Source organism: Scyliorhinus canicula, chromosome 6 (assembly GCF_902713615.1).
Source record: "Scyliorhinus canicula chromosome 6, sScyCan1.1, whole genome shotgun sequence".
NCBI lineage: Eukaryota > Metazoa > Chordata > Chondrichthyes > Carcharhiniformes > Scyliorhinidae > Scyliorhinus > Scyliorhinus canicula.
Window position 1 is genome coordinate 50,426,646 of NC_052151.1, and position 1,153,433 is coordinate 51,580,078.

The window sequence follows — 1,153,433 nt, forward strand, 5'->3', positions numbered from 1 at the left end:
CATTAGATAAATCTCCATGCACTGTTAGGCTGTTAACTGAATCTGCATCATTATCCTATTAAATCTAATTTGTTGATTTTAGGGCATATCATTTCAGAAAACTATCGTGGATATACTCAATAAATTCACTGCCACTCTTACATGTGTTAGCCTGCTTATCCCAATCTATATGAAAACTTAAAAGCTCTACTAAAACCGCTTTTTCTTTGCAACATGCTTGTCTTATCTCTGCATTGATACAATCTACCGCTGACCACCTACTACTGGTGGATGAATACATCACTCTCACTACAGTTTAACATCTTTTTATCCTTTTTAATTCTTCCCATAAAATCTCCAGTGCCAACATATCTTTCATTATATCTACTCTTATCCTTGAATTAATTTCATCTTTAGCCAACACAGTTTCTCCTCCTTCCCCCACCCCACCCCGCCATTTTCTCTATCTTCCCTGTGAACCATACTTCCTATTCCTTACCATCTTGCATCCATACCTCAACAATGGCTACCATATCGTACCCTCCAAGCAGATTTTGCATCTATAATTCACTCAATTTGATCCACGTGCTCTGTCCATTTGTATAAAAATCATTTATTTGAACCACACTAATACTACTCTAATATTTTACTCATATTTTTTACATCCTCTTTTCTGGTTTGTATCTCTTTCTAGTTTCCCCTTTAAGCTGTAGTACCTCACGCACAATTTCTGACACTTACCCTACTCTCTCCATTTTTGTTTGCCTTCAAACAATTAATTATCGACACCAATGGTATTGAAGTTTAACCATCATCAACTCTTATGTCACAAATTCAGACGGCAGTAGGCAAAAGTGCAGACATCAGCTACCTTGTTTTCAAATATTTTATCTACCCACTTGAATATACTTCAGCATTCAGCAGTAACAATGGAGGTGGCTACAATTTACTCAACTGATCGCCTCCTAATGTGGATACAATTATTATTTTATGTTCTGTCCAGCTGACAACAATTCTGTGCAAGCCTAAATCAGAAGTCCTGTTATTCTATTTATGTGCCTTCCCCCATGAAACAATAATACTTTCTGTGGAGTCTGCATTCTTCTTCCATTTTATGGCAATCAAATGTCACATAGTTCAGACAAGGGAAGGGTCAATTAATGTTCCATGGACATAAGACCATAAGACCGGAAGAATTAGGCCATTCAGTCCATTGAGCCTGCCCGCCATGAAATGAAAAAAAAAATTCAATCATGGCTGAAATGTTTCTCATCCCCATTCTCCTGCCTTCTCCTATGACCCCTGATCCCCTTTTCAATCAAGAATCTATCTATCTCTGTCTGGAAGACACTCAGTGATTTGACGTCCACAGCCTTATACAGCAAACAGTTCCACAGATTCACCACCCTCTGGCTGAAGAAATTCCTCCTCATCTCTGTTTTAAAGGATTGTCCCTTCAGTCTGAGATTGTGCCCTTGGGTTCTAGTTTTTCCTATTAGTGGAAACATCCTCTCCATGTCCACTCTATCGAGGCCTCTCAGTAGCCTGTATGTTTTAATAAGGTCTCCCTTATCCTTCTAAACTCCATCAAGTACAGGCCCAGAGTCTGATGTACCATCAATTGGACTCGAGACACGATGAAGATCCAAACTGTGGCTTTAATCAGCTAGTTGTTAGCCCAGTGGGCGACTACAGAGAAAGGCCGACCGCCGGGGAAACTGGATACTTATACCACACCTCGGAGGCAGGGTCTACTTGCCTCTCGACCAATTGGTGAGCAGCCACATGACTAGTCCCAGCCAATCGGACGAGAGGCACATGACCAGCCAGAGCCGATGGGGAACCAATGCTATGCACCAATGGCAGTGCTCACATTCATACCACCACAGAGTCCTCAACTGTTCCTCACATGACAAGCTCTTCATTCCAGGGATCATTCTTGTGAATGTCCTCTGAACCTCCCAGCACATCCTTCCTTAGATATGGGACCGCAAACTGATTGCAGTACTCCAAATGGGGTCTGATTAGAGCCTTCTACAGCCTCAGGAGTACATCCCTGCTCTTGTATTCTAGCCCTCTTGACATGAATAAGAGATAAGTGGTATCCAGTGTTTCCATAGCCAATGATACCTTGGAACGATTCCCTTATCGAGTACAGAATAGATACAATAGAGTACATGCCCAAACTATAGTTTATATTCAATAGACATTTGGGTATTAATGTATTTCTGATTCTTGAATCAATAAGTGAGGGATACCTTACAACGTGGCTCAGAGAAAATCAGCAAAATTATAACTGTGTACTGAATTTGCATCATGTTGCATTTGTTGCATGGCATTAGTTGTGGCTTTGGGGCAACATTCTTGCCTTTGAGTCATGGGCTTAAGTTCCACTCCAAAAGATTTGAATGTAAAACATGGACTAATGTTCCAGTGCAGAACTGAGGGAATGTTGCACTGTCAAAAGTGTCTGTCTTTCAGGTAAGACATTAAATCAAGAGCCATCTGCCCTCTCAAGTGAGCGCAAAACTCCCCATGGCACAATTCAAGAAGAGCAGGAGAGTTTCCGCTGATATATTGGCTAATAATCATCCCTCAACCAACATTATTAAAACAGATTCTCTTGTCATTATCTCATTGCTACTTGTGCAACTTTACTGTGTGCACATTGGCTGATATTTTTGTTACATTGATGTATAGCAGGGTGTTCTCTTTACCCCACAACAGGCTGGAATTGGGTGTCACAGAAAGCTGTGGGTGTCTCTCCCCTGCAGGCTTTGAAATCAAAGAGCTGGTAGCGTCACACTGGGAGCGCTTTGCAAGGGAGAGTGAGCAAGGCTCACTGTTTATACCTGACCGGTGACCCTGTCCTTATGCCACACCAGCTACCCTGACCGCCTCCTACACCTGTGTGACTCTTTCTCTTGTCGTTGGCAAAAACTACCACCCTGTAAGTGCCTCACTAGGGCTGCTTCACAAGAGAGAGAGAAGGAGGAATCCCTGTTTATCCCTAACCAGTTGGTTCCTCCTGGGTAAGCGTTTCGAGGCACACAGACCCCCTCAAAGATTCTCGACTGCGGAATTATGTCCTGGCACTTGAGTGTGACTTGGCCAGGGCGAGCGATAAGAGAACAGGCGAGACCACAACCAAGGTGAATTAAAATTAAGTAATTTATTCAAGAAAAAGGAAGTCTAGTTTATGAAATCCACAACCCAAATTGAAATCTACACACACACACTTGCAATTATGTCTATGAGAACTATGACAAACGGTACACAAAATATCCTTACTTTAAACAGTTTTACAGGAGGTTATATTTACCGTCTCTTACCACCCCTCCTCAACAAGCCTAGCCTAATTAGGGGATTCTGTAAGCTGACAAAATATACTCCCCACTTCCTCGCTGATGGGTCTGATTAAAAACACAGAAAATCTTCAGGCTCCCTTCTGGCTTCTTGGGTCCGAGGTCATTACGTCTGGTTCATGGAGACTTGCTTCTCCTGTTGAGCCCCTAGTTCTACCTTGTGGTGGTCCCTTTGTAGGTTTTTAGAGTTTCGTCTTCTTGGTCTTCAAATCTCCTCCAGCCCAAATTTCTGTGCAAAAGTTCTCAATCGGAAATTCTGAGTAACAAACCCAAGATCGCTTCCTCACTTGTCTGTGTCCTGTATCTTTAAGTGTTGTTGATTGTTCTGGGTGAGTGTGCTTTACACTCAATTTGGCTCTGTTTTATTCCTTAGCTCTAGAGTCACCAGGTATCCTTATGATACCGCCACAAGATTCAAGTTCAAGTTCAGACCAATAACTCAATACACCAGTTAGTAAGTTCAAACAAGACACGTTTATTATAATACAATTATCTACTACTTATGCATATAAAACTAAATTCCTACCACTAACAGGCCAATACTTATCTGGAATAAGGGAACTGCCGGATCAGGGAACAATGGCCTCTTGCTTTGTCCTGGATCCGCAGGCTTCCAGTTGGAGTGGACTAAAGGGGTCAGGAGTGTCTACTCTCGTAGCGTGCGTTGTATGACACTTACTTGATGGCGGCTGCTGACCAGGCCTCTCCTTCTCAAGGTCTTCTGCTGCAAAGGTGTTCTGCTGGGAGGGCCGGCTGGTCATGAAGAAAGAATCAGTCCTGGGGCCTGACTTTTATAGGTCCCAGGGTCTTCGCGTCCTTCTGGGCGGACCCTCTCTAAACCTGCAATTGATTGGGTCTCTTCCTAATCGATTGTTTTGAATTTCCCCAATAACGGGGCTGTTCCTCGATCACCAGGCGGTTCCTTCCACCTTATTGGTGTCCTTTGTCTCAGACTCCACTGGCGCCGGGATGTCTGACCTTCCATAGAATGTAGCGATTGCAGTTAACTGTTGTGTCCATTGTGCCTGGGAATCACCGTGAATCGCTCACTTAATATGCGCAGCTCGTTAGTTACAATTCTGTCTTGTTTCTGTAGCAGCTAGAATACAGGGGATTCTGCAAACTGCTTGTTTCTTTGCCAATGTCCATTAAAACATTTTTTTTGTAAAATTTAGATTACCCAATTATTTTTTCCAATTAAGGGGCAATTTAGCGTGGCCAATCCACCTACTCTGCACATTTTTGGGTTGTGGGGGCGAAACCCACACAAACACGGGGAGAATGTGCAAACTCCACACGGACAGTGACCCAGAGCCGGGATCGAACCTGGGACCTCAGCGCCGTGAGGCAGTTGTGCTAACCACTAGGCCACCGTGCTGCCCTCCAATGTCCATTTTTCCCTGTAACCTTTGCGTTATCATTTTGTGTGAGGAAGTGGCCAACCCAGGTGGCTACAGTACACGTTTCAATGGAGCTGGCTGGCTCCTCCTCTGAACGAATTCAAAGACAAAAGGCACGCTAATCACTCTCAGGAAGAAGTTAACCTGATCAGTTTCTTCACAATAATTGATGACGTCACCGGAGTTTGCCTGATTGCTCACATATGGCTCTTAGGAGATACTGGGACAGTTTGAATTAGTTTGTCATTAGTGGAATAGGTTTCTGTCTGGTTTGGGCAGAAACTCATTTCCATAGTCATTCACTTCCTCAGCTCACTCTGAGCCATCCACATTCCTGGCATAATTTTGCAATTGCCCTGACCTGGCCCATTGTCCCCTTTGTTCTTCTCTGGGATGATTTTGCGATGTGTATATCTCTGTCTGGCTGCTTCCAGCCATTTTGTTGCAGGCTTTTTGCGGGAAAGCTTTCATATTTTAAAATGTCTGTAAACTTGCTATTTCTGTAGCAATGTTGCCCTAACTGGCACGGATGGAGAGTTGCCATAACTTACAATGTGATAACGCTCACAAGGACCACGGGGATCACTAATCGATCTCCCCATGGGGTGCATAGAGCTCAAGTTCCCATGGTGGGAGGGGGGCAGAGGCCCACACAGCTAGGATTTATTAGTGAGCCCTTTAACTGCCTCTCCCACATCCAGACCGGGACTCCCGGATTGAGATATCAGTGTTGTCTGTTGTGATAGAGGCTTTGAAATGAAATGAAAATGAAAATCGCTTATTGTCACAAGTAGGCTTCAAATGAAGTTTCTGTGAAAAGCCCCTAGTCGCCACATTCTGGCACCTGTTCGGGGAGGCTGGTGCGGGAATTGAACCGTGCTGCTGCCTGCCTTTGTCTGCTTTAAAAGCCAGCTATTTAGCCCAGTGTGCTAAACCAACCCCTTTTGAGTTTGCGTTTACCTTTTGAGTTAAAATAAACCTGTTTAGCCGCCCTCTTCATGTCATCACCACAAATGAGCTGTAATCAAGAGGAGATTTTTAAAAGTTCAAGGCGCACTATATTGGCTGAGAAAGACTTTGAGACATCCTGAGGGGAAATAAGGCCCAGTACCCATGTCGTTTTTATTTTATTTTCATTAAGTAGATCAGAATTATACCAATCTGGATGAAGGATGCCAGGATAGTAAAGAGCCAAATTAGTTCCAAGTGAAGATCCTGAAACAGGGACGAACTAAGCCACAGTTAGTTTGGAAAACACCAAGAGAATGGTCTACTGGTATTGAAGGCAACAAAGATACAGCCAAAAGAGTGAAAGGTGGTGAGCACATCGCATCAACTGGACTGATATCTTTGGGAACAACCATGAATTCAGCTGGAATCAGAAGATTTAAGGCACAAGAAGACAGTTGGAACTATCTTACTGAGACATCAAGACGTGAGAGACTGGAGATGATCAGGGCGGAATGTGAACTGTCATGGGAAACCAGGCCAGCCAGATCAAAGTGGCTGTTGACAGAACATTTCAAAGGTAAACGATGGATAACTGAAGCCAATGGAGCTATTGATAATAAACCTTTCTTAACAAGGAACCATTGAAACAATAATCAATATTGCCAAAGGTTTCTTCAAAATAAAGAGTGTTTACATTTTTAAAAATGTATCTGTAAAGACTTAATTTCCTGCAAATGCTTGCATTCAAAGCATTGCCTTGCATCATTGACGTTGTCTAAATATATATTTCTGGAACATTCCTCTTCATTCACCTGAGGAAGGAGCAGTGCTCTGAAAGCTAGTGTTTGAAACAAACCTGTTGGACTTTAACCTGGTGTTGTAAGACGTCTTACTATGAAATATAAAGACACACTCCAAGGCATTCCTGACTATTCTTCCCATTGTCTTCAGATATATCGATGTTCAATGTCCCTCCTATATTTGTTCATTATATATTTCAGTGATTTAAGTAGATAATATGATTCTCTTTTCCCCCAGTTGCTTCAGAAAAAAAATTGAGAGTTCATGCTATATCTTGGATCGGTGTTTTACTCAAAAATAATCCTCATTACTGCTCCTAACGTTTGGTTTAACAAGGGTTTCATATGTTGGAGAGCTTCATCAATAGGCAGGAGTGCAGCAGTGGAATGGGCTTACACACATGGCAGGTTCCGCCATGCTTTGTGAATGGGCAATTTCATGTGCAAATGTGGCACAGCAATTTGCGATTGTGATGTGTTACCTTACCTCGGTGCTTTTGTCCATTGCAAAAACATTCCAGATTCCCTTTAGCTCCTCTTTATTGTGAAGAGTTAATTCCCTTGCTTTGTGCAGTACTGCTGAGCTTTCCTTGTTCGGAAAGTTCTTGTGGTCTACCCTACTTGATCCTTCTATTTTTGCATGATCTAATCCACAAGAACCAACCACGGTGCAGTGAAACAGACTTTTCATACCTGATGTCAAACACTTACCAATCTGCACACGGTTAAAGCTAGCTAAATGACTCACTAACTACTTCAGCAGCGCAAGGGGATCATTATTAACACAGTTATTGTGGACAGAATCATCTGAGACAAGTAGATTATGAAGGACAAGGTCAAGTAGGTTATGCCCACAATATGCTGGCGTGGGATTGGAGTCGCATATCGGTCGGACTTGAACTATATGGAGGTTTCTTTCTCTGAAGGGCATTGATGAACGCATTCAGTTAATAATTATTTATCCAAGTCTGTGGACTGTGCCCAGCTCATAACCACTACACTCCTGTGCTCTAGTTACTTCCATTAGTCAAACATTGCCCAATCTGTGGGGAATCAGGTTAGAGCTATTAATCAGCCAATGCAACAGCTTTAAATTCTAATACAGCTGCAAGTTATAGAAGATTAAGAATCTACTAGAAGTGGCAGGAAGAAAAAGTGTTGAATTTCATAGCTCACTTGCTTAACTGCCAGGGGTAAAATTCACCCTTTTTCAGACTAAATGTGGTGGCGGGCAGCCCAGACAGCACCTCTCCCACCGAAAAAAAATATAGCGGCATTCCCTGCCAAACTCTGCAACTGGAACTTCATTAATTATGCACAAGCCAGTTCCCTCTGACTTTCCTGACGGACTGGCAGCTGGTATGCCCGCTCTCAGAGGATGGATTTGAAAGACCCGGCATCATATTTAAATACCAGTCCAGCACACTCGTATCACTCTCTCCAGCCCGCCTGTCTTCACCAGACAGGTGAAGATATCTTCTGCATGATATCAACAACCAAGTTCGAAAAGGCTAGCGGCCTTAAGAAAATGTCTGTTCCTCGCTTCAACTACCTCCCCCCCCCCCCCCCCCCCCCGGTCACCCGCCCCCCACAGGCCCATGAACTGTGAGGTGTCTGTGCCTCACTTGGACTTCTACCCACCATATCTGGAGTCTTCATCCATCTCCTTCCAGTGAACAATGTGCTATCTCTTTAACCCCCTTTTTTGTGAACTTGTTAGAGTTCAGCTTCTGTCCCCTCGATCTTCCTCCTGTCTTCCAATGTCCATCCTCTTCATCCACTTCCTTGCCTCTCTGCATGCCATGATGAGCCTTCACCCTTTCCCTAGCCCCTCTTGCACAACCGTCCTTTCACATTGCCCCCCCCCCCCCCCCTCCCCCCCCCCCACCCCTCGGTTGAGGCCGCACTCATGTGTGCGGAACTTGGCTATAATTGTGCGGCCTCAACCAGGACCTGGGATTCATGTCACATTACATTCACCCCCCACCAAAAGGCCTGGGCTTGCAAAATCCTACCAACTGTCCTGGCTTGAGACAATTCACACCTCTTTAACCTGGGGTTACCCCTATCTCTGGATCTGTAAAGACTTAATCACCTGCAAATGCTCGCATTCTAAGCATTGGCTGGCATCTTTGAATTTGTCTATATATATGTTTCTGGAACATACCTCTTCATTCACCTGAGGAAGGAGCAGTGCTCCGGAAGCTAGTGTTTGAAACAAACATGTTGGACTTTAACCTGGTGTTGTAAGACTTCTTACTGTGCTGATTCAGTGACTCAGGAGAGTCCATAGATCCAGCAGCACAGTTCTGTCCATGAAGACCAGCGTGGCATGGATCTGGAGGGCAAGAACCCGCCTGCCCCAGCAGAGTGGTGACCAGCACATCAGGAACAGCACAACACTGTGGTAGGAAGTTGTTGCATTCACCTCAAAGTCTCTGGTGAATTAAGGACCCCCTTGTGCATGTCACTGATTAGTAATTGGGTTTGACACCGACTCAATTTTCCGCTGCCTTGACACAAGTTTGAAAGGCCTGATGGGATGCCTATGGACAGCCATTTTAATGAGCATCCATGAGATGCAAATTAATGTAAATGGTGTTTGCACCACCCGCCATTGGGAGAATTGCAATGGGATTTTACACCGGCGGGTTTCGGACATCAAACCTGCCACCAAACCAGCTGCAGACAGATTGGGAGAATTCCATCCCTTAAGTACTCTTTAGTTAATATTCCTCCAGCAATTACTGGCTGATGTTTCAGCTAATTTAGTTTGGTCCAGTCCCATATCGATATTATTGGAATAACATACTTTTAAATAATGTACTTGTAATTCGAAGAGAGTGTAACCCATGCATTGATTTTATGCCTCTTGCAAGGGCCTGATGAAATGTACTTCATTAAACTAAATTAGGAGTTCTGCTACTTACAGCTGATGTTAAATATATTTGGATTGTACAATCATCCAATAAAAGGATTTTAATCAATCATTGCCAAATAATTGTTGATCTAATCTATTTTTAAGCTTCAAAACAGAAAGGGTGAAAATTGGGAAGTAATTCCGTATCCCTTGCCATGCACATTTTTGCATGGTGAGGAATACGAGAGGTTCCCTAGTGAATCCCACTATCGGGCCGCCATTTCGAATGGGATAATGAAGTCCCACGGCCAACCACCAACCCTCCGCACTGCAAATCAGCCTCACCTCCTCCCAAGCACCGCAAAGCAGCACCCTGCCCTTGAATTACCTGAATGTGCCCCCCTTCCATCAAGTAGAGGATGACCTGACCCAACACCTGACCCAAGGAAATGAAAATGAAATGAAATGAAAATCGCTTATTGTCACAAGTAGGCTTCAAATGAAATTACTGTGAAAAGCCCCGAGTCGCCTGTTCGGGGAGGCTGGTACAAGAATGGACCCCTTTAATAGGGAGAACCTTCCAGGGACCTCTTTAATAGGGAGAACCTTCCAGGGACCTCCTTAATAGGGAGACCCCACTGGGACCTCCCTTAGAAGGGAGAACCCTAAACTGAGGGACCCCCACAGACATCCCCTAACTAGAGGAACCCCCGTAGAAACCCCCAACTAAAGGAAACCTCCCCACAGGAACCCAGCGATTAAAGTGACGCCCCCACCAGGTGTCCCCCCTCCACGTGCCCCATCCCCCACACTGACCCCCAGATAAATGATCTGAGGGGTTCAAACACAGGTCACAGCTGTTCTCTTCCCAGGAATGGACACGTGATTCATCCAGGTGAGTGTTCCAGCTGTACTTTTTTCTGCCCCTGTCAGGACTGCTCTCTAGCTTCCAAACAGGGTTCTCTTTCCAGTGGCGGTCTATGGGGAGTCCCTTTAGTTAGGGTGTTCTCCCTAATTAGGTGGTCCCTGTAGGGGTTCAGACTATGTATGGATTCCCTGTGGGGGTCTCCCTGTTTAGGGGGTTTCAGTGGGGGGCTCCTTCAGTTAGGAGATCCGAGGGGGGGTCTCCTGTTTTAGGGGGTCTCCGGGGAAGTCGATAATGGGGGGGTGCTCTGGTACAGGAGGAGTGGGCAGGTGGTGCATTGTAGAGGGGGATGGGCATCAGATGGACTTTGGGGGAAACTGCCTTAAGGAGTTACCCTCTTGGCCCACCGTGAAGTCCACCACATCAGGTTCACGTTTGGTGATACCGGTAGTGGATCCCGACCATGAGGGCCCGAAGACCCTGGTGCCAGGCCCACTAAATGAATGAAAATAGGTCCAATATGGGGTCAGAGCATAGCGGCCAGTTCAGCGCCCGGCTCGCACCTCAATTTCAGCTGACCGCCTGATTCTCTGCCCGATTGCGGTCCACATTGCCGGCATTACAGAGCAGAAAATCGAGGCCTATTTCACCTGTTTAGGGAATCAGTGTTAAGAGGTAATCTATTTACTTTTTCTCATTCTTTTATGAGATTTGGGCATCACTGGCCAGGCCAGCATTTTGCGCTGATCCCTCATTGCCCTTGAGAAGGTGGTGGTGAGCTGCTTTCTTGAACCACTGGAGTCCCTGTGGTGTAGGTACCCCCACAGTGCTGTTAGAAAGAGGGTTCCAGGATTTTGACCCATTGCCAGTGAAGGAACGGTGATATTTTTCCAAATCAGGAAGGTGCGTAACTCAACGGATGCTGGTGTTCCCAAGCATCTGCTGACTTTATCCTTTTAGGTGGTAGAGGTCACAGGTTTGGAAGGTTCTGTCGAAGGAGCCTTGGTGAATTGCAGCAGTGCATCTTGATGGAGCACACTGCCAGGGTCAGGGACAGAGATCATGGCCCCGGTGCTTCTCCTGATTTTGGGCCCCATATTCCTCCCTTCCCTTTAACCTTCCCACTCAATCATGCATGACATTTTTCTCCTTTCAAAATTCACCAATCAATTCACCAAACAATCACTGAAAGGTCCTGGTAAAATTCTTGGCATCTAGTTATGAACATTGAGTGGCCTTGACGGACTGCAAACTGAACTTACATAAGTGCCACTTGATACTACCACTGTTGACGATACTTTCCAGCACTTTGCTGATGGTCAAGAGTAGAGGTGGTAATTGGCTGTTACGAATTTGTAAACGTGACATACCTGGGCAACTTTCCACATTGCCGGGTAGCTGCCAGCGTTGTAGCACTGTTGTCAGAAAGAGAGTGAGGAGACATTTTCAGAGAACAAGAGAATGTTTGGAGCACAGAATGTTTTCCACAGGGAATAGATGAGGCAAAGAGAATTAGAATTTTTGAGGAGATGAAGATTTGAATTAGTAAAGGATACATGGCTGTGGGAAGAAGGCAGGGCAGTAGAAGTACTGTTGGGTTGCTGGTAAAAAGGAGCCAGTACAGATCCAATGGGAGGGCTAGCCATTTTCTTTACAATAAACATTAACGGGTCAGAGAACAAAAGAAAGAGTTAAAAAAATCCTTTGTGAACAATCGGTTATTTTGTTTTATTAAAAGTGACTATTTAAGCAGATGCTCTGGTGTCATCTGCAAAGAAATTTAAGACGTGTGTAAGAGTAAAGAGTACAGGTTGTGCTGGGAAAATGAACGGAAATGGGTTTGGGGGAGATGGTTGGGATTTTTCACTTCCTTAGTTGACTCCCCATGATTTTCCCGCCTATTTAAATGATTTAGAGGAAACTTTAAAGATGCTGGCAAGTGAAGAAGTAAAAAGCCCTAACTGACAGTGCAAGTACTGGCGTGACTGACCAAACAGTCCCCTTCTGTGCTATGATTTCTATGTTTTGTAAGCTGATATGTGAAGTTCTATTGGCAAATCCTGCAGTGTCAGACTACATATATAATATAATATTAAGACTGCAAGATTAGAGCAGTTTGTTGAAGCTTAATGAGCATGAGAAAATGTGCAATTTCTTGTCATGCACAATTTGTCAAGCATTAAAATCAATTACATTCTACTCATACAAGTTAAAAAACAGTTAGTACAATGATTATTGTTATGTAAGTTCCATCATTTCTTTTATGAATATACTAATCGAGGTAAAGCTTATTCTCGAGGGTAACCTGCAGTTGAATAGTTGGAAATGGTAATAGTCATTTTTTTTTGCACCCAAGTATAATTGTTGAGATTTTGGCCATGAATACAAGGCTATGGTAATATTATTCAGGAGCTTTGCACTTCAAGCCCCATGTGCATTTCAAATCAAACATCTGGACATATTTCCAATCTGTTAATCCTGCAAAGTTCATTAACATCAGATTTTGAACTGAACAATTACAGAATTCCTCCCAAGTCCAAGCCGATAATGTTCTGTGGATTTAATATTGCATAATCCAGTAGACAGCAAAGAAAGGGAAGCATTATCATCATGCATGCTTCACGGATCCTCTCTGTTGTGGTGTTTGAAATTCCTCACTTGTAGTATTCCTAGCTGCGTGAAATAGCATGAACGGGATTCTGCATTGGCTGACGCCGGAATCGGGAAACGCGATTGGGCGGAGAATCGGTTCCGTCGCCAAAATCGTGGCGGGCGCCGCTTTCACGCCAAATCGCAATCCTCCGGTGCCACGAAAGTGGCGTCAATGTGTTCCACTCCGCAAGTACAAAAAACGCTGTCATGATACACCAGTGTATCATGGTGCAGACACGCGCTGATGGACACACGCAGGGACCAATCAACATGCACAAACACCGCAGCCAATCACCAGTTAGAATACACACACTATAAAGGCAGAGGGCACCACGGTTCCCGCTCATTCTGGGTGCTGCCTCTGAGTGTAACAGGAACTCATCCAGTCCAGCACAGACTCACACCACGTGCTGAGAGAATCAACTGGTTCGGACAAGGCCTAGGTCTCTAGTTTTAGTCAGCATCATTAAGACTCACAGTCATCGTGTGTTAGTTAGTTAGAAGTAGTTAATAAAATTGAGTTGAACCTTCATCCATGTTGGAAGTGTCTGTTCATTTCTCAAGTCTACACGACAAACGCCATTGGCATACCATCAGAACTCCAGGAGAATCAGAGGGCCGAGGTAAGTGTAGTGACCATCACTAAGGAGAAGGTACTGGGGAAACTTAAAGATCTAAAGGTGGAAAAATAACCTGGACCAAATGGACAACGCCCCAGGGTTCAAAAGGAGATAGCTAAGGTCATTATGGAAGTATTGGCGGTGATCTTTCATGAATCATTGAGACAGGGAGGGTCCCAAAAGGACTGGAAAATGGCTAATGTAACAACCCTTTTAAGAAGGGAGGGAGGCAGAAGACAGGAGATTATAGGCCAGTTAGCCTGACTTTGATCATTTGTAAGATTTTAGAGTCCATTATTAAAGATGAGATTGCGGAGCAAAAGGGATTATTATTTAAATGATAAAATATTAAATCATGCTGCTGTGCAGAGGAACCTGGGTGTCCTAGTGCATGAGTCACAAAAAGATGGTTTACAGGTGCAACAGGTGATTAAGAAGTCAAATGGAGTTTTGTCCTTCATTGCTAGAGGGATGAAGTTTAAGACTAGGGAGGTTATGCTGCAACTGTTTCAGGTTCAATACCACATATAGAGTATTGTGTTCAGATTTGGTCTCCTTACCTGAGAAAGGACGTACTGGCGCTGAAGGGGGTGCAGAGGAGATTCACTAGGTTAATCCCAGAGTTGAGGGTGTTGGATTACAAGGAGAGGTTGAGTAGACTGGGACTGTACACGTTGGAATTTAGAAGGATGTGGGGGGCGGGGGGGGGGGGAGAGATCTTATCGAAACATATCAAATTATGAAGAGAATAGATAGGAGAGATGCGGGGAGCTTCTTTCCACTGGCGGGTGAAAGCAGAACTAGGGGGCATAGCCTCAAAATAAGGGGAAGTAGATTTAGGACTGAGTTTAGGAGGAACTTCTTCACCCAAAGGGTTGTAAATCTATGGAATTCCCATCCCAGTGAAGCAGTTGAGGCTCCTTCATTAAATGTTTTCAAAATAATGATAGATAGTTTTTTGAAGAATAAAGGGATTAAGGGTTATGGTGTTCGGGCCGGAAAGTGGAGCTGAGTCCACAAAAGATCAGCCATGATCTCATTGAATGGTGGAGCAGGCTCGAAATGTCAGATGGCCTACTCCTGCTCCTAGTTCTTATGTTCTTATGTACTTAGAAATGTATGATAAAATAGGAATGAGTCAGAATGACTTTGTCAAGGGGATGTCATGTCTGACTAATCTGGTAGAGTTCTTTGAGGAGATAACCAGGAAGTTGAACAAAGGAGAACCAGTGGACTAGTTAGATTTCCAGACAGCAAAGCTGGCGTGAAAGCGGCGCCCGCCACAATTTTGGCAACAGAACCGATTCTCCGCCCAATCGCGTTTCCCGATTCTCGCATCAGCCAATGGAGAATCCCGTTCATGTTATTTCATGCAGCTGGGAATAGAACATAGAACATAGAACAGTACAGCACAGAACAGGCCCTTCGGCCCTCGATGTTGTGCCGAGCAATGATCACCCTACTCAAACGCACGTATCCACCCTATACCCGTAACCCAACAACTCCCCCTTAACCTTACTTTTTAGGACACTACGGGCAATTTAGCATGGCCAATCCACCTAACCCGCACATCTTTGGACTGTGGGAGGAAACCGGAGCACCCGGAGGAAACCCACGCACACACGGGGAGGACGTGCAGACTCCGCACAGACAGTGACCCAGCCGGGAACCGAACCTGGGACCCTGGAGCTGTGAAGCATTGATGCTAACCACTATGCTACCGTGCTGCCCCAAAATACTACAAGTGAGGAATTTCAAACACCACAACAGAGAGGATCCGTGAAGCATGCGTGATGATAATGCTTCCCTTTCTTTGCGGTCTGGAAGGTGCCGCATAGGAGGCTGTTAAATAGGTTAAGAGCCCATGGTGTTAAGGGTGAGATCCTGGCATGGATAGAGGATTGGCTGACTGGCAGAAGGCAGAGAGTGTGGATAAAGGGGTCTTTTTCAGGATGGCAGCAAGTGACTAGTGGTGTACCTCAGGTGTCAGTGCTGGGATCACAACTTTACACAATATTTATTAACGATCTGGAGGAAGGAACTGAGGACACTGTTGCTAAGTTTGCAGATATGCAGAGGGACAGATAGTGTTGAGAAAGCAGGGGGACTGCAGTAGAGCGCACCGCAGAGAAACAGGAGGCAATTGCTGAGGATGGGGGTGATCGAGGGGATGCATGTTGCCCTACGAGTATCTGCAGATGGCAGACCACTCTACGCAAACCGAAAGAGGTTCCACTCGATGAGCCAACAGCCCAAAAGGCTGAGGAGGGGGAGGAGGAGGTGCAAAGGAGGCACTGCATGAAACCTTGTGTGTACTGGCACCGCCTGTCATTCAAGGACCTAATGGACCAGGCGTGCTTTCGAAGACTCTGGCTGAGCTGGGGGGCCATATGGCATATCTGCCAGATCATGAATGCCCAGGCAGCAGGATTTGCCGCCATCGCCGAGATCCCCCGGCTCCAGGGGAGTGATCGAGGGAATGCTTATCGCCCTACGAGCACTGGCAGATAACAGGCCACTCTAGACAAACCGAAAGAGGTTCCACCCGATGAACATGCAGCTAGAGTTGGAGCCAAATTTTACCACACAGTTGTTGAGTATAGGGAATAGAGTCAGGGGCTACGTACACAGCCATGCAGGGCCCCAGTATTCAGGACAATCGTGGAGGTGGTGTTGTTGTTTATTCTTACTGATGTGGTCTACGGATCAGGAAGTCAAGGATCCAGTTGCAGAGCTTGCTGGGCCAGGCAACAAAATGGAGGGGTGAATAAGGATCATCTGTTCACTGTAATTATGGTCTGGACTGTCAATATAGTAGAGGCAACCTGTTCCAGTAACTGCATTTAGCCTTGTATAAAGATCGAGCAGTGATCATTCACCTAATCTAGTCACCAAATCTAGCTGTTTCCTCAATATCAACAGAATTTTTCCCTAAACTGATTTTGCCATCCCATTCTTGGCAACAGTTCAGTGCTACCTTCCCAAGGGCCCGCCAATCAGAAGCTGGAGCGTCTGACTCATGTTGCGTTATGTAATTTGGAATAACACAAGCTGCCACTTGATGCAGTTTTGAGTAAAAGATGCTCCAGACTTTGAAGTGAGTTCAATGTGTTTTATTGAACTATTAGCACAGTTCTCAATGAGTTCAACTCTCTGCTAATCTAAATGTAGTAACTCAGTCTAACTGAACCAGCCTTGCTCTAAGCCACATGCTGGTGTGTAATGCTGAGGATACACCCTGTCTGACTCTGTAGGTGTTGGAAAGAGGCAGGGTGTGAGTGCCTCATTCCTTTTATAGAGAGATTCCACCCCTGAGTGTCCTGACTGCTCATTGGTTATGTCCTATTCTATGTGTTCATTAGCTGCATGTTTGCATATCATGACAACTCGAGTGCTAGCTTTGACATGCAAACCTGGCTTCTAAGAGATGCATTGAGTGGAATCTAGTGAAGCTCCCAGGAACGGGAAATGAGGTGGGTGAAGGCAATTACTTGAGCAGGAGTAAAAGATGGGAGTCTCTATTTGAGATGCGAGGGGCTGGATTCTCCGATTCTTCTGGAGGAAGTGTCCAGTTCTACACTGAAAAAATCGGCGAGACACGAGCGCCGACCCTCCCAGTGAGGGTCTAGCAGCCGTGCTGTGTAAAACACACAGCCTTCACAAAATAAACGGCCGGAGAATTGGCGGGTCCGTGGATACGCATGCACATGGCGACGACCTGCAGCGGTCACACCGTACAACATGGCGTGACCGCACGCGGTCCAGACCTGCCAGATAGGGCTCCCCTGGACTGCCCTCGCTACCCCCACCAGGCCCCCCAGCCATCGCCAAAACCCCTCCACCGACTAGTGGCACGGCTTTCCCCAACAGCGTGCGCCGTACTCCCCAATGACGCCATTTTGGAGTGGGTGGAGCCTCCGAAAACAGGTCCCGCCCCTGGTTGAATTGTAAAAAGGGATGACAAAATCGGATTTGGGGAACGGAAAATCCCACCCTAGATGCTCACATGAGGACTGAATGGGGAGTGTTCACAGACCCTTTCGGGGCACCAGTCCCTGAGCCATTCAAGACATGCTAATGATCCAGCACTCACACCACGTGCAGCTGATGCAATACCAACTGACACCGGCATCGGATTCACTGGGGTCAGGATTGGCATGGGAGAGCCTGACAAGCTGAAGCTGCTTATATCAATCCACTCCCCACACACTCCCATTCCAGCCAAAAAGATGGCTCCACGAAGAGTGGCCCCAAGATAAGCCAATTCAGAGCTAGAGATACTGCTGGATGCTTTGGAGGAAGGGCGGGACACCCAGTTCCATTGGGTAGGAAGGAGGCTGCCGCCAGCTGAGACAAGGGGGCTGGACACAGGTGGCAGAGGCCATGCACGCCGTGGGCCCTACCTTGAGGACAAGACAGCAGCACAGAAAGAAGCTGCACAACCTCCTCAGGACTCTGGGTGAGTCACCATCTCCGTTCCCCTGGCACCACCCCCGTCCCACACACCCAACCCCACACTGCTCACCCACCCCCCTCCCCAATGTGGCCCCCACCAAGCAGACCAGTAGGCAGGGCTGGGTGAGGTTTGGCAACCACCCCAGGGCAGCCAGGGTGAGTCAACACCACCGCGCCCCGGCACCAGCCATGTTCCACACACCGATGACCCATCCCTCACCCCCAGAGGATGACTGAATGCCACCCACTGGCAGCTCCCCGCACCCGACCCTGCACCACATGCCAACACCCATACCGTCCGTCATGGCCAGGTATACTCACGCACACACACATGCAAACATGGGCCACTGGCTGCGGGAACTCCCTGTGCTGCCCGCATCCAAGCTCCCTAGGCTACGCCCCCTTCCTAGGAGTAGACAGGGGGCCATCGAGCACTCTGAGGGAACAGGGGGTTACGAGGCTGATACCAGTGACATCCGCTGGGGAAGTTCCGAAACGCCATCGTCATCTGAATCCCCCCACCTGTCCCTGGCGCATCTGATGGCAGCGGGCAGAACAGATTGGCACCACACCACCTGTGCCACTTGGAAAACCGCCCATCGCTTCAGAGGACGGCTGCCGAAGGGGACCCAGGTCATAGGGCGGAAAACATAGCAGGCCGCCTCCACGGCTGATGGACCATCTGGGGGACCACCTCGAAGGAGCGTTAAGACACGTAAGGGTAGGAAGTTACACACCAGTTATTATGGGCTAGAGTTTAGAGAACCCCAAAGTGTACCATGGAGTTCACCTGACCCACAACTTATAATAGATTGTGGTATGGGGAGCACACGGCCCACTCTGCAGGTGTGGTGCAGCAGAAATCGAAAAATATTTGTTAAAGCAAAACAATGTTTATTCTATGAACTCAAGTTAACCTTTTTAAAACATACAGTGAACATCTTAGCAACCATCAATTCAAATACAACCCCCCAAAGAATACAACACTAAGTAATCTTAATAAATTCCCAAACAACATCCAGAAGACAAAAGACCCTTTTAACACACCCATTTCTTAAAGGTACTCACACATGACACCTCCCCCCAGAAAAAAAATAAACCATTAACTTCAAGATGGTTTCATTTTTCACCTTTTCACTATCCTTTAAGAAATGCACACAATAATTATACTTTTTAGTTTAAAAAAAAAACACATGCAAACAGGTATAAAGATATAGTCCATTTTTGTTCTTCTTCCTCCAACTGAACCTGCTTCTGTTCATCACATTCATGACAAAGCATCGGCTATCACGTTTTTTCATCCTGCCACATGTACTATTTGTAAATGAAATGGCTGTAACAATAAACTCCAACGAAACAGCCTTGCATTGTTATTCCAGAATCGCTCCAAAAACATCAACGGATTATGATCAATATATATAATGGTGTCAGACTGATTGCTGGTCACATAAATGTGAAAATGTTGCAAAGCCAGCATCAAACTCAAAGTCTCCTTCTCAATCGTTGAATACTTTTTCTGGTGAGAATTCAATTTCTTTGAAAAATAATCAATAGGGCGATCTAGCCCTTCGTCGTCATCTTGTAGAAGCACCGCACCTACGCCCACATCACTCGCATCAACAGGCACTTTGAATGGTTTGGTATAATTTGCAATGGCTAACACAGGAGCAGTGGTTAACACAGCCTTCAGGCCGTCAAATGTCTGTTGACACTCTGCTGTCCACTGGAATTTGTTACGTTTCTTGAGCAAGTCCGTCAGTGGAGCAACCACACTACTAAAATTCGGTACAAATTTCCGGTAAAATCCACTCATACCAGGAAATCGCATTATTTCCTGTCGTGTCGAGGGTATTGGAAATTCCTCAATAACTTTTGTTTTCACATCCCGTGGGACCATTCGACCCTGTCCAATTGTATGGCCAAGGAAAGTGACGGGCTTTTCCAAATTCACTTTTGGCTAGGTTTATCACCAAACCCGCCTCCTGAAGTCGATCAAATAACTCCATCAGATGTTTTAAATGTTCTTTCCATGTCTGGCTGAAAATGATCAGATTGTCGATGTTTACAGCACAATTGGGTAATCCTGAAATGACTTTGTTAGTTAACCGTTGAAATGTAGCTGGGGCGTTTTTCATGCCAAATGGCATAATTTTGAATTGGTATATACCATCTGGAGTCACAAAAGATAAAATCTTCTTCACCCTTTCGGATAAAGGTACCTGCCAGTAACCTTTAAGTAAATCCAGTTTGGGAATGAAAGCTGATTGTCCCAATTTCTTAATGCAATCCTCCAAACGTGGGATAGGATAAGAGTCCGTTCTTGTAACTGCATTAACCTTTCTATAGTCCACACATAACCGTTAGGTACCATCTGGTTTAGGTACCATCACTATGGGTGAGCTCCATTGGCTGCAACCCACTTCAATTATCCCATTTTTAAGCATACTCTCAATCTCTTTGTTAACACGGGTGAGGTTCCGGAGGACTGGAGAATTGCTAATGTTGTCCCGTTGTTTAAGAAGGGTAGCAGGGATAATCCAGGGAATTATAGACCTGTGAGCTTGACGTCAGTGGTAGGAAAACTGTTGGAGAAGATACTGAGGGATAGGATCTACTCACATTTGGAAGAAAATAGACTTATCAGTGATAGGCAGCATGGTTCTGTGCAGGGAAGGTCATGTCTGCCAAACCTAATAGAATTATTTGAGGAAGAGACAAAGTTAATTGATGAGGGAAGGGTTGCAGATGTCATATACATGGACTTTAGTAAGGCATTTGATAAAGTTTCCCATGGCAAGTTGATGGAAAAAGTGAAGTCGCATGGGGTTCAGGGTATACTAGCTAGATGGATAAAGAACTGGCTGGGCAACAGGAGACAGAGAGTAGTGGTGGAAGGTAGTGCTCCAAAATGGAGAAAGGTGGCTACTGGTGTTCCACAGGGATCCGTGCTCGGACCACTGCTGTTTGTGATATACATAAATGATCTGGACGAAGGTATAGGTGATCTGATTAGGAAGTTTGCAGATGATACTAAGATTGGTGGAGTTGCAGGTAGCGAGGAGGACTGTCAGAGAATACAGCAAAATATAGATAGATTGGAGAGTTGGGCAGAGAAATGGCAGATGGAGTTCAATCCAGGCAAATGCGAGGTGATGCATTTTGGAAGATCTAATTCAAGAGCGGACTATATGGTCAATGGAAGAGTCCTGGGGGAAATTGATGTACAGAGAGATCTGGGTGTTCAGGTCCATTGTACCCTGAAGGAGGCAATGCAGGTTGATAGACTGGTCAAGAAGGCATACAGCATGCTTGCCTTCATCGGACAGGGTATTGATTACAAGAATCGGCAGGTCATGTTACAGTTGTATAGGACTTTGGTTAGGCCACATTTGGAATACTGCGTGCAGTTCTGGTCGCCACATTACCAGAAGGATGTGGATGCTTTAGAGAGGATGCAGTGGAGGTTCACCAGGATGTTGCCTGGTATGGAGGGTGCTAGCTATGAAGAAAGGTTGAGTAGATTAGGATTGTTTTCGTTGGAAAGACGGAGGTTGAGGGGGGACCTGATTGAGGTTTACAAAATTATGAGAGGTATGGACAGGGTGAATAGCAACAAGCTTTTTCCAAGAGTGGGGGTGTCAATTACAAGGGGTCACGATTTCAAGGTGAGAGGGGAAAGTTTAAGGGAGATGTGCGTGGAAAGTTTTTTACGCAGAGGGTGGTGGGTGCCTGGAATGCTTTGCCAGCGGAGGTGGGCACGATAGCATCATTTAAGATGCATCTAGACAGATATATGAATGGGTGGGGAACAGAGGGAAATAGATCCTTGGAAAATAGGCGACAGGTTTAGATAAAGGATCTGGATCAGCGCAGGCTGGGAGGATTGAAGGCCCTTTTCCTGTGCTGTCATTTTCTTTGTTCTTTGTTCTGATTCTCCACCCTCACCACAGGCTTACTTAGCCTGTGGCCTCCAATAGGTTGCTTGTTTAACCGGAGGTACAGCCTGTCAGGCAGGCAGACTTCCAGACAGGGATATCATTGGTGACATGGTATGCACAGCGTGCGGAGTAGCCCCAATTCTCAGGCTCCACTCTCAACAGGTCAAGTAAGTTAAAATCCTGTCACAATGAAACATGGCAAGAGCAATGAACCAGAGAGCCAACAGAGGGCAGACTTGAGCTTTTAGTGGGTAGAGGGAATTTCTTTGAATTCTGTGGGCGGCATCTTGTGAAGGTGGTAGGGATCTCTGCCACCGGCTAAGAGCCAATGAGAGCCCCATGTGGTCTCTTTCGAGGAAGGTTCACTGCATCGTCTTCCACTTAGGCACTTCATAAGTCGGCAGCGAGTCGTCCTTGGGATCGGGGTTCCACCTAGCTGAGGCCTCGATCATTGCTGGATCCCAGGCCAGAGGTGAGTGATGGTGGGAGGGAAGCCACAGTATGGGGCTATGGGAGAGGTAGCAAGGGCGGAATGAGACTCTCAACAGGTTGCCCTTCCCAATACTGGGTCCATCAATCAGGCAATGATGTTGAAGTGTCCTCACCTGCTACTCTCACCATTCACCCCCACCCCACCACTAAACTTGCCATGGGGGGAGGCCACAATTTTCTACCCCTTAAGTGGCCAGTTAATGTCAACTTAAGGGCCTTATTGTCACTGGTATTAACCCCGCAATAGGCAAATGGCGCAATGTGAGGAGCACAGCAAGCAAACTCTTTCCAGGCTTGCATGCAGTCTTTCGATGGCACTTGTTGCCTGATCGAGGACCGGTATCAGAGGGGCAGGGAACCCTCCTTCCCTTACTGCAGACCACCCTCCCACACCATCTCCCCACCCAAACGATCCCCCCCCCCCCCCGAAACCCCCAAAGAGGGAGCACGGGAGAGCCATATAAATAGATCAGGACAGGAAGTGAGGACAGACTCTTCACAGCAGGCGGGCTGGTAAGCAGGACACAGCAAGCAAAGCTGGTAGTTAGCACTGGAAGGTAGTTCTAGGTCGAGCTCTGGAAACTGAACGAACCCACAATAAAGCATCTTCTCCACATTTGAGACTGCGAGCTTTATTAAGACACGAGGAACAACACATGGTACCAGCAGTGATTTCAGGACGCTTACGACAGGACAACTCAGCTGCAGATACAGAAAGCACAAAATGGCATGGAAATCTCCTACTGGACATTTGACTGGGGAAGACATCGCTAATTCGAGGATGTGGCATGGATACCCACCTCAGCTGGACACGACTGGTAATGTAAGAAATGTCTGGAAAAGGTTTAAACAAATGTTCGATTTTTATCTCATAGCTAATGATGTAGCAGAAGCCTCAGACAAAATTAAAATAGCAATTCTCATCGAAGGGCCTGTCAATAGGAAAGTGTATAATGGATTTAAACACTCAAAAGGTGAAGACAGGAACAGCTTACAAACGTTACTAAACAAATTTGAAGAGTACTGTGAGAAATTTGAACAGCAAGGCATGCTCACAGTCCAACCTGCACAGAGACTGAGTGATGCAAGACTTAAAAAATCACAAAAAGATCAGGAAATCGCGAATGCACAGTACAGATCAAAAAGAAGAAATAACATGAATTTTTCACAAAGCCAAAATGCTGAAATCCAGTCCAGATCGGAAAGAAAAGGTAACTTACAACTTTTAGAAAGAGAAAACGCTGAAATCCGCGATAAAATGGCGTCGGAGCACATTTTGCAGTCTCTGGTAAGCAAAGAACTACAAATCGCGTCTGCGCATGCGCCGGAACCGGAAGTCGCGCATGCGCCGGAACCGGAAGTCGCGCATGCGCAGTGTACAAAAGATCGCGGCGCCGATCATTATGCGCATGCACAAGCCGCGCATGCGCAATCAAAAAAAGTCTTCGTCGCGGACCGTCATGCGCATGCGCAAGCCGCGCATGCGCGATGGACACCGAACCGCACAAGGCAAGAAAGCCGATTTGCGCATGCGCAAGTCATGCCAACGCGTGACGTCATGACGTCTGAGAATCCTGACCACGCCCACTTAAAAGGGAAATGCCCGAAAATTGAAACCAAGACACTTAAAGTGGTAAAACCAAATTTTCTTGCCTCAGAACACAGAAAAACGCCTGAACTTAAACCAACAGTGAAAAACAACTTGCACAAACATTGGAAAAAGCTGCCTTCACCACACACAGTGAAGCGAACAAAAAGAATTCCGAAACAACAAAAGATGATTTGTTTTTCGACGATTACCTCTCAGACCTGACTGAGTCAGTCGGATATGCTTATCACAGCATCAGCGACACGGTCGCAAAGCATAACACGAACCAACTCGTGGTAGATGAATCCAACCAAGATGATTTGGTTTTCAAAGAATACTACTCAGACATGGCTGAGTCAGTCGGATATGCTTATCACAGCATCAGCGACACGGTCGCAAAGTTCAACACGAATCAACTCGTGGTAGAAGAATCCAACCAGGATGATTTGGTTTTCGGAGAATACTACTCAGACACAGCTGAGTCAGTCGGATATGCTTATCACAGCATCAGCGACACGGTCGCAAAGTTCAACACGAATCAACTCGTGGTAGAAGAAGCCAACGAAGATGAAATGGGTTTCAAAGAATACTACTCAGACATGGAGGAGTTATTTGGACATGCTGATCACAGCATCAGCGACACCGTTGCAAAGCTCAACACGACTCTACTCATGGTGGATGAATCCAACACCATGGTGCCATGGCAGCTCGTTGATACATTGGATGACAGCAATACCCAAGACGAAGACGACGCCACACAGAGAGCACAGGAAGACTCCACGGAGCGAGCGATGACAGGCTCCACAGTGCGAGTGATGAAAGACGCCAACAGGGATGCAAGCAAACACTCCCGGGCGGACACCAAGCATGAACAAGACCATGAAGGTAAACCCGCTGTACCTGAGCAACCGCAAGCAGACTATGAAAGTCTACCAAGCTCACAGGAACAAGAAGAAAGAGCGGACTATGAAAGTCCAACACGCTCACAGGAACAAGAAAAAAAAGCAGACTATGAAAGTCCAACACGCTCACAGGAACAAGAAGAAAGAGCGGACTATGAAAGTCCAACACGCTCACAGGAACAAGAAGAAGACAATGCACCTCTGCCCACTGTATGCGAAGACAGTGACAAGGTGCTCGCACTCGACGTACAGGATCACAGTGAGACTGACAGTTCTCAGCTTGTCTGTACAGAAGCACAGAGTCGGGCCACCCAACAGTCCAGAGAGACGACGCCAAAAGAAAACATGCAGATTTTGACTCCAGAAGAGGAGCACCTGGAGTCCACAGAGACAATGCCGAAAGAAACCATGCAGATTCTGACTCCAGAAGAGGAGCACCTGGAGTCCAGAGACATCAAACAAAAAGAAACCATGCAGATTTTGACTCCAGAAGAGGAGCACCTGGAGTCCAGTGAGATAACATCAACAGAAATCATGAAGATTTTAACTCCAGAAGCGGAGCACCAAGAGTCTAGAGAAACCACGTCAGCTGAAATCATGCAGATTTGGACTCCAGAAGAGGAGCGCCGAGAGTCCACAGACACTGCGTCAAATGTAATCAAGAAGACTTTGACTCCGGAAGACGAGCACCAAGAAAGCAAAGATGCGGAATCCAATTCTCCACAACTGATTGATGTCACCTGCACCGATGCAACATCAGATCATTCGCACCACTCGCGAGAAGACGAGCACCAAGAAAGCAAAGATGCGGAATCCAATTCTCCACAACTGATTGATGTCACCTGCACCGATGCAACATCAGATCATTCGCACCACTCGCGAGACGGAATGCTCAATGACTCAAATTATCCACTCGGGACACTCATAGAGTATAACAAGAAAAACAAAAGTCAAAAGAAACACAGCAAGAACAAAAACAACATGAAGCGCGACAAGACCAACAACAATAGCAAGAAGCACAGCAGAAACGAGAACGACAACAGCAAGAAGAAAAGCAACATGAAGCGCAACAAGACAAACAACAATAGCAAGAAGCACAGCAGAAACGAGAACGACGACAGCAAGAATAAAAGCAACATGAAGCGCAACAAGACAAACAACAACGTCAGGCACAAAGATAGCGACAACGACAGAGGCAGAAACAACAAGAATGGCAACAAACACAACAAAGTCAGGAGCAAAGATAGCGACAACAACAAAGACGGAAACGACAAAAACAGCGACAAGTACGGCAACGGAAACAACAAAAACAGGAACGACAGAAACAACAGCAATGAAACAACGACTTGTACACAATGGCACTATTTGGCACATGATGGACGATGCCACAGCACACTGCAAAACGATAACAAGACTACAAACATGTCATGGGATGACAACGAATCGCACAAACTCACGTCTGCTCCAGAACAAGCAAGCACACCAGCATCCAAGGCGGATGAGACAATAAATCAACACCACAAGCACAAAAAAAAGTCCATGCCAGTCAACATCAGTGATGTGACCATGCAAACACCTCGGGATGACGCATTGGGTACTTAAGATAACAAGGAACACCAACAACATTCACAGCGGACTTGCAATATCAATATCACCACGTCATCAACAACAAAAAGAAAAAAAAAAAGCTCTGAACAAATTCATCAAATTTGGACTCATAAATGTGTTTATTAAGTTTGGACATATAAATACATTGGCTTTGTTAACTAAAGTAATAGCATCATCACTTGTATAGATACGCATATCATAAGTTACTGTTTTGTATAATTTTCCTTAATGATGTACAGAAACTATGTAATGAGAAAGAGGGGGATGTGGTGATCGTAGATTGACCAGATACAAAAACAACAGAGCAAACACGAGCGGGAGAGCTATAAATACACTGGGACAGGATGTACAATTTTCTTTAACGATGTTCAGAAAATATGTTAAGAGAAAAAGGGGGATGTGGTGATCACAAGTTAACCAGATGCAACACAACTGAGCGACCACTAGAGGGAGCACGGGAGAGCCATATAAATAGATCAGGACAGGAAGTGAGGACAGACTCTTCACAGCAGGCGGGCTGGTAAGCAGGACACAGCAAGCAAAGCTGGTAGTTAGCACTGGAAGGTAGTTCTAGGTCGAGCTCTGGAAACTGAACGAACCCACAATAAAGCATCTTCTCCACATTTGAGACTGCGAGCTTTATTAAGACACGAGGAACAACACACTGCAGACCACCCTCCCACACCATCTCCTCACCCAAACGACCCCCCCCCTCCCCCCCCCCCCCCCCCCCCCCCCGAAACCCCCACTCCAGGCCCTCCATCACTCACCTGTGGTCTGGGATTCAGTGATGAACCTCAGCTTTGGGTGGGTGTCGTACCAGGAGCAGAGTTCGCCTCCACAGTGGTATTGTCATTAATTGGTGCTACCAGCCTCTGAGTGGCCAGCAGCTCTTGGCAGGAATGACTTCTGCCATGGGTGTCATGATATGCAAACATGCAGCCAATGAACACTCAGAATAGGACACAACCAATGGGCAGTTAAGACACTCAGAGGTGGCATCACCACAAGGGGGCATGACATAAACACTATAAAAGGGATGAGGCACTCACACCATGCCTCTTTCCACAGACAGACATCTAGTGAGTTAGACAGGGTTGATCAGCATCATCACACTCCAGCACGTGGCTTAGAGCAAGCTGGTACAGTTAGACTGAGTTAGACTACAGTTAGATTGGCAGAGTCAAATTCATTTGAGAACTGTGTTAATCGTTCAATAAGCACGTTGAACTCATTTCAGAGTCTGGAGCATACTTTAGTTAAGAATGCATCAAGTAGCAGCCTGTGTTATCCGAAGCAGCTTAACACAACAGTGGGGTTCGTGATTCTGGGAAGAGGCTGACTGCTGTCCTGTCAAGTGCCTGAGTGGAACAAAATACAGGGGTCTTTCCAAAAAAAAGAGGCAGCACGAGTTGTGGCCGGTTCTCCAGTCAGGGGGCGAGACCCCGGTCACCTCCACAAGATTCCAGCATGCACCTGTGATTAAAATGGGATTTGTAAGTGTAAGAATATACAATTCTTAGAAAGTGTCACATTTTAGCTATTGACGGTACAAAATGATTATTTACAAACAGCTAAAACAAATGTTACTTGTATGGACTGGTTGGGCCAGATTACTTGTTTCTATGTTCCATTTTAAAAGATTTATTTAAAAGGATGAGTCAAACAGAAGAGTAACTCAATGACAAAATGTGACTTATGCTGTGCTTGCTCCGAAATTAATTTCAATGGACAGAAGAAATGGCTTTACCTGCAACTTGCAAAGAATCTGTGGCCAGGCTTCACCATGATCGCCCTAAATCACGCGCACGATTCTCCATTTGGTTCCCAATCCCATTGCGGGTGCTCTTCGGGAAGTGAGTCAGGACATGCCAATGGGCCAGCACTCTTGCCACGTGAATCGTGGGGCAGGAATTGGTGTTGGAGAGAGCCTGAGAATCTGGAATTGTTCATAAGCACTACACTGCCCACACACTCAACATTCTGAACAATTTGACAGGGTTAAGAAGGATATTGTGTTTCCACTGGTTGGTATGTCAGTGACGAGGGGGGTCACAGTTTCAAAATGGTCAGCAAGAGAGCTCGGAGTGAGATGAGGAGAAACCTCTTTACTCAGAGAGTTGTTGGGGTTTGGCATGCGCTGCCTGGGAGAGTGGTGGAGGTGGATTCCATCGGAGGTTTCAAAAGAGAGCTGGGTATATATTTGAAGGTGATTCATTTAGACGGCTATGAAGATAGGGCTGGGGAATGGGACTAGCTAGTTTGCTTTTTTGGGAGCTGGTGCAGACACGATGGGCCGAATGGCCTCCTTCTGTGCTGTAAATAAGAAGAAAATCAACTCTCATGCCAACCGAAGATGGCTCCAAGAAAACCAACACTGGGGCCCGGAAGACCGAGCTGGACAGAATGCTGGACGCTGCGCTGTTCCCTGTCTCAGAGTTGCCTCCCCATGGTGGGTTTCGGCCTCACGATCAAACCCTTCCCTGGCTAAGATTGCTCCCTCTGCTTCAACATCCCTCCCTGTGAACAACTCCCAACCCACCCCCACTCCCCCAATCCCCTGTCCTCAGGGATCAACCTGACTTCCAGCGGGACACCCACTTCCCCAGGGTGGGCAGGAGACTGAAGCCGGTCACGGTAAGCCAGGGCCTGGGAAGAGGGGGCGGAGGCGGTCAGTGCTGCCAGCTACACCAGGAACCCTAGAACTCAGTCCAAGAAGAAGATGCACAACCTCCTTTGGGCAGCTTGGGTGAATCAACACCTCTGTGCCCCGGCATCTCTCCTGTTCCTCACTCTTCACATCATCCTCCCACATCCCTAAAGGCCATCCACACTTCACCCTCCACCAAACCCCAATACCTGTTCCGTTCTCTTTGGCCAGATGCCTTGCACACACATCCCACCACCTGGACCCCCTGTAGAAACCATCTCCATGCATCTCACCCTGTTCTTTATGTGTCCCCTAGGACAAAGCAGCCATAATTTGTGGTGGAAAGCACCAGGAAACTGGAGGGGGGAATCCCAGTCCTGCGAGTGCAGACCTCTGGGAGGGGGGTGGAGTTAGCTGGTGAAGCCTAAGAAAGGGCAGTCTGGGAAGCGGAGGTTGGCATGCGACAATCAAGTGAGATCCCAATGCAAGTGAGTCACCCCTCTCCCACAGACCACTCCATCTTCAGATCTCACCATGTCTCTTGTCGTCTGTCTTGCAGGATCATCCTCTGACCAGGCCAGGCCGTCCAGGGTCGCTGTCCTCCAATCACATCCCCAACACACCCGGAGCACCAGTTCAAGGAAGACACCAACTTAATAATAATAATAATAATAATCTTTATTAGTTTCACAAGGAGGCTTACATTAAAACTGCAATGAAGTTACTGTGAAAATCCGCTAGTGGCCACATTCCGGCACCTGTTCGGGAACACTGAGTGAGAATTCAGAATGTCCAATTCACCTAACAAGCACGTCTTTCGGGACTTGTGGGAGGAAACCGGAGCACCCGGAGGAAACCCACGCAGACACAGGGAGAACATGCAGACTCTGCACAGACAGTGACCCAAGCCGGGAATCGTACCCGGCACTGTGAAGCAACAGTGCTAACCACTGTGCGACCTTGTCGCCCCCCCCTGCTCCCCATCCCTGCTTTCATCTGCACCTTCCACCATCACAGACTCTATTATCTCCCTGGGTCATCGTCTTTTGCGCACGCCACATAGGCTGCAGCACATAAGGTGCAGGTAGGGACTTCCGAGGGAACAGGCGGTTAGCGGGCTCGCTGATGCCACGAAGCAGCTGTAATCCAGACAGGTGTCGCGCTTCTGGAATGTATGATCCCATCACTGGTAGAGATGCAGAAGCAGAGCTAGGATTTACAGGAGGTGCTGTCAGTGACTTTCCAGCGCCTGCAGGTACAGCTGGAGGAGTCCAACTGCCTTCAGGCACTGGAGATTTTGCCAACAATGCGTGGTACCCAGACCAACTGAATGGATTAAAACATTTGAAGAATGTAGTGAAAGAGGAATTGTTAAGAGCACAGCTGTCTGATATGTGAATTAGCTTAGGAGCAAGGTAAATACTTAAATGGCTTAACTACTTACGTACACAGTCCGACGTGACTGCTTGGATACAGTGGATGGTCCACATTCAAGAACTCAGCGATAAACCTATATGAGTATGTCACCACCATCGCAGACATCATCAGCTAGCGTGTAAAAGATTGTATGCCAAAGAAGGTAGTACGTACGTTTCCCAACAGAAACCATAGTTTATTTGGGAGATTCACTCCTGCTCAAGGCCAAGTCTGAGGCGTTCAATACAGGCGACCCTGACCTATACAAGAAAACCAGGTACGAGCCCCGTAAAGCCATCAGGGAAGCCAAGAGCTAATACCAGATTAAACTAGAGTCACAGACTAACGTCATAGACTCTCGTCAGTTGTTTCATAGATTTCATAGAAGTTACAGTGCAGGAGGCCATTCGGCCCATTGAGTCTGCACCGGCTCTTGGAAAGAGTACCCTACCCAAGGTCAAGACCTCCACCCTATCCCCATAACCCAGTAACCCCACCCAACAGTAAAGGCAATTTTGGACACTAAGGACAATTTATCATGTCCAATCCACCTAACCTGCACATCTTTGGACTGTTGTGGCAAGGCTTAACCAACATAGCGGGCTACAAAGCAAAGCTGAATAGAATCTCAGACAGCAGCCCAGCAGCCCCCCCCCCCCCCCCTCCCCAATGAACTCAAAGCATTCTATGCTTGTTTCAAGCAGAAAACTATCAAACCGTTGTCAACTGCCGCAGCAGCCTCGGACGCACCCTTACCTACCGTCACAGCTTCCATAGTCAGATCGGACTCATTGAAAGCAAACCCATGGAAAGCAATGAGTCCTGACGGAGTCCCTGGTCGTGCACTCAGATCCTGCGTGGACCAACTGGCAGATGTGTTCACAGATATCATCAACCTCTCTCTGCTCGATTCCTAGGTTCACACTTCTTCAAGAAGGCCACCAACACACTGGCGCCAAAGAAGAACCAGACAACGTGATTCAACAACTACCATCTGGTGGCCTTGACATTGACCATTATGAAGTGCTTCGAGAGGTTGGTCATGAGACACATCAACTCCATACTCCCACAATGCCTTAATCCACTGCAATTCGCATAACGCTACAACCGGTCCACAGCAGATGCCATTTCCCTAGCCCTACACACATCCCTGGAGAATCTTGACAACAAAGACTGCTATGTGAGACTCCTATTCATTGACCACAGCTCCGCCTTCAACACCATATTCACAGCCAAGTTCATGTCAAAACTCCAAAGCTTAGGACTTGGCTCCTCCCTCGGCAACTGGATCCTCAACATCCGAGATCACAATTGTAAGGATAAACAACAACACTTCCTCCACTATAGTCCTCAATTCTGGGGCCCCACAAGGCTGCATACTTAACCCCCTACTATACTCCCTATACTCACACGATTGGGTGGCAAAATCTGGCTCCAACTCCATGTACAAGTTTGTTGATGACACACTGTAGTAGTTCGGATCTCGAACAACGATGAGTCAGAATACAGGAGGGAGATAGAGAACCTAGTGGAGTGGTGCAGTGACAACAATCTCTCCCTCAATGCCAGCAAAACTAAAGAGCTGGTCATTGACTTAAGGAAGCAAAGTATCGTATACACCCCTGTCTGCATCAACGGCACCGAGGTGGAGATGGTTGACAGCTTCAAATTCCTAAGTGTCCACATTACCAACAATCTATCGTGGTCCACTCATGTCGATGCTACAATCATGAAAGCACAACAGCGCCTATACTTTCTCAGGAAACTAAAGAAATTTGGCATGTCCACATTGACTCTTACCAATTTTGTCAGATGCCCCATAGAAAGCATCCTATCTGGCTGCATCACAGCCTGGTATGGCAACTGCTCAGTCCAAGACTAAGAAACTACAGAGAGTCCTGAACACCGCCCAATCAATCACGCAAAACTGCCTGCCATCCATTGGCTCTGTCCATACCTCCTGCTGCCTTGGGAAAGCGGGCAGCATAATCAAAGACCCCTCCCACCTGGTTTATTTACTCTTCCAACTTCTTCCATTGGGTAGGGGATACAAAAGTCTCAGAACACACACGAACAGATTCAAAAACAGCTTCTTCCCCGCTGTTACCAGACTCCTGAACGACCCTCCCATGGACTTAACTGATCTTTTCACACATCTTCTCTACTGAGTGGTACTACACTCCGGTATGCTTCACCCAATGCCTGTATCTATGTATTTACATTGTGTAATTATGTATGTCCTATGTTTCTTTTCATGTATGGAATGATATGTCTGGACTGTAGCAGAACAATACTTTTCACTGTACCTCGGTACACATGACAACAAATACAAATAAGTGAAGTGGAGAACAATAGAAGTTTTGTAAGGGCAATGAAGAGTCCACATCGAGTAGGTCAAAAGAACTTACTGTATTTTACAATACCTATTATATACAGCTCCAGTAGCTCCCTATTGGGTCTTCCCTAGTCAGTGCCTTACTGGCCGACTCTATTTATATATCCAGAGACTGTTAATGGCCCCCCCACCCCTTATTGGGGGAGCTTGTATTATGCAAGATCCATAGGGTAGTTAATTCAGCAGGGGCATGGAAACCTGGATTGTAGTTTTGGGGTATGGGAGATTGAGAGTATAGAGGTCAGGAGCACAGATTTGACTTCGCAGGAGGCTGCCAGTGTTCAGGTAGGTGGTTTGAAGTGTGTCTACTTCAATGCCAGGAGTATACGAAATAAGATAGGGGAACTGGCAGCATGGGTTGGTACCTGGGACTTCGATGTTGTGGCCATTTCAGAGACATGGATAGAGCAGGGACAGGAATGGTTGTTGCAGGTTCCGGGGTTCAGGTGTTTTAGTAAGGTCAGAGAAGGGGGCAAAAGAGGGGGAGGTGTGACGCTGCTAGTCAAGGACAGTATTACGGTGGCAGAAAGGATGCAAGATGGGGACTCTTCTTCCGAGGTAGTATGGGCTGAGGTTAGAAACACGAAAGGAGAGGTCACCCTGCTGGGAGTTTTCTATAGGCCACCTAATAGTTCTAGAGATGTAGAGGAAAGGATGGCGAAGATGATTCTGGAAAAGAGCGAAAGTAACAGGGTAGTTGTTATGGGAGACTTTAACTTTCCAAATATTGACTGGAAAAGATATAGTTCGAGTACATTAGATGGGTCGTTCTTTGTACAATGTGTGCAGGAGGGTTTCCTGACACAATATGTTGACAGGCCAACAAGAGGTGAGGCCACATTGGATTTGGTTTTGGGTAATGAACCAGACAAGGTGTTAGATCTGGAGGTAGGTGAACACTTTGGAGACAGTGACCACAATTCGGTGACCTTTACATTAGTGGTGGAAAGGGATAAGTATACCCCGCAGGGCAAGATTTATAGCTGGGGGAAGGGCAATTATGATGCCATTAGACATGACTTAGGATGTGTAGGTTGGAGAAGTAGGCTGCAAGGGTTGGGCACACTGGATATGTGGAGCTTGTTCAAGGAACAGCTATTGCGTGTTCTTGATCAGTACGTACCAGTCAGGCAGGGAGGAAGGGGTCAAGTGAGGGAACCGTGGTTTACCAAAGAAGTGGAATCTCTTGTTAAGAGGAAAAAGGAGGCCTATGTGAAGATGAAGCATGAGGTTTCAGTTGGGGCGCATGATAGTTACAGGGAAGCGAGGAAGGATCTAAAGAGAGAGCTAAGACGAGCAAGGAGGGGACATGAGAAGTCTTTGGCAGGTAGGATCAAGGAAAACCCAAAAGCTTTCTATAGGTATGCCAGGAATAAAAGAATGACTAGGGTAAGAGTAGGGCCAGTCAAGGACAGTGGTGGGAAGTTGTGTGTGGAGGCTGAGGAGATAAGTGAGATACTAAATGAATACTTTTCGTCAGTATTCACTCAGGAAAAAGATAATGTTGTGGAGGAGAATGCTGAGACCCAGGCTATTAGAAAAGATGGCATTGAGGTACGTAGGGAAGAAGTGTTGGCAATTCTGGACAAGGTGAAAATAGATAAGTTCCCGGGGCCTGATGGGATTTATCCTAGGATTCTCTGGGAAGCCAGGGAAGAGATTGCAGAGCCTTTGGCTTTGGTTTTTAGGTCATCATTGGCTACAGGATTAGTGCCAGAGGACTGGAGGATAGCAAATGTGGTCCCTTTGTTCAAGAAGGGGAGTAGAGATAACCCCGGTAACTATAGGCCGGTGAGCCTAACGTCTGTTGTGGGTAAAGTCTTGGAGAGGATTATAAAAGATATGATTTATAATCATCTAGATAGGAATAATACGATTAGGGATAGTCAGCATAGTTTTGTGAAGGGTAGGTCATGCCTCACAAACCTTATCGAGTTCTTTGAGAAGGTGACTGAACAGGTAGACGAGGGTAGAGCAGTTGATGTGGTGTATATGGATTTCAGTAAAGCATTTGATAAGGTTCCCCACGGTCGGCTATTGCAGAAAATACGGAGGCTGGGGATTGAGGGTGATTTAGAGATGTGGATCAGAAATTGGCTAGTTGAAAGAAGACAGAGAGTGGTAGTTGATGGGAAATGTTCAGAATGGAGTTCAGTTACGAGTGGCGTACCACAAGGATCTGTTCTGGGGCCGTTGCTGTTTGTCATTTTTATAAATGACCTAGAGGAGGGCGCAGAAGGATGGGTGAGTAAATTTGCAGACGACACTAAAGTCGGTGGAGTTGTAGACAGTGCGGAAGGATGTTGCAGGTTACAGAGGGACATAGATAAGCTGCAGAGCTGGGCTGAGAGGTGGCAAATGGAGTTTAATGTGGAGAAGTGTGAGGTGATTCACTTTGGAAAGAATAACAGGAATGCGGAATATTTGGCTAATGGTAAAATTCTTGGTAGTGTGGATGAGCAGAGGGATCTCGGTGTCCATGTACATAGATCCCTGAAAGTTGCCACCCAGGTTGATAGGGTTGTGAAGAAGGCCTATGGTGTGTTGGCCTTTATTGGTAGAGGGATTGAGTTCCTGAGCCATGAGGTCATGTTGCAGTTGTACATAACTCTTGTACGGCCGCATTTGGAGTATTGCGTACAGTTCTGGTCGCCTCATTATAGGAAGGACGTGGAAGCTTTGGAGCGGGTGCAGAGGAGATTTACCAGGATGTTGCCTGGTATGGAGGGAAAATCTTATGAGGAAAGGCTGATGGACGTGAGGTTGTTTTCGTTAGAGAGAAGAAGGTTAAGAGGTGACTTAATAGAGGCATACAAAATGATCAGAGGGTTAGATAGGGTGGACAGTGAGAACCTTCTCCCGCGGATGGAGGTGGCTAGCACGAGGGGACATAGCCTTAAATTGAGGGGTAATAGATATAGGACAGAGGTCAGAAGTGGGTTTTTTACGCAAAGAGTGGTGAGGCCATGGAATGCCCTACCTGCAACAGTAGTGAACTCGCCAACATTGAGGGCATTTAAAAGTTTATTGGATAAGCATATGGATGATAATGGGATAGTGTAGGTTAGATGGCCTTTAGTTTTTGGACTTCCCATGTCGGTGCAACATCGAGGGCCGAAGGGCCTGTACTGCGCTGTAACGTTCTATGTTCTATGTTCTATCCCTCCCCCATAAGACCTGCGCGGGTTCTAACAAGTATATAATTTTACGTGTTAAAACCGCAGAAGAGATGAGTTCAAAGTGGAGTTATCAGAATACAGTTCACGTAGATATGTTGAAAACCTAGCTTGTAAAGCAAGTCATTTCAATAGGAGGAGGTCAAAAGGGAAATGTGGTGTATCAGTAGCCAATGGCTCTGCACTGATCAGAGAGGTGAAAGTAGAAAGAAGAGAAACAGCTGGGAAGCTGTTACGATCACAGCCACGCCCAGCTAGTGAATGGAACTCTCCTAGAAAGCAGAATTCTGGGCTGGAAGCTGCTGAATAGAAAAGCTCAGAGACAAACTATGCTGAACCGAAGAATTCTTCTTAAACTTAAAGATAACCCATGGGTGGTAACTATCTATTGGATTTACCTCATAGAGTTATACTGTATTCAATGAGAATTTTGGGAAAAAGGACATTTCTCAGAGTTCTGTGGTGTAGATAAATGGCAACGGGGTTCATTTCTGAATATAGTGTGTGTGTAACTATTACTGTACTGAAGTGTACATTTGTTTTGTATTGTGGCCTTGTGTGTTTTATATGTTAATTTGTTTTCAAGTGGTTACAACAACAAGACTGCATCTTTCCCTCTCTGGTGTGCATGCCCATCCTCACATTATACCAAATTGAAAAAACAACTCTTAAGAACCAATGTTCCAAGTTATGTTACCGGGTTTTGGGATACACCATGGGCGTGTTTTCCATTGGCAAATGGCGAAATCAGGGCATGCGATCAGACAGAGAATAGATCCTGACGCCAAAATTGCAGCATACACCGGTTTGCGCACCAAATTGCGATGCTCCCCCTCCCTGTCAATGCGATGCACGATGCGTGCAGTTGAAACGCCACCCCCCTCTCATTAGTGGGCCCACCTGCGATGCTCCACATCCGATGGTCTGAGTTTCCAAACAGAGTGCGCGGTCCACATGTGCTCTCACAAATCGTGAACCTGGTGTGGTGGCTGCTGAGAGAGAGACGGCGTACGGACAGTGTCCAACACCACCATACTTTGCCGACAGTCGAGCCGCTGGCCAGGGGCTTTTGGGGGGAGTAGTGAGGGGTGACCAGGAGGTAGGCTGTGAGGTCGGGGTGGACGGGAACGCAACACCATTACCGCAACTGGCTAGGCAGTCATGTGGCTGCGCATGCTGCTGACAGCCCGTTATAAACCTGGTGCCCTGGGTCGTATAGGTGACCCTCCCGGGGCAACCCCCTGGGTATGGGTGCTACAGGACAACCTGTCCCATCTTTTTGGCCACGATCAGTGTGTGTGTATGTGTGTGCGGTGTGTATAATTTAAGCGCGGCTGCAGCTTGTGAGCCCCACGAGTATCCATCACGGACCCGGCGATTCCTGCACCATATTTTGTAGGTTTGGCTTCTGTCCCACGCGGCGCCGGTGCTAGCCCCTCACCCGTAGCAGGATTGGTGCAGGTGTGGTGCCAATTTTTCAGACATGAAACTGCACAAATTCTCCATTGGCGTCATCACTCAGACTCAGAAATGGAGAATCCAGCCCCATGTCTAACATCAGCAGCGTTCTTAACAACATTCTAAACACATTTTACTTTCAAATTGTTACAACGAGTTTTGAAGAACAACATCCACACAGAGCACAAGTAATTGATGTGCCCTCACCCCACTTCCTTCCCACCATGGGCATATGCGTGGAATTTCTTCATCCCATAACTAACAAGCATATGCTTTAGGTCTCTCTGTGCCATTGTCCCATTGATGGGAAGGCACTGTCCCTATTCCATATGGCGAGGCATCACATGTTCTCTCTTGGGGTCGTAATGAACCAGGATGTTTGATGACAGTAACTGCTGCTTCACCTTTGCAAAGGCTTTATCTTGCAACGCTTGTCATGACCACTTTGGTGTTCTTTTAATTTTGGTTGCTTGGTGGGGCGAAATGGTTTTGCGATGGCTAGCATTGCTGCCTCATAGCGCCAAGGTCTCTGGTTCAATCCTGGCTCCGGATCACTGAGTGGTGATTGCACATTATCCCCCTGTCTGCATGGGTTTCACCCCCACAACCCACAGATGTGCAGGGTAGGTGGATCCCCCCCCACTCCCCCTGAGCCTGTGGATACTACCATCCATCACCCCTTTGAGTTCTTGGACCCCTTTCTTGGCATTCTCCAAGGCAGGTGGTACAGTCGCACAGTAGTTAGCACAGTTGCTTCAGCGTCCCAGGTTCAATTCCCGGCTTGAGGCACTGTCTGTGCGGAGTCTGCACGTTCTCCTCGTGCCTGCATGGGTTTCCTCCGGGTACTCCAGTTTCTTTCCACAATCCTTAGTGTCAAAAAACATTAGGTTGGGTTACGGGGATACTTAGGTGGGGTGCACTTTCCAGCGGCCGGTGCAGACTCGGTGGACCGAGTGGCCTCCTTCTGCATTGTAAATTCGATGATTCTATGATAATGCTAAATCTATCGCCTTTTTGAGGTCCAGGGTGGGTTCTACCAACAATTCTTTTGGTATTGCGACATTGTTCTTCGCACACACTAGCCGGTCACCTAGCATCTCAGTTCGGAATTAACCAAACCTACAGTATTCTGTCAGCTTCCTTAATCTAAATATGAATTCCGCCCCAGTGGTCCTCCCAGCTGTGTTGAGTCGGTAACGCTGAAGGATTATGGTCGGCTTTGGGTTGAAATGCTTCTTTACCAGAACAAAAAGTTCGGCAAACGTATCAGGGCTGCAGAATTAGTTAAATTCTTTGTAATGTTGAACGTTGGGACCCCGCATTCAGTCAAAAGGATACTTTATGTCTGTCTTCCACTTCTATGCTATTAGCGTGGAAGAAGTAGCGCATCAGTTCGGCATAGTGGGGCCAGTCCTCCACCTCCACATCATAAGGCTTGAGCATCCAAATCAATGACATTTCTGGGCTTTGCGTTTTGCTTTGCTTCTTATCAGAGTTGCAGAGCTTCGAAAAGGCTGCTCAGAACCCCGTGCCTGATCCTCAGTGCCAATGTAATAATTCCAAGAGGCATGGAGTGGTTTATTTTAAACTGTACATAAAGCCGCTAACCCGACATACAAAACAAACGTCCCAGCCCAGGACTATCGGGAATGACAGTCCGGGTCTGAGAGCTAAATTTAAAGGTCCCGCTCATGAGCCCAAACTGGGCGGGCCTCCGTCTGCTCAACACAGGAACTCGTATTCTAAAAAGCCCACAGGGCGATCAATCAGCAATTCCCCATGGCCCTTGAGAGTCATCACACTTTCAAAAACTGCCTTTGCACTCTGGCCCACATGCCACTGCCCCGCGGTTTATGGCAGGGAGATATGTTGAGACGCTTAAATGCATCGGGCAGCGAAGGGCCTCAACACGGAAGGCTGGTCAGCCTACTGGGTGACTTACTCAATCTCCTCCAGTATTATGAGGAACAGGTTAGAGGTGGACAAAAGCAGGTGGACTAGGCACCCAATATATTTTACATGCAACTCTGCTGAAAACTTGCACAGCTGGTTGGGGTGGGTGGCGGAAATGCATGAAATCCAGCCCATTGAGTCGAACCGAAAAGCACCTTACTCAAAACAAGAATACTACACAATCAGACAAAACTCTTCAACTGCCACCAAAGTAAGGTACCATCATTCTATAAAAGAATATTTGGCTTAGCAGCGATGAGGTGATCATCCTAAATCATCATTATCCCTAAAGAGTTGAGTAAAAGGATGCTTAGGCATATCCAATCGAGCCATCAGGCAATATAGTCCAGAAGGCAAGAGAAGCGCTCTACTGGCCAAACATTAACTAGGGGCATGATCTATCAGCTTCGCCATCACCACCTTGGGCCACAACGAGGCTTTACCAGACTTGTCACACCTCAGGAGATCTCGCGAGGCGTTGCCACCTGAATCCCACCCATGGACAGCGGGATCCAGATTTGCATATTCAAGTGCACATTTAGTTTTACTTGAATATGTCTGCGACGGATCAACCCAGCATCCGGGATGGAACAGCTGGAGACCCTGAGCGGGCACCATTTAGCACTGGTTTCCACAAACATGGAACTACTGGTTAAGTGATTCAGTGAACAATTGGTGCAGGCCCCTGACCCGGATGAATTGTTCTGACTGTTCCACCCCGAAGCGAAAGCACTGAACCAGATTAGAAATAAAGTGGGACAGGGCAGCACGGTGGCACAGTGGTTAGCACTGCTGCCTCACGGCGCCGAGGTCCCAGGTTCGATCCGGGCTCTGGGTCAGTGTCTGTGTGGAGTTTGCACATTTTCCTAGTGTTTACGTGGGTTTCGACCCCACAACCAAAAAGATGTGCAGGGTGGGTGCCTTGGCCACACTAAATTACCTTTAATTAGGAAAAATTAATTGGGGACTCTAAATTTAAAAAAAATAAAAATAAAAAATAAATAAATAAAATAAATAAATAAAGTGGGACAGAAATTGGTGTACGTTGTGACAGTTCATCACAAATAGAAAAGCTGTAATTGATGTCGATCAACTTCCGGGCACGTGTTTCTGGACATCAAAGGCCTTACTCTTGCTTATAAATTCCCTTCACTCTCCATAACGATAGCACAAAAGCCATCGTAATTTCCCACATGATCGCCATGTCTTATCTTTGGGCTGATAAACATTACACTATCATTTTTGAAACACAGTGCTGGTTCCAAGGCTTTGTCTGTCAACTGGAGATTAAAGTTCAAAATTAATTCTGAAATATACATAAAATTCAAGCAATTCATAAAATAACTCTTTCAATTATTGGGAAACTGATTGAAAAATGACTCAAACTTTTCAAGTTACTTAATGCACTTTATCCATTATTCTCAACTCACGAGAAAGAATTCTCAGTAATTTGTATTAAATTGCTTCTTTTCTGCATATATTTAGACATTAGAATATCTGAATTAAACTGGCACTAATTCATTTTATATTATTCCTTTCTGGCATGATAGGCACTCCTATTTTTATTAAATTCAAAATTTTAACCATATTTGTGTGCATTTATAAATATCCTTTAAATGTGTTTTAGTGCTGCTTTTTAAAATAATAGACTTGTTTCATGATGGATGAAATTGGAATGCTCGAATACAATTATGCTTGCTGATACAGTGTAACAAAACTTTAGGATTTCTCTCTATTATAATGTGATTAAAATTCCAGGTATAACAGACACATTTGATTGAAAATATTTTTCATGTATGATACTTCTATCAACGATGAAGAAAGTCAAGTTATCTGCAATGTCCACTATAGCAATTAATTGAGATGCAAATTTTCAGTTTCTGGAAGCTAATATCTGTGTTACTATAAAGATAAGCCAATTCTATCTGCTTCCCAATGCTGTGAGTCTCCTGCATGGAACAGAAAGTATGATAGGCATTTCAGGATTTTCAACCATTGCAAAGTAATGGTTGGGAGACTGTGTAGCACAAGCTTGGAATCCTCAAGGAGCACAAAGTCAGATAATTACCCCTTGGATGTTCAGCATTACAGTCAAAATTGTGTTCTGTGTGTCTAATAATGTGATCAAATTCAGTGTACCGTTTGCCATGATTATTTGTCGATTGGTTCAAATCATTTATAAACATTTTAATAACTGCTGTCTCTGGCAGATAGCTCCAATTTCTCCAGCAAGCAGTCTTGCTGTCACTGTCTTACCAGCATATCATCTCACTGTCTCCTGTCTCACCAGCAGACACCCTCACAGTCCCCAATCTTACTGTTCGCAGTCTCACTAGCTGGCAGCCTTGCTACCTGAAGCCTCACTTTCCCCAGTCTCATATCTGTAGTCTCATTGTTTCTGGTCCCAGTGTCCCCAGTTTCGCCAGCAGCCCGACTATCACCTGCTTTACCAGCAGACACACTCACTGTCCCCAGTCTCAGTGGCAGAGAGCTTGCTGTCCTCATTCTCCCCAGCATTTAGCTGTTCTGTTTTCCTTTTCCCTGATGTTCAGTCATTGTGCTCCTGCTCTCCACAATGTTCAACCTGACTGACCCTGTCCTCCTGAACATTCATCCTGCCTCACTCTCCATGATCTTTGATGATGATATCTTCGGAGACAATAGATGCATCTTTTTGAATTGCACAGCCTTGCTGCTGGGAAGACCACATCCTTAATAATGGGCCAAATTTTCCTCACAGTGGGGAAGCTCTCCGACACGGTGACAATCCCAGAAGTGGCCTTTCCGGCGCCAAGCCCTACACTTCCCACCTTGGCAAGATGAGAGTGAAATCAGTCCGGGGTTCATATATGCACAGTTTAAGGAGCAGGCTGGCCATTTAAACCATCAGCTGCCTCCACTGAAGTGGGTAGGCCAGGAATGTGATACCCAGATTGTACAGATTAGACCAGGTAAGAGCTGGTCTGGACTTGGTGGATTTGTTTGGGTAACCAGGGCAACCTCTATAGAGATCTAAAGTATCAGCATGAAAAAGATCCCGGAACCCTTTTGGGAGAGGTGAGGGATAGTGAAAAGTGAGCATGGTTATGCACTTTTTAGACACAAAGCCATTAGAACTGCCCAGCTGTCCAATCGGCCAAAGCTGTTAAGGGAGTGTCCAAGGACACTTGGCGGGTTGACATGGAGGGTCAAAAGGGCATGTGGTGGGTAGGGTAGTTTGGGTTGGCATGACCTGCGATGGGCCATATGAGAGGCCATGGGTTAGCATAGCTTGGCATGGAAGGCATATAGTGAGTGTGCGCTGGTGTTGGGAGGGCTGGGAGAGGTAAGGGGTGAGGGCTGTTACTTGTTCATTTCTTTTTCTAAGTATATTTGTACAGTGCTGGAGCACAGAGCCAGGCCTGCTGCCCAGCCCTCTGGGGCCGGCAACCTCCCCATTTGGTCTGGTATTGCCTGCCCAGGTTCCATTATCAGCACGCCAACCCCAACCAGAAATCCGACCTTTCAAAGGCTAGGACTGGGAAATCTCCTGACTCTGCAAACTTGACCCAGGGATGAAATTCTGGGATTATGTTTCCTAATTGGTGAATTTGAGATTGTTTCTGATACGAGCCCTGTGGGGCGGGCGGGCGGGGGGGGGGGGGGGGGGGGGGGGGGGTCACGAACTGTGATCCCCCCTTGCACAACTGAGTATGAACTCCCCTGGTAATTGGGGGTGGAGCTTTCCCTTTGTGGTGAATTATAAACCTCAGTAATTCACACTGTATTGTACCACATGTATTGAGCCTGTACTCCGTACCGGATTGTGTGTAATCGCGCGGCCCTGCCCATAGGGGGAGATGAGGAGTTTGTACGGGGCTCCACCCTTGGCTCCGCCCTTGGCTCCTCCCCCAACCGGAAGTATAAAGATCAGTGCTGTGAGCCTGCTGCCAGTTCATCTCGAGTTCATCTCGTCACAGGCAGGCTCTGTTGAAAGGCGATTAAAACCACTGTTCACTTCTAACCACGTGTCGCGTGAATTGATGGTCTCATCAATTTAATCGTCTGAAGAAACAGTAAGAAACGACTATGGAATCAGCCCTCAAACCTGATCGACTGGAACTCGACCCACAGGATGCAGAGGCGAAAGAAATCTTTTCACACTGGCTCAGATGTTTCAAGGCCTACCTGGCTGAAGCAAGCACTACAGAAACTACGGAGGAGCAGAAACTCAGCCTACTGCACGCAAGGGTGAGCCATCGTATATCTACTCAACTTAATTGTATCAACTCATATACGGAGGCCCTGGCCCTGCTCGACAGAATGTACGTGAGGCCCGTCAATGAGGTCTACGCGTGCCACGTTTTTACGACTCGCCGCCAGCGCCCCACAGAATCGCTAGAAGAATTCCTGCACGATTTAAAAGCCTTATCCCGGGACTGTAATTACCAAGCTGTAACTGCTGCCGAACACAGGGAACTCGCTGTCCGAGATGTATTCGTTGCAGGCCTCAGGTCCAACTACATGCGCCAGCGGTTGCTTGAGAAGGGGGCCCAAAACTTAGAAGACACTAGAACTCGCCACTACTATGGAGGTCTTGTTCCGCAGCCTCACCTCGTTCTCTGTGGACCCCGCGACTCCGTCATGGGCCCCCGACCAGCAACTGCCCCAGGCCTGTGCCGCGCGGCCACCCAGCCACTATACTGCACCAGCGTGCCACTTTTGTGGACAGCACCAGCACCCGCGGCAGCACTGCCTGGCCCGCAACGCGACCTGCAGCAGCTGCCGTCGCAAAAGACACTATGCCCGGGTATGCCTGGCGAAGAAACTTCCTGCCCCAAACTCTCTGGCAGCCCAGAGCACTCGCTCCCCAAACTCGCAGGCCCGCAGGCCCCGTAACGCTGTGGCCTGTACTCCGACTCCGCCCCCAACCACCACGTGCGACCCATGGGGGCCGCCAACTTGGCAACCCCCCACCACGCGGCCGGCCACGTGCGACTCATGAGGGCCGCCATCTTGGATGCCATCTTCCTCGCCGACCGCCACGTGCGATCCACGGGGGCAGCTATCTTGGTCTCCATCCTCTCCAAACTCAGAAACTCAAATCGAAGACTGCGACCTCAGCGGGCATTCATCATGGGGCCACTCCAGCACAGCTGATCGAGCCGCCGACTACCCGCAACTCAGTACGGTCACGTTGGACCTGTCGCGTCCGAAACACCTCCGCAGCTCAATGATGACCGTTCAAGTCAACAGGTACAGTACATCGTGCCTCTTCGACTCCAGGAGCACCGAGAGCTTCGTACCCCAGATCTGGTAAGATGCTGTTCGCTCCCTGTTTTTCCTGCACGGCAAACTATCTCCCTCGCTTCGGGCTCCCACTCTGTTCACCTTGAAGGGCGCACCGTCGCGACTCTAACGATCCAAGGCGCTAGCTACTCGAATTTTCAGCTATACATCCTGCCCGAACACTGCGCCCCACTCTTACTAGGACTCAATTTCCAGTGTAATCTCAAAAGTCTCACACTCAGCTTCGGCGGACCCCTACCCCCACTCACTATCTGCAGTCTAGCGACGCTAAGAATTTCCCCCCCTCCACTCTTTGCCAATCTCACTCCGGACTTAAACCCGTAGCCACTCGCAGCAGGCGATACAGCCTGCAGGACAGGAAAAATTCCGAATGGTAGTGGACTATAGTCAGACCATTAATCGGTTCACGCTCCTCAATGCGTGCCCACTCCCCAGGATTGCAGACATGGTGATAAGATCGCCCAGTATCGTATTTTCTCCACGGTGGATCTGAAGTCTGCATACCACCAGCTCCCAATCCGCCCGGAGGACCGCCACTACACGGCATTCGAGGCCGATGGCCGTCTCTTCCATTTCCTCCGGCTTCCCTTTGGCGTCGCGAATGGGGTCTTGGTGTTCCAACGAGCAATGGACCGAATGGTGGACCAGTACGGGCTGCGGATAACGTCACCATCTGCGGCTATGACCAGCAGGACCACGATGCCAACCTCCATCGATTTCTCCAGATGGCCCAGAAACTCAACCTCACTTACAACACGGAGAAATGCGTTTTCCGCACGACCAGACTAGCCATCCTCGGCTATGTCATGGAAAAACGGAGTCCTGGGCCCCGACCCAGACCGTATGCGCCTCCTCCTAGAACTCCCTCTCCCTCATTGTCCCAGGGCCCTCACAAGGTGCCTGGGATTCTTCTCGTATTATGCCCAGTGGGTCCCTCAATATGCGGACAAAGCCCACCCACTATTTAAGGCCACACTCTTCCCTCTATCGGATGAGGCTCGTCAGGCCTTCACTCGGATCAAGGAGGACATCGCCAAAGCGGCCATGCAGGCGGTGGATGAATCCGTACCTTTTCAGGTAGAGAGCGATGCCTCAGAGGTCGCTCTCGCAGCCACACTGAATCAGGCAGGGAGACCAGTCGCCTTTTTCTCCCGAACCCTCTCCGCTTCGGAACTTCGACACTCCTCGGTCGAAAAGGAAGCACAAGCCATTGTGGAGGCTATACGACACTGGTGGCACTACCTTGCAGGTAGAAGGTTCACCCTCATCACCGACCAAAGATCGGTTGCCTTCATGTTTGACAACTCTCAAAGGGGCAAAATTAAAAATGATAAAATCCTGAGGTGGAGGATTGAACTCTCCACCTACAAAATACGATATTATGTATCGACCGGGGAAGCTCAACGAGCCCCCAGATGCCCTGTCCCGTGGTACGTGCGCCAGCGCGCAAAACGACCGCCTGAAAGCCATCCACAATGACCTCTGCCACCCGGGGGTCACCCGGCTCGCCCACTACGTCAAAGCTCAAAATCTGCCTTTCTCCACTGAGGAGGTAAAAGCCATCACCAGGGATTGCCCGATCTGTGCGGAGTGCAAACCGCACTTCTATAGACCAGACAGGGCCCACCTGGTCAAGGCTTCTCGGCCCTTTGAACGCCTCGCTATCGATTTCAAAGTGCCACTCCCCTCGACTAATCGGAAAGTGTACTTCCTGAATGTCATCGACGAGTTCTCCCACTTCCCCTTTGCTATCCCGTGCCCTGATATGACCTCCCACACAGTCATTAGGGCCCTGCATAGCATCTTCACCCTGTTTGGTTTCCCCAGCTACGTACACAGCGACCGGGGTTCGTCCTTCATGAGTGACGAGCTGCGTCAGTACCTGCTCGACAAGGGCATCGCCTCGGGCAGGACGACCAGCTATAACCCCAGGGGGAACGGGCAGGTGGAGAGGGAGAATGCGACAGTCTGGAAGACCATCCTACTGACCCTCCGGTCCAGGAAGCTCCTGACCTCCCATTGGCAGGAGGTCTTCCCCAACGCGCTCCATGCTATTAGGTCCCTCCTATGTATGGCCACCAACCAGACCCCTCGCGAGTGGCTCTTTGTTTTTTCCAGGGGCACTATCACGGGGGCTTCGCTCCCAGCATGGTTGAAGACACCGGGCCCAGTACTCCTCCGGAAGCACGTCAGGGCGCACAAAACTGACCCACTCGTAGAAAGAGTGCTCCTACTCCATTCAAACACCCAATACGCCTTCATAGAGTAACCTGACGGCCGTCAGGACACTGTATCCCTCCGGGACCTGGCGCCTGCAGGATCTAATCCCACCACTACCACCGCCGAGGTACCCCTCACACTACACCCCATCCAACTCGCCGCGCCCCACACCCCTGCACCTACCGGTTCGCCACCCATGCCCACAAGCGTCCAGCGCTCCCCGTCACTGTCGAACCAGTCGGGTATGAAGCTCGGACAGAATCACCCCCAGAGTCCGCCATCGTACCCCAACCAACCATTATCGTCCAGCCACCAGAAGAGGCTGCAACTCGGGTGCTCCGCCGATCACAAAGGACACCTCGGCCACCGGACAGACTTAATTTGTAGACCCATCACCCCCGACGGACTTGATTTTTCTCACAGGAGGTGAATGTGGTGAATTATAAACCTCAGTAATTCACACTGTATTGTACCACATGTATTGAGCCTGTACTCTGTACCAGATTGTGTATAATCGCGCAGCCCTGCCCATAGGGGGAGATGAGGAGTTTGTACGGGGCTCCACCCTTGACTCCGCCCATGGCTCTGCCCATGGCTCCTCCCCCAACCGGAAGTATAAAGATCAGTGCTGTGAGCCTGCTGCCAGTTCATCTCGAGTTCATCTCATCACAGGCAGGCTCTGTTGTAAGACGATTAAAACCACTGTTCACTTCTAACCACGTGTCGCGTGAATTGATGGTCTCATCACCCTTAACAAGGGGAAACTACTCAGTATAAAACCCTGGGTGCAGGTCAGGGAGGGTGGCCCTTCAGGGAGAGGAGTTGTAGTTTTGTTATTTGTGTGTACCGTAATAAACCTTTTGTTCATTTCTAATCTACCGTGCGTTCCTGTTGTCTCTCCTGTTGGGTTCTACAGTTCCCACCATCAAGGGGGCTGCACTGAATATTAACCTTTGCAAATCACTGAGCCTGCGAAATTCAAATATCTATGTCAAATAGCATGCAACCAAGGAAGCCAAAGGGAACTGTTTGGTTCCAGTGAGTCGGGCTTATGCCCTACTGGTCTTAGTTCAGCTACCACAGATCTATCCAATCTAGATGGCAGTGGATTTTCCTTCTGTACCAATCAAGGACAACATCATAGATTTTCCACTGTGTGAAGGAATGCTTTTCACTATTTAAGCAGACTAAGAACATACGAACAAGGAGCAGTGGGCAATTCATCCCCGCGAGCCTGCTCCGCCATTCAATACGATCAATATGATCACGGCTGATCGCCTCAGGGCCTCAACTCCACTTTCCTGCCCGTCCTCCATAACCCTTCAATCCATCACTTAATAAAAATCTGTCTGTTTCCTCCTTAAATTTACTCATGTAAATGCGGCATGTACTGCACTTGGAGCTAGTGAATTCCACAGATTCACGCCCCTTTGAAAGAAGTATGGCGGAATTCACCAGCTGTTCATGCCGGCAGGAAGTTCCAGTCCCATGCCGACGCACGAGTTTCCCGGCGGCAAGGAGTGTTGTCACCAGGAAATCTCATTGACAACTGCGGGGTCTGTAGATCCTGCTTACGGACCATTTCCACCATCAAAAAATACGCGGCGGGGTGGTCGACAAATCACGGCCATAATTTCTCCTCATCTCTGTTTTAAATCTGCTACTCATTACCCTGAAACCATGACCTCTCGTTCTAGATTGCCCCACAAGAGGAAGCACCCATTCTACGTCTACTTTGTCGATACCTTTTAGCATCTTAAATACCTCAATTCGATCTCCTCTCATTCTTCTAAACTTAATAGAGTATAGGCCTAAACTGCTTAATCTCTCTATATGACAAACCCCTCCTCTCTGGAATCAGAGAATCAGACTAACATCATCTGTCAGCATGCTACTACCCTTTTCAAAATCTGCGTGATAGTCATCATCCCCTGATGACAATGGATTGAACGGTGCCCTTCTGTACAGTAACCATTCTATGATTCTATGACTAAACCATGGCCTATTTGAGTTTAACATGTGTGAGTATTTTGCATCGAATGTTTTGATTTGATTTATTTGTCGTCACGCGTACTGACAAAGAGATCTAATTGAGGTATTTAAGATGCAAAAAGGTATTGACAAATTAGACGTCGGAATGTTGGAAGAGGAAGTCCACAATAATTGTTACTGGAGCTTCAGATAGGTTGGTTACTGGTAATGTATGACCTTGCAACATTTCAGCGAACCAGAGATTGTTTATTGGCATACCGCACCACCCAATTAGCCACCTTGCCTATATGACCACCCTATATGATTCCACAAACATAAGCCTCTCAATCTCAACCAGATCTAATACAGATTTCTCTAGAGAAACTTTTGGAGGGGTGTGTGGGATGCAATAGTTGGACAGCGGTGAGGTGGTGGTTAGCTCACATCAATCTGTCCCTTCCTACAGGCTGTTCAATAATGCAATAATAAGAATATCTGTTTACAGGAAAAGCCATCACAACCGGGAAGTGTTGCTGATGAGTGGGAGGGAGAACTCCCATGTGTTGAATTTGAAGGAACTTGAATTTTAAATAGCATCTTTCATAACCTCAGAACACCCTGAAGGACGTCACCGTCAATCAAATAATTTTTAGAAGAATTGTCACTGCTGGAATGTGGGAAATGAGATGGGCAATTCGTGCACAGCAAGGTCCCACAAAGAGCAAACTCAGAGATATAAGTACCATCATTGGGCTAAGGCTAATTGATGAAGGTATGATAAATGAATAACTAATGTAGTGTACGTGGGCAGGAAGCATTTTCCTGCAATCCACTGCCTCGCTACAAGATACTAGAAGCTATTAAGTTAAAAAAAAACTTTCTTAAACACCAGTAACTAATTGTTTCAGGAAATAAATTTTCACCTATGCACAACTATGTTATTTGATTAATTAACTTGCTTTAACATAGTTGTCTATCAAGCAAGTTTGCAGATGTCACTTCTGCATCATTTCAATTTTACTGTAGACTTTCCGGTTTTCATTTGGCCTCCAGTACTCCACTCTAACTGATATGCTTCGTATTCAGTTAGATCCAGGTGGCAGTAACATTGATATCATCATCCGCGTATCCTCCTGTGCGTCTGTCAGCCCTACTTAGAGTGTTGTGATGAAGCCCACACACTTGGCAGATCACTTGCACAAGAACAGTCGTCTCACTACATGTTCACAGTGGAAGCTTCTTCAGCATCATTCCCAATAAATTTTGCCAGATTGTTTTAGTCTCGCTCTAACAGACTTTCCCCTGATTTAAGAAGCTTTTTCAATCACTTAAGTGCTTTCGCTCCAGGCATGTTTCTATTAGTTATCTTTCAGTCTTTTGACTCCAGGGTCAATAGAGAGAATGTATTGAGAGCAGACCAGTCAGGGGATAGACCAGGGGGTGCGGGCAAGGGCGGGGGGGGGGGGTGGGGGGGGTGTTGTTAATGATTGCAGATGGGTATGTTCAGCTCAAATGATTATCAAAGAGATTAATTTCCCAAGTATCAAGTCTTCTGTTTAATATTCCACCATCTACCTCTTCTACCTTGGTGCTGGTTTAGCTCAGTGGGCTTGACAGCTGGTTTGTCAATGCAGAACAAGGCCAGCAGGGCGGGTTCAATTCCTGTCCCAGCTTACCCGAACAGGCGCCAGAATGTGGGCCCTAGGGGCTTTTCACAGTAACTTCATACTTGTGACAATAAAAGATTATTACTATTATTCCCTGAAAATGACAACTCATATTAGGCGTGGTTAAAATGGTGGCAATGACAACTTACTGCCTTGCTCATCGAGTGAAGGGGGCTGTTCAGCTATAGGAAACGTCACAACCTCGACAGTCTTTGCAATGTTAAAATACACAAATGTGCATTTCCAACAGAGCTGACTGGGCTGCAATTAATTGCAGTCCAAAGACTGAGGTTTTTCCGATCGGTATCCACGTCAAGATAAGTCAACTCAGCACAAACCAGGGCCCATGCCCCACCTGTGATAGCACCAAAGATACAAAAACATAAGGATTGGTGTTACAAATCCAACTGGTTCTCTAATTTTCTTTGGGAGAGGTTTTTGGCACCAATACCAGGGCTGGCCCACATGCAATCCTAGTCCCATGTCGTATGGTTGATACTTCATGCCCAAGTCAGTCACTGAGTTGTTAAAAAATATCACAGGCAGAATTTTGCAATCCCGTCTGGTAGGTATGTCGGCAGGGCTAGCCAGAAAATGTTTGGGATGGCCTTCCCACTCACCCTGACCTCCATGCAATTTTACGCTGGCATGGGTAAGGCTGGCCTGCCTGCCCTTGCCCAAATTGAGGCCCTAAAGTGACCAAATATTGACCTTTTGAGGGCCTTGATTTTAAGGCTGGTAGGAGTGGTTCAGGGGTAGGGGGTAGTGGGTGGGGTGGGGGGGGGGGTGGTGGTGGTGGTGATGGAAACCTGGAAAGTGGTCCTGCTCATGCCTCAGGCAGAAAGTGGCGGGGGAGGGGACGGTGGCAGCACCCGCAACCTTCTTTTAACATTGGGTACCTCCCGAAAAGACCTTGTCCGTGGAGGTGCTCCATCTCCCCTCCCCTGCACCTTTCCACTCGTACCCCATCCCCCGCTTCCCACCCCCTGGACTCCGACTCGAGGCACTGTTTGCAATCCCAGTCCTGTCCACTGAGGCTTCTGGCGCTGTAGAGACTTGGTAGTTTCTGGCCAATCAGTTTGGCCGGCAGCTCTCTGAGGTGGGACTTCCTTTCAAATGAGAGACGGAAGTGCTGCCTCCAGCTAATTGATAATAATCATTTTAGAATAATCTTTTATTGTCACAAGTATGAAGTTACTGTGAAAAGCCCCTAGTTGCCACATTCCGGCACCTGTTTGGGTAAGCTGGTGTGGGAATTGAACACACGCTGCTGGCCTCATTCTGCATCACAAATCAGCTGTCAAGCCCACTGAGGGCAGCACGGTAGCATTGTGGATAGCACAATTGCTTCACAGCTCCAGGGTCCCAGGTTCGATTCCAGCTTGGGTCACTGTCTGTGCGGAGTCTGCACATCCTCCCCATGTGTGCATGGGTTTCCTCCAGGTGCTCCGGTTTCCTCCCACAGTCCAAAGATGTGCAGGTTAGGTGGATTGGCCATGATAAATTGCCCTTAGTGTCCAAAATTGCACTTAGTGTTGGGTGGGGTTACTGGGTTATGGGGATAGGGTGGAGGTGTTGACCTTGGGTAGGGTGCTCTTTCCAAGAGCCGGTGCAGACTCGATGGGCCGAATGGCCTCCTTCTGCACTGTAAATTCTATGATATGAGGTAAACCAGCCCTTAACACTTGTTGGAGCATTAAATGGGTGAGGGGCAGCCAATATTGGTGGTGATGTCACTCACATTTGCTATTAAAACAGGTAACAGACTCGGCCAACCTAGCAAAACCAAACACCCAAAGATAAAAGCTCTGGGTATGGATTGTATGTCAACAAAGGCAATATTGAAATGAAATTAAAAATGAAATGAATATCGCTTATTGTCATGAGTAGGCTTCAATGAAGTTACTGTGAAAAGCCCCTAGTCGCCACATTTTGGAGCCTGTTCGGGGAGGCTGGTATGGGTATTGAACCGTGCTGCTGGCCTGCCTTGGTGAGCTTAAAAGCTAGCGATTTAGCCCAGTATGCTAAACCAATCGTCCAGCTGCCCATGCTGAGACTAGTCCTTATTGGGCAGTTTTGTGTTCTTGTGTTATGTGAAAATATGATGGTAAATTTGAAGCAAAGTTCCAGCAACCTGTAACATAATCAGTGGATCAAGTTTAATGACCATCGTGGTGACCATGTTCACTGGTCCAAGATCAGTAGCAGCACATTCCTGGCTATTTCCAGGACGCCTGATGGAATTAAATATTTAACAGGTATTCCTGCAACTTCAACAACTGCTGTTCAACCAGAGGTCCGCAATTCCTTGGTCCCAGCAGCACCACCAGGAATCATGGTCACTGCTGGAACTGCAGGTGCCTTGAGCAGCAGCAACAGCAGAGGCCCAGGAAGAGAGGAGAAGACGTGCCGAGGCCAGTCAGACAGGTCGCAGTGAGGGGGTGGAGGGGGGAGGCAACAGGCTTTCCATCCCATTTATTCCCATCCAATTATAAATTGCACCGAACACCTAACCCACCAGCCCCTAACCCCGCCCGCCCGCCTCTTAGCCTATTCCTAAAGTCATTAAATTCTGCATCTCTGAAGTTAGCAGGCTGAATGTTTCAGGTTACTTCTGGAGATGCTTCCTGATTCTCAGAATGTAACTGGATAAAAACATCTGAAAAATAATACTGTCTTGTATAAAGGTGTTAGAGTTGTTCAGAAAAATAAAATGTCTTTAAAATGGCTGGGTGACAAACAAGAGTTTCTCCATTGGAGTTTCATTCATAATTGGTGAGTTATTCAATCCATTTACATTATCCTAGGTAGATGAAAGGGGAATTTAAACAAGTTGGTCCACCGCCAGTCTAACGCAAAGTCTCCTGCTGTCATTTGGAGATTATGCATTGTTGCTAAGTTAATGATATAATTAACACTCATTATGAATCTGCTGGGGTGTTGAATCAACAGAACGTTATGTTTATGCTGCTGGATGGCTTGAGGAAGCAACGCCATTAAAATGCAGCTCTGAGAGGACTGACGATTTATTCCTTCTGCTGGTAAATTCACTGGAGGCTTTAATAGACAGTCAAGAAAAGACCATGCCAAGCAACCACATTGGGGATATGTAATGACTTAGACCAGGGACTGGATTCTCCACACCCCGACGCCGAAATCGCGTTTGGCAATGGGGTGGAGAATCTAGTTTCCTGCATGAAATCAGGCTCGGCGCCGGTTCCGCGATTCTCCACCCCCCAAAAAGCGGCGTACTCGGAGTACACTATGTCAATTATCCACCACCTGAGGCCATTGCCTGCGGCTCGCTCCGCTATTCTCCGCCGCGACTGGCTAAATTCATGACGGCGTGGGCCAGTCATAGTCCCACCGTCCGTGATACCCGCGTGGCGGCTGCGGACTCAGACTGGGTTTTTTTTGTGCGGGCATTCCGGGTCGGGCGAGCGGCCAATCAGGGACACTATTTCCGAGGTCGAGGTCCGCAGTCTGAGTCCGCCATGGAGCATGGTGCAGCCACTGGAGGCCGCCACCATGCGCATTCGCGGCCTCTGACCCAGAAGTGCAGGGGGCCATATCGGCAGCTGGAGCTGCGAGCTCCATGACAGCTGCCTGCTAGCCCCCTGCAAGACAGTGATTCTGTGGCCTTCTGACACCAGTTTTCCTGGCACAAAAGATCACAGTTTACACGACGGCGTGGGGACTTCGTCTCCAAAACGGAGAATCAAGCCCCAGGTCTTTGAGATTGGCCAATTGGAATACGAGTTCCCTGATTAGTGGCCCAATCAGGGAACCTCTTCTCTGTATCTAACAGCGAGTGTCAGATCCTCTGTACTTCCAGTGGAGACAGCAAGCTGAATGCACCTGGTCGGACTGCTGCTGGTTTTGTTGATAAAATGAATTCTGGTGAAGGGACTTCTGCCTCCATGGACTTATTATAATAATAATCACTTATTGTCACAAGTAGGCTTCAATGAAGTTACTGTGAAAAGCCCTTAGTCGCTACATTTCGGCGCCTTTTCGGGGAGGCTGGTACGGTAATCAACCCGCGCTGCTGGCCTTGTTCTGCATTACAAGCCAGCTGTTTAGCCCACTGTGCTCAACCAGCCCGAATACAGGATACTTCTAATTTTTGACAATCGCGTAAAACGTGTGACAGCGCCTCCACAAATTAAACATTTCTCCCCTTTCTTCATTCAAAATGAAAACCAGAAAATGTGTGCAACAGGAGACCGAGCGATTTTGCATCCTTTTCACCACCATCAGAATTCAATATTACCCCCAACGAGTGTTACAGCTGCATAGCTCTTTGAGTGAATTCAACAGAACTCCCTCCCACACAGCAATGTGGGTGTGGGTGCACCTACACCACATGGCCGACAGCGGTTCAAGAAGGCAACTCACCACCACCTCTTCAAGAGCAATTAGGAATGGGCAATAAACGCTGGCCTTACCAAAGACGCCCACATCCTGTGAATGACTAAATTAACAGAATCTAGCTCACGCGTGACCCTTTTCAATCTAATTCAAAGAAGAGAAAGGGGAAATAGGACTTGACACCACAGGCTTCAGACTTCCCCTCTCCGCAGCATTTACCTTTCCCATTTCTCTTCTGCTCCCCATTTTGACAAGAATCATTTGTAAAGCATCCTGTTGGTCTGCTTGAAGGGCAACTGGGGGAGGAAAAGAAAAGCTAGAGACTGTTGAGTAACCCCTGTGGATTCACATGTTGGGCTGTTGACAAGTGAGAACACTGCCTTTGCAAAATTCATAATTTATGAAACAATAATAAATGAGAGGTGATATAAGACATTTTAGATGGTCTATATTTATGGCAGCAAATCAGACTCAACCTGTCAGATCTTTCTGATGGATCAGCTCTTATTTGTACATAGAAACTAATGTGAGTCAATGATAAAACTTTATTTTTCATTAATGATAGAAAAATAAAACGGTGTCGGCTGTTAAAGTAAAATAAATTCTTGGAGTGCTTAACAAGTCGATCACCATCTGAAGGAGAAAGGTAATGCAGTCATTAATCATTTTGATTAGTACTACATTCAAATATCTCCAGCTTCTCAGCCAAACTTGGTATTCAGTAAGTTCAGTTGTGATATAAAATACATGGTGTTAACATGCCTTTGAAGGATTTATTCTAACTTAATATTGGCTCCCAAAATCTTAGAAGAGGGAGCACGGTAGCACAAGTGATTAGCACTGTGGCTTCACTGCGCCAGGGTCCCAGGTTCGATTCCTCGCTGGGTCACTGCCTCTGCGGAGTCTGCACGTTCTCCCCATGTGTGCGTGGGTTTCCTCCGGGTGTTCCGGTTTCCTCCCACAGTCCAAAGACGTGCAGGTTAGGTGGATTGGCCATGATAAATTGCCCTTCGAGTCCAAAAAAGGTTAGGAGGGGTTATTGGTTTACGGGGATAGGGTGGAAGTGAGGGCTTAAGTGGGTCGGTGCAGACTCGATGGGCCGAATGGCCTCCTTCTGCACTGTATGTTCTATGTTCTATGAAGACCTGCTTTGTCTCATTCATTTTAGAATCACAGAATCCCTCCAGTGCAGAAGGAGGCCATTTGGTCCATTGAGTCTGCACCGATCCCCTCCACCCTATACCCGTAATCCTGTAATTTAACATCTACATCCCTGGACACTAAGGGGCAATTTAACATGGCCAATCCACTTAACCTGCACATCTTTGGAATGTAGGAGGAAACCGGAGAACCAGAAGGAAACCCATGCAGACGCAGGTAGAACGTGCAAACTGCACACAGTCATCCAAGGTCGGAATCGAACCTTGATCCCTGCCGCTGTGAAGCAGCAGTGCTAACCACTGTGCCAACCTAATAGATGAAGATTCTTTTTGATTCTAGTAAATTATAGTCTCCCATTGTATCCTTTTAATTGTTGTCTAGCTCTTTAAATATAACTTGCAAATAATTTTCCACTCCCAAGATGAATGTGTTCCCTAACTCTAAACAAGTCCAAATTTTATTTTGTTACCCATTTCACACAACAATTAGTTTCTTGGCCTCAGCATCATCATTCACTGTCATAACTGGAGCCCATGTCCTTGTAAATTCACCTTTGCGACCCACAATCTAGTTAAATAAGAGGATGACGCAAAAAGGTCTAACCTAGCCTTTTTGCTGTGTCAGCTGTCATTCACTTGGCCGATCCTTTGCCGAATCCTCAGATTCATGAGGTTGTAGATTCAAGTCCCACTCCAGAACGGAAAAACAAAATCAAGGCTGACCCTCCAGTGTGACGCTGAGTGAGTGCTTCACTGTCAGAGATGCCATCTTTTGAATCAGATGGTAAACTGAGGCCTAGTCTGCCCTCTCAGCGGGACATAAAAAACAAAGCGCTGTTTTGAAGAACAGCAGTGTCCTGGCCAATCTTTATCCCTCAACTTCAGTAAAACACATGATCAAGTTATTATTGCATTGTTGTTTGTAGGAGCTTGCAAATTAACCGCAGTGCTTCCTACATTACAACGTGGCTACAATTCAAAAACAGCTGTAAAGCACTTTGAAACATCGAGTCGTCATGAAAGGTGCTATATAAATGCAAGTACTTTCTTCTTTTTTGTTACGATACTGAAGAGTGTAACATCATGAGTCCTTGTGCATTATTCAACCTTTATAGATTAGAGGGTGAAACGAAAAGCCCTCTCATGAGATTAGACACAATTATCAAGCATGAAAAAGGGTTTATATGAAACATATGAATTAACAAAAGTCAGTTTTTCAGATGGAAGCATTTTTCCCAATGTTCCTTTCAGCATGAAAAAGTAAGTATATGACTTTGCCATTATTGAACGTGGACTTCAATCACAACCTAATCCAATCTGTACTTACACTACAAGGAGCTGACTGACGCTTGAAATTCAGGGCTGGATTTTGTGCCACTCCCATGTTTTTAGGAAAGCTTTCAATACCGAAAAGAAAAGAAAATGTAAAACTTCAGGTAAACCATCTAAAAACTTTAAAAAGGTACAGATCCTAAATTGATGCGATCTGTGAAGTTGGACACATGGAAGAACCAAATCAGACTCAAAACTGGGCACTTTGGAGAAAAGGATACTTGAGGTTCAAAATTGCTTCACAATTTGATAGTAAGGCCAGGATTCTTCGGTTTCAAAGCGAAGAGCTGCGACCAGTAAGGAATGAGGACTGTGTCCGGCTGGTGCGCGGAGCATGGCCGAAGTGATATTCACATTGCTTTATTATGCCAAATTATGCAAAGCGGCAAGCACACCTGTCTCCCTGCACTTACTGGTCTTGGTAAAAAATGTTACAACACCAGATTAAAGTCCAACAGGTTTGTTTCAAACACAAGCTTTCGGAGCACTGTTCCTTCCTCACCTGAGGAAGGAGCTGCGCTCCGAAAGCTCTTCTTTGAAACAAACCTGTTGGACTTTAACCTGGTGTTGTAAGACTTCTTACTGTGCTCACCCCAGTCCAACGCCGGCATCTCCACATCATTACTGGTCTTGGGCTGCCATTTTAATGGGCGCACCGATCCCACCCATTCAGGCTCCTGGCATTGCCAATGGTGCGCTGCCCTGGCACATGGCACTCACACCCTGGCATCAACACGCTAGCCTGGTACATTGGACCCCAAGGGGGGGTCCAGGAAGTTTGCCCATTGCTTATGTGCTCCATTTCCACTGTCAGCCTGCAGAGGGAAGATCCCCCAAGCGTCCTGTGTGGGCACAGGCTGTGGGTAAGAGGTTGCCCCCAGGACCTTCCCCTGGGATCTGCACCTATCCATCTGAGGCTGGCAGGGTTGGTGTTGGGTAGGACATAAATTGGACGCGAAGGATTGGGGTGGAGAGCCTATTGCCTCACAGTCAAGGGAGTCAAAAACTAGACAGGGAAACAAACCACACAATGTGCACCTTTTCTGTGTGAGAAGAAAGTGAATTTAGTGATAATCCTTGTCTGCTGGAATTTGAGGGAAACCAAGGCATTGGCCAGGTGGATTCCTCACAGCTTCCGAACCTCCCTAAATAATTAATTCCAGGGCTGAATGTCTTGGACTATCCAAGAGCTGAAGAATGAGAGACTAAAAGTAATCAGTGCTACAGAAGTAAGGAAGGACATGAAAAAAACAGGTAAAGAACAGAGGGCAAACTCAACAAGCAAGAATAGGAAGTATGCAAAATACAAAGATGGATAAACATAAAAATAGAAGGACATTAAAAAGAGGAATAAACGGATCAAGACCAGACCCAGACATTGGACACCGAAAGCAGAAGTAATAATCCTGAGAGATGACAATCAACACAGATCTTATTTAGTACGTAATTTAGAAGATACTGGGCTGGATTCTCTGATTTGAAGACTATGTCCCCTCCCCACACCAGCGTGAAAACAGTAGCCAGAAAAATTGGCGTAAAATGGCCACCGATTCCCCGTTTTGCTGGGCCTAGCAGGACGGCAGCGTAGAGCACCCGGCTCTAGTTGCCGATACGCCCAAGAGAATTGCTGGATCCGTGACTATGCATGCGCATGGTGGCGGCCTGCAGCATCCGCACCATGCTTCATGCCGGACGTAGCCCGCGGACCCAGCCCGTGAAATAGTCCTCCCTTTCAGCCGGCTCGCGCACCACGAACTGCCCCACCACAGTGGCCCCAGCCCCGAATAATGTCCCCCCTACCCACGGATTGGCCCTCCCCTGACTGTGACGGCGCTGGGCTGAGTCCGCAGCCATCACGCTGATACCGCGGAGGCGCTTTTCAGGGGGCGGAGCATTGCAAAAGCGGTGCCACCCCCCCCCCCCCCCGATTTCATCGGGGATTCTCCGCCCCGTCGCCGGATGTGATTTTACCTTTGGGGATTGGAGAATCCAGTCAACTGTATGTAGAAACAGGAGAAACTTTGGGCGCAATTCACCCAAAAAATGTCCAAGTGTGGTCTCCAACAGGAAACACGGTGAAATTCGAGCTGGATAGGCCGGCACGATCCAGATCGCAATCTGCTTAGAAATTTTTTTGGACGGGGCGGGATTTTCACTGGCATTGAAATTATTTAAATGTGCTAATCTTGTTCACACCCAACAAGGGCGTGAACCAGATTACATAATCTGCAAAGGCCAGGGGCATCGCACACTGTTTGCCTCCCGGAGCACATCCCGTTTCGGGGCTCTCCCGCTTGTCTCCTGACATAGCGGGATTGACACCAGACTCAATGCAGGCGGTGAATCACCACCTCTATTTCTATTGATCGAACACAACACTCAGTCATACATTTAGAAGAACCAGACTTTGAATCAGAAATTAATAAAGAACAAAATACCACAAGTCTCAATGAAGGCCATCCGAGTCAAGAAAAAAAAGAGTTCAAAGAGAGTGTCCACTACTGAGCTCTGGTATTACCAATATTGCTGGTGCTGCCGGGCAAGCAGCTGTTTAAGGTGAGATTTCCTCTCACTGAAAGGCAAAAGTCCCACTCACAGCTCGTGTCGCCCACCCAGGTGTGGGTGGGCTTCTTTCCAGCATGTCAGCTGCCGGCTGACATCATTTCCAGCAGGCGGTGGGGGTGGGGGGGGGGGGGGGGGGTGAGTGGACCACCCCCATAATATGCAGCCGTCTGGGTAGGGCCTCACGGTAGCATGGTGGTTAGCATCAATGCTTCACAGCTCCAGGGTCCCAGGTTCGATTCCCGGCTGGGTCACTGTCTGTGTGGAGTCTGCACGTCCTCCCCGTGTGTGCGTGGGTTTCCTCCGGGTGCTCCGGTTTCCTCCCACAGTCCAAAGATGTGCGGGTTAGGTGGATTGGCCATGCTAAATTGCCCGTAGTGTAAGGTTAATGGGGGGATTGTTGGGTTACGGGGTTACGTGGGTTTAAGTTGGGTGATCATGGCTCGGCACAACATTGAGGGCCGAAGGGCCTGTTCTGTGCTGTACTGTTCTATGTTCTATGTCTCTCAACAATTCAGACTGCCTCTCTAGAGAAAGAGCAAAACAAATATTATCTGTGGACTTCCCTCAACTCTGGGTGTCAAGCTGCCAATCAAAGTTACTGCATTGAAAGCCTTTTTTTGGAAGCTTTCAAAAGTTGTATGTTCAATTAACCCCCCCCCCCCCCCCCCCCCCCTCCCCCCCACACACACACACACACACAAACCCCTGCTAAATGCAATCAATTAAAACAATTCTGTTGTAATGTCAAAAAATACTTTAGGATTCTTCTCAATAAGCTCCATTGTCACGAGACTAATGTAACATGCATATTTTACTCATCAATGAAAGCTGCCTATCTGATATTCCAGCTGGGAATCATTCTAATCAATATTCTAAGAGTCTTCAATGTTTCTAGACGTTAGCAATTAGTAAATTGAATCTAATGGCAGTTGTAGGTAGCGGTGTGTAACAACAGTTCATTCAGGGAGTTCCAGTTTCTGTGGCAACGCAATCGAGAGCTCCGGCCAATGATGGTAGAGGCTCCAATGTTCTTCTCTGCCACTCTTACCACGGATGTATTTGCAGGCCGATAATCAACCTTTCGGGCCACATCATGAACAAATTTTCCTTGACCATCATGAAGACATGCAAATAGAACAGAGGCTGAAGAAAGGGGAAGCTCTGCACAGAGTACCACAGAAGGCCCAACCCGTTGAATGTTTTCAGCGCGCTCATCTCCGCCCTCCACTTCAGCCAGGAGCAATGCCTGAGATACAGCAAGAAGGTGGTCACATAACTGTGCCACCTCCTTCAACAGGATCTGTCACCTCACAGCTGGGTCAGTGCAGATCCTTCAGAAATTGTCACGGTTTTGCCATTCGTTTCTATCTTCCAGACAGGAGCAGGGGACATTATAAACATTGTTCCATCTGACATTCCATCACTTACATCCAAAAGGTAATGGAGGCTCGGTATTTGAGGAGAGAGGAGTTCATGGTGTGGAGAGTAGCGTAATGAGTGGGTACATGTCTTTGACAGGGTAACAGGTATTCCAGTGGCTGCATGCATCAAAGTTCCATGAGGAAATGTGGAAATGTCCTGATTGGACCAAACTGTGTTACTCTATTGCTATGCAGTTGGTTTGTGCTTATGCTGAAACCACCTTGTTGCTGAATGCCCCTGAACCTGGCAGCAGTCATGGCACCTTCATGCCGAGGCAGTCTGCCATTCCCACTGTCTTCAGGCCAGCACAAAGAACCAAAAACTAAAAGAGGTGTCTGGGACTTTGGACAGTGAGGAGGTAACGGGGCAGGTGTTGTGTGTCCTGCAATTGCATGGGAAGATGCCATGGGAAGGGAATGAAGGGTTGGGGATGATGGAGGAGTGGACAGTGGACTGATCCCTACAGAATGCTGACAGGAGGCGTGGGGGGAAGATGTGTTTCTTGGCAGCATCATGCTGGAGTTGTCAGAAATGGCAGCATTTCTCTTGCAGCTCCTTCAGTTTGGTCGATTGTATTCGCTGTCCCCAATGTGGTCTCCTCTACGTTGGTGAGACTAAATGCAGACTGGACCACCACTGCACAGAACACCTTTGCTTCATCTGAAAGCAGGACCCCCAATGTTCTTGTTGCTTGCCATTTCGGCACACCATCCTACTCTCATGCCCACATAACCACCCTTGGCCTGTTGCAATCCTCCGGTGAAGCCCAACACAAACTGGAGGAATAACACCTCATATTCCGATTAGGCACGTTACAGCCTTCTGCATTCAACATTGAGTTCAATAACTTTAGTCTGTGAATTTTCTCTTCCACCTTGACCCAATTTTTTTATTTGGCCCAACTGAAAATCAGAAGCGGAGAGTCAGGGTGCGGGAAGCGGGCAGGGAAGTAGAGCCCGGTGGTGGGTGGGGGTGGGAGTGGTTTGTTGAGTGGGATGAGATGGAAAGAAAGAGGTCCATGGACACAGCACCTGCAGCTTACACCCAATGAAAGAATGTAGATAGAAGGTGAGATGTGATTTAAGAAGGAGCATAGCATCAGCCTGAACCGTTTTGGCAGCATTGGATGCAACAGCCTCTTCCCTACCTGGTGCCATGAAAGCAACACCATGTCCTCCAGCAGGCTTGAGAGATTCAGGCCTTCTCCCTGCGGTTATGAGTGACCTTGTTCTGCAAGCCAGAGGGAAGAATGTTCATAATCATGTTGCACTGTATTTAGATGATCTATCTGCCACAATTGAAGAGCTGGAAGTTTGTGAAAACAGCTAGGGTAGGACTGACATCACTGCAAATAGTGAGGATGAGGTGGAATTGGTCCAAGTTTGGCTTGAGTCTTGCTGTGGACTGTTGAGTGAGTAAGTAAAGTTGCCATAGTTTCTGGGTCCTCTGATGAGCGTTCAGACAGCCAGCATCGTGGGACACACAGCTGAGCAGTACAATTATGGAAATGAGAAGACAGCTTGGGAGCTACGTGTCTCAATGGGCCTGGGGGTGGGCAAATTGTGAACTGCAATCATTGTGGCTGAAAATGGTAGCAAATTATTTTCTAGCCCCTTGTGCCTACCTTTCCTAATTTTAAAGACCTCTATCAGCCTTTAACCTTCTCTTTTCAAGAGGAAAGAGATGCATGCTGCTCACCCTCGCCTCATAGATAACCTTGCAATGTCAGAATGTTATTTTTGTTCCAAAATTGAAAAGTGCTGGACAACAGCGCACAGGTTTTATGGCACTGCAAGCAAAGCACTGTCAATACAGAATCTGGCAGTATATCATGATGAATATTCACATGAGCAAGTTTGCTATCATTGTAATCTGACTCCTCTTATTGAAATTAATGTTGTCACTTCTGCATTTTTTTTGTTCCTAATCGTTGGATTTAAAAGTGGACATGATTGAACTTTTTTTTCTCTCCTTGTTTCTATTTTTTTCCTTCACCCGTGCAATTCAATTTGTCTTCCTCGTGGGAAAGCGCATAACTCTGAAGGCACAGCCATGACCAGTCGCTCACTTATGCGGTCAATGTGAATAACGAGCTGGAGTTCCAAACAAGGGCAACATCGTAACTTTTCCATTTGTCAGCTTAGTGGATCGTTCTCACAGTCCCATCGTACAGCTAATAGAAGACAACTAAATATATTAGGAGCGCACACATAGCTAAGGAAGCGAAGCAATTCTACAATATGTCAAGAACTGAATTCTGGATCCACGATGATAGAATGTGTCGCACTATCTAGTACTAGGAACTGAGGTGAGGGAAGTAAGCAATTTAAAGAAAGGGGCATATCAAGGAAACAGTGACATAATTAGGTTCCATATGAAAAATTAATGGGATAACGGTACATGACTGAAAATGAGCCAGTTTCAAAGAGAGTTACAAAAGCTAACTAACCCAGATAAATTGGAAAGAAAACCTGGGAGATAAAAGAGTGGAAATACAAATGTAAACTTTCAAACAGGTGATGTTGAGAGCGCAGAGTGGGTGTATCCCCACGAGACATAAATGAGCCGCAGGAAAAGCTGGAATAAATTGGATGAGTAAAGATATTGATGTTAAAATGGAATGTAAAAAGAAGCATGATGCAAGCAAAATCGCTAATAATGCTAGACCAAAATTAGAAAGGGGAAGGAATCAGAGTTGGAAGACTATGGGGAAATTAGGGATGACGGGAATGGAATATAAAGAGAAATGGTAAAGGGTTGCATAGACATGAAAATTGTAGAAGAATAGTTGAAGGAAGGGCAATAATGAGAAAAATTACAGATGAGAAAGGGAATCTCTTAAAGCAAAGGCGGATAGTGTAAAAGAATCATAGAAACAGAAAGCGCTGGAAATATGTTAGCATCCAGAGGAGTTGCCAGACCTGCTGAGTATTACCAGTTCTGTTTATTAAAAACAGAAAACGTTGGATGAATTCACAAAGTCTGACAGCACCTATGGCGAATAACATAGTTAACGTTTCGGGACAAAATGACCCTTCTACAAAACTGACGGAAGGTAGAAATATCAAGAACTAGATAGCTGAAAAGTGGGTGGAGGAGGTGGGGCGAAATAGAAAGACAGGGATAGGTCGGAGCAAAAGAGAGATTGGCAAATTTATCATGGGCACAAGACAAAGGATAGTGTTAATTGTGCCATTAAGGGATGAAGAGTGCTAATGGTGGCAAAAGGTAAGATAGCAAAATGTAATGGGAGAAAAACTGAACAGCATTAACGCTCCCCTTATGTCCATGACAATCCCTGTTTGTCTGTTCTACCTCATCACCTCCACCCCTTTTTCAACTGTGTAATTCTTGACATTTCTACCTTTCTGTGCAAGGGACATTTCAACCTGAAATGTCAACTCTGTCTCTCTCCGCAGATGTTGCCAGACCTGCTGAGTTTATCCAGCCTTTTCTGTCTTTATTTCAGATTTCCAACATCCGTAGTACTTTATCCCTGCGTTAAACGCTTATCAAAATAATACAACCATGCAAATGAAAAGGTGCAAGGGGAAAAGGTGAATTTGGAAAATTAAATAACTTTCTTTTGAGGAAATAATGGAATGTACAGATAAAAGAAACAAAGTGAATATTGCATATATGAATTTTCAAAAGTCATTTGATTAGGTGCTACACTGGATGTTCATTGATAAAATTAAGGTACAATACATTCAAAGGAATAAGTCAGCATGAAAAGAAATGTGGACGAAGGTCAGAGAAGAGAAATTGATGGTTAATTGGTGTTCTTCATATCGATGGTATTCACATGAGTCAGTGTTGGGATCATGGCTCTTTGCAATATTTCTAAGGGACCTGGGCCTGGATATAGGAACCACAATGTGAAGGTTTACAGGTGCTATGTATTTAAATGCGGAAAGGACTGTTGGCGTCTTTAGGAAGACATAAAGAGTTATATAATAGAACCTCTGCAGTGCAGAAGGAGGCCATTCTGCCCATTGAGCCTGTACTGATCCTCCGAAAGAGCACCCTATCCAAATTCACTCCTCCGCCCACCCCGCCCTACTCCATCACCTAATCTGCACACCCCTGGACACTAAGGGGCAATTCAGCATGGCCAATCCACCTACCCTTAATATCTTTGGACTGTGGGAGGAAACGAGCACCAGGAGGAAACCTACGCAGACATGGAGAGAAAGTACCAACTGCACACAGGCAGATACCCAAGGCCAGAATTGTAACCGGGTCTCTGGTGCTGTGAGGTAGCAATGCTAGCCACTGTGCAACCCATTAACTGAGTAGTTTGATGTTGAATAATCCTAACAGAGAATCTCTGAGGGGAAGACTCATTTGCTACACTGACTATGGCAGGGCAAGTAGTGCTGCAATCTGGCCCACATGGTGTTATCCTTTAATACCATGGTTCACTAGTGATCTTAGGGAAGGAAATCTGCTATGCATACCTGGTCAGGCCTACATGTGACTCCAGAACTACAGCAATGTGGTCAACTGCTGTCTGAAATGGCTGAGCAAGTCATTCAGTTCAAGGGCAATTAGGGATGGGCAACAATTAATAATAATAATCACTTATTGTCACAAGTAGGCTTCAATGAAGTTACTGTGAAAAGCACCTAGTCGCCACATTCCGGCGCCTGTACAGGGAGGCTGGTACGGGAATTGAACCCACGCTGCTGGCTGTGTTCTGCATTATAAACCAGCGATTTAGCCCACTGTGCTAAACCAGCCCCTGTCTGCCTTTGCCACATCCCATGAAGGAGGTAAATAAAATAAATCTCTAAAAGTGCCTTTTCATGTGCCACGAGATGTGGTAGCATGGCTCCTTTAAGGGGATGGGCTCGGGGCCAATCGCAAGGGAGTGCGCAAACTCCAGCCAATAGCGAGTTAGCATGGGCCCCCAAGAGGGGGAGCCCACCCAATGTGGACCCAGGAGACCATAAGATCATAAGATATAGGAGCAGAATGAAGCCATTTGGTCCAGTGAGTCTGCTCTGCCATTCAATCATCGCTGATATGTTCCTCATCCCCATTCTCCTGCCTTCTCCCCATAACCCCTGATCCCCTTATTCATCAAGAAATCCCCTTTTTAATCAATAACACCAGATTTGTGATACTTCTAATAATTTGTGGGTTCCAATCATATAATTTAATAACGCACCTCAGTTCCCCGGAGGCACCCGACTCAAAGACCTTTGATCAGATAGTCAAGCTAGTCAAAGAACATTTTAACCCAAGGCCCTCAATTATCCTCCAACATTATAAATTCAATTCCACAGTCAGGGACGCTGAAGAGACCGTCTCAGCCTTCATAGCCAGGATTCGACAGATCGCTGAGCATTGCAAGTTTGGGACTGTGCTTAATGACATGCAACACAACTGTTTGGGTTGTGGAATCCATAATCTTAATATCTAAAATAAACTCCTGGCTGAAACTTCCATAACATTGGAAAAGTCGATCGAGATAACTCAGGTGATACAGTGCGCCACAAAAGGCACTACAGAGCTCCAAAGCATGTCTGAAGGGGAAGTCAATCAAGTGTGGGGAGGTATGGCCATGACGTGAAGGGCAGGATCAACATATGCAGCAGAGAATTAGACACGGACTTTGGGACCGGACCAGAGTCAAAGGACTGAGAAAAGTACAAGCGTCAACCTAAGACAGAGGTGGACTGCTAACTTTGGGAGGGGGGATGGGGCGGAGGGAGGGGCGGGAGGCATCCCCAAGAGACCTCCCATTGTTGAGAGTTTGTGTGTTTCCATTGTAATCTTAGGGGCAATATTCAAGCACATTGCCATGCAAGGCAGAGTGCGCCAATGGGAAAGAAACAACAGCATCAGCATGGCCACTGAAGCAAATGGAGAGGAGCTCAGAAAAGGAGCATGCAATGTACCATTTAAACACAGTTAGTTAAACAAGATGGCCCCAATTGAAATTACCTGAAGTGTGACTGGTAAACCTTGAAAATGGAAGTCGACACCGGGGGCTCAGTGACAGTTATGGGGGAGCAGACTTTCAAGTATATTTGTGGTGGAGCTCAAACCTTAAATTTGGGCAGCACCACAATCAGGCTTTCAGCTTACCTGAGAGAAACCTTGAAAATCCTTGGGACCACCAACGCACCAGTGATGTACAAAGAGCAAGAGCCCCATCTATCTCTAGATGTCATGGAAGGCAGCGGCCCCAACCTCATAGAGAAAAACCGATTACAGCAAATCAAACTCAATTGGCTGAAAATATTTCAAATTTCCACCAGGGTCCTTCAAGATGTCATAAGAAGTTACAAGGACATTTTCCATAGCGAACTAGGCCAGATTAAAGACTCCAAAGCCAAAATTTATGTCAATCTGGATTCGACAGCCAAGTTTATTTCGAGCCTAAAAACCTCCTTCAGGGGATGCCTTGGTCTACCTTGACGACGTTTTAATTACCGCCACCACCGCTGAGGAACAGGTGTAGCCTGGACGAGGTGTTAAAAAAGGCATTGGCACGCAGATGTCACCTCAAATGCAAAAAACGGACGTTCCAAGCCTCAGAAGTGAAGTATTTAGGTTTCCGTGTAGGTGCAACAGGGCTACATCACCTCGAGGAGAAAGCCAAAGCTATCCATGAAGTTGGAGCACCAAGAATGTAACTGAGTTCAAATCCTTTCTCGGCATGATAAATTATTACAGAAGGTTCATTCCGAATTTAGCCACAACATTGGCACTATTACACCAGCTGCTAAAGATACATCAACTGTGGCAATGGAGAGAACCAATGGTTATGAGCATCCCATCGCTTTTGCCTCGAGGACACTTTAAGAAGTGAGCAGACCTATGCTGAAATTGAGAAAGAAAGTTTAGCAGTCATATGGTGTGAAGAAATTCAACCAATAGGTGCACGGACGGCGATTCATTATAATCATTGACCATAAGCCGCTATCGTACCTCTTGAGAGAAGACAAAACAATAGCACCAAGAGCTTCAGCTGGTGGGTAGCTTGGGTCTTGCTGCTGGCAGCCTACAACCAGGCCTTCCAACATAGACCGGGCATGCAGATTGCCAATGCATTGAGCCGACTTCCCCCTACCGAAAAACATACCACCTCCACCAGTATCCAGATCATATTGACCTTAAATTTCTTAGTGTTGGCTGGTCACATTCATTACTGGACCCCGAGGGATCCCATATTGTCAAAAGTAAAATGGATGATACAGACCAGGTGGCACTATGAGAAATCCGAGCACTTGAGGGCAGCACGGTAGCATGGTGGTTAGCGTAAATGCTTCACAGCTCCAGGGTCCCAGGTTCGGTTCCCGGCTGGGTCACTGTCTGTGCAGAGTCTGCACGTCCTCCCCGTGTGTGCGTGGGTTTCCTCCGGGTGCTCCGGTTTCCTCCCACAGTCCAAAGATGTGCGGGTTAGGTGGATTGGCCATGCTAAATTGCCCATAGTGTCCTAAAAAGTAAGTTGTGGGGGGGGGGGGGGTTGTTGGGTTACGGGTATAGGGTGGATACGTGGGTTTGAGTAGGGTGATCATTTGCTTGGCACAACATCGAGGGCCGAAGGGCCTGTTCTGTGCTGTACTGTTCTATGTTCTATGTTCTATGAGATCCTACTGAAGATGAAGCTGTGAAGATGAACTAACCTGCGAGGATGGTGTGATATTGTCGGGCTCATGCGCTGTTGTTCCGCTACCAGCCAGGGGACCTCTCTTACAGGAGCTGCATAGTGCCCCACCCAGGGCAAACAATGATGAAGGTGCTGGCACACAGATATATATGGTGGCCAGGCATTGATAAAGCCATCGAAGAAATGGTGCAGAATTGTCACCCCTGCCAGATTCGAAATCCCTGCCTCCACCAGCCAACCTCCACCCCTGGAAATGGCCGGGCCATCCTTGGATCCGGGTCCACGTTGACTGGGTGGGCCCTTTCTTGGGTAGGATATTTTTAGTTTGGGTAGATGCCCACTCCAAGTGGCTGTCGACAAAGGAGATGGGGTCCACGACCATGGCAACCTCGGTGGACATCTTCTAGCGAGTGTTCGCAATACATGGGCTACCGGAGTCCTTTGTATCTGACACCAACATCCCTTTTACTCTTGATTAATAAGGGGATCAGGGGTTATGGGGTGAAGGCAGGAGAATGTGGATGATAAAAATATCAGCCATGATTGAATGGTGGAGCAGAATCGATGGGCCGAGTGGCCTAATTCTGTTTCTATGTCTTATTGTCTTATGGTCTTTACGGTGGATGACTTCCAGAATTTTGTTTGTGTTAACAACATACACCACACCAGGACAGTCCCCTACCAACATGCATCCAATAGCGTGGCCGAGAAGGCCATTCAAATCTCCAAAAATATACCATGAGGAGAAAGTCTGACAAACCCCTGAGCCAACGGTTTGCAAATTTTCTATTGTTGTAGAACTCCACCCCCAACACCACTCTGAACTTCACACCCGCCAAGTTGCTGATGGGCTGTCGTCTCAGAACACATTTAGATTTGGTGCTTCTTAGCCATCCCAGAGAGGTCAACTGGTAATACAGAGGAGTGACTGGTTATTCCAAATGGAGGACCCGGTTTTGGGTCTACTTTGTCTTGGGGCCACTATGGTCAGCCAGATGGGTTGTGTCCCAGTCGGGGTCTGTGTCATACATGGTGAATGTAAATGGATGGACCATCAAAAAGCACATTGTCTATTTGAGAAGCCAGGGGAAGGAGGCAGTGACCCCCATTCCAGAGCAGACAAGTCCCACTGGTGTTAGACCACAAGACCATAAGACATAGGAGCAGAATTAGGCCACTCGGCCCATCGAGTCTGCTCTGCCATCCAATCATGGCTGATAATTTCTCATCGCCATTCTCCTGCCTTCTCCTCATAACCCCTGATCCCCGTGTTGTCGACACTCCTGTGAATGTTCCTGAGCAGAGGAAGCTGAGGATTCCGGAATCTGCCTTGCCAGCCATTCCACTGGAACCTGGCGAGGCAGTTCTCCTACTGAGGAGGCAATGCCTCCTGAACTATCTCCAGCTACTGACAACATGACTACCCCAAAGAATGTCAAGCCTATGGGAGGACTATGGAGGTCCGGGAGAACTTGAAGGTCCCTCGACCAACTGACACCTTGATGAACTCTTTCTCCCTTGATGTTTTTTGCCAAATATATAGAAACTGTTGTTGTGTAAAATGTAATCAGAAACTTAAGAGGGGAGGGACGTGGTAGCACAGCTCTTTTAAGGTGGCAGGCCTGATGGGCCACATGATCAGTTTGGGGCCAACCATGTGGAAGTGTGCAAACTCCAGCCAATCGTGAGTTAGTGCGGGGCCCTGGAAGCAGGCGCCCAGGCTGTATGGACCTGGAGCCTAAGAGACATGGCCAAGAGGATTGTGTTCTGTGCCTGAATATATACCAACCGTTGCTTTTCGTTAATAAACCCTTTGTCACCACTCGAAGCCTCCAGAGTGTATGTCAAGCTGCCACAGAAGGAGAATGTCGTATTTTATTATCAATGCGCTTTATTGATTTCTTCACAGCACATTTATTCATTGATTCAGCAAACTAAACAAAATTAATCTGAAAACGCTGGAAAAGAATGTCTTTTGCACAGATATTTAGGATGCAGTCCATTTTCCTCAGTATGTTAACTTAAATGATATTACTAAAGAGGTAGGCAAGGGTGGTTAAGAAGTGCAGTTAGATTTTTTTTGTCATTATGGCTGTTCTTCCAAATATTACTTCCATTATATATCTTTATCCACATACATAACTTACATAGAACATAGAGTGCCGAAGCAGGCCATTTGGCCTATCAAGTCTGCACTGAATCACTTTAAGCCTCACTTCCACCCTATCCTGTTAACCCAATAACCCCTCCTAACCTTTTTTGGTCACGAAGGGCAATTTATCATGGCCAATCCACCTAACCTGCACGTCTTTGGATTGTGGGAGGAAACCGGAGCACCCGAGGGAAACCCACGCAGACACGGGGAGAACGTGCAGACTCCACACAGACAGTGACACAGCAGGGACTCGAACTTAGGACCCTGGCGCTGTGAAGCCACAGTGCTAATCACTTGTGCTACCATGCTGCCAAATTTGTTGTATCAAGAAACAAAACCTAGAGTCCATTTGATTCTTCATCAGAACTAAAAGAGAGGGAAAACATTTGGCGATTATGCTGTAGCTGTGAGAGATTGCAACAAGATGTAGAAAACTTAAGAACAAGAGACATTTGGCCCGGTGTTGGGAGATGAGGGGTGGGTGGGTTTTTGCATTGAGACAATAAGCGTATGGGTTATAAAAGAAATGGGTTTAAGGTGGAGGAGAAAGGCCTCAAGTTGTTGAACTCAATGTTGCGTCTATCATTCTCTGTTTTTGTTTCAGATTCCAGCATCTGCAGTACTTTGATTATTGTATCACAATGTTGTCTTGCATATTCTTAGAATGCATAAAAATATATTGGAGAAAGAGAATTTAAATTCTCCAAGGCTGAATCAATCTTTGTCATTCTGTGAGTATTTATATTACCAGTGTCTTGGATATTTCTGTTTTTGTGCAATTTATATTGTGAACAGCAAGAAAGCCTTGCATTTATATAGATCCTTTAAAATAACAAAACATCCCAATGCACTGCACAGGGAGAATAATCAGACAAAATTTGACAAATTATAAGAAAATAATAAGTCAGGTGACAAGAAGCTTGGTTAAGGAGTTAGCTTTCAAGCAATAATTTAAAAAGGGAGAGAGGAGAGAGGCAGAGAAATTTAAGGAATAAATTGCAGAGCTTAGAGCCTTGGCAGCTGAGGGAACAGTCGCCACTGGTGGAGCAGAGCAAAAGGCCAGAATTGGAAGAGCACAGAGATCTCAGTGATTGGGTGAGGTCGTGGAAGGAGTTCAACACATAGATGTCATAGATGTGATTTTTAAATCAATGTGGTGCCCAGCTGGGACCAATATAAATCAGTGAGCACAGGGGCAATCGAGTGAAAGCACGGTCGACAGTTCACTTAATCATGTCAGCTACTCTGGGCATCCCCTTATTCTGAATATCATAGATGAGCAACAGGAGGCACAGTTTGTGAGGCATTCTGTATGGCGGCTGAAAAGTGCTACTAGCTTCTACACAGCCTAAAGACTGACAAAGGACTGATTGGTCACACCAGGAGCTAGCAGAAGAGCTCCACCAAAGGATCTATAGGCCACCTCCATCAATTTTCTCTTATTCGTTTACAGGCTCTGGGCATTGCTGGATAGCCCAGAATGTATTGCCCATCCCTAGTTTCCCTTCAGATGGCGATAGTGAACTGCCTCCTTAAGCTGCTGCTGTCCCTGCACTGTAGGTCCACCCATAGTTCTGGTAGGTAGCGAATTTCAGGTGTTTGACCCAGCGACAGTGAAGGTGATGTATTTCCAAGTCAGGACGGTGAGTGACTTGAAGGGGAACCTCCAGGTGGTGGCGTTCCTGGTATCTGCTGCCCTTGTCCTTCTGCCTATTGCTGCCTCACAGCTCCAGGGGTCAATTCCGGCCTCGGGTGACTGCGTGGAATTTTCACTTTCTCCCCGTGTCTGCGTGGGTTTCCTCCGGGTGCTCCAGTTTCCTCCCACAGTCCGAGGATGTGCAGGTTAGGTGGATTCACCATGCTTAATTTCCCCTTAGTGTCAAAAAGGTTAGGTAGAGTTACTGGGTTACGGGGATAGGGTAGGGACATGGGCTTAATTAGGGTGCTCTTTCCAAGATCCGGTGCAGACCCTATGTGCCGACTGGCCTCCTTCTGCACTGCAAGTTCTATGATTTTAGATAGTCATGGGTTTGGAAGATGCTGCCTAAGGAACCTTGGTGAGTTCCTGCAATGCATTTTGTATATGGTACACACGGCTACCAATGTCCGTGATGGTGGAGGGATTGAATGTCGATGGAAGGGGTAGCAATTAAGGGAGCTGCTTTGTCCTGGATGGTGTTTAGCTTCTTGAGTGTTGTTAGAATTGCACTTATCCAGGCAAGTGGAGAGTATTCTATTACACCCCTGACTTGTGGTCGACAGGCTTTGGAGGGTCAGGAGGTGAGTTATTCACCACAGGATTCCTAACTTTTCACCTGCTCTGGTAGCCACAGTAGTTATATGACGAGTCCAGTTCAGTTTCTGGTCAATGGTGATCCCAGGATTTTGATAGTGGAGAATTCAGCTTTGGTAATGCCATCGAATGTCAAGGATTGATGATTAGATCCTCTCTTGTTGGAAATGACCATTGCCTGGCCCATGTGTTGCGTGAATGTGATTTGCCACTTATAAGAACGAGCTTGGATATTGTCCAGGCCTTGCTACATTTGGACATGAACTGCATCAGTACCTGAGGAGTTGCTCTATTTAACTTTAATTCAACAAGCAACAGCAGGAATACTTGTATGCTCCAAATTTTCATTGGGGCATGTTAAGATTTTCCATTGGCTGCACAACTTCTCAAGCCCATGAGTTGTCACCACGTTCCTTGTGAAGAATTCGTCTGGGAAATCTCGGAGTAAATTCACAACTGGAAACGGTGCCAGTGAAGCTGTATGTCGCAGGTTGTGGCGTTCCTGGAGGTTCTGCACCATTAATTGGTATTCACTTCACTGTTTCTGGTCAGATCTTGCTGTGTGTAAATTAGTCACTTCATTTGCTGCATAACAGCAGTTACTACATTTCAAAAGCAATCTGTGTGAAATGCTTTAAGACATTTCTTTGAGATGTAATAAAACATTATGGCATTGAATTTTCACAGTACTTTTCCAATCTACTGTCAGAGAAAGATTTGCTATGTGCCTGATGTATTATAAAAGTTCAACTACAGACTGGAGAAAATGTGTAAACTAATCAATTGTACTAATACGTCACATTTATATTAAAATATTGCAATATTGTTGAGCAATAAATCAATTGCTCCAAACGGTGATAGACATTTGATCCATTTTAAAAGCGTTTCTTTCTTTTGCACAATGTAAATATATGAGTAGTAGATTAAATGGCTGGTTAATATCGGGACACAGTAATAGGAGGAGGCCATTCAGCCCTTCATGTCTGTTCCACCATTTACTTACTGGTAAATCATGGCTGATATGTATCTTAATCCCATCTGTCCATCTGCATTCCAAAGCCCTTAATACCCTTGTCTAACGAAAAATCTGTCAATCTCAGTTCTCAATGTTAACCTAGCCTCAACAGCTTTTTGGGAAAGTTTCAGATTTTCACCACTCTTCATGTGAAGAACTGGGACTGGATTCTCCACACCCAAACGCCAAAATCACGGCCGGCGGTGGGGGTGGGGGGGGGGGGGGGGGGGGGGGGGGGGGGGAATCCACTTTCCTGTATGGAATCAGGACCGATTCTCCTTGCCCCGAAAAGCGGCGTACTCGGAGAGTACATCCATAGATTTTGTGACGGCGTGGGGACATCGTCCCAAATACAGAGAATCCAGCCCTTGATTCCTGACATCACCCCTGAACTGAGTCTCAATTTTATGCCCTTTTGTTCTGGAGATTCCCATCAAAGGAAATAGTTTCTTCCCGTCTGACCGATCAAATCATTGAATCATCTTAAGCACTTCAAATCGATCACCCCTTAATCTCCTCTATTCAAGAGAATGTAATCCTAGTCAATGGAACCTGTTTTCGTAATTTAACATTTATAACCCCAGTCTCATTCTGGCGAATCTGTGCTACGCCCTCGTCAAGGCCAATATAGTTCAGCTGAGGTGCCAAAACTGATTGCAGTAATTCTGAGGGGTATAACCAGAGCTTTGCACAGATATAAGATAAAATTGAGGGTTTGGTTACAATCATTAAGATTGTGCACAGATTTAGAAAAACAGACATCTGAATGACAATGCTGCTAACAGTTCTTTGGACTGGCTAATTTAAACCTAACTCTTGGCAGAATTACCCCCCCCCCAACCCACCCCACCCTTTCCCCTGCCGTGATGTGGTTCCAGCAGTGGAGACGATGATGATTATGAGGTTTTTCAAGGTCTACACCCTCAACTGCCAGGGAACCCGCTACGTGGGTTCCGGTTCCATCGATGGTACCGAAGGATGCTCCCCCCCCCCACCCCCAGCGCGAAGGGCCCCAAGTATAAAACAACCAGCAGAACTTAATAAACTTCACTCTTCCATCTTTATCCTTGCTTATTTGAACATGTTTAATGTAGTTCAGATAGATTGAAGGTTACTTTTATGATATTGGAAATACATCAGAACATGAAGAAATGTATGTGCGTACACTGTTAGAGTCCTTCCTTTCGATTTGCTTCATTCCAATTTCTTTCTTTTAAGTTGAGCGGAGGAAGAACAGAATTCAAAATTTTAAATAGCTTGACAACTGGAACAGTGTCCTCAAGGTTTGTATTTGGGTAAGGAAATCCCAGACTTTCTGCACCCAACAGATTGGGGGGATTTGGTTCGACTGATTGGCTGGAGGCCAATGGGTTGGACGGGGACAGTGGTCTGCCTGGCAACAGACAGCGAATGACTCTTGCCAGGTGGGGTTTTTAAGAGAGAGCCCAGCAAAAGACATGAGCCCCTCAAAATAAGTAGGTGTGTTTACTCCCTCCATCTCTCAATTGTTGGCTGCCTGCTGTCTCTGCGAGTCTACAATGAAGACCATTACAAGCTGAAGGATAAGATAACATCTAACTGAAGGCCTAAAATGGAGAAAGGAACTAACTGGAACATATCCACCTGAAGTCAAAGATCCTTGGGCGGAATTCTCCGGTCGGCGACGCCGAAATTGCATTAATGATTGGCTGGAGAATCAAAGTTTACAGCCAAATCGGGGGCGGTGCCGCATTCGCAATGTTCCACCCCCTCCAAAACGGCGTACTCTGTGAGTACACCATGCCTCGTATCGAAATCCTCAGGACGTGCCGGAGGCCTGCCCCCCAATGCTCCACCCTGACCGGCCAAATTCCCGACGGCGTGGGTCTCTCATGGTCTCATCAATCGGAAACTCAGCGTGGTGGCTGCGGACTCAGTCCAGCGCCGCTACAGTTGGAGGAAGGGCCGATCCGCGGGTATGCGGGGACTTTGCCAGGGGCTGGGTCACTGTGGGGGGGGGGGGTTGGAGGCTGAGGCAAGCGAGCCGGCCAAAGGGGGCGGCACTATTTGGCAGGCTGGGTCTGCGAACGGACGGCGTCATGTTGCACGGCGCGGCCGCTGTAGTGCGCATGTACCACCACGGACCTGGCAACTAACTGGGCCATATTGGCAGCTAGAGCTGGGTGCTCTATGCTGCCTTGATCCTAGCCCCGAGCTAAACGGACGATTGGTGGCCGTTTTAAGCCATTTTTTCTATCGTAAAACACCAGCGGCGTTGGGACACAGCCTCAAAATCGGAGAATCCAGCCCTTTATCTTTTTATTAATCATTATTTTCTTCCCTCTCCACCACTCTTCCTCTCTATGTTGCCTGCCTGTCTGTGTGTGTGTGTGTGTGTGTGTGTGTGTGTGTGTGTGTGTGTGTGTATATAGAGTAGAGTGAATTATAAAGAAGGGGTTTGGAATTAGATAGTTAACCAGTTGTATACTTGCCTATTTAATACTAATTACTGTTAAATACTAAAAGATTATTTGTATTAAAATTTACAAACCTGGTGACTGTACTTACTCAGGATCAAACCAAAGACAATGGATATTTAAGGAACTTAAATTTCACCTGTGTTGTGACCCCATGTCAAGCTGGGCTGGAATTGACTGCATACTAGCCCAAGGTATCATGACAACACATTGCATAAATTGCTCTGTGAGGAATATTTGCTGTGCAAAATGTAATGGACACACCTGTAACAATGGCAACAATCATGGCTACCCTTTTAGCACATCCTAGTCATCTAAAAGTTTGTGAAGGTTTTCACTTGGATGACTTTTCAATTTGGCATGTGTAAGTCAACAAAGTGTCCACAATTATCCAAGCTTTTAATTGATTTAAGGATTACAAGCTAAATACAAACATGTGCAGCTAGCAACTTAAGACAGATGAACTTGGGCTGTTTATGAACTTTCAGAAGTGAAGGCTTCCAGAAATACTTCTATTGACTCAATGGCATGCATTGAGTCTGAACTTGTACTTAATTAGCAAAATGGATTCAGACTAAAGCTATTAATTCAACTTGTCAAATGATCTGGTTTCGGGGGCTGTCAAAAGCTTCATTAGCATTTTGCTGAGCTTATAAATTTCCATATTCTCTGCAAAAATGTTAAGTCTGTCACTATGATTAAAATGTGCCCAAATAACAAATTACAACATAATCATTTGATTTTGTTCAAAGTTCTGAAGTCAGAATTGGAGTCAAGAAAGAGAAAAAGTCAGGTGTGCATATGGTTCCATAAATAAATATCTTGAATAAATATTTGAAGACCTTCGGCTAGAAAGAACTTTGGAATTCTCAGTATGTGTAGAGCCATTACCCGATAAGTAAAATGTAATTTCTACAATTTAAGGTGCTTGACAGCTGGTTGAGAATGTGCTAAGAGTGTTATTTACCGATAAATCCTGAATGGAAGAGTTTTGTTGTTCATAATTTAAATTTTATGAAATAGTTACCGTTAAAATCAATGCTGCAATAAAGTATGCCCTTTATTTAAAATATGCCCAAAGAAACAGGAGGCCAAGTTCCCTAAAAGCAGATAAAATATGAATTTTTATTATATAGAAAATTAGTAGAGGGTTTACCACCTTTTGAACGATAGAACTGTTATGATCTCAATCGAGGCCAGTAACTTTCTTTGGGAATCCAAAAGCCTGGGTATTTATTAAATGAACAAAGCCACAAGGTCCTCAATATAAAACAAAAAGAATTTTACAATACCAAAATCAAAGAACATAAATCCTAATAATTACACTCATAGAATCAACAGTGCAGAAGGGGGCCATTCGGCACATTGAGTTTGCACCGGCCCTCGGAAAGAGCACCCTACTTAAGCCCATGCCTCCACCCTATCCCCAGAACCCAGTAATCCCACCTAACCTTTTTTTTGGACACTAAGGGCAATTTAGCATGGCCAATACACCTAACCTGCACATCTTTGGACTGTGGGAGCACCCGGATGAAACCAACATAGACACGGGAAGAATGTGCAGACTTTGGTATTTCTAAAACAAAACTTTATTATGAATGCAATGGTAGACTTTTAAGTAGACACCCAAAAAGAACAGCTGACAATTACCCCTCAACACAACTATACAACCTCACATTAAAAAGCAAAAAAAGAACATACAGCTTTTCATCCAGTTTAACATTAGCAGGGCATAATGCATGCTTATAAAACAGATTTAACTCTGATTGGAACCTCTTAAGAATCTGACTGAATGTCTTCAAATAGCTGCTTCAACTAGGTTGTTTCAGCCTCTTCCTTGCCTTCAGACACGGCTGCTCTGCTTTGAAATATTATTACTCTTTGTTTTAACTATCCAAAGAATTGTGGACTTAGTCAGGCCGACCAGAACTCAGCTCCTCGCTCTCTCAAAACGTCTCCAAACTCACTGCCTCTCTGAGCTCCACCCTGTAATGGCCTCATTACCCCAAGCTGAGAAACAAATGATCTCCCCAGGGGCCTCCCAATTAGTTTCGACTGAAAAACACATTCCTTCATCAATTTCATCAGTGCAAAACAAAATCCTTTTTAAAACCATGACCACTGCAGCCACGCACTGTACCCCCAGGCTTTTAATTCTTAACGTGTCTCAATATTTAGATGCCAATATTCCCAAAATCCTGCAATCGTCACACCACCATCTTCTGTCTCTCCCAGTCTTTCCCTCACTTTTAGCAGTTAGCGCACTGTTAGAAAGCCTTCAGTTAACAAGAATACTAAACTATTTTATCAAGCACATACACAGAATTTCAATTGAATCCTGCTGGTTAGTGATGTCTCCTGCAGAAAGCTTGATTTAAAACTAACTGAATTTGAACTACTTACAAATCAGAACCTACTGACTGCTATAATTAACTTCTGATTGACCCTGTTTCTATTGTTTATATCCCAGACAACTTGGTCACATGACCAGTTATTGGAAGCAAGTTGCTTTCACAGAAATTCCATTCAGGCAGACTTTCAGGGGCTGGGTTTAGCACAGTGGGCTAAACAGCTGGCTTGTAAAGCAGAACAAGGCCAGCACGCCGGTTCAATTCCCCTACCAGCCTCCCGAACAGGCGCGGGTTAGGGCCGGCAGGGGGGGACCCTTCGGGGAGTGGAGTTGTAGATATTAAGATTGTGTAATTCAGTGTTCTTCAAACTTTTTTTCCGGGGACCCATTTTTATCAACCGGCCAACCTTCGGGACCCAACCCGGCCGACCTTTGCAACCTACACCGGCCGACCTTTGCGACCCACGCCGGCCAACCTGGACAACCCACCATTTTCTCTTACCTTGTTTGCTGCTGACAAAAATGGAGGAAATGGTTTTGGGTCCTTTTGGCCCTCGTATACGCTCCTCCAATGGAACCTGTTGGATGAAGATGAAGCCTTCCGGTGTCGGAAAGTATGGAGTCTCCATCTGTCCAAAGTTCTGACTTTTTTTTCCTGTAAAATTTTATCAAATAAACACCCCCTTCCGAACTTGAAAAAAAAATAAAAATAAAATGAGTAAAATAAATGAAAAAAAATGAATAGAACTTGTAAAAAAAAAAAAAACAATTAATAAATTAATAAAAACCACTACAAAACTTGTAAAACAAAAAACTGCAACCATTAAAAAAAATAGCGGCTGCACTGCGCATGTGTGCCCAATCATCGTGCACGCATGCGCAATGCGGGGAAATTTTTTTACCATGTTCGCGGAATGCGCATGCCCGCCGATTATCATGCGCGCATGTGGGAGGCGGCCAAATTTTTTTTTAACATGTTCGCGGCCGCTAGCAGCCGGCGTTATGAAAAGCCGGCTGCTGCGTGGGGATTTGCACGATCGGGAGCGCCGCGGACAACGGCTCTGCGACCCTCCCGACGCCCGCCTGCGACCCACCCGCGGGTCACACCCCCGACTTTGAAGAACACTGGTGTAATTAAACCCTTTTATTTTGCCTCCATCATCGCTTCCTTGTGGCCTCTCTGTCAGGATCTAACAATCTGTTTTTGTGATGCTTTGAGATGTGGGGCGGGATTCTCCGACCCCCCGCCGGGTTCGTGAATCGCTGGGGGGCGGCGTGAATCCCGCCCCCGCAGGCTGCCGAATTCTCCAGCGCCGGAGATTTGTCGGGGCTGGGAATCGCACCGCGCTGGTTGGCGGCCACTAGCAGCGGCTCCCCCAGCGATTCTCCGTCCCGCGATGGGCCGAGTGGCCGCCCGTTTACAGCCAGTCCCGCCATCCTATGTTACACCAGGTATTTGCCGGCAGGATATGGCTGCGCAAACGGCTTCCGGGCACTTCGGGGCGGCGCGGGTGGATCTGGCCCCGGGGGGGTACCCCCACAGTGGCCTGGCCCGCAATCGGGGCCCACCGATCCACAGGCGGTCCTGCGCTGTGGGTGCACTCTATTGTTCCACGTCAGCCGCTGTGGTCTTCCGCGATGGCTGACGCGGAGATGAACCCCCCTGCGCATGCGCTGGGACGACGCCAGCACACGCTGGCGCTCCCGCACATGTGCCAACTCGCGCCGGCCGGCGGAGGCCCTCGGCGCCGGTTGGCGTGGTGCCAAGCCCCTTTCCCGTCGTCCGGCGCAGCGCAAACCACTCCGGGGCTGGCCTAGCCCCTGAAGGTGCAGAGAATTCCGCACCTTTGGGGGGGCCCGACGCTGGAGTGGTTAACGCCACTCCTCGGCGCCGGGACCCCCCACCCCGCCGGGTAGGGGAGAATCCCGCCCCAGATGTAGGATAAATATTGGTCAGGACACAGGTAATGACTGCTGTCCTCATTGTTGAAATGGTGCCACAGGATATTTTATATACACCCAAGCAGGCATAATGGGGCCTTGGTTTAACATCTCATCAAAAAGACCTCTCCACACCCTCAGTGTGCATTGTGGTATTGGTCTTGATTTTTGTTCTCAAGTCTGAAGTGGATCTTGAACCCAGTACCTTCTGATAGAGCGGCAAGAGAGCTCCCAACTGAACCACATTATATTGATGGCTTTCATCAAGTGGGAAACATTTTCTCCATGTCCACTCCATAAATTTTTTAATATAATTTTAAAGAACCCTATTATGGTCAGCCCTCAGGCTTCTCTTTACAAGAGCAAAATAAAAGCCAACCTGTTCGTCCTTTCCTGACGGTGATAACTTCACACTTCTGGGTTCATCTTCATAAATCTTTCTCGCACCTTTTCTAATGTCCGTATTCTTTTTATATTATCGTGAACAGTACATTACACAGTACTCCTAAAGTGGTCTAACGATGGTTTGATACAAATTTTAGAAACGTCTCCACTGTTCAGACCAGGGGAAGGACAGCAGAGATTGTTGTCCTCATGGACTTTGAGGAGGAATTTGAGTCATTTATTTCTTGCAGGCACCAGCAGATCAAGGTCATCCACAAACCTGGACAGCACACCGAGCCACCGGAGCACGTCTGGAGATGAGGGGGCCCACGAAGATCCGTCACAGCACGTACCCGCACCCTCTACCAGTGCAGAGACCTCGGTGGGGGCGTTACTCTAGATTTGACTCAGGGTCACTCTCTGGAGGATCCCTCACAGATACATCCCTGCAGCAGTGGGAAGCAGGGAGAACCCAGGTCTCTGTCACATGGCTGCTGGAGACTAGCCACCTTCTCAGTCCCAGTCAGATGATGACTCCCCTGAAAGTAGCTGCCAGCTCGCTGGTGGAGATGCAAAGCCAGGCAGCGGAGCATCAGCGAGAGCTTCGAGGGTCTCTCAGCAGAGGAGAGCAAATGGTGAAGGGGTCTGTCCACGTTCTGATGGATGTTGTGCCTCCAACATGCGAGCACCTCGAGCAACCGGGGGAGATTGGCAACCACCTTGGTCCAGTGGTTCCTACCAGATTTGCGCTCGACCCCGCATACCATGGTCACGCATCCTGGTGGCAGGATCAGGGTGGAAGCCACATACGGATGAAACACCTTGTCCTCCATCCAGGTGCCCCTCTTCTAAGGAGTCAGGCTGGGGCCTTCTGGAACCCACAGCTGGATACCTAGGGGGCCTCCATTCAGGACATTGGTGAGCAGGAGAACCCTGTTGGAGTTACAAATCTCAACTCCTTCCTTTCCGTTGGTTCCTTTCCAGAGTTGGGAGTCGTTTCTAACCCTGGCATGAACTCCCTATGAAGGATGATCTTATCTTCCTTCAGAATGTTTGAGAATATTGTCCAGGGTGGAATAAAAACCTTCTTTAGACTCATCATTGGCATCAAGGGCTGAGCCATAGGTACCCACAACTGCTGCCTGAAGGTTCTTGGCAAGTTGTAGATGGAGGATCATGAGGCGCTCGCCGATGCTGATAGGGAGCTCCAGGAGTCGGTTGCCGAGTTTGTTTTTGATGGCAAATCCAACTCCATGCATCTTGAGCTGATCTATGGGCTTTCTTCTCCAGAAGGAAGAACTGTCATCTTCCATCAGCTGCCCTTTGCCTGTTCTTTGGGTGTCTTGCAAGGCAGCGACGTCAATGTTGAAATGCCTGAGTTCACAGGCAACAAGGGCCGTTCCACTTTCTGTCCTTCAAACCCCACCAGAAGCAGCGGAAGATGAAGAAACAGCTCAGAAAAAAGAGCAAATTTGATCGGCTTCAAGAGCCAAGAATGCTCGTGAACTTCCAACAATGTCTTCTCCAAAATCTCCAAAGTGTTTTTCTAATGAAGTGGTGGAGAGCTGGAAAGAGCTGAAGACAGCCATCAGTTCAATCTGCGAAGAAACCATTTGCTACAAGGCGAGGAAACATCAAGGCTGGTTCAACGAGAACGACCACACCATCCAAGACCTCATCATCAAGAAAAGGAAAGCTCTCCGCACCTGACAAAATGACATAACCAACAAGGCAAAGCGGAGAACTCATCAATCAGTCATGGCAGAGGTACAAAGAAGAACTAGGGAAATAAAGAACCAATGGTGGATTGAGAAACCTAACGAGCTACAACTCCTCGTCAACAAACACAACACTCCCGCGGCTTCATCCATGCCACCAAGGCAATATATGGACACAACATCCTCAGCCTCAAACTGGTGCAGAGTAAGTACGGAACTCTCTTGAGACACAGAGAAAATATCAGCTTCCAATAGAGAGAAAACTTCAAAGAACTGTTAAACTGTGACATAACCATTGTTAAGGAGGTGTTTGAGAAAATCCCCCGAATGATCTTGGACTCCCACCAGTGTGGATGAAGTTAATGCTGCCAATAAACATGTGAAGAATGAAAAAACCATCGAATGGACAAGATTCCAGCAGACAGTTTCAAACTTGGAGGAGAAGGGATCGTCCAGAATCCCCATCTGCTGTTCCTGGAAATGTGGGACAGCGAAGAAATTGCTGCATACCTCTGGGATACCATCATCACCACCACCTTCAAGAAAGGAGACAAAGCGGACTGTGAGAACTATCCAGGAATCCCCCAACTCTCCTTCGCCAAGAAGACCATTGCCTGAATCCTTGCTCATCACCTTCTCCCAGTCTCTGAAGAAATCCTTCCGGAATGCCAGTGTGTTTCTGACCAAACCATAGAACAGGAGACATGATTTTCACTGCTAGGCAACTTCAAGAAAAGTGCCAGAAGCAAAATCAACCACTCTACATGGCCTTCATCGATCTGAGCAACGCTTTTGACGCAATTAGTCAGGAAGCGCTATGGAAGACCCTGTCAAAGGCTGGCTGTCCAGAGAAATTGATCAACATCCTCTGACTCATCTACGACAAGATTTTGGCGACAATCCTCACCGACAGAAATAAGACATAACCTTTGAGGTCAAGACTGGAATCCAGCAGGATGTGTCTTCTCCCCATTTGCTAGCCCATTTGCATGACCTGATCCACTTATCGAATAGCGCCCCCAACAGAAACATGAATTGCACGCTATTCAGTCCGTGGAGGACAAATTAGGGCTGGATTCTCCGCTTTGCGACATAGGGGCAGGGCAATTTGCGATCGTACGGAGAATCCAGCGTCGGGCAAAAATGATGCTCTGAGCCCCCGCTGGGAAGGTTTGCACCAGTGGGAGGATGCAAATGGGCTATTAAGATCTATTTGCATCCTATTAAAGGGTTGGGCACCATTTCCCCCGGCCCTCGTAATTGTCCAGTCCTTCTTCTGATTTGCATCCTGGAATCTTCCTACATTCGGCGGGATTCTCCCCTACCCGGCGAGGCGGGCGGTCCTAACGCCGAGGAGTGGCGTGAACCTCCGCACCTTCAGGGGCTAGGTTGGCACCATGCCAACCAGTGCCGGAAGGGGCTTGGCGCCGTGCTCAGCCCATCACGGGCCGGAGAATCGTGGGGGGGGGGGGGGGGGCGCTGCTAGCGGCCGCCGACTGGCGCAACACGAAACCCGCCCCCGCCGCCACAGAATTCAGCGGCTGGCAGGGGCGGGATTCACGCCGCCACCCCCCCCCCCCCGGGGGGGGGGGGGGGGGGGGGGGGGGGAGAATCCCATCCATTAATGGGTTCCATTGACAACTAAATCTGAAAGAACAATTGAGTCAGGTCAGTTTCACTGAAATCTGTTGTTAGGAGCTTCTGTGGGTTACTGTCATTGAATCCGAGAATGTTCTCAAGGGCAATTAGGGATGGGCAATAAATGCTAGCCTTGTCAGTGACATCCACATACCAAGAACAAATAAAAAATTCTAGCATAAATCTCTTGATACTTTATTACTGAAACCTTAATGTAATATACTGCTAAAACTGTAAAGAAAGAGCATTCTGACAAAAGGACCATAAACAAAATAGACATTAATAAAGCTAGAGGAACTAACCCAGTCTCACAATTACAGATTCTCCCAATGATTTACTGTATTGAATGATATGGCACAGAACAATAGGCTGCAATTACTGGTCCCATCTAAGGGGCTGATTGTAAAGCTGACAATGGTGGTCAAGGTGACAGGCTACAAAGCCAGGTGCTAATCTGCTTCAGCTGTTTCCAGACACCCTGATGTGATTCTGTGCCCATCAGACAAATAACTGCTTGGCATTGGGGCTCACGTCCCTTTCTGGGTAGAGATTCTGCCCCCAAAAGCTGCTGGCTAATCAGAGGGACGGCAGCTCTTCAGTTCCAGCGGCACCACCTGCGACCAGGCAATGTCAGTCAGATAGAACAGGCCTCAAAATGCAGGTAAGTGGGGTTGGGATCAGTGGAGCCACTAAGGCAACACCCATTGAAGGGAGGGCGCGGTTGTTGCTGAGGACGTTTGGGTGTTAGGGAAGGGTGGAAGGGGGTGCGGTGTTCAGTGAGGGTGATCTTTGCCTTCAGGAGAGAGCAGCCATGGTCCAACGAATCCCCATTCCCTTTGTTTTTAGAAATTTAGAGTACCCAATTCATTTTTTCCAATTAAGGAGCAATTTAGCGTGGCTAATCCTACCCTACGCATCTTTGGGTTGTGGGGGTGAAACCCACGCAAACACGGGGAGAATGTGCAAACTCCACACGGACAGTGATCCAGAGCCAGAATCGAACCTGGGACCTCGGCGCTGTGAGGCAGCAATGCTAACCACTGTGCTACTTGCTGCCCTAAGAATCCCCATTCCCGAGGGCACGTCCCCTTATCACAAGCTAACAAGGAGGCTAACTTTTACCAGGCAGCCTTTCCATGAGGTGGAGGGCCCCTTCCACTGAAAAAATGGGAAGAAGCCCTAAAGGGCTCAATTGGCCTCATAAGGGGAAAGCCCTCCTGTACCTTTTCCAACCCATCCCTGACTGAATTGCTTGGAGTCTGGAAGGCAACAGGCACTTGATTCCCCATCTTCCCTGCTGTTTCCATAGCTTCCCCCAACTCTGCTTCTTGTGATCCAGGTTAAAATCCACCTGACAAGTGCAATGTGTTTCCACATACCTGAGTTATAGTTCTGATTTTCACAATAAGATTAGCCACAAAGAAACTCTGCCCAAGCAGTTATGTTTTTCCAAAGAGATTGCAACAAAGAAACAGATTATTCTGCCTAACTGGACATGTTATCCTTCCCTTGAGCAGTCGTCCGAACTATTTGTGTCCATTCCATTTCCAAATCCTTGTGTTACTTGTATATAATGTCAGATCTTCCCTTCAAAAAAAAGTGGTCCTTTACCTCAAAAAATGATGCACATCACCTCATAGTTCCTAAAATAAGATTTAGTTCCGCACAGCTCAAATTTGGAATGCACAAATACTTGACAACCTCTGCCCGTGAATATATTTTTAATTAGCTGAGTAAATATGCTCATCAAAAAAGTGTAATAGGAAGTAACCTAAATATCAGTGTCAGTATTGTCAAATTTAAGCATGAACAATTTTTACACAAGGACATTAGAAGATGTTCAATGATATATATGCTCCTTTGGTGTTTTTACAGTCTGGCCATTTCTTGAATTCAGGTGATAAATCTTGAATAAGCAACTAAAAAAATATTTATTTCAGAGGACAGGCTTCTCTCATAACCATAGCTGGAAACTTTTAAACCATTTCTGAGATTTCACATTTTTTTTTCACTTATTTTGAGCATCACTAAAATGCTGGAAATATTCAGCAGGTCTGGCAGCATCTATGGAGAGTGGAAGAGAGTGCATGTTTCAGGACTGTGACCTCTCATCAGAACATCCTGACAAAAGGCGACAGACCTCAAACGTTAACTTTGTCTCTCACCCTGCCCGTTAGAGCTCAGTAATGAACTTATGACAGTTACAATCTACCCGAGCTGAAGCTGAAACAAGGGTGGACTCGCTCTGCTGCTGGGAGTGGGAAACAAGGCGAGTGGAGGAACTTAATTGTGTAGGAGGCCAAAATTTAGCATCCCAACAGTTGGATGAACTTTTGCAATGAAGTTCTCGGAACATTAAATAGGGTCAAGCTTCCCGACAGCCAGCATTGGGAAGCCCTTTTGCATGTATTTGTAATATGGTGTCACTGTGGTTCCTCGGTGGTGCAGAGCTTCAGACTTGTATGTTTAAACATGAACTATTTATTATTAATCGTTAAATATTTACAGATCCCAGGTATTGTAATGCATGGTGCTGCTCCATGCAGGCTGCTTCCAGAGTGTTCTCTCTGAGTCAGTTACCATCTGACTCTATATATCATATCGTCGGTGGGTGCTATTCGCCTGCCTCCATATTAACCCTTGCTCTGCCGAGCATATTTACATTGCCATGGTATACAGGCACATAATACAACATCCCCCTTTCTTTTCGATAGAAAGCTTTCCTCCCTTCCAAAGAAGTACAAGCATTTGCAACACAATCTTGCTATTCCTTCTTCCCCACTTCAAGACTCTGGCTTTATATATTCAAACAATCTTGAGGCTTGTCAGTTCTTTCACATCTTGGTCTGTCACGTTTAGGGCAATATTGTTGTACTCACTATTTCTGGTACTTGGTTATCTGCATTTGATTTTCTTCTTGCGCTCCTTTAAGTTGTGTTTCTCTTTATTTACAACTTGTCTGGGGTTTTTTTGGACACTGTGGGTTCATCCTGTTCCTTCTGAAGGGAATGTGTACTCAGTTCATTTCTCGAGTTGAATATCTTTTCTCTGTGCTCTTGGCTTGTTCTTGCTGGATTGTTTTGCAAATTGAACCTTCATTTCCTCCTGTTTCATAAATTCAGCCAAACATTTGTTTTCTGTTTTATGTTCAACTCATTTTGCAAAATTCTGAATCGTATAATTCGGTTCAATGGTTATCAGTACATCTGAGACATCCAGTGCTTTTTTTCTTATAGTTCCTTGCATTTCAGTGTAAGATTAAGATTTTCTGATCTTCTTTCTGTCTCTGTCTGCAGCAGACCGTTGTCCTTTTTTCATGTTGCTGAATTTATTAAAAATTTGTTTTGCATTTGTTCTTTAAGGGCAACCAGCTGTTCTTTCACCTTTTGGCAACCCACTCTGGATTTCAGTACACCATCTCATTGTTACTGATCGTTCCAACAGAGCTTTTGCTGACGTAATATTTAATATCGCTTTTAGCTCCTCATGTTTTTCCACAGCAACATATTGATTCTTCAAGGGGTTTTCACAGTGGCAACTTGCAAAGGAGATTTACCAGGATGCTGCCTGGATTGGAGGGTAGGTCTTATGAGGAAAGGTTGAGTGAGTTAGGGCTTTTCTCATTGGAGTGAAGGAGGATGAGAGGCGAATTAATAGAGGTTTATAAAATGATGAGGGGGACAGAAAGAGTGCCGTTCAGAGACTATTTCCTCCAGTGGATGTAGCTGTTACAAGGGGGCATAACTATAAGGTTCAGGGTGGGAGATATAGAAGGGATGTCCGAGGTAGGTTCTTTACTCAGAGAGTGGTTAGAGTGTGGAATGGACTGCCTGCTGTGAAAGTGGAGTCGGACACTTTAGGAACTTTCAAACGGTTATTGGATAGGCACATGGAGCACACCAGAATGAATGGGAGTGGGATAGCTTGATCTTGGTTTCGGACAAAGCTCGGCACAACATCGAGGGCCAAAGGGCCTTTTCTGTGCTGTACTGTTCTATGTTGCTGCTGAGCCCTGCATGTAATCCTCCTTTCTGAATCTGCAGCACTCGTAGTTACACTGTCTGATGCCCTTATGAGTGCCATTTTGCTGTGAGTAGACGGCATCATTAACCTTTGCAGAGCACAGGAGAGTGTTCATCATTTGTTTGTGGGCAACAGTGGCACTGATCTGGGCTGCTATCTTTGTCTGGACCATCTTGGTCTGACAGGAGGGCCTCCTGCTACCATCCCTGGGAAACAGGATCTGGGAAGTCTGGAAAAGCACATTTAGTGAGGCATCATTCAACCCTGGGACCACTCATCATCTGCTTTGAGACATATCTGGGGAGTAAAGATCAAAAGGTCTGGCTGCAGTCTCAGGGTGCGCTCAGAGACCCAGACTGATACTGCTGATGGCTTGCAGTGAGTGAATGACTGCCCAGATGCACTTTAAATATGATGTCTGAACCTTCAGGTCAAGGGGAAGGGTGGGGATGGCAACTTCGTGCCCTTGCCACCTTTCAGCATACTCCTCGTGCATGAATATCTAATGGGTTGACCGACATGAGATTGCACGTGGCCAGCAATCCTACCCCCGTGTGTAAACCCCTCGCACTTCCACTCCCGCCTCCCAAATTTTACTCCGGACCAGAAGATTCAGTTCATAGATCTAACCATTGCAGCTATCCAGGATATTAAAATTTTTCTCAGAATAACTGTGAAAGAAGACAACTAAGTGAATTGTTGAATAAAATCTGTTGGAAATAGGAAATGCTTCAATCTAACTACTTCTTAGAAACATTTTCGTGGTCTGATTTTGAATTTTACTCCGTGCCTTAGTCAGACAGTATCCATGGCACAAATAATTCAGCTTATTAATTCATAGGTATTTGTTTCTTTAATTTATTTCATAAATCTTATTTTTAATTTTCAGCCTTTTATTTCCCATACATCGGATAGGTAGCCAGCACTAACCAGCAGATGTGACCGTACATATTGTGGTGAGCCACGTATGGCTATTGTATATATTCACTGTTGATCTATTGCTGTTATTATCATTGTCACTACTATTGCATATACTCACTGTTACTGTTGTTACATTGCTAGTTATTGCTGTTGTTGTATTGATGCTGCTGTTGGCTCTGCCTGTGGCTCCGCCCCTCTGAGGAAGTATATAACCGGTTGATCTGAGACAGGCTCTCAATGCGGGAGGAGCTATTGGTTGGCACATTTCTTTTTGATTAAAACGACTGTTCTTTGATAACAACCGACTCGACTGTATTGATGGTTATCAATTTGATCAAATAGTTTTCTTACAATGGATGCCGGCCTAAAACCAGAATGACCCGAACTTGACCCGCAGGCGCCTGAAGCTACAGCCATCTTGAGCATTGGCTCAGTTGCTTTGATTCCTACCTCAGCTCCTTCGCGCGCGAGGTTCAAACTGCGTCTCCTCAGCGTCCGGATGAGCCATAGGATTTTTCAGCTGATCAGGGATGCGGCCTCATACACGGAGGCAGTGGAGCTGCTCAAAAGACAGTTTGTGAGGCCAGTAAACGAGGTACTCGCTCGACACCTCCTGACCACGCGGCGTCAGTGCCAGGGTGAGTCGCTGGCAGAATATCTGCGCGAGCTGAGGGTACTCGTCCGCAGTTGTAACTGTAGGTCGGTCACGGCCGTGCAGCATGCAGAGCTGATGGTCCGGGACACCTATGTGGCAGCACCCCCGGCAACGCTGCCTGGCTCGCAACGCTACATGCAACGAGTGTGGCAAGAAGGGTCACTACGCTATGGTATGCCTAGCCAGGCCTAAAGTCCAAGTCTAAAAATCAAAAGCCTACCAAACCTGGTCTGAGACTCACAAACCCCGCGGCGTGGCATCATGCCTGCCGGGACCGCCGCCTGCTGACGTGTCACTCGCCTCATACGACCCGTGGGGGCCGCCATCTTGTCTGACGTCATCACTGTCGACCGCCGCGTGCGATCCATGGGGGCCGACAGCATGGCCTACTTTGTCGACGCCGCCATTTCGTAACCAGCACGACAATGCCGAGGCTCATAGTCATCAACTCAGCTCGATCCAACTCGACCAGTCCCGGCCGTTGCGTCTTCAAAACTCAATGATGGCCGTCAGACTCAACGGGCAGGAGACGTCCTGCTCTTCGACTCCGGGAGCACGGATAGCTTCATCCACCCGGACATTGTAAGGCGCTGTTCCCTCCTGATCATCCCTGTCTCACAAACCGTATCCCTTGCTTCCGGATCACACTCCGTACAAATCCGGGGGTATTGCAGCGTCAAACTAGTGATACAGGGCATCAAGTACGCCAATTTCAACCTCTACATTCTCCCCCATCTCTGCGCCCCTCTCCTAGCCTAACCTTAAAGTTCAGGGGACCCCTGCCCCTCTCACCGTCTGCAGCCTCACGACCCTGAAGGTCGCCCCTCCCTCGCTCTTCACGAACCTCACCCGGAGCAGACGGTACAGTGCTCAAGACAAGGCCTTCATCAGGTCAGAGGTCCAGCGGCTCCTGAAGGAAGGGGTCATTGACCCCAGTAACAGCCCCTGGAAAGCACAAGTGGTGGTTGTCAGGACCGGGGACAAGAATTGGATGGTAGTCGACTACAGTCAGACGATCAACCGGTACATGCTGCTCGATGCGTACCCCCTACCGCATATCTGACATGGTCAATCAGATTGCGCAGTATCGAGTCTTCTCTACGGTAGACTTTAAGTCCGCGTACCACCAGCTCCCTATCCGGCGGGAGGACCGCCAATACACTGCCTTTGAGGTAGATGGCCGTCTCTTTCATTTCTTCAGGGTCCCCTTCGGCGTCACCAATGGGGTTTCGGTCTTTGAACAAACGATGGACCGAATGGTCGACCAGTACGGGCTGCGGGCCACGTTCCCGTACTTGGATAATGTTACCATCTGCGGCCATGACCTGCAGGACCACGACGCCAATCTTCAAAAATTCCTCTGCGCCGCCCGACTCCTTAATTTGACATACAATAAGGGGAAATGTGTTTTCCGCACAACCTGACTAGCCATCCTCGACTTTGTCGTGGAAAACGGCGTCCTAGGACCTGACCCCGACCGCATGCACCCTCTCCTGCAACTTCTCCTTCCCCACTGCCCCAAGGCCCTGAAAAGGTGCTTGGGGTTTGTGGTAGTCAGTATTAGGGGTATTACGGTACCCAGGTTGAGGCTGTAAGACCATTGGTGTGGGAGGTACCTGAGAAAGCAAGATCATTGGTGAAACCTGCCTGTTGGTTCTGCCCAGTAAGGAGGAGTATAAGAGTTTGTGTCTCCCCGGCTTTTGCATTCTGTACCTGCGCTGCTGGGGGAAACATCGAGTCCAATAAAGCCTTCAATTGTATTCCAATCTCGCTTCGAGAGTTATTGATCGTGCATCCGGGTTCTTCTCATATTATGCCCAGTGGTTCCCCAACTATGCGGACAAAGCCCGCCCACTCATTAAGTCCACCACTTTTCCCCTGACGGCTGAGGCCCGCCTGGCCTTCATCCACATCAGAACCAAGATTGACAAGGCCACGATGCACACTGTGGACGAATCCATCCCATTCCAGGTAGAAAGCGATGCGTCTGACTTTGCCCTGGCAGCCACTCTTAACCAGGCAGGGAGGCCTGTCGCATTTTTTTCCCATACCCTCCATGCCTCCGAGATTCGACACTTCTCTGTTGAAAAGGAGGCACAAGCCATTGTGAAAGCTGTGTGGCACTGGCCGGTAGGAGATTCACTCTCCTCACAGACCAACGGTCGGTTGCCTTCATGTTTAATAACACGCAGCGGGGCAAAATTAAGAACGACAAGATTTTGCGGTGGAGGATCGAGCTCTCCACCTATAACTACGACATCTTGTATCATCCTGGGAAGCTCAATGAGCCCCTAGATGCCCTATCCCGTGGCACCTGTGGAAACACGCAGGTAGACCGGTTATGGGCCATCCATAATTACCTCTGTCACCCGGGGTCACACTGCTACTTCATTTTGTCAAGGCCCATAACCTGCCCTACTCCACAGAGGAGGTTAGGGCCATGACTAGGGACTGCCAAACTGTGTGGAGTGCAAGCCGCACTTCTATTGGCCAGACAATGTTTAGCACACGGCTAAATCGCTGGCTTTGAAAGCAGACCAAGGCAGGCCAGCAGCATGGTTCAATTCCTGTACCAGCCTTCCCGGACAGGCGCCGGAATGTGGCTTTACACAGTAACTTCATTTGAAGTCTACTTGTGACAATAAGTGATTTTCATTTCATTTTTCACAAGGTCCACCTGGTGAAGGCTTCCCGCCCTTTTGAGCACCTCAGCATGGATTTCAAAGGGCCCCTCCCCTTCACTGATCGTAACATTGTTGATGAGTACTCACATTTTCCCTTTGCAATCCCATGCCCCGACATGTCTTTTGCCACTGTCATCAAGGCCCTGCGCAGAATCTTCACCCAGTTCAGTTTCCCCACTTACATACATAGCGATCGTGGCTCCTCTTTTATGAGTGACGAGCTGCGTCAGTACCTGCTCAGTAAGGGCATCGCCTCGAGCAGGACTACCAGCTACAATCCCCGGGGAAACAGGCAGATGGAGAGGGAGAATGCTACGGTCTGGAAGGCCGTCCTTCTGGCCCTGCGGTCTAGAAGTCTCCCAGTCCATGGCTGGCTGGAGGTCCTCCCTGACGCGCTCCACTCTATCCGGTCGCTCTTATGCACTGCCTCCAACGAGACACCACACGACCGTCTATTTGTCTTTCCCAGGACATCGATCTCCGGGGTCTCGCTTCCATCCTGGCTCACGATACCTGGGCCAGTACTCCTTCGGAAACACGTGAGGAGCCATAAGGCCGACCCCTTGGGCAAGAGGGTTCAGCTTCTCCACGCGAACCTTCAGTAGGTCTACGTGGCACACCGCGACGGACGGCAAGACACAGTGTCCCTCAGGGACCTAGCCCCCACGGGTATCCCCGCACCCGCCATCACCTCATCCCTTCCTTCTACCTCCTCATCTACCGCATCATCCTTTCCCGGGTGCATTAGCACCGCCCCTGCGCCGTCACCCTGTCCGGGACCCTGTTGTGAGGACGATGTTCTCCCGGAGTCGAAGGTCTTGACGCCAACACCTACACTGCAGCCGGGGCTGAGGCGTTCACAGCGGACGATACACCCTCCTGTGAGACTGAACCTAGGAATCTGCTTCACCCCCGCAGGACTTTTTTTAAACAGGGGGTGAATGTGGTGAGCCATGTATTGCTATTGTATATATTAACTGTTGATCTATTGCTGTTATTATCATTGTCACTACTATTGCATATACTCACTGTTACTGTTGTTCCATTGGTAGTTATTGCTGTTGTTGTATTGATGCTGCTGTTGGCTCTGCCTGTGGCTCTGCCCCTCTGAGGAGGTATACAACCGGTCAATCTGGGACAGGCTGTCAGTGTGGGAGGAGCTACTGGTTGGCACATTTCTATTTGATTAAAACCACTGTTCTTCAATAACAACCGACTCGATTGAATTGATGGTAATCACATATATTGTATGTTATACCCTTTGGAGTAAAAAGGTGACAGTTTAACGCACTGTTAAAGTAACAAACATTCCACTATTAATTTCTTTCTCGATCTCATGTGATTATAAAGCTCCATTGGGCAATTTGTAATGAAATTTTGTACATATATATGTTACTTGAACAAGCTGCAAGTGAAGAACTTCATTTTGTATTAGGCACATGTAAGTCATTTCCCAAGATGGAAGTGGAAAATTCACCAAGATCTGATAATTTACGGATGAGAAACTTGAACGAGCTGGGAAAGGTACAGCAGAGAAGTGAAGAGTAACAATTGTGACCTTGAACATTAAAGACATGGATACATCAAAAAAATTATTGGGCAGTTAATCTTACTTGTTCGAACAGGCTATATAAATACTTTCAAAAGGATATTAGCTAGTTGTCGAACAGGGAAATATGTAAGAAAATGCAGAAACATTAAAAGGGTAATCAAAGGAGCCCAGAGCTTGGAAAGAAAAAAAGATAAAAATGTATTTTGTACCAGTGCAAGGCCAGTCAGAGATGAGGCGAGATGCTTAAAAAACGTACACAAAATAGTTGATATTCTGAATGATAAACTCCTCCAGGTAATCACAAGGGAAGATATGAAAAACATGCTGTTTCCAGGCAAAACCATGCAGAGGATAATTAAAGAATAAAAGTCTGAGAAAGGCCTGCATAAGATCATAAGAAATATGTGCAGGAGTAGGTCATCTTGACTATCAGCATTACTGAATGAATGACGTCGATCCACAGGGCTTTTTTGGCACATTTGTCATAAGATAATAGTCCAGGCAGACGTAGGGCCACTCACGGACTGAGGAAACAGTACAGAAGTGGACAGTAATGGAAGAGCAGAGGTATTAAACAAGTGATTCATCTTAAATTTTACAGAAGAGGTTGATATTGTGACTGCAGCACTACTAAAAGAAAGCACAGAGGGCTGAGGGGCACAGAGGTAGAGATTGTGAAATATTAACAATGCATATGATAGAGCTAATGGATGCTGAAGAAGTACCACTAGATTGGTAACAGGTTGGTTCTTCAAATATAACGACAAACAAACACAAGCTTATTCATTTAACTTCCATCCTATATAAAATGATGATATGGAGATGCCGGTGTTGGACTGGGGCGAGCACAGTAAGAAGTCTTACAACACCAGGTTAAAGTCCAACAGGTTTGTTTCAAACACGAGCTTTCGGAGCACTGCTCCTTCCTCAGGTCATTCACCTGAGGAAGGAGCAGTGCTCCGAAAGCTAGTGTTTGAAACAAACCTGTTGGACTTTAACCTGGTGTTGTAAGATATAAAATGATGGAATAGGTTATCAAAGTAAATAATCTGTACTACACTGACATAGTTAATGACACATTGATTCAGTCAGCAGTAATCCTACTTGACCAATCTCCATGACTTTCTTTTTGCAGAAGTGACAACTCTAGTGGATGAACTAAACCCCAATAAATATTATTGTTTTTTAAAAATGGATTCACCAGGTGTGGCATCGCTAGCTAGGCTGGCATTTATTGGCCATCCCTAATTGCCCTTGAAATGGTGTTGGTGAGCTGCCTTCTTGAATCACTGCAGGCCATCTCGTGTAGGTTGCTAGGTAGCACAGTGCTGTTAGGAAGGGAGTTCCAGGACTTTGAACCAGAGACAGTGAGGAATGGTGATATAGCTCCAAGCCAGGATATCTGACTTGGAGGGTAACCTGCAGATGGTTGTTCTCCCCTTTTCTTTCTAGGTGGTGGAGATTGTGGGTTTGGAAAGTACTGTCAAAGGACCCTTGGTGAGTTGCTGCAGTGCGTCTTGTAGCTGGTACACTCTGCTGTCATTGTGTTGGTAAATGAACATACAAAGAACATACAGTGCAGAAGGAGGCCATTCGGCCCTTCGAGTCTGCACCGACCCACTTACGCCCTCACTTCCACCCTATCCCCGTAACCCAATAACCTCTCCTAACCTTTTTGGTCACTAAGGGTAATTTAGCATGGCCAATCCACCTAACCTGCACATCTATGGACTGTGGGAGGAAACTGGAGCACCCGGAGAAAACCCACGTAGACATGGGGAGAACGTGCAGACTCAGCACAGACAGTGACCCAACGGGGAAATCGAACCTGGGACCCTGGCGCTGTGAAGCCACAGTGCAATACACTTGTGCTACCGTGGTGCCCTAATTGGTTAAAGTAATGGATGGGGTGCCAATCAAGTGAGTGCTTTGTCCTGGATGGTGTCATGTTTCTTGAGTGTTTCTAGAGCCATATTCATCCAGGCAAGCAGAGAGTGTTCCACATTTCCGACCTGTGCCTTTTACATGATGGACAGGATTTGGAGTCAAGAGGTGAGTTACTCACCACAGAATTTTAGCCTCTATCCTGCTCTTGTAGTCACAGTATTTGTATGGCTAGTCATCGGTTCATATGATATAAGAGCAGAATTAGGTCATTTGGCCCATCAACTACATAATTTAGTCATGGCTGATCTCATCTTGGCCTTAACTTTATCATCCTTCCCGTTCTCCATAACCCTTTAACCCATTACCAATTAAAAATCTGTCTAACACCTCCTTAGATTTACTCACTGTCCCAGCATCCACCACACTATGGGGTAGTGAATTCCATAGATTCACAATCCTTTAGGAGAAGTAGTTTTTCCTCAACTCTGTTTTAAAGTTTCTACCTGTTATCCTAAGACTATGACCTCTCATTCTAAAATGCCCCACGAGAGGAAGCATCCGCTCCACGTCTATTTTATCCATCCATTTTATCATCTTGTATACCTCAATTTGATCTCCCCTCATTCTTCTAAACTCTGGAGAGCACAGTCAGAAGTTTTACAACAACAGTTTAAAGTTTGACAGGTTTGTTTCGAATTACTAGCTTTCGAACCACTGCTCCTTCCTCAGGTGAATGAAGAGGTGGGTTCCAGAAACATATATACAGACAAAGTCAAAGATGCAATAGGATACTTTGAATGCGAGCATTTGCAGGTAATTAAGTCTTTACAGATCCAAAGAGAGGGGTAATTAGGGATTGGCAACAAATGCTGGGCAGCCAGTGACACCCACTTCCCAAGAACTAATTTTAAAAAAGGTAACAATCAAGATATATAGAGGTTTGGTCTCAAATGTAGACAGACCAAGCAAGATCTACACATTATAATGTTATAAGGGTGCGATTCAGTGATCTCGTTGCACCCGACTTCATGACACACCGAGGCTATTGAATCTCGCAAGAGGCTTCTTGCGAGATTCGCGACGCTTGAAACGTCTCATGAAATTCAACCAAACCGCGTGAGACGTCGTGATCTGGATCTCACCCTCACTGGGCACTTTGGGGGGGGTTGGTCACCCAAGCCATTGGAAACCCCTGGGTGACTGGAGACAGGACAGGATGTCACCCTGGCACTTCCCTCAGCCACCTGCGCAACTTAGTACTGCCAGCCTGGTATCTTGGCAGTGCCACCTTGGAACTTCCAGGGTGTGTGGTTGGCACTGTCAGGGTGCCAAGGTGTCAGGGTGTCACTGCCAAGGGTCGGAGGAGGGCCGTATCCATGAGAGGGGGGATGAAGGTGTATGAAGGGTGGGTATAAAGGGTCTAATAAAGGTTGGGGGATGTGAAGGGGTGTCCTGAAACGGGGGTCCAAAAGGGGGGTGGCGAGTCCTGAAAAAAGGGAATGTCCTCAGTGACCCCAAAGCTGTGGGGGGGGGGGGGGGGGGGTGGTACTGCCTATGATGACATCGCCCGTGGCTGTGCGGGGCACTCAAGCTCACTTAGAAATCGGGGCCCCGTTTCAAATTGACAGTCCGATATCGGAGGAGCTGGTGTCGCCAGTGGTGAAAGAATTTCTAGGCGAGGGCTACACCTGGGGGAAACTCCTCAAGGCCCCAAAAACTGACTAAGTTTGGGTGAATACTGGTGTGGATCTCACCCAAAAAGCTGGCAGGAAACATCCCGCCAAACCCGCCCTAAATTACATGTGGAATATTTTTGGTTGAATCGCGCCCTATATCTGCAATAGACACTTTTAAGTGCAACTATTCTGCCACAATCAGAGCTCATCTTTGGCTGGTATCTTGGTGTACACCAATTTACCCACTCGTAACAATTTTACTCTCTCAGAAACTAGAGAGACCAGCTGAGGTGACAAGGTTTTGTACACAAAGGCACAATGGTGAGGCATAGTCGAGGAAAAAAATCAGATCCATTCCAACTTGGTAACCAGTCTTATTGCATCTCACCCCAGATTTCAAATGTAGCCAGCAATAACATCTAAGAGTGGCAATCCCACTGATCAGTGTGAGCAATTATGGAAACTCTCAGACAAGGTCACCATCACAAGATCTGGGCATATCAGCAGATTACATTTACAATTTAGAAACTCATAGATTCATCGGTTCTATGCATTTATGTAATGGTAACTAAATATGAACTGTACTGTAAATAGCTATACTTATTTGGAAGTATTTTAACAAGAAAAGGGAATGTTGTAACATACTTTTAAGGGCTATCAGGATTATGTGATATGAAGGGAAATATGTCAGGTGATCCTGTCTTAGTTTAACTTTTCTTTTGAGCAGAGCACACACCCACACACAACCCTGATGCCTCCAAATTTCTACCCTTGTATAACGGTTCTCATGTGGCTAATCTTAATAAATGAACCCACAACATGCTTACCAAATCCCTTGCGAGTGATTGTTCCCCCATGCCTTGTATTGGAAATAAGTCCAAGGATTATATTGTTATAATAACACTACACATGGGATTTATACATTTGAGTTAAAAGTCCAAACCTATTAAAGTTCTTTGGAGAGGTAAAGTATCCTGTTGGAGAAGTAAGCATTCTCCCCACTACCAATGTTCGGCTTACTGGTCTATAAATTCCTGCTTTCTCTCTATCTCCCTTTTTGAATATTGGAGTGACGTGAGTGACTCTCCAATCTGCAGGGACAATTCCAGAGTCTATAGAATTCTGAAAGATGACCACCAATGCATCCACTATTTCCAGAACCACCTCCCTTTTGAGAGAAATCAGATACATTTGAGAGAGGTCAGATACCTTTTGAGATTCTAAAGAGTAGACATGAAAGTGTGAAAAAAAAAAGAAAAAGTCTGTTGAACTGTCAAACTGTTAAGTCATTTAAATCTCTTGCCCAATAAATTGTGAAAGAAAAACAGCCATCCTGCAGTTGGAAAAAAAAGTGCTTACAATTTGCTTAGATGTTTGTTCATATTAGCCTGAATGCTATCATTATCACATTATTTTTGTTTGACTACTTCCACAACCTAACATTGTGCAGAGCCTGTCCCTTCACAGTTTGACTGACAGCTAGCTCTAAGTGGTGATAAGGAGGTCAGCTGTCTTTGATGTGGGGACTATGAATACAAATGTCTGTTTTTATAATAGATTAAATACTTAAAGGAAATGTTTGTTTTTACATATGATTAATACTTGAAGAGATGTAAATGTATTGTATGTATGTTATTCCAATTAGAAAGTTTTATTTAAATATATTGAATCTATCATAGATATTTAGATACTTAGAACATATTTTATTTCATCTCAACATGACCACTGAGGTCTGCCCATGGTGGAGTGTGGCATGGAGGGTGTAAGTGAAAAGGGTGATTAGTGGGGGGTCATGATTTGGCATGAATTCACACTCAGTTATCATACGGGCCACAAAGGGCCATGAATTTGAGTGGAGAGCATGGGTTGGCATGTTTTTGTTTAATTCATTCATGGGATATGGGCATTGCTGGCTAGGCAAGCATTAATTGACCATTGCTAATTGTCCTGAGAATGAGGTGGTGAGCTGTCTTCTTGAACCACTGAGGTCCATGTGGTCTAGTTACATCCAGAGTGCTGTTAGGGAGAGAGTACCAGGATTTTGACCCAACAACAGCGAATCAATGGTTTGGGAGGGCTGAGGGGTCTATGAGGGGTGGGCAGATGGGCATAGGTTGTCATGGAAGGCATGAAGGACCATGGGAGCACAGTGGGGGATATGAGGTGGCATGATTTGCCATGGTATGGTGCGTGTATGGGATGGTGGGGAGGAGGTGTGAGGGATAATGGCGAGAGGACTGTTTCTGGTTTTACTGCTTTTTTTACAACTAGGAAAGTCCCAGGGCATCAAAGTGTGCCTTGAAACAGCCGAACCTGGCAACTCGTAGCACCTGTGGCTGCCTCAGACCTCTTTCTGGGGTCGGCATACCTGACTCCATTTCGCATCCTCACCTGCCCCCCAGCACCAGAACACAATTGTGACCATTCAGGGCACTTTCCTCTGAGTCAGGTCCGTGGAGTTGGGATTAAAAACAGAAGTTTCTGGATAAAATCATCAAGTCTGACAACATCTGTGGAGAGAGAAACAGAGGGCGCGATCCACCTGAATGAGGCTATAGTCTCTTAGCGCATGAGATGAGCCAGGTGTTTCCCGGGCGCTTGAAGCGCCAAGAACCACCCACTAGCTAACACCCACCCGGGTAGATTGGGGGCCTTAGCGGGGAACTCCCCAACGAGGCCGCACTTAGGCCGTTTTCTACACTGAGGAGCTCCACTCGCTAGATCTCTTCGGTGCAACGAGAGGTCTGGGTGACATTTTTAAATGCCGTCCCAATCTCTCAACCCCGGATGTGACCCCAACCTGCCCCCCGCCACCAGCCCCAACTCACGATAAGGGTGTCTCCGAGCTCCTCCAGCAATATCAACAATGGGAAAAACTTAAAGTTTTGGTGCCAGCTTGTTGAATTTATCTGTACATGCCTTCTTGTTTTGTCAAAATAACCTGGAGGATATCTGCCTCAGCTCGCTCCAGGCATTTGCACTGCTAAACAACAACAACTTGAATTTATATAGTTCCTTCAATATAATGAAGCATTCCAAAAGCCTTCACAGGAGCATTTTAAGACAAAGCATGACACTGAGTTGTGTAGGGAAATATTAGATGATATCAGGTAAGTTTCATGAAGTGTCTTAAAGGAGGATAATGGGATAGTGAGGTGGAGTGGTGAAGACTGGGAATTCCAGGATTTGGCGTCTCACAACTGAAGGTATGGATACCAATGGTGGAGCAATTGTGATTCGGAATGCACAAGAGACCAGAATTAGAGAAGTGCAGATATCTTAAAATTTCTCCAGCGCAGAAGAAGGCCATTCGGCCTATCGGGTCTGCACTGACTATCTGAAAGAGTACCCTCCTCAGGCCCATTCCTCCAGCCCTATCCCCAGAATTCCACCCAACTACACATCTTTGGAATCTAAGGGGCAATTTAGCTTGGCTAACCTACCTAACCTGCACATCTTTGGACTGTGGGAGGAAACCAGAGCACCCGGAGGAAACCCATGCAGACACGGAGAGAATGTGCAAACTCCACACAGACAGCTACCCAAGGCCAGAATTGAGTCCGGGTCCCTGGTGCTGTGTGACAGCAGTGTTAACCACTGTGCGACCTTGTCATTGTGGGGCCGTGGGGCCTGAGGAGATTACGGAGATGGGGAGGGTACAAGGCCATGGAGGAATTTGAAAACAAGCAAGAGAACTTTAAAATCAAAATGTTGCTTGACTGGGAACCAATGGAGGTCAGTGAGCACAGCCTGATAGTGGATTATGGCAGATCAAGGATAAATGAGGACACAAATCAGATCCCAGAAATTTTGGAGAATGAAAGGTTTAGTGAGAGGGAAGAACTGAGGGAGATCAACATTAGTAGAGAAATGGTGCTGGGAAATCTGATGGGATTGAAGGCGGATAAATCCCCAGGGCCTGAGAATCTGCATCCCACAGTGCTTTATGAGGTGGTTCTGGAAATAGTGGATGCATTGATGGTCATCTTTCAGGATTCTATAGACTCTGGAACTGTCCCGGCAGATTGGAGGGTAGCTCATGTCACTCCAATATTCAAAAAGGGAGTTAGAGAGAAAGCAGGAATTTATAGACCAGTAAGCCAAACATCGGTAGTGGGGAAAATGCTTGAATCCATTATCAAGGACTTTATAGCGGAACATTTAGAAAGCAGTGGCAGGATCAGTCAGAGTCAGCATGGATTTATGAAGGGAAAAACATGCTTGAAAAATCTGTTGGAATTCTTTGAAGATGTAACCAGTACAGTTGACAAGGAGGAGCTAGTCGATGTGGTATATTTAGACTTTCAGAAGGCGTTTGACAAAGTCCCGCATAAGAGATTATTGTGCAAAATTAAAGCGCTTGGGATTGGGGGAATGTATTGAGGTGGATAGAAAACTGGTTGGGTTGGCAGAGAGGAAACAAAGAGTAGGGATCAATGGGTCCTTTTCAAATTGCCAGACAGTAACTAGTGGGGTACCACAGGGATCGGTGCTGGAACCCCAGCTATTCACAATATATATAAATGATTTGGATGAGGGCACAAAATGTAACATCTCAAAGTTTGCAGATGATACCAGATTAGGTGGGAGGGTGAATTGTGACGATGATGCAGGGATCCTACAGCAAGATCTGGACAGGTTGGGCAAGGGGGCAAATCAATGGCAGATGCAGTATAATTTGGATAAGTGTGAGGTTATTCATTTTGGAAGCAAAAACAGGAAGGCAGATTACTACCTGAATGGTTGTAAATTGGGAGAGGAGAGTGTGCAGTGGGACCAGGGTGTCCTTGTGCACCATTCGCTGAAGGTAAGCATGCAGGTGCAGCAGGCGGTAAAGAAGGCTAATAGTATGTTGGCCTTCATTGCAAGAGGTTTCGATTAAACAAGCAGGGATGTGTTGCTGCAATTGTACAGGGCCTTGGTGAGGCTACACTTGGAATATTGTGTTCAGTTTTGGTCTCTTTCTCTGAGGGAGAAGTTCTTGCTCTCGAGGGAGTGCAGCAAAGGTTTACCAGACTGATTCCAGGGATGACGGGACTGTCATATGAGGAGAGATTGACTAGGTTGGGATTGTTCTCGCTGGAGCTGAGAAGAATGAGGTGGGATCTCATAGAGACTTATAAAATTCTAACAGGACTAGACAGGGTAGATGCAGGGAAGATGTTACCAATAATGTGTGTGTCCAGAAACAGGGGCGGGATTCTCTGACCCCCCCGCCGGGTCAGAGAATCACCGGGGGCCGGCATCAAACACGCCCCCGCCATGTCCCGAATTCTCCGCCACCCGGGAATCAGCGGGGGCGCGAATCGCTCCGTGCCGATCGGCGTGTTACCCCCCCCCGGCGATTCTCTGGCCCGCGATGGGCCTAAGTCTCGCCGCTGTCATGATTCTCCTGCCGGCGTGGATCAAACCATCTACCTTACCGGCGGGAGCAGGCGGCGCGGGCGGGCTCCGGGGTCCTGGGGGGGGTGGGGAGCGATCTGGCCCCGGGGGGGCCCCCCACGGTGGCCTGGCCCGCGATCGTGGCCTACCGATCAGTGGGCGGGCCTGTGCCGTGGGGGCACTCTTTTCCTTCCGCCTTCACCATGATCTTCACCATGGCGGAGGCGGAAGTGACCCCCTCTCCTGCGCATGCACGGGGATGACGTCAGCAGCCGCTGACGCTCCGGCGCATGTGCGGACTTCCGCAAGCCGGTGAAGTCCCTTCAGCCCCAGCTGGCGTGGCGCCAAAGGCCTTCCACAGCAGCCAGCGGAACGCCAACCACTCTGGTGTGGGCCTAGCCCCTCAATGCTAGGGCTTGGCCCCACTTCCGCACCTTTGGGGCGGCCAGACACCGAAGTGGTTCATGCCACTCCATCACGCCTGGACCCCCCACCCCGCCAGGTAGGGGAGAATCTTGGCCCAGGTGTCACAGCTTGAGGATTCAGAGTAAACCATTTCAGACAGAGATAAGGAGACATTTCTTCACACAAAGAGTTGTGAGCCTGTGGAATTCATTACCACAGGAACTAGTTGATGCTAAAACATTGAATATATTCAAGAGGCGGCTGGATATAGCACTTGAGAAAAATAGGATAAAAGGCTGTGGGGAGAAAGCAGGATTAGGCTATTGAGTTGGATGATCAGCCATGATCGTGATGAATGGCGGAGCAGGCTCGAAAGGCCAAAAGTCCTCCTTCTGCTCCTATCGTCTATGTATCTCTGTATCTATGAGACTTGCTTGAGTTAGGAAAGCAGAGTTTTGGATGATCTCAAGTTTATGGGCAGTAGGATGTGGGACACCAGCCAGGAGTGTGTTGGAATAGTCAAGTCTAGAAGTAACAACGGCTTAGACAAAGAATTCAGCAGCAAATGAGCTGAGACAGGGAAAAAGGCTTACAATGTTACGGAGGTGCAAAAGGTGGTCGCCTTATAAGTAACATGGATATGAGGTCAGAAATGTGACAGCAAGGTTAGAACAGACTGGTTTAATCTCAGACTGTTGTCAGGAAGAGGCATGGAGTCAATCATGAGGGAACAGAGTTTTGAGCAAGATCTGCAAACAGTGGCGTCAGTCTTCCCAGTATTTAATTGGAAAAAATTTCTGTTCTTCCAGTACTAGATGTCAGATTAGCAGTTGGATAATATAACAACGGTGGAGAAGTCAAGAGAGGTGGTGCTGAGGTAGGGCCTTGTGTCATCAGCATACATGTGGACACTAATTGCCATGCCTTTGCATTAAGTCACCAAGGCACTGCATGCAGATGAGAAATAGGAGTGGGGCCAAGGATAGATCCTTGGGCACAGCAGAAGTAATGGTGCCAGAGCAGGAAGAGAAGTCACTGCAAGTGTTTCTATAGCTACAATTAGATACTTAAGAATGGAACCAGGTGGCAGCAGACCCAACCAACTGGATGGCATTAGAGGATGAGGTGGGGTGATCAACTATGGCAAAGGTTACAAACAAGTTGAGGAAGATGAGGAGGGATAGTTTACCCTTGTCACAGTCAGGGTGGAGTATTGGTGGGAGCGGAGGGTGGCAAGGATAGGTTTGAAGGCAGGACTGTAAGACATTTAGCAGAAACTGGCATCAGGTCAGCAGGCTAATATGTTCCGGGAAATCTTCCCGGCGGCGGACCATCATCTGCAGAGGCTACCCACCTGGCAGCAGTTGGGAGCCAATCAAGATAATGAACAGTCAATTTGAGGGCTCACTGGAGAAGTCAACGGGATCTTCCCAGAAGTGGATGGATCCCCAACTGAGAACCACGTCCAGCAGGTACATATCTGTGGTATGGTGGCAGCTAGCTTGGAGTCCCTGCAAAGCCTCCTATATACACCCACCCTCACCAGAGCTGTAGTCATTAGTTAGCCACAGCTCTGGACGCCACCCAGTCCAAAGAGGCCTTACCCCTCCACGAGAGAGGTCTCTCAGTCGTGATCAAAGTTTTTTTATAAATTAGATCCAAATCTTTCAGCGGGCTGCTCAGGGTGGATGCTAATGGAACTATATTCTGGCAATCACACAAACAGATAGGGGAGGAAGGAAGAAAGAAACCTGTAACAAAAATGAAACAAAATATGGTGGGAAATGGCCAGTGAGTGATCATGGGAGATTACAGCCAATGATTGCAACGATGGGACTGAAAAGAAGAAATGAAGGTGCCCTTGCATTTCCCCTCTGGTAGGAGTTGTAGGCCCTCTGATTGGGACCTGCAGCCACAGAAACCCTCCTGTTATCTTTAATTGACTGGCAGACTGGTAGGTGTTCTCTTAATTGGGCGCTTCAAGGCAGGCTCTAGAGTGGGAACCCTGATAATTAGAGTATGGCAGGGGCAGGACTCACAAATGGTTCAGACTCACACACATGCCTAAGAACAGACGATTGTGGCCATCCAAAATGGCCACCCGCAAAGGAAAATGGGAATTGTGGTCAGGTTGGAACACAGACAAGACACAGCTTGTGTGTATTGGCAAAAAGCAAACCAGACCTATACAGAAACTTGCACCTGCAAGAGGTCAATCACAGATCTCCCCAGGACAAATGGGACTCAGATTGAAACATGACAGTAGTAATAGACTCGGGGGCACCTATTCACCTTATTTGGGAGTGCATACGTGCCTTAGAGAATAGCAAAGAGGACCCGCCCAGATATCACGGTACCCATCTCTAATTGGCCAGAATCGATTTGGATGATCAAAATCCTATCGATCCATTGGATCCCGAGTTGGGACCACCCAAAAGAGCGCGAAAGATCGGAGGATAAGAGGAACTGCGCTCTGTCTCTTTTGGGACCGGCCTCTGCCCCACCAACTGCAGCATATCGAGCAGCCAAGTTCAAGGACCTGTGATCGCCCCAGAAGGACGAACCTCAGCCCAGAAGTACCTGACAACTTCCAGCCGCCACACATGGGGAACCAGATAAAGGCCTTATCTAACCTGCAAAGAGCCGGTCACTTGAAGGTTAAGTAAAGGTCATTTAAGCTGTGAGATATAATCTAATTATGTAGTAGCGTTTAAGTATAGAACCAATCCTATGTTTAATAATAAACTATAATTGAACTAATATACTGGTTGTCATTTGTCCATACACGGAATGTACTCGCATCTAGTGGTATTAATAAAGATAGAAGTCAACAAGATCCTATCCCATAGCCAGGGTTTGCCCACCATGGTGAATGCAGCGAGCCACCAAAAGGCACACTGACTTCAGCGGCATCAGTAAATCCCATTGATGGACATGGCTGAACCCTCTGAGTTTGCAATCAGAGTGCCATTGCCCCATTCCTAACAATGGGGGGGGGGGGGCAGTTTAAATTGGCGCCAATATTTTTGGGGGAGAGAAAGTAGTGGAAAATTGATCGAATTACAATAAAGTTACCTCTGACACCTGAGTAGTTAGTGTAAAATTAGAGTAGTGTGACCAACATTCCCTTTAGGCAATGTATCTGAGCATCGCTGCACATCAATCCACAAGGCATTACACAGGAGGCCCACCAGCTATTCACTTTAAGACACCGCACATGCTGAGTCGCACAAAAAAGTTAAAGGCACCATGGACTGAAATGAACAGGCCATGTACAATGGAAAAAAATAGATGGAACACTGAATGGGACTGATTTTCAGTAATAACAGACAATGCTGGATACATTGCCCAGGTCAGGCAGCATCTTCAGACATACAAACATGTGATAAATTCAAGCGTGAAGACAGGGCAAAAAAGCAAGGTGGCAATAAAGGAAATGATCATCAGAGCATGGCAGGAAGGGACAGGGTGTACATACCCTGTGGCCAGCAAATAAAGCTAGAGGTTGTGAAAATAGAAAAAGGACAGAACTAAATGCTCTGTATCTAATTGCATGTATCATTTATAACGACGGATGAATTGACAGCTCAAATTGAAATGAATATGTATGGTCTGATAGTCATCACAGAGACATGGCTGCAAGATGACAGAGGCTAGGACCTGAATATTCAAGGATACTTGTCATTTCAGAAGGACAGTAAGCTACGAAAAGGTGGCAAGATAGTTCTGTTCATTAAGGATGACAATAGTACAGTAGAGAGACGGGATCTTTGATAACAATAGTACAATAGAGAGACGGGATCTTTATTCGAAAGATCAAGACGTTAAAATCATTTTGGATACAGATAAGAAATATTAAATACAGGAAGTCACTTATGGGAATAATTTATAAGCCCCCTAATAATAACCATACTTTAGGACACTTACCAGACTGGGGAATGCAAGACCATAGACCACCTACCCCCAACACCAGAACAGCAGCGATGGTACCAACCCCAGCCCCAATGGATATAGTCCCTCCATCAGAGGACAGTAGCCAGGGAAGTGGTGAGTTTGCTCCAGACTCTAGACGTATGTTCAATCAAGTCAATAACAACAATGTTGGAGGAGCACCAGAAAACTTTGGAATGGGATCAATGCCAGTCAGCCAGTTTGATTATCAGGTAAATTTGTTTAATGTAGTTTCATTTCTGGTGTCTATTTTCTAAACACTTCTGTTGCAGCTGCAATAATGCTGCATTATTTTGGAGGGGCATTAAAAATCACAGGAAGTTTATTCTTTTAATGAGGATAATTAGCGTCACAGTTCGGCACATTGCTCCAAAACAATGAAGAGTCTCATCCATAGAACATTTAGAACATACAGTGCAGAAGGAGGCCATTCGGCCCATCGAGTCTGCACCGACCCACTTAAGCCCTCACTTCCAACCTATCCCCGTAACCCAATAACCCCTCCTATCCTTTTTGGTCACTAAGGGCAATTTATCATGGCGAATCCACCTAACCTGCACGTCTTTGGACTATGGGGGGAAACTGGAGCACCCGGAGGAAACCCACGCACACACGGTGCGAACGTGCAGACTCCGCACAGACAGTGACCCACTGCATGGTTTATTTCATTTCCATCTCACTACATACTTTGGACTATTCCTTTCCATTGTTCCTGTAAAAGAGGAAGGTGACTGGGTAGTATATTATGCTAATATTAACATTTACAGTAAATGTGTCCAAGAACAAGAATTAAGGTGGGAACCTTGGTGTCTGCAAATTTAAGTTGAGTTATTTGATTTGAATATTAATTAGGATACAGGAACTTGGTTCTATGTGATAATTACATATTGGTCCTTTAAAGACAAATAAATATTCTGTTTTTCTGTAGATTTCAAACCATACCAATCACATGGAAGTCAATTTTGATGATTTCAATTGATGGCAAATATCAAAGTCTGTGGAATTAATTACAAAGTAAATGGTCAAAGCATGAAGAGGCTTTTGCTAAGAGTTCAGAACATACATGTGAAACAGCTGACTTGCTCATCGGAAGGAACGCAAACATCTATTTGCAACCCAAGGGCACAGATTTAAGTTTGTCGATTAAAGAGCCAGAGGGAAAATAACATGATTTTTGTTACCCATGTTATCTGGAATGCACTGTCTGAAAGGGACTGTTTACACCAGATGGAAACAGATATAATAATGATGTCAAGGGGGAATAGTTGAAAGGGGGAATAGGACTAATTCAACAGTCCATCAAAGAGCTGACACAGGGGCAGCACAGTGGCGCAGTGGTTAGCACTGCTGCTTCAGAGCTCCAGGGTCCCAGGTTCGATTCCCAGCTGGGTCACTGTCTGTAGGGACTCTGCGTGGATTTCCTTCCTCCCACAGTCTAAAGATGTGTGGGTTAGGCGGATCGGCCATGCTAAATTGCCCTAAGTGTCCAAAAAGGTTAAGTGGGGGTTACTTGGTTACGGGGACAGAGTAAATATGTGGGCTCGACTAGGGGGCTCTTTTTAAATGGCCGGTGCAGACGCGAAGGGCAGAAGGCCTCCTTCTGCACTGTAAATTCTATGATTCTATGACAGCATGTACAGGAATACATAATGAAAGTTTGTAACAAGGTATTGTGATAATCATGTTTAATTCCAATCTCCATATAAACACGGCAAATGAGATTGGCAAAGGTAGCCTGGAAAATGGGTTCATAGAGCTGTTTCAGAATAGCAAAATGTTGTACAGCCAACTAGAGAACGGGCTATTCTAGATGGATCTGGTAATGTGCAAGGAAACAGGAATAGTTAAGGATCTCTTAGCGAGGGCACCCCTATGTAGTAGGGATCATAACATGATTGAATTTCGTATTCAGTTTGAGGGAGAGAAACTTGGGTCTAAGACTAGTGTTTAAACTTTAATAAAGATGATTATGCAGGTATGAGGATAGAGCTGGCTGAAATGAACAGGCTAATTATGTTAAGGGATAGGTCAGCAGAGATGCAGTGTCAGACATTTCAGGAGAAACACAGCAAAGATACATTCCAGTGAGAAAGAATGAATCTGGGGAAAGGATGCCATCCTTCGCTAACTAAGGAAGTTAAAGATAGTATCACATTGAAAGAATAAGCATGCCATTCCATGAAGATGAGTGGCAGGTCAGAAGATTCCAATTCTCATTCTCATTCTGCAATTCTCTCAATGCTTTTCATAGAATCATAGAATCCCTACAGTGCTGAAGATGGTCGTTCAGCCCATCGAGTCTGCACCGACCCCCTGAAAGAGCACCCTAACTAGGCCCAAACCCACAACCTGTCCCCCAAATCCACCTCAGGGCAACTTAGCATGGCCAATGCACCTAACCTGCACATTGTTGGACTGTGGGAGGAAATCGGAGCACCCGGAGGAAACCCACACAGACACGGGAAGAATGCACAAACTCCGCACAGAGTCACCCGAGGTTGGAATCGAATCCGAGTCTGTGGCGCAATGGGGTCCACCGTTGCCCTCCTTCTGGGATCTTTCAATGCGCTCCTTCTGAGTGAGGTCTTTCAGTGCTTTCATTCTGAAGTCTTCCAGTGCCTTCTTTTTGGTGGTCACCTTCCAGGATTCTACAGACTCCGATCTTTTGACCACTGGACTCCCCCACATCACCCAACTTACCTCTCCCAGGATCCCTGAGCTCCCCTTCACCCCACCTCTTCTGGGAAAGCCCCCAGAGGCCCAACCCCTGGCATGGGCAACCTTGGCACTGCCAGGGTTCCTTGATGGCAGCGCCAGGCTGGCAGTGCCAAGATGCATAAGTGCCAGGAGGAGTGCCAGGGTGCCACCCTGCTCTTTCCCAGACAATCTGGGGTCTCCAATAAGAACAAAGACAAAGAACAAAGAAAATTACAGCACAGGAACAGGCCCTTCGGCCCTCCCAGCCTGCGCCGATCCAGATCCTTTATCTAAACCTGTCTCCTATTTTCCAAGGTCTACTTCCCTCTGTTCCCATCCGTTCATATACCTGTCTAGATGCTTCTTAAATGATGCTATCGTGCCCGCCTCTACCACCTCCGCTGGTAAAGCGTTCCAGGCACCCACCACCCTCTGCGTAAAAAACTTTTCACGCACATCTCCCTTAAACTTTCCCCCTCTCACTTTGAAATCGTGACCTCCACCAGGTGCCGTTACAACTGGTCCACATTTGTGTGGACCAGTATCAAACGCAGCCCGGTTGAGGCCTCGCTGGCGAGGCCAGTGAATCCCGGACCTCGGGTGATATGCAGATCTGGTTGTCGCCCAGCGAATCTTGCGAGAGGGCTTATCATAGATCATAGAATTTACAGTGCAGAAGGAGGCCACTCGGCCCACCGAGTCTGCACCGGCTCTTGGAAAGAGCACCCTACCCAAGGTCAACACCTCCACCCTATCCCCACAACCCAGTAACCCCACCCAACACTAAGGCCAATTTTGGACACTAAGGGCAATTTAGCGTGGCCAATCCACCTAACCTGCACATCTTTGGACTGTAGGAGGAAACTGGAGCACCCGGAGGAAACCCACGCAGACACGGGGAGAACGTGCAGACTCCACACAGACAGTGACCCAAACTGGAATCGAATCTGGGACCCTGGAGCTGTGAAGCAATTGTGCTATCCACAATGCTACCGTGCTGCCCTCTTGTGAGATTCAACGGCCTTGTCCGGACGCAAAGTCAGGCACAAAGAGGCTGCTGAATTGTGCCCTAGAACTGGGGGGCACAGTTGAAAAGTAAGAGGTCACCCATTTAAGACGGAGATGAGAAGAACTTTTTTCTCTAAGTGGGTGAGTCTGTGGAATGCTCTTCCCCGGACAACGGGAAATGGCTGAACATTGAATACTTTAAAAGCAGATATAAAGTCTTGGCGAACAAGGGACTCAAAGGGTAATAGGTCTAGGCAGAATAGTTACATTGCTGCTACAAACAGATTAGCCATAATCTGATGAATGGCAGGGCAGGTTTGAGCGGTCAAATTATCTTCTCCTACTCCTAATTCACATGCTCGTATGTAACAGAGTTATCAATTCAGGTCAATATCAGCAATAGTGCAAAGACATGGCAGTACACTACTTACCATCTGAGGCACCTGCCTGTTTCAGGCAGGTACTGCATTACAGTATGCAACACCAGCTCATAGAAACATACATAGCATCAGTTTTCAACAACTAAAGGGCAAAAAGGAACTAACACATTTCAATGACTTAGGTTGAGTCAGCAGAAGCATGAATACTGCAGGTCACACTGTCCACCCGCCTTACACACCATCCCAACTCCCAGTATTGTCTTCACTGCTGTTTAAATCTCCATTTGCAAATCCAAGTTACCGGTCTTCGCGCCAACCCCATCCCCCTCTCCCTCTCCACTCCTGGATTGCAATTGGTGTGCATGGGTTCACATTTGCAACCCACCAAGCATGTGAGGTGAGAGTGATTGCCCTTGATGTCAAGCATCATTTGATTGTATATGGCATCAAGGAACCCGAGCTAAACTGGAGTCAATGAGAATCGGGGAGAAATTTCTCGACTGGTTGGAGTAATACCTAGGACAAAGGAAGGTCGTGGTGGTTGGAGGTCAATCATCTCAGCTCCAGGACATCACTGCAGGAATTCCTCAGGGTAATGTCTGAGACACAACCATCTTCAACTGCTTCAAAAGCTAACGCTTTTCCAGGAGACACATCCGGAGTGAGACTCATCCAGAGTAGGGATTGCAACTTGGTAATTTGGTGCAGTGAGGTAAATCAGCAAAGGTAAGTGGAAAATCTAATTCCGCTGTTTTTCAGTTAAAAGTGCAGTGTGTAGCTTAGTGTCTGATTGGTTGAAGCTGCCCCCACCCTAATTGCTGATAGGCAGTTATCTGTCAATCACCTGAGGCCTGCTTAGGGGCACATTGTATTCTTCTCTTTGAAGTTAAGGTATTTTTTGAGTCATCGGTTAGCTGAGGTCTGTATAAAAGACAGACAGACAGTGCACACAGTAAGCTAGCGCTTTTCCAGGAGACACATCCAGAGTGAGACTCATCCAGAGTGGGGATTGCAACTTGGTAATTTGGTGCAGTGAGGTAAATCAGCAAAGGTAAGTGGAAAATCTAATTCTGCTGTTTTTCAGTTAAAAGTGCAGTGTGGAGCTTAGTGTCTGATTGGTTGAAGCTGCCCCCACCCTAATTGCTGAGAGGCAGTTATCTGTCAATCACCTGAGGCCTGTTTAGGGGCACATTGTATTCTTCTCTTTGAAGTTAAGGTATTTTTTGAGTCATCGGTTAGCTGAGGTCTGTATAAAAGACAGACAGACAGCGCACACAGTAAGCTAGCGCTTTTCCAGGACACACATCCGGAGTGAGACTCATCCAGAGTGGGGATTGCAACTTGGTAATTTGGTGCAGTGAGGTAAATCAGCAAAGGTAAGTGGAAAATCTAATTCTGCTGTTTTTCAGTTAAAAGCGCAGTGTGGAGCTTAGTGTCTGATTGGTTGAAGCTGCCCCCACCCTAATTGCTGAGAGGCAGTTATCTGTCAATCACCTGAGGCCTGTTTAGGGGCACATTGTATTCTTCTCTTTGAAGTTAAGGTATTTTTTGAGTCATCGGTTAGCTGAGGTCTGTATAAAAGACAGACAGACAGCGCACACAGTAAGCTAGCGCTTTTCCAGGAGACACATCCGGAGTGAGACTCATCCAGAGTAGGGATTGCAACTTGGTAATTTGGTGCAGTGAGGTAAATCAGCAAAGGTAAGTGGAAAATCTAATTCTGCTGTTTTTCAGTTAAAAGTGCAGTGTGGAGCTTAGTGTCTGATTGGTTGAAGCTGCCCCCACCCTAATTGCTGAGAGGCAGTTATCTGTCAATCACCTGAGGCCTGTTTAGGGGCACATTGTATTCTTCTCTTTGAAGTTAAGGTATTTTTTGAGTCATCGGTTAGCTGAGGTCTGTATAAAAGACAGACAGCGCACACAGTAAGCTAGCGCTTTTCCAGGAGACACATCCGGAGTGAGACTCATCCAGAGTGGGGATTGCAACTTGGTAATTTGGTGCAGTGAGGTAATTCGGTGCAGAGTGTGAGGAGGTGCTTTTTAACCCTGGTAAGTGACTGGTAAGTAGTTTCTCTTTTTCTTTTCATTGTCTAATTTATTTATTTTTACTTTGAAATTCTAGTTGTTTAAGTTTACCTAGGGTTTAAGACATGGCAGGAGATCTCAGACCCGTGTCATGCTCCTCGTGTGCGATGTGGGAGCTCAGGGACACGTCCACTGTCCCTGGCTCCTTCACGTGCAAGAAGTGTGTTCAGTTGCAGCTCTTGTTAGACCGCTTGACGGCTCTGGAGCTGCGGATGGACTCACTTTGGAGCATCCGCGATGCTGAGGAGGTCGTGGATAGGACGTTTAGCGAGTTGGTCACACCGCAGGTTCATGGCACCGTGGCTGGCTCTGCTGCACAGCAGTGCAGGAAGAAAAATGGTAGGGTTATAGTGATAGGGGACTCGATCGTAAGGGGAATAGACAGGCGGTTCTGTGGACGCAATCGAGACTCCAGGATGGTATGTTGCCTCCCTGGTGCAAGGGTCAAGGATGTCTCGGAGCGGCTGCAGGACATTCTGGGGGGGGGGAGGGTGAACAGCCAGCTGTCGTGGTGCACATAGGCACCAACGATATAGGTAAAAAACGGGATGAGGTCCTACAAGCGGAATTCAGGGAGTTAGGAATTAAACTAAAAAGTAGGACCTCAAAGTTAGTAATCTCAGGATTGCTACCAGTGCCACGAGCTAGTCAGAGTAGGAATGTCAGGATAGATAGGATGAATGCGTGGCTCGAGAGATGGTGCAAATTCCTGGGGCATTGGGACCGGTTCTGGGGGGGGTGGGACCAGTACAAACCGGACGGTCTGCACCTGGGCAGGACTGGAACCGATGTCCTAGGGGGGGTGTTTTCTAGAGCTCTTGGGGAGGGTTTAAACTAATGTGGCAGGGGGATGGGAACCGATGCAGGAAGTTGGAAGGCAGTAAAACAGGGACAGAAGCAAAAGGAAGTAAGGGGAAAAGTGCAAGGCAGAGAAGACATAGTCAAAAATCTAAAAGGGCGACAGTACAAGGTACAGTGACTGAGGGGAGCTCAGTGAATAGGCCCAGTAATAACAAAAGGAATAAAACTGGAGATGTTAAGATTCAAAACAGAGGTAAAAAAACCAACATAAGTGTACTTTACCTGAATGCTCGTAGTATTCGGAATAAAGTAAATGAGTTGATGGCACAAATCATCGTAAATGACTATGATTTAGTGGCCATTACTGAAACATGGTTAAAGGATGGTCACGACTGGGAGTTAAATATCCGAGGGTATCAAACTATTCGGAAGGACAGAGTGGATGGTAAGGGAGGTGGTGTTGCTCTGTTATTTAAGGATGACATCCGGGCAATAGTAAGGGATGACATCGGTGCTATGGAGGATAAGGTTGAAGCTATTTGGGTGGAAATCAGGAATAGTAAGGCGAAAAAGTCACTGATAGGAGTAGTCTATCGGCCACCAAATAGTAACGTTATAGTGGGGCAGGCAATAAACAAAGAAATAACTGATGCATGTAGAAATGGTACAGCAGTTATCATGGGGGATTTTAATCTACATGTCGATTGGTTTAACCAGGTCGGTCAAGGCAACCTTGAGGAGGAGTTTATAGAATGTATCCGCGATAGATTCCTAGAACAGTATGTAATGCAACCTACGAGGGAACAAGCGGTCCTAGATCTTGTCCTGTGTAATGAGACAGGATTGATTCATGATCTCATAGTTAGGGATCCTCTCGGAAGGAGCGATCACAATATGGTGGAATTTAAAATACAGATGGAGGGTGAGAAAGTAAAATCAAATACTAGTGTTTTGTGTTTAAACAAAGGAGAGTAAAAGGGGATGAGAGAAGAACTAGCTAAGGTAGACTGGGAGCTAAGACTTTATGGTGGAACAGTTGAGGAACAGTGGAGAACCTTCCAAGCGATTTTTCACAGTGCTCAGCAAAGGTTTATACCAACAAAAAGGAAGGACGGTAGAAAGAGGGAAAATCGACCGTAGATACCTAAGGAAATAAGGGAGAGTATCAAATTGAAGGAAAAAGCATATAAAGTGGCAAAGATTGCTGGGAGATTAGAGGACTGGGAAATCTTTAGGGGGCAACAGAAAGCTACTAAAAAAGCTATAAAGAAGAGTAAGGTAGAGTATGAGAGTAAACTTGCTCAGAATATAAAAACAGACAGTAAAAGTTTTTACAAATATATAAAACAAAAAAGAGTGGCTAAGGTAAATATTGGTCCTTTAGAGGATGAGAAGGGAGTTTTAATAATGGGAAATGAAGAAATGGCTGAGGAACTGAACAGGTTTTTTGGGTCGGTCTTCACAGTGGAAGACACAAATAACATGCCAGCGACTGATAGAAATGAGGCTGTGACAGGTGAGGACCTTGAGAGAATTGTTATCACTAAGGAGGTAGTGATGGGCAAGCTAATGGGGCTAAAGGTAGACAAGTCTCCTGGCCCTGATGGAATGCATCCCAGAGTGCTAAAAGAGATGGCTAGGGAAATTGTAGATGCACAAGTGATAATTTACCGAAATTCACTAGACTCTGGGGTGGTCCCGGTGGATTGGAAATTAGCAAACGTGACGCCACTGTTTAAAAAAGGAGGTAGACGGAAAGCAGGAAATTATAGGCCAGTGAGCTTAACTTCGGTAGTAGGGAAGATGCTGGAATCTATCATCAAGGAAGTAATTGCGAGGCATCTGGATAGAAATTGTCCCATTGGGCAGACGCAGCATGGGTTCGTAAAAGGCAGGTCATGCCTAACTAATTTAGTGGAATTTTTTGAGGACATTACCAGTGCAGTAGATAACGGGGAGCCGATGGATGTGGTATATCTGGATTTCCAGAAAGCCTTTGACAAGGTGCCACACAAAAGGTTGCTGCATAAGATAAAGATGCATGGCATTAAGGGTAAAGTAGTAGCATGGATAGAGGATTGGTTAATTAATAGAAAGCAAAGAGTTGGGATTAATGGGTGTTTCTCTGGTTGGCAATCAGTAGCTAGTGGTGTCCCTCAGGGATCCGTGTTGGGCCCACAATAGTTCACAATTTACATAGATGATTTGGAGTTGGGGACCAAGGGCAATGTGTCCAAGTTTGCAGATGACACTAAGATGAGTGGTAAAGCGAAAAGTGCAGAGGATACTGGAAGTCTGCAAAGGGATTTGGATAGGCTAATTGAATGGGCTAGGGTCTGGCAGATTGAATACAATGTTGACAAATGTGAGGTTATCCATTTTGGTAGGAATAACAGCAAATGGGATTATTATTTAAACGATAAAATATTAAAGCATGCCGCTGTTCAGAGAGACTTGGGTGTGCTAGTGCATGAGTCACAGAAGGTTGGTTTACAAGTGCAACAGGTGATTAAGAAGGCAAATGGAATTTTGTCCTTCATTGCTAGAGGGATGGAGTTTAAGACTAGGGAGGTTATGTTGCAATTGTTTAAGGTGTTAGTGAGGCCACACCTGGAGTATTGTGTTCAGTTTTGGTCTCCTTACTTGAGAAAGGACGTACTGGCGCTGGAGGGTGTGCAGAGGAGATTCACTAGGTTAATCCCAGAGCTGAAGGGGTTGGATTATGAGGAGAGGTTGAGTAGACTGGGACTGTACTCATTGGAATTTAGAAGGATGAGGGGGGATCTTATAGAAACATTTAAAATTATGAAGGGAATAGATAGGATAGATGCGGGCAGGTTGTTTCCACTGGCGGGTGACAGCAGAACTAGGGGACATAGCCTCAAAATAAGGGGAAGTAGATTTAGGACTGAGTTTAGGAGGAACTTCTTCACCCAAAGGGTTGTGAATCTATGGAATTCCTTGCCCAGTGAAGCAGTTGAGGCTCCTTCATTACATGTTTTTAAGGTAAAGATAGATAGTTTTTTGAAGAATAAAGGGATTAAGGGTTATGGTGTTCGGGCCGGAAAGTGGAGCTGAGTCCACAAAAGATCAGCCATGATCTCATTGAATGGCGGAGCAGGCTCGAGGGGCCAGATGGCCTACTCATGCTCCTAGTTCTTATGTTCTTATCAAAGACCTTCTTTCCATCGTAAGGTCAGAAGAGGGGATGTTCGCAGATGGTTGCACAATGTTCAGCACCATTCGCGACTCCTCAGATATTGAAGCAATCTGGTCCAAATGCAACAAGACCTGGATAATATCCAGGCCTGGGCTGACGAGTGGCAAGTTACATTCGTGTCACACAAGTGCCAGCAATGATCACATCCAACCAGAGAAAATCTTGACATTCAATGGCATCACCATTGCTAATTCCCCCCCCCCCCCCCCCACCCCTCCCTCCCCCCATCCCCCGCCCCGTTCACTATCAACATCCTGGTGGTTACCATTGACCAGAAAATGAAGTTGACTAGCCGTATCAATACTGTGGCTATCAGAGCAGGTCAGAGGCGAGGAATCCTAAGGTGAGTAACTCACCTCTTGACTCCCTAAAACCTGTTCACTATATATAAGGCTCAAGTCAGGCGTGTAATGGAATACCTTCCATTTGCCTGGATGAGTGCATGTCCAACAACACTCAAGAAGCTCAATACCATCCAGGTGATTGGCACCTCTTCTACAAACATTAAATCCTTCGATGATCGACAAACAGTGGCAGCCATGTACACCATCTACAAGATGCACTACAGTAACTCACCAAGGTTCCTCAGGCAGCTCCTTCCAAATCCACGGCCACTAGAAGGGCAAGAGCAGCAGATACCTGGGAACCCCACCACCTGGAGGGTCCCCTCCAAATCACTCACCACCCTGCCTTGGAAATATATCACCGCTCCTTCACTGAGTCAAAATCCTGGAACTCCTCCCTAACAGCACCGTGGGTGTACCTACACCTCAGGGACTGCAACGGTTCAAGAAGACAGCTCATCACCACTTTCTCGAGGGTAACTAGGTATAGGCAATAAATGTTGGCTTAGCCAGCGACACTCGCGTCCTGTTACTGAATTTGTTTTAAATTCAAATGAGGCCTAGCCATGAAAATGGCATGCGCCTCACATCAATTCAATCAGTAATGTCTGGCTCCGGCCCGATGGAATCAAACAAATGAAAATTTACTGCAGCAAGTGAGCTGACAAATTAACCCAGAAAGACGAGGATTCACCAGAATTGCTGACAGCTTAAGAATTAAATCCAAGATATCAAATTAGGGAGGTTAAATGTCAATTTAAATTATGAATTTGACCCAATTATAATATGAAATGCATTGCATGGAAATTATGGTGCATAATATTAGCATTCAAATGTTTCAGACATTCAATGATAAATTAATGTTTCAATTTATATTTTTAAAAAACAGAAAATTATGTTAATCAGAAATACTGTCTCCTGATCAATGTCAACAAGACTGAGATGATGGGGATGGGTGGAAGGATCTCCAAGATTCTGATTGACAGAGTTCAGCTTGGACAGATCGATACCTTCCACTATCTTGGCTCTCTCATCACTGAGGATGCAGAGTCTTCAAAGAAATTTGGGTTAGACTTAACAAAGGGTCCTGGGGATATGAACTCACTTAAAAGAATATGCCATAGTCACATCATCTCAATGACAGTGAAAATCTGTCTTCTGGAAGCCGTTGTGTGGCCAGTGACAATATTTGGCTGAGAAGCAGAGTGACAAGTCTCGAATATGGTCATTTAAAATAAAAGGGCTCAGATGGATATTGTGCGCACTGGCCGGCCAAGAAGACAAATGAATTGGCGTTCAAGAAAGCATGAATTGGCAGAGAAGTGCGATATATAAGCATGGGTTAGCATGAGGGCAGTAAAGCACCTTGAGGGTTGAAGGGGTGTATGAGTTAGCATGCATTGGCATGGAGATGGCATATGGTGTGTTTGGGAGATGTGGGAGTGATGGGAGTAAAAGCTATATGGCATAAAATGCCACAACACAACAGGAATAAGTCCTCGGGAAATGAGACGGGCCTTTTAACTAGACCACCTTGGCAATCGGTCACCGCCATGGTTGCTGATCCTTTGCTTCTGGCAGCAACAGGCCGGACTCAATGCCACTGTCATCCCCCTGGATAAAGGAGAAGAGTCCCAATTCTCCAATTTATCATCATAACTAAATTTCTTATCCCTGAGATTATTCTTATAAACCTCTTCCAAACACTCGTTCCAAAGCATTCACATCTTTCCTAATCCCACAGCAAATTCCAGACAGGATGAATTCAAAGGTGGTGAGTTACTTGGTGAAAAACTTCCAGGTGGTGGTGTTCCCAGGTTATCTGCTGCTCTTGTCCTTCTAGATGGTAGTGGTCGTGGGTTTGGAAGGTGCTGCATAAGGAATTCCTGCAGTGCATCCTGTAGATGGTGCACACGGCTGCCGCAGTTTGTCGGTGGTGGAGGGATTGAATGTTTGCAGAAGGCAGAGCAAACACGTGGGCTGCTTTGTTCTGGGTGGTGCTGAGCTTCTTGAGTGTTGTTGGAGCCTCACTCTCCAGGCAAGTAGAGAATATTCCATTAAATTCCTGACTTGTGCCTTGTAGATGGTGGACAGCCTTTGGGGGTTAGGTGTTGAGTTACTCACCGTAGGATTCCTAGCCTTTGTTCTGGTAGCCACAGTATTAATATGGATAGTCCAGTTCAGTTTCTGATCAATGGTACCTCCGAGGATGTTAATTGTGGTGGATTTCGGGATGGTAATGGCTTTGAATGACAAGGGGCAATGGTTAGATCCTCTATGGTAGGAGATAACCATTGCCTGGCACTTGTGTGGCGTGTATGTAACTTGCCCTTTGTCAGCCTGGATATTGTCCAGGTCGTGCTGCATTTGGACATGGACTGCTTCATAGTCTGAGGAGTCATGAATGGTGCTGAAAATTGTGTAGTCATCTGTGAACATTCCCACTTCTGACCTTATGATGGAAGGGAGGTCATTGATGAAGCATCTGAAGATGGTTGGGCCTAGCACACCACCCTGAAGAACTCTTGCAGTGATATCCTGGAGCTGAGATGATTGACCTCCAAACTCCACAACCATCTTCCTTTATGCCAGGTTTGACTCCAATCAGACAAAAGTTTCCCCCTGATTCCCATTGTCTCCAGTTTAGCTCGGGTTTCTTGATGCCATACTCAGTCAAATGCTGCCTCAATGTCAAAGGCAGTTACTCTCACCTCACCTCTGGCAATCAGCTCTTTTGCCCATGTTTGAACCAAGGCTGCAATAAGGTCAAGAGCTGAAATCCTGCCAAAACCCAAACTGAGTGTCTGTGAGCAGGTCACTGCTGAGGAAGTGTCACTTAATCGCACTGTTGTTGACTCCTTCCATCACTTTGCTGATGATGGAGAACAGACTGATAGGGCAGTAATTGGCTGGGTTGGACTTGTCCTGTTTTTTTGTACAGGACACACTGGGCAATTTTCCACCTTGCCAGGTAAATGCCAGTGTTGTCGCTGTACTAGAACAGTTTGGCTCGGGGTGTGACAAGTTCTGGGGCACCTGTCTTCAGTACTACTGGCAGGAGAGGCTGGAGGACCTAGAAAACAGGTCCAGGAGATAGAACTTGAGAATTGTGGGCCTCCCCGAAGGTGTGGAGGGGTCAGATGCGGGAGCATTTGAGTCCAAGATGCTGGAGACGCTGATAGGGACGGGGGTATTCCCTTGACCCCTGGAGGTGGACGGGGCGCACAGAGCCCTCACAAGGAAGCCCAAGGCGAGTGAACCGCCGAGGGCCATGGTGGTGAGATTTCATCGCTTCTCGGACAAGGAACTTGTCTTGCGGTGGGAAAAAAAAGAACGGAGCAGCAGGTGGGAGAACAGCATGATACGCATCTACCAGGACCTGGGTGCGGAGCTGGCCAAGAGGATTGCTGGATTCAACCGTGTGAAGGGCTTGAAATTTGGGATGCTATACCCAGCGAGGCTATGGGTCACGTAGAACAAACGGCATCACTATTTTGAGACGCCGGACGAGGATTGGTCATTCGTCAAACAAGAAAAGCTGAACTCGAATTAAAGGACAGTTAAGCTTTGGTGGAATGCAGCGGTGGGGCTGGGTAACAGAGTACCGTTTCTAATATAAGATTGTATGCAATGTTGGGTGCGTGTAAGGGCTGTGGTGGTGGCTGGAGGGTGCAGTGTTTTCGGCAAAGTTGAGATACGGAGGGGGGAGGGGGCCCTGTACTTAGTGCGTATTTTCGGGAAGTTGGAGCCTTGGTTCAACAAGTGTCTCCTCATGGGGCAATGTTAGTGTCTTCTGTTTATTTTTTGTTTCGTATTACTAATTACTCACTGGGGCTGGAGAGGTAGTTTAATTGATTTATTCACGTGGGAAGAAGGGTCTTGACAATGAGGCGATAGTCTGATCGGCACCAGGGCGTGAGCTGCCAGGGTCAGCATGGGTCAGCTGACCCTCGGGAGCATAGTGGGGGGTGGGCAAGTGCCCAGCTGGTGCTTGGCGAGGGGTTTTGGGTCGTGGGGCTGTTGGGGGGGGGAGGGGGGGAGGGGAGGGGGGGATGCTGCTTTGCCGACAGAGGAGATATCAATTTCAGGGTACCAATTGAGGGTCGGAGCGGCGGCTCCCTGTGGGGGCGCTCGAGGAAGCGAAGGGCGTGGGCTCGAGGTTGGCCGAGAAAGGGCGATGGCTAGTCGGCTGGGGGGGGGGGGGGGGGGGGGGGTGGGGGGGGGGGGGGGGGGGGGGGGGGGGGGGGGGGGGGGGGGGCGGTTAGCTCTCCCATTCAGGCTGATCACATGGAATGTGAGGGGTTTGAATGCGCCAATCAAAAGAGCGCGCATGTTCGCGCATTTAAAGGGGTTAAAGGCAGACGTAGCAATGCTTCAGGAGACAAATTTAAAGCTCGCAGATCACACGAGATTGAGAAAGGGATGGGTAGGCCAGGTGTTCCATTCAGGGCTCGATTCAAAGACCAGGGGTGTAGCAATTCTGATCCGTAAGGGTGTGGCATTCAAGGCTGGGAGAATTGTGGCATATAGGGGGGGCAGGTATATAATGGTGAGTGGAAAGTGTGAGGGGGTCCGGGTGGTGTTTGTGAATGTCTGTGCTCTGAATTGGGATGATGTGGAATTTATGAGACTCATGCTAGGCAAATCCCGGACTCTGAGTCACACCACCTGATCATGGGGGGGAGACTTTAACACAGTCATTGACCCCGAGCTGGACCGGTCGAAGTCCAGGACAGGGAAGCGACCAGCAATGGCTAAGGAACTGAAGGTTTTTATGGAGCAGATGGAATGGGGGGGGGGGGGGTGGATCCCTGGAGGTTCGCGGGCCGAGAGCAAAGGAGTTCTCTTTTTTCTCCCACGTTCATAAGGTTTATTCCCACATAGACATCTTTGTCTTGAGCAGGGCATTAATCCCAAAGGTGGCGGGGACAGAATACTCAGTAATCACAGTCTCGGACCATGCCCCGTACTGGGTGACCTGCGGCTTAGTGAGGAGAGAGGGCAGTGCCCACTCTGGAGACTGGATTTAGGGCTGCTGGCGGACGAAGAGGTTTGCGGGCGGATTAGCAGGAACATCCAGGACTACCTGGAAACAAACAATACGGGTGAGGTAGCAGCGGCAATGGTCTGGGAGGCTCTGAAGGCAGTTGTCAGAGGGGAACTCATCTCAATTGGTCCCATAGGGAAAAGAGAGAAAGAGCCGAGAGGGAGAGACTGGTGGAGGAGATACTCCAAGTGGACAGGGGATATGCGGAGGCCCCCGAGGCGGGGCTACTGAGGGAGCGACGGAGTCTGCAGGCGGAGTTTGAACTGCTGACCACGTGGAAAGGGGTAGCACAGCTGAGGAAGGCAAGGGGGGCAGTCTATGAGTATGGGGAGAAAGCGAGTAGAATGCTGGCACACCAACTCGAAAGAGGGAGGCAGCCAGGGAAATCGGGGGAGTAAAGAATAAGGAGGGTAACACGGTCTTGGATCCAGGGGGGGTGAACAAAGTCTTTAAGGAATTCTATAGTAAAATATACAAGTCGGAGCCCCCGACGGGAGCAGAAGGGATGAGGCAATTTTTGGACCAGTTGAGGTTTCCAAAGGTGGAAGAGGACTTGGTGGAGGGGCTGGGGGCCCCGATTGAATTGGAGGAGATTGTCAAGGGTATAGAGGGCATGCAATCGGGTAAAGACCCAGGGCTGGATTACCAGGTAGAATTCAAAAAGAAATTTTCGGTAATATTGAGCCCACTCCTGATGAGGACCTTCAATGAGGTTAGAGAGAAAGGAACCCTCCCCCCAACAATGTCACAGGCTTTGATCTCACTCATTCTTAAACGAGGGAAGGACCCGGAACATTGCGGGTCATACAGACCGATTTCACTTTTAAACGTGGATGCCAAATTGCTGGCTAAGGTTCTGGCCACAAGAATTGAGGATTGCGTCCCAGGGGTGATAGAGGAAGACCAGACTGGGTTTGTTAAAGGCAGACAACTCAATACCAATGTCCGGAGACTTTGAATATTATTATGATGCCCTCAGAGGGAGGGGAGGCGGAGGTGGTAACAGTGATGGACGCAGAGAAAGCCTTTGACCGGGTGGAGTGGGAGTACCTCTGGGAAACGTTGGGGAGGTTCGGGTTTGGTGAGGGCTTTATTGGCTGGGTGAAATTGCTGTACCAGGCACCTGTAACAAGTGTATGTACAAATCGGCTGAGGTCGGGGTACTTTGTGATTCACCGGGAACAAGGCAGGGGTGTCCCCTCTCCCCGTTACTATTTGCCCTAGCTATAGAACCGCTAGCTATGACGCTGAGAGCCTTGAGGAACTGGCGGGGACTGGTTCGGGTGGGTGGTGGATCATCGGGTCTTGCTATATGCAGATGATTTGCTCCTGTACATTTCGGACCCTGTGGAGGGGATGGGGGAGGTTCTGCGGATCCGGAGGGATTTTGGTAGCTTTTCAGGGTACAAACTGAACATGGGAAAGAGCGAGTTGTTTGTGATCCAGGCCAAGGGGCAGGAGGAGGGACTGAAAGTGCTGCAGCTCAGGATGGTAGAGAAAAGTTTTCGTTACCTCGGTATACGGGTGGCCAGGAAATGGGAGGCCCTGTACAGGCTCAACCTGACCCAGTTGGTGGAGCAAATGGAAGGGGACTTTAAAAGGTGGGACATGCTCCCTCTGTCACTGGCAGGGAGGGTGTAGACCGTGAAAATGACTGTCCTCCCCAGATTTTTGTTTGTCTTTCAATGCCTCCCCATCTTTATCACTAAGGCCTTTTTTAAGCGGGTGAGTAGGATCATTACGGGCTTTGTGTGGGCGAATAAGACCCCGCGAGTAAGGAGATCGCTGTTGGAGTGCAGTCGGGGGGGTGGGTGGGTTGGCGCTGCAGAGCTTTCGCATCTACTACTCGGCGGCCAGTATAGCTATGATAAGGAAGTGGGCGATGGGGGGGCGCTGCGTGGGAGCAGCTGGAGGCCGCGCCATGTAAAGGTAGTAGTCTGGGAGCTTTGATAACAGCTCCTTTGCCGTTTTCGCCAACCCGTTACTCCACAAGTCCGGTGGTGGTGGCGACACTGCGGATCTGGGGACAGTGGAGGAGTTACAAGAGGGTGGAGGGTGCGTCAATCTGGACTCCGATATTCAACAATCACAGGTTTGCCCGGGTAGGATGGATGGTGGGTTCCAGAGCTGGCAGAGGGCAGGCATCAGTAGGGTGGGAGATCTGTTCATAGACGGAAGCTTTCCCAGTTTGAAGGCGCTAGAGGACAAATTTAATCTGCCGCCAGGAAACACCTTTAAATAACTGCAAGTACGAGCCTTACTGAAAAAACAGGTAGTGGCCTTTCTGACGCTGCTGCCACTGAGGATACAGGACAGGGTGGTCTCCGGAACCTGGCTGGGGGAGGGGAAGGTGTCGGATATCTACCAGGAACTACAGGAGGCAGAGGAAACCGCAGTGGGGGAGCTCAAGGGCAAGTGGGAGGAGGAGCTAGGTGAGGAGTTGGAAGCGGGTCTGTGGGCAGAGGTCCTGGGCAGGGTTAATTTCTCCTCATCATGTGCCAGGCTCAGTCTAATTCAATTTAAGGTGGTCCACTGGGCACACATGACGGTAGCGAGAATGAGCAAGTTTTTGGGGTAGAAGACAATGAAGTGCAAGGGCAGCCCTGCAAACCATGTCCACATGTTTTGGGCATGCCCGGAGCTTAGAGTGTTCTGACAAGGGTTCGCGAGGGCAATGTCCAAGCTGCTTAACACACGGGTGGTGCCGGGTCCAGAGAAAGCGATCTTTGGAGTGTCAGAAGAGCTGGGAGTTCAGGGGGCAAAAGAAGCTGCTGTCTTGGCCTTTGCCTCCCTAGTAGCCGGGAGACAGATTTTAGTAATGTGGAGGGACTCGAAGCCCCCAAGTGTAAGAGACTTGGATTACCGACATGGCTGGGTTTCTCAGCCTTGAGAAAATAAAGTTTGCCTTAAGAGGGTCTATGCTAGGGTTCTCCCGGAGGTGGCAGCCGTTCGTCGACGTTCTCAGGGAAATTTTTAATGTCAGCAGCAGCAATCTGTTGGTGGGAGGGGTGGGGGTGGGGGGGTGTGAGTGCTTCATTGGGATGCTTTGGGAAGACTGGGTCGCGTGGGGTAATGTCTATTTAATTGTTATTGTAGATTCTCTTTTTGCACTATGTTAATGTTCACTCTAGTTTGTTTTGTTATTGTGGTTACTACTGTTTTATTATGAAAAATTCTGCAAAACCTAAATAAAAATACTTTAAAAAAAAAAGAAAGCAATTAGGAGAGCATAGAGGAGATATGAGAAATCTCTAGCTGGTAAAATTAGAGAAAATTTCAAGATATTCTGTAATTATACCAATGGTTAAGAGGATAACTGGGGAATAAATAGGCCCATTAGGGACCAAGGGGGAAATCTATGGGTGGGCCCAGAGGACATTGGTCGGGTGGATTCAAAGCTGGCTGAGCTGTAGGGTGAGCTGGACGCACAGAGGCCGATGACAGAAAGCTGCATTTGTGACTGGAAGCCAGTGTCCAGTGGCGTACCACAGGGATCAGTGCTGAGAGCCCTATTATTCATCATTTATATAAATGACTTTGATGATTATGTGGAGGGTAGGATTAGTAAGTTTACAGATGATACAGAGATAGGCCGGCTGGTTAACAGTGAGGTTGTGTCTCTTGGTTTACTTGAAGATATAGACGGGATGGTCAAATGGGCAGAAAAGTGGCAGATGGAATTTAATCCTGAAAATGGTGTTGGAAGTTTGTTTCCCGAATGGTTTATGTGTTGTCACCTTTGGAGTTAAATACATTTTTTTTTTAAATAAAATAGTGAGGTGTTACACTTTGGAAGGAACAATTTGACAAAGAAATATTCAATGAATGTCACCACACTGGGAAGTCCTGAGGAACAAAGAGACCTTGGCGTGTTTGTAAATAGATCTCTGAAGGCAGAAGGGCCGGTTAATAGGGTGGTGAAAAAGGCAAATGGTACACTTGCCTTTATCAATCGTGGCAGAGATTACAAAAACAAGGAAGTCATGTTGGAGTTATATAGAACATTGGTGAGGCCACAGCTGGAGTATTGTGTGCAGTTCTGTGTTGTGTTATGTACTCTGGGATAACACAGGCTGCAACTCGATGCAGCTTTGACCAAAAGATACTCCAGACTTTGAAGTAAGTTCAATGTGATTTATTGAACCATTATCACAGTTCTCTATGAGTTTGACTCTCCTGCTAATCTTGCCACAGTAACTCAGTCTAACTAACCAGTCTGCTCTAAGCCACGTGATGGGTGTGATGCTTCTGATCTGCCCCTCTCCTACTCTCTAAGTGTCGTCTGTGGAAAGAGACAGAGCATTTGTGTTCTGTCCTTACATATGGGTTGTGTAATGCTCCCTTGTGGTAGTGTCACCTCTGGGTGTCTTGACTGCCCATTGGTCGTGTCCTATTCTATGTGTTCATTAGCTGGATGTCTGCATGTCATGACATCTCTGGTGCTCCCTCTAGTGTTTACTTAGTCGTAGTGTATTTACATTAATCCCTTGTGTATTTACAGTGATGCATATCACCACATGCCCCCTTTTTTGTGTTACATATTTTCTGTACAGTGTTAAAGAAAAATTGAACAAAAACAGGTAATTAAATGATGACTTGTACAGGTTATGATGACTATGATGACTATACAAGATCAAACAATAGTTATGATGACATTGAGGATTATACAATACCAAACAATAGTTATGATGACGTTGAGGATTATACAATACCAAAAAATAGTTATGAGTCCAAAGTTCATGAATTTACACGGTTGAATGGCTTTCTTGTGCTGTTATGGAAGTGTCAATGTTGATGTTGTCATTCCCTTGTGAACGCCGTCAGTGTCCTGGTGTTTACGTAACCAAGAAATCATCAGGAAGTGTTCAAATGGTCAAATCACTTCATTGTCTGAGGTGGACTCTTTTTTTTATGCTTGTGGTAGCAATTCCTGATGACATCTTTCCTGAAAGCTGCTTTGCTTGTCCGTAGTGTAGCAAACGTGAATTGGTAAGATGCGTTGACATGCTATGATATGTTTGCACTCTCGCCATTGTTCTGAGCTGAGCAGTAACATTGTCCTTCATGGGAAGAGTTGTACCATGTCGTACCAGTTGTTGTTCTATTATTGTTGTCATTGTTGTTATTGACGTGCTTGTTGTTGTGTTTGTTGCCTCTGGTACGCTTCTTGTTGTTGTCTTTGTTGTTGTTTTTTAGATTTTGTCATTGTGTTTGTTGCATTCAATGACCACACCGAGTGGAGATTTTGAGTCCTTCACAAAGTTACTTGTGTCAGTGTCCTTTGTGGCATCTGCTGTTTCATTGAGCGTGCCGTCTCTGATTCCTCGGCACTCCCCGTCTGGAGTCATGTCCAGATCGCTTGAATCATTTTTGGCTTGTCGATGCTCCCCGTCTGGAGCCCTTTCTGATTCACCTGAATCACCTTTGGTTTCTTGATGCTCCCTGTCTGGAGTCGTTTCAGGTTCTTGTGGAGAGGCTCGAGTAGATGAGGTTTGAATTAATGTGGTGTCACTGGGGTCACTAGTACCTCACTTTGATTGTCGAGTGTCTCTGTACATACTAGCTGAGATCTGTCAGTCTCGCTGAGATGTCGCACATCTTGTATGGGAATTGTGAAGCCTTTGTCACTTGTCGCACATACAGTGGGTAGACCTTCAGTGACTTCTTGTCGGTTAGATGAGCTGGGTAGACTGTCAGAGTCTTCTTCTGGTGGCTCAATTATCTTGGTAGACTGTCAGTCTTTTTGTTGTTCACGTGAGCGTGGTAGACTATCATAGTCGTCTTGCTGTGCACTTGAGTGTGGCAGACTTGCATCGTCTGCTGCTGGTTGCTCAGATCTGGGGCGAAATTCTCCGACCCCCCATAGGGTCGGAGAATCGCCCGGGCCGGCGTAAGTCCCGCCCCAGCCGTGGCCGGAGTTCTCCGCCACCCGGAAATTAGCGGGGGCGGGAATCACGTCGCGCCGATCGGCGTGCCCCCTGCGGCGATTCTCCGGCCCGCGATGGGCCGAAGTCCCGCCGCTGAGAGGCCAATCCCGCCGCGGCCTGGGGGGTGCGGGGCGATCGGACCCCGGGGGATGCCCCCACGGTGGCCTGGCCCGCGAATGGGGCCAACCGATCGGCGGGCGGGCGGTGGTGACGTCAGCGGCCGCTGACGCACCGCTGCATGCGCGAACCGGCAAAGGTCTTTCAGCCAGCCCCGACGCCGGGCGGCGGGTGTCAAAGGCCGTTGGCGCCGGTTTTGGCGCCAGTCAGTGTGGCGGCAACCACTCCGGCGCGGGCCTAGCCCCCAAAGGTGCGGAGAATTCCGCACCTTTGGTGAGGCCCAACGCCAGAGTGGTTGGCGCCACTCCGCTACGCCAGGACCCTCCGCCCCTCCGAGTAGGGGAGAATCCCGGCCAAGGCTGTTAGACCTTCATGGTCTTGTTCATGTAATGTCTGCGCTCTGGAGTCTTACGTTGGTTCCATCGTGGAGTCTGTCAACGAGCTCGGTGTGGAGGCTTGTATCGCTCTCTCTCTGGAGTTTGGCATTGTTCGCTGTGTGGAGTCATGCAGTGGTCTCACTGTGGAGTCTTTCTGTGTTCTCTGTGTGAAGACGTGCAGTGGTCTCGCTGTGGAGTCTGTCATCGCTTTCTGTGTGGAGTCGGGGACTCTTTGTGGTGCGTGGACCACTCTCTTGCCGTCAGGCCACTCTCTGTGGGCTTGTACTGCTCTCTGTCTCTTGGTGTCAGGCCGTAGCAGAATCCTGTTCTCGTGGGTCAGGATGTTGTCTATGCTGGGCTGAGGATCCTCAAATCCAAATAACTCGTCCATGTCTGTGTCGGATGCTTCAATGTACAACACATCTCGTTGTAGTTCGGATTTGGTACTGAGATCGCCATGTTCAATGATGAAATCATCGTCTGAGTCATAGTCTTCAAGGACAAAATCATCTTTCGGGCGGTGCTAACTGGTTGTTGCAGGGCTCTGCGGAGGTTACTTTCAGCTACTGGTCGAAGTTAAGGCATTGTGCTATCGTGCTATATGTGCTTTTCGTGCATGTGCCAAACACTGTTTCGCAGGTTCGCGTCTTCTCGGGAACTGCGCCTATGCGGCTCCTTGCGCAAGATGGCTGCCAATCAAAATTGCCGTTTGCTTCTGTTGCAAGACTACCTTTGCCTCGTGGTGAGTATAGGTGCCAGTTTTACTGATTTCTGTTGTGTTCACCTTGCAGTAGTTTTCAAACTTCTCCAGGACTGTCTGAAAGTCTCTCTTGTCCTGCCCTTTGGAGTACTTGAAGGAATTGAAGATTTCTGTTGCACTTTCACCCACAATGGTGAGTAGAAGATCTATCTTCTGAGCATTGGCCACGTCATCTAGGGCAGATGCTACCATGGAAATCTCAAATCTCTGTTTGAATGCAAGCCAGTTGGCAATGAGATTACCGTGGTACCTGAGCTGCTGAGGAACTGGAATCTCAATCATCTTCCTGCGTGCTGTTGCTGGTAGCCACGGATCTTGCGGAGTTGAACTATATAGATTCAACAGGCACTAATGGTACCATGTTGTTTTATGTACTCTGGGATAACACAGGCTGCAACTCGATGCAGCTTTGACCAAAAGATACTCCAGACTTTGAAATAAATTCAATGTGATTTATTGAACCATTAGCACAGTTCTCTATGAGTTCGACTCTCCTGCTAATCTTGCTATATGAAATGAATCAAAATTGCTTATTGTCACGAGTAGGCTTCAATGAAGTTACTGTGAAAAGCCCCTAGTCGCCACATTCCGGCGCCTGTCCAGGGAGGTTGGTACGGGAATCGAACCGTGTTGCTGGCCTGCTTGGTCTGCTTTAAAAGCCAGAGATTTAGCTCGGTGAGCTAAACCAGTCTGCTCTAAGCCACGTCGTGGGTGTGATGCTTCTGATCTGCCCCTGTCCTACTGTTTAAGTGTTGCCTGAGGAAAGAGTCAGAGCATGTGTGTTCTGTCCTTATATATGGGTTGTGTAATGCTCCCTTGTGGTAGTTTCACCTTTGGGTGTCTTGACTGTCCATTGGTCGTTTCCTATTCTATGTGTTCATTAGCTGTATGTCTGCATGTCATGACATCTCTGGTGCTCCCTCTAGTGTTTACTTAGTCATAGTGTATTTACATTAACCCCTTGTGTATTCACAGTTTTGGTCGCCACATTATAGGGAGGAAATGATTCCACTGGAGTGGGTGCAGAGGCATTTCACCTGGATGCTGCCTGGGGTGGAACATTTTAGTTATGAAGAGAGGTTCGGTAGGCTTGGGTTGTTTACGCTGGAGCAGAGAAGACAGGGGTGACCTGATCAAGGTGTACAAGACTGTGAGGGGCATGGACAGGGAAAGCGGGAACAGTTATTCCCCTTAGTTGATGGGTCTGTTACGAAGGGACACAAATTCAAGGTGAGGGACAGATTTGAGGAAAACATTTTTAACCAGAGGTGGTGCATGGTCTGTAATGTACTGACTGGGAGGATGGTAGAGGCAGATTGCTTCACATTCTTTAAAAAATACCTGGATGAGCACAGCACTTGGCATGGCTTAACATTCGAGGCTATGGGCCAAGTGCCGGAAAATGGGATTAGGATTGGCAGATCAGGTGCCTTTCATGCGGTGATGCAGACTCGATGGGCCAAAGGGTCTTTTCTGCACTGTATTTTCCTGTGATTCTATGATTCAATGATTCTGAGATGAATCAATCTTGTCGGCAATAGTACAGAACTTCTAAAAGAAGCAGTTTAGATGGGGCTAGATGTCCAAACAGTTCAGTTCAGCAAGACAACATTACTAGTTCCTCAAGCCAGAGACACAAGTCACATGATACCCACCTCTCCGCAGTCTTTGACAAGAGATGTTTATCATTCGTCTGGGTCCCTGAGCTTGCGAAATGAAACTACCATTAAGAATTGAAAGAAAAGTTGCGGGATCCTCTGTCATAGCAGATGAGCAGACTCATGCTGGTCAGCCTGGGGTATGAAATGCAGATGGTCTTTGCGTAGTTCTCTTTGAATTTGTCCTGTGCAGCCAACAGTGAGCCATTCGTGTCTCTTGAGAAAATGATGTGCGAGTTTCCCCAATACTGTCAAGTCTCTTCTTTTGTTCAGGGATCACCGATAGATTCGGCCAATTTGAAAGGTCTTTGTCCAGTTTTTAAAATTTTAAAAATAGCCATGAGGATATCAATATCTATATTTTATAAAAATATCCAAGGCTGCTTTAGGAAATGTGAAACGAATTGCCCAGACCTGTAAGTATTGCTGGGCTTTTAAAATTTAGGGATAAGATCTGTCCGGTTAATATGTTTAGTTGAAATTCTGCTCCTCATTCCCAAATATTTTAGGCCTCATCCTTTTACCTGAGAACTGCCAACCTTCTTTCACTCATGGGGAAGGGAGGGGTGGGGGGAGGGGGTGTGGAATCGTTAATCTGCTTCTCAGCTTGAGTTAAAATGCAATTCACAGAGTCATAGAGTTGTGAGAACATAGAAGGAGGTCATTCACCAATTCTGGTCCAAACTTGCATAACTCCATCAGGCTCACCTCATTCCACTAAAGTACACTGCAGGTTAAAATTGAAGGTAGAGGAAAAGGGGTGGGCAACTTTGCAAAAGATGCAAATATGATGTGAGAAAAAAACTTTTCCATACAGCAAGTGGTTTGGGTCTGGAGTGTACTGCCTGGAAGTGTGATGGAGGCAGGGTCAGTCAAGGTATTCAAGAGGGCTTTAGATGATTATTTGAATTGAAACGACGTTCAAGCATACAGGGAAAAGGCAGGAGAATGGCACTAAGTCATAAAGCTCAATTGGCGAGCTGGTGCAGATACGATAGGCTGAATGGCCTCCTGTGCCACAACAATTCTGTGATTCTGGAATGTCATCTGTTTGGGTTAACTGCCCACTTGTCTGGTTCCTGCTGGCTAGGGAGTGATGGTAGATTTAAATCAGGGAGGTGGGTGGAGTTAAAATTCCCAGATCAACTGTTGAATGGTGGAACAGGCTTGAGGGGCTGAATGGCCTACGCCAATGTTCCTAAGTCAGCCCCATGGCCTGTGTTACAGTCACTAACTCTGGCAGTTTTGAATGAAGGATAAAAAAGCCTGAACTAAGGAAATGAGTCAAAGCAACTGCAAGAAAAATAACACAATTGAGAAAAAAACTTAGAGAGCGCGATCTAACGGAAAGGTTTCCAAAGGTCACTTCAGGCAGGTCTTGCTGAGAGTTTCCCGTCGGCTGTTGGCGAGTTCCCGACTGCTATCAAACCACACTTAGTTCCTTTTCTGCGTCCTGGGGAGTGTCTGTCCAGGCTAGCCCACACAGAATTGTTTTCATCACTGGGAAGCTGAACTCACTGTCCAGGCCGGCTCCTCTGAGATTGGGGCACCATTTTGAAATGAGCTTTTGTGTCCCCGACAACCCACACCCATGGGCAATGTCACCCCCACACATATGGCATTACCCCATACTCCCCTCACCCCCTCCCCAAGGGATGACTATGCAATTGCTGAGGGGCCCATTTTTCAGGCTTTCCCACACCCCTTATAAGGCCCGCCCAACCTACCGAAGGTCCCCGAAGGCCCTGACCCTTGACAGTGACATCCTGGAACCTGGGCACCCTGACACTGCCATCCTGGTACTCTGGCAGTGCTCCTGATTGCTTTACAGTGCCACCCTGACACCTTGGCAGTGCACAGGTGGCAGTGCTAAGTTGCCAGCCTGGCAGTGCCAAGGTGCCTGTGTTCAAGGGGAAGGGCCAGGGGGCCGGCCACCTTGCACTATTCCTGACCACCCAAGGACCTCCGATGGCCTGAGCAACCCCTCAAGTGCCATTCGGCCTAGTCCATGTTTGTATGGATTAGCACTGAACGGCGCCCAGCTGGGGACTCCCTGCGGAGGCCGGTAGATGCCGGGAGCCCGATAGATCCTGGGTGAGTACGTCTAAATAGGTTTTAAACTACTTAGGCATGCGAGGCTTGGTCACACCCATTGTGGGCGGGATCCTGATTGTGACGCCTCACAAGACATGGGTAGATCTCGCGAGGCGTACTGGCTGTTGGAAATCCCATGGGAGACCTCTCCCTGCATCTATCAGCCACGTCGCACTCCCATTTAAGCACAGTGCAGCTAGTAGACTGCACCCGTTACCTTCTTCAAATATGTTTGTAGTTTATCTTATATCTTATACCAGACAATATCTTTCCTTCCACCCATATCACTGGAAATAAAAATCAAGCAGTTTCTATAGTAGGTGGTGATCAGCATTTCTAGTTCTCTGGCTGGGTGGAAAATTGACAATCAATCACCTTACACTTGAACAGAGAAGTAGCTTCAGTTGGATTTACTGGAAACACAACTATTTCTTGTACCAACAACTATTATCAGCTATCCCTCGCAAGTGGGGACGATGGTTTTCCATTAGTCTAAAGGTAGCTAATGGGGTCAATTTGGGATCTCCAGACTTTATGGCATGTTGGGTATTTGTTGTCAAGCAGGATGTCAGGTCCTTTGGGTCATGATGTGTTCTTTTCACCGCTCTCATTTTTCCTCTTCATTTTGCTCTCGGTGGGTTTCAATATGTTGGGATCTTTCCCACAGACTCTGCTGCCATCAGGTTCTAACGAGGGTGATGGGCTCCCAGGAATTCATGTCAATGTTGCAACTCTTCATAAATAAAAACAGAATATGGTGGATTGTGCTGGATTTTGCTTTTATTGCAATTCTTGTTGGCTTTCAGCACATCCTTGAAGCGCTTCTTCTGTCTTCCTCTGATGTTCCTGACCTGAATGAGCTGGGGAAAAGCTTTGGGAGCCTGTTATCTGACATCCAAATTATATGGCCAACCCAACAAAGCTGCTGGTAGATGATCATAGATTCAGTGCTTGTGGCATTGACTCGTGAGAAGGCACTAATGTTGATGCATCTGTCCTCCCATATAATGTGTAAGATCTTCTGCCAGCAGCGTTGATGGCATGACTCTAGTTTCTTGAGGCGCCTCCTGTACATTGTCTATATTTTAGCCCCATACGAGGCCGGCACGGTAGGACAGTGGTTAGCACAGTTGCTTCACAGTTCCAGGGTCCCAGGTTTGATTCCCGCCTTGGGTCACTGTCTGTGCGGAGTCTGCACATTCTTCCCGTCTCTACATGGGCTTCCTCCGGGTGCTCCAGTTTCCTCCTCCAAAGATGTGCAGGCTAGGTGGATTGGCCAGGCTAAAATTGTCCTTCGTGTCTAAAAAAAAAAGCGTTCGGTTACAGGGACAGTGCGGCGATGTCGGCTTAGGTAGGGTTGTCTTTCCAGGGGCCGGTGCAGATTCGATGGGCCGAATGGCCTCCTTCTGCACTGTAGATTCTATGTTCTATATAGGGATCACAACCGCATGGCATACCAAAATTTCAATTTTGACGTTGTGGTCTTCACTCGTTTTGTCAGGTGACCAAAGTCTGTGCCAGCAGATTTCAGGCAATGCTTGATTTCTTTTGTCAATGTCAGTTTTCTGTGAAAGATAAATTCCAAGGACTACATGGACCATTACATGTAAATCCAGGCAATCTGACACATCTCCACTATCCAGTTGATCCATGTTTAAGCTTCATGTCTTTTCTTGTCTGCCTGCAATAATTCAAGGTCATACCAAGCTTGTGAGAACTGCCCAAATCAGACAATTTCACAGGATTGTTATCGGGAATCTAGACTCATGCACATTATTGCTGTTGAGACTCCTTTGTAGGGAAGCTGCACTTCAATGATAATTGTTCTTGGTATCTATAAAGAATTTAAAATGTGATTTAATTAATTAAAGACGTAGGTTGTGCCTTTTGGAACCATATCAGTTCGGTTCATTGTTTTAAATTGCTAATGGCTGCACCAATGCAAATAGGTTCTCTGCAATCTGCATAAGATATGTTCTTATCTGTTATGAATATCTTATTAAAAATGCATATAAGTGGTAACCTGTAAAAGGAGTAGGTTATGTCGACACAATGTATTCAAGGTAATCTGATCTTGTACGGTTTTTAATTGAATTTTTGTCAGTTCAGGGAGCTATTTACGAGCCACACAATTGCTAATCAAAAACGTGAGTGGTTCTTTGATTTGGTCAGAGATAAGAAGTGACTGAGATTTCCTATTTGATGGGGTAAGGGATGATAATGTACACTGAAAGTAATACAAGATTCCAATGACGAGTGAAACTTGTCATTCAGAAACAAACCTTTATATGTAAAAACATTCTTTTGATGGGGATTGACATTTGGCTCATGTACTTATTTCATTTTGTTTACAATGTACTTTTATCATTTGATCCAGTATTATAATTGCATTTGATCATAAATGTGTTGCTGCTTTAACCTGATCTGTGTTTAATTCCCAAGTCTCTGAAATAAGATTGCTCGAGCGGAATTGGGACTTGGCGCTGGATTTTATGAACCTTGCTGGCGTGTTTGAAGATGGGGTTGGGCTCATAAATGCAACACAGGGCCTGCCTAGCACCCTCCCACCAACTCCTCACCCATTTCCCATTTCATTGGGGAGTGGTGTAGACATCAGATGGCCAACCCTCCTTTGGGCCCTATTGAGATCCTTAAGTGGCCATTGAATGGTCTCATCTAATGGTCTCATCCCACCCCACTGCTATTTTATCCACAGCAGTGGGGGGCCCATGCCATGCGAGTAACCCTGCAGTTTGTACTGGATAGGTTGGTGTTAGGCAAGTGGAGTGAACCTCCTTTGGCAGGGGGAGGGGTGTCTGTACCCAGTGGAGGCACCACTTCCTCAAGGCCGTATCTCCCTTTTAACTTTCCGATTGGTCTCTCAAACATTACCCCACCCCCACCCCCCTTCCATACACTCTCACCCACTCACTGAGGTCTGCCAGCTAGGCCCTGCCAATAACCCAAACTTACCTGACACTAAGCCTCCTCTTCTTCGTGGCTACCAGTTGAACTAAATGGGGCAGATGTCTTGCCGTGAGCCAATGAATGTCCCGCCAAGTGTAAAATGGCTGTGGGGCAATTTGCGTTTTGGTAAGCCGACTCCTGATTGACTTTTTAGTTGAGGTCACAGGGATTATGACACCCCGTAAAATCCAGTTCAATTCAAGAAAATTACTGCAACTAAGGTAATTGTTAGTCCTCAGGTCACACAACACTGCAAAGGCCAATACAGAAACAATGCAGCCTCTGGATTGCAAGGTGCAGAAATGATGATCAAACTTATCCTATCGTCATCTCAGAAACCCTGTAATAGTCATTTCTGCAGGTTCGCTGAGGCTGCCATTTGTCGGGTGTTTGAGGAACCTCTTTCAGAATTGCTGGGAAAGATTCCTTCGTACCATTCTAGCTACACCAAACATGATGGACGGCATTCTCCGGTCTCCCAGCCACATGTTTCTTGTTGGTGCATCGTTCGCCGGCAGTGGGATTCTCTCTTCCTGCCACTTGTCAATGGGATTTCCCATTGAAGGCACTCCACGCCGGGAAACGCAGGGGCACTGCCAATGGGAAAAGAGAATCCAACAGCCAGAGAATTCCATCCTATATTGTAGATAGAAAATGGATGCTCAGTAGGTCTGGCACATCTGTTAAGAGAAAGAGTTAGCATTTCAGGTTGATGACCTTTCATTCAGACAGCCATACTTTTTCACCTCTTATTAATATGAAACATGAACACTTGCTGCATTATCAGACTCAAAACTTTACAATGACTCTTTAACTTTAGGAGTCAATGTCAAAGGATTCTTTCATGCAGAAGTGTTTTGAAAAACTGTTCAAACGTTGCAGCTGCCCCAGTGCATTTGCATTTGCCAGCTGATACAACAGACCACAGAGAATGCATCAAGACCCCTTCCATTGGTGGCATAATCCCAATGATACATTGCCTTGCAATGAATTGCATAGAGGTGTAGCCACCTGGGATGGCCACGTCCCAATTACAAAATGGACACTTTGCAAAGAATGCAGGGAAAATGGACAATGCTGAGAAAGCACGCAGGTGCAAGGTTTGTCTGTTGATTGGAGCTGTAGCTCCCAGACAAGACCGATACTGCAAATCCATTACCATACTAATGAGCCATCTCCGGGGACAAAAGATAGGTAAACGATACTAAAGCAGACACCCCGGCGCCAGAGGAGACTAGAACAAAGCAGGCAAATGGCCACCTAGGACACGCCCAGCAATCAGGGCACCCACCCCTTTATTGGAGGAAATCGATACCGATGATCAAGATACGGTCTAATTAATTGAGACCAAGTTCAAGGCCCGCCCAAAAGCGTGCAAAGCCCTCTTTGGGTATATGAAGAAGCCCCCAAGAGAGAATTGTTCTTCTTGGCCTTGGCTCTCAGCGACGAGACACCTGCCTAGCAGCTGCACCAGAACAAGTAAGTCCAAAGTCAATGCACGCTACGAGATAGACGCTCCTAGCTACCATTCTGTACCAGCTCGACCCCAGCAGCCTCAGAACTAGGACAACGGCCATTGTTCCTCTGACTGAGTGGGCGCCCGAAGCTAAGTATAGGCTTTAGTAGTAGTGATAGTTTAGTTGGTAGAGTTTTGTGCATGAGTATATTTGACTGTGTGTGTAAATAAATGAGCATTGATTTCGAACTTACTAACTGGTGTATCGAGTCTTTGATATGTATTCGGTTTTGAACCTTGTAGCGATATCGAATGATACCTGGCAACTCTTGAGCAAATGTAATTAGAATTAGGGAAGGCGACCATATTAACCACCATAAACAGAGCCAATTAGAGAGAGAACACAATGAGCAACAGAGGTTTAAGGATTATATATTTTTAAAATTTATTATGGGTACTGGGCGTCGCTGGCTGGGCCAGCAGTTATTGCCCATCCCTGAGGGCATTTAAGAGTCAACCACGCCTCGCAATGTCAGGAATTTGGGTTCGCTTCGGGCCTTAGGTGACTGCGTGGAGTTTGTGTATTATTCCCATGTCTGCGTGTGTTTCTTCTGAGTGCTCTGGTTTCCTCCTAGAAGGTTAGGTGGATTGACCATGCTAAAATTTAACCCTTGGTGTCCAAAAATCTACAGGTTGGGGGGTTGCAGGGTGACTCCGACAGCACCTTTCCCACTGGCCAGAATGGCAGGATGCCGTACCAGATTCTGCATTTGGAATCTCATTAATTATGCACAGGTGAGTTCCCCTCCAAGTCACCTGGCGAGCGGGCAGCTGATTTGTCTTCCCGCCTTCAGCTAATGGGTTCGAAGGTCCTGGCACAATATTTAAATACCAGTCCAACCCACACATCACACACTCTCCAGCCCACCTGTCTTCATCATATCGTGCAAGGCAGCACGGTAGCATGGTGGTTAGCATAAATGCTTCACAGCTCCAGGGTCCCAGGTTCGATTCCTGGCTGGGTCACTGTCTGTGCGGAGTCTGCACGTCCTCCCCGTGTGTGCGTGGGTTTCCTCCGGGTGCTCCGGTTTCCTCCCACAGTCCAAAGATGTGCGGGTTAGGTGGATTGGCCATGCTAAATTGCCCGTAGTGTCCTAAAAGGTAAGGTTAGGGGGGGGGGGGGGGTGTTGGGTTACGGGTATAGGGTAGATATGTGGGTTTGAGTAGGGTGATCATTGCTCGGCACAACATCGAAGGTTGAAGGGCCTGTTCTGTGCTGTACTGTTCTACAACCCAGGGGCAAAAGGCTAGTAGCCTCAAAAAGACCGTACCTCGATTCAACCACCCTCCCCCACAAGCCCATCCCACATGCCTCACATGGACCTCTACGCATTACATCTGGAGTCTTCCTGCATCCCCTTCCAGTAAATGATATCCCTTTGACAAAGGGTCATCTGGGCTTGAAACGTTAGCTCTTTTCTCTCCCGACAGAAGCTGCCAGACTGCTGAGATTTTCCAGCATTTTCTTTTTGGTCTCTTTGACCCACCCTTTGATTATGAACTTTTCATGCAGCGTTGTCGGGGTCCAACTTCCCTCCCATGGTCTTCCTTCTGCCTTCCTTTGTTCATCTTCTTCATCCACTTCCTTGCCCCTCTGCCTAAATTGTACACCCTCGCCCTTCCCCCTAATCCTTGCACAACCCTCCTTCCACATTTCCCCCCTTGTCTTCATCCCCTTCTGGCCACTGGTTTCCCCCCCCCCCCCCCCCCCCCCACACACCTACCTGCCCACACCCCCTCTGCTCTTCCCATCCCCGTGCTGTTTGAGTCCCACAGTACAGTCCTGTCCAGATAGACAATGATGTATGGTACTCGGGGGAAAGAGACCCCTGTACGCCCAAAGCCCATGTACAGCATGATGTGACCATCAATTCACAAGACACGTGGTTGGAAGTGAACAGTGGTGTTAATAGTCTTACAACTGAGCTTGCCTGCGACGAGATGAACTGGCAGCAGGCTCACAACTGCAGATCTTTATACTTCCAGTTAGTGGGAGGAGCCATGGGTGGAACCATGGGCGGAGCCAAGGGTGGAGCCCAGTACAAACTCCTCATCTCCCCCAATGGGCAGAGCCGCGCAACTGCTCATATACCGAGCTTACAGAGACACAGCACATACAATATAACACAGTGTGAATTACTAGGATTGTGATTCACCACACAGTACTGATCCAAGACGAGAACACAGGAGAGGCCATGGGTCCAGCAGCATGATGCAGTCCATGAAGACCAGCTCAGCTTGGAGATGGAGGGCAGGAATTCGTCGACCCCAACCACAGTGGTGAACAGCGCATCAGGAGCAGCGCAGCACTATGGCAGAAAGGCTTTGATGAACCCACCTCAAAGTCTCTTGTGAGCTGAGGACGGCCTTGTACACACCATTGCTTAGCAATCAGGTTTCAGACCAACGTGATTTCCCGCTGGCGTGACTCAAGATTGAAAGGCCTGGCAGGACACTTTCAGGAGGCTGTCTTAATGAGTATTCATGAGATACAAATGAATGCGAATGGCGTTTACGCCACAAGCTAACGGGAAGACCAACCCACCATTAACCCGCCAGTGGCTGAAATGCAATGTGACTTTACCTACGCAGGTTTCTGAATTTTTGGCTCATGCCAGATTCAACAAACCACAAAACCCGCCAAAGCCAGGATGGGATAATTCTGCCCGTTAGCTTATACTGACTGATATAATTTGTGAGCGTTTGTATGTTTAATAAAAATATTTCTCATTCTACTGCTTTCTTTATTAACCATGAACAACCACTATCCAACATGGACAAAAGAGCTGAATGCCAGAGGTGAGGTGAGAGTGACTGCACTTGACATCAAGGCAGCATTTAATCGAGTATGGCATCAAGGAGACCTAGCTAAACTGGAGTCAATGGGAATCAGGGGGGAAAGTCTCTGCTGGTCATACCTGGCACAAAGGAAGATGGTTGTGGTGGTTGGATCAATCATCTTAACTCCAGGACATCACTACAGGAATTCTTCAACGTAGTGTCCTAGGCCCAACCATCTTCAGCTGCTTCATCAGCACCTCCCTTCCATCATAAGGTCAGAAGTGGAGATGTTTGCGGATGACTGCACAATGTTCAGCACCATTAGCGACTCCTCAGATAATGAAGCAGTCCATGTTCAAATGCAGCAAGACTAGGACAATGTCCAGGGTTGGGCTGACAAGTGACAAGTTACATTTGTGCCACACAAGAGCCAGGCAATGACCATCTCCTACAAGAGAGGATCTAACCACCTCCCCATGAAATTCAATGGCATTACGAACGCTAAATTCTCCACAATAAATATCCTGGGGGTTACCATTGATCAGAAACTGAACTGGACTAGCCATATTAATACTATGGCTGCCAGGGCAGGTCAAAGGCTAGGAATCCTACAGCAAGTAAGTCACCTCCTGAACACCCCTCCCCCCCCCCCCCCCCCCCCAAAAGCCTGTACACCATCTACAAAGCACAATTCAGGAATGTATTGGGATACTCTCCATCTGCCTGGATGAGTGCAGCTCCAACAACACTCAAGAAGCTCGATACCATCCAGGACAAGACAGCCCGCTTGATTGCTCCCCCTTCCACAAACATTCAAATCTTCCACCACCGACGAACAGTGGCAGCCGTGTGTACCATCTACAAGATGCACCACAGTAACTCACTAAGTTTCCTCAGACAGCACCATCCAAATCCACGACCACTACCATCTAGAAGTACAAGAGCAGCAGATACCTGAAAACCTCAGGAAGTTCCCCTCCAGGTTACTCACCACCTTGACTTCGAAATATGTCACGGTTTCTTCACTGTCACTGGGAAAACATTCTGGAACTCCCTCCCTAACAGCACAGTGGAAGTACCTATACTTCAAGGACTGCAGCGGTTCAAGAAGGCTACTCACCACCACCTTCTGAAGGACAACTAGGGATGGGCAATAAATGCTGGCCAAGCCAGCGACGCCCACATCCTGTAAATTACTTTTTTTTAAAGTCAGGAGAAAAGACAGAAAGCAGAACTCTGCTTGAATACAGTAGAAAAATAAAAGGGTTTGTAAAATCAACCCTCGCTCTGATTTTTGCCTCTCTTATTATGATACAGCATTTGGATTCAACAGGGTGCCTGGCTAAAGCAACAGTATTGAAAGCAAGGAGCCTGCAGCTTTGTTGTTTGTAATCAAATTCCTGAACCTATATTCTGCCAGACCATGGACAAAATTCTCCGGTGGCGGGATGCTACATTTTGCCGGCATCCCGGGGGTTTCCTGATGATGTGGGGCTGCCGCACAATGGGGAACCCCATTGATCAGCCAGTGTAACGGAGCATCCCGCCAGCGGGGTGAAACAGAAATGTGGCATGGCGCGGCGGAGAATGTTCCCAATCAATATAAGTGCCCAGGTTTTCCAGTGTTAATGACTGTGAAATTGTCAATGTTCATTATCATTACTCCTCTGAAGCTGACAGCAACGTTTGGAGTACAAATATGCACCAGTTGAAAGCAGAAATCCAGGCATTGAGGGGCTGGTTTAGCACAGTGGGCTAAGACAGTTGGCTTGTAATGCCGAGCAAGACCAGCAGCACGGTTCAATTCCCATACCAGCCTCCCCGAACAGGTGCCAGAATGTGGCGATTAGGGGCTTTTCACAGTAACTTCATTTGAAGCCTACTTGTGACAATAAGCGATTTTCATTTTCATTTCAGACGTTGGTGTCAGTGATTTTACACTTCCTCATGAAGTTCACTGTCAAAGTATTGTCCCCTCCCTCAATTAGAAATCACTGAACAGCCAAGAACTTGCCCATTTCCTGCTGACTACAGGGGCTTTTCACAGTAACTTTATATTTGTGGAATGTTAAATTTATTTATTACAACTAAAAACAAAATCACATTTTTAATTTCTATTTATGGTATTCCTGCAGTACCTTAATCCCATGTGTATGTCCCACTCACATATTTCATTCTCTGTAAAACTTGCTTAAAAGTCAAGGATAGTGCATTTTACATCTTGACTTCCTGTCTGTGAGAATGCTTCAGTGTGATTGCTTGCTTACCCTGCTAGGTGCTGTTAGAGTGAATTAATAAGTTTTTAAAAATAAATTTAAGAGTACCCAATTCATTTTTTCCAATTAAGGGGCAATTTAGCATGGCAATCCACCTAGTCTGCACATCTTTGGGTTGTGGGGGCAAAACCCACGCAAACACGGGGAGAATGTACAAACTCCACACGGACAATGACCCAGAGCTAGGATTGAACCAGGGACTTCGGCGCCATGCGGCAACAGGGCCAACTTACTGCGCCACCGTGCTGCCCTAGTGAATTAATAGGTTTAGTAAAAGAAGGAATAGATCTAACACCCCTACATTAGAGTAAAAGCACATGCTAGTCAAATGCTATGTCTCAAGTTCTGATTATCAGAAGAACTCGCCAGCAAGGTTGTTTACTTGATGGAAGAACAGAGTTTCGAGATTACAGACAAGCTTTTAAACAAGAACAAAGAAAATTACAGCACAGGAACAGGCCCTTCGGCCCTCCCAGCCTGCGCTGATCCAGATCCTTTATCTAAACCTGTCGCCTATTTTCCAAGGATCTACTTCCCTCTGTTCCCTGCCCGTTCATATATCTGTCTAGATGCATCTTAAATGATGCTATCGTGCCCGCCTCTACCACCTCCGCTGGCAAAGCATTCCAGGCACCCACCACCCTCTGCGTAAAAAACTTTCCACGCACATCTCCCTTAAACTTTCCCCCTCTCACCTTGAAATCGTGACCCCTTGTAATTGACACCCCCACTCTTGGAAAAGAAGAAGGGGGCACTACTTTAGCGGTCCTGGTCCGCAAGCTGAATCCGCAATTGAGCACAGCGTGGCGCAGCCGTGTGCATGCGTGGCCTCTGAACCGGAAGTGCTGGGGGCTGTATCGGCAGCTAGAGTTGCGAGCTCCTCGCAGCCTCCCTGCTAGCCCCAGCAAAACAGGGAATCTGTGGCCTTTTGACGCCAGTTTTCCTGGAGACTTATTCTCCAAAATGGCGAATCCAGCCCGAAACAATGGTGTGTGTACTAACTAACTGTATAGCAGTCTATATTGGTGACTTGGGAGATAAAACGGTTGTAGACTGCTCTCCCTGTGATTGATGTGTTAGAGAGGTTCGTTAGAGCTGTGAGAGCTTTATCAGAGAAGGGTGCTCCATGCTAGACTCATGAATAAACTATTGTTACATGTTTCTGTGTCTCTGTAGTCAGCAGGATATGTGTACTGGATCATCAGAATGTATTGCACACAGGGTGAGTATATTTTATTCACCATCGTATTCGTGCAGCAAGCCTGCCAGAGAGCGGATCAGTTAAGTAACAAAAGAATCTGAAAGGAGAATTGAAATTAAAAAATGAAAATCGCTTATTGTCACGAGTATGCTTCAATCAAGTTACTGTGAAAAGCCCCTAGTCGTCACATTCCGGCACCTGTTTGGGGAGGCTGGTACGGGAATCGAACTGTGCTGCTGGCCTGCTTTAAAAGCCAGCGATTTAGCCCAGTGACCTAAACCAGCCCCTTATTGGGGACAGGAGGAGAAGTTGAGGAGGCAACGCCGTGCAGGGAGGCCAGACCCCTAGATAGGTTGAGGAGGGAGAACCATGCTGGTGGGCAGTGGCGGACTGGGTCTAAAAATATTGGTTGCCAGGAGACAAAGGGGGCCCACCCACAACTACAATGCTATCATTTAATTTTCATAACGAATAAATAAAATTTTCAAAAAGTACATATGGAAAAAAGGGTACAATTAAATTTTTTGTGGAAAAAATGTGTATTTCTTAGTCATTACAGTGTACATGTACTGTACATATTACTGGCAGTAGATACCAAATGTAAATACAGAATGTTATAATTGAATTTTTAATCTTTTAAAAAAAATTTAAGTAATTGGTTGATATTTTTAAATAGTTTACTGCACAATTTACACATTAACAGATAGTTCAAAAGCACAATAGAGCATTGCATGCAGTCCACTATATTAAGAGCAATCGTTTGTGTTCGCTAGATGATTGTGCGAATCTGCCAATAATTGCTTCTGCATCTAATTCATCTAACAATTCCTTTTCAATGGATAGCAACATGTATGATTCCAAATTCTCCTCAGACAGCGAATTTCTTAACCTTGTCTTTATGATCTTTAGCTTTGAAAATGTCCTCTCACATTGGACTTGAGTAACTGATAGTGTGCAGATGACTTTATAAAGTTCATAAAGGTTATCATATGCCTTGTCATGAAGTCTGTTGGATGACAGAATTTTTAGTACACACGATGGGCAAGTGCTGCAAATTTTACAATTGTTGCAATTGGAATCCATATTCTCACCACCATTAAGCAATAGCTTTAATACATCAAAGTTTGAAGCAAAAGAAAACAATTCCAATATTACTTGATCTTTGCTGATTTGTGGAAACAGCTTAATAATACCTTCCAATGCTTCATCTTCAAGGCCCTTCTCTGCAATAGTTTTAACCTTTGCTGGGTCCAAGCAGGACAAATCTTTATACAACTGTTTGTGTTGTACAAAGCGTGATTCTAGTGACTGGACAATGCGATCCATTATTAGGTTAAACACGTTTACTCGAAAATCAGCTAGAGAATCTGAGGAATTTCTTTCATCATCAAAAAGCTCATCTGCCATTCTTTTCTTCTTCCTCTGCCTCTTAAATGGCAATGCTGTTTCCAACGCATCAATTTCCAATGTTTGATTTTCATCCATATTCATCTGTGAAATCCTGTCATTACATTTATTTACAAATTCCAAAGCCTTGCTGTGAACGTTATCAAATGTTCTTGTCTGTTCCTTCAACTTTGTTGTAGCTGAATCTACCAAACTCCATGCAGTAAACATATCTAAACCACTTGTCTGTAGATAACTTGATAACGGGGTTGTCGTTTCAAATATATACAAGTAAGTAAATGCTGTCAATATGGTTTCAAACTTTAGAAGACTTTGAAGTAAAACATTTGCTTCATGTTTTGATTTTGCATCAAACTTTTCTGAATCTTGTATCATTGATAAGCATGTCAATAGATTTACGAAAGTACTAGCAGCGGCATCATCAAAACGTCCAAATATAGTTGTTGCTGCATTGGATTTTCCTGACCATCTGGTCTCACCAATTAACTTTAATCGTTTCATTTTTTCTTCTCCTAGACGTTTTCCAACAACTTCTATCCATACAGCCATTCTCTTGTATGATGCTTTCACAAAAGTTTCTATATTCTGGAGCAAATTGAAAAAAGAAACTGCAGGCACACAACATTTTGTTGTTTCAGTTATCACCAAATTCAAGACATGGGCATAGCACCATATATGAACATGTTGATCAGCCACATCAGCAATTTTACTTTGTAAACCATTATACTGGCCATGGTAGTTTGCAGCGCCATCTGTGCTATCAGATAAACATTTTTGGGGGTCAATTTTAAGATGCTGTAATGTTTCAATCAATAGATCAAAAAGTCCCTGTCCTGTACCATCATTACTTGGCACAACTGAAAGTAGTCGCTCACAGATAATACCTTTAAGCACATACCGAATAATAATGCTAAACTGATCGATGGATGAATTATCTTGTGTTGAATCAACCTGAATAGAATAATATTTTGCTTGAGAAACTTCATGACTAATTCTTTCTTGTATCATATTCTTCATAATTTTGATTAACATGTTTATAGTTGTTTTACTCAGGTATGTAACAAGTCCACAACGGCATTTTCTTTGAGCGTTTCCTTGTTGCTCTAATCGTTTGATTCTTTGTTTAGACTTGTTTTGCACGGCAGAAACGTGAGCTGCCATAATGGGGTCATATTTTGCCATCAACTGCACTGTAGCTAAAAAATTGCCATGATTCAGAACCTCATTATCTAGAGTGTAGGCCGATTCATTTCTGTGACCTCGAAAAGGAAGTGCTTGCTTGCCTAACATCTTTATGATATCTATAATCCTCATGACAATACTTCTCTGTTTCAATACTTCTTCTTTCCTTTTAATTAGTGATGCTGCAAAAAAATTATCTAAGGTGCCATCATTAACCACACTGATATATTGCTGAGCATTTCTGACATGTGCTGTTGTCGATTCATGTAAAGTCAAGCTCTGGCTAATACGCCTGTAGTCACTAAAGCCACGTACAAAGGGTGATGGATTACAAGTGTTGGGAAACTCAAAGGCTAAGCAGTATGAACAATATAAGCATCTATTTTCTTTGTTATATGTTAGCCATTTTCTTGGGACTGAGTCATTCATAATTTTCCTCATACAAACGAGCATCAAATGGCAGATCATCAAGTGGCTGAAGTGGATGTTCAGCAAAAAACTGTTTTAGCTTTGCTCGTGATGGATATTGGAAGATTCCAGTAATTGATCTTTCATTTTCTTGCATAGGTTCATTTACAGGATGTGCTTCAGAAACCAAGTAATATATGCTTGAAGGAATATCTGATTCCCTGTCACTAGTTGAAGCTATGTGTTCAGATGTTGCAACTACAGGCAGTACAGATACCGGAACAAGGAAGCCAGAAGAAATATTGGGCCTGGGTTGATTAGTAATGGATGCACTTGTATTTGTCTCTAAATTCAAAGTAGCTCTTCTCTGTTCTTGTAACTCGTATGTCATTGCATCATCACCATGAGCATTGTTTCTTGCTTCTTGATTATTTGTTGCAGAACTGGATATTGATGTGGATTGTGCTTGTGGTATTATAAACTCTGTAATAGGCCTGCATCGCTTGGCTGATTCCTTCCTTTCTGCTTCTTTTTGTTCTTTGCGTTTTAGTGATCCAGATTTATGCTTTTTCTTTTCCATGCTGGTAGGGGTAATATTCCTGAAATAAAAACTTAATTAAAAATAGCCCACATTGGGAAAAATGAATATTGATGATTGCAAGAATAACTTGAAGGAACGCAAGATAAACCCCTACTTGATAAAAAAATATAATATAACTTACTTACACTTCAATAGGCTATGTTCATTAGTCAATACTACTGTGGCCTATGCAGCTTCAGAAGAGGAGACAATCCACTGTCCAGTGTTCACACCAGCAAGCAACTGAGACAACTGTAGAAACTTAGAAGTTTGGTCCGACTATAGTAAGACATTAAGAATGGTCCCACGACCAAAGTTAACATGTCCAGTTTGATACCAGTGTAGTGTTACAAGTCGCAACCCTTTGACTTTACCGATCATGGCTTATCACTTCAATATCTTTGACCTCATGATTCACGGTCAAAGGTACCGCTTCTCCTTTTCGGTGACCTCACGACCCTATGTACTGCTTGATATCCTTTCAAGTTGCCGACCATCTCAAATCACGAACTGTAACTTTATCTTTAAATTCACACACTCTTTCTGAAAACGTGGATTTCCAACTATGTCCGACCCGGGTGAACCAGCACCCCCCCCCCCCCCTCTCCTTTTCACATCCGTTTAACACTGATTCGTTCCTTCATACACTGAGTGATTATTTGTTTGTTTCCTTATTGCAGTTTTATTTGGTATTGCTCTTTTTAAAAACAATTATATTTTATTAAGTTAGAATACAAATCTCAGGAAAGGAGTTGGAGATTTATTTATCTAATTAATTACAATTTTTAAGGGCCCTTCAGAGATTCACGGGCCCCTTCTTGGCTCTCCGGGCCCCAGACCGATGTACCGGCTGAACCAAGACTACTGCTTGATATCCTTTGAAGTTGCCGACCATCTCAAATCACGAATTGTAACTTTATCTTTAAATTCACACACTCTTGCTGAAAACATGGAATTTCATTAATTATGCCCGACCCGGGCCCCCCTATTCTACATCCTTCCACTACCTCCCCTTTTTCGTTCCTTTTCATGCACTGCTTATTTGCGTCCTGTTCTCTCTTTTTTCTTATTCCTTTTTATTACTAAAACAGTTGTCTGTGTTTGTTTCTTTATTGCATTTTTATTTGACATAGGGGGCCCACTTCATCAGGGGCCCACTTGCCATCGGGCAAGCTGACACCCTGGCCAGTCCACCACTGCTGGAGGGCTACGTTTGGGAAAGACAGTAGCTGAAACCATGTAGAGAAGCCAGAACCCTGAAAGAAACTGCATACAAACAAGCTAATAAGAACCATTGACTGCTGAAGTGTTCCCCGACTGGAAGGGAACATTCCTGCCTGGTGAATGTCGCGCGATGTCCGCTCATTCATTGTCGCAGTGTCTGCACGGTCTCGCCAATGTACCATGCTTCGGGACATCCTTTCCTGCAGCGCATGAGGTAGAAAACGTTGGCCGAGTCGCACGAGTATGTACCGCGTACCTGGTGGGTGGTGTTCTCACGTGTAATGGTGGTATCCATGTCGATGATCTGGCATATCAAGGCCATTCAGCCTCTGATCTCCGGGTAAGCATTCTCCAAGGCAGCCTTCAGGACGCGTGACAACGCAGAATCACTGAGCAGAAACTTATAGCCATGTTCCGCACACATGAGTATGGCCTCAACCGGGGCCTGGGATTCATGTCGCATTACATTCACCCCCCCCCCCCCCCCCCCCCCCCCCCCCCACCATCTGGTCTGGGCTTGCGAAATCCTATCAACTGTCCTGGCTTGAGACAACTCACACCTCTTTAACCTGGGGTTACCCCTATCTCTGGATCTGTAAAGACTCAATTACCTGCAAATACTCGCATTCTAAGCATTGTCTTGCATCTTTGAATTTGTCTATATATATGTTTCTGGAACATACCTCTTCATTCACCTGAGGAAGGAGCAGTGCTCCGAAAGCTAGTGTTTGAAACAAACCTGTTGGACTTTAACCTGGTGTTGTAAGACTTCTTACTGAGCTGACCCCAGTCCAGCGCCGGCATCTCCACATCATACATATCTGTCCTTCTATCTCTCCCTGTTTGGGCCTTTAGTAGACTCCCAACTATATGATTATTCCCTTTTTGTTTCTACGTTCTACCGGTATGGCCTCATTTGAGGAACCTTCAAGTTAAGATCCCTTCTTCCTGCAGTAATTTACTCCTTTATTAAGATTGTGACACAATCTTCTCTTTGAGATCTTTGAGCTCCTCACTGAGCTAAATCGCTGGCTTTTAAAGCAGACCAAGCAGGCCAGCAGCACGGTTCGATTCCCATACCAGCCTCCCCGGACAGGTGCCGGAATGTGGTGACTAGGGGCTTTTCACAGTAACTTCATTGAAGCCTACTCGTGACAATAAGCGATTTTCATTTTAATTTCATTTTCATTTTACACCCACCCCCTCCCCTTGTTGAAGGGGATGTCCAGAGATGAGACCTCTTAAAGCTGAATAGCTAGGATAATACTGGAATAGTTCTACATAAATTATTTTATTAAGGATTGAGATTAATAATGGAAAGTATACCCAGTAATCATTATTAACTATTAAACCTGTATTTTAGGACATAGCAGTGATAATTATGTAAACAATTATTGGCCACAATGTATGATGGGATTTTAGCTAGCTAACTTGCCCATATTTGTGAGACCAATGGGATTGCGTGGTCAATAGATTAAGTAGTCAAGTGAGTAAAATGTGTTTTTTATCAGTGGCCCCAATATCCTGTGTCAAACAACCCATGGAGTAAAGAGGAAACCAGCTTTGGTATCCTTCCCCTTGAGGAACAATGAGGTGGACAGGAACTCACTGCGATATTAGGTTGGCAATATCCGAAAAACAACTGTAGAATGGACTCGAGATCCTAGTAAAAACAGCTGACAGGATGGGGTTAAATTATGAGCTGATCACAAGTCATCATTTTGTTTAAAGTACATTTTATTGGATAATACAGAAGTAACAGCTCCAAGGATTGGGTCAAGTCCAACTGGGGTGGGCTATGATTTTTGGAAAATGCTATAGTGCCTTTTTATCAGTGTTTCACAGAATGATCTTGACATTTATCCATATCTCTCTCACTGTACACGAAATCAAGCTTGGAATAATAAAGCCGTCTTAACCAGTTTGATGTGTCTGCCGCTCTGTATATTAAGCTAAGCCATAACTATGAGGGAGGAACCCCACGTAAAAGCTGGTTCAATAATCAGGCCTCGGAAACTCTCACCTGTCTCGCCTGAAGATTCTATACCCCGGAATATTGAGCTGCAAGTCCTGTCCCTCCCTTAACCATGTCTTTGTGATAGCAAGAATAGCATATTCCCATGTGTTAATTGACACCCTCAACTCATCTGCCTTATCTATAAGACTCCTTCCATTGAAGTAAATGCTATCCAGTCTTGCTATATTACTCCGTTCCGCCTTAGCTTGTCTATAATCACTTTGCCTTCCAGACAGATTTGGTTTCTCAACTGTATTTGGCTGTGAAGCACCCCCGACTCTAACTCCACTCCATATCTCATCTCCGTGTCAAATTTGTTGAATCCACCCCCCCCCCCCCCCCCCCCCCCTCCACCACCCGCCAACAGCACTTGCAAAACTCCCTGCAAAACGGTCCCATTCCAATTTTGCTGCAACCGATCCAATCCGTGCAGGCCCCATCATTCAAAGAGACAGTCCTAGTGATCCAGGAATCTAAAGCCCTCTCTTCTACACCATCTCTTCAGCCATGCATTGATCTGCTCTATCCTCATATTCCTATACTTACTGGCAAGTGGCAGTGGGAGTAATCCAGAGATTACAATCTTTGAGGTCCTGCTTTTCAATCTGCTACCTGGTTCCATAAATTCTTGTTGCAGGACCTCATCCTGCTTTCCATCCATGTTGTTGGTGCCAATTGTGAACCACAACCTCAGTCTCTTCACCCTCCCTCGTCAGAATGCCCTGCAGCCTCTCAGCGACATCCCTGACTCTGGCACCAGGGAGGCAACACTCCATCCTGGAGTCATGTCTGCAGCCACAGAAACACCTGTCTGCACCCCTCACGATAGTCACCTACCACTATTGCACTTCCACTCTTTATCCCCCTCGCCCTTGTGCAGCTGAGCCAGGCACAGTGCCATGAACCTGGCTCTGGCTGCGTTCCCCAGAGGAACCGTCACTCCCATCGTTTTCCAACTGAGACAAATGGTTCTGGAGAGTGATGCATTCTGGGGCTTTTCAGACTACGGCTTGTCTCCCTTCACCTTCTTGGTGGTCACCCATTCCCTCTCTGACTGCACTTCCTTAAACTGCGGGGTGACCATGTCTAAAAACGTGCTATTCACGTAACTCTCAGCACCTACAGCCGACGCTCACGCTCTGAAACCCAGAGCTCAATTTGGTCAAACCGGTGGCACTTCCCACACATGTAGTCATCCAGACTGCAAGGAACATCTACAAATTTGCATATTCTGCAGGCAATATAACACAAGGACTGAGCACCTGTGACATATCTTTAGTTAAAAGACATTATTATTATTAAAAGACTCTTACCTTAAATTTATGCCCAGTAAAATTCTATCTAAATTTTCTTTTAAAAAGCTAGAACTCTTATCTTAATGTGGCATTAAAATGGAGGAAACAACTTATCCACCACTACCAGTCAGTTCTCTCCCGTGAGCTGGCATCACTTTTCAGAAATTGACGTCACTCCCAGTGCCGCCAAGTGTTGGGAGTGCTCTGCTGCCCCCCACAGGTCACTTCCTGTAACTGTAACTTAACTCTGATTATCTATATTACTCAGTTGGTTATTCATATAGATTGTATTAGGTCTTTCCTCGTCTTCACCAAATTCCCACTGTTTCCAAATTTCCAATTAAGCTACTCTGTTCAGATGCCACTCCATTTTTGAATCCCTCTCGGGAACTGTTTCTCCAAACATGTTGTGGACCAGGGTGTTTTCCCACTGGAGTAACAGAAAATTAGGAGCGGGAATAGATTCCGATTCTGCCTTCATTTGCATCCAAATAGCAGGATGCAAGTCAGTTTCGTACTGGCCTCCAGCCCCCCCCCCCCCCCGCCACCATTGTACCCCTTGGCGGAGGTCATTGGAGAATTCCACCCTATAAAACCATCAATTGTCATAAAAACCAACATGATTCACTAATGTCCTCCAGAGAAGGAAATCTGTCATCCTTACCGGGTCTGCCCTACATGTGATTCCAGACCCACAGCAGTGTGGTTGACTCTTAACAACCCTCTGAAATGGCCTAGCAAGCTGTTCAGTTCAAAGGCAATTGGGAATGAGCAACAAATGCTGATGCACATTCCATTTTTGGCGCAGTGGTTAGCACTGCTGCCTACGGCGCTGAGGTTCCGGGTTCGATGCTGGCCCCAGCTCACTATCTGTGTGGAGTTTGTACATTCTCCCCGTGTCTGGCGGGTCTTGCCCCCTCAACCCAAAGATGTGCAGGTTAGGTGTTTTGGCCACGCTAGATTGCCCCTTAATTGGAAAAAATAATTGGGTACTCTAAATTTATTTTTAAAAAAGGATAATGTAGCATGGTCAATCCACGAATGTGCAGACTCCATATGGACAGTCACCTGGGGCCGAGATTGAACCTGCGTCCTCGGCATTGTGAGGCAGCAGTGCCAACCACTGCGCCACCGTGCTCTTGGTGCACATTCCATGAAAACAATCTGATTGCATTGTATGTGACCAAGTTTTCTTTGAACTGGCAGATATTACCACATGACTGAAAGAATGAAATCACTAAATAACGTGAGGTGGGGAAAATAGGCATTTTCAAAAAGAGAATATACTCGTAAGTATGAGGCGAAATATTACAACGGTACGAAGAAGGATTGGCTTCTTTTTATTGAAACGGCTAAATGTTTTGTGATTCAGTGTTTCTTTCAATTAGGTTAATGCAATCCTCAATCATAGATGGCTGCCTCCACTTGACTTTGCTCCATGTCAAAGCCTAGAACTACAGAATTTCATAATTTGTTCCGGCCGATACTATTTGAAAGAATTTCTGATGCCTTTAAGTTCCTCCATATCAAATCCAACAGACTGGGGCAATTTTAGGCATTTTCCATCAAGTCAAATATATTGTGGAACTTACTGAACATGCCAGAATTGGACAACACATCAAATAATACGGGAATATAATGAATAACAACAGATACGTGTCAATGTCCGAACAGTTTATTTGATTCATCTACAGATAGTAGTGTTGGGGATAGGAGGGAACAATGAAAATTCAAACCAAACTTAAGGATTGGAAGCCCAATCCAAACTGTAAGATTGGAGTCGGTTCTTTAGATAAGATGAAACATAGACTCTCGGTGATCTAAAACCAATGCAAATGTGAGCTAAGGAACAATTGAAAGCCGTCAAGGACCGTAGTGATGATGCATCACTTTATATAGACTTCCGTACATACAGGAGCATTTTCGAGCTGGTTAGCCCTGGATAGAGAGGGATTGGTGCAATGTAGCTTTGAGGTTTTGCAAGCCTCGATATCGGCGTTGCTGGTAAGGTGAGGTTTTGGTATGTAATGTGCTGGTGAGCAAAGATGTTCTTGAAATAGAATAAGTGGTCTTGGCATTGGGCTCGAAGATCTCCTTAGGTTAACATCAAGGATGCACATCTGTGGGTTTAGTCCAAAAGGGAGTGATGGAAAGGGAATCAGCACCTGAGGCAAGTATGCATGAATTCCCATATTTATTCCACAGCCAACCTAGGATGGGTTACATGTAATCAAAAAGGCCATGCAAAATGAATCCATCTAAAAGAGCATTGTTAAATTAGTGAAAACCCACATTGTTTTTTTTTACAAATGAATTTTGCGTTTTGTTAAACCGAGTGCACAGAAGGAATCTCCCACCAGAGCAACCTAGGAATCCACACATTGCTCCAAGAGCAAGAGACTCAGTTTAACTAGCATTGATGTAGTTTGCCTGTCACCGGTGGGAAAAAAAAATGTGAAGAATAACTCAGACTTCAATTTCCTGAGATTTCTTTTCTGCTTTACAGTGCATGTGATCTTCTTTTAAAGAAAGTGTGGTTCCAGGATTAGTGAATGCACATGTGTCAGAATAGATTGGATTGATATTTCCAATGGTATTGAAGTCTGAAACCTTCATTCAGTTGCATAGAAATGATCTGTGCTTCAGTGAAACGCTTAAAATTTATTTTTTCACTGAAGTGTAATAACTCCCATGCAGTAGTGAATACATATCACATTATGTCATTGACTGATTGGAAGTATAATCAAACCACTTTGGATTTAATGTTGCTTTGGCAGAGATAACTTGTGACTCAATCAATAATAAGCAATTGTAACCCTATTGTCTGCATTTCTTTCCACACTTCATTGCTGACAACTGTCTCTATAACTAATGAACATATACCTCCTGTAACTGCCATAGTTACATGGACCATTATCTTTTGAATTGTGTAGAAGAAGGTTATACCATTCCTGAATTACGGGGTGAATTCTGGCACTTAAGATTTTAACTCTTTGATTGTAATTCACAAAAGGCGACACAATGTGGATTCAAGAGCTTGTGAACTTCAAAGACAAGAAACAAAATTACTTATTCATTGAAAAAAATCGATTCTATTTTTTTTTCATCTAAATTGGATCCAATACCAAACACCAAATTCAGCTTTATTTGAGGTAACTTTATTGAAGAAAGGAATGCTGCAGCTTGGAAAGGAATACATTGTGATCTCAAGAGTCAGTATCAAACATTCTCAGGACAAGCAGGCAGGAAGAAATACTTGGCACCCTGCTTTCATAGAACATACAGTACGGAAGGAGGCCATTCAGCCCATTGAGTGCGCACTGACCCACTTAAGCCCTCACCTCCATCCTATCCCGGTAACCCAATAACCCCTCCCATCCTTTATGGACACCAAGGGCAATTTATCATGCCAATCCACCTAACCTGCACATCTTTGGACTGTGGGAGAAAACCGGAGCACCCGGAGGAAACCAACGCAGACTCGGGGAGAACATGCAGACTCCGCACAGACAGTGACCCAGCGGGGAATCGAACCTGGGACTCTGGGGCTGTGAAGCCACAGTGCTATCCACTTGTGCTATTGTGCTGCCGTGCTTCAAATACTAATCCCACTTTTTAACCTTGAACTCACTCTACTCTCTTAATTTTTAATAATTCCAACTAACAATATTTTGTCCATTGCTCGCTAATAATTGCTAATTTCACCGGAAACAGGGAGCGATTCTGAGAGCGCATTAGCTGTCCACGGGATCGGCAGCTGGGGCGGAAAATCCCTTGCCCGAGAGATCGTGTTTCACAATTTACCTCGCCATCACAAGGTTCCACCCGCCAAGGGCGTGAATCTAATTTGAAAGCATTTCCATCAATTTACGTCTGATTAGCGCCCCCCCCCCCACCCCCTCCCCCCCCCCACCCCCTCCCCCCCCCACCCCCTCTCCCCCCCCCCCCCCCCCCCCCCCCACCACCACCACCACCACATGATCCCTCCTCACTAAATATTCATACCTTGCACTGCCCTGGCGCAGGTTGGCACTGTCAGGTTGGCATCGCGCCAGCTGTACTTCTCGGTGTTGCTGAGGGGATAGAATGCTGGCGATGAATGTCAGGGAGGGTAATGTCAGTCAGAATTGTTGGGGGAGGGGGAAGGGAAGCCCTGAAGGCTCCATAATGAGGTCTGGGGGCCGTTAGCCTGAAATTCTGATCAGGGCGCCTTTTAAAGATGGCAACCCAATTACTGTGGAGCTGCTTGTTGGCTATATGAGCTCCCCCCCCCCCCCGCCCCGCCCAGAGTGATGCTGTAAACTACGTCCACTCATTTTCCCTTTAAGAAGCTCAATATTTGGAGAGAAAACTGGTCTGTGCAATTGGAGAGCTACATGCCAGGTTTCAGTCAGGGCCTGGCATTTGGCCAAAATCAGGTCAGTTTCTGCCCTTAAAGAACCTTACTTCTTTACTACTACCATTACCATACTGCACCAGAGCTTTTTTTTAAACTATAAGCAGTGCCACTCACTTTGTCTTTTGATCCAGAATATCTTTGATGTTTAATCTCCCTTGCTGCTATGCTATCCCAGGTCTTCCCATTTTTTTCCTTCCCTCTCCCTCTTTCAACAATATAAAACACATCACATTTTGACCACTTTTCAGTTCTGAAGAGTAATTTTTTACTTGCAATGTTAATTCTCTTTCTCTCTCCACAAATGCTGCCAGACCTACGTTCTGTTTTTTGCTTTAACAAGGTGCCGCATAGCAGACTGTTAAATAATTAAGAGCCCATGGTGTTAAGGGTAAGATCTTGGCATGGATAGAGAATTGGCTGACTGGCAGAAGGCAGAGAGTGGGGATAAAGGGGTCTTTTTCAGGATGGCAGCCTATGACTAGTGATGTGCCTCAGGGGTCTGTGCTGGGGCCACAACTTTTCACAATATACATTAATGATCTGGAAGAAGGTACTGAAGGTACTGTTGCCAAGTTTGCAGGTGATACAAAGATCTGTAGAGAGACAGGTGGTATTGAGAAAACAGGGGGGCTGCAGAAAGACTTGGACAGGCTAGGAGAGTGGGCAAAGATGTGGCAGATGGAATACAATGTGAAAAAATGTGAGGTTATGCCTCTTTGGAAGGAGGAATGGAGGCAAAAAAAAGGACAGTATTACGGTGGTGGAAAGGATGCTGGATGGGGACTCTTCTTCTGAGGTAGTATGGGCTGAGGTTAGAAACAGGAAAGGAGAGGTCACCCTGTTGGGAGTTTTCTATAGGCCACCTAATAGTTCTAGGGATGTAGAGGAAAGGATGGCGAAGATGATTCTGGAAAAGAGCGAAAGTAACAGGGTAGTTGTTATGGGAGACTTTAACTTTCCAAATATTGACTGGAAAAGATATAGTTCGAGTACATTAGATGGGTCATTCTTTGTACAATGTGTGCAGGAGGGTTTCCTGACACAATATGTTGACAGGCCAACAAGAGGCGAGGCCACATTGGATTTGGTTTTGGGTAATGAACCAGGCCAGGTGTTAGATCTGGAGGTAGGTGAGCACTTTGGAAACAGTGACCACAATTCGGTGACCTTTACGTTAGTGATGGAAAGGGATAAGTATACCCCGCAGGGCAAGAGTTATAGCTGGGGGAAGGGCAATTATGATGCCATTAGACATGACTTAGGATGTGTTGGTTGGAGAAGTAGGCTGCAAGGGTTGGGCACACTGAATATGTGGAGCTTGTTCAAGGAACAGCTATTGCATGTTCTTGATAAGTACGTACCAGTCAGGCAGGGAGGAAGGGGTTGAGCGAGGGAACCGTGGTTTACCAAAGAAGTGGAATCTCTTGTTAAGAGGAAGAAGGAGGCCTATGTGAAGATGAGGCGTGAAGTTTCAGTTGGGGCGCTTGATATTTACAAGGAAGCGAGGAAGGATCTAAAGAGAGAGCTGAGACGAGCAAGGAGGGGACATGAGAAGTCTTTGGCAGGTAGGATCAAGGAAAACCCAAAAGCTTTCTATAGGTATGTCAGGAATAAAAGAATGACTAGGGTAAGAGTAGGGCCAGTCAAGGACAGTGGTGGGAAGTTGTGTGTGGAGGCTGAGGAGATAAGCGAGATACTAAATGAATACTTTTCGTCAGTATTCACTCAAGAAAAAGATAATATTGTGGAGGAGAATGCTGAGACCCAGGCTATTAGAATAGATGGCATTGAGGTGCGTAGGGAAGAAGTGTTGGCAATTCTGGACAAGGTGAAAATAGATAAGTCCCCGGGGCCGGATGGGATTTATCCTAGGATTCTCTGGGAAGCCAGGGAAGAGATTGCTGAGCCTTTGGCTTTGATTTTTAGGTCATCATTGGCTACAGGAATAGTGCCAGAGGACTGGAGGATAGCAAATGTGGTCCCTTTGTTCAAGAAGGGGAGCAGAGATAACCCCGGTAACTATAGGCCGGTGAGCCTAACGTCTGTGGTGGGTAAAGTCTTGGAGAGGATTATAAAAGATACGATTTATAATCATCTAGATAGGAATAATATGATTAGGGACAGTCAGCATGGTTTTGTGAAGGGTAGGTCATGCCTCACAAACCTTATCGAGTTCTTTGAGAAGGTGACTGAACAGGTAGACGAGGGTAGAGCAGTTGATGTGGTGTATATGGATTTCAGTAAAGCGTTTGATAAGGTTCCCCACGGTCGTCTATTGCAGAAAATACGGAGGCTGGGGATTGAGGGTGATTTAGAGATGTGGATCAGAAATTGGCTAGTTGAAAGAAGACAGAGAGTGGTAGTTAATGGGAAATGTTCAGAATGGAGTTCAGTTACGAGTGGCGTACCACAAGGATCTGTTCTGGGGCCGTTGCTGTTTGTCATTTTTATAAATGACCTAGAGGAGGGCGCAGAAGGATGGGTGAGTAAATTTGCAGACGACACTAAAGTCGGTGGAGTTGTAGACAGTGCGGAAGGATGTTGCAGGTTACAGAGGGACATAGATAAGCTGCAGAGCTGGGCTGAGAGGTGGCAAATGGAGTTTAATGTGGAGAAGTGTGAGGTGATTCACTTTGGAAAGAATAATAGAAATGCGGAATATTTGGCTAATGGTAAAATTCTTGGTAGTGTGGATGAGCAGAGGGATCTCGGTGTCCATGTACATAGATCCCTGAAAGTTGCCACCCAGGTTGATAGGGTTGTGAAGAAGGCCTATGGTGTGTTGGCCTTTATTGGTAGAGGGATTGAGTTCCGGAGCCATGAGGTCATGTTGCAGTTGTACAAAACTCTAGTACGGCCGCATTTGGAGTATTGCGTACAGTTCTGGTCGCCTCATTATAGGAAGGACGTGGAAGCTTTGGAACGGGTGCAGAGGAGATTTACCAGGATGTTGCCTGGTATGGAGGGAAAATCTTATGAGGAAAGGCTGATGGACTTGAGGTTGTTTTCGTTAGAGAGAAGAAGGTTAAGAGGTGACTTAATAGAGGCATACAAAATGATCAGAGGGTTAGATAGGGTGGACAGCGAGAGCCTTCTCCCGCGGATGGAGGTGGCTAGCACGAGGGGACATAGCCTTAAATTGAGGGGTAATAGATATAGGACAGAGGTCAGAGGTGGGTTTTTTACGCAAAGAGTGGTGAGGCCGTGGAATGCCCTACCTGCAACAGTAGTGAACATGCCAACATTGAGGGCATTAAAAAATTTATTGGATAAGCATATGGATGATAAGGGCATAGTGTAGGTTAGATGGCCTTTAGATTTTTTCCATGTCGGTGCAACATCGAGGGCCGAAGGGCCTGTACTGCGCTGTATCGTTCTATGTTCTATGTTCTAAAATATTTTCTAAATGGGGAAATGATTAGGAAATCAGAAGCACAAAGGGGCTTGGGAGTCCTCTTAAGAGTTCTCTTAAGGTTAAGGTGCAGGTGCAATCGGCAGTTAAGAAGGCAAATGCAATGTTAGCATTCATGTCGAGAGGGCAAGAATACTGACCAGAGATGTACTTCTGAGGCTATATAAGGCTCTGGTCAGACCCCATTTGGAGTTTCGTGAGCAGTTTTGGGCCCCGTATCTAAGGGAGGATGTGCTGCCTTGGAAAGGGTCCAGAGGAGGTTCACAAGAATGATCCCTGGAATGAAGGAATGGTTGAGGACTCTGGGTCTGTACTCATATTAACATAGAATTTACAGTGCAGAAGGGGGCCATTCGGCCCATCGAGTCTGCACCGGCTCCTGGAAAGGGCACCCTACCCAAGGTTAACACCTCCACCCTACCCCCATAACCCAATAACCCCACCCAACACTAAGGGCAATTTTGGACACTGAGGGCAATTTATCATGGCCAATCCACCTAACCTGCACATCTTTGGACTGTGGGAGGAAACCGGAGCACCCGGAGGAAACCCACGCACACACGGGGAGGATGTGCAGACTCCGCACAGACAGTGACCCAAGCCGGAATCGAACCTGGGACCCTGGAGCTGTGACGCCATTGTGCTATCCACAATGCTACCGTGCTGCCCCACTCATTGGAGTTTAGAAGGATGAGGCGGTATCTTATTGAAACTTACAGGATACTGCGAGGCCTGGATAGAGTGGACGTGGAGAGGATATTTCCATTTGTAGGAAAAACTAGAACCAGAGGCCACAATCTTTAAAGGGATGATTCTTTAAAACAGAGATGAGGAGGAGTTTCTTCAGCCAGAGAGTGATGAATCTGTGGAACTCTTTGCCGCAAAAGGCTGTGGAGACCAAATCACTGAGTGTCTTTAAGACAGAGATAGGTTCTTGATCAATAAAGGGGTTATGGGGAGAAGGCAGGAGAATGGAGATGAGAAAGATATCAGCCATGATTGAATGGCGGAGCAGACTCAATGGGCCGAGTGGCCTAATTCTGCTCCTATGCCTTATGGTCTTATGTTTTTATTTCAAAGCTTTGCCTCCCCTGTATCTTAATGTTATTGGTATATGCATGCTTGCTTAAAACCAGGATGTTTTTCCATAACTGGCTGCCTGTATACTTGTGAGATCAGCCTTGAATGAGTAATTAAAATAGAATTTATTAAGAAGGAATGTTTACTCCACTTCCTCATTATTGACGCAACTCCAAAGCCTTAAACTCCACTCTCCTATTCTCCAGTACTCCAAACCAGTAATACATTGGCCAAAGTTTTCTAATATTTGCTAATTTTATAGTGTGAGGATAGACTGATTATAGAATGACTTCCTAAGTAATAATTTATAAACACATAAAAATGGCCAGGAGAAATTATATTTCATTAATTTGCACCACTGATTAAATATTGGCCTCATATTTAATTATGTTCGATTATATTGCAGGCTACTCTCTGCAAACAAGGTTTCGCCTGGATGCTTTTGCTACAATCAGGAAGAAAATAGATTGCAATATTTGATACATAAAAATGGAGAAACCTCTATTTCTTCTGAAACAATGGAAATTTTACAGGGAGTAAGGAGCAAATGAGGGCTATGGTATGCAGAGGTACACCATGTTGTAGAGGAATGGTTTCTGGATTATCTCGTCTTCACCTGTTCTTTAACAAGAGCAAAGTTATATTTCCCTGTTCTGGTGGATGTTAAAGATCCCATGGTTCTGTTTGGAGCTAACAGGAGATCCATTGGCATCATTCTAGCCAACATTTTTCCACAATCAGACTTTCAGCCCACGTTTGCAGTCAAAGAGAAGGCAACGCGGGCGGGAACTCCCGAGAGATCACATTTCTCGAATTTAACCGTCCCTCGCTGGTGACATCACAAGGTTCATGCCCACAAAGGGTGAAAACCACATTTTAATAGATTTAAATAAATTTGAATATTAGCCAGCTGCCTCACCACTCTCCCTCACTGAATATTCAAACTTCGCTGGCATGACATCACGTCGACGAGTTTAACAACAGCTTTTCTTTTTTTTAAAGTATTTTTATTAAGGTTTTGCAGAATTTTTCACAATAAAACAGTAGTAACCATAATAAAAAAACAAACTAGAGTGAACATTAACATAGTGCAAAAAGAGAATATACAATAACAATTAAATAGACATTACCCCACGCGACCCAGTCTTCCCACAGGATCCCAATGAAGCACTCACCCACCCCCCCCCCTCCCCCCCACCCCCACACCACGGATTGCTGCTGCTGCTGACATTTTAACTTTCCCCGAGAAAGTCGACGAACGGCTGCCACCTCCGAGAGAACCCTAGCGAGACTCTTAAGGCAAACTTTATTTTCTCGAGGCTGAGAAACCCACCATGTCGGTAACCCAAGTCTCTACACTCGGGGGCTTCGAGTCCCTCCACACTATTAAAATCCATCTCCAGGCTACTAGGGAGGCAAAGGCCAAGACGCCGGCCTCTTTCGCCCCCTGAACAGCCGGGTCTTCTGACACTCCAAAGATCGCTATCTCTGGACTCAGCACCACCCGTGTGTTCAGCACCTTGGACATTGCCCTCGCGAACCCTTGTCAGAACACTCTTAGCTCCGGACATGCCCAAAATATGTGGATGTGGTTTGCAGGGCTGTCCTTGCACCTCATACAACTGTCTTCTACCCCAAAAACTTGCTCATTCTCGCTGCCATCATGTGTGCCCGGTGGACCACCTTAAATTGTATTAGACTGAGCCTGGCACATGATGAGGAGGAATTAACCCTGCCCAGGACCTCTGCCCACAGACCCGCTTCCAACTCCTCACCTAGCTCCTCCTCCCAATTGCCCTTGAGCTCCACCACTGGGGCTTCCTCCACCTCCTGTAGTTCCTGGTGGATATCCGACACCCTCCCCTCCCCCAGCCAGGTTCCGGAGACCACCCTGTCCTGTATCCTCAGTGGCGGCAGCGTCGGAAAGGCCACTACCTATTTTTTCAGGAAGGCTCGTACTTGCAGTTATTTAAAGTCATTTCCTGGCGGCAGATTACATTTGTCCTCTAGCGCCTTCAAACTGGGAAAACTTACGTCTATGAACAGATCTCCCATCCTTCTGATACCTGCCCTCTGCCAGCTCTGGAACCCACCATCCATCCTACCCGGGACAAACCTGTGGTTGTTGCATATCGGGGTCCAGACCAACGCTCCCTCCACCCTCTTGTACCTCCTCCACTGTCCCCAGATCCGCAGTGTCGCCACCACCACCGGACTTGTGGCGTAACGGATCGGCGAGAACGGCAAAGGATCCATTATCAAAGCTCCCAGACTAGTACATTTATATTACGCCACCTCCAGCTGCTCCCAAGCCGCCGCCGCCCCCCCCCCCCCCCCAAATCGGCCACTTCCTAACCATAGCTATATTGGCTGCCCAGTAGTAGTTGCGAAAGTTCGGCAGCGCCAAGCCACCCCCCACCGACTGTGCTCCAACTTCGATCTCCTTACTCGCGGGGTCTTATGTCTTATTCGTCCACACAAAGCCCGTAATGATCCTACTCACTCGTTTAAAAAAGGCCTTAAGGATGAAGATGGGGCGGCATTGAAAGACAAACAAAAATCTGGGGAGGACAGTCATTTTCACGGTCTGCACCCTCCCTGCCAGTGACAGCGGGAGCATGTCCCACCTTTGAAAGACCCCTTCCATTTGCTCCACCAACTGGGTCAGGTTGAGCCTGTACAGGGCCTCCCATTTCCTGGCCACCTGCATACTCAGGTAACGAAAACTTTTCTCTACCATCCTGAGCGGCAGCTCTTTCAGTCTCTCCTCCTGCCCCTTGGCCTGGATCACAAACAACTCGCTCTTTCCCATGTTCAGTTTGTACCCTGAAAAACTACCAAAATCCCTCAGGATCCGCAGAACCTCCCCCATCCCCTCCACAGGGTCCAAAATGTACAGGAGCAAATCATCCGCTTATAGCGAGACCTGCTGTTCCACCCCGCCCCCCCCCCCGAACCAGTCCCCGCCAGTTCCTCGAGGTTCTCAGCACCATAGCTAGCGGTTCTATAGCTAGGGCAAATAGTAACGGGGAGAGGGATCACCCCTACCTCGTTCCCTGGTGAAGCTCGAAGTACCCCGACCTCAGCCGGTTTGTACATACACTTGCTACAGATGCCTGGTACAGCAATTTCACCCAGCCAATAAAGCCCTCACCAAACCTGAACCTCCCCAGCGTTTCCCAGAGGTACTCCCACTCCACCCGATCAAAGGCTTTCTCTGCGTCCATCGCTGTTACCACCTCTGCCTCTCCTCCCTCTGAGGGCATCATAATAATATTCAAAAGTCTCCGGACATTGGTATTGAGGTGTCTGCCTTCAACAAACCCAGTCTGGTCTTCCTCTACCACCCCTGGGACGCTCAATTCTTGTGGCCAGAATCTTAGCAAGCAATTTGGCATCCACGTTTAAAAGCTAAATCGGCCTGTCTGACCCGCAATGTTCCGGGTCCTTCCCTCGTTTAAGAATGAGTGAGATCAAAGCCTGTGACATTGTTGGGGGGAGGGTTCCTTTCTCTCTAGCCTCATTGAAGGTCCTCATCAGGAATGGGCTCAATATTTGCGAACGTTTTTCTACAATTCTACCTAGTAACGGTCCAGCCCCGGGGCTTTACCCGATTGCATGCCCTCTATACCCTTGACAATCTCCTCCAATTTAATCGGGGCCCCCAGCCCCTCCACCAGGTCCTCTTCCACCTTTGGAAACCTCAACTGGTCCAAAAATTGCCTCATCCCTTCCGCTCACGTCAGGGGCTCCGACTTGTATATTTTACTATAGAATTCCTTAAAGACTTTGTTCACCCCCCCCCCCCCCCGGATCCAAGACCGTGTACCCTCTTTATTCTTTACTCCCCCGATTTCCCTGGCCGCCTCCCTCTTTGGCAGTTGGTGTGCCAGCATTCTACTCGCTTTCTCCCCATACTCATAGACTGCCCCCCTTGCCTTCCTCAGCTGTGCTACCGCTTTCCCTGTGGTCAGCAGTTCGAACTCCACCTGCAGACTCCGCCGCTCCCTCAGCCTCGAGGGCCTCCGCGTATCTCCTCTCCACTCGGAGTACCTCCTCCACCAGTCTCTCCCTCTCGGCTCTTTCTCTCTTTTCCCTATGGGACCAATTGAGATGAGTTCCCCTCTGACAACTGCCTTCAGAGCCTCCCAGACCATTGCCGCTGCTACCTCACTCGTATCGTTTGTTTCCAGGTAGTCCTGGATGTTCCTGCTAATCCGCCCGCAAACCTCTTTGTCCGCCAGCAGCCCCACATCCAGTCTCCAGAGTGGGTGCTGCCCTCTCTCCTCACTAAGCCGCAGGTCCACCCAGTGTGGGGCATGGTCCGAGACTGTGATTACTGAGTATTCTGTCCCCGCCACCTTTGGGATTAACGCCAAGACAAAGAAGTGTATGCGGGAATAAACCTTATGAACGTGGGAGAAAAAAGAGAACTCCTTCGCTCTCGGCCCGCGAACCTCCAGGGATCCACCCCCCCCCATCCCATCTGCTCCAAGAAACCCTTCAGTGTCTTAGCCACTGCTGGTCGCTTCCCTGTCCTGGACTTCAACCGGTCCAGCACTGGGTCAATGACTGAGTTAAAGTCTCCCCCCCATGATCAGGTGGTGTGACTCTGAGTCCGGGATTTTGCCGATCATGAGTCTCATAAATTCCATATCATCCCAATTCGAAGCATCGACGTTCACAAACACCACCTGGACCCCCTCCCACTTTCCACTCACCATTATATACCTGCCCCCCTTATGTGCCACAATTCTCCCAGCCTCGAATGCCACACCCTTACGGATCAGAATTTCTACCCCTCTGCTCTTCGAATCCAGCCCTGAATGGAACACCTGGCCTACCCATCCCTTTCTCAATCTCGTGTGATCTGCGAGCTTTAAATTTGTCTCCTGAAGCATTGCTACATCTGCATTTAACCCCTTTAGATGCGCGAACATGCACGCTCTTTTGATTGGCGCATTCAAACCCCTCACATTCCATGTGATCAGCCTGGACGGGGGCTAACCCCCGCCCCCCCACTGCCGGCTAGCCATCGCCCTTTCTTGGCCAACCTCAAGCCCGCGCCCTTCGCTTCCTCGAGCGCCCCCACAGGGAGCCGCCGCCCCCAACCCTCAATTGGTACCCTGAAATTGATACCTCCTCTGTCAGCAAAACAGCATCCCCTCCCCTCCAACAGCCCCACAACCCAAAACCTCCCGCCAAGTACCAGCTGGGCACTTGCCTACCCCCCACTACGCTCCCAAGAGTCAGCTGACCCATGCTGACCCTGGCAGCTCCCGCCCCTGCCGCCGATCAGACTGTCGCCTCATTTTCCGGACCCTTCTCCCCACGTGAATGAACCAATTAAACTACCTCTCCAGCCCCAGTGAGTAAATACTTTTCAAGATGGCGCCGGAGCGAGGCGACTCTCTGCAAGCTCTCCCCAACAGATCCACTTTTTACTTAACTGATACTCGTTATTTTCTTGAATTTTGTTTAATTCCCTTTTCTTCCCATGTCCTGAATGATCTGTTGAGCTGCTTGCAGAAAAATACTTTTCACTGTACTTCGGTACACGTGACAATAAACAAATCCAGTCCAATCCAAAAAATAAACAGAAGACACTAACATTGCCCCGTGAGGAGACACTTGTTGAACCAAGGCTCCAACTTCCCGAAAATTCGCACTAAGCACAGGGCCCCCTCCCCCCTCCGTATCTCAACTTTGCCGAAAACACTGCACCCTCCAGCCACCACCTTACATGCACCCAACATTGCATTCAATCTTATATTAGAAACGGTACCGTGTTACCCAGCCCCACCGCCGCATTCCACCAAAGCTTAACTGTCCTTTAATTCGAGTCCAGCTTTTCTTGTTTGACAAATGACCACGTCTCGTCCGGTGTCTCAAAATAGTGATACCGTTCCTTGTATGTGACCCATAGTCTCGCTGGGTGTAGCATCCCAAATTTTACGCCGTTGCTGAAGAGGGTCGCCTTCACCCGGTTGAATCCAGCAATCCTCTTGGCCAGCTCCGCACCCAGGTCCTGGTAGATGCGTATCACGCTGTTCTCCCACCTGCTGCTCCGTGCTTTTTTTGCCCACCGCAAGACAAGTTCCTTGTCTGAGAAGCGATGAAATCTCACCACCATGGCCCTTGGCGGTTCATTCGCCTTGGGCTTCCTTGCGAGGGCTCTGTGCACTGCCGAAGTGATGCGTAAACCACTCCCACTCATTTTTTCTTTCCTCAGAGAGGCCTAAGATGTGGAGAGCTACACCCCTGTTTTCAGTCTGAGCCCAACACAAAATATATGGTAAGATTCCACCAAAGAAACAAATTAACTGTCATTCATCTCAATGTTTTTTGTGAGCCATTATAACCACACAATTTTCCCATATTCCCGCATTTCGCACATTTCCCACAGTCCAGATCCCCCCTTTAGTATGCTTTTGTGGGCAGCACGGTAGCACAAGTGGCTAGCACTGTGGCTTCACAGCGCCAGGGTCCCAGGTTCGATTCCTTGCTGGGTCACTGTCTGTGCAGAGTCTGCACGTGTCTACGTGGGTTTCCTCCGGGTGCTCTGGTTTCTTCCCACAGTCCAAAGACGTGCAGGTTAGGTGGATTGGCCATGATAAATTGCCCTTAGTGACCAAACAAAAGTTAAGGAGGATTTATTGGGTTATGGGGATAGGGTGGAAGTGAGGGCTTAGGTGGGTCGGTGCAGACTCGATGGGCCGAATAGCCTCCTTCGGCACTGTATGTTCTATGTTCATATAGCAAATAGTTACTAGAAGCCAAAATTAATTAATTTTAGTTGAAACACTTGGAGATGCTTTGACATGATAAAATAGAATTCAGACTGAGGTTCCAAGCCCCCTTAGGTAGGTTCACCAATATTAAGGAGCCAAGAGGATCCAAGCCCTGTTATGTACCACTCAATGGAGATGGTGCAAAGTATTGAAAAGCTCACTGCTGTTGGACAGCAGCTTTAAGATGTCTTTAATTCAATATTGTCTGATGTAGACATTGGCATCAGTTTATAACAACAGAGATCCCTTCTACTTTCAGTTAAATCAAGCAGATAATTGAAAAGTGAGAATCCACATGAACTCTATTTTTTTTTTAACTTTAAAACTATTATTACAGTGTAAAGCAATATCATGAAAAATATATTTAACACCAAGAAACTATTAGTATGTGAAAACTGTCAACAAAATGAAGGTATTCACTTTGAGAGTACAGAAATGGAGAATCCTTGGTGGGGGCAATGGACTGCAGTTCCGGTGCATCCTGTGGCTTTCAAAATGACACAGAACAGGGGATTGAATAGCTATTCCTCAACCTGATCTGGATGGGTCATAAGGTGGATGTTTTGAGTGTACAGTGACATATACTGCAAGAAGAAAGGTTTAATGATTCGGAACGATTATCAGAATCCAGGGGCGGAATTCTCCGACACCCCGCAGGGTCGTGAAATCGCCCGGGGCCGGCATAAATCCCGCACCCGCCGTGGCCGGAATTCCCTGCCACCCGGGAATCGGCGGGAGTGAGAATCACGCCCCGCCGATCGACGTGCCCCCCGCGCCGATCGGCGTGACCCCCGCTGCGATTCTCCGGCCCGCGATGGGCTTAAGTCCCGCCGCTGACAGGCCAATCCCGCCGACCTGGTTTAAACCACCTCTGTGCCGGCGGGATTGGCGGTGCGAGCGGTCCCCCGGGGTCCTGGGAGGGGGGTGCGGGGCGATCGGAGCCCGGGGGGGTGCCCCCATGGTGGCCTGGCCCACGATTGGGGCCCACTGCCGTGGGGGCACTCTTTTTCTTCCACCGCCGCCATGGCCTCCACCTTGGCGGAGGCGGAAGAGACCACCTCCACCGCGCATGTGCCGTTGGTGACGTCAGCGGCCGCTGATGCCCCGGCGCATGCACGGACTCACGTCGTCCGGTGAAGGCCTTTCGGCCAGCCCCAATGCCGGCCGGCAGGCGCCAAAGGCCGTTGGCGCCGGCTTTGGAGCCAGTCGGCGTAGCGGGAGCCACGCCGCACCTTTGGGGAGGCCCGACGCTGTAGTGGTCGACGCCACTCCGCTATGCCGGGACCCCCGGCCCCACCGGGTAGGGGAGAATTTTGCCCCAGAAATCAGATGACAAGCTGTAAATGATCTATAGGCAAGTGTATAAAATTCTCGAAAGATTTTCAGAGTATTCATTGCAGTTCATGTGCAGAACACCATCAAATATTCTAACAATTAGAAATGTACCGACGGGCACCACAGCACAGTGGTTAGCACAGTTGCTTCACAGTCTCAGATTCGATTCCCGGCTTGGGTCACTGCCTGTGCGGACTCTGCACGTTCTCCCCATGTCTACATGGGTTTCCTCTGGGTGCTCCGGTTTCCTCCAACAGTCCAAAGATGTGAAGGTTAGGTGGATTGGCAATGCTAAATTGCCCTTAGTGTCCAAAAAGGTTAGGTGGGGTTGCTGGGATGGGGTGGAGGTGTGGGCTTGGGTAGTGTGCTCTTTCCGGGGCCCAGTGTGGATTTGATGGGCTGAGTGGCCTCCTTCTGCACTGTAAATTCTATGATTCTTTGATATGCATTTTGACTAGGCATTATTTTTGACAAACACACACCCAGACCTTTTCACTCACATTTGAAACCTTGTGCCAAAATTGGGAGAACTGTCCAACACAGTAGTGAAACAAGAGCCTGGCATAATGATGCACACTGAATCATATCTTTCAGTGTCCCAAACTCCTCCATAACCATCTCGAAACATGTCCTGTACTGATGGTAGAACAAACCTACTGGAGATGGAGGCTCAGTGGTATGCAGTAAATAAGGAATGATCCTGAGAGTTAGGTATGCTTAGGAATGTCTTATCCAGAAAAAGTAGGACAAATCCAATCTGCCAATCAGACCAGCCCATCAGTCTGCTCTTAAACATCAGCCAAGCAATAGAAAGTAATGTTGACATTGCTATCAAGTGCCACCTAAGTGCCATTAACCTGCTCACTGATACTCAGTCTTGTCAGGACCACTCGGCTCCAAACTTCATTTCAAACTTGCATCAAGCAAGGACAAAAGAGCTGAATTCTGGAGGTGAGGTGAAATTGACATTTGTATTTCATGAGAGGTAGGTTTCCCGGCAAAGCCAGCATTTGTTGCCCATCCCTAAATGCCATTGAGAAGGTGGCAGTGAGTCTCCCTCTTGAACTGCTGCAGTCCATCCGGTTCCAATACTCCCACAGTGCTGTTAGGGAGGGAGTTCCAAGGTGTGGACCAGCAACAGTGAAGGAACAGTGACATGGTTCCAAGTCAGAATGGTGTGTGTTTGGAGGGGAACTTGTTGATGGTAACTGTAATGAACTCCAATTGGCTTTATTCGTTGGCCAATTGGAGTATGAGCTCCCTCAATGATAGCTCATTGAGGGGGCCCATATAATCACCTGTGTAGGCTTTGTGAGCCGGTCTTGAGTTGACTGGACTGCTAGCAGCACTGTTTGTAGCTGCTCCTGTAATATCGTTATTGTAAATAAAGATTGGTGTGGTGACGGAACTCCTGCCTCCCGTGGATTACTACAGTAACGCTCCCATTCGTCTGCTGCCCTTATCCTCCTCGGTCTAGATTGCTGGATTTGGAAGGTGCTGTTAATGGAACCTTGCTGAGTTGCTGCTATGCATTCTGTATTTAGTACACATTGCTGCCGCTGTGAATCAGTGGTGGAGGGAGAGAAGGTTGAAGGTGGTGGAAGAGGTGCTGCTCAGACTTATTGCTTTGACCTGGATGGATGGGGTGGAGCTCCTTGAGTGTTGTTCGGGCTGCAATCATACAGGCAAGTGGAGAGTATTCCATCACACTCCTGATTTGTGCCTTGTAGATGGTGGACAGGCTTTGGGGAGACAATAACTGAGTTACTCACCTCAGAATTCCCAGTCTCTGATCTGCTTTTGTCGTCACTGTGTTTATATGGCTGGTTTAGTTCAGTTTCTAGCCAATGGTAACCCGCAGGATGTTGATGGTGATGGTTTCAGTGAATGTCAAGGAAGATGGTTACATTTCCCTTGAAGGAGAGAGTCATTGCCTGGCACATGTGTGGCATAAATGTCACACTTCACTTGTCAGCCCAAGCTCGAATGTTGTCCAGGTCTTGCTGTGTATGGACATGGACTGTTTCAGTATCTGAGGAGCTGTAAACAGTGATGAACATTGTGCAATCATCAGAAAACATTCTCACTTCTGACCTTATGGTGGAGGGAAGATCATTGATGAAGCAGCTGAAGATGGTTAGGCCGAGGACACTACCCTGAGGAACTCTTGCAGTGATATCCTGGAACTGAGATGATTGACCTCCAACAACCACAACCATCTTCCTTTGTGCCAGGTATGACCCCAAACAGTGGAGAGTCAGCCCCCTGATTCCCAGTGATTTCACTTTTGCCAGGGCTCTCTGATGCCATACTCGGTCAAATGCTGCCTTAATGTCGAGGGTAGTCACTCTCACAGCCCTTCAACTCCTTTTGTCCATATTTGGTCCAAGGCTGCAATGAGACCAGGACTGAGTGGCATTGGCAGAACTCAGACTGGGCACCAGTGAGCAGATCATTCTAAGTAAGAATAGTTTGATAGCACTGTTGATAAATCCTTCCATCTCTTTGCTGATGATTGAGAGGAGGCTGATGGGGCAGCAATTGGTGGATTGGATTTATTCTGCTTTTTGTGGCTAAGACACATCTGAGCAATTTTCAACCTTGTAGGTTTGTTGACATTGTTGCAGCTGTACTGCAACAGCTTAACCAGGGGCATGGATATTTCTGGGGCACAAATCTTCAGTACTATTGCCAGGTTATTTTAAGGGCCCTTAGAATTTTCAGTATCCAGTACCTTCAGCTGTTTGTTAATATTATATGGAATGAAACAAATTATCTCATGTCTGGCATGTTTGATGCTGGGAGCCTCAGGCTGAGATGGATCATCAACTTGGCTGGTTTAGCTCACTGGGCTAAATTGCTGGCTTTTAAAGCAGACCAAGCAGGCCAGCAGCACGGTTCGATTCCCGTACCAGCCTCCCCGGACAGGCGCCGGAATGTGGCAACTGGGGGCTTTTCACAGTAACTTCATTGAATCGTGACAATAAGTGATTTTCATTTCATTTCTGGATGAAGATGGTTCAGCCTTGCGTTTTGCACTAATGTGCTGGGCCCCCCAACCATCAAGGACTATTTGTGGAGCTGCCTCCTTCTGTTAGTTATTTAATTGTCCACCTCAATTCATGACTAGATGTAGCTGGAGTGCAGAGCTTAGATCCGATCTGCTGGTTAACTTAAAATGTGGCTTCGTCATTGACCCTGTTACTGTGTCTGAGATTTTACTGTCCCACCCGCCACAGGAAGAGTAAGAAACTGTAGGCACCTAGTGGGCACGGGTGGGCAGAGACACTAGTTATCATGTGCTCACAGAGCAGCGCCAATCAATCGCTGTCTTTTCTGTTCACGAATGCTCAAAGAGTCGTGACTCACTCTGGGGTTGTATTACTTCTCAGGAGCATGACTCGCAGCTGTATATTGTTCAAATTAGTTCATCGCCGGACGCCTGACCTCCGAGTCAGTTGTCCTTTATTACTTTTGTACTTTCTTTCACTCTTCCTCTCCATTTGCTCGATTAGGATAACTTTATTATCAGGGATAAAAGTTGTTTTCCATCCTGCTCTGTTAATTCATCATGGTCAGTCTTTCCCTTGAAGACTTTTAATCCCCAGTATCTTGCTGATTCTTTATAGCCAGTTGTAAAATCAAGGACATTTGTTGTGGATCACATTCTCACAGCCTAAAATCATTCGTTCTCTGACCATATTCCTGGAGATAAAATCTCTTAGCCACATTTTCCATCAGGCTATAGTAGTGTTTTTTATCAGGCTATAAATGGCCGGCTTCCCCATGGATTGCCTCTCACTGCCCTCCTTGACCTCCTCATCTGAGGAGATTTCATAGAATTTCATAGAATTTACAGTGCTATTCGGCCCATCAAGTCTGCACCGGCCCTTGGAAACAGCACCCTACCTAAACCCATACCTCCACCCTATCCCCACACCTCCACCATATCCCTGTAACCCCATCGAACCTTTTTTGGACACGAAGGGCAATTTAGCATAGCCAATCCACTTAATCTGCACACCTTTGGACTGTGAGAGGAAACCGGAGCATCCGGAGGAAACCCACGCAGGCACGGGGAGGACGTGCAGACTCTGCACAGACAGTGACCCAAGCCGGGAATCAAACCTGGAGCCCTGGAGCTGTGAAGCAACAGTGTTAACCAATGTGCTACCATACTGCCCCTCCATCTCCGTCTGGTCGAGGTAGTCTGTGCTCTGCAGTTCCAAGTCGTGGAGAGCACAGCAGACCACAATAATGTGGGATATTGTCTGGGAGCTGTATTGGAGGGCACTGGCGAGCTGGCTAAAAAGGATTTCCCCTTCCTCAATTATGGGGGAGCCCAGCAGTCGATAAGACTGAAGCATTTTCAACAATCTTCAGCCAGAAGTGCCAAGTGCATGACCCATCTCGGCCTTCTCCGCAGGTTCCCAGCATCACACAGTCTTCAGACAATTTGATTCACTCCAGATGATATCAAGAAATGACTGAAGGCACTGGATACTGCAAAGGCCATGGGCCTTAACAAAATCCCAGCAATAGTACTGAAGCCATGTTTTATAATGGACTCCAGCAATTCCCCACTCCTGACGTCAGGCTGACTGATTTATAATTCCCTGCTTTTTTTCTACCTCCCTTTTTAAGTAGTGGCCAGGGCGGCCAGAGCGGCCGCGAGTCCGAGCTCCCGCCGGGTGGAACCAGGTTGGAACCACGCCAGCAGAACGCGGCCGGCCGATCACAGAGAATCAACGCGGTGGCCCCTTTCAAAGGCCCTCGGTCGGTGCCGCGTCAACCACACGCGCGCAGCTGGCGGCGCTTCTCCGGTCCACAGAGAATCGTGCCCCGGAGCCGCGGGTCTCAGACCCCATTCTCCGCACCTTCGCCGAGCGCGATTTCTCTGCGGAGGCTCGGAGAATCCCGGCCCTCATCCCGACTATCGGGAATAAAAAGCACACCCTCCCCAACCTCCACTGCCCAATGTACGGCAGGGGTGCGGGGAGACGCCCCAAAGCGAGCACCTCCATTCCCTGTAGTTCCTGCACTCCCCGTTCTGTGTTCTCTCAGGACAATACTATCTGAATGGCCTGGTGAAAAGTCAATGTTGGCTCGGTAAACTTCTTTCTCTGGGTGGCCGTGTTGTTAATACCGCAAACCAAATGGTCGCGTAACATTTCTGACAAAGTCTCACCATAGTCACAGTACTCCGCAATTCTGTGTTGCCTGGATGGAATCTCTGCAAGGGATTCTCCTGGGGTCCTCTTATCGGTATTAAACAGGAAACGCTGGACTATCGTGGACGTGGTTGGATTAAAATGTTCTCCCACTAAGGTCACAAGTTCATCAAATGTCTTGGTGTCCGGCGCGCTGGGTACATAAGGCTCCTAATCACCCCAAAAGTATGCGGGCCACAGGCAGTGAGCAAAATGACCACCTGGCACTCGTTTTCGGTGATGTTGTTTGCCCGGAAATAGTAACGCATCCGCTGTGCGTACTGGTTCCAACTTTCCAGCACAGCATCAAAGACATCCAAACATCCATAAAGAGGCAGGATGTAACAGAAAAAAAACTTCCAACCTGTATCCAACAAAAATCCAGGGAGGTGGTTTCAGCAGCGTAGACAGATATCCACTTTTGTGAGGGCCACAAAGAATCCAGCACGAATCTGTAGAATGGAAAAAGATAACTTTATTTACAATGACATATATGTACAACAGCAGTAGCAGTACTCCCTTTCTGCTCACTCCTCTCCAATGTGGCCAGCTCTATTTATAGAACATAGAACAGTACAGCACATTACAGGCCCTTCAGCCCCCGATGTTGTGCCGACCATTTATCCTAATCTAAGATCACCCGAACCTACACCCCTTCAATTTACTGCTGTCCATGTGCCTAAGAGTCGCTTAAATGTCCCTAATGACTGACTCCACCACCTCTGCTGGCAGTGCATTCCACACACCCATCACTCTCTGTGTGAAGAACCTACCTCTGACATCTCCCATATACCTTCCTCCAATCATCTTAAAATTATGTGCCCTCGTGACAGCCATTTCCGCCCTGGAAAAAGTCTCTGGCTATCTACTCTATCCATGTCTCTCATCACCTTGTACACCTCTATCAAGTTACCTCTCTTCCTTCTTCGCTCCAGTGAGAAAAGCCCTAGCTCCCTCAACCTTTCTTCATAAGATATGCCCTCCAGTCCAGGCAGCATCCTGGTAAATCTCCTCTGTACCCTCTCCAAAACATCCACATCCTTCCTATAATGAGGGGATCAGAACTGGACACAATATTCCAAGTGTGGTCTAATTAGGGTTTTATAAAGCTGCAGCATTAATGAAAGCCACCACACCATATGCCTTCATAACAACCCTATCAACCTGGGTGGCAACTTTGAGGGATCTATGTACGTGGACCCCAAGATCCCTCTGTTCCTGCACACTTCCAAGAATCCTGCCTTTAACCCTGTATTCAGAATTCAAATTCGACCTTCCAAAATGAATCACTTCACATTTATCAGGTTGAACTCTTTCTGCCGCTTCTCAGCCCAGCACTGCATCCTGTCAATGTCCTGTTGTAACCTGCAACAACCCTCAACACTATCTACAACTCCACCAACCTTCATGTCATCAGCAAACTTACTAACCCACCCTTCCACTTCCTCATCCAAGTCATTTATGAAAACCACAAAGAGCAGAGGTCCCAGAACAGATCTTTACGGGACACCACTGGTCACAGACCTCCAGGCGGAATACTTTCCATCCACTACCACTCGCTGTCTTCTTTTGGCCAGCCAATTCTGTATCCAGACAACCAAATTTCCCTGTATCCCATGCCCCCTGACTTTCTGAATGAGCCTGCCATGGGGAACTTTATCAAATGCCTTCCTGAAATCTATATACACCACATCCACTGCCCGGCCTTTATCACTGTGTCTCGTCACATCCTCAAAGAATTCAATGTGGCTTGTGAGGCATGACCTGCCCCACACAAAGCCATGCTGATTATCTTTAATCAAACTATGTTTTTCTCAATAATCATAAATCCTATCTCTCAGAATCCTTTCCAATATTTTGCTCACCACAGCCGTAAGACTGATGGGTCTGTAATTCCCAGGGATTTCCCTATTCCTTTTCTTGAACAACATTCGCTCCCTCCAATCATCTGGTACTACTCCAGTGGAGAGTGAGGACGCAAAGATCATCGCCAACGGCGCAGCAATCTCCTCCCTCGCTTCCCGTAGTAAACTTGGGTATATCCCGTCAGGCCCAGGGGACTTATCTATCCTAATGCTTTTCAAAATTTCCAGCACATCCCCCTTCTTAGTATCAACCTGTTCAAGTCTATTAACCTGATTCACACTGTTCACATAAGGAACAAGGTCCCTCACTCTAGTGAATACTGAAGCAAAATATACATTTAGGGCCTCCCCATCTCCTCAGACTCCAGGCACAAGTTCTCTTCACTATCCCTGATTGGCCCTACTCTCACTCTGATCATCCTCTTATTTCTCACATAGTGTAGAACGCCTTGGGATTTTCCCTAATCCTTCCTGCGAGGGCTTTTTCATGCCCCTTTCTAGCTCTGCTCAGTCCATTTTGAGTTCCTTCCTGGCTACCTTGTAACGCTCTAGAGCCGAGTTAGATCCTTGCTTCCTCAACCTTACATAAGCTTCCTTCTTCCTCTTGACTAGAAGCTCCACTTCTCTTGTCATCCAAGGCTCCTTTACCTTACCATTCCTTCCTTGTCTCAGTGGGACAAAACTATCCAGCACTCACAGCAAGTGCTCCTTAAACCCCCACATTACTATTGTGCATTTCCCTAAGAACACTTTATGCTCCTCAGCTCCTGTCCACAGCAGTATAATTTCCCCTCCCCAATTAAATACCTTCCCATACTGTCTGTTCCTATCCCTCTCCATGACTCTGGTAAAGGTTAAGGAGTTGTGGTCACTGTCACCGAAATGCTCTCCCACCGAGACATCTGACACCTGGTCTAGTTCATTGCCGAGCACCAAGTCCAATATGGCCTCCCCCCCAGTGGGCCTATCTACAAATTGAGTCAGGAATCCTTCCCGTACACACCTGACAAAGTCTGTTCCATCCAAACCATTTGCAGTAATGATGTTCCAGTCAATATTAGGGAAGTTGAAGCCACCCATGACAAGAACTCTGTTACTTCTGCACTTTTCCAAGATCTGCCACCCAATCTGTTCCCCTATCTCGCTGCTGCTATTGGCAGTCTATAGAAAACACCCAGTAAAGTGACTGCTTGTTTCTGACTTCCACCCATACTGACTCAATAGACAAACCCTCCTCAACTACCTCCTTTTCTGCAGCTATGGTGCACTCCCTAATTAACAGTGCCACTCCCCATCCTCTTTTACCTCCCTCCCTATTATTCTGAAAACATCTAAACCCCAGAACATCTAACAACCATTCCTGCCCCTGTGAAATCTATGTCTCCGTAATGGCCGCAACATTGTAGTTTCAAGTACTGATCCATGCTCTAAGTTCATTTCCCTTATTCCTGACACCCCTTGCATTGAAACAGACACACTTTAACCCATTCCACTGAATGCAACTTTGCCCTATCAACTGTCTATCCTCCCTCACAGACTTGCTGCATACTATTTCTGCCTCTTCAACAGTTACCCTATCCTCTGATCAGTAGCTCTGGTTCCCATCCCCCTGCCAAACTAGTTTAAACCCTACTGAAGAGCTCGAGCAAACCTCCCACCAAGGATATTGGTGCCCCTCCAGTTTAGGTGCAATCCGTCCTTCATGTACAGGTCCCACCTTCTGCAGAAGATATCCCAATGATCCACATATCTGAAGCCTTCGCTAATGCACCAGCCCTGTACCCACGTGTTCAGCTGCAATCACTCTCTGTTCCTTGCCTCACTTGCACGTGGCACCGGTAGCAATCCTGAGATCACTACTCTACATCTGGTTGCTCCCCCTCCTCCTGAAAAATCCTGTAGACATGATCCGAGACATCCCTGGCCCTGGTACCCAGGAGGCAACATACCTTCCGGGAGTCTCGTTCGCGACCACAGATTCTCCAATCCATTCTTATGAACATTGAGTCTCCTATCACTATTGCTTTTCTATTCTCCCCCTTTACCTTCTGAGTCACAGAGCCAGGCTCAGTGCCAGAGAACTTCCCCCGGCAGGTCACCCCCCAACAGCAAACGGTATACTTGTTTTGAAGGGGAACGGCCACGAGGGATCCCTGCACTGTCTGTACATTAATTTTCCTTCCCCTGACTTAAACCCAGCTACTCGTGTTCTGTATCTTAAGTGTGGCTACCTCTCTGTAACTCTTCTCTATCACCCCCTCTGCCTCCCGGATGATCCAAAGTTTATCCAGCTCCAGTTCCCTAACGCGGTCTCTGAGGAGCTGGAGTTGGGTGCACTTCCCACAGGTGCAGTCAGCGGGTACCCGGTGGTATCCTTCACCTCCCACATCCTACAGGAGGAGCACACAACTGCCCTAGCCTCCATCCCCTCTAATCTGAATTCACAAAGAGATTTAAAGGGGAAAAAAAAGAAAAGATGAAACACCCGTTAGGCCCTTTAATAAAAAATATATATATACTGTTGCTAGTCTTCCAAGTGAACCCGCTAACATTGGTGATTCTACGAAATGATACAATGATAGCTTGCTGCCGCCAAAAAACAAAACAAACACAAAAAATAAAATTAAATGAAATTAAAAATTAAAAACCCACAAAACAAACAACTCTTACCTTACAGAATGCAGCTGCCCTGTGAACCAACGAAAACTCCGCCCTCCGACTCTGCTCCCAGTCAGCTGCACTCTCTGTCAACCCCCGGCTCCCTTCACGCTCTTTGAGCACAGTAACAAGTCTTACAACACCAGGTTAAAGTCCAACAGGTTTGTTTCAAACACTAGCTTTTGGAGCACTGCTCCATCCTCAGGTGAAGGAGCAGTGCTCCGAAAGCTCGTGTTTGAAACAAACCTGTCAGACTTTAACCTGGTGTTGTAAGACTTCTTACTGTGCTCACCCGAGTCCAAAGCTGAATCCCAGCCTTGTCTTTGAACTATTTTGGGGGGCTGAAGGTACTGAGGGTTAACTCCTGAGGGACAATTAGCCTCACCTGCATTAAACTCAGGATTCTAATTGGGCACAATTGGTTTCTCCTTAAAGGAGAAGCAGTACTAATAGTACTAAGCAGTACTGCTTAGTCAGGCTGGAGATTTCAGAGCACTCAAAGGTTTCATCCTTCCATACTTAGGCCTATTAGATTGTTAATCCACAGGTGAACTCCATTCCAGTATCTCAGGGGTTTTTTTCAGTGTAATGGAGATAAATGTATCATCTTTCAGATAAAATTAAAATAAGACCTGGTCTGCCGACATAGGGGGATGTAATGCATCCCAAAGCACTAATAAAAGAAAACCTGGGATAACCTCCTAGTGTCCTCACCTACGCCACCAAAAAGGTGACAGATATTTATCTGTTTGCTTCTATGTTGTGTGCAAAACTTTGTACAAGCTTTGACAAGGGGTCATCTGGACTTGAAACGTTAACTCTTTTCTCTCCCTACAGATGCTGCCAGACCTGCTGAGATTTTCCAGCATTTTCTCTTTCGGTTTCAGATTCCATCATCTGCAGTAATGTGCTTTTATTTTGTACAAAACTGGTCACCCAATATTAAAAAAAACCCTGTATTGCTAAAAATACCTGTTGTATTGCGAGGCAAGTGGCGAGACAGTGTTAAATCAAAAAGTGTCATGTGAGAGTACCTTTAGGAAATGGGTGTTTATAAATGGGTATGTATATAAATATCTGTAGTGAGAGTACCTTTAAGAAATGGGTGTTTATTACTGCAGTGATGTCAGAGAGTGGGTGGAACTAGGCTGTCTGTCAGCTTTTTACTTTCATTTTAGGCTGTTTGCTGCAGGGTGTGTTTTAGTATCATTTTTCAGTGTTGGAGCTGAAGCCAGACAGAGCAGGTGTACATTTGATCTCTCTGCCATGAAAAGACTGTCTCTTGAACATTTGGTGAATTCAGAATTATAAGTGTTTTCAGTAGTGAATGTAAACCTGATGTGCTTCTGGTAAAAGCTGTTTTATGAATTCTAAAAGGAAAGCTTTAAGAATTACTTAGTGTTGTATTCTTTGGGGGGTTGTATTTGAATTAATGGTTGCTAAGATGTTCACTGTATGTTTTAAAAAGGTTAACTTGAGTTCATAGAATAAACATTGTTTTGCTTTAAAAAATACTTTTCCATTTCTGCTGTACCACACCTGTAGAGTGGGCCATGTGCTCCCCATACCACAATCTATTAAAAGTTGTAGGTCAGGTGAACTCCATGATACACTTTGGGGTTCTCTAAACCCTGGAAAATAACAAAAGGTAATTTATTTCATCAAGAAGCATTATGTACAGAACAGTTCAATGACTACACCAGTCTTGTTTCCCTCAACTCCCAAGCTCCCAAGTTCCACATGTATACTAAATCGCCAGTTTGGAACATCCTGTTACTCTTGGCTGTATCTTGGTGGCTTTTCTGTGAGGCTTGCTTAGCCTGCACCCTCCCAGGCAAATGAGGTCAAGCCGGGCAGTGAGGTGTCTGCCCATTAACAATTTAGCGGGGTAATGCGGGGTTAAATTGTACGAAAGTAAGAAGTCTGATAAACAAAGCAATAGTGGCCAATTAGCTTGTTTCGTCATTGAATGTTTGGACCGCTCTTTCAGTCAGCCCGTTTCATGTGGGAGTGGTAGGGGGCTGGCCTTATGTGCTGGGTCCCATTGGAACTAACAAAGCGTTGAAACCCTTTGGCTGTGAAGGCAGTACCGTTGTCTGAGACAATCACCTCAGGTCGGCCCTAAATGGCAACGATTTGGAGCAGCTCGTCCACAGTAGTCGAACGCATGAGCTGAACATGCAGCCACTTTGAGTGGCCATCTACCACCATCAAAAACATTAAACCCAAAAAGGAATCCGCAAAGTTGTTGTGGAGCTTCAGCCCCGGCCACTCCCAAGGGTGAAAACTTGCTGCAGGCTGAATCTGAGAATGTTTGCGATGGTTGAGCACACTTTTGATCTCCTTCTTGATCCCTGGCCACTGCAACTCCTGGTCAGCAGCTTCATCTGGGGCTGACCAGGATCACTGCTGTTTGATTCTTGGAGAAGAGGCTGCTGCTCGGGGGGGTGGGGGGGGGGGGGGGGGGGGGTGCACTATTACTCTTCAACCCCACAGAAGAATCATGTCCCCACATTGCATATGGGCCTAATCTGTTCTGGGGCGGAAATCTCCGACCCCCGCGATTCTCCGGCCCGCGATGGGCCGAAGTCCCGCCGCTGACAGGCCTCTCCCGCTGGTGGGAATTGGAGCACCTCTGGTACTGGCGGGATTAGCGGCACGAGCGGGCCCCCGGGGTCCTGGGGGGGGGGGGCACGGGGGCGATCGGACCACAGGGGATGCCCCCACGGTGGCCTGGCCCGCGATCGGGGCCCACCGATCGGCGGGCAGGCCAGTGCCGTGGGGGCACACTTTTTCTTCCCCCGCCGCCACAGCCTCCACCATGACGGAGGCGCAAGAGACCCCCCCCTACCGTGCATGCTCCGGTGGTGACGTCAGCGGCCGCTGACGCACCGGCGCACGTACGAACTGGCGAAGGCCTTTCGGATAGCCCCGATGCCGGGCGGCGGGCGTCAAAGGCCGTTTGTGCAGGTTTTGGCGCCAGTCGGCATGGCAGAAACCACTCCGATGCGGGCCTAGCCCCTAAAGGTGCGGAATTGGCACCACTCCGCTACGCTGGGACCCCCCGTCCCACCGGGTAGGAGAGAATCCCGGCCCTGACTTCTCAAAATTCTAGCCCATGAGAGTCATCCTTTTAACTCTTGACAACATAGGGTCTCTGTTGGTCCACATCTTAATGTGGCCGGATTAAATGGTAGAGTGTCGAGAAAATTTAAAGCCTGTGGAGTGGGAGGCTTGGATATTGTTTGTGGCAGTGGAAGCCTGCTCAAAGCATCTGCATTTGATATCTGGGTTCCATTCCAAGCTGAAAGGTATACGAATAGGCAGCCAGGCCTGTGCTATTGGTGGGATGGGTTTAACTTTGTGAAAAATGGCAAGTAATGGTTTATGGTCCAAGACAATGTGAAGTGCTGTCTATAATCATATTGATGAAATTTCTCTATGGCATAAATGTCCGCCAGACTTTCTTTGTCGATCTGGAAATATTTCTCCTCAGCACCTGACAGTGTTCTATATGCGAAAGCTGTGGTGATATGCCGATGCATAGTAATGTAGATATACGATCTCTGGCCAGCTGGTGGGGACGGAGATCCACCATGTGACTCCAGAGGTAGGGCAGTTGTTAGTAAGTCATCCTAGAGGACTAGAAATCGTACTAGAAGGAGTCCAGGAGAATTCACTTATTCGTTAACATTTGTATTTTCTTTCCACATGTTCATTTTGTTTAAAAAACAATCTTACCAGTCAAAGGCAAGATGTTCTGTGTGCATCTTTACCACGGTCACAACACAGAACATGACAAAAGCAACAGGCCTTCCCACACCATCTTGTTTTGTGCAAGAGTATTTCCCCGATGCCCTATGGTGATGCATCACAAGTGACTACGATGGGTTTATCCAGGTTGAAATGGACCAACAAGGCCGACGACTGCAGGACCTGACTGATCTGATTGAAAGACTTCCCCTGTGAATCTTCCCATGACCAACATTGGGGCTTTCTTGGCAGTTGATGCAGGGGCGCCAAAATGGGAGACAGGTTGGTAGATAGGTTGGGTAAAACGTTGCCGTAATAGTAAACCATCCCTGAAAAAGGACTTATATTCAGACGTAGTTCTTGGTTTAGGTGCTGCTTTTATTGCCTTAATCTTATCTTCAAGGAGGTGTAATCCCTTCACATCAATTCTGAAACCTAAATATGTGACCTCATCAGACTGAAACATGCACTTCTCTCACTTTAGACAAATAGCGGCTTCTTTAAAACTTTTGAGGACATCTTCCAAATTTGTTCTGTGTTGCCCCCATTACTAGGACATCATCCGGATACATGACAACCTGATTTGATTTTGATTTGATTTATTATTGTAACATGTATTAGTGTACAGTGAAAAGTGTTGTTTCTTGCATGCTATGCAGACAACGCATACCGTACATAGGGAAGGAAGGAGAGACTACAGAATGTAATGTTATAGTCATAACTAGAGGTAGACTGTAATGGAAATAGAACATTGTTAAAGTTTAAAAGAGTTAGAATCAAGTTTTAGAAGCATAGAACGAGAGTAAAACCTTCAGAATTCCCTACAAAAGGCTCTCAATTGTGCGCTGAAATATAGGGCAGGCCGATGAAATACCGAAGGGCAGTCTCATATATTGGAACAAGCTTCTGTGGGTATTTATCATAACAAACTTTCTTCAATCATCTTCCAGCTCAAGCTGCTGGTACGCACGGCCTAAATCCATTTTTTTGTATTTGAGACCCCTTGCCAACTTGGCAGATAAGTCTTCTATTCTAGGGATCGGATATTTATCTACTTTAGCTGCCCAGTTCACCGTCATCTTGTAATCACGGCAGATTCATATTGTGTGGTTTGCTTCAATACTGGGATGATTGTTGCTGCCCATTCTGAAAAGCATGCTGGAGTGATTACCCCCAGGTCTACCAGATGCTTCAACTCCACCTCCACGTTTTGCTGCAGAGCATAAGGCACAAAACTATTTTGGTGCTGTTTTGCCTCTACATAGATCTTTGCACTCCTTTGATACATTCTAACTCTCTGTGGAACCCTCACGATATTTCTGTAGAAGTTCCTAGAAAACCTTGTTGGTGATGCTGAATATTTCTAACCAATTCAATTTTATTTTCTTCAGCAACTCCGGCCCCATGAGGCTTTGCCTTTGTACCTTCGCTGTAATTAAAGGCAGCTGTGCTGACTGCTGTTGGTACGATACTGGTATCGTCAGTGCCTTCCCAGTATAGGTGGCTAAGGTGGCCAATGTACTGCTGAGATTCACAGGCTGCAGCCCTCCCTGCAGATACCTTAAAGGTTTGTTCACCCACTACTGCCACCCTGCATTGATCTCCATTTTAAGCAATGGCCGTTGATGACAAGGACAATTTCAATTGGGGATGTTTTATTTCATCACACCATGTTACGTTTCATTTTTCTTTAGGCCCTTCCTCAAGCTTGTTCACTGGAGTCACTGATGTTTTTGGGGGGAACTTGGAATAAACTGTCTGCCTCTGCATCTGGCTTGTATATGACCTTTCTTATTGCATTTGAAACTGATGAATTCCTTACATTTGCATCTGTCTTGGGAATTCTTTCCCCCACAATGCTAACATGCCTCTAACCCTTGTCACTGCTGGTCACTTTTCTTCTTCTCTGGCTCTGCTGCTCCCTTGCTTTAGGAACTTTGAGAAGTATTGCTTCTCACAATAATTGGTTCACCTCACTTTGCAATTCAGAAGCAATTCAACACTATCAATCCCTTGAGCCAACTCAACCGCTTTGTCGAAGGATACCTTGGTTTCTGCCACCAATTTCTTCTCAATATTTAAGTTGTTGATCCCACAGACCAACCAGTCATGCAGCATATCACTGAGAGAAGTAGATACCATTTCTCCAGGACTGCTAATGGTTGTATATAAATGATCTGGAGGAAAATGTAGATGGTCTGATTAGTAAGTTTGTAGATGACTCTAAGGCAAGTGGAGTTGCAGATAGTGAAGGGCACTGTCAGAGAATACAGCAGCATATAGATAGATTGGAGAGTTGGATTTTGAAATTGCAGATGAAGCTCAATCCCGACAAATGCAAGAGTTGGAAGATCAAATTCAGGTGTGAATTATACAGTAAATGGCAGACCCTTAGCAGCATTGACATAAAATCATAGAACATACAGAGGGATCTGGGCGTTCATGTCCATCATCCCATGAAAGTGGCATTACAGGTGGATAAGGTGGTCAAGAAGGTATACAGCATGCTTGCCTTCATCGGCCGGGGCATCGAGTACAAGAGTTGGCAGGTCATGTTACAGTTGTATAAAACTTTAGTTTGACCACATTTGGAATATTGCATGGAGTTCTGGTCACCACACTACCAGAAGGATGTGGATGCTTTGGACAGAGTGCAAAGAATGTTGACCAGGATGTTTTCTGTCTGGAAGATAGAACATAGAACATAGAACATGGAAGATGTTAGCTATGAGGAGAGGTGGAATAAACTCGGATTGTTTTTGTTGGAAAGACGGAGGCTGACGGGAGACCTGATTGAGGTCTACAAAATTATGAGAGGTATAGACAGGGTGAGTAGTCAGAACATAGAACATAGAACAGTACAGCACAGAACAGGCCCTTCGGCCCTCGATGTTGTGCTGAGCCAAGATCACCCTACTCAAACCCATGTATCCACCCTATACCCGTAACCCAACAACTCCCCACCCCTTAACCTTACTTTTTAGGACACTAGGGGCAATTTAGCATGGCCAATCCACCTAACCCGCACATCTTTGGACTGTGGGAGGAAACCGGAGCACCCGGAGGAAACCCACGCACACACGGGGAGGACGTGCAGACTCCACACAGACAGTGACCCAGCCAGGAATCGAACCTGGGACCCTGGAGCTGTGAAGCATTTATGCTAACCACCATGGTACCGTGCTGCCCAGCTTTTTTCCAGGTTGAAAGACTCATTTACAAGGGTTCAAGGTGAGAGAGGGAAAGTTTAGGAGCGATTTACAGGGAATTTTTTTAATGCAGAGGATTGTGGGTGCCTGGAACACATTGCCAGTGGAGGTCATTTGGGCAATAAGTAGTCAGTCTAAATAAGGAATCTGGATCGGCATAGACTTGGTGGGCCGAAGGGCCTGTTCATGTGCTGTAATGTTTTTTGTTTGAAAGTTATAGCGCTGCATAATAATGGAGAGACGCCGATTGTAATGGTTCCTCACTAGTTACACCAATTGATCAAAGAACTTAGAGACTGGAGACGTCAGAGATGTTAAGCTTCACATGAGGTTATATGTTTGTGGGCCTTAAATTGTAAGTAATATTACTTTGTGTTTGTCTTCTGCAGTGAAAAAGTATCGAAGCCTTTCGACATATTGGCTCCAAATTACAACCTCCTGATCAAACAGATCAATTTTCTTGAATTGTGGCATCGCTATTTGACTATTGATGATCTTTTAACTTTTCAGGACTAGAGGTCCCACCGTCCAATTTTCAGCGAGTTTCCTTCGACTGGTTCGATTTATTCTCGTCGCCAAAGTTGCAGTGTGAGGCAAGGTGACAAGGCAGCATTAAATCACAATGGTTATTTATTCAACTAAGAAGAAGAAATATATACACAACTACCACACAGGTCTTGTTCCCTCAAGTCCCAAGCTAACTCTGACCAAACTCCAACAGCCAGGTCTGCCCAAACACCTGGTAGGCTAACATTCACATGTCTCGACCCCATAGACTCCGGGCCTGTCACGTGGACCATGAAGGATCGTTCCTTAAAGGGACTACTACAATTTGTAAAATGCTTTTCACAACCACTGTATGTCTCAAAGTAATTTACAACTAATGGTTTGCTTTTGAACTCTAGTCACGGTTGCAATGGAGGAAACACGGCAGCTAATTTGTGCACAGTAAGCAACCCCCACTAACAGTACTGTGATAATGATCAGATAATCTGTTTTAGTGATGTTGCTCGAGGGATAAATTATTTGCCAGTGCCATTCATCGAAATCGCGATGTGGGTGGGATCTTATATGTCCACCTGAGTGGGCAGAAAGGGTCTCCGTTTGCTGTCACATCTGAAAGATGTTTGATGATATTATGAAAATAACAAAGCAGCAGAAATATTGTACAAATATTGTACTTTTATTCTCCTAGGTGTGATATACGCAAATTATTTATATTGCAATTCCTCCAAGGAAGCACTGAAACGATTCTTCTGCAAAATATTTGCAGAAAGTATAATAAGAAAAGTGTTTCAAAATGCTTACCCTCAGTGCATATCTATCAGACTTGAAAGTTTGAAGCAAATACATGGAGAAAGTTGATTTGTCCTTCTGGCCTGATGTTGAACATATAAAAATTACATTTATTGGCCTAAAGGTAACAAGGCAAATTAACAAAGCTCTGGCTTAGTAGAATTGTCATGTGGTGTTGAAAGACAGTGTACCTTCTGACTGGGGAATGCACAGGAGGCCTACTAACATATAAAATTCTGACTGAATTCTGACAGCAGTAATAACCTGGGGAGTTGTGTGAACTCACACTTCTAAGGAATAGATTGAAATTGTCCAAATCTATTTTAGTTATTTGTAAATTGAAGACTTTTCAAGAAGAGCAGATGCAAAGTACAGAGGACATATCTCATGAATGTAGTCATATTGGATGATTAGCATTACAAATGTATAATTTCCAAATGCCAAACATCTCAAGTTTCAGAATAATATGTAAAACATGCATGTATTGCAGATTCTAATTAAATGGTCCAAAACATTTATGTCCCATTTATTGATTTTAATTGTTAATTAAATTTAATATATGGGGTTATTGTACAAATGATCTTTCATGTTGTTTACATAGTCTTTTGCTACTGCCTGTCTTCAAGACAGTAGCATTTGGATTGAAAGCTATTAGTATTGACTAATTAAATTCAACTTTTTTAGTATTGAATGAACAGTTTCGGCTCTGTAAATGTGAGCAATCAGCATTTCATTTTTAAAGTAAAATTTCCCTCTTTAATGTTTTTTTCATAAAGGTTTAAAACTGTTTGTATTGTAGTTTATATTATAGATACATTTGTAATAATAATTAGCCAATATGATCACATTCATGAGGTACGTGCTCTGTACTTTGCACCTGCACTTTGAGAAAAAATATAGACATAATTAAAGGATCCATGAGTTGTACTTTCAAAGCTTTTGTTATGTGTTGTAACCAATGCCTTCGTCGGGACTGACCCTTTGAAAAAATATGGGAAAATTCTGCCTGTAATCTGATCAAACAGAGTCAGTATGGGTTCATGAAGGGAAAATCATGACTGACAAATTTATTCTCGCTCTTTGAGTACGTATCAGTCAGAGAAAATAGAGGAGAACCAGCCGATGTTGTATATTTGGATTTTCAAAAGGCATTTGATAAAGTGCCACACAAAAGGCTACAATGCAAATGTTATGTATTGCAACCAATGCCTCTCTGTGTAGTATGTCACATGATTATGTGGTGGTACCATCAGAGGCACTTGGGATATTTCCCTCTCTTCCATCTTAGACTCTGAACAAGCAACACCTCTGCAATAAACTCTGACAACTGGTTAAATAACTAGTGTGGCAACCTCGTTTTCCTTTCTTTACTGTGAGTAAAAGCAAAACCCCCAAAACATGACAGTATTAAAGACAAAGCTTGTGACGAGGAAGTTTTTCCAGTAATAGTGAGAAAAAAACCCGAAGACCTGAGACGAAGATTAATTTTTGGGAGACCACTGCGCCATCCATAATTATGCAGTAAAACTGGCCATCGGGAACAGGGTAGCCTTGCTAAGAGTGCATTTTAATTTTAGAAGTGATAGAAAGTCCTGTTCCAAAAGTCCATGGTCCAAATCCTTAGTGGCACCAACGGTGTTCAAAGTTATTTGGACAACATTTTAATCACTTGCAGGACTGAGATGAAGAATTTAGAAGACACATGGGAGCATCTTGAAAGACACAATCTTCATGTCAAGAGAGAAATTAAAATTTTACAATCTCCAATAAGTTAACTTGGCCATGTAATTGATAAGCATGACTCCACAAGGAATCTAAGACGATGACTAGACTTTAGATGCGCCCAAACTACAGAATATATCACAATGGAGATCATTTTAAGGACTCATCAATTACAATGGAAAATTTATTCTCAATCTCGCTACAAAATTAAAACCAATTCGCACATTATTATGTGCGAACCAACAATGGACTTGGATAAAAGACTGCAAAGAGTCATATACTGAAGTCAAAAATGCACTGAAGAAATCAGAAGTCATTCATTTTGAACCGAAGTTGAAAATACAACTCGCATGTGATGCATCACCCTATGGGATGGATGCAGTAGTCTCTCATATAATGCCAAATGCAGATGAAAGACCAATAGCTTTCATTATGTGAACGTTGACAAGTGCTGAACAGAATTTTGCTCATTTGGAAAAGGAATTCTTGAGTATAATATTTGGAGTCAGACAATTCATCATTAGTTGTAGAGTAGACATTTTACCTTGTGAATAGACGACAGATCTTTGAGGAAACCCATGGAGACACGGGAAGAAGTGCAAAGTCCACACAGTCACTCGAGGCTGGAATTGAACTTGGGTCCCTGGAGCTCTGAGGCAGCAGTGCTAACCACTGTGCCACCGTGCACTTGAATTAATGGCACAGAATGGATTACTGATATGGGTAATCAGGAGTCGCCCAATGTTTGTGGAGTCAAATATGTTCGGGTGGAGGCCCCTACTTACCTGCCCTGCACCTCTCACCCTTCATGCCCCCCCCCACCCTACTCTCCATGGGCATGGCCGCCCCTCAGGCCATGGCCCTTGGCAGTGCCACCCTGCACTGGTACCGGCTTTGCGGTGCCATCCAGGCACATTGGCAGTGCCAAGGTGGAAGTGCCAAGGTGCTAGCTGGGCAGTGCCATGATACCCACTTTCCAAGGGGAGGGCCAGGGGGCAAAACTGCCCTATCCCTGACTACCCAGGGGCCTCCGATGCTAAGTACGCTTAAGTAGGTTTAAAACCAACTTAAGCGCACGTGGCCTGGTCTCCCGCATTGTGGCCGGGATTCTGGTTGTGCCGCCTTGTGGGACTTGGGTAGATCCCGCGAGGTATTGTGGCTGCCGGGAGGCCTCACCCAGCATCTACCGGCCACACTGCAGTCCCGGTAGGGCGGGACGTGACCCGTAGATCACGCCCAATGACTCCTAATGATGAATTCTGCCTCAGGGGAACTGACATCCACCTGAAAGACTCTCATACTGATGTGTTTATTAACACCTCTGCAATAAACTCTAACAACTGGTTAAGTAACCTATACGTGGCAACCTGGATATCATTTGTCGTTACTGTGAATAAAAGCGAACCCCCTAAAAACATAACAATTTTTAAACAGTCTATTTAATGATGCTAAATTAAATGTTGCCATCACCTAAAAAGGGGAATTTAAGTACCTGATAAAAAGGTACAATTGTGCATTCTACAGCTTAATATTAGTGCTATCAAAATAGCATGTCTGTGGTGCTGAGATATTTCAAATCATCAAAGTTGGTGATAAAATGAAAAAAGCTGTCAGGGGAAGAGGAGCTAAGATTATTAAAGATCGACAAAGATCTCACAGGTCCTCCAGTGCTTGAATGTCAATGAGTTAACTTACATTCAATTTTCATATAAATGTTGCCAAGAATATCCAAGTAGCTAACACATGATCAATATAGGAAAATTGAGCTAAGAGGGACAGATAAATGAAGTGCATTGTCTATGAAACATTTGGTGAGACTTAATGTAACAATTTTAAAAAATTCTTTCATGGGATACAGACTTCGCTGGCTTGGACTGCAGTTATTGCCAATCATTAATTGCCCTTGAGAAGGTGGTGGTGAGCTGCATCTGAGAATCACTGCAGGTCATACGGTCCAGGTACAACAGTCCTAACAGTGCTGTTAGGAAGGAAGTGCCAGGATTTTGACCCAGCGACAGTGAGGAATGGCAATATAGTTCCAAGTCAGGATGGTGTGTGCTTGGAGGGGAATTAGCAGCTGGTGGTGGTCCCATGCATCTGCTGCCCTTGTCATTCTTATTGGAAGAGGCCACGGGTTTGGAAGATGCTGTCAATGAAGCCTTTCTGAGTTGCTGCAATGGATCCTGAGATCAGTGATCGGCAACCGAAGCTAGTGAGTGAGCCGCATTAGTGTCCCTCCTCATTGGGCTGCAAGATTGATATTGGGCTGGTTCACTAATCGTGACCCCCCCCCCCCCCATTTAATACACACTGAGTATTTCATAACGAGTTATAGAAAATGCTTAATAATTCATATATTAATAGGCCTGTCATCAACTTCAAATGGTAAAGACAAAATAAACGTTGACATTTTGTTTGAATGGAGAGAGAGCGCACAGATCTCACGGGCGAAATTCTCTGCAGACCGTCGTAACGCCGATTTCCGGCGAAAAAAATCGGTGTAGATGACTCCGGCGTCGGGGCCTTCTTTTAGGCCGCTATTCTCCGTTCCCGGAGGGGCCAGCAGCTGACTGACGCGATACGCGTCAGTTTCACCAGTTGCGGAAGTGGTGAGACCCGGCGTTTTGGGGGGGGGAGGAGGAGGAGAGAGACAGCCCGGCATTTTGGGGGGGGGGGAGAGGAGGAGAGAGACAGCCCGGCGTTTGGGGGGGGGGAGGAGGAGGAGAGAGACAGCCCGGCATTTTGGGGGGGGGGAGAGGAGGAGAGAGACAGCCCGGCGTTTGGGGGGGGGGGGGGGAGGAGGAGGAGAGAGACAGCCCGGCGTTTGGGGGGGGGGGGAGGAGGAGGAGAGAGACAGACCGGCATTTTGGGGGGGGGGGGGGGAGGAGGAGGAGAGAGACAGCCCGGCGTTTGGGGGGGGGGGGAGGAGGAGGAGAGAGACAGACCGGCGTTTGGGGGGGGGGGAGGAGGAGAGAGACAGACCCGGCGTTGGGGGGTTTGCGGCTTTGAGTTGAGAGGAGAGGGGGGGGGGTTTGCGGCGTTGAGTTGAGGGGGGGTTTGTGGCGTTGAGTTGAGGGGGGGGGTTGCGGTGTTGAGTTGAGAGAGGGGGGGCGGCGTTGGAGGGGGGGCGGCATTGGAGGGGGGTAGGGGTGGTGAAGGGGGTGGGGTAGTGAGGGGGGGTTGGGGTAGGGGCAGCGGCATGCAGAGGAGGGGGGCGACAGATGCCCGGGGCCAACGCACCGTCGCCCCCCCCCTCTGCACGCCGCTGCCCCTACCCCAACCCCCTCCCCTCACCACCCCTACCCCCTTCACCACCCCTACCCCACTCCAACTCCGCACCCCCCCCCCACTAACGCCGCACCCCCCCCCCCTAACGGAGGAAGGAAGGGGGGGGAGGAGGAGAGAGGGGGGGTGTGTGGGTACCGGCCTTCAGAGGGAGGGGGACCGGGTGTGGGTACCGGCGTTGAGGGGGGGGGGGGACCCGGCGTTGAGGGGGGGGGACCCGGCGTTGAGAGGGGGGTACCCGGCATTGAGAGGGGGGGGTTGCGGCGTTGACGGTGGGGGGTTGCGGCATTGCGAGAGATGGGGGGGCGGCGTTGGAGGGGGGTAGGGGTGGTGGGGAGGGGGGTAGGGGTGGTGGGGAGGGGGGTAGGGGCTTTGGAGGGAGGTAGGGGTGGTGAGGGGGGGGTGGTTGGGGTAGGGGGCAGCGGCGTACAGAGGGGGGGGCGACGGTGCGTTGGCCCCGAGCATCCGTCGCCCCCCCCTCTCTGCACGCCACTGCCCCCAAACCCCCCCCCGATGCCGCAACCCCCCCCGATGCCGCAACCCCCCCCGATGCCCCCCCCGATGCCGCAACCCCCCCCCCGTGCCGCAACCCCCTCCCCCCCCGGACACTGAACGGCGTCAACCATCATCAATGGTTGACGCCGTTTTAAAGCAACTGTGATTTTCGCCGACGTGACCCGTGGCCACGTCGGCGGGACTTCGGCCCATCCGGGCCGGAGATTTGTGGAAACTAAAAAAAAAATGAAAACCCGCCGGCGCCAGCTGTTTTCAGAGGCTGCCGGCGGGATTTGCACAGCGCCCGTTTTTGGCCGGTCAGAGATTTAAAAACCCTGCGGGAGCGGGAATAACGCCGCTGCCGGCCGATTCTCCGGCCCTGCGTGGGGTCGGAGAATTTCGCCCCACAGTCATCGTGCCCACTCACTTGCATAAAGATATTTTTTTTATTTCACTTCACTTGCTCTTGCTTTATGTGGAAATCAGTTTATTCATACCGGTAGGGAAAGAAAACTATACGATGTAACCAGTGGAAAATGGCAACACAGCGATGGTCAGTGATGAAGCAACTGAGAATGGTTGGGCCTAGGACACTACTCAGGTGACTCCTGCAACTATATGCTGGGAATAAGATGATAGACTTCCAACAACTACAGCTACCTTCCTTTATGTAAGTTGTGACTCTAAGTAGTGGAGAGTTTCCCTTCGATTCCCATTAACTGCAGTTTTGTGAATGTTCTTGATGCCACACCTGGTCAAATGCTGCCTTGATGTCAAGGGCAGTCACTCTTGCCTCACCTCTTGAGTTCTGCTTGTGTCCATGTTTGGGGCAAGGCTGTAATGAGGTCAGGGGCAGAGTGGCCCTGGCAGAATCTAAACTGAGCATCAGTGAACAGGTTATTACTGAGGAAATGTTGCATGATAGCACTGTCAATGACAACTTACATCACTGTGTTGATGATTGAGACTATATCAATGGGGTGGTAATTGGCCAGGTAGAATTTTTCCACATTGGCGAGTAGATACCTGTGATATAGCCACGCTAGACACAGCCAGTTCTGGAGCATAAATCTTCCGTAATATTGTTGAAATACTGTCAGGGGTCCATAGCCTCTGCAGTATCCGGTTCCTTGAACCATTTCTTGATTTCATGTGGAATGAATTGAATAATGGCTCTCCTGATCCTTTTTATGAAAATGTTTCACTTCATGCTTTTGTATGAAAAATTTCACTCGTCATTTGTCTGCCCACTTCACTCTGGTGGGACCAGTGAGTCATTGAAATCGCAGTTCACATCAGCGGACTGGAAGACCCCACTGGCATGAAGGGCTGGAAACCTCCAACTCATATTCCAGGAAGGATATCAAGGTCTTGGAGAGGGTGTAAAAAAAGGTGACTGTTTATTCACTAACGTTATACTCCAGCATAGTAGGATGTGGGTGGATGATACAGTGGTTTCATCATTTTAGATTGTTCATTGCTGGTCCCAGTAACCAAAGGAAACAGGCTGCATCTGAATCAAGGAGCAGACATGAGAAGCTAAGACCATTTTTCTGTCCTGAATCAGGATGGAATGGAGGCGGAAAACCTCTTCAAGTTCATACACACATCAACTGCATCAGCCTCATCAACCCTGCCATTACTTCAAAGAACTGCAGGGGATTTGGACCACCTGAGATGCCTTTGTGAACAGTCACAATGGACACAATAGGCCAATTGGCATCATTCTGTGTCATAATTATTGTATGATTCAAATGCTGCCAAGTTAGTGAATCAAAATTTGCTTTCAACAAATTTGTTCTGACTTTCATTAATTATGAATTATATTATAATTAAATATGATTCTAAAAGCAGCAATTATATTTTTCCAGGTTATTGTCTCTCAAAGTATCTCAAACCTGACATTCGGCTGACTGGACTGTAACTGCTGGTTTTATCTCTCTTCCCTTTTGTGAACGGAGATGTAGCATTAGCAATCCTCCTGTTCTTTTATAAACTATCCTTTCGGTATTTGTATCTTAAATAAATATATTCACAGAAAATGTGTGTTTCGTCACAAGTCGCCGTAGTTTTAGTTTACCATAGGCTGCTTTTCCCTTTAAAGGGGAGAGCTGACTGGTGGTGATTTAACCTGAGGATCACCACACCTCAGGTGAGGGACAAGTTTGAGAAGGAGGGGGGCATTCCTGAATAATCTCAACCGGTAAGGGGATTGAACGTGCGCTGCTGGCCTTGTTCTGTATCGCAAACCAGCTGCCCAGCCTTCTAAGCACACCTTTCAACTCATAATGGCTGAGACATTATCAGTCCCAAAAACAAAGCCAATTCTGGACATTGGATGAATGTCCCTTTTTGAAGCCATTATGCAGGAGGAAGGTCATATGACCAACGACTCTGGCTCTTGGAAGAGTTTAACATTACATTTCTGGGCTGCATGTGGCAGTTTCTTATTTTTTTTAAAAAATATCTTTATGGAAGACATTTTCGTATGTACAAAAAGAATCAGAAGAACAACCAAATAATTCAGTAAACAACCAACAACCACGCCCGCCTTGCTCCCCTGACGGCAACTCTTCCTCACCTCCCGCCTTCCCGGAAATCAGCCCATTAACCTTCCTGAAAAAATTACATTTTATGACTCTGCTGGGAATCAGCCGGCCCTAGAGCCTTTCCTGCATGCATTGTCCCCATTATATCCATCACCTCCCTCAGCCCAATTGGGACCCCCAGTCATTAATACAGCCCCTACTCCACCACCAATGAGGCCAACTGCTCTTCGTGCTCCCCCACAGCCTCCTCCACTTGCTGGATCACCAGACCCTGGGACTCCAGCCTCTGCTCCACTCGCCCGATCCCAGATCTCAGCAGTTCCACCATCTTGGCTAGGTCTTCCAGAGCCTCTTTCCTCTGTCGCTGAAACTTATTATTCAGGAACCCTACCAGCTGCTTCGTCGATCACTGGGCAGGCAGCATGTCCCCCGAGTCCTCCACCATCTTTTCTTGTGGCGCACCACAAAGACGTTCCTGCTCCCGCTGCTCTTTCTTTCTTGCACCACTCCTTGTCCGTGAATCCATCCACCAGCCACACCAGAGGAATATTACCTTCCCCAGGCCCTACTGTACCTTTTGCCCACATCCGGCAGGGAATATATCGAAAAAATCCACCTTGAACAGAAGCTATCAAATATGCGACCAGTCACTCCATGACCGCCACTGGAAGTCTGTGGCAGTTTGTTATTTTACTGTCTAACTGACAAAGAAGCCAGCTCTGTCCAGAGAGGACAACTGATCCATCTAACTGACTCAGCTGGAAGATTTTGTACCATTGCCGACAGAACTGATTCAATCTCTGCGTCCCTCCTTCATCTTGTGACATCAACACCAGCTGAAAATTGTGTCTTACAGCCAGCGAACTCAATGCCAATGTGAAAGAATTCCTCAATGGATTCTGACTTTGGGACTCTGGAACTTGTGAAATAATATTCAGTTTTCTGTATCTTTATATTGTAAACATCCTTTCTATCCCACTTTTACTGTGTGTATGTGGAATGGTAAGTACGGATAGTCCTTTCATAGATTTTAAATGTGTGAAATAAATTAACCTTCTGAGTCAATCCTAACTTGAGTTTGCTGTGGATTATTAGTAACATTTGGTCACACAAAAATGGAGGAGTTGGAAAAAATATGCCATCACTTATTCTTTAAAACCAATTCAAAATAACTTCTGTTTACTGACATGTGGTAAGAGATAAACAGAGCTGTTTCTATTAACCCCACCCCCTCCTTCCTCCTGCCCAAATACATCATCCACAGAGTTTTCTCCAGGGTTGGGGTTGCAAGGCGTTGGTGGTTTGGGTCTGGGGTGGGGGGGGGGGGCAGATGTGTGGAGGAAAGAGTCCAAATATCTGGTATGCACAAAACATTTCAATGCCAGGTCTCCAAAATTGTTTGCAGATTTCACCTCCCTCCAAAAAGGCTGACAGAAACCGCAACATGATTTCTTCCATATGGGTGGGATTTTCTGGCCACCCCGCAGCATATTTTTCAGCGACAGAGTCAGCCCACTATTGGCTGGTGGTGAGATCTTCGGATCCTACCAATGTCTACGGAGATTTGCATGCCTTGCAGCCTCCACCGCTGGGGGTCACGCCGCGGAGGGTCGCCATCAACAGGAGCAGAAGATCCCTCCAGCAGGAAGGCCTGGAAGATTTCAGCCTATAAGTTGACTTTGCTCATTCTGATATCTCTGCCTCCTGCACGATTTCAATAGGGCTCAGTGTTAGCTCAAGGACTGGCAATTCATCTTTCAATTAGTCACTTTACATCCTTCTGAATTCAACACTTTCAAATCATAACCTGTGCTTCATTTTGTTTGGACAGCAGCTGTGGTTAATCATTCCATCTACACCTCCTCGAGATCAGGGTGTTCTTCAAACTCCGGGTCATGACCAGTGGGTGGGTCGCAGGCGGGTGTCGGAAGAGGCGCGGAGCGATGGGTCGCGGCATTCCCAATAGCTGGAGAAGCACCCAACGGCTATGATCAGCTTTGAAGAATGCCAACAGCGACCTACTTTTAAGTTGAGAATGCCAGCTGCAAGTGGGTTTTAAATGTGAACGATGCAGTCTTCCCGCCAGAAGCGGCAGCAGAGAGCAGGCCACCTTCCTGGCATGTACACTAATGTCACACGCCCTGCACGTCTGTGCTTTTGTCGCAAAATGGAGGTTCCTCCATTTTTTTTTAGCTGCAAGCAAACAAGCAACAGGACTGTGAATAACTGAGGAAGGATTTGTTTTAAGGAAGAAAGGGCCAAAGACACAAACAGGCCAGGATCTCACAACTGAATCTGCTGGAGAGACCGACTCAGGAGAATCAACGGCAGGCAAGGCAGTGCTAATGTGAACTGCCCAGGAGAATCTGCGCGGCAGGACAAAGCAGTGCTAGTGTGAGCTGCTCAGAGGAGTCCATGTGGCAGGAAAAAGCAGTGCTAATGTGAGCTATATACAGAGGTCCAGAGCCTCTGGTGAACAGCTTACTAAGAAGAAACTTAAATTGGGAACAAAGCAATCTAAAGATGATTTCTCGAGGTATGGCTTTGTTAATTGTCCCAGTGCAGTCCCAGTGTGGTATATGCAGGGAAGTAATGGCAAATGAAAGTTTTAAACCCTCAAAACTTCAAAGGCATTTGAAGACTAAGCGTGGCGAGTTCCAGGACAAACTTCTTGATTTGTTTCAAAGGATGCAGCGAGAACTTAAATCATCAGCTCAGGTCCTGGGCAGAAATGTAAAATGGAATGACACAGTAACTGAGATCGTGAGGACCAAGCAGGCTCACCTGTCACATTAAAAGTAAGCAAAAATGGTGTGTCGCAAAGGTCCGGTTGGTAAAAGTGGGTTCCAGGAAAAAAGTTTGAAAAACACTGTTCTGGCCAACTTTTAATTTCCTTATCCCATTACCATCTCATGTTGCCTTGCAACATTATTCCTGCCAATTAGTCAATCTATCCAAACCACCCTCTCCATCACAGACCTTGCCTTTTGTTTTTCCCTATCCTCCCTTTCCCTGTTTCTGTACTTGCTTGAGCACAGAGAAGTGGAATAGGCCATTTGGCCCTTCGAGTCTGCTCTGCTATTCAATAAACTAATGGCTGATCTGGTTGCAGTCTCAACATCCCTTTCCTGTCTGCCGCCACCACCCTTTCTCCCACCGAGCCCCCTATAACAGGAGCCTCGGCTCCTCCCTCTGCGACTGGATCCTGAGCTTTCTCACCCACAGGCCACAATCAGTAAAGATAGGCAACAACACCTCTTCCACGATCATCCTCAACACCGGTGCCCCATAAGGCTGTGTCCGCAGCTTCCTACTATGGTCCTTAAACACCTATGACTGTGTGGCCAAATTCCCCTCCAACTTGGGTTTCAAATTTGCTGATGACACCACCGTAGTGGGTCGGATTTCAAACAATGACGAGACAGAGATAAAGAATCTGGTGAACTGGTGCGATGATAGTAATCTCTCCCTCAATGTCAACAAAATGAAGGAGATTGTCATCAACTTCAGGAAGCATAGTGGAGAACATGCCCCTGTCTACATCAATGGGAACGCAGTAGAAAGGGTCGAGAGCTTCAGGTTTTTAGGTGTACAGATCACCAACAACCTGCCTGCTCCCCCTATGCCGTGAGGTGGTTGTGCTAACCACTAGGCTGCCGTGATGCCCGCCGACACTATAGTTAAGAAAGCTCACCAATGACTCTACTTTCTCAGAAGACTAAGGAAATGTGGCATGTCAGCTACGACTCTCACCAACTTCTACCGATGCACCATAGAAAGCATTCTTTCTGGTGGTATCACAGCTTGGTATGGAGCCTGCTCTGCCCAAGACCGCAGGAAGCTACAAAAGGTTGTGAATGTAGCCCAGTCCTTCACGCAAACCAGCCTTCCATCCATTGATTCCATCTATAATTCCCGCTGCCTCAGAAAGGCAGCCAGCATAATTAAGGGCCCCATGCACCCCGGATATACTCTCTTTCACCTTCTTCCATCAGGAAACATTTACCAAAGTTTGAGGTCACGTACCAACCGACTCATGAACAGCTTCTTCCCTGCTGCCATCAGACTTTTGAATGGACCTTCCTCGTATTAAGTTGATCTTTTCTCTACACCTTGGTATAACTGTAACATTATATTCTGCAGTCACTCCTGTGATGTGCAGACTCCACACAGACAGTGACCCAAGTCGAAATCGAACTTGGGACCCTGGAGCTGTGAAGCAATTGTGCTATCCACAATGCTACCATGCTGCCCTTAAGAAGAAATTAATCTACACTCTATTATTCTACCCTAATCTATGTACCTATCCAATAGCCGTTTGAAGGTCCCTAACGTTTCCAACTCAACTACTTCCACAGGCAGTGCATTCCATGCCCCCACTACTCCCTGGGTAAAGAACCTACCTCTGACATCCCCCCTATATCTTCCACCATTTACCTTAAATTTATGTCCCCTTGCAATGGTTTGTTCCACCCGGGGCAAAAGTCTCTGACTGTCTACTCCATAATAGTTAATTGTGTCTGATGCAAGAACTGGGAAGACAACTTATATAATGAGGATGAATGAATGGATATGTGTTTGTGATTTATGCCTTGCATACCTCATAATGAAACATCCATGCCTTGATGTGTCATTTCGTTTAGGGAGGGAGGTCTGTGAGAACCCTTTCTGTTGATCCCCTTATTTTCCATTTATTTTACTTTGTGGTTTTGAGTTTTGACCCATGGATGTTTAATGGGCATACACCTTTAAGTCGAGCAGAAGCGAGAAACTTAAAAGTTGTAAAATAGCACACTGCGCTATTGGAGAGCAGCAGAACTCAGACTTTTTGGCACCCAAGAGGTTGGAAGGATTTGGTTTGATTGGTTGGCTGGTGGTCAATAAATTTGCAAAAGGCCGTACTTTGCCCTGCGACAGGTGGTGACTGGGTCCTACTCGAGTTTTCAGAGGATGCTGGAAGTATGAGTCGGATCCTGGATGCTGAGAGGAGCAGTTGTGAGTGTCTATCTCTCTCTTTCCTCAGAAATGCTGCCTCCTGCTGATTTCTGAATCGGCAGAGAAGTTCTTGAGACCTGGATGAATCCATAGTGAAACCATTACAGATTGAAAGCAAAAACCTTGAACTCAAAGCCGAGACTATTATCCTTCTTAGTGGACTCACCAACATTAAGGACATTTAAATGGTCATTGGATAAACATATGGATGATAAGGGAATAGTGTAGATGGGCTTTAGTGGTTTCAAAGGTCGGCGCAACATCGAGGGCCGAAGGGCCTGTACTGTGCTGTAATGTTCTATGTTCTACTTCCATCATTATGTTGACACTCTCCTTTTCCCCTCTGTGTTTATTTTTCTGTCTTGTGTAGAGGGTGGGGGGTGATTTAAGGGTGGGGTTTAGGAATTAGATCATAGTTAACCAGTGAGAATTGCTGCATATTTAATTATAGTTATTGTTATTAATAAAAATTAATTGTGTTTATATTTACAAATCTGGTGACTGTAGTTGTTGAGCAGCCAAGGGTCAAAGACTTTGGATATTTTCTAAGAATTATTTGTTAATTTCAATTGTGTTGCGACTCAGGGTCAAGTGGGGCTGGATTTGACTGTGCACTAGCCCAGGGTGTTATAACACTTCCCAATACATCATCTTGCCTGAATAGTTTATACTTATGTCCTCCAGTTCTTGGTTCTCGTAACCAACATTAGCTAACCAAATTTCAGCTCAATTACCTACAGCTCTTAGCATAATAAAGATCTGGATCATGCACCTTTTCAATATTTTCTCTAATGAAAACAAATGCAATTCAGAGTTTGTCCTCATAAATCACAGACTTATGTTCCTCAGTCATTTTTGTTGCTCTTCTCTGAACTCTCTCCAACACATCAATGTCACTTTGTAGGTAGGATGGCCAATACTACACACAATATTGCAAATTACATCATCAGATGTCCTTCACCGACATTCCAGTCCTTGCTGGTAATAAACTTCACATTGACTGGATTTTTAAAAAATGGACAATAATTACACTATGAATTATTTTCCCATCTGGCTTTGGGTTGTTATTGCTAATAGGTACAAATTTCTCAACACAGCATTTAATTTATCAACATTACGGTCCAAAAGCCATTCCCGTCATCTGGGCATTCAGTCGGGTCAAAAAACTTTGCACCTCTTATACGCATACCAGGCTGGGCATGACCGATTGTCAAGAAGCTTTTGCCAACCTCTGTGTTCATGAATTATTGAACAGCAGGGGAGCCCCTCAAACTGCACAAGTCAATGCCTCTGGCCACATGCTTTTAGTTTATCTGTTGCCAAGATCATTTTTGAATGAGTTAACTTATTTGGCATTAGATGTAACACTCTCTCCGAAACATTGCATTCAGAGGTTTCACCCAGTGTCAAACTAACATTGGGCTGATTGTTACTGGTACTCAGGCAGTGTTTGGTAATGCTATCTTGGCTCAGTTGGTAATCCGTTCACGTTTGGGTCCTTTGACAGCATCACACTTCCAAGTCAGGAGATTGTGTATTCAAACCACACTCCTGGACTTAAGCAAATAACTCAAAAATGACTAAGAGACTGCTGTATTGTTAGAAATGCCATCTTTTCAATGAGATTTAATATGCCCATATGCCCAATTCATAGGGCCAGCTGGACATTAAAGACCCAGTTGCACTATTTGAGCTGAAACTTTTCTTAATGTCCTGGGCATCACCTTTAACCAACATCAAGTACATCAACTGGCCATTCATCTCTTTGTTGTTTGCATAATCATGTGGAAGAACACATGTCTATATAGTGAAGGTGGTGATGCTCTACTACAGTGTTTTTCAAATGTTTTTTCTCAGCGCCCGCTTTTGCCAACCGGCCAACCTTTGTGACCCACGCTGGCTGACTTTTGCGGCACATGCCATGTTCACTTATCTTTAATGCAAAAGGAGAGCCTGCTTGGTCCACATGATCTCAATCCAATCCACTTCAAAGGACCAGAGGCCAATGTGCTTATCAGGTTCAGACTTCAGCCAGTTTCTTTGTGCTGCCTTCATCTTTGTGAGAACAGAAAATCTAACCTCGCACATGTAGATTGTCGTGAATAGTAATAATCTTTATTGTCCCAAGTAGGCTTACACTAACACGGCAATTAAGTTACTGTGAAAAGCCCCTCGTCGCCACATTCTGACGCTTGTTCGGGCAAACTGAGGGAGAATTCAGAATGTCCAAATTATTAATAGCACGTGGTTCGGGACTTGTGGGAGGAAACTGGAGCACCTGGAGAAACCCACACAGGCACAGGGAGAACATGCAGACTCCACACAGACAGTGACCCAAGCCGCGAATCGAACCTGGGACACTGGTGCTGTGAAGCAACAGTGCTACCCGCCGTGCTACCGTGCCGCCCATGGGAAATAGCAACAAAATGCATGTTTTATTCAGCACTGAATACTCTTGGGAGATGTGAATCCAGAATGCTGACACCCTCATGGGGTTTTGGTGTGTTTTTAATGTGGCATCACAGGTCAGGTGCGGCAGCATAGTCTTTTCATTTGGAGGCAGCTATAAATCAATAACTTACTTCTAGGGTCTCAACCTCAAAAGGACTTTTTCATCCTCCACTTCTTTTTCAAAATCTGAAATTTAACCCCTCAGTTGCCAGTAAATCCCTCATATATGGGATTTGCATCCATATTTGCATTGGCACAATTGAGAAAACCATACCTCAAGAAATCATCTTTAGACTGCTTTGTTCTGAGTTAAGTTTCTTCTTTGTAGGCTGTTAACCAGAGGCCCTGGAGCTCTGCACAGAGCTAACACTAACACTTCTCTGTACTGCCCTGGACTCCCCTGTGATACTCTCTCTAACAGATTCAGTTGTGAGATCCTGGCCTGTAGGTACACTGCCGATTTGTGTCTCTGGCTTTCTTTTATTTATATGATTCTTCTTCACAGTCCTCTTGCCTTGCTTACCAGCAGCTAGTTAGTGGAAGAAGCTGTTCTCCATGATTTGGTGCTAAAAGCATGCACATATTTGCACTTGTTTTCAAGTGTACATGCAGGTTGTGTGACCTGCTCACGACTGCAGCTTCTGGCCGGAAAACTGCTCACAGCCTTATTTCCTTCTTATTTAAAAGGTGACAGCAGCTGCCATTCTCAATTTAAATGCCGGAAACGGCCGTGGGCGTTTCTCCTGCAATCGGGACCGCCACGACCGATTGCTCCAGGACCCTCACGACACCCGCCCGTGACCATGACCCGCACTTTGAAAACTCCTGCTCTGCTAAGTTCATGTTTCAGGTCAAGATAGCCTTTCATTAGAACAGTTCTTATTAGTTTAGTATTTAGTAACAGGGGCAGGTTAGCTCAGATGGCTGGACAGCGTTTGTGAAGCATAGGGACGCCAACCGCATGGGTTCAATTCCTGTACTGGCTGAGGTTATTCATGAAGGACCAACTGGCCCCTCACCTGAGGTGTGGGGGTTAAATCACCGCCAGCCAGCTCTCAAAGGGGAGAAAGCAGCCTCTGGTATTGCGACGACATTTACATTACATTTAATTAGTAACATTATTCTGAACACAGTAACACAACATGTTACAATAATTAGAGATGAATGCCATGACAAGTACCAACAAGAATCAAGCTGTGTTTCATCTCATTCCACCGTGAGAATTTTATGTTTTTTAAAAATTGGAATGAAAGAAAAACTTGCATTTATATCGCACTTTTTCATGACCACCAGATGTCTCAAAGTGCTTTCCAGCCAAAGATGTACTCTTTGACGTGTATTCGTTGTTGTACTGAAGGAGAATTTGCGGCCAATTTGTGCACAGTAATCTCTCACAAACAGCACTGTGATAATGACTGGAGCCCCATATATATGCAATTGCTGATGCCATGCTGCAACACAAGAAAAACCAGCGTATAGTTAGCCAGGTAGTCTTGTTTTTTTGTGCTGTTGATTGAGGGATAAATATTAGCCAAGTCACCGGGGATGACTTCTCTGCTCAACTTTAAAGTAGTTACACGGGAACATCCACCCAAGCAGGCAGATGGGGTCTCAGTTTAACATCTCATCCAAAACAAATGGCCCATCCAACAGTGCAGTCAACTACGGGAGTTTCAAACTTGATTTCTAATTTTCTATTTCAAAAAGGCTGTGAAATGCCAGAGGGCCCTGAGACATGGAGAGCATAATGTAAGCACTGTATTTTCTTTCAACTTAAACTTGGACATTGCAGTTATTCATCACGAAACAGGTCATCTTCCAAATAGATGCTCCAACCACATAATTACAAACTTGGAATTTTGCTGTGTCCCTCCCAAATTTGCATGATTGATTCAAAGTATGTGTCTCTCCCCAGTTGATGCATGTATCAAGTTTGTTAGCACAGTAGATGATGTGACTTGATCAGTTGACACTCCATCTCTTACTTTCGGCTCTCATTGCTGGCTAGCAGTTTAACCGTTGTGAAGAGAACCAGGTGCATACGTCTCTCCTGACAATACATACCCTCCTCATCAACAAACACTATATAGTGTCTCACAGTGGCAACATAAGTAAACCGGGCACCTCACTGTCCCAGGCAAAACCAAAGGGAATTCAGAGGAGTGCTAGACCCAGGTAAATGGCATACAGGCCCACGAGTGTGTGGTTATACCCTAGTACCTCAAACCAGACCCACGAGTATGGGTCCACTGCCTTGTGGGTGCCTCAAGAGGGAATAAGGCGAAGGGAGCAAACACTGACAGAAGATCCAGAGTGGTGTCCAGCCGAGGCAATATGCTATCCATCAGACAGCTTTCTGGTAACTGCTACAGCAGGGTTGGTGCCAAACAGTACTGGTTGTATTCTTTCCTGGCTATTTGTCCAGGCTTGTGCCCTTGAGAGGACACTCCAACTTTGTGGTTTAATCTTGACACATAAAGGGAAGAAACAGTTACTGGTTATAAGATCTCACTTGATTGGGGTGTAGCATAAGAGCCAGGCATTACTTCCGATGGTCAGAGAGATCACCGCATCTCACTGGATAGCTATCATTCACCTCCAGCTGGGCAGCCCAGTCAGATCAGTGTTGTCCTACCATGGTCTGTTTGCTTCAATGGGTACGCATTGAACTGGGGTTTAGAGCGTCATCCCCTGATAGACAAGACAACTGAAGCAAACAGTAAAGGGGAGTTTGAGGCGTTTACAAGAAAGACTTTATTCAACATAATAGCAGAAGGAAACAATCATCCCCAGCTGGATGAATCCCATGCGGATTATGACTACCCTCCCCCAAAATCCGAAAGCTCGCTCAAAAATGACCATGGAGGAGATGACGGAGAAAAGAAACTAAGGAGAACAAAGGACAAAAACCGGAACAACATATCACAATAGGCAGATGACAACGATAAAGAAAGAAAATTTGGACCAAACAAGGCACATCAAAAACGGACTGGTGCACACTCTGCCAAACATTATGCCCAGCCTAACACCCCACCAACCGCACAAAGGGTGAAGCTGCTAACAGCTGGGCCTGGGGACGGTGTGTACCATGGCATCTGACCCATCAACCCAAGGCCTTGACAGACACATCACAAAAAAAACACAGGGTCCACATACCCCATCAGAGTCGGCAAGCACAAACCTTGCAGCCACGCAGCAAGCAGGAGTACCCATGTAAAATGCCACTGTAGTCCATCTCGCAGTCCCAACCATCGCAGAGAAGTCTTTCGAAATCAACGCAACACTCACAAACCCAAACAACATTCCAAAAGGGTTGCAGCAAACTCCAATAAGAACTCCCCAGTAAACCATTCTGCCACAGCAAGCCGGCATCACGAAAGGGCCACAAATGGAAATGGATGAAAACGTTGAGCGACCATCACCAGTAGCTGCACTGACGGTGTCGTTTTAGGTACTGCCGGATACATCAGACTACAGACCTCTCCCAGCACACATGCTCCACAAACCGCCATCAGTCCAGCCCGGCGCTCACCTGCCGTTTCTATACAGTCTCCGAGAAAGAGTCTCGCAGCATCGATAGGACTGTTCCATGGTCCACATTCTTAAAAAAGAATTTGGGGGGAGGCAGCCGAGTTCTCCAATTCATCCTCGTCACCAATGAAGCAAACAGCAAACTCCTTTCTGTCAACTGCTACAGAACAAAGAAAAGTACAGCACAGGAACAGGCCCTTCGGCCCTCCAAGCCTGCGCCGACCATGCTGCCCGTCGAAACTAAAATCTTCTACACTTCCGGGGTCCGTATCCCTCTATTCTCATCCTATTCATGTAAATGCCCCATAAACGTCACTATTGTCCCTGCTTCCACCACCTCCTCCGGCAGCGAGTTCCAGGGCTGGTTTAGCACTGGGCTAAAGAGCTGGCTTTTAAAGCAGACCAAAGCAGGTCAGCAGCGCGGTTCAATTCCTGTACCAGCCTCCCCGAACATGAACCGGAATGTGGCGACCAGGGGCTTTTCACAGGAACTTCATTGGATTGGATTGGATTGGATTTGTTTATTATCACATGTACCGAGGTACAGTGAAAAGTATTTTTCTCCGTGCAGCTCAACAGATCATTAAGTACATGGGAAGAAAAGGGAATAAAAGAAAATACATAATAGGGCAACGCAAGGTATACTATGTAACTACAGAAACACCGGCATCGGATGAAGCATACAGGGTGTAGTGTTAATGAGGTCAGTCAATAAGAGGGTCATTTAGGAGTCTGGTAACAGTGGGGAAGAAGCTGTTTTTCAGTCTGTTCTTGCGTGTTCTCAGACTTCTGTATCTCCTGCTCGATGGATAAAGTTGGAAGAGTGAGTTAGCCGGGTGGGAGGGGTCTTTGATTATGTTGCCCGCTTTCCCCAGGCAGCGGAAGGTGTAAATGGAGTCAATGGATGGGAGGCAGGTTCATGTGATGGACTGGGCGGTGTTCACAACTCTCTGAAGTTTCTTGCGGTACTGGGCCGAACAGTTGCCATACCAGGCTGTGATGCAGCCAGATAGGATGCTTTCTCTGGTGCATCTGTAAAAGTTGATAAGGGTTAATGTGGACATGCCGAATTTCCTTAGTTTCCTGAGGAAGTATAGGCGCTGTTGTGCTTTCTTGGCGATAGCGTCGACGTGAGTGGACCAGGGCAGATTTTTGGAGATGTGCTCCCCTAGGAAATTGAAACTGCTAACCATCTCCACCTCTGCCCCGTTGATGTAGACAGGGGTGTGTACAGTACTTTGCTTCCTGAAGTCAAAGACCAGCTCTTTAGTTTTGCTGGCATTGAGGGAGAGATTGTTGTCGTTACACCACTCCACTAGGTTCTCTATCTCCCTCCTGTATTCTGACTCGTCGTTATTCGAGATCCGGCCCACTATGGTCGTATCGTCAGCAAACTTGGAGATGGAGTTGGAACCAAATTTCGCAACGCAGTCGTGTGTGTACAGAGAGTAGAGGAGGGGGCTATGTACGCAGCATTGCAGGGCCCCGGTATTGAGGACTATTGTGAAGGAAGTGTTATTGTTCATTCTACTGATTGTGGTCTGTTGGTCAGAAAATCGACGATCCAGTTGCAGAGTGGAGAGCCATGTCCTAGGTTTTGGAGCTTTGATATGAGCTTGGCTGGGATTATGGTATTGAAGGCGGAGCTGTAGTCAATAAATAGGCGTCTGATGTAGGAGTCCTTGTTGTCAAGATGCTCTCGAGATGAGTGTAGGGCCAGGGAAATGGCTTCTGCTGTGGACCGGTAGCAACGGTATGCGAATTGTGGTGGGTCAAGGTGTTCTGGGAGTATGGAGGTGATGCGCTTCATTGAAGCCTACTTGTGACACGAAGCAATTCTCATTTTCATTTCAGGCACCCACTACCCTCTGTGTAAAAAACTTGCCTCGTACATCTCTGAACCTTGCCCCTCACACCTTAAACCTATGCCCTCTCGTAATTGACCCTGTCATAATATACACCAGTATATCATGGTGCAGGCACACACTGATGGCCGCACACGGGGACCAATCAACATGTACAAACACCGCAGCCAATCACCAGTTAGAATACACACACTATAAAGGCAGATGGCGCCACAGTTCCCGCTCATTCTGGGTGCTGCCTCTCAGTGTAACAAGAACTCATCCAGCCCAGCACAGACTCACAACACATGCTGAGAGAATCAACTGGTTCGTACACGGCTTAGGTCTCTAGTTTAAGTTAACATCATTTAGACCCACAGTCATCGTGTGTTAGTTAGTTAGAAGTAGTTAATAAAATTGAGTTGAACCTTCATCAGTGTTGGAAGTGTCTGTTCATCTCTCAAGGCTACACTAGCCAACACTTCATACCAGGAGTTGAGGGATGCTCGCACTTCTGAGACCTACCTTTCAGTGATCTGCCTTCCACCAGTCTCGCGCCATCCTACAGAATGGACTCCGTTCGCCCACCACCGCCGTCTTTCCGCATTGCCAGGAATCTGGGCTCGAACTGAAAACTTTTCAAACAGTGCTTCCAGCTGTACCTCGAAGCCAGGGACCTGGAAGCTGCCTTGGACGCACGGAAGATTGCTCACTTCCTCTTCACAGCCGGTGACCACGCTCTGCACATTTACAACTCGCTCACCTTCGATGAGGGGGAAGACAAATCAAAGTTCAAGACCATAATTCTGAAGTTCGACAGCCACTGCGCAGTCGAGGTCAACGAGAGCTTCGAGAGATTCATGTTTCAGCAGCAAATTCAGGGTAAGGACGAGCCTTTCCAGTCCTTCATTACCAACCTCCGCGTCCTTGCGCAGTCCTGCAACTGCGGGTCCACCTCTGACTCCATGCTCCGTGACCAGATTGTTTTTGGTGTTCAATCTGAGCCCCTGCGCCAGCAGCTACTAAAAGTAAAGCAGCTCACTCTCTCCACGGCCATTGAGACCTGTGTACTTCATGAACATGCCTCCTTGCGCTACTCCTGCATCCAGACTGCTGAAACAGCGCGGCAAGCCCCTTACGAGGCAGAACGGGTCCAAATGATTAAATCTTTTCAGGCTCTGGATCTGAACGATGGCGGCCATTTCGCACGCTTTTCGCGGAGACCCGCACTTACACGCAGCGAGCATGCTGATGTCACCGACCGCTTCGTGCAGGGGCGCGCTACGCTGGAGCTCCCCGCGCATGTGCGGTGGTGCGACGAACGTCCTGATGCTCCGGCATACGGCAACTGCGGCTCCGCCTGTGAATGTGAATCTAATTCACTTGTTTCTCAGTCCGGAAGAAACGATCTCGAACACGTCCGTACTTCAGATATTCTTTATTACGATCGGGGCCGCTCTCTAGGTATTCCAAAGAACCACCTCTCTGAGAGTGCCAAAGTCTTGCTCAAAGCACCTTTCCTTTATATGTTTTTTAAGGGGTTGTCTCTTACATTCACTTGAGCTTGCCCCAATACAGATTACAGCTTGTTTTTATCAAATGTTTAGTACATGACATGATTAATTTGTTATTGTCATATTTTCAATACATAATCTTACAGACATTGAGGTAGACATTTTGCGGTTGTCTATTGGCACAAAAGCGTATAGCAATTTAGCAAAACACCAGGTGTCCGCCATGATTTATAAATGGCTCTTACATTGGTTATTACAATAATTCCAATACATGATTTTACAAACCTTGAAGTTATCTATTGGCATATGATAATGTAGCAGCTTTAGCCTAATTAGTAGCTTAATTGGTAAATGGTAGTTATAATTGCAAGCGGCCTCCATATTTCATATCTCATCATCCGGCCATTCGCCTTGTTTCTCAAGGCTGTGTGGCTTATAGTCACACTCCCTTACTTTGAACATCCTGCAATGGCTTCAATAACATATTCTTACATATTCGTTTAATTTGTGATGTCCCACCTGGCTCTTTCTGTTTCTGGCTATTAACCCTTGCTTCACATCCTCACTTCCCTGCTTCACATTCTCACGCCCACTTAAAGCGGCAACGTCCCGCAAAGTCCCGATGCTGCCTGCAGTGTGGCAAACAAGGCCACTACACTGCAATGTGCAGATATTCCCTGCCTGCTGTTTTTCGAAGGTCCACCCAGCTCCACAGAGATGTCAGGGCTATCCAGCCTGCCATCAGTGAACCTACTCTAGACCTTGATTCCGACTGTGCCTGCAATGACCCACATGCTGAGAGAATCAACTGATTCGGACAAGGCTTAGGTCTCTAGTTTAAGTTAACATCATTTAGACCCACAGTCATCGTGTGTTAGTTAGTTAGAAATAGTTAATAAAATTGAGTTGAACCTTCATCAGTGTTGGAAGTGTCTGTCCATCTCTCAAGTCTACATTAGCCAACACTTCAGACCCCTCTACCCTGGTGAAAGCTGATCTGACATACTAGTACTGGTTAACTCACAGCCCAGTCAGCACTAGGGAATGACCATCCCCAGCTGAATGAGTCCCATGTGGGTTATAACAACTTCAACAAGGAAGACACCAGTCTTTGCATCACAGGCTGGAATGTAAGGATCACATGTCTTAATTTTACCGAAGGCACTGCATTCTAATGATGATGCATGTAAGGCAGATGTAATCAACAAAGAACTTAGAAGGCTTATTGTGGATGTTGCCGCACAGCAAGAAACTAAACTTTCTCAAAGCTGTTTCATTAAAGAATTACACCGCAAGTTTGTATGGCAGGGAAAAAATCAAGAGGCAACACATGAGCATGGAGTGAGTTTTGCAGTAAAAAAACTCATGATGACTGAACCCCCCCCCCCCCCCCCCCCCCCCCCCCCCACACACACACACACACACACACACGCAGGAGGCTCAGAGAGGCTTCTTACTCTTCATGTGTTCATAAGTGTGGGCCCAGATGGATTTTGGATTTATTGTCATGTGTACTGAGGTACAGTGAAAAGTCTTGTTCTGCGTAGAGTCGAAACAGATTGTTGCATACATGCTAAACATAGGACTACGACAGATACACAATGTAAATGCATAGACATCGGGTGAAGTAAATGGAGTGTGGAACTACTCGTGGAACTACTCATTAGAGAACATGCATGGAGAGATCAGTTCAGTCCAGATGAAGGTCATACAGGAGTAATAGTGGGGAAGAAGCTGATTTTGAATCTGTTGGTGCGTGTTCGGATTATACTCTATTTGCCATTTCTCTGCCCAAGTCTCCAACCTATCTATGTCCTGCTGTATCTTCTGGCAATCCTCAGCACTATCTGCCACTCCACCAACCTTGGTGTCAGCTGCGAACTTCCTAATCAGACTGGCTACATTTTCCTCCAAATCGTTTATGTATACTACAAATAACAGAGGCACAAGCACCGATCCCTGTGGAGCACCATTAGTCACAACCTTCCATTCAGAAAATACCCTTCTACTGCAACCTCTGCCTTCTGTAACCGAGCCAGTTCTGTATCCATCTTACCACCTCACCTCTGATCCCGTGTGACGTCACCTTTTGTACCAGTCTGCCATGAGGCACCTTGTCAAAGGCTCTACTGAAGTCCATGTAAACAACATCCACCGCCATCCCCTCATTAATCATCTTTGTCACCTCAAAAAACTCGATCAAGTTAGTGAGGCGTGACCTCCCCTTCACAAAACCATGCTGTCTATCGCTTATGAGTCCATTTGTTTCCAAATGGGTATAAATCCTGTCCCTGGGAATTATCTCCAATAATTTACCTACTACCGACGTGAGGCTCACTGACCCATAGTTTCCAGGATTATCCCTGCTACCTTTCTTTTTTTTAATAAATATTTTTATTCTCCATTTTCACATTTTCTTCAGAATTTATACCCGACCAATAGCTTCACCAACATCGTGGCAAAATATTCCGTCGGCCTCGGGCCTTCCACCCCTTCGGGTAGACTGACAATCCTCAGATTCTGTCGTCTGGATTTGTTTTCCAGTTCTTTCATTTTGGCTCGCAGGCCCTTGTTGGTCTCTATCACCCTCCGCAACTCCTTCCCCATCGAGGTGAGTTGATCACTGTGCTGCAATAATGCCTCTTCCACTTCCTTCAGCGTCTCACCTCGCTCCTGCACCTCCGCCGCTGCGCTTGATACCACCGCCTTCACCGGGGCAATCGCCTCCTCCACCAGCACTTTTAATACCGCCCCCATCTCCTTTTTCATCGCTTCCATGTGTTTTGTGAACTGGTTTTCAAGTTCCACAGCCATCACCTTGGTCATTTCTTCTGCTGTGAACGATGTGGCCTTCCCTGGTGCTCCAGCCTCCGCTTTCCTTACAGTTCCTGTACTGACCTTTTCACTCCCCAGCGGACTTCCGTTAACCCCCTTTTTCACGGCCGTTTCTTCTCCCAAACTTGGACATTTCTCCTCCCTGTGCCTTCTTACAGCCTTTTCAGTCTCCGTTGCCCCCCGGGACCGGGCGTTAAAACACCAAAATTCCTATTCCTGAGCAGGAGCCCTCATGTGTGCGGCTGCCTCCTGCCCGCCGTCACCAGAAGTCCCTGCTATCTTTCTTAAACAGCGGTTCCATATTAGCTATTCTCCAGTCCTCTGGGATCTCACCTGTAGCCAATGAGGATACAAAGATGATAGTCAAGGCCCCAGCAATATCCTCCCTTGCTTCCCTCAGTGTTCTGGCTTAAATCCCATCTTGCCCAGGAGACGTATCTACCTTCATATCTTTTAAAAGCCCCAATGCCATCCTTTTCAATGTTAACATGATCCAGCCTGTCCACATACCCTCCCCAAGAATCAACTTCCACAAAGTCCCTTTCTTCAGTGAATACTGATGCAAAGTATTCATTTAGTACCTCACCCATTTACTATGGCTCAACAAATAGATTCTCCCCACTGTCCTTAAGTGGTCCAAACCTTTCCCTGGCCACCCTCTTGCTTTTTACACATGAATATAAAGCTTTGGGATTCACATTCATTCTACTTGCCAAGGACTTTTTATGACCCCCTCCTAGCCCTCCTAATTTCCCGCTTCAGTACCTTCCTACTTTCTTTATACTCCTCAAGGGTTTCGACTGTTCCCACCCTTCTAGACCGTACAAAAGTCTCCTTTTTCTTTTTGACGAGGTTCACGATATCCCTCATTATCCAAGGCTCCCGAAACTTCCCAGACTTATCCTTCATTGTCTCAGCAACGTGACTTTCCTGAATCCTAATCAACTGTCGCTTGAAAGACTCCCACATGTCCGATGTTGATTTATTATCCAACAGCCGCACCCAATCCAAATTCTTCAATTTCTGTCTAATGTTATCGTAATTTGCCTTTCCCCAGTTTAGCACCTTAACGCAAAGGTTACCCTCATCCCTGTCCAAAAGTACCCTATAACTTGCAGAATTGTGGTCACGACTCCCAAAATGTTCCCCCACTGAAACCTCAACCACCTGTCCAGGCTCATTCCCCAATATCAGGTGCAGTACTGTCCCTTCCCTAGTTGGACTATCTATATATTGTATCAAGAAGGCTTCCTGGATACACCTTACAAACTCTGCCCCATCTAAGCCCCGAGCACTAAGTAAGTCCCAGTCAATATAGGGGAAATTAAAATCCCCTACCACAACAACCCTATTGCATCTGCACTTATCCAAAATCTCTCTACCTATCTGCTTCTCTATCTCTTGCTGGCAGTTGGGGGGCCTGGAATAAATGCCCAACATTGTGATTTCCCATTTCCTGTTCCTAAGCTCTACCCTGATTGCCTCATTGTGTGAGCCCTCCAAGGTGACCTCGCGCAGTACGGCTATAATACTCTCCTTAGCCAGTAATGCTACTCAGCCCCCCTTTATCTCACCTGAAGCATCTATATCATCCAATGTTCAGATGCCAATTCAGCCCTTCCTTTAACCATGTTTCTGTGATAGCCACAACATCGTAATTCCAAGATGATTGATGAGGGTAGGGCTGTGGATGTTGTCTATATGGACTTCAGTCAGGCCTTTGACAAGGTCCCTCATGGTAGACTGGTACAAAAGGTGAAGTCACACGGGATCAGGGTGAACTGGCTAGGTCATAGAAGGCAGAGGGTAGCAATGGAAGGGTGCTTTTCTAGTTGGAGGGCTGTGACTAGTGGTGTTCCGCAGGGATCAGTGCTGGGACCTTTGCTGTTCGTAGTATATATAAATCATTTGGAGGAAAATGTAACTGGTCTGATCAGTACGTACGACACAGAGGCTGGTGGAATTGCGGATAGCGATGAGTACTGTCAGAGGACACTGTCATAATATACACCAGTATATCATGGTGCAGACACATACTGATGGACAAACACTAGGACAAATCAACATGCACAAACACCGCAGCCAATCACCAGTTAGAACACTATAAAGGCAGAGGGCATCACTTTTCCCGCTCATTCTGGATGCTGCCTCTGAGAAGCACAAGAGCTCATCAAGTATTGTACAGACTCACACCACGTGCTGAGAGATTCACCTGGTTCGGACAGGCACAGGTCTCTAGTTAAACTAGCATTGTGTAAACCCACAGTTATTGTATGTCTATTATTTTACAAGTACTTAATAAAATAGTGTTGAACCTTATTCAGTGTTGGTGGCATATGTCTGCTTCACAAGTCCACACTGCCCAACACTTCATGGTACCAGTAGTTGAGGGATGTTAGTACTTCTGAGCCCTATCTACCAGTGATCAGCCTTCCACCAGTCCTCAGCCATCCTGCAGTATGGTCACCGTTCGCCTGCCGCCGCCCCTCCGCATTACCGGGAACCTGGGCTCCAATTGGAAGATTTTTAAACAGCGCTTCCAGCTATACCTCGAGGCCATGGACCTGGAAGCTGCCTCGGACGCACGGAAGATTGCTCTCTTCCTCTCCACAGCCAGGGACCATGCCCTCCACATCTTTAACTCGCTCACCTTCGCTGACGGGAAAGATAAATCGAAGTTCAAGACGGTCCTCCTAAAGTCCAACAGCCACTGCGAGGTCGAGGTAAACAAGAGCTTCGAACGATATGTATTTCAGCAGCGCCTACAGGGTATGGACGAACCTTTCCAGTCCTTTATCACCCACTTCCATGTCCTTGCGCAGTCCTGCAACTACGGGTCCGCCTCTGACTTCATGATCCGTGACCAGATAGTTTTTGGTGTGCAGTCGGAGCCCCTGCGCCAGCAGCTGCTAAAGGTAAAACAGCTCACCCTGTCTACTGCCATAGAGATCTGCGTGTTCCATGAGCACGCCTCCACGCGATATTCCCGCATCCAGGCCATTGAAACGGCGCGGCAAGCTCCCCATGAGGCAGAACGGGTCCAGATTATTAAGTCTCTCCAGGGCCTAAGTCTGGACGAAGGCGGCCATTTCGCGGGCTCCCGCGCTGACACGCAACGAACGTGGTGATGTCGAGGACCGTACTGCGCAGGCACGCACCTCGCTGGATCGCCGCGCATGCGCGGTGGCACAACAAACGTGCTGACACAACGGCGTACGGCAACTGTGGCTCCGCCCACTTAAAGCGAAGACCCGACACTGCCTGCAGTGTGGCAAACTTGGCCACTATGCTGCTTTATGCAGGTCGACTCAGCCTGCTACTTTCAGGAGATCCAGCCAGCCTCACAGGGATGTCCGGGGCATTCAGCCTACAATCAACGAGCCTGTTCCAGACCTTTCCTCCAACTTTGACAGCGATGACCTGCAAGCCCCCTTCCAAGTTGGCATCATAACCAAGCACAGGATGTCTCCTAAGCGCAGCACCAAACCCATCCCAATACACAGCATCGATCCGGATGATGAGTGGTGTGTCACCCTTACGGTCAACCGGTCCCCAGTGAGGTTCCGCCTGGACACTGCGCCTCCGCCAATCTCATTGCGTCATCTGACCTTCGCAGCCTCCGTGTCCAGCCTGCCATCTGCATGCCAACTGCTTGATTATAATAGGAATGCCATCATTGCCAGTGGATCCTGCCAACTCGAGGTGACACACCGTGCTCACACAGCTGTCCTATCTTTTGAGATCGTTGCCGCCTCGAAAGCCTCCTTGCTTGGTGCGTAGGCATGCAAGCTGCTGAACTTGGTGCAGAGGGTTCACTCTCTCTCTCCCAGCGACGTGTCTGCCTCTCCTGACACCAACTTCAGAGCGCAACTCGACTCCATCATCCAAAACTACCACAACGTCTTCGAGGGCATGGGCACGCTCCCGTATACATACAAGATTCTACTGAAGCCCAACGCCACGCCTGCGATACACGACCTCGCAGTCGCAGCGCCCTTAAGGACCGCCTAAAGCAACAGCTCCAGGACCTCCAGGACCAAGGGGTCATATCCAGAGTCACGGAACCGACCGACTGGGTGAGTTCCATGGTCTGTGTGAAGAAACCGTCCGGTGAGCTAAGGATGTGCATAGATCCTAAAGATCTTAATAGGAATATCATACGGGAGTCACAGCTGCATACATTCAACATGTCCTTTGGCAGATACTGCGACAACCGAATGCCATTTGGCATTATCTCAGCGTCCGAAGTATTCCACAGAATAATGGAACAGATGATGGGGGGAATAAAAGGGAGTCCGTGTCTATGTCGACGACATAATAATCTGGCCCACCACCCTGCAGGAACACATCAGCCGCCTCAAGCGCGTCTTCAAGCGCATTCACGAGCATGGCCTCCACCTCAATAGGGCCAAATGCTCTTTTGGCCAGTCGGACATTAAATTCCTGGTTGATCATATCTCCCATTTGGTTTTGCGACTGGATGAGGACAAGATTGCTGCCAGCACATCCATGAAAACGCCCGAGGACAAGAAAGCGGTCCTCCGGTTCCTGGGCATGGTAAACTTCCTGGGAAAGTTTATTCCCAATCACGCCTCACATACCGCGGCCCTCAGGAACCTGGTTCGTAAGACAACGGACTTCCAGTGGCTCCCTGCCCATGAGCTCGAGTGGAGGGAACTGAAGGCCAAGCTATCCACGGTCCCAGTGCTGGCCTTTTTTGATCCGAACAAGGAGACTAAAATCTCTACGGACGCCAGTCAGTCTGGAATTGGAGCCGTGCTTCTGCAGCGTGATGAGGCCTCGTCATGGGCCCCCGTTGTGTATGAGTCATGGGCAATGACCCCCACGGACAGCGCTACACGCAAATAGAGGAGTGCCTCGGCCTTTCTCTGACGACACTCTGGGGCCCAAGTTCGGAAAATAGGCAACAGGTTTAGATAAAGGATCTGGATCAGTGCAGGCTGGGAGGGCCGAAGGACCTGTAATTTTCTTTGTTCTTTGTTCTTTGTTCTTCTGACCGGTGTCGTGAAGTTCCACGACTATGTATATGGACTTCCCCGGTTTACTGTTGAGACCGACCATCGCCCGCTCGTCAACATAATACGAAAGGACTTGAATGATATGACGCCTCGCCTCCAATGCATCCTGCTCAAACTACGAAGGTATGATTTCCAACTCGTTTATACCCCTGTCAAAGACCTTGTCATTGCCGATGCCCTCTCGAGGTCGGTCACCACTCCATGCCATCACGAGGGTTCGTTTGCCAGGTCGACGCTCAAGTTCAGTTTGCAGCCTCCCACTTGCCAGCATCGGATACACGCCTGGTACAAATTCGCCACGAGACAGCGGCTGACCCCCTTCTGCAGCATGTCATGCGCTTAATGACGGACGGGTGGCTCAAGGGCCAAGGCCCACAGTTTTATAATGTTTGTGACGATCTGGCGGTCATTGACAGGGTTCTCCTGAAGCTAGACCGCATTGTGATCCCACACAGCATGCGCCAGCTGGTCCTAGAGCAGCTGCACGAAGGCCAACTAGGTGTTGAGAAATGTCGCCGCAGGGCCAGGGAAGCTGTCTATTGGCCGGGAATCAACGACGACATTGCCAATGCGGTACTCAACTGCCCCACCTGCCAGCGTTTTCAACCCACCCAACCACGGGAGACCCTGATGCCCCATGAGTTGGTCACATTGCCCTGGACCAAGGTGGGCATTGACCTGTTCCACACATTGGGCAGGGACTATGTGTTGATCATTGGTTACTTCTCTAACTACTCGGAGGTCATCAGGTTGCACGACCTCACTTCTTCTGCTGTCATTCGGGCGTGCAAAGAGATGTTTGCCCGGCATGGCATCCCGCTCACAGTGATGTCGGACAATGGCCCCTGTTTCACAAGCCAGGAATGGGCTAGCTTCACCCGGCAGTGCAACTTCGCACACATCACATCCAGTCCCCTGTACCCTCAGTCCAATGGCAAGGCGGAAAAGGGAGTTCATATAGTCAAGAGGCTACTCTGCAAGGCTGCTGATGCCGGATCTGACTTCCATCTCGCTTTGTTGGCCTATCGCTCCGCCCTGCTCTCCATTGGGCTGTCGCAAGAACAGTTTCTGATGAACCGCACCGTCAGGACGGCGGTGCCATCGATTCACACCCCCAATCTCGATCATGTCCCCGTAAGATGCAGACGTCTCAGGTCCAGCAAAACGTGACACACGACTCACGTGCTGCTGATCTCCCAGACATCCAGCCAAACGGCATGGTTCGCACTCATCTACTGGATGGTGGCTGGTCTGCACCTGCTGTTGTCCTCAGGCAGGTGGCCCCCCGTTCCTTCCTGGTTCAGTTACCGGACGGATCCATTCGGCGCCACAATCGGCGTGCCCTTCGCCTTGTTCCACAGTCATCACGGGATCCTCCGAACAGCACATTTGCTGACCCTGCAATGGACTGTGCAGAGCTTCCGGTCACTCTACCTCCCCCGACTGTGTTGCAGCCCACCCAGCCCCTCTGCTGACCCTGCCATGGACTGTGCAGAGCTTCCGGTCACTCTGCCTCCCGCTGCCTGTGTTGCAGCCCACCCAGCTCCTGACTTGACGGCTATTGACTCACCCTTGAGGCGGTCAACCAGAGTTCGTCGCCCACCTCAGAGACTGAGTTTATGAACTTTGCAAATTTATGGACTCTCTGAGATGTTTCCTTCCTTTTAAAATCGTTTTCTATTGGTTTGTATGTAGCTTCGTTTTCCTGCATATATATTTGTACATATGTCTTCGCACCTCACACTTAGTTAGGCACATTCTTCCCACACCCACACTATATATTGTCACACATTCACATCAAATTTTTTTTAAGGGGGGAATGTCATAATATACACCAATATATCATGGTGCAGACACACACTGATGGACATACACTAGGACCAATCAACATGCTCAAACACTGCAGCCAATCACCAGTTAGAACACACGCACTATAAAGGCAGAGGGCATCACTTTTCCCACTCATTCTGGATACTGCCTCTCAGAAGCACAAGAGTTCATCAAGTGTAGTACAGACTCACACCACGTTCTGAGAGATTCACCTGGTTCGGACAGGCACAGGTCTCTAGTTAAACTAGCATCGTGTAAACCCACAGTTATTGTATGTCTATTATTTTATAAGTAGTTAATAAAATAGTGTTGAACCTTCTTCAGTGTTGGTGACATATGTCTGCTTCACAAGTCCACAGTGCCCAACACTTCAGATACAGCAGGATTTAGATCGTTTGGAGACTTGGGCGGGGAGATGGCAGATGGAGTTTAATCCGGACAAATGTGAGCTAGTGCATTTTGGAAGGTCTAATGCAGGTAGGGAATATACAGTGAATGGTAGAACCCTCAAGAGTATTGAAAGTGAGAGAGATCTAGGTGTACAGGTCCACGGGTCACTGAACGGGGCAACACAGGTGGAAAAGGTAGTCAAGAAGGCATACGGCATGCTTGCCTTCATTGGCCGGGACATTGAGTATAAGAATTGGCAAGTCACGTTGCAGCTGTATAGAACCTTAGTTAGGCCGCACTTGGAGTATAGCGTTCAATTCTGGTCACCACACTACCAGAAAGATGTGGAGGATTTAGGGAGGGTGCAGAAGAGATTTACTAGGATGTTGCCTGGTATGGAGGGCAATAGCTATGAGGAGCGGTTGAATAAATGTGGTTTGTTCTCACTGGAATGACGGAGGTTGAGGGGCGACCTGATAGAGGTCTACAAAATTATGAGGTGCATAGACAGAGTGGATAGTCAGAGGCTTTTTCCCAGGGTAGAGGGGTCAATTACTGGGGGGCATAGGTTTAAGGTGCAAGGGGCAAGGTTTAGAGGCGATGTACGAGGCAAGTTTTTTACACAGAGGGTAGTGGGTGCCTGGAACTCGCTGCCGGAGGAGGTGGTGGAAGCAGGGACGGTAGTGACATTTAAGGGACAACTTGACAAATACATGAATAGGATGGGAATAGAGGGATACGGACCCAGGAAGGGTAGAAGATTTTTGTTTGGACGGACAGCAGGGTCGGCACAGGCTTGGAGGGCCGAAGGGCCTGTTCCTGTGCTGTACTTTTCTTTGTTCTTTGTACGAATAGTGCTCTAAGTTCATCTGCCTTACGCTATACATCTGGCGTAGAAACAAATACACTTCAAACCACTGTGTTTGCGCAGACAGGGTGATGTTGTTCTATTATTTTTGTTCTCTATTTCCCCTTCAGTTTTTACACCTTCTAAGCTAGCGCACTGGTTCCCATTCCCTGCCATACTAGTTTAAATCCTCTAGAGTGACTCTGGCAAACTTCCCAGCCAGGATATTGATGCCCCTCCAGTTTAGATGCAACCGTCCTTCTTGTACAGGTCACACCTGCCCCAGAAGAGATCCCAGTGGTCCCGAAATCTGAAACCGTCCCTCCTAGACCACCAGCTCAGCCACGTGTTTAGCTGCACTATCCTCCCATTTTTAGCCTCACTGGCACGTGGCACAGGGAGTAATTCTGAGATTACAATCCTTGAGGTCCTGCTTTTTAGCTTATTGCCCAATTCCCTGAACTCCTTCTGCAGGACCTCATCACTCTTCGTGCCATTGTCATTAGTACCTATATGTACTATGACCTCTGGTTGTTCACCCTCCCCCTTCAGGATGTCCTGTGTTCATTCAGAGACATCCTTGACCCTGACACCAGGTAGGCAATGTACTATCCCATCCACAGAAGCGCCTATCTGTGCCCCTTACTATAGAGTCCCCTATAACTATTCCTCTCCTGCACTTTGCCCTCCCCTGCTGAGCAACAGAGTCAGTTGTGGTGCCACTGTTCAGGCTGATGTTGTTTTCCCCTAATAGGCTATCCCCTCAACAGTATCCAAAACAAAATCAGATCGAAATGGACAGCCATAGGGGATTCCTGCACTGAAGTCAATAACCAGCACCTTAGAACATAGAACATAGAACAGTACAGCACAGAACAGACCCCTCAGCCCTCGATGTGCCGAGCAATGATCACCCTACTCAAACCCACGTATCCACCCTATACCCGTAACCCAACAACCCCCCCCAACCTTACTTTTTTAGGACACTACGGCCAATTTAGCATGGCCAATCCACCTAACCCGCACATCTTTGGACTGTGGGAGGAAACCGGAGCACCCGGAGGAAACCCACGCACACACGGGGAGGACGTGCAGACTCCGCACAGACAGTGACCCAGCCGGGAACCGAACCTGGGACCCTGGAGCTGTGAAGTATTTATGCTAACCACCATGCTACAGTGCTGCCCCGATACTAAAACCTTAGTTTTACTGACGTTGAGGGAGAGATTGTCGTTGCACCATGCCACTCAATTCTCTATCTCCCTCCTGTGCTCTGACTCATCGTTGCTCGAGATCTGACCCACTATGGTTGTGTCATCAGCAACTTGCAGATGGAGTTGGTGCCAAATGTTGCCACACAGTCGTGTGTGTATAGGGAATATATTAGGGGGCTAAGCCTTGCAGGGACCTGGTATTGAGAACTATCGTGGAGGAGGTATTGTTGTTTAGCCTCACTGATTGTGGTCTATGTGTTGTTACTCGTGTCTTAATAAAGCTCGTAGTCTCGAGTGTGGAGAAGATGCTTTATTGTGAGTTTGTTCAGTTTCCAGAGCTCGACCTAGAACTACCTTCCAGTGCTAACTACCAGCTTTGCTTGCTGTGTGTGTGTCCTGCTTACCAGCCCGCCTGCTGTGAAGAGTGTCTTGTGTATCTGTGTTGCTCCAAGTTCTGCCCTCAGTGAAGTGTGTCCTCACTTCCTGTCCTGATCTATTTATGTGGCTCTCCCGTGCTCCCTCTAGTGGTTGCTCAGTTGTGTTGCATCTGGTTAACTTGTGATCACCACATCCCCCTTTTTCTCTTAACATATTTTCTGTACATCGTTAAAGAAAATTGTACATCCTGTCCCGGTGTATTTGTAGCTCTCCCTCTGGTGTTTGCTCAGTTGTTTTGTATCTAGTAAATCTACGATCACCACATCCCCCTTTTCCTCTGTACATATTTGCTGTACATCGTTAAAGAAAATTATAGAAAACAGTTACTTATGATATGCGTATCTATACAGGTGATGGTGCTATTGCATACTGTACAAAGCCAATGTAGTTATATGTCCAATCTCAATAAAACATTTATGAGTCCAAACTTGATGAATTTGTTCAGAGCTTTTTTTTCTTTTGTTGTTGTTGATGACGTGGTGATATTGATATTGCAAGTCCGCTGTGAATGTTGTTGGTGTTCCTTGTTATTTTAAGTACCCAATGCATCATCCCGAGGTGTTTGCATGGTCACATCACTGATGTTGACTGGCATGGCCTTTTTTCTGTGCTTGTGGTGTTGATTTATTGTCTCATCCGCCTTGGATGCTGGTGTGCTTGCTTGTTCTGGAGCAGACGTGAGTTTGTGCGATTCGTTGTCATCCCATGACATGTTTGTAGTCTTGTCATCGTTTTGCAGTGTGCTGTGGCATTGTCCTTCATGTGCCGAGTAGTACCATTGCGTACAAGTCGTTGTTTCATTGCTGTTGTTTCTGTCGTTCCTGTTTTTGTTGTTTTCATTGCCGTACTTGTTGCTGTTTTTGTCGTTTCTGTCTTTGGTGTTGTCGCTATCTTTGTTCCTGACTTTGTTGTTTTCGTTGCCATTCTTGTTGTTGTTTTTGTTTCTGTCGTTGTCGCTGTCTTGGTGCCTGACTTTGGTGTTTGTCTTGTCGCGCTTCATGTTGCTTTTGTTCTTGCTGTTGTCGTTCTCGTTTCTGCTGTGCTTCTTGCTATTGTTGTTGGTCTTGTCGCGCTTCATGTTGTTTCTGTTCTTGCCGTGTTTCTTTTGACTTTTGTTTTTTTTGTTATACTCTATGAGTGTCCCGAGTGGATAATTTGAGTCATTGAGCATTTCGTCTCGAGAGTGGTGCGAATGATCTGATGTTGCATCGGTGCAGGTGACATCAATCAGTTGTGGAGAATTGGATTCCGCATCTTTGCTTTCTTGGTGCTCCTCTTCCGGAGTCAAAGTCTTCTCGATTACATTTGACGCGGTGTCTGTGGACTCTTGCCGCTCCTCTTCTGGAGTCAATACCTCCATGATTACAATTGACGTGGTGTCTGTGGACTCTCGGCGCTCCTCTTCTGGAGTTAAAATCTTCATGATTTCTGTTGATGTTATCTCACTGGACTCCAGGTGCTCCTCTTCTAGAGTCAAAATCTGCATGGTTTCTTTTTGTTTGGTGTCTCTGGACTCCAGGTGCTCCTCTTCTGGAGTCAAAATCTGCATGTTTTCTTCTGGCTTGGTCTCTCTGGACTCCAGGTGCTCCTCGTCTGGAGTCAGAATCTGCATGGTTTCTTTTGGCTTGGTCTCTCTGGACTGTTGGGTGGCCCGACTCTGTGCTTCTGTACAGACAAGCTGAGAACTGTCAGTCTCGCTGTGATCCTGTACGTCGAGTGCGATCACCTTGTTACTGTTCTCGCTCTGTGCGTCGGTACAGACAAGCTGAGAACTGTCAGTCTCGCTGTGATCCTGTACGTCGAGTGTGATCATCTTGTCACTGTCTTCGCATGCAGTGGGTAGAGGTACATTGTCTTCTTCTTGTTCATGTGAGCCTGTTAGACTTTCATAGTCTGCTTGTGGTTGCTCAGATACTGCGGGTTGACCTTCATGGTCTTGTGCATGCATGGTGTCAGTGGTTAGATGTACGTTGTCTTCTTCTTGTTCCTGTGAGCTTGGTAGACTGTCATAGTCTGCTTGCGGTTGCTCAGATACTGCGGGTTTACCTGCATGGTCTTGTTCATGCATGGTGTTCGCCAGGGAGTGTTTGCTTGCATCCCTTTTGGAGTCTTTCATTACTCGCACTGTGGAGCCTGTCATCGCTCGCTCTGTGGAGTCTTCCTGTGCTCTCTGTGTGGCGTCGTCTTCGTCTTGGGTATTGCTGTCATCCAATGTATCGACGAGCTGCCATGGCCTCATGGTGTTGGATTCATCTACCATGAGTAGAGTCGTGTTGAGCTTTGCAACGGTGTCGCTGATGCTGTGATCAGCATGTCCAAATAACTCCTCCATGTCTAAGTAGTATTCTTTGATACCCATTTCATCTTCGTTGGCTTCTTCTACCACGAGTTGATTCGTGGTGAAGTTTGCGACCGTGTCGCTGATGCTGTGAGAAGCATATCCGACTGACTCAGCTGTGTCTGAGTAGTATTCTTCGAAAAACAAATCATCCTGGTTGGATTCTTCTACCACGAGTTGATTCGTGTTGAACTTTGCGACCGTGTCGCTGATGCTGTGAGAAGCATATCCGACTGACTCAGCTGTGTCTGCGTAGTATTCTTTGAAAAACAAATCATCTTTTGTTGTTTCGGAATTCTTTTTGTTCTCTTCACTTTGGGTGGTGCAGACTGCTTTTTTCAGGGTGTTGTGCAAGTTGTTTTTAACTGTTGGTGTAAGTTCAGGCGTTTTTCTGTGTTCTGAGGCAAGAAAATTTGTGTTTACCACTTTAAGTGTCTTGTTTTCAATTTTCGGGCATTTCCCTTTTAAGTGGGCGTGGTCGGGATGCTCAGACGTCATGACGTCACGCGTTGGCATGACTTGCGCATGCGCAAATCGGCTTTCCTCCTGCACTGTGCGGTTTCGTTCCCATTGCGCATGCGCGGCTTGCGCATGCGCATGACGATCCGCGACGACGACTTTTTTTGACTGCGCATGCGCGGCTTGCGCATGCGCATAACGATCGGCGCTGCGATCTTTTTCAAACTGCGCATGCGCGACTTCCGGTTCCGGCGCATGCGCAGACGCGATTTGTAGTTCTTTGCTTACCAGAGACTGCACAATGTGCTCCGACGCCATTTTTTTGCCGTTTTTTCGCGGATTTCAGCGATTTTACTGTCCCACCAGGACTGCAAAATTCGTAAGTGATCTTCTCTTCCCGATTTGGACAGGGTTTCAGCGTTTTGGCTTTGTGAGAAATTCTTTTTATTTCTTCTTTTTGATCTGTACTTTCCATTCGCGATTTCTTGCTCTCTTCGTGATTTTTTAAGTTTTGCATCACTCAGTCTCTGTGCAGGTTGGACTGTGAGCATGCCTTGCTGTTCAAATTTCTCACAGGACTCTTCAAATTTGTTTAGTACCGTTTGTAAGCTGTTTCTGTCTTCACCTTTTGAGTATTTAAATCCATTATAAACTTTCGAAGCTTCATTTCCTTCGATGAGAATTGCTATTTTAATTTCGTCTGAGGCGGCTGCTGCATCATATGCTATGATAGCGAAATCGAACATTTGTTTAAACCTTTCCCAGACACTTCTTACTTTTCCAGGCGTGTCCAGGTGAAGTGGGTATCCAAGGCACATCCTCTCATCAGCAATGTCTTCCCAAGTCGAATGTCCAGTAGGAGATTTCCATGCCATTCTTGGTTGAGATTTCCATGCCATTTTTTTTGTTTTCTGTATCTGCAGCTGAGTTGTCCTGTCATAAGCGTCTGAAATCACTCCTAGGTACCATGTGTTGTTACTCGTGTCTTAATAAAGCTCGTAGTCTCGAGTGTGGAGAAGATGCTTTATTGTGAGTTCGTTCAGTTTCCAGAGCTCGACCTAGAACTACCTTCCAGTGCTAACTACCAGCTTTGCTTGCTGTGTGTGTGTCCTGCTTACCAGCCCGCCTGCTGTGAAGAGTGTCTTGTGTATCTGTGTTGCTCCAAGTTCTGCCCTCAGTGAAGTGTGTCCTCACTTCCTGTCCTGATCTATTTATGTGGCTCTCCCGTGCTCCCTCTAGTGGTTGCTCAGTTGTGTTGCATCTGGTTAACTTGTGATCACCACAGTCTATGGGTCAGAAAGTCAAGGATTCAGTTGCAGAGGGAGGAGTCAAGTCCTAGGTTTTGGAGTTTTGATATGATTTTAGATGGTGTTTTGGGCCAGGGTTTAGAGAACCCCAAAGTGTATCATGGAGTTCACCTGACCCACAACTTTTAATAGATTGTGGTATGGGGAGCACACAGCCCATTCTACAGGTGTGGTACAGCAGAAATGGAAAAGTAATTTTGAAAGCAAAACAATGTTTATTCTATGAACTCAAGTTAACCTTTTTGAAACATACAGTGAACATCTTAGCAACCATCAATTCAAATACAATCCCCAAAGAAAACAACACTAAGTAATCCTTAATAACTTCTCAAACAACATCCAGAAGACAGAAGAAACACCTTTCTACAGAAGCACATTAGGTTTGCATTCACTACTGAGAACATTTATAATTCTGAATTTACCAAATGATCAAGAGATAGTCTTTTCATGGCAGAGAGAACAGCAGTACACCTGCTTGGTCTGGCTTCAGCTCCAACACTGAAAACAAAACAAAAACACACCCTGCAGCAAACAGCCTAAAACGAAAGTAAAAAGCTGACAGACAGCCCAGCTCCACCCACACTCTGGCGTTACTGATAAACGCTCATTTCTTAAAGGTACATTTCATAAACACCCATTTCTTAAAGGTACTCTCACATAACAATGGGATTGTGATGTTGAAGGCGGAGTTGAAGTCAATGAATAGGAGTCTGACATAGGAGTCCTTGTTGTCGAGATGCTCCAGCGATGAGTGTAGGGCCAGGGAGATAGCATCTGCTGTGGACTGGTTGTGGCGGTTCACAAATTGCAGTGGATCACAGCATTCTGGGAGTATGGAGTTGATTGATTGATTGACATTTATTGTCACATGTACCGAAGTACAGTGAAAAGTATTTTTCTGCGGCCAAGGGAACGTACACATTACATACATAGTAGACAAAAGAATAATCGACAGAGTACATTGACAATGATACATCAACAAATAGTGATTGGACAGCAGCATAGGGCACCCTGAATAGTGTCTCATGACCAACCTCTTGAAGCACTTCATAATGATAGATCTCAAGGCCACTGGATCATGGTCTTTGAGGCACGTTGCCTGGTTCTTCTTTGGCACTGGTAGTATGGTGGTCTTCTTGAAGCAGGTGGGAACATTGGAACAGAGTATGGAGAGATTTAAGATGTCTGCAAACACACCTGCCAGTTGGTCCGCGCAGGATCTGAGTACCTGACCAGGGGTTTACTTTCAAGAAGGCTGATCTGACTTCTGCTGTGATGGCAGTTATTGGTGTCTCCAAGGCTGCTGGGACAGTTGACAACCGTTTGTTGGTTTCCTGCTGGAAACGAGCATAGAATGCATTGAGTTCATCGGGGAGGGGTGCGCTTTTGCCGGAGATTCTACTTGGCTTTGGTTTGTAGCCCATTATGTTGTTTAAGCCTTGCCACAACAAATGAGAGGCTGTGTCGTTCGTCTGTGACTCTAACTTAGTCTGGTATTGTCTCTTGGCGACTCTGCTAGCTTTGCAGAGGTTGTACCTGGATCTTTTGTTGCCTGTTTTGAATGACCTTGCCTTTAGTGGGGGGGAGGGGGGGGGGTTCACCCGGTTAAACCATGATTTCCGGTTGGCACGCAATCTTTGGCACGCAATCTTTTACACACTTGCCGATGAAGTCTGTGACGGTGGTGGCATACTCATTTAGGTTGGCCGCTGAGTTATTAAATACGGACCAGTCCACTGACTCCAAGCAGTCGAGTAGGTGCTCTTCTGTTGCCTCAGCCCATCATTGCACGACCTTCTTAACCGGATTCTTCCGCTTAAGTTTCTGCTTAGATGGCAGGAGAAGGAGCACCGTCTTGTGGTCTGATTTTCTGAAGTGCAGCTGGGGGATGGATCAGTAGGTGCCCTTGATGTTTGTGTAGCAGTGGTCAAGGATGTTGGAGCCCCTGGTGAGACAGATGTGTTGGTGGAATTTTAGCAGGACACTCTTCAGGTTGGCCTGGTTGAAGTCCCCGGCCATGATGAACAAGGCCTCCGGGTATTCTGTTTGATAGTGGTTAACCTCATGTGCGTCCAAAGACGTGCAGGTTTGGTGGATTGGCCATGCTAAATTGCCCTTAGTGTCCAAAAGGTTAGGAGGGGTTGTTGGGTTATCATATAATTTACAGTGCAGAAGGAGGCTATTCGGCCCATCGAGTCTGCACCGGCTCTTGGAAAGAGCACACTACCCAAGGTCAACACCTCCACCCTATCCCCATAATCCAGTAACCCCACCCAACACTAAGGGCAATTTACCATGGCCAATCCACCTAACCTGCACATCTTTGGACTGTGGGAGGAAACCGGAGCACCCGGAGGAAACCCACGCATACATGGGGAGAACATGCAGACTCCGCATGGACAGTGAACCAAGCCGGGAATCGAACCTGGGACCCTGGAGCTGCGAACCAATTGTGCTAACCACCATGCTACCTGTGGTGAATGTAACGTAGTAATTCACACTGTATTTACCAATACCATTGTAAGCGCAGTAGCGTTATCCGACCACTAGGGGGAGTAGCTCTGGGAATGCTCAGGAGTTTGTACAGGGCTCCACCCTTGGCTCCGCCCACAACTCCTCCCCCTTGACTGCTGTATAAATAATCGTGTCCAGAGCCAGCCTGCAGTTCATCGAGAGTTCAACGGGTAACAGGCTGGCTCTGTAGTAAGTAGATTAAAACCACTGCTCATATCTTAATGCACGTGTCTAGTGAATTGATGGTTCCATCAATTTAATCTACTTAAGAACAGTTAGGATCGATCATGGAATCAGCCCTCAAGCCTGGACACCTGGAACTCGACCCACAGAATGCAGAGGCAAAATAAATCTTCTCCCACTGGCTCCGGTGTTTTAAGGCCTACCTGGCAGAAGCGAGCACAGCCGAAACAACAGAGGAACAGAAGGTAAGTCTACTGCACGCGAGGGTGAGCCACAGAATCTCTACGCAACTAAACTCGGCCGGTTCATACACTGCAGCGCTAGTGATACTCGATAAGATGTATGTAAGGCCCATTAACGAAGTTTACGCAGGCCATGTGTTCACGACTCGCCGCCAGCGGCCTACAGAATCACTCGCCGAATTTTTAAGAGAGCTAAATAATCTATCTAATGACTGTAACTATCAAGCGGTTACCGCGGCTGAACACAGAGAACTTGCTGTACGCGATGTTTTTGTAGCGGGCCTCAGGTCTAATTATGTGCGCCAACGTCTGCTGGAAAAGGGGGCCCAAGACCTAGAAACAACTGCGGAAGCTGCTACCACGATGGAGGTGTCCTTCCGCAGCCTCACCTTGTTCCCCGCGGACCCCGCGACCCAATCATGGGCCCCCGACCAATGACTCCCCCAGGCCTGTGCCACGCGGCCGCCCAGCCACCATGCTGCCCAGCCAGCCACTATGCTGTTCCAGCCAGCCACTATGCTGCTCCAGCCTGCCATTTCTGTGGCCAGAATCAGCACCCGCGGCAGCACTGCCCGGCCCGCAACGTGGCCTGCAGCAGCTGCGGGCGGAAAGGCCACTACGCGAGGGTGTGCCTCGCAAAAAGGGCCCCAGCTTCCAACTCTCCAGCAGCATGAAGTAATCGCTCCCCACACCCGCAGACCTGCGGGGCCCGAAATGCTGCAGCCTATGCCCCGACCCCGCCCCCTCCCGCCACGTGCGATCCATGGGGGACGCCATCTTGGACGCCATCTTCCTCACCGCCCGCCACGTGCGATCCACGGGCCCGACCTGCATCTCCACACTCGGACAACTCATCGGAGGAGTACGACCTCCCCGGACGCTCATCACGCGGCCCGCAACTTGGCGCAGTCACCCTGGATTAATCACGCCCGAAGCATCTGCGAAATTCGATGGCAGAGGTCCAAATCAATGGGTACAACACGCCATGCCTTTTTGACTCCGGGAGCACTGAGAGCTTCATACACCCAGACCTGGTAAGACGCTGTTCTCTCCCCGTTTTCCCCATGCGGCAAACTATCTCGCTCGCTTCAGGCTCCCATTCTGTACAGATCCAGGGGCGCATCGCCGCGACACTCACAATCCGAGGCGCTATCTACTCAAAGTTTCAACTCTACGTTTTGCCCGACCTCTGCGCGAGGGGATTATAGAGGCCAGCAATAGTCCCTGGAGAGCTCAGGTGGTGGTCGGTAAGACCGGGGAAAATTCCGCATGGTTGTCGACTATAGTCAGACCATAAATAGATTTACGCTCCTCGACGCGTATCCCCTCCCCAGTATTGCAGACATGATAAATCAGATCGCCCAGTATCGGCTCTTTTCCACGGTGGATCTGAAGTCTGCATACCACCAGCTCCTAATCCGCCCGGAGGACCGCCACTACACGGCATTCGAGGCTGATGGCCGCCTCTTCAATTTCCTCCGGGTCCCCTTCGGCGTCACTAATGTGGTCTCGGTGTTCCAACGAGCAATGGACCAAATGGTGGACCAGTACGGGCTGCGGGCCACGTTTCCATACTTGGGCAATGTCACCATCTGTGGCTATGACCAGCAGGACCACGACGCCAACCTCCACCGTTTTTTCCAGACGGCACAGAAATTAAACATCACCTACAATAAAGAGAAATGCGTTTTCCGCACAAACAGACTGGCCATCCTCGGCTACGTCATGGAAAACGGAGTCCTGGGCCCAGACCCGGACCGTATGCGCCCCCTCTTAGAACTCCCTCTCCCCCATTGCCCCAAGGCCCTCAAGCGCTGCTTGGGCTTCTTCTCCTACTACGCCCAGTGCGTCCCCCAATATGCAGACAAAGCCCATCCACTCTTTATGGCCACACGATTTCCCCTGTCAGCTGAGGCACGCCAGACCTTCAACTGCATCAAGGAGGACATCGCCAAAGCAGCCATGCGGGCGGTGGATGGATCCACTCCATTCCAGGTTGAGAGCTAGCTCAGAGGTAGCTCTAGCAGCCACACTAAATCAGGCAGGGAGACCAGTCGCATTTTTCTCCCGTACCCTCTCCGCTTCAGAACTCCGACACTCCTCAGTCGAGAAAGAAGCACAATCCATTATGGAGGGTATTCGTTACTGGAGGCACTACCTCGCAGGTAGGATGTTCACCCTCATCACCGACCAAAGATCGGTCGCCTTTATGTTTGATAACTCGCAAAGGGGCAAAATAAAAATGATAAAATCCTTCGGTGGAGGATCGAACTCTCCACCTACAGCTATGATAGTAGATATCGTCATACGAGGAAAGATTGAGGGTGTTAGGCCTTTTCTCATTAGAACGGAGAAGGATGAGGGGCGACTTGATAGAGGTTTATAAGATGATCAGGGGAATAGATAGAGTAGACAGTCAGAGACTTTTTCCCCGGGTGGAACACACCATTACAAGGGGACATAAATTTAAGATAAATGGTGGAAGATATAGAGGGGATGTCAGAGGTAGGTTCTTTACCCAGAGAGTAGTGGGGGCATGGAATGCACTGCCTGTGGTAGTAGTTGAGTCGGAAAATTTATGGACCTTCAAGCGGCTATTGGATAGGTACTTGGATTAGGGTAGAATAAGGGAGTGTAGGTTAACTTCTTAAGGGCAGCACGGTAGCATTGTGGATAGCACAATTGCTTCACAGCTCCAGGGTCCCAAGTTCGATTTCGACTTGGGTCACTGTCTGTGTGGAGTCTGCACATCCTCCCCGTGACTGCGTGGGTTTCCTCCGGGTGCTCCGGTTTCCTCCCACAGTCCAAAGATGTGCAGGTTGGGTGGATTGGCCATGACAAATTGTCCAAAATTCTATGATTAACCTAGGACAAAAGTTCGGCGCAACATCGTGGGCCGAAGGGCCTGTTCTGTGCTGTATTTCTCTATCTATCTATCGACTCGGGAAGCTCAACGAGCCTCCGGATGCCCTATCCCGCAGGACATGCGCCAGCGCGCAGATTGACAGACTGAAAGTCATCCACAACGACCTCTGCCACCCGGGGGTCACCCGGCTCGCCCACTACATCAGAGCCTGAAACCTGCCTTTCTCCACTGAGGAGGTAAAAGCGGTCACCAGGGACTGCCCGATCTGTGCGGAGTGCACACCGCACTTCTACAGACCAGACAGGGCCCACCTGGTCAAGGCTTCTAGGCCCTTTGAATGCCTCACGATTGATTTCAAAGGGCCACTCCCCCCAACTAACAAGAACGTTTACTTTCTAAACATTGTAGATGAGTTCTCCCGTTTCCCATTTGCTATCCCGTGCCCCGACATGACCTCCCACACAGTCATTAGGGCCCTGCATAGCATCTTCACCCTGTTTGGTTTCCCCAGCTAAGTGCACAGCGACCGGGGTTCGTCCTTCATGAGCGACGAGCTGCGTCAGTACCTGCTCGACAAGGGCATTGCCTCGAGCAGGACTACCAGCTCCAACCCCAGGGGGAACGGGCAGGTGGAGATGGAGAACGCGACGGTCTGGAAGAGCGTCCTACTGACCCTCCGGTCTAGAAAGCTCCAAGTCTCCCAGTGGCAGGAAGTCCTCCCAGACGCGCTCCACGCTATTAGGTCCCTCTTGTGCACAGCGACCAATCAGACCCCTCACGAGAGGCTCTTCATTTTTTCCAGGGGCACTACCACGGTGGTCTCACTTCTGGCATGGCTGAGGACACCGGGCCCGGTACTCCTGAGGAAACACGTCAGGGCACACAAAACCAACCCCCTTGTTGAGAAGGTGCGCTTGCTCCACTCCAACCCCCAGTATGCCTTCGTCGAGTTCCCTGACGGCCGCCAGGACACAGTATCCCTCCAGGATCTGGCACCCGCCGGATCCAGCGCCCCCTCTACCCCCCACAGGAGGACCCCTCACCCTACACCCCATGCTGCCGCCCCCCTCGCGCTCCAGAGCCCACAAGCTCGCTCCACCAGTTCCGTGCACCCGCGCCGGCCAGCCCCCAGCGCCCCCAGTCCCCAGTCGAACCAGAAGAGTATGAAGCTCGGACACAACCCTCCCTGGAGTCCGCCATTGTACCCCAGCACACAACACCCATCCAGCCACCGCAAGAGGCTGCAATCCCGGTGCTCCGCAGATCACAGCGGACAGTTCGACCACCGGACAGACTTACTTTGTAGACCACCACCCCCGCCGGACTTGATTTTTTTGCAGGGGGTGAATGTGGTGAATGTAACGTGGTAATTCACACTGTATTTACCAATACCATTGTAAGCGCAGTAGCGTTATCCGACCACTAGGGGGAGTAGCTCTGGGAATGCTCAGGAGTTTGTACAGGACCCCACCCTTGGTTCCGCCCATGACTCCTCCCCCTTGACTGCTGTATAAATAACCGTGTCCAGAGCCAGCCTGCAGTTCATCAAGAGTTCAACGGGTAACAGGCTGGCTCTGTAGTAAGTAGATTAAAACCACTGTTCATATCTTAAAGCACGTGTCTCGTGAATTGATGGTTCCATCACTACCGTGCTTCCCTTGGGTTGAAGCTGCAGCGGAAGACAGCATGGCGGATGACCGAAGCTCTGGCTTGTCGACCCAGCGGTCAACGGAGCAGCTGATGCAAGTTATCCAGAAAGGCTTTGCTAAGCAGAAGCAGGACTGCTTGGATCCAATTAAAGAGGCAATTGTGGTGCTGGAGCTGAGATTGGATGCCCAAGATCGGGCGATCCAGAAAGTAGAGAAGGTGCTAGCTGACCAGGAGGAACATCAAACTGTAGTGGTGTTGGAGGTGGAGATGCTGAGAGACCAGCAGAAAAGGCTCCTGGAGAAGGTGGAGGGCCTAGAGAATAGGTTCCACCGGCAGAGCCTGAGGATCGTTGGGCTCCTGGAGGGATCCGAAGGAGCGGACGCTGGGGCATACATAGCGGTCATGTTCGAGAAGCTGCTGGGGGATGGGGCATTCTCCTGACCCTCTGAGGTGACAGGGCTCACAGAGCGCTCGCGAGGTAGCCACGAATGGGAGACACACCGAGGGCAATGGTGGTGAGATGCCACAGGTATTTGGATAAGGAGCGTATTTGACAGTGGGCCAAGTAGACACGGAGCTGTAAATGGACAACAGTATCCTACAGATCTATCAGGACCTGAGTGCGGAGGTGGCCATGAGAAGAACTGGGTTTAACCATATATGGTCGTCCCTTTTTAAGAAAAAGGTGAAGTTCGGACTGTTGCATCCGGCCCGTCTCTGGGTCACATACGAGGAGCAAGATTTTTATTTTGAGTCGTCTGAGGAAGCGCTGGACTTCGTGAAAAGGAAAGGACTGGCGGCGGACTGAGAACTTTGAACTTTGCTCCAACGTCCATGTTTAAAAAAGTTTCTCGTTTTTCGGACGTTATTTGTAATGGCGTCTATGTTGATTTGGGGCCAGTTGCAGAGCTGAGTGAAAGTTTATATTTGCACTGTTGGGAGATGGAGGTGTGTTTGGCTGGATGCTGGATCTTTTGCTTGATCTTTTCTTTGTTTAGCTGCGGGTTTTTTTCCTCTGTTGGGCAGTTGTGTTGGGATTGTTTTTCATTTCTATGTATGAGCGGAGGGGAAGGTGTGGAGGGAACAATAGGTGGGAGAATGTCTGGAGCCGGGGCGAGGGCCACCAAGCTAGCTGGGCGGGATCACTCACGGAAGCGTAGTGGGGGGTGAGCAGATGTTAGGCTTATCAAAGGGGTTGATTTTACATTGTGCTGTTACTAGGGGGCGGGGAGGGTGGGGGGGAAATGTTCTGCTGACGAGGGAGGGACTTTTACTGAGGGGCTGAGAGAAGTTTGGGGGTGGAAGCTGCCTGGGGGGCAGGCTGGTGGATGCGTGGGGCGTGGGCTGGAGACTGGCCCAAGAGAGGGGATGGCTGATCGGCGAAGGCGATGAGCCCCCCAACTAGACTTCTCACCTGGAATGTACGAGGGCTAAATGGGCCGGTCAAGAGGGCACGTGTGTTTGCGCATTTGAGAGGACTGAAGGCAGACGTGGTAATGCTGAAGGAGAAGTACCTTAGAGTAGCTGACCAAATTAGATTAAGGAAAGGTTGGGTAGGACAGGTTTTTCACTTGGGACTGGACTCGAAGACTAGAGGGGTCGCGATTCTTATCAACAAGCGAGTGGTGCTTGAGGCGGGAAGAATAGCTTCGGATGTGGGAGGCCAGTACATTATGGTCAGTAGGAAATTGGAGGGGGTGCAGGTGGTACTAGTAAATATGTATGCGCCAAATTGGGACGATGTGGAGTTTATAAAGAGGATGCTGGGGAAGGTACCGGACCTGAATTTGCATAAGCTGGTCAAGGGAGGGGACTTCAACACAGTTATTGACCCTGGTTTAGACCGGTCATGCTCGAAAACGGGCAGGGTGCCAGCAATGGCAAAGGAACTAAAAGGGTTCATGGAGCAGATGGGGGGCTGAACCCATGGAGATGTGGGCAGCCGAAAGTGACGGTGTTCTCCTTCTATCACACATGCATAAAGTGTATTCCCGGATTGATTTCTTTATTCTGGTCAGGGCTCCACTCGCTTGTAGATCAGCCCCTTTGATAAGCCTAACATCTGCTCACCCCCCCCACTACACTTCCGTGAGCTAGCCCGCCCAGCTAGCTTGGTGGCCCTCGCCCCTGGCACCAGACATTCTCACCGGCTCTACTGACGGGGGTGGTGGACGCGGGGTACTTGGCGATCACACTCTCAGACCATGCCCCGCACTGGGTTGATCTACAGGTTAGTAAAGACGGTAACCTGTAGCGCCCGCACTGGAGGTTAGATGTGGGACTTTTAGCTGACGAAGAGGTGTGCGGGCGGTTGAGGAAATGTATTCAGAGCTATCTGGAGGTCAATGACACGGGGGAAATTTTGGCAGCGATGGTCTGGGAGGCATTGAAGGCGGTGGTTCGAGGGGAGCTGATCTCGATACGGGCCCACAGGGAGAAGGTAGGCAGGGCAGAGGCAGACTGACTGGTAAAGGAGATACTACAGGTCGACAGGAGGTATACGGAGACCCCAGAGGCAGGGCTTTTCAGGGAATGGTGGAGACTACAGGAGGGGTTTGGCTTGTAAACCACAGGGAGGGCGGTAGAGCAGCTGAGAAAGGGAACGGGGGTGATTTATGAGCATGGAGAGAATGCTTGCACAACAGCTGAGAAAGAGGGAGGCAGCCAGGGAGATAGGGAAAGTAAAAGATGGAGACGGGAACCTGGTGGGAGACTCAGCAGGGGTGACTAAGGCGTACAAGGAGTTTTATAGTAGGCTGTAGGGGTCGGAACACCCACCTGTGCCGGAGGGGATGAGGCACTTCCTAGGGGGGCTGGATTTCCCGAAGGTGAACGGGGAGCTTGTAGAAAGGCTGGGGATCCCGATCGGGATGGAAGAGATAGCGGAGTGGCTGAAGGCCATGCAGTCGGGTAAAGCCCCAGGGCCGGATGGGTACCCAGGGGAGTTCTATAAAAAGATCTCTGGGATATTGGGGCCGCTGTTGATGAGGACATTCAATGAGGCAAGGGAGATAGGGGTGCTTCCCCCAATGATGTCACAGGCCACAATTTCGCTGATCCTGAATTGGGACAAGGGCCCGGAGCTGTGTGGGTCCTACAGGCCGATATCCCTGTTGAATGTGGATGCCAAATTGTTGGCCAAAATTTTGTCCTCTAGGATTGAGGATTGTGTTCCGGACGTTATTGTGGAGCATCAGACGGGGTTTGTTAAGGGAAGGCAGTTGGTGGCCAATGTAAGAAGGTTGTTAAATGTGATCATGATGCCCCCGGAAGGTAAGGAGGTGGAGGTAGTGGTCGCAATGGACGCAGAGAAGGCCTTTGATCAAGTAGAATGGGAATATTTGTGGGAGGTCCTGGGACGGTTCAGATTTGGGCGGAGCTTTATTGACTGGGTCAGGTTGCTGTATCAGGCTCCTGTGGCGAGGGTACGGACAAATAGGACAACATCAGACAATTTTAGGCTGCATCGGGGGACGAGACAGGGATGCCCCCTCTCCCCACTGTTGTACGCGTTAGCCACAGAACTGGAAGGGGCTGATCCGATGGGGAATGGAGTAGAGTTTCGCTTTACGCAAACGACCTGCTCCTGTCTGTATCGGACCCAGCAGAGGGGATGGATTAAATCATAAGGATTCTGGGGGAATTTGGCCGGTTTTCGGGGTATAAATTAAATATGGGGAAAAGTGAGATGTTTGCCGTCCAGGCGAGGGTACAGGAGAGGCGACTGGGGGGGGGGAACTGCCATTTAGAGTTGTAGGGGGAAGCTTTTGGTATCCAGGCATCCGAGTGGCATGGGAATGGGAATGGCTGCAAAAACTAAATCTGGCCCGACTAAGCGACCAAATGAAGGGCGATTTCCGAAGGTGGGACGTGCTCCCGTTGTCACTAGCTGGGAGGGTGCAGACGGTGAAGCTGACAGTCCTCCCGAGATTCCTGTTTGTGTTTCAGTGTCTACCCATCTTTATTCCTCGGTCATTTTTTATAAACGGGTCAACAAAGTGATCACTGGCTTTGAATGGGCGGGCAAGACCCCGCGAGTAAAAAAGGGTATGCTTGGGCGGAGCTGGGGAGCGGGCTGGCACTGTCAAACTTCAGAAACTACTATTGGGCGGCGAATAGAGCCATGATCAGGAAGTGGGTGGTGGGGGAGGGTCGGCATGGGAGCGCATGGAGGCAGCTTCACGTAAGGGCACCAGCTTGGGGGCTTTGATAATGGCGCCTCTGCCGTTCCCGTCGGCACGATACTCCACCAGCCCCATGGCGGTGGCAGCCCTGAGAGTCTGGGGGAATTGGAGGAAACTTGTGGGAGCGGAGGGAGCATCGGTCCGGTCTCCAATTTGTAATAATCACCAGTTTGCCCCAGGAAGGATGGATGGGGGGTTTCGGAGAGACCAGGGATTGAGAGGATGGGGAATATGTTTATGGAGGGGAGCTTTCCTAGCTTGAGGGAGCTGGAGGAGAAATTTGGATTGGCAAGGGGAAACAAATTTAGGTGCCTGCAGGTGCGGGACTTCCTGCGTGGGCAGGTCTCAACCTTCCCGCTCTTACTACCAAGGGGGATACCGGATAGGATAACTTCCAGAGTGTGGGCGGGAGAAGGGAAGGTCTCTGACATCCATAAGGAACTCATGGGGTCAGAGGATACGCAGACTGAGGAGCTGAAGCACGTGCTGAGGAGGAGCTGGGAGGAGAGACAGAGGATGGTCTATGGGCGGACATGTTGAGTAGAGTCAATGCGTCCACAACATGTGTGCCAGGCTCAGCCTGATACAATTCAAGGTTGTTCACTGGGCTCACATGACAGTGGCCCGGATGAGCAGGTTCTTTGGGGTAGAAGATAGGTGTGCAATGTGTGTGGGAGGACCAGTGAACCATGTCCACATGTTCTGGACATGTCCAAAGCTTCGGGGATTCTGGCAGGGGTTTGCAGATGTCATGTCCATGGTGTTAAAAACAAGGGTGGCACTGAGTCCAGAGGTGGCGATTTTCAGGGTATCGGAAGATCCGGGTATCCAGGAGGAGAAAGAGGCAGACGTTCTGGCCTTTGCTTCCCTGGTAGCCCGGAGACAGATATTATTAGCTTGGAGGGACTCAAAGCCCCCGAAGTCGGAGACCTGGCTATCTGACATGGCTAGCTTTCTCAGTTTGGAGAAAATCAAGTTCGCCTTGAGGGGGTCAATGTTAGGGTTCGCCTGGAGGTGGCAACCATTCGTCGACTTCTTTGCGGGAAATTATTCGTCAGCAGAAGGCGAGGGGCGGGGGTTGTTTAGCTTAGAATAGGGGGTTAATAAAGGTGGGGTCTGTAAGGGAGGAGGCAGGCTTTTGCACTGTGTTTATAGATTCATTTGCATTGTTTATTTTGTTGTAGTTGTAATACCAAAAATAACTTAATAAAATGTTTATTAAAAAAAAAATAAACTGTGATTATACTAAATACTTGTGTGGTCATTTGTCCAATACACAGAACACATTGTGGTTATTATTAATAAAGATAGAAATCAGCAACAAAACAATCTGCTGCTGAATACGGGGATGCAAGAGGGATGTATGAAGGAATCAAGAAAAGAACAGGCCCAGCAGCAACCAAATCAGCCCTCCCTGTAAACAAGGACAGGGTTGATCATCACGGAACCTAGTAAGCAGATGAAAAGGTGGATGGAGCACTATCCTGAACTCCCTACAATGGGGAACATTGTCACTGACAAACTCTCAGCGCCTTTCCAGATTTTCCTGTCATGCCACCACAGTGGAGCTCAACAAGACCATTGGCTGTCTTCCCAGTGGTAAAGCCGAGGAAATTTGGATTTGGATTTGATTTACGAGTACAGTGAAAAGTATTGTTCTGTGTACAATCCAGTCAGATCGTTCCATACATGAAAAAACATAGGACATACATAGATACACAGTGTAAATACATAGAAACAGGCATCGGGTGAAGTATACGGAGTGTAGTACTACTCAGTAGAGAAGATCTGTGAAAAGATCAGTTCAGTCCAGAAGAGGGTCATTCAGAAATCTAGGTGGGCCGGTTTAGCTCAGTGGGCTAGACAGCTGATTTGTAATGCAGAACAAGGCCAGTAGCGCGGGTTCAATTCCCATACCGGCTTACCCGAACTGGCGCCGGATTGTGGCGACTAGGGGCTTTTCACAGTATCTTCATACTTGTGACAATAAAAGATTATTATTATTATTAGTAGTAGTAGTAACAGCGGGGAAGAACCTGTTTTTGAACCTTAATGTGTGTTCTCAGACTTTTGTCTCTCCTGCCAAACGGAAGAGGTTAGAAGAGAGACTAACCCGGGTGGGATGGGTCTTTGATTATGCTGACCGCTTTCCCAAGATAGCGGGAGATGTAGACAGAGTCAATGGATGGGACTGTGATGAACTGGGCTGTGTTAACAACTCTGTAGTTTCTTACGGTCTTGGGCTGAGCAGTTGCCATACCAGGCTGTGATGCAGCCAGATAGGATGCTTTCTATGGTGCACCTATAAAAATTGCTAAGAGTCAATGTGGGCATGCCAAATTTCTTTAGTTTCCTGAGGAAGTTTAGGTGCTGTTGTGCTTTCTTGGTGGTAGCATGATGGCATTCGACCTGAAATTATAAAAAGTGGAAAGCCAGCACTGCTGTAGCATCTCCATGAACTTCTGTGTCTCCGCTGAAAGCAAAGACTTGTGCTAAAATATGTGCATGATGCAAAAATGGTCACCTTACACAAAAACAGAGGCGATTGCCGTAATTGCTGGAATTACTGAAGCATCTCGGAACAGTTTTTTAAAAAATATTTTTATTCTCCTTTTTCACATTTTCTCCCGAATTTACACCCACCAACAATAAACAATAATCAGCAACAAATATGTCAAACCTCATAACAATAACAACAATCTCATCCTCCCACCAACCCGCAAACATCAGCCCGCATGTTTACACAAGCAAATGACAAAAAGGAATCAGGGATTACCCAAATTCATCCTTAATATACACAGCCCCCCTCCACCCCACCCATCCCCCCCCCAACTAATGTTCAATGTTATCCAGTTCTTGAAAGTGCATAATTAATAGTGCCCATGACTTGTAGAACCCGTCCGAGCTTCCCCTCAGTTCAAACTTAATCTTCTCAAGGGTCAAGTATTCCAACAGGTCCCCCTGCCACGCCAGGGCACAGGGTGGAGAGGCATCTCGGAACAGTTGTGGGGATGGTCTTTGTTCGTGTTGCTCTGAGCAGATTGCAGACCCTGGCATCACACATGTACCTGAGTCTCAGAGCAGCTTCAGTGCTGGCAGACTGACTGTTGATATGATTTTTTTAATGGGCACTATTAAAATGGTTCATCCAAAACTGACAATTCTGAAATAGCAAGTTTCTTTTTGTTAGTAATTACTATATACTAATTGTAACAAACCATTAGTAAAAATAGCTGCTTCAAAATAAACTCAATTGTGTCAAAAAACCTACCACAAACGAAAATATTTTGAAAACAAGTAATTTTGTTGACTTAGTACGGCTAAACAGTCTATTAATATAAATATGTTTGTAAAATGTAATAGGAATTGAAGTATTACTATTTGCCAATGACATATTCGTCCCATAAATCACATTTTTCTTGTTTTATTTCATACACATATCTGTGAAAATGAATTTCAATTATAATGCAGACAAGCGTATAGGGTATCACATCAGTTTTATAATAATCTTTTTAATAATAGGTTTACATTAACACTGCAATGAAGTTACTGTGAAAACCCCCTAGTCGCCACATTCCGTCGCCTGTTCGGTTACATGGAGGGAGAATTCAGAATGTCCAAATTATCTAACAGCACGTCTTTCGAGACTTGTGGGAGGAAACCGGAGCACCCGGAGGAAACCCAGGCAGACACGGGAGAACGTCCAGACTCCGCACAGACAGTGACCCAAGCCGGGAATCGAACCTGGGGTCCTGGCGCTGTGAAGCAACAGTGCTAACCAAGGTGCTACCATGCAGTATTGTGAGACTGTCATAGTTAAATTGTTGCCTCGCCACGTGGTTATATAGGTTTTGCTCAAGTTTTTAAACTTACATTTAAACTAATTATATGATCTACAGAAAAACTTTAAAGTAGCTTGCATTTACACAGCACCTGTCATAGGCATCAAAATGTACTTCACAGTAAATTAAGTAGTCACTGTTATAACGCAATCAATTTGTGCACAGCACCGTCCCAAAATGAAATAAATGTTCAGAGCAAAGGGAAAACTCTCCTGCTCTTGCACACATAGTGTTGTGAAATGTTTTTACATCTACTCAAGGTGGTAGGCAGGGCCTCAGTTTAATATCAGAAAAGACAGCACCTTTAACATTGCAGCATTGTCTCAGTCGTGCAACAATACGCAAACCCAGATTATTGCTCATGTCCCTGGAGTGGACTTGAATCCATGCGCTTGTGACTCAGAGGTGGGAGTGCAACCAAAATGCCAAGGCTAACACCTGAGAAGTGCTGTTCGGAAAATGTAATTTATGACACTCATAGCAGACAATTAAACATAGTGCAATACACAGGCTGAATCGTGTTTGTGACAAGGAATTAATGCTTTGAGTGGTTCAAATGACATCATAAACAATAAGACTAAAGCTCAGGCATTTATCAATGTCATCTCAGTCTTCACATGCTCAATTAATATAATCAATTGGAATAAATCAAGAAAACTTTAGTCAGGATATTTCTGGAAGTTACCAGGCACATATTCCTAAACTGGAATTACAAGTGGTGGTGCAGTTCCAGCTTTGTAAAATGTTTACATTTTAATTAGATCAGATCAGGTACAACAATTGAACCGTGCATGGCAGAGAAATAGCATGCCCTGTGTATTTAATGTCTGAAATGTGATTCTTCTTCCTGAAAAAATACATTTTTAAAAAGACTTAGCCAAATATTATTGTTAAAAAGCATACAGTGACATCACAATTAGAATATTTATTACTTCAGATTGGCAATTGCAAATTAATCAAGCTATTTGGCATGTTCTGAAAAGATTTCCAAGTCACCTCTTCTGCATAATGCTCTCACAAACTGAACAATATATTGACCGGAATTCTCCAGCCATTGCGATTCACTTCTCCCGCCGGCTGTGGGTTTCCCAGCTGCGTGGCATGGCTTCAATGGGAAATCCCATTGACAAGCGGCGGGAAAATAGAATCCTGCCGCCAGCGAACGGCACATCACCGAGAATCACATGGCTGGGGAACTGGAGAAGCCAGCACTCTGTCTCTCAGTTTTCACTAAAAATAACAACGGTTAGATTATGCCACTTTCCCTCAGGAAGCAGACGCAAGCTGTTGAGTGTCTGGAAAACAACTGCAAAATACGTTTGCAACGAAGAGGAAAATGAAATGAAAAGGGTTGAAAATGTATTTTTTCCCCTTTGTTCCATGTCAACTAGAGAGTTTTCCATCCGCGTGGCATGGCAGCACAGTGGTTAGCAAAGTTGCTTCACAGCGCCAGGGTCCCAGGTTCGATTCCCGGCTTGGGTCACTGTCTGTGCGGAGTTTGCATGTTCTACATGTGTCTGCATGGGTTTCCTCTGGGTGCTCCGCTCCGGTTTCCTCCCACAAGTCCTGAAAGACATAGTGTTCAGTGACTTGGACATTCTGAATTCTCCCTCAGTGTACACGAACAGCTGCCAGAATTTGGCAACTGGGGGCTTTTCACAGTAACTTCATTGCAGTGTTTTTTTAAAAATTTAGAGTACCCAATTCACGGTCTGGAATGCACTGCCTTGGAGTGGTGTTAGAGATGATCTATTTGAAATGGTTAAAATTCTCATGCGGCCCTCTGATGAAAGATCAGTGACCTGAAACATTGGGCTGGATTTTACAGATCGTGGATGGCTCGCCCTCACCAATTTAATCAGGTGGATTCGACTTCTGGGCGGCGAGCGAGGAGGTCGCAGGGAGAGGGGCTCCCGCAAGCGTCAGGAAGGAACCCCCCCGACAGGCCGGACGGACGGCGGAGGAGGAGAAGCGGCAGCGGAGGGGAAGCGGCAGCGGAGGAGGAGCGGGCAGCGGAGGAGGAGCGGGCGGCGGAGAGGTTGCGGCGGAGAGGTGGAAGGCGGCGGAAGGCGGCGACGGAGAGGCGGAAGGCGGAGGCGGCGGAGAGGCGGAAGGCGGCGGTGGAGAGGCGGAAGGCGGAGGTGGCGGAGAAGGCGGAGGCGGCGGAGAGGCGGAAGGCGGAGGCGAGGAGCAGCGGCGACAGGGAGGCCCAGCAGCGGCTGGTCCAACCCCTCTCCCTCCCCCCCCCCACGCGGGCCGGGAACGGTGCGGCAGCGGCGGGCCCTCTTCTCTCTCTCTCCCCCCCCCCCCCCCCCCCCCCCCCCCCCCCCCCCGACGCGGGCCGGGAACGGTGCGGCAGCGGCGGGCCCTCTTCTCTCTCTCTCCCCCCCCCCCCCCAGACGCGGGCCGGGAACGGTGCGGCAGCGGCGGGCCCTCTTCTCTCTCCCGCCCCCCCCCCCCCCCAGACGCGGGCCGGGAGCTGTGCGGCAGCGGCGGGCCCTCTTCTCTCTCCCCCCCCCCCCCCCCCCCAGACGCGGGCCGGGAACGGTGCGGCAGCGGCGGGCCCTCTTCTCTCTCCCGCCCCCCCTCCCCCAGACGCGGGCCGGGAGCTGTGCGGCAGCGGCGGGCCCTCTTTTCTTCCCCCCCCCCCAACCAGCAGCGGGGACCCCCTCCCCAACCAGCAGCGGGGACCCCCCCCCAACCAGCAGCGGGGACCCCCCCCCCAACCAGCAGCGGGGACCCCCCCCCAACCAGCAGCGGGGACACCCCCCCCCCCAACCAGCAGCGGGGACACCCCCCCACCCCCCAACCGGCAGCGGGGACACCCTCCCCCCCCCAACCGGCAGCGGGGACACCCCCCCCCCAACCGGCAGCGGGGACACCCCCCCCCCCCCGGCAGCGGGGACACCCCCCCCCCCCAACCGGCAGCGGGGACACCCCCCCCCCCACCCTACCGGCAGCGACCACCGGCCCACTCGCCCCTCCCCCCCCCCCAACTGCAGTGACCACCACGTGGCAAGGACAAAGGGACTCTCTCTCTCTCTCTCCTGGGTGAGTGGGGAGAGAAAACAAAAGAAAAAAGAGACTTATATTTCTGTTCTTTTTAAAAAAAAACCCAAAAGAAAACTGGTAAAGAGAAAAGGGGTAAAGGAAAGAAGGGGGGAAATAAATTTTTATTTAAAAAAAATATATATATATATTTTTATATATATATAATAATAAATAAAATTAAAATAGGGTGCGGAAAAGGGGGAAAAGAAGAACAAGGAGAGAAGAAACGATGAAGGGGAAGGGGGAGAAAGAAATGCCAGAAGGGAGCCAAGAGAAAGGGGGCAGCGGCGGGCCCTCTTCTCTCTCCCGCCCCCCCCCCCCCAGACGCGGGCCGGGAGCTGTGCGGCAGCGGCGGGCCCTCTTCTCTCTCCCCCCCCCCCCCCCCCCCCCCCAGACGCGGGCCGGGAACGGTGCGGCAGCGGCGGGCCCCCTTCTCTCTCCCCCCCCCCCCCCCCAGACGCGGGCCGGGAGCTGTGCGGCAGCGGCGGGCCCTCTTCTCTCTCCCCCCCCCCCCCCAGACGCGGGCCGGGAACGGTGCGGCAGCGGCGGGCCCTCTTCTCTCTCCCGCCCCCCCCCCCAGACGCGGGCCGGGAGCTGTGCGGCAGCGGCGGGCCCTCTTTTCTTCCCCCCCCCCAACCAGCAGCGGGGACCCCCTCCCCAACCAGCAGCGGGGACCCCCCCCCCAACCAGCAGCGGGGAACCCCCCCAACCAGCAGCGGGGACACCCCCCCCCCCAACCAGCAGCGGGGACACCCCCCCACCCCCCAACCGGCAGCGGGGACACCCTCCCCCCCCCACCCGGCAGCGGGGCCACCCCCCCCCCCACCCGGCAGCGGGGCCCCCCCCCCCCCCCGGCAGCGGGGACACCCCCCCCCCCCCCAACCGGCAGCGGGGACACCCCCCCCCCCTACCCTACCGGCAGCGACCACCGGCCCACTCGCCCCTCCCCCCCCCCCAACTGCAGTGACCACCACGTGGCAAGGACAAAGGGACTCTCTCTCTCTCTCTCCTGGGTGAGTGGGGAGAGAAAACAAAAGAAAAAAGAGACTTATATTTCTGTTCTTTTTAAAAAAAAACCCAAAAGAAAACTGGTAAAGAGAAAAGGGGTAAAGGAAAGAAGGGGGGAAATAAATTTTTATTTAAAAAAAATATATATATATTTTTATATATATATAATAATAAATAAAATTAAAATAGGGTGCGGAAAAGGGGGAAAAGAAGAACAAGGAGAGAAGAAACGATGAAGGGGAAGGGGGAGAAAGAAATGCCAGAAGGGAGCCAAGAGAAAGGGGGCAGCGGCGGGCCCTCTTCTCTCTCCCCCCCCCCCCCCCCAGACGCGGGCCGGGAGCTGTGCGGCAGCGGCGGGCCCTCTTCTCTCTCCCCCCCCCCCCCCCCCCCCAGACGCGGGCCGGGAACGGTGCGGCAGCGGCGGGCCCTCTTCTCTCTCCCGCCCCCCCCCCCAGACGCGGGCCGGGAGCTGTGCGGCAGCGGCGGGCCCTCTTCTCTCTCCCACCCCCCCCCCCCCAGACGCGGGCCGGGAACGGTGCGGCAGCGGCGGGCCCTCTTCTCTCTCCCGCCCCCCCCCCCAGACGCGGGCCGGGAGCTGTGCGGCAGCGGCGGGCCCTCTTTTCTTCCCCCCCCCCAACCAGCAGCGGGGACCCCCTCCCCAACCAGCAGCGGGGACCCCCCCCCAACCAGCAGCGGGGAACCCCCCCAACCAGCAGCGGGGACCCCCCCCCAACCAGCCGCGGGGACACCCCCCCCCCCAACCAGCAGCGGGGACACCCCCCCCCCCCCCAACCGGCAGCGGGGACACCCTCCCCCCCCCCCAACCGGCAGCGGGGACACCCCCCCCCAACCGGCAGCGGGAACACCCCCCCCCCCCCGGCAGCGGGGACACCCCCCCCCCAACCGGCAGCGGGGACACCCCCCCCCCCCCTACCCTACCGGCAGCGACCACCGGCCCACTCGCCCCTCCCCCCCCCCCAACTGCAGTGACCACCACGTGGCAAGGACAAAGGGACTCTCTCTCTCTCTCTCCTGGGTGAGTGGGGAGAGAAAACAAAAGAAAAAAGAGACTTATATTTCTGTTCTTTTTTAAAAAAAACCCAAAAGAAAACTGGTAAAGAGAAAAGGGGTAAAGGAAAGAAGGGGGGAAATAAATTTTTATTTAAAAAAAATATATATATATATATTTTTATATATATATAATAATAAATAAAATTAAAATAGGGTGCGGAAAAGGGGGAAAAGAAGAACAAGGAGAGAAGAAACGATGAAGGGGAAGGGGGAGAAAGAAATGCCAGAAGGGAGCCAAGAGAAAGGGGGCACCGGAAGTAGACGGGGCAAAGGGCAAACCAGCTTGGGCGAACGAGTCAACACGCGAAGCAGCGGGAAGGAGGTATCGCCGCATCCAAAAGAGCTGGACGGGCGGGCAACCTCTCCCCTGGGGTTAGAGGGGGGCGTGAATTGGAAGGAAGCCTTTGCCGAGGTGGTGAGGGAGCAGCTGCAGGCAATCAAGGCAGAGTTAAAAGCTGACGCAGAGGCCGCAGCACAGGCAGCAGTGACCAGGGCCATGTCAGGGGTGCAGCAGGCTCTGACCAGAATGGAGGAGAAAGTGGATGCCCAAGGGAAGATACTGGAAGCCCAGGGGGCAACCATTAAAGAGCTGGAGAAGGCAGCGACTGACGTGAGCGACCGGGTCATGTCCCTGGAGAGGGAAATGGCGAAACTGAGTGCAACACAGGGGAGCCTGAAGGGCAGGGTAGACGACCAGGAGAACAGCTCGAGAAGGCAAAATATTAGGATAGTGGGCCTGCCAGAGGGGATCGAGGGTAGAAATCCCACAACATTCGTGGCTGCGATGCTGGGCTCCTTAGTGGGGCGGGAAACTTTTCCCACCCCACCGGAAATGGACAGAGCTCATCGGTCACTGCGCCCGAAGCCCAAGGAAGGGGAAAAACCGAGAGCAGTTATAACCAAACTGCACCGGTACCGGGATAGGGAGACAATCCTGCGCTGGGCCAAGGAGAATAGAGCCTGCAAATGGGACGGGCACGCCATCCGAATCTACGAGGATCTTGGAGCGGACATAGCTAAGAGACGGGCGGAGTTCAACAGAGCGAAAGCAGCTCTCTACAAGAACAAAGTACGTTTTGGTATGCTGTACCCAGCAAAACTCTGGGTCACATACCAAAACAAGGAATATTTCTTCACAGCCCCTGCCGAGGCGAATAGATTCGTCGAGGAGCACGGGCTGGAAAAACGCCATGGGAAGTAGGGACGAGGGGCCCATGGCAAGGAGAAACGTCATGCCGACGGGGGGGTGGGGAGGGGCGAGGCAAAGCCCGCCCTCTTCCCCCTGGCAGGAACACCCAGAACGAAAAACAACCCAATGCCCAAGGGCCCGCTCCAGGTGGGAGGCCAGGCCCCGGCACGAGGGAACGGGAGTACTGGAGAGGGGAGAGGAGAAGCGGGACAGCAACCTCCGAGAGGGGAGCCACCATGCTAGCAGGAAAGCTAGCGACGGGGGCGCGCAACAGATCAGGGCCGCAGCGCACCCCCAACAGGGGGGAAGGCGCCAGGCAGGGGAGGGGGGGGATCACCCATCAAAGGTGGGAGAGCAAATGGGGACAGGAATGGGGGAGAGAGGGGCAATGGAGGGGTATACAGGGGAGGGGGGAAAAGGGATAGAGCGGGGGGGGGGGGGCACTCGGGGGGCGAGAGACCAGGGAGGGGAAATGCAGGGACGAAGGGACAAAAGAGGCCAGAAAGGGAATAGGGCCACAAAGTGCCACGGACAAGGGCTCGAAACAGGGAACCGCTGCAAGCACCCACCCAGTACGGTCTGTGGGTGAAGGGGCCCCCCGGAGTGCAGGGGACTACCCGCGTGGCGGACACACAGTGGACGGCCATGGCGGGTGTCCCCGGGACAAGGGGGAACCCCGGAGCGGAGGGACCCGACCGCATGGGGAGAGCAGTGATAGTGGACATCCTGGACGGCCCCCTAACAAAGGGAAACCCCAGAGGGCAGGGGCCACCGGACAAATATGGTTAACCCCACAGGAGCAAGGGGGCAGAAGCCCCCCACCAGAATAGTCACCTGGAACGTAAGGGGACTTAACGGCCCAGTGAAGAGATCTAGAGTCCTCACCCACCTTAGAAACATGAGGGCCGACATAGCCTTCCTCCAAGAGACGCACCTGAGGGAGCAGGACCAACTGCGGGTAAGAAAGGGCTGGGTGGGACAAACCTATCATTCCTGTTATGGGGCAAGGGCCAGGGGGGTGGCGATCCTGATTGGCAAGAGGACAATGTTTAGGGCGACAAAGACGGTTACGGACCCAGGGGGACGGTATGTCATGGTCAGCGGGGCCCTGGATGGGGCGCCGGTAGTTCTAGTTAACGTGTACGCGCCCAACTGGGACGACACGAGCTTCATCCAAAAGACCATGGCAGAAATCCCGGACATAGCGACGCACCGACTAATCATGGGGGGGGACTTCAACTGTGTACAGGACCCAAAGACGGACAGATCAAACTCCAGAACGGGGAAAACCTCAAACATGGCAAGGGAACTCAGTCACTATATGGAGCAGATGGGAGCAGTGGACCCCTGGAGATTCGCCCACCCGGGGGAGAAAGAATTCTCTTTCTTCTCCCCAGTACACAATGTGTACACCAGAATTGACTTCTTTGTGGTGGGGAAAACGGTGCTTCCAGGGATAGACAAGGTGGAATATTCCGCAATTGTGATATCAGACCACGCCCCACACTACATGGACGTGCGGCTGGAGACGGGAAGGGCCCAGCGCCCCACATGGAGGCTGGACGGTGCCTTACTAGCTGACAAGGCCTTCAGCGAAAGGATAGCGTGGGCCATAGCGGAATACACGGAGAACAACCAAAACGGGGAGGTCTCATCCTCCACGTTCTGGGAAGCGCTTAAGGCCGTACTAAGAGGGGAAATCATTGCCTACAAAGCGCAAAGAGATAGGGAGGAAAGGGTGGCTAGGCAGAAGCTGGTCGACTCCATACTGGAGGTAGACCGTAAATACTCCGAGGCCCCGACCGTAGAGCTCCTGGCGGAGAGAAAAGAATTACAAAGGAACTTTGACCTGCTCTCCACCAGGAAAGCAGTACACCAACTCCGCCAGGCACGCGGGGCCCTGTACGAACACGGAGACAAAGCCAGCCGCCTGTTGGCACACCAGCTGAGAAAGCAGGCAGCCAGCAGGGAAATTGCGCAAATCAGAGGTACCAGAGGCACGTTGGAAAACAGAACCAGAGAGGATTAACGAAACCTTCAAGGCCTTCTACCAAGAGCTATACACCTCGGAGCCCCCAACGGGGAAGGCTGGGATGAACCGGTTTCTTGATGGACTGGACATACCAGTCGTGGGAGAGGGCAGAAAACGGGATCTGGAAGCACCACTAGCACTGGGAGAGATCATGGAGAGCATTAGCTCCATGCAGACGGGGAAGGCGCCGGGACCGGACGGATTCCCGGCGGACTTCTACAAAAAATTCGCGACAGCGCTGGCCCCGCACCTGCGGGAGATGTTCACAGACTCGCTAGCTAGGGGCACACTGCCACCCACGTTAGCACAGGCCTCAATCTCGCTGATACCTAAGAAAGACAAAGACCCAACGGAATGTGGGTCATACAGACCCATATCCCTGCTGAACGCAGACGCCAAAATACTGGCCAAAATCCTAGCCAAAAGGCTAGAAGACTGTGTACCTGAGGTGGTCACAGAGGACCAGACGGGCTTCGTCAAAGGTAGACAGCTTACCGCGAACATCAGGCGCCTGCTGAACGTGATAATGACCCCCTCCGGGGAGAGAACACAAGAGGTGATCGTCTCCCTGGACGCAGAAAAGGCCTTCGACAGAGTCGAATGGAAATACCTCATAGAGGTACTGGAGCGGTTCGGGCTTGGAACAGGGTTCACCGCTTGGGTAAAGCTCCTATACAACGCTCCCATGGCGAGTGTACGGACCAACAATACCAACTCCCAATACTTCCAGCTGCACAGGGGCACCAGACAAGGATGCCCACTGTCCCCGCTGCTGTTCGCACTAGCAATCGAACCGCTAGCAATCGCGCTCAGGGCAGCAAAAAATTGGAGGGGGATCCGAAGGGGAGGTAGAGAGCACAGAGTCTCACTCTATGCGGATGATCTGCTCCTCTATATCTCGGACCCACAAAGCAGCATGGACGGAATCATAGCGCTCCTGAAAGAGTTTGGAGCCTTCTCGGGCTACAAACTCAACATGAGCAAAAGTGAGATCTTCCCATTACACCCGCAAGGGGGGGGGGGGGGCAGCACTAAAGGGGCTGCCGTTCAAACAAGCCCGAAATAAATTCCGCTACCTGGGGATCCAAATAGCCCATGACTGGAAAGGGGTCCACAAATGGAACCTCACCAGCCTGACGGAGGAAGTTAAAAAGGACCTGCAAAGATGGAACACACTCCCGCTCTCCCTCGCGGGGAGAGTCCAGACGATCAAAATGAACGTACTGCCCAGGTTCCTTTTCCTGTTTAGATCCATTCCGATCTACATCCCCAAGGCCTTTTTCAAAGCGCTGGACAAACATATCATGGCGTTAGTATGGGGGGGTAAAAATGCTAGGATCCCAAAGAAGGTCATACAAAAAACAAAATCCAGGGGGGGGGGGCTAGCCCTCCCGAATCTACAATTCTACCACTGGGCGGCAACAGCCGAGCGAGTAAGGGGATGGATCCAGGAGCCAGAAGCCGAGTGGGTGCGTGCGGAGGAGGCCTCCTGCATGGGAACCTCCCTCCGGGCCCTCGCCACGGCAGCACGCCCATCCCCACCCAAAAAACACTCCACCAGCCCAGTGGTGACAGCCACCCTCCAATCCTGGAACCAACTGCGGCAGCAATTTGGCCTGTACAAAATGTCGGACAAGGCTCCCATCTGCAACAACCATAGGTTCAAACCAGCACTGACCGACGCCACCTTCAAAAGGTGGAGGCAGGACGGGGGGACACTGACAGTCAGGGACCTATACACGGACGACAGGATCGCAACACTGGACGAACTGACAGAGAAATTTCAGCTAGCTGGGGGGAACGAGCTACGGTACCTGCAGCTCAAAAACTTCCTACGAAAGGAGACAAGGACGTACCCACAACCGCCACGACAGACACTATTGGAAGACCTACTGGACGCAAGTATCCTAGAGAAAGGGAACTGTAGTGACATGTATGACCGACTGGTAGACAGGGACGACACCGTACTGGACGCAACAAGAAGGAAATGGGAGGACGACCTGGGGATGGAGATAGGGTGGGGACTCTGGAGCGAAGCACTGCATAGGGTCAACTCCACCTCCACGTGCGCAAGGCTCAGCCTGACGCAACTAAAAGTGGTACATAGAGCCCAATTAACGAGAAACCGTATGAGTAGGTTCTTCCCGGAGGTGGAGGACAAATGTGAGCGGTGCCAGAGAGGCCCGGCCAACCACGCCCACATGTTCTGGTCTTGCCCCAGACTTGTCGAGTACTGGACAGCCTTCTTCGAGGCTATGTCCAAAGTGGTGGGGGTGAGGGTGGAGCCATGCCCGATAGTGGCGGTCTTCGGGGTTTCAGACCAGCCAGATCTATTGCTGGGGAGGAGGGCGGACGCCCTTGCCTTTGCCTCCCTGATTGCCCGCCGCAGAATCCTGTTTGGCTGGCGGTCAGCAGCACCACCCAGAGCTGCAGACTGGCTGTCCGACCTCTCGGAATCTCTCCAAATGGAGAAAATCAAATTCGCCATCCGAGGGTCGGACGACGGCTTCCACAGAACGTGGGAGCCATTCATGCAACTGTTCCGGGACCTGTTTGTGGCCAACGTACATGAGGAAGAATAGTCGGGTGGCCAAGAACCAGGGGAAAATGGGCGGGAATCGGGGGAAGGTAGCCGGGGGGGGGGCTACGGGCTCGGTATGGGGGTTTGATGGCAAGCCAAGGCCCAAAACCAAACTATAAATAAATGCCTATAAACATGTGCCTCGGCCATATTGGGGAATGATATTGGGGAATGTAAAATATGTATGCTGGCTAAAGGGGGCGGCCACAATTATTGTTATGAAGATGCTTACCTGTAAATATTCATGTAAAAAATTTTTGTGTTTTCCTTTTTTTTTTTCTCTCTCTCTAATAACTTGTAATTTGTCATATATAAAATATGAAAACTCAATAAAAAAAACATTTAGAAAATTTAATCAGGTGCAGGGTGTTTGGGGGGGGGGGGGGTGCGTGCCGTAATGGGGGTTAACGGGAATCAATTTGCTGCCTGACCTGGTGGGTATTTTCAGTATTTCCCATCTGCGTTTGGGTTGGGTGGAGGTCAGGGATTACTTTGGGGGCCTCGGAGATAGGGACACCATTTAAAAATGGCATTCTGATCTCCCTCTACACTGGCGAGTTCCGGTGAGCAACTTCAAAATGGGCTATGTGCGGCCTCTGCCGTGCATTTTCCGTTGAGGCCCCATATACAATGCGAGTTGCATTGAAGAGCCATGTGTTTCCTTCCACTGTGAGCACCAGGAAACATGCGACTAAACACACTTGCTATGGGACTTAGTTCCCATTTGGTTGAATCAAGCCCCAAGTGTCAGATCAAACCCAAGAAGAGGTGCAATGCCTTTTCTTATCAGCTTGAATCTTGTCTCTCTTGTGGAGCCCATGATTTGGATTCAATTTGAATTTTAATTGTTTTTTGGAACAAGCAATGAGATGGATTAAGAGTTTGCCCAGTCCACTCTGCACATTGGCTTTGCAACTTTAATTATGGTGTCATGGGCCAGGGTTTAGAAAACTCCAAAGTATATTATGGAATTCACCTGACCTATAACTGTTTATTGATTTTGGCTACGATGAGCACAAAAGCCTGCCTTTCAGGTATTATTCTACAGACTTCTTAGGTGCTTTTAATCAAAAAAATAAGCTTTATTCTAAGAATTTAGTTAACATTTGTAGAAACACATACAGCAAGAACTTTGATCAATTACAAACACAAAGACCCCACACAGCTACATTAATCTATGTAGAACCCTGAATGAACTCCCCCTTAACTGTTCCAATTCAATAACAAAATCCAAGTAAAACCAGAAACCCCTTTTCAAAAGGGTGGCCCTGCACACAGCATTCTCACTGGTATAAGACTTGTTATTGATACCCTGTTCCCTTTTCAGCAGATTTGAATTCCTTCCAGAAAACAATTATCTCTTTTAAGTTATCATGCAGTCTGGAACAGCTTTTAAAATGAAGATGGAGAAAAACACTGCTTTCAATCTGTGCAGTTCAAACAGTCCAAACTCAAAGTGAAAGTAAAAACTCACAGCGCCACAGCCCACCTCCACCCACACAAATGACATCACTGAAGCCATGTGATAAGACAAAAACATTTCTTAAAGGGACACTCCCATGACAATGGGGTAAAAAAATGAAACACAAACTGAACGTGGTTGTCAGGTGAGGCGTGCATGCTTGTATTGTGCAAACCCTGCAGCTAGATGCTTATAAAAATACGCAAAGATTTGCTCCATCTATATCCTTCAACAGCTGGCATTTTGGAATATAAAACCTATGCCATGTGTAAGCTAAGTTTGGCATTCATTTTGATCTACTTTTACAGAATTAACTGAAGAATCTTGCTTTGGACACCGAGGGTGGAATTTTCTGAAAAAAGTGTCAATTTCTGGGTGAGAAAACGGTTTGATTCTTGCCGGCCCCAGCGGGGTGATCCTGACCGCAGTTGTCAGGCACTTTGAAAAAAGTATTTTCCCCCTGAGGCGTTTGATTCGCACGCCCGGGGAACATCTGAGCAATTCAATTAAGTGGGCGCTGCATTTAAATGACTCCACGGCACTCACTCTCATTCAAACCAGGAACATGGCAGCAAGGAAACAAGCGCCTAGATTTATGGAGGGGTCCCTCAGCCGTTTACTAGATGCTGCAGAGGAGAGGTGGGCCACAATGTATCCTCAGGCTGGCAGGAGGCCGTCGAGCAAAGTGACAAATCCCAGCTGGGAGATGGTGGCAGCACTGGGCAGCTGTGCAATGCAGAAAAAAGATGACCTATTCTAAACAGCTAGGGTAAATGCTCCCTTTCTTCTCTCTGCACTCCAAACTTCTGTCACCCCTGGATTGTCACCTCGATCACACAATGCTGCCACCTTACAATGCCGCTGGTAGGAGGCACCTGACTTCCCACCAGCATCCTCTGTCAGCTTAGGCACAGTGCCCATATGTGCCAGGTGTCATTGACCTCTGACCTGCCAGGCATCCAGCTAACATTATCCTCATTTGTGTTCCTGCAGGAGAAGCTCGCCTGCAACCACCACAAGCGAGTGAAAATGGGCGGTGGGATGACTGAACTGAGGATCTTGACTCCGTACGAGGAGTCATGGAGCTCACAGGGCAGGAGCAGGAGTGCGCCTGTGCTGAGAGTGAGGTGGGCCTGCAAGGAGAATGTGAGGGGCCACTGTACATTCATCCACATGACCAGTCTCAGGTAAATTCTGTGAAGTCCAAACCCCTCACCAGGCCATTACTAAAAGCATGCCCCTTGTCTTTTAGGAACATCAACCGAAGAGCATAGCCCACCAACCAGCAGTGTCCCACTACCCACCCTCGGCATCACCTTGGAGGAGATTTTGGAGGAGGACACGGATGAAGCAACACAGCTATCAGCTGCACCATTCACCATTGCAAAGGCACATATCTCGCTGAATGAACTTAGCAGCCAGGCTTTGAGTCACTATCTGATGAGCAGCACACAGCTTCTGATGCAGATCAGATGGAGGCAGGGGCATCCTAGGGATCTGACAGTTGGAAGCCTGCTGGATCCCAGGACTCAGCTGTGCCTCAGCAAGGTACCATGTCTCTGACTATGTTTGATCCTCAGCTGCTGGAGATGCAAAGGCAGAACCGGGAATACCAGGAGGGGTTGTCAGCAACATTCCTGTGTCTCCAATCTGATTGAAAAAGTCCCAAAAGCCTTGTGTCGCAAGAGATATTGCTGACTATGTATAGCACTCAGGCCAATACTGCAATGGTGGTGTCCGCAGGGGAAAGCTTGGGGGAAGAGACCAGGTCCATAATGGGAGAACTCCACATCATGGCTCAGTCCCTGAGGACCACAGCTGAGGGTTCAACTGTGCGACCCGGAAGTAGGCCAGGCTCTTCAGCTCCTGACCCTTCATGAGGACATCCTCAGGCGTCTCATGCAACAGGGTGTGGAAAATAACAGGCCACCTCCATTCTGATGTGTATCCTGGGAACATACCCAGGCGTAGTGGGAGGGTTTGTAAAGGTAAGGAATTGTAGGGGCATAAGCGTAGGCATGTGTGAGGTTAGGCACGTAGTTGGGGGTCATTATCACTTGTAACATCCGTACGTTACTGAATTGATTATTATTGTTCTTCTTGTTCTTCTCCACCTCACATTCTTCAAGTCCTTGCAGTGGCATAGCGATTCTCCCCATGTGGACACAGCTGTTCTCACTAGCCCTTAATGTCAGGTAGATGGTTGGGCCCACTCATTGCAAATGTTTCATTAGCAGTGGTTGGACTTGGGCATGATTCAGTGAACCCGAGACCCAATCCCCTCACCCCCCTCTAGAACTAAGGGGCAAAGAAATGAAGGCTGAACCTCACTCAGATATGAGCTCTGGGTCAGCGTGCCGGCAGCAGACAGACAGGAGTCAGACATAAGCAATAGCTGAGGAGCATCACAGACCATCCCTCAATGCAGGTCATCATCAATGCAATGACCGGGCAGCAGGCAGTCAAGGACTCCCTAGTCTCAGCACCCTGATGAGAATGCAACCTTCAGCTGCTATTACGGAAGAGAATACAGCTATTAGGCTATAGTGTACTGCACTCTCACCCGTCAGAAACCAGATGAAATTCTTGTAGTTTCAAACAAGGCCTTTTATTCTGAGCTATAGAACGGGCTACAGAGCTCCAACTAGTGGCACACCAGAGAGCCCTGATCCGCGGATTACACACACAGTTATACTTTTGGGTTTGGTTACAAGAAATTAGAATGTACCAATCAAAGTTGTACATTTGTTTCAAAATTATCGATATCCAGTTGTATCTTCGGATTGTGAAGTTTTATTCAATTTACCGGTTGTTCTTGAGACAATGTTGAAACTCAATAGAAATTCAAGTTAAAAACTTGTCAGGTGCAAATAAGAATTGTTTTATTTGAAGTTCATTGGTTACAACTTGAATTTCATTTAAAAGGTAGTTTGTAGACAATTTGATTTTCTTCAAAGAATCACAGGAATTATCTTCTGAGACAATAGCCTGAACACAACTTTAAAAGTCAAAGGCTGAAGTCAAAGTATGAAAATGAAATAGGAATACAGAACTCTTTTCTAATTCTCTTCCTTTACTTTCTCTCTCTCTCTCTTTCTGTCTTTCTTCTCTTTGTCTCTTTCCTGTCTCTTTCTCACTGTCTCTTTCTTCCTTTCTTTCTCTGTCTCTTTCTGTCTCTTTCTGTCTGTCTCTTTCTGTCTAAAATGGTGGCCAAATCATCCATGGATATACTATTTCATATCTGTCTTAAGCGATCCGATCACACCCCAATATAATCCTAATTGGTTTAAGCTATATTCAAAACAAATTTGATTTGATAACAAGCCGTCCATCCTCACGATGCAACGCCACTTCCAATTGTTGCTTATCTGCAACAATTGAGACGTTATGTCATCTCATCATACTATAATTCCGAAAATATAATTGAAACTGTTTTTTGACACAGTCTAAAATGTTTCGGCTTGCATACGTTATGGAATGTGGTTCAGGCTGTTATCACAAGTGGCCTGAAATCAGAACAATGGAGCCTTTAATGCTTCCATCTTATTGCCACATGGGATTCAGCCCATGCCCTTGGAAAAATGTGATGTTTTTATCAGTGGTTCTGTGTTTCCCAAACTCATGTCTGAGTTTGGAAATTGTATGTTTCTTTCATTTTAAAACTGGGATTTAATATTTATGCTTTAAACAGCTTTTTTACCTATATTAAGTGTATTTAAAATACCTGACTTCTACACCAGTGTTACCAATCGGAATGCTATCCCACCAGCGTCACCAATAATGTTGCTCTTTAGAGTCACCAATATGAAACTGAGGCTCTTTTTATGATATGCTGTTAAGTCCCAACAGCGTCGCCAATACTGTGTTTCTATTTCTCTTACTGAACTACAAGGCTTTCCCATATATCGGTCAAATGACCACACAACCAGTTAGTCAGTTCAAGTTCAAAGATGGTTTATTTACACACAAGGGTTACTTCGACATGCAAGCACAATATACTACAAGTTAAACTGCACCTATCAGCGACAATAACCTATCCTTAACTTCAGGACGACCGTTGCTGTGCGGATTGATAAGGCCTTTATCTTGATCTCACGTGGCTGGTTTGAAGAAGTGGCTCTGTCTCTGCTGGGCTCATCCGTCAGGTAGCGATCTTTGGTCTTGAACTTGGCTGTCTGGTTATTATGCACTGGCTGGGTCCAAAAGAGACGGAACACATGGCTGTGTCCCCTTTTATCCCTCTGGGATTTCACGCTCTTTGGGGCGGTCCTTAATCTTAGACCCAATAATTCGACAAGCTTCAATCACTGCCTTCGATTTTGGCCAATAAAGGGACGGGTGCCTTGATGGCTGGGCAGGTCCTTAGCGGTCATTAACCTTGGCAGTTGGGCTCTCTGAGTAAAGGGAGTGGCGCCGGTCAGCCTGTGGCTGTATCGGTTTCTTGAGTGCAGTCCTACTGTTCTGGGGAAATGGGCTATTATAATGCAAATGAGCGGGGGTTTCGATCAGGTCTAGCTACCTGTGTTTCAAATATACAGAAGCTCTGTATCTGTCTGAGTCCTGGGTTGGCCATAAATCCCATGGTCCTTTGCAGGTGGCCATCTCAGATGGCTATCTCCCATCCTCTTGATCCTGAACGCGAAGCGTGGTGGATCCCACTGTTGCTGCCTTATCATCCTTGGTGTGCCAGTCACCCTTGGTTAAGGACAGGTTCTACACTACTCTAGCCTATGTTGTGGGGCATTTACCTCAGATGGCTACACCAGTCACAACTAATAATTAGGATTATATAATACATAACATGAGTATTATTAACCAATCATATTCTGGGCACATTTACTTAATCATAATATAACAGAGCACATATTTGTCTCTGCTTATCTGATAGTTGCCTGACATAAATAAGATAAAAATATGCCTGACCATTGATATACCATACCTCCTTCCCATTGTCCCTTGTGCACAGCAGACATACATGACCTGCTGCTGCATAATGATCAATTGAATTTTTGTGTGCCAGCTGTGTGACTACAGCCTCCCAATAATTAATATGGCAATGGTCCTTGAATGGTATCTGTAGACAGTCGGAGCTCGAACAACTGGTTTCTCATCACCGGTTGTCTGTCTTTGAGAATTTAGCAGCTAGAAGCCCAATTTTGTCTTTCAGAATTTAGCATTTTGTGTGATTCTTAGCTTGTATAGCTTTTAACTTACCTTTAACCCTGTCACCCTGATGAAACAGGTCGTAATGCCCTGGCGATGGGGTTGGGGTTGCGCTGTAGTGCATGCTAGTTCTACTCCATAAAGAGAGAGGCAATGAGGGCATCTATGTAGCCCTCCTACCCATGCATGTCCTCGCCCCGCCTAGCCTACATCCTCCAGATCCTTAGCGGCCTCTTCCTCAACTCCCTCCTGAGCGTCCTCCTCATCCGAGGACACATGCCGCTCCTCCAGGTCTTCCACATGAATGTTGTCGCCTCGCTGCAGAGCCAGGTTATATAAGGCACAGCAGATCACCAGAGGAGACTGTCAAAAAGAACTTGATTGTCATTTGATGTTAAAAATGTAAATGACTCAATATTGTGCAATTAAACAGTGATCTTTTTTAAACCATTCATTTTACACATACAGTAATGTTGTGCCTTTGGTAATCCCAATACCTTGAAGCTTTAAGCCAGTCATATCTGCGGAACAAGAATTGACGGTTGGGTGGAAATCGGTGCTGGACTAGATCAGGAGCTGCTTGTCCAGCACGATATAACGATCAAAGTAACTTGGACAGAAAGGCAATATCAGCCACCGTTAAGATAGTATCACGTTGTAAACAGTGGAGGGCCCCACCTGACCTGCCGAGATGGTGGAAATGCATCTTCAGGTGGCTGATGCACTGCTCTATCACAGATCGGGTGGCATTGTGAGCTTTGTTGTACCGGGCCTCTACTGCAGTCCCTGACCTCTACACTGGAGTCATCAGCCAAGATCTCAGGGGTTATCCCTTGACCCCTATCACAGCAGCCTGGGGGCACCCTCGGAAAAGCCAAGGATCTGCAACTGCCGAGGATATAACTATTTTGCATGCTCCCTGGAAAACATGCACATCTGCATGAATTGCATCTGGTGGTCACACACCAGCTGCACATTGAGGGAGTGGAATCCCTTCATGCTTGTGATTGCCTATTGCCTTCAGGCGCAAAGAGTGACGGGGTGTAGTCGATCACCCCGTGCACCCAGATTGGTGTGGCCAGGTCGAAATGATTAAAGTCCAAAACCCTTGAATCGAGTGCATCCAAGACCACACAGATGCACTTATGGGCGGTTGGCCATGAGATGCCACATAGGTCACCCTTTGAGCCCTGGAACAACCCCATTGCATAGAGGTTGGGCTGCCGTGACCTTCAAGGCCATAGGAGCAGGTGTCCAACACTGCATGTACTAGACCCTACAACTACAGTAACTAACAACATTACTGTCCGCACCCCTAAAAGATTGAAGGCAGAACTGATTAGTAATAACACATATGGAGGATGAAAACTTTTGAACTTTGACACAGTCTATACAGAATGAGTTATTTAAAAAAAATTCTTTATTCAACATTCTCCACATACAATTGGGGACTGACTCAGTAATCCTTATGCAAGAAAGACAGACTTGTCATAGAATCGATCATAGAATTTACAGTACAGAAGGAGGCTATTTCGCCCATCCAGTCTGCACCGGCCCTTGGAAAGAGCACCCTACATTACCGTAACCCAGTAACGCCACCTAACCTTTTTGGACACTCAGGGCAATTTAGCATGGCCAATCCACCTAACCTGCACATCTTTGGACTGTGGGAGGAAACCCACGCAGACACGGGGGGAACATGCAGACTCTGCAGAGACAGTGACCCAAGCCAGGAATCAAACCCGAGCCCTGTAGCTGTGAAGCAACTGTGCTAACCACTCTGCTCCCATGCCACCCTCATGTAATTATATGAGATCTTTCATGACCTCAGGATGTTCCAGTGCTTTACAGCCAATTAAGTACTTTTGAAGTATGGTTACTGTTCTAATGTAGGAAACATTCAATATTTAGGTAGGTGCCTGTAATGGGGTAAGTTTGGAAAAGATTCATGCTACAAGAAAAAAATCCATCAAAAAATATCATCCACAGCTACTAACTAGTTGTTAAACAAATGAATGGCGTTAATCTTTGTGGCAGCTTCATTTATATTATCAATCAATCACTGTTTTAAGGATGTCCAACTGTGAAATAGGTGAAATTCATATTTCAGTGCATTATTGAGTCATCTGCCAGGGAGGTGGTAGCACTGGAAATACTCCCCCTTCATTTTCGCATGGCTTTGCAAACTTGTTTTCCTCGGGTCTGTACAAATAGTTACTGTAGCTGCTATTTTTCTTCAGGAATCACTTGGTAGAAACAATGTATAAATTTGCAAGGAGCGGGATACCATAAAGTGTTTGTGATTTCTTGTCCCAAACAAAAACAGGAAACGATTTTCTGCATGGCACTGGTTGTTTCGCAATAAGGTTTCTGCAAAGTGTAAACTTGAATGGACCAATATCTATGCTTCAGCCAGACTGACCCAGTAAACTGAAACCAAAATTCCCTTTGTTTTTTTTTTAAATGTTAGATTGACTCATCTGCACCTCCTATGATACTGAGGGAAGCAACAGAGGAAATTGCTGGAGCCTTGACTGACATCTATGTATCCTCATCGGCTACAGATGAGATCCCAGAGGACTGGAGAAGTGCTAATGTGGTACCGCTGTTTAAGAAAGGTAGCTGGGATAATCCTAGAAATTATAGACTCACGTCGGTAGTAGGTAAATTATTGGAGATAATTCTCAGGGACAGACTTATACCCATTTGGAAACAAATGGACTGATAAGTAATAGACAGCATGGTTTTGTTAAGGGGAGGTTGTACCTCACTAACTTAATTGAGTTTTTTGAGGAGAAAGCAAAGATGATTGATGAAGGGAGGGCGGTGGATGTTGTTTACATGGACTTCAGTAAAGCCTTTGACAAGGTGACTCATGCCAGACTGGTGCAAAAGGTGAAGTCACATGGGATCAGAGGTGAGGTGGTAAGATGGATACAGAACTGGCTTGGACACAGAAGGCAAAGGGTAGCAGTAGAAGTGTGTATTTTCTGAATGGTAGGTTGTGATTAGTGGTGTTCCACAGGGATCTATGTTTGGGCCTCTGTTGTTTGTCGTGTACATAAACGATTGAGGAAAATGCAGCTGGTCTGATTCGTAAGTTTGCGGATGACACCAAGGTTGGTGGAGTGGCAGATCGTGTTGAGGATTGTCAGAAGATACAGCAGGACATAGATAGGTTGGAGACTTGGGCAGCAAAATGGTAAATGCAGTTTAATCTTGACAAATGTGAGGTAATGCATTTTGGTAGGTCTAATATAGAGGGGAAATATACCGTAGATGGTAAAACTTAGGAATATAAAGGCAGAGAGATCTGGGCAAGCAGGTCCACAGATCTTTGAAGGTGGCAACAAAAGTGGACACGGTAGTCAAGAAAGCATACAGAATGCTTGCCTTCATTGGACGGGGCATCGAGTATGAAAACTGACAAGTCATGCTACAATTGTATAGAACCTTGATGAAGCCACACTTGGAATATTGTGCACAATTCTGGTTGCCACACTACCAGAAGGATGTGGAGGCTTTGGAGTGGGTGCAGAGGAGGTTTACCAGGATGTTGCCTGGTCTGGAGGGTCTAAGCTGTGCTGAATAGACTCAGACTGTTTTCATTAGAAAGATAGAGGTTGAGGGGTGACCTGATAGAGATCTACAAGATTATGAGGGGCATGGATAGAGTGGAGGGGCAGGCACTCTTTCCCAGGGTGGAGGGGTCAGTCACCAGTGGGCATAGGTTTAAGGTCCATGGAGCAAGGTTTAGAGGAGATGTGCGAGGCAAGTTTTGTTTTTACACAGAGGGTGGTGAGTGCCTGGAACCCGTTGCCATGGGAGGTTATGGAAGCAGATACATTAATAGCGTTCAAAAGGCATCTTGACAAACACATGGATAAGATGGGTATAGAGGGATACGGCACAAGGAAGTGCTGAAGGTTTTGGCAAAGGTTGGTTTCATGCTTGGAGGTTCCTGTGCTGTATTGTTCTTTGTACTAGTCCTCTGAATGAATGCCCTGCCAACCAGGCCAGATGTTATTTTAAAAATTAACTTCTAGGATGTGGGCATTGCTGACAAGACTGGCATTTATTGATCACCTATATAAGCCCTGGAAAGGTGATGGTGTGCTGCATTTTTGAAGCACTCAAATCCATATAATGAATGTGCTTCCACAATGTTGTAAGATGGAGAGTTTTAGGCTTCTGACTAGCAACAATGAAGCAACAGCTAAAATTGCCAGTCAGGATGCTGTGTGACCTGGAAGTAACAATATCCTAATACACTTGTTGCCTTTCGAGTTGATGCCCTTCATTCGTTTGGGAGCATCTGCTGAAGAAACTTCAGCGATTTACTGCAATGCACTCTGAGGAGTACACGCCACTGTTTGCAGTGTGTGCTGACTCACTCGACATGCCCTGGAGGCGAGGGAGTCTGAGGAATCAAGAACTGAACGACTTACTATAGAATACTCAGATTCTGATCTGATTTATTAACCACTGCACTTATTTGACTGATCCAACTGAGTTTCTGGTCAATGGCAACCAACAGGTGTTGAGGTGGTTCGGCTCTCTCGTTGAACATGGTCATTGTCTTGTACTCATATGATGTGAACTTGTCACTTACTAGCCAAAGTTGATCTTCTCCGGGCCAAACCTACATGTAAGTATAAAGTGCTGCTGAGAAGTTTGTGAATGGAGCTGAATATTCAACAATCACCAGTAAATGGCCTCATTTCTGGAGGAAAGGCCATTCAGGAAGCAGGTAAACATGAAAATAAAAGCAAAATGTTGTGAATGCGAACTGGAGCGAGAAACGAGAGTTTTGAAGAAGGATCAGAGGGAGCTCCCAGGCATTTCCTTTCAGCTTCAGCCGGGGAGCTCGGAGGGCGCATGCGCGGAACGCGTCCGCGCTCACGTCACGCGGACAACCCCGGGCCGCAGAGTCCCGCTGACGTCACATAGAGAAGGCGTCACAGGTGTGGCGGGGGTGGGAAAAGATGCGGTGTCGGCCCCTCCCCCCTCCTGCACGCACGCTGCACGCAGTGACGGCAGTGGCTGCTGGAGCGGTCGGCCTCTCAGCCGGTGTGTGCGCGCACACGCTGCGAGGAGTTTCTAGCGGTAGGTGTGTGCCCTACTCTGAATGGGTAAGAGTGGACAGGGAGATTGGCGCTTAAAAAAAGAGGAGAAACGCCGACGTGTCTGTTGGCGTGCTTCCAGTCGGGGGCGATTGTCTGGGGTGGGGAGGGATGGGTGCAGATCGGTCAGGGCAAAAGTGTTTATTATGTGTGTGGCCTAAATCGAAACTGAGTTTGCCGGTGGGGTAGGGGGAACTACAAGGCCCGGCGGGCTTTGCGGTCGCCGCAGCAACCGCGCATGCTCCCGGCCGTACATCCTGTCCTGCCCCGGCTGCTGGGCTGAATGTTGGCAGGCGAGACGGGTGCTCGGACGTGGCTGTTTGGAGATGGAACCGAAAACGCCGACATATTTATCTGTGTAATGTCAGCTCTCCTGCTTCTAAAACTGTGCTATTAGCCGGAGGGGGAGACGTTCTGTTTTGTTGAACAGACGACCGTTACCGTCCATAATTTGGAGCACTGGTGTCTGAGAAGTAAACGCAGAGTGAAATGCACCAGATATCTGTTGACCTGTTTTGAATGTATTTTTGTTTTTTAAAAAAGAAAACAATAAAGGTAATTGTCTACGTTTTAGTGGTTGTAAATTTCGTCCGCGGCTTTCCCATGATTTGAGAACTTAGATAGTCGCATTGGGATTTCTGTGGTCTTGAAATATTTTACTTGAACAGTAAACAACTGTAGGAGCATAAGGTTGATTGATCACAGGAAGCGGCCTGTTTCTGACTGGAGGTTTAGAGAAACATTGCAGGATTAGAGGCAGCATTAAAATACCTAGAGTCCTTACTGGGGAATTCTGCCATTACTTAAAAAGTGGGGAGCGCCTCCAACTTGCTCTGCTTTACAATAAGATCATGGCTGATCTGATAGCTGCCGTAACTCCAATTTCCTGCCACATAACCCTTGCCCCAACGGTGAGCAATTGTCCTACAGCTTCTGGAACTGTCATGTTTTTGCCTGTTGTCAGGCAGAGTTCCAGTTGCACATGCTTTGGCCATTGCTTTGTTTGCCAGCTTTTTTGTGCATGCATCAGACCTGGAGATCTCTTGATTTGCTCTCCAGGCAAGCAGCACCTGTCTTAGTCCACAAACTTACTCTTAAAGAGCAGCACCTCTGCTCCCATGGGCTTGCGTTGATGCAGAAATGTCCTTTCAATCTTGCGCCAGGTGTTGATCACCCCTCTGGACTCGCATAGATCCAAAATCTGTTTAACTCAACCGTGAATATATTCATTGTCCCAGTCTCCACTGCTTTCTGGTGTAATTCATGTATAGAATCCCTACAGTGCAGAAGGAAGCCATTTGGCACATCAAGTCTGCACAGACCCTCACCCAGGCCCCTGACCTGCCCTATCCCTGTAACCCAACATAACCTTTTTAGGCACTATGGGGCAATTTTGCATGGCCAGTCCACTTAACATCTTTTGGACTGTGGAAGGAAACTGGAGCAAACCCACACAGACATGGAGACAACGTGTAAACTCCACAGAGACAGTCACCCAAGGTCAGAAATGAATATGGGTACCTGGTGCTGTGAGGCAGCAGTGTTAACTAGCCACTGTGCTGCCCCTGTTATTGAAGTTGAACCATCCAAAGCCATTATAGAAGGAATTTTTAATAAATATCTTTGCTAATCTGGCTTGAACCACCAACAACAACTAGTGTTTAAAGAAACATAGATGTAGTGTGCAGAAGTGTTCCATTTGGCTTATCATGTCTGCCATCTGAAAAAAATCTGTCTGTTCTCATCCCACCGTTAGTTCTTGGTAGTTAGCTCTGTAGGCTATGGCACCTCAATAATGGATCCATGTGTTTTCTTTTAAAACTATGAAGGCTTCTGCCTCTGCCACCCTTTCAGGCTTCAAAACCCCAACTCGCTGGTGAAAAATCACTCATTAGCTCACCTTTAACCCTTCTACCAAATACCTGGTTATTGACCTCTGCTGTTGGTGAGCTCAATTGGCTGGCCGACTGGTTTGTGATGTGGAGCGATACCAACAGCATAGGTTCAATTCCTGTGCCAACTGTTCCACCTTACTTGCCCCTCATCTGAGGTGTGGTGACCCTCTGGGAATATGGCAACATTTAATGGAAATAGGTTCTTTCTTGTTCCTTTGTTTAAGAAGGGTAGCAAGGATAATCCAGGGAACTACAGCCTTACGTCAGTGGTAGGGAAATTACTGGAGAGAATTCTTCGAGACAGCATCTACTCCCATTTGGAAACAAATGGACGTATTAGTGAGAGGCAGCATGGTTTTGTGAAGGGGAGGTCGTGTCTCACTAACTTGATAGATTTTTCGAAGAGGTCACAAAGACGATTGATGCAGGTAGGGCAGTGGATGTTGTCTATTTGGACTTCAGTAAGGCCTTTGACAAGGTCCCTCATGGTAGACTGGTACAAAAGGTGGTCACATGGGATCAGGGGAGCTGGCAAGGTGGATACAGAACTGGCTAGGTCATAGAAGGCAGAGAGTAGCAATGGAAGGGTGCTTTTCTAATTGGAGGGCTGTGACTAGTGGTGTTCTGCAGGGATCAGTGCTGTTCATAGTATATATAAATGATTTGGAGGAAAATGTAACTGGCCTGATTAGTAAGTTTGCAGACGACACAAAGGTTGGTGGAATTGCAGATAGCGATGATGACTGTCAGAGGATGCAGCAGGATTTAGATCGTTTGGAGACTTGGGTGGAGAGATGGCAGATGGAGTTTAATCCGGACAAATGTGAGGTAATGCATTTTGGAAGGTCTAATGCAGGTAGGGAATATACAGTGAATGGCAGAACTCTAAAGACTATTGAAAGTCAGAGAGATCTAGGTGTACAGGTCCACAGGTCGCTGAAAGGGGCAACACAGGTGGAGAAGGTAGTCAAAAAGGCATACGGCATGCTTGCCTTCATTGGCCGGGGCATTGAGTATAAGAATTGGCAAGTCATGTTGCAGCTGTATAGAACCTTAGTTAGGCCACACCTGGAGTATAGTGTTCAATTCTGGTCGCCACACTACCAGAAGGATGTGGAATACTTAGAGAGGGTGCAGAAGAGATTTACTAGGATGTTGCCTGGTATGGAGGGCATTAGCTATGAGGAGCGGTTGAATAAACTTGGTTTGTTTCACTGGAACAACGGAGGTTGAGGGGCGACCTGATAGAGGTCTACAAAATTATGAGGGGCATAGACAGAGTGGATCGTCAGAGGCTTTTCCCAAGGGTAAAGGGGTCAATTACTAGGGGGCATAGGCATAAAGTGCGAGGGGCAAGGTTCAGAGTAGATGCACGAGGCAAGTTATTTACACAGAGGGTACACCTGCCGGAGGAGGTGGTGGGAGCAGTGACAATAGTGACATTTAAGGGGCATCTTGATAAATACATGAATAGGATGGGAATAGAGGGATACGGACCCAGGAAGTGCAGAAGATTGTAGTTTAGTCGGGCAGCATGGTCGGCACAGGCTTGGAGGGCCGTAGGGCCTGTTCCTGTGCTGTACTTTTCTTTGTTCTTTGTTCTTTTTTCCTATCCATTCTATCCAAACACTTCATAATTTTATTACCCTCACACCGAGCATCTTCTGTCTATCTGATATTTCCTGATAAAATTCTCCACTGCTGGCATAATCCTTGTAACCCTTGAGTGTGATCACACTCTGTAATGTGACCTGGACCGTATACCATAAGCTAACTAAGGTCCAACTGGTGTTTCATAAAGTTCAAACATAACCTTCCTGTTCAAGGTATCCTATGTGCTTTGAGCACCTTATCTATCTGTTCTATTTTCACAGATCTATAGACTCTAAACTTGTGTTCTTCTATGCTTTTCAGAATCCAATCATCAATAGTAAATCCTCTTGTCTCATTTCTCCTTCCCAAAAGCATTGCCTCACACATCTCTGTATAGAATTCAGTTCGTCACTTTTCTGCCCATCTGACAAATCCATTGATTTTTTTTCCCCTGCAGTCTACAGCTTCTTTCCTCAGTATCAATACATGGCCAATTCATAGCAAAGGACTGAATAGCGAACCCTACAGAACCCCACTTGAAACAGCGTTCCAGTCACACAAATACCTGTTGATTATAACCCTTTGTCCCAAACCATTGTGTAAATTGGGTGTAAATGCCACTTTATCTTGTGGGTCCCATGAACTTTGAATTTACTGATCGGCCTGTTCTCTGGATTGTTGTCAAAAACCTTGCTAAAACTCATGTAGACTACATCAGATTTCTGCCCTCATCAGCCATCCTCGTTACTTTCTCAAAAAATGCAATCAAGCTAGTCGGGCAGTACTTTCCTTTCGCACTTCCATTCTGACTGTCCTCAATGGCGGAGTGGGCTCGAAGTGCTGAATTGCCTACTTCTCCTAATTCCTATGTTCCTATGTATCCATACCTCTTTAAATTTCTATCCTCTTTCAGAATTTTTTCTGGTAATTTGCCCACCGACAAAGTTAGGTTGATTGGCCTGAAATTGCTCAAGCTAATCCTTCCCCCTTTTTAAAATGACTGTAACAGTATAAGCAGTTTTCTGCTGTCATGCCTGTAAGCCAGAGAGGAATGGAACATGTTCAGAGCCTCTGCTATGCCTTTTGTTTCCCTTGGCCGACTGGAATACATTTTGTCTGGCCGTAATGATTTATTCACTTTCAAGAATACCAAACGCCTTAATATTTCCTCCCCAACATCATAACGCCTTGAATAAAATGTCCCAAGGTGCTTCGCAGGAACTTTATCAAACAAAATTTGACTGAGCCACATGAGGTATTAGAACAGGTGACCAAAAATGGAGTTGCAAGGTGTGTTACCCTGAGAAGTGCTGTGCAGGGGAATACTGGTAATGTCAGAATATGGGACTTGGCATCTGAAAATGTTATGCCACTCACCTTCCCCGCCCTCCTGACACTCTAGATGCTCTTTGTGCAATGTCTCCAGGTTGGAGGCACCACCTTTCCGCTGCCTCGACCACTACCATTCATACCTGAAACAAAAATAGAAATTGCTGGAAATGCTGAACAGGCCTGACAGCATCTGGAGAGAACGTCTGTGACTTCTCAGCAGAACTGAGAAAATTTACAACTTCAATAGGTTTTGAGCATCTTTCCTGCCCTCTCTGACTAATCAGGGAACTTGGAGGTGGGAAGCTAATGCTGTGGCAGAGGGAAATAGACATGGAAACGATCACTAATAAATTGAGTTCCTTTTCCAGCAGGAACTAAGTGCACAAAATCCATCATCAGTGTTGCATGGTATTTGATCGTGGAGGGCATCAACTGATGTCCGCACAAGCACATTTTTCAGCATGCAGGTTTTAAAATTGAATACAGTGGCTTTTGTATATCTGTAAGTCAGTTGCTACTGGTCCCGTCAGGATTAATAGCGAACATCAACTCTAAATCTAGAGGTTGAAGGTGCATGCAATTCAACTTATTTACATTGAAAATCAAGTCCTCTGAATACATGCAGCTGGTGGCCTTTTTTTGTTTGGGTCTTCAGTCTCTACGATCGGGCACAGATAGTGCACTATTTTAAGAAAAAAAATGAGAGTTTAATCACCGGCAACATATTAGCCCTAGTACAGTGAATATTTGATCCCATGTTAGTAAGTTAACTTTATTCTTTATTTGTTCATGGGATGTGAGCCAGCATTTATTGCCCACCCCTGAAGGCATTTAAGAGCCAACCACATTGCTGTGGATCTGGAGTCACATGTAGGTCAGACCAGGTAAGGACGACAGATATCCTTCCCGAAAGGACATTAGTGAACCAGATGGGGTTTCCCCGACAATTGACAATGGTTTCATGGTCATCAAATCCCAGATTTTTTTTTTAACTGATTTCAAATTTCCCCATCTGCCAGGGTGGGATTCGAACCCAGTTCCCAGTGTATGACTGGATCTCTGGATTACTAGTCCAGTTACAATACCACTATGCCACTGTAAAAATCTGGTTGTATCATTCACACACCTACTCAGCATTCATGCACTATTTTAAAAAAGAAATCGAGTTAGTCATTCTGGATTTTATGTATCTCTGTGTGCCTTACTTTAGGTTTTCATTACATAATGATATGGTTGAGCCGATTCAACTAATCTGGCTATAACTGCTCGAGTTTTTTATGTTTTTCTTCTTGAGAAACTCAGAATCTCAGTTGAATAGTTTAATGTACTTTCCTTTTTTGTTCTGCCTGCAGATTTTGCAAGTTGCAGTAGCAATTTGATTTCTCTTCCTATGGATCAGTGAGTCAGGATTAAATGGAACTACCTCGTCTAACAGGAGCTTTGCGCTCCTTCTCAAATGTCACCAGGCAAGATGAATATATTGCAGATTCTTCAGAGATGATGGTGGGTTTTTGCAATTATATTTTCCATTTCAATCTGATCTAGTTTAAAATCAAGTAAAGACAAATGCTTCCAGGAGGGCGTTTGTACAATCTATTGTTCTATTCATGCTGGTCAAAGATGTTTGTATTTGTAGGGGTTGGTCAGAGGTTCCAACTATGTTTCTACTTTGCTTAGAGGGGGTTACGGCGTGAAGAGTAAGTAAAGACAAATCGGTGCTCGAGGCACGATATAAATGAAAGTTGTTTTACTTTTGCTAACCTGTAGTTTCTGCTTCAATAGCACGAGTGGCTAGTTGAAAAATGCTGAGTACATCTTAGAAGGCATTACTTGTGCATTCTTGCCCGAAATGTTCTTCTATTATTAAGTATTTTGAAAGTAGTTCGTTGTTCTTAGTCAAAAGTGCACAACAATTGGATTGCGCAGTCTATACTATCTTGGTTGCGTTTTTTTGATTTGATTTATTATTGTCACGTGTTTTAGTATACAATGAAAAGTATTGTTTCTTGCATGCTGTACAAACAATGCATACCGTATATAGGGAAGGAAGGAGAGACTGCAGAATTGCTTTTGACAGTGAAGAAAAACAATCAAAGGCTACTCAAACATGTTGGTGAAAGACTGACGAGGAATGTGAGCAGCCTGTTTAACACAGTGATTTATGGAACTTTAGTAAATTGAGCAATATGAATATCAGTGCTAGTATAATGTCAGGTATGTACATCCCAATAATTGGCTGATCGAACAAAACAACATGCTCCTCTAGCTGTTCATAATAGGCAGAGTACATTCCATGCTCAACCAGCCTGTGTTTGCAAAACCCATAGCAGTTTAATCATAGAATCATAGAATTTACAGTGCAGAAGGAGGCCATTCGGCCCATCGAGTCTGCACCGGCTCTTGGAAAGAGCATCCTACATAAGCCTACATCTCCACCCAATCCCTGTAACCCAGTAACCCCACCTAACCTAACCTTGTTTTTGGATACTAAGTGCAATTTATCATGGCCAATCCACCTAACCTGCACATCTCTGGACTGTGGGAGGAAACCGGAGCACCCGGAGGAAACCCATGCAGACACGGGGGGAACATGTAGACTCCACACAGACAGCGTCCCAAGCCAGGAATTGAACCTGGGACACTGGAGCTGTGAAGCAACTGTACTAACCTCTGTGCTACCGTGCTGCCCACGTTAGATGTGATTCCCTGATTGGGCAACACTTGCAGAACAATCCTAAGTATGCTGGTAGCTACACTAACAACCAATTCAAGATAATCAGTGAAGCTCATAACGTGGCTCATTTCTGCTTGCAAAAAGTAACATTCATTCATATGCAGGGACCCATTTTCTGAAAACAAAAAGAATATGTTCAAGCCTAGCATCTTATTTAAATTACCCAGAAGCATGGGAAACCATTTTTCTCCATGGCTGCACTTTGACCAATTCGAGTCGACTTGCCAAGCAATCTGCACCCATTTCCTCCTGTAGTTTAGAGTGCAATGTAGTTTAACTTTGGAATTCTTGCTTTTGTCATGATGAGTGCAAGACAAAAAACTTTGGCAATGTGTCTCTCTTTCAAGTTCTGTACAGCCAAGTGACTGTAAATTATGATTCATAACAAGAGTATGAATAGTCCATGAATTCGCTCACGACCCATGAAATGAAATCTGAAACCTGACTAACCCAAATGTATCCTTGTTTTCTTGGTAAACGTATATAATTAGTAGCATTGCTAAGTCTCGGATCCATGATGTTTGCTGTAGAAACAGAATGTCTTGCTAAATTGGAGCAAGTATTTGCTGTTTGATAGGAAGCTGGTGTTTTTCTATCCACAAGTTTTTTTTTCTATTTGGATTTTAGATTTTGTCCAATTATGAAATTTGGGGAAAAGCACTGGATCCATTTTTATAATAAAGTATCAACATTTTATGAGCTTTTTAGCTCTTTTCCTGAACTATGTTTATTTGAAACCGTAAAGCACTTTTTTTTTAGAAGTCTGCAGTTTTTATTAATCCTGTTACAACCGAATAAAGGCACTTTAAGCTATTTCTCTAAAATAGTAGAGACAAAATAGCTGTCCATTAACAGCTACACCAATGTATTAACGATACAATTAAAATTCTGTTCTGTGCATTATTGCAGAAATGATAGTTCACAAGTCTATTACCGTTTAACTATATTTTCCTCATGAATAGGAAATCCCAGCATTTTAGGTTTTGCAATGATTATTGTAATCCTAGTTAGATAGTTAACTGCCAGTCACCATCAGCTGGTGCTTTCTCCATGGTAACACTTCTATCAATCAACGTCCACTTTCCAACCAATCAGCACACTCCTCAAACAGTGTAAGTTGTTGTTTTCCCCTTAAATTGGTGTTATAACCCGAATGGGACTATATAGGTTCCCGTGACCTCTTGAATATGAATTTACCCTTTATGACAGGCAGGCCTTCCCCTTTAAGGGGGCAGGGTTTCCCCTTTATAAGGAGAGCCCCAGTTGTATTAAAAACCCCGGCCTATCTGTAAGTCGGGGAAGGAGACCCTTGGGGGTCCCTTAACGGAGTGGAGGAGTATTGTAATTGTATCAAAATAAACCTTGTTCTGTAATTTCTATTTCTGTCTGTGTTCTGCCTACAATTCAACCATTGATATTCTTGCAAAATGCTATGTTTTCTTTCTCTTACAATGGGATATTACTTTTTAAAGATTTTTGTTGTTTACTGGATGGAGGTCATTTAGTTATCTGTAATCTAAGTTTTGTCTGTTTTTCAACATATCATTCACAGGCCAAAAGATCAAAGCGGAAAGACCATTCCTGCAAGACAAGATTGACTTGGAAAGATATAACCCATTTAGTTGAGAAAGTGGCACAGACTGAGCATCAAAATGTCGGTGAAAATGTGAAAAATCTCTTAAAGGCTGCCAGACAGCTTGGTAAGTCAATATAGAGATTTGTTTTGTTGATTAGCCTTTGCATGCCTCTTAACTTAAGAAAGGATAGTCCACACTGGGTCGCCATTTCTTTCAGTGAGCTTTTAAAAACTAAAATCCTGCTCAGTTGAAACGTCACCATAGTTCAGTCACCAATATTGGATACTAAAACAACATATGAAACAATATGTCGTGGATGAGGTAAACATATTACACAGAATGCAGGCACCACAGGTGCATTTGTGATGCTACTACAGAATAAGCTAAAAATAAGTTTATTGCTTCCTCTAAAATTTCTTATTTCTGCTGATATTTTTAGTTTGGCCTAATGTCCTTCTTGCTAAAATAGGTTCCTCTAAATCAGAATTTTTTTTTTTGACAATGACATCTTGACATTTCAGCAAGAAGTACCAGTGCACTGAGTAAGAAGAGAAGAAATGACATATATTCATAACCAACCAGGTTGATTCTAAATTTGGATTTTCTGCATAGAGACTTAAATAATCTGTTTCTTAGGTAGCAACAGTTGCTCCAATGAGAGGCCTGAGCACCTATGTTGTGAGTTGATTCACGCTATCCTATCTTTGTAACATAGTATAGCATGATAAGACCACGATAAAGGAGCAGTATGAGGCTATTTGGCTCATCGAGACTGCTCCGCTATTCAATCATGGCTGATATGTTTCTCATCCCCATTCTCCTGCCTTCCCCGCCATAACCACAGATCCCCCTATTAAACAAGAACCTATCTATCTCTGTCTTAAATACACTCTGATTTGGCCTCCACTGCCTTCTGTGGCAAAGTGTTCCACAGATTAACCACCTCTAGCTGAAGAAATTCCTCCTCATCTCCGTTAAGGATCATCCCTTCAGTCTGAGGCTGTGTACTCGGGTTCTAGTTTTTCCTACTAGTGGAAACATCTTCTCCACGTCGACTCTATCTAGGCCTCTCAGTATCCTGTAAGTTTCAATTAGATCCCCCCTCATCCTTCTAAACTCCTATGAGTGCAGACCCAGAGGCTTCAACCGCTCCTCATATGGCAAACTCTTCATTCTAGGGATCATTCTTCTGAACTTCTTTCGGACCCTTTCTGAGGACAACACATCCTTCCTTGGATACGGGGCCCAAAACTGCTCACAGTACTCCAAATGGGGTCTGACCAGAGCCTTATACAACCTCAGAAGTGTATCCCTGGTCTTGTATTCTATCCCTCTCGACATGAATGCTAATATTGCTTTTGCCGACTGAACCTGCACGTTAACTTTAAGAGAATCTTGAACTAGGACTCCTTAATCCCTTTGTGCTTCTGATTTCCTAAGCTTTTTCCTTTTTGGAAAATGGTCTATGCCTCCATTCTTCCTACCAAAGTGCATGACTTCAACTCTTCCACGTTGTATTCCATCTGCCACTTCTTTTCCCATTCTCCTAGCCTGCCCAAGTCCTTCTTCAGCCCCCCTGCTTCCTCAATGCTACCCTGTCCCTCTGCGTATCTTTGTACCATCTGCAAACGTAGCCACTCTGCCCTCAGTTCCTTCTTCCAGATCTGGAATTAAAACCGGATAACCATGAAACCGTTAGTTCATTAATGTCCATTAGCGAAGGAAATCTGCATGTGATACCTGATCTGCAGCAATGTGGTTGACTCTTAAATGTCCTCTGAAATGGCACTGAACTCAAGGGCATTGGGAATGGACCCAGCCAGCGATCTTTGTAATTCAATACCCCAAGAGGGTTGTAAGTACCCAGTTGTTGAGCATATTTGAGACAGCAATCTATAGATTTTTGAATTCTAAAGGAATTAGATCTGGGGATAGTGCAGGAAGTTGGAACAAAGAAACGTACAACACAGGAACAGGCCCTTCGGCCCTCCACGCCGACCATGCTGCCCGTCTAAACTAAATTCTTCTACACTTCCTGGGTCCGTATCCCTCTATTCCCATCCTATTCATGTATTTGTCAAGATGCCCCTTAAATGCCACTATCGTCCCTGCTTCCACCACCTCCTCCGGCAGTGAGTTCCAGGCACCCACTACCCTCTGTGTAAAAAAACTTGCCTTGTACACCTCCTCTAAACCTTGCCCCTCGTACCTTAAACCTATGCCCCCTAGTAATTGACCCCTCTACCCTGGGGAAAAGCCTCTGACGATCCACTCTGTCTATGCCCCTCATAATTTTGTAGACCTCTATCAGGTTGCCCCTCAACCTCTGTCATTCCAATGAGAACAAACCGAGTTTATTCAACCGCTCCTCATAGCTAATTCCCTCCATACCAGGCAACATCCTGGTAAATCTCTTCTGCACCCTCTCTAAATCTTCCACATCCTTCTGGTAGTGTGGCGACCAGAATTGAACACTATACTCCAGGTGTGGCCTAACTAAGGTTCTATACAGCTGCAACATGACTTGCCAATTCTTATACTCAATGCCCCGGCCAATGAAGGCAAGCATGACGTATGCCTTTTTGACTACCTTCTCCACCTGTGTTGCCCCTTTCAGTGACCTGTGGACCTGTACACCTAGATCTCTCTGACTTTCAATACTCTTTTTTTTATAAATAATTTTTATTGAAATTTTTACAAAATACAAAGTATAAACATCTTAACTCTATTAACATACAACCGCGGTAACACCCCATGAACAGTACCCCCCCAGCTTCGAAAGCAACTTCAAACAAAAAGAAAGAACAAAAACAAAGAAAAAGAAAGAAGAGAAAAACACAAGAGAAAAAAAAAGAGAGAGAGATAGCACCCTCCGCCAACCCATGTGCACAGTTCTCCCTCCCCCCAATCCTTACCCCCCTCCCCCCGGGTTGCTGCTGCTATCGGCCTATTTCCCTACCGTTCCGCCAGGAAGTCCACAAAAGGCTGCCACCGCCTGAAAAACCCTTGTACTGATCCCCTCAGGGCAAATTTCACCCTCTCCAATTTAATGAACCCCGCCATATCAGAGATCCAGGCCTCCACGCTTGGGGGCCTCGCATCCTTCCATTGGAGCAAGATCCTCCGCCGAGCTACTAGGGACGCAAAGGCCAGAACACCGGCCTCTATTGCCTCCTGCACTCCCGGCTCCACTGCAACCCCAAAATTTGCGAGTCCCCAGCCTGGCTCGACCCTGGATCCCACCACTCTCGACACCGTCTTTGCTACCCCCTTCCAAAACTCCCCCAATGCTGGGCACGCCCAAAACATATGGGCGTGGTTCGCTGGGCTCCCCGAGCACCTAGCACACCTGTCCTCTCCCCCGAAAAACCTGCTCATCCTCGACCCAGTCATGTGGGCCCTATGCAGCACCTTGAACTGTATGAGGCTAAGCCTCGCACAGGAAGAGGAGGAATTCACTCTCTCCAGGGCATCCGCCCACGTCCCCTCCTCGATCTCCTTCCCCAGCTCCTCTTCCCATTTCCCCTTCAGTTCCTCCACCGAGGCCTCATCTACCTCCTGCATTACCCGGTAATAGTCCGAGATCCTCCCTCCTCCAACCCACACCCCCGAGAGCACCCTATCCCACACCCCTCGTGGGGGCAGCAAGGGGAACCCCTCCACCTGCTGCCTGGCAAACGCCCTCACCTGGATGTATCTAAACATGTTCCCCGGGGGGAGCCCAAACTTCCCCTCTAACTCCACCAAGCTCGCGAACCTCCCCTCCACAAACAGGTCCCTCAACCTCCTAACCCCTGCCCTGTGCCAGCCCAGAAATCCGCCATCAATGCTCCCTGGAGGGCAGCACGGTGGCCTAGTGGTTAGCACAACCACCTCATGGCGCTGAGGTCCCAGGTTCGATCCCGGCTCTGGGTCACTGTCTGTGTGGAGTTTGCACATTCTCCCCGTGTCTGCGTGGGTTTCACCCCCACAACCCAAAAGCGTGCAGAGTAGGTGGATTGGCCACGCTAAATTGCCCCTTAATTGGAAAAAATAATTGGGTAATCTAAATTTATTTTTAAAAAAATCAATGCTCCCTGGGACGAACCGATGGTTCCCCCGTATCGGAGCCTCCATCGAGCCCCCCATTTCTCCCCTGTGCCGTCTCCATTGCCCCCAAAGTTTGAGGGTAGCCGCCACCACCGGGCTCGTGGTATACCTCGTTGGAGGGAGCGGCAGCGGCGCCGTTACTAGCGCTTCCAGGCTCGTGCCCACACAAGACGCCGCCTCCATCCTCCTCCACGCTGCCCCCTCCTCGTCCATTACCCACTTGCGCACCATCGCTGCGTTGGCCGCCCAGTAGTACCCACAGAGGTTGGGCAACGCCAGCCCCCCCCTATCCCTGCCTCGTTCCAGGAACACTCTTCGAACCCTCGGAGTCCCATGCGCCCACACAAATCCCGTGATACTGCTGTTGACCCTCCTGAAAAAGGCCTTCGGGATAAGGATGCGGAGGCACTGGAACAGGAACAAAAACCTCGGGAGCACCATCATCTTGACGGACTGCACCCTTCCCGCCAGTGACAGCGGTAACATATCCCATCTCTTAAACCCCTCCTCCATCTGCTCCACCAATCTTGTGAGGTTGAGCCTGTGCAGGGCCCCCCAGCTCCCCGCCACCTGGACCCCTAGGTACCTGAAACTCTTCCCTGCCTGCTCCAATGGGAGCCTACCAATCCCCTCCTCTTGATCCCCCGGATGCACCACAAACACCTCACTCTTGCCCAGGTTCAGCTTGTACCCCGAGAAGCCCCCGAATTCCCTAAGAATCCTCATCACCTCCGGCATCCCTCCCACCGGGTCCGCCACATACAGCAACAGGTCGTCCGCGTACAGCGACACTCGATGCTCCTTCCCCCCCCCCCCCCCCCCCCCCCGCACCAGGCCCCTCCAGTTCCCTGACTCCCTCAGTGCCATGGCCAGGGGCTCAATTGCCAATGCGAAGAGCAAGGGGGACAGGGGGCACCCCTGTCTCGTCCCCCAATGCAGCCGAAAGTACTCCGACCGCCTTCTATTCGTGGCTACACTTGCCATCGGGCCCTAGTAGAGCAGCCTCACCCACCGGATAAACCCCTCCCCAAACCCAAACCTCTCCAACACCTCCCACAAGTACTCCCACTCAACCCTATCGAAGGCCTTCTCCGCGTCTAACGCCACCACTATCTCCGCCTCCCCTTCCACAGCCGGCATCATAATGACATTGAGAAGCCTTCGCACGTTTGTTCAGCTGCCTTCCCTTCACAAACCCCGTCTGGTCCTCATGTATGACCCCAGGCACACAATCCTCTATTCTAGTGGCCAGGATCTTTGCCAGCAGCTTAGCATCGGCGTTCAGCAGCGAAATCGGCCTATATGATCCACACTGCAGAGGGTCCTTGTCCCGCTTCAGGATCAAGGAAATCAGCGCCCGTGACATAGTTGGGGGCAGAGCCCCCCCCTCCCTCGCCTCGTTAAAGGTCCGGACCAACAGAGGGCCCAGCAGGTCCAAATACTTTTTATAGAATTCAGCCGGGAACCCGTCCGGCATCGGCGCCTTCCCCGACTGCATGCTCCCTATCCCTTTGACCACCTCCTCCAACTTGATCGGCGCCCCTAGTCCCTCCACCTGCTCCTCTTCCACCCTCGGGAATCGCAACTTGTCCAAGAAGCTCCCCATTCCACCCCCCTCCACCGGGGGTTCAGACCGGTACAGTTCCCCATAGAAGTCCCTGAAGATCCCATTGACATCTACCCCCCTCCGCACCACCTTCCCAGCTCTTCCATCACTCCCCCAATCTCCCTGGCCGCGTCTCGCTTCTGGAGCTGGTGCGCCAGCATCCTGCTCGCCTTCTCCCCGTGTTCATACACCGCCCCCTGTGCTTTCCTTCACTGGGCATCCGCCTTTCTAGTCGTCAGTAGGTCAAATCTGGCCTGAAGGCTACACCTCTCCCCCAGCAATCCCTCCTCTGGGGCCTCCGCATATCTCCTATCCACCTGCACCATCTCCCCTATCAGTCTTTCCCTTTCCCTCTGCTCCCCCCTCTCCCTATGGGTTCGGATGGAGATCAATTCCCCCCTCATCACCGCCTTCAATGCCTCCCAGACCGTCCCCACCCGGACCTCCCCGTTATCATTGGCCTCGAGGTATCTCTCAATACACCCCCGGACCCTCCCGGCCACCTCCTCCTCTGCCAGCAGCCCCACCTCCATGCGCCAGAGCGGACGTTGGTCCCTCTCTTCCCCCAGCCCGAGGTCCATCCAGTGCGGGGCATGATCCGAAATGGCAATGGCGGAGTATTCCACTTCCTCCACCCTCGACACCAGCCCCCTGCTCAGGACAAAAAAATCAATCCTCTAGTAGGCCTTATGTACATGGGAGAAAAACGAGTATTCCCTGCCCCTTGGCCTCGCAAACCTCCAAGGGTCCACCCCCCCATCTGGTCCATAAATCCCCTCAACACCTTAGCCGCCGCTGACCTCCTACCCATCCGGGACTTGGATCGATCCAATGGGGGATCCAGTAATGTGTTAAAGTCTCCCCCCATGATCAGGCCCCCCGTCTCCAGGTCCGGAATGTGGCCCAACATACGCCGCATGAACCCCGCATCGTCCCAATTTGGGGCATAGACATTCACCAACACTACCCGCTCCCCCTGCAGCTTGCCACTCACCATCACGTACCGCCCGCCACTGTCAGCCACCACCTTCAACGCCTCAAACGACACCTTCTTCCCCACCAGGATCGCCACCCCCTCGCTCTCCTCATCCAGCCCTGAGTGGAATACTTGGCCCACCCACCCCTTTCTCAGCCGGACCTGGTCCACCACTCTCGGGTGTGTCTCCTGGAGCATGGCCACCTCCGCCTTCAGTCCCTTCAGGTGCGCAACTACTCGGGCCCTTTTGACCGGCCCATTCAGCCCCCTCACATTCCAGGTTATCAGCCGGATCCGAGGGCTCCCTGCCCCCTTCCCCTGCCGATTAGCCATACCCCATCCCTTGCCCACCCCCAGCCAGCGTCCCACGCTCTGCCAGTTTCCCACGGCGGCAACCCCCCCCCCCCAGCACCCCCTGCGTCTTCCAGCTCCTTCCTGACCGTTTCAGCAGCAACCCGGTACCCCCCCCCAGGCTAGTACCCCTCCTAGCCGCGCCCCCCCCTCTACAGCACTCCCGTGAGCCAGCTATCTTCTGCTGACCCCGGCGGCTCCCGTCCTACTTTCGGCTCCTCCCAACGTGGGACTGCCCCTCCTCCATTGTGGACTTTCAATACTCTGAGGGTTCTACCATTCACTGTATATTCCCTACCTGCATTAGACCTTCCAAAATGCATTACCTCACATTTGTCCGGATTAAACTCCATCTGCCATCTCCGCCCAAGTCTCCAAACGATCTAACTCCTGCTGTATCCTCTGACAGTCCTCATCGCTATCCGCAATTCCATCTACCTTTGTGTCGTCTGCAAACTTACTAATCAGACCAGTTACATTTTCCTCCAAATCATTGATATATACTACGAACAGTAAAGGTCACAGCACTAATCCCTGCGGAACATCACTAATCACAGCCCTCCAATTAGAAAAGCACCCTTCCATTGCTACTCTCTGCCTTCTATGACCTAGCCAGTTCTGTATCCACCTTGCCAGCTTACCCCGGATCCCGTGTGACTTCACCTTTTGTATCAGTCTACCATGAGGGACCTTATCAAAGGCCTTACTGAAGTCCATACAGATAACATCCACTGCCCTACCTGCATCAATCATCTTTGTGACCTCTTCGAAAAACTCTATCAAGTTAGTGAGACACGACCTCCCCTTCACAAAACCATGCTGCCTCTCACTAATACATCCATTTGCTTCCAAATGGGAGTAGATCCTGTCTTGAAGAATTCTCTCCAGTAATTTCCCTACCACTGACGTAAGGCTCACCGGCCTGTAGTTCCCTGGATTATCCTTGCTACCCTTAAAGGAACAACGTTGGCTATTCTCCAGTCCTCCGGGACATCACCTGAAGACAGTGAGGATCCAAAAATTTCTGTCAAGGCCGCAGCAATTTCCTTTCTAGCCTCCTTCAGTATTCTGGTAGATCCCATCAGGCCCTGGGAACCTATCTACCTTAATATTTTTCAAGACGCCCAGCACCTCGTCTTTTTGGATCTCAATGTGATCCAGGCTATCTACACACCCTTCTCCAGACTCAACATCCATCAATTCCTTCTCTTTGGTGAATACTGATGCAAAATATTTATTTAGTGCCTTGCCCATTTCCTCTGGCTCCACACATGGATTCCCTTGCCTGTCCTTCAGTGGGCCAACCCTTTCCCTGTCTACCCTCTTGCTTTTTATGTACGTGTAAAAAGCTGTGGGATTTTCCTTAACCCTATTTGCCAATGACTTTTCGTGACCTCTTCTAGCCCTCCTGACTCCTTGCTTAAGTTCCTTCATACTTTCCTTATATTCCACACAGGCCTTGTCTGTTGCCAGCCTTCTAGCCCTGACAAATGCCTCCTTTGTATTTTTGACGAGGCCTACAATATCTCTCGTTATCCAAGGTTCCCGAAATTTGACGTATTTATCCTTCTTCCGCACAGGAACATGCTGGCCCTGAATTCCTTTCAACTGACAAAGCCTCCCACATGTCAGATGTTGAATTACCCTTAAACATCCTCCCCCAATCTAAGTTCTTCAGTTCCCGCCTAATATTGTCATAATTAGCCTTCCCCCAATTTAGCACATTCACCCTCGGACCACTCTTATCCTTGTCCACCAGCACTTTAAAACTTACTGAATTGTGGTCAGTGTTCTCGAAATGCTCCCCTACTGAAACTTCTTCCACCTGGCCGGGTTCATTCCCCAATACCAGGTCCAGTACAGCCCCTTCCCTAGTTGGACTGTGCATATTCTTTTAAGAAGCCCTCCTGGATGCTCCTTACAAACTCTGCCCCGTCCAGGCCCCTAGCACTAAGTGAGTCCCGGTCAATATTGGGGAAGTTGAAGTCTCCTATCACAACAACCCTGTTGTTTTCACTTGTTTCCAAAATCTGTCTACCTATCTGCTCCTCTATCTCCCGCTGGCTGTTGGGAGGCCTGTAGTAAACCCCCAACATTGTGACTGCACCCTTCTTATTGCTGATTTCTACCCATATAGCCTCACTGCCCTCTGAGGTGTCCTCCCGTCGTACAGCTGTGATATTCTTCCTAACCAGTAGTGCAACTCCGCCACCCCTTTTACATCCCCCTCTATCCCGCCTGAAACATCTAAATCCTGGAATGTTTAGCTGCCAATCTTGTCCTTCCCTCAACCCAGGTCTCTGTAATGGCAACAACATCATAGTTCCAAGTTCTAATCCAAGCTCTAAGTTCATCTGCCTTACCCGTAATACTTCTTGCATTAAAACATATGCACTTCAGGCCACCACCCCCGCTGCTTTCAGCAACATCTCCCTGTCTGCTCTTCCTCAGAGCCATACTGGCCCTATTCCCTAGTTCTCCCTCAATGCTTTCACCTTCTGACCTATTGCTCTGGTAAGCACCCCCCTGCCATTCTAGTTGGCTTTAAGACTGATCAGCTATGAATGTAATGATGGCAGAGCAGGCTTGAATGGCTTGCTGGCCTACGTCTGCTCGGGAGTCTTATTTTTTTGTGTAGGAATGGGTCATAATTTGCATATTCCCTTTCCTCAAGCTGAACTTTGCTGGTCTTTCTACTAGTTCTACGGAAGCAGGGTAAACATTGCCATTTCCATGATGCAACTGTGTGTTTCTGCTCTTCATCAGCGGCTATTGAATATTCCAAATTAAATTTTTGACTTAAACTCCAGGCAGGTTTTTCTATAATTTTTATTGATAAATTTTGGATTTTATTTTAGCAGCATTTTGCATATTTGTAATTCCCAGCTCCACAAAAGAATAAGGCAGATGAAAGTTGAGAAATTACTTTTGCAACTTGGTTAATTTTGTGTTTCTTACTGCTCAGTTAATATATGTTGAAGAAAAATTAACTTGGTTTCTAATTTTTCATCTGTCCATTCAGTTCCCATTGGCAGATAACAAACAAGTCAAACTGTTCTTCATTTTTTCCTTTAATCAAGTGAATAATTTGCAAAGAAGTTCTTATTTCAAAAGTCTGTCACTAACTTGTTTCCTGCATATTTATGAGGCTTTAAAAGGTATGATGCAACAGATATACAATGGATCCAGGACTTTTAATTGTATAGATATGAAATACAGTATTACTGTGGCACAGTTAGGTAATCAGCAAAGGCAGCAAGGTAAAACTTTGAATGTTAAAGTTTATGGTTCTTTGAATGATTAACGTAACAATTTTCTCTGGCCAATATAGTGCTACAATAGCACACAAGACCTTTTAAGCTGTTAAACAGATGAATGATATGCAGTAATGGGTCAGATATGGTTCTGAACCCTCTAGCAAAGCACAATCAATACATTTTGTTTGATGCACCATGTTTTAAAAAAAATCAAGGTTATTTGCCATTTATGAAAGATAATTTTTGTACATTTTATTTAGTAGATTCACTTACTCTGATTTGTGTTCCTACAGCAAGTGTACAGCTTATTAGGTGGCTATTTTTATGCTTTTATAAAATAATTACTTTGACACATTTCGTTCGAGATCATGATGCGCTCAAGGTGACATGCATTTTACATTAGTGTAACTATCCGGGCTACTTCATCGATAACTATTCTAAAGTCAAATGGTAAACTGCTGCTTCCAGATGTACAGAACTTCAGTTAGCGTCTAAGATGCCACGAATTACATCTTGAGAGCTTTTATATAGTTTGTACTTTGAAATTATAGAATTCTCCGGTCACGTACTGACAGTAATGTGTTTTGAAAGTTTTAAACTGTCCAATGGGGTATTTAACCGTTGTAACTTAATTTAATTCTAAAATCTGTCTGAAAGTAAAGAAATGTAAACTTCATTTGCATTTAAATAGCACCCATTAATGAGGCTGGATGGTTAAAATGGGTGTTTGGTGAATTGGACATTCTGAATTCTCCCTCTGTGTACCCGAACAGGCGCTGGAATGTGACAACAAGGGGATTTTCACAGTAACTTCATTGCAATGTTAATGTAAGCCTTCTTGTGACAATAAAGATTATTATTATGATTATATTATAATTTTCTTTCTGGAAGGTGAAACTGTAATATATGTGAAATACATAATTTAAAACAGTATTAAGCAACATTTACAGAACAAATAAAAATTCATAATAAAGAATGTTCCTCTAACTAAAAAAGGAACATATTTTAAAAAGAAAAACACAAAAATATGTAATTGCACATGTCTCACAGTATGCAAGATACAGCCCTTTGTGCATTTGCCTTCAAATGGAGGAAGAACTGAAGAAGATGAACATTAAAAAGTCAAATGAACATCATACAACCAGGACAATTGGTAAAAAAAAAGGAAGTTAAAAGAAGTTCACATGTAGAATAGACCCCTGAACCAAGAACAACTAGGATAAACAAGACTGAACAACAAATTTGTTCACTAATGATCTTTAGGGAAGGAAATCTGCAGTCATCACCTGGTCTGGCCTACACATGATACCAGACCTACAGCAATGTGGTTGACTCTTAAATGCCCTCTAAAATGGCCTAGCAAGCCACGAGTTCTATCAAGCCGCTACGAAGTCAATAAAAAGGAAAGAACCTGGATGAACTACCCGGCATTGACCTAGGCATTGGAAATTCCAACTGCAAACCGAGCCCTGTCACTCCTGCAAAGTCCTCCTTACTAACATCTGGGGGCTTGTGCTAAAATCGGGAGTGCTGTCTCACAGACTAATCAAGCAATAGCCTGACATAGTCATCCTGACTGAATCATACCTTACAGATAATGTCCCAGACACCACTGTCACCATCCCTGGGTATGTCCTGTCCCACTCTATCATTACCACCAAGTCAGGGGATCAACCTTGGTTCAATGAAGAGTGCAGGAGAGCATGCCAGAAGCAGCGCCAGGCATACTGAAAAATGTGGTGTCAACCTGGTGAAGCTATAACACAGGACTACGTGCATGCCAAACAATATAAGCAGCAAGTGAGCTAAGCAATCCCACAATGGATCAGATCTAAGCTCTATAGTCCTGCCACATCCAGTCGTGAATGGTGGTGGATAATTAAACAACACGCTGGAGTAGGAGGCTCCACAAATATCCCCATCCTCTGTGATGGAGGAGCCCAGCACATCTGTGCAAAAGACAAGGCTGAAGTATTCTCAACAACCTTCAGCCAGAAGTGCCGAGTGGATGATCCATCTCAGTCTCTTCCAGAGGTCCCCAGCATCATAGATGCCAGTCTTCAGCTAATTCGTTTCACCCCACATCATATCAAGAAATCATTGGATAGTGCAAAGGCCATGGGCCCTGACAGTATTCCGGCAATAGTACTGACGACTTGTGCTCCAGGACTTGCCATGCCCCTAGCCAAGCTGGTCCAGTCCAGCCAGCTACAATGCTGGCATCTATCCGGCAATGTGCAAAATTACCCAGGTATGTCCTGCACACAAAAAGCAAGAAAAATCCAACCTGGCGAATTAACGCCCTATCAGTCTACTCTCAATCATTAGTAAAGTGATTGAAGGAGTCATCAACAGTGCAATCAAGTGGCCCTTACTCAGCAATAACCTGCTCACCGACACTCAGTTTGGGTTCTGCCAGGGTCAGTCAGCTCCTGACCTCATTACAGCCTTGGTCAAACATGGTCAAAAGAGCTGAACTCCTGAGGCAAGGCAGAATTTGACATTTGATCATGTATGGCATCAAGGAGCCCGAGGGATCAGGGAGAAACCTCTCCACTGGTTGGAGTCATACCTAGCACAAAGGAAGATAGTTGTGGTAGTTCGAGGTCAGTCATGCAGTCCCGGGACATCACTGTAGTAGCTCCTCAGAGTAGTGCCCGAGGCCCATACATGCTCAGCTGCTTCATCAATGACCTTCCAACATAATGTCAGATGTGGGGATGTACGCTGATGATTGCAGCACCATTCACAACTCCTCAGACTCTGAAGCAGTCCATGTGTAAATGCAGCAAGATTCGGTGGCAATAAATCAAACAATTACCATCACTGAATTTCCCCATTATCAACATCCTGAGGGTTACCATTGACCACAAGCTGAACTGGACTATTCATATAAATACTGTGGCTACAAGAGCAGGTCAGAGGTTAGGAATCCTGCAGCAAGGAATTTCCCTCTTGACTCCCCAAAGTCTACAATGCACAAGTCAGGAGTGTGATGGGATACTCCCCACTTCCCTGGATGCGTGCAGTTCCAACAACACTCGAAGCTCAATGCCACCCAGTACAAAGCAGCCTGCTTAATCGGCATCCCTTCCACAAACATTCACCCTCTCAAATACTGATGCACAGTAGTAGCAGGGTGTACCATCTGCAAGATGTACTGCAGGAACCAAGGCTTCTTAGGCAGCATCTTCCAAACCCACAGCCACTACATCTAGAAGGACAAAGGCAGTTGATACATGGAAACACCACCACCTGGAAATTTCCCTCCAAGTCACTCACCATTCTGACTGGGAAATACATTGCCGATCCTTCGCTGTCACTGGGTCAAAATCCTGGACCTCCCTCCCTAATAGCACAGTATGTATACCTACACCACATGGACTGCAGCGGTTCAAGAAGGCAGTTTGATATATCGTTGTCTGTGATGGTCTCCTTGTGCATAGTGTCAAGCTTGTTTAGCTTGTGCTGCTGTGTGATGCTTGATGAGTGTTATCATTACTGAATGGTGCAGAGACCTTAAGACGGGGTGGCACAGTGCATCACAGCACCAGGGACCTGTGTTGAAGCCCAGCCTTGAGTGTGTCTCTTGTGCACGTTCACCCCGTGGCTGCGTGGGTTTGCTCCCAGTGCTCCAGTTTCCTCCCACAGTCCAGAGATGTGCAGGTTAGATGGATTGACCATGCTAGAATTGACCTTTTGTATCCAAAGATGTGCAGACAAGGTGGGTTTATGGGGATAAGCCAGGGGAATGGACTTGGGTAGGGTGCTCTTTCAAAGGGTTGGTGCTGACTCAATGGGCTGGATGGCCACATTCTGCACTGTTGGGATTCTATGGATTCTATAGATGCCCTATTGAATTAGCATACTTCTGTTTTCAATTCAAGCAGTGGGCTCACTGTGCAACTGCAGTGTAACTCACTGTATTCAGAAATCCATTCCTTACCAGCCTGTGTTGCATTTTATTCACAGATTTCTTTAGTCGCAATTCATAGTTTTGCACAGTTAAAAAGAATGGGTGTGCACTTAACAAAATAAATCAAAATTAGACAGACTATTTCAACATTTTCCCTTGACAAAGGGGTGTATTGCATTAGTATCAGTGCAAATATTTCCATAAATATGTGCCATCTGCTTAGTTACCTTGCTTAATTTCGAACATTTTGACTTCCCTGCCCAAATAGGTCAGAAAACATTTGCTGCTCCGTTTTTAAAAAGGTAAATTCAGCCAAAGAAATAACTTTCTTGAAAATGAGTCTGCTCTAATTTGTTTATTTGTCAATTCATGCTGACACGCTGCTGTATTGTCTGAAAACTAATTCCTGAATTGAAGAATTGAATAGAGGGAACATGAGGTTAAAAAGTTCAGATTGGGTCATTTTGCTGTTCGTTATGATCTGGGGTTAGAGAATCTAAAGGCTCACCATTAATTTGCTATTCCACATTAAATTAAGTCCCTGAAAGATTGAACTAAACATAATTTGGTATAATGCAGAAGGAAAAGTGATCAAAATTTCACAAGTGGCCTTTGCAGTGCAGCGATGCAGCTAAAATCTGGCTTCCATAAAGATTAGGATCTTGCCAAGCTCTTAAATATAAGCCAATTATCATGTCATTCCTTTTCAAAGAGTGGCTATAATTAATGTCACCATTGAGATTTGTGTTTACACCTGTCTCATAACTTGATAAATGTCTTTATTTGGGTGATAGCTGAACAAAATAGAGAAATTAACTCTTGAATCTGTTATTGCATAATTTGCATCACATTTTTACCTGTGTTATAAACCCCACTGATGTGAAATGCGAGGTATCCCAAAAGAAGGGTAACTTGGAACACCGGTTCTTAGCGGTGTATATTGTCTGCGAGAAAAGATATGCAAACCAAGGAGGAACAGTCCAGTCACTTTGTGATCAATTATTAAAGAATATTTATAACTTAAAAGAAAAACACCCCCACAACAAGAAGGTACACTTAATTACACTGATGGCTATACACATACAGTATCATGTGAGGTTACCCTTTTGTACCCAACGGCCTGCCTTTCCTGAACTGAGGCACCCTTTTTCTCCAAACAGCATTCAATATTCTCTAACTGTATTGAGCTTAATCCAGCACAGGTTATTTGTCCAAATTTGTGAAAACTGTCTTCGGTTTCAGTGAAGGCGTAATCTCTGTTTGAGTTTTGGATTTAATCAGCCGCCTTTCAGCAGTAACCTGTTTTTGGGGAGACTGCTTTATACAGCTGGGAGTGGCTATGATGGTAGTTACTTCTACTGTGTCCCTTTCTCGATTTATCGTGCTATGGATGTATCACTCTTTCCCCTTTGATTTACCCACCTTGTGAACCTGACTTTTAGCATATAAATGCCAATTCCCTTATCTCTCCACTTTGAAGTCACCTATTCTACACCCCATTGCTTTCACCTAGTCACATAGGTAAACACTCTCGTTTCTCAATAGTATACTAATTTGCATATCAAAACACCCTTTCAGAAAGCTGCACTTATCAATCCCCTTTTATCCCATTTATTTTGTTTTGCCCCAATTTCATTTTTAAAATCTTAATTGTTCTCAATTCTTAACATGTGTGCCCCAACCTGAAAAACAGAGACCGGGATATTCCGGTCCTCTGTGGCAGGTTTTTCTATGGTGAACGCAGCGATCCGTTGGCTGTCGATGGGATCTTCCAGTCCCACCAAAATCTCCGGTTTTTGCACCGCTTTTCTGCCCTGCTGCCGGGGAATCTACTGTGGTGCTCCCTCAGCCGGAAGGGCCAGAAAATTTCACCCAGAGTTCCATGCCCCAGATCTGGTGCATTGACAATTACCCCTACTTAATTAACTCAGCAAGTATTCCCCTACCTCCGCTTTTTCACTGCCGAAACACACAGTCAGGTGAGACTTTTTCCACTGGCCTTCCATGATCAAGTTCATAAAGAACTCAACATCCCATTTCCTAAACTGCCTAAAATCCCGTGTACCAATCAGATCTGTCTTCAATGACCCTTGTTAACTCCCTGACTCCAACTTTAAAATCTCATCTTTAAATCCCTCCATGGTTCTGAATCACTCCTCTTCTCGATTGTGGTGCACTGAGCATCTGCCATTTCCCTCCTTACCAGACAGGCTGCCACTTGACCTCCTGAGATTGAGAGAGTAAATGGTAGTCTATTAGGCCGAGATAAAGCATGTTAAGTGCCCAGTTCCTCCTGAAAAAAAGAACTGAAGCAAATTGACTTTAGGGATGAGGAGCATTCACAAACGACATTCTGATGCATGGTGTGTGCCAAGCAGACTTTACACACATCTTTCGCTGATTTGCATAAATTGGTTAGGCCTTTATTAAGAAATGGGTCAAGGTTAACTTTACCACTGTCAATGCTTGCCCATAAATTTCATCCTTGGATATCATAGTTTTGCTTAAGTACGATCTTGGGCTCTTGCCAGATTTCGACTTATGCCCTTGACCTTCTTGGATGTTGGGGAGTTCATCAGACATTGCTAGTTTTGAACAAAGAGGTGCAACTGTGCTTTACTTGAGTAATTGGAAGAGTTGCACTTGCCCAGGAAAAATTAGGTTTAAACTTGTTATTTTGTGACTCTCTGGTTTCATCAGCTAATCTTGGATTTAACAATCTGGGGCAATTTGGGGCAGCAGGGTAGCAAGGGGCAGCAGGGTAGCATGGTGGTTAGCATCAATGCTTCACAGCTCCAGGGTCCCAGGTTCGATTCCCGGCTGGGTCACTGTCTGTGTGGAGTCTGCACATCCTCCCCCTGTGTGCGTGGGTTTCCTCCGGGTGCTCCGGTTTCCTCCCACAGTCCAAAGATGTGCGGGTTAGGTGGATTGGCCATGCTAAATTGCCCGTAGTGTCCTAAAAAGTAAGGTTAAGGGGGGGTTGTTGGGTTACGGGTATAGTAGGTTGAGTAGGGTGATCATGGCTCGGCACAACATCGAGGGCCGAAGGGCCTGTTCTGTGCTGTACTGTTCTAAATAAATAAAAATCTGCAGTGCCTTGACTGAAAGGTACCAGGCAAACTCTCCTGCTGATCATCCAGGTAGCATGGCTGAGAAATCAACTAGCCTTGGCGTGTTTGATGGACAGGAATTCCCCAAATTGAGATGAGAAAATTACGTTCTGTATTGACTGAGTTCAGACCAGCACACATTGATCTTGTTTGGCTTGACATTGGTCCACAGTATATTTACTGATTTGATTTGATTTATTATTGTCACATGTATTAGTATACAGTGAAAAGTATTGTTTCTTGCACGCTGTACAAACAATGCATACCGTACACAGGGAAGGAAGGAGAGACTGCAGAATATAATGTTACAGTTATAGCAAGGTGTAGAGAAAAGATCAACTTAATACGAGGTAGGTCCATTCAAAAGTCTGATGGCAGCAGGGAAGAAGCTGTTCTTGAGTCGGTTGGTACGTGATCTCAAACTTTTGTATCTTTTTCCTGACCGAAGAAGGTGGAAGAGAGTATGTCCGGGGAACGTGGGGTCCTTAATTATGTTAGGGAATTGTGAGTCGATGGATGGGAGGCTGATTTGTGTGATGGATTGGGCTACATTCATGACCTTTGTAGTTTCCTGCGGTCTTGGACAGAGCAGGATCCAGACCAAGCTGTGATACAACCAGAAAGAATGCTTTCTATGATGCATCTGTAAAAGTTAGCGAGAGTCGTAGCTGACATGCCAAATTTCCTTAGTCTTCTGAAAAAGTAGTCATTGGTGGGCTTTCTTTTTTTAATTCTTTTTTTCTTTTTTTTATAAATTTAGAGTACCCAATTAATTTTTCCAATTAAGGGGCAATCCACCTACCCTGCACATCTTTGGGCTGTGGGGGCGAAACCCATGCAAACACAGGGATAATGTGCAAACTCGACACAGACAGTGACCCAGAGCCGGGATCGAACCTGGGACCTCGGCGCCGTGAGGCTGCAGGGCTAACCCACTGCGCCACCGTGCTGCCCTGTTGGTGGGCTTTCTTAACTATATTGTCGGCATGGAGGACAGGTTGTTGGTGATCTGGACACCTAAAAACTTGAAGCTCTCAACCCTTTCTACTTTGTTCCCATTGATGTAGACAGGGGCATGTTCTCCACTATGCTTCTTGAAGTCGAAGACAATTTCCTTAATTTTGTTGACGTTGAGGGAGAGATTATTGTCGTTGCACCAATTCACCAGATTCTCTATCTCATTCCTTTGCTGTTGCCTTACATTGGACTATCTTTACTTTAACCTGAATGACTGATGAATCAGGGTGAGCTTGCCAATGGCATTGCAACAGACGTTTGGAGAGAAGGGTGCTGCTCTCATGAATCCAATTAAAGTCGGCTTCTACTTGCTATTCTGAAGTGCCAGGTTTCAGACAGGGAAAGGAATGATTTCTCTCCTGTGAGCCAAGTACACCATAGAGAATGGAAAATATGCTATGCAGCCATAATACTTGCTGCTGCTTTATGTTGCTAAATACAAAGCTGTTCATGTATATCTTTAGCACTTCTTGCATGTCTTTCCTGGTCCAGTTAGATCTGAGCTTGCACTTCAAGGTCACAAAATATAAATCATCAGAAATTTCACCTCCAACCTATGGGATGGGAATGGGAGGGGGATGGGAAAACGAGCTGTAGTCCAGAAGCCAGTGTTGAGAGTAGTGAGGTACTGAGGGGTATCAAGGTCGCAGAAGTGTACCGGCAGACAGGAAGGTGGGTTGAAGTGTGTCTACTTCAATGCAAGGAGCATCCGGAATAAGGTAGGTGAACTTGGAGCGTGGATTGGTACCTGGGACTACGATGTTGTGGGCATTACGGAAACATGGTTAGAACAGGGACAGGAGTGGTTGTTGGAAGTTCCGGGGTATAGATGTTTCAGTAAGAGCGGGGAAGGTGGTAAAAGAGGTGGAGGAGTAGCATTGTTAATCAAGGATAGTTTAACGGCTGCAGAAAGGCAGTTCGAGGGGGATCTGCCTACTGAGGTAATATGGGCTGAAGTTAGAAATAGGAAAGGAGCGGTCACGTTGTTAGGAGTTTTCTATCGGCCCCCAAATAGTAATAGAGATGTGGAGGAAGAAGTTGCAAAACAGATTATGGATAGGTGTGGAGGTCTCAGGGTAGTTGTCATGGGTGACTTTAACTTTCCAAATATTGATTGGAACCTCCATAGGTCCAACAGTTCGGATGGGGCAGTTTTTGTACAGTGTGTGCAGGAGGGTTTCCTGACACAATATGTGGATAGACCGACAAGAGGTGGGGCCACGTTGGATTTGGTACTGGTTAATGAACCGGGCCAAGTGTTAGATTTTTTTGTGGGAGAGCACTTTGGAGATAGTGACCACAATTCGGTGTCTTTCACTATTGCAATGAAGAGGGATAGGGCCATACGGCAGGGCAAGGTTTATAATGGGGGAGGGGTAATTACGATGCGATTAGGCAAGAATTAGGGAGCATGAGATGGGAACAGAAACTGTCAGGGAAAGGCACAAATGAAAAGTGGAGCTTGTTCAAGGAACAAATACTGCGTGTCCTTGATAGGTATGTCCCTGTCAAGCAGGGAGGAAATTGCCGTGTGAGGGAACCATGGTTCACAAAAGAAGTTGAATGTCTGTCAAGAGGAAAAAGGAAGCGTACGTAAGGATGAGAAAACAAGGTTCAGTTGGGTCGCTTGAGAGTTACAAGGTAGCAAGGAATGAGCTGAAAAAAGGGCTTAGGAGAGCTAGGAGGGGGCATGAGAAGTCCTTGGTGGGTCGGATCAAGGAAAACCCCAAGGCTTTTTACTCTTATGTGAGAAATAAAAGAATGACCAGGGTGAGGTTAGGGCTGGTCAAGGACAGTAGTGGGAAATTGTGCATGGATTCAGAAGAGATGGGCGAGGGGTTGAGTGAATACTTTTCTTCAGTGTTCACCATGGAGAGGGGCCATGTTTTTGAGGATGAGAGTGTGATACAGGCGGGTAGGCTGGAGGAGGCAGATGTTCTGAGGGAGGATGTATTAGCAATTTTGAAAAACCTTAGGGTTGACAAGTCCCCTGGGCCAGATGGGATATATCCAAGGATTCTTTGGGAGGCAAGGGATGAAATTGCAGAGCCTTTGGCTTTGATCTTTGGGTCCTCACTGTCCACAGGGATAGTGCCAGAGGACTGGAGAGAGGCGGATGTTGTTCCTCTGTTCAAGAAAGGGAATAGGAATGACCCTGGTAATTATAGGATGGTTAGTCTTACTTCGGTGGTCGGTAAGTTAATGGAAAAGGTCCTGAAGGATAGGATTTATGACCATTTGTAAAGATGCAGCTGAATCCGGGATAGTCAACACGGATTTGTGAAGGGTAAGTCTTGCCTTACGAATTTGATTGAATTCTTTGAGGAGGTAATTAAGTGTGTGGATGAAGGTAGAGCAGTTGATGTCGTATACATGGATTTCAGTAAGGCGTTTGATAAGGTTCCCCATGGTCGGCTCATGAAGAAAGTAAGGAGGTATTGATAGAGGGAAATTTGGCCAATTGGATAAGTAACTGGCTATCACGTAGAAGACAGAGGGTGCTGGTGGTGGGGGGTAAATTTTGAGACTGGAGACCAGTTACCAGCGGTGTACCACAGGGATCAGTGCTGGGTCCTCTGCTATTTGTGATTTTTATCAATGACTTGGAGGAGGGGGCTGAAGGATAGGTCAGTAAATTTGCTGATGATACCAAGATTGGTGGAGTAGTGGATGAGGTGGAGGGCTGTTGTAAGCTGCAAAGAGACATTGATAGGGTGCAGAGCTGGGCTGCAAAATGGCAGATAGAGTTTAACCCTGATAAGTGCGAGCTGATTCATTTTGGTCGGAAAAATTGAATGCGGATTACAGGGTCAACGGCAGGGTTCTGAGGAATGTGGAGAAACAGAGAGATCTTGGGGTTCATATCCACAGATCTCTGAAGGTTACCACCCAAGTGCATAGAGCCGTGAAGAAGGCCCATAGTGTGTTAGCGTTTATTAACAGGGGGCTTGAGTTTAAGAGCCATGAGGTTATGCTGCAACTGTACGTGACCCTGGTGAGACCACATTTGGAGTATTCTGTGCAGTTCTGGTCACCTCACTATAGAAAGGATGTGGAAGCATTGGAAAGGGTGCAAAGGAGATTTACCAGAATGCTGCCTGGTTTGGAGGATAGGTCTTATGAGGAAAGGTTGAGGGAGCTAGGGCTTTTCTCTTTGGAGCGGAGGAGGATGAGAGGCGACAATAGAGGTTTATAAGATGATAAGGGGGAATAGATAGAGTGGATGTTCAGAGACTATTTCCTCGGGTGGATGAAGCTGTTACAAGGGGGCATAGCTATAAGGTTCAGGGTGGGAGATATAGGAGGGATGTCCGAGGTAGGTTCTTTACTCAGAGAGTGGTTATGGTGTGGAATGGACTGCTTGCTGTTTTTATAGTGGAGTTGGACACTTTAGGAACTTTCAAGCGGTTATTGTTTAGGCACATGGAGCACACCCGAATGACAGGGAGTGGGATAGCTTGATCTTGGTTTCGGACAAGGCTCGGCACAACATCGAGGGCTGAAGGGCCTGTTCTGTGCTGTACTGTTCTATGTTCTATGTAAATCTTATATGACAATGATAAACCATTGCATATGACGGTTGTATAAATGATAGACTTGTATCGCTCATCTTAGATATGTTTTCATCAAATTTGTGTTCCAATCTAGAGATTATGGAGATTCAATATTGAGAAATATAAGGGGATGAATTTTATGTTAAAAATAGCAAATGTGATTTAAAGGTTACATTGTTTGGCAGTCAGCAGGAGGTTGGGGGGAAATAAATATTGATGTACATAGTCGATTGAATACTGGACGTTTTGCGTTTAGACATAAGTTGCAAATGAAATGGATTTAGAAGTAGATTGATAGAATATGATTCAGTGATGCCATGCACTAAGAATCAGTGGCACCATATGTGACATCTTGTGTCAGCTGAATTAATTATGTCTATAGAGTGTTACAAATACAGTAAGAACAACAAAGTTGATTTTAGTAATACAGGAATTGATTAGATTTAGCAAGCCAGAATAAGGGACAGGGTACAAGCTGAAGATGCCATGCACAGAATTTAATTTGAGGAACAGCTTCATCATTGAAACTCACCAGATAACTGTTTTAGTGATAATTGATGATGACTACTGGCCAAGATAATGAGAGAGCTGTGTGCTCTTTTTCAAGTAGTACCATGTTCACCTGAGAAGGCACATGGCATCTCCAATTAATATTTCATTCCAAGTGCAACATTCTATTAGCAATGCACTGAAATTGCACCCTAGATTATATGCTCAAATTGTCACTGTGCCAAGTCTGACATTTTAATACTTAGTCATTTGTAGTGTTCAAAATGTAATTAGGTTCCTAACTGAGTAGAAGTTGAAAAGGTTTGGGGCAGGGAAAAATTGTCTTTAATTCTGAGCAAACAGGAAATACTTTTTTCCTTTAAAATGGCAGATTATTAATACGATAAAGTTAAAGCCAGTAAAAACTACTTGTATCTTATCACTTATTTAAAGTAAATAGTTGAAAGTTTGTACAAATATACACAAGATAATTGGTTTATAATTTTTTTGCAATTTAGGATTGTGTTCTGGAGATTTAAATAAAAATATAGTTATTAATTATATGACCAAGTTGGCAGTAATAGATTGTGCACAGTTATTAATTTGAGCATTCACCATGCACCTTCAGAAGTAAGCCCCGATTAACATTGGTTTCTTTCAGTGACTTGCTCACACATAATCATTTGAATAACAATGTCTCTTGCCCAATATTAATGTTGGGCTCAATAATGACATAGAATTAGCAAAATAACAATTTTTTTGCCACATTCTGAGAGCAGTATCATGGAATGTAATGTATATTTTCCTTGCATTTTTGCATACCTTTATGAATTGTTTAGTAGAGGATTGAAACACACAAATGCAAATTATGTTTTGTCACTGTCCGTGAATCTGTTCAATTGTCATTTAGTAAAGATGGACGGTATCGTTTAAATTACAATTTTAAAAATTATTTTGACTCAATTTTTGTATGTTGGCATGATGCTTTCAGTTTCCTTTTGATTTGATAATTTTAAGTATAGTTGAGTGTTCTAACATTGTGTAGCACCCTTGTGGTTAATTGGTAGTTTTGTGCCCTTCCCTATTATCTCTGCTCATGAGGCACATTGGTGAGGGAAAATATTGCTGACTTCAACATTTACATGTAACAAATTTGAACAGGAAAAATGATATGGTGTTGCTTTGAATTACATCAGCCTTCATTAAATTTCAGATAAAAACTTTTGTTTGAGGCTGCTACAGTCAGGTTTTTATTTGAAAGTGGTTATTGTGTTTAAACTGGAAATGCACTAAAACATCAAACTTGCTCTCTTGTTCTACATTATCAAAAAGACAAACATGACTTGTGTTATTTCTGGAACAGTGATGATGAAAATGGTTTGTTGTAGAAAGAATATTCAATGTGCCCTCTGTGCTGAACTGTGCATGATGAAAAGTTATTCTGATCTTGCAAAGTAGGCCTCAACACATTTTGGGTTATTAACAATTTTGAGAGCTTTGATGTTGATTTGCTACAGCTTATGTTATAATGCAAACTAGTTTTATGGCAAAAGCAAGTACAGATTGGAGCTTTAGCTATTGGGAAGCGGATTAAACCTGATGTACTTTCTTTTGTTTGGAATGTTTATAGAAATGAGTAAGAGAAAGAAATTTTAGCTCCTCTGAAGGATGAAGTAGTGCAGTCTGTTACTTAAGATTGTCTTTACTTTTGCCTCTCTTTGATCATGACATAATTATCAGATCTTCCATGTACCGCAAGGCTCTTCATCTGAACTAGTTTTTCTCATTACCTATTATAACTCTTCCTTGTAACGGCCCATTGAGTCTGCACCGACCCATTTAAGCCCTCACTTCCACCCTATCCCCGTAACCCAATAACCCCATCTAACCTTTTTTGGACACTATTGGATATTTGACACATATTAAATAAATACTATATAAAATTATATTTTCACTGTGAAGTTTAGTTGCTCTGCAACAGCAAGCAATCATTTCTTAAATGTACACTAAAATGACCAGGACTTATAATAGTAAGATACAGTTGACATTGATTCTCATTTGGACTTTGCCTACAACTAGTCATGATCTTTTATACATTTCAAATTGAGTACTTTTTGCCTGGATCAGAAATGTGATGTTGAATCGCATTTGCAATTTTATGCATGCTTAAAGCTACTGTTTATAGGTTTAGTTAATGCCTAATTTTCTTGTGCAGATCCTTTCACCCCAAATTGCTTTTTTATGTTGATGGCAATATTATAAATTCAAAAAACATTTTTTAAAACTTGTGTCTGTAAATAGTTGTGAAATGTCTGGATTTGCGATTTACCCAAAGCATGAAGTATCCAGGTGCATTTTTTGTCAACTGATGTGCAACTACAAGAACTGAAAATAAAATTGGAAGATCTTGGAACTCTTGCTTGTATGGGCATAGCTGGAAAATCTATTCTTGATGATATCATATAATTTTTCAATGCCAATTTTTAAAAATTATGCACTGTTTAGGGATTTACAGTATGTGAGGACTAATGAGTTATTAATAATCTAATAATCGTTATTATTGTTGCAAGTAGGCTTACATTAACACTGCAATGAAGTTACTGTGAAAATCCCCTCGTCGCCACACTCGGCACCTGTTAGGGTACACAGAGGGAGAATTCAGAATGTCCAATTCACCTGACAAGCACGTCTTTAGGGACTTGTGGGAGGAAACCGGAGCACCTGGAGAAAACCCACGCAGACACTGGTAGAACGTGCAGATTCCGCACAGCCGGGAATCAAACCTGGGTCCCTGGTGCTGTGAAGCAACAGTGCTAACCACTGTGCCACCGTGCTGCCCGATAGACAGACTTTTAATCAGAACAGAAATCAAGGGCTATGGGGGTAAGGCAAGAAAGTAGAGTTGATTATCATTTCAGGTCAGTATGGGCAGTATGATCTGATTGAATGGTAGGGCAGACTTGATGGGCCGAACGGTCTACTTCTGTTCCCATGTCAAGTTTGTCTTGTAGTCAAATCTCTAATCGGATTTTCAGATAATCACATCAAATGTTTAACATACATAGAACATACAGTGCAGAAGGAGGCCATTCGGCCCATCGAGTCTGCACCGACCCACTTAAGCCCTCACTTCCACCCTATCCCCGTAATCCAATAACCCCTCCTAACCTTTTTGGCCACTACGGGCAATTTATCATGGCCAATCCACCTAACCTGCACGTCTTTGGACTGTGGGAGGAAACCGGAGTACCCGGAGAAAACCCACGCAGACACTGGGAGAACGTGCAGACTGCATAGACAGTGACCCAGCGTGGAATCGAACCTGGGACCCTGGCGCTGTGAAGCCACAGTGCTATCCACTTGTGCTACTGTTTTCTAAATATGTACTGTTTTCTAAATATCTTTTCTAATTTGGAGAAAGTTTGTCAAATTTTAGTTAATTTGTAGTAAAATTGTATATTAGTGGCTATCTTGTCACTTTAGTAGTTGAAATTTCAATGGTTTATATAATAATCTGATTTTTCTTCACAGTTGGGATCGAACAAGAACAGGAGACTGTTGAAAGTGCTGCTGTTTTTCTCTTCAAATTTTTTCACGATAAGGACCATGTTGGACATGAAGAAACAAAAGCCGTCAAACAAATGTTTGGACCATTCCCCCCTTCAGCTGCTACTGCTGCCTGTAATGCAGCGTATAGGATTGCCTCGAATTTTAGTGAAGAAGAACTACAGAAACTAGTTTGTGCAGATGAGTCCGCAAGCCAAATTTCTCGAGTACACTTTGGTAAAAACATTAATTTTTCATTTGATTCATTTGCTTTGGAACCTTCAGGGGAATTGCCCTTGAATTGTGAGTCATACAACCAAAAAGATTTCAGCCTAGATTACGATAAGTATTTCAGTAATCATCAAGGAGATTTAAAAAATGGATCAATTGACAATCCAGATCTGAAATGTTCAAACAAAGTGGATGGTTCATTTTTAAGGCAAGAAGTTGATCGCTATATTATTGGAATCTTACAAGAGTCATCAGATAGACCAACGACAGATGACCTGTGTGAAACATTGTTGGAGATGCTGGCATCTAATAAAAGTGATGATGAACTTCAAAATGAGGTAAGTCAGCCGAGAGGCTGCAAGCTATATAACTGTTTTTCCCGCGTGTAGAGTTGTAATAATATTGATGAGGGCTTTCAAAGGTGTTTGATAAACTGCCACACAACAGGCTTGTTAGCAAAGTCAAAGCCCACGGAATAAAAGAGAGAGTGGCATTTTGGGAAAAGTTGGTCAAGTGATAGAAAGCAGCGAGTGAGCAATTGTCTTTGACTGGAGGAAGGTAAATAATGGGGTTTCCTGGGGTCAGTATTAGGACCATTGCTTTTCATGATCTAGCAGCTCCAGGGTTCCGGGGTTGATTTCCGCTTGGGTCACAGTCTGTGCAGAGCCTGCACGTTCTCCCCGTGTCTGCGTGGGTTTCCTCCGGGTGCTCCGGTCAGCTGAATTTGACATTCTGAATTCCCCCTCAGTGTACCCGAACAGGCGTCGGAGTGTGGTGGTGAGGGAATTTTCACAGTAACTTCATTGCAGTGTTAATGTAAGCCTACAATAATAAAGATTATTATTAAGTTTTAAAAACATTTTAAGTACCTTTAAGTTCTTTTTAATTAAGGGACAATTTAGCGTGGCCAATTCACCTACCCTGCACATCCTTTTCGGTTGTGGGGTGGGACCCACGCAGATATGGGGAGATGTGCAAACTCCACACGGACAGTGACCCAGGGCCGAAATTGAACCCGGTCCTCGGTGCCGTGAGGCAGCAGTGCTAACCACTGTGCCACCATGCTGCCCCATGATCTAGATGAATGATGTACAAATGGGGCTTTACAAATGGAAGGATAAAGTACAAACACAAGCAAGTTCTGGTGAACCTATATAAAACATTGGTTTGGTCTCATCTGGAGTATTGTATCCAATTTTGGCCCCCACAATTAGAAAGGATTTGAAGGCTTTCGAACGAGTGCAGAAAAGATTTGCGGGAATGATTCCATGAATGAGAGACTTTGGTTCCATGGATAGATTGGAGGCGCTTGTATTGTTCTCCTCGGGGAAGGTTGAGAGCAGATTTGACACAGGTGTTCAAAATCAGGTGTGGCCCGAACAGAGAAGATAGGGTGAAACTTTTTCCACTGACAAAAGGGTCAAAACCATAGAACAGATATAAAGTGATTGACAAAAGAACCAAAGAAAAAATTTGGTTAAACAACAAATGGTTGTGATCTGGAATTATTGCCTGAGGGTGTGGTGGAGGAAGATTCACTTGTGGCCGTCACAGGAGAATCGGATACTAATGGGAAGACAAAAAAATAGCAGAGGTATGGGGAAAGAGCAGGTGAGTGGGACTGCTTGAGTTGGTCTTGCAGAGAGCCAGCATGGATGTAAATGGTCAAATGAGGCGTGTGTGCCTCCTTTGGGGTTCTCTGAGCCCAGCAGAGGTACACTCCGCAAAGGTCATACCCCCAACCCTAATCTTTGATTCGTCTTTAAACTGTTCTCTGGTGGCCTAGAGAGGCTTTCATTTGTATCACATCACAAAGAATAAGAATGTGCAGATTTCAAAAAGGATACACGCTACCACCTTTTCAGCACAACTCTGGGTATATAATAAACGCTGGTATTTGCTAATGACACTCAAATGCAGATAATGCATTAAAAAAGACGACGGTTATACAACTGTTACTTACTTGCAAATCTGCAGTTGGTAAGATTTTCCTCTCAGGGGTGTCTGTGGGGAAACCCCTATCACAGGGTTGTCTGTGGGGAGACCTCTATCAGAAGGGTGTCTGTGGGGTGTCCCCCTGTCACAGGGGTGTCTGTGGGGTGTCCCCCTGTTACAGGGGTGTCTGTGGGGTGTCCCCCTGTCACAGGGGTGTCCCCCTATTACAGGGGTGTCTGTGGGGTGTCCCCCTATTACAGGGGTGTCTGTGGGGTGTCCCCCTATTACAGGGGTGTCTGTGGGGTGTCCCCCTATTACAGGGGTGTCTGTGGGGTGTCCCCCTATTACAGGGGTGTCTGTGGGGTGTCCCCCTATTACAGGGGTGTCTGTGGGGTGTCCCCCTATTACAGGGGTGTCTGTGGGGTGTCCCCCAATCACAGGGGCGTCTGTGGGGAGTCACTCTCTCACAGGGGTCCCTGTGGGTGGTGAGCCTCCCTATCGCAGGGTCGCTTTGGAGGACTCCCTATTGAAGGGGTGCCTGTGGGGGGGGTCTCGCAATTGCAGGGGTGCCTGTGGGGGTCATCTTGCTATTGCAGGAGTCCTGGGGTGGGTGGGTATGTATCACCCCCATACCTGTGGGTGCAGGGTGTGACGCCCAGGCAATCTGGAGGCTGTGGGCTGCAGATCGGAGCTTGGGGTTTGGGGCTGATTTGTGGGCCGGTGAGTTGGGCCTCAGATGGGCTCTGATCTATCATTGTGGCCCTGGGGTGCTGAATGTCGTAGTGGGCCCCCTTGGCCCGCGCAAGATCCACCAAGTCAGGGCTCGATTGTCGAGACCAAGAGCGAGATTCTATGTTTATGCTAGCGCAGAATTAGTGGACTTTCATGACTGCAAAAATGCAGGAGAGGAGGATGAGGCTGTACCCCAGCACGGGAAGGAGGCTGCCAACTGTGCAGTTCGTCGTGAATGGGCAGAGGCGGCAGAGGCGGTCAGCGCCACGGAAAACGTCATCCGGCCAGCAGTGCTGTAGAAAACTGCACAACCTCCTCAGAGCGGCCAGGGTGAGTAGGCAACACTGTGCCCCTGGCACTGACACCCCCTCCCCACTCGGCGGGTGGCCGGACCCCCACCCTGCACCACATGCCGGCACCCATGCCGGCCACCATGAGGCCCCCTGGGCTGCTTGCGTCGGAATGCCTAATGCTGTCGTTTTCTGTTTCACCGCTACACCACTCTCATCCCACCCTCACCCCCACTGACACACGAACCCTCACGGGCCCCAACTGAACAGCGATGGGAGCAACTCGGAAACCAGTACTACGCCCTTAGACACAGGACACCTCGGAGCCTGGTTCGGAGGATGATACTGACTTTCCGTCACAGCCGTCTCTAACACCCTCCATCACAGCCGTCTCCAACACCCTCCTGAGACACTCACCTCGGTTGGGCACTTTAGCGAAGAGGCTCCCGGGATACTATCTGGTGCACACCACACAGCTGCTTCGGTACAGCAGGTGGAGGTAGGAACACCAGCGGGGGCGGACGGTCGAAGGGCAGGCTTATCCCAGGAACTAGCTGCCTTCCAATTTTCAGGCTGCCAGATCAGACAGTCCCATGAATCGTGGAGATGCAGTCGCAGAGCCAGGGACTACATGAGGGGTTGTCGGCGAGCATCCAGCACCTGCAGGTACAGTTGGAGGAGTCCAACTGTGTGCAGCAGCAAGAGGTGGTGCCGTCAATGTGTGCCACCCAGGCCAACACCGCATGGAGGTGACGTCTGTGGTGGAGGGATTGGGGGTGACGGTTTTGGTTGTGGATCAGCATGTTCAAGGCTGCATGACTGCATCAAGGGCATTCTGTGCAGGCGCTGGACGAGGCCCAGCGCAGGGTTGACTATGTGCCAGAGCCACCTGAACATTGCAGCAGCGCTCCTGAACAAGGTCAGTCACAGCAGGCCATGGCTCGGAACGTCAGTGGCATTACACAGACGCTGGCCAACGTGGCGCCGACACAGAGGAAGATGGTGCAGTCACTGGTTAATGTGACACAAACCCAGATGTGGCACAATCCCAGATGGAGATGGTCTACTCCCTGTGCTCCATGGCCACAAGTGTGCGGACCTTGGCTGGGACCAGAGCGGGCTCCACACCAGGTGGCAGGGGAGCTTCGGGGGTTCCCTCTGCTCGCACCCCAGTCCCATGGAGTAGTGCAGGAGTCATCGGGCACGCCGAGGGAGGAGGAGGTGATGGGGCCCGATCCGGTGACTCCTGCACCGCCCCCCCTTCTCCTGTCTCTGGTGCATCTGGTGAGCAGCGGGCAGAACAGGGTGGCTCACGCCACCTGGGACACCCGAGCAACAGCTGGGCCCATCTAGGCCCGCTCGCCCCAGGAGACTAGTGCCAATGGAGACCCTTGCCGCAAGGCAGGAATCGCAGTAGATCTCCTCCACACCTGCAGCACCGTCTGGGGATTCGCCAGAGAGTTAGACACCAGTGAAGTTAACATGGGTGCAGAGTACAGTTTAGTCATAGGGGCAAGGACACAAATCTGTAAATATTTGTTCCCATTAAAAACCTGTTACAGCCGTTCTGGGTGTTCTGTCAGGTGGGTGTGAAGGGTGGGCTGGTCTGTCTGGGCTGGCTATAGGGAGGTGGGGGGGCGGGGGAGGAGGAGGAATGGGCAGGTATCATGGAGGGGTTTCTGTTGCGGGAGGTGGAGGAGGAGAGAAAAGTGGTGTGAGGGTAGGATGCGGTGTCTGTGTTCCTGGATAGTCTCTCTTTCTTTTCCCCCCCACAAGTTAGTGAACCTGGAGGTGATCAGAGCGTCTCATGCTCTTGGACCCTCATGCACACGTTGTCCTGCCTGCCTTGCCTGCCTGGGCTTCATGTCTTGCCCATCCTCCCCCTCCCCCTCCCTCTCGTCCTCCTCGTCGGATGAGCCTTGGTGTTTATCCTCCTCCTCCAGCACGCCACCCCTCTGCTGTACAATGTTGTGAAGGACTCAGCAGGCCACCACAATGCGGGCGATCCTCTCACCATCATACTGGAGGCCCCTCCAGAGAGGTCCAGGTGCCTGAACGCGATCTTGAGGCCGAAGCACGGCTCGATCATGCTCCTGGTGGCTGTAGGGCATCATTGTAGCGGGTTTTGCCATTGGTCTGTCGTCTCTGGATAGCTGTCATCAGCCACGAACGCAGCCACGGGCTTCTCAACATGTCAGGAATCGTCGATTGTGCCAGGATGTGTGCACACTGCCCGGGTATCGAGTGGATCACGTATCAGCTGTACATTCACCAAGTGGGAACCCGTTTTGATTTATGTAGAAGGGCCTATCATCTGCAGGTGCTCGTAGGGGCATGTTCATCCTGTCCATCACCCCTTAACCCAGGGCATGTCGGCAAAACCCGCTGCCCAGGCCTGGGGGAGCGTGGTCCACATACAGGTGGATGTATTGAGCCGCCTGGGCATGTAGGTCCTTTGTGACAGCGCGTTGCGCCTGTGCACCGAGGTCTGTGAGATCCCAAACAGGTCCCCACTTGGCGCCTGGAGGGACCCTATCGCGTAAAGGCTCAGGGCGACCGTCACCTTGATGACCACCCTTCCATGGGAGGCAGGACGGGAGCGGGTGTCCTCACTCAGCAACCTCGGTGCCAGGTGTACCATCATCTGGCAGATACGTTGCACTGTCTCTACTCAGCCAGAGTCTCCGATGGCACACCAGGTCCGGCAGTGGTGGTACACACAAGGCCTCATGCAGGCCCTCCTTGGCAGCTCCTCCTCCTCGGTCTGTTGGACAGTTGGCTCTCCATCCTGGGCAGTTGCCACCTGTCACTTTATGGCATGCTCTGCTGCTGCAGCTTCCTACTCCTCCTCGAGCAGCTCCAGCTCGAACAAGCGCAAGGCTCCCACAGGGTGCGTCGACTAGCAGGAAGGCCACCAATGTCTGCAGGGGATGAAAGACCGACATGTTAGCATAGTGCGTTCCCAAGTCCACCGGGTTACATGGTGGCCTGCACCGCAGGCTGTACCCCCGCATGTCTCTCCCCGTCCCTGCACCCCTGTCCCAGTCAGTGGCCGGCACCATGGGGGTCTCTGGCCCTGGTGCCCGTCCCTGATGCAAGGGGTCCGTCAGCTGGCACTGCCCTCGCCAGGGATATGCACCGCAGCCCCCAATGGAGCCTTTTTGGGCTGCCGGCGGGTGGCTGCCGGGTGGGGGATGGGGATTGTGGGGCAGGATGGTGGCACCCATACGGCCGGTGAACCAGGGGCCATGGTGGGTGGTCAGTGGGGTGCGCAGCAGGGTGGCTGCCTTACAGGCTGTGGCAATGGCAGTCTGTACCTGGGCACTGCCCCAGTCCCATGGGGAGTCACACCGGCCACTGGGCCTGTTCTGTTCCCCTCCCCTTCCCGTCACCACCCTCCCCAACCAGCCTGGCCAGTGTCCAGCCTGGCAGCCCACAGTTGCTCATCACTGTGTCCTACCTCCTCTCTCTCCCTCATCAGCCGTGATGCCAGTTTCACGATTTGTAAAAGCACAAGTGAACCTCACCGTCGGGAACCTGGCCCATCAGAGGCGGAGAATTGTGGAGGGCCCGGAGAATACCGGGTTGGGTCTGCTAATGATATACAAACAGTGTTTGATGTACGTGTGTTCCGGTACGCATTGATGCCGCTGTCGAGGTGACGGCGAATTGTGATTTGGCATCATATCGGCGCCCGCTGCGCTTTTGGCATTGGAACCTATTCTCTGCCCAATGAAGTTTTGCGATTTCGGTGTCGGTCAACGGAGAATCCCACCCCACAAGTGAATCGTGTGATTCCCTGCCTTGGGGACCAAAGAATCACAGGAGGATGGAACATAGGATGCCGGGCTCGCTAAATAGAAGTAAATGGGCCATGATTCTCCTTCTCACCGGGGAACGCATTCTGGGTGTCCTGGGGACGGAGAATCCTGCCTGAAAATCCCACTTCACAAATGCACACTGATTTTAAGAATGACATAGGTCACAAAGTATATCCTGTTCTTGTATATAATGTTCCTAATAACCACACTGTCCCTGTCACCCAACAAGTGTTTCGACAACACCGCACTCTGAAGCCAAGTGGTGGATTTCACCCAACTGAGCTTTTGTGTATTTTTCCTCAAATTCCTGCCAGGTGATTATCACACTGAGAGCCAGCTGCCTCACTGGACTCCGGCTTCCACCGAGTGTTTCCAAACTCCACTGTCGAGTAGACGTGCCTCAGAATCTTCTTTCAAACAATGCCCTCCCTCAGTTGTTCCCAGCAAATATTCCACTTACAGGATTTCAAATTCTCCTTTCAGTAATTCTTTTGTCTTGACTAGTCATGAGTATTCATGTTTCTCTCAGGTACTGAGTCCTCAACTGGATATTATTACTCCAAAGATTGGAATAAGGGCACCAACCTTATGATGGCTTCAGATATCTGGCTTTTCTCTAGCTGACGTCACCCAGTGTGCCCTTTCCAGCTCTGCCTTTAATTACAATGAACAACCAATTCTGCTTGTGCAGGAGGCCCCATGCAGGGAATGTTTCTGGACACTCAAACCCAAGCCCTGCTCAAATTCCAGTTCCTGGTTTCCTTTTTTTTTCAATCTTCCTGTATACTTCGCTTCATTCTCTAGTTTCTAGAAATAACTGTCCTTTTGCTTCTCTGGGACTTGCTTTATTGACAATTACTGCATTGTATGGTGTTTCTTCTAGCAGAGCTGAAAAGCTGTTCCCTCTCTCACTGCTGAGCTCCTACTTTGAGTTCCGTTACACGCAATAAAAGGTATTTCCCCCCCTAAAGTGACCCCTGGTGGCTAGGCAGCTCATTTTTTCTCCAAGCTCTTGTTTACGTTTCACGCAGTAAACTCCTTAAGCACAATAGAGACAGTTTAAAATGAAATCAAAAAAGCCTCCATACATACAACCTCCTTTGTTCAACATGAATCTAACTACAATTTTACCATTTAGTGCACAGAAATATAAAACTTAAATCTATATCTTATTTCTAACATCTAACAACACAAACATAGATCACCTCTCTGGAGAGATGATGGTGTAGTTGCAATGCCACTGGAGTTGCAATCTAGAGACCCAGCCTAAAGGTTCAGAACCCACCACGGCAGCTGGTGGAATTTAAATTTGACTAAAACAAATAAATCTGGAATATAAAGCTAACCTCAGATGGTGACCATGAAACCACCATTGGTTGTTCTAAGAACCATCTGGTTCACTAATGTCCTTTAGGGAAATAAATCTGCAACCTGGTCTGGCCTCCATGTGACCCCCAGAATCACAGCACTGTGATTGACTCTTAGCTACCCTCTGAAACGTTGGTTTGGGGGCAATTGGGGGTGGACAACAAATGCTGGCATAGCCCATATTCTGTGAAACAATGAAAAAAAGAATGTGAGAAGGTAACTTTAAATTCTGCCATATCAAACTGTTCAGGCTTCAATCTCTTAGTTTATCACTGTTGTCTGAGGCCAGGGGTGATGCTGAGTGATTCTTGTACAATACTGCAGCTCGTGTTACAGTTTTTAATATTCTTGGTGAGCTTGTTGTACTGAGGGGGGATATAGTTTTGTTTCCTGTTCTTTTTTTTTTCCAATAAACAGTCTGTGATAGATATTCAATTTGATTTGAATGAAGTGCTTTGTGGTTGATGATTAAATGCACAAGTATAGAGTGATGATGAAATATTCCTATGAGATGTGATGATTTCTGTATTCGCCAGTTGTGATCATATCTTCATTTTGGCTTTCCTCTTTTTAGGTATTTTTCTTTTGAGTTACCAGCCAATGCATGGTATAAATAAGTACCTTAGAGGTCCTTGGAGAATATGAATAAGTACATTCTGTGGTCAGAAAGAATAGATAGCTCAAAGTGTTCACTATATTAAACAATAAACTTTAGCCAGACTGTTCCAGTACAGTTGCAACGCTGGCATTTCCCCAGCAATGTGGAAATTGGTTCATGTGTGTCCTGTACACACCAAGCAGGACAAATCCGGCCAATACCTTCCCCATCAGTCTACTCTCGATCATCAGTAAAGTGATGGAAGGCGTGATCAACGGTGCTATCGTCACTTGCAATAACCTGCTCATTCACACTCAATTTGGGTTCTGCCAGTGTCACTCAGACACCGACCTAATTACAGCCTTGGTTCAAATGGAGATAAATGAGATGAACTCCAGAGGTTAGGTGAGAGTGACTGCCCTTGACATTAAAGCAGCATTTGACCGAGCATGGCATCAAGGAGATCTAGAAAAACTGGAGTCAAAGGTAATCAGGGGACAATCCTCCGCTATAGTCGTACCTAAATTGAAGGAAGATGGTTGTGGTAGTTGGAGATATTTGCAGGACATCACTGCCGGAGTTCCTCAGACCCAACCATCTTCAACTGCTTCATTAATGACACTCCTTCCACATTAAGGTCAGAAGTAGGGATGTTCACTGGTTGCATGATATTCAGCACCATTCCTGATCCTCAGATACTATAGCACTCCATGTCCAAAAGTAGCAAGATCGGGACAATATCAGTCTAGGGCTGACAAGTGGCAAGTAACGTTTCCACTACACAAGTGCCAGACAATGACCATCTCCAACAAGAGAGAATCTAACCCTTGATATTCAAGAACATTACAATCACTCAATCTCCAACGGTCAGAATCTTATGTGTTACCGTTGAGCAGAAACTGAACTGGATCAGCCAATAAACACTGGTTATAAGAGCATGTCAGAGGCTGTGGTGAACAACACATCTCCTGATTCATAAAGCTGCCTGCCATCTCCAAGGTGCAAGCCAGGAGTGTGATGGAATGCTCTTCACTCCAGCTTAAGACCATTCAGGACAAAGCAGTACACAAAAATTCACTCCCTCCACTACCTGACAGCAGTGTGTACCATCTATAAAATACACTACAGGAACTCCGCAAGACTCCTTTCTCAGCATCTTCCAAACCCACGATCTTTACCATCTCGAAGGACAGGGCAGCAAGCACATTGGAACACCTCCAGCTGCAAGTTCCCCTCCAAGCCACTCATCATCCTGACTTGGAAATATATCACAGTTCCTTCATTGTTGCTGGGTCAAAATCCTGGAACTCCTTTACCAACAGCACTGTACCTACACCACAGGGATTGCAGCAGTTCAAGAGGATAATTTCGAGAAAATTCAGGATGGGCAATAAAACCTGACTTAGCCAGCGAAGCCTACATCCCATAAAATGATTCAATAAAACAATTCTATGACATGGATGTGTGTACATAGTTCATTTATTAAACCTCATTCTTCCAAATTTCTCTATTTTGTTTAGTTGTTTGAGCTTCTTGGAGCTGAAGGATTGGAGCTAATTGAGAAACTTCTGCAGCAGAGGCGTACAATTGTAGAAAAAACCCTCACCCACACAACAGACCTCAAGCTCAGTTATCTTCAGGGTAAGGAATTTTTTTTTGGAGAAAAACTGGTCTTAGAGCTGAGCCTGAATTTTTAATTGAAAGCTAATGTTCTTGAAGGTGGTATTTGGGCAATCTTCATAGGAAATTTGCTTTTATTTAATTCCTTTATTGTTTTAAAAAGAGTCTGAAAATGCTTCATCGAGGCAAAATCAAAATGTGAATGCTGAAGATATTTAATTTTGTGGCAGAGTCTGGAGACAAATGGTTTTAGACTTCTTTGTTCTTAGCTCGAATAAGTGGTGACTCATCCAAGACTAATGGTCTATTAGGATGACAACAGAAAAAGCTTAAAGGGGTCAGGAGATATGGTGGCGAGGAGGAGCTTGATGTCATTAGTGCAAACATGCAAATTGACTTAATGGCAGATGATGTTGCAAAGGGGTAGCATGTAGATGAGAAAGGGTACTGGTTCAGGGAGATTCCAGAGATAACTGCACCCAGGTGGAAATAAATATTCCATTGCTGGATATGCTCTGACTACACGAGATTAGTGAGCAAAATTAAAGCTCATGGTATTGGGGGTAATGTATTGACGTGGATAGAGAACTGGTTGGCAGACAGGAAGCAGAGAGTGGGAATGAAGGGATCCTTTTCAGAGTGGCAGGCAGTGACTCGTGAGGTAATGCAAGGTTCAGTGCTGGGACCCCAGCTGTTGACAAATATATATTAATTATTTGGACAAAGGAATTGCATGCAATATCTCCAAATTTGCAGACAGCAGTAAGCTGGGTTGGCAGTGTGTGCTGTGAGGAGAATGCAAAGAGGCTGCAGGGTGACTTGGATGGGCTGATGGGCTAATACTTGCGAAATGCAATATAATGTGGGTAAATGTGAGGTTATTCACTTTGGTGGCAAAAACAGGAAGGCAGATTATCTGAATGGTGGTAGTTTAGGAAAAGGGGAAGTGCAACAAGACCTGGGTGTCATGTTGGAACAGTCGCTGAAGGTTGGCATGCAGGTACAGCAGGTGGTGAGTAAAGTAATGGCATGCTGGCCTTCATATGGAGCGGATTTGAGTATAGGAGTAGGGATGTCTTGCTGAAGTTATATAGGGCCTTGGTGAGGCATACCTTGATTTTGTGTGCAGTTTTAGTCTTCTAGTTTGAGGAAGGACATTCTTGCTATTGAGGGTGTCTAGCAAATGTTGACCAGACTAATTCCCGGGATGGCAGAACAGATATATGAAGAAAGAATGGATCGACTGGGCTTGTAGTCTTTGGAGTTTAGAAGAATGAGAGGGGATCTCATAAAAACATATAAAATCCTGATGGGACTGGACAGGCTAGATGTGGGAAGAATGTTCCTGATGTTGGGGACGTGCAGAACTATGGGTCACAACTGAAGAATAAAGGATAAGCCATTTAGGACTGAGATGAGGAAGAACATCTCTCAGAGAGTTGTGAAGAACTTGTGGAATTCTCTACCACAGAAAGCTGTCGGAGTCGGTTCATTGGATATATTCAAGAGGGAGCTGGACGTGGCCCTTGCGGCTAAAAGGATCAAGGGATATGGAGAGAAAGAGGAAATGTGATACTGAATTTGCATGATCAGCCATTATCCAATTGGATGGTGGTGCAGGCTGGAAGGGCCGAATGGCCTACTCCTGCACCTATTTTCTATGTTTCTATGACCTAAAGGTAAAAGAGAACCCAAGCAAGAGATATTGGAAGAGGATGGTGTGGTTGATTATGTCCAGGGCTGAAGAAAAGTAAAGGAGGGATAATTTGCAAGAGATGTGGCCATCCAGAATTTATTCACGCTTTTAGTTAGGGCTGAGCAAGGATAGTAACCCAATTTTGAGAGATCCATGCATGAAATTGCAGGAATGATATACTTGGGTGACAATAATGCATTAAAAATATGCACTTGGGCAGCACGGTGGCGCATTCAAACCTTTGAATGTGTGGAGTTTGCATGTTCCCTCTGCGTCTGCATGGGTTTCCTCCAGGTGCTTCAGCTTCCTCCCACAGTCCAGGGATGTGCAGTTTAGGTGGACTGGCCATGTTAAATTGCCCCTTACAGTCAAAAGATGTGCAGGTTATGTGGATTGGCCATGAACAATGTACGGGGATTTTGGGATGGGGCTGGGGTGTGGTCCTAGGTAGGATGCTTTTTTGGAGGGTCCGTGCAGACTCGATGGATGAAATGGCCTCTTTCTGCACTGTAAGGCAGTGTTTTTCAAACTTTTTTCCCGTGGCCCCATTTTTACCAACCGGCTGACCTTCGCGACCCACGCCGCCCGACGTTCTCGACCCACATTGCCCGACCTTTGCGGCCCACGCTGGATGACCCGCGCAACCCACTATTTTCTCTTACCTTGTTTGTTGCTGACGAAAATGGAGGAAATGGTTTTGGCTCCCTTTGGCCCCAATGGTCCCTTTGTCCCTTTGGCCCCCCGAACTTGGAAAAAAAAAGGCTGCGACCATGTCAAAAAAAATGCAGCCAAATTTTAAAAATCTGTTCCTGGCCATTTTGAAGGCCGCTTGCAGCCGGCATTATTAAAAGCCGGCTGCTGCGGCTGTTGCGCGCGGATTTGCGTGATCGGGAGCGCTGCGACGGATAGCTCCGTGACCCACTGAGTTTGACAATGCCTGTTGTAAGGACTCTATGAAAGTCTTTGGAGAGGGAAGTTTCCAAGGGCGGTATTGTAGGATGTTTTCTCAAAAAGAAGCTTTTCACTGATGAGACTTATTGTGTGTAAGATAATTCCAATAGATCTATTAAATGACTCTTACTACTTTATTCCTGAATGCATTTCTTATTTTGTCACCTTCTTTCAGAATTTAAGATTTTTCTGTTCTATCGCATCATAATCTATATGGCTCTGGAAAAAAAGACTCAGTTTTTCAAATCTTCTTTCATATTTGCATTTCCATGTATCCAACCGCATTCTAGTGAATTTCCATTGCACCGTGTTTAAAACCTCTTTATCCTTCCTATAATGTGGATCCCAATACTACGCACCGTACTCTAATAAAGATCTAAATAAGGTGTTATATCAGCTTATGATTATCTCTTAGCTTTTATACTTAAATCCTTTTAGGTAAAAACTAGAATTATTTTTTTCTGAACAGCCTTATTACATAGATAGAATTTACAGTGCAGAAGGAGGCCATTCGGCCCATCGAGTCTGCACCGGCTCTTGGAAAGAGCACCCTACCCCCTACCCAAGGTCAACACCTCCACCCTATCCCCATAATTCAGTAACCCCACCCAACACTAAGAACAATTTTGGACACTAAGGGCAATTTATAATGGCCAATCCACCTAACCCGCACATCTTTGGACTGTGGGAGGAAACCGGAGCACCTGGAGGAAACCCACGCACACACGGGGAGGATGTGCAGATTCCGCACAGACAGTGACCCAAGCCGGAATCGAACCTGGGACCCTGGAGCTGTGAAGCGATTGTGCTATCCGCAATGCTACCGTGCTGCCCTATCAACCTGAGGTATTAGCCTTAGTGTTCTGTGAGCATGGTTGCATGTTCTCAACTAGTACTTCCCATCCACTGTTGCCCTTGGAGGGGCAAGCCTTGGTTGACTGTCACAAGTTTAATGTACAATAATGAAATGTTTATAAAAGCCACTCGCTTTGAACATAGGCACAGGAGTAGATCATGGCTGCTCATCTACCTCCCCATCAGTTTCCTGTGCTCTCCCAATATCCATCGATGTCATTAGTGTAAGAGAATAAGTGCCCAGAAATCTATCAGATTCTGTCTTGGACATGCTCAATTGAATGAGCTTCCACAGCCGTCTGGGGAAAGGAATTTCAAAGATTCAACACCCTCTGAGTGACACAATCCCTCCTCATCCCAGACTTAAGTGGCCTGCCCCTCATTCTGAGACCGTGTACCCTGGTTATTGACTCACCAACCAGGGGGAACATCCTATCTACATTACCGTGACATGCCCTGTAAACATTTTGTGCGTTTCAAAGCAATCACCTCGCATTCTTCGAAACTGAGGCAAAAACAGGCCCAGTTTCCTCATTCTCTTCCCGTAAAACAATCCTGCCACCCCAGGGATTAGTACTCCCTTAATGGTTTATCCTTCTTTAAATCAGGAAACCAAAACTGTGCTCCAGGTGTGGTCTCATCAAGGCTCTGCACAATTACAATTGGATTAAATTACAGAAATATTTTTTTTTATTCACTTGTGATTTAAGCCTTGTAGTCAAGGTTAGCGTTTATTGGCCATCCTGAATTTCCCTTGAGAAAGTGGAGGTGAGCCATCTCTTGACCTGCTGCAGTCCATTTTATATAGATACACCCATTGTGCTGTCAGGGAGGGAGGTCTTTGATTTTGACCCAGTGACAGTGAAGGAACTGTGATATGGTTCTAAGGCAGGATGATTTATTTGGCTTGGAGAGGAACATGCAGTTGGTGGTGGTGTTCCTATACGTGTGCTGCCCTTTCCTTCTCGACAATAGAGGTCTTGAATTTGGAACCTGCTATTGAAGGAGGTTTGGCAAGTTGTTGGATGTAGCACCTTTGGTAGCACTGCTTCACAGTTCCAGGGTCCCAGGTTCGATTCCCAGCTTGGATCACTGTCTCCGTGGAGTCTGCACGTTCCCCGTGTCTGTGTGGGTTTCCTCCGAGTGCTCCGGTTTCCTCCCACAAGTCCCAAATGACGTACTGTTAGGCGAATTGGATGTTCTGAATTCTCCCTCTGTACCCGAACAGGCGCTGGAATGTGGTGACTCGGGGGTTTTCACAGTAACTTTGTTGCAGTGTAAATAGCCTACTTGTGACAATGTAGATTATTATTGTTATGGTACATACTGCTGCCACTGTGTACTATTGGTTGAAGGAGTGAATGTTTGTGGTGGTGGATGGGGTGCTGAACATTGGACTGCTTTGACCTGGGTGATGTCAAGCTTCTCGACTGTTATTGGAGCTGCATTCAACCAGATAAGTGGACAGTATTCCTTTGTATTCATGAGTTGTGTCTTTTAGATGGACAGACTTTGTGGAATCAGGAGCTGAATTACTCACTGTAGGATTCACAGCCTCTGACATGCTCTCGTAGCCACAATGTTTATTAGTCTGGTTACTGATCGATGTTGGGGAATTCAGTGATGGCAATGCTGTTGAATGTCAAGGAAAGACGGTTAGATTCTCTCTTGGAGATAATGGAGATGGCCATTGTTTGGAACCTGTGTGCGTGAATGTTAATCATCAGTTAAGCGTGGTGATGAAGCAGTGCTAACCACTGCGCCACCGTGCTGCCCAATCTCCCTGCTCTTTTATAATCTATGCCGTGACTAATAAAGGCAAGTGGGATAGGTAGACGTCATGGCTGCTTTTGATTAAGCTTGATAAGGAACACAGTCAACATCCATACAGCAAGGATATGTTGTGGATGGAGTTTAAATGGAGAGCCAAGAAGGGAGCAACACAGGAAGAGAGTTCACAGGAGACTCTACCCATGTAACATGGACAGAGGCCTAGCTTGGTTGACCTCTCAAGGGCAATGATCCTCAAGGCTGAGATTTACATGTCAAGTGGTTGCAGATATCTACACCATTCCAGAGGAAGATTTGGTGGTCAGATGCACCACCCCATTGCCCTCCTTTTAATTCTTTGAACCATTGGTTTCTTCGAGAGTGCCGCGGAGATATTCTGTAAGCCACACAGAGTGTTGTTTCTTTGACCAGGTTGTCCCAATATCTCTGTTGTGTTGTGGTGTCAAATTGTGTTCAGTAATATCCCTATGCAAAGTCTTGGGATGTTTTATAAAGCCGAAGATGCCATAGTTATGCTTGTTGATGCCACAACTGTAAAAGATAATGTACTGATCTCTTTAAGAGATTGTAGGGAATGGTTTGGTGCAGTTGTTTGCACAGTCCACTTACCAAGAAATTATTCTGAATTTCAAAATTATATTAGTGTGTATGCCAAATGTAGCACTTAATTTTGTGCATTGATAGCTGCTGCAAAGGAGACACTTTAAAATTGCTGTTCCATTATTTTGAAATGACTTTAAACCACTGACAAGATCAAAGATTGGTTATGAGCAAATTTCCTGTAATGGACTACCCTTATCAAAAAGCAAAATATTGCTATTGGCATTGTGCGCCATAGTATTTTTAAGGCACAGATTTGAGAGAGGTAATTGAAAACCTAAATACAACTATGACTTCATATTTGATTGCTTTGGTTGCCAACTAATAGATGAAGCTTGTTGTATTGCATGATTACTACGTGACCGTAGCATATTGCGGTTAATGGTTGAATGTAGGCTAATCTCCATATTCTAATTTAATTTTCATTGGATTTATAATATTTTATATGGCTCATAAGCAACATAGGAACAGGATTAGGCCATTCAGCCCCTCGAGCGTGTTCCAGCATTCAATGAGATCATGCTGATCCGTGAGGGAAGCATGGTAGCACAGTGTCTAGCATCGTGGCTTCACAGCGCCAGGGTCCCAGGTTCAATACCCCCGGCTTGGATCACTGTCTGTACGGCGTCTGCACGTTCTCTAAAATTAACATTTGTGGGAGAGAGTTCCAAACCTCTACCATCCTTTCTGTGAAGAAGTGCTTTCTAATATCTCTCCTGAACGGCCCGGCTCTAATTTTTAGACTATGCTCCCTAGTTTATTAATCTCCAGCCAGTGGTAGTAGTTTATCTTTATCTACCCTGTCTTTCCTTGTTAATATCGTGAAGCCTTTGATCAAATCACCCCGTAACTTCTTAAATTCTAGCTAAAACAAGCCTATTTGTGTAATCTGTCCTCATATCTTGACCCCTGTAGTCCAGGTATCATTTCTGTCAACCTACGTTGCACTACCTCCGAGTCTATCTTCCTCAGGTGTTGTGCCCAGAACTGCTCAAGTGGGGTCGAACTAAGGTTTTGTGTAACTGCAGCGCAACTTCTGTGTCCATTGACGCTGTGGTTAGCTGTGCTTAAATTGGCTGTTTGAAACTTGCTGAGGTGATGTAATTAGGGTGATAAGGGGACCAGTATACTCCCAAAAAGAGGATACAAATGAACACGTGAACTACAGACAGAATCTACACAATGATTTTACTTGTTTGGTCCGGGGCAGGAAGTGTAAGCTGATTTCTGAAACAGGTATGAGCATTGTTAGTGTACTGAAAAATAGATTGGGAGTTCTGCATACAATTTTCTAGCATCTGGCACGCCAAGTCTGCCCTATGTCTGAGAAGCTTGGTGTTTATAGTTGTGGGGAGTGGAAATAGGAGGAAGGCTATTTAGGACATGTCTTCACCATCTTTTTAATGTTATTTTCTTCCATGGGAGTGCTTATGCATCCATTAGTCTTTAGCTCTGGAATGCTTCCATCAAAGACACCCGAGGTTTGTCATGAGAATTCAGTGGCAGGACAAAATCACAAACAATGAGTTCATCATGCTGGACCCAACGGCATGAAGACTTAGATGGACAGGCCACGTATCCTGCACATTTAACTGCAGAATCCTGAAGCAGGATTAAAAAAACACAGATTAAAGGGACATGTGGATCAGGTAGGGAGGTGGATTTGAGACGAGGAAGAGATCAGCCATGATCTCATTGAATGGCGGAGCAGGCTTGAAGGGCTGAATTGCCTACTTCACCTAGTTCTGATTGTCTCAGGGCAAATGACATACAACTCATCAGGATAAATGATACAAGGGCACCTTAAAATGGGGCCGTACAAACGTCTGCATTGCAGATCACCTCTCTTGAGAAAATGCAGCAGCCGGCCAGCCCATATGGAGGTACGGTAAACATTGACATTTGGTACAGCCTGCTTCAAAAACCATCTGTGTCAAATGTGCAAAATCTACCGTACCCAGAGGGAGGCCTGGGGTGATTATTCCAAACTAATCTTAGATCTTTGTTGTTTGTTGATTTATCTTCAGCATTTAATACCATGTAGCCATTCAGGCTTGCACAAAAACCTTGATGTTCATCCTACTCTCTTACTTTGGATCAGTCATTTCCTTCACAATAGGAAATGAGTGTTAGTCTCTGAGATTTACTCAGAGCCCATGTTAACGAATACTGGATCTCCTCTTGTGTTGTGTACTGCCACCTTTACTTTTCACCCTCTATACAAATGATAGTAGATCAGAGTAAGACGATATCAAGATCCTGAATTATGCTGATGACACAGTGCAGGAAGGCCTTACAAGTAGTAGTAAACTATAGGAACTCGGTGAAGAGGTTTGTAAAATGGTGCATTAACAATTGTCCTAAACAAAGCAAAAAATAAGATACAAACTTTAGGAAAAAAGGCCATTGTTCCTGTGAAAATTCATGATGTAGACATTGAAATAGTTAGTAACTGCAAGCTTCCAGGTGTCAGAATAGATAATATGTGATTTGGAGGAAACAGTATTGGTATGAAAGCTACATTTATCTCCTTGGGGAGTAGGAGGTAGAGAACTTCCATAGTGTGGCGGAATCTGAGTCATTAATGGAGTTTCTGCACAAGTACAGACTTGAGCACATGAGCTCTTATTTTTTAGGGTGTTCAGGCCCAGCATGTTTGCTCTTAAAGGGAGCACAGTGTATAAATCTATGTCTGGGAGTGGAACAGCATCAAAGAGAAGTGTTCCAGACAGGGACAGAGTGAGGTTGCAAAGGAAGAGGTCCCCAAAGAAGAATCCCAGGTACAGGACAGGACAAGGTCTCAGTTAAAGTTGTGATGTGCGATGCCGGCGTTGGACTGGGATGAGCACAGTAAGAAGTCTTACAACACCAGGTTAAAGTCCAACAGGTTTGTTTCAAATCACTAGCTTTCAGAGCACTGCTCCTTCCTCAGGTGAATGAAGAGGTAGGTTCCAGAAACATATATATAGACAAAAGTCAAAGATGCAAGATGATACTTTGAATGCGAGCACTTGCAGGTAATTAAGAACAAAGAACAAAGAAAAGTACAGCACAGGAACAGGCCCTTCGGCCCTCCAAGCCTGCGCCGACCATGCTGCCCGTCTAAACTACAATCTTCTACACTTCCGGGGTCCGTATCCCTCTATTCCCACCCTATTCATTTATTTGTCAAGATGCCCCTTAAACGTCACTATCGTCCCTGCTTCCACCATCTCCTCCGGCAGCGAGTTCCAGGCGCCTACTACCCTCTGTGTAAAAAACTTACCTCGTACATCTCCTCTAAACCTTGCCCCTCGCACCTTAAACCTATGCCTCTAGTAATTCACCCCTCTACCCTGGGAAAAAGTCTCTGACTCTCCACTCTGTCTATGCCCCTCATAAATTTGTAGACCTCTATCAGGTCGCCCCTCGACCTCCTTAAGTCTTTACAGATCCAGAGAGAGGGGTTACCCCAGGTTAAAGAGGTGTGAATTGTCTGAATCCATGACAGTTGGTAGGATTTCGAAAGCCCAGGCCAGATGGTGAGGGGTGAATGTAATGCGACATGAATCCAAGGTCCCGGTTGAGGCCATACTCGTGTGTGGAACTCCAAGGCTGCCTTCAGGACGCGCGACAATGCAGAATCGGTGAGCAGAAACTTATAGCCAAGTTCCGCACACATCTGATCTTGTATAGTAAAGTTTACTTTTGTTTGATTGGAACCTGTGGAATCTTGTGGTGTTATTCATTGAGCAAGTTTGTCTACTTTGAACAAAACATTATTGGTCCCTCATTGGAATTTACCAAAACCGTAGGGATCTGGCATAGTAACAGTGTATTTATGTGGTGGCCTCGGGACATACGTTATTACACTACCTAAGAAAATTAAAATCCTTTTGAATCGACCTGACAATCATGAAACTCTTATTTTCTGCTGTATTTGAGAGTGCAGATCTTTTTGGATGTCTTACCTGGTTCTTTTATTTTAGGAAAGCAGACTCTTTAAGGGTGCAGAGATTATTGAACCAGGCAGGAATGGTATTTGATGAACAGATCTTCCCTGACGAAATCTGGTGTTGGAACATTTTGATGAAAGTAAAAAGTGTCATGAACAATGAGAATCACCCCATTCTCTCAGAAATATTGTTGGATGCATTCAGGAAAAGGTTCCAATCCCTCAGATGCAGAACAAATTGGTCCTTGAACTCATTTGTGCCCTTCTCTATAAGAACTTCAAACAGATTTTGATGTGTAGCCAAAGATATACACTTAGGGTGGGCCTCCCTGACTGATTATTTTAATGCATTGGCAACATACTTGATAGATATTTTATTTATAGTTAGATCTCTGTGATTCTCTTTATTTTTTGTCATTGATTTATATGGAATTTTTTAACATATGAGCAATATAATTGAAGTGAACTTCATCTGTGCCATAAAGTAAAATTGAATTGAAAAGATGAGGGAGTTTAAAAAAAGGGATTGACGCAGATTAGGCTGCTCTAAAAGTGCCCTATGTTCTCTTGCCTAAGTTTCTGCAGACAGATGAAATTATCTTGCTTTGACAGACTGTGTTGGTTGAGGCTCCACTTTGCGAAGGAAATTGTGTTATGATGGCACATGAATGTTAGACATTTCTCCTGGTTGTTTCTTTGGAGTCAGACAAGCAATGTCACGTATTCAGTGATGTTGCATGACAGAAGGCCGATTAGAATATTCAGGTACTAGCCCTCCCTATGTTTCCATCCATTTCTGCAGGCCCAGGCGATGCTGCCCTCAGTGACCATGTGTAAAATGTTCTTGGAGGCTGGGTCAGTTGAAAAACATTTGCAGATTACATCTGCTGCAGAGATGCTTGAAATGCTGACCGATGGAGTGGGTACCATGGAACACCTTCCCTACTTTATCCAGCATTTTCTCAACTTAAGCAGCTGGCAAACAAGGGATTGGGTGCCAGGCTGCTCCACTGTCTCCGCTCATGCCATCAGTTTTGCCCCCTGCCTCTTAATATTGTCCATTATTTGACTGTCTTTGTATCCTTAGAAAAGAATGGTAATTGTTTGTATGACTATTAAAGCTCTCAAATTTGCCAGAATTTTGTTTGTTGTGACACTTATATTTAATTGTCCCCATCCCTTCAATTTTAGCTTGTATGGAAAGTGCAGCATGGAAACGTTTAGCCCGTCCAGTCGGTATCGCTGTTCCATTCCACAAGAGCAAATAATTCTAATCTTTACCTGTTCGTGTCAAACTTTATCCCCCTTTCACTCATCCATCGATCTAATTTTGAATTTTATTACACTTTCTGTTTTGAGCACTAAGTGAATACTTGAATTCTGCGACATCACAAATCTGCGTTTCATAATTACCAATCTTTTAATGAAAGAAAAGCCCCAATTTTTCACAGCTGCCGTTGTTTAAACCATCTCATGCCAGGCATTATCTTAGTGAACGGTGTTGGATTTCTTACATAGCCTCAATGTTCTTTAATAAAAGCAAAATATTGCAGTTGCTGGAATTCTGAAATAAAAACATAAAGTGCTGGAAATACTGAGTAGGTGCAGCAGCATCTGTGGCGATAGAAACAGTTAGCATTTCCAGTCAACTGTGACTATTCGATAGAACAAAGGAAGTAATTTTTGGCATGCAATGCTAACTCTTTTTCCATCTCCTACGATGCTGCTCGACTTGGTGAGTTTGTCCAGCCCTGTCTCTTACCTCAAAATGCTTCTTTAGCTCACTGGGCTAAATCGCTGGCTTTTAAACCAGACCAAGCAGGCCGGCAGCACGGTTTGATTCCCATACCAGCCTCCCCGGACAGGCGCCGGAATGTGGCGACTAGGGGCTTTTCACAGTAACTTCATTGAAGCCTACTCGTGACAATAAGCGATTTTCATTTTTCATTTTCTTTTTGTTTCGACCATGTAGTAGTCCCCTCTCATCATTTAACTGAGCCTGTACCTGATGATGAAAATAATTATGCAAATGAGCATACGTCAGTATTTTAGGTAGGAATTAAGCTTGTTCTGAATCTTAGAACTAACTTTTATCCGCAAGTAAAACTGGCTTCATTGGATACATAGCCTCCCTCAGTGCTGCTTGCTTGATAAAAACATTTATTTTGCTGTCACAATAGTTTCCCATTGTCATTAAGTCTCTTGGAAAAATTATTCATGAAAATTAATTGTTTATTTTTGTCATTTCTGCATCCAAATAATTGCTCCAATTAATACAGAGAAATTGCTGACTCTGCAATTCCCTCTTGTCTTACTCTCCTCCCTTACAGAGCTCCTTAAATTGGTCCTACCTTTTCAACCACATCTTTGGCGACGTGTCCTAATGTCTCCTTGTGTGTATCAGGGTTAAGCCTTGTTTGGTAATTCTCCTGTGAATGTTTTACAATGTTAAAAGCGCTATATAAATGCAGGTATGTTTTCTTGCCAGTTCATTCAAGCTGATTTAATTTTACAGAGGCTTCAAAAAAAGGTATTGGGGGAAATGCACAACCCATTTATGGCTGTCAAGTCACTGTTCAATCCGAACAAGAAAAGCAGTTATTAAAGCAGTATCGTAGAGAAGAAAAACGTTTAGCCAAGCGAGAGAAAAAAGATGAAGGGGAATTTTCAGAAGGACTTCAATACTTTGATCCAAAAGAATTACGATCACATAGGTAAGACAACCGATTCAAAATTGCATCTGGTTGACTATTGTAGTCCTGCTCAACTAATTTGATTATTATTAAAATTGTAAATGAAAATGAATGTTACTTGACATAAAATTTCAGTTGACAAATGGAAATTAAAAAACATATTTCTTTTTGTGTTCAACAATACCCGAAGATGTAAAAGAATCTGGTTACAGATTGGAGAATCTGATGGGAGGACGATGTGGGGCTGGATTCTCCGTCTCGGGATGCTCCGTTTTGCTGGCAGCCCTGGGGTTTCCCGAGGGCGTAGGGCTGCCCCACAATGGGAAACACCATTGACCAACCGGTGAAACGGAGCATCCCGCCGGCGTGCTAAACCATAAATCTGGCGTGGCAGTACAGAGAATCCAGCCCATGTGGTCTGTACAGTTTGGGTTCAATTCTGCTGTATTTTCCTCCCAAGTACTGCTAGATCTCAACATCCACACCAGGCAGGTCAGACTAAAACACTGCCCTCCCGACATAGGACTCTCCTTCCTACAGTAAGATTCCAGTATATTTTCTCAATGCTCTCGATCCTCTAGATCGTGTCCCCCAATGTTCCCTTGGCCAAAGGCCCCTTCTCCCAGTAATCCCAGGAACTGTTTGTTGTATCAGAATGTTTCTCTATGTTTATAGATTCATAGAATCCCTACAGTGCAGAAGGAGGTTGATGTGTTACCTGTGTTGGTCTAACATCGACTGCAACAGGATGCAGTAAAACAAAAAACAGGCTTCTGACACAGGAGATGATCCAACACTGTTTTATTGAACCTGCTGATTGCTGTACATAATCTGCTGTGGGTTGACACTCTATTAACCTAACTGATAACCTCCTACTGGCTTGATCAGACTAGCTCTCTATCACATGGTGATGATGTTCACTGGTTTGTGCACTGCGACTATCTCCCTAGCCGTGTCCTGTGAGAGAGGGAGAGCCTTAATGCCCTGTGGGCTTTGTAGTGGTGGTGTCCTGTCTGGTGATTGGTTGTTCTGTGTCGTGTGTGTTCATTGGTTATCCTGTGTGTCAATCACTGTCTGTCTGCATCTCATGGTATACATGAGTGGATATTATGACAGAGGTCATTTGGCCCACCCAGTCTAAACTGATTCTCTAAAAGAGCATCCTACCTCGGACCAGTCCCCCGCCCTATCCCCGTAACCTATAAACCCAACTAATCTTTGGATACTAAGGGACAATTTAAAATGAGTAATCGACCTAACCTGCACATCTTTTGACTGTATGAGGAAACTGGAGCATCCAGAGGAAAACCACACAGACACTCTGGGAGAATGTGCAAACTCTTTTAAAAAAAATATAAATTTAGAGTACCCAATTCATTTTTTCCAATTAAGGGGTAATTTAGCATGACCAATCCACCTAACCTGCACATCTTTGGGTTGTGGTGGCGAAATCCACGCAAACACGGAGAGAATGTGCAAACTCCACACAGACAGTGGCCCAGAGAATGTGCAAACTCTACACAATTTCGGAATTGAACCCCGGTCCCAGGAGGCAGCAGTAGTAACTTCTGTGCCACCAAGCCGCCATTGTTTGTAAGACCCCTTCAAAATGCTTGCAGGTCCCTTTACAGCACTGTGATATCCTAGGTTTACTTCCTGATGTTCCCAGATCCTGGCCTGCCCTCTTCTTCTCTTCTCCCCCCCCCCTCCCCGCCACACACACACACACACACACACACACACACACACCGTCCACCTTGCTGATAAATCAGACTTGAATTATAACAATTTTTACTGACTGTGAACAATGCCGCAGAATAAATGTCGAATTTATTATTAAAGTATAATGGTTCCTCTTCCCACTATCATTTTCATGCAATGTTTCACCTAAAAATTAAATTAAATCACAGAGGCTCCCTCTAGCAGTGACAAGTTGTGGATCAAAACTGGCCGTATGAATTATCTCACCCGCAAACAGCTTATTAGGCCAGTGCCATTACTATATCAAGTATGTCTGTTTCCTGGCCATTTACCTTGAGATTTTTCCAAGATTCAGTTTCCTGTTTGTTTTTTTGCATAGCATTCCCTCCCTCTCATCACAATTATTTCTAAGGCTCCTCTCCCCAGAGACTTGGGATTTAAAAAAAAACCTTCAAGAACTAGCAAGCAATATTTCCCATTATATTGATGTGTTGAATAGAATTATTTTTTGCCAATTGCCAGAAATTAATGCGTTGGAGAAGTCCTGTAAAACCACAATTTTTAACAATCTAAATTGGAAAGAAAATCTTAATTAGATATTAAATTCCTATCTGAACAATGATATTTCATTATGAAATCTCTGAGATGCTCAACTCAACATTTTTAAGTTGGTCTTTCATGAGTAGATTTTCTTTTTGTGTATCAAAAAACATTAACTAGTTTTCAGTTCATTGAAGCAAATTGATGCCAGTTACAGACAGCGCGGCAGCACCGTGGTTAGCACTGTTGCTTCATAGCGCAAGGGTCCCATGTTCGATTCCCGGCTTGGGTCACTGTCTGTGCGGAGTTTGCACGTTCTCCCCGTGTCTGCATGGGTTTCCTTTGGGTGCTCCAGTTGTTAGGTGAATTGGACATTCTGAATTCTCCCTCGGTGTACCCTAAAGGCGCCTGAATGTATGTGCCAACGAGGGGCTTTTCACAGTAACTTCTTTGCAGTGTTACTGTAAGTCTACTTGTGACACGAATAAAGATTATTATTATTATTAATTGAGTGAACAAAGAAAAGTACAGCACAGGAACAGGCCCTTCGGCTCTCCAAGCCTGTGCTGACCATGCTGCCCGTTTAAACTAAAATCTTCTACATTTCCGGGTCTGTATCCCTCTATTCCCATCCTATTGATGTATTTATCAAGTTGTCACTTAAACATCACTATCGCCCCTGCTTCCACCACCTCCTCCGGCAGCGTGTTCCAGGCACCCACTACCTTCTGTGTAAAAAAACTTGCCGAATACATCGCCTCTGAACCTTGCCCCTTGCACCTTAAACCTGTGCTCCCTAGTAATTGACACCTCTACCCTGGGAATAAAACTCTGACTATCCATTCTGTCTATGCCCCTCATAATTTTGTAGACCTCTTATCAGGTCGCCCCTCAACCTCTGTCATTCCAGTGAGAACAAATCGAGTTTATTCAACCTCTCCTCATAGCTAATGCCCTCAATACCAGGCAACATCCTGGTAAATCTCTTCTGCTCCCTCTCCAAAGCCTCCAGATCCTTCTGGTAGTGTGGCGACCAGAATTGAACACTATGCTCCAAGTGTGGCCTAACTAAGGTTCTATACAGCTGCAACATTACTTGCCAATTTTTATACTCAATGTCCCATCCAATGAAGGCAAGCATCTCCACCTTTCACTGACCTGTGGACCTGTACACCTAGATCTCTCTGACTTTCAATACTCTTGAGGGTTCTACCGTTCACTGTATATTCCCTACCTGTATTAGATCTTCCAAAATGCATTACCTCACATTTGTCTGGATTAAACTCCATCTGAGTGTAGAATTTGATTGGGAGCTCTTTCTACCTTCAGTCGCAACTTTGGAAACTGGTAAAATGAGATAAATTTCACTGGGCAGTTTCTTCAGTGTTTTTGCTAGTCTTTTGTGGAATTTATGGTTGAAGTTGGCACGGCGTCAGAGGTACCATCCTATGCATTGTACTGACTGCCATTTTTTAGAATGTTGTTTATCCCACTGTATTGATTTCATTTCTGTTGTTGCAATCGGGAAGCATTTGCAGAAATGAAATACAAATGCCATGCTATTTTCAGTAATGCTGACAATTTATAAGCCTGCTTTTTCTTGTTTTGCCTTTAAATGAGAAAGTAATTGATTTTGCAATGGGCACTGAGGAGTGCATGTCTAATTATCAGCTAAAGAGAAAAATATGAATCATGACCAGTTAATCTAGACTCAGTGCTTTGTCATTTATGGGCAGAAATATTTCTGAGCACTGGCATGCTCAAGTTCACTCCACAATACGTAAAGGACAAAGAGCAATTGCTTTTATAAAATGCTGTACATTATTGCCAGGAGAATTTTTTGACTTTGCAGGTACAGACATCATGGTCTGTCATTGCAAATCTTGGAAGAGGAAAAGAAGAAAGATTAAAGGAAGACTTATTTTTAATAAGTCTGTGAAGTGATACTGAAACTTTATTTGTCGTCTCCATTTACAGTTATGATTTTTAAATGGATGGCAATAGCACAGTAGCACATGGGCAGCACTGTTGCTTCACAGCTCCAGGGTCCCAGTTTCGATTCCCGACTTGGGTCATTGTCTGTGCGGAGTCTGCATGTTCTCCCTGTGTCTGCGTGGGTTTTCTCCGAGTGCTCCAGTTTCCTCCTACAAAAAAGTCCCGAAAGATGTGCTTGTTAGGTCAATTGGACATTCTGAATTCTCCCTCAGTGAACCCGAACAGGTGTCAGAGAATGGCAACTGGTGCATTTTCACAGTAACTTCATTGTAGTGTTAATGTAAGCCTACTTGTGACACTAATAAAGATTATTATTATTATTAAAACAGCAAACTACAGGCCAGTTAGTCTGACATCCGTCATCGGGAAACTGTTGGAATCTATGATTAAGGAAGTCTTAACAATGCACTTAGAAAGCCTAGTATGATTAGAATGTCAATATGGATTTGTGAAAGGGAAATCTTGTTTGACAAAGTTATTAGAGTTTTTTGAGGATATAAGTATTAGGATAGACTAAGTGGAGCAAGGATATGTATTATACTTGGATTCCCAAAACGCATTCAATACGGTGTCACACAAAAGGTCAATGCACAAGGTAAGAGCTCATGGAGTTGGGGTGACTGATATATTACCATGGACGGATGGTTAATTTACAGGAAGCCAAGAGTGGGGATAGATGAAGCATTTTCAAGTTGGCAGGGTGTGTCTTATGCACCATTGCAAAGATCATTGCTGGGGTCTTAATTTATATCAATGACTCATGAAGAGACCGAGAGTAATCAGGTTTATTCATGACATAAAAGTAAGTGGGAATGTGAACTGTAGGAAGGATATAAAGAGGCTACAGAGAGACAAAGGCTAAATAAGTGAGCAATAAGGTGGCAGATGAAACATCATTTGGAGAAGTGTGTGGTCCTAAGAATAGGAAGGCAGAATATTTTTTCAAAGGCATGGAACTTTTAAATGTTGATGTTCAGAGAGTCTTGAGTATACTCGTACAAAGAACACAACAAATTAATGCGCAGGTACAACATGCAATTAGGAAAGCAAATGGTATGGTGGACTTTATTGCAAGGCGACTGGAGTTGTGTGATAAAAAAGTCTTTCTCCCCTTGGAATACTGTGTGCAATTTTAGTCTCCATATTTAAGGAGGGATATAGTTGCATTAGAGGCAATGCAGCAAAAGGTCACTAGCTTGGTCCCCGAGATGAGAGGGTTGTCCTGCGATAGGCTGAATAAATAGGATCTACGTTAGAAAAGTGAGAGGTGATTCCATTGAAACATTCAAGATTATGAAGGAACTTGACAGGGTAGATACTGAGATGAGGAGAAATTTCTTCACTCAAAATGTTGTGAATCTTTGGACTTCTCTATTCCAGAGGGTTGTGGATGTGTCATTACTGAATATATTTGAGGCTGGGATCGCAGACTTTTTGTTTCTCATGGAATCGAGGTATATGGGCGTGAGTAGGAAAGTGGAAGTGAGGCCAAAGGTCAACCATGATCGTATAGAATGGCAGAGGAGGCTTGATGGCCTCAATGTCGTCTGCTCCTATTTCTTCTATTCTTAAAAGGGATATAGTGTAGTGCATACTATTTCTACTTGATATCCAGAGCAGAGTACAAATCCGAATGGATTATTTTATAACATGTCAGGTGTCCCATTCATTAAAATGCCAATTGTAAAATGAGCTACACATTACTTTTAGGAAGTATTTCCTCATGGGGAATAAATTAGGTATTGGAAGAAAGTCTGGTTATAGCATTATTGTTCTGTTTTTTTTTCATTATTTATGCTAGTGATGGCCAAAGTCCAGACTACACAGTTTCAAATGGCCCATATGTGGGTGTGATTTTAAATTATATTTTCTTCTATGTAATTTATAGGGAGCATGCACTTCAGAGTGCACGAATAGCACCAATTCTTACGAGGCAGCATGATTATGAACGAATCCATTACCCAAATGTTTATGATTCAAAAGGTGAAGCAATGCAATCGGCAGCTTTTATTGCTGGTGCAAAGGTATGCTTTTTTGTGTTTTTTTCTGTTCTAGATGCATTTAGTAAATTAAATAAAAATATAAAATGATCAAAATACTTAGCTGGTGAGGGGACATCTGCGGAAGGAGAAACAGAGTTAATGGCCAGGATTTACATGGAACCAAGGAGACTGCGAAGGGGTGAAAATGGTGGCTGCGACCTGATTCCAGGATTCCTGACCCTATTCCTGGAGGTGCCTATGTGCACCAGGCCTTTTAAAGATGCAGGATGAAGATAGGCATATGCTACTCCTCCACTATTTTCATTGAGTTGGGCCAGCTTTTCACAGAGCCATGGCTTATTTCTTTATTCATTCTTGGGGTCTGGGCGTCGTTGGCTATGCCAGCATTTATTGCCTAACCCAAATAGCCCTTGAGAAGGTGGTGGTGAGCTGCTGCCTTGAGCTGCTGCAGTCCCTATGGTGTAGGTACACCCTGAGTGCTGTTAGGGAGGGAATTCCAGAATTTTGATCCAATAATGAAGGAACGTCGATATATTTCCAAGTCAGGATGCTGAGTGTCTGGGATAGGCGCATTGAGGTGGTGTTTCAACATGTTTTCTGGTTGTTTCCTTCCAGATGGTTGTGATCATGGGTTTGGGAGGTCTTAGTAGAGGTTTTGAGAAGCATAAGGGGAGCCTTTTGAGAGGCAAATTCAAAAGATCCCTTTCATCTACCCTATGCACCTAATGTCCCTCTTCTCACTCCAATGGCCCCTCACATCTCCACATCAAGTCATGGCACTTGCATACCCATTCACCCACTGTACACTATATAAAACCAATGAACCTAATACTGACAATAGCATGTTTAAAAAAAATGTTTTGTTCAAAATATATTAATTGATAGCTTTCCACGTTGTGCAATTGACAGAAGAGATTAAAAAAACAGAGCACCAATCAGCATTTTCCCTGGGGCACAGTTGTTTTAATAGTTCAATGGGTGACTGGGGCCTCGGCCAAGAATGCATAATGGAGCTTGACTGAGAGCCAAGACGTCCATTAAACTGCTGAAACATCTGAACCGCAGAGGAAATATTGCTTGAATGACAGCGCTGGCTCTCTGATCTCCTTTGTCAGTTGCACTATGTTCATTTACACAAGAGGTTTCAAGTGCTTTCATTTTCTGCTATTGGTACTTTAAAGGGTTTGGATGAAGAACGCTTTAATGACTGGTAGCAAAACAATTTTTTTTTTAAAGAGAGTGACACATTATCAATGGCTTTTTTTTGTTACAGCAGGTTTTACACTTCCTTTTGTCACCATAGGGTTCATTGGTTCTGTACAGTTTTTAGTGAGTGAATGGGAATGGAAATGCCGTAGCTTGGCATGTGCTGTGTGTGGCCCCTTGGGGTGGGGGCGAGTATGGGCAGTGTAGGGCGGCATGAGGGGCGGTGCGGGATGGTGGGGTTAATAGCTTTGCATGGAGGGCATGAAGTGACTCGAATGAGGTATAGGGAGTGTGTGTCAGATGGTGAGTACTACAGGGCTCTACTTTTCTCATTATAACTGGGATGAAGTCTACATCACTGAGGCGGATATTTTAAACAGACCGCCCAGCACCCAGCTACCCTTGGGACAACTTTTAAACTCTTTCTTGGGTTGCCTTGCCTGACTGCAGCCTGCAATGAATACCCCGTCTTTGCCTATGCTTTCCCCTGAGGCAGACAGCCTGAGCTGGGAATTTTTCAGACTCCCATTACCTGCCTCGAGGATGGAAATCCAGGCCAATGTTTCAGATTAATGGCCTTTCATCCAAACTGGGAAGTTAAAAATGTATTAGGTTTTAAGCAAGTGAAAGGGGGAGGGTTAAAAAAAACCATAAAGGTCATGCATTGGTGGGCATGAATATTAAGTTGACAGCTTTATGCTAAGGCATTGCGAGAATGGCTGATATGGAAAGTGGGAGTGATTTCATCTACAACTTGAAGTATTCACAGTGTGGACTTGCCATATTGATGAGGCATCTGTTCTTTGCATTAGATTTTTTGTGTGTGATCTTCCATGCACAATGTAAGTGCAGTCTTGTTAATTTTGAATCAGTAAGAAGCCAAAGCAGATAAAGTAGATCTGATGAATGAGTGATCCGTTTTTGCTGAATCTGTGTACTCTTAGCATCTGTTCCATTTATGAATCCTTAACCTGTTCATATGCTAAACTATATCATTTAATATTGTACAGATGTTGCTTCCAGAAGACGTTGAGCGAGAGAATAACAAAGTCTATGAACAAGTAGCCATCCCTGCAACACAGCCTATGCCAACTGGCATTCAGGAGAAACCTATTGATATCAAAAACTTGGATGAGGTAAAAGAGTAAATTGATACTTCCAATATTATTGGTCATGTAGTTTACTGTTGAATTATTGAAAGTGATTTTGGTGTGTTGTCAGTCAGTCACAATGTAGTTATATGATTTTCAGATTGCAGTAAGCATTTCTTGGTGGTTTTTGCAACCACTGTAGCACATTTTCTTTTCTACATTTTTCCTACGTGTTAATTTTGCTGTATGTTCTTACGGCTTTCAGACTGGTAGTAGTTCTCTTCTCAATACTTTTAGTCTGTTGTAATAGTGACAAAATAACTTTAGCTCCTTCCATGGCTGTAACCATTTTCATTCCAGTCGATAAGCTGATTGTTTCTATATAAGGCTGTGGAGGCCAAATTACTGAGTGTCTTTAAGATTGAGATAGATAGGTTCTTGATTAATAAGAGGATCAGGTGTTATGGGGAAAAGACAGGAGAATGGGGATGAAAAAAGTATCAGCAATGATTGAATGGCGGAGCAGACTCGATGGGCCGCGTGACCTAATTCTGCTCCTATGTCTTGTGATCTTCTCTGGAGAAAGAGGAATGAACTAACCCATTTCGATCCCAGTTGATGTTATAACTAGATGGGAGATTCTCACTAAGCAACCACTGCTGGTTTATTTTTCACCTCGCAGTCCTCTCGAAGCACAATAAAATCACAGTTTGGAAGTTAATCAACCCCTACAGGTACAAACACTTTTGCCCAGCATGAATCTATCTGTAGTTTTTTCCAGACATAGTAACATTAAATTAAACACAATTAAAACTATACCTTATTTCTAATATGCATCAATACAAATATGAATCCCTTAAAACTACTAACACACAATAATCAGACAAGCTGTCGCGGTGAAACAGGATCAACTTACGCCTCTTGCTTTCAGCAGAACTGCTCTTCCTCTATTCCCAAACACACATTGCTGATTTGCTAGATCTTGGATTCCTAAGATAGTTTTGATTGCAAAGGGACGGTTGGGAATGAAAAAGTGCACATCAGTCTCTCAGACGAGCCAGGAGCACTGTCTCTTGCTTTTAACAAAATCCACTGGTGAATCAGTTGTCATATTTTTCTTTAATCATGAGGTTACTGTGAAGTGGGCTGGAGTTTGGACACTACTACTATAAATAATGGAAAAGATACATGAAAAAAGTAATCATATTAGATTACAAAAATCCAATACTTAATGCTGTTTTGATTTGAATATTTTTAAAGTGGTGTTGGATTGATGGTTTATTTTGTAATTCATACTTTGGCGGCCTGAATGCTCCTGAAATGATGCCAACAGCATCAACATAGATATATAAGCTAGACTGACATCTGTGTATTCATACAAGCTTGTGTACACAATGTTACACTAAAACTGCTGTCACTTTGCATCATTAATGCCAGTACTGAGCTACAAAGGTTGATAAGCTTCAAAGACTGCAAAATATGCTGTTGGCTGAGTTTCCCCCTTTCTAGTTTAGAAGTGATTTTAACAGAACACTGGGGAGCCATGTAGTTTCGACCGAACTAATAGCCCAATTAATGCGATAAGCAAACCATGCTTCTTTAGCTGTTGCCATTTTAATAGTCACTGTTTAACACCTCTTAAGTGGTTATCTTCAACAGATAGGGCCGAAGGGCCCGTACTGCGCTGTAGTGTTCTATGTTCTATGTTGGTGTAAGTAAAAGTATTGAACTTTACTTCATTCAGAACTTTAAAAAAATAAACAGAAGACTACAGACAATTTAAAACTGTCTGCACTATATGTGCCATTTGACATTTTGCTATCACCTTTAAATTCTTGTATATTTCTTCAGGAAAAAAAAGAATCAATTTTCAGGCAAATTTCTACCCTTCGTTATTTCTCTCTCTGAACTATATTTTACTCCCAGTGTGGGCCATTCCAGACATTTAGTTACCTTGCTACTTCTGTTCCATACTTTTCAAAGCCTCCTTCAGATCTACCGCTTCGATGGTGCTAATAGCTCACACTGGTAATTTTGCAAAATACTTACGAAAGGTTATGAGCTGAGATGCTAATTCTGCTTCTCTCTTATTGATTTTGTGGAACGTGCTAAATCACAGAGGTCGATAGCACAGAAAAGGGCCATTCGTCCCATCGTGTCTGCGTCGGTAAAAAAAACTACCACTGTCTGTATTTTTGTTTTGCTGATTGTGCTGCTGGTCAGACTGTCGTGCTTTCAGAAATCTGTTTTAAGGTTACTTATAATGGGATTTATTCTTTGGTTTGCATATGTTCTATCTTTTAGTGGAGATGGATTATTTGCATCGACTGATTTCATTACAGTTTACTGACTTCCCATACCAGCCTCCCCGGACAGGCGCCGGAATGTGGCAACTAGGGACTTTTCACAGTAACTTTATTGATGCCTACTCGTGACAATAAGCGGATTTTCATTCATTTTCATTTCACTTATAAAGGGGATGAAAACCTTTGTGTTCTCAACAGTTTTCTTCTGATGTCCTATTTGTGCTCAAACTATTGCTTTGTTTACAATTTCCTTTAAAATCAATGGATAGAGCTTTGTAAGTAACTTGGCTTATTTTTACAATAGTTGATCTTCTCGTTAATGAGTTTGATTGTCCACCTAAAAAACTCTGTGTCATGGGCCACTGGTCATGGGTTCTGTGGGTCCTTGTGTGGCTGATGAGCCCAAACCTGGTGCCGCAGCTTAGACCACCTGCACTTGGCAGGTGTTTCCTTGGACTTGAGATCACTGGTAATCCTTTCTTAGGCTCCTTTCTGTACTTCCTCTTGCCGTTGTGAAAGACTGTGTCCCTTCATTCAGGAGTTTTCTCCAAGTAGGTCCCTTCTGAACAAAGGTCTTCCAGGCGTTGACGTCTATGTTGCATTTCTTTAGGCAAGCCTCAGGGTATCTTTGAAGCACTTTCTTTGTCCTTCTATTACTCAAGAGCCTCCCTTGAGCTGGGCAAATAAGATTTGCTTTGGCAGTCGGGACTCTAGCAGGCCCAGCGGAGTCAGTTTCAGATGATCATTGCCTCGATGCGAGTGGTCTTGGCTCTTTCAAAGGTACTGATGTTCGTATGCCTGTCCTCCCAACTGATGCAGCGAATCCATCTCCATGTCTCTGTATGTCTCCAGACCTTTTTAATGGCGTCTATGTATTCCAAGTTTCTGAGCGGCTTAATAATAATATTATAATCTTTATTAGAGACACAAGGAGGCTTACATTAACATTGCAATGAAGTTACTGTGAAAATCCCCAAGTCACCACACTCTGGCGCCTGTTCGGGTACACTGAGGGAGAATTCAGAATGACCAATTCACCTAACAGCGCGTCTTTCGGGACTTGTGGGAACAAACTGGTGTGCCCGGAGAGACTCCGCATAGGCAGTGAGGGAATCAAACCAGGTGTCGTGAAGCAACAGTGCTAACCACTGTGCTACTGTGCCGCCCTTAGAAGAGTTGGGAGGACTACACTTGGTATCAGCACAACCTACTTGTGACACTAATAAAGATTATTATTATTATGTTTATTATGTCACGGTCATCAAAGACTTTCCTCCTTAGACATCCGAAGGCAGTACTTACTGAATGGATGTTGGGCCGCTGTGTGAGATAAGAGGTGGCTCGCCAGGTAGGGAAAGTGTTGCACATTTGGGAGGGTTTCTGCATTCATCAATATCAACGCAGAAATGTTGATGGAGGGAGAGACCGGATTTTGCCCTGGGGTGGGTTGGTGAAGGACTTGTCCTGAGTTTGAGGCTGAGAGCGATTCTTTGGTATGCTTCTGTCAAAGTTTCAAACATGACTTGGAGATTATCTTCTGAGAGAGTGGAGATGGTGATGTAATTCGCATACTGAAGCTCTACAAGTGATGTCAGTGTTGTTTTCTTCTTGGATTTCTACTAGTTGAGGTTGAAATGTTTTGAGTCCATCCTGTCGATGTTGTCCACTCCACTGGGAAGCTTGTTCTTGTCAAGGTAAAGACCAGTGGCGATGATGGAGAAAAGGGTAGGGCAACGACACATCCCTGTTTGTCTCCAGTCTTGACCTCAAAGGTTTCAGTCTTATGTCCATCAGTGAAAACATAAGAACGAGCCTGCTCTGGCATTCAACAAGATTATGGCTGATCTTTTTGTGGACTCTGCGCACTTACCCACCTGCTCACTATAACCTTTTATTCCTTTACTGTTCAGAAATCTTGGGCGTGATTCTCCGCTGCCCAAGCCGGGTGGGAGAATCGCGGGAGGGCCGCTCTGGCACCCCCCACGATTCTCCCACCCCCCTCCCAAAATGGCGTGTCGCGTTTTGCGACATGGCGCTTGGAGAATCGCGGGTCGCCGTTTCTCACGGCGACCCACGATTCTCCGGCCCGGATGTGCTGAGCGGCCTGCCGTTCCCGACCTGTTCACGCCGGCGGCAACTACACCTGGTCGCTGCCGGCGTGAACATATCGCAAAATGTGAGTTTAGGGCCTGTGGGGGGCGGAGAGGGGATCGAGCAACACGGCCGTGCTCGGGAGGGGACTGGCTCGCGATCGGTGCCCACCGATCGTCGGGCCGCCGACTCCAAGAGACACACTCTTTCCCCTTCGCCGCCCCGCAAGATCAAGCCGCCACGTCTCGCGGGGCAGCGGACGGGGAGACAGCAACCACGCATGCACGGGTTGGCGCCGGCCGCGTCATTCTCGGCGCACCGGGTCTTGACGCCAGCGTCAAGGCCCGGCGGCCGAGTTCCCCACAACGCCGCTCCTAGCCCCCGAGAGGGGAGGGGGAGAGAGAGAATAAGGGGCGAGGAGCAGCCTCCGATGCCGTCGTTGAATACTCCGGGTTTCACGACGACGTCGGCCGTTGTGGAGAATTCTGCCCCTTATCTATTTTTGCCTTAAAAACATTCAAAGAAAGTAGCCTCAATTGCTTCAATGGGCAGGGAATTCCACAGATTCATGACCCTTTGGGTGAAGAAGTTCCTCCACAACTCAGTCCTAAATCTGCTCGCCCTTGTTTTGATGCTGTGCCCCCAGTTCTAGGTTTGCCCGCCAATGGAAACAATCTCCCTGCTTCTATCCTATCTATTTCCTTCATAATTTTATATGTTTCTGTAAAATCCCCTCCCATTCTTCTAAATTCCAATGAGTATAGTCCCAGTCTACTTAGTCTCTCCTCATTAGCTAATCCTCTCAACTCCATTCTCATGTTCTTATGAAATTTGTGTACAATCCCCAGTTCATAAAAAAAAGTGCTTTTCAGTTACTCATTCCAGCATAAAAGATGCACATGTTGGCCAATTGTTATACTTCCGTAACAGGCGTATCTTGGCCTATGTCAACCTCTATTATCTGGGTACTTTCAAATTTGATAGTTATAAACCTGGTGGTATCAGGTCATCCATCCCTATTGCATTCAACCTGATTATCCTTTCCATAGATGTTAAGTGAAAGGAAAACTGGATGAGGAGTGTAACGGGTGACCGATCCAATTCTACCCATTTAGTATCCTCATTAAAGTTGTTAGTCTATATGATGGTTAATAGAGCTGCACAAATTTTGATCAGCACATCTTGATGCAAGGTATTTTCTTAGTTCTGACAAGTTTGCACTATTGAAGTTCAGTAGAGTGCTTTAGGAGAAACCTTTGTATCTACAGACAATACACAAATTGACTTTACTTATTTTAAAAACAGGACTTTGTGATGTTAAATCTTAGTCTTGATTATTTGAAAGGAATTTCATATGTTTAGCAATAGTAACACCTCTACTGTCTCTGAAGTGTCTGACTACTTGTCCAACATCTAGTACTGGATGAGTACTAGATTTGAAATTTCATCCAACAATGCAACAGTGCAATGCAACAGTGCAGACATGATGGGCCAGATGGTCTATTTTTGCGTGGTAATAATGATGTGATCCTGTGATTCTGTAAATACTGGAAAGACACAAGTCATTATCTTTAGTCCCTGCCACAAGTTCCATTCCCTAGCCATTTAATCCACCTGTCACCCTGGCAACTGTTTGAGATTCAGACCATCCATCCGTGCATCACTAGGACTGTTTGCACCTCGATGACATCAGCCAACTCTCGTCAGTCTCACTTCATCTGCTGCTGAAACCTTCATTGATGCCCTTTGTTACCCCAGACTTGATTATTCTCCCGCACTTTTCGGTGGCCTCCATCCTCTGTCCTCTATAAACTTGAGGACAGAAACTCTGCCGTCCATATCCTAACTTGAAAAAATTCTTGTTCACACACGATAATTGTACTCGCTCGCTACATTGGTTTCAGATTAGGCATTGACTCAATTTTAAAATTCTCGCCCTTATTTTCAAATGCTTTCATGGCCTTGGCTTTCCCTATTTCTCTAACATTTTCCATCCCTTGAACGCTCTGTGCTCCTCCAAATCTGACCTTGTACTCCACCATTGTTGCCATACATTTAGCTCCCAAAACCTTAAACTCTGGAATTACTTCTCTTAAACATTCCTCTTCTCTACCTCTTTCCTCCTTTAAGATGCTCCTTAAAACCTGACTCTTTGACCAAGCCTTTCATTACTGAGCGTAATGTCTCCTAGTGTGGTTTGGTATCAAATTTGTTTGATGACTCACTTGTGTAACACTGTGGGACAACTAGTGTGATTTGTAACATGATGGCTCTGAATTATGTTTTTTTAAAAATTCATTCACAGGCTGTGGGTGTCATTGGCAAAGTCAGCATTTGTTACCCATTCAGAATTAACCATGAAACTATGCTGGTGAATGCTTTCTCGCACCACTTTATTCCTTGTTATGAAGGCACATCATGGTGCTATTAGGGAGGAAGTTTCAGGATTTTGACCCAGTTGTAATTAAGAAACGGTGATATATTTCTATGTCAGAATGGTGTGTGACTTGATGTCCTTGTTCTTCTAGCATGTGGAGCCCATGGGTTTGGGTGTATTGCTGAAGAGGCCTAGATGAGGCTTAGATCAGTAATGGACAACCTAAGCTAGTGAGTTTCCTGTTAGTCCTAAATGGTTTCCCCCGTATCCTCAGACTGAGACCCTGGTTCTGGACTCCCCGCCATGGGGAACATTCTTCCTGCATTTAACCTGTCTGGTCCTCTTAGAATCGTATAGGTTTTTATAAGATTCCCCCTCATTCTTCTAAACTCCAGCAAATCTAATCCTCACTGACTCAATCTTTCCTCACATGTCAGTCTCACTATCCCAGGAATCAGTCTGGATGTGAACCTGATTGCATTGTTGGAGGGAAGGTGATGTAGAAGACCCTCAACCATCCCGGCATCCTCATTCCCCTCCCAGGCAATACCTCTTTTTCGGAACATACTTGCTGCCCCAGTGTTGCTGCTTCTCTTCCACATTTGCTGCTGATGCGACTGGAAGCGAAGTTTCTTTCCAAATATTCCACTCCACTTATCGGCATTTAGAAAACAGCCTCTGAGAGCCGCAAGGGTTGGAGGGCTTTGCAGGCAGCATTCCCCCCCTGCAGGCTGCGTGCTGGACAAGCCTGCAGTCAATTCCATCAATGAGTTTCCATAGTCGTTCAACAATACCACCTTGAATAACCCCTGTTAAGTTGCGGTTTAAGAGTGTAAGAATTTGAGTGATCTGTAATAAATTGTCACAAATATATTTTCCCCTTCATATTGTCCAACAATCTAATCTTATTGAGGGATTTCCCTCCTCCTTCAAAATATTCTTTACATTGCAGCCAGCAAGAAATGTGCTCAAGGGATGAAATAGATTAATTGTATATGCCATCAGCTTTTGTTTCAAATAGCTTAGAGGGCAACACTGTTAAAATTGTACAATATTAGATGAACAAGCTGCTAGCCTACACTGCAGGATCCCTCTCTTCCAGAGACAGTAAAGTTGCGATTATTATATTACCATGAGCTGTACAAAGCCTGCAAGACTTTCGTCTGCGTTTATCAGCTTGAAAAATGGATTACTTACCCTGGATCTGTTTTTTAGTGCTTTCTGATTTTCTTGGATTTGCAGAAAATAAGTGAAATACATTGGCCCAGTTTCCCATCTCCAGAAAATGTGCTGGGGGCCCACCCTGGAAGTTTCTACATAAAGATTGCATTGCAATTACCCAGGAAATCCAAACTTTCGATGGGCAGTTACCAAGCAACTAAGAACCATCCAGTATTCAGACATAAATCGGAGCCTTCAGAAGTTTCTGACTGTACTCTCAGAATAGTTGTGCAGGCAAAGTTAGAAGAACTAAAACCACTTCTATCTCCTGGATATCAAAAGTAAAGTATCCTGATGTCTCATGGGGTGCAATCAGCTGATATCCTGATTACCTCTCTGGGGTGGGCAAAGTTTGAGCGGGACGATAATTTGACGACGATTGCTGCTTTGTGGAAGACTCTGGCCGTTATGTTCAAGGTTATTTAACAGATTTGCGGCCAGGGGCTTGGATTATTTTTAATGTATTTTTTACATTCATAAGAAAGTTAAAAATCATGTTATCTGACATGCAGGGTATTCTCTTTTGGCAATCTTGTATTTTGTCCTTTGAATTAAATCTTCCAATTTAAATGCCCAATTATTATGTTGGAAATTTGAAAGGGAGAGAAACGCAGACCTGTAAAACTAGCAGTTGAGTGAATTGTCATGCTGTGTATTCTGTTGCCCAAAGAAATTATTGTACAGCAGCCACATTATTTATGTAGTGCAATAAAGCAAAATGAAGAGGAAAGCAGTGTGGTACCAGGATCTCCTATAATCCATTCCTTCACTGTTAATTTAAGTTCAAGTTGACGTGCTTAATATTGTTAACAATATTAAACAAGAGTGTATCTTATTTGATTCATTATCCTTTGTGTACGAGGCTTGAAATTAATTTCTCCTCATACTAATTGGTTCTATATTGATGCCATTTTAATGAAATTTCCAACCTATGCCACAGTATTTTGAAAGAATTCATTCAAGGGATGTGGGCTTTAGCATTTATTGCCTATCCATAATTAGCCTTGAGAAGGTGGTGGTGAGTAGCCTTTTTAAACCACTGCAGTCCATGTGGTGCAGGTACAACCAGAGGAAGTTCCAGGATTTTACACCAGCAACAGTGAAGAAATAGTGATTATATTTCCAGTTTAGGATGGTAAATGGCTTGGACGGGAAGTTGCAAGTGGTGGTGTTTCCATGTGTCTGCAGCCCTTGTCCTTCTAGATGGTGGTGGTTGTGGGTTTGGAAGGTGCTGTCTGAGGAACCTTGGTGAATTCCTGCATTGCATCTTGGAAATGGTACACGCTGCTACTACTGTGCATCGGTGGTGGAGCTGTTTGCATTTTTACATTTAATCCAAGATAATTACATGGATTTTATGCATCAGTATTGCCAATAAAATAATTGATGAGGGAGATCCTTAGACAAACCACAGTTTTAAAGTAGAAATCTAGACATCCTCTTGCAATGAAAAGTGGAGAATAATACCCATTGCTTTACAATACATATTGCACACAGTGGTTCATATGTATAATTTATTCTCTTGCACTTTCAAAGGAAATACCTGTATTTGATTTCAATTTTCTATTTGTAAAAATAATTGTTTACAACATATTTATTGAGAGACGAGCATCTGCTGGGAATTATGGAAATAAAAACAAGTAGGCTTACATTAACACTGCAATGAAGTTACTGAGATATTTGAGATCTCTTTGTCTCTTTAGTTATGGTTGCTTTATTGGAATTTTCATTTTAACCTTTCAGATTGGACAGTTGGTTTTTAAAGGGTTGAAGCGACTGAACCGCATCCAGTCAATAGTATTTGAGACAGCTTACAACACAAATGAGAATATGCTGATCTGTGCACCTACTGGAGCTGGGAAAACTAACATTGCCATGCTTACTGTTCTGCATGAAATCCGCCAGCATATTCAACAAGGAGTTATCAGAAAGGATGAGTTCAAGGTATGGATTTAATGAAATATTTTTTTTAAATTGTCACTTTGTGTTCCTGAAACAGATATGATTTCCAAACCTTACCAGATATATTGCAATGCTGACACTTGACACTATATATTAAAGTAAAATATTTATTATGACCTGATTTTCATGTGACGAATGTTCAGTTCTGAACCCAAGCAAACTTTTCAAGTAATAGCCAAATAAATAAAGTAATTTTAACAAGTTACGTTTTGAGCACCTTTCGTACACCACAGTTAGCAGTTTTCAGCTTAATCGAACAGAACCATATTTCACACGAAAGTATCATTTATAATTTTTGAGAGAAATAAACACTGAGATTTGTTACATATTAACAAAATGTTTTTTTGTCACAGATTATCTATGTAGCTCCTATGAAGGCTTTAGCTGCTGAGATGACAAATTACTTTAGCAAGCGTCTGGAACCATTGGGTATTCTGGTGAAGGAGCTCACTGGCGACATGCAGTTGACCAAAGGAGAAATATTACGGACACAGGTATGTCTAAATAGCCATGACATCCAAATATTAACTTGATGTAAGATGTTGCCTCAACTGATTTTACTGACATATTCATCGCTTGATTCGTCCAAAGCTGTTCTTTATTCTGAGTGATTGAATGCCTCTGTGAATTTAATTATTTTTAGCGACTAACTTCTTGCAACACTTTTCAAGAGAAATTATAAAAGCCAAAAATGTATAGACATTTGAATTTGATGTTCTGTTACTTGTCAATGTTTTTACTGTGCAAGTAAGGATAGTAATAACTTGGGAGGACCTGATATTTCTTCAATCAGAAAATCAAAATGTGATTGTACGATATCCAGCTAAACTACCTGCGCCCTTACCTAACCAAAGTATTTGGACATTCATTGCAATTTAGTTTAATGAATTAAAAATAACTATGAAGAGAGCTGTGTGCTACTGAACATTGCATTTCCCAGGTTCACTCTAATAACATTTTCTTTTTAATCCACCCTAATAGTCCTCCATCCTAACACCTAGAGAGTCCATTGATTTTGTTCCAGTAACATTGAAATCTTGCTTGGCAATTATGCTGATTTATAACTATTTTACGTTCGACCATATGCTAATATAATTGGTGGGAAATTTGACTGTAACCTGACATGGCAGAAAGGATGAAGATGTGGACATTATTTCAGGTCAAAAATCTGAATTGCGTCCAGGTGGGGAATTCCAGAGCACAATAAGTGTTGAGATTGTCAATTATAGTCTCGTACTATAATTATCATTTTTCTGCCTACGAATTCAGAACCCTTGAACTAATCCTGCTTGGGTTAACTTTTGCTACACGCCTTAATGTGGCTTGTCATTTTTGTGAAGAATTGGCCACAGATTCTTGTCATATCTCTTGTTAGCTGCAAAAAGAAAAGGTATGAAGGTGCCCATACTCTGGATTTTTTCAAACTCGATGAGAGGTTTTATTAAGATATGTTGCTCATACAATCTAAGATGAAGAACTGAAAGCCTGCGTAAGCATTCTGCTGACGTCATTGCACACTATGTGACATTGCACCAGCAGTTATGTATTCCCTGATACGTAACACCCATCCCCTTTTACTTCTTTAGTACAACAAATTAACATTTATACAGCAGACCGATTTATGTATATTCTTTATACATACCATATATAACTCAATAAGACAGTCTCTCAGGTTGGCATCTATTTCTTTCAGTTGAACTCAATGTTCAGGAACCTGTTTATTCAAGATCTTGGAGGAGTCCTCTTTTCTTTAAGTAGTTAGTACTTCCTGGGAAGTCACTGCAGTGTCCGTCACTATAGGTCTGGAAAGTTCTCAGAAGCAGAACCTGAATTTGTCTCTGTGTTGGGTCTCTGTTCTGAAGTATCACTATTTAATTTTCCAAAGGAAGTACTTGAGAAGTCTCTGAAATTTCATTTCATGAAGATATAGCTGATCAGCATGATATTGCCAAACTCTTTCATCTTCCGTCTCCATCGTATATGATTTTGGACCTGCCTTTGCTAGGATCAGAATGGTTTCCTGTTTCTTGCTGGTGGTGTAGCTTCTGGCTAGCATGTGCAGTCCTTGATTGAATAGTCGCTTTTTAGAGTTTTGTTCCCTCCTAGCAATCTGTGCTCATTGTTGTCATTGGACAATTTGTGATATGTCAGGCGGAATCACCAAATTGAAAGTGTTTGCAGTTTCCTTTTCAACAGCAGCATTGCTGGTGAACTCTGTGTTGTTGCTTGTGCGGTTTTCCAGTTACACATTAAGAATTTTTTCACTCCTCTTGGCAGTGTTCTTTGGTCTTTCAATGCCTTGATGGAATGCTTCAATGATTGAACAAAATGTTTGGCCAATCCATTTGTTGCAGGATGGTACAGAGTTGACTTGATGTGTATATCGTTTCCCTTCAGGTAGTCCTCATATTCCTTCAAAGTGAACTCATTGTCACTTGGGCGGCATGGTAGCACAGTGTTTGGCACTGTAGCTTCACAGTGCCAGGGTCCCAGGTTCGATTCCCAGCTTGGGTCACTGTCTGTGCAGAGTCTGCATGTTCTCCCTGTGTCTGCGTGGGTTTCCTCCGGGTGCTCCGGTTTCCTCCCACAAGTCCCGAAAGATGTGTTGTTAGGTAATTTGGACATTCTGAATTCTCCCTCAGTGTACCCAAACAGGTGCCGGAATGTGGCGACTATGGGATTTTCACAGTAATTTCATTACAGCGTAAATGTAAGCCTACTTGTGACAATAAAGATTATTATTAGAGTCTGCACTGTCATGGGAATGTCACTTCAAGAAACGTTTGTCTTCTCAAGTGGCTGCAATGATGTCAGTGTGTGGGTGGAGATGGGCTCTGGCTCTGCTTTTCATAGAATGTTCATAGAATTTACAGTGCAGAAGGAGGCCATTCGGCCCATCGAGTCTGCACTGGCTCTTGGAAAGAGCACCCTACCCAAGCCCACACCTCCATCCTATCCCCATAACCCAATACCCCACCCAACACTAAGGGAAATTTTGGACACTAAGGGAAATTTAGCTTGGCCAATCCACCTAACCTGCACATCTTTGGACCGTGGGAGGAAACCGGAGCACCCGGAAGAAACTCACACGCACACACTGGGAGGATGTGCAGACTCCGCACAGACAGTGACCCAAGCCGGGAATCAAACCTGGGATCCTGGAGCTGTGAAGCAATTGTGCTAACCACAATGCTACCGTGCTGCCCCATTACTTTCATTTTGAGCTTTCAGTTTGAGCTGGAAATTGTTTTTGGCTCTGAGTTTTAGTTTTGTTTTCAGCTGGAGAGCTGCATTCAAAACGAGGAGGTGTATTTAGGTCTCTCTCTCTGCCTGCCAATAATTGTCTCCAGATCACTTGATGTTTTTAAAGTAATACCTGTTTCTGTAAGGAATGCAAACCTACTGTCTTTGTTAAAAAGGGTCGTTGACTTATGGATGTTATTAGGAAAGTTACTAAAGTGTTACCTGTAGAGTACTGTATCTTTGGGGGGGAGGGGGGTTCAGTGTTGATACGATGGTTAGTGTGTGTTTATAAAATGTTAACTGGATTCATAGAATAAACATTTTTTTTTGTTTAAAAATACTTTAGATCTCTGTTGCACCTGTAAAGTGAGCCCTTGTGCTCCCCATAACCAAAATCTATTAAAAGTTGTGGATCAGGTGAACTCCATGATGTACTTCGGTGTTCTCTAAATCCTGGCCCATAATATCTGATATTCCAAATCGTTTGAAGATTTTGTCTAGTTTCTCAATGATCTGTTCTGTCATCATGATCACCGGCCATGCAGAATGCGCATCCACAATCATTTGGGACATGTGACCCTCCACTGCACAAATATAGTCAAGCATAGGGCGGCTCCTGAAGTTACTCTGGTACTTCGTCTTATGACTGGTCTTGAGCTTCGTCTGCCAATTGATTGATACAGCTAGTCTATTTGGCTGCCTTTATTTATCTTGCACATTCCTGGTATTGGAGAATTTTCTGAGCCCAACATGCCTTGGCAATAAGGCCTTTTTGCCATAGTCCTTGCACTTATTTTCTTTAATTTAGCATTCTCCCACTGAGTGTCTAACCTGTGTACATCAGTGACATGTTTGTACCCTTGGGGGCATAGACAGAGTGGTTAGTCAGAGACTTTTTCCCAGGGTAGAGGGGTCAATTACTAGGGGGCATAGGTTTAAGGTGCGAGGGGCAAGGTTCAGAGGAGATGTACGAGGCAAGTGTTTTTGCACAGAGGGTAGTGGGTGCCTGGAACTCGCTGCCGGAGGAGGTGGTGGAAGCAGCGGCGATAGTGACGTTTAAGGGACATCTTGTCAAATACATGAATAGGATGGGAATAGAGGGATATGGACCCCGGAAGTGTAGAAGATTGTAGTTTAGATGGGCAGCATGGTCGGCGCAGGCTTGGAGGGCCTTCCTTACTACAACAGTGGAACCAAAACCTTTCTGCAATCAACAATGATCTAGGAGAGAAATGCCCATCTAAAATTTTCATTACTTTGATATAGGTCTTTTCTCACTATTTTGCTGGATGAACTAAGTTTTGCAGTACGTTTAATGCCCTACCGACCTCCTCCAGTGTTTGATTTGCTTTGAGATAAAATTGGAGTCTTTCCTCCTGTGAATTCCATATCTCACAGTCTTCATCAACTGCACCCATGGCGTCCGTTTTTCCTGCCACTCCGCATCCTGACTCCTGGGGTCAAGCTTTTAACAAACCTTCTCCCTTCCAATTCTTTTGGACATATGGCACAAACAATCCCTTTATCCACAAGCAGTTTAGAATGTTTTCTCTTTTCACCTGACTGGTTTGACTTTTCCCCGGGTAGTGACCTGTTCGAGTGAGTGTGATGATTTTCTTCTTCCAGCAGTTGATTTTCTTGCCTCAATCCTCGTTGCCAGGTTTCTCTTTTGTTATATCTCGTGTTAGCCAAAAAGAGAAACAATATGGAGGTGCCTACACTCTGGATTCTTGATGAGAGGTTTATTAAGATGTTGCTCATACAATCTAAGATGAACGACTAAAAGCCTGTGCAAACACTCTGCTGACGTCACCACACACAACATGACGCTTCACCAGCAGGGATCTATTCCCTGATGCATAATAATTCCGAGCAATTATAATGAGCCTCGTGAGTTGTTCAGTATGTTAGTAATACTTATGAGGTTTTCTTTCTGAAGTGACTGAAACTATCATTTTAACCTTTCCGACCTGTCATCTGGCTTATTCAATGTTACAAAAAAGTTGAATTTGAATAATTTTATTTCAATAGGAATGTAAAAATGACATTAAACACTACGGCATCGTAATAGCACCATAGACTGGAATCTGAAGTCGCTAGAAGATGTTTTTAAAACTGTTAAATTTGTCTCTTGAGGATCGTAGTTTCAACAGCTGCACTTTTTCTTATGGCATCTAAATAATATGGTTTATTACAAGTTACAATAAAATGCTTTTCAGACATTTCAGCAAGTTTGTGTGTCATCAGTTTGAGCCTCATACTTTTTTCATTGTTACTTCAGCTAACAAATGTGCTCAATAAGAAACAAATTACTGTGATAATGTAGTAAACTGTCCCTGAATTAATACGGGATTTGTTGAGGATTAGCTATTGGCTTGGAAGTCTATGCAATGCAGTTACAAAATGTGAAAATGAGGTTAATTCAGGTTGCATTTTCTGAAATTGATGCTGCTGGGGGAGGCTTTCATACACAGCTTGGAAAATTGTGGATGCACTAACTGTCATTTTCTGTCTGAGTTTCAATGAATAACCGTGCATCTGCAATTTCCGAATAATATTACAAGGCATTGCCAGTGTCTCGGGTCTTGGAAAATTAGATTCTAATTTCAAAGAATGGAGCTGTTAGCACTGTTGCTTCACATCATCAGGGACCCGAGTTCGATGCCCGGCTTGGGTCACTGTCTGTGTGGAGTCTGCACATTCTCCCCGTGTCCGTGTGTTTTCTCCCACAAGTCCCGAAAGACATGCTTGTTAGGTGAATTTGACATTCTGAATTCTCCCTCAGTGTACCTGAACAGGCACTGGAGTGTGGCGACTAGAGGATTTTTGCAGTAACTTCATTGCAGTGTTAATGTAATAATAATAATTGCTTATTGTCATAAGTAGGCTTCAATGAAGTTACATTCCGAAGCCTGTTCAGGGAGGCCGGTACGGGAATTGAACCCGCACTGCTGGTCTTGTTCTGCATTACAAGCCAGCTGTTTAGCCCACTTTGCTAAACCAGCCCCTGGTTTTAAGCCTACTTCTGACACTAATAAATATTATTATTCTTAAGTCCATATAGACTACATCTACCACCCTGCTCTCATTGATTTCCTGGTCACTTCATCAAAGACCTCTAACAAATTTGTACGGCATGATCTCCCATGCACAAAGCCGTGCTGACTGCTCCTAAAATCCTAATCTAACCCTGTCTTTCCAAATGCCCATATATCTTATCCCTCAGAATGCTCTCTAGTAACTTACCCACCACAGATGTTAGGCCTACCAGTCTATAATTCCCAGGTTTTTCTTTGCAGCCCTTCTTAAATAAGGGTACAATATTTGCTATCCTCCAGCCTTCTGGTACCTCACCCTGGCTAACGATAATGCAAATATTTCAGCGCAATTTTTTCACTAGCCTCACGCGGTGTTATTAGATATACTTGGTTAGGGCCAGGAGATTTATCCACTTTCATACATTTTAATACGTTCATCATCTCCTCTACTGTCATACGAACTGTCCCCGGTATATCGGCACTAACCTTCCAGCTTCTCAAGTCTTCAAGTCTTTCTCCACGGTAAACACATTGAGAACCTCACCCATTTCCTGCGGTTCCACACGTATGTGTCCACTTTCGTCCTTGAGGGGTCCAATTTTCTCTCGTTATTCTTTTTCCTTTAATATACTTAAATAATCCTTTTGGAATCACCTTAATCTTCTCAGACAAAGCTACCTCAAGCACCCTTTTTGCCCTCTTAGTTTCCTTCTTGAGTATACTTCTATATTCTCTGTACACCTCCAGGGAATCCCATGATTCCAGCTGCTTGTACCTGAGCCATGCCTCCTTCTATTTCCTGGCCAAAACCCCAATATGTTTTGTCATCCAGGATTCCCCCTAACAGGAACATATAGACCATGAAACCAAAGAGAAAATGCTGGAAAATCTCACCAGGTCTGGCAGCATCTGAAGGGAGAAAAAATAGCTAACATTTAGAGTCCAGATGACCCTTTGTCAAAGTCATGTACCGGGAACGCTAGCTAGTACACTTTTAAATAGCCTCCCACTTGCCGGAGGTTCCTTTGCCCTCAAACAAGCTACTCTAATCAACCCTTGCAAGCTCCGGTCTAATTCCATCAAAATTTACCTTGCCCCAATTTAGAACTTGCACCTGTGGACTAGTGTTGTCCCTTTCCATAACTATTTAAAAATTGATAGGACGTGCTTGGGTTTTTTGATCAGCTAATGGAGAGGGTTGATGAGGATATTGCTGTTGGTATGGTGTACATGGTGTGATGAATATAAAAAGCTGTCATAGTTTCTAGTTTGTATTTTTGCAGTAATATTATTAAAACCAAGGTTAGAATGCAAGCAGTACGTCTGCGAGAGCTGTGATTTAAAGTGATGTAATGAGTGATCTTTTGCAGGGGAGGTGTTTTGCTACAGGAATAGATGGAACGTGGAGTGAGGAGGAAGCAATATGATCACAGAACCAAATACATTTATTGTACAATATAAGGATATTTGATCTGTCATTCCTGGCCTAATCTTTGCTGGAACAAGCTAAAACAAATCTTAATTGTCCTGCCTTCAATCAATGATCCTGTATCACCCGCGCTTAAAATATTTGTCTGCATAAAAGACGCAAGCCGTCCCTGTGATAAACATTTATTGTTTTAATAAATAAACAAAATCCATTTCTCTTTCTCTCACACACACACCGTAACACTGTTAGATGAAACTTAGTGTCACATGGTGAGTTACGATTACTGGAGCACAAGCTATGTGCTTTTGGGAAGAGTGCAGACACGAAAGTGTGCTGATTCGAATTGTAAAATGGATGAGATATGAGGAAGTCTTAAAGATTTATTGTCTCAAAGCAGGATGGTATTTCAAAGTATATAATGGCACAGCAGGCGTAAAATGGGGAAATAATTTCAAACTAAACAAAGAAAATAGGACCGGAGTGCATTAATGAAAATTTAAAATGGGAAAAACTTCTTTACTCTGATAAATCTTGGAATGGCAGTGTGTGATCTATATGTAGCACAATTAAAAATCTTATAGTATATTCAAATTAAAATTCAATGATAATTTGGAAGAATTGAGGTATCAGCTGTATACAATGGCACCAAAGAGAAGCCACTTGTATGGAAAGACTTTGCAGATTTAGCAGAGCAGCGAGTGATACCATCTGGGCTGTAGCTGCCAGTGATGCCAAACCAGTGATGGAAGAGCTGGAGCCTCAAAATAAGATTGTACTGTACAATGGATGGTTTAGCTACCCTTATTATAAGATAATGGACTAAAAAAAAACCTGTTATTTAAATGTACTAAAGCAAATTTCAAAGTTGCCAGTTATATCATCTTCAGCACTCTGCTTATTTTGCAGAGAAACATGCTTAACTTGTTAAAGTTACTGTAATGAATGACAGTAAGGAGCAAACATGAGTTCGTAAATATCACCGTGTTAATGTTTAATTACTTCCCTGAGAATGTAAATCTTTCACTCCTTTCGAAGTGGTGTGGGTTTCAATTTATAAATCCACTGTTGCTTTAATAAAGCTGCAGAACGGTGAAGTGTTTTTCTTGTCTTTGTCTAAACCTTGTTTAGGTGCCTGTTTATTTGTAACAGCAGTACAGCCTGGGCATTGGACAGGTCCCCTGCCAATAGTATACTCAGCTCTTTGTTGTTATTGAAGGATGGTTGCAGCTGGTTGGAGTTGATATTGGCCAAGTTGTGTTCTGTGGCGCTACCCTCAGTGGTTAGGAAATTAATGAACAGAACCCAGGGAGTTGGAAGCTCTGGCCCTGACACATTTTGTACGGCACCCATGCAACAGTAGTTGGTGAATACAGCCAGCCAGCGCTGAATGAATGAGTTTTCGTTTAGCATGCCCTTTCTTTCCCATTTGATTATTACACACATCTTATAATTATAGCATTCAATAACTGTGCTTACGGTGTTCACAAACGATATCCAGCAAGGGCGGTACGGTAGCACAGTGGTTAGCACACCTGTCTCACAGCACCAGGTGACTGTTTCTGTGGAGTGTGTACATTTTCCCGTGTCTGCATGGGTTTTATCCGGGTGCTCTGGTTTACTCCTACTCCCAAAGATGTGCAGGGTCGGTGGGTTGGCCATTCTATATTGCCCCATAATGTGTCCAGAGGTTAGGTAGAGTTACAGGGAAAGGGTAGGGCTTAGGTCGGGTGCTCTTTAAAGTTAGGTGCAGACTTGATGAGCCGAATGGACCTCCTGCACTGTAGTGATTCTATGATAGGCACTTGGCCCCAGGCCGAGGTGGTGTGTATGTTTTTAGTTGTCAGATAAATCTTTTCTTTCGTGGCTAGAACAGGATACACTGTGGACGTTCCAGCAACTCTTATAGAGGTTTGAGGTGCCGGGTGCCAACTCTATGCAGGCCAATGTGGGGCTGTACAGAAGGAATATTCTCTTCTTTGTTTCAGATCCCTTGAAGGCCTTATCCAACTCGGTCTCTTTAACCTCCTTCAGCCCTGCAACTCATTACAACAATAACTATACTTCAAAAGTACTTTGTTGTGTTTTGGGACATCTGGTCGTTGTGAAAGACACTATATAAATGCAAAAGTTCCTTTTCTTTTTCATGGAGGTCTATGAACCCCATACAATTGTTGCCTGTTGCAAATCCCTGATTTTAATCACTCCACCATACCTTCAGCTGCCCAAAATTCCCTTCCTAAATCTTTCTGTCTTTGTACCTTTCTTTCCTCCATTTCAACATTTATAATCTATGTCATGGCTAGCCTTTTGGCTATTTGTCCTGAAAGTCCTTTGAAGCATCTTGGGATGTTTTGCGATATTAAAGGAACTATTAAAATGTAACTGTTGTCGATTACTGAAACAGTGCTACGACAGTATCCCATTAGGAGTATGCCCTGACATATGCAGTAGAGACCGTATATGGTTTTGGTGATACGAAGGTAATATGTAACTGTTTTTCAGTACATTCTAGGATTGCTGCAAGTTTCAGATACCTTCGTTGATGTAACTGAATTTATACTGTACTGTGGCTGTGAGGTTAATTTGAAAGAAGGGACAATACTGATTTGTGTTTCTATCATAGTTTATGGCTCAGTGCTTCACATGCAATTAATTATTTTGAAGTCTAGCTATCATGATGGAGGGACCTGTGGTCATTTTACGTAAAACAATCAAGTAAATGATAATTTGGTCTATTTTTCTTTGCGCTGATTGAGTTTGGAATGTTGGGAAGGTTATGGAAGAGCTCTTGTTCTTCCAGTAGTAGAGTGAACTCTTGGAGCAGGTAGACTGTGATATTTTTACATCTCACCTGAAGAGACAAACGCTTATAGCCAATCCTTTCTCATACTACATTAGAGTGTCAATCTTACATAAGTGGGGGAGTGATTTGGCTGCCACTGAAGAATTTGCGAGCCATGCAGTAAATTTGTTTGTTTTGGTTTATGGTTTCCCCATGGGGATTGCAACAATACATGGCCTATCAGCAAGAAATCATCATTGTTATTATTTCTGGGGAGGCTAAAATGCTGTTTAATGTAACTTAGCACAACTTCATAACTTAGCCAATTATGACAGCGATATGAAATAGATTTGTTCTTTAGGACAGTGCTTTCAATTTCTAAATTAATTGGGGCTCATTCAATGTTAAGCAATTCAAACCTGATTCAGGAAAACATTTAAAATGGATTAATTTAAAACTGCAATTACTTGACTGGGCTTTAGCTCTGCATACATTTTGTTTACTTACTGAGCTTACTTTCCCATGCCTTCTCTTCTCCCCACCCCCACAGATCAATTAATTAAGTTGCTCATTCATGACATGTGCATGTAATTCCTCAATTTTGAAATTATACTAAAAGCTTAACATTGTTCTTTACGTAAAGGTTAGTGACCTTTGGAATTCAGAAATGCTATTCACAGATCGTTACCAGGCTCAAAAAGCTGATGATATAACGCAGCCCCCAAAAGAAAAACAGTGTTCAACTGAAAAATCACCTGTGACGAAGGCAATTGTCTCAAGACAATTGATTAAGTTAAATTACATTCATTGCTTGAATTTTGTTAGTGTTTTTGATTGTGACTCACAATTCAGAAATTGCTCTGTAATGTAGGAAAAATGATTACAATAAGAGCGTTGTGTGATGTGAACTCCCAAGAGTGAAGGAAATATAACTGGTGAAATATTGGGTATAACATCTTCAACTGGGCTGTGTATGGTATCCTGCTTTTACACCTAATATAATTTGCTTATGAATGTGCTTACTTATTGCACCAACCCTGGTTAGAGTTGTCTTATTTTATGGTTTTGGATTTAATGATGATTAGTCGTTGCGGCAATTAAAATATTCAGCATTTAGAATGAAACAATCACAGTTTACAGTCTAATAAATCTCCCGGATTCCTTGCTATTGCAGTCAGCTTGTGACTAAGTGAATATTTGTTGCTGCTGCTATAGTGCTCTCTCCTGGAGAGATAGTGAAACTAAGGACAAGTGTCAGTTATCAGATTCTCAAACAGTTTTAGTGTGTATGTTCAGAATCTAAATGAAAAGAATAATGTTATTTTCCTGGGTGAAAATCAGTGAAGGAATTAAATTTTCTAAAAGTCGTGAAAATGTGTAAATATTTAAGCTTAGTTTACTTGTCCTGAAGTCTCCGTTCTTCCTCTAATTTTAAAAACTTTTTTTCCATTCTGTTTATAATAGTTTGTATAGTATAATAACGTGTTTATTATCTTGTGAAAAAATATTTTTTGGGGGGAACAAAGAGCTTGGAAAAAATTGAAATCCTTGAATCGGCAAACTTCAACTGAACAGTTACATTGAATAATTTAATTATGTAACATTGCAAACTTGTAAAAAATCTGCTTTTGTACAATGTTTTCTTTGTAATTTGACCATAGTTTTAGCATGATTAGCCAAGACATAGCAATTCCGCTCCCAGCTTACCTGAACAGGCACAGGAATGTAGCGACGAGGGGCTTTTCACAGTAACTTCATATTTGTGACAATAAAATGTTATTATTATCATGGACGTAAAATATTCCCATGTGGCGGCATGGTAGCACAGAGGTTAGCACTGTTTCTTCACAGCACCAGGGTCCCAGGTCTGCACGTTCTCCCCGTGTCTGCGTGGGTTTTCTCCGTGTGCTCCAGTTTCCTCCCACAAGTACCGAAAGATGTGCTTGTTAGGTGAATTGGACAGTCTGAATTCTTCCTCGGTGTACCCGAACAGGTGCCGTAGTGTTGCGACTAGGGATTTTCACAGTAACTTCATTGCAGTGCTAACGTAAGCCTACTTGTTACAGTAATAAAGATTATTATTATTTGATTTTTATACAAAGTGTATTTCCCCTGAACCTCTCATAATGTCTTTATATTGAAATAATTTGGCTGTTGTGCCAGATTTTGAATTTGTCTTGTGCAAAGCTTGGATTCTGTAAATGAGATTTACAGCACTGTTTTCGAGTGGATGTTAAATTACTTTTGTAAATGACAGGTTATGAGCTGCATTTTTAAAAAATTAGGAATTTGCATAAATCATTTTTCCCCAGTCCACTAGTAATTGAAAGCCTTCATCCCTAACCCAACTGTAATTTGCTGAATCATGCATTAAATTGTCTAATGATGAACAATAAAAGCTTATTTGTGGCTTAAGTATTGTGCTTATTACAACTGAGGTGAAGTGCGGTGAGACGTTTCAGTATTTAAATGTGGGATAAATTATTATGACACAGGGAACTTTACAGCCAACATGTTGCTTGCACTACCCTAGAGACAGCTACGACAGGTTTGCTGTCAGAACTGATTAACATACCACAGGTAGTGATTGAAACTGACAGAAAATACTGGATAATCTCAGCAGGTCTGACAGCATCTGTGGAGAGAGAAGGGAGCTAACGTTTTGTCAAAGAGCCATCCAGACTCTATGTTAGATCCCTTCTCTCTGCAGAGATGTTGTTAGACCTGCTGAAATTATCCAGTGTTTTCTATTTTTGTTTCAGATTCCTGCATTTGCTTTTATGATTGAAACTGACACTGTTGTATCAAGGTAAGAGTTGGCGATCAATGTCAACATGCTCTTTTTACTTTTCGATAGAACTGCGATTGCAAATCGACAAGTCTAAAGATCAAGCAGGCTTTTTAAAGATGACAGACTTTTATACTGGCAATGTTTGAATGCGCGAGCAATCAGGATTATGCGAGGAATTTAGTTATTAGTCCTGACTAAAATAGCAAACTACAGAAAATGTGCCTTGAGGAGGTACCATCGGACCCAAAGAATACAATGAGCACAGGGACATTAATCAATGAAGATAATCTCTGGCTGAACTTTTGCAATGTTCCCAGACGGGGATGGGGGTGCAGTGGGCACAGGATCTTCTGTAAAATAATTTGGCATGGTGGAGGCACCATGCCCATTCTCCAACAATGACTGACTGACATCATTGTATCCTCACTGACTACAGGTGAGATCCCAGAGGACTGGAGAATAGCTAATGTGGTGCTGCTGTTTAAGAAATGTAGCAGGGATAATCCTGGAAACGATAGGCCGGTGAGCCTCACATCGATAGGTAAATTATTGGAGATAATTCTCAGGGACAGGATTTATACCCATTTGGAAACAATGGACTCTTGAGTGATAGATAGCATAATTTTGTGAAGGGGAGGTTGTGCCTCACTAACTTGATCAAGTTTTTTGAGGTGACAAAGGTGATTGATGAGGGGAGGGTGGTGGATATGGTTTACATGGACTTCAGTAGAGCCTCTGACAAGGTGCCTCATGGCAGACTAGTACAAAAGGTGAAGTCACACAGGATCAGAGGTGAGGTGGTAAGATGGATACAGAACTGGCTCGGTAACAGAAGGCAAAGGGCAGCAGTGGAAGGGTGTTTTTCTGAATGGAAGGTTATGACTAATGGTATTCCACTAGCCTCTGTTGTTTGTAGTATACATAAACGATTTGGAGGAAAATGTAGCTGAACCTGATTAGTAAGTTCACGGATGACACCAAGGTTGGTGGAGTGGCAGATAGTGTTGAGGGTTGTCAGAAGATACAGCAGGACATAGCTAGCTTGGAGACTTGGGCAGAGGAATGGCAAATGGAGTTTAATCTGGACAAATATGAGGTAATGCATTTTGGTAGGTCAAATATAGAGGGGAAATATACCGCAAATGGCAAAACTCTTCGGAATATAGAAAGTCAGAGAGATCTGGGCGTGCAGGTTCACCGATCCTTGAAGGTGGCAATACAAGTGGGGAAGGTGGAAACACAAGTGGACAGGGTAGTCAAGAAAGCATACGGAATGCTTGCCTTCATTGGACGGGACATCGAGTATAAAAACTGGCAAGTGATACAACAGTTGTATAGAACCTTGGCACTTGGAATACTGCGCACAGTTCTGGTCACCACACTACCAGAAGGATGTGGAGGCTTTGGAGAGGGTGCAGAGGAGGTTTACCAGGATGTTGTCTGGTCTGGAGGGTGTTAACTATGTGGAGAGGCTGTATAGACTCGGATTGTTTTCATTCGACTGACAAGAGGTTGAGGGGTGACCTGATTGAGGTCGACAAGATTATGAGTGACGTGGATAGAGTGGATGGGTAGGCACTCTAATGTTGCCATTTAAGGGCCTTCTTCTGCTGCTGCTGCTATTTTACAAGTGGCACAGTGGCAGGTGGTTGCCCACACTCCCTGCCACTGCCGCCAATATTGGTGGAGGGTGATAGTTGTGTTTGAGACATTGTAAGGAATAATTCAGTGACTATGACATATGTCAAGCTGTTGCTTGGCTAGCTCTTCCAATTTTGGCATGAAACCACCCCGGTAGTAGCTGTGAAGTGATCGATTGCATAAATACAGAGATGAGTCAAGCATGCAGCAAATGGGGAATTTTAACTTTCATGTAAATCAGAACAAACAGACGAGTACAGGCCAGAACAGTAGTGAATTTCTTGAATGTGTCAAGTGTAGTTTTCTGCAACAGTATGATTTGATGTGTCCTTAGATGTCACTTGAGACTGTGTGCCATTAATCAACAGGATGTACTTGCTGATGCGCAAGTTGAAAATAATCCTTATCTGTGGCGGCAGTATAGGTAGAACACAGATGAGGCATTCATATGATAGAATATCTCTCCACAATGTGTGATGCTAAAATTGGAGGTTTCTGTAAAACCTTGTAAGGTAATTGGAACGAAGATGTATCCAAAACATGCATGCGGCTCTGAGAATCCAAGTTCGTTGTTTTATGGTCACTTGGGTGCAGAGCACCGAACCTTACTGGTCATATCTTAAGTTTAAATGAATATTCTCATTAGTTATGCTCTTATCTTTAGTTGTTGATACAACCAGAAATTATAAAATCATAAGACTTAGGAGCAGAATTAGGCCATTTGGCCCATCAAATCTACTCTGCAATTCAATCATGGCTGATATGTTTCTTCTCCCCAGTCTCCTTCCTTCTCTCCAGGACTTCTGATCCCCTTATTATTCAAGAACCTATCATTTGCATCAGAGAGATCATGCTGGAACTTTTTAAAGCACTGGTTAGACCTGGAGTGTGGATGATTCCGAAGTGTGAGGCAATGCGTAAAGACCACTGATATAAAACTATTGACAAAAGTATAGAGGGGTGATGAGAAGAAACTTTTTCAGTCAGACTTCTCAGATTGAAATGCTTTAGCTGAAAAGGTGGTCAAAGCTGATTCCATAAATATATTTAATTAGCAATGCACAGGTACTTGAGGATGAAGAAGTACAGGGTTACAGACAAAACGTGCAGATATGGGTGATGCGTGACTGCTCATTTAGAGAGTCAGCAAAGGTTGAGTCCCTCCTTCTGTGCTGTCATTATCTGTGATTGTATGAAATTGTAAAAAATGGTAAGTTGTAAGGTTAAAAGGGTTTTGGGGTATCAAACCCTTATAGTTAAAATCTTTAGGTTCCAAATTTTTAATTCCTAACAATGGAGTCCTCCGTTGTGCTTAACTTAACAAGGTACGAATAAACTAATATTTATGAATCAAGTAGAATTTATTTTGCAAGACCATAAGACTCGGCCCATCGAGTCTGCTCCGCCATTCAATCGTGGCTAATATTTTCTCATCCCCATTCTCCTGCCTTCGACCCATAACCTCTGATCCTCTTATTAATCAAGAACCTATCTATCTCTGTCTTAAAGACACTCAAATGATTTGGCTTCCACAGCCTTCTGCGGTAAAGAGTTCTACAGATTCACCACCGAAGAAATGGTGGAGAAGAATTCACCACCGAAGATTCACCGGCTGAAGAAATTCCTCCTCATAGTTTTAAAGGATCGTCCTGTTAGTCTGAGATGGTGTCCTCTGGCTCTAGTTTTTTCTGTGTTGAAACATCCTCTCCACGTCCACTTTATCCATGCCTCCCAGTATCTTGTATGTTTCAATAAGATCCCCTCTCATCCTTCTAAACTCCAACGAGTACAGACCCAATGTCCTCAAACGTTCCTCATACGACAAATTCTTCATTCCAGGGATCATTCTTGTGAACTTCCTCTGGACCCTTTCTAAGACCAGCACATCCTTCTTTAGATACGGGGCCCATAACTGCTCATGATACTCCAAATGGGGTCTGACCAGAGCCTTATACAGCCTCAGAAGTACATCCCTGGTCTTCTATTCTAGCACTCTTAACATGAATGCTAACATTGCATTTGCCTTCTTAACTGCCGACTGAACATGCATATTAACCTTCAGAGAATCGTGAACAAGGACTCCCAAGTCCCTTTGTGCTTCTGATTTCCTTAGCATTTTCCAGATTGTATTTAATTTGCCACTTCATTGCCCACTCCCAGCTTGTCCAAATTCTTCTGCAGCCCTCTTGCTTGCTCAATACTACCTGTCCCTCTACAGATCTTTGTATCATCTGCAAACTTAGCAACAGTGCCTTCAGTTCCTTCTTCCAGATCATTTATGTATATTGTGAAAAGTTGTGGTCCTAGCACAGACCCCTGAGGCACACCACTAGACACTGGCTGCCATTGGAAAAAGACCCCTTTTTTTTCCACTCTCTGCCTTCTGCCAGTCAGCCAATCCTCTATCCATGCCAGGATCTTACCCTTAACATCATGGGCATTTAAGTTATTTAACAGTCTCCTCTGTGGCAACTTGTCAAAGGCCTTCTGTAAATCTAAATAAATCATGTCCACTGGTTCTCCTTTGTCTAACTTCCTTGTTACCTCCTCAAAGAACTCTCACAGATTTGTCAGACACGACCCCCTTTGACAAAGCCATGCTGACTCGGTCCTATTTTACCATGCACTTCCAAGTACTTTGCGATCTCATCTTTAATAACAGTCTCTAAAATCTTACCAATGACCTAAGTCAGGCTAACCGGCCTATAATTTCCCGTCTTCTGCCTCCCTCCCTTCTTAAACAGTGGTATTACATTAGCCACTTTCCAGTCCTCTGGGACCCTTCCTGCCTCCAGTGATTCCTGAAAGATTATCACCAATGCCTCCACAATTTCCTCCGCTATCTCTGTTGGGACCCTGGGGTGTAGTCCATCCGGTCCAGATGATGTATCCACCTTCAGGCATTTCAGTTTCCACAGAACCTTTTAAAAAAAAAAAAAATAATTTTTATTCAAATTTTTACATTTTCTGCCTCGTCCCTCGGTATAGTAGAAAATACTCCGACCTCCTCTTATTCGTGGCCACACTCGCCATCGGGGCCTCATACAACAGCCTCACCCAACTGACAAACCCCTCCCCAAACCCGAACCTTTCCAGCACCTCCCACAAGTACCCCCACTCGACCCTATCAAAGGCCTTCTCCGCATCTAGCGCCACCACTATCACCGCCTCCCCTTCCACCGCCGGCATCGTAATAACGTTCAAGAGCCTCCGTATATTAGTGTTCAGCTGCCTCCCCTTCACAAACCCTGTTTGATCCTCGTGGATAACCTGCGGCACACAATCTTCTATCCTCGTGGCCAAGATCTTTGCCAACAACTTGGCATCCACATTCAGGAGTGAGATCGGCCTGTATGACCCACACTGCAGCGGATCCTTGTCTCGCTTAAGGATCAAGGAGATCAGCGCCCGAGACATCGTCAGGGGCAAAGCCCCCCCCTCCCTCGCCTCGTTGAAGGTCTTAACCAACAGGGGGCCCAGCAGATCTGCATACACCTTGTAAAATTCAACCGGGAACCCCTCCGGCCCTGTCGCCTTCCCCGACTGCATGTTCCCTATCCCTTTAACCAGCCCCTCAAGCTCAACTGGCGCCCCCAGACCCTCCACCCGTCCCTCCTCCACCCTCTGGAATCTCAGCCGGTCCAAAAAGCGCCCCATCCCCCCCTTCTCCGCCGGAGGTTCGGACCGATATAGTCTCTCATAAAAGTCCCTGAAGACCCCATTAATGTCTACCCCCCTCCGCACCATAATTCCTCCCCGGTCCTTAACTCCACCAATCTTCCTAGCCGCATCCCGCTTATGGAGCTGGTGTGCCAGCATCCTACTCGCCTTCTCCCCATACTCGTACGCCGCACCCTGAGCCTTCCTCCATTGAGCCTCCGCCTTTCTGGTGGTCAACAAGTCGAACTCAGCACGAAGGCTGCGCCGCTCCCTCAGCAATCCCTCCTCCCCGTACCTCCTGTCCACCCTCACCGTCTCCCCCACCAATCTCTCCCTTTCTCTCTGTTCCCCTCTCTCCATGTGGGCCCGAATGGAGATCAACTCCCCCCGAACCACTGCCTTCAGCGCCTCCCAGACCCTCAGACTCGGACCTCCCCATTATTGTTGGCCTCCAGGTACCTCTCGATGCATCCTCGCACCCGCCCCCTCGCATCCTCGTCCGCCAGCAGCCCCACCTCTAAGCGCCACAACGGGCGCTGGTCCCTCTCCTCCCCCAGCTTGAGGTCCTTTTGCTGCAGCGCCCGAATCTCCGCAGCCTGAGCCGTCTGAGTCACCCCGAGCCTGTCCAGCGATGCCCTCAACGGCTCCAGGATCTCAGCTTTTAGTTCCTGGAAGGAGCGCAGCAGCAGCTCCTGCTGCTCCCTCGCCCACTGCTGCCACCCTGCCGGTTCCCCGCCCGCCACCATCTTGTCCCTTTTGCCTCTCACCTTCTGCTGCAAAGTTGAGTTTCTGGTCACTCCACTTCTAGTCCAGCCCATCCACCAGCCGGCAAGCGCCGAGGCTGCGTTCCCACCTGGGGAAAAATCAAATCAGCGCCGTTGCGGGCCCTTAAAAGAGCCCTTGGTGAGATATTTTCCAGTTGTTCCCTTTGCTGCTAGAATCCAGCTTTCATAAGGGCCCTCAGGTCAGCTTGAGGCCTCTAACACAGCCCTTCCCCCGTCTGCATGCTGAATAGGCTTTTGTCTCTCTGCTGCAGCCCCAGCCAAATCCTACACTGTTTCTGTGGGACTGGAAACCAAGAAACATATCATTCCTGGGGGAAAATACTCCTCCAACATTCACCTATAGTTTTTCATAAAAATTCCACTCCATATTGCTTAAAAAAGAGCTCTTTTCTGTGATCTTAGCAGGAGCTGCCGTGTGTGTGACCACTCACTCCATGGTGCACACCTGAAGTCCTCGACAGAACCTTCTTAATAATGGTCACTGCACTCACCTCTGCCCCCTGGTTCTCCTGGAGCTCTGGCATCCCACTGGTGTCTTCCACCGGGAAGACATGCAAAGATTTTACATACACTTAAAAATAATGAAGACACCATGGAGGTTTTCATTCCTCAAGTGCAAGGATTCATTGAGTGCTGCCAGCACAAGCGATTTCTTTCTTCCTCTGTCTCCGAAGTGATTTTACTGTGTCTCAGAAGAATCATCCCACAGTAGCCATTGTAAAACTTCGAGAACAAAGAGTCGGACTGTCCAACTGTCATTCACTGTTTGGAAATAATCCAAATTTACACTCCTAATAGCTTTTGGTACGGGTCATCTGATGTCACCCCAGCTCTGTAACTAAGAGTCATAGACTAAAGGCAATATTCATCTGTTATTCTCTGGGCTCCCCGAGATTACACTAAATAAAAGCAAAATATTCCAGACGTTGGAACTCTGAAAAAAACCTGGCAACATCTGTGCAGAGAGAGAAAAACAGAGTTAACGTTTCAAATACACTCTGAAGAAAAGTCATACAGACTTGAACCATCTCTCCACAAATGCTGCCGGACCTGCTGAGTATGTCTAGCATTTTCTGTTTTACACCGGTGCCTTTGCATTCCATTTTGAACAAGTGACTCATCCTTGGAGATATCGAGCCTGTTTTCCATAATGCAAACAAACATAAACATTCACATCAACATACTTCAACCCAAGTCCCATAGATACTAAAGCTATCAAAAACATGTTAATAATACTTCCTGCCAGGATGCCAAAAAGCGAGAGGTTTTCTTCTAATAAAGATGTTCTGCCCGACAGATATGGTAAATCAAATAAACCAACACCTAGTTTTGTTCAAAAAGAGAGTGTCATCCAAGTTCAAGCTCCCTTTTAGCCATTTCTTCAAAGTTGATGACAACACAATTAACATACAACTGCTAAACTCAGACCCTCAAAGCTGGTTTAGCTCACCAGGCTAAATCGCTGGCTTTTAAAGCAGACCAAGCAGGCCAGCAGCACGGTTCGATTCCCGTACCAGCCTCCCCGGACAGGCGCTGGAATGTGGCGACTAGGGGCTTTTCACAGTAACTTCATTGAAGCCTACTCGTGACAATAAGCGATTTTCATTTCATTTCATTTCATTCACCTTCAAAGTCACAAACTTAATTGTGTACTTATGAGTAACTGCCTTCCTATTCTCTTGCCTTGGCTGTCCAATGTTTCATTAACAAAAAAACAAACTGAACTGTTTAAAAATTGATTAAATTACAATCCATGGATGTTATTTCAGACCCACATAGAACCCTAAAAATTAGTAGTAGCATTGTCAAAATGTTACCAAGTTTTCCTTCAACTTTTAATTTTTTTTTTGTCCCATCACCAAAGTTGTTTATCCCTTGTTGGCATAGTCTCTAATTGTCCATCTCACCAAAGATTGCAAATAAGTCTAGATGGTGGGTATTTGTGCGCTGTTTGTCCAGAGTGGGCACCACAGCTGAACTGTACCTTGTGTTCACCTAATTCCCACAAACATTCATTTCCAACACCATTCAGTTCAATTAGAAGAAAAGTGATTGGGAGCAGGACCCCTAGCCTCCACCACCCCGAACACATTTGATGTTAATACCCACATTTTTCCAGCAGGATCTTTGGAATCCCGAGTTGATTATTTATTTATTCATGTATTTATTCATTGTGTAATGTGAGAGTACCTTTAAGAAATGAGTGTTTGTAAATGGTGTGTATATGAATATCTGTAGTGAGAGTACCTTTAAGAAATGGGTGTTTATTACTGCAGTGATGTCAGAGAGTGGGTGGGAGCTGGGCTGTTTCAGCTTTTTACTTTCATTTTAGGCTGTTTGCTGCAGGGTGTGTTTTAGTTTTGTTTTCAGAGCTGGATAGCTGCAGTCACAGCCAGAAGGTGTATTAGAGTCTCTCTTTAATCTAAAAACTGTAAATCGATCCTTTGGTGATTTAAACTAAAAACTACTCTCAGTAGTGATTTTAACCTGATGTGCTTCTGTTAAAAGTTCTTTGTTAAGTCTTATGGGTGTTAAAAGGGAAGTAAGAATTACTTAGTGTTGTATTCTTTGGGGGTCGTATTTGAATTAATGGTTGCTGAGATGTTCACTGTATGTTTTAAAAAGGTTAACTTGAGTTCATAAAATAAACATTGCTTTGCTTTAAAAAATACTTTTCCATTTCTGCTGCACCACACCTGTAGAGTGGGCCGTGTGCTCCCCATACCACAATCTATTAAAGTTGTGGGTCAGGTGAACTCCATGATACACTTTGGGGTTCTCTAAACCCTGGCCCATAACAATTGGCAATTATAGTAGTTCTGCTGAAATAAGTTGGCTTCGCAAAGACCAAGAATTGGACAAAGTATCATCCTGTTCTTCACGGTTTGCGACCACACTGTTTGCTTCATTTAATCGCTAAGTCACTTGCAGAACCTGCTGCTGGTTTGAGTACTGCTGGGTACATTTGGGACCTTGTATTTTGAGGTGTCTTGGAGATAATTATGACTGTTGACAATTGAGTACAACAGCTGGTATCTGATTGGCTGCCTACTGATTCCAGTGGAATGGAAAAGTGAGAGGTGTATAACAGATGGCCGATCTGATGCTGTCTGATAGATGCTTCCGACAAGTTAAAATCATCCTTTAGAGATGGACTATATTATGCACCTCTGCAAACATCAGTTAATTCTAGACATCAGTATATTATGATATCTACTTGATAGTTTAAATTGGACATAGGATAATTCCTGGTCATTATTAGCTAGTTCTATGAAGAGGTTTCTATTGCACTGTATAATTACAATCTTAACCTTGACAGTAGATTACATTCATCAGTGATCTATATAGTAAAGAAGTTGCGTTGAATTAAAATAATGCTGGAATTTCCCAGCACATCCTGTTGGTGGGATTTGCCTTCAATGCACATTTGAATACCTCATTGCACCCACCGCGAGGGAACCAGAAAATCTTGGCCAATGCCTTTGTAGTGACACTTATCTCAGTGCTGAACACCACCTAGTGTTGGCATTGTGGAAAGTTATTTTTAAGAAAATCCTGAATTTAGCACTCTTTTATTCAGTTCACGAGGCAGACAAATTCAGCTTTTTCTTCTCATTCTTGGGATATGAGTATCAATATCAACAACAAGGCTGGCATTTTTTGACTATCCTTGAGAAGATGGTTGTGGGCTGTAAACTCCTTGAGCTAATCTTTAATTTTAAAGTTTCCTGCTTTGTCAGTATTGCCCTTGGTTGTCTTACTTGGTGTGACTGTTTTTTTCTAATCTCTACAAGAATGCTAAATCTGAAGCTTCGTTTATAATAGTTCACGTGTCACTGCCAAAGGAGGCCATTTACATGATTTTGGAAAATTTAAGCTGACAGTAAAAATATTGACAGTTAACCCATGTCTACTCATCCATTGCCTCATATTACATACAGATTGAAATGTCTTGCATGAGTTCCAAGTCATTAAACAAATATGACACTTCATTTTCAAACTGATGCAGTGTTGAGAGGAATAAAGTGGTGAAATTGTGGAGTAGATGAAAATGCGTCTTTCAGCTCTGATGACCAAACTTTCATTCATGAAATGCAAATGCAATTGCTTGCCGTTCGACTTTATGATTTAAACAGACAATACTGTACTCTAATGTGTCCTAGAATTTACAGGCAAATTAATAAAAAAATAAAGAAGACAAACTTGGTTAATTAGCAAAGTGATATCGGCTCAGAAATTGGCACTAATTGTGAGGTAGAGGAGCTTTGCGACTATGATCTAGAGTGATACCTACTGAGCAGTTATGGTACTGAGTGCATGGTAAACAGATTGCAAAACTTGTAAGTATGGTGCATATTGGAATTCAGTATGAGGGGCAACTCTAACATTTGTAGTTATTCAAGTAAACTAGATGTAGTAAGCATTTTAAAAAATGTATCCAAAGTATCAGTGAAAATTAGTGTACAGAAACCACTTGCTTACCACAAACTAAAAAGTAGATATAAATAATCTAGATTAAGATTTGACAGAGCAGGTTGTGTTCATTGTATAGTATGCGAACCATTAAGCTATCCAGAATGAATACATCTGAAGTAGGTATCACGGTTAAATTTCGCTGGCTGTAAGTCATTGAGCTGGAGTGCCAGTTGGAGATATTCCGACTCATAAGTGGGGTTGGTGGATTTATGGCATCCGGTCAGGGCCAGAATGGAACTGGTGTGACCAATAGTGTACAGGAACACAGATAAAACAGAGCAGAAAAAACCCCACAAAAACTACCAACAAGTATAATGTATATGCTGTCTTTGAGGATGAAGATAAGGACTTTTGGAAGGATGTCCAGAATGCAGACTGTGGAGCAGAAGGTTATCCAAAGCGGGGAGGAGGGAAAGCATAATGTGATAGTTGGTGGGTATTCAATAATTAAGGGGATACGTAGCATTCTTTGCAACAGGATCAAAAGTTCCGCATGATGTGTTGCCATCCAGGTCGCAGATAAATGGGCAGTTGCATGGGCTTTAAATTAGTAAATTGTAATGGAGGAGATGGAAAAGGTGGTACAAATTAAAGTTCAAAAACAAATGCGAAGACAAGAGAGTAACAGAAATGGCTTTACACATTGCAAGTAAAAGGAAAAATAAAAGATGCAAAGTGATTAAACCAAGAGAATGAAATAAGAAATATGTGAGTAAAATATGAGCTGGCAACCAGGTTAGGGTGACTAGCCCGAATGAGTGTTATTTATACAAATGGGTGGAATAAGGAGTAGATAAAATTGCACATGCAAATTCAATTTGATGGGTGTGACATAGTTACTTTCACTGCAAGATCATCAGGACTAGGGACTGGATGTAAGGTCTATAGCAGTGTTTTTCAGATACCTTTTCCCGGATCCACTTTTGCTAACCGCCAACCTTCAGGACCCACGCCGGCCCTCGACCATCAGCCTGACCTTGGCTGTGTTCCGTCCAGAGTGGGGTTCCCATTTTACCGAGAGCAGGACGCCGAGGAGGGGTGCATCCCACACTATTGACTTCCATTCCATGCAACTGCACTCTCCATCAACAGAGATTTCCACAACCTTCTTCTAAGTCCAGTCAGAAGTCTTACAACATCAGGTTAAAGTCCAGCAGGTTTGTTTCAAATCACTAGCTTTCGGAGCCCTGCTCCTTCCGCAGGTGAATGAAGAGGTATGTTCCAGAAACATATATATAGACAAAGTCAAAGCTGAAAGACCATACTTTGAATGCAAGCATTTGCAGGTAATTAAGTCTTTACAGGTCCAGACGGAGCAACTGGAGAGAGGGATAATCACAGGTTAAAGAGGTGTGAATTGTCTCCAGCCAGGACAGTTGGTAGGATTTCGCAAGCACAGGCCAGATCGTGGGGGATGAATGTAATGCGACATGAAACCAAGGTCCCGGTTGAGGCCGTACTCATGTGTGCAGACAATCGCCAGGCAGGAATGTTCCCTTCCAGTTTGAAAACACTTCAGCAGTCAAGGGCTTTCAGCCTCTGATATTCGGAGAAGTGTTCTCCAAGGCAGCCTTCAGGACACGCCGAATCGCCAAGCAGAAACTTACAACCGAGTTCTGCACATATGAGTACGGCCTCAACCGGGACCTTAGATTCGTGTCGCATTACATTAACCTGCAAATGCACGCATTCAAAGTATCGTTTTGCATCTTTGACTTTATATATGTTTCTGGAACCTACCTCTTCATTCACCTGAGGAAGGAGCAGTGCTCCGAAAGCTAGTGATTTGAAACATATCTGTTGGACTTTAACCTGGTGTTGTAAGACTTCTTACTGTGCTCAACCCAGTCCAATGCCGGCATCTCCACATCATGACTATCAAGTCCAGCAGTGGTTCGGCGAGCAACTTCCATCGTCACCATATTATTCACCCTACAGACAAAACTGTCTCGTAGCATTTTGGACAGACAAGGGCCATACTTGCAAAACACAACTCGTTTCCTTAGACCCGTCAAAAACTTGGTTACAGACACCCATGGGGTTCTTTCAATTGTGTTAAAGCGGTATACTTGCACGATAACTGATGGCTTGGGGCCTCAATAGTCTGCCACTAATGTTACCAATTCCTCAAACCTCTACAAGTCTTGAGACGGGGGTTGTTAGATTTTAGATTATGCTGAAGGTGGGTGCTCCGCAGGTAGTCAATGGTAGCACAATGGTTAGCACCGTTGCTTCACAGCGCCACAAACCCGTATTCGATTCCCGGCTTGGGTCACTGTCTGTGCGGAATCTGCTCGTTCTCCCCGTGTCCGGGTGCTCCGGTTTCCTCCCACAAGTCCTGAAAGATGTGCTTGTTAGGTGAATTGGACATTCTGAATTCTTTCTCAGTGTACCCGAACAGGTGCCATGGTGTGGCGACTTTTCACAGTAACTTCATTGCTGTCTTAATGCAAGCTTACTTGTGACAATAATAAAGATTATTATTAATTCCCCCCCCCCCCCCCCCCCCCCCCGATCGGCGAATCCCTGACAGGTGATGCGAATCCCGCCCCGACGCCGGCTGCCATATTCTCCGGCGCCGGTTTTCGAGTGGGGGCGGGGTTCACGCCACGCCAGTCGGGGGCCGTTGGCAGTGGCCCCCCTTGCAGTTCTCCAGGCCCCGATGGGCAAGCGGCTGTCCATTTTTGGCTAGTCCCGCCGGCGTGGGTTAGGCATGGTTCCACACAGAGGCACCTGGCAGATAAGTCGGCTGGGGCAGTCCTCGGGGAGGGGCCCCACGGTGACCTGACACTTTCGGGGGCTGTTGGCGCCAGTTCTCCTACCGGCATGGGGACTTAGTCTCCGGAAAGGAGAATCCTAATCTCCCGAAGAGTGGCATTTTGAAAGTGGTGTAAACCTGTCCCCAGTGGCACGAGTAGAGATGGCCTGGTTTGCAATGATTAGCGGCACCGTCTGCAGCTCCACCTTATTCGACAATATTCTGTCCACAGAGGAGTCCACACGAGAGGCTAAAAGAAACTCTTTGCTTATTGAACAATAAACTGGTTACATGTTATGCACACATCCCAGTAGGGACTCCTCTGCTCAACTCCCATTCAGGCTGAGCTTTTATACATCGTGTCCATGGCTCCGCTGATGGGGCACACCCCCCGCCCAGCAGAAAAGCTCGTATTCAGAGACTCACAGGGAGACTAATTGTTCTGACCTTGTAGGTCTCATGCGGTTTTATAACACATGTTAATCCAGAGTGCTGACAGCCTAAAGGGCTTTTAGTGTGTCACGAGTCAGTTACAGCAGAGTAGTCGTTTCATTTGGAGTCCGCTTTAAATTAATTACTGACTGTGGGATCTCAACCTCAAAAATTATTTTTCACCCACCACTTCTCTTTCAAAGTCTGACACCTCTCATTTGCCAGTACTTCCCTGCGTATAACACACATGGATTTTGCATTCTTATTTGTATCAGCACGATTGATAAAATCATGCCTCAAGAAATCATCTTTATACTGCTTTGTTCCTGACTTTCTTTCTACAAAGTTAACCAGAGGTTTTGGAGCTCTGTGCAGAGCTAACACTAGCACTGCTCTGTCCTGCCTGGACTCTTCTGTGCAGCTCTCTCCAGCAAATTAAGTTGTGAGATCCTGACCAGCAGGGACACTGCATATTTGTGTTTCTGGCCATCGCTTGTAAGAAAATGATTCATCTTCACAGTCCTCTTGCCTTGCTTGCCAGTAGCTAGGAAATGGAAGACGTTCTCCCCTGTAATTTGGTGCTAAAAACACGTACATACAGGGAGCTTGACATCAAGTGTATACGCATGGAGTGTGACCTTCTCACTGCTGCCGTTTATGGCTAAAAGACTGCACGTAGCCTCATTTCCTTCTTAAATTAATCCTGGCAGCGACTGCCATTCTCAATAAAAATGCCGGTAATGACCATTGGGTGCCTCTCCCGCGATCGGGACCACCATAGGAGCGCCGCGACCTACTTGATGCACGTCCATGATCCGCCAGCACTTTGAAAAATCTCAGTCTACAAGTCAGATAATTAAGATGGCAGATTGGGAAGAGTAGCCTTAGTGATAAGGAAGAAATCATTTGAGTGATGCGAGGATTCAGCAAGAGACGGTGGAGATTTAATAAGTAGAATTAAAAAATAGAAAATTATTTAAGACTGTTGTGTGAGTTATGCAGCGTGATTTTAATGTGGAATTTGAACTTTCATATAGATCAAAACAAACAGCACGTCTGTAAGGCAGTGAATTTCTTGACTGTGTCCAGTGTAGTTTTCTGCCGAGTATGTACTAGAGCGGGGCAAGCCCTATTGGATTTTGTAATGAGTAATGAGCCAGATTTGGTTAACAGTATAACAATGTGTGAACAGTTATCTAATTGTGATCCTCCCAGTGTGATTGAATTCTTCCGGGTGTTTGAAAGGGAAAATGTGAACTGGTTACTGTGATTAGATTTCGGCAAGGCTGACCTAAGTGAGATGAGTCAGAGGCTGTCCACAGTAAACTGAACAATTTTGTAATGGGAAAAACAACAGAGGAGAGCTTTTCAAAAGATAACAAAACAGTGGGAAAGATATAAAGAATGTCAAAGGAAGTCTGAAAAGAAACTTGCAAGAGATATCAAAATCAACACACGGTTGAAGGTGGTGGGGTAGGTGGTAGAGTCACTGGACTAGGAATCCAGGGGTCCAGGCTAATGCTCTGGGTTCAAATCGCATTGTGGAATTTAAATTCTCAGTAAGGGAACCATTACATCATTTTTGGTTGTTGTGAAAACCCATTTGGTTTACTAAGTCCCTTTTGGGAAGGAAATCTGCCTTCTTTACCAATCTGGCCAACATGTAACTCCAGATCTGCAGCAATTCAGTTCACTCATAAATGCCCTCAGAAATGGCCCAGCGAGCCACTTGGTTGTTTTGACTCACTTCAAAGGAATGAGACCGGATGGACCGAGGCACTGAGAAACAACAACGGCAAGCCCAGCCCTGTCAACACTGCAAAGTCTTCCTTATTAACATCTGGAGGCTTGTTCCAAAATTGGGAGGCGGTACCACAGACTAGTCTAACATAGTCATACTCATTGAACCAGTCATTGTAGAGAATGCCCCGACAACTACCGTCACCACCAGAGGTGGCACCATAGTCTGGAGGGTTGCCCTGATAGTCCTCAATGTGGACTGCAGACAACATGAAGTCTCATTGCATCAGATCAAATGCAAAGCAACCTCCTTCTGATTACCACCACCTGCCCAGCCCCCACCTTAGCTGATGAATCAGTTCCACTCCATGTTGAGCACTGTTTGGAAGAAGCTCTGATGATGACAATGGCACAGAATGTACTCTGGGTGGGAGACTTTAATATCCATTACCAAGAGTGACTCAGTAGCATCATTGCTGAACCAGCGCATTGACTTATAAAGCACATAGCTTTTAGACTGGGCCTGCGGCAAGTAGCGAGGAAATCAACAAGAGGGAAAAATGTACTTGACCATGTCCTCACAAATCTACTTGTCACCAATGCATCTGTCAATGACCACAGGAGTAGGAGTGACCACCGCATAGTCCTTGTGGAGGCAAAATCCCACCTTCAGATTGAGGATACCCTCCATTGTGCGGCACTACCTCCAGGCTAAATGGGATAGATTCAGAACAGATCTGCAGCAGAATTGTACTCAACCACAACCTGTAGCCTTATAGTTCGGTATATCCCCCATTCTGCCATTACCATCGAACCCTGGTTCAATGAAGGAGGACATGCCAGGTGCAGCATCAGGCATACCTATACACAACTGGGTGAAGCTGCAACACTGGACTACTTGCATGCCAAACAGTGGAAGCAGAGTTCCATAGGCAGAGCTAAGAGGACTCATCACTAATGGATCAGATTTAAGCTATGCAGTTGTATCATATCTAGTTGCAAATTGTTGTGGGTAAGTAATCAACTAAGGAAGAGGCTTCATAAACACCTCCATCCCCAATGATGGGAGAGCCCAGCACATCAGTGCAAAAGAGAAGCATTTACAGCAATCTTCAGTCAGAAGTGCCAAGTGATGATCCATCAGAGATGCGAGTCTTCAACTAATTTGATTTTCACCAGACGATATGAAGAGACGGTTGAAGGCACTGTGGATAATGCAAAGGTCATGTACTCTGACAACATTCTGGCAATACTGCTGAAGACTTACACTCCAGAACTAACTGCTCCTCTATCTAAGCTGTTCCAGTGTGGCTACAGCACTGACATTTACCTGGCAATGTGTGTCCTATACACAAAAGCAGGACGAATCCAACCTGGCAAATTAACGACTCATCTGTCTACTTTGAATTACCAGCCAAGTGGTGGAAGGTATAATGGACACCTACAAAGCGGTACTTACTCAGTTGATGCTCAGTTTGGTTTCGGTCAGGACCTCTCAGCTCCTGACCACATTGCAGCTTTGATCCAATCCTGGACAAAAGAGTTGAACTCAAGGTGTGAGCAGTGATTATTCTTTATTTTGACCAAGGAGCCCGGCCAAAACCGGTGTCAATGGGAGTCAGGGGAAAACTCTTAACTAGTTGGAGTCACACCGAGCACAAAGGAAGCTGGTTGCAATTTTTAGCAGTCAATCATTTCAGTCCCAGGACATTTCTGCATGAGTTCCTCAGGGCAGTGACCTAGGTTCAACCATCTTCAGCTGCTTCATCAATGATGTTACCTCAAACATAAAGTATGACATGGAGATGCCGGCGTTGGACTGGGGTGAGCACAGTAAGAAGTCTTACAACATCAGGTTAAAGTCCACCAACAGGTTTGTTTCAAACACGAGCTTTCGGAGCACTGCTCCTTCCTCAGGTAACTTCCTCACCTGAGGAAGGAGCAGTGCTCCGAAAGCTCGTGTTTGAAACAAACCTGTTGGACATTAACCTGGTGTTGTAAGACTTCTTACTGTGCAAACATAAAATAAGAAGTGGGAATGTTCAGTACCATTCACAGCTCAGGTACTGAAGCAGTCAAGCCCAAAGGCAGCAAGACCTGGACAATATTCAGGTTGAGCTGATAAAGTGGCAAGGAACATTCGGGATAACCCATCTCCTGACTCCTCTCAAAGCTAGTCCACTATCTAAAAAGCACAAGTCAGGAATTCTTTGGAATGCTCTTCACTTGCCTGGATGAGTGCAGTTCCAACAACTCTCAAGAAGCTCAACATCATACAAGCGATATGATCTTTGACCTCAGGTTGTGGAGGGAGACCTGGTAAGAAGCCAGTCACATTTTGTTTAAAGTACACAAATAGTTTGAGCTTCAAGACGTTTACTGTGAATAAGAAATAAGAAAGAAAGAATGAGTTTAGAACAAACTTCTCAATACAAGTTCAGAAAGATAAAACAATTTACATCTATCTTGTACTTAACATTCAGGGTAATTATGAGGTACATGTGAATTAACAGGCGAAATGTAGTTGAACACATCACACTGCACAATAAAAAGACAAATAAACCTGATTCCATGGATTTCTCAACAACCACTAAATGTCACATTGTGAGCCAACCTATCTCACTGAAACTTTGTCTTTCTCACCAGGATTTTGAAGATCTCACCTTGGCATTATCTCCCAAAGATCACACCCACTCGAACGGCTTCAACAGTGGTCCACCTCACAGGGTTTCAATCTCACCTTTTAAGATTCCTTTCCCCTACTTTTCTGAGTACGTTTAAGTGTCACCTTACAAGTTCAATTTCAGATCTTCGGCCATGCCATGCAAAACACCATGGCTCCAAAGGGATACCTTTGCTCCAGCGCCCACAGCACGGAGTTACCAAACTTTGACTGCCTTCATGGATCTTTCAGGTTTCTCTTAAACCCGCTTCACTTAAAGTCTGCTCCCCACAACTCTTTCTTTAATTTGGAGCCTGTTTCACCTTTCTTAAATAGCAGAGAAACATCATACCAAAGCTGGGCTTTGACAAAGAGTCATCGGACCCAAAACGTTAGCTCTTTTCTCTCCCTACAGATGCTGCCAGACTTACTGAGATTTTCCAGCATTTTCCCTTTCGTTTCAGATTCCAGCATCTGCTGTAATTTGCTTTTATCCTGCTTGATTTACACTCTATTCACCACCATAAATATTAATTTCCTCCACCAGTGGTGCACAGTGGCAGCAGTACATGTAAAATATGCACTGCAGGAACTCACCCAAGCTTCTGTAACCGATCCACCTTGTAGGGTGAAGGCGGCAGATACATATTTACACCACCTGCAAGTTCTCCTCCAAGCCATATCTGACTTGGAAATATATCGCCATTCCTTCACTGTTGCTGGTAAAAATCCTGGAACTACTTTCGTATCAACACTATGGGTGTATCTACACCACATGGACTGCAAGGGTCCAAGAAGGTGGCTCACCAGCACCGTCTCGAGGGCAGTTAGCATTGCGTAATAAATTTTGGCCTAGCCAGCGACGTCCACATTCCGTGAACGAGCAAGTTTTAAAAAAAACCCCACAAATTTTACAATTAATAATAAAAATAATATTATTAATTATTAGAAAGAGAGTAGCAATGTGGACCCTTTGACCACTTATAATGGGAATATTAAAAGTAAAAATGTTAAATAATTACTTTGCTGCAGCATCTGCACCAGAGTAAAAAGTCAGCATGGCAAAAATCCCAAAGAAATTTATTTTGAATCGATAACAGGGACTCGCCAAAATCAGCATTGGCAAAATAATAGTTATGAGGAAAATAATGGCACTCAAGTGCGATAAATCCCCAGGTTTCCACCCAAGGATTTTAAAAGAAGTAGATACGAAAAAGCAGATGCTTTGACTATAAAGTTCCAATGTTCTCTTGATTTAGGAACCATTCCTTTTGGTATGATGTTTCTCTGCTATTTAGGAAAGGTGAAAGAGTAAAACCAGGGAATGAAGGATCAATTAGCCAATTATTTGTTCTTGGGTCATTACGAGTGTCGGTAATTAAGGATGGTGTAATTGGACAGCCTGAAAATGTCCCCATTGATCAGTGAGAGCCACTGTGGATTTGCAAAGGGGAGGTCATGCCTGATGCACTTAATTGAATAAAAGTGATTAAAGTAATGAACATTTTTCTTTCTGTGGTTCTGGTTGCTATCATGATTGCCAACATTGCAAATCTTAAATTGAACTGGTCTTTTCTTCACAGATTCTTGCCTCCATGTTTATCCTTGTTCTCATCAAGATTGTGAATGATATAGAGTAGAATTCCAGTAGCAATATCAAGTAGTCCTATTCCAGATATAGAACAACCAGACAGAGTAAATCTCCCTCCTCTGTCTCGCCTCCATTCTTAAAAAATTGCTTCTACTGCACTAATTTGCTTTATTTGCCATTCCTTTCACCTGCAACATCTTGAATGCCAGAGACTTGTCAGTCTCATTTTACCTAGGACCCTTACAGCTAGCACACCGTTTTCAGAGAATTTCATCTAATTAAAGCTGGATTTAAACTCATCAGTATTTAAGCCATTGGCTCATCCAGTTCCCATGGCTTTTAAAGCTTTGGTGCATCAAAATAAAAAAGAAGCATCCATATTACAGTAAATTCTTTGGTTTCAGTTAAATAATCACAGAACTATTTTGTTCGAAAGAAATCTGTTAAGTCAGTAAGGTAGAGTTGTCTGTGTGGAGTTTGTACATTCTCCCCGTGTCTGCGTGGGTTTCGCCCCCACAACCCAAAAATGTGCAGAGTAGGTGGATTGGCCACGCTAAATTGCCCCTTAATTGGAAAAAATAATTGGGTAATCTAAATTTATTAAAAAAAAGTCAGTAAGGTAGTATTCATCTTGAAGTATGACAAGAATCTGAATTGAAATAGCCATGTAAATGCAGTCAAAAAATGATGTGGGAGAATCTTCACCATGTTGATGCAACCACTTGAGAAGAAAGCCCACCTTGGCGTTCTCAATGGCAGCAGGGGATACGCTATAAATGGTGGCCTTGATGGACATGCCCTTATCCCAGATTTGAAGAAATTGCCTCCTAAATGCGTCTAACTATGCTTTTATATATTTATTAAGCAGGCATGCTGGTGCCGTACTTCAATATGCTTGCAGATACACTATATAGCAAGTTGTATCTATCTAACGCCTTTAACATAATTAAACATCATGGGGCATTTCGCAGGAGCATTGCGTCACAAGCAGGCTTACATTAACACTGCAATGAAGGTACTGTGAAAATCTCCTAGTCGCCACACTAAGGCGCCTGTTTGGGTACACTGAGGGAGAATTCAGAATGTCCAATTCACCTAACAAGCACGGACTTATGAAACTATTCTAAAACAAATTACGACTCCAGGCCATACAAGGAGATATTAGGTCACATAACCAAAAGCTTGGTTGAAGAGGGAAGATTTGCGAAGTGCCTCAAGGGTAGATAAAGAGGTTTGGGAGGGGATTACAGAGCTTCTGGCCTCGGCAACTGTAGGCACAGTTATCAAAGGTAGAGTGATTGTTGGGGTGCTCAAGAGGCCAGAATTAAATGAGTGCAGTTGTCTTGGAAGGTTTTGGATTTGGAATTTTTGACTACCTCAACTTTGCAGAGGATGGAATATGGGGGAGCAGTCAGTGCATTGGAAGAGTCTAGAGGTAAGAATGGGATGAATGAGACAATTGAAGTGTAAGAGCTGAGACAGGAGCGGAGACTGGTGATGTTACACAGGTGGAAATAGTCGGTCTTAGTGATGTGTTCGGAAGCTCATCTTTGGGTCAAATATGATACAAGACTGTGAACAGCCTGATTTAGTCTCAAGCTGTTGCCAGAGAGAGGCATTGAGTAGTTCGGGAATGGGGTTTGGCGTGGTAGCCGAAAACAATGGGGCTAATCTTCCCAATATTTAATTGGAGGGAATTCTAGTTCCTCCAATACTGGATGTCGAATAAGAAGTCTGATAATTTGATAATAGTGGAAGAGCTGAGAGTGATGGTGTTGAGGTAGAGCTGAGTGTGGTCAGTGTGTATTAAAAAACTAATGCTGTTCCTTCCAAATGATGTCACTGAGGGGACACCTTTAGTAATGACCTGGGAGTGAGTGGAGAATCCATTGCAAGTGATACCCGGGTTCGAGTTTGATGGATCAGAGTGGATCTGAGTGAAAGAAGTCCAACAGGACGACAGTGGTGAGGCATTGGAGGAGGAGAGTGTGGCCAATTGTGTCAAAGGTTGCAGACAGTTCAAAAGGAAGAGGAGGGAAAGTTTAACTTTGCCACGGCCACATAAAATGTCACTTGTGACTTTGAAAAGAGCTCTTTCGCTACTGTGGCAGGCATGGAAATCTGATTTGAGGGATTCAAGCATGGGCTTCTGGGAAAGATGGGAATGGATTTGGGAGGTGACAACACATCAAGGACTTTGGAGCGGAACGTTTGGAGATGAAGCATTAATTCGCAATGAAGTTGGGATCAAGGGTCTTATTTTGAGGAGAGGGGTAATGACAGATGTAAAGAAGATGGGATAACATCTGAGGAAAGAGAACCGTCCATAGGGATCACGAGGGATAGGGTTGTGGGAGCAGCAGGTGGATATCATGGACATGAAAATAAAATGGAACAAGCTCCACTGGAAACATATTTGCCAGCAATGACTTGTAATGAAATGTAATCGAAGCACAAAGGCTTACTGTACAGAGGAAAAGTGATTTGCCCATCGTATTTGCCAATCTGAAACTAATCCTATTATCTCACTATCTCACTGTTCCTTTGTTTTAAATATTTATCTAATTTTCCACTTGAAACACTCCATTATCCCGATGTCAATCATTTGCTGCATGATCTAACATTTCTCCTGAGTCAAAATTTTGTATTTTCAAAGCACTATGTTTTCATCGAGCAAATTGTAAGTAGAGGAAATAAATGGAGCAGTTATATTCTGTAAACAAATATCAGTAAATATTCAAAACATTGCTGTTCACATGGAATTGGAGAGGTGCTGTCAAGTTTCACATTGTCACTAAGTGATGAGAAAGTTAGTCAAATTCATGTCATTTTGAATACTTTTCTGTCCTGATTTTTCTTTGACTTATGCCACATGTGAAGGTAGTGCGTCTCATTTGGTTTCATTTGGAATCTTCTGGTAACTCACCAACCTTGCCATTTCTCAAATATGACCGTTGGAAATCAGTAGCAATAGGTTGTTTCATGGTGGTGTGCACTACAGCCAAGCCTGACCCTGTCCTTATCTTCAAAGGCACTCTTTCAGTAGGACTCACTGGTCAACCATTGAAATTGAATCCTGGCTGGCTATATGATTCTTATAGAACAGTACAGCACAGAACAGGCCCCTCGGCCCTCAATGTTGTGCCGAGCAATGATCACCCTACTTAAACCCACGTAACCCGTATACCCGTAACCCAACAATTCCCCCCATTAACCTTACACTACAGGCAATTTAGCATGGCCAATCCACCTAACCCGCACATCTTTGGACTGTGGGAGGAAACCGGAGCACCCGGAGGAAACCCACGCACACACGGGGAGGACGTGCAGACTCCACATAGACAGTGACCCAGCCGGGAATCGAACCTGGGACCCTGGAGCTGTGAAGCATTGATGCTAACCACCATGCTACCGTGAGGCCCCTATTCATTGAAAAGAAAAACAGTTTGGTGTGAATTTCAAATATATGTCACCTTTGTTGCATGGAGGAATGTCCCAAAAGATCTAATGACGTGTCAATGCTAATTTTCATTGATGCAAATTAAAAACACTGCACCGAGCAGTGTGTCGAAAGTCCCTGTGTCAGGCCAAACATTGCAGTGAGGCAGCTGTCTGACAGGATGCACTTGTTTTTTTTCCCATTAAGGGGCAATTTAGCGTGGCCAGACAGGATGCACTTACAGCAGTTTTGAAGGTATTGGTTCAAAATCTAGTATTTTAAATTCCACTGGTAATTTTGAGTTATCGTACATTTTATTGCTGCTAATATTAGTAATACACAAGGATAGAATTATGGTACCTCTCCCCACTCTGATACTGCTTAATTCATGTGCTGGTATTATTAGTACAATAAGTAAGACCTTGCGATACAGGACATATCCATATAGGCAAGTGGATTGAGGTGATGCAAAGAAATATCTTGTGAAGTCTAGAATAATTGATATATGGGAGATTTCCATTCTGAAAAGCCCTTGTTAATATATTAGTGCTCTGAGTAAGAAGCATAGACTGTGTATATTATTCAGAGCTAAATGATGTACTCTGTCAGGCCTAATGAATGCGAATGATTAGCTTCTGAAATGTAATTTCCTAGTTTGTTGCATTAATGAATCTTGTACACAAAATGCAAATTAAAGATTTAAAATGTATTTAATCAGTCTCTAAGACAGATTTCAAGCAATAAGAGAAACAATAATGGATGGATTGCATAAAAAATTACATTTTCACTGCTTAAACACTAATTTGCTTGTAGAATTGTATGGCCACAATGGAAACAAGTTAGAAAGAATGATACCTTTAACACTTAAGAGAGACCATTAATGATGTTTCAGCAGGAAGCAGCAAGGCACTTATCTGTTTAATGCATTTGACCAAACTACAAAAGGAGACTATAAATATAATGTGATATGTTTTTAATTGACATTTAATTAAATGGGGTTATCTTTGTAATTAAACATAAGGAGAATCCTTTATGTGTTAATTACTTCATTTATAGATGGATATAGTTGGATTAATATAATGAGAGGAACATTTTTGTGGAGATGCAAGAGCAGAGGGACCTAGGGGTGATTGCTTGCAGATCTTAGAAGGCAGCAGGACATGTTGATAAGGTGGTTAAAATAGGCGATGGGTAATTAATGTTTTAAATAAAGGCTTTAATACATAAATACGGAAATCATTTATAAACCTCTGGTTAGGCGCAACTCTGTACGCCACTCTTCAGGAAGGATGTTAAGGATTGAAGAGGGTACAGAGAAGATTTAGGATTGTTCATTCTCCTTCAGGCAGAGGTTGAGGGAAAACCTAAATATAGGCATCAAAAATTATGAGGATTGTTTTCATAGTAGGGAGAAACTATTTTATGGTAACCAGAGGTCAGAAATTCAAACAATTGGCAAAAGACTGGAGGAGAATTCTTTACATGAACCTGGTTGGAAGATCTCGAATGCATCACCTGCAAGAGTCATGAAATCAGATTCAATTGGAACTTTTAAAAGGCAAATGTGTATGTGGCAAAAGAGGACTAATTTTCATGGTTACAGGCAAAAAGCTAGGGTATGTGGCTAAATTGCATTGCTGTTTCCAAGAGCTAACACAGGCATGACAGACTGAATCGCCTCTTCCTGTACCTTAAGTGCCTATGAGCATATGACTTAACTATTACTGCTAAGTACAGCTGTGAACTATATCCTAATGCAATGGTGAATATTGATTGATGGCGAGAGAAACCATAATTGCATTCCCATGCATTACTAATTTTAGCATTAATAAAGTCCAGAGTACTTCTACTTGGTTGAATTTCTGACAATGGCACGAAACAATCATACTAAAGTGCAACATTTTTTTGAAAGTTCAATGATGTCTTTGAAATTACTGTACTCTTAAATCTATAACCTTAATCTATACAAATACCAATGTGGTATGAATCCGATACATTGGTCAATGTTGTTTAAAAATGTCGGGTGAAAAATTTAAAATCTACCCAAATCTTAAATGATTTGTAGCCTTATTGAACTTCAAAATTTAGGCTATTGGATATGTAGCTGTCTGTATCAGTAGAGTTTATTTCTTAACCTTCCACTGAGCTAGTGCGTTATTGTTAGTGACAAACTATATTTGTTTATTGGCTATATAAAAGTTACATTTGATAGAAATGCATAAATTTGGAATAAGTTTCTCAATTTAGTTCCACTTAATTTCTTCTTAAAACACATTATAGAATCATGTGAATAATTTCTTATTCATTAATAGCTAGGGGCATTGCAAGTTAAAGTTATGCATTTTCATCAGAGTAAAGACAAGGTTTAGTGAGTTACCATTACCGTATGTCAGCCTTGTTCCTTTGGCTGAATTACAGATTGTTTCATCATAACACACCTTGAATACAAGCTCTCAAGTCAAGGGTTATTAGGTACACAAAATGAAAACTTACATGTGACAGGTAGGATGGGAATGTGATGCTCAATTGCTGCATTATTCAAATAAGGTTCATGCAAAATTAATTATAAGTGTAACTACTTATGTAAGACTATTTTGTTTATACCTTAGTTGTCTTTGTACATGACAAGTCAACCATCTTGACTTCTCATCATATTCTCTGCAGAATTTAGGGGTGTGCATGGTTTCCACGTTTTATGTTTCTCTTTTAAAAAAACTTGCCACTTATATTTGAATCAATTTCCACTTCGCAGCCACTGGAGTTAATCAGTTGACCTATTCAAAATCCTTGCCATTGTAGTAAAATTATCCTTTCTAAAATCTAGAATGAATTGTTGATTTCCAGTATCTTTGGCTTTATTCAGTGAATGAAATTGTATAACATGACAGTCACTATTGTCAAGGTTTTCTCCCACATGGTGGAATGATACAAAGTTAGGCTCATGATTAAACGCTAGATCAAATGATTACCCAGTTTGATTTGTTACGGACAATGTTGTGCGATAAATGCTGGCCCAGCCAGAGAAGCCCATATCCCTTGAATGAATAGAAAAATACACATTGGAATTGTACAAACACCACAGTATGATACTGCCAACATCCAGCAATCTATGATTTTCCATTTTTACAGGGTCAGGAAATTTCAGATGGTGGGGGTTGCTTTCTCACCATCCGAAGCATTGGCATGGAACACCTTTGCAACCCTGCTGACTCTGCCTGTCCTGGGGTCATTTCGGGTTCAAATGAATGTGAGTTGGCTGCAGGTGGGACTTCTGTCCCTCACTTGGAGAACGCCCTCGCCTTGGAGAACTGCTGTCCTATATGATTCATCAGCAGCTCTCTTCCTCTTGCTATGAAGGCCAGCAGAAGTGCATGAAGATGACAGAGCCTAAGTCGAGAGGTGTAGAGAATGGTGTCTTCACGGAGTCTGAAGGGAGGGTTGAGGGAACGCCTTGGGAGGTGGTTTGAGGCAGAGGCCAGGTTGGGAGGGATTACCAGCAGCCACCATATCCTAAACTCCCTCTCTCCCCCCCCCCATCCATCACCGTTGGATTAGAAGGGGGCTTCTGATGGAGGTGAAATGCTCCCTCTTCCCAGAACCTCAAACTAGGGGCGGGATTCTCTCAGACCGGGGCCGGGCCAGAGAATTCGCGTGACTGGCGCGAATCGCGTCCCGACGCCGGCACGCAATTCTCCGCAGAGTGGAGAATTGGCGCCGGCGTGGTTGCTGCGTCGCCAGTCGCTCTAAGCGGCCGGCCTGCCGATACTTTGGCCGGGACGGGCTGAGCGGCCGTCGTGGAAACGCCAAGTCCTGCTGCCGCCGTCCACACCTGCTCTCAGCCGGCAGGAACTCAGAGTTGAAGGGTAGGGTGGCGGCCTGGCCCGCGATCGGGACCCATCGATCGGCAGCCGGCCTCTCTGTCTTCCGGCTTCCTTTCTTCCGCGGCGGCGCCTGTACTCCTGAGCTGGTGGGACTCGCGCCGGATCCACTGCGCATGCGCGCATCCCCCGTTGAGAAGGTGCTATCCAGTCTATGGTAAAAGAGATGGCAATTCAGACACTAGAAGGGTTTAAAATTGAAAAAGGAAGAGGTATTGGATATCCATGTTTCAAGTTGATAACTTTGAGCACTGGGACCGGCTGAGATGCATCCAAGGATACTGCAAGAAGTGAGAGTGGAAAGTACAGAGTTACTGGCCAGGAACAGTTTCATCCTATCTATTCTGCCCAGTCTCTTCATGATTTTGAATACTATATTAAATGTCCCCATTATCTTCTCTCCTCCAAGGAGAAAAATCCCATCTTCTCCTATCTAGCTACATATTCCTGATCCCTGAAAACATTCTCATGAATCTTTTCTGCAGGGCAGCATGGTGGCGCAGTGGTTAGCCTGTTGCCTCATGGCGCCGAGGTCTCAGGTTCGATCCCAGCTCTGGGTCACTGGCTGTGTGGAGTTTGCACATTCTCCCCGTGTTTGCGTGGGTTTCGCCCCCATAACCCAAAGATGTGCAGGGTAGTTGGATTGGCCATGCTAAATTGCTCCTTAATTGGAAAAACAAATGAATTGGGCACTCTAAATTTCTAAAAAAAAATTAACCTTTTCTGCAGTCTCTCTAATTCCATCACATCCTTTCTAAACTGTGATGCCTAGAACTGAATACAATATTCTACTTGAGGCCAAATCAGTGTTCAATGCAGGTTTCTTGTAACATTCTTGCTTTGAATGTCCATCTGATTCTCTTTAATTGTGAATTGTATGAAATTATGTGCTGAAATACAGGAGCGCAAGGCATGAACCAACAGCCTTCTGACTCATAGGTGAGAGTGCTACCACTGAACCAAAGCTAACAACTAGTCCATACCTGCCAGTAAGGGGCTGGTTTAGCACAGCGGGCTGAACAGCTAGCTTGTAAAGCAGAACAAGGCCAGTAGCGCGGGTTCAATTCCCGTACCAGTCCCCGAACAGGCGTCGGAATGTGGCGACAAGGGGCTTTTCACAGTAACTTCATTTGAAGCCTACTTGTGACAATAGCGATTTTCATAATTTAGTATTTTAAAAATAATTTCTCTGATGCATCTTAGAAAATTAACATTTGATTTTTAAACTCATCGCTTGAGAAAGCTTTTATTTTTATTCAGGTTTTCAAAAACAATTCAGCTTTAAATATTAAGTATTTTTGTAGTATTTTCAGTCAGGTTTCCAGAATGCTATTTACAGTTCTTTATTTTAATCTGAATGTACCGACTTGCATTTGTTTTTAAAACACAAATTGTATAAGTCACATAGCCGTTCTGCAATTAGAATATCATTGGAAATAAATCAGCATTGAAATTGGAATCAGTCAGGTGAGACATCATTAACCTGTTTTTTCTTTAAGTCTGCTTATTTATTTCATTAACAAGTTTATTTTCATAGATTTGGGCCTTCACTTTGTGCTACTAATTAGTGGATTCATTGATTATTGTTGTGCAGTATTAGCGTCTTGTATTGAGCACTAAACATCAGACTGGCAAAAAAGACTTTTAGAATGAGCAGACAATTCTTTTTGTGAGAATCCAATGTGAGTTCTAGGATTCTTGGACTTGACAAACAATTTGGGAAAATTTGTTTAGTATAAAAAATATAAAACTTAACAAACCTGGTGACTGTTTACATGGCGAAACAAGCTTGGACCTTGCTGCATCTTTATCTCTGGGGTTTTGCTATGAAGTCTTTACATTATCATGAGGTGGCCCATTGCGGTGGTGTTCTTCCTGCAACGTGAAGGTAGATTCTTGGCTGCTCTCTGTTATCCTGTTTTGAATGTTATCCTGTTTTGAATGTGAGGGTTGCCACATGCACGATCTGTTTCTTCCCAGTGATTGGTTCTGGAGATGCATAAGAGATCCGTAATTGCTCCAAATCAGATTAGCTCTGTCCATCTGATTAAGAGAAACCTTGCCTTTTCAAATGACTACTTTGGATTTCTACTTCTGCACAGTTATAATTTGTATGCCTTTGTGATTACATTTCTTTCCTTAACAGACCCTTTCCCTTATATATTCTTTTGAACAAATAGTCTGATCAGGCTTAAGCTGACTTCTTGTATGAGTATTTTGGCAGTCCAGAGATTAAGTAGGTTAGTGCATGTACGCTCAGTAACACAATTAAGATTAGGGTCTGGATTTTCGCAATGATGGAGGGCCTCTCTGACTTTGTGAAAATGGCAGAAGACACCCAAATCCAGAAGTCCTGGCCCTGAACAAAGCACTTAGCATTTTTGCGGATGTGGAAATGGGCCTGAATCATATTAGACCTGGTAGGAACAGATCTGACTTAGTGGATTTGTTTGGCTATCCAAGGCATCCTTTTATAGAGGGAAGGTACCTCTTTGGATGTAGTCCTGGAGATATCAGGTGCCCTTTGGGACAGGTCAGGTGTCCTTTAGGCCCGGACCTTTAACTCTTTGAAAGAGCTGTCCAGAGTGTTAAAGAAAAAAGTTGCTCACTATTTCATTCTGTTTGTTGATCCGAGCCTTAGGGTTACCATTACTGGATTAGTGTTGGGGGCAGGTTTAGCTCTGTTGGTTAGACACCTGGTACGTGATTAAAAACAAGGCCAGCAGCGCGGGTTCAATTCCCCTACTAGCTAAGGTTATTCATGAAGGCCCATCTTCTCAATCTTGCCCCTCGCCTGAGCTGTGGTGATCCTCAGATTAAACCACCACTAGTCAGCTCTCTCCCTCAAAGTGGGAAACAGTCTATGGTCATCTGGGACCTTTAACTTACCCAGTGCAGTATGATTGATTTCACAACAGTCCCTTGTCACAGTAGTCAGTAGGGTGTCTGCCATTTCACAGTTTCATTGATAGCTTTAAGTGGTTCCGGACTCTTAAAAGTGGAACAGTGAATTTAAGTGCTTGTTTTTTTAAGGAATTATGCAGTTTAATGAATGATTTTTACTATATGGGATAATGTAGTTGAAGGGATATAAATGGAGAAAATAGGTTTTTATGGATGTCTTTTTTTAAAAAATGGTTTGCAATAAACATTTGAAACTTTATCTTGTTTAATCTCAGCATAGGTTCTGCCCATGGTGGACCCTGGGTGAGTTGGCATGGGCGGTTGTAAGGGTGGTAGGTGGGGGCATGGATTGACATGAGAGGGAATAAATTGGTGTGGGACTTTAATGGGTAATTGGGGTGGACCGGGGATATAAGGGGCCATAGGTGCTCGGCAATTGGTGTGGGCCGGGGGTATAAGGGGCTAAGGTGCTGGGCAGAGGGGAATAGGCTGGCATGGTTGGTGTTAGGGACATTGAGGTGGGTGTGGGCATAAGGTTACATGGGTTGGCATAGATGGGAGCACGCATCAGTCAAAGGAAATGTGTGGGGGTGTGAGGTGTGAGGGCTATTTTTCTGTGTTTTATAAACCATCGAACCAATGCTTGTGCACCGAGGCAGGCCTTCCGCCTAGCCCGTCTCTGCACCTAGAATCCTCTGCACGCATTCCAGGATCATGAGACTTGTCTCCCAGACAACCCTGCCACTACACCAGAACAAAAATCAAATCATCCAGGTCGCTTCTTCCCAGGTCAGGTTTGGAGGGCTGGAAAATGTTTTGGCTCTGCAAACCTGGGCCCAAGAGTTTGACAAAGCTTCTAAAGAGATTCCTGCAAAAATACATCAATAACTGTAAACCAGGTCAAGCTAATGCTTTCCCCTTATTATTACCTGAATTAATTGCACAGACAAGGATAATTTAAAATGCTCGTTTCCGTGGGGTCTTTGTGGACATGACAGCATTTATCGCCCATCCCTAGTTGTCCTTCAGTGGGGGGGACTGCCTCCTTGAACCGCTGCAGTCCTTGAGGTGTAAGTACACCACGTGCTGTTAGGGAGGGAAGTCCAGGATTTAGACCCAGTGACAGTGAAAGAACGACAATATATTTCAAAGAAGAGGAAACCCCAGGTGATGGCGTTTCCAGGTATTTGCTGTTCTTGTTCTTCCAGATGGTAATAGTTGTGGGTTTGGAAGGTACTTTGGAAGGAATCTTGGTGAGATCCTGCAGTGCATCTTGTAGATGGTACACATAGCTGCCACTGTTTGTCAGTGACTGAGGGATTAAACGTTTGTGGCAGGGGTAGGAACATAGGAAGTAGGAGCAGAAGTAAGCAACTTAGCCCTTCAAGCCTGTTCCGACATTCAATCAGACCATGGCTGATCTCTTCCTGGTCTCAAATCCACCTCACCATCTGTTGCCCATATCCCTTTAACCTGCTTTTTAGTGGAAATATATCTATCTCCTTCTTGAAACCATTTAATGACTCCAATTCCACCGCACTATGGGACAGCGAGTTCCACAAATTCATCACCTTAGGGGGCAGGATTCTCCAATCCCGCGGCAGTGTCCACACCGCGTAAACGCTGTCGCATTTTACAACGACGTGAACGGGTCACTCCCACGACTAATTCTGGCCCCTCCAGGGGGCCAGCACGGCGCTGGGGTGGTTTGCGCCACTCCAGCTGCAGATCCCAGTGCGAACTTGCGCTGCGGGATCCGCACAACGCCAACGAGGATATGTACAGTGGCACTGGCGCCAACGCGCACATGTGCAGTGGCCTTCTTCAATGCGCTGGCCCCGACGCAACATAGAACATAGAACACTACAGCGCAGTACGGGCCCTTCGGCCCTCGATGTTGCGCCGACCTGTGAAACCATCTGAAGCCTATCTGACCTACACTATTCCATTTTCATCCATATGTCTATCCAGTGACCACTTAAATGCCCTTAAAGTTGGCGAGTCTACTACTGTTGCAGGCAGGGCGTTCCACACCCCTACTACTCTCTGAGTAAAGAAACTGCCTCTGATATCTGTCCTATATCTATCACCCCTCAATTTAAAGCTATGTCCCCTCGTGTTGGTCATCACCATCCGAGGAAAAAGACTCTCACTGTCCACCCTATCTAACCCTCAGACTATCTTATATGTCTCTATTAAGTCACCTCTCAGCCTTCTCCTCTCTAACGAAAACAACCTCAAGTCCCTGAGCCTTTCCTCGTAAGACCTTCCCTCCATACCAGGCAACATCCTAGTAAATCTCCTCTGAACCCTTTCCAAAGCTTCCACATCCTTCCTATAATGTGGTGACCAGAACTGCACGCAGTACTCCAGGTGCGGCCGCACCAGAGTTATGTACAGCTGCAGCATGACCTTGTGGCTCCGAAACTCAATCCCCCTGCTGATAAAGGTTACCACACCATATGCCTTCTTAACAGCCCTATTAACCTGGGTGGCAACTTTCAGGGATTTATGTACCTGGATGCCGAGATCTCTCTGTTCATCTACACTACCAAGAATCTTGCCATGAGCCCAGTACTCTGCATTCCTGTTACTCCTTCCAAAGTGAACCACCTCACACTTTTCCGCATTAAACTCCATCTGCCACCTCTCAGCCCAGCTCTGCAGCTTATCTATGTCCCTCTGTAACATGGCGCAGGACTACAGGGGCCGGCGCGTAGGAAATGAGGCCCCAGCCACAGAGGCCGGCCCACCAATCACGGGCCAGGCCACATCGGAGGACCCCCAGGGTCAGACACCCCCCCCCCCCCCTTCCCCCAAAGGCCGCCACCCGGCCCTTACACGCGAGGTCCCGCTGGCCCAGAGCAGGTTAGAATGGTGCCGGCGGGACTCTGCTCTTTCCTTACGGTCGCTCGGCCCATCCGGATCGGAGAATCGGTGGGCTGGCCGCGTGGAGCGGCCCGCGACCGGCGCCGCGCCAACCACGCCTGTGCCAATGGCGCCGATTCTCCGCTCTGTGGAGAATTGTGATCAGGCGTCATGGCGCGATTGGCGCGGCACGCCGCCGATTCTCTGACCTGGCGCGGGGTCGGAGAATCCCGCCCACCACCTCTCAACCTATATCCGTGATCTCTCTTTCTAGATTGCCCCATAAGGGGGAACATTTGGTTCATGGTTACTTTATCAATCCCATTTAGTATTTTATACACCTCGATTACATGCCCTCTCATCCATTTAACTCAGCAGTATAAACCTAAACTGTTTAATCTCTCCTCATACATTAACTGCTTCATCCCTGGAGTCAATCTGGTGAACCTCCTCTGAACTGCCTCCAATGTCATCACATCCTTCCTCAAATACGGAGACCAAAATAATACTCCAGATATGGTCTCACTCACACCCTACACAACTGTAACAACACTGCTCTACTTTTAGATTCCAATCTTTTTGCAGTAAATGCAAATTCCATTTGACTTTTTAATTACATGCTGTACCTGTATACCAACTTTCTGCGATTCATGAACAAAGACACCCAGATCCCTCTGCCCTGATGCTTCTTGAATCTGCTTTCCATTTAGATAATAATTTGTCCACTTTTTTGGCCAAAACGGATAAACTCACACTTATATACCGTACGTTAAACTTCATCTGCCAAACTTTGGCTCAGTCTCCTCGCGTGTAACATTTTGTATCTACACTTCACTGCCTGCTTTCCTACCTTTTTCTGTATCATCCACAAATTTTGCTATGTTACACTCTGTTCCTGCTTGCAGATAATTTCTATCAATTGCAAACAGGTGAGGTCCAAGGACTGACCCCTGCGGCACCCTGCTGGTTACAATTCGCCAGCCAGAGGAGGACTCATTCAGCAATCCAGCGGAAGCTGCTTTGTCCTGGAAGGTGTCGAGCTCCTCAAGTGTTGCAGGAGCTGACAAGTGGAGAGTATTTCATCACATTCTTGACTTGTGCCTTGTGCATGGTGGATAGTGTTCTGAGGAGTCAAGAGGTGAAGTATTAGCCACAGGTTTTCTGGCCTCTGACCTGTTTTTGCAGCCATGGTATTTATATTGCTAATCCAGTTCATTTTCTCGTCAATGGTAACGCCCAGGATATTGATGGCGATTCAGCAATAATAATGCAATTGAATGTTAAGGGCAGGTGGTTTGATCATTTCGTTAGAGATAATCATGGCTGGCATTAGTGTGTCATGACTGTAGCTTGCCGCTTTTCAGTCCAAGCCTGGAGATTGTCCAGGTTTTTCTGCATTTGGACATAGACTGCTTCATTATCTGAGGAGTTGTGAATGGTTGTGAACATTTCGCAGTCATTAGCTAACATCTCCACTTCTGACCTGATGATAGAAAAATAAATAAATAATCTTTGTTGTCACAAGTAGGCTTACATTATCAGTGCAATAAGGTTACTGTGAAAGGCCCCTAGTCGCCACATTCCGGTGCCTTTTGGGTACACAGAGGGAGAATTCAGAATTCTCAGCTGGTACAGGAATTGAACCGCACTGCTGGCCTTGTTATATAGAACATAGAACAGTACAGCACAGAACAGGCCCTTCGGCCCTCGATGTTGTGCCGAGCCATGATCACCCTACTCAAACCCACGTATCCACCCTATGCCCCCAACAACCCCCCTCCCTTAACCTTACTTTTTAGGACACTACGGGCAATTTACCATGGCCAATCCACCTTACCCGCACATCTTTGGACTGTGGGAGGAAACCGGAGCACCCGGAGGAAACCCACGCACATACGGGGAGGACGTGCAGACTCCGCACAGACAGTGACCCAGCCGGGAATCGAACCTGGGACCCTGGAGCTGTGAAGCATTTATGCTAACCACCATGCTACCGCGCTCTGCATCATAAACCAGCTGTCAAGACCACTTAGCTAAATCCGCGCTAACGAAGGTCATTGATGAAGCAGCTGAAGATGGTAGGGCCGAGGACACTACCCTGAGGAATTCCTGCAGTGATGTTTTAAAACTATGATGATTGTCCTTCAATAACCATAAACGTCTTCCTTTGTGCCATGCACAACCATCAGAGTGTTTTTCCCCTGATTGGCATTGATTGCAGTTTTGCTAGGGCTCTTGTGATGTCTCGCTTGGTAAACTGCTGCCTCATCTCTAGAGTTCAGCTGTTTTGTCCACGTTTGACCAGGTTGTAATGAGGTCAGGTGCTTAGTGACCATGGCGGAACCCAAACTGAGCGTCAGTGAACGGGTTATTGCTAAGCTTGTGCCACATGATGTCACTTTAGATGACCTTTCCATCATTCTAATGCTGATCGAAAGTAGACTGATGTGGTGGTAATTGGCTGGGTTAGATTTGTCCTGCTTTTGTGTGCAGGCCATATCTGGACAATTTTCCATATTGCTGAGCAGATGCCAGTGTTGTAGCTGTATTGGAATAGTTTGACTCGGGACATGGCAAGTTTTGGAGCACAGGTTTTCCATACTATTGCCAGAATGTTGGTCCATAGTGGTTTCAAGTATCCAGTGCCTTCAGCAGTTTATTGATATCAGGTGGAAGGAATCACATTGGCTGAAGATTGGCAATGATGCTAGGGACCTTTGGAGGAGGCTGAGATGGGCCATGTACTTGGTACTTATGGCTGAATAGTGTTACAAATGCTTCAGCCTTATTTTTTGCCCTGATGTGTTGGGATCCACCATCATTAAGGATGGGGATATTTGTAGAGCCTCAACCTCCAGTGAGTTGTTTAATTGTCCACCATTTACAACTGGATGTGGCAGGACTGCAGAGCTTAGACATGATCCATTGGTTGTGGAATCTGTTAGGAAACAGAGGCAGTTTTAAGTAATCTATTTGTGGAAATTAGATACAAGATATAACTGTTAAATTTTGTATTTTCTGTATATAATAAAAGGGTTAAAACTTTAGTTAGTTTCCTATTAATCAAAGGTGCTTGTATGACTGTGGGTTTTGGTCACTTCAAAACTGTACCTGTATTGTAATTAAATAGTTTGAAGGAAGACTAGATTGTTGCTTAGCAACCAAGGGCCACCCTAGGTTAGAAAGAACTTTCGAGTTTAGTTTTAAGCTGGACCCAGAAGAAGGTGGACAGGAGCAGACTTCCCGAATGAACAAAAAGTCCTGAAACCAGGATGTTGGAACAAAACTAGTGACCTTTGGTTGCTAAGCAACAATCTAGGTCGCGATTCTCCGCAGCAACGATGGGTGGGAGAATAGCGGGAGGTCCGCTCCCGCACCTCCCGCTATTCCCCCCCCCCCCCCCAAATGGCATGTCCGGTTTTCCGACACGCCGCTCGGAGAAACGCGGGCCGCCGTTTCTCCGACCCGGATGGGCCGAGCGGCCTGCCATTCCCGACCTGTTCACGATGGCGGCAACCACACCTGGTCGCTGCCGTTGTGAACATGGTGCGCCAGGTAAGTGTGGGGCCTAGTGGGGGCGGATCGGGGATCGAGCACCACGACCGTGCTCGGGAGGGTTTCGCCCGCGATCGGTGCCCACCGATCGTCGGGCCAGCATCTCAAGGGGACGCACTCTTTCCCCTCCGCCACCCCGCAAGATCAAGCCGCCACGTCTTACGGAGCGGCTGAGGGGAAAGACGGCAACTGCGTATCGGCGGGTTTGAGCTGTCCAACTCGCGCATGCGCGGCTGACATCATTAGGCTCCGCCGCGGCGTCATTCTTGGCGTGCCGGGCCTTGAAGCCAGGGACAAGGCCCGGCCACCGAGTTTCCTGGTACGGCCCGCCTATCCTCCCGGGTAGGGGAGAATAGGGGGCCGGGAGAGGCTTCCGACGCCGTCGTGAACCTCTCCAGGTTTCACGACGGCGTCTGGCCTTGCGGAGAATTCCGCCCAAGTCTTCCTAGATGGGGTGAAGTATCATTGCAATCTGTTCATGTTTAATAAATGTTTCATTCATTTGTTAAAGTTAATTGGCAATCCTGTAACTCTGCTCATCCCTGTCTCCAAACAAAAATAAAAGTTGTCATCACTTACTGGCTATGGTGTTAGGCATGCAATTAGTCCTGTGTTGCAGCTTCACAAGGATGGCACCTCAATTTTAAGTTTGTCTGTTGCTGCTCCTCTTGCACTCTCCATTAAACCAGGGTTAATTGCCTGGCTTTGTGGTAATGGTAGAGTAAGGAATATGTCAGGTTATGCAAAATGTACTGCAGTAACTTGCCAAGGTTTCTTAAACAGCACCTTCCAAACTCACAACTGCTACAATGTAGAAGGATGAGCAGCAGATATCAGAACTCCACCTCCTGGAGGTTCCCCTACAAGGCACTCACCACCCTGACTTGGAAATTTTTTGCCGTTCTTTCACTGTCGCTGGGTCAAAATCATGGAACTCCCACCCTGATAGCACTGTGGGTATACCTGCACGAAGTTCAAGAAGGCAGCTCGCCACCGCCTTCTGAAGGGTGGGCAACTCTGTTTGGGCAATAATTGCTGGTCTAAAAAAAGAGGTTGCAGATTGTGGTAGAGTACAATTCTGCTGATGGCCCATGGTGCCTGATGGTTGCCCAGTCTTGAGTTGTTAGATCTGTTTGAAATATGTCCCCATTTTATAACAATATATTATGTTTTGGGAGAAAGTGTATATTTTATCATCAGCAGTGAGTGCAGTGATATTCTTTCATCAGTATGAAAATGTACTGTTCGGCTACCTTCACGGTAATTATTGAAGCAATTTGCATATGCAATTATGGTGCAAAAGTGGATTTAACAGCATGCAGGACCACTCGACATATTGATACGTACTCAGCAATAGCTGATAAATCTTGAGAATGGTCTTCTGTGAATAAGCTATAAACGCTACAGGATACCATTTGGTCATTGTAGTTTGTACTTTAAATACATGTTCGTTTTCCGTTCCAACCAAATAATTGTCTGCTTTTTGTTATCTATTTGGATTTTAAATTATGGTAAGAACCCGTTATCCACTAATAAAGAGTACAATATTGATTTCAGATGTTTCGCTAGTATAGTGCATAGATCCTTGAAATATTTTCCCACCTTAGTTGAGCATGTTGAAAATATTATCTTGTCTTATTCGCGACCCACTTACAATCCCATTCAATTGTTGCATTGGTGGAAGTGTATTCCCATGCTGCACTCAGCCGACCAATCATGCGCAATGATTAATGAGATTAGTTTTACTCTGCTGTCGGATTCATAAATATAGGTTTCCCTTGCGAGAGTAGCAGGAATGGGTCTGTTTTATTTTTCTTTTAATTGTCTGGGCTCTATCTAGGCTCATCTAGTTATGGAAAAAAATGTATTTATAGGTTTTGGGTGCCTGATAGATCATTAAGGCATTTTTGACAAACTTTTTATATGTTCGTAGAAAGGCAAGCATTTATTGAGTAAAATTAATTTCTGGTTAACTTCTATAATTTTGCATGGCTATTAAAATAAAAGTATTATTTTAGTTGACACGCAGTAAATGGATTTTTTTTCACATTAATGGATTTCACTTAAAGAAGATACAGCTTTTTACAACAGTTGGGTAAACTTCCAAAAGCAATGCCTGGTACAACCATACCTGCCTAAGCATGATAACACAACAATGTTTCTTACCTCCTTACTCTTTTTAGTCCAGGTACTCCCTGCTGACTGTAATATATCATAATGTCAATGAAAACTTGCTTGTTACCTCCTTGTTTTCTAAAGTCACATTGTATCCAATTGTCAAACTGAAGAGAAAACTAGCAGGAAAATACAGGGTAGATAAAGAAAGATAAACTATTTCCACTGGTTGGAGATTCTAAGATTCTATAGTGGATGGATTCCACCATTCTATAGTGGGTATAGTCTCAAATTCGGGGCCAGTCTGTTCAGGAGAGATGTTTGGAAGCACTTCTTCATGCAAAGGGTGGTAGAGGTTTGGAACTCTCTCCCAGTAACAGCAGTTGAAGCTAGAACAGTTGTTAATTTTAAATCTGAGATAGATAGTTATTTTTGTTAAGCAAAAATATGAAGGGATATGGCCAAAGGCAGGCATATGGAGTTAAGCCACAGATCAGCTGTGATCTGATTGAATGATAGGACAGGCTCGAGGGGCTGAATGGCCTACTCTAGTTCCCTTTGTGCCCCCAGTTTTCAATCGCTCTCCATTTAAATATTATGCTGCTCTTCTATTCTTCCTGCCAAAGGGGACAAGTTCACATTTTCCAACGTTATATTCCCCTCTGCTAAGTTTTTGCTCACTCACTTAACATGTCTGTATCCTTTTGCAGACTCTCTACCCCCTAACTTACTTTCCCACTATCTTGGTGTCAGTGGCAAATTTAGTTACATAAATTTAGTCTCTTCGTCCAAGCTATTAATGTAGATTGTGAATTGATGAGGCCCCAACACCGATCTCCATGGCACTCCACTCATCACAGCTTGTGAACCTGAAAAAGACCCGTGTATCCCTACTCTCTGGTTCCTGTTACCTAAGTATCCTTTTTCCATACTTAATATGTTACCCCCTACACCATGTAATATTATCTCAATGTAGTAATATTATCTCAATGTAGTAATTTTTGATGTACCTTATCAAATGCCTTTTGGAAATCCAAATATACCACATTTCCAGGTTCTCCTTTATCCACCCGGCTTGCTACTTTCTTTATAAAGCCTAATAAATTAGTTAAACGCAGTTTCTCTTTCACCAAGCCATATTTCTTCTGCCTGGTCAAATTATGATTTTCCAAGTATTCTGCTATAAGCTTCTGAACAATAGATTCCAGCAACTTCCCAATGACAGATGTTAGGCTTACTATCCTGTAGTTTCCAGTGGGGTTTGTGGAAAATGTTATGCTTCTGTGCACCTGAATTAGGAATGAGAAGTCAGGCCCTTATGCTATCCTTTGTTATCAGGGCTGCCCCTCCTCTTTTTCCATACTGCTTGTCTTTTCAAATGTTGCCTACCCTGGAATGTTTATTCCCCAACTTTGGTCATCTTGTGACCACGTCCCTGTAATGACGATTGGATCTAAACCATTTATGTCTGTTGGTGTTGCTCAATGCATTCAGATAAAGTGACTTCAGTTTTATTTCTTTACTACTATTCCCTGTGTGGATCTTACTCTGAGTTGCACTATTACCATTAAACTCTCTGCCCCTTCATGTCCTATTCAACTTGTCTTTACCCAGATCAATATACCTTTCTATTGTCTCAACCTTTTGTCTTTGGATTTCTAAATCTTCCTTCTCTTGAACCCTCCTCCTTTCCTGTTAGTTTAAAATTATTTTTCCATACTCTGACAATATTTGCTGGGCACCATTATGTTTACATGCTTTGTCCCTTCCTATCACACTCTGGTTAGCATTACCTATATTGCTACCCTACACTTATGTAGCCTTGTCCTTTTAACTTTTCAAATCTTCCTTCAAGATGATCCTCACCCCACCCCCATTTAGATTAAAGCCCTCTTGAGAGCCCTAGTTCTATGACTCACTGGAAGACTGACTTCAATCTGGTTTGAGTAAAGATCCTCCCAAAGGTACAGCTCCCTCTTTCCCCAGTACTGGTATCATTGCCCAATCAATCAAAACTTATTTCTTCCACTCCAATCTTTGAGTTTGGCATTTAACTCTCTGACTCTTTTGTTAACCTATGCCTATTTGCTCATGGCTCAAGTAGTAATCCAGAGATAGTGTCCAAAAAGGCTAGCTGGGGTTTCTGGGTTACGGGGCTAGGGTGGCGGTGTGGGCTTAGGTAGGGTGTTCTTTCCAAGGGCCAGTGCAGACTTGATGGACCGAATGGCCTGCTTCTGTACTGTAAATTCTACAAATTCTATGAATTCTGCCTTTGTGAATCTGATTTTTAACAGTGTATTTTTAACCTGACACTCCAGGGTGACATGGTAGCACAGTGGGTAACACTGTTGCTTCACAGCTCCAGGGTCACAGGTTCGATTCCCGTCTGTGTGGAGTCTGCATGTTCTGCCTGGGTTTCCTCCGGGGGCTCGGTTTCCTCCCACAACTCCCAAAAGACGCAATGTTAGGTAATTTGGACACTCTGAATTCCCCCACTGTGTACCCGAACAGGTGCCGGAATGTGGCGACCAGTGGCTTTTCACAGTAACTTCATTGCAGTGTTAATGTAAGCCTACTTGTGACAATAAAGATTATTATTATTATAAGACTATCATGCAGCTCCACCTGAATATAACATTTTCCATGGCCACCAGTACAGTGTTCTAGTCGAAGGTCTGGAAATTCCAAAGCCAAGACACCCTCATGCCTGGGACAAGGAATTTCCGGAGGCTACAGTCGACAGATCCTAGCTGCTTATACTCCCTCAGGAGAATCTCTTGTGTCATTGGTATCCATGTGCAGTTGTTGTTGGCATTCATGTGCACCATGCCAGTGGATCTTCCCCTCCCACCCCAAGTTCCTTTCCCGCCATGAGGCAGGTACGCCTTCAGAACTAATGCTCTTGGCTGCAGACACTGGCCTATTGTCTAACTACACAGTCCCCTCATGCAACCGCATTCCTTTTTACTGTTATGATATGGCAGGTGGTAAGTGTCAGGTTGTCCATAGTCCAAAGAGAAACTAGAACAGGTTATTGCAACGATTTGCAATTTGTACTGTATGAGAAAGTATCTGAAGTCAGGAGAAAGAATTTCAAATCACTTGTGAATATTTAAAAAATTTAAGTTTAAACATTTCTTAAAAAGGGGGAAAAGCTATAACTTAATGACAGAAGATTGCATTTACACAGTTAACAGAACTTCTTCAAACATTTCTCGAAAGATTTCTGCTTTATTAACTGCTTTATAAACATCACTTTGGGTAACAGTCCTCATAGATTTTAATCTATAAAAATCACAGTAATATTACCACAAATCCACTGTTGCTATAGGGAAAGTTTTGCACAGGCTTTTCTCTCTCTCTCTCATTTGATACTGGGAAGTCGCAGCTTGTCTCAAAGCCTTGCAGACACAAACACTTTTCTCTGAGGGTGGCGGCGTAGCTTTTTCACATGTCTGTTTCCAGCACACACTGCTTTAGGATCTCAACCTACTGATACGCCTTCAATCTCTCATTGAATATGCTTTTTTGCATTTTACTTTAACTCTAGTGCATTACATTCCTTTTTGGATAAAAGTAAACTTCCTACTTTGCTTCATCCATTTACGATTTACATGTTCCTTTTGAAATGCAATTGTTAACTTCAAGTCACTACCTTTATCTTCTGAAGATACATTTCTGTTCATGCTGTCCACTGGTGCACCATCTCAGCCCTGCTCATCTCCACTTCAAACTGCTTGTTTTCACACCTGACCTCTTTTTGATGTTCTGAACCTTGCAGTCTATTGTCTTCAGTTTAATTAAATTAGTCACGTTGTAACAAATTCAGGATTTTGGATATATTGGATTATAAACATTTGGCAATTTAAGGATTAAAATCCTGGGTTCATAGAATTTCATTGAATTTACAGTACAGAAGGAGGCCATTCGGCCCATCGAGTCTGCACCAGCTCTTGGAAAGAGCACCCTACCCAAGGTCAACACCTTCACCTTATCCCCGTAACCCCACCCAACGCTAAGGGCAATTTTGGTCACTAAGGGCAATTTATCATGGCCAATCCACCTAACCTGCACATCTTTGGACTGTGGGAGGAAACCGGAGCACCGGAGGAAACCCACGCATACACGGGGAGGATGTGCAGACTCCGCACACAGTGACCCAAGCCGGAATTGAACCTGGGACCCTGGAGCTGTGAAGCGATTGTGCTATCCACAATCCTACCGTGCTGCCCCGGTTGGAGTATGTTTGACTGCAGTAGTCATGTTATTAAAATATTAATGTTTTGCAAGACCAGAAAGCTTTTGGGAGCCAGAGGTGAAATTGACCAGAGTAAAAAGCCTGGGCTAATGCACTGTTGTTTGTCCAGGGGGAATCCCTGGGGAGTTGATGTGTTTTCAGCCTGGAGAGATTATGCCATTACTGGGTGGGGATACAGCATTCAGATAGTTTAATAAAGCTTTTGAGTTGAATTCTGATCTGGCTACCCTTCAGAATATAAGTGAAGTATTTTATTTAGCTAACTAGGTTACAAGTTTAGAAATATCATTCAACTATTACCTGTAGTTACGTCAAATAATTTAACTGGTTAAACTAGAAGTTCAAAGCAATACTTGGATCTCCCCAGTATTGGTTTCAACTACCAGGATAAAATCTTGAAATTCACCAATCACCTACTTGCTAACCATTTAATGCCTTTGAACATTCACAAGTTACTGGAGTAAAAAAAAGCAGCACGTCCTTTCCACTCTGCACACAGGTCCCAAGTTAGCACCTTGTTCCTTGATACAGTCAATCCTTGCTCCCACTCAAGTAGGAATCTAGTAAGTTCCTTACAATTGATTTTAAACTATTAAGTATGTAGTCTCTGAACTTTGATGTGTCCTTCCTCCTACTTTAATGGACTGACGTTTGCAGTTTTGCAAACGCAAGGCACAATTCCTAAAATAAAGAACTTTGGGAAATTAATTATGACAGACGCATCCACTTTTCCTTCACCTAGTGGTGCTGGGGTGTGATGTTGAAACTGGATCCTAACACAAATGTTTGGAGAGTGAGAAGAGGATTGATGTGGGGTCTGAGAACAGTAGCAGTGTTGTGATGAGTCTGTGAACAATGGGAAATGGGTATATAAAATTATGTAGTTTGGGACCACTGGTGTTGGTAGGGTGGGTTGAATTGAGGATTTTGGATGCTTTAAAGCGAGTGACCTTGTGTTCACGAAGATGGTGAAGTTGTTGGCGTTTTTTGTAAGAATGATGAAAGGGTTGACAAAAGAAGGCTGTGAGCTTTTAATTTCCTCAAGCTATTTTCCTCTCGAACTTTGTAATTCTAGTTTCCCATGAAAAGAGGGTTTTAAATTTATTTTTACGGGATGTGGGCTTCGCTGGCTATGTCAACATGTGTTGGCCATCCCTAAATTCAGTACACAAGGTGTACTGAAGAGCATTAATACTGTGGCTACCAGGGCAGGTTAAAGAATAGGAATCCTATAGCGAGTAACTCACCTCCTGATCCCCCCCCCCCCCCCCCAACCCCCCAAAAAGCCCGCCCGCCATCAATAAGGCATAAGTCAGGAGTGTAATGGAATACTCTTCATTTGCCTGGATGAGTGCAGCTCCAACAACACTCCAGAAGCGCGACACCATCCAAGAGCAAGCAGCCTGCTTGATTGCTTCCCCTTCAGCAAACATTCAAACCACCACCCCACACTGACGAACAGTGGCAGCCATGTGTACCAGTTACTCCTATAGCGAGTAACTCACCAAAGTTCCTCAGACACCACCTTCCAAACCCATGACCACTACCATCTAAAAGGACGAGCAGCAGATACCTGTGAACCCCACCACCTGGAGATTCCACTCCAAGTCACTCACCACCCTGACTTGGAAATATATCACCATTCCTTCACTGTTGGTGGGGCAACATCCTGGAACTTCCTCCCTAACAGCACAGTGAGTGTACCTACATCTCAAGGACTGCAGCAGTTCAAGAAAGCAACTCACCACTACCTTCTGAAGAGCAACTAGGGATGGGCAATAAATGCTGGCCTAACCAGCATTGCCCACATCCCACAGATGAATTAAAAAAAAGGAATTTGTTTCTGTATAACAGCTCCATTAAGCTAAAGAGTCTAGCTGTTCCAGAAACATAACTTGGTTTTTGGTGTTCAAGATGCTTTGCTTTTTGTGATTAAAAAGCAAATATAATTTAAATCACAAATTCATTTGCATGTGGTGGTGCTGGTAGTTGCCTTACAAATGCTTAGTGGAATGGTGCAGGGATGTATGCAGGTTCAACTCTGCTTGCAACATGAGCCCTGTCAAACAAGGGGAAAGGGAGATTCCTATTGAGATGGCCTTTGGTAATGGCAGGCTATGCGGACAAGGGTATTCACAGTCAGAAAAAGGCTGTGTGTGCACTTAGTTTTCTTGAGGTGTTAATCTCTAGACAGGCATAGTAAAACGGCTGAAAACTATGAAACAGAAACTGATCAAATAAAATTATGTAAATCCAAAAAAGTGTTTCTGGCATTATCTTTCCTTTTAAATGCACTTTCAAAATTGTTATTTAAACACAGTCTTCAGGAAGCTGTTAAAACCATACTTTTATCTCCTGGTAATCTTTGTAATTTATTGTCAGAATTTAAAATTTTGGTGAACACTGATCTTAGGAAGGAGGGGTATTAAGCTGTCGATGGGAATATGCATTCAATCTCCTGCAGGGTAATGTAAAGGAATCTGTACGACTCATTATTTTCAGTGAAAACCAACACACTTCATTATGATCCCAGACGGATACGAGTGGCATAGAGTAATCATGCAGATTTATTAAACCTGTATTAGCAAATTTTCTGGCTGACTGGATACTATTGTCATGGAAACAGATTGCAGTCCTTTTTGTTGCTTTCCATGGTTGGCATGATTAAAGTTGTACAAAACATTCAGGGTGCAGTATTTCACTGAAATTACAAGAATTAATTGTTTCTTTGTTCCCAGGACTTTGTTTTGTGGTGGCGTTGGGAGCTGGGGTACTGGTGATGGGAAGAGGGAGGGTTGGGTGGGTGGCGGTTTGTGGTGGTGTTAATGTAGAAGATATTCTCAAAGGCCGCAGGGTCAATTTTGCTTTCTAGATTTCTGTTACTAGCTGGGAGCAAGGATAGCAGTAGCCGATGTTTCTTATTTGACTTGGTGTGTTTCTGGGAGAAGGAAAGTTAATGGGTGGATGATGATGATTTTTCTTTTCAAATGTGAAATTCAGAAAGCTGTTGAGTGAGTGGTCATTATTTGTAACCTTTCACGTTAAAATTCTCAATGTTTTGTGCAGAAGGATCGTGAGTTGCAAACATTGTGCACTGCAACCAGTTTCCTCACCATAACATTTTTCCATTTATTAGTTAGCTAGCTAGAAATTAATACTTTGACACTTTACAATTGTTTTTCGCTTGTTTACACTGAGAATACACATAAAAATGATTGGTCACTCACACCAGGTAGTGGTGCACAACACACATTGCATACAAAGAGTACAGACATCATGGGCAGCACAGTGGGTAGCACGGTTGCTTCACAGCGCCAGGGTCCCAGGTTCGATTCCCGGCTTGGGTCACTGCGTGGAGTCTGTAAGTTCTCCCTGTGTCTGCGTGGGTTTTCTCCGGGTGCACTGGTTTCCTCCCACAAGTCACGAAAGACGCGCTGTTCGGTAATTTGAACATTCTGAATTCTCCCTCTGCGAACCCAAACAGGCGCCCCGAATATGGCGACTAGAGGCTTTTTAGAGTAACTTTATTGCAGTGTTAATGTAAGCCTACTTGTGACAATAAAGATTATTATTATTATCTACTTCAAAGCAATGCCACTTGTGAGGATCAGCATTTAAATAACAGTGGAAGATTCAGAAATATCCTACATAAACAGTGCAGAGCGGTTACCTGAAATACAAACCAGGGTTAAATTGTGCGGCACCATTGCCGTGGTTTCTTTCCAACATTCATGGAAATGCTGTATATCCTCAGAGTTTACAGTTCTTATTTCTAAGGAGAACTATGTTCTATCGGACATTATGGATATTGCCACCAAATCATTTGAAAAAGAACTCTGCAGGCACCGACCCACTTAAGCCCTCACTTCCAATCTATCCCTGTAACCCAATAACCCCTCCTAACCTTTTTGGACAGTAAGGGCAATTTATCATGGCCAATCCACCTAACCTGCACATCTTTGGACTGTGGGAGTAAACCGGAGCACCCGGGGGAAACCTACGCAGACACTGGGAGAATGTGCAGACTCTGCACAGACAGCGACCTAGTGGGGAATTGAACCTGGGACCCTGGCGTTGTGCTACCGTGCCGTCCTAGCCACTGTTCTAAAGCAAAGTTTAGAAGAAACATCTAGCTTCTTGAATGTGGAAGGCCAGTGTTAGAAATTCACACACCATTACAAAATGATAACAGCATGAACAGAGGCCATTCAGTCATTGTATTGATACTGGCGCTTTGAAAAAGCTATTCAATTAATTCCATTCCCCTGCAATTTTCTACTCCTTTGTTATGGGCCAGGGTTCAGTAAACTCCAAAGTATATCATGGAGTTCACTTGACCTACAACTGTTTATTCATTTTGGTTACGAGGAGCACAAGAGCCTACCTTCCAGGTGTTATTCAACAGAGACCTTGAGCACTTTTAATCAAAAACAAAGTTTATTATACAAATTTAGTTAACATTTTTATAAACAGACACAAAAAGCATTTTTATCAACTACCAACATAAATACCCCACACAGCTACAGTACTCTATGTATAACCCCTAATAATTTTCCCTTAACTGTTTCAATTTAATGACAACATCCCATAAACCAGGAAACCCTTTTACTAAAACAATAGGTTTGATCTCCTTCCAGAAAACAGTTATCGCTTAAGTTATCAAGTAATCTGGAGACAGCTTTAAAAATTCCCGTACCAGCCTCCCCGAATGGGCGCCGGAATGTGGCGACTAGGGGCTTTTCACAGTAACTTCATTTGAAGCCTACTTTTGACAATAAGTGATTTTCATTTAATTTCATTTCAACAATTGAATGTGCCAGGGCTTGTTGCTTTCGAAAATAAATTTCCTAGCTGCAACCTGCTAGAGATCTTTAAACTTATGAAGGATTTGTTAGGTTAGCTGTTTCCACTTGTTGTGGAGTCCAAGACCAGAGGACGTAAATATATGATTGTCCCTAATAAATCTAGTAAGGAATTTGGGAGAAACCTTTTGACCTAGAGAGTGATGGAACTCGCTATCACAAGGAATAGTTAAAGGGAATAAAATAGATGCTTTTAAAGGAATGCTGGACAAATTCATGAGGGAGAAATGAACAGAGAATTATGCTGATAAGGTCAAATGAAGCACGGCAGGAGGAGGCTCATTCGGAATATAAACAACAGCATTGACCAGTTGGACCGAACGGCCTGTTTCTGAGTCATACATTCTACATTTTGTCTGCTGCATGCACTTCTAATATACATCTAGATTATTACATTAACTGGAGCCTTTTTCAGTAGCTCGGACTTCAAATCCTACTTTGATGCAGGATATTTCTAGTATTAGTTATATTATGTCAATGTTCAAAGCTTCAGATAAATTTATTAGTCAAAATATTAAACTTCACAGCATTGCAATTTATTTCATTTGCTTTTATACTTTATAGAAATATATTTTGGATTGTTTAGATAAATCTAATTGAGAAGTCATGCGGGGACTCAAAATATTAAATGTTGATTGATTGATTGATTGATTTCTGATTCATATACCATATAATGTTGAATGTGTTTCTTTTCCTGTTTTTCAGATGCTTGTGACAACACCTGAGAAATGGGATGTGGTAACACGTAAAAGTGTTGGTGATGTTGCCTTGTCTCAGATTGTCAGACTATTGATTTTAGATGAAGTTCACCTATTACATGAAGATAGAGGACCAGTTCTTGAAAGCTTGGTGGCACGAACACTACGGCAGGTAAACCGGTCTGATTCAAAATGATTACTCTACAATATTTAGCATACAAAATGGTGAGAAGAAAGAAAGATATTTTTCTTTGGACATACAGGTGTTTCTGTGCAGGAATCGTTTTGTTTCAGTAGTGTTCCTTGCATTGTTTGCCTGAAAGTTTGGATGTAAATATATCATTTGTAGAAGATGTAAACAATATATCTTGTTGTGATTTGTATATTGCTGTTTTCATGTGGCACTATTTCGAGCTGTACCTGCTACTAGTTAGATGTTTAATGCAGTAGCGTAACTTATGAAATCTATTGATCATAAGAATTAGGAGGAGGAGTAGTCCATTCTAACACTCTAACCCTGCTTCACCATTCAATAAGATCATGGCTGATCTGATTGTGACCCCAACTCCACTTTCCTTCCTGCTCCTTAATACCCTTGGACTCCCTTATCAATCAAGAATCTACATTACTCGGCCTTAAAAATATTCAATAATTGTGCCTATCCCACTCTCTGGGAAGAGGTCTATTGTCTCACAAGAAGAATTTCTCCTCATCTCCATCTTAAATGTGAGACACCTTATTTTCGATCTCTGTCCCCTAGTTATACCCTCTCCCACAAGTGGAAACATCAAACCAGCCAAGTACCCCCAGGATCTTCTATGTTTCAATAAGATTGCCCACCATTCTTTTGAACTCTAATGGATACATGCCCAACCTCCAGGAATCAGTCGAGTGAACCTTCTCGAACTGCTTCCAAAGCAATAATGTTTGTTCTTAAATAAGGTGACAAAACTGTACACATTACTGGTGTGGTATTGATGTAGTCTCGTGAATACCGTATACAATTGTAGCAAAGCATATCCTACTTTTATATTCTATTTTTCTTGAAATAAACAGTTAATTTCCCAACTATCAGTATCCTGGGGGGGTTACTATTGATCAGAAACTGAACTGGACCAGCGAGATAATTACTACTGCGGCTGCAACTGCAGGTCAGCGGCTAAGAATTCTACAGAGAGTAACTCGCCTCCTGACCCCCGAAAGATTGTCCACCATGCATAAGGTACAAGTTAGGAGTGCAATGGAATACTCTCCATTTGTATGGATGTGTGCAGCTCCAACAGCACTCAAGAAGCTTGACACCATCCAGGACAAACAATCCTGCTTGATTAGCACCCCATCCATCACCTTCAACATTCACTTCTTCCACCACTAGCACACGTTTGCAGCAGTGTGTACCATCTACAAAATTCACTGCAGCATCTCACCAAGGCTCCATCAATGGCCCCTTCCAAACCAGTGTCCTCTGCTACCTAGAAGGGCAAGGCAGTATGCGAACACCAGCACCATGACTTGAACTACATTGCCGTTTCCGTTACTGTCACTGGGTTGAAATCCTGGTACTTTCTTCCTAATAGTAATGTCTGTGTTCCTACTCCATATGGACTGCAGTTGTTCAAGGAGGCTGCACTCCACCACGTCCTCAAGGACAATTAGTGATGACTAATGTATGTAGGCTTAGCCATCAAAGCCCACATCCAATGAACAAATACAAAAAAAGCTTTCTGCATCACTTGCTGTATCTGCTTGTTAATTTTTTGTGATTCATATACCAGGACCCCCAGATCTCTGTTATTCAGTGTTCTGCAATCTCTTCCCATTTAAATAATATGCTGCTTATTTATTCTTCCTGCTAAAGTAGACAAGTTGCCATTCTCCCACATCGCCGCAGGCACTGGAATGTGGCAACTCGGGGCTTTTCACAGTAATTTCATTGAAACCTACTTGTGATTATTATTATTATTGTTCCCACTCACTTAACCCATGTATATTGCTTTGCAGGCTCCTTATTGTCCTCTTCACAGCTTGCTTTCCTACCTACCTTTAAGCCATCAGCAAATTTTATAACCGTACATTTAGTCCCACCATCCAAGTAAATAATATAGTTAATAGTTGAGGCCCCAGCATTGATTCCTGTGGCACTCTGCTCATTACATCTTGTCAACTTGAAAATGACCCGTTTATGTCTACTCTCTGTTTCCTCTTAGCTAACCAATCCTCTATCCATGCCAGTATGTTAACCCCCCCTACACCCTGAGCTCTTATTTTATGCAATAACCTTTGATGCGGCACCTTATCAAATGCCTTCTGGAAACCTGAGAACACCACATGCATATGTTCTCCTTTATCCATGTTGCTTGTTATTTCCTCAAATAACCCAAATTAATTTGTCAAACATGATTTTTCTTTCAGAAAGCCATATTGCTTCTGCCTGATCAAATTATGATTTTCTAAATATCCTGCTATAATCTTCCTCAATCTCAATAGCCCCTTCCTCTATGGGGCTGGTTCAGCACAGTAGGCTAAATTGCTGACTTGCAATGCAGAATAGTGGCAGCAGCGCCATTTCAATTCCCGTACCGGCCTTCCCGAACAAGCGCCGGAATGTGGCGACTAGGGGCTTTTCACAGTAACTTCATTGAAGCCTACTTGTGACAATCAGCAATTTAATAATAATGGATTCCAGTATTTCTCTGTGACCAGTGTGAAACTAACTTGTCGGTAGTTGCTTGCTTTCTGTCTCCTCCCATCTTGAACAGTGAAGTTACAATGTCCAATTTGAAGTGACCTTTCTAAAATCTAGGGAATTTTAGAAAATTTAAAACCACTGCATCTAGTATCTTAGTAGCTACTTCTGAAGTCCCTCAGGATCTAGGGACTTTTTTTATTTGGTCATGGTTTGTGGGTGTCGCTGGCTGGGCCAGCATTTAATGCCCATCCCTGAGAGCTTTTAAGAGTCAACCACATTGCTGTGGATCTGGAGTCACATGTCGACTGGACCAGGGAAGGACAACGGATTTCTTTCCCTAAAGGACATTAGTGAACCAGATGGGTTTTTACGACAATCGGCAATGATTTCATGGTCACCTTATTTCCAGATTTTTACTGAATTCAAATTTCACCATCTTCCATGGTGAGATTCGCACAAGGGTCCCCAGAGCATGACTCTGGGTCTCTGGATTACTCTTCCAGTGGCAATGCCACTATGTTACTGCCGCAACTCGGCTTGTTAGCTTTTAGTTCTATTACTTCTCATAGATTCCTCAACGACTCTTCCTCGGACAGATCTGTTCCCTGTAAGAACACTATTCACGACGCCCTATGCTGCTCTTGCTCAGGTATTTGCTTTGTTTGGCCCTTATTTCTCACTAACCAGTCACTACATATCAATGTACTATTTGTCAATGTACTCTGTTGATTATTCTTTTTGTCTACTGTGTACGTTCCCTTGGCCTCAGAAAAATACTTTTCACTGTACTTCGGTACATATGACAATTAATCAATCAATCAAACCTTTGAAATTCTGTTTTCTAATTTAGACCCACAACTGCTCATGTTCCGAAAATGGAAGTTTATCCCTAGCCCCACATGTACAATTAAAGAACAAAGCAGTGTTTTAAACTTGTGCCCAAACAGACATACAGGGCGAAATTCTCCCCTACGCGGCAGGGTGGGGGGACCCGGCGTAGCGGAGTGGCGCCAACCACTCTGGCGTCGGGCCTCCCCAAAGGTGCGGAATTCTCCGCACCTTTAGGGGCCAAGCCCTCACATTGAGGGGCTAGGCCGGCGCCGGAGCGGTTGTGTTGCTCGTTCTGGGTGAGTGTGCTTAACACTCAATTTGGCTCTGTTTCGTTACTTAGCTCTGGAGTCGCTAGGTATCGTTAAGATACCGCCACAAGCTTCAAGGTCAAGTTCAAAGCAATAAAACCATACACCAATTAGTAAGTTCAAACAACTGAGTTTATTATAATACAATTATAATACTACCCATGCACACGCTAAGAGGATTAAACTATTCCTACCGCTAAATAAACCAATACTTATCTCGAAGGGAACTGCCGGATCAGGGGTCAAGGCCTCTTGCTCTGCTCTGGTCTGCAGACTTCAGGTTGGTACGGGTTAGAAGGGGTCAGGAGTGTCTATCTCTGGTAGCGATCGTTGTGAGACTTGCTTGCTGGCGGCTGCTGTCCCAAACCTCTCCTCTCTCTCGTTCAAGCTCTTCTTGGCAAAAGCTGGTCAAAATGCTGGTCCAGAGAGGAGGGCTGGTTAAGAAGAACGAACTAAGTGTGGGACCTGTCTTTTATAGGTCCCAGGGCTTCGCGCCCTTTTGGGCAGACCCTTTTCCTGCTGGGAATCGATTGGGTCTCTTCCCAATCGATATGTTTGAATCCCCCCCAATACTGAGGCTGTTCCTTGGCTACTGGGCGGGTTTTCAGGTGCTTTGTTTTCGGACCCCGCTGGTGCCGGGGTGTTTGGTTTCTCATACACTGTTGCATCACTTCCCTATTTGTGTCCATTGTCCCTGGGATCGTTCCATTACTATGTTAACTATCCCGGAGATTGCCTCATTAGTATGTGGAATGTTCGTTTCGGTGCTGTCTGCTCTCTTAGCAGGCAGAATACACATTGGCTTGGTGCAGCCTGCTTGTGCTGTGTGAACATTGTCCATTTTAACCTGTAAGCTTTGCATTCCTCCATTTTGTATTTAGGGAATGGCCAACTTCGGTGGCTACAGTTGGCACCACATTGACTGGCACCAAAACCGGCAACAACGGCCTTTCACGCCCGGCGCCGGAGCTGGCCGAAAGGCCTTCGCCGGTTCGCGCATGCGCCGTTGCGTCAGCTGCCGCTGTCGTCACCACCGGCGCATGCGCGCTGGGGGATTCTCTTCCGCCTCCGCCATGGTGGAGGCTGTGGCGGCAGCGGAAGAAAAAGTGTGCTCCCACGGCACTGGCCTGCCCGCCGATCGGTGGGCCCCGATCGCGGGCCTGGCCACCGTGGGGGCATCCCCCGGGGTCCGATAGCCCCGCGCCGCCAATCCCGCCGGCACACAGGTGGTTCAAACTATGGAGGCGGAAGAGGCCTCTCAGCGGCGGGACTTCGGCCCATCCGGGCCAGAGAATAACGGCAGCACAGAAACCCGTAGCTTCACACGCCGGCCCCCGCCATTCTCCGTGGCGGGCGGCGGGATTGCCTTAAAGCTTGCTGGGGGTTGGAGAATTTCGCCCGCAGTTCGTAGAGTGGCTATACCTGAGTCCCAAAGCAATATTTTGTTTTAATGATCTTTTTATAATCTTTATTGTCACAAGTAGGCTTACATTAACACTGCGATGAAGTTACTGTGAAGCCCCTAGTCACCACTTAAGAGGCCCATACTATTTTGGGGTTCTGGCTCATGGGGCTGGTTTAGCACAGGGCTAAATAGCTGGCTTTGAAAGCAGACCAAGGCAGGCCAGCAGCACCTCTGATGTTAGACCCACAACTGCTCATGCTCTGAAAATGGAAGTTTCCCTGCTGTTTGACCTTTCACATCTTTTGTCCTTTCTGGGGACTGCCATTAACACTCTTTCCCCTTGGTTTCTGTGGCCAATAACGCCAAGTTTCCCTGGGTTTCTGTGGCTATGGCTAATCTTTCATTCTCACTCCACAGTATAAATATTTCCCACTCTCTCTGTCTGTTAGCTTTGACAAAGAGTCATCGGACTCGAAACGTTGGCTCTTTTCTCTCCCTACAGATGCTGCCAGACTTGCTGAGATTTTCCAGCATTTTCCCTTTCATTTCAGATTCCAGCATCCGCAGTAATTTGCTTTTATTTAGGCCAGCAGCACGGTTCAATTCCCGTACCAGCCTCCCCGAAGAGGTGCCGGAATGTGGCGACTAGGGGCTTTTCACAGTAACTTCATTTGAAGCTTACTTGTGACAATAAACGATTTTCATTTCATTTTCATTTCATTTCATTTGAAAGGAGCTGCTATAAAAGAATTTGAAAAGACAACCAATATGTTAGCCATTTCAATAATTAATTGTAATTAATTACACGTCATAGATACAAAAGATGGATATTACCCCAATCCTTTGGAGAGCAGGTATGCTATGATTTCAGGCTCTTGAATTCTATGTTCTGCTTCAAGCATTATCTATAGGACCATGGCATCATCCATCCTCAGACAGTTAGGGGCATTGTTGACAATTTTAGCCAAATATAGTTGTGCTTTCATTGTGTTACTCCATGCTTCTTGAACAGTTTCAAGCAATGTGGTGCCTTAAAGCCTGCAGTAAAACAATTATGATGAAACAGGCATGGACCTGAAGCCAGGTTTGAGAGGCATGAAATTTTTGCGTTCTAATTTCATCTGAGTGTAGTGGATGAGCTGTATATACTAAACATATAGCTGACCAATTGGGGGAGAGTGGGAGATCACCTAGTATCGATGCTGAGCAGAGCTTGGTTGCGAGGTTGACAGAAGAGGGAGCAGGATAATCCCAGGGGGAGCGAATGACAGGAGGAATATCCCTGCTCCTCATGAATTCTGAAAAATAAATAAAAATCAGGCTTGAGGTTCCTTTGAAGAGCAGATGCAAGGACTGATAGAGTGGCCACTCAATGCAAATTTAAAAATTCTTTCACGGGGTCTGGCTAGGATGATATTTATTGTCCTCCCCTGATTATCCTTGAGAAGGTTCTTCTGAGTTGGTTTGGTGGCGTTACAGGATTACAGATGGGCAGGGGAGTGGGCCTAGGTAGGGTGCACTTTAGGAGAGTCGGTGCAGACTCGATAGCGTCCTTCTGCATTGTAAAGATTCTATGATTCTTGAACTGTTGCAGGCCAGATCCTCTTCACTCAAAGGGTGGTAGAGGTTTGGAATGCTCCCCCACAGACAGCAGTTGAAGCTAGATCAGTTGCTGATTTTAAATCCGAGATAGAAAGATTTTTGTTAAGCAAATATACAAAGGGATATGGGCCAAGTGCAGGTATTTGGAATTAGGTCACAGATCAGCCATGATCTCATTGAAGGCGGGGCAGCGTCGAGGGGCTGAATGTCCTACTCCTGCTTCTATGTTCATGTGGTGTAGGTACACCCACAGTCCTGTTACGAAGCGAGTTCCAGGATTTTGGATTTTGACCCAGTAACAGTGAAATGAAGGCGATGTAGAGTCTGCTGCCCTGTCCTTTTGAGTTGGCAGAGGTTTGGAAGGTGTTGTCAAAGGGGCCTTAGTTCCTGTAGAGCATCTTGTAGATGGTACACACTGCTGCCACTGTGCATCGCTGGTGGAGGGAGTAAATGTTTAAGGTGGTGGATGGGATGCCAATCAAGTGGACTGCTTTTTCTTTGATGGTTTCAAAGCTTCTTGAGTGTCGTTGGAGCTTTCCTCGTTCAGACAAGTGGAGAGTTCAGTTCCTGGTTAATGGTAACCCCTAGAAAGTTGATAGTGGGGGGATTTAATATTGATAATGTCATTGATTGTTAAGGGGTGATGGTTAAGTTCTCTCTTGTTTGAGAAGGTCATTGCCTGGTACACTTATTAGCCCAAGCCTAATGTTGTCCAGGTGCTGCTGTACGTGGATACAGACTCCTTCAGTTTCTGAGGAGTCATGAATGGTGCTGAACATTGAACAATTATCTGCAAACTTCCCCCACTTCTGACCTCATGATGTCGGGAAGATCATTGATGATGCAGTTGAAGATAGTTAGACCGAGGACACTATCATTAAGAGCTCCTGCAGCATTGTCCTAGGACTGAGGTGATTGACCTTCAACAGCCATCACTGTCTCCCTCTGTGCTATTTATGACTCCAACCAGTGGACAGTTTACCCCTGATTCCCATTAATTTCAGTTTTCCCAGGGTTCCTTGATACCACATTGCGTCAAATCCTGCCATGATGGGAAGAATAATCACTCTCGCCTCTGAATACAAATAGGTGGAGCATTTGTGATGCATACTCCTTTCATTTTTACTTCATGATTGCTGTTGTCAACCCTTCTGCATTGATTCCTGTTAGTGGGAAAGAATCCAGAAGAATCACCTGACACTGGTATGCTTCAACGTGGAACGGTTTATTCCGTTAGTGGGGAGCAGTTGGCTGCAAATCATAAGCGTCTGTCGCTGGACACATGAGATCATGAGCATTATGCCGGCTGGACCCAAATTCCATAAATATTGGTTGCTAGGCAGTGCAGGGCTGCGCAGTCTGCTCAGGAACAGATGGAATCCTTCCTTCTTAGCTTTTCTTGGGTTCCCTGGATACCTATGCACTAGGACTATCTTATCTGCACCTCTGTGTTACAAGCAGCATTCTGGAAGGGCAGTTGATGATAAAAGATTGTCTTGCAAAGATAGGCCTTTTCAATGTGAACCCGTGGGAACAAAGGGTTTACATATATGGCCAAGCTAGTTGGCTAAAAAACCCATGATGCCTCACAACTTGTTCCGTTAGGAAGCAGTGTTTAGGATTTTGTATTGCATATATTGGTTGTGTATATTTATGGCTTGTGTGTGCATATGATTATAGATATATTAGTATGCATCTATCACTATAATATTTGCACTGGTATACATTCAGTACATGCACATATATTGCAGTTGTCTCTGCACCGGCCCCCTCCTACATTCACAGTTTACATATTCAAACAGTTTCCCACCCAAAACAGTTGGGCAAAGGCCAAGCTGAAGGGGACTTCTGGTTGCAGTGATGTGGAGCTAAGCCGCACGTTCGGCGGCTCCCGCTATTTTCGGACTTTTGGGCTCTTTTGAGGGCCCGTAACGGCGCTGGACGGACTTTTCCCGGTGTGGGAAGACATCAGCTACGCTTCTCTGCCGGTGGATGAACTGGATCAGGAGCGGGGCGGTCAAAATATCGGCTCTGGAGCAGAGAAAGGTGCGAGGGAGGAAGACCAAAATGGCGGCGGGCGGGGAATTGGCAGCGTGGAAGCAGTGAGCGCATCGCTGCTTCAGGGAGCTGAAAGCTGAGCTGTTGGAACCGCTAAAGGCCTCACTTGACAAGCTCACTGCGACTCAGACGGCCCAGGGGGGAAGAGATCCGCGAGGTCTGGCAAAAGGCCTCAGAGAATGAGGACGAAATCCTACGCCTGGCGCTGAAGGTGGAGTCGCACGAGACGCTCCACAAGAAATGGTAGGCGAGGCTGGAGGAAATGAAAAACCGCTCGCGGCGGAAGAATTTGCGGATCCTGGGCCTCCCGGAGGGGCTGGAGGGATCGGACTTGAGGGTCTACGTGGTCACGATGCTGAACTCGCTAATGGGAGCGGGGTCCTTCCAAGGGCCCTTGGAGCTGGAGGGGGCCCATCGAGTATTGGTGAGAAGGCCCAAGCCGAACGAGCCGCCATGGGCGGTACTGGTGCGGTTTCACCGGTTCGTCGACCGAGAATGTGTGCTGAGGTGGGCCAAGAAGGAGAGGAGCAGCAGGTGGGAGAATGCAGAGGTCCGTATTTACCAGGACTGGAGTGCGGAGGTGGCGACAAAAAGGGCCGGTTATAACCGGTCGAAAGCAGTGCTGCACAAGAGAGGGGTGAAGTTTGGCCTGTTACAGCCGGAGTGCCTCTGGGACACTTATAAAGACTGCCAGTATTACTTTGACTCCCCGGAAGAGGCCTGGGCCTTTGTCCAGGCAGAGAAGCTGGACTCGGACTGAGGATTGAGGGGGGGTGGGGGACTGATGTACAGTGTTCGGAGGCTCTGTTCTCCCTTGCTCTTTTGTGTTGGTTTTTGATTTTGTTTTTCTTGTGAGAACCCGTGGGGAATGTTCTGCAGGCCCGTTGTGGCGCGGGCCTTTTTTTCCCGCGCTGGAGTCGGAATGGGAGGGGACTGTGCCGGTCGGGGGGAAGGGTGGTAGTGTTACACCGGGGGGGGGGGGGGGGGGGGGGGGGGGGGGGGGGGGGGGGGGGGGGGTCGTTGGGGTGGCGGGAGCAGCCGGGGTCAGCAGGAGTCAGCTGACTTACGGAAGTACAACGAGAGGGGCAACGCAGCTAGGGTGGGGGGGGGGGGGGTGGGGGTGTACAGGATTGCTGCTGGAAGGGCCGAAGGGGAACTAATGGTATTAGGAGGGGTCAGGGTGAGGATCTGCCACTGTGGGGAACGGGCCGTGCGGGGACTGCGGGCACGTGGTTGGCCGAGGAAGAGTTATGGCTGACCGGTGGAGAGGGAGTGCGAATAGCCCCCCCGATTCGGTTGGTCACATGGAATGTAAGGGGGCTGAATGGGCCGGTTAAGTGGGCCCGGGTGGTCGCACATTTGAAGGGGCTGGGGGCGGATGTGGCTATGCTCCAGGAGACGCTCCTTAGGGAGGCGGATCAGGTGAGGTTGAGAAAGGGGTAGGTTGGGCAAGTGTTCCATTCGGGGTTGGATGGGAGGAACCAGGGGGATGGCAATTTTGGTGGGGAAGGGTATGTCATTTGTGGCGTCGAGTGTGGTGGCGGATAGTTGTGGCAGAAACGTAATGGTGAGCGGTAGGCTCCAGGGGGAGCGGGTGGTGCTGGTTAATGTGTACGCCCCAAATTGGGACGTTGCATGCTTTATGCGGCGTGTGCTGGGCTGGATTCCAGACCTTGAGACTGGGGGTTTGATAATGGGAGGAGATTTCAATATAGTGCTGGACCCAGCACTGGATCGCTCCAGGTCCAGGACGGGTAAGAGGCCGGCGGCGGCCACAGTGCTGAGGGGGTTCATGGACCAGATGGGAGGGGTGGATCCTTGGAGGTTTATGAGGCCGGGGGTTAGGGTATTCTCGTTATTCTCTCATGTCCACAAGGCTTACTCCCGGTTTGACTTTTTTGTCTTTAGCAGGGCGTTGATTCCGAGGGTGGTAGGGGCGGAATATTTGGCAATAGCCATCTCAGATCACGCCCCGCATTGGGTGGATCTAGAGCTGGGGGAGGGGAGGGACCAACGCCCGATGTGGAGGTTAGAGGTGGGGCTGCTGTCAGACGAGGAGGTATGCGGGTGGGTCCAGAGGTGCATAGAGCGGTATTTCGAAACGAATGATAATGGGGAGGTGCAGGTGGGGGTGGTCTGGGAGGCGCTGAAGACGGTGGTTAGATGGGAGCTGATTTCCATCAGGGCACATAGGGAGAGGGGGAGAAAAGGGAGAGGTTGGTGGAAGAGTTGGTGAGGGTGGACAGGAGGTACGCGGAGCTCCCGGAAGAAGGGCTATTGAGGAAGCATCGTAGTCTCCAAGCGGAGTTTGATATATTGACCACCAGGAAAGCGGAGGCGCAGTGGAGGAGGGCGCAAGGGGCGGTATACGAATACGGGGAGAAGGCGAGTCGGATGCTGGCGCACCAGCTCCGGAAGCGGGAGGCAGCGAGGGAGATAGGGGAAATTAGGGATGGAGGAGGGAGTCTGGTGCGGAGTGCGAGGGGCATTAACGGAGTGTTTAGGACCTTCTATGAGGAGTTGTACCGGTCAGTGCCCCCAGTGGAGGAGGGAGGAATGGACCGCTTTTTGGGCGAGCTGGAGTTCCCGAGAGTGGAGGAGGAGCAGGTGGAGGGTCTGGGGGCGTCAGTTGAGCTGGAGGAGCTGGTTAATGCGATGGCGAGCATGCAGTCAGGGAAGGCACCGGGACCCGATGGGTTCCCGGTTGAATTTTATAAGAAGTTTTCAGACCTGCTGGGCCCGCTGCTAGTGAGGACATTGAATGAGGCAAGGGAGGGGGGGCTTTGACCCCGTCGATGTCCAGGGCGTTAATCTCATTGATTCTGAAGCGGGATAAGGACCCCCTTCAATGTGGATCATATAGGCTGATTTCGCTCCTCAATGTGGATGCTGGCCAAGATATTGTGAAGGGTTTTGTGAAGGGGAGGCAGTTGAACGTTAATGTGCGGAGGCTTCTCAATGTCATAATGATACCGGCGGTAGACGGGGAGGCGGCGATAGTGGCGTTGATGGATGCGGAGAAGGCCTTTGACAGGGTGGAGTGGAGATACCTTTGGGAGGTTTTGAAGAGGTTGGGGTTTGGTGAGGGATTTATTAGGTGGGTGAAACTGTTGTATGATGCCCCGGTGGCGAGTGTGTTGACGAATGGGAGGAGATCGGAGAACTTTCGGTTGTACCGGGGGACAAGGCAGAGGTGCCCCCTGTCTCCCATGCTGTTTGCATTGGCGATTGAACCCCTGGCCATGGTGCTGAGGGAGTCGAGGAACTGGAGGGGGGGGGGGGGTTAGCATCGGCTGTCGTACGCTGGGGGACCAGGAGAGAGAGATAGGGGAACTTCCGCTGAAAAGGGCAGAGATGAGTTTCAGATAGCCAGAAGCTGGAGGGCCCTGCATAGGCTCAACTTTACGAAGCTGGTGGAGCAGATGGAGGAGGAGTTTAGGAGGTGGGATGTGTTGCCACTCTCCCTAATGAGCAGGGTCCAGTCGGTCAAAATGACGGTGCTCCCGAGGTTTCTGTTCCTATTCCAGTGTCTACCCATCGTGATCCCCAAGGCTTTTTTCAGGAGGGTCAGTAGGAGTATTACAGGGTTTGTGTGAGCGCAGAAGTCCCCAAGGGTGAGGACGGTATTCCTGGAGCAGGATAGGGAAGTGGGTGGGTTGGCGCTGCCCAACCTGTGTGGGTACTACTGGGCTGCGAACGTGGCAATGATACGTGGGTGGGTGATGGAGGGGGAGGGGCGGCATTGAAGAGGTTGGAGGTGGCGTCCTGTGTGGGCACGAGCCTAGAGGCGCTGGTGACGGCGCCGTTGCCGCTCCCCCCAGCAAGGTCTTCTACGAGTCCGGTAGTGGTGGCTACCCTCAAAATCTGGGGGCAGTGGAGGCGGCATGGGGGGAGGTGAAGGCTTCAGTTTGGTCCCCGATACGGGGGAACTACCGGTTTGTACCAGGGAGGATGGACGGAGGGTTTTTGAGCTGGCACAGGGCAGGTATCAGGCGGATGGGGGACCTCTTTCTCGATGGGAAGTTTGTGGCCTTGGAGGAATTGGAGGGGAGGTGGGGGTCTCCCTCCAGGGAAGACCTTCAGGTATATGCAGATTAGGGCGTTTGTTAGGTGGCAGGTGGCGGAGTTTCCACTGCTGCCGCCAAGGGGGGTTCAGGACAGGGTGCTCTCGGGGGTGTGGGTTGGCGAGGGGAGGATCTCGGCAATCTACCAAGTAATGCAGGAGGGGGAGGAGGCCCTCGGTGGAAGAGCTGAAAGAGAAGTGGGAGGAGGAACTGGGAGAGGAGATCAATGAGGGGACGTGGGCGGATGCTCTGGGGAGGGTGAATTCCTCCTCCTCTTGCGCATGGCTTAGTTTAATCCAACTAAAGGTGCTGCACATGGTGCATATGACTGGGACAAGGCTGAGCCGGTTCTTTGGGGGAGAGGACAGGTGTTCGGGGAGCCCAGCAAACCACACCCACATGTTCTGGGCGTGTCCTGCGTTGGAGTGCTTTTGGAGGGGTGTTGCGGGGACCTTATCAAAGGTGGCTGGCTCCAGGGTGGAGCCGAGCAGGGGGCTCGCAATCTTTGAGGTAGCATCGGAGCCGGAAGTGCAGGACGTGAAAGAGGCCGGTACTCTGCGTCCCTGGTAGCCCGGCGCAGGATTCTTTAACAGTGGAAGGATGCGAAGCCCCCAAGCGCGGAATCATGGATCAACGACATGGCTGGGTTCATCAAACTGGAGAGGGTCAAGTTTGCCATAAAAGGGTCGGTGCAAAGGTTATTTCGGCAGTGGCAGCCGTTTCTAGACTTCCTGGTGGAGTATTAGGGGGTGGTCAACTTCAGCAACACGGGGGGGGGGGATGATGGGGGGGGGAATGGTGGGGGGGGGAATGGGGGAGATGATGGGGGGGGGGGATGGTGGGGGGGAATGGGTGGGTGGGGGGGGATGGGATGGATGGGGGGGGATGGATGGGTGGGGGGGTTACATGTTCGCTATGGGGGATGGGTGTGTGATTTCATGGTTTCATGCTCATTATTTTTGTTAATTTATTGCTTTTGTATAGGGGGGGGGGTTATTGTTTTGCTTTGTTTTGTTGGTTAAAATTTGAATAAATTAAAAAAAAAAGGCCAAGCTGAAGATTGCATCAGCTGGACCTGGAGACGCCCAAGGAGCAGAGATTCCCTACCTCCGCTTTCCTTAGTCTGTCACCTGTTTTCAGATGATCAATGATCGGACAGTAATTGTAAATCAACCGCTTGGATGAATATTTGCTCAATTAAATACCACATCACTTCTCTTTCAACAAACAATTTTTAAATTTGACTTTCCCTAGATTGTTTGTCTCCCATTCTTCTAATACTTTGCAAGCTGTTTACAATATAAAACAGTTGCCCAAATTTTTGCAACAGTTGAAACAATTTTAATAATCTTTATTAGTTTATAAGTAGGCGTACATTAACACTGCAATAAAGTTACTATGAAAATCTCCTAGTCGCCACACTCCGGCGCCTGTTTGGGTATACTGAGGGAGAATTCAGAATGTCCAATTCACCTAAGAAGCACGTCTTTCTGGACTTGTGGGAGATAAATGGAGCACCCGGAGGAAACTCTCGCCATGCACGGGGGGGGGGGGGGGGGGGGGTGCGTTCGGCACAGTATGAAATTAGGAAATCAAGTCCTGCACATATGGGCCGGGATTCTCCTCTACCCTGCGGGGCGGGTGGGGGGGGTCCCGGAGTAGCGCCAACCATTCCGGGGTCGGGCCTCCCCAAAGGTGCGGAATTCTCTGCACCTTTAGGGGCTAGGCCCGCGCCGGAATGGTTTCCACTCCGCCGATGGCGCCAAAACTGGTGCCAACGGTCTCTGGCGCTACGCCGCCCAGCGTCGGGGCTGACCAAAAGGCCTTCGCCGGTCCGTGCATGCGCCGGTGCGTCAGCGGCTGCTGACGTTACCACCGGCGCATGCGCGGTAGGGGGGCCGCCATGGTGGAGGCCGTGGCGGCGGAACAAAAAGAGTGCCCCCACGGCATTGGCCCGCCCGCCGATCAGTGGGCCCCGATCGCGGGCCAGGCCACCTTGGGGGCACCCCCTGGGGTCCGATCGCCCCTCCCACGGGGGCCCGCTCGCGCCGCCAATCCCGCCGGCACCAGAGGTGGTTTAAACCACGTCGACGGGAGAGGCCTGTCAGCGGCGGGACTTCGGCCCATCGCGGGCCGGAGAATCGCCGCGCGGGGTACGCCGATTGGCGGGGCGTGATTCCTACTCCCGCCGATTCCCGGGTGGCGGAGAATTCCGGCCACGGTGGGGGCGGGATTTATGCCGGCCCCGGGTGATTTCCCAATCCTGCGGGAGTCGGAGAATTCCACCCGTGGTGTTAGTTATAGGTCGCGTTGGAAGGTTTTTTTTGGACAGTCCTTCATACCATTGTGTTTATTTATCAAAAAGCCATGTGACAAGACACAAATTAATTTTGTGTCTAGCAAATTCCAATGTATACATTCCAGACCAATTTATCAAGACGAAGACCAAAGGTTTAGAAAAACTCAATTCTAGGTACCCATACACATTTTCATGCCTACTGTTTTGTTCAGAATAGAGAAACTGACTCTTGTGTAGAGTGAGATTAATTTGTTTTGGTTTGAAATATCACTTGTGTCATGGGGAGAGGGTGACATTGTGGTAATGTCACTGGATTAGTAATCCAGAGGCCCAAGCTAATGCTCTGGGGACATGGGTTAAAGTCCCACTATAGCAGCTTGTTTCCATGCCAATGCCTCTTCCAATCAGTCCTCTGTCCTCATGAAGTATGCACTTTATGTTGGGTATTTTTGCTAATGTCCTGATGGTGGGCAGTATGATAGCACAGTGGTTATAACTATTGCTCCACAGCTCCAGGGTCCCAGATTTGATTCCCGGCTTGGGTCACTGTCTATGTGGAGCCTGCACGTTCTCCCTGTCTCTGCGGGTGCTCCAGTTTCCTCCCACAGTCCAAACATGTGCAGGTTCGGTGGATTGGCCTGCATAATTGCCCTTCGTGTCCAAAATAGATTAGATGGGGTTACTAGGTTACAGGGATCGTGGAGCCCTGGGCTTAAGTAGGGTGCTCTTTCTAAGTGCCGGTGTAAATCCAGTGGGCTGAATGGCCTCCTTCTACACTGTAAATTCTAGGATCTATGAAGAACGTCGACATGTTGTACCAAACTGCCAGCAGCATTGTGGGCGTACCTTCAGCACATGGTCTGCAATAGTGCAAGAAAGTTACTCAAACTCTTTTTCCTAAAGATAATTAAGGATGGACAATAAATGCTGGATTGACCAGTGATGCCCAATTCCTGTGTATGGATAGACAATAGAGTGCCTTTGATGTAATTTAGTATCCCAAGAAGCTTCACAGGAGCATTATACAACAAAGTATGACACCAAGCTATGTCCAAAGATATTAGGTCAAGTGACCAGAAGCTTGGTCAAAGAGGTAGAGTTTAAGGAATGTCCCGAAGGAGGAAAACGAGGCAGGGAAGTGTCAAGAGGGAATTCCAAGATTTGGGGCTTTGATGACTGAGGCATTGTCACCAATGGTGGAGCAATCATAGTGGACATTAGGTACAGTTCAAAGAAATACTAGACTAATATCAGGATTGGGCAGGTTATTTTATGAGAAAAGACAGGTTAGGTTTGTATCCACTGGAATTTAAAAGTGTAAGGGGCAATTTGATTGAAAGATAATATCCTGAGGCATCTTGACAGGATGGATGTGGGGAGGCTGTTTCCACTTGTGCAGTAATCACAAATTGGAACTCACTGTTTAAAATAAGGGATCACACAGTTATGAGGAGAATCTTTTTTTTCTCAAAAGGGTAGTGCGTCTTTGGAACTCATTCTCAAAGCTTGGTGGAAGCCGAGTCTTTGAATATTTTTCAGGCAAGGATGGATAAATTCTTGATTTACATGGGGGTGGAAGGTTATCGGGGGAGGTGGGAATGTAGAATTGAGGTTACAAGCAGATCAGCGATGATCTAATTGAATCATGGAGTGGGTTTCAGGGTCCAAGTGGCCTTATTCTGCTCCTAATTCGTATGTAATTACAATTGAGAATTCACAAGAAGCCAGTGATAGAGGAGCACAGATAGCTCGGAGGGGTGTGCCACTGGAGGGGATTACAGTGGTGGAGACAGGTGTGGAGGGATTTGAAAACACGGATGAGAATTTTAAAGTCAAGAAAAAAACGCAGGGCAATAAGACTACTCAGCCCCTGGTGACGTATTTAGCATTTTGTGACTGTCAGTTCAGCAAGTTGAAATGGGCCCCATTGATCTTAAATCTCATTGCTAACAGTTTGCTGATGTTGCCAACTTTGAGATTGGGGGAACTGATGATGTATTGTGCGATACTATGTGCCAAGTATTTATTTACCAAAAAGCTATTGCCACATTAAGAATAATATTGCTGAATTGTCTTTTTTAAAAGAGCGCTCTAAAAATCTAATGTCTGACAAGCCAGGAAGAAAGGCGTCTAAAGGTTTGGAGTAAATTCAACATTATTAAACTCCGTCAAAAGGATTTCTTATGGTCACATTAAATTGGATGTCTTGTGACCCAGTGATTTTTGTCCGTTTTGTAAGTGTTCCAGTACTATAATTCTTTCCTTTCAGAAGATAAAGAGCTAATGCAGCAGTGCAGATTACTTACTGGACTTACACAAATGAACTGGGGCACAGTGATGATGTGCAGTCTGAAATGAGGTTTACTAGATTAATACCTCTTATAAGGAGAGGTTGGACATGCTGGGCTTGTTTCCACTGCTGTCTAGGAGAATTAGGGGTAACTTGATTGAAGTATGTAAATAGACGTGGTAAGGATGTTTCCTCTTCTGGGTGAGTCCAGAACTGGGGGCACTGTTTTAAAGGGTCGCTGTTTTAGGACAGAGATGAAGAGATTTTCTTTTCATTGAGGGTTGTGCGAATTTGGAACTGTCTAGCTCAGAAGGGTCACTGAATTTTTTTAAGGCAGAGTTAGATAGATTCTCGTTAGGCAAGGGAATCAAAGGTCATCAGGGGTAGTTGGGAATGTAGAACCCGTAACGCAAACAGATAAGCCAGGATCTTATTGAATGGCTGAAGAGGCTGAATGGCTGATGCATTTTCTTTTCGAGAAATATGTTCTGTTCGATTGGAAATTTCTAAAAATTGTGTCTCTCATAACTTCTGGGCGATAGACCGAAGTCAGATAGTATGAACCGTAGGTTTTTAATTGTGAATGAAACTCTATTTAATTTGTGGAATTGGTATTTTCACAGTAATTTTCTTCTGCTATGTTTTAGGACATTTGCCTGTTTTATCCAAAAGACATAGGAGCAGAATTAGGCCACTTGGCCCATCGAGTTTGCTCCGTCATTCAATCATGGCTGATATTTTCTCATCCCCATTTTCCTGCCTTTTCCCCATTACTGAATTCCTACTAATTCTTACAACCTAACTTATTGCTTGCGTTGTTTGTTTGAAATATAGAATCCAAAACAGACGGCAAAAGTCCATCTGGTCTGCTAAACCTGCGCTATCCTACATGGCAAAGTCTATGTATGCTATTTACTCATTCTTCCTTGTTAGGCAATTCTCCCGAAAGAGCATAGACAACTGCAGCAATTTGGAAATGCTGGGCAATTTCTTATGACCCCTAAAGGCAATCAAGTAAAGTTTCGGGAAACTCTATTAGCTGTCATCTTAAAATGTTAGCGTCGCGGCACAGAATGCTGATTGTACAATGGTAGGATTGTGGATGTATAAGAGCAGTGCAGATACTGTGGAGTGTGTTGTGGATGGAGGATATTGCAGAGATAGGGAGCGATGAGGCCAAAGAGTAATTTGTAAATGCAGATTAGAGTTTTAAAATCAATTTGTTACTTGACAGCGAGCCAATGTAAGTCAGTGAGCATACAGATGGTAGGGAATAGCGCTTGCTATGAATTAACACAAGGGCAGCAGAGTTTTGCATTGACTTCAAGGTTATGGAGGGTAGTATGTGCGAGAGCACCTAAGAATGTGTCGAAATAATTAAATCTGGAGTTAACAAAGGCAGGAATGAAGGTTTCAGCAGCACATGTGTTGAGACACTAGTGGGTGATATGAAGTCAGAAATAGACTGTCTTAGTGACGCCATGTATATGAGGTCAGAGGCTCATTTTCAGGTCAAATGTGATAGCAAGTTTGCAAACTTAATCTCAGACTGTTTCTAGTAATAGAAATGGAGTTGGTAGCTAGGGAATGGAGGTTGGAGCACGGACCAAAAACAATGGCTTCAATTTTCCCAATATTTTATTTATTATTTGATTTTTGCTCATCCAGTACTGCATCTACAAATATATAAAACACAAAAGAGTGGCTAAAGTAAATATTGGTTCTTTAGAGGATGAGAAGGGAGATTTAATAATGGGAGATGAGGAAATGGCTGAGGAACTGAACAGGTTTTTTGGGTCGGTCTTCACAGCGGAAGACACAAATAACATGCCAGTGACTGATGGAAATGAGGTTATGGCAAGTGAGGACCTTGAGATGATTGTTATCACTAAGGAGGTAGTGATGGGCAAGCTAATGGGGCTAGAGGTAGACAGGTCTCCTGGCCCTGATGGAATGCATCCCAGAGGGCTGAAAGATGGCCAGGGAAATTGCAAATGCACAAGTGATAATTTACCAAAATTCGCTAGACTCTGGGTGGTCCGGGTGGATTGGAAATTAGCAAACGTGACACCACTGTTTAAAAAAGGAGGTCGGCAGAAAGTGGGTAATTATAGGCCAGTTAGCTTAACTTTGGTAGTAGGGAAGATGCTGGAATCTTATCATCAAGGAAGAAATAGCGAGGCATCTGGATGGAAATTGTCCCATTGGGCAGACGCAACCGTTCTGGCAGCACGGATTCATAAAGGGCAGGTCGTGTCCAACTTATTCAGTGGAATTGTTTGAGGACATTACCAGTGCGGTAGATAACGGGGAGCCAATGAATGTGGTATATCTGAATTTCCAGAAAGCTTTTGACAAGGTGCCACACAAAAGATTGCTGCATAAGATAAAGATGCATGGCATAAAGGGTAAAGTAGTAGCATGGATAGAGGGTTGGTTAATTAAAGCAAAGAGTGGAGATTAATGGGTGTTTCTCTGGTTGGCAATCAGTAGCTAGTGGTGTCCCTCAGGGTTCAGTGTTGGGCCCACAATTGTTCACAATTTACAAAGATGATTTTGAATTGGGGAGCAAGTGCATTGTATCCAAGTTTGCAGATGACACGAAGATGAATGGTAAAGCAAAAAGTGCAGAGGATACCGGAAGTCTGCAGAGGGATTTGGATAGGGTAAGTGAATAAGCTAGGGTCTGGCAGATGGAATGCAATGTTGACAAATGTGAGGTTATCCATTTTGGTAGGAATAACAGCACAGGGATTATTATTTAAATGATAAACATGCCGCTGTGCAGAGAGACCTGGGTGTGCTACTGCATTAGTTGCAAAAAGTTGGTTTACAGGTGCAACAGGTGATTAAGAAGGCAAATGAAGTTTTGTCCTTCATTGCTAGAGGGATGGAGTTTAAGACTAGGGAGGTTATGTTGCAATTGTATAAGGTGTTAGTGAGGCCACACCAGGAGAATTGTGTTCAGTTTTGGTCTCCTTACCTGAGAAAGGACATACTGGCGCTGGAGGGTGTGCAGAGGAGATTCACTAGGTTAATCCCAGAGCTGAAGGGGTGGGATTACGAGGAGAGGTTGAGTAGACTGGGACTATACTCATTGGAATTTAGAAGGATGTGGTGGTGGTGGTGGTGGTGGTGGGGGGGGGGGGGGGGGGGGGGGATCTTACAGAAACGTATAAAATTATGAAGGGAATAGATAGGATAGATGTGGGAAGGTTTTTTCCACTGGCGGGTGTGAAAGCAGAACTAGGGGGCATAGCCTCCAAATAAGGGGAAGTAGATTTAGGACTGAGTTTAGGAGGAACTTCTTCACCCAAAGGGTTGTGAATCTATGGAATTCCTTGCCCAGTGAAGCAGTTGAGGCTCCTTCATTGAATGTTTTCTAAGATAAAGATAGTTAGTTTTTTGAAGAATAGAGGGATTAAGGGTTATGGTGTTCGGGCTGGAAAGTGGAGCTGAGTCCAAAAAAGATCAGCCATGATCTTATTGAATGGCAGAGCAGGCTCGAGGGGCCAGATGGCCTACTCCTGCTCCTAGTTCTTATGTTCTTAAAGGGAGGAAAGAGGTGAGAGAAACCTATTTAACATTGGATGTTGGTTGGAAATTATTTTGCAAGAAATGGTGTTTTAAGAAGGACTGGGAAGATAAGCAGGAGGCGATGGGGTGACATAATTTGTTCGTGAGGGATGAGATAATGGGCAGCAGAATAGCATCGTGGTTAGCACAGTTGCTACACAGCTCCAGGGTCCTAGGTTCGATTCCCGGCTTGGGTCACTGTCTGCGGAGTCTGCACGTTCTCCCCGTGTGTGCGTGGGTTTCCTCCGGGTGCTCCGGTTTCCTCCCACAGTCCAAAGATGTGCGGATTACGTGGATTGGCCATGCTAAATTCCCCTTAGTCCAAAAAGGTTAAGTGGGGGTTACTGGGTTACGGGGATAGGGTAAAGATGTGGGTTTGAGTAGGGTGCTCTTTGTAAAGGCCGGTGCAGACTCGATGGGCCGAATGGCCTCCTTCTGCACTGTAAATTCTATGATTCTATGATGCTAAAAATGACACAAATATCACTTTGGAAAGAAATAAAAGGGTGAAGGTTAGTTTTCGGGATAGAACCTATTATTAAGGATGTGGTAACAGTGTGCTTGGAACATAATTTATAAAGATTATTATTTATGAAAAGGAAAACATTTAACCGATCTTTTAGAGAGTTTTTGAATGTGCAACTAGCATCATAGATGTAATCATAGGTGTAATACATTAGAATTTTCAGAAGGTCTTCTATAAGGTTCCAAGTTCAGTATGTGGACAATGTCTGACTTGGGTGTCCGCAATCACAGTTTGAGCTGTTCCTCATGTTCTACCTGTGGCTTTCCCTCAAGCAACTGAGGGTTGTTTAGACACATTCCTAGTGACACCACAACCATTCACATCATGACAAATGAAACCGTTGAATTAATTGTTAGTCTTGATATTGGACTATAACTGCTTCCCCATCCAAATGAAGAAGAGGTTGCTTGCAGTCTTGGCTTTCACTCCTCTCAGGAAGGATGTTCTCCATCTTGAGGGCTTCCAGCCAATCAGACGGCTGACAGCTCTTCAGTATTGCGATCAGTCCCGATTAGCCACAATGGAGGAGGCATCAAGTGAAGATAAGTGGGTTCGAGGCTCGTTAATTAGTCAAGCCTCACCGAGGAGAGACGGAGGCTGATTGCAAGGGCCGGTCTTCTAGTGGCGCCAACCCTTTCTTATGGAAGGACACTTTGTGGATCAGGAGTGCCTGATCAGGAGTGACCTACATCTGCAATGCCCCAACCCTGCCGGGAGGCTGTAAGCTTTTACTGGGCAGTCACCCCAGGTGACAAAGTAACCATTCACCATTTGGAAAATGTCATTGGCAGTGGGATGAGGCCTTTAAATCATAGAATTTACAGTGCAGAAGGAGGCCATTCAGCCCATCGAGTCTGCACCAGCCCGTGGAAAGAGCATTCTACTTAAACCCACACCTCCATCCTATCCCAGTAACCCCACCTAACCTTTTTGGACACTAAGGGCAATTTTAGCGTGGCCAATCCACCTAACCTGCACATCTTTGGACGATGGGAGGAAACCGGGGTACCCGGAGGAAACCCACGCAGACACGGGGAGAACGTGCCGACTCCGTTCATTAGTTGGATGAGATGATAAACAGACCTCAAATATCCTCTCAGATGGATGTAAAAGATGGATGTAAAAGAACTTGATTGGCTGTAAAACACTTTGGAACATCCAGTGAATATGAAAGTTGTTAAATAAATGCATGTCTTTTATCTTTCTAACTATTTGGAGCTCTACTTAAACAAAGATCACATATTCTTTATATTTATGACTGTAACATCATCCTTTGTTATCTTAATTTTTTTGTGTATCGTTCCTGAATACTTATGAACTAGAATATTAAAAATCTATTTCTGATCTTGTTTGAGCCACGTTAATGAACATAAGTACATAAGAACGAGGAGCAGGAATAGGCAATTCAGCCCATCGAGCCCGCTCCGCCATTCATTACAATCATGGTTGATCTAATCTCAGCCTCAACTGCACTTCGTTCTCCACAACCCTTCAACCCATTACTAATTAAAAATCTGTCTAATCCCCTCAAATTTACTCGATGTCCCAGCATCCACCCGACCGCACTCTGGGGAAGTGAATTGCACAGATTCACGACCCTTTGAGAGAAGTACTTTCTCCACTCTAATAAAACATCTCTGTTTTAAATCTGCTACCCATTATCCTAAAGCTATAGCCTCTCGTTCTAGATTGCCTCAAGAGGAAGCATCCGCTCTACTTTGGCAATACCTTTTATCATCTTATATACCTCAATTAGATCCCCTCTCATTCTTCTGAACTTGAAAGAGTATCGGCCTAACCTACTCAATCTCTCTTTATAAGACAAAACCCTCATCTCTGGAAGCAATCTAGTGAACCTCCTCTGAATTGCCTAGAATGCAACTACATCCCTTCTCAATAAGAGGACCAAAATTACACAGTACTCCAGGTGCGGTCTCACCAATCCCTTGTACAGTTGCAGCAACACGTCCCTACTTTTATACTCCTTTAGCTATAAATGGCACAATTCCATTTGCCTTTCTTATTACCACAACTGCAACCACATCTTAACCTGGTAACATTGTATGTCTGCAGCTCACTGAATTTATTAGTCATACTATAGACATTGGTGTACTTCCAATTTAATGCTTCCTTTGTCACCTTTGCCAATCTTTCATTGAGAGAATATTTCATATTTTACTGTTGTTTATTTCTCTATTTTCTGCTCTCATTTCTACGTCTTTTTGCTATTTTCTCACTCGCAGCCAGACTAGTTCAAATCCTCATAACAGTACACTTTGCGCTCTCAGCGAGAACATTCCCTCTAATTTTTTCAGGTGCTTCTTCCTCCATTGGTCTCAATGGCCTGAGAATCCGAAAACCCTTCTCCTGTACTATTTGTGTGGAAAACTCTAACGAAACTCACGTCCATAAAACTCTGCAGAACTGACCTCTAAAAGACTATGATACTAAAAAGGTGAGATAGCAAATTGGTGAAAAATTGATTAAAGGCAGAGGAAAAATATATCTCTGAAGTGAAATGCAATAGATAGCCCATAACTTGGGTGGAGTGGCAATCAGAGTTGGATTGCCATCCCACTACAATTAATCTACTTTCCTGGAAATGAAGCGGCTCCTATCGCGCCTGACCTTCCAACTCTCTGGTTGCTGGAAAATAGTTAATCTGACTGCTTTGAGAAACCAGGGAGAAGGTAAATGTATAAAGTAAGTGGATAGAATTTATGGAAGTGTGGAGGGTGGTGTGGTGATGGTTGGGTTGTCAGTGGTGGGGGTAGCAGGAGATAGAGTAGTTGGGTGTGTGGGGCGGGGGTAATGGACAGGCTGGAGAGATAGCTGAAGGATCCTGTGGGAGAGAGGATGGGTGAATGGAGATGGTAAGACAGCAGGAACCATCCGAAGTTTGCGATTTATATTGTATTTTCCGATGGTCCCCATTGCAGGGCAATTACCCAACAGATGTCTGAGCTTCCCGGAATTCCCATTGACGAGCAGTGGGAAGAGAGAATTCCGCTGCCAGTGAATAGCACGCCGTCACAAAATACGTGGCTGGGGGACCGGAGAAGCCAGTCCAGAATATTTGTGTATATATATGACTTCTAGTCCTCACTAACAAGATTAATCATTAATTTTCCTCTGCATTGCCTAGCAGGCCACTTAGTTGGACCAAGCTCCCTAGTTGCCCAGGAAGACCCACCATCACATGGTGGATCTCATTGGATCCAGGGATTGGCAATAAACTCCTCCCTTGCTAACCATACCTGTCCCGCTTGAATGTCTGAAGATTCTTTTTTAATTCTCTGCATGGAACAGTGCCAGAATCTTTTAGAAGTCCAGATATTTTGCAAAGTAAAGCTTTCCATTGTGCCCTGAGGTTGTGACTTTGTCATAGAAGCCCAGGAAATTGTTCAGAATTGTTTGGAATCTTCCTCTTTTAAACACAGATCTACTGATCAGTGAAATACTTTTATTTATTCAACAAAGTATTGCATCAGTGTAAATATATTTCTATTTATAACAATAAAGAATGTATACTTTATTGTTATTTTGCCTAATTGTATGCTTGACATAAAATGTAGTTCGAGACCAGTGTAACTAGCACAGACATCTCATGAATTTGACTGCAATTGTTGCTGGGAAACCTGCCAAAGAGCAACTGGAATATTTTCCATGCCTGATGAATTATCCTTGTAATTACTAAATATAGTAATTAATCTACATTATATCATTGATGGAATTAATTCATGCTTAAATTAATACAGATGACCGAGGTTTGTTCTCTGATTTACAGAGGTATTGATTAAACTGTGATCATATTCTACAAGCTGGCAGATAGCTGTATTTAGCAGGGCTCAATTCTGAAAAGTTACATCTGGTTTGTTTTTATGAGCAAAAGCTAATGAGGCTTTCTTTTAGTCCAGACACTGGGTTCCACACAGAAATAGCTGACTTAAGGGGAAGCAATATTCAAAGTATCCCCTATCGGAAAAATAGGTGATGAAAATATTTTCCCCAGCCTACATTGGTTGTCTCAAATGCTCTTATTGCATCTAATGCAGCACGGTAGCACAAGTGGATAGCACTGTGACTTCACAGCGCCACGGTCCCAGGTTTGATTCCTTGCTGGGTCACTGTCTGTGCGGAGGCTGCACGTTCTCCTCGTGTCTGCATCAGTTTCCTCCGGGTGCTCCGGTTTCCTCCCACACTCCAAAGATGTGCAAGTTAGGTGGATTGGCCATGATAAATTGCCCTTAGTGTCCAAAAAGGTTAGGAGGGGTTATTGGGATAGGGTGGAAGTGAGGGCTTAAGTGGGTTGGGTGCAGACACGATGGGCCGAATGGCCGCCTTCTGCACTGTATGTTCTAATGTAGCTCAAACATAAATTAGCTTTAAAAAGCCTCTGTTTGTTATCCACTCTGCTTTTCTATCTTTGTTCTTCTGTTACTGTTCTGGTACCTATGTTCTCTCATAGAACATACAGTGCAGAGGAGGCCATTCGGCCCATCAAGTCTGCACTAACCCACTTTAGCCCTCACTTCCACCCTGTCCCAATAACCCCTGCTCACTTTTTTTTTAATAAACAATTTTATTGAGGTAGTTTTTGGCTTTGTAAACAGTTACAGACATCAACAGAAAGAAAGCAAAAAAGGCAGAAATGGGCAAACATCCATGTACTTTCAATACTTCAATCGTAACATACTGCACAAGCCCGCTCCTCTCCCATCGGTACTACCCACCATTTTATCCCTCCTACTCTACTCTACTCTACACCCCCCCCTCCCCCAACCCCCTGCTGACGCTCACTCTCCCGCAAAGAAGTCAACAAATGGTTGCCACCTCCGGGCGAACCCCTGTACAGATCCCCTCAAGGCGAACTTAATTTTTTCCATACCCAGGAAATTCGACATGTCCGCAAGCCACAACTCAGTCTTCGGGGGCTTTGAGTCCCTCCATGCCAATAGTATTCATCGCCGGGCTATCAGGGAAGCAAAGGCCAAAACATCGGCCTCTTTCTCCCCCTGGACTCCCGGGTCTTCCGAAACCCCAAAAATTGCCACCCCTGGACCCATCGCCACCCTTGTTTTTAGCACCCGGGACATGACGCCCGCAAATCCCTCCCAGTACCCCCTAAGCTTAGGGCATGCCCAAAACATGTGAACGTGGTTCGCTGGTCCTCCCGCGCACTTAGCGCATTTGTCCTCTATCCCAAAGAATTTGCTCATCCGAGCCACCGTCATATGGGCCCGGTGAACGACCTTAAATTGAATCAGCCCGAGCCTGGCACATGTCGCGGTCGAATTTACCCTACTCAGGGCCTCTGCCAACAGCCCGTCCTCCATTTCCCCGCCTAGCTCCTCCTCTCATTTAAGTTTCACTTCCTCCGTCTGGGACCCTTCCTCCCTCATGAGCACCTTATAAATACCCAAGACTCTACCCTCCCCTTCTTCCCCCCTAGAGACTATTCTGTCTAGGATCTCCATTGGCGGGAGGCGTGGGAAAGATGGGACCTGTCTACGAACAAAGTCCCGCAACTGTAGGTACCTAAAATCATTTCTCCTTACCAACCCAAATTTCTCCTCCAAACTCCTCAAACTCGCAAAGCTCCCTTCCAGGAACATATCGCCCACCCTTCCCACCCCTCCTCACTTTTTTGGTCACTAAGGGCAATTTATCATGGCCAATCCACCTAACCTGCACGTCTTTGGACTGTGGGAGGAAACAGGAGCACCCGGAGGAAACCCACGCAGACGCAGACATGAATGATGGTAGACAATTAAACAACTCACTGAAGGAGGAGACTCCACAAATATCCCCATCCTCAAAGAATTATGGAGCCCAGAACATTGTACAAAATATAAGGCTGAAGCATTTACAATGATTTCCAGTCTGAAGTGCCGAGAGGATGAACCACCTCGGCCTCCTCTGGAGTCCCCAGCATTACAGATGCCAGTCTTCAGCCAACTTGCTTTATTCCACCGGATTTGAAGAAATGGCCAAAGGCACTGGATGCAGCAACGGCAATGGTCCTGACAATCCTACAATAGTACTGAAGATTTGAGCTGCAGAACTTGTTAACCCTCCAGTACAGCTACAACACCGGCATCTACCCGGCAATGAGGAAAATTGCCAGGTACATCCTGTATACAAAAAGCAGGGCAAATCAAAGCCTGCCAATTACTGCTCCATTAAGTCTACTCTTGATCATCAGTATAGTGATTGAAAGGATCAACAAGAGTGCTATCAGGTAACATTTGTTCAGCAATATGCTGCTAACTGATGCTCAATTTGGGTTCCGCCAGGGTCACTCCGCTCCTGACCTCATTACAACCATGTTTCAAACCTGGACAAAAGAGCTAAATTCCAGCAGTGAGATAAGAATAACTGCCCTTGACGTCAGGGCAGAATTTGATCGAGTGTTGCATCATGGAACCTGTGCAAAACCGGAGTCGATGGGAATCAGGAAACCCCCTCCGCTGGAAGACGGTTGTGGTGGTTGGAAGTCAATCGGTGGCATACTGTTTAACAATGCTGCCTCACAGTGCTATGGACCCAGGTGCAATTCAAGCCTTGGGTCATTGTCTGCGTGGAGTTTGCGCACTCTCCCCATGTCTGCGTAGGTTTCCTCTGGGGTCTCTGGTTTTATCCACATCCAAAGATGTGCTATGCTAAATTATCCCTTTGTGCAGGTTCGGTTCTGGGATAGACTGGGGTGGGTGGGGCAGTGGATCTGGGTAGTAGAACGCTCATTTGAAGGGCTGGGTGGCCGCCTTCTGCACTGTCGGGATATAATGATAATCTCAGTCCAGGACATAACTGCAACAGTTCCTCAGGGTAGTGTCTTTGGCTGAATCATTTCAGCTGCTTCATCAGGTACCTTCCTTTAATCATGGTTAGAAGGGGGGATGTTTGCTCATGATTGCATAATGTTCAACGCCATTCATGACTCCCCAGATGCAATATCCAGGTTTGTGCTGGAAAGGAGAAAGTAACATTCATGCCAAGAGAGAATATAACTATTGCCCTTTGTCATTCTATGGCATTATCATCGCTGAATCCCCCACTATCAATATCTTGGGGTTCATCATTGACCAGAAATTGAACTGGATTAGCCCTATAAATACTGAGGATACAAGAGCAGATCAGAGGTGTGTAACTCCCCTCCTGACTCCTCAAAGCCTGTCCACCATGTACAAGGCACCAAGTCAGGAGTGTGATGGAATACTTTCAACATGCCTTTGTGAGTGCAGCTCTAACAACACTCAAAGCAGCTCAACAGGACAAAGCAGCCCATTTGATTGGCACCTCTTCCACAAACAATTATTCCCTCCACCACTGATGCACAGTAGCAGCAGCATGTGCCATCTACAAGATGCACTGCAGGAACTCACCAAGGCTCCTTCGGCAACACCTTCCAAACCCACAAGCTCTACTTTCTAGAAGAACGAGGGCAGCAGACAAATGGGAACACTGCCACTTGGAAATTTCCCTTCTAGCCACTCAGCATCCTCACTTGGAAATATATTGCCCGCTCCTTCACTGTCGCTGGTTCAACATCCTGGAACTTCCTCCTCAACAACACTGTGAGTGTACCTGCACCACATGGACTGCAGCGGATCAAGAACTCAGCTCATCACCACATTCTCGAGGGCAATTGGGGATGGACAATAAATACTGGCCTAGCCAGTGATGCCCACATCCCATAAATACATTTTTAAAAACCCACCCACTGCAGTTATTAATCGAGTAAACTTTCTCCAAACTGCTTCTAATTATAAGAAAAAGTTTTCAGTCTCTGTTATGTGTTGAGAAATTTGATTGCCCGTGTGTCCTACTTCCACAGGATAGTCAAACTGTAATATATTTTTATGGTCTTCAAAATAAGTGCAGTTAACATTTTTGAACTTGATTTATATCTGTAATTGAAGCACAAATTGATTAGTTGTGGTTGATGTTGTTAATGCATTACTGGCTTTGTGGATGATGTTAAAAGACACTTCTCTCTGATAAGTAAATCAACTTTTCTGACCACTCAGGCAATGATGTACGTGAGCTCTTCAACCCTGAAAGTTTTCAACAATTTTAATTCTCTTCAGTGGGATTTGACAGGACTCTTTGGCCAGGTTACTCTTTACACAAGTAGATACATACTAATTAGGAACAGGAGTAGGCCACATGGCCCTTCGAGCCTTCTCCGCCATTTGATAAGTTCATGGCTGACCTGATTGTAACCTCAACCCCACATTTTTGCCTACCCCAAACAACCGTTCAACTGTCAATTGTATTTTTTTTCCACTTGTGGGCATTGCCTTCTAGACCAGCATTTATTCCCCATCCCAAGTTGCCCTTGAGAAGGTGATGGTGGTGAGTTGCCTTTTTGTCCCTGAAATGTAGATACACCCAAAGTGCTGTTAGGAAGGGAATTCCAAGATTTTGACCTAGCAACAGTGAAGGAATGGTGATATAGTTCCAAGTCAGGATGGTGAGTGACTTGTAGGGTAACCTCTTTACGTCCCAGGTTTCTGCTGTTCTTGATCTTCTAGATGGTAGTTAAAAGGTGCTGTCTAAGGAACCTTGATGAGTTCCTGTAACGTATCTTGTATATGGTACACACAGCTGCCACTGTTCGTCGGTGGTGAAAGGATTGAATGTTTGTGGAAGGGGGAGCAATCAAGCGGGCAGCTTTGTCCTGGATGGTGTTGAACTTCTTAAGTGTTGTTGGAGTTGCACTTATCCAGGCAAGTGGAGAGTATTCCATTACACTCCTGACTTGTGCCTTGTAGATGGTGTGCAAGCTTGGAGTTGGGGGGGAGGGAGTTACTCGCTGCAGGATTCCTAGCTTCTGATCTGCTCTGGTAGCCACAACATTTATATAGCTAGCCCAGTTGGTGGTATTGAAAAAGAGCTTTTGTGAAAAGGTATTTAGAAAACTGTTTTGGTTGCAGATCCATTATCAAATGACATTTATTGGATCAACATACAAGCCATGTGACTTCTCATTTTTGGTTTACATATTGATGCAATAACAATATATATTAATTTGTAGGAGATTGTATAGACTGCGTAGTTGTATACATGAATGCAGTAGTACTTATTTTTGGCAAAGTCACTGTATAAATGATATGAAGTTTAACTAAAAGATATCCTAAATAAAGCTGTTTACTACAACTGGTTACAAAAAACATTTTTCTTTCTTGCAGGTTGAGTCCACCCAAAGTATGATCAGAATTCTAGGTTTATCAGCCACCCTGCCAAACTTCCTTGATGTAGCCACGTTCCTCCATGTAAATCCATATATTGGACTGTTTTTCTTTGATGGACGTTTTCGACCTGTGCCTCTGAAACAGACTTTCATAGGAGTTAAAGCATCAAACAAGGTAAATGGCAGTTTTCTTTGCAAATGCAGTAAGTTCAAAGGATGTTTATGACTGTTTCTTTCATGAATTTGGAAGCAGTGCGCGAACCTTTTAAGACTGGGATTATTTAGAATGAGTGGGCCTGGGAATTGAGGGACATCAGAACTGCACTAGCATTTATGTAGCATCTCTAATATAAAAGGAAAGCACTTAAAAGCATTTCAGAAATGTAAGGAACAAATAAATGCCAATCCAAAAAAGGATAGATTGGGTCATACTTAAATGCTTTGTAAAGGCGTGAGGTTTAAGGAGGCTCTCAAAGGAAATGTTCTCACTGTTGCCAGGAGGGCAGGAAAAGTTTGTAAATCAGTGGCCGACATTTTTTTTTTTTTTTTTTTTTTTTTTTGCCTCCCCCCCCCCCCCCCCCCCCCCCCCCCCGCCGACGAACTGGCCGCCAGACCATCTTGTTGTTTCTGGCAGTGTCCTCGGGCAGGCCTTGCCCGTGACACCACCGATACCGTGTTTCCTTCGTTGTTATCCCCCCCCTCCCCTCCCCCCCACCCTCTCCCCTCCCGCCCTCCCCTCCCCTCCCGGGTTGCTGCTGTCACGACCCCAGTTTCTATCTCTGATCTAAGAGGTCCAGGAAGGGTTGCCATCGCCTGAAAAACCCCTGCACCGACCCTCTCAGGGCGAATTTGATTCTTTCCAATTGGATGAAGTTTGCCATGTTGTTTAACCAGGTGTTAACACTTGGAGGCCTTGCGTCCCTCCACTGAATCAAGATCCTCCTCCGAGCCACCAAGGACGCAAAGGCTAATATTCCAGCCTCCCTCGCCTCCTGTACCCCCGGCTCCACCCCAACCCCGAAGATCGCAAGTCCCCATCCTGGCTTGACCCTGGACCCCACCACTCTCGACACCGTCCCTGCCACCCCCTTCCAGAACTCCTCCAGTGCCGGACATGCCCAAAACATGTGTGCATGATTCGCAGGGCTTCCCGAACATCTGACACACCTGTCTTCACCCCCGAAAAACCGACTCATCCTTGTCCCCGTCATGTGGGCTCTATGCAGTACCTTAAATTGAATAAGACTCAGTCTCGCACATGACGACGACGAGTTGACCCTCTCTAGGGCGTCTGCCCATGTCCCATCCTCTATCTGTTCCCCCAGCTCTACCTCCCACTTGTCTTTCAACTCCACTACTGGTACCTCCTCCACCTCCTGCATAATCTTATAAATGTCCGAGATCTTCCCCTCCCCGACCCAGACCCCTGATAGCACCCTATCACTCGCCCCCCTGTCGGGAAGCACGGGAAACCCCTCTACCTGTCGTCTGGCAAATGCCTTCACTTGGAGGTACCTGAACGTGTTCCCCGGGGGGAGCCCGAATTTCTCCTCCAGCTCTCCCAAGCTCGCAAACCTCCCCTCTATAAACAAGTCCTTCAGTTGCCTAATGCCCACCCTCTGCCAGCTCAGAAATCCCCCTCCTGTATTTCCCGGTGCAAATCTGTGGTTCCCTCTTAGTGGTGCCCTTATCAAACCCCCCACTTCCCCCCTGTGTCGCCTCCACTGCCCCCAGATCTTGAGGGTGGCCGCCACCACCGGGCTCGTGGTATACCTCGCGGGAGGGAGCGGCCATGGTGCCGTTACCAGTGCCCCTAAGCTTATGTTGCCACAGGACGCCATCTCCATACGCTTCCAAGCTGCCCCCTCCCCTTCCATCATCCACTTTCGTACCATCGATGCATTTGCCGCCCAGTAATATCCTGAAAGATTGGGTAACGCCAGCCCTCCACTATCCCTACTCCGCTTCAAAAAGACCCTTCTAACTCTAGGGGTGCCATGTGCCCACACGTACCCCATGATACTACTCGTTACCTTCTTGAAAAAGGCCCTAGGGAGGAAGATGGGCAGACACTGGAACAAAAACAAGAACCTCGGGAGGACCGTCATTTTAACTGACTGCACCCTCCCTGCCAGCGACAGCGGCACCATGTCCCACCTCTTAAACTCCTCCTCCATCTGTTCCACCAGCCTAGAAAAGTTCAGCTTGTGGAGGGTCCCCCAGTTCTTTGCCACCTGCACCCCCAAGTACCTGAAACTTTTTACTGCTCTTTTGAAGGGGAGCCTCCCAATTCCCTCCCCCTGGTCTCCCGAGTGTATTACAAAGACCTCACTTTTCCCCAGATTTAATTTATATCCCGAAAAGTCCCCGAACTCCGCTAGTATTTCCATAACCTCCGGCATTCCCCCCTCCGGGTCTGCCACATACAGCAACAGGTCATCCGCATAGAGCGAGACCCGATGCTCCTCCCCTCCCCTTGTCAGTCCCCTCCACCCCCCTGAACCCCTCAGTGCCATTGCTAACGGTTCAATCGCTAATGCAAAGAGTAAGGGGGATAGGGGACATCCCTGCCTAGTACCTCGATGGAGCCCAAAATATTCTGACCTCCTCCCGTTTGTTACCACACTCGCCATCGGGGCCGAATAGAGCAGCTTTACCCACTTGATAAATCCCTCCCCAAACCCAAACCTTTCCAACGTCTCACAAGTATTCCCACTCCACCCTATCGAATGCCTTCTCCGCGTCTAGCGCTACCACTATCTCCGCCTCCCCCTCCACTGCCGGCATCATGATCACGTTTAACAATCTCCGGACATTTGTGTTAAGTTGGCGTCCCTTCACGAACCCCGTCTGGTCTTCATGGATTACCCCTGGCACACAATCCTCTATCCTGGTTGCCAGGACCTTTGCTAACAGCTTGGCATCTACATTTAAGAGGGAGATAGGCCTGTAGGACCCGCACTGGACCGGGTCCTTGTCCCGCTTCAAAATCAAGGAGATCAGGGCCTGCGACATTGTTGGGGGCAAAACCCCCCCCTCGCGCGCCTCATTAAAGGCTCTCACCAGCACTGGGCCCACCAAGTCCACAAATTTCCTGTAAAACTCCACCGGGAACCCATCCGGCCCCGGCGCCTTCCCCGCCTGCATCTGGCCTATCCCTTTAATTAGCTCCTGCAGCTCTATCGGCGCCCCCAACCCTTCTACCAGCTCCTCCTGTACCTTTGGGAACCTCAATTTGTCGAGAAAGTTCTCCATTCCCCCTCTCCTCTTCGGCGGTTCAGACCTATACAATTCCCTGTAGAAGTCCCTGAAGACCCTATTCACCTCTTGCCCCTTCTGCACTACGTCCCCACCCCTCTCTCTCACTCCCCCAATCTCTCTGGCTGCATCTCGCTTACGAAGCTGGTGTGCCAGCATCCTGCTCGCCTTTTCCCCGTACTCATACGCCGCATCCTGCGCCCTTCTCCACTGCGTCTCCGCCTTCCTAGTGGTCAGTAGGTCGAACCTGGCCTGTAAACTGCGCCGCTCCCTCAATAGCCCCTCCTCTGGTGCCGCCGCATATTTCCTATCTACTTCTAGGAGCTCCCCCACCAGCCTCTCCCTTTCCTGCCTCTCCTTCCTCTCTCTGTGTGCCCTTATGGAGATCAGCTCTCCTCTAATCACTGCTTTCAGGGCCTCCCAGACCGTCCCCACCTGCACCTCACCCGTGTCGTTCGTACCCAGATAGTTCTCAATGCCCGTTCTAACCCTTCTGCACACATCTTCGTCCGCCAACAGCCCCACATCCAGGCGCCACAACGGGCGCTGATCCCGCGCCTCCCCCAATTTCACGTCCACCCAATGTGGTGCATGGTCCGATATCGCAATGGCCGAGTACTCCGTGTCCTGCACTCTCGGTATCAGCCCCCTGTTCAATACGAAAAAGTCTATCCTGGAGTACACTCTGTGGACGTGGGAGAAAAAAGAATACTCCCTCGCCCTAGGCCTACCAAATCTCCATGGGTCTACCCCTCCCATCTGCTCCATAAACCCCCTTAACACCTCTGCCGCTGCCGGCCTCCTATTCGTCCTGGAACTCGATCTATCCAGCCCAGGGTCCAACACCGTATTAAAGTCCCCTCCCATGATCAGGCCCCCTGCCTCCAGTCCCGGGATGAGGCCCAGCAGGCGCCTCATAAAGCCCGCGTCGTCCCAATTCGGGGCATACACATTCACCAGCACCACATTCTCTCCCTGCAACCTACCCCTCACCATCACATACCTGCCCTCCTTGTCTGCCACCACTTCTGCCGCCACGAACGACACCCTCTTTCCCACCAGAATCGCCACCCCCCGGTTCTTGACATCCAAGCCTGAGTGGAACACCTGTCCCACCCACCCCCTTCTCAGGCGGACCTGATCTGCTACCCTCAAGTGAGTCTCCTGCAACATCGCTACATCAGCCTTCAGTCCTTTCAGGTGCGAGAAGACCCTTGATCTTTTAACCGGCCCATTCAGCCCCCTTACATTCCACGTAATCAATCGGATCGCTGGGCGACCCGTCCCTGCTCCCTGTCGATTAGCCATGTTCTGTCCCTTGCTCGCCCCGGGTCATCCCTCCCTTTCTGACCCGTTTCCCATAGCGATGGGACCAAACACCCGAAGAAAAAGGGGTAAAAAGGGTAAATGACTAAGGGAAGTTGGAAACGGGAAGAAACACACCATAAGAAGAAAACGACCCGCAATAGAAATTTCAACAGTTCAAATATACAGAAACACCAAACAACTCGAAACCTTCAAGATATTCAAAAAGTCAAACGTTCAAGAAAAGCCAAACAATCCAAGAAACTGTTACCCAGCTCCGACCTGGCCTGAAAAGATAAGGGCCACTTGCTCAATCAAGAGTACCCAGGCGGCTACGACCGCCGGTGCTCCCAGGTTTTAGTTCATGTCCAGCTTTTCTTCTTGTACAAAGGCCCAGGCCTCCTCTGGGGACTCAAAATAATGATGTTGGTCCTTGTAGGTGACCCACAAGCGCGCCGGCTGCAGCATTCCAAATTTGATCCTCTTCGCGTGTAGCACCGCCTTCATCCGGTTGAACCGGGCCCGCCGCTTTGCCACCTCCGCACTCCAGTCCTGGTACACCCTTACCGTCGAGTTCTGCCACTTACTGCTTTTCTCCCTTTTTGCCCACCTCAGGACTTTCTCCCGATCACATAGCCGCTGGAACCGCACCAGCACCGCCCTCGGGGGCTCGTTTGCCCTAGGCCTCCTGGCCATGACCCGGTATGCCTCTTCCAGCTCCAGGGGCGCAGGACCGGCCCCTTCCCCCATCAGGGAGCTCAGCATCTCCGCAACATATCTCGGGAGATCCGACCCCTCCAGGCCTTCTTCTAGGCCCAGGATCCTCAAATTTTTCCTCCTCATCCGAGTGTCCAGCTCCTCGAAACGGCTCTGCCACTTCAGGTGGAGTGCCTCGTGCACCTCCACCTTTGCCCCGAGGACCGTGGCCTCCTCCTCCCTCGCGGTCATCTCCTGCTGCAGCTCTCTGATCGACGCCTCTTGGGCCGCCTGGGCTCCCACCAACCTGGTGGTCGTCGCGTTCATGGACTCTAAGAGCTCCACTTTCAGCTCCGTGAAAAAACGGAGGAGAGCGGCCTGCTGCTCCTCCGCCCATTTCCTCCATTCCTCCGGTGCGCCGCCGGCCGCCATTTTGATTTTCTTCCCCCGCTTTTTTTGGGGAGCTGCTGCCACTTTTCTTGCCGCTCCACTCCGAGTACCGACCATAAAATCGGTCTAGTTCTCCTCAGGGGACCTTCCCCCACCGGGATTCGTCTTTTCAGCACCGTTGGGGCCCACCAAATGGCCCGAAAACACCTTTGTCGCAGGAGCTTCCAAATGTGCGGCTTAGCTAGTCATAGCCGCAACCGGAAGTCCAGTGGCCGACATTTTAAGGGTTGGATGTTGCCTTGACAACCAGCTTAAAAAGTCGGGGCAACACCACTGTGATCAGTCATGGAAATCACAGTTACATTTCCCCTGCAGTCTGAGTTTCCATCCTTTATTGGATGAGATCCCTCCCCCAAGAGGTGCAAGCCATTTAGAGGACCAGCCCCTCATCCCAGCTATCCCGCCAAGAGGGATGGCGAATGCTGGTACTACATCAGGTCCAAATCAGCCACCATGGAGGAGACACCAGAATTAGTTTAAATACGGCGTACTCATGAGGCCAGTCAGGCAGGCCGCGATGCGAGTTGTGGGATGGTGGGCAATGGTCTTTCATCAGTGTCACAGGGTGCACAATAAGGAGGCCCTCCACCAAGCCTTTCTCCAAGCGGGCACCAGCCTTGATAAAATGCCAGCAGTGCTGGTAAGAGGCCCTTAAATTGCCCTCAGTTGGTCACTGAAGGGCCTCAATTGACCTAAAAGCAGGAACAGCTTTCGTACTGCGAGTAAAAAGCGAGCAGTGTTGGGAAGGCAGCATCCATGCCTCCTGAGTTTACATTTCCCGCGCCACCTCGTTAGCTCCATGAGGCCTCCAAAAACCAATGTGTGAGATAATCTATACATGTTTATTTCATTCTTTTTTGTTCTCTTTTGCGAACGTGGTTAATGTTCTGTGAAGGTGTTTTAGGCACATTTCTCACTTTGCAACTTTGTCATTATTAGCTTCTAGTCCCAGAATACGTTGCCATGTTTTCACAGTCTAAGATAAATGGCCCTGCCCAGTAATTGCTCAATTCAACTTGAACTGGTGCTGCACCTCGTTTCAAGATCCATGCCTTTTGTTAGAGATTCTTCCCAGGAGTTGATGCCAGTGGAGCACATTGGTATTATTGGCCAACAACTTACTAATTCTCCAATTCTGCAGCTGTGTAAAAAGACCACCCCTGAAATACATTGGTTACTCCCTGCAACTCAGCATGAAAAAATGAAGGCTCCTGCTTGGCGAAGAGCTTATCCCAGCTTTTGAAATAGCAATTGAGTGGATTTCAGAGTAGCTACACGCAATGGTTCACAATAGCATTTCCAGTGCAGCTGCCTTTTACTCTGAAGGCTAAGAGCAGCCACAATGGCTGCTATATCATTGCCTATTAACATTAGTTGAACATCCTGACCAACAATGAACTAAGATTAGTCCCAGAGGCTTTTGGCAATGACATGGTGTACTGATTAATCTGCTGGTGCTAGTTGAACTGTGCTGGAAAAATGCATGCATCCCTACAGAGCCCCATGCTATTCCCGCCCCCCCCCCCCCCCCCCCCCCCCCCCCCCCCCTGCATTAATTGATAGCTTGTACCAATATTAATTCTCCAAAGTGCAGGGTCAAGTTGGCTGACAAATTCCCTCTTCACTATTGAGAGATTTAGTGCCTTAGATGAGAGAAAGCTCATTCAGCCTGAAGAATGAACAGGTGTATCTATGCAGACAAATGCAGACGGCAATAAAAGTAATGCACCAATAGAAATAATGAACGCGTTGTGATTTTCTTAAATATGATTTCATAGATTTAGTATGACCTCAAGACAAGTGATTAACACAATATCCTAATGCTATTATCTACTCTCAAGTTGCACTTCAGTTCATTGCTGATTGGGACTGTAAGTCCTTATGAATTTAACTCCAGCATTTCTTCTTTCTGAAAATTGTATTTATATTGTAGAAGTAAGTAAGTGTGGTAGATATATCTTGAACAATATCCCAGTGTCTTTTTTCCCTTATGGATGATAGGCTGTTGTATCTGGCGGTGGAAATCCAATTAATCTTCCCATTAGTGTTTATTTTTCATCTGCTATGTGGCTACAGGTGTGGTCCCACATGTTACTTCTGACTCATGAAATAAATTACTTCAAATAGGATTTCTGTAGAATTCCTATTTGTGTAATTTAGTTTGTGTTTGGATGAACAACAGTTTTCTCCAGTTAAACATTAGCAAGACTGAAACCATCATCTTGGCCTCCAGCACCAACTCTGTAACCTGGCTGCTGGTTCCATAAACATTTCAATTAATGACGTGGGCTGAAGTGGACTACTTGAACCCTCTGCATTCCATTCAGAAGTTGAACTTTTAACCCCAGTTCCTCTCCTTCGACAAAGAATATTCTGGCTACTTCTATAAATGCCTCTCTATTCCCTGGCTCAGGCCATCTGCCTCTGAAACCCTCAATAATCTCTTTGTGATCGTTTCAATGCTCTCTGGCAGCCACACTTCCTTCAGCCTTAATAAAGTTCAGCTCATCCAAGGCACTTTAACCCATACCCAATCCTGCACCACTTACCCATCTGAGCCTCTTCTTACTGATGCCACCTCCAATTTGCAATTCTCATCTTTGTGTTTGAATTCTTTCATGGCTTCAACTTTCCTTGTCTTCGTAACCATTTCCCCGAACTATTCCTTCCCCTCTACTTCTCCTTCTCCCATAAGACTCTCTTTTAAAACCCATTGCTTTGACCAAGCTTTTGATGCCTTTACTTAATATTGTCTTCATTGGCTGTACCTTTATGTTTATCTGTTTGCGTCTCTGTAAATTACCATGAGTTGATTTTCTACATTTTATTATTTTCATCACTTTGTTTTTAAATATGGTTTTATCCAGTTAGTCATTCATTTTGATTTTCAGTCCCTATTCATTTTATAATATGTGTAAAGGTAGGGTCGTGCAGAATTGATGGGCTGAATTGCCTCCTGCACTTTTAGTGATTCTATGATTTAGGAATCCTTTTGAAAGTTGAAATCAAAAGAATAGTTTTAAGGGACATGTTCCAAGGAGTAAGGTTGATGGAGCTGAAAATTTGCCACCTGGGATTTGAGGGCAGGATGTAAGGAAGGCTTTAAATCAGAGGACTGAAAAGTACATGAGGAAGTGCAAATTTGTTAGAGATTATGAAGTATATTGAAGCAACCCTAGACTGTTATGAAGATGAAAATGAGCATTTTCACTATCAGGGAACCAGAATATATAATTGAGAATGGGGGTGACTGTTTAATAGGACATAGTGAGGAATAGACTTAAAAAAAAAAAATTGGATTCCTGGAGGTAACGAAAATAGGAGGCTACGAAGGACAATTTTGGAATCTCGGCAAGACAAAACACTTTGGTGAAATAAAGCTAGAGGGGGGTAATGTTGTAGGGGCAATAACTAGGGTTTTTTTCAGTGTCGCTTGTAATGTCAGCATTGTTTGCCCAATCCTAATTGCCCTTGCGTACAGATAAGAGTCGACCAGTAGAGTAATCTTGGGTGGGATTCTCCACTACCTGGCGGGCGGAGGGTCCCGGCGTATTGGAGTGGCGTCAACCACTCCGGCGTCGGGCCTCCCCAAAGGTGCGGAAGCCCTCACATTGAGGGGCTAGGCCCGCGCTGGAGTGGTTTCCATTCCACCGGCTGGCGTGAACGGCCTTTGACGCCACGCCAGCCGGGGCCGAAAGGACTTCGCCGGCCGGCGTAAGTCCGCGCATGCGCCGGAGCGTCAGCGGCTGCTGACGGTATCCCGGCGCATGCGCAGGGGAGTGGGTCACTTCCATGTCTGCCATGGTGAAGACCATGGCGAAGGCGGAAGAAAAAGGGTGCCCCGACTGCACAGGCCCGCCCGCTGATCGGTGGGCCCCGATCGCGGGCCAGGCCACCGTGGGGGCACCCCCCGGGGTCAGATCGCCCCTCCCCCAGGACCCCAGCGCCCGCCCGCGCCGCCAATCCCACCGGTACCAGAGATGGTTCAATCCACGCCGGTGAGGGAGGAATGTCAGCGGCGGGACTTCGGTCCATCGCGGGCCAGAGAATTGCCACGGGGGGCACGCCACGCTGGCTTTTTGAAAGACCCTTTCAATTACTCTCTCACTCTGTTCTTTCTACATTGCACTTCAGCTTTTTCCACCTAAAATATTGATCTAATTTCTCTCTTGAAATGTATTATTGAATTTGCCTTCCCACCCTTTCAGGCAGTGAATTCTAGATCATACAAACTCGCTGTGTTTGCCAGTTACATTAAATCTGCATCCTCTGGTTGCTGAGTCTTCTACTGGTAGTACTTTCTCCTTATTTACTCTATCAAATCTTCCATGACTTTCACAAGCAAATCACCATTTAACTTTCTCTACTCTTAAGAAATATTCCAGCTTTTCTAGTCTCTCCACATAACTGAAGTATTTTATCCCCGGTACCATTTTGATAAAGCTAATTGCGAGGATCTTGTCATTGTGGCGGCACAGTGGTTAGCAATGCTGCCTCACAGCGCCAGGGACCCGGGTTAAATTCTGCCCTTGGGTGACTGTGTGAAGTTTGTACGTTCAGTGTCTGCGTAGATTTCCTCCAGGTGCTCCAGTTCATCCCGTAGTCCAAAGATGTGTAGGTTAGGTGGATTGGCCATGTAAATTGCCCCTTAGTGTCCAGAGGGGTTAAAGGTTACAGGGGACAGGGTGGGAGCCTGGGTAGAGTCTCTTCCAGAGGGTCAGTGAAGACTCGATGGGCCAAATAGCCTCCTGCACTGTAGGGATTCTATGATTTCTATGATCATTCCTAAAATGTGAAACCCAGAGTTACGCACCATTCTCCAGTTGTGGCTTAAGCTGTTTTTTAAAATTTACCATAACATTCTTTGTTTATCTACTTCCCTTTATAATGCCTGTATTATTTTTAACAGCCGTCTCAACTTTTCCTGCCGACTTCAAATACCTCTCTTCCTGCAGCACTCTAAAATTCTATCAGTGAATTTATATTTAAGCATGATCCAATGGCTAACCCTAACCCACCCGCTCCCGAGTTTCACAATGCCTGGTCTAGAAAGCAACAGCACCTACCATTATTCAGTATTGGTTGTGACTCTAGTCATGGGAACAGAAGAATCAATTGATCAGGTCCTGAGCTGGTTCAGCAATTACCAGGCTAGAGAACAGAGCAGAAAAATGTTGAGGTTTCTTTGCATGGTTGAAAAGAATCATTGCTTGATGGTCGTATTTGGCAATTCATCGCAGTTTCCACCGAAATTGGTTTTCTATTTTTCACCTCAACATAAAAGCATTTTACAATTTATTTGGATGAATTATGAGGCTTCACTTTTCCATAGATGTTAAACTTCTAAAAATTATTATAGCTTCTCTCTGAGGCAGAAGCCTAGAGCTGGGGAGCCGCTGCGGGCGGTGATCGTGAGGCTCCATAAATTTGTGGAGAAAGAGAAAATTCTACGGTGGGCCAGGGAGAAGCGTAGCTGCGAGTGGGAGGGAAATAACAATCGGATTTATTAGGACATCAGAGTCGAGTTGGCAAAACAGTGGCCAAGGCGGTGCTGTACCGGCAGCAGATCAGGTTTGGGATGCTCTACCCGGCGAAATTATAGTGACGCTCGGAGGCCGAGAGTATTATTTCAAGACCCCGGAAGTGGCCAAAGACTTCATTAAGGAGCATAAACTGGGGGAGAACTGAGTGGACAATGCTTGGGAACTGGAGTGCTTACATTATGTAATGGTCAGGAGCATATTTGAAGTAGGTGTAGGGATTGGGGGATTTTTGCCTTGTTTTGTGGGGGGGGTTTCTGTTCAATGTTGAGATTGTAAGGAGTAGTAGGGGTGAAAGGTTTATGTGGGGATGGATGTTCCCATCCCCCCTCCTGTTTTATAGGACTGTTTGTGTTTAACATCTCTTTGTTTGCTTTTGGAGAAGGCTGCCTGGAGTTCAGGAGTTATTCTGGTGAACGGAAGTGAGGTGGGGTTGGGGGGGGGGGGGGGGGGGGGGGGGGGCAGGGGGCCCACGGGGGTGGCCAGGGGGCCCACGGGGGTGGCCAGGGGGCCCACGGGGGTGGCCAGGGGAGGGGGGAAGTGGGGGGGGGGGGGGAAAGAAAGGGGCCATCTGGGATGCTGCTAGGTACAGAGTGGAATTAAAGGGGCAGGTGTTAAGTGGGGAAGGTGATGGACGGTAGAGGGGATTGGAGGTGCAAGCCTCTGGTAAAAGTGGTAATGTGGAACGTCCGGGGACTGAATGGGCCGATTAAAAGACCGCGGGTGTTCACGTGCCTCGGGAGCTTGAAAGCAGGGGTGGTCTTTTTGCAGGAGACACACCTCCGTGTGAAGGACCAGGTTAGGTTAAGGAAGGGATGGGTTGGGAGGGTTTTTCACTCTGGATTCGAAATAGAGGGGTGTGGCGATTTTAATGAGCAAAAAAATGGGATTTGTGAGTGCGAAGGAGGTGAGGGATCCAGGTGGGAGATATGTGATTGTGAGTGGGGTATTGGAAGGGGCACCTATAGTGTTGGTAAATGTGTATACCCCAAATTGTGATGATGTGGGTTTTATGAGGGGGTTGCTGGCAGCAATCCCGGATTTGGCCACGCAAGTGTTGATCATGGGAGGAGATTTTAACTGTGTCTTGGAGGCCGAGGGTGGATAGATCGAGCCCCAGGTCGATGGGTAGGGTACGAATGGCAAGGGAGCTGGGGGGGTTTATGGAGAGGATGGATATGGTAGATCCATCGTGCTTTCAGAACCCAGTGGAAGGGAGTATTCCTTCTTTCCACACGTCTATAAGGTGTATTCGAGGATTGATTACTTTGTATTAAGTCGGAAAATTTTGGTTGGGGTGGAGGGGGCTGAGTATGCGGGGATAGTTATCTCGGACCATGCACCCCACTGGCTGGAGATTTGGTTCAGTACAGGACGAGAGCAGAGGCCGGGGTGGAGGTTTGACTCGGGGTTGTTGGCGGATAGAGGTTTTTGTGATAAGGTGCGGTTGGCAATTAGGGATTATGTGGAGTTCAATCACAATGGGGAGGTGTCAGCGGGCATTTTTTGGGAAGCCCTGAAGGCAGTGGTCCGGGGAGAATTGATCTCATTTACGGTTCGTGCGATTAAGTAAAGGAGGGCGGTGCATGACCGCACCGTCTAGTGAGCGAGATAGTGGAGGTGGACAGGGTATATTCGAGGGTGCCCACCATGGACGGATTGGCGAGGAGGAAAAGGTTGCAGGGGCAATTTGACAGGCTGACAATGGGGAGGGTGGTAGGGCAACTGCGTTGGACAAGAGGGGTGCAATACGAGTATGGGGAGAAGGCGAGCCACATGCTGGCGTACCAGCTGCGGAGGCAGGCCGAGTCCTGGTGCTGGAGATGTGGTTTCAGAGCCAGGGAAGATAAATGAGGCATTTAGAAAGTATTACCAGGGACTTTATGAGGCAGACCCAGGAGGAGAGGCGAGGGACATAGGGTGGTTTCTGCATGAGCTGGAATGTCCCCAGGTGGAGAAAGCAAAGAGGCAGGCGTTGGAGCCAGCCCCTGGGACTGAGGGAGGTGCTGGATAGTATCATGGGTATGAAGTCCTCACCCTCGCTCTTGGCCGGATGGGTACCCGGCAGAATATTATAAGAAATTTGCAGCGGACCTGGCACCACATCTTTTGGGGCCGTTTAATGAAGCACTGGAGAAGGGGGAGTTGCCGGAGACGATGAAGCAGGCAGTAATCACACTAGTCCCAAAAAAAGGGACGGATCCGGCGGAATGTGGGTGGTATAGACCCATATCACTATTGAACATGAATGTGAAAGTATTGGCTAAGTTGTTGGCGAGGAGGATGGAGGATTGTGTCCCGGGGGTGGTTGCAGAAGATCAAACAGGCTTCATGACGGGCAGGCAGCTCGCGAGTAATATAAGACGGCTGTTGAATGTGGTGATCAATCCGTCGAGAGCTCTGGCACTGGAGGTGGTGGTGTCCATGGACATGGAGAAAGCATTTGATCGGGTGGATTAGCGGTACTTGTTCGAAGTTTTAGGAAGGCTTGGGTTTGGGCCGTGATTTGTGGCATGGATGCGGTTGCTGTATGTGGCGCCAAGAGCGAGGGTGAGGACGAATGATATGAGTTCACGAAGCTTTAACTTACACAGGGGTACGAGGCAGGGGTGCCCGCTGTCGCCGCTGCTGTTTACGCTGGCCATAGAGCTGTTGCCGATGGCTCTCAGGGGGTCAGCAGAGTGGCAGGGGATAATGAGGGGACAGAGGGAGCAACGGGTGTCGCTCGATGCCGATGACCTGCTGCTGTATATTACGGATCCGTTGCAGAGTATGGGAAGGATTACGGGCCTGTTGGGGAGGTTTGGAGGGTTCTCGGGATACAAGCTGAATGTAGGGAAAAGCGAAGTATTCCCGGTGAATGAGCTGGGACTGTGGGCTAATTTAGGGGCGATGCCATTTATGGTAGCGAGGGATAGGTTTAGGTACTTGGGGATTCAGATAGCGAGGGAATGGACGGGGCTCCATAAGTGGAACTTAATAAAGCTGGTGGAGGAGGCCAGGGAGGATCTTAAGAGGTGGGATACACTGTACTTAACGTTGGCGGAGAGGGTCCAAGTGGTGAAAATGAATATTCTGCCGAGGTTCTTGTATATCTTTCAGGCTCTCCCGATCTTTATACCAAAGGCCTTTTTTTGGAAAGTGGACACAATCATCTCCTGACTTTGTATTGGTGGGGAGGATCCTGCTACAGAGGCAGCAGCGGGGGGGGGGGGAAGATTGGCATTGCCAAACTTGCTTCATTGTTATTGGGCGGTGAATGTGGACAAGTTGCGGCGATGATGGGAAGGAGAAGTGGGAGAGTGGGTTAGGATGGAGGAGGAATCTTGTAAGGGGTCTAGTTTGAGGGCTATGGTGACGGCAGCATTGCCAATGGCCCCGAGTAGGTATTCAGGGAGCCCAGTGGTGCAGTCCACGGTGAAGATATGGAATCAGTTGATGAGGCATTTTAGGGGGAAGGGATGTCTGTGCTAACGCTGCTGTGCGTGAATCATGGGTTTGAGCCGGGTTTTGGGGGGGGGGGGGGGAATGGATAGTGTATACAGGAGGTGGAGGAAAGTGGTGAGGGATTTGTATTTGGAGGAAGGGTTCACCAGTCTGGAGGAGCTGAGGTAGAGCTGTCGAGGGGTAGTGAGTTCAGGTATCTACAGGTTGGGGACTTTGCACAAAAGGGCTGGAAGGGTTTCCCTAGATTGCCGGGCTACACCCTGCTGGAGCAACTGCTGCTTCCGGATGTGGAAGGGGAGGAAAGAATTGGGGATATATATAAGTGGCTGGGGGAGCAGGGAGGCGAGCGGGTGGTGAAGATCAAAGAGAAATGGGAAGCGGAGTTGGGAATGGAGATCAATTGGGGAGTATGGAGTGAGGTACTGCGAAGAGTAAACGGGACCTCCTCTTGTGCAAGTATGAGCCTGATACAGTTCAAGGTGGTGAACAGGGTGCATATGACTCGGGCGAGAATGAGTGGGTTCATTCAGGGGGTAGCAGATGAATGTGAGCCGTGTGGGCGGGAGCCAGGGAATCATGTGCACATGTTTTGGGGTTGTGAAAAATTGGGAAGGTTCTGGGCGGGAGTGTTTACGGTTTTAGCCAGGATAGTGGAGGAGGGAGTGGACCCGGACCCTTTGGTGGCGATATTTGGGGTTTCAGAGAAGCCGGAACTCATGGAGAGGAGGAAGGCCGATGTCATGGTCTTCGCCTCTCTGATTGCACGGCGACAAATTTTGCTGATGTGGCGATCGGCATCGCCACTGGGGGTATCAATATGGTTGGGTGGCCTGCACGACTTCCTGCGGTTAGGGAAGATAAAGTATGAGTTAAGGGGCTAAGCAGGGGACTTTGAGAAAAGGTGGGGCATGTTTGTGACCGTGTTTGAGGAGCTGTTTGTCGTGGGGGGGGGGGGGGGGGTGAAAAAGGAGGAAAATCTTTACAAACTGTGTAGTTGATAGTTGGGAAGAATGTTTCCCGGGGTGTTTGTTTGCTGTAACCTACTTTGATACAAGTTTGAATAAAATGCGTTTCAAAAAAAAATTATTACAGCTTTGACGGTAAATATTCTAAATTAACTTTTGAAACTCGTTGGCACACCCAAATTTGTACTTTTACAACATGGCTAGATTTTTAGCTTCTGATTTCTGAAAGCTTAATGTTCATTTGATTTTCCTGAAATTTTAAAGTTTCATTCTGAATAGTGTTTCGTCAAATACGTTGGCTTCGGGAAAAAAATTGCACTTTTGTTAACCAAAAAAATGTACACTCTAATACATTCTATCAATATGATAGAATTTACCCTGCAGTTTGAGAGGGAGAAGCTGCAATCAGATATAACAGTATTACAATTAAATAAGGGTAACTACAAAGACGTGAGGGAGGAGCCTAGCAGGGAAGACAGTGGAACAGCAATGGCAGGAGTTTTTGGGGGTTATTAGGGAGGCACAACAGAAATCCATCCCAAGGAGGAGGAAACATGCTAAGGGGAGGACAAGGCATCCATGGCTGATGAGGGATGTCAAGGACAGCATAAAGGGTGAGGAAAAAGCATACAAAGGTGAGGATTAGTGGGAAAACAGAGGATTGGGAAGCCTTTAAAAGCGAGCAGAGGACAACTAAAAAACAATAAGGCGGGAGAAGATGGAGTATGAGTGCAAACTAGCTAGTAATATAAAGGAAGCTGGAAAGAGATTTTTTTCAATATATAAAAGGTAAGAGAGACGCATAAATAGACATTGGACCACTAGAAAATGTTGCTGGAGAAGTAATAATAGGAAACGGCAGACGAACTGAATATATACATTGAATATATATAGACTTTCAGGTCTTCATGGTGGAAGACACCAGTGGGATGCCAGAGCTCCAGGAGAACCAGGGGGCAGAGGTGAGTGCAGTGACCATTACTAAGGAGAAGGTTCTGGGGAAACTGAAAGGTCTGAAGGTGGATAAGTCACCTGGACCGGATGGACTACCCGGGGCCCTTAAAGAGATAGCTGAGGAAATTGTGGAGGCATTGGTGATGATCTTTCAGGAATCACTGGAGGCAGGAAGTGTCCCAGAGGATTGGAAAGTGGCTAATGTAACACCATTGTTTAAGAAGGGCGGGAGGCAAGTGTAGTTACCAATGGAAGGAAGTGTAGTTACCAATGGAAGGAGATCGGAGTACTTTAGGCTCTACTGTGGGACCAGGCAGGGGTGCCCCCTGTCCCCCTTGCTCTTTGCACTGGCGATTGAACCTTTGGCTATGGCGTTGAGGGAGTCAGGGAGATGGAGGGGTCTGGTGCGGGGTGGGGAGGAACATCGTGTATCGCTGTATGCGGACGACCTGCTGTTGTATGTGGCGGATCCAGAAGGGGGAATGCCGGGAGTGATGGAGCTGTTAGCGGAATTTGGGGGCTTCTCGGGCTATAAGTTAAATTTAGGCAAAAGAGAGGTATTTGTAGTACACCCGGGTGATCAGGAGGAGGGAATTGGGAGACTCCCATTTAAGAGGGCAGTGAAGAGTTTCAGATACCTGGGGGTGCAGGTGGCCAGGAGTTGGGGGACTCTCCATAAGCTTAATTTTACCAGGCTGGTGGAGCAGATGGAGGAGGAATTTAAAAGGTGGGACATGGTGCCGCTATCGTTGGCGGGTAGAGTGCAGTCCGTCAAAATGACGGTTCTCCCGAGGTTCTTGTTCCTTTTTCAGTGTTTGCCCATCTTTATCCCTAGGGCCTTTTTTAGAAGGGTGACTAGCAGCATCATGAGCTTTGTTTGGGCGCATGGGACCCCGAGGGTGAAGAGGGTCTTCTTGGAACGGGGTAGAGATGGGGGGCTGGCGTTACCCAATCTCTCGGGGTATTATTGGGCGGCCAATGTGTCGATGGTGCGCAAGTGGGTAATGGAGGGGGAGGGGGCAGCATGGAAATGGATGGAGAGGGCGTCCTGTGGAGATACAAGCCTGGGGGCGCTGGTAACGGCGCCGTGGCCGCTCCCTCCTACGAGGTATACCACGAGTCCGGTGGTGGCGGCTACCCTCGAGATTTGGGGGCAGTGGAGGCGACATAGGGGAGAAGTGGGGGGCTCGATGGAGGCTCCGTTAAGGGGGAACCATAGGTTCGTCCTGGGGAACATTGATGGGGGATTTCAGGGTTGGCACAGAGCGGGCATCAGACAGCTGAGGGACCTGTTTATTGATGGGAGGTTTGCGAGCCTGGGGGAGTTGGAGGAGAAATTTGGGCTCCCCCCGGGAAATATGTTCAGGTATCTGCAGGTAAAGGCATTTGCTAGACGGCAGGTGGAGGGATTCCCTTCGCTTCCCGCGAGGGGGGTGAGTGACAGGGTGCTTTTGGGGGTCTGGGTCGGAGAGGGGAAGATATCTGATATCTACAAGGTTATGCAGGAGGCGGAGGAGGCATCAGTAGAGGAGCTGAAAGCTAAGTGGGAGGGGGAACTGCGGGAACAGATTGAAGACGGAACATGGGCTGATGCCCTGGAGAGGGTTAATTCTTCCTCCTCGTGTGCGCGGCTTAGCCTCATCCAATTCAAGGTGCTGCACCGGGCCCACATGACTGGGACGAGGATGAGTAGGTTCTTTGGGGGTGAAAACAGGTATGTCAGGTGCTCAGGGAGTCCAGCAAACCATGCCCATATGTTCTGGGCTTGCCCGGCACTGGAGGAGTTCTGGAAGGGGGTGGCGAGGACGGTGTCGAGGGTGGTGGGATCCAGGGTCAAGCCAGGATGGGGACTCGCGATTTTTGGGGTTGGGGTGGAGGCGGGAGTGCAGGAAGCGAAAGAGGCCGGTGTGCTGGCCTTTGCGTCCCTAGTAGCCCGGCGAAGATCTTGCTGCAATGGAAGGATGCGAGGCCCCCAAGCGTGGAGACCTGGATCAATGACATGGCGGGAAAAGGGGGAGGAGGGGGAGGGGAAAGAGGGGGAGGGGGAGGGGAAAGAGGGGGAGGGGGAGGGGAAAGAGGGGGAGGGGAAAGAGGGGGAGGGGGAGGGGAAAGAGGGGGAGGGGAGGGGAAAGAGGGGGAGGGGAGGGAAAAGGGGGGGAGGGAAAAGGGGGGGAGCAGGGGGAGGGGGGAGGGAAAGGGGGGGAAGGGAGAGGGAAAAGGGGGGAGGGGGGAAGGGGGAGGGAAAAGGGGGGAAGCGGAGGGAAGGGGGAGAGAAAGGGGGGGGAAGGGGAGGGAAAAGGGGGGAAGGGGGAGGGAAAAGGGGGGAAGGGGGAGGGAAAAGGGGGGAAGGGGAAGGGAAAAGGGGGGAAGGGGAGGGAAAAGGGGGGGAACGATGACTGTTTATTTAATTTTAATTTATTTTTAAGTTCTTTTGTTGTTCATTGGGGTTGGGGGGGTGGGGGGATGTGATACATGCGTCGATACGGTCTGGGGGGTGTTACAGTTATTATGGGTTATTTTGTTGCATTTCATTGTTTGTCGTTATGTTTTATATTTTCTGTAAAAAATGCCAATAAAAATTATTTTTAAAAAAAGAAGGGCAGGAGGCAGAAGACGGGAAATTATAGCCCGGTTAGCCTGACTTTGGTCAATGGTAAGGTTTTAGAGTCTGTTATTAAAGATGAGATCGCAAAGCGCTTGGAAGTGCATGGTAAAATAGGACTGAGTCAGCATGGCTTTGTCAAAGGGAGGTCGTATTTAACAAATCTGTTGGAGTTCTTTGAGGATGTAACAAGCAGGTTAGACAAAGGAGAATCAGTGGACGAGATTTATTTAGATTTCCAGAAGGTCTTTGACAAGGTGCCGCAGAGGAGACTGTTAAATAAGTTAAGAGCCCATGGTGTTAAGGGTAAGATCCTGGCATGGATAGAGGATTGGCTGACTGGCAGAAGGCAAAGAGTGGGGATAAAGGGGTCTTTTTCAGGATGGCAGCTGGTGACTAGTGGTGTGCCTCAGGGTTCTGTGCTGGGACCACAACTTTTCACAAAATACATTCATGATCTGGAAGAAGGTACTGAAGGCACTGTTGCTAAGTTTGTAGATGATATAAAGATCTGTAGAGGGACAGGTAGTATTGAGCAAGCAAGGGGGCTGCAGAAGGACTTGGACAAGCTAGGAAAGTGGGCACTGAAATGGAAAATAAAATACAATGTGGAAAAGTGTGAGGTTATGCACTTTGGAAGGAGGAATCTAGGCATAGACTATTTTCTAAATGTGGAAATGCTTCGGAAAGCAGAAGCACAAAGGGACTTGTGAGTCCTTGTTCACGATTCTCTTAAGGTCAATGTGCAGGTTCAGTCGGCAGTTAAAAAGGCAAATGTAATGTTAGCATTCATGTCGAGAAGGCTAGAATACAAGGCCAGGGATGTACTTTTGAGGCTGTATAAGGCTCTTTTGAGACCCCATTTGGAGTATTGTGAGCAGTTTTGGGCCCCATATCTAAAGAAGGATGTGCTGGCCTTGGAAAGGGTCGAGAGGAGGTTCACAAGAATGATCCCTGGAATTAAGAAATGAGGAATGTTTGAGGACTCTGGGTCTGTACTCGTTGGAGTTTAGAAGGATGAGAGGGGATCTTATTGAAATGTACAAGATACTGCGAGGCCTGGATAGAGTGGACGTGGAGAGGATGTTTCCACTTGTAGGAAAAACTAGAATCAGAGGACACCATCTCAGATTAATGGGTCGATCCTTTAAAACAGAGATGAGGAGGATTTATTTCAGCCAGAGGGCGGTGAATCAGTGGAACTCTTTGCCGCAGAAGGTTGTGGAGGCCAACTCATTGTCTTTAAGACAGAGATAAATAGGTTCTTGATTAATAAGGGGATCAGGGGTTATGGGGAGAAAGCAGGAGAATGGGGATGAGAAAATATCAGCCATAATTGAATGGTGGAGCAGACTCGATGGGCCAAGTGGCCTAATTCTGCTCCTATGCCTTATGGTCTTATAATATACCTATTATTACATCTCAAAATTCCTCAAGGCTTTAAATAAGTATATTTTTTGTGAATATATAGTTGATTACAATTCAATTAAAAAATGTACTAACATATATTATTTGGCAAATGAGCACATTTTTACATTATGAATACATTCAACAGTTAGAAGAAAATGGTTGCCTTTCCCAGGAGTTTGCGTTACAAATTGGTAGAATTTTGATATTCTTATTACTGGCATGGAATGAACCTTGTTCCTTCACTGTTAGTGGGGCAATTCCTGAATAGCAGCCAGTGCATTATTATTTCAGACAGTGTTTCTTTTTAGACCTTCAGTCAGAATCGTGAAACAGTAAGCTCTCTTGGGATATTTATGAGAACACTTAAAATCAATTTTTATCATGAAACTCTTCCTTTTTATTGCCACTTACAGTTTTCCTCCATACATCCAAACATTTTACCTGATAGTCTTTCATCAATCTACTTTTGTGGTTCTAAAATTTGCAATTGTCTTGAATTAGTACCTGTGTTTCATACAGCTTTTGCTATGTACCTGATGAGAAATTTAGTGTAGAATCCTGACGAGTTAGTCAATCATTTTAGATATTGGCCTTCTGGGCACATTCTATTTTATGAGTCATTATTGAGTTTTGCTCCCTAACTAGTGATTTCAAATAAACCTGTTGGACTTTAACCTGGTGTTGTAAGACTTCTTACTGTGCCCACCTCAGTCCAACGCCGGCATCTCCACATCATAGATTCTTGGAATATTGGGTAATAATCTCTACAACAGGGGATATATCTATTCTGGAATCTCATCACCTTTCTTTTTTTAATAAATTTAGAGGACCCAATTATTCTTTTTTTTCCAACTAAGGGGTATATCTTGATTTCTTGATGTGGTATATCTGGATTTCCAGAACGCCTTTGACAAGGTGCCACACAAAAGGTTGCTGCATAAGATAAAGATGCATGGCATTAAGGGTAAAGTAGTAGCATGGATAGAGGATTGGTTAATTAATAGAAAGCAAAGAGTGGGGATTAATGGGTGTTTCTCTGGTTGGCAATCAGTAGCTAGTGGTGTCCCTCAGGGATCCGTGTTGGGCCCACAATTGTTCACAATTTACATAGATGATTTGGAGTTGGGGACCAAGGGCAATGTGTCCAAGTTTGCAGATGACACTAAGATGAGTGGTTAAGCGAAAAGTGCAGAGGATACTGGAAGTCTGCAGAGGGATTTGGATAGGTTAAGTGAATGGGCTAGGGTCTGGCAGATGGAACACAATGTTGACAAATGTGAGGTTATCCATTTTGGTAGGAATAACAGCAAACGGGATTATTATTTAAACGATAAAATATTAAAGCATGCTGCTGTTCAGAGAGACTTGGGTGTGCTAGTGCATGAGTCACAGAAGGTTGGTTTACAAGTGCAACAGGTGATTAAGAAGGCAAATGGAATTTTGTCCTTCATTGCTAGAGGGATGGAGTTTAAGACTAGGGAGGTTATGTTGCAATTGTATAAGGTGTTAGTGAGGTGGAGATACCTGGAGTATTGTGTTCAGTTTTGGTCTCCTTACTTGAGAAAGGACGTACTGGCACTGGAGGATGTGCAGAGGAGATTCACTAGGTTAATCCCAGAGCTGAAGGGGTTGGATTATGAGGAGAGGTTGAGTAGACTGGGACTGTACTCATTGGAATTTAGAAGGATGAGGGGGGATCTTATAGAAACATTTAAAATTATGAAGGGAATAGATAGGATAGATGTGGGCAGGTTGTTTCCACTGGAGGGTGAAAGCAGAACTAGGGGACATAGCCTCAAAATAAGGGGAAGTAGATTTAGGACTGAGTTTAGGAGGAACTTCTTCACCCAAAGGGTTGTGAATCTATGGAATTCCTTGCCCAGTGAAGCAGTTGAGGCTCCTTCATTACATGTTTTTAAGGTAAAGATAGATAGTTTTTTGAAGAATAAAGGGATTAAGGGTTATGGTGTTCGGGCCGGAAAGTGGAGCTGAGTCCACAAAAGATCAGCCATGATCTAATTGAATGGCGGAGCAGGCTCGAGGGGCCAGATGGCCTACTCCTGCTCCTAGTTCTTATGTTCTTATAATTTAGTGTGGCCAATCCACCGAACTTGCACATCTTTGGGTTGTGGGGGTGAAACCCACGTAGTCAGTGACCCAGGGCCGGGATTCGAACCCGGATCCTCAGCGCCGTGGTCCAGGTGCTAACCACTTTGCCAATGCCGCCCGTATCAGCTTTCTTTAAGTTAATTTGGTCAATGCGCCGCACTTGCGCAAATGTGTGTTGTTTACCGTGCAAATGGGTGTTTTTATGAAGAGGCACCTCTGACATTGCAGAACTCCCTTATTGGAATGAAGTGTCAGTCTAAGTTATATCCTCAAGGCTGTGGATTGGAGTTTACACCCTAACTTTCTCTGAGGCGGGTGTTATCACTGAGACAATTTTGCAGACCGGGTTTGCTGATTATGTGGTAACATTGAATTTCTGGGGGTAATTAACTCAATGGATGAGACAGGATTAGGTGGAATGCCTGTTTAACACTCCACAGAACATTATTCTCCATTGACTTCTTCAGAGAATTAAATTCGTGGGGTGTGATGGAACCATCAATTCACTAGACACATGCTTTAAGATATGAACAGTGGTTTTAATCTACTTACTACAGAGCCAGCCTGTTACCCGTTGAACTCTCGATGAACTGCAGGCTGGCTCTGGACAAGGATATTTATGCAGTAGTCCAGGGGGAGGAGTCATGGGCGGAGCCAAGGGTGGAGCCCTGTACAAACTCCTGAGCATTCCCAGAGCTACACCCCCTAGTGGTCGGATAACGCTACTGCGCTTACAATGATATTGGTAAATACAGTGTGAATTACTAAGTTACATTCACCACACTCACCCCCTGCAGAAAAATCAAGTCCGGCGGGAGTGGTGGTCTACAAAGTAAGTCTGTCCGGTGGTCGAACTGTCCGCTGTCTGCGGAGCACCGGGGTTGCAGCCTCTTGCGGTGGCTGGATGGGTGTTGTGTGCTGGGGTACGATGGTGGACTCCAGGGAGGGTTGTGTCCGAGCTTCATACTCTTTTGGTTCGACCGGGGACTGGGGCCGCTGGGGGCTGGTCGGCGCGGGTGCACGGAACTGGTGGAGCGAGCTCGTAGGCTCGGGAGCGCGAGGGGGCGGCAGCATGGGGTGTAGGGTGAGGGGTCCTTCTGTGGGGGTAGAGGGGGCGCTGGATCCGGCGGGTGCCAGATCCCGGAGGGATACTGTGTCCTGACGGCCGTCAGGGAACTTGACGAAGGCGTACTGGGGGTTGGAGTGGAGCAGGCGCACCTTCTCAACAAGGGGGTCGGTTTTGTGTGCTAATGACTGTGTGGGAGGTCATATCGGGGCACGGGATAGCAAATGGGAAACGGGAGAACTCATCTACGACGTTTAGAAAGTAAACGTTCTTGTTAGGTGAGGGGAGTGGCCCTTTGAAATCAATCGCGAGGTGTTCAAAGGGCCTAGAAGCCTTGACCAGGTGGGCCCTGTCTGGTCTATACAAGTGCGGTGTGCACTCCGCACAGATCGGGCAGTCCCCGGTGACCGCTTTTACCTCCTCATTGGAGAAAGGCAGGTTTCGGGCTCTGATGTAGTGGGCGAGCCGGGTGACCCCCGGGTGGCAGAGGTCGTTGTGGATGACTTTCAGTCGGTCAATCTGCGCTCTGGCGCATGTCCCACGTGATAGGGCATCCGGAGGCTCGTTGAGCTTCCCAGGTCAATACTTAATATTGTAGCTATAGGTGGAGAGTTAAACCCTCCATCGAAAAATTTTATCATTTTTTATTTTGCCCCTTTGCGAGTTATCAAACATAAAGACAACCGATCTTTGGTCGGTGATGAGGGTGAATCTCCTACCTGCGAGGTAGTGCCTCCAGTAATGTATAGCCTCCACAATGGCTTGTGCTTCTTTCTCGACTGAGGAGTGTCGGAGTTCTGAAGCGGAGAGGGTACAGGAGAAAAATGCGACTGGTCTCCCTGCCTGATTTAGTGTGGCTGCTAGAGCTACCTCTGAGGCGTCGCTCTCAACCTGGAATGGAGTGGATTCATCCACCGCCCGCATGGCCGCTTTGGCGATGTCCTCCTTGATGCAGTTGAAGGCCTGGCGCGCCTCAGCTGACAGGGGAAATCGTTTGGCCTTAAAGAGTGGGCGGGCTTTGTCCGCATATTGAGGGACCCACTGGGCGTAGTAGGAGAAGAAGCCCAAGCACCGTTTGAGGGCCTTGGGGCAATGGGGGAGGGGGAGTTCGTAGCCGAGGATGGCCAGTCTGTTTGTGCGGAAAACGCATTTCTCTTTGTTGTAGGTGATGTTTAATTTCTGTGCCGTCTGGAAAAAACGGTGGAGGTTGGCGTCGTGGTCCTGCTGGTCATAGCCGCAGATGGTGACATTGTCCAAGTACGGAAACGTGTCCCGCAGCCCGTACTGGTCCACCATTCGGTCCATTGCTCTTTGGAACACCGAGACCCCATTAGTGACGCCGAAGGGGACCCGGAGGAAATGGAAGAGGCGGCCATCAGCCTCGAATGCCGTGTAGTGGCGGCCCTCCGGGCGGATTGGGAGCTAGTGGTATGCAGACTTCAGATCCACCGTGGAAAAGAGCCGATACTGGGCGATCTGATTTACCATGTCTGCAATCCTGGGGAGGGGATACGCATCGAGGAGCGTAAATCGATTTATGGTCTGACTATAGTCGACAACCATGCGGAATTTTTCCCCGGTCTTAACGACCACTACCTGAGCTCTCCAGGGACTATTGCTGGCCTCTGTCTTCCACTCACTGAGAAGCCTTCGGACCTCTGATCTGATAAATACCCTATCCTGCAGGTTGTATCGCCTGATAGGAGTGGCTATGGGTTCACAGTCCTTTGTGAGATTGGCGAAGAGAGGAGAGGGGGAGATTTGCAGCGTAGCGAGGCTGCAGATAGTGAGTGGGGGCAGGGGCCTGCTGAAGCCGAGGGTGAGGCTCTTAAGGTTACACTGAAAATCTAGGCCTAATAAGAGTGGTGCGCAGAGGTCGGGCAAAACGTAGAGTTGAAATTTTGAGTAGCTAGCGCCTTGGATTGTGAGTGTCGTGGCGATGCGCCCCTGGATCTGGACAGAATGGGAGACTGAAGCGAGCGAGATAGTTTGCCGCATGGGGGAAATGGGGAGCGAACAGCGTCTTACCAGGTCTGCGTGTATGAAGCTCTCAGTGCTCCTGGAGTCGAAAAGGCATGGCGTGTTGTACCCGTTGATTTGGACCTCTGCCATCGAATTTCGCAGATGCTTCAGGTGTGATTGATCCAGGGTGACTGCGCCGAGTTGCGGGCCGCCTGACGAGCGCCCGGGGAGGTCGTACTCTTCCGATGAGTTGTCTGAGCGTGGAGATGCAGGTCGGTCCCGTGGATCGCACGTGGCGGGCGGCGAGGAAGATGGCGTCCAAGATGGCGGCCCCCATGAGTCGCACGTGGCCGGACGCGTGGTGGAGGTTTGCCATGATGGCGGCCCCCATGGATCGCACGTGGCGGGGTTGGGGGCGGAGTCGGGGCATAGGCCGCAGCGTTTCGGGCCCCGCGTGCATGCGGGTGTGGGGAGCGATTACTTTGTGCCGCTGGGGAGTTGGAAGCTGGGGCCCTTTTTGCGAGGCACACTCTCGCGTAGTGGCCTTTCCGCCCGCAGGTGCTGCAGGTCGCGTTGCGGGCCGGGCAGTGCTGCCGCGGGTGCTGATTCTGGCCGCAGAAATGGCAGGCTGGAGCAGCATAGTGGCTGGCTGGGGCAGCATGGTGGCTGGGCGGCCGCGTGGCACAGGCCTGGGGGAGTCGTTGGTCGGGGACCCATGATTGGGTCGCGGGATCCGCGGGGAACGAGGTGAGGCTGCGGAAGGAGACCTCCATCGTGGTAGCAATTTCCGCAGTTGTTTCTAAGTCTTGGGCCCCCTTTTCCAGCAGTTGTTGGCGCACATAATTAGACCTGAGGCCCGCTACAAAAACATCGCGTACAGCAAGTTCTCTATGTTCAGCCGCGGTAACCGCTTGATAGTTAGTCATTCGATAGATTATTGAGCGCTCTTAAAAATTCGGCGAGTGATTCTGTAGGCCACTGGCGGCGAGTCGTGAACACATGGCGTGCGTAAACTTCGTCAATGGGCCTTACATACATCTTATCGAGTATCGCTAGCGCTGCAGTATATGAACCGGCCGAGTTTAGTTGCGTAGAGATTCTGTGGCTCACCCTCGCGTGCAGTAGACTTAACTTCTGTTGTTTCGGCTGTGCTCGCTTCTCCAGGTAGGCCTTAAAGCACCGCAGCCAGTGGGAGAAGATTTCTTTTGCCTCTGCATCCTGTGGGTCGCGTTCCAGGCGTCCAGGCTTGAGGGCTGATTCCATGATCGATCCTGACTGTTCTTAAGTAGATTAAATTGATGGAACCATCAATTCACTAGACATGTGCTTTAAGATATGAACAGTGGTTTTAATCTACTTACTACAGAGCCAGCCTGTTACCTGTTGAACTCTCGATGAAATGCAGGCTGGCTCTGGACAAGAGTATTTATACAGTAGTCCAGGGGAGGAGTCGTGGGCGGAGCCAAGGGTGGAGCCCTGTACAAACTCCTGAGCATTCCCAGAGCTACTCCCCCTAGTGGTTTGATAACGCTACTGCGCTTACAATGGTATTGGTAAATACAGTGTGAATTACTAAGTTACATTCACTTCAGGGTGTAAAACGAGTGCTGCAAACAGTCTAGCCAGATTCTCGTCTGGCTGGTTACTCTCAAATTAACTGCGTTCACAGCTCTTCGTTCACTTTCCAGGAACTTCTAAAACTCTTACTTCTACAATGGTGACGGGGACAAAGGAGGAGGTACTCCGAGTGACTGAAATGTTGGTTAAAGTGGTAGTTTTTAATGAAAGCCTTCTCAGAGTAGAAAATAAAGAGTATAAAACAAATTGAAACAGACATGAAAGTAAATTATTTTTTCAACCATTTCTCTTTCATTCAACTATAATATTTTCTGTTTAATAGATGCAGCAACTGCATGATATGGAAGAAGTATGTTATGAGAAGGTTCTGATTCAACTGAAGGAAGGGCACCAGGTAACGTTTACTTCATAATTTTCCAAGTTTGCATTCTTAAGATGACACAGGATTCTGAGGCCATAACTTCATGTTGTTTGTTAGGTAGTTACAGCACGGAAGGAGGCCATTCGGCCCATCGTGTCTGCACCGGCTTCCAAAAGAGCAACCTAACTAGACCCATTCCCCAGTCCTATCTCCATAGCCATCTAAATTCATCACTTTCAAATACATACCCAGCTCTCTTTCCTCCTATGGAATCCACTTCCGCCACTCTTCAGGGCAGTGCATTCCAAACCCCAACAACTCTCTGAGCAAAGAAGTTTCTCCTCATCTCACTCCTAGCTCTTTTGCTGACCATCTTGAAATTGTGACCCTAGTCACTGGCATACCAACTAGTGGAAACAGAACATCCTTCTTTACCCTATCAAAACTGTTCATAATTTTGAACACCTCAATAAGATTGCCTCTTAATCTTCTCTGCTCCAAGGAGATCAAGCCCAATTTCTCCAATCTTTCCTTCTATCTAAAATTCCTCATTCCTGGTATCAATCTAGTAAATCTCCTCTGCACTCTCTCCAGATCTTTAACATCCTTCCTTAAATAAGTTGTCCATAACTGATCACAAAATGACCAATGATTTATATTCTATGCCTCTATTTATAAACCCAAGGATGCTATAAGCCCTCTTAACAACTGTTTCAACTTGCCTGGCCACCTTCAGAGAATTATGCACTTGAAAGTTGAGGTCCCTCTGCTCCTGTACTCCCCTCAAAGTTGTACCATTGAATCTATATTGTCTCCCCATGTTTCATCTACCAAAATGCATTATCTCACATTTAACGTCATTGAACTTCATCTGGCAGGTGTCTGCCCATTTGGCTAACTTGTCAGTGTCCCCCACCAGTCACTCAGCATCATCCTCACAATTCACTATTTTCCCTAGCTTAGTATTGTCTGTAAATTTAGAGATTTTGCCCTCAACACCCACTTCTAAATCATTTATATAAATCAGAAAGAGCAAGGGTCCCATCACTGAGCCGTGGGAACACCACTTTCAACTCGGCTCCAGTTTGAGAAATGCCGATCTATACCTACCCTCTGTTTCCTATCCCTTCTAATCCATGCGGCCAAGGACCCACCAATATGATTATATGATTCTAAACAACAATTTACACTGATAATTAAAACAGTTCGAAATGGATTTCAGTACACTAGGTCAGTTTTTTGTATATATTGTTATATTTAATTATATTCATAACATGAATTTTTAAAGTAATATTACAAATTAATGACAGATGGGTAGAGCAGAGGGCAAAAAAAGTTCCAGCAAGAATTTAAACTATTTTGTTGTGTTCTATTTTGTCTGGTATTTATTATTACAGACATATTTAGGATATGTGACAATTATACTGTCTAAGCACTTTTTAAGCCCTCAGAGGTACATGAAGTTAACAGACTAGTAAAATGTTCTGAACTAGAGAATTGTTAAACCAACCTATCGTCAACAGTGAAGTGTGATGTAACTGCCCTTGTATATAATGAGATGAAGATAACCGTTTATGAAAGGATTGTGCTGAAGTACCATCTGTTTTAAAGTGTTTTTATTTTTTTGCTGAGCAGTTTGATCATTGCCATTCAGACTGCTGATTTCTACTTCATGCTCTGTAAAGACCAGAAATAATCAGTGTCAATAAAAAGAATTCAGTCTGCAGAGTGATTTTTAAGAGTGGGCAAAAACTTGGCAGATGGAATATGATGCAGGAAAATGTGAAGTTATACACTTTAGTAGGAAGAATAAAGGAGCTGAATATTATTTAAATGGCAAAAGCGTGTAGAAAGCTGCAGCACAAAGGGATTTGGGGATCTTCGTGCATAAATCACAAAAAGTTAGCAAGTTCAGCAGGTAATAGGGAAGGCAAATGGAGTATAAAAACAGTGAAGTCTTGCTAAAACTATACAAGGCATTAGTTAGACCAGATCTAGAATAACTTAGAACATTTTGGTCCCCTTACCGAAGGAAAGATATACTGGTATTGGAGGTAGTCCAGAGAAGGTTCACCAGGTTGATCCTTGATATGGAGGTATTTTCTCATTAGGAGAGGTTGAGTAGGTTGGGGCCTGGCGGAAGACTTTATTGCGACTTAATGGATCCCTCCAGGGGTTTGACAGGATAGATGCTGAGAAGTTATTTCCCATTGCAGGAGAGTCCAGGACCAGGGTATATAATCTCTGAGTAAGGGATCTCCCATTTAAGACAAAGATGAAGAGGAATTGCTTCTCTGAGGTTAGGGAATCTGTGGAATCATTCATCACAGATGGCTGTAGAGGCTGGGTTGTTAAGTATGTTCAAGGCTAAATTTGACAGATTTTATATCAGTAAGGGAATCCAGGATTATGGGGAAAAGGGGGGGAAAGTGGAGTTGAGGATTATCATATCAGATCAGTCATGGTCTCATTGAATGTTGGATCAGACTTGATGGGCTGAATGGCCTGCTTCTGTTCCTATGTCTGATGATCTGTCTAATGTACAGTTGCAACTACTAGCCATCCTTTCCTTACATAGGGATGGCTTAGTAGCAGTCACGTCTATTCAGCAAAGTAAACTCTTCAGCAGTTGCCTCAGTGCCCTTGCAGTCTCTTCCAGAGGGCCTGCATTCTCAAGAACCCACCTGCCAGCTTCCCTGTATCTAGTATGTCCAGCCCAGTTAGAATCATACTTTTCAATCAGATCTCCTCTCATCCTTCAATTCTGGTGAATACTGGCTCAGTCGAACCAATCTCTCCTCATAGGACACGTCCGTTAGCCCCGGTATCAGCTTAGTGAACTTCTGCTGCACTCGCTCTATGGCAAGTATATCCTTTCTTAGGTAGGGAGACCAAAACTGCATGCAATACCTCAGATGTGGTTTCATCAAGGCCCTGTATAACTGCAGAAAGACGTCCCTATTTATGAACTCAAATCCTCTTGCAATGAAGGTTGACATACCATTTGACTTCCTAATTGCTTGCTGTAACTACCCCTCCAGTCTGATTGACTGATGTACAAGGACACCCAGATCCCTTTGTATAGTTGCACCTCCCAATATATCACCATGTAAATAGTACTCTTCCTTTCTTTTTTTCACACCGATGTGTATAATTTCACATTTACCCGGGTTGTACTGCTAGTACAAGTGGATTGTAGCTTGCTGCTCTTTGTTGGCATTGATGCTATTATGCTTTTGTCCTTTCACTCCATTAACTGACATCATAATCCCTCCAATTGTAAATATTATTCATGGAGAAATACATATTTTGGACATTTGGAGTGAAATAGCACAGAGGAAGACATTAATATATTTTAAGTATTTTTATATGTAATATAAAATGTCTAAAATGAATCTCTAATTTTGTAGCTCCCAAAACAAAAAGATACAAGTTCCACTAATTATCTGTATATAAATATTCATTTTTCACACATGTTTGATTTTAGTACATACAGTTCTTATCCCATTTCTTTTTAGCACTTCACATTGCCTGACGTTCTGTGCAGGCTGTCATTCAAAGCTGAACAGTGTTCAATTAAAATATTGTTTTATTTTTCATGTGCTCCAATTCAAGCTTGGGAGAAATTTGAGTGGCAGTAGCGATTGCATGATTTTACTATTTTGTACATTTAATCCTGATCGTAGTATTCGTTTGATAAACATTACCTATGTTCCTGTTGTTATGGGTAGGCGTACAATATTGTGGATGCTGGCATTTTCTGCAGGGCTGAATGTTGAGACAATACACGTTTTTTTTTTGCTTTGTAGGAGGTTGTTACATGATTTGTAAAATAGCGCCAATGTGTTTCCATTAAAAATGTAGAATGATAGCTGGTGGAAGCATTGTAGGCATTTGGGTTGACAGATGGAGTTTGTCTCTGTCTCTTTTTGTGTTGATTTTTCAAGTCACACTGTGAAAAATTTTCAGCTCGGTTTGGCTTTTGGGAAATTAAAACTTGGCTATTCAGTCATTAATTCTGATCCATCTGCTCTAACTAATGAGACAGCTTGTTTCAGCCTTCAGTTTGAATTAACAGTTGCATGTGCAGCTTCATCATCTGTGCATTACCCCCATCCTCTTGAGCTGTTTGCTGAGCTTGGATGCAGATACCTAGAACAATAATATATGAATATGACCTACAAAGTCTTCATTTTCAAGTTCTCTTGTGGCACTTCCTTCAAACAATTGTGGAAATTGAGATGCTGAATCGCTGACAAAAACTCCATCGTGTAATGCAAAGAATGCTGACTAGTTGTGATTTCTTTGGAAGGTGTATTTTATTCTTTTGTATTCTTACGTGAAAACAGTTTTGATAGCAACATTTAAAGCTGAATTTGCATCTTTTGGGTAGTTAAGGTAAGAATATATCATAAGTTGACACTTATGATTTTGAAGTCCCAGTGAACTCTTGGGGTACTATATTATCTTTCAGGTAACAATCTACAGCAAAATAGCACAAGCAATAATTATGTATTAGTAATTTATAAGCTAACTTTTTGTTGCTAGCTGTGCTTTATTTTTTTTTTGTAAATGTGTGGATACTGTTGTTTCTATTTTTTAATTTCCAGATTATTTTTATTTTTGAAATTCAAATCAAATCCCCAACCGATCGGTGCATAATCAGAGGACAAACTTGAAACTATGTTGGCGCATCAAAAACTTGCGCTTGTTTTGTTGTATAAAAAAGATCATTTGAATTTTTTTTAAAGAATTGATCCAATTGCAGGTTTTTTTCCAAAAGAATCTGAAAGACCACGTGAGGTATTTGGGCATTCATTAAATCACTTTGGTTGATTACCAATTAGCTACAAAAATACATTTATACCACATCTTCTGGAACGATCTAGAGGCAAAGAAATTGAGCACTGTTGTCACCTTCAAAGCCACTAGCAGGGGATATCTTCTCACTGCAGGTGGTGTCAGGTCGTCCCAAAACATGTGGCATATCTGATGTACCAGCTCTCAGGACAAGCGCAGATGTGCCTGTACTGCATCTCACTCATTCATAAAAAGGAGAATTTTCCATGATAAACCCTAAGTCTGAAGAGTTAGTTCCATTGTCTGGCGATATCCTTCAGACCCTCCTTCTCCTACTCATGCTCTGGCTCTCCTTGACCATGTCCCCTGGGTGAGGCCTCCTGCTGGAGCTGCGCTTGGTGTCACCTCTCCATTTTTCACCTCCTCCATTGCATTAGGACTCTGACAAAGGCAACATTAAACCCTGGCTCCATTAGTTCTTTTGACTTCTCCCTGGAATGAAATATTGAAGTCAGGAAGATGATTGAAGGTCAAGAAAGTGAAGCTCAGTATAAGAAACCTATGGGAACTTCAAGACTCCATGGCTTTTACTGCCATACTTGCAAGGTGGCTTATGCAGCCATGTCCTTGAGGCACTGGAACACACATTGAGATGGTCAAGATGGCATCCCAGAAATGTGACATCTGGAGTCCTGTGTGGGAGGAAGCTGGAATGCAATGAGTGACCCAAAGTAGTTCTGTGCTCAAATCAATGTGGCATACTAATGACCAATCATGAGTGGAAACCCTTTGGCCTGTTATGAATGGGAATTCTCTCCCATTGTCCGTGTACCAGATGTACACTGAGAACCTCACAATGTGAAGATAGAGCTCCCTCCTGTTGTTCTCTAGCCTCTCCAATAATACTGGATCCCAGTGTTGTGGTGGAGATTCATATGTTTTCCTCCTGAGCCCATCACCTGTGATGTGCCCATGCCCCATATGGACCTCTCCCCCTCTGGAGGCTATGTGCACAGTACCTACCGAGGTGAAGCCCCCAGGAGAGCTTCAGATACTTTCCCACTTTATCATGTGTTTCCACCTAGTTACCATCACCATCCCATCTCCAGCCTAGTACAGGGACAGAAACTGAGAGATAGGCCTGCACACACAGCTGTGCATTTTTCCTGTGGAGAACACATCCTTTTCCCATCCCTGCCGCTGGAGTACATGATGCTCCCAATGATTTCTCCTGCTGCATGCCCGTTACACTCCTCGACTTTCTCCTATTTCTGACATCTGACAGTGAGGTCCACGTAGCCCTGTGCTGCTCATAAACGGTGACTCCTTTCCACATCACCACTCTGTGACTTCTGACTACAACCCTCAGACCAAAGATGTGGACTTCCACAGAGTTCCTCATTGCCATGAGGACGAAGGATTACAGTGCCCCCTCCCAAACCTCTTGAGTGTCCAACGTGCAATCCATTCCTAATGTGTCACACTATCAAACCCCCCCCCCCCACCCGACAATTCTGGAGACTGCATGCATCCCCTTCCAGTCAAAAATTTGATATTCCTTTGACTCCCTTTGTCAGTGTTTCATGTACCCTTGTCGGGCTCCAGCTTCCCACCCCTCAGTCTTCCCTTTGCCTTCAGTTGTTCCTCATCCTTCTCCACCTCCTTGCCCCTCTGCCTTCCATTGCGCCTCCTTGTCTCCCAAATGTCCTTACATAACCTCCTTGTCCTATGCCCATCTTGTCTTTGCCATTCCCTCCTGCTGCCCTTGCACAGAGTTCCTTCTCTGTTGCCTCTCTCTCAAGTTCGTCATCCCCACCCTCCCCTCCCCTCACATCTCACTCACGGTCAAAATGCTTGTTTGTAAAAGTAGAGTTCTGCCTGAGTACCACAACACTGTGTCTTTGTGGATAATGTTGATAAAACATAGGTGCAGACCAACCCTACAACCCAGGAGTGTGGCATTCAATGCAACAAGAGCTGCGTAACCACAATGGCAGGTAAGCTGCACTCACCTTGAAGTCACGAGCGGCATGAGGTCCAACTTGTGCATACTGTTCATTTTTAAAATGAATCACCTGCTGGTATGATGCAAGATTGAAATGATGAATAATCTCAGCCTGGAATTGAACCAGTGTTGTTAGTGTCGCTCCGCATTGTGAACCAGCCGTCCAGGTAACTGAGCTAACCGATCCCCGTTAGCTAAGTATTACTCTACTGTTCAAAAGGCTGAGTTTGTTGTATTCTTATGCCACAGTGAAATTAGATAATTTGCACACTGGCAGCAGAGTTTTGGGTGATTTCAAGTTTATGGAGGATAGATCATGCGAGGCCAGCCAGGCATGTGTTAGAATAGTCAAATCTGGAGGTATCAAGTGAATGGCTGAGGGTTTCAGTCACAGATGAGCTGAGGCAAAGGTGGAGTTGGATCCCGTATTTAAAGTGGACACTGAAGTTCTTAGTGATGCCACAAATTGATAGTTCTTCTCGGGGTCAAATACAACACCAAGGTGGGACACAGTCTGGGTCAGTCTTAGTCAGTTGCTTGGAAGTGGAATTAAGTTTGCGGCTAGGGAACGGATCTTGTGAGGGGGCCCAAAGTCAATCATTTCAGTCTTTCCAATATTTAGTTGGGAGGAAATTTCTGCTCATTTAATATTGTATGTCAAACAAGCAATTTGATGATGTAGAGGCATTGGAATGTTTGACTGAAGTGGTGAGGTAGAGATGGGTAATAAGGAACAAACTTCTGTTGAAAATGTAGTGGCGTCTGAACGAGGCACATTGTTACTCATTCCCAAATCAGGTTGTGAATCTGTACAAGTTGCTGTTTGATTTGTGTACTCCATGGAAATTACATCTCTTGCTTAACAGCCCCATGATTTTTATGAAGTTGCTGCATTTTCACATTAATTGTCCCTTAAAATTTGTCACAGAAGGTTAAATCTAGTAATTATCAGCATAATTACCCCTTTAACAAGCTGGTAATTGTTAATGACTGTTAATTGGCCCCCTTCCACAGGAGGTTAGAGAGGAAACATTGGTGTGGAGCCTCATTCTGTCAGGTTCTGAATTGTTTCGGATCATTTTCACAATGTCAAATTAAAAAATATATGGTTTATATTATTTTTCCTTTCATAGAACATAGAACATTACAGCGCAGTATAGGCCCTTTGGCCCTCGATGTTGTGCCGACCTGTGAAACCACTCTAAAGCCCATCTACACTATTCTCCTTTTTCTTTTCCTAATCCAGTCTTCCTTTCCTGCTTTATTTATCTTTCTGTACCTGATTTAACAATGATTTTACCTTCTTTAATTCACATCCCCCTGTCATTTGTTCCTCTGTTTATTTCTTAATCCTTAAATCTTATTGGTTTAGGACTTATTGGCCATGTTGTTCATCAAGGTCCCCATTACCCTGTTGCATTCCTGGCTGCACCGTTATCACATTGTGCTTTCAGCAACTCTGAACATTTAAAATAATATATGAATAGGCAAGACTACTTAATGGGACAGGCCCCAACAAAATATGCTCATTGATTTTCAGAATCTGAAAGGTTCATTTTTGAAAATTAAATTTTTAACTTGTTCTCCAGATTCTGTTGAATCACTTCTTTCTACAGGCTGCAGCACTGCTGTGCCATTTGACGAGAGCTTTCGCACACTTAATTAAAATCCAGCAAGCTTGCTGCAGGTGGCTCATTGGGGAGTCATGAATCTACATTCCATGTGGCACTGTGACATTGAATAAGTGAAGTGCTACAGATTAGCTCTTATAAATGAATTTATTAAAGGTGTTGATCTAATTATATTTGCAGCTCGTTTAATGACACGATTTACTCATTTCATTAGACTTTTGCATGCTAGCATTTTGAGCTCTGGACTTGTAACACACCTTTGTTTCGCCACCCATTCTAGTAGGTTAGATTTGTCACCAAACATGGGTTGAAAGACAAGACAGATGCATTTTTTTTGTTGTTACTTGGAGCTTGCGATATATTGAATAAACTTATTCTGTTGATCTTTTAAAAAATATTTTTATTCTCCATTTTCACATTTTCTCCAAATTTTCACCCACAAACAATAAACAATAAGCAGTAACTAATATAATATCAATCCCCATATCAATAACAACAATCCCATTCTCCCACGAACCCCCAAACATTTATCCCGCATGTTAACATAAACAAATAACAAAAGGAATCAGGAATCACCCATAGTCACCAGTAACACATACAGTTCCCCCCCCCCCCCTCCCCCACAAATGTTCGATTTTATCCAATTCTTGAATGTGCACTGTTGATATATTTTTTAAGCATGCTACTAATCCATGGCCAATAAACCGAGGAAGTAATTCTTCCCTTTTGAAGTATTCTTGTAAAAAGAAATATGGGTTGGCCTTGTTAAGATGCTGCAATTCTAACCTACAAACCAGCAGTGAACTGATTGCCCTCATTCATGACTTTGAAGAATCCTGCCCACAAAGATCTCGCAATTTCTGTGGTGTGAATTTCACCATTGTTGGTGTTAAGTTTCATTTTGGCACTAGTTACGGAGGATCTCTGGTGGCCAGCAACATTGATGCATGAAGCAGCCAATCACACTGAAGAATTGTCAGGCACTGCAAACTAGGAAGTAAAATGCACTCATAATCTTTCATTTTTGAATAAATTTTAAAATAAACAAAATAAAGATTGGGGCATTCACCTGCGATTAGAGTAAAAGCTCAAATGTCATTTAAAAAAAACATTTAAAGAATACATTTTAATGATTCTAAAAATCAATGAAATTTTAAGCACAATGGGGACATTAGCTTTTAGAAATATATATTTTTTAAATTTAGTGTCCAATTCATTTTTCCAATTAACGGGCAATTTAGCATGGCCAATCCACCTACCCTGCACATCTTTGGGTTGTGGGGGCAAAACCCAGGCAAACACGGGGAGAATGTGCAAACTCCACACGGACAGTGACCCAGAGCCGGGATCGAACCTGAGACCTCGGCACCGTGAGACAGCAATTCTAACCACTTTGCCACCGTGCTGCCCCTTAGAAATATTTTACTAGGTTTTTAACATTCTATACAAAATCTATAAAGTAGCCATCAAAACAACAAACCAAGTATCAACACCCTCAACAAAACAAACCTGACCAGAAAATACTCCCGTCCAACCCCTCCAGCTGACAGGGACCAGATCCTTAAAATGCAATATAATTGGACACCATCTCCGATAGATGCCATCAATCGCTCCCCTCACCGTGAACGCAACCTTCTCGAGCTGCAAGAACTCCGTTGAATCACCCAGCCATGCTGTGGCACTGGGCGATGCAGGAGAATCCACCGCCGAGCCAACAATGAAGCAAAAGCCAAAGCGACCGTCATCACCCCCGTCCTCTGTTCTGGTTGGCCTGACACCCCAAATATCGATACTAATGGGCTTCAGATCCACATTTAAAATTGCCGATATCGTGTTTATTTTTTAAAAAAGGCCCCGAGAAACCCACCAACTTGGGCAGGACCAGAACATATGTGTACGGTTCGCAGGCCTCCTCAAGCACCTTTCACACCTATCTTCAACCCCCTCAAAAAAGCTATTTATTCTGGTCTTGGTGAGATGCGCTCTGAACACTACCTTGAGTTGTATCAAGCTTAACCTCACGCAGGATGATGTAGCATTCCCCACACGGAGAGACTCACTTCACACCTCCTCTTCCAAAATGGGATCCAGCTCCTCCTCCCATCTAGCCTTCATCTCCTCCACCGACACCCACTATTCCCCCAAGATCCATCCATATAACACGGACGTGCTGCCCTCCTCCGACCCCATACATAAAACAATTCGCTGCAGCAAAGAGGATGCCGGCGCCACTGGAAACGTTGGAAATGCCTGGCGGATCGAATTTCACACCTGAACATATCCATCGCACCAGGGCCTACCTTCTCCCTCAGTTCCTTTCAGTTAGCAAACCAACCCTCCAAAAATAAGTCCTTTATCCGCTCCAGTCCCTTACCTTTCCACCCCCCCGAAATGTGACATCAATTTTCCCCGGGTTCCTAAAGGTGGGGGGAGATAGCCTCAGCTTGAAATGCTGGCGAAACTGCCACCATATTGTGAGTGCAGAGATGACCACCAGGTTCGATAAATACTTGGTTAGAGCCCTTGCTGTAGGAAACCGCTTCATCCTGATGAAGGCTGGCCACCTCTTTGCCAGCTCAGTCGCAATGTCCTGGTATATCCATACCGTAAGCCCACCCCAGCTGCGAATCTTCTTTGTCCACTCCAAGACCCGCTCCTCCCATTGGTATTTATAGAAGCAGATAATAACCGCTCGTGGCGGCTCACTCAGCGTTGGTTTTTGCCCGATCGTCCGATGAGCTATGTTCAATTCCGGAGGGGGGAACACCTCATCCCCATCCACCAACCGAGAAAACAGCTCCGCAAAGTACTGAGTCGGCTTCGATCCCTTCAATCCCTCCGGCAGCCCCACCAACCTCAGGTTTAACTCGCTTCAGTCTCAGGGCTTTTTAAAAATCCGCCACCATCGCCATCTCAGCCTGGAATGAATCAAGCTACTTCTCCTGCTCAACAGGGCCTCCTCCATACCCTTCAATGTCTCACCCTGCGCTTTAATGTCTTTTGAGGTCTTCATCACCTACACCCGAATCGGACCTAGTGCCTTCTCGATAGTGGCTTTGAAGGATTCTCTTATCTCCTTGCCCTGCCGCTCAAATTGCCGATCATTTGCTTACTGAATTTCTCCCGCTCCTGCGCCATCTCTTCAGCAATGTATCTAAAGTAATGAGTGTTGCGGTCATCTTCCCTCCTTCCTTCGACAGGCTACCCTCTTGAGCCTTCTTCAAGCTGGGCTTCTTTGTTGACGATTTTGACATGACTCTGTCCAGTAAGTTCCCTAAGCCCATAGCAGATGTGTGGTCATGGATCAAAAGCAAAGACCCAGCCAGGAGCCCCTTTTCATGCGTCTTGCTCTTTCTGCATGATGTTGGTCGTTCTGGGTGAGTGTGCTTAACACTCAATTTGGCTCTGTTTCTTTACTTAGCTCTGGAGTCGCAGGTATCGTTAAGACACCGCCACAAGCTTTAAGGTGAAGTTCAAAGCAATAAAACCACACACCAATTAGTAAGTCCAAACAACTGAGTTTATTATAATACAATTATAATAACTACCCATGAACACGCTAAAAGGATTAAACTTATTCCTACCGCTAAATAATCTAATAGTTATCTCGAAGGAACTGCCGGGTCAGGGAACAAGGCCTCTTGCTCTGCTCTGGTCTGCAGACTTCAGGTTGGTATAAGTTAAAAGGGGTCAGGAGTGTCTATCTCTGGTAGCGATCGTTGTGAGGCACTTACTTGCTGGCGGCTGCTGTCCGAACCCTCTCCTCTCTCTCATTCAAGGTCTTCTTGGCAAAAGCTGGTCGAGGTGCTGGTCCACGGAGGAGTGTTGGTCAAAGAGAGAGGATGGCTGGAGGAGAAGGAGGAGGGCTGGAGCAGAAGACTAAACCATGTGTGGGACCTGTCTTTTATAGGTCCCAGGGGATCCGTGCCCCTTTGGGCGGACTCCCTTACCTGCTTGGAATCGATTGGGTCTCTTCCCAATCGATATGTTTGAATCCCCCCAATACTGAGGCTGTTCCTTAGCTACTGGGCGGGCTTCCAGGCTCTTTGTTTTCGAACCTTGCTGGTGCCTGAGTGTCTGGTATCCTTTACAATGTTGCAGTTGCTTCCCCAATTGTGTCCATTGTCTCTGGAATCGTTCCATTAACATGCTAATTATCCCGGTGTTTGCCTCATTAGTATGCAGAACGTTCGTTTCGGTGCTGTCTGCTTTCTTAGCAGACAGAATCCACACCTGCTGGGGCAACCTGCTGGGGCTGCAAACATTGTCCATTTTATCCTGTATGCTTTGCGTTCCTCCATTTTGTATTCAGGGAATGGCCAACTTCGGTGGCTACAATGACATCACCAGAAGTCCTCATTAGACTTTTAACAAAAATGCAATTAGTATTTTGGTGCTGGAGAGATTGTTCAGCAGTAATTATTAGCATATTAAAAAAACATTTACACTTCATTCATCAGGAATTATCTTTCTTGAGGGAGTATCAGCAAGTTTAAAGCATGAAAAGTGAAAGTTCATGTTGATTCAAGTGATTTCTAAAATTCCTACCGTCAAAGACTTCAAAGGCATATCTGCACACAGAAGATAAACGTATATTGCACTTTCTGGATTTCCCAGTTGAACTGTGCATATATGGACTCCAGAGGATGCTGTCAATTTCATAGAGTAATGATGGTGAATGCTGATTTTATCATGATTACAACTGCAAAATCTGTACCATTAAATTGTCAAGCTCAATTTGACATGTTAATTTTACCTGAGTATGACAGATTGAATTTCTCTCTGTCCCTCACTCGCATAAGTAGGGAGCACAAGATGAGTAGATGGATAAGTTGATAAGTTTAGTGTTTATAAATGTTAGTTTATTCTGAATTGTTTGTCTCAGGTTTGTCATGTTATTTGTTGTAATGTTCCAGTACAGTAGAGAAATTAAGAAGGTACTTGGACTTTTATAGGTCTTTCACTACTTGAGGAAGTCACAAACTATTACAAAGACAGTGAAATGCTTTTGAATTGCAGTTACTATTGTAGTAAAGTGAGACAAGACAGCTATGCACAGCAACACCCCACAAACAGAAATGAGGTCATTGGTTTTAATGATGTTGGCCTTGACATTAAAAATATTTTTCCTGGATGGTGACGTGGGATTACTTAAAGACTGCAGTTATTTGTTTTAACGTGACGTAAAATATGGCATGTCTGATATTTGTACTACCCCAAAATTGTGCTTGCATCTTGGGCTGGATTCTTCGATGCTGGGGCTATGTCCCCACATAGGTGTGGGAAAGGTGGCGCTTTGCGCGAAAAAATGGTGCAAAACGGCCACCGGTACCCCGTTTTACTGGGGGCTAGCATGTCGGCAGCATAGAGCACCCGGCTTTAGCTGCCGATACACCCCTCAGAATTGCCGGGCCCATGGTCGCGCATGCGCACGCTGGTAGCCTGCAGCGGTCGCACCGTGCTACCTGGTGGAGGCCGCTCGTGGACCCGGCTTGCGAAATAGTGCCCCCCCTTTGGTTGGCTTGCATGTCCCGGATCTCTCCCCCGTGGCAGCACTAATTGCCGACAGGATGGGGCCACATGCGACCCACACTGTCGGGAACCCAGGAGTCTCTGCATTTGTGTTTTGGGGCATGATCTTCTGTCTCTGAGGCAAGGGTTCTACCATTTAGCCAATAACAGGAGTGGGAATGTGGAGTTGAGGTAGATAGCCATGATAGTATTAAATGATAGAGCAAGTTTGAGAAGATTAGCCATGATAGTATTAAATGATAGAGCAAGTTTGAAGGGCCATATTGCTTATGATTTGATTATTTACTCCGTGGGTAATGATGCCACTCAGACTATAACACAAAAGCTTTCATACCAAGGAGACTGCACAAAATAGGATGAGGGACACATCCTCAGAAATAGAGCTGCGCTAAGATAATTTTGATTCACCTTCTCTTTGGAGTTCCAGCCTCCTGCAGTTTAGACGGTAGCTTGTAATTAGTAACGTATCATTTTGACATTTCGTATAATATTAATTGGTTACCCATTATGAAATGTAAATCAACATCTTTAAATATTTAGAAGCTGTAATAATCCCTTCCGCTGTGAAGTAGAATTATTCTTCATATCATTGCATGTGAATTTTGCTTGCAAGAAGAACAGGAAATGATAAGTCACAAAGCTTCTACATACTATATCGAATATTATTTAGTTATATTTTGTGTCTAACTGTCAAATTTTTAATAAATAAACTGACACCACAATCCTTCTATATTATTGCCTTCTAAAGGGCGGCATGGTGGCACAGTGGTTAGCACTGCTGCCTATGGTGCTGAGGACCCGGGTTCAATCCCGACCCCGGTTCATTGTCTTTGTGGAGTTTACACATTCTCTCCGTATTTGCATGGGTTTCAATTCCACAACCCAAAGATGTGCAGGTTAGGTGGATTGGCCATGCTGAATTGCCCCTTAATTGGAAAAAAAATAATTGGGTACTCTAAAGTTATGCCTTCTAACATGGGCTGTGCAATTTTTCCTAGCTGTATTCATTGGGCGGAATATATCAAATTTCTAAAACTCCTATAAATATTTATTGTTGACACAATGTGGACCTTGAGACACATTGGATATCTTTGCTCTAGTGGAACTTCAACACTGCAACAAATATACTCTATAAAATGTACAGCTCTGCTTACAATATGTGAGGTTTATGGTTAATGTTATATTTATCCTTTACTGTGTTAAATTAAAATGATCTTAAGATGACAAAATGTGCTCTTTGCATTCATTATCTAACCTCCTCAATTAATCGAACCCAATGCTTTTGAGGGAAATAATTAAACCAGAAGATACAGTTTGTCATTTAATTACACATCTCTAATGAAGATGAGCAATCAGAACTGATATGAAGTAAACCAAATGATGGAGAGGAAATCACACTTGGCACCTGAGAAACACTGATTGTTGATGATGAAAAAAAAGGGGTACAGATTTTCAACATTTCAAGGATGGATTTTGAGGGGATGTCTTCAACAAGGTTGGAAGACTTGAGGTCAGGAGACAATATTGTCATACATTCAAAAAAAAAATTTAAAATTGGATCAGAGGTCAAAAATGAATAGAAGAACAATATTTAAAAATTTGATTTGAAAAGTTAAGACAGGAAACAAGATTACATGAAATACAGTATAACCATTTATAAAAATAGTTTGATAATAGGCTTGGAAAATAGTGGAACCCTAATGGTTTCCAGGGATGACACAGTATGGCTAAGAGATGGTGAACTATCTGAATTACTATTTTTATATTAAGGATTGGCCACCTGTAAAATGTAGATGAAGTGTATCTCCCGGGTAGGAAAAAATAAATATCAGCCTGATTTTGGTCAGAATAATGTTGCAGTTTGTAATGGTATGTATATAGCCAGGGTAGTGAAGGGTTACTAATTACATCTGTGTAAATCAAAACACTAGAGGGCGCTACCACTTCGCTGTATTTAAGTCAGATTCAGGGAATTTTGGGAGAAGCATAAGGAGAAAGCATAGTGATAGCATAAGAAGATTAGAGCAGATTGAGTTCACATGAGGTTAGATCATAGTGGAGTTAGTCACTATTTAGATTATTGAGTACTGCAAGACAGATTCAATATTACTTAATTATTATCTGTAGCACAGTAGAGTGTGCAAACTTTATTTAATTAAAAGCATTATAATAAATCAGTCTTTTGATTGGTGAATTCTTTGCCAACAACACATGGGATCATTCTGGAAGAAAGGACAAAGAATACAACATATTACCATGAATAGTACGAATGGTAATATAGCACAGTTAACAGCGTTCAGTGTCAATGGAGAAGGTCAGACAGCAACTTATGGAGCGCACATATGCTCAGTTAAATGTGCAAATTTGAGGATTGATGTCAAAGATACCCTCCTCCACAGGATGCACTGAAACAGCTGATGGAATGCTACTTTCCCACTGGTTCCCCAATAAAACACCAGACAAATTAGGATATTGCATTTAGGCAGGAATGAGTTTATAGTGGTGTGATAAGTGAGTACAACTCAGCAACGTCTCACATTTAAATTTTAATCAGTTAATTATTTTTACATGTTCTGTCTGTCTCTCTTTCTCCCTCAATGTTATTAGTCTTTCCCAGGACTGAACTCGATGAGCCACCTGTGGGTGGGAAAATATGCAGGTGGATCCATAAATTAGTGTGCTATCGGCATGGCTGCTCCCAGCTGAGCCGCCCGCCATGATTTTATGGCCTGTGGGGAGGTGCTGAATGAGCCAACCTGCAGGTAGTCCACTTGAGGTTGTTGCGTACGTGGGCAAGTAATGCCCAACTAAGGGTTTGATCATGGTGCTGTTCCGATTTAAATGGCAGTGGGAGATACCTGTGTCAAACGTGTAGCCCAACAAGTTTAATCTTGTAGGTTGCTGATCTGTAAAAAGGGGGAGGGGGTGTTGCCTCCTTCCCAGGCCCCATGATGAGAGGAGGATAGCAGCTTTTGTGCTAGGTTAAATAAAGGGAGAAGGTGGGAGAAGGGCACTAAATGAATTGCTCATTTGGCGAACCGGTGCAGATACGATGGGCCGAATGGCCTCGTTCTGCTCTGTAACATTTCTGTGATTCTGTGGTGGTTGTTAAATGTGCAGAGTATTTTGTACTCCGAAAGAAATTGAACTGTTTCTAGTTTATTTTTCTACATAATGTATTAGAAAAGAAGGAAAAGTGGCTTTTTTTGTTTGGAAATCTTTTAAATGCTACATCAGGAAACGGTATCTAGTAGAAACCTATTATGGTCACCAGAGGGAAAACTGACAATACAAACAAATGTTATTTTTCCCAAATGCCCTTAATCAAAATGACAGAATTATAGAGGCCTTATTACCTGCTGTGAGGCAATTGCTGAAATGGAAACATTCTGTCATTTTTTGAGCCATCTCTTATCCCATTAAACATGGTTGATGAGAATTATCATTTCCTTACTTTAAGGATTTTATCAAGATCCTTCAAAAATAAGCCATACGGAAGAGAATTTTTAATGGTGTTTCTTCAATTAATTTCACATCTTGATAGACCATCTTAATAAGTTTTAACCTATTCAGCCAATGACAGTTATCTACTAGAGTAGATTTGGCAGCAAATCCATCAGGAAATCAATCATTGCAGTCTGTTATATGACTTCCTAGATGTATTAATGTCTCTAACTTATAAATTTGGTAGTATAGCGGTACTCTGTCACTGTGAAGTGGTTTCTATGCACTGATACAGAAGTGGCAGTATAGCATTGAATTAGGGTCCTGATTTGAAATGAAATGAAATGAAAATCGCTTACTGTCACAAGTCGGCTTCAAATGAAGTTACTGTGAAAAGCCTCTTGTCGCCACATTCCTGCGCCTGTTCGGGAAGGCTGGTATGGGAATTGAACCGTGCTGCTGGCCTGCCTTGGTCTGCTTTCAAAGCCAGCTCTTTAGCCCTGTGCTAAACCAGCCCCTATGATTTGTCTCTGAAATGTAGTTAACAACTGGTGGTTTTGGAGGTCATCATGCAAAGTGTGTGCTCGACATTGTGGGCCAGAATTTTATCAAGGAGGTGGGAATTAGGAGTTGGGTAATTTCCCGATCCCATCTCTGGTTCAAAGCCTCCCCCCCCACCTGCTGCCTTTGCATCCTGGGGAGGAGGGTGTGGGTTTGAGTCAGGTACAAAGCATATCTGAGACAGACACATTGGCCCAGTTCTATTCACAGTCGATAGACCCCCTAGCCTTCATTCCCTTTTCTCACCTGCCCACAGCCCCCCCATTTCATGCCCCGTCCATACCACCATATTCATTTCTCTATGCATGCTCCATACTCATTCTTCCTGTAACCATCATGTACAGAAACAATGCCACATCTGATAAGTTTATCTTTCTTTGATGTGGTTTTTCAATGCATGTTTTGAGTATTTAGACAGAATTTTTTATTTTTTATTTTTTTAAATAAATTTAGATTACCCAATTATTTTGTCCAATTAAGGGGCAATTTAGCGTGGCCAATCCACCTACTCTGCACATTTTTGGGTTGTGGGGGCGAAACCCACGCAGACACGGGGAGAATGTGCAAACTCCACACGGACAGTGACCCAGAGCCGGGATCGAACCTGGGACCTCAGCGCCGTGAGGCGGTTGTGCTAACCACTAGGCCACCGTGCTGCCCGTATTTAGACAGAATTAGGAGATGTTAAGAGAATTAAAACTTTTTTCATTGGGTCTATGAAAGGCTGTGACGGACAATTTTATGGGTTGTAAGAGGGGCAATACTTTTCAAAGGGGATTTTGAATGCTTGTTTGCTTTTTTTTGAGAGAGTTTCATGAGCATTTCAAAGACATGTCAATGTTATTCCATGACTTATTGGTTCTGTACATTATGGATACTTGGAAGAGTGCTTCAAAGCTGAACAGATGTCAGAATTTTAAGGATGGAGGCCTATGATCAATCATTTTTATTTATTTTGCTTTTTAAACACTTTTTAAACAGCATCTAATTTTGACAATTCAAGTTGACAAATATTTCCTAACTCCATAAAAAAAAGGGAGTCAAAAAAGCCCAATAGTACAATGGAGGAGTAGGCAAGGACGGAATTGCCAAGTATGGACTAGTTACCTGTTTCCATATTCCAGGGCAATAAAAATCCTATACATTGCGGATGCGGGAGGCAATCCTGGAATCATTTTTTTTATCTATTCCAGGTTAAACAAGATATGGTGAAGTATCCTGGAGGCATAGATTTCAAACGCTGCAGCTGATGTAATTTTTTCGATGTGGTCAGGTGTAGAAGATGTTGCAATTATTATGAGATCTCTGTAGGTTTTTGGTAGGGTTGTCTTCTGGAATTCGGTGACACACCTGTTCTGAAAGAGAGGGAGAGAGAATAGCTTTAAGCCTGTTTCCTCTGCTGAAGACTTTCTTGCCACCGATGGTGTTACAAGCAGTCAGTTAAGTACCTGGGCAGTCTTTCCTTGAAATATTTCACCCATTGTGTATTTCCAAGAGGTTTTGGATGTGTCTGGCTGTGGCTGCCATTGTTTAAATATCCGCTACTTTGCATTTCTTTTTTTTAAATTTAGATTAGCCAATTATTTTTTCCAATTAATGGGCAATTTTAGCGTGGCCAATCCACCTACTCTGCACATTTTTGGGTTGTGGGGGCGAAACCCACGTAGACACGGGGAGAACGTGCAAATTCCACACGGACAGTGACCCAGAGCCGGGATCGAACCTGGGACCTCAGCGCCGTGAGGCGGTTGTGCTAACCACTAGGCCACTGTGCTGCCCTACTTTGCATTTCTAATATATTTTCATCAATTAGTTTTGATGGGTGCCTGGATTATCGGAAATGTCGCTCTCTTCCCACTCCCCTTAGAGTGATTTGTTTTTTTTCTCACCTTTACTTCGGAATGTGACCTTGCATTTTTCAGACATTTGCTCCCAGTTCAAATTGCAAAATTTCCAGTTAGTTGAAAAATTATATTTTCAAAATTAAGTGGAATCGCCTCGTGAAAGATACAGTAGTAACTGAGCAGATGATGAGAACAGAATTATTCTCATGGATGAGCAGGTTTAAAAATGGATTTTACATTTCCTTCCCTCTCTACCTTGATTAGCACTAAGCATTTGCAGTAGATGGAGAGAATTTAATGAGTAGAAGATAAGAACAGGTTAGTAATAGTGCCCTCTCCACTGAAGAATCAAAAATTATTTACGAGTTTGCTTTTCACAATCCTAACTTTGGAGGTCACCAACAGTAATTCACAACAGAAGATGAACCATTCAGAGGTTAATTGCTTGCAAAGAAAGACCTAGATTTTTAAGATAGCTCTCCAGGCGAGCTAATTGAACTATGATAATTGCTGACAATTGAAGAGAGATCACAGCGAATGGTAGTGGATGGAAAGTATTCCGCCTGGAGGTTGGTAACCAGTGGTGTCCAGCAGGGATCTGTTCTGGGACCTCTGCTCTTTGTGGTTTTTATAAATGACTTGGATGAGGAAGTGAGAGGGTGAGTTAGTAAGTTTGCCGATGACACAACGGTTGGGGGAGTTGTAGATAGTGTTGAGGGTTGTTGCAGGTTACAGCAGGACATTGACAGGATGCAGAGCTGGGCTGAGAAGTTGCAGGTGGAGTTCAACCTTGATTACTGTGAAGTGATTCATTTTGGAAGGTCGAATTTGAATGCTGAATACAGGGTTAAAGGCAGGATTCTAGAAAGTGTGGAGGAACAGAGGGATCTTGGGGTCCACGTACATAGATCCCTCAAAGTTGCCATCCAGGTTGATAGGGTTGTTAAGAAGGCATATGGTGTGTTGGCTTTCATTAACAGGGGGATTGAGTTTAAGAGCCGCAAGGTTTTGCTGCAGCTTTATAAAACTCTAGTTAGACCACACTTGGAATATTGTGTCCAGTTCTGGTCGCCTCATTATAGGAAGGATATGGATGCTTTGGAGAGGGTACAGAGGAGATTTATCAGGATGCTGCCTGGACTGGAGGGCATGTCTTATGAAGAAAGGTTGAGGGAGCGAGGACTTTTCTCACTGGAGCGAAGAAGGCAGAGAGGTGACTTGATAGAACAAAGAACAAAGAAAGGTACAGCACAGGAACAGGCCCTTTGGCCCTCCAAGCCTGCGCCGACCATGCTGCCCGTCTAAACTAAAGTCTTCTACACTTCCGGGGTCCGTATCCCTCTATTCCCATCCTATTCATGTATTTGTCAAGATGCCCCTTAAACGTCACTATCGTCCCTGCTTCCACCACCTCCTCTGGCAGCGAGTTCCAGGCACCCACTATCCTCTGTGTAAAAAAAAACTTGCTTCGTACATCTCCTCTAAACATTGCCCCTCCCACCTTAAACCTATGCCCCTGAGTAATTGACCCCTCAACCCTGAGAAAAAGTCTCTGACTATCCACTCTATGCCCCTCACAATTTTAGTTTTCTAAGAAGCTGAGAATCTACTCTCTCATCTAAATTTTAAACAAAGAACTGAAATACACAGCCATGTCTCCTTGCTCAGTCGTCTATCGAGACCATTGGATTCAGCCTGAGTCACCAAACTACAAAATGTATACTCCTTTACCTTTTCTCTTTTATTGACTCTGATTTGTCTAATTGATCCCCTACTGTAATCTTTTTTGTGTTTGTGGACTTTACGTATGTATGTGTGCATGGATGTTGGATTGTATTTTATTATTTTACCCAAATTGGTTTAAATAGAGTAAAGCCTATCCTGTCATTTTCCCTTCTATTTCATGGGCTTTAATTTTGCTAACAAGCCTGTGACGTGGCACTTTTTCTTTTGGAAGTCAATGTACATCACATCGACCACATTACTCTCATCAGCATTCCCTATTACCTCATCAGAAAATGAAAAGTTAGATGGATGCAATTTATGCTCAACAAATCTGTGCTTGCTCTCCTCTATTAGCCCACATTCATCCCAGTGACAATTTTGCCTTGGATAATCATTTCTAAAAGCTTTTCTACCGCCAAAGTTAAACTGGTAGTTGCCAAGCTCATCCTTGCGCCCTTTTATTAACAAGGTCTAACATTTGCAATCTTCTGGCAACATCCGCGTATTGAGGGAGGATTGGAGGTTTATGGTCACTGCCTGTGCAATTTTATTACCTTCAACAACAAGTTCTTCATCCAGATACACGGAACAGCCATGGGGACCAAATTCGCACCTCGATACGCCAATATCTTCATGCACAAGATTGAACAAGACCTGACCACACAGGACCTTCAACCGACGTTATACACCAGATACATCGATGACATTTTTTTTGTTTGGACCCACGGCGAAGAATCACTGAAACGACTACATGATGATATCAATAAGTTCCATCCCACCATCAGACTCACCATGGACTACTCTCCAAAATCATTTGCATTCTTGGACACAGTCGTCTCCATCAAGGATGGTCACCTCAGCACTTTGCTTTACCTCAAGCCCACGGGTAATCTCATGATGCTCCATTTCTCCAGCTTTCACCCTAAACACATTAAAGAAGCCATCCCCGATGGACAAGCCCTCCATATACACAGGATCTGCTCAGACGAGGAGGAGCATAACAGACATCTACAGACGCTGAAAGATGCCATCGTACGAACGGGATATGGCACTCAACTCATTGATCGACAGTTCCAACGCACCACAGCAAAAACCGCACCGACCTCCTCAGAAGACAAACACGGGACACAACCGACAGAGTACCCTTTGTCGTCCAGTACTTTCCCGGAGTGGAGAAACTACGACATCTTCTTCGCAGCCTTCAACACGACATCGATGAAGATGAACATCTTGCCAAGGTCACCCCACACCCTCACTACTTGCCTTCAAATAACCACGCAACCTCAAACAAACCATTGTTTGCAGCAAACTACCCAGCCTTCAGAACAGTAACCACGACACCACACAACCCTTCCATGGCAATCTCTGCAAGACGTGCCACATTATCGACATGGATACCACCATTACACGTGAGAACACCACTCACCAGGTACGCGGTACATACTCGTGCGACTCGGACAATGTTGTCTACCTCATACGCTGCAGGAAAGGATGTCCCGAAGTGTGGTACATTGGTGAGACCATTCAGACACTGCGACAAAGAATGAATGGACATCGCGCGACAATCATCAGGCAGGAATGTTCCTTTCCAGTCGGGGAAAACTTCAGCAGTCAAGTGCATTAAGCCACAGTATGAATATTTCCTCTTTCTCTCTCTTTTAGCTTTGTCGAAGGGTCATCTGGACTCGGAACGTTAGCTGTTTTCCTCTCCCTACAGATGTTGCCAGACCTGCTGAGATTTTCCAGCATTTTCTCTTTGATTTCAGATTCCAGCATCGGCAATAATTTGCCTTTGTATAGAAGTAGAGGTGACAGCTCTGATATAATTAAACAACCATTTTAGTTTACTGCAGTGGGAAGACTATAGTAATTATACATGCTAGAACTAAGATGGACAAATTACATTTCATCCTTGTAATTACCTTATGAGAATTTTACAGATAAAACTTTCCAAACATGTGTCAAAATTAAAAAAGATACAAGGGTAATAGTCCTCAACTTGGCTGCCGAGGCAATAGCCGAGGACAGCAGATCTTCCGATGTTTGAAAGATTAGCCTTATTTTCATCCCATTGATTATCTTTTATTTATTGTCATAGCTGTCATCTTGTGTTAAACTACCTCAGGATTTACATCCTGCTCAATATCTTTCTCTTTTGTAAACTTAAATTGGTAAGAGGCAAAGTCAGGAATATTGTCATGAAATTCATTGAAACAGAAAGATTAATACCTCCAGTGATCTTCCAGACAAGCTGGTGGTGGCAGTCGAATGCTGTGATAGTATGTTAGAAATCATTGGTATAAATAGAAGAATGAACAAAGTGGTCCAATTTGGCTCAGATCATTGATGAAACCTGGTACTTTTTTGGTCTGTGTATTTTACCTACTCATTGATAAACTATGCGAGTGAGGGTGTTTGTGAGGGCAGTCTCTTTTACAAAGAATAAAGAAAAATACAGCACAGGAATAGGCCCTTTGCCTGCGCCAACCATGCTGCCTGTCTAACCTAAAACCTTCTAAATTCCGGGGACCGTATCCCTCTATTCCCATCCTATTCATGTATTTGTCAAGACGCCCTTAAACGTCACTCTTCTGCTTCTGCCATCTCCGGCAGTAAGTTCCAGGCACCCATTATCCTCTGTGTAAAAACACTTCTCTCACACATCTCCTCTGAACTTTGCTCCTAGTGCTTTAAACCTATGACCCCTAGCAATTGACTCTTCCGCCTTGGGGGAAAAAAAACCTGACTATGCACTCTGTCCATGTCCCTCATAATTTTGTAGACTTCTATCAGGTTGCCCCTCAACCTCTATCATTCCAGTGAGAACAAACCAAGTTTATCTAACCTCACCTCATAGCTAATGTGCTCCATATCAGGTAAGATCCTGGTAAACCTCTTCTGGACCTTCTCCAAAGCCTCCACATTCTTCTGGTAGTGTGGCGACCAGAATTGAACACTATATTTCACGTGTGGCCTAACTAAGGTTCGATACAGCAGCAACTTGACTTGCCAATTATTATACTCAGTGCCCCGGCCAATGAAGGCACGCATGCCGTATGCTTTCTTGACGACCTTCTCCACCTGCATTGCCACTTTCAGTCACCTGTGGGCCTGCACACCCAGATCCCTCTGTCTGTCAGTACTCTTGAGGGTTCTGCCATTTACTGCTTGGAGGGTTGTTTGCCAGAGGTGATCTCTGAGGATCAGACTGATTTTGTCAAGTGCCAACAGTTGTCGGCCAATATCAGGCAACTTTTGAATGTGGTCATCTTCCCCATCTCGGGGGGAGGAAAGGAACTGAAGTAATCACCTCCATGGATGCAGGCTTTTGATCAGGTACCTCTTTGAGGTTCTGGGGCGATTAGAGTTTGGGCCTGGGTGAGATGATTTACATATTGATTTACGTAGAATTTACAGTGCAGAAGCAAGCCATTCGGCCCATCGAGTCTGCACTGGCCCTTGGAAAGAGCACCACACTTAAGCCCACGTCTCCACCCTATCCCCGTAACCCCACCTAACCGTTTTGGACATTAAGGGCAAAATAGAATGGCAAATTTACCTAACCTGCAAGTCTTTGGACTGGGAGGAAACCAGAGCACCCGGAGGAAACCCACGCAGACACAGGGAGAACGTGCAGACTCCGCACAGACAGTGACCCAAGCTGGGAATCGAGCCTGGGACCCTGGCCCTGTGAAGCAACAGTACTAACCACTGTGCTACCGTGCCGCCCATGTGTTCTAGCTTTCCCACAGCGAGTGTCCGGACTAATGCGGTGAGCTCAAGGTGTTTCCGGCTGTATCGGGCCGCAAGACATGGAAGAGCATTGTCCCCGGTGTTGTTCACATTAGTAATCAAACTTGCCCATCATGCTTAGGTCGACGATTGGGTGGAGAGGTATGATAATCTTTATTATTGTCACAAGTAGGCTAACATTTACACTGCAAGGAAGTTACTGTGAAAATCCCCTGGTCACCACACTCTGGCGTCTGTTCGGGTACACAGAGGGAGAATTCAGAATGTCTATTGAGAGAGGGGGATTTTATTCTTTATCATCCTTTATCCGGATGATCTGTTGATGTACATTTCTGATTTTTTATCTAGTGTGGGAAAGATAATGGAGCTGCTGAGACAATTTGGATTCTTCTCTGGGTACAAACTGATGTGAGCAAGAGGGGGTCAACCCCCGGCAAAGGGAGCAGATTTGGGAACATTGGGCAAGATGAAGTTTATATACCTAGGGTTTCAGATGGCTCATGACTGGGCCCTGCTGCATAAATTGAACTTGGCCAGTCTGGTAAAGGGGTGAAAGGGGACTTGAAGAGGTGTTCTCCTTGCTGGGTAGAGTGCAGACGATTAAAATGAACATTCTGCCGCGATTCATATTTTGTTCCAGCCTCTCCCGATCTTCCTCTACTCGCCAAATCTTTTTCCGGTAGAGTGGACAAGTTAATCTTGGCCTTTGTGTGAGCAGGTAAGCCTCGCTGAATTCGAAGAGCCTCCCTGTAGAGGGGATGATGTTATCAAATCTAATGTTCTACCACTGGGCGGCGAGCATTGAGAAGGGGAGAGGGTTGTTTGGGAGCCGGGGTCAGGATGGGGCAGATGGAGGAGGCCTCCTGTGTAGGATCATGTCTATGGGTGCTGGCTACTGCCCCATGTCATTCTCTGCGGCTAGATTCACAACGAACCTGGTAGTGGCGGTGTCAATAAGAATCTGGAACCAATTCAGGCAGCATATTAAATTAGGGGGCATGTCATTGTTGTCGCCTATTTGCAGGAACCATAGGTTTGTGCCGTCAGGGTGGATGCAACATACAGGATTTGGAAGAGGGAGGGGGTGTCAAGAGGTTCAGGCATCTGTTTGTGGAAGGTCAGTTCTCGGGAGTGGAGAAGATGATGGGAAAATTGCAACTCCCAAGGTGGAGCATGTTTGGGTATCTGCAGGTGCGGGACTTTGTGCACAAAGAACTCCCTTCGTTCCCTCAGTTAACAAGACTTAGACTGATATATATGGGTGGTTGCTGGAGATGGGAAAGGCTCGGTTAGAGGAATTAAAGAGGAAATGGTAAGAGGAATTGGATGTGGGGATGGAAGTGAGATTTTGTATAGTGTGAACGCCACCTTCTCTTGTGCCAGGCTGAGCCTGATACCATTTAAAGTAGTCCATAGGGCCCACCTGATTAGAGCACACATGAGTGGGCTCTTCCCTGGTGTAGAGGGCAGGTGTGAACGGTGTCTAATGGACCGGTGAACCACTTGCACATACTTTGATCCTGTCCAAAATTAGTTGAACTCTGGGTCTCATTCTTTGAGACCATGTTGGAGTTTGTGGGGATTAGAGGCTAGAGCCGTATCCCCTTGTGGCGATTTTTGGGTTGTCAGACTTGTCAGAGCTTCTTGAGGGGAAGAGGGCTGATGTCTTGGCCTTGGCCTCTCTGATAGCCCGGCGACGAGTCCTGCTTCAATGGCAGTCGGCAGTGCCACCTCAGCATGGCTCGGGGACTTGGCAGAATTTTTGAGATTGGAAAAGTTTACGTATGCAATCAGAGAATTGGAGGAAGTGTTTTACTCCAGGTGGAAGCCGTTCATCACCTTCTTCAAGGACTTGTTTGTGAGGGGGTGAAGTGTCGGCCAGCAAAGGGGGAGGCGCTATGGGGTTTTGGGGTTGCTACTGTTAAAACAAAATATGTCAAACTGTTCGTGTTATATTTGAATGTTTTTATGTGTATGAGATTTTTGCAATGTTTGAAATAAAAATATATTAGAAAGACAACAAAATACTAGAAATACTCGGGTGCGGTAGTGTCTGTGGGACAGAAACTGACTTGAAGTTTCAAGTCGATGACCCTTGATCAGACCCAGTTCTGATGCTGCAAGTTTTCTATGTTTTTGCCGCAAAATCCAAGCAGTTGTTGTTTAGGTTTTTAATACTGATGCTCTCAGTTGCATTTCAGTAAAAAAGTATTTTGACCTGGATTTCTCCTTCAGCTGGTAATATATGTGTCTGTAACATCACTTTGTTGAGAGAGCAAAACCTTTTGTTTTACCATAGGATCTAAAGTTATATATTTTGCAGTGAAACAAGATAAATAGTCCTGAAGTGGACTCTGAAAGGTATTCATTGGGATAATGTACAAATATTGATTGTGTGTGTGTAATTATTGGCACTATTCATCAGATTTTCCACTTAAGGCATATATACTTTTCCAATAGTCTGTACAGTGTTTCTTGAATCATGAATGATGAGCAGTAGATACTTCTAGCTACTCAATGAATTTGGCAGACAGAAGCTAATGGTAATCTATTAAAAAATTATAATGGGACTGGAATGTATTAACTGCAGTATTGAGTAGGTATCGGATTTATCAAGGTAGGCTCCATGAGTTATTGAGGAACAATTTTTTTAAAAATACATACGTAGATGACATTATTAAGGCTGTGGAATAAATTATGAGCTGAAAATGCAGATGTGGTTTTGGTTTGGTTATCCTGATGAATTTGCAAGTGTCTAAAAAGGCACTTTATTTGCACTAATCGGTTGAGTTATTGAAGAGGTTGATGGAGCTCCTGTTCTTGTTCGTGTGCAGAGCCTTAATTATACATAATAGTTAACAACTTGTATGTGTAACAAATGTTATCCGAATTTAAATACAATAGCTTTTGAGTACTTAAATTGAACTGTTGTAGCAAAATAATAAGCAAATCAATGATTCATTCATTTGGACTAATGATGCATTTCTGATGTGTGGGGTAATAAGTTAATTTAAATAGCATTCAACTTCAAAACGAATGGAATTTATTCTGTTTGGAGAGCATTAACAGAGTCCTCCTTTTTAAAAAAAACTGACATTTCTTGCAATTTCAAAGAATAGTGTTTGAATAACCAAAACATTTCTGCTAAACCAAAGAAAAACATGCCAGCTCTCATGGTTAATTTGAGCCATGCAGTGAATATTGTATAAACTGGTAGTTTATCATGCAATTTGTCAACATATTTTTAAAAATCATGTCAATGGCAGTTTGACTGCAATTGCTTTATTACAGATAGATTTCATTCCAGGGATAACTCAGTAGATTAAATCATAGAACCTCCTCAGAAGGGCCTGTTTCTAAATTGGAGCCTGTATTTGTAATGGAAACAGCCTTTTACAATATTTTACACTGTCTTGCAATTTGCTATTACATCGCCATTTTAAAAAGTCTTCAGCTTTAATAGAGAAACTCTAATGCTTTAATGAACTCTACTTCTTTTCTCATCAAATTGCATTAACTTTTTGCTGTTGGACTCTAAATGATGTATAACATAAAAGTATTATATAAAAATATGGATACCCTCAATAACTCTAAAATAGGGACTGAGTATGTATATGTTATACCTTTTTGGATGTTAATGAAAGTTCTAACCTTTTTGTGTCCTTGTTTCATTATCCCTGATATGATCCATTTTGCCTGAAGATTATATTTGGTCTTCCCTGTGGGCAAGACCACTGGTATTGAACTAGTTTATTGATGTGCTGTGCATAGGGAATGATGATGGGTCCAAGGGCACATCCTTTGCTCATTTCTCCACGCCTCAGAGTCTACATTTGCTTCAGTTTCTCAAAAGCACTTCACATTTTCAATTTAATGAGCAAAGTGCACAGGTATATATTATTTAAAATTTTACATATGGCTTGCAATAAGTCATGTGTATAACTTTCAATTTGAATCGCACACAAATGTGTATAGTAGGAAATTGAAATGAAAACATTTCGACATTGACAGCAAAGCCAAAGGTGTGTGTTTCATCAGTAGTTTGTTGATGAACTAATTGAGTTATATAGAAAAAATAATATTTTTCCAATAACTAAAAAATTCTAATAATTATGAAAAATATACATTGTGCAACAGTACTCTTAAATTTTAAAAGAGAATTGGATAATTAATCTGAAAAAAAATTGTAGTGCTCATGTGGAGCATGCAGGGAAGTGAAACTCGCTGAATTGCTCTCGGAGAGTCTCCTTCAGTGTGGTTATCATGCCGTTGAGTGATTTTAATAATAAGATCATCTTTATTGCCACAATTAGGTTTACATGAACACTGCAATGAGGTTACTGTGAAAAACCCCTAGTCGCCACATTCTGGCGCCTGTTCGGATACACTGTGGGGGAATTCAGAATGTCCAAATTATCTAACGGCACGTCTTTTGGGACTTGTGGGAGGAAACCGGAGCACCCGGAGGAAACTCTCGCAGACACGAGTAGAATGTGCAGACTCCACACAGACAGTGATCCAAGCTGGGAATTGAACCTGGGATCCTGGAGCTGTGAAGCAACAGTGCTACCCGCTGTGTTACCGTGCGGCCCTCACGCGAGTGGAGTAGGGGTGTTGAGCCTTGGGGAGACTATAAGGGATTGGGTGGTGCTGTCAGGCGCTGGAGGGTCCAGTCTCGGGGAGGCTAGCCTTTGTGGTCTGACGCCTCAGGTGTGCGGGATAGGGTGGGGTGGCTGCCAGAGGTTGGGGAGGTGCCTTCGGTGGTTTGAGGTGATTCGGCGTTGAGGTGATTCGGGGGGGGGGGGGAATTGTGGTGGTCTGGCCTTGGGAGATCGAGTCTCGGCGGGTGCTTGGGGGGGTTTGGCCCTTGGGTGGGCTGTCGAGCTATGGGTCGGGGGAGGGCTGCTGTCCTCGGGGAAGGCGGGGTGGGGATACGATGGATCGGGTTTTTGGCATGGTGGGATTAGGACCTTGGGTGTCAAGCTTCTGAGTGATAGGGCCTTGGAGGCTGAGGCCTCGGGGTAGCAGTGCACGCTTTGGGGCCCTTGGGGAGGAGAGTGTTGGGGGGTGGGGTGGTTCAGTCTTCAAGGAGGTAGGTTGTGTCGGTTCTATGGACGGGGATAGACCCCAGGGATGTGGGAGAGTCCCCGTCTGGGTAGTCAGGGCACGTCTTGGAGGGAGATGTTTGGGTGCTGGCAGGGTCAACTGCAGGTTCGGGGGTGTGGAGGCAGTCCCTCGGGATGTTAATGTGGCTCTGTGCAAGAGTTACTTAGAAGTTAAAAGAGGTTTTAATTCTTACAAGTTTTATTTGGTAGCTATTGGTGTAACCCAGTCAGAACCATCCAAAGTTTGCAATTTAAATCTCATTTTTTAGCTGGTTCCCAGCATATAACAATTGCCATGGGGAAGTTCGACCCTCTGGGCAATTGGCATGGAAACCTACCTGGGGACGTTAAAATGGGATTTCCCCACCCCAAGTATGACAATGAGGAGCTCGGAAGGAGCCCATTATTTACAAGCTGAAAATCATTGACTGAGTTTATTAAATGACAGAAACAGTAAGTTGCTAAAATGTCTGCCAAGAACCAGGTCTCCGGAATGTTCTTAATGAAATGGCCATGGATGGGGTGCCAACCCTGGAAAGGCATGCTGAGACTGGAATTTACAACTCCTAATATCTGTGTTTAGCAAAACTCAAAATCCCAGACTCACTATGTCCAAACTTGACATTTGACAAAGAGAGCTGCAAGTAAACCAGTTAGTCATAAGTAGGTATGAACAGCCACCATGTATTTCCCATTGTGCGTCAATGTCTTCTCACTTCGAATCATTTCTTTAGACAATTGAAGTATTGATCAGGGGCTGGTTTAGCTCACTTGGCTAAATCGCTGGCTTTTAAAGCAGACCAAGCAGGCCAGCAGCACGGTTCGATTCCCGTACCAGCCTCCCCGGACAGGCGCCGGAATGTGGCGACTAGGGGCTTTTCACAGTAACTTCATTGAAGCCTACCCGTGACAATAAGCAATTTTTATTTTTTTCATTTCATGTTGTCATATGATCAAAACTGACTTCAGATAGCAAATGTTATTTGCCCCAAGACAATGGAGAAATAAGTCAGACAAGAGACCAACAACACAGAAGAACAGGGGACAGAGCTCCTGCGTTATCTCTCTTTATTCCTCGCTATGTACCCATACACCCGGTTTGACTTCACATGCCTCCGGCAGAAAGATTTAAAATATAACTCAACAATTGCCGTCTCTTGAAAAAATAATTAAACCGTCAATTTGTGCCTTGTACCAAATCCCAAGGGACCACAGATCAAACTTGGATTCAGCCAAGCTATCAATTTATAAGACCATGTATTTTTAACTTAATACAGACTCTTAAAAAGCTTATTCAATCTATCCAACTCGGTAATGTATTGGTGTGTGTGTGGGAAAGTTGGAGCATTTTTGTTTTTTTACTTAGACTGGGTTTAGGATAATAAATCTATACCCTATTCTTCCCAAAAGTCACAAAAACCTGTCTGTCTTTTATAGCAGCAGCACATAATCAGTCACGCACTCAATGAATTTGAAAGTGTACTCTTTTTTTAAAACCACTGTTGTGGTGAAACCAAGAGTGGGAGAAGAGAAGAGCCATTCTAGGCCTTGTTGCTTGATCGTAACAATATTATCTGATTTGATTTATTATTGTCACATGTATTGGTATACAGTGTTTCTTGCATGTTGTACAGACAACGCATCCCGTACATGGGGAAGGAAGGAGAGACAGCAGAATGTAATCATAGAATTTACAGTGCAGAAGGAGGCCGTTCGGCCCATCGAGTCTGCACCTTGGAAAGGTGCAGAGTCTGCACCTTGCTCTTGGAAAGAGCACCCTACACAAGCCCACACCCCCCACCCTATCCCCATAACCCAGTAACCCCACCAACACTAAGGGCAATTTTGGACTAAGGGCAATTTAGCATGGCCAATCCACCTAACCTGCACATCTTTGTTACTGTGAAAAACCCCTAGTCGCCACATTCTGGCGCCTGTTCGGATACACAGTGGGGGAATTCAGAATGTCCAAATTATCTAACAGCACGTCTTTTGGGACTTGTGGAAGGAAACCGGAGCACCCGGAGGAAACCCACACACACACGGGGAGAATGTGCAGACTCCGCACAGGCAGTGACCCAAGCCGGGAATCGAACCTGGGACCCTGGAGCTGTGAAGCAATTGTGCTATCTGGAAGTAAAATAAACCAATTGAATATATTTTTTTGTAAAACATCTGTGTGCATAAAAAAAATGACCATTTTAAGGATTATAGTGGTTGCAGTTTTTGTATTTTGCATTTAGAAATACTCTAAGCTTCAAAATTCATATTAAGCACAGAGAGAGTGAACAATTGTATTCCCTCATAATTTGAAGCTATTTCCCAAAAATAGTTTGATATCTTTATTAGTTGACAGTTAAACATTTAAATATTCTAATTACTGTATTTGTGTGAGACAATCTGTTTTCATCTGCATTAGCCCCATCGCTGCCTGTCACTGGATTCCAGGCAGGGTCGATCCTTTGTTGGGCTGCATCTCTTTCCTCTTGGTCGGTCTCCTTGTCTTCAGACTGACTGACTCGGCCTATATATTTATGTTAATAAACATTCCTTCAAATGATTAGCTTTGGGTGACCGTAGTATCTGTTGTTCCGTTGTCTACACAAATGGCCCCTGGCAATTTGAGTGTTGACATATAATGGGGTTTGAGTTTTAGCCATTTACCTCTCCTCGTGACAGCATAGGTTTCTCCACAACACAATTCTGTGGAATTTCATTTTGCATCCAAGAAGTCTGCATGGCGGTTGTGCTCTCGTTTCTGGGCCGGTTTAGCTCAGTTGGATGGACAGGTGGTTTGTGATGCAGAGTGAGGCCAACAGCCTAGGTTTAATTGCCGTACAAGTTGAGGTTATTCACGAAAGTCCCGCTTTCTCAACCTTGCCCCTCGCCTAAGTATGATGACCCTCAGGTTAAATCACCACCAGTCAGCTGTCCCCCCTCAAAGGAAAGCAGCCGATAGTCATCTGGGACTATGGCAACTTATTTTGAAGTCATTCGTGACGGTGAGGGACTGCCCAAGAAGGAGATTCTGCAGGTATTTGGACAACAGCAGCCTATGAATCCACAAGAAAGATTGTATTTTGATGTATTCCCAATGGAATGACCTCTAAATTCGAGAAAAACAGTCCATTCACAATTTTTTTGTAGTATTTTCCAAGTGACAGTATCCGTGTCTAGTGCTGTCAGGCCTTCTCCCTTTCTCTTCCAGTCAAACTGCTGGTTCCCATCTACAGTTTTGCAACGTTAAAACTGACCCCTCCATATTTAGACTAAGAGATACCCCCTCGATGCCGCTTCCTCAATTCCACAGTTGATCTCGAGGGCTCCAGTTAGTTCTGCCCAAGTCTTTGCCACTTCTTTGTGTAAGAAAAACGTATGATCATTTGCCAGTGCTAGTAAAGTGCAGAACCATTTCCCAAACTGAAATGATATTACCCTGTGAAATACAAGATTTCTTGCTGTACCTGATGTATCTTTTATGCAACCTTGATTGTTCTCTGCTTTGAGTGGTAATATTAAGAATTCTATAAATAAAAAACAGTGTGTAAGTGTATATGTTGTTCATTTATGGGTTTTGCTCAATATTGGACAAAGTCATGGATCTTAATCCTATTTAATAAGAATGAAATTTAACGTTTTCCATTAAATCTGTGGCTCTGAAGTTGTCCCCATCATGGCTCTTTTATAAAAGCGTACCACCTGATACACTGTGAGTACGATCACAGCAGATTGGCTTTGACTGTGTCCTTTATGTAGAAATTTCTAATATCTATAGTCCTATAAGACTGGACACTTTGTAAGGAACTTTATCCACAATATGTTGTAAGTCCCAAAAGACGTGCTTGTTAGGTGAATTGGACATTCTAAATTCTCTGTGTGTACCCGAACAGGCGCCAGAGTGTGGCGACTAGGGGCTTTTCACAGTAACTTCATTAACAAAGATTATTATCATTATTATAGGAGGAGGAACTTTTTCACCCAAAGGGTTGTGCATCTATGGAATTCCTTGCCCAGTGAAGCAGTTGAGGCTCCTTCGTTAAATGTTTTTAAGATAAAGATAAATAGTTTTTTGAAGAATTAAGGGTTATGGTGTTCAGGCCGGAAAGTAGAGCTGAGTCCCCAAAAGATCAGCCATGATCTCATTGAATGGCGTAAAAGGCTCGAGGGGCCAGATGGCCTACTCCTGCTCCTAGTTCTTATGTTCTTATATAAATGTGAAACGGTACTCCGTTAAGATCATAAAATATAAATTATTTTGAGTAACCTCATGGTGAGGAAAAATGTTTATTCATGATACAGTCCTGAAACTAGTCTCTGTTTTACTTTTTGTGTTTGCTGAGGTCACTTAAGAGCTTCCAGCCTCTTGAATCTTTAGTCAATTTCCTTCTCCTTCTAGATACACCTGAAAACTTATCTGATTAACCAAGCTTTTAACCATCTGTCCTAATATCTCCTGGTTTGTCTTAGCATTTTCTTGCTGACACCCTGTGAAAAAGGTTTAATATTTCTCTCTGATAAGATGCATGTTTTATATATTTAAAACAAATCAAATCCATGATCATAAAATGCCTTTGATAGTCTTGTGTTTCTTAAATGCAAGAATCTGGAATTCTTGCTTGAATTGGAACAATTTATATGTCCCTGTGCTCCCAAAGCTGGATTGAGCTTTGAAATGATAAGAGATCTAATTACACAGCTTGTAACTGTGGAACCACTTTTCTGGATTCTAAATTACTTTTACTTATTTGCATAACTTTATATGAAGAATTTGGTCACTGAAATATGACAATTGCTGACAAATTGCTTGGCTCGATCAAATTAACCCTCTGAAAGGGAAGTCTTATAGTCGTCCATCACTTTTAACTATTTTCCTGCTACTTAATTGTGCAGTAAAATGTGCTGAACAGATAAATTCCTTCTCTACTCTGTAGCCTGTATTTTTTGTCCTCGATTTTTTTTAACCATCTTTGCTAACTGCAGCAACTTCTTCTGAGATCCACAGCATCACAGATATCAGTCTTCAGCCACTTGGATTCACTCCAGGTGATATAAAGAAAAGGCTGCAGGCACTGAATACAAGAAAGGCCCTGGCAATATCCCAACTGTGGTGTTGAAGAATTCTATTCCAAAGCTAGCCATGTCCCCAGCCAAGCTGTTCCAGTATAGCTACTTAACAAAGTGGGCATTTTCCCAGCTATGTCTTGTTTATGAAGTGCAGGACAAATCTAATTCAGCCAGTTATTGCTCCATCAGTCTTTTCTCAATCATTATCCAAGTAATGGGAGGTCTCATTGACAGTGCTATCCAGTGGCAGTTCCTCAGCAATTCACTGATGCTCTGTTTCGGTTTGGGCAGGACCACTCGATTCCAGACCTCATTATAGACTTGATCCAAGTATGGACAAAAGAGCTGAATTCTAGAGGTGAGGTGAGAGTGATTGCCCTTGACACCAAGGTCCTATTTGACAAAGTGAAACACCAAGGAGCCCCAGTAAAATTGAAATCATTGAGAATGGAGGAACTCTCCACTGATTAGAGTCATTCCTAACACATCCCGACATTGCAGAAGGAGGCCATTTGGTCCATCACATCCACATCAACCCTCTGAAAGAGCACCATACCTAGGCCCACTCCCTCACTCTATCCTTGCAACCCCATAACCCCACCTAACCTTTGGACACTAACAGGCAATTTAGCATGGTCAATCCACGCAAACATGGGGAGAACGTGCAAACTCCACACAGACCAGTCACCCAAGGTTGGAATTGACCTGGGTCTCTGGCGCGTGAGGCAGCAGTGCTAACAACTGGAAAGAGGCTGTGGTCGTGATCAGCCCTCGGGCATCACTGCAGGAGTGGGCAGTGTTCAAGGCCCAACCGTTTTCATTGCTTTATTAATGACCTTTGCTGGATGAAAAGGTCAGAAATTGGATTGATCACTGATGATTGCAAATTGTTTGGCCCCATTCGTAAGTCCTCCGATACTGAAGCAGTTTGAGCTGGCACTCAGAAAAATCTGGACAGCACACAGATTCTACACCTTCTGTCCCTATATCGCTTCTTGTGAGCGATGTAATTTAATTTCTTACTAATAGGCAATCCCACCCCTCTGCCCATCTGCTCTGCTTTCAATAGGGGACACATCCTTGAATATTTAGATACCACCCCTGATCCTCTTGCAGCCAGGTCTCTGTGATACTCACAACATTGTACCTACCAATTTCAATGTGCGCAGCAAGCTAACTTGATTTGTATTCTGCATGTATCTAGGTACAACACTCTCAGTCCTGCGTTGACCGCCCTCCCCCTTCTCATAGTTGTCCCCTTATCTGCTGAGCATGAAGTCAGATTTCTGCTGCTTTCATTATCTCTGTTCTATTAATTGTTTTAGAAACTTTACTAACCTCTCCTGAGCAACCCCTCCCCCCCTTTTAAAGACCTCATCATCAACCTGCACTCCTACCTCTCCTTTAACTTTTAATTTCTAATTTTCCATACAACTGAACGAACCCCCCCCCCCCAAGCAATATGTGGGAAATTGTTAGCTGATTTGATTATAAAGACTCTATTAAATCAGCTGCTGGAAAAATTATGTGGCTTCTAATTAATTCAATGTGTTTGAAAGTATTGGTAGGGGCAGCTAAATAGTTCACACCTTGACTCGTCAAATTTGAAAAGAAACACAGTTGTTGAATCAAAACAGACATGCTGGAAACCCCGTAAAGAAAGATGCTTGCAGATTTTCTTTCAGATTTTTGGCACTTGCGTTTTGATTTTCATGATGAAGAAATATAGACCGTGTAATGTTAGAGTTGGTGTGTTGGTCTTCCATGTAAAATGACGAGTTGTACTATTTCTTGCTGTCTAACATAATCACTCATTGATCAAATGTACATTATACAAGCAATTCCTTGAAAACAACCGGCCATATGACCATAAGGATTTGAAGCATCTCTAAAGCAAGCTTCCTTCAATCGTGTTCCTCAATTACAACAAATGGAATATTAGAGCAATGTTTTTCAAACTTTTTTCCCAGGACTCACTTTTGCCAGCCACCCAACCTTCAGGACCCACGCAGGCCGACCTTCGTGACACAAGACATGGTTGCTTACCTTTAATATGAAAGAAGAGCCTGCTTGGTCCTCGCGATCTCGTTTGAATCAAGTTCAAAGGAGGAGAGGGCAATGTGCATATCAGGTGCAGACTTCAGCCAGTTCCTTTGTGCTGTCTTCATCTTTTTGAAAACAAAAAATCCAACTACACATATGGGTGGTCGTCATGAAGGCTATTAGGAACAAAATGGAACTCTCCAGTGCAGTTCTCTTCAGATTCTGTTCTGAGATCCTGTTCAGTAGGCACATTGCCTATTTGAGTATCCGGCTATCTCTTACTTTTAAGAAAAGGATCCACCTTCACAGTCCTCTTGTCCACAGCTGAAAAATGGAAGCAAGTCTGCTCCGTGATTTGGCACCAAAAGTAGGTACATGCAGCTGCGATATTGCTGTTCAGAAGAACCCCAAGAGCCATCTGCTGGTTCAATGCCACAGAGTTCAGGCTTAAGAAAGAGCACATTCCTAGGGTGTGTTGAGAAGTAGGCAGCAGAAGTGGGTGGCATAGTGGCGCACTGCTGCCTCATGGCACCAAGGATCCGGGTTTGATCATGGCCCCAGGTTACCGGCTGTGTGGAGTTTGCATAGTCTCCTGTGTCTGCGTGGGTCTCATCCCCACAAGGCAAAGATGTGCAGGGTAGGTAGATTGGCCACGCTAAATTGCCCCTTAATTGGAAAAAATGGAATTGGGTACTTTAAATTTAAAAAAAGTAGGTAGCAACTGTGCTACGATTAGCAGTTACCAGGCACTTAGGACTCAGGAGAAGTCTTAAGAATCATAGAATGTACAGTGCAGAAGGAGGCTATTTGGCACATCGAGTTTGCACCAGCACTTGAAAAGAGCACCCCACCTAAGCCCACACCTCCACCCTATCCCCACACCTTTACTCTATCCCCGTAACCCCACCTTAACTTTTTTTTGGACACTAAGGGCAATTTAGCATAGCCAATCCACCTAACCTCCACATCTTTGGACTGTGGGAGGAAACCCACGCAGACACGGGAGAATGTGTAGACTCCGCAGACGGTGACCCAAGCCAGGATTCGAACCTGGGACCCGGGAGCTGTGAAGCAACTGTTTTAACCATTGCTACCGTGCTGAGAAGCTCAGAAGGTGGCAGGCGTAAGGTCGCTGGTTCCAAATCAGTGAGGATTAGGGCTCAGGAACAGCCCTGGGAGGCACTTATACCGTGGCGTGGATGAGGAGACTGGAGTATGGTGAAATGCCAGTGCCTGTCTAGTGAAGCTAGCTGGCTACTTAAGATCTGAAATCAGATCTGCCATGATCTAACTGAATGATCTAACTCAAGGAGCCAAGTGGCCTCCTCCGGAACAGGCTCAAGGAGACACGTGGCCTACTATTGCTCCTAATTTGTATGGTCTTATGTTTGTAAATGATGCCAGTAATTGGAGTGTAGTGTTGGGAAGCCAGTGAAAATAGTCTCGTGAAAAAAGGTTAAACCATCAAGAGTAAGCAGTCGTGGAGGTAGTAGTCCATTTCTTTTAAAGTATTCAGACCAGAGTTTAGACCTTAAAAGGTGAAGACTGGAAATCCCTTATAAAGGACACAGAATGTTAATGAGATTGTGTAACTCACAATGGACACTGATGCCAGGGTGGGTTGCTGAGAAATCCGTAGGATTTGAATGATCGCATGTGCCATTTATTGTGCAGTGTGGTGTGTTTAACCACAGTTTGCCTTTTACTTCACATGTTCCTCATGTTGATTCTATTTATTTTGTTTGTTCAAAACCATAGAATCTTTTTTCTCTTGGTAATTACCTGGGATCTCAAACTCTGCCCACCTTAAGCAAAATATTACAGGTCCCGAACTGGATCACACCAAAATTTGGATGTCTAGACCTGGGATTATAACACTCTACATTGCTAGAAATACAAAATAATAAGGACACCCAAGGGCAATGGTCCTTTGGGAACTTTAGTGTATGAAGGTAACAGCGATGGATCCCCTTAACCAATGACATTTTAAGGATGGCGAGATAAATCACAAAGCTGCAGGAGGATAAACTGGAGTTTCATTCTGTTTGGATCTTTAAGATCATGAAGGATCTAAACTGGGTCAATGCAGCAAAAATCTTACTGTTGGTAGAAGGGTCAAGAACTTGAGGATACAGATTTAAGGTGATTGACAAAAGAACTGCAGGTGACAGAAGGAAAAACATTTGGATACAATGGGAGATTACAATCTGGAGCACATGCGTGAAAGGGTGCTGGAGGCAGATTCAGCTTTTGAAAGGGAATTGGATAAGCACCTAAAGTGAAAACATTTGGAGGGCTAAATGGTAAGGGCAGCGTGTGTGATTAGCTAAATTGCTTTTGCAGAGAAGCCAGCATGTGCCCGACCAGCCGAATGATGTCTTTAATGTTGCAACCGCCCAACAATGCTGTGAAATCGAATATATAAGTAAATGACGAGAAAGAAAAATGTGAAAGATAACAAAAAAGTAAGAGAAAAAAAAATGAAGTTGATTTTGTTTTTGAATCTCCAAGAAGAATTATTATATGCAGGAAAGAGATTGAACAGTTTAAATTGTTCCCTTTCTGGAAAGAGGTTGATTGACATTGCCTTAACAATTATCATATCATTAAATGGCACTCTTAATCACCTACCCTAAATTCCTGCGGCAAGTTTAATGAATAATTATTATGCGAATCCAGCAAACCTGGAAAGAACAGCGAGTCTAATGATGCGATACGTTTTTGCAAGGCAAATGGGACGGAGTAAATTAACCATCGAGTTCAGGAAATTTGCAATTTTTATCTGATTCTTCTGAATTCACCATTAATTTTCTAAGATTTGACCCAATTTGTTGCAACATATGTGGAATAGTGGTACCATTCCCAGTAGAGATTTAGTTTCAGAGGAAGAAAACAAAACACGCAGTGTAGAATAAAACCATAATATCGACACAATTAAACGAAAGTCAATCCGCAACAAAATAACTGTGTAATAGCACAATTGAATGAATGATTTGACCCTTTTAATTGCTGTGAGTTATTGCTGTTGCTATGTCCCACGAAATTATCTTAATAGTAGTTTAAGTGCTAAATATAGATTGTTTAGTGTGCTGCTGAATTTTGTTTCTTACAAATGATGTTACTCTGCAGATCACTGCAAACTCATTACTGAACATTGCAGCCATTATTTGTCAAAAATCTCCAAGGAATCAATGTTCAGAAAGCACTGGTGAAAAAGAGGAATATTCTAGTGCTGCCTATTTGCACTGCTCCACAAATGGAGATGTAAATAACAGGTAAACTCAGGGTAATATAAGAATCACGAATAAAAGAAGTGCTCCCAGTTATATTGTGGGGCAGCACGGTAGCACAAGCTTCACAGCGCCAGGATCCCAGGTTTGATTCCTCGCTGGGTCACTGTGCGTAGTCTGTACGTTCTCCCCGTGTCTGCGTGGGTTTCCTCTGGGTGCTCCGGTTTCCTCGCACAGTCCAAAGATGTGCAGGTTAGGTGGGTTGGTCCTGCTAAATTGCCCTTAGTGTCCAAAAAGGTTAGGAGGGGTTATTTGGGTTACGGGGATAGGGTGGAAGTGAGGGCTTAAGTGGGTCGGTGCAGACTCGATGGGCCGAATGGACTCCTGTACTGTATGTTAATAGAACATAGAACAGTACAACACAGAACAGGCCCTTCGGCCCTTGATGTTGTGCCGAGCATTGTCCGAAACCAAGATCAAGCTATCCCACTCCCTGTCATTCTGGTGTGCTCCATGTGCCTATTCAATAACCGCTTGAAAGTTCCTAAAGTGTCCAACTCCACTATCACAGCAGGCAGTCCATTCCACACCCTAACTACTCTCTGAGTAAAGAACCTACCTCGGACATCCCTGCTATATCTCCCACCCTGAATCTTATAGTTATGCCCCCTTGTAACAGCTACATCCACCCGAGGAAATAGTCTTTGAACGTCCACTCTATCTATCCCCCTCATTATCTTATAAACCTCTATTAAGTCGCCTCTCATCCTCCTCCACTCCAAAGAGAAAAGCCCTAGCTCCCTCAACCTTTCCTCATAAGACCTATCCTCCAAACCAGGCAGCATCCTGGTAAATATCCTTTGCACGCTTTCCAATGCTTCCACATCCTTCCTATAATGAGGTGACCAGAACTGCACACAATACCTCAAATGTGGTCTCACCAGGGTCATGTATAGTTGCAGCATAACCCCACAGCTCTTAAACTCAAGCCCCCTGTTAATAAACGCTAACACACAATAAGCCTTCTTCACTGCTCTATCCACTTGAGTGGCAACCTTCAGAGATCTGTGGACATGAACCCCAAGATCTCTCTGTTCCTCCACATTCCTCAGAACCCTGCCGTTGACCCTCATTTTTCTACCAAAATGAATCACCTCGCACTTATCAGGGTTAAACTCCATCTGCCATTTTTCGGCCCAGCTCTGCATCCTATCAATGTCTCTTACCAGCTGGTAACTGGTCTCCAGTCTGAAAATTTTCCATCCACCACCACCCTCTGTCTTCTATGTGAGAGCCAGTTACTTATCCAATTGGCCAAATTTCCCACTATCCCACACCTCCTTACTTTCTTCATGAGCCGACCATGGGGAACCTTATCAAACGCCTTACTAAAATCCATGTATACGACATCAACTGCTCTACCTTCATCTACACACTTAGTTACCTCCTCAAAGAATTCAATCAAATTTGTGAGGCAAGACTTACCCTTCACAAATCCGTGTTGACTATCCCGGATTAAGCTGCATCTTTCCAAAGTGTCATACATCCTATCCTTCAGGACCATTTCCATTAACTTAGCGACCACTGAAGTAAGACTAACTGGCCTATAATTACCAGGGTCATTCCTAGTCCCTTTCTTGAACAGAGGAACAACATTCGGCACTCTTGAGTCCTCTGGCACTATCCCCATGGACAGTGAGGACCCAAAGATCAAAGCCAAAGGCTCTGCAATCTCATCCCTTGCCTCCCAAAGAATCCAAGGTATATCCCATCTGGCCCAGGGGACTTGTCAACCCGAAGGTTTTTGAAAATTGCTAATACATCCTTCCTCAGAACATCTACCTCCTCCAGCCTACCCGCCTGCATCACACTCTCATCCTCAAAAACATGGAGCCTCTCCTTGGTGAACACTGAAGAAAAGTATTTATTCAACGCCTTGTTGCTCGTTCTACTGTTAGTGTGATTAACACACCTCCATTTAAAGGACATGTGCTTAATACTGGTTTGGCTCTGTATCTGTATCTATGCTCAGGAGTCGCCAGGTGCCGTTATAGACACCGTCACAAGTTATCAAGGTCAAGTTCAAAGCAATAAGTCTAAACACCGATCAGTAAGTCTAAACAATTAGTGTTTATTATAACAGATATAATAAATACTCATGCACACGCTAAAAGACTAATACTTATTTCTACTATTAAACGACTAAATACTTATCTAAGTAGGAACCAGCAAGGTCAGGGGACAAGGCCTTTGTTCCTTTCTGGTCTGCACCTTCTGTTCACTAATAGTCGGCAAGAGTATAAGCAATGCCTGGGTCACGTAGCGATCGTTGTTTTGGCACTTACTGAAAGATGGCTGATGCTCAACGGCCGGTGATGAAAGACAGGATCTGGAGGCTGGGGTCGGAGTCAGGATACAACAGATCTGGGCCGGAGTCTGGAAGCAACAGACCGAATCATGTGCTTGACCTTTTTATAGGTCCCAGAGGTCCGTGCCCCTTGGGGCGGGCTCTTTCACCTGCTAGGTATCGATTGGGTCTTCCCCAATCGATATCATTCGAATTCCCCTATCCTGGAGTCGTTCCTCGATGGCGGGGGTGGTTCCTAGGGGTCATTGACCTGGGTTCTCTGGCGCCATTCTGGCTGGGTAGCTATAGAAAAGTATCCATTGATACTTAAACTGTTTCTATTGTATCTGGGACTGGGCCGGTATCATCTCATTAGTATGCAGATCGCTTTCCTATTTGCACCTTTGGCTGAGTCTCTGCACCTGCCTTGAAACCGGTTTTGTACGTGCAAAATGCTACTGCAAGCTGTGTGTCTTTGCTATGGCTGTTTTTCCCTGCAGTCTTAGCAGTTCTCCATTTTGTAGACTGGTGTCCATCTTAGAGGGCTACAGCCTCTCCTATTTCGTCTGACTCCATACACAAGTTCCCACTACTGTCCTTGATCGGCCTTACCCTCACCCTGGTCATTCTTTTATTTCTCGCATAAGAGTAAAAAGCCTTGGTGTTTTCCTGGATCCGACCCGCCAAGGACTTCTCATGCCCCCTCCTAGATCTGCTAAGCCCTTTTTTCAGCTCATTCCTTGCTACCTTGTAACCCTCAAGTGACCCAACTGAACCTTGTTTTCTCATCCTTACATACTCTTCCTTTTTCCTCTTGACAAGACATTCAACCTTTTTTGTGAAACATGGTTCCCTCACATGGCCATGCCCTCCCTGCCTGACAGGGACATACCTATCAAGGACACGCAGTATTTGTTCCTTGAACAAGCTCCACTTTTCATTTGTGCCTTTCCCTGACAGTTTCTGTTCCCATCTTATGCTCCCTAATTCTTGCCTAATCGCATCATAATTACCCCTCCCCCAGTTATAAACCTTGCCCTGCCGTATGGCGCTATCCCTCTCCATTGCAATAGTGAAAGATACCGAATTGTGGTCACTATCTCCAAAGTGCTCTCCCACAAACAAATCTAACACTTGGTCCGGTTCATTACCCAGTACCAAATCCAATGTGGCCCCACCTCTTGTCGGTCTATCCACATATTGGGCTGGATTCTCCCCTACCCGGCGTGACGGAGGGTGCCGGCGTAGGGGAGTGGCGCCAACCACTCAGGGGTCGCGCCTCCCCAAAGGTGGGGAATTCTCCCCACCTTTGGGGGCCAGCCCCGCGCCGGAGCAGTTTGCACCAGAAGACTGGCGCAAACACCCGGCGCCGTCGGAAGCGGGGCTGGCCGAAAGGCTTTCGGCGGTCGGCGCATGCGCCGGCAGTGACGTCAGCGGCAGCTGGCCGCTGACGTCACTGCCGGCGCATGCGCGATGCGGGGTTCTCCTCCGCGTCCGCCATGGCGGAGGCCGTGGCGGAGCGGAAGGAGAAAGAGTGCCCCCACGGCACTGCCCCGCGGAGTGAGCGGGGGGCCCCGATCGCGGGCCAGACCTCCGTGGGGGCACCCCCCCGGGTCCGATCGCCCCCCGCCCCCCCGGGGGCCCGCTCGCGCCGCTGAGCCCGCCGTTTCAGAGGTGGTTTAAACCTCGGCGGCGGGAGAAGGCCTCCCAGCGGCGGGACTTCGGCCCATCCGGGCCGGAGATTTGAGGTAAGTTTTTTTAAAAATGAAATCCCGCCGGCGCCAGCTGTTTTCACAGGCTGCCGGCGGGATTTGCACAACGCCGGTTTATGACCGGCAGGAGAATTGAAAAACCTGCGGGAGCGGAAATAACGCCGCTTCCCGCCTATTCTCCGACCCTGCGTGGGGTCGGAGAATTTCGCCCATTGTGTCAGGAAACCCTCCTGCACACACTGTACAAAAACTGCACCATCCGAACTGTTCGACCTATAGAGGTTACAATCAATATTTGGAAAGTTAAAGTCACCCATGACAACTACCCTGAGACCTCCACACTTACCCATAATCTGTTTTGCAATTTCTTCCTCCACATCTCTATTACTATTTGGGGGCCTATAGAAAATTCCTAACAATGTGACCGCTCCTTTCCTATTTCTAACTTTGGCCCATATTACCTCAGTGGGCTGATCCTCTTCAAACGTCTTTCTGCAGCCGTTAAACTATCCTTGATTAACAATGCTAACCCTCCACTTCTTTTACCACCTTCCCTACTCTTACTGAAACATCTATACCCTAGAACGTCCAACAACCATTCCTGTCCCTGTTCTAACCATGTCTCCGTAATGGCCACAACATCGTAGTCCCAAGTACCAATCCACGCTCCAAGTTCACCTACCTTATTCCGGATGCTCCTTGCATTGAAGTAGACACGCTTCAACCCACCTTTCTGTCTGCCGGTACACTCCTGCGACCCTGATACCCTCCTCAGTACCTCACTACTCTTATCACTGGCTTCTGGGCTACAGCTCGTTTTCCCAGCCCCCTGACAAATTAGTTTAAACCCCCCCCCGAAAAGCCTTAGCGAATTTCCCTCCCAGGATATTGTTGCCCTCTGGTTCAGGTGCAAACCGCCCTGTTTGTTCAGGTTCCACCTTCCCCAGAATGTGCTCCAATTATCCACGTAATGCTCCAATTATCCACGTGTTCTCTGTTCTTATAAATAATCATTTTGAAGATGAAGTTGTTCAGAGCAATTCATGAGTGCTTGGGAATTTGTAAGTTTCAGGAGTAATAACATAATAAATATCAGAGAAACCGTGCCTCGGAGGAAGTTGAAGACAATAAGATATGCTGCTGAGATTCAGACTTATACCAAAAAGGTGAAAACCTGCACTTCTGTCTTGTGTCATGGCATCAAGAATGCTTCTGCCTGAAAACAAATGGCAGATAAAATTTAATGCTGAGAAGTGTGAAGTGATTCATTTAGGTATAAAATATGTAAGAAACCATATCAACCATATGGGGCTGGTTTAGCACAGGGCTAAATCGCTGGCTTTGAAAACAGACCAAGGTAGACCAGCAGCATAGTTCAATTCCCTTCCCAGCCTCCCCGAACAGGCGTCGGAATGTGGCGACTAGGGGCTTTTCACAGTAACTTCATTTGAAGCCTATTTGTGACAATAAGCAATTTTCGTTTTCACATAAGAGTACAATTCTAAAGGGGGTGCAGGAACAGTGAGACTTGGGTGTGAATGTGGTTGATACAGACCAGCTGGCATTAAAAAAGCCGAAACTTCCTTGGACCCTGTCTGATAAAGGTACTTGCCAATATCTTGCAAGTAAGTCAAGTTTCGGAATAAAATGTCCCACCTTTTCAACATGGTCTTCCAAACAAGGAATAGGGTAAGAATCTGACTTCTTCTAAACGAGGAATAGGGTAAGAGTCTGTCTTCGTAACCGCATTGACCTTTCGGTAGTCCACATGCAAAAGTTGTGTTCCATCCAATTTTGGTGCCATGACAATCGGTGAACTTCAGTTGCTGCAACTCACTTCGATGATATCATCCTTAAGCATGTTGTCTAATGATTTCCTTTTGTACCTGTGCTAGCTTTAGTGCATTGAACGTTTATGGGTGTTATTTAATGGGAATAGCATTTCCTATATCGATATCATGCATAATTATTTTTGTACTTCCTAATTTATTCCCATATACAGTTCTCTGTGACTGTAATACCTTTTTCGGACATTTTGAATTTCCTCTGGAAGGTCAAATTGAGAATCGTCTGGATTTATCTCTTCTCCCTGATTTACAAAGACTCCCTGAGTTAAAAAGATTCCCTGGAAGTGTAACTCTCCCTGTGTTACATTTCCTCTTTCTTTCCTTTTCTATCAAAATACCTTTTGAGCATATTAACACTCTGCAAGTTTTCCTTCTGCCTGGAATTCTGATCAAATCATTCACCTTGCTCAATTTTCTTTCCATTTGATAAGGCCCACTAAATCTTATCTTTCATGGTTCACCTACCATTGGTCACAATACTGGTACTTTCGCCCCACTAATAAAACGACTAATTTTTGATTTCTTATCTGCCTCTTTTTTCATCACATGACAATTTAAAATGTTTCCCAACCAACTCACCAACACTAGATAATCTCTCCCTAAAGATTGACACATAGTCCGACAATGTAGTCTCCACGACTGACTTACCAATTTCTCTTAGATCAGTTTAAGTGGTCCTCTCACCTCATGACCAAAAATCAGTTCGAATGGACTGAATTTAATTTATTCATTAAGTGCATCCCTAATTGCAAATAGTGCAAATGGAATTCCTTGATCCTAATCCTCTGGATAATTCTGACTATAGACCCTCACATGGTCTTTAGAGTTTGATGATATCTTTCTAATGCTCCTTGTGCATTAGAGTTGGTGCAGACTCGATGGGCCAAATGGCCTCTTTCTGCACTGTAGTGATTCTGTGATTCCAGATAATACGCCTTTAAATTAAATTGCTTTATTCCTAATCTCATCCATAATTTCCTTGAATAATTTTGACGTGAAATTGGATCCCTGATCTGATTGAATTTCTTTTGATAGCCCTATCTATCAACGATGTTTGAACCAACATGACCCACATGGTCTTTGTCCAGTTCAGTTGTTTAGCCGCTTTCTCAAACAAGATGAAAAAAGCTTCCACATCTTTCTCATCAAATCGTGGCAATGCTTGAATATATTTAAACATATCCCTACTAAGCATTTGACTAGGATGTATTTCTTCTTCCTTCAGACCTTCCTTGGCTTCTGTCTTTAACTCCAGCCTACTAAGTTGATGTTCTGATTGCAAAATGTTTCAGAAATTCAAATTCTCTCTCTCTCTTTTCTTACCCCTTTCTTCCTTTGCTAATCTTTTCGTTTCTGCCTGAGTCTTCCTCCTTTTCAGGATTTGAACCTGGAATCTCTCGCAAAGTTGTGGAGCACACCCCCAAAGCGGGAATCATACCCATACACCAAGGAGCCAGAAGTCTTCCTCCTTTTCATTTCCTTTTGAATAGCCCTCTCTTTTTCCGTTCATTCTGCCATTGCCGATCTCTCCTTGTCCTTTTCTTCTGCCGTAGCCAATATCTCATTTTCCTTTGGATACGCCATTCCCTCCTTTTCCTTCACTTCCATTTCCGATTTCTTCACTTCTATTTGTAATTGAATTCCAGATAATTCTAATGACTCGGACTGTGTCTCTGGCAAATTTAAATATTGAGCTATAGCATGTATTATCTCTGCTTTCCTCAACACTTTAGATAAGGTTAACTGCAGCTTCTCCGCCAAATCCCGAAGTTTTGCCGTAGTCTCCTTTTGTAAAGCCTTCCGAATCATTGCTTCCATACCCAGGAAGATATTTGCAACTGAAGGAGCCATCTCCAGTCTCTCCCTATTTAAATTTCAGAACCTGAACAATTGCTCCACACACACTCTCTGTCTTTAAGTTCAATACCCCCAAGCCAAACAATACTTAAGATCTCGGACAAGACCCCAATTTTATTACAATCCCAGTCAGATCCCAACAGTGACGAGCATAAGGATTGGGACCCCAATATTTTAGTTTATTTGTAAGTCTTGCAGAAAGAATGATTCATTCCAGGAGTGATTACATGAAGAAATAGGGATTTAGTATTTTTAAAACAAAACATTATTATCAATTCAATATTAAACTCTTTAACTTCACACCCAAAAAGAACAGCTTATAATTATCCCTTAAACACGACTGCTTAATTCCTCGTTAAACAATAAGAAAAGAAACATACAACTCTCAATCCATCTTAAAATCAGTATGACATAGAGTAATACTTGCTTTACAAAACAAATTTGGCTCATGTTAGAACCCCTTCTGACTCTGGCTGAATATCTTCGAAGAGCTGGTTCATCTGGCATGTTTCAGCTTCTTCCTTGTCCTCAGACAAGACTGCTCCACTTACTATTACTATTTTTTATCACTATCCTACTGTGAGAGAATTGTGGAATCAGTGTCAGACTTCGACCCTCCTCCAATGCTTTCTCCAAAAGTGTCTCTGTATTACTTAGCTCTACCCAGCAATGACCTCATCCGCCCACGCTGAAAAACAAAAAAAGCTCTGTGGCGGCAAGCACATTAACTCCCCAGGGATTTTACCCAATCAAAGCACAGTGCATTCGCCCAGAGTGAAAAACACTTCCTCTGGTCAATTTCACCTTCTGGCTGCTAAAAGCTCCCAGGCCTTGCATAACAGAATTATTTTAAAAAACAAGACCACTGCAGTCAAACAGATTATGACCCTCGGCTTTGAACCCTTATCTTATCCCAATATTTCGAATCCAACATTCCTAAAATCCTCCATTCTTCTCATGGAACTATCCCCAAATCTCGTGAATTTTGGAGAACTGTTTATGTCGTCTTATTTATGGATGGATCTGAATGCATTGGAAGCAGTTCAAAGAAGATTTACTGAACTAATATCTGAAATGGGAGGGTTATTTCATGAGTAAAGGCTGGACAGGCTAGGCTTGTATCTGCTGGTGCTTATAAAAGTAAGGGGTGACTTGATTGAAACATGCAGGATCCTGACGTGTCTTGGCAGCATTAATGTGGAGAGGATATTTCCTCTTGCCGGAGAATTTAGTGCTGGGGCACTGTTTAAAAATAAGGGGTCGACTGGGATGTAACACAGTGGTTAGCACTGTTGCTTCACAGCACCATGGTTGATTCCCAGCTTGGGTCACTGACTGTGTGGAGTCTGCATGTTCGCCCTGTGTCTGCGTGGGTTTCCTCCCACAGGTCTCGAAAGATAACAGGTAATTTGGACATTCTGAATTCTCCTTCAGTGTACCCGAACAGGCACTGGATTGTGGAGATTAGGGGATTTTCATAGTAACTTAATTGCTGTGTTTATGTAAGCCACTGTTCAAAATAAGTTTGCCGGGGGTAGCTGGAAATGTGGATTTGAGGGTACAATCAGATCAGCCAAAATCTTATTGAATTCTCATGCACAGATGTATGTGTAATGCAAACCTTTCTTTTGCAAGTTGATCTGAGTGTGTTTGCTTTGCTTTGGTAACTCGGGAGTACTCTGATTTATTTCCAAGCGTTGATTTAATACAGTCATTATATTATTCTACAATTAAACCGTAAGATTTAAATACCATTTAATTTATTGAATGCTAATCTGTTTTACCAAGAACCAAAAAAATCATAAGTCCTCGATCATAAGAAATAGACATGATGTGGAGATGCCAGCATTGGACTGGGGTGAGCACAGTACGAAGTCTTACAACACTAGGTTAAAGTCCAACAGGTTTGTTTAGAATCACTAGCTTTCGGAACTCTGCTCCTTCCTCACGTGACTGAAGAGGTAGGTTCCAGAAACATATATAGAGACAAAGTCAAAGATGCAATACGATACTTTGAATGCAAGTCTTTGCAAATAATTAAGCCTACAGGTCCAGACGGAGCAACTGGAGAGAGGGATAATCACAGGTTAAAGAGGTGTGAATTGCCTCAAGCCAGGACAGTTGGTAGGATTTTGCAAGCCCAGGCCAGATGGTGGGGGGTGAAAGTAATGCAACATGAATCCAAGGTTGAGGCCGTACTCATGTATGCGGAGCTTGGCTATAAGTTTCTGCTCGGCGATTCTGCGTTGTCACGCATCCTGAAGGCAGCCTTGGAGAACGCTTACATGAACATCAGAGGCTGAATGCCCTCGACTGCTGAAATGTTTCCCGACTGGAAGGGAACATTCCTGCCTGTCGATTGTCGCAGCATTTGCATGGTCTCGCCAATGTACCACGCTTCGGGACATCCTTTCTTCCAGTGTATGAGGTCGACAACGTTGGCCGAGTCGCACGAGTATGTATCACGTACCTGGTGGGTGGCGTTCTCACCTGTAATGGTGCTACTCATGTGGATTGCAGAGATTACCATGGCAGGATTCTGTGGTGTCGTGGTCGCTGTTCTGAAGGCTGGGCAGTTTGCTGCAAATAATAGTTTGAGGTTGAGCGGTTTGTAGGCAACGGTCGGTCGGTTTTTTGCTGTGGCGCGTTGGAACTGTTGATCGATGACTTGAGCGCCACATCTCGTTTGCACAAGGGCATCTTTCAGCATCTGTAGATGTTTGTTACGCTCCTCATCTGAGCAGATCCTGTGTATACGAAGGGCTTGTCCATAGGGGATGGCTTCTTTAATATGTTGAGGGTGGAAGCTGGAGAAGTGGAACATCGTGAGGTTACCTGTGGGCTTGCAGTAAAGAGAAGTGCTGAGATGAAATAGGAGCAGGCCACTCTGCCCCTGTAATATGATACTTCACAGAAATATTTTGTTTTCAACCAGAGTAGTCAGAAGTATGCATTTTCATCATCAAATTTTCCTTCTGAAATCTCTAAACCACAAATGAATCCATGACATTCCAATATTATTGAATGTAATGGCTATTCTGCGGTTTAATGAGAGGAACTAAGGGATCATTTAATTACATCAGCAAGATATCACTAAGCCTAGTCATTGTTTGATCAGTTCAATTGGCCCTCATGCAGTTATTATCAACAGAGAAGGAGCTATGATGGGTATCAGTAAGCATCTCGGTTACCATACGCTGACAAACATTGGCTATTAGCTGCGCCACTTCTGCTATGCCTGCTGTGGCATATTCTAAAAATGCAGGAAAATAGCGATCAAGTTATTACTGGTGATTTGCAGCTAAATTTATGGTGTGAATTTTCCATATCGCTGCAAGGAAATTTGAGGGAAACATCACCATTACTTGCGATTGCTTCCCGGATTGTTCTTTCTCATACATTTTCCACCCAATCTGCAGTGGACATGTCACATTTCCTGAGGTTTGCCCTCAAGGAATCCTTGCACCTTATTCTCGGTTTACCTTGCAGGTGGTGTCCAAGTTTAAATTATGAATACAGCCTGAGAAATGTTATCACCAGTCTGATACGTGTCCACTCCATCTGATCTGGGCTCTGGTAATGAACACTTCAATTCCGGACACTTCTACTCTTTGAAGTACCTCAGTGCTGGGCACTTTTTCCTCCCATTTGATGCCCAGGATGCATTTCATTTGGAATCTGTCCAACCACTTAATATATCTCGAGGAGGTAGTCCATTTCTCACAGGCGTATAGAGTAGATGTTACCACAACTTGTACACATCAAGTTTGTTGTAAGTTTGTTACTTTGTTTCCTCCACCGTCACTTGGGTAAACGGCAAATTCTAAGCTTGTCCTGAGAATTCTATTTACCACCTCGCTGTCAATGCAGATATTTCTGAGACAGGATTCTCCAATCCCGCGGCCATGTTCTGACGGCGGTGTCGACGGTCTCTGATAATCCGATATGCTCCCCTTCCTAGGGGGCTAGGTCGGCATCGGAGTGGTCCCCGCAGCTCCAGCCAGCGCGATTTCACGCATGCGCGCTACGGCCGCATGATTCCGTGCATGCGCGGAACGGCCGATGTGATTCCGTGCATGCTCGTGGGTTCCCATCTCCGCGGCGGCCCCCAGGCAATATGGTGGAGCCTTACAGGGGCCCGGCACGGAGGAACATAGGCTCCCACGGAACCAGCCCGCCCGCCGATCGGTAGGCCCCGACCGCAGGCCAGGTCACCGTGGAGGACCCCCCCCCCCCCCCCCGGGGTTGGATCCCCCCGCCACCCCCTCCAGGACAGCCCCCGCAGACATACCTTCCATGTGGGACCTGAGTAACCCACGCCGGCGGGACTCGGCCGAACTCGGCGGTCACTTGGCCTGTTGGGGCCCAGAGAATCGCTGGGGGCCTGCATTCAATGGCCCCCGACTGGCGCGGTGGTGATCCCGCAGGCACCGGAGAATCGGTAAGCTGGCGGCGGCGCGCCATTCTCGCGTCAACCCGGGGATTCTCCAGCCCGGCGCGGGGTCAGAGAATCCCGGCCCTGGAGTTTGTGTTTCAGGGATAGTTGAAGTTATCTACAGCCTCCAAGGTTGTGATATTGATAGTTATAGTAGGTGCAATGCAGTCAGAATTTAGTGGTGGTCATTGGAGTGTCTCTTGCCTTCCTTAACATGATGGCTAGCCCATTGTCATCAATCACTTTTTAAAAAAAATCTGTGATCCTTTAAAGGTAACGCTCACAATGTGACACAAGGGCACAGCTGTTAGCAAACAGTTGATCTTGGATACCCAAGTTGGGAACTTCACTTGTCTCGGCTTGAAGAGATTGTTCTATTGTAAATTGAATGTATTGAATGCAAATTGCACCTTATGCATACTTATATAAAATGTACAACACAGGAAGCCATTTGCCCAACCGATCCATTCAGATGTAAGAGGTTATTCATGAAGGCCCCGCCTTTGCAACCTTGCCCCTCGCTGGAGATGTGGTGATCTTCAAGTTAAATCGCCACCAGTCAGCTCTCTCCCTCAAAGGGTAAAGCAGCCTACGATCATCTGGGACCAAGGCGACTTTACCTTATCTTCCGATGCTGGGACTGATCTTTCATATGGCCCTCCGCCCAACGATGTTCATTTAACCCTACCAGCATAACCTTTATTTCCTTTCTCATTCATATGTTTGTCAGGCTTCCCCTTAAATGCATACGTGCTTTTTTCTTCAACTGTTGTGTATGACAGTGGGTTCCACATTTTTAACCAATCTCTGAACAACCTTTTAAAATGATGCTAGTTAGAGTCATAAAATGCACCCCACTCTTTTTATTCTTTCATAGGATGTGGGTATTGCTGTCCAGGCCAGCATTTAGTATCCAAACTTAATTGCCCTTCAGAACTTGGTGTTGGTGAGCCGCCGCCTTGAACCACTTCAGTCCATGTGATATAGGTACACCCACAGTGCTGTTAAGGAGAGGATGAAGGATAGTCCTGTACATATTTTCCCTTCAAGTAATTTTCCAATTGCTTTTTGTAAGTTAGTGGCCAGGATTCTCCGAAACCCCGGGCAAGTGTTGACGTCGGACTATACACCGGAGTGGTGTGTGCCGGTGCCAACGGGCCTTCTGGCCCAGCAATTCTCCGGTCTTCAGGGGGCTAGCACGGCGCCGGAATGCTGCGCGCTGCTCCGACGGCGAAAGGCAGCCCTGCACAGCCAGCGCGGGTCTGCGCATGCATGCCATGGCCGGTGCGGGTCCGCGTATGCGCGCAATGGCCTCCGCGCCGGCGCATGAGCGTGGTTGCCGTCTCCATGCCGGTGCGGAGCAACATGTTGGAGACCTAACCAAGGGTTCGATCGTAAGCCCCCCAATTGCAGGCCTGGATCCCTGGAGGCGGCCCCCGGAATCAGATCCCCCCCCCCCCCCCCCTCCCCCCCCCCCCCCCCCCCCCCAAACAACCAGGACGTCCACCGGGTGGTACCAGGTTGGAACCATGGCGGCGGAACTCAGCGGGTATTTGACCAGTCGCACGCGGCAAATCACCGCAGAGGCCCTCTTTCAGCGGCCCCCGGCGCCGCGGTGATCATGCGGGTGCGATTGGCGCCGATTCTCCGGTCACAGGAGAATCGCGGCCCGGCGTTGGTGCGGCATGGTGGTTATTTCCCGTGTCCCCGGCGATTCTCCGACCCGGAACGGCTCGGAGAATCCTGTCCCTACTTTCAGGCAGTGTGTCCCAGATCACAGCAATTAGTGGGTTCAATAAAATCCTTTCTCATGTCGCCTCTGGCTCTTTTGCCAATGACTTGAAAATTTTGACCTCGAGCTATTGTTCATTCTGGCAGTGAAAGCAGTATTTTAAATTATCAGGTAAAGCTATGAATGAACAATGGTGTCCAGATGACTGGGAGAAATATAAAGGACAGCAAAGAATGACAAGAAATATAACAAGAGCTACAAAAAGGAATGCAAGAAACCTGGGAGGAATATTGAATGGCAACCTCTTGCACTGTAGTGATTCTATGATTTGGTTTTTGCCACTTTACTATCCAGTAAACCTACACTAGGTTAGCAAATTGAGTTCTTTTCAACAAAACATTCAGAAATATCTACCTAACTATGGGCGAGATTCTCCGCAAATACGGAGAATCATAAAGGCTGCCGTGGGACAGGCCGTGACCCACGGCAGCCTTCACGCCCACTTCCGGGGCCGATTCTCCCCCCCCCCCCCGGGCGGGGCTAGGAGCGCGGCCCCGTGCGGGGCGGCGGAGGGAAAAGAGTGCGTCCGTTACGGACGCACGGCCCGCAATCGGTGGGCACGGATCGCGGGTCTATGCCCCCTTGGCACGGCCGTGGTACTGCCGTGCCAATCGGGCCCCCAGATGCCCCAAACGGGTATCTGGCACCCATTTCACGACGGCAGCAAGCAGGTGTGTTTGCTGCCGTGTTGAAATGGGCGTGAAGGCCCGGCCCATCGGCCTCGGAGAATCACCGCTCGGCGATTCGTGGGGTGGGTCGGGCGTGGGGGGTGGGAGAATAGCGGGAGGGCATGAAAAATGTCGGGAGGCACTCCCACTATTCTCCCACCTGGCGTGGGGGGCGGAGAATCGCGCCCTATGTGTTTGAGGTTGGCTAAAATAAACTGTTGTTTTCTATTACTTTGAAACTACATATATTTAGTGTGATCATGTGAATTTAAATACTATTCTTGGCAATTTGGTTTTATATCTATACATATATATATATGGTTTAGCTCACTCAGCTAAATCACTGGCTTTTAAAAGTAGACCAAGCAGGCCAGCAGCACGGTTCGATTCCCGTACCAGCCTCCCCGGACAGGTGCCGGAATGTGGCGACTAGGAGCTTTTCACAGTAACTTCATTGAAGCCTACTCGTGACAATAAAGCGATTTTCATTTTTTCATATCACCTGACGGCAGCAGCCTGAATCTCTCGAGCACTTTGTGTGTGTTTTTTAATAAGTGTAACAATTTGACGGGATTATGATAATTGTGGTAACAAAGATAATCCACGTAAAGGAAATTATTATGGTACATATATTTGGTCAATGTTCAGGGAAATGCGTATTGTAGTGTCACAGGCAGTTCTCACTGCCATCCAGTCACAGGTGCTGACTGAAATTTACCCATGAAATTTGTTTTTTGTTCACTACATAATGATTAATTAATTATAGTCTTATGATTTGAGAGTTCAAATCGAGCCATACTTTCCTCCTGGGTATGGCCATATTGTTGAAAATAGTTCCCAGATGCTTTGTTCAGTTTTGCTTGTTCACCAGGGTAAAGAAGATGTGGATTTTTGTTTTTCCTTGTTTATGTTACAAACACCCCCAGTTTGAACATTTTGTTATTCTGGTGAAGTTAGCATTAAAATTCAGTCGATCGTAGGTGCAAGAGAATTCCATCAGCAACAGTTTGGTGCATGTGATTTACATCAAAGGTGGATGGATAATGACTGAATTCCTTTGTTCATGACATTATATTACGATCAATTAAGTATTTGAAGGTTTCCTCGTGCATTCTGCCAGAAGAATCCCATAAACAAACCTAGAAAATAACAAAGGAAAATCTGTTAGCCATTAATAAGTAGAAAATCGATTGTCATTGCTGCAAAGTAAAATGCTAATATGTTTCCAATCCTAGCTGTTATGGCATGGCAAATGTTAATGCCAAACTGCCCAAACCCCAAAGGGAACCTTGAAATAGCTGCCAAAACAGTTCTGTAATTTGTGTATTATAAGGAGATTTTTCTGAAAATTAGGCAGTAAATAGCAGATCAGTTGTGATGACTTTATATCAAACTGAAATATTTATTGAAATAAAGAGAATTTTTAAAAACACACTGAAAACACAATAACACCATTGCACAGTTAACAGTACTTTTGAAACCTTTCTGATTAGATCTTGGCTTAAATAACTCAGATCTAAACCCTCTTCTGATGTCCTTATAGATTTTCTAATTCATAAATTTCCAGTAACTATACCACACAGTTCCCTGTTGCTCTTAAGGTGCTCTCATGAAGTTACAGTCTTTCTGTCTCTAATCCAACTAAACCAGTCACACAACCACAAGCTTGTTTTCAAGTATATGAGAATGTGACAATGATATCACAAAAGAAAAAAAAACTCTTGTTTTCCTAAGATAGCTCATACTGTGTTTTATTTAACCATTCTGTTGTTGTCATTTCCTAGGTGATGGTGTTTGTGCATGCAAGAAATTCAACTGTTCGAACAGCTATGGCTCTTCAAGAGATGGCGAAAAACCAGGGTGATATCATGTACTTTGCGCCAAACCAAAGCGCGGACTACGGCTCTGCTGAAAAACAGGTACGCTGCCAAGAGAACCTTCAATCGAAGAAGCGTGTGCACATATTTGTTTGTCCATAAAATTCCTCAGGTCATAATGCTAGCAGCACCGTCCAATATTGGCCCAGCCACAGTTTGTGGAATCAGTGGATGGGAACCTTATTGGAACCAGTCAGGCAGGTACAGTCTATCTTTGTGTCTATCCGTGATACCTGCTTTACCCATAGCCACATAAATGTTGGCCTTCCCTTCTCCTCTGGTATAGATGCTTGCTTGGCCTAGACACCACTGCTAGAGCCCACTTACAGCTCATTATGTCTCCACTCACGATGAAACAATAAAGAGGGTTGATTGACTTTCTGAAGACATTTGATAAATAGACACATAATAGATTTGTAAGCAATATTGAAGCATATGGGATGCAGCAGCATGGATGTGAAATGGTTATGGTACGGAAAGCAGAGACAAGTGGTTGATGGTTGTTTCTCATTGGCAAGATGTAAGTGACGGTATCCTCCTGCTTGGTATTAGGAACTTTGTTCTTTTTGACATCAGGTAATGACATGGACTTGGGTATAAAGAGCAGATGACATAAACGTAGATTTGATGTAAACAGGGAAAATGATGGCAGATTTGAGGACAAAGACTGATGAAATAGTGAGATGCATTGCAGGTGAAAATTAATGCAGCAAAGTGCGGTGATGCATTTTGGAAGGAACAATTATGAGAGGCAATATAAACAAACTATACGATTTTGAAGGGGTGCAGGAACAGAGATCCATTTTTTCCTATTATTAATTGCAGGGTTCGATTTTACACTTTTTTTGCTTTCAGGCAGCAGTTGTTTATCACTCTGCCATTCACACCTCCTGTAGTCACGACTTCCTTTGGCCTTGCACCATCAACCTTTTTGTCATTTAATCTCTCCAACCTATCACGTACCTTTTCCCTTTCGTTACTTACTTTCCCTACTTCCTCACCGCACCTCTGGCATTCTGGCAATAGTGCTGCAGACTTGTACTTCAGAACTAGGCACCTGCCTAGCCAAGTGTTCCAGTACAGGTACAAACAATGACATCTACCCAGCAATGTGTAAATTTGCCCAGGAATGTCCTGTCCACTTACAAAACAGGTCAAATCCAACCTGACCAATTACCTTCTCTTCAATCTGCTCTCAGCATCAGTAAAGTAATGGAAGGGGCAGTCGACAGTGCTATCAAGTGGCACGTACTCAGCAATAACCTGCTAACAGATGTTCAGTTTGATTTCTGCCAGGGCCACTCAGCTCCTAACCTCATTACAGCCTTCGGTTAAACATAGACTGAAGAGCTGAACTCAGAGATGAGGTGGGACTTTTATTGCCTTTGGCTACCAGGAAGAATTTGACCGAGTGTAGCATCAAGGAACCTAAGCAAAACCGGTGTCAATGGAAATCAGGAGGGAAACTCTCTACTGGTTGGAGGCATGTCTACCACAAAGGAAGATGGTTGTTGTTGTTGGAGGTCAGCCAACTGAACCCAGGACATCACTGCAGGAGTTCCTCAGGGTAATGTCCGAGCTGCTTCATCAATGACCTTCCTTCCATCATAAGATTAAAGTGAGGATATTCACTGATGTTTGCACATTGTTCAGCGTTATTCGCGACTCAGTAGATAATGGAGCAATTCCTGTCTGCATGCAGAAAACCTGGGCAACATTCAGGCTTGGGCTGATAATTAGCAAGTAACAATGTGCCACACAAGTACCGGCAATGACCATCTCACCTTGGCAGTCAATAGAATTGCTATTGTTGAATCCCCTTGTTGTCTGTAAAATTCAGACAATTTGACCAGTTTATTATTGAAATGTTTTACCTAAGTACTCTTATCTGCAAGATGAACAAAGGACAAATGCAAGTTAACAATTCAACCCAAGTTTATTTTCCAGCACAATAAAATAATTATTCCCCCCAAATTATCCCAACTAGAATATGCCTAAGATTCTTAATGCTCCCCTTGCCGAGGAACTGGTCGAGCTGCGAGTCCAATCTTCTGAGTCTCGTCATCTTGGGGCCTTTGCCTATAAAGGTGGATCTTGCACGCTGCATCATTCCGTCCACTGGTCTGCCATTGAGTCTTCTCCGTTGCTTCTGCGTCAAGTCTTCGCTGGGGAGGATCTCTGATGCTTCTTTCTTGTACTCCTCTTGTGCCCTTCCAGAAGCTTCTCTGGCCCTCAGCCAATGAGGTCTTTGGGCAGGGATTGTAACACCCAATTGAGTTGCCGATTGCAACTCTTCAGGACACCAGGAACTTCTGCCAGAATCCATCCTCGGATGCAATGTCTGCACGTAACATTATCCCATATAAGGTGATCTAGATGCCAGAAAGTCTGACTTCATCTGTGTAATCCACAACAATTGATCCATTTGAATGAGGCGATTATCTTCCGATATCAAGCCCAGACTCGCAGTGGCTGCCTGATTCTATCTAGTGTATTCAAGTGTGGCTGTTTGACTTCCCATCAGGCCTGTCTATGATTCTGACTGTGGCTTTAATTTAAAGTGTCCAATTCTAAATTGGCCCAAAGATTCAGGCCGCTGGCTATAATACCACACCCCATTATAAACAACGGAGAAACTGAACTGCACCATCCATATAAATACTGTGGTTACAAAAGCAGGTCAGAGGCTGTGCATTTTGCAGCAAAAACATTTTGTTAAAAGGAATATCATTTTAAAACAAAAACAGAAAACGCAGAAAATACTCAACAGGTCATATATCATCTGTGGAGAGAGAAAACACTTAACATGGGCGGCACAGTGGTTAGCACTGCTGCCTCACAGTGCCAGAGACATGCGTTCAATTTTGGCCTTGGGTGACTCTCTGTGTGGAGTTTGCACATTCTTCCCCTGTGTGCCTGGGTTTCCTTCTGGTGCTCCGGTTTCCTCTCACAAAAATGTGCAGGTAAGGTGCATTGGCCATGATCAATGCGTGGGGGAGTGGGCCAAGATAAAGTACTCTTTCGAAGAGTTGGTGCAGACTTGATGGGCCAAATGGCTTCCTGCACTGTAGGGATTTTATGGATTTCAAGTCGATGACCTATCAAAGTTATAATTTACGGAACCTGCAGAAGATGGCTCTTTTTTTATTTGTGCATGGGACATGGGCTTCGTAGGCTGTGCCAGCATTTATTGCCCATCCCTAATTGCCCTTGAGGGGTCAGTTCAGACTCAACAACATTGCTGTGGGTCTGGAGTTACATGAAGGCCAGACCTGGTAAGGGTGACAGATTTCATGCAATTGACATTATGTGATATAAAGTGAAATAATAATTATACACTTCACGCTCACATAATGTCAATTGCTTGTCCACGACTGTAAAGATCCAAGGTGTTTGGAGAAAAGGAAGGGCATCTTGGAGGTATACAAAACCAAAATCCTGAAGGTAACCAAAGATATTGGCATTCAAATAAAGGGAAACTTACAAAAGTTCATAATACAGTAGAGAATCAAGCAGAATTCAAAAAATACAGAAAACCGAGAAAGGAAATAAGAGGAAAAAAGCATGCACAATAAAAGTTAGCTGAAAGCACAAAGGTAAAGTATTGTATAAACATATGAAGAGCTAAACGTTGGTCATAGATAAGGTGTCGATGAGGGACCAAAATAATCTTGTGAAGGCAGTGGGCATGACTGAGATAGTAAATGGGCATCTTTCATGCATCCTTCCTAAAGAAGAGATGCTCCATCTGAGTAAATTGGATTGGATTGGATTGGATTTGTTTATTGTCACGTGTACCGAGGTACAGTGAAAAGTATTTTTCTGCAAGCAGCTCAACAGATCATTCAGTACATTGGAAGAAAGGGAATTGAACAGAATTCAAGAAAGTACATGAGAATACATAATAGGGCTACACAATATATACAATGTAACTACATAAGCATTGGCATCGGATGAAGCAGACAGGGTGTAGTATTAATGAGGACAGTCCATAAAAGGGTCATTTAGGAGTCTGGTGACAGTGGGGAAGAAGCTGTTTTTGAGTCTGTTCGTCCGTGTTCTCAGACTTCTGAATCTCCTGCCCGATGGAAGAAGTTGGAAAAGTGAGTAAGCCGGGTGGGCGGGATCCTTGATTATGCTGCCTGCTTTCCCCCGGCAGCGGGAGGTGTAGATGGAATCAATGGATGGGAGGCAGGTTCGTGTGATGGACTGGGCGGTATTCACGACTCTCTGAAGTTCCTTGCGGTCCTGGGCCGAGCAGTTGCCATACCAGGCTGTGATGCAGCCCGAGAGGATGCTCTCTATAGTGCATCTGTAAAAGTTGGTAAGGGTTAATGTGGACATGCCAAATTTCCTTAGTTTCCTGAGGAAGTAAAGGCGCTGTTGTGCTTTCTTGGTGATAGCGTCGACATGAGTGGACCAGGATAGATTTTTGGTGATGTGCACCCCTAGGAATTTGAAGCTGCTCACCATCTCTACCTCAGCTCCGTTGATGCTGACAGGGGTGTGTACAGTACTATGCTTCCTGAAGTCGATAACCAGCTCTTTAGTTTTGCTGGCATTAAGGGAGAGATTGTTGTCATTGCACCACTCCACTAGGTTCTCTATCTCCCTCCTGTATTCAGACTCGTCGTTGTTCGAGATCCGGCCCACTATGGTCGTATCGTCAGCAAACTTGTAGATGGAGTTGGAACCAAGTTTTGCCATGCAGTCGTGTGTGTACAGGGAGTAGAGTAGGGGGCTAAGTACGCAGCCTTGCGGGGCACCGGTGTTGAGGACTATTGTGGAGGAGGTGTTGGTGTTCATTCTTACTGACTGTGGTTGTTGGTCAGAAAGTCAAGGATCCAGTTGCAGAGTGGAGAGCCAAGTCCTAAGTTTTGGAGCTTTGATATGAGCTTGGCTGGGATTATGGTGTTGAAGGCGGAGCTGTAGTCAATAAATAGCAGTCTGATGTAGGAGTCCTTGTTTTCGAGATGCTCTAGGGATGAGTGTAAGGCCAGGGAAATGGCATCTGATGTGGACCGGTAGCGACGGTATGCGAATTGAAGTGGGTCAAGGCATTCCGGGAGTATGGAGGTGATGCGCTTCATGATCAGCCTCTCAAAGCACTTCATTACAACTGACGTCAGGGCCACCGGGCGGTAGTCATTGAGGCACGTTGCCTGGTTCTTCTTTGGTACCGGTATGATGGTGGTCTTCTTGAAGCAGGTGGGGACCTCGGAGTGGAGTAGGGATAGGTTAAAGATGTCTGTGAAAACCTCTGCCAGCTGGTCCGCGCAGGTTCTGAGTGCACGACCAGGGATCCCGTCCGGGCCCATCGCCTTCCGTGGGTTCACTTTCAGGAAGGCCGATCTGACTTCGGAAACTGTGATGGTGGGTATGGGTGAATTATGGGTTGCTGGGGCACTCGATAGCGGGTTGTTGGTTACCTGCTCAAACCGAGCATAGAATGCGTAAAGTTCATCGGGGAGGGGTGCACTGCTGCCAGAGATACTGCTCGGCTTCGCTTTGTAGCCCGTTATGTTGCTTAGTCCTTGCCACAACCGCCGAGAGTCTGTCTGTGACTCTAGCTTAGTTTGATATTCTCTCTTGGCATCTCGGATGGCTTTGCGGTGGTCGTACCTGGATTTCTTGTATAGGACAGAGTCGTCTGCCTTGAACGCTTCAGCTCTGTCCTTCAGTAGGGAGTCAATCTCGCGGTTGAGCCATGGTTTCCGGTTGGGGAACGTACGTACTGCTTTCTTTGGCACGCAGTCGTCCACACATTTGCTGATGAAGTCTGTGACGGTGGTGACATACTCATTTAAGTTAGTCGCTGAGTTCTTAAATATGGACCAGTCCACTGTCTCCAAGCAAATTAGCTTGTGGTAGAGAAATTGAATATGATAGAAATAAAGAGCAGGTATTTAAATGTGCCTGTTTACCACTGTTCGATCTAAACTGACAAGGTACGTACAATGATGCTTAAAGTGAATCAGTTCTCAATAATTTAGTTCTTGTTTCTGCTCATCAATTTAACCTTCAAATATTCATTTTAAACACTTGTGGGCCCAAGTACGATTACATCTCAATGAGATTTTTCTTTTGCTATTGGTTGTATTTCTCCTGAACCACCGCTGTGCTATTTGTGGTGTTTTCTAATTATTTTTTCAAACATTGTAGCACAAACTTGTTGCGGGATGATTGGGAATGAAAATTGTGTAACTTATAGCATTCATGACCAATATTGATGTTGCACTGACTTCCAGGCCATTATTTAGAACAATCTTGGGAAACAAAATTGAGGTTGAAATGTTTCTCTGACCTTAAGTATTAAATATAACCAAATATAAAATAATATATTTCTGTTGATTGAAGGGGATCTAAAGGAATAATGTGAAATTTTCCAACTTCAATAAACATTAATCCCTTGATCTTTTTATCATTGTCTGATGCATTGACAGTGCTGGGCTTCCTAATCATAAATGTTCACCATCAATAGCAGAATTGAAGCTGGCATGGTAAACTCACCAATGAGCAAACCAATTCAGATTGTAGTACACAAGTGGGCTACTTTTCAAATGTGAGAGAATTCATATTGTTTGCAGCCTTGCTCATCAAATAAACAGCCAGCATCGTTGACAGTCGACCATAAGAAGTTACAGGCTGAGCTTCCGTTTGGGAGACTACGGGCGGGATTCTCCCAGCCCTGGACCGGGCCGGAGAATCCCCGCGACCTGATGTGGCCTGGTCTGCGATCAGGGCCCACTGATCAGCGGGCTGGCCTCTCTGGCTGGGAATCTCCTTTCCTATGCGCCGGCCGCTTTAGCCTTCTGCCATGTTGCGTTGGGGCCGGCACGTTGAAGGAGGCCACTGCGCATGCGCGCGTTGTCGCCGGTGCCACTACGCATGCGCGGATCCCGTGGCACACAGTTCGCACTGGGATCAGCAGCTGGAGCGGCGCGAACTGCTCCAGCGCCGTGCTGGCCCTCTGTAGGGGCCAGAATTACTCCACGCTGTCGTAAAATGAGACAGCGTTTACGACGGCATGGACACTCTGCTGCGGGATAGGAGAATCCCGCCCTACGTTCTCCCGCCGAGATGCATCGACTCTGATATCTGCTCGAGCTGGGTGCATGCGACCAGAGGCGGGTCATCATCTCTTGATATGCAAGTTTATGCATGGCAGAGATTGTGAGGGATTCTGTCACAAATCCCACTATCAGGCCTCCATTTTGAGAGCAAAAATAAAATCTTGCTTACTGCACTGGAGCTTAGAGTACTGTTGCTTTATAATGCGTTTTGTTTATCATTTGTTAATTCATAGGATGCTTCCATTACCGGCAAAGCCAGCATTGACTGCCCGTCCCTAATTCCTTGAGAAGTTGGTGATCAGCCATTGCTTGAACTGCTACTGTCCATGTGGTGAAGATACCCCCAGGTTTCTATTAGGGTGGGAGTACTCTGATTTTCAGATCAGGATGTTGTATGGCATTTTGAGGTGAAAGCGTCTCCATACACCTTACTGCCCTTGTCCTTTTAGATGGCACAGACTGCAGCTGCATTGCACTGCTGGTGGAGTCAATCAAGTGGGTTACTTTCTTCTGATGATTTTGAATTTTGAATGCTGCTTAAACAGTGTTCATCCAGCAAGTGGAGAGCTTTCCACTACACTATTGACGCCGTGCGGTGGGCCGCAGGAGAAGTGACGGCGCAGCCGCAGTGCCGGGGGGAGGGGGGGGGAGGGAGGGGGGAGGGGGGGGAGAGAGGGGAGGGGGGGGAGAGGGGGGGGGGCGGGGCGAGTGCCGGGGTGAGGAGGCGAGTGCCGGGGTGAGGAGGCGGGTGCCGGGGTGAGGAGGCGGGTGCCGGGGTGGGGAGGCGGGTGCCGGGGTGAGGAGGCGAGTGCCCGGGGGGGGGGGGAAATGCCGGGAGAGGGGGGAGGGGGGAGTGCCGGGAGAGGGGGGGGGGGGGGGGGCGTGTCGGGGTGAGGGGAGAGAACGAGGGAGGTCGTCCGCCTGGCCAGGTACCAGCCTCCCAGCAATCGCGCCCATGCAGCCCATGGCACCTGGTGGCGGGGTGGGGTGAGGGTTACGGGCACGGGCGATGATGACATGTCGTCGTTTCCCCCCACCCCCTGCAGGCTGTTATGTTTGCTGATCAGCCAGCGATGTAGGTCGCCGTGGTGGCTGCCGCACTTCAACATGTTGCCCTGGGGGAGGAGGAGGACCGGGTATGCAGGAGGAGACTCCGGATGAGCCGGGAAACCGTGGAACACATCTGCCACCTGATGGTACACCTGGCACCGCGTGGCACTGGGGGAGGACACCCTCTCCCCGTGTCCGTCAAGGTTACGGTGGCCCTGAACTTTTATGCCACGGAGTAATTCCAGGCACCGAGTGGGGACCTGTCCGGCATCTCGCAGACATCGGTGCACTGGTGCATCCGGGCAGTGACAGACGCCCTATATGCCATTGCAGACCGCTACATCTAATTCCCTGTGGCGGGCCAGCCAGGATGCCCAGGCAGCGGGCTTCGCTGCCGTGGCCGGGTTTCCCATGGTCCAGGGCGCGATCGATGGGATGCAGGTCGCCGTGCGGCCACCTGCAGATAACAGGGCTGTGTTCACTAATAGGAAGGGGACCTATTCCATGAACATGCAGGTAGTTTGCGACCACAGCATGATGATCCTGCATATCTGCGCCCAGTACCAGGGAAGTGTACATTACTCCTACGTATTGGCGCAGTTTTACATGCCCGGCATGTTCGAGGGACGCCAACCCCGCCTGAGGGGCTGGTTGCTCTGGGCGACAGGGATTACCCATTGCGGTCGTGGCTGATGACACCTATACGGAGGCAACAGACTCACATGGAGAACGGCAACAACGATGCCCATGCAGCGACCAGGGATGTGATAGAGAGGTGCTTTGGCCTGCTAAAAATGCGTTTCAGGTGCCTGGACCACTCTGGAGGGGCCCTCAGTACCCGCCAGATAGGGTCGGCCACGTGGTTGTGGTCTGCTGCGTCCTGCACAACATAGCCCAGCAGAGGGGCGATGTGCCGCCGGCAGAGGAGGGTGGAGTGGAGGAGCAGCAGGACGTGGCGCAGTCCTCCCCAGACGAGGAGTATGGGGGCAATGGTCAGGACAGATGGGCTGGACATGGGCGGGAGGCTGCCCATCATTACCAGCGACACGGGCAGGCTGATAGCCGCCCGGTACACTAACTACGGGGGCGTGGGAATCGTCGAGTATGGACACAGACCGCACACCATGGCCCCAGCCGACCATCCTCACCCCCCCCACTCACCCACTAACCACACGCACCCTCACCCCCACCCCAATCACCCACTAACCACACCCACACCACCAGCATGCACACCACCCCTCCATTGCAGATCCATCTGCGGCACAACGGGCCGGACTCACACAGTCGCTGGTGGAAGCATGTCTATTGCAGGCCATGGAGGATGATGACGACCCGCTCTGCAATGAGCTCCTGGCTCTACATCGTTGGACAATGTCTGACCCATGGCCACCCTCCACCCGGACCATCCCTGCATGCGGCCGTGACACTGCAGAGCACGGTCCCGTCCTCTGCCCGGGGGGATGGCGAGGGCGAACGGACAGGCCATCCAACGCCCCCCTGACACCTGGCGCTGCCAGTCCTGGAGGTCTGCCCTGGTATCGACAAGGGTCTGCAAGTTTTCAGCCATGGAGTTCAGGGAGTTGGCCATCCCTGTCTGTCTGGGCGACGCCGGACAGCACATGGGCAATGGCGCCGATGCACCCAGCAACGGCCTGCAGAGACTGGGCCATGGCCTGCTGAGACAGGGCCACGGCGTTGAGTGCCTGTGCCATCTGCCTCTGGCTCTGGCTCATGGCTTCCTGTGAGAGGGCAGCCATGCCCTGGGCCACAGATGCCACCTGCATGGAAAGCCCCAGGCCTTGCATATTGCTCCTCATGTCTGACCCTGTTGCACACATTGCCTCCACCGTGGACGCCACCCAGCAGTCACCCCCTTCCATTGTCCCTGGTTCGGTGACTGCATCGGGTCTATGGTGGGTGTGGTAACTCCAGGAACCCGGGATCCATCTGGGCGGCAGATGTTTGCTTGCGCCAGAATGCCCTCCGACCTCCCGGCCCCTCTGCTGCTCCTATCTCCACCTGCTGTACCGGTACAGCTGTGTTGTGCGCACCAGTGAGTGTCCCAGAAGCCTCGTCACTAAAGTGCCCCACCGAGGTGAGTGTCTCTGCGATGGTGGAGGGTGTTGGAGACAGCAGTGGCGTTGTGTCGTGAGCATCGTCCGACCCAGAATCCATGGTCCCCTGGGGTGGCGGTTCGTGTCCACCCGTCCCCTGTGTGTCACTGTCCTGTCTTTCGGTGTCATGTGTGTCGGTGTCCCGGGTAGGGCTGGCCTGGGTAGGAGTGTCCTGGGTAGCGCTGTCCTGGGTAGTGGTGTCCTGGGTAGCGCTGTCCTGGGTTGGGGTGTCCGGGTAACACTGTTCTGGGTAGGGGTGTACTGGCTCGGCTGCGACGGGGGCCTGTGGCTGCCCCCCATGTCGCTGGGTGTCACACGCCTGCATCGCCGCACTCGCACGAGACGGGGGCGTCATCCCCGTGTTGCTCCAGGCCTGTCCCTGTCTCGTGGCCGCCCGGGGGGGGGGGGGGGGGGGGGGGCGTCGGGTGGTCGGCATCTGCGGGGACGGGTGCCTCGACGTTTGGTTCTGCAATACACAATACAGCATGCATGGTTAAACACGCAGGCGGTGATTGGGGGAAATGGGGGAGGGGATATTGGATATGGAGGAGGGGGATATTGGAGGAGGGGGGTTATGGGTGGCGGAGGAAATGGGAGATAAGGAGGAGGGGGGTATTGGGGGATATAGGGGAGGGGGGATATGGGGGAATGGGGATGGGCCGTGGGGGGTCTCACTTGGTGTGTCCCCGGCCTCCGTATTGGCAACCTCCCGGTCCTCAGGTCCACCTGGCAGTTCCAGGGCCCTTTCATGAACGGTGAATGGTCTCTCATCAGCTGGGTGCGTGCTTCTCCTGTGGGGGCGCGGGCGGGTGGGTGGCAGGGATAAAGGGCAACAGTGTTAGGCAGGGATATAGATGCAGGCCAGCGGTTGTACGTATATTGGCATAGGTACGCAGCACATTAGGGTTAGGATTAGGGTTGGTTGCACCTGGGGGTATGCCACATTGGGGGTGGAGGGGGGTGGGTACTCGCCCTGGCTGCCCTGACGAGGTCATTCACTTTCTTGTGGCATTGTGCGCCTGTCCTTGGTGTTGCAGTCACAGCGCTGACGGCCTCTGCCACCTCCCTCCACAGGCGCCGGCTGAGGCGTGGGGCAACCCTGCGGCCGTGTCCGGGGTACAGGGCCTCCCTCCTCTGCTCTACTGCATCCAGGAGCGCATTGATGTCGCGCTCCTGGAACCTCGGGGCTGCGCGGTGGGCGGCCATCTTGTCGGGTCTCCGGGGACGGCGTTTTTTGTGCTGTGACGTCGCGCGAATGGCATCATGCCGCTACTAGCCCATTTCAGGCCGGAGAATTTGCACAGTTTGGGGGGCCCGACGCCGAGTGATCCGCGACGTTTTTGGCACCGGGTCCCCGCCATCGTGCTGATTATCGGAGAATCCCGCCCCATGTGTCTGCCATTTGTGTGTTGTGATTATTACTTGCCAAGTCTGAATATTGTTCAGGCATTTTGCAGCAGCCATGGATTGTTTCACAGCTTTCGGAGTTGTGAATGGAACTCGACACTGCACTCCTCAGCGAACATCCCATTTCTCACCTTATATAAGCTGTAGATGGTCGGGCACAGGACACTGTCCTGATGATTTCATGTTCTGAGGCTGGACTGATTGGCTTCCAGTGACCACAATCATCTTTCTTTGTGCAAAGTTTTCCCCCATTCCCATTGACTTCCATTTTATTAAAGATGCTTGATGCCTCACTGGACCAAATGCTACCTTGATGTCAAGAGTAGTTACAGCCACCTCAACATCTGGAGTTCAACTCTTTTGTCCATGCTTGGACTTTGATTTTAGTTTAGATCTGGAGCTGACTGTGGTGGTGGAAGTCAAATTGAGTATCAATGAGCAGGTTATTGATGATTAACTGACACTTGCTAGTACTGTTGATGAGGCTTTCCACAACTTTGCTGATGATTTAGTAAACTGATGAGACAGTAATTGGCTGGTTTAGATTTGTCCTGGCTTTTGTGGAAAGAACATAACAGAGCAAGTTTCCACTTTTTCGGGTGGATGCCAGTGTTGTAGTTGTAATGGACAGCTTGGCTCAAGGTGTGGCTAATTCTATATCATGTGCCTGCAGCCAGAATACTGACCTTTATTGCATCCAGTTTGCTGAGCTGTTCCTTGATATTGTGTGGAGTGTGTTAATTGTATATTAATTGTATTTAATTAACTATGTCGGTTATCGTCATTAATTGAGGATTCACTTATATTCTGATGACCCAGAACAGTCTGAAACAGTGGTTACAGATGTCAGTTGCTCAGGTTTCACAGGTCAAGAGTTAAAACGATATCGTCAGAAAAATACCTCTGTGACCATTTCAAATACATTTTTAAAATAAATTTGTTTGTTAGGAGGTGCTAGTTTGTTAAAATATCGCTGTAAATGAATGCAGATAACTGTGTAAAGATTGGCTTCAGTCCATCCTTCATTTGGATTTCTGGGATATGACAAGTAAATTGAATTGGCTCAACATGGCATCTGTGATGGTGGGAACGTCATGAGGCTGTGACCATCCACTCAGCACTTCTCACTGATGGAAGTTACTGGTACATCATTTGAACTTGAGGTTTGAATTGACAGCTTGAAAGATTCTCCCAATCATTATACATTGCCTACTGCAAACAAGCAGAAGCTTAGAATATTTGAATCCTCAGGCTGCCAACACTTTCAAAGGACTTCACGTTCCAGGGGGTGAATTCTGTATTTTGCATACTCCAAACCCTAATACTAAAGCAAATCCTAATGTAACAGTGATAAAACATCTCGGCTATCACATACAACTTAATTACTGTGAAGTAATTAAGTGATCATTGCAGTATGAAAATAAATTCATACCTTTGTTTAGCTTAATAATTATGAGGTTGATGAGATTATCATATTTTGGGATTGCAGCTTTAAATTTAGGATAAATTAAGGGAGTGATAACCTATTCTGAAGTCTGCCTGACAGTAAGCCTGGATGTCTTGATTGTTAGTGATAAAAATAAATCCCTGAAAGTTATTGGAAGGTACTGGGTTTTAAACAGTTGTGCTATAGTTTGTTCATTTACTTCTAAGATGAAAGGTAGTTGGAGTCGATAGCTAATTTACATTTCTAACTGGATGTAATGTTAATGTCTTTCACATTGCCATGGGGAAGAGGACTGGGGAAGCCATTTTGTCAGTCCGGTTAACAAACTCTCCCACAAATCCATCAATGTCACATACAGCCGTTGTTATATGTGGTCAGCTGAGGGAGAAGGCTGCTTGGCAATGCAGCCGGATGGAGAAAGTCTCCAGTCAAAGAGACAAATCCTGCAGCTATCTAGGGATTACTGTGGACTCGTCCTGACATGGCGTTGGAAGAAGAAACATTGGAACAAGCTTTCTGGTGTTGGATTTAAGGAAGTTACTGAAAATTGAGGAAAGTGTCTGGAGATGATCACTTGAAACTACTACTCGGCGAAGCAGAGATAGAAGAACGTGTCACAACCTTCAAAATATGAGCAGAGTTTTCAGAGCAACTTGTTGGATGTGGATTGGTCTGAAGCTTCCTCAGTGAGATGGAAACTCTTATGAAATTTTTTTTTCAGTTTTGTCATTGCAGGGCATCAAATAGGTAGGGAAAACCTCAAATAAGAGCTGTACAATTGTAAAAACTTTGTGTTAACAAAGCATGGCAGAGATATGTGCTGCACTGAGTACCATCTTCACTTGCTGAGGCTGAGATTGATTTCTGGTCACTTAGCAAATCAAAGGGTATGGGGAGTAAGCAAGAAAATGGAGTTGATGTTGAAAATCAACCAAGATGAATGGCAGAGCAGGCTCAAGATCCCTTGTCTATTCCTGCTCATATTTCTTAAGTTCTTATGTCAGCCTATGTTGTGGAATCCAGGAATGATGCAACTCATATTAACGTTTTCACTGTATTAATTTGGATTTATTGTAATTTGAATGCCAATAAACATCCATATTAAGGCTTGGGAGAGTCGGTGAACCTGAATGATCCTAGGTGGCACAAAAGTTTTCATTCAAGCGTGACAGGAAATGGAGACAACACCTCTAATCAAACTCTTCCAGCACAGCTACAGCACTGGCATCGAATCAACATTTCTTAGGTGTGCTCTGGCCACAGAAAGCAGGACAAATCCAAACTGACCCATTACCACTCCATCTGTCTATTCTCGATCACCAATGGAATGATGGGAGGTCTTGACAACAGTGCCATCAAGCGGCACTTACCAATAATCCCTGCCGGTGCTCAGTTTTGGTACTGTCAGGACTGCTCAGCTGCAGACTTTGTCACAGCCTTGGTCCAAACGTGGATTAAAGTGTTCTATTCAAGATATGAGGTGAGAGTGACTGGGCTTCACATGAAGACAGCATTTGATTGAATGTAACATCTGTTAAGCTGAAAAAATTGAAGGCAATGGGAACTTTTGGAATACTGGCTGGAGTCATACCTAGCACAACAGAAAATGGTTGTGGTTGTTGGAGGCCAATCATTTTAGTCCAGGGTAATCCTATAGGAATTCCTCAAGATAGTGTCCAAAGCCCATCTATCTTTTTAGCTGCTTCATCAATGACTTTCCCACTAACATACGGGGATAAGTGGGAATGTCTGCTGATGATTACACAGTATTCAAATTCCATTTGCAACTCCTCAGATCAGGAAGCAGTCCGATCCTAAATGCAGCAAGACTTGGACAACGATCAGGCTTGGGCTCATAATTGGTCAGTAACATTGGTGCCATTTTAGTGTCAGAGAATGATTACCTATGATAAGAAGTCTAACCACCATTCTTTGTCATTCAATAGCATTAAAAATTACCATTATTGAACCCCCTGTTGGCTGGCACTAGATCTTGTCATGTCAAAGTAACATTACCCCCTGCCACATCAGAAGGGTAATCGCAACACGCAGGTTGCTGGAGAATGTCTACTTCAACCCAAGCTTGCCCTTTTTCAATTACCTCCTCCATCCACAGTAAGCCTTCCCTCATGCCACCCCATATGGTTAAACCCATCGTACTGAGGAGTAACAGTGAGGAACTCTGCCAAGAGAATCGGCAGAGAAAATCATGCAGCAGAAACATATCCAGGTTGCAGCCATGGCATAGCCCAAACAATGACTTTCATTGTGTCTACTGACTAACCATGAAGGTACAGAATCACAGAATAATACAGTGCAGGAGCACTTGGCCTTAACCCCTTAACTATGATAGTTATGGAGTTCTTGAAGGTAGCCTTAAAGAATTCCAGATAGCCATCGGCAAAGCCATTACTTGGCTTGGACTATGCACGTGCTAAATAAAATATAACTAAATAATCCCCCACCATCAGCACCTTGGATAAGTCACCTTTCACCAGAAACCTAACTGGATCAAGCATATAAAATACAGGTCAGAAGCCGTTTGTTTTTTGTGAGTGATTCACCTCCAGACTCCTGAAAGTCGTTCCTCCACCTCCAATGCACAGGTCAGGTGATGGAGTGCACCCCATTTTCCTGAGTGAGTAAAACTCCAAGAATTTCAACATTATCCAGAATAAAGCTGCTCGCTTGATAAATAAGCCATCTGCCATCTTACATATTCTTTCTTTTCGTCAACCAATGCACCATGTCTGCCACATGTACCATCTTCAAGATTCACTGCAGCAACTTTGGCATACAACTTCGTCCACGTGAAGCTCAAGATCACTCCTAAGCTGCCGTACGGTTAGGCCCTTGAGTTAACCTTTCAACTTTGTATCAGCATGGAGTTATGTTCACTTTGTACCAATATAAACAATGATGACATGAGTTCAGATCCTATCACGGCTGTTTGAGAGTTTGAATTTGAATTTTTTAAGCAAAATTGCTACCATTGGCGGATTGTTGTAAAATCCCAATTGGATCATTGATATCCTTTGGGGGAGGAAATCTGCATCCTTCCTTGTTCTGCCTATGTGACTGGTCCCAAGTCAATGCAGTTGAGTCTTAACTTCTCTCTGACATGCCCTCTTGAGCCACTCTGTTGTCAGGATGGGAGATAATGCGGGCCTTGCTGACCTTGATAATCCCTCACATCCTGAAAATTAATTTATAAATAAAGAGGACTTTTACTTGTGAGCAGTTTCATTAAGCCTGAATAATGTTCTGACTGGAAAAGAGCTGCAAAGCACCAAAAGCTTCATGCAGCTGTCACTATAAAGTACTTCCTTTATGACTGGATAAAAACTTATGGCAGAAAAGATTTAAGATTGAATAAACTGTGTGTAAGTGTCATTCATCTTTTAATATTGATTTTATTTTGTCCATTTGGTTGCTGGCACTTGTAGTCATGTAGGGTGTAAAAGTGCTATGTTCTCTTTAATTATTATTGTTTATTTTATTATGCTCTTATGCACAAGAGTCGATTGTTGAAACGGAATCAAAAATTGACTTATGTAAAAAATGCTATAACTTCATTAGATGAGCTGCCTTTTTTATTTTGACCGGTTCAAACACTTGTGGTTGCCGTTTTAAAAAGTAGCATTATAAATGATCATCGTTTTTCTCTAGCTTTCATTAATTCAAATGCTTCTCAGTACATTTTTGAATAGTACTCGAACCCTAAACCATTTTCCCGTACAATTTAATTGTGTTAGCTGACTTCCCTGTGAGTTCACTACCTTCATTGTATTCATTGCATCAACAGTGTAACTGGCTCAAGGCCTTGTTATCTCATTGCAGTGAAATTAATTGGATTTGCACTATGAATCAAAAACATTTAAAACCACCATTTTACTTTCATATAAATAACAGGAGTCTGATATACATTGATATGTTAACCCCTTAAATGTCAATAAGTGCTATATTATACTTTAATCACAATACCCGTTAGCACAGTGCTCGCCTCAAGGCTTTATCTTGGATTATTTTAGTCCAAATCTCAAACGATAGCATTAAAGAAAGACAAAATATATAAAGCGAAAGTAAAAAATTAAACATTCGTAATTTACAACATTTAAGTAAGGCCCGTGTACATTGGTATAATGTCCCTTCAGAACTTTTATTTTTTAAATGAATGCTAAGCTTCATAAGACAGCAGAATGAGTAACCAATTCCAAGCAGCTTCCAACCATGATAAGTTTTGAAATGTTTTGATGCATTGTCAGAAGTGTCAAATGTATCTGGAAGAAAGATGCAATCCTGTTGTGTGTGTGTACCACAGTATTATTTAGCTGCTACACGCAATGCAGACAATTGTTGGCACAACTTATAGGTGTTCAGGAAAGATATGAAAGGATTTAGTGAACTCAAAAGTCTATAGAAATATAAATAGTAAAAGGTAGGTAAAACGAGGCGTGGGGCCGATGAGGCACCAAAAAGGAGATTTGTGAATGTAGGCAGAGGACATGGAAATGAAATGAAATGAAAATCGCTTATTGTCACAAGTAGGCTTCAAATGAAGTTACTGTGAAAAGCCCCTAGTCGCCACATTCCGGCATCTTTCGGGGAGGCTGTTACGGGAATCGAACCGTGCTGCTGGCCTGCCTTGGTCTGCTTTCAAAGCCAGCAATTTAGCCCTGAGCTAAACAGCTCCTGGCTGAGGTAGTTGTTAGGAAAACAAACGTAATTTTAAGGGATTTACATTTGTATTGGGAAAATAATAATAATTGTTATTATTATCACAAGTAGGCTTACATTAACACTGCAATGAAGTTACTGTGAAAATCCCCAAGTCGCCACATTACTTGAATAGGGGCTTTTCACAGTAACTTCATTGAAGCCTACTCGTGACAATAAGCGATTTTCATTTCATTTTCATTTCACATTCCGGCACCTGTTCGTGATGATCTGTGGTGATCTTTTGTGAGTGATTTCCAGGATGGAAGGTGTAGTGATTACAAAGACAGACAAAGTTCTTTTAAAGAACTAAACTAGTTTTATTAGCACTACTAAATTTAAGTTTGACATTTATTCTAAATAGCAAACAGATATATAAGAATTAAACTACACTTACTAACACTATCTCGATGATCATACTATAACTATAATATCTGAACTAGCTCTGCGATACACTTTGAATCTTGTGTCCTTCATCTGTATTCTAATCTCTTCCTTCCACTACCACCTTCTCTATCATCTTCTGTCCCATAAGGCTTTACATCATCCCTTATATACTTAAGGTACTAGCTCCCTCTAGTGGCTGCCTGTATACATTTCATTAACCCTTGCATTACCTTCATGCATGATAATACCACAGGGTACACTGAGGGAGAATTCAGAATATCCAATTTACCGAACAGCACGTTTTCGGGACTTGTGGGAGGAAACCAGAGCATCCGGATGGAGGAAACATTAGAAATAAAGTTGAGTTTTACGAGAGTTTACTTGAATGCTTCGGTGTCTGAAAAAAATCTTATACTTAGATTTCATGCCGGACAAAAGTTTTTCCACGTATGGTGGTTAGTTTCCGTTCCAGCTGGGAATTTATTGTGTTTAGAGAGCAGGGTATGAAAGGTAAATATAGTTGAGCTAAGGGCCCATGTAAGGTAAAGCAAAAGCGTTCTTTGTTCTTTAGCTGTTAGCTGAAAGCAGATCACGGAGCAGTGACCAGTTCTCTCTCAACTATGCTAGGAGAAGCTAGAGAGACCAGCTCTCAGCTTTGCTTGAAGAAAAGCTGTATAGCTGTATAATTGAGTAATGTGCAACAAAACAAGCTCTAAAGGAACAAAAGGAAGGTTGGGTCTGGGAAACTGGAAATAGAACAGGATTCTGTTCATGGACCCCAGACAAAGAAGAGAGGGAATCGGTTGGTGAGAATGCGAAAGAAAGGTTTTGAAAGTAACCCAAAAGTTTGGAATGTTTCACTATCGTCAATGAGCAAATTGGAAAGTAATTGAGGGAGAAAAATATTGGCTGGATGAAATGAAATGAAAGTGAAAGCCAGTCAAGGCAATGAAAACCTAAATGGGTTGGTACAAAATCCTGGATCGGACCACTTTTAAATGTGGAGTGGTAGCTCTGGTCAGAAGATGGTCCTTTGGAAAGCGTGGAGTGGATTTCAGAATGCGGATCGATAAGTGCATGTATTCCTATGAGAGAATATATTAAAGCGTATTTTGGGAGTGGAGTTTGGAACCTCCCTTATGTCAATCATCTGGGGGAGTTCCGAGGAGAAATCCGCAAGCACTAACTTTGTGTGCTGATGAGACTATTGCGGTTTCAAATATACTTTGTCATCCATATCAATCTTAAAACCTTTGTGTAATTGTTAAGCTAAAGGAGTTGTGTTTATAATCCATTTTCATGTTTAATAAAGTTTTGTTTTCTTGTTATTAAAAATAATTAGTGGTCCTGCAGCTGTCGAGGTCTGAAGTTGACCTTACTTTTTTTTTTAACCAATCTTTATTGTCACAAGTCGGCTTACGTTAACACTGCAATTAAGTTACTGTGAAAATCCCCCAGTTGCCAAATCTTTCCAGGTCCGGACGCGAGAATGAAGCGGCACCAAAATAGTCATCAATGTATTGGTAAAGAAGTTGTGGGAAGGGACCCGTGTAGGCCTGGAACAAGGAATGTTCCACATACCCGATTAAAAAGGTCAGCGTAGCTAGGACCCAGGTGGGTACCCATTGCGACATCTTTGATTTGGACGAAATGGAATGAGTTAAAGGAGAAGTTGTTGAAATGAAATGAAATGAAAACCGCTTATTGTTACGAGTAGGCTTCAATGAAGTTACTGTGAAAAGCCCCTAGTCGCCACATTCCGGCACCTTTCGGGGAGGCTGGTCCGGGAATCGAACCATGCTGCTGGCCTGCTTGGTCTGCTTTAAAAGCCAGTGATTTAGCCGAGTGAGCTAAACCAGCACCTGAGAGCTAGAATGTGTTCAGCCAGGCAGAGGAGAGTGGGAATTGTCCAGGCCTCTTTTTGAGAAAGAAGCGGAACTCTCAGGCCAGCCTGGTGTGGGATGGAGGTGGGTTGGATTGGATTGGATTGGATTTGTTTATTGTCACATGTACCGAGGTACAGTGAAAAGTATTTTTCTGCAAAGAGTGCAGAGAGATTGCACATCCATATGAAATAATATATCTTTGCCTGATACTAAATGGCCTTGAGGAGAAGAGGGCCAAGTTTTAAAAGCAGTTAATAAGGCAAACAAAAGTGAACAAATAATGATGAACATTTATAAAACATTGGTTCAACCTTAACTGTGTCCAATATTAGGCACCACACTTTAGGGAAGGGCCTGAAGTCATTAAAGAGGATGCAGAAAGGATTGAGGAAAATTATTCCATTAATAAGGAACTTCAGTTATGTGGATAGATTGGAAGATCTGGAGCTGTTCTTCTTGGGAAGGGCAGATTGAGGTGATTTAATAAAGGTGTTCTAAATCATGAGTGGTCTAGACTGAGTAGATAGGGAAAAACTGTTCCCATTGGTCCAAAGGTCAAGAAATAGAGGACACTGATATACAGTAAATGGCAAAAGGACCAATGAAGACATGAGGGAAAACTATTTCTATGCAGCAAGCGATTGGGGGCAGCACGGTAGCATGGCGGTTAGCACAATTGCTTCACAGCTCCAGGGTCCCAGGTTCGATTCCCGGCTTGGGTCACTGTCTGTGCGGAGTCTGCACGTTCTCCCCGTGTCTGCGTGGATTTCCTCCGGGTGCTCCGGTTTCCTCCCACAGTCCAAAGATGTGTAGGTTAGGTGGATTGGCCATGCTAGATTGCCCTTAGTGTCCAAAATTGCCCTTAGTGTTGGATGGGGTTACTGGGTTATGGGGATAGGGTGGGGGTGTGGACTTGGGTAGGATTCTCTTTCCAAGAGCCGGTGCAGACTCGATGGGCCGAATGGCCTCCTTCTGCACTGTAAATTCTATTCTAGGATCTGGAATGCACTGCCTGAGAATATGCAGGGTGCAAATTCAATCAAGAGTTTCAAAAAGGAATTTCAGAATCACACAAAGAGAAAACACTTGCTGGACAACAGTGAAAATTGTGGGCAGTTGGACGAGCTGCATTGCAGTTAAAGATATCTGTCATAGACATGACGGGCGGAATGGCCTCCTGTGTTGTAACCATTCTGCTATTACTAGGACCAATTTGAGGAAGTTAAAGCATTGCAAAATGTCAGTTTTCTGCATCATCATTGTTTTTCATCTAGGTAATATTGAGATCTCATTCTAAGTGAAAATCCCTTTGCATTACGATGCCTTGTTACTCATTCCTTTGAATGAGAGTCTGTAAAGTCATGCATTATATAGGTACCAGGAAGTTGAAGAAGTCTTTATGCTACTGTTGTAAATCACTAGAGCTTTTTTGTTGGTCTTGTTTTAATCCAAACCCTGCTGATACAACAAATGTCCATAAGATTCCTATTGACTGCTGTTCTTTTTGTGCCATTATCTTTGCTTTATTTTGATGAGATCTGTTTTTATTTTGATGAGCTCTGTTTCCATGTTCCATAAGTAGTTTTCACAGGAGCAGAGACCTGGGTTCGAATCCAGACTTGAGTGACTATCTGTGTGGAGTTTGCACATACTCCCCGTGTCAGCGTGCATTTCCTCTGTGTGCTCTGGTTTCCTCCCACAGTCCAAAAATGTCCAGGATAGGTGGATTGGCCATGGCAAAATTGCCCCTTAGTTCACAGAATCACAGAAAAATACAGTGCAGAAAAGGCCCTTCGTCCATCGAGTCTGCACCGCCAAATGATAAACACCTGATCCACCCATCCTAATCCCATTTGCCACCACTTGGCCCATAGCCTCAAATGTTAAGACTCATCCAGGTACTTTTTAAAGGATGTGAGGCAACCTGCCTCTATCACCCTCCCAGGCAGTGCATTCCAGGCTGTCACCACCCTCTGGGCAAAAAACATTTTCCTCAAATCCCCCTGAACTTCCTGCTCCTCACCTTGAACTTGTGTCCTCTCATAACTGACCCGTCAACTAAGAAGAACAGCTGTTCCCTATCTACCCTGTCCATGCCGCTCATAATCCTGTACACCTCAATCAGGTCACCCCTCAGTCTTCTGTGCTCCAGCGAAAACAACCCATGCCTATCCAACCACTCTTCATTACTTAAATGTTTTATCCCAGGCAACATTCTGGTGAATCTTCTCTGCACCCACTCCAGTGTGATCACATCCTTCCTATAATATGGTGACCAGAACTGCACTCTAGCTGTGACCTCACCAATGTTCTATATAACTCCAACATGACTTCCTTGCTTTTGTAATCTATGCCACAATTGATAAGGCAAGTGTGCCATATGCCTTTTTCACCACCCTATTAACTTGACCGTCTGCCATCAGAGTTTAATGGACAAACATGGCCAAGTTTTCCAAAGATGTGCAGGTTAGGTAGGATAACCGGGGGGGGGGGTTTAAGTTTGGCACTCTTTCAGGGGGTCAGTGCAGACTTAATGACTGAATGGCCTTCTTCTGCAGGGATTCTATGGATTCCACAGATCTCTCTCATCTCCTTTAGGCTTTCGTTAGAACCCAAGGACTCCTGCATCAGAAGTCCAAGCTTCTGGCCAGCCTAACATTTCCTTCTGTGACTCAAAGCCTGCTCTAACTACAGTAATTGTTTACACCCCTGTAAAGCATAGTACTTCTTTAATGTTGAATTACTGTCTGCCAGTCTAAAGCAGCTAAGTAGTTAAGGAATTGTATTAGACAGGTCTCTGATTAGCTTCTTTGCCATCCCTCTCAATTCATAGAATGGTGTTTAAATGTCTGGGAGAGGAAGAAGTACTAATGTCACCATCATTTATACATGAAAAGACAATACCTGTTATCGTTGTTCTGTATGTATCTGGGAATATATTCATGTTGCTTATACATCAGGTGATGTGTCATGCTGTCAGCAGAGTGTTTGCACGGGCTTTGTTTGCGTGGGCTTTGGGTGGATCACTATTTTGATTGTCTGAGCAACATCTCTTAGTAATCCTCTCATCATGTTTTACAAGAATCCAGTGTGGGCACCTCCATATCTTTTGTCTTTGCAAAAGCAAATAAATATAACAGCAGTCAGCAAAATTGATTGACCATGGGAATGCCTGACTCAGCCATGGCAGAGTACACACATTGATTACGCTGGTCCACTGGAGGGTCACAAGTTCTTGGTGATTGTGGACCTGCTCTCAAAATGGCCAGACATTGCGGAATCCTCCGTACCTTTAGGGGCTAGGCTGGCGTCAAAAGGCTTCCGCTGACCGGCGCGAGTTGGCGCATGCGCGGGAGCGCCAGCATGTGCTGGCATCATCCCAGCGCATGCGCAAAGGGGGTTCTTCTACACGCCGGCCATGGCGGACCGTTACATCGGCCGGCACGGAGGGAAAGAGTGCCCCCACGGCACAGGCCCGCCCGCGGATCGGTGGACCCAGCTCGCAGGCCAGGCCAGATCTGCCCGCGCCCGCCGAAAAACTGGCACCGGAGAATCCGGCGGCGGGGCGGGATTCACGCCGCTCCCCGGCGATTCTCCGGCCCGGCGGGGGGTTGGAGAATCCCGCCCCGGAGCAGACTGCTAGTGATAAAGTTTATTTTGAAAGAGTTTGAGGATGACTTAAAAGGGAACAACATACACCATATCAAGTCAGCTGTATATCATACAGCAACGAATAGATTGGTTGAACGCATTAAAGCATTCTATCAAAGCATCAAAGAAGCAAGGAACAATGTCATGAAAAGTAAACAAATTTCCAATATCTTATCAGAACACTGTACATGCTCCCACGCAAAGTTCACCAGCAGTCCTGTGCAAGGTCTGAGATTGTCAAATGTCAACAACAAGCACAAATTACTAGAAGGGAAAAAAGCGAACATTCAACCAGGGAGCGAGAGTATTCCACTAGAGGTTAGTCCACCAATGAGAAATGGGTACAAGCTATGATCCTAACAAAGACCGGCCCAGTATCATACGCCATACAGACAAATGATGAAAGAGTTTGGCAATGTCATGCTGATCAGTTACTGGCTGCACTAAGTGAGTTTGCAGAAACTTCTCCAGAGGTGCTACCTATAGAAGAGGGGCTGGTTTAGCTCACAAGGCTAAATCGCTGGCTTTTAAAGCAGACCAAGCAGGCTAGCAGCACGGTTCGATTCCCGTACCAGCCTCCCTGGACAGGCGCCGGAATGTGGCGACTAGGGGCTTTTCACAGTAACTTCATTGAAGCCTACTCGTGACAATAAGCGATTTTCATTTTCAGAAGATCTGGAGAGCTATACTTTGGAACAGAGACCAGAGACAGTGACAAGTTCAGATTCTGTTTCTGAGGACTTTTCAATGTCTATAGTGACAGATACTGAAATAACTACTCAAGAAGTACCACCGACAGAAAGGAATGAGGACACTTCTAAGATTGCAAATAGCTGAGTTCAAGAATGCCGAATTCTTCCAAAAAGAAGTAGACATCCACCACAGAGACTGTCTTAATGAATTGTGTATCGGTATAATCTGGTAGCAGTGGGGAAGAAGCTGTTTTTGAATCTGCGTGTTCTCAGACCTTTGTATCTCCTGCCCAAGTGAGTAAACCGGATGGGAGGGGTCTTTGATTATGCTGCCTGCTTTCCCCAGGTAGCGGGAGGTGTAGATAGAGTCAATGGATGGGAGGCGGGTTTGTGTGATGGACTGGGCTGCGTTCACGACTCTGAAGTTTCTTGCGGTCTTGGGCCGAGCAGTTGCCATACCAGGCTGTGATGCAGCCAGATAGCATGCTTTCTATGGTGTACCTGTAAAAATTGGTCATGATCAGTGTGGACATGCTGAATTTCCTTAGTTTCCTGAGGAAGTAACGGTGCTGCTGTGCTTTTTTGATGGTAACGTCGGCGTGGGTAGACCAGGACAGATTTTTGGTGATGTGCACCCCTAGGAATTTGAAGCTGTTAACCATCTCCACCTCGGCCCCGTTGATGCTGACAGGGGTGTGTACAGTACTCTGCTTCCTGAAGTCTCTGACCAGCTCTTTAGTTTTGCTGGCATTGAGGTATAGATTGTTGTCGCTACACCACTCCACTAGGTTCTCTATCTCCCTCCTGTATTCTGACTTGTCGTTGTTCGAGATTCGACCCACAATGGTCGTGTCATCAGCAAATTTATAGATGGAGTTGGAACCAAATTTTGACGTGCAGTCGCAAGTATATAGGGAGTATAGTAGGGGGCTAAGTACGCAGTCTTGCGGGCCTCCAGTGTTGAGGACTATCGTGGGGGAGGTGTTGTTGTTTATCCTTACTGATTGTGGTCTGTGGGTCAGAAAGTCGAGGATCCAGTTGCAGAGTGAGGAGCCAAGTCCTAGGTTTTGGAGCTTTAATATGAGCTGAACTGAGATTATGGTGCTGAAGGCGGAGCTGTAGTCAATAAATAGGAGTCTGATGCAGGAGTCCTTGTTGTCGAGATGCTCCAGGGATGAGTGTAGGGCCAGGGAGATGGCATCTGCTGTGGACCAGGTGCGGCGGTATGTGAATTGCAATGGATCTAGGCTTCCTGAGAGTATGAACTTTATGTGCTTCATGAACAACCTCTCAAAGCACTTCACTACGATTGATATCAGGGCCACCGGACGGTAGTCATTGAGGCACGTTGCCTGGTTCTTCTTTGGCACCGGTATGATGGTAGTCTTTTCGAAGCAGGTGGGGACCTCAGAGCGGAGTAGGGACAAGTTGAAATATCCGCGAACACATTTGCCAGCTGGTCCGCGCAGGCTCTGAGTGCATGACCAGGGACTTTAATGAACTGAAGAGGAAGGGGCGTTATGTATCTGGGAATACATTCTTGCTGGTTTTGCATCACATGATGTGTCAAACGTGCATTTACAGTGTCATATAAGATTTTTTTGAAACAACATGTTAATATTTAGATGAGGAAACAAATGTGTTACATGTTTGTGTTATGGATGGCACGGTAACACAGTGCCACCCACAAGTTCCAAAAGACGTGCTAGTTAGGTGAATTGGACATTCTGAATTCGCCCTCAGTGTACCAGGAGCGTGGCGACTAGGGGATTTTCACAGTAACTTAATTGCAGCGTTAATGTAAGCCAACTTTTGACACTAATAAAGATTCGGTAAACCTTGATGAATCTAAATGGTTTGCCAAAGTTGAAGTAGCAATGTGTTTGGGCATGGTATGCTTGGAAACATTTTATACACAGCACAAGATACACAAAGCACAAGATTTCAATCAGTAGGCACTGCAAATTGTCAAGTTGGAGAAGAAATTTCACTATTTAAACATAATGCTGCTGAGGATCATTGTTAGATTTGGATCCTTTTCTTCATTTCTTTGAACATGAACATTTTTATTTATGAAAGCAAAATGCTGAAAATCTGAAAAGGAAAACAGATGAAGCTAAAAATGCTGAACAGTTCAGAAAAACAGACCTGAAATATTGGTCGGCTAGGTTCTGTCATAATATACATCCATCTATATGATGGAGCGCAGACAGGCAGCGATTGACACACAGGATGACCAGTAAGCACACAGAACACAGCAGCCAATCACGAGACAGGACACAACCACTATAAAGCCAGAGGGCATCAGTTTTCCCGCTCTCTTGGGATCCAGCCTCTGAGACAGTCAGAGCTCGTGAGCAGCAGCTAGTACAAACACCATGTGGTAGTCAGTTAGTCTGGTCTCCAGTCAAGTCAGCATAGTGTCAACCCACAGTTAAGCATGTATTATAGTTAGATGTTAAATAAAATCGTGTTGCATCTCATCAAGTGTTGGAAGCCTGTCTCTCTCTACACTGCATCAAACGCAGTCCACATAGACCCAGCTTAACCAACACATCAGATTCTAAGATCCTTCCTCAGGGAATGAGGTACAGTTGGATGCAGGCCCACTAGCTTTGACTGTGAAAGTGAGCATTAACAAGGACATGGCAAGGAAGGCTTGTTATATAAAGCACTGGTTAGCTTCCATCAGGAGTACAATATTCACTTCTCAGGAAGGGGATATTGCCGTGCAGGTGGTGCAAAGATTATGGATGAAGACTTGGAGAAAGTGCATAGTTTCAAGTTGCTGAGGTCAGTGGGAACAGAAAATGAAAACATGGAAAGTAGAAATTAAGGTCTGGTTGGAGAAATGTGAAGAAGTGCAGTGGAGTATTTTGTGATAGAAAAGCATTTCTAAAACTGAAAGGGCGAATCTACAAAACAGTTTTAAAGAAATGTAATTTATTACAAACATATATAATAAGTTACAACACATAAACAATTCAGGAAACAAGCTTCCCAAACAATGACTATACAGTTTGTACAAATTTCCCCCCTTTGACAAACAACTCCTCAAACACGGTCACGAACATCCCCACCTTACTTCAAAAATCTCCACTGAACTCCTGAACTCGTATTTTATCTTTTTCAGCCGAAGGAAATCATACAAGTCACCTAGCCAGGCCGTTACCCCCAGTGGCATTGCTGACTGCCACTCCAATAAGATTCGTCGCCGGGCAATAAGAGAGGTAAAGGCCAACATATCGGCCTTCCTCCCCTCCATCAGCTCTGGCTTCTCCGAAACCGCAAATATCGCCACCAAAGGATCCGGCTCCACCTCCTCCCCCACTATCCTTGCTAGGGCCGCAAACACTCCTGCCCAGAATCTCTCCGACTTTTTGTAGCCCCAGAACATCTGCGCATGCTTCACTGGTCCCCTCCTACACCTCTCACACTCATCTGCCATCACCTGGAAGAACCCATTCATTCTTGCCCGAGTCATACGTATCCTGTGTACAACTTTGAACTGTATCAGGCTCATCCTTGCGTACGAGGAAGTCACATTTACCCTTCATAGTGCCTCATTCCATACTCCCCAATTTAACCTACAAGTTGACGTTGGCCTTGTTATACAGTGCAGGAGCATGGACAACAAGAAGAAGAGAGGAACGCCAACTGGATACTAATGAGTTGCGGATGGTGTGATGGATTTTGTGGAGCAATGAGAAAAGACAAAACCAGAAACAAGCAAATCAGGGGTCAGCGAAGATTGTGGTACCATCAAAGAAAGTAGTCATGAAGAGAGTGAGGAAGGTGAGGTGAACAATGGAGATTGAACTGTCAGGAAGAAGGAGAAGAGGAAGAGCAAGACCAGATGGAGGGAGACTTAAACTCAGCAGGATTGGAAGAGGGCTGGGTGACTCACAGGAGGGAATGGAGATGGGTGATCGACCAACATTGTGGTTATCCCAAGTAAAATGGAAAATGCCAAAAGAGGAAGCAGGCGGTGCTGTTCAGATTCACCATAATTATACTGGGGCTAAATGCGTTACGTTTTACTTCCTTGAGTACAGAATTTTAAACAGTGATGTAATTGAGATATTAAAGGTAATGAAAAGGTTGATAGGATAGATAGAGGAAAACCATTTCCTCTACTGGTAGACAGAGAGAAACCATTTTCTGCATCGGGGAGCCTTGTAAAAAGGGCATTTTCTTAAAATTTGAGTTCGGCTTTTCAGGCAAGATGCTTCACACAAGGGGTAATGGAAATCTAGAACTCATGCCTAAGGAGCTGTCGGAGCAGGGAACCAACTGACTTCATGACTGAGATAGATTTTTGTGAGTCAAGAGTATAAAGTATGTAAATGCAAAGTATGTATATGGAGTTAAGATACAGATCAGCTATCGTCTAATTAAATAGTGGAATAGATTTCAGGAGCTAAATGATCTACTTCTGTTCCGATGATCAAACGTAAGAATGGGAAGATATATCAATGACGCCAGACTGGGTAAAAGAGAAAAAACAAAATCACAGCAAAGGATGAAGCAAAGCTCCTTCACTGAAGGTATGGTCGGAAGTGGAAGTGAATTAAACCATACTGCTGAAAAAAACAAAATACTGCAGTTGGTGGTTATCAGAAAACAAAAATGGAGATAGCTGCAAATACCCTTATCTTCAGTGAAACAGAGGTAAGTCAACAGTCTCATTGCTTACTGGAACGTGTTTTCAGAGAAGGGTGGGTATGGGGGAGTTATGGAACGAATCCGGAAGTTCACGTTTCCCCGTTCACCCTGCAGTTCTAACCGCAGAGTATGTCTCAATGTTTCAGTTGTCATGGCGGAACCAGGGAAGTTGCCAGATCCTAGGATATTACAGCGTGAGTGTGTGGGGGAGTGCTCATGATTGGAAGGAGATATTGTGGCGGGCGGGGGAAGGGGGGGTGGGGGGGGGAAGGTGACAGTTACAGGGTTAGTTTCTGGAGGAAACACTTGTTTCTCCTGGCACATGCAAAGGTGATTACATTGTGGCTCCTGTCCTTCTCCCTTTTCTTACCTGCTGAGTTTCCTGAAGTTAGATAAACACAGCCAACGAGAGAGAAGGCACTCAGCATCCTTAACAAAAATTCAGGGACTGTACCACTGGTTTGAGGTGAACTTGGGTTCAGTTGAGAAATTTTGTTCATTTTAATTTCCCATCCCCCCCTCACAACCTGCCAAATTTTGGGGTTGAAATTATTCCCGATGTTTCATATATGAGACCTTTGCACAGGCCTGTCTGTTTTGAGGAAGGGTGGTAGACGGATTTCTTTTTCTCTATTTTGATTACATCATTGATTTGGTGCAAACCTCTCACGGAGAACTGGTGTAGAAAAGTTACTCAGTCTGACAGCATGAGGGAAATAAATTATTGTCAATAGGTTCAATCATTAAATAGTTTTGTCAGCCTGACACTGCAGGTTAATTCAGTTCCCTTCTGCTATGGAGATCAGTAGCTGTTGCTGACCCGTTCATTTGACAATACTATCACTTCCACTGAAACGAGATATAATCAAATTAACTGCAGAGTAATAATACCAACAAAATGCTAAAATCATTTTCTTTTTCTGTTAGATTATTTTAATGTTAAAATGGAATGGAAATGCTCTGTTGTTTTGCCTTGCAGGTTTTTGGTGCTTGTACAGCCACTAATATTTTCTGTTTTTAATTGTGTCTGGATAATTCCTGTGAATATACACTGCGAAGACATAATGGAACCCATGCTATTGCAAACTAGAGTGTGATCTCACGCTGTTGCAAAATTTCCATTTTACAAAAATTGAATTTCATAAGAACACTAATGCCGGGTTTTTTTTGAGATGAAATAGAAGTGATTATCTTCACCCTTTGGAAGCTGATTTGGTGATGATTTTCTGTGGGGGATAATGAATCGCGGTTCTGTATTTCCTCCTGTCCAATGACTGATATACCTGATTGCTTATCATTCGAAAGGCCCTGTGAGCATTCATCTCTGCTTTCACACTGTGAAGAAAGCACTTAGCTACGATGGCTTAAAATCTCCTTAGATCTTCTGTTATGGAAGTATAGATTTATGAAAAGAAAACAACTATTCAACAGTTTCATTTTTCTATGTGTTGTGCTATACTCATATACTTTTGCAACAAAGTATATAGTCGTGCATATCTGCTCAATTATGTGACAAGCGATGGATAATTTGTACATAACATTACAATATGCACAGACCAACAAATTAAAGAGCAGTGAACTAAGAATAGTTAACTTGCTGTCAGTACTGTTAGGTGAAAATAATGTTTTTGGTTTTGTTTACATCAACAAAGGTTTGCTTGGAGCTATTAATTATAGACAGTGTTGTATAATTTATATGGAGATGCTGAGATTTGATGAAAATATCATTGTCATCATTAATCAGTTCATTGCTTCAATCTGAAATAGACAGTTTAGAACTTGCACCATCCAGTAGATTATTACTGTGCAGCTCTAATTTATGAGTTTCTGTGTCTAAGTATGCGTGATAATGATTTTATAGGCACATAAAAAGTAATTCCACAAAAGTGCATTGGTTTGCTTATTTAAAATCTGGGTGGATTTTGCTCAGTGAAATGTACATGTTTAAAGTCTTTATAAAGTGTGACCTGGATTCATTTTAAGTTCATTCACAGCATGACAGATTGAAAAAATTAGAAACGATCATCACCTTGAAATAGTTTATTGTTGGTAATAATTAGCATCACTTTGCGATTTATAATTGCACCATTAGGTTTCAACATAGGACATCTTCCTCAAACTGCCCTATTAGAATAATTTGCTTATTTGATTTAATTTTGAATCTCGGTGAAAAACCACCCGTTTAAATAGAAAATTGGCGAGAGGTGTATGAGAGCCTTATCTCTGCAGTGATGTGATTGATTTTTCTGTGATAGATGGCAAGTGAAGCAGAACCACGAATAGATTCTTACTACTGTAAGAATAAAGCTGTCTGGATGCAGTTTTGTTTGCTCATGCATTTTGATAAATTCATTATTTGCAACTCCTGAATGCGATTGTCAACTTAGGAGTCAGCCTCCAATGCTCGAACTAGTGTAATCAGACTGTTTGATCGAAAAGGCCCCATGTTAAAATCTAAAGATGAAATAAAAAATCTCAAACTACAATTAACCATTTTAAAGTAATCATTCAAATGTTTTTTATTCATTCGGACATAATAGGCTGGATTCTCCGATTCTGAGATTAAGCGCTGACGCCGGCATGGGAACGGCGGCCTTTTACAACCGAAACAACAGCGCAAGACGGCCTCCGATCCCCTGTCTGGTGGGGGGGGGGCTATCAGGCACGCAGCGTAGAGCACCCGCCTCTAGCTGCCGATACAGCCAGAGAATTGCCAGGTCCGTGGCCACGCATGCACACGGCAGCAGCTGCGCCATGCAAATGGTGCCGGCCACGCGTGGACCCGGTGTGCCAAATAGTGCCCCTCTCAGACTCACCACTCCCGGACCACCCCACAAATAACGGGGACATTAACTTCTCGCACACTTTGAGAGACTTTTGGCTAGACTCTCCATTCCTGAGACAAAGTGTTGGCGCCGGCGCCGGATTCGTGGAGATCCACGACAGTAAAACTAACGCCACATCAGGACCGATTCAGCGACTGTTGCGAGGCTAGCAGCGCCGCCACGTGGAACACAATTGATTCTATTAAGGAATGGTGCGGGATTCGCCGGATTAGCAATTGACACTCAGGAGGCTGACAAGCTGAAGCCATATACACACTTCACCCCCCACACACACTATCCCAGCCAACAAGATAGCAGCAAGGAGAGCAGCTCCACGATTTATGGACGCTGAGCCAGGAGACTCCTGGACGCAGTGGAGGATAGGCGGTTGACCCTGTACCCCAGTCCAGAAGGAGGCTGCCATCTAGCCACCATGCCTGGGCGCAGTTGGCAGAGGTAGTGAGCAACACTGTATGGACTGGTCAGCAGTGCAGGAAAACAACTGCATGATCTCCCAGCAGTATCCTGTGCTGAGTAAAATGAGCATTTCATTGCTACTGCCTTTCATGAAAACTTACATGTGCAAGGTTGGTTATTCCATTTTCATAAAGTTGAAGACGGCACAAAGGAACTGGCTGACGTCTGCACCTGATATGAGCATTGCACTCTCCCTCTTTGAACCTCATTCAAGTGAGGTTATGAGGACTAAGCAGTGTCCCCTTTCCCATTAAAGGTAAGGAACATGGTATGTGTCATGAAGGTCAGCCAGCGTTGGTCCCGAAGGTCAGCCGGTTGGCAAAAGTGGATCCTGGGAAAAAAAGTTTTAAAAACACTGATGTAGGGGATAGATGTAAGTTCGAAAATGATATAAATGGGTTGGTGGAGTGGACAAGCAAGTGGCAGACGAAGTTCAACTCTGATAAGTATGCGGTAATGCAAAGAGTAGAGAGAGCTGAAAAAACAGTTGTGTGTTGATGGGATTGTATAGCGAAAACCTGTGGTAAGGTGTCAGTGACAGGGTCATCAATTTAAAATTGTTACTAAATGTAAAGAAAGAGGTTAGTTTAGGAATTATTATGATATGAAATATTTTGTTGCAAAATGGAGTTGAGGAAGGGCCCATTATATCATGAGAAGGAAAGAGTCCATAATGTGCAGGTTAGGTGGACTGGCCATGCTAAATTTCCCCTGTGTCCAAAGATGTGCTGGTTAGGTGGATTAGCCATGATCAATATGCGGGGTTATGGGGATGGAGCCAGGGAATGTGCCTTTATAGAGTACTCTTTTTGAGGGTTGGTGCAGGCTTGATGGGTTGAATGGCCTCCTACTGCACTGTAGGAATTCTGTGGAGTAGATAAGTAGACGGCAGGATGAAATACCAGACACAGATGCTCACTTGAACTGGCAGACCAAGCATCTACATCATAATGAAACAATCACAGCTGAGTTGGGCTGGGCATGTCACCAGAATGCCTGACACTTGCTTACTAAAGTGGATCTTCTACGGAGAACTTCAATTTTGGCTGTGCTGTCATGGTGGTCGAAGAAAGTGCTCCAAGGACACTATGAAGATTTCATTTAGGAGCTTTAATATTGACTTAGTCCTGAGAGAAGCTCACCCAGGATCACTGTATCTAGTGCAACTAAATAACAATTGGTGCAGACAATCCTTTGAAAGCAAGTGCATATCAGAGACAGAGAAAATGCAAGGAACGGAAATTCTGAGCCATTGATTCATCCAAAACTCAGTCATCTGTGGTATCTTGTCCTATTTGCAGCAGAACCCTTTGGGTATAGATTAGCCTTAGCAATCAGCTATGCACCCACCATAACCCTAAAAAACATCTCAAATGATGAACCTGACTATCTTCACCGCAAAACTAGAGAGAGATAAATACGTGAATCTGTGGACGGTGCATGGTAATACCGTTAGTTTTGGATTTCTGTAGTTAACATCTGGTACAGCCATAATCGGATGAATAACCTCCATTTATAATTCTCTGGTCAGTGACTATGGCAGAGGTGCAGCACATAACAACGAGAACTCTGATTATTTATTTTGCTACGAACACCTTTTACAATCGACACCCTCATCAGTTTCACATGTATGTTCAAAACTCACTTGCATTTTAAATCTCAGTGTTCTGTTAAGGAACCATGAGATAAGAACATAAGAACTAGGAGCAGGAGTAGGCCATCTGACCCCTCGAGCCTGCTCCACCATTCAATGAGATCATGGCTGATCTTTTGTGGACTCGGCTCCACTTTCCGGCCCGAACACCATAACCCTTAATCCCTTTATTCTTCAAAAAACTATCTATCTTTACCTTAAAAACATTGAATGAAGGAGCCCCAACTGCTTCACTGGGCAAGGAATTCCATAGATTCACAACCCTTTGGGTGAAGAAGTTCCTCCGAAACTCAGTCCTAAATCTACTTCCCCTTATGTTTAGGCTATGCCCCCTAGTTCTGCTTTCACCCGCCAGTGGAAGCAACCTGCCCGCATCTATCCTATCTATTCCCTTCATAATTTTATATGTTTTTATCAGATCCCCCCCCCCCCCCCCCCCCCCCCCCCCCCCCCCCCCCCCCCCCACCCCCCCCCCCCCCCCCCCCCGCATCCTTCTAAATTCCAACGAGTACAGTCCCAGTCTACTCAACCTCTCCTCATAATCCAACCCCTTCAGCTCTGGGATTAACCTAGTGAATCTCCTCTACACACCCTCCAGTGCCAGTATGTCCTTTCTCAAGTAAAGAGACCAAAACTGAACACAATACTCCAGGTGTGGCCTCACTAACACCTTATACAATTGCAGCATAACCTCCCTAGTCTTAAACTCCACCCCTGTAGCAATTAAGGACAAAATTCCATTTGCCGCCTTAATCACCTGTTGCACCTGTAAACCAACTTTCTGTGACTCATGCACTAACACACCCAGGTCTCTCTGCACAGCAGCATGCTTTAATATTTTATCATTTAAATAATAATCCCGTTTGCTGTTATTCCTACCAAAATGGATAACCTCACATTTGTCAACATTGTATTCCATCTGCCAGACCCTAGCCCATTCACTTAACCTATCCTAAATATTGCAGACATGCTTTTGATGGTTGAAAACATGGCACACCGAGAGTGCCTCAGTGTGCTGTGTCACATCCAATCTCCCCTTTGCTAACCTGAGTGGAGGTACCCAGCTATGCAGAGGTCATACACCCCATATAAAGGTGAACAAAGTGGGGCAAAAGAGTGAGTCACTGAGGAGTGCTCTTGTACACCTAAGGATGGGTCTCCATAAGTGAGAATGTGTTGCTTTCCAGTCTTCTGGGAATTGTATATGCCAATGGGTTTTGGAGGTAAGGAAGGGGAGAAAATATGTTTATTGCACAAAGGGTAAATTTTTAAAGAAATATTTCATACCATTAAAAGTTTTAGCAGAAGAATTGGGTGAGTAAGCATGTTGTTGCAGTACGTTTGACTATCCAATCGCAGCATCTACTGTTCAAGTGAAAGAAAAGCAAGTTATTTTATTTGCTTCATGGCACCAAATTAATTCAAAATAACCTCAACATTTTCATTTAGAAAGCGTTGTTTTTCGGTTGTTACAATAAATGTATTTTCACATAAGTCAATTCCAAAAATGGGGTGCTATAATTGTGTTTCTCCATTTCAAATTGATTTGACGTATAAAAGGTTAAAAAAATGAAGGTTATTGAACCATGAACAAATGACACCACAACAGTTTAGTTCATGAGATTGGACATGGCCTTTTTCATCATTTAAAATCCAAAAGAAGCAGTTGTTAGGTGAAAAGAACTTGCACTCCACTAACTTCTACTAATGGAAACAATCTTTTTCTTTGATTGCGTGGGAATTTCAATTCAAAGGATTCTTTATTATTTTGATAGCACTGTACTGGGTGAAAATGGTTTTCCTTTATAGGGTTTCAGTGACGTGCAGAAAAGTGCAAAGATATGGGGTGGAATTCTCCGACCCCCCGAAGGACTTCGTTGGCCGGCGTAGGTCCGCGCATGCGCCGGAGCGTCAGCGGCTGCTGACGACATACCGGTGCATGTGCAAGGGAGGGGGTCTCTTCCACCTCTGCCATGGTGAAGGCCATGGCGGAGGCGGAAGAAAAAGAGTGCCCCCACGGAACAGGCCCGCCCGCCAATCTTGCCGGTGGGCCTCGATCACGGGCCAGGCCACCGTGGGGACACCCCCCGGGGTCAGATCGCCCCCCAGGACCCCGGAGTGCCGTCAATCCCGGCGGTCGGAGGGTGTCGGTGAATCGCCCAGGGCCGGCGTCAATCCCGCCCGCGCCGTGTCCCGAATTCTCCGCCCCCCCCGCGATTCGGCGGGGGCGGGAATTGCACCGCGCCGGTCGGCGGGCCCCCCGTGGCGATTCTCCGGCCCACGATGGGTCGAAGTCCTGCCACTGACAGACCTTTCCCGCCGGCGTGGATTAAACCACCTACCTGACCGGCGGGATTGACGGCACTCCGGGGTCCTGGGGGGGCGGGGGTCACGGGGCGATCTGCCCCCATGGTGGCCTGGCCCGTGATCGGCGGGTGGGCCTGTGCCGTGGGAGCACTGTTTTTCTTCCGCCTCCGCCATGGCCTTCACCATGGCAGAGGCGGAAGAGACCCCCTCCCTTGCGCATGCACCGGTATGACGTCAGCAGCCGGCTGACTAAGTCCTTTCGGCCCTGGTTGGCGTGGCGCCAAAGGCCATTCATGCCAGCCGGCAGAGTGGAAACCACTCCAGCGTGGGCCTAGCCCCTCAATGTGAGGGCTTGGCCCCTAAAGGTGCGGTGAATTCCGCACCTTTGGGACGGCCCGACGCCGGAGTGGTTCACGACACGCTGGGACCCCCCCGCCCCGCCGGCCATGGTTCTTGATTAACTTATTTTCACGTTAAATTAAACCATATTAAATTCTGCTCTTACCATTTTTCAAAGTTGCAGTTTTGCTAGGAATATCAACATATTAGTGCACACGATTATGAGGGCATGGACAGGGTGGATACGAACCAGTTGTTCCCCTTAGTTCAAGGGTCAGTCACGAGGGGACACAGGTTTACGGTGAGGGGAAGGAGGTTTCGTGAGGATGTGAGGGAAAACCTTTTTACCCAGAGGGTGGTGGTAGTCTGAATGCACTGCCTGGGAGGGTGCTGGAGGCGGGTTGCCTCACATCCTTTAAAAAGTACCTGAATGATCACGTGGCACGTCATAACTTTTACGTTTATATCAGTATTACCTACATCTTCAAATTTCTTCAGTGCATCTTCAGTATTGACCAGTTGAGTAGGATTATTTTCCTTTTGCTCCATTCGCATTTATGCACCTATAGCCAGAACGTTTCCAACAATGGCTATTCTTCCTACCTTCACTGGTGCTTTTGGAGATCTAAGTGACCCTTCCTGGATCCCCTTCCTCGTGGACATAACCTGCCTTGGAATTAATGTGGGCAGTTTCCACAGGTACGCTACGCTGATAACAACCTCCTCGACCTGCCCAACACCAAAAAAAACACATGACCCTAAGGACGAGAGAAGATTCACTGTCCTTCTTCAAAATAATGCCAAAAACTGTCAATATCCATCCAAGGGAGGCACCTGTTTAAAATCTCATCTGATAAATAGCAGCTCCAACAATTCTAAAGTGCCAGCCTTTCTGACTCAAAAATAGGAATGCTACAACCGAGTTAAGACTGACTCCTCAAGGTGTTTTTGTCTGAAATTCATCCTGAGTGACCCATAATTTCCTCCAGTTAAATTTTGGGGAGAACAAAGCCATGGGGCTGGATTCTCCGATTCTGGGGCTATGTCTCCATGCCGACGTGGGAACGGTAGTCTTTTATGCCTGAATAACTGCCGTAAAACAACCACCAATTCCCTGCTTTGCTGGGGACCAGCATGCCTACAGCGTAGAGCACCCGGCTCTAGCTGCCGATTCAACCCGGAGAATTGCAGGGTCAGTGGCCGAGCATGCGCAAGGCGGCAGCCTGCAGCAGCCACGCAGCCCCGGACCACACCCCCCTGATGGGGTCATGTCCCCCCCCCCCCCCCCATCTCTCTCACCCACGCCCCCCGTGGATCGGCTCTCCCCCGACTGTGGCGGTGCTAGACTGGGTCCGCAGCCGCCACCGAGTTCCCGACGGATGGGACCATGAGAGACCCACGCCGTCGGGAACCCGGCCGTTCGGGTGCGGGCCTCAGGCAATGTCCTGAGGCTGTCGATACGTGGCGTGGCGTTAGAGAGTGCAGAGCATCGCGAGAGCTACGCCGCCCCCCGATTTGGTTGGGAACTTTGATTCTCCGACAGATCGCCAAACACGATTTTGGCATCGGTAACCGGAGAATCCAGCCCATTGTCTTTAGCAACCACACAAATTCCATACTCTGACCTGAGATTCCATTTCTCTTCCCAGCAACTGCTTCCGGTTGAACCAGACACTTTTCAACCTAAGCATCAAGGGGCAAAAAACATTTGATGGGGTGGTTACAGACCTCCAAATTGCAGTGGGAATGTTGGGAATATCATTAGACAGGAAATCAGCGATGCATGTGATACAGGAACATCTGTGATTAGGTTGACTTTAATCTGCATATAGATTGGGTGACTCAAATTAGTTACAGTACAATAGAGGAGCAATTTCTGGAGTGTACACGGGATGGTTTTCGGCACAGGTATGGTGAGGAGCCAACAACGAAACAAGCCATCTTTAACCGGGCGTTGTGCAATGAGAAAGGATATGATGGACGGGAAACAGCGTTCAGGCATTCAAAGAACGAATAGGTGAACTCCAAAAGTTGTTTATTCCTATTTGGAGCAAGAGTAGAAAGGGAACTGTGACTAAACCATGGCTTACAAGCAAAGTTAGAGATAGTATTAGATTCAAAGAAGAGGCACACAAATTAGCAAGAAGAAGCATTGGACTTGAGGATTGGGAACAGTTTAAAATTCAGCAAAAGCAGACAAAGGGATTGATTAAGAAGAGGAAAATACAATTTGAAAGTGAACCAGCGGGGAAGTTTCGACAGGTATGAAAAGAGAAATAGATTCATAAAAACTAATGTAGGTCCGTTACAGTCAGAAATCCTAACAGAGAACAAAGAAATGCTGAAGAACTAAATTTGTACTTTGCTTCTGTCTTCACAAAGGAAGACATGAATAATGTACTGGAGGTTCTGAGAAACACAAGTTTTAGTGAGGAGCTGAAGGAAATTAGTACATAAGTAAAGAAATAGTTTTGGGGAAATTAATGTAACTGAAAGCGGACAAATCTCCAAGGTCTGATAACATTCATCTAAGAGTACTTGAGGAAGTGGCCCTAAAAATAGTAGATCCATTGGTGGTCATTTTCCAAAATTCTCTGGACTCTGGAATGGTTCTTACTGATTGGAGGGTAGCTGATATAACCCCGCTATTCAAAAATGGAGGTAGAGAGAAAACATGGACTATAGATCAGTGGAGAGAAAACAGGGAATTACAGACCACTGAGCCTAAAATGTCAGGAGTAGAGAAGTTGCTGGAGTCAATATTCAAGGATTTCATAGCACAGCATTTGGAAAGCAGTGTAGTAATCAGACAAAATCAGCATGCATTTACGAAAGGAAAATCATGCTTGACAAATCTAGAATTCTTTGCCGATGTAGAGTTGACCAGGGAGACCTGGTGGATGTGGCTTTCGGAAGGCTTTTGACAAGGTCTCACATAGCTGATTTATATGTAAAGTTAAAGCACATGGGATTACGAGTAGTGTCTTGAGACAGATAAAAAGCTGGTTAGCAGACAGGAAGCAAAAAGTTGGAATAAATAGGTCTTTTACTCATTAGCAGGCAGTGACTGTGGGGTGCCACAGGGATCTGTGCTCGGACCACAACTGTTCACATTATATATTAATGAGGGTACTAAATGTATTATCTCAAAATTTGCAGATGATACAAAGTTGGGGGGGGGGGAGGATAAGATGTGAGAAGAATGCTGAGCTGCTTCAGCATGATTTGGGCAGGCTGAGTGAGTGGGCATATGCATGGCAGATGCAGTATAATGTGAATAAATGTGAGCTTATCCCCTTCTGTAGTAAAAGAAGAAAAGGAAATTATTTGAATGGATGTAAATTGCGAGAAGTGGATACTCAGTGAGACCTTGGTGTCCTCGTACATCAGTTGCTGAAGTAAGCGTGCAGGTACATCAGGCAATAAAGAAGGCAAATAGTATGTTGGCCTTCATAGCGAAAGGATTTGAGTAAGGAATAGAGATGTAAAAAAAATACAGTGGACCTAGGTGTTTTTATATACAGGCAGAAAGTGACAAAACAGGGAAGTAATGCTTGACATAAATCAATCAATTCTTCGGCTATAATTATAAGTGTAATACACACTTTGTACAACTTAAGTGAATTAGACTATCAAGGCCTTCAAAAAAGTGTAGAACGTAATTCGCTAAAATGATACTAGGAATGCGAGACTTAGCAAGAGATTCTGAAGTTTAACAGGGCTGCTGTAAGATTGTAAGAGATTTTGGTAAGAGTCTAGCAGGGGAAATTTTCCACTGGCCAATGCTGTTCGTATCTAGTAAACATAAGTTTAATATCAACAAAAGAGCAAAGGGAGAGGAAAGGACATTTCTTTTGTGTGGTAAGATATGAAATGTCCCTTCAGAATCGATGGTAGTAGCAGGATCAATACAAGCTTTTAAAATAGAAGATAAGAAAGAAAAGTAGAACTGGGAAGAATGCCCACCTTTTGTGATGATTCTTTCTGTTTCTTTGAGCTTAACATGATTGCCTATATTTCAGTGCTGAGTCTGTCAGCGAAGTTCTGTTATTAGACAGGTTTACTTGGACCACAAAATACAGGTCTCCGCTTTTAATTATGCATGTTGTTGCAACCAGCCCCAGGTGAGGTTCCCCAGAAGTTGTTGATCCGGGTGAAATCCCTCGATTTTGTCACTTGTCTGGCTCGGATACCCCCGAATGGTGCAATACTGGGTGTGGAGGGATGACTGACTCTGCCTTTATTAACCCACCCTCTGCTGGTAGTAGCAAAGGTTTAATCTGACAAGGTTTCCTTTCTCCTTGATACCTTTTGCGGATGCAATGGTTAAGTTTATAAAGGAGCCAATTTAACTGGACTTTCTTGAGTTAAGATACAGTAAGTTTATTAACTACTAAAAAGATAAGGAGAAATGGTAAAACACATGTATCTACATTCACACGGATTAGAAGTGAGAAATGAGTTGAATAGTAAGTAAATCTAAAACAAAATTGTACAGAACAGTCCTTGAGCTGCGAGGAATAAAAGATGAGCTGATACAGGTTGAATCCAGTTGTTGACTTCTGTTGGCGAATAGTTGATTCTTCGGTTCAGGACTTCTGTGTTTTGGTAGAGGTTTCAATTCTTTTTCCAGCTACAATCTTTCTGCTGGCTGACCGACTTCCATGGTCATAGAGAATGTTTTAGATATTCCTGCAAAAGATGTCTATTTTGCAGGACAACATCACCTCCAGCTGGCAAACTTCCAGCTGTTGTTCCTATCATCATTCACACACAGACCAACAAAGATCAATAGGCCAATTTCCTTGCTTCACAGCTTGACCATTGCTGCTTTCTATTTTTCAGTACAATTCTGTCTTGGAAGAAATTCAATCTAATTTTGCCTGATTTCTGGCCAATAAATCAAGGTTGGGAGGACAAATGGCGGTTTGTTACCTTTTCTGCCCAATCTCCCCATGAGGTGTGCCAGCTGCCAAATTGCAAGTTTGCAGGGCACTTGGTCTTTGGCTGCTTTGAATATGCAAATGAGAGTCCTAACACAGCTTCTGTGGCCTAACCAGTGGTCCTTCTAGGGACTGGAGAGATTGTCTATAATAAGGTATGCAACTTTAAGATAGTTTGTTTATGTTGAGCCAGAAGAAGCAAGGGTTAACCGAGGAACAATCATCCCCCTCCTAAGCCAGTTGGCAACTGCAGCTCACTCATTTTGTGCTGATAAGGCCTAAGGCCCACTTTTGAACAGGCAACAGGCTGACGCCGTCGAGTGTGTATTCACTTTGATTTGTGCTGAACATTTCACACCAGAAACTGGCGCAAGTTCAATTTCTCCTCAGTTATATATTTTTTTTCAAATTTTGTCAAATATTAATTCTCAATTGAGTAGTTAGTTGTGCAAAATTAATTAAAAATATACAAAAAGTTTGAAGTACTCCAATATATTAAACTGATTAATTATATTAGTTATGTTACTGTTATTCAATTAGATGGTATAGAGGAGGCAGTGGCGTAGTGGTATTGTCACTGGACTAGTAATGCCGAAACCCAGGATAATACTCTGTGGACATGGGTTCAAATCTCACCAGGGCAGGAGGTGGAATTTGAATTCAATGTGGTTGACTCTTAAATGCCCTCAGGGATGGGCTACAAATGCTGGTCCAGCCAGCGACGCTCACATCCCATGAACAAATAAAGAAAAAACAAAAGTCATGCACAATTGTTTAAACTCAGCAGTTGAAATAAACAAGGAGCATTCCAGGGAAGTAGCTGAAAATAACAACTGAAACATTTTCCAGTATTAGTGGCTTTAAATGTGTGCAATTTGATTTCTACTTGTCTATTGTAAGATATTTCAATTATTAAGATTCTCACAGCTGTATCAATCATTAAGATCTTTGTAACTATGATTCCTTTGCTGTTGTTTTGTTGAGCAATGATGCATCTTTGGTGGATGTCATGTGCAGCTTTCCCTGACTTCGTTGTTGGGTTCAATGCGAACTGGCATGAAAAAGTTTCATTTCGACAATATTGTGGTCTCAGCATGCAACAACCCTCTCTTTGGCTTTTTAATCTTATGAATTAATTTCCGAAACCCAACATCCTGTGCAAAGTCTAAATACACCACCTGCCGGGAGGCCACTAAACATGAAAACACAAAATGTCACCAGAAGTCAGTGCTGAACTCAGCATCTGGCACTGGTGCACTCACGTGGCAGAAAAATCAACACATGAATCACACAGCAGTAGCACATAGCAATTGGAATATTGAAACATAAAGTGCACTGAAAAGGGTAAGCTGGAAGTCACTCCTTTTATATTTGTTTCCTTCACGCAGGAGGAAAGCTGGCAAACTTTGAAATATGTGGTGAGCTGCGTGATGTGCAAAAACTCATCACAGCATGAAAGACCGATAGCTTCACACTGATTTACATGCCGTAAAAAGTAATATGTACCGTATGCGAAGAATGTGCTATAAAAATGTTATTTTTCCAATTTTCTTAGTGATACATAAATAATATACATGATTTCCAACTTTCAATTTGTTCTTTTCCAGGGTTTCCGAACCATACCACTCGTAGTCTGTTCTTCCTTTCTTTTAATCTACCAGCTTTTAAAACAAGTATGACCAATTTCAAATTCAAATGAAATGCAAACAAAAATACAAAATACAATGGGGAAACAAGAAAGGGTGCAAAAGCCTGAACAAAGTTTAGAAGGAAGATTGGCGAGTATTATCAAGGAAAAGAGTAAATGATTTCATGAACAGAAATGAAAGAATAGTCTTCCACCATCTCTTCAGTTGTGTGATTTCTGTTCATTCTGTACTGGAAGTAATTTCCGCAAATAACTTTTGTTCAGGTCAAAGTCATTGTTTTCAGTCTCCATTTCCTAGCTACCAACTCCCTCTCCCTGGTAACCATTTTAGGCCGAAGCTGACCATTCGCAACCAAGGGGCGGGATTCTCCAGCGACGGAAGAATCCCGCCCGAGGTCAATGGACTTTTCCATTGTCCACATCTCGCCCGTGACAATCTTGCGGCAGGCGGGGCTGAAGAATCCAGCCTACGGTGTTATATTGGACCACGAGTAGAGCTTCCAACCAGATATCCTTCAATTTGGTCATTAAGTCTCCATAACATTGGGGCTGTTTAGCACAGGGCTAAATCGCTGGCTTTGAAAGCAGACCAGGGCAGGCCAGCAGCATGGTTCAATTCCCGTACCAGCCTTCCCGAACAGGCGCCGAAATGTGGCGACTAGGGGCTTTTCACAGTAACTTCATTTGAAGCCTACTTGTGACAATAAGCAATTTTCATTTCATTTCATTTTTCATTTCACATTGCCTGGATCATCTGCTGCTGAAATCCTTATTCATGCCTTTTTTGCCCTAAATCTGACTCTTTGAGCCTTCGTGGCCAGCTTCCCATCTACTACACTCAAAAAGCTTAAGTTCGACCAAAACACTACTGCCCCCATTCACCCTGTACTTGCTGACCTTCATTGGCTCCCAGTGCTGCAATGCCTCTATTTTAAAATTCTCATCTTGTTTACAAATTACGACAACCCACTGAAGTACCTGCAAAGCTCCAATTCAGGCCTCTTGAACATCTCCAACTTTAATTATTTCACCGTTGGCTATGCCTTCAGCTGCTGAACCCCTAAGTTCCGGAATTCCCTCGCTAAAACCCTCTGCCTCTCTACCTTTTTACTTCTTTTACATACTCCTTAAAACCTACCTCTTTGACCAAGCTTTTGGCCATCTGCCCTAATATTCCTCAATGTTAGATTTTCGTTGATGCTCCTGTGAAGTGCCTTGGCACATTTTATTCTGAAGGTGCTATGTAAATATTGATATTAAAGGAACGTTATGTCTGTTTAGGGATGAGAAAGGGAATGCTATAGCAGATTAATAAATATCAGGGATACTGAATAAGATCTTTTCGTTGTGCTTTTTTACAGTTTGGGAATTGAAGATTACAAAAGAAAGTGGAGCAGTTGGATATGATAATTATAGATAAGGGAGTAATATTGAAAGTATTGGTGGAACTCAATAGTGTATCCTCAAAAACTGCTCGATAATGAGAGGGAATAAAAACTTATCCTAATGTCTCCTCCTTTGGCTTGGATAATTGGTTTTAATATAGGCTTGTGAAAATTGAGTGATGTACCAATAAGAGTGAAAGCAGAATTCATCATAGTTTGAAGAAGAAAGTTGACATATATTTGGAAAAATTAACAAAAATGTACAGGGAAAGAGGGAATGAACATGACTCAGTAGATAACCTTGAGAGAGAAACCCAGGCATAACGAGTTAAATAGTGTACCTTCTGTTCGGTAAAATTCTCAGATTCTGAAACCTAAACCAGGTGACATACGAGAAGTGACCAGTTTTCAAATTTATCCATAATCCAAAAGTTAACCTTAATCCAACCCATATCATTAAACCTGTCTTACTGTGCAGTGGGACCGTGAATTAATTCACGTCGCACCACATCAACCACAGTTTATACTTAACCTCATGAAAACCAGATTTGAGGAAGAAACCTGTATGTAATATGTAACAATTGAATTTGGAATATATGGACAAAATAGTGAAATATGTTTCCCAATTAAATCCTTTACTTTATTTTGAGACGTATTCCTGCTTTCAACAGGCAGATTTCTTCATTAATATATTGTGTATTTATTGAAATAATTTTGTTAATTTTGTTAACTTGTTTCAAATTTTGCACCTATTTGCAAAGAATCTGTAGCTGACACAGGAGAAATGGAATGGAGTATGTTGTTTTTTCTTGGGAGCAAGTTTTTGTAAGTGCTTCTGTTAACGGGGTTTAGGATGACTTCAGAAATATTGTCTAAATTTGAAGTATTCATTGCAGTGAGAAAGTCAAACATCGTTCTTATGAAGTCAGTTTGATTCTGCAAAGGTCGTAGAGAGATAACAATTAAAGGTTTTGAGCATTGCGTTTGGTGTGGTTGTATGACAGGATTTCAAAATCATAAACATTTTGTAGCTGTTATATTGCAGTTGAAGGTCAGATGCATCTGTGCCGTAATGGTTTATATGTTTGTTAAAAGGTCAGCCTGTACTGCATGGCATAATCTGTTTTATAATTTGCTGCACGGTTGACACATTGAACATGATGCAGACCCCGTTACTTTCTTCCTGCTGTATTCTACCTAATTGGCATTTGCACATTAAATTACTGCTAAGCATTTCCGTGTTGCTCCTGTGGTTGCAAATATCATAGATTTTTAAAAATAATTTGTTGTAAGTTAGGAGGTAACAACGATAGTTTTAAGACCATTCTGTGTCCTGCATTGTGGATTAAGTCCTCGCATTCTATGGTTCTCTCACAGAGAAAGGATTTGTGGATGTTTTAAAAGTTAAACGGAGAGGGCGGCACGCTGGCACTGAGGACCCGGGTTTGATCCCAGCCCCGGTTCACTGTCCATGTGAAGTTTGCACATTCTCCCCGTGTCTGCAAGGGTCTTACTCCCACAATCCAAAAATGTGCAGGGAAGGTGGAATGGTCAAGGAAAAAAAAGAATTGGGTACTTAAAAAAAAAGTTAAATGGATGATTTAAGATTGAAAAAGCTTAAATACACTCCAATCTTTTCACTCCTGACTTGAGGACAAATTCTAAACTGACACTGCAGTATAGTACTGAGGGACTGCTGCACTGTGAGAGCAGCATTATTTTGGATGTGATGTTAAATTAAGGCCCTATCTGCCCCCCTCAGAAGAATGTGAAGGATCCCATGACAGAATTTGAAGAGCAGGCAAATCCTTTCGATCTCCTCCACAATATTTATGGCTCAACCAACATCACTAAAACAAAATGACGTGATCATTATCACATTACTGTTTTGTGGGAGTTTGCTATGTGCAACCTCACATTTCCTAAATCACAAGTGACTATACTTTAGAATTACTTAATTGGTTAGAAATCGCTATGTGACCATCCTGAAGTCATGAAAAGTGGTATGGAAATCTACCTCTTCCTTTTAAAATTAAAAAAACAATGGTTTCAAAACCTTGCTTTGTATTTTGTTCTACTTAAGAAAAACACTGGGCTGGATTCTTGGATTTTGAGGCTATGTCCCCACACTGCCGTGGGAACGATGGCCTTTTATGGCAAAAACAAAATGGCGTAAAACGGCCACCGATCCTCCGTTTGGATGGGGGCTAGCATCAAGGCAGCGTAGAGATTCCGGCTCTAGCTGCCGATAAGGCCCGGAGAATTTCCGGGTCCGTGGCCGCACATACGTACGGCGGCAGACTGCAGCGGCCGCGCTGTGCAAATTGCCACTGGCCGCTCGTGGACCTGACCTGTGAACTAGTGCCTACTCCTTTGGCCGGCTCACGCTCCCCGTACCACCCCCCAACACTGCCCGCAGCCCCTGGCAAGGTCCCCTAGTTCGCAGATCAGCACTCCCCCGACTGTGGCAGCGCTGGACTGAGTCCGCAGCCGCAACGCCGAGTTCCCGATAGATGGGACCACACGCGACCGATGCTGTCGGGAACTCGGGGGTGTGGGCCTCGGGCAATGTCGTAAGGTAGTCGTTACAGCGCGCGGCATATTCTCCGGCCGATCTCTGAACACTGTTTTGGCATCGACGACCAGAGAATCCCGCGAAAGACTTTAATAATTGCAAAAAATGCGAAATTAATGGTGATACTGGAAACCAGAATTATACAGAATCAGCTGGAAAAACTCAGTAGGTTGTTTAGCATCTGTGAGAAAACAGAAGTTCACATTTTGGGTGGGAATCTTTTGTATCGTCAAAGTATCAGAGATGGATCTTTTGTTATTTTATTTTTTGTAAACTTATTTCTGCTTTAAATCTACAAAGAAGAATGATTGCACTACCACTCCATCAATTATCATCTAAACACAACCTTCTGAAGAGGAATCCCATCATGGTACTTGCACAGTCAATATAAAATTAATTTTGATATATTTCTTGAGCTACTCGGGGTGTTATGCAAAAAGGGATGACTGGAGTTAATGGTGAGGCTTCCATAACAGAATATTGTAAAATCTAGTTTCTTGTGCTGGAAATATATTTAACATAATTTTTAGCTTGTCATGAACTAGACAGTATCAGTACTGGTCTTGAAGATGCAATATGTGCTTCTCTAAACCCATGCTTCTTTGGCATATAATCTATAGTTGTTTTCAGATTATGGATGAAAGCTATCTGTTATTTTTCACTTTAGCTCGCATAGGTGCCATTGTGTGATTATTCTTTTCCTTTCATAATTTATTTTTAAAACCCCATAATAAGATCTATAGTGCAAGAAGCTAAGTACGAAGGCAGGTACTCTTCTGAATTCTTATGACTTATAGCAGCAACAATTTTTCATGTTGCACAGGTTACATGTACAATGTTAAGTAAGTCTCCTGGGTATTTTGTTATCAACATTCATTTATTAACTTAATTTATAGTCAGAGCAAGTACGCTAGTTAGATTGTACTTTGAAAGCAAGCTTATTAAAGATATTTTGGGTGGCAAGACAGCCAGTCTTTCTAAGATCAAGAGATCTTTAAGATCAAATAAACTGAAAGTGAACATTCATTAAATGTTCCAACTCTTGTTATTTTGACAGCTTCTGCCTTTAAATTTTAAAAATAGGATTGTTCAATACAATAAGTGAAGGAGAGAAAGCTGAATTAGGTCCACCCAATTTCTTTGAAAATACAGTTTTTAAGCCCATTATGTGTTTTCTGATGCAGTCCTGAGTGGTTTTTTTTTGTCAGTTTCTATCACATCCAGTTGGTAGCACAACCTTCCACTAATTTTTCCATAAAGGCATATCGAATAAGATTATGAGCATTTTAAAAATTATGGGTGTAAATTCTGACCGCACCATTTTCTGGTACAATATGTTACACTATACTGCTCTGCACTGGGTCAATAGATCTCTCTTGAAATGTAAATGATACTTAAAACGGAACTGAAAAACATGAACCTAGCCTTAAGCTACATTTTCCTCGGTTAAAGGTGAGGGAAAATGTAATTCCACCAGATATCATGGCAATTTTGACCATCTCAATTTAGCAGTAGCACATAATTAAAGTTGTTCAAATATTAATTCAAAATGGTTTTGAAGGCATCCTATTCTTACTGACATATGCGTATTAATATTCTTAAACGAGAAAATTATTTTCTGCTGTCAATTAGATATTAAATGCGCTGTTAATTAACCAAATTATTACAGAATTGTGGATGATATAAAGAATGCAAGGTTAGTGTAAATGGGTACATATAAGGTGCGAATATGAAGTCAGAATTAAGGTTTATTTTTCCTTCTCATTTTTTTTCATCAAAGTCAAGAGATTGTTGGTAACTATGAAGATGAGATGTGTTTTGTCTTGGGAGTGAATCTGACTAAATAGCCAACATAATCGAGTCCTGAGTACATTATCAGTGTTTCCCCCATGAATGCATATATTTCCTATTTATACAGTGATTTGTGACTTTGTGAAATTTAACCAACAGCTCACAGTTGCAGCTTCCTAGTATGAGTTAAATCCTTCAAATTAAAAGCTAACTCCCGCCTTTAAGCCTCCCTAATGAGTACAGTATCTCATCTGTTAATCAGCTGCACTTGCTCACTGAGCTATGAGAGAAAATAAAAGCAGAAAATTTCATTTTTAAGTTTGGAGTTATATTTAAGTTAAATTCTCTTGGCAAACCTTTAACGATTGTTAGCTTTAAGCTAGAGCTGAGAGGAACAGGGACTGCAGCGGCATTGGAAGATTTTTACCCTTTCGCAGGATGCTTGTGTTACTGGCGAGGGCAACATTTGTTGCCCATTCCGAATTGCCCTATTAAAGGTGGTAAAGAGCCACCCCACTTTTTTCAACAACTGGTTCACCCACAGTGCTGTTGGGAAGGGGTTTCCAGGATGTTGACCGTGTGACGATAAAGAAACTGATCTACTGATGCCTATAAGAATGTTTAGGCATTCTTCTAGGGTTAAAAGAATGCAAGTAAAATTTTTTTGTAGAAAGGCTAGAGGAAACAACAAACTTCAACCATTTATATGGAGACTGAAAACATGCCATAGGTTTATAGAGTCCATTCCAATACAGAGACTGTAAGCCTCTCTGATGAGTAATATGCATTTTCGGAGGATGGTGACATCAGAACTAATGCCAGATCCAGTCTTCTAAAAATAGCATTTCAATATTGCTGGTAGCTGCCCCGTAAATATTTGTGGCATTATTTTATTTGTTTGTTCAGATAATGATGCTGGACTGATGTCTTCTCTCCAATGCCTTTTCTGCCTGTGGATATTGTTATAAGTGGCCATTAGCCAAATTTGATCCATGTTTGTAAATTGAGAATTGATTGGGCTTTTCGTTTTAGATTAGGCTTAAAATGTGCATCAGTTTTTAATCTGTTTTCAACAAGTGTTCAAGTGCCATTTTGCATTCAGGGAAATTCCATGGGCTACAAGTCTTAGTAGCAAAATCAATCCGGTGTCTCAGCCGTACTGATAGGAATGTTTAGAAAATCGATGGTAAACAGATGCTGTTAAAATATGAAATAATAAATGGCTTATTGAATGATGCAGTACCGCTTCTCAAATATAATATACTGAAGTTTTTGCATTTCAAGCTATATAAATATCAGAAATATGAATTTGAGGCAACTTTTAAAATAGTTAATAATTTATTGTTCATTGTCATTTTCTAAATTCAAGACCTGTCTCCCTTTTTGAAAAGAAAAGCCCGTTTTTGATACTGTTATTGTGGTCACACAATGTGCGCTCATGGTATAATGTGGAGCCCAGATGGTTCATTTTCCTTAATAAGCCTCTCCTTGTTTCTTTTTTACATACTATGTTGCTACCACCTGAGAGATGTTTGCGTTTTTCTTAAAACAGTTTGTTATTTGACACAACAAAGAAAATTACATTTTCTTACTTACTCAGCCATGCTTCCTGCTTGCAAATGACACAGCATTGATAATTCTTCAAAAATCTATGATTCAACTTCTCCTCTTCCATTTGGTAGGGAGTGCAGAACACCAAGCAGCTGTGACCCTTGAAGAAGCTACTTTAACAGTGATCATTCTGACATTTTAATTAAACATATATATATTTGATTTAAAAAATATTATTTCCCTTCTGACCTATCCAAATTCGCTTCCCTGTCTTAAAATCGGTGGCTGGTAGGACAGCACGGTGGCGCAGTGGGTTAGCCCTGCTGCCTCACGGCGCCGAGGTCCCAGGTTCGATCTTGACTCTGGGTCACTGTCCGTGTGGAGTTTGCACATTCTCCCCGTTTTTGCGTGGGTTTCGCCCCCACAGCCCAAAAATGTGCAGTGTTGGTGGATTGGCCACACTAAATTGCCCCTTAATTGGAAAAAAGTAATTGGTTACTCTAAATTAGTTTTTTTTAAATCGGGGGCTGGTGCTGGCAGCTATCTTCACTTTGGTAGTCTTTGCTTGAGAAAATGAGGAGAAAGCGAACCTTGATAGGACATTCAACTTTGAAGGTCAGTTCTCAATGCCTATTCCTTCAGGATAGGGAAGGAAAGATTCAACCAACACTCCAGAGCCTGGACTCTTTCTAGTGATAGGGAAAAATAATAGATTTGGTTGCAACTTTCCGACATTCCTTGCTCAAACAGCATGACCGTTTGAGGAAGGCATCAGAAGTTTGCAATTTTTAATAAACCCTTCACTACATTGGAGTTGAACGTGCTGCAAAGAAATCAAGCCCACCACTGGTGTCAGCTCTGAATCTTTCTTCCTGCGTTCCTCAACCACCTTGACCCACGTGCCACTGCTGGTAGGCTCAATTCCAGGGTTGTCTGAGAAGGAATACTGCCTAATCTCTGGCACATGTCCAAAGTCATTGGTCACCCAAAACCAGGCAAAGACCCAAATTTACCTCCAAGGTACTGACCAATATCTCTGTTGTCTGTGTGCTGCAAGGTATAGACTTAATATCTCATCTTATTACGGATAGAACCAGTGGTGGTGAAAATCTTGAAAGCGAAAGAAGCTGACTTCCAGCGAGAGTGAAACATAAGAGACCAGGTAACCAGCTTCACTGAAAATAGCTTTGAAAATAACCTCAAAATAGACGCCATCTTCCTCATTCTCACTGCAGCGTATGGCATGATCTGGCACATTGGTCTTGACAGAATCTCAGGAGTCCTCCCTCCATGGGTTACTGACTATCGAGCTATTACTCCGAGATAGACAATTCAGGATGCACATGGTGATGAGACAAGTGCCTGGAGAAAAAAATCCTTCAGGCTTCCCCTGGAATCTGATCTAGACCCAACCCTTTTCAATCTTTATATCAACCGTGTGTCTGAAGTTCATCTATCTGATGATATTGTTGTGTCTCAGGCTCGGGCATGGTGACACGGTGTTTAGCACTGCTGCCTCACAACGCCAGGGACCCAGGTTCAATTCCGGCCTCGGGTCACTATTTGTGTGAAGTCAGCACTTTGTCCTCGTCCTGCATTTGTTTCCTCCAGGTGCTCCAGTTTCCTCCCACAGTCCCAAGATGTGTAGGTTAGGTAGATTGGCCATGCTAATTTGCCCGAGTGTCAAAAGGTTAGGTGGGGTTACGGTGATATTACTGGGGACTAGGCTTGGGAGGGGTGCTATTTTGGAGGGTCGATGCAGACCTGATGGGCCGAATGGCTTCCTTCTGCACTGTAAGGATTCTATTCTTTTCTAAATTAAAGGAAACTCTAAACAATGTTGCAAAGCTGGCTAACTGCTGTAAACATTCAGCTCAGCAGCAACAAAACAGTCTGAAGTATATTCCACCCCCACTATGCCAGGGCCAGGATGGAACACAACATCTCCTTGAATGGCAAGAGACTGAATCACGAACAACATGCTCTTTATCCTGGTGTTATCCTTGACTGAACACTGACATATAAAAAACATCTGAGCAAGACAGCAGCAAAAATCAAAATACGGAACAACCTCCTCAGCAAATTTGCTAGTTCTTTATGGGGCGTAAACCATAAGGACTTCAGCTCTTGCCATCATCTATTCGACTGCAGAGTACTGGGCACCAGTATGGGACAACTCATCCCATTCTAGGCTTGTACATACTCTAGCTTTAACACCAATCTGTATCATCTCGGGTACCCTCCTATCAACTCAACTTGGCTTCCAGTCCTGAAAAAAAAATGAAAATCGCTTATTGTCACATGTAGGCTTCAATGAAGTTACTGTGAAAAGCCCCTAGTCGCCACATTCCGGCATCTGTTCGGGGAGGCTGGTGTGGGAATTGAACCGCGCTGCTGGCCTGCCTGGGTCTGCTTTAAAAGCCAGCGATTTAGCCCAGTGTGCTAAACCAGCCCCTGAGCAACATCCCACCCCTTGCATTGGGAGGGAGATTACAAAAGAAATATTTCCGGAGAAGGTGTACATCAACCCAAGCCTGCTGTTAAAAAAGAACCTTACGAGTCCACCTACTGCTCACCTCCCACCATGCCGGTTGTATGGCTAAGACTACTGTGCCAAGAAACAATAGAGGACCTGTGACAGCAGGAATGGAACCAACATGCCACCCTTAAAAACCACTCCCTCATCACAGATCCCACAGCCTGCAAATCCGCCTTCAACCTGCCACACCAACATTGGGCATTCCTCAACCATTTCCGCACTGGCCAAGGCCTTTGTGCAGCAAATCGGCAGTGGGGCATTGCAGCTGCCCCACTGGACTGCAGCTGTGGTGCACCCCAATCAATGACTCACATCATTAAAGATGTCCCTGACAAATTTCAGCAGGGGGCTCAGAAAGTTCCACTGTGGAATGATTGCCTAGCTTCGTGATTACTGGACATTCTTAAGAAAACAGTGTACTTGTATGAGACATTGAGTGGGTTGGGACAGAAAGTGCTCTTGTATCATTCTGTGAATGCTTATTTTCCTGCTTTACAGATTGGACATCCGAGAGAAACAAATCTGATAAGTTGGCACATTTAGGATGAATATGGAACTGAGTCAGAGGCATGGACATATCACAGAATCTCAGAATGGTTATATTGCAGAAGGAGGTCATTTGGCCCATCATGTCTGCACCGGCTCTCTGAATTATCAATTTGCTTTGTGCCATTCTCCCATCCTCTTCCCATAATCCTGTATAATTCACCTTTTCAGATAAAAGTCTAATACCCTTTTCAATGCTTCAATTAAATTTGCCTCCACCACTGTACATTCCAGATCTTAACCACTCGCTGTGTTAAAAGGTTTTTCCACATGTCGCTTTCTCTTCAATCACCAATGACTTTAAATCTGTGCCCTCCCTTTCTCAATTCTTTCATGAATTGGAAGAGTTTCTCTCTACTGTCAAGAGCCCTCATGATTTTGAATACTTATCAAATCTCCTCTCAACCTTTTCTCTAAGGAAAATAGTCTTAACTTCTCCAGTCTATCTTTGTAACTGAAGTTCCTCTTCCTTGGACCATTTTGTGAATCTTTTCTGCACTCTCCAATGCCTTCATAAAGTTCTAAATTGTGGCACCCAAAATCGGATGCAGTACTTCAGCTGAGGCCAAACTAATTTTCTATACAAATTCAACTTAACTAATTGGTCTTGCACTCCACGTCTCTGGTAATAAAACCTGGGATAGAATATGCTTTATTAGCCATTATCTCAACCTGTCCCGCCATCTTCAGTGACTTATGTACTTTTAATTAATTAATAATCTTTATTGTCACAAGTAGGCTTACATTAACACTACAATGAAGTTACTGTGAAAACCCCTAGTCACCACACTCCGGCCTGTTCGGATACACTGAGGGAGAATTCAGAATGTCCAAATTACCTAATAGCACGTCTTCCAGGACTTGTGGGAGGAATCCGGAGAATGGACGGACTCAGCACAGACAGTGACCCAAGCCAGGATCGAACCTGGGATCCTGGTGCTGTAAAAGCAACAATGCTAACCATTTTGCTACCGTGCTGGCTATGCACCTAGGTCCCTGTTTTTTTTTAAAAATCAGTTACCTGCGTCAGAGAGGGTTGAAATGAATCTCTTCCAGCAGTTACAATAATTGTTTGTTACGGCCATACTAGTCTGAAAACACCTGAACTCGTCAGGGGCAGCGCAGTGGTGCAGCTGCCTCACACCGCCAAGGTCCTAGGTTCGATCCTAGCTCTGGGTCACTGTCTGTGTGGGGTTTGCACATTCTCCCTGTGCTTGCGTGGGTTTCGCCCCCACAACCCAAAGATGTGGAGGTAGGTGGATTGGCAAATTGCCCCTTAATTGGAAAAAAAATTAGTTATTATTTAATTTAGCTATTAGCTCATAGCCACAAGCTTTTATTATTTCAGCAAAGGATCCTAAATATGCAGTTTTAATTACCGCTTAAATGGGTTATTAAAGAATTAGTTGTCTTTGATGTGGGGTTGCGAATGAAAATCTTTGTTTTTATAAGGGTTTTTGTACTTGAGAAAATGTCAGTGTTTGTGTGGGTTTTCATGAATGGGAGTGTTTTTTTACTCTGGTGAAGACGTGGGAGATATTTAGATATTTTCTTTCATCTCAACATGACTCTTGAGGTTTGTCTAATGAGGGTCATTGGGAGTTGGCATGAGTTGCTTGGGTTGACCTTGAGTGGCAAGGAGCTATAAGGGGTCATGGTGGGTAGAAGACATGAGTTGGCATGGAGGATATAATGGGGCATTGGGGGTTGGGGGGGTATTGGTTGACATAGTTGGCATGGATGCGGCACGGGGAGTGGGTGGGTGTGCAGGGAATGGGTGGGTGGTGTGATGGGGCAGTGCTAGAGTGCCTAATATTTAACCAATCAACTCGGATAAAGTTCCAGCAAACTGAGGCGGGACTTCTAAACAGACCGCCTTGACATTCTGCAACCTCGGTGGCCAACTCTGATCTGCCTCCAGGTGCATCAGACCTGCCTTCATCCCACAACTGATCGCCCCCAGAGCAAAGATGCACCATTTGAGTGAGTTTCTCCTGAGACGGGTAGCACAACTCACTTGCGCTGCGTGAATTAGGAACCAAAATACAGTCTAGTGCCTCGGCTCTCACATGAAGAGTAGACACTCAGATTTAGTAATTTGAAACCGATTGAAACATAGTCCAGCGTGACTTTAAGCTTTTATGAAGGGAAGGAATAAAACTTGGGAAAAAGTAGCATGTTCATAATAGTATTGAATTAAATCTAATGCCAGCGTAAATTTCTTCAGAACTAGTGCTCCTTAAGTCTGCAATGATATTTGCATTTCTTTTGCCTGAGTTACAATGAATAGCCTGACCTGAAACCACTCCTACGATTATTTCTACCTTTTTATAAGTAGTGCTCACATTGTTTTGATAGAGTTCCTAGATTTCTGGAAGATTAGACATGGCTTCTAGACAATTAAATCATAATTCTTATGCATATTTTAGGTAATGATTTAATTACATTTTCTCATGTTTAATCCTCCATTGCGAAGATACTCAAATTGAAAGGATGGTTCACACCAGAGAAAAAATAAAATGAGAAACTCATGTGAATCATCGTCTCATTTTCAGAGCTAGCTCCAGGATTTTGAAATTTCAGAGAACTCAAGTTCTACATAAAATGTGTAAACCATGCACAAATATCCGTTTTGCAACACCTGCAAGAAATAATTGTTGATGCACAAATTGAAAGCTGTATCTGTCTGTTTGAGGATGATGATGGATAAAGGAGGGGATTGAACACATTTACACATGTTTTCTGAATAAGGCTAGTGCACATAGTAACATATAGCACTAGCCTTATTCAGAAAACATGTGTAAATATGTTCCATCCTGCCTTTCTCCATCACCATCCTCAAATAGACAGATACAGCTTTCAATTTTCAAAGTCCAGCTTTCAAAACAGACTCACTTTTCTTTTAAATTTAAAGTACCCAATTATTTTTTTCCAATTAAGGGGCAATTTAGCGTGGCCAATCCACCTGGCCTGCACATCTTTGGGTTGTGGGGACGAAACCCATGCAAACGCTGGGAGAATGTGCAAACTCCACATGGATAGTGACCCAGAGTCGGGATCGAACCTGGGACCTCGGCACAGTGAGGCAGCAGGGCTAACCCACTGCGCCACTGTGCTGCCCTAGACTCACATTTTTGAGTCAGGTGCTGGCTGTTTTCCTCCAAACGCTGTATATAGAAAATCTATTTATTTACATCTGTGCAGAAGCATTGAGCTATCTTCGTCAAAATTAGTTATCTCTGGCAGAAAGCTGGAAACAGCGACTTATCTGAAGAAACAGAAGCTACATCTGATTTTGTTAACAGGCCAAGAACACAATGAATAATAATCTTTCAGCCACTCAGCCTGATAAGGCTCAAAGTGAGGTGCAAATATCGGAAGGATGATGAATTTTGAAGTACATTGGTGCCTACATTTAAATTAAGTTATAAAATAACAGGTTATGCCAATGCAGACAGCAGCGAAAATAACTTGTTTCTCTGGTGCATTTCAATTAGCCATTATATCATAAATCAGTTACGGTATCTGCTGGGTGCAGTCTTGTGTCCAGTAGCTGCGTTTGTAAAATACTGCAAAGTTGAATATCAAGTTCTGTGGGTACATTTTTCATCTTAGGATGCTAAACAAAATAAGTACACAGAGTAACATAACTCTGCCCCTTGGATATTGGTGGGTCTCAACTTTCAACATTTATCATGATGCAGCCACTTTTCATGATTACTTATAGCCAGGTTATTGGTAATGTTCATTTTATTTTTGAAAAATTCAGATGCAGGGCTAAGATCCATCTTGCACGATAATACCAACGTAGAAAAGAATAAGAGAAAAGGTAGCATAGAACAAGAACTAATGATTAGTGAAGGCTGAACTTGAACTTTAAAAGCCTGAATATCATTGTGAGAATAATAATAATCACTTATTGTTATGAGTAGGCTTCAATGCAGTTACTGTGAAAAGCCCCCGAGTTGCCACATTCCGGCGCCTGTTCGGGGAGGCTGGTACGGGAATTGAACCTGCGCTGCTGGTCATGTTCTGCATTACAAGACAGCTGTTTATCCCACTGTGCTAAACCAAAAGGATAGAATGTGAGGATTTCTGCCTAGTTATGAGGACCGGGGAATTTAAGTTAGAGTAGTAGATTGAAGGTGTAATGTAGATTTCAATGTGGTTGGTGATGTAGAAAGGAAGAACAACATTTGGAACTTAGAAGGAATAAGATGTTCAAAGATGTGCAGGTTAGGTAGATTGGCCATGCTAAATTGCCTCTTACTGTCCAAAGGTTCACATCCAAACATTCATCTGAGGAAGATGCTGTGCTCCGAAAGTGAGTGATTCAAAACAAACCTGTTGGACTTTAACCTGGTCTTGTAAGACTTCTTACTGTGCTCGCCCAAGTCCAACGCCGGCATCTCCACATCATGTCCAAAGGTTAACTGAGATTTCAGAGTAGCAGGGATAGGGTGGGGGAGTGGGCCTGGGTAGGGTGCTCTTTCGGAGGGTCAGTACAGACCCATTGGGCCGAATGGCCTCCTTCTGCACTGTAGCTATTCTGTGATAACAGGTCAAAGTTCTTGAAACAGGGACCATCATAGAATTGATTAAATGGGGAAAGGCAATAAAGGTTGCAACATGTTAAGAGGCCACCGGTAAGAAGTTGAACTTTCTCTTGCATCTTCCCGAAGGAAGTAAGGAAGGTTTTTGAGTCTTATCAGAAATGGAAATGGCGCGAGTTGTTGACTGGATTGGAAGTGTTTCTTACAGGAGAAATCTGTTTGTCAGTAATGCTGTTTCAAAAATGAGAATTTGGCGCTATTTGTAAAGTTAGCTATGGTTGACATTTTCCTATATTTGCTATTCCAAAAATGTTATTGAAATCTTCATGTTAAGAAATCTGACTGGGGCACCATTTTTCTCCATGGTTCTGAGGACACCAATTTAAGAGGAATGCCAAAGACCTCTCTGTATGTAGAGAGGCAGTTAGGATCTGGAATGCAATGCCTGAGGATAAGGTGAAGGCATACAAGTGGGATTAGCTGAGTTGTCCTTTGTAGAAAGCTGGCATGGACACAATGGGTCAAATAGGCTCCTGCTCCACTGTAACCATTCAATTAAGTATGATAGGCTGTACATTTTTCAAAGGGAGTGAACATTTTTCCTGTGATTTACACAATAGTCTTTCAAAATCTAGATAAAATATTTATGCAAATCATACCCTGAGTTTCTATCTTAACTTTACCTGAGTTTCATTTGCCCTAAGAGACCATGGTTGACATTGATGTGTTTTGTACTCTGGGATAACACAGGCTGCAACTGGATGCAGTTTTAACCACAAGATGCTGCAGACCTTGAAGTTAGTTCAATCTGATTTATTGAACCAGTAACACAGTTAGCACAATTCTCTATGAGTTTAACACTCTGCTAACCTAAGTGTGGTTACTCTGTCTGACTGAACCAGACTAGCTTTTAGCCACGTGCTGGAGTTGTGATACTGTACATACACCCTGACTCACTCTGTAGATATTCATCAGTGGAAAGATGCGGAGTGTCAGTGCCTCGTGCCTTTTATACCACCCCTGAGTGTCCTGCCTGCTCATTGGCCATGTCCTGTTCTCTGTGTTCATTAGCTGCCTGTCTGTATATCATTATCTGCATGTCATGACAGAGATTTTGTTCACTGTTATCTGCTAGTTCTGTGTAAAACCTTGTAAGGCTATTTGCTAAATTTGCTAATATTTACTAAGTAGCATTTCATACGCTACTTTCTAAAAGGTACCTCGTTGACTGCAAAGCGTCCTGGTTATAATAATTATCTTTATTATTGTCACAAGTAGGCTTACATTAATACTGCAATGAGGTTACTATGAAAAGCCCCTGGTCGCCACATTCCGATGCCTGACAGTGACCCAAGCCGGGAATCGAACCCGGGTCCCTGGAGCTGTGAAGCAACAGCGCTAACCACTGTGTTATCGTGCTGCCCCAGGTTCATCCTGAGGTTGTGAAAGCTGCTACATAAATGCAAAAGTCTTTCTCTTTCTTGAGATAACTGAATGAACAAAGAGAACAAAGAAAATTACAGCACAGGAACAGGCCCTTCGTCCCTCCCAGCCTGCGCCGATAAATGGTTCACATTATTTCTGGATGTCAGGAAAGAAAGCTAAGATTCATTCTTTTTGTGCTGTGGTTGCCATCCAATGAGCAGGTTTGATGTAATCAGTGGCCTTTTGTTTTTCCACAATTTCTCAGATTATTCAAGCATTGCATAATCACGCTCACTCTGTTATGTCAGCAGCCAACATTCTTGAAACAAAAATTAACAAAATGGATACTAATGATTCTGTTAATTTGAAAACGGGTTTAGCTCACTGGGCTAAATCGCTGGCTATTAAAGCAGACCAAGCAGGCCAGCAGCACCGTTCGATTCCCGACCAGCCTCCCCGGACAGGAGCCGGAATGTGGCGACTAGGGGCTTTTCACAGTAACTTCATTGAAGCCTACTCGTGACAATAAGTGATTTTTTTTAAATATAAAATTGCCCTTTAAACAAACTTCTGTAAGTACAGGCGCTGGAGGGTCCTTCTGATCAGCTTCCAATGGCAGATGATCAATGGAAAGAGTCCTTAAACAATGTCTTTCTGTGAAAGTTACGCCAGCTGATCAACAGGATTTGTAAGGAAATTCCTGATGCGTATGTTGAGTTGAATCAGTTATGTAGTGCATTAATGACTTGAATACTTCTGAATTATTTAGTTTCCCTTCCTTATGGGACCAGTATTAAACACAAAGGAACAGAGAAATCTCTGTCAGGACACTTCATTTTAAGGAAAACTTTTGCAAGTTGGAAAACAAACTGCAAACCAATTGACTGAATTATTTCACTTTGTTGTGTATGGAATTTGACAACTGGATTTGCCTTTTTAATATAAATTCTGCATCGAATTGTAGCCTATAACCAGAAGATTGGTTTTATAGCAATGGTTATATTGACTCTGATATATAGTTTGTTACAAGAGTTGATGTAATCTTGCCTATAATATAATCTGACAAAGAAACAGAAAGCAAGTTGTTAGCTGTTACAGATTACAGGAGTGGTTGGTGTTTAAGGAGAAAAAAAATTGATGTTTTCTTCTTTCACTTTGTGTTTTCTGCGTGTCTGCTGCACGTGACTAAAGTTCGGAAATTCATATTGTGCTGAAATCACACACAGAAATTTGCATACCATCTTGGAATGCCCTCTACATCAAGAGTCTGGAGCTAAAATTCAATTCATGTACTTTCGAAACAAATGCTAAATGATTAATCTCTTTATTCCACAGAGATATTTGATTGACATTTTGCAAACTTGCCAGTAAATTATCTTTGGATACATTAATTGGTACCATCGCAAGATTTTGGATGCCATGACTCACTCAAATTGCACTGAGGTTTTGCTTACAAATTTGAATTATGGTTTATAGGCTGGAATAGTAGCAGTTTTACACTTGAATACAGAATGATTTTAATGCTGGACAAGTTCAATTTGTCACGATTCGGGCTACGCAGTGTAGAATGTGTAAATTTCATTTTGCAAATCATTAGGTGTTTTCGGATGATACATGAGTGGCTTTGGAATATTAAGATATGTTGGTCTAAGTAAATAATAATAATCTTTATTAGTGTCACAGGTAGGCTTACATTACCACTGCAGTGAAGTCACTGAAAATCCCCTAGTCGCCACACTACAGCGTCTGTTTGGGTACACAGAGGGAGAATTTAGAATGCTCAATTCACCTAACCTGCACGTCTTTCAGGACTTGTGGGAGGAAACCGGAGAACCCGGAGGAAACCCACGCAGGCACAGAGAACGTGTAGACTCTGCACCGACAATGATCCAAACGAGAATTGAACCCGGGACCCTGGTGCTGTGAAGCAACAGTGCTAACCACTGCTACTGTGCCAACATTGGTCATCAAGAGAATTGGACTGTTTCTGGACTAAAAAAATTAAAAGGTCAACTGATAATGCTCAATTCCAATAATTGACAAGCAAATGGCAAGTTAATATAATTGAGAAGTTGCATTTACTATAAATCTTTAACTCCTTAAGCTTTGACGTGATGGGCTTTGTCGTTATTTAGATCCTACTTTAACCCTGATCCTATGAATAAGTATATTGTGGCTCCCCCTTCATTCAAATAAACTAATGCCAGCTAACAGTGCCAATTAAAAGAGGGAAGGGAACAACTGATGTTACTACAATTATAACACGCGAACTGGATATTCGGCTGAACCAGTTTCTGTCTCTCAACCCTCTATATCAAAATAAAGCTTTTTCTCCTCTCTAAATCACTTTTATCTCCTTGTTCTAGACACCTCAAACATTGGAAGAGTCCTGTTTCTATCTACGTATCTCTACTTATCCCTTCATAGTTTTAAACATCTCTATCTAATCACCTCTTAATCTCACCCATTTGAATGGGTCTTTGGACCTACATAATAAGAGCACCTACGTATATGAAATTTTATTAATATTAAAAGAATGATAGGAATTGGTCAACCTTTTTGACTGATCTGTGATAATGCATTGTCGGCATCAGATATTTAAAAGGACAGAGGTGAATAACAATTATTTTACTGTTTTGCTCTTGAAATGGGTAAGCAATGCAACAAGGTAAATCGAGACTCTCATGTGCTTCTCGATCTATTGTGCTGAACATTATTAAATTAACGAAAATAAAGCCCATCATTATTGCCTTAGGAATTAGATTGGAAATTATTTCAAACCTGATGAGAATTCAGCACTACCAATTTGGAAATAAATAGATTCGATCATGCCTATCATTTCTTTTGCAGAAAATGTGAGTAAGTTATGCTGTACCTACTTGTGATTTTCCTTACGATATTGTGATTTACTGAAGTAGCGCTGTAAGGTGCCCCTGTTCAGGCTAGCATCATCAATGATATGCAATCTGATATCTTATTATGAGCTCTGTCAGCACTTGCAGTATTATTCAGGTCAAGTCTCATTTGGTTTTGCTTTATTCACTGTTGATGCATGAGTGTTCTTGCTCTGTCAAATGAGTTCCAGAAAGATTGAAAGTGATTTGTATTCCTTAGACACTTTACTCGTTCATCTGAGGTATAAAAGCATAAATAAGGTTAGAGAAATAAAGTTTGCCAGCACCACATAGTGGTTATGTTTCAGAAGTTAATGAGAAAAGTCTGTTACAAAATCAGAAATTGAAGCTGAAGTGTTGCAGCCTCGTCAAGAAAAAGTTTTTTTTTACGGGTTTGTTAAAGGCCGAGCTTAGTTCTGACCTAGTGCTATTATATTCCTTCATGTTTGTTTAATTCTTAATTGCTTAATAGCAAGTGACTAAATTCCTCAATTGCACAGATGGAATACATGAAACTTTTGCATGATAATAATAATATTGTCACAAATAGAACAAAGAACAATATAGCACAGGAACAGGCCCTTCGGCCCTCCATGCATGTACCGGTCATGATACCAACCTTAGCTAAAACCCTCTGCACTTCCTTGTGCCGTATCCCTCTATACTTATGGACAGCATGGTAGCATTGTGGATAGCACAATTGCTTCACAGCTCCAGGGTCCCAGGTTCGATTCTGGCTTGGGTCACTGTCTGTGCGAGTCTGCACATCCTCCCCGTGTGTGTGGGTTTCCTCCGGGTGCTCCGGTTTCCTCCCACAGTCCAAAGATGTGCAGGTTAGGTGGATTGGCCATGATAAATTGCCCTTAGTGTCCAAAATTGCCCTCCGTGTTGGGTGGGGTTACTGGTCTATGGGGATAGGGCGGAGGTGTTGACCTTGGGTAGGGTGCTCTTTCCAGGAGCCGGGGCAGACTGGATGGGCCGAATGGCCTCCTTCTGCACTGTAAATTCTATGAATTATCCTATCCATGTATTTGTCAAGATGCCTTTGGAATGCCGTTAGTGTATTGCTTCCACAACCTTCCCGAGCAACACGTTCCAGGCACTCACCACCCTCTGATTAAAAAAACCTGCCTCACACATCTCGTCTAAACTTTGTCCCACGGACCTTAAACCTATGCCCCCTGGTGACTGACCCCTCCACCCTGGGAAAGAGTGCCTGCCCATCGACTGTACCCATGTCACTCATAATCTTGTCGACCTCAAACAGGTCACCCCTCAACTTCTGTCGTTCTAATGTCAACAGTCCAAGTCTATTGAAGCTCTCCGTGCATAGCTAACACCCTCATCCTGGTAAATCTCCTCTGCACCCTCTCTAAATCCTCCCCGTCCTTCTGGTAGTGTGGCCACCAGAATTCTGCGCAATATTCCAAGTGCAGTCTTACCAAGATTCTATACAACTGTAGCATGACCTGCCAGTTTTTATACTCTATGTCCCATCCAATGAAGGCAAGCATTCCGTATGCTTTCTTGACTGCCATGTCCACTTGTGTTGCCACTTCCAAAGATCTGTGGACCTGCACATCCAGATCTCTCTGACTTTCTATATTCCTAAGCGTTTCGCCATTAACGGTATATTTCCCCTCTATGTTAGTCCTACCAAAATGCATTACTTCACATTTGTCTGGATTAATCTCCATTTGCCATTTTTCTGCCCAGGTCTCCAAGCTATCTATGTCCTGCTGTATCCTCTGACAGTCCTCAACACTATCTGCCATTCCACCAACCTTGGTGTCATCATGAACTTACTAATCGGGCCAGCTACATTTTCCTCCAAATCGTTTATGCACACCACAAGCAACAGAGGCTCCAGCACAGATCCCTGTGGGGCACCACTAGTCACAACCTTCCATTCAGAAAAACACCCTTCTACTGCTACCCTTTATCTCTGTAACCAAGCCAGTTCTGTATCCATCTTACCACCTCACCTCTGATCCTATGTGACTTCACCTATTGTACCAGTCTGCCATGAGGCACCTTGTCAGAGGCTCTACTGAAGTCCATGTAAGCAATATCCACCGCCCTCCCCTCATCAATCATCTTTGTCACTGCCTCAAAAAACTCGATCAAGTTAGTGAGGCACGACCTCCCCTTCACAAAACTATGCTATCTATCACTTATGAGTCCATTTGTTTCCAAATGGGTTTAAATCCTGTCCCTGAGATTTCTCTCCAATAATGAAAGTCCACGGGTTGCCACATTCCGGCGCCTGTTCGGGTACACAGGGAAAATTCAGAATGACCAGATTACCTAACAGCATGTCTTTCAAGTTCAAAATTGCACCAACTGTTCTGGCTTGAGACAATCCACACCTCTATAACCTGTGATTATCCCTCTCTCTGGTTCTGTAATGATTTGATTACCTGCAAATTCTCGCATTCCAAGCATTGTCCGGCATCGCTGACTTTGTCTATATAAATGTTTCTGGATCATACCTCTCCAGTCACCTCAAGAAGGAGCTGCGCTCTGAAAGCTCGTGTTTGAAACAAACCTGTTGGACTTTAACCTGGTGTTGTAAGACTTCTTACTGTGCTCACCCCAGTCCAACGCCGGCATCTCCACATCATGTCTTTCAAGACATGTGGGAGGAAACCGGAGCACCTGGAGGAAACCCATGTAGACATAGGGAAGACGTGCAGACTCCACACAGTGACCCAAGCCGGGAATCGAACCTGGGACCTCGGCGCTGTGAAGCAACAGTGCTATCCACTTGCTACCATGCTGCTCATAATCTACCTACTACTGACGTGAGGCTCACCGGCTTACATTAACACTGCAATGAAGTTACTGTGAAAAGCCCCTAGTCGCCACATTTGGTGCCTGTTTGCGTACACCGAGGGAGAAGCCAGAATGTCTAAATTACCTATGAGCACATCTGTGCAGACAGAAAATGCCAGACTTACTCCATCACTGGTCTAGATAATGTATAGTATCCATTGCCTAGGCTGGATTGCACCTAAAACAATCTGTTACATATATCAACAATAGAACATATACCAAACGTGGACGAGCCTAGTGCCAAGCTCTGTGGCTTAATTTATCTTGGGGAGCATATGTTATGAATAATAATAATCGCTTATTGTCACAAGTAGGCTTCAATGAAGTTTCTGTGAAAAGCCCATAGTCGCCATATTCTGCCGCCTGTTCGAGGAGGCCGGTATGGGAATTGAACCCGCACTGCTGGCCTTGTTCTGCATTACAAGCCAGCTGTTTAGCCCACAGTGCTAAACCAGCCTCTATCATATCTAGACCCCCACCCCTCACCACAAACCAGTGAAAACATCCTTTCTGCATCTACCCTGTATCTTCCTGTCTGAAAGGAATTATTTAGATTCTCTGTCAAGTCCCTTTTCCTTATTATAAATTGTCCTGTCTCGATCTTTAATGGCCCCACGTTTGTCTTTGTTAACCTTTTCCATTTTACATGCCTGTAGATGTTTTTATAGTCTGCTTTTATGTTATATGATAGTTTATTTTTATATTATCTTTTCTCTTTATCAGTTTCTTGGTCCTCCTTTACTGAATTCTAAAATGTTCCCAATACTCAGATTTACTACATTTTGGCAATTTTATAAGCCTCTTCTGTTGATCAAATGCAATCTTTAACTTCTCTTATTAGCCATGATTGGGTCACATTTCCTCCTGGATTTTTTGTGAATGTAACCATTTGGTGTAAACCATGTGTTAATTATTGAAATGTCTGTCTCCTGTCATAACTTTTAATGTAGTTTCCCAATCTACCACAGTCAATTTGCCCTTCATACCTTTGTAGTTTCCTTTCTTAGGTTTTGAGACCCTAGTCCCGGATTGAAATAAACCACTTTAGAACTTAATGTAAAATTTGATCATATTATGGTCACACTTCCGTCGATGCTCCTTTTCCAATGATATTATCAGTTAGCTCTTTCTTATTGCACAATACTAGATCTAAAATAGTACATTCTTTAGTTGGTTCCGCAACATACCTTTCTGGAAAACCATTAGGGAAACATTCCAGGAACTCGTCTTCTACAGCATGAGTGCGAATTAGGTTTTTCTAGTCAATATCAAACTTCCCCATGATTACTGTATCACCCTTTTTACGTGCACGTCTGTTTATCTGATTCACACCATGCCCCACTTACCAATACTGTTTGGTGGCCTATAAATATTCCTACCAATGTTTGCTGCCATTTGCTGGAAAATTGACTTTGCCTCAAAACCAATTTTGAAGATTATTTTTAAAGAGCAGTTGACTGCCAGAATAAGATTATTATGCCATGGGCACTTTTAGGGACCAAGAAGAAAGGTTGCCTAAACGTGCCCAATGGTATAATTCTATGTAGGGCAGTAAAAGTTAATTTCAGGAAAATAGCACTGATCAAACTAACCAGTAATGTGGAGAAAGTGCTAAACACTGTTTCCTATTCTCGAGGGCTTGTGCCACTGTTTAAGCTGATCAGCTGTGGTCTGAAACAATTTAGCATGGCCAATCTACCTAAACTGCACGGACGTAATTCTCCGCTCCCCACATGGCGTGGGAGGGCCTCCCGACATTTTTTACGCCCCACTGGGCACCCCCGCAATTCTCTTCCCCCCCCCCCCCCCCCCCCCTCGGAAAAATCAGCGCTCGCCGTTTTTCACAGCGAACGGCGATTCTCCGTGCCCGATGGGCCAAGCGGCCGGCCCTTCACGCCCGTTTCACCATGGCAGCGACCACACCTGGTCGCTGCATTCGTGAAACGGGCGCCAGATGCCCGTTTGGGGCATCAAGGGGCCCGATTGGGACGGGATCACCGCGACTGTGCTCCGGAGGGGACAGGCCCACGATCGGTGCCCACCGATCGTCGGGCCTCCGTCCAAAACGGACGCACTCTTTGCCTTCCGCCGCCCGGCAAGAGCAAGCCACCACGCCTTGCCGGGCGGCGGTGGAGAAAGATGGCACCGCGCATGCGCGGGTTCGCGTCGTTTCCGCGCTGATGTCATCCGCGAAGCGCCGTTCGGGCGTTATTTCCGGCGGCCGAGGTCGCGGTCGGGAACGACGGGGGCCCGCTCCTAGCCTCCCGGGTGGGGGTGAATTAAGTGCGGGGAGCGGGCCCGATGCCATCGTGAACCTTGGCCGAGTTCACGACGGCCTCTGCGATTTCTGGAGCCGGCGGAGAATTCCGCCCCACATCTTTGGACTGTGGGACGAAACTGCTGTGCCCAGAGGAAACCCACGCACACACAGGGCGAATGTGCAGATTCTGCACAAATAGTGCCTCAAGCCGGGAAACTAACCTGCGACCCTGGAGCTGTGAAACAACAGTACTTACTAATCACTGTGCTACCGTGCTGCCACAATACACTGCCCCCCCCCCCCCCCCCCCCCTCACTCCAGAATAGTTGAATACTAAGCTTTAAGGTTTCAATAATATCAATCGAGTCTGCACTGACCCACCAAAAGAGCACCCCACACAGGCCCATAATCCCACCCCATCCCCATACCCCCCCACCTAACATTTGAATACTAAGTTGCAATTTACTTGACCAATCCACCTGACCTAAAGACCTTTGGACTGTGAGAAAATTCAGGCCCTAGACTAACGAGTCAGAGCGAGGGCTACTCCGAGTCTATAAGCAGGGAAATTGTGGCCACATTGTGAAAATGCTAAGTACTTCATTGGAGAGGGTCATATAATTTTGTGCTCATTTTGTTTCCAGATAAGCTCATTCAGCATACATACATTTTTCAATTGATAAAGCAGTCTTAAGAATGTTTCAGTCTCCTGCAGTGGTAAAAGTCATCCTGTTTTTTTTCCTAAATTGCTGCCAAACCATAAACTTGAAGATAATAATAATCACTTATTATCACAAGTAGGCTTCAATGACTGAAAAGCCCCGAGTCGCCACTTTCAAGCGCCTGTTCGGGGAGGCTGTTACGGGAATTGAACCCACGCTGCTGTTCTTGTTCTGCATTACCAGCCAGCTGTTTAGCCCACTGTGCTAAACTAGCCCCTATATGGGGCTGCGTGATGTCTTATGATTCACCCGATCAGTTCTCATTTAAAAATCCTAGTTCTTTGCTGCTGAACTAAATATCATTCAGAATTTTCTCACTGATATATATTTGCTACTTTTTCCTTCAGCCTGTTCAATCTCTACATTTACATTTTCAGTGATTTCAATCTCCATTCATCATGCTTGCTCATTTCTTAAGTTCACAACACTCATATCCTCCTAACTTCTTCCATGTAAATTTCCAAACCTATTCTCATGGCCACATGCTTAACTTGCCATCTCCTATCCCCTCTATTTCTATTCTGTCAGCTACAGATAAGATCATCCCTAATCACTTCCCAGTATCACACTCCATCCACAGCCCTTTCCTGTGTTTTCTCACCCTTGCCTCCAACAAAAGGTCAAGGAGCACATGGACTTCTTTGTCACTAAGCTTAGGACCATCCGATCAGGTGCCTCTTCTACTCCCGTCCCTTCCACCATGCCAAACCGTCACTAAAGTTCCCCCCATCCTAACCCTGAGGTCACTCCTTTCGCTGGTTTCTCTTCTGTCTCCCCTCATGCCCTTTGCAAATACATTTTGTCTACCAGACTCACCTCCTATTTTTGCAACATTATTGCTGCTGAACTGCTGACCATCCAACCTCCTGACCTGTCCAACCAATCATCTTCAACCAGAAGTACAGAGTGAATGATTCATCTTAGCCTCTGCCTGAACTCTGGCTGAACTCTGCTGCAAGGGCGAGGTAGTTATACTGAACTTATACAAGGTGTTAGTTCGACCTTAGCTGGAATGTTACCACGCTGTCCGTTTGGAGATTCTGTGATGGGATAATGGCTGCTCAAACATGGTTGTCCTGAATGACAATGGATCATGCGTGGATCATCTTGGCTGAACCAGCACATTCTGTGTATACCCACTAACGAGGTTTAGTCTGACTGGGACATGCTAACACAGGATGTGGAAATATCCCTCTTACTCTGCTGCTTTTAGTCTTTTCCCTCAGCCAGTTTAACCCCTAAATTGCTTGCTACATCTTGGAAAACATTTCTGGACCCAAGTTCCTAATATCTCCCTATGTTCGTAATAGCATGGTAGCATAGTGGTTAGCACTATGGCTTCACAGCGCCAGGTTCGCAGGCTCAATTCCCTTGAAACTATCTTTGTTTTCAAAGGCTTGGGTCACTGTCAGTACGGAGTCTGCACGTTCTCCCCGTGTCTGTGTGGGTTTCCTCCGGGTGCTCTGGTTTTCTCCCACATTCTGAATTTGGACATTCTGAATTCTCGCTCAGTGTACCCGAACAGGCACCGGATTGTGGCGACTAGGGGCGTTTCACAGTCACTTCATTTCAGTGTTAATATAAGCCTACCTGTGACAATAAAAGATAAAAAGATTATTATTATATCTCCCTATCATGACATAGGGAAAAGCAGACAGTTTGATTGACACCCTGTACATCACCTAACACATTCCCTCCCTCCATCACCAAGCGCACTGTGGCTGAAATATGTACCATCTACAAAGTACACTTCAGTAACTCGCCAAGGCTCATTCGACAGCACCTTCCAAACTCGTGAATAATAGCAGGGGAACACCAGAAACTGCAAGTTTTCATCTAAATTACATTTGCATTGGTAAGCATTAGAAATAAGGTATAGATTTAAGTCTGTTTCAAGTAATGTTTCTGTGCCTGGAAGGGTAAAACCTGTAGTTGGATTCATGTTGGACAAAGGTGTTTGTATTTATGGTGGTTGGTTTCTATTGTGCTTAGTGAGGGCTGTGGCATGAAGAATAAATAGTTGTAGCAACAGGAGGTCAGTTCCAAAGGGAAGGGCTTTCCTTTGTTCTGAAAGCCAGAGCAGTTGGAGTCAGATAACTGAGGAGTGAATAGCTGTCAACTCTGCCAGGAGAAGCTGGACAGGACAAGGGAGTTACAAAGATTCAGATTTCCTAAGGAACAAGATAAAATCCAGACAACCAGGCAATTGGGACAGAAAGACTGTCTAAAAAGTCTGGAGTTAAGTGAACAGAGATGCCAAGGTATTGTTCAGAAGAATTCAAGGAAGAGTAAAGTTCTGAGTTAAAGAGACAATCGCAGAAACTAGACTTAGTGGAACAGCAGATTTCACAGGTAGATTAAATATTTGATGTCATTTTAGTACCGTCTGGGAATCGAGCGTGAAAGCAATTGTGAGCAGTTTGCTCAGCAATCAAGGCAAAGATATCCTAAAAGAATTGGTGTGACCTCCTGGACTGAATTCTCCGTTTAAAAGTGGATCAGAAGCTTGGTTTGAAAGTGTCATTTGTAAAACATGACTGAATTTCTGAATGCAAACTGCAAAGGGAAAGCATTATTATTAAAGAAGAATCTAAAATGTGCTTTTGGGAGTGGAGTTTGGAAACTCGCATGTGACAATCATCTGGGGGGATTCGGAGGATAAAATCACAGATACTTTTGTTTAGACTGGAGTGTAGTTGACCGCAGTCATCTTATGTGTTAAAAAGGGACTTTGTGTTAATGAGACCATTATTGGTTAAGATGCACTTTGTAATCCATGTAAATTTAAAATCTGTGTGTATTTGCTAAGGTGAGGGGGGGGGGGGGGGGGGGGGGGGTGGTAAAGGAGTGTTGTATTATAATTAAACTTTTTGTGTTCAATTAATGTTTTTTCTTGTAGAACTAATTAGTGGTCCTGTGATTCTGTTCCTCTACATTTTACAAAAATAAATTAGTCTTTGAGCCAGGGTTCTAGTCATGGATCTTCCCATCCATCAACTAGGATTGGCACAAATTTCCACTTTTGGCACATACTCCCAGGATTAAGCATTTGCTCATCATATATGGCTGAGACCAAATGCAAAGAAAAACATTCTCTCCTCTGTCTGCCATAACAGTGTAATTTATCACCTAACCTCAAACAGTACCACTATTCTACCAGTGAGACATTCCTGTTTTTAACTTCATCCTTTTGTGACTTGATGAGTTATACTGCTAAATTAGTGCTCAACTCTGGTTAGTTTTTCTGAGGCATTGAGTTGCTGCTTTTTGGGTGCATTTCACATTGAGAGACAGTTGGCTGAACAAGGAGGTATTTATTCCACCATTTAGGGTAAGGTACAACTTCAGGTCCAGGTGCGGATAGGATTGTGTTTTTAAGCTATGTTATTAAACCGTGCGGTTTAAAAGCTAAGTTGCCATAAGGAGTTACAAATTCTGTGTTTTAGAAGCTGCTTGTCATCAAATTGCATCTATGTGACTATGGATTTTAAGACTAATGTGGGGAATACTGTGTTTGATCACACCTTTTATCTCATTGCAGTTATCTGTTGGTAATACTATGCTATGTGCAAATTAGCTGTCATTTTTCCTGCGCTACAATTGGGACCACCACAACCACTACAATAGAAGTTTCCCTCCAAGTCACATACCATCCTGACTTGGAACTATATTGTTGTTTCTTCACTATCACTGGGTCAAAATCCTGAAACCTCCTCTCGAACAGCACTGTGGGTGTTATACATCACATGGACTGCCAGGGTGCAAGAAGGCAGCACACCATCACCTTCACAAGGCCAAATAGGGATGGGCAATTAATCAGTTGAGCCAGTGACGCCCACATCCCATGAACCAATATATATTTTAAATCATTGTCTGGAAAGTACTTCGGAAGGTGCTAAAGGCGTAATATTAATTCCTCTTTAGTGATGACTTTTGATATTTTTCTCGGAAAATGATTTTCCTTCAGGCATTCATGAGATGTTTTTGCATAAGGCTTTGATTTTGCTGGCATTCTGATAGGCAAAATCATTCACAAAAGGCGGATGATATATTTCACAAAATGTATCACGTGCTCTGGTAAATGTGTTTTAAAATGTACCAGGTAAACCATGAATCTCTTTTTTGACTAGAGGTTGAGGTGGCATGGGAACTGAATGTAATGGTTAGTAAATCATAATATTTCAGACGAAAAGGCAACATGACCCATTTCCCTTCTCAAAATACAAATGGATTCTGTATGAAAGGGTTCCAAAAAGCAACCTTAATACAGTTCATATTTAGTTGTTATATATGGGCAAGGTATTTGAATGACTGAAGCTTATTGGCGTAGATTGCTGAAGAAATCTGATCAATATAACAATATTGATACATTGCAAAATTGTTTTTAGTAAATAGAAATGCGCTAGCTGTACTAAATTCTGATGAACTTTGAGTCCAGTCCTATTTGGAATTATTATTCTCTAAAGTAATTTGAAACCTGCTGTGACAGCTTTGGTTGTTTGATGCCATCCTGTATTTCAACAGCCTTAACAGTCATTCCCAATGGTAAATGTGATGACTTCACATTCCTGGCACATGACTTTCAATTGCCAAGAAGGCATATCAGGAATTTGGACCTGGAGATCAGAAAGCGCAACACCATTTTCCATGCATTATGCAAGTTTTGCTGATCTCTATATTCAAATTCCTACAGATGAAGCTTTGCACCAGGACTGCAAATGCATAAATTTACCTGCGTAAGTCCCATTTTTCTAAATGCAGGATCTATTCTTTCGCTTTGCAAAGAGAGATCCACTCGCGAGTGATGTTTGCTTCTGAGTAATTTGTTTATTGATTTAATGTATTCTTGCTCTTGCATGACAAAATTCTCTTCGAAGTGCCAGATGATTACAAATTAAATCAATTGCTCTTGTGATTTGCAGGTAAGTAGCAATCTGAAGCACAATTATTAGCAATATATGCGAGTTCATTAGCCATATGGGTCAATTACACGGATTAATAAATTACGGTTTTGAGTTGAATTCAAGATCCTGACAAGTGATAAAATTTGTTTCACTGCAGGAAGAAATTTATACAAGGTTTGTCCCATCAGAAACCTCGAGCTCTAAGTGATGGCCTTTGCCTTTATACAATCTAACAGAACAGACTGAGGCTCTTTGGCCCATCAAGGCACCGGCACGGTGACACAGTGGTTAGCACTGTTGCTTCACACCACAGACACCCGGGTTCAATTCCGGCATTGGGTGACGGTGTGACATTTGTACGTTCTCCCCGTGTCTGTGTGGGTTTTCTCCGGATGCTCCGGTTTCCTCCGGAGGTTAGGTGGATTGGCCATGCTAAATTGCCCTTTAGTGTCAAAAGATGTGTAGGTTAGCTGGGGCTGTGGGGATAGGGTGGCGAGTGGACTTGGATAGGGTCGGTGCAGACTATGATGGCCCGAATAGCCTCCTGCACTGTAGCAATTCTATGGTTCTAAGATCTTTCCTCCTACATTCTTGCCAAGCTCCAAGAACTCCATTCTTTTTTTTTTATAAATATTTTTTATTGAGTTTTCATATTTTATATATGACAAATTACAAATTATTAGAGAGAAAAAAAGAAAACACAAAAATTTAACATGTATATTTACAGGTAAGCATCTTCATAACAACAATTGTGGCCGCCCCCTTTAGCCGGCATACATATTTTACATTCCCCAATATGGCCGAGGCACATGTTTAAGGCATTTATTTATAGTTTGGTTTTGGGCCTTAGCTTGCCATCAAACCCCCGTAACGAACCCGTAACCCCCCCCCCCGGCTACCTTCCCCCGATTCCCGTCCATTTTCCCCTGATTCTTGGCCACCCGACTATTCTTCCTCTTGTACGTTGGCCACAAACAGGTCCCGGAACAATTGCATGAATGGCTCCCACGTTCTATGGAAGCCGTCATCTGACCCTCAGATGGTGAATTTGATTTTCTCCATTTGGAGGGATTCCGAGAGGTCGGACAGCCAGTCTGCAGCTCTGGGCGGTGCTGCTGACCGCCAGCCAAACAGGATTCTACGGCGGGCGATCAGGGAGGCAAAGGCAAGGACGTCCGCCCTCCTCCCCAGGAATAGATCTGGCTGGTCTGAAACCCCGAAGACCGCCACTATCGGGCATGGATCCACCCTCACCCCCACCACTTTGGACATAGCCTCGAAGAAGGCTGTCCAGAACTCCACAAGTCTGGGGAAAGACCAGAACATGTGGGCGTGGTTGGCCGGGCCTCTTTGGCACCGTTCACATCTGTCCTCCACTTCCGGGAAGAACCTACTCATACGGTTTCTTGTTTAGTGGGCTCGATGTACCACTTTTAGTTGCGTCAGGCTGAGCCTTGCACACGTGGAGGTGGAGTTGACCCTATGCAGTGCTTCGCTCCAGAGTCCCCACCCTATCTCCATCCCCAGGTCGTCCTCCCATTTCCTTCTTGTTGCGTCCAGTACGGTGTCGTCCCTTTCTACCAGTCGGTCATACATGTCGCTACAGTTCCCTTTCTCTAGGATACTTGCGTCCAGTAGGTCTTCCAATAGTGTCTGTCGTGGCGGTTGTGGGTATGTCCTTGTCTCCTTTCGTAGGAAGTTTTTGAGCTGCAGGTACCGTAGCTCGTTCCCCCCAGCTAGCTGAAATTTCTCTGTCAGTTCGTCCAGTGTTGCGATCCTGTCGTCCGTGTATAGGTCCCTAACTGTCAGTGTGCCCCCCGTCCTGCCTCCACCTTTTGAAGGTGGCGTCAGTCAGTGCTGGTGTGAACCTATGGTTGTTGCAGATGGGAGCCTTGTCCGACATTTTGGTCAGGCCAAATTGCTGCCGCAGTTGGTTCCAGGATTGGAGGGTGGCTGTCACCACTGGGCTGCTGGAGTGTTTTTTGGGTGGGGATGGGAGTGCTGCCGTGGCGAGGGCCCGGAGGGAGGTCCCCATGCAGGTGGCCTCCTCCGCACGCAACCACTCGGCTTCTGGCTCCTGGATCCATCCCCTTACTCGCTCGGCTGTTGCCGCCCAGTGGTAGAATTGTAGATTCGGGAGGGCTAGACCCCCCTGAATTTTGTTTTTTTGTAGGACCTTCTTTGGGATCCTAGCATTTTTACCCCCCCCATACGAACGCCATGATAAGTTTGTCCAGCGCTTTGAAAAAGGCCTTGGGGATGTAGATCGGAATGGATCTAAACAGGAAGAGGAACCTGGGCAGTACGTTCATTTTGATCGTCTGGACTCTCCCTGCGAGGGAGAGCGGGAGTGTGTTCCATCTTTGCAGGTCCTTTTTAACTTCCTCCGTCAGGCTGGTGAGGTTCCATTTGTGGATCCCTTTCCAGTTTTGGGCTATTTGGATCCCCAGGTAGTGGAATTTGTGTCGGGCTTGTTTGAACGGCAGCCCCTTTAGTGGTGCCCCCCCCCTGCGGGTCACTTTTGCTCATGTTGAGTTTGTAGCCCGAGAAGGCTCCAAACTCTTTCAGGAGCGCGATGATTCCGTCCATGCTGCTTTGTGGGTCCGAGATATAGAGGAGCAGATCATCCGCATAGAGTGAGACTCTGTGCTCTCTACCTCCCCTTCGGATCCCCCTCCAATTTTTTGCTGCCCTGAGCGCGATTGCTAGCGGTTCGATTGCTAGTGCGAACAGCAGCGGGGACAGTGGGCATCCTTGTCTGGTGCCCCTGTGCAGCTGGAAGTATTGGGAGTTGGTATTGTTGGTCCGTACACTCGCCATGGGAGCGTTGTATAGGAGCTTTACCCAAGCGGTGAACCCTGTTCCAAGCCCGAACCGCTCCAATACCTCTATGAGGTATTTCCATTCAACTCTGTCGAAGGCCTTTTCTGCGTCCAGGGAGATGATCACCTCTTGTGTTCTCTCCCCGGAGGGGGTCATTATCACGTTCAGCAGGTGCCTGATGTTCGCGGTAAGCTGTCTACCTTTGACGAAGCCCGTCTGGTCCTCTGTGACCACCTCAGGTACACAGTCTTCTAGCCTTTTGGCTAGGATTTTGGCCAGTATTTTGGCGTCTGCGTTCAGCAGAGATATGGGTCTGTATGACCCACATTCCTTTGGGTCTTTGTCTTTCTTAGGTATCAGCGAGATTGAGGCCTGTGCTAACGTGGGTGGCAGTGTGCCCCTAGCTAGCGAGTCTGTGAACATCTCCCGCAGGTGCGGGGCCAGCGCTGTCGCAAATTTTTTGTAGAAGTCCGCCGGGAATCCGTCCGGTCCCGGCGCCTTCCCCGTCTGCATGGAGCTAATGCTGTCCATGATCTCTCCCAGTGCTAGTGGTGCTTCCAGATCCCGTTTTCTGCCCTCTCCCACGACTGGTATGTCCAGTCCATCAAGAAACCGGTTCATCCCAGCCTTCCCCGTTGGGGGCTCTGAGGTGTACAGCTCTTGGTAGAATGCCTTGAAGGTTTCGTTAATCCTCTCTGGTTCTGTTTCCAACGTGCCTCTGGTACCTCGGATTTGCGCAATTTCTCTGCTGGCTGCCTGCTTTCTCAGCTGGTGTGCCAACAGGCGGCTGGCTTTGTCTCCATGTTCGTACAGGGCCCCGCGTGCCTGGCGGAGTTGGTGTACTGCTTTCCTGGTGGAGAGCAGGTCAAAGTTCCTTTGTAATTCTTTTCTCTCCGCCAGGAGCTCTACGGTCGGGGCCTCGGAGTATTTACAGTCTACCTCCAGTATGGAGTCGACCAGCTTCTGCCTAGCCACCCTTTCCTCCCTATCTCTTTGCGCTTTGAAGGCAATGATTTCCCCTCTTAGTACGGCCTTAAGCGCTTCCCAGAACGTGGAGGATGAGACCTCCCCATTTTGGTTGTTCTCCGTGTATTCCGCTATGGCCCACGCTATCCTTTCGCTGAAGGCCTTGTCAGCTAGTAAGGCACCGTCCAACCTCCATGTGGGGCGCTGGGCCCTTCAAGAACTCCATTCTACATGTTTGTCCACCTCCCTACATCCTAAACTATATTATTATATACTTTCCTAGTACTTAAGCAGGAACTTCTTGCATTTTTTTCATTGGTTCTGCAGTTTTTATATTCAGACCCAAGTTTGGCAAAAGACCACAATCCTCGCATATATAGTATAATTAAAACAGAAAATGTTGAGTAAAGCAGCAGATCTGACAGCATGTGTGGAAAGAGAGAGAAAGAAAACACACAAAGTCTTGCATTTCCAATTGAATAATCCAGAAACTAAAAATTAAATGTTCCACAAAGGCATGGGGAAAAAGTTTAATGATGCTGCTTACAGTTGAAGTAATTTAAATGCGCCACAAGATGGTGCCATATAGCTCTCTATGTTTTTTGTGTACAGGAGAAATCTCTGCAAGCTTGAGGGCAAATGCGTCACAATTCTTAAGTTTATGCTTGTCCTCATTTTTCATACTATCATGCTGCCTAATGCTGTGGATGGTCACTACATATTTTTAAAACTCACCAGAATATCAGACGTAGCACAGTTTTAAAAAATGTCAGTCTTCCTAGGCAGCAAGGTAAGTTGAACTTCGAATTAAAAATTTCTCAGAATCATAGAACAATATTGCACAAAATGTGATCATTCAGTCCATCAAATCTGGACTAGCTCTTTCGGAGAGTAATCCAATTTGTTCTATTCCCTAATTTTTCCCCATATGTCTGTTTTTAAGTATTTACTCAGTTCCCTTTCAAAACACATAATTGAATTTGTTTCCACCATCCTTTCCAGCCGTCCATTCCTAACTTGTTGCATAATGTTGACCCTGATTCTTTTGGCAGTAAACTTAAACTTGTATCCGCTGGCTACCACTACCTCAGCCACTGAAAACAGGTTATCTTTATTTGCTCAAATTAAATCCTTCATGATTTTAAACCCCTCTTTCTCTGAACTTTCATTCCCGAGGAGAACAACCCGAGCTTCTCCAGTCTATCTGGATTTACAATCCCTCATCCAGGGAACCATTCCATTAATTCTCTTCTGTATCCTTTTCTAGATCCATTGTGTCATTTGTAGGTGTGATGTCCACCTAATACCAAACTAGTATTTTATAGCAATTTCTGTACTCACAACCTTTGTTTATAAAGCCCAGGATCTCAAATGCTTTGTTAACTACTTTATTAAGTTGTTCTGCAACTTTGGAGATTTCTGCACAGGCACTAGATCGCTCTGTTGTCCTTAAAATTGTATCATTTAGTTGTAATTCCTCTCCTCATTCTTCTGATCACAGTGCGCCACCTCATACTTTTCTATGTTGAATTTGATCTGCATTAGATCCACCCATGCAACCACATGCCTGTGGCCTCTTGAAATCTATTGCTATTGTATTTACTGTTTACGGAATCACAGAATAGAAGGATGCAATTTGGCTATGTCTGTGCTGGCAATGCACTTAGCGCCATTCCCCTATCTTGGTCCTGTAGCCGTTCACATTCATTAATATCAGGCAGCAACAGTCAGGCAGTGAATTACAGATCCTAACTACTCACTGAGTGGAAAAGCCTTTCCTCATGTCACTATTGCTTCTTTTGCCAATTACCTTGCATCACAAGGTTGCCGAATAAGATAAAGGTGCATGCCATTAAGGGTAAAGTAGTAGCATGGATAGACGATTGGTTAATTAATAGAAAGCAAAGAGTGGGGATTAATGCATGTTTCTCTGGTTGGCAATCAGTAGCTAGTGGTGTCCCTCAGGGATCAGTGTTTGGCCCACAATTGTTCACAATTTTCATAGGTGATTTGGAGTTGGGGACCAAGGGCAATGTGTCCAAGTTTGCAGACGACACTAAGATGAATGGTAAAGCAAAAAGTGCAGAAGATACTGGAAGTCTGCAGAGGGATTTGGATAGGTTAAGTGAATGGGCTAGGGTCTGGCAGATGGACTACAATGTTGACAAATGTGAAGTTATCCATTTTGGTAGGAATAACAGCAAACGGGATTATTATTTAAATGATAAAATATTAAAACATGCTGCTGTGCAGAGAGACCTGGGTGTGCTAGTTCATGAGTCGCAAAATGTTGGTTTACAGGTTCAACAGGTGATTAAGAAGGCAAATTGAATTTTGTCCTTCATTGCTAGAGGGATGGAGTTTAAGACTAGGGAGGTTATGCTGCAATTGTATACGGTGTTGGTGAGGCCACACCTGGAGTATTGTGTTCAGTTTTGGTCACTTTACTTGAGAAAGGATGTACTGGCACTGGAGGGTGTGCAGAGGAGATTCACTAGGTTAATCCTAGAGCTGTCGGGGTTGGATTACGAGTGAGGTTGAATAGACTGGGACTGTACCCGTTGGAATTTAGAAAGATGAGGGGGGATCTTATAGAAACATATAACATTTTGAAGGGAATAGATAGGATAGATGCGGGCAGGTTGTTTCCACTGGCGGGTGAAAGCAGAACTAGGGGGTATAGCCTCAAAATAAGGGAAAGTAGATTTAGGACTGAGTTTAGGAGGAACTTCTTCACCCAAAGGGTTGTGAATCTACGGAATTCCTTGCCCAGTGAAGCAGTAGAGGCTCCTTCATTAAATGTTTTTAAAATAAAGATAGATAGTTTTTTGAAGAATAAAGGGATTAAGGGTTATGGTGTCACGGTATGGCCTCACGGTAGCATGGTGGTTAGCATCAATGCTTCACAGCTCCAGGGTCCCAGGTTCGATTCCCGGCTGGGTCACTGTCTGTGTGGAGTCTGCACGTCCTCCCTGTGTGTGCGTGGGTTTCCTCCGGGTGCTCTGGTTTCCTCCCACAGTCCAAAGATGTGCGGGTTAGGTGGATTGGCCATGCTAAATTGCCCGTAGTGTAAGGTTAATGGGGGGATTGTTGGGTTACGGGTATACGGGTTACGTGGGTTTAAGTAGGGTGATCATTGCTCGGCACAACATCGAGGGCCGAAGGGCCTGTTCTGTGCTGTACTGTTCTATGTTCTATGTGTTCAGGTCGGAAAGTGGAGCTGAGTCCACAAAAGATCAGCCATGATCTCATTGAATGGCGGAGCAGGCTCGAGGGGCCAGATGGCATATTCCTGCTCCTAGTTCTTATGTTCATCATAGTTCACAATGCTTCCCAAGTTCTGTATCAAACAGAACAAAGAACAAAGAAAAGTACAGCACAGGAACAGGCCCTTCGGCCCTCCAAGCCTGCGCTAACCATGCTGCCTGTCTAAACTAACATCTTCTACACTTCCTGGGTCCACATCCCTCTATTCTCATCCTATTCATAGTCAAGATGCCCCTTAAACGTCACTATTGTCCTTGCTTCCACCACCTCCTCGGGCAGCGAGTTCCAGGCACCCACTACCCTCTGTGTAAAAAAAACTTGCCTTGTACATCTCCACTAAACCTTGCCCCTCACATCTTAAACCTATTCCCCCCCCCCCCCCCCCCCCCCCCCCCCGAGTAATTGACCCCTCTACACTCGGAAAAAGTCTCTGACTAGCCAATCTGTCTATGCCCCTCATAATTTGTAGACCTCTATCAGGTCGCCCCTCAATCCTCCTCGTTCCAGTGAGAACAAACCGAGTTGATTCAACCTCTCATCATAGTTAATGCCCTCCATACCAGGAAACATCCTGGAAAAAAATTTTGTCACCTTCTCTAAAGCCTCCACATCCTTCTGGTAGTGTGGCGACCAGAATTGGACACTATTCTCCAAGTGTGGCCTAAGGTTCTATACAGCTGCAACATGACTTGCCAATTTTAATACTCGGATGCCCCAGCTAATGAAGGGAAGCATGCCGATTGACTTTTTGTCTACCTTATCCGCCTGTGTTGCCCCTTTCAGTGACCTATGGACCTGTACACCTAGGTCTCTCTGATTGTCAATACTCTTGAGGGTTCTATCATTCACTGTATATTCCCTACCTGTATTAGACCTTCCAAAATGCATTAAGTTACATTTGTCCGGATTAAACTCCATCTGCCATCTCTCCGTCCAAGTCTCCAAACGATCTAAATCCTGCTGTATCCTCTGACTGTCCTCATCGCTAGCCACAATTCCACCAGCCGTTGTGTCATCCGTAAACTTACTAATCAGACCAGTTACATTTTCCTCCAAACCATTTATATACTACAACAGCAAAGGTCCCAGCACTGAACCCTGCAGAACACCACTAGTCACAGCCCTCCAATCAGAAAAGCACCCTTCCATTGCTACTCTCTGCCTTCTATGACCTAACCAGTTCTGTATCCATCTTGCCAGCTCACATCTGATCCTGTATGATTCCACCTTTTGGACCAGTCTGCCACGAGGGACCTTGTCAAAGGCCTTACTGAAGTCCACATAGACAACACCCACTGCCCTACCTTCATCAATCATCCTCGAAAAACTCCAGCAAGTTAGTGAGACACGACCTCCCCTTCACAAAACCGTGCTGCCTCTCACTGATACGTCCACTTGCTTCCAAATGGGAGTAAATCCTGTCTTGAAGAATTCTCTCCAGTAATTACCGGCCTGTAGTTCCCTGGATTACCCTTGCCACCTTTCTTAAACAAAGGAACAACATTGGCTGTTCTCCATTCCTCCGGGACATGAAGACGGTTAGGATCCAAAGACCTCAGCAATTTCCTCTCTTGCCTCCTTCAGTATTCTAGGGTAGATCCCATCAGGCCCTGGGGACTTACCAACCTTAATATTTTTGAATACGCCCAACATCTCTTTTTCGATCTTAATGTGACCCACCTTCAGATTTTGAAATTGCGCCGGTACACCGAGGTCAAGATCATTTAATGTGTCGAAAGTCTATTATCTGGCACTCTATCAAATGCCTACTGGAAGTCTATGTACACCACATCAACAAGATTATTCACATCAACTTATCTGTTACCTCATCAAAAACTCCAAGATAGTTAAACATAATTTTCCCTCACCAAACCCTCTTTACTACACTTCAAAGTTTCAGGTCACCTGCACAGTTTCAAGTTGTGCTCAATATCTTCTGAGTCCAGGTCATGATTGAATATCAAAACTGATCCTAGTATGAACCTTGAGGAATACCTCCGTCTATTTCAATAAAACAATAATTCACCACACTGTATTTTCTATCTCTCAGCCAATTATGGATACATCCTAATACTTTCCCCTTTCACTCATGGGTCTCAATTTTGCCAACAGTTTGAGATTACATGTAAGTATTGAATCTAAGGGCAGCACGGTGGCGCAGTGGGTCAGCCCTGCAGCCTCACGGCGCCGTGGTCCCAGGTTCAATCCCGGCTCTGGGTCACTGTCTGTGTGGAGTTTGCACACTCTCCCCTTGTTTGCGTGGGTTTCGCCCCCACAACCCAAAGATGTGCAGGGTAGGTAGATTGGCCACACTAAATTGCCTCTTAATTGGAAAAAATGAATTGGATACACTAATTTTTTTTTTAAAGTATTGAATCTAAATGCCCTTATAATCAAGCTTTTCACATTTTGCACATACGTCTTGAACATTACTATCTATTTTAATGTGACAGTCAGCAGTTCATTTCCTCACATTGTACATCACCATGCGAAGGACCTGTATGATTTAGTTAAATGATTCCATACATTTAAATTGTATGTAATTTAAATTATTTTGAGACTTTAGTTTCTGAGCTTCATTCAGCATACGTTTCAAAAGGAAAATTTATACAGCCTGAAGGTAGGACATGCAATGAAACAAGGTTTAAAGCAGAATCCATGAATATTTTGAAGGGAAAGTAATGAAAAATTCAAGGGATTTGTGAAAGTAAATGCTTCAGAGAAGTGGGGCAAATATGATGGGCAGAATAGCCTCTTTGTGGCTTTAAAATTATTTGTTTCAGTGATACTAATGAGCAGACAAGTGAACTAAGGAAGACAAGCATCAGTGATGTTTGATCAGGAGGAAGACCCCCTAAAAACATGTGTAAACTCCTGATTGCAAAGCAACTGCAAGATTGAGTCTTGAATGCAGTGACAAATGTGTTAAAGAATTGTGACTAAAACTGGCAGCTGAATAGAAATAAAGTAAGGATTGGAATCAGTGGAAAAACAAAGCAGCAGGAGGGTTAAATTAAAATAAAGATGTGGAAAGAGGGAGATCAGTTTTTCTTGCAAATTTTGAACGAGATGCCCTAATTACTTCCGTCAATCATTGATGGCTTTCCACAACAATTTTGAAGTTCGTATTTTGGGTTTGTATAAACAATAAAGACGAATTGATTTTGATATTTTTGATCTTTCGGAACACAGACAGAAATCAATCGAGATATCTTGGGTCCTGTAGCATCTACCAAGAAAACACAAGACGGTTGACATTTCAATAATAACGGTGCGATTTAATGGAGGAAAATGGAGTCCCGTTGTGGGCTTGATAAGTCGGGTGTTTCCCAGCGCTGACGACTCTGCTATCGAATGGGACTCTATTATTTTTGTCGGGCTTGTCGGGGAAAACCCCGCTGAGGCCACACTTACCTTCATCTCCTGTACTGGGGAGCTCTGCTCTCTTTCCCCTAACATAATGCCCAGACCCCTACAATGCCCCAACTTATCAACTAGCGGGTCCTCGAACCCACCCACATCCCACCTCACAAAGGCAGGGCACCGTTGGGCCCGATTCCTTGTGGGAGAAAAATGCATCTTGGCACCATGGCAGTGCCAGGTGGCAATGCCAATGTGCCCAGATGACATCAGCAGTACCAGAGTGCCACCCTGGCTAGAGGCTGACCACAAGGGGGGGCCTCTGATCGCCTGGGAGACTCCCCCTACACCCCCCCCCCCTCCCAAGTGCCGTTCCGTTTGTGGAGACCAGTGGTAAATGGTACCCAGCTGGGGTCTCCTCGGCGAGGGCATTAGATCCCGGGAGCTGGCGAGTGCATATTCAACCGTGTGCCAAACTGCAAACTTAAGAATGCACATTTATGCCCTGCCCATTGTAGGCGGATCCATATTGCAACGTCTCGACTGATCCCGTTGGATCTCGTGAGGCGTAGCGATCCAGGTAAATCCTGCGAAAGGCCTCTCGTGAGATTTACGTGCCATGTTACATCCCGACAACGGTGCAGCCATTAGATTTCACCAAAGTTCTTTAATTCTGATCTGTGGAGTTTCTACGAGCAAAGTTTCAGATTTCCAACATCTGCTATATATTTTTAGTTAAAAGATTAATACCTGAAATTTCAACTGCCATGAGGGAAATGAGAGGAGAGAGTCATTGTGTTTCAACCATCAAGGTGTCCGACAGGCTTGATGGACCAATTGGTCTTTTTCTGTTTTTGTATGTTGTATTGTTTTCTTGATGGATTCCGCCTGACTTTTGAAGTAACTCCATGGCTTGTGAATCATTTTGAGGGTGGTGATACAATTTCATGGTCTTCCTTACCTTTGGCGATATTCTGGTTTATGTTCTAATTATTTTCGGCATCAATTTCATTTAATTAACAATTCTGAATTAGAAGGTTGATAGGAATTTGAGTATTTAGAGTGACAATCCAGTGCAGCAATTAATGATTGCAACATTTGGCACCAATTTTTGGACAAAATGTTAAACCCCTGTTTAAGACTGGGGGTTTGGGAGTTTTTCCAATGTCTTGTTAATATTCCTCCCTTAATTATTACTACCAAGAAATAAATTAATTGGTCAATTTATTTCATTGATATTTCTGGGGTTTGCGCACAGAGTGGATGCTGTGTTCATCGATTGCAAACAGCTACTGTAGGACCTTAAGACAGGAGCAGCAGTATGCCATTTGACCATTGAACCTGCTCTACAATTCAATGAGATTGTGACTGATCTGAAGTGACAATCCTCAACTCCATTTTCCTGCCTTATCCCCATAACCCTTTGTTCGAGGTGAAAATATTCACACATAGGCCTGTTTGAGTAAGTAAAGAAGCAGTTTATTATTTCAGATCTGGGAGAAAGATTTGAAGACTACGCAGTCTCGCAATACTCTTTCTCACTTGAGCTAAAGTTCACGTGGGGTTAATATACAGATTCAAGGGGCGGAATTAGTTGTATTCTCATTTACATACAATCAATCAACTATATTCGCATCACAATTCATTACATGCAGTCAATCAATTTTCTTAGCATCCCAGTTATCACATATGGTTAAAGTGGGTGTTGTTTTACCCGCCCCTAATTTCATGCAAAAGTCACTCAAGACTAACATAAGGATATGTCCTGCCTGCAGTTGGGGACCTTGAACTTAAGAATACATTACATTCCTTGTTCTGTGAAGCTGGTATCAGCGGCTGTTAAAATATTCCCTATACATATCCACGCCTGGTTCTCATAGGTCGTTTACACAGTTTGTAACTTATTGTTCAGGAATGTGGCTAGTTCCGCCATTTTGTGTCTTTCGTATTGCTGTCATAGCTGACAGCCATTTTGTGTCCTTTCTGATATTACCAAGCATTGTGTATACACTATCTATTTCTAAAAATTGCCTCTTTTAAGCAGGCATCTAAGCCAATGAGTACCTTTTGTCTCAGCAGAACTATTCAAAAGTAATATAAGAGCAAAAATGTAGTTACAGAGCCACCTATAATTTATATCATAGTCCAGTATCAGAAAATGTCCTCCAACACCCTTGATTCCCTTGCTGTTTAAAAATCTGTCGATCACAACCTTGAGCATATTTAATTACCCAATCTCGATAGGCCTCTGCGGTAAAGAATTCCACAGATTCACAAACCTCTGAGAGAAGAAATTTGACTTCTTCTCTGTCTTAAATGGGTGACCCCTTTTGAGATTATACCCTCTGCCCTAGACTCTCCCACAAGGAAACAGCCTAGCATCTACCCTGTCAAGCCTCCTGCGATTTTTTTGTGTCTCAATAAGGTCATCTCTTATTCTTATAAATTCCAATGAGTACAGGCACAACTCGCACAACCTCGTCTCACAAAATTCCTCCATATCTGAAATCAACATAGTGAACCTCCCTGGACTGCATTCCATTTGCCTTCCCTGTTGCTTGTTGAACTTGCATGCTAGCTTTTTGTGATTTATGCATGAGGATCCCCAAATCCCTTTGTGCTGCAGATTTCTGAAGGCTTTATCCATTTAAATAGTATTCAGCTCCTTTATTATTCCTACAAAAGTGCATAACTTTTGTTGCACGTTTTACTATGGGCGTAAAACGCGTTTATTGGAGTGTATTAACACGCCTCCGAGTTCGACGTGTGCTTAACACTGCTAGGCTCTGTTCTATGTAATTATTTAGCTCTGGAGTCGCCAGTTGCCGTATAGGCAACGTCACAAGTATTCCAAGGTCAAGTTCAAAGTAATAAAGACGATACACCGATTAGTCAAGTTCAAACGATCAATATTTATTATACAGTTAATAATAAATACTCATGCACACACACTAAGAGACTAAGCTACAACTAAACATAAGCAAACAGAATACTTATCTAACAGGAACAGGCAAGGTCAGAGAACGAGGCCTTCGTCCTGGTTTTGTCTGCAGCCTTCAGCAAGCGTTCTGGCACTTGGGAGTCTAGTGGGCTTGGATCGCGTAGCGAGCGTTGAACTTACGGTTTCGGCGGCTGGTGCTCAACGGCTGGAGTCAGGATACCAGGTGTCAGTCGGAGCCGGAGCACGGGTTTAACAGACCGGACAACACGAGGTCCCTATCTTTTATAGGGGTTCCGTTGTCCTTCCCTCTTCTCGGGCGGGCTCTACCTATTGGATCAATTTCTTATCGATACTGGATTGATTCCCCAATGCGAGGGGGTCTCCGTGATGGAGGGGGCGTTTCTTATGTCCTTTTGTTCGGAGGTTTCTGGTGCCTCGATGTCTGGGTCTTGATTGGAATGTGTCCATTCAGAACCAAATGTATCTATTGTGTGGGTGTTCAAGTCTGATGGCCTCATTAGCATGCAAAGCGTTTTGCCATTTGCACCTAGCTAAGGTCTTTTCACCTGAGCCCAAACTGGTTTCTGCTGCTGCAGAATGCAAACTGCTCTTTGCAGACTGCTGTTCTGGCTGAACTGTCTGTTTCTCAGCAGCCTTCCATTTTAGTTTGGCTCAGTGTCCATTTTGCGTGGCCAGCATGGCTACATTCCCTCCTTGTGATCCTCACAATCATACTATTGTGAAGGATCACCTATGTACTTTGCCTCCTTGTGTTCTGACCTCTTGCCAGTTCCTGTTCTACTCTGTTCTAAACTATGGGAAGAAGAGAAAAAAAATTTTAACTAACATCTCTACTTGGCCCTATGTCAAAAGGGACATGCATTACTACAATTGGGAACCTCTACCTATCACTATTGACCTTAACCTTAACTTAAACATTTAATCACTCTAAACCTTAACCATTCACACCACAACATCACACTTCCCAACTCGGCAGTCGAGTATGGAACAATATAATACATGGCTGAATTTTATTTACAGAGTGTTGTAATCAGTGAGGGGTTGAGGGGTTTGGTGGAATCCGAAGATGGGGGATTGCACTCTATAGATGGGTGAGGTGCTGGAACGAGAGGCTCTCCTCTTCCATTTCCTCAACCTGAGGGTCTGCACTAGGATGATGAGGATCGCGATCACCAACAGTGATTCGATTATGTAGGACATGGAGTACCACGTCATGAATTTAGTACACCAGGTCTGAACCTCGCTGATCAGAGCTGAGCACTGGGGGTTTGCTGTAGTGGAAACATTTACGGTGGGGGTTGTGGGGGAAACGTGTCTTGTTTCCACACATATACATATGACATTAAATAGTAATAAGTGGGCTTCCATCATCTTTTGTTGTTCTTCTTCTTTCTCTTCCTTCTTCCTCTGGTATTGACAATCCTGGCTTCGACCTCTGTCTCGTCCTTTGAAACCTTTGGGATCAAGCACAGTATCTGTCAATACACAGTTTAAGACCTTTACTTGTTAGTGCATCTGTCTTTCAAAACCCAATTGACCCTTTAAAATGACTGGCTAAGTCACACCCTGTGACTCCCCTCATTTTTTTTTTTCAAAAAGCGAATTTACAGACCAGCATACACCTAACAATCCTTCCTTCTGCGAGCCGTCTCGCAGGCTTTGCTGATTTACCATCCGAATGTTCCCGGATGTAAATAGCATGTGGGATGGCGGCCGAAGGGCTACCTAACGTAAAATGAAAACAAACTTGGAAATAAACATCCGAATGAGTTGCGTATGGGCCGCTACGGGTATGAGTTGGATGGGATCCCCGGGTAGGGCGTGCTGTGCCATACCCGAGCTTGGCTGACCAAGGGTTGGTTCTCAGACAGGGCGGGTCCTCAGTGCCGTTTGTCCACTGCCTGAGTAACCTGGAAAGAAACGGGTACGAATGTGTTTACCATGACTTGCAGCCTCTATTTCGCCGAATAGAGGGGCACCTAAAAAACCAAGGGAGCCAAGATGCTCCAACTGAGGACATCACTGAAGTTCTCAGAGATATCTGCAGATAAACTATTTGGCGTGTGGCCTTACAACTTTGGAAAAGATCTCCAATCAAACCGAAGTTCTCAGAAGTATCTGCGGACAAACTAACGTGCATGTGAGGTGGTCACAATCTTTTCAGCTGAAAAGAAGATGTCCATCCTCCAGCTGAACAATGTACAATCCTGAAAACAAACAAACATAAAACGAAGACAAACATACGTGCAGGTTCCATCAGAAAGGACATCGTTTCCCTCAAACGATTCCTATCTTACATCATCTGGACACCTCACTTTGATTCTGCCTCTGTGAACAGGGTCACAAAGGGGTTGCCGTGTCGGGAGTCAGACACCGTGTCGTCCTGCTCTCCCGGATCCCACACCCTTGTGTGGATCAGGCATGCTACTTTGGAGTTGTGTGACCGGGGGTCACTCTCGTCATTGCGGACAAGTCTGTAGGAATTGTCCCTGTGCCATTGTGTAGTGTCGAGTGTGTTGGCGGGGTAGTCGGGGTCGGGTGGTGGTTCTGGATATTTGAGGTAGGTGACTTCCATGGGGTCACTGGAGTCGGGGTCGTAGTTGGTGCAGTGTGGGCTGTATGGCTGTGTGCTGTCGCTGTCTTCAGAGTCAGTGTCTGTCCTACTGTCTCTGCTGTGGCAGCTTGTGGGCGTGTCGGGGCGTGGTCTGTAGTGGTCTGTGGGCGGAGTCGTGGGCGAGTCCGTGGATGAACTGGTCTGTGAGGGGGATGGTGGAAAAGTGTCTCTGGTGGGCGGGGTGAAGTGTTCTGCTGCGTCTAGCAGGACATGGTGAGCATGGTTGGCCTGTGTTCCATAAGCCTTTAACTGGTTTATATGGAACCACGCGGTCTTCCCATTAGGATATTTGATCCTGTAAACGGAGGGGCTAATTTTGTCCGAAATTGAGTAGGGACCGGAATATTTTGGAGCCAAAAAACTGCTGGGGTTATAAACAGATAACATTACCTGTTGCCCAACCTGGAATTCTGTGGTGTGTACGGTCTTATTGAAACAGGCAGTCCGTTGCTGTCGGCGTTTCCCTAGCTGGACTGCGGCTGCGAGCTGTGCAGACCTCACAGTCTCAACTAGATCTTTAACCGCCTTTTCATGTGTGAGGGCCGTCACTTCGGGGCTTGTCATGTCCAGTCCTAAAAGGAATTCTGTACCTTTCATAGGGCGTCCGGTCATGAGTGTGTGTGGTGTGTATCCTGTCGATGTGGAGACAGTGTTCCTTATGAACATAAGTGCAAATGGGAGCACTGAATCCCATGTGGAATTGTTCTCTTGAACCATTTTCCTAAGGGTAGTTTTTAGGGTCCGATTCATGCGCTCCACAATCCCGCTGGACTGTGGATGATACGCAATGTGGAAGTTCTGTTTGATTCCGAATATTGTCAGGACGTTCCTCATGACCCGTCCTGTAAAGTGAGATCCCTGGTCCGAATCGATACTTCGGGGTAAACCCCATCTCGTGAAGATGTGGTGGGTCAGGATCTTTGCAGCTGTCTTTGCTGTATTTGTTCGTGAGGGAAATGCCTCTACCCACTTGGTAAAGGTATCTATCACCACCAGAACGTATTTATAGCCATTCCTACAAGGGGGCAATGGACCTATAAAATCGATCTGGAGGTTTGTCCAAGGGCCGTTAACTGGGCGAGTATGCCGAAGTTGTGCTTTCTTAGAATACCTCTCCGGGTTATTCTGAGCACAAATCAGGCAATTCTCTATGTAGTGCGTTACATCATTCCTGAGATTAGGCCACCAACAGAGTTGCCTGAGGTGCCTTGTTGTTGCATCAATTCCCTGATGCCCGTGTCCGTCGTGGAACAAGGCAATCATCTGATTCCTGTCCTGCTGTGGGACCACATAAAGTTGGTCCCTAATGATCACACCCTCATGTGTGGTCAGTGCGTGTTTAAAGTGCTCGTAAGCAGGCACAAAGTTTCCCTTGAAAACCTCCCTGAGGTCTGCGTCCTGTTTTTGTGCTGCCACGAGATCTTTAATATCAGTCTGTGAGACTTGGACTGCGCTCACAGGGGCGCTAGCTGGTGCGCTAGCTGGGGGGGTCCATAAGTGTCCTCTCCTGGAACCTGCCTTAGCCAATGCGTCGGCCTTTACATTCCCAGGGGGTGATGACCTATGGTGGCTTCGAACTTTTATAATGCCGAAGGTCCTGTCCTTCACTTTCTCTAGGATATGCTGGAGTAAGGGGGCTGATGGAAGGGGTTTTCCGTCTGCGGAGACAAAACCTCGTGTCCTCCACAGGGGCAGAAAATCGGTTAAACTGTTACAGACATATAAGCTGTCTGAATATATGTCTGCTGGGCTGGGGAAAGAATCGGGGTGGTCCACTATGTACGCTATGGCTGCTAGCTCTGCTGCCTGCGCGCCTAAGTGACCTGGTAACTTAAGAGCTATCTCTTCGAGAGCGCGCCCCTGCGCGTCCTCTACATAGATGCCGCATCCTGTGATACGCTCACCATTTAAAACTGTGGAGGAACCGTCTACATAAATCCTCAAGGGTCCACACGTGTCTGTGGGCTGGGGGCTTTGTTTCGGGTTCCCTATCTTCCTGGGGGGTGTTTTTGCTAAAAAGGGTCCTGTGTTATGCAGGGGAGCTACAATTTCACAGTCATGGGGCTGTCCGGGGTATTGGAGGTTGTCGGCTAAGTATGTGTGTGTGCGTGTCCGTTTTACAGTAATGTCCCGTCCTTGTAAAAGTAGGGTCCACCTAGCTGCCCTAATCTGGCTAACTGAACCGTCCTTCAGTCGACCGTCTAGTAGTAGCTGTGTGGGTGTATGTTCGGTTAGAATGGTGATGGGGTTTAGTCCGGTGATGTATGAGAAATACTGCACTGCCCAGAAGACAGCAAGGAGGTGCCTCTCACAGGCTGAAAATCCTTGTTCTACCGGGTCTAACAGTCGGGAGGCATAAGCCACTGGTCTTAGCTGCTCGTGCCGTTCTTGAAGCAACACGGCCGAGAGGGTTAGATCGGTGCTCGCTACCTCTATTGCGTACGGTGAAAGTTGGTCGGGGACTAGCAGCGCGGGTGCTGCACCAAGGGCTCGTTTCAACTCTTCCACAGCGCCTGTATGCTGCGGAAGCCATTCCCAGGGGGCTCCTTTCTTAAGGAGGTCTGAAAGTGGGGCGGCTTTTGTCGCGAATCCGTCGATGTGGTTCCGACAATAGCCAACCAGTCCTAAAAACGACCGGAGGGCTGAAACATTCTGGGGAAGGGGCAATTTGACAATCGAATCAATTCTTTTGAATTCGATCTCGCGTTTGCCGTGCGTGATGACTGATCCCAAATACATCACTTTACTTTCCAATATTTGGGCCTTTTTCGGGTTAACTTTACAGCCAATTTCAGTTAAGAGTTCCAGGAGTTCGGCCAGAAGCGAAATGTGCTCTGCCTTTGTGTCTGTCTGCAGTAGTATGTCGTCTACATACTGTACCAGACATTCGGGTCGGGAAAATTTTTCTAATCCACTTGCCAGCTGTCGGTGGAAAATGGAGGGGGAATTGTGGAATCCTTGTGGGAGGCATGTCCACGTGTACTGCTGTGTTTTAAAAGTGAATGCGAATTTGTATTGGCACACTTTTGCCAATGGTATTGACCAGAATCCATTACTGATGTCCAATACCGTGAAGTACTTGGCGTTGAGACCCTGCTTGAGCATGGTCTCGGGACTAGTAGCTACCGTTGGGGCTACTGCGGGGGTTACTTTGTTGAGTTCCCGATAATCGATGGTCAGACGCCATGATCCATCGGGCTTCCTCACTGGCCAAATAGGGGCATTGTTGGTGGAGGCTACCGTTCTCAGTACACCTTGTTCCAACAAGCTGCCTATAACTTTTTCTATTTCCACCTCTGCCTCGAGGGGAAATCTATACTGCTTTTGCGGTCGGGGGTCCTGTCCGGTAACATGAACTTGTCCAGTCATTCTGCCACAGTCATGACGGTGACTTGCAAATGCTGTCCTGTGTTTGTTTAGTAGGGCCTTAATTTGTCTGTCGGTGTGGAGTGTAGTCAGGTCGAATGAGTACTCTCCCACTGCGCTAATCCGATTAGCGTAGTCTCCTACTGTGAGGGTGGCTGGGGCTCTGTCTGATCTCGCCATTCGCCAGACACACTGGTTCACTGGGTCGAACGACAAGCTGTGAGCGTTCATAAAATCTATCCCCAGGATGTGCTCTGCTGTCCGGGGAAGATTTACTAAAACTACGGGGTGCCTTGTGCTAATGTTCCCTAGCTGGATCGCTACGGGTGCTGTGATATGTCCCTGCTGCGAGTGTCCGGTGAACCCGCTAAGTGTGATGGTGGAGGTGGTCGGCCACGTGTCTGCGTGTGCCGTGGTTGTGGAGTTAATGGTGGTGCGGGAGCCTCCTGTGTCCCACAGTAACTCTATGGGCTTCCCTTTGACTTGTGCCGTGACTACGGGCCTCCCTGATGAGTCCCATAGTGTGTCACAGACCCAAGTGGGGGAGCCCGAACACCGTCAGTTCGTCTCGTCCACATTGGTGGGTCCTGACTGTACTGCTACATTGTGGATGGGTTTTGCCTTGTTGCGGTTCAGAGTGCCTGTCTGCTGGCCTCTCTGAGATCGCTGGGGTGCTTGGCATTCTTTTGCCCAATGCCCTAACTGTCCACAGTTATAGCACTCCTGTCCTTTCTGTTGAGGGCTGCTCTTGCCTTCATTTACCCATGCGGGCTTCTGGTGCTCTCTGACTGCTTGGATATCTGCAGCAGCCTGAGCCTCTTCTGGGGATCTAACTTTTCCTTTTGCCTGAAGCGATTGCTCCCAAGCGCGGGACAATCTTTTCAGGACCCATTTTTCGTTATGGGCCTCTTCTGAGGGGTCGTAATTATTGCAAGCGCTCTGTCCTGCCTCTGTTGCGTGTGAGATAATTGTGCGCGTCCATTTAACCATGTTTTCGCGGGTTAAATGCGCTCTATCTAGCTGTCCGAAAACTGCGCTGAAGTGAATCCACAGCCTTCCTGCGAATGCTGTGGGGTGTTCGGATCTCTTCTGCCTGCACTTATTTAATCCTTCTACGGGGTCACCTCTATTGTACCCGATGGCATCTAAAATGGCAGTGTGCATCTCCTCTAGGCTGCCTCCTGCCACGTTCTGTGGGTCGGGGAGGGCTGCCACTACACTCTGGTCTAAGCTCAGCACGGTGAGCTTAACCTGCTCTCTCTCATCCAGGCCGTACATGGTAGCCTGCTGTTTTACTTTTGCAAAGAACTGGTGGGGGTCTGCGGTGGGGAGGAACGGAGTGATCTTTTCACAAGCGTCCCTTAGCTGGGTTACTGTTAAAGGGGTGGTGTAAGTTATGTCTGGGGCGCCTTCTGATTCGGCTTTCCTCTGTGTGGTTACGGGATTCATGGGTGCGGTTATGATCTGAGCTGTGGGGGGTTGGGGTGCCTGTCGTTTCTGCTGAGCTGCGGGCGCACATGTTCCCTGAACATAACGCTGCGCTGTCTCGCTTAATTCCTGCCAATCTGGGGCGTTTTCCCCATCTAACTGAGCTCCAAAGGTGCTTTGGAAGCCATTCTGCACCGAAAGCAGAGATTGCAATTCCGCAATCTGTTTCCTGCATTTCGCGTGGTCAACTGTGCTTTGTCTTTGTTCGGTCGTTGCAGCATGGAGTGCTCTCAAAGCTGCTTTGAGATCGGAACATTGCCTCTGCAATGCCTCCACCTGCTTTTCCGATTCCTGTCTTATCAGAACGGCACGTTGCACGTCCTGATAGGCTTTCTCATACTGGGTCTGGGAACTGTTCAGATGAGCTAGACAAGACTGGTGAGCCCTCTTGGCATCATCCACCTCTCTACCCTTCTCTGCCAACTTCCCTTTTAATTCCAGGTTTTCTTTCTCGATGTCCCTGACATCGACCTTACTCATTCGGTTCCTTTCCTCTAAATCTGCCCGGAGCGTCCTGATGACCTCCTCTGCGCCTCGCAACTGTGCCAAGCAGGACACAATCGCCATCGGCTTGCGTGCTTTACCTAAACTCTTTTTGTGTATTTGAGAGAGGTTCTCCCACCAAGTATGACCTATACTTCCGGGACCTGTCTCCTCATTTGCACAAAACTCTTTCCAAAGGGGCCATCCCTTTCCCTGCAGATATTTGCGGAGTTCCAGCTCCCACGTGGGACACTGGCCTACTCTGCTACTGCTGCTGGTCGCTGCGACCACAAACTTTGCTGGATCCATCAGACGTTCCATTGCCTGCATGGCCATTTCCTCTGACTCTCTTTTTATAATTTGGAACAGGGGGTTGCTGGGGTGGTGTTTCGTGAAAAGGGTACGGCTTACGCTATTTTCCGATTACAAAACTACCGAAAGTTTGTCGCAACAAAAAGCTTTCAGTTTTACCTTACAGCCCTGTTAGTACGCATGCACTAAAACACACTTCCGAATTTCGCTTATTATTTTGAACACCTTGAATACTTGTGATCTCTTTCTTTCTCTGCAATTTGGAGTTCTAATTCAAATTTCAGGGTCCTGGACACTGTGGTGTTTCCACTTACAACAGGGTCCCGGCGGATGTCGCCACTAAATGTTGCACGTTTTACTATGGGCGTAAAACGCGTTTATTGGAGTGTATTAACACGCCTCCGAGTTCGACGTGTGCTTAACACTGCTAGGCTCTGTTCTATGTAATTATTTAGCTCTGGAGTCGCCAGTTGCCGTATAGGCAACGTCACAAGTATTCCAAGGTCAAGTTCAAAGTAATAAAGACGATACACCGATTAGTCAAGTTCAAACGATCAATATTTATTATACAGTTAATAATAAATACTCATGCACACACACTAAGAGACTAAGCTACAACTAAACATAAGCAAACAGAATACTTATCTAACAGGAACAGGCAAGGTCAGAGAACGAGGCCTTCGTCCTGGTTTTGTCTGCAGCCTTCAGCAAGCGTTCTGGCACTTGGGAGTCTAGTGGGCTTGGATCGCGTAGCGAGCGTTGAACTTACGGTTTCGGCGGCTGGTGCTCAACGGCTGGAGTCAGGATACCAGGTGTCAGTCGGAGCCGGAGCACGGGTTTAACAGACCGGACAACACGAGGTCCCTATCTTTTATAGGGGTTCCGTTGTCCTTCCCTCTTCTCGGGCGGGCTCTACCTATTGGATCAATTTCTTATCGATACTGGATTGATTCCCCAATGCGAGGGGGTCTCCGTGATGGAGGGGGCGTTTCTTATGTCCTTTTGTTCGGAGGTTTCTGGTGCCTCGATGTCTGGGTCTTGATTGGAATGTGTCCATTCAGAACCAAATGTATCTATTGTGTGGGTGTTCAAGTCTGATGGCCTCATTAGCATGCAAAGCGTTTTGCCATTTGCACCTAGCTAAGGTCTTTTCACCTGAGCCCAAACTGGTTTCTGCTGCTGCAGAATGCAAACTGCTCTTTGCAGACTGCTGTTCTGGCTGAACTGTCTGTTTCTCAGCAGCCTTCCATTTTAGTTTGGCTCAGTGTCCATTTTGCGTGGCCAGCATGGCTACACTTTACATCTTCCTACATCATATTTCAAGTGTCAAGTTTTTACCCACTCACTTAACCTGTATGTATCCCTCTGAAGATTCTGTGTTGTCCTCACCACCTGCCTTACCACCTATTTGTTTACTGTATTTACAAATAATTGTACTTGAGACAGCTTGTATCTTGTAGACCAGCCATTTTCAATCTCCCATGGTGGAAACTTCGACCCTGTATGACAATCTGCATTTCAGTGGTTCATTTGACGTGATGTGGTTTGAGGTGTCTGGAGTCCTAATAATGTACTACTATATCAATAGAAATTTTACTCTCGCACGTGAAGTTCCTTTGCAGATGTACAGTATTACAGCTACTTGAAGTTTGCACTGTTAGTGTTTTCATTACTCAAACATCAGTGATGTAATATAGCATGTTTTGTCTTTTTTCTCTAAATTGTGTTGTCATAAAGGATGAAATTAATGGGTTTGATCCTTGAAAGTTTTTTTAAACACTGTCTGTTGTTTCCCCCCCCCCTCCCTCCACCACCAGCACCCTACCAAATTGTGCTGCCCAATACACAGCAATAAGTATAATATCGTAATGTAATCTCAGTACTTTAGTGACTTAGAAAAATCAACTCTAAGGAAAATGTTGCCTTGAAATTGGTCACGGATATGCATTGTTCATATAATAGTTACAGATAGTTGGAAAATTGCTAATACTGTATGTTTAGCGGGTAAGTACTTGCATGCTGGTCTTTGTGTTAATTTAATTGACAAGAATTGTCAATTGTGCAGCTGGATTGAAAAAAATATATATACATATAAGAAAGATTGACATGTGGTGTGATCAGATATGTTTCTGTAAAAAGAAAATTTGATATGCAAAAACAGAATTTCTAGAAACAAGAAACAGGTCACCAGCATTGATATACTTGACCCATGTATTTCATTAAAGTTATATTTTTATTTGAATTTTCCAGGCATTACATATAATCGCATTCAGTAACCGTTCAACTGTAATGTGTTATAAGTTGCTATAATTGACAATTCACAATTATATTGACAATATAATTGACACTTCAGTGAACATTCAGTATTTTGTGAGTGCCACCTCAGTTCTGAGAAGTTGTTACAACTTTTAGCTCAGTCCAACTCACCCACTGCCTGGAAACATTTTAAGTACAGTAGGCAAGAGATCACTATGAAAATAGTTATGGTGTTGAAATGTCCACCAGTTCTTGCATCTGATATCTTCCAGAGATATCTGTCACAGATATCTGTCACAGTGATCTGCTGTGGTAGTTATTGAATTCAAGGGTGCATTAGACACTATCAGGAAATTATTGTATGTGCCGGAAGGCACTGTTGGGCTGTATAATGTTTTTAAACTCTTTTCATATGTATGTTTATACCCTTTACTGAAACAATTTTTGGTGACATGTATGTGATGCATGGTATCAGGACTAAAATGTATCACCTATTTATGAACTAAGGTCTGATGCATTGCCTATAACTTATAACACTGAGCATTGCTATGTATTGTTTTCATTTTTCAGTAAGAAATATTACCGTGGCAGTAAACTATTTAAGATCACAAATAAGAAATAGGAGCAGGAGTAGGCCTTCAGCCACCACTCAATAAGATCATGGATGATCTGATTGCCTCCACTTTCCTCCCTTTCCCCCTAATGCCTGGTGCTCATGTAGGTCAAAAATCTGTCTGGCTCAACCTTGAATGCAATCAATGACCCAGCTTCCACTACACTGTGTAAGAGAATTCCAAAGACCAACATTTCCAGGAGACCCAGCTGGAACATTGCCAGACAATGATCATCTCCAATAAGAGAGAATCCAACCATCTCCCCCTTGATATTCACAAGCAGTATCATTGCTGACTCCACAATCCTCACCCCATGGTGGTGGGTCAAAATGCTGGGTTTGCCTTCCTAATAACACTGTGGGCGCACTAAGTAGACTGCAACGGCTCAAAAAGGCACCTCACCTCCACCTTCTCAAAGGATAGTAAATGTTGGTCTGGCCAGCTGCATACACATCCCATGAAAGAATTAAAAAAAAGGCCCTCTAAAGTTAAAACTGAGTCAAATGTGACTCTTCAATTGATTAGTAGCTTAAAAAGTCATTTAGTTGCATTTGAGGCTAAAGCTGGAGAAGTACTGAACCAATTGTTTTTGATAAACCCTCAGATTCAGAAATCCCGGAACAAACAGCTCCGTGAGTTGTTCCCAGATGGATTTGGCATTCACCATGCTGGAATGTTACGTCAGGACCGGAATTTGGTTGAAAGCTGCTTTTCGCGTGGACACATAAAAGTGTTGGTTTGCACAGCTACCTTGGCCTGGGGTGTCAATCTTCCTGCGCATGCTGTCATCATCAAGGTAAAGTCAGTGAAAACAATCTCTCTCTGATTTTATTAATTTGTAATTCACGTAGACTAATCCAAGTTTTTATTTTTTCATCTCTCGAATGTTATGGTATTGTTCCATTTATTCAGCGCAAACTTTTCAATCATGGTCAGATAGGTGAGGGTGTAAATGTTTTGTTAGAGCCAGGCAGGATGTTCTGCTGAAAGTTCATGGCAGCATTTATTCTTCTCTCCTGCAAACTTTAAAAAAACTTTACATGGTAATCTCTTCTGGATAAATCATTAATCCATCACTTAAGCGTCAAATTCCATATGCCTTTGTGTTTTTGATCTGGTTCTGTTCATATGAAATTTTCATCTGGGTGGAAATCATGCAGAAACTCCAAGTCGAAGTGGATTTTATGTATTCAGACCTCTGGGAAAAGCTGAACTTGGTTCAAAAGAATAATTTCGGAAGAAAATCCAGAAACCTTTGACAACTCAAAAGAAATGTCCAAGGTCTCCCTGGTTATTTCAATTCTGAATTTGCCTTGTGATTGGACGGTTGAAAAGGTTGTGCCAGCTAAAATAGCAGAGGAGATCTGACCTGCCTGGTGGTTGTGTTTATAAGTTGGAGTTGTGCAAAGGGTCAAACGATCACACCTTCTTGGTGATAGTAGTCCTGAAGGCTGGTGGTAATCTAACATTATTATTTTTATTACTACTACATTGCCTGGTTGCCAGTGGTCAGAGAATGTTGGAGGTTTCAGGTTACTTGGCTGGGTGGTCCGCGTCTGCACAGGTACCAGCGATCTGAAGGGTTTGTGATCTAGCCTTGATTGGCAATGGTTTGCAGAGACGGGTCAGAGAATCTCCCGGGGCCGGCGTCAATCCCGCCCCCGCCGTGTCCTGAATTCTCCGGCACCAGAGATTCGGCAGGGGCGGGAATCGCGCCGTGCCTGTCGTCGGGCCCACCCATCCCCTGCAATTCTCCGGCCCGCGATGGGCCGAAGTCCCGCCGCTGTTATGCCTCTTCTGCAGGTGTGGATCAAATCGCCTAACTTACCGGCGGGACCAGGTGGCACGGGCAGGCTCCGGGGCAATCTGGCCCCGGGGGGTGCCCCCATGGTGGGTTGGCCCGCGGTCGGGGCCCACCGATCGGCGGGCGGGCCTGTGCCGTGGGGGCACTCTTTTCCTTCCGCATACGCCATAGTCTTCACCATAAGAACTAGGAGCAGGAGTAGGCCATCTGGCCCCTCGAGCCTGCTCCGCCATTCAATGAGATCATGGCTGATCTTTTGTGGACTCAACTCCACTTTCCGGCCCGAACACCATAACCCTTCATCCCTTTATTCTTCAAAAAACTATCTATCTTTACCTTAAAAACATGTAATGAAGGAGCCTCAACTGCTTCACTGGGCAAGGAATTCCATAGATTCACAACCCTTTGGGTGAAGAAGTTCCTCCTAAACTCAGTCCTAAATCTACTTCCCCTTATTTTGAGGCTATGTCCCCTAGTTCTGCTGTCACCCGCCAGTGGAAACAACCTGCCCGCATCTATCCTATCTATTCCCTTCATAATTTTAAATGTTCCTATAAGATCCCCCCTCATCCTTTCTAAATTCCAACGGGTACAGTCCCAGTCTACTCAACCTCTCCTCATAATCCAACCCCTTCAGCTCTGGGATTAACCTAGTTAATCTCCTCTGCACACCCTCCAGTGCCAGTACGTCCTTTCTCAAGTAAGGAGACCAAAACTGAACACAATACTCCAGGTGTGGCCTCACTAACATCTTATACAATTGCAACATAACCTCCCTAGTCTTAAACTCCATCCCTCTCGCAATGAAGGACAAAATTCCATTTGCCTTCTTAATCACCTGTTGCACCTGTAAAGCAACCTTCTGTGACTCATGCACTAGCACACCCAAGTCTCTCTGCACAGTGGCATGCTTTAACATTTTATCGTTTAAATAATAATCCCGTTTGCTGTTATTCCTACCAAAATGGATAACCTCACATTTGTCAACATTGTATTCCATCTGACAGACCCTAGCCCATTCACTTAACCTATCCAAATCCCTCTGCAGACTTCCAGTATCCTCTGCACTTTTCGCTTTACCACTCATTTTAGTGTCATCTGCAAACTTGGACACATTGCCCTTGGTCCCCAACTCCAAATCATCTATGTAAATTGTGAACAATTGTGGGCCCAAAACGGATCCCTGAGGGACACCACTAGCTACTTATTGTCAACCAGAGAAACACCCATTAATCCCCACTCTTTGCTTTCTATTAATTAACCAATCCTCTATCCATGCTACTACTTTACCCTTAATGCCATGCATCTTTATCTGATGCAGCAACCTTTTGTATGGCACCTTGTCAAAGGCTTTCTGGAAATCCAGATATACTACATCCATTGGCTCCCCGTTATCTACTACACTGGTAATGTCCTCAAAAAATTCCACTAAATTAGTTAGGCATGACCTGCCCTTTATGAACCCATGCTGCGTCTGCCCAATGGGACAATTTCTATCCAGATGCCTCGCTATTTCTTCCTTGATGATAGATTCCAGCATCTTCCCTACTGCCGAAGTTAAGCTCACTGGCCTATAATTTCCTGCTTTCTGCCTACCTCCTTTTTTAAACAGTGGTGTCACGTTTGCTAATTTCCAATCCACCGGGACCACCCCAGAGTCTAGTGAATTTCGGTAAATTATCACTAGTGCATCTGCAATTTCGCTAGCCATTTCATTTAGCACTCTGGGATGCATTCCATCAGGGCCAGGAGACTTGTCTACCTTTAGCCCCATTAGCTCGCCCATCCGCGGAGGCGGAAGTGACCCCCTCCCCAGCGCATGCGCGAGGATGACGTCAGCAACTGCTGACGCTCCGGCGCATGCGCGGACTTCTGCCGGCCGGCGAAGTCCCTATGGCCCCGGCTGGTGTGGCGCCAAAGGCCGATGCCGGTGGCGCGCCAACCACTCCGGCGCAGGCCTAGCCCCTCAATGTTAGGACTTAGCCCCTAAAGGTGCGGAGACTTCTGCACCTTTGGGGCGGCCCGATGCCAGAGTGGTTCACGTCACTCCATCCCGCCGGGACCCCCCGCCCTGCCGGGTAGGGGAGAATCCCGCCCTTGATCTTCTTTACTGTAATGTTGTAGGTAAATCTGCCGCTGGAGTAGAGAGGGGAGGTAGTAACTCTTGGTGTGACCTTTCGGAATCATTGAACTTCACAACCCAGCTCATAGCTTTCAAAGAGAGGAGCATCAATTCGGTTCCTCTGTCTTTTCTCTCTATACACTTTTACAGATTAAACATCAATGGTTGGATTCTCCCATTATCTGATGTTACTTGCCGCTTAGCAGTCCAAACCTGATTATTGTCAGATCTTGCGAACAGCACTTGAACATTCCCCATTTCTGAATTGATGAAGTAGCTGAAGATGGCTGTGCCTGGAACAGGGACAATGTCCTGAGGAACCTCTGCAGTGATGTCCTGGTGCTGTGATGATTGGTCCCAATAACCACAACCATATTTTTTTGTGCAAGGTATGACTCCAACCCGTGGAGAGTTTACCCCAGATTCCCATTGACTCCAGTTTTGCTGTGGCTCCTTGATGTCGTACTCCGTCAAATGCTGCATTGAAGTCAAGGGAAATCACTCATCTCTGGAACTTGGCTCTTTTATCCATGTTTGTATCAAAGCTGCAATGCGGTCTGGAGCCATGTTGTTTTAAAACAATTAATCAAGCTTCTCACTTCTCCCTCATATGTTTGGTCATGTTCTTAAATTTACAGCTTCTAGTTAACGTCACACTGTCCCAATAGAATGAATTTTTCCCATTTTACCTAATCAGGTCACATCCTCATCTTATTAATTCTAATTAAAAGTTTTTCTAATATCTTTTTTAATATGATTAAAAACCCTCATCTAATATAGTTTAGAGAATTGCTTCTGCGCCCTCTCCACATTGTTAGGGCTCTTCTTCTTTATTTCCTGTTTATTCTCTTATTTCCCCTTTCTTATATTTTTGCTGTAACAATTATGATCCATGTTTAATGGACCTGTGACTTTTAAGGCAAAGCAGTCTGTACTTTTAATTCAAACAGAAGGAACCAGAAGGCTGTGCTGTTTTAGGCTGGTGGTTGCAGCCTAGCTGACATGCTTGATGACTCGGTTTGATTGATTTGGCTGTTGGCCAATGAATTGGCCCAACGGGCTGTGCTCTGCCCGACAGCAGGAAGTGATTGGATCTGATTCCATTTTGGTTTCACTTTCGATTCTGAGGCTTTGATGGAGCATTCCAATTAACCCTCTACCTAAAGATCCAGCTAAACTTGCTTCAGAAAGCCACTGTAAGGGCTGACTCTCTTTCCAACAAGACTGGGTGTCATCCTCTTGGGACTGCAAAGGTTTGAAGTTAAATCAAGAACTGAAGGCAATGTTAGATGTGGAATAAAGTGTCTATACAGAAACATAATGGCCAGAATGTGAACCTCAAACGGAAGCCCAGTTTGATAAGAAATAAGGCGCCTCCAGAAAGCCTGCTGCCACTAAGCACTGAATTTTCTTTCTTCATGGAATCATAGAATTTACAATGAAGAAGGAGGCCATATGACCCATCGAGCCTGCACTGGTCCTTGGAACGAGCACCCGATTTAAGCCCACACTCTGTCCTATCCCCGTAATCTTACCTAATCTTTTTGGACACTAAGGAACAATTTAGCATGGCCAATCCACCTAACCTACACATCTTTTGACTCGAATGAATAATTCTGCAAAGAAGACCATTACCAGCTGTTCACCAGAGATTTTAATAAGCGAGTGTGCTGTGAGCAAAGTGTGCCAAAAAACTTCCATTGGAAGCAAAGACTCTTATCTTTTGCCCTTAATCCTTATTAATTGCATCCCTCCCCCCTTCCTGTGTTTGTTTGTCTTGTGTGTGTGTGTGTGTATGAGTGAGAGAGGGTGGGATAGTAAAGAGGGGTAATAAGTTATCTTATTACCCAGCTATATTTACTACATTTTCCATCATTATTCTTATTATAAATATACAGTAATTGTTCCAATTTACAAACCTGGTGACTGTAATTATTAGGCAGCTAAGAGCCAAAGACTTGGGTATTTTTATCAAGAATTATTTATTACTTAACTTGTGTTGTGACTTCGGGATGAATTAACCACACACTTGGTGTCGTAACAACATATCTCTAAAAGTGTGGCACCCAAATTTGCACTCAATAATCTGACTGCATCCTAAATGAGGGTTTGTATAGAGTTAGCATTACCTCATTAATCACTCAATATCTAAGATCTAGAATTCTTTATTTTGTTATATATCTTTAACAATTTGTCCCCTGCTTCATTTTGGAATCTGATTATTTTGTGAGTTTAAGAACTGTTGTCAGACATACAATCACTCATGGCGCCTTTGTTAGTAAGATGGGTTTTTAGAACTTAATGGGGTGTGCCGATCAGCTGAATTGAACAAGGCATGGTGGAAGCTGAAGTGAGAAGGATTTAATATTTTCTGTCGTGTCTGGCTAATAGTGGGCAGGGGGAGCAGCACATGGGAAATTGGCACCACCAACTCATTAAGAAGTTGTCCACAGACTGGCAGCACAGTGCATACATATAAAATGGGCAATTTTCTGGATCTTTTGACCATTATTCCTCCGACAAGATTCGTGGGAAAATGTAATTTTAAACGTTCTATTTTGAAATTCAGTGCAGTGATTGGCTGCAGGGCATTCTGGCGAGGGAAGGTAAACAGCCAATAGTCATGGTCCACATTCGTACCAATGACATGGGTAAACTAAGGGATGAGGACCTGCAAGCTGAGCACAGGAAGTTAGGGGATAAATTAAAATGCAGGACATCGAATGTAGTAATCTTAGGATTACTCCCAGTTCCACATGCTAGCGAGAGCAGGAATAAGGATAAGACAAATTAACCTGTGCTGGAGAGATGGTTTTAGCCAGGAAGGATTCAGATTCTTGAGGCACTGGGTCCCTTTCTGGGGAAGGTGGGACCTGTATAAACCAGACCGATTCCACCCAGGCAGAGCTGTGACCAATATCCTTGCGGGGGCTTTTGCTTGTTCTGTTGGAGAATATTTAAACTAGTGTGGCAGGCGGATGGGATCCCAGGAGTTGGGTCAGGTAGATCAGATTCAGATCAGGTAGTGCTGTAGAACTTGACTTCGAATTACAGGAAAAGCAAAGTTTTAAAAAAGTCCAGCATGAACCTGGCAGATGGGCTGCTGTGGGGGGGCTGAGGAGGTGAATACCTATCTTCACTCACAGGCAATGAACGCAGGGGCACCTGATATGCTGCCTTTGTGCTTTGTACACTGATCGCCGCATTCGTGACCGCTCTGTCCTCAGCCATCCCTGTCATCTCTAGGGCCTGTTCCTTGAAGATCGTTAGGATTCTTCTGTCTGGCACCCCTCTGCTCTGGAGACTAGTCCTCCTGGCCACGCTACCCGAGCTGACAGCCGCTGCCACTTTGACCCAGGCAGCATTGGCTGCCCTGTGGCTCACTCTCCGGGACCTTCTGCGGAACAGGACATGCCTCCTGGCCTCCACCACATTTAGGAGCCTTCCCAGTTGTGTGTCTCTAAACCTTGGTGATGGCTGTCTCAGGGCCATGGTTGCGAGCTGAGTGGAGTTGATTGTGAAAGTGCTGCTCAACCTTGTTGGGGGTGGGGGGGAAGAGAGCTGGCGAGCTCAATTCCAGCAAATCGGCTGGCGAGCCTTCATAGAACATAGAACAGTACAGCACAGAACAGGCCCTTCGGCCCTCAATGTTGTGCCGAGCCATGATCACCCTACTCAAACCCACGTATCCACCCTATACCAGTAACCCAACAACCCCCCCCCCCCCTAAACCTTACTTTTGTTAGGACACTACGGGCAATTTAGCATAGCCAATCCACCTAACCCGCACATCTTTGGACTGTGGGAGGAAACCGGAGCACCCGGAGGAAACCCACGCACACAGGGGGAGGACGTGCAGACTCCACACAGACAGTGACCCAGCCGGGAATCGAACCTGGGACCCTGGAGCTGTGAAGCATTTATGCTAACCACCATGCTACCCTGCTGCCCATTTATGGTGTGAATCCCGTGAGGCCTCATTAAGTGGACCAATTAACGTTAAATAGCGTTGCTGGCCTCGCCAGGCTGAGGCAAGGAAGCTCACAGTAGTTCCTGCTCGCTACCACACTTAGAAATCTTTCTGGAGAATCATGCTCATTGGTTCAGCAAAAGTAGAAGGTGTAGAGGGAACACGAGGAAGAATATTTTTGCACAGAGTCATGGGTATCGGCAATTCACTGCCAAGTTGGCAGTCAAGGCGGAGACCCTAAACTCTTTTAAAAGGTAATCGGATCTGCACCTTAAATGCTGTAAATTACAGGGCTATGGGCCGTGTGCAAGAAGGTGGGATTAGAAAAGGCATCTGGTGCCTTTGGGTCAGCTTGGCCAAGATGGGCTGAATGGCCTCCTTCGGTGCTGTAACCTTTCTATGGCTCTATGGATTGCAGTTTTAGAAAGAAATGATCAAAAATGATATTTCTTTAAGATGCTAACAAAGTTCACCCTCAAGCATTGCAAATGGATAATCGGTTTGCCATTATGTCTTCATAATGGATAAACACTTGATACCTATTAAATTGTTGCTGATCTGATTGGCAGGTTTGCGGTCCAGCAGACCTTCCTCTTCTGAGCATGTGAGATAATGCAAATACCCAGTCCAGGTCAGGGTAGCATAATTCATGTACACCTGGATTATACTATCTTGCAAGTCGGCAGCTAGCTGGACAAGCAAATCCTATAATAACAACGTGCTCAGAATGGTATGGAGGCCTTTATACCCACAACGGTAAATACAACAGGTCCAAGTTTGTACCAGAAACGGGCCTGTAATGTCTTGATTCCCCAGAATTGGATTTGAGGTATACCCCAAAGAAGCGTTGGGAAATTCCCTGCGGAGGTTGCAAGATAAGGCTTTACCCATCCAGAAGCTCTGTGGACAATTGTGCAGCACTGGGAACCATCCAACAAAGCTATTTAAAATTACTAACTTCAGATAGTTCTGCCAGTTTTACACTCAGTTACTCTGGAAGAGTTAGAAGAAATAAAAGCACTTCTAACTCCAACGTAACTATTTTGAAGACCTAGACTGAGGCCCATGCCCCAACAAAGCACTCCATTCTCGCAGCATGGTGGCACAGTGGATTAGCCCTGCTGCCTCACTGTGCCGAGGTCCCAGGTTCGATCCCGGCTCTGGGTCACTATCCATGTGGAGTTTGCACATTCTCCCAGCGTTTGCATGGGTTTCGCCCCCACAACCCAAAGATGTGCAGGGTAGGTGGATTGGCCACGCTAAATTGCCCCTTAATTGGAAAAAATGAATTGGGTACTCTAAATTTATGAAAACAAAGCACTCCATGCTCCATGGTATTCTCCACCTGCATAGAATTCACCACCATCCCCTTGAGCTGACCCCCCTCAACCAATGTCTGACTCTACTGCCCCCACCACTCCCGATCCTGATGTCCGATTACCCCATAATGTTCAACCCCCGCCCACAATGTGCGATTCACTCGCACATACCCCTAACCAGGATGTCATACACTGCCAACAGCACACACCCTACCCCCCCAGCCCCTGATGTCCGAATCCCCACACCCACATCCCATTCACTTAACTTGGACACTTTCCTTCTCACCGGTCTGTTATTTTCCATGGGACATTTAAACCCTCCTGCCTTACTGCAGCTAGTGCCATAAAAAGGCGGCATGTCTGCCTTCCCTCCGCTTCTTTTACATTTCAACGCTGGAGCTGACACTCTGCGCTGCTGGAATCGCACTCGGTCTGATTCAGGAAGGTTCGGCAAGACAGACACTTCAGAATTTAAGCACAGCTATGTCAATACGGAGGTTAATCCGCCACAAATGGCCCAGAGACTTTAAGAACCTAATGAGATTTGGACATTCTCATCTACCTGAAACCTGCTTTTCTTAAAAAGGAATTGCATTCAGTAATAAGTCCCTTTCATTGATAGACATGACATCATTCACCTCCTCCACATCTGCTGCTGAAACAGTTTTTATATAATGGTCACCTGCAGAGGCAACTATCTGTGTTCTGCTATCTGGCTTCCCATCTGTAAAATTCAGCTCATCTAAAACTCCCAGATCAAGTCCTGTTCACCTATTATTCCTGCCTTTGAAGAAATAAGTTTTCTCTATGCTGCCAGGGCTTCCAATTTAAAATTGTCATCCTCATGCTTAATTCATTTAATGGCTCTTTAGCTATCTCCATACTCTCATCCAGCTGCACACTCTTTCCGGAAAATACTATTTTACTGACATTGGTTGTTGGACCTTCGCCACACCATTCACGAGCATGACTTCAACTGTCTAATTTCACAATTTAGAATTTCCTTCCGGAATCCCTGTTTTTCCGTCTGCTCCTTGAAGCCACATTTTTAACCGAACGTTTGATTACCTCACCTAATATAATAGCTTCTTCTTCGACTTGCAATCCATTTGTCTGATTACATCTCTGAAAGTGCCGTGGGACATGTTCTTACAATTTATTTTAATAAAACATGTAATGGGCATTTGTCGGCTGCACAAGTAACTTAAGGCCACAGGCTGTATTGCAATACCAATGTGCGTCACCAGTAGACTAACACAGCTGCGATTATAATTACATTTCACTGTATCTTCGCAGTGTATGACTCTTATTGAATATATATAAAATGTAGAGCGTACAAAATTAGAAAATTTAGGTGGAGGATATCACTGGTGAATAGTCCACACTTGCAATTCTTGATTCAATTAGTTTTATTAGTTCTTTAATAAGCTCTTCAAATTCTGATTTATTAAATGAAGTTTTAATATTTATGCTGGCTTTCACCATTTTTATTTTTTTCTTCTTGGAATCGTGGAATCTAAAAGAAACTTTTTGGTAACACAGAAAAAGGACTTACATTCATCACAAAGATGAAGGGTGGGATTCTCCGCCGGCGGATCCTCCGCTTTGCCGGCAGCACACTCATGCCCATGTGTTTCTTGAAGGCGTGGGGGTGGCCACATCTGGAAACCTTATTGGCCAGCTGCCGGGACGAAGGATCCCGCTGCCGGCGGGGGGCACGCCGCGCCAGAGACGGGGAATCCCGCCCGAAATTCCTATTATAGCTTGTTCAGGGGCTAAACCTACAACTCACAAATTGGTTAAAAACCCAGTAATAAGTGCGCATGTGTATGTAACCTATCCTTAAACCATAAATTATTCTGTATTATCAGATTTTAAAGAGAGAGTCTTACTGTCAAATATCCCTTATCAAACAAATCTTTGAATTATGATTAATTTTAAGCTTTGTGTTTCAATCACTCCTTTCTCCTCCTCATTGAGGTTGGAGCTCGAAATGGTTATGAACATGACTCAGGGGTATTGAATGGATGACGAAGTTGAAATGATAATTGAGACACTCCTGGTTGATAATTTTAATTCACCTAACCCCATTGACCTTAGAAAATCATTCACAGTGAGTTGGATCAGTTGTGCCATGAGCACTTGCTATCATGGAAATTATTCAATAAAACAGAAACAAGCAGAAAACAAAAATGAATGGATGTTATGAGTTATAACACAATCTTTTGTAATAGACTTATTTTTTTTCAAGATGTATTGATAGAAAGCTCAATTATTTTATGGAAACAAACATTTGTGTAAATGTCAATTGTGCAAATTTATCATGTTGTTTGTAATGTCTTTGCATGGTTCTTCCACAGGGCACCCAAATATATGATGCAAAGAGGGGCTCCTTTGTTGACCTTGGAATTTTAGATGTGATGCAGATTTTTGGCAGAGCTGGACGACCACAGTTTGACAAATTTGGTGAAGGCACAATCATCACTGCTCATGACAAACTGAGTCATTACTTAACTCTACTGACTCAGCAGAACCCAATTGAAAGCCAGTTTCTGGATCGTTTGGCAGACAATCTAAATGCAGAGGTAAGAGCTCTGAAGCTTGGTTAGTTCTTTGATTATTCAGAAAAGTGCTTTTTTCAGTTTTTCATGCATATCCACATTCTTTGTTCCACTAAACTAGGTTTTAATCTATCTTTGTGAGACAATATAGAGTTATATGATCAATGGCAATTCTCAAATATCATCACTTCCACTTTTTAAAGTTATTTCACAATGCTCTCCATAAACCTTGCCTAATAATATTAAAGCATAGCAGCTACCACATAAATAGGTAGCTCACAGTTGCCTGTAGTCCTCCTACAGTTTCCTTATAACTAGTTTAACTAATGGGAGTTATTGTTGTTCGTGATGAGAATGTATCATGCAATTCTTATCTCATTTTCTAATCATATTGCTACTTCGATAGCTCATTAACTATGATGGCAGCATCATTTTTTTATTCATTCATGGGACGTGAGCGTCGCAGGCTGTGCCAGCATTTGGTGTCCATCCCTAATTGCCCCTCACGGGGCAGTTACGGGTCAACCACATTGCTGTGGGTCTGGAGTCACATGAAGGCAAGACCAGATAAGGATGGCAGATTTCCTTCCCTGAAGGACGTTAGTGAACCAGATGAGTTTTTACAACAAGCGACAATTGTTTCATGGTCATCACTCGACTTTTAATTCCAGATTTTTATTGAATTCAAATTTCACCATTTACCATGGGGGGTTTGAACCTGGGTCCCCAGAGCCCTACTCTAGGCCTCTGGTTCAGTCGCCCAGTGACAGCTTCTTGAGTAGTGAGCCACACTCATCCAGGAAAATGGAGAATATTCCGTCATGCTCCTGACTTGTGCAATGCAGGTAGTGGGAATGCTTTGGGGAGTCAGGAAGTGAGTTACACACTGTAGAATTCCCAGCCTCTGATTTGCTCTTATAGCCACAGTGTTTTTTAGCTGGTCGAGTTAATTTCGGGTCAATGGTAACCCTTCGGATGTTGTTAGAGAGGGAGTCAGCGATAGTAATGTCATTGAATGCCATGAGGCGTTTATTAGATTCTCTCTTATTCATAGATCATAGAATTTACAGTGCACAAGGAGGCCATTCAGCCCATTGAATCTTTACCGGCCCTTGGGAAAAGCACCCCACTTAAGCCCACACCTCCACCCTATCCCCGTAACCAAGTAACCCCATTCAACACCCAAGGGCAATTTAGCATGACCATTCCTGCTAACCTGCACATCTTTGGGCTGTGGGAGGAAACCGGAGCACCCGGAGGAAATCCACGCAGACACGGGGAGAACTTGCAGACTCCGCACACACAATGACCCAATCAAACCTGGGACCCTGGAGCTGTGAAGCAACTGTGCTAACCACTGTGCTACTGTGCCGGTATATGGTACTTTTGTGGTGTGAGGTTACTTGGTACTATCAGCCCAAGCTGAAATGTTAGTAAATGTTTTTGAATTGGCAGACTGCATCAGTGTCCAAGAAGTTACAGATGGCATTGAACATTGTGCATTCTAATCTTATGTTGGTGTGAAAACCATTGGCTGAAGCATCTGAAGATGGTTGGCATTTTGAACACCACTCCTGCAGTGATGTCATGAGGCTGAGATAATTGGCCACGACAACTTTCATAATCGCACGATGGGTGTATTTCCACTGAATGGACAGAAACGGTTTAAGAAGGTGGCTCACCATCGCCTCAAGGACAGTGAAGGATGGATATCAATTACTGGCCTTACCAATGATATTCATATCCCAGGAAAGAATGAAAAGAAATCATATACTGTTTCTGAACAAAGCAAGTACTTCTTGCATGTTGTGAAATTGAGACATGAAAAAGTGAAAAAAAAAGAAAAATTATACAATCACAATCTACTCAGAATCACAGAATAATACAGCACAGAAGAGGGCCTTTGGCCCATCGAGTCTGCACCTACGCATGAAAAACAGGCATGACCTGTCTACCTAACCCCATTTACCAGTTCTTGGCCCATAGCCTTGATTCTTTTCCAGGGCCTGCGAACTATGGCACTCCTCACCACTTTTTGCTTTAATAACTTTTCAGCATTTTAAAACAGCAATGAAACATATATTTCCTGAAATATATGCCTTTTCTGCAATCTTGACATTTATCCAATGAGCCTTATCCCATCATGCTCTTTTTTCAATTAAATAAAAGTTAGTTGAGTAAAACTTTTATTGAAAAACGACCTGCAGACTAAACTTTGTGGACACAACAATGCCACATATGAACAACTCATAGATTTCATAGAATTTACAGTTCAGAAGGAGGCCATTCGGCCCATTGGGTCTGCACCGGCTCACACCTCCACCCTATCCCATAACCCAGTAACCCCACCCAGCACCAAGGGCAATTTTGGACACTTGAGGGCAATTTTGAATGGCCAATCTGCCTAACCTGCACATCTTTGGACTGTGGGAGGAAACCGGAGCACCCGGAGGAAACCCACACACACCACGTTGAGAACTCTGTGTGCAGGCTCCATGCAGACAGTGACCCAAGCTGTCGGTGCAGAGTCTCCGTGGTCCTCGAGGGTAATGTAAACAATCACTGGTGGTTAATTCCCTTTCTCAGTTGATGGTTCTTGAATCAAATTTTCAAAAAAATATTGCACAGAGTATCTACATATTTTCTGACTATGAATTGGGTAATGAACCAGGCCAGGTGTTAGATCTGGAGGTAGGTGAGCACTTTGGAAACAGGAAACAGTGACCACAATTCGGTGACCTTTACGTTAGTGTTGGAAAGGGATAAGTATACCCCGCAGGGCAAGAGTTATAGCTGGGGGAAGGGCAATTATGATGCCATTACACATGACTTAGGATGTGTAGGTTGGAGAAGTAGGCTGCAAGGGTTGGGCACACTGGATATGTGGGGCTTGTTCAAGGAACAGCTATTGCGAGGGAACCGTGGTTTACCAAAGAAGTGGAATCTCTTGTTAAGAGGAAGAAGGAGGCCTATGTGAAGATGAGGCGTGAAGTTTCAGTTGGGGCGCTTGATAGTTACAAGGAAGCGAGGAAAGATCTAAAGAGACAGCTAAGACGAGCAAGGAGGGGACATGAGAAGTCTTTGGCAGGTAGGATCAAGGAAAACCCAAAAGCTTTCTATAGGTATGTCAGGAATAAAAGAATGACTAGGGTAAGAGTAGGGCCAGTCAAGGACAGTGGTGGGAAGTTGTGTGTGGAGGCTGAGGAGATAACCGAGATACTAAATGAATACTTTTCGTCAGTATTCACTCAGGAAAAAGATAATGTTGTGGAGGAGAATGCTGAGACCCAGGCTATTAGAATAGATGGCATTGAGGTGCGTAGGGAAGAAGTGTTGGCAATTCTGGACAAGGTGAAAATAGATAAGTCCCCGGGGCCTGATGGGATTTATCCTAGGATTCTCTGGGAAGCCAGGGAAGAGATTGCTGAGCCTTTGGCTTTGATTTTTATGTCATCATTGGCTACAGGAATAGTGCCAGAGGACTGGAGGATAGCAAATGTGGTCCCTTTGTTCAAGAAGGGGAGGATAACCCCGGTAACTATAGGCCGGTGAGCCTCACATCTGTTGTGGGTAAAGTCTTGGAGAGGATTATAAGAGATACGATTTATAATCATCTAGATAGGAATAATATGATTAGGGATAGTCAGCATGGTTTTGTGAAGGGTAGGTCATGCCTCACAAACCTTATCAAGTTCTTTGAGAAGGTGACTGAACAGGTAGATGAGGGTAGAGCAGTTGATGTGGTGTATATGGATTTCAGTAAAGCGTTTGATAAGGTTCCCCACGGTCGGCTATTGCAGAAAATACGGAGGCTGGGGATTGAGGGTGATTTAGAGATGTGGATCAGAAATTGGCTAGTTGAAAGAAGACAGAGGGTGGTGGTTGATGGCAAATGTTCAGAATGGAGTTCAGTTACGAGTGGCGTACCACAAGGATCTGTTCTGGGGCCGTTGCTGTTTGTCATTTTTATAAATGACCTAGAGGAGGGCACAGAAGGTTGGGTGAGTAAATTTGCAGATGACACTAAAGTCGGTGGAGTTGTAGACAGTGTGGAAGGATGTTGCAGGTTACAGAGGGACATAGATAAGCTGCAGAGCTGGGCTGAGAGGTGGCAAATGGAGTTTAATGTAGAGAAGTGTGAGGTGATTCACTTTGGAAAGAATAACAGGAATGCGGAATATTTGGCTAATGGTAAAATTCTTAGCAGTGTGGATGAGCAGAGGGATCTCGGTGTCCATGTACATAGATCCCTGAAAGTTGCCACCCAGGTTGATAGGGTTGTGAAGAAGGCCTATGGTGTGTTGGCCTTTATTGGTAGAGGGATTGAGTTCCGGAGCCATGAGGTCATGTTGCAGCTGTACAAAACTCTGGTACGGCCGTATTTGGAGTATTGCGTACAGTTCTGGTCGCCTCATTATAGGAAGGACGTGGAAACTTTGGAACGGGTGCAGAGGAGATTTACCAGGATGTTGCCTGGTATGGAGGGAAAATCTTATGAGGAAAGGCTGATGGACTTGAGGTTGTTTTCGTTAGAGAGAAGAAGGTTAAGAGGTGACTTAATAGAGGCATACAAAATGATCAGAGGGTTAGATAGGGTGGACAGTGAGAGCCTTCTGCGGATGGAGGTGGCTTGCACGAGGGGACATAGCCTTAAATTGAGGGGTAATAGATATAGGACAGACCTCGGAGGTAGGTTTTTTACGCAGAGTGGTGAGGCCGTGGAATGCCCTACCTGCAACAGTAGTGAACTCGCCAACATTGAGGGCATTTAAAAGTTTATTGGATAAGCATATGGATGATAATGGCATAGTGTAGGTTAGATGGCCTTTAGTTTTTGACTTCCCATGTCGGTGCAACATCGTGGGCCGAAGGGCCTGTACTGCGCTGTATCGTTCTATGTTCCATGAATTGATTTTACTGCCTGAAGAGCTTAAGGACCAAGTTATTGTTGGGATATAATTAATGCCTTTATGGACTATAATTTTAAAACGTCTAACTTCCAGAAAATGTTCCTAATAGAAAAGGTATAAACTCACTTGCTGATGCTCAGGAATTGAAGCCTTGAACCCATCTTTTTTATTTTTGCAGTAGATCACAAGAGAGTATGAGCTATGTAGGACTGGCTGTGCTGTATTGCAAAAGCCGGAGATTATGCAAAACCTATTTAATTACGTTAGCTGTACTGCATCTGTTTCTGAAAAATAAGATATGTACTCCTTACAAAGGGTCACAGTACTTATTCGCACCATATTTCCCATCTGTTAATGGGCCCAGTCCATGCTTTACGGCTGCTTCAGTGCATCATTGCAGTGTGCGTAGCTGGAATTTTCCATTTCAGATATTCTGATTTTTTGATTATGAAGAAACTTTCTTTCAAGGTGGGCAGCACGGTAGCATTGTGGTTAGCACAACGCTTCACAGCTCCAGGGTCCCAGATTCGATTCCCGGCTTGGGTCACTGTCTGTGCGGAGTCTGCACGTTCTCCCCGTGTGTGTGTGTGGGTTTCCTCCGGGTGCTCCTGTTTCCTCCCACAGTCCAAAGATGTGCAGATTAGGTGGATCGGCCATGCTAAATTTCCCTTAGTGTCCAAAATTGCCCTTAGTGTTGGATGGGGTTACTGGGTTATGGGGTTAGGGTGGAGGTGTGGGCTTGGATAGGGTGTACTTTCCAAGAGCCGTGCAGACGCGATGGGCCGAATGGCCTCCTTCTGCACTGTAAATTTTTTTTAAATTCTAAAAGAGTCAATGTTGTTTTATTAGCTGCTGAGCTATTACAGATTTTTCAAGCAACGGCCAGCCTGTCTGATAAAATGAACAAACGTTTAGTTAAATAACGTTTCCCTCTCTTGTCAATTGTTTTTGCATTAGCTCTCTTTCTATTCCTTTTCCTCACTTCTCCTTTTTCCTATCCTTTTCTGGTGCATGGAGCTGGTGGATTAGTCTACATTTCAAATGACATCCCCCTTTTACTTCCACCATACTTACAGCCCAGTGGAAGCTTTACTAGATTTTTCATTCTTTTCCTTCTGTTTTGTTGTTCGGTTGTAAGCGGCACGGTAGCACTGTTGCCAGGGAACCGGGTTCAATTCCAGGCTTGGGTCACTGCCTGTGCATAGTGTGCACATTTTCCCCGTGTCTGCATGGGTTTCATCCAGGTGCTCCGGTTTCCTCCCACAAGTCCCGAAAAGTGTGCTTGTTGAGTGAACTGGACATTTTGAATTCCCCCTCCATATACCCAAATAAGCATCTTAGTGTGGCGACTAGGGGATTTTCACAGAAACTTTATTGCAGTCTTAATTTAGCCTACTTGTGACACTAATAAAGATTATTATTATTAATTGGCTAATAGCTCATCAGACAAGTGTGTTTCAGGACTATGGATCTTGATTGAATCAACCTGGCTGAACATGAGTATCCTGTTTATTCTCGTTAACAAATTTAAGTCTGGATGGGACAATAGAACTCCGGCCAGGTGTGGGTAGAGACCTATGACTCAGTGCTAGCAGAACCGGTATAAAAGGAACATCGGAACAGATCTTTAGTATTAACGTGGGATTGCCCCAGGCACAACCATCACAAGAAGAAGGTACCAAGCCCAGAGAAGATATCCACATCAAGTGATCTTGGCCTGGCCAACCTCCTTCATTTTGTATGCACAATACCTAGAGCTCAGCTGTGAGTCTGAGTCGAATATCCTCCTTCTGCACTTTAAGCATTCTGTGGTTCTATGACAAATCTTGAATCTGTCATTCAACCCCGAGTCTCTATATACCATTGCATTACCAATTATTCTTGTCTAAAAGCAAAGGATGTTGGAAATGGTTAGTGAGGCAGGCAGGATCTGTGGAGAGAGAAACCGAGTTAACATTTCAGAGCAATTGAGCTAGATTCTATATTTGGGAGATGATATTCTCCTGCCGGTGCTGAATCACTTCTGATTTGCGCTGGTGTTAGGAGCAATGCTGAGAAGCAATTCATTCTCCCTTGCCATCCAACTTTATGCGTGACAGGAATTACAAGGGATTCCATTGCGAATCCCGCCAACTGGCCACCATTTAGAGTGGGTGGCCTGATAATGAGGTCCAGCGACTGCCCCCTCCAATAAGTAGGGGCATAACCCCCCCCCCCAAACATGGGAATTGCTGTGTCGCACTCACCCACACACATTCATGAGGGTGACCAGATGCTCCCCCCATACATCAGGATCCCCATATACATCAGAGATCCCCCCATACATCAGACATCCCCCCATACATCAGAGATCCCCCCGTATATCAGAGAATCCCCCCTTGCATCAGAGATTCCCCCCCTGCATCAGAGATTCCCCCCCTTACATCATAGGTCTCGCCCCCTTACATCATAGATCCCCCCCGTACATCAGAGGGGCATCCCTTACATCATAGATCCCCCCTTACATCGTAGGGCCCCCTTACATCGTAGGGCCCCCTTACATCAGACTGGCGTCCCTTACATCAGACGAGTGTCCCTTGCATCAGACGAGCGTCCCTTGCATCAGATGAGCGTCCCTTACATCAGAGGGGCGTCGCTTACATTGGAGCCCCTTGCTCACATCAGAAGCCTCCCCTATATCAGAGACACCCGCACCCATCAGACATGCCTGCCTAGAAGCTAAAGAGCTTCCAGATTCCAGGCAGAAACAATGAAAAATACACTGCTTTTTCACAGACCTGTAACTTGCACCTGTTGCCTCAGACATATGTCCAGAAAGCAACAGCTATAATTTCATAGAAAACCAAAAACCACATCATATAGCTTTAAACCCCTCAGATCCTTTGATCCACAAAGCTTCTATTCACTTCAACGAGAAATTGCTTTTAGTAGGCTTTAATTGACAGCTTCCAGGCAGCTTGATGTCTGGATTGTTCATTTTCATTTCTCTTTGCACTTGAATGGGTCTCAAGTAGCCTCCTTTGAGCCTAACCGCAATGTTATAAACATCTAGCTATGATTGACAGCTCATGACCACATCTAAAGCATTTAAGTGCTTTCTGTTTAGAAAAAGAGGAAGTGAAGACCATTTAACTCTTTGATGTTTATAAATATTGTAATACTTGCACCACTCCACACCTATGTGAATCCGTCCCAAGAATCACTGGTGTGTGGAAAATCAAGTGTTCAGCCCATTAATGAGATGTAATTAACCCATTTACCTCCTCCCGCTGATGTGGGATATGAACCTCGATGCCGCCTCCAATAGAGGACCGGTGCATTGGCGCCAATCTCGTTTTTTCCCCGAATGCTAGATTCTCTGCTGCATCTGGAACTCCACTACTGGCGGCAGGCAGTGGAGAATCCAGCCCATTATCGTTCACCAGAACTAGTCTTGTTTCTTTAATTTTTGATTAGAAATGCCTCTGATGGGCATTCCTCCTGTATGATACAACAGTGATGACAATAATGTTCTTCGTATTGGTCACAGACAATTGGGCAAGTTTTTTTTCATCACATTAAAGAGCAAATATATCTTTAGAGAGCCCAAGTTGTGAAATATTCTGGATACTGAACTTATTTTATTGCTTTAATTTTATAGTTGCATTATGTTCTCTGTTAGTTTGTACAATGTCTAATAAAGTGCTTCTCTCTTCTTCAACACCTAACCTTCTCACTTCTCTTCTGACAGCAGAATGCAATTTTTTGCCTGAATTTAGATGTCAATATCCTGCCAATTATTGAAAGCAAATGTAACAGCAGATGTTTAGTTTAATGCAACACTTAATAAAATAAATTACCTCCTTTAACTCTATACATGCATCATGCCCCAATAGAGGAGTTTTAATAAGGTCCGGCAATTAAAGAACAGGAAGCCCCAAATTCAGTTGGACTGAAATGAATTTGCAGGTCTTAACTGAGGATGTTTTGGAGTATCTCTTACTTAATCCATCTTATTTTTTGCAGTACAAGGTGCTATTTGACTTCATCTTTGGGTTACTGCACAAAACTAGAAAGAATCACAAGTCACTACATTCATAGTCTACACATAACTGAAAACCACAAGGTGGCACCAAAACTATATTGATATAAGACAGTAAAAGTTATTGCTTACTTTGTTTGCCCTGAGCATATTTAATGATCAGCACCACGGGTGCTTATAGGGTTCATAACAATAGCAATTACTCTGTCAAATGCTCAACACAATTGATCAAATAACTTGTCAACACAAGCATTTTTATTCTGAATTCTCGAATAGACGCATTATGTTTTCATTACAAGGGAAAATACTTGTTTTTGATGTAATTCAACTTTCTAATGCTGTCGTGGGGTTCATAATATTGTGTTCCAAGAGGAGATGTTATGTATCCAAATTATTTAATTATAATTGCAGTGTTCAATCTGAGAATTCAAATATTCAAAAATTGTACTTTATATTCATGCAAACTAAAATTAATTTTGAAACGCTACATGCGATATGTTACAACATTAGCTGCGTTAGTAAATACACACTTCAGAACCCACTGTTTTCTTTTCTGTACTAATGAGAAGTTAGAAGCATGTATTCTGCACTAGAAGTAGATTAAGTAGATTTAAATTTATTGTGATGTGTAACGAGGTACAGTGAAAAGCATTGTTTTGAGTATAGTCCAGGCAGATCATTCCATACATGAAAAAATAGGATAAATACACAATGTAAATACATAGGGTGAACCATACAGAGTGTAGTGCTACAACAGTTGAGAAGATGCGAAGACAGATCACTTCAGTCCATAAGAAGGCCATTTAGGAGTCTGGTAACAGTGGAGAAGAAGCTGTTTTTGAATCTCTTGTTGCGTATTCTCAGTCTTTTTTATCTTCTGCCCCATGGGAGAGTTTGGAAGTGAGAATAACCCGGGTGGGAGGGGTCTTTGATTATGCTGCTCTTTATCCTAAGGTATTGGATGGGAGGTGGGTTCGTGTGATGAACTGAGCTGTGTTCACGACTCTTGGGCTGAGCAGTTGCCATACCAAGCTATGATACAGCCAGATAGGATGCTCCATATAGTGCAGCTGTAAAGATTTGTCAGAGTCAATGTGGACATGCCGAATTTCCATAGTTTCCTGAGGGAATATAGGCGCTGTTGTGCTTTCTTGGCCGTAGTATCGACGTGGATGGACCAGGATAGATTGCTGGTGATGTTTACACCCAGGAATTTGAAGCTGTTAACCATCCCCTCCACAGCACCATTGGTTCAGACAGGGGTGCACAACACTTTGCTTCCTGAAATGAAATGAAATGAATTCAAAATGAAATGAAATGAAAATCGCTTATTGTCACAAGTAGGCTTCAAATGAAGTTACTGTGAAAAGCCCCTAGTCGCCACATTCCAGCGCCTGTTCGGGGAGGCTGACACGGGAAGTCGATGACCAGCTCCTTAGTTTTGCTAATGTTGAGGGGGAGATTGTTGTCGTTGCACCTTGACATTAGGTTTTCTCTCTCTCTCTCTCTCCTGTTCTCTTACTCATCATTATTTGAGATCCAACCCACTACGGTCATGTCATCAGCAAGTTTGTAGATGGAGTTGGAGCTGAATTTTGCACATTGTCATGTGTGTACTGTAAGAGTGTGAAAAAGGTCACTTTAATTGTTCAATGATCACACAAGATCTTAGGTTAAGACATAGCATGTTTTCAAAATGTAGTGAGAAGGGTTTACCAAGGCAGCCTCACTTTTCTTTGCTCCAATGTCAGTTGGGTCTGACTCGGATTTTAGCTTTGTTTCCATTATAAATGTGTTTATGCACCCTGTATTGTTGCACATCAAACTTGAATTGACTAACGTTATGGACAAAGCACGCAAACTCTCAAATTATTTTACAATAATCTGCTTTATTATACCTTACCAAGTTTTTAAAAAAAAATTTAGATTACCCAATTATTTTTTCCAATTAAGGGGCAATTTAGCGTAGCCAATCCACCTACTCTGCACATTTTTTTGGGTTGTGGGGGCGAAACCCACGCAGACACGGGGAGAATGTGCAAACTCCACACGGACAGTGATCCAGAGCCGGGATTCGAACCTGGGACCTCAGCGCCATGAGGCAGCTGTGCTAACCACTAGGCCACTGTGCTGCCCTATACCTTACCAAGTTAACACAAAAGTATTAAAAACTCTGTTTCAAGTGGTATCAAAACTCACGATTTGGACCTAAATACCAACCATAAAGAGGCAAAGTGATGAGTTTCCCTCTTGGTGGATTCCGATGTCCTCTGAGTCCCTGACCCAGGGTGTTGCTTCTTAGGGTGGTTACTCCTGCTCCAGAAATTCCTTGTCTCTCCTTATCAGCACTGACCGTACTCTTAGTCACATACTCAAAGGACATGTACTAATCAACCACTACCCTAAATTGAATGCTCAGCAGTCGTGACTATCTCAGGGATCGTATTTCAGTCAGGAGCACAGCACAGGGGTCTGGGTTCAATCACTGCCTGTTCAAGGCATAGCAACTACCACTATCCAATCAGCTCCTGTACTCCCGGGCTACGCGTCCTGTTTTTTTACTGCAGATCACAACAGTTTATGCTGGTACATTTTTAACTTTACTCGTGTCTTCACGGATACCCATCAAGCTACTGAATTGATTCTGTAGTTGCAGTGCAAATGCTTCTTCTCTGTTAGAGAGTTATATGTTATTTGTCCTGTTTGGAACAACAAGCTTCCATATTTACGTGACAAGGCCACAGTTTTGAATTCAAGTCTGTCTTGAAAGGAGCGATCAGATTTATTTTTGTTGCTGTTACAAAACATTGTCTTAATAAAATTGTTTCGAATTGTTGAGGTAATTAAGTATCTGCATTGGGCTGAGATGACCCAAACAAAGTGACAACATTTCATGAGGTGGAAAATGGGCATACATCTGGATTAAAATTACTGTGTAAAACCTTTAGAGTTGCATCTCCACATCAACATAACTTACAAGCACAAAAACTGTTTTAAAATTGTACATACTGTAAATCTGCAGTAAACAAAAAGCAAGAAATATTGGAAAAACATATCCAATTTGGTCAAGCAAATGGAAGTTAGCATTTTCCATTAACTTCCTTTTGTAAAAATTTCTAACACTATCCCATCCAACAATTCATAGTGTTAAGTACATCATGGAATCTAAACTAAGTACAATTTTATGGTTCTATTTCATTAATTAGCAATTTTCAGCAATGTTTTTGGAGATGTTATGTAGCAATTCATGCTGATTTCCCCAGGACTTCCAATGTTACTATGATGAGTAAAGGAAAAGGGAGCAGTCAAAACTGTACCCTTTTGCATCTTACAGTAGCATCATGGCACCACTTTTATGGGCATCAAACAGGGCACAATTTTGGGAACCATCACTCTCTGGTTCAAGGTCCTTCCAGACATGAGCTAATCAACTATGCTTTGTAGAATACCCAACTCACTACAGGGAGAGAGGTCATATGACCAGAGTAACCATTTTGAAATGTATTTTATTCCAACACCCAAACTGCTGAAAGACAGTTGAAGAAGAAATCTGCCAATGGAGCATTAATGCCAACTCTCCCTCCTCTGTTTTCACATTTGGAGCTCTATCAAATCCATCATGGGAAGTGTTAGGCAAAATGAAACTGACTTTTGGATGAGATTATACATTTAAAGAAAGCCTTTCTCTAGAAATTGCAGTTTACATCAGCCTCAAACTCACTGAAATTTCACGACTACTGTGAGCAAAATTTTCCTCAGCCACGAATAACAGTGAAGGACACAGACAGTGAATTTAATTTTACTATTTAATCCTAAATTTGGCCAAGAAGTTACCTCCTACCATTTAAGCTTCAATAGCAAAGTAATCAGCACCTCTTGACTTGTAATCGGGCTTCAGGCAGATAATTGCCCCTCAGCTATCTGGGTGGGGCAGCTCCTTATTAATCTTTTAACTGGACGACTAAACTTATAAAGAGGGAAAGAGTGACCAATTCAATTCTCACTCTGTTTCAAATTCCCAAGTTTAAAACTCACTCTGTCTGTGCCTCACTCCAGATGTGGCCTCTCCCCCTGCTCGGCGCAAATCTCACTGTGAGCGCACTTTGAAACCCTTGCTTAAATGGGGCTGAGGTGGCTCACATATCAGTTAAGCTTCAAAAACAAGTAATCAATATCCCTTGACTCCTAATCAGGCTTCAGGTGATGGACATTTTATGATGCTTCTATATCCTTGCTGTGACAGAAATGCAAGGCAACCGAGGGACACGACATACATTGAGTATGGCCTTGTCTAATGTACTTAAAGAGCTTGAGAAGATATTTGATACGGCCTTAGAATTTGACCCTTAATTCCTAATTCTGGGGCTCCCAGATAGGAGAATTATTGATGTTAATGAAAACAGGTTGTATAATATCCTAACTTTTGTGGCACCATCCATTGCTCCTGGATTAGCGATAAATATCCTTCAATTCAGAATTGACATAAAATTACCATAGAATGCATCCCTACGGAGCTCCTTCACATACTTTGTTCTAAATCAGATGCATTCCGAAACATATAGAACCCGTAACTCAAATATATAGGTTCCGTATTGTCTGACCTGCTCCTTCAAGGTTTTCCATAAGTTAAGGAACACCGTCTTGAACTTGCAACATGTGAAGGTGTGCACCATTTTACCATGTTTTCACAGTTTTATCCTCTACTCTCCCATCCTCTAACTTATCCGTTCATTTTTCTTTAAATTGTATAAGCAGAAGCACCAAGTTTAATGACTAAGCTGAACCAATTGTGTTGGTGTTCTCCTGTCTTTTTCTGTAATTGTGTATGCAGAAGCATTTATGCTGTATGGTCTCAGTTTTGAAGGTTTGTTGCATTATTTGTAAAAATGGAAAAACTCTAATAAAAAATATACTTTTTAAAATTGCTTTATTCAGGCACTAGAATCCTTGAAATCTGAACACAGCATTTGTTGGTTGACTAAACACACAGTCCTGGATTTTAGCGGAGTCAGAATGAATCCGGAGCTTTTAAAAAGTGAGAGTGGGACCCAATTCTGGGACTCCCATCCCATTCCCGATGGCCCAATTTTCACTGGCACAGAATAAGGGTGCGGGTAATGAACCCGCAACTTATAGTTCCTACCTGGCTGGCATTGGTGCGTGCAATGGCATCTCTTAGCCACCCACTATTTTTGTGGTTGAGTCAGCTTCTCAGTAGTTGTGGTTCATGGCCCCTCAGAGGAGTCATGAACCATGGGCAGGATTCTCGAATAATGGGGCTATGTCCCCACGCCGGCGTGAAAACCAGTGCCAACGACTCTGGCGTCAAAGGCCCCCGAAAGTGAAGAATTCTCCCCTTCCTAGGGGGCTAGTTTGGCGCCGGAATGGTTCCCGTAGCTCCAGGTGGCGCGGAACAACCCGCGCGTGTTCACGCATGCGCGGAACAACTGGCGTATTTCCCTTCTCTGCACCGGCCCCCGGGCAATATGGCAGAGCCCTATAGGGCCCGGCACGGAGTAAAGTAGGCCCCCACGGAACCAGCCTGCCTGCCGATCGGTAGGCCCCAATCGCGGGCTAGGCCACGTGCCCCCCCCCCCCCCCCCCCCACCACCGGGTCGGATCCCCCTGCCCCCCCCCTCTCCAGGAAGGCCCCCCGCACACTCGCCTTCCAGGTCCCCTCGTGTGGGAGCTGAGTAATCCACGCCTGCGGGACTCGGCCAAACACGTCGGCCACTCGGTCCATCGTGGCCGGGAGAATCACTGGGGGGGGGCGCTGTCAGCGGCCCCCGACCGGCGTGGCGGCGATCCCACAGGCGCCCGAAAATCACCGCCAGAGAATGGATAAGCGGGCGGCGGGACGCGAGCGGCACCGGGTCGGAGAATCCCAGCCCATGTCTGGATTCGGAAATGATTTGAAAGGTAAGTTCAAAAGGTTTTACCCATACCCTTTCTATGCACCCATGCCTTCTCAATGTCTATTCCTGTCTCCCAGCCACTTCCTTGGCTCCTCATACTGCCCATACCAACTTGCGCTCCCACCAACTATGTTTATGGTCCAAATATATAAATAACCAATGATCCAGGATAATTATGCATGGTTGGCTATGAGTGTGAACCAAAAAAACCATTAGCTCAGCAGGGAGTTCTGTTTATATAACTGAAGTAAATTTAGAGGGGAGGCGGTGGCCTAGTGGTATTGTCACTGTAGTAAACCAGAGACCCAGAGTAATGCTCTGAGGACCCAGGTTCAAATTCCGCCACTGCAGATGGTGAAATTTGAATTCAGTAAAAAAAAATCTGGAAAAAAAAGTCCACTGATTACCATGAAACCATTGTTGATTGTTGTGAAAACCCATCTGGTTCACTAATGTCCTTTCGGGAAGGAAATGTACCATCATTACCTGGTCTGGCCTACATGTGGCTCCAAACCCACACCAATGCGGTTGACTCTTAACTGCCCGTTCAAGGGCAATTAAGAATGAGCAATAAATGCTGGCAAGGCAAAGCCCACGTGCCATGAACAAATTTTTAAAAAGTAAATTGTTGGTTTCGTTTGACTGGCATCTTTAAGTGGTCATACCAAGTTTTTTTTGTGATCTTTTTTGTCAATGTCTCAATGAGGATCAACAGTTGTAAAATGTTTGAAGACTCTGCTATTGATACTTTAATGGTCTGTCTAACTTTTTATTAAGTTGTGAAGCCAAAGTCTTTCTTTCAAAAGGAGATTTGTGAATCAGTGTGTTTTTTTTCTCAGCAGTCCCACACTTGCAAATGTTATTATATGGTTTGAGAAATACTTGGTAAATAGGCGTGCAGGGGCATGAGTCGGTGTGCAGAATTTAAGGGGCCATTGGTGGTAGTTGGAGGGTAGGAGTTGACATTCAATTGACATAGAGAGTATAAGGGAGCACGGTAGGGTAGCTGGGGGAGTGTGGAGTTTGATGGAAGTGGTAAGGGGTCATTGGGAGTAGGTGAGGCATGAGGGGTAAGGGCTAGAGTGTCTAAAATCTTCTGACACAACTGGGATGAAAACCCAGAGAACCGAGGCAGGCCTTCCAGCCATCCAATTGGCATTCATGCATCCCCTTGGCTGCTGAAACTCTGTTTCAGGGGTCACCGGGCCAACTCTATCCTGCTCCGCAAACTCGAAACAAAGGTTGTGTGTATTGGAGCACTTCAAACTGTGATGGTTCTGAGGAGACGGGAAATTTCCCGACTTGAGCTACCCCCCTTGGTAGCAAGATTTATTGAGACAGCAATAGATTATATGTCTATGTAACTAAGATTAAAAGAACTACTGGCAGGGTGGACTTGACAAATTAAGGCTCTAGTAGACTGGTTGTACAAGAAGGTCCTCGTGGTGTTATGGTTCAGAGCATTCAAGGCCTCAATGCAAGAAGGATATAAACCAAAAGTCATTATCAATGGAATCGTCCAAAGAAATGGGATGAGAAGTCAGATCAATATCCATACAATTACCCTACATTCAAAAGTCTTGTACTCCCATGATCTGGTCAGTTCCAACAAGTGGTCATAATCTTTGCAGCATAACTTTATGCAAACTAGCCAGTGACATATGATTGGACAGTCATGGCCATTGGAAGGAACTTGATGGGAAGATCAAAAAGCTGCAAGGTCTGATAACTTCAAAAGGAAGATGATTAAAAACTACCAGGAAGTACATACCTTATGGGGTTGAGCTCATGGTGTGTGTGGTAGGAAAGGTCAGATTTTAATATAAGCTTAACATTGACCTGTAAATTATATTGCCACAATATCAAGCTTCCAGGATTCAAAAAATCCAAAAGCAATGAAGGTTATAGAAATGAAATGTTTGTTATGTAAGTAAACTGCTATCAAATGTATACTTGAAAAGTCATCAGAATCATTACCTGCAATTTTTGCAACCTTGGCCCAATGGTCATTCATTTTGCCTTTTATGATTTGTCTTTCCAGATAGCCTTGGGAACGGTAACTAATGTAGAAGAAGCAGTGAAATGGCTGAGCTACACCTACCTTTATGTGCGGACGAGAGCAAACCCATTAGCCTATGGGATCAATTACAAAGCTTACCAGGTAGAAAGCAGATAAAATTAGAGTGTACTTGTGTTTTCTCCTCCTTCATCTAGTACAAATTACAACCTAAAAACAAATATTTGTCTGTGGAATTACTTTACAGATCAGAGCATTCCTTTAAGTTCTTTAAATTCCTTTTTTTGTTATTATAGACCCACATAAGCAAGTATGTGTACTGTCATTGCGACTGAACCCAGTGCATTTATTCTGTTTGTTTGGCAGTAGGGGTATTAGAAATACTGTGAATTCACATTTAGTGGCTCAGTGCTCTGTGCCTCATCAAAACAGCAGCCATGCTTCAGTTGACATGAAATCCCAATCTATTTCTTTGTAATGGCAGGAGTGATTAATCCTCAATGTGGGTACAGGAAAGAAAAACTATTCTGTTGGTTTAAATTGCAAAGATAGAGGTATAATGGTAAAGTGTATTTATTGTCTGCTAAGGGCCATTTATTTTTATCTGACCCGACCCTTTTGTCCTAATTGTGTTCACTTCTATCTCCTATTCAGATGGACCCTGGATTGGAAAAATACAGGCAAGAGCTAGTCATTGAGGCTGGCCAAAAACTAGACAAAGCCAGGATGGTTCGTTTTGAAGCAAGGACTGGTTATTTTTCAATAACAGATCTTGGGAGAACTGCCAGCCATTACTATATTCAGTACAATACGATTGAGGTATGGATTTAACAAATTTCTTGCACTGAATACATGCCTCTGTCACAAATCACAGCATTGTTAGGCACAGGAGGCCATTTGGCCCACCATGTCTGCACTGGCACACCAAGCAAGCATCATAACTTAGTGCCACTCCATACCTTTCCGCATAACCCTGCCCATTGTTTCTATTCAAATAATCATCTAATGCCCTTGTGACTGTCTCGACTGAACCTGTCTCCACCATACTTCCAGGCAGTGCATTCCAGACCCGAACCACTCCCTGTGTGAAAAAAGTTTTTCTCACATCACCTTTCCTTTTTTTCATAAATCATATTAGATCTGTGCCTTCTCATTCTCAATCATTTTATGACAGTTGCCCCTATCTTTTCTGTCCAGTTGTCTCATGATTTTGAAGGTCTCCATCAACAATTTTGAAAACCATGAATCTGGAATTATTCTGGAGAGTTCCCTGCACTATGTTTCGGAAGGGGCTGTTTTTGTGTTAGTTCTCAGTGAAATCCAGGGTTAAATGTACAACAGGGCCAAGGCGGTGTTATACCAAAGGCAGATTTGGTTTGGGGTGCTGTACCTGGCGAAACTGTGGGTCACCTTTGGAGGCCAGAGTATTATTTTGAAACGGCAGAAGAGGCCAGTGATTTTATAAGGGACCATAAGCTGGGGGGAGAACTGAGAGTTGGTGTGAGGTGGAGGAGTTATATCTGCCAAGGTTGGAGGTTATGGCTATTGTGTGTTAGGGGAGGGAGGGTTTTTTTCTCTTTGGGGAGGTCTAAGTTTGTAAGGGGGATAATCAGACCTCCTCCTCCTCCCCCCCCCCCCCCCCCCCCCGCCTCCTCTCTGCCATTTATGGTGTTTATCTTTTAGGAGGGGCTAATTTGTGATTCTGGGTGTTTTTTCTTTACGGGTAGGGGGTGTGTATGGGGGGGCCCGCTGGATGGGGCTGCCAGCTGAGGAGCATTCAGGTGGCTAGGGGGGCCGTTTCCACTGGCTAAGGAGTGACTGATTTGGGAGGGGGGGTGTGTAGGGGGGGGCCTTCGAGCAAGAGCTGCCGCTCTGACAGGTAATGCTGGTGAATGGAGTTGGGGTGGGGGAGGAGGCTTTGGCAGGTGGCCAGGCTCGGAGGATGCGGTGGGGGGGGGAGGCGCAAGAAAGAGGGGGGAATTGCAACGTGGCAGAGTTGGAGACTGCTGAGCATGGCCATCGGCGGAAAGGGGGCCATCTTGGATGGGGCCGATTTAGGGTGGTATAAGAGGAGGCAAAGCCGGTGGGAAATGATGGCTCGAGAGGGGAGTTGAGGCTTAAGCCGCTGGTAAGAATTGTAACATGGAACGTTCGTCGGTTAAACAGGCCAATTAAGAAGTTTCTGGTTTTTGCGCACCTGAGGAATCTGAAGGCAGATCTTTTCTTTTTTACAGGAGACACGCCTCCAGGTGAACGATCAGGTTAGGTTGAGGAAGGGATGTGCGGGACAAAAATTTCACTCTGGGGGTGACTCAAAGTCGCAGGGTGGGGAGAGGAGGGGTGGCAATTTTGTTGAATAAAAGAACGGGGTTCGCGGGGCCAAAGAAGTGCGGGACCCAGGGGGTAGTGAGTTGGGTGCTGGAGGGGATGCTGGTGGTGTTAGTCAATGTATATGCGCCAAATTGGGATGCTGTGGGGTTTGTGAAGGGTTTACTAGGAGCGATCCCAGACTTGGATATGCACCAGTTGATTATGGGTGGAGATTTTAATTACGTGATGGAACCGAAGTTGGACAGGTCGAGCCCCAATTCAGTGGAAAGGTTGAGGGTGGCAAAGGAGTTGGGAGGGTTTATGGAACATAAAGGTTTATGGGAATGGTTGATCTGTGGAGGTTTAAGAATCGGGAGGGAGGGAATAGTCCTTCTCACACGTGTATAAGGTGTACTCAAGAATTGATCGTTTATTGTCAATTTGTGATATTGTAAGTAGGCTTCAATGAAGTTACTGTGAAAAGCCCCTAGTCGCCACATTCCGACGCCTGTTGGGGAGGCTGGTACGGGAATTGAACCCGTGCTGCTGGCCTTGTTCTGCATTAGAAACCAGCGATTTAGCCCACTGTGCGAAAGCAGCCCCTGGTTGATATCTTTGCGGTGAATCAGGCGGTGTTGTTGAGGGTGGTGGGGGCAGAGTATGCGGGAATTGTGATATTGGATCATGCGTCGCATCGGTTGGAGGTGAGGCTTAGCTTGGGGCAAGTGCAGAGGGCGGGATGGAGGCTAGATTTGGGTCTTTTGGCGAATAGGGGTTTTATGAAAAGGTAAGGTTGGCGATTGGGGATGATTACGTGGAGATTAACCAGAAAGCGGATGTGTTGGCAGCCACCTTTTGGAAGGTGCTGAAGGCGGTGGTTCGAGGGGAGATGATCTTGCTCCAGACGCACAAGGATTGGAGGAGGAGGAAGGGACATAGACAGTTGTTGGACAAGATAGTCAAGGTGGACAGGAGATACTCTGGGTGGGTGGTGTTGGCAGAGTGGAAGGTTTGCAGGGGCAGTTCGATAGGTTGACGACAGGAAGGGCAGTGGGCTGCTACGGAGGGCGAGGGGGTGCAATATGAATATGGGGAGAAAGCGAGCCATATGCTAGCTCACCAGCTGAGGAGGCAGGCTGTATCCAGCAAACAGAAAATGGGGAGGTAGTGTTGGAGCCAGGGAGAATAAATGAGGTATTCAGGGGGTAGTATGAGAAGCTGTTGGAGAGGAAGGTGATGTGGGATGGTTTCTGGGTGGATTGGGGTTTCCAAGGTTGGAGGGAGAGAGGAGGCAGGGGTTGGAGGAGCTGCTAGGGTTGAGGGAGGTGATTGACAGCATTAGGGGATGAAGTCGGGGAAGGCTCCGGTGCCGGATGGCTTTCCGGCGGAGTTTTATAAGACACTCGTGGCAGAGTTGGCACCGTATTTGTTGGGGATGTTTAGTGAAGCATTGGAGAAGAGGGGAGCTGCCAGAAACACTGACACAGGCATTGATCATGCTAATCCCGAAGAAGTACCTGTTGGAGTGTGGGTAGTATAGGCCCATTTCATTATTGAACACAGACGTGAAAGTGCTGACTGGGTTGGTGGCAGGGAGGATGGAGAGATGTGTGCCAGGGATCGTCGCTGAGGATCAAACGGGTTCTGTAAAGGACAACTTTCCAGGAGCATCCAACAGGCTGTTAGATGTTAATTGGGGCAGCATAGTGATTAGCACTGTTGCTTCACATCATCCGAGACCTCAGGACCGGGTGCTCCGGTTTCCTCCTACAAGTCCCAAATGACGTGCTATTAGGTGAATTGGACATTCTGAATTCTCCCTCAGTGTACCCGAACAAGTGCCGGAATGTGGCGACTTAGGGATTTTCATAATAATGTAAGTCTACTTGTGACACTAACAAAGATTATTATTATTATGTGGTTATGACTCCTTCAGTGGGGCAGGTGCTGGAGGTTATTGTCTCTATGGATGCAGAGAAGGCTTTTAATCGGGTGGAATGGAGGTACTTATTTGAGATCTTGGGCAGGTTTGGGTATGCCTGACGTTTGTGGCGTGGGTGCATGGTGGCAAGTGGACGAACAAATCGGCTGAGTTCACAGAGTTTTGGACTGCATAGGGGAAGAAGATAGGGATGTCCGCTGTCGCCGTTGTTGTTCTTGCTGGCGATCGAGCCCTTGGCGATGGCCCTTCGGGGGTCTGTGGAGTGGCAGGGGATTGTGAGGGGGAGTAGGGAGTACGAGGACGACCTGTTCTTGTTTGTGTCAGACCCGTTGGCGAGTATGTGTAGGGTCATGGGAATATTGAAGAGGTTTGGGGCCTTCGCTGGGTTAAATGTTGGGAAGAGCATGGTGTTTCCGGCGAATGCGGTGGGGCAGAGGCCCAACTTGGGGGTGTTGCCATTCGAGGTAGCTGGGGAAAGGTTCAGGTACTTTGGTTTTGAATTCGACAATGTTGGTGGAGGAGATTAGGGGGAATTTTAAGACATCGGATCCATTACACCTGACACTGGCAGGAAGGGTGCAGGTGGTGAAAATGAATGTGGTGCCAAGGTTCCTGTTCGTTTTCCAGATCTTCCAGATCTTTCTCCCTCAGGCTTACTTCTGGAAACTGGAGAGGGAAACAGTGATTTTGGATGTGGAAGGTGCCAAGACTAAAGGTGAGGTGGTGGGGGTAGGGGTAGGGGTGGGGGAGGAGGAGGGGGATCAAGATAGAGGAGGAATCCTGTAGGGGATCCAGTATGAGGGTTTTGGTGACGGCTCCACTGCCACTGGCTCCAGGGAAGTATACAGGGAGTCTGGTGGTACAATCGACGGTTGGGTGCGGAATCAGCTGTGGAGACACTTTAAGTTGGAGGGGATGTCGGTGTTGACACCACTGTGTGGAAACCACAGGTTTAAGCCAGGGGAGATGGATGGGAAGTGGAGGGAGGCAGGCTGGTGAGGGCAAGGGACTTGTACTTCGATGTGAAGTTTGCTGGTCTGGATGAGCTGTGGCAGAGGTTTGAGTTGCCGAGGGGGGTGAATTTAGATATATGTAGGCAAGGGACTTTTGCACGAAACGAGTGGCGGTCGTTTCCCATGATGCCAGAGCACACCCTATTGGAGCAACTGCTGCTCCCAAATGAGTTGAAAGGATTGGGGGAGCAGGGGGAGTGCAGGTGGCGAGGATCAAGAACAAATGGGAGGAGGAGCTGGGGGGGGCAATAAGCTGGGGGTTATGGTGCGAGGTGATGCATAGGATGAATTCAACCTCTTCTTGCACGAGGATGAGCTTGATTCAGTTCAAGGAGATGTGCAGGGTACATGTGACCCGGGCGAAAATGAATGGGTTCTTCGAGAGATGGCTAATGAGTGCAAGATGTGTGGAAGAGGGCAACGAATCATGCTCTGGGCTTGTGGGAAGCTGGAGAGTTACTGGGAGGCGGTGTTTGGGACGTCATCTAAAATTGTTAGCCATGGTGTGGAGATGCCGGCGTTGGACTGGGGTGAGCACAGTAAGAAGTCTTACAACACCAGGTTAAAGTCCAACATGTTTGTTTCAAACACTGGCTTTCGGAGCACTGCTCCTTCCTCAGGTGAATTCACCTGAGGAAGGAGCAGTGCTCCGAAAGCTGGTGTTTGAAACAAATCTGTTGGACTTTAACCTGGTATTTTAAGACTTCCTACTGTAAAATTGTTAGGGTAGAGGTCAGGCCGGACCCAATGGTGGCGATCTTTGGGATATCAGAAGTGGCGGAGCTGATGGAGGGGAAGGGGGGCAATTTTGTGGCCTTCGCCTCTCTAATTGCCCGGCAAAAGATCTTGCTGTATTGGAGGTTGGATATGCTGCCGGGGGTGGCAGCCTCGCTGGGGGATTTGTACAACTTTCTCCTGTTGGAAAAGATTAATTTTGATTTGAGGGGGTCAGCGGAGAGCTTCGGGACATGGTGGGGGTTGTTCATGACAATGTTTGAGGAACTGTTCGTCGTGGGGAGGGGGTAAAAGGGGAAAAACTGTGGACTGAGTCTGTGGAGTGTGTTGTATATGTTGTTTATTTACACATGTTGGGAATAAAATAATTTTTTTTTAAAATAGGTCTTCAATTAGCTTAATAGGTAGAAATAAATTAAAACACAATGTTGTCTGGAGTCTGCAATCAATTTCAAGGGGATGCAACCCACCTCAGTCACATTATAACCTGCCCCTGCAGTCGGGTAACCCTGCTGCCACACTCCTCAATGTACCACCTCCAGGTAAGTGGGGCCAGGGAACTAGCACTCGAGTCAGGAGAATGAAAATCCATGCCTGTTCACATTTGCCCCTACTCCCAGCAGAAATGCAAAATCCAGCCCATTATCTCTGCAAAATTGTAGAATAATTTGGTACCAACTCGCAACTGCTGCATTATTATTAGCTCCTTCAGGAAATTTCTTTACAACCTTTTTCCACGCTTTCTTGTGATGACAGTTTTTTAAAATCACATCACATTGTGATGTAAATGAGGCACCCACCTTGGTTAATTTATGTCTAACTTTTTTGTCTTTCATTCCTAGACTTTCAACGAGCTGTTTAGCGCTCACAACACTGAAGCTGACGTTTTTGCTCTTGTATCTAAAGCTGAAGAATTTGAGCAGATCAAGGTAAAATATCTTGAGATCTGAAGTAGCAGGTGCTTCATCATGAAGCATTTGTTCAAGCACTAAGTAGCTGGTGGAGGATGACTGAAATCAGTTGAAGCTGCTCTTTAGACGAACTGTCGGGAAATGCTTTGTGCTTCAATAGTTGTGTCATTGAGAGTGAAATAGTTAATGGAATGAGCGTTTATGAAGTTGGAACTAAAGATGTGCATATTTAAAACATTAATTCAACAATGAATGAAAAAGCACCTGTTCATCATGGTCTTGAGTACACTAGGGAGCATTTTGGATCAGACAAAACAAATTGTTACAACAAACTCTGATTCATGTCATTGAACTCAGTAATTGTGTACTTATCCATTATTTCACTATTAAACTTCCAGGATCTGTGTTTTTTGATTTATATTTTAAAATATTTTTTGTGCTTTTCAAACTTAATGTTAACTCTGATAACGAAGGACTTTTTCATTTCTACTCCATCATCATAGAATCACAGAATAGGCAGCACGGTAGCATTGTGGATAGCACAATTGCTTCACAGCTCCAGGGTCTCAAGTTTGATTCCGGCTTGGGTCACTGTCTGTGCGGAGTCTGCACATCCTCCCTGTGTGTGCGTGGGTTTCCTCCGGGTGCTCTGGTTTCCTCCCACAGTCCAAAGATGTGCAGGTTAGGTGGATTGGTCATGATAAATTGCCCTTGGTGTCCAAAATTGCCCTTAGTGTTGGGTGGGGTTACTGGGTTATGGGGATAGGGTGGAGGTGTTGATCTTGGGTGGGGTGCTCTTTCCAGGAACTGGTGCGGGCTCGATGGGCCGAGTGGCCTCCTTCTGCACTGTAAATTCTATGATTATACTACAGTGCAGAAGAGGCCTTTGGCCCATCGAGTCTGCACCAACGCATAAAAGGCCCTGACCTGCCCACCTAATCCCACTTGCCAGCACTTGGCCCATAGTCTTGAATGTTATGGCGTGTCAAGTATTCATCCAGGTACTTTTTAAAGGATGTGAGGCACCCCACTTCTACCACCCTCCCAGGCAGTGCGTTCCAGACCGTCACCACTCTCTGGGTAAAAAGATTTTCCTCAAATCCCCCGAAACCTCCCAACCCTCACTTTGAACTTGTGTCCCCTCCTAGCTGACCCTTCAACTAGGGGGAACAACCTCATTGTTAACCACCTGGCCAATCTTTGCGTTATCCGCAAACTTACTGATCCTACCCCTCACATAGTCATCTATGCCATTTATATAAATGACAATCAGTAGTGGACCCTGTGGTACGCCTCTGGACCCTCTCTTCCATACATTAATGCAGCAGTCTATCGTCATCCTCTATCTCCTACTGCTAAGCCAATTATGAATCCACCTTATCAAATCACCCTATATCCCATGTGCATTTGTCTTCTTAAGTCTTCCATCACAAAGGACTCTCTCAACAGGTACAATCAGATGTGGGCAACCCCTGCCTTAAACAAACACCATTCATTGCATCAGTCTTGATACTTGCATTTATTACCCCAGCCTTCTTTACAGCTCTGCCAAGGTAAAAAAGCAAGTTATCGGCAATTGATAAACAATTTGTGTGGCGGTATTTAATCCAGGCAACAAGCTTGCCAGAGAGCTGCAAACAACTCTGCATCCCCTCTTTTAAGAAGACTGACTGTGAGTAGCCATGGGAGAGCTACAGGCCCATCAGAAGTTGGCAGTTATCCACCGCTGGCTGAGCCAATGAGAGCAGTGGTCGTTCCTGCAACGCACCCAGCAGAGGCCCAGCATCAGCGAGACTCACAGGCCACAGGTGCACGAGGGAAGGATTGGTGGAGGTGGACCAAAGGCGAAAGGGAAGGGAATGGGTTTTAGCAGGTCCACCCTATTCCAATGCTAGTCCCGTCGATTAAACGCTTAACTGACAGTGAGGGAACGTCCTGGAGCCCACAAGCAGACATGACAGGATTTGCTTTTGGGCCTTCAGCGTGGCAACTGCCTGTCTGCTGCTGATTGAATAGCAGTTGTAGTGGGATGAGGCTCTTAAGTGAGTTTGCACTGAGTGCTGAATTTGGGTGTATTTGAATGCTATAGTGAGAGTTTGGTGACTGAGGGATATTAAGGGTTCATTTTTATCTAAAGTCTAGTCTTTTATTTTGTTAATTAACTTAAAAGTTGCTGTTTGGTTTAGAAGGTGAATTTTTAATCAGCTTTAAACAAAGGTTCTACTTGCAGCTGGAGCTTGTTAATTAGTTAATTGGATTAGTTTTCAGAGGCTAGAGCCACAGTATAAAAGGGATCCAGCTACAGTGCAGTCTTTGTTTGCACTGAGTGCTGAATTTCGGTGCATTTGAGTATTATAGGGAGAGTTTAGTAACTGAAGGAGTTAGGTGAGGAGGGAGCAAGGTGCTCCTTTCATTTCATTTCCTCAAAGAGCGAGAAGGGAGCCGGGAGTTTACAGAGAGTGCAGCTGACTGGGAGCAGAGTCAGAGGGCGGAGTTACAGTTGGTCCACAGGACAGCTACATTCTGTAACGTAAGAGGGGATGGAGGCTAGGGCAGTTGCATGCTACTCCTGTCGGATGTGGGTGGTGAGGGATACCACCGGTGTCCCCGCTGACTACACCTGCGGAAAGTGTACCTAACTCCAGTTCCTCAGAGACAGTGTTAGGGAACTGGAGCTGGATGAACTTCGGATCATCCGGGAGGCAGAGGGGTATCTAGAGAAGAGTTACAGGGAGGTAGCCACACCCAAGGTACTGGACAAGAGTAGCTGGGTTACAGTCGGGGGAAGGAAAACGAACGGGCAGATAGTGCAGGGATCACTCGTGGACATTCCTCTTCAAAACAAGTATACCGTTTTGGATGCTGTTGGGGGGGATGATGTACTGGGGGAAGGCCCTAGGGGCCAGGTCTCTGGCACTGAGTCTGGCTCAGAAGGGAAGGGGGAGAATAAAAAAGCAATAGCGATAGAAGACTCGATGGTTAGGGGAATAGATAGGAGATTCTGTGTTCGCGTTCGAGACTCCCGGATGGGATGTTGCCTCCCGGGTGCCAGGACCAGGGATGTCTCGGATCGACTCTATCGGATTCTTAAGGGGGAGGGGGAGCAACCAGAAGTTGTGGTGTACATAGGCACCAACGACATGGCTAAGAAAAGTGATGAGGATCGCAAAAGTGATTTTAGGGAGTTAGGTTGGAAGCTAAAGACCAGGACAAGCAGAGAAGTGATCTCAGGATTGCTACTGGTGCCACGTGCAAATGAGGCAAGGAACAGAGAGCGAGTGCAGCTGAAAACGTGGCTACAGGGCTGGTGCAGGAAGGAAGTCTTCAGATATGTGGATCATTGGGGTATCTTCTGGGGGAGGTGGGACCTGTATAAGAAGGACGGATTGCACCTAAACTGGAGGGGCACCAATATCCTGGGTGGGAGGTTTGCTCGAGCTCTTCGGGAGAGTTTAAACCAGTTTGGCAGGGGGATGGGAACTAGAGCTATGGATCAGAGGATAGGGTAGCTGTTGAACAGGCTGAAATAGTATGCAGCAAGTCTGTGAGGAAGGATAGACAGTTGATAGGGCAAAATTACACTCAGTGGAATGGGTTAAAGTGTGTCTGTTTCAATGCAAGGAGTGTCAGGAATAAGGGAAATGAACCTAGAGCACGGATCAGTACTTGCAACTATGATGTTGTGGCCATTACGGAGACATAGATTTCACAGGGGTAGGAATGGTTGTTAGATGTTCCGGGGTTTCGATGTTTTCAGAATAATAGGGAGGGAGGTAAAAGAGGAGGGGGAGTGGCACTGTTAATTAGGGAGTGCACCACAGCTGCAGAAAAGGAGGTAGTTCAGAAGGGTTTGTCTACTGAGTCAGTATGGGTGGAAGTCAGTAACAAGAAATGAGCAGTCACTTCATTGGGAGTTTTCTATAGACCCCAATAGCAGCAGAGAGACAGAGGAACAGATTGAGCGTCAGATCTTGGAAAAGTGCAGAAGTAGCAGAGTTGTTGTCATGGATGACTTCAACTTCCCTAATATTGACTGGAACCTCCTTAGTGCAAATGGTTTGGATGGAGCAGATTTTGTCAGGTGTGTACAGGAAGGATTCCTGACTCAATATGTCGATAGGCCGACTAGGGGGGAGGCCATATTGGACTTGGTGCTCGGCATTGAAGCAGGCCAGGTGTCAGATGTCTCGGTGGTTGGGCATTTCGGTGACAGTGACCACAACTCCTTGACCTTTACCAGAGTCATGGAGAGGGATAGGAACAGACAGTATGGGAAGGTATTTAATTGGTGGAGGGAAATTATACTGCTATTAGGCAGGAGCTGAGGAGCATAAAGTGGCAACAGTTGTTCTTGAGGAAATGCACAACAGTAATGTGGGGATTGTTTAAGGAGCACTTGCTGCGAGTGCTGAATAGTTTTGTCCCACTCAGACAGGAAGGAATGTTAAGGTGAAGGAACCTTGGATGACAAGAGAAGTGGAGCTTCTTGTCAAGAGGAAGAAGGAAGCTTACGTAAGGTTGAGGAAGCAAGGATCTGATTGGGCTCTAGAGGGTTTCAAGGTAGCCAGGAAGGAACTCAGAAATGGACTGAGGAGAGCTAGAAGGGGGCAGGAAAAAGACCTGGCGGGAAGGATTAGGGAAAACCCCAATGCGTTCTACACTTATGTGAGAAATAAGAGGATGATCAGAGTGAGAGTAGGGCCGATCAGGGATAGTGGAGGGAACTTGTGCCTAGAGTCTGAGGAGATGGGGAGGCCCTAACTGAATATTTTGCTTCGGTTTCACTAGTGAGAGGGACCGTGTTGCCCATGACAACAGTGTGAACCAGGTTAATAGACTCGAACAGGTTGATATTAAGGAAGGAGAATGTGCTGGAAATTTTGAAAAGCATCAGGATAGATAAGTCCCCTGGGCCTGACGGGATATACCCAAGATTACTACGGGAAGGGAGGGAGGAGATTGCTGCGCCGTTGGCGATGATCTTTGCATCCTTACTCTCCACTGGAGTAGTACTGGATGATTGGAGTGAGGCGAATGTTGTTCCCCTGTTCAAGAAAGGGAATAGGGAAATCCCTGGGAATCACAGACCCATCAGTCTTACGTCTGTGGTGAGCAAAATATTGGAAAGGATTCTGAAAGAGAGGATTTATGATTATTTCGAAAAACAGTTTGATTAAAGATAGTTAGCATGGCTTTGTGAGGGGCAGGTCATGCCTCAAAAGCCTCATTGAATTCTTTGAGGATGTGACGAGACACATTGATGAAGGTTGGGCAGTGGATGTGGTGCATATGGATTTCAGTAAGGCATTTGATACGGTTCCCCATGGTAAGCTAATTCAGAAAGTCAGGGGGCATGGGATACAGTGATATTTGTCTGGAGACAGAATTGGCTGGTCGAAAGAAGACAGCGAGTGGCAGTGGATGGAAAGTATTCAGCCTGGAGGTCGGTGACCAGTGGTGTCCCGCAAGGATCTGTTCTGGAACCTCTGCTCTTTGTGGTTTTTATAAATGACTTGGATGAGGAAGTGGAAGGGGGGGTTTGCCGATGACACGAAGGTTGGGGGAGTTGTAGATAGTGTTGAGGGTTGTTGCAGGTGACAACAGGACATTGACAGGATGCAGAGCTGGGCTGAGAAGTGGCAGATGGAGTTCAACCTTGATAAATGTGAATTGATTCATTTTGGAAGGTCGAATTTGAATGCTGAATACAGGGTTAAAGGCAGGATTCTTGGAAGTGTGGAGGAACAGAGGGATCTTGGGGCCCGTGTACATAGATCCCTTAAAGTTGCCACCCAGGTTGATATGGTTATTAAGAAGGCAGCACGGTAGCATTGTGGATAGCACAATCGCTTCACAGCTCCAGGGTCCCAGGTTCGATTCTGGCTTGTGTCACTGCCTGTGCGGAGTCTGCACATCCTCCCTGTGTGTGCGTGGGTTTCCTCCGGGTGCTCCGGTTTCCTCCCACAGTCCAAAGATGTGCAGGTTAGGTGGATTGGCCGTGATAAATTGCCCTTAGTGTCCAAAATTGCCCTTAGTGTTGGGTGGGGTTGCTGGGTTATGGGGATAGGGTGGAGGTGTTAACCTTGGGTAGGGTGCTCTTTCCGGGAGCTGGTGCAGACTCGATGGGCCGAATGGCCTCCTTCTGCACTGTAAATTCTATGTAAATCTATGTAAGGCGTATGGTGTGTTGGCTTTCATTAACAGGAGGATTGAGTTTAAGAGCCGTGAGATTTTGCTGCAGCTTTATAAAATTCTAGTTCGACCACACTTGGAATATTGTGTCCCGTTCTGGTCGCCTCATTTTAGGAAAGATGTGGATGCTTTGGAGAGGGTACAGAGGAGATTTACCATGATGCTGCCTGGACTGGAGGGTATATCTTATGAAGAAAGGTTGAGGGAGCTAGGACTTTTTTCACTGGAGCGAAGAAGGCAGAGAGGTGACTTGATAGAGATGTACAAGGTGATGAGAGGCGTGGATAGCCAGAGACTTGCCCAGTGTGGAAATGGCTGTCACAAGGGGAAATTATTTTAAGGTGATTGCAGGAAGGTATGGGGAGATGTCAGAGGTAGGTTATTTACACAGAGAGTGGGATGTGTGGAATGCACTACCAGCAGAGGTGGTGGAGTCAGAGTCATTCGGGACATTTAAGCGACTCTTAGACAGGCACCTGGACAGCAGTAAATTGAAGGGGTGCAAGTTAGGTTGATCTTAGATTAGGATAAGGGTCGGCACAACATCGTGGGCTGAAGGGCCTGTACTGTGCTGTACTGTTCTATGTTAAGTGCACATCAATTGCCCACATGCCTTCCCACCATAGACTGAATAAGAGAATGGACTGAAGCAGGGAAATAGTGTGAAGGCTTTCGAGTCCCCAGCCAGCACCTTGACGCCTAATTGAATGCCCCCGCATCTCCAAACATGCTTCGGAAAAAAGCATTAAGTAGCACCCTGTGTTTTGTAGCAATCAAAAATTGGGTCAGTAGTGCCCAGATTCATTTATTGTAGAATCACAATTAATAGTAGAGGGGAGTCATTTGGTTTCATATTCTGGACAATGTTTTAGCTCCATCTCCAGTGTAATTTTTGTTGAATTCCTCCAACTTCACAGCTGCTCCACATACAACATTGAGCAGCTCTAATGCTTCGAGAATTTTTTAATGTTTGCAAATTTTACAATGGTTCCCAGTCAGTCAGAATGTAACGTCTATTGTAATTAGTTTAACACCGTATTGAATTGTCAGCTGATTCCTATAGGATTAGTTAACACAATAAGCATTTCAATGTGGATGCATGATCTGTATGATAGTCATCTTTTAAATAGAAGCAGCATCCTAATATGATAGCATGGCCTTGATCTTTCGAGCAACATCCGTGATCATCGGATTGCTGTGGCGTTCATAAATTCCCCTAACTCGATGCTGCTGCATGTATCTATTGGTTGCTTCTGAACCCTATGTTCACAGAAATGTACGGCATTCCTTGGGGAACTCCATGCTAAATTGCCCCTTAAATTGAAGGCTAGGTTATGGGGATATGGGGGGGGGGGGGGGGGGGGGGGGGTAGATGGGAAGTCGTTCTGGGTAGAGTGCTCTTTCAGAGGGTCGGTGCAGACTCGATGAGCCAAATGGCCTCTTCCTGCACAGTAGGGATAGTATGATTCTGTGATCAGAGTCGATTTTCTTGGCACTAGCTGCCAGTTGGTAAGTTTAAATATCCAGTTTGAATGTCATTGAATGGATGGGTGAGGTGAGTCTCGATGAGCCAAATGGCCTCTTCCTGCACAGTAGGGATTGTATGATTCTGTGATCAGAGTCAATTTTCTTGGCACTAGCTGCCAGTTGGTAAGTTTAAATATCCAGTTTGAATGTCATTGAATGGATGGGTGAGGTGAGTAAGTAGATAGAGAGGGGGATATTGGTAAGTGAATGAAGTCAGTAAGTGGGCCAGGTGGGTGAGTGGTGAGGTGTGTAAGCGAATGGGCGAGGTGTGTAACTGGAAAGGTGGGTGAGGCTAGGTGGGTGACATGGGTGAAATAGAGAAATTAACTTTGACACATTACACTTGGTTCCCAACTCCAGATCATATGTGGAATTTGCAGACCCAACACTGATTCCTGAGGCACACCACTAGCCACTGATCACCAACCAGAAAAACACCCATTTATCCCCACTCTTCGCTTTCTGTCAGTTAAACAATCCTCTATCCAAGGGTAACATGGCAAGGTGGATTAAAAACTTAGTGACAGGAGACAGAGGGTGGTGGTAGAAGGCTGTTTGTGTGACTGGAGGCCGGTGTCCAGTGGCATACCAGTGGGATCAGTGCTGCATCCTTTATTGGCTGTGATATATTTTTATAAACGATATGGGAGAAAATGTTGGTTGGCGGGGTGGGGGGGGGGGGGGGGGGGGGGGGGATAGAGGAGACAATGTCTTTGGGGGGGTGGGATATAGAAGAAAATATGGGGGGTAAGGAGAAAATGTGGGGGGAATATAGGAGAAAATGTGGGAGTATGCAGGAGAAAATGTGGGGGGAATATAGGAGAAAATGTGGGAGTATGCAGGAGAAAATGTGGGGGGAAGGATATAGGAGAAAATGTGGGGGGAATGGTAAGTTGACCCGAACATTGGATGGGAGGTTTACAGTGCAGAATAAGGTTTTAGGTTACAGGAGAGTAAATATGGATTGTCAGATAGGCAGATAAAAGGCAGATGGAATTTAAGCCTGAAAAGTGTGAGGTGATACAGTTTGAAAAGAGTTGCATGACGAGGGAGTACTCAATTACTGGCCAGACACTAGTAAGCTCAGAGGGACAGGGGGATCCTGGGCTGCTTGTCATAGAATCATAGAATTTACAGTGCAGAAGGAGGCCATTTGGCCCACTGAGTCTGCAGCGGCCTTTGGAAAGAGAACCATACCCAAGCCCACATCTCCAACCTATCCCAGTAACCCACCTAACTTTTTTTTTGGACACTAAGGGCAATTTCGAATGGTCAATCCTGCACATCTTTGGATTGTGGGAAGAAACCTGAGCACCTGGAAGAAACCCACACAGTCACGGGGAGAACATACAGAATCCGCACAGACAGTGACCCAAGCAGGAATCAAACTGGGATCCTGGTGCTGTGAAGCTACAGTGCTAACCACTGTGCTACTGTGTCACCCACTGATCCCTGAAGGTGATTAGACAGGTTAATCGGGTCGTTAAAAAGGCATATGGGACACTTGCCTCTATCAGTCATGGCATAGATTTTTAGAGCAGGGAGATAACTGTTGGAGCTGCACAAAACTTTGTTTAGTCCACTGCTAGAATATGTGTTCAGTTCTGGTCACCGCACTTTAGGAAGGAATCTGATTGCACGAGAGAGGGTGCAGAGGAGAGTCACCAGGATGCTTCCTGGGATGGGGCAATTTAGTCATGAAGAGAGGCTGGAGAAGCTCATGTGTTTTCGTTGGAGCAGAGAAGGCTGGGAGGGGACTTGATTGCGGTGCATAAGATTATGAGGAACATGGACAGGATGGATGGAAAGCAATTCCCCTTAGTTGACGGGTCAATAACAAGGGGGCATAATGTTAAGGTGAAAGGCAGGAGGTTTCAAGGGTATTTGAGGAAAACCAGAGGGTGGTGGGAATCTGGAATGCACTGCCTGGGATGATAGTTGAGGCAGGAAACCTCACAATCTTGAAAACTTGCTTGGATGAGCACTGGAAATGTCATAACATTCAAGGCTACAGGCTAAATGCAGGGAAGTGGGATTAGTATAGATTAGAGTAGTCTTTTTTAGGTGCAGGCTTGATGGGCTGAAGGGCCTCTTCTGTACTCTATAATTCTATGAAGAACTTGAAGAGCAGCTGCATCAGACCGCAGCACTAGATCTTTGATCAGCATACCTTTTAAATGGTCTTTTCATCTCGCATTACAAATTTATACTTGTTCTAGTCAAATAATAACTGCCAAACATTGGTCTAATTACCTTAAATATTGGTAATATATTTTTTGCTGTGTCTCCTATTTTGGTTGTAAATATGGTTTAAAGAACAAAGAAAAGTACAGCACAGGAACAGGCCCTTCAGCCCTCCAAGTAAAGAATTCAAAAGATTAGCAAGCCTCTGGGGTTATTTAATGGAGGCAACAGGAGTCTTGCCCACCGACTGGAGAGCCTGCAAAAGCACCATGTTGCTTTGCCACATTTGGATACTTAAGTGGAAAGCACGGGCCTTCAGTGGGATTAAAGAACTCTAGGATGGAAAAAACCACTGCTGAGATCTACAGGCCAATCAGAAGCTGGAGGCTTCTGGCGGTACAACACCAACCCAAGGCCTAGATCCCAATTGGCAGGTGGGAATTGGGAGGAGGAGATCACAGGAGAGGAGTTCAGCAGCAAGAGTAGGGAGTATACATAAAAATATACATAATAGAAGCAGGAGGAGGCCAGTCGATCCTTCGAGCCTGTTCCGCCATTCATTACGATCATGGCTGATCCTCAAGTTCATAACCTGATCCCGCCTTCCCACCATAGCCCTTGATCCCTTTAGTCCCAAGAGCAATATCTAATTCCTTGAAATGACACAATTTTGGCCTCTGTGGTGTCATGTGAGAGTACCTTTAAGAAATGGGTGTTTATAAATGGGTGTGTACATAAATATCTGTAGTGAGAGTATCTTTAAGAAATGGGTATTTATTACTGCAGTGATGTCAGAGAGTGGGTGGAGCTGGGCTGTCTGTCAGCTTTTTACTTTCACTTTAGGCTTTTTGCTGCAGGGTGGGTTTGGTTTCATTTTAGTTTTGGAGACGCTGCAATCACAGCAGGATGTGTGTGAATCTCTGAAAGCTTATGAATGTCCATTTGCTGATTTTAACGTGGTAACTGCTCTCAGTAGTGAAGTTAAGACTGATGTCTTTCTGTAAAAAGGTGTTTTTAAGTCTTATGGATGTTAAAAGGAAAGCTTAAAGGATTACTTAGTGTTGTAGTCTTTGGGGGTTGTATTTGAATTAATGGTTGCTAAGATGTTCACTATGTTTTAAAAAGGTTAACTTGAGTTCATAGAATAAACATTGTTTTGCTTTCAAAAATACTTTTCCATTTGTGCTGTACCACGCCTGTAGAGTGGGTCGTGTGCTCCCCATACCACAATCTATTAAAAGTTGTGGGTCAGGTGAACTCCATGATACACTCTGGGGTTCTCTGAACCCTGGCCCATAACAGTGGTAGTGAATTCCACAATTTTGGCTTTGGGGTAGTGAATTCCACAGATTCACCACTCTCTGGGTGAAGAAATTTCTACTCCCCTCAGTCCTAAAAGATTTACCCCATATCCTCAAACTATGACCCTTAGTTCTCGACTCTCCCACCATTGGGAGCATTCTTTCTGAATCTATGCTGTCTAATCCTGTTAGAATTTTATAAGTTTCTGTGAGATCCTCTCTCGCTCTTCTCAACTCCAGTGAATATAATCCTTACCGTTTTAGTCTTTCCTCATATGACTGTCCCACCATCCCAGGTATCAGCCTGGTAAACCGACCCTGCGCTGCTTCCATAGCAAGAACATCCTTCCTCAGATAAGGGCACCAAAACTGCATACAATATTCCAGGTGTGGCCTCACCAATTGCAGCAAAATATCCCTATATCTATGCTTAAACCCCCTCTAAGAAAGGCCAAGATACCATTTGCCTTCTTTACTGTCTGTGTTCCTGCATGCTTACTTTCAGAGATTGATGCATGTGGACACCAAGGTCTCGCTGAGTATCCACCTCTCTGTTTATACCCATTCAAATAATAATGTGTCGTCCTATTTTTGTAACTGAGGCAGATAACGTCACATTTATCCACATTATACTGCTTCTGCCATGCATATGGCCACATATTCAGCCTGTCCAAATCCTACTGAAGCATCTCTATCCTCCTCACAACTGACTCTCCCACGCAACTGTATCATCTGCAAATTTGGAGATAATGCATTTTGTTCCCTCATCTAACTGCTTTTACCTCCCCATTGCCAGGTCCTTGAATCAGGTACTGAATACCTTGGAATGAAGGAGCATTTTTCTACCTTTTTCTACCTTTCTGTGTGGGGTTTCCTCTGGGTGCTCCGGTTTTCTCCCGGAGACCAAAGATGTGCAGTTTATGTGGATTGACTACGCTACGTTGCCCCTTAGTGTCCAAGGATGTGTAGGTTAGGTGGGGTTGCGGGGTGTGGGCGAGAGAGTGGGTCTTGGTAGGGTGCTCTTTCAGAGGGTCGGTGCAGACTCGATAGGCCAAATGGCCTCCTTCTGCACTGTAGGAATTCTATGGATTCTAATGTGTCCTTTTTGTTTTGAATGGTGAGCTCTGACTGTTGTAAAGGTTGCTTGGCATAAATCATTTGGTGTTAAATGTAGCTTGTTTCTTTGTATTGTTATAGATAAGAGAGGAAGAAATGGAGGAACTTGATCAGCTGCTATGCAATTACTGTGAGCTGCCTGTCGCAGGTGGAGTAGAGAACACCTATGGGAAAGTGAACATTCTTCTTCAAACCTATATTGGTCATGGAGAGTTGGATAGCTTCTCGCTCATTTCTGACACTGCATATGTTGCACAGGTAAGATCGTCTCATTAATTTACTAGATGTAATCTGATTTTAAAATATTGCATGATCACCTCATTTAGAAGAATTAAGACCTCTGCCTTATTTCCAATTCTGACGCATCGCAGAACTCAGTAAAAAAGGGAAGACATTTGAATTTGCCAACTTGTTGGAAAGTGGTAGGATTAGATGTCTTAAAACACACCTGATGGAAGAAATAGATCTCAATCTTTGTGGAGATCATACAACCCATGTTACTCCACCCTGCTCCAATTCATGTGGAGAGAAGATATAACAATAATACATTAAAATTCTCAATCTTTCTTATTTTAGAGCACCAAGGAATGTGAGGGAAATGTGCATTGTGTAACTTTAATATTTCACATTTCCCTATATAAATGTTCGGCTTCCTATTAGTGGCACTTTTCAATGCAATTTATTTAGCCAGCCAGTTGATTCAAACTATCAGGTTAGCAGCTGTGCATGCCCAGGAACAGAAATACGGGGCGGAATTTCCCCACAAAATGGCAAATGGCCAGGTTCTAACTGAAAATCGTTGTGTTTCTTTTTCTGTCCAGATCTTCTGATACTTTGGGAAGAAAAAGTAGGGGGCCATGTTTTGCACTGTCACTGGTGGGGGGAGGCAAATGACGACTCTGAAAGATACCATATTAGGCATATTTCAATGAATTCGAATTGAAGGTTATCACTAGGCATGAACCTGATTATGTTACCGGCCAAAGGTGTGGAAGTTCTCATTCTGAGATCTCCCCAGCGCAAATCCCATTATGGCCCTCTCATAATAGTTAGTGCCACAACAGGATTTGCACCCATGGCGAACGGGCCTGGAAAATCCTCCTTATTGTGTCAGTAAAAATAATAATAATCGCTTATTGTCACAAGTAGGCTTCAATGAAGTTACTGTGAAAAGCCCCTAGTCGCCACATTCCGCCTGTTCGGGGAGGCCGGTACGGGAATTAAACCCGCGCTGCTGGCAGTGTTCTGCATTACAAGCCAGCTGTTTAGCCCATTATCCATGCATTCCTGCATCTTCAGAAAGTTGATCAAATCATCAGGTGAAGAGCAAGTATCTGGTGAATGTGCTTTGTGTTGACCTGATCAGCCCATGTTATAGTTAACTACAAACATAGTTTTTGGCAACCAGAGGGTTCATGCAGATGGACAAGCATGAAGGAAGTAATGTTGGTCAGCAGTTATATGTACTGAGGTTTCAGATATTGTCTTGGGGCAGGATTCTGAAAGGAGGTACCACCCCTTTGCCCAGCACCAGACCAACAATTGTGGCAGGGTTGGATGAGGGACTTAAATGGCCATTAATTAACCACTTAAGTGCCTCAATAGGCCCAAAGGTGGGGAGGCAACCTGCTGCCTTCATTGTACCCCATTAAGTGGAAACAAGTTTGCGGAGGGGGAAATGAGGGAGGCTGGCAGCTAGGTGGCAGGCAACCCAACTACATTTCACTCATTCCCTAATCCACGAATAGGGGCGGCAGGAAAAACAACTGATGTTATTGCAAAGCACTTTGGGTTAATGGCTAATATTAATTCACCTAACACATTGGCTTTAATAATTTTTTTGTGCCCCCACTTCCCTATGTCAATGTATCCTGTTTAAAATGAGAAAAGATCACTCAAACTGAAATGCTGTTGAAAATAACCTGTAGTCGTAACTGTAAAGGGTTAACATCAGAAGCATTCATGGTGCTGATGTAATAATGCCGTCAGATCACACGATTGAGAAGAGAGATCTGGAAGGAGAAGAAGCTCCAAACTCATGTAGAGGTCCAAGTCTGCAACTACTTGCTGTAAATAAACAATGCACATTTTTGAGAATACAGTCTCAAGCAGCATACCTTGAGTGAACAGGCAATCCTCAAACCTCCACCTAGAACCACACAATGAAACAACAAATAAAAGACCCAGCAGAGCTGGAAACTAAGATACAGTCAAAGGAGCCTTGAAAAGCTGCTGCCATCAGACAAGTATTATCAGATCTCTTATAGATCAGTGCAGATCACGAGACAAAAGGAACTGGGAAAACAGAATCAGACATTTGTTCACAGGGAAGGAGATGTCCCATGGAAATGAGTGAGTGAAACCATTCAGCTTGTAGGCCATAAGCGCCAAAATCCTCCTAAGTGGGGAAGAACATGCCATCCACCATTTGAAATGTTTTCAGTATGGTGGAAACAAAATCAGACAAGCAAAAAGAATGTCCAATGGAGCGGGGTGGAGGGATATATAGTCCTGTGGGTGGGTTATTCAGGGAGTGGGAAAAGGTCCTTAGGCGATTAGGGGTTGGATTGGATTGGATTGGATTTGCTTATTGTCACGTGTACAGAGGTACAGTGAAAAGTATTTTTCTGCAAGCAGCTCAACAGATCATTCAGTACATGGAAGAAAAGGAAATTAAACAAAATTCAAGAAAAGACAAGAAAATACATGAGAATACACAATAGGGCAACACAAGATATACAATGTAACTACATAAGCATTGGCATCGGTTGAAGCATACATGGTGTAGTGTTAATGAGGTCAGTCAATAAGAGGGTCATTTAGGAGTCTGGTGACAGTGGGGAAGAAGCTGTTTTTGAGTCTGTTCGTGCGTGTTCTCAGACTTCTGAATCTCCTGCCCGATGGAAGAAGTTGGAAAAGTGAGTAAGCCGGGTGGGAGGGATCCTTGATTATGCTGCCCGCTTTCCCCCGGCAGCGGGAGGTGTAGATGGAATCAGTGGATGGGAGGCAGGTTCGTGTGATGGACTGGGCGGTATTCACAACTCTCTGAAGTTCCTTGCGGTCCTGGGCCGGGCAGTTGCCACACCAGGCTGTGATGCAGCCCGATAGGATGCTTTCTATAGTGCATCTGTAAAAGTTGGTAAGGGTTAATGTGGACATGCCGAATTTCCTTAGTTTCCTGAGGACGTATAGGCGCTGTTGTGCTTTCTTGGTGATAGCGTCGACGTGAGTGGACCAGGACAGATTTTTGGTGATGTGTACCCCTAGGAATTTGAAACTGCTAACCATCTCCACCTCGGCCCCTTTGATGCTGACCGGGGTGTGTACAGTACTTTGCTTTCTGAAGTCGATGACCAGCTCTTTAGTTTTGCTGGCATTGAGGAAGAGATTGTTGTCGTTACACCACTCCACTAGGTTCTCTATCTCCCTCCTGTATTCGGACTCGTTGTTATTTGAGATCCGGCCCACTATGGTCGTATCGTCAGCAAACTTGTAGATGGAGTTGGAACCAAGTTTTGCCACGCAGTCGTGTGTGTACAGGGAGTAGAGTAGGGGGCTAAGTATGCAGCCTTGCGGGGCACCGGTATTGAGGACTATTGTGGAGGAGGTGTTGGTGTTTATTCTTACTGATTGTAGTCTGTTGGTCAGAAGGTCAAGGATCCAGTTGCAGAGTGGGTTGCAGAGTGGGTTGGGTGAGTCCCTTAGGGGGTAGTCGGAGTTGGGAGGAATTCACTCGGAGTTTAGAAGTGTGGGGGATGTCCCATCGAGAGTCAATCTCTGTCTGTACAATAGTTACCCAGAAGTGGTTTTAATTCTGCTCACTTTTTCTGTGTAACTATTACATAGGACATAGAACAGTCCAGCACAGTACAGACCCTTCAGTCCACGATGTTGGGCCGACCATTTATCCTACTCTAAGATCAACCTAACCTACAACCCTTCAATTTACTGCTGTCCATGTGCCTGTCTAAGAGTCGCTTAAATGTCCCTAATGACTCTGACTCCATTACCTCTGCTGGCAGTGCATTCCACACACCCACCACTCTCTGTGTAAAGAACCTACCTCCGACATCTCCCCTATACCTTCCTCCAATCACCTTAAAATTATGTCCCCTCGTGACAGCCATTTCCACACTGGGGAAAAGTCTCTGGCTATCCACTCTATCCATGCCTCTCATCACCTTGTACAACTCCAACAAGTCACCTCTCTGCCTTCTTCTCTCCAGTGATAAAAGCCCTAGCTCCCTCAACCTTTCTTCATAAGACATGCCCTCCAGGACATTGACAAGGTGCAGAGCTGGGCTGAGAAGTGGCAGATGGAGTTCAACCTTGATAAATGCAAAGTGATTCATTTTGGAAGGTCGAATTTGAATGCTGAATACAGGGTTAAAGGCAGGATTCTTGGAAGTGTGGAGGAACAGAGGGATCTTGGGGTCCATGTGCATAGGTCCCTCAAAGTTGCCACCCAGGTTGATAGGGTTGTTAAGAAGGCATATGGTGTGTTGGCTTTCATTAACAGGGGGATTAAGTTTAAGAGCTGCGAGGTTTTGCTGCAGCTTTATAAAACTCTAGGTAGACCACACTTGGAATATTGTGTCCAGTTCTGGTCGCCTCATTATAGGAAGGATGTGGATGCTTTGGAGAAGGTACAGAGGAGATTTACCAGGATGCTGCCTCAGTCGTAACCATCAAAAGTTTGCAATTTAAGTTGCATTTCTAGATAGTTCCCAATGCAGGGTAATTGCCCATGGGAAATTTGCACTTCTGGTTAATTACTGTGCCAACCTTACTTGTGAACATCCAAGGACATCTTTTAGAGTATCCCTTAATCTGACGCTGGAGAGCTCAGAAGTTAAGGCCCTCTTCATTTCAATAAATATATTCACAATCCATAGAAAGCAACATTAAATTTAGCTATTCTGTCAAGGAAATGGACAGCATGTAAATGATTGATTAGGCCAAACTTAGAGCACTGTTCAATTTTGGGTATCTTACTTTGAAAAGAATGCAAAAGCCAATAGGTTGATGCATGTGTGACTCATTAATGATACCGGAGCGAGGGCAGCCCAGAAAAACTAGGGCTCTTTTGATTTCGGAAATTGGGAAAAATTATTCCATTATGAATCGAGAACTGAAGGGCATAAGATTGGTAAATGTTCCAAAGAACAAATCGAACAGCTGGAAGTTATTTCTGATGTTAAACAAGTAATGTCATACGAGAAATTGAATCTGAAGTAGTTTTAACAGAAAAATGGATAAGTACGGGAAAAGAGCAAGGGAATGGGACTAAAAGGATAATACCTTTTCCAGAGAGGTAACATAGATGTAATGGACCATTACAGTCATCTTCTGTGCTGTACATTTTTGGGGACTATGAAACTGGTGTATAACAAAGTACAAGGTTTTTACAATGTAAGTTACAGGCATTTAATTAAGGTGAAATAAATGTGAAATTGTAGAGGTGATTTTCTTTTTCACAGGATAGCATATCAAATGTACCTGAAATTTCAAGAAAAGATTGGAAACTTGTTAGAAGCTATAAAAGTAAGAAGTAATTGAACCCAACCCTGAACATCTGGATAGCTACCTAGTAAAGAATAAATTTTATATGGTCTATGTGGACCATGTACACCAATATATCAAATTCAGATCTACAAATTTAGTATGCCTGTGTTCTGAGCAAATTGCTTCTATGGTAATTAGTGGAGTCCACATACTGACAATTGGCACATTCTGCCTACATTGGATACCTTCAAACAACTCAACCATTGGCTATTTTTTAATTTTGTTCTTACTTTTATTAAGCATAGTATAACTCTGTTTTCTTTTCACTGTGGGAATCTCGTCAAACCATGTCTACTTTATTACTTCGTCAGTTTTATACTGTTGTTTAGTTTTCCTAGTGAATACTGCATTTTATTCACGTACAGGAAGGAAGTTGAGCTCTTCTAGATTATCTTTCTAGTCTTAATGGAGCCAGTAATGCAAGTACAACATGGTGTGTACAGTGCAAGATCACCATCTCATATATCCAGAGAAGGTTAAGTGTATCCAACTTTCTGGGTGGCAGACTCGATTGTATTTCTTTCTATCATTTTGAGAGTTAGTTTGACTAATACCAGTGGTAATGAAACAGAAGTGGTGCTTTGTAATGTAAGGTGATTTTTTTTTCAGAACTGCGATTGCAGGCTTTATGTTAAGTCTTCAGGTTGGAGGCCAATAGGCCATAATGCAAGCATTCAAACTGCAATTTTGACACTCGTTTCTCAGATGGTTGCTACATCAGTGTTCCTGATTTTTAGAGCAATGCCAATTTAAGATGAGCACTTTCCCCAAAAACAAATTATTCCACCAAGCAAAACATAGAAAATAGAAGCAGGAGGAGGCCATTTGGCCCTTCTAACCTGCTCAGCCATTCATTTTGATCATGGCTGTTCATCAAGTTCAGTATTCTGATCCCGCCTTCCCCCATATCACTTGAGCCCCATTTGAATAAGACTGCAGAATCGGTATGTAGTGAGTTAGTTGTTTTCTCCACTTTAAAGCTACATTAAGCTAAGTGATCTAGATTTGTTTTTTAAAGTTAAGTTTATGACCCATAGAAATGTATTTAAGGTAGTCTTTAAACTAAAGTTATGGCAGCGGAGCTCAGGCCTATGTGTTGCACCACCTGCAGCGTGTGGGAATTCGTAGACCTTCCTGGCAGTCTGGATGACCACATATGTGGGAAGTGCCACCAGTTTGACCAACTTGAGCATAATCTGGAGGCACTGAGATGCAGCCGCAAAGTGGACAGCGTGTTTTTAGACATGGTCACCGCGCAGCTCAAGCGCAATCAGAGAGGGAATGGGTGACCAGTCAAAAGAATCATAGAATCCCTACAGTGCAGAAGGAGGCCATTCGGCCCATCGAGTCTGCATTGACCCTCCGAAAGAGCACCCTACCTAGGCTCCATCCCCCACCCTATCCCCGTAACCCCACCTAGGGGCAATTTAGAATAGCCAATCCACCTAACCTGCACATCTTTGGACTGTGTGAGAAAACCGGAGCACCTGGAGGAAACCCACACAGACAGGGAAAAATGTGCAAACTCCGCACAGTCACCCGAGGTCGGAATCAAAAGTGTGCATTTCCAGAGATCCCTGAAGTCATCAGGACAGGTAGATAAGATGGTTAAGAGGGGATGTTTGGCTTTATTAATCGAGGCATAGAATATAAGAGCAGAGAGGTTATGATGGAGCTGCATAAAACGCCGGTTAGGCCACAGTTCCAGTACTGTGTGCAGCTAGGAGAGCGGCCCCGTGCGTCACGCCGGCGTGGCCTTGACGACGGTCGTCAAGGCCGCACGCCAAGCATCGCGCCGGCTGATGCAGCCGATGACGTCAGCCGTGCATGAGCAGGTTAGACAACGCCAACCCGCGCATGCGCAGTTGCCGTCTTTTCCCTCAGCCACCCCGCAAGACGTGGCGGCTTGATCTTGTGGGGCGGCGGAGGGAAAAGAGTGCGTCCATTACGGATGCATGGCCCCCTTGGCACGGCCGTGGTACTGCCGTGCATCTGGCGCCCGTTTCACGACGGCAGCAAGCAGGTGTGTTTGCTGCCGTGTTGAAACGGGCGTGAAGGCCCGGCCGCTCGGCCCATCGGCCTCGGAGAATCGCCGCTCGCCGTTTTTGGAGGGCGTAAAAAATGTCGGGAGGCCCTCCTGCTATTCTCCCACCCGGCGTGGGGGGCGGAGAATCGCGCCCCACATGTCTCGGGTGTAACGTCTGTTAATTTTTTATCGCCATGGCCCCATCGGCCTCTAGCTCCGAGTGGTGCGCCTCCTCGCTGTCGAGGTGTGTCCCCAGGATGCACATTAGAGCCTGCTGCTTACCGCTCCCTGTGGCCTTTGATGCCCCTTGGCGGGCATCCTCTGGAGGGCCTGGCCCCGACCAACTAGTGGTGTCGCATGTCGCTGTGTTCTACACACTGACTCCGAGATTCGCCATTGTCTGGGGGAGACTCACGAGATCTGTGACCGCTGCCGTCACCTCGGGACGGAGGGGCAGCTGTCTTGTGCTCAGAATGCTCCTCCATCATCTGACTCTGCCAGCGCTGACGGGTCCCTATTGTCTGCACCATGCCTTTGACGCCTTCAGCAATGCCCTCTGTGACCAAACCATGCTCTGTAGTGCCTTACCAATATCCACTTGTGTCTGAGACACAGCCCTCAGTGACTCGGACATGCTCTGGAGTGCTTCAGCAATGCCTGCCTGAGACCGGGACATGCTCCGCAGCGCCCCAACAAGGTCCACCTGGAACTGGGGCATACTCCACAGAGCCTCGGCAATGACCACCTGAGACTGGGACCTGCTCCACAGCACCTCGGCAATGTCCACCTGTGTCAGGGACATGTTTCCCCAGCAACTGGGACGTGCTGTCGAGGCACTCAGACATGGCCGTCACTGACTGAGCACCACCTCGGACAACACCCATGGTGCTGACATTCTGCTCTATGCTCTCCACTGTGGTCGCCACCCTTGCAGTGTTGGCCTTGGTGCCACTTATTGCTGCCGCAATCTCCTTTGGGACTCCTCCCATCGGCTATGGGCCGACTATCGACTGCAATAGCTCTGGGGAGCTCCACGGCTGCCGATGAAACGGAGAATCCTACAGCGGACAATCCAGCCCCTGTTGTCCATATCCTCACTAGTGCCAAGTCCCATTCACCTCCACCACTCCTGTACTTGTTGGCCTTCACTGGCTCTCAATTAAGCAGAACTGATTTTAAAATTCTCATCTTTGTTTTCAAGTCCTCCTATCATGTCATAACCTCAACCTCCCCAAGTTCGGATCAATTCAGATCTTTTGTGCATCCTGATTTTAATCACTGCACTATTGGTGTCCATGTCTCAGCTGCCAAGGCCCTAAGCTCCAGAATTTAAGTTGTTGTTCGTCAAAGAAGATGAGGGGCGTTTTCCTGATCTAGAGACCAGCATGTATACCTCAACCAATAATGGTCTGGATTTTACGTGAGGAAAGCTGCCCTGAAGCCAACGCACCTGAAAGAAACCTGCCCCAGAGCTATTAGACTCTGCAGGCAGGCAGTGATAGTGGGACTTCTGCCCCTCAGTGGGAGGAACCTCCACCCTCGGGAGCTGCCAGCCAATTTTATAAGCCAGGTGCTCCAGCCATCCCGGCAGTGCCAGAGCTCAGTATTAAATGCTGCTGGGATTGCAAGCAAGCCCAGGAAGAAGAGAGGATGGAGCTGGATCCAGGTAACTGGGACCTTTTGGGCAGAGAGAGATCAGATGGCCTGGGCAGGGGGGGTGCCAGGCAGGTGTCAGTTTTGGACATTAAGCGGGAGGGAACGAAGTGGGGTACAGTTGTGGTGGGGTTGCCCCCAATGCGCACAGGGCTCCTCCCAAATGGTGTGGCCCCCCTCCTTCCTTCCCATATTTTAAATACTCACGCCCATTCCTGCCCATGCCAACTGTGTTTTAATATAGGCAGTGTATTATCTAGGTCATTTCATTTGTAACAAGCTTACTTGACCCTTCATTACATTTCTTTAAACAGCAACCAAGCCACCGATTTCGGCAGCCACCATCTGCCATGTTTTGGGGGACTAGTCGGCGTGGGCAGACAGGTAGAATATTCGCCACCCGGTGCATTTTACATGCCCCTTTCCTGCCTAAAAAGACATCTGGTTGGGGGGCTAAAATCCAGCTCATTGTATTTTTAAAAAATTATTTTGTCATTTGTTTAATTGCTCTTTGTGGGAACTTGCTATGCACAAATTGGCTGCCACGTCTCTCTACATTATAACAGTGACATCATACCAAAACAGAAGTACTTAATTGGCTATGATGGACTTTAATACTGAGATAATGAAAGGGACTATGCATATGCATGTTCAGTCATTCCCTTTTTTCAAATGTCTTCCTGTCATTTCTGCTCTATCTAGTGATCAGGTGAAAGTGTAGCAGATGAGAACCAATATGGCCCGACAGACAGGACTTGTATATTTAAAAATCTGTTGCAATGGAACTTTATGCTAGAGGGTACTCAACTTTGAAACATTAGTGTTGACTGGAATTGAAGCGTAGGTACTTTGAAAACAATTCAACTATTGGACCATTCGAGTTGCTGAGCTGCTTATTTTTGGAAGGCAACAAAAATGCAATAATGTACAAAGATTTTTTCAGATTCATAGAGCGGGATATTCTGACCCTTCCCGCCGACAGGTTCTTCCAATCCAGCTGACCTCTCATGGTGAGCTCTCTGGCGGTGGGACAGTCAAGCCACACAAAACATCATAGATATCGGCAGGACCGGGAGATCCTTCTGGCCAACTTCACTGCCAGAAAACACGCTGCGGGAGGGGGCAGAAAATGCAGCCCGAGTCGCTGAAAGCCATATTAAGGAGTAATTTAATGCTTCTGATGTAATTATCAGGGGTTATCATCCCAAGAAGATTTTTATTTATACTTATCTATGCTGATTATATGTTGACATAATCTCAACAGCATTGCACAGTAGATTTTAGTTAATAAAATAATTTGGTGAAATTATTAATAGAGACAATAACTTATTTTTTTTTAAAGGTAAAATTTATTTCATAATTCCAGTCATTTAACTAAACTCTTTCCTTACGCTTTTTGCAGAATGCAGCTCGTATTGTACGAGCCCTTTTCGAAGTTGCCCTCAGAAGGCGATGGCCTGCAATGACGTACCGCCTGTTGAATTTGTGCAAGATAATTGACAAGAGATTATGGGGATGGTGCAATCCACTACGCCAATTCTCTATCTTGCCAGGCCATGTGCTTGCAAAACTGGAGGAAAAGAAACTCACCATAGACAAGATGAAGGACATGCGCAAGGATGAAATAGGTAAAATAATCTTAAAAGATCCTGAGAGTATTGGTAGACAACTCATGGGGTTGGAATTTAATGCTTTCGGGAAGCAATGGCGAGGGGGGGGGGGGGGCAAGAGAATGTGGAGTGGGTACTCCTGATTATGTCTGAGGCGGGAAGGCAATTTATGTGCATTTAAGTGCCTCATCCCGCCACCAGTGCTATTCAACCAGTGGCAGTGGGGAGCTCACAGTGAGGGAAGAATGGAAAGAAAACCAGCCTCCCGGGTGAGAATCCCTCATTCAAAGGTTCTTACAAGGGACTCAACATCAGGAGGTTACCTTCCCCCGAATCAAGACCCAATGACCTGGCTCTCCCTGGCTGCACTACCAACTGCATCCAGCACTCCCAGTAGTGTTGCTGACAGAGGAGAAATTCCAACCTCTGATTGGCATTAAATCCTGGGGAAGTCCTGACGCTGGCCAGTTAACTGTGTGGTGGACACTTAATTGTGTCTTGCCTTACCCCAACAGAGGTAATGCGGAACTTGCGGGCCGACAAGACACCCATCACCAAGATTAAATTCCACCTATGGTGTTGTATAATATGGCAGTGAACATTGTAGCAGACCACAGCAAAATTGTTCACAAAAATACTTTATTTTCTTGTCATATGATGCTGTACCACTGGGAGTGTTGTTTTCACAAGTGGCATTGCTATTATTGCAGGTTATGTGATATGTGTATGTAACCAACTGCAATTGTAAAATGTGTTAAAGCACAGAATTTATTAGGTGTTGGTTGAATTACAAGATTTAAATGCAATCTTTGGACAGGTCAAATCAGGCATAAAAGATGTCTTCTTTTACACTGAGCTTATATTTACTATGTGAGAACCCAAAATATAGATCCTCTGCTTTCCAACATAAACATGCTACTTGACTATTTGATACAATCAATTGAAATTTGGTGCCCTTGGTTGTGTTATGGTCTTTTTATCGAATAGCTGTCCATGATTTTGAATGTATGTCTGTCAAAGGTTTTGTTTCCTTGCAGAATTAGATTTTTTTTTAATTATTGCTAAGTTTTGAGCAGAGTTTTGGGTTATATGGGCATTCAGGCCTTTTTTAGTTAATTGAGTTAATTGGAGGTTATGATATAATTTGAAGTCTTCATCTAAAGTGCAATCTTTAATGTCAAGCACAATTCAATGTAAAATATCATATTTGTTGCAAGCTGAAGCAATTGTATCTGGTTGATTTGACAAATGTAATAAGATGCATTGAATCACTCAATTTTTGTTATTTGATTTTATTTAATTCGTACTCATATTCTATAATAACGAAAAGGCAAGGCAAGGGGCTGGTTTAGCACAGGGCTAAATCGCTAGCTTTTGAAGCAGACCAAGGCAGGCCAACAGCACGGTTCAGTTCCCGTACCAGCCTCCCCGAACAGGTGCCGGAATGTGGCGACTAGGGGCTTTTCACAATAACTTCATTTGAAGCCTACTTGTGACAATAAGCGATTTTCATTTCATGAGTCATATGGCACATTGATCTGTGTGCAACCTAAACTGCAAATGGAGTCAAAGGATATAATTTTCTGTATGTGCCGAACTGTTCTTCACAAATGGAAGCCAGGTAACACATTTGACTCATGGTCACCGTGTTGGCTGGCCGTGTTGGCTGTCTATAAGGTCTGTCCAATTTAATCCCATAGGTAATTTTTCGCAAACACAGGGGTTCATTGGTTCGAGACAATATGTGGCTCAATGTTGTTTGGACACTCTGGGCCAGTGTACTATGCCATAACTAGGCATGGAGCATCAGGGGCCATGGTGGGTAGAAGGATGGAAATTAGCAAAGGAGGCATGAGAGGCCAGAGTGGGTGAATGGGAAAGCACAGCTTGGCATGAAGACGTCAGGGGCCAAGGGGATGAGTGAAAGGGCAAAGCTCAGCATATAGGTTTATCGAAACATTTTTAATTTGCCTTTTAAAAGGTTCCATCAAGCAGACTAGGGTTCACAAATCCTCTGAGGGGCCGTGAACCATAGCTGTTTAACAACCTGGCCCGACCATGAAAATTGGGGAGAAGGAAAAGATATTTGTCTCCGCAATGGAACCGGCTAAGTCAGGCATACTTTTGACGGGAAGCAGCCCACACCTTTTCTTTTTAAAGACACTCAAAAAAATTAGACAGCCCAGGAATGGGGTCGGGAATTCTGGAATCGGAACTCGCACGTCAATTTTCAAGGGTTCTGAGTCTGAAAGTCCAGACCATTACTTCAGCTAAGGTATAACCAGTGAAGATTAAATTTGACTTCCTTGTTCTGGTGCATGGGGCCCCTATTTTCATTTTCCCATTATTTGTCACAAACCAAGGTGTACCTCTCCAAATACACTGTCTTTTCAGACCTGATCTTGAGCCACTCTGACAAAAAAGGTCGGGGGGGGGGGGGGGGGGTAGCTTGCATTCTGGTGGGGACAGGCCTGATAAAGCTAGCACGACCGGCTCCAAAGGGAAAGCTCATTACGTCACCAGCGAGGGGCGGAGTAAATCAGGAAATAAGATCTCGCTGGAAATTCGTTTCCTGACCTGCGAGATTTTGTGCCCGGTTGCCGTTCTTGCTCACAGCAAAATCCCATTATTTTTAAATTCGGAATAAGGTTAAAAATATAATTTAAAAGAAGAGTGAGAACGGGGACAGGACAACACAGAGCATGAAATCTGTTTTTATTGCAGTTTAGTGTTAGTAGCGAGCACTAAATCTATTATATTATTGTTTGCTTCTGAGCCACAGTGCGCAAGCTGAAAGCTTAAATACCTGCTGGCATTCTAGGGATACCTGAATGCTCCTAATATGTTTTGAGAAATACCTAGAAGCTTCAAAACAGTGAGGTTTTAGTAGATACCAGATGCTTTTAACTTCATGGCTGAGTTTATTTTTGTAGTGGCATGAGTCTATTTGCCTGAGATTTTACAAGCAGTAGTTTGTTTATTTTTAATGGAAGTACATTGAGGCTGAATTTATTTGTCTCCAATCCTCCAGCTAAGCAAATATTTTATGGTACAAGAACTTTTTGACATTTTCAGAACAAGAATTTTCTTGGGCAGGAAAGAAGTTTTGACTATTTTTTAAAAACTGTACATGGAGGGGCAAGACTTATAAATATTGCCAGGATAGGCTGCATTTTACGAGAAGATTGCAAAGTAATGTTAGAAGGTAGACTATAGGACCTGGGTCACTGTTCGTGTGGAGTTTGCACATTCTCCCCATGTCTGCGTGGGTTTCACCCCCACAACCCAAAGATGTGCAGGTTAGATGGATTGGCCACGCTAAATTGCCCCTTAATTGGAAAAAAAATAATTGGGTACTCTAAATTTATTTTGAAAAAAGAAGGTAGACCAGAGGTAAACTTAATTTACATTGGAAAATCTCAAAGACCCATTTCAATTTAGCTAATATAAACTATTTGCTAATATAAACCTGTCTTTTTAAAAAATTATGCATTTGTTTAACCAAATCTTATTTTATTGTGTAGGTCACATGTTACATCATGTGAACATTGGGTTAAAGGTGAAGCAATGCGTCCATGAAATTCCTTCCATAGCTCTGGAAGCGAGCATACAGCCTATCACACGCACTGTCCTTCGCGTCCGACTGACCATCACTCCAGACTTCAAATGGCACGATCAGGTAAAGAAAATCCAGAATGATTGGGGATCATGCAAAGATTCACTTGGAGAAGCAGTACCTGCTTTCTTGTAATTTCATAGAATCCCTACAGTGCAGAAGGAGGCCATTCAACCCATTGAGTCTGCACAAACCCTCTGAAAGAGCACACGGCCAAAGCCCACTCGCCCTCCCTATCCCCATAACCCCATCCTAACCTACACATTGGATTGGATTGGATTTGTTTATTGTCACGTGTACCGAAGTACAGTGAAAAGTATTTTTCTGCGAGCAGCTCAAACAGATCATTTAGTACATGAAAAGAAAAGAAAAGAAAAATATAATACATTATAGGGCAATGCAAGATACACAATGTCAATACATAGACAATGGCATTGGATGAAACATACAGGAGTGTAGTATTAATCAGGTCAGTCCATAAGAGGGTTGTTGAGGAGTCTGGTAACAGTGGGGAAGAAGCTGGTTTTCAAGTCATAGATGTTTAAAGCATGGAAACAGGCCCATCGGCCCAGCTGGTCCATGCCACCCAGTTTCTATCACTAAGCTAGTCCCACTTGCCTGCATTTGATCCATATCCCTCGATACCCACCCTGCCCATGTAACTGTCTAACTGCATTTTAAAGGACAAAATTGTACCCGCCTCTACCACTGCCTCTGGCAATCCGTTCCAGATGCTCACCACCCTCTGTGTGAAGAAATTTCCCCTCTGATCTCTTTTGTATCTCTCCCCTCTCACCTTAAACCAGGGGTGGGCAAACTACGGCCCGCGGGCCGCATGCGGCCCGCCAAAGGTATTTCTGCGGCCCTAATTTTTTTATTTTTTTTAAAAAAATTTTTTTAAGGTTAATGGGGGGGGCTGTTGGGTTACTTACTGGTATAGGGTGGATACGTTGACTTGAGTAGGATGATCATTGCTCGGCACAACGTCGAGGGCCGAAGGGCCTGTTCTGTGCTGTACTGTTCTATGTTCTATATGAGGCGCCCAGAATCATAACCGGGTGAAGTAATTATTTTACTTAATATACTATGCGGCCCTTTGTGAATTGTGAATTTCTGAATGTGGCCCTTGCACGGAAAAGTTTGCCCACCCCTGCCTTAAACCTATGCCCTCTAGTTCTAGACTCCTCTACCTTTGGGAAAAATGTCGACTATCTACCTTATCGATGCTCCTCATTATTTTACAGACCTCTAGAAGATCACCCCTAAGCCTCCTACTTGCCAAGGAAATAAGTCCCAGCCTCTCCTTATAACTCAGACCATCAAGTCCTGGTAGCATCCTCTTAAATCTCTTCTGCACTCTTTCTCGTTTGACAATAATCAAAGAGAAAATGCTGGAAAATCAGCAGCAGGTCTGGCAGCATCTGTAGGGAGAGAAAAGAGCTAATGTTTCAAGTCTAGATGACCCTTTGTTAAAGCCCAGCTTGAACGCCTCAGACCTGTCCTTCAGTGGGGAGTCAATCTCTCGATTAAGCCATAGTTTCTGATTGGGAACCTACATCCTGCTTTCTTTAACTCACAGTCGTCCACACAATTGCTGATGAAGTCTGTGACAGTGATGGCATACTTATTTAGGTCCACTGCACGACTTCCTTAGCCGGATTCTCCCGCTTAAGTTTCTGCTTGTATGCCGGGAGAAGGAGCACTGCCTTATGGTCTGATTTTCCAAAGTATCGTCGGAGGATGGAACTGTAGGCTCCCTTGATTTTTGTGTAGCAGTGGTCAAGACTGTTGTCTCCCCTGGTGGGACAGGAGATGTGCTGGTGGAATTTTGGCAGTACCCTCTTGAGGATGGCCTTGTTGAAGTCCCCGGCCATGATGAACAAGGCCTCCGGCTGTTCTGTTTCGTTGTTGTTTATAACCATAGTAAGAAGTCTCACAACACCAGGTTAAAGTCCAACAGGTTTGTTTCAAACACGAGCTTTCGGAGCGCTGCTCCTTCCTCAGGTGAATGGACCCGAGGACCATTAACCTGAGGAAGGAGCAGTGCTCCGAAAGCTCGTGTTTGAAACAAACCTGTTGGACTTTAACCTGGTGTTGTAAGACTTCTTACTGTGCTCACCCCAGTCCAACGCCGGCATCTCCACATCATGTTTATAACCATGTACAGTTTGCCAGAACCTTCTTCACTTCTGCCTGGGGTGGGATGTAAACCGCTGTGATAATGGCTGAAGTGAACTCGCATGGAAGTCTGACTTTGAGGAAGGTAGGTGGTTGCGTCTCGCAGGATCCGGGGGCACTGGTTGCGATATGGGGGTTGCCGGGGGGGCATGATTGCGATCCGGTCGTGTCCCGGCATTCTGCGAGTACGGGAATACCTTGCGGCGCGTTTGGGTCCTTGCCCGGGCTCTACGCCGTTTCGAGGTCTTGGCCCACAGGCAGGGGCTTCCTGAGGCAGTTGGGCTGGGCTCCCTCCTTGGTGCTCCTGGGGTCGGGCCTTGGAGGAGGCCCACTGAGTCCTCCACGTGGATTCTTCTTTCCTCCATCCTCGGGTAAGTCGGGTCACTGGGCGTACCTCACCAGGTCGGGTCTCGTGGCTGGGTCGGGTGCTCCGGGGTCTGGGTCCAGTCCAAATCGAGGTCAGGGCCACCTTTCCGATTTGGGCCTCATCAGCTTCCACGTCGGGCCGGGTCATCAGGAGTGTAGCCAGGTCGGGTCGAGTCGGGTCATAGGGTCCACTTCACAGGCCTGAGAGGCTCTTCAAACCTGCAAGGGAAGGTAAAAGAGAAAGGTTAGTGATATTGTTTGTGTGAGAATAACATTTTAAAAGATGAGTACGATTATAAGAGATGTAAGAAGAGGTTCTGTTTGGGAGAGATCGCTCCGAAGCCATCTTGGTCATGTGCATCCTTGGACACTTAAAGGGAAATTTTATCATGGACAATCCACCTAACCTGCACAGCTTTGTACTGTGGGATGAAAATGGTAACTCTCACAGACATGGGGAGAAAGTGCAAGCTCCACACAGTAAAGGCTGGAATTGAACCCGGTTACCTGGTGCTCTTGAGGCAGCATTGCTCGCCACCATGCCGTCCAAAAGATTATATAACCAACAGTTACAAATCAGTGGAGAGAGCTGTAGCATTGTATTTACTCATAATAAAGGTTAAGGTATCAAAGAGGAATTCACTAAAGAAAGGTTGCAAAAACTTGAAGCACAATAATCTTTTTTAACCACACATTTTAATTTACTATCAAGACAATAGGATATAAAATGGAAACATATACTATGAAATACTCTTAATCATATTTCTTAATTATTGAAGTACTAACTACTAATTTGACTATAATTTCCTTTATACGATATGGGGGAATTGTTGAAAGCTTAGTACTCTTGCAGGTTAGATGAGTAATTAATCACAAAATCAGATGCAGCAAAAGTCAGCATTCAGTCTGAGTGAAAATTCACCTTGACTTGGTAACAGAAACTTGTATTTAGTACATGCAACACAGCAAAGCATCCAAGCCACTTTGAAAATGGGGACCAGACTTAAATTTGGAGAATTAAGAAGAGTGGATAAAGATATCATTGAGGTGTTAGACACCACCATTCAATACAATCACAATTGATTTCATGCCTCAATGCCACTTTCCCAGCCACTGATATTCCCCTCGATTCCCGAGGAGACTAAAAATCGTTCTATCTTAGCCTTAAATATACTCGCTGGTGGAGCATCCACAACACTCTGCAGTCAAAAATCCTGGGGCACTTGAGTCATAAACTCCTGAGTTAAATAATTTCCCCTCCTCAATTAATCATTGTGCCCTTATCCTGAAAAGGTGCTAGGTTCCTCAATTAGGGAAATCAACCTCTCCGTTTGAATCTTTTAAGGCAAAGATTTTTGAACAGGAAAGGAATTAGGGTTATGGTGAGTGGGTGGGTAAGTTGAGCTGAGTTCACAAAAAGATCAGCCATGATCTTGTTGAATGGCAGAGCAGGCTCGAGGGGCCAGATGGTCTACTCCTGCTCCTAGTTCTTATGAACCTTTGCTGCACTGTGACAATGCAAGTATATCCTTGAGTAAATATATAAACCAAAACTGCACACTCTACTTCAGCTGTGGTCATACCAAAGTCCCCTACAACTGTAGCAAGACTTACTTATTTGTGCGCTCCAGTCCCCTTGCATTAAAGGCCAACATAGAACATAGAACAGTACAGCACAGAACAGGCCCTTCGGCCCTCGATGTTGTGCCGAGCAATGATCACCCTACTTAAACCCACGTAACCCGTATACCCGTAACCCAACAATCCCCCCATTAACCTTACACTACGGGCAATTTAGCATGGCTAATCCACCTAACCCGCACATCTTTGGACTGTGGGAGGAAACCGGAGCACCCGGAGGAAACCCACGCACACACGGGGAGGACGTGCAGACTCCACACAGACAGTGACCCAGCCGGGAATCGAACCTGGGACCACTAGAGCTGTGAAGCATTGATGCTAACCACCATGCTACCGTGAGGCCCAAACGTGCTATTTGCTTTCCTGACTGCTTGCTGTACCTGCATGCTAACCTTCTACATTCATTACACTAGTAGTCCCAATGAACATCAACGTTTACATGTTCTACGCCTTTCAAAAAAATTCTGCTTTTCGATTCTTACAACCAAATTGAATAACGTCACGTTTCCCCACATCATTGTCCATCTGCCACTTTTGTCCACTCTTCAAAACTAAGAATATCAATATTCTATCATATGGCTCAAAAGGTTTTTAGTCAATTCTGACACAAAAACTAAGACTAATTTAAAGTTTGACCACGTAATTAAAATGTGTGCTTTATTTTTGTGAATGCAAACCTAAGGTTATTTCCCTTGAACTCATGCAGCAGTTTAAACTGAAGCAATGTCTAACCATTAACCTTGTGATAGATACCTTATGACACCCTGTAGATCAGTTATAGTGGTGCCATTAACAGCTCAACAGAAATCGATTTAACCATAGTAGTTTGCTTTTCCTCAAGCCTTCATTTTCATAAGTGTCGTGAAGCACACTGATGTTATCCACGAGTGTATCCTAACTTGGAACACCGGTTCATGGGGGTGTATGTTTTGTTCCAGTGTGAGGAGACAAGTGAAACCCCAGTGAAAATAAATAGCCCAGGCATCATGTAACAATGATTAAAGACTAATTAAAGGAAAGAAAAGACAAATACACTTAAACAGAACTACTCTACTCTCATGCAATTAAGATGTATGAATTACTAAACACATATACTGTTTATATCGATTGTCCCTCCCTTATTCCAAAACATATCTCTTTCACCTGAACTCTGTAAGACTTCCACGTTTCCCCAAACAATATGCAAATTAAATAACCAGCTTGTAGTTACCTCACAAGTCTGGGAAATGTCTTTTCCTGGTCCAGCAAAGATACTTAACCCTGCCATTAGGATGGTTTTCTGCACTGCCTTGGCTCTAAGACCAAGAGATTTGTTTTGTGTAAACTTGATCTCTACGCTGCGAGCTGGAAAAACGCAGGCTTGGTGGCTGGAAACTGGCATGTCTACTTTCTGTGACTCCTCGATGTTAACTGCCTCTCTGACTACTGCTCATCAGGCCAATTATACTTTTTTGGTCCTCTTTGATTATACTTTCTGCATATTCGGCTGTCTGCCCCTATCAATGTCCGTGACTATACATTAACATGTGTATACCTCATTGACCTTCCCAATTTACTCTTCCTAAGCTGTTCACATCTGATTCTTATCTAAATTGCCTTCTAATCTCGTTATTGGGGGGGACGCATATCAATGGCGCCTTTTGAATCCAAAAAAAAAATGCTGGAAAATCTCAACAGATTTGGCAGCATCTGTAGGGAGAGAAAAGAGCTAACGTTTCGAGTCCAGATGACCCTTTGTCAAAACTATAAGACAGAGAAAGTGGGAAATATTTATACTGTGGAGTGAGAATGAAAGATGGGTCATAGCCACAGAAACCCAGGGAAACAGAAACTACGGGGAAAGAGTGCTAATGCCAGTCCCCAGGGAGAAAAAAAGGTGTGAAAGGCCAAACAACAGAGAAACTCAGAGGGTAAACTGTGACAGATGTAGATGTGGGGGGAGGGAAGGGGAAAGCAAAGTGGAGAACGGGTAAGGAAAGGTGGATACAATATGTATAGAGAAGGCAAGAGAGAGAGAAATGGTCAAAGACAGTTAAAATGAAATGGGATGAAAACAAATGGGTCGAGGTGGGGTAGAGTAGTTGAAGTTGTTGTTGAAGTTGTTGAATTCGATGTTGAGATCAGGGCCGGGATTCTCCCCTTCCCGGACCACTCCGGCGTCGGGCCTCCCCAAAGGTGCGGAATTCTCCGCACCTTTAGGGGCTAGGCCCGCGCCGGAGTGGCTCCCGCTCCGCCGTCCAGCGCGAACGGCCTTTGGCGCCCCGCCAGCTGGGGCTGAAAGGCCTTCGCTGGCTGGCAGAAGTCTGCGCATGCGCCGGTGCGTCAGAGGCTGCTGACGTCATACCGGCGCATGCGCAGGGGAGGGGGGTCTCTTCTGCCCCCACCATGATGAAGGCCATGGCGGGGCGGAAGTAAAAGAGTGCCCCCACGGCACAGGCCTGCCCGCCGATCAGCAGGTCCCGATCGCGGGCCAGGCCACCGTGGGGGCACCCCCCGGAGCCAGATCGCCCCGCGCACCCCCCCAGGACCCCGGCGCCCGCCTGCGCCGTCAATCCGGCCGGCACCAGACGTGCTTTGATTCCCGCCGGGGGGAAAGGCCTGTCAGCGGCGGGACTTCAGCCCATCACGGGCTGGAGAATCGCCGCGGGGGGACCAGCGTGGCGTGATTCCCGCCCCTGCTGATTCCCGGGTGGTGGAGAATTCGGGCCACGGTGGGGGTGGGATTGACGCTGGCCTCGGGCTATTCTCTGATCCCCCGGGGAGTCGGAGAATTCCGCCCCAAAAGGCTGTGGCGTTCCTAACCGGAAGATGAGATGTTGTTCCTGCAGTTTGCGTTGAGCTTCACTGGAACATTGCAGCAGGCCAAGGACAGACATGTGGGCATGGGAGCAGGGTCTTGTGTTAAAATGGCAAGCAACGGGAAGGTCAGGGTCCTGAGTGCACACAGACCGAAGGTGCTCAGCAAAGCACCCAGTCTGCGTTTGTTCTCTCCGATATAGAGGAGACCATATTGGGATCAGCGAATGCAATATACCAGATTGAAAGAGATGCAAGTGAAACGCTGCTTAACCTGGGATGAGTGTTTTAGACTGGATTATCAAGCATGGAAGAGGTAAAGGGGCAGGTGTTAAACCTTCTGCGATTGCTTGGGAAGGTGTCCTGGGTGATGGGAGAGGTATTGGGTATGGTGGAGGAGTGGACTAGATTATCTCGGAGGGAACGGTCTCTGCGGTGTGCTGAAAGAGGGAATGAAAGGAAGATGTATTTGGTGGTGGCATCACGCTGGAGTTGGCGAAAATGGTGGAGGATTATGCTTTGCACACGGAGGCTGGTGAGGTGCAATGTGAGAACGAGGGGGACTCTATCCTTGTTCTGGGAGGGAGTGGAGGGGGCGAGGGTAGTGGCGCGGGAGATGGACCGCACTGTTGAAGGCCCTGTCAGCAACTGTAGGTGGGAAATCACAGTTGAGGAAGAAGGAACACATTTTCAAAGCACCATTTTGGAAAGCGGCATCATTAGAACAAATGCGACAGAGGTGAAGGAGCTAGGGTAAAGGGATGGAGTCCTTACAGGGTGTAGGGTGTGAAGAGCTGCAGTCCAGATAGCTGTGGGAGTCAGTGGGCTTGTAGTGGATATTAGTAGATAGTCCATTGCTGGAAATGGAGACAGAAAGATCAAGGAAGGGAAGGGAAGTGTCTGAGATGGACCAGGTGGAAGTGTTGAAGGGGTGGAAACTGGAAGCAAAGTCTTTTGAATACTATCTACTGCTGTCTCAAGGCAGATTTCTACCTATTGCTGGACATCTCACATCCTATTACGTTGTGTTAAATGCATTTACTACTTTTGCTATGCAAATTCATGACACTAAACAGTTCAAAATACAATTGAGATTTCAGAACTGGAGCAAGGAATTAACTGTTAAGCCCATTGTTGTTCCAGATGCACGAGTTTTAACTATGCAAAGTAATATTATTTTGGCCAAATTTCCATTGGATTATCATCCAAAGTGTTGCTTTGGGATCTACAACTGTTTTATGTTTTCAGTGTATGTTGTTTGCGTTCTAAAAATGTGTGTTGCTTTTTCACTTTGGAACTTGAATTTTAGGTCTTGTCCAGGCTTTTAGCATTAGGATCCATTAAAGATTGCTGAGGGCAGACATCGAAGAGCTGCCAAGTGAAATTTGTCTCCAATTCAGTGTGGGAGAGGGAGAACAGCAACAGATCCAGCCAGGCCTCAGCTTCTATTGCCTGTAAATTCACTGTGGTCCATACCACTTGCTTAATTGGAAATACGGTCCTGATTGAGTGCCTTGAAATACATGTTATAGATCGTAAATATACCATCGTTTCGCACAACAAATTATGTTTTGGAGTACAATTACTTTTTTCCAGATAAGAAATGACTATGAAAATGAAAGAAGCATTCTCTATGTCATGGTTTTTCAAACTTTGGGTCGCGACCCAAGGGTGGATTGCAGGCGGCTGTCGGGAGCGTCATGGAGCGATCGTTCACAGTGTTCCCGACTGCAGGAGAAGTGCCCAACGGCCACGACCAACTTTTAAGTTGAGGATGTCCACTGTGACTGGATTTTAATCGTGAGCAATGTAGTCTTACTGCCAGAAGCAGTGGCAGAGAGCAGATCGTGCGCCCAGCACATACACAGAAGTCACACGGCCTGTACGTCTGCGTTTGGTACAAAGTTACACAGGGAAGATTCCTCCATTTTCTTGCTGCGAGCAAGCAAGCAACAGGAATGTTAATAACTGAAGATGGATCATTTTGTTGTAAAGATGAGAGGGCCAGATACAAACAGGCTAGGATCTCACAACTGAATCTGCTGGAGAGAGCTGCTCAGGGGTGTCCACGGCAGGACAAAGCTATGCTAGTGTGAGTTGTATCCAGAGCTCAAAGGCCTCTGGTAAACAGCTTATTAAGAAAAAAATAAAATCGGAACAAAGCAGGGCAAAGATGATTTATTGAGATATCGCTTTGTTAATTGTGCCAGTGCAAAACAGGATGCAAAGCTATTTGTGTTATATGCATGGAGGTACTGGCAAATGAAAGTTTGAAACTTCAAAGGCATTTGAAGACTATGCGGTGCAAGTTTGATGACAAACCTCTTGATTTTTTTCAAATGATGCAGCAAGAACTTCATCTTAAATCATCAGCTGAAATCCTTAGCAGAAATGTAACATTGAATGACAAAGCACAATTAGCCTCTTAAGTGGTAGCTTACCAGGAGAGCACTTCTCTTGCCTTCCTCACACTCAGTTCAATTCCTTGATGGCTTGTATGGATTCGCTTCCACATCTCTCATCTCCTTTGGGATAATTACTCTTATTTCCTTTGTACAAGATGCCATGTTGGGCAGTCAATTCATCTTGGTCAGTCAGTTCATCATGGTATGCCCAATATGTGACCACAGGTGTGTCCTTGATGCCCTCAAACCATCCATTCATCACTACGTCTTACAGCACTAGGAGAGTTTAATCTGGTTGGGCAGATTGTTTCACTTGAGCAAGGCGCTTGACTGTCAGAATCAATGTCTCTGCTGGGTTGATGACTTGAAGATCATGTCGAACTACTGCTTCACATTAAATTTGGAAGATTTCACATCCTCAACTTTCTTCTGGGGAAGAACTGCTCTCGACAGGATGTCAGTGAAAAACACTGTTTCGCTTGCTTGTACGTCACATCCAAATGATATCTCTGACCATCAATTTATAGGACACATGGTTGGAAGTGAACAGTTGTTTTAATAGTCTTACAACTGAGCCTGCCTGCGACGAGATGAACTAGCTACTTGTCGAGTAGCTAGTGCCCTGGATCGTTAGGGTCGCAGCGGTGCACCCTTGGAGGTGAACGGAGTGTGAGCCCGAAGCGAGGGAGATAGTTTACCTTGCAGGGAAAATAGGGAGTGAACAGCGTCTTACCAGATCTGGGTGTACGAAGCTCTCGGTGCTCCCAGAGTCAAAGAGGCATGGTGTCCTGTACCCGTTGATTTTAATGGTCATCATTGAGTTGCGGAGGTGTTTCGGAAGCGACTGGTCCAACGTGACCATGCTGAGTTGCGGGTAGTCGGCGACTCGATCAGCTGTGCTGGAGTGGCCCCATGATGACTGCCCTCTGAGTTCATAGGGATGTTAATTGTACTTCCTCAGTTTTTATTTTTATATGTATAGGTAGATACAAAATGCAATGGGTTTCAGAGTTTGAAGAGGATGGATCCCAAGATGGCCGCCCCCGTGGATCGCAGGTGGCAGGCGGCGAGGAAGATGGGGCCCAAGATGGCGGCCCCCATGAGTCGCACGTGGTCAGCCGCGTGGTGGGGGTTTGCCAAGATGGCGGCCCCCATGAGTCGCACGTGTCGGGTGGGGGCGGAGTCGGAGTACAGGCCGCAGCATTTCGGGGCCTGCGGGCCTGTGAGTTTTGGAAACGAGTCCTCTGGGCTGCGGGAGAGTTTGGAGAGGGGGATTTCTTCACCAGGCAGACCCGGGCATAGTGTCCTTTGCGACCGAAGCTGCTGCAGGTCACGTTGCGGGCCGTGCAGTACTGCCGTGGGTGCTGGGGCTGTCCGCAAAAATGGCACACTGGGGCTGCATAGTGGGTGGGTGGCCGCGCGGCGCAGGCCTGGGGCAGTCGCTGGTCAGGGGCCCAGGATGGGGTCACTTGGTCCGCGGGGAACGAGGTGAGGCTGTGGAACGAGACCTCCATGGTAGTAGCCAATTCTACAGTGTCCTCCAAGTTCTGGGCCCCTTTTTCAAGCAATCGCTGGCGCACATAGTTTGACCTGAGCCCTGCCACGTACACATCTCTGACAATGAGCTCCATATGCTGTTCGGCTGATACAGCTTGGTAATTACAGTCTCGAGCTAAAGCTTTTAAATCCCGCAGGAATTCGTCCAACGACTCCGCGGGGCGCTGGCGGCGGGTCGTAAAAATGTGGCGTGCGTAGACCTCGTTGATGGGCCTCGGGTACATTCGATCTAGCATGGCTAGGGCCTCCGTATATGAGGTAATTCTGTTAAGTTGAGTAGAGATACGTGGCTCACCCTTGCGTGCAGTAGACTGAGTTTCTGCTCCTCTGTAGTTTCTGATGTGCTTGATTCAGCCAGGTAGGCCTTGAAACATCTGAACCAGTGTTGAAAGATTTCTTTCGTCTCTGCAGCCTGCGGGTTGAGTTCTAGTCGATCAGGTTTGAGGGCTGATTCCATAGTCGTTTTCTTCAAGTTTCCTAAGACTATTAAATTGATGTGACCATCAATTCACAGGACACGTGGTTGGAAGTGAACAGTGGTTTTAATAGTCTTACAACTGAGCCTGTCTGCGATGAGATGAACTGGCAGCAGACTCACAACTGCAGATCTTTATACTTCCAGTTATTGGGAGGAGCCATGGGCGGAACCAAGGGTGGAGCCCAGTACAAACTCCTCATCTCCCCCTCTGGGAAGAGCCGCGCAACTGCTCGTATACCGAGCTTACAGAGACACAGCACATACAATATAACAGTGTGAATTACTAGGATTGTGATTCACCACACTCTGTAAACAAAGTAACATTCTTTGCAGATGCTTTGGTGCAGATAGTAACAGATTGAGAACATTGCTTTGAAATGGTTTGTGGTTTGACTCCACTGTTACTTTGTATTTCCAAAGCAGTTATTGATGAAAGTGCTCATAAACAAAACAATAGCCAGGCACTCTTTCTCAATCTGAGTAATGCGTTCAGTTTGTGTTCATGCCCTGAATGCAAATGCGACAAGTTGTCATTGCTGCATCAGAGATACTCCCAGAACCATCTCACTGGTGTTACACTGCAAGATGACTTCATCATTGACACCTTAATACTTCTTCAGCACTGGCATTGTCATTGTTAGTTTGATGTTAGTGAGCTCTGCTTGCTCCTTGTTCTGTTCCCAAGACCACTGCAGATCCTTAGCAGTGAACTTGCATATGGTTCACAATCCAATGACAAATTAGACAAACATTTTGTTAGTTCATGAATCTAACAAGTCGTTGGACTGCTTCCATAATCTGTTCTTTACTGCATCACTGCTACAGCTCTCACCTTGTCAGGATCCAGGCCAAGATCTTTTGATATCATTACATGACCTATGTACTTGACTTTAGGCTTTTTCATTTGCGGTATTTTCTTGTTCGGCTCTAGCAGTTGCACAAGATTCTGATCATTTTCAGCCGTGGCTTCTTCCATCATAGACTAGTAAGTCATCCATTATGGTTTCCACTCTGGAACGATCTCTGACTATCTCATGCTGTCTTCATTGATAACCATCTGAAAGCATGACAAGGCCAAACGGCATGCACGCAACCATCTGTATCACCTGAACGACGGCCAGAGAATTAGAAAGCTGCTAGTAACCATCTTTTGCATCTCGGGTAGTAAATATCTTTACATTGGCAAACTGTGTCAAAATTCCTTCGGTGCTTTATTTAGATCTTCCGAATCTAAGCATACTCTCAGCTTTCCAGGTTGTTTCATTGCTATCACGCTGCTAATCCAGTCTGCAGGAGTTGTCACTGTCTTGATTATTCCCTTTTCCAGCTCTTCTATCTTGTTTTTAGATTAGACTTGAGGGCAGTTGAAACTCTTCTTGGCAGATGCTGAATTGGTCATACCCTCTCATCTACTTTGAGATGATATTCACCGCCATCCAAATCCTGCAAACAATTCTTTGCATTCCTCTCGGATCTGTTCAGCGGTCAATGGTTTTGTGTGTTTGGTAAATAATGAGAAGTCCCGAAAAGATAAATCCACAAAGTTTATTTTCTTACTCAGAGTAAGAATGAAGAGCACACCTAGACCCAGACGGACCGATCCGAAGATGCCTGCTCCCTTCTGGGTTTCATATTGGGAAATTAATTTTGAGCTCCTCATTAATAAGCGGAGTACCGTTGTCCATGACCAATACCTCCGGGATGCCATGGGTACTGAATGAGAGGCTTAGCTTTTCAATGATAGCCTTCAAAGAAGTTTACAGCATTCAGTGGATGTCTAACCATTTGGAATGAGCGTCTGCTATCACATCGAGCCTTGAAAGGCGCACTGAAGACCAGCCTAGCTAATCCCATGTGTAGAGGGACGCAACTGACAGGAGCTTCTGATGTTCCTGGCACTTAGTGCATTTCTGGGCCAGCCACTCGATATCGCCATCCAAACAAGGCCACCATGCATAGCTCCTGGCGAGCATTTTTATCTTCAACACCCCCGGTGTCCATTTTGTAGATTTTGAAGCATAGACTTCCTGCCATGACTTGGAATCAGAACGTGAATTCCCCACAGAAGGATGGCTCTGAGCTCTTGCAGCTTGGCCTTGAAAACCCCTAACTCCACAGCCAGTTTTGCTTGCCGAACCCATGCAAGACGACATGCTCTAACTTCACCAAGTACAGCTCACAAATTTGTCACAAATTTAAGACCGATACAACCCTGTCAGTTACTGGTAAAGCTGAATGGGTGTGTGGGGGGGGGGGGGGGGGGGGGGGGGGGGTTGGGCGATCGTCAACAGCAATTAGTTCAAAGTGACTTGAATACATTCCCGTACGCCGTTAACAGGAGGACCCAATGCTGTATCTGGGCAGATGGTATCGGCTGAATTGCCTTGTCCTCTTTAAACAAACCGAGCTATAGCTTGTGGTCCGTTACAATTGAAAAACATCGCCCATAAACATATTGGTGGAATTTCTTCACTGCGAAAACAACAGCCAGCCCTTCTTTCTTGATCCGAGAGTAATTGCACACCACTTCGGCCAAAGTCCTCGATGTGCAGGCCATCTGCCTCTTTGTTCCATCAACCATACAATGAGACAAAAGTGTCCCAATCCATTGACCAAAAAAGGCCTTGAGAGGTTGCAGTGGGTCAACCAGCCCGATGACAACAGTCACTGCTTCACCTTGGCCAACACTTCTTCTTGCGGCACTCTCCACGCCCAATTGTGGTGTTTTTGCAGTAAATGCACAAGGATGGTTGCCAAATTCGGGATGAATTTCCAGTAATAATTCACGAGTCCTAAGAACGACCGTAATTCGGTCACGTTTTCAGGCATGGCAGCTTGATTGATTACCCGCACTTGCTCATCCATCGGGTGCAAGCCATTCCTGTCAACCCGGTACCTGAAATACGTGACCTATTTAATGCGGAAAACACATTTGCCCCTGTTAAGGCAGCCACCTGTCTCAGAAAGCCGGCAGAGAATTTCCTCTAAGTTTCTCAGGTGTCCCTTTTCAGTGGCTCCAGTGATCAGTAAACCGCTACCAGTGGAAGCCCTTGGAGGATGTTCTCCATAATTCTTTAAAAAATAGGACAAGCCAATGATACCCGAATGGCAACCTTGTATATTTCTGGAGGCCCCTCTCGGCATTAATGGTCATTAAACCATCTGGATATATAGCTCCAGTTGGATATGTGTGTGACTCATGTCAAGTTTAGAAAAAGAGTGTCCTCCAGCAAGCTTTGCAGAGAATTTCTCCATGCGCGGCATTGGGTATCCGAATAAATGAGAGGCCTTCTTTACTGTTAGCTTGCAATCCCCACACATATGGATGGTTTTCTCCGGCTTCAGCACCGGGACTACAGTGTTGCCCACTCTGCAAATTGTAACATCCAAATGATTCCCAGGCTTTCCAATCAGTTGAGTTCATCCTCCACCTTTGTCAGCAAGGCACAAGGAACTTGGCAGGTCCTGATATGCCATGGTTGGGCCTCAGGATCTATGTGAATATTGGTCATGACACCTTTGATCTTTCCCAGGCCATCCTGGAAGACTTCCGGGTACTTCCCTAGGACCTCGTATAATCCTCCAGTTCTCATTCAAATGGAGCCCCTTCAGCCAATCACAGGCCAACAGAGTTGGATCCCCATACTACTATCAAGGGCAACTGGACAATCAGCTGTCCAAAGGCAACTGGGGTCACTGTCGCGCCTGTGATGGCCAGTGGTTCCTCCGTGTATGTTGCCAAACGCATCTCAGTGCCCCTAAAGTCTGAGCACTGGACTCCTGTCCTAACCTTCTGGAACATCTGTCATCTTATCACCAAGACCGCAGCCCTGTATCCAGTTCCATTACATTACCACTCACCTGGATGGTGACTTTGATGCGATCAACCAGTGGTGCAGTTCAAGTGCATGCACTCCTCTTCATTGGGTTATGCTAGGTGGAAAGCCCTGGCTCTCAGCCAGGGCGCCATGCTTGTCAGATGACTTGCCGTTCCTCGTCCTGTGGTTCCTCTGTGAATCTCCTCCAATGGTTCAGGAGAGACGTCCCGCCTGGCGGCAGCGGCTCATAGCCGACAGGTATGGCCCCGATGCTGCTTAAGCAAGAGCTGGGTCCCAGAGATTTGCTATTCACCTCCATCACAGGTGCCCTGGAGCTCCTGGACTACCTTATCCATACTCTCCCACGAGAGGGAGATATCAGTCGCCCTTTTCAGGTCCAAAGATGTTTCAGCCAGCAATTTCCACTGTGTCGCCATGTTGTTAACTCCACACACAAAGTGGCCCTGTCACATTTCCGTTAGAGATGGCCTGTAATCACAGTGCTCAGCTAGTTTGCATAAACTGGCTAGAAACTCGGTATACGACATCCCCCAAGGTTCTCTTGGCAATATTAAACTGGTATCTTTGGACAGTGACTGATGGTTTGGGGTCAAGGTGGTCCTCCACCAGTTTATCAAATGTCGAGGAGTCTGGGGCCACAGCGTAGGTTAGGCTCTTTATGACGCTAAAATTGGGGGCCCCACAGAATATCACCTTCTGGCGGTCATCCCCTGGGTAATACCATTCCCCCTGGAAAAGTAACGCATTAGCTCAACATACTGAGCCCAATCATCTATACTTGCATCAAAAGTGTTGGGCCTCTTGAAGAGCAGCATTTTTAAACCAGTGCTAACCTTCCTCCTCTATAGTAAGTTACAGCCATAGTCTGGATGTCCAGCAGCACCACCGGTAGTTCCGTTTTGTCCTTGTCGCCAATATGGTAAACAGTGAAGAGTCCCAACAACAGTAAGTCCAAGAAGTTTATTTTCTTACAGTAAAACCACACAGCAGTGAGGAGCATACCTAGTCCCAGCCAGGACCATCCAAAAATGCTGTCTCCCTTCTAGGCCGGCTTTTATCTCAGAAATTAATGAGTCCCGCCATTGAGCCTACGCCCCTCAGCAAGGCAGCTCGTATTCCACGAGCCCCACGGAGATGTCGATCGGGTCGTTCTCGTTGTAAATCACTTTTGGCACATTTAGGGTTACCAGTCCAATCTTTAGACTTGCTCCGGCTGAGCTGGGTGGCTTTTGCATACTATCCAGCATCTGCAACTCCAGATCTTCATTTTCATCCTTGCATTGGGATGGCAGATTAATTTTCCCTCTTGCTATCAGTATCATGCCAACGTAGAGCCTCAATCGTACTTCCAAGGGCTCATTTTTGGATTACCATGTTGAGCCACTTCACACAAGTCTGTGAAGATCATAATGTTGCATGACGCACCAGTGCCTATCCAACACTTTATGTTCACTTGATACTCTACTTCTGCAATCATCATTTTAACAGTCAAAACCATTTATCACATGTAGACTTAATGGAACCAATCTGTTGTATGTTGTATAGTGATTCGTCAGACTCATAGCTGAAAGTGGCCATATGTATAGGCTTGTTTCACTTCTGTCTTGCCACACAGTTGTAAGCAAAAAGATTTGGCTTAAAACACTGCTTTCGCCAAGCTGGGCAATTTTTCTTTTCCTATGTATGATGTCCTCTGCCATGTTTGCATCCTGTCTTTTGTCCATGATTGTTCTGTATTTTGACTTGGAATGTCCATCAACATAATGCAACTCTTGGTCTGTTCTGCCATATATGAGCTCTCGCTGATGTTTTACAGCCTGCACACTTCTGCACATGTCTATCACATTCCTGAGTGTAAGTTTTTGCTCTCTCAGTAGACATGTTCTCACTGTAGGACCTCTTATGCCTAAGACAATCCTATCTTTAATGAGATCATCCTTTAGTTGCCTGAATTCACAGGATTCTGTGAGCTGTGTCACTGCAGTCACATACAAACGCTGGACCCTTTTCCACCTTGTGTTGAATACATTTTGTTCATAAGTTTGTATTTAAAGTGTGTCTTCAAGGCTTTCAGTATCTTTTGTATATTTTTCTGTCCTCTGGAGAGATTTAGGGTGGAGAACAAATTGTGACAATCTCTCCACCAGTAGTGTTTAATGTATTACTACTTGTATCAGCTCCAGCGTGTTCATTAAGTCTGTTGCAATCTCATAGATTTGCCGCTGCAAATTCTGCGGCATATTCCCTTTCCTTTCAACAGGAGCGTGTGGTGATATGCATACATGCATATCTGTATATAACTGTACAAATGTATAAAGCTGTTTATCAATTACATAATCAAAGGTCTGACCTCCTGCCAGTGGGTGGCGCCAGACACACATCACGTGACTGACATGACTCGGCTGTTGGTGGTAGGACGGATAGTAGGACAGTCGCACTTAAAGTAGTTCCCTCGGTGCTTGAGTATCTTCATTTTCATCTTCCCACGTGTTTAACAATAAATCATCGTCCTGGTTGATCACATCTATGTTCTGTGTGTGTCTTCATCATCAGGGAACCACAAAACACAACAGAGCGGAGAGGAAAATTTGTAGTCATTTTAACCCATTCAGGGTTTTACTTGCAACCTTAAGTTTGTGTTTGCTTTTCCTTGGCAGTGGCTTTTCTCAGCAGCTTTTAGCAAGTTTGAACATTTCTATGTTCCTTTTTTTTAGTAGCTATGACTTTTCTCCAGCTTTTCAATAAGCAATCTCAGCTCCACTTCTGACACCGTTAAGAGTTTACAGTATTTCTAATGTGATGACTTTATTGGACTAAATGCAACATGGCTTCCCCCAGCAGTGTGCCTCGTGGCAGAGGTCACATTACTACAATGAGCCAATAGAACGTGGAGTAATGATTGCATTTCAAAACCCAATTATTATTAATGAGGCTTCAAATGAACAGCAGGTTGTTGCATAATTTACCCCATAAAAGGCTGTATTCGTACGTCCAAATAATCTTTCCCAAAGATTATCCTATACCTTTCAATGGATACAGTTATATTATCACTTGCAAAACAATTTCAGTGGATGCTCTTATGAAAATGACAGTGTGACTTGATGAAATGAAATGAAAATTAAATGAAATGAAAATGAAAATTGCTTATTGTCACGAGTAGGCTTCAATTAAGTTACTGTGAAAAGCCCCTAGTCGCCACATTCCGGCGCCTGTCCGGGGAGGCTGGCACGGGAATCGAACCGTGCTGCTGGCCTGCTTGGTCTGCTTTAAAAGCCAGCTTGGTCTGCTTTAAAACACCTAAAAAAAAAATGTAAATGTCAAAACAGTCCCAGAGGATGCTCTCCCCTTTGAGATGGAGCTGACTGGTGGTGATTTAACCAAAGGTTCACCACACATTAGATTTCATAGAATTTACAGTGCAGAAGGAGGCCATTCAGCCCATTGAGTCTGCATCGGCTCTTGGAAAGAGCACCCTACCCAAGCCCTTACCTCCACCCTATCCCCATAACCCAGTAACCCTACCTAACACTAAGGACAGTTTTGGACACCAAGGGCAATTTATCATGGCCAATCCACCTAACCTGCACATCTTTGGACTGTGGGAGGAAACCGGAGCACCCGGAGGAAACCTACGCACACACGGGGAGAACGTGCAGACTCCACACAGACAGTGACCCAAGCCAGGAATCGAACCTGGGACCCTGGAGCTGTGACGCATTTGTGCTAACCACTATGCTACAGCGCTGCCCATTAAGCAAGGGTCAAAAGTTGAGAAGGCAGGACCTTCATGAATAACCCCAACCGGTATTGAACCCGCTTTAGAGTGATACAGCACATAAACAGGCCCTTCAGCCCAGCATGTCTATGCCGACCATCAAATACCAATTTATACAATCCCATTTCTCAGCACTTGGTCCATAGCCTACAGTTCCTTGGTGATTTAAGCGCTCACCCAGATGCTTCTTAAATGTTGCGAGAGTACCTGCCTCCACCACCCTTCCGGGCAGCGTGTTCCATATTTCCAACACCCTCTGGGTGAAAAAATGTTTCCTCAGGTCCTCTCCAAGCCACTTACTCCTCACCTTTAACTTATGTCCTCTGGTCTTAGACACCTCTGCCATGGGAAAAAGATTCTTATGATTCTTATGCTTGTTGGGGTCGCTCCACATCACAAACCAGCCGTCCAGTCAACTGAGCTAAATTCCTAAGTACATAAAACAAAGTTGGTAATTCGCACCACCTTGATTTTGTACTGAGTGCAATGTATCTGCAGGCCAGTGTGATGCTAAAAGCAACCCAAACAGTCCATTGGAACTCAGGGGAACTTAGTATTTTTAATGCTAAGAGAAATCTGAACTGTTGCCCCTCTCTAACAATATTAAAAATTAAATGCTGGGAAACAAGAATATAAGCTGAAAGCTGTAAATTATGAAGGCTAAGTCAATAGTATTCAAATCTGCCCATAGATCATCATAGAATTTACAGTGCAGAAGGAGGCCATTCAGCCCATCGAATCTACATTGGCCCCCGAAAGAGCACCCTACCCAAGTCCACACTTCCACCCTATCCCCGTAACCTAGCAACCCCACCTAATCTTTGGACACTACGGGTCAATTTAGTGTGACCAATCTACTTAATCCATACATCTTTGGACTGTGGGAGGAAACCGGAGCATCCGGAGGAAACCCACGCAGACACGGGGAGAATGTGCGGACTCCGCACAGACAGTGGCCCAAGCGGGAATCAAACCTGGGACCGTGGTGCTGTGAGGCAACAGTGCTAACTACTGTGCTGCCATGCCGCCCATCATATTTGCTAGGTGTGAGTTTGAGACCAGTCAGTTTAGAATGACTGTGTATTGTACTGAAAGTTAAAGGGCTTCCTGGTGGATGCTGCTCTTGAGCTGGTTCCTGACTTAATTTTTTTAAATATTTCCCCTTCTTATGGCAAAGTAACTCACTTCTACTTCCTGGCATCTCCTGGATCGCCTGAAGTTATCGAAGATTGTAAAGTTGCTTACTGTCACAAATGTAACTTCAGAGCACTGAGTTTGCAACCATTATCTGAGAACAGATGTGTGTTACTCCATAAAATCGAATAGGTGACAGCAAGTTTAGGGTTAATTTTCTTGGTGCCCCCAATGTAAATGACTACGAGATGAACAAGGGGGCTGTGTTGTCATCTCTGATTTATTTAAATTAAGGATATACATCATAAATCTTGTGAACTTCACCATGAAAGAAAGATTTACGTATTTTAAACAAGTTGAAAGAAGCAGATGCAACCGTATTGATGAGTTGAGGATTTTAGTTACTGTAGTTAAAACAGGTCATCGAAAATAATATTTAAAACAAAATGGTTTGCAAGACTTTCCAGTTTGTAAAAAAATAAAGGTTAGCAAGTGAAAGTAACAAAATTTATTTTTGTCACTGATAAGGCCACCCATAATTGCTTTTGAGAGATGGTAAGTGTGTTTTTTAATGAACCCCTACAGCCCATGTGTCCCATAATGCTGTTGGGAAGAGAGCTCTAGGTTTTTGACACAGCAGCAGTTAAGGAACAATGATATATTCCCAAGTCAGGAAGATGCATGGTTTGGAAGGGAACTTGAAGGTGGTGATTTTCCCATGCATCTGCTACACTTGTTCTTCCAGGTGGTAGAGGTTGCGGGTTTGGAAAGTGCTGTCGAAAGAGCATCGTTGAGTTGCTGCAGTACATCTTATAGATGGTACACACTGTTGCCATTTTGTGTCTCTGGTGGGAGGACTGAATGTTTATTGCAGTGGGTGGCATGCTAATCAAGCAGGCTGCTTTTTCCTGGATGGTGTTGAGCTTCTTGAGCTTTGTTGGGGCGGCACTCATCCAGGCAGGTGGAAAACATTCCATTGCATTCCTTTTGTTTTTATAAATTTAGTGCACCAATTCTCTTTTTCCAATTAAGGAGCAATTTTTGAATGGCCAATCCACCTACCCTGCACATCTTTGGGTTGTGGGGGCGACACCCATGCAGACATGGGAGAATGTGCAAACTCCACATGGACAGTGACCCAGAGCCAGAATCGAACCTGGGGCCTCAGCCCCTTGTGGCAGCAGTGCTAACCCCTGCGCCACTGTGCTGCCCATTCCATTACATTCCTGACCTATGCCATGTAGATGGTGGACAGTCTTTGGAGAGTCAGAAAGTGAGTTACTCGCCATAGAATTCCTAGCTTCTGACCTGCTCTTGTTACCACAGTACTTATTTGGCTGTTCAGTTTTGGGTCAATGATAACTCCAGGATGTTGATGGTGTGGGGTTGGGGGTTGCTGGGGGAGCAGAATCAGCAATGGTCATGCAGTTTAATGTCAGTGAGAGATGGTTAAATTCTGTCTTGTTGGCGGTGCCTGGAAGTTGTCCACAAATGTAACTTGCCAGCTATCAGTCTAAGCTTGCATATTCTCCTGCATTGCTGCATTTGAACATGGACAGTTTCAGTATCTGAGGAGTCACAAATGGTGCTGATCATTGTGTAATCATCCATGAAAGTTCCCATTTTGACCTTTTAATGCAGGGGTGGGCAAACTACGGCCCGCGGGCCGCATGCGGCCCGCCAAAGGTCTTTATGCGGCCCACCAAGATCAAGTCATAAAAAATAAAAATAAAATGTTTTCTTTTTTTAATAAGGTTAATGGGGGGGGGGGGGGGGGGGGCTGTTGGGTTACTGGTATAGGGTAGATACGTTGACTTGAGTAGGGTGATCATTGCTCGGCACAACATGTGTTTCATGTGAAGTTTCTACTTTAAAATATTAATTAATAAAAATTAATTGCTTTTTTCTTTAATCTGAGTTACTTTGTTTTTCAAATAAATGTGTTTCATGTAAAGTTTCTACTTTAAAATATTAATTAATAAAAATTAATTGCTTTTTTTTCTTTAAAAACCTTTTATTTTGCCTATTTTAAATATTAATTATTTTACTTAATATACTATGCGGCCCTTTAAAATTGTGAATTTCTGAATGTGGCCCTTGCACGGAAAAGTTTGCCCACCCCTGTTTTAATGGATCGGTGGTCATTGATGATACAGATGAAGATGATTGGACAAGGATACTATTCTGAGGAACTCCTGCAGTGATGTCCCAGGACTGCGATGATTGACTTCCAACAACCACAACCGTCTTCCAAAGAGTGGAAAGTATTCCCACTGATTCCCATTGACTTATGTTTTGTTACGACTCCTTGAATGCCACATTGGGTCAAATGCTGCCTTGTGACCCCAGTCAATCAGTCAAACCAAGCCCCATCCCATCTCTCTGGTGCCGAAAAGTCTGAAACTTCTGTTCAAATTAGCAGAGACAAGCAGACTGTTCTCTCCTGCAACTTCTGAATTCCTCTTTCTCTCTGCTGCTTGACAAACATATTTGTCCATCGATCACACATGGCTCCGAAATGATAATGCCAAAATAAAAGAAAGGGGAAGTAAGGTAATAAACAGGAAGGACCTTTCCAAGTGCCTTAAAAAAGGAGGCACGACATACCTACCTGTGGCTGAGCTGCCCTCGATGGTAGGCCACTTGAGTGGGCTGCACGGCACAGATCTCGCCCAGCCTGTGTTGCGAGGTGAGGCGAGATAGGATTTCTGGGATTTCGAGGTAAGTAATTTTGTCTGAGTAGTGGTGTAGCAACCAACAACTCAATGCCTAATTACTAATGAGCTCTGATGTTTTTGACCAGCCTTGCAACAATTTTCACAGATGAAGTGTTCAACCAAATAGTGCAAAGTGAACTGACTGAATCATCCATGGGTAAAGTTTCTGCTCATAGTTTCACATCAAATTTCCAAATCCTGTTTTTAAAGGATTTTTCAAATTGACTCCATCAGAAGTTAGGGCCAAATATAAAGATAAAGAAAGCTATTTGGAGTGATGTGTAGTCATGGCGATTTTATGCCCTATCTAGAAAGGAACTGGAAATAGTCATTTCAATTGCATTTTAGAAGTACATCCATCTGAGTGTACTGTGGAAGAAACCATAATGAATCATTTTAGCGATGGTTATTCTTTGTTTCAAGAATCATCCAGAGACCATGGACAAACAGAACTACAGGTTGTCAGCAATAAAAAAGGAGAAAGGTTTGGAAACAAAGTATCTAGAAATATTTGAGAGAAATTATTTAAAGGTACAAGAAATTATTAAATTTGATTTCAATCAGTTGGCTGAATAGCCAATGTCAATAAAGCTACTTGGAAGATTTAGAATTTCTTCAGGCTCAAATAATAAAGAAGAACAATGTTAGAAAGACAATATTTGGTGGGCAAGGCGGTGCAAGATATTTTCTTTTTTATGGTCTTTTAAACTATTCAAGATTGACAGAATATTTATAAACCATGAAATCAATTTGAAAAATCACTACATTGTGGACATGTTAGCCACGTATGATTATGGTAGCTTACTGTACTGGATGACCAAGACTAAGATCATGAATTCACATCTCACCATGGCAAGTTGTGAAATTGACTTCAATAAACCTGACTGTCTGTACGATTGCACACATAAAAGGTGGTAGATTATTGCAGAGAAGAAAACCATAATTTTAGATGCAGGCAGAAAATTGCAAAATCTAAAAGAAGGTGACAAAATGTGTGATGAAAGAGTTAAAGACCAGGAGAATAATCCAGTAAGGAGCCTCAGAACATCATTCATATACTATTAAAACACTAGGTGCATCTGTGAGGCAGAATGGATATTGTCTGGAATTTTGTCAGGCCAACGAGGGTCTCTGTTGGAGACCAGGTGAAGAATCCCTATCAGTTCCATGGGAACAGCCTGAAAAAAATCAAGTGCCCTCTCAGGCCTTTCCCACCTTTGAGGTCCCCAGCACATAGTGAGGGCCGTAGGGTTGTGGAGGCCAAATCACTGAGTATCTTTAAGAGAGAGATAGTTAGGTTTTTGATTAATAAAGGGATCAGAGGTTATGGGGAGAAGGCAGAAGAATGGGGATGAGAAAAATATCAGCCATGATTGAATGGCGGAGCAGACTGGATGGGCCGAGTGGCCTAATTCTGCTCCTATGTCTTATGGGAAGGGCCAGACAACCCCTGCAGCCTCCATTTAATCCCTAAATTGAGATAATAAATGTCAATTGGCTCATTAACAAACCTAATTGACATCTAGCTGCCGGTGACCGTGAATCCCACTTCAGTCTGTTCGGCCCTATGACTTAACCAAGATAGGTGTTCCAGCTGCTGACAGACTGACATGGTGTCCCAGCCACCATGGTTCCTGCCACAACTAGCTGCATATAATGCAGTCCATCATCTTGTAATGCAGAATGAAAAAGAGAGACCTTGTTTGGCCTCTTCTAATGTATACTTATCAACATTCAGTTGTCGATTTTATGGTGGTTGTGAAAATTTTTAGTATTAAAATACACTTTTTCATAGCAACATTCATAATTCAAAACACCACAAAATTGCCTCTATTTTCATTACTCTGCAACACAAGCGCTCCAGAATTTTAAAAAATTCTTTCAAGAGATATAAATATCAAGGCAGGGCAAGCCATTTGTTGCCCATCCCTAACTGACCTTGACAAGGTGATGTTGAGTTACCTTCTTGAACCACTGCAGTCCTTGTGGTTTACCCATATTGCTGTTCCGAAGCGAGTTCCAGGAATTTGACGCAACAACACAGAGGGAACAGAATTTACAGCCCATGGAGTTCCTCTTTCTGGCTGTTAAGGCCACCTGGGCTGTTACACGGAGGCCACTTCCATAAAGCTAACAGCCTCCCATTACGGACGCAGAGACACCCTGCTATTAGCAAAACATTGGCAACCCCATGAAATGGCCTCTAATCAGGGCCTTCACTTCGTAAATTGGCTGCCCACCTCTGTGAAGTGAGCGGCCAGTCTGTCCCGCAATCCTCTTTTCGTGGATTCCCACCTCCCACACGCCAGTAAAACCCTACCTATAAAAATCACATTGTGACGGCTTTGACAATTAAATAAAAACGATGAGCATAGCCAGAGTAAGCTTGGGTCCCTTAGAAGCTCAGACAAGAGAAATTATAAATGGGTGAAAAGATAATGACAGGAATTAAACTTTGTGAGAGTATTCACAGATAACACAAACATTATATCGGAAATGGTGGGAGCCAAGGACCTAACGAGAGTTAGAAACTTAAAATAATTAACTTGCAATGAAAAGATACTGATCAAATGAATGGGATTGAAAACAACGAATCCCCTCAACTAGATTGCCCAGTGTCTAAAAGCAGATGCTGCAAAGAAAGTGGATGCACCAGTTGTGATCTTCAAAAATGCTGTAGATTCAGGAACTGTCCCAGAGGGTGACAAATGTAACATTGCTATTCAAGAAAGGAGGGAGAGAGAAAACAGGGAACATTTAACCTGACAAAAGTCATAAAGAAAATGCTGGAACCCATTATTGAGGAAGTAGTAACAGGGTACTAAGAAAAGGATAATATGATTGGGCAGTGTCAACATCGTTTTCAGAAAGGGAAATTGTTTTGACAAGTCTGTTGAAGTTTTTTTTAAGGATGTTAATCATTATAAAGCAATGCTTGTTCAGACCAAGCTGCAACATTTCATTATGCAATATTTTTGTAGACTTTTTTCACAAAGAAGGTGGCTCACCACCACCTTCTCGAGGGCAATGAAAGATGGATAATAACTGCTGACCAAGACTGCAACGTCCGTGAAAAGAATAAAACAAATCTTCGTAAAAGCCTCACTACACAAGAACCACCAGTGTGTGGCGCACTGTGACTGCAGCTAACTGACTGCATTCACTTAGCATCTCTGCCCCTACCATTTCAATGTTACATCAGAGTTCAGATGACTTTCCAAAGTCACATCTGCTAACATCTTTGCACTGTATTACACTATTTTACCAACTTGTTTATCTGTTCTGGGAGTAGTCACAGCAGTATAAAGAACACCACAGGTTAATTTAACATTGGTGGAGGAGCTTTTAGCTAATTATCAGCTACTTGGACAAGTATGGACTAATAAAGGAGAGCCAGCACGGATTCTTTTAAGGGCTGTCATGATTGACTTAACTTGATTGAGTACTTTGCTAAGATAACAGAGAGGGTGAAAAGGGCTGTGTATATAAACTTTCAAAAGGTATTTGATAAAATACCATGTAATCTTGTTCGTAAAATTGAAGCCCGTGGAGTAAAAAGGGCAGTAACAGGATAGCAAAGTTGTCTGAGGGAAAGAAAACAAAGTGGTGGATAGTTGTTTTTCGTGAGTATGGAGGTAGACAGTGGTGTTCCCCAGAGTTGGAACCACCACTTTTCTGACGTACATTAATGTCGTCAAATTAGAGGGACAAGGCACAATTATGAAAATTTACAGGTGGCCTGAAACTTGAAAGTGTAGTAAACAGTGAGAAAGATAGTAATAGACTTCAAGAGGAAATGGAGAGTTTGGTGACATAACCGGGAACTTGGCAAATCAGCACAAACGTATGAGGTGATGCATTTTGGTAGAAAGAATGATGAGAGACAATACCAGCGAACTGGTACAATTTTAAAGGGGAAGCAAGAGCATGGAATCATAGAATTTACAGTGCAGAAGGAGGCCATTCAGCCCATCAAGTCTGCACCGGCAGTTGGAAAGACCATCCCACTTAAGCCCACACCTCCACTCTATACCCGTAACCCAGTAACCCCACTTAAACTTTTTGGACACTAGGGGGCAATTTAGCACGGCCAATCTACCTAACCTACACATCTTTGGACTGTGGGAGGAAACCGGTACACCCGGACGAAATCCATGCAGACACGGGGAGAGCGTGCACACTCCACACAGACAGTGACCCAGCGGGGAATCAAACCTGGGACTCTGGAGCTGTGAAGCGACTGTGCTAACCACTGTGCTGCCTTGCCGCCCTTGGCAGACATATTTTGTGCTGTATATATGCAACTCTTTGAAGGTGCCAAGACAAGTCGAAAAGGCTGTTTATTAAAAAAGCCTATAAAGTCCCTGATTCAAAGTCATCGAATACAAAAGCCAGGAGGTTACCCTAAACACTAGTTCAGGCCTACTGGATCATTGTGTCCATTTCTGAGCTCAGTTTGAACAATGAGATTGGAATAATTTTGAGTATCCAATTATGTTTTCCAATTGAGGGGCAATTTAGCGTGGCCAATCCACCTAACCTGTACATATTTGGGTTGTGGGGGTGAAACCCACGCCGGCGCGTGGAGAATATGCAAACTCCACACAGTGACCCAGGGCCGAGATCGATCCGTGTCCTCAGTGCAATAGGCAGCAGTGCTAACCACTGTGCCATCCTGCTGCCCAATAAATTTAAAAGTTATGTGGAGAGACCGCAGCATTTAGGAAATTTACCTCAGCAGAGAAGATAAAGAGGAGATTTGATGGAGATTTTTCAATCATAAAGTGTTTCAATCAAATAAATAAACAGCAACTGTTTCCAGTGGCTGAAGGGTAAATGACCAGGAGCAGGATTCTCCGACCCCCTGCCAGGTCGGAAAATTGCCTGGGGCCGGCGTCAATCCCGCCCGCGCCGTGTCCCGAATTCGCCGCCCCCCACGATTCGGCGGGGGCGGGAACCACGCCGCGCCGGTCGGCGAGCCCCCAGCGGCGATTCTCCGGCCCGCGATGGGCCGAATTCCCGCCGCTGACAAGCCTCTCCCGCCAGCGTGGGTTAAACCACCTACCTTACTGGCGGGAGCAGGTGGTGCGGGCGGGCGCCAGGGTCCTGGGGGAGGCGCGGGATGATCTATCCCCAGGGGGTGCCCCCACGGTGGCCTGTCCCGCGATCGGGGCCCACTGACAGGCCGGCAGGCCTGTGCCGTGGGGGCACTCTTTTTCTTCAGCCTTCGCCATGGTCTTCACCATGGCGGAGGCGGAAGAGACCCCCTTCCCTGCGCATGCGCCAGTATGACGTCAGCAGCCGCTGACACTCCGGCGCATGCGCGGACTTAGGCCGGCCGGCGAAGTCCTTTCGGCCCTGGCTGCCGTGGCGCCAAAGGCCATTTACGCCAGCTGGCGAAGTGGGAACCATTCCGGCGCGGGCCTAGTCCCTCAATGTGACATCTCCGCACCTTTGGGGTGGCCTGGCGCCGGAGTGGTTCACGCCACTCCAACACGCCAGGACCCCCCGTCGGGTAGGGAGGAATCCCGGCCCAGAAGTGTGCTTTTATATGATTGCGAAAGAGCCAGAGGTGACATGAGGGAAAGATTTTATTTACACGAGAATGGTTAGGATTTGGATTGCACTACCTGATACTAATTGTAGCTACTAAAAGAGAATTGGATAAAATAATAAACTGTAGGGATAGGGGGATCGAGCCAGAATGTTGGACTAAGTGAATTGCTTTTGGGGAAGCTGGGGAAGACTTGATAAATCAGGTGGCCGCCTCCTGTGCTGCGCTGTTCTCTGCTTCTATGGCACTGGATTTTTTTTCTTAAAACTGCTTTAAATAGTTTTGCAGTACCAGAGTTAATTGACAACGTTTATTCCCACAGACTCATGGATCTGTCGGTGAACCCTGGTGGATTTGGGTGGAAGACCCTGTGAATGACCACATATATCACTCGGAATATTTCCTCCTCCAGAAGAAGCAGGTGAGATGTAACCACATAACTACTTCAGTCGTGATATTTTACCCATTATTAGTTTGTGGTCTGTGGTTGCTACCACAGTAAAGTAGAATTGATATATTGCTGAATTCACCGGAGAATGTTTCCTACAGGAAGCCCATTTTGTTGACCATACTGGGAAGGCAGTTGTAAGTTATTTTATTTGCACTACACACAAATATATGCTTATGATATGTCTAAAAGCTGGTGATTTTAAGACAAATGTAAATATGAAAGGTCAATCCTTTATGCTCATTCATGCCTGCTACTATCTATAATTTGCCATTGCTTCTTACAGCAATATTTAATCAGCGTTGATTAGCCCTTTAGAATTTTCCCAGAAACGGGTAATGTCGAAGTCATCTTGTGGATTCATGTTTTGTTTCTCAGCCTTAAGATTGGCCAGTTCTTTGCTGGTCGGCTTGAATGGAAAACGCGGATTCTAGATGGTCAGATTAACATTGCTACTTTTCCTATCTGACCCCATCTGTTTTATAGAATCATAGAATTTACAATGCAGAAGGAGGCCATTCAGTCCATCGAGTCTGCACCAGCCCTTGAAAAGAGCACCCTACTGAAGCCTCCGCCCCAGCCCTGTAACCCGACTCTTTTAGTAAAAGGGTTCTAAGTAAGAATGCTGCCAACTAAGTATATGAGAAGATGATCTAAAGGCAAGAATTATGATGAAAAGAGAACTAAAATTCTCTGGTGGTAACTTTCTCTGGATGCCTTAGGTGCTAAAGAGCCTTTGAGGTGACCCAGCTGGGGTCCTAAATTGCAATAGTTCACCACAAGACTGCCCTGCTGATAAAGGAGTTGAAGCACGAACTAGGAATAACCTCCTGGAGGATCATAAATAGGTTGACAGTTAAAATGCCTGCTGACTCTTTAAGGACCATGGATGTTCGATATTTCAGACTTCAGATAGATAAGAGTAGTTCTTGCCATACAGCCTTTTGGTGTGGACTACTTAAGTCAACATCCTGACAGTAACTAGCTGAACAGGAATAAAGTAAGTCATCACTGAAGATCACAGGCATAATTTCAATTCATGCTCAGCTTGCACTCTTCACAGAAAGATCAAAGAACAATGCATCACAGGAACAAACCCTTCGGCCCTCCAAGCCTGTACAGATCACGATACCGACCTTTGCCAAAACCCTCAGCACTTCCTTGTTCCGTTCCCTCTACACCCATCTACAACGTCCCCTGGCAACGTGTTCCAGGCACTCGTCACCCTCTGTAAAAAGCCTGCCTCGCACATCTCCTCTAAACTTTGCCCCATAAACCTTGGTTTGCCGCACACCCCCTGGTGACTAACTCCTCCACCCTGGGAAAGAGTGCCTGCCCATCCACTCTATCCATGCCCCTCATAATCTTGTAGACCTCTACCAGGCTACCCCTCAACCTTCCTGTTCAGTTAGTTACAGTCAGGAGCGGATATTAACTTAAGTAGTACTCCCACCAGCAGAGACTCGCTCCTGGTCTCCTCTGGTGCTAGCAGCGCCCAGGTGTGATTCCCTCCTTTTCCATTCAAATTTATGCATGGAGGAGGGACTTGCGTGATTCTGTCGGAATTCCGGATCGGGCTGCCATTTTGAGTGGACAGCCCAATACTGAAGTCTGGTGCTTGCCCCTTTCCACGGCAAAATGCAAATCCTGCCCCCCACCCCCAATGCCACAAGTACATTTCAGAGACTTCCTCTTTATCACAGCAAAAACCACTTAACTCTTTATGATGTAATGAGGAGCTGTCAATCATAGCCAGTGTCTATAAACATTGTGGTTAGCATGAAAGCAGGGTAATGGAGACGCATTCAAGCGTGAAGAGAAATATAGATCATCAATCTCCAAAGATGTGCGGGTTAGGTGGATTGGCCTTGCTAAATTGCCCGTAGTGTAAGGTTAATGGGGGGATTGTTGGGTTACGGGTATACGGGTTACGTGGGTTTAAGTGGGGTGATCATTGCTCGGCACAACATCGAGGGCCGAAGGGCCTGTTCTGTGCTGTACTGTTCTATTCTTCTATAAATCCACTAAGCAGTTGGCTCTGGAGTCATAAAACTGTCTGTACCTGTCTAATTCAATGTGTTTCTCTGTGAAATTGAATGAAAGATTTGCATTTCAAGATTGTCAAGGGATTTTAAGCCCTTTGAAGTGTACTTGACTTTGAGGAAGTCTCTGTCACTTGCAAAAACTGCTGCTTTAAACAACTTTGTCTCAGTCAGCAGACGTTAGGAAAGGGTAAGTTAAAATGCAGTGATTTTTCAGCCTACTGCCTGGACTACTCTTCAGCTGATTGGGGTCTCTATTGGGGGATCTCTGGGGATCTGTTGGAGAGAGTCTGTTGGGAGCTCCGATAGGGGATCAGGAGGGGGAGGTGAAGATTTTCATTGGGGGGGTGAGAGGGACCTTCCAATTGGCTTTGGGAGGCACTTCCGTTATGCGCTGACTCCCTTGACCCACCGAGGGTCCACCACGTCAGGGCTATGCTTGTAAATACCTATACCAATTTGCGTGTGCATGAAACACGACTGAAAAGACTGGAGCATCACCGGGCTGGGGAATCCGGCTTCCAGCCCATTAATCAGGTGCAAATGAGTTCAAATGGCACATTTGCATGGTGCTGCTGGCATGAGGTGTGTTGCTTGCCGCCACGACCGGCAAGGAACTGAAGCATCGGAATGGGATTGGCGCCGCTGCTGATCCTGTTCTTTGGGCGACGTTCGATTCTTTGCTGGATCTGGAAACCCGCCACCGGCGGTGGGCAATGGAGAACCCACCCCTTTGTCAACACTTTGCCTGGAAAGATATTGGGCGGAATTCTCCGCTCCCGGGAAAAATCGGGAGAGCCGTTGTGAGCTTGGCCGAGTTTCACAACGGCCTCGGAGGCCGATCCTCGCCACCTATTCTCTCCTCCTGGTGGGACTAGGAGCGGTGCTCCGTAACTCTCGGCCGCCGGGCAGCGTGCCGACAGTGACGCGACGGCGGCGCCTATATGACGTCAGCCGCGCATGCGCAGGTTGGACGGCTCCAACCCGCGCATGCGCGGCTGACGTCACGACGGCTGACAGCTCGAACCCGCGCATACGCGATGGCCGTCTTTCCCCTCAGCCGCCCCGCAAGACGTGGCGGCTTGATCTTGCGGGGCGGCGGAGGGGAAATAGTGCGTCTGATTGAGACGCCGGCCCGACGATCAGTGGGCACCGATCGCGGGCCTGTCCCCTCCCGAGCACAGTCATGGTGCTCATTCCCCACCAGGCCCCCAACAAGCCCCAAAACCGGCATCTCACGGCGATTTCACGACGGCAGCGACCAGGTGTGGTTGCCGCCGTCGTGAAACGGTCGTGAACGGCAGGCCCATCCGGGTCGGAGAATCGCCGGTCACCGTGAAGAACGGTGAGCGGCGATTCTTCCGTGCGGGGGGTGGGAGAATCGCGGGGGGCGCCAGGGGGTCGTGAAATTAGTCGGGGGGGGCCCTCCCGCGATTCTCCCACCTGGTGTGGGGAGCGGAGAATCGCGCCCATTGAATGCTGTGCCACTCTACCTGAATGAAACCTTGTAGGAGTCATCAGGAGGAAGATAGAGCTGGACATCTTGTTAGCAGTACTCCTCGATCTGCATGAGAAATGGGAGGATTTGCTGAGGCCAGACAGAATCAGCATCATCTGCTAAAGGAGAGATAGCAGGCAAGGAAGGAAAGGGGAACTCTGAGCAGGAGGCCTTATCCATCCAGAGTGATCCATGCAGACCGAGGCTAACAAGATGCCTCCCATTCATTGACTCTGTCTACACCTCCCGCTGCCTTGGGAAAGTGGGCAGCATAATCGAAGACCCCTCCCACCCAGCTTATTCATTCTTCCAATTTCTTTCATCGGGCAGGAGATACAAAAGTCTGAGAACACGCGCTAACAGATTCAAAAACAGCTTCTTCCCCGCTGTTACCAGACTTCTGAATGGCCCTCTTATGGACTGATCTGATCTCTTCACACATCTTCTCTACTGAGTAGTACTACACTCCTGTATGCTACACCCGATACCTGTGTCTATTTATATAGTGTATTTATGTTTGCCCTATGTTTTTTTTCACAAATGGAATGATATGTCTGAACTGTACACAGAACAATACTTCCCACTGTACCTCGGTACAGGTGACAAACTAATCCAATCCAAATCCAAGCCACTCCCTCCATAGCAAGAACATCCTTCCTGAGATAAGGACACCAAAACCGCACACAATACTTCAAGTGTGGCCTCCCTAATGCACGGTACAATTGCAGTAAAACATCTCTATTCGTATACTCAAATCCTCTCGCTATGAAGGCCAACATACCATTTGCCTTTATTGCCTGCTGTACCTACACGCTTAGTTTCACCGACTGATGCATGAGGACACCAAGGTCTCGCTGAGTATCCACCGGTCTCACTGAGTATCTCAGCATCCTCCTCACAGCTCACCCTTCAACCCAACTTTGTAGCATCTGCAACTTTGGACATAATACATTTAGTTCCCTCGTCCAAATCATTAATATATAATGTGAACAGTTGGGATCCTAGCGCAGAAAAGAGCTCCACAGACTCGCAACCCCCCTGAGAGAAAGTTTTTCTCCTCACATCTGACTTAAATTAGTGACCCCTAATTTTTAAACAGTGACCCCTAGTTCTAGATCCTCTGAAAAAGGAAACATCCTCTCCACATCAACCCTGTTAGTATCTCTCAGGATCTTAAAGGTTTTGATAACCTCCCCAATCTTTCCTCATCAGACAACCCGCTCATTCCTGGTATTAGGTTAGTAAACCTTCTCTGAACTGCTTCTAATGCATTTACATCTTTCCTTAAATACGCAGACTAATACTGTACACAATACTCCAGGTGTGATCTTATCAATGTAGAACTGAAACATAACCTTCCTACTTTTGTAATCAATTCCCCTCACAAAATTACTTGCTGTACCTGCATACCAGCCTTTTGTGATTTGTGATTTTGTGATTTATGGAAGCTGAACTAACTGCACCTGAAGCTGCAACAGCTGTCAGCCGACACTGCATGGTGTTAGGGTCCACAGACTACAGGATGGAATTGCCCAACATCACAAGGCACCCCCCTCCCAGCTATCAACTGTAAGCTTACGGGCAGACTCTCCTTTGCTCCAGCATTTGGTATGTCATACCCATAATCCTCCTTCTGAAGCTTGGCCCTGTGAGACTCTTATCTAGCTGCATTACAGCAGAACTAATATGAAATGAAATTAAAATCGCTTATTGTCACGAGTAGGCTTCAATGAAGTTACTGTGAAAAGCCCCTAGTCGCAACATTCCAGCGCCTGTCCGGGGAGGCTGGTACGGGAATCGAACAGTGCTGTTGACCTGCTTGGTCTGCTTTAAAAGCCAGCGATTTAGCCCAGTGAGCTAAACCAGCCCCTATATTTACCATGTATTCTTGCCTTTTGCTGTGTTGGCACCTCGGGTCTCCCACCTGGTGTGGCTGCAGCCCATTAGTATCTGGCGTGTTCCACTGTGAAGATCCCTGTTATAACCTAAATTCTAAGTTAGGTGTGGTGCTCTCAGCTGGTGCCTACCACAGTGGTAGCCATTGACACAGTGCATTTTTCCTCACACTCCTCCATTCCTCTGGAAGTAAGATGACTTTTAATCCTCTTATACTTCTTCTTCTGTGTGGGGCGGGGGTTTGGGAGGGGACTATGGTTACAAGTGAGCTGGACCTCGTTCTTAGGATCCAGCAGTGATGAAGCTGGATGGGTTAGGGGCCATGTGGCCACTATAAGACGATGTGTGTTTTGAGACCATATGGGACTTGAATGAGAATTGGTTTAGGACATTTACAACATCCATTTCACACCTCTTTACCCAAAATAGCCACACAGTGCCTATGCAATGGGATTACCCATTAGAGCATGGATGAATTTCCAAGAACAGTGTTAGGTTGAAAGAATGATTTTATTCTAGATCGGAATCTTTAAAAATTGTTCATATTGCACTTGTTCTATTTTGCATTGGAAGGTTGCATAATGAACAATTGCAAATTGAAAGACATTTTGGGAGAGGAAAAGTACCTTAATCTTCTGCTTTCTTTTATGTTGATTGTAGGTTTTGTCCAAAGAGCAGCAGCTTCTGGTATTTACCATTCCTATTTTTGAGCCATTGCCCTCTCAATACTATATCCGGGCTGTGTCTGATCGGTGGCTGGGAGCTGAGGCTGTGTGCATAATAAACTTTCAGCATCTGATTTTGCCAGAGAGACATCCCCCTCACACTGGTAATGTAGCAATGAAATACTTATTTATCTATCACTGGTAGACTGAAAGTAATTATGAATAGCACTCACCGCCCTATGTGGCTCAGTAGTATAATCAACGTATAATTGAACTGTATAAAGAAGGTCCCAGGTTCAATCTAATATGTACTGATCTCATTTATAGTGGTGATGGTATCCTTACAATTGGCCTCAGCAACCCTCAGGGAAAGTAAAATCAGCCAGATTCTTGCTTGTCATCCAACATCTCCAAATGGGAGCATAAATGATAGATTAAAGTAGGTTGTGATGCTCCTTATGATGGGTGGGCTGTCAGCACACCCTGTCCAGGTTCATCCCTGAATAGCAGCCATTATCAGTACCAGACTGAGTGATAACAGTGAGAATCCTGATTCAGAAGGTTGTGGTCCACGCCTCTCTCCAGGACTTGAGCACGTGACCTAGGCTGACATTTCAGTGTAGTAATGAGAGAGGGTGCACTGTTAAAGATGTCACCTTCCAACAAGACTTTGAACTAAGGCTGTCTCTACTCAAGCAGTTGGATGTAAAAGTCTCCACGGTGCTACTCAAAGAAAGGTATGGGGAACATGCTATCCTGACGCCCCGTCTAGTACTATCTGGTCAACAAAATACCAGACAATTATCTTTCTTGTAGTGTTGGTTGAGGGATATCTAGTCATTTATTTACTGTTTGTGACAAGCTGCTGTCTGCACATTGGCTGCTGCATTTACCCACAAAACAGCACTGACAACATCTCAAATGTAACTAATTGTCTGTAAAGAACTTTCCGCTGTAGTGAAGACTTGAGAGCTCTTTATTAATACAGGGTTGTTCATTCTTGTGGAGATGATGTGCTAATAATTTAATTGAAAATCACATTTTGTTTTACCTCAATGGAAAAATTGATTGATTGAGTCTTTCTCCAAATTAAGTAAATGTCTTATATGAATACCTTTTTCAATCTGTCTCCCTTCAATAAAGCACATTGTTGTTAAAATCTTGTCTTTTGTCCCCAAAGGGGCCTTTCAATTTGTTGGTGCTCTGTTTAAACCTTTCCTGGTGGTGTGTCTGTGTTCATATGAATTACATGTTTGAGTTCTTTGTATTTGCAGAATTGCTTGACCTGCAGCCATTGCCCATCAATGCTCTGGGAAATAGAGAGTATGAAGCACTGTACAAGTTCACCCACTTCAACCCAATCCAGACTCAGATATTTCACACCCTCTATCACACTGACTGTAATGTACTACTTGGAGCGCCCACTGGGTCTGGAAAGACGGTCGCAGCTGAACTGGCAATATTTCGCATTTTCAACAAATACCCAACATCAAAGGTTATTTTTGATTTAATGTTCTCTATTGCCTTTGCAACATTTTTGGTTGAATTATTATAGTTGAATGTTCTTTAAGCCTTCATAAAATGATATGGCAAAATCTTCATCTCCCTGATATGCTTGCTCCTTTTCTTCAAAACTCTGTTTCTGGTAGTTTTTCCTCATCCAAACCTATTGTTTATTCGGGACTTTGACTTCTAAAGCTTAATTGAACTCTTGTCTGATTTCTAGGCTGTTTACATTGCTCCTCTCAAGGCACTTGTCCGTGAGCGAATTGAGGATTGGAAAATCAGGATTACTGAGAAGCTGGGTAAAAAGTAAGCACCGATCTGATACGATAAATTCATCGAATGTATAGCAAACTGGTGGAAAGAAAATCGCCTGATTATAAAAGCTCCTGCTTTTTGTTTATATTGATTTCAATGGAATCAAGTCACACAGTTTCTATAAGATTGGTAGCTATCCATTGAAGATAAAGTTTACCCCAATATTTCTTCAATTGGTAAATTCTTTGTCTTTTTAACTCTCTCCCAGCAGACCCCTCCAAGTTAATCATGGGTTTTGTTTCTTATGCATCCACAATTTCCCTTAGTAATTCATTTGTAGCATATTGAGTGATGGCCTCCTTTTATTTAGCCCTCAGCAAATGTTTAGGGACATGGATACGTTGTAAGTACAGTGCAGCTTTTGTTCTTTTTAAACTTTTTAATAATTTTATTTTTATTTAAAATGGTCAGCTAACCAGAGAAGTGTTTGGTTAAAATGAAATAATTTCAAGAAAAAGTGTACTACCACTGCCTCTCAAACAGATGTTGCACTTTCCGACCATGTGTTCCCACATGTGCTTTCCTCTTGTCAGCTCTCTTCCATGGTTAGTAAAACCTTTTCTATTAGCACAATTTTTTAAATGTTTAAAAGAGGGAGAAAGAATTTTTGGATAAGTGCTGGTTTGTTTTCTAGTCTAAGTTACCGAGGAATCAGCAACATGATTTGATGGCACATTGACGTAGGCTTTGAAGTGACTCCTCAGATCTCTCACTTGATCTTTCTAAGCTGCAGAGGATAATCTTATATTTGTGGTTACTTTGCATTGATCTAAATGTGGGCATATTCAAGTGTTCACCTCGCTGTAGTCCCTGAGTTTCTAGTATGACTCCAGCCTGACGTCAAGCTGCAGATGTTCCCAATGTTCAGAGGCATTGTTATGTCAGAAGAAAGCATCAACTTTATATACTTGTCTGGTTTGGCTCACTGGGCTAAATCGCTGGCTTTTAAAGCAGACCAAGCAGGCCAGCAGCACGATTCGATTCCCGTACCAGCCTTCCCGGACAGGTGCCGGAATGTGGCGACTAGGGGCTTTTCACAGTAACTTCATTGAAGCCTAGTTGTGACAATAAGTGATTTTCATTTCATTTCATTTCACTTAGGAGAACTGTAATTTAATTGACAAAGTAAAATTTAATCATTCATGCTGTATTTTGTGTCTTACAAATAACCTATCTATGAGATATGTTTATTGTATAGTAATTGTGGTTAATCGGATGCAGGAGGGGCATTACCTAGGGATTCATATGGGCTCATGTGGATAGAAATAGATCAGAGCTCTTTTCTCAAGTCCCACTCAAGAACTTGATGGCCTCGGAATGTACATTATTAATGGCCAAACAGGTTGATAATTCACCAGTAAATCCAGGAGGAAAGAGCAGGAGGGTCTCCTGGTCAGCTATACTTGCTGTGCAGTGGCAGCCTACAAAGAAACTTCCGACAACAGACTAGCAACCTATTCCAGCTCAAAAAAAGAGAAACAGACTAGAGCTGGGACTGAGTTAAGAAACATGTCAAGGAATGCCTATCTGTTCAAACAATGCTTATAAAAGTGTAATGATTGGCTCCAGTTCTATCCTTCACCACCTGGTTTTCTGGGAAATAGCATGTCAGCAGACAATGGTTGCCTCAAAGTGAAGATTGGAAACTGAGAAACAAAAATTCAAACACCAAACTAAAACTCTAGTAGCTATTCTGATATGACCAATGGATAAACCAACTGGATATGTGAACATGGGTTGCATCCATACTGAAGAGAAATCATGGAATAACCTTGGCATTGTTACTTTCTACAAGAAGCAAAATCAGAAGTTAAGTATTTTGTAAGATATGTGTCTATCATTTCGGTCGTGATAAAGGTTTGAACCTTCTATTAGAACTGTTGGATGAAATTGACAAGAAGGATGAACTGCAAAATGCCAATGATGCTTGGTCAGAATTTGATAGGTTTAGGAAAAAAGATGGTAATTCCCTGGACGAACATATCATGAACAGATCATATAGACGATTGATGAAATGCAATTTCGGAATATCTAGAATATCTAGCTAGCATTTAAATTGCTGGATTGTGCTGAGGTGTCTCATATGGATCTGAAACTGGTTCTAATTCCATTGTCCGGGAAAGAGATCCTGTTGGATCAGATGTCTGCTGCCTTTATTAAGGAATTCATGGGGACAAATGAGACATTCCATGGTGACACAGAAAGTAGAGGACTGAATGATTGCTAAATTTCAAAAGAGTGCTGATACCGGGTGCGAGGATTCAAGATGGGCAGAATGAGGATGAAAACACCTTCAGCAGATCTGGCTATTATTGCAGAAGACAAAATAAGGGGCAAAAGGCCTCCCAAGAATCAGTTAATAGATGCTCCAAGTGTGTTTGAAATATTATTAATCAATTGACTTTACAAAGCAAAGAGGTTGGTTCTCGAAATGGCACATTATGCAGAGAATACTGAGGAAGAGGATGAAGATAATTACGAATCCGAACAAATTATACCAGTCACAAAGCATTTTAGTCCTGTGAGCAGTGTGTTTTTCACAGACTTCTTTAACCGTGGGATGCTAGATCGTGTTTGTTCCAGATAGTGCTAGATAGTACTTGAGCAGTATGTAGATCAGATTGGTTCAAATGTTATAGAGTTATAGAGATCAACAGCACAGCAAAGACCCTTCGGCCCATCACATCTGTGCTGGTCACGATCAACCACCTAAGTATTATAATTCCATTTTCCAGCACTTAGGCACAGATGTATGCCTTGGCATCGCAAGTGCACATCTAAATACCTCCTAAATGTTATGAGGGTCTCTGCCTCATCCACCCTTTCAGTCAGTGAGTTCCAGACTCCCACCGCCCTATGGGTGAAAATATTTTTCTTTGCAGTGACTTTGTAGTTAATAAGCAGTAAGGATTGATGTTAATTTTTTAAAATAAATATGTTTATTGAAGTTTACATTTTTGCACTGTACATGAGATGAACAAAACGGTTATTATTTACAATTTATATGCTGTACCTTTTCGGCAACTCCTCTCCATCCCCCACCCCTTTTCTAGGGTTCCCTCCTGACATTTCCTTGGGTCCCTCCCCTGTTGACACCCCCCCCCCTCATTCCTGTCTGCTTTCTGTGGCACTGGTGGTTCCCTTGCGTCCCCCTGCCCCCTCTCCCCTTTCTATCTATTGTTGGCTTCAAACAGGTCCAGGAACAGGCTAATGAATGGCCTCCACGCTTTGTAAAAGCCATCGTCCATCTCATGCGCAAGGCTAAGCCTCATGCAGTTTAAAGTGGTGTACAGGGCACACCTGACAAGAACCCGAATGAGCAGGTTCTTCCCGAAGGTGGAGGACAGGTGTGAATGGTGCCAGGGAGGCCCGGCCAACCACGGCCACATGTTCAGGGCATGCCCCAGGCTTGTCGTATTCTGGACAGCCTTCTTCGAGGCGATGTCCAAGGTTGTGGGGGTGAGGGTGGACCCATGCCTGACAGTGGCTATCTTCAGGGTATTGGACCAGCTAGAACTTCAATGGGAGGTGGGGCTGATGCCCTTGCCTTTGCTTCCCTAATTGTCCCCCCGGAGAATCCTGCTCAGCTGGTGATGAGCAGTATCATCCACAGCTGCAGACTGGCTGGTAGACCTATCGGAATTTCTCCATCCGGAGAACATCGGAATGTGGCAAAATTAAGATACATAATAGCACTACTTGCCTTAGATTTGGCAATGACAACACACTGAGGTCACCAAAGAAATTTACAATCCTATGTGAAATACCTGGAATAATCCACTATTTAAGTACTGATGTATTCTCTGATGATATGTCTGTGCTGTTGAGTAAATCTTCTATGAGAAAGGCACAAATGAAACTTGTCAGGGAGCACGATAAGACAATATTTGTGGAAAGTTACTGAATCTGCAGCTTACCCAGCAAGGACGTTATTGTACACATTTAACAAAATCTGGGGCTGGATTTGATAGCTGCAAATTAGGTAGTGACCACCCCCACCCACCCACCCCCACTGCCGTCCTTTTCCTGCAAACATAAAATAGGTCAGCAATGCATAGTCATCACACCAGTCTCCGAAAATACAGAAGGCAAGCAGATGCGGAAATTGGAAGCCTGCTGTTTTGAAATTGCTGAACTTGTTAACAATCCAATTGCAATTTTTCATTGCCCGCTGCATTTTTGGGGTGTCAGATGTGAACCGGTTTGGGAGTAATTTACAGCACCTATAACTAGGCAGCACAAGGGCTGAAGAAAAAACTTGCCACTGCGTCCATAGCAGAATATAGCAACAGATTCTGCCAGTGAAGGTAGCAACATCTCCCGGTTTTTAACTATTTAAAAAGCTTTTTGCAGCGTGGCATAATAAATAAAGAAAGATTGAGAGAGCAGGGGCCCTTTAGATTTATAACCATGACCGAGTTTCTACTAATGGCATAACCCCGCAGCCACATGACATCCCAGCCTAGGCTCCTGATTGGGCACAGAGCTCCCCTCTCTTTGCAATTCTATTGGCTCCTTCCCACCTGGCAACCACTAATTAGCCATATGATGCTTGATTTGATGAGCTGAGATGGCAGGAGCAAGCAGACCACTCATTCCATTCTCCAGAATTAACTGGGTTAATGAAAGCCATTAACTATCTGATTGTTTCACTAAAAAATGTGTAAATTGTCAGGGGCCCTAGAGGAGGAGCATCTCGCAATGTATAGAATCATCTTCTTACATTCTCTGCCTGACGGCAAGTCCGACCACAGCACCACAACCTCAACCATGGGTAGGCAAGGAAGGAAGTCCCAAATACGCCCCAGCCAGAAAAGGAATCTAATGCAATGCAGTTAGCACCAACCTGATCCACTGGTGATCGAGCCAACTGCCCGTGGTGTCAGAGTTGCCATAGCAAAGTATACTTTTACATCATATTGTCATCTGGAGCTATAGATAATGATGGTAGGATCTCCAATTTTCTTTCCACCTTGTGGCTGAGCAGCAATCTGTCCCTCTCTTACTTTTTGCCATTGCCATATGTTGGAAGGGTTTTAGGTTGATGAGTCTAATTTTTATTTGGGAGAGAAGAGAATCTGTTAGTTGTATATTAACCGAGTTTAAATGGGTGTAATTGTTAGGTTTTTACTTCAGTTCCTTTAAATCGGAACAGACGGAAGTGAGATTGGGTTAGGAAGTACATGTTTGAAATGTGGAACTCTGTAAACTTATAAAATTGTGTGAGGTTGATTGTCTCCAGTTCTGTCCTTCACATTTTGCTTTCTAAATAAGTGTTTGTCTATCTCTAGTGTAGTGGAATTAACTGGGGATGTGACTCCAGACATGAAAGCAATTACACAGGCCGACCTCATTGTCACAACCCCTGAGAAATGGGATGGCATCAGCAGAAGTTGGCAGAATAGGGGCTACGTCAAGAAGGTGTCAATCATCATTATAGATGAAATCCACTTGCTAGGTAAGCATTGAGTAATGTTAAATATGTTAATAAACATAATTTGATATTTTTTTTCCTTCTTTTCCTCCCAATTTTAATTGTTCCCCTTTTTTCCTTTTTCCTCCCAATTGTAATCCTGTCCTTCTTTCTAAAACGTAGGGATGAAAAATTACAGACATTTATGAGGCATCAATGGTGGAAATCCCCCATTTTAAGTAAAATGTTCTAACCTTTGGGTCTCGTACAAAGTAAGGGGTTTTAAAAAACAAACACAACTCTACTGTCAGTCAGTGAGAGCAGGAACTGACTGCAGAGTTGTGATTGGAGAAACAGTGAGAGCAGGAGAGGCAGAGATGACTCCCCATCCCTGATTCTGTCTTTCACATGCTCACTGCTGTAGTTCTTCCAATCACAGGTTCCTTCCTCCCTGCCCTTGCTCCTCCTCCAAAGACAGAATCAATAATTGCAGGAGCAACAAGGGTGGGAGGGAGGGAATCTGCAATAGGAGGATCTGGAACAGTTATTGTGCTCTCTGCTGCTGCCACCTGATAGGAGATTTTAGGCTATGCTGTCACCAATCATTTAATGACCTGATGCTCGACAGTCAGTCTGATTTGTTCAACATCCTCCACAAAGATGAAGACAAGAATCTGAATAAGAGAAAAAAGGAGGCAAGAAACCCAATGTGAGGATTGGGGTCCAGATCTAATAGTGTGGAAGCTCAGGTGGGGATCTGTACCAAGACGGAGATACCAGTCGGTCAGCAGAGATTATCACAGAATCACAAAAAAATGTTTTAATTTTTTGCTGGGACGTGGGTGTCGTATGCTGGACCAGCATTTGTTGCCCATCCCTAATTGCCCTGAGGGGCAGTTAAGAGTCAACCACGTTACTGTGGATCTTGAATCACATGTTGGCGAGACCAGGTAAGGATGGCAGATTTCCTTGCCTAAAGGACATTAGTGAACCTGATGGGTTTTTACAACAATTGACAATGGTTTAATGGTCATCATTAAACTTTTAATTCCATGTTTTTTTTTTACTGAATTCAAATTTCACCAGTGGCAGGATTTGAACCTTGGTTTCCAGAGCATCACTCAAGATCTCTAGTTGCCTAGTCCAGTAACAATACCACTATGCCATCACCTCCCCCTATAGTGTCGAAGGCAGCCACTGAACCAATCTAGTCTGCACCAATCCTCCAAAAGAGCAACGCAACCCAGGCCCACACCCCTGCCCTATCCCCACAACCCCATCTAACCTTTGGACACAAAGGGGCAGTTTAACATGGCCAGTCCACCTAACCTGCACATCTTTGGACTGGGAGGAAACTGAAGCACCTGGTGGAAACCCACGCAGACATTGGGAGAATGTGCAAACTCCACACAGTCATTCAAGGTCGGAATCGAACCTGGTGCCTGGTGCTGTGAGGCAACAGTGCTAATTGTCAATTTGAGAGAAAGTATCAAGGAACTAAGGAAAAATGGTATCCAGAGCTCCTCATGTTAACTGTTTTGCATGACTGGAACAAAATCGCCTTGTCCTCATAGGTGATTAACAGGGACCTTTTAGTTGGCAACCTTGGTTCGCAGGTACTTACAAAATGTTCCCCTTACAGAAACGTCCCTGCTTATAATGTATATACTCCAGTAAGGACATGTTCTGTTGACACTATGGACTTCATCCTATATTATAGGTATTAACTACATGAAAAGCTGAAGTGCTGAGGCCACTTTAGTGATTTTATATAAAAATATTGGTACAGTATTGCTGGAAATAGAAGATAAACAAAGGGAAAGCTATTACTCCATGAATTCCAAGTTCCAGGGCTGTCTATCTGGACCCCCTCCGTCCCGGACGTTCCCAGATAAGGATTTCATGGCAATTGTGAACAACTGCCCCACACTGGGAACCATCCAAAAGTGCAATTTAAATCGCAAACTTCAGATGGTCCCAACTGTGTCACATCAATAGTTACACAGAATCAGAAAATTAAAACCACTTCTAGCTTCTGGGTAATTATTGCAGTGACTTCCCCCAACCCCTCCCACAGGATGCGCGACTACCCCCATCCACTCCCCCTGCATTCCCACATGGGGGACCTCTTCCCACTCCTCCTCTGGGTCCTCCCCCAAGGGACTCTGCCTGACACCCCACAGGACTACCCCCCCCCTTCCCAACCCTCCGCAGACCACCCCCACCTCCGCGGGCACACGCAAAGCCGCATGGAATGCCCTAGAGGTACCTTTTCATTCACTTGAGGAAGGAGCAGTGCTCTGAAAGCTAGTGATTTGAAACAAACTTGTTGGACTTTAACCTGGTGTTGTAAGACTTATTACTGTGGGAAAACAGATCTACTCTTAGCAATTTGGCACAAAGATTTTCTTTTTTAATCCTTCCCCTCACTTTTTCTGTGGCAACTTTAAATTGATGCTCCTTTATCAGTGACCCCTCAGTCACGTGAAACAATTTTTGTCTATTCATCCTTCCAAAAGCTTTCACAATTGTAAAAGCTCTGTGTTAATGAATCTCTTAGCCTTCCCTATTCCAGGGGAAATAAGTTTTAGATATTCAATAGGTTTGGCACCATCTGTGGAGAGAAAAACAGAATTAACATTTCATCTCTGTGATCTTTCATCAGAATATTCTTTGTTTTCAATTCCCCTTTCAGCCTGAAAGTAAACAGCTCAACTAATTCCAACCTGCCACCTGTAACACCTTTCTGGGACTTTGGGAGCTACAGATTCTACTCATTGTAAACTCAGACTGCTGCCATTATTTCCCAGTGCAAATACTTTGCACTTCCTTCTCAGTAAAACAATCTAAACTTTCCTTTGATCACTAACAATCATACCACCCTGGCTTACTCTCGGGCACACTGTAAAACAGGTCACATGACGCCTTTAGTTTACCCTAAATTTAAAGCTATAGTCCCAAGATTATTATAACACAATTTCAACCCCAGCATATGGTTTTGTAAGCCATATACTACATGTAAACTGAATAATTATAACATTGCCATTGCTTCTGTTTAATGTATGGGAGTTTTCTATATCAGATTTTAAAAGGCCAATGTGTCTCTTGTAAAACAGACTTGGGCTTGAAAATAATGCAACAACTTAAAAATGTGTTTATTTTTAGGGGATGAAAGAGGTCCTGTGCTGGAGGTAATTGTGTCCAGAGCTAGTTTCATCTCATCTCATACAAATAGTCCTGTAAGGATAGTGGGGCTGTCCACTGCACTGGCAAATGCCAAGGACTTGGCTGACTGGTTAGGTATCCGACAGGTAAGAACAAATATTAGACCATGGGGAGCAATTACAGATCATGGCTAAATGTCAAATGGATTATGTGTGCCTGTGCACTTTGGGAGCACATATCATTAAATGGTACTTTGCAGAATCCAATCTGCGATTTGCAAGCTGTATTGACAGTGATGGAATGATGTGCCTGTCATCTATATCACTGATGGTGCATTTCGGTGAACAGTAGAGATGCATTTTTTGAGTAAGCACATGTATCCTTAAAACAAACTTCTATAATTCACTTCACATTTAACGCTAAACTGCCTTCTGTCACTTTAAAGCTTCTGTGGCATTGATTTTATTACCCCAAAGAAAACTGATAGCATAAATACTAAGGACATTAGGCCCTTGCTGCTTACAGTGTATTCCATTAATTGTGAATAGGCACAGCTTTTACAATCAATACTTGTTAAATGAAAATGTCATTATTGTACAAATGTAGACGTGAGATTACTGCAAAAATGGGATTTGCATTTAACAAAAATGCAAATTGCTGCCTTTGCCCAAACCCACACCTGTATCTGCCAAAATCTTTCCCCAGCTTTCCAGTATCTCAATATTTAATCTCACCCAACTTTTACTCTTCGTAAGTTCCAATTTGCCTGAAAACGTTGCCTGCATCTTGTGCTGCTCATCCATCATGGCAGAGCTCATTGACTTACATTGACTCCTTGTTGCTCCAGTGCATCAAGCTTAGAATGCTCACTGCTCTTTTCATTTCGTTCCACCGTATCTTTGTAACCTCTCAAAGGTCTCTCATCCCATTGTATATTTTTTCATTCTTTCATGAGAATAATGGCCACTTAAGGGCGTCATCCCACCCAGCCACAATTTTGACGACAGCAGGAGATGGTCAAGAGATGGGGGAATTGGGATGGGAGATGCCTTGGAAAGGGGAGAGGCACATGCCTTCATCTCCGGCATCCTTTCCAAGTTGGATTCTCCACCCCCCACCCCGGCCTCCCAGTCAAATAAGGAGGACTACAAGCTAAAACGGTCCTGCTCAACAACATTTCCATTAACATAAAACCTGAGAGCACAAAGATGGCACGGGGGTTTTTCAAAGTTAAATTTCACTGGCAGATATTTCACGTTACATTGGTTTCACTTTATTCATGTATGCATCACACACAAGATGTGTAATTTGTGGAGAATAGCTTAAGAGAGCTAAATGTACTTGCACACCACATAATTTTCACATATTGATGATCACAGGGGAGTTAGGGACATTACCTTTTTTGTGTAAGAAAGAACTTGATTTTTTTGTTCACTTTTTATTGAATATTCATGTTACTATCCAGTGTTGTACTGTACTCACCACTCTGTAGGACATGACTGAACTTGCAGACTCAGGTGGCCCTCCCTTCTATGCATTGTAAATAACATTGTCTGAGAACACTCTCAGCAGCGGTAATTGAAATGTAATAGGTGAACTCAAACCCTGTCAGGGCAGCACGGTAGCATAAGTGGCTTCACAGCACCAGGGTCCCAGGTTCGATTCTCCGCTGGGTCACTGTCTGTGTCGAGTCTGCACGTTCTCCCCATGTCTGCATGGGTTTCCTCCGGGTGCTCCGGAGGTTAGGAGGGGTTATTTGGTTACAGGGCTAGGGTGGAAGTGAGGGCTTAAGTGGGTCGGTGCAGACTCGATGGGCCAAATGGCCTCCTTCTGCATTGTATGTTCTATGACCCTGCCAGCCAACACCTTCAGGTGGACACACATTTGAACAGTACTGCCTTTTGTTTTTACCTTTACTGACTGTCCCCACCCCTACACCCCTCATAGTTCAGCAGGAGGTCAAGTCCTTATTCTTTACCCCACCCTCCTGGCCACCCAACTGCAGAACTACCTTCACCACTGGCTCATGCTTGCTGGTCCCATAAAAGCTACCATCCTCTTGCTCCCCTCCCCCGTGCTGTAGGGTTGGGAAAGCCGCTGCATGTGCACACAACAGCACTAAACTAACTGATGTGTGCAACCTACCAGCCTCGTACCAGCATACGGGAGGCTCCCGTAACAGCCTCCCCAAACAGGCGCCGGAATGTGGCGCCTAGGGGCTTTTCACAGTAACTTCATTTGAAGCCTACTTGTGACAATAAGCAATTTTCATTTTCATTCATTTAATTCACCTTTAAATGATCATGAACCGGGTGCCATGAGATTCTCGTGCCTGTTGACTTGAAGTTTTGCGCTAATGAGTATTCATGGCAGTCAAATGTATTACAAGTACGGACCTGACACAAACCGGCATGAGGCTCAACACACTGCAAACATATTACTGACTTTATCTCAACAGATCACCCACCATTGAGAAATTGAAGTTTCGCATCCTGCCTAATTAAGTCTGCATAACATGTTTTACCTTCTTGCAGGCTCCATAAATTGCCTACCCCATGATGCACACATGAATAAAGTGAAACCAATTCCTTTCCTAATCTAAAGACTTTAAGGACAATTATAGCACCTCAAATGCTACACCAATTGAAACCAAGTAACTCTGCACTAACTCTATGCTGAGGGCGAGTCCTTCTGGTCTCACAAGAGTTTAGTTATTTTAACATCCTGTATCCTTCTGCAGCAGCTTCAAAGAAATACCAGTCTGTTTATTGAGTTTATAGTCCTGTGTACTTTAGACTGAATGTCAAACTCTCCATCTTTCAAATCAAACAGTTGTACTTTGAAGCATATTTAAAATAATATGTATTAATGTGTTGTACTTCTTTTCCTGTTTAATTTAGAATGGATTGTTTAACTTTAGACCATCTGTACGTCCAGTTCCTCTTGAAGTTCACATTCATGGCTTCCCAGGCCAGCATTATTGCCCTCGCATGGCCAGTATGAACAAGCCAACATTCCAAGGTAAATTTTAGGATTTCAAACGTAGAAAAACAACCTTTAAATTGTTTAACCGTACTTATTTGGCTCTTTAGGGTGCACAATAGCATAGTGGTTTGCACTGTCGCTACACAGCACCAGGGTCCCAGGTTCAGTTCCCGGCTTGGGTCACTGTCTGTGTGGAGTCCGCACGTTCTCCCCGTGTCTGCGTGGGTTTCCTCCGGGTGCTCCGGTTTCCTCCCACAGTCCATAGATGTGCAGGTTAGGTGGATTGGCCATGCTAAATTGCCCTGAGTGTACAAAAAGGGTTGGATGGGGTTACTGGGTTATGGGGTGGGTTGGAGGTGTGGACTTAAGTGGGGTGCTCTTTCCAAGGGTCAGTGGAGACCTGATGGCCCGAATGGCCTCCTTGCTGCACTGTAAATTCTATGATTTATATTCTTGGTCATCTGTTACTATCGGACTAATTCAGATGGCGGTGTGAACTGATGAGTGCTATGTTGCACTGTTCTATGATTTGACTATGATGTGGAGATGCCGGCGTTGGACTGGGGTGAGCACAGTAAGAAGTCTTACAACATCAGGTTAAAGTCCAACAGGTTTGTTTCAAACACGAGCTTTCGGAGCACGGCTCCTGTAAGACTTCTTGTTGTAAGACTTCTTACTATGATTTGACTAGGCATGGGTTCCTTGATATCTGGTGAGTTTGTAATCAACACTTCATAGGAAAGCTTGAATGAGTCAGCATACGTGATATTGTTTTAATTAGATCTGTACTTTTAAGAGCAGATGATGTTTACAGGCTGACTGCATAAATGAGTGTCTATTATAAGAAGGAAAATATGGACTAAAAGCACCCACAAAACCTGAGGCTCTCCATACAATTGTTTCGACCATCAGGATTGAGTCACAATTAATGATCTCTCTGTACAATCCATGGCTCGTAGCACTTCATGAGACTTATTTTTCCAATTTCACAATAAAAATTAATTTGTTTGAGCTTGAAGTACTGAAGGAATGCAGTGTGTCATAATTGCTTTGAAACCTTGTGTTTCCTTTCGGATGTGTATTTTAAATTTTAAAAATTAGCGCTCATGATTTCCATGTGGCAGTGCGAATCACCACTCGCCTAATGTCGAATCCAATGAGTAATCCAATTTAAACTTTAAAGATCAACATGTAACACTTGCTAATATAGAATTTACAGTGCAGAAGGAGGCCATTTGGCCCATCGGGTCTACACCAGCCCTTGGAAAGAGCACCCTACTCAAGCCCACACCCCCATCCAATCCCAGTAACCCCACCCGACCTTTTTGGACACTAAGGGGCAATTTAGCATGGCCAATCCACCTATCCTACACATCCTCGGGCTGTGGGAGGAAACTGGAGCACCCGGAGGAAACCCAGGCAGACACGGGGAGAAAGTGCAAACTCCACACAGACTGTGACTCAAGCCTTGAAACTGGGACCCCGGAGCTGTGAAACAACTGTACTAACCACTGTGCTACCGTATTTTAAATTAAAAACAAAATTAGCGCTCGTAATGTCCACATCATAATTTCAGGGATAATTTAAAATTATCCCCAATATCATAAGTCAAACCAAGTTGAAGCCAAACCAAACCAAAACCTCCAACTTTCACCTCTGGTTGTCACCAGTTACAGCATGAAGAACTAACTGCAGTGATAGGGGTCTTAGCCAATTGTAAATAAAACATACCATGGCAATTTACAACCCCGTTGCTTTTTTAAAAAATAAATGCTGCCTGGATAGAATGCATATTGGCTAAATCAAGGAGGACAATGTTAGGTTGTAAAGAAACTGAAGATTTGATACTGAGATGTGTAAGTGACCATAATGTTTCGCTAACAAGCACTTATTAATTCCATTGAGAATACATTTGTATTGATAAAGTAATAGCTGAAAAAATAAATTCTCAAATGTTGTAACTATTGTGTTATCAAGTTGACAGTTGCAGATCATTTTAGGTCAGGCTAATTACAGCTGTGTGACTGAGCTAATTAGTTGTATGACATGAATGTGTGTATTGATTGTGTGAAGAAGGCCGGCCATGTCTCCTCAGATTAATTGCAAGCTGACAGTCGCAAAGTACTAAACATTAATGAACAATAAATCTGTCCCAGCCTATTCAACCACACCTGTTCCTAAATCACCAACAAGCCATTATATGTTGACATTTACAAATTGTTCAGATAGTTTATTATTTTTTTCAACAGCTATTCGGAGCCATTCCCCATCCAAGCCTGTGCTGATCTTTGTGTCATCCAGACGTCAGACTCGCCTCACAGCTTTGGATTTGATAGCTTTTCTAGCAGCAGAGGATGACCCTAAGCAGTGGCTGCACATGGATGAGCGAGAGGTACAGTCCTCAATCTGAAATGTGAATTGTTTTGCCCATTATTTTGTTTTTTCAGAAAGTTGAATTATTAATACCGATGTTTTCAAGGTGAGCAGTGAGAATGCACAGATTTTCCCTGTAAATATGCCTCTTGTTGTGTCGACACTGTTGAGGCATTGAGTGTACCCGCTATCTACATTCTGATACCAAACTCATCAATTTACAGAAGGGAGTTTGCTTATTCATCAATCATAGGTTAATAGTTTAACAATCAGAGTTTGATGTTCTTTAATATCATAACTCCATTCTTGTTTTCTTTTCTTTTATCAACCTATCCTAACTATCTGAAGTTTACAGTAAAATTTGTCGGGATGGTATTGGATATGCAGCACAATCCAGCAGTTTATTGAATTTAATATCAGTGGAAAACTGGAAAACAAAACAATAGCTATAAAAACTGTGTACTCATTTGACAAATCAACAGTTGCCAGCACCACTGGATTTTGCCAGAATATGTCTGCTGACATGTGTTCTTCAATTTTGTTTTACTTGAGGAGGTTTATGACACAGAAGGAAGCCATTCAGCCCATTGTGTCTATGCCAGCCAAACTCCAGTCCAATCTCATCTTCTAGGTCTTGGTTTCCATCCCTGTAGGTTACAGTACCTCAAACCCTCAAGGGCATATCCAAGTCTGTTTCAAATGCAATAAGGATTCTTCCTCTACCACCCGTTTGGTTCCAACCCCAACTCGTCTCTGGGCAGAAAAATTATCCCTTAAATTTCCTGTAATCCTACTGCCAATTATTTTAAATCTATGGTATTGAATTCTTTGCAAATGGAAACAGGTTTTTCCTATCTGGACCCCTCAATTTTACACTACCTTAATTAAATCCCTCCTCTGTCCCTTCTGTTAACAAAGAAAACAACTTGGTGAAGAGTGGGTGGAACGGCTCCCCGCTTTTCCCATTCCTTGTTTGACCACAACAGGTGTTTTAAAACAGGATGTGCATACCCATTCAGTGAGGGTTTAACCGTTTACCTGCTGCAACTGTAAAAGACATACAAACACAAATTCCTTGTTCTGTGAAAAGAGAATGGTATTTATGGTGCTTAACCCGGTCAAATAAAAATAACTAAAATTTGCTCTTGACTTTCACACACGCATGCACTCTAGGTTCTCAAACACACTTAAAGATATACAGATTTTGTAAACTGATGATTTGGATGGTTTCATGCTGAGCTCAATGGTTCCTCATGATTTAGCATTCAAGTATGTTGACAGATGATTTAGATTTATTCTTGGGGAGTCAGCAGCTGCTAAGATGATGCTTAAAGCACTGCCTGCGCCATGTGGATGGTCAAACAGCAGACAGGGCTGAGACTTGCAGGCTGGCTGGAGAGAGAGAGAGTGTTCCAGTCAGGGGTCCTGCTTCTTCAATGTTGATTCTGTTTCTGTTCTGTGGCCTGGAGAAAAGGAGTTTTCGGAAACACAAAAGAGGGTCAGTTGACTTGTCACATGATCTTACATCTCCAACTGACCAGCGACCCAAACATGATCATGGCTAGTGAATTCCTGGTGCATGGATTAGATTAAGGCTGGAAGGGTCTTCTCTCAGCCAGAATCTATTGTCTGCAGTGATTATGTCTAGTGGTTTGTTCCTCACCCAGGTGCTGTCTGGATGTTCTATGAATGGGTCAGGGGTTGTAGCTCATTCACATTCATCTAAGGTGGTTATCTTTGATGGGTTCTTGCAGACAGGTTTACTCCATTTTAATGCTTTTGGAATTTTGTGAGGTAGTCATGCAAATCTCTGGTCCTCTTAGAAATTCCTGTTTCAAACCACTGGAATGGTGTTTCAATCCTGTAAAATTCATGAGGACATAAGAACAAGAGCAGAAGTAGGCTATCTGCCCCTCGAGCCTGCTACGCCATTCAATAAGATCATGTGCACTCAGCTCCTCTTACCTGCCCGCTCACCATAACCTTTAATTCCATTACTCTCCAAAAATCTATCTATCTTTCCCTCAAATACATTTAATGAGGTACCCTCAACTGCTTCACGGGGCAGGGAATTCCACAGATTCACAATCAATGGTTTTCAGCCAGTAATGACATGGTCATTTTTTACTACAAAGAATGGCTTTACAACATTCAGCTTACCTAATCCTTCCTATCATAGAATTTACAGTGCAGAAGGAGGCCACTTGCAGTAACAAAAAGGTTAGACAAAGGAGAACCAGTGGTAAGATTTTAGAGTCTGTTATTAAAGATGAGATAGCGAAGCACTTGGAAGTGCATGGTAAAATAGGACTGAGTCAGCATGGCTTTGTCAGAGGGAGGTCGTGTCTGACAAATCTGTTAGAGTTCTTCGAGGAGGTAATAAGCAAGTTAGACAAAGGAGAACCAGTGGACGTGATTTATTTACATTTCCAGAAGGCCTTTGACAAGATGCCACATGGGGAATGTTAAATAAGTTAAGAGCTCATGGTGTTCAGGGTAAGATCCTGGCATGGATAGAGGATTGGCTGACTGGCAGAAGGCAGAGAGTGTGAATAAAGGGGTCTTTTTCAGGATGGCAGCCGGTGACTGGTGGTATGCCTCAGGGGTGTGTGCTGGGACCACAACTTTTTACAATATATATTAATGATCAGGAGGAAGGTACTGAAGGCACTGTTGCTAAGTTTGCAGATGATACAAAGATATGCAGAGGGACAGGTAGTATTGAGGAAGCAAGGGGGCTGCAGAAGGACTTGGAAAAACTAGGAGAGTGGGCAATGAAGTGGCAAATGAAATACAATGTGGAAAAGTGTGAGGTTATGCACTTTGTAAGGAGGAATCTAGGCATAGGCTATTTTCTAAATGGGGAAATGCTTTGGAAAGCAGAACCACAAAGGGACTTGGGAGTCCTTGTTCGCGATTCTCTTCAGGTTAATGTGCAGGTTCAGTCGGCAGTTAAGAAGGCAAATGCAATGTCAGCATTCATGTCAAGAGAGCTAGAATACAAGACAAGGGATGTACTTCTGAGACTGTATAAGACTCTGGTCAGACCTCATTTGGAGTATTTGTGAGCAGTTTTGGGCCCCGTATCTAAGGAAGGATGTGCTGGCCTTGGAAAGGGTCCAGAGGAGGTTCACAGGAATGATCCCTGAGATGAATAACTTGTCGTATGAGGAACGTTTGGGGACTCTGGGACTGTACTCATTGGAGTTTAGAAGGATGAAAGGGGATCTTATTGAAACGTACAAGATACTGCAAGGCCTGGATAGAGTGGACGTGGAGAGGGTATTTCCACTTGTAGGAAAAAAAAAACAGAGGACACCATCTCAGACTAAAGGGACGATCCTTTAAAACATGAGATGAGAGAAATTTCTTCAGCCAGAGGGTGGTGAATCTGTAACTTTTGGCCGCAGAAGGCTTTGGAGGTCAATTCACTGAGTGTCTTTCAGACAGAGATAGATAGGTTCTTGATTAATAAGGGGATCAGGGGTTATGGGGAGAAGGCAGGAGAATAGGAATGAGAAAATATCAGCCATGATTGAGTGGCGGAGAAGACTCGATGGGCCGAGTGGCCTAATTCTGCTCCTATGTCTTATGGTTTTATGGTCTGAATACACAAGCATGGCAACACGCAGACCTGCTCCTCGCTTTGACGATGCCTACCTGACCAGGCTTTTTGCCACCATCAATGAGAAAAGGGTCAGAGGGACAGCAGCAGGGCCACCAATACTGCCTGGGTGGCAGTAGCTGTCAGTGCGGGCAGCATGACAAGGAGGACCAGTGTCTAATGTCAGAAGAGGACCAATGACCTCCACCAAACTGCAAAGGTACGTTACCGCCACCCCTTAAATTCCCACCCCCCCCTCCCACCGCCAAAATCACTGCGGCTGACACTTTGCATCCTCCCACATCCGAACTTCATGCTTGTTCCTCAGCATCACCTGGCACAAACCAGCACAACCTCTTCTTGTCCAGTTGCAGTGTCCATACATGCCACCTGCCATAGACACCGCGATCCATCAAGCGTGCGCCACACAGTTCCCTCTCTTTGTTGCCGCAGGAGAAGATAGCCCATAATAGGCAGGAAAAGATCAAGGTTGGTGGGGTCCCAGAGATCGGAGTCCTCACCCCCTATGAGGAATGGGTCCTGATAATCGCGGGTTAACAAGGAGAGAGTAGTCACCGACAGCGAGGTTGATCTCCACCGCAGAGGTGAGACTCCACCGCCCCTTCACTCAGATGACCTGTCAGGGTCATGTCAGGCAAAATTCCCCTTCCCTCTCACTGACCACAGCCATTCTCCCCCCCCCCCCCCCCCCCCCCCCACACCACCACCACCACCACCCAAGAGACTATCGTCCCCATCTTCCACCAGTGCAGAGAGACACACCCCGGAGGGCGACTTTAAGTGGACAGGCTTCTGGGACACAATCTGGTGAGCACCACTCAGTTGCTGATGCCAATCACGTAGAGGGAAGAACATTCAAGGGAGTCGGTAGTCGGAGATCTGCTGGATTCCAGGACTCTGCTGGTCCCGGTCAAATGCTGATCCTCTGGGCAAGGTTATCCCAGAGCAGATGCAGATGCTGGGGCATGGCCTGAGTTTCAGGAAGGGATGTCAGCGACATTTCAGCGAGTGCATAGCCGATTGGAGGAGTTCCAAAGACTACTGGTGCAGGAGATGATGCTGACAGTGTATGGCCCTGTGGTCAGCACTGCTAGGGTAGTGTCCGCAGTGGAAAGCCTAGAGTACAAGGTCAGCACCTTGAGTGGTGGTGTGCAAGGCAAGACCATGGCTGAAGGGCTCGACATCATATCTCAGTCGATGAGGGACATGTTCCCAGATGCAGGTAGACATTGCCGAGGCGCTGCAAAGTATGGTTTAGTCACTGAGGATCAGCACTGAGGGCATCGACGCCATGATGCAGTCCATAGGGAGGCATAGGACCAGCACAGCCAGATGCCGCAGGGGCCTCTGGAGCTCTCTTCCGCTGTCCTATGGGGAGCCCCAGGGCCCTAGGGGCACCGCCAGGGAGGAGGAAATTATGGACGCCAACCAAGGAGATGACTGCAGTCTCCAGTTATTCCAAATCCCCCCCCCCCCCCCCCCCCCCCCCCCTCAAGGGCAGCGGGCAGAACAGGTTGCCATGGCAAAGCCAGTGACACTATTAAGTCGTCCAGGGCCTTCCAGCCCCAGGCCCTCCAGAGGACGGCCACCAGGGGCATCAAAAACCATGTTTTGTTTTGCTCTTGACTTAGCATAAGCTGCTTCCTTGATGTGCACTCTGACAAAGGAAGGTTCAGACTTGGAGATAGCTTTAACGCATTTATTAAACTGTTAACAATTCTCCCATTTGGATTTGACTCTACTGTTAATCCTTCTATAGCTACTCAGACTGACGAACCAGTCTGCTACAATCCAGGTGGTGGGTGTGATGTGTTGAATCAACCCTGTTGACTCACTGAGTGTCTCCACTGGAAAGAGGAAGATCATGTGTGCTGTGTCCTTTATATATTGGTTGGTGTAATGCCCCCCTGTGGTAGTGTCATCTCTGTGTGTATCGTGAATGCCCATTGGTCGTGTCCTATCTTACTGACCCAATGGTTGAATATCTGTGTGTCATGTCTCTGGTGCTCCCTCTAGTGCCTAGCTAGTCTACGTGTACTGACATTAACCCCTTGTGTATTTACAGTGATGCATATCACCACATACCACAGGATGTGAAAAGCAGCAGGCTGCTTCCACCTTTATTGTGCATCCTGGGGACACAGCTAGATGTAGCAGTTGACCACATAAGACCAAGTAGATTGAGGATCACATTCAGTGATGAACCACGAACAGCAGGGACCTAGTACTGAACCCTCCAGAACCTGAAAGAGCCTTTCAGTCACAGAAGCACTTTTCAACCATAACCCTTTCTTACAGTATCCGCCAGGACTTAGTTGGTAGTGCACTCCTCACTGAATCACAGGGTTCACTCCAGGGTTTGAACACAAAAATCAAGGTTGATACTCCAGTGCAATGCCGAGTGAGTGTGGCACTGTTGATGGTGCCGTCTTTCAGATGATTAATTACACTGACTATTTCGAAGATCAGCTAAGTGTCCTGGCTAATATTTATCTTAGTATGGTTACAGCACAGAAGGAGATCATTCGGTCTATCATATCTGTGCTTGCTCTCTGAAGGAGCAATTCACCTGGAGCCACTCCCCTGGATACACCTCCCCATAGCCATCTTCCTTTTCAGATAGTGATCCAATTTCCTCTTGAATGCCTCGAATGAACCTGCCTGCACCACACTCTCAGGCTGCGCATTCCTTATCTTGATCACTTGATGCATGAAAAAGCTTTTTCCTCATATTGCCATTGCTTCTTTTCCCAATTATCTTAAATCTGTGGCCTCTGGTTCTTCATCTTTCCACCAGTGGGAACAGTTTCTCCCTCTACTCTGTCCAAACATTTCATGATTTTGAGTACCTTTATAAAATCTCCTTTTATCCTTGTTTTCTCCAAGGTAAACAGTAATCTGCGTTATTGGTTCCAGGGATGAGGAACTTCAGACTCATGAATATGTTTTCTGCCCCAACGTCTTCAAATCCTTCCTAAAGTGTGGTGCCCAAAACTGAACAAAATGCTCCAGCTGAGGAATAAACCAGTGTTTTATATAAGTTTAACATAATTTCCTTGCTTTTGTGCTCTATGACCTATTGAGGATGCTGTCTGCTTTACCAAACCCTTCAATTATTTATTCATATATACGTCAAGGGCCCCCTGCTCCTACACCCACTTTAGATACTTTTATTGTCTCCCTCATTTGTTCGTGGATAGCACATTTTTACACGTGTTCACCCCGCAACTGAAGGAATGCAGTCAGAGAGAGAAATGGCAGAGGGAGGGGGGGGGGGGGGGGGGGGGCAGGCAGACAGTCAGGAAAGTCCCACAGTGCATCACACTGAGGAAACATTTTCCTCGTGTTGGAAAATGTTGAGGGTGATGGTTCCTCTGGGAAGTGCAGCCAGAGCCAAGTTCAACGCATTGTGGGCAGCTCAGCTGCACAAGGGGGAGGATAACGAGTGGATGAGCAATAGTGAGGAGTGCAGACAGGCATTTTTGCAGCCGCAGATGGTGTGGTACTTCCTTGGTGCCAGGGTAAAGGATATAATTGAATGACTGCAGGACATGCAAGGGCGGCATTGTAGCACAGTGGTTAGCACTGTTGCTTCACAGCGCCAGGGACCCGTGTTCGATTCCCGGCTTGGGCCACTGTCTGTACGGAGTTGGCACGTTCTCCCCGTGTCCGCATGGGTTTGCTCCGGTTTCCTCCTACAAGTCCCGAAAGACATGCTTGTTAGGTGAATTGGGCATTCTGAATTCTCCCTCAGTGTACCCGAACAGGCGCTGGAGTGTGGCGATGATGGGATTTTCACAGTAACTTCATTGCAGTGTTAATGCAAGCCTACTTGTGACACTAATAATGATTATTATTATGATGAAGGGGGGAGTGTGAACAGGAGAGGCTGTGGTTCATATTGGTACCAATCACATAGGTAGAAAGAGGGATGAGGTCCTGCAAAAAGAATTTATGGAGCTAGGTATCAGTGGCTGATGGTCAAAGTTTGTTTTTGTGACTGAAAGCCTGTGTCCAGTTATGTACCGCACAGGTTGGTGTTGGTTATCTTGCTGTTTGTAGTGTACAGCAATGATCTAGGTGCAAATGTAGGGGGTATCATCAGGAAGTTTGCAGGTGGCAAGAAAATCGGTGGTACAGTAAATAGTGAGGTGAAAGCCTTAGATTACAGGGTGATATAGACGGGCTGGTCAGATGGGCAGAACGGTGGCAAATGGAATTTAACCCTGAAAAGCATGAGGTAATGCATTTTGGGAGGGTAATTAATGAACAGTCGGGTGCTAGGAAGTACGGACGACCAGGGGGACCTTGGGTTCCATGTCCAAAGATCTCTGAAGGACGTAGGACAGGTAGATAAGGTGGGGAAGAAGAAATATGGGATATTTGCCTTTATTAGCTGAGAATACAAGAACAGGAAAGTTATGTTGGAGCTGTGTAAAATGCTGTTTACGACAGCAAGAGAACTGTACACAGTTCTGATCGCCACTCTATAGGAAGGATATGATTGCACTGGAGAGGATGCAGAGGAGATTCACCAGACTGTGATATGTAAAATATCAGCCGTATAATTATAGTTATTATGATTATTATGATATAACCTTGGGACTAAGAAATGTTTGTGTGTGTTCCACCACCACCATATGCAAAATATTATTATGAGTAATGCACTTAACTAACAAAGCTCATGTTCAAATGTGATCTGCTTTAAAAATTATTTTGCATCTTGTTCTGGGAATCAGGGTAATTTGTTACTTAGCCGTTTACAGTGCTGGTTCCCATTTATGAAGAAAGCAGGCAGGAATTAAAATGTGGTTGGGATTGGTGGTTAACACTCTGCAGTCCCATCTTTGGATACTTCTTTAACTCCTGAACTTTATTTGGGAAACTTACCGGATATTGTTGCTTTAAAGTTCAGTGGTTGATTGATTACAGCAGCTGCACAGTGTGAATATAAATATAAGTCAAAAGATCCATCAACACTATTGCTGCATTAACCAGCAGAGGGCAGCAGAGAACCAGCAGAGGGCAGCAGAGCAGAGCTACTGATCAGCTGTTCTGGGGAAATTTGCATACGTGCAGTGCGGTCAGCCTAAGTTGAAGGTGAACCTGCGAAGAAGACCCAAGGAGTTTGAGTAAAGGCAAGCAACCAGCAGAGGGCAGCAGAGCAGAGCTACTGATCAGCTGTTCTGGGGAAATTTGCATACGTGCAGTGCGGTCAGCCTAAGTTGAAGGTGGTTTGTGGAGGGGCTGTTGGCAAGTGACAGTTAAACCCGAAACACTTTGTGAGTGTTTCCCACCCTACCTCCTTCTCTAACCAACCCCCCCCACCCCACGGTGGTTGGGAAGCGGGAGCAGGGGCCTGTCGTGAAGGTGAGTGAGTGCCTTTAAATTTGCTTACCTTTCAGCGGGATCAGGGTTTGAGGTAATATCAGGTAAGCTCTTCCTTTCTTTTTCTTTTTCTTCTTTTTTTTTTAAAATCTAGACGGGATGTCAGGGAAGGCAGTACAATGCTCCTCCTGCAGAATGTTTGAGGTGAGGGACGCCGTCAGTGTCCCTGCTGATTTCATCTGTGGGAAGTGCACCCAACTCCAGCTCCTCAAAAACCGTGTTAGGGACCTGGAGCTTGAGCTGGATGAACTTCGGATCATTCGGGAGGCAGAGGGGGTCATAGATAGGAGCTTCAGGGAAGTAGTTACACCAAAGACTGGAGATAGATGGGTAACTGTAAGAGGGACTGGGAAGAAGCAGTCAGTGCAGGGACCCCCTGCGGTCGTTCCCCTGAGTAACAAGTATACCGTTTTTGATACTTGTGGGGGGGACGACTTACCAGGGGTAAGCCATGGGGTACGGGCCTCTGGCACGGAGTCTGTCCCTGTTGCTCAGAAGGGAAGGGGGGAAAGGAGTAGAACATTAGTAATTGGGGACTCAATAGTCAGGGGCACAGATAGGAGATTTTGTGGGAGCGAGAGAGACTCACGTTTGGTATGTTGCCTCCCAGGTGCAAGGGTACGTGATGTCTCGGATCGTGTTTTCCGGGTCCTTAAGGGGGAGGGGGAGCAGCCCCAAGTCGTAGTCCACATTGGCACTAACGACATAGGTAGGAAAGGGGACAAGGATGTCAGGCAGGCCTTTAGGGAGCTAGGATGGAAGCTCAGAGCGAGAACAAACAGAGTTGTTATCTCTGGGTTGTTGCCCGTGCCACGTGATAGTGAGATGAGGAATAGGGAGAGAGAGCAATTAAACACGTGGCTACAGGGATGGTGCAGGCGGGAGGGATTCAGATTTCTGGATAACTGGGGCTCTTTCTGGGGAAGGTGGGACCTCTATAGACAGGATGGTCTACATCTGAACCTGAGGGGCACCAATATCCTGGGGGGGAGATTTGTTAGTACTCTTTGGGGGGGTTTAAACTAATTCAGCAGGGGCATGGGAACCTGGATTGTAGTTTTGGGGTGCGAGAGATTGAGAGTAGAGAGGTCAGGAGCACAGTTTTGACTTCGCAGGAGGGCGGCAGTGTTCAGGTCTGTGGTTTGAAGTGTGTCTATTTCAATGCCAGGAGTATACGAAATAAGGTAGGGGAACTGGCAGCATGGGTTGGTACCTGGGACTTCGATGTTGTGGCCATTTCAGAGACATGGATAGAGCAGGGACAGGAATGGTTGTTGCAGGTTCCGGGGTTTAGGTGCTTTAGTAAGGTCAGAGAAGGGGGCAAAAGAGGGGGAGGTGTGGCGCTGCTAGTCAAGGACAGTATTACGGTGGTAGAAAGGATGCAAGATGGGGACTCTTCTTCCGAGGTAGTATGGGCTGAGGTTAGAAACAGGAAAGGAGAGGTCACCCTGTTGGGAGTTTTCTATAGGCCACCTAATAGTTCTAGAGATGTAGAGGAAAGGATGGCGAAGATGATTCTGGAAAAGAGCGAAAGTAACAGGGTAGTTGTTATGGGAGACTTTAACTTTCCTAATATTGACTGGAAAAGATATAGTTCGAGTACATTGGATGGGTCGTTCTTTGTACAATGTGTGCAGGAGGGTTTTCTGACACAATATGTTGACAGGCCAACAAGAGGTGAGGCCACTTTGGATTTGGTTTTGGGTAATGAACCAGGCCAGGTGTTAGATCTGGAGGTAGGTGAACACTTTGGAGACAGTGACCACAATTCGGTGACCTTTACGTTAGTGATGGAAAGGGATAAGTATACCCCGCATAGCAAGAGTTATAGCTGGGGGAAGGGCAATTATGATGCCATTAGACATGACTTAGGATGTGTTGGTTGGAGAAGTAGGCTGCAAGGGTTGGGCACACTGGATATGTGGAGCTTGTTCAAGGAACAGCTATTGCATGTTCTTGATAAGTACGTACCAGTCAGGCAGGGAGGAAGGGGTCGAGCGAGGGAACCGTGGTTTACCAAAGAAGTGGAATCTCTTGTTAAGAGGAAGAAGGAGGCCTATGTGAAGATGAGGCGTGAAGTTTCAGTTGGGGCGCTTGATAGTTACAAGGAAGCGAGGAAGGATCTAAAGAGAGAGCTGAGACGAGCAAGGAGGGGACATGAGAAGTCTTTGGCAGGTAGGATCAAGGAAAACCCAAAAGCTTTCTATAGGTATGTCAGGAATAAAAGAATGACTAGGGTAAGAGTAGGGCCAGTCAAGGACAGTGGTGGGAAGTTGTGTGTGGAGGCTGAGGAGATAAGCGAGATACTAAATGAATACTTTTCGTCAGTATTCACTCAAGAAAAAGATAATATTGAGGAGGAGAATGCTGAGACCCAGGCTATTAGAATAGATGGCATTGAGGTGCGTAGGGAAGAAGTGTTGGCAATTCTGGACAAGGTGAAAATAGATAAGTCCCCGGGGCCGGATGGGATTTATCCTAGGATTCTCTGGGAAGCCAGGGAAGAGATTGCTGAGCCTTTGGCTTTGATTTTTAGGTCATCATTGGCTACAGGAATAGTGCCAGAGGACTGGAGGATAGCAAATGTGGTCCCTTTGTTCAAGAAGGGGAGTAGAGATAACCCCGGTAACTATAGGCCGGTGAGCCTAACGTCTGTGGTGGGTAAAGTCTTGGAGAGGATTATAAAAGATACGATTTATAATCATCTAGATAGGAATAATATGATTAGGGATAGTCAGCATGGTTTTGTGAAGGGTAGGTCATGCCTCACAAACCTTATCGAGTTCTTTGAGAAGGTGACTGAACAGGTAGACGAGGGTAGAGCAGTTGATGTGGTGTATATGGATTTCAGTAAAGCGTTTGATAAGGTTCCCCACGGTCGGCTATTGCAGAAAATACGGAGGCTGGGGATTGAGGGTGATTTAGAGATGTGGATCAGAAATTGGCTAGTTGAAAGAAGACAGAGAGTGGTAGTTGATGGGAAATGTTCAGAATGGAGTTCAGTTACGAGTGGCGTACCACAAGGATCTGTTCTGGGGCCGTTGCTGTTTGTCATTTTTATAAATGACCTAGAGGAGGGCGCAGAAGGATGGGTGAGTAAATTTGCAGACGACACTAAAGTCGGTGGAGTTGTAGACAGTGCGGAAGGATGTTGCAGGTTACAGAGGGACATAGATAAGCTGCAGAGCTGGGCTGAGAGGTGGCAAATGGAGTTTAATGTGGAGAAGTGTGAGGTGATTCACTTTGGAAAGAATAACAGGAATGCGGAATATTTGGCTAATGGTAAAATTCTTGGTAGTGTGGATGAGCAGAGGGATCTCGGTGTCCATGTACATAGATCCCTGAAAGTTGCCACCCAGGTTGATAGGGTTGTGAAGAAGGCCTATGGCGTGTTGGCCTTTATTGGTAGAGGGATTGAGTTCCGGAGCCATGAGGTCATGATGCAGCTGTACCAAACTCTGGTACGGCCGCATTTGGAGTATTGCGTACAGTTCTGGTCGCCTCATTATAGGAAGGACGTGGAAGCTTTGGAACGGGTGCAGAGGAGATTTACCAGGATGTTGCCTGGTATGGAGGGAAAATCTTATGAGGAAAGGCTGATGGACTTGAGGTTGTTTTCGTTAGAGAGAAGAAGGTTAAGAGGTGACTTAATAGAGGCATACAAAATGATCAGAGGGTTAGATAGAGTGGACAGCGAGAGCCTTCTCCCGCGGATGGAGGTGGCTAGCACGAGGGGACATAGCCTTAAATTGAGGGGTAATAGATATAGGACAGAGGTCAGAGGTGGGTTTTTTACGCAAAGAGTGGTGAGGCCGTGGAATGCCCTACCTGCAACAGTAGTGAACTCGCCAACATTGAGGGCATTTAAAAATTTATTGGATAAGCATATGGATGATAAGGGCATAGTGTAGGTTAGATGGCCTTTAGTTTTTTTTTCATGTCGGTGCAACATCGAGGGCCGAAGGGCCTGTACTGCGCTGTATCGTTCTATGTTCTATGTTCTATGTTCTAATTGACCAAGTCAAAAAGATCGGATAACATACAACTGACTTTGCTGAGGATGAATGTTATTGCTGTTTAACATATTGCATCATCTCATGCATTGGTCAATACATTAGACCGAATACTGAACACTGTAGCCAGAAAATGTAGAGTACACATTAGAAGAGAATGTGCTTAAACTGTATAATGCGTTAGTTAGGCCAGTTCCGATCACTAAGACTCGAGGGATGCACTGTGTGGAAGGGCCATGAGACTGATCCCTAATGTCAGACGACTGAGTCATGAGAGGGAAAAAGCAGAAGAAACGTGACCTCTTGAAACTTGAAAGCAAAAAGTGGAAGGGTCTTGTTGAGGTATACGATCATAACTTGAGGTTAAAAAGGCAAATCTGGAACTTTACTTTAAATTAATCTGACAGCAGAACAAGAACACAAGGTAAGCTCAGGACAAAGGCCATATAATTATTCGCTCAGAAATTATTGATCTAAATTTCAGGTGAGTTTTTGATGTAGATAGTAGAGTCTGAGAATTGAGGAAACTATGGAGGTACATGGGATGTGGGTGTGAGGAAAGCAAATTCTGGGGGGAAAATGGCTTTGGGTAAATGCGACAATTTGAAATTAAATGAAATGAAAATCGCTTATTGTCACAAGTAGGCTTCAAATGAAGTTACTGCGAAAAGCCCCTAGTCGCCACATTCCGGCACCTGTTCGGGGAGGCTGGTACGGGAATTGAACTGTGCTGCTGGCCTGCCTTGGTCTGCTTTAAAAGCCAGCGATTTAGCCCAGTGTGCTAAACCAGCCCCTAGTTATATTTCAGCATTTATTTCTTCTCGCCTCCAGCCAATCTTTCCAGGGATAGGTTGGGCTTGATACCAGGAACTTGCGTATCCGTGGTGGGATGCCAATTACAGTTGTCAAGTGACGAATTATAGGCAACTTTTACGCCGCAAGGTATTTCTGCCCATCATGCTGTGTCAGCAGCCCAGCAGCAAAGAGGAGCTGGCTTTACAGCAGGCACTCTGAGCTCTGAGAGAATTGAAGTTTTAAAATGACAAACCTGCTGCCTTCCCATGTCACAGCCTTGCCATTGCATGAAAAACAATCTCTCTAATCGTCAAGTGACTAATGTTACCTGATATTGATGGCTCTCCCATTCTTCCCTGCTGCTCGTGTATCTTGGCTCTCAGGAGCACCCTCACTGATGAGACAGATAGGGCGACCGGCTTTGCTTGCAGAAGGCCATTGTTATAGAACATAAAACCGTATGTACTTCCGGGGTCTGTATCCCTCTATTCCCACCCTATTTATGTATTCAAGATGCCTTCTGAACATTGCTATTGTTCATGTTTCCACCACTTTCCCCGGCAATGAGTTCTAGGCACTCGCCACCTTTGTGCAAAAACACTTACCTCGCACATCTCTTCTAAACCTTGCCCCTCGCCTCTTCAACATATGCCTCCAAGTAATTGATTTTTCCACCCTGGGAAAAAGCTTCTGACTATCCATTCAGTCCAAGCTATTCATAATATTGTAAAAATGCCATCTGTCTTCTTGACTACCTTATCCACCTGCATTGCCACTTACAGTGATCTGTGGACCTATACACCCACAGATCTCTCTGCCTGTCAATACTTCAAAGGATGCATTTACTGTATATCTCTCAGCTGTATTAGACCTTCCAAAATGCATCACCTCACATTTGTCCGGATTAAACTCCATCTGCCATTTCTCCGCCCAAGTCTCCAACTGATCTATATCCTGCTGAATCCTTCGACAATCCTCATCCACCAACTTTTGTGTCTTCCGCAAATTTACTAATCAGACCATCTACATTTTCCTCCAAATCATTTAAATGTACTGCAAACAGCAAAAATCCAAGCACTGATCTCGTCGGAACACCACTCGTCACAGCCCTCCAATCAGAAAAGCACCCTTCCACTGCTACTCTCTGTCCTAGCCAGTTCTGTATTCATCTTGCCAGCTCACCTCTGATCCTGTGTGGCTTCACCTTTTGTACCAGTCTGCCATGAGGAACCTTATCAAAGGCTTTACTGAAGTCCATGTAGGCAACATCCACTGCCCAACTTTCAACAGTCATCCTGGTCATTTTCACAAAAAATGCAATCAAGTTAGTGAAGCACTACCTCCCCTTCGCAAAATCGTGCTGCCTCTCGCTAATAAGTCCACTTGTTTCCACATGGGAGTAAATCCTGCCCCGAAGAATTCTCTCCAATAATTTCCCTACCACCATAAGGCTCACCAGCCTATAGTTTCCTGGATTATCCTTGCTACCCTTCTTAAACAAAGAACCAACAGCTATTCTCCAGTCCCCTGGGACCTCATCTGTAGCTAATGAGGATGCAAAGGTTTCTGTCAAAGCCCTCCCAGTTACCTCCCTTGCCTCCCTCAGTATTCTGGGGTAAATCCCATCAGGCCCTGCGGACTTACCTACCTTAATATTTTTCAAGACACCCAACACCACCTTTTTTTATCAGCATGACCCAGACTATCTAAATACTCTTCCCTAGACTCATCATCCACCAAGCCCTTCTCTTTGGTAAATACTGATGCAAAGTACTCATTTAGTACCTCGCCAATTTCTTCTGGCTCCACACATAGATTCCCTCTTCTGTCCTTCAGTGGGCCAACCCTTTCCCTGGCTACCCTCTTGCTCTTTAAATACGTATAAAAAGTCGTTGAATTCTCCTTAATCCTGTTTGCTGATCTCTTTTCATGATTCCTTCTGGCCCTCCTGACTCCTTGCTTAAGTTCCTTCCTACTTTCTTTATATTCCTCAAGGGCTTTGTCTGTTCCTAGAGTTCTCGTCCTGACGAATGCTTCATTTTTCTTTTTGACGAGGCTCACAATATCCCTCATTATCCAAGGTTCCCGAAACTTGCCATACTTACCACTCATCCTCACAGGAACACGCCGGTCCTGAATTCTTATAAATAAATAAACTTTTTATTGTTACAAGTAGGCTTACATTAACACTGCAATGAAGTTACTGTGAAAAGCCCCAAGTCGACATTTTCCGGCACCTGTTCACGTACACTTAGGGAGAATTCAGAATTCCCAGCTGGTACGGGAATTGAACTCACGCTGCTCGCCTTGTACCAGCCCCGTACTGACATCAACTGGCATTTGAAACTTCAGGTATTGATTTACCCTCAAACAGCTGCCCCCAATCTAAATTCTTCAGTTCCTGCCTGATATTGTTACAATTAGGTTTCCCTCAATATAACACCTTCACCCAAGGACGACTCTTATCCTTATCTACAAGTACCTTAAAACTTGGTGAATTATGATCGCTGTTCCCGAAATGCTCCCCTACTGAAACTTCGACCACCTGGCTGGGCTCATTCCCCAATCCCAGGTCCGCTACAGCCCCTTCGTTAGTTGGGAATAACTTCACAGATGCTCTAAATGTTCAGCTACAACACTTTCTAAAATGTTTGGTAATGTTTGACATGTAACATTTGTCATAAGAAACAATGATGTTGAAATATTTAGAAATGCTTCACATCTGGCACCACCAGCTGTTACTAAATATTTATGCCACATTTTATCATGAAGATACACACTGGTGCATTTAATTTATTTATATGTTTTCTTCAAATACAGACTATAATTACAATCTGCAGGATGAATAAATGTTGGATTGTGTGCTTCTTAAAATATTACTACTAAATTAATATTATTATTTCTATCTAAGATGCATCTAAATTATCAATTGCATTGTTGTCCTAATTCATTTCTCCTTCAATGAACGTGGCAAGAAATGAATTAACAAACCCCCAGTTTCAACCTTGAGTTCAAAACTTTTTGCAAGAGTTTTTGCAAGACTTTCTCTTTGCGGCTTTAACAAACCTAACAAGCAATTTTTGGGCTTATCACCATGATCCTGTTTTATTCCTTTTAATTAATTTACGGGATATGGGCATTGCTGGTTAAGCCAGCATTTATTGCCCATCCCTAGTTGCCCTTCAGAAGGTGGTGGCGTGTTGTCTTCTTGAACTGCTGCAATCCTTTAGGTGTAGGTACACCCACTGTGCTGTTAAGGAGGGAGTTCCAGGATGTTGCCCCAGTAACAGTGAGGGAGCAGCGATATATTTACAAGTCAGGGGGCAGCATGGTGGCGCAGTGGATTAGCACTGCGGCCTCACGGCGCCAAGGTCCCAGGTTCGATCCCGGCTCTGGGTCACTGTCCATGTGGAGTTTGCACATTCTCCCCATGTTTGCGTGGGTTTCGCCCCCACAACCCAAAAATGTGCAAGCTAGGTGGACTGGACATGCTAAATTGCCCCTTAATTGGAAAAAATGAATTGGGTACTCTAAATTTATATTAAAAAAATATTCACAAGTCAGGGTGGTGAGGGGAACCTCCAGATTTTTGGGTTCCCAGGTATCTGCTGCTCTTGTCTTTATAGATGGTCGTGGATTTTGAATCTATTGTCTAAGGAACCTTGGTGAGTTACTGCAGTGCATCGTGTAGATGGTACACAGCTGCCACTGTTCGTCGGTGGTGGAGGGTTTGGATGTTTGTGGAAGGGGGAACAGTCTAGCGGGCTGCTTTGTTCTGGCTGGTGTTGCGCTTCTTGAGTGTTGTTGGAGCTGCACTCATCCAGGCAAGGAGAGAGTATTCCATGACGCTCCGGACTTGTGCCTTCTAGATGGTGGACAGGCTTTGGGGGGGTCAGGAGAGGAGTTACTAGCCGTAGGATTTCGAGCCTTTGACCTGCCGTGATATCCACAGTACTAATGTGGCCAGTCCAGTTCAGTTTCTGATCAATGGTAACCCCCAGAATGTTGATTGTGGGGCATCCAACGATGGTAATGGCATTGAATGTCAAGGGGCGATGGTTAAATCCTCTCTTGTAGGGGATGGTCATTGCCTGGCACTTGTGTGGTGTGAATTTAACGTGCCACATGTCAGCCCATGCCTGGATGTTGTGCACGACTTGTTGCATTTGGACCTGGGCTGCTTCATTATCTGAGGAGTCGCGTATGGTGCTGAACATTGCGCGATCATTACAAACATCCCCACTTGTGACCTTATGATGGAAGGGAGGTCATTGATGAAGCAGTGATGTTCTGGAGTTGAGATGATTGACCTCCAACCATCACAATCATCTTCGTTTATGCCAGGTATGACTCCAACCAGTGGAGAGTTTTCCCCCTAATTCCCATTGACTCCAGTTTAGCTGGGGCTCTTTGATGCCATATTCGGTCAAATGCTGCCTTGATATCAAAGGCAGTCACTTTCACCTCACCTCTGGCATTCAACTCTTCTTTTTGTACATGTTTGAACCAAGGCTGTAATGAGGTCAGAGCTGAGTGACCCTGGCGGAACCCAAACTGTGTGTCCGTGAGCAGGTTATTGTTGAGTAAGTGCTGCTTAGTAGCACTGTTGATGACTCCTTCGATCACTTTACTGATGTTGGAGAGTAGACTGAAAGGGCAGTAATTGGCTGGGTTGGATTTGTCCTGTTGTGTACAGGACATACATGTGCAATTTTTCACATTGTCAGGTAGATATATGCCAGTGTTGTAGCTGGGGTTGAGAGGAAAACACATAGGGCTGGATTCTCTGCACCCTCGCGCCAAAATCGCGGCCGGCGCGGGGCGGAGAATTGATGTTCCCGCAGGAAATCGGAACCGGCGCCAGGTCACCGATTCTGCGGGTCCCAAAAAGCAGCTTCGCCGGGGAGTACACCGCGCTGCCGGGGACCATTGCTGGAGTCCCGCTCCGACATCCTCCACCCCCGACTGGCCAAAGTCCCAACAGCGTGGAACTAACCTGCTCCAGCCAGTCGGGATACTCACCCGACTGGTCAGGGCGGGCAGATTGGAGGCCGGGGGGAGGGGGGACCTTGTAGGTGGCCGGGGAATAATTTTGCGGGGTCTGAGGGTCGGGCGCGCGGCTGATCGGGGGGGTCTCCTTTGTGGGTCTATCTCCGCGGTCTGAGTCCGCCATGGAGCAAGGCGCAGCCGCAGGATGCCGCCGCCGTGCACAAGCGCGGCCTCTGACCCGGATGTGCAGGGGCTTGTATCTGCAGCAAAAGCTGAGAGTTTTACTCTGGGTCTCTGCTAGCCCCCTGCAGAGCTGGGAATTCGTGCCCCTTTATTCCAGGATTATCAGGAGTAAAACTCCATGGTTTTGACGCTGGCCTGGGGACAGAGTCCATGGTGCTGAAAGTAAAGAACAATCTAGTTACTATTTTGTCCCAGCCTTCCTCCCATGTTTACTCCTATTTACTTTTCTGATAAACTTAAACATCTCGAAGAAAATTGGTCCCATGTTGTCCTGTCAGTCAAGTCAACATTTTAAACATTGATGGAATTGAGTGAGGAAAAAGTAGTTTGGTGTTGGTCAGTAGCTTTCTCTGATTATTCTGCGTGTTGTATATATTTCTCTAAAGCTGGTATATTTCTCTGGAAAAGGCTTTTGATTTGGGTTATGCTCAGGACTTTTGCAGCTACTAACATAAAGCTGTTTCCAGTGTAAATAGTCATGAGGCAAAGATTTTCTGAAGCAGAGGTGCGGTGATAATTAGATTTCCACTGTTTGATGTTCAAAGACATGCACACGTTTACTGTGGATGATTTACTTGAGGACAATCTTGTCATATTGAATTTCAGAGGTTGCTGTGTTATCGCACCCTGCTACTTTAGCAGCCTTGAGTTAAAGCTTTCTTGTTTTCAGATACAGGCAGCCTATCCTGATCATGAAGAAGCTTGTGTTGGAATACTGTATTTCACAACCATGATACGGGGGCCAAAGCACGAATGCAAATCTTCATGAACCTAACTGATAGTAATTAAATATTGTAAATATACATCACTTACAAACTGGTAGACTGACTGATGGAAAATCTGTAACTGCTAAAAACAATCATTTTCCTCAAAGTAGGAATAGAAATCAGAGTAGGAATTCTTTTTCAGTGGAGTTTACATTGAACTATTTCTAGGGTTTATCATCCATCACCCCTTCTGAGTAAATAAAGCATTGTAAATGTGATCTGAGGTAAGATATTTAATTGAAATGATTTACAATCTCACCAGAACAGTTTAAGGAAAATGCGTAATAAATGTTTGCAGGAAAGCAAGTGGCACAGTGTGGTGGCTCAAGACACACACTGCAAGTCTCCAGTGGTTAACAAAGGGGGTTTAGTGAGGAAAGGCAAAGACAGTTAAGTAACACACACGAACATTACACAACGTGGGCTTGATTCTACGCCCCGCCGCGCCATATTTCTGTTTCACCCCGCCAACAGGATGCTCCGTTACGCTGGCTGATCAACAGGATTTCCCATTGTGGGACAGCCCCACACCGTCGGGAAACCCCCAGGCTGCCGGCAAAACGGAGCATCCCGTTGGCAGAGAATCCAGCCCCAGGTCTTTGGCTCCCTGGTCTACACTGCCTGAGGTCCTGTTCGCAGGGCCCCGATAAAACTCCCAATTGGCTGGGGTTCGCACACGATTGGTCTCGAGCCAGTCACATAGTCTGTGGAACCCTCTCCCTTAATGAGGCCTTGCTACCACAACTGCACCCCACCCCACCCCCACCAAGTCCCTAACTACAACCACACCAAAAACGTTATACAGAAGTTACAAATGTTAACAGAGACAACAGGAAAAAAAGTCTATCAAAAAGTCAATTGGTCCATTGGCCTTCTGGTATTCCTGAACCTCCATAGGTTTGGCGCTCTTTCAGGCGATTGAGTGGTGAACAGTCAGTGCTGCCAGAGGAGGCACCACTTCTGTTCTGTAAATTCTATGATTCTATGACAGGCGAACTGGCATCACCGGCCATGACAGGCGCAGCTGATTGAACAGAAACAGAAGTCCTTGGTTCCCTTTGGCTGGGCCGAGTTACAGGAGTATTCATGATGCTAGCTGGACTTGTCGACTTCAAATTGAGAGTTGCCACCAGACAGTTCCTCAAGTGGTCAATGTGCTTTCTGACTGTTCCCATTCACATTGACCACATAAGACACCGACCCTGATTGGGTTACAATCCATCCTTCTAACCAAGGCAAACCTGAGGCAAACTTACAGACCAAACCTGGGTCTCACAACTGGAACAACATGACGCCCCTCTGCTCTGACCACTGACTCTTTTGGGAGGCCTGACTTGCCTCCACTCTCCCTGTCAAATTTGGAGACACAAGCTCCAATTGGGTTCCCAATCAATGGCCCATGAGCAGCTCAGCTGGTATGACCCCGTGGTTGAATGAGGTGTTCAGTTGTACAACAACAAAACAGGGGTTTATCAAATGACTTTTTCATGGCATTCTTGAAAGTTTGGATGGCTGTCTCAGCCATGGGTGGTAGATCAATCCAAGGATAAGTTCACTACTCGCTTTCTGTATAGTTTTGTACCTTTCTGATGCTTTAAGTGTTGAGTTTGTACTCCTATTCCTTAATTTCGTTTCTCAAAATTCAAATTTTCTTACATTTCTCTATGCTAAACTATACCTGCCACCCGTCTGCCAACCTGTCCACGTAAACCAAAAGTGCTGAATCTATTCCTGCTGACCAATGCTCCACTGAATATCACACTGAACTGATATTATGTGTCATCTGCCACTGGCTGGCACAAAAACTGGAAATCACTGCTGGTGAAGTGGGTGCTGCTGTCCAAAACAATTGACTCGGGAAGCCCATGAATGGAAAAACCTCAGTGCAAGGCAGTTAAGGAACAGGCACAGAACATGAAACAACAGATCTTAACACTTGGGGTCCCTGGTCCGCACTGCCCAAGGTCCTGCTCCCAGGGCCTTGCGCAAACTCCCCACTGGCCAGGTTTACTGTGCTCCCGCACAATCGGCCGTTTCCATCATGTGGTCGAGGTAGCCTGCCCCCTTAAAGGGGCCGTGTTACCACACACAGCAAAATAAAAATGCTAATTTACAATGCCCCCACATTGGTGGGCCGCATTGCTCTGATTACTGGAAGAATCGGAGGTTTGATTGACTCACTTGATAGCATTCTCGCCTGAGGGTCAGACGGTCAGAGCTTCAAGCACACTCTGCAATATCAGCATAATATCAGTTCAGTGTGATATTCAGTGGAGCATTGGTCAGCAGGAATAGATTCAGCACTTTTGGCTTACATGGACAGGTTGGCAGACAGGTGGCAGGTATAGTTTAGCATAGAGAAATGTAAGAAAATTTGAATTTTGAGAAACGAAATTAAGGAATAGGAGTACAAACTCAACACTTAAAGCATCAGAAAGGTACAAAACTATACAGAAAGTGAGTAGTGAACTTATCCTTGGACTTATCTAGGCAAAGTGAGAGGTGCAAAGATCAAATATCCTCCTCTGTGATTCTAACTTGTCGCGGTCTATTGGAGAGGTACAAATGTCCAGCAAGGCATATGGGGAAGCAGCTGTCTGACTGCATGCTAGCCAAAATTCTTCATTAAACAGTGGGTCAAAGAGCGAAAGGTTTATGATTAAGAAAGGTGACAGACTGAGGCATTTCCAAAAGAAGAATCTGTATAAAATAATAAGTAACGGACAGATGTGCAGCAGAAGAAGGTCATGTAATGCTAATTAAATCCTTTTAAAGTGGAATTAAACAAGATTAGAATAAAGAGTGTCACAGATAACCAAATCGTCTATGTTACACAATTTTTCAAGTGTACCTGGGACCATAAATGCATGATCGCTTGAACAGATCAAAGTTAAATTGTTTGTTTAGTAAACTTGGAGCAAGGGGCAATATTTCCGGAGCGATGCCCTTGCCTTTGAGAATTGAAAAGTTCCCTGATCAATTCAATTACCTACAGTTGCCTTGAGTGAATCGATTGAGTCGATTCCACAATGGGGTAAAGTGTTTTGTTTAGTATTTGTTCCTGGGATCCAGGGGATACTGGCAAAGAAAATATTGTTGCCCATTCCATGTTGTTTTAAGGGCATTTAGAATTAACCACAAAGTGTGGAACTATAGCGAGCTGTAGGTCAGACCAGGAGGAAATAGTTGTTTCCTTTTTCGAAAGGCTGTTAGTAAATAAACTAAGGTTTGTTGAATGATCTGGCAACTTTTGCAAATTGTTCTATTACTATCCCATTACTGATCTATTGTATTCAATTTCATAACTTATCACTGAGGGATTTTGAACTCAATGCCCGACTTGCTAGTCCCCATACCATAGTCATTAGTCTACCAGAACATAGGACTAAATTACATTTTGTTTTGCAGTTTTCAGTCTGTGTTTTCTTTCACTTGGCAGGAATTTGAAAAGCAATCACCCAAAGTGCATTCCTCCATGATGTAACTGTCACAAGGATTAGAGCAGGCATAGGCAATTCAGCCCCACGAGCCTGCTCTGCCATTTCAATATGATCATGCTGATCTCCTCTCAGCCTCAACTCTACTTTCCTGCCCATTCTTCATAGCCATTATTGTTGCTTCACAACTCCAGGGTCCCAGGTTGGATACCCGCTTGGGTCGCTGTCTATGCGGAGTCTGTACGTTCTCCCCGTGTCTGCGTGGGTTTCCTCCGAGCGCTCTGGTTTCCTCCCACAAGTCCCAAAAGACAAGCTTGTTAGGGGAATTGGACATTATGAATTCTCCCTCTGTGTACGCGAACAGGTGCTGGAGTGTGGCGACTAGGGGATTTTCACAGTAACTTAATTGCAGTGTTAATGTAAGACTACTTGTGACAGCAATAAAGATTATAAATATATAAAGATTATAAATGTTCTGAAATGTCCCGACATCCACCGCACTCTGGGGTAGTAAATGCCACAGATTCACAACCCTTTGAGAGAAGTAAAGTCTGCTACCCCTGCCTCTTAAGTCACATGGTTACAATTTAAATGACAATAGATTGTTGGTTCAGGGTAGTTTCTCGGAACACATAAATGATCTGGATCTTGCCCTCGCTGGGAGAGATCTAGATCGGCTCATTTAAATATACATTTGCCTCGCAAGGGCACTGTTTAGTACTGGTTGACACAAAGGTGGACCAGGCGTAATGGGACCTGGGGGAATCTCCAGACAGCCGGGCAGGGGAAGGTGGCACTCTAGCACTCCCCCGGGCTCCTTGGCACTGGCAGCCTGGCAGTGCTACTCAGCACCCTGACAGTGCCAGGTTGACAGTGCCACGGGTTGGGCACGTTGGGGGGGGGGAGCCTTTGCCAGGTTGAGGGTAACAAAAACAGGGGGTGTTGAAAGGCAAGTGAGGGAGGTCGGGGAAGCCGGTCAGAATGTGCCCCAATCTGTGAGGGAATCCCTTGAAGTACGGCCTCAGCAGAGAGAATCTCCCCGAGGCCAAAAGAAAACGGCAAATTGCTGTAGAGCTGAGAAACGCCGTGCTGAACGCGCTGTTCAGCGGACTTTACCTTAAGGCCGCTGAATTACGCCCAATATATGTAAATTAGAAGTACCATGGGATTTTTTATTCTCGATGGGATAATAGATGACAGTGATTTTTATTCTGAACAGATAATTGTTCTGTTGTATGTGAACTGTCATTTATTTTGAATATACACAACTTTTAATTTTGTGTAAAACGAAACCATTTTCATTACCCATTTGACATCTTGTTGGTAAGAAGCCAAATTAGCATTATTTCCAGACATCTGCTTCCTCATCTCAAATGCTTTGAAATCAGAATCCAATTAATTAATGTGATGTAAGCGTCAGCACACCAAGCATACGCTGGACAGTTAAATATGGAGGGAATAAAACATTAGGCATCAGCCTGTAAAAAAAATAAATGATTCTAGACAAAAGAACTGAACATGCTGGAGATTTCTGATGTCAGCAAGATCATTGTATCCAGTCTGACCATGACTCCTGCCCCCACCCTCCCTCTCGACAAACACCCTCTGGTTCCATCTTTCTCTCTCCTCTCTCCTCCCCCCCCCCCCCCCCCCCCCCCCTCCTCCTCCCCCCACAGCCATTGCACACACCAAGCACCAGAGCCAGCCTTGTCATTGGGGCCTAAATTATACACAAAAGCTGGAATGCTGTCAAGCTCTCAGCAGGGTGCATCCATATGTTACTCCCAGAATATCAACCACATATCTGATTTACTTAGCATGTCCTTGAAAAATAGAGTAACCAGGTGTCAGTTGTAATAATCCACAGTATTAAAATATACAATGTTGTCCAACAAGTCTCAATTAATTTCATAATTAATTTGATCGTAAGTAGTGTCTGGTCGGCAAAACAGTGCATTCTTTTGATAAGTTTCCAAAATATGACACTTCAGTGTCTCCAGTGCTTGTGTCGAATCTATCATGAATGAAAGAAAATTGTGCAATGTATATGGAGAATAACTGCATCACGATCTGTGAAGCTGATAATCTATCCAGTTTTCTAAAAAAAAAAAAAATTGATTACGCCCATGCAGCTTCAGGAAATGCTGGAGTTCTTCAATGCCAAACCAAAAAGACTTTGGTTGTTATTTGCCAATTTACTATAATGGCATAGCTCATTTTTAATTAATTTTCTGGATGTGATTGTTACCGGCTAGGCCAGCACATATTGCCCATCCATTCTTCCCCTCGAGGATTGCTGCGGTTCATGTGGTAAAACGTCTCCACAGTGCTGTTGGGTAGAGAGTTCCAGGATTCAGACCCAGCGATGATAATCATAGCAAAAAAATGTGTGGCTTGGAAAGGAGCCAGGAAGTGGTGGTGTTCCTGAGCCCCAGTTGCCTTTGTCCATCTAGATGGTGAAGGTCACATCTTTGGAAGGGGAAATATTTTTTTAAAAGAGACTACCAAAGATAAATGTTGTATCCTTAAAGGCAAAGACAGGAGAAATTATCATGGGAGTAAGGAAATGGCAGACAGATATTTTATGCCTGTCTTCACAGTAAATGATACAAATTACATGCCAGATGTGGAGGGTAGCAAATAAAAGTGAGAAATGTAAGGTAATTAATAGAAGGGGAGTTAAGATATTAGAGATACTTAAAAGGACTAAAATCTGACAAACCCCAAGATCTGATGGCCTATATCTTGGGATTCTCAAAGAGACAGCCGCAGAGATGGTGAATACACTCGTTGTGATTTTCCAAAAGTTTCCTCGATTCTAGAATGGTCACAGCAGATTGAAAGTTGGCAAATGTAACTCCGTTATTCAAGAAAGGAGGGAGAGAAAATGAAGGAGTTAGCCAACAACGGTCATCAATAAAATGCTGGAATCTCAATTCTTAGCAATGCACTTCAAAATTCATAGCTCAATCAGTCAGAGTCAACATGGTTCTATGAAAGGTAGTAAGAAGTCTTACAACACCAGGTTAAAGTCCAACATGTTTGTTTCAAACACTAGCTTTCGAAGCACTGCTCCTTCCTCAGGAACAAACATGTTGGACTTTAACCTGGTGTTGTAAGACTTCTTACTGTGCTCACCCCAGTCCAACGCCGGCATCTCCACATCATGCTATGAAAGGTAAATCATGTTTCACAAATCTATTGTGGCTTTTTTCGAATGTAATTAGAAGGGTAAATAAAGGGGAACCCGTAGATGTATGTTTGAATTTCCAAATACATTTGATAAAGTGCCACAGAATAGATTAATATGAAAGATAAGTGCTCACGGGTTTGGGAGTAATATATTAGCATGGATAGAGAATTGCTTAACGCATGGGAAACAGAATAAGGATAAATGCTGTTTTCAAGTTGGAAAGTGGTAACTGGTGGATTGCTGCAAGAATCAGTACCGGGGCTTCTTCAATTTACAACCTATTAGTGACTTGGACGAAGAGACCTAAGTTTGCTGACAATATAAAGCTATGTGAGAATGCAAGCTGTGAGAAAGACACAAAGAAGTTGCAGAGATACAGACAATTGTACAGAGTTTTATTGTGGCCACATCTGGAGTACATAGAACATAGAACAGTACAGCACAGAACAGGCCCTTCGGCCCTCAATGTTGTGCCGAGCCATGATCACCCTACTCAAACCCACGTATCCACCCTATAACCGTAACCCAACAACCTCCCCCTTAACCTTACTTTTATTAGGACACTACGGGCAATTTAGCATGGCCAATCCACCTAACCCGCACATCTTTGGACTGTGGGAGGAAACCGGAGCACCCGGAGGAAACCCACGCACACACGGGGAGGACGTGCAGACTCCACACAGACAGTGACCCAGCCGGGAATCGAACTAGGGACCCTGGAGCTGTGAAGCATTTATGCTAACCACCATGCTACCCTGCTGCCCATGAGTACTATGTGCAGTTTTGTTCTCCTGGCTTTGGGAATCAGGAGATTAGTTATTTTTCACAGAATTCCAACCCTCTGACCTACTCTTGTATTCACAGTATTTACAAGGCTTGGCAGTTTCTGGTGAAAGAAAAAATGGTAACCCGCAGGATATTGAATTAGTGATACCCTAATTAGTGATGATAATGTTGTTGAAAGTGATGTGGAGATAGTTAGTAGTGTAGTCAATAAGGAGTCCCATAAAGGTGAGTCAGAAATAATTTATTTCCTACATTCAGTTGGGAAATACAGCAACCAATCAACAGTACAAGTCCCAGCCGGGACCATCCTGAGATGCCGGCTCATTCCTGGGCAGGCTTTTATCTCGGGGAATTAACAAGCCTATTGTTGGGCCTTGCCCCTTAGCGGGGGAGCTCATATTCCACAAGGCCCATGGAGAGAATAATCTGGTCATCCTGGAGATTATAACACCCCTCTCCCCCTAAAGTCCCTCTGTTGTAGAAAGCTTGTCCGCTCTGCTTTGCCTGCAGTTATGCCTCGAGCTATTGTGGGGCTGGGGGGGGGGGGGGGGGTGTAACTTATTGGGGAATGTCATTTTTGCATCGATCGTCTAGGGAGCATCATCGACCGTTCCCTGCCGATGCTATTGTCTGAGAACCCGGATGTCAGATTCTCCATGTCAGATACCAAAACCTCCACTTCATGCATCTCAATGTGAGGGCTCCAATGGGTGATGTCCCCAGGACCCCCTGTGCCAGCTGACAGGACTCAAAGGCCAATACAACCTCATCAGTCCTTGGCAACGAGAGCCAGCACAGAACATCTGGATTTGAGATGTGTACGCCTGGACAATGCTCAAACATGCCCCCTTACGCCGCTAACAATAGGGCACATCGCTGTATCCAGGCAGATGCTATTGCAGAATCACCTTGTCCTCTTTAAACAATAACTTTTGGTCCGTTGTAATGGTGAACTGATGGCCAAACACATACTGGTGAAATGTCTTCACTGCAAAGACGACAGCTAGCCCTTTCTTAATATGGGCATAGTTGCGCTCCGCAGCAACCAAGGTCCATGATGCATAGGCTATCAGTCTCTCCTGTCTGTCATTCATGCGGTGGGATAACACCTCCCCGATTCCCGTACGGAGAGGCATCAGAAGTGACCAAAAGGGACTTTAAGGGGTCGCAATGGCCCTGAAGACGTGAACCGCCTGACAAAGGCTTCTTGCTGCGCTCTCCACACCTGTTCTCGATGCTTCTTCAGGAGCACATGCAATGGTGTGAGGACAGTCACCAGGTTAGGGATAGTTTCCCGTAATAATCATAAGTCCTAAGAATGAGCGCAATTCGGTTATGTTCTCTGGTGTGCAAGACGTCTTGGTCGACACAATATCCTATCGCATAGAAAATGCATTTTCCTTTCTTTTAAGGCAGATGCCTGTCTCAGAAAACCAGCAAATAACTTCCTCCAAGTTGCTCAGGTGTTCAATAGAGCAAGCCGATGACTCTCCAAATGGCAACCTTCTATATTAAAGAGGCCTCTGTGGGTATTAATGGTCACAAATACTTTGGAAACCATGTCTAGCTCCAATTGGAGGTATGTGTGACTCATATCAAGTTTAGAAAAAGCGTAGACGTCCTCTATTCACAGCTTTGACTGTCTGATTCCAGCACGAGCAAATAGGTTTGTCTGGTTTCAATGCCGGGACTGCAGGTACTGCTCAATCTGCAAATTAGACCGGCCGGCTGAATCCAAGGCTTTCCAAGAAGCGTAGTTCATCTTTGGCAGCAATGAGTAGGGAATGTGGCGAGCCCTGAAGTATTTTGGTTGTATGCTGGCCATGGCACCTTTGATTTTACCCAAGCCCTCAGAATTTACCATGCAGAAGGAGGCCATTCGACCCATTGAGTCTGCACCGACCCTTGGAAATAGCACCTTACTTAAATCCACGCCTCCACCCTATTCCCGTAACCCAGTAACCCCACCTAACATTTTGGACTCTAAGGGGCAATTTAGCATGGCCAACCCACCTAACCTGCACATCTTTGGACTGGGTACGTCCCCTGGACTTTGTCCAATCCCCCAGTGCACATCCAGAAAATCTGCCAGTCCAAACTGAGCCTCTGTAGCACAGCCCACAACCTGGCAAACACGGGCTGGGGCCCCGTACTATTATCAAGGGCAACCTGATGGACTGCTGTCCGTAGGCAACTGGGATCATTGCTATACCTGTGATGGCTCGTGGTTTACCTGTGTATGTTGCCAACGCCGTCTCGGTGTCTCTTAACTTCAAATGCGGGGTCCCTGTCCTGATCTTTTTTGAACATCTGATGTTCTATCACTGATACTGCAGCCTCTGTGTCCAGCTCTATTAATGGGTCACCATTCAACTGGACAGTGATTTTAATGGTGGGGAGGGATGACCCATGGTTTGGCGATCCTACTGCATGCACTCATCATCATTGGGTTGCTCTAGGTGGAGGATCCTGGTGGGTGCCTCCCTTGATCAGGGTGACGCACTTGTTGGCTGACCTGGTGTTGCCAGTCTCTGCAGTTTCTCTGGCCACAGATGCCTCACCTCTGTGCATCCTCCTCCAGTCATTCTGGTGAGATATTTCACCTGGCTGCAATGGCCCTTGGCCAATGGGCCTGGCCCCAACGGTGGTCAGGCAAAGGCGGGGTCCCAGAGGTTCCACTCCTCGGGGGTGACACTCATATGAATGGGGGGGGGGGGGGGGCGTCCTACGCTATTCACCTCTATCCCCAACATACACTGGAGCTCCTGAACTCTCGATGGCCCTTTTTAAGTCCAACACCAGTTTGGCCAGCAATTTCCGCTGGGCAGCCACGTTGTTTACGCCACATGCAAGGCGGTCTCATAGCATCTCAAAAGGGATGGTGCTTAGTTGTAGTGTTCCATCAGTTTGCGTAATCGTGCCAGAAATTCAGTAACAGAATCCCCCGGAGTTCTCTTGGCCGTTTAAATTGGTATCTTTGGACAATTAGATCACTCAGATCATTCTCATAGGGACGGGGGGTTACAACAGTTAGATTCTGTTTTCTTGGGGATGGTCATTGCCTGGAACATGTGTGGTTCAGCTGTTATTTGCCATTTGTCAGCCCAATCCTTAATATTGTCCAGGTCTTGCTGCATGTTGGCTAATAATTACATAATCAGGCGACTCAAAACATCAGGAAAGCAATGAAAGATACTACCAACAATGCAATTAAACAACTCCTCCCCAATAACCTACCCGCTAGTTCTTGATTTGGATTATGCAGGCCTCATTGCAGCCTTTGAACATGGATCTAGGAACTAAAATCCAGAGATAAACTACAAGCGACTAGTCTGAAAACCCAGGCTGCATCCAATCAAATGAGAATGAAGTCAATTTTTTTTTTATTCGTTCATGTGGCATGGACGTCGCAGGCTGGGCCAGCATTTATTGCCCATCCCCAATTGCCCCTGAGGGGCAAGTATGAGTCAACCACATTCCTGTGGGTCTGAAGTCACATGTAGGCCAGACCAGGTAAAGATGGCAGAATACCTTCTCTAAAGGGCATGAGTGAACCAGATGCTTTTTCTGACAATCGACAGTGGTTTCATGGTCATCATGAAACCTTTAATTCGTGCCGCGGAGGGATTCGAACCTGGTCTCCAGGTCATCACCCTGGGTATCTGGTCCAGCAACAATACCACTATGCCACCGCCTCCCCATTCAGATGAGGGCGAAAACACTTGTGGCTGAAGTCATGCCGGGCACAAACAAGGTGGTGACATTTATTGGAGATTTGTCTTAACAGCCTCGGATATTACTGCAGGAGTTCCTCTTGTTAGGCTTGACTACCTTTAGTTGCTTCATCAACGACATCCCTTCTTCATACGATCAGAATTGGAACTGTTTAATGACGGTTGCACAATGTTCAGCTTTGTTCAGGATTGAACAGAAAATGAATTAATCCGTGCCCACATGCAGGAAATCCAAGAAGTCATCCAGGCTTGTCCGATCTGTGGCGACAACATTTTGTGCCATACAAATTTCAGGCAGCATCTGTCTCCATAAAGAGTGTCTCAACAACCAGGAACACTACGGACAATTACCCGCAGATTCGACCAAGGAACATACCCGCCAACTCAATAAACTGATCAAGACCTTGGATCCAGACCTTCAGAGCACCCTCTGTGCTCTATTCCCACGTACTCCCTGCGTTGGAGATCTCTACTGCCTCCCGAAAATACACAAGGCCAACACACCAGGCCGTCCTATCGTATCAGGCAATGGGACCCTGTGTGAGAACCTATCTGGCTACATAGAGGGCATCTTGAAACCCATCGTACAAGGAATGCCCAGTTTCTGTCACGATACGACGGACTTCCAGAAACGCAGTACCCATGGACCAGTTGAACCAGGAACATTCCTCGTCACAATAGTTGTCTCGGCACTTTACACCAGCATCCCCCATGACGACGGCATTGCTGCAACAGCCTCAGTACTCAACACCGATAACTGCCAATCTCCAGACACAATCCTGCAACTCATCCGCTTCATTCTGGATCACAACGTCTTAATCTTTGACAACAAGCTCTTCATCAAGACACAAGGAACAGCCATGGGGACCAAATTCGTACCTCAATATGCCAACATCTTCATGCACAAGTTTAAACAAGACTTCCACACCGCAGAGGACCTTCAACCGACGTTATACACCAGATACATCAATTACATTTTTTTCTTTTGGACCCACGGCGAAAAATCACTGAAACGGCTACATAATGACATCAATAAATTCCATCCCACCATCAGACTCACCATGGACTACTCTTCACAATCGGTTGCATTCTTGGACACACTCATCTCCATCAAGGACGGTCACCTCAGCACTTCGCTTTACTGCAAGCCCACGGATAACCTCACGATGCTCCACTTATCCAGCTTCACCCGAAACACATTAAAGAAGCCAGCCCCTACAGACCCTCCGTATACACAGGATCTGCTCAGACGAGGAGGAGCACAACAGACATCTACAGACGCTGAACGATGCCCTTGTACGAACGGGGTATGGCGGGGATCGACTCATCAATCGACAGTTCCAACGCGCCACAGCAAAAAACCGCACCGACCTCCTCAGAAGACAAACACGGGACACAACCGACAGAGTACCCTTTGTCATCCAGTACTTCCCCGGAGCGGAGAAACTACGACATCTTCTTTGCAGCCTTCAACACGTCATCGATGAAGATGAACATCTTGCCAATGTCATCCCCACACCCCCACTAGTTGCCTTCAAACAACCACACAACCTCAAACTATTGTTTGCAGCAAACTACCCAGCCTTCAGAACAGTGACCACGACACCACACAACCCTGCCATGACAATCTCTGCAAGATGTGTCAGATCATCGACATGGGTACCACCATTACACGTGAGAACACCACCCACCAGGTACATGGTACATACTCGTGCAACTCGGCCAATGCTGTCTATCTCATACACTGCAGGAAAGGATGTCCCGAAGCGTGGTACATTGGCAAGACTATGCAGGCGCTGTGACAATGGATAAACGGACATCGTGCGACAATCGCCATGCAGGAATGTTCCTTTCAGTCGGGGAACACTTCAGCAGTCAAGGGCATTCAGCCTCTGATCTTCGGGTGAGCGTTCTCCAATGCAGCCTTCAGGTTGCGCGACAACGCAAAATCGCCGAGCAGAAACCTATCGCCAAGTTCCGCACACTTGAGTACAGCCTCAACCGGGACCTTGGATTCGTGTCGCTTTACATTCATCCCCAACCATCTCGCCTGGGCTTGCGAAATCCTACCAACTGTCCTGGCTTGAGACAATTCACACCTCTTTAACCTGGGGTTACCCCTATCTCTGAATCTGTAAATGCTCACATTCTAAGCATTGTCTTGCATCTTTGACTTTGTCTCTCTATATATTTTTCTGCAACATACCTCTTCATTCACCTGAGGAAGGAGCAGTGCTCCGAAAGCCAGTGTTTGAAACAAACCTGTTAGACTTTAACCTGGTGTGTAAGACTTCTTACTGTGCTCACCCCAGTCCAACGCCGGCATCTCCACATCATCCTTAAAGAGAGCCTGACCAAATCCCCAGCATTTGATATGTTACAACCAGGTGAGGTGGGCTGAATGTCTCCCTTCTTCTCGTTTGATTGCAGCAGGTTTAGAAGGATCAGTACCTGCTGCACAATCAGTGAGGGAGACTATGTCCTGAGTGAGAGACAGACCAAAAAGTGGTCTTGCCCTGCTGCTGCAGAGGTGAGTTTTTTGGTGAGTATTTCAGCTGCTGCAAGGCAGCAGTGGGAAAACAACAGCCATAACGCCACAGGACACCAGTAAAATTGATAGGCAGGCAAATGCTCAGTGTAACAGGCAGTGTGTGAAAAACTAGCTTCAGGAATAAGAGAACGTTCGGGCCAATATAGTAAGGTGAATAGAGTTAACGCAAGAGAAGTAGAGTTAAGACACAGCAGAGCAGCTCAGTCGAGTGGAACGTGTGTCCTGTAATATGTGCAAAGTCATGGACACTGCAGCAGTCCTAAACTCCATCTGTTCAGGAAGTGCTGCCAGCTGCAGAAACTTGAGCTCTGGGTTTCAGAGCTCGAGTGGCGGCTGGGGTCACTGGCACAGCGCGAGGCTGAGAGCTACATGGATAGCACGTTCAGAGAGGTGCTCACACTGCAGCTTAAGAGCCTGGGGACAGAGAGCGAATGTGGGCCACCAGACAGTCCAAGGTAAACAAGCAGCTCGTGCAGGAGTCTCCTGGGTTCCTGCTCAGAAATCAGTTTTGGGTTTGGAAGCTGGTGAGGGCAGTGGTTCCTCAGTGGTGCAGTCAGTACCAGATTTGTGGCACCACCATAAGACATAGGAGCATAATTAGGCCACTTGGCCCATCGAGTCTGCTCTGCCATTAAATCATGGCTGATATTTTCTCATCCCCATTCTCCTGCCTTCCCCCGCCCATAACCCCTGATTCTCTTATTAATCAAGAACCTATCTATCTCTGTCTTCAAGACACTCAGTGAATTAGCCTCGACAGCCTTCTGCGACAAAGAGTTCCACAGATTCACCACCCTCTGGCTGAAGAAATTCCTCTCATCTCTGTTTTAAAGGATCGTCCCTTTAATTTGAGATGGTGTCATCTGGTTCTAGTTTTTCCTACAAGTGGAAACATCCTCTCCACATCCACTCTATCCAGGCCTCGCAGTATCTTGTACGTTTCAATAAGATCCCCTTTCATCCTTCTAAACTCCAATGAGTACAGACCCAGAATCACCAAACGTTCCTCATATGACAAGTTCTTCATTCCAGGGATCATTCTTGTGAACCTCCTCTGGGCCCTTTCCAAGGCCAGCATATCCTTCATTAGATATGGGGCCCAAAACTGCTCACAATACTCCAAATGGGGTCTGACCTGAGCCTTATACAGCCTTAGAAATACATCCCTGGCCTTGTATTCTAGCCCTCTTCACATGAATGCTAACATTGCATTTGCCTTCTTAACTGCCGACTGAACCTGCACATTAACCTGAAGAGAATCATGAACAAGGACTCCCAAGTCCCTTTGTGCTTCTGCTTTCCGAAGCATTTCCCCATTTAGAAAATAGTCTATGCCTAAATTCCGCCTTCCAAAGTGCATACCTCACACTTTTCCACATTGTATTTCATTTGCCACTTCATTGCCCACTCTCCTAGTTTGTCCAAGTCCTTCTGCAGCCCCCTTGCTTCCTCAATACTACCTGTCCCTCTGCAGGTCTTTATATCATCTGTAAACTTATCAACAGTGCCTACAGTACCTTCCTCCAGATCATTCATGTATATTGTAAAAAGTTGTGGTCCCAGCACAGACCCCTGAGGCACACCACTAGTCACCAGCTGCCATCCTGAAAAAGACCCCTTTATTCCCACTCTCTGCCAGTCAGCCAATCCTCTATCCATGCCAGGATCTTACCCTGAACACCATGAGCTCTTAACTTATTTAACATTCCCCATGCGGCATCTTGTTAAAGGCCTTCTGGAAATGTAAATAAATCATGTCCACTGGTTCTCCTTTGTCTAACTTGCTTGTTACCTCCTCAAAGAACTCTAACAGATTTGTCAGACACAATCTGCCTTTGACAAAGCCGTGCTGACTCAGTCCTATTTTACTATGCACTTCCAAGTGCTTTGTGATCTCATCTTTAATAACAGACTCTAAAATCTTACCAATGACCGAAGTCAGGCTAAACGGCCTATAATTTCCTGTCTCTTGCCTCCCTACCTTCTTTTTTTTTTTTTTTTTTAAATTTAGCGTACCCAATTATTTTTTCCAATTAAGGGGCAATTTAGCGCGGCCAATCCACCTACACTGCACATCTTTTGGGTTGTGGGGGCGAAACCCACGCAGACACGGGGAGAATGTGCAAACTCCTCACAGACAGTGACCCAGGGCCGAGATTCGAACCCAGGTCCTCAGCGCCGTAGGCAGCAATGCTAACCACTGTGCCACCGTGCTGCCCTGCCTCCCTACCTTCTTAAACAGTGGTGTGACATTAGCCACCTTCCAATCCTCTGGGACCCTTCCTGCCTCCAGTGATTCCTGAAAGATCACCACTAATGCCTCCACAGTTTCCTCAGCTATCTCTTTTCGGACCCTGGGGTGTAGTCCAGGAGTGAGCGGCTCCGCTGTACAGGAGGGGAGGCAGAAGAAGGGAAGAGCACTAATGATAGGAGATTCGTTAGTTAGGCGTTTCTGCAGCCATAGGCATGAATCAGGATGATATGTTGTTTCCATGGTACCAGGGTCAAAGACGACATGTGGCTGCAGGACATTCCATTTAGAAGGGTGAACCGACAGAGGTTGTGCTTCACATTGGTCCCAATGACTTAGTAAGTGTTGCTCTGTTTATCTGGCTCTAAATATGGTCGCCTTCCTTAATCCTAATTATGTTTTGCTCTAGAGTCACCAGGTATCTTTCGATACCGCCACAAGGGTTCAAACCCGAATACTGATCAAAGAACCAATGCATCAGTTAGTTCAAAGTCAATACTATTTATTTACACACAATAATCTCTACTCATGCACAAATACCATAAACTAAACTATCTGTCACGCTAACGCCTACACTTAACTTCGGGTGCCCATTAGTCAGAGGTACAATGGCCGTTGTTCGGATCTGAGGCTGTTGGGTGCGAAGGTGTAACAGGAGAACAGCTAAGGTCACCCGTCTGATGGCGAGCGTTGACCTTGGACTCACTTGCTTCTGGTGTAGCTGGTGGGCGGGTCTCTCCGCTTTAAGAGCCGAGTCCAAGAGAGCGATTCTCTCTCGGCGGCTTCTTATATCCAAACGGGCTTCGCCCACTTTTGGGCGGGCCTTGAACTTGGCCCCAATTAATTGGACCGCATCTTGATCATCGGTATCGATCTCGACCAATAAATGGGTGGGTGCCCTGATGGCTGGGCGTGTCTTAGGTGGCCATTGGCCTTGCTTTTTTTGTGTCTTCCTGGCACTGGGGAGTCTGCCTTAGTATCAGTTACTTGAATGTTATTCCTTTGTTCCCGGAGATGGGCCATCAATATGCTAATTGACCTACAGTTTCATTCTCGTCTGGGAGTTGCCTTCTCAATAAGCATCCAGGCTCTGTGCCTGCCTGCTTTCTTAGCACTGTCCATGTTTCCCTATAGTCTTTGCAAACATCCATTTTGTAATCTGGAAGTGGCCATCCCAGATGACTACAGTAGGAAGCGGGATGGGTTCCTGAAATCAGAATTTAAGGAGCTAAGTAAAACATTCGCAAGCAGGACCTCATATGTCGTCATTTCTGGATTAATCCCAGTGCCACATGAAACCAAGTGCGAATGAAACATAGGAGGATAAGGTCGATGAATGCATGGTTGGAAAGATGGTGCAGGAGGGAGGGCTTTAGATTCCCGGGACATGGGGACTGGCTTTGGGAGACAGGTTGCACCTGAGCAGATCTGGGATTGAGTTCCATGCTAGTGTTATCATGATGGCTTCAAACAAACTTGACAAGGATGTGGGAATCAAGAAAAAAATTATTAAAGAGGAATACTAAGATGCATGAAATATGGGGAGGGACAATAGCACTAGAAAATAGTAAGATAGTGGGCGGAATTCTCCGCTTCACACGCCGGGTGGGAGAATCGCGGGAGCCGGGCAACTCACGACATGCCGCCCTGGCACCCCTCGCGATTCTCCCACCCCCCGCTCGCAGAATCACCGCTCGCCGCTTTTCACGGCGACCGGCGATTCTCCGGCCGGGATGGGCCGAGCGGCCTGACGTTCCGGACCTGTTCACGCCGGCGGCAACCACACCTGGTCGCTGCCGTCGTGAACATGGCGCCAAATCTTCGTTTGTGGCTTGTTGGGGGCGGAGAGGGGAGTGAGCACCACGGCCGTGCTCGGGAGGGGACTGGCCCGCGATCGGTGCCCACCGATCGTCGGGCTGGCGTCTCCAAGCGACGCACTCTTTCCCCTCCGCCGCCCCGCAAGATCAATCACGTCTTGTGGGGCAGCAGAGGGGAAGACGGCAACCGTGCATGCGCAGGTTGGAGCCGGCAGCCGTCGTGACGGCAGCCGCGCATGCGCTGGTTGGAGCCGGCCAACCTGCGCAAGCGTGGCTGGCGTCACTTAGGCGCTGCCGTCGCATCATTCTCGGCCGCCGGGCCTTGACGCTTTACGGAGCGTCGCTCCTAGCCCCCTGGGGGGGTTGAATAGGGTGCGAGGAGAGGCCTCCGAGGCCGTCGTGTAACTCGGCCGAGTTAACGACGGCCTTCCCGATGCCACTGTTTGCCCAAATTTAACTTGTGAAGCTGCCCCCAATCCTTGGCCACTTGAATCCCCAGATATCTAAAATTCTTCCCAACCACTTTAAAAGGTTGCTCCTTCAGCCTCCTTTCTTGCCCCCGTGCCTGAATCACAAACATCTTGCTTTTTTCCATGTTTAACTTACAGCCTGAAAATCGCCCAAATTCTCCTAATACCTCCATGATTTTGGTCATCCCCCCCACTGGGTCCGTGATATAAAGCAGCAAATCGTCCGCATAGAGAGAGAGACCCTGTCCTCCACCACCACCACCACCACCACCACCCCCCACCACTCTCACTGTTCCCTTCCAGGTATTCGCTGCTCTCAGGGCCATTGCTAAGGGTTCTATGGCCAGGGCAAACAGTAATGGGGAGAGGGGGCATCCCTGCCTTGTCCCCCAACAAAGACTAAAGTATTGTGACCGAACTCAGTTAGTTCTTACATTTGCCACCGGGGCCTGGGACAGTAGCCGGACCCACTCCATAAATCCCTGCCCAAACCTGCCTAGATTATCCCATAGATACTTCCACTCTACGCGGTCGAAAGCCTTCTCCACGTCTATGGCAACTACAACCTCAGCCTCACGCCCCTCTGCTGGCATCATAATTACATTAGGAAGCCGTCTAATGATGGATGTCAGGTGCCTGGCCTTTACAAATCCCGTCTGATCCTCCCCAATTATCTCCGGGACACAATCCTCTATTTGAGTGGCCAGGATCTTTGCCAATAATTTGGCATCTATATTCAAGACGGAGATTGGGCTGTACGATCCACAGCTCTCTGGATCCTTGTCCCGCTTCAGGATGAGAGAAATTGATGCCTGTGATAACTTTGGGGGGAGTACTCCCAGCTCCTTGGACTCGTTGAAAGCCTTAACCAGGAGCGTCCCCAGTAACCCAGAGAACTTCTTATAAAATTCCACTTGAGCCCATCAGGTCCCGGGGCTTTACCTGATTGCATCGCCCCGCCAGTCCATCTATCACCTCCCCAAGCCCGATCGGGCCCCCCAGGGCCTCCACCAGCTCCTCATTTACCTTCGGGAACTCTAGCCTCTCCAGGAATTGATTCATGCCCTCCTCCCCATCTGGGGGTTCCGACTTGTATAGCTGGCTATAAAATTCCCAGAACACTTCATTAACCGCCCCCGTCACCGTCTTCCCCCTCAAATCCTTTATTTTCCCTATTTTTCTCACCGCCTCTTGTTTCCTCAGCTGATGTGCCAGCATCCTGCTAGATTTCTCCCCATGTTCACATATTGCCCCTTTTACCCTCCTCAGCTGACCCTCCGCCTTTCCTGTGGGAAGGAGCCTAAACTCCATTTGAAGTCTCTGACGCTCCTTCAGGAGCTCCACATTTGGAGACTCCGAGTATCTCCTGTCCACCTGTAAGATTTCTCCTTCGACCTGTCCAGCTCCGACCGCTCAGTTTTATCCCTGTGGACTCGAATCAAAATACATTCCCCTCTAATGACCGCTTTCAGTGCCTCCCAGACCACCCCAGCTGCAGTCTCTCCCGTGTCATTGATCTTTAGGTACCCCCGAATGGCCCCTCTCACTCGCTCACTGATCTCCTCATCCGCTAACAGCCCTGTATCTAGTCTCCACTGTGGGCGCTGGGATAGTCCCGTGTCTGCCCGTAGGTCTATCCAGTGTCGTGCAAGATCTGAGACCACAATTGCTGACTACTCAGTGTCTAAACCCCTTCTAGCAGTGTTTTATCTAGCACAAATAAATCTATCCTGGAGTACGCCTTATGTACATGGGAGTAGAATGAATATTCCCTGCTCCTTGGTCTCTCAATTCTCCACAGATCCACCCCTCCCATGCGCTCCATGAACCCCCACAGTTCCTTTGCCATTGCTGATAGCTTCCTCGACGTAGCACTCGACCGGTCCAGCCTCAGGTCCAGGACCGTATTAAAGTCACCCCTCATGATCAGCCGGTGCGAGTGAAGGTCTGGGATTTTCCCCAGCACCTTCCTGAGAAACGCGACATCATCCCAGTTTGGGCCATATATATTCACCAGCACCACTACCATTCCCTCTAGCTCCCCGCTAACCATAATAAATCTGCCTCCCGGGCCTACCTCTATCCTCCCCACCTCAAATGTCACACTTTTATTAATCAGGATAGCCACCCCCTTTGTTTTAAAGTTCAGTCCTGAGTGAAACACTTGCCCGACCCATCCCTTCTTTAATCTAATTTGGTCTCCCAGCTTCAAGTGTGTCTCCTGTAACATAGCCACATCCGCTTTTAACTGTCTCAGGTGTGCGAACACACAAGCTCTCTTAACTGGCCCGTTCAGTCCACAAACATTCCATGTAACCAGTCTGGTCGGGGGAGGCTTTTGCCCCACTCCCCTGTCGGTCAACCATGACCTTCCCTAGGCCAGCTCCTAGCCCGTGTTCCAAACCTCGCTTGATCCGCCCCTCGGCGGTGACTGCCACCTGATCTCCATCTCCAGTCTCCTAACTGTCCCTTACCCATCAGCAGTACCCCTCTCCCGCCCCCCCCACTTCGTCTTTCTTCAGCTCTCCCCCCACTTTGCTCCTGTGAACCAGCTATCCAGCTAGCTCAGCATCTCCCACCCTCCTAACTGTTGGGCAAGTGTCAAAAGGCCTGCCGACTTCCAGATTCTATCATACCTAGCAATAAAACAAGCACTCAACACAGTAACAACAATCCCAAAAAGCAAGCATACCCTCCCCCAATGCGCAGGCAAAGAGGCAAACCCCTCCCATTTTAACCAATTCTCATCAGTCCTATCATCTTCAAACAGAATCCAACACAATGGAAGAAGCTTCAAGCAGCTTAAGTGAAATTATGCATGCTAGAATCAACCATCAATCTTGTGGAAACTAAAACAGCCCATCGCATTTTAAAAGTTCTTCCCTCTGTGATATCCATAAAGCAGTAAATCAAAATCAAATTACAGAAGCAGAGAGGAAAGAGAAAAAAAATATTAAAACACCTAAAAACCCTTTTCTTCCCGAACATCGCAACATAACTCACAGAATTAAAAGACCAAAATTTTAAACAAGACCTAGCAAAATACAGAAGCATTTTTCTCACCTCCTCGCCATCCTGTCTCCCAGACTCAGACCGCCACAGTTTGAGTTTAAAAGTTGTTACACCAGATTGCCAGGTTCTACCCCTACCCCTTTGACCGATTCTTATCAGTCCTATCACTTTCAAAGAGAATCAAACGCAATAGAAAAAGCTCCAAGCAGCTTAATCAAAATTATGCATGCAAGAATCAACCATCTAAATCAAAATCAAATTACACAAGGTGAGAGAAGAGAAAAGAGAGAAAAAAATTTTTTTTAAATACAGCACCCAAACCCTTTTCTTCCCGAGCATCGCAACATAACTCTCAGAATTAAAAGACTGAAATTTTAAACAAGACAAAGCAGAACATAGAACCATGTTTCTCTCCTCCCTGCCATTCCATTCCGTCCCTCAAATTCAGCCCACCACAGTTAGAATTTAAGAGTCCTTAATTTAAGAGTTCTTAAGCCAGATTATTGTCTTTCATGAAAGTAACCACCTCTTCCGGAGAATTGAAGTACAGTTCTCGGAGGTCACCCAAAGATGCGCCGGGTATAACAGTCCGAATTTAATGTCTTTATCAAACAGGGCCGCCTTAATTTTGTTGAAACTTGCTCTCCTCGGATCTCTGATTCATCCCACATGTACCGTTTCATCTGCCTGGCCCACTTCATGATACGCTCCTTGCCGAGGAATCGATGTAGCCTCACCACCATGGCCCTCGGGGGCTCACGACCCTGGGGCTTACGTACGAGCACCCTATGCGCCTGGTCCACCTCCAGCGGCTTGTCAAACACATCGGCCCCGACCATCTCCTGCAACATCCTCCCCACATACGCTCCCGCATCTGATCCCTCCTTCCCCTCTGACAGCCCGACGATTCGGATATTTTGCCTGCGGAACCAGTTCTCCAAGTCTTTTACCTTATCCAGCAGTCGCTTCTGGCTGTCCTGTAGTATACTAATTTCCAAAGCCATTGCAGTGGACTCCTCCTCTCGTTCAGTCACCAGCTCCTGCAGCTTTAGAATCTCCTGTCCCTGGGTTGTCATTTTCTTCTCCACCCAGTCAACCACCTCCTTAATCGAGGCTATCATCTGGGTTACATCTTCTGTACACTCCTTGCGATGCTGGGTGAACTTCTCATCCAGGTACTCGACCCATTGCTCCATCGGCCAGTGAGCTGGCGTGGACACGCTTTGTCTCGTTACCATTGAGCTCGATGACCTCTGATTCTTGCTTTCACTCATCTTTTAGTTTCTCCTTTTTGACTCGTATTTGGACACGATTCCATAAATTGAGGGTCACCTCCTTTTCCTCTCCCTTCAATCAACTTATGTTGAGAAATTTTCTGAAAAATCCGGCTTAAACACTGTTTAAAAAAACACACTTAAGGGCGAGAGCTGCTGAATGTGCGACCGTTTACTCCGTGGCCGCCACCAGAAGTCCAGGATATATTACTACATCAGTACGTGGCCAGTCCAACAAGAAAGGATACTCTGTCGCACCTGGTTCTTGGAAATGAGGTGGGCCAAGTAAATCAAGTGACAGTGGGGAAACATTTTGGAGACAGTGATCACTGTATAATAAGGTTTGGCATAATGATATAAAAGGATAATGGGTAATATAGAGTAAAAATTATTCAATGGTGGAAAGCCAACTTCAGTGGGGCAAGAAAGGAGCTGGACCAGTTAGACTGGAATGAAAGGTTGTCAGGAAAATATGTAGCTGAACAATGGGCTACCTTCAAAAATGGAATGGTCCGGACACAGTCAGGGTATATCCCCTTAAAACAGAAAGGTAGGGCAAACAAATCAGAACTCCCTGGATGAAAACGGAGATAGAAATTAAGGTAATGAAGAAAAAGTGTGCTTAACACAGGCTCCATGGGGCGAATGACTGCCTCTGTGCTATAACCATTCTGTGATTCTAAATGCCTATTTTAACGTTATAGTTACTATTAATTACTGACAAATAACCACTTTTACAGGTGTGAAATCCCATACTTTCAGATTTTAATTGATCTTGACGATTTCTTTTTAAAAATAATAAAATGTTTACTCTTTTATTTTTCTTTCTGTTTCTCTTTTTAATCCAATCCTTCTTTCCTCCTCTTCATTTTGCTTCCAGATCTTGATTTGACTTTTTATTCACTATTCTAACTTACACTTCCTGTTTTGGATTTTGTGCTGTTCATTAAAAATAATCTACACTCTCAATGGTTAAGACAATACACAGTTGTTTGCCCTTTGGAGGGTGTTGCACTGTTTGATTTCTAATTTACGGCTAATCTCAGTGGAAAAAGTCATAGAATTTAAATGAGAATGGACAACTTTAACAAATGGCACGCACTGTACAGTCACTGACTGCAGGAACATCAGATGTGCCATTAGTGGATAGACCTTTGTCACATTTTTTATGTAGTGGGGGCCAAGACACTGGCTGGAAAAAGTGTAACATAATTGTGGACACACTTTAAGCCAGGTGTTCCGAGGATGTTTATGGAAACGGACCTCGTGTCTATGGATTATGTTACAAGGGATAAAATATGAAAATGCAGCAGACCAATCAGATCTCTGAGTACTCTGTACTGTGAAAGGGGAAAACATTGCTGTAGATGTACTGACTGAGTTGAGAATAATAGAAGTAGTACCACACGAGTAATGTAAAGTCCAGATTACCATAGGCTGCTTTCCCCTACGAGGAGGAGAGCTGACTGGTGGTGATTTAACATGAGGATCATCGCATCTCAGGCGAGGGGCAATGTTGAGAAGGCAGGCGTTCATGAATAATCACAGCCACTACGGGAATTGAACCCGCACTGCTGGCCTCGCTCTGCATCACAAGCCAGCTGTTGAGCCAAGTGTACTAAACCAGACCACACCAGAGAAGTTCTGAATAGTTAGACTACATGGAGGAGAATAGGGGAGTCTTTCTGTGCTGAATGTCACATACAGAGGATGCAAACATACATGCACGGTAGCACACTGGTTAGCACTGATGCTTCACAGCGCCAGGGTCCCAGATTCGATTCCCAGCTTGAGTCACTGTCTGTGCGGAGTCTGCACGTTCTTCCAGTGTCTGCGCGGGTTTTCTCCGGGTGCACCGGTTTCCTCCAACAAGGCCCAAAATACGTGCTTGTTAGGTGAATTGGACGTTCTGAATTCTCCCTTAGTGTAACCGAACAGGCGCCGTAGTGTGGCAACTAGGGGATTTTCACAGTAACTTCATTGCAGTGTTAATGTAAGCCTACTTGTGACAATAAAGATTATTATAAAATAGGAAAAGAATAGGCATTTGGCCCCTCGAGCCTGTTCCACCATTCATTATGAGCATTGCTGATCTGTTAAGTTGCACAACCCTCTGAGAAAAAACTATTCTCCTTCATTTTTTTGTTTTTTTAATATAAATTTAGAGTACCCAATTAATTTTTTCCAATTAAGAGTCAATTTATTGTGACCAATCCACCTACCCTGTACATCTTTGGGTTGTGGGGGTGAAACCCACGCAAACACGGGGAGAATGTGCACACTCCACACGGACCCAGAGCCAGGATCGAACCTGGGACCTCGGTGCCGTGTGCTAACCACTGCACCACTGTGCTGCCCGACATTATCCTTCATAAGGGTGGAAATTATATTGAAGATACTTAGAGAATTCAAATGAGTTGAGCATGGAGTTGGTTCGTAATGCCCAAGAACCTTAGAGAGAAAATATGGGCCTGGTACTGTATGGACTACAGGTACATAGCACGTTTCATGAGGAAGGGAGTGATTAATGCTTTTGAAGGGAGGGGATGATGGCTGTCAAAAGGGAACCATTTATACTTTTTTGGATCCCAGACGACAAACCCAACAATTTGCAATTTGTAAAACTGAGGAAACAATACATCGCTCCAGGAGCGATAACACTGACCAGTATGTATCTTTTGTGTTAAAACAACCTTTAATGTAAACACAGAAACAAAGTAGCAGCTTTGCAGTACAAACGATTCTTAAAAAAAAGAAAAAAGCTTTAACTTATTCCCTACACCTGCAACTGCATATATATTCTAATTAAACAAATCAATATAGTTGAAAAAACACTTAGAAATAAAGTTTACAATCAGGTTTACTTGCTTTTCTCTGTGCAAAGATCCTGGAGAGAACCGTACCAGGACCCAGCTGAAGCCCTGTGTTGTCAGATTAAAATCATATGGCAAACTGCAAAACTACAGGCAGACCTGGTTCCACCCATTAATTATATGATAAGGCATTCTTCAGTCTCCTCCCTATAAGATGTCCCATGGGTCACTGTCTGTGCAGAGTCTACACATTCTCCCTGTGTCTGCGTGGGTTTCCTCCGAGTGCTCCGGTTTCCTCCCACAGTCCAAAGATGTGCAGATTAGGTTGATTGGCCGTGCTAAATTGCCCTTGGTGTCCAAAAAGGTTAAGTGGGGTTACTGGGTTACAGAAATAGGGTGGAGGCGTGGGCTTGAGTAGGGTGCTCTTTCCAAGGGCCGGTGCAGACTCGATGGGCCGAATGTCCTCCTTCTGCACTGTAAATTCTATGATTCTATGGCATGTTTATCCAAGACTAAGCAGCACCCCTCATGAATCATCTACATCCGAAGGATCCTCCAAAATCAAAACAATGTTCCATTAACCATCCATCTGTAACAAACAAGTAAAGAGTTCAAACCAATGATTACATCACCTTTACGGTCCTTAATCACAGCTTTAGCAGACATGCTGCCTGCATGTCTCTTAAACTAATGTTTTTAATACAATTATTGCATCAAATATATAACCATTTCCCACATTCATCAAATGCTATTGGTGAAAAATGGAGGCAGTTTAAAAATACATATTCAATGAAGGACATCAACCTTGGCCTTTTTGTTTTCATGGGTCTATGTACTGGATCATTTGGTATTTGCAGCACTTTGTATTTTTCATGAAAATTATTATGAACAGTCAGATTTATAATCTCTCACCAACTCCTCCAGATTACTATGCTTGTACAATATTTGTAATAAAAAACTATGGAGTCAAGTAAGGTTGCCTTGAAAATATTGTAAATCTGACCAACAGGAACAGAAGCCTGGTTTTTGGAAGTAAGGTGAGCGAGATAGGTTAAGTGGCACCTGGGGAACATTTAGGAGACAGTGATTATTGTATCATAAGGTTTAGGATATTTTTATTTTATTCATTTATGAAATGTGGGTGTTGCTGGTTAGGCCAGCATTTATTGCCCATTGCTAGTTCCCCTTCAGGAAGTGGTGGTGAGCTGCATTCTTGAACTGCTGCAGATCCTGAGATGCAGGTACACCCACAGTGCTGTTAGGAAGGGAGTTCCAGGATTTTGCCCCAGCGACAGTAATATATATTTTGATGTCAAGCTGGTGAGTGACTTCGAGGGGAGCCTAAGGTGGTGGGATTCCCGGGTATCTGCTGCTCTTCTTCTTCAAGATGGTAGAGGTCATGGGCTAGGAAGGTGCTGCCTAAGGAACCTTGGTGAGTTTTTACAGTGCATCTTGTAGATGGTACACATGGCTGCCACTGTTCATCAATGTCGGAGGATTTGAATGTTTGTGGAAGGGGGAGCAATAAAGCGGGCTGCTTTGTCCTGGATGATGTTGCGCTTCTTGAGTGTTGTTGGAGCTGCACTCATCCAGGCAAGGGAAGAATATTCCATTACACTTCTGACTTGTGCATTGTAGATGGTGGACCTGTTGCTGTTCACAGTGCTCAGCAAAAATATATACCTATGAAAAGGAAGGACTGTAGGAAAAGGGCTAATCAGCCATGGATATCTAAGAAAATAAAGGAGGGTATCAAATTGATAGAAAATGCATACAAATTGGCAAAGATTAGTGGGAAACAAGAGGATTGAGAAAACTTTAAAGGTCAACAGAAAGCCATGAAAAAAAGCTATGCAGAAAAATAAGATAGATTATTAGAGTAAACAACGTCAAAATATAAATGTTTTAAAATATATAAAACGTAAGAGTGGCCACGGTAAACATAGGTCCTTTAGAGGATGAGAAAGGGGATTTAATAATGGGAAATGAGAAAATGGCCAAGGCAGTGAACAGATATTTTGTGTCAGTCTTCACAGTTGAAGACACAAATAACATGCCAATAATTGGTGGCAAGGAGGCTATGGCAGGTAAGGATCTGGAAACGATCATTATCACTAAGGAGGTAGTGTTGGGCAAGCTAATGGGACTAAAGATAGACAAGGCTCCTTGCCCTGATGGGCATCCCAGGGTACTCAAAGACATGGCGGGGGAAATAGCAAATGCGTTTGTGGTAATTCACCAAATTCGCTGGACTCTGGGGTGATTCCGGCAGATTGGAAATCAGCAAATTAATAATCTTTATTGTCACAAGTAGGCTTACATTAACACTGCAGAAACAGGGAGAAGGTGCAGACTCCGCACAGACAGTGACCCAAGCCGGGAATCAAACCTAAGACCCTGGCGCTGTGAAGCAACAATGTTAACCACTGTGCTTCCGTGCCGCCATTGTTTAAAAAAGGAGGTAGACAAAAGACGGGTAACTGTAGGCCGGTTAGCTTAACTTCTATGGTAGGGAAAATACTTGAATCTATCATCGGAGAAGAAATAGCGAAACATCTGGATAGAAATTATAATAATAATTTTTATTAGTCACAAGTAGGCTTACATTAACACTGCAATTAAGCTACTGTGAAAATCCCCCAGTCGCCACACTGTGGCGCCTGTTCGGGTACACTGAGGGAGAATTCAGAATGTCCAAATTACTTAACAGCACGTCTTTCGGGACCTCTGGGAAGAAACCGGAGCACCCAGAGGAAAGCCACGCAGACACGGGGAGAATGTGCAGACACCGTACAGACAGTGAGCCAAGCCGGGAATCGAATCTGGGACTCTGTGAAGCAACAATGCCACTCACTGTGCTACCATACCGCCCATTTTGTCCTATTGGGCAGATGCAGTATGGGTTCATGAAAGGCAGGTCATGTTTAACTAATTTATTGGAATTGTTTGAGGACATTACGAGCACGGTGGACAATGGGGAACCGGTGGATGTGGTATATCTGGATTTCCAGAAAACATTCAACAAAGTCCCGCACAAAAAGCTGTTACTTAAGACAAGGGTATACGTCAATATGGGTAATGTATTAGCATGGATAGAGGAATGGTTAACTAACAGAAAGCAAAGAGTGGGGATAAATGGGTGGTTTTCTAGTTGGCGATCAGTGGCTAGTGGTATGCCCCAGGGATCAGTTTTGGGACCGCAATTGTTTACAATTTACCTGGATGATTTGGAGTTGGGGACCAAGTGTAATATGTCAAAGTTCGTAGATGACACTAAGAGGAGTGGTAGATCAAAATGTGCAGAGTACTCAAAGTCTGCAGAGGGATATAGATAGTTTGAGTAGGCAAGTGTCTGGCAGATGGTGTACAATGTTGGTAAAAGTGAGGCCATCCATTTTGGTAGGAATAACAGCAAAATGGAATATTATTTAAATGGTAAAAAATTGCAGCATGTTGCTGTGCAGAGGAACCTGGATGCCCTTGCGCATGAATCACAAAAGATTGGTTTGCAGGTGCAGCAAGTAATTAAGAAGACAATTGGAATTTTTTCCTTCATTGCTGGAGGGATGGAGTTTAGAAACAGGGAAGTTACGTTACAGCTGTATAGGGTAGGGTAGTGGTGAGGCCACACCTGGAGTACTGGAGTACATTTTTGATATCCTTGAGAAAGGATGTACTGGCATTAGAGGGTGTGCAGAGGAGATTCACTAGGTTGATTCCTGGGTTGAGCGAATTGGCTTATGAGGAGAGACTGGGACTGTACTCATTGGAATTTAGAAGAATGAGGAGGGATCTTGTAGAAACAGAAAATTATGAAGGGAATAGTTAAGATTGAAGTAGTGATTTGTTTCCACTGGCAGGTGAATTTCTCCACCCAAAGGGTTGTGAATCTGGAATTCCCTGCCTCATGAAGCAGTTGAGGCTAACTCGCTGAATGTTTTTAAGGCAAGGATAGATCGATTTTTGAACAGTAATGGAATTAAGGGTTATAGTGAGCGGGCTGGTAAGTGGAGCTGAGTCCACAAAAAGATCAGCCATGATCTTGTTGAATGGTGGAGCAGGCTCAAGGGACCAGATGGCCCACTCCTGCTCCTAGTTATATTCTTATGACTTATGGTTAATGGTTATTTTTCATGCTGGAGGAAGGTTTGTAGTGGAGTTTCCTACCTGTTAGTATTGGGACCCTTGTTTTTCCTGATATATTTTAATGATCTCGATCTGGATGGGCAGGGGACAATTTCGAAGTGTGTGGATGATACAAAACTTGGAAGCATTGTAAACTGTGAGGAGGACAGTGTAGAACTTCAAAAGGAGATGGACAAGTTGGTGAAAAGGGCAGAGATCTGGCAGATGACGTTCAGCCCGGAGAAGCTTGAGATAATTCATTTTGGTAGGAAGAGCATGGAGAGATAATAAATAATTATGGGTACAATTCTAAAGGATGCACAGGAGCAAAGGGACATGTCTGTATATGTGCAGAAGCCATTAAAGGTGGCAGGACAGGTGGAGGGAGCAGTTAATAAAGCATACAGTGAAGAGCTGGGGTCCCTGATTAGAGTAGAGGAGGTATTGGGGGGCCTAAAGGCCATGCAGTCGGGGAAGTCCCCGGGGCCGGATGGATACCCAGTAGAGTTTTATAGGAAGTTCTCTGAGCTGGTGGGCCCGGTCTTGGCGAGGGTTTTCAATGAGGCAAGGGACAGAGGGACCCTGCCGCCGACAATGTCACAAGCCACCATATCTCTGATATTGAAGCGGGGTAAAGACCCGGAGGTGTGCGGGTCCTACAGGCCAATCTCCCTGATTAATGTAGATGCCAAGCTCCTGGCAAAGGTACTGGCGGATAGAATGGAGGACTGTGTACCGGAGGTGATTGGGGAGGATCAAACGGGGTTCGTGAAAGGTAGGCAGCTGGCGGCCAATCTGAGGAGATTGCTCAATGTGATAATGATGCCCCCGGCGGGTAGAGAGGTGGAGGTAGTGGTGGCAATGGACGCCGAGAAGGCCTTTGACCGGGTGGAGTGGGACTATCTATGGGAGGTGCTCGGATGGTTTGGGTTCGGGGAGAGACTGGTGGATTGGATCAAATTATTATATCAGGCCCCGAGGGCCAGCGTCAGGACCAACAGAGAAGTGTCGGAGTACTTTAGGTTGTACCGAGGGACCAGACAGGGCTGCCCGCTCTCTCCGCTGCTGTTTGCGCTGGCCATAGAGCCGCTGGCGATTGCGCTGAGAGCCGCAGAGGGTTGGAAGGGGATGGTGAGGGGCGGGGTTGAACACAGGGTTTCTCTTTATGCAGACGACCTGCTCCTGTACGTGTCAGACCCAGTGGCCGGGATGGGAACTATACTGGGAATGCTGAGGGAGTTCGGCCAGTTCTCAGGATACAAATTAAATACGGTCAAGAGTGAAATGTTTGTGGTCCAGGCAAGGGGCCAGGAGAACAGATTGAGAGGGCTACCGTTTAGGCTAGTTGAGGAAAATTTCCCGTATTTGGGAATCCAGGTGGCACGAGACTGGGGCAGGCTGCATAAGTTAAATTTGGCCAGGGTGGTGGAGCAAATGAAGGGAGAGTTTCGGAGATGGGATGCACTCCCGCTGTCGCTGGCAGGGAGGGTGCAGACTGTAAAGATGACAATCCTCCCTCGATTTTTGTTTATTTTTCAGTGCCTCCCGATCTTTATCCCACAGTCCTTCTTCAAAAGAGTTAACGGGCTGATCATGAGCTTTGTCTGGGCGGGAAAGTCTCCGCGGGTGAAGAAGGCGATGTTGGAGAGGAACCGCAGCGAGGGAGGGCTGGCTTTGCCGAGTCTGGTCAATTATTACTGGGCGGCCAACATCGCTATGATAAGGAAGTGGATGGTGGGTACGGGGTCTATTTGGGAGCGGGTGGAGGCGGCTTCGTGCAGGGGATCCAGTTTGGAAGCCCTGGTCACGGCTCCTCTACCGCTGCCGCCGGCCAAGTACACCACCAGCCCAGTAGTGGTGGCGACCCTGCGGATATGGGGCCAGTGGAGGAGGCATGTGGGGGAGATGGGGGCGTCTGTCTGGGCGCCAATCTGCGACAACCATCGGTTTGCCCCCGGCAGTATGGATGGGGGGTTCCGAGTATGGCGGCGAGCAGGGGCGGGAAGGGTGGGAGATATGTTCCTGGAAGGGAGCTTCGCGTGTTTGAGGAGCTTGGAGGAGAAATTTGGGTTGGTAAGGGGAAATGATTTTAGATACCTACAGTTGCGGGACTTTGTTCGTAGACAGGTCCCATCTTTCCCGCGCCTCCCGCCAATGGGGATCCTCGACAGAATAGTCTCTAGGAGGGAAGAAGGGGAGGGCAGAGTCTCGGGTATATATAAGGTGCTCGTGAGGGAGGAAGGGTCCCAGACAGAGGAACTGAAACTTAAATGGGAGGAGGAGATTGGCAGGGAAATGGAGGATGGGCTGTGGGCAGAGGCCCTGAGTAGGGTAAACTCGACCGCGACATGTGCTAGGCTCGGGCTGATCCAATTTAAGGTCGTTCACCGGGCCCATATGACGGTGGCTTGGATGAGCAAATTTTTCGGGATAGAGGACAAATGCGCTAGGTGCGCGGGAGGACCAGCGAACCATGTTCACATGTTTTGGGCATGCCCTGAGCTGAGGGGGAACTGGGAGGGATTTGCGGGGGTCCTGTCCCAGGTGCTAAAAACAAGGGTGGTGATGAGTCCAGGGGTGGCAATTTTTGGGGTTTCGGAAGACCCGGGCGTCCAGGAGGAGAAAGAGGCCGATGTGTTGGCCTTTGCTTCCCTGATAGCCCGGCGACGAATATTATTGGCGTGGAGGGACTCAAAGCCCCCGAAGACAGAGTGGTGGCTTGCGGACATGTCGAGTTTCCTGGGGATGGAAAAAATTAAGTTCGCCTTGAGGGGATCTGTGCAGGGGTTCACCCGGAGGTGGCAACCATTTATTGACTTCTTTGCGGGAGAGTGAGCGTCAGCAGGGGGTTGGGGGGAGGGGTAGAGTAGAGTAGGAGGGAAAATATGGCGGGTAGTACCGGTGGGAGGGGAGCGGGCTTGTGCAATATGTTACGATGGAAGTATTGAAAGTACGTGGATGTTTGCACATTTTTGCCTTTTTTGCTTCCTTTCTGATGAGGTCTGTAACTGTTTATAAAGCCAAAAACTACCTCAATAAAATTGTTTATTAAAAAAAAATAAAGCATATAGTGTCCTGGACTTTATTAAGAGTGGCATAGAGCACACGAGCAAAGACTTTTATCTTGCATTTGTATAAGACACTAATTAGACCTCAGCTGGTTTATTGTGTACAGTTCTGGGCATCACGCTATATAGAGGATGTGAACGCAATGGAGATAGTGCAAACTGGTTCAAAAAATGCTTCCAGGAATGAGAAACATAAGTCCTGAAGATAAAATGGAGACAGTTGGGACTGTTCTCCTTGGAGAGCAAGAGGCCAAGAGGAGATTTGATAGAGGTGTTCCAAAATCATGAGCGCTGGACAGAGTAAATGGGGAGAAACAATTCCCCTCGTAAAAGGATTGCGAACAAGAGAACATAGATTTAAAGTCATTTGTAAAAGGAGCAAATTAAATGTGAGAAAAAACAGTTGGTTGGATCCGGAATGCACTGCCTGGAAGTGTAGTGGAAGCTGGTTCAATCGAGGCATTCAAAAGGGCATTAAATAATTACTTGAACGGGCAGCACGGTGGCTAGTGGTTAGCACAGCTGCCTCACGGCGCTGAGGTCCCAGGTTCTATCCCGGCTCTGGGTCACTGTCCATGTGGAGTTTGCACAGTCTCCCCGCGTCTGCATGGGTTTCGCTCCCACACCCAAAAAATGTGCAGAGTAGGTGGATTGGCCACACTAAACTGCCCCTTAATTGGAAAAGATAATTGGGTAATATAAATTTATTTTTAAAAATAATAATTATTTGAATAGAAGCAACGTGCAAGATTACGGGAAAAGGAAGGAGAATGACACTAAGTCTTGATGCTCTTTTGGAGAGTTAGTACAGACACAATGGACCAAATGGCCTTCTGCACCGTAATAATTCTGCAACACCTAAACTTTTGCTGCAGAAATAGTGTTGTAGTATGCTCAGGGTTAAATGTACCTTGATCCAAGTGTAGCCTTGGATCGGAGGCCCATCAATTCCAGCCTGATATTCCGGACTTGAGTGCATAATCTATGCTGCACTTTAGGGACGTACTGAGGGAGTGCTGCATTATCAGAGGTGGCCCATTTCAGCGCAAACAACAAACTGAGGTTCTGTCAGCTCTTAAAAGATTCCATAAAATTTTTGGAAGAAGAGAAAAGTAGTCCTGGTGTCCCTCGGTCAATATCAACAAAGCTATACCTGTTCTCACTTATTGGCTCATACTGGTTGCCGCATATCCTGGTCTGGATTCTCCGTTATTGGGATTATGTTTCCATGCCGGCGTCAGAACTGTGGACTTTCACGGGTTGAAGCGTGCGCATGCACACACTGGCGGCCTCCAGCGGCTGCGCCGTGCTCCATGGCGGACTCAGACCGTGGAGCTGGACCCTGAAAATAACCCCCCCCCCGATCGACTCGACCCTCAACACCCACACAAACATCTCCCGGTAGCGTATAAGGCCATCCGATTGCCCCCCCCCCCCCCCCCCCCCGACCAGGGCGGCCACGGACTGTATCCGCAGCCGCCACTAGAGTATCCCGACCAGCTGGCCCATATTAGATCCTCGCTGTCGGGACTTCGGCCGGTCAGGGGCGGAGCGGGCCTCCATCAATGGCCCCAGGTAGGTGCTGGGCAGCGCGGCGTACTCTTCGGGGCCCGCAGAATCTGGGAACCGGCGCTGGCCCCAATTTCGTGTGGCAAATCGATTCTCCACCCTGCGCTGGCTGTGATTTAGGCGTCGGGGTGCGGAGAATCCAGCCCCCTATATTTAAACAGTGACAACATTTAAAAATCAGCTCATTGGTTATGAAGCACTTTGAGACAGCCAGAGGTCATGAATGATGTTTGAAAGTATAATTTTTTTCATTCTTCATTAGAATGCTGATTAGTTTGGAGCACTGCCCTCATTCCTTTTCCTTTTTCTCTCTCCCCCCCCCCCCCTCCCAATAGGGAGAGAGGAGGAGAGGTGGAGTGATATGACAATGAAATGAAAATGAAAATTGCTTATTGCCACAAGTAGGCTTCAAATGACGTTACTGTGAAAAGCCCCTAGTCGCCACATTTTGGCACCTGTTCGGGGACAATGCTTCAAAACTTAAATTTCAGTTGCCCTTTTTCGCTGTCTGAGATATTTGTCAATATTTTTAATACATACTGTTCACAGCAATTTATTTAGCTTAAGTGTGCCATACTGTTTCAGTATCCAGGGAGCTGCTGTGAGCAAAGTTAACTTCAGTACTGAATACTGATCATCTCTAGATCAGAACAGCTGTATGTAGTTTGTGCAGTAGGCTTACATTGTCATGTTAATATTCAGAAACGTTTTACAAGATTATCAATTATAGAAGTTTATCCAATTCACACCATATTCTAAACTAATCATATTTCTCATTTTAATGATGAGGAATATACCTGTTAAAAGGTATATTCAAAAGGTATATTCATAACAAAAGGTTATGTTGTGACCATATTCAAGTGATTCTGGAAAGGATTTCATTAAGGTAAACAGAATTACAGTTCATGTACTTACGCAAGCGTAGACAGGCTGACTGCATGATGGTAAAGTGAATTGTACTTGATGCATTTCTGTGATCTCCACAAATACACTTGTGCTCGAGCATAAACACTGGCATGGACTGGTTGGGCCAAATGGCTTGTTTCTGTGCGGTATATTCTACAAAAGTCATGTTGAAAACATGGTCATGGCGAAATGATTTTTGAACTAAATAATTGTTTCTACTGTTGTTACATCTGGACAGATGAGTGACATCATTGAGATGGTGAGAGATTCCAATCTAAAACTTACCTTAGCCTTTGGTATTGGTTTACATCATGCTGGACTCCACGAACATGACCGGAAGCATGTAGAAGAACTCTTTGTGAACTGCAAAATCCAGGTGACGACCCACTTTTCTCAAGATTGCCAAAAGAAACATTTTAAAAGTCCTTTATTTGATCATGTCTTTGTGTATGTAATTTTCTGATGCATTGGATTCTGTTTGTCCTAATTGTTGTTGTAGATCCTTATTGCGACAAGCACTTTAGCTTGGGGAGTGAACTTCCCTGCTCATTTAGTCATTGTTAAGGGTACTGAGTACTATGATGGAAAAACAAGACGTTATGTGGACTTTGCAATTACAGGTAGGAAGCATAGATATGATGTTTATCTCTTTTTTTTCTCTCTAATGCTATTTTATGGTTATTGCTGAATCTGGTGCATGTTTGCCCCAATTTTCATCATGGTTTAATTTGAAGAAATGTAAATCACTGAGCAGCAGAAAAGGCTGAGGGGAGACCTGAGTGACATGTACAAAATTATGAGAGGCACAGATAGGGTAGATAGGAAGGAACTTTTCCCCTCAGTGTGGTCAGTACCAGGGAACATAGATTTAAGGTAAAGGGCAGGAGACTTAGAGGAGATTTGAGAAAATTTTTCGCCCAGAGGATGGCGAGGGAACTGACTGCCTAAAAGGATAGTAGAAGCGGGAACACTCACAACATTTAAGAAGCATTTTGATGAGCACTTGAAACGCCATAGCATACAAAAGCTACAGACCAAGTGCTGGGGAATGGGATGAAATTGGTAGGTACTTGATGGCCAGCGCAGACACAGTGAGCCAAAGGGTCTCTTTTTGTGCTGTAAAACTCTATGAATTCTTAATGCTAACTAGGACACAGGAAAACTTCCCTGCTCCTCTTTGTTGTGATGTTGAGAGGATTTTTATGTCCATTTGAGATGGAAGGTGGGTCTTTGGTTTCATCTAAAAGATAGCACCTCCAACACTACAGCATTCCCTGAGTACATCGCTCTTGTCAGCTTGAGTTTTGTGCTGAAATCCTAAAATTCGGGCTTTAACTCATAACCCTCTGACTTGAGGAAGAGTGCTACCACTAAGCCAAGGAATCAGTACTCAAACAATTACATTTTACAGTAGATGGATGTTAGGATCTTTCTAAATGGATGAATCAGGGTGGACTCTTTTGAAATTATCTCACAATCTGGCGCCTAGCTGCAACGAGGACTTTATAAAAATTATAAACAAAGTAAAATAAGAAATTTCTCATTTTTTTTAAACTTCAGATGTTCTGCAAATGATGGGGCGTGCAGGCAGGCCTCAGTTTGATGACCAGGGAAAAGCTGTGATATTAGTCCATGATATTAAAAAAGACTTCTACAAAAAGTTTCTGTATGAACCTTTCCCTGTTGAATCAAGGTGAGTTATATTAAGAGAATTGCATAATGCCAGGGTTTGCAGATGAACATGTGACTTTTTTTTAACCTGTTTTGTCTGTAAGTGTCTAATCAGCCTTTTACATGCTTGATTGTTTTCCTGGGGGTTATCAGTGCTGCAGAATGGAATTCTTGCCCACTTTCTGTCTCAATGATTGTGTGAAACAGTTAAGTAAAGCACAGACGAGGTGAAGACCAAAGCTCTCTCTCTCTATACTTGCCCGAACAGTATGCTTTAAATCCAGCTAAAAAGGGTACACTTACATTTTATTCCCCGCACCAACCATTCCCGATGGCCTCTCTGAGGGTGATTGTCAATTTATGAGTACTGCATTGTTGGCAACAAAAAACTGGATTGATGTTCACGAAATTCGGTTCTCTCAGACCAATTTCATTTAGCAGAGAGGTGTTTTAGTTTTAAAGCCAGATCCTGAGTTTAAAGGACTGTCTGTCATCTGCTACCTTCTTCCTAATTCAAATCGGCGGTAGTACCAAGGTAATCCATCACCAAAGCTGCAATTATAAAAGTGGGAAGAATTACGAACATACTTATAGTGAACACACTTATTTTTTCATGGTATGTGGCAAGGCCAACATTTGCTGCCCAACCCTAATTGCCCTTGAACTGAGTGAATACTAGATTTGCAAGGGCATTTAAGAATCAAGCACATTGCTATGGCTCTGGAGTCATTAGGAGGCTAGATCGGATAAGAGCAGCAAACATCCTTCCCTAAAGGACAGAGGGTAGTTCAGAATCAACCACATTACTGTTGATCTGCATGGAGACCAAACCAGGAAAGTATGGCAGATTTCATAGAATCCCTACAGTGCAGAAAGAGTCCATTCATCCCATCGAGTTTGCACTGACCCTCAAAGAGACCCCTAACCCATTTAACCCCAGCTAACTTGCATATATTTGGACACATCGGGGCAATTTAACATGGCCAATCCATCTAACCTGCAAGTCCTTTTGGACTGTGGGAGGAAACTGGAGCATCCGGGGGAAACTTATGCAGACATGGGGAGAATGTGCAAACTCCACGCAGACAGTCACCAAAGGCTGGAATCGAACCCGGGTCCCTGGCTCTGTGAGGCAGCTAGCCACTGTGACACCCAAAAATACAATAGTGAACCAAATGAGGTTTAACGACAATCAGTTAAGCTTTTGTGGTCACTATTACTCAGATTGTCTTTCATTTCCAAATCCAAACTTAAATTCCACCAGCTGCCGTGGTGGGATTAGAACAAGTGTTCTCAGAGGATTCGCCTGTGCATCTGAATTACAAGCTCTGTGACATTACCAATACATGACCGTCACTCCGCCTGAATTAGGAGCAGGAGTAGGCCATTCAGACCTGTGTGCCTGCTCCACAATTCAATAATTCTACAAACTATCTGATTGTGGCCTCAACACCACTTTCCTTCCTACCCACTTTACTCTTTGATTCCCTTATAAATCAAGAATGTATTTAATTCAGCCTCCGAACTATTCACTGCCCCTGCCTCCAGCCCTCTCTGGAGAAGACAGTTCCCCAAATTTATGACTCTCTGAGAGAAAAAGATTCTTCCAATCCTTCTTAAATGGGCGACCCCTTATTTCTAAACTGTGTATTGGGGCTCTTAATTTACCTTCTACAGTAATAAGAGTCGGTAGTCCGGTTGATTGGAGATGTCAAAATACAATTTTATTCTAATTATTCACTTGAATACACTTGGTTAACAACTGCATCAAAACTTTAAAAATTAAATATCAAATGAGACATAAAAGGGTCAAACTCATGGCAAAAAGCACATAAAAGCATAAAGAAATCACTTTAAACACAAACAAATAGATAAATGATTCAAGAATTCAGGAAGAAGGCCTTGACCACGAGGTCCTACGTTTAAGGGAATTCTTATCTCTGGTTTAATCCCTCATTTAATCTCATTGGTTTCTAATTTTCAGCTGAGACCTCCTGGTTTGTTTAAATGGATGTCTGTTGACTGGTGCCTATCAAGACTAGCTCAGCATCTGCTGACACAGTCTTAGGAAAATTACTGGATATGTTTCTCACGCCTGGAGTCCTTGCAGCAACTGATAAGTTGATACATTCTTATTGCTGAATACACTGGAATACAATGGCTGATTCATCATATGAAACATTGAACAAAACAATGTCTGGATTCCCACAGTCTAATTCATTATGTGAAGCAATGACTGGATTCTCACAGTCAAGACACTTGTAATATTTTTTACCTCTCTGCTAAATGCATTCAATTAGCATCTAAAACTATCAATAAATCAATACACTATCATTGTGTCTCCAAGTTCTAGTTCCTTCCACATAGAGAAAAATCTTTAATTATCTACCCTTTCAAGACAGTGCAGGATCTTGTATGTTTCAATAAGATCGCCTATTAGTCTTCTAAACCCAAATGGATACAGGCTCTCCAACCTTTCCTCCATATAACCCCATCATGCAAGTGAACCTTACATAAGGAGACCAAACGGCATCTAGATGTGGTCTAATCAATACAGATTCAACTGTAGCAAAACAAACACTTCTTTATATTCCACTCTCCTTGCAATAAGAACATTCCATATGCTTTCCTAATCACTTGTACCTGCAGACTAACTGCAGCATAATGGATTAATAATTATAGTAATGAGATAGTGATGTGTGTTGTGATGTAACAGGGAGATCAGCAATCATGTGCTAGAGACTTGGTGCAGATTATGGAGTTATGCAATCTTTCCCCATTTAAATAATATCCTTTTTTTATTCTTTCTGCCAAATTTCACATTTTTCCATATTATATCCCATCTTTCAAATTTGTGCCCACTCACTTAACCTACCTATATCCCTCTGCAGACTGCTTATGTCTTCTTCACAACTTGCTTTCGTACCTATCTTTGTCTCACCAGCAAATTTAGCTGCCATACATTTGATCCTGTCACCCAAGTCATTGGTATCAATTGTAAATAGTTAAGGCTCCAGCACTGATCCTTATGGCCCTCAACTTGTTACATCTTACAAACACTAAAACGACCCATTTATGTCTACTCTGTTTCCTGGTAGCTAACATGAGACAAAACATAACTTAAAATGAAATATTATCTTGAAATTTAGCTAGATAAGCTGTCTGCATCCACCAAAATTCAGAGATTTGCAGTTTTGTTTTTATGGTTCATACAGAAGCAAAAAATAAGTGACCATCGCATCTTTGCCAAATCAGATTGTAACCCTGAATGAGATTGTAAGTCAAAATTGCCTGTCACATTGAGAGTACACTGTTCTAGTCATATTAAAAATAGGTGAAAAGTTATTGGGTAACTGACAGTATAATTATTTATGAACGAATACATACATAGTTAGTCCAGTTACTCCTTTACAAAAAAAAACAACTCCACTGTTTTTTGGTGTTATGTTAAAATGGCCAGTCATGGGTGCAATTCCCAAGATACAGGTTACAAATGCTAACCATAAAATTAAAGAAAATTAAATCTTCGTTTCTATAAACCAATTTTGGTGCCAACAGACAAAGTCCCTCACAAACCCGCCAATTTTAAAATTCACATCTCTGCAGCAATGGTACACTGCCAGCGGCCGCAAGCAAAGAGTGTAACTTCTGGCTCTGTGGAAGGAACGTTTGATCTCGAGAGTCGCCACTAAATCTGGCCAGTAGTTCTAGCAGTTCCAGCAGCACTAGAACTCAATCGTGCTGTTGGAACTGCAGCCAGTCCCACGTTGAAGACAGCATGAATCCCAGAGTGCAGTGAAGGCAGGATCTTTGGGTGGGGGAGGAATAGGGAAGGGAGACAGGGGCACCCTTTCAGAAATGATGCGGTGAGGCAGAAAGTGCAAGTATCATCTTGGGCAGGGGTGCATAAAGCAGCCTCCTCCCCCAGATGGTGAAATAGTGGACTCCCCTGCCCTCGCCCTCATGCACACAACAACTGCGTTATGGCATGGTGAATATAATATTCAGGTCAATGGGCTTGTTATCAAGCTCATGGGCCATTTTCTTACTAAAATGGGGCAGTGAGCGATATCCTCCCATCAGCCATATTATGGAAAACTAACATATTGACATTAAGTTCATGATCCAATTCTTCACGCTGGACATGTGCGCAGGACAGCAGCAGTTCCTTTGCAAACATAAAAATCCTAGCCATTGAATATACCTGTTGATAGAAAGTAGCTGTGTGAGAACAATACTGAATTAGTTCTGAAACAGAAGGGTGTTTTCTGCCACAAACATATCATCATAGACATTATTTTTTCTGTACTCCATAGTGAACATAAGGCATTAGTTTATAATTTTGTTACAAATAGTCTTTGGAGGAAATCTTTTCCCCTGAGTGCAGATAAAAGCAATCAAATCTTCAATATTAACTTTATTCCTGTGTGATGTGCTACATTCCCCATAGAGACTGGTAACTTCTAAAAAGAGATATGGATTTCCCAGTGACCAACAAGTTCACATTTTAAGACTTTTACTGAAACAAACAACCTTAAATCAACATCGACTAAATATTTCTCATTAACCAAGTAATACACTAAACAGGAGATCTTGTGGGAGCACCCCTACCGCTAGACCAGTAGCTCTGGGTTCAAGTCCAACACCAGGACTTGTTGGCCATAGAAGGAGCACTCATAACATGGCTCAATGGGCTGAATTAGCTCTGGAATCTTTCCACCACACCCCTACTATTCCCCAAAGAGTAAAAGTGGGTGTGTGTGAAAATACACTAAAAGAAAATGCACTAAACCACAGAAAACATATCCTCCTTTAATTTCTTAATACGGCAGAAAACCTCACACTGCATTTATATTTTACACTGCGCTCTCCAAGACAGGTCGTCTTATTTAAGTCAAACCTACTGGCATTAACTAGGACCCTTCTCCCTGCCTTGCCGAGGTGAATATTCCAGTGTCCTTTTAAACAGATTCTTCTTCACTGAACCCATTAGCATGATTGAATGAATTCCCGATTGTAAGGTTCCCCTGGAGATTCCATGGTCTCTAACTTTTCATAATTCTTGATTCCTCAAGAGTAGTTTCCATCTGGCGTCTTCCATCCTCACCAACTAAATACCCAGAAACAGTCCTTTTCTTCTGCATTCCATAAGGGCACTGTGTGAGTCTACTCCCTCCCACCAAATCCTTTGGTTTCTCTGGCTCTGAGACTCTGCAGCAGTACGACCTGGTGCTTTTCCTTTGTGTCTTGCTGTTAAAGGTGACTTTAAATAACATTTGAGCTGGGCCCACTGTCCCCATGGAAACCAGGACACGTGGATTCATCGCAAGGCAGAATTCAGCACAAGTTCACAGTATTCATTCAATTCTAGGGCATTCTGTTTCACTTTAAAAGAGTCCATTTAAAACATAAGACTGCTAGACTTTACAAGATTGTTAAGAGTGTCCTTGCTCATTTGTATTTCACACATTACAGTTTGTTGGAGGTGCTTTCTGATCACATGAATGCTGAAATTTCTGCTGGAACTGTCTCATCCAAGCAAGATGCCATGGATTACATTACCTGGACCTACTTTTTTCGACGTCTTATCATGAATCCCAGGTCAGTAATGATACCCTTCTATTGCTGGTTCCGATCGGGCAAATTTACTTTCTGCATTCACCTATCAAGCTACACAGTTTTTAAATCATCATTTAAAACTTGGCACCAGCATCGTATCCGACAACATTTTAGCCAAAGTGATGCATTCTAAATTTAACACTGCTGCACTCTGAAGTTTTTTGGGGGGGCAAAGCATTAGACAGTACTGTCTGTCAGATAACTGCAAACTTTGGGATGAGAGAGAACAGTCAGATCAAGATTGGCTAGCTGCAAAAAAAGGATGATGAAGAGAATGAAGCTTTTCACAGTTCATGGAGGAGATATACATACATAGATACATGGAAGATAGGAGCAGGGGGAGGCCTTTAGGCCCTTCAAGCCTGCTCCGCCATTCATCACGATCATGGCTGATCATCCAACTCAATAGCCTAATTCTTCTTTCTCCCCATAACCTTTGATCCCATTCTCCCCAAGTGCTATATCTAGCCGCCTCTTGAATATATTCAATGTTTTAGCATCAACTACTTCCTGTAGTAATGAATTCCCCAGATTCACCACTCCTTGTGTGAAGAAATGTCTCCTAATGTCTGTTCGAAATGGTTTACACTGAATCCTCAGACTGTGACCCTCAGAATACGACAGATGGAAAATCCAAAAGACTTTGGGCTGAATTTTCATGTAGAAGAGCACAAGTTATTGAAACCTGCAAGATGACTGTCCTTCTACAGTGCAGAAGGAGAGTCTGCACCGACCCTGTGAAAGAGAACCCTACCGAGGCCAATGTGGTGGTATGATTTGCATAGCTGTCTGCCATTGGTGCAGAACACCGGCTTACCATTGGCCCTGGTCGGTCATGTGCCTCTCGACCGATTGGTTGAGACCAGTCATGTGACGGCTCTCCGATTGGTCAAGAGGCTGAGTTAACCACGCCTCCATACCGAGGTATAAATAGTCAGAACGCCCGGCGGTCGTCCATTTTATTGTAGTCGACCGCAGGGCTAAGTTCTAGCTTATTAAAGCCTAACTTTTGTATAGCAACTCGTCTCTCGTGCAATTGATGGCTCATCAGCCAACTCCCTCATAAACCCCACCTGACCCTTGAGTACAATGGTTCAATTTTAGCATGGCCAATCCACTGCACATCTTTGGACTGTGGGAGGAAACCGGAGTACCCGGGGGAAACCCATCCAAACTTCACACACAGATAGTCATTCAAGGCCAGAATTGAACCCGGATTCCTGCCGCTGTGAGGCAGCAGTGCTAATCACTGTGCACCATGCTGCCTTCTAACTTGATGACTTCCACTTTTGACTCCAGCACAATAGGGTGCCTGCACAGAACCCCTCAGAAAAGTTGGGTTGTCAATTTCTCATTGCTAATCGCTCATAGTAACATACTGTTTTCACTTTAACATGGATGCCAGAAGTTTTTTCAGTCTTCATGAAACTTACCTGTGAAACCGAAACGATTATGTAGTGACAATTGAAAGGGCTGAAGCAATGACTGTCACAAGTACTTAGAGCAACTTTCTTGCCTGTTGGTGGAAAAAAGTTTGTTAAGAGGCTACTTTGCACAAAAGGATACTTACTACACTTTGCATATTTGCTTTGTCACATGCAGACGGGTATACTTTTACTACCTGAGGTGAGCACCAAGATGGCTAGCAATACTACTGAAGAGCAACGAGACGTGCAACTCATTGTGGGCACCACCCATGAAACAGGGTCTGTGGGCAGAGGTAAAACCAGAAAATGCTGGAAATACTGAGTAGGTCAGGCAGCATCTTTGGAGAAAAGCCCAGGTTTCCTACAGGCAGAGGATCAGATCCTTGACATGCCTGAGCACTATTATCTCAGGCAGCTCAGGATGTCACGTCAAGTGATGTCCGACACCTTGAGTCTCCTGGACCTGGGGCCACACTTGAGCAGTGGATGTCAGAGTCCCCACTGTCTTCAACATTTTTATCTTGGGATCCCTCGAGGACTTGCCGCAGATATGGCCAGGATCTCCCATAGGGCAGGATGCAAATGCATAAGACTGGTGACTGATGGATTTTTTGTCAGGGCCACAGATTAACTGGCTACGTTGCATGCTTGCTCAAGCCCGTGCGGCCGGTAAATCCCGGGAAAGGCTTCTCGCAGGCTTCCTGCCAGTCTTCATGCCTCATGGGATCCACCTAAGGCCCGCAAAGTGTCGGAATCTGCAGCACGCCCAAAAGAAGCGGGACCAACTTCAGCGAACTTAGCTGATATCTACCGGCCTCCTGGGATCTACTGACCGCCAGTGAGGCTGCAGCCAAGCGGGGTTCAGCACTTGTCCACTCAAAAGTGCACCAGGCGGAACAGCACCCAGGGAGGGGTCTCCCAGGCCATCAGAGACCCCTGATTGGCAGGGTCAGTGCAGTGGCTCCCTGGCACTCCCCCTGGAATGTAGGCACCTTGGCACTGCCCAGCTGTCACCTTGGCACTGTCCCCTGGCACTGGGGGTCCATGCTCATGAAAGGTGGAGGGGAGTATGAAGGGTGGGGGGTGTGCAGGACAGGTAAGTATGGCCCTCTGGGAGGTTTGGGGGGGTGATGGGTGGGGGTCCTGTAAGGAACCCCCACAGAGCGGGGTGTCCTCACTTGTGGGGGTGGGGGGGGCCATGAATTCCATAGCAGGGTGGGGGGGGGGGGGGGGGGGGTAGTGCCCATCTGTGGGGGACCCATGGATGGGGAGTGTGGAGGACACAGAAACTCACTTAGAGTTCAGGGCACCCTTTCAAAATGGCGGCCGGATCTTTGCGTTCAGCTCCTCAGTGCAGAAAAAGATTCTGTGTGGGCTAAACCTGTGAGAAACTCCCCCAGGCCCAGAAAAGTGATAGAATGTCATAGACATAGACATAGAACATTACAGCGCAGTACGGGCCCTTCGGCCCTCGATGTTGCCATTGAATGGCAGTGAGGAACTCGCTGGTTGTGCCGGCGAGAAACTCCCTGAAAAACCCACATCACAAATGAGCATAGAAAGTTTTCCGTTGAACCACGCCCTCTCTCACCTTTACCACTGATGCCAGTCAGAGTGAGCATGTGGTCTGGCTTCGCGTATCAGTTGGTTTCCCACAGGTAGAGGCCATCATTGTCTGCGCACATGTGACAATCCAGAACCTGACAGAATGACCAGGAATACCTGTCAACTGCAAGGGCTTCCTCTCCATTAATGTGCAACTGATAGCAATCAGAAAAAGATGTTTATATAGATGTGCACAAAATCCCCAGGCACTGCCCTGATGCTTTTTCCAATGGCACAAAGAAGACTCATTGTGCCTGCAGCAATAGAAAAGAGATATCCAGCTCCAGGTCTGTCGCACTGTAGCTTACTGCACTTCAAGTTTACGCTCAAATGCCTTTTAAATGCAATGAGCATGTGTGCCTCTATCATCCTTTCAGGCAATGAGTTCCAGATCCCTACCATCCTTCGTGTGAAAAATAAATTTTCTTCAACTCCCTCTAATCCTTTTACCAATTATTTTAAATATATACACCCTGGTTATTGACCTCTCTGAGGAAACTAAGTACTTCCAATCCACTTTATCAACATCCCTTATAATTTTATACAGAAAGAAGTCTTACAACACCAGGTTAAAGTCCAACAGGTTTGTTTCAAACACTAGCTTTCGGAGCACTGCTCCTTCCTCAGGTGAATCTGAGTGTCATTCGCCTGAAGAAGGAGCAGTGCTCCGAAAGCTAGTGTTTGAAACAAACCTGTTGGACTTTAACCTGGTGTTGTAAGACTTCTTACTGTGCTCACCCCAGTCCAACGCCGGCATCTTCACATCAGTTTTATACAGCACAGTTAAATATCTCCTCAACTACTTCTCTTCCAAAGAAAATAATCCTTCCTATCCAATCTTTCCTCACAACGAGAATTCTCCATTCCTAGCATCATCATCATAAATCTCCTCTGTAACCATGCTACTGCAATCACATTCTTTGTATAATGCAGTAACCAGAATTGTACACATTACTCTTGCTGTAGCAGTGCTAGCTCCCAGATCGCTTTAAGGGATGGCTGCTAGACAACTTGGTTCATTACATCTGTGAGAAATCCCACCACTGAAGCCCACCAGTGCTACAGTGAATTCCATCTTGTCCCAGATGTGTGCTTAAACAGCATATCAATATGCTGAAGATGCGCTTCAGGTGCCTGGACGGATCTGCGGCTTCCTTCAGTAAACACCAGCCAGGGTCACCAGGATAGTTGTGGTTCCTGTCCTCTGCACATTTCACAACAGCAAGGCTAGGACCTATGGAAGAAACCAGTCAAAGAGCTCACATCTGTCAGATCGCTGGCACAGTGGTTAACACACTGCTACCTCACAGCACCAGGGACCCGGATTCAATTCCGGCCTTGGGTGACTGTGTGTAGTTTGCCCGTTCTTCCAGTGCCTGTGTGAGATTCCTCCGGGTGCTCTGGATTCCTCGCCCAGTCCGAAGACGTGCAGGTTAGGTGAATTGGCCATGCTAAATTTGCCCCTTAGTGTTCAAAGATGTTCAAAGGTTAGTGGGGGGAGAGTGGGCTTATCGGTGTAGACTCGATGGACCTTCTGCACAGTAGGAATTCTTTGATTCTACGATCCTCGGGCAATTTGGAGTGAAAGCTGAAGAGCAGGAGAATGATGTGGGAAATACACCCCAGCTGCTCACAATGCTTTGCACTAGTTGGCACACATCGCCAGAAAATGCAACGGCCACTTTTTCATCTCCTTCCACCTCTACCCCATAAATGTCACTGATGTCAAGCAGTCCTGCAACCAACCATCGCTTGAATATTCTCGCCCACCCTTTCTAAGGCCTTTCCTTTATTCATTTTTATTATCAGTTATCTTGGCACTGAATGTTTCCTTTCCTCAGCCACGCCACCTCTCTCCTCCATTAAAACCATTCCTTAAAATCTATCTTGGCACTAAAAGGTAGCACAGTGGTTAGCACTGTTGCTTCACAGTGCCAGGGTCCCAGGTTCGATTCCCGGCTTAGGTCACTGTCTGTGCGGAGTCTGCATGTTCTTCCCGTGTCTGCGTGGGTTTCCTCTGGGCACTCCGGGGATTCCTCCCACAAGTTCTGAAAGACGTACTTAGGTGAATCAGACAAAAGAATTCTCCCTCTGTGTACCTTAACAGGCGCAGGAATGTGGCAACTAAGGGATTTTCACCGTAACTTCATTACAGTGTTACTTTAAGCCTACTTTTATTGCTGATAAAGATTATTATAATTATTATTACAAATGTTTCCTTTACTAAGCCATGCCACCTCTCTCCTCCATTAAAAACATTCCTTAAAATCTAGGGGGAAAATGCTGTAAAATCTCAGCAAGTCTGGCAGCATCTGTAGGGAGAGAAAAGAGCTAACGTTTCGAGTCCGATGACTCTTTGTCAAAGCTCTGACAAAGCTTTGACAAAGAGTCATCGGACTCGAAACGTTAACTCTTTTCTCTCCCTACAGATGCTGCCAGACTTGCTGAGATTTTACAGCATTTTCCCTTTCGTTTCAGATTCCAGCATCTGCAGTAATTTGCTTTACTTCCTTAAAATCTACCTTGGTACTAAATGTTTCATTTCCTGAGCCTCGCCACCTCTCTCCTCCGTTAAACCGTTCCTTAAAATCTACCCCAGTAACCAAGCTTCAGATCATCTTTCCTAATGCCTCCTCCTTGGCTGTGTATCAGTTTTGTTTTCTGGTTACCTTCCAATGAATGCAAGTTGCTGTTAGTTTAAACAGATGTTTTTACAAGGCACAATACAAACAGCAGCAGCAGATGCTAAGAAGCAGAGGAAAACCAGTCTTCTTTGTCGCTGCTTTTAAAACTCATGGTTTTCACTTGTCTGCCCTCCTGATTGCAGGCGACCTCACCTGTGAGAGATCCAAGCGACCAAAGCATATTCTAAAAGCTAACCAGAATACTAGGTATTTTTAGGGGGAGGGGTTAAAGTACTTCTGCATATGGTTTGCAGTTGCACAATGAATGGATTCCAGATGGGAGATACTAGAAGAATTCCTTCTGTAAGCAAATTCTACTCATTATTTGAAAGGAATTTCCTATCAGCTATGTGTTCCCCATAAACAAAATAGTTGAATTGCATCATTTTGAAAACAAATGTAGTAAAATGTAGACAGTAGTGAGTTAGAAATAAAGGAACTGGAGGAGAGGAGACAAATTTAGCCCCTAGGCCTGTTTTCACCATTCAGTGAATGACCTACAGCCTAATTCCATATTACTCACCTTTGCCCCATATACTTAACACCTTTGGTTAACAAAAATCTTTCAATCTCAAAGTTAAAGTTAACAATTGATCTAACATCAATTTGTATAAGAGAGTTCCAAACTTCCAGTGTAGAAGTGTTTTCCAATTTCATTTTTAAATTGGTTTATCAAGTGGTCTCCAGTAGATCAACTTTTAAAAAAAATTTTAAAGTACCCAATTATTTTTTTTTCCAATTAGCATGGCCAATCCACCTAACCTGCACATCTTTGGTTTGTGGGGGTGAAACACATGTATACATGTGGAGAAGGTTTAAACTCCACACGGACAGTGATCCAGTGCCGGGATTCGAACCCTGTTCCTCAGCGCCGCAGTCCTAGTGCTAATCACTGCGCCACATGACGCCCTCCAGAAGATCAACTTGACCTGGCCAAATACTATTATTGTAATCAAAGATTACGAGTCCATCACATAAACCTGCCTCCCATCCATTGACTCTGTCTACACCTCCCGCTGCCTTGGGAAAGCGGGTAGCATAATCAAAGACCCCTCCCAACCGGCTTACTCACTCTTCCAACTTCTTCCATCGAGCAGGAGATACAAAAGTCTGAGAATACGCACAAACAGATTCAGAAAAAGCTTCTTCCCCACTGTTACCAGATTCCTAAACCCTCTTATGGACGGATCTGATTAATACTACACTACTGTATGCTTCACTCGATGCCGGTGTCTATTTGTAATGTGAGAGTACCTTTAAGAAGAAATGGGTGTTTATCAGTGATGTCAGAGTGTGGGTGGAGCTGGGCTGTCTGTCAGCCTTTAACTTTTGTTTTAGTTTCGTTTTCAGTGTTGGAGCTGAAGCTAGACAAAGCAGGTGTACTGTTGATCTCTCTGCCATGAAAAGACTATCTCTTGAGCATTTGGTGAATTCAGAATTATAAATGTTTTCAGTCGTAAATGTAAACTTGATGTGCTTCTGTTAAAAGGTATTTATTTTGTCTTCTGGATGTTGTTTGGGAAGTTATTAAGGATTACTTAGTGTTGTATTCTTTGGTGGTTGTTTGAATTGATGGTTGCTAAGATGTTCACTCTATGTTTTAAAAAGGTTAACTTGAGTTCAGAGAATTAACATTGTTTTGCTTTAAAAAATACTTTTCCATTTCTGCTATACCACACCTGTAGAGTGGGCCGTGTGCTTTCCCAGACCACAATCTGTTAAAAGTTGTGGGCCAGATGAACTCCATGATACACATTGGGGTTCTCTAAACCCTGGCCCATAACACTATGTATTTACATTGTGCACCTTGTGTTGCCCTATTACGTATTTTCTTTTCATGTATTAAACGATTGACTTGCACACAGAACAATACTTTTCACTGTACCTCGATGCACGTGACAATGAACAAATACAAAATTAAACAAATATTCCAATGCAATGAAATTACATTTCTTGTATTGTTTTGCTTAATTATTGGAAAGCCTTTGGTCCTTTAGCAGCCTTTAGTCAAGGTACTTCTGATTTGGTCCGTGGTTAGGAAAAGGAGAGTGTAATTGCAAGTGAGGCAGTTATGAGAACCCAGAAAGTATCAATAGAGGAATCTCAGCCCTTGCAGTCATCCAACAGGTTTAATGTTCTTATACTTTGCGTGGATGGTGCAGGGAGGATCAGTAAACTGAACATGGCAACATGGTACAGGGAGAGTCATATGGAGGAGATAAAAAGGAATGTAGCTATAGTTGGGCGGCATAGTAACAGTGGTTAGCACTGTTGTTTCACAGCACCAGAGACCCGGGTCCGATTCCTGGCTTGGGTCACTGTCTGTGCAGAGACTGCACATTCTCCTCATGTCTGTGTGGGTTTCCTCCCAATGCTCCGGTTTCCTCTCTCAAGTCCCAAAAGATGTGCTTGTTAGGTAATTTGGACATTCTGAATTCTCCCTCCGTGTACTCGAAAAGGCGTTGTCCCTTTCTGCTTCTGATTTCCTAAGCATCTTCCCATTTTGAAAATAGTCTATGCCTCCATTTCTCCTTCCAAAGTGTTTTAAAGTAAGAATAATTATAACATGATCAAATTTCACATTTAGTTTGAGCGTGAAAAATTTCAGTCTGAATCTAGTATCTTAACCTTGTATTGCCTTTATTTAAGTTTATGAAGACAGAGTTGGCAAAGTTTCCATAAAGTACGGTAGCATGGTGGTTAGCATAAAAGCTTCACAGCTCCAGGGCCCCAGGTTCGATTCCCGGCTGGGTCACTGTCTGTGCGGAGTCTGCACGTCCTCCCCGTGTGTGCGTGGGTTTCCTCCGGGTGCTCCGGTTTCCTCCCACAGTCCAAAGATGTGCAGGTTAGGTGGATTGGCCATGCTAAATTGCCCGTAGTGTCCTAAAAAGTATGGGGGGGGGGTTGTTGGGTTACGGGTATAGGGTGGATACGTGGGTTTGAGTAGGGTGATCATGGCTTGGCATAACATCGAGGGCCGAAGGGCCTGTTCTGTGCTGTACTGTTCTATATATAAAGTAAATAAGTAGATAAAGTGAGGGTGGATTCCTTAGAGGATGAGACTGAAGAATTGGTCATGGGAAACAAAGAAATGACAGAGGCTTTGACCAAGAATTTTCCATCTGTCTTCACAGCAAAAAACATAAAAATATTCCAAGAATAGTAGAAAAGAGTAAGAAGTCTTACAACACTAGGTTAAAGTCCAACAGGTTTGTTTCAAACACTAGCTTTCGGAGCACTGCTCCTTCCTCAGGTGAATGAAGAGGTATGTTCCAGAATCATATATATATAGACATAGTCAAAGGTGCCAGACAATGCTTAGAATGCGAGCATTTGCAGATAATTAAGTCTTTACAGATCCAGAGATAGGGGTAATCCCAGGTTAAAGAGATGTGAATTGTCTCAAGCCAGGACAGTTGGTAGGATTTCACAAGCCCAGGCCAGATGGTGGGGGATGAATGTAATGCAACATGAATCCCAGGTCCCAGTTGAGGCTGCACTCGTGTGCGGAACTTGGCAATAAGTTTCTGCTCAGCGATTCTGCATTGTCGCGCGTCCTAAAGGCCGCCTTGGAGAACGCCTTGGTCAACCCGGACCTGGGATTCATGTCGCATTACATTCATCCCCCACCATCTGGCCTGGGCTTGCCAAATCCTACCAACTGTCCTGGCTTGAGGTAATTCACACCTCTTCAACCTGGCGTTACCCCTATCTCTGGATCTGTAAAGACTTAATTAACTGCAAATGCTCGCATTCTAAGCATTGTCTGGCATCTTTGACTATGTCTATATATATATATATATATATATGTTTCTGGAACACACCTCTTCATTCACCTGAGGAAGGAGCAGTGTTCTGTAAGGTAGTATTTGAAACAAACCTGTTGGTGTTGTAAGACTTCTTACTGTGCTGACCCCAGTCCAACGCCGGCATCTCCACATCAGTAGACAAGAGGACAGAAGGGAGGGAGGAACTCAAAACAATCACAACCACTAGCGAGAGACTACCAGGGAAACTAATGGGACTAGATGAGGCTGGCAATGCTCCTGGACTAAAGTTCCTACATCCTAGTATCTTAAAGGAAATAGCATGGTTATAATCTTCCTAAATTCCCTAGATTCAGAAAAGGTACCAGCATATATGCTGAGAGGATTTTTTTCTCTCATGCAGAACCAAGCCCTTGGGAAGCACAGTTTAAAAATAAGGGGTCTCTCATTTAAGATGATGGGGAGGAGGAAGTTATGGTTAGGAATGGGTTAATAGACCTTCCAATTAAATACTAATCTGATGTCAATTATCCAATAGATGTCACTGATATATAAAAGGTTTACAGGTGGCACTATTTGTTTGGTGGAGATTTGTGTGTGAAGTTGGATCAAAGTAATAAAGGTGTTCTTAGGAGAAGCAGAACTCTTGTCTCCTTTACTTTACAGCAACCCAAAAGCTTAAACAATTAGTCTGTGCAATTTCTCCCACAGAAAGCTGTGGGTTGTTGAATATACTCAAGGCTGACAGATCTTTGATGAACAAATGATTCAATGATTAAGGGGAAAAGGAAAGTAGAGTTAAGGCAACAATTAGATCAGCCATAATTTTATTGAATGGCAGAGCTGGCCTGATGGGTCTAATGGCCTACTCCTGATTCTATTATAATCTTATGTTCTGAGGCAAGGGGCGGTGGCAAGCAATTGCTGAGAATATGGGAGAAATTGGGTTGGGCATGAGATCAAACAGGACGTACAGTAAGCAAGAGGTAGAAGATACATTCAGGATAAATTACATGACAGAGAGCACAGCAAATTGAGAAAAGAGGGAAGGACTACTGAGAGGAGGAATATGGTCATATACTAATTGGTCAGTGCAATGTAGAAGATGTCGGCTTGACTCGGTAAATACCATTCTCAGCACAGAGTCATAAAGTTGTGTAAAGTCACATACCCCAATTTAAGGACTTTAACAATTTATTCCCATACTTTGATGCAATTCTGAAGGAATTATCTTTGGGTTAAGACATTAAATCAAGAGCCCGTCTCTACCTATTGTATGTGCCGCAGTTTCAGATACTTTTGAGGTAAATGATCAGCCACTATATAAGTGCCAATCTTATTTTCTTCCTTTCAAGGTATAGCAGCCTTGAAACTATTATTTTAGCTTTTGAAAACCACCTGAGCAATTTGTTAAGTTGAGAACATGAAGTTACAACGACCTGGTAAAACTATTTTTCTTCAAATGTCTTTGAGATGCTAAATTCCAGTCTTTTGGGATGCTTTCACCCAATTTCAAAGAATATTCTCTCCCTCACTGGTTATAATTCAAATCTCCAAGTTTTCTTCAACTTTAAAGCTAAAATAGACTTGTTCCACATCCTCACTGGTAATTATAACACTTGCATTTATAAGTATCTTGAAGAGTATCACAGTGATTTAAGGATAGAAAAGAGATGATGTATACACCATATGGGCCATTTATTAATGTTCTGTTAAAAACCCCATGCTTACACATGTAAACCTGGTGCAGATGTGTTAAACCCATCTGCAATATTGTGTTTTATGACCAATTATGTGCTAATTCGAATGAGATTGCCTCATTATTCATCTCATCACTTCATTGTACGTATAACAGATTCCCTAATTAAAATAGTATGTTTTGACCGTTATTTTGAAGTATTTCACAGACTTGTCAAATGTGTAAATTGTAAAATGCTAATAAGTTAAATCATGTGGCTTCTTCTTACCCCTTGTATTTTTTTCCAATTTCCTTGTCATTTAGTTTTCAATGAAGAAAATTCTCTTTAAACTTTGACTCCCGCTGCCCTGCACTCAAGCCTGTGAGCACATAATGAGCTAGATTCTTCAGCCCCCTAGACGCTATTTCTCGGCGGGGCGCCGTTGCCAGTGGTGGAATTCTCTACTCCCCGCTCCCCCCCCCCCGCATGTCAATGGAATTTCCCATTGAAGCCATCCCACCCCGCCGGGAAACTCGCGGGGTGTGTTGTCGGTGGGAACAAAGGGCTGGATTCTCCGCATCCTGATGCCGAAATCGCGTCCGGCGCTGGGGCGGAGAATCCATTTCCACACATGGAATCGGGACCAGCGCCAGTTCCTCAATTCTCCGACCCCCGAAACGTGGCGTATCCCCGACCTGCGGCCATTGCCAGAGGCATGCCCCACTATTCTCCCCCCCCCCCCCCCCGACCGGCCAAAGTCTCGACGGCATGGATCAAACATGGTCCTGCCATTTGGAATACTTGAGTCGCAGCTGAGGACTCAGTCCACGGCCGCCATAGTCAGCGGTGGGCCAATCAGAGGGCAGGGGGGCCTCATAGAGGACAGGGTTATTTTTGGGAGGGCGATCCGGTCGGACATGTGGCCGATCAAGGGCACTATTTAGGAGGTCCATCTCCACAGTCTGAGTCCGCCATGGAGCACGGCGTGGCCACTGGAGGCTGCCGCCATGCGCATGCACGGCCTCTGACCCAGAAGTGTGGGGGCCAATATCTGCAGCTAATGCTGCTCGATTCACGACAGGTCCCTACTAGCCCCCTGCAGGGCTATGAATATGGGGTCTTTTGACACCAGTTTTTCGGCGTGGTGACATAGTCCCACAAACGGAGAATCCAGCCCAGAGAATCCCAACGGCTGTAGAATTCCAGCCATTTTTCTTTCTTTTCCCGAGACACTGCTTCCTTTTTCTCGCTAACAAAAGATCTGTGCTCCTGGTTGGAGCCACCACCTAACTGTGCGCCTCAAAATCAGTTTCAAGTAAAGGGTGACTTTACAAATTCCACTTATACATGTTTGTTACAGATTGACTTTGCTCTCTCCTTGTCTCAGCTGCCTCTCCTACTCCTGCCCCCACCCCAGCATCCACCCTGCAACACAACTCTCAAGTCAGCAGGCAATTTGAGTCCAAACAGTATAATAGATATAAAATTCATGCCTCACCCAACATTCGCACATATAATACCCTTGCCCAGGAGTCCACGTTATTCTTTCCTTTTTGCTCTATATAATACCAAGATACCCAAATATAATGCCTCTAATAGTGTCCAGTTTTGATCAACTAACAAGTCACAGAGTTTGAACATGAAACGTTTCTGGGGCTGGATTTTCAGTTGCTGGTGGGGGAGAGAAGGATGCCAGGCCAGATTTGAAAATTGCATTCCCGGAGGGCAGCAATGGATCCCTGCACCTCCAGAACCCAATGTGATTTTCAAAGGGCAGGGAGGGGAGAGCCATTTGGAAAACTGCACTCCTCCAATTAAGCCCTCATTGAGCTCACTGATGAGTTCACCAACAGGCCGTCAGTGGAGATGAAGCAGTTTTAAATTTTCAATCGGCAGGCATCAGGGAAACTGAGGACCTGGGACATGTTGGGGTGCATCTGGCCTGAACGCAGTTGGAAGACATGGAGTATGATGGATATCATGGTCAGCATATTTAAAAGAAGGAAAATATTGCTCAGCTGCATAACTGGTGACACATGGCATTGCAGATGTAGAGAGGCTTGTTCTTGTTAACAGTGAGAGGGAGGAGTCTTCAGAGTGGCGTCAGACTGCTGGCATAACTTGGGCTGCAGTGGTTGGCAAAGGATGCCAATGAATAATCAAGCAACAGCTGAGGGAGTTGAGATGGGAATAGGCTATTTGAACATTGGACTGAGTAGCAGGGAAGCGCTTCAGCAGAGGCAAGCTGGCCGTGAGGTGACCAAAAGGGGATACAGAGTGGCTGCAATGGGAAGAAGACATCTGATCTGAAGCACAAGTACTATAGGAACAGTTGGTCTTGAACATTTGGGCTCTGGTTCACATTGACAGCTTCATGGCAATCTCCTACCTGCAGCCATCAATGTCACCATCGCCCTGAATATTTAGACATTCGGGTTATTCCAGAGATCAACTGCAGACCTGAGGGTATCTGCACAGTTAGCAACTCATCCCACCTTCACACAGGTCATATTCCAGAAGGCGGGGAGCCACATCCATTTTGAGACAAAAGGACCTACAGAGACACAAAGGGCTTTGCTGCTGTCAATGGGTTTGGGGGCCATGAATTGTACTCACGTGGCCATCAAAGCACCGACAGACCAGCCAGACAAATTGTTGACAGAAAAGTCTTCTACAGACTGAATGTGACCTCAACAAGCACATGTTCATTCAGTTCCCAGAAGTCATCCTGCAAGAGTCTCCAGTCCTGCAAGTGTGCCTTTATTGAACAGACCACCAGCATCTTGAGGATGTGTGGCTTTGAGTGTCCTCCAATGTGAGGCAACCAGGGTGTCTTGTACTATGGTTCTCTGCTGTGTGGTGCACAAAATTACAATATGACAGAGGACTGGATCTGTATGAAGAGGAGGACTGAGAAAACACGCTTCTGCGGGAAAAAAAACAGAAAGCAGGGACCGGATGGCGCTGCATGGGAGCTTTATCATTCGAGAAAGACTGCTGAGGCCATTCCAGTGCTCACAGTGATTGGTAAGCTGGCATGGCCTTCAGAACCACACTGATTCAGCATTATTTCACTTTAACACCTCTAAGCCCGATGATAAGTGACTCCATTCACCTTCCATCAGAGAAATTATCCAATGAGTGCACATATTTGAATAAGCCCATTACCACCATGGACATGCCCCACATCACAGACCATGGAACTGCACCAATCTCTGTCACAAGGCCTTGCGGCATGGATGGGTCCTGAGTCAGAAGTGCCAAGGAGGTGAGGAATGACGCCAATTTCCCTTGAAGGGTGGTCCCCACATTAGTCTCTTTCATAACCCCCTTGCATGCTGAATGACACGACTGGCATCAATTCTACCGACTAAGACACGGCTGGCATCGATTCTACAGCCTAAGACACGGCTGGCATCGATTCCAAGCATCTCTTATTATCAGCGACACTGAGTAGTCAATGGAACAGGGAGTCTCACTCATTCTGTGTAAGCCATATGCTGCTGCACCCCTCAAAGTGGTGGTCCAAATGGCCCTCCAAGAGGTGGTCACTTTCTCAAGAGAGGATCAAGCACTCCAATCACTGAGTCATGAGGAAGCACATGTGCTGCCTGGGCTCCTCCATTGTCTGTCCATGACTTCAACACATCAGGGATCTCCAACATTCAGAACCTCGTCTGCCTCTGGTGCTCATTTGGTCTTCCTGCACAGAAAGAGGCCCTTCTGCCCATCATGTCTATGCCACCCATCAAACACCTATCTATTTTAATCCATTTTCCAGCACTTGGTCTGTAGCCTTGTATGCTATGGTGTTTCAAATGTGCATCTAACTGCTTCTTAAATGTTTTGAGGGTTCTCGCTTTTCAGGCATTGAGTTCCAGATTCCCACCACATTCTGGGTGAAAAAGCCTTTCCTCAAATCCTCTGCTCCGTACCTTAAATCCTTGCCACCTGGTTACTAACCCCTTTACTAAGGGGAAAAGTTTCTTCCTATCTACCCGAATGGTCTGTCGTAATATTATACACCTTAATCTGGTCCCCCCTCCACCTTCACTGTTGTAAGGAAAACAAGCTCAGAATATCCAGCTTCTCTTCATAGCTGTAACTCTCCAGCCCAGGCAAACTCCTGGTGAATCTCCTCTGTAACCTTTCTGGTGTAATCACATCCTTTTTGTGACACCTAAGGCCTAGCTTCTGTGGAGCATAGCTCTGTCTGTCCTCCATCTTTCGAGATGGTCCATAGCTGCATCTGCCTCACCCTCCTCCTCCGGAGCTGCCAGTCACCCAGTGCCCCCCATTCTATACTTATGCTGAAACAAGGCGATTGTGACTGTCGTGGAAGTATGGTGCGACAATACTGGCTCTGTGAGGATCTTCCCACCAACTATGCAGGCTCGGTCTGTTCCACATAAGCTGCAGGGCATGTATCTTCCCTTTGTTCTCTCACGGAATATGGATGTCACTGGCAAGGCCAGAATTTGTTGTCCCTCCTTAATTACCCTTGAATTGAGTGGTTTGCTGGGCCAGTTCAGAGTCAGTCACATTGGGTTTCCTCTGGGTGCTCTGATTTCCTCAGGTTAGGTGGATTGGCCATTATTAATCCGTAGGGTTAGGGTGGAGAGTGGATTGTGGTAGAGTGCTCTACCAGAGGGTTGGTGCAGACTCAATGGGCCTCCTGCACTGTAGGGATTCCAAGGAAAACTACTTTTGTGTCTGCAGTCACATGAAGGCTAGACTGGATAAGGGTGGCACATTTTCTTCCCTAAAGGACATGAGTGAATCAGATGGATTTTTGCAGCAATCAGTGACAGTTTCATGATAACCATTACCGAGACTAACTTTCAATTCCAGATTTATTAATTTAATTTCAATTCCACCAGCTCCCATGGTGTAATTTGAAGCCATTGCCCCAGAACATGAGCCTGGGTCTGGGTATCATTACCATAATGCCACCATCTCCCTGAGAGAAACACAAAACGGTGGTGCTTCACCTGCTTCAAGACCACCATCATACCGGTGCAAAAGAAGAACCTGGCAACATGCCTCAATGACTATCGTTCGGTGGCCTTGATATCAATCGCAATGAAGTGCTTCGAGAGGTTGGTAATGAGACACATCAACCCCCTACTCCCATAATGCCTAGATCCACTGCAGTTTGCTTACCGCTACAACCGGTCCACAGCAGACACCATCTCCCTGGCCCTACGCTCATCCCTGGAGCATCTCGACAACAAGCACTCCTACATCAGAATCCCATTTGACTACAGCTTTGCCTTCAACACCATAATCCCAGTCAAGCTCACGTCAAAGCTCCAATACCTAGGAACTGCAACTGGATACTCGAATTTGTGACCCATAGACCACAATCAGTAAGGATAAACAGTACCTCTTCCATGATAATCCTCAATACCGGGGCCCAGCAAGGAAGCGTACTTAGCCCCTATTATATTGCCGATACACACACAACTCCATGGCAACATTTGGCTCCAACTCCCATCTACAAATTTGCTGATAACACAACCTTAGTGGGTCGGAACTTGAACAACGATGAGTCAGAATACAAGAGGGAGGTAGATTACAAGTGGAGTGGTGCAATGACCACAATCTCTCCCTCAAGGTCAGCAAAACTAAGAGCTGGTCATTGACTTCAGGAAGCAAAGAACTGTACAACCCCCTGTCTGCATCAATGGTGCCGAGGTGGAGATAGTTGACAGCTTCAAATTCCTAGGGGTGCACATCACCAACAATCTGTCCTGGTCCACCCATGTCGACGCTACGACCAAGAAAGCACAACAGCATCTATACTTCCTCAGGAACCTAAGGAAATTTGGTTATGTCCACACTGAGTCTTACAGCTGCACCATAGAAAGCATCCTATCTGACTGCATCACAGCCTGCAAGTGGTCGGTCCAAGACCGTAAGAAACTACACAGTGAACACAGCCCAGTCCATCAGGCAAACCCGCCTACCATCCATTAACTCTGTCGACACCTCCTGCTGCCTTGAGAAAGCGGGTAACATAATCAAAGGCCCCTCCCACCCGGCTTACTCACTCTTCCATCGAACAGGAGATATAAAAGTCTTGAGAACACGCACGAACAGATTCAAAAACAGCATCTTCCCCGCTGTTACCAGACTCCTAACCAACCCTCTTATGGACTGATCTAATCTCTTCACACATCTTCTCTACCAAGTAGTACTACACCCGATGCCTGTATCTATGTATTTACCGTGTGTATTTTATGTTTGCCCTATTATGTATTTTCTTTTTATGTACGGAATGATCTGTCTGAGCTGCACGCAGAACAATACTTTCCACTGTACTTCAGTGCACGTGACAATAAACAGATCCAATCCAATCCAATCCAACCCAACCACCAACCCCATAGATTACGGTGGTTCAAGAGACAATGTACTCATTGGGCAGGCATTTCCTCCATAACTTCACTTTAGGATAGAGCTATAAAATGGCTTCCTTTCCTCGCATTGCCAATGACTCATTGTGATGGCACCCACACAACATTAAGTTTCACCTCCTCTCCGCCTGTAATAGGTCATGAAGATCAGTCACACCAACACCTATTTTAGCCACCTGGTGCCTGTTTTGTATTTGTGTTTACTGCTAAATTAGGATACCAGGATGTATATAGGCTGTCCTCCCTCACCTATTCTAGCACAACATTGATGTGATCTGTTGTACCCCTCCATGATGCCTCCTTCTCAGTTGTACCCCCTTATGTGAGGATGGTTAATGTCTCAGTGATGCAACTGGACACTTGTTCTGACAATTTTCCGGAGCCCTGTGGACACTGTCTGTTCAGTTTGTATGCATACTGCTGCAGACAGAGTTATAGGCTTGTCACCCAGATCTTGCTTGCCACCCACCTTACCAGGTCATTAAAGCTCTTTTGACATTGGTATCCATGTTACACCTCTACTGTTGTCCTCTGTGCCATGCTCATCCAGGCTATTTTGGTCTCTTGACTTTCATCTGTCAGACAACAGGATAATAATTACTTGCCTCTCAGTGACTGCTTCTGTCAAGGTCTCAAGGGAGATATTGGTAAATCTTGGTATTGTCAGTGGGCACTTGTCCATGCAGCTTTGTGTGAAATGCCCTTAGCAGACAACAAGCCCAGCCAACTGTCTTTTCAAGGAACCTGGATCTATGTTCTGCCTTCCAGGCTGCTCTCAGTGCCACGATTTGGGTTCAGAATTCGACCCAGGCTAATTAGGCCTTTCGCATTTGAAAATTGCACCTCATTACTGACACTGATGCAACATGGGATCAGGACCAAGAAATATTCCAGATATCCATTTCCTGATATCAAATTGAAAATCTAGGCCACAATTTGTGTTAATTCAGCACCATTTCAGACACATATCCACAGAAGATCTGTGGAGGGACAGGTTGTGGTGAGGAAGGAGAGAGGCTGCAGAAGGACCTGGACAGGCTAGGAGAGTGGGCAAAGAATGCAGATGGAATACAATGTGGAAAATTGTGAGGTTGTGCTCTTTAGCAGGAAGAATAGAGGCATAGACTATTTTCTAAATGGCAAAAGGATTCGGAAATCAGACGCACAAAGGGACTAAGGAATCCTAGCTCATGATTCTCTTTAAGGTGAACATACAGGTTCAGAAGGCCTGGCCAACTACGCCCACACGTTCCGGTCTTGCCCCAGACTTGCAGGGTACTGGACAACCTTCTCGAGGCAATGTCCAAAGTGGTCGGGATGAGGATGGAGCCATGCCCAAAAGTGCCGGACTTCGGGGTTTCGGACCAGCCAGATCTATTCCTGGGGAGGAGTGCAGACAGCCTTGCCTTTGCCTCCCTGATCGCCCGCCGTAGAATCCTGTTTGGCTGGCGGTCAGCAGCACCGCCCTGAGCTGCAGATTGGCTGTCCGACCTCTCGGAATCTCTCCAAATGGAGAAAATCAAATTTGCCATCCGAGGGTCAGACGACGGCTTCCACAGAGTGTGGGAGCCATTCACGCAATAGTTCCGGGACCTGTTTGTGGCCAACAAACAAGAGGAAGAATAGCCAGGTAGCCAAGAATCAGGGGAAAGTAGCCAAAGCATGAGAGGGAGAGATAGACCGGGAGGGAGGGGTGGGGGGGACAGCCAAACCTAAGAGAAAAGAAAGGCGAACCACAGGAGGGGGTTGGGGGGGGGGGGGGAGATAGGGAACAAGGGAGGTGCGGGGGGAGGCAAGGAAATGAGAGCCGGAAGGAAGGCACAGGATACAATAACAAACATGACTTCTCCAGGAGTAGGGAACGAGGAGAATGAAGACGAAAGACGGGAGGAACGGCAGAAGCGGAGGTGAGCGCGAGACGGCAGCGAGATTAGTCTGGGAGAAGCAAGCGACAACAACACCAAACCCATTCGAGTATTGCCCACTATAATTGTTTCTCCGGCACCCGAATGTATATTTACCTCCCCAGTCTCTAACCCCTACATATGTGTTGTAAATAATTTTGCGAGGTGTACAGAGTTGCTGCTGTTGAACTGGTGCACAATACCCTACCAGTTATTCTATTTTATTTTTTATTGTATTTTTTTTTAACTATTTACTATTTTCTTTTCTTTGGTATGTTTGGGTGTGCCCTTCTCTTCTATGTGTGTATATATATACATATATGTTTCTTATCCTGTGTACATAACGGTAAAAATACTTTGTTCAAAAACCCAATAAAAAACATCTATAATAAAAATAAAAAACATACAGGTTCAGTTGGCAGTTAGGAAGGCAAATGCAATGTTAACATTCATATCTAGAGGGCTAGAATACAAGAGCAGGGATGTACACCTGAGGTTTGGAATACTGACTACATTTGGAATATTGTGAGCAGTTTTGGGCCCCGTGTCTAAGGAATGATGTGCTGGCCTTGGAGAGAGCCCAGTGGAGGTTCACAAGAAAGATCCCTGGAATGATGGACTTGCCTTATAAGGAACGGTTGAGGACTCTGGGTCTATACTCGTGGATTTTAGAAGGATGGGGGGGGGATCTCATTGAAACCTACAGACTACTGAGAGGCCTAGATAGAGTGGAGAGGATGTTTCTGCTGAGAAACAAGAAGCCAAAGGCACAGCCTCCGACTGAAGGGACGATCCTTTAAAACAGCGATGAGGAGGAATTTCTTCAGCCAGAGGGTGGTGAATATGTGGAATTCTTTGCCGCAGAAGCCTGTGGAGGCCAAATCACTGAGCGCCTTTAAGACAGAGATAGATAGGTTCTTGATTAAAAAAGGGATCAGGGGTTATGGGGAGAAGGCAGGAGAATGGGGATGAGAAACATATCAGCCATGATTGAATGGCAGAGCTGACTTGGTGGGCCGAATGGTCCTATGTCTTATGGTCTAATGGTCATTCTATTTAAAATAACATGCCGCTGTTGAATACTAAAATCCTGATTAAACCGAAAGATACAAAGTTTTCATTTATTGTTTTGTTACCCTTTTGTTGCTGGCCTCTTGCCTTGTTGGGCTCAGGTTGATCTTCGTTTGAGCCTCTGTCAGTAACATCGGGCGGGATTTTCCGGTCCCCTGGTTGCGTGTTTCTCAACGGTGTGCATATCGCTAGCGGAGATATTCTCTCTTCCTGCCTTTTGTCAGTGAAGTCACCCCATGCTGCCAGGAACCTCATGGGCTGAGGTGCGCTGCCAACAGGAAAAGAGAATCCCAAAGGCCAGAGAATTCCAGCCACCACATTTAAAGACATCTGAAATTGTGAGGTTGCGCCTGGCCTCCACACTTTGTTTTCCACAATGGCTTGCTTGACATCTGGATCTCACAGTGGGGTATCATGAGGGCACGCAGGCCTATTTCCTAATCTGTGCTGCAGTGCCTTGAAGTTTTGACACATTATCCCCTTTTCTTCTCCCTCTCGGGCATTTCTGTTGATTTTCTTTCATTGCCTCCATGAAGAATATTTTGAATGTTTGCACATTGTATCAGTGGAAAACACCGAGGCTAGTGTCTTTTGTATTTTAGCTGCCTTTTGTCTAGTTTAGCTGTCATCCTGCCTCCCATCGCAATTATTCTTCAAATAATAGATATTGCAATCATAGAATTTGTTACCAGTTTATCTATTAAATCTAAAAGAATAATGTCATCTCTGCACCACTCTGTTGATGGTTTTATAGGTATGTTTGAAATTTTGATTATACATGTTTATTATGCCACAGGGAGTTATTCCTGTGTTTCTCAGAAGGCTACTAATGGAAGTTAGCCAGTCTACCCCATGTGTTAGCAGCTATTAGTATAAAACTGCCTCTGATTTTGACTCGTCTCATGGGACAAGTAATTGTTGTGTTCAAACAGGGCTATAATTCTTATCCTGCTGGCTCTCTCAGTACGCCCCTAGCTATTAGAATCATTTAACATCTCAGCACCTGTTAACAGCAGTGTAAATATTCAACCCTGCTTGCATGCAGGTTATGAGCCGTATGCTGAGGAACCCTGTGAGGCTAGCCTTTTAAATTGAAGCTTCTGACAACTCAATTACTCCTGTTACTAGGGTGTATAATAAAATGTCTATTTAAAGGAAATGATAAGACAAGTCAATTAGTCTGTTGCTGGGGTGTACAATGAAACAGCTGTCCAAGGGGACTGGACAGATTATTGCTAACTAGAGAACAACAGGTAAATGATCTTCACAGGCTGAGCTTGCAGATAATTCCCTATTAGAGTGTCCCTGGTTCCACACTTCCCTGAAACAAGTGTGAAGTTCAACTATTCAAAGAAAAGCAGCATGCAACTGAAAAATGTTTCTATTCACCTAGCAGGCGATAATTTTACCACTAAACAGATTTTTTTTTTTTAAATGTTATTTACTTTTCCCTGCCAGCTTTCACTCCTCGCCATCCTTCTCTCAGCTTCACATGGTCCATCTCTGACTCTTCCCTTCCTCGACTTCTCTGCCTCCATTTGTGAGAATGGGTTATCAATAAATATTATCTCTTACTATCTCACAATCCAATCTCTCCATTTTTATCTCTATCTACAAATTTTTACTTGAACTTGATGCACTTTCCACCAGCCCTAACCAGTCTTCAAGAATTTTCAGACCTATCAGCCAATGCTACGAGGCATTTAGGTTCTCCAAAAGCATAGTCTATTATATTTTGGGATCACTACTGATAACTTAGTCTCTAGACATAAGGAACAGTGACGGTGGTCGGCCATGCAAGGTTATGCAGCCGAAGGTTGTCAACTCTCTACATTGTCCAGGACTGAAAGGATATTGCTCTGAGCAACCCAGGAGAAAGGTCATCATAATAATTGAATTTTAAAAACATTTTCTTCACTTTTGTTCATTGGAAAAAGAGTTGTTTGAATGAGTCTAGCACGGTGGTTGGGAGGCAAGTGAGATTTTTTTATTAATTTACAGGATGCAGGCGTCACTGACTAGGCCAAAGGGCATGCACCTGGGGGCCTCCGATTCCCTGGAAACCCCTCCGAGTGCTGTTCCATCGGGTCCCCATTTGTGGAGACCAGTGCTGAACGGCGCTCGCTCGAGGTCTCCGAGGCGAAGTAGATAGATCCCACGCCTTGGGTACCTCGGGAATCTGCACAATAAAGTGAGACTAGCTGTCTCGCTTTAATATGCAGATTTACTAAAAAGTGTTCCTGCCCACAGTGGGTGGGATTTACATCACAACTTCTCACAGGATCACGTTAGATCTGGCGAGGCGTTTTGAGCCGGGTAGATCCCAGGAGTAGGATCACCCAGCTTCTATCAGCCACACTGCACCTTTTGGGGCAGCGTGGCTGTAAAATCGTGCCCAAGGTGTTTCTAATTATACCATAAAGTGAAGGAGATTAGTATGGGGGCTGCAGAGGGATGGGGATGGCCAAAGACCCACTGTCCTCGCCTGTTCTCTAAAAATAGAATTACTGTATGGAGTGTGAGACTGTATTACAAGGATTCACCATAGCAACTGAGAATGCCTGGTAAAATAATTCAGAGTCCATTTCTGAAAATGAAAGCATGGCGATCATCATCCAAAAAATCCCTGATGACGCTCTGGTGTATGGATTCAAACAAAAACAGTAGAAAATGTTCAATCCATGTGGTTAAAAAGTGATATGACTGGGAATTTCCCCTTGGTTTCCAGACCACACTAGTCAGTATCCAGAAGCCCGATGGTTTTTCACCAGGTTTTTTGACCAGGTTAGCCAGACCAAACTATTTAATCTGGAAGTTCAGATCCTTCATAAATACTGTACTGTTGATGAGTCGACATTCTCACCATCCTGTGGAGGACCGTCTCAGTGATAAAGGAGCTTCAATGATTCTGAAATGCAAAAAGCACCAGAACTATTCGAAAGAGAAGCATCCTCAATCAGCTTGTATCGCAGATGCTTCAATGGTTAATGAAGCAGGTTCAGACGTTAATGATTAATACTAAGGAAGTAACTGTTACCACTCCACAAAACATTTCACATGTTTTCCCTGTACCCATGTGTAATAAAACAGCCACCTCGCAGTGTGCTGCACGTCTTCCTGATTCTGTTGTGAATCCAGACGGTGTTGAAACCAAAACTGATGTTACCATATAATGCCCTTATCACATACATTGTCTGCCCTTTAGACCTGTTGCTGGTTATTTTTTTTAAATTTTAGAGTGTCCAATTGTTTTTTCCAATTAAAAGGGAATTTAGCGTGGCCAATCCACCTACCCTGTACATCTTTGGGTTGCGGGGGCGAAACCCACACAAACACAGGGAGAATGTGCAAACTCCACACGGACAGTGACCCAGGGCCGGGTTTCGAACCCGGGTCCTCAGCGCCGTGAGGCAGCAGCACTAACCACTGCGGCACCGTGCTGCCCCCTGTTGGTAATTAGATTTTTTTTAAATTCTGATTCTAATTTAACTTTATTGTAGAAACCCATTGAGATCTTGACATTCTTGGGATTCTGATCTCTTGCATATCACTGATTTTCATTAGGGGAGATGGTTGACCATATCATTCATCGCTTATGGAGCATACTTACGCTGTAGAAAATCAGTTGCTCATTGTGCAACAGTGTCATACTTTGCAGAAAAGAAGTGTATTGTGAATCTTCCTCAGCACAGCAAATCTATTGACTGAGGTACTGGCTGGGATAGTAGACTTCAGAGGTTTCTTTGATAATGCAACCAGCATACAAACTACCCAAAATTGTTAAAAATTGAAGAAAAGAGAGGAGCTGCCCTCCTTAGCTGTAAAATTGATGTTTTGGCACTCATTGTTTGTAAGCGCATAAGATGGTGAGCTGAGCAACGCACTGGCGGCAGAATTCTATACTCCCGCCGCTTGTCAATGGGATTTCCCATTGAAGCCACCCAACATCCCCGGGAAACCCACAGGAATCACAGCGGCCGGGGAATTCCGGCATGTATTTCCTTTTCCAGTAATGTAATTCGATATCAAAGGTAGTGCGTAACTGCTTGTTATTCCACTGAGGTATCGGAAACGTACGCTGTCTTGCGGCATGTGTTCTTCATTTCTGCCATTTTGACCAATGTACAAGAATGTTCATGTATGCACAGTAACAGGTAAATATACAGTTAGAGGTTGGCTGAAGTATTTGAATTTGAACCAATCCTAAATCTATTAAATAGGTTGTATGTCAGAGATTATATTATACGTGGTGGGCATAAGTTGTACAAAAGGGATTGTTGAACATGTGGAACATAAACCAACAGTGTGTTTTGATTTCTAATATTTTCTTTTGATATCATCTTTCCTGCAGTTATTACAACCTAGACGATATTAACCATGACACCATGAACAAATATCTTTCCAACCTTGTGGAGAAGTCTCTTGCAGATCTGGAATGTTCCTACTGTATTTCAGTAGGAGAGGTAATACTGTCTTTATAAACCTTTTCTAAATCTTTTCCCCACAAATATATTTTTGTTCTCGTGTGCTCAATGTAATAGATGCTTTTAAAACTGCATTTCCTAGTTTGGAGATAGAGAGATCCAACTGGAAGTACTTGCTTCCTGCCAGCCATTTTGGGTAAGGGCAAACAAGAAACCCCATTTAGATTTCTCCGTACTGCTGCCAATAACTCTCTTTCCCCGCCCCTCCCCCCAGCAACACACAAATCTGGAGCATGGGAAAGTGCTTGCATTTGCAAATAAAGAACTTCTTTGAGATTTCTCCGGTCCAAGATTGATTCATTCTGGGGTTGTTGCAGTCACCATCACCAATGGCAGTCCCATTGTTGGCTGCAATCGGGGATCACCTGCAATAAATAAATTATGTAACCAGATTAACGTGGAGCTGGGAGATGCTGGATTGAAGAGTACAGGCCTCCGGCAGCCAAACCTCACTCTTGCACTGGTCTCTTTCCAAAGGAAATATTTATGGGTCTGTGGAGAAAAAGGACAGGTGAATGGGACAACTTATGAGCCAGTGCAAACACCGTGGCCTCCTTCTGTTCTATACGGCCCTAGGGGGGCAAAATTAAATAGCCCCCTAAATCAGGGCTCAGGATCTCGAATTAGGATTAACCTGCCCCAGAGCTTCTGATGCAGGCTGGGCTCTGAGACATTTCAGATTTCAATCCTATGTCAGCCTTTTAAGTACTTTTAGTTTAATTTTGTCTCATTCAGTTTCTCTGCTGTCTATCCTACTGTGACATTGGCAGCCTCCTTTTCTTTACTAAAGACTGGTACAAAGTACTCAGTTAGGACCTTTGCCATGCTGCCACAAGGAAATATGGTTTTTGATTCCACCCTTTTACCATTTATATTTTTATGAAAGACGTTTGAGTTCCCTTTTATAATATCCACAAACCTATTCTCATCCATTCTCTTTGTCCTGGTTGTTTGATTTTTCAGTTCTTCTCTGTACCTTTGTATTCAGCTTGGTTCTCTATGATACCATGACACAGGCATGTATCATAACTCCTTATTGAATGCCTGTTTTAAATTGTTACTACTTCCAAAAGAAATAGGTGCCTCCTGGTAGAGTTGAATTTTGAGCAATTGCTACTTTTGTAAATGTCAGCTGTGACTCTGGCAGTGTTCTTACCTCTGAGTCAGAATGTTGTGGGTTCTAATCCCTTCCAGAGACTTGAACACTGAGACTTGAGTTCTGGCCAATATTTATCCCTCAGCCAACATCACAGAAAAAAAACATACTATCTGGTTGTTATCACATTGCTGCTTATGGGACCTTACTATGTGCAAATTGGCTACATACCACTTTAGGATGGCCTGGTTTTACGAAAGGTGCCCCAGGTACAAAATATATTTATTTCCTTCTCTTTGCTTTTGGATATTCAGTAAGTGATTATTTTTGTACCGCTTGTACATGTAAATGTTTCCCAGAAAATGTACATTCAGTCAATCACCTCAGGCAGCCAGTGGCTCCTGATATGAGCAGAGATTAATTTCTCAGGGAGGATCGGAGAAGTGATGCTCAGTCTTCTTTTAAAATGAATTTGCAGAGTCCCACACTTCATTCTTTATGCAGAGTATTTTAGCCAATCTTTGTGTGTCAATATCAAATTTATTGGAAGAGATTTTTTGGCTGTTCACATCAGCAGGAGCTGTTCACATTCAGTACGAAATCCCATTGACGGCGGCGGGGCCAGAAGACTCAACATCAGGCCACCTCCCCTCGCTAAAAAACATGCCGCAGGGAGGCCAGAGGATCTCACCCATTATCTTTGGCCTTTCTGCATCCTTATGGTTTGAAAGTAAATGTCAAATCATTTACAAAAGGTGGGACAGAATATTACAGCCCTGCCATGGTGGGGCGAGGCCAGAAAATGTAGCCAGCAGTTCAAAGGTCTTTTGACTTCGACAGAACTGGAAGACCCCGCCAGAAGGAACGCCCATACAATTCCACCCATTGTAATTTCCCCATGCTCAATTAAGTATTTATCTAATAAGTTACAAAATATATAATTTCAACTGTGTGTTGACATATAGGGGTAAATTTCTGTCTACATTCTGGGTGGTAACCTGGCATATAATAGAACCTGTCCGAAATCAGAGGATTCTATATCAGGCAGATAATTTTCCCATTTACTGCCCATGAAAATGAAATGAAAATCGCTTATTGTCACAAGAAAGCTTCAACTGAAGTTACTGTGCAAAGCACCTAGTCGCCACATTCCGGCGCCTGTTCGGGGTGCTGGTATGGGAATTGAACCGTGCTGCTGGCCTGCCTTGGTCTGCTTTAAAATCCAGCTCTTTAGCCCTGTGTTAAACCAGCCCATACAGGGAACACAAGAGAATGTGGATGAGCAGAGGGATCTCGGTGTCCATGTACATAGATCCCTGAAAGTTGCCACCCAGGTTGATAGGGTTGTGAAGAAGGCCTATGGTGTGTTGGCCTTTATTGGTAGAGGGATTGAGTTCCGGAGCCATGAGGTCATGTTGCAGCTGTACAAAACTCTGGTACGGCCGCATTTGGAGTATTGCGTACAGTTCTGGTCGCCTCATTATAGGAAGGATGTGGAAGCTTTGGAACGGGTGCAGAGGAGATTTACCAGGATGTTGCCTGGTATGGAGGGAAGATCTTATGAGGAAAGGCTGATGGACTTTAGGTTGTTTTCGTTAGAGAGAAGAAGGTTAAGAGGTGACTTAATAGAGGCATACAAAATGATCAGAGGGTTAGATAGGGTGGACAGTGATAGCCTTCTCCCACGGATGGAGGTGGCTAGCACGAGGGGACATAGCCTTAAATTGAGGGGTAATAGATATAGGACAGAGGTCAGAGGTAGGGTTTTTACGCAAAGAGTGGTGAGGCCGTGGAATGCCCTACCTGCAACAGTAGTGCACTCGCCAACATTGAGGGCATTTAAAAGTTTATTGGATAAGCATATGGATAGTGTAATGGCATAGTGTAGGTTAGATGGCCTTTAGTTTTTGACTTCCCATGTCGGTGCAACATCGTGGGCCGAAGGGCCTGTACTGCGCTGTATCGTTCTATGTAATACTCCAAATTTCAAAGGAATGTTTTGAACTTTTCGATCGCAATGCTTTTTTAAAATATGTGATTCTCTAATTATGCATATTTCTGTCTCATAGGATAGTCGCAGCCTCCAATCACTGGATTTAGGCCGTATAGCCTCTTATTATTACCTGAAACATCAAACAATGAAAATGTTCAAGAGCAAAATGAAAGCAGATTGTTGTTTGGAGGACTTGCTTTCTGTTCTAACGGTGAGTACAAGATGCTGCATACGTGTACTCAATTTGCTGGAATTTGTGTTGTGTGACCTCAGCTGCCACTGCAACAAAGGTCTAAATTTCGACCGGTGGTGGAGTGTGCGGGGGGGGGGGCTAAAAAAGACAAGGGGGCAAGGTGGAAAGAGGGGTGTGCAAGGGGGGAGGGCAAGGGTTCAAGATGACCGGCATGGGGCAAGGAGGTGGATGAAGGATATGAACAATGAAAATCAGAGGGAAGACCATGGGGATGGAAGCTGAACCGCTAATAAGGCTGCATGAAAAGCTCACAAGCAAGGAGGTCAAAAAGATACCACTGTTTATTGGGCAGGGATGATGATGACTCCAGGTGCAGTGGTTTAGAGATCCAAGTGAACACAAGCACCTCGCAGGTAAGGGGTTCAGGGGTAGGTGATTCAGTTAAGGAACAGACTTCTTCTTGTGGCTCCCAGCCTTTCCCCCCGGGTTGCTGACATCCTGTATGGTCTGATGAAGACAAGTGGACAAAGTGACTGAAATTAGTGCGCTGGGCTGCTATTTAAATATGAACCCGTCAGCCATGTTTTACAGCCCGACCGCTGCAGGTCGTCGCCAGGCGCAGCCATGGACTCGGCCATTCTCCAGCCATTTTTGCCATGGGAGCCAGGAGTTTTACTCGACGCGGCTGCTAGCCCCTTGCCTGTTCATAGAATTATCATAGATCATAGGATTTACAGTACAGAAGGAGGCCATTCGGCCCATTGATTTTGCACCGGCCCTTGGAAAGAGCACCCAGTAACCCCACCTAACCTTTTTCGACACTAAGGGCAATTTAGCATGGCCAATCCGCCTAACTTGCATATCTTTGGACTGTGGGAGGAAATCGGAGCACCCAGAGGAAACCCACGCAGACACGGGGAGAACGTGCAGACTCCGCACAGATAATGACCCAGCGGGGAATCGAACCTGGGATGCTGGAGCTGTGAAGCAACTGTGCTAACCATTATGCTACCTCACCGTCCTTGATCGGCTGCAGGATCGGTGAGGGCTTGGCGCCAATTTTTCTGTCGTAAAACTGCACGAATTCTGCGCTGGGGTGAACACTTAGTCTCAGAAACGGTGAATCCAGCCCGCTGTCTTTCAAATGAGATGTTTAACTGAGACCGTCTGCCATCTGCACGGCAGCAGAGTGGTTAGCACAATTGCTTCACAGTTCCAGAGACCTAGGTTCAATTCCCAGCTTGGATCACTGTCTGTGTGGAGTGTGCACGTTCTTCCTGTGTCTGCGTGGGTTTCCTCCAGGTGCTCCAGTTTCCTCCCACAGTCCAAAGATGTGCAGGTTCGGTGGATTGGCCATGTTAAATTGCCCTTAGTGTCCAAAAAGGTTGAGTGGGGTTGCTGGGTTATGGGGATGGGGTGGAAGTGTGGGCTTGAGTAGGGTGCTCTATCCAACTGCCAGTGCAGACTCGATGGGCCAAACGGCCCCCTTTTTCACTGTAAATTCTGTAATATCTCATCTTGATGTATAAGATGCGGGGGGAGTTCTTGCCAATATTTATCCCCCAATTAACAGATCTAAAAGGCAAATGATTGGTCATTTTCTCTTTGCTGTTTGTGATATCTTGTGTACAAATTAACAAAGGCAGTGACAATGCTTCAACTGTACATCATTAGTTGTGAAAGATTTGGGACATCCCCAAGTTATGAAAATTGCTTCACAAATTCAAGTTTGTTCCTGTTTTCTAATTTCTAAATGGGTGCCTTTGAGGAAACTTAGCAGAACAACAAAATTGTATTGTTCTCTCATTGCTGTTGTGGGTCAGCACAGAAAGCAACAAAGTTATTTGACCCCCCCCCCCCGTAAGTTTCAGTTGCTTCCTTGATGTCTCTGTACCACACATGCTAGAGTTAAATTCAATAATCCTAACTTCACATTATGTACTTCACACAGAACCAATCTCACCGCCAACCATATGAAATGCAGTGGTTAGTGCTCACATGTGTTTGGCTGCAAATGCATTTTTTTCCAATTTCTAATCCTATTTCACTTATTCTGGAGTAATTTTGGGAACATGTTATTTAGTTCTCAGAAACATATTGGGCATGATTCTCCAAAAAGGGAACAAAGTCCCCTAACGAAGGTGTTTAGCTGTCTGTTTCCTAGCGCTTGCAGTGCCGAGAAGCACATGGCTATTCAACTCGACTTGCGTTGTATAAGGGGCCTGAATGGGGAACGCGCAGCCGAGACCACACATAACCCCACTTTGTACAGCGGGAAGCTCCAAGGCCCCCAAAACCATCCCCAACCTCCCTTACCCCTCCCCCAGCCTGAACGCAATATGGGTGTCCGCCCCCTCCCCAATACCCATGTAGGGAACCCCTGGCCCAATCATAGACAAACGGTCTCCCAGCTTTCATTGGCTTTTCCAGTGCAGCGTGACCATAATATGAAACAGGAAGCCTGGCCATTTTTCCCCTTCCCTAACCTGGGAACACTGAAACCATTTATAGAACCCATCACTCAGGCTGAGTTCACTAAGCTTGTTATTGACTGGATGCTGAGCCTCAAACCTTCCTGATCTGTACAGCTGTCAGATTCTGAATAAACCTGCTATGCTATTGAGGTCCTTTATGTTCGTAGTACTTAAAGAACAATTTGTTCGACCCTGATCAGAAAAGAGCTATAATCACATATTTGCAAAGCATTCAGCACAGGGATGGTGAGCCAAATGGCTTCTGTCTGTGCTGTATCAACCTAATTCTATACTTTTTTATGTGGTAATAATTTTTATTTTTATATATATATTCATTCATTCAATCAAAGTCTGTTAAAAACATGAAGAATTTTTATTTTGAGTGGACTAGGCTCCAGGCGGAAGTGAGGCAAAGGGAGATATGGCCAACGACCATGCTGAATATTGACCTGGCTGATTTTTTTTTCCAGAGTCAAACTCATTGAAATATTGTTGGCAAGCAGACATTAGAAATGGCTCTGGTTGGCAGACAGGCCTCGGGGGACGGGCAGTCTGTAAGATTTAACAGCCTGCAGCAACTTACAGAGCCAGGCATCAAACCATCATCATTGTTTTATCTATGCCCAAGCAAGCTCATTAGCAAAGAATAAATGTCTGTGTGCCTCATACTTTTTGGCTGCCGTTGTGAGAGTGCCGTTGCAGGTCAGGCAAAGAAGAGGCTCCTATTTGGAACGAGTCAAGGCAGGCTGCTGAAGAAATCTGTGTCGGTTCAGTAAACGTGATCAGGGCACTGACATGGTTGATTCTTCCCCAGAACATTTTTATACACATGCTGTAATATATATATTTTCTCTCTCCTCCCACCATCTCACACCCCACTCTCTCCTGACGGAAATATTTTCCACATAAACCTACAGGTTGTTGTTAGATTTATGATTTTGTAATCACTCCTAAGTATTTTTCGATGTGATTTTAATTTGAGCATGTTTATTTGAACAAAATAAGACCTTTGTTCTTTTTTGAGATGGGAGGCACACTTTTGTAGAAACTGGGAGAGGGTCAGTCTTTCCTAATTGTATTTTTAGCTGTGTTAGCACTAGAACACTCTTGTGTGAACTTATTTAAAAATATACTGTGTTTACCATTTTTCATTGTGTCGTACTTTTTGAAATTAGCCCTATCACAATAATCACACCTGCCGCAGTTGATCTAAGAGAGTTTGGACATTGTTTGCAGCAGTAATTGGGTTTTGTGACAATAAAATACCTTGCATATTATTTCTGTTAATAGCTTGATTGAAAATCTGTATTTTCAGATAGGCAATCAAAGAAATGTCTTTTACTGTACACCGTTTGCGTGAATAAACTGTTAAAATACCCAGTTATCAGAGAAGCAACACTATCCCATTTACTCATGCTTCAGTAATTCGGCATTCAGAATTCAGCCAGAAAGAGCAGATGGATCCCTGACTGCCTGCTAATCCACAGCTGGAATTTTATCTTCTGCTGCCTTATCCATGGTGTTGGAAAAGAGTAGCTTCTCCACTGGACAGGGAGGGCAAGCAAGAAAGTGAAATCATTATTCATAAGTATCCCAGTGGGAACACTGCCAGGAGAGATTAATTTTTTTCAGTTACGCTTGTAAAAAAGCTCAGGTGGAGTCTCTAATCCTTGGGGCATGGTGGCAGATCAAGAAAGATGCAACACAGCTAGTTCATTTACTGGGTTCTAAGCAAAACAAGAGACTGCGTTAGAAGTCTCAATACATGATTGCAAATTTAAGGAGCTCTTTTCCCCAAGGGAGTTTTTCGTCCTCTGCATATGATTGCCCAGACTTTTTGACAAATGAAGTGGTGGAATTGAAGTTTGATTCATAACGCAATGAACACCATGTCTGTTAAATTGGTAATATAAAGTTCAAAGAAGCACAAATATTTTTCTTAATAGAGCTGTGCTTATCTGCTAACGCTTTTGACGACCTGGTTTTGTTTTATATGGACAGCCTGATGAGACACGAACATTGCAAAATGAAGGAGGCTGAAGTTTGCAAAATTGTAAATTCTTTTGTATTTTTATAAGTTATGAATTTTTAATGTGCAGGGGGACTGTACTGTAGCACAAGCGGACATAATGATCCCAAATTTGCTGGAGCCAGGGCACCTAGTGGCGTGAGTCATTTGTTGGGTTTTGTTCCTCGCCCGCCAGTTGGAAAATAATTTGCACCACAAATTGCCAGGAATGCGAGTTGGTAATAACATAAGAAAATTGAAGGAACATCTGGGACCTTGGTGAATGATGGACCAAAGGCCTCCTTCCTTACCCAGTGAGATTAAAGAATAGCGGAAAAAGAAGGAAGGACAGAGAAGAAGATAGGTGAATTAAAGTCAAATTAGGTACAGAAAGAGCAATAAATAAAGGTTGAATTACTGGAGGGCGATAAAAAAGAGACAAAGAGAAAGTAAGAAATAAATGTAAATTCAACATTTGAAAAACTTCAAGGAACAATTTACTGCCTGTCGAAATGAGATTTTGCAGTCTCAGTTCTCTGTTGGGGCTAGATAGTGTGGATGGCGTTACAGGAACATGAATGTTGTCATTAGAAAGGTCTGTACATCATCAAGTACCAACTTTAATTTTCTGCAGTGAGTTTAATTTGTTTTATTAGCAGAAATGCAGCAATTTTCAGAATCTTGTGGAGAGGTTCATGATGTGAGGCTGATTGTGCAAATCGTCCAGTACTTTGTGATTATTTGCAGCCCATGGCATATCTGTCACCCAGGTACGGTAGCACAGTGTTTAGCACTGTTGCTTTACAGCTCCCAGGGTCCCAGGTTCGATTCCCAGCTTGGGTCACTGTCTGTGCGGAGTTTGCACATTCTCCCCGTGTCTGTGTGGTTTCCTCCGGGTGTTCTGGTTTCCTCCCATAGTCCAAAAATGTGCAGATTCAATGGATTGGCCATGCTAAATTGCCCTTAGTGTCCAAAAAAAGGTTAGGTGGGGTTAGTGGGTTACGGGAATGGGTGGAGGTGTGGGCTTAAGTAGGGTGCTCTTTCCAAGGGCCGGTACAGACTCGATGGGCCGAATGGCCTCCTTCTGCACTGTAATTTCTATGATGTATGATCTATAAATTGCTGGGTTCAATACCCATTAAACTTATCATTTTGACAGCAGATTCTGGGCCAGTGATAATTACTGCTAAAATTGAGCTTGTTAACTGAATTAGCTTTTGTGCCTATGAAATGAAAATCGCTTATTGTCACAAGTAGGCTTCAAATGAAGTTACTGTGAAAAGCCCCTAGTCGCCACATTCCGCCGCCTGTTCAGGGAGGCTGGTACAGGAATTGAACCGTACTGCTGGCCTGCCTTGGTCTGCTTTGAAAGCCAGCGATTGAGCCCTGTGCTAAACAGTTGCATATTTCAATTGAAACAGTCACCTTCAATTGAAACCTTTAGTGTAGTCAAATAAATAATGGGCTTAAATAAATAATGGGCTTAAAAGTAGCCCTTCCAACATTGTCCTAACTCCAACAGGAGATAAATCGGAGGATTATAAATTAGGTCAGGAACCAAGTAAGGTTTTATTCTGGACTTCTGAGAGAGGAGCCCAACTCCCAACAAAGTCATTTGATCCAGGAGGGGCAGGACTGATAACAGGGACTGCGTTCCTATTTCCCTAACCTGAAATAAACCTTCATCAGCCTATGCACCAATCAGATCAGATATTGGACTCCCAAATACCACATGCAGGTATTCCTTGTGGATCCAGGCATGAGTCTTGGCATAGAGTTCGAAATGCTGCGAATGTTTTGAACTCGCACAGGACTGGGAACCTGTCACAGTATTAAGCCTAAGGGAAAGCGAGCAGTATCTTATTGCCACAGATAACTGTCATTTTCCTGGCCATGCAAACTTGGCAGGGTAAGCAACAGAGGCCCTAGTCTTCAAAACATTATAAAAAATTGAGTACAAATCAGTCGAAAAGCTGAAGCCCCAGATTCCCAAGGCAGCCAATTCCCAAGAGATGCTAATGAATTGCTTACTGGTTTTCTTTTCAAGGAAACCATTTCTTACGTTTTTACCAACCCCTTATCTCAATTGTTTTAAAGCTACCTGACTTCACTTTGTTTTAGAAACCGAACATTTAAATAGAACATTCTTCCATCAGAACACGGCACAGAATATTGGGTCAGGAGAGGCCTTTCAAGCCTGTTCCATCTAATCAAAACTAGATAACGCAGGAATCATTTTTTATTCATTCATGGGATGTGGGCGTCGCTGGCTGGGCCAGCATTTATTGCCCGTCCCTGAGGGCATTTAAGAGTCAACCACATTGCTGTGGGCCTGTGCCACATGTAGGATGACCGATTAGTGAACCCGATGGGTTTTTACGACAATCAACGATGATTTCATGGTCATCATTATACTTTTAATTCCAGATTTTTTAAATTCAAATTCCACCATCTATCCTGGTGGAATTTGAACCCAGGTCCCCAGAGCATTATCCTGGGTATGTGGACTACTAGTCCAGTGATAATACCACTGCGCCATTACCTCCCCTACACTACAGACTTGTCAGCTTGACATCAATAGCGTGAAAACTGACAGAGGCCATAATATGGTGCCAGGTGGCAGGGTGGTTAGCAAATTAAAAATGTTTGGGATCGATGGATCCTTGGATTAGCAGTTGGCTAAGAGAAAGGAAACAGGTTGGGTATAGATCGGCATTTCTCAGACTGGAGACGAGTTGAAAGTGGTGTTCACCAGGGCTCAGTTTTGGGAGCCTTACTTTTTCTGATCTATATAAATTATTTAGAGATACATGTGGAGGTCAAATCTCTAAATTTGCAGATGATACTAAGCTAGGGAGGATAGTGAATTATGAGGATGACGCTGAGCGACTTCAGAGGGACATTGACAAATTGGCCAAATGGGCAGACACCTAGCAGATTAATTACAATGCAAAGAAATGTGAGGTAATCCATTTTGGTAGAAGAAACATGGGGAAATAGTATAGGCTCAATGGTACAATTTTGAGGGGAGTACAGGAGCAGAGGGATCTCGGGGTTCAAGTGCATAATTCTCTGAAGGTGGCCAGGCATGTTAAAACAGTTTTTAAGAAGGCTTATAGGATCCTTGAGTTTATAAATGGAGGCATAGAGCATAAAAGCAAGGAGGTGGTGCTACACCTCTGCAAACCATTGGTCAGACCTGGGGCGGCATTCTCCCCTACCCGGCATGACGGAGGGTCCCGGAGTAGGGGAGTGGCGCCAACCACTCAGGGGTCGCGCCTCCCCAAAGGTGGGGAATTCTCCCCACCTTTGGGGGCCAGCCCCGCGCCGGAGCGGTTGCCACCAGAAGACCGGCGCCCCCGGCAGCGGGGCTGGCCGAAAGGCTTTCGTCGGTCCACGCATGCGCCGGCAATGACGTCAGCGGCAGCTGGCCGCTGACATCACTGCTGGCGCATGCGCGATGTGGGGTTCCCTTCCGCTTCCGCCATGGCGAAGGCCGTGGCGGGCGCGGAGGAAAATAGTGCTGCCAGGGCACTGGCCCAGACTCTGAAGGGGGGGCCCCGATCGCGGGCCAGGCCACCATGGGGGCACCCCCCGGGGTTCGATCACCCCCCCCCCCCCCCCCAGGACCCCGGAGCCCGCTCGCGCCGCTGATCCCGCCGTTCCAGAGGTGGTTTAAACCTCGGCGGCGGGAGAGGCCTCCCAGCGGCGGGACTTCGGCCCATCCGGGCCAGAGAATCACCGCAGGGGCCTCGCCGATCGGATTGCCGTGATTCCCGCCGCCGCCACTTCCCGGGTGGCGGAGAATCTCTGCCACGGCGGGGGCGGGATTTTAGGTGCCCCCAGGCGATGCTCCGACCCTGCTGGGGGTCGGAGAATTTCGCCCCACATTTGGAATGTCGTATTCAGTTCTGGGACTCTTATTGAAGGAAGGATGTTAAGGCCCTAGAGATAATTCAAGGAGATTTACTAGAATGATACCAGGAATGAGGAACTTTAGATGCAAGGAAATATTTAAGAAATTGGGCTTGTTCTCCTTCGAGCAGAGGTGACTTTATTGAGGTGTTCAAAATTATGAACACTTTTGACAGGATAAAGATATATGGGCGGGATTCTCCAATAATAGGTTTATGTCCCCACTCCCGAGAAATAACGCGCGCAAATCACTCTGGACACCTGTAGAAAGTCCAGGGTAATTCTCTGATTTGCAGGGGACTAGCAGGGTCCCGGAGTAGTCCTTGCAGCTCCAGCTGCTGATACGGGGCCCTGCACTTTCGGTCGGGTGTTCAAGCATGAGCAGGGTTGCGGCCTGCGTCAGCCGCCCTGCGAGACATGGCCGACCCACACCGCGGACTAGCACCAAGAAGATAGGCCCCCGCCTCCCCGATCGGTAGCCTGGCTGTCCTGGAGGAGCCCCCCCCCCCCCGTTAATGATCCCCCCGCCTCCTACCAGGGCGGCCGTGGACTGGGTCCGCAGCCGCCAGGCCGAGTTCCCGCCGGGTGGAACCATGAGATAAAGATGCCGGCAGGAACTCGGCCAGCTGCACTCGGTGAATTGCCGCGGGGGCCTCTTTCAATGGCCCCCAACCGGCGCGGCGTCAACCGCGCGCCCGATTAGCACTGATTGTCCGGGGACCGGAGAGTCGCGGGAGCAGCATCGGACCCGATCTCGGGTTTGATGCCCATTCTCCAGCCCCGCACCGATCGTGATTTCGGCTCGGAGAATCCCGCCCGTATATTCTGTTTCCACTAGTTGGTAAGTCAGTGGCGAGTGGTCACAATGTCATGATGGTCAGCAAGAGAGCTAGGAGTGAGATGAGGAGAAACCTCTTAACTCAGAGTTGTTGGGGTTTGTAATGCGCTGCCTGGGAGAGTGGTGGAGGTGGATTCCATAGGAAATTTCAAGAGAGCTGGGCATATATTTGAAAGTGATTAATTTAGAGGCCTACCGAGAGAGAGCTGGGGAATGGGACTAGTTAGGCAGCTCTTTTGTGAGCCAGAACAAACATGATGGGCCTTATGGCCTCCTACTGTGTTATAAAACTCTGGAACACGGCCTGGTCTGTACCCCTAATACCCGTGTTTAAAAGCTTTTGGCCTTTGTTGGACATTTATTCATGTACATTTTATATACAGGTACCTGTTAATCAATTATTATCTATAAAAATACATGTCCATGAAGTTAATTGTACTTCACAATTGCTTTTTTTGTAATGGTATTCTATTTTTGTGAGTTACCTTGGGATGAATTTCATGGCACTCCTGGGGTGGGATGGCAGGTAGTGGGAGGTGTAAATTTGGATACGAGGGCAGCAGAACCATGCTCATCTCCTACCCACCCATGCCCAACCCTGCAGCTAGTTTACCCACTGCGAGGGAGAAGATAGGCAGTCTACTCACCCGTGGGCCAGTTGAACCTCTTAAATGGTCAATTAATGACCATTTATGGGCCCCCTCCTGCTGCTCGAAATTTTACTGCAGCAAGGGTGCCCACACCAAGCACTTAGAGGGGAGGGAGGGAGGAAAGGGAATGAGGGCATCCTGTTTGGGAATCTATGCCCATTAGAGGTTCTCTTCTCCCCTCCCACTCTTCCAGCCCCCCACTCCTCCTCCCAATTGGTTTTCCACCCTTGCATTTTCCCTGCCCCACTCTGTCCACCCCAACCACCCTCCATCTCCGGGCTGCCACGTTGGCCCTGCTAAGATGCCAGCCTTCTCTTGTCCCAGGTGCTTGCTCTTCTTCTTAAAGTCTCCCTGCAATCTCAGCAGAAACCACCTTTCCCGGTGCTTTCGGAAAGCCAAGAGAACTGCTGATCCTTGATTAGCTGGTAGCTCTAAAAGATTGGACGTCTTCAATGAGGCTGGAAGCACTACCTCAAGCCAATTAAGGCCAGGTGGCTCAAAGGAAATTACAGCACAGGAACAGGCCCTTCGGCCCTCCCAGCCTGTGCCGGTCCAGATCCTTTATCTAAACCTGTCTCCTATTTTCCAAGGTCTACTTCCCTCTGTTCCCACCCGTTCATATACCTGTCTAGATGCCTCTTAAATGATGCTATCGTGCCTGCCTCTACCACCTCCGCTGGTAAAGCGTTCCAGGCACCCACCACCCTCTGCATAAAAAACCTTCCACGCACATCTCCCTTAAACTTTCCCCCCCTCACTTTGAAATCGTGACCCTTGTAACTGACACCCCCACTCTTGGAAAAAGCTTGTTGTTATTCACCCTGTCCATACCTCTCATAATTTTGTAGACCTCAATCAGGTCCCCCCTCAACCTCCGTCTTTCTTGTGGAGAGGCTGTTGGCAAGTGACAGTTAAACCCGAAACACTTTGTGAGTGTTTCCCACCCTACCTCCTCCTCTAACCAACCCCCCCCCCCCCCCCCCCCCCCCACCCCACAGTGGTTGGGAAGCGGGAGCAGGGGCCTGTCGTGAAGGTGAGTGAGTGCCTTTAAATTTGCTTACCTTTCAGCGGGAGCAGGGTTTGAGGTAATATCAGGTAAGCTCTTCCTTTCTTTTTCTTTTTCTTTTTTTTTTCTAAATCTAGAGGTGATGTCAGGGAAGGCAGTACAATGCTCCTCCTGCAGAATGTTTGAGGTGAGGGACGCCGTCAGTGTCCCTGCTGATTTCATCTGTGGGAAGTGCACCCAACTCCAGCTCCTCAAAAACCGTGTTAGGGACCTGGAGCTTGAGCTGGATGAACTTCGGATCATTCGGGAGGCAGAGGGGGTCATAGATAGGAGCTTCAGGGAAGTAGTTACACCAAAGACTGGAGATAGATGGGTAACTGTAAGAGGGACTGGGAAGAAGCAGTCAGTGCAGGGACCCCCTGCGGTCGTTCCCCTGAGTAACAAGTATACCGTTTTGGATACTTGTGGGGGGGACGACTTACCAGGGGTAAGCCATGGGGTATGGGCCTCTGGCACGGAGTCTGTCCCTGTTGCTCAGAAGGGAAGGGGGGAAAGGAGTAGAACATTAGTAATTGGGGACTCAATAGTCAGGGGCACAGATAGGAGATTTTGTGGGAGCGAGAGAGACTCACGTTTGGTATGTTGCCTCCCAGGTGCAAGGGTACGTGATGTCTCGGATCGTGTTTTCCGGGTCCTTAAGGGGGAGGGGGAGCAGCCCCAAGTCGTAGTCCACATTGGCACTAACGACATAGGTAGGAAAGGGGACAAGGATGTCAGGCAGGCCTTTAGGGAGCTAGGATGGAAGCTCAGAGCGAGAACAAACAGAGTTGTTATCTCTGGGTTGTTGCCCGTGCCACGTGATAGTGAGATGAGGAATAGGGAGAGAGAGCAATTAAACACGTGGCTACAGGGATGGTGCAGGCGGGAGGGATTCAGATTTCTGGATAACTGGGGCTCTTTCTGGGGAAGGTGGGACCTCTATAGACAGGATGGTCTACATCTGAACCTGAGGGGCACCAATATCCTGGGGGGGAGATTTGTTAGTGCTCTTTGGGGGGGTTTAAACTAATTCAGCAGGGGCATGGGAACCTGGATTGTAGTTTTGGGGTACAGGAGATTGAGAGTATAGAGATCAGGAGCACAGATTTGACTTCGCAGGAGGGTGCCAGTGTTCAGGTAGGTGGTTTGAAGTGTGTCTACTTCAATGCCAGGAGTATACGAAATAAGGTAGGGGAACTGGCAGCATGGGTTGGTACCTGGGACTTCGATGTTGTGGCCATTTCAGAGACATGGATAGAGCAGGGACAGGAATGGTTGTTGCAGGTTCCGGGGTTTAGGTGTTTTAGTAAGCTCAGAGAAGGGGGCAAAAGAGGGGGAGGTGTGGCGCTGCTAGTCAAGGACAGTATTACGGTGGCGGAAAGGATGCTAGATGGGGACTCTTCTTCTGAGGTAGTATGGGCTGAGGTTAGAAACAGGAAAGGAGAGGTCACCCTGTTGGGAGTTTTCTATAGGCCACCTAATAGTTCTAGGGATGTAGAGGAAAGGATGGCGAAGATGATTCTGGAAAAGAGCGAAAGTAACAGGGTGGTTGTTATGGGAGACTTTAACTTTCCAAATATTGACTGGAAAAGATATAGTTCGAGTACATTAGATGGGTCATTCTTTGTACAATGTGTGCAGGAGGGTTTCCTGACAAAATATGTTGACAGGCCAACAAGAGGCGAGGCCACATTGGATTTGGTTTTGGGTAATGAACCAGGCCAGGTGTTAGATCTGGAGGTAGGTGAGCGCTTTGGAAACAGTGACCACAATTCGGTGACCTTTACGTTAGTGATGGAAAGGGATAAGTATACCCCGCAGGGCAAGAGTTATAGCTGGGGGAAGGGCAATTATGATGCCATTAGACATGACTTAGGATGTGTTGGTTGGAGAAGTAGGCTGCAAGGGTTGGGCACACTGGATATGTGGAGCTTGTTCAAGGAACAGCTATTGCATGTTCTTGATAAGTACGTACCAGTCAGGCAGGGAGGAAGGGGTCGAGCGAGGGAACCGTGGTTTACCAAAGAAGTGGAATCTCTTGTTAAGAGGAAGAAGGAGGCCTATGTGAAGATGAGGCGTGAAGTTTCAGTTGGGGCGCTTGATAGTTACAAGGAAGCGAGGAAGGATCTAAAGAGAGAGCTGAGACGAGCAAGGAGGGGACATGAGAAGTCTTTGGCAGGTAGGATCAAGGAAAACCCAAAAGCTTTCTATAGGTATGTCAGGAATAAAAGAATGACTAGGGTAAGAGTAGGGCCAGTCAAGGACAGTGGTGGGAAGTTGTGTGTGGAGGCTGAGGAGATAAGCGAGATACTAAATGAATACTTTTCGTCAGTATTCACTCAAGAAAAAGATAATATTGTGGAGGAGAATGCTGAGACCCAGGCTATTAGAATAGATGGCATTGAGGTGCGTAGGGAAGAAGTGTTGGCAATTCTGGACAAGGTGAAAATAGATAAGTCCCCGGGGCCGGATGGGATTTATCCTAGGATTCTCTGGGAAGCCAGGGAAGAGATTGCTGAGCCTTTGGCTTTGATTTTTAGGTCATCATTGGCTACAGGAATAGTGCCAGAGGACTGGAGGATAGCAAATGTGGTCCCTTTGTTCAAGAAGGGGAGTAGAGATAACCCCGGTAACTATAGGCCGGTGAGCCTAACGTCTGTGGTGGGTAAAGTCTTGGAGAGGATTATAAAAGATACGATTTATAATCATCTAGATAGGAATAATATGATTAGGGACAGTCAGCATGGTTTTGTGAAGGGTAGGTCATGCCTCACAAACCTTATCGAGTTCTTTGAGAAGGTGACTGAACAGGTAGACGAGGGTAGAGCAGTTGATGTGGTGTATATGGATTTCAGTAAAGCGTTTGATACGGTTCCCCACGGTCGGCTATTGCAGAAAATACGGAGGCTGGGGATTGAGGGTGATTTAGAGATGTGGATCAGAAAATGGCTAGTTGAAAGAAGACAGAGAGTGGTAGTTGATGGGAAATGTTCAGAATGGAGTTCAGTTACGAGTGGCGTACCACAAGGATCTGTTCTGGGGCCGTTGCTGTTTGTCATTTTTATAAATGACCTAGAGGAGGGCGCAGAAGGATGGGTGAGTAAATTTGCAGACGACACTAAAGTCGGTGGAGTTGTAGACAGTGCGGAAGGATGTTGCAGGTTATAGAGGGACATAGATAAGCTGCAGAGCTGGGCTGAGAGGTGGCAAATGGAGTTTAATGAGGAGAAGTGTGAGGTGATTCACTTTGGAAAGAATAACAGAAATGCGGAATATTTGGCTAATGGTAAAATTCTTGGTAGTGTGGATGAGCAGAGGGATCTCGGTGTCCATGTACATAGATCCCTGAAAGTTGCCACCCAGGTTGATAGGGTTGTGAAGAAGGCCTATGGTGTGTTGGCCTTTATTGGTAGAGGGATTGAGTTCCGGAGCCATGAGGTCATGTTGCAGTTGTACAAAACTCTAGTACGGCCGCATTTGGAGTATTGCGTACAGTTCTGGTCGCCTCATTATAGGAAGGACGTGGAAGCTTTGGAACGGGTGCAGAGGAGATTGACCAGGATGTTGCCTGGTATGGAGGGAAAATCTTATGAGGAAAGGCTGATGGACTTGAGGTTGTTTTCATTAGAGAGAAGAAGGTTAAGAGGTGACTTAATAGAGGCATACAAAATGATCAGAGGGTTAGATAGGGTGGACAGCGAGAGCCTTCTCCCGCGGATGGAGGTGGCTAGCACGAGGGGACATAGCCTTAAATTGAGGGGTAATAGATATAGGACAGAGGTCAGAGGTGGGTTTTTTACGCAAAGAGTGGTGAGGCCGTGGAATGCCCTACCTGCAACAGTAGTGAACACGCCAACATTGAGGGCATTTAAAAATTTATTGGATAAGCATATGGATGAAAAGGGCATAGTGTAGGTTAGATGGCCTTTAGATTTTTTCCATGTCGGTGCAACATCGAGGGCCGAAGGGCCTGTACTGCGCTGTATCGTTCTATGTTCTAATCTACTCAACCTTTCTTCATAGCTAGCACCTTCCATACCAGGCAACATCCTGGTGAACCTCCACTGCACCCTCTCTAAAGCATCCACATCGTTCTGGTGATGTGGCGACCAGAACTGCACGCAGTATTCCAAATGTGGCCTAACCAAAGTCCTATACAACTGTAACAGGACCTGCCGACTCTTGTACTCAATACCCCGTCCGATGAAGGCAAGCATGCTGTATGCCTTCTTGACCACTCTATCAACCTGCGTTGCCACCTTCAGGGTGCAATGGCCTGAACTCCCAGATCTCTCTGTACATCAATTTTCCCCAGGACCCTTCCATTGACCATATAGTCCGCTCTTGAATTTGATCTTCCAAACTGCATCACCTTCCCTGACTTTTACACCAAGGGTTACGACTCTCTGGGCTCGTGAGCGCTCAATTCCAGCCCCACGTGACTCGGAGGCACAACATAAGTGGACTAACCAATAATTCTTAGAACAGTACCCTAAGTCGCCTCACAGCGCCGAGGTCCCAGGTTCGATCCGGGCTCTGGGTCACTGTCCATGTCGAGTTTGCACATTCTTCCCATGTTTGCGTGGGTTTCACCCCCAAACCCCAAGATGTGCAGGTGAGGTCAGTTGGCCATGCTAAATTGCTCCTTAATTGGAAAAAATGAATTGGGTGCTCTAAATTTACTTTTTAAAAAAGAACAATACCCGAAGTCTTTGGCCCTTGGATGCCCAATAATTACAGTCACCAGGTTTGTAAATGTAAACACAATTACTTTTTATTAATAACAAGAACTGTAATTGAATATGCAGCAAATACAACTAGTTAACTGTTATCTAATTCCTACTTCCTAAACACACACACAAGACAGATAAACACAGCAATAAAAAATTATTTGAAACAAAAGGGGAAAGGAGTCTTTGTTTCAGATGGTTATTTCCAGCATCTTACTCCTCTCCAAACTCTACTTTCAAGTCTTTACTGTAGATTCATACAAGCCTCTGTAGTTTCAGAAATACAGCACACATTACCTTTCTGGTCTTTGTTTGCAGCCTATAGTAGCTTTCCTATAGATTCATCATTCTAGGTTCTCGACAGTTCCAGAAATACAACACTCACAGCCTCTCGGGAGAAAACACTGAGGAGAGAGAGTAGTTTCTTGATCCTGTGCTTCCAGGAGTCAAACTGAGCTCACTGGGACTCTGAAAATCATTCCACTGGGATAGGATTCCATTGCCAATCGCCTGTTACTGGGCAGAGTGGGGCCTTTTGGCCAATTCATTAGCCACCAGCCAATCAAATCACATCGAGTCCCACCCCATCTCTTTCTCTGGTGCAGAAAAGCCTGATGCTCCTGTTCAAACAAGCGGGGACTAGCAAAAAGTGTTCTCTCCTGTAACTTCTGAATTCCTTCTGAATTCCTCATTCTCTCTGCTGCTTGACTTAAAAATACATGTCCATCAATCATCCATGGATCACAAATCATAATCGCAAAATAAAAAGACTGGGGAAATAAGGGAATAAAGAGGAAGAGCCTTCACAACCTTCTTAAAATTCATCCCAATTGGTCAAACCCACTCTGCACCATTGCAAAGACAAAATACTGGAAATCAAAACTAAATAGATAACATTTTGAGAATACTAAAGAAACCAGGCAGCATCTTTGGAGGAAGAAATCAGAGTTATCGGGGCTGTGTTTTAGGGTTGAGACCCTGACATTGGGTCTACGTCCCAACCCCTTCTCATGTTAGAAATAGTCAACCAGCATAATTTTCAAAAGAATGGTCAATTAAGGGCTCACGCTCATGCTTACCAATTAAGGCTTATTAGCCCTCAAGCACTTTGGATGTGAACAAACGTTCAATAAAGGCCGAGAGCCAAAACTGTTATTTATTTAAATATCTGAATTTCAACAATAAATTTTTTTAAATACTGTGAAATAAAAATGTTCCACAAGCTTGTGTTCCTTGTTTAGTTTGACATTGATATATTCAACAGTAAAATCTTGTAAGAAAACTTAATAAGATTGCAATGTCAGTCTCTAGCCCTTAAGGAATTGCTGAATTGCTGCCTGTCAATGTAATTAAGGGAGGGAGACGACACCTCAAGTTTGAGCCGCCCTTTCAGCAATTTCACAGACTTTACAACAAAATGGCCATATCTGATGGACCACCATTTTGGGGGTGGGGGGGCACAGAGAAGGGCTCCATCTTATCCTGGAAGCTGGCCTGCTGCTGGGAGGCAAACTCCAGCCATCTGCTGAGCTTCGCATGCAACTGGGACCCACAGGAAAGTTCCTGTTAACTTCTGATCATTGGCCTTAAGAGAGGCCTTGTAATTATTTTAGCAAGCTGTTCGCCACTTGCGGGTGGGTTGCCATTGTTATGATCCCTTTGGGAGCCAAGGACTGTGCTCCATACAATTCCCCCCCCCCCTTCCACAGCTGAGTATGAACTCCTCCGGTAATTTGGGGCAGGGTTTCTCCTCAACAAGGGGGATCTACTCAGTATAAAATCCCTGACCATGCATTCCTCTGGTCTCTCCCGTCGGGTTCTACTGCCATCACTCTGCCTGACCCCCCCCCCCCCCCTAAAAGTGGCCTGGAAGGTGGGAAGCTCCCGGCTGGCCTCCTGGGAGTTCCCCCACCCCCTACCGAGCACTGGGGCAACAACCGCAGTGCCCCTGGTCTCATTGCCCAGGAGCAAAGATGGCTACTACTCCCCTCCTCGGGTCCCTGCAGCCCTTCGACAACTTCACATTTTTAAAAAGAAGTACTAACCAGCAGCCATGTGACCACTTGCTGGGGAGGGTGTTAGATCACCGGGGGGGGTGGTTAGATAGGGGTCGCTCCCATTAATTGTATTGAGATTGAGCTTAAGTGGTGATTATTGGTTTCCCGCCACACTCAGGCGAGATCCTGATTTTGCCAATGGGAGCGGGCCGGTTAGATCGCAAACAATTCGGCACCCGGCACGGTTTTTGATTTTGGCCTCTCCCACAATTTAACAGCCTCGCATGCTTTCACTTAAGGGCAACACAGCCATTAAATCACACCCCCAGTTACAACAGATTATAAATTCTGCGATATTTTATTGATGAATAAAACTATGTTCTTAACAAATGTGTATTTAGCGTGCATTTTGTCCGAATGTATACTACAATCTTTGCCATTGCGACCTTAAACTTCATTTAAAAAAAAGGATTGTATCCAATTTTACTCTTTTTCGGCTGTCTGTTTATTCATATGACTTGTTCCCACTACCCCCTCTCTCCACTGACCTCTTGCTGCTCTTTGCATAGTGGCCCAGCTCATTCAAACTTCTGACCCCGGTCATCAGTAAAGTTATCAGCGATTTGTACTTTATACCTCAAACTGCATAGTGAATGTGCAACTTGAAACTCCCAAAGGAATTACTATAGGCACTGAACTGTTAGACTCTGACCCCTGCCCCATCTTTCTCGCTGGCTTTCCGCATTGATCTAAAGTATAAGAAAAATGATCACACCTAATGCAGAGGTACAAGTGTTAGCATTTTTGCTGGTTGCTTTTGCCTCAAGTTTCTCAAGAGCTTGTTGTTGACGTGTCGAATCTGTCAAACTTCAGTTGCTGTTCTTATGTCGTATTCCACTAATAGTATGAAGAGCACTGTTCAGAATAGGAAAAGCTTGAATAAGGCTTTAGCCGCTGCTTCCAATAGCTTTCAGTGGTTTTAGCATTGAATAACATGTATACATTTCAAGCATCTAAACACTTTTTTGCTGCCGCCAACTTAAGCTGACAATTTGACACACTGAGCAAATGTACTGCGTCAGCATACATTTTCATAACAGCATTGTGGGTGTACTTACAGTGGATGAAGACGGCAACTCACCACCACCTTCTCGAGGGCAATTTGGGATGGGCAGTAAATGCTGGTCCAGCCAGCGAAGCCCAAATCCTGTAAATTAATTTTTAAAAATCACCATCAGTTTCCAAAATCACTTAATAATTGAAACTTTAACAGTCAGAATCCTGGAACTCCCTTGCTCCACAGTACTGTGGGTATACCTACAACACATGGTCTGCAGCAGCTCAAGCAATTAAAGCACTGACACAAAACACAATTAAATTTTTGTTAGGTTATTCACTAATGGATCTACTATATTGCTGCAGATGAATCAAATAATAAGATAGGAGTTTGTGAAAAATGTGGTGAGAAGCAGTGAAGTCAGCAAATAGTGATGATGCATTTAAATTTAAAAAGCCCAGGCTAATTCACTCAAATTTTTCAGAAACCAAACAAGGTTATTTTGTCTACCTTACACTTTACGTGTGTAATGTATATATCTAAAATCATTTTTCAAAATTAAAATTCAAAAATCTAACCGGCAACTCTCACGACTCTTGTTAAATTATCAGTCTATTATCCAATATCCAGTACTGGAGAAGCAGAAATTTCCTCCAATTAAGTATTGGAATACTCAAGCCATTGGGCGCGATCTACCAGCCACGTTGCACCCCAATGAGAGTGCGATGTGGCAGGTGATCCCAGGTGAAACCTCCCACAGGATTCCCGACAGCCACAACGCCTCGCAGGAATGGGAGATTGTTCACAATGGGTGGGACCAATACACGTTTGCGTAAGTAAGTCTTTTTATCTACTAAAGGTCTGCTTTAGGCAGCACGGTAGCATGGTGGTTAGCATAAATGCTTCACAGCTCCAGGGTCCCAGGTTCGATTCCCGGCTGGGTCACTGTCTGTGCGGAGTCTGCACGTCCTCCCCGTGTGTGCGTGGGTTTCCTCCGGGTGCTTCGGTTTCCTCCCACAGTCCAAAGATGTGCAGGTTAGGTGGATTGGCCATGCTAAATTGCCCGTAGTGTCCTAAAAAGTAAGGTAATGGGGGGGGTTGTTGGGTTACGGGTACAGGGTGGATACGTGGGTTTGAGTAGGGCGATCATTGCTCGGCACAACATTGAGGGCCGAAGGGCCTGTTCTGTGCTGTACTGTTCTATGTTCTACCCAGTATCTACCGGCCTCACCAGGGAGGCCACAGCTGCACACCATTCAGTACTGGTTCTCACAAACGTGGACCAGGTGGAACAGTACCCAGGAAGGGGGGGGGGGGGCTCTCCCAGGTCATCGGAGGCCCCTGAGTGACCAGGAATATTGCAGGGTGGCACCCTGGCCCTCCTGCTGGAACGCGGGCACCTTGGCACTGCCAGGCTGGCACTGCCAAGGTGCCCAGGTTGCACTGCCATGTTGGCAGGAGCACTGTGTAAGGTGCAAGGTTGCCTGCCGCCAGGCTGGTACTGTGGGGGGGCCTGAATAGGGGGGACATCGTCGAGTGGTCATGCTTGAACGAGAGCACATCGAGGCCAGGGAATTGCACCCTAAGTGTGGGCTAAAACAGTGAGAAACTCCCCAGGGCCCAAAGAAATGACTTAAGTTTCATTAGATAGTTGAGGGGAAGTCACCTGCAGAGCCGATGAGAAACTCCAAGGAAATCCCGACACAAATGACACTTAAAAACCTTTCAGTTGTCCCCCCTATTCAGTTAAATCCCGCCCATGGTCTTTGATCCCCACTACAAACTACCAACTCCGGCCCTCTCCGTGGCAACAGTCTGAGACAAAACCAGATTGTTCCACCTCAATAACATCACCCAACTTCGTCCTTGCCTCAGCTCATCTGCTGCTGAAACACTCATTTGTGCCTTTGTTACTTCTAGATTTGACTATTCCACCATACTTCTGGCTGGTCTCCCACATTCTGCACTCTGAAAATTTGAAGCTGCTTGTGTCCCATCTCGCACCTGATTCCTTTGACTATCCCCCCTGTGCTCGCTGATCTACATTTGCTCGCGGTCAAGTAATGTCTTGATTTTAAAATTCTCCGGCTTGTTTTCCAATCCCTCCATGGCCTTTTCACTTCCTAAAACCTACATCTGGCCAAACGTTTGGTCATCTATCCAAATATCTGCTCCTGTTCTGTAATTTGCCTCTGAAGCGCCATGAGATTTTTTATTACGTTGAAAGTGCTCTAAGTTGTGCTGAAATTTCTCACTAGTCTGGAATTTTTAGCTAAGTTGCGCTAACCTGACCTGCCTCATTGAGATCACTGTTGGTGTGCGCTCTCCATGGAAAAATGGTCTAAATGAATCTTAAAGCCAGTTGGAGGTTATGGTTGGAAATTTCCCTAAATTCTTGTGGTTGGGTTATTTCAAGGTCAGAAAATCCATAAGCTTGTGGCTCTTGTTATCGTTCTTTTTTCATACATATGTTTTTTTCTATCTTCTTTCATGGGGTGTGAGTATTGCTCGTTGCCCTTGAGAAGCTGGTTCTTCACTGTCTATTGAACCACTGCAGTCCATGTGGTGTGGGTTCACCCACATTGCTAATAGAGAGGGAATTCCAGGATATTGAAAGAATAACAGTGAAGGACCACTGAAGTTCCAAGTCAGGATAGTGTCTGGAATTGGTAGCGGGGGGACTGGTTGCTGCCCTTGATCTTCTAGGTGGTTAAGGTGGTGGGTTTGGAAAGTGCTGTCAAACAAGCTGTGACGAAGTGCTGCCGTGCACGTATGCACCACTGCCTTATGTGGTGGTGGAAGTCAATATTCAAGCTGGTGGATGGGATTTTGATCAAGTGGGCTACTTTGTTCTGGATAGTGTTGAACTTATTGAGTTGGAGCCGCACTTGCGTAGGTAAGTGGAGAGTATTCCGACAGCACTTTTATCTTGTGCCTTGTAGATAGTCAACAGGCTTTGGGGAGTCAGAATTTGCAGGATATGGCATCTGAAGTGTGACATTGCTTCCAAGTTTTTGTGTCTGAAAATCTTACATGCATGCTTCCCATCAAGTAACATGTTGTAATTGCTTGTTTGCATTTGCTCCAAACTGTAGGTGACTGTCTCCTGCAGTCCTGCCCATCTTGGCAATTTCTGCCTTTCAGGATATTTGATCATTTATTTTTCTTCACAGACAAGATTTGGAGATGGAGTTCTATTTCTGTTAATGTTGTTTAAACCAAAGTGAACTCTCACAGATTTAAATAAAACACCCATAATTTTCAAGCATTGACAGTGTATGTTGAAGTTAATATACTGGTTTGTGCAATGCCATAATTGACACTATGAGGATCAGTTATATCGTACCAGACACATTAGTCAGGATAGCACCATTCATCCTGAAAACAGCAGAGCAAGGACTCAGAGGAAGAAGAGTTAGCGGTTTTTTATTGTTAGGCCGACTGCTGAATCCCCAGCTAGCTTGGAAGGCAAAGAGAAAAGCAGAACATTGGTAGTTGTGTTTAAATAGGTGATAGCAAGGTGGAGAGTAGAGGTGGACTATCTGGACTGCTCTACAGAGAGCCAGCACGGACTTGATGGGCTGAATGGTCTCCTTCTCTGCCGTAACAATTCACGTAGTCTGGGACCTGACCTGAAAACTGCAAAGAAGAACTTTAATTCTGGCAGGTAGAGCTATTTCTCGTAAAAATAAAGGTCTGCCAAAAACAAATCAGGTAGCCTACAAAATGGAGAAGTCGTGCAGTTTGTTATTTTTTCCGACTTTTCAGGATGAGAAATAAGGTCGAGTTAAATTTGCTTTCACTGTCACCGTCTGTTCACTTACTGTGTGTGGACCGAAATAGCTAAACATCATTTCAACCTCCAGCCAACGTTCTTTTCCCAACTCTCCCCCCTCCCCTTGTCTTCCGCCCCGCTCCCTCATTTCTCCCTGATTCCCTGCAGCGATCAGCTCAGGCCATCCCACCCAACAGCAAGTCAGCCTCTCAAATGGACCGCTGTCCAGGAAATGGGGAAAAAATGCAAAATTAAGTCCTGCTGTTTATATTTTGGGAGGACCTTGCGCATTTCCGGGTCTCCCAGGCACTACGACTCCTTGCCCCCCCCCCTCCCCGCTTCCTCCTCACCTTCCTGTAAATATCAGTGCCATGCACTGGATTTTATGCTTCTACCCGCCAATTAAGTCCTAATTAAAGCCCTTATCGCTGACAGGATTGGCCATTTAATATTCCGGGGCAGCCGGAATTTCCCTCAGGCTCTCCCTGACATTCAACCGGGGGCGTTGGGAATTCAGCACCCATGAGATCCAGTTCAGAATTCGAAGGGCTTCTATTTTACACCCCTGGGTTACGTTGTCATATAATGAGATATTGGGTTGTACAGGCACGTTCCTGATTGAATGCTGCTTAGACTGCTTACAGGAATAGCCAATACTATTGTCGTCATCAGCATTCTTCCTGTTCCTTAGAGACAATTAAGGCAGTAACTAATCAACACCATTCAATTCTGCTTTGAATTTATCCTCCAGCTCACATAGTTGCAAGTTTATTTCAACAGCAGCTTGTTATTGTGATGCATAGGATGGCTCTTGTTTGACCACCAGCTCTTCTCCCTTGTGGCTTCCAGTTCCATGTCTGCTTACATAGGAACATCAGAGTTAGGAGCAGAAGTAGATAATTCAGCCCCTCAAGCCTGTACTACCATTCAATCAGATCATGATCTCTTCCTGGTCTCAAATCCACCTCCCAACCTATTCCCCATATAATTTTAACCTGTTTTTTTTATCAGAAATATGTCCATCTCCTTCTTGAAACTACTTAATGACTCTGAATCCACCGCGCTATGGGTCGGCGAGTTCCACAAATTCACCACCCTCTGCAAGTTTTGCTTAGCAATGCTTATGCCAGGAATTTTGCAAATGTCACTGGTGTGGATCCAAATTCCCTTCCGAACTGTAATACAGTGGTGACACATGCACTGTCTGAAATACACATTCATTTATTACTGTACCTGAGAGAACATTGAATGTAAATTCAGAACTTGTAGCAAAGGTATCAAATTGAGAATCCCACTTGCTGGTACCAGTCCCCTCCATTCTACTCTTCCCACCACCATCTTTCCCTTTCCAACTAAATTCCCCTCACAGACTGCATAACTCCCCTAAGCCTCAAGGCCCAAGGGCATTTTCCTCGGGTCCCTAGTCCCACAACACCATATGGATATTCTGTAGCACTTCCAGTGCTTTTAGAATCAATACTGTACATACCAGGAACTAAATTTTTAATGATGGGTGGAGAGAACCTTGGGATTCAAGGTCATATGTGATCAGAACATAGTGGTGGGAGGGAATTTTCAAAATGCTTTTCCCATCAAGGAAATTAGGAGCATTTTAGAGGTCCATTCAATAGTGTCAGTGACTCTATTTTAAATAAACACAATGGGGAAATTACTTTTTTACTGTTGCTTAATTTTAATTGGCAGAACACTGGGCAGTGCCAGACCCCAATATTTCAACATCCATTCCAGACTTCCCATTGTCTTTCCATGCACTCCCCTTTTGCAGAGACAGGAGAACAATCTTGTAAGACCAGCTCTTTAAGTGTTCTTGGGTAAGCGTCAAAGTGCTATAGTCCTGTGCAGTTGTAATGTGGACATTCTGTTGCTGCCTTTGGGGGGGTAAAACTAAAATAAATGTCAAGAAATGGAATGGCTGTTGGTCCCATCAATGCTTGTCCTTCCATTTTTTGAACACTCCCAGCTCACAATCAGCTGCATTTTGAATACCCTTAAAGTCGATGCTGCTTGTCAGATTTTCCAAACGTTTATCAACCTTTGTATGAAGAAAGCCCTCCTAATATCGAGTCAAAATGTATTTGTAGCCTTATGCCCTCTGGTCCTAGTATCTTTGCTGGTTTTAAAGTAAAATTCAGGATTTACCTTATCTTACCAGGGCCCCCTTTAACAATCTTTTCCACCAACTGTAGAGATTGAACTTTTTAAGTTTTAGAAGTACAAAATGACTAGCACTATAATGTACACGCTGGAATGTGAGGAAATAATGTAGTCCTGTTTTGTCACCTTTGTATGTTACAGATTAATCAGGTTGCCCTAAAGTCTGGTGTATATTAACTACAACCTCATTGCTCATCTCTTACCAGGCAAACTGTTTAAATATTAAGTGCTATTCACTTTCAATAGGCAGTTTATGAAGTGGTAAGGCACTCAGTTTACACTCCTGCAGCATTTGGATAGCTAGTTCAACGTCTCCAACGAGTAGTTTTAATCATTAAAGAGTTGCTCCAGACAGAGTGACAGAACCTAGGTTCAGTCTTTTATTTTAGTACTGTCTAAGAAAGGTTCTCCCCTATTTCCCCCATGGAGATATGGGGACTGAGAAGGAATGCTTTCCTTAACTTGTGCACTTTAAATGTATTATTTGAGTAGTGAAGTCAACATCTATGAGTGAAAAGTATGCCAGATTCTGTTAATTTCAATGCCAGAAATGTAGAGGTGCATGTTTTCCATCATTGAGATCCTTTATGATTCTTTCCAAAAGGCGCTGGCTCCTTTATTTTTTCTGAGAGGAAATATCACAACATTAAATAATCACCCGGGCAGAGTATACAGTGGAAATTAAAATGGTGAATCATTGGCTGTAACAGAGGCTGCCTGATTTTCCTTCCATTTAAGTTAGAGGGCATAATTCAGACAGCTTACTGTATAGGTGTGCAAGCCTACCCAGCAAGATTATTTAATGGCCAGGTAGTAAAGTAAAAACTCTGTTTGATAATGATTATGAAAGAGAAGTTTATGTTGACGCTGCTCTTATCAATTATTTTGTCTCCAAAAAATGTAAGCTTTCTAGTTTGAAGGCTTGTTTGTTTTAGCGTTATTAAAGCTACAGGTAAAATAATTGTTACACCTTTAAGTATCAACCTTAACTTCGAGAAAACCCCAAGACACTTCATAGAAGCACAATCAGACAAAAATCAAAAATGGAGGTATAGGGCAAGGATATTGAAAACTTTGATTAAAGAGGTGGGTTTGACTGAGTGTGTCAAATGAGGAGAAGAAGAAAAAAGAATAGCAGTGTAAAACGGAAATCCCAGAGCTTGGGACCTCATCAGCTGAGAAAGCTTGTCTATCAATGATGTGCCAAAAATACAAATAGCAGCAATTTTAATATGAGAATGATAATAATAATTGCTTACTGTCACAAGTAGGCTTCAATGAAGTTACCGTGAAAAGTCCCTAGTCGCCACATTCCGGCGCCTGTTCGGGGAGGCCGGTACGGGAATGATTCTTCCTATGTTTCTGAAGAAGATGGTTTTAAACCTTATATCACAATGTAATTCAAATCTAACATTCTGCACCGACATGTTTTACAATAAAAGGTGATAGAATCAGAGACAGTTCATTTAGTTTATTCAGTAATGCTGATCCACATTTGGAGCATTTCTACCCACCTCTTATCTTTGTGTTCAGCTGAACTGCATCTTTCCACGCTGTTAAATCAAGCACTAGTATGCTTATTTTTGAAAATAGCACTACTAAATGGACATTAACTGTGCAATGTGATGTTTCCTAATTAAAATTTTAATACACTGATTGTATTGTTTTTGTGTGGCTCAAAATTAACCAAAATTCAGTATAAACCACTATATTTAGTTTCTGAACCATGCAGAAATGCTCACTCATCCTGTCTACTGTAGCCAGTTTTGAATGTATTGTAGCTGAAATATTGAATAAGCTGCTGAATGTTCCAAACTGAGCATCTTATGGGATAACATGCATCGATACATATTCTGTTAATACACCTGCCCTGCTGCATACCTGGAATATATACACATTCAACTTAAATTGCTGAATGTTTCGGCTGAGACTAAAACTGACCCTAATTACTTTTCTTTTGTTTTATTGACTCACAACGTGAGCAGCATCAATATGGATATAGTTGTCCCAACACAATATAGAATTATTTGTGTTTGCAGCAGCACAAGTATGCATTATGAACCATACACTTGCTTATATAATTCATTCACCTTACTGGAGTTTTGACTGTCCATTTTGCAAAGACAGCAATAGAAATATTATGAATGCTTAAAATGTTAATATACCCAGTGTTATCTATTATTTTATTCATATTAATAACTACTCTTTAAAAAAAATATATTTGAATCTGCAGTCATGAGTTCGAAATCATAAAATGTGACAGGAGTCCTGTTCTGTCCCCAACTAATCTAAAAATGACGTGCTGCGCAGCTCTAAGGGTGCTTTGGTATAAGCCATTTTCTGCACAGATTGAGACTTTAATTCAAGAAGGTAGAGAAGAAAATGGAAGCCGCTGCGGGAACAGGAGGCCTTCTCGTGTCAGCATGAAGCATAGTTTCCTTATTCACTCTATTCTGTTGCAGAATTCAAGAACAGTAGCTGGGTTACAGCCAGTGTTCATCATAGGATTGTCAATCACTGTCCCTTAACATTTGTGAGAGTAGATGTCTTTATTCAAAGACAGCTGGGCAAACCAGAGATACAGACTAGTGGTAAGCAATTTGCTTGGACTGCACAAAACAAACAAGGGCAGGACATAGAAGCCAACCTTTCACAGAGGAATATAATGGGTTATGACGACCTTTTGCTACCCCATTCAATTCCATTCTCTGTTACACAAAAGGCTTCAGTCCCTGTTGTCAATTTACTTTAATTAGTGGCGTGATGCAGATAAGAAAATGAACCTCACTTATGTTCCAGCTATAACTATGGACTAGAACTTAAGTATTAGTTCTTAAAATGACTAGGAAGTAAATAAAGTCTACCATTTGTGAAAAGGTAAAATGAATACATCCCGACCAATAGCACAACCAAGATTTGGCGTTCTCTCAAGACTGATGAGACTTGAAAGAGTCAGGAGTTCCTTAGTAAATAAAGTCCAGTGCACTCTGAAGAGTCTTAAAAGAAACAGGTCCCAATGAAAGAGATCAGTATATAAATAAACCTCCAAAGGGTTCAAAGTAAATATGACACTACATTCCAAGACTAGAATGCATGGGTAGAATGTCTAAACATTCCAAACGCTGCAGAAGACTGCACAGATCAAGCAATTGTTAACAGATAAATATTCTGAATTAAAGTTTCATTTTAATTTTCTCCAATTTTAAGCAGAACTTTCAAAGAAATTAATAAAATAGTCTTTAAACGTACATTATTTTAACTCACTCAAGTGCCCATTGTACTTGCATGAATGTTGACATTCCAAACTAGCTCAAACCTAACATGCGCAATATTGTGTGCCTTCCCCCATCTCACTGTACCACAATCAAATCTGTTATACATGCTTTTGTCAATTGTAGACTCTGTTTCATCATTATCTTTGTCCATTCATCATGTTCTGCGCTCGCAGCACCAATTTATAATCATCGAATCCATGAAGTGCAAAAGGAGGCCATTCAACCCATTGAGTCTGCACCGATCCTGCGATAGACCACCTTAACTAAGGCCAAGCCCCGTAACTCTACCTAGCCTTTTGGGCACTTTGGGGCAATTTATCATGGCCAATCCAACTAACCTGTGGGAGGAAACCGGAGTCCCTGGAGGAATGTGCAAACTCCACACAGACAGTTGGCCGAGATTGAAATCGAACCCGGGGCCCTGCCGCAGTAAGACAGCAATGCCAACCACCGTGCCGCCCCAATAGCTGCCTGAATCATTTTGCACAGAAAGATGGCGCCGGAGCATGGCGACTCTCTGCGAGCTCTCCCAAACAGATTCGCTTTTTACATCTCTTATAATCATACTAATCTTTTTTAAATTTAAGTCTAACACTTAACATTATCACTAACCTTTCTCTTTTATCTTCCCTTGCTTTTTATTTTCTTTTCATGTACTAAATGATCTGTTTGAGCTGCTCGCAGAAAAGTACTTTTCACTCTACCTCAGTGCACGTGACAATAAACAAATCCAATCCAGCAGCCAAGATCAACGGGGATGTGTTCCTCGGCGCCCTCTAAAATCTACCCTTTGTGTCCATTTCTTTTTTGCTTGTCTCCTCTCAGAAGCAAATTTTGGGATTTTTCAGTGGTGGAAGTTGCATTTCATTGTTGATATCAATTCCCACATCCAGGCACATTCCAGCATAGTATCACAGAATGGTTACAGCACAGGAGGAGGCCTTTTGGACCGTCAAGTCCATGTTGGCTTTCTATTTGCCATAGACGTGCAATTGTTTTTTGTTTCCATTCATGTGCTCATCCAATTAGTTTTGAAAGTCAGCACCCTCAAGCAATGTGGCCCGATCCCCGTTACTTGCTGTGTAAAAACAATTTTCTTCATATCACTTTTGATTCTTTTGCCAGCCACCTTAAATCTAGACCCTCGGCTTCTCAACTCTTCGACCAATGAGAATAATTCCTTTCTCTTCTCTGACTATCTCTTCTCTCTCTCTCTCTCTCTCTTTTCTCTCTCTCTCTCTCTCTTTCTCTTTCTCTCTCTGTCCGCAGACACCTCTACCAAACCTCCTCTAAATTCTGCTCCGGGAGACCAAAACCAATCTTCTCTAATCTAGTCAAAGAACAGAAATCGTTCATCCCCAGAATCATTCTTGTAATGTTTTTCTGCGCACTCTCTCAACTTTTCACACCCTTTCTAAAGTGTGGTGCCATGAATTAGCCACACTGCTCCAGTTGAGGCCAAACCAGTATTTTATAAAGGTTCATCGCAATTTTCTCCAGATTGAATTCAATGCCTCTATTTATAAAGCCCAAGATCCTTTTTAACCAATTTCTCCATCAGCCCTGCTACCATCAACAATTTGTGCATATGTACCCAGAGATCTCTCTGTCCTTGTATCCACTGCAAATAACATTCGTTAGCAATCAGCAGTGGGAACCCTGACTCATTCTTTTCGCTTTACTCTTGAACCTAAGGTGCCTGAAGCCAGTTACAGAACCCTTAACTACTGGCTTGACAAAATTAAATAGCTCCACACAGACTAATAATTAATTCTGGAGACTTCTAATTTTTTTTTCCTCTTGGGCATTTAGTTTGCCCACTTGGTCATAGAGGAGTTCTACTTACGGAATTTAACAATAACCTTTTTAGCACCATGGGTGAGATTCAGCCACCGCAACGCGCCCAGGGTGGAGCCAGGTGCACAGGCCAATCACGAGTCACCCGACCCACTCCGTTACCCTTCGCTGGGAGTGATCCAGATAATGATCTTTAAACACCCGGAAGCTGCTTTCACCCGGTGCCTGGGAGTCCAAGGCCGTGCCTGCTGGACCTCGACTGGGTGTCGTTTAGCACTAGTTTCCATAAATGTAGACCAGGCCTGTTGCCACCTTGGGAAGGAGTTGGGGGGGGGGGGGGGGGGGGGGGGGGCTCCCGCAGGCCTTTAGAGACCCCTGGGGGATCAGAGCAGGGCAGTACTCTGGCACCCAAGCAGCTTGAGGATACCAGGGTGGTGGTGCCTGAGTGACAGGTTGTCACAGTCAGGGGTCAGGCCCGGGGGGGGGGGGGGGGGGGGGGCCTTGCCCATGAGAGGGGGGGGAGGGGGTGTTAAAGGCCAAAAAAAGGTTGGAGTGAAGAGTGGGTCCTGAACTAGCACCAGGACAATTTTGAACGGTGCCTATTAAAATTTTCAAGTTAGCACATTGCTCGTTTCAGTGTTTTGTTTGAAACATCCATGTTATTTTAATGGATGTTGAAAACAACTGGAACAGAAGGTAGACAATAACCATTTGCACATGTATTATCACCGGGATAAATAAGGTGTCCCACTGGCATTATTCATATTATGAAAGAGTCCCACAAGAAAAAGTCAGAATTTTGATCAACAAGTGTTAATGAAAGAAAACGCGTACATTTTAACAGCCTCCACAAGAGCATTGAGTTTTTTTTGCTTAATTATTTTAAGTGAATATTTAAATTAATTTAAAAATTATCAGTAAAACAAATACTGTGTCGATAAACAAAGAAGAATTTGGCTTGTGAAAGTATTTTCTAGCTGTTTTATTGCGGAACAGTAGTTCTTGTTGAGGAATATCTACTCAACGTGGATATGTTTATGAACAGTGATATCTACATTAAATTTCATAGTCTTTTTATTTTAGATAAATGTGAAGTACATCCGACTATGAAACCAGAACTATAATCTAGAATTTCTTCAATTAACCTGGTTTACTTTCATTGTTTGACCATGTGTGCCTTTTCTTATTTGCCCATTTGACCTCTACATTGTTGATATTTGTACCAGCTAAATCTTCCAAATCTAATCTCATATTTGTTTTCATGCTTCCCAGGATGCTACAGAATATGCAGACCTTCCAGTGCGCCACAATGAAGACCAGCTGAATAGTGACCTGGCTAAGCATCTTCCCATCGAAGTGAACCCACATTCATTCGACAGTGCGCACACTAAGGCCCACCTGCTGCTCCAAGCACATTTTTGCCGAGCTGCTTTGCCATGCCCCGATTATGCTACAGATACAAAATCTGTGCTGGATCAGGCCATTCGAATCTGTCAGGTATGAAAAGACTGAACATTGCTAAAGTATTCAAGATGACGTTCCTAACGAGAGAAAAAGAAATGCAAACTAAAGCTACTTCAGATTTTTTTAACAAGTAGCTAAGGTATTGTTTTGGCTCATGGAAGTTTGAAGGTAGTGTATTATTTTACACAATTGCATTTTTCTATACAATGCAAATATATTGGACCAATTTGTCCAGTTTGCCAGATATTTCTATGACTAATACATGTTTGTTTTGTCAGGAGAGCATAAAAAGAAGAAAAAAAAATTGGTTTACAGCTTGGTCCTTTTGCTTTAGGCTACATAGCAAAGAATTAAAGCAGCTGGATGTTAGGAATCATGAAGGCAAAGTTAGCCAGGCAAAATAGGTGACTGAACTGTTAGATTTTTTGGAGAACTCTCTAAGCAGGATGTTGTTCTTTTATTTTCCGGAAAGGATGCCATGCGTGTGTTCTTTCAATTAAAGTTGGATAAATGGAGCAAGGAACAATCAGCCGTTGATTGGATGTGAAAGTGTGCTGAAAGAATGCTGTCTTTATAGTTCTTTTAAGTTCAATAAATACAGTATATAAGGTGATTCTGATGCTTTACTGTGTTAAAGCCTTATTTTTTCCAAGGGGCAAATGTGACAACCTTTGATCCAGAAGTAGTACAGTAAGGAAAATGTATAATTTTGTTAACAGGTCTGTGGAATCTAATTTTTTTTTAATGTTTGAAAAGGACTCGGTTTGCATCAATTGCAAAGGGCTTAATTTTGTTTTGCATAATAAGAAATACTGGTCCATGTAAACTAGCAACACTTAACTTCTTCCTTCCTGTGGGGTCCGGTTTAGCTCAGTTGGCTAGAAAGCTGGTTTGTGAAGCAGAGCGAGTCCATCTGCGTGGGTTCATTTCCTGAGGGTATCCATGAAGGTCCACCTTCTCAACGTTGCCCCTCGCCTGATCCTCAAGTTAAATCACCAACAGTCAGCTCTCCCCCTCAAAAAGGAAAGCAGCCCATGGGACTATGATGACTTGACTTTACTTCTTTCCTGTTGCTAGTGTTTCCAGATTAAGAAAAGAACTCTGCAGCAGACAGGGACAATGGAGAGGTGCAGACACAAAAGAAAGCTACAAGCAGAGGAGCTGGAGAGTGAAGGCAGTCAGTGCACAGATGCAGACACAAAAAGAAAGCAGACGGAGGAAGAAAGAAGAATCCAGAGAATTCTTCTGAGGCGGAGAAGCAAATCACTCCCGGGAAGCGGGCGGTTTTTCAGTAATGGACATGTGAGCTGGAGAAAATAAAGGGTCTAAAACCTGGAAAACTGTCTGAATAGCTTGGAGACTGTAAAGAGCTGGGGGAACTGTGGTATTACTAGTTGATGGGTTGAAAAGGGAGAGGGAGGGAGGAAAAGAGAGAGAGGGAGGGAGAGAATTGGTTTGTAAATGTGTGCTTTGCTGATGAAAATCATACTGGCGAAACTCAAAAGGTGAAAGTCATTGTCAGATAACTTTCTTGACCTACCATGCATGAATAGAGAATAGCATATTTTGGAGCTTTATAGCTACATAAAGGGCAGCAGGATCAGAGAAACATAACATTACAGGGAAGTTTTAATGCTGGTCTCATTTCCAAGCCCTGGAGAGATTTCAGCACAAGAATCAAATTTAAATCTGAATATTTGAGGGACTGGGCCCTCAAATAGAGGTGGAGGTTATGAGCAGCAGGACATGCTGAATGCAGCAGAGTTTTGGGTGAGCAAAGTATAGGAGGGTAGATGTGAGAAGACTACAAAGGCATGGAAGATTTCTGTAGTTGGTAGACTGAGACAGATGGAACCGTAAATGTTGCAGACGTGGCAGTGTTCTTTGTGATTATAATGTGCATCCTACACGTAACTTGCTTTTATATGTGTTTTCCAACTCATGGAATTGTATATCTGGAGCCAAGACCAGCTACAACCCCCAGGTGACATGGCGTTAGAGGGCTTCATTGGAAAAGGGTGTATAGATGTAATTTAGTTACCATTTTGAAGTCAAAGATTGTTTTTACATTTCCACTGAAAATTTCTGAAATGAACATTTATAAAGAAACAACCGATTTGGCACTGTAATTACACACTCCTGCCAGTGGTGGCAATACAGCACTTCCATATGCAAGAAGATATAATTACAGCAGTACGTTGTAAATATGAACCATTATAATTTATCGTGGAAAATGTTGAGACAAAATAAATATATAGATAGGCTGGATGGAGGGTTGTAAAGGGAGAAAGGGCAGGAAAGAGGAAATGAGAAGGCAGGAGAGAAGGCAAAATGTGTGGAGGAGACAGGAGGGGAGGGAGAGAAGAAAGGGGAATGGACAGAGAAAGAGATGGTCTTCAACAGACTGCATCTCTGCCTGGGAAATTGTCAGCACAAGAGATTAAAATAATCTTTTCCAAACATGCAAAATGTTACATGGCACTTTTTCATATGCTAGAAACCTGAAATACAAACAGAAAATGCTGGAAATAGTTTTCTAAAATTCTTTCATGGGATGTGGATGTGACTGGCTTGACCAGAAATTGCTGGCTAGCCCAAACTGCCCTTGAGACGATGAGCCACATTCTTGAACTGCTGCAGTCCGGCTGGTACAGGAACACCCACAGTGCTGTTAGGAAGAGAGTTCTAGGATTTTAATCCATTGATCAAGGTGGTGTGTGGCTTGGCGGGAACTTGCAGGTGCTGTGTTTCTGTTCATCTGCTACCCTTGTCCTTCTAGATGGCAGAGATCAACGGTTTGGAAGACTCTGTCAAAGGAGGTTGATGAGTTTCTGCCATCTATATGTAGTGTTTTCAAATTGTTTTCCCAGGGACCCACTTTTGCCAACCGACAAGCTTGGGGATCCATGTCGGCCAAACCTCGTGACCCACGTGCACGGGCAGACCGTTGCAACACAAGCCACATTTGCTGACCTTTAACGCAAAAGGGGAGACTGCTTGGTCCTCACAGTCTCACTCCAACCACGTTATAACAATAATAATCTTTATTAGTATCACAATAAAGTGACATTAACACTACAATGTTGTTTGGGCGCATGGGACCCCGAGGGTGAAGAGGGTCTTCTTGGAGCGGGGTAGAGATGGGGGGGGGGCTGGCGTTACCCAATCTCTCGGGGTACTACTGGGCGGCCAATGTGTCGATGGTGCGCAAGTGGGTGATGGAGGGGGAGGGGGCAGCGTGGAAACGGATGGAGAGGGTGTCCTGTGGAGATACAAGCCTGGGGGCCCTGGTAACGGCACCATGGCCGCTCCCTCCTACGAGGTATGCCACGAGTCCGGTGGTGGCAGCTACCCTCAAGATTTGGGGGCAGTGGAGGCGACATAGGGGAGAAGTGGGGGCTCGATGGAGGCTTCGTTAAGGGGGAACCATAGGTTCGTCCCGGGGAACATTGATGGGGGATTTCAGGGTTGGCACAGAGCGGGCATCAGACAGCTGAGGGACCTGTTTATTGACGGGAGGTTTGCGAGCCTGGGGGAGCTGGAGGAGAAATTTGGGCTCCCCCCGGGAAACATGTTCAGGTATCTGCAGGTAAAGGCATTTGCTCGACGGCAGGTGGAGGGATTCCCTTCGCTTCCCGCGAGGGGGGTGAGTAACAGGGTGCTTTTGGGGGTCTGGGTCGGAGAGGGGAAGATATCTGATATCTACAAGATTATGCAGGAGGTGGAGGAGGCGTCAGTAGAGGAGCTGAAAACTAAGTGGGAGGGGGAACTGGGGGAACAGATCGAAGACGGGACATGGGCTGATGCCCTGGAGAGGATTAATTCTTCCTCCTCGTGTGCGCGACTTAGCCTCATCCAATTCAAGGTGCTGCACCGGGCCCACATGACTGGGACGAGGATGAGTAGGTTCTTTGGGGGTGAAGACAGGTGTGTCAGGTGCTCGGGGAGTCCAGCGAACCATGCCCATATGTTCTGGGCATGCCCGGCACTGGAGGAGTTCTGGAAGGGGGTGGCGAGGACGGTGTCAAGGGTGGTGGGATCCAGGGTCAAGCCAGGATGGGGACTTGCGATTTTTGGGGTTGGGGTGGAGCCGGGAGTGCAGGAGGCGAAGGAGGCTGGTGTTCTGGCCTTTGCGTCCCTAGTAGCCTGGCGAAGGATTTTGCTACAATGGAAGGATGCGAGGCCCCCAAGCGTGGAGACCTGGATCAATGACATGGTGGGTTTTATTAAGCTAGAGAAGGTCAAATTCGTCCTGAGAGGATCGGTACAAGGGTTCTTTAGGCGGTGGCAACCTTTCCTCGACTTTCTGGCTCAATGATAGGGTACTGGGACAGTAGCAGCAGCAACCCGGGGGGAGGGGGAGGGAAAAGGGGGGACGGGACGATGACTATGTTTGTTTATTTAATTTTAATTTATTTTTAAGTTCTCTTGTTGGGGTTGGGGGGTGGGGGGGATATGATACATGCGTTGATACGGTCTGGGGGGTGTTACAGTTGTTATGGGTTATTTTGTTGCATTTCATTGTTTGTTATATTTTATGTAAAAAAAAATCCAATAAAAAATTTTTTTTTTTTAAACACTACAATGAAGTTACTGTGAAAATCCCCTAATCGCCACTCTCCAGCCCCTGTTCGGTTCACTGAGGAACAATTTAGAAAGTCCAATTCACCTAACAAGCACGGCTCTCAGCACTTGTGGGAGGAAACCGAAGCACCCAGAGGAAACTTATGCAGACACGAGAATTGGCAGACTTCGCACAGACAGTGACCCAAGCTGAGAATCGAACTCAGGGCCCTGGGGCTGTGTAGCAACAGTGCTACCGTGCCACCTTCACAGGAGGAGAGTGAAATGCATACATCTGGTGCAGAGTTCAGCCAGTTCCTTTGTGCTGCCTTCATCTTTGAGAGAACGGAAATCCAATCTTTGTAGGTCGTTGTGAAGGGCAATCGCAATAAAATACTTGTTTTAATCAGCACTGGGAACTCCTGGGAGATGCTGCTCCAGAATGTTGACAGCCCCATGGACGTTTGGCGTGTTTGTAATGTGCTATCACAGGTCAGGTACAGCAGTGTAGACTTTTGTTTTGGAGTCAGCTGTAAGTTAATAATTGGCTGAGATTTCAACATCAAAAGGATTTTTTCACCTACCTTTCAAAACCTGAAACTTCTCTCATTTTCCAGTACCTCCCTGCATGTAACACATATGGGCTTTGCATCCTTATTTGCAGCAGCACAATTGACAAAACTATGCCTCAAGACGATTATCTTTATACTGCTGTGTTCCTGTGTTAAGTTTCTTATTTGTAGGTTGTTAACCAGAGGCCCTGGAGCTCTGTACAGAGCTAACATTAGCACTGTTCTGTCCTGCCGTGGATTCTCCCGACCAGCTCGCACCAGATTCAAATGTTAAATCCTGGCCAGTAGGTACACTGCCTATTTGTATCACTGGCCGTCTCTTTCTTGTAACAAAATGATCCAACTTCGCAGTTCACTTGCCTTGCTTGCTAGCATCTAAAGAATGGACGAAGCTGTCCTCTGATTTGTCACAAGAATAGGGCACTTGACATCAAGTGTACATGCATGCCGCGTGACATGTTCACTGCTGCTGCTTATGGTCAGAAGACGGCAGACAACCTCGTTTTCTTCTCATTTAAAAGCCGGTAACAGCCACCATTCTCAATTTAAATGCTGGTAGCAGCCGTTGGATACTTCTCCCGCGATTGGAACCACTGCAAGAATGCAGTGTCTGATCGCTCCGCAACCCTCATGACACCTCCTCGCAACCCTCATGACAGCTCCTCGCAACCCACACTTTGATCTAGATAGTCAGGCAGCATTGGTGGACAGAGAAACAAAGTTAACGTTTCAGGTAAGTGGGGCGCGATTCTCCGCTCCCCACGTCGGGTGGGAGAATCACGGGAGGGCCCCCGACTAATTTCACGACCCCCTGGCGCCCCCCGCGATTCTCCCACACACACACACACCCCCCCCCCCCCCCCCCCCCCCCCCCACCACCACCACCACCTTTGGAAGAATCGGCGCTCGCGTTTTTCCCGGCGACCGGCGATTCTCCGACCCGGATGGGCCGAGCGGCCTGCCGTTCACGACCGTTTCACGACGGCGGCAACCACACCTGGTCGCTGCCGTCGTGAAATCGCCGTGAGATGCTCGTTTTGGGGCTTGTAGGGGGCCTGGTGGCCGAGAGTTCCGGAGCGCAGCTCCTAGCCCCGCTGGGAGGGGAGAATAGGGGGCGAGGAGTGGCCTCCGAGGCCGTCATGAAACTCGGCCAAGTTCCCGATTTTTCCCGAGGGCGGAGAATTCCGCCTGTGACCTTTCATGCGAATGATATTTTGTCAGGCAACACGGTGGCGCAGTGGTTAGCACTGCTGCATCACAGTGCTGAGGACCTGGGTTTGATCCCGCCCCTGGGTTACTGTCTGTGTGGAGTTTGAACATTCTCCCCGTGTCTACGTGGGTCTCATTCCCACAACCCGAAACGATGTGCAGGATAGGTGAATTGGCCACGCTATCCTGCCCCTTAATTGGAAGAAAAATAATTGGGTACTCTAAATTAATTAAATAAAAGAATGATACTGTCATAATATACACACAAGTATATGATGGTGCACAGACAGACATTGATTGGCACACAGGATGACCGATGAACACCACAGAACACAGCAGCCAATCACCAGACAGAACATGGCCACTATAAAGCCAGAGGGCACTAGCTTTCACGCTCTCTTGGGATGCAGCCTCTGAGACAGTCAGAGCCAGTGAGTAACCACACGAACGTTCACCGTGTGGTAGTAAGATAGTCTGGTCAGGTTAGCCTCAGGTCTCCAGTCAACTCAGCATAGTGTCAACCCACAGTCTAAGTATGTTTAACAGTTGGTAGTTCAATAAAATAGAGTTGCATTTCTCCAAGTGTTGGAAGCCTGTCTCTCTCACTGCTATGGTAAACGTAGTCCTCGCAGACCCATCATACCCAACACATCATGGTACCAGTGCATGATGTTAGAGTTTGACGAACCTACCTTGAGATAGTCTGCCTTTGACCAGCGATCAGCCATCCAGTAATATGGACAGCGTCCGCCCTCCCCCGCCGCTCCGCGTCGCCGGCAACTTCGATGCCAACTGGAAGATTTTTAAGCAGAAGTTCCGGCTGTATCTCAAAGCCACCGATCTCGAAGCCGCATCGGATGCCAGAAAGATTGCTCTCTTCCTCTCTACAGCCGGGGACCACGCTATCCACATTTTTAACTCCCTCACCTTTGCTGAAGTTGAGGACAAGTCCAAGTTCAAAACAGTCCTGCTGAAGTTCGACAGCCACTGTGTCATCAAAGTCAACGAGAGCTTTGAACGCTACATATTCCAACAGAGGCTTCAGGATAAGGATGAACCTTTTCAATCCTTCTTAACCCATCTCCGTATCCTCGTGCAATCCTGTAACTTCGGCTCCACCTCCGACTCCATGATCCGCGACCAGATCGTTTTCGGGACCACTCCGATCCCCTTCACCAGCAGCTCCTTAAAGTGAAGCAGCTCACCATCGCCATCGCCTTCGAGACCTGTGTCCTACATGAACACGCTACTAACCGGTACTCCCATATTAAGGCGGCAGAGACGGCGCGGCAAGGCCCCCACGGTGTGGAGCGGGTGCAGGCCGTAAAACAGCTCCAGGGCCTGAGTCTGGATGAGGGCAGACATTTTGCACACTTTTCCTGGGCTCCTGTACATGCGCGCAACAACCGAGGGGACGGTGAGGCTGAGGACCGAACTGCGCAGGTGCGCACATCGTTTGACCGCACCGTGCATGCGCGGTGGCGCACGGAGCGTCCTGACATCGGCGCCATGACGTGCAACAACTGTGGCTCCTCCCACTTAAAACGGCAATGTCCCGCGAAATCTCGACGCTGTCTCCATGTGGCAAGCTTGGACACTACGCAGCCCTGTGCAGATCTGCTCAACTGCCCACCTCACATCGGTCCCAGCAGCAGCGCAGGAACGTTCAGTCCATGCAGCAACCCGTTGCAGATTCCGACTCTGACATGGTTCCAGATCCCGACACCGAGGATCTCACATCCCCGTTCCGGGTGGGCATCATCACCAAGCATACAATGCTTTCCTCAAGAAAGGCCAAGCCCCTCCCAGTGCTGAGCATTGATCCGGACGACAAGTGGTGTGCCACCTTTACGGTCAACCAGAATTTGTCACCCGCCACAGAGACTGAATTTATAGACTGAATGTTTCGTTGCCTTGTTCTTCGTTCACTCGCCTGTACATATTGTTCTTTATAATTTGTTATATGCACTCTATCTGCACTAGACACCTTCCCATGTAAATACGTTCATATTTTTTGTATATACTGTAGTCAGGTTCCTAGTCATGTAAATACGCTCACATACTTTGTACATAGTCAGGCACATTCACATACTCACTATTTATTGACATATACACATTTTTTAAAAGGGGGGAGATGTCATAATATACACACAAGTATATGATGGTGCACAGACAGACATTGATTGACACACAGGATGACCAATGAACACCACAGAACACAGCAGCCAATCACCAGACAGGACAACTATAAAGCCAGAGGGGACTAGTTTTCCCGCTCTCTTGGGATGCAGCCTCTGAGACAGCCAGAGCCCGTGAGCAACCACACGAACATCCACCATGTGGTAGTAAGATAGTCTGGTCAGGTTAGCCTCAGGTCTCCAGTCAACTCAGCATAGTGTCAACCCACAGTCTAAGTATGTTTAACAGTTGGTAGTTCAATAAAATAGAGTTGCATTTCTCCAAGTGTTGGAAGCCTGTCTCTCTCACTGCTGTGGTGAACGCAGTCCTCGCAGACCCAGCATACCCAACACATCAGATACTTTGAGATTGTAAGTGCATACCCAATTTCTAGAATTGTGTGCTGCAGCTCACAACTTGATGTGCGATATGAATGACTTTGCAACTTTCCAGTATTTCAAAACAAAAAAACTGATTTAAGTTACACTTCCTACCAAAAGAAAACCCTATGTGAAAAAAGTACACTGTAATGAAACCTCAAGAAAATGGACGTCACTGAGGAAGGTCTGAAGAATATTGTAGACAAGGGTTCAAATACAGAATCCACTTCTCACTGAATCCTTCAATGCTAAAATGGCTCAGCCTTTAAAACACAGATTATGTAATTGGTTGTAAAATCCACCTAACCCTGAGAAAGACTGGTCCTCTGCCACGGAGCACTGTAATTTTCTGGCATAGTTTTATACTCATTGAGCTATCCAATCACTAAGGTTCTAGGTTTAGAGTGAGCCCTTGGAATTGTGGGTAGGCAACATCTCTATGATTTAATTTAGGCAGAATAGCAATTATTAATGTTGAATGGAAATGATCTCTCATTGCTGGCCCCAGACACTTGTCAATGAATGTAACCGTTCCAGTTAACTAACCCCTGATGACAGCTCCACCACCTTGAATAAATAAGCCGTGCCAGTGGTGAATGGCTGTGTCCCTTTAGTTCTTGAGCCTTCTTCTTAGGTGACATGGATTTAACCCTCACTCAAGATAGCAGCACTTAAGCACTGGCTTAAAGCTAGAGCCCCAATTATTATTTTTATACTGCTGATCAAAATTGATGATGATAAATCATTTTAATACCGAATGCCTCCACAACATATGACACAGTGGATGGGAAAAATGGCAATCTTATTTTACTTTGTGACCCCTTCAAAATTTTCAGTGGCACACATTTGGAAATGGGATTAATTTGAAGGATTATAAACCAAATGAATGACTTCAGCATTTAAGAATATAAAGGTCAGTGCATGTATGAAACATCTTCCCCATTTTATAATATATCCAAATCTTTTTGTTGCATTAATAACTGGTGGAACTGATACATCAATTTTCTTTTGAATCTGTTACACTGTTTTATTGAATGCTGGACTGTGATACTGAAGAAATTGGCATATTACTAACTAAGAAATAGGTGTATTTTGGAAACAGAAAAGGGTAAAGGAGGAGAATACTTAGCATAATTTACAGCCAGCTGCCCAATGACATGGAAACCAACTACCTCATAAAAGATGTGTGTGCAGGGCTTTCTTAATGGCTGTCCAGGGAATCGCCTTGTTTATCACACCACAGAGAAACCTGAAGTGTAAGCTTACGTATCTGCTACTAATTGTCCATGCATGTCCTGTTCTTACAAATGTCTCTCTTCTGTCAGACTGTGGAAATCAAGCTACTATTTTTCATGTGGCCTTTAACTCACTTCCCAGAACCCTCTACTCAGGCAAAATCCTTTGACATTCCGAACTGTTCACCTTCATTTTTCCAAAACGTCTGCTTCAAATGTTTATACATGGGCGGAATATTTATTTCTTTGTATTTCTTATCCCCAGAATCTGAACAAATTGCGATTGTGAAAATGCATGTACAAAGTCTCACATTTTGAAATTGGTCAAATTAGCCTTTCAGATGCTTGAAATTACTTAAGTGACTGTCAGAAGAACTCAGTGCAGACAAACACAAGGGATTTTAGTTGAGAAATATTTACAGAAAACTAGAAACCCATTAGATGGGCAGGGCCATTAATCCTGTAAACTGATGTTGATAATGATTGTAATAGTGATATCTCAGGATTATAGAGTGATAGTCATTTACAGGGCAGAAGGAAGCCATTCGGCCCATCACGCCCACGCCAGTCAACAAAGATCTGACTACATGAATCCCGTTTTCCAGCGTGTGGTCCATAGCCCTGGAGTTTATGGCAGCAGAAGTGAATATCTAAATACTTCTTAAATGGCATGAGAGTTCTGACTCAACCACTCTTTCAAGCAGTAAATTCCAGATTCCCACCACCCTCCGGGTGAAAATGTTTCTCCTCAACTCCCCTCTTAACTCTCTACCTCTCACCTTAAATCTATGTCCCCTGGTTATTGACACCTCTGCTAATGGAAGAAGTGCATTCGTATCCACCATATGTATCCCCACCTCCATCCCAGGTAACATCCTGGTAAATCTTCTCTGCATCCTCTCCAGTGCAACCACATTCCTCCTATAATGCGGTGACCAGAACTACATACAGTACTCCAGTTGTGGACTAATCCGCATTTTATATCCGTAGTTCCAGCATGACATCCCTGCTCTTGTATTTTATGCCTGCCTTGGCTAATAAAGGCAAATATCCCATACCCTTTCTTAACCACCTAATCTACCAGCCTCCAACTTCAGGGATCTGTGGATATGCACATCAAGGTCCATTGATCTTCAGTACTTTCCAGGGTTCTACCTTCACGTGTAATCTTTTACCTTGTTTGCCTGAGTGCATTACCTCACACTTTTACAGGTTGAATTCCATTTCCCACTGCTCTTCCGACTTGACCAATCCATTGACATCCTCCAGCAGTCTACGGCTATCCTCGTCACTATTTACCACCCTACCAAATTTCATGTCATCCAGGAACTGCTTGATCATATCCCCTACATTTAAGTCCAAATCATTAATGTACACCACAGGTAGCAAGGGCCCCAGCCTCCAGCCCTGCACAATCCCACTAGAAGCAGACTTCAAATCACAGAAACATCCTTCCAGCATTACACTCTGCTTCTAGCCTCTCAGCCAATTTTGGATCCTACGTGCCACGTTGCCTTGGATCTCAGAGGCCCTTATTTCTTTACCAGTCTGCCATGAGGGACCATATCAAAACCCTTTTTAAAGTCCATATCGACCAGATCAAATTTATTCCCCTCATCAACACTCCTAGTTGCCTCCTCCAAATAGTCAATGAATTTATCAAACACGACCTTCCCTTGTCAAATTTACGCTGCCTATCCCTGATTAATTTGTGTCCATCCAAGTGCAGATATATTCTGTCCTCAGAATTATTTCCAGTGTTGTTTGTAAAACTTCAGACACTTTGACCAGTTTATTATTCAAATGTTTTACCCAGGTGCCCTTATTTACGAGATGAACAAAGGACAAATACAAGTTTACAATTCAACCAAACGTATTATCAAACGTAGTAAAATCAGTTACCCCCCCCCCCCCCCTTTAAATTATCCCAACTACAATAATCCCAAGGTTCTTAATACTACTGATGCCAATGAACTCAGTGAAGCTGCGGGTCCAATTCTCTGAGTTTCGGTTTTCTCAGCGCCTCCGACTGCCATGGTGGGTCCTGCATGCTGGTTCCTTCTGGCCTCTGGTTCACCGTCGAACCTTCTCTGTTGCCTCTTTATCGAATCTTCGTTGGGGAGGGTCCTGGTGGTCGATTCTTATTCCCTCTTCCCGTCTTTCCAGAGGTTTTCTGGCACAGCTAATAAGGTCTCGGAGCAGGGATTGCAACACCCAATGGAGTTGCCGATTGTAACTCTGCAGGGCACCAGGAAGCCACCCCCAGGGTCCATCATCAGGTATATTGTCCGTATGTAACCTTACCCCATATATGGTAATGGCGGGAAATCTGGATGCCAGAAAGTCTATCTTCAATCTGGGCAATCCACAACAATCGATCCATTTAAATGGGACCGATTATCTCCTGATGTCCTGTTCACAGTGCAGGCCCAGACTTGCCCCAACTGTCTGTCTCTGCACAGTTTATTTGAACTTGGCTGTTCAAATTCACTGTGGATGTGATGCCAAATGTCCAATTCTTAATTTAAAGTGTCCGGTTGTATATCGGGCCTAAAATCCAGGCTGTTGTCCATTTTGCCATAGTCGTCCTCTTGATCCAGTGAGCATCAGCGAACCGGATTACACAACTCTGGCAAAGGTACCGGACAGGCAAGTATCAGAATCGTGGGCAAACAATCCTGCTCCCCACCCAACATACATACATGATGTGGAGATGCCGGCGTTGGACTGGGGTGGGCACAGTAAGAAGTCTTACAACACCAGGTTAAAGTCCAAAAGGTTTGTTTCAAACATGAGCTTTCGGAGCACTGCTCCTTCCTCAGGTGAATGAAGAGATATGTTCCAGAAACATATATATAGACAAAGTCAAAGATGCCAGACAATGCTTGGAATGCTCGTGTGGATGAGAAGAGATTAAGCCGAGAAGAGATGGTGAAGCAAGGTTCGCCGATGTTTGGGGACAATATTTCTGTGTGAAGAAGATGGCATAGGAGACTAAGCGAGGTGGCGAAACAAAGGTCTGCCTACCTCGGGAGTATGTCGAGGAAACTACGTTCCTGAATGATTGATATGAGGTGATGACTACCAATAATACTGTACTGAATGAGGTATGCTTTGGATCTTTCAAACACAGTATTTTTATCAAACAGATCCTGCCAATTCGTTATAACAGGCAGTCTGTGGCCATCTTCCGTGAAATCATGGAAGAAGGAAATGTGGGGGAGTACCGTAAGGGGACAAGGGGTCTGTCGGCAGGCCTTATGAATTCAAAATGAACACAATACATTTTATTTACAATTGGGGATGACAGGGTCCAGGTATTCTCTTTTAAAAAGAGGGTGATTTAAGTGGTAGCTCTGGCTACCTGGAGCCTGTTCTTCCACTGGCTCCCAGTCGGAACCAGGCACTTCTGAGGGTCCCGGTGCCAGGTGCATTCAAGTGTACGCAGTTTAATCGCGACTTGTTTTCTTTTTCTCAGTACCATCAGACGAAGTCTTTCATCTGGAGTTTGTGGCGGTGTCAGGGCCGTACCCTGGAATTGGGGGTCAGGGGTCACTGCCTCAATTCCTCTAGTGTTAAATGTCACTAGATATAGTCTTGGGAGCCAAATGCCGTCATTTGGTTCACATGGTACCATCCGGCCTTCCTGGAAACCACCAGTACATGATAAACGGATGGGCTCACCTTATCTACCATTGATCATTACCTTCTGCCCAACCTCATACTCGATGGGGTTCACCTTGTCATCAAAGTGAGCCTTACTCTGCTTCTTTCTTTTCCCAATTTTAACAGCTGCTACTAGTTGTGCAACTCTGATGTTTTCCAACAGTGTTTTGACTGTGGTCTCATAACTAAGGGCTGCGAGCTCGGGTTCAGATAAATCCAGCCCAAGTAGGGGTTCAATCCCTTTCATTGGGCCCTGTCATGAGTACGTGGGGGGGGGGGTGTGAACCCCATTTAACTGGAAACTGAGTTGCACACCATCATAAGGACAATGGGCAGGACTTTGTTCCAGGTACAGTTATTTTCTTGGACGATCTTACGGATCATGGCCGGGATTCTCCCCTACCCGGTGGGGCGGGGGGTCCCGGCGTAGCGGAGTGGCGCCAACCACTCCGGCATCGGGTCTCCCCAAATAATGCGGAATTCTCCGCACCTTTAGGGGCTAGGCCCATGCCGGAGTGGTTGGCGCCACGCCGACTGGCGCCAACACCGGCGCCAATGGCCTTTGATGCCCGCTGCCCGGCGTCGGGGCTGGCCGAAAGGCCTTCTCCGGTTCGCGCATGCGGCGGTGTGTCAGCGGCCGCTGACGTCACCACCGGCGCATGCGCGGTAGGGGGGGTCTCTTCCGCCTCCGCCATGGTGGAGGCCGTGGCTGCGGCGGAAGAAAATGAGTGCCCCAACGGCACTGGTCCACCCGCCGATCGGTGGGCCCCGATTGCGGGCCAGGCGACCATGGGGGCACCCCCCGGGTCCGATCGCCCCGCGCCCCCCCCAGGGGCCCGCTCGCGCCGCCAATCCCACCGGCACCAGAGGTGCTCCAATTCCCGCCGGTGGGAGAGGCCTGTCAGCGGCAGGACTTCAGCCCATCGCGGACCGGAGAATCACTGCGGGGGGCACGCCGATCGGCGCGCCGTGATTCCCGCTCATGCCGATTCCCGGGTGGCGGAGAATTCCGGACACGGCGGGGGCGGGATTTATGCCGGCCCCGGGCGATTCCTGGAGAATTCCTGGAGAATTCCGCCACATGTCTTTGAGGCTGCGGTTCATCCTTTCCACTATCCCACCGGATTGAGGATGATACGCGATGTGGAATATTTGTTGGATTCCAAATAACCTCATTGCCCACTGCATCACATGCTGTGGTGAAGTGAGTGCCTTGGTCTAAATCTAAACTGCAAGGGAGACCCTACCTCGTGAAGATTTGCTGCCCTAGGATAGCTGCACTGACTTTGGCCATATTGGTCCAAGTGGGAAATGCTTCGACCCACTTACGAAAGGTGTCTATGACGACCAGGCTGTATTTGTTACTTCCTGTGCCTGGCCGGAAGGAACTGATGTAATTCATCTGCAAATTAGTCCAGAGGCCTTTGTGGACATATTTACCGGGATTGTTTTGGGCACAGACGATACAATTATTTTTTTTTTTTAAATTTAGAGTATCCAATTATTTTTTTTCAATTAAGGGGCAATTTAGCGTGGCCGATCCACCTAACCTGCACATCTTTGGGTTGTGGGGGTGAAACCCACGTAAACACGGGGAGAATGTGCAAACTCCACACGGACAGTGACCCAGAGCCGGGATCGAACCTGGGACCTCAGCGCCGTGAGGCTGCAGGGCTAACCATTGCACCACCATGCTTCCCGACGATACAATTATTGACGTAACGTTGTACGTTTTGGTCTATGTCTGGACACCAGCGCAATCCCTTAATTTGCTCACCTGTGGCTCCTGGACATGGTGATTTTGATAAATTATTTGGTTGCGATCCCTGGTCGTGACCACGTACAGGTATCCTTAACGACTAGCCGGTCCTGTATGGTGATTGTATCCCACCATTTGTCAAAGGAAGCAGGGTGTGCTCCTTCCTGAGTCTGTTTCAGATCCTGGTCACTGCTCTATGCCTGCTTATGGTCTTCGGGGGTGGAGGGGGTATACTCACGACCTTGGGTGGTTTGGAAAATAAATTGTAGTAAATGCGTAGATGACAAAGGTTTCCCATCTGCCGAGATAAATTCCCTTGCTTCCCACTGTGGCAGGAAGCCAGTTAAGCTATTGCAGCCATGCATGCTGTCCAAGTGTATCTCTGCTGATGTGAGGAGCTAGTCAGGCTGGCTGACCACGTAAGCTACGGCTGCTAGTTCTGCAGCCTGGCCGCTCATTTGGGTAGGATGTTTTAAGACTATTTCCCTCAGGAGCTTGCCTTGCTGGTCTTTCACACCCTGTCTTTCTGTTTCCCTCCTCCATCATAGAGGATCCGTCTACAAATATTTTTCAAGATCTGATTATCTGTTTCCCTGGATGGTCATCCCCTTTGTTTTGGCACAAATGACCTCATGGGGTCATTTATTGCCGTGACTTGGCACTCAAGAGGTTTCCCTCCGTAGCTCAAGTTGTCAGCTGGGAAGGTGCAGGCTCTGGTATGCTTTACCGCAGTGTTGCATGTCTGGAGCATGGGGTGCAGTGTGCTATGCGGTTTGAATATCTGGCCCGTCCAGGCTTCCACTAATAGCTGTATGGGGGTGTGTTCCGTGAGAATGGTTACTGGGTTTGGACCAAAAATATAGCTAAAACGTTGCACCACCCAGTAAAAAGGTTCTTCTTGCACACTGAAAAACCCTGTTGGACTGAGGTTAGGAGCCGGGAAGCATAGGCCACCAGCCTGAGTGTCACATGGTGCCCTTACAGAAGTATGGCTGCAAGTGTGCTGTCCGTGGCTGCTAAGCCTGGTGCAAAAGGGAGGTCTGGGTTAGGAGCACTTGCAGTGCTGGGGCTTGCGCTGGGGCCTGTATTAATTCTGTGACATCCTATCTGTGGTACTCAGTCCATTCCCACTGGGCATTCTTTAGAAGGTCTGAAAAGGGGACAGTTTTGGTTGCGATCCATCAATGTGGTTTCGGCAGTACCCCACCAAACCTAGAAAGGAGCACAATGAGATCACGTCCTTTGGAAGGGGAAGGTGTGTTACTGATTTGATTCGCTTCCTTTTTAATTTGCGCTTCTCCTCTGTCACAACTGTCACCAAATATGAGAACTGTGATATCCTAATCTGGGATTTCATGGGGTTTCTTTTAGGCCTAATGTAGTGAGGAGCTCCGGAAGTTCTTTCAGCAGTTTAAGATATTCCTCCCTGATTTCGGTCTGGACGATGAAATTGTCCACATACTAAACCAAACATTCGGGTTTTGAAAACCCTTCGAGACACTTTGCGAGCCTTTGGTGGAATATGGAGGGTCAGTTATGGAAGCTCTGTGGCAGACATGTCCAAGTATATTGTTGCACCTTAAAGATGAAGGCAAGCTTACCCTGGCACTGACGGTCATGGGGAATCGATCAGAAACCATTTCCAATGTACAGCACCGTGAAATAATTGCCATGTGGAGCGTGCGTCATCATGGCTTCAGGGCTAGTTGCTACCATGGGGGTTGTGATCAGAGTGGTTTGGTTCAGTCCCCGGTACTCAATCCTCAGCCTCAATGACCCACCCGGCATCTTTTCCGGCCAAATCGTGGAATTATTGGTGGAGTCCGAGGGATCTTGGGTGACTGCCTGTGTGGAGTTCGGACTCTTTTTGTTGAATAAAAACTGCTAATTACTTTGGCCCTTTGGCTTGCTTGGGAAGCCATACTGTCTTTGGGGTTTTGGATCGGGACATTGTATAATGAATTCCCCTATCATTAGTCCACAGTCATGTTTATGGTTTGCGAATGCCTGTGTGTGCTTCGCTGTGCCCCCGGGTCGTCTGCCATATCGGTGGGTTTTATCCATAACTCCCCCGATGGTGGAAATTCTATCTATCTAGTTCCCGTGGCTACCTCTGTTGGTGCTTCATTTTTCTGGGCATAAACCATATGCAGCAATTCGCCCTATCAAAAGAAAGATTGCGCCATATGTTAACACGGTCATGAGATGTATTGAGGGTAGTGCAGGATTCTCCAATTATGTATCCCACAGGAACTCGATGGGGCAGCCTTGAACCTCGCCTTGTACAGTGGGTCTCCCTACGCTATCCCACTTAGAACCAAAGAACCATTGAATTCCTAAAGTGCAGAAGGAAGCCTTTTGGCCTATCAAGTCTGCATTGGCCCTCCTAAAGAGCACCCTACCTAAGCCCACTCCCCCACCCTATCCCTGTAACCCGACCTAACCAGCACGTCTTTGCACACTAAGGCGCAATTTAGCATGGCCAATCCATCTAACCTGCACATCTTTGGACTGTGGGAGGAGACCAGAGCACGCAGACACAGGGAGAATATGCAAACTCCACACAGGCAGTCACCCAAGATCCCTGATGCTGTGAGGCAGCAGTGTTAGCCACTCCGGTGCCATGCCTCTCCAAATCATTCCGCTGTCTTTGGATTACTACTCCAGTTCACCAACGCCTCCCATCGTTACATACCCAAGTCGATGAGGTATGGCACCGTCACATCCTCGGTTTTGTGACTGGTTGGGAATACAGCTGTATGGGTTGTCGTGTTCCTCTACTGGGGTTACCATGGTCTGTTGGGCAGGTCCCTCCAGACCTTTGGCCTGGAAACCGTTGGTGTGTTTGCAGCTGTTGGCGGGGTACCCTGCACTCTCTAACAAAGTGGCCTGCCTGGTTGCAATTGTAACACTGCCCCTATGTAGATGAATACCTGGGATCCGCTCTTGTGGGGGGGGGGCTATCCCTGCAATTGCCTCCCTGTTCCTGTCTCCCCCCTCGTTCCGCCATACTGGGCCAGGATTTAAGTTTGTGCGGACAGGTTTTTTTTCCCCGCCCTCATGGGGTTGGGCTTGCCTACTTCTTGTACCACCCTCGCCCAGGCGCAGTTCATTCTCCTGATCGCCCATGCCTTATCGTGCGTGTCATCGACCGGGTCAAAATTCTCGTATGCCTTCCAACTCCTTTCAGTGGCGTGTGAGACGAGTATCCAGATCCAGAGCGTGGATCGGGTGGGCCTCGCTCAACTGGACTCGGTCTAACCACGCAAAAACCACCGTAGACTCTGTCCATAATTGACTGGTGTCTGCTCCCTTTTTGTTCTACCTACATTTATTTAGATTGTTCATTGGGTCCCCTTTATCATATTCCATGGCAGTCAAAACTGCTGCCTTCATTTCTTCTCGTATCCCCCAGTTACATTTTGGGGCTTAAGCACATTCAGGTGAGCTTGACCTCCTCCACATCATCTAACCCGATTAAGACCCTCTGTTGGTCTGTAGTTTCAAAGAAGGCATTTAGATCCTCTGTTGGTTCAAACACTTCAATTGTTTTGGCGATGTCAGCGAGCTGCGCCACGGTGTACAGGGTTACGTATGTAATGCAGTTGTCTGCCTCTGCTCAGTGTATTTGACCTCGGCTGTTCAAATTCCCATCAGGCCTGCCTGTGGGCTGATTGTGGCTCTGATTTAACATATCCAATTCTTAAGTTAAAGTGCCCAATTGTACATCAGGCCTAAAGTTGTATATCAGGCCGTTGTCCATTTTACCACACTAGTAACTTCCCCACCACTGAGGTTACACTGACTGGCCTACAATTTCCTGGTCTATCCCTACCTCCCTTTTTTAATAAAGGTATTATGGGTCAGGATTCAGAGAACACCAAAGTATATCATGGAGTTCACCTGACCCACAACTTTTAATAGATTTTGGTTATGGGGAGCACAAGGGCCCACTTTCCAGGTGTTATGCAACAGAGATCTAAAGTATTTTTAAACAAAAACAATGTGTATTCTCTGAATCCAGTTAACATTTTATAAACACACAGTAAACATCTTATCAACTATCAACACTGATACCCCCCCCCCCCCCCCAAAGATACAGTACTCAATAGGTAGTAACTTTCCTAACAACATCCATAAGCCAAAAAAAATTTTTTAACAAAGACAGTAGGTTCGCATTCCTTACAGAATCAGGTATTACTTTGAAATCATCAAGTGATCTGGAGACATTATTTCCCATTCAGAGAGGCCAAAATACACCTCCTTGGTTTGAATGCAGCTCTCCAACTGAAAGCAAAACTAAAACTCAGCTACAAAACAGCTTCCAGCTCAAAACGAAAATAAAAAGCAGAGCCAGAGCCCAGCTCAACCCACACACTGACATCACTGCAGCCACTTGAGAAGACAAACATTTCTCAAAGTGACATTCCCATGACAACGGGACAATATTAGCAGTCCTCCAGTCTTGCCAGTTACTTATTTCTCTTAAACTATGCATTTACACAACACAAGCCACCATCCTCCTGTCTGATGAAAATAATCTTTAATTTTCGACAGACTGGCGAGGGGGCTCTGCTGGCCTCAGCACCTATCAAGAACATCTTAAGCATCCAGATCCTTTCATATATCAATTGGTCAGTGATGATAGCTAACGCACAATGCATTTGCTTTGTGGTAAAATGTGTTACAAAAACTGAAAATACTCAGCATGTCTGACATAATCTGCAGAGTGGCACAAACTCTTGGTATTTCAGGTCGATGACACTTATGGCAAAACTGGGAATGTTTAGTTCAGCAAGCCTGGGAAGAACTGGATAGGTGGAAAGTACACAAAGAAAGTCTGTGATAGGGTGGAGGGGACAAGAGTTTAAATGACAAAAAGGCTGATGGTGCTAGGTAAAAGGTAACTGCACCAATAACAAAAGAGAAGAAAGATCAAGAGCAGATGTAAACTGAGACGGCAGAATCATCGCTAACAATTGCTGTCCAAAAATAGAAAAGAAAATTGAGGTCGGGGGTCATGATCTGAAATTATTGAACTTAATGTTGAGAGTGGAAGACTGTAAAATGGCTGGTCGAAAGAAATAATGCTGTTCATCAAGTTTGGATTGAGCGTCATTAGAACAATGCAGGAGACCAAGAGATATGCTTCAGTTGCCGGTCATTTTAACTCTTGCACTACTGCCACTCTGACTTTGGTTCCTCCATCTCCTCTGAATTGTTTAAAAACGATTACATCTCTGTATCCTCCCAGTTCTGGCAAAGCTGGGGTGGGTGAAGAACGTGATCAGACCTAGGAGAAGCTGAGTTTAGCAGGAGTGCTCCTCCTGGCTCCACAAAGAGGTAAGTATGAAACAAAGGGTGGAATTCTCCCTCCTATAACTAAGTCCCGTGGCAAGACAGGAGCGTGGATTGTTTCCCACTGCGGAGGCCAGCAGGAAAACACGCCAAATCGTCCAACTCCAAACCCACAAATAATCCAACAAGATGTTTTACACCATATTCTGTAGTGAGGCAGGCCTGATGGCGTGCAGTCCGTTATCTTGTCCAGGTACCGCATTGAAAGGCTGACCCACTATTGAAGAAAGAAGGTGGACCTCCTAAAAAGGAAGATGGATCCCCTTGACCACTTTGAGGCTGGATGATGGAACTCCTGAGAAAGAAGATGGACTTTCAGGATCATTCTGAGGCTGGAAGTTGAACCCCCTCCCAGGACACTGAATCTGGCAGGTCCACCTGCATCTGATTTCCCAAGTTACTGTTCTGCGGTCCAAGGTTGCCGACAACCTCCATCTTGAGCTCCAGAGGCAGAACCAGGCATTGTTCACTTGAGTCCTGACATCTGCACACCACATTGTTCCAAACATGTTTCACACTGTCATGTTTTCTCACTGGCAGCACGATGAATCAGGCATGCATGGTCAGGCCTTCATCTGCATCCCATTAGCGGGGTGCAAATGAGGTTCACGTTGACATCCAGCTGGCTTTCCAATCCATCATGGTGGCCACCAGTCGAAAATCCTGTGAGAAATTCACTCAGGAAAAAAACTATTTTTGGGCTTCCTGTCGAATTCTCTCTCTCTCCCCCCCCCCCCCCCCCCCCCCCCCCCCCCCCCTTCCCCCCACCAGCCAGTCATAAATACCTCCGGGAAGCCCACAAGAGGGCTCCCACAGGATTCACCAGCCACACCGCACTCAAACAAGCACGCAACGCGGCTGGTGGATCACACCGTTAGTCTCAAATTTTTACACCCTCAAATTGGATGTAAATGGTCACTCTTACCTAGAGGATCCTCTAATATGAGGTGATTAATTTATCCTGTCTCATCACACATTACCAGATCTAAAAAAGTTTGCTCCTTAGTTGATTCCAGAACATATTGTTCAAAGAAATTGCCCTGAATATACACTATGGACTCATTTTTCAGGCTACTTTTGCCAATTTGATTTGTTCAATCCATATGAAGATTGAAATATCCCACAGTTATTGCAGATTCTTTCTAACAAGCCCCATTATTTCTTGATTTATACCCTGAGGTTCCATGTAGCTATTGTCTGGGGTTGATAAACCACTCCCATTTCCAGGTGATGGTCAGCAGGCGGTTTCCATGATTGGCACCCTTCTGTGAAATTGTCAAATCTGCATTGGATTCACACTGGAAAAGCTCTTTCATTAAACAACCAAAAAAGACCACAGCAAATTTTGGGTCTAGAGATATATTGGCCCTTTTTGAAGATGATTAGGGAGTTCTAGTTTCTGGTTTCTTCATTCTGTCAAAACAGATCAACTACTCTATCGCCTCAGTTAATAATTATGGGACGTTACTATGTGAAAATATTTTCCTACCTAGTGCAGCTTGCATTAGTATTGAATACCTTTCTGGGATCCAGTTTCACTATCCCCTTTAAGATCCTACAGCTCACTAATAACAACATAAGCTGCCTATTTTCAAATACAAACATCCATGTTACCAGAACAGCAAAGATGCTTAATTCCTTTAATCCATTTGTCTTTAGTTGGTTCTTCTCCACTATTGACATGATACTCAGAACACCCAGAACTGTACACTATATAGTATAGGCGGATCTGCCTTTTGGAAAAACAATTTTGAATTATCACTTCTGGAGACTTGTGTTGTGTCCCACGAGCTGAATCAGAGGCTTCCAGCACAGGAGGAGGCCATCTAACCCTTCGTACCTGGGCCTGCACGTCAGACATAAGTGAACGAGATGGGTTTCTATGGCAGTTGATTCATGGTTATTATTAGATTTTTATTTCCAGATTTTCATTGATTGAATTCAAATTCCACCATCTGGATTGAAACACAGGTCCCCAGAGCATTACCCTAGGTCTCTGGGTTACTAGCCCAGTGACGATACCTACAGTGCCCCAATTTGTAAGCCCAAATATGCATCTATTATATTCCATTCATCTGGGTCGTCAGATGCCATTCCCCTTTAACAAATCTATACTGGCTGCCCCTTATTAAACTGTGCTTTTGAAATGAGTATTCATTCTATTCTTCACAATGGTCTATAGTAGCTTTCCCACCACTAACATGAGACAGATTGGCCCCCTTTTTGAATTGGGAACTATAATATTTAAACTCGCATTTGCTTTTCCGCATGACTGGATTTTCAAATTATTTCACATCTTCACTTATCAGCAATTATAGAGATGAAGTTGATGATACAAACAGACATCCTCTTGGGCTGCAGTGAACCTTGTTTTTTTTAAATTGGATAATGGAACAATGTTGTCATGTTTCCTTCGGATGCAATGCACCCTTATTTTTCCTGATCTGTATCAATGACCCGAACCTGCGTGTATTGAGCACAATTCCAAAATTTTCAAATAAAACGCAACTCGGGGGCATTGTGACCTGTGAGGAAGATAGTGGAGAAACAAGTTGGTGGGATGGGCGGACAGGTGGCATATGAAGCTGAATATGGAGAAATATATGGTGATTCATATGGAAGAACATGGGGAAACAATATAAACTAAAGAGTACAATTCTAAAAGGGGTGAAGAAGCAGAAGGACCTGATTGTATTATACACATTAGGGGGAGATGATGATGTAGTGGTAACATCACGTGACTAATTATCCAGAAGCCTAGACTAATGTTTCAGGAACAAGGGTTCAAAACCCACCATGACTGCAGGTGCAGTTTAACTTAAATTAATAAATTTGGAATTAAAGGCTAGTCTTAGTAATGTTGACCATGAAACCATTGTTGATTGGCGTAAAAACCCACTAATTACCTTTAGGGAAGGAAATCTGTCCTTACCTGGTCTGACCTACATGTGACTCCAGACCCACAACTGCCCTCTGAAATAGTGTGGCAAGCCATTCAGTTCAAGAGCAATTAGGCTACAAATGCTGACTATGCCAGTGCTGCCCACATCCCATCAAAGAATTTGTAAAAAGTAATTGAAGGTAGCAGGGCATGTTGCGAGCACGGATAATAAAGAATACAATATTCTAGGCTTTATTAACAGGGGTTTAATAAGAGTTCAAGAGTCAAGGGGGTTATGATGAACTTGTTCGGCCTCAGCTGGAGTATTACATCTGTTTCGGGGCACCACAATTTAAGGAAGATGTGAAGACAGGGGAGAGAGTGCAGCAAAGATTCATGAGAATCGTTCCAGCAATGAGGATCTTCAGTTAAGGTATACTGGAGGGGTTAGGACTGTTGAGACAGCTCAGAGGAGATCTGATAGTTATCAAAATCATGAGGGATCTGGACAGAATAGGTGGCGAGAAACTGTTCTCAGTAATGAAAGGAGAGGAACGAGACAGCACAGATTTAAAGTAATTGACTAAAGAAAAGCAATATGAGAAAATACTTTTTTTGCACTGCGGGTATTTAGCGTGTCAAATGCACTGCCTGGGAGTGTGGTGGAGGCAGGTTCAAGCGTGACATTGAAAAACGGAATTTGAATAGGATGATGTGCAGGTTACAGGATGAAGGCTGGAGAATGCTACTCGGTGAATTGATCATTTGGAGAGCCGGTGCAAAACACGAAGGGCCAAATGGCCGCCTCCTGTGCTGTAACAATTCTGTGATTCAGTTATCACCACAGTACTGACACAGCAGCAAGAGTGCTGCCATAAGACATAGGAGCAGAATTAGGCCACTCGGCCCATCGAGTCTGCTCCACCATTCAATCGTGGCTGATATTTTCTCATCCCCATTCTCCTGCCTTCTTCCCATAACCCCTGATCCCCTTATTAATCAAGAACCTATCTATCTCTGTCTTAAAGACATTCAGTGATTTGAACTCCACAGTCTTCTGCGGCAAAGAGTTCCACAGATTCACCACCCTCTGGCTGAAGGAATTCCTCCTCATCTCTGTTTTAAAGGATCGTCCCTTTAGTCTGATTTTGTGTCCTCTGGTTCTAGTTTTTCCTATAACTGGAAACATCCTCTCCACGTCCACTCTATCCAGGCCTCGCAGTATCCTGTAAGTTTCAATAAGATCCCCCCTCATCCTTCTAAACTCCAACGAGTACAGACCCAGAGTCCTCAACCGTTCACCATATGACAAGTTCTTCATTCCAAGATTTAAAATTGCCATTGATTTAAAACTGGTATTTGTTATGTCGGGGGGAAAAACTGAAATGATAGCTGACCACAAAAGTTAAATAGTTCATGGTTACTCTCTTTTCACGAAAGCTGCTGAAACATTTCTTGCGTAAGCTGGTTGCTTGCTTTTCTCTTTCAGTGAAAACTAAAATTTGTTCTTTTTAATATATTGTTTCCACCCTACTTCCACGCCAAACCCCAGATCGTGAGAGCAGACAGGTGACCCATTGCCAGGCTTTAGCCTATACTACTCTTATGCAAGCCACTACTTTCCTGAGGTAAGCCTTCAACTTGCCATGTGGAGACTGGCAGGAGAGAGGTGAACCTATATTGTACAACTCTGCAGCATTTTGTATTCCAGTACCAACTCAATGTGACATTTGCTTTTCTTACTACACTCCTACCAAATCAACTTGCTCACACTGTAGTCCCACTATTTAGATTGGTTTCTGGGTTTAAACAATATTTTTTGTTCAGGCCTTCAGCAGACTACTTAATGAAGACATCAGCATTTTGTTCAACATAATTGCAGAATGCAGTCCTTATAAATCCAGAACTAAGAAGCATGTTTGATCATACAATGGTTATGAAGTGCCCAAAGGATTCCTAGCATACAATATGCTTTTCATAATTAAGAGCTGAATGCAGCTCTGTTTACTGTGAGAGTCAAAACTAACAGCTGTTGAGACCAAGGGAAAGATGCAGCGGAATCTCTAACGGTGTCTAAAATGCTCCGTGAGCCTTGTGACAATTTAATGACAATACAATGCTTGTGAGCAATCCATCTTCAGCATGTGACAAACCTTTTCCCATTTCAGTCTGGGAGGAAATGAGTAATGCGTAACCCATTTGTGTGATCAATTTGCTCAAGCAGCTACTGTGAAATGTTAATCACAACTTTAATTTGTACAGCATTAGCATTTTGATTAACTTGTAGGTTTGCTGGCATACTTAAAGCGCTTTTTAGTCATAGTTACGGCAAGGAAATGACTTTTTGATTAATTAAGTTTGTTAGACAGCAGCTGAGCTTCCTGATTGGTAACCTTTCAGGATGTAAGTTCATAAAGTAACAACAGACAATTGCACAAGTTACAACAACCAATCGCTTTTTATTCATTTATTAATTACTACATATCCTCTGACAACGCTGTTATATGAGACTGCACTGCCTGCTGCATTTTTTTGTAAAAGAGCAAATGCCATCATCAGGACCCTTGTTAAAAGTCAAATAATTACAAAAATAGTAATTAACCTAAGGAAATCTGACATGGAAATAGCTATTCAGCCTATTTGGGTTACCTCTATATAAGACCTGCTCAGTTGCAGGCAATTCACCGACTAGTTAACTAGTGGTAACATACTCCTTGGGCATGAAACAATGCAGAAATATGCAAAGTTTATGGCTTTGTGGAATGCATAGGCATGTGTCATGGTTGAACATGGGCCAGATCTAAAATGTAAATCCATAATTCTATTCATTGCATATTGTTAAGAACCCTGCTGATGTTACCTGCGAGAGTGGCTCAAAACCCTGAAGGATAACTTGAACCATTGATTCTTAGTGATGTATATTCGGAATAATGTGAGAAATCAGTCTAGTCATTGTGTAAACAATTAATACAGAATACTTATTAAAGTAAAAGACAAAAAAATGACAAGACTAATTAATAGTCTCTATGACACTTAAGTATATTAATAACTAAGCACCCCGTTTTACCTCTTTGTTCCCAATACACTCATGTTCCCTGAACTCACAGGAACACCCCTTTTCCCAAGCAGCACCCAATTTTAGTAACTATGTAGGTTAAATACAGTTATAGTTACCACATATATAGGTTCAATACAGCAATAGTTACTGCATAATACCGCTTAGGTGACTTAAGTCTAGTAAAACATCTCTCTCTGATTCAGCGAAGGCATGAAACTGCATCTTTTAGGGAAGAACACCTGCAATCTGCCTTGGCTCTAAATGTTAGATGGAACAAGCCTCTGTGCCACCAATCTGGACTGTCAGACTTGGATAGAGAGCTAGCCTGCTTTCCCAATGAGGGCGCTTGCAGTTATACTTTTCAGTCTGTGGATTTGGCTGTTTACAACTCTCAAATTCCTTGCCTTGGAAGTTATCATTTGTTTAGCCCCACTGAACTCTGGTAACCAATGTTTCTGATATAACCATTCGCACCTTAATATCTCTAGACACCTGTTAATCTTGTTACTGGGCAAATTGCAGCTCGTTCTTTGAGATGCCTGCTAGTCTTGTTATTAGTCTGCTATTTTGTTTTCATCTCAAGTTCACTATAAAATAAAATTATACCGCAGAGAATCCTTCCTCCAATGTTCCCAAAAGTCTCTTTTATACTTGTGATCAAATGTCCACAATGACCAATTTTTAAATGAAATGGTTGTAACCACAGGCTCCATTGGAGTAACCTGGTGTTCCAAACACAAAATATTTCCAGACATTTTAGGGGGTAATAACCCATATGATTGTTCCTGTGGATTGCTGGCCATATAAATCTCGAAATGTTGTAATGCCAACACCAAGCTGGAAGGTTCTTTTATAATGGTGGAATATTTCTGTTGGTGACGATTTAATTTCCTTGAGAAATAGCCCACATGTTTCTCAATGCCAAGTTAATCTTCCGATAGCAACACGGCTCCCACGCCAATGTCACTGACAACCACAGCCAGTTTAAACTGCTGGTGCTGTTCGGGCGGGTTTAAACTAGTGTGTCAGGGGGGTGGGAACTGGAACAGCAGGTCAGTAAGTGTAAAGACTGGAGAAAAATGTGAAACTGAGATAAACATAACGCAAAGTAAGAGCAGACAAAGGGAAGCCGCAGGGCTCAGCGGGACTGTAGGTCTGGGTGTGTTTGCTTCAATGCAAGAAATATAACAGGTAAAACAGATGAAGTGAGAGTCTGGATTACGGCAAGGAACTGTGATGTAATTGCAATTACGGAGATGTGGTTAAAGGAGGGATAGGACTGGCATCTTAACATTCCCAGATATCGTTGTTTTAGTTGGGACAGAAGGGGAAACAAAAGAGGGGGAATTGCATTGCTGATTAGGGAGCAGATCACAGCTGTGTTGAGAGTGGACACATTGGAGGGATCTTGTAGTGAGGCATCATCAGTGGAGCTCCGGAATAAGAAGTGTGAAATTAGAGTGTTGGGAGTGTACTATAGACCTCCCAACATCCCCAAGAGACAGAGGAGCAATTATGTAGTCAGATACTGAAAAGATGTGAAAATGGCAAAGTAATTGTGATGGGCGATTTTAACTTCCCCCATATTACATAGAATATACCATGCAGAAGGAGGCCATTCAGCCCATTGAATCTGCACCGACCCACTTAAGCCCTCACTTCCACCCTAACCCCGTAACCCAATAACCCCTCCTAACCTTTTTGGTCACTAAGGGCAATTTATCATGGCAAATCCACCTAACCTGCATGTCTTTGGACTGTGGGAGGAAACCCACGCAGACACGGGAAGAACATGCAGACAGTGACCCAGCGAGGAATCGAACCTGGGAACCTGGCGCTGTGAAGCACTTGTGCTACCCTGGTAGCACCTATGCTACCAGGCTGCCTATTGACTGGGAATCCCTTACAGCCAGGGGCTCGGATGGAGAGCAATGTGTTTGATATGTCCAGGAGGTTTTTTTGATATAGTATGTTGACTATCCAACCAGGGAGGGGGCCATACGAGACTTGGTATTGGGGAATAAGCCAGGCCAGCTAATTGATGTTTCAGTGGGGGAGCATTTTGGGCTTCGCGACCATAATTCCATAAACTTTCGAGTAGTCATGGATAAGGACAAGAGTGGCCCGGGGGTGAGGGTGCTTAATTGGGCGAGGATCGTCGGCCTGCCGGAGGGCAGTGAGGGAGCGGACGCCGGTGCATATGTGGCACGAATGTTTGAGAAGTTGCTTGGTGAAGGACTGTTTGCTCAGCCCTTGGAAGTGGACAGGGTGCAGAGAGCGCTGATAAGGAAGCCGCAGAAAAACGAGCCGCCACGGGCAATGTTGATACAAATGCACCAGTTCCTGGATAAGGAACAGAGTTTGAGGTGGGCCAGGCAGACGAGGCAGCTCCAGGGTCCCAGGTTCGATTCCCGGCTGGGTCACTGTCTGTGTGGAGTCTGCACATCCTCCCCGTGTGTGCGTGGGTTTCCTCCGGGTGCTCCGGTTTCCTCCCACAGTCCAAAGATGTGCGGGTTAGGTGGATTGGCCATGCTAAATTGCCCGTAGTGTAAGGTTAATGGGGGGATTGTTGGGTTATGGGTATACGGGTTGCGTGGGTTTAGGTAGGGTGATCATTGTTCGGCACAACATCGAGGGCCGAAGGGCCTGTTCTGTGCTGTACTGTTCTATGTTCTATGTTCTATATGGGAAGGCAGTGAGCTGCGTGTCTACCATGACCTGGGTGCAGAGCTGGCCAAAAGAAGGGCAAGCTTCAAAAAGGCAAAATCAGTCCTCTTTATTAAGGGGGTGAAGTTTGGAATGTTGTACCCGGCGCATTTGTGGGTCATGTACGGCAATCAGGAACTTTATTTCGGATGGTCAGAGGCAGAGGAGGCAATGAACTTTCTCAGGGACAAGGGACTGGCAAGAGATGGAGGAAATTGAACTTTGGAACGAGTGTTTATGTTTTAGAACTTTTGTTGAACTTCTTTACTTCCGGCTTGTATGAACCATTTTTGCACTACGTTTGGGGCCGTTGCTTAGTTTTGTTTGTGGTTTGCTTTGTTCTTAATGGGGGATGGTGGGTTGATTTTTCTCCTTTATGTTTGTTGGGGATTGTAATGTTTGTATATGTAAGTTGGTCGAGCGTGGGGGGAGGGGAATCAATGGGGACTAGGATGCTTGGCGCCATGGGCCATGACTATCAGGCTAGCTGGATGGGTGAGATCACGGAAGCACAGTGGGAGGCGAGCAGGTGATAAGTTTGTTGATGGGGGTTGGGATTGTTTATTTGTTATGGGAGCGAGGGAGAGGGAGGGCGTATAGATCTGCTGACAGGGGAGGGACTGACGAATGGCGATAGAGCGGGGGTCGACGACAGTGGGCCTGAAGAGACACGGGCTAGAGGCTGGCCTAGGAAGAATTATGGTAGGGTGGAGGGGGGCGACCAGGCTGATCACATGGAATGTGAGAGGGCTAAATGGGCCGGTCAAGAGGGCTCGCATGTTCGCGCATCAGAAGAGTTTAAAGGCGGACGTGGCAATGCTACAAGAGACACGCCTGTGGGTGTTTGATCAGTAGAGGCTGAGGAAGGGAAGGTATTCCATTTGGGGCTCGACTCTAAAACTAGATTGGGGTAGCAATTTTGATTAATAAGCGGGTGTCCTTTGAAGTGGGAAGCATAAGACATGGTGGGGGGGGGGCTAGGTACGCTATGGTGACTGGGAGGCTGAAGGGGATGCTGGTGGCATTAGTGAACATTTATGCACCAAACTGGGGCGATGTGGAGTTCATGAGGCGTGTGTTAGGGAAGATTCCTGATCTGGACTCGCGGCGGCTGATCAGGGGGGTGGCTTTAACACTGTTTTGGATCCTAGACTGGATCGGTCGAGCTCAAGGACAGGACGGTGTTAGCGGCTGTGAAGGAACTAAAGGGGTTTATGGAGCAGATGGACGGGGTTGATCCGTGGAGGTTTGGGTGGCTGAGATCGAAGGAGTTTTCTTTTTTCTCCCATGTACACAAAGTGTACTTCCGGATCGATTTGTTTTTGTTTTGGATAGGACTTTGCTGGCGGGGTTGGTAGTCACCCAGTACTCGGCAATCATAGTGCCAGACCATGCCCCACACTGGGTAGATGTACGGGTGAGCAAGGAGGGGGGCCAACGCCCGCACTGGAGATTAGATGTAGGACTGTTAGCGGAGGAGGAGGTGTGTGTGCGGGTGAGGGGGGCCATCCGGAGTTATGTGGAGATAAACAACACGGGAGATTTCAGCAGCAACGGTTTGGGAGACGGTGAAGACAGGGGTTAGAGGGGTGTTTATTTCAATACGGGCACATAGGGAGAAATTGGAGCGGGCAGAGATGATCAGGCTGATTAGGGAGATTCTTCAGGTTGACAGGAGGTAGTCGGAGGCCCCAGAGGTGGGGTGTTGAAGGAGCGGCAGAAGCTGCAGATGGAGTTTGGTCTGATAACTACAGGGAAGGCGGTCGACAGTTGAGAAAAGCGAGAGGGGAAGTGTATGAATATGGGGAGAAGGCCAGAAAGACGTACTGTTAGGTAATTTGGACCTTCTGAATTTTCCCTCCGTGTACCCGAATAGGCGCTGGAATGTGGCGACTAGGGACTTCTCACAGAAACTTCATTGTAGTGTTAATGTAAGCCTACTTGTGACAATAAGGATTATTAAAAATTAATTAATTAATTCTATCTTTTTCAGATATAAAAGAGTGCAAACGAAAGGCTTTGACCTATGAACTAACTCATAATCATCAGAAAGCTCTGCTGCATGCCTTGCAGTTTTACCTCTTGTTCCTCCACATGAACCCTTATCATTGTAGGAAACAAGTCCTTAAATTCTTCCAACAGAATTACTTGTCTAAGGCCCTCAGAGGTTTCTTCTATTTTTTATGCTCTTGCCCACCGATCAAAATTGCTTTTTTTACGCCTTTTAAATTCAATATATGTCTGTCCACACTGTTTTCTTATATTTTGAAACTTGTGATACTAACTCATCTGCACTTGCTGCAGCTCTCCTCACTATCACATATTTCCCAGACTTTTCCTCTGGCAAAAACGCATAGACTTCATCAGCCCTTCCTCTAAGTTTACTTTGTAAGAGTAACATCCAAATATCTTGTGACCATTTAATCTGTTTAGCTATTTTCTCAGAAGTGTTAAAAAATGCTTTGGTAACCCTTTCATCAAATTTTGGAAGTGTCTGTACAAATCTAAACATCTCCTCGGTTCAACAATGTACAATCCAGGGAGGAACCAGTCCAGTTGTTGTGTAAACAATGAATAAAGAATCTTTATTAAAGTTTAAGAATAGAAAAAAAACACACGACAAAAGACTAAGCACTGGGCTGGATTCTCTGCTGGCGAGATTCTCCGTTGCGCCTGCAGCGCACATACGCATGGGGATTTCCCAATGGCGTGGGGCTGCCCATAATAGGAAACCCCATTGTCCGGCTGGCGGGACGGAGAATCCCGCTGCCAGCGGGAATTAGCAAACTGGTGCGACGGGGCGGAAAATCCTGCCCCCTATTTATACTGAAGCTACCGCTTGTTCACAAAATATATCCATGTTCCCTGAACTCACTGAGATACCCCTTTTCCCAAGCAACACCCAATTTTAGTAACTTTGTACGGGTTAAATGCAGCTAATAGTTGCCACACAATACCTCTTAGGTAACCAAATCTGGTTCAGCAGAAGCATGAAACTGCGTTTTTTTAGAAGAGAACATCTGCAATCTGCCATGGCTCTAAATGTTAAATGGAACAGGTCACTGTGGCTCAGACCATGGGACTGGCATGTCTGAGTGTTGGATGGAGAACTAGTCTGTGTCCCCAATGAAGGGGCTTCCAATTATACCATTCAGTCTCTTTGATATCCCACCTTGTGGATTCGGCTGTCTACATCTCTCAAAGTCTTAGCCTTTAAAAGTTATAATTTGTATAGCCCCAGTGATCTCTGATAAACAATGTTTCTGACCCGGCAATTCACACCTAGGGCGGTATTCTCCTCCCCCCCCCCCCCCCCCCCCCCCCAACGTCGGGTGGGAGAATCGGCGCGCAAATCGCGGCACGCCGCCCCGACTCCCGCACGTGATTCTCCCCCGCCCGAAACCAGCGCCACGCGAATCGTGCTGGGCCACTTGGAGAATCGCCACAAACGGCGAGCGACAATTCTCTGGGTCGGATGGGCCGAGCGGCCGCTTCGACAAGACAGGGTCTCGCCGCCGCCGTCCACCCCTGGTTGCTGCCGGCGGGAACTCTGCGGGAACGCTCAGGGGGGCGGCCTGTGGGGGGGGGGGGGGGTGCCTCCGAAGGGGTCTGGCCTCTTCCCACCCCCCCCCGGGCCTACATTCCACCGCACCCGGCCCCTGAACGCCCATGCCATATTGCGTCGGGGCCGGCACGCGTAAGAAGTTCCCCGCGCATGCGCAGGATAGCGCGGCCCAGCTGCGCAAGCGCAGGTTGGCCCGGCGCCCATTTGGCACCGCTTTGCGATGCTGGAGTGGTGTGAACCACTCCAGCGCCATGCCCAGGCGGGCACTTGGTCCGCGGAGCAGAGGATCGCTCCCCTAATGTCTCCAGTCTGGACCCTAGTTAATCTTTTTTTTATAAATTTAGAGTATCCAATTCATTGTTTCCAATTAAGGGACAATTTAGTGTGGCCAATCCACCTAACCTGAACATCTTTGGGTTGTGGGGGCGAAACACACACAATCACGGGGAGAATGGGCAAACTCCACACGGACAGTGACCCAGGACTGGGATCGAACCTCGGACCTCGGCGCTGTGAGGCTGCAGTGCTAACCACCGCCACCGTGCTGCCCCTACCCTTGCTAATCTTGTTACTTGTCTGTTATTTTTTGTTATCTCAAGTTCACCTCGTTAATTTCCCAAATCCCTCACAATATAGGGGCCTCACGGTAGCATGGTGGTTAGCATCAATGCTTCACAGCTCCAGGGTCCCAGGTTCGGTTCCCGGCTGGGTCACTGTCTGTGTGGAGTCTGCACGTCCTCCCCGTGTGTGTGTGGGTTTCCTCCGGGTGCTCCGGTTTCCTCCCACAGTCCAAAGATGTGCGGGTTAGGTGGATTGGCCATGCTAAATTGCCCGTAGTGTAAGGTTAATGGGGGGATTGTTGGGTTACGGGTATACGAGTTACGTGGGTTTAAGTAGGGTGATCATTGTTCGGCACAACATCGAGGGCCGAAGGGCCTGTTCTGTGCTGTACTGTTCTATGTTCTATATCTTCGACTGCAGATATCAACAAATATTTGTTTTAACATGATTATGGCAAATGCAAGCCTGTATTTTAAATCTTTTGGTGTTTGTAGCTTTGAAGGAAGGGACAAAGGAGAAAGAAATAGAGGTGCATTTAGAAGCAAAATTGCCGCAGCATTAATCTGTAAATCCGTAGCTTGGAATATTGCAGTTTGAGCAGAGCTGACTTACCAAGTTATTCAGTCCTTCAGTACAACAGAGTGCATTCAAATGGTGATGCCACACCGTCTGACACACAGTCAAGCTCCAAAACTCTTTCAGTGTTCAAATGAAGCCAACAGCATCACTGGCTTCAAATACACGTGCACATTCATAATCACTGTGTCATCACCGTTTCAGCAGCTATTCAAACCACTAACGTTTTTTCTTTTATCTTGTTCCAAAGTGCTTGCTCATGTTAAATGTTGTAACCACAAATTCTGACTCGTTGCTGACATCCAACAACATTTTTAGAGATTCCTATGAAATAAGATTGAGCCTATTTTGTGTCACAAGTTTTATATCAAACTTTCACATAGCTAGAAATGAAAACACATCCTTTGTCAGTTTATTGATGAACCAAATAAATCACTCAAAATGCATTTTGGAAACTTTTATCTGACATTGTTTTTCTCAGTAACTGAAAATTTTAATATTTGAAATAAGGATGAAAGAAAATTGAAAAAAAAATCTTTCATAACAATTTATTACATTACTCATTTTCATAAAAGCCTTTGCCTCTCAGAAGCCTGAACTTTGCTTGGATATGTTTTTACCTTCTCTCAGTTGTAAATACCTTTTCACCAGACAAATGTTCTCTGAGCATGTGCAGTTCACAGAATCTATCACCGCGCAGTCTGTACATTGATGGGCTTATAAGAACACAAGGCATAGGAGCAGAAATAGGCTATATGGCACCTTGAACCTGCTCTACCAAACTTGGGGCGGCACGGTAACACAGCCGCACAACGGTTAGCACTGTTGCTTCACATTGCCAAGGTCCCAGGTTCGAATCCCGGCTTGGGTCACTATGTGCGGAGTCTGCACGTTCTCCCTGTGTCTGCGTGGGTTTCCTCCCACAAGACGTGCTGTTAGGTGAATTGGACATTCTGAATTCTCCCTCCATGTACCTGAACAAGCGCCAGAATGTGGCGACGAGGGGCTTTTCACAGTAACTTCATTGCAATGGAAATGTAAACCTACTTGTAACCATAAAGATTATTCTGTTATAAATTCTCAAAGCACCTGTGAATTGTTGGTCCTTTCGCGTGATCGTTCATTACTGTTCAAAGCTCTTTTTTTGTAAATGTTTCTGAACTATATTTGGAACTGAAGAAAATTTTGTTTGGAGGAGTGATGGAGAGGAGGACGCACACCAGGAGCGCATGTTAGGCGCTGGAGTGTGGCAACTAGGGGATTTTCACAGTAACTTAATTGCAGTGTTAATGTAAGCCTGCTTGTGACACTAATAAAGATTATTGTTATATTATTATAGGAAACTGTTCACCCCAGTCCACAATCTTGTACAATCTTAGAATTGTAGAATAGCTCAACACAGATGTAGGCCATTCTGCCAATGCACTTATCCCACACCCATGCTTTTGTCTTACTTGAATGCAAAATTTCATCCTTCAATAATATACAAAATTTATTTTTGAAGGCTATTATTGAATCTCTGTGTGGCAGTGCATTTCAAATCCTTACCACTTAATGCTTTGTTCATGTTACCTCTAGTACTTTTGCCAATCATCTTAGATCTGTATATTCTGATTACTGACCCTTCTGCCATTGCATAATAATTTATCTTACTTACTCTATAAAAAAAAACTCTTGATTTTAAATACTTCAATCAAATATCCTCGTAACTTCCAAGGAGAACGACCACAGCTTTTGTGATTTGCCCACATAACTGTAATCGCTCACCCCCTGGAACCATTCCAGTAAATCTCTTTTGTACCCTCTCCCAACCCCACACAATCTCTGTTCTTGGACCTGATTTAAAATTATACCAGTTAGCTTGTAATGTCTCTCCACATCATCCCTCCAAAAAAAATCACCTAATATTTTTACGCAGCGAATTTTATTTGCCAAGTGTCTGGCCATTCCACCAGTCTATTTATGTACCCTTGATGCCTAATAATAATCTTTATTGTCACAAGTAGGCTGACATTGCAATGAAGTTACTGTGAAAAGCCCCTAGTCGCCACACTCCGACACCTGTTCCGGAGAATTTAGAATGTCCAAATTACCTAACAGTACGTCTATTGGTAACTTCCTCTCTATTTACTACATTTTCAATTTTCCTGTCATTGCAAATTTCAAAACTGTGCCCTATATCCCCTGTATTTCCATCCATTAATTTAAACAATCAGAAATTCCATGATTCAAGATCAGAACAAAGAGAAGTATTGATGGAGAAAGTGGTGGGAGGCGGCTACTCCAGAATGGAAAAGGGGGGGTGTGAAGTGAAACATTAAGGAGTTCCCATGAATCGTATCATTTTGTGATTGCCTTTAGGACCATCGCTGGACACCCAGGAAGATCCTTAGGCAGAGATGTAAAGTCATACATAAAACAAGAGTTGCTGTGTACAACAAGTTGTTCGAGTGTTCACACAAATGCTGTAAATCCACATGCAGGATAAACCTAGTGAACTCGGAGCACAGACACACTATGGGCAGAATCTTACGGCCACTCCCACTGGTGGGATTTTCCAGTCTCATCGAAGCCGACGGCATTTTCCAGCCCTGTGGCCATTGTGTTTTCCAGCTCTGTGTTCTGGAACCTGTTCCATTTAAACAGTCCTGCAGTATAAATAGTGCATTAACATACCAGTGAATCAGCACACAGACAATGGCAAGGAATGACTAGTGTGTGCTGGGTGTAATGTCAGTATCTTTAAAGAAAAAACAGCAACATTTAATTGAAATGTCTCTTGCACGTGCAAACAATATCTCTGTTTAAAAAGGATTTTGGTGACTTGTTTGCCTTAAGTAAATGCAGCTCTCATGCATCTCCTTCAGGTTGTGATTATATATACAGTCTAATATAAACTTCTGTACATTGAACAATCCCTTGTATGTCTTTTGAATGAGCTGCTGTGTATAAACATAGCCAATTTTTTTGGGTGCACTAGGCAGAGAAAGAAAATGCTTCTTTCATCTAATCACTGACCCTTTACACCTATAAGCTGGGACTCGCAAATAAACAGGATAGTGTGGAATAAAAGGCTTATAAGGGACAGCTGAGTATTTCATTAAAATTTAAAATAGGTACTCTTCTGGCAGACAGGTCCTTTAACAAAAGCTCCAAGATCTGATTAAATAGCTTGAGCGACTGAAATGTTAATACGTACAGCATTGAGTGGAGCTCGCAGTGTCTCAAATGTGCTCTTTGCATGCCGCTGATCTATGCATGCCAACAGCCAGCTGCCATTTCGAAGAAATACGTTAATTACCCTCTTGCCCAGTTTGTGAACTTGCCAAAGTGCGGCACAGAGTTGTGTTAAAGGAATTAAGCAAGTTACTGCAGGGGAGCATTCAGTATATTGCAGAATTTTATTTGAATGGCTAGAAATATGTCGGTTAGAAGATTATAGGGGATGTGGGTAATTGATAGTATTGAGTAAGTCACCAGTTAACACAAACCTATTCATTCTTTATGTTGCATTATCCAGATATTATCTAACTAATCCGTATTAGTATTGAAAATGTAATAAATATATCACAGACTTTGCATGTGATTCCCGTCTTTCACTATTGTCACGAAGTTTGAACTCAACATGGGACCTACCATCAAGGATGGTGTATAAGACATAGGTCACTGGCCATGTGGAGTTTGCGTATTCTCCCCGTGTTTACGTGGGTTTCGCCCCCACAACACAAAGATGTGCTGGATAGGTGGATTGGCCACGCTAAATTGCCCCTTAATTGGAAAAAATGATTTGAGTACTCTAAATTTATTTTTTTTTAAGTGTGGGTAAATACCGGTATGGATCTCACCAAAAAAAGCAGCAAGAAAACACTCCACCAAACTCACCCAAAATGACACTAGAAATTTTTGCGTTGTTTCAGGCATGGCATTTTTTCTGATGGTAATATGGCTGGTTCCCTCCACAAAGTGTTGGATCATTGTGGGAGCTCTAACAATGATTTATTATTAGTTAGCTCTATACTGGCAGTCAGCATGTTTTTTTTTTAATGTCTTTTGCTCTGGCGTTGTTGCTGGCCCGGGTGTCAAACTCGTCCGTGCTGGCATCGGTAGTGATGGCGCCGGTGCGGGTGCAGATGTGGACTCTGGGAGTGTCTCTTCTGGAGCTTCATTCTTGTGGATCTGTGAAGGGGGGATGGCGGGTGGGAGGGAGCGCGGGAGCCATATAGGGGCAGGGGCACTGGTCATGGTAGGTTGGGCAGGATATGGTGGAGTGGTGGTGGTGGAACCGGCGGGCGCCAGGTCCCGGAGGGAGACCGTATCCTGTCGGCCATCAATATAAGCGTGCTGGGGGTTGGAGTGTAGGAGCTGGACCCTCTCTACCAGAGGATTGGATTTATGGCTCCTGACGTGCTTTCTGAGTAGGACTGGCCCCGGTGTCTTCAGCCAGGACGGAAGCGAGGCCCCTGAGGTGAATCTCCTAGGGAATACAAATAAGCGGTCATGAGGGGTCTCGTTTGTGGCCGTGCAAAGTAGGGGCCTAATAGAGTGGAGCGCATCGGGGGGTGGACCTCTTGCCAGTGAGAAACTGGAAGATTCCTGGACCGCAGGGTCAGTAGGACAGTCTTTCAGACCGTTGTGTTCTCCCTCTCCACCTCTCCGTTTCCCTTGGGGTTATAACTGGTAGTCCTGCTCGAGGCGATGGCCTTACTGAGCAGGTACTGATACAGTTTGTCGCTCATAAACGACGAGCCCCGGTCACTGTGGACATAATTGGGGAAACCAAACAGGGTGAAGACTCTATGTAGGCTTTAATGACGGTGGACGTGGTCATGTCGGGGCAAGGGATTGCAAAGGGGAAGCGGGAGAACTCATCAGTAATATTGAAGAAATATGTATTATGGTTATTGGAGGGGAGGGGCCCTTTGAAATCGATACTGAGGCGCTCAAAGGGCCCGGATGCCTTTACCAGGTGGGCCTTAACTGGTCGATAGAAGTGCGGTTTACACTCCGCACACATTTGGTAGTCCCTGGTCATGGCTCTGACCTCCTCGGTGGAGTAGGGCAGGTTGCGGGCCTTGTTATAGTGGATAAACCGGGTGACCCCGGGTGACAGAGGTCATCGTGGATAGCCCGCAGTTGGTCATCTTGCGCGCTGGCGCATGTGCCGCGGGACAGGGCATCTGGGGGCTAATTATAGGTGGAGAGTTCGATCCTCCACCGCAAGATCTTATCGTTCTTGATTTTGCCCCGCTGCGTATTGTCGAACATGAAGGCTACCGATCGTTGCTCGGTGACAAGGGTAAACCTCCTACCAGCGAGGTAGTGCCTCCAGTGCCGTACGGCTTCCACGATGGCTTGGGCCTCCTTCTCGACTGAGGAGTGCTGAATTTCGGAGGTGGTGAGGGTGCGCAAAAAAAACGCTACTGGTCTGAGGGTAGCGGTGAGAGCGACCTCTGATGCGTCGCTCTCCACCTGGAAGGGGACTGACTCGTCCACCGCGCGCATCGTGGCTTTGGCGATGGCCGCCTTGATGCAGCTGAAGGCCTGGCGGGCCTCAGTTACCAGTGGGAAGATGGTGGCCTTGATTAGTGGGTGGGCTTTGTCCGCATAGTTGGGGACCCACTGGGCATAATATGAAAAGAACCCGAGGCACCTCTTCAGGGACTTGGGGCCGTGGGGGAGGAGAAGTTGCAGGAGGGGGCGCATACGGTCAGGGTCGGGTCCAAGAACCCCATTTTCCACGACGTAGCCGAGGATGGCTAGTCTGGTTGTGCGGAAAACGCATTTCTCCTTGTTGTACGTGAGGTTTAGGGTTTGGGCGGTTTGGAGAAATCTGTGGAGGTTGGCAGCGTGGTCCTGCTGATCATGGCCACAGATGGTGGCATTGTCCAAGTACGGAAATGTGGCCCGCAGGCCGTACTGGTCCACCATTCGGTCCATTGTTCTTTGGAACACCGAAACCCCATTCGTGACGCCAAAGGGTCCCGGAGGAAGTGGAAAAGTCTTTCTCAAAAGCCGTGTAGTGGTGGTCCTCCGGGCGCATTGGGAGCTGGTGGTATGCAGACGTCAGATCCACTGTGGAGAACACCTGGTAGTGTGCGATCTGGTTTACCATGTCTGCAATCCGGGGAAGGGGGTACGCATCGTGTTGCATGTACCGGTTTATGGTTTGGCTGTAATCTACAGGGGCAGCAGGGTAGCATGGTGGTTAGCATAAATGCTTCACAGCTCCAGGGTCCCAGGTTCGATTCCCGGCTGGGTCACTGTCTGTGTGGAGTCTGCACGTCCTCCCCCTGTGTGCGTGTGTTTCCTCCGGGTGCTCCGGTTTCCTCCCACAGTCCAAAGATGTGCGGGTTAGGTGGATTGGCCATGCTAAATTGCCCGTAGTGTCCTAATAAAAGTAAGGTTAAGGGGGGGGGGGGTTGTTGGTTTACGGGTATAGGGTGGATACGTGGGTTTGAGTAGGGTGATCATGGCTCGGCACAACATTGAGGGCTGAAGGGCCTGTTCTGTGCTGTACTGTTCTATGTTCTATGTACAACCATTCGGTTCTTTTCCCCGGTCTTGACGACCACCACCTGAGCTCTCCAGGGGCTAGTGCTGGCCTTGATGACTCCCTCCCGCAAGAGTTGCTAGACCTCGGACCTGATTAAAGTCCTATCCTGTATGCTATACCGCCTGCTTCTGGTAGCGACTGGCTTGCAGTCAGCAGTGAGGTTTGCAAAGAGATGGGGAGGGTCGACTTTAGGGTCGTGAGGCTGCATATGATGAGTGGGGGTAGGAGCCTCCTGAACTTCAGAGTTAGGCTCCTGAGTTTCCATTGGAAATCTAGTCCCAGTAGGAGAGGAGCGCAGAGGTCTGAGAGCACATATAGTTTAAAATTGGCGTACTCGGCGCCCTGTATTGCTAGGGTTACGGTAGTGCACCCTTGGATTTGCACGAGTGCGACCCAGAGGCGAGGGAAATGGTTTGGTGTGCCGGGAAAATTGTGAGCGAGCAGCTTCTTACCATGTCCGGGTGAATGAAGCTCTCTGTGCTCGCGGAGTCGAAAAGGCAAGGCATCTCATGCCCGTTTACCCAGACGGTCATCATAGATCTCCGGGGGTGCTTGGGTCGCGACGGGTCCAGGGTGACCGTGCTGAGTTGCGGGTAGTCGGCATGGTCGGAGGTGCTGGGGCTGCTCCGCAATGGCTGCCCTTGTTGATCTATGTGTCGAGCGGCGTAGCAGATGGCGGTCAAGATGGCAGCCCCCCGTTGGTCGAGCGTGGCGGGCGCTGAGGAAGATGGCTTCCAAGATGGCGGCCCCCGTGGATTGCACGTTCTGTGAGGGCTGGAAGATGGCTGCCCCCACGGATAGCACGAGGCTGATAACGCAACTGCAGGGGGCGGAGTCGGCAGACACGCTGCCACACTGCGGGGTCTGCGGGCCTGTGAGTCTGAGGATCGGGCCTGTGAGTTAGAGTTCTTGGACCTGACCAGGCAAACTTTGGCAAAATGTCCTTTTCTCCCGCAGCTGCTGCAGTTCGTGTTACGGGCCCGGCACTGCTGCCAGGGGTGTTGGGACTGGCCTCAGAAATAGCAGGGTAGCCCCCCATGATGGGCGGGCGGCCGCGCGGCACAGGCCTGGGGTAGTCTTTGGTCGGGGGTCCAGGAAGGGGCCGCGTGGTCAGCCGGGTACGCGTTAAGGCTCTGGAACGCTACTTCCAGAGAGGAATGATGTGGAGATGCCGGCGTTGGACTGGGGTGAGCACAGTAAGAAGTCTTACAACACCAGGTTAAAGTCCAACAGGTTTGTTTCAAACACGAGCTTTCGGAGCACGGCTCCTTCTTCACCTGAAGAAGGAGCCGTGCTCCGAAAGCTCGTGTTTGAAACAAACCTGTTGGACTTTAACCTGGTGTTGTAAGACTTCTTACTGTCCAGAGAGGAAGGCTAACTTTACCGTCTGGTCCAGGGCTCCCTTTTCGAATAGGCGCTGTCTCAAATAGTTGGACCGAACTCCCGCCACGTAGACGTCTCGGACGGCGAGTTCCATATGTTGAGTGGCCGTAACGACCTGGTAGTTGCAGCTGAGTGCGAGGACTTTGAGGTCGCGTAGGTAGTCTTCTAGCGATTCCCTGGGACGCTGGTGGTGAGAATGTGTCGCGCGTAGACCTCGTTCACGGGCCGTACATAGAGGCGTTCGAGCATCGCGAGGGCGTCTGCGTAGGAGGAGGCCCCGTTGAGTTAAACAGAGATTCGATGGCTCACCCGTGCGTGGGGGAGGCTCAGTTTCTTTTCGTCGGTGACGGAAGGCGTGGAAAAGGCTGCGAGATCGGCCTTGAAGCAGGGCGAAAAAATTTATTTTGCCTCCGCGGCCTGCGGATCGAGTTCCAGTCGGTCAGGTTTGAGGGCCGACTCCATAGTTGCGTTTAAGTTGATTAAATTGATGCGACCATCAATTCACTCGAGACATGAGTAGAAGTAAACCGTGGCTTTAATCAACTTAGAACAGTGCCTGCCTGCAACTGATCCAATACTGAGAACCGCCTACAGGCCGACTGCTCTTTATGCCTCCCTTCAAGGGGAGGAGCCATGGGCGGAGCCCATACATGCCCCAAAATGTTCCCCTATGGATAATGCCATACAATGGCCCATAGGAGAAGCCCACAAGGGCAACAGCATAGCACCGATACAAATAAAAGGGCAACAGCACAGATACAAATACACTGGTGGATTATTGGTATAATACATTCACCACAGTTAGATGAAGAATGGTGGAAGGAGGCTAATGTGGAGCAGTAATGTCAACATGGATCAGCTGATAATTTTGTTTCTATGCTGTGGACCTACTGGCCCTGATATTTATGGGTTCCTACTGGTTGGGAAACCCACAAGCCATTCAAAAAGATTTTAGAACCCTGCCTCCATGTAAAAAGATTTGTAACAAACCCTTTTCAACCCAGCGTTTAAGTCTGAATGCGTCACTATAAGTTTACTTCACACAGACACACTATGGGGCCAGTGAAACTTAACATTTTTCTGTCAATCCTAACAGCAATTAAACTTTGATTTACTTCACCTTGCACAGCTTTGCAGTAAACAACTAATTAAACTCTAACCCAATATTCTGTTTACGTAATAACAATTAATTTTGTGGCAGCAAATTAATATGTTGTGCATTACATGATAAATACACCTTTGCCTATACATTTAGGATCAGATTTATCATGGATAATCAGCTGCTAATAGAACCATAGGAAGAATCCATTATGCACAATGCACCTATGCCAGCAACTTTGTGACAATAATATAAAACAAAACCATTGTCCTACTTGCCCCCAATAGCTCTGGGCTGTCCACTGCTTAAAACATTTACTTGTTTTTCTCTTAGAGATGTAATGTTCTCTCCTCACCCAAACCCAATCATAAAGCACCCCATACTCCGATAACCATTTGCATAAAGAAATGTTGTGCATGAACACTCTAAGGATTTTCTTGACAAACCCTCATACTGATTTCTCAAGTGAAATAAATGCTTTACCCCATTCACCTTGTAAAAAAAACCCTTTAAATTATTATTTTTTAAGCTTTCAAATTCCTACTTGATTTTCATTTTTCTCCAGTGTAAATATTCCCAGAAGTTCCATAATTTTACCATCCCTGCCATTTTCTTCAAATCTACAGTGTACACCATCCATAGATTTAATATCCTTTCCCAAAACTGTACAAAGTACTTTAATTTTATATCTGCAAAGTTACCATTATTTCTTTACCCAAGCACTCCATGCCCTTATTTACAAATCCCAAAATGTAATTGACCATGTAAAGGCCAACTTTGTCTACCTGCACTTACATCTTCAAGAAATTATATATTTGAGTCCCTGTATCTCCCTGTCATCTATGATTCAGTTTTACTCCCATTCATTTTTCCCTCAAAAAACATGTTTGTTCACAGTTTTGCCAGCTTGCCACACAATGTTGTGATGCCACTTGTCTGCCCATGCTGCTAATCTGTGTATATCCTCTTGAAGTATTTCACAGTCCGAAAATATATTATAATGTTCAACTTCGTATCTGGCTTGGAACCATAAGCACATTTATTTGTACCTTATACAGATTTACTAAGCGAGTTTAATGTGCTGCAATAGGGAAAATGTGCTAAACAATCTATTGGTATTGAAGGCAGACAAGTACCCTGGGCCTAATGGCCTACATCCTAGGGTCTTAAGGGACGTTGCAGCGGAGATAGTGTATCCATTAGTTATAAAATTCCAAAGTTCCTTGGATGTGAGAAAGATTCCAGTGGATTGGAAAAATGCTAATGTAACGCCCTTGTTCTAAAAGGGAGGGAGGGAGAAAGTAGGAAACTATAGACCAGTTAGTTTAATATCTGTCAATGAGAAATTGTTAGAACCTTATTCACGAAGTAATAGGATATTTGGAGAGTCAAAACGTTATCTATCATAGTCAGCTCGGTTTTATGAAATTGCTTGGAGACATAGGTTTAAGGTGCGAGGGGCAAAGTTTAGAGGAGATTTGCGGGGGAAGTTTTTTTTGCACAGAGGGTAGTGGATGCCTGGAACTTGCTGCCCAGAGGAGGTGGTGGAAGGAGGTACGTTTGTGACGTTTAAGGGGCAACTTGACAAATACAGGAAAGCGATGGGAATAGAGGGATACAGACCCCAGACGTGTAGAAGGTTTTAGGGCAGCATGATTGGTGCAGGCTTGGAGGGCCGAAGGGCCTGTTCCTGTGTTGTACTTTTCTTTGTTCTGATATGTGCAAAACGCTCTTCAAAAACAATGCTGCAGCACCCTCTTTCCAAGAACATATCAATTTCACACTTGCTCTAACTAGTTAATTGACAGTCAATTGAATAAATAGAATGTTTTTAACTGCAATTTAACATGCGTTGAACTCACCATCCAAATTACGAATGTAGAGCGGTTGCATCTTCTCGCCAAACATTCCATTTTACATTGTGTGATTTTGCTATTCTTATAAATTAACTCATCCTCTATTGTGAGCTGTGCGGATGATGATTCACTGGTAATAAACAGATTGTGTATAGCATACAGGTCCTGCTAATTGCAAAACAATTGTGGTTAATTATGTGTTATTAAAATTGTTGAGGCATTAAATGGGGTTTCACTTGAGCTTATAAAAAGAGACACTGAAACTGCGGTGTGTGGTTGGGTTCGGAGGTGCATGTTTGTAATGTGCAGCTCTGTATATAAATGCTTCTGAAAGTGTGTAAAGATTAGCTTCAGTTCGATCCTTCACCACCTGGCTTTCTGGATTACTTTAATCTCTAATACTTTTTTCATACTTAACTATTGTTAAATATATTCAAATAAGCATTCAAAGGCATGTCATTGGTCACTTGTTTGTAAGACCTGCCATATTTCTTCATTGGATGGTTTGTTTGTGATGATAACAGTGCAGGTTTAATTCTGTACTAACTGAGGTTACCCATGAGGTCCCCACCTTCTCAACTTTGCCCCTAACCTGAGGTGTGGAGACCTTCAGGTTAAATCACCACCAGTCAGTTCTCAGCCTGTGATCATCTGGGACTCTGGCCACATTTATATTTTATTTTGCCTTTCGGAATGAAGCTCGACTTTGCAGAAGCTCACCACCAGATGCTTTGAAGAATTAAAAGTCGACATAATCCCAGATGACCATCGGCTGCTCTCCCCTTTGAGGGGGATAGCTGATTGGTGGTGATTTAACCTAAGGATCACCACACCTCAGGTGAGGGGCAAGATTGAGAACGCGAGCCTCCATGAATAACCTCAGCCAATTTGGGTTTGAACCCGCACTGTAGGCCTTGCTCTGCATCACAAACCAGCTGTCCAGCAAACTGAGCTAAACCATTTAGTCACTTGATATTACATCTAAATGGGAAAACTGAACGGCCTTTTCTGCACTGTATTATCCTGTGATTCTGTGAATTCTCCTATCTGGGGCTAGGTCCCGTGGCAGAGGCGGAGATGGGATATGTTTCCTGATGCGGAAGTTGACAGGAAACCACACTATATCTTCCATTCCCATTGTAATTAATTATGCATCCAGGGGTTTTAAGCCATCTTCCATGGTAGAATTGGCATCTTATCTGGATGGCATTTTTAAAAGGCGCCTGACATCACTGACCCACTGTTGAAGAAAGAAGGTAGACCTCATGAAGAAAGAAGATGGGTCTCTGGGAACAGTCTGAGTCTGTAAGGTGGGCCTCAGCGAAGACACTAAAGCTGGAAGATCTACCTGATAGATGAATCCTCCACCTGCTGCTGTGGTGTTCCAGGGTCCATATCACTGGCAGTCTCTTACCCTCGGGGCGGCACAGTTATTAGTACAGCGTCAGGGACCCGGGTTTAACCTTGGGTGAATGTCTGTGTGGAGTTTGCACGTTTTCCCAACATCTGCATGGTTTTCTTCCGGGTGCTCCGGTTTTCTCCCACAGTCCAAAGATGGATTGGCCATGCTAAATTGCCCCTTAGTGTTAAACGGTTAAAATGGGATTAAGGCAAGGGAGTGGGCCCTTTCAAAAGTTCGGTGTTGACTTGATGGGCTGAATAGCCTCCTTCTGCACTGTAGGGATGCTATGATTCTAACTCCAGAGACAGCCCCGGGCATTCTTCAGGTAAACCCAGATTTCTGCACACCGCAATGGTCCAGATATGTTTTGGACTGGTGTGTTTGTTGGCAGCACGGAGAATCGGGACTGGGGCAGGGGAGGATTCCGGTCGGGCCTTCACCCCATCCCATTAGTTGGATGGAAATCAGTTTCACGTTGGCCTCCAGCAGGATTCCTGATCGACCATGGTGGGCAGCATCATAAGATTCTGCTGTAAGTTCACGCTGGCATAAAACCAATTTTTGGGCCTTCAGCAGAATTCTCCAATCACCCCCCCCCCCCAAACCCCCATTGATCCCACCTGCAGGGGCAGAGGAGAATTCCACCTTTTATATCTGCCACATTAGCAACTCTGAACACCTGGGGCGCGATTCTCCGCAAATGCGGGGAGTCGTAAAGGCTGCCGTGAAACTGACCGTCGCTAAGTCCGCGCGCCAAGCGTCACGCCGGCTGACGCCCACGATGACGTCAGCCGCGCATGCGCGGATTGGACGGCTCCAACCCGCGCATGCGCGGGGCCGTCATCTCCCTCGGCCACCCCGCGGACTGATCCTGCGGGGCGGCGGAGGGAGAAAGAGTGCGTCCGTTACGGACGCACTGCCCACGATCGGTGCCCACCGATCGCGGGCCCATGCCCCCCTTGGCACGGCCGTGGTACTGCCGTGCCAATCGGGGCCCTGGATGCCCAGAACGGGCATGTTGCGGCCGGTTTTACGACTGCAGCAAGCAGGTGTGTTTGCTGCCGTAAAAACGGCCGTAAAGGCCTGGGAACTCGGCCCATCAGCCTGGGGAGAATCGCTGTTCGCCATAAAAAACGGTGAGCAGCGATTCGTGTCGTCGGGCGGCCTTGGGGGGGGGGGGGGGGGGGGGGAATAGCGGGAGGGCGTGAAAAATGTCGGGGACGCCCTCCCGCTATTCTCTGACCCGTCGTGGGCAGCGGAGAATCGTGCCCCTGGCTCATGTCTACAGGCAGGTGACTTGTACAGTATTACCCCAATACAAACTGGCAAGAAGTTTGGTATACTGGCTCACCACTTGTTTTTCCAGTTGATAGGGTATGCATCATACCCGTCTGCACTATTGAATATATTATGGCTAAATTCAACACATTTCTGATCAACAAGGGAGTCGAGGTGTATGGGGATGGGCGTGGATGGTGCTGGGGTTGTACAATAAAGTGGAGATAAGACAACAATCAGATCAGCTATGATGAAATTGAATGGCGGAGCAGGTTCGAGTGAGTAAATGGCCTACTCCTGCCCCTAATTATTGTGTTGTTAACTAGATATGACAAATCATAAACTATCCATGTCTAGTGGCATTTGGATGCAATGTCTGAAATTGAAAATTTATGCTTTAGACTGAATTTTGTTAATCATTGCTAAGATATCTATGGTATATAAAAGAGACCCTTATTCGGAGAAGTTCTCAAAACGTGTATTTTCTTACATAGTCATATTAAAAATGCAGTCTTTAAGATGTTTTTTCTTAGTTGTGGAAAAATTTGCATGAATATCAATAATAAGAAGTAATCAAGAACCACTTCTACCCAGTAGAGATAAAAAGAGTGATCTTATTTCTGAATTGTAAGTTAAAGCACATGATGGAAGAGCAGTGGGGGGGGGGGGGATGTCGAGAAGCACCATCAGCTGCAATAGTTTGATTTAAGTCATAATGCTTGCATCTGGGTTGATGGCATTAGAACAATTCAGGCAACAACTAAGGGACAAATAATCAAAACACCAACAAAATTTGAAGAGCGAGCTCAAATAACATACATTAGACTGATATTTTCCGTTATTTATTACATTCAGTGTTTCCAGCTAATAGCTCAGCTTTAATGAAAATTGTGGAATCAAAAGGTCACCCATTGGCTTATTATCATTCTCTTGTTATTTGCAAATCCAACATAATGTGCTTGATGCCATATATTTGACTTAATTGATTTCTATCTGTCTCTTATATCGCTTTTATGTAGTCTATGCTGGATGTGGCAGCGAACAATGGCTGGCTCGTTACAGCACTGAATATAATCAACCTAATTCAAATGGTGATTCAAGGCAGATGGGTACACGACTCCTCTCTGCTTACCCTGCCAAACATTGAGCAGCAACAACTCTACCTCTTCAGGTAATCACTACAGCTACTTGCTGTGGGCTCGTAACTCGCTTAGTACCTGAATCAAGTCTTATCTTAAAATTGAACTTTTTATGCAGTACACAATTATATTAAGAATGTGGTATGATCAATGGATATGCAAAGGGGCCTCTAGCTCTTCCCAATTTTTTGTATGTAAGGGTTCTAATTATAGGAGGAGAGCAGTGTAGACAGACATTTGCCAGAAAAATTAAAAGCAACAAGGTTAACATAACTATGCCTTTTAATTCATTGTTTTTGGATAATAAAGGCATAAGAAAACAAGTACTGTTTCCACACACAAATGAAATGCTGGCAATTTAAGAAGATTTTTGGAGTGTAATTTGTTCCGTCTGAACTCTGAAGTGAATAATACATTTTTACTGATCACTAATAATGAAAACTTTTTAACAAATCCCATTAGAAATTCCCTGGGGATCAAGCTTTGAAGAGATTAACTGTGATTTGTATCAAACGCTTGCACCTCCCAGAGCCATATGTGTATGCCTTGTCCTGGCTAAATAAAACTGGTATAAATTGCCGGCAAGGTAAACAGATTGTCTTTTTATGTAGGTAGTGATTTTGACAGTGATGTCTTGTACTAACATGCCTATTGTCTATTAACATGTTGTCAAAGGTCACACATTATGCTTTGAATCTGTTCTTCGATGAACTTGTTTTAATGTTATTAATGATGTAGTTCTATAATAAATCCCATAAGTGTTATAAAGGGATATAGACAGACTAACTGAGTGAACTCCATCTGCCACAGTTTTGGTCTGTGTGGGGAAAGTGTGAGGGCATCCACTTCGGATCTGAGAAAGACAAATCAGAATATTTTCTCAATGGTAAGAGATAAAGGAGCGGTGGAGGAACAAAAGGATTTAGGTGCCCATGTACACAAATCACTAAAAGCTAGTACAGGTGCAAAAAGTAATTGAAAAGGCTAGTGGAATGTTGTTTTTTTTCCCTCCAGGGGATTGCAATACAAAATGAGGAAGTGATGCTTCAGTTGTACGAAGTGTTAGGCAGACTCCATCTGGAATACTGCATTCGGTCTTTGACTGAACCCTAGCTCAGCAATATTGGCCTTGGGATGGGTAGAGCACGAATTCAGCAGAATTAGGGGTTAAATTATAAATTAAATTATGTCTTGTTTCCTTTCAAGTTTAGACGACTGAGAGGTGATCTAATTGTCATATAAATATGGAAGGATTTTATTGGGAAGATAACGTAATTCCTCTGGTGGGGAATCCAGAACACTGGGCATAATTTTAAATAGGAGCTCGGCCATTTAGAATCATAGAATGTACAGTGCAGATGGAGGCCATTTGGCCCTTCGAGTCTGCACAGGCCCTTGGAAAGAGCACCCCACTTAAGCTCATGCCTCCACTTTATCCCTATAACTCCGTAACCACACCCGACCTTTTTGGACGCTCAGGGCAATTTATCTTGGCCAATCCATCAAACCTGCACATCTTTGGACTGTGGGAGGAAACTGGAGCACCCGGAGGAAACCCACGCAGACACGGGGAGAACATGCAGACTCTGCATAGACAGTGACCCAAGTCGGGAATCAAACCTGGGACCCTGGAGCTGTGAAGCAACTGTGCAGACCACTTGTTGTGTTACAGTGCTGATTTAGGAGTTAAATCCGGACACAAAGGGTAGTTGAGAAGTCTGGACCACAACCCCAGAGGTTCTGGATGCTAAGATTTTTATTCAGTAAGGGTATCAAGGAGTTTGGAACAAAGGTACGTAAATAGAGTTGAGGCATTCGATCATCTATGATCTAATTGAATGGTGGAACAGACTTGAGGAGCTGAATGAGCTGTTCCCATGTTAGAGCATTAAGTTAAATTCTCTGAGGGCAGCACGGTGGCCTAGTGGTTAGCACAACCGCCTCACGGCGCTGAGGTCCCAGGTTCGATCCCGGCTCTGGGTCACTGTCCGTGTGGAGTTTGCACGTTCTCCCCGTGTCTGCGTGGGTTTCGCCCCCACAACCCAAAGATGTGCGGGATAGGTGGATTGGCCACACTAAATTGCCCCTTAATTGGAAAAAATAATTGGGTAATCTAAATTTATAAAAAAAAAAGTTAAATTCTCTGTAAAGGACAGTAATGTTTTTTTTTAGTTTTTATTTTATTCTTCTTTTTCACATTTTCTCCCAAATTTACAGCCAACAATAAACAATAATCAGTAACGAATGTAATGTCAATCCCCTTATCAATAACAACGATCCCATCCTCACCAAACCCCCAAACATTAGTCGGCATGTTAACATAAACAAATGACAAAAAGGAATCAGGAAACACCCATAGTCATCATTAACACATACAGACCCAACCCCCAAACGTTCGATGTGATCCAATTCTCAAAAGTGCACAATGAATAACGCCCATGATTTGTAGAACCCTTCCATCCTTCTCCTCAGTTCAAATTTGACCTTTTCAAGCGTTAAGAACTCCTGCAGGTCCTCCCCGCCAAACCAGGGCACAGGGTGGAGAGGTTGATCTCCACCCTAAGAGGATCCGCCTTCGGGCGATCAATGAGGCGAAGGCTACGACATCTGCCTCCGCACCCATTTACAACCCCGGCTGGTCCGACACCCTGGATATGGCCTCCCGAGGGCCCGGGTCCAGTTTCACGTGTACCAGTTTAGAGATTATCCTAAACACCTCCTTCCAGTAATCCTCCAGCTTTGGACATGACCAAAACATATAAACGTGGTTTGCGGTGCCTCCCCCGCAATGTTCACATACATCTACTACCCCCTCAAAGAGCCGGCTCATCCTCGCCCTTGTGAGGTGCGCTGTATACGCTACCTCTATGCACCAAAAGGAGAGTAATGCGACATTGGTGCTTTTTACATCTAGGCCGTACAGTACTTTTTTCAGGTATTCAGCCATGACCAGTCTTTGAGAGTTTCAAATGTTTTCACAGCCCCACCAATTTCCTTTGACATTTTCTCTCCTATTCTTTCCATCTCTTGTCTGCCAACGCACCGCAAAAGTAGACAGATAACCAACTCGCCCATTTTTTGCAAAAATGGTTCTCCGAGTGATTCATTAGGTCACCAGAGTGAATTGCTTGATGATTCGCTTCCCTCCCTGCCTTTTGCTCCACCTCTTTATGCCAGAGTTGAGACCAGCAATTGATTAATAGAAGTAAAAGCAGGGACAAGCCTGCCATTTCCCTCTCCATTGTGAGATTTATTAGAAACGTGGTGCTCTAAGGTGGAGCCCTGTCTGCCTCATCATGGAACAAAAGGAAAGCAAGAATAAGATATGGTCAGTCAACCTTTGTGTTATTATTTGGACTTCTGCACAGCACAAATAGTGGTTATTTTCGCCTCTCTTAATGTTAAATCAATTCCTCTTGAGTTGTGGAAAAAAAATGTGCCAGCAATAAATATCCAGTTGCATTGCACAGATAAAGTCCCCGAACACAATGATATTCTGTGCTGTAAGGAGAACCAGGAAAAAGTAAATTTTGTTTGATAATAAGAGCCATCTAATCTGACGGGCAACACATTGTGTTCATACTATTGCAGAGTCGGTGACTAAATTTTCCCTTCTTTCTAGTTAATAGCACATCATCGTTGGTGCATAACAGTGCACTGGCTCAATTTAAAAGAGTTAAAAAAGAAAGTTACAAAATTCTAAATATCTATGCAACACGTTTTATTACTCTGGGGAAATGGAAAACTGTTGGGGAATCTGGGACAAAGGGAAATTATGGAGCCAGACCTTTCAGGAGAGAAGTTATGAAACCTTTTTATAAACAAATGGAGTTGGAATTTGGAACTCCTACAAGCAGCAGCAGATGTTGTGTCAATTTTTAATTTTAGATCCGAGATTGATCAATTTTTGTTAACCAAAGTTTCATTAAGCAATTCATGGCAACAGCGGATGTAGGAAATTAGGTCACAGATCAGCCGTGACCTCTATGAATGGCGGTACAGGCTCAACATTAATGCCTTACTCCTATTCCAATATTTCTCATCTGGAAAGCGGGTGAGCAAAGCTTCACATCACAGTTTTTGGCTGCAGCAACACAAGACTAAAGTTAAATTGAAATGGGTAAGTGACCTATTGCATCATGTCAGCCTCTTAGAAGGGAAGCTCTGCTCATGTTTGGGCCTGTTAAAACCTGCCAAGCTATTCTCTCTAAAGTTTACACCAAACCTGTGCTTCAATGCATGAATATTTTGCACTTCAGCTGGAAATTTTCCTCTGGTCGTCATTGTATTTGGTCCAGGCAAGTGTAAAGGATATAATTGGCCTTGAAATCAGTGTAGTGCTGATTAACCAGGAGGTTACAGGGCTCCAAGGATGAGATTACAAGGAGAGATTGCATAAATGAGGGTTGTATTCCGTGGAATGTAGAAGAATAATTGGTGATTTGATTGAGGTTCTTCAAATTTTGAGGGGAATCGTGAGGGTAAGTAGAGAGAAAACCCCTTCCTCTGGTGGAGGGTTCTAGGCCAGGGGGACGTAACCTTAAAATTAGACCGAAAGCTTTCAGGAAAGCAGTTAGGAGCCACTTCACTTAACGAATAGATACGTTTGCTAGACAAGGGATTGAGGAATATGGAACCCAGTTGGTTGGATGATGTTAGGATACCAATCTGCCTTGATCTCATTGGAAAGTAGTACAGGTTTGAGGGACTGAATGGGCCAACTTCTGTTCCTTTGTTCCAGCCAATTATTCTTGTTATATAAATTTTAACAGCATTTTCAACTAGTTTGAAAATGTGTGTGTGTGATTGATTTTGTTTTAATTCTTAAATATATGTCCCTATTTATTTTGTTAGGAGATGCAATGCAGGCAAAAGGAAAAGCAGCTCCAAAGGTTATAAGGGTCCCATTGAATGTCTTCCTGAGTTGATAGCTGCATGTGAATGTAGGGAGGACATATTTCATTCCATCGTCGCTGATGAACTACAGCCTATACAGATTTCCCAGGTAATTTGCCATTTCAATCACCTCTGTTTTTCTCTTTTGTTGGTTTATGCATTTCTTTTTTTGTTCAAACTCCTCGCAAAGGAGTTTTTAAGGGAGATTGACAAATGTGCCCGTCTCTTACAGCTGTCTGTAAAATGCGTTAGTATTGGCTAAGTCTTACAACTGTGTGAATCATCCTTATTGGAACAGTCTTGTAGCTATTTTTAGCAAAACAAAATTTATTCTTTGAAAGATGTTCCCAACTCCCAGAATAACACTGGATGCAAAAAGGCAGAAGGTGGGGGTTGAAGAAGGTTTCTTCTCCCATTGAATAGGATATAAAAGTACTGGGATTTTCCTGATCTGTCCCAGCAATACACCCTAACATCAATTTAAGAAGTAAATCCCATTTCAGTTCCCACACCAGCCATTCTTGGTCAACTATGAAGGAGATTATTCAGTCTGGGTAGTTTTACCATAAGAAGCAGACTTAAAATCACTGAGATTTTCTGCACTTCAGTCAAAGTGAAGGGATAGTCCAGGTCATCTGTCTGGACATTTATTCAAACATAGGAGCCAGCGATAAAAGGACAGTGATTACGGTGCTGAGGACTCGGGTTCGAATCCCGGCCCTGCGTCACTGTCCATGTGGAGTTTCCACATTCTCCCCGTGTCTGCGTGGGTTTCACCCCCACAACCCAAAGATGTGCTGGTTAGGTGGATTGGCCATGCTAAATTGTGCCTTAATTGGAAAAAAAAAAATTGGGTATTCTAAATTTAATTTTAAAAAGGACAGTGGCACCTATTGCATCACCCAGTCCCCCAAGCACAACATCACTGCCTGATCGAAAGACCCGGCATTGGGAAGGGTGGGAGGTCACTGAGAGCCACTATCCTGCCCTTACTGCCATTTCCCCACTCCCCTGTGACCCCCCCTTCTACTCCCACCCCATGACCACTCCTCCCCTTATCACTCTCCTGCAGCCTGGGATCCAGCAACAGTAATAGCTCTCTCGAATTTGCCAGCATAAGTTCTCAGCGGGCAGGACTTCCACCCTTGTGGTCTTTGATGTCGGAAAGGGCCTGAACGGCTGCACTGACACTTAATTCAATAGGACTTCCCTAAAAGAGACAACGTGGAACTTTCGCTGGCTCTCCAGCTGGCAGGTGAAATTCTTGTCTCCTCCATTAAATAGCACCTGTGGGTTTGCTAAGGAAACACTATGATGCGGACAAACACTCCAAGCATCCAAGTATTAGATATTTCATTGCTATGATATGCCTGAAGTTTATAAGTGCAGAGTTCATCAGAATAAGCATGTGTCATGTGACATTCCCGCTTGTGTGAGAAGGTAGTGAGCAGCTGTGCGTGGAGCTTTTGAGGTTCTCCGGCTGTGTGAGGAGTCAGTACAAGTAATATGAGGTTTAAAACTCAGTCTGTGCAGAATTGTAGCCCATATTAATCCTTTACCATAAGGGAAATATATGACTTGGGGTGGAAGGAAAACATAGCTGGAAAAAAAAAACATATTATCAATTGTACTAGTGGCCGGCACGGTAGTGCAATGGTTAGCATTGCTGCTTCACGGCACCAAGGACCCGGGTTCAATCCCAGACCCGGGTCACTGTCCGTGTGGAGTTTGCACATTCTCTGCGTGGGTCTCAGCCCCACAAACCAAAGATGTTCAAGGGAGGTGGATTGGCCACGCTTAATTGCCCCGATTTCAAAAAAGAATAATTGGGTACTCAGTTGAACTAGCCTAACGCAAGAATTGTGCTGTTACCAATGATCAAGCATCTTAAAAATAAAGTTCTGCTGCATTGAATTTCTGTTTTAGAGAAAGCATTCAATTTTTTAAAATATTTAACTATTAGGATCTTTGAAACGCTGATCACATTTCAGACATATCATCGCAATGAAATATCTGAGACTTGGTTGCTCGGAAGGTCCTCATAACAATTGAACATAACGATTACAGGAGTCATAAAAATGTTGAAAAGTAAGCATTTAAGATAATACTAAATTACTGGCAGTTAAAATGTTTTGTAATGTTCAAAAAACAAAGTAACAACTTATTACCCAGGCAGGCAACACACAAGAGCATCAAGACTCTCTGGCTAGCCCACCGCCACATGGCAGACAAGACAGGTATAATTCTGTTGTGGAAAAAAATATGTGCCAGCAATAAATATCCAGTTGCATTGCACAGATAAAGTCCCCGAACACAATGATATTCTGTGCTGTAAGGAGAACCAGGAAAAAGTAAATTTTGTTTGATAATAAGATTGTACTCATTTCAAAAAATGATTTTCTTTTTGAAGTTGTTATTGTAGCCTGTTCATTGTGAAAGTTATTTGGTTCTGAAATTTATTCTACAACCTGCCTCTGCCAGTTTGGCATGGCGATCACAAGTAAAATATATAAAAAAATTATTCTGGAAATTAGTGGGTTTAAAGCATCAATTTAAGTGCTAATTGCAGTCGTAATGAGAAAAGGCAGTCATCACTGTGAGATTTGCATCTGTTCTGCCATCAGTATGCTCTGAACGGCTGGCGACCAGCAGAAGATTTGGCAGCTAATTAAATAATTGCATGCAGGGAGGTGTTCTCATCTGATTCAAATGATGAAGATTAATCCTCAGATAAATATGTTTTGCCCGTATTGAAATGTTTTAGCAGCCTCGGCTGCAATAGCCTAGATTTTATTTTTAATCAAAAGGCAGCTACTATCTAAGAGCTTTATGGTATATTTAAGCAATAAATTATCTTCTGTAGCTGCGTTAGGACAATACGCTTGCGCACACGGGTAAACAATGAGTGTTATCTTGACTGTCCTCCACACAAATAGCACCAGTTGTGCCTCAATATTGCAGGCAGCTAAGAGTCTTCCAGGAAGGCAAATGTTTTGGCAATGGATTCAAAATGTTTTTTTTTCAATCTCTGTACTTATAACCTGATCTTTCCAGTTGCCTTTGACAGTTATGGTTTTTCTCACTAATGTTTTTTCAGAAAATTAAATATTGGGCGATATTTTCCGTCTGGGATACTATGGGCATGTTCCACCAGCCATGTTGCGTTCACCATCGAGCACCGTGCAGCCGGAAAATGCCAGGAGAGCCCACTCGCAGATTTACTGACAGTCTTCGCGATTCTAAAACAGGGCCACAAGGGAGACGTGACCAATGACACATACCAAAGCTGATTTTAAACCGGCTTCGGCGAACTTACTCTGTATCCACTGGCAATGCAGGATCCATCCGGTCTCCCCAGCGAGGCCGCAGCCGGACGCCGTTCGGCACTGGTCCACCCAAACATGGACCAAGCGGAACAGCACCCGGGGATCTTCTGGGTCACGGTGGTCAGGGTAAGTGCAGGGTGGCTCCCTGACCTTACCCTGGAAGGCAGACACCTTGGCACTGCCGAGGTGCCTTTATGGCACTGACAAGCTGGCAGGAGTGGTGCCAGGGTGGCAGTGCAAAGGTGCTCAAGTGCCAGGGGGCAAGGTGAGCCATGCCCATGAAAGGAGGGGGAGGGTTTGAAGGATGGGGCGTATGCAGGGCAGGTAAAGAAGGGCCACTGGGAGCCTGGAGTGGTGATGGGTGGGGGTCCTGGGAGGGAGGTCAGGGGGCCTGAAAAGGGGCACCCACATAGCGGGGTGTCCTCACTTGGGGGTGTGGGGTAGTGCCCATATGTGAGGGGGTGACATTGCGTATGGGTGTGGGGGACCCACAAGCTCACTTAGAGATCGGGGCACCTTTTCAAGATGGCAGCCCGATTTCTGAATTCATCAGAATTCAGTGTGGGCTAAACCGGTGAGAAGCTCACCAGACCCCAAAAAAATGACTATGTGTCATTGCATAGAAGTGGGAAACCCGGCAGCAGAGCCGGCAGGAAACTCCCTGAAAAACCTGCCACAAATTAACTTCAAAAGTTTGAGGAGAATCGTGCCCTGAATGTTAATGCCAGGACTGTATTGCACATAGTTTGCGTTTCCGTTGGAGGCGCTATTTCTGGAGCAATTCAGGACATGCTAATGGGCCAACACTCTGCTGGCGCAAATTCCGAGCAATTCCTGGCCCAGCGAGCGTTCTAACTGCTGAGCCAGAGATAGCGCCAAAGAGTCTGGCAGCTGGAGGTGTTTTTAAGCGCTCCACTAAGCACACACTCCCTGCAGTCAATAAGACGGCTCAGAGAAGACCTGCCACCACCCCTCTCTCCCCGAATTCAGGAGTCTAAGGTGGTCCCACAGATCTATGCCAATGAGGAGCGGAGGGACACCCGCTTTCCCTAGCGTGGGCCACAGGCTCATGTCTGCCCTCCTGAACATTGCCTGCAAGATGGTGACAAAGGCAGTCAGCACTGCCACTCTCACCAGGAGGAGACGGCTGGCGATGTCAGAGGGGTGGGGGTAACTGTGAGTCGTCTGTCCTGAGAAGGTTAGAGATCCAGGGAGGGTTCCAAATGATCCCCTGCAATGGAGCAGAGTTTCTGAGGAGTGCCGACACCTGGTGGGCTTCTAATTGAGCTTGGCCCTTGATTCAGCTGAGGCATGAGGATGTCCAGTGGTGCAGCCTTGGTGGGCTCCCAGATAACTAGAGGCCTTCTGAGCATTAAAAGCACTAAGGAATGTGAGCAGCCAGGAGCCTGTCACTAATACCAAAGGGGTGCGGTTAAAAGACAGACTGCAGCAATGGCAGTCTGAGCCAGGCCACCCCAATCCCGAGGGGCACACTCCAAATCCACGGACTTGGCACCAAGTCACCACCTGCTACTATGCCCGGCCGGGGCAGCCATCCCCCAGCCAGCCCAAGAGTTTTCCAAGGTTTATCAGTGCTTTTGTTAGCCTCTCGCTCCCCCTTCGCAGCTATGGCGCCTAGTCCAGCTTTGTAAATACTTGTAATACTTCATGCCTGCGAGATATCCACCTGAGAAGAGAGGAGCATTGTGTAATGGTGGAGCATTCAGTGTGCAACCTGTTAATCACATCTAAATGTATGCAAATGCTGGTTTTGCATGCCGGAGCAGAACGTAAACTTCATTAGTGCCACCAGTAAGGGACCGGAGCATAACACCCAAATCGGTGTTGGGCGTGGACCTCGATTTTGGCTGGACGCCCGATTCTTCACCCAATCGCGGTTCACATATGAGACGTCACAAAGTGAAGATTTCCACCCATTGTCTGGACGATATCTGTAATTATGGGTGATTTTAATTTGCATATAGAGTGGGCAGATCAAATTAGCTACAATATCGTAGAGGAGGAATTTCTGGAACGTATACAGGATGGTTTTCTGGACCAATTAGTTCAGGAACCAACTAGAGAACAGGTCATCGTAGACTGGGTAATGTGTAATGTGAACGGAATCATTGACAGTCAAGTTGTGCGACACCCCTTGGGGATGAGCAACCATAATATGATCGACTTGTTCATCAAGATGGAGAGTTAAGTAGTTGATTCTGAGACTAGGGTCCTGAATCTTAACAAAGGAAACTATGATAGTATAAGGTGTGAGTTGGCTTTTATCTATTGGAGAATGTTACTTAAAGGGATGATAGTGGATAGTGTTATGGGCCAGGGTTTAGAGAACCCCAAAGTGTATTATGGAGTTCACCAGACCCACAACTTTTACTAGATTGTGGTATGGGGAGCACATGGCCCACTCTACAGGTATGGTACAGCAGAAATAGAAAAGTATTGTTTCAAGCAAAACAATATTTATTCTATGAACTCAAGTTAACCTTTTTAAAACATACAGTGAACATCTTAGCAACTATTAATTCAAATACAACCCCCAAAGACTACAACACTAAGTAAACCTTTAAGCTTTCCTTTTTAACATCCGTACAAAACCTTAAAAACAAAACCTATATCAGAAGCACATCAGGTTAAAGTCACTACTGAAAACATTTATAATTCTGAATTCACCAAATGATCAAGAGATAGTCTTTTGATGGCAGAGAGAACAGCAGTACACCTGCTTGGTCTGGCTTCAGCTCCAACACTGAAAACAAAACTAAAACACACCCTGCAGCCTGCTCAAAAACGAAAGTAAGAAGCTGACAGACAGCCCAGCTCCACCCACTCTCTGACATCACTGCAGTAGTAAACACCCATTTCTTAAAGGTACTCTACAGATATTTATATACATACCCATTTATAAACGCCCATTTCTTAAAGGTACTCCCACATGACATTCAAGGAACACTTGGGGAAACAACAACAATTGTTTATTCCTATGTGGCACAAAAATAAAACATGAAAAGTGGCCAATCCATGGTTTACAAGGATATTAAAGATAGTATTAAATCCAAGGAAGAAGCACAAATTGGCCAAGAAAGACTATAGGTCTAAGGATTGGGAGCAGATACAGTACATAAGGATTAGAATTCAGCAAAGAAGGACCAAGGGATTGATTAAGAAGGTGGAAACTAGAGTACGAGAGTAAGTTTGCAGGGAACATAAAAACTAACTGTAAAGGTTTCCATAGGTAAATGAAGAGAAAAAGATTGGTGAAGACAAATGTAGGTTCCTTACAGTCAGAAACAGGGGAATGTATAATAGGCGACAAAGAAATGACTAAACACATATTTTGGTTCTGTCTTCACAAATTCAGATACCAGAAATGTTGGGAAATACTGAGTTCAGTTAGCGGGAGGATCTGAAGGAGATCAATATCAGTAGAGAAATGGTGTTGAGGAAATTGATGGAATTGAAGGCTAATAAATCCCCAGGACCTGATAATCTAAGTAAAAATAGTAGATGCATTGGTGGTCATCTTCCAGGATTTAATAGACTCTGGAATAGTCCCTGCAGATTGGAGGGTAGCTAATAAAAGGGAGGTAGAAAGATAACAGGGAATTATAGACCAATAAGCCTGACGTCGGTTCTGGGGAAAATTCTAGAATTCCTTATTAAAGATTTGAAAGCTGAGCACTTAGAAAACAGTGACAGGATCGGACAAAGTCAGCTTAGATATATGATGGGGAAATTATGCTTGACAAATCTACTGGAATTTTTTGAGGATGTAACCAGTAGAGTTGACGAAGGGGAGCCAGTGGATGTGGTATATCTGGACTTTCAGAAGGCGTTTGACAAAGTCCCGCATAAGAGATTAACATGAAAATGAAAGCGCATGGGATCAGGGGTAGTGTATTCAGCTGGATAGAAAACTGGTTGGCAGAGAAGAAACAAAGAGTAGGAATTAAAGGGTCTTTTTCAAATTGGCAGGCAGTAATTAATGGGGTACCGCAGGGATTCGTACTGGGACCCCAGCTCTCAATATATTTCAGATGAGGGAACAAAATGTAATATCTCCAAATTTACAGATGACACTAAGTTGGGTGGGAGGGTGAGCTGTGGGAAGGATGCAGAGATTCTTCAGTTTAATTTGGACAAGTTAAGTAAGTGGCCAAATGTCTGGCAGATGCAGTATAATTTGGATAAATGTAAGGTTATCCACTTTTGTAGCAAAAAAGAAAAGGCGGACTAATATCTGAATGGCCATAAATTAGGAATGGAGAATGTGCAACTAGACCTACTTTGTCTCGTACCCAGTCACTGAAGGTAAGCATGCAGGTACAGTAGGCGGTAAAGCAGGCAAATGGTAAAATGGTATGCTGGCGTTCATTGCAAGAGGATCCGAGTACAGGAGCAGGGATGTCTTGCAGCAATTATACAGGGCCTTGGTGAGGCCACACCTGGAACACTGTTTGCAGTTTTGGTCTCCTTATTTGAGGAAAGATGAGAGAGTGCAGCGAAGGTTTACAAGACTGATTTCTGGGTTGGCGGGATTGACATATGAGGAGAGATTGAGGATAGGATTATATTCGCTGGAGTTCAGAAGAATAAGGGCGAATCTCATGAAAACCTATTGGCAACAAACATCACCATTTCTGTGCTGAAAGAATGAGGAAGGGGCATAAACAGTAATCGTCTTCCTCTCTAAGAGGTCGGACAGGTGGAAACTCCTGCTACACTTGGGAGAGGGTACTTGCAGCTGCCGATTCTATCTTGAGGCAAGGGAAGCTTCTACTTTCGGGGGAGGTGGGGGAAAGAGGCCTTTAAGGAATAAATGTTCAAATGAATGTGACATGTTTCACTTCACAAATATATGAAAATATTAGCAACTTTATCAGAGTATTGGTGCATGCCTGTAAAATGTGCTTAATGTATTGAGTATCATCTTTTTGGAAGGAGCATGTTACAACTAAAGAGTGATTAAGATAGGAATCATCATCGGGGCCGACGCATTGAAGGGCGCCACTGTGCATGCGCAGATACCGCGGCGCACAGTTCACGCCAGGATCGGTAGCTGGAGCGGTGTAAACCGTTCCAGCGCCGTGCTGGTCCCCTGTAGGAGCCAGAATTACTCCTGGCAGCGTGGACACTCTGCCGTGGGATGGGAGAATCCCACCCATCGTAATTAGTTAGAATAAGGGGCTGGATTCTCCAAAAATGCAGCTATGTCCCCACGCCAATGTAAAAACGCTGGGGTTTTACTCTGGAGATTCCTTCAAAATATTAGCAGCTATTCACCTACCTGCAGGGGCTGGCATGGCCGGACTGCTTCTCACAGCTTCAGCTGCAGATACGGGCATGGTTTTGAGTACGCGCATGCGCACGGCCGCAGCCTCAAGTGGCCGCGCTGAAGGCGATGGCAGACTCAGCCGGCGGACTTGGACGAGGAAACAAGGTCCCAATGATCGGCCCCGCGCCGCTACATATAACACGCCCAATCGCCGCCCCGGACGCCCATAAGGCCCCCCCCACACCCGGTACTTGATCCACCTGCCCTCCACCAGGGCGACGGCGGACTGAGTCCGCAGCCGCCACCCGAGGTTCCAGACCGGCCAGACATGGTTAGAACCACGGCGTCAGGATCTCAGAACAGTTTTTCCCGGAGAATTGCGGGAGGGGCCTCTGTCAATGGCTCCCCCAGCTGCGCCGCGTAATCCGCACGAGAACGATTCTCCGGGAAGCAGCGTGGGGCACGATTCCCACGTGAGCACCGATTCTCGGCCCCCGGCACAGGGCTGCGGAGAATCCCGCCAAAGGTCTCGGTAGGATCAGTGTGAAGTGTACAGTGATGTTTGTATTATTCACAAATATCATCTTGTCTCATCCAAGTAAAAGATTGAGAATTCAATGTTGGGTTTCCCTGCAATTTTAATCTGGGTTAAATAATGCTGAAACTGTCATTGGTATTCCAATGCAAAGTAAAATATAAAGCTTACAAAGAATTTGAGACTAATAGCTACCAGCAGTTTTGATAACTTTCATTTGTGTATGCTTTTAACATAGAAAAAATAATAAATCAGGATTATTTGCTGTCAAGCCAAATCTGAAAGGGTGAGAATAAGGAATCCAATATTTGGTCTTTAAGGAGGAAATAGAATTTCCTGGGAGAAGAGAAGGAGGGATTCCACAACTGGACCTGAGGCAGGTGAAGGCCTCTAATGGTGAAAATGAAACGTAAATCGCTTATTGTCACAAGTGGGCTTCAATGAAGTTACTGTGAAAAGCCCCTAGTCGCCACATTCCAGCGCCTGTTCGGGGAGGCCGGTACGGGAATTGAACCCGTGCTACTGGCCTTGTTCTATATTACAAGATGGCTGTTTAGCCAATGATGCAGCAAAAGGTGCGAGGGATGTACAACAGACTGGAGTCAGGAATGGAGAGCCAGGGTCTGATGAGGGAATTGTAGGTCTGCAGGAAGACCTATCCCTCAACTCCAACCCCATTCCATTCCCAGTTTCCTGCCATCGCTGACCTGCCTACGGTCCCTCATTGCTCCTAAGCCTCTAGTGGGTACATTGCTGACAGTTACCATTACCAGTACCTGTGGTGCTGAACAAAGAACATACAATGCAGAAGGAGGCCATTCGGCCCATCGAGTCTGCACCGACCCACTTAAGCCCTCACTTCCACCCTACCCTATCCCCGTAACCCAATAACCCCTCCTAACCTTTTTTGGTCACTAAGGGCAATTTATCATTGTCCACTCAACCTGCACGTCTTTGGACTGTTGGAGGAAACCGGAGCACCCGGAGGAAACCCACGCAGACACGGGGAGAATGTGCCGACTCCGCACAGTGACCCAGCGGGGAATCGAACCTGAGACCCTGGCACTGTGAAGCCCACAGTGTTATCCACTTGTGCCACCGTGCTGCCATTGCTGAAGCAATGAAGAGTTGCTGGTCTCAGATTGAAAATGAGGAGGGGGCATAAAGAGTAATTATCCTCCTCACTAAGAGGTCGAACAGGTCAAAGCTGCTTTTGTTACCCTTGGGAGAGGGTACAGGCAGCTTCCCTGTTCTATCTTGAGGAGGCATGGGGAGCTTCTACTTATGGGGGAGGTGGGGGAAATCCCAGGGAAGGCCCAAGGCTGGCCATGTAAGTGCCTTCCGGGCACTTCATCAGTGGAGATGATCTGGGACTCCTACCGGTTGACAACATTAAATTCCAGCCGTAAATTCAACATGGGGTCAAAGAGAATTCTGAGGTTTCAAACAGACCGGTTCAGCCTGAGCTAGTGGTTGTTGGCGGTGAGAGGTACAACCAGTGGAAAGGGTCACAAATTGTTTGTTCCAATATTTCAGTGGCGGTAACTATGGCTGAGAGAGTGTACAGAGGTATTTGAGGTGGAGAGAGAAGTAAAGCTGTGAAAGTGCCCTACGCAGACAATCCACCAAAGAGCAGCATGTGGTTGAGTAAGAGAGGACCAAGCATGGATCCTTGTGGGTCTCACCTTTTATGAGCCCCTGCATCTCACCCCTCCCATGAAGGGTACCGCTCTGCACCCTGGAGGCAATTATAGGAAGGGTACTCACCCCCTTGGCACCACTCAGGCTCCAGGTTGGCACTGCCAAGGGTGGAGCCTTAAGGTGAGTAATCAGCGGCGGGGGGAAGGTGGCTGAAGGGTGGGATTGCAGGTGACCCTTGCCAGAAATCCAAGTGGAGGAGCTGTAGCAGCATTCTGAGACGGGTCACCATTGAATGGCACGCCGGGGTCGCTCCTCGCGATAGTGGGAATCACTCCGGTTTTCCCGCTACGGGAGCACTTAGTCTCCGATCATATGCATTTCAATTCTAAATGTGAAGATACTTCATGCAGCTGAAATGGAAGTTACTTTGTTCACTGAAATTGCTGTTGTTGCCAAAGATTGGGTAATTATTACAACTTCTGTCACCTTCTTAGACTTGGAAATTCCTGTCCCATCTGCCAATCATCGAGGTTAATCTGAATATCAAGGGCTGGTGGGAAAATGCTCCAAAAGGAAAAAGTGAAAAACCGCTGCCTAATGTGGGTACTGGCTTCCGAGATGAGAAGAACTGGACTCAGCTCCATGCGGATCAAGAATATGTTCTCCAGATCAATCTCTGCAGAATCGGCCTGTTTCGCAACAAGGTATTTGTCTTAACTTGAATAGAGACAAAGTCAAAGGAAGCATAAAACTAGCAACCATTAGTTAAGTCTGTTCCAAAATTCAATGGGATCATGGCTAATCTGTACCCAAACTCCATTTACCTTCCTTAGTTCCATACCCCTTGAAAACTTTGACTAGTATTTATGCAAATTTCCTGTTTGACTTGTAATAGGTGTAAATCTGTCTACCAGGAGCAGGGACTTCCTACAACAGACGGTCGTGCTTCTCGGGTTCAATTCTAATCTATCACTAAGCTCCTGACCTCATCATGAGAAGGTTCCCAGCAGAAAATGGATAGCTCATTGCAGGGAAGGAGAATCAGGACAAGCCCTTGATATTAAGGACAAGCCTTAATCCTGATGTCAGGCAGCTGACTAACATTGGCACCGTTCAGGGAGAGAATGTCATTCTGGTGAGCACGCTTCAAACAGCACCGTAAAGCAATGATTGCTTCTCACTCAGAGATTTAGGAATAGGGGGCAAACAAAGTGTCTATCCCAAATAAGGTATAGCCGATATGGTGTGTCTGGGTCACGACTAATTTCTGACCTTCCATTGCGCTTCCATTAGATTGCAACTGAATGAGATCCGGAATGTTTAGAATTCGTACAATGTATGTTTCTGTGCTGTCTGTATGTGTGAACAGTGCTGTCTGAGTGACCAGAACTTTACCAGGTCATTTACAGCCAGGCTGCAGGCAGAGATAGGTTGTAAAATGGTGAGGGGGTGAAACGGGTGGCTTGCTGGTGGTCTCCCTGCCACCACCCAATCCTGGTAGAGGCTGCAAAAGTGTTAGATGACTCCTGCCCAGAGCCCAATCAAGCCAGTTAAGTGGCCAATTAAGCACCTCTTAACCTCAATGGCATTTTACCACCAGCAAGGGGTCCGGCTGCCATTTTGGGAGACCGCCAGGTAAACCCTGGTGGCCTCCCAGCGGGCTTCAGGGATTGTAGGACAGGTGGCCCTTCCTCTCAAGCACTCTTTGGCTCATGGATATGAACCCACGCCAACAGTGTTGCCAACTACTTCCACCAAACCCCCACCCTCCCTGTCCAAGACCTACTTGACTGGCCCCAGACCCCACTAAGCATGTTGGGAGGGTGCATGTTGAACAATGTGTGCTCTTCCTCCAGAGGCAGTCCTAGTGGTGGCCACAACTCCTAGTGGTGCTGGTAAGCTGTCGGCCCTCTGATTGGTCAGCTGCTCCTTTTGGCAAACAACCAGCCTTAACACTGACGACAACACCAACAGCAGCTGTGCTTCCCAAATATGGCCTGAGGTCCTAATAATCTCAAAATTACCCCCAGCACCTTGGAGACTTGAGGCTTAGTTTCTGGGCTCTGCTAGATCTGAGGTGGGCAGGCGCTATTAATAGCGGAACTGGATTGAGTGCTGGTTCCCTGACTCCATTCCGCTCCCTGGACCGTTTCCGAAAAGTGTGGAAGATGGCAGAGCATGGCTCCCCTCTGCACGCAGTTGGTAGCCAACAAGGCTTGTTAAGGGTCCATTGGAGAAGACTGATTATGATTTTCCAGGCCACCCCATGGCAGTAATGTGGGGGGGGGGGGGGCGCAACACTCCAGGTAGGCAGCAGCCGTAAGCCTCCCTATAGAGGGCCAGATCCCCACCCACAGGGGTGGTCTGGCTGCAAAAGCCAGTTTTTAGCTTAATTTTTCAAACGTTGGAGAGAGGCAACCTCGATTTTGAAACCCCCACTCCCTTACTAGCCTTCCATCACAGCCTGCTGCTCCTTTCAGACTAGAAAGCATCTGATTGGCCCTCTAGCTTCAAGAGCACACCTAACGTCCTTAATTGGGCAGCTCGTGAATTGGCGACATAGGGAAAAATCAGAAAAAATGACTTTTCCAAATGTGCAGATTCTGACCCACATTAAAGCCTTCATGTGGCATTGCAGAAGCCCACAGTAAAAAGCCTTCCCCTGACCAATTCTGGGTGGAAGTGAACTGTAAGCTGGAAAAATCTTGGAAGGAAAATTAAGATCTAGCTGCATAGGCTGTCGTGAGTAGAAATATCAAGAGTTTAAACAAGACAAAAGTGTAGAATAAATGTGGAAAAGAAAATAAAACGAAAATCTCAAATGTACATCTAAATAATAATATAATTTTTATTGGTGTCACAAGTAGGCTTACATTGACGCTGCAATGAAGTTACTGTGAAAATCCCCTAGTCAACACACCAAGGCGCCTGTTCGGGTACACAGAGGGAGAATTCAGAATGCCCAATTCATCTAACAAGCACATCTTGTGGGAGGATACTGGAGAATCCGGAGCAAACCCACACAGACATGGGGAGAATGTGCAGACTTCGTACAGACAGTAACCCAAGCCGGGAATCGAACACGGGTCCTTGGCACTGTGAAGCAACCGTACTAACCACTGTGCTAAACACATAGCGTATAAGTGATAATATTGGGAACCTAGAATCATTGATTTAAAATAGAAAATCATGACTGAATGTCAATAACTGAAATTTGGTGGCAGCTGGATCAGATCAACAATTTATTATTCCAGATTGTGCAACTTTCACTGTATTTCCCTTATCTGTCCCTTCCTCAAAAAAATATTTGGGATCAAAACACAAGCTGCATTTCAAAACTCAGTGCTGACTGTATAAAAATTAGACTAACGATAATTATGAATTGAAGGTGGGGAGCAAAACATAATTTGGTTTGCAAATTGTAGCATCAGTGTAGAGTTCATTTAGGCAGATTGTTGTGGAATCTTTCTGTTACATACATTCAAGCGCATCAAACAGATATTCGCCCTTTGTAAACAAAGTTTGCAAGTTGATTTATGATGACAGTGCTGCTTTTTTTATTAAACAGAAGTACAAAAACTGGTTTTACAGTTATCAGATTTGCATATAAATGGTCTTCACTGTTAACGACCTAAGGATCGTCATGGAACTTTATTTTGCTGGAGGCCAACATGTTCCAAAGGCATTGCATTGCTTTCTAAAGCAATTTCCTTGCACTGTATTTAATTGTAACTGGTAGACTGGCAAAGAACCAATGCTCTGTCATGCGTTTGAAAAATATTACATTTTTGTTCATTTAAAAAGAACAATGACAGTTATTAGTTATCGGCGTAATTATGTACTAAACAAGGATGCCTTCATTCGATTAGGCTATGTTCAAATTTGACTTCCCGATTTTCTCAGATTCATTTCAATTATTATCCTCTGAGATGAAGACAGTTTCATCCAGTTCTACTGCATCCAAACCAGCTGCCTGAAGTGCAGATCCGTTCTGTACTGCTGCTGCATTACATTAAATCATTAGAAACCTGTTGAAGCAAAAAGTCGGCACTGCAGCAGTTTGTGGCTTTTTTTTTGACAACATGTTAACTTTTGCTTCCTTTCCCACTAATAGCTAACAGACCTTTTAACCAGAAAGGTCAGCTTGTGGTAGCTTGGTAGAACTCTTGCCTCAGGGTCAGAAGGCTGTGGGTTCACGCTAATAATCTAGACACTGCATTACTGAAGGAGTGCTGTATTATTGAAGGAGATCATCAACCTTGCTCTGCTAACACCGCAAAAAAACAGATTAATTGGCTACTTAAGTTATTGATGTGTACAAAATGGCTGCCAGGTTTCTTAGTGGTATGAGTGAATCTTAAAGATTCAGTGGCGCTGTTCAGAGAAGGTGAAGGAGTTTTCCTGAAGTCTTAAGCAACATCCTTCCCACACCCAAAGGCACCAAAAATTTGATTAATCAGTCACTCAGCTCTTCAATGCTTGTAGAACATTACCAGTGCAGAATGGCTACCATGTTTCTCCAAATAAATATGATTACCACACTTAAAAGTAAATGATTCAAGATTTTTAAATGTGATTTTTCTTTTAAACTGTGCTCAATAACTGTAAACAATGTTTTATATATATATATATATTCATCTTAATAAACAGCAAACTTGTTCTGATTGTTTTCTTGTATTGATCGTCAGGGAAAGTATGACAGCAAAGCCAGCACACCACGCTTCCCAAAGGCCAAGGACGAGGGCTGGTTTATCATCCTAGGGGAAGTGGACAAGAAGGAATTAGTGGCTTTGAAACGAGTGGGATACATTCGAAATCGAAGCACAGTCTGTCTAGCTTTCTACACCCCTGAGGCCACTGGAAGGTAAATACTAATACAGTGACTTGCATTTATATGGCAGCTTTAACACCGTAAAATGCCCCAAGATGTTTCACAAGGACATAAGGAGAAAATGGGACCTGAATCAAAGGAAAAAGAATGCTAGGAAGGGTGATAGGAAGCTCGGTCAATGAGGTGGGTTTAGGAGGAACCTAAAAGAGGCAACACCAGCGGAAAGCTGGAGAGTTTAAGGGGCAACTTCTAGATCATGGAGCCTAGGCAGCTGTAGGAAGAACCACCAATGGTGGCAAAAGATATGAGATATGGAGGGAGTTGGGGCTGCATAAGAGGCCAAAGTCACAGAAACAGAGAGTTTGGGGGGGGGGGGGGGATCTGTAGAGCTGCAAAAGATTGCAGAGATAGAGAGGACCAAAGTGATGAAAGAACTTAAATACAGGGAGGAAATTTTTAACTGTTGGCAACTGGGAGTCAATGTAGCTCAGTAAGATTAGGAGTGACGAGTGAACAGGAGGTGGTATGGGAAAGGATACTGAATTTTGGATGATCATACCTTAAGAATACAGGAGCAGGAGTAGGCCATTCACCCGTCGAACTTGCTCTGCTTTCCATTTAGATCATGGCTGATCATTTACCACGACGTAATTTTCCTGTGTGGCCCCCATATCTGTTGCTGTCACTAAAATCCAGAAAGAACATGCTCAGTAATTGAGCCCCCACAGCCCTCTGGAGTAGAGAATTCTAAACATTCACCACCCTCTGAGTGAATAAATTCCTCCTCATCTCAGTCTTAAATGGCCTACCTCTTATTTGGAAACTATGTTCTCTGGGACTACTAGACTCAGCAGCCAAGGATAAAATCCGACCTAGGTCTACCCTGTTCGGTCATTATTATATTTGCCATTAATTATGGCGTCCTCAGCAATCCACCATGGTGTGTTTTATGCAAATCGTAAAGGAAATAATCCAACAGAGTCAATCACCGTAACATTGACTGCTGAAAGGACTATGAATAGGAATTAATTCAAGCTTGACCATCCTTGAGCATAAATAGTGCTACAATGCTCAATGGTTCATACCCATTTCAAGGTCGGTGTAGCTATTATTCTGAGCAAATAGGCATACCTTTATGATGCCAGAGAGCAATTTTTAAATAAAGTAAACTAACTTGTAAAAATTTATGAGTTTTGCCAAAAGCAGAAAAGCTGCATGTTCTGTCCAGAGTGATAGTACCATTTTTTAAAAGTTTTGCTTAAGAAAATAACTCGAGGCTCTCTCCAAATTACTTTTTTTTAAATTTGGCTATGCCTCCCAAAGTTGCGTCGCAAGCATCCATTTGGACATGTGAGTGCACCCTGCAGTAATTTTCTCTTCAATGTACCCTGAGATCGCTTGTGAAGAATTGAGGGAATGAATCTGCATCCACTCTGTAATGCCGTGTTTTAGAGGCTTTGTCACCATGCACTTTTATGTTCACAATTATGCACGGCTTTCTATTCCAAGGTCCCAGTACAAATAAATAGGTGAGTCTTTGCATATATTTGTCAAACAAATAGTAACATTGCAGTCAAAATAATTAAAACACTGAGGTTTCCCCAATGCCATATCAACGTTTACAGCACAGGAGGCCATTGAGCCTGTGGTGATATGCATCACTGTAAATACACAAGGGGTTAATGTAAATACACTACGACTAAGTAAACACTAAAGGAAGCACCAGAGACATCATGACATGCAGACATCCAGCTGATGAACATACAGAATAGGACACGACCAATGGGCAGAGGTGACACTACCACAAGGGGGCATTACACAACCCATATACAAGGACAGGGCACACATGCTCTTTCTCTTTCCACAGGCGACACTTAGAGAGTAGGGCAGGGGCAGATCAGAAGATCACACCCACCACATGGCTTAGAGCAGACTGGTTAGTTAGACTGAGTTACTATAGCAAGATTAGCAGGAGAGTCAAACTCATAAAGAACTGTGCTAATGGTTCAATAAATCACATTGAACTTACTTCAAAGTCTGGAGTATCTTTCGGTCAAAGCTGCATCGAATTACAGCCTATGTTATCCCAGAGTACATAACATAACAGAGCCTATCATTTCTGGATGAGACTTTAACGACAGCAATTCCAAAACTATGCCAGAGCCCCTCACCCTACCCCAAATTTCTACATTGTCCTCTTCTTCAGTGAACCATCTAATATTTTTGGTCACAAGTAAGTAGTGTAGTGATTTTTATTGGATAAGAAAACTGGAGACTTTTAAGTTCAAATCGCACTATGAAAATGTGACAATTTGACCTAATCAGAATGATTACAGCACAGACCCAGGGCCGGCCCAAGGTACCGGCAACTCGGGCAGTCGCCCGGGGTGCCATGTGCTAGGGGGCGCCAGAGACTCGGGTCCCGCGCATGCGCAGTTGGGCCGGTGCCAACCAGCGCATGCGCGGTGGCCGCCCTCCCCCAGGGCGGCCCCCTCCACCCCCCCCTCCCACGCCCCCCCCCCCCCACTCCGGCCGCCCCCCCCCCCCCCCCCCCCCCCCGAAGGGCGCTGAAGTTCAGCTTGCCCGGGGCGCCAGCAACCCTCGGGCCGAGCGCACAGACCAGCATTCTGCCGTTATTGTCTGTGCTCACTTTCCTGTGCAATTTACCTAGTAGCACTTCTGAATTCATTTTAAGCAATCTTGAAATAAAGAGACCAGTATTAGTAAAGGTCACTAAAGAGCTGTCAGATTACTGTGAAAACCAAACTGGGCGGAGAGCGTAGCTGATGTTTTTGTTATAGAATCCCTACAGTACAGAAAGAAGCCATTAGGCCCATCGAGTCTGCAGTAACTCTCCAAAAGAGCACTCTACCTAGATCCTCTCCCCTGCCCTGTCCTCGTAACCCTGCCCATCGATCTTGGCCAATTCACCTAACCTACACATCTTTGGAATGTGGGAGGAAACCGGAGGAAACCCACACAGACACAGGGAAAATGTGCAAACTCCACACAGACATTCACCCGGGGTCGGAATCGAACCTGGATCCCTGGCACTGTGAGGCGGCAGTGCCAACCACCGTGCCACCCTTATGGAAAGAAACCTGTCATCCACATATAACTCCAGTCTAAATACAACTCCCAATTCCACATCAATATTATTGACTGTTAACTGCCTTATTGTGGCCTTTTAAACCACTCAGTTGTATCAAATCGCCTGCGGTTCAAGAAGGACCACCACCTTAAGGGCTACTAGGGGATTGACAACCAATTCCAGCCTTCGCAGAAATGGGCACATCCTGAGAATGAGTTTAAAAATATACAATTTTCCCTTAACAAGTCCAATGCGCTCTCCCTTAACTAGTGCATGTGACAACATTGCTTTATGTTCCAGAAACCCTTTGCACAGCGGCATTTCGCCTAATGTTTCCCCTCACTCGCTTCGCAACTATTTAAACTGATAACACAATAAACCCCCCAAACAGCGGAAATAATATTTTCCTCTTAAAACTCTCAAAAATTCTTTCATGTACACAATTATGCACGGCTTTCTATTCCATAAGAGTGGCACGGTGGTTCATAAAATTCTTCATAATTTTCAAAACATTTAAAACATTGAAAAAATCTCCTCCTAGCTTTCTCTAATCCAATGGAAATAGTGTCATTATCTCAAAATGTCCTCTAACTAATAGTTTTTTACATGGTGATCTACGCCCTATAGTTTTAATACCCTATATGTAAGATGGCACCAAAGGCTGAACATCTCTAATGGCCTAACAAATACCTTGTATGAATCATCATTGTTTCTTTATTCTTTATTGTACTCTTCAAGGTTCTCCATCATAAACCCTAAGGAAAGATTTGGTTCTAAGAGTTTGAAAGTAAATCAGTATCTTGGTAAAATTGAATTAGGATAAACTATATTTTTAGATTTGGAATGTGAAGCGATTTGTAATCAAACAGAATCTTAATTTTTCTTTAAGAAAAAGAAGCATTTTTGATGACTATAAGGAAAGGACACAAATCTCAAAATGAAACTACTTAAATTAGTTTTATGTATTTTGACATATTTCACTAAAGTAAGAAAGTATTATTCGATAATTATCATTTCAGACAACTGTAGCATACAAATTCAGTGAAATATGGTGATTGTTTTAAAATTCTTATATTCAAAATTTATTGACCTAGTACGGGTATTTTTGTGCATTAGCATTTTCAGTGTTTGCGTCATTCGAAGTGAAGGAAGTTTTTAAGAAATGTATTGTTTTTCTTTTGTTTAAAGATATATCTACACTCTCTATCTGATGAATGATAGCTATCTGGGGATGGACCAGCAGTATGACATTTATTTGGACGTGATACCAGCGAGCATTTATGCTCAGGTCAACACCGAGATCTCTGATGCCAGGAGTGACCTGACAGTGGCATGACATGACTGACTTAGTGATGAACAACCCGAAAGCAGAGATCTTACAGCACAGATTGTGCCGGTGTGTTGGAGCGTACTGAAATTACTTGATATTTGCCTTAGTAGATGCAACTTCTAACCTCAGACTCGATGGAAATTACAAATAGCAGCTGAGGTGACCTCGAGCATGATTCATCTGTACAGCTTGGTGGCCTTATGTAAATTTGCATTTTAGATTAAAGCTGCAGCTAGATAATTTGAGATTCCTTATATAGTCCAGCTGAAAGTTATCCATTGAGAATCATAACTTCCTTCTATGTTACTTTATGTAGGTTACACATTTGGCATTGTCGAAAAGTCATTGGGCACTTTTAATTTTTTTAGTAAATTTTACTTTTAATTAAAATGGCTTTCACTCAGTGAATACAAAGTTATCTCTACTGCCGTCAGTCAATATAATTACTTAGGTGATAAAGAAATTAACTTAGTTTCTTCTTTATAATTAATAAAGCAGGGACTTTTATTTAGCTCCTGTGATTTGTACTGGTGTATTTAAAAGCTTGTTCTGTATAGTGTAAATTATTTTGAATGTAGCTCTCAACTCATCAGTAATATCAACAGGGCAAAATGAATGCCTTCGCAATCAGCACAATTTTTTTGTTATGAATTTAAAGTATATTTTTTAAAAATCTCTATCTGTATGATGGGAAAGTAAATAAGGTAATTTAAAGGCAAGTTGTGATTGAAAATTCATTCCCGTATTGACTGGGTGCAGAGGGTATTCATTTCCATGGCAACATGAAGGCTAAACTTGACACATTCATAACCATGGGGTCAGGTTATACCTAGTAACCTTTCTCTGCAGTGAGTGTTGCAATACTTCATTTGTCAATATCAATTTAGTTGTATCTGTGAAAATTAAGTTGTGCCAAAATACTTGCATAGCACAAAGAAGATTTGATAGTTACTGCAAAAAGGGAAATCTGCATTAAATATGAGTTTGATCTGTTGATTGCAAATGTACAAAATCATTAAACTTTATTGCAATACATGTCTTGCATTTTTGTCATTGAGTAACAACAATTGAAGTATTGTGTAATGAAATTAATTTGTCTTTTGTTTTAAATATTTAATGTCTCATTGCCATAGAAAAGAGCTGCATTGGTTTCCTGATTTTGCTTTTACCAATAGGTAATTGAATAACATAATTATTCAAACAAACCATTTTTCATTAGATTTAGTCTTTTTAAAAATATAGTTATTTTCCCAGTACTGTACCTGACATTTATTCGCTTATGAATGTACTTGAGATGGAGTATGGTAAAGCACACAATTTAGAATCTGTTCTACCACAATCTGCAACATCGGGATGGCAAACTGAAGGAGTGAAATGTTTTAGTTTTGAATTGTTGCTGATCAAATCGCTAATATTAATGCTAAAAATTTGCCTAATATTTTTTGAAGTACCAAATATCAGTTAGGAGAATAGTAAGACTGCTGATCCTGGATAAAAAGCTTAACACAGAAGAAGGCTGTGGAAAGTGTGCTTGTATAGTCCCTTTTGATTCAATTTTCAAAACTGCACAGTCTAGTGACAGAAGCAAAGGTTCACTATCTTGGTTGTTTTGGTTGAGCTTGGAGGCAAGTGGAACTGGCTAAGTTAAGGTTGTAATGCTTCAGAAAACTAAAACCTTTTAATGTAAATTCCATGGTGCTCAAAGGGAACAAGGTTTATATTAAACTGTAATCGCAGTCACAAGATATTGCTCCTGTTCTGTACTCACTACAAACTGCATTATAACATCGCAATCACACCCACAAGTGGTTGATTCTTAAATGCCCTCTGGGATTGACAATGAATGCTGGCCAGCGGCACCCAAATCCCAGGAATTAATTTTTTTAGAAGTTAACCTTACACAGGCACATTCAGACCTGCAGGATACTCCCCCACAACTGCATGCTTCAAACAAGGTGGGACGAATGCTATAATGCTATCCCTTATCTTGTAATATTACATTCTTATGATGCAACTGAAAATACTGTATTTTAGGGGAGATATTCTTTTCAAGAAAGATATATTCATTATGATCTCATGTTTCAATATTCACTGGTTTGAGTGTATTCAGTGGTTCAGTTGACTGCTTATTATTGGTCTTATCAACTCTTCTCTGTAACATGCAGCTTTTCTCCTCTTCTACGCCAGTTGTGTAAAAGGAAATCCTACTGAGTCTGTACAGCTTGCTCTGTGGGAATTATTTGAATGATTTTCGCACTGCAATTAAATACTAGCTTTGGAAGGTTTCATTTTAAATTTGGGTGGAAGCGTTGCTGTGAAAACAATTCCTCGATCACTCATAATCCACCAAATCAAGAAACATCCAGACAGAGGAACAGCTTCTTCCCCACGGCTACTAGACTCCTCAACGACTCTCCTTTAGACTGATCTGTTCCCTGTAAGAACACTATTCATGAGCCCTATGCTCCTGTTGCTCATGTATTTACTTTGTTTGGCCCATATGCTGCACTGTGACCAATCACTATTTGTCGATGTATTTTGTTGATTATTCTTTTTGCCTACTGTGTACGTTCCCTTTGCCGTTCCCTTTCACTGTACTTTGATACATGTGACAATAATTCAATCAATCAATCAAACAATACTGGAAATACTGCTGTTTCCAATACAAATATGATAATATTTGAATTGTATGCTTACAAGTTCTGCCTCCTATATTTGCATTTTATTTTAACTCTTTCGCAAGTGCCAGCATTTTGTGCCCATCACTAATTACCTTTGAGAAAGTGATGGTGAGCCACCTCTTGTACAACTCCAGGAGTAGATAGTGACATTGTGGTAAAATCACCTGACTAGTATTTAATGAGCCTAGGACAATGCTGTGGGAGCATGGATTCAAATACCACCACAGCAGTATTATGATCCTAGATCAACCCCCAACAGTGGCTAGGTTAATGGACAGAAACCCCAATATTTTATTTTAATTTTGCATGACAGTGGAAAGGATACCTCACTCCAGGAGTGATTACACAAAGGAATAGGGATATGGTATATTAAAATAAACATTATTACTAACACATTATTAAAATTCTTAAACAATACTACTCAATACCCTTAACTGCTATCTTTATTCCCACTTAAACAACAAGGAAAAAACTATCCCAGCTCTCTATCCACTGTTTAACCATTGACACTCAGGAATGTTTGCTTTACCGAAATGTTCTTTGTGAAAGAAAGATCTTTTGGCACTGTTTTAAGACAAGACTAGACTCCTGTCAGAACCATGCAGAAATGCTGTATGTCTTCAGAAACTGTTTCAGCTCCCCTTTGTTCTCAGACAAGTCAGCACTGTTTTAAAGACTGTTAATCTCTTGTAACTGAACTGCAGAAAAGCAAACTGCTTGACTTCTGGCCACAGCTTCATCCAACTTAAACTGAACTGCTTTCTGCAAAGTGCCTTTGCTCCACCTAGCAATGACATCGCCTTACCCAAGATGAAATAAAATTAAGGGAATCTCCTTAATCCAAGCAACCCTGCATTAGCCCAAGCATTTTATAATGGTTTAATTGCACCCCTGGCTCCCAATATATGCTTACCTTTCAAACTAAAATTTATTTTAAAACATGATTGCAGCAGTCACACGCACAAACCCAGGATTTTAACCTTTGCTGCAACAAATACCTATAATACAATACATCTGGAATTCAAAGCTAGTCTCAGTAATGGTGACCGACACCTATCATTAATCATTGTAAAAACCATCAGGTACACTAATGTCCTTCAGGAAAGGCAAATCTACCATCCCTATCTGGTCTGTATGTAACTCCCGACCCACAGTTATGTTGTTGACTCTTGATTGTCCTCTGTAATGGCCTAGCAAGTCAATCAGTTCAATTAGACGGGGACAACAAATGCTGGTCTTGCCAGCGACATCCACATCCCATAAAAAGAATAATAAAAAGTTGTCTGCTATAGGTGCTGTTATGGAGGGAATTCCAGAATATTCACCCAGTGAAGGAACGATGATACAGTTCCAAGTCAGAATGGTGTGTGACAGAGGGGAATTTGCAGGTGTTGGTGTTCCCATGCATCTGCTGCCCTTCTCTTGGTGATTGAGGCCACAGGAACGTGCCATTAAAAGAGCCCTGGTGACTTGTAGCACACCTTGTACATGGTGTTCACTGCTGCCACTGTGTACCAGTGTGGAGGCAGTGAATGTTTAAGGTGGTGGATGGTGTGCCAAACAAATGGGCTGCTTTGTCCTGGATGGTGTTGAACATCTTCAGTGTTGTTAGAACTGCACTCATCTAGACAAATGGAAAGTATTCCATCACACTCCTGACTTTTGTCTCATAAATGGTGGACAGGCTTTGGGGAGTCAGGAGGTGAGTTACTTGCTGTAGAATTCCCAGCCTCTGACCTGCTCCTGTAGTCACAGTGTTTACATATCTGCTTCAGCTAATTTTCTGGTCAATGAAAATTAAAATCACTTATTGTCACGAGTAGGCTTCAATGAAGTTACTGTGAAAAACCCCTAGTCGCCACATTCCGGCGCGGCTGGTACGGGAATCGAACCGTGCTGCTGGCCTGCTTGGTCTGCTTTATAAGCCAGCGATTTAGCCTTGTGAGCTAAATCAGCCCCAATGATAGAACACCGTGGCAGGGGATTCGTATTAACCAAGTTCAGAATGAGTTACGATGTTGCATGCAATAAATTGAATTATCATTCAAATGCATAGAAGGAAATTTCTATGTGTGTCCATATATTTGGATATATACAATTCTGCATGGAGTACACACTCCTGTCCACAACAATTTGCAGCCATACATATTGTCAAAATCCATTTGTACACATTTAGAATAAAAATGTACTCATCATTATGCATTTTCATTTATCCCCTTGGTAACTGAAATTTCTAAAGTCCTAAGCAAGATTTCAAACGATTTCACAGTAATTTCATTGAAGCCTACTTGTGACAATAAGCTATTATTTTTTTCAAAATAATTTTTATTGGAATTTTTTACAGAAAATATAAAATATAACAAACAATGAAATGCAACAAAATAACCCGTAACAACTGTACCACCCCCCAGACCGTATCAACGCATGTATCATATCCCCCACCCCCTCCCCCAACCCCAACAAGAGAACTTAAAAATAAATTAAAATTAAATAAACAAACATAGTCATCGTCTCCCCCCCCCCCCTTTTCCCTCCCCCTCTTTTCCCTCCCCCTCTTTTCCCTCCCCCTCCCCCCCTCCCCCCCGGGTTGCTGCTGCTACTGTCCCAGTACCCTATCATTGAGCCAGAAAGTCGAGGAAAGGTTGCCACCGCCTAAAGAACCCTTGTACCGATCCTCTCAGGACGAATTTGACCTTCTCTAGCTTAATAAAACCCGCCATGTCCTTGATCCAGGTCTCCACGCTTGGGGGCCTCGCATCCTTCCATTATAGCAAAATCCTTCACCGGGCTACTAGGGACGCAAAGGCCAGCACACCGGTCTCTTTCGCCTCCTGCACTCCCGGCTCCACCCCAACCCCAAAAATCGCGAGTCCCCATCCTGGCTTGACCCTGGATCCCACCACCCTTGACACCGTCCTCGCCACCCCCTTCCAGAACTCCTCCAGTGCCGGGCATGCCCAGAACATATGGGCATGGTTCGCTGGACTCCCCGAGCACCTGACACACCTGTCTTCACCCCCAAAGAACCTACTCATCCTTGTCCCAGTCATGTGGGCCCGGTGCAGCAACTTGAATTGGATGAGGCTAAGCCGTGCACACGAGGAGGAAGAATTAACCCTCTCCAGGGCATCAGCCCATGTCCCGTCCTTGATCTGTTCCCCCAGTTCCCCCTCCCACTTAGTTTTCAGCTCCTCTACTGACGCCTCCTCCACCTCCTGCATAACCTTGTAGATATCAGATATCTTCCCCTCTCCGACCCAGACCCCTGAAAGCACCCTGTCACTCACCCCCCTCGCGGGAAGCGAAGGGAATCCCTCCACCTGCCGTCTAGCAAATGCCTTTACCTGCCGATACATGAACATGTTTCCCGGGGGGAGCCCAAATTTCTCCTCCAACTCCCCCAGGCTCGCAAACCTCCCATCAATAAACAGGTCCCTCAGCTGTCTGATGCCTGCTCTGTGCCAACCCTGAAATTCCCCCATCAATGTTCCCCCTTAACGGAGTCTCCATCGAGCCCCACACTTCTCCCCTATGACGCCTCCACTGCCCCCAAATCTTGAGGGTAGCCGCCCGAGAAGCCCCCAAATTCCGCTAACAGCTCCATCACCACCGGCATTCCCCTTTCTGGGTCCGCCATGTACAACAGCAGGTCGTCCGCATACAGCGATACCCGATGTTCCTCCCCACCCCGCACCAGACCCCTCCATCTCCCTGACTCCCTCAACGCCATAGCCAGAGGTTCAATCGCCAGTGCAAAGAGCAAGGGGGACAAGGGGCACCCCTGCCTGGTCCCACGGTAGAGCCTAAAGTTCTCCGATCTCCTTCCATTTTGTAACTACACTCGCCATCGGAGCCGCGTAGAGCAGCCTCACCCATTTGATGAATCCCTCCCCAAATCCGACCGCTCCAACACCTCCCACAGGTACCCCCACTCAACTCTATCAAACGCTTTCTCTGCATCCAGCGCCACCACTATCTCCGCCTACCCCTCCACTGCCGGCATCATGATGACATTTAGCAGTCTCCGCACATTCGTGTTGAGCTGCCGTCCCTTGACAAATTCTGTCTGATCTTCGTGTATCACCCCTGGCACACAATCCTCTATCCTGGTGGCCAGGATCTTTGCCAGCAACTTGGCGTCAACATTGAGGAGCGAGATAGGCCTGTATGCTCCACACTGCAAGGGGTCCTTATCCCGCTTTAGGATCAGGGAGATCAGTGCCCGCGGCATCGTCGGGGGCAAAACTCCCCCCCCCCCCCCCCCCCATGCCTCATTGAAGGCTCGAACCAACAGGGGGCCCACCAGATCCGCATACTTTTTATAAAATTCCACCGGGAACCCGTCCGGCCCCGGGGCCTTACCTAACTGCATTTGTCCAATCCTCCTGACTAGCTCCTCCAACTCTATCGGCGCCCAGAGCCCCTCTACCAGCTCCTCTTGAACCCTTGGGAAACATAGCCTGTTCATGAAGCTCTCCATCCCCCCTCTCCCCATCAGAGGTTCCGACCGGTACAGTTCCTCGTAGAAGTCCCTAAAGACCCCATTTACTTCTGTCCCCTTCTGCACTACATTCCCACCCCCATCTGTCACTCCACCAATTTCCCTAGCCGCATCTCACCTACGGAGCTGATGCGCCAACATCCTGCTCGCCTTCTCCCCATACTCATATACCGTGCCCTGCGCCCTCCTCCACTGTGTCTCCGCCTTCCTGGTGGTCAACAAGTCAAATGTGGCCTGCAAACTACGCCGTTCCCCCAGCAACCCCTCCTCCGGTGCCTCCGCGCATCTCCTGTCCACATCCAGGAGCTCCCCCACCAGTCTCTCCCTCTCCCTCCTTTCCCTATGGGCCCGGATGGAGATCAGCTCCCCCCGGATCACTGCTTTCAGAGCCTCCCAGACCATCCCCACCCAGACCTCCCCCGTGTCATTGGTATCAAGATACCCCTCAATACTTCTCCAGACCCTCCTACACACCTCCTCATCAGCCAGCATCCCCACATCCAGGCGCCAGAGCGGGCGCTGGTCCCGCGCCTCCCCCATCTCCAGATCAACCCAGTGCGGAGCATGGTCTGAAATTGCTATGGCCGAATACTCGGCATCCTGCACCCTCGGGATCAATCCCCTGCTCAGGATGAAAAAATCTATTCGGGAATAAACCCTATGGACATGAGAGAAAAAGGAATACTCCCGCGCCTTCGGCCTCCCAACCCTCCAGGGATCCACCCCTCCCATCTGGTCCATAAACCCCCTCAGCACCTTGGCCGCTGCCGGCCTCCTACCCGTCCTTGAACTGGACCGGTCCAGTGGGGGATCCAGCACTGTGTTAAAGTCTCCCCCCATGATCAGGCCCCCTGCCTCCAGGTCCAGAATGCAGCCCAACAAGCGCCTCATGAAGCCAGCATCATCCCAATGCGGGGCATATACATTAACCAGCACCACCTTCTCTCCCTGCAGCCTACCCTTCACCATAATATATCTGCCCTCCTTGTCCGACATCACTCAGCCGCCTCGAACGCCACCCCCTTCCCCACCAGAATCGCCACCCCCCGGTTCTTTGCGTCCAATCCTGAGTGAAAAACCTGCCCCACCCACCCCTTCCTCAGACGAACCTGGTCCGCCACCTTCAAGTGGGTCTCCTGGAGCATAGCCACGTCCGCCTTCAACCCCTTCAGATGAGAAAATACACTAGTTCTCTTAACCGGCCCATTCAACCCCCTCACGTTCCAGGTAATCAGCCGGATCAGAGGGCAACCCGCCCCCCTCCCCCGCCGGCTAGCCATAGCTTATCGACTGCTCGCCCCGCCCGACCCGTTCCCCATGGCGATAACGCCTCTCCTCTACCCCCCCGGCGCACACCAGCTCCTTCCTGGCCATTCCAGCAGCAACCCGGTATCCCCCCCCCACCCCCCAGGTTAGGACCCCTCCTTGCCGCAACGCACGCTCCATGGTACGTCCGTGAGTCAGCTGACTTCTGCTGACCCCGGCAGCTCCCGCCAAAACCCATCCCCTCCCGGCATGGGGTCATCCCCCTCTCGCCACACCTCCTTGGCACCGCTTCAGTGCGGGAAAGAAAACCAGTAGAGGCCACGCCCCCACCGCCAGCCCTGCCCCCCCTGCCCGCGGCGCGGGAAACCAGAGGAAAGCCCGCGCTTTCACACTGCCACACCCCACCCTTCTGACGCAGCTCCCCAAAATCCAGTTTCACCCCATCCCCCAGCCCCGTACAGAAGAGAACATCTAAAATACGAACCCCCAACATTCCCCACACCCATACCCAACAGACAGACCCACCCAGAAACAGAGCAAAAAGAAAACCAGCATAAAAAACACACGTCAAAGTTAAAGAACAGCAACAGCGAAAACAGCAACGGCCATAGTGTGTCCCCAGACCCTAGTTCGAGTCCAGCTTCTCCGCCTGTACAAAGGCCCACGCCTCCTCCGGGGACTCGAAGTAGTGGTGCCGGTCCTTATATGTCACCCACAGGCGCGCAGGCTGCAGCATTCCAAATCTGACCTGCTTGGCATACAGCACCGCCTTCGTCCGGTTGAACCCGGCCCGCCTCATAGCCACCTCCGCACTCCAGTCCTGGTAGATTCTCACTACCGAATTCTCCCACTTGCTGCTCCTCTCTTTCTTGGCCCAGCGCAGCACACACTCCCGGTCGCTGAATCGATGGAACCGCACCAGCACCGCCCTCGGGGGCTCATTTGCCTTAGGCCTCCTGGCCAGCACTCTGTGAGCTCCCTCAAGCTCCAGGGGCAAATGGAAGGACCCCGCCCACATCAACGAGCTCAGCATCGTGGTCACATACGCCGGGAGATCCGATCCCTCCAGCCCCTCCGCCAGGCCCAGGATCCTCAAATTATTTCGCCTCGTGCGAACGTCCAGCTCCTCCAAGCAGTCTTGCCACTTTTTGTGAAGTGCCTCGTGCAACTCCACTTTCCCCACGAGGGCCACGGCCTCCTCCTCCCTCTCAGCGGCCTGCTGCTGCAACTCCTGCATGGCCGCCCCCTGGGCTGTCTGGGTCTCAAGCAGCTTGTTGGTAGTCGCATTCAGGGAGTCCAGCAACTCAGCCTTCAGCTCAGCAAAAAAACGCAGAAGAGAGGCCTGCTGCTCCTGTGCCCACTTCCACCTGTCCTCGGGTGTTCCGCCGGCCGCCATTTTGTCCTTCTTCCCCCGCTTTTCTTGGGGAGCTGCTGCAGCTTTTTCCTTTGCCCCACTCCGGGTGAGCACCATAAATTATGGGGAATGCTCCTCTAGACACCTTCCCCCACCGGGATTCGTCGAAACAGCGCCGTTTGGGGCCCTCAAATCGGCCCAAAAGCCCTTAAGTAGCGGGAGCTGCCGAACGTGCGGCTTAGCTCCGCATAGCCGCAACCGGAAGTCAAGCTATTATTATTAAGATTAAGAAAAAAAATTGCCTATTTCACAATTATATTACATTTTTACACTAAGTTGTCTTTTGTGCCTTTTAATAACTTTTTCTACTTCAATATCTTGGCATCTCAAACGATTGAGATCAAACTTGATATCTTCACCTAAACACATCCTTTGCTTTACAGCAGGTGCAGAATGTCCCAGCACACGCTGTGTGGATTAATATGAATTGAATTCCTTTGAATCTGAGTGGATTTGCAAGATTTCTTTTAATCAATATGACTTTCTAACAAAATGGAGATTGAATTCATGATGTTTTCTTTTCAATAAAATGACTAATTTGGTTGATTACAAGTTGTGATTTTCCTTTCTGAACTGATTACTGAAATTGCCTCTCTGATTCAAATTTATTTCTGGTGAAAAAGAAATTAGTGTTTATCATTCACCTGTTCACCTCTATAGAACATTTTGGTTTAAAAATGTCTTTAATCTCAGCCATCAGGCTGAAGCCAATGTTTCATACACATCTGGAAAACTAAATAATGAAGGTTTGAGGGAATGTTTTTTTATAGAAATTTGTGAAGAATATGTTAGAAAACCTTGTAACCCACTGACAAATATTTTACATCTATAGTCATTGGGCGGCATGGTGGCACAGTCGTTTGCACTGCTGTCTCACAGCGCCAGGAATCCGGGTTCAGTTCCAGCCATGGGTGACTGGTGGCATTTGCACGTTCTCCCCATATCGGCATGGGTGTGATTTGATTTGATTTATTGTCACATGTACAGGAGTACAGTGAAAAGTATTTTTCTGAAGCCGAGGGAACGTGCACAGTACGTACATAGTAGACAAAAGAATAATCCACAGAGAACATTGACAAATGGTACATTGAAAAACAATGATTGGTTACAGTGCGGAACAAGGGGCCAAACAAAGCAAATACATGAGCAAGAGCAGGGTTTCCTCCGAGTGCTCCAGTTTCTTCCCACAGTCCAAAGATGCTCCACTGGTGGCTGCCTCTGACCTGTTCTTCACATCCCTTTTCTCTTGGTATGCTGTACTAAATACAATTTTTTCCCTTAATCTTAGTTTGCAAAATGCTGCTTGCTCCTTGTCGTGTTATTCACCCTGGGGTAACACGGACTGCAACACGAAGCAGTTAAATGATCAAGCATACACCAAACGTAGGCGTTGGTTCAATAAGGTTTATTGAACTTCAGTAACGAAGCACACAGCTGCCTGCGGTTTGACTCTACTACTCTAAGTAAACTAACGTTAACTATCTAGACCTATCTGATCCATGTGTAGAAGGTGTTGAATGATTTGTACACCCTGACTGTCACTACAGTTGTCACCAGTGGAAAGAGGCAGAGTGCTGCTGCCTTGTGTGTTTTATAGTTGGAAGCCCCCCTCTGGTGTTCTGTCTGGTGATTGGTTGTGTTCTGTTCTGTATGTTGATTGGTTCACCTGGGTATTAGTCACTACCTGCTTTTACCTCATGATGTGCATGGGTGCATATTATGACATCTCCACTTTTTTTTTTAATTGTCAGCTGCTTAGAGCATATACGACATATTAACCGTTGTCGCTCATAACCGTGAGCGGGATTCCACGCCTGGCAAATGACTCCTTGCAGGCCTTTATGACAGTCCTGGATGTTAGGTCAGACAGTTTCACTACTTTGGGGTAACCAGAGAAGTAATCAATTATCAGGACATAGTCATGACCGTTGGCATGAAAAAGGTCAACTCCAACCTTACACCACGGAGAGGTCACAATCTCGTGCTGATGGAGCGTTTCTTTGGGCTGAGCAGGCTGGAAGTGCTGGCAGGTCACGCAATTGAGGACCATGTTTGATATATCCTCATTGATGCTGGGCCAATAGACAGCCTGCTGGGCCCTGTGCCTGCACTTCTCAATACCGAGGTGTCCTTCGTGTATCTGCGTGAGCACCAAGCTCTGGAGGCTGCGCGGAATGACTGCAATCCAATTTCAGGAGGATCCCCTCGACAACAGTTAGGTCGTCCTTTACATTATAGTATTGGGGGCATTGCCCTTTCTGCCAGCCACTCATGAGGTGATGTATGACCCACTGCAGAAGAGGGTCCTTGGTGATCTCTTCTCAAATGATGACGAGTCGTTCGTCAGATGTCGGGATGGTACTGGCACACAGTTGTGCCTGTGCCTCAATGTCGTGTATGAAGTCTACCTGCTCACATGGCGAGGTGATGGCACGCGACAGGGCATCCGCGATGACTAGCTCCTTTCCAGGTGTGAAACAAGTTCAAAATCATACCTGCGGAGTCGAAGGAGAATGCGTGGAGCCCGGGTGTCATGGCATTTAAGTCCTTGTGTATAATGTGCACTTGGGGTCTGTGATCCGTCTCTACTGTAAAGGTTGGGAGACCATAGATATAATTGTGGAATTTCACGATGCCAGTGAGAAGGCCCAGGCATTCTTTCGCTATTTGAGCATATCGTTGCTCAGTTGGGGTCATGACCATTGACGCGGAGGCCACTGGGGCCCAGGACAAGGTGTTGTCCTTCTGGAGGAGCACCACCCCAATGCCGTCCTGGCTGGCGTCTGTGGAGATTTTAGTCTCCCTCGCTGGGTCAAAAAAAGCAAAACAGGAGCGGTGGTTAGCTTCGCTTTCAACTCAAGCCACTCTGCTTGATGTGCGGGTATCCACTGGAAAGTGGGGGACTTCTTCACCAGGTGCCTGAGGGCCGTGGTGTGTGACGCGAGGTTGGGAATGAAATTCCCCCAAAATTTTACCATCCCCAGGAAGCGGAGGACCGCCTTCTTGTCCTCTGGGGTCTTCATTGTGTTGACAGCCTTGACTTTGTCCAAGTCTGGTTGCGCGCCCTGCTGGGAGATCTGATCACCCGGAAACTTAATTGATGACATGCCAAAAGAGCATTTGGTTTTATTTAATTTCAGGCCGTTGGCATATATGCGCCTGAAGACTTGTTGCAGACGAGAAATATGTTCCTCCGGGGTCGTGTACCATATGATGACGTCGTCAACATAAACCCGTGCACCCTCAATGCCCTCTAGCATTTGCTCCATTATTCGATGGTACTGTTTCGGCCTCCGAAATCTTTCAAACGGCTTGAGGTTGTAGCAATGTCTGCCGAAAGGTGTATTAAATGTGCAGAGCTTCCTGCTGGACACGTCCAGTTGCATCTGCCAGAAGCCACGCGATGCATCCAGCTTTGTAAAGAATTTGCGCCTTCACACGGTCTTTTAGGGGCACCGGCATCCAGCGTGGCGCATGGATGACAGGCGTGGCATCAGGCCTGAACAGAATTTTACAGCGGTAGAGCAGCGTACCCATCCCACTGAACACATCCGGGTATTGCAATAGTAGCTCCTCAATATCGGCCTGAAGAGTGCTGTTGGCAGAGGACATGGCATTTACACGAAATGGAGTAGCTGGCATGCATGAACACCAAGCAGAGAAGCCTTGCCGGGCTTGACGATCTCAAACCGCAAAGTGACCTTGATGGCCTTGTTGGATACATGCAGGTGACAGGACCCTAACGCAGTGATGGCATTGCCATTGTAGTCTAGCAACTGGCAGGCCAACGGAAGAATTGTTGACTGCCTTTGGATACGAGCAACACCTGCTTGGGATATTAAATTGGCCGAAGCACCGGTATCCAGCTTGAACCAGATGCTACAATCATTGACTTGTACTGTGGCATACCACTCGTCCGCATAATCCACATTGGATGGGTGTGTGTGTTGCTGAATGCGAGGAGGCCTTGTCATGCATGGTGAAGATGCCCACTCGATATGGGGACTCCGGGCAGTCGTCCTCTGGATCTGTGACGGGATCAGGTTCCAAATCCAGCAGCCCTTGCTGCACACTTCGAACACGCCTTCGTTGGAACTGGGATTGCTGGCCCCCTATCGGAGGTGCAGACCTGCACAAAGCCGCATAATGGCCAAGCTCCTTACACTTTGCAGTTGAGACATCGCCTGCCTCTTGCAGGGCATTGCCGCTATAAATGGGCTGTGCCGCAGGTTGGGCACATCATCACATCGACGTTGTGACGCTTGGTGCGTCGTCGCACATGCGCATTGCGGTCAGCTGACGCTTGCACCTGTGCAGTGTAGTTTTCGGCCGCTTCGTTCTCCCGACCGTGGTGCACATGCATGGGACCCCTGGAAAAGCGTGCAAAATGGCCGCCTTCATTGATGCTCAGGTGCCGCATTCGGGCGATGGCCTGTACACTCTCAGCCTCGTGGGAGACAAGTTGGCCCTGCTCTGCCGCCTTAAGGCGGGAATAGCGACTGTACGCCTGTTCGTGGACTTTGCACGTCTTGATGGCCACTGGCAGGGTCATATTTGTTATTTTTAGGAGCTGCTCCCGCAGGGTGTCGGAGAGGACGCCAAACACAATCTGATCCCTGATGAGGGAATCAGCGGTGTCACTGTAGTTGCAGGGTTGCGCTAGAATGCGAAGATGAGTGAGAAAAGACTGGAAAGGCTCATCCTTACCCTGAAGGCACTGCTGGAAGACATAACACTCGAAGCTTTCGTTCATCTCGACCTCATAGCGACTGTCGAATGTGGCTAAGACGGTTTGGAACTTGGTCTTGTTCTCATGGTCGGCAAAAGTGAGTGAATTGAAGATTTGGTCCCCCACAGTCGGCAGTAGCAGTGCGATTTTTCGGGCAGTGGACGCACTTTTGAGGCCCGAGGCCTCAAGGTATAGACTGAATTTCTGCTTGAAGACCCGCCAGTTTACGCCAAGGTTCCTGGAGATCTAGAGCTGTGGAGGTGACTGGATCTTTTCCATGCCGCTGGGAGGCAGTTGCTGGTCGTCAGTGAATTTTTGAAGGTAAATTACTTTAGCCACTCCTGGTACCATGTTGTGTTATTCACCCTGGGGTAACACGGACTGCAACATGATGCAGTTAAATGAACAAGCATACACCAAACGTAGGGGCGTTGGTTCAATAAGATTTATTGAACTTCAGTAACGAAGCATACAGCTGCCTGTGGGTTAATACTCTACAACTCTAAGTAAACTAACATTAACTATCTGGACCAGGCTAGCTCTGATCCACATGTAGAACGCCGCTCCGGATTCCTCCCACAAGTCCTGAAAGACATGCTGGTAGGTGAAGGAGATCATTGTACTTGAACAGGCCCTGGAGTGTAACAACTAGGGGATTAAGTTTCTGCACAAAAGCTGCCTCTTCACAGCTTTCTCGAAAAACCCTGGCTGGGATTGTCCGAGCTCGCGACGGGTCGGAGAATTGTCGGTTACATCGAAAGTTCCCACCATGCCAGTACAGCGCCGGGACGCGATTGTCTGGTGACTGGAGAATCGGCGCCAGTCGGGGCCCCCGCGGTGATTCTCCACGGTCAGCCAGCCGAGTTCCCACCTAGTTCCGCTGGTGAGTTTCCAACCATGTACCACCCGGCGGGAACTCGGACCCGGGGCCATGGTGGCCTTCCTGGTGGGAGGGCGGGAGGATCAGATTCCGGGGGGGGGGGCTACCGATCGGTATGGACATGCGATCTGGAGGGGGCCTACCTCCTTCCACACAGGCCCACTGTGTGGCTCCTTCATTTTGTGTGGCTACGGCGCGGAAACGGCCACCACACGCATGCGCCGGAGTGGAAATGGCCACCAAACGCATGCGCAGACCCGCACCGGAAGTGCAGGGCCACATATCGGCGCCGGAGCAGCGCGCATTAGTCCGGTGCCGTGTTAGTCCTCTGTGACCCACTGAATCGCTGGGCCAAGAGGCTTGTTGATGCTGCCGTGAAACACTCTGGTGTTTACGCCGGCGTCAACACTTGGCTGGGACTTTGGAGAATCCCAGTCCCCATCTCTCCACAGCTTTTCAAAATATCTTTCTACATTCCTTGGCTCCACCCAGCAATCACCTCATCTGCCCAAGCTGAAAAACAAATTATCTCTGCAGGCCGCAAAGTACAGTAAAATCCCTGGGGACTTTCTCAGTCAACCCACAGTCCACCTTATTTTGTTTTTGTATGGTAACAAAAGTGCCACGGCTGTTCCTTGTCTTTTCTTGGGCAAGGAAATGGAGTCAGAGCAATTGAACTCAGATAAAGGTTTAGATACATTTGTAACTTTCATGGATAAGATTTACCAAAAGGACTTATTAAGTACTTATGAGGCTGGGTCAGATTTTGACAAATTTAGAAAGTTGGCAGATACCTCCATAGAAAAGTACATAATGGAATTTAACAGATTGTAAACAAAACTTCAGTTTAGAAATTCCTCAATTAGTGCTGGCATTTAAGTAATTGGACTGTGCTAAAGTTACAAATATGGATAGGCTTCTGGTTTTGAGTTAAATTTGCAAAAAGACGCACCCTGCTACAACAAATTTCAGAGGCTCTGAAAAAAAAAAAGCTCCTGGGAAAACATTCCTTCCCTGCAGCATTCATGACACAAATGGGTTGATAGGCAATAAGACAGACTATGGAAGACGCAATGTTATCGGGATGGTTCCATGGTTTCAGATTTGGGGATGATAATACCCTTAAAATGCTGAAAAGAGTAGTGATTCTTTGTAATATTAGCAGAAGGAATCAGCACAGATATCGTATCCACCAAATTCCTTTGTTATTGAGCTGACGACTGATGAAGAAAGCACATATGAAACTTGACATGGAAAACAATAAGGCTATCATTTTTGGAAAAACTGGACTTACAATTTACACAGTCGGAACACTATTAAATCCGGTTAACAATTCCTAATCTTAGTTTGTAAAGAAATTAAGGAAGTACTGTTAACATCAGAGAACAGGAGTCTAGAAAACAAAAAGTTGATTGTGTTAAAGTCGCATGACAATTTGTCCATCCGTCTTTCCAGATTCAACATTTTGCTCAGGGATTCTGGTACAAGAGATGAAGAATACACAAAATGTATAGAGCAGATAAGCAATAGATGGTATATATGTAAGAACACCATCATGACCCATGGTGAGTATGCCATTAGCAACAGATTTTAATGAAGTTGGGACTTTGGATCTTAAGGTGGGAGATTTAAAAAATAATTTTCAATTTCCTCTGTAGACTTGACAACTACGTTTAGTCAGTCAGTGATTATACATGGTAAAGAAAAGAAAATAATTGTGGAACAGGTAATGGAAAAATGGCTGGGGACTGGACTGGGGCTTCCTCACTGATAATGGTGGGGGGGGGGGGGGGGGGGGGGTGAAATTTGCTAACGATGAATTTTGATCAATGTGTGAGAACATGAACATAATAGTTATGAAATCAGCTACAGAAAGACCATTTAGTGTGAGAGAAATCATGTAACAGATTAAATTGTTTAGCACAATCGGCTAAACAGCCAGCTTGTAATGCAGAACAATGCCAGCAGCGTGGGTTCAATTCCCATACCGGCCTCCCTGAACAGGCACCGGAATATGGTGACTGGGGGCTTTTCACAGTAACTTCATTGAAGCCTACTTGTGACAATAAGCAATTATTATTGTTAATTGTTATTAAATGCTTTGTAAAATTTTGGCAGATGGGCCAAATTGTAAATTTCTTCGGCTTTCGCATGGGCTGTCCATCCAAATAATTCACTATAAATTGTAGGGGGCTGCCGTCAATTGTTTCTTCGGGGAGAAATCCCAAAATTCCTTCAATCATGAATGATCATCCTCCAGTTTAGGAGGGGACTACAAATAGTTCTATCATTTCTGAGCATTGCACGCAAGCAGGAGAATGTTCCTTAAAGCAGAAATCTCAGAAAAAAATTAGAGAGCTTTGAGGCACAATGTACAATCATGGGACACTACTTCCAAACAGAGAGACTAGGCATACTATAAAAGACATGGATTTAACGAGTGGAAAGGTTCAGGAAAGATTAACGGTATGGATGGTAAAATAATCATTTTATAGCAGGAAACCAGACTGTTGGGATACACTCAAAGATTAATGCGTACAGGTTACAAGCTTGCAGATTAAAAAGGGGTTATTGAACATGCTGAGGAACCAGATACACACACATATATAGGACCAGATAAAGGAAATTGACAGGGTATCTGAAGATGGAAGAACTGGATGCAGCTATTTGTCCTAAAGGACAACTGCCAAAAGTTGGCACTGAAGTGACATATTTGGCAGAAGGGGCCAGTAAGTGGAAGGATGCAATTATCGTTGGTAGAACCAGTAAGGCCACCGGAAAATATAAAAACTGGTTGAATGTACAAGATTAAGGGAAGGAGGTTCACCCCCCCCCTTCGGGAACAGGAAGTACAAAATGGAGAGCACAGAAACTGTCAGTTTGGACAGTAGGTCTGGCAATGAACATGCCCAGAGGAAGAGATCAAGAACTGTTGAAAAAACTTATAATCGGAAGGGGAGATGATGCAGTAGCAGTCTGGATCAAGATATGAGGCAGGATAAAAGGCGCAGATTAACAAGGTCAAGAAATATGGTACAGACTGGGATTTCTTCAAGGAGCAGGAGTCCATATGAGCGAGAGGTCTTAGTGGCTTCCAACAAATTAGATGATTAGATAAAGTGATAAAAGATGCAAAACAACAAGAACTGCAAAGTTGGAAGGTTTTGATCTGTACAAGGAGGGCCCAGATAGAGGACAACGAGTTCTATCTCATGGGTATGCACGGGAAAGGTGCTTCCTGGTGGAACTTATAAGGCCAAAGCCAGGCTGGTGGCATGAAGCTTTGAAGAAAACTTGAGCCACCAGATGTAAAGAGAGATTCACCGACGACAGAAAAGGTTATTTTGAAGATCATCTTGGCTCTGTTCACCACAAATGTTTGAGAATACAAATTAATAGATGTTAAAGCTACTTTCTTACAGGGACATCAGCTTGAAAGGCACAAAACACAGAAAGGATACTCTGGAAGTTAAAGAAATGTGTGTACGGGTTGAATGACGCATCCAGGGTTTGGCATTTCTCAAGTGAGGTCAGTTTTGTTGGGCTGTCTTCAGTTGAAAGCGGACCCTGCAATGTTTTATTGGCACCAAGGAGGGAAATTTTAAGGCAGTTGAAGAAATTGTACAGGCAAACAAAATCTTGGTGAAAATGAAATTGAGTTTTGAAATTCCCATCGTTAGGTGATACTGATTGTTTATAGTCACACATCTTTCACTAATCTCTGTGATGGCTTTTCACCTGCAGGAGGATTTATAAATTTTCTCCTGGGCAGAAAGGTAAATGTTTCTTTTTGACATGTGAAACTAAAAAGTTACGAAGAGTGGTAAAAGCGCATTGGCAGCGGAGAGAATGCCCCTAATGGAGGCAGAAGATATGGTATTTTTTTTATATCTAGGAGCCTGACTGAAATTTTAAATGGAACAGGGTATTCAGGAACAGAACAGTACCTAGAGTGTCACAGAGACAATAAGTCCCTTTGGGAGAATGTGCACTCTACAAAATGTCAATGAAAAGAAACCATGGATTGACATAGAGAGCCTAAAACATATGCCAGGGAACAGAGACATTGACAAGATCAAGTGGATTGATAGCAGTTCCCAATTATCTGACTGTTTGACGAAAAGAGGGACAAGCTCAAAGATGTTATTAGGAATTATTAAAGAGGGGTGTCATTTCCTATAAGGAAGAGATATGTAAGTGGAAAAAAACTTTTGAGAAGGGGATACAGTCAATTTATTGCAGAAATATATATATACCTTTGTGTTGTGTACATTGTAATTTACATCAAAATTAAAGATGAACTTTTTTTTAGAGGGGGAATCTGTGACAAAAATCTTAAATCTCTTACCTGAATTGGAATTGGGGACTTAATTTTTTTAATAGACTGCGCTTATTGTTTAACAGACTGCACCAAATATAATGGGGATACAGGTGGAACTGTGGAGTTGTTGGAGAAGTGATTGCTGAACACAAACTTGGAGTCAAAGGACCTCCTTTCTAATTCTCATTATAGAGTTACCATCGGAGCTTAACAATCCTTTCAGATCCTGAGGCTCCCTTGAAGTACTGCTAAACCCTGATACCTCTATTCCGGTACTGTCAGATCCTATGCCTCCAACTCATTGTTTCAATAGTTTAGAGACCCACTAATTGCTCAAGTCAACATCTCTGACATTGAACTTCGTATGGTACCCATTTTATAAAACATCTGGTTCACCGTGAGCAGTGTCGTGGAAAATCCTAATGAATAATTTCAAGTCCTTCGTCAGCTACAGCAGAACAAAAATAGCAAGAAATGTCTATTTCTTTGGAGACTTGATGTACTTGGACTGTGGACTTCATTATGTATATTGGTAAGAGTTATGAATAAACTGTGTGGGATTGGCCTTCCTCTATTTCTTTCAGTACAATTGAACTATAAAGCTAACAGAAAATAGACAAGAAAATGCAGATAATCCCAAAGTCCTAGAATTGATTTATGTAAAATTTAGCATTGAATAAATCCATTACAGTGAGCGACTCAACACAGCCAGTAATACATATTGGATTTGAAATTGAAATCGAAGTTAAGGTATCATTCCTGGATTCTTTATCCAGAAGGCAAAAGGATAATATCATTAATCCCATGAGCACACAGAAAATCCCCCAGATTTAGAGAAGTTAAAAGATAGAATTCATTGTTGCTACTTGATCGTACTTTCTATTGTACTCAATATCTCACACTACAGACATCTGTGTCCTTGTTTTGGCACTATTCTCATATTTTGCTGCTTTCTGAATAGATAGCTTAAAAATCATCAGTCCATTTTCCATTTCTACCAATAAATGAATCTCAGTTTAATTTAATTTAAGAACAAAATCAATCACATTGGCAGCACAGTAATAGCATTCAAATTAACAATTAAAACAATTCTTAAATAAAAGGAAAAAATCTTCAACTCACGATCTACACTTGCCACTGTACATTCCAATTAAGCAACCCAATACAGTTCAAATGCCACTGATAAATAAAGTTAACAATCAAGGTAATTGCTTCTCTGTGCAGACCTTTGGAGAGAGGCCTTTTCAGGAACGACCTGAAAATCCTTCTGTCTTGTCAGACTAAACTCCTATGGCAAACTGCAAAACTAGACAGACTACAGACAGATAATAAAAATAATCCACAAGCAGGGACAGAGTGTAACCCAGCAAAATTTGTGGATGATACTAAAAAGGTGGAAAAACAGGCAGTGAAGAGGCGATAGAGATTTTACAGACTGATATAGATAGACGAGGGGAGATTGGGTCAACATTCGGCAGATGGGGTTCAATGTGCATAAGTATGACGTTATTCATTTGGGGCGAAGAAATAGAAAGGCAAATTATTATCCAAATGGAAAGCAAATTCAAAATGTGTCTGGGCAGAGGGATCTGGGTGTCTTTGATCATGAATTGCAGAAAATCGGTACGTGGGTGCAGCATGTAATTAAAAAGGCAAATGGAATGTTAGCGTTTATTGCAGAAGGACAAGAGTATAAAAGCAGAGACGTGTTCTTGCAATTGTGTAGGGCATTGGAGATGACATCTACAGTATTGTTTCCAGTTTTGGTTTCCTTACTTGAGGAAGGACCTGGTACCATTGGAGGTAGTTCAGAGAAGGTTCACCAGAGTGTTTCCGGGGATGAAAAGGTTGAAATGGAGATGAAAAATAGGTAGGGAGGTGGATTTGAGGCCAGGAATAGATCAGCCATGATCTGATTGAATGGCGGATCAGCCTCGAAGGGCTGAATTACCTACTTCTGCTTCTGTTCCTAATTCCTATGTTCCTGTGACCTGGCTCTTCCCATTAATTACATCATCTTTTCCAAGCATTATGTATTCACTAGTCTCCTCCCACTAACATGTCCTATGACCTGCTCAGATAAGACTAAACACAATCCTAATCCCTCATACATTATCTACATCCCAGAGAACCTCCAAAATAAAACCATGTTCCATTAGCCAGCTCTCTGCAAACAAGTAAACGGTTACAATCAATGATTACCTCACCTTGCTCACCACCTGGGCAACACAGAATCACAGTGGTTAGCACTGTTGCTTCACAGCTCCAGGGTCCCATGTTCGATTACCGGCTTGTGTCACTGTCTTTTTGGAGTCTGCACGTTCTTCCCGTGTCTACGTGAGTTTCCTCTGGGTGCTCTGGTTTCCTCCGACAAGTCCTGAAAGACGTGCTGTTAGGTGAATTGGACATTCTGAATTTTCCCTCAGTGTACCCGAACAGGCAGCGGAGTGTGGCGACTAGGGGATTTTCACAGTAACTTCATTGCAGTGCTAATGTAAGCCTACTTGCGACAATAATAAAGATTATTATTATTTAGCAGACATACTGCCTGTATGTATTTGAACCCAGGAATTTTAATAACATTATCACAACAAAATATAAAATAAATGATAATTGCCTGCATTCATCCCGCAGCACTTAAAGGACAGAATCTCAATGGTCAAGGCGTGTATAGAATTGTGTGTGGTTCAGGTGGATGTGGGGTGTTAAATCTCCCTCAAAATTATGTTGGGTCAAGATCTCAACAGCATCATATCCCCTTCTGGGTTTGACTTGAGTGGTTTTGCAGATGAGCAACGAACCTCATTGGATGGGTAAGTAATTGTCATATCCAAATGGATAATTAACTCCTATTTTAACCCAACATTCTGACTTTAGCAGCTAGCTGAAATAATTCCCAAGATGTCAGCTTAACCTATGCTTAACCTGGCCCGTGCAGAGCTGGAGAGAGTCTTCAATGAAACTGACAGGCTGGAAAGCTTATGAACAGTGAAACTGAAGAGCTCCTGCCATACCTAGAGGCTGGTAGCTCGTACACTTCTGAGAATGTGCTCTTAATACTTGACAGGTGATTGCCAACTTCTTAGAAGTCAATTTCATCTGTCTTGCACTTCACTCACCTTGATCTTCATTTCCCTGATGTTAGCCTTCACTTCAGTGGGGGAGTAGCCTGTGAAGCTCTTCTTTGCACCTCTGAGGATCAACAGGACCAATACCAACAATACTGAGATCAGCTATGAGCAACACAAGATTCAGCCATGAGGTGTGACCCTCACAAAAGGTAGAGGATCACTTCTCTTAATATGTGTGAGCAGCATTGCTTCATGAGGCTCGGGCTTCCATGCAAAGTCATTGGTGACATCTACAGCCTCCTGGAACAAGACCTACTTTTTACAGTCAGCCAGATGGATACTCATTTCTAGTAGCCATGGGGTGTCAATAATGGAGACCAATCTCCTCCCACCCCATCCCAAGGCACCACCCTCTCCCCCACGCCCCCCCCCCCCCCCCCCACCCCCTCTGCCCCCCGCCCCACCTTCCCTGCCTCTCGCTGGAGTTCTGTGCTGCCTTTGACCATTTTAAGTTCTTTTACTGTCAGTCTGGTCTCAATAAAATTTGAGACGGAAACCAGAAGTTGTGTGTGTTGGACATTAATTATTTGAATATGAGGGGAAGACAACAATTGTGGAGGTGAGAGTGACATGGGTAAGAGATGCCACCAAGATGATGCAATGGAAACCTGACTCTCAAAAAGGCAGGACTGGGTAACGAATGTTCCGGAAACAAGGTGTTCAGGAAAGGTAGGAAGGTCCTTGGGCCCTAGCTATTTACAATCTATATTAATGACTGGGATACAAAGAACAAAGAACAAAGAAAATTACAGCACAGGAACAGGCCCTTCGGCCCTCCCAGCCTGCGCCGATCCAGATCCTTTATCTAAACCTGTCTCCTATTTTCCAAGGTCTACTTCTCTCTGTTCCCCACCCGTTCATATACCTGTCCAGGTGCATCTTAAATGATGCTATCGTGCCCGCCTCTACCACGTCCGCTGGTAAAGCGTTCCAGGCACCCACCACCCTCTGCGTAAAAAATTTTCCACGCACATCTCCCTTAAACTTTTCACCTCTCACCTTGAAATCGTGACCCCTTGTAACTGACCATACCTCTCATAATTTTGTAGACCTCAATCAGGTCCCCCCTCAACCTCCATCTTTCCAACGAAAACAATCCTAATCTATTCAACCTTTCTCCATAGCTAGCACCCTCCATACCAGGAAACATCCTGGTGAACCTCCATTGCACCCTCTCCAGGGCATCCACATCCTTCTGGTAATGTGGCGACCAGAACTGCATGCAGTATTCCAAATGTGGCCGAACCAAAGTCCTATACAACTGTAACATGACCTGCCAACTCTTGTATTCAATACCCCGTCCGATGAAGGCAAGCATGCTGTACGCCTTCTTGACCACTCTATCAACCTGCGTTGCCACCTTCAGGGTACAATGGACCTAAACTCCCAGATCTCTCTGCACATCAATTTTCCCCAAGACCCTTCCATTGACCATATAGTCCGCTCTTGCATTTGATCTTCCAAAATGCATTACCTCGCATTTGCCTGGATTGAACTCCATCTGCCATTTCTCTGCCCAACTCTCCAATCTATCTATATTTTGTTGTATTCTCTGACAGTCCTCCTCACTATCTGCAACTCCACCAATCTTAGTATCATCTGCAAACTTGCTAATCAGACCACCTATACCTTCCTCCAGGTCATTTATGTAGATTACAAACAACAGTGGTCCGAGCACAGATCCCTGTGGAACACCACTAGTCACCCTTCTCCATTTTGAGACACTCCCTTCCACTACTACTCTCTGTCTCCTGTTGCCCAGCCAGTTCTTTATCCATGTAGCTAGTACACCCTGAACCCCATATGACTTCACTTTTTCCATCAACCTGCCATGGGAAACCTTAGCAAACGCCTTACTAAAGTCCATGTATACGACATCTACAGCCCTTCCCTCATCAATTAACTTTGTCACTTCCTCAAAGAATTCTATTAGGTTTGTAAGACATGACCTTCCCTGCACAAAACCATGCTGCCTATCACTGATAAGTCTATTTTCTTCCAGATGTGAATAGATCCTATCCCTCAGTATCTTCTCCAACAGTTTGCCTACCACTGACGTCAAGCTCACAGGTCTATAATTCCCTGGATTATCCCTGCTACCCTTCTTAAACAAAGGGACAACATTAGCAATTCTCCAGTTCTCCGGGACCTCACCCGTGCTCAAGGATGCTGCAAAGATATCTGTTAAGGCCCCAGCTATTTCGACCCTCGCTTCCCTAAGTAACCTGGGATAGATCCCATCCGGTCCTGGGGACTTGTCCACCTTAATGTCTTTTAGAATACACAAAACTTCCTCCTTCCGTATGACAACTTGACCGAGAGTGTTTAAACATCCATCCCTAGCCTCAACATCCGTCATGTCCCTCTCCTTTGTGAATACCGATGCAAAGTACTCATTGAGAATCTCACCCATTTCCTCTGAGTCCACGCATAAATTCCCTCTTTTGTCTTTAAGTGGGCCAATCCTTTCTCTAGTTACCCTCTTGCTCCTTACATACGAATAAAATGCTTTGGGATTTTCCTTAACCCTGTTAGCCAAAGATATTTCATGACCCCTTTTAGCCCTCTTTATTGCGCGTTTGAGATTCGTCCTACTTTCCCGATATTCCTCCAAAGCTTCATCAGTTTTGAGTTGCCTCGATCCTATGTATGCTTCCTTTTTCATCTTAGCTAGTCTCACAATTTCACCCGTCATCCATGGTTCCCTAATCTTGCCATTTCTATCTTTCATTTTCACAGGAACATGTCTGTCCTGCACTCTAATCAACCTTTCCTTAAAAGACTTCCACATTTCAAATGTGGATTTACCCTTAAACAGCTGCTCCCAATCCACATTCCCTAGCTCCTGCCGAATTTTGTTATACTCTGCCTTTCCCCAATTTAGCACTCTTCCTTTTGGACCACTCTTGTCCTTGTCCATGAGTATTCTAAAACTTACGGAATTGTGATCGCTATTCCCAAAGTAATCACCGACTGAAACATCAACCACCTGGCCGGGATCATTCCCCAATACCAGGTCCAGTATGGCCCCTTCCCAAGTTGGACTATTTACATACTGCTCTAAAGAAACTCTCCTGGATGCTCCTTACAAACTCTGCTCCATCTACGCCCCCAACACTACACGAATCCCATTCAATGTTGGGGAAGTTAAAATCTCCCATCACAACCACCCTATTGCTCCTACATTTTTCTATAATCTGTCTGCATATTTGTACCTCTACTTCACGCTCACTTTTGGGAGGCCTGTAGTAAAGTCCCAACAATGTTACTGCACCCTTCCTATTTCTTAGCTCCACCCATATTGCCTCAGTGCTCGAATCCTCCATCGTGCCCTCCTTAATCACAGCTGTGATATCATCTCTGACGAGTAATGCAACTCCTCCACCCCTTCTACCTCCCTCTCTATCCCTCTTGAAACATCTATACCCTGGGATATTCAGTTGCCAGTCCTGCCCTTCCCTCAACCAAGTTTCAGTAATACCAATAGCATCATATTCCCAGGTACTGATCCAAGCCCTAAGTTTATCTGCCTTACCTGCTACACTTCTCGCATTAAAACAAATGCACCTCAGACCACCTTTGTGTTCATCACCTCTTCCCTGTCTACTCTTTCCCTTAGTCACATTGAGTTTATTGTCTCATACCTTACTGGCTTTAGTTGCTGCTTCTTTACTGACCTCTAACTTCCTAATCTGGTTCCCATCCCCCTGCCACATTAGTTTAAAACCTCCCCAACAGTGTTAGCAAAAGCACCCCCTAGGACATTGGTTCCAGTCCTGCCCAGGTGTAGACCATCCGGTTTGTAATGGTCCCACCGCCCCCAGAACCGGTTCCAATGTCCCATAAATCTGAACCACCTCCCTTCTGCACCATCTCTCAAGCCACGTATTCATTCTGACTATTCTTGAATTTCTACTCTGACTGTCCTGTGGCACTGGTAGCAATCCTGAGATTACTACCTTTGAGGTCCTACTTTTTAACTTATCTCCTAACTCCCTAAATTCTGATTGCAGGACCTCATCCCTTTTTTTTACCTATAACTCGTTGGTGCCTATATGCACCACGGCAACTGGCTGTTCCCCTCCCCCTTCAGTATGTCCTGCAGCCGATCGGAGACAGGACAGGAATAGAAGGTCCTACAGCCAAATTTGCAGATGACGCAAAAATAGGTGGACAGCAAGATGTAATGAAGAAATAAGAACCTTACAAATGGATATAGATAGGTTAGGAGAGTGGGCCAAAATGTAGCAGGTGGAGACAATGTGGATAAGTGTGTGGTCATCCATTTTAGTCAGGAAAATTGAAAGGCAATTTATTATCTAAATGGGGAGAGACTTTGGGGTGCTCTGGTGCAGAGGGATCTGGGTGTCCTTGTGCCTGAGTCACAGACAACTAGCATGCAGGTGCAGCAGTGATGAAGAAACCAAATGGAATGTTGGCACTTATAGCTAAAGAAATAGAGTATAAAGGTAAGGAAATGTTGTTGCAACTGTGTCAGGCATTGATGAGGCCGCACCTGGAATTTTCTTTTATACATTTAGAGTACCCAATTCATTTTTTTTCCAATTAAGGGGCAATTTAGCGTGGCCAATCCACCTAGCCAGCACATCTTTGGGTTGTGGGGGTGAAACCCACGCAGACAATGTGCAAACTCCACTCGGACAGTGACCCAGAGCCGGGATCGAACCTGGGACCTCGGCGCCGTGAGGCAACAGGGCTAACCCACTGCGCCACCGTGCTGCCCTCGCACCTGGAGTGTTGTGCACAGTTTTGCTCCCCTTATTTGAGGAAAGATGTAGTGGCATTGGAGGCTGCTCAGAGGAGGTTCGCTTGATTGATTCCAGAAAAGAGGGATTTGTCATTTGAAGGGGAATTGAGCAGTTTAGGCCTACACCTCTAGAGATTAGGAGAATGAGAGGAAATCAAATTGAGCTATATAGGATGATATATAGGATTCTAGATTGAGAGGTCATAGTCTCAGGATAAGGTGTAGCAAATTTAAAACAGAGATGAGGTGAAACTACTTCTCCCAAAGGGGTGTGAATCCATCCTGGAGGTACAGTGAACAATTACTGCAATTTCACTTACCCTTTCCTAACCTGCCTCAGACAAAAATATTTAAAGCAGCAGCTTCTACAAGTGTGAGAGGCTGCCTCTAAAGCTCACCACAATTTTTAGAAACACTCTTGCTATGATTGGCAGCTCCTCGCCACATCAAAGGAGCCAAGTAGTTTAACTTCCAGTTTCTCACAGCAGAAAGCACTTCGAAGCAAAATCGATAAACTTTCCCAGGCTTAGACGAGGGTACCGATACAGTCATAAATGTAATGGAAAAAGAGTTTCAGCAGCAGGCCTACATAGGACTGGAACAAGGAATGTTCCACATGATCCACAAAAAGACAGGCATAGCTGGGGCCCTTGCGGGTAGCATAACTATGCCTTTTGCAGGAAGTGACAGAGCGAGTTCAGCCAGGTGGAGGAAAGTGTTGGTTGATGGGGATCATTGGGGCCTCCTCTCAGAGAGGAAGCAGAGAGCCTTTAGACTGCCCTGGTGGGGGATGGAGGTACAGAGGGATTGGCCAGTGGTGAAGAGGAAGCATTTCGGGTCAGGCAACTGAAAATTGTTGATATGATATTGGACATCAGATGAATCGTGAATGTCGGTGGGAAGGGACTGGGCGAAGGGAGAGAGGATGGAGTCAAGGTAGGAAGAAATTAGTTTTGTGCAGCAGGAACAGACTGATATGATGGGTCTATCAAGGTAGCCCTGTTTGTAGATTTTGGGCAGGAGGTAAAAGTGGGCGGCGCGAGATTGGGGGTCTGTGAACTTGGAGGCTGTGGAGGGAAGATCACCAGACGTGACGAGGTCAGTGAACCGACTCAAAAAAATGGCTTGATATTCAATGGGTTTCACAACAGTAAAGGGTTTTGCAGAGGCATATGAACCGAAACCTTAAATGCAGCAATAGTGCGCATTTAAGTCATGCCTTTAAGATAGTACAACATCCCAAGACACTTCCCAAGAGTGTTATAAACAGTATTTGACACCGAGCCACATGGGAAATATTAGGGCAGGTATCCAAAGATTTTGTCAAAGAGCAGTGTCTTGAAAGTGGAGAGTACGAATTTTAGAGCTTAGGGCTGTGATGTTTGTAGTCATGGCAAACAATGGTGGAGCGATCAGAAAAATCAGAGATGGCAAGAGAACAGAAGTGAAGAAGTGCAGAGGTCTTGCACTGCCATATCGGAATATCATGTGTGTCTTCACAAGGAATGTCCTCCAAAACTCCAATTTCCTTATCTCCAGCAAATGGAAAATACCATTCTGACAAAACAATGTAAATAGGATAAAATTATTTGATTATTCAACTAATTTGTGTATTTATTGAAAAATGCATTATGAGAAAGCTAAACTTTAACTACTCCACAAGGAATGAACGTTTCCTCTTTAAATCATATTACCCAGCGACTGACAAGCTATATGACTTCTGAATGAAACTTTCCCATTTGTCGTTTGGTAGACCTTTCTCAATTAGATGTATCATATAAATCCCAGATTAGCCACTTGTCGTGGAAATTATAATCATGACAATTTCCTTTGTTGCTCGTTTTGGGTGTGTGTGCTTAACACTCACTTGGCTCTGTTTCTCGTTCTAATCTCTGGAGTCGCCAGGTGCCTTAAAGACACCGTCACAAGTTTCAAGGTCAAGTTCAAAGCAATAAAGCTGTACACCAATTAGTAAGTCCAAAACAATTAGAGTTTATTATAACACAATTATAATAACACTCATGCACACGCTAAAGATTAAACTTACGTCTACCACTAAACAACTAATACTTAGCTAAGAAGGAACTGCGAGGTCAGGGAACAAGGCCTTTGTTCTGTTCTGGTCTGCAGGCTTTGGATCACTATCAGTCGGCAAGGGTGTAAGTAATGCCGGTTTCAGGTAGCGGTCGTCATTAGGCACTTACTTACTGGTGGCTGCTGCTCAACGGCTGATGTAGAAGACAGGGGTCTGGAGGCTGGAGTCGGAGGCCGGAGACAGGAGACTGAACCATGTGTGGGACCTTTCTTTTATAGGTCCCAGGGGGTCCGCGCCCCTTTGGGCGGGCTCCCTCACCTGCTGGGGATCGATTGGGCCTCTTCTCAATCGATATGGTTTGAACCCCCCAATCCTAGGGCCGTTCCTTGATCGCTGGGGCGGTTCTTAGGACTTATTGTCCTGGGCTTCTCTGGCTCCACCGTGTCTGGTCTGCTATTGAATGTATCGATTGATACTTAATTTGTGTCCGTTGTACCTGTGACTGGCCCGGTATCACCTCATTAATATGCTAACGGCTTTCCATTTACAATGCTGCCTGATCTCTGCAGCTGTCGGGAAACCGGTTTCTGCAATTGTCTCAATGCATAATTGCTCTGCAAGCTGTTTGCTCTTTAACATGTCCGTTTTCCCTGCACTCTTTGCAGTCTTCCATTTTGTGTTCATTAGTGGCCATCTTAGATGGCTACACCTTTAAGGAAATTTATTTGCACAAATATATTTGCGGAGAGAGAGTGTTCCGACTGCATAGCCAGTGCACCACACTCTGAGATTCGATTGAACGAAGCATATCTTTATAGTCTGAAATAACAGCTTGAAGTAAACAGCCATGTTTATATTAAGTAGATCTTGGAAAGTACGTAAGATGAAATACGTGGTATGTATGTCCTTGCCCTTGTCTAAAAACAACTTAAGTACACATTTTGTTATCTTTCAGTCGACAATGTGGCCATCATTATAATAAGGCCGAGACCAAAATATTAAGCAGTATTTCGTTTATGTTACCTGACCTATTTATTTTCGTTCAAAAGCAGTGTTCAACTATATAGTCATGCATTTCCCAGCATGCCTCTAAGTTGGCAACACATTAATTTCCCTTCCACACCACTGAATTTATATTCTGCTTCCAGAATCAGTCTGAGATTTATGCCATGGGCTGATTTTCATGTTTGACATTGTGTTCAGGATGCAAATAGAAAGAGTGCAAGATTTTAAACTTTGTGAGATGAGGTATCAACCTGTATATTTTTGCTTCCTCCAAACATTTACCTTAGTGGCTCAGGAATGTGCATTAACACTTCAGATAAGCTGTCCAGGCAAGCATCTTTTTCATTTTGGTTGTGGACAAGTGGAGAACATCCGCTCTGGCACAGATGTGGGTTTTAGCCCCCACAGAGGCTTGTCAGAATTCTCACGAGAAAGGTGGGTGGTGTCAGTAAGCATGCTGGAACCCTTCACACAAAGGCTGAACAGAACCTAACGACCAGCGAGAGTGAGGGTGGAGATGTGGGAGTGGGGGGCGAGGGGTTTGGTGAGGAGTGATAGAGAGGGGTGGAACGATGAGAAATGATTATTAAACATCTGAAATATAATTATCCACAGATTACTGTGCCCTTTCTCTGAATTTCCATTTACCTTCCATTACATAACAACCCTGCCCCTTCTTGTCACTGGGACTTGTTACTTACATCTGTCAGGATGTTGGGAAGTGGCAGGCAGGATTTAAAAAATCATTTCTAAATTAATATAAAGCCTCTACATATTTGTTGTGAGCATTTTCACCATGGCACATTCTTCCAGTTTGCACTTAGCCTCTGAAACCAAGACACAAATGACTAAATAGTCTAACATTAATATCTTCCTTCAGGTATGTACTTATGATAAGGTTATGAAAGTATTTTTTAAATTTAGGAGTACCCAATTATTTTTTTCCCCCAGTTACGGACGATTTAGCATGGCCAATACACCTACTCTGCACATTTTTGGATTGAGGGAGTGAGACCCACAGAAACATGGGGAGAATGTGCAAACTCCACATGCACAGTGACCCGGATCCTCAGCGCCATGATGCAGCAGTGCTAACCACTGTGCCACAGTGCCTCCCAAGGTTAGGAAAGTTATCCTAAAGTTAAATAACCTAACTTTTTGAATTATAAATCCGTTCCCATATGAGATACTCTCTGGGATCCATCTTGCTTTAGATCTTGACCTCCATATCTCTATCATACATTACATGTTACTTCTTGCCATGTTTTGTCACACATTTATGTCACTTGCAATTGTAATTTCTCGTTTCATATTTATAATGTAAAATGTCTATGTAAAACAGTCAGGCTCTTATTCTACAATTCAACCACTGGTGGCACAGCCACACTTTAGTTGCATCTTCTAACTCCGGGTTTTTCAAACTGCAGGTCGTGACCCGCGGGCAGGTGTTGGGCGAGTCACGGAGCGATCGGTCACAGCATTCCAAATCGTGGGAGAGGCGCCCAACAGCTGTGGCTGGCTTTTAAGAATGTGCTCCGCGACCGGATTTTAAATTGAGAATACCGGCCACGACTGGCTTTTAAATGCGAACAAGGCAGTCTTCCCACCAGAAGCAGCGGCAGAGAGCAGGTCACTCACCCGGCACATACACTGACAACACACACCCTGTATGTGACTGCTTTTGGCACAAAACCACAGAGGAGAGATCCCTCCATTCTCTAGCTGCGAGCAAGCAAGGCAACAGGACAATGAAGAACTGAAGATGGATCGTTTCTTTTTAATAAGGACACTGGGAGTCAAAATGTAGTAAAATAAATAACTTAGGTTAATTTATAATAACGGTATTTATACTACCCGGTTGATCCCTACCAGGTTCCTTCTCTTTGGTTCGTGCCTTACTGGCCGACCTTTTATACAATGGTTAATAGAATTCCCCCACACCTCAGCGGGGGAGCTCATACTCACCAAGGGCTACGGGGAAGATAATTAATCTACCCCACAAGTCCCATATGGGATATTAGAGAGGGCCAGAGACATAGACAGGCCAGGATCTCACAACTGAATCTGCTGAAGAGAGCTGCTCAGGACAGTCCACAGCAGGACAAAGGGTGCTAATGAGAGATGTATACAGAGCTCCAGAGCCTTTGATGAACAATCTACTCAGAAGAACCTCAAATCATGAAAAAGATGATTTCTTGAGGTATGGCTTTGTTAATTGTGCCAGTGCAAATCAGGAGATAAAGCCCATGTGTGTTATATGCAGAGAAGTACTGGCAAATGAGAGTTGGATGCTAATTATGTCTTACCTTGAAGATATTTTTGCAATTCTAAACAAACTCAACCTCATATTGCAAGGGAAAGATGATGATTGCTTTCAGCACTGTGAAGAAATAGATTATTTCATTTTGGAAGTTTGGCAAGTGCAAGTACAACGTCAAATCTATTATATGTTCCCCACATTGTTATGACACATCAAAGAAAACAGTGTTAGTAAGGGAACTGACAAGCTATTTTCAGTCACATTTGGGTGTGCTGAGCTACAATTATTATCGCTACTTTCCAGAGGAGAAGTTTCAGATTTTGAAAGAGAAAAGGTGGGTGAAAACTCCTTTTGAGTTTGAGACTCCAGAGTCAATTATTAACTTGCTGCTGACTCCAAACGAAGAGACTGAACTTCTGTGCCTCACTTGGGATAGCACATTAAAAACATGCCACAAGTCCATGAGGCTGTCAGTATTCTGGAGTAGAGTCTCCAAGGAGTATCCAGTGCTGAGTAAAACAAGCATTTTGTTGCTATTGCCCTTCACAATGACCTACATGTGCGAGGTTGGATTTTCCATCCTCACAAAGATGAAGATGGTGCAAAGGAACCAGCTGAACTCTGCGCCTGATATACACATTGCCCTTTCCTCCTGTGAATCTGATTGGAGTGAGATTGCGAGGACCGAGCAGGCTCACATGTTGTATTGAAGGCAAGCAAAAATGGTGTGTGGCGGAGTTCGAGTGACATGCATTGCGAAGGTTGGCCGCCCCCCCCCCCCCTCCCCCCTGCAAACAGTCGCTTACTTATGTGTTGTAAATAGTGTACAGAGTTGCTGCTGTTGAGCTGGTGCACAATACCCTACCAGGTATTCTATTTTATTTTTTATTGTATTTTTTTTTTACTATCTACTGTTTTCTTTTCTTTGGTATGTTTGGGTGTGCCCTTCTCTTCTATATATGTGTATATATATATATATATATATATATATATTTCTTATCCTGAGTACATAATGGTAAATATACCTTGTTCAAAAACCCAATAAAAAACATTTATATAAAAAAATAATTGAATGGCGGAGCAGACTCGATGGGCCGAATGGCCTAATTCTGCTCCAATGTCTTAGAGTCTTCTGGGGTGGGAATCTCCTTTAAACTGCTCCAGGTCTGCTACCGTAACTTTGCCAAAAAGCTCCCAAGAAAATTATTTGGCCTGCACCCCAACCATTACTTTACACCCCTGTTTCACAAATTTCCTAATTGAGGAAGAAATACAAAATATGCAACTTTAAAATTACTGTAGAATCTCTGCATGCACTGCTCCAATTATCCCTGGCCCTTTAACTGTGCTTCACTTAAAGATTCCCCTTCTGCAATACCACCAAACATTACCTGGTCAGATATATACTTTCATGGGGCTTTTGTTATATCATTTTTAAAGTGTTTTCTCCAACCACGAGCTCAACTTTCTCACAATCGGGAAGGTAAGGAATAGGACTGATTTATTATCCATTTCAAAGGGAGCATTCCGACCTCTAAATATGCAAATTGACAAGGACAGTAGCTAGACCAGTGCCATAACTGCTACACTTCCTCACCTAACCTCCAGCTCTTTTGTCAAACATCTTATATCAATGACCTCTTGTTACCAATCCTTCTGCTGGTGGAAAGAGTTCCTTCTTATTTACTCAATCAAGAGTCCACATTATTTTAAACACCTCTTAGGCCTTCCCTCAGGCTGCTCTGCCCCATGGAGAACAGTCCAAGTTTCCCTACTCTCTCATAGAATTTACAGTACAGTCCATCAAGTCTGCACCGGCCCTTGGAAAGAGCACCCCCTTAAGCCCACACCTCCACCCTATCCCCGTAACCCAGTAACCCCACCTAACTTTTTTTTGGACATGAAGGCCAATTTTGCATGGCCAATCCACCTGACCAGCACATTTTTGGACTGTGGGAGGAAACCGGAGCACCCGGAGGTAACTCACACACACACACATGGGGAAAACGTGCATGTGGTGATATGAGTGGGAGCACTGCCATTGGTGCAGAGCATTGGTTTCCCATTGGCTCTGGCTGGTCATGTGCCTCTCGTCTGATTGGCTGGGACTAGTCATGTGACTGCTCACCAATTGGTCGAGAGGCAAGAAGACCCCGCCTCCGAGGCGGGGTATAAGTACCCAGGTTTCCCGGCGGTTGGCCTTTCTCTGTAGTCGACCACCGGGCTAACAGCTAGCTGATTAAAGCCACAGTTTGGATCTTCATCATGCCTCGCGTCCAATTGATGGTTCATCAGTGCAGACTCCGCACAAACAGTGACCCAAGCCAGGAATCAAACCTGGGACCCTGGAGCTGTGAAGCAATTGTGCTAACCACTGTGCTACCATGCTGCCCATGTAACTGAAGTCCCGCACCCTTGGTGCCATTCCAGAAAATCTCATCTGCACCCTATCAGTGGATTTAAAATCCCTCCTAACATATGATCCCAGAATTGGAACACAATATTCCAGCTGAGAAATAACCAGTAAATTAGAAAGATTTTGGATAGTTTCCATTCTTTAGTTAACTGTGCCTCTATTTATAAAGCCAAAGAATACATGTGTCTTTCTAACAGCCTTCTCAGCTTGTCCTGTTATGTACCCCCTTTATTAGAGTATCATTTAGTGTGTATTGCTTCCACAATAACTTGCATTTATAAAGCATCTTCAGCATAGTGACACCTTACAGAAGCATTATTACACATTGTTTGAAACGGGTCACATGTTAAGACAGATGACGAAAAGCTGGACCAGAGAAATAGATTTCAAAGAGCATTTAAAGGAGATAGAGATGCACAGGGCCGGGATTCTCCAATGCTTCGGCCAAGTCCTGACGCCGGCGTGAAAAGTAGCGCGAGCCACTCCGGCATCAACGGGCCTTACCTGCCAGCTATCCACACCTTCCTAGGGGGCTAGTACGGCGCTGGAGTGGTCTCCGCAGATCCTGCGCCCGAAAGCTGGTGCGCCACGGCCGGCGCGAGTTCACGCATGCGTGCTGCGGCCAGAGCACGTTTGCGCATGCGCATGGGTTCCCGTCTCCGTGCCGGCCCCCGGGCATTATGGCGGAGCCCTACAGGGCCTGACACGGAGGAACATAGGCCCCCACGGAACCAGCCCACCCACCGATCAGTAGGTCCTAATCGCGGGAGAGGCCAACGTGGAGGCCCTCCCCCCCCCCCCAAGGATGTGGAAGCATTGGAAAGGGTGCAAAGGAGATTTACCAGGATGCTGCCTCGTTTGCAGGATAGGTCTTATGAGGAAAGGTTGAGGGAGTTATGGCTTTTCTCTTTGGAGCGGAGGAGGATGAGAGGCGACTTAATAGAGGTTTATAAGATGATGAGGGGGATAGATAGAGTGGACGTTCAGAGACTATTTCCTCGGATGGATGTACCTGTTACAAGGGGGCATAACTATAAGGTTCAGGGTGGGAGATATCGGAGGGATGTCCGAGGTAGGTTCTTTACTCAGAGAGTGGTTAGGGTGTGGAATTGACTGCCTGCTGTGATAGTGGAGTCGGACACTTTAGGAACTTTCAAGCGGTTGTTGGATAGGCACATGGAGCACACCAGAATGACTGGGAGTGGGATAGCTTGATCTTGGTTTCGGACAATGCTCGGCACAACATCAAGGGCCGAAGGGCCTGTTCTGTGCTGTACTGTTCTACGTTCTATGTTCTATGACTTCATCAAAGATCTCAATTAAGTTCATTGTGTTCATTATGGGCAGCATAGTGGCACAGTGGTTAGCACTGCTGCCTCACAGCGCCAGGGACCCGGCTTTGATTCCAACCTTGGGTGACTGTGTGGAGTTTACACTTTCTCCCCGTGTCTGCGTAATTTTCTCCGGGTGCTCTGATTTCTTCCCAAAGACCAAATAAGAGAAGGTTAGGTGGATTGGTCATGCTAAATTCCCAACCCTCCCCCCCCCCCCTCTTAGGGCCCAAAGATACGCAGGTTAGGTGGATTGGCGTGACCAATGCGTAGGGTTACGGGGATAGGGCTGGGGGAGTGGACCTAGATAGAACGCTCTTTCAGAGAGTCGATGCAGACTTGATGGGACGAATAGCCTCCTTCTGTACTGTAGGGATTCTAAAGAAGTCATTCGCTATCTATTTTGGTTGTCGTGGACATTTCTTTATTTGTTTTTTTCACAGGATGTTGTTTGCTAGGCCAGCATTCATTGCCCATCCCTACTTGCCTTTGAAAAGGTGGTGGTCAGCTGCTTTCTTGAGGCACTGATGTAGGTGTAGTTTGGAATAGCCGGTTCCACCATCCATGCCTGCACCTTCACTCGTCGAGGCCTCAAGCTCTGAAGTAGTAGGTGTAGTGCTGTTCGGAAGGGAGTTCTAGAATGTTAACCCAGTCACAGTGAAAGAACGGTGATATAGTTCTGTTATGCTAAAGTTGCAGGTGTTCATTGTTCATCTGCTACTCCAGATTGCTTCATGCATAAAGTGTTATTTTCATTTGGGGGGAATAAGAGTTTCCTTGAGGATGCATTGGATACGGTAACAAAAATCTGGAATAAGTTCAAATTGTAACACTGCATTTGACAGGAAATTCTTCATTATGGGGAGCAAAATACTAAACATTATTCTGCTGTTGACCATGCCTGATTTTCAGAATAACTGTATGAGAGAATGTCTGAGTGCTGTGTTATAAGGTGCACTTCATCAACCTATTGAAGAAAAATTGTTCTCAAGAGATTTGGAATAAAGAGAACAAAGCAGAGTTTAATCGTTCATGTATACAAGGCGATGCAAATTATCTGTTGGCTCCATGGTGCTTTTTGTCACTGAGTTATTGCATTTTTCAGCACCTGATTGGTTGCAGTAGCTGCAGATTTTGTTTTGCTTCTCAACATACATATTCTTTTCCGCAGAACTGCTCACTCTCTCCGTTCATTTCTCCCCTTGCTTGTGAAAGCTTGTCAGTAGGAACACCTTAAATGCAATTAAATCTCCCATTGTTTCTGGCTCATTCTGAGTTATCCAGGCCAAAATGCCTGGTGAGATATTGATCACTATTTTATTAGCTTCCTGCTTGGCTGATCTGCATGCTCTTTTGCCCTCGTATTTCACAATGGGTTGGGGTTCATTTAAAGGCTGAGTTTTGACTTTGGAGATAAAGTAGATACTATTTGGTGCTTTAAGATTACCATGTGTTCCTTTTGCTCATTTATTTTATATTCAGTTTACTTTTCTCCTCTTATATCATTTTTTCTTTCTTGTCATAGAATCATAGAATTTACAGTGCAGAAAGAGGCCATTTGGCCCATCGAGTCTGCACCAGCCTTTACAAAGAGCACCCTACTGAAGCCCACGTATCTACCCTATCCCAGAACCCCCACTTAACATTTTTTGGACACTAAGGGCAATTTAGCATAGAAAATCCACCTAACCCACACAGCTTTGGACTGTGGGAGGAAACCAGAGCACCCGGAGGAAACCACGAAGACATGGGGAGAAGGTGCAGACTCCGCACAGACAGTGACCCAGCCGGGAATCAAACCTGGGACCCTGGAGCTGTGCTAACCACTATGCTACCGTGTTCCCCTTATTTGGTTTTCCTGAACATTACTGAATCTATCTATCTGTGTAGATAGAGATGGCGCACAGTGGGTACTTGGTTTGCATTTAAACCAACAAACCTCGAAAAGAAACAATTTATTAGCATTGGAGACCAACGAGCAAATCCGTCTTTTGCATTGTTAAACTGAGGTTGAGATCAGACAGGTTGGCTTACCTGTGGTACTATTTCAAAGAAGTACCGGAAGTTCTCCCTGGCACCTGAATATTATTTATTCCTGACACAAAAAATAACAGATTACCTGATCATTATCAGAATGCTGTTTTATGGGGGTTCGCTATGTGAACATTAATTGCCATATTTCCTACGTTACAACAGTGACTGCCCATCAAGGCACTTAATTGGCTGAAAAGCACTTTGAGATGTCTGATGATCATAAAGGCATTAAATAAGCTTAAGTCTTACAATGATTGCCAGCTTTACTAGCTATTCAAAGTGGATGCTACAAGATCTCTTTTGAATGTCTTCGCTACCTGTCCCACACCATATCAGAGTGCGGGAGGAAAGGAAGCGACTATCGACAGAATATTGGCTTTTTAAGTTCTATCAACAACCCCTTGTACTTTGGCAAGGGGTGCAGTGCAATTGAACAGGCCTTCTCCTGCTGCTGCTAAGTGGAACAGGAGATGACAATTTTAAAATACAGCTCTGAGTAGCTTTGATGGCACAGTAACTTCATTGCAGTGTTAATGTAAGCCTACTTGTGACAATCAAGATTATTATTGTATTATATGGACTACACATTCGCCATCTATTCAGTGCATTTTTTGAACAGCAAATTGGTTGATACTACATAATCTTGTAAAGCTTGGAGAGTGTAATGACAGCTATTGGCAGTGCTCTTCCATTGATGATTTCTTTGAAGGAGATTTCACTGTTCTGTAACATACTTTCTGCCAAGTGCGAGCCTACAAAATATATGAATAAAGGGGAGCACTAAAAGCAATCGCCATTGCTCGCAATTGAATGGTAGAAATGCAAAATTTCAGCTTTAAGGATTCATCTTCCGACACTCAAGTGGTTGGCCAATCTTTAGCACCCATTTGTAGCTCATGAGCATCATGGGAATTCAAGAATATCAAGTGGTCAAGGGATAGATGAACTCTTCTTCCCCCTGAAAATCCATCAGTAGCCTTCACAGCACCTTGGTTGAATTTCTGGCACGGAGGCAGCAGAACAGCAAAAGGAAATAGAAAGTTCAAGGAGGTTTACCACTGAGATACCTCATTTACAAATGGTGCTTAATCTCAGATTCAGGCTGGCATCTTGAATAGCTTCACAGCTAACTATGCCAATATGTTGGCAACCATCTCTACTGCTGATCAGGTAACTCCCAGAAATTGACCCTTGTTACACTCATAAATGGAGTGCAACTAAGTCAAATTTCTACCCATTGCAATTTATCTACCATTCACAAAGATTGGTGACCAGTACATTGGTCAATGGAAGCGAACAGTATGGATTTTGCATGAAATTGTTGGGTGGAGTAGGAGGGTCATTTGATAGCTTAGGAAATGGCAATTCCTGCTCTTTTGCAAGTTGTCCAGGAATCAGTGTGTGTCCCATGCTCAGGGTTATGAGGCATGCCTGATGGCACAACCAGTGAATGCTCGCTGGAAGAACTGGAGTTTTGAGGGACTGTGGCTTCTTACAGATGGAAGATAGCTTACATTTCTTTAAGCATTCATGAGGAAGGCAATGGACAACCACCTCATGTGTTTTTAGCCTTAGTTATATTGTTCATTGAAATGGAAAATGGGAGGCTGCAACAAGCAATTGAAGAGGAAAGCATAAGACTGCAAGGTGTGGAGAGTTGAACAGTGGACCTGCCCTCAGGCTATTTGAAGGGGAAGGGGAATGAGAGATATTAATTTTCAGGACCACCCAAATTGAGGGCAGTCTTTTTGGGGCTTCTGTACTTGCCTATCTTTTTAGGTTCCTTCAGCTGTTTCTGATTTGCACAGCGTTGAGTTTGAAATGAAATTCTCAAACCTGGTATGCACGTGTTTGTACCACTGGCAGGTAGTCAGGCCAGGATGTGTAGAAAGCATACAGCTAGTGGAAAGGTAATAAGTTCCTAAATTTACCATTTACCGGCTCTGAGTTGTACAATTCCCTTTCTGAAAGTATTTACAAACATACAAAAAAAGACAGGAAAAAAATAAGTGCTCCTTCAAACCTGTATCATCCAGAACTATTGTCATGGACTGAATGTATTTGCATTCCAACTGCCCGTAAGCAGTATCTTTTCTATGGAAAAGGTGTATCCCTTCTTACCCTTGTATTGTGCATTCAAATTAAACAGTTCAGCGGCAAGCTTTTGTGAGTTTCAAATAGCAAAGTGTATTTATTCTCATATGCTGATCCCAAGTTAATAATACACCACACATTGCTCTATTGCATTCATCCATGCAAGCACAGCTCTACATACCCACACACACACACAAAGATTGGATACAGATAAACATAGTACATTTACATAGATTGAAGTTAATTCAGATATATAATTTCTAGTCTCCAACATGGCAGACTATTTGATGATTTAAAATTGAGGTGAGGGTCTTGTAAAGCAAAGGGTTCACAGCAGGTTGTGAGATTTCTTGTAGTCAAAAATCCAGGTGTTTGCTTCCTGGTGAACTTTGAAAACTGGGAAGGTTAAGTACTTTGGTTGTGTGATATCTTGCAGCTAATTTCCAAGTCTGGTTTACAGGCTGGTTAAACTAATGATTCAGATGGCTCTGCTAGAGGTGATCACCAAACTTCCCTCAGCTTATCTTTTAAATAGTTAAAGAAGCATAGCTGTCTCATCGTGTGGCTTTTCACATGTTTACAGTATTTTCCAAATACAATGTGGTGTTTATATTGATTCCAAATCCTGTGTTGGGGGTTAACACTTCTGAGGCCCACACAGTCTAGTTTGGATGGGAGAGGCCATTGCAATACAATGGGAAGTTGATAAAGGCACTTGATTTTCAATCCTCCATTTGCTCGGTATGAAACATAGAGGCACTCAGGAAACTCCATGGTATTTTCTGTTGGCCCATCCTTAAACAAAGAGATGTGCGAATTCCAGGGATGGATATGGAAGCTACATGTGTCCATATTTAAACCAGGGATTTAATAGTCTGTAGCCATAATGCTAAGTCACATGATTAGTGCCAGCCATCTTAACAGCTTATATGTGTCCAATTATTAAAAGTCTTGACTGAAAATTCATAATATGAAATATTGATACCTGGCATGGCACTATGTTCACCACTAACTCACCAATCTCCTGGCAGCAGCAATAAATCTTAACAAAAACATAAATAAAGCATCAGACAGTTTAGGGGAATGTATCCTTTGTGCTATCCTTGATTAATTTAACTAAGCTCCAAGTAACTGCAGTAAAACAGATTAATAAGCATAATAATCCCACATCACCTTCTATAGCTTGAGAGGCCCCCACCGATTGGGCGGGGACCAACCATCATCCTGTAGTGAAGCTGGTGACAGACGGTGGGCCTTGCACAGCGGCCCAGTTGGACTGTAAGTGGCAGGCTTTCCAAAAATAACCATTTCACTACATTTACCAACATGCAAGTACAACACGCGTAGACGATAACCACATTATGCGAATGGACATAAATCAGATTCTAGTTCAAAAACATCTTTGGCGAATCGCAACTTTCACTGAAAGGCAAAATCTCTGTTTAGGTCCTGATAGAAAAATTGCAAATAATCATGAGGAGCATTAGGTTTTTGAGGGGTAATCGATGTCATTTTGTAAAAATATATATTCTAATTTGATTTGATTTTGATTTGATTTCAAAACTATAATGGCAAAAAGAGTAAATTACTTCTTGAGGGCAAACATTCCCTTTCGTCCCTTCCCCACTCTCCCATTTGACTCCAATTTTCTCTATTCCCCTCAGGAACAGTTGTGAACATGTCTTGTTCCATGAACTTCAGGTGACCTCTGGATCTCCAAGTCAGTCTACTTGTAGTTGACAGTGTTGAAAGATGGTTGGCCATATGTTTGTAAGGGAAGGGTACAGCTCGCATTCGAGACTATGGACAGGGCTTTGGAGAGGAATGTCAACTTTACTCCTACTTTGGAGCGAAGACGATATTGTTACCGTGCATGAGACTGGACCCACACTACAGCAGCGTAATAATAATAATCTTTATTGTCACAAGTAGGTTTATATTGATGCTGCAATAAAGTTACTGTGAAAAGCCCCTAGTCGCCACATTCCAGCGCCTGTTTGGGTACACAGAGGGAGAAATCAGAATATCCAATTCACCTAACAGCGTGTCTTTCAGCACTTGGGGGAGGAAACCAGAGCACCCGGAGGAAATCCATGTTTGCCGGGACTGTCCCGCTTGTTGGTCCAACTCTGCCCTCTTAAGCTGATGTGAATACTTTGACTCCAGGGCTATGGTTCCAGAACGTAGGAAATAGGAGCAGCATCAGACCATTAGGCCCGTCCAGCCTGCTCCGCCATTCAAACAAATCATAGCTGATCATCTATCTCTAGCACCATTTTCCCACTAACCTCATGTTCCTTGATGGCATTAATGCCCAGAAATCTATGGATTTCTCTCTTGAGCAGGCCCAATGGCGGAGCTTCCACAGCCCTCTGGGGGTGAGAATTCCTAATATTCACCATTCCCTGAGTGAAGAAAATACTCCTCACCTCAGTCTTATTCTGAGACTGAGATTCCTGGTTCGAGACTCACCAGCCAGGGGGACCATCCTATACACCTCAATCCTGTCACTCTCTGTAAGAATTTTATATGGTACAAAGTGATCACCTCTCATTCTTCCATACTGATGAGAATATAGACCCACTCTCCTCATACAACACTCCCACCTTCCCAGGATTTAGTCTGGTGAACCTCTGTAACTCTCCCTCTATGGCAAGTATCTCCTTCCTTAGAAAAGAAGATCAAAACTGTGTATAACACTGCAGGCGAGGTCTCACCAAGGCCCTGTACAATTGCAGCAATACACGGTCATGTGAAATAGCACCAGGATTGTTGCCATATCCTTTGACCTGTATTTACTTTTTGACCTTTTAAAAGTACATGATTAACACTATGGAGGAGGAATTTGATAAAACACTGACAGGAGATCACAAACTCACAAGCAAAAATAAAAGGAATACATCAGAATATTAGCAAATTTCCAGGAATAAAAGTTGGTTTTGCTTTGCCAGGTTTACGGCTTTGATTTGCAATTAACATTTGGCACGTAGACTCAGCTACCAAAAACACCAGAATTGAACATTTAATTCCTGACTAAATCACAAGATGGGGTATTTATTCTGGGCCAATATTCTATAACCCTCCTCCACAGCAACTGAGGTTCATATTCATGAAGATATTCAGATGTTTCCTTGGGACAGAGAAGTCTGAGGGGTGACATGAGTGAGGTATTCAAAATTGTGAGGGGTCGAGATAGAGTAGACAGGAGGAACCTGTTTTCCTTGGCCGAGAGTTCAAAACCAAGGGTTCGAGATTCAAACGAAGTGGCAGAAGGATTAGTGGGGACATGAGGAAAAAGCTTTTTTATATGTACAGAGAGTGGTGGGTGTCTGGAATTTGCTGTCTGATTTGGTGGTGGAGGCAGATACCCTAAACTCTTTTTAAAAAGTACCAGGATGTGTCTGCATGGGTCTCACCCCCACAGCCCAAAAAGATGCGCAGGGTATGTGAATTGGCCGTGCTAAATTGCCCTTTCATTGGAAAGAAATACATTTATATTTTAAAAAGTACCTGGATCTGCACCTGAAGTGCAGTAAGCTGCAGGACCCTTGGTCATGTGCAGGGAAATGGAATTAGAAACGGCACCTTGGTGTATTTGGGTCAGTATGGACAGGATGCACAGAATGGCCCCCCTTCTATGCTGTATCTTTTCTGTGGTTCTATGGAAAGATATTCCGAGATTGCAAAACACTGGATTGCCTGTTACAATTTTTCAACTGAAATATGTTGCTGGTGAGAAGCTGGCTGACGACAATGCAGATGTGTCTTTATTATTTATTGTTTACTAACCAAATTATTCTGAATGCCCCTCTCACAGTTATAAAGTGGAGTTGATGGGCGGGAGAATGGATGCACATTGCATCATTATTGTATTTATTTGCTCCCTGAAAAATCTGCAGGTGCTGCGTGTTATAGACTCAGTCTATATCTTTCCTGTTAAGGATGTTCCAATTTCCGTATTATCAATGATGATTATCATTGTTTCAAAGATCAGAGCAACATGATTAATCTGGGGCCAAGGCAATTGCAGTCCGAAACCACCAGCGCTGGGCCGGATGGATTATCCTGACAGGGTGGAGATTCTGGTGTTGACGCACAGATATAGTGGTGTGCTGCACAAGGAGGTCACAGGAAACAACACAACCGAATATATAATTAAAATGTTGCTCATTTTCCCCCTAGAAATTCCCACAACATCCATTACATGAATCTTCCAAACTAAAGCATTCGAACTTACTCAAACACAGGATAGATATGTAAGCAGCCTTTTCCAAATTGGCCCTGGCTGCTTCAAATGACAAAACATAACACAATTCATTGAATTATTTTGTCTCTGACTTCAACAGATTAGATTTTCTCCAAAGGAGATTTCCGGCTCCAGGTCTCTAGTGCTGGCATTCCTGCTCAGATCTATTTCAGATCACTCTCCGCACCCCCTCCCCCCCCCCCCCCCCCCCTCGCAACAACCACCACCTCACTCACCTACCCACTTTAGCATTCTGTAACAAACAGAAAGTGTGTGGAAGAATGCACTTGTCATCAATGAGAATTGATTACGTTTGTTGAGAGAAAAATTGCCTACATCAAATATTTACCATAGAATTGCAGATGGATTGCCTGACTGAAAGATTGAAACGATCTGGTGCTTATGCATGTCAAGCCTTCGCTCGAGTGCCCAGGTATATAGCACTTAGTCCGATTGTTAATATCCTCAGACACTGCTTGCCCACTGCCCACCCGCTCTCTGCAGGTCCTCCGCAGGAACTGCAGAATGGCAGGGACACCTACCAAGTCTCGGAGCCATGGGTATAGGATGAATAATTTTACACTTTTAAAGCTCCCCCCCGAAACCCGTGTCTATCTCCAGAAATATTGGAAAAGGCCGAACGCTAGTGACAGAACAGAAAGGTGCATTTTGGTCTTGCAAAAGCGTTCGTTCCTTTCCGCTTACCCTTGACTTGGACAGCTTTAACATTTCTGTGTCTTATGGTCTTTCTTCCGTCGGAGAAATCGAAACAGCTGTAAGTGTTTGGAAGGATCTCTTTCTGCAGAGCTGGGGAGTGGGGCTAATTAGATAGCCCGTTGGGCCGAATGGCCTGTCTGAGCTCTGCCAGTGAGTGTAGGGAAGCCCAGATCACAAGGAACCCAGCGAGCACAGGGCTGAATTTATCACGGTGACTTCCTCTGTCGGTACACTGATCGCTGAAGAAAATGTGATTTAAATATCTATTAAAGCATGAAGCTGGATCACATTGTATATCCCACACCCTTCATTCACAATCGTTAAATATAACAGAGGGCTTCAGGGAAGAGCGGGGGGGGGGGGGGGGGGGGCAGCTCGGTTGGAACATCCCTTTCCAGATTCTTCACTACTCTCATGCACCATTTCTAACAAGCAGTTCCCCGGAAACTAAAGTTCACATCCTGGAAAACAATGGATTTGGGAAATGTCAACTGGAACATTTCAGAGGGCAGTGGGTCTGGAGTCACAAGTAGGCCAGGAAAGGATTTCCTTCCCCGAGGGACATTTGTGGACTAGGTGAGGCTTCCCAACAATCCATGATAGTTGGCATGCTCAGCATTCCGGAGAATAATTTAAAAACTGGGATTTACTGGGAATTAAACCCTTGTCCTACAGGGATTTAGCTTCTGGATTGCTAATCTAGTGATTGACACTGCACTACCGTCATTGAAGTTTTAGGAGAAGGGGCAACATGCAAAGACCTGGAACGGTGATTCGCATTCAAGCCAATAGCCATCCCATGTGCCCCAGGTTAACTGTGCTAAGTTTCGAGAGGAACACAAGGCGCCGTTTTCCGGTAAAGCCGTAAGGAATCGGACACCCGTGGCGTTGCTTTCGAGGAGTCGTGACGGACCCACCCAGTCTTCGGGGGTAACTGAGGCGGAAGGTCGGGCACCCAGGCATCAGCTACATTTCTACTTCCATGGTTTATGTTCATCATACATTATCCTGTCAACATTTACAACACCACTCTGCAATTGGGCCCCTCCCGGTGCCACTCCAATATCTCTACTGAGGGGGGGGGGGGGGTAATTAAAGTAATGCAAGTTTCCATCGCCCGTTTCCATTTTTTTCCCCATTTCCAATGAAAATATTGTCGGTGTGAACAAATGCAATATTTTGAATATCGGTTGATGCATACTTAAATAGTTTGATTATTTATTGCTCAGTTGTTCCTACCGAACTTTAAAAAAAAATTGAATGGCCCAATCCATTACTTAGACGTGTTCTCCTTCGGCTTCCCAATAATGCAAACTGTTTACAGAATCAGTTCTCTTCATGTCTAATCTTCCTGGGCCATGTGTAAACCACTTGGCGCAGTTCACATGTCCATACATTTTTGAACACGTGTGAAACTTCCATCCATTGATGTGGATTTAATTGCATGATGCTTTATTACCTGAGCTTAACCATAAAGAATGACTATTTTGGTGCAGATTCTGGATGAGTGCGCCACAAGCCTCTAGGTCACAGCAGTCTAGCGACCTGATCACTTGTCCAAGTAATTCATGGAGGTTTGCCTCCTTGCTTTGTGGAATGGTGTCCCTCAAGCGATCTCTAACCAAACAGCTACAAGTTGGAACCGCGACGAGTAGTGATCATCTAGCCCACGGGATGGGCACTAATTTCAGTGTCCTTACCACTCCCCTGGCTGGGATCAGCAAGGCTAGAAATCCAGCATGTGCCTCTCCCACTCAATGGAGTTCATCGCCACCTCAGACAGGATGGACGTTGCAGCAAGAACCATAACTGACCCTGACCAAGAGACTCTAATAGATTCACAGTCATTCAGTTAACATAGCTCAGCCAGAGCTGGAACCTTAGACTTAGAACAGTACAGCACAGAACAGGCCCTTCGGCCCTCAATGTTGTGCCAAGCCATGATCACCCTACTCAAACCCACGTATCCACCCTATACCCGTAACCCAACAACCCCCCTCCTTAACCTTACTTTTATTAGGTCACTACGGGCAATTTAGCATGGCCAATCCACCTAACCCGCACATCTTTGGACTGTGGGAGGAAACCGGAGCACCCGGAGGAAACCCACGCACACAGGGGGAGGACGTGCAGACTCCACACAGACAGTGACCCAGCCGGGAATCGAACCTGGGACCCTGGAGCTGTGAAGCATTTATGCTAACCACCATGCTACCCTGCTGCCCCAAACCTGACTGATGTATTTTCATAGAATTTACAGTGCAGAAGGAGGCCATTCGGCCCATCGAGTCCGCACCGGCTCTTAGAAAGAGCACCCTACCCAAACCCACACCTCCACTCTATCCCCATAACCTGGCCCAACACTAAGGGCAATTTTGGACACTAAGGCCAATTTATCATGGCCAATCCACCTAACCCGCACACCTTTGGACTGTGGGAGGAAACCGGAGCACCTGGAAGAAACCCACGCACACATGGGGAGAATGTGCAAACTCCGCACAGACAGAGAACCAAGCAGGGAATCTAACCTGGGACCCTGAAGCTGTGAAGCAATTGTGCTAACCACCATGCTACCGTGCTGCCTTATGTGTGTGTGTGTACATATATATAGCACATCTTAAATGTATCCATTAAATCGTTATGGTTAGACATCTCTTCATCCAATATACAATTCGTACATGTATTAACTGAAAATAAAATAATAATCCACAACTATAGCATTGATGTAGTTTACACACAACTATAGCATTGATGTAGACATCGAGGCGCGCTTATACATTACATTTATTGTACATTGATTATATTTATCGGAAAGTTTTAATCACCTGAAAAAAATCTTAGAAAGTGCTTCACAACTATTGCGCTTAGTGAATACACCCCGCCGATCTGTTTGTGCTGCAGTTCATCGTGTCAGTCAAAATGACCAAATAAATAATGATTTACTGAATTCATGAAATGCATATTTAACCGTGTTAACGCTTTAGGCTAATGGTTAATTATTGTCGAAGGTTAAATTGGGGTGTAAGACTTCGTGCAAGAAACTCCACGAACTCAATCGAATCACTCGGGTTAAACAATGCTGCGGAGCTGTGTGGGAGCCATCAGCGACACACAATGCATGAGCCAGGACACGTTCCCCCCTTCCTTACAAAACATGTCCTGTACAAAGGCGAGATTGTGTTCCATGTGGAAAATCTCCATCAGCCAGCCTTCTGTCCAAACAGCACTTGCATTGTAATAGGTCAGAGCATACCTGTCCCCCAAGGAAAACCAGTTGCGGCTGGGGTGTTATTTTGTTTTATTTTCAGTAAAGTGTGTTTAAAATGCCATAGTTCAGATTTGTTCTGCTGTCTATTCGAAACTTTAAAACTCAGCCGGAGGAAAGCTTAGCAGGTCTGGCAGCATCTGTTGTCATAAAGTTATGCCCTGAGATGGATAGTTTTTAAAAACTGAAATCTTGCCTAATCGTTATTTTAAAACATAACGTTAAATTGTTCCACGATTTGCAGATACCTGACTAACCAAGACAACTTCCACGTGTATTGCAGACACTGGACCTGTAATGAATGACTGGTGCACTGGACTTGCTGCTTAAGTAGAGCGATGAGGGATTTCTCCACTAATTCAATGGGCAGCTGTACGGACGTGGCTGTCACTTCCATGCCCTGTAACTGTGTTCTCCCCCTTCCAATTATGGGTTTAGTAAACATTTTACAAAATGTATTTTTTTTCCTGAGATATCGAAACCATCTTTGGCGTGTGAGATATCGAAACCATCTTTGACACACATCCCCAAAACAATGTGTATTTGCAGCATTTGGTGAGACAGTGGCATTGTCGCTGGACGAGTAATCCAGAGACCCAGAGTAATGCTCTGGAGGACCCGGGTTCAAAGCCCACCACTGCAGATGGTGAAATTTGAATTCAATAAAAAATCTTGGATTTAAAAGTCTGATAATGAAACCATCTTAAAACCCATTTACCCCCCCCCCCCCCCCCCCCACCGCCCCATATTCTTTACGGCAGGAAATCTGCCGCCCTTACTCCAGGAATACAGCAATGTGGTTGACCCATAACTGCCCCTTCAAGGGCAATCAGGGATGGGCCCAAGTCCCACGAACGAAAAGCTGATGTGTCGTATCTATTATGTGGACGCGGAGACAAATATTAAACAAAAGCAGGGCTCTGGTTCAACTCCGTGCTAAATAACGAAATTCAGCGGCCCATTAACTTTCGAGGGAGACCGGGAATGTGTATAAACCAGGCCCGCTGTTTCATGGCACCGTGTTTTGTCACAGGATATTTTTGGAAGCCACGTGAGATCGAGGGGTTTAAAAACAATCTTCAAATGGGAGATTTGTGCCACCAGAATGGAGCTGGGATCACTTGCAGAGGGAGACGGCTCTCGGGGCGGAGTGAGTGATGAATGCATTGAGCCCCAGCCAAGGCGATCATTACTCTACTCACACATTAGCAGTTCCATGTCAACTCCTCGCCCTCCCCATTGCGCGTTTGTAGGTTCCTGCTCAATTCGTCGAAGATAATAGTTCATTTTGAGGAGCAACCTGTTGTATCAGGGACTCCTTTCTGTTCAAGGCACTAACCGTTCTACCCCTGCTCCAGACACCCTCCCACAGATTAACACTTCGATTGTAGATTTGCCTGACGAGTGTAATCCTTGGAGGTGACAGGACCTCCTCTTCCTCAGCATCTCTCCATCATTCCATTGGCTGCAGTTAAGAATTGGATTCGCGAGGCGCTTGATATGAATGGGCAAATGACAGATTTTGTTGTTTTGTTGTTGTTATTGAATGCCCTTACAGGCTAGAAAAGATTTTGAGGATACCAGCCACATGTGTGAGTGAGGGGCCGGGTGCATTGCTGAAGCGCCGGGTGGACAATTCCCTCGACATTACACTAAGAACGGCCGCTTTAAAAAATCTCTCCCCAAAAAAACGTGACAGCCAGCAAACTGCAGATCGACTGTACGAGAAAACGCACGAGTAATCCGTCTCACACCCGTTAGATCAGCGTGCTAATTTAATCCATTAAATTAAATGATTTCCCCCCAACAAACAACACCTTCCTGGAGAAAAGGAAGTTACATAAAAGCAAATGGCGTTTGCATAGTCAATAAATAAATAAATGTATTCTGGTATTGTATGACAAACGCCACAGAGGGACAGGCTGGTTCAATTGCTTGACACCCTGCCTGGGCAAAAGTCAAATCATTCTCAGGACCACTCTCTCTCTCTCGGACATTAACTTTTAAAGTTTGGCTCAGTGTTAAAGTGCAAGTGAAAACGACCCAACAGATGTCGCTTGCACCCCTCCCCCCCCCCCCCCCCACCACCCCGCTCCCCTTTCACAGATCGCTTTTAAAAAGACATCGTGTGTTCAGAAAGACCCCACAGACCTGATCCCCAAGGCAGCACATCGCTGTTTCTGAGAAGCTATGGTCTAACTGGTGTCTCTGACACAGGAACTGGCCCGCTGATTCAGGAAAAGTTGCAATCTCCTATTCCCTGTTGTCGGGTGTGTCTGAAGAATATCACATCCGACATTAGGAGTGATTTGTCCGCCTGCTCGCTTGCACTTTCGTTTCAAACTGTCTTTTGGTCGTTATTCGTAATAGAATCCGCGGCAAACGATTGAGGGTTCATCGATAAAAGTATGTTTATCGGGAAAACAGTAATACAATCTGGACTTGCCCTGTTTCTCACCCCTACCCTCCTCCCCCCCTCCTCCCCACCTCTCAAATACCCCGTGTTCATTTCTATAGCGGGTTCCTCCGACAGGCAATGGAGTGGAGTAAAGTTTAAAATCTCGTTCGAATAAACCAATAAGGGGAGTTTTGCTATTCCAATCATTTCTGTGCAAGCAAGGTCACAGCCCTTTCAGCTGAGGCTGTGTGTTTCTGTGCGGTTGGTGCAATTATTAATGGTAATTCTTGATGTGATTGGTATGGTCTCTGCGCCGTGTGTCCCCCGTGCATTCAGTTGAATAGTGGAAGGCAATGTTCGTGCGGTGCTAAAGGTGGAACTTCACGTCGTGGTATCAGCAAGTGTTTGTGCGTGGGGATACCTCTGTCAACCCTCGGTGTTTCTGTACAATAATGAGGGGACAGACATTATAATTAACTCTGCAAAGGGATCCCACTAATACGAGAATTAACGATTAGTTTTATGGCGACCAGAACATCCCATTAAAAGGAGTTAAGGAATTAGCTTTATAAAGGATTTAAAAACAAATTCAATTACTCGCTTGTTGCAATAATTAAGAGTTCGTGAAAAAGATCGCGAGCGTCGTTCATCGTTTCTCGCTTAGATCCTGCGTATCAATTCATTTAAGAATCAATCCTATAATGTGCTCGCATGTATAATTTTGGTGCTGGGACTACTATATGACTTCAGCTTTTAAAAAAATAATATTACAGATCACATTATTACATGCTTCATTAGTGAGCGGAGCATGCCTGAACTTCTGTCTAATCGTGAAACGCATTAAAAACCGCTAGGGCGTGATTAATATTCACTAGATGAGGTCGCATTGAAGACATATTTAGTATCACCTTCAAGCTATACTGGACCAATAACATGTGCTTGTTATTAGCAATTCAAATAAAACAGCATTAAGGCACAGGCAAATGTGAAATATGGAGAGAGAAAAAAATAACAGTTCACCCTTGAGCAAAGATTCTCGGGCTCAAATCGGCTTCTTGGTGTCCGTGGAGCTTCATTTCACACTCACTGAAACATTAAAGCGCTGTTTAAAACCACGCTGTACCTTCTCTGCACTGTAATTGAGTAATAACGGGTGCTGGCGGGCATTGTTCCGTCTGTATTTTGAATAATTCAAGGATCAGAAATGATTTGAGATAATGTGCAATGAAAACCTATATTTTCGAATATGTATATCTTTGTATCATCTCATTATAGGACGTTCTGTAAATAGTTACCAGATAAGTTCGAGTCGTGGGCTGACTATTTTACCAACTGTGGATTAAGTGGTAGGTCATCAACCACGGTGTGACATGTTATAACTGGATTACAAACTGTGGTCAATGTGACCATTTCTAATCGTGTTCTTGTGTATGGCTTTCTTCTTACTTTGCTTATGGAACTTATAGCCAGACATGTGCAGCGGAGCAGAATATATATATATATTTTTATCAACACAGCTTAAAAGAAACGGCAACAAGTTCCATTTAACTGTGTTACCATACTGTGCATGTACCGAAGATGCACTTCAAGGCTAGACTGTCCGCTGTAGCTTTCTGTGAATGCGCAACTCAACACATTGATTGATATTCAGCTTATTGATACTTCTGCTCAGTTTCTATATTCTCAGTTCTTGCTGAATAAAAAGGGTAGGTTTAGGTGCTAAGTCTAAGTCAAGTACAATTTTAATTATAAAGTGCACTTTCTGATTTTTCTGCACAAGCTCTTTGCAATAAAGACGCCTGATGACCACCCTCTCAGCATTGCGAGTATTAAATGTATTTAGTATGTCGGTTACAGTGCAAATATTCAACCAACTCTAAATATTTACCTCCTAATAATCACATTTAAAGTACTTTGTGATATATATGTGTGTGTGATGTGCAATCTGCACTATGCATTTCTCTGCCATTTTCAAAGCCTGAACAAGTTTCAGAGTTTGCCGATCTGCTCTGCACCATTCCACTATTGGTGTGCCTGTGTGTTGAGTGGCTGCAAACAGCAGCAGCGCTGGATTTTCTGTCCTGGAGGGGGGGGGGGGGGGGGTCAAAGGTCACAATGCACGTCCACCTTTTCGCCTGGCGCGCGTAGACTGGGGGGGGGGGAGAGCGGCGGGTCAGCCAATGGGAGCCGGGCTGGAGGCGGCTGATTGACAGGTGGGCGGGACGGCGCCTGCAGCGCCGCTGGAAGTGGGACTGGGAAAAGGCTGGCGGCGCAAAGTTGCGCTTCACACTGCTCGACAGGCAGCCAAAGTTCAGCGTGGGGAAGCGGTCCGCGGAGCGGCGACGGCGGCCCGCCACAACTCATCAGAACGGCCGAGAGGAAGAAGCCCGCGGGGGGGGGGGGGGGGGGGGGGGGAAGAAAAAAATAAAACTCGACTGTCATTGCCTTTTGGTCACTTTTGCGAGTGTTGCTGAAGATTGCACAAGTAGCCCCAGAAACTGCAGCTTGGCTTTTAATGAGTAACCTAAGGTGAGCAACAGGACCCATGTGGACAAAATAATATAGTCCGAATACGTGCCTTGATATACAAAAAGTCAAGTAAACCGTAATCCTTGACATTTCAATGTAATGCAAAGAGAATGAAGTTAAGCCAAACAAGTATAATTGCTGCTAAACTTGGAGGCCTCCATTAAGTCATACCTGCAAACAACATGTTGCATGGACATTTCGTCCATTCGGTTCTGCGTGTAATTAAGAATTGAAATGCAGTCATTAATTACCCGATCCCGTTTTAATCATCAAAGCAACAGTCAACCTTTCGGTTTCAACCTGTGAATGGAAACACGGTGCCTGTTTTGCTTCTAACGCCTCTTTATTTCTGCTTCCACCAGACACACTTGCCAGTTGCGGGCATGACAGCGGCAACACTTTGGAGATTGCATCTGAACTAAGAGAGGGGACTTTGGGGCTGACAACTGGCTGGATTATGGCCCCCTCGCTGCGTAAACAGTTCCCTTCCAGGTATAAAAACACAGCAGAGAGCCCTTGGCACGGCGCACCCCTCGGCACAGTAATGCCAAGCCGTCTGCAAGAGTTCTGATCTGCCTTGGATTGCTTTCAAAATCTCAGACTTATACACACAAAAAAACCCCCACTTCGATTGAACCACTTGCCACTGATTTTAATAGGGGTCTGGATGCTCCTGAATCTATCGACGTTTACGTTTTCCTATTTAATATTGCCGTATTTAGTTTAATTGAAAAGGGGGGGGGAGGTGTGTGTTTCACCACCCCCTCCAAAATAAACCTATTAATTGCGACATATATGCCGGTTTTCACACGTGGTGTTAAAACCACAACCGTTTCTTTTCTTGGTGGAATGAACCAATGGCGGCCACGCTGTAAGAAAACGAAATGAAGGAAAAATCCAAAAATGCCGCCCGGACTAGACGGGAGAAGGAAAATAGTGAATTTTATGAACTGGCGAAATTATTGCCACTGCCATCTGCAATAACCTCCCAGCTGGACAAAGCCTCCATCATTAGACTGACCACCAGCTACTTAAAAATGAGGGTGGTTTTCCCTGAAGGTAGGTAACACTATTCGATGTTTCAAAATCGCATTTACCGGTCGTGGGGAAAAAAAAAGATACTGTTGTTATGAAGGAATGAAGGTCACAGTTAGACTCTGCACAGAACACATTCAGGTGTGGCGGGTGAATAAACACTTTTTTAAAAATGCAATTCACCGATTAGGGCATTCGTAATGTGCACAGTGACCCTGCGTATACAATGTGCAAAGTGTCCTCTGGGCAATAGTGGGCTTTCAAAGTTCTGAAATTGGTCGCCCACTAAAATTGTGAGTGGTGGGTGTTTATTCGTGTGATCAAATCCAAATTGGGAGGGAAAGAACTGCTAAATAACGTAATATCACCATGGCCGTTGCAATAAGGAACATGTTTGTCTGGCAAGTACATCATTTCCTTTGAGGTCACGTTCAATTTTATTTGAAAATAGGCCTTTCTGTTTTAGATGCTTCATGCATTGGTCCAAATAGTGTTCTTCGACTTGGAACAATTACGTAAATAAAACAGCCATTCGATTTCAATTGGAATTACTCGTATTTAGTCCCACATTTTCCCAACATGACAGTTTTAATGTGTTTTTTTATTTAAAGAGTGTATATGGAAACCCTTGTAAACACTATGTGGAAACCCTTGTAAACAGGTTCTCAGTGCCTATTGAGTGTGACTATGTTAATGAAAGTTATAGACATACAACAATTGCTTCTACTTAGATTCAGTCAAGATTGAACAGCGAAAGAGAACAGGTTGCTATTAAAGACAGGTTAACAGTTTATGTTCAGACAGCAATGTAATTTATTCACTGGCAAGAATAAGAAATATGGACTGGACAGATTAAGGCCATCTAAAAGGCATTACCTGTGTGTGGCACAATACTGTGAAGAAAACGATTAGCCTAATGTGTAACAACATATTTACTATGACGGAGAGATGCTGCTGGACATGTATGAAGCCACCGAAAACAGCAACGGGTCCGTAGTTCTTCTTGTGGTCAAGCCCTATTGCAAGGCATTCTTTATACCGCAGACTGGTCACGGAAATGTGAGGGTGAAGCCGCACGAGTATTGTGTTTAAAAGTCACATTTCCGCGGTATGATTTATGGGCTGAAGCTCGACGTTGTGCCTCAGCCCTTTCTGGTCTGCACACCGTTACTGTTTACTTCGTTTTGTCGGCGCAGTTCACAATTGGGATAATCCTGTAAATCGCAAGCTTTCAAAGCGTTGACATTGAGTGCTTACTCAATTAAAATGTGAGGATGCCGCTTTCTCTAGGTATGTCCTAAAGAGGGGGGGGGGGGGGGGTGGATTATGCTCACCAGCCTACATTTACTTTGATTGCAGTTGTTTATTTTTTTTGGCATCTAATTCGGCGCTATCTAATCATTCGCTTTACTTTCATCCTCAATATTCGGCGTTTCTAAACCAAAATGTTCACCATCCCCCACCCGCCCCCTTCTGTGCGGTGGTTTACCAGTCCCGACCGGCTACTTTGCTGCGTGCTTTATGGAGAGACTTGTCAATTATGTTTTTGCATATCTGACGAGGTGTTTGATCAAAGCAAACATATGGCGCTGCTTGTAAAGTGATGAGTGATCTACAGGGTATCAGAGTGAGTGTGGGGGGAGTGGGTCCACTCATCATCTCCTCCCTTGGAAAAGAAGTGTTTCCAAACCCGGGGGGAAGCCCGGGGAGAGGGTCCACTGCACAAATGGTGCACACACACTGCACACAAATCCATGTCCTCCAAACTTTTTTTTCGCCACATTAGCTCAAATCAAATAACAAGAATAATTTGTCAGTCGACACCTCAAATTCTAATCGGCCCAAACAATGAGAAACGGGGCTGTGTAACTTGTGTTATAAAATGGCCCCTTCCAAAGTAAATCTGTCCCCATCCCCTCGTTTTAATTATGCTCTTGCCAAATCCGATTTAAGAAATAATTTCGTGTTAACATTCTTCTGAAAGCAAGAATTGCTGTTCTGACCAGGCGAGATACCAACAAAATGTAAAACAAATACACTGAGAAGTGCCAGGGACTAAACCTCCAAACTGATATTGGAAAACACCGAGCTAGTGCCATTATTATCCATACAATTCATCAAAACATTGGGAGTATATATTGCTGACGCCTGATCAATAAATAATTCCGGGTGAAGATATTTCCTTGCGTTATTTCAATAGAAGTCACCGCACTTCAGTGGACCCCTGTGCATTCGTTCCCAGTTAACCCCAGGTGAATAACTCTTGACATGGCGAAAGCGTCAGGAAACGCAATAGTTTTCGCCGCTGAAACTCTTAACCTGGAACGCCGCAGAGGGGAGGTTGGAGACGGGCCCGGCAGTTAGGCTGTCACCGTGTTAGAGATGTTTCGATTTTCCATGCACTGTTGCAGGCTTTTTCAGCAAAATACACAAGTTAGCAGAAAACAAAAGACGGAAGACTATACAATCCCGCCATCCCACGTCCCAAAGCAATCGAGCTCTGGCCAGCAGTTGCCTGAAGTACAACATCAGGCGGAGACTTTAATCGGGTTGCCGTCTCGACACTCAGCACTCCGGCTTGTTTGTGGACACTTCCATTCTGAGGGTTGCTGTCAGTACTTGCGCTCACTTAACATATGAGCGAGGGAGAGAGGGAAGGAATATGTGTATTTAAATTTCAAAGTGCTTCAAATGCACTTTTGAGGTCTTTGCAATCTTTATTAACTGTTTCCCGGACACAAATTCAGTTCTAGAACCTAACTAGGAAAATGCAGGGTTGTGAAAGGTTAAGACATGAATTGTTAGCAAACAACCCTCATGATTTAAACCAAGATCAAGCCACAACAGAGAGGATGAGAACGTAACAAGACATTGAACACATAAATAAGGCTTTATTCGTTGGCCTAAGTTCAATACGCAGTGTTTAGAGTGGCACTGACGGGTCTCTGTTCAATGTAGGTTCACCGAGCGCTTTGAATTCAGAATGTACATTTGAACTGGGTTAGTGCCCAGTGGGACAGTTTGGGCTAAAGCAGGGAATTCCGTGGGAGCGGATGATGTTCAGGACTAATTTTCGATTTCAACCCAATTCGCACAGTTTACAAGGCGGCGCGGGAAACGTTGCTGAAGGCGAATGACGATCTATACATCAAAATAGCTGCTTACAGTGTCAATTACAGCCCAACAGAGCAGAGAGACTCCCCCGTCCGCACAAACACAGCAGACAATTGCCAGCGGCAATCCCGCCTCATAAAACGGTACAAGAAGGTTGCAATGATTTTGAAATGGCCATATCCAATCGAGACGGATAACGCTGCCATTCTCATCGCTATGAGCTGGGAGTTCTTGCATCGCTGTGTGTGTGTGTGTGTGTGTATGTGCAGACACTCCAACAACACTTGTGGCTGCACTTTGCAGCCAGGCTGTTTATTCCAGCCGAAGAAACTAGTCACAGCTTCCGTGGGCCGCATTGTTCCCTCGTTTGCAGCGGTTAACAAAGTGCACAATACTTTCCTCCTGTCTAACTGCCAATGGGACGTTCTGAACTCTCAGGAATGGCAACCCGCACTTGAGCAACTAGTCACAAATAAGAGGGCATTAGGGGAGAGAGGGGCAATCTTTGCTGGGGATGGGGGTAACTCGAACTACCCCGCCCCCCCCCCCCCCACCACCAAGTCAAATGTTGCCCGTGTCATTCGCTGCGAATGAGGAAGTCTCCCGCGTCCAGTCTCTGCATTTTATTTAACACTTGGTTCAGTGAAAGGGTCAACGACTGTTTTAAGACACCAGAGAGCATTATGTTTATCAATGCACCAGTTAATTGACGTTTACTACAGATTGTGGGGCCCTGGGATGCCATCATGATTTATAAAGAATATTAACATTGGAGGGCCTACCACTCATTTATAAACACAAATTTCGTTGCTTTGTAAATTGCACTGGCCATTTTTTAAGGTTCCTTTTTGGTAACTTTTATTTTCTCACTGGTTAACAATTGCTATCCTGGAATTGTGTGCATGTGGAGGGAGGAGCTGGGTTAATGCTCTCTCACCCTGTGTTTTTCTAAAAGACCCTGTGTGTTTTGGAGTAAATAACGTGTTGTCATGGCTGTGAGTTACGTCCCGTGCTCCATGCTACTGATGGCTGGCTCCAAGTTGGTGTTGGGCTTACCTCGGCCATGGGGTTCATGTCTGTAAAGTGTGGGTGGGTGGGCTGAGGAACATAGTTCACCGGCACCTATTGGGTGCTGCACCTTGACCTCCTCTCCCCCCCCCCCCCCCCCCCCCCCCCACCCGGCTGACAAATCAGGTGCTCACTATTCACCTTTATCTGAAAGAAGCCACGATAGCTAAAAATGTCTTCAGTGCGCTGATGCGGTGTGGTCCTCAGCACGTTTTCTAAAACTGTTATTTGTGCACATGGGCGAAGTCACTGAAATTGACTTCGGTATGGTTCACGGGAGCGCTCTGCGGCTCTGATTTGTTGCGCTCTTTTGATCTGTCCCCAGGTACGGGGCAGGTTGCGATCAGAGAGGATCTTTAACATTTGCTGATCTCAGTCGGGGCTATTCCTGAGCTCAAACTGTGTCGCCTGCATTGTTCTTCCTTTGCTGTTTTCTCGCATGGGAAGCAGGCAAGGAAAAAGTGTCATCCAAGATGCACTCACTTGATCAGCTTCTCATATAAAATACTTGTCTGCCTCCTCAAATAAGGCTGGCAATAGTGCTGCACCGCAAGAATATCCGTCTCGGAATAATATGTAATGAAAGCCCTCCAGAATCAAAATGGGCTTGAAGAAATGACAAGGTCCGGATCCGTTAATCAGGTTAGATTCTTAACGGCGGCGCCTGGACTGTGGCGGCCCATCAAGTGGCGGACAACAGTCACGATCAATTGCATTTTCCTTTTAAATGAAACCCCAACAATCTAGGGACGAGGATTTGATATGAAGGGCAAGGGAAAGAGGGGGATTGCTTTAGGAAATATGATCTTACAGGTCTCTCATGTCCAATGTTAATCACTACCAGACTCACGTGAAAGAGAATGTAATGCATACACGCATGCACACTTTTCAAATTAATTACATAGATACTTAGAAAACCTTAGAAGCCTTTTATTAACAGCCCAATTCCAAATTCTGAAAATGAACCACGGAAAGTGTAATTGAATTGAATCTAATTCTCGAGAATTAGAATGCATGTTCTGTACACATTATTTAGGGTCCTGGATGGTTACCGAATTCTTAGATATGCTTTAAATTATACTATATATGTAGTATATTATACCATACATATACATATATATATATATACACACACACACACGTATATATTAACAATGTGGAGTTGGAGATTCATTCTGGGAGACTTGGATCGATTGCTTTCTCCCTTTTTTTGGATAGCAGAAAGCCCAGCTGGAGAACGAACTGAGCCGAGGGTTGATTAGAAACCATCGCTTTACTCGCCAAGAACTGCCTTAAATGGCTCCTTTGGGATTTGGTCAATTTTACTGGATCTACTTCGCTTCATTTGGTTACTAATTGGTTTCTTGTTTTATAAATCGAAATCTCATTTTCAGGAAATTACAAAACACAAGCGTCCAGTCCATTGAGGTAATCCGGGTCAGGGGGCATTTACATGGAAATAGTCCCATCATTGCCTCAATCACACCGTCGACTTCTTTCTCAGAAAGTTTATTTTCACTGTCTCCGTGCCACACTCTCCGTCCCTCGTGTGTGTTTGTGTATGTATTAGAGTTAGTGTGTGTGGCTAGTGTGTTTAGTGCGTGTGTTAATGTGTGTGTTAGTGTGTGCTAGTGTGTATATGTTAGTGCGTGTGTTAGTGTGTGTGCTCCTGTGTGTGTCTGTGTGTGTTAGTGTGTGGTAGTGTGTATATGTTAGTGTGTGTGCTACTGTGTGTGTCTGTGTGTGTTAGTGTGTGGTAGTGTGTATGTGTATGCTATTATGTGTATGTTAGTGTGTGTGTTCGTGTGTGCTAATGTGTGTGTTAGTGCGTGTGTTAGTGTGTGTTAATGTGTGTGTTAGTGTGTGGTAGTGTGTATATGTTAGTGCGTGTGTTAGTTTGTGTGCTACTGTGTGTGTCTGTGTGTGTTAGTGTGTGGTAGTGTGTATGTGTATTAGGGTGTATGTTAGTGTGTGCATAATAGTGTGCGTAATGTGTGTGTTAGTGTGTGTGTATTAGTGTGTGCTAGTGTGCGTAAGTTAACATGCTTGTGTTAGTGGGTATGTATTAGTGTGTATATGTTGATATGTGTTAATGTGTGTCTGTATATTTGTGTCTGTGTGTATGTTATTGTGTATGTTAATCTGTGTTAGTATTAGGGTGTGTTTATGTGTGTATGTTTGTGCGTTAGTGTTAATGTTGGTGTGTGTGTACTTTTGTGTGTCTGTACTTGTGTGTGTGTATTTATGTGTGTGTTTATGTGTGTGTTTGTGTATGTGTATGTGCATGTGTGTGTGTATTTATGTGTGTGTGTTTCTGTGTGTGTGTATTTATGTGTGTGTGTGTACTTGTGTGTGTTTATGTGTGTGTGTATGTATGTGTGTGTGCGTGTGTATGTGTGTTTGTGTGTGTGTATGTGTGTTAATGTGTGTGTGTGTGTATTTGTGTGTGTATTTGTGTGTGTGTGTTTATGTGTGTGCGTGTATTTGTGTGTGTATTAGTATTTGTGTGTGTGTATGGGTGTTTGTGTGTGTATTTGTGTGTGTGTATTTGTGTTTGTGTGTGTGTATGGATGTTTGTGTGTGTGCGTTTATGAGTGTGTGTGTGTGTGTACGTGTGTGTGCTGAGCCTTCCCTTGAAATCGGAGCCAATTTAGCCACCAGTTCCCTCCAGCTTAATGTCACTTTCACCCACACAATAACTTGAAAACATTTCTTTTTTATTGAATCAAGTCTTTTAGCACGGAAAGGCTAATTTGAAGGAGGCCGAGGAATCCTTCCAAAAGAGATTATATGTCTCTGCATGGCTGATAGCCTCTTCTTGCTGGGAAAATCCTTCGCCTCCCGAAAGCTGCAGCTATATATTTCAAGGCACAAAAGCAGCTTGTTTCATCTCAGGCCTCTTCAGTTTACAAGAGTATCTTCATTCACCACCTAACCCCAACCCCCCGCACCAACCAAACCGTGTTTCCATTCGAACGCTTTACAAAAAAAAAAGCCAGCTCTCTCAGCTCTGACGGTGGTGCCGCTGTCTCGGCGGTAGGTCAAGTGCAAAAATCACATTTTTAGTCCCCAGTCTCAAGACTAATTCCTCCAGCGATTTCAATGGATTTCGTTCTGTTTAGGAAATGATTTACATTGGATTACTTGTTCAGAACAATCCTTCGAGCCGCGTTTCAATGTCTTTGGACAAGAGAACTTATTACACGGCGTTTGCGTTGAAATGTCAAAAGAGGAAGGAACGCGAGGCTATGAAGTGGAGCAGGCGAGCTTCTTGTCTCAGTCAATCCCTCTGCCAATACACCGGGGGAAAAAAGTGAGATACACGTTTTAAAGATGATCTGGAGTTTGACTCACCGTCTCCCCATCCTGAATAACCCTGGACAGTGATGGGAAGATATTCCCTTTATATTTCTGGTGTACACTTAAGGACATTTACACACTATATTAAACGAAAGGGGATTTCACGCTCATGATTGTGCTTGAGGACTTTGTTTTGAAAATAGATTATGTGCGCATGGAAGACACGATGGGCCACCCACCTCAAGGGTCAGCAATATATAAAGCCCGCCCGCAGTTTGGTTCCATATTGGGACGGGGTGCTTTACCTTTGAGAAGCTGGTGTACTTTCCCAGGTATGGGGGCATGTATTTGAAAATTGCATTGTTGTTTGGGACGCACATGCCCTTAAATGCTGCTGCTTTGGACAAGCACCCCCCCCCCCCCCCCCCCCCCCCCCACCCACTCCGGAGCACTGGCCAGCGGGAAGGTCTCACAGACCTTGGCTTTCTCACACTCGAGGGTAAATTGTTTCCGGGGTCTGACCTCCGGCACCTAATCCCCGACCTCATCGCAAAGAACCAGGGCGGGAGCGGCTCAAATCAGAACAGATTTTGGTGAGCCCTGGGAACCAAATGATGCGGGTGGGAAGGGGCCGATCGGTGGCCTGTTGCCTGGCAGAGGAATGAGGGTGTGTTGTGTGGACGCGGCTCTGACAGGCAACCTGGGTGTGGGGTTAGCGGTACTTGCTGCAACCTGTGGCTGGAATAAACGGGCAGTAGGTTCGGAAGTCATGGACTTGACAAACAAGAGGCTTTGAGGCAGCGGACTGGAGACTATCTTCAATATGGTTTACACGAGAAAGGGTGAGATGAGGAAGGGGTATTTGTGAGAGCCGGGAAACCCACCCAGAAATTGCTCCAACTCTTTGTTGCTGATGAGTATTGGTCAGATTTCAGTGGAAGGGAGCTAACAATAGCACAGCGTCGCCGAATAACCTCTGGAACAGTCAGGTGCTGAAGGACTAGCTTCCAATCTGCGGCACATAAAGGGAGCTCAGTGAGCCTGGCCACGGGTCCAGTCCTTTCTATTCATACTCGGCAACAGTGACAAGGGGGCGTTGTATCAGTGAGCATGTATCTAACCTGATGGTGCAACACACACACATCATTCAGAGCCACACTTCAATTCACAAAAATGAAAACGTGTCCCCCGGAATAAATGGGGCAATGATGGTTCCAGGAGGGTCTTGTGGCGGCGCGGGTAACGGCTTAAGTCCCACTGCCAGGGTTTGATGGCCGTGGAAGGTCCTGGGGTCCTAGACGAGGCCAAAAGCAGGTTGAATATTTCCAGTTCGCCAAGAGCAGGGGAGTTTGGTTGTTGGCCGTCCTGTGAGCCGCTGCAGGGTCTGGCCAGGCACCGTCACACTGATCCACAATGATGGAGCAGCGCCCTGGCCGACACCGCCTCCTTCCAGCACGGGGCCTGAAGGAGGTGGACCTGGTCACAGAATGGGAACGTCCACCGTTTGATTGCAGTTGGCCACCCATTCACTGTACACCAGATCAGACCTTTCCACTCCACCTGCTTTTTGTTCAACAGGTTGGATTTGACTGTGTGGATTTATGTGACAATGAATCCAGGGCAGTTAGCAGATGTCCCACTTCGTTGTTCAGAAGCTTGCAGCTCGGCCCAGATCACAGGGCCGCGACGTTAATAAAGCGGAGTGTAGGGCACACCAGTTCCCCGGCATTACACCTTTTACACGGGGCCCTGGTGTGGCTCTTGGAGACCCCCCCCCCCCCCCCCCCCCCGAGGAGGGGCGGATAACAGATTCCAAATGAAATCTTTATTTTTTCTCACCCTGGAGACGCTCTGGTCTATTTTAATGCGGGGCCAGAAAGTCCGAACAGGGAGTGTGTGTAAAAAAAAAGTCTCCACCTGTCTATAGACCCCCAGCCACCACCATTCCTACCTGGGGCGAGTCCAGCTTTTCTCGCCAGCCTTTTGTGAGCGCCTGATTTCATCAGTTAAGGGGCAGAGGGGTCTGTAAAAGTGACCCCCCCCCCCCTCCTATCTCCCCAGTACTGGACGGCACCATAGTGTGTACAAGACTGTTGTTCACACAGCACAGAGAAACAACGGCTGCACAGCCGAGAATAGTGCGCGCTGATGAGAAATGCCAAGCTTTGTGAGGACATTTGTTGTTAGACGATGGTGGCTCTGCCTTCGTGAGGCCTGCTCCTTGTGGAGGGGAAGACTGTGTCCTCCGGCGTGCCTCCCCGATCAGGCAGCTTCACATCCGACCCCATAACCCACACCAAACATGAGTGAAATATAAAATGTCAATACAAACACAGCAAATATTTATTCAAATATCACTGAGCTCTAGACATACATTTACGATGTCCACTAATCCCCATTTTATATAGTTATGTTAAATATTAAATACACTCATCGTTTTACCTTGTATTGCTTTGAACACTAACACCATATCACACCGAATTGTTCCAGGTAACACTTTGGTCTAGTTCTAGATTTATTTAAACATTAATTCCGCCCCCCCCCCCCCCCCTATTCATTCCCTTCAAGCTGACTGATTATTGCGGAATCGACATTAATACATTCCAGCTCAGACCCCGCCCAACCCTCCACCCGAAAAAAGTCTCCTAATGACCTGAAATAAAATGGAAATATATATATGTATATATAGAGAGATAAATCCTGCTCCTGGTCTGTTTGGGGGTTATACTTTAGCAAGTGTGTTATGCTGGGTTTTCGCCTCTTGCTGCCCCGCTGTTGTAAACTCGATGATACTGTTTGTTGGGGGTCACAGTGCTTGTGCAGTTTCTGACTGTTTTATTTTGGGTGCATATTCCAGGATTAGGAGAAGCCTGGGGCCAAACCAGTCGTACTGGTCACACGGATGTCAGCCGAGAATTGGGATCTCACCTTTTACAGGTAAATCGACGGGAACACGAATTGCCCATTGCACCTTTGTCAATTGCCGGAATTATTGCCGGGATCTTCAGGAACCCGTTTTGTGTGCAAGTTCTTGGCACGAAAAAAAACCCCAAATATCGCTGGGATAAAGGCGGAAGGCGGGGGAACCCTTATACACTTCTCACTTACACCTACAACCTTAGCAGCAGCCACATCTCAATATTAGGCAAAGGCCTCGAGTTAGCGACAGTATTGTATTTGCAATGATACAGACCCCAGCGCCCTGCCCTGGGACCATCAGTGACAATTTTTGTCAATTTCATGTTTGAAAGGGGGGGATGCCCGCACCGGGCGGTGGGACCCCTCTCGAGGTCACTTTCCATTATCTTCAGAAACATTAGCTCACTTAAGATTATTTTTTAAAATCTCATGAGGAAAACACTATACCGCGATTACCCTGTATTAGTATTTGGAATATTCCTCATGTAAATGTAAATTTCAGATCGCCGATTAAAGTTATGTTTCCGTGTGGGGCACCGATAGAAGAATAAGGCTTCTTCCAAATAAACACCGATTTCCATTTCGCAGTTGAACCCGTAACAACCTTTAAAATAATCCAAATGAATTATTTGTCAATTTATTTTCTGTTCGGGTTCCCACTTGTCAAATTATTGGATGGATCCGACGCGCGTTCAGCCTGTGATGCATGTTTGTTGTTGTTTCTGCTCACTCAGACCTTGGATGGTTTTATCTTCGTGGTGATACAATTACAGCCACGTCCACAGATGTTAGAAGGGCGGGTGTGGGTCCTTGGGACATGAACCGGTGGAGCAGATCACCCACACAATCTAATAAATTGCCCTCACCACTTGTAGCCCAGTGGCGTCTAGAATGATATTAACCGGGTGGAAATTGACAACATTTTGATACAGTAACAGATGAAAACAAAAACAAAGCACGAACCTGTATTAGATGTCCTCTATTTCACATAATTTAAAATGTATAACGTTATGCATAATGTTAAAATGTATAACGTTATGTATTCATCCTGTGACTAGAAAAAGTACAATTTGTTTTATTTACACTGTGAACAAGGGAAGTACAAGATGGACTTGCTGACTGCTCCCCTCCCCCCTTTTCTGATTTGAGGTTAAAAAAAAATCTGGCGTCAATTTCACAGAAGCTTCCTAAACATTTCCCTTTCAAAGTCGGCCAGCGTTCAGGTTCACGGCTCGGCAAAGCACTTTTCTTAGTAATTAATTGCAGCGTGGGGTTGCGGCGTTTCCCCCGGGAACCTCCCGCCGCTGTCTCGGTGAATGAAGAAAGCTCGAAATACTCCTGGTCCGCATCAAACCCATTGTCAAATTATTGGATGGATCCGACGCGCGTTCAGCCTGTGATGCATGTTTGTTGTTGCTTCTGCTCACTCAGACCTTGGATGGTTTTATCTTCGTGGTGGCCCCGGATGGGAAGATTATGTACATCTCTGAAACGGCATCGGTGCATTTGGGATTATCACAGGTAGGACACGGAGTATCTCCCGCTCCTCTATGTATGTAGGTATGGAATTGATAAAGTATGCAGCCATTTGCATTTGATTACTCAACAAGGTCTACAAACTCGCACAAATTAAGTAGGCCTTTTTAAAAAACATTTGCGTTTAGGCATTTAATATGTATGTCCGTACATGATGAAGACCGAAATTGACTGATAGCTTTGATCGCTGGCTCCTTATCCATCCTGGAGTCATGATTAATCACTCAGATGAAACATAGCCATTGTGTTTCTGTTGTGTGCTCACATTATTCACAAATCATTTCCAAAGATTCTATGCTGCTTGAATTTGATTCCGGGGGGACTGACCGCGATCGGTGTTATGTGCAGCGGGTTCAAATATGCCCCCTCTTGATGTTTCTTCTGCTTTTATTCACTATCAGGACTAAAAGTTTCTTAAATAAAAATGAAATGACAGACAAGCCTAACGAAAAGCGCCTTAAAATATACCCAGGACCAAAACGCCATTATGAAGTGAACAGAGTCCCCTGTAACATTTTGCTTGGCTTTATTCCTGTTTTTTTGAGTGTGTGGATGGAGGAGGGGGATGGATGGGGGAGGGGGCAAGTCATAGGTAACATTAGGACTCCAAATTGTGCGTGAAGTAATGCACATTAATCTACAACAGAGCAACCACTGTTCAGTGATTCTGTGATCAAGCTGTGTTTTCTAAAATTGTTATGTGTTTAAAGGCTGCTTCAGAAATGTTGACTTTAATCTTAAAGCGCAATACATTATTTTGGTAAGTAGTAAAAACACAGTATACTGTTTCAATGCAATTAAACACCTACTTGTTTTCAAAAATGAATTCCAGTTGAAGTTTTTTAAGATTCAGTGTTATTTAATTAGTGTAAGCAATGCATTCATTGCTAAACAAATGAAATTCCTGCATGATAGAATACATAGAAGATGCAAACAAAATATTTCTAGATCATAAAATAAACGGTCAGTTATTTTACACTTTAGTGTTCACTTAATATTAATCGTATCGCAATGATGTGACTGGAGCAGTAACACATTAACATGACTCCTATTATTTTTCGGTTCCATGAAACCAAAATAAATGGTTAACATCAAATTAAAGTACCTAACTGTAGACTAGGAAAAATAAGTACTTTTTTCTGGTCTGCAATTATAATTCTTATTTACATTTAGAGTCTTACTTAAAAAAAACTATTACAAGTTTAAGGAGCTGGAGCTATTATGCAGTCATCACCTCATCAATTGTGAAGATAATATTGCTGAAAATGATTAACAAGGCAACAATGTGTGTTAATGTGGCTAGTGTATGATAAATTGTTTGTGAATACCAGGGACTCATGTCATAATGCTTGGCGTCTGGAATGAGAAATATCTGTCTTTAATATGTTGATCATACAACATGCGCTCCAATGAACACTTGCAATTTTTGCCTGCATTGTAACAAATATATGAAATATGCAAATTTATGAAACTGCTAGGAGAATGTAATAGTGTACAAACAGAACCAGATTTTCCTTTGTTTAATTTTTTAACTTAAATTTTTGAAGTTCTCTGCTGGTTCTTTCTTCACTTTTTGGTTTCTAAAAACTTGGCAAAACAGTGTTGAATAAAATGCAGATCTTTATCTTTCAAAGGCCCCCAACTAATTAATATTCATGCCATGCAAACAGTCATAAAAATATAAAACAAGCACACCTGAAATGACTTCTTTAAACATATTCAAAGTTGGCAGATGCAGTATAGAAGTAAATGGTTCCCCTTTTTGCTCGATTTTTCAAACTGATGGTGTGCGAACAAATGTATGTGTGATGCATCTATTCCATTTCAGAGTTGTTTTCAAGGGAAGTTTAAAAGTGTTCATGTTAACAGGTAGAGCTGACTGGGAACAGTATTTATGAGTACATCCACCCAGCTGACCATGATGAAATGACTGCGGTTCTAACAGCTCATCAGCCCTACCACTCTCACTTTGTTCAAGGTACACTGAATCTATTCTTATCAGTTTTCACTTGTACTTATATTTTTCATTTTGTCGGGGTGTTTATTTCCTCCTGTCACCCACCCACTCTTCCTGCCCAACACCCATCATCCTGCTATGTCAATACCAATGTAAACCCTTGTGTGTTTCAACAGAATATGAAATTGAACGGTCCTTTTTCGTGAGGATGAAATGTGTCTTGGCAAAGAGGAACGCAGGTTTAACCTGTGGTGGTTACAAGGTGAGTCCTGCTCATTTGAGACTTGATCACATTAGGACTGCCTATTTTCCTTTGCCTGTTTTAATTGCAAGCAATTAAAAAAAACAGGCACAGTGAATGAGTGTATATGGGAAAATTAATTTACATTATGCCTCAGGGAAAGATTATTTTGTCTAGACTGTGTCCATTACTTTAATATGGAGTATATTTTTAAAATGTTTGTTTGATCCCAAAAGACTAATGTAATTATAAGTTACGGTTATGTATAATGGGATGTAGATCTTAGCAAACAAGGATAGTGATGTGTTTGGCTTTTCTTCATTTGGTCAAGTCATTTCTGCAATTGTGCTTGGGATGTGGGCAATGCTGGGAGACAAGCATTTATCACCCATTACTAGTTTCTCCAGGCCATTGAGTGAACCAAAGTATGGTCATACTCGAGCCATGTGTAGACCAGACCAAATGGGATGAACGGGTACCCTCCCTTGAACGAACTGGGATTTTATTGACAGTGCTTTCATATTTTTTTTCTACTGCTACAACATTTATCAAACAATTTATCATGGTGGGATTTGAATTCACAATCTCCAGGTTGCTAGTTGATAGCTGCGATCCTACCATACCCCATGCATTCAGTCACTTCAAGTTATACATTGGAGGATTTCACATAAATTGATATTTTCCACACTGTCAAATCCAAAAAAGAAATTTATAGCAGAGTAATCTGGTGCACTGTATCTAAAGGAGCTCACAACAAAGATGATTGTGGATTAGTCAGCAGCCTCGCTAATAAAATGTAGTTTCAGAGCAGTGAAAGCATATGCTGTCTTGCTTCTTGTTGTACATGTGAATCTCAGTGGAGTCCAAACCTCTAATCCACTAAGCAATATTTTTGGTCGTTTTGTCAAATCGTAGTCAAATTGACAGGTATTGGTGTCTCACTGGGAACAAAAATGACACAATGTTTATTTTCTTGATGAAAGTATACCTCATGTCACTGGACTGCTTACACGTTAGAAATCACCGAGAAGCTTAAAGAGTAACTGTCCTGATTGGAAGAAGATGGTATAGGTTGATCATAGAACCACTACAGTGCAGAAGGATGCCATTCAGCCCATTCAGCCTGCACTGACCCTTTGAAAGAGCACCCTAACTAGGCTCCCGCCCTATCCCTGCAACCCCATAATCCCACCTAACCTGCACATTCCTGGACACTCAGGGACAATTTAGCATGGCCAATGCACCTAACCTGCACATCTTTAGACAGAGGGAGGAAACCGGAGCACCCGGAAGAAACCCACTCAGACATGGGAAGAACGTGCAAACTTCACACAGTCATCCAAGGCTGGAATTGAACCCATGTCCCTGGAGCGGTGAGGCAGCAGTGCTAACCACTGTGTCACCACTTTGATAGAAAGATCAAAGGAATTGGAAGAGCAGTTAATATGCCAGGAAATTCCTTTCTGCCATATAAATCCACTGGTTTGACTATCTGAGGATGCTGGAATCCTAGAATCCTAAACTTAACTAGTCCATGAAATTGGAAGGGCAGTCAACAATAAACATGCTTCAAACAGCCTGAGTTGGCTATTGTGAAGTACTTGCAACCAAGGATGCAAACATCCTTAAACTTTCCCACAAAGTAGCTCACAGACTAAAGTAATTAGTTTATCAAATGGTCAACCAAGAATTCAAGAGTGGGTGACTTGTATTTTACAATTGTGTTAGCAAATCACACTGTAAAAATGCCACACATCTGTCTCTTACAGGTTATCCACTGCAGTGGCTACCTAAAGATTCGCCAGTACAGCCTCGACATGTCTCCTTTTGATGGTTGTTACCAGAATGTTGGATTAGTGGCAGTTGGTCATTCGCTGCCCCCAAGTGCTGTGACAGAAATCAAGCTGCACAGCAATATGTTTATGTTTCGAGCTAGCCTTGACATGAAACTTATATTTCTTGACTCCAGGTGAGAGCATGGTATTGTCAAGTCATCTTTTGGTTTAGATCAGTGTTGGGCTAGTGAGTGGGCCGCATGTGTGTCCCTCCTTCATCTCAGTGGGCGACAAGATTCAAATTGGGCTTCTTCACTAACCATGGCCCTTGACTAAGGCTGAATACATTTAATGCAGGCCAAATATTTCATAACAAGTTATAGGAAATGCTTAATCATTAATATATTAATAGAACTGTCATCAGCTACAAGTGGTAAAAACGGAAGACATTTACGCCTGATTGGATGCAGAGGGAGTGCACGGCTCTCACAGTCACTGCTGCTCATAATCAGTGCGCATGTCAGTTAATTTGCCCTTGCATTACATGCATATCATGTCAGTCACAATGGTAGAAAAAAAGTTATGTGGCTGGAAACCAGTGGAATGTGGCAACTCTGATTGTGGGCAATAGTGAACAAAATGTCTCATGGGCTGCACTCAGAACCCTGATGGGCCACATGTGGCTCTCGGGCTGCAGTTTCCCACCACTGGTTTAGGTGAAAGTCAACAATGAATTTTCATTCACTTTTATGGACTGCAACTGCAAAGTTGCTTGAATCAGTTCTGTGGCTGTGCAAAATGCACAGTGCTCCATTAGTTATGTAGAAGCTCCCAAACATGGTCAAGTAGCTGCAGTAACAATTTAAAAATCAGCATATCTCTTGAACATTAGTACATGGTGTCACATATGCCTCTGATTTCAGGCCAGTGTTAGTGCAGGTCACCAGAAAATAGTTAGCAATGTCCAGCAGCTTTAACCTCCATTCTCAAGAAAATATCCTTCTTGGCACCAGATGATATTTATACTGGAGTGACCATTTTACTACAGGCCTCTCGGTATTAGGAATTAGAAACAAGTTTGTGTCATATGTTCATGTCTTCTGCCTAGTAGGCCAGCAGTGCATCCAATCATTAAAAGTCATATTGCAAAAGACACAACTCAAATAGATTAATTCAAGTTGAAGAATACTTTATCTTCATTTATCTTCCATTGTTGTTGGAGTTAATTTTGCAGTCAAATAAAATATTCAAGGCGATAAGTGTTTAACAATTAAAAAAATTCTCTCCTGGGATGTGAGCATTTGTTGCCCATGCCTAATTGCCCTTGAGAAGGTGATGGTGAGCCACCTTCTTGAACCATTGTAGCCCATCTTGATGGAACATGCTTATTTATATCTGCTTTTGCATGTTTTCTGTTTTCCTCCTGCAGGGTAGCTGAACTGACAGGGTACGAACCTCAGGATTTAATAGAAAAAACTCTTTATCATCATGTCCATGGGTGCGATACATTTCACTTACGCTGTGCCCATCATTTGTGTAAGTACTTTTCCATTTGTGAGAGGATTAATTCATTACTGATTAATATGTGAGCACAAGGACTGCCTTGTTTGGCCATAGCTGTGAAACTTCAATTCACTTCTTTTTCTTTGAGCATAGGAATTGAGTACCTGAGGTTAGAGCAATTCAGCATATTGCAAAAGCAAAAATATGTTCCCCTAATGTGCTGGCAATGATGAGTGCCAAAATTGGTCAGTCTTTTGGAAGCTAAAAGAAAATGAGCCTCAGGGCAGAATAAACAAATTGGGCCTGAATTGTCTGGCCAAGATGCCAAAGTACTTTGCTACATGAATCAAAATGCGATCTTGATCGTTCAAGAGTAAAGCCTGGAAGACTTATAAATCAAATACAGGCCACGTTTGCAATCTTCAGCACTACATTTTAGCACTAGAACAGGAGGTGCATTGTGTTCCAAAATTGTAAGCTACTTATTTTTACGAAGAGTGAATTGAGAATATAGAGCAATTATCAGGATGAAATATTGATTAACTTTCTGTTCTGTACACAGTGCTTGTCAAAGGGCAGGTAACGACAAAATATTACCGCTTTCTTGCAAAGCATGGAGGTTGGGTGTGGGTTCAGAGCTACGCAACAATAGTCCACAATAGCAGGTCCTCCCGGCCCCATTGCATCGTTAGTGTCAACTATGTTCTCACGTGAGTAACCTTTTATCTATTCATTATTTTTTAAGCACAGGTGCCCTGGCAATAATGCAGGCGCTGCATCACCAGAACAAAATGTACTTTATAAAGGGCCTAAATTGGACAATGCTACAGGATCTTGGCAGGATGATTGTGCAAAGTTAAACTACATTCTCTAAGCAATTAAAAAAATGATAGAATATATGTTGGAAAAAAGAGACATACTGGTTAAGTTTTTCATCTTGTATTCACAAGGGCAGATTCACAAAATATTAATTATAAAGAGAACAACAATTTATACCGTATGAGAAGAGAGAGCTAACAAGTTGGCATGTGGACTCTGATAAATAGAGGCATTGTCATGGAGAATGCACCAGGGAACAGTTGATTGCCCATCTTTGTTGAAGTTTGGCTCTGATTGGTCAAAGCATTACCACGGGGAATGATCCAGGGAATGGCTGTCCCCCAAGCTTTTATTTATTTGAAAAAGGTGCAAATGTGTGGACATGTACCTTTTGTCTGCAAACGATAGAGCCTTATTTATGCATATATGTAGCTTCTAACACATCAATGTGGGCCACACTGCGAGTTGATCTGATAATCTTAAAACGGTTGTCAGTGTAATCTTTAGCACAATCGGGATTGTTCAGCAAGTACTGTCTAATTGTGGAGTCACATCTAATGTTGGACATTATGGAAGGAATCGTCCCAAATTACATTGTTGGATCAGGCAAGAAAAGCTGTGTGAAACTCACTGGCTTCACAAACATCTTTTCTCGCCTGATTAAACTGCACTCTGCGCACTTTCAAAATGCTGGTGAGGATTACATAGCTAGCTGGAGGGGCGGGGCTTAAAGAAACCGGCAACTGCAGGAATCCGGGATTGGAAGGTTGGAAGGGCGCCCCATCTTCAAACCTTAATTAAATGCCCCCCTCCACGGACACCAGCGACCCCCCACAGAAACCTCAAGCCCCTCCTCCCCGATGGATAAGGGGAACACTCCCCAATCCCTACCTGCAGAAATTGGCCACACATGATGCCAGTTCTCCTACCCGTGCCTGCCAGGGTGCCAGGGGGCACTTCCCAGGGATGTCCCTCAACCCACAGCAGCTATAGGCACCTCTGCGCTCCCGGCGTGGTCATCACGACTGGTTTTCATTTTTGAAAATCCATCAGTGATTTGCGCCATGCGATGACATGTTTCTGGGGGTTGGGATGTGGGGGGGAGGATATGTTGTGGACGGACGTTACGTGCTACAACTTTATGTTAATATAATAAAATGTTTGGAAATCAGATTCACACCCTTTCTGGGCATGAACCTGATCACGTCACTGGTGTGGGGCAAGGAAGATCTTAAACTGCGATCTTGCTGGCGCGAATCCTGTTTTTGGCAGCTCGCGAGATTTAGCGGCCATTACAAGATTTGTGCGCATGGCAAATGGGGCCATTAGATCGCAGCCTATGTTTTGAATTTTTAAAGTTTGGGCTGGTTGGGTGTGTCCAGTACCTTCCCTGTTGCAAACAGCTGATGGGATGTGCTACTTGATATGAATGACATACGGCCTACGTACCTGGTATCGCACTGAAATTCATATACCATGTACTCTTTGAGTGATAGGCAGAATGTCTTTTTGGCTTGATGGCAGCATCCTGTTAGTGGCGAATACCACTTGTGTTGCATAGCAGCAGCATAAAATAGCTAGTCTCACCTGTTGCTCAAATTTTTGAGCCACCTTATCCTTACAGGGTAATCTGAGCTATACTGGTTACTTTTTGAGTGACATCCTTCAGACCATTCATGAGTCTGTGTGATCTACAGTGCAAAATGAACTGCTCAGAGTAACCATTTTCCAACAGGATGGCTTTGATACGCCCTATTTCAGCATCCAGCTTGCACGGTGAGCAAATCGCTTGGCCCATATTTATGAGGTTGAAAATAAGGCCAATCTTATAGTGCGTGGAATGTTAGAAATCCCATTGTGCATGTTGACCAGTGAAGGTGGGCTTGCAGAAGACAGTAGTAGAAAACTCTTTGCCACATTCCTCGACTAGTATATCAAAGAAAGGGAGCTTATTTGACTGCTCCGTTTCAAAGGCAAATTTGAGTGCCGGATGGAGCCCATTATGTGCGTACAAAACTCTAACATGCAGCTGCAGATTCAAAGATAGCAAATGTATCATCTATGTATCGGAAAATCCGATGAAGACACAGTTCTTGTGGAAAGCAACAAAGATGTTTGTAGCAGCTGGGATCCCACGGCAACATAATATATTTGAGCATACCTGGTTTGGCTAAAAATGAACTCAATTGCACGAGTTGCTGAGTTTATAAGTTTCATGAACAGAGATGCAGACAATGGTGGTGTGCCTAGGTCACCATGATATAGTGCTGCAGTGGAACTGTCGGTGGTTTCCTTGAGCACGACATTGGTGAATAGTCTAGTAATGTCGAACAAGCACATGGATATGGCATTGCTATTGATATGGGAGTCCTGTATGGTCTTCACAAAAGTGAAAGAATCCTTCACCTTCTATATATAAAACTCACCAGAACTGGTTGTAGCAACCTGCCATTTGGCTAAATCATGTTATGCAGAACCAGTCATAGGTGAGATTGGGTGGTGGCTGGTCCACATGCAATGCAAATGTCTGGAAGCATGTGAGTTCTCACAGACAATTCATGCATACATATCTATAAACCCAGCAAAGGGACTGGAATAGCCATCTCTAACAAGTTTGACTATGTCAACAAAATGCATCCTTTCATAATGGCATGCCCAAATTCACATTCATTGGATCTGCCACACAGAATAACTGGGCAGCCCTGCTTGAAAGAAAGTTACAAAAATGCTTATTGGACCCCTTGCATCCGGATATGTATGAGCTGCCCAAGACAAACCAAAATGATGTCTCTTTATGTCCTATCTTATCTATGACTGGTTGACTGGTTCTGCACGACATGTATTGGCCAAACAGTTGGGCAAGTGGCTACAACCAATTCTGAGCAAGCAAGTCCACCTTCACTGGTCAGTTTAAGTGTTGAGATTCCTACAGTTCCACACACTGTAAGATTGGCCTTATCAACAACATTGTAAATAGAGCCCAAGCCACCAAGCTTGATGCTGAAATAGGGTACATTAAAGCCATCCTGCCAGGTAATGGGAGACCATTATGTGCTATAATCACATAAAATCCCGAATAGGCCTCAGGCCTATTCAGTGCATTTCAAGCACTAAGTGCATTCCAATCGCGCAAGTGTGTGATTTCACTGTACTTATCTCTCTTTGATGTGGTCAATGTTTGCAAATACGTATTGGGGTTTCACCACTTAGGCCACTGAGTTGTGAAGGGAGATGAATGAATCAATGCTGCAGGCTGGTTTGTAGAAGCTGTCGATTACAGACCACTACTAGAAATGATGTCTTGCAGTTAATTGATCTGTGGGAACCAGGTGCAGGCTACAGCTGCTCTCCTGCCAGGTATGGACACATGGAGCTTCAAGGTAAGTGGTACAGCTGAAGTTCCTCTCATTGCCCCTGTCTGGACTGCTCTCTAGCTTCCTGGCAACGGTCTATTTTCTGAGAGGGGAGGGTCCCTTTAGGCAGGGGCTCCCTGTGCGGGTTTCCCCCGATTAAAAGGGTCCCTGTGGGGGCGGTGTCCCTTATTACAGGGGTCCTTGTGGGGGGTCCCCCTATTGTAAGGGTCTCTGTGGGGGGTCCCCCTATTACAGTGGTCCCTGGGGGAGGGGTCCCCCTGTAACAGGGATCCCTTTTGGGGGCATGGAGGGTTCTGGGACGATACATGGGCAGGCAGTGCATTGTTGGGGGGGTTTGGCCCTTGATGGGCTCGGCTGGTCTCTACCAATGTGGCTCTGGCGTGGTAGACCTCGCGGTGGGCCAAGGAGGCAACGGTTGTTGTCTTGCGAGGTTCACCATGCCAGGGCCACACTGGTAGAGATCGTATGTGATGTTCGGCCACGAGGACCGGCGTATCACAGAAGGTCGGAGCATAGGATGCCGGAACTGCTAAATGGGTGCAAATACGGCATTAAGACCCATTTGCATCTATTTACATGCTCCTGCTGCTGTGCGGCGTGGACCTTGTTCCTGCCGCCAGTGGGAATCGGAGCATCATGATTGGATCGGCACCGGTGCCGATCCCAATTTTGCCCCGACACCGGATTCTCCGTCCCATCGGAGGATGCAGTCCGGGTGGCATGGGACGGAGAATCCCGCCCAAGTCTGACATTAGATGTGATCTCATAATTAGACGGTCCTTGCTTTCTGATCTGATTTTACTAAGAATTACATGAACACCCAATTTAAGATTATCAGTGCATTATCAGCAGTGTTGTTCATACGAATGTATCGAAAGCTACATATATTCACTCACAGGGCCCTGGCCTCTGCAGGCAGAAGGAGCTTGCCCACGTTTTGCACCTTCTTCAACTAAACAAAAGCTTGGGGCACAACCATTCCTTGGATTATTCAACATGGCAATGCCTTGATCGATCAGAACTGACCTGCCTGGTTTCAATTTAAACAAAAGCTTGGCAGCCATCTGTTCCTGGTGCATTCTCCATGGCCATTTCTCTACCAGTCAGAGTGTACATGGCAATCACCAGCACTCTCTTTCATGCAGTATAAATTGTTCTCTTTACAATTGGAAATCTTGTTAATCTGTCCCGATGAGCGCAAGACAAAAATTTTGACAGCATGACTCTTTTTCAGCAGTACTCAATTTCTGTACTATCAAAACAACTGTTTAGAAATATCATTGTGATTTGGGAGGATCCAGCAAAGTTGTTAGTTATTGAACCATTATTTAGTCCACCTGAGGTAGCTTGAAATTTCTGCAGGTTAATTCTATTATTTTGAAATAATTAGCATTTTCCACCACGGCATCACTGTGTTTTATGATGACAAAAGTATGACACTATGTAATGCACAATGCATTCTTCTGTTGATAAAGCAATCTGAATTTAAATTGACTTGCCCTTTTAAGGCTACAAAGACTAATGCTTTAAATGAACAGTTCATCTGAGGCAGGCTTCTCTAAGGTACAATCCTGAGGAAAGTTAAATGGATGCTGTTTCCCTGTAGAACAGGCAGCCCCAGAAAATGACTGGCTTTCTTTTTAGCTATTTGTGAAGAGTTTTTGTGCATATGTACAAAGAGTAACACTTTGAATTGTGTTGAACCCAGAGCTTGTATACACATGGATGGATATGCAGCACAAATTGGATGAGGAGTTGTGAGATCTGGTTGTGTTCTGTTGTGTCTTTTGGGTTTATCAGTAGCAGCTCCCACAGGGAATATGCTCTGTCGTTGATGTGAATCACAATTATGATGCAATCACTGCAGTTGTGTTGAAAACGATAGGAAATCTTTACAAGTATCTTCACATTAATCATTTTGAAAAGGGGATCTCCGGAAATCGTGCAGCATGTCAAAGCAAGCGAATGCAAACTATTGATTGAGACATCAACTTCAACACAATCCAAACTCAACATCACCAAAGCATTACTTCCATGCTTAATCCCAGCTCTCCTATTCCTTTCAATGATGATGGTGCTTTACACCATATGCCCTGGCCTTGAAACACAATGAAAGAAAATATTGCAGGCTGATCTGATCCTGCAGAGTAAGTGTTGCAAAAGTAGCCTTAGCGCCTGTAAGCTATGTCATGGGTTTTCAAAGTGGGGCCCTTGACATTGATGCGTCTGAAACATGATTCCAAAAGTCTGAGAGGCCATCAGGTTTCTTTCAATTTCCAGAATTTTTCTGCACTTGTTTATATTTGTTGATTTGCCAGTATAGAGTGTTATTTGTGCTGTTAGATGTGAATGCCCTTTGGTTGGCTCACACTGTCGTTTGGAGGTCAATTACCGAAAGAGAATTTGCAAGTGATTGCCCGTGAAAAAGTTTGAAGGTCGGCACCCTTAAGAGCGTATTTGGCCACATGAGGTGAAGAGAGTGATTAATGCTGAATTTAAGTGCTTTTAAAGATCATTAGAAGTTGGTGGAATGGGCAGATAGGTGGCAGATGAAGTTCAATAGGGATAAATATGAGGCGATTCATTTTGGTAGGAAGAACATGGAAAGACAATATAAAATAAGGGGTACAATTCTAAAGGGGGTGCAAGAGCAAAGGGGCCTGGTCTATATATGCTTAAGTCACTAAAGGTGGCAGGACAGGGGAGAGAGCAGTTCATAAAGCATATAGTATTCTGGGCTTTATTAATGGAGGGATAAAGCATAAGGTTATGCTGAACTTATACAAGACATTAGTTAGACCTCAGTATTGTGTACAGCACTGGGCACTACACTACAGGAAGGATGTGAGTGCATTGGAGAAAGTTCAGAATAAGTTGTCAAGAATGGTTCCAGGGATGAGAAACTTGAGTTATAAGGATAGATTGGAGAGGTTGGGACTGTTCTCAGTAGAGAGAAGACGGCTAAGGGGGGATTTTATGGAGATGTTCCTATTATGAGGGGGCTGGACAGAGTAGATAGAAATTGTTCCTGCTCGTAAAAGGATCAAGAACAAAACGGCACAGAGTTAAAGTGATTTGCAAAAGAAAAAAATGTGATGTGAGAATAAACTTTCTCGCACAGCGAGTGGTTCAGGTCTGGAATGCAGCGGTACAGGGAAAAGGCAGGGAATGGTACTAAGTCATCATGCTCATTCGGAGAGCTGGTGCAGACATGATGGAGCATAGTGTATAAAAGCAACTAAGTTATGATGAACCTGGATAAACCTGGGTTTGGCATCAACTAGAGTCCAGTTCTGAGCACCATTCTTTAGGAGGGATGTGAAGGCAATAGAGAGGGGGCAGAAAAGATTCACAAGAGTGATTCCAAGGATGAGGAACTTGAGCAACTTGGATAGATTGGTGAAGTGGGACAGCATGGTAGCACAAGTGGATAGCACGCCAGGGTCCCAGGTTCGATTCCCCGCTGGGTCACTGTCTGTGCAGATGCTGCACGTTCTTCCCATGTCTGCATGGGTTTCCTCTGGGTGCTCCGGTTTCCTCCCCACAGTCCAAAGATGTGCAGGTTAGGTGGATTGGCCATGATAAATTGCCCTAAGTGACCAAAAAGGTTAAGAGGGGTTATTGGGTTACGGGGATAGGGTGGAAGCGAGGGTTTGAGTGGGTCGGTGCAGACCCGATGGACCAAATGGCCTCCTTGTGCACTGTATGTTCTATGTCCTATGGGTCTGCACTGATCCTTCGAAAGAGCACTCTACCCATGTCCACTCACCCATCCACCCTGCCCTATTCCTGTAACCTCAACCTAACCTGCTCATCCCCGGACACTAAGGGGCAACTTATCATGGCCAACCTACCTAACCTGCACATCTTTGGACTCTGTGAGGCAGCAGTGCTAACCACTGTGCCACTGTGAATCAAGATTTTAATAAAACCATGAGAGATTTAGACAGTGTAGGTGGAGAAAAACTGTTATACTTGGCAGAAGGGTCAAGAACCAGAGGATAATAATTTAAGGTGACTGCCATTGGGAGCAATGTAGACATGAAAAAAAACCTTATTACACGGTGAAAGGTTTGGGTGTGGAATGCTCTGCCTGAGAGTGTGGTGGACGCAGATTCAATTGACACTTTCAAAAGAGAAAACAACAATTTATTTTTAGTTCATTCATTGGATGTGGGCATCGCCGCGAGACCAGCATTTATTCCCCAAGCCTTTTTTAAATTTAGAGTACCCAATTCTTTTTTTCCAATTAATGGCCAATCAACCTATCTTTCAACTATCTTTGGGTTGTGGGGGTGAGACCCATGCAGGCACAGGGAGAATGTACAAACTCCACACAGACAGTAATGCGGGGACGGAATCGAACCCGGGTCCTCGGCACCATGACGCAGCAGAGCTAACCACTGCGCCACCTTGCCACCTCAACTGGAACAGTTGAGGAACAGTGGAGAACCTTACACGCGATTTTTCACAGTGCTCAGCAAAGGTTTATACCAACAAAAAGGAAGGACGGTAGAAAGAGGGAAAATCGACCGTGGATATCTAAGGAAATAAGGGAGAGTATCAAATTGAAGGAAAAAGCATGTAAAGTGGCAAAGATTGGTGGGAGACTAGAGGACTGGGAAATCTTTAGGGGGCAACAGAAAGCTACTAAAAAAGCTATAAAAAAGAGTAAGATAGAGCATGAGAGTAAACTTGCTCAGAATATAAAAACAGACAGTAAAAGTTTTTACAAATATATAAAACAAAAAAGAGTGGCTAAGGTAAATATTGGTCCTTTAGAGGATGAGAAGGGAGTTTTAATAATGGGAGATGAGGAAATGGCTGAGGAACTAAACAGGCTTTTTGGGTCGGTCTTCACAGTGGAAGACACAAATAACATGCAAGCGACTGATAGAAATGAGGCTATGACAGGTGAGGACCTTGAGAAGATTGTTATCTCTAAGGAGGTAGTGATGGGCAAGCTAATGGGGCTAAAGGCAGACAAGTCTCCTGGCCCTGATGGAATGCATCCCAGAGTGCTAAAAGAGATGTCTAGGAAAATTGCAGATGCACTAATGATAATTTACCAAAATTCATTAGACTCTGGGGTGGTCCCGGTGGATTGGAAATTAGCAAACGTGACACCACTGTTTAAAAAAGGAGGTAGGCAGAGAGCAGGAAATTATAGGCCAGAGAGCTTAACTTCGGTAGTAGGGAAGATGCTGGAATCTATCATCAAGGAAGAAATAGCGAGGCATCTGGATAGAAATTGTCCCATTGGGCAGACGCAGCATGGGTTCATAAAGGGCAGGTCATGCCTAACTAATTTAGTGGAATTTTTTGAGGACATTACCAGTGCAGTAGATAACGGAGAGCCAATGGATGTGGTATATCTGGTTTTCCAGAAAGCCTTTGACAAGGTGCCACACAAAAGGTTGCTGCATAAGATAAAGATGCATGGCATTAAGGATAAAGTAGTAGCATGGATAGAGGATTGGTTAATTAATAGAAAGCAAAGAGTGGGGATTAATGGGTGTTTTTCTGGTTGACAATCAGTAGCTAGTGGTGTCCCTCAGGGATCTGTGTTGGGCCCACAATTATTCACAATTTACATAGATGATTTGGAGTTGGGGACCAAGGGCAATGTGTCCAAGTTTGCAGATGACACTAAGATGAGTGGTAAAGCGAAAAGTGCAGAGGATACTGGAAGTCTGCAGAGGGATTTGGATAGGTTAAGTGAATGGGCTAGGGTCTGGCAGATGGAATACAATGTTGACAAATGTGAGGTTATCCATTTTGGTAGGAATAACAGCGAACGGGATTATTGTTTAAACAATAAAATATTAAAGCATGCCGCTGTGCAGAGAGACCTGGGTGTGCTAGTGCATGAGTCACAGAAAGTTGGTTTACAGGTGCAACAGGTGATTAAGAAGGCAAATGGAATTTTGTCCTTCATTGCTAGAGGGATGGAGTTTAAGACTAGGGAGGTTATGTTGCAATTGTACAAGGTGTTAGTGAGGCCACACCTGGAGTATTGCGTTCAGTTTTGGTCTCCTTACTTGAGAAAGGACGTACTGGCACTGGAGGGTGTGCAGTGGAGATTCAGTAGGTTAATCCCAGAGCTGAAGGGGTTGGATTATGGGGAGAGGTTGAGTAAACTGGGACTGTACTCATTGGAATTTAGAAGGATGAGGGGGGATCTTATAGAAACATTTAAAATTGTGAAGGGAATAGATAGGATAGATGCGGGCAGGTTGTTTCCACTGGCAGGTGAAAGCAGAACTAGGGGACATAGCCTCAAAATAAGGGGAAGTAGATTTAGGATTGAGTTTAGGAGGAACTTCTTCACCCAACGGGTTGTGAATCATTGGAATTTCTTGCCCAGTGAAGCAGTTGAGGCTCCTTCATTACATGTTTTTAAGGTAAAGATAGATAGTTTTTTGAAGAATAAAGGGATTAAGGGTTATGGTGTTCGGGCCGGAAAGTGGAGCTGAGTCCACAGAAGATCAGCCATGATCTCATTGAATGGCGGAGCAGGCTCGAGGGGCCAGATGGCCTACTCCTGCTCCTAGTTCTTATGTTCTTATGTTCTTATCTGCCCAACCCAAATTACCCTTGAGAAGGTGGTGGTGAACCGCCTTCTTGAACCGCTGCAGTCCATATGGTGTACATACACCCACAGTGCTGTTTGGGGAGGGAGTTCCGGGATTCTGACACAGAGGCAGTGATATTTCCAAATCAGGATGGTGAACTTGATCAATCGGCCATTGATACGATGTGAGCCTTGACACTACATATCAGCAGATTATCGTACCACGGGAGTGATCATTGCTCAGTCGGATTCTGTCCACATCTGACATCAACATGTTATCTCCTCTGAGCAAGGTTCTGCAGAAAGCAATCAGGTGGGGGGGGGGGGGGGGGGGGGGGGGGGGGGGGGGGGGGGGGGGGGGGGGGGGGGGGGGGGGGGGGGGGGGGGGGGGGGGGGGGGGGGGGGGGGGGGGGGGGGGGGAATAGTAGCTATTTTTATCTTCTCCATAGCCCACAGCTGCTGAGTCCATCTGAGGTCCTCCTACTGTTGCAGTAGCTCATATCACCATTATGAAAACAGACCAGAGAATAAACCAAGAACATTAGTGATCATCAGGCTGACTTGGATAGTAAGTGTGCATTTACCCATTGAATTATTAGGAGGCACAGCCATCTTCAATTAAATAGACTTTCTTTTGGCACATTGGTATTTTCATGAGTTATGTTGTGCAAGGTTTTCTAGGGCGGGGGGGGGGGGGGGTCGTTGGGGCCGGGATGGGGGTTGGTGGTGGGAGTGTTGTGGTGGTGTGGCTGGTGTGGGGCATTGGAGTTGGTGAAAGCACTGAGGCAAAGCTAAGGGCACCAGCATGCCATTGTGCCTTTGTACCTTTGTTCAGGAATGACAGTTTCTTATAGGGTTAGCACAGTGTAAAACCCTTTGGTGAGGACACGACACACCTTAATACATTCCACTATCCACACGAGATGGTGGCCAGTAAAATAGACTTACAACCCTTTGTTCCAAATGTAACTTAATACTTGATTTTCCTTTTGTTTTTATGAAGATTGCTGCCCGAGATGTCTCCATTACCATTTGTGCAAAGAGATTTATGGTCTCTCACTTGAAATTCTCATTCTCTTCCACTCACCCAAGCACCATGTCAAATTTCTCACTGAGATATTTTTACGACTTCATCTCAGCTTCTGTACAAAGCAATTTCTTATCCTGGGTGATTTAAAGCTGCATGTCAACTCACTTTGCCCTCTTTTCTCTCAGTTCACTGCCCTCATATCCTCCCTTAACTCCCTACCTCCATATTAACTCTCCAACCCATATTCATGACTATCCCCTTGAACAGGCCATTCATGTGCCGTCCCTACTCCCATGCTGTCAATCATTCTGTCAGACCATCTCTGACCATTTCCCCCTTCCCCTCACAACCCAATTGTTTCTGTGTCCATCCCTGAAAAAAATTCTCCCTCAAGTCATTTACAACTGCACTTTCAAATTCGCTTTGGCCTTTCATTCACCTGAATATTTCTGCAGCCACTGAGCTGCTCAACCACACACTTAACTCCATCTTCAATGCCTTGTTTCCGTTAAAACAATTATTTCCTCTCATTTTGGTCATTGCCCCCGGCACAGTCCTCGGACAGGATCGACCAGCCACGTCCCGCCCAAACCGGAGCCCGTCGCACCCAGTAGATAAAAAAAAAATTTAGAGTACCCAATTCCTTTTTTCCAATTAAGGGGCAATTTAGCGTGGTCAATCCACCTAGCCTGCACATCTTTAGGTTGTGGGGGCGAAACCCACACAAACACGGGGAGAATGTGCAAACCCCACACGGACAGTGACCCAGAGCTGGGATTGAACCTGAGACCTCGGCGCCGTGAGGCAGCAGTGCTAACCACTGTCCCACCGTGCTGCCCTGTTGCAGCCAGTAGATGATGGGAGAGGCTTCCTCCAAGTTTTACTTGGCTCGCCACGCTTCATGGGATTTAATGGGGTCTCAGGAGATACCACAATCTAGATCCCGCCCATTGTGGGCGCGGTATTTGACAAATCTGCACATTAGAGTGAGTAGCTAGTCTCTTTCTAATATGTACTCATCTAATCTACCTGAGGCTTAGGGATCTAACCCCTTTGCCATGGAGACCTGAGGCGAGCACCGTTCAGTACTGATCCCCACAAACGGGGACCAGGTGGAATGGTACTTAGGGGGTGTCTCCCAGGGGGTTGAAGGTGCCCGGGTGGTTGGCCTTTAGGCAAGCTGGAAATGCTTGTTCCACCTGGGCACCTTGGCATCGCTAGCCTGGCACCCTAAAAGTGCCATCTGGGTGCCAGTCTGGCACTGCCAGACTGGCATTTTGGCTGTTCTGGGGATTAGGCCTGGGGGTGCCCTGCCCATGTGAGGTGGGGTGCGGGAGTTCCCAAAGACCCCCATTATAGGGTTGGGGCATTGAGGGGGGGGGGGTGGAATCTAGGGGTCACGTTGGGGGGGATTGAGAGATCGGGCCACCATTTAAAAATGGTATCCCGATCTCCTCCTGAATTGAGAAGTTCCAGCGAATGGAGCTCCTCAGTGTAGGAAATGCAACTGAGAGTGGTCTCAGGTGGCTTGTAGCACCGGGAAAGACCTCTTGATTCCCGCTAAGAACAGACTTTTTTTGGTTAGATCACGCCCCTCATCTTTGTTTACTGAAATACCCAGGGTGCAGACTTGAATATTCATGGGGACAACGGATTTAGCCAGTCATTGTCAGATCTGAAAGGACCACATTATGTTCCCAAAATTGCTAATTATTTCAGGATCATATTGCATAGTAAAGATAACACCTGGCTTCTTTACTACAAACCATCTTCTTCAACATCTCTCTTCTCCATCCTCTACCCTCACCTCCAACAAGTGCCAGGAGCTTGTGGACATCTTCACCACATCCATTAGGTTGCCTCTACATCTTAACACTCTTACCCTAGACCACAGATTGTGGGACTGTTGTCGTCGGACTACATTCCATCTATCTAGTTACAACCAATGAATTGCTTGCAATGGACGTCTCTTCCCACTCCCACCTCTGATGTGCTGTAATTATCTATCATTTACATTTTTCCCGGTAGTTTCTGAAAACAAGTGAGGTTCATGCATGCTGGCAATACCCAACTCTGTCTCGCCGCCTTCTTTCGCTCTCATCACTGTCTCTGCTTTGTCAGATTGCTTGTCGGGCATCTGTGCTTGATAAGCAGAATTCCTTTCCAACCAAGCTTTGGGAAGACTGAAACTGTTGTCTTTGGTCGTTGCCGCAAAATATACTGCGTAGCTACGAACATCATCTGTCTCCGTGGCAATGTTCTGTCGCTGAACTAGGCAATTTGCAATTTGATGAGCTTTTATTATTCGTATTATTATTCTGATTATCTGCTCTATCGCTAAAGATTTCCTACTTCCATTTCCGTAATAACACAGAACTCCATCCCTGCCTAAGCTTATTTGTTGCTGGAGATAATCTTTGCTGACTTTAGATTTGGTTATTGCAGTACCTGACCAGCCTTCCACTTCCAATAAACTTGAGGTAATCCAAAACTCCTAACTCCCATCAAGTCCTGTTCACCCAGCACCCTTTGTACATTACACATAATGATGTACATTCTCCTTGTTTTCAAATCCCTCCATGACCATAACCTCATTGTTACAGATCTCTGCCCCTCCAAATCTGACCTTGTATGCATCCCCAATTTTAATCCCTCCATCATTGGGGGTTCTGCCTTCAGCACTCTTGGTTGTAAGCTTGAAATTCCCTCCCTATATCTCTGTCCCGTTCTCCCTCATTCTCTTTGAGACTTCCTTTAAAACCTAACTTTATTTCACCAAGTTTTTGGTGAGCTGCCCTAATATCTCTGTGTGACTAAGTAACACATTTTGCCTGATAATGCTCCTGTGAAGTTCTTGGGGTCATTTTATAATCTCAATAATGCTGCATAAGTGCAAATTGTCGCATTTGCTGAAGTGGCTAGCTATAAAATTTATACTTGCTTGAAAACAATTCCCTTTTTGGTCCAGAGGGCGATGTAGCAAATTAGATTTTCCTGTTTTACTGCTGTAAACACATCTGTGGTATATTTATAACTTTCTAGAAGTCCAGGTTTCTGGGCTGCTGGTAAATTTCACGTTTAAGACTGCAGCAACCTTTTCAAACTGATATGTATTGAGTGCAACCCAAAGACAGCTCAGAGCTTTACTGATATAGGTAACTCGATGAGGATCACGCACTGATTTTATTGACAAAGGACACTGTACATTAATACATTGCATTGACATTCGCGCCACACAATTGCCAGGCAATGACCATGTGCAACAAAAGAGGATCTAACCATTGCCCCTTGACATTCATCGTAGAATCCCCCACAACCAACATCCTCGGGGGTTACCACTGACCAGAAACTAAACTGGACTAGCCATATAAATACTGTGGACACCAGAGCAGGTCAAAGGCTAGGAATCCGACATTGAATAACTCACCTTCTGACCCCACAAAGTCTGTCGGCCACCTGCAAGGCAGAAGTCAGCAGTGTAATGGAATACTCTCCACTTGCCTGGATGAGTGCAACTTCAGCAACACTCAAGAAACTCAACACTATCCAGGACAAAGCAGCCCGCTTCATTGCTCCCCCTTCCACAAACATTTAATCCTTCCCCCACCGACAAACAGTGGCAGCCGTGTCTACCATCTACAATATGCACTGCAGTAACTCACCAAGGTTCCTTAGACAGCACCTTCAAACCCACAACCACTACCATCTAGAGGGACAAGAGCAGCAGATACCTGGGAATACCACCACCTGGAGGTTCCTTTAATAATAATTATTAGTGTCACAAGTAGGTTTACATTAACACTGCAATGAAGTTACTGTGAAAATCCCTGAGTTGCCACACTACGGCGCCTGTTTGGGCACACTGAGGGAGAATTCAGAATGTCCAAATCGCCTGACAATCTCGTCTTTCACGACTTCCAAATCACTCACCTCCCTGACTACAAATATATTGTTGTTCCCTCACTGTCACTTGGTCAAATTCCTGGAACTCCCTCTCTAACAGCACTGTGGGTGTACCTACACCTAAGGGACTACAGCAGTTCAAGAAGGCAGCTCACCACCACCTTCTGAAGGAAAAATAGGGATGGGCAATAAATGCTGGCCGAGCCAGCGGTGTCCACACCCCGTAAATTAATAGAAAAATACATATTTGAACTAATGTCTGCGCACATCTCTCCCCTACATCTATGATTTACCTTTGAAAAGAAAGAGAATATTATCTTGCAAATGCCCATCAGGCCGGTGAGTGACCCAGAGGGGGAGGCCAGTGACAACCCAAGGTTTACAGGCATCGCTGGTCTTTCGAACAGATGACAGACATTGTGTGCCGCAAGAGGCTCCGCCTCAACAAGGAGACAGTGCGGCACCTGTGCCACATCCTCACACATTTGGCACCACATGGAGGAGGAGAATACCCGTTCCGATGTCCATTAAGGTCACTGCAGTCCTGAACTTCAATGCCTCAGGATCATTCCAGGACTCAAGCAGGGATTTACGCAGCATCTCACAAGTCACAGCCCACAAGTACATCCGTGAGATCAAGGATGCCCTGTTTGCCCAGGGAACAAACTATCTAAACTTTGACATGGACCAGGCCCTACAAGATGCCCCAGCAGCAGGATTCTCTGCCATCACCGGGATACCCTAGGTCCAGGGGGCACTAGATGGCACACATGTCACCTTGCAAGCACCGAGCCAACAGGGCATGTCCTACATTAACAGGAAGGGGTTCCATTCTCTGAACATCCAGCTTGTATGCGACCACCACCTTCACAGGAGTATGCGACCACCACCTGCTTCTCAGGGAGTGTGCACGACAGCTACATTCTGGGGCAGTCAGACATCCCCAGCCTCTTCGAGGACCACACTAAAATGGCCGGCTGGCTCTTGTGGCATAAGGGGTACCCGCTGAGGACGTGGCTAATGATGCCAGTATGGAGACTGGTGACTGATGCGGAGACCCATTACAGTGAGGCTCATGAGGCCACCCAGGCTGCCATTGAGCACTGCATCGGACTCCTCAAAATGTGGCTCTGATGCCTCGACAGCTCTGGTGGTGCATTGCAGCACCCACCTGGAGGGTCGTGCACTTTGTTGTGGTCTGCTGTGCCCTTGAAAATCAGGCACAGCAGCGGGGCGATGTGCGAGAGATGAAGCAGGAGGAACATTCGGCCCTGTCTGAGGAGGACGAGGAGGCGCCGGACCAGGAGGGTCTGGAGGACGTGCCTGGCGAAGACCTGCAGGACCAGTCAGAGGATGGAGGACAGGCGGGAGCAGCGAGGGTCCGGCAAGCCTGGAGAGGCGGGAGGCGCGAGGGTCCGGCAAGCCTGGAGGGGCGGGAGCAGCGAGGGTCCGGCAAGCCTGGAGGGTCGGGAGCAGCGAGGGTCCGGCAAGCCTGGAGAGGCGGGAGGAGCAAGGGTCCGGCAAGCCTGGAGGGTCGGGAGCAGTGAGGGTCCGGCAAGCCTGGAGAGGCGGGAGGAGCGAGGGTCCGGCAAGCCTGGAGGGGCGGGAGGAGCGAGGGTCCGGCAAGCCTGGAGAGGCGGGAGCAGTGCGGATCCAGCAAGCCTGGAGAGGCGGGAGGAGCGAGGGTCCGGCAAGCCTGGAGAGGCGGGAGGAGCGAGGGTCCGGCAAGCCTGGAGAGGCGGGAGGAGCGAGGGTCCGGCAAGCCTGGAGGGGCGGGAGGAGCGAGGGTCCGGCAAGCCTGGAGGGGCGGGAGGAGCGAGGGTCCGGCAAGCCTGGAGAGGCGGGAGGAGCGAGGGTCCGGCAAGCCTGGAGGGGCGGGAGGAGCGAGGGTCCGGCAAGCCTGGAGGGGCGGGAGGAGCGAGGGTCCGGCAAGCCTGGAGAGGCGGGAGCAGTGCGGATCCAGCAAGCCTGGAGAGGCGGGAGCAGTGCGGATCCAGCAAGCCTGGAGAGGCGGGAGGAGCGAGGGTCCGGCAAGCCTGGACGGGCGGGAGCAGCGAGGGTCCGGCAAGCCTGGAGAGCCAGGGAGGCAGTCATTATCACCCGCTTCACGTACAACGTGGCTTCGCCTGTCATCCCAACCCCTCCCTCGCCCTTCCACCTCGCCCTTCACCTTCTCCCCTCCCCCAACCACACACTCATTTCCGCCACTCCCCACCAACCACACTCTTCCACCAGCCTGGGGTATGTGTAACACAACTCCAGGGTGATGAGACTGTGTCGGCACTGTCAGTGGGTCACTGTTGAGGGCAGGGGGGAACTATAACCCGCTGAGAACTGAATACTGGTGCTACTCAATCTATCCCATAGTCCAGGGGTGGGCAAACTTTTCCGTGCAAGGGCCACATTCAGAAATTCACAATTCACAAAGGGCCGCATAGTATATTAAGTAAAATAATTACTTCACCCGGTTATGATTCTGGGCGCCTCATATAGAACATAGAACAGTACAGCACAGAACAGGCCCTTCGGCCCTCGATGTTGTGCCGAGCAATGATCACGCTACTCAAGTCAACGTATCAACCCTATACCAGTAAGTAACCAAGTTTTTAAATGACTTGGTGGGCCGCAGAAATACCTGTGGCGGGCCGCATGCGGCCCGCGGGCCGTAGTTTGCCCACCCCTGCCATAGTCTGACCCCTGCCTGTGGTCTGAATACTTTCTCATACCCATCAGCTGCACATGGTGTGCCTGGGTAGGGGTGGGGCGAAGTCTAGGGCCTCCATGGGGGGTGGGGGGCGTGGGGGGGGGGGGGGGGGGGGGTTGCTGCCGTGATATTCAGAGGGAGATATTAGCAATACTGCAGTAGTTCCATAGCCGATTGGAGGAGTCCCAACGGCCACGATGACAGGAGATAGCACCAGCAATGGGTGATGGGTGTGTGGGAGGATGGGGAGTATGGGGGATGGGGAGTATGGGGGATGGGTGTATGGGGAGTATGGGGGGGGGATGGGGAGTACGGCAGAATAGGGAGTATGGGGTTATGAAGAATCAGGGATGGGGAATATGGGGGGATGGGGTGTATTGGGGGGATGGGGAGTATGGGGGAAGGGGAGTATGGGGGAAGGGGAGTATGGGGAAGGGGAGTATGGGGTAGGGGAGTATGGGGGAGGGGAGTATGGGGGAGGGGAAGAATGGGGGAATGGGGAGTATGGGGGATGGGGAGCATGGGGGTCGGGGAGTATGGGGGATGGGTGTGTGGGGGGATGGGGAGTATAGGGGAATGGAGAGTATGGGGGGATGGGGAGTATGGGGGATGGGGAGTATGGGGAGTGGGGAGTATGGGGGATGGGTGTATGGGGGAATGGGGAGTATGGGGGGATGGGGAGTATTGGGGATGGGGAGTATTGGGGGGAATAGGGAGTATGGGGGGACGGGGAGTATGGGGGGACGGGGAGTATGGGGGGTATGGGGAGTATGGGCGGATGGGGAGTATTGGGGGATGGGGAGTATGGCAGAATGGGGAGTATGGGGGATAGGAAGAATCAGGGATGGGGAGTATGGGGGGATGGGGTGTATTGGGGGGATGGGGAGGATGAGGAGTATGGGGGAGGATGAGGAGTATGGGGGAATGGGGAGTATTGGGGAGATGGGGAGTATGTGGGGAATGGGGAATATGGCTGGACATGGGTGGGCCAGGGCACAATGTGGTGCTGGGCAGGGGTGGTGCCAGGCACATGGTCATGGGGGGGTTGTGTGGGGGGGGGCATTTGGCAGGGCCGGTGCCAACTCAGCCATGCCACACGGTGGAGGCCGTTGATCTTCTTACGGCACTGGGTGCCAGTCCTCCTGGTGACGCTCCCTGAGCTGACGGTTGCTGCCACTTCCTCTCAGATGGCACTGGCTGGCCTGAGGCTGATCCTCCGAGACCCTCGGGAAAACGGGGCATCCCGTCTTGTATTATAATCATCTTTATCATTGTCACAAGTAGGCTTACATTAACACTGCATTGAAGTTACTGTGAAAAGCCCCTAGTCGCCCCATTCCGGCGCCTGTTCGGGTACACTGAGGGAGAATTCAGAATGTCCAATTTACCTAACAGCACGTCTTTCGGGAATTGTGGGAGGGAACTGGAGCACCCGGAGGAAACCCACGCAGACACAGGGAGAACATGCAGACTCCGCACAGGTAGTGACCCAAGCCGGGACTCGAACCTAGGACCCTGCCGCTGTGAAACAACAGTGCCAACCACTGCGCGCCCGACAATCTGGCCAGGTCGGCACCCCTGAATTGTGGGACTGGGCGCTCGGCGGCATGGCTGTTAGCTGTGTGTGGCTTGCTCTGCAGGGTTGCCTTAAGTGCTGCTCCCCCTTGTTAGCGGGGAGCTGGCGGCCGCAGTCCCGACGAATCAGCTGGTGGGACCATCATTTGCGGCGTGAAGTCCATGGGGCTTCATTATGTGGATCAACTAACTTTTGATACGCCTCGCTGGGTCGAGTGTCGGGAAGCTTGCGGCAGTTCCCGCTCGCTACCACACATAAAAACGTTCCCATTAAATCATGCCATTAATGGGAGTGATTACCTGTTCCACTAATTACATCTTGATATTGTGATTTTTCACACGTAAATCAGCATTATCTTACTGAGCATTAAGATGTTCAGGTAGGGAGCTTCTGTTTTCCGAAGCCTGCAGACTTTCATGTTTTGGGAAGAGGCACTGTCTGCTCATAGGTGCTTTCAAAAGGAAAGTAGATGAGTCCATGTGGGAAAAGTCTAAGATGAAGGCAGACGGGATGCGAGGAGATTTGGAATGGATAGAAAACCCATATTCTCTGCAATTCCACAAAATCACAGTGATATCTGGTGGAGAGGAAAGGGAAGAATCCAAAAGAACAAAGCTAGACTTGCATTCAGTGTGGAAATTAATAAAATTTAGTAATCACCCAGATATCCTTTTGCTGTCGAAGTTAGATTGTTACTGTACAAAATAGTTAACACAATAGGGCTAATTAATGATCATACGAAAGAAGCTTTAGTGATGAGTGAACATAATGTGACAGCATTTTACATTATGTTTGAAAGTGAGGCAGGTGAATCTGAAGCCAGGGTGTTAACTTTGAGTAAAGGAAGTATGAAGGTAAGAGGGGCAAATTGTTGAGCTGGATTGGGAAGCACATTAAAAGGTATGATGGTGCATATGCAATGGATAGTACTGAAAGAATAATTACATAGTTTACATGAACAATACATTCCTTTAAGGCACTAAACCCCAAAAAGAAATCATGGCTAACAAAGGAAGTTAAGGATAAGATTTAAAGAAGAGGCCTAAAAAGTTGCCAGCCATAGGAGTTAACCAGAATATTGTGAGGGTTTTAGAATACAGCAAAGGAGGATCAAGAAAGTTAGTGGGCAGCACGGTAGCATGGTGGTTAGCATAAATGCTTCACAGCTCCAGGGTCCCAGGTTCGATTCCCGGCTGGGTCACTGTCTGTGCGGAGTCTGCACGTCCTCCCCGTGTGTGCGTGGGTTTCCTCCGGGTGCTCCGGTTTCCTCCCACAGTCCAAAGATGTGCGGGTTAGGTGGATTGGCCATGCTAAATTGACCGTAGTGTCCTAAAAAGTAAGGTTAAGGGGGGGGTTGTTGGGTTACGGGTATAGGGTGGATACGTGGGTTTGAGTAGGGTGATCATTGCTCGGCACAACATCGAGGGCCGAAGGGCCTGTTCTGTGCTGTACTGTTCTATGTTCTATGTTCTAAAGTGATAAAGAAATGGGGAATAGAATGTGAATATAAACTGACGATAAACATAAAACAAAAGAGATTCTATCGGTATAAAGAAAATGTTTGGCTACGACAAATGTGGTCCATTACAGGCAGAGTCAGGCGATAGATATTGGGTGTTTTAAAAGACATTCAGGTAGATAAGTCTCCTGGGTTGGATGGAACTTACCCCAGAATACTGAGGGAAGCAAGGGAAGAAATTGCTAGGCCGTAATTTTTTTTTAATAAACATTTTATTGAGGTATTTCTTTAGCATTGTAACAGCAACAAAATCAACCATGTACATAACAAGAAAAATATAAACATAGTGCAAATACCGCCTCCCTCTCCCACAGGTCGTATCATTGCTTACCCCCCTAAACTACGTGAACATAATCCACTCCCCCCCCACCTTCTGATGACAATTAATTCTCTGCAAGGAAGTCGACAAATGGTTGCCACCTCTGAGCGAACCCTAACAGAGACCCTCTCATGGCGAACTTAATTGTTCGGGCCTTAACTGACATCTTTATATCCATATTTGCTATAGGTGAGATCTCAGAGGGCTGGAGAATGGATAATGTGGTACTGCTGTTTAAGAAAGGTAGCTGGGATAATCCTGGAAATTCTAGGCTGATGAGCCTCACGTCGGTAGTAGGTGAATTATTGGAGAGAATTCTCAGGGACATGATTTATACCCAGTTGGAAATAAATGGACTTGTTAGACAGCATGGTTTTGCGAAGGGGAGGATGTGCCTCACTAACTTGATTGAGTTTTTTGAGGAGAGGACAAAGATGATTGATGAGGGGAGGGCAGTGGATGTTGTTTACATGGACTTCAGTAAAGCCTCTGATAAGGTGCCTCATGGCAGACTGGTACAAAACATGAAGTCACATGGGATCAGAGATGAGGTGGTAAGATGGATACAGAACTGGCTTGGCCACAGAAGGCAAAGTGTAGCAGTAGAAGGGTGAAAGGTTGTAACTAGTGGTGTTTCACAGGGATCTGTGTATGGGCAGCACGGTAGCATTGTGGATAGCACAATCGCTTCACAGCTCCAGGGTCCCAGGTTCGATTCCGGCTTGGGTCACTGTCTGTGCGGAGTCTGCACATCCTCCCCGTGGGTGCGTGGGTTTCCTCCGGGTGCTCCGGTTTCCTCCCACAGTCCAAAGATGTGCAGGTTAGGTGGATTGGCCGTGATAAATTGCCCTTAGTGTCCAAAATTGCCCTTAGTGTTGGGTGGGGTTACTGGGTTATGGAGATAGGGTGGAGGTGTTAACCTTGGGTAGGGTGCTCTTTCCAGGAGCCGGTGCATACTCGATGGGCCGAATGGCCTCCTTCTGCACTGTAAATTCTATCTGTGCTGCGCCTCTGTTGTTTGTAGTATATATAAAAGATTTGGAGGAAAATGGAGCTGGTCTGATTAGTAAGTTCGCAGATGATACCAAAGTTGGTGGAGTGGCAGATAGTGTTGAAGATTGTCAGAGGACACAGCAGGATATAGATAGATTGGAAAGTTGGGCAAAGAAATGACAAATGGAGTTTAATCCAGAAAAATGTGACTGAAAGCTAACATGCAGGTGCAGCAAGCAATTTGGAAGGTGAATGCTATATTAGCCTGTATCACATGTGTGTCTGAGTCATGGAATACTTCCCACTTGCCTGGTTGACTGCAGTTTCTTTTTTTTAATAAACATTTTATTGAGGTATTGTTTGGTATTATAACAACAACACAATAAACAATGTACATGAAACTATAAACAGTGCAAAAGCCGTCTCCCTCGCTTGCAGGTCCCACCTTTATTGACCCCCTACTCTAAGCTAAACTAATCCCCCCCTTCTGCTGGCGATTAATTTTCCACGAAGAAGTTGACGAACGGCTGCCGCCTCCGGGTGAACCCTAACAGTGACCCTCTCAAGGCGAACTTGATTTTCTCCAAACAGAGAAAGCTACCCATGTCCGATAGCCAGGCCTCCGATCTCGGAGCACTAAGTCCCTCCAAGCTAATAGTATCCACTCCGGGCTACCAGGGAAGCAAAGGCCAGAACGTCTGCCTCTTTCTCCTCCTGGATTCCCGGGTCCTCCGACACCCTGAAAATCGCCACCTCTGGATACAGCGCCGCCCTTGTTTTTAACACCGTGGACATGGCATCCGCAAACCCCAGCCAAAATCCCCTAAGCTTTGGACATGCCCAGAACATATGGACATGGTTCGCTGGTCCTCCCGCACATTCTGCACACCGGTCTTCCACAACAAAAAAATCTGCCCATCCGGGCCACTGTCATGTGAGCCCGATGAACGACCTTGAATTGTATCAGGCTGAGCCTGGCACATGATGCGGACCCAATGCGTCTGCCCATAGACCATCCTCTATCTCTCCTCCCAGCTCCTCCTGACCCTAAAAGTTCCTTGTAAATGTCCGAGACGCTCCCTTCTCCTACTCACCCTCTGGAAACTACCCTGTCCTGAATCCCCCTTAGCGGTAGGAGCGGGAAGGTGTTTACGTAGGAAGTCCCGCACCTGCAGATACCTGAATTTGATTCCCCTCGCCAACCCAAACTTCTCCTGCCACGCCCTCCTACTTGGAAAGCTCCCCTCTATAAACACATCCCCCATCCTCTCAATCGCAGCTCTTCACCATATCCAGAATCCCCCATCCATACTTCCCGGGCAAACCGGTGATTATTACAGATTGGGGACCAGACTGATGCTCCCTCTGCTCCCACATGTCTCCTCCAGACTCTCAGGGTCACGGGGCTGGAGGAGTACTGTGCCGGCGGGATTGGCAGAGATGCAGTTACCAACGCTCCCAAACGCTCTTGCATGAAGCCGCCTCCATACGCTCCCATGCTGACCCCTCCCCCACCATCCACTTCCTGATCTTGGCTATATTCGCCGCCCAGTAATAGTTACTAAAATTTGGCAGCGCCAGCCTGCCCTCTCCCCGACTCCGCTCAAGCATTACCTTCCTTACCCGCGGGGTCTTGCCCGCCCAAACAAAGCCAGAGATCACGTTGCTGACCTGTTTAAAAAAGGACCACGGAATAAAGATGGGGAGACATTGAAACACAAACAGGAATCTCGGGACGACCCCATCTTCGCCGTCTGCACCCTCCCAGCTAATGACATTAGCTCTATAGCTAGCGCGAACAACAGTGGAGAGAGGGGGCATCCCTGTCTCGTCCCCCGGTGCAGTCTAAAATAGTCCAATGTTGTCCTATTCGTCCGTACACTTGCTACAGGAGCCTGATACAGCAGCCTGACCCAGTCAATAAAGCCCCGCCCTAATCCGAACCGTCCCAATACCTCCCACAGATAATCCCATTCTACTCGATCAAAAGCCTTTTCTGCATCCATTGCGATCACTACCTCCACCTCCCTACCTTCCAGGGGCATCGTGATCACATTTAACAGCCTTCTTACATTGGCTACCAACTGCCTACCCTTAACAAACCTCGTCTGGTCCTCCCCAATAATGTCCGGAACACAATCCTCAATCCTGGAGGACAAAAGTTTGGCCAGCAGTTTGGCGTCCACATTCAACAGGGATATCGGCCTGTAGTACCCACACATCTCCGGGTTCTTGTCCCCCTTCAGAATCAGCGAAATCGTGGCCTGTGACACTGTCAGGGGCAGCACCCCTCTTTCCCTTGCCTCATTGAATATCCTCATCAACACCGGCCCCGATATCCCAGAGAACTTTTTATAAAACTCCGCTGGATACCTGTCTGGCCCCAGGGCTTTACCCGCCTGCATGGCCTTCAGACCCTCCATCATCTCTTCCAACCCGATGGGGGCCCCCAGCCCTTTTATCAGCTCCCCATCCACCTTTGGGAAATTCAGCACCCCCCAATAAGTTCCTCACCCTCCTGCCCCGTAGTGGGTTCCGACCTATACAGCCTACTGTAGAAATCCCTAAACGCCTTATTCACCCCTGCTGAATCTCCCACCAGGTTTCCATCTCCATCATTTACTTTCCCTATCTCCCTGGCTGCCTCCCTCTTTCTAAGCTGCTGTGCAAGCATTCTGCTGGCCTTCTCTCCATGCTCATAGATCACCCCCCTCGCTTTTCTCAGCCGCTCCACCGCCCTCCCTGTGGTTAACAAGCCAAACTCCGCCTGTAGCCTCCGCCGTTCCCTTAAAAGCCCCGCCTCTGGGGTCTCCGCATACCCCCTATCGATCTGTAGTATCTCCTTTACCAGTCGGTCCGTCTCTGTCCTGTCCACCTTCTCCCTATGGGCCCGTATCGAGATCAGCTCCCCTCTGACCGCCGCCTTCAGTGCTTCCCAGACCATCACTGCTGAAATCTCTCCCGTGTCGTTGACCTGCAGGTAGTTCTGAATACATTTCCTCAGCCGCTCGCACACCCCTTCGTCAGCCAAAAGTCCCACATCTAACCTCCAGCGTGGGCGCTGGTTACTGTCTTTACTAACCTGCAGGTCAACCCAGTGTGGAGCATGGTCTGAGATTGTGATCGCAGAGTACCCCGTGCCCACCACCCCTGCCAGTAAGGCCCTACTCTAAATGAAGAAATCGATCCGGGAGTACACTTTATGCACGTGTGAGTAGAAGGAGAACTCCTTCACCCACGGCTGCCCAAATCTCCATGGATCCCCCCCCCCCCCCCCCCTCCCCCGATCTGCTCCATGAAGCCTTTTAGTTCCTTTGCCATTGCTGGCACCCAGCCTGTTTTCGAGCTTGACCGGTCCAAGCCTGGGGTCAATAACTGTGTTGAAGACCCCTTCCATGACCAACCTGTGTGACTCCAGGTCCGGTATCTTCCCCAGCATCCTCTTTATAAACTCCACATCATCCCAATTTGGCGCATACACATTTACTAATACCACCTGCACTTCCTCCAGCTTCCCACTGACTATAATGTACCGACCTCCCACATCCTCCGCCTCAAACACCACCCGATTATTGATCAGGGTCGCGACCCCTCTAGTCTTTGAATCCAGTCCCGAGTGAAAGACCTGACTGACCCAGCCTTTCCTCAATCTAATCTGGTCAGTTACTCTAAGGTGTTTCTCCTGCAACATTACCACGTCCGCCTTCAGTCCCCTAAGATGCACGAACACACGTGCCCTCTTGACCGGCCCATTTAACCCTCGAACATTCCAGGTGATCAGCCTACTCGGGAGGGGGGGGGGCTCATTGCCCCCCCCCCCCCCTCGCCGATTTTTGGGCACGCCTCCAGCCCATGCTCCGTGCCTCCACCGGGCCGCCCCCCCATGCAGCTCTGCCCCCAACCTGTTGACTGCAGTTTCAACAACACTCAAGACGCTCAACACCATTAAGATAAAGCAACCGCTTGATTGCTACCCCTTCCACAAACATTCAATCCCTCCACCACCGACGACGAATGGCAGCTGTGTGGACCATCTATTAGACGCACTGCAGGAATTCTCCAAGATTGCTTCGACAGCACCTACCACTTCCACAACCACTACCGTCTCGAAAGACCAGATACCTGGGAACCCCACCACCTGGAGGTTGCCCTCCAAGTCACACACCACCCTGACTTGGAAATATATCGCCGTTCCTTCACTGTCACTGGGTCCAAATCCTGGAACTCCCTCCCGAACATAACTGTGTGAGTACCTTTACCTTCGGGACTGCATTGGTTCAAGAAGGCAACTCACCACCACCTTCTGAAGGGCAACTGGAGATGGGCAATAAATGCTGGCCTAACCAGCGACGCCCACATCCCGTAAATGAATTAAAAATTATAGATGGAATCTCTACACAAATTCTGTGTGTCAGCACAAACCCCTGTTTTAGTTTGCCAAAGGGTAAACAAAACTGCAGATTGTTATTCACATATTTGATAGACACTATGCAAGTAAAGGTAAAGTCGCCATAGCCCCAGGTGACCATAGGCTGCTTTCTCCTTTGAGGGGGCGGGCTGACCGGTGGTGGTTTAACCTGAGGATCACTACATCTCAGGTGAGAGCTAAGGTTGAGAAGGCGTGGCCTTCATGAATAATCTCAGCCGGTATGGGAATTGAACCTGCGCTGTTCTGCATCACAAAGCAGCTAAACCGGACCTCCCACGATAGGAGTAGAGATGAACTTTCAAATCCGAATATACGACAAGAAGCAGGAGGCTGTTCAGGCCCTCGAGCCTGCTCCACCACTTAATCAGATCATGGATTTTCTGATAGTAATCTCAAATCTGCATCCCACCAACCTCCAATAACCTATTATTACCCTCCTTGCTTACGAAAAATCTATTAATTTGTGTCTTAAAAGTATTCAAAGTCTCTGCTTCCACCATCATTTCAGGCAGACTTACAACCCTCGGAAAGATATTCTTTTAGCCTCATCTCCCTTTTTTTATGGTGGCACCTAATTTTTAAACAGTGGCCCCTAGTTCTGGGTTCTCCCACAAGATGAAACTTCTTCTCTACATCTACCCTGTCATGATCCCGCAGGATCTTCTTTGTTTCAATCAAATCACCTCTTACTCTTCTGAACTCCAGCAGATACAAGCGTAACCTGTCCAACCTTTCCCCATAAGACAACCCACCCATTCCAGGTATTAGTCTGGGAAAACTTTTCCAGCACAATTAAATCCTTCCTTAAATAAGGGGCGTGATTCTCCGCTCCCCACGCCGGGTGGGAAAATCGCGGGAGGGCCGGGCGACTCACGACACGCCGCCCTGGCACCCCCCGTGATTCTCCCACCCCCCGCTCAGAGAATCGCCGCTCGCCGTTTTACACGGCGACCGGCGAATCTCCGGCCCGGATGGGCCGAGCGGCCTGACGTTCCTGATCTGTTCACGACGGCGGCAACCACACCTGGTCGCTGCCATCATGAACATGGCGCCAAAGCTTCATTTGTGGCTTGTGGGAGGCGGAGAGAGGAGTGAGCACCACGGCCGTGCTCGGGAGAGGACTGGCCCACGATCGGTGCCCACCGATCATCGGGCCGGCTTCTCCAAGGGACACACTCTTTCCCCGCCGCCGCCCCGCAAGATCAAGCCGCCACGTCTTGCGGGGCAGCGGAGGGGAAGACGGCAACCACGCATGCGCGGGTTGGAGCTGGCCAACCTGCGCATGCGTGGCTGACGTCACCTAGGCGCTGCCGTCGCGTCATTCTCGGCGCGCCGCCTTGACGCTCGGCGGCCGAGATTTACGGAACGCCGCTCCTAGCCCCCTGGGGGGAGGGGGGGGGGGGGGGGGTGAATAGGGTGCGAGGAGCGGCCTCCGATACCGTCGTGAAACTCGGCCGAGTTCACGACGGCCTTCCCGATGCCGCGTGGGAGCGGAGAATTCCGCCCAAGATGACTATTATAATCAATAAGGAGTTCTGGAAAATTAAGTTGACGTAGTTTATTTCCTACTCACAGCAAGGAAATACAATGGCAAATAACACCCCCACGCCCAGCCGGGATCATAGAACATAGAATATGTAGTGCAGAAGGAGGCCATTCGGCCCATCAAGTCAGCACCGATGCACTTAAGCCCTCATTTCCACCCTATCCCCGTAACCCAATAACCCCTCCTAACCATTTTGGTCACGAAGGGCAATTTATCATGGCTAACCTGCATGTCTTTGGACTGTGGGAGAAAATCGGAGCACAGAGAGGAAACCCACACAGACACGGGGATAACATGCAGACTCCGCAGACAGTGACCCAGCGGGGAATCGAACCTGGGACCCTGGCGCTGTGAAGCCACAGTGCTATCCACTTGTACTACCGTGCTGCCAAGATCACCCCAAGATCCCAGTTCCCTTCTGGGCAGGCTTTTATCTGGGGGACTTAACGTGCCTCACTGTTGGACTTTCGGCCCACAGCGGGGGAGCTGGAATTCCATGAGCCCCTGGTTGTCTCCGTGGGTATTGTGGGGTTATAATAATGACCAATACTGTACATTGTACACCAGATATGGTCTCTTTAGTGCCCTGTACAACTGAAGCATGGCCTCCATACTTTGGTATTTAATTCCCTTCAAATAAAACAATAACATTCTATTAGCTTTCCTATTACTTGCTTTATTTGTGTTAGTGGGAAGAATCCTGGAATAATCACTCCACACTCAGGTCTGCTCCAATAGTTAAAGTTTACTGTTTACACCATGCGCTTCGTCCCGGAACAAAGGCAAATCATCGATATTTATACATTTTCAAATGGTTACTCAGCCCACTTTGGCTGAACATGAGCCAATCGTACAGATTATAGATTACTTACAGATCCAATGAAATTAGTTATTAGACATGATGGGGCTGCAGGATCAACTCATGGACAGGCAGAGGCTTCTTAATGATCTTATTGTGATCCTTAGTAACTGTCCCTTGGTCTTCACAATAGCTCGCAAGCTTGAGACTTCCTCATCTTGATTTTGTTAGCTGGTTCCATTGTTCGGAGACAACGGCCTGTCGTAATCTCGCCTAACTGCTGAATGGGTCATTGTGTCGGTTTGATCGAGTCCAGCTGCTGATAAGTCATTGCATGTGTCTGTGTAAACTGACCTGCTGCATGAATGTTGCCAAGTAAACCCCATGATTCCTCTGCAACTTGTCATCCTCTATTTTGGCTAGGATTTATACATTAATAGCAAACAGCGTGTATTTAATATAAATATAACATATAATGCAAGCGCCTCTGCCCTGGGAACGCACCACAACAATCCCCCCTTTCGGGAAGGGACAGGCCAATTCGACATCCCCCCTTGATTCTTTTGTTTTGTTATATTTTTATACCCTGCTTGGTGTTCCCTGCCTTTGACGTGCTGGCCATTCACGTGATTTCAGGACTCCTGGTCATTTAAATTGAGTTGATATGTCCCAAATTAACATGTCCCTCTGATAGGAACATATTCTTCTACTCTGTAGCTCTGGCTATTATTTTTACGGCGCACATAATGTCTGCACGATCGGCAGACTGTTATACCCCATGTTATTGCCAAGATCAGCTGTATCCCCACCTGTATATGAGATACTATCCAAATCCAAGGGTGGATATTCACATTCATCCCCAGTCCCAGATCCTATCCCACTATCTCTGTAATGGTTCTGTAGTCTTTGCTCCAGGAATTTCATTTTTTGTCTGCAATTGGTGGTGTAGCTTAACTGAAAGGCCCACCCTGATTGTAAGTTCCGTCAACACTTCAGCTATATGCGGGATGAGGCCTATTCTATAGTGACTGGTCGTAGAGGTGTAACCATAAGTTTGGCTGTGGAATAGGGCATTGTAGATGGCTATAACAGAATGATGTTTCTGTGATGGAGACCTAGTACTTTTCCTTGCCCCCATAACCTGTTCGAGCAAAATGAATGGCGGCAGGAATAATTTCTTAAGACGCAACCATTGGTTCGATTGAACCCACATTCATCCAATTCTCCCTGTTCCACTGCATGAGGGCACACTGTAACGTCACCCCTTTGCTTGCATCCTGTGAGGTAGATCCCACAGAATGTGTTATTTCTCCTAATAGTGGAGGCTTCGGTCAAATAGTAACGGAGGGAGGTATTGCCCCGTACGATTCCAATGCTCTCCAGTTGATATTGGGGATATGGTCCCGAATCCTGAGTGACTATAGGGATCATTAGGACTACTCCCACTCCAGTGGCTTCGCCCATTTCACAATTGGGGATCACTGGATACATCCAGGTCAGGCCCTTCAGAGTGCAGTGTCCCTTTTCGTTAAGCTCGCCGCACCAGATATGAGCTGTCTATCCAGTCTGACACCTCCCCACTTTGGATCTGATCAAAGTTATGTCTTATTTGGCCCATCATCCATAAGCCATAAGCGTGACAGAGATGTCCCTGCCTGAGCTTTCCGGCATCTTCCCTTTCCCTATCGATGAGGCGATTAATTGTCCTGGCATGTGTTTCTAATACTGCTATTCCCTATAATTGTATTCCCATGCCCTTGATCAGGTTTGATTTTCCTGATTTTTCTCTGCTCACTCTAAAGGCTCTTTCATCATCCCTTTGTGTCGCTCCACTTTTTCATTTAACCCTTGTAGATCCAATGAGTTTATTATGGGAGTCTCGGTGCCAAGTCCAGTGGCAACATTGTTACCTACTCCTTATTGTTCTATGAAGCTGCTCCTGCAGCAGCTTCATAGCCTGCTGCATTACAACCTTACTTAATACATTATACATATTTCTTGCCTGTTCAGTACAATATTCTGACATTTGTATTCATGAAATATTGATAGAAACTGGCCCAGTTTCATGTCTAACATTATCATGCTATTGGGGTGGCACGGTGGCACAGTGGTTAGCACTGCTGCCTCACAGCGCTGAGGACCTGGGATTGATCGTCTCCCGGGTCACTGTCCATGTGGAGTGTGCATGTTCTCATCGTGACTCCCACAACCCAAAGATGTGCAGCGTAGGTAGATTGGCCACGCTCAATTGCCCCTTAATTGGAAAACAATGAATTGGTGCTCTAAATTTATAAAAAAAAAATTATCATACAATAATTCACCTTCATTAAAAAGTACAATCCTGTTCTCTGGTCCCTTATGCCTCGGACTAGATGGAGGTTAATATGGGAATTGGGGGAGGGCGAAAAATGCAAATGAAGATAATGCTGCTGAGTCCACTTCCTCATCATAACCACATAACCCCACCCCTTTTCTGCAGGTAACTCTTGGCTGGGTTCCGACAGTGAGTGGACTGATTATTCCGAAAACACATCCATCAGGCATTACTGCTTCTCTCTGGTGTTTGCAGTTGATCCTTATAACAGTGGAGCACTGTATGCATACCTTATCTTTCTGTGAGGACACGATCCTTTGGCCACTCTGCACTGGAAAAGCACCTTATCGCTGCGCACCGTGCTTGGTGAAAGCCGGGAGACCCTGCTCCCGGAATCTACCCGGCTCACAACACCTCACAAGATTCAACGCAACCTCTAAAGATGTTGCAAGGGGCATCCCGCCCACAATGGGTGGGATCACTTTTTTTTTAGCAAATCTGTATATTAGAGCGAGGCAGTAAGCTGTCGTTCCATTCCTTTGAATGTTTGACCTGAAAGTTTTAAACAGAATGACCTGGATATCACCAGATGGTTAGGTTCTTTTCCTGTGTGTGTTGAAGGCATCCTGTTATTCAGGGGTTAATAATCGTGATATTTTTATAAGCTTACTATTTAAAAAAAAACATTTCATTAAGGCATTTGTAATTTTATAACAATAACAAAAACAACAACAGAAAAGAGAGCGAATCCAAATATAAATGTAGTACATACATCATTTCCATCCCTAATAAGTCCCTCCTACCCTGAACAGAAAATAGCCTAACTTCCCCCCCCCCCCCCCCCCCCCCCCCTTAAAGATTATTGCCTCTGCTGACAGTTTATTTTCCCCAAAGAAGTTGATAAATGGCCATCACCTCCGGACGAACTTGGATTTTCTCAAGACTGAGAAACCCAGCCATGTCGCTAACCCAGGACCCTGATTTCGGGGGGTTTTGAGTCCCTCCACACTAGCAATATCTGTCTCCGGGCTACCAGGGAGGCAAAGGCCAAAACTCAGCCTCTCTCGCCCCCTAGACTCCCGGATATTCCGCCACTCCAAAGTTCGGCACCTCTGGACTCGACACCACCCATGTTCTGAGTACCGTGGACATGACCTCAGCGAAACCCTGCCAGAATCTCCTAAGCTTCGGGCATGCCCAAAACATATGGACCTGATTTGCTGGGCCCCCCGTATACCTCGCACACCTATCCTCTACCCCAAAAAACTTGCTCATCTGGGCCACCGTCATGTTTGCCCGGTGAACTACCTTAAATTGTATCAGGCCGAGCCTGGCACATGATGAGGATGTGTTACTCTGCTCAAAGCATCTGCCCACAGATCCGCCTGTATCTCACCCCTCGCTCAATCTTACTAATTTTAATTCATCAAGTTGGTGTCTGTGCTACTGTTGGTTTTGTATCTGAGCATGATGTGCTCATAACTGCATGGCTATCCATCTAAATATAACTTAGACTGCGGTTAACACCACTATCACTCCTATTTCCCCCAATAATCCATTCCCCAGTGTGTTTTGTCATTCCTGATATTGTATGTGATAGCAGGTGCTCTCCGTGATAGGCATTACCTCTAATTCAGCCATCATTCCATTAATTATATTTTTTTAGTTGGGACCAGTGTTTCGACCGGCCCTTCCCTTTCATATCGACACATGCACAGGTATCACGGGTTATGACAATGTCATATGGTCCGGTCCACTTCAGAGCAAAACCTATTTGTTCAGGGGTGACCCATACAAAAACCTTATCACTTATTTGTGGTAAACGTTGGTTACGCTTACCCAGTTCCTGGATTTCTAAGCCTCGTATTGCCTGCTGATCCCTCGCCTCTTGTCGTAACTCCTTTAACTGTAAATCCAGTTGTTTTACATATTGCCTAATTTGCTCTCACAGGGGACCCATGACCTTCGCACCCACTATGATATTTTCGAGAAGTTTCATAGCCCCTTCTGTCATAAGTTCGAAAAGGGTCAGGCCATAACGTTTGAAAAGAAAGATTTATTAAATACATTCCCTTTTTTAGCTGTTTGATTCCAATCACTTAAACTGCGATCTCGAACTCAGAATATCAGACAGAAAACATTAGAGTTTGAATCAGATGACACACATGAACAGAGGAACCTAGCACTTCAGTGCTTCGACCAAAATAAATTACATTGGCGGCTAAATTCCAAAGGGTCTGTAATTAAAAATTCAAGGTTAATTCCCCAGAAAGATAAACCTTAGCAAATGTAGTCTAAGACACCGTTAACACAAATGTACAGACATCCACATAAAATAAATGAAACATACAGATCCTGACAGCTCGTGATTTTCAAATAGTTAACCGTCAGCTTTCTCTCACGACTACAGATTCTTAGAGACAGAACAAATTCCCAGTCACTTGATTAAAATACTAAGCAAGATCATCCATTCTCTTTCATTACGAAACTCAAATAATGTATTTTATGTATTTTGTTCCATTTAAGTCAATTTCCACTGACTGATTTTGTAGACATCACCTATTCTTCGTGGATTTAAAATCCCAAAATGCATCCTCACCCAAACACAATGAAATTCTCATGTTAATACCAAATTCCTCCAGACTATACTTAGAATTTTCACATTTGTTGAATTCCCATAAATTCACAATTAAACCCTTTATAAATAAACACAGACCAATGCATAATCGTAGATATGTAATTTTCCGGGTGATTTAAAGCAAATCTACTGTCTGCTGAAATGGTTAGTTTTCCACAGAACCTAAAGGGCAGAGAATGGGTGGAGAAACCTGGCACGCAATTGCACTCCTTGATGTAACTTAAAAGCATATGCTCGAATTTCTTTCCTTGTTCTTAAAACTGATTTCAATTTCCAATGTTTCAATGCTTGTAAGAAATCTTACTAGGATTTTCTTTCAAATTGGATCGCTGCTAACCTTATCTTGGAGACTCTGGCCTGCACGACTTGAATAATAATAATCTTTATTAGTGTCACAAGGGTTCCGGGTTCGAAGCCCGGCTTGGGTCACCGTATGTGCATAGTCTGCACGTTCTCTCGTGTCTGTGTGGGTTTCCTCTGGGTGCTCCGGTTTTCTCCCTCAATCCCAAAAGTTTTGCTTGTTCAGTGAATTGGACATTCTGAATTCTACCTCAGTGTACCTGAACAGGCGCTGTAATATGACGACTAGGGGATTTTCGCAGTAACTTCATTGCAACATTAATGGAAGCCACTAGTAGAGATCATTAAAGTAGGCTTACATTAACACTGCAATGAAGTTACTGTGAAAATCCCCTAGTCGCCACATTACGGCACCTGTTTTTTGGGTTTAGCTTTATTTGATTCTTCTTTGCCCTTTTGACATGTCTATTTTATCTAAACAGTGAATGAAGGTCAAAACATTATGAAAATTTGGGACATCCCCCTCACAGGAAACCTCATCAATGAGTAAAGCTCAAATTGGATTTAATCACCTTATTGATAAGCTTTTGTTCTGGTTGCCAAATGGCACATGGGTGACCAATCCTGTCCCCATTTGAGCTCTACTCTTTGTTTCACTGGCCAGGCTTGGATAGGATTCGGACCATTTAGTAATCTACTCTCAGAGGTCTGCTTTAAGTCCAACGCAACTTGCAGTAGACTGCCCTCGGCTGACTGTCAGGTCACAGGTCTGTCATTCTTTGCATAAACCCATGATAAATAACCTTAAAGCACATTAAGCAATGCCCGACATCACCTCAACAAGCTACCTACCACTGCTTGACTGCTGGTCAGACCCTGTTCACCAGGTTTGTGATTCGTCAGTCGCTCAACACCACTGGTCCCGAGATAAGTTTAATAGTACTTATTATGAGTTATTTGAGTTATACTTATTATGGGGGGGGGGGGGGGTGTGTGTGGGGGGTGGGGGGGGGGGGGGGGGTGTGTGTGTGGGGGGTGGGGGGGGGGGGGGGTGGGGGGGGGGAGGGTGGGGGGGGGTTGTTGGGTTACGGGTATTGGGTGGATATGTGGGTTTGAGTAGGGTGATCATTGCTCGGCACAACATCGAGGGCCGAAGGGCCTGTTCTGTGCTGTACTGTTCTATGTTCTATGTTCTAAATGTCAAACAGTGTATTGATTACGCCGATGGGAAGTAAACTGCTGGGCAAACCATGCGCTTTTTCCCAGAACAAAGGCAAATCATCGCTATTTATACATTTTCAAATGGTTACTCAGCCCACTTTGGCTGGACATGAGCCAATCGTAAAGATTATAGATTACTTACAGATCCAATTAGGTTGCAATACTTCTAATTAGTTATTAGACATGATGGGGCTGCAGGATCAACTCATGGACAGGCAGAGGCTTCTTAATGATCTTATTGAGATTCTTAGTAACTGTCCCTTGGTCTTCACAATAGCTCGCAAGCTTGAGACTTCCTCATCTTGATTTTGTTAGCTGGTTCCATTGTTCGGAGACAACGGCCTGGCGTAATTTCACCTAACTGCTGAATGGGTCATTGTGTCGGTTTGATTGAGTCTAGCTGCTGATGAGTCATCATGTGTGTCTGTGTAAACTGACCTGTTGCATGAATATGGCCAAGTAAACCCCGTGATGCCTCTGCAACTTATCATCCTCCATTTTGGCTAGGATTTACACATTCTGAATGTAATAGCAAACGGCGGGCGTGTATTTAATATAAATATAACATATAATGCAGACAGCTCTGCCCTGGTAACTCACACTAACAATTTGCAAACTAGCTTTTTGTTTCATGTTACTGTAGTTGATGTTAGCTGACAAATACTGAACATGTTTGTATGATATTACGCTGTCAGCCCTCCACAAGGGTATCAATCAACGTACGTTAAAAGTGGGTAATGCCTCCCTTAAAAGAGTGGATGGGGAAGGTTTGTTGCCGATATCACCGACAATAATTTCCCACCTATTAGAATTTTACTTTGTGTTTACAACTAAAGTTTTGTTCAATTGTAATTTATTGTCAATAATAATGTGACAATAGTAATTATCTGTAAAAGGCATTTAAGTACTAACGTATTGTAAATATCTATGGATATGCTGTTGGTGTCAATATTCCTTCTGGTAGTGCTCCTGTGGAGCAGATTGGGACATTGTACCACGATAAAGGTGTTAGATAAATACAGGCTGATGTTGCTGTCCTTGTATATCTCGGGCGACAGGTAATTTAGTGATTTACTTTCTAAATGATTGACTTTTCACGTGTTTGCGTTCTATATTTGACTCTGAGTGGTTTGTGCCGTATATGTGGAACAGCTGTGTTTTGTGGAAAACTTTGGTAGAAATTGACTAATGTTTGACGTGAAAAAGAGAAGCTAACCAGCAGGAAAGGCTCCTCGCAGATGAGAGCCCCATTTTGTTTGGCTGCCCTGATTTTTTTCTCCACCTGCCCCCCCCTCTCTATTTTCAACCCCCCCCCCCCCCCCCCCCCCCCCCCCCCCCCCAACCTTGGGGAGTCCTCCAGAAACCTTCCCCCAACCTCCCTCTACCTGGTAAGGCCCCCTAGGCCCAATCCCTCGCATTGCCAACCTGGCACCCGGGCACCCTGAAGCTGGCAGTGTTCCTTCCAGCCTGGCAAAGCCACCTGGGAATGGTGGCGGCCTGACAGTGCCAAGGTGTCCAGATGATAGGGAGAGTACCAGAGTGCCACTGTGGCCTGTCCCCAACCACCCAGCGGTCTCCAATGGCTTGGGAGACCCCCCAGGTGCCATTCCGACTGGTCCATGTTATGTGGACCGGTACTAAATGGCACCCTGGCGAAGTCTCCCAGGCATGGCCGTTGAGGACCGGTGCTGGGACAATCCGGCGAACGTATCTTTAAATGAGCCATACATGGCTTATTTAAGTATGCTGATCTGGGTAACTCCCAATGAGGGCGAGATTCAGATCGCAACGTCTCACATCATTCCGTTGGATCTCGCGAGATATTTTGAGTGTCGCCCATGATACGGAAGTGTACAGGAGGTACCAGGACATGAGACAAAGGACAGAAAGATACATGACTTTTTAAAACTGCAATATCAACCCTCCCCCTTCAACACTTACTTCTAACATGTGCTATGCAGCTAAGTTGCGGAACTCTGGAGCCTACTGAGCCGTGTACACAGCTTGTACACAGGCTGTCAGCTCGCTGTGTTCTCATCACCGACTGAGGGGCACTTGGAACTTTGGGCACATTGCAGGCCTGGCAGCTTTGCACTCCGATTTCCACAACGGCTGCCTGCTGTCATGTTAAAACCATAACCACTTTCCCCACCCCCAGCATCTCAAATGATCTACTGCAGCTCTAAGTGGAAGGGGTTTGGCTAAGTGACAATGGAAACAAATGTCTCGTACACGGTGCTGCCACCCAATTTGATGTCACCCATAGAACCAGAGTATCAGAAGTAGAAACAAATAGCAATGGTTGAGAACAGATAAAGGCACATTGTCAGATTCATGACTTGCGTGAGGCAGACTCGGGCAGGGTTCTCTGGTCTCCCAGCCACGTGTTTCTCAGCAGCGGAAGGTGGCACGCCACTCGCTGGCTGCTGGATTTCATTTGCATGTAAGGACATGTCGCATAATGCTCACTGCATTATTAGCCCAGTTTTATTTGAGCTCGATCCAGAAATCTGAAATTTGTCTTGGGGAGGGAGGAATGCTAAGTGGGTATGAGGACACTGGTAGCCCACTCAAAATGAATGTTGCTGTTCAATGAAAGTCTTAAGATTTCATCACAAATAAAGAAAACAACAAAAACAATAAAAAAAACTATTTTAAAGTAATTTGGTGCTTTAAAAGAAATTTAAATAAAACATTTTATTGTAGTGATTCTTCCATTGAGTTAATTCCTATTCTTTAAAAAAAATCACCGCAGAGATGGATTTGGTGACCTTGGCACAAACTGTTGTCCTATATCGGGCAGCACGGTAGCATGGTGGTTAGCATAAATGCTTCACAGCTCCACGGTCCCAGGTTCGGTTTCCGCCTGGGTCACTGTCTGTGCGGAGTCTGCACGTCCTCCCCGTGTGTGCGTGGGTTTCCTCCGGGTGCTCCGGTTTCCTCCCACAGCCCAAAGATGTGCGGGTTAGGTGGATTGGCCATGCTAAATTGCCCGTAGTGTCCTAAAAAGTAAGGTTAAGGGGGGGGGGTTGTTGGGTTACGGGTATAGGGTGTACACGTGGGTTTGAGTAGGGTGATCATTGCTCGGCACAACATCGAGGGCCGAAGGGCCTGTTCTGTGCTGTACTGTTCTATGTTCTATGTTCTATATTGTCACCATCAAGAACTTACACTATAGTTCTTTCCATTGATTTTACAGACTGTTGGCAAGGCCATTTTTATGTCCAGGCCACAAGTTGAAACCTACCTCAAAAGCTTTAAAAAGGTTATTGGATCTTGGCTCACAAAACATTACGACAGGCTAGACCCCATCATGAGGTTTCCGATGGCATGTGTTATAGTGAAGTGGAGTACTGCGAGGTTTCCTTGTTTTCCCGTTCTATTGAGTGCGAATAGGCTTGATGTTTTGCACCACATAAATCCATTCTTTTTTAAAATTCATCCATGGGTCGCGAGTTGCTCATCCCCCAATTGCCCTTTGACTGAGTGGTTTGCTGGACTATTTAAGAGTCAATGACATTGCTGTAGATCTGGAATCACATGTAGACCAGACCAGATAAGGGTGCAAGATTTCCAGATGGATTTTTATGGCAATGGTCATCATTGGACTTCTAATTCCAGATGTTTATTACATTTTATTAAATTTTACTATCAGCCATGGTAGGATTCGAATCCAAGTCGCGAGAGCACTGCCCTCGGTCTCTGGATTACCAGCCAACTGACCACTCACCTTCCCCATTCTTAGATAATTCAAAAAGTTTACATAATTAGACCTTTCACCAGAGTTGCTGGAGGTCAGTTTTAAATATCTTACCATTTTCTCACAGTTTTCTGGCATGAGGTTTACTTTTAATCATCTGGTTTCTGAAAGCAAGTCTTTTTCCTTTTGCCTGACGCACTTAGTTGTCTGAAGGTCCAATCTGGCTGCACTGTCTCTACACTGGCTTTGCACCAAGGACAAGTATGAATTATTCATTAAACGTTTTGTTTTTTCAACATTTACAATTTTTCTGACAGAGCTATTTAAAAGCAAAATGCATGGATGCTCAAAATCTGAACAGGAAATACGCAGCCAGCTGAATGTTCCTGGCCCTGTGGGTGGTGTGCTTAGATGTGGGGGTTTTGGGGCATGGGGGGAAGTCACCAGCTCAATGAAAGTGGCCTCACTGGAGCAGCATGGGTAACCATTGGAACTGGAGGCAAAGAGGGGGCTGATTTCACCAAAGCCCACATTCGCAATGGAAATAATCCAAGGAAGAGGTTAATTCTTCAACTGGAATCACCAATTGAACTATTTAAGCGTTGATGTGCAGAGCAACAAGGGTGCTTCCATGGTCTCCAGCCTGCCTCAGCCGTGCATACCTCTCTTCTGACTGAGCCATTGAGCATGTCTGCAATCCTTCATGGATCCATGAGCTTAGAAATGGCCAATTAGGAGGCCGCCTCCTTGGACGTTGTCATGCCGACCTTGCTGCCAGCTAGTGCAGGCTTGAGACCCCTATTTGGTATCAAAGTTACAAAGAACAGTAGAGCACAGGAACAGGCCCTTCGGCCCTCCAAGCCTGCACCGATCATGATACATGTCTAAAATAAATCCTTCTACACTTCCAGGGTCCATATCCCTCTATTCCCATCCTAATCATGTTTTGTCAAGATGCCTTTTAAACGTTGCTATCATATCTGCTTCCATCACCTCCCCCGACAGCCCGTTCCAGACACTCACTACCCTCTGTGTAAAAAACTCCCCTCGCACATCTCCTCTAAACTTTGCACCTCAGACCTTAAACCTATGTCCCCATGTAATTGATTTTTCCATTCTGGGAAAAAGCGTCTTGACTATCTACTCTGTCTATGCCACTCAAAATTTTGTAAACTTCTATCAGGTTGCCGCTCAACTACTGTTGTTCCATTGAAAACAATCCGGGTTTATCCAACCTCTCCTCATAGCTAATACCCCCCAGACTAGGCAACAACCTGGTAAACCTCTTTGGAGCCTTCTCTAAAGCCTCCATATCCTTCGAGTAGTGTGGTGACCAGAATTATACGCAATATTCCAAGTGTGGCATAACTAAGGTTCTGTGCAGCTGCAGCATGACTTGCCAATTTTCATACTCAGTGCCCCGTCCAATGAAGGCAAGCATGCCATATGCCTTCTTGACTGCCTTGTCCACCTGCTTTGCCACTTTTGGTGATCTGTGGACCTGTACACTCAGGTCCCTCTGTCTGCCAATACCCTTCAGGGCTCTACCATTTACAGTATAATTCCCTTATAAAATACATTACCTCACATTAGTCCGGATTAAATTCCATCTGTCATTTATCTGCTCAAGTCTCCAACCGATCTATATCCTGCTGTATCCTCTAACAGTCCTCATCATTATCTGCAACTCCACCAACCTTTGTGTCGTCTGCAAAATTACTTATCAGACCAGCTACATTTTCCTCCAAACCATTTATTTATACTACGAACAACAAAGGTTCCAGCATTGATCCCTGCGGAACACCACTCATCACAACCCTCCATTCAGAACACACCCTTCCACTGCTACTCCCTGTCTTCTATGACCAAGCCAGTTCTGTATCTATCTTGCCAGCTCACCTCTGATCCTGTGTGACTTCATGTTTTGTACCAGTCTGTCATGAGGGACCTTGCCAAAGGCTTTACTGAAACCCACGTAGACAACATCCACTGTCCTTCCTTCATCAAACACCTTTGTCACTTCCACTAAAAGCCCAATCAAGTTAGTAATGTTGAGGTTCTGAGAAAATTTGCCCAGCAGGGCAGGCAGCATCTGTGGTGTGTGAAATAGAGTTAAATGTCTTTACGTTAATTGATTCATGGGATGTAAACATCTTTCGCATAACCAGCATTTATTATCCAATTTCAATTACTCTTAACAAGATGGTGGCTACCTGCTAAGCCATTTCGGCAGGCAATTAAGAGTCAACTGCATTGCTGTGGGACTGGAGTCACGTAGAGTCTGGGTAATAATGGCAAATTTCCTTCCCTGAAGAATAAAGTTAAAGTTGCCATAGTCCCAGATGACCGGATGCTGTTTCCCCCTTTGAGGGTGAGAGCTGACTGGCGGTGGTTTAACCTGAGGATCACCATACCACAGGCAAGGGGCAAGGTTGAGAAGGTGGGCCTTCATGAATAACCGAAAGAATATCAGTGAAGTAGATAGGACTTAAAAACTTCCAGCAGTTTCATGGACATCATTATTGATGATAGTTTTTCTAATTTCAGATTTATTTAATTGCTTGAATTTAAATTCCCCTGGTGTCATGGTAGGTTTTGAACCCATTATTCCCATAACATAACCACTATGCTACTTATATATAGTTATGAAAGGAGCATGGAAGATAGGCGCAGGAGTAGGCCGTTGGAGCCTGCTCAGCCCTTGAAGCCTGCTCAGCCATTTAATAAGATCATGGCTGAACTGATTGTGTCTCAGCTCCATTTTGCCATGGGCCCTCATAACCCCTGACTCCCTTATCTATCAAAAATCTGTCCTTGGATAAATTCAATAACCCAGTCTCCACTGCTTTCTGGAGAAGATAATTCCACATACTCACGGCCCTTTGAGAGAAACAATTTCTCCTCATCCCTATCTTAAACGGTAGACCTCTTTTCTTAACCTGTGACCCTTGATTATCGTCTAGAGTACGAACGGAAACATCTCCCCCCCTGGTTTCTAGCCTATCAAATCCCTTCATCATCGTATATATTTCAATAAGATCACCTCTAATTGTCCTAAACTCCAATGGGTATAGGCCCAATCTGTTCAACCTGTCTTCATAAGATCCGCCCCTTATGCAGGAACGGTTTGAACAAATGCTCTCTGAACTCTTTCTAACACAATTATACCTGCTTTCAAATGAGCCTAAAACTGTGTACAGTATTCCAGATGTGGCCTCACTGGGACCTGGTTCAGCTGCAGTAAAATCCCCTACTTTTCCATTTCCCATGCAGTAAATGCAAAAATTCCTTTTGGCTGGAGATTTGACAATTTATAAGCAAGTACAGAGCCATGGACGCAAGGTGAAAAAGTATTTTACAGCACTAAAGGAAGCCATTTGGCCCCTCCTACTTGTGCTAGGCCCACCCTGTTAAAAGATCAATTAAAGTAAAGAGGAAAGAGCTCACCTTTTCTTATTTTCTTACCCTCTTTTATTCATCCTTTCCATCCTTTATGGACAGAACATCTTACTCGGCCACTGACTAATGTCAACTCCGAATAACGTCAACTCCCAGTGAGGAGGAAAGACTTTAAGGGAAGGAAGAACCTACCATGGATAACCAAGGAAGTTAAGGAGAGTATTAAGTTTAAAGAAGAAACATTTAGGATGGCAAAGATTAGCGGTAGGCCAGAAGACTAGGATAGAATCAGAATGCAGCAAAGATGGACGAGAAAAATAATCAGGAAGGACAAAATAAGCTACAAGAGCAAGCACGCAAGAAACATAAAAACAGACAATAAGAGCTTTTAAAAGTACATTACAAGGAAGAGAGAAGTGAGTTCAGGAAGGTGGGATTAGAAAGGCCACCCGGGTGTCCTTGGGCTGGCATGGACAAGATGGGCCAAATAGCCTCCTACTAAGTAAAAGAAAGCATTGGCACCTCAGAGAATGAAGCTGGAAGCAATTATGGAGAACAAGGAAATGGAAGAGGAGTTAAAGAGATATTCTGCATCGGTCTTTACTATAGAGGATAGGACAAGCATCCCAGAAATGGTAAAAAATATGGGGAGGAGTTAAATAGTCACCATCACCAGATGATTAGTTTTAGGCAAACTAATGAGGTTGAAAGCTGACAAATCCCCTGGTCCGGATGGTCTGCGCCTCAGGGTATTAAAGGAGGTAGCTGCCGTGATTGTGGATGCATTGTTAGGCATTTTCCAAAAATCCTGGCTTCTGAAACTGTACCAAAAGATTGGAAAACTGGCAAGGCAGTACCCTTGTTCAAAAAAGGAAGGAGGCAAAATGCAGGAAACTACAGGCCAGTTAGTCTAATTCCAGATATTGGAATTGATTATTATAATAGCAATGCAGTTGGAAAGTCATAATCTGATCAAGTAGAGTCAGCATCGTTCCATGAAGGGGAAATTATGTCTGACAAATCTACTAAAGTTCTTAGAGGAGATATAAGGCAGGGTAGATAGAGGAGAAGCAGCTGATGTATATGGATTTTCAAAAGGCATCACCTGAGGTGATTATGTTGCCATTATAATTATGCAATTGACAATCTGTTTTCTTTATTTTAGGAGGTTGACTTAGTTGCGAAAGGCTGAGGGGAGATTTGTGTGACGTGCATAAGGTAGTGAGGGGCCTGGATAGAGTGAGCAGAAAGGACCATTCTCTTAACAGAGATCAGAGACTATAGTGATTTAATGTGATGAGTAGAATGATTGGAAGGGACAGAGGGTGGTAGATGTCTATAACCCAGTGCCTGAGATATTAGTAGAGGTAGAAACCCTCAACCCATTTAAAAGGTGGCTAGATATGCACCCAAAGTCCCAGAACCTCCTGGGATACGAACCAAATGCCGAAAAATGGGATTCGGCTGTGGGGAGCACGTTTTTCGCCTGGCATTGACACAATGGGCAGAGTGACTTCCTTCTGGCAGATTTTCCAAATAACTGAAAAGGAGGATGTGCAAGAATTTGGGGAGAGGGCGGAGGAATGGAAGTACGTGAATTGTACCTTACAAGGCCAGCACTGAATTGATGGGCCGAACAGCCTTCAATATAGTGGTTTGGAGTTGCTGCTCGATTGATGTTTTTTTCAGTCCACCGGATACATAAGATTATGGAATTAGCACAGTGGGCTAAATAGCTGGTAATGCAGAGCAAGGCAGCAGCTTCCCGTACCGGCCTCCCTAAACAGGCGTCGGAATGTGGTGACTAGGGGCTTTTCACAGTAACTTCATTGACGCCTACTTGCGACAATAAGTGATTATTATTATTCAGCATACTTTATGATTCTGTGATCTTTTGCGCCACTATTAAAACCACTCTCCTGGAAGCAGACCCCACCCATAAAATTGGCTGCGCCCGCAGAATTAATCACCATTGAGCATTTGAATAATTGTTCTTGTTTGCTGGCCTTTAGAAAGGCCTTAAAAATTAAGCTAGTTCTTAAGGGTGCAAGGACATTTGAGGTACTTATTAAATGTGAAATTTTCTTCCATTTGCCAAGAATCTGTCTCACGTACCCCAACATAACAAGAAAATATTTATTTTTAGAAAGTAAATTTCTGTAATTTATAATTGCTACTCAGAGGTAGTGAATTGATATTGTGATTAAAAATGCTTATTTTCTGCGATAGATCCATTTTCCACTATTTTAGTAAAACGTCACCGTAAATTTCCACTATTAACTATAGGAAGGAATTTTTTACAAAGTGGTTGTTTTAAAATACTGTTAAAAGACTGTTGTGTAAAATTTCCGCTGTGAGTCTCAATCCCATCTCTGGCAGCATTTGCGAAGGGAGAAACCAAAGGAACAGTTCAAGTCTGTGAATGGAACATTAATCCAGTTTCTCTCTCTGTTGATCCTGCCAGACACGCTGAGTGTTCCCAGAATTTTCTGTTTTCATTACGGATTTCCAGTATCTCCAGTATTTTTCTTCTGCTCAACCAAATCCCAAATGGACATCGGCCGAGATTTCAGCTATGGTTTGGTAGAATATGTCTCTGAGTCAGAACGTTGGCCGTTCAGGTCCCATTCCAGTAACTTGAGAACAAAATCTAGGCTAACACTCCGGTAGAATGTTGAAGGAGTGCTGCAATGTCAGAGGTGCAGTCTTTCCAAAGGGATGCTAAATTAAGTTCCCATCAGATCTCTTGGGCGGACATTAAATATCCCAAGGCTCTATTTGAAACAGAATAGTGGCGTGCTCCTTAATTTCATGGCCAATATTGATCCTTCAGACAGCACCTAAAACCATATTATCTGGTCAACCTGTTTCATTGCAGTTTGTGGGACCTTTAAAAAAAAATCATTCATGGGATGTGGGCATGGCTGGCTAGGCCAACAGGTTTAGTGCCAATCCTTGGTTATCCTTGCAAAGGTGGTAGCGAGGTACCTTCTTGAATCGCTACAGCCCATGTGGTGTAGGTAAACCAACAGTGCTTTTAGGGAGGGTGTTCCAGGACTTTGATCAAGCGATAATGAAGGGACGACGATATATTTCACAATCAGCATGCTGTGTGGTTTGGAAAGGAACTTGTAGTTGTCGGTGTTTCCGTGCATCCACTGCCCTTTCTCCTTCTAGGTGTTAGAAGCCGCAGGGTTGGAAGGCGTTGTCGACGGAGCCTTAGTGTTGACACAGTGAACGTTGTAGATGATACACACTGCTGCTGCACGTCGGTGATAGAGGGAGTGAATGCTGAATGTGAAAAAAATGAAAATGAAAATTGCTTAATTTCACAAGTAGGCTTCAATGAAGTTACTGTGAAAAGCCCCTAGTCGCCACATTCCGGCGCCTGCCCGGGGAGGCTGGTACGGGAATGTGGCGACTAGGGGCTTTTCACAGTAACTTTATTGAAGCCTAATTGTGACAATAAGCAATTTTCATTTTCATTTTTTTCACATTCAGCATTCACTCCCTCTATCACCGACGTGCAGCAGCAGTGTGTATCATCTACAACGTTCACTGTGTCAACGCCAAGGTGTTGTGGTGGGTGGTATGCCAATCAAGCAGGCTGCTTTGTCTTGGATGGTGTAGAGTTTCTTGAGTATTGTTGGAGCTGCACTCATCCAGGCAAGTGGAGAGTATTGATGAGTAAGTGTCACTTGATAGAACTGTCAACGACCCCTTCCATCACTTTACTGATGATCGAGAGTAATTGACCAGATGGGATTTGTCCTGCTTTTTGTGGACAGGGTTGTACTCGGGCAATGTTCCATATTGCCAGGTAGATGCCAGTGTTACTTGCTGTATATAAATTGGCTGTTGCATTTCCTGCATTACAATACAGACTGCATGTCCAACTTTAAAGTACTATTCGAACCTTGAGGTCATGAAGGTTGCTCTTAAAATGCACATCTGTCTTTTAGAGCAGCCAGTACTAGAACTAAGATCACTTCAGGAGCGATTGCCATTCGATTGTCAGTCTCGCTGAGAAACCAGAATGTGGCTAATGCGCAGTGCTGGGTCTCCATCTGAGTTTGATGCAGTGCTTGAAATGGAATACATTCCACCCCCATCACAAGCAGCCCTCATCTTGACAACATCATCTTTATTGAAGAAAACACAAATTAATATTAAATTGTTTGATTGTTTGACCAGATTTGCGCACACTTCTCATCAAGGGAGGTGGTTAAAGGTTCAAACTTTTCCTGACAGTGACGTGTTGTGCTGCCGACAGCACTTCATTTGTCCTGGAGTCTCTGGTAACCCCATTCTTTTGAGATAATCAGTCGTAAGATATCGTAAGAGCTGAAAATAGACATTAAGTCAAGCACTGATGCAGTAATAGCTTAAACAGATGAAGGCAAAATAAACACAAGTAACGTGCAAATCACAGAAATGGGGGGCGGGATTCTCCGAAATGGAGGCAAAGTGTTTGCGCGTCGTGAACGCCATTGCATTTCATGACGGCGCGTTTCACTAGGGCAACAAACGGGCGCGGGCACTACCGATTCAGGCCCCCACAGGGGGCCAGAACGGCGCTGGACCGATTTACACCGCTCCAACCTCCCTTCCTGGCGCCAATTGGGCGCCGCGCCAACCCGCAAATGCGCGGGGGACTTGCTGAACACGCCGGCCCCGACGCAACACGGCGTAGGGGTTCCGGGGCCAGTTGCGTAAAAAAATAGGGCTGGGGCTGGAGAGGCCGGCACACCGATCGGTGGATCCCGATCGTGGCCCAGACCCCATCGGACCCCCCCCCCCCCACCGGTGAAGGAGCGCTTTCCCCCACCCCACAGGCTGCCCCCGACCCTACGCGCAGAGTTCCCGCTGACTGTGAGCAGGTGTGAACGGCGCTGGCGGGACTCTGCCATTTCCGCGCGGCCGCTCGGCCAATCAAGGCCGGAGAATTGGCGGCCCGGCCGCGGACAGTGGCCCACAACCGGCACTGGGCCAAACTTGCCGGTGCAAATGGCACCGATTCTCCGCACCTCGGAGAATCGCCTGCCGGTGTCGCACTGGCACGGCGGGAAAAAATGACGCGGCATGGGAGAATCCCGCACGGGATGTCCAAGAAAAACAAATGAAGCACACGGAAGCTGTAAGGATATGAGGTGGTTAATTATTGCCTTCTCAAGCTATTCTGAAAAACTGAAACACGGGCTGTTGCGCCCAAATTCTTTACCTGTGGCTTTTTGACTGTTTCGGTTTAACAAATCCACTGTCGTAGTTGCTTTGCTAGGCTGACGGGGATTTGGATTTGGGTTGATTGTCATATGTACCTAGGTACAGTGAAATAGTTTTGTTTACAGTCCAGACAGATCGTGCCATACATGGAAAGTCATAGCACATACGATAGATACACAATGTAAATACATAGACACAGACATCAGGTGAGCATATGGAGTGTAGTACTACTCAGTAGAGAAGATACTTGGAGAGGTCAGCTCAGTCCATAAGAGGGTCATTCATGAGTCAGGTATCGGTGGGGAAGAAGCTGTTTTTGAATTTGTTACTGCGTGTTCGCAGACTTTTGTAACTTCTGTCCGATGAAAGAGGTTGAAAGAGAGAATAAGCCGGGTGGGAGGGGTCTTTGATTCTGCTGCCCGCTTTCCCAAGCCAGCGGGAGGTGGAGACAGAGTCAATGGATGGGAGGCGGGCTCGCCTGATGGATTAGGCTGTGTTCACAACTTTCTGTATGTAGTTTCTTACACCCTTGGCAGAGCAGTTGCCATACCAGGCTACGATAATGCCTGATAGAATGCTTTCTGTGGTGTCTCTGTAAAAGTTGGTAAGACTCAATGTGGACAAGCTGAATTTCCTTAGTTTCTTGAGAAAGTACAGGTGCTGTTGTGTTTTCTTATAATAATAATCTTTATTAGTGTCACAAGTAGGCTTACATTAACACTCTGGTTGTAGTGTCGACGTGGGTGGACCGGGACAGATTGTTGGTGATATGCACACCGAGGAATTTGAAGCTGTCAACCATCTTCACCTCAGCACCATTGATGCAGACAGCGGTGTGTACGGTACTTTGCTTCTGGAAGTCAATGACCAGCTCCTTAGATTTGCTGATGTTGAGGGAGAGATTGTTGTCGGAACACCACACAACTAGGTTCTCTATCTCCTTCCTGTACTCTGACTCATCGTTGTTCGAGATCCGACCTACTACGGTCGTGTCATCAGCAAACCTGTAGATGGAGTTGGAGCCAAATTTTGGCACACAGTAGTGTGTGCATAGGGAATACAGTAGGAGGCTAAATACGCAGCCTTTCGGGCCCTGGTATTAAGGACTATCGTGGAGGAGATGTTGTTGTTTATCCTTACTGATTGTGGTCTATGGGTCAGGAATTCGAGGATCCAGTTGCAAAGGGAGGAGCCAAGACCTAGATTTTGGAGTTTGGGTATGAGCTTGGCTGGGATTATGGTGTTGAAGGCGGATCTGTAGTCAATGAATAGGCGTCTGACGTGGGAACCCTTGCTGTCATTTTGGTTACATGGGAGCAGAAGACCGGATCTAGCACAAAGCCGCAAATCATTGCCGGGTTGCTGCTCAGATGAAACGTTCCGTTGCCCTGACAGAACTCTGCACTTTTGGCCTGGACTTCCCAGCCCAGCAACTTCAGAAATGCTGGGCATTAATACAGTTTCATGGAGGATTTAATTGCCCTGCTTGTAGCATTGGGCAGGCGAGACAAGCGGGGTGCTACCTTTTTTTTACAGCACTTGCTGCCATGATGTAAGTTTAAATGTCCCATGTGACAGAGATGAGGAGGAATGTCTTCAGCCAGAGGGTGGTGAATCTGTGGAACTCTTTGCCTCTTTGTGGAGGCCAAATCACTCAGTGTCTTTAAGAGAGAGATAGATAGGTTTCTGATCAATAAGGGGATCAGGGGTTATGGGGAGAAGGCAGGAGAATGGGGATGAGAAAAATATCAGCCATGATTGAATGGTGGAGCAGTCTCGATGGGCCTAATTCTGCTTCTATGTCTTATGGTCTGATGCAATGTTAGTGAATGGGTGAGTGGATGAATGAGTGAATGGGTAGGGTGGAAGTGTGGGTTTGTGGGTGAGGTAAGTGGATGGGATGGTAGGAGGGAAAGGTAGCAGTTGGGTGAAGTGGTAAGTGGGTACGGTGATAGGTGGGTGAGGTAGGCGATGGGTAGGGTGGCACGTGGGTAAAGTGGCAGGTGAGTAGGGTGGTACTTGGGTCGGGTAGCAGGTGGGTGAGGTGGTAGATGTGTTGGGTGGCAGGTGGGTAAGGTTGGTTGGGGGTAGTTGGCTCAGGTGGGGGTAGTAAGATCCAGTTGGGGTTAGTCGAGTGGTGGGATGACCGAGGTCTGGCTCAGGGGTGAGGAGGTAGTTGGGTGGTTAGCAGGTTAGTGTGGTAGGTTGGGATAGTCGGTCAGATCGGGTAGGGTTGCGGAGGTTTGGCCATGGGAGTCAGATTGTGTCAGGACTAGTCAGAAGGTTGGGGGGAGTAGTTAGTGGGCTGGGGAGATAGTCAGGTTATTGGAAGGAGGACTCAGGAGGTCAGTGTGAAAGACTTGGGGGGGGGGGGGGGGTGAGAGGGGTAATTCTGTAGTTACCCAAGAGTTAGACTAGGATTCTTCTGTCTAACGTTTTCTGGGTAAGCATGTAGGTTAAGTCCTACAGAAATGTCCAATGTCTCTGGCTCTAGGTCAGAGTTGGAGATTTTGTGGAGGGTCTGGAGGAACAGGAGAATTGCCCATTGAAAGTTCACATTTCATGGCCAATTCCCCAGAGGCCAGCTTGCTATGACTTCTTGGGGTCCCCGTGGGCATAATGAGAACTATGTCCGGTCCCCGATGATCTGCAGACCATAAGGTCTGGACCAAAATATCTCAGATACCTGTCGCCTGTCATATGGCACAGGGAGCAGCTATGAGAGTTATATTCCTCACATGCTGAGGGTTTGGACTTGTTTTTCGCTGTTTTTGGCATCAGCCTTGTTCAGCAGGAGTTGCAGCAGAATTTGGTCTGTTATGACCTAATAAAGAAACGTACGTCTACAGCACCTTTCATGACCTCAGGATGTTAGAGACAATGAAGAATCATTGAAATTGGAGGAGCAGTGAACACCGACGCATTGTGTTCGGGGGCCAGGAGGCTCAGGAGCAGATAGCTGGGGAACCCAGGTGTGGCGGGGGTGGGAGGGGACGTAGGAGTGGTGGGCTCAGCTGCGGATAACCCAGGAGCAGGGAGGCCAAGAGTGGGGAGACAAGGAGCAGCGAACTGAGGACTGGGGGACCCAGGAGCGGAGGGCTGGGGAGCCCAGGAGGTGGGACAGAGGGCTGTGGAATCCTGGCCGGGGAGCTCAGGAGCAGCGAACTGAGCAAAAGGAAGCTGAAGGGTTGGGAGGAACAAGAAGCTGAGGGTTGGGGAACTCAGGGTTGGTGCCCAGACATCTAGTGTGGAACATAAGGCAGAGGGAAAGGCGTCTAATCGCATCTGAGTAGGTGAGTGACTGCAGACTGAGAGAGTGTGTGAGGAGGAGAGAGAGAGAGAATGTTTGTGAATATCATCGGGTTCACCTAATTGACCTTTACATGATTGGTGGATACCTTGTTTACATGTGTAAACATCTTCCTCAGACTGGGAGAATCCTTGTGTTGGGGTCAGAGTTGCCATGATGCAACAGGTTTTAATTTGATGTAGAACTCTGATATACCAGATTTCAACATCACTTTAGTCAGTTGCAGTATGGGAGCATTAAGGCTACTAGAGAGGGACCTCCCAATTAACTCCAGGGAACCGTCTGTTGGGGTTTAATTGGAGCCATAAGTGAAAAGGGCGTATGACAATCGATTGCATTTTTTCTTGACTGGAAAGGTTTAAAATTTATTGGAGTATTGTCTCTGGCCTAACTTGTGCCACCAATGCACCTCTCAGAATGTCTCTGAATTTCCAGGGACAGGTGTGCATCTCTGTTGCACATCCATACGAACAAGGAATTTGTCCCAAATATCTAAGTGACTCTGCCCTAGATAGAGACTTACGATGGGATGACCTGCAAAACAAAGAATTAACAGAACTCCTACTTTGCTGCCTTTCCACACCCTTAGACATGTTCAGGGCAAACCTCGGCCAATGTCAAAATATTACTTGATGTTCCACGGTGTACTCTTAGGAAACTCATTCCAAACAGATTTAAATTCTGCACAAACACTGCACAATCCCCAGCTCCTCAATCAGTACTACAGTGAATCTCAGATATTCCAACACTGTTGCCAGAAAAACAATGTCTGCTTCACTGGTGTTACTTTGCTGGAGCTTCTGACAGAAACAACACTGAGTGTAAGCAGCCTTATGGCCACCCTTCAGCCACGGAAACATCACTGGAGTGGGGGCAGCCTGGAGTAATTTTGCGGCTTACATTGGTACTTGACGTGGCTCAATTGGTAGGAATCTTGCCACAGAGTTGGAAGGTTCTGGTTCAAGTCTCACTCCAGGACTTGAGCATAACAATTAAGGCTGACACTCCAGTGCAGTACGGAGGGAGAATTGAACTTTTGGATGTCTGTATCATGGTTGGGATTCAATCAAAGTCCTGTTGTAACCCTCTCAGGTGGATGTAGAGGAACCAGTGGCATGTTTTTGTTGAAGTGCAGGGGAAATATCTCCAGTGCCCTGGCCAATTTCTATCACTCATTCAAAATCACAGAAAACCAGACTATCTGGTCATTATTGTATTGCTGTTTGTGAGAATTTACTGTGGGCAGTTTGGCTGCTGCATTTTCTATGACACAACAATGACTACACTTCAAAAGTACTTCATTGCCTATCAAATACTTTCAAATAATAATCGTTATTAGTGTCACAAGTAGGCTTACATTAACACTGCAATGACGTTACTGTGAAAATCCCCTAGTCGCCACACTGCGGCGCCTGTTCGGGTACTCTGAGGGGGAATTCAGAATGTCCATTTACCTAACAAGCACGTCTTTCGGGACTAGTGGGAGGAAACCGGAGCACCCGGAGGAAACCCACACTGAGACACGGAGAAGGTGTAGACTCTGCACAGACAGTGACCTAAGCCGGGAATCGAACCCGGGTCCCCGGTGCAGCGAAGCAGCAGTGCTAACCACTGTGCTACCGTGCTGTTAGATGTCTGGTGGTTCTGAAAAACATAATATAAATCTTCATCTCTTTCTTTTTCTTTTTCCTATACTTCAGTACATTTTGCTATTTAACCGCAAATCATAATATAAAATTAAAGTATTATAAAAATAAAGACAGATTCTAAACAATCATTTAACCCTGCTGCACCTGATGACTAGATTCACTTGGTTCTCCACAGAGTTTACATAATAATAGTTTGCATGAAGGTATTTATGATAACTTTTCACTGAGCAATGTGATAATCATAGAATCCCTACAGTGCAGAAGGAGGCCATTTGGTCCATTGAGTCTGCACCGGCCCTTGGAAAGAGCCCTATCCCCCTAACCCCGTGCATTGATCATGGCCAATCCAGCCAATCTACACATCCCTGAACACTTAGGGGCAATTTATCATGGCCAATCTACTTAACCTGCGCAGCTTTGAACTATGGGAGGAAACCGGAGCACCCGGAGGAAACCCGCGCAGACATGGGGAGAAGATGCAAAGTCCACACAGACAGTCACCCAAGGCCAGAATTGAACCCGGGTCCCTGGATTTGTGAGGCAATAGTGCTAACCACTGTGATTTTAAAAATAAATAAATTTAGAGTACCCAATTAATTTTTTTAAATTTAGCATAGCCAATCCACCTAACCTGCACATCTTTGGGCTGTGGGGGCGAGACCCACGCAAACACGGGGAGAATGTGCAAACTCCACACGGACAGTGACCCAGAGCCGGGATTGAACTTGGGACCTCGGTGCCACGAGGCAACTGTGCTAACCACTGTGATAATGATAATGCAGAATGCTGTAAGCCATAAAGGAATCATAATATTTACTTTGGCGTCTTTCAAATTACTGGTTCCTGTTGAGTCAGGTTTGCTGGATCATTAATCCTTGGGCTAGTTAAATCTACATTGTATGCTTTGAGACTTTGTAACTGTGGCTAGTGCATGGGTCTGGTATTAAACTAATTAAAATCTCTCTGCTATTCATTGCTCAAACTAGCCTATTGAATCATGATAAAAGCACAGCCAGTTCAACAGGAAATGTTGCACAAGTACACTTTTGTGGAAGTCAGAAATGAAAAGATGAGCAATTGATAAATCTTTGTATCAAAGTTTATCAACCTAAAAATAACGTGCAAACGTGAATTAATATTTTACATAACAGTGTCAATGATATTTTGTAATGAATAAGAGCTGCACATAGACAAATGATGGATAATTTGTACTTGCACAGGACATTGTACGTTAATGCTGTGTGTGATGTTACAACACCCGGGGCTAGAGTGCGATCAATTCCAGTCCCACTTGACCTGGAGTCGCAACACCAGTCAAATTAGATTTATTTAAATGCCCTAGATCTTTGGTTCAGTCCAATAAACTCCAGTCACCAAGTTTGTAACTTTAAAACAAGAGTAACCATTTATTATGAACTGTATCTTTAATTAAACAGACAGAAAATGTAGCTAGCTATCTACTACCCATTTCCCAAATCCTCCATTCTAACTTGCCCCACTCTTTACACACACACGTACACATATAGACCCACAAAAACATGGGCGGCGGGAAGGGGAAAGGGTTAGTTGTCAGGTGAAGCAGAGTTAAAGGATTATTTAGAATCTGCCTTTATTTTAAAATACTTTGATTGTATATTATCTAACATCTACTTTTGAGAAGAACCCACCCATCCGTGTCCTGGTCAGTTGCGCCCTATGAACCACCTTGAACTGAATCAGGCTGAGCCTAGCACATGAGGAGGTGGAGTTGACTCTGTGTAGAGCGTGGCTCCACAACCCCCTCCCCCAAACACCTGACCCAGCTCCCTCTCCCTCTTAACCTCATCCAGTGAAATTTATTCCATTGACACAAGCCGACCATAAATATCCAACATCTTTCCTTCCACTACATCCAATCATTGAAAGAACCCTATCAAGCTGCTGGTTTAGATAAACTTTAAAGATCTCTAGCTTCCACCTACAGACAGTAGGCAGCAGAATGAGAAAAATGCTCCCTTCACTTCTGAGGTTTAATCACTTTTGGAAGATTCTCTCAGAAACATTACCCAGCAGGAACAAATCACTGACTGCTGTCAGGCAGAACATGTTCCTGGCCAGCCCATTGGTTGCCAGTTTACTGATCAAAGTGATTTGCTCCAAAACCGATTCCTCCCATCGACTTGGTGCTGAAGAGTCTGTTTTTCCCTTCGCCTAAACATAAAGCCTGAGAATACAGTATCCCAATGATTGATCCATGGACCAAAACAATAAAATAAAATAAATGGGAACAAATGAGCAAAAGAAATAAACAGGAAGGACACTTTCAGTAAATTATGTACTTTACACAATGGAAGTGAATTGTGAGACACTTTGGCCAATTAAAATCCTGTTCTGCTGAATGAAACTTTTCAGTGACTTGCCAATTGAAGCTGACTAAATAAACTCTTTCAGAAAATAGTCCACTAACTATCTGGCCAATAATGGGGTTGGAAGTTAAAGGGTGCAAGTGTAGCTGTGGATGGTAAAATACTGAACAAAATTCAATGTTCCTTGCCTGGTGACAGGGATGGTGTGGGAGCAGGAATTTTGTGGAGTGGCTGTGCTTTCATCAGGAAAATAGAGGATGGATGAATAATTACCCAGAGAGTAATTAGAATGTAGATCTTACTAATGCACCAGATGGAGAGAGGAATTGAAGGGTCTGCAGATGTCGTTTAACGAAATGGGGTGGGAGGAGATTCATAGACCTGTGAGCCAGATCGTCTGTTTCTGTGCTATGAGTTCAATGTAACTCTGCGGTTTTGCTCATCGGCCTTACAGCACCAGGGATTGGGAACAATCACGTAGAGATTTCTCAGGAGATTTGAAGTAGGATAGAATTCATGATCGGCCAGATTAGACATGGTGCATGGAAGGATGAATGGGATGGCCGTGTTCCGCTCTGTTGTTTGTGAGGTTAAAGTTGGAGAGAAGTGGCAAGGATATGGTCAGCTATAGTCATCTGGTTAGGGTTTTAAGGGGCTACCGAAAATTACTGCAAGGATGCTTTAACAGAGGTCTTTATGCGCATGCACCAAATCTAATACATTTATGTTTTGACTGCTTTTAGGGATGCCGAGTACAAGGGATTGCAACTGTCACTAGATCAAGTAACAGCAACAAAACCATCATTTTCATACGTAAACTCAACTCCAACCATCACTGACTCCAGGAAGACGAGCAAGTCCCGTCTGAGCCGAACAAAATCCAAACAAAGGGCATCACCTTATCCTCAGGTGAGTTATCTCCAGTTGCCATTATTTTTGAGCTGTTAAAAAAATAGTGTGGGAAAGTGGTGTGGGGATGAGAGGACAAGCCAAGGCACTGCATCCTGGCATTAACCCTGGCACATGTTGGTCCTGCTCCATGCCACCCCGGTAGTGGCACCCTGGCATTGGCACCCTGGCAGTTCCAGATTGACAGTGCCGGAGTGGTCCCTCTGTGGAGCCCCATGTGGGAAGGGTGGGGTGGTGTTCCCTTTATGTGTATTGGGGAGAAGGGCTGATGCCTGTGAGGGGTGAGAGTGCACCAATATCTTCATGACGGTGGTTGGTGGTGGGGGACCCGGGGGTGAGAGTGCTCCTGATATTTCCATGTTGGTGAGGAATGAGGAGAGAGTACCTCCGATACTTGTATGGGGTGGTGGGCGAGTGGCGGGGGTGTGGGGGGGTGTGGGTGGTGCGCCCCCGATACTTGCATGATGGTGGGGTTTGCCCGATACTTGTGGGGAGGTCCTCCGTGTCCATCGGGGAGAGCGTTTATTTGCAGCGCAGATCAGGCACCTTTTATAGATGGCTCCCTGCTCTCTGTGGAGCTGGCCTTGCTAGTTCTGTCAGGCCCTGCCGTGCCAGAATGACAGCGCAATGAGTGCCAGAAAATTTGGTCTGCAAATCCGGCTGTGCATCTGGAGAGAGATACATGCCGGTTTTCAGTCAGAACCTGACACACTGCAAAATTTTGGTAAAATTCCACCCTTCATGTTAATTCAATTCTGTCCCCTTGTGGGGTTCAGTAATGTAATCAAAGCAATTTCTTCGAGCATGTGATAATGACTTGCTGTTTCGAGTCAATGTGATCAGCATCAAAATACATTAGGGCTGACAGTCCACGAGGATGTCTCACATCCTTATTGTGATGTTCCAGGATCTGCCTGCCCAGATCTTCCATTGCCAACCCTGCAGTGGGTCAGAGAGAAAGAAATGTGCATGTCTGTGCTGCTAAGGTCACTTCCAGAGCATTCACTCACTGAAGAAACAACAAATTGCAGCATGACTTCTCAAATCTAGGGGGATAACTACACCCACTCCTCTCCCCAGAAAGGCAACTGTCCTTGTCAGGGGCTTTATAATTTAAAAAAAAATGGTTATCACTTCTGCATTTTTCTCCAGATTGTCGTTGTTCTGGCCAGTGATTACAACAATGCATCAAGTATTCATAATCGTATTGAGAGAACTCACATAACAGATTATGTGTCAAAATTGTAAAAGCATAATATCATCATATAAAAGCTAATATGGTCTGCAGTCCCCAAAGCACTGCAGCATACTGGGTGCAGACATCTTCCATAATTGGCCGCAGAAGCTTACTCAGCACACAAAGTGCACAGTGCTTCATCGTATGGGTCCCATGTGCTCTTGGCACTTGGAGTCTCTGCTCAGACAAAGCTTATGTATCATTTAAAATTCCCATTTATATGTAAATTAGTGACAAGCCTCATGATTAGGGAAGCAAGGTAGCACAAGTGGATAGCACTGTGGCTTCACAGTACCAGGGTCCCAGGTTCAATTCCCCGGCTGGGTCACTGTCTGTGTGGAGTCTGCACGTTCTTCCCGTGTCTGCGTGGGTTTCCTCTGGGTGCACCGGTTTCCTCCCACAGTCGAAAGATGTGAAGGTTAGGTGGATTGGCCATGATAAATTGCCCTTAGTGACTAAAAAGGTTAGGGGTTATGGGGATAGGGTGGAAGTGAGGGCTTAAGTGGGTCGGTGCAGACTTGAAGGGCCGAATGGCCTCCTTCTGCACTGTATGTTCTATGTTCAGTAGCTGAACAAAATTCCAGATATTGGTGCCTCTGCTGTGGGAACCACGATGGACGCCTTCGGGGAAGCTCATTTTTTGACTTAGAAAATATAGAAAATAGGAACAGGGAGAGGCCATTCAACCATTCGAGCCTGCTCCACCATTATCTTGTCGTTAGTCCCCTCCTCCACAAAAGATCATCCATTGTCTTGTCCCATGAACTCCAATAAAAGGTAGCGGCAACTGTGTGAACCATAGATACAGTGCATCCTTTCTGCCAGTTAGCAGCCTGTTAACAGTTGTTGTCTGTGTAAAGAACCTCCATATTCTCCCAGGACCTCAACAGCTATGTTCTTAGAACGTCTGTAAAATGGTTAAATAAACTGACCTAAGTTGGTTTGGAGCTCCAGCAATAAGGCTGGTAACTGATGTGAGGCAGCCCCAGCCAACACATTCGTGGGCCCACGGTGTAACATAATCATGCAACATAGCTTCAAATCCTCTCACCTTTTTTAACAGAAACACTGAAGTTGGTAAACACGTTGACTTCAGTAAAAGTTATGCATTGGGAACGAAATACTCAAATCAATTTTAATCAAGATCTGCAAATATTTGAACGGCTCATGAGCCTTCGAGCTGCACAATTTTTGTCTGTGAGCAGTGGTTGAGAAATTGCTTCATCTTGAAGTGTGAGAGCCAAAGTAGAGTTTTCGAAGCAGCAACAGGGAAGGGAGTAAAGGTGCTTCCATTTTGTGGCAAAAATGTTTAAACCTCATTGAACACCAAATGTAAAACTGAAGTTTAAAATGCATACTGTTGAAATGGGCCGCATCCAAGTTGCTAGGGCGGGATTCTCCGACCAAATTCTCCGGCGCCGGTTTTTTGGAGGGGGCGGGGATCGCACCGCGCCAGTTAGGTACCGTTGCCAGTGTTCCCTCCCCCTGACGATTGTCCGGTCCCCGATGAGCCAAGCGGCCTCCCCGTTTTCGGCCAGTCCCGCCAGTGTGGATTAGATCAGGTCCGTGCCGGCGGGACCTGGCTCTGAGGGCGGCCTGCGGAGTCCTCAGGGGAGGGGGAGACGCGGGGGGATCCAGCCCCGGTGGGGGCCCCCACGGTGGCCTGGCCTGCGATAGGGGCCCACCGACCTGCGGGTGGGCCTGTGCCTTGGAGGCAATCTTTCCCTCCGCGCCGGCCTGTGTAAAGCTCTGCCATGGCCGGCGCGGAGAAGAAACACCCTGCACATGCGCAGGGATCACGCCAGATTTGCCAGAACACGCTGGCGTTCCCACACATGCGTCAACTCGCGCCGGCTGGCGGAGGCCCTTCGATGCCAGTTGGAACGGCGCCAACCACTCCAGTGCTGGCCTAGCCCCCGGAAGTGCGGCGGATTCTGCACCTACCGGGCGGCTCGACGCCGGAGTGGTTCACGCAACTCTTTGGCCCTGGTACGGCCCATCTGCCGGGTGGGTGAGAATCCCGGCCCATGTGTGCACAGTACCTCGTCTAGCCTACCTAGAAAGTGGTGCGAGTGAACAGTATGTTTCTGTGCTGTCCTCTCCTACTTCCCAAAACATTACCAGCATCAAATTAGTGGGCTCTGTAAGTAATCATGACGCTTAAGTTATTTGTACAGTTTCAGCAGTGTGCTTGTCCAGATGCCCAAACATTTGTCCATTTACCACACCAATGGCATAAAAAGGAGTCGTTATTAAAAACAGGAGGTACTGGAAATACTCAGTCAATGTTTAGGTCAACGAGCTTTCATCAGCAGTTTTATTTTGGATTTCCAATATTTCCATTCTCTAATTTGTGATTCCAGTTTCAAGAGAGAATGATAAAATTATGGATGCATAGAATGGTGAAAGAGGCCGTCCGGTGCTGCGCTTCAAGAAGGCGGCTCACCACCACCTTCTCAAGGGGGCATCACATCCCATGAATTAATGTTAAAATAAAGATCTAAGCTGGCCTCTGCAAGATCAACTCAGCTAGTCTTCACTTTCCCACCCATTCTCCATAGCCATGCATTTATTTTCTCTTCAGATAGGTGATTATCCAATTCCCCATTGAAAGCCATGATTGAAACTGCCTCCACTTCCCTTTCCAGTGCATTCCAAATCCTAACTGCTCACTTCGTAAAAATACTCAGTTTATATTTCCATAGGTCACCTTTGGTAATTTCGTAATTCACTTTAAAACTCCTGTTTCTTGATCCTACAATCAACGGGTAGAATCTCTCCTCATCTACTTTTTCCCTCATAATTCTGAAAATTTTTAATAAATCTTGGACGCGACTTCCACAAACGGAGACTGAGCATGATGGCCATGCCAGCAGGCTCGGAGGTTATTGGAGCCCCCCAGGGTGGTCGAGGGCAGGGCAGTGCCAATCTGCCACTATGGCGGTGCCAATGTGGCACTGCAGGGTGCAAGGTTGGTACTGCTGGGGTGGCAGGTTGGCACTGCCAAAGGTTGAAGCCTGAGGGGGGCCATACCCATTAAAGAGGGGGTGAAGGGTAATATGAATGGGGTTATGTGGGGTGGGGGTGTAGGGGAGCCTGAAAAGGGATGGGGGAATGAAAGGGATGCCCTTATGGTGGGGGAGTCCTCAGCGATCACATAGTGGGGTATACTCACTTGGGATATCCTCATTTCCCAAAGACTGGTGCCGAGAGTTAGATATTGTATTTCAATTGAGGGTTAATTGGTTGGTGCATTATGGGCACAATTTTCAGGCCCCGACTGGAGGCGGAGAGGCTTAAAAACACTGGCATGTGTCAGTGTATCAATTCCTCAATCCCACGAGGTGGGAAAATAGACTCATTACTCAAATACGTGTGCCTATAAAACACCAACCGGATCAGCATCAATGGAGCATAGTACCCAATTCTGACCACCTCATTTTGGGAAGGATGTGAAGGCATTAGTGAAGAGACAGAAACAATTTATAAGAATGTTTCCGGGCTGAGGATCTACATTTACGTGGGTAGATTGGAGAAGCTGAGCTTGTCGTTTCTAGAAAAAGTGAAGGTTGACAAAAGATTTAATGGAGGTATTGAAAATTTTGAGGGCTCCGTAGATAATAATAATAATAATCACTTATTGTCAAAGTAGGCTTCAATTAAGTTACTGTGAAAAGCCCCTAGTCGCCACATTCTGGCGCCTGTTCGGGGAGGCTGTTACGGGAATTGAACCTGCGCTGCTGGCAATGTTCTGCAATTCAAGCCAGCTGTTTAGCTCGCTATGCTAAACCAGCCCCATAACAGGGACAGCTTGTACCCATTGGCTGCAGAATTGAGAACCTGTTGTATTGACACCTGAGTTTCATGTCTTTGTGTTGCTGTTCTTGCAACTAAGCTGAAAAATCTCAAACTTCTCCTTTATTATATATTTACCTTATTGCCACTCCTTTGATCTGTGTCTATTTATTTGCAGGCTCTGTGCAACCCTCACAGACTTGTAACATATAAACTTAGATAACATTCTTCATGGTCTCTTTGTCTAAGTCATTAATATAAATTGTAAATAGCTCAGGTCCCAGCACTGATCCTCGCACCACTCCAATAGCCACAGCCTGCCAACTTAAAAATGCTCAATTCTCCCAACTCGTTGCTTTCTGCCCAACCAATCTTCTGCCCATGTTACTATGCCTTGGGCAGAATTCTACGTCCCGGGACACGCGGAATGCGTTCCACAATGGAACGGAGAATCGGGCAATGGGGGAAAATCGGGATTGGTGGTAGGCGCCGAGCCGAATGCGATGCTCCGACCCCCATTGGCAGCGTGAGCAAGGTCCATGATGCGTGCCAGCAGGAGGAAATAAATAGACGCAGATGGGTCTTAATGACCCATTTATATCCATTCAGCAGGCTAGGAGCTCAATGCTCTGGTCTCCCGTGATTCCCTGTTCCCCCTGGCCAGGAATCGCGTGGGCGAGGATTACTTGTGGTTTTTACCAGTGTGGCCCTGATGTGGTGGACCCATGGTGGGTCTAGGGGGCAACAGCTTCCCCCTTGGTCCACTGTGTGGTCCGCCCCATCAGGGCCACGCTGGTAGAAACCATTCAAGCTTATCTGAGGGCCACCCTGTCCCCCCACTTCCGAACAATGCACTATCTGCCCACGCCTCCTCTACCAGAACCCCCTCCCCCCCTCAGGGACACATGTAATAAGGGGAATTCCCACAGGGATCCCTGTATTAGGGGGACCCTCCACAGGGACCCTTGTAAAAGAGGAGGCCCACAGGGACCCTGGTAATATATTAAAAATAAAATGACTCTCATTGATGAAAGTTCTTTCAATACATTTGAATTCCTTCAAGTACTGAATCCCTTCTAAAAGTAAAAAAGTAAACATTTGTATTCAAAGCCCCACATCAAGGACAGCTAATAACCTTTCTGAGCTATAAATTAAAATATGAGTTATCAGGCCCCCACTGTGAGAATGGTATGTGGAAGCATTCTAGCAGCACTAATCCTATGATGAAATCCCTAAGACGTATGTCAACAAATATCTACTGAAATTGCAATCGTTGATTATTTTAAACTACAGCTGACTTTATTTAATTTAAAGGATAGAGTTTTTGAATGACATGACAGTTTGATAATTCCAAAGACTCATCCACTTTTTAATCCACATTCACGTCCACGCTTAACATTCCCAAAGAGGGAGGCGGCACGGTGGCGCAGTGGTTAGGACTGCTGCCTCACACACTGAGGACCTGGGTTCGATTCCGGTCCCAAGTCACTGTCCGTGTGGAATTCGCACCTTCTTCTTGTGTTTGCATGGGTCTCACCCCCACAACCCAAAGATGTGCAGTGTAGGTGGATTGGCCACGCTAAATTGCCCCTTAATTGGGAAAAAAAAAAGAATTGGGTACTCTAAATTTATTTTAAAAAAGCATTTTCAACGGGGTACCTTACTTCTCCAAAAGGTTACCTTACCTTTCCAAATAACTATGGCAGGTTTGGACCTTTCCCTCAACTGTCTAATGTCTATGACCTGTGTTGAGAAATCTGAGTGACCAAAATTGCTTCTGTTTGAAAGAAGGTGAACTTTCAAATGTGCAACTGCCTCTGTGTACAGTGGACGTGTGAAACGCACGTGCCCTTGTTCCCCCACCCCTCCCCTTGGTGAAACGTTTAGGCACCCTGTTTGTAGGCGGGACTTCCAGATTCAGGATTCTGGCACTTTTGTGGCTAATGCACAGTGCCCTTCCAACTAGATGAAAATTTGGGGTCAAAACCTTTGTTCCATGGCCCTGCCATTGCTGCATTCCCCATTATAATTTTTCCTGCCTCTGCATCGAAGGGACCAGTGTTATTTGAGCCACTCTCCTTTTTACAATCGATTATAATCTATTTCTGGATAGTTTACTCTCATACTCCATTCCCCCCCACAATGTATTTTTACAGGAAACTGTCACAAAAACATTCTGTAAACTCATATTCCAGAGCACCTTTACTGTGCATGTAAAGTTGACGACAGTTATTGCTTCACCTTTGTTATAAGCTCCAATAATTTATTGTTTAATGTTCTGTCCAACAGTATAATTACTGTTCTGGAACCTATATATACTTCCCACCAGCATTCTGACCTTTTTCACTCCTAACCATCACCCATACTGATTGTACTCCACTCATGGAAGTCCCTATCTTGTGACTGCCCAAAATGGAGAAGGTTCATTTGGTAAAGCAGCAAACACATCTCGGGACTTCATTGCGAACGTGCCGAGGTGAAGTGTTGGCATCCGATGGAGCGCACAAACCTCCAAATAACCCACCTGCCCAACCCTTCAAGCACGACCTGCCCTGCATGTGGCAGCGTATGGAGTTGTGGACTGCAGAAAAAGACTTCCTGATCTTCAAAACCAGAATCTTTTCTTACTAATGTCGTTATGCCATCATTAGCTATTAGGTTGACTCCTCATTTTCCACCTTGTAAGTCTTTTCAAAATGTTGTGCATACTGAAATATTTATTTCCCAAACTAGATCACCTTGTAAACATGTTTCGGTAATGGTGATTCAATTTAAATCTCTGTCTGTGGCACTGGTTCATCTAATTTTTCCAAATGCCTTGCACATTCAGATAAAGAACATTTAATTTGAATTTTTACTGCTATTATTTATGTGGATCCTATTAACTGATGCTTTATTACTGTTAAACTCTCTGACCCTTCAAGGGCAGCTTCGTGGCATAGTGGTTAGCACTGCTGCCTCACAGTGCCATGGTCCCATGTTCGATCCCAGCTCTGGGCCACTGTCCGTGTGGAGTTTGCACATTCTCCCCGTGTTTACGTGGGTTTCACAACCCAAAGATGCGCAGGCTCGGTGGATTGGCCACGCTAAATTGTCCCTTAATTGGAAAAAAAAAGTGGGTTCTATAAATTTATTAAAACATTTCTCTGACCCTCCTATTCCCTCTGCTTGCCTTCACCAAAATTGACATACTGAGCGGGGCATGTTTTGCAATGGTGGAGGTGGCCTGCTATTGGCCAGGTGGGACCTTATGGTTCTGCTGCTTTTAGTGGGGCTTCCCATTGTTTGCACCCCCTGCCACCAGGGAATCCACAGCAGAGGGGTCACCATTGGAGGGACTTGAAGACATCCCGATGGGAACAGCCAGAAAGTTCTGGCCACTGATCTATTGTCGCAATCTCTTTGTTTAGATTCCTAAATCTTCCTTCACCTGAACCCTCCCATACTCTTTTAGTTTAAAGTCATATCCACTGGCCAAGTTATATAATTTGCCAGGGAACTGGTTTTAGTGGAGTCCATGCCCAACAGAATAGCTCTCTTTCTCCCGAGTATTTATTCCAGTACCCCATGAATCAAAGCCCTTCCTCAACAAGCCATTTTTTGAATCATGCGTTTATTTCTCGAATCTCCTTGACCGAATGTCAACTGGGAGGAGTTCCTTTTACTTAATGATAATCTTTTATTGTCACAAGTGTGAAGTTACTGTGAAAAGCCCCGAGTCGCCACATTCCGGCGCCTGTTCAGGTAAGCTGGTACGGGAATTGAACCCGCGCTACAGACATTGTTCTGCATTACAAACCAGCTGTTTAGCCCATTGAGCTAAACTTGGGGAGCCTTGCCCAATGAAAAGACTTGCTGATGGCAAGAGCCACCCGCACATGAAGACTCCTGCCTGCTTTTGAAATCTGAAGCCCCTTCCCCCTCCCGGCGGGGCCTCCCAGACTTTGAGAGACACCAGCTTTTCGGTATGAGGAAAGAGTGGGAATCAATGTATTGAAGGCTGATTTTGATGTTTGAAAATGCAGGAACGACGAAGATTATGAAGGATGGTGCCCAGTAGGAGCAAGAACGATTGAAGATGATCTTTTACTATTTAAGCTTAGTGTAAATGAAACCCAAATGCTGATCTGTGATCCTTTCAGTAACTTTTTCTTTTCTTCCCCCCTATTGCAGTATTCCGGTTTCCACACAGAAAGATCTGAATCGGACCATGAGAGTCAATGGGGAGGGAGTCCGCTAACAGACAATGCTTCCCCACAGCTGCTGGATCATACAGAAGAGTCACAGCCACATTCCCAACATGACATTATATCCTGTGCCTATGGACAGTTTTCCGATAGAAACTCTCTGTGCTACGGCTTTGCCCTCGAGCATTCCAGATCAGTGGAGGAACGGAAGACCCACTTCCACACGTCGCCATGTGAGGGAGGAAGGTGCGAGGCAGGCAGATACTTTCTTGGGGGCTCGCAATCTGGAAGAGATAATTGGTGGAACTCTTCCCGTATGACGCTAGCTCTGACCAAGTCATCACCAGAAAGCAGAGAAGGATATGAAAACAGCATGCCCCATATAGCCTCTATTCCCAATATTCATGGTAAGATAACTGTAAGAAAAGAACACAATAATTGGAAAATGGGAAAATTTGCAACGTAGGAAGCAATCAATTCAATGGGAGACTGAATTACATTCAACAAGAGAAAGAAAGTTATTTCATGAATTGTTCAATGAACAATTTGCTTTTTTACTGTAACTAAGTAATCTGAAACCTGATACAGGGTGCAAAATTGCTTTTGAACCACGTGCTGTCAAACAGAGAAACCTTAAAGAACCTGATTTTAACTCTACTTAAGTGAATGAGTTTCAAGTGAACTAAAATCAGGCACCTCTCACGATACAACACCTTTCTGAAAATTAATACAAAATCTGTCAAACATAAGATCCACACTTACTAATCTGAGATTCCCTCCGATTAACACTGGAAAGAAAGATAATTGCTTCTCTCGTTTGAAATGCAGGGGTAAATTCTGGTCTATCACCTGTGGAGAGGGCCACACGCCAATGATATTACCTGCTGAATTTTAATTCCATGGAGATGGTGTTTTGGCACACATTCATTCCTCATTCGGCAAAACAAATTAAATGAACATTCCTATCATGCACATAAGAGGTCATTATATGAAATCAGGGTTCATGGATAGGGGGTCCTGGATTAGCATGGATTGAGGAATGGATAACGGACAGAAAACAGGGTTTAGGAATAAATGTGTTATTTTCGGACTTGCTGCCTGTAACTCGTGTAACTGCAAGGATCAGTATTAGGGCCTCAGCTACTTACAATCTTCATCATTAGCTGAAATATATTGACAAAATATAATGTATCCAGTTTGCTGAGGGTAAAAAGCTAGGTGGGAAAGTAAACTGTGAGAAGAATGCAAAGAGGTTACAAAAGGTGATGGACTAGTTAAATAAGTGGGAAAGAATTTGACAGATTGATTGCTGTGTGACAAAGTGTGAAATTTTCCCTTTGCCAGGGAACAGAGAAAAGCAGAATATTTTGCAAATGATGAGGAACTGGAAAGTATTGGTATTTAGAAGGACCCTGGGCGTTCATTTACACAGAACCAAGAAAGTTAATGTGCAGGTACATCAAGCAATTAGGAAAACAAAGGGTATGCTCGTATTTATTACAAAGGGTTGAGTATAAAGGCGGGATTCTCCCGTACCCGGCGGGGTGGGGGGTCTCGGCGGGACGGAGTGGCGTGAACCACTCCAGCGTCAGCCCGCCCCCAAAGGTGAGGAATCCTCCGCATCTTCAGGGGCTAGGCCGGCGCCGGAGTAGTTTGCACCCCACACCAGCCTGGGCCGAAGGGACTCCACCAGCCGGCGCGTGTCCGCGCATGCGCGGGAGTATCAGCGGCTGCTTCCCTCTTCCCAACCTTTTTTTTTTAAACAATAGTAATGCCTGTCAAATGTGTGATGAAAAGCTAGTTATAAATTTTACAAAATAAGTGGCGCAGGGCTTTGTTTCCAGCCTGTCCTAAAGAAAATGTGAATGCTAATTTTGTGCTGTCTTTGGACCCAATACGAGTAAGCTGGCCCAGCTTTCCAAAGTGTACCTTGGTACCAGAACTGCGCTAGCTCCTTGAAGCTGGTATAATATTTGGCTGACTTTCACACCAGCTGGATGTGACTTATTCCCATACTGATTCTGTTTGACGCCATCTAACATAATGAACACTTTCTGCTTCATTTCTACTTAATTAATAATAAGGTTGGACCTTTTCCAGATCTGTGTTGCTGTGGCTTGAGGACATTTTCAAGACATTAGAAATTAGATGTTTACATAAACATCAAGCTGGTCTTGACAATTCATGGGATTAGCTGAAGCTCGCTGAGATAGCTGTGAAATTTGATGACTCAGGGAGATAAATAAGATAAAAGCAGACAAGGATACATGCCATGGTGTTCTGTCTGGCAGTGGACAATCTCAATGTCCTGACTGGCCTGAGCTGAACTTCAAATGTTGCATCTTTTCCTGTCATTTATCTGAGTGGATATTTTTCATCAAAATGGTGACCATGTCTAATGTTGGAGTAGGAATGACTCTGGTCATTATGTCTAATGATATAAAAGATATTCTTTAGACTCTTGGTTGCGATTTTGCACAAATAGTGAAGAGATACATATGCAAATTAATTTTCAGTGTCACTACACAAATTGACCAAAGGAATATTTAACCGATTGTTTGATTATATGCCAAGTACTCAAACCAATGTTTAATCTTTGACGTTTGTATTTTTTTGGCACTTGGTTAAAATGTCACTGTACCTTTATTGGTGCTGTACGTGGCAACACTTCTTGATTAACATTTGTTAAATACTGAAAGATCTCTTCCTATTTGTATTGCTTGCATGGGGTTTGTTGAAGATTGTTGAGGCCGCTAGGTAATTTGATGACTCACTGGTGATAAATAAGATGAAAGCAGACAAAGATAAATGCCATGACGTTTGGACCAGCAACCCTCATGGTTTAAGCTACAGCATAGTCTTGCAGTGCAGGTTACATAGATTACATAGAATTTACAGTGCAGAAGGAGGCCATTCGGCCCATCGAGTCTGCACCGGCTCCTGGAAAGAGCACCCTACCCAAGGTTAACACCTCCACCCTATCCTCATAACCCAGTAACCCCACCCAACACTAAGGGCAATTTTGGACATTAAGGGCAATTTATCATGGCCAATCCACCTAACCTGCACATCTTTGGACTGTGGGAGGAAACCGGAGCACCCGGAGGAAACCCACGCACACACGGGGAGGATGTGCAGACTCCGCACAGACAGTGACCCAAGCCGGAATCGAACCTGGGACCCCGGAGCTGTGAAGCGATTGTGCTATCCACAATGCTACCGTGCTGCCTGCGCCGTAATACCTACCGTAATACCTGCGCCTGAGCTGAGAGCACAGCCTGCAGTTGAGTGGCTGAAGCCGCCGCCAATTAGTTAAGCGGAATGGAGGGCTGCGGGGGAGGTAGCGGAGGCTTTGGACAGCCATGAACCGCACTAAACACTGACCATTCAAATGGCGGCCAGCCCGCTCTGGCATGTGTGAAGAGGCCGGAGCCAGAGACTTAACCAAGAGTGGTCCTTAGGCCACAAGCGCTAATCCTCATGTATCTCTCTTTGATGCTGCAGGAGGGGAACAGCAGGATGATGGAGCCTGGTGATCTAGCTTTATGCCTCACGGTTTACAGGGAAGAGAAAAGTTTGCGATGGAGGAGCCAGGTTTGGCAAGTGGAGGAGCACCAACCTTAAGATGAAGGGGTGCCAGGCCTACTCTGGATGCAGCTGAAGGTCCACAGTGAGCCATTGTTCATAGGTGCATTGCAAGACCCAAGGCCTATAGATGGCACTTGCCATCCTGCAGCTGCTCGCAAATCAGTGTCACCAAAGACTGTCACTCACATATGCCATCTTCTGCTGAATTTGATGCCGCGGGGACCTGGAAGGCATCCAGGGCCAGTGACAGTGGAAGTGACCAAGGCGGTCAATTTTTATGCTACTGGCTCCTTCCAGGGTTCCACAGGATCATACAAGTGCATCGAGGGCGACTTTGCAAAGGCACAGAACATGGTGCATTTCAACCAGGATAAGGCAAGCCAGGAAGCAAAAGTGCTGGGATTTGCAGAGATTTCGGGTTTTCCGGGGTGCCATCAACTGCACTCTAGTGGTGCTTAGAACTCAGCAGCAGCTTAGAACAAGAAATTCTGTATTTGAACTGCAAGGACTTCCACTTGCTGAATGTTCATTTGGACTCCGACCATAACAAATGGATCACGCAGGTCTGTTAAGCGTCCACAGCTCCTATATCCTGTCTCAAATTCCTCACATCTTCCAGGGTCGGCTCCCTGGGGACAAGGGCTACCCTCAGAGGAGGTGGCTGATGACTCCTAAGCGGCGGCCTCAAACTGCAGCAGAGAGACAGTACAGCAGGCTGGAGAGCACAGTTAACATCTTGAAAATTAGGTTCTGATGCCTCGACAAATCTGGTTAAGCACTGCAGTATAGTCCCCAGAGGATGTCACGCATCGTCGTTGCTTGCTATGCACTACATAACCTGGCATTGCAACAATCGGAGGACCTGGTTGAGGAGGAGGTGGAAGAACTGCACTTCTCTTCCGATGAGGAGGATGCCTGAGGCAATGAGGGTCCTGGAAGACGAGGATACTGGCAATGAGGCCATCGCAGGGGCAAAACAAGGCAGGCATGCTCATGAGGCTGATGGCAGTGCGCATAAACCTCTGAGATCAGGCTGTTGTCATGGAGATGCAGCAAAGGCCTTAATGGTTGCAAGGTTTCACGAGGATGGTGACAACATGCAGTGAGGACACTCCATAGATCTTCACATTGTATCTGTGAGTGTCTGACACCCGTCAGGATGAGGGCAGCTCTCTTGCAATCTGTGAACATATCACGGAAATGCACCCAATCCTTTGGCAACCTTCATCGCCTTGAGGACTACACTGACTCTGAACACAGATGCTGGAGAGATGGGGCCGGACTTACCTCAAAGGTGCTGAGAGCACCGAGAAAATCACAGAACTCTGTTATGTCTGCGCACAACATTCTGGCAGCAATGACAAGCCACATCGAGGTGCCGGCATCATCACTAATGCGTCAAGTGACTGTGAATCCAGGCAATTACTTTGGCGTAGTTACACACCACATAGGGAAGAGGCTCTGGACTGAGACACTTGCTTTCATCGTGCGCAGGAACCAAGTTTCATGTCTGAAATTTGCAAACACTGCTCAGAAGTAAAGTTGCCATGTACATGGAGAGATTCTTGAGAGTTTATTCACAATCATAAACATTAGGTCCAAATCGTAGAATAGAATTGAATCATAGAACCCCTACAGCGCAGAAGGAGGTCATTCAGCCCATCGAGTCTGCACTGACCCTCTGAAAGACCAGCCCGCCTAGGCCCAATCTCCCACTCTATCTCTGTAACCCCACCAAGGGTAATTTAGCACGGCCAATCCACCCAACGTGCACAGCTTTGGACTGTGGAAGGAAACCGGAGCACCCGGAGGAAACTGGGAAATTGTGCATGGGGAAACACAGATAGTGCCCCAAGGTCGGAATCGAACCCGGGTCTCTGTTGCTGTGAGGCAGCAACACTAACCACTGTGCCACCGTGCAACCTGTTGTCACAAGTGACCATTCTGTGCAACTACATCTTCTTAACCTTCCTATCCCTTCCACTGCACCATGGTCCACTCCCCATGGGCTGAATGGCCTACTTCTGTTCCTACATCCACAGAGGAGAGGGAAGCAGCCTTCAAACTGTTATGCTCTGTCTGTGATGACCATTGTGGACGTCTTCTGGAGGGCCCAGAGCTGTAGGATCCTGGCTGCGGTTTGGCAGTGGCACCCTTCTCAGCCTGCAGAGCTGAAGCTGTGGTGCTCACATGAAGAGGGGAATTGATGGGCCAAGCACTCCCAGAGTCACCTATGAATGACCCTCCTCTATATGGGTGACTGAGGGCCTCTTGAAGGAAGGGCCAGCTGGAATGAGTTTGAGATGCCCCACCCTCCTCACAACAAAGCCACTGAGGGATGCCATCACATGCCTCAACGATGGAGTGCCCTATCCGCAATAGTGCCGGACAATTGTCTTCGTCCAAGGTCTCCATGGCGACTGCTGTCCGACTAATCTTGTGCATTAATATGATGGTGTGATCACCTTGGACTGAAAGCGGATGGGCTCCTCCATTGCCCTTTGCACTCTGAGGAGTGCAGTTGATATCCCTTCCTGATGTCCACATGATTGCCGCCACAGGTCCAGGAACATTGAGGACCCAGTCCGGAGGCGAGGCATCTGATTTAGACTCAGCAGTTCCCGGCCTCCAGCAATGCTCTGAGTTCCAGCGGCCTCAGATGTCCCAGCCTCTGCCTCCTGTGGAACAGATAATAATAATAATCTTTATTGTCACAACTAGGCTTACATTGCAATGAAGTTACTGTGAAAAGTGCCTTGTGTTGTGTGGTGTGTCCACCAGATTGTGATTCCGAGCCACCTCTATATCTTGCTGTGGTAGATGACATTAAGGCGGGTCTCAACAGAGTCCAAAAAGCATTTCAGGGAAATGTCACTGTGTCAGGGGGCTGCACTCTTCTTGACTTTCAGGGCGTTATCTTCACTGGAGCCAGTCCTGGGTTGGAAACATTGAGAACTCGGTGTATGGCTGCAGTTTAAATATGGTGCCCAGAGTAATGAAGCGGTGAGGTAATGGCATGGTGGGTGAATCAGAGGCTGCCCCGCAGCGAGTCTGCAAGTTTCCCCTGACTGTATAATTTATGAGGCTGGAAAACCCGCCACCATGACTGGTGGGGAAAGTGCTGATTTTCACACCCGCTACCCACCCTGGGGGAGGCATGGTAGTACAGTGGTTAGCACAGTTGCTTCATAGCTTCAGGGTCCCAGGTTCGATACCCGGCTTGGGTCACTGTCTGTGTGGAGACTGCACGTTCTCCCCGTGTGTGCATGGGTTTCCTCCGGGTGCTCCATTTTCCTCCCACAGTCCAAAGATGCATGGCTTAGGTGGATTGGCCATGCTAAATTGCCCTTAGTGACCAAAACATGTTAAGTGGTGGTTACTGGGTTTCAGGGATAGGGTAGATACGTGGGCTTCAGTAGGGTGCTCTTTGTAAGGGCCGGTACAGACTCGATGGGCCGAATGGCCTCCTTCTGCACTGTAAATTCTATGACTCTATGATACTCAGTGCACTTCAGGGATAGTTCTGCCCACTGTAGGTACAAAGCACTCAATAGCTGTGAAGATCAGGAGAAAGACAGGTAAGGACAGTCGGAATGCCGAGCAATAGCTGTAATAGTCAAAGATAACATAATTGCAGTAGGAAAAAGGGTTGTAGCTAGGAGTACCACAGGTACAGAATTCATATTGATCGAGTTACATGATAAGTAGGGATCCATCCTGGAATAGGGGTATACAATAGACCAGAAAATAATGTAAGGGAATTGGAGAAAGAAATACAGAATCAAATCAACAAAGTGAATATAGCAGGAATGCGATAATAATCATGGGAGATTCCAACTAGTCCCAGATAAACACTAATTTAAGGTGATTGGCAAAAGGACCAGAGAAACATAAAAAATAAACTTTTTCCAGAGAGTTGTTGGAATGTGGAACGCGCTGCCTGATGAAGGCCACGATTTTTCCATTTTGCTGTGCCAGGCTCTGATCTGGGTGTACCGGGAGTATCGCAGGAGAGGCCCAAATCGGGCTTTGTGTCAGGCATAAAACCGTGTTTGAGTCACCTGATCCACGGTATCCTGATAATCACATTTAAGTGAGCCATTAGAGAGTCCCTAACAGTTCCAAGGTGCCAGTGTGCCAGGGGGAGTGCCAGGGTACCATCTGGGACTCTCCAATGGTCTGGGAGACATGTGGACCAGTACTAAACAGCATCTGGCGAGGTTTCCCAGGCGTAGCCGTTGAGTCCGAGGCGCTGGGTTAATCCGGTGTCCGGGTATTTAAATGAGTCGAACGGCTCATTTAAAAATTCAGATCTGGGCGAGATTCAAATTGCACCGGGCGGAGCGAGTCAGGTGACTTGTGATCAGTCTGGCAGCCAGCACTGAGCCCAATGTTGGGCTAGTGAACGATTCACCCGTTGCGTCCAGATTCGTGCCGGGCAGCGCAGGGCCACCTAATCGCGCCCATAGTTACTTTTTGGGTGACTCACACCCAAGAATTTTATTTTAGATTTCCAACGTTCGCCTATGTTGATTTGTGTAAGGGTTATTCTGATTTAAGGAAGGTGGCGCTCTATAAGGATCAGTGCAGGGACAACTGTTATTCATAATTTAAATTAATGTTTTGAACTCAGGGACAAATCATAGCGTTTACAGTGCAGAAGGAGGCCATTCGGCCCATCGAGTCTGCACTGGCCCTTACGAAGAGCACCCTACTGAAGCCCATGTATCTACCCTATCCCCGTAACCCAGTAACCCCCACTTAACATGTTTTGGACACAAAGGGCAATTTAGCATGGCCAATCCACCTAACCCGCACATCTTTGGACTGTGGGAGGAAAAACCGGAGAAAACCCACGCAGACACCGGGAGAACGTGTAGACTCCACACAGACAGTGACCCAAGCCCGGAATCAAACCTGGGATCCTGGAGCTGTGAAGCAACTGTGCTAACCACTATGCTACCATGCTGCCCCAGTCAAGGTCAAATAAGGCAAGGTCAAATTTTGCAGATGGTACCAAACATGGAGATGTGGCGCAAACTGAAGAATCCAATGAAAGAAGACATGGGAACAGCTGCAGACTGAGTGGTTAAGTGAAAAATGTAGTTACATATGAGGTGAAGCTCTAGGGAGAAAAAATAGAGAAATCCCTGCATTTGAAAATGAGGAACTGAATAGGTTAGAAGGACAAAGAAATCTAGGGATACTGCTGAAAATCATTAAATGCAGCATTGTAGGTAAAATAAATTAAAATCATATTAAAACTCTGAAAATTATTTATGGGAATACAGAACTCAAAAGTAATAAAGTTATATTAAACTTGCAAAGGGCACTGATCAACCTCATTTAGTGTACAATGCACTGTTCTGGTCTCCATACTATAGTTAGGACTTCAGAGTACGTGAGAAAGGGCGAAGAAGATTTACACTTGCAACTGAGAGCAGAAGGAAACTCACGCAGACACCTGGAGAAAGTGCAAACTCACCCAGACAGTCATCCGAGGCTGGAATTGAACCCGGGTCACTGGAGCTGTGAGGCAGCTGTGTTAACAACGGAGCAACTGTGCCGACTGAATGCAGCATGGAACGGGCGGCACGGTAGCACAAGTGGCTTGCACTATGGCTTCACAGCTCCAGGGTCCCAGGTTCGATTCCCCGCTGGGTCACTGTCTGTGCGGAGTCGGCACGTTCTCCCCGTGTCTGCGTGGGTTTCCTCCAGGTGCTCCGGTTTCCTCCCACAGTCTAAAGACGTGCAGGTTGGATGGATGGCCATGATAAATTGCCCTTTGTGACCAAAAAGGTTAGGAGGGGTTATTGGGCTACGGGGATAGGGTGGAAAAGAAGGCTTAAGTGGGTCGGTGTAGACTCGATGGGCCGAATGGCCTCCTTCTGCACTGTATGTTCTATGTTCTTTGAATCAAAACTGCAGATAGTTTGTAGAATCTGTCAATCACAGACCACTGTTAGAAAGCTATGAATAGCTTGCAGTTAATGGTTCTGTGGGAACCAGATGCAAGTCGCAGCTATTGTTCTTCAAGGAATGGACACGTGAAGCTTCAAGGTAAGTGGTGCAGCTGTAATTCCTCTCACTGCCCCTGTCTGGACTGCTCTAAATCTTCCATATAGGGATCTATGTTCCGGGAACGGAAGGTATTTATGCAGGGGGTCTCTGGGGGGGGGTGTCCCCCTATTACAGGGGACCATAGTGAGTGTCCCCTATTAAACGGGTCCCTGTAGGTGCTCTCCCTATTACAGGGATCCCTGATGGGGGTTCCTTATTACAGGGGCCCTAGGTGAGGGCAAGGGGGGAATTGGTAGAGGAGGCATGGGCAGGCAGTGCATTGTTGGGGTGAGTGGTGGCTCACGGATGAGCTTGGATGTTCTGTATCAGTGTGACCCTGATGTGGTGACTTCACGCTGGGCCAAAGGGGAAACTCCCTGGGCCCACTGCAAGGTCCGCCATGCCAGGGCCATGCTGGTAGAGACCACAAGTGATTTGCGCCCATATGATTCCTGGCCGCGGGGACCGGAGAATCACGGAAGGCCGGAGCATAGGGTGTCGGGCCCACTAAATGGATGCAAATGGGTCATTAAGTCCCATTTGCATTTATTTACATGTTCCCGCTGGCGCACGGTGTGGACCTTGTTCCCGCCACCAGTGGGGGGGGGGGGGGGAGGAGGAGGAGGAGGAGCAGTCAGAGCATCCCGATCGGGTCATCCCCACCCGACATCGATCCTGATTTTGCCCTGACTCCCGATTTTCTATCCCACTTGGGAACGCTATCGTGGCAACCTGGGACGGAGAATCCCACCCACAATCTTTCCGAATTATTCTTTTAATTACGGTCTGAAATTGGGCTGTGTGAATATTAACCTAGCATGCTTGCTGCATTTCGATAAAATTCCTTTGTGTTACCTTATTAGAGATGTGAACCTATTGAAAACAGTTGAGAGGTTAGGTGCCAATGTACAGGGTTCCAGAATGGAACCTGTAGGATAAAGTTGTCTTTATCCTTGAAAAGAGTTTGAAAAGGTATCTTTCAAAACCTGTCAATCAAGTCCGATGTAGTTACAAATGGATTTCGCGATTTGCTTTCTCAATTATGATAATTATTTAGAATTTACAACACAGTTGGCACCCTGATGAGTTTTGGATACAAGTCTTTTCTTTGCATTCACCACCCATATTATGGTGCCTCCAATTACACCACTATATTATCAGCTACTTTGTTTTCATGTACCACAATTTGAAACCCAGAGCTAAGGGGGAATCATTAAAGTAAATTGAACCTATCAGCCTCTGTACTATTTATTCAGTGAACGATGCAGAAGACAGTACATAAGCTGATGCGTTTAATTAATGAGTCACTGCACAATTACAGTGCCTTTTGTATGCGATCCAGCTGGTCTGAATATGATAATAACCAACATAATTTAAATTGTGGGAAATGTATCATATTTATATAACAGTGCGGACTAGTTTATTAGCACCACTATGATAGTTGAAAGGCAGCAGCTTAGTGTTGCCGAGAGAGGATTGGTAATTATTTTCTCCAGTTCTGCGACAGTGGTTTGGAAAATAACAATGCATTATTATTATCATATTACTGTCACTGTTATGAATGTGAAAAATCTGCCCAAACTGTGAGGAAGACTAATTCCATTAATGATGAATTACCGCAGATTGTTGGCTAATTGGTGTCACTTGTGAAAACAGCATCTTGTCCTCTGATTTTCATGAATTTGCTTCATTTGCCCTTTAAACCTGGCCACAGACAGTTATGTTGAGTAATTAACGGTGTAAGTACCTCTTTAGCAGTGTGATGATTGTTCACGATGACCAATCAGCCTCTCACACGGGGAAAGAACAATTTAAACTGGAAAGTTTTACTCCTTCAGATAGTGAATTGTTTTGGGAGATTTTTAAAATGTCAAGTTTTAAATTTACATAATCATTTTCTTGCTCATCTCTTTCCATCTCTTTTTCTTTTGTTTCACTTTTTTCTTTCCATACTCGATTTGACATTGAATTCATCCACTCAAGTGCATCTTCCTCCTCCTCCTCCTCAGTCCTTTCTCTTTTCATCCCCAACCCTCTAGGGTTCAGGAGATACACCAATGCAAAAGCAAAATACTGCAGGCGCGAGGAATTTGAAATCTGCTGGAAACGCTCAACAGACAGCACCTGCGGTGGTGCAGTGGTTAGCACTGCACCTCACACAGCCAGGGACTGGGTTAGATCCCTGCCTTGGCTGACTGTTTGGAGTTTGCACGTTCTTCCCAAGTCTACGTGGGTTTCCTCCGGGTGACCATAAGACCATAAGACACAGGAGCAGAATTAGGCCTCCTCCCAATAAACCCTGATCCCTGGGTGCTCTGGTTTCCTCCCACGGTCCAAAGATGTGCAGTTAGGTGGATTGGCCATGCTAAACATTGTCCCTAGTGTCCAAAGGTGTGCAGATTAGGTGGGGTTACGGGGTTACAGGAGTAGGGCAGGGGAGCGGGCCTAGGTTGGGTGCTTTTTTTGGAGGGCCGGTACAGACTCGATGGGCTGAATGGCCTCGTTCTGCCCTGTAGGGATTCTATGGAGAGGAACACATAGTTAATAATGTCTTCATGTTCTGCTTACTTAATGTCATGATATGCAAACATACAGCTAATGAACACATAGAATAGGACACGACCAATGAGCAGTCAGGTCACTCAGGGGTGGTATCTCACTATGAAAGGGATGAGGCACTCACACCCCGCCTCTTTCCACAGACCAATATCTACAGAGTGAGACAGGGTGTATCCTCAGCATCACCCCGCAGCACATGGCTCAGAGCCAGGCTAGTTCAGTTAGACTGAGTTACTACATTTAGATTAGCCGAGAGCCGAACTCATTGAGAGCTGTGATAATAGTTCAATAAAACACATTGAACTCACTTCAAAGTCTGGAGTATCTTTTACTCAAAACTGCATCAAGTGGCAGCTTGTGTTATTCCAAATTACATAACACAATACTTACTATTTCTAGCACTTTGTTTTCAAGGAGACACTCTGTTGTTCGTACACCAGGGCCCCAGATTCCTGTTGCTCTTCCTGTGCACTTAATCAGCCTGCACTTCGAGCAATGTTATGGGCAAAACATTATTGGGCTGAAGGATGCAGGAACAAGTCTAATTAAAAGGGTAAATTCTGGGTATAGATTTCCTCCCTCTAGTGATATCTGGGCAGCACGTTGGCTGCACATAGTGGAGGAAAGTCAAATTCCTTTGTTTATTAATTTGTATCTTTCAAATAAATGCATTCAGAAAATTCAGCTGAGTACAGCTGCTGATGATATTGATGAACAAACGTTTAATATGTTCTTATGGCATTTTCTCCAGCTACTATTCTAAAACAAACAATTCAGGGCCCCAGTTAAAAGACTGCACAAAGGAAAGCCCAATGTGTCGATGGCATTAAACATTTATCCACTAACGTTTCTGCACTTACCCGGGAGAAATGATTTATTTTGCTCTTTTTTATCTCCTGCAGGAAGAGGACACTGGGATGAAGACAGTGTTGTCAGTTCACCAGACCCTTGTTCTGCCAGTGAGTCGGGGGACAGGTACCACAGTGAGAGGTACCAGAGCAGCCCGCATGAACCGAGTAAGATCGAGACTCTGATCAGAGCAACACAGCAAATGATCAAAGAAGAGGAGAGCAGGTTGCAAATGAGAAAAACTACCTCGGACCAATTGCAACCAATGAATGGTGTGGGCAAGCTCCATGCCGCGTGCTTTAACGTGAGCTACCAGCAACAACAAATGACCAGTGTTGTGTGCCGTGCTCCGCCAATTGCCAACACTTCTCGCTGTGACCACCTCCAACAAAGGGATGGGAAGATCATGAGCCCTCATGAGAATGAATACAATGGCAGCCCTGTATCACTCTCCAGAATAAGTAGCCCCAATTCCGACCGAATTTCAAAGACAAGTGTAGCCTTAAACAAGGACTGCCTAGCTTCAGACATGTCCCCTCATCAAACAGGGGGAAACTGTGCATCATCCCCGAACTATTACTCCACCAATCATCGACAGTACTTTGATAAACATGCATATGCACTGACTGGCTATGCTTTTGAGCACTTGTATGATACCGAAGCCATTAAAAACTACTCTTTGGGCTGCAATGGCACTCACATCGACGTAACCTCTCACTTCCGAATGCAACAGGACCCAACCCATGCACACAAGGGCACCACGGTTATTATTACTAACGGAAGCTGATGTTTCATTGTTATAGAAGTTATGGTGAAAGATAACAAGCAGAAAGAGCGCAGTAGCTTGGATTTAAGGAAACATTGAAGCTGCACTTGTATCCCCAGTGCCAGCTTGCACATATAGGCACTGAACTGGGTTGACCACTCTGCTGTGTTTGACAGTCGGTCCAGTGTATGCACTACACATTGATACACTGCAGAGTTTTTAAGGTGAATCAACATGGGCTGGGCGGGGTAGGAAAGCTTCCCTCTTTGCTGGTTGTAACAAAATCATAAATGTTTTTTGCCGAGCTGCTTACAATTTTGCTACACGCCAGCACAGAGTTTGTCCCCCTCCCTCCCCAACCCACCCGTCCATGGTATAATCCACATTAAGTGGTTAGTCAGTTACAACCGAGTTGAAGATAAACCAGGGTCTCGGCCTATTTTTTGTTTGTATTTCAGCACATTTAATGAACAGGTTTCATAATGAATTCTGGCAGCGGTATGAGAACAATTTAACAATTTAAAAATGTAAGAGCAATTTAACCTTCTAATGATGCATGGATTTAAGTGGAGTAATTCCTGACTTGGAAAAAAAAGTGTTGGTTGTGGTCAATGGTAGAAGGTGAATTATATTTAGCTGACTAGCCCAAAGGCACTACCACAGTAGACACCGATTATCAGTAAGTTAATTCACATCAGTCACTTCGAGCTGAACCTAGAAGGCTTATTGTATCAGCCACGTGTTGCTTAAAAGGACAGAGTTAACATGGAAGGGAAAAGATTTATGAAAGCTTTCATGTATCAAAGAGCAGTTCGAATACTGGCATCAAAGCCGGTGTTAGCAGTGAAGACTGATGGTCGCTTGCAGTCAACATTCACGCATTGGCTCCTTTTACTTTTCAGCTACACCAAAATGCTTATTTATAGGACAGAAAACTTCCTGTTTGCAATTGGAGAAACAAATGCAGTGAACCAGCTAATCAAATTGAGTCAAAGATGCATGTCACACAGCAGGTTTCTTTTATAAGGCATTTAACACGTTTTACAAGGCAGTGCTTTCTTCTGCTGGACTGCTGTTACAGCAAGCATGGTGGTCCGAGCAGTTAGTAAAGCTTCAGACCAGCATGCAAGGACGTATTACATAGACTTTTAAAAAGTTTCCCTGGTGGCGTTGTTGGTTGTGCTCAAGATATTGAAACACCTGCACCAATGAGTCCTATTCTTTTTTTTACCTAATACAAGTGCCCATCCAGAAGTACCTACTTCCCATAAGTATACAAGGCCAGCTAGGCACTTCTGAAACTGTTCGTCTTAAAGAGAATTTCTGCCCCATTAATGAGAAAGGAGTTTGCTCGCCAATCCAATCTTCTGTCAGATTTTCCGAACTGCACCTGGGGTTGTGTTCAGGAAATCCTGTTTGGAATATTTTAAAAATCACTTTGCCTTGTATGTGAGCAATCTTGTGGTGAATTTGCAAAACGCTTTCAGCGAGAGCAGACGGCCTGATTGACATGCCTGCCTGTTGGCTGGTAAGACACCTCATTAGCCTCTGTTTCTCCCGCTCAGTTTGACAGACAAGCAGCTAGGAATGGTCTGAAAAGGAACAAGTCAAATGGACCTCCACAAATGACGAAAGAATGCCTCGGGACAGTGTACTGATTCTTAGGGAAAGCGGCTTTCTAGCTAGGAAGCCATTTATGCTTAAATATCAGAGGAGTATTCTTGTGCATTTTTGATTTGTTTTAACAACAGACCTTAGCAGTGCTTTCTCGGCGCGTGACCAAAGCTCCTGTTGTGAAGCAAATTAGTTGGACCATCCCACCAATGTTCCATTGAACAGTCAAGAATATACTTGAGAGCAGTTAAACAAGGCCCTGTTGAATATCTTCATTTTTTTTTCTATGTTCCACTGATCAGCTACCTCCATGTCTTGGCAGGTGTTCTGCCTTTAAACTGTACAGTTTCTGGCTTGTTCCATCATTGTTTTAAAGATGAAACGATAAATAATCGAGTGCATGCCTTGAGATTGCAGCTATGGTCAAAGCCATGAAACCATGACTTATTGACTTGCCAATAATAGCGAAAAAAAAACCTGGAGCCCTGAACTGAAACTGGAACGAGATTTATGCGATTAAATCATAGCCCAACCGAGAGTTAATTTTCTCACGCAATTAATTTCTTTCTAGCTTCAGTAGCTAAACAAAGACATAGTTTATCAGCCCTATACCACGGCAGGTCACAATATGCTGCGCAAAGGATGACAAGAAATCACATGACAAGGAATCTGGACCATGTAAAAGCCGTTAAAGCACCAGTCATGGCATTTGATATTCTGAAAAGTATCGAATTTCTGTTTAGACAGGAGGCTGGGGTGCTTGAACCTGGATAGATGGGGGTCTGCCTTGCTTTCTCTGTCTTGATGTCCTGATTTAAAAAAAATCTGGTGGTATTCTATTGGAAATGTTACTGTTCTGATTAAATTCTGCCTGCACCCTCCACTTAACAATGTACAGTTGATGGTAGCCTTGTAGTACATGTTGATGTGAATACAATTTGTAAACTGGTGCCGAGTTCCTTTCGTGTATTCATATAGAAGACTATGATTTGTATAGTTAATCCCTAAGATCCTGTAAAGTGTTTCCTGTTAGATTTATTTATATTGTAAATAGTTCAAACATTTGAAGTACATGTGCATAAAATGTATTTATTATGTGAAGAAAGAATGTTTTGGGTTTTGAAATATAGTTACAATTAAACAGGTTTTTTGTTTCTACGAGTCTATTATGGATGATGTCAGCATTGTGGTTGATATATTAATGGGGATGGGCAGGAATGAACACGGTAGAGACTTTACAGTTTTCTGTGAAGGATGTAAACTTGCGAACTTTCTTGGGAGGGTAAATGCTGCGCTCATCATTATGAAGGATGTCAGTGTTGGGGAATGCAACACTATTTTCACTTTCATTAACTGGTTTTAAAACACTCGCAAGGTCAAGTACCACATGGTTCAGCTGTAGACTAATTGTCCTTTTTATTACACTCCAATGGAACGCATTGGTCTGAACTTCAGAGGAAAAATGTGCTGCACATTCCATGAACTAACCAGTCACCCACATGTCATGTAGGAGGAGCATTGCCAAATCAGTACCAAGTTATTTTAACCTAACCCACCGGTTGGGAAATTGATGGGATAAGATCTGTGCTGGCTTGACACCTAGCCTGGTTTTACTCTTTATGGGGAGTGCACTACCCACTCCCAGTGATTTTCCATCTAGTGAGTTAGGTTGAAATTACATATATGTGGCAGGAGTCTCGACCACCAGTTGCAGAGCTAGTTAGACTCCCATGTTGCGTCTTTTCAGGAAGATCGACCATTTTAAGTGCCTGGGAAGCAGTGGACCTTCCCAGGATCAAGGACCGCCGCGGGTGAAATTCCTGCCCAAGAGAGCTGCTGATCAGAGGCAGGCAGCTCTTTATTTCTCGCCAGCACCACTGGGATGGCAGTGGCTTCTGTGGTACTGCGTCCACCCAAAGTCCAGGATTGTTGAGGGACCCTGGCCACAGGTGATGGCAAGAGGAGGAATTGTGGTGAGAGGGGTTTGGGAGCAAAAAGGTAGGGAGTAGCTCTCAGCAGGTCCTCCCTTCCTGATGCCTGGTCCCTTGATCAGACACTGATCTAGGTTTGCTTTTTAGGCTTCCTGCATGGCGAGTCCCCTGCTTGCTACTGGGTAAATACCAGTGGCTGGGATGAGGACCTTAAAGCATTCATTAATTGCCCAAATAACAGTGTCAATTGGCAGCAGGGTAGGAAGGTATTCCCAGCACTGACCTATTGGGGCAGAGGCCAGAAGGCAGCGGTACCCCCATTTGCTACTCTCCCAACCTATTAAATACCAGCAAACTCAACATGCGGGAGGGCTTTAAATTCTGTCCACTCGGCTAGAAGCTGTAGTGAGGTGGCATAATGGCCTTTTCATAGAATCATAGAATCTACAGTGCAGAAGGAGACCATTCGGCCCATCGAGAGTGCACCGGCCCTTGGAAGGAGCACCCCACTCAAGCACACACCTCCTCCATCCCATCCCCTGAAACCATTAACCCTAATTAAGCTTTTTTGGACACCAAAGGCAATTTAGCATAGCTAATTCATCTAACCCGCACATCTTTGGATTGTGGGAGGAAACCAGAGCACCCGGAGGAACCCCACGCAGACACGGGGAGAACGTGCAGACTCCGCACAGACAGTGGCTCAAGCTGGGGATCGAACCTGGGACCCTGGAGCTGTGAAGCACCTGTGCTAACCACTATGCTACTGTGCTGCCCAGCCATACTGCTTTCACAGTAACTTCATTACATGTAAGCCTACTTGTGACAATAAAGATTATTATACTGTTATCCAGAGAGAGGAAAAAATAAGGCAATGTCACTGTCATAGATGGAGACTCTGCACTCTCTCTGCTTTGTATGTGAACAGGGAATGTGATCACCCTCTGGAAGCCCCTATTCATGTTCGCCTTCATAGGTTGACAGACCGAGAATATGCTGATCCCCAGAGCCACAATGGCAACAGTCTGACTTCCCAGCAACCAATGCGGCCGAGCAATCCAACAGATTGTTAAAAGGATTTTTAAAAGACATTTGGCAAAGTCGCACTAATTACACTGATAGAGATGGTTAAAGGGGTGGGACAGAGGCACGGTGGTTAGCATTGCTGCCTCACTACGCCAGGGACCCGGGTTCAATTCCGGCCTTGGGTGACTGTTCTACACGTGTCTGCATGGGTTTCCTCCGGGTGCTCCCATTTCCTCCCACAGTCCAAGGGTGTGCAGCTTAGCTGGATTGGCCACGCTAAATTGCCCTCAGTGTCCAAAATACTGTAAATTCTATGATTCTATGAAAGGATTGGTGGGGTATAGGGCTGGGGAGTGGACTGGGTGGGTGCTCTTTTGGAGTGTCGACGCAGACTCGATGGGCCAAATGGCCTCCTTTTGTCGGGATTCTCTGTCCCTATGATTTTATGATAAAGCTGAAGGAATTGACAAATTGTGCAAATAGATTGAGAATTTGTTGAGCAACGAGAAGACAAGGATTGGTATAAAAAACAGAAATGCTTGATTGAAAGAATAACAGAGGTCAGTCCTTGTATGTTTGCACAATATTCATCAATTATATGGAACTAATTCTTCCTTTAGAGAAGGTAAGCTGCCATCCTTACCTGGGGTCTGGCTGACATGTGACTGTAGACACAAAGTAAGTGGTTGACTGCCAACTGCCCTCTGAAATGGTCCAGCAAGCCACACAGTTTAAGGGTAATTAGTAATGGGCAACAAATGTTGGCTTTCTCAGCGACACCCACATCCCATGAAAGGATTCAAAAAAAGGTGTCTGCAATAATAATAACACCAAATGTATGAGCAGCAAACCAACTTGCATTTATGCCTTTGATGTCGCAAAATGTTCCATGGTGCTTCACAAGAGCATAATTGATCAAAATGTGTCAAAGAGAGAGGCATCAGGACAGATGGGCAAGAGCAAAGAGGTCAGTTTTGAGAAACATCTTGAAGTAAGAGCAAGAGTTAGAAAATCTGGGCAGATAAAAATAATTTCAGCGAGTTAGGTTGGAAGCTAAAGAGCAGGACGGGCAGAGTAGTGATCTCAGGATTGCTACCGGTGCCACGTGCTAGTGAGCCAAGGAACAGAGTGCGAGTGCAGCTGAACACGTGGCTGGTGCAGGAGGGGAGGCTTCAGATATGTAGATCATTGGGATGCCTTTTGGGGAAAGTGAGACCTGTATATGAGGGATGGGTTGTACCTAAACAGGAAGGGCACCAATATCCTGGGCGGGAGGTTTGCTAAAGCTCTTTGGGAGGATTTAAACAAGTTTGGCAGGGGGATGGGAACCAGAGCTATGGATCAGAGGATAGGGTAGCTGTTGAACGGGCAGAAATAGTATGCTGTGAGTCTGTAAGGAAGGATAGACAGTTGATAGGGCAAAGTTGCACTCAGTGTGATGGGTAAATGCATCTGTTTCAATGCAAGGAGTATCAGGAATAAGGGAGATGAACTTAGAGCATGGATCAGTACTTGGAACTACAATGTTCTGACCATGGATTTCACAGGGACAGGAATGGTTGTTAGATGTTTCGGGGTTTAGATGTTTTAAGAAGAATAGGGAGGGAGGTAAAAGAGGAGAGGGAGTGGCACTGTTAATTAGAGTGTGCATCATAGCTGCAGAAAAGGAGGTAGTCAAGGAGGGGTTGTCTACTGAGTTAGCATGGGTAGAAGTCAGAAACAAGAAAGGCGCAATCACTTTATTGGGAGTTTTCTATAGACCCCACAATAGCAGCAGACATATGGAGGAAGGGATTGGCGGGAGATCTTGGAAAGGTCCAGAAGTAACAGAGTTGTTGTCAAGGGTGACTTCAACTTCCCTAATATTGACTGGAACCTCCTTAGTGCAAATGATTTAGATGGGGCAGATTTTGTCAGGTGTGTCCAGGAAGGATTTCTGACTCAATATTGTAGCCACCTCAGATGGCCACCTGCAAAGGGCCATGGGAATTATGGCAAACTCAGGACTCAGACACACTCAGAGCTTGTGTGTGTATTTGTAACCCAGATAGCTAGATGCAATCGAAATCCCCGTTCGTTTTCATTCTAATGGCCCATTTTCCCAGAACAAAAGAACTGTACTCAGGTAACCGATACAGATACAGACTAAGCGGCACCACTCCCTGTACTCATAGAGCCCAAACAGCCAAGGTCAAAGACCGCTAAGGACACGCCCAGCCATCAAGGCACCAGCCCCATTATTGGCCAAAATCTAAGGCAGTGATCGAAGCATGTTGAATTATTGGGTCCAAGTTAAGGACCGCCCCAAAAAGAGTGAAATCCCAGAGGGATAAGAAGAGACACAGCCATGTGCTCGGTCTCTCTTGGATCCGGCCTATGCCAACCCAAGTGCAGCATAATGACCAGACAGACAAGTTCAAGACCAACAATCGCTACCAGATGGATGAGCCCAGCAGAAACAGCCACTTCTTCCACCCAGCCACGCAAGATCCAAACAAAGGCCTTGTCCATCTGCATAAAGCCGGTTGCCCTGAAGTTAAGTACAGGTTATTGTAGTTGTTAGGTGTAGTTTTAACTTGTCGTGTTTTGTGTTGCATGTCGAAGTAATCCTGGTGTGTAAATAAACGATCTTTGAACTTGAACTGACTAACTGGTGTGTAGTCCTTTGATCGATATCTGGTAAAGCCTTGTGGTGGTATCATTTGATATCATTTGATACCTGGCGACTCTAAAGAGCAACAATATGTAGATATGCCGACTGGGGGTGGTGGCCATATTGGATTTGGTGCTTGGCATCGAACCATATTGGATTTGGTGCTTGGCATCGAACCAGGCCAGGTGTTAGATGTCTCGGTGGGAGAGCATTTCGGTGACAGTGACCACAACTTCTTGACCTTTACTGTAGTCATGGAGAGGGATAGGAACAGACAGTATGGGAAGGTATTTAATTGGGGGAGGGGAAATTATACTGCTATTAGACAGCAGCTGAGGAGCATAAATTGGGAACAGATGTTCTCAGGGAAATGCTCTACAGTAATGTGGGGGTTATTTAAGGAGCACTTTCTGCGAGTGCTGGATAGTTTTGTCTGACTGAGACTAGGAAGGTGAAGGAGCCTGGGATGACAACAGAAGTGGAGCTTCTAGTCAAGAGGGAGAAGGAAGCTTACATAAGGTTGAGGAAGCACGGTTCTGGCACGGCTTTAGAGGGTTACAAGGTAGCTGTGAAGGAACTCAAAAATGGACTTAGGAGAGCCAGAAAGGGGCATGAAAAAGCCCTGGCGGGGAGCATTAGGGACTCCATTTAAGTTGGTATGGGTGCAGCGGACAAGATAGTGTTCGGGGCTTCGGCACACATATATATCACAGTAAACATTTCTGTACACTAACATTCCGACCTGCCTCAGTAATTTGCCTGCAGGATGTGAAGGATGAATTGGACTGGGAGCAGAGGGTGTGCCGTGGGGTGGGGGGCTGCTGGTTGGTGGGGGTACGTGGACGTTGGATGTGGGCACAGGCCAGGACCCTGATGGTATCCACTGCACACCACCCCGGTCCCCAGCCCTGCCCCTTCTCACTCCCCTCGCCCCCACACCCAGAAGCCCAACCCCACCTCTGCCACCCCAAGCGTTCAATGGGACTGCGCCGTGGAATGGCCAGTTCGAATGCAGGAATCATCCAGGTGGACGGTGTACTGTGCTACCAAGGGCAGGAGTCAGATTCCAATGATGTGGAGCATCAGAGCTCATTGCTGAGCGGGTCATCATCATCCTCCATCCCGTGGACCAGAGTCGCTGATACTGCCAACCCAGGGCCAGCACCATGTAGTGAGGAAGGAATGGAGCATGGATGGGGATGTAGGTGTGGGGGAGTGGTGCGTACCGGGACGGTGGACAGGTGCAGTGATGTTGGGAGGATAGTGTGCAGGGAAGGAGGACAGGGGAATGGGTGTTTAGAGGGGGGAGGGGTAGGAGGAGTAGGAGGGGATGGCAGTGTTGCCGGTGGCCAGTCGTCCTCGTCGGTAAATCTGGAGGCGATTAGATTGCTCCGTGCGCGGTCTCTTGTAGCTGCCTTGGTCCCATGCCCTGCCCATCTTGGCCCTCCTCTGCCTTCTCCTCATCGGACATGGCCTGGCATTCGTCCTCCTCCTTCAGAATGTTGCCCTTCTGCTCAAAAACAAAGAAGAACAAAGAAAAGTACAGCACAGGAACAGGCCCTTCGGCCCTCCAAGCCTGTGCCGACCATGCTGCCCGTCTAAACTAAAATCTTCCGGGGTCCGTATCCCTCTATTCCCATCCTATTCATGTATTTGTCAAGATGTCCCTATGGTGATATGCATCACTGTAAATACACAAGGGGTTAATGCAAATACACGTAGACTAGATAAACACTAGAGGGAGCACCAGAGACATTATGACATACAGACATTCAACCAATAGGCCAGTAAGATAGGACACGACCAATGGGCAGTCAAGACACACACAGAGGTGACACTACCACAAGGGGCTACCCATATAAAAGGACACAGCACATATGATCTTTCTCTTTTTCTCTTTCCAGTGGAGACACTTAGTGAGTACACAGGGTTGATTTGAAACACATCACACCCACCATGTGGATTGTAGCAGACTGGTTCGATCATCTGAGTAGCTATAGCAGGATTAACAGGAGAGTCGAATCCAAGTAGGAGAATCGTTAATAATAGTTTAATAAATGCGTTAAAGCTATCTCCAAGTCTGAACCTTCCTTTGTCAGAGTGCACATCAAGGAAGCAGTTTATGCTACGTCAAGAGCATAACAAAACATGGTACCAGTGAGTGACTGTTAAATCCATACAGTTACACCTCAGCAAATTCGTGACAACCAGCAAAAGCACCCAGACAAGATGTTCGAGATTCCGGTTCCACAGCGACTTAGGTGCCACGGCAATCTCAGTGCAAACTGGCGTGCATTCACGCAAAGGTTTGAGATCTTCCTGGTAGTAGCCGACCAACAAGACGTGGCTGATGCTGAAAAGACAGAGCTTCTGCTCACCATCGCGGGTGCAAGAGCAGAAGCAATCTTCAAAACATTCAAGTTCTCCAAAGGGCAAGACAAGAGTGAATTCCAGACAGTCCTGGACAAGATTGAATGATAATGCGAGGAAAAGACAAAGAAACCAACAGAAAACTGTAAAAGAGGCGCCAACACTAACCACGAGGCCGGGGTGGGCGAGCAGCAAACGACAATTTTAATTGGTGGCCATCTTGGAAAAGGTGCCGCACATTCGCAGTTGAGAGAAATGCGCAAAGTAAAGGAACAGCAATCTGCACATGCGCAATTGCTTCCCATGCTCTATGTCACAAGCGTCGTGACGTCAGAGGCCTCGGACCACGCCCACTTAAAGGGGAAATGTCCCAAAACAAGAATTTTTTTTTAAAAAGCCTCAAAAGAAGATTCTTTCACCTGGAACGACAGCACAATGCCTGAAATTCGACCAGTAGCTGCAAGTAACTGCCGCAGAACCCTGCAACATGCAGTAAGCACCGTCCTAGAAGATGACATAGTCTTGAAAGACAACGACTCAGATGAAGATTTCATCTTGGGAGGTGGCTACCCCAGTACCAAATCCAAACCGCAACTAGAGGTGTTGTACATTGAAGACCCCGACGACGAGTTCTCCGGATTGGGGAATCTTCAGCCCAGCATATATGACATCCCGACTCGTGAGTGCAGGATTATGCTGCGGCCTGACGCCAAGAGACAGAGAGCGGTACAAGCCCACAGAGACCGGCCTGCTGCCACACAGAGAGTGGTCCACGCACCGCGAAGAGTCCCCGACTCCACACTAAGAGTGGTCCACACACCACGAAGAGTCCCTGACTCCACACAGAAAGCGATGAAAGACTCCACAGCGAGACAATTGCATGTTTCCACACAGAAAGTGACTCCAGTGACACAAACCTCCACAGCGAGCTTGTGGACAGCCTCCACGATGGAAGCAACGCAAGACTCCAGAGCGCAGTCCTTGCATGAAAAAGAAGTGAGGACAGTTTCCACAGAGAGACCAATGCACGATTCCACACAGGGACTACTGCAAGATTCCACAGAAGGAGTGACACAAGCCTCCACAGCGAGCTCATGGACAGACTCCACGATGGAAGGAACGCAATACTCCAGAGCACAGTCCTTGCATGAACAAGACCACGAGGGTCGAGCAACCTCCTCTGAGAAACCAGCAGCAGACGATGTAGGTCTGCCATGCTCAAGAGAACAATAGTAAGACTATGACAGTCTGCCACGCTCAAGTGTACAGCAAGCAGACTATGACAGTCTACCACGCTCAAGTGTACAGCAAGCAGACTATGACAGTCTACCACGCTCAAGTGTACAGCAAGCAGACTATGACAGTCTACCACGCTCAAGTGCAAAGCAAGAAGACACTAAGGCTCTACTCACTGTATGTGCGACAAGTGACGACGGCATCCCACTTCCCATACCAGATGTGCAATGTGACAGACCTCAGCTAGAATGTACAGAGGCACTCGACAATCACAGTGAGACTACTGGTGACTCCGGTGACACCACGTTACTTCAAACCTCATTCGCTCGAGCCTCTCCACTAGCAGATGCAAATGAACCTGAAATGACTCCGGACGGGGAGCATCAAGAAACCTCAGCTGACACAGGTGAACCAGAAACGACTCCAGACGCGGAGCATCGGCAAGCCAAAGCTGATTCAAGTAAGCCGGACATGACTTCAGACAGGGAGTGCCGTAAACTCAGTGACGGCACGCTCAAGGAAAGAACAGATGCCACAAAGGATGCTGACACGAGTAACTGTGTGAAGGACTCGTGTTATCCACAGAGTGTGGTCCTTGAGCATAGCAAACACGACAACAAAACTAACCAACACAATAGCAACATCAAAGACAATAACAAGAAGCGTACCAAAGGCAACAACGTCGACAAGAAGCATGACAAAAACAACACCAATGGAACTACGACTGGTACGGCTTGGTACAACTCTGCAAATGCGGGACACTGTTACTGCTCAGCTCAGTACAATGACATACCATGGCAGGACGACACAGATTGCATACATCGCCACCACAAGCATCGAAAGAAAACAAGAGTCCAAATCAGACAACAAAGTGATTTGACCCCTTCTTGGTTCCTTAAGCAAAGGGACACTGACAGCATTCACAAGGACATGCCACCATCAACATCACCACCTCACCAACAAGACAAGAAAGCCACTTGACCATGTTAATTAATGAACTTTGGACTCATACATATGATTTGGACTTATTGTTTCATGATCACTGTTATGATTTGTAAATATCATCACTTATCGACCTAGTTTGTTCAATTTTCTTGAACACTACAGAAAATATGTCACACGAAACAAGGGGGGATGTGGTGATATGCATCACTGTAAATACACAAGGGGTTAATGTAAATACACATAGACTAGATAAACACTAGAGGGAGCACCAGAGACATCATAACACACAGACATTCAACCAATAGGTCAGTAAGATAGGACACGACCAATGGGCAGTCAAGACACACACAGAGGTGACACTACCACAAGGGGACTACCCATATAAAAGGACACAGCACACTTGATCTTTCTCTTTCCAGTGGAGACACTTAGTGAGTACACAGGGTTGATTTGAAACACATCACACCCACCATGTGGATTGTAGCAGACTGGTCCGTCAGTCTGAGTAGCTAAAGCAGGATTAACAGGAGAGTCAAATCCAAGTAGGAGAATCGTTAACAGTTTAATAAATGCGTTAAAGCTATCTCCAAGTCTGAACCTTCCTTTGTCAGAGTGCACATCAAGGAAGCAGCTTATGCTACGGCAAGAGCATAACAAAACAGTCCCTTAAACGTCACTATTGCCCCTGCATCCACCACCTGCTCCGGCAGCGAATTCCAGGCACCCACTACCCTCTGTGTAAAAAACTTGCCTCGTACATCTCCTCTAAACCTTGCCCCTTACACCTTAAACCTATGCCCCTGAGTAATTGACCCCTCAACCCTGAGAAAAAGTCTCTGACTATCCACTCTGTCTATGCCCCTCATAATTTTGTAGACCTCTATCAGGGCGCCCCTCAACCTCCGTCATTCCCGTGAGAACAAACAGAGTTTATTCAACCTTTCCTCAGAGCTAATGCCCTCCATACCAGACAACATCCTGGTAAATCTCTTCTGTACCCTCTCTAAAGCCATAAGACCATAAGACCATAAGACATAGGAGCGGAAGTAAGGCCATTCGGCCCATTGAGTCCACTCCACCATTCAATCATGGTTGATTTCAACTCCATTTACCCGCTCTCTCCCCATAGCCCTTAATTCCTCGAGAAATCAAGAATTTATCAATTTCTGTCTTAAAGACACTCAATGTCCCGGCCTCCACCGCCCTCTGTGGCAATGAATTCCACAGACCTACCACTCTCTGGCTGAAGAAATTTCTCCTCATCTCTGTTCTAAAGTGACTCCCTTTTATTCTAAGGCTGTGCCCCCGCGTCCTAGTCTCCCCTGCTAATGGAAACAACTTCCCTACGTCCATCCTATCCAAGCCACTCATTATCTTGTAAGTTTCAAAGCCCCCACATCCTTCTGGTAGTGTGGCGACCAGAACTGAACACTATACTCCAAGTGTGGCCGAACTAAGGTTCTATACAGCTGCAACATGACTTGCCAATTTTTATACTCAATGCCCCAGCCACTGAAGGCAAGCATGCCATATGCCTTCTTGACTACCTTCTCCACCGGTGTTTCCCCTTTCAGTGACCTGTGTACCTGTACACCTAGATCTCTCTGACTGTCAATAATCTTGAGGGTTCTACCATTCACCGTATATTCTCTACCTGTCGGGGGTGCGACCCACGGGTGGGTCGCGGGCGGGTGTCGGGAGGGTCGCAAAGCCGTCTTCAGCGGCGCTCCCGATCGCGCAAATCCCCGCGCAGCAGCCAGTTTTTCATAACGCCGGCTGCAAGCAGCCGCGAACATGTTAAAAAAAAATTCGGCCACATTGCGCATGCGCGCACGATGATCGGCACTGATAATCGGGCACGCATGCGCAGTGCGGCTGCTATTTTTTTAAATGGTTGCAGCTTTTTGTTTTACAAATTCTGTAGTGGTTTTTATTCATTTATTCATTTATTTTATTCATTTAATTTTTATTTTTTTCATTTATTTTATTCATTTCATTTTTTTTACAAGTTTGGGGGGGGGTTTCATTTATTTTACTCATTTTATTTATTTTTTATACAAGTTCGGTGGCGAGGGGGGGTTTTATTTGATTACGTTTTACAGGAAAAAAATTCAGAACGTTGGACAGATGGAGACTCCATACTTTCCGACACCGGAAGGCTTCACCTTCATCCAAAAGTTCCATTGGAGGAGCGTGTGCGAGGGCCAAAGGGACCCAAAACCATTTCCTCCATTTTTGCCAGCAACAAACAAGGTAAGAGGAAATGGTGGGTCGTGCAGGTCGGCCGGCGTGGGTCGCGCAGGTCGGCCGGTGTGGGTCGCGAAGGTTGGCCGGTTGGTAAAAATGGGTCCCCAGAAAAAAAGTTTGAAGAACACTGCATTGGATCTTCCAAAATGCAGTACCTCATATTTGTCCGGATTAATCTCCATCTGCCATGTCTCTGCCCAAGTCTCCAAGCGATCTAAACCCTGCTGTGTCCTCTGACTGTCCTCATCGCTATCCGCAATTCCACCAACCTTTGTGACGTCTGCAAACTTACTAATCACACCAGTTACATTTTCCTCCAAATCATTTATATATACTACGAACAGCGAAGGTCCCAGCACTGGTCCCCGCGGAACACCACTAGTCACAGCCCTCCAATCAGAAAAGTACTGTTCCATTGCTACTCTCTGCCTTCTATGACCTAGCCAGTTCTGTATCCATCTTGCCAGCTCACACCTGATCCCGTGTGACTTCACCTATTGTAACAGTCTACCATGAGGGACCTTGTCAAAGGCCTTACTGAAGTCCATATAGACATCATCCACTGCCTAACTGCATCAATCATCTTTGTGACCTCCTCAAAAAACTCTATCAAGTTAGTGAGACACGACCTTTCCTTCACAAAACCGTGCTGCCTCTCGCTAATACAACCCCTTGCTTCCAAATGGGAGTAGATCCTGTCTCGAAGAATTCTCTCCAGTAATTTCCCTACCGCTGACGTAAGGCTCACCGGCCTGTAGTTCCCTGGATTATCCTTGCTACCACTCTTAAACAAAGGAACAACTTTGGCTATTCTCTAGTCCTCCGGGACATCACCTGAAGAAAGTGAGGATCCAAAGATTTCTGTCAAGGCCACAGCAATTTCCTCTCCAGCCTCCTTCAGTATACTGGGGTAGATCCCATCAGGCCCTGGGGACTTATCTACTTTAATATTTTTCAATATAAGGAAAGTAGGAAGGAACTTAAGCAAGGAGTCAGGAGGGCTAGAAGGGGTCACGAAAAGTCATTGGCAACCCAAAACCTCGTCTTTTTGGATCAGGTTACCTACACACCCTTCTCCAGACTCAACATCCACCAATTCCTTCTCTTTGGTGAATACTGATGCATTGTATTCATTTAGTATGTCGTCCATTTCCTCTGGCTCTACACATAGATTCCCTTGCCTGTCCTTCAGTGGGCCAACCCTTTCCCTGGCTACACTCTTGCTTTTTATGTACGTGTAAAAATCCTTGGGATTTTCCTTAACCCTACTTGCCAATGACCTTCCGTGACCCCTTCTAGCCCTCCTGACTCCTTGCTTAAGTTCCTTCCTACTTTCCTTATATTCCACACAGGCTTTGTCTGTTCCCAGCCTTCTCGCCTGACAAATGCCTAATTTTTATTTTTGACGAGGCCTACAATATCTCTCGTTAGCCAAGGTTCCCGAAATTTGCCGTATTTATCCTTCTTCCTCACAGGAACATGCCGGTCCTGAATTCCTTTCAACTGACATTTGAAAGCCTCCCACATGTCAGATGTTGATTTACCCTCAAACATCCGCCCCCAATCTAGGTTCTTCAGTTCCCGCCTAATATTGTTATAATTAGCCTTTCCCCAATTTAGCACATCCACCCGAGGACAACTCTTATCCTTGTCCACCAACATTTTAAAACTTACTGAATTGTGGTCACTGTTCCCGAAATGTTCCCCTACTGGAACCTCTGCCACCTGGCCGGGCTCATTCCCCAATAGAAGGTCCAGTACAACTCCTTCATAACATAACATAAGAACATAAGAACTAAGAGCAGGAGTAGGCCATCTGGCCCCTCGAGCCTGCTCCACCATGCAATGAGATCATGGCTGTTCTTTTGTGGACTCAGCTCCACTTTCCGGCCCGAACACCAGAACCCTTAATCCCTTTATTCTTCAAAAAACTATCTTTACTTGAAAAACATGTAATGAAGGAGCCTCAACTGCTTCACTGGGCAAGAAATTCCATAGATTCACAACCCTTTGGGTGAAGAAGTTCCTCCGAAACTAAGTCCTAATTCTACTTCCCCTTATTTTGAGGCTATGCCCCCTAGTTCTGCTTTCACCCGCCAGTGGAAACAACCTGCCCGCATCTATCCTATCTATTCCTTCATAATTTTATATGTTCCTATAAGATCCTCCCTCATCCTTCTAAATTCCAACAAGTACAGTCCCAGTCTACTCAACCTCTCCTCGTACTCCAACCCTTTCAGCTCTGGGATTAACCTAGTGATCTCCTCTGCACACCCTCCAGTGCCAGTACGTCCTTTCTCAAGTAAGGAGACCAAAACTGAACACAATACTCCAGGTGTGGCCTCACTAACACCTTATACAATTGCAGCATAACCTCCCTAGTCTTAAACTCCATCCCTCTAGCAATGAAGGATAAAATTCCATTCGCCTTCTTAATCACCTGTTGCACCTGTGACTCATGCACTAGCACACCCAGGTCTCTCTGCACAGCAGCATGCTTTAATATTTTATCATTTGAATAATAATCCTGTTTGCTGTTATTCCTACCGAAATGGATAACCTCACATTTGTCAACATTGTATTCCATTTGCCAGACCCTAGCCCATTCACTTAACCTATCCAAATCCCTCTGCAGACTTCCAGTATCCTCTGCACTTTTCGCTTTACCACTCATCTTAGTGTCATTTGCAAACTTGGACACATTGCCCTTGGTTCCCAACTCCTAATCATCTATGTAAATTGTGAACAATTGTGGGCCCAACACGGATCCCTGAGGGACACCACTAGCTACTGATTGCCAACCAGAGAAACACCCATTAATCCCCACTCTTTGCTTTCTATTAATTAACCAATCCTCTATCCATTCTACTACTTTACCCTTAATGCCATGCATCGTTATCTTATGCAGCAACCTTTTGTATGGCACCTTGTCAAAGGCTTTCTGGAAATCCAGATATACCATATCCATTGGCTCCCCGTTATCTACTGCACTGGTAATGTCCTAAAAAAATTCCACTAATTCCCTAGTTGGACTATCGACATATTGTTTTAAGAAGCCCTTCTGGATGCTCCTTACAAACTCTGCCCAGTCCAGGCCCCTAGCACTTAGTGATTCCCAGTCAATATTTGGGAGGTTGAAGTCTCCCAACACAACAACCCTGTTGCTTTTACTCCTTTCCAAAATCTGTCCACCTATTTGCTCCTCTAGCTCCTGCTGGCTGTTGGGAGGCCTGTAGTAAACCCCCAACATTGTGACTGCACCCTTCTTATTCCTGATCTCTACCAACATAGCCTTGCTGCCCTGTGTGGTGTCCTCCCATCGTACAGCCGTGATATTCTCCCTAACCAGTAGCGCAACTCCTCCACCCCTTTTACATCCCCATCTATCCCGCCTGAAACATCTAAATCCTGGAACGTTTAGCTGCCAATCCTATCCTTCCCTCAACCAGGTCTCTGTAATGGCAAAAACATCATAGTTTCAAGCACTAATCCAAGCTCTAATTCATCTGCCTTACCCGTTATACCTCTTGCATTAAAACATATGCACTTCAGGCCACCAGACCCGCTTTTTTCAGCAACATCTCCCTGTCTGCTCTTCCTCAGAGCCATAGTGGCCCTATTCCCTCGTTCTCCCTCAATGTTTTCACCTTCTGACCTATTGTTCCGGTACCCACCCCCCTGCCATACTAGTTTAAACCCTCCTGTGTGACACATGCAAACCTTGCGGCCAGGATATTTATGTCTCTCCAGTTTAGGTGCAATCCGTCCTTCTTATACAGGTCACACTTGCCCCGGTAGAGCTCCCAATGGTCCAGTTAACGGAGCCCCTCCTTCACCAGCTGTTTAGCCACGTGTTTAGCTGCTCTAGCTTCCTATTTATAGCCTCACTGGCACATGGCACAGGGAGTAATCCCGAGATTATAACCCTAGAGATCCTGTCTGTTAACTTTCTGCCTAGCTCCCTGAACTTCTGCTGCAGGACCTCATGCCCCTTCCTGCCTATGTCGTTAGTACTAATATGTACAACAACCTCTGCCTGTTTGCCCTCTCCCTTCAGGATGCCCGCTACCCGTTCGGAGACATCCTGGACCCCGGCACCAGGGAGGCAACATACCATCCTGCAGTCTCTTGCACATCCATAGAAGCACCTATCTGTGCCCCTGACTAGAGAGTCCCCTATGACTATTGCTCTTCTGCGCTTTGACCCTTCATGCTGAATATCAGAGCCAGTCATGGTGCCACTGCTATGGCTGCTGCTGTTTTCCCCTGATAGACTATTTGCCCCAACAGTATCCAAAGTGGTATACCTGTTCGAGAGGGGGACAACCACAGGGGATACCTGCACTGACTGCCTGCCCCTTCTGGTGGTCATCCATCTCTCTGCCTGTACCTTGAGTGTGACCATGTCTCTATAACTCCGATTTCTGATGCTTTCTGCCACCTGCATGCTCCTAAGTGCATCCAATTGCTGCTCCAACTGAACCACGCGGTCTGTGAGGAGCTGCCATTGGTTACACTTGCTGCAGATGTAGTCGACCGGAACACTGGAAGCATCACAGATCTGCCACATCTCACAGTTGGAGCACTGCACCCCGCTGAGTGACATTTAAGCACTAATTAATTAATTTAAAATAAACACTTGCATTATTGTTACATTGAGTTACAATTAACCAAGTGGCCCTGACACTAGATGATTTTTACTGTAAAATTAAATGCTAAATACTGATCACTGCCCTCAGGTTTCGTTACTCCACTTTCTAGTTAATCAATTAGATTTGTTTTGCAATATTTTCTTTTTTTCAAAATTAACAGATTCCCAACCAGCCAATCAGGTCACAGCTTTACTGTGATGTCACTAACAGTCCCCCCAGACGCACACAATTTGAAAAGGTAATGAAAATAAAATAAAAGTCGCTTACCTTCCTAGGATGCACTCTGGTTCTCTCCATGCAGATTAACAGTGACAGGCTAGGAAAAAACGTTAGGGAAAATCACTTTCTCCCACTCTGCACTGAATTATCTCACTACACCAAATTATCAAGTTCCAATTCCCACTCTGGCTGTGTCTCACTCTCTCAGGATGTGTCTCCTTCACCTGCACAAACCTTACTGAGTGCGCTTTCTGTCTGTCTTTTATACAGAACTCAGCTAAACAAGATGAGTCTCACTACTTAAGCTTCAAACAGAATAATACAATGTACACCTTTGTGTCACTAAACAGGCCTCAGGTGACTGACAGATAACGGTCTCTCAGCAATTAGGGTGGGCGCAGCTTCAGCCAATTAGACACTAAGCTACACACTGCACTTTTAACTGAAAAACAGCAAAATTAGATTTACCACTTACCTTTCCTGATTATCTCACTGCACCAAATTACCAAGTTCCAACTTCCCACTCTGGATGTGTCTCACTCACTCAGGATGTGTCTCCTTCACCTGCACAAAGCTCGGCGATATATTGTGCCGAATGGGCATACAGGGCTTCCATTATGGTGAGGATGCACCTGTGCTCCAAGATCTGCGTGATCCTGGATAGGTTCCCACTCGGCACCTGGAAGGACCCTGTGGTGTAAAGGTTCAGGGTAACCGTCACCTTGACAGCCACCGGGAGCTGGTGGCCTCCCCATACCCCTGCGGTGCCAGGCGTGACATGATCTGGCAGAGATGCCGCATGATCCCCCTGCTCAGCCGAAGTCTTCAGTGGCTCACTTGGTCCGGCAGGTCTTCGAACAATAGACGTTGCCGATATGCATGAGGCATGATGTGGCGGCACCTTCTCACCTTCTCCTCAGTCTGCTGGGTGGCCGACTCTCTACCCTCACCAGCTGGCCCCTGTTTCTCTGGGGCAGGTTCCGGTTCTGCAGGGCCCTTCCCAAGCACTTCCTGCTCAGACAGCCTCAGCGCATCCGCCAGGGCGGCAGTGGTTAGGATGATGGCAACCATGTCTGGTTGGATATCAAAATCCATTGTCTGCAGGGGGTAAAGTGCGGATATGGTGCACCATGCCTGATCAAGCGCAACGGGCTACATGGCGGCCCTGGCCTGGGAGAATGCGCAGACTCCGCGCAGACAGTGACCCAAGCCGGGAATCGAAGTTGGGACCCTGGAGCTGTGCAGCAACAGTGCTAACCACTGTGCTACCACACCGACTTATGGGTGGAGGTCTCTGATGTGGGTGTCTCTGATCTGTGTCTCTGATGGGGGTCTCTGATATGTGGGTTTTTTATATGGGGTCTTTGATGATGGGCTTTCTGACATGGGAGATCTGATGGACGGTCGTTTGGGGGGGGTGGTCAGGTCAGTTCATCCTCATGTGTGCGTGCTGTGTGGGCGGTGGGTGGGGGGAGGGAGGGTGGACCCATACTCCTCTGGCAGTGGGGGGGGGTGGGGAGGATACCCCTATGTATCAGTGGGGTGGGGGGAGCACGATTTGCGTTGCCGGGGAGACAGGATGGGCCAGCCGCAAGACCATGGTACCGGGCCGCCCGGTTTCAAAAGGAATCCCGCGAGCTCCCCACAATGCATAAATTTGCATGACAAGGGAGAGTGAACCACTCCTGGGTGCTCCCCCCCCAGAGACAATACAGGAGAAGGCTGTTTCCTAAACGGGAATCCAGCCCCTCGTCATTTTTTGAGAGAATTCTGCCCTTCATTTCAGTTTGCAAACTCCATTGAAAGTTGGGAGAGACACTTCTCCTGAGCATTCCCCTCCATGCAGATCTCATCAAAAGTGGAATGTCAACATCCATCTCCAGTGCCCCAAGTGAGTCTTTATAATCTGGAATCTGTTCACCAATCTGTCCTGCGCACAGTCCATTCTGAGATCAAGACTCTTTATCACTGGGAGCTGTATAGTTTCAGGGTTGGCCATTTAAGACTGAGATGAGAAATGTCTTCACTCAGATGGTTGTGAACCTTTGTTATTCTCTATCCCAGAGGCCGACGGATGCTCAGTGCTCGAGTACATTCAAGATTATATTGATAGAGTTTTGGACAAAAAGGGAATCAAGGGATATAGGAGCGGGATTCTCCGACCCCGCGCTGGGTCGGAGAATCGCCGGCGGGCAACGCGAATCATGCCATGCTGCCCTGATCCCGGCACGCGATTCTCCACTCCATTGGCACCGGCGTGGTTGGAGCGGCGCCAGTCGCGGGCCGCTCTACAAGGCCGGCCCACCGATTCTCCGGCCTGGAAGGGCCGAGCGGCCATAACCTGCTCTGGGCCAGCGGGACCTCGGCGTGTAAGGCCCGGGTGGCGGCCTTTGGGCGGGGAGGGGGGGCCTGACCCTGTGGGGGCCTCCAATGTGGCCTGGCCCACGATCGGGACCCACCAATCGACGGGCTGGCCTCTGTGGCAGGGGGCCTCCTTTCCTACGTGCCGGCCTCTGTAGTCTTGTGCCATGTTGCATCAGGGGTGGCGCGTTGAAGGAGGCCACTGCGCTTGGGTGCATTGGCGCCGGTGCCACTGCGCATGTCCTCGTTGGCGCCGGTGCAACTGCGCATGCGCGAATCCCGCGGTGCATAGTTCACGCCGGGATCTGCAGCTGGAGCAGCGCGAACTGCTCCAGCGCCGTGCTGGCCCCCTGAAGGGGCCAGAATTAGTCGTGGGTGCGGCCTGTTGACGCTGTTGTAAAACACAACGGAATTTACAACACCGTGGACACTCTGCCGCGGGATTGGAGAATCCCGCCCTGGGATTGGACAGAAAAGTGGAGTTGAGGTGAAGGATTAGGCACGATCTTATTAAATGGTCAAACGTGCTTGAAGAGCTTTTCGCACCATTCCTGTACTTAGTTGTTGTGTCCTTCTTAAAAAGGACTTTCAACAAAGATAGCTAAAATAAGAATGATTCCCGATCTTCAAAATTATTCATTCAAAATAGAGACTATTAGTCGGATCATAACTGGAGCATTACATTTTCATTTAAAATGAAATATTCCTTCCTGGGACATGGGCATCGCTGGCAAGGCCTGCATTTGTTGGCCATCCTTAAGTGAACTGAGTGACTTGCTTTCGCATCTCAGAGGACAGCTAAGAGTCAACCTCATTGCTGTGGGTCTGAAGTCACATGTTGGCCAGGCCAGGCCAGGTAAGTTTGGCAGTTTCCCATTCATGAACCAGATGGGTTTTTTTAAGACAATTGATGACAGCTGTCATGGTCACTCTCACTGAGATTAGCTTTTAATTTCAGATTCATTGATTGAATTTCAATTCCACTAGTTGCTGTGGTGGGATTTGAACTCATGTCCCCAGTGCATGAGCTTGGGCCTCAGGATTACTAGTCCAATGGCATTACACTCTGCACCACCTTCCCCCAATATTAATGCAACAATAATTAATTTTTTTTGTTTAGTCCAGTGCCTGTTACCACTTTCTTATGTTTCTGGCTGAAGAGATGATACATCTGCGCTGACTCATGTGACCCTCTGGCTTCTCCAATGAATGGAGAAATTTCATTCGGGAAGGCCGAATGAAATGCGGATTTTTGATATGGGGTCTTTGATGAGGGGCTTTCTAACATGGAGATCTGATGGGAGGATTTCTGTTGGGGTCTGATGGGCAGTCGTTTGGGGGGGGGTACTTCACTGGAAGCACACGGAGGCAGGGTTGAGGTGGTTGGAGAGAGTGCAGCAGCCTCAAAATATCTAATTTAAGTACCACCTGCCCAATACGTGACAGAGGCTGCAGATCGCGCATTGCACCTATCAGCCAACTCTGAATGCATCGAATAAAAGTGGAATCAAAACATCCTCGATCCAGAGGGGTTGCCAAAAAGAGAAGGCAGATACTTTGAGCATCACCTTTGTGTTTCACTTTAGCTAACTTTCCTACATCTGTTTCACCAAGTTCTCCCTCCTCCCTCACACACACACAAGGAAAGAAACAAGAGAAGAAATGGGCCCATAGCCTGGTTGTAGCTGACATTCAGAGGTTAAACAGCTGAATATTGAGCACATTTCCAAATGCACTGCCTTGGTGTAACAACCGTTCTGGCTAACACATGTTACTCCTGGCTTGGAATATAATTATTTACAGGTATTTGTGCTGTATAGATGTGAGTAGTCTCGGTTGCTGGTGGAGGAGGGAAGGGGAAGGGTGTCGATGTAATGATTACAACATGGCGTTTTGCAGCTGAACAGTTTGAGTAGCTGACCTCCCAGTCTGGTTAGACCTGATAAAGCAAAGCTGTGTCTTCCAATGGAATTATCAAGAAGGCGAGCTCTTTTAAAAGAATTCCATTTTATACAATGGTCGCACAAAAGAAATGATAGCGCAGTCCTTCTTTCGAAATATTCAGACTCCAGCGTTCATTGCACCCGCCACCTACAAGAGGAAATGTGAGTGTGTGTGAAAACACAGGTTGATTGAAATGATTATCAGTCTCAGATAGGGCCTCAGAAGCCAGCTGATACTAATAAAGCGGTCTTTAAACTGACAAACGACTTTTCCTGTGATCAATCTTTTTCACCCCGCTCTGGCTATGTTTTACTGCAGTCCTCAGCTCGTGTCCAAGAGATTTGAAGGCTAATCTGGCAGGTTGTTGTGAGCTTGTCCAATAGCCCGCAGGCACACTGTGGGCTGGGAGGCTAATGAAACAAAAGGTGTGTTTTTTATGGAGGGTTCCAGTACAAGACAGGTTTAAGGGTGAAATTACGCGATGCTGTTCAGTTTATCAATACTGTCAGATACTGAATGGTTTTTGTGTCCTGGTGTTTGCCAGAGGCTTCCTACAGTGCATGTGTGTTGGAATGTATTTACTGTTGTTTATGGGAATTGTAAATGGATTCTTTTCAAAATTAATTCGTCCCCAGGATGTTGCAGGCAAGGCAAGGCCAGCATTGGCTGCCCATCCCCAATTTTCCGTGGACTGAGTGGCTTGGCCATTTCACAGGCGTGTTAAAGGTCACCCACATTGCTGTGGGTCTGGAGTCACACATCAGCCAGCAGAGGACAGATTTCCTTCCTAACAGAGCATTTGTGAACCAAATAGATTTTCACACCAATCAATGACTGTTTCATGGGCACCATTACTGAGACTAGTTTTATATTCCTGATTTTTATTAATTGAATTCAAATTGCGTCAGCTGCCACAGTGGGATCCGCACCCAGTTCCCAGAATGTTAGCCTGGGCTTCTGGATCACTAATTCCACCATCTTCTCTATGTTTAGGTAAAGACAGCTCAGTTATTTCGGTCAGTGAGACAGGTTGTGATTTGTGAAATATTAAAAATAGAATGTATTCATTATTAGGGGCAGCACGGTAGCACAGTGGTTAACACAGTTGCTTCTCAGCTCCGGGGTCCCAGGTTCGATACCCGGATTGGGTCCATGTCTGCGCGGAGTCTGCACGTTCTCCCCGTGTCTCCGTGGGTTTCCTCCGGGTGCTCCGGTTTCCTCCCACAGTCCAAAGACGTGCAGGTTAGGTGGATTGGCCATGCTAAATTGCCCTTAGTGTCCTGATGTACCATCGATTGCACGAGAGGCGAGTGATTTACCAAAGTCTGGCTTTAATTAACTAGAACACAGCTCTGCGATCGTCTACAGTGGAAAGGGACGATCGTCAGGCGTTTGAGCATTTATACCTCGTTAATAGAGGCGTGGTTAACTCAGCCTCTCGGCCAATCGGTCGAGAGGCACATGACCGACCAGGGCCAATGGTAAGTCGACGTTCTGGCCCAATGGCAGACGAGTATGCAGATCATATCATCACATGTCCAAAGAGGTTAGGTGGGTTACGGGGATAGGGTGGAGGCGTGGGCTTAAGTAGGGTGCTCTTTCCGAGAGCTGGTGCAGACTCGATGGGCCGACTGGCCTCCTTCTACACTGTAAATTCTATGATTAGGGAACATAGGACAGGATTTTACCGTAGGCTTTAGGATTTTGCCATCGGAACCAAAAGGAGGTAAAAAGCTTGTGCTTTTTGGGAGCGAGGCTGTCAAAACCTCTATTACTGGAGGTGGACTTCTAATTGGCCACCTTCAAGCCCACAAGACAGCAGTGGGGGGGGGGGGGGGGGTGCTCCTGAGGCAGGTAGATGACCTTGGGTGATGCCTCATAATGGACTCTCAAATAGTATCATAAGATCATATGAACTAGGAGCAGTAGGCTATTCGACCCATCAAGCCTGCTCCCATTTAATAATGATGGGGAGATGCCGCCCTTGGACTGGGGTGGACACAGTAAGAAGTCTTACAACATCATGTTAAAGTCCAACAGGTTTGTTTTGAACACTAGCTTTCGGAGAGCAGCTCCTTCATTAGGTGAGTCACTCACCTGAGGAAGGAGCAGTGCTCCGAAAGCTAGTGATTCAAAACCAATCTGTTGGACTTTAACATGGCATTGTAAGACTTCTTACTGTGCCCATTTAATAATGGCTGATCGGATTTGCCCATAACTCCACGTTCCTGCTTATACCCTATTACCCATTGTTGTTTCATCCTGTGTCTGGGATCGAGATGGGATTCTTCAGGGTCTGTCTATTTTTCTTAAGTACCACATTCAAAATTGTAGGTTGTTCAAACAATTATCGTTTATTCACAGCAATATGTACAGTAGAGTATTTCTGCACAAGTTTGGAGTTCCCCTCCCTCCAGATCTCCATTACTTTGTCATCTATCATTACATCATAGTTACATTAGCATTAGGTGTTTCTAATGTCCCTCTCCCCCAAGTCTCTTTCCCAACTGTATACATCCTCTGACATAGAATCCCTACAGTGCAGAAGGAGGCCACCTCCCAAGAGAGTCTCATACTTCACACAGTTAGTGTCTGAGAAGCCTTGACCAATGCCCCTGTTCTGAAATCAATCTGATCTCGAAGGCATTCTGCTCTCTCTCGTTGTTCGATGTGACTGTCCTTCTCCTGGATGGCTGTAGAGCTCTGTCTTGTTTCCTGTTCCTTATCTTCAGCTGCGTCTGAATATTAAGCCCATGTTACTATTGGCTTCCTTTCCAAGGTTATTAATATGAGGTTTCTCCTTATATTTTCCTAATCCTTTTTCATTCTCTAAGATCTCAGTTTTGGTGCTCTTTCTATTATTATGCCTTCTTTCTGATGGCGCCTTTTCCATTCTGTCTCCCCGGGCTGCAGCACTGATAAGTCTCATTCTCTGTTTGTGATGTTGAAGTTATGAGTTTGTTTGTGCCTCTGTCCCTCCTGATGTTTTCTTTTCACAAAATGTTTTTAATTGGATTTTTGCACAGTGTAGTTTGCCGTTATTTATACAGGATATGATATATCTATATATACGTAAGTTGGCATCCGTTCATGCCGGTGAGGTACTTCCGTAGAGCAATCCTCGAGTGGGTGTGGTGCCGGTGTTGCCCCTCGTTTCTCCCGGTTGGATTTCGCCGCCGTTGTCTTCTCGTGCATGGCTGCCGCTTCATCCGGCCCTCCTGTCCTCCGCCTGTCTTCCCCTTTTTCTTTGTTCCTGAGGATGTGGTTGGTTAACGTTTCCCTGCCTCCCCCCCCCCCCCCCCCCCCCCCCCCCCCGCCCCCCCCGCCTCCCTGGTTCTCCTCTATTGTTCCCTGTCTCTTCCCTCCTCCTCCCCCCCCCCCCTTCCCCTCATGGTTCGCCTTTCCTTCCTCTTAGAATGAGTTGTTCCCGCCCCCCCCCCCTCCAGTTCTATCGCCCCCTCTCATGCTTTGGCTGCTTTCCCCTGGTTCCTGGCTACCTGGCGATTCTTCTCCTTGTTTGTTGGCCACAAACAGGTCCCGGAACAAGCGGGTGAATGGCTCCCACGTTCTATGGAAGCCGTCGTCTGATCCTCGGATGGAAAATTTAATTTTCTCCATTTGGAGAGATTCCGAGAGGTCGGACAGCCAGTCTGCAGCTCTGGGCGGTGCTGCTGACCGCCAGCCGAAAAGGATTCTACGGCAGGCGATTAGGGAGGCAAAGGCAAAGGCGTCCACCCTCTTCCCCAGGAATAGATCTGGCTGGTCCGAAACTCCGAAGACCGTCACTTTCGGGCATGGCTCCACCCTCACCCCCACCACTTTGGACATTGCCTTGAAGAAGGCAGTCCAGTACTCCACAAGTCTGGGGCAGGACCAGAACATGTGGGCGTGGTTGGCTGGGCCCCCTTGGCACCGTTCACATCTGTCCTCCACCTCCGGGAAGAACCTAGCCATTCGAGTTCTTGTTAAGTGGGCTCTATGTACCACTTTTAGTTGCGTCAGGCTGAGCCTTGCGCACGTGGAGGTGGAGTTGACCCTATGCAGTGCTTCGCTCCAGAGTCCCCACCCTATCTCGATCCCCAGGTCTTCCTCCCTTTTCCTTCTTGTTGCGTCCATTACGGTTGTACGTGTCGCTACAGTTTCCTCTCTCTAATATGCTTGCATCCAGTAACTCTTCCAGTAATGTCTGTCGTGGTGGTAGTGGGTAAGTCCTTGTCTCCTTGTCTCCTTTTGTAGGAGGTTTCTGAGCTGCAGGTACCTTAGCTTGTTCCCCCTGGCCAGCTGGAATTTCTCTGTCACTTCGTCCAGTGTTGCAACCCTGCCGTCGGTGTATAGGTTCCTGACTGTCAGTGTCCCCTCGTCCTGCCTCCACCTTTTGAAGGTGGCGTCAGTCAGCATTGGTGGGAACCTATGGTTGTTACAGATGGGAGCTTTGTCTGACATTTTGGTCAGGCCAAATTGCTGCCATAGTGGTTCCAGGACTGGAGGGTGGCTATCACCACCGGGCTGCTGGAGTGTTTTTTTTTTTTTGGGTGGGGATGTGGAGTGCTGCCGTGGCGAGGGCCCGGAGGGAGGTCCCCATGCAGGAGGCCTCCTCCGCCCGCACCCACTTGGCTTCTGGCTCCTTGATCCATCCCCTTACTTGCTCGGCCATCGCCGCCCAGTTCCTGATGTTTTTTTTAACTCTCTCATGGTCATTTGGGATGATGCTCGGTTCTAGTCTCTGTTGCAGAGCTGGGAGCTGTGTTTTAATCATCTTCCCATTAAAGTTGTGATGGTGAGAAACCATTTTTGTAGCGGTGAGGTTCGAACCTAAGAATGGTTAAGTTGAGATTCCTCATTTTTCTTTATCAAGTCTTTGTTGGTTCAAGCCACTCTCTCAGCTTCTCCATTCGATTGAGGATATTGAGATTGCTAGTCAAGTGAATGAATCCATATTTCCTCAAAACATTGCAGAATAATTCATTAGCAAATTGTAGATCACTGTCTGACCACTAGAATGTTCATAATGAAATAAAATGAAAATCGCTTATTGTCACAAGTAGGCTTTCAATGAAGTTACTGTGAAAAGCCCCTAGTCGCCACATTCCGGCACCTGTTCGGGGAGGCTGGTACGGGAATTGAACCGTGCTGCTGGCCTGCCTTGGTCTGCTTTCAAAGCCAGCGATTTAGCCCAGTGTTGCATGGATTTGGTTCTGTGTGTGATGGACATAGAAATTTTTATATATTGTATTTTGTAGACTTCCGGTGCGGCATGTAGCGGAGCAGACGCGCGTGTGGGTACGCCCGTCGGAGATCATCACTTTGACTCTATATGCCTGACCAGCATGGAAAATGATCCTGGCAGTTTTTTAACTTGATGTCTTAGGTATCCCACAGCAAGATGATGCGAAATAAATGCTGAACCAAACAACCAAAAAAGCAAGAAACAGCTTCAAAGGTGGAGGCGCATGTACCTCGGGGCAGGGGGGAAACAAAATGGCAGCAGAGGCAATATCAGTGTCAGGGACCATTCCCTTAACTGTCGAAGTTCTGGTTGCGGAGCTGCAGAAATTGCGGTGTGAGGTTTCTGGAGATCACGGGGAAAGCGATGAAAGTGGCCATTTCTTTGATCAGTGGAGCCCTGGCTGAGGTGGACGAAGTGGTGATGCAGCAGGATGCAGAGCTTCAGGAGGAAGAGGTTTTCTCTGTCGAGGCAGAGCAACCAGATTGTTTGTTGGAAGTGGAAATGCCGAAGATGGCGACTGATCAAAAAGGTTGTGAGGGCTAGTATAGAAGACCTGGAAATTCGATTGAGAGAACAAAATTTGAAGGTGGTCGGTTTGCCGGAGGGCTGGAGGGCCCCAAACTCGATAGAATTCATTTTTTAAAATAAATTTTACATTAAAATTTTTTTTTAGAGTACCCAATTCATTTCTTTTTTCCAATTAAGGGGCAATTTAGCGTGGTTAATCCACCTACCCTGCACATCTTTGGATTGTGGGGGTGAAACCCCGCAAACACGGGAAAATGTGCAACTCCACACGGACAGTGACCCAGAGCCGGGATGAACCTGGGACCTCGGCGCCGTGAGGGCGGCAGTGCTAGGCACTGCGCCACCGTGCTGCCCTACCCGACAGAATTCATGGCGCAGGTGCTCTGGAAGATGGCGAGGGAGGAGGAAATGATGGTCTCTCCTGAGCTGAATCAAGCCCACAGGTCGCTGAAACAGAATCCTTGTGCTGGGGAGCCACCTCGGATGTTTGTGTTTGGCTCCACAGTTATGAGGAAAAGGGAAAACATTGTAAGATGGGCAAAGGAGCATTGGAACAGCAGAGGGGAGAGCCTTGAGGTGTGAATAAATCAAGATGTTGTTTCCCCGCCTATCTTTGGGTGACCTATGAGAATGAGCACTTTTTATTCGAGATTCCAGAGAAAGCTGAGGTGTTCGTCCATAGTGTAAACCCACAGTTAAGCATGTAATATAGTTAGATGTTAAATAAAATCGTGTTGTATCTCATCAAGTGTTGGAAGCCTGCCTCTCTCTATACTGCATCAAACACAGTCCACAAAGACCCAGCTTACTCAACACATCATGGTACCACGTCTGGATGTTGAGAATTAATGGACTCACCTTGAGGTAATTTGCGTTGACCAGCAATCAGCCATCCGGTAACATGGACAGCGTCCGCCCTCCTCCGCAGCTCCGCATCATCGGCAACCTCGGTGCAAACTGGAAGATTTTCAAACAGACGTTCCAACTCTATCTTGAAGCCACCGACCTTGAGGCCGCATCAGATGCCAGGAAGATTGCACTATTCCTTTCTATAGCCGGTGACCACGCCATCCACATCTACCACTCCCTCACATTCACTGAAGGCGAAGACAGTGTGTCTACAGTGTGGCAAGCTTGGCCACCACGCAGCCCTTTGCAGATCTGCTCCTCTGCCCAGCATCCAGCGATCCCAGCCACGGCGCAGAAGCGTCCGTTCGGTACAGCAGGCCATGCCAGACTCCGGCCCCGTCAGCCCACCAGATCCTGATGCCGAGTGCCTCAAATCCCCATTCCGGGTGGGCATCGTTAGTAAGCATGCGCTGCCTCTCTCAAAGATGGTGAAACACCTCCCAATCCTGAGCGTTGATCTGGACAACGAGTGGTGTGCTCTCCTTACAGTTAACAAGGCTCGCATCCGTTTCAGGCTGGACACCGGTGCTTCAGCAAACCCCATTTCAAAATCTGGCCTCAACACCATCCGCGTCAGACCAAACATTCTTCCACCGGCCTGCCAGCTCCTCGACTACAATGGCAATGCCATTGCTGCCAGTGGCTCATTCCAACTTGGGGTATCCAATAGGTCACTGAAGGCGACGCTGCGATTTGAGATCGTAGGTCCTGACAGAGCTTCCCTGCTCGGTGCTCGGGCCTGTAAACTCCTGAATGTGCACAGCTTCCGACTGGACGCGTCCAGTTGTCTTTGCCAGAACCCCTTGGAGGCGTCCAGCTTCATAGAACATAGAACAGTACAGCACAGAACAGGCCCTTCGGCCCTCAATGTTGTGCCGAGCCATGATCACCCTACTCAAACCCACGTATCCACCCTATACCCGTAACCCAACAACCCCCCCTTAACCTACTTTTTGTAGGACACTACGGGCAATTTAGCATGGCCAATCCACCTAACCCGCACATCTTTGGACTGTGGGAGGAAACCGGAGCACCCGGAGGAAACCCACGCACACAGGGGGAGGACGTGCAAACTCCACACAGACAGTGACCCAGCCGGGAATCGAACCTGGGACCCTGGAGCTGTGAAGCATTTATGCTAACCACCATGCTACCCTGCTTCGTGAAGAATTTGGCATGAGCCATCTCGCTGGTTAACCCTTTTCGTTTTGGTATCAATGTTCCCTCATGATGTTGCGGTTCACATCTTTGGGGTCGATACAGATTTGAAGCTCCCCTGATGGCTTCTTGACACAGACCATGGAGTTAACCCAGTCCGTGGGTTCCATGACCTTTGATATGATGCCCTGGTCCTGGAGGTCCTGCACCTGCTGCTTGAGGCGGTCCTTGAGGGGTGCCAGCACCCGAGGCGGTGCGTGAACCACAGGGGTGGCGTTTGGTTTCAGCAGGATTTTATATCGGTATGGGAGTGTGCCCATACCTTCGAACACGCTATGGCATTGCGCTATGATGTCATCAATTTGAGCCTGGAAGTTTTCATCAGGTGAGGCCGTCGCCTGTGAGGATGACGTAGTGTGGACTCGCTGAACCTGATCCGGATAATGTTATTTAAATGAGCGACGAGGCACAGTTAACTATTCCGCTGCCTCATTCACCCGGTGCCCAGGAGTCAATGGCAGTACCTGCAAGACCTCAACCGGGCACCGATTAACACTGGTTTCCACAACACCACATCCACACCATCCTCAACCCCACCCTGCACCCCCACACCTCATTCCCATCCTCACTCCCACATCATCCACACCACCCTCGCCCCAAACACCGGCACTAGCCCCCCCCCCCCCCCCCCCCGGCCCGCAGTTTAATCATGCGTCTTGTTTCGTGTCTTGCAGGACCTGCTGGTGATGGGGCGGGCCCATCTGGTGTCCCCCGCCAACCATTGCCACAACCTGAGCCCCCAGGTGTGCTGACCAGCGACGAGGAGAGAAGCACGGATGGGAGCTCTCGACTCGAAACCCACGACACAACCCAGTGCTTGAGTACGGGGTGACACAGATTTGCCATCACAGCTGTCTCCAACACCCTCCATGATTCCAGAGACACTTACCTCGATTGGGTTATTTAGTGAAGAGGCTCCTGGGACATCCTCTGATGCACACCACACAGCTGCTCCGGTGGAGGTAGGAACTCCCGAGCGGGCGGTCTGTCGTAGAGCGCCCGACCCCAGGGCCAAGGTGTCGGCCAGGTGTGTTTCTGGCCTCCAGAATGAATGGTCCCATCGATTGTGGAGATACAGTCGCAGAACCAGGGACTATATGGTGGGTTGTCGGCGAGCATACAGCACCTGCAGGTGCAGTTGGAGGAGTCTAACCGCATGCAGGAGCAGGAGGTGGTGCCGCCATGCATGGGTGGCGATGCGGTGGAGGCATTGGAGTTGAGGGTTTTGGCAATGGATCAGCATATCCAAAGCCTTGGGCTTTCAGTGCAGTCGCTGGCTGAGGCCCAGGATAGGGCAGCCATCTCACAAGCAGCCATGTGCCAGATCCACCTAGACATTGCAGCGGTGCTACTGATCATGGCCCAATCACAGCGGGCCATGGCTGAAAACGTTGGCTGCATTGCCCAGGCGCTGGCCAGTGTGGCGCTGGTATAGCCGTTGCATGATGTGGCGCAGTCCCAGATGGAGATGGTCTACTCCCTGTGCTCCATGGCTGCAAGCGTGCAGTCGCTGTTCAAGACAAGAGCAGGCCTCCAGGATAGGCAGCGCCAAGTGGCGGGGGTGCCCAGGGGAAAGCATTGCTTGCACCCCCGTCCATGGAATAGCCTGGGGGTTATCAGGCACCTCAAGGATTGGATTGGATTGGATTGGATTTGTTTATTGTCACGTGTACCGAGGTACAGTGAAAAGTATTTTTCTGCAAGCAGCTCAACAGATCATTCAGTACATGGGAAGAAAAGGGAATTAAACAGAATTCAAGAAAATACATGAGAATACATAATAGGGCAACACAAGATATACAATGTAACTACATAAGCATTGGCATCAGTTGAAGCATACAGGGTGTAGTGTTAATGAGGTCAGTCCATAAGAGGGTCATTTAGGAGTCTGGCGACAGTGGGGAAGAAACTGTTTTTGAGTCTGTTCGTGCGTGTTCTCAGACTTCTGCATCTCCTGCCCGATGGAAGAAGTTGGAAAAGTGAGTAAGCCGGGTGGGAGGGATCCTTGATTATGCTGCCCGCTTTCCCCCAGCAGCGGGAGGTGTAGATGGAATCAATGGATGGGAGGCAGGTTTGTGTGATGGACTGGGCGGTATTCACGACTCTCTGAAGTTCCTTGCGGTCCTGGGCCGAGCAGGGAGTTCATGGGGCCCATTTGGTGACTCCCGCAGGGGAGCTGCCGGAACACTGCAGCACCTCAGGCTCCTCACTCCCTTCCTGTCGCATCTGGTGGCAGCGGGCAGAACCCGAGTAGCAGCCGGGCCCATCCAGGCCAACGGTAGGATCTGCGGTCTCTGCTCGGTGCCCACCTGTGGAGCTACTGTGGACATTGCCCTTGGATGGGCTGCGTGATGCCCCATCAGCGGGTGGCAGCCGGGGTGGGGAGCTGATATGGAGAAGGGTGTGGTGTGGGGCTGGGGTGTGGAAGTGGTGGGATGGGGGCACCCATATGGCCGGTGTCATCCTGCAGTATCATAGGCCAAGGAGGGCGGTCAATGGGGTGCCGAGCAAGATAGCTTCTTTTCAGGCCATGGGGGTCACCCTGGCAACATGGTTTGTTTCCCCCATCACCACCCCTCACTCCTGGCCCTGGTAGGGTCCCCCCTAACCCCATCTTGCCTGGCAGCCCGTAGTCCATCCTCTCCATGTCCTACCTTCTCTCTCTCTCCCACCATCAGTCACGGAGCCAGTTTCACAACTTTAAAAAGCACAAGTGAACCTTGCCATCGGGAATTCGGCCCACTGGAGGCAGAGAATCGCGGAAGCCCCGGAGAATACCGGGTCGGGCCCGCTAATGATATTCAAACGGTGTTAACTGTACGGGCGTTCGGAATGCATCTCCGCTGTCGAGGCTCCAGAGGATTGCAATTTGGTGTGAAATCAGAGCCTGCCGGCATTCTGTCATCGGAACCAATTCTCCTTCCAATCGCGTTTCCCGATTCCGGCGTCACCCGACGGAGAATCCTGCCCCATCTGTTTGTTATTCACAGATCCTTGGCTTTCAGATATTTTCTCTCCAAACAATCATATGGTGCTTCTACTCATCAAATAAAGTAAAAGTTGCATCTGAGATCGGAAATACTGTTTACATTCATTCTTGAGATGCTGCAGTTTTAAAGAGTGTGCACTTGCAAACCTTTATCCACAATGAAAGCGGTTTCATATCTTCAAAAGTCTTGTTTAAATATAATGATATTGTCTGGCCGTAGAATTCTTGAAGAGCCCCACTCTTGACCAAATTTTAGAATCGAGTGAAAAGCTCATCCACACACTTGTCGAGAGTGGTTTGTCATGTGTTAATGGTCAATCCTGCGGCTGACTGGAACTGGCTATTGCATTGTCCTTAAGATAGGTTTAAATCAGGAGAGAAGTCAGCTGATATTTTGAATGCTCCGTGACAAATTTGTTCAGCCCAGTTTTCAGCCTCCAATGGGCATCAGCTCAAAAAATGTAGGCTGGAGAAATTGACCTTTGAACCTTGCAATAATGTGGGTGACCGTCACACCTACAGAGCCAGCTCAATAACATAGGTGCCTAACACATGGTTCAATCCACCTGAATATTGTCCAGACATTTGCAGGGTGCAGGACACACGACTCCACAAAATATTTGATTCTTTTGGTTCTGATTTCACACCTGTAAAACAGGTGCAATGAGGATCAATTTCTCCCCATGCAAAGGGCCTGATGTATAACCTTCCCCTCCGACTTCCCCTCTCATTCAGAAGCTCTCCGAGATGGCCTCCATTGAGTCTAAACGCAATCCATTCGTCCAGAACCTTTATCCTGTCCTCAAAGAGGAGTATGCTTCTCCGAAATTGGAAGGGGAATCAAGTGACTTCCTCATTAAGGCACCAGATCAATTTTTCCGATAAAACCCGAAATAATTAGACCCGTTAATGGGGCCATGACCGACAACCAAGAAAACTGAGTATCGTCTGAGGTCATTATCATTCAGATACGAGAGCTGGTGGTGGTGAGTTAGATCACACAGGGTGTCCAGATTATTCGGACAACACGACAACTTTTACGTGCACGGGTAGTGGTGGTCCTGCTCCAACTTTCTTTCCACACACGGCTGACTGGAACTCCGTCCCACTCTTCCCACCTGCCATTGGAATGAGTTGAAATTATTTGCAGGATGAAAATCAACCTGTTTGGCTGCGTTATGGCAGCTTCCTTGACCATCGAGTCCTGCAGTGGAACTCAAAACTGGAGCTTCTGGCTCATAGTCAGGCATGTTACCCACTTCACCACAAAACTTTGATTTGTTCAATAGTTAATAATCTTTATTGTCACAAGTAGGCTTACATTAACACTGCAATGAAGTTACTGTGAAAAGCCCCTATTTGCCACACTTTGGCGCCTGTTCGGGTACACCGAGGGAGAATTCATAATGTCCAATTCACCTAACAGCACGTCTTTGGGACTTGTGGGAGGAAACCGGAGCATCCGGATGAAACCCACACAGACTCTGGGAGAACATGCAGACTCCGCACATACAGTGACCTGAGCCGGGAATCGAACCCGAGACCCTGCGCTGTGAAGCAACAGTGCCAACTACTGTGCTGATGGAACCATCAATTCACTAGACACGTGCTTTAAGATATGAACAGTGGTTTTAATCTACTTACTACAGAGCCAGCCTGTCACCCTTTGAACTCTCGATGAACTGCAGGCTGGCTCAGGACAAGGGTATTTATACAGTAGTCCAGGGGGAGGGGTCATGGGCGGAGCCAAGGGTGGAGCCCTGTACAAACTCCTGAGCATTCCCAGAGCTACTACCCCTAGTGGTCGGATAACACTACTGTGCTTACAATGGTATTGGTAAATACAGTGTGAATTACTAAGTTACATTCACCACATTCACCCCCTGCAAAAAAATCAAGTCCGGCGGGGGTGGTGGTCTACAAAGTAAGTCTGTCCGGCGGTTGAACTGTCCGCTGTGATCTGCGGAGAACCGGGGTTGCAGCCTCTTGCGGTGGCTGGATGGGTGTTGTGTGCTGGGGTACGATGGCGGACTCCAGGGAGGGTTGTGTCCGAGCTTCACAGTCTTCTGGTTCGACCGGGGACTGGGGGCTGGCCGGCGCGGGTGCACGGAACTGGTGGAGCGAGATCGTGGGCTCGGGAGCGCAAGGGGGCGGCAGCATGGGGTGTAGGGTGAGGGGTCCTTCTGTGGGGTTAGAGGGGGCGTTGGATCCGGTGGGTGCCAGATCCCGGAGGGATACTGTGTCCTGACGGCCGTCAAGGAACTCGATGAAGGCGTACTGGGGGTTGGAGTGGAGCAGGTGCACCTTCTCAACAAGGGGGTCGGTTTTGTGTGCCCTGACGTGTTTCCTCAGGAGTACCGGGCCCGGTGTCCTCAGTTATGCCGGAAGTGTGACCCCCCTGGTAGTGCCCCTAAAAAAATGAAGAGCCTCTCGTGAGGGGTCTGATTGGTCGCTGTGCATAAGAGGGACCTAATAGCGTGGAGCGCGTCTGGGAGGACTTCCTGCCACTGGGAGACTTGGAGCTTTCTAGACCGGAGGGTCAGTAGGACGGTCTCCCAGACCGTCGCGTTCTCCCTCTCCACCTGCCCGTTCCCCCTGAGGTTGTAGCTGGTAGTCCTGCTCGAGGCAATGCCCTTGTCGAGCAGGTACTGACGCAGCTCGTCGCTCATGAAGGACGAACCCCGGTCGCTGTGCACGTAGCTGGGGAAACCAAACAGGGTGAAGATGCTATGCAGGGCCCCAATGACTGTGTGGGAGGTCATGTCGGGGCACGGGATAGCAAATGGGAAAGGGGAGAACTCATCTACGACGTTTAGAAAGTAAACGTTTTTGTTAGTTGAGGGGAGTGGCCCTTTGAAATCAATCGCGAGGCGTTCAAAGGGCTTAGAAGCCTTGACCAGGTGGGCCCTGTCTGGTCTATCGAAGTGTGGTTTACACTCTGCACAGATCGGGCAGTCCCTGGTGACCGCTTTTACCTCCTTGTTGGAGAAAGGCAGGTTTCGGGCTCTGATGTAGTGGGCGAGCCGGGTGACCCCCGGGTGGCAGAGGTTCTTGTGGATGACTTTCAGTCGGTCAATCTGCGCGCTGGCGCATGTCCCACGGGATAGGGCATCCGGAGGCTCATTGAGCTTCCCGGGTCGATACTTAATATCGTAGCTATAGGTGGAGAGTTCGATCCTCCACTGAAGAATTTTATCATTTTTTATTTTGCCCCTTTGCGAGTTAGCAAACATAAAGGCAACCGATCTTTGGTCGGTGATGAGGGTGAACCTCCTCCCTGCGAGGTAGTGCCTCCAGTAACGAATAGCCTCCACAATGGCTTGTGCTTCTTTCTCGACTGAAGAGTGTCGGAGTTCTGAAGCAGAGAGGGTATGGGAGAAAAATGCAACTGGTCTCCCTGCCTGATTTAATGTGGCTGCAAGAGCTACCACTGAGGCGTCGCTCTCAACCTGGAATGGAGTGGATTCATCCACCGCCCGCATGGCCGCTTTGGTGATGTCCTCCTTGATGCAGTTGAAGGCCTGGCGTGCCTCAGCTGACAGGCAAATCGTGTGGCCTTAAAGAGTGGGCGGGTTTTGTCCGCATATTGAGGGACGCACTGGGCGTAGTAGGAGAAGACGCCCAAGCACCGTTTGAGGGCCTTGGGGCAATGGGGGAGGGGGAGTTCTAAGAGGGGGCGCATACGGTCCGGGTCTGGGCCCAGGACTCCATTTTCCACGACGTAGCCGAGGATGTCCAGTCTGTTTGTGCAGAGAACGCATTTCTCTTTGTTGTAGGTGATGTTTAATTTCTGTGCCGTCTGGAAAAAATGGTGAAGGTTGGCGTCGTGGTCCTGCTGGTCATAGCCGCAGATGGTGACATTGTCCAAGTACGGAAACGTGGCCCGCAGCCCGTACTGGTCCACCATTCGGTCCATTGCTCGTTGGAACACCGAGACCCCATTAGTTACGCCGAAGGGGACCCGGAGGAAATGGAAGAGGCGGCCATCGGCCTCGAATGCCGTGTAGTGGTGGTCCTCCGGGCGGATTGGGAGCTGGTGGTATGCAGATTTCAGATCCACTGTGGAAAAGAGCCGGAACTGGGCGATCTGATTAACCATGTCTGCAATCCTGGGGAGGGGATACGCGTCGAGGAGCGTAAATCTATTTATGGTCTGACTATAGTCGACAACCATGCGGAATTTTTCCCCGGTCTTAACGACCACCACCTGAGCTCACCAGGGACTATTGCTGGCCTCTATAATCCCCTCACTGAGAAGCCTTCGGACCTCTGTTCTTATAAATACCCTATCCTGCAGGCTGTACCACCTGCTACGAGTGGCTACGGGTTTACAGTCCTTTGTGAGATTGGCGAAGAGAGGAGGGGGGGAGATTCGCAGCTTAGCGAGGCTGCAGATAGTGAGTGGGGGCAGGGGCCCGCCGACGGTGAGGCTCTTAAGGTTACACTGAAAATCTAGGCCTAATAATAGTGGCGCGCAGAGGTCGGGCAAAACGTAGAGTTGAGATTTTGAGTAGCTAGCGCCTCGGATTGTGGGTGTCGCGGCGGTGCGCCCCTGGATCTGGACAGAATGGGAGCCTGAAGCGAGCGAGATAGTTTGCCGCATGGGGAAAACGGGGAGCGAACAGCGTCTTACCAGGTCTGTGTGTATGAAGCTCTCCGTGCTCCCGGAGTCGAAAAGGCATGACGTGTTTTACCCTTTGATTTGGACCTCTGCCATCGAATTTCGCAGATGCTTCGGGCTTGATTGATCCAGGGTGACTGCGCCGAGTTGCGGGCCGCGTGACGAGCGCCCGGGGAGGTCTTACTCTTCCAATGAGTTGTCCGAACGTGGAGATGCAGGTCGGGCACGTGGATCGCACGTGACGGGCGTCGAGGAAGATGGCGTCCAAGATGGCGGCCCCCAATAGTCGCACGTGGCCGGCCGCGTGGTGGAGGTTTGCCAAGATGGTGGCCCCCATGGATCGCACGTGGTGGGAGGGGGCGGGGTCGGGGCAGAGGCCGCACCGGTTTGGGCCCCGCGGGCATGCGGGTGTGGGGAGCGATTACTTTGTGCCGCTGGGGAGTTGGAAGCTGGGGCCCTTTTTGCGAGGCACACTCTCACGTAGTGGCCTTTCCGCCCGCAGCTGCTGCAGGTTGCGTTGCGGGCCGGGCAGTGCTGCCGCGGGTGCTGGTTCTGGCCGCAGAAATGGCAGGCTGGAGCAGCATAGTGGCTGGCTGGGGCAGCATGGTGGCTGGGCAGCCGCGGGCACAGGCCTGGGGGAGTCGCTGGTCGGGGGCCCATGATTGGGTCGCGGGGTCCGCGGGGAACGAGTTAAGGCTGCGGAAGGAGACCTCCATCGTGGTAGCAATTTCCACAGTTGTTTCTAAGTCTTGGGCCCCTTTTTCCAGCAGCCGTTGCCGCACATAGTTAGACCTGAGGCCCGCTACAAAAACATCGCGTACAGGAAGTTCTCTATGTTCAGCCGCGGTAACCGCTTGATAATTACAGTCATTTGATAGATTATTGTGCTCTCTTAAAAATTCGGCGAGTGATTCTGTAGGCCGCTGGCGGCGAGTCGTGAACACATGGTGTGCGTAAACTTCGTTAATGGGCCTTACATACATCTTATTGAGTATCGCTAGCGCTGCAGTATATGAACCGGCCGAGTTTAGTTGCGTAGAGATTCTGTGGCTCACCCTTGCGTGTTGTTCCTCTGTTGTTTCGGCTGTGCTCGCTTCTGCCAGGTAGGCCTTAAAGCACCGCAGCCAGTGGGAGAAGATTTCTTTTGCCTCTGCATCCTGTGGGTCGAGTTCCAGGCGTCCAGGCTTGAGGGCTGATTCCATGATTGATCCTGACTGTTCTTAAGTAGATTAAATTGATGGAACAATCAATTCACGAGACACGTGCTTTAAGATATGAACAGTGGTTTTAATCTACTTACTACAGAGCCAGCCTGTTACCCGTTGAACTCTCGATGAACTGCAGACTGGCTCTGGACAAAGGTATTTATACAGTAGTCCAGGAGGAGGAGTCGTGGGCGGAGCCAAGGGTGGAGCCCTGTACAAACTCCTGAGCATTCCCAGAGCTACTCCCCCTAGTGGCCGGATAACGCTACTGCGCTTACAATGGTATTGGTAAATACAGTGTGAATTACTAAGTTACATTCACCACATGTGAAATGAATGAAATGAAAATCGCTTATTGTCATGAGTAGGCTTCAATGAAGTTACTGTGAAAAGCCCCTGGTCGCCACATTCTGGCGCCTGTCCGGGGAGGCTGTTACGGGAATCGAACCGTGCTGCTGGCCTGCTTGGTCTGCTTTAAAAGCCAGCAATTTAGCCCAGTGAGCTAAACCAGCCCCAGGTTTCTTTGTGTATGGTTTGTTACGCCCCTTTTTTCCTTCAGAAGAACGGGATTCAACAAGGACAAGGTTCTCTCCTTCTGCGTCTTAAAAACAATCAAAATGCTTTCGCTTTTGTAACTGAAGATTTATTTAAGTTATTTTTTGTTATCTCCGTTTCCAAGCTCTATATGCTACAATGCTGGCACCTTAGTTTTGTGCATCCTCCCATGGAATGTGGACACCCCTGGGTAGACCAGCATTTATTGGCCATCCCGAATTGCCCTTGTAAAGGTGGTGGTGAGCTGCCTTCTTGAGCCGCTGAAGCCCATGTTGTTTCGGTCCTGTTTTGTTTTATTCCCCCATCCTTGCTGTATTTATGCTGAAGTCAGCGTATTCATGAATATAATTCAAGGCACCAACCTTGATTTGCCACATAGTTTGATTCAGATCCTTTAAATCAACTTGATAATATAGTCACTGTGTGCAATTTTTAAAAATGATGCATTTCTTTCGAGTCGAAAAATTCCTAGCCAATGCAACATAATCTGTTGATGAATTTTTATAATCCTATAAATTAAACCAGCTTCCTACATAGTAGAATTGTACATGCAAGATTTATACCAAGCATTAGTCTAATAGCATGGGAGGTTTAAATGCTACTTCAAATGTGAGTTATTGTAAACCTATTTAGTCCAGAGAAAGAGTGGTAAATGACAGCTTGGCTTATTTTAATCAGGTCCTCTCCTTAATTGGTGTTTAATCATTGTGTGCAATAAGAACTGTGTTTAATTCAATTTGCAAAATTACGAATATATCCCCATTACATCAGAAGGAGCGTGATAACAACTGCCCTGCTATGAATGCTAACTAGCTAGTGATACGTCGCCAGGCAGTTTTAGATTGGAATATATATTTCCACGCAGGTTAATAATATCTTGATAAACCACAAAAACTATAAAAATTAACTCTTTATTTTTGTTCAGATGGGAAATAAACGTTATGGTTTGAGCCTTCCCCCAGTATTCATTACTCGTACTTACCAGTGAATGACATCCAAACTAACTGAAATGAAAATCACTTATTGTCACAAGTAGGCTTCAAATGAAGTTACTGTGAAAAGCCCCTAGTTGCGAATTGAACCCTCGCTGCTGGCTGCGTTTTGCATTACAAGCCAGCTGTTTAGCCCACTGTGCTAAACCAGCCCCTAATAATAATCACTTATCGTCACAAGTAGACTTCAATGAAGTTACTGTGAAAAGTCCCTAGTCGCCACATTCCGGCGCCTGTTCGGGGAGGCTGATACGGGAATTGAACCCGCGCCAGTTCCATTGGTCTGTATTACAAGCCAGCTGTTTAGCCCACTGTGCTAAATCAGCCTTCAGATGGGATAATGGGTGATTAGGACTTGGTGCAAGATGGGTAGCAGAGTTTTGCGCGAGCTTCAGTTTATTGAGGGTGGAGGTTGGGAGGCTGGTCACGAGAGCATTGGGATAGTTGAGATCCCAGTCAATGAAGGCACGGATGAAGATTTCAGCCGCAAATGAATGGAGGGTGGAGCGGAGACGGGCAATGTTACAGAAATGGAAAAGGGCGGTCTTGGTAATGGAGGGGATAAACGATCAGCAAGTCAGTTCAGGCTCAAAGAGGACACCAATGTTGTGAACAGCCAGGTTCAGCTCAGACAATGGCTACGGAAATGGGAAAGTGTTGGTAGGTATGGAACTGAGTTTGTAGCTGAACGTGGATTAGCAGCAGGAAGGGCCCACCACCACTGCCAGATAAAGGGGTCATTAACGACAGACAGGTCAGTTGTTTGTTGAATTCACCTGGCAGTTGCTTTGATTCAACATATTTTTTATACTCTCCATAGCTGTTACAAATATTAAAAGTCGAAAGGGAGTGGTACCGCAGGTGCTGAAGTACCTTTTGCTGACTTGGGCTTATGCACAACCCAGTTTCTCCCTGATGTGGGTGCACTAGTAAACCTTCCTCGTGAAATATAGAAGTACTCAGGGAGGTTGCTGGAAGGTGGAGGAGGAGAAGAGAGAAAAAGTGTTCACCAGGCAGACATATCTGCCGAGGGTTCTCAGGAAGCAATTCTGCTATCTGAACCTCAGTGAAGAACAAAGTGTCAGACATCTACTTTGCTGAGGATGTCATAGAATCATAGAATTTACAGTGCAGAAGGAGGCCATTCAGTTCATCGAGTCTGCACTGGCCCCTGGAAAGAGCACCCCACTCAAGCCCACGCCTATCCCCGTAACCCAGTAACTTGACCCAACATTTTGGACACGAAGGGGCAATTAATCATGGCCAATCCACTTAGCCTGAACATCTTTGGACTGTGGGAGGAAACTGGAGAACCTGGAGGAACCCACGCAGACACAGGGAGAATGTGCAGGCTCCAAAGACTATTACCCGAGGCCGGAATTGAACTGGAGGCCCTGGAGCTGTGAGGCAGCAGTGCTAACCACTGTGCCACTGTGCCGCCCCACTAAAATCTGCCAAATGCTCCAGCCAAAACTGCAGGGCAAATTGCCAGTGCTGTGTAGCTGATTGTGTCTGTGTACTTCTCCGCGTCGGCCTCCTTCCAGTTTGGTTCAAGACGTATTAGCAACATCTTGTAGTTCCTCTTGCAGAGGCAGTTCATTGAAGGTCTCTATTCAAGGAGAGTTAACTTCACTTCCTTTCCTCTTCCCAGAGACAAGCAGAGTGAGTGAACAGGAGGGTCGGCAAAGCTTGCAGGCTTCTCCATTTACATGCTTGTAACTTTGTAGACGCTGCAAATAAACTGTGCCCCATACCAGAACTAAAACTGATTCCACTCCCTCAGCATCCAGCTGGTGTATGAGCTTAGGCAACACATCATGAATATCAGTGCCTAGTCCCCTGCCAGCCCTCATTTGCAGCAGTCCCCTGTGCCAGCTGCATTTCAGCCAACATGGCAATCAAAAGGGGCTGCTGGGTGAAAAGGACAATTTGCTGATGATATGGCTGATGACTCCAGTGTGCAACCCATGCATTTATGTGCAGCATGCACACGATGCAGATGGCAGATAGCGTTGGAGTATGGCCTTGAGCAGCTGTGGGCCTAATAGCATTGGCTGCAGACTGCAACCATGAGGAGTGATAAACTGGGAGGATGAATGCTGTCGTCGTGAGAGAAGACATCAGCTTCATAGTCCATGAAGCGACTGCTACTGCCTTATGGCAGCACCTCAATGATCCTAGTAATCTTTTGGAGGACACTTTGCTGACCGTTGCTGCGTCCTGGAAACCCCTTTGCAGACTGTGATCCACAGATGTGATGGCAACAGTTTTTAATCTTGCGGCAAGCTCAGCTTGCATAACTGTGAAGATTTTCTGACCGGAATCCCATTTCACCAAGCAAACCTAGAGCTCCGTTCCTAACAGCATTGGGTAAATCTACACAAGATAGACTGCAGCAGTTCAATTAGGAATGAGCAACAAATGCTGGCCTTGCCAGTGATATTGGAGGAAGGATAAGGGCTGAGTATTTCATTCTCACTACCCAGAACACTTAATTTGGAGGCTCAATCAATCAATTAATCCTAGAAGCCTTCAGATCCCACAGATTAAATAAGGGGAATGCTTATTTGATGTTTCTCCCAATTTGTGGTAATTCACTTCTTGAGCCAAAATAAAATCGGAGCACATCTTCACTTTGCTACTTGAATCTCTAATCCAGATTTGTTGACGAACAATCAGATCAGTAAATGAAAGTCTTAAAGTAATGAGCACTCTGGTAAAAATGCAGGAAGTTACCTATAGGGCAGCAGCCACTCACAGAGTAAAGGTATCAAAATTCTGGGCGAAATTCTCCCCCCCCCACGACGGGTGGGAGAATAGCGGGAGGGCCTTCCCGACTTTTTTGACGCCCTCCCGCTATTCTCCCACCCCCCCGCCGAAATCCCGACACGAATCGCTGCCGCCGTTTTTTACGGCCGGCAGCGATTCACAGCTGTTAGAAGGGCCGAAGTCCCAGCCCTTTACGACCTTTTTACGAATGGCAAACACACCTGGTCCTGCCATTCGTAAAAACGTCGTGACCACCTGGAAAAAAATAACCATGGCACCGATTGGCACGGCAGTACCACGGCCGTGCCAAGGGTGCCATGGGCCCGCGATCGGTGCCCACCGATCGCGGGCAGCGGGCCCGATGCCCGCGCACTATTTGTCCTTCCGCCGCCCCGCAGTATCAATACGCGGGGCGGCTGAGGGGCAACCCGGACCGCGCATGCGCGGGTTTCGCGCAAAAACGCGATGACGTCACCCGCGCATGCGCGGGTGGAGTCTTCCCACCTGCGCATGCGCGGCTGACGTCATATGACGCGTCAGCCGGCGCTAAGTCCGACAAGCGGGCTTAACGATTTTCGTTAAGCCCGACTTGTCGGGGCCTCCGACGTCGGGCTGCTAGCCCCGACGGGGGACCAGAATCGGTCCCCCGTCGGGAAGGGGCGCGATGCCGTAAAACCCGCCCGGGTTTTACGGCAGTTTGACGATTTCTCCCGTTTTGGGAGAATTTCGCCCAGACTCCTTTTCCAAGATATAGATACTTTTCTTTATTTTATTTCATCTTCAACTCTTGCAATTTATTCAACAAAGTTGAACTGGAAGGACTGACCTTTTTATTGATTCCTGAGTAGGTGCAGCTGGTGACTGATTCAATGCCGCACGTTTCATCATATAGTTTGATAGATCAATGGATTGCACCAGTTTTTGAAAAATAAAATGCATTCACAAACATGAATAAAAAATATTCAGAGCAAAATGTCTCTGCTTCATGCTTTAATGTTTTGCTGTTTCCAATTACATGCTCATGATACATTGGATGTATCCAATGGAGGTTTTTAATTGTTCTAAAAATAAGGAATTGCTTTCAAAGAATCATATAACGATTACGCCACTAAAGGAGGCCATTCATGGGGCTGTTTTAGCACAGTGGGCTAAACCGCTGGCTGTAATGCAGAACAATGCCAGCAGTGCGGGTTCAATTCCCATACCTGCCTCCCCGAACAGGCGACGAGGGGCTTTTCACAGTAACTTCATTGAAACCTACTTGTGACGATAAGTTATTATTATTATTTTCAGGCCCCAGAGGTGGCGTACCTAGGATTTCACGTTGGTGCGAGAGGGTTACATACATTCGAAGGAAAGGGCAAGGCCATACGAGACTTCCCTGCACCCTGCGATGTCAGCGAACTTAAGTTATTCCTTTTTATGGTCAATTACTATGCAAGGTTTATTTTGAATCAAGCCACAACATTGGCAACATTAAACCAGCTATTAAGGAAGAATCAGCGGTGGCAATGGAGAGAACTTTGTGAGGCAAGCATTACAATCGTCAAACCTCTTGGTGCATTTTGATTCGGGATAACCAATCATGCTGACATGTGATGCATCTCCTTATGGTATAGGGGCTATTTTATCCCACAAATTGGTAGATGGTTCAGAACGCTATATCGTCTTTGCCTCAAGGACCCTTTCTGAAGCAGAACGAAGCGACGCCCAGATTAAGAAGGAGGGATTAGCAATTATATATGGTGTGAGGAAATTCCACCAGTATATGTACGGTCAAAAGTTCGACATAGTGACTGACCACAAGCCATTACTGTTAAGGGAAGATGAGCCCATACCTCAGCAAGGATGCAGCATTGGGCTGCACTATGGTTTTCAGCACTGGCTTAAGAAAAAAATTACAGCACAGGAACAGGCCCTTCGGCCCTCTCAGCCTGCGCCGATCCAGATCCTTTATCTAAACCTGTCTCCTATTTTCCAAGGTCTACTTCTCTCTGTTCCTCACCCGTTCATATATCTGTCCAGATGCATCTTAAATGATGCTATCGTGCCCGCCTCTACCACCTCCGCTGGCAAAGTATTCCAGGCACCCACCACCCTCTGCGTAAAAAACTTTCCACGCACATCTCCCTTAAACTTTCCCCCACTCACCTTGAAATCGTGACCCCTTGTAATTGACACCCCCACTCTTGGAAAAAGCTTGTTGCTATCCACCCTGTCCATACCTCTCATAATTTTGTAGACCTCAATCAGGTCTCCCCTCAACCTCCGTCTTTCCAATGAAAACAATCCTAATCTGCTCAACCTTTCTTCATAGCTAGCACCCTCCATACCAGGCAACATCCTGGTGAACCTCCTCTGCACCCTCTCTAAAGCATCCACATCCTTCTGGTAATGTGGCGACCAGAACTGCATGCAGTATTCCAAATGTGGCCTAACCAAAGTCCTATACAACTGTAATATGACCTGCCGACTCTTGTACTCAATACCCCGTCCGATGAAGGCAAGCATGCTGTATGCCTTCTTGACCGCTCTATCGACCTGCGTTGCCATCTTCAGGGTACAATGGACCTGAACTCCCAGATCTCTCTGTACATCAATTTTCCCCAGGACTCTTCCATTGACCGTATAGTCCGCTCTTGAGTTAGATCTTCCAAAATGCATCACCTCGCATTTGCCTGGATTGAACTCCATCTGCCATTTCTCTGCCCAACTCTCCAATCTATCTATATTTTGCTGTATTCTCTGACAGTCCTCCTTGCTATCTGCAACTCCACCAATCTTAGTATCATCTGCAAACTTGCTCATCAGACCACTTATACCTTCGTCCAGATCATTTATGTATATCACAAACATCAGTGGTCCGAGCACGGATCCCTGTGGAATACCATTAATCACCTTTCTCCATTTTGAGAAACTCCCTTCCACCACTACTCTCTGTCTCCTGTTGCCCAGCCAGTTCTTTATCCATCTAGCTAGTACACCCTGAACTCCATACGACTTCATTTTTTCCATCAACCTGCCATGGGCAACTTTATCAAATGCTTTACTGAAGTCCATGTATATGACATCTACAGCCCTTCCCTCATCAATTAACTTTGTCACTTCCTCAAAGAATTCTATTAGGTTTGTAAGACATGACCTTCCCTGCACAAAACCACGCTGCCTATCACTGATAAGTCTATTTTCTTCCAAATGTGAATAGATCATATCCCTCAGTATCTTCTCCAACAGTTTGCCTACCACTGACGTCAAGCTCACAGGTCTATAATTCCCTGGATTATCCCTGCTACCCTTCTTAAACAAAGGGACAACATTAGCAATTCTCCAGTCCTCCGAAACCTCACCCGTGCTCAAGGATGCTGCAAAGATATCTGTTAAGGCCCCAGCTATTTCGTCCCTCGATTCCCTCAGTAACCTGGGATAGATCCCATCCGGTCCTGGGGACTTGTCCACCTTAATGCCTTTTAGAATACCCAAAACCGCCCCTTTCCTTATGCCGACATGACCTAGAGTACTTAAACATCCATCCCTAGCCTCAACATCCATCATGTCCCTCTCCTTTGTGAATACCGAAGCAAAGTACTCATTAAGAAGCTCACTCATTTCCTCTGACTCCATGCATAAATTCCTTCTTTTGACTTTGAGTGGGCCAATCCTTTCTCTAGTTACCCTCTTGCTCCTTATATACGAATAAAAGGCTTTGGGATTTTCCTTAACCCTGTTAGCCAAAGATATTTCATGATCCCTTTTAGCCCTCTTTATTGCGCTTTTGAGATTTGTCCTACTTTCCCGATATTCCTCCAAAGCTTCATCAGCTTTGAGTCGCCTCGATCTTACGTATGCTTCCTTTTTCATCTTAGCTAGTCTCACAATTCCACCCGTCATCCATGGCTCCATGGCATTTCTATCTCTCATTTTCACAGGAACATGTCTGTCCTGCACACTAATCGACCTTTCCTTAAAAGACTCCCACATTTCAAATGTGGATTTACCCTTAAACAGCTGCTCCCAATCCACATTCCCTAGCTTCTGCCGAATTTTTTTATAGTTGGCCTTTCCCCAATTTAGCACTCTTCCTTTAGGACCACTCTCGTCTTTGTCCATGAGTATTCTAAAACTTATGGAATTGTGATCGCTATTCCCAAAGTAATCGCCGACTGAAACGTCAACCACCTGGCCGGTATCATTCCCCAATACCAGGTCCAGTATGGCCCCTTCCCGAGTTCGACTATTTACATACTGCTCTAAAAAACTCTCCTGGATGCTCCTTACAAATTCTGCTCCATCTACTCCTCCAACACTACACGAGTCCCATTCAATGTTGGGGAAGTTAAAGTCTCCCATCGCAACCACCCTATTGCTCCTACATTGTTCTATAATCTGTCTACATATTTGTACCTCTACTTCACGCTCGCTTTTGGGAGGCCTATAGTAAAGTCCCAACTATGTTACTGCACCCTTCCTATTTCTTAGCTCAATCCATATTGCCTCAGTGCTTGAATCCTCCATCGTGCCCTCCTTAATCACAGCTGTGATATCATCTCTGACCAGTAATGCCACTCCTCCACCCCTTTTACCTCCCTCTCTATCCCTCCTGAAGCATCTATACCCTGGGATATTTAGTTGCCAGTCTTGCCCATCCCTCAACCAAGTCTCAGTAATACCAATAACATCATATTCCCAGGTACTAATCCAAGCCCTAAGTTCATCTGCTTTACACTTCTCCCATTAAAACAAATGCACCTCACACCACCTGTCCCTTTGCGATCATCATCTCTTCCCTGTCTACTCTTCCCCTTAGTCACATTGAGTTTATTATCCAGTACCTTACTGGCTTTAGTTGCTGCTTCTTTACTGACCTCTAACTTCCTAATCTGGTTCCCATCCCCCTGCCACATTAGTTTAAAACCTCCCCAACAGTGTTAGCAAAAGCACCCCCGAGGACCTTGGTTCCAGTCCTGCCCAGGTGTAGACCATCAGATTTGTAATGGTCCCACCGCCCCCAGAACCAGTTCCAATGTCCCAAAAATCTGAACCCCCCTCCTACACCATCTCTCACGCCACCTTTCATTCTGACTATTCTTAAATTTCTACTCTTACTGTTTTGTGGCACTGGTAGCAATCCTGAGATTACTACCTTTGAGGTCCTACTTTTTAACTTATCTCCTAACTCCCTAAATTCTGATTGTAGGACCTCATCCCATTTTTTACCGATATCGTTGGTGCCTATATGCACCACGACCGACAACTGGCTGTTCACCCTCCCCCTTCAGTATGTCCTGCAGCCGATCTGAGACATCCCTGACCCGTGCACCCGGGAGGCAACATACCATTCGGGAGTCTCGTTTTCGACCACAGAAATGCCTGTCTACTCCCCTTACGATTGAATCCCCTATGACTATAGCCCTGCCAGTCTTTTTCCCGCCCTTCTGTGCAGCAGAGCCTGGCTACTACTGCCTTCCCCTGGTGAGTCATCTCCCCCAACAGTATCCAAAACGGTCAACCTGTTTTGGAGGGAGATGACCGCTGGGGACGCCTGCACTGCCTTCCTTTTCTTTCTCTGCCTTTTGGTCACTCATTCCCTGTCTCCCTCACCAATCCTAAATGCGGTGTGACCAACTCACTGAACGTGCTATCCACGACCTCCTCAGCATCGCGGATGTTCCAAAGTGAGTCCATCCGCAGCTCCAGAGCCGTCATGCGGTCTAACAGGAGCTGCAGCTGGACACACCTACCGTACATGAAGGAGTCAGGGACATCGGCCGCGTCCCTGAATTCCCACATTAAGCACGAGGTGCATAACACGGGTCTGGGATCTCCTGCCATTTTTACCCTTTACCTTAACTGACTACAAATATAATATCAAATAATTAATAAGTGAAAGGAATAAAGATTTTACTTACCAATCACAATACTCACCAACACACGAAGAGTTAAATTTCTCCCAGGTACTGCTAAATGGAGCACTTTCCTTACCAGCCAATCAGGTCACTGCTTTGCTGTGATGTCACCCTTCAAGGTAAGTTTTTACCTTCCCGACAACTGTCACTTGACGACAGCTGCTTCACAAACCACCTTCAAATTACGCTGACCGCACTGCACATATGCAAATCTCCCCAGAACAGCCAATCAGTAGTTCCGCTCTGCTGCCCTCTGCTGGAACATAAATTGCTAACACGGATGCGTTAAGTTGCCTGCCCCTACCCAAGAATATTTTACCACCACAGGTATCTCAGGAGATCATTCTAGCCCTTACCCTCTAGGGCCACAACCCCTCCGAGAGTCGGCCTCCTCAGAGTGAATATTAATTTACAATGATTGGACCCGGGCATGAGTCAGCGAACCCTAGACCCTCTCTTTCATCCCCTTCTAGAACAATGGGACAAAGGAACGTCGCGCAGTCCCTCACTTAGACATAAGCTGGGAGTCAGCGTGCTGACAGCAGACAGACAGAAGTTAGAGAGAAGCAACAACTGAGGATCATTACAAACCATTCCTCACTGCGAATTGTCATCACACTTCTGTATTGATTGGGCAACATGCAGTCAAGGACTCCCCAGCTCCAGCACCCTGAAGAGCACACACTCGGTGTCTTTCATCACCTGGCCGCAGAGGGGTCTCGATGTCCTGAGGCGGGTCAAGGTGTTGGACAGTGAGCTAGTCATCCTCCACGAAGTGGGTGGCGATGAGGGCATCTCTGGCCCTACTACCCATGCAGACCCTCACGCCCGTCTGACCACCATCCTCAGGCTCCTCTTCTGAGGACATGTACCTTTCCACCAGGTTGTCCTCACGTATCTCTTTGCCCCGTTGCAGAGTCAGGTTGTCAAGGGCACAGTAGACCACGACTATAGGGACACCCACTGGGGCTGTATCGTAGGCCCACATCAGACCTGTCAAGGCAGCTTCTAGACATCTTCAACAGGCTTATGCATCACTTGATGATAGTTTGGGTCACACTGTGCGCCTCATTGTACCTAGTTTCTCATGCGATCTGTGGCCTTCGCACTGGCCTCATCAGCCATGACCTGAGGGGATACCCCTTGTTCCCAAGGAGCCATCCCTGTAGTCTGGGGTAACCTTTGAATCTGTGACTGGCCTAGGATGTAACTGTACAGTACGGTGCCTAGAAAATGGGCACAAATGTGAATGAAGTGCATTTGGTGGTCGCTTGCCCATTGGACATTGAGGGACTGGAACCGCTTCCTGTTGATGAAGGGAACACCCTGTTATGGGGCACAGAGAGTGACACGGGTACAGTCTATCGCCCCCTGCACCTGTGGTAGACCAGCTATGTACTGTAACCCCGTAGCCCTTTCATCCTGCTGGGGCTGGTCCAGATAAAAGCGGATTTAGTCCAGAACCTGCGATCTTCGATCTCTCAAAATCTCACCGGCGCAAATTGCATTTTTGGCCTCTCGCCATATTTAGCGGCCATTATGAAATTTGTGGCAATGGCTAACTGGCCCGCTAAATCACGCCCAATGTTTCTGATTGGATTGAATTTCTGTAATTCCTGGATATTGACTCATTTTCACCTTAAAGCATTTTTAAGCATCTCTTAATAGGAACAATGGCTTGCCCTCCAAGATTAGTGCCCTTTAGAATTAAAACTATGGTTCATAATTTCGTCATACACCAAAGATATATTGAATCGAATGCATGCTGTCCGACATTAGCATATGACTAATAAACGTGAGCATAATAAATTTATTTGTTGCTACTTTAAAAGGACATTTTAAAATAAATGAGTCAATGCCTTCTTTAAAACAGTAAAGAACTGCCATGTGAATGAGTTCAACATTCATACAGTAATATTTTTTGCAATTTCAACCCTTATGGTTTAAATATAAAAGTACATTCTCTGAAGAAGAATGTAACTAATGGTGGCCTTATTGATTCATGATCATTTTGCACTCAGCCCGAAAAGATCGTGGAAGCAGCTGTAATGGTAGTTTTCTCCCATTCCCCCACCCGGGCGTTTCTCGGCGGCACGCCCTTCGCTGGCGATGGGATTCTCTTTTTCCACCACTTGTCTATGGGATTTGCCATTGAAGCCACCGTACGTCGCCGGGAAACCTACTGGCTGGGGTGCGTGCCAGCGGGAAAAGGAAATCCTGAAGGAAAGTAGATGTAGGATTATTGGAAAGGCATGGGGCTAATTGGTAGCTCTTTCAAAGAGCTGGCAACGATGCGATGGGCCAAATGGTCTCCTTGTGATTCCATGTGAGTGCAAATTCAAGGGAAAAATTGTTTATTGTTGGAGTGAGCACACTGCTGGTACTATATGTTATGCAATGAATGTATTAGAAGTAGTTCAACGTTGTTTGATTGAAGACATTGTTCTGAGAGAACGTAGGAATATATTCTGAGTCATTTTCTAAAATGTAGAATGTTGATTTTGAAAAAATTGATCTTTAACTAACACTTGGACACCTGGAGTCAGAAATCCCGACGGCTGGACTGTAATTTTCCAGAGTGACAAAATTTCATGTCCCTCTTACTTTTAGAAATACATTTACTTTTGAGCTTCCCGATCTGTAAATCATTTAGTGCCACAGATTAGTGCCTTGTCCACATTTGGTAGTAATTTCCTCAGCCCAACATCTCAGCAGCCTTCTAGCATAATCATTTTAGTAGTCTATTAATAGTGCAGGTTCCCATGTCATGCTGATCTTCAGTTACTGAACTGTAATTTTCCTTCCTTTGTGTCAGTGAAGCATGGAGGGACCGACCGGCACAGTCTGTGTCTGTAATTGAGCCTGAAAACAGCTGTAATATCTCATTTACGAGGATGATGACTGAAAGGAATATTGGACCATTTGTATAATGGTCCTGGTGTTACACGTTTTATAGTCCCGTGTCAGATCCTTCGTTTTTAAAAAAAAAAGTTTTTAAAATCTCTGCCAATTTGTGATTGATGTCGAAGGTTAAAGCACTAGGTTTGAAACCAGCCCAAATGAAAGAGCTGAAGGTCAACTTGGTCTCATAAAGATCAAGCGAATTGAGTTTGGGCAGTCTCACGTTATTGCAGACTGGCATGAACACAGCACAAAGCACCTGTAGCCCAGCAGTAAACTGGCAGGCTCACTCAAATCATAAGGGTGCCTGATGTGAGTAAATCAAAATGTCAGCTGCGAGGCACTTTACCCATTTGGAGGTTAAGCCATGTCGTTTAAGCAGTATAGTGCGGTTGCTTTATTCTGCAGCTGTACCCTCATCAAATATTTGGGAATTACACAACTCCGAATGTAAACCATAACAGCTTGCAAAGACCACCGTCTTTAATAATAGCATTCAGCTGAATAAATGCATATCATCTACTCCCTTCCTGAACTTCCTCCAAAAAACTAACCGCAAAAGCTGAAAGAACCACCATCTCTGTACAGCGCATAAAATATTTGAATAGAATTTGAGAGCAGCTGGCGGAGACAGGAAGGTAAGCCATGGAACTGCAGGAATCACACTCCTGCAGCATTCCTTGCCTAGGAACTACTTCACCAAGCTACCATACAAAATTTCATGGATTAAAGGCGGCCGAAAAGCGGACATCCACTTCAGATTATCAATGCAAGCAGAATTCTTTACCGGTGCGGTTTATAACAGCGGTGAGAAACCAGCGACCCAGGAGTCCCGTGCGTTCCATCTCGGCTCTGAGTGTGATCCACAAGACATTTTGTCGACCGTTGCCCACGGGCAGGGTTACGAAATTCCACTGATTTCCTTTCGCATCGTTTTTTTTCCTATCGGTATGACTGAAGTGATACACACATAAAGCAAGGGCAAGTGAAATGAGGTACATGCTGATTGCACACAACACTGACTGTAAGGACCATGCCCTCCTTCTGCGGCCAAAGTGTAAGTATTTCTTTTGTTTTTACCATTTGGATTTGATGACAGTTCTATTAATTTACGAATGATTCAGCATTTTCTATAACCCATTATGAAATATTTGACATGTATGAAATGTATTTAATCTTATTCATGGAGCCATGTTAGTGAAGAAGTCCGATTTCAATCTTGCAGCCCACTGAGATGAAGAAGGCCACTCATGTGGCCCACTCACTAGACTAGGTTGTCCATCACCCAATTAATTTTTTCCAATTAAGGGGCAATTTAGCGTGGCCAATCCACCTAGCCTGCACATCTTTGGATTGTGGGGACGAAACCCACGCAAACACGGGGAGAATGTGCAAACTCCACACGGACAATGACCCAGAGCCGGGATCGAACATGGGACCTCGGCGCCGTGAGGCAGCAGTGCTAACCACTGCGCCACCGTGCTGCTGAGCAGGCCATTGAGGAGATTAGGAAGTTCCAAACCAATGGGTCAGAGAAAAGCTCTACAGATTTCCTATATTCAGTCAAAAATGGCTGTCGGAGCAACTAAAAGTAAGAGGAGGCTCTACAAAGATCCGCATCAAGAACCCTTTCAGGAGCCTAACACACAAGTTGAAGCACAATGATAAAGTGCTTGCAAGCATCTGCAGCCAACATCGCTGACTGGGTGATCCTATTTGGCCTCATCTAGTGATCGCCACCATTAAAGGGACGAGTGCCAAGCTAATTTGATTCAGTCCGCATGGCAAAAAGAAGCAGCTGACAGAACTGGGTACAGGAAAGGCTGACACCATCCCAGGTGACTGTTGAAGTCTTGTCCATCAAAGGTGAGCCCATTTAGGAGGGGCAGTGGCGCAGTTGCATTGTCGTTGGACCAGTAATCCAGAGACCCGGGGTGATCCTCTGGGGACCTGGATTCAAATACCACGGCAGATGTGGACTGTGAATCCAATACAAAAATCTGGAAATAAAAGTCTAATGATGACCATGAAACCATTGCCATTTGTTGTAAAATGCCTGGTTCACTAATGTCCTTCAGGGAAAGAAACCTCCAGATTCACAGCAATGTGGTTGACTCTTAAATGCCCTCAGAAATGGGCAATAAATGCTGGCCCAGACAGCGACACACACACGCCATGGACATTATTTTTTAAAAACTAGCCACTATCAGAGTCAAGCTGTTTCAGTAAGAGTTAGGAGCGAGACTGAAGCAGGGGAGAATGAAACAAGCATCTTAAATTGGTTACAAATAAGCTGTTGAAAATGGTAGAAGCGCTTTTAGTACCTTAACTATAACATTCTAATTTATTTTTAAGTTCAGAACCAGTTTTGGTGACCACTCTTGGAACTGCTCATGGGCAGACTGAGAAAAGAACCCATTCAGGGAAAACTGAGCTGCTGACGGCTCTAACTGGGGCTGCTATAATTTAAGCCTCAGACTTGCCAAGGATTCCAGGTGTAAAGCAAATGGTAACTCAGCCTTCGTCACAAGGGATTTGAGTGCAGGGGTAAAGGTGGGTGGAGCTTTGCACTCTCTGCATAGAATGCTGGCTGAGGTGAGGAAATGGGCGTGCAGCTGTCCAGCTGCTCAGCCGTATGTTTCTCTCCAGGTTATTCGGTACTGTGCGCAGAAAATCTGGGAGTGAGGTTTCCACCGTCACCATGGTGGGGCAGGGCCAGATAAAGCCAGCACTTCTGATCTGGGCTGAAAATATACTCTCCTACCCCTCCACAGATATGGGGAACCATCACAAGCACCAGGGAAACCTTCCTCCCCCACACATGCATCAGGGAAAAGCCCCCCTGCCACGGATAAGGGCAACTATCACAAGCACACATCAGGGGAATCCCCCCCATGGAATCCCCCCCCCCCCCCCCCCTCAACCCGAGGGCCTACCCCGGCACTTCCCCTAGCAGTGCCAGGGTACCAGGGGCAGTGACAGTCATTGACTGCGCTATAATTATCTGTGCATCCCCATGACTGCTTCATGTTATGTAAAACCAGTTGTAAACGTCTCTGACATCACATCAAGTCGGCAAGGGGGGATTTCTGAAAGTGGGTGGAACATATGCCGGGTTAGCCTTTTAGGTAGATGTAAGTTTATTAAAACGGATTTAAATAAAGTTCCGACTGAGAAAGGACAGGAGTCTCATTATGTCACTGACAAGGGGCAAGGAAGATCAGAGAATGAGATCTCATCGCTGAGGTTCTCGTTTAACCAATCCGCCGGGATTTTCTACCGGCATCACCATTTTCACCCACATGGAACGCCGGCAGAACACCCTGGCTGATGTCTTGCTGAATTGTACAGAGCCTTGTCGAGACCACACCTGGAATATTGTGTACAGTTTTGATCTCCTTATCCAAGGAAGGATGTACTTGGAGGAAGTGCAATGAAGGTTCACCAGACTACTCCTTGGGAGGGCGGGATTATCTTATGAGAGCACATTGAGAAAACTGGACCTGTATTCTCTACAGTTTCAAAGAATGGGAAGGTGATTGCATTGAAGTTTATTAAATTCTTACAGGCAGTGATACGATAGATGTTTTTCCTGACTGGTTAGTCTAGAATCAAGGGACGCAGCCTCAGAATAAGGGGCGGGCCATTTAAGATACAGGTAAGAAATTTCTTCACTCAGAGGATGGTGATTCTTTGGAATTCTCTACCCCATCTTTGGAATTCTCCACCCCAGAAGTCTGTGGAGGCGCAATCATTGAGCATGTTCAAGACTGAGATCGATAAATGCCTGGATATTAATAATATCAAGGAAAATGGGGATAGCGCAGGAAAATGGTGTAGGTGTAGATGATCAGCAATGATCTAATTGAATGGCTGTGCACAGGCATGTTAAGCTGCATTTAATTTTTATTTTTTATTTTATTTTTTTATAAATTTAGATTACCCAATTATTTTTTCCAATTAAGGGGCAATTTAGTGTGGCCAATCCACCTTCTCTGCACATTTTTGGGTTGTGGGGGCGAAACCCACGCAGACACGGGGAGAATGTGCAAACTCCACACAGACAGTGACCCAGAGCCGGGATCGAATCTGGGACCTCAGCGCCGTGAGGCGGTTGTGCTAACCACTAGGCCACCGTGCTGCCCCAAGCTGCATTTAATTGGTTGGTTTGAATTAACGTTGAGAACATGAAGGGGTGACACACAAATACTGGCCATTCTGGCACAAGGAACATTGGAGCACGATAGATTTCAAACTTAACAAATTTATAAAATGGAAGCAGAAATGATTTTTTGACCAACAATATAGAATATAGACGAAGGAATTACAATCCCATTCAGGTGGCGCAATTGTGGCATTCAAATCCCCTGATGTTATCCAGTTTTCACTCGCTGGCGCTAACTACTTTCACCCATTTCAGTCACAGTCCAAACAGTTGTCGAGAGCGGGGGCTTCTGCTCTCTCCTTGACAGCTCTCGGTCTGTGCTTTAAAAAAAGAATTCATCCTGTTGAATTTCTCTTTGCGCGAGTGACTACTGCGTGAGCCATAATACCTCAGCTGCAAAGCGAAGCTGTCTACCATGAAACTTGCTTTTCTCATTTTCCTTCTTCTTTCAGTACTCATTCTGCAAACAAAGTGCAGATTTCCTGTGGCAAACCTTAATACCCTAGCCCAGCACTAATGTTATTGAAGTGTCGATGCACTGCCTGACGGTGAAATCTAGCTCTGTGTATCATTTTCTGGGCCAGCTTAGGGTGGTGTATTTTAAATATAGACAGATGGTTCAAGTCTGAAGCTCTGATTTCACAGATCTGGTGTTTGCTCACTGGAGACTCGTTTTGTGCAAATGTATTTATTACAATTTCCTACAAAGAATGCTGCTTGTGTTTTCTATAGATTTCTAAAGAAAGGCATTTAAAACATTAACAGATGTGCTATCAGCACTGAAAAACACCGGCCCTTTCTCTGACCCACTAGATGCTGCTGTAAATTTAGATGTCTTGGATTATTTCAGGGTTATTCATCCTCATTTTTCTAGTTTGCCTGTGAATTGTTTTAATGAATTATTTTGACATGTTTTGGCCTTGGGAATGCTAGACTCCACTTGATGCTATACAAACTAGCGCAGTTGTATGAAATTCCTTGGTCTGACATCGATCCATTCATTTTCAGCATGTTTTATCGCCTCTGTTCCAATAAACAGCAGACGGCAGTCTTGAGACCCTAGAGCTGCTGAAGGTGGCGCCAGAGAGGCCGACCTCCCTCTGAAGCGAAGTTGTGCAACCTCCAGACACTTCAAGTTGTGCTTGCACTGCGCTCAATCTTCAGATGGAGGTCAAGCAGGCCATTGTCCGTGAGTCCTGATAGCAATGGATAGCAATGATGATATCATGATGTCACATACAGTCCTGCTGGCCGATGTGACGGCCATTTTCCAAATTTGGGCCACACAGACTCATTGAATGGATTTGCTCATCACTCAGCAAAGATGAAAGGCAAAACTTTATCACCTTGCGCAGGTAGGTTTTCAAGTAGAAGACCCACTAAATTCCCTATGTGGCCTCCTCCCCCCTGCCCTCACCTCATCTCAATGTTATGGTGTGAACGGGGTGGGTGGGAGGGCGGGTGAGAAGTTGCGTGGTCTGCCCGACTGCACCTCAATTCAGGCCCTTAACTGGCCGATTAATGGCCACTTAGGAGCTGCTTCATACCCAATCTCAATTTTGAGGTGGCGGAAGGAAGTCAGGTATGGGTTGGGAAGCTCAGTATGCCATTCTGCTTTGGCCTCAGGGGGGAAATTGTGGGAGGAGTCATCCTCACTGGCCACTTTTCACAACAGACTTTGCAATGAGGACCCTCAACCCCTTTCCCTCCGCCACCCCCAGGCCTCGCCTCCTGTTCTGTCACGGAAACTCAATGCTTGCCTCCATCCATAGAATATGGGGGCCGCTTGTGGTTCCAGCAGTGGCCACCATTTCCAATGGCGCTGTTGGGACAACAGAGCAGAAAGTCAATCAGCTTGATCGGTGTAGTGTATTGAAAATTGCATTGTGCATTTTGTTCACTTAAGGCCACCATACACATTTAAGAGCCGAGGGAGTCTACAAGCATAATAAAGGAATCTATGTTTTAACAGCAGGTGCAGCAGTCCCGTTCCTTACTGAATCTTACTGTTTCTTCCAAAGAACCTCACAGTTGGCATCTGTCTGAGGCAGGACCTACTCCCAAAGGGAGGGTCAGAAATCTTTCCTCCAGCTAACTAATGCCCCTCAGAGCATTAAGTGGCTGCGGGGAGGCTGGCATTGGGAATGCAATCACCACTGACCCCTTGGACGAAAGTACATTTTCCCATCAGAATTGGGAATCAGGAGGTCAGAATGATTTTCTGCTCCGATTCTGCCTCAGTTGCCAGGCTGCTGGGAAATGTGGTTTTCCCGGCAGAAATCCAGAGGCTCAATCAGCTGACCCATCGGCTGGCCTCAGATGGGGCCTGCTGAAGGACCCGCCTCGGCTGCCATTTTTCTCAAGAGTTGCAATGATCCCTTTTAAATGCCAGCAACAGGTTTGAGCATCAGTTGTCATGCTTACGTCTCCTTGATTATAGATCCTGTTTGGTGCCTGATGCCAATTTTTCGTTCACAGGCTTAGATTTGCATAGTTGTTATCTCAACGGTGGTTTTAGCTTGTTGACTGTACTTGCAAGACAAGTTTCATTACTTTGCTTCCCATTACTTTGTGAGCTCCTCTTAACATTACCTGACTAACCGTCCGTCCGTTTTTCATTCCCTTGGCCTGGCAGGTATAAAGCAGCACAAACAAATAAAAAAGATTCTGACTTATTCTGAGTTTACTTAGGCTGCATTGGTTGCTGGGCAACTGAACACTGTAAAATGTATGGTGATTGGAGGTGAGGGGGCAAGACATCCTGATATCTGCGTACATTCGTATATTGTGAAGTAAATTTGATAGTTTATATTATTCTCAAAGAGTTCATCTGTGTAGCCTATTATTAAAGCACAAAACGTAAATAAGATAATTAATAAATGGCACCCACAATTAGTCAATTTCTCCCATAAAGATGCTCCATTCACTCCCAGAGATACATGTACCATCATTCAGGAACCTATGTCATAGGGCCTATGTATTAGCAAAGGGAAAACATACATCTATGTCCTCTTACTGACTGTATTCAAACCTGGATAAAATTCTGATCTTCTAACACATTATAGTCGACAAGTCGTCATCTTCCAGCTTTTGAAACAATACCAAAAGTCAGCTTTCAGCATTCCAGTATTATGTTTGAATATCTGTGATTTCTATAAGCCTAAGTCCAACTCTGCAATAGTTAATCTCTGTTTTATCGCATGTTGCACAACAATGCGACACTCAACACCTGCAAGGATGTGATACGGATGGCAGGCATTGACACCGACAACTGGGAGATAGTCGCTAACGGCCGTGATCCCTGGAGGCTGACTGTCCCAGCCTCTGTAAGGGCATTGGAAAAGCTGAGCAGAAGCAAAAAAGCTCAGCTGGCCGAGGAGAGGGTCCGGAGAAAACAGAGGCCAGTGAATCGTGCACAATCCCAGCCCACTGTCTTCTTCTGCAGGAAACGTGGCCAAGACAGCTATACTAAGTGGGGCTTCTGAGAGCCACACCAGACAAGGATTATTACAGGGTTGACTACCATGGCGCAAACCATGGTGGAGTTGCTAACCTCCACAGGTGGGGGGTGACAAGGGGGAAAATGACATAATGCACAAATAATTAAGTGAATAAAATAATTGTGATGCATATGTGTAAATCATTGGAGTGTGTCAACATGCATACCACCATTGTGCCCTCACATTTATCAATTTTTCTGTTATGGGCAAGACATCTAGGTGCCAGCTAACATCAGCAGATGAAGAGGAGGCAGGTTGCTTTGAGTGATGCCTATTGTGTGCGATATCCTTGGTGCATGCCCTCTGCTGGTCCAAGGCCTTGAGGGCTCTGGTATACTGGGGGATTCCTGCACAGTTGGAGGGGTACTGTCCTTGGCCTCTCCTACTGGGGGTCTGGCAGGATGAGGAGTGACTGCTCACCCTGGGTGTGTCCTGAAAGGATAGCGCAAGGTGGCTGTCTGGCATATCTCCTCCCTCTTGGTGCACTATCCTGTTGTGGTGTTTTTTGTGCTGCTAACTTCAGGAGGGTTGGCATAGTGTTCACAAAGACCACAAAACAGCTTGAACTTAAACAATGCTATAAATTTATTAACACTACTAACTTAGATTCGACACGTACTCCTCACTGCCTGATTCTGCATCTCTAGCAGGCTTATGACAGCTGAGACAAGAGGCATGTTATCAACCTGGGTCTCAGCTTTGGACCTCAATCCTCCCACTACCACAGACCTTGGCTGTCACAACCTCAATCAGCTGCTGGGACATGATCACCAGCATGTGGTCCCAACAAATCCCCAGAAAACCATTTCAATGTAACTGCACTGGGGGAAGATAGCTGTGCAGCCTTTGGGTGTTCTTCATCTTCATCAGAGGTGGAGTTGTCTGTTAGCATTATCACTAACAGAAAAGGAGCACCTCAGTCCATCAGAAAACCAGTTTCACGCATGTCTCTAATGTACCGGTGTCTCAACATCAGCTTGGAAGAATTCCCAATCTGCTGGTTGCCTAGTCCAGCCTCACCATCTGCAATGAAGCATCCTCCCTATCCTCCAGTCATGTCCAAGTCCTCTTAACCACTCTCGGCTGGGTCTCTACTCCTTCTGTCTTGGCCCTCTCTTGAGTACCAAATGTGTCCTTATCTTGCATGAGAAATTGGATGGCAAGGGATCTTAGCTCCCTTGTCGCCATGCATCCTCAGGGAACATACTGGCCACACAATCTACCTGCTAACCCATTACCTTATCATGCACAACCATCATATGGTCGCGCCCTGTTTTGCCACATGGTACCGATGATGAGCACACTTTTCCCAGCCTCGCCTCTCTCCTCACTTGCAAAGTCCAGTTGCTTGATGTCTTCATATGAGGCCCTTGCATGCAATGCCAGATTACCACTTTCTCTGGCTGATTTATCCATCTGAGAAACAGGACAGAGGGTCTTGGGTGGACCCCACAGTTTCTCAACTCCCCTGCAATTTTGTTCCAGGCAACCTTGGCCAAGTGGGAGGATCCCCAATTCTCAACTCTTGGGAAGAGAACCTCCAGCCTTTCCTGGACAGGCAGGAGGAGAACCTGCAGGGAAATAATACTAAACTGTGGGGCAACGCTTTGTTTGTGGCAAGACATCTTTAGAGTCAGGGGTAGTAATAGCGGGTCCGATGAAGCAGTCGATGTCCAAATGCAGCAAGACCTGGACAATATCCAGGCTTGAGCTGACGAGTGGTAAGTTGCATTGGCGCCACAGAAATGCCAGGTAATGACCATCTCCTACAAGAGAGGATCTAACCATCGACCCTTGGCATTCATAAGAACATAAGAACATAAGAACTAGGAGCAGGAGTAGGCCATCTGGCCCCTCGAGCCTGCTACACTATTCAATGAGATCATGGCTGATCTTTTGTGGACTCAGCTCCACTTTCCGGCCCGAACACCATAACCCTTAATCCCTTTATTCTTCAAAAAACTATCTATCTTTATCTCAAAAACATTCAATGAAGGAGCCTCTACTGCTTCACTGGGCAAGGAATTCCATAGATTCACAACTCTTTGGGTGAAGACGTTCCTCCTAAACTCGGTCCTAAATCTACTTCCCCTTATTTTGAGGCTATGCCCCCTAGTTCTGCTTTCACCTTCCAGTGGAAACAACCTGCCCGCATCTGTCCTATCTATTCCCTTCATCATTTTATATGTTTCTATAAGATCCCCCCTCATCCTTCTAAATTCCAACGAGTACAGTCCCAGTCTACTCAACCTCTCCTCGTACTCCAACCCCTTCAGATCTGGAATTAACCTAGTGCATCTCCTCTGCACACCCTCCAGTGCCAGTATGTCCTTTCTCAAGTAAGGAGACCAAAACTGAACACAATACTCCAGGTGTGGCCTCACTAACACCTTATACAATTGCAGCATAACCTCCCTAGTCTTAAACTCCATCCCTCTAGCAATGAAGGACAAAATTCCATTTGCCTTCTTAATCACCTGTTGCACCTGTAAACCAACTTTTTGTGACTCATGCACTAGCACACCCAGGTCTCTCTGCACAGCAGCATGCTTTAATATTTTATCATTTAAATAGTAATCCCGTTTGCTGTTATTCCTACCAAAATGGATAACCTCACATTTGTCAACATTGTATTCCATCTGCCAGACCCTAGCCCATTCACTTAACCTATCCAAATCCCTCTGCAGACTTCCAGTATCCTCTGCACCTTTCGCTTTACCACTCATCTTAGTGTCATCTGCAAACTTGGACACATTGCCCTTGGTCCCCAACTCCAAATCATCTATGTAAATTGTGAACAATTGTGGGCCCAACACGGATCCCTGAGGGACACCACTAGTGACTGATTGCCAACCAGAGAAACACCCATTAATCCCCACTCTTTGCTTTCTATTAATTAACCAATCCTCTTTTGTTTTATATATTTGTAGAAACTTTTACTATCTGTTTTTATATTCTGAGGAAGTTTACTCTCATAATCCATCTTACTCCAGATGTGTCAGTTACAAGGGGTCACGATTTCAAGGTGAGAGGGGGAAAGTTTAAGGGAGATGTGCGTGGAAAGTTTTTTACGCAGAGGGTGGTGGGTGCCTGGAACGCTTTACTAGCGGAGGTGGTAGAGGCGGGCATGATAGCATCATTTAAGAAGCATCTAGACAGGTATATGAATGGGCGGGATCAAAGGGATGTAGACCTTGAAAAATAGGAGACAGGTTTAGATAAAGGATCTGGATCGGCGCAGGCTGGGAGGGCCGAAGGGCCTGTTCCTGTGCTGTAATTTTCTTTGTTCTTTGTACTCTTCTTTTTAGCTTTTTTAGTAGCTTTCTATTGCCCCTTAAAGATTTCCCAGTCCTCCAGTCTCCCACCAATTTTTGCCACTTTGTATGCTTTTTGCTTCAATTTGATACTCTCCCTTATTTCCTTAGATATCCACGGTCGATTTTCCCTCTTTCTACCGCCCTTCCTCCCATCGTTGAATCCCCCAAAATCAACTTCCTGGGGTTATTATTGATCAGAAACTTAACTGGACTAGCCACATTAATACTGTGTGTACCAGGGCAGATCAAAGGCTAGGAATCCTACAGCGACTAACTTACTTCCTGACCTCCCACATTGCCTGACAACCATCGACAAGGCACAAGTCAAGAGCATGATGAAATACTCCCAATTTTCCTGGATGAGTGTTGCGCCAACAACACTCCAGAATCTCAAAACCTTCCAGGGTAAAGCAGTCTGCTTGATGGCTACCCCTTCCATAAGCATTCAAAACCTCCACCACCGACGAACAGTGGCAGCCATGTGTACCATCAACAATATGAATTGCAGTAACTCGCCAAGATTCCTTAGGCAGCACCTTCTAAACCCACAACTCCTAACATCAGCATATACCTGGAAACACCACCCACCTGGAGGTTCCCTTCCAAGTCACTCACCACCCTGACTTGGAAATATATCGCCATTCCTTCACTGTCACCGGGTCAAAATCCTGGAACTCCTTCCTGAAGAGCACTGTGGATGTACCTGCACCGCAGGGACTGCAAGAAAGCAACTCACCACCACCTTCTGAAGGGAAACTAGGGATGGGCAATAAATGCTGGCCTAACCAGTGACACCCACATCCTGGAATTTAAAATGAATTAAAATTTTAATTTAAAAGATGATTATGCAAATTAAATGGGGAGTGATGGGCTTCCAAGAAGATAAGTGGACAGCTGAAAGGGGGGAGTTATGGGGTCAACTGATGGAGGGTGTCAAGGAGGGATGAACCCTACAAGACACATAAAACATTTCTGGATGGCCCTGAAGGTGTGTGATCACTTCCCCAAATTAGCACCAGTTATTACTGCCTGCAGAGGCTGCAGCTTGCAGACCTGGACTTTGTATAGCCCGCCTTCACCTGGAATTGAGTTAGCTGAAGATGGGGACAGATACCTCTTGCCACTCCCACTTCATGCTTGCACATGGGACAGTGTCCGCCACCTGCACTTACAAATCTGCTTTAGTGACATTGAATATATACCAGACTACCATGCTACTGAGTTCCAACTTCATTCCAATAGTCAGCAGTTCGATCCTGGGCTGCTTAATTACTTCACCGCAGAGTCCACTTCATATCTCCACATGGCTTTTAGAATCCTTACAGTGCAGAAGCAGGCTATTTGGCCCATTGAGTCTGTGCTGACCCTCCAAAAGAGTACTCGACTTAGGCCCACTTCCCCGTCCTATCACTGTACCCCAGCCTAACCTGCACAGCTTTGGGCACTAAGGGGCAATTTAGCGTGACCAATCCACCAAACCTGCACATCTTTGGACTGTGGGACAAAACTGCAGAACCCGGGGGGAAGCTCACGCAGACATGGGGAGAAAGTGGAATCTGCATACAGACAGTGACCCAAGGCTGGAATTGAACCCAGGTCCCTGGCACTGTGAGACAACAGTGCTAACCACTGCGCAACCGTGCTACCTTTTGATCAGAATTTCAAGCATGTACTTTCAGTGGCTGCGGCTCCCTGCTATAAGTTTGTAGCTGGAAAATTATCACTAACTTGTTTTCCCTTGTGGTGAGTGGACCAAGAAATATATATGTCAGTGGCTCTTGTTTTGATAATTATGTCAGGATGAAGTCTGGGGAGTTTTTCCTCTGCACCTTGCTGTAATGCAGTGACCCGGGAGTACTTGCTGGTGACACTGGCTGCAAATAAATGGAAGTATCTTCTGACTGGCAGTCTTAAATTAATTGAATGTCACTGAATCTGAACTGTGAATGCGGCCACAGGAAAGAAAAAAGCCTATAATTTTGCACCAAATTGACAATCTAACTCAAGGAGTTTGGATGAGGCAATGCGACACGTTGAGAAATCTACACTGTTGTTGTCTGAAGGACCCACCCTGGCCCAGGGTTACGGCACAGACCTACAACAGAGTAGAAGCAAGCTCACCTGGCATTTACCGCCTTCTATCCCTGACTTCTGCAATGGTTCAAAATGACAGTCAGAAGCTCGTGGTGCTTGATTTTCCTCCCAGCAGGAGGGTTACAGTGGGGGAAGACTTCCATCCATCTCTTTGACAAGCTGCACCCATGCTCCAGATTCCTGGATCAGATTTCATCACTGCTACAGTGGGCGGAAGAGGCAGTCGTGCATTTGAAGACACTGAAGGATTGAACAGGAGAACAGTTGAATATCCAGCACATTACCTCACAGTTTGGAGTGTTGCTCAAACAGACACATTGCATCTGCTCAGAAAATATGCCTGTAACATCCATGCTCTGGGGCAGTGTCTCTGGGAAAACCCCGTAATCTTCCAACGGTTCCCAGGTAAGGGTTTCAAGTCAAACTTCAAATGGACGATAGTCCTGCACCGCAAACCATCCAACAAGCTGGAAACTTCTGGTGATTCAGACTGTGTTACAGTGATGGTTACCTAGAAAGAGTTGGAAGAATTAAAACCACTCCTAGTTTCTGGATCACTTTTGTAGTGACTCACACTGACCACTCCACGGGTCTCCCGTCCACCCCCTCCAATCACTCTGACACCACAGGGGACACAGGATCAAATCCCCCCCACCCCACCCCCACTATCACCTCAGTATACCACACCTGATCCCTTGTGGGACCCCTTAACTGCCGCCTCCTACTCCACAACCCCCCCCCCCCCGAGTACAACTCCACATCCCAATCCTCCATGGGACCCCCCCAACTCTCTATGGGCCCCCAGACGACTCTCACACCCTCCAACTACCCCCTGACTGTCCATTAAACTCCACAGGGGAAACCCCCGACTACACCCCCCCCCCCCCCCCGTCCTCAGACTGCCCTCCCCAAGTCGGGACTACCCACCCACCCTCCTCGACTACCATCCCCACCAGCTAATACCCTTTTACAGAGCTGTAAAATTCTAACAGGGTAGATGCAAGAAGGATGTTCCCAATGGTGGGGGTGGCCAGAACCAGGGGTCACAGTCTGAGGATGCCAGGGTAGACCAGTCAGGACTGAGATGAGAAGAGGTTTCTTCAACCAGAGAACCTGTGGAATTCATTACCACAGGAAGTAGTTGAGGCCAAAACATTATTTTCAAGAAGCACTTGGGGCAAAGGGTATCTTGGGAGGATTGGGGGTGGGGTGGGGGGAAGGAGGGATTAGCCTATTGGGTTGGATGATCAGCCGTGATCATAATGAATGGCAGAGCAGGCTTGAAGGGCCAAATGGCCTCCTCCTGCTCCGATTTTCAATGTTGCTAAGAGTTAATGCCTTCAATAAAAGATTAAGCCAGGGGACTGCCAGGTGAATGTGTTAAGTATTTTTCCATTAATATTGTAAGAATCGGCCTGATTTTCTGGTCGCTTGCAGTAAAATGCATCAACAGCAGCACCTCTGGCATTTTCTGATGGAAGCGACATTAAATATCAATCCAAATAATGAATGGACACAATATAATTAAAGACTGTGACGGAAAATACATCATGTTATATTTGCCATCATCTGTGACCTGGCAATGCTGTGTTCAGAGGATGCCTGCACGTACTTGGCATTCGGTATGCAAAGGGGGACAACGAGGTAATGAGTGCTGGATTGTAATTGCTCGGTCCCCTTACCTGAAAATGAAAAAAATGAAATGAAATGAAAATGAAATGAAAATTGCTTATTGTCAAGAGTAGGCTTCAATTAAGTTACTGTGAAAAGCCCCTAGTCGCCACATTCCGGCGCCTGTCTGGGGAGGCAGGTTACTGGCATACTTTTAAAAGTCTCTCTTTTAACATGAAGAAAAAAAATGTTGAACCAGCAGTGCAAGTTCACTCATGGTCTCGGGAAGAAAGATTATGTCTGAATTATGCCCTACACCAACTGAAGCGTTGTGTACCAGTGGCACAAGCCCTTCTGATTGAAGTCGCTGCATGTGACAATCGAGAGAGATGTTTAACTGGCTGCTGAATTCTCATCACCTGTTTTACTTGACCACCAAAGTCAAAATGGCCCCCGACTGGTGTTTGCTTCACTGATGAACCCCATCATTAATACTGCCTATCTCCGCCTGACTCCACCCCCCTTCCCCTCCCCCACCCTGTACCACATCTGCTGAAGCTCTTATCCATGCCTCTAGGCTTGACTATTTCAGTGGGCTCCTGCCCAGCCTCCCATATCCTAGCCTTTAAAACCTTCAGCTCATCCCAAACACTGCTTGCACCAAGACTCATTCACCCTCCACCCCTGTGTGCTCCCAGCTAAGCAAAGCCTTGATATTGGGCTTTCTTTCAATCATTGTTTGCACCAAAAGCTCACGAGATAGGAACTGCATGGTGAAGTGGGTGCCATTTTTATACCTCTTCAGCCTAAGGTAATAAGACAATCCGAGAAAAGACATTGGGTGATGATATTGCTATCTGTGCTGTCTATGTTCTATGTTCTAATGAGTTCTCTTCTGTGTGCCAATCAGTGTCAGAGGAACAGGAGTGGGCAATCAGCTGTTCAAGTCTGTTCCGCCATGTAACTCTGTCATGTCTAATCTGTATGCGTATTCCATGAATAATATATTAATATTCATTGGGTAAGAAGCTCGTGCTTGCCTCGCCTGCACTGTCAGTTTGCCCAGTTGAGTTGGTGTGTTTTAAGAGAAAGTTAGATAAAGGAGGAAGGACAAGAAGGTTATACTAATAGGCTTAGGTGAAGAGGGGTGAGAGTGGGCTTTTATACAGTTAGGTCTGTTTCTGCACTGTTACACTTGATGTAACTCAAAGCACTCCTACTCCTCTCGAATCGGCAGCAATGGTTTAAAAAGCCAGTTATCTGAAAATATTTAGTTGGGGTTGACGGTTGTTATCCATGCATTGTTTAAGAATCCTGAGCAGGTTTATCTTCACGGTACACAGTGGTCAGCACTGTTGTTTCACAGTGCCAGGGACCCGGGTTCGATTCCTCGCTTGGGTCACTATCTGTGCGGAGTCTGCATGTTCGCTTGTGTCTGCATGGGGTTTCTCGCACAAGTCCTGAAAGACATGCTGTTAGGTGAATTGGACATTCTGAATTCTCCCTCAGTGTACCGAACAGGCACCGGAATGTGGCAATTAGGGGCTTTTCACAGTAACTTAATTGCAGTGTTAATGTAAGCCTACTTGTGACACTAAGGATTATTATTCTGCTCCCCAGTCTACAATGTAAAAATTTAACAGTGGAGGGTGTTTGTGTGTGTGTGTGGGGGGGTGCTCGGGGGTGGGGGGGGGGGGGGGGGGGGGGGCTGGGGGGTGGGGTGGGGGGCGATGCTGCTGTAACAGGGGTTAAGGTCCCTTATATGTGTAAATTAATTCACTAAGAGCTATTTTAGCCAGCCACCAAAGACATTGAAAAATCATGCAACCAAATATTGTATGAACTGCCTTTCAGGTATCCTTTGAACTGGTCAATGCCCAGTTTGATACTCTTCAGATGGATTGAATAAGGTCCAGTTTCAATCCTAGGAATTTAGCACATAATCCATGGTGATGTAGAATCGTAGGGCGGAATTTTCTGGGTGTTCCCGCTTGCGGGATCTTCCAGTCTCTTCAGTGGCGAGCCCTGCCACAACAATGGGAAACCCCTTTGACAGCGACCTAAAGACCCTGCCGCTGGCTAATGGCGGGCAGCTGCCGTTGCCACAAAACATATCTTTCAAGAAAATCGCCTCACATTCCTTTAATCTCCAATGTGTATCGGCCAAACCTGCTCAACCTTTCCTCACACAACAGTTCCTTCATCCCAGAAATGAACTGAGCAAATCTTCTCTGAAATGCTTTGAGTGCAGGTATGTCCCTCCTGAGACAATGATACCACTGTACACAGTACTCCAGGTGTGTCATGTACCCATGTCCTGTACGGTTTTAGCAAGACGTACCCAGTTTTATACCACAGTCTCCTTGCAATCAGGGCCAACATTCCACTGTCATTCTTAAAGAATTGCAAACTTTTTTTGCTTCAATTTTGAGTAGTGGTCCAGAAATAGCCATTAGACCTTCACTGTCATACATAAAGGACCTGTTTGAGGGGTAAGCTTATACATCTCTATTTCAATCTTTATCAATATAGCAGGTGGTGTATTTTTGGTGTGAAATGTGCAGGTGTATAAAGCCTGTCTTACCGGACAATTATATGCTCTTTCTGTGCCCAATAGATGGGTACAACAACAGTGAATTTATTGTCTTATTTCTTTCCTGTCTGCTGCATTGTCCCAATGATAAAGCTTCTGACTGTTTTCGTCAGTGCAAGCTTGACAAATGATAAATTGCTCTGGACTCACGGATCACTGCAATCACTGTGCAAATATCAAGTTAAGTTTTCTTTTAAGAATGTCACTAAATAAGATTCTGTCAAGTTGGTGGGCGTGGAGTCGGTCTGTTGTGTAATTAGGATCAGCCATTGCTACGATAAACAGAACACAAAAACTGAACTCCCTTTCTGGCATTCTCCCCGTCTTGTGCGTTAAGCTCTCTTTCTTCTTCAAGCGTGGGGTGGGGAGTTAGCCCTTGCTTTGCTTGGTTGCCAATCTTGACTTGATGACAGATCACCAGCCTTACAGTTAAAAGATGTGGCTCCAGGCAAACTCTAGCTTCTATCGAACTTAATACAGGCTGAGTATCAAAAGATGTCACCAAACCAGCAAATAATCCTTCATAATGTAGAATTTATTTACTCACTGCTGAATTTACACCAGGTTCTTGTTGGATTTGAGACCGGTTCAAAGACTGTACACCACTATCGCATGCCATGATAGTTCGAAATGGTGTTCAACTGAGTGTAAATAACTCTGGTTCTTGATTTATCAATATTGCCATGGGGTTGACAAGGAAGCTTTGCATCAGTACAAGAAGCAATGTTTTCAGCATTGGGCCAGAAGGAAAGAAATTAACAAATTTCCCCAAGAAATGAGACAATAATATTACAGATTATCAAGCTTTGAAAAGGAAAATCAAGGTGTGCAGTGCAAGTCTTCCAATAAATGCGGCTTACTTGAGTATTTTGGTAGCAATGCAGAGTCACAAGAACCTCCATTTCAAGGCTACCAATCTCTCCCCATTTCTCTGTTACTCCACCCATTCCATTGTACAAGCATTGAAAAAGATATGGCCCGGTGCGGAGGAAAGAAGGCCCCCACGGAACCAGCCCACCCGCAGGATCGGTAGGCCCCGATCGCGGGCCATGGCACCGTGGCGGCCCCCCCGGGATTGGATCCCCGCCCCCCCCCCCCCACCCCCCCCCCCCCCCGGACCATCCCCGCACACATTCCTGCCAGGTCCCACCGTGTGTGAAGTGAGTAATTCATGTCGGCGTCACTGGGCAAAGCTTGACGGCCACTCGGCCCATTGGGGCCCGGATGGGCTGCTGTCAACGGCTCCCGGCCAGCGTGGCAGGAATCCCACCGACGCCCAAAAAACGCCGACAGAGAAAAGGGCAGCCGACGTCGGGGAGGCAGGGTGGGATCCGTGCCTCCCCCCGGGGATTCTCCGACCCGGCAAAGGGTCGGAGAATCCCAGCCCAGAACTTTGAGCTATAATTGGCCAGAACACATTGTTCTTTAAAGGAATAACTAACCAGTATCAACACAAAAAATATTGTTTTTTATGTCAAATGAAGTACATAACACATAATTGTTGCTTAAAATTAAGTTTCAATGTAACTATGTAAATCCAAATTGTAGATTTAAAAGCTACATGAAACAATTGTTTAATAACCGACATATTAGGGCTGACATAGGGGCAGCAGGGTAGCATGGTGGTTAGCATAAATGCTTCACAGCTCCAGGGTCCCAGGTTCGATTCCCGGCTGGGTCACTGTCTGTGTGGAGTCTGCACGTCCTCCCCCTGTGTGCGTGGGTTTCCTCCGGGTGCTCCGGTTTCCTCCCACGGTCCAAAGATGTGCGGGTTAGGTGGATTGGCCATGCTAAATTGCCAGTAGTGTCCTAAAAAAAAGTAAGGTTAATGGGGGGGGGGGGTTGTTGGGTTAGGGGTATAGGGTGGATACGTGGGTTTGAGTAGGGTGATCATGGCTCGGCACAACATTGAGGGCCGAAGGGCCTGTTCTGTGCTGTACTGTTCTATGTTCTATGTTCTATATTATTGAGATCATAATAAAGCTGAGGGTCCAATTTCATCTAAAAGAAAATCAGCTGTACTTTGGAGTGAACAAAGAGCCCTGAAGAAGAGTCATCCGGACTCAAAACATTGGGCAGGATTCAATGGATTTATCATGCCCAACTTGGTGACATGATGAGCCTGTTGAATCTCACGAGAGGCCTTTCGCGAGATGAGCGACTCTGCGAGATTCATCTGAACCTTGCGAGACGTCGCGATTTGGATCTCGCCCAAGAGCGGACAAGATCGAGAAATACATATTTAAATGAGCCATTCGGTTCATTCAAATATACTTGTGCAGGATTCTTCCAGTGCCTGGGAACTACTGGCCTCCCCAACGAGGCCGCGACCAGGCGCCGTTAGTACTGCTTCACACAAACATGGACTTGGCATAGCGGTACCTTGGGGGGTTTTCCCAGGATATTGGAGACCCCTGGGTAGGCAGGGACAGGGCAAGATGGCCTCACTGCTTCTCCCTCTGGCACCTGGGCACCTTGGCACTGCCAGCCTGCCACCTTGATACTGCCACCCTGGCATTGCCAAGGTGCCTGGATGGCACTGCCAGGTTGTTGGAGGTACTGCCAAAGTGCCCGAGTGGCAATGCCAGGCTGCCCAGGTGCCAGCGTGGCAGTGACTTGGGTCTGGGCCGGAGGGGGCGGCCTTACCTATAAAAGAGGAGATGAGGGGGATTGGATTGGATTGGATTGGTTTATTGTCTCGTGTACTGAGATACCGTGAAAAGTATTGTTCTGCGTGCAGCTCAGACAGATCACACTGTACATGAAAAGAAAATACACAATAGGACAAACATAAAATGCACACGGTAAATACATGGACACAGGCATCGGGTGTAGTACTGCTCGGAAGAGAAGATGTGTGAAGGTCAGTCCATAAGAGGGTTTAGGAGTCTGGTAACAGCGGGGATAGTGCTGTTTTTGAATCTGTTAGTGTGTGTTCAGACTTTTGTAACTCCTGGGGAAAGGGTGGGTATGTGGGGACCTCATAAAGGTTGGGAGTTGAAGGGTGGGGTTCTGAAAGGGGGTGAGCCTGAAAGGGGGGGGGGGGGTGGGGAGGCCTGTAAAGGGGGGAGCCCTCAGCGATCCCAGGGTGTCCTCACTTGGGGGGTTGTTGATTTTTGTGGGGGATGACATTTCCCCTTGGGAGGGGTGTGGGGGACCCTCAAGCTTACTTGCAGATCAGGGCACCATTTCAAAATGGTGAACGTGTCATTTTCTGAGGAGTGGTCTTGCCGGCGACGATCAGCCCCCCCGTGATAAAAGAATTTCTAAGTGTGGGCTAGACTGGGGAGAAACACTCAAGGGCAAAACAAGGACTGTGGGCTAAATTCTCCATCTCTTGGCAGCGGGAACGCAAATCACGATCAGGCATAAAATTGGGTATCCGGCCAAAATCAAAGTTTGCACCGGGCGCCGAACTGACCGTTATGCTCTGGACCCAGCTGGCGGGGGATTGGGGTTCTTGCCCGTCCGCCAGTGGAGGGATGCTCACAGATGCAAATTAATTTTAATGACCCATTTGCATCCACTTAGAAGGCCAGACTCCAGCCTTACGGGATTCTCCGCTCCATTGGAATCATGTGGGCGGGATTTACAACAGGTCTTACTAAAAGTGAGCCTAATGTAGGAGACCGTGCGGTGGGTTAAGGGGGCTAATACATGAAGGGGATTGCCCCCAAAGTTCATCCAAGGGCCACCCTCCCCCCGACAATGCACACGCTGCCCATACCTCCTCTACCAGACCCACCTCCATGTCCCCCACCACAGAGACCACCTAAAGGAGACCCCCTGAATAGCGAGTCCCCACAGGGACCCTTGAACAAAAAGAACCCCCCCTCAGAGTCCCCATAACTAGTGATATCCCCACCCCTACCAGAGACACCCAAAGGTTCCCCCTGAATAGAAGGAGCCCCAGAAATAAGACCCCTGTTTGAAAGCTAGAGAGCAATCCAGAGAGGGGCAGTGAAAAAAATTACAGTTCAAACACTTACCTGGAAGCACCACATGTCCAATCCTGGAAAGAGAACATCTGGAACATGTGTTTAAACCCCTCAGATCCATCACTGCAAGCCATTCATTCATTTCTGGTAGTGGGCTGTGATTGACAGCTTCTACAAAGCAATTGTGAGCCTCGCTCCATTCGTCTTATTCATGGAGGAATAAGTCTAAGTGGTGCAACCACAATGTTTACAAACATCCACCACATCAAAGGGAGTTAAGTGTATCCCAATCATGCCCCTTCATACTTGAGTGACGTTGAAGTGCTGAGCTGGAAATTGAATACACTTAACTCAGGGCTACGCTTGTCAAGACCTGCAGTGATTCTCCCCCACATGATTCCCGGCCCAGAAGACCTGAGAACCTCGCGGGCCCAGAGATTATGGTGTCGGCCCATGATCCTCGATCTCGATTTCTATCCCAAGTGCATTACTCATTGCTGTATTACAGTCAGTTTGCTGAGCAACAATATATCAGCCATGATCTAATTGAATGGCGGAGCAGGCTCGAGGGGCCAGATGGCCTACTCCTGCTCCTAGTTCTTATGTTCTTATGTTCTTATAACATTCCACACCACATGGTGAGATCTGAGAAATGTATTCAAACTGCTCATTTCTTTACTGTGGAGATGCCGGCGTTGGACTGGGGTGAGCACAGTAAGAAGTCTTACAACACCAGGTTAAAGTCCAACAGGTTTGTTTCAA

The 1,153,433-nt window shown here is 45.7% G+C and overlaps 2 protein-coding genes across 6 annotated transcripts; both read left to right on the plus strand.

Annotated features, from left to right (window-relative positions):
* The first annotated feature begins 265,709 nt into the window (after nt 1-265,709).
* Nucleotides 265,710-927,370, plus strand: ascc3 (activating signal cointegrator 1 complex subunit 3). Of its 4 annotated transcripts, none has more exons than XM_038799272.1 (42): nt 265,710-265,834; nt 272,024-272,174; nt 274,958-275,105; nt 300,879-301,462; nt 311,389-311,509; nt 323,831-324,029; nt 330,133-330,268; nt 332,464-332,589; nt 342,283-342,483; nt 342,855-342,995; nt 404,114-404,278; nt 434,949-435,125; nt 462,615-462,686; nt 519,833-519,967; nt 618,302-618,493; nt 629,273-629,497; nt 646,361-646,480; nt 646,991-647,155; nt 653,179-653,265; nt 665,649-665,825; nt 676,214-676,439; nt 679,946-680,100; nt 708,800-708,898; nt 715,022-715,190; nt 716,301-716,521; nt 716,753-716,838; nt 722,139-722,305; nt 725,426-725,571; nt 728,326-728,446; nt 730,660-730,802; nt 785,848-785,985; nt 786,109-786,229; nt 787,170-787,302; nt 792,756-792,881; nt 817,804-817,915; nt 821,102-821,236; nt 852,227-852,451; nt 901,276-901,427; nt 906,250-906,400; nt 917,578-917,787; nt 921,772-921,947; nt 926,194-927,370. In XM_038799272.1, exons 2-42 carry the CDS (start codon nt 272,085-272,087, stop codon nt 926,339-926,341), a joined length of 6,621 nt encoding a protein of 2,206 aa, XP_038655200.1. In that variant the 5' UTR covers nt 265,710-265,834; nt 272,024-272,084; the 3' UTR covers nt 926,342-927,370. The 4 variants fall into 4 exon arrangements, with proteins under 4 accessions (XP_038655200.1, XP_038655203.1, XP_038655202.1 ...); XM_038799274.1 differs by having other exon boundaries at nt 265,768-265,860; XM_038799273.1 differs by lacking the exon at nt 265,710-265,834 and adding an exon at nt 266,007-266,406.
* A 52,869-nt stretch (nt 927,371-980,239) lies between these two features.
* sim1a (SIM bHLH transcription factor 1a) lies at nt 980,240-1,081,243 on the plus strand. Of its 2 annotated transcripts, XM_038799276.1 has the most exons (12): nt 980,240-980,356; nt 980,719-981,415; nt 991,731-991,810; nt 993,224-993,313; nt 995,198-995,306; nt 995,462-995,547; nt 997,296-997,495; nt 998,731-998,837; nt 999,367-999,514; nt 1,055,232-1,055,397; nt 1,064,603-1,065,023; nt 1,077,726-1,081,243. In XM_038799276.1, exons 2-12 carry the CDS (start codon nt 981,241-981,243, stop codon nt 1,078,457-1,078,459), a joined length of 2,316 nt encoding a protein of 771 aa, XP_038655204.1. In that variant the 5' UTR covers nt 980,240-980,356; nt 980,719-981,240; the 3' UTR covers nt 1,078,460-1,081,243. The 2 variants fall into 2 exon arrangements, with proteins under 2 accessions (XP_038655204.1, XP_038655205.1); XM_038799277.1 differs by lacking the exons at nt 980,240-980,356; nt 980,719-981,415; nt 991,731-991,810 and having other exon boundaries at nt 993,255-993,313; nt 995,202-995,306.
* Nucleotides 1,081,244-1,153,433: the final 72,190 nt, after the last annotated feature.

What these genes read in the sequence shown, in the direction of transcription:
- sim1a (XM_038799276.1), top strand. Translation starts at nt 981,241, where the DNA reads ATGAAGGAAAAATCCAAAAATGCCGCCCGGACTAGACGGGAGAAGGAA. An exon ending in TGGGATCTCACCTTTTACAG is followed by an intron (nt 991,811 to 993,223) that starts GTAAATCGACGG and finishes CTGCTCACTCAG; the next exon opens with ACCTTGGATGGTTTTATCTT. An exon ending in CCACTCTCACTTTGTTCAAG is followed by an intron (nt 995,307 to 995,461) that starts GTACACTGAATC and finishes GTGTTTCAACAG; the next exon opens with AATATGAAATTGAACGGTCC.
- ascc3 (XM_038799272.1), top strand. Translation starts at nt 272,085, where the DNA reads ATGGAACTACCTCGTCTAACAGGAGCTTTGCGCTCCTTCTCAAATGTC. An exon ending in ATATCAAAAACTTGGATGAG is followed by an intron (nt 332,590 to 342,282) that starts GTAAAAGAGTAA and finishes TTAACCTTTCAG; the next exon opens with ATTGGACAGTTGGTTTTTAA. An exon ending in ACTTCAAATGGCACGATCAG is followed by an intron (nt 680,101 to 708,799) that starts GTAAAGAAAATC and finishes TTATTCCCACAG; the next exon opens with ACTCATGGATCTGTCGGTGA.